The sequence below is a fragment of the Trachypithecus francoisi genome, unplaced genomic scaffold, assembly GCF_009764315.1.
Source record: "Trachypithecus francoisi isolate TF-2019V2 unplaced genomic scaffold, Tfra_2.0 Lachesis_group9, whole genome shotgun sequence".
Lineage (NCBI taxonomy): Eukaryota > Metazoa > Chordata > Mammalia > Primates > Cercopithecidae > Trachypithecus > Trachypithecus francoisi.
The window spans coordinates 41,052,396-42,041,118 of NW_022681474.1; the positions used below are offsets into that span (position 1 = coordinate 41,052,396).

At 43.5% G+C, this 988,723-nt stretch overlaps 2 protein-coding genes, 4 long non-coding RNA genes and 1 pseudogene across 26 annotated transcripts; 6 read left to right on the forward strand and 1 right to left on the reverse strand.

The window, feature by feature from the left end:
• The first annotated feature begins 2,459 nt into the window (after positions 1-2,459).
• LOC117082595 lies at positions 2,460-23,307 on the forward strand. The gene is made up of 3 exons (XR_004436700.1): positions 2,460-2,586; positions 19,209-19,456; positions 23,236-23,307. It is a non-coding gene; the product is annotated as an uncharacterized LOC117082595 (long non-coding RNA).
• A 35,914-nt stretch (positions 23,308-59,221) lies between these two features.
• On the forward strand, positions 59,222-59,863 carry LOC117082240 (ATP synthase F(0) complex subunit C1, mitochondrial-like). Its single transcript, XM_033208876.1, is given in 1 exon segment — positions 59,222-59,863. A coding segment is annotated over 1 exon segment (564 nt). The 5' UTR covers positions 59,222-59,299.
• Positions 59,864-80,393: 20,530 nt separating this feature from the next.
• Positions 80,394-861,734, reverse strand: KCNMA1 (potassium calcium-activated channel subfamily M alpha 1). 18 transcript variants are annotated; one of them, XM_033209813.1, is made up of 30 exons: positions 860,387-860,758; positions 629,813-629,974; positions 471,854-471,915; positions 392,407-392,500; positions 390,976-391,087; positions 327,169-327,244; positions 318,542-318,617; positions 316,351-316,521; positions 314,677-314,768; positions 296,520-296,630; positions 292,641-292,746; positions 290,778-290,860; positions 285,614-285,683; positions 279,229-279,384; positions 246,049-246,158; positions 234,254-234,322; positions 225,061-225,147; positions 220,485-220,561; positions 185,221-185,316; positions 182,177-182,263; positions 177,610-177,703; positions 163,514-163,637; positions 158,931-159,155; positions 154,537-154,729; positions 124,539-124,652; positions 119,572-119,702; positions 102,376-102,570; positions 100,308-100,426; positions 98,172-98,396; positions 80,394-88,792 (listed from the first exon to the last, which is right to left on the reverse strand). In XM_033209813.1, exons 1-30 carry the CDS (start codon positions 860,756-860,758, stop codon positions 88,771-88,773), a joined length of 3,711 nt encoding a protein of 1,236 aa, XP_033065704.1. In that variant the 3' UTR covers positions 80,394-88,770. The 18 variants fall into 18 exon arrangements, with proteins under 18 accessions (XP_033065704.1, XP_033065703.1, XP_033065717.1 ...); XM_033209812.1 differs by having other exon boundaries at positions 80,394-88,795; XM_033209828.1 differs by lacking the exons at positions 182,177-182,263; positions 185,221-185,316 and adding exons at positions 95,890-95,918; positions 210,023-210,196 and having other exon boundaries at positions 88,641-88,792; positions 860,387-861,734.
• LOC117082815 lies at positions 98,583-186,272 on the forward strand. The gene is made up of 4 exons (XR_004436788.1): positions 98,583-99,153; positions 111,270-111,488; positions 185,288-185,482; positions 186,121-186,272. It is a non-coding gene; the product is annotated as an uncharacterized LOC117082815 (long non-coding RNA).
• Positions 346,885-356,598, forward strand: LOC117082816. The gene is made up of 3 exons (XR_004436789.1): positions 346,885-346,902; positions 354,139-354,304; positions 356,338-356,598. It is a non-coding gene; the product is annotated as an uncharacterized LOC117082816 (long non-coding RNA).
• Positions 613,493-625,962, forward strand: LOC117082814. Of its 4 annotated transcripts, XR_004436785.1 has the most exons (9): positions 613,493-613,727; positions 614,411-614,474; positions 614,999-615,260; positions 615,754-615,815; positions 618,254-618,397; positions 618,826-618,972; positions 619,667-619,768; positions 621,129-621,219; positions 625,847-625,962. It is a non-coding gene; the product is annotated as an uncharacterized LOC117082814 (long non-coding RNA). The 4 variants fall into 4 exon arrangements; XR_004436784.1 differs by lacking the exon at positions 614,411-614,474; XR_004436786.1 differs by lacking the exons at positions 614,411-614,474; positions 618,254-618,397.
• A 93,452-nt stretch (positions 861,735-955,186) lies between the features above and the next one.
• LOC117082131 lies at positions 955,187-959,186 on the forward strand (annotated as a pseudogene).
• The last annotated feature ends 29,537 nt before the right edge of the window (positions 959,187-988,723 follow it).

The following is a 988,723-nucleotide window of genomic DNA, read 5'->3' on the forward strand; positions in this document are numbered from 1 at the left end:
CCCAGCAAACCTGAACAAGTTAATTTGTAATCTTAGGGGGAAAATGATGGTTGCGCTGTGTCTGTCACTGAGCACTCTCCCTGCCAGTTTAAACAGCTGATTAGTTAGCGCCACTGGAATCGATCCGCATCAGTTCCACCTGCATGCACCCACCAGGAACCACTTTATTGTAAATCAATCATTCTGAAAACATCTCACAAAGGGGCCAGGCTTTACTAACAAGCCGTCAATTCCTGCTGCCTGTTGGCAGAGCCCAGCAAATGAGGAGTGCAACCAACATTTATTCAAAAATTATCTCTTCTGGTTCTTTGGAGTCTGGGCAGGTGGTGGAGATGTGGGGATGAATCAGAGCTTCCTAACGCCTGCACATGCACGTACTCTCCTGAATCTATCTCCCCAGACAGACAGCCAAGGTTTGACCCAGCCCTCACATTAAAAAAAAGGTGGGATGAGGGACAGGGCAAAATATTTGAACAGAAACTTTACAAAAGAAAACATATGGATGGCCATCAACACATGAAAAAGTGCTCAACATCATTAGTAATCTTGGAAATGCAAATTAACACCTCCATGAGGTTCCTACACTACCACCAGAATTATTAAAAAGATTGAACATCCGAGGGCCATGAGGATGTGTAGCAAACTGAACTTTCAAACATTGTGTAAAATGATATGACCACTTTGACAAAAAGGTCTCGAAATTTCTTATAAACTAAACATGAACCTACCCTATCATTAGTAATTCTGCTCTTAAGTATGTATTTACCCAAAGGAAATTACTTGTATGTGAATATTCATAATAGCTCTATTCACAATATCCAAAATGTGGAAGCAGCCCAGGCGTTCATCAACAGGTAATGGATAGAAAAGTTGCGGTATATCCACACAAGAAGATACTATCCAGCAATAAAAAGGGATCAAAGACCGATACACACAATGGCTTGGATAAATCTCAAAATCATTGCACTGAGGGAAGAAACTTCACAGACAAGAGTACCAACTCTATGATTCCACTTGCATGACACTCTAGAGCAAACAAAACTAATCTATGGGACAGGAGGTGGGGATGGAATAGTAGTTGACCCTAGAGAGGTGGGATTGAGGACAGATTGGGAATTTACTAGACTGATGGTTGTGTTCTATGTCTTGAGAGGGGTTTGGATTACAAAGACGTATGCATGTGTTCAAACTCAGTGAAGATTCCACTTAACATTTCTACCTTATACTGTAAGCAATTTTTGTCTCCAAACTGAAAGGTTAGAAAGAAGTACTTTTAAATTCAAATAAATATTGAATTTAATTAATAGTCTGTGTTTGGGGAAAAGTATCAAAGTCTGCAATGTATTTTAATTAATTTATTTATTTATTTATTTTTATTCTGAGACAGGGTCTTGCTCTGTTAACCAGACTGTGGTGAGATCTCAGCTCACTGCAACTTCTGCCTCCCAGGCCCATGCGATCCTCCTGCCTCTGCTTCCCAAGTAGCAAGGACTAGAGGCATGCCTCACCACATCTGGCTAATTTTGGACTTCTTATAGAAACAGGGTCTCACTATGTTGCTCAGGCTGGTCTTGAACTCCTGGACACAAGCGATCCTCCCACCTCTGCCTCCCAAAGTGCTGGAATTATAGATATGAGCCACTCCACCCAGCTGGAATTTATTTTAAAATGCATTTTAAAATGAGATGAGACAGTGGGATGGACAGATGGATAGATATGACATAAAGCAAGTATAATAAAACTTAAGTAGGGTGGGGTTGAATATGGATGTTCTCTGTAAAATCCTTTCAACTTTTTTGTATATTGGCAATTTTTCATATTACAATGTGAGGGAGGAATTTTTCATAATGCAATGAGATGAATGGTCTTTCCTTACCTACTCAGCATCAGTAGGACACAGGGGCTTTGTTCCCTAAAGGTCCTATGGGTGTCTAAATCAATCTTTTCCCTTATTCATTGACTAGATGAAATGACTACATTTTGGCTTTGCAGAATATAAACTTGCCAGATAACACTAGGACTACACTCCTCGGTGAAAAGATGTGCAGAGAACATTTTAATTGGTTTCCAAGAGCCTTCAACAAGACATGCTCGACTCTCTTTAGTTAAAGAAATGGGACAAAGGCATTTTGTCTTGAGATGTTTTTTCCCTCCATTTGTGGCTTCTCTCTGAATCTCAGTATGTGAACAGGAAAGGCTGAGAAAACTCTGCTCCCATTCTGGGTAATGGAGAGCTCTATTGTCCTCCTTTGATTAGAAGGAATGATGGCACCAACCTGATTTTGCCTAGTATAGTCCAGACAGTCCCATGCAGGAGCCACTTAGGTCGTTTCCTGACAGATGATTGCATTGTCAGCATGGCCTGTTGGAGGGTAATTGTGTGATTATGATGTCCTTGTAAACCTTGCATCAGAAAGCAAAACTCTGGGAGTTGCTTGAGCAGTGGGGAGGAATAAAATTGGACTGCAAGGGGGAGCAGCTGAATGCCTATGGCCCATCGACTACAGTGGGGGTTTGTGGAGGCACAGATGGGAGAACCAGCTTAAAGCCACTTGGGAAACAGTTACGGTAATGAGACATCACAAGGTAATAATGGTTACGACATAACGTGGTTAGAAGAAACCTTGGATTTATTGGGACTTGGCAACTGAGGAGGAACATGACTTAAAGAGGCATTAGATTGTGCTGAAATTACTAGTACTGGTGCAGGAGTTAAGCACTCGGATTGCTAAATCTAGTTTGCCTGAGTCCAAATCCCAGCCGGCCACTTACTACCTGTGACAATGGGCAAATTACTCCAACTCTCTAGGCCTCTGTTTTACCTTATCTGTAAAATGATTTAAATAATTGTAACCCTCATATGGATGCTGTGAGCATGGGCTGAATGAAGTAAAAAGCTGAAAATAATGCTGGGCATATGATCAACATTATGGAAATGTTCATTATGACTTTAGGCAAACTGCCCTTCTCTGGGCCTTGGATGGTCTTGAGTTACAGTAATACAGTGTTAGGCTCCAAATATTACTCTCTGTTGCTTGGCTACTCTCTGCCCTTTATTCAGTTTGAATTTTCTTGTTCTAGGCATAGGCTATAACTCATCACAGTAAGCAGGATAAATGCAAGGTATGACCAAGTCTGTTTTAACCTGAGCAGATATTTCCAGGCTTCTTTCAGAGAATTAAAGCACAGGGTCCCTACACTTCTGGGTGGTTATGTAACATCTCTAGGCTTGATTTCTTCTTAAAATGCCAGTTTTGCAGGTTACTATGAGGATGAGAATAATATTGTAAAGCACTGGTCACCACAAACAGTGCATAATAGTTGCTCAATAAATGACATATGTCATTATATGTGTGTATACAAATACACATAAATATACAACACACATATACACACACAGTTGTAGTAATAATGATCATATATATGATTATAGTAATAACAATTATTACTACAACCAAAACTGCAACCAGATGAATGAGGGTTCCAATTAAATATTTATTTAGATACTTGGGTACTATTTTTTTTTAGGCATAGGCTACTCGGAAAGCAAGAATTCAGCAAATGATCCATTCAACTGTGTTTTCTATCTGATTCTATAGTCATGCACTGCGTAATGACATTTCAGTCAATATCAGACCATATGTGCAATGATGATTCCATAAGATTATAGTGGAGCTGAAAAATTCCTGTGGCCTAATGATGGAACAGTGATAACATAAAACAATGCATTACTCGTGTAATTGTGGTGACTCTGATATAAACAAACCTACTGCACTGCAAGTAGTATAAATGTATAGCACATACAATTATGTATAGGACATAAAAAAATTTTTTTTGAGAGAAGGTCTCACTCTGTCACCCAGGCTGGAGTGCAGTGGTGCAATCTTGGCTCACTGCAACCCCTGCCTCCGGGGTCCAGTGATCCTCCCACCTCAGCCCCTACAAGTAGCTGGGACCACAGGCTTGCACCACCATTCCTGGCTAATTTTTCTGTATTTTTAGTAGACACTGAGCTCAAGAGATCTACCCATTTTGGCCTCCCAAAGTGCTGGGATTATAGGCTTGAGCCACTGCACCTGTCTCATAATACTTGATGATGATAATAAACCAGCATGTTACTGGTTTATGTATTTACTATACTATACTTTTTATTCTTATATTAGAGTATACTCCTTTTATTACTTTTTAAAAAAATTTAACTTCCTAACAGCCTAAGACAGGCTCTTCAGGAGGTATCACAAGAAGGCATTGGTATCATAGGAGATGACAGCTCCATGTGTGTTATTGACCCCAAAGACCTTTCAGTGTGACAAGACATGGAGGTGGAAGACAGTGATATTGATGATCTAACTCTGTGGAGGCCTAGTCTAATGTGTGTGTTTGCATCTTAGTTTTTAAAATAAATATGTAAGAAGCTTTAAAAAACTTAATAGAAAAAGCTGATCAAATAAGGATATGAAGAAAGAAAATACCTTTGCACAGCTGTGAGATGTATTTCTGTTTTGAGGTGTTACCACACAAGGGTCACAAAGTTTTAAAAAAATTAAAAGTTTATGAAGTTAAAAAGTTACAGTAAGTTAACATTACTTTATTATACAAAAAGGAAAATATTTTTGTAAATTTAATATAACCTCAGTATACTTGTTTATAAAGGCTACAGTAGTGTAGAGTAATGTCCTAGGCCTTCACATTCACTCATAGCCTCACCCAGAGCAATTTCCAGTCCTGCAAGTTCCATTCATGGTAAGCTCCCTGTACAGGTGTACCATTTTCTATCTTTTATGCTGTATTTTTACTCTTCCTTTTCTGCCTTTAGATACACAAATAACATTGTGCTATCATTGCCTACAGCATTCAGTACAGTGATGTACTGTAGAGGTCTGTAGTGTAGGAGCAATAGACCATACCATATAGCCTAGGTGTGTAGTAGGCGATACTCTCCTGGTTTGTGTAAGTGCACTCTAAGATGTTTGCACCACCATGAGATGGCCTAACATCACATTTCTTAGAACATATGCCAGTCTAAAACTACATATATATGTATATATTCATAAGAAAACTTAGGAGCTATATATAATACTTACAGAGGAAGAAATAATTCTCCATGAATCACTTATTAGTAGTGATAGAATGGTAGTGGTAGTAGTGATATTGATGGCAACACAAACTACACCAAGTGTTTTCCAGTTTATCGATTTATGTTCATTCAAATACTCCTCCTTTCCAGCACTTTAAAACCACCAAGTGAAATAACATTTAATCTTAGGTCTAAGATGAGCGAATTGAGAATTTGAAAAAATACCTAACCTGACTTTTTCTTTCATTAAATATGTTTTCTAACTTGTCATGTACTCAGTGTAGTGCTATATGTTTTGGGCACAAAGAAGACTAACACATGATAACTGGGTACAGGGCATTCAAACCGAGATAAAGCAGTATTTTTCAAGGGGCCACCTGCTATGCCATAACAATAGAACTTTGCGGGTCACAAATGTGTGAATTTCTACCTCCCACCTATTACCCTGATGGAGATCCACAATGCACATAGGTTCAAAGCACTAAGAAGTCCCAGAGAGACCTTGTTGACTCTGCATTTCAACAACAATTTGACCACAGACTCTCTTTGTTGGAAAGACATTTATTTATATCATTTGGGAAATCTTCAGTAGAAGGAAATGGACATATAAACACATGCACTGACCTGTGATAAAGGCTGAGACAGCTTGGTGGGCTGAACAGCCCGGGAGCAGAGAGGATAGAAGGGTCTGATCTGCCTCTGCATTAACCAAGGGGTCAAGAAAGGCTCCCACCTTTGAGCCACGGTCATGGAGCAAAAGGGAGGATGTCCTGGGATCATCGCAGAGTGTTTTGAACTAAACTGCAGTGCTCCTAGCAAGAAGAGACAGACTTTCCATGTTTACCCTTTCCACTCAACAGAGATGCTCCAAGAAGGGTGATGTCCTCAGGTTCTTGTTCTCTTTGGGAAGCTCAGCATTGGTTTGTCTTTTTTTAATTATTATTATTATCTTTTTATTATACTTTAAGTTCTAGGGTACATGTGCACAACGTGCAGGTTTGTTACGTATGTATACATGTGCCATGTTGGTGTGCTGCACCCATCAACTCGTCAGCACCCATCAACTCGTCATTTACACTAGGTATATCTCCTAATGCCATCCCTTCCCCTTCCCCCCACCCCACGACAGGCTGCTGTGTGTGATGTTCCCCTTCATGTGTCCAAGTGTTCTCATTGTTCAATTCCCACCTATGAGTGAGAACATGCGGTATTTGGTTTTCTGTTATTGCGATAGTTTGCTGAGAATGATGATTTCCAGCTGCATCCATGTCCCTACAAAGGACACAAACTCATCTGTGTTATGGCTGCATAGTGTTCCATGGTGTATATGTGTCACATTTTCTTAATCCAGTCTGTCACTGATGGATATTTGGATTGATTCCAAGTCTTTGCTATTGTGAATAGTGCCACAATAAACATACGTGTGCATGGTTTTTCGACATGTAAAACAAGGAGGTTGAATTTGGTCATTTCTCATAATATGCTTGTGTTCCATGAGTTGTGCTTTAGGTACAGAGTCTGCACAACTCAATTAAGGTCAACATAGCAGGCATTTCTGTTGTGGAGGTAAGGATGACCCTAAATCCAGAGCCCATATGCGAAGCACTTTATTAAGATGCTTATCTCACTAATGGTGAAATACATTGATTTGGACCATTGAGGAGCCAGGGCCATATCATAACAGATGCCTTAAGAAAGAAGCTTCCAGGTTGTACTTGACTCGAACATCAAGTTTGGAACTCAAAAAGCCATAGGATAATTGGGGCGAAATCTCCACTTTTGAGGAACTTTATCCTATCAACAGGTAATTCTAGGTTCTGTTCAACAGAAATATAAAAAGAGGTGCATGTATGAATGAGTACCTGAAAATAAGGTAGGAAGTGTGGTAGCCCCACACTTCTGTAAGCAGCCCTACCATGCAACAACCCTCTTATTTTGTCTTCTCAATGATTATAAGCATGTATGATACACCATGTTACTCAAACTAGGGACTCTAACCCCATGGGTCTGAATATATATGTTCTCAGGAGTTCATACATTTGCGAGGGGAATATTTTTATTAAGATAAAATATACATAATATAAAATTAACTATTTTAACAATTTTTAAGTGCACAAGTCGGTGACATTGAGAACATTCTCATTGCTGTGTAGTGCTATATGTGTATATATGTCATTATCACCATTTATCTTCAGAATTTTTCTATATTGCCCAACTGAAACTCCATACCCATGAAACAATAACTCCCTGTGCCGCCTTCTCCCCAGTTCATGGAGACCACCATTCTAACTTTATATTTCTATGATTTTGACTACTTTAGTTAGCTCATCTGAGTGGAATCATACAGTATTTGTTTTGCAACTGGCTTATTTCACCTGGCATAATGTTCTCAAGGTCTATTCCTGTTGTAGAGGAAGAAAAATTTTTAAACATTGTGGTTTGATTACACACCCATATATTTGTATACAGCTATCCCATGCCATCTGGATGACCACATGGTAAGGATATCCACTTGCTTTTAGGGTCCATTTTATGCTGTGTGTTTATGATAATTTCAGGATAATGAAAATATTATAGCATACCTGAGGACTGAAGGTTTTATAATCACTTAAGTAGAAAATAATGCTGACAGTTGAGTTATCCCCAGAATCTGGGAATGTTACTTACATGACAGAGGGACTTTACAGATAAGATTGAAGTCACAGGCCTTGAGAAAGAGATATTATCCTGGATTTATTCTAGTGGGCATGATTTAATCATGCAAGCTCCTTAAAAGTGGAGAATTGGGCAACAAGAGTGAAACTTCGTCTCAAAAAAGTGAAGAATCCTTCTTGGCTGAAGTCAGAAAGAGATACATGACCAAATAAGGGTGAGAGAGAGGCAATGTAAGAGGGATTCAACTCATCATTGCTGGCTTGGAAGGTGGAGGGGTGGGGACATTAGCCAAGGATTGTGGGCAGCCTCTAGAAGCTAAAAAGTCAAGGAAATTGATTTTCCCTAGAGCCTCCAGAAAACATTGCAGCCCTACTGACATCTTGATTTTACCTCTATGAAATTCATGTCAGATTTATGAATGACAGAACTGTAGGAGAATAAAGTTGGGTTGTTGTAAACTGCTAACTTTGTGGTGATTTGATACAGCAACCACATAAAACTAATACAATGTGTCAAAAACAAAAAACTGGCACCATGGCCCAAGATTCTGTATTCACATTTCTTTCTTTCTTTCTTTCTTCTTTTTTCTTTCTTTCTTTCTTTCTTTCTTTCTTTTTGTTTCTTTCTTTCTTTCTTTCTTTCTTTTTGTTTCTTTCTCTTTCTTTCTTTCTTTCTTTCTTTTTCTTTCTTCCTTCCTTCCTTCCTTTCTTCCTTCCTTCCCTCCTTTCTTTTTTTTTTGAGACAGAGTCTCACTCTGTCCCCTAGGCTGGATGGAGTGCAGTGGCATGATCTCGGCTCACTACAAACTCTGCCTCCTGGGTTCATGCCATTCTCCTGCCTCAACCTCCCGAGTAGCTGGGACTACAGGCACCCACCACCATGTCTGGCTAATTTTTTGTACTTTTAGTAGAGACGGGGTTTCACCATGTTAGCCAGGATGGTCTCTCTTGACTTTGTGATCCGCCCATCTTGGCCTCCCAAAGTGCTGGGATTACAGGCGTGAGCCACTGCACCCAGCCTTGTATTCACATTTCAAAAAGATGTATTACTGAAACCCTATCTATATGGACCACTTGAAGAAGTACATTTTGGAGTTAATGTAGTAAACACACAATGAATTCTTCTGATCTGAATTCCACCAATAATGGATTTAGAGTAAACATTTCTTCATGAAGTATTTTGAAGTGCCTACTATGTGCCAGATACTGTGCTATATATTGGGTACTCATAGGTAAATGAATCCACCTCGATGCCTGGGCTTAAGTTGCTGACATTCTCACAAAGGGAATGAAAAGTAAGTAAGCAAATAAATAAGCCTATTGAAGCAGGATATTTTCCTGACCCCTTCGAGGGCAGGAACTGGAGTGTATGTGGGGCTGGCAGGGGCAAGCACTCACTGCTCCACCCTTTGTGGGAGGGAGAGTAGAGATAAGTAAATGCAGGAGCTGGGGTGAGTGCTTTTGGGCACCAGCAAGGGTGAACTCTGTACTAGTCCCTCAACAGCATCTAGGGGAGGGTGCCTGCAACTGAAGCCCAGAGGAAGTGTTACAGTGCCCTTTTAGCTTTGCTGTATGCAGATGGCTTAAGTGTTAATAGCTCAGTGGAGGGTCAGTGTGTAACAGCCTTTTGCACCGACACTTGTGGCACCCAAGTTCTTGTCCAGTCTCTCAGAGGAATGAAGTAACATGAACAAATTGAAGATGGTAAATGCAGGTGATTTTATTGCTGATGAAAGTGGCTCTTGGTGGGAAGGGGAGATGAAAAGAGGACAGAGCGGGAAGGTAATCTTCCCCTGGAGTCCATCCCTGACCACTTCTCTCTGACATCCAACCATAGTTTCCAATGTCCAGCTGCTTCTCCTCTCTCTGCTGGCTGAGCCTGGGGTTTTTATGGGCACAGGATGGAGGGTGGCACAGGGTGGGGTCATGGGTGGTTTTGGAAAAGGCAACATTTGAGTGGGAAAACAAGAATGTAAGTTCTCACTTTTGCCGGTGGTATTAGGCCAGTGCCCTGGCCAAGGACCCTCCCTCATCTGCCCGGAATTTCCCTGCCTCCTGTCCCTATCACTATGACTATAAATTGTGACACATGCTATAAAGGAAATGGATGTCATGTGATAAAGAATAATGAACTGGGATCAGGAATAATGTCATTAGAAAGGCTTGTGAAGGCCTCTCTGAGGAGATAGCTTTTACACAGACATCTGAAGGAGGAGAAAAACCCAGCCATGTGGAATGAACATTCCACAGAGACAAGGATCATGGATCATGGATCATGGGCAAAGGTTACAAGGCCTGCAAAGTCTTAACTACATGAGAAGGAAATTAATGCAAGCTAGCATGGCTGGGGTAGTGTATGAGGGGAGATGGCTTCAGACAGGTTGGAGAGATGGGACGTTGCCAACAATGCTGGGCCCTGGAGCTGATCAGAGTTGAGTTTGGTCAGCAGAGTGACAGGATAATATTTATATTGTTAAAGTTTCTGTAAACTTCTGTAAGGAGAAAAACTGGGAGCATAAGAGTAGAGGGGGAGAGTAGTCAGGAGGCTTGGCAGAAACCCAGAAAAATGGTTGCCACTTTCGTTGGCAAGGTAGATAAGAGAAAGACAGAGTCAAAAAATACTTGTCAAGATTTGCTCAGTTCAAGGATGAGAATAAAGAGGTTGAAATCATGAATGGCCTCTGATTTTCTGACTTGAGCAACTTTTTGATTTAGAGAACAATTTCATGCAGGGTTTGCTAATAACGTAATGATGACATTTAATTAAAATTGGCATTCCAGGACTGCTCACTAATTGAGTGCTGATAAAGAATGAGGTCTGATTATTCTGAATTAGCAAACAAAGCCTTAAAGGTATTCATAGCATTCGGAAAATCTTACTATGCATGCACACAGACTTCCTCTGCATGATTACTAGAGTCAAAATACAGAAGCAAAATCACTGTAGAACTAGATCTGAGTCTAAATTTTTATGTAATTAATGACAACTTCCATGATTTTGTTTAAACAAAAACATGATTTGTCACATTGAATTAATATTGTAAATTTGAATTTCATTTGCTTCCTAGTTTTATTTTGTCTTAATTTTCAAATTATTTTACCTTATAGCTGAGTAGTTTTCAGATTGTTTTTACACCCAAAAGCTATATGCATAAAGATTTCATTCCTACTTTTACCTTATACATTTATAGAAAATTTTATTTAACATGTACATAACACCTATAACATACCAGGAACCTTTTTTAAGTGCCTTGCAAATATTAACACATTTAATTTTCATAACAATATTATGAATATAAGTGTTGTTATTATCCCCATTTTACAGATGAGGAGACTGAGGCAAAGAGAGGTTTAATGATTTGACCAATGTCTTAGAGCTAGTAAATGGCGGATATGACATTCAAACCCAGGCAGTGTGGCTCCTGAGTCTATGCTCTTAAGTAATGTCAATAATTTAAGCCAACATGGAGAAGATCTGTGTTGTTTTTATTTTTAGGATATTACTCAAGTTCGAGAAACCCTGTCATAGCCCATTTGATCATTTAGCAGAGCCTAGAGAATATTCAGTCTAAAATTCATCTTTTTATCCAGGAGAAAACATACCTTAAGTTGAGGAAATGAGTAGTTTTAGGAATTATCCATTTGTTGATTTGTAATGTTATCCCAGTTATTTCAACTGTTTGATCTTCCTATCTAGATTGTGAAGAGACAGGGTTCATGTCTCTTCTATCCTCCAGGTACCCTCAGACAGCACTGCACACAGAGTACAGACCTACAAAATTCACCATGGCTCAAATAGGCTCAAGTGAGATTTAGACCAGTTAAGGGTCTAATTGACTGAGGATGTGTGGGAAACATTTCTCTCCTCCCAAGTATCACAATAGGTTCTTACTGTGAGATAGCACTGGCCTACACAGGCCATTGGGTTGACCTTAAATATCTACCCTTATAAAATGCCCTGCCACTTCCTCATGTTTTCCCTTCCATTTTCTTAGTCTTCCCCTGGAAAATTCCTACTATGACTGCAAGACCCAGGGCAAAAACTGTCTCCTTTTTGATATTTTCTTAGACCCTGTCAAACTTACTTGCTGATTTCGCTTCTGTACCCTCACTCTACCCAGTCAGTGGCTGCCTCTATTGCTGCACTTCTTACACTGCAGTATAATGAACTTTATTGCTGTCTCAATGACTGCCTTTTGACCCATTTAGTTTGTAGCCCTAACACCTAATGTTATGGGCTGAACTGTGTCCATTTAAAATTCGTATGTTAAAGTCCTAACCCCAGTACTCAGAATAGAACTGTATGTGGAGATAAGGTCTTCAAAGAAGTGATCAAGTTAAACTAAATCCATTATCAGAAGATGAAGAGATATCCAAGACACGTATTTACAGAGAAAAGATGGCCATCGTCATGGTACAGTGCGAAGGTGGCCATCAACAAGCCAAGGAGAGGAGCCTCAGAAGAAATCAAACCCAAAGATACCTTGATGGTGGACTTTCAGCCTCCAGAACTGGGAGAAAATATATGTCTGTCGTTTAAGCCACCCAGTCTGTAATATTTCGTTATGGTAGCCCTAGCAAACTAAAACTTCTGGTTTTCACATATAGTTGTTGTTAAAGTTATAGATAGAAACCTATTTGTAATTTTATTTATGTGTCTGTTTATATTTTAAAATAAAAGTGACTAGTCCAAGGTCGCAGAGCAAGTTGGCAAAAGGCTGTGATTAGAATAACAGCTCTCTACATATTGAGACCTCAATCCTGCTCTCTACCCTAAATTTCTGTGATGCAGCCTTTTTTACATGACAACCGTCCAAGAAGTACAATGTGTTGCCTTTGACATTGTAAACTGCACCACGTAACCAAATTCTTACACTTTGGGAAGAGATATTAATTGCCTTAATTATATTAGGATCAACTGAAGTAAAGAATAATACAACTAAAGTAACGTGTGTGTGTGTCAGTGCACATGTGTGAACATGTACATGCATGTGTGTGTTTATGCATACGCACAATGTCATGGTTCTTTCTGGAACCACAATCTCATTCATATTTTTAGTGTATCCCCCAAATAAATACCTGTGCTTTAAGCAGCAACTGTAGATAGGAGGTGCAGAACTATACAGTAATTCTTTAGTGACAGAATTAGAGATGGAAAAATAGCAAAAACAGACACCTGGGTTCCCAGCTGGAGGCTACAGCTAGGACAACCAAATACCTGAGACTGGACTCATGAGGCAGACATGCAGAGAAGAGTGTCAAGTATTATTGAGGAGCCCTCAATGTGCTGGTAGGAATCTTCTCTAAGTACCCATGCATAGGTTCTCTGCTGCCCTTTCTCAGACTTCAAATGCATTCTGAGTCCTACTCTGCAAATAGTGGAGTCTCCGTGTTTGTTGAATGGATGAATGAATCAAAGAGGTGGATTTAACTGGGAACACACTTCAATGTTGATCATAGAAAAGGGAGGTGGGTTCCCATACTAGCTCATAGTGGAGAAAGCAATTCAATTACCAACAATAACAGACAATAAACTCAGGCTGAAACATGGCAATTTTATGAGACACTTGGCTGCAGCAACTTCGCTTTTCTTTTCTTGGTTTCTCCTTTCCCTTTCCACCCCCTATTGACTATTTGTAAGCACCACAGCGTGGCATCCGGGCTTTTTATTTTCTCTCCTATATCCTCATCACTGTGTGGGCGATGGGAGGCCTAAGTTGGCTGTTTAGTCATTTGTGTTTCTTTTTTTCTTCTCATACAGTTGAATAACTCATATGGTCTAAAGGCTGAGGAATTTGGCATATGCAAACACCACACACACAATGAATGGGAACCTTATTTGTTTCGAACTGGGAAATAGAGTTAAGAGAGGTTTACAGCACTGAAAGAAAGGGCCAGAATTTTGTCCTGACTCCCTGGTGGTTGAATAGGTCAGGGAATAAACGTAACCTTGAGATTTCTGGGTCCGTGCAAACAGGGAAAAGTATTCAGACCAGGGGATTAACGAGTCCGTTAGTTAACACATGAAAATGCCCTCACAATTTTCCCGGTAGGAGGTTGTAGAAGGGGTAAGGAAGAGGGATTATAAGGAGGAGAAAGAACCATGAGGAAGAAAGGATAATGATTTCTGAAAGCAAAAAGAGGACAAAGTCAGACGCACATTGGAACCTGTTTCTTGGATGACTGCGTATAGGATGGGACTTTGATCTATATTTAGTCCCCAAAGCTCAGAGCTGCACAACAACCTTTGTGGATGCCAGAGAGACTCATGTTGGACATCCGAACAAGGGCAAGAGAGGACGGTGGGAGAGAAGAATTACAGAAGAGAAATGAGGGCGCACGAGGAGGGGTGCAGTGGGGGATGGGGAGCGCTCTCTTCCCCTCCTTTGTGAATACACAGACAAGTCCATCAAAGCTGTGGCAGGCTGCAGTGATGAGAAAGATACATAATATGATAAAGCTTGGTAGCAGGCATGTGTGATTGAACAGACCAATGAAGAGATAACATTTGAAAGCTTTACTGCTTGGAAAGCTGTTAGCAAGCTGGTGTCCCCTTCATCATGTTTAATTTTACTTTTACTACCCTTCATTTGCTTTGACGGGTTGATGTTGCCATGGTGCAGTTGGAATTCTCATAAAAGTGCTGTTACCCTTTCAAGATGACCATTTTTTTCTAGGGTTTATACCACATTTTATAGTTATGTCAGAAGGTTTACTTGGTTTATGAATTCTCCAAGCTCTAAGATTGCTCTCGAAAAACTCCAGGTTGCCTTTGGTTCTTGCCGTTTAATTTGTGATCTTTCAACAGCAGTTGCATTATTGGGTGATGTCCTCACATAATTAGAAATGCATTTTTGAGTTCATGAAAGTAAACAAAGGGCACACAGAGAAACCAAGCTTCCTTTTCCTAGATTATAAGCCCCTGAATACATGTGACTGTCTATATGCATTTGAATATTGTATTTTATGCAGATAACAATAATAAATAAAATAACTATGACCAACTATGAAATCTAATGATTAATATATAAGGTGATGACTTTTATTTCCTCTCTAACAATTTAAGTCTGGTAAATTGTAAAACACTCTTTATTAAATCCCTACTGAAAATGTCCAGGATATAGGTTATGAATAGCATTTAAATAAGCCTTCAATTTCATCAGTTATTACAATCTGTTCACTGAATGAGACCTTTAATTAATCACCATATCTATGTCTAAGAATTCTTAAGAAACCAGGGGATCTCAAGATACCATGTACTGCCACATTTGGGAGGTAGCCTCTGCAACCAATGTAGAATGTAATTGCAAGATAACGTGGTGAGATCTGTTATAGAACATAATTCCCATGGATTAAAATGTGCTTTTGCATTCAGATTTGAATGAGACATCAGAAGAGTATTATGAAGTCTATCTTTCATTGCAAAGTGTATCTTTCAGATTTATCCTAGTCAATAAATATTTAGTTCAATCTTCTACATTGCCTTGCAAGATCTCAAATGTGGAAGCCATTTGGGGAAGTGAAGAGCTATCTGGGTATTAGTTTCCTATGGGTACTCTAAAAAATTGCCACAAACTTAGTAGATTAATGCAAATGTATTATTTTACATGCCTGAAGTTCAGAAGTTCAAAATGGGCCTGACTGGGCAAAAATCAATTAGGGCTGCATTCCTTCAGAGGCTCTACAGGAGAAGGTTCCCTCAACTTTTCCAGCTTCCATAGGTAGCCTGCAATCACCCATTTTTCCATAGTCACAATTTCCTCTGGCCTCCTGCTTCTTCTTTTCACTTTTAATGACCCCTATGATTACACTGGGTCCATGCAGATAACCCAAGAAAATCTGTCTTTTAAGGTCGGTTGATTAGCAACCTTAATTTCATCCACAGACTTAATTCACCTTTGCCATATAAAATAACACATTTACTGCTCCCCAGGATTAGGATGAAGATATCTTTGGGGTCCCTTATTCTGTCTATCATACCATCCACTGGAAGTAGCAGGCATATTGGAAAATGACTTAGGGCAATATGGAGAAGGCTCTCACATTAAATTAGAGTTGGACTAAATGGCCAGAAGTTGCTTTTCCAGCTTAGAGGTTATAACACTTTAACATTGTACAAGGAACTGAATTTCTCTGATTTTAGCTTCCTCACTGGTAAAATGGGCATGGTAACATTTTACTACCAATAAGCAAGAGTTTTAAAGCTGTGGACAATTTAATTATATATATCTAAAGTGCTTATTTAACCTTTTGGCAGCTATTTTACATTTTAATTGCTTTGAATTTTGATATTAAAAATAACACTGGAGTATACATCCCTGTATATCTCTGGTTGTTTTCCTATGATAATTTCCAACTTGTAGCTGTACTAGGTCCAACAGTGTGAATGTCTTTAGGGATCTTGTACTTTTCAAAAAGGCAACATAGGTGTGAGGGTATGTCCCGGAAGAAGCACAAAGTAGGGCAGATGAGTCTATCTGTTCAGTTCCTCAGTTCCTGAGACCCGTCATAGAATGTTTAAAGATACACATTTTTATACATCATGGCCACTAAAAGCAAAAGAAATACATTTTATGGTGTTCAACCAAAGAAAGTTCAAAAGGAACTCTGTTGGAGTTATATTTTTTAAATGCTCTAGAATATCAGGATTCAGTATCACATAGAAAGTTCCCCATGATATTCATTGTGTGGGAATTTTTGACACACAGCTCCCCGTTACAAGTTGACCCCACCGTTTCAGCCCCAAAGTTTCTTAAGCTGATAAGCAAGAACAGCAAAGTCTCAGGATACAAAACCAATGTGCAAAAATCGCTAGCATTCCTATACACTGACAACACTCAAGCCAAGAGCCAAATCACGAACAAACTCCCATTCACAATGGCCACAAAGATAATAAAATGCCTAGGAATACAGCTAACTAGGGAGGTAAAGATCTCTACAAGGAGAACTACACAGCACTGCTCAAAGAAATCAGAGATGACACAAGCAAATGGAAAAATATCCCATGCTCATGGATAGGAAGAATCAATATCATTAAAATGACCATACTGCCCAAAGCAATTTATAGATTCAGTACTATTCCTGTTAAACTACCATTGACATTCTTCACAGAACAAGAAAAAACTATTTTAAAATTCATATGGAACCAAAAAGAGTCTGAATAGCCAACGCAATCCTAAGCAAAAAGAACAAAGCTGGAGGCATCATGCTACCCAATTTAAAACTATACTACAGGGCTACCATAACCAAAACAGCAGTGGTACTGGTACAGAAACAGACATGTAGACCAATGGAACGGAACAGAAAACCCAGAAATAAGGCTGCAGACCTACAACTATCTGATTGTCAACAAACCTGAAAAAAACAAACAATGGGGAAAGGATTCCCTATTCAATAAATGGTACTGAGATAAGTCACTAGCCATATGCAGAAGATTGAAATTAGATCCTTTCCTTACACCGTATACAAAAATAAACTCAAGATGGATTAAAGACTTTAATGTAAAACCCAAAACTATAAAAACCCTGGAAGACAATCTGGGAAATACCATTCAGGAAAGGAAATTTATGTCCAAAACAGAAAAGTAACTTGCCCAAGTTGCCACAAGGATTTACTGGTAAATTTAAAACAGTTGTGTATGTGTAGGTCACATCAACAGCAACTAAACTGTAAGAGTTACCCTTGTAAATTATGTGAGAAATAATATAGCATTCTAGGCTTAGCTACTATAAAAGAAAAGATTCTATTTCCAAGTAGTATCTGTGATGATCACACATGAGTAGGTCATATTGGAAGTAGGAGGGTACCTGTAACTGAAGATTGTATTTTTCCTAGAATGTTAATATTGCTGTAAAAATTGGGCAGGAGGCTAATCTAATTGATTAGATCTTGGCTTCTATCACTTGGGGATGGTCATGTCTTGGAACCTTATTTGTTCTTGTGGTAGATGACTTCTAAGACAACCCCCAATAATCCCTACCTCCTGGTGTTCACATCCTTGTGTAATCTGCTCCTGCTGAGTGCCATTGGTTGACTGAACTAGTAACTTACTTCAAATCAAGAGAATATATAAGGTGATGTGATGCCAATTCTATGATTAGGTTATAAAAGATTGCTAGCAAGACTCTCTGTCTTGTTGACCTTGATGAAAGAAACTGCTGTGTTAAAGAAACTGCATGGCAAGGAAATGAGGGTGGCCTCCAGCCAGCAGCCAGCAAGAATCTGAAGCTTAGTGCTACTGGACCCCCGGCACTAAAGTTTGACATCAGCTGCATGAGCTGGGAAGCAAATCCTACTTCAGTTGAACCTTGATGGCAGCCTTGTGAGAGACCCTCAAGTCAATGGTCCAGCTAAGCCATGACCAGATTCCTGACCCAAAATGAGATAATAATTATATATAATTTTCTTTAAGTCACTAAGTTTTATAGTTTTTTTTAATGCAATGATATATTGCTATTACAATCCTTGATGGAGTATGATTTTTTGCTTTCTTGGAAGACTAAGGCTTTCTTATCATGGTTACATAAGAAGGTAACATGGGCTATGGGTTTTGAACACTTTCAGGCCAATGGGCTCTGTGCAAAGCAGCAGGAAGTGTATTAAATCCCTCAGGGCCAACCACCTCTAGAGCAGCTGAGGGTTGTGAAATGGGAAATCAGGATATACAACCTTTCCATTGCCTACGTCCAGGGTTTACTACAGCTTAGCAGAAACTCCTGCAAGAAAGTAAAGTAAGAATCAAGTGGCACTAGCAGGAAAGAGAGTTTTTTGAGATATAGCTGGTCTCACTGGTGTCCCTTAATTGCACATTTTTATTTAGTTTTAGCCAGCTGGCAGTTATACACCATTTTAATTATGTTAGAACTGGAAAAAGAAGAGTATTTAGTTTGGGTTTCTTGTTCCAAGTTCCTTTCTTAATTGCCTTTTCATTCAAGCTGAAGACTTATGGTGGCAGCCACAGTGCTGTTGAAAAACAATTCATTGTATCAGTGACTGGGCCTCATAACAGAGCACCTTAATAAGACCAAGTTCTGTACTTCGTGACTCCCCAAGATGGATGATGTTCATAGTCCATTATTTGAACGAGGGTATCTGAGTTATGGCAAATCTATCTGAAACAGCATTGTAGAATTGTATTTTATCTTTAAGAAATGTATTTTTATAAAAGTAAGATATTTACTTCTGTTGTAGGAAGGAACTTAAGCAGAAAAATTTCTCTCTAATGTTTGTTGAATCATAGGAGAATGATGAGGGAGAACGGGGTGATCCATCCACCAACTAACTTGAAAACCTTGGTTGTATTTTTATTTCAGGAAGAAAGGCTGAGCTAAAAGTGCCCTATGGTATTACATGAAATACTTTTCTTCTTTTTCCAAGTCATGCATATCACCCAGGAATTCACAAGGGTAGCATCTCTATTCTCTATTAAATTTGCACAAGCATGTGATCAATTTTTCTTTCCTCTCCCTCCTCTTTAGGGCTTGTAAAAAGGGTTGGAATTTACAGTCTTCAAGGACGGCTATCCTTGTTTGGAATCATAGTATGTAAGAACCAGAAAGTACCTCTGAGATTACCTGGTCCGACCCTCTCATTTTACAAGTGAGGGAACCAAGCCCCTTTAGGGAAAGATCTCTTCTGTGATGGATGCTTTTAATGACACCTGGAGTCCCGACACAGAAAAGGCCAGGCTCGGCAATCACAATGAGGAAGGAAATCAGGCACACAGGTAAGGCATTTTCAGTTGATTGTAGTTTATTGTTTTCTTTTTATTTGAAGGAAGTTACATAAATGGTAGAAGGCCAAAGGTACACAGACTGTGCTGGCAGAACCCTGGATTCAGCCTAACTCTCTGACTCTCTGACTCTGTGACCTTGGAAAGTAATTTAATCTCTTAATTTCTACTTTATAAGTGGAAATTATAAGAGTTACTCTTATATAATAATGAACCAACCTCTCAGTTTAAAGTGAGGATGACATGAAAGACTGAATGTAAAGCTCTCTGCACAGGTCCTGACTCTTAGCACACATTCATGAAATGTTGTGAACATTATTATTAGTTGCTGCTAGTATTACACCTTCCCAACTCTGCTGATCTCTGCTAATAGCAAATCGTTTCACCTTTTGGGCCTCAGACTGGCCGATGCAAAGTTAAGACATCTTGCCTTTAGGACTACGTTGCTCTTAGGTCCCATGCTCCTGCAATGGGAGCACCCTGCAATGGGAGACACCTCCGTTTGGAAGGTGTCTTCTTAGCCTCCTCCCTGAGCTCCCCTCTGGCTTCCTCTGTGCTGCTGGACTGAAAGTGTCTTGGGAGGGAAGCTCACAGTTGACCCTTCCCGCTATTCCCTGGAACCTATTAGACTTTGACTAATAGGTCTCCATATTAAATCAGCATCTTTCTATTGAATTTCTATTGCTCTTAGAGACAAGGCAGGCTTGATGGGTTCACGCAGAAGTAGAAGAGAAGATCCTAGCCAAACAACAGCTGAGGATAATATAGCATAAAGCTCTCCAGAGAGCTTGGGATTGGTGCTGGCAGCTCACGGTATAGTGGCTATCAGTGCACATGAAGCTCTGGGAAAGCTGGCAGGAGGAATACAAAACAAGCATTGGACAAAGACATCAAGGGAAGAGTGGGGGTTGAATTGGGAAATCAATTTTAATGAAAGAGGAGTCTAACTTGGGAGGCTAGGGTAGGTCTAGTGGTAAAGAGAGATTCACAAATATTTATGAGTTATTTTGAGTCATTTATCCCTGAGGGCAAAAGGAAGAAATGGAGCCTTCGTTGATCTTTAAAACAAACTGGAATTGCAGTTTTAAGCATGAAACTCTTCAGTTACCAAGCATAGCGTGCTCTGGGGAGTGGTGCTTGTGATATTTTTCACCCTTCCCTTCTTTTTCCCCTTCCACAGAGCTTCCATGACAAGCAAAGGCTTTGGAGAAAACAAAGTGCAGGGCTTTGCTCACTCAAATGCACTGTCCCCCTGTCGTCAAGGCTCACATTTTAAATCATTCTGGCCACTCACTGTGGAATTCAGCAAAGAACCTTTGTCATGGAAAAGTCATGTGCAGTTATTAACACAGAGTGACAACTGTACTTCAAAAAACAATTGCCCTCTCCCGTCATCCCTGCCACCTTTACAGAAGTCCTTGCTGACAATCTCTTCATTTCTATTCACTGTCAGCGAAATATTTTAACAATGCTTCATCATCCATCTTGGCTCTCCCAGAAGTGTGGCTAGGGGAATGCAGTACAGCTTGGGGACAAACAAGAAAAGAAAGAACATTTCATCCCTGGCTGGGTCAATTCAATGCCACTTCAGTGAACATTTCGCTTTTTTTGTGGCTGGCAAGACGGAGGCAACTCTGAGCCAACAACCATGAAATTTTAGAGCCGGAAAGAGTTCATCCACCCCTCAGGAACCCTAGAGGACCCTAAGATTCTTTGACCCTGTGGCCAGCATTGTGCTCTATCTGTGGTCCATCCATCATTGTTTGATCTGCCTGAGGCCTCTGTCACTATAGGCAGCTCTTGATTTCTGGTGACCTTGGGCCAAGTCAACCCATGTGCTGCCGTGATTTCTTGACACTGCGTGCCATCACTGCTCAGTGTTCTCCACCATCACGAGGGTCAGTTAAACCGATTCTGAATGGATAAATGAACGCATTTATCTGGACTTCCAGAAATGAGCAAATGAGCAAAGCTGAGAAGAGATTTTGTTTTACAGATGATATGGGAATGACAGAGTTAACCTCATCTGAACAGTCTATGAGAAAGGCGATAATGCAAAATTTTGCAGCCTTCTATGATGATAAGGATTATGTATCTGGATCCGGCTAAGCAGGAATTTCAAAAGCAGATTGACAAACTGTATTGACACTCTTCCTTCTAAATATGTGTCCGTGTGTGTGTGTGTGTGTGTTGGTATTGGTGTATGCACACATCTGTGGGAGCACACTCATGCTTCCAAAGCCTGGCATAGCTCTATGTGTGGATGGATGAAGAAGACAACAAACAGTATAAGAAGCAGTGACACGTGGGCTGTTGGCAGCCCACATTGTTTTGCCCAAGTACTCAAGGCAGGTAGTCACCGTGAATTCCCAATTGTTGGTCTACATGCTGATATGTCTCTCTCTGTTTTCTTAGTGTGCTGCTGCTGTGGACTGTTGTACCAGGACAGTCTTCTGCTAGGTAGATTTTGTTACGGTGCTCCTTCCCCAGAATGGTGATGCCTATTGATGGAAGGGAAGCTGCTCTGGAGAGCATGTTGACTGAGAGAAGCTGTGACATGTGATGAAAAGATGAGATCTCCGGGGAAATCTCCACAGCTTGGCACTGGCTCTGTGATTAGTCTTGTCCTCATTGGGGCATGCACGGTGCTTTTTGCCAGCCTCTTGAAAGAAATAATATATGATCTGGATATTGCTTAGCTATTGACATGCTGGCATTTCTGCTTTAACAATTTTAAAGAAACAAGTAGGTGTTTACAGTGCTGGGTACTTAATAATCCTGGAAGACAGCTGAGGGGGCTTGCATGAATGCGTATTACATTTTGTTCTGGACTTCCTTAGGTCACTAGATGTAACTCAAGTACGAAGTGGGAAAATGTGCACCCAATCTATGCTCAGAAAATAATTGTTGATGATGTGGATTTTCAATAGATGGGATTACAAATTTTAAAATTACTAAAATCCTTCCTCTCCAATTTCTTCCTGAAGATTAGGACTTTTTTATTCCTTTAGTTTGTACTCAGTGGTTCAGTGTCAAGGATCATAATTTAAGCTGAGTTTTCTCTAGATCTGTACAATCATAATTCTTGCAAAAAGTGGGTTCACCTCTAATGTATCCATTTGAGTTTAGACACAGACACCACAGATAAAGTAAATAGTTTTTAAACCACATTTTGGAGACGGCTTCAGTTCTCACCTCTAATAATGTGCTCTTTCTTTAAATGAGTCTGTACTCCTTCAGGTCACAAGACATGAATTAGTTTTTTTAATTACCTATAAGGAGGAGAGGAGATGATCAATGGGAAAGAAAAACACTAAATCAAAGTAGAATAGAGAATTTACAGTTAGGTACAAAGGAAGATTTTCTTTTTTATAGCATTTTAGGTACGATGAGATCTTTTTTTTTTTATACTTTAAGTTCCGAGGTACATGAGCAGCATGTGGAGGTTTGTTACATAGGTATACACGTGCCATGGTGATTTGCTGCACCCATCAACCCGTCATCTACATTAGATATGATATTTCTCCTAATGCTATCCCTCCCCTAGTCCCCCACCCCCTGACAGCCCTGGTGTGTGATGTTCACTTCCCTGCGTCCATGTGTTCTCATTGTTTAACTCCCACTTATGAGTGAGAACATGTGGTGTTTGGTTTTCTTTTCTTGTGTTAGTTTGCTGAGAATGAGATCATTTTTAATTTGATTCTTTTAAAAACACTTGTCCATATAGATTCCTACGTCATGCACACTAATGATTATTTGTTTGCTTTTTAAAGACAGAAATACTGTGACAAAAGAAAACCTAACAAGAAGAACCTCATAAGAGAGAAAACATGGAGTAAGCCAACAGTATAATCCATAGTACACGTGGCATAGTTGTTTTTGTGGGGCTCAATTTGAAGTGATATACAATTGATGTTTCAAGGGAAAAGTGTTCTCAAATTCCTAGCGGGTACCCTCTCATAGGACAGGAGTGTTTGGAGTAGCACAGTGGAGAAAGGAATCAGATGCTCACAGGGGATGCCCATGTATATGTGATTTAACTTTCCAGGAGAAAGACGCAAGACAAGCTTGAGCTGATAAATTTGCATCAAGACTGAGACCCTGTACGGGAAAGGAGAAGATGAGAAGATGAAAAAATACTCTGTGTACACACACACACACACACACACACACTTTTCAATTTTTTCTTCAACTTTTATTTTAAGTTCTGGGGTACATGTGCAGGACGTGCAGGTTATACAGGTAAACGTGCACCTTGGTGGTTTCCTGCACAGATCAACCCCTCACCTAGGTATTAAGGTATTAATACCAAGGTGTTAAGGTATTAAGCCCAGGCTATATTAGCTATTCTCCCTGATGCTCTCCTTCCCCCCAACCCCCGGCCAACAGGCCCCAATGTGTGTTGTTTCCCCCCATGTGTCTATGTGTTCTCATTGTTCAGCTTGCACTTACAAGTGAGAACATGTGGTGTTTATTTTCCATTCCTGTGTTAGTTTGCTGAGGATAACAGCTTCCAGCTCCATCCATGTCCCTGCAAAGGACATGATCTCGTTCCTTTTTATGACTGCATAGTATTCCATGGTGTACCAGATTTTCCTTATCCACTCTATCATTGATGGGCATTTGGGTTGATTCCATGTCTTTGCTATTTTGAGTAGTGCTGCAATGAACATACACGAGTGTGTATCTTTGTAATAGAATGATTTATGTTTCTTTGGGCATATACCCAGTAACGGGATTACTGAATCAAATGGTATTTCTGGTTCTAGAGCCTTGAGAAATCACCACACTGTCTTCCACAATGGTTGAACTCACACACAGTGTAAAAGTGTTCCTTTTTTTCCACAACCTCACTGGCATCTGTTGTTTCTTGACTTTTTAATCGTCATTCTGACTGACATGAGATGATATCTCATTGTGGTTTTGATTTGCATTTCTTTAATGATCATTGATACTGAGCTTTTTTTCATGTTTGTTGGCTGCATAAATGTCTTCTTTTGAGAAGTGTCTGTTCATGTCCTTTGCCCACTTTTTAATGGTTTTTTTTCTTGTAAATTAGTTTAAGTTCCTTGTAGACTCTGGATATTAGACCTTTGTCAGATGGATAGATTGCTAAAATTTTTTCTCATTCTGTAGGCTGTCTGTTCACTCTAATGTTAATTTCTTTTGCTGTGTAGAAGCTCTTTAGTTTAACTAGATGTCATTTGTCAATTTTTGCTTTTGTTGCAACTGCTTTTGGTGTTTTTGTCATGAAATCTTTGCCCATGTCTATGTCCTAAATATTATTGCCTAGATCTTTTTCTACAATTTTTATAGTTTGGAGTTTTATATTTAAGTCTTTAATCCATCTTGAGTCGATTTTTGTATAAGATATAAAGAAAGGGTCCAGTTTCAATTTTCTGCATATGGCTAGCCAGTTATCACAGCACCATTTATTAAATTTGGAATCTTTTCCCATTGCTTGTTTTTGTCAGGTTTGTTGAAGATCAGGTGGTTGTAGTTGTGCCGTCTTATTTCTAAGTTCTCTATTATGTTCCCTTGGTCTATGTGTCTGTTTTTGTACCAGTACCATTCTATTTTGGTTACTATAGCCTTGTAGTGTAGTTTGAAGTTGGGTAGCGTGATGCCTCCAGCTTTGTTCTTTTTTGCTCAGGATTGTCTTGGCTATTCGGGCTCTTTTTTGGTTCCACGTGAATTTTAAATAGTTTTTTCTAGTTCTGTGAAGAATGTCAATGGTAGTTTAATAGGAATAACATTAAATCTATAAATTGCTTTAGGCAGTATGGCTATTTTTACTATATTGATTTTTCGTATCCATGAGCACGGAATGTTTTTCCATTTGTTTATGTCTTCTCTGATTTCCTTGAGCAGTGATTTGTAGTTCTTCCCAAAGAGGGCCTTTGCTTCCCTTCTTAACTATATTTCTAGGTACTTTATTCTCTTTGTAGAGCACACATATACTCTTATGCACACTGTTATGTGCTGGAATTTTGGTCCACAGTACCTCAGAAAGTGACTATATTTGGAGATAGGGCATTTGAGAGGTAATCAAGGTAAAATGAAGTCACTAGGGTGGGGCCTAATCCAGTATGGCTAGTTTCTTTATAAGAAGAGATTAAGTCACAGATGCAAACAGAGGAAAGACCCTATGATTACATAGGGAGCAGATGGCCATCTATAAGCCAACGAGAAGCTTTAGAAGAAACAACCCTGTTGATCTTGATCTCAGACTTCTAGCTTCCAAAAGTATGAAAAGAAAATTCTTCACTTAAGCTACCCAGCCTGTGGTATTTCTTATGGCAATCCTAGCAAAGTAACACACACACACACACACACACACACACAATTTAAACAAAATTGACTCAGAGTATGAAGTTTTGCAATTAACTTTTGCTTTTAATATTTTTATTATTATGAAAATTTCACTCATTTAGAAAACTAAAATATAATGAACATGTATGTACCTACTATCTATATGTTAAGGTCCAGCAAATCTGAACATTTTGCTATTTTTGCTTTAAACTTTAAAAAAAAAAAAAAAAGGAATAAAATATCACACGTACATCTGAAACCACTTCAGTACCTGACCCGAGTCCTAGTCTCAATTATTCCCTCCCTGGAGATTACACTATCGGTGTGTTTTGTCTGATATCTGTATGAGTCTCAGCCCCCACCCCCATGAAACCAAAAGATTGAGATATGGCCAGAATGTGAACCCTGGAATACTTTTGAAAGAGAGGGGTCCATTGTCTAGGAATGTCCGGTGATAAGACCGCTTTCCATGCCTTTCCACAAATTGTCTTGTTTGAAGTTCTTCCAACCAAAGCCTGTCCTATCAATGCTTCCACATACCAACCTGTTCTCCCTAACCCATAAAATTTGCCCAAACCCCAAATCAGGAAGACAGATTTGGACATTGCCTCCAGTCTCCTTACCGGTGGGCCTCACAATAAAGCCTTTGTTTTCTATAAAACAAACAAACAAAACAAAATAGTGCCATAGTTTTGGCTTCTATGCACATTGGGAAGCAAGCCCATTGCTTCATGGTAACATTATCACATGTCATCAAAATTCGACTTCCAGAAAAGTATTTGTAGACTCTAGCCTATTTTGGCATTTGTATTACATTTACAGCAAGCATTCCTGATTATTTTATTTGTTATCTGTTTTCTAGAATTAATTGGAGTTATTTTCCCTCACACTTGTTGAAGGAAACTGCATTTAATGGATACATAAATTTGGAGAAAAAGAAAAATTTAGGGATATTGAAACTTTTCACCAATATGCATGTTACATCTCTCTACTTATTTAGATATTTTTTAAGTTTACCACTAAAATGTATTTTATCTATGATGTTCTAAGACCTCTATTGTAGTGGGAAATTGTATTTTTTAAATTGCAATTTAATTGGTTATTGCTAGCATATACAAATATTATAAATTTTTGTATGTTGGTCTTCTATCTAGTAATCTTACTGTTTCTAATACTTTGTAGATTCTCTTAGATTTCTTAATATAGAAAATAAGATTCTTGCAAAAGAGTTTGCCTCCTTTCTTTCCAACACTTGCAGTTCTTCATTTTCTTCTCTTATTCCATTGGTGAGGAGCTCTAATAAAATGTTAAATAGAAGCAATAATAGCAGGAATATTCATTGTGCATCAAACTTTAAAGGTTTTAAAGGTTTCTAAAGTTTCACCACTAAGTATGTTGTTTTCAATCAGTTTTTGAGAAATAATATTTTATCAGGTTAAGGAAGGGTTCCTTCATTTTGCTTTTCATTTTATTTTATTTTGTTTTAGAGACAGTGTCTTTGCCCAGGCTGGAGTGCAGTGGTACGATTATGTCTCACTATAAACTTGAACTCCTGGACTCAAGTGATTATCTCACCTCAGCCTAGTGAGGAGCTGGGACTACAGGTACATGACAACATGCACAGCTATTTTTATTTATTTATTTATTTATTCATGTATACAGGTGAGGTCACACTGTGTTGCTTAGGCTAGTCTAGAACTCTTGGCCTCAAGCGATCCTCCCACCTCAGTTTCCCAAAGTGTTGGATTACAGGCCTGAGCCACTGAGCCAAACTCCTTCATTTTGCAAAGATCTTTGATAAGATCTTTATCTTTTGTGAATTCCACAATGAGTGTTACATTGCGTTAAATTCCTTTTCTATGTTTATTAAAATGATCATATTTCCTTCTCTTTACTCTTTTAGTCTCATGGCTCATATAAGTGGATTTTCTGATATTAAATCATCCTTACTTGGTTTAATACACATATAGAATAAATATATATTAATAAACATTTTAATATTTAACATCTTTATAGGTATCATTTAATAAATATATTAAAATACATATTAAATATGTAATCCATAAATATAACATTTATTTAATGTATTTCACAGTAATATAATGTTACCATATTACCATACATGAAATGCATAGTTTTGTTTCATAATAAACTATGCTTGCATAGTTTTCACAAGTAAATAAGCATATAAACCATATACAGCTATATATATATATATTTTCTTTATAAAGATACATTCATACTACTTCATTTGCTATTTTATATTATATGTACTTAATACAGTACTGACCTACAATTAATCATATTATATATAGGATTCTTGAATTTATGTTTACAGGTGAAAGTGGTCTATAATTTTATTTATTTGTCAGAGTATACTGTGAAAGTTATATTAATTTAAGAGAGTGAGGTGGACAGTGTTCCATCTTCTATCCTAAACAATTTATAACATGTATATTTCTTGAAGCATAACAAACTTTCCTATAAAATTATTTTGTTGTTGTTTGGAAAAGAGAGACTTTTAAAATTGATTTTTAATGGTTATTGTTTATCCAAATATTCAAGTTGTTTTCTAAGCCATCAGTAATTTTCTAAACCATTGTCCACTTCATCTAATTTTTCCAAATTTATGATCTTAATTATCCATAGCATTTTAAGCAATTTTTTATTTGCAGTGTCTATACATTAGCCTTCTTTTCCATTGCCAATATTGTTTATTTAATTTCTGTCTTCCTGATCTATACAATATAGGATAAAAATCTATTTTATTGATCTTTTTTCCCTTAAAATTTCAGTTTATTATGTGCATTGTCATTCTTTTATTTTTCCATTTGTTTTTTGTTTGTTTGTTTTCATTTTCTGCTTCTGGCTTTATTTTGCCCTTCATTTAACTTACTTCAAAGTATACCTTTATTTTGTTTTGTCTTTCCTTACATCATTGTAGGAATAACTCTTCTGTTTTCAGTTGTCTTTTTATTATAAATATCTTTAAAAAAAGATAAATTGGACATAAGTTTACCTTGAGTAATACATTAACTGCATCTTAGAAGCTTTTACAATATTGCCATTGTAATTCTGTTCTACTTGTGTATATACTTTATTGTAGCTTTTCCTCTAATCCAAGGGTTAAAGGCCTGATTGCCGATTTCCAAATTTATATTTGTTCTTTACTGTCTCTTATATTTATTTCTAATTTTATTTTACTGTTGTTAGTAAAGTTTGTCTGCGTAATATATTAACAAATAATTTTAAGTCTTTCGGGTTTTCTTTTGTGTGTTTTAAGTTCTATTAGATCAAACTGAGAGCTTGAAAGGAGGTGGTTAGGTAAATAATGTGTTAATGGGTAGTTAAAGCATGATAATTAATTTCTATGTTCAGGAAATAATATAAAAATAATTTTAGAATTGTATTTCCGTTCCTAAAATATTAACAAATACACTTAATGATGATTTTTCAATAGTACATTATTTTCAGTAAGGAAAGAGGGACTGACAGAGGCAGGGAACAATGTAAACAAGACAAAAGAAAGAAAGATTGGAAAAGGAAAGGCAAAATAAGATGGCAGAAAAGTACTAACACCTCAGGAGTCAAAATAAGTAGGAACAGATTAAATATACTTACTAAAAACAGGTACTATCTAACTGAATGCAGGGGGGACCTAATCGAGTTATAAGCTAGTGACACAAAAAAAGATGCAGAAAAGTTAAATATAACAATTTTTGGGAAAAAAACAGGCAAATATTATCAGAAGGAAACTAGTGTGACATTGTCAATATCAATGACATAAAACTTGACACAAAAATTACAGATAGAAATATAAAGGACTGCAGATAAAAGCAGAATTTTATCAAGAACGTATGAAAATCATGAACTCATATGTATCCAACTACAACAACACACACACAATCATAGGGATAGATTTTACACACTTTTCTCAGAAATAATCAAATTATTGCTTTTTAAGCCAATCAAAGTTCTTCCAGGCTCCTGTGTGCACCTGTTCCCAAACCTGCCTCCACTTTACCCCTTTTCATTGAAGACCAGTGTCTGGGGCTTGACTGAGGACAAGGAGATGCAGGAGGGAAGACAGGCCTCTGTGGGACAGGCAGAATAATGCCCTCTCCCACCACGTTTCTAATCCCAGAACTCTGTAAATATGTTACATTATACAGCAAAAGGGAATCAAGGCAGCAGGATAAGAGATGGTAATAAATTCACCTTATGATAGAATTTATCCTTGCAGTAGGGTTAATGTAGAAAGAGGGAAATTGAAGGTTGGGAAGGGAGCGTTAAAGCCATAAGATGCAGTAAGAACTTGACCCACGACTGCTGGCTTTGAAAATGGAGGAAGGAGCCACAAGCCAAGAACACCGGCGACCTCTAGAAGCTGGGAAAAGCAAGAAAATCAAGTTTCCCTAGAGCCTCCAGAAACAAACGCAGCCCTGCTGACGACTTGATTTTGACCCACCGAGACCCATTTCAAACCTCTGACCTCCAGAACAGCAAGATAACAAATCTGTGTTGTTTTAAGCTATTAAATTTGTGGTAATTTGTTACAGCAGGAATGGGAAAGTAATACACTATGTATGGAAATGTTAACATAATTGCTGAGACGCTCATGCACACCAAATCAGGCTGTAGACGAGCCTCCATGCCAGGACTAGATCCCCACAGGGAACATGGACAGGTTGTTCCGCCTCTTCTCTGATACATCAGGAAGCAGGTTGTCTATCTCTGAAGACTCTATTTATAAAAATGACCCTTTCAGATCCAGAAGTGAGCTCAAGGGCTAACCACCCTAATGTGTCTTCAGCAACAGGGGCTGGGGGAAGAGGCCTGGACTCAGGGCATTAGAGGTTGTCTCTATGAGCTATTGTCACGTCAGGTCTCCATCTGTTACTGACTGATCTTTTTTAAGGCTTGTAGTTCAGACATAGGCAGGCTTGCATGTAATAGACAACACCCAGGGCCCATGTGCATATGAGATTCCAAATAAATTGAACCCTAATTATGTATGTTTAAAAAAAAGAAAATAATGCTTTTTAAAGGAAATAAAAAATGCAAGGTCCCATGAACATCCTCTTATGTCATTTAGATCTTCAATTTTATATTTAATGTCTTTGTAGTTTTTATCTTGAATAGATGTATATAAAATTAAATGACAAAGCAGGTGGGCATTTAGCATGTTTCCAATGTTTTGCTTTTGCAAAGAGCACCACAATAGATACACATATTGTACTAATTTTAAAATTTAAAACAAGAATTTTAAATAAAAATTAGTTATTTCCTATAGATCCCTGTAAGTATGAGATTCTGTCTGGTAACACTTTACTTTAGTCTGAAGAATATCCCTTAGCATTTCTTACAGTGAAGATCGGCTACTGACAAATTCTTTCAGATTTTGTTTAACCAACAGTTTAATCCTCAATTTAAAGTGTATTTTCATTAGATATATACTTCATTCTATTGTCTTCTGGTCTTCATAGAAGTTAATATTATTTTTCTCCTGTATATAAAGTGTGTTTTTCTTTGGATGCTTTCAATGCTTTCTCTTGAAAAGCTTTCGTTTTCAGCTATCTTACTGCATTGTGGCTAGGGATTTATGTGTGTTTATCCTGCTTTGGGTTTCTCAGGTTTCTTGAATCTGTAAACATGTGGTTTTTAAAAAAAATCTAATTTGGGACATTTGGGCTATGAACTCTTCCTTACTTTTTACTGTCTTACCATCACCCTTTCCTACTCCTGAGATTTGTATTATACCTATTTGAGGCTCTTTAATATTGTCCCACAGGTACCTGATGCACTGCTTACAGTTCCCCATTTTTTTCTCTATTTTTAAATTTAGATAATTTCTATTTATCTATATGCATTGTCACTTTCTTCTGTAATCTCCCTTTTACTGCCAAACACATCTATTTTTCTTTCCATTTCACTATTCTTTTTCAGACTTTTTTGAGACGGAGTCTCGCTCTGTTGCCCAGCCTGGAGTGGAGTGGTGGGATCTCTGCTCACTGCAAGCTCCACCTGGTGGGTTCACGCCATTCTCCTGCCTCAGCCTCCTGAGTAGCTGGGACTACAGGCGACCACCACCACACCCAGCTATTTTTTTTTTTTTTTTTTTGTATTTTTAGTAGAGACGGGGTTTCACCATGTTAGCCAGGATGGTCTCGATCTCCTGACCCCATGATCTGCCTGCCTTGGCCTCCCAAAGTGCTGGGATTACAGCTGTGAGTCACTGTGCCAGGCCCAGATCTAAAATTTTTGTTTTTTTTTCTCTATGGCTTCCTTTTCTCTGAATAGTTTTCTTATCTGTTCATTTGTGAAGAGTATATTTTTATATTTTATTTCCTTGAACATGTATTATTTTAGATATTTGAATTTATTTTAATAACTGCTTTATAGTTTCTGCATGTTAAATCTGACATCTGGAGCAATGTGGGTCTGTTTCCATTGACTATTTCTTTTTCCTTGATTATGGGTCACAGTTGTTTTTACTTTTTTCCAATTCTAATGGGTTTTTATTTTCTACTAAATAGTTGATGATACATTGTAGAGACTGTAGATTTTATTATATTCTTCTGAGGATAGTTTATTTTTGTTCAGGTAAGTGGTTCAATTGTGGACTGATCAACTTTAATTTATATAGGCTTAGTTTTCCATTCTTGGACCAGATCTGTGAAAATTCTGAACTTTTTCCTGAACTTTTTTTTTTAACTTGGAAAGACTTCTTTTCTAAACTGTCCTTTCTATGAATTTTGCCAGATTTTGGTTTTAGACTGTATTAGGGAGGTTCTAGAATAGACTTTCTAGGGTAGGTCCTTATTCTTAAGATATAGCCTTTCTAGTATCTTATCTGGATGCTTAGGATGGCAATAAGGAGTTATTGGAACGTCTTCACTACAACCTCCTTCACTACAGCTGGGCTAGACTTCCACTGTTCTCTATCACTGCTTGACCTCTAGTTTCTCTGTTCTGCTCATATCTATAGAACCTGCTCTTTGGAAATCTCAGATGATCCTGTCCTGTGCAAGTAACGCCCAGCCTGTAGTCACAGACTTCCAGAGAATTGTGACCTCATGTACTTCCACATGTGCTTCTGAATCTCCTCTTTGCACAGCTTCTTCCTTTCTCATGCCCCGTCCTCAGATTCCAGACTCTTGGCTGCCCCACACTCAGATCTCTCTGACTTCTCAGTTCAGCAAGAGTGCTGAACTCTGCTAGCACTTCAGCTTCCTGCACCATGATCTGAAAGTTATCTCTCAGCAGAGATCTGGGACAATCATTATGGAGTGGGGTCCATTCCTTCAGTTTCTCTTCTTCAGGGACCACAGACCTGTGCTCCCTGCTGTCTAATGCTTGATAAACTTTTGTGTTTTTCTATTTATTAATAATGGAAGGCCTAGTTCAGTACATTTCTTCATCATAGCTAAAAGTTGAATCCAGATACTGCATTATTTAATTCTAGAAGTTATATTTGATTTTCAAAACATATTCTGTTTGTCTAGTGAAATTATCTCTTACTTTGTCTATCTTTAACTCTATTGTCCTGACCAAATTAATCACATTTATCTTAAAGCCTTTGTCAGCCAAATCATAATATATCTATTTTCTGTGTTATTTTAATCTTAGTTTTTGGCTGCACAGTCCTGTCTTCTTGTGTGACTAGTATTTTTAAAATCAAGCTATAACACATACAATGAAATGCAAACATCTTAAGTTTACAATCTGATGAATTATAACATATGTGTGATAACTGTGTGACAACCTCCTAGATCAAAAATACAGAATATTTCAGAATCCCAGCAATCTTGCTTCCAGTCCTACCCAGTCACTAGACCCCTAGGGATAACCTATTTGAATTATCTATCTCTACAGATTTTTTTTTTTTTTTTTTTTTTTTTGTTGTTGTTGAGACGGAGTCTCGCTCTGTCGCCCAGGCTGGAGTGCAGTGGCCGGATCTCAGCTCACTGCAAGCTCCGCCTCCCGGGTTTACGCCATTCTCCTGCCTCAGCCTCCCGAGAAGCTGGGACTACAGGCGCCCGCCACCTCGCCCGGCTAGTTTTTTGTATTTTTAGTAGAGACGGGGTTTCACTGTGTTCGCCAGGATGGTCTCGATCTCCTGACCTCGTGATCCGCCCGTCTCGGCCTCCCAAAGTGCTGGGATTACAGGCTTGAGCCACCGCGCCCGGCCCAGATGTTTTTAAACTTCATGTAAATGAAATAATATTTTGTGTCTAACTTCATTCGTTTTACAATGTCTTTAAAAACATCCATGTTGTCCTGTGTATTGGTAATCTGTGGGAATGTTTTTTCCATTGTGTGTATTATTCCATTGTCTGAATTTACTGCATTTTACTTACTATTCTACTTTTTATGTACACAGAAATTGCTTCCAGTTTGAAGGTATTATCAATATAGCTGCTATAATCATTTTTGTACATGAATTTTCATAGATATAAGCTTTCATTTATATGGGTATATATCAAAGAGTAGAATTATTGGCTTATAGTATATACGTATACTTAGTTATAGTAAATATTTCCAAATATTTTTTCAAATATTTTTCCTTTCCATAGAACCTACTTTTTTGGAAATCCTCAAATAATCTTGTCCTGTGCAAGCATAGCCCAACCCTTAGTGAAAGACTTTCAGGGAATCCCTAGATATAAGATATTTCAGTCGTTTTACATCTTCTCCAACACCTGATAATGTCAGCTTTTAAAAAAATTTCAGCCATTCGCAATATCTCATGATGGTTTTATTTTGGATCTCTCTGATGATAAAGAACAGCGAGTACCTATATATACATTCTCTGTTTTTAACAATATATTTATTTTATAATCATATAATTTTATAACAATTTATAAATATATTAAGTATATAATAACATATATGTTAAACATATAAATACATACTAAAAACATAGAGATGCAACTTTATGCCAACTTCTTCTGCAGAAGAAGTTTCCCTTTGCAGGGAAAATAGAGTAAAGGCTGATCCCCTTGATCCAATCCATGTCCTGAGTCTAAGATGGGTCAAAGCCCTGGCAAGACACAGACTATATCTGGTTTGCCCTTGAGGTTTCATGGTTTTCAACCAAGAGCCTAGGTTCTTCCCACTGGCATATCCTGAACTCTGATTATTGTCTCACAACAGTGCTAAGAATTCTCTTCTCCCTTTCAAAGAGTTGTCACTTAGGCTTTTAGCCTCTATCCTGCGCAGCTCCAAGATTCAGCAAATGTCCTGAAGGGAAACCAAATGAGGTCCTGAAACTCCCTGTCTTCCCCTCTACCTAATCTATTTCCTTGTCCAAAGCCCTGCTGTTTTCTCCGTCCCTCCAGTGTTCCTCTGCTCAGCTTTGCCCTAGTATTTGCACTGGTTTCTCAGGCTCCTGCCCTGAGCTGCATTGCTAAATGTCTTCCCTCCTCCTCCTCACCACTCCCAATGTAAAGTCAGCTGCCATTTTCTTTAATTTATTAAATGAGGCAAAATTTTCCCTGCCACTGGATAAAACTACAACAGCCTTCTCTGCCGACTTTTAGGTCATCGAAGAATGTATGGTCACTGTAGGTTTCAAATACAGTCTCAATTAGATGATTCAACCTCCTCAGCCTCCCTGGGCAGTCAGAGGGCAGAAAACTCACTGGGAAGGGAGTTGTGGTTGACATGTTCACTCTTTTCTGCTTACTTCCTCTCCTACTCACTAGTTGCATCCCAGATTGAAGCAGGAAGGGGAAAAGAGAGAGCTGTTGTTCGAAGAGCACTATTATAATATATGTCGTATCCATCCCGCTAGTGTTTAAAGTGGTAATTAAAATGTTTGAGGTGTTTTGTTGGGTTCCTCCAACTGTAGTCCTGTGATATGAGAAGTGCAATTCTTCCTTCAGGCCTCTCTTGGGACCTAATTTGTTGGAGGACTGCCCCTCACAGGTGTCTCTCTGTTGCAGTCCTATTGCCCCTCCAGGTGGTCCTCAATGGTAGACTTCTTAACTGGCCCAGGGGTCACTTTCTTTTTCCTGTATGGTCTAGCTTGGGGACATAGGGAATACCTAATGTTATTTTCAAGTGCAATCCTCTTCCTTTGGCCCTGATGCTGATGCCAGCAGCCACAGCCCTTTGCTCTGAGAGTCCTCAGATATGGTCCCCATTGTGGCCAAACTCCAGGGGACATACATCAGCTCCCCGAGGGGTTCCCTGAAAGACATAAAGTGAGGTGATTGGTACTTCCTCTCCTTTCCCCTGGGGAAGCGCTCATAGCCCAGTTTTCACCGAAGAATTCCTCCTCTCAAAATCCACTCTTGATCATGTTATGCCCTCACTGTGGGTGAGGGATTTCAAGAGTCAAGAAATTGGGCTTAGCTATTTACTTTGAAAATTTCCGTTCTGGTGTGTCAACTCGCTTGGAAATTTTACACCTGTGGTATTGGGGCTGGCTGAATATTGTGCTGCAAATATGTCCACATCTTAATTCCAGGAATTTTTACATACATGACCTCATATGATAAAAGGGCCTCTGCCAATGAGATTAACGATCTTGAGATGGGGAGATGATCCTGGATTATCTGGGTGCAGCAAATGTAACCACCAGGGTCCTTACAAGAAGGAGGCAGAATGATCAGAGACAGGAGTAGGAGATGTGACGATAGAAGCAAGACACTGGAGTGATGTGAGGATGGGGTCATGAGCCAAACAATGCAGGTGGCCTCTGGAAACTGAAAAAGGCAAGGAAACAGATTCTCTCCTGGGGCCACCTGTTGGCAGGGTTGTCAGCCCTGTCAGCACCTTCACTGCAGCCCAGTGAGGTGGACTGTGAATCTCTCATCTCCAAAACTGTACCATAATAAATGTGTGATGTTGTAGGCCACACGTTTTGTGGCAATTTGTTATCATAGTAACAGGAAACTACTATAGGCATCATGGTGCCTCAGGCAAAATTTTAAATTTTGTTTCTAGTAACCTTGTCACAAAATATTCTTAGATAATGGAGTTATTTTAATAACTGGGGTAATAGCACATAATGCCCCTAACTATAGGACAGACTTGAAATACTAGGGAGGGCTCCTAAGGTCTGTTCCCCATGGGTGATGCTGATACATTCAATAATGATTCAATATCACTTTCATGTCATTCACAGCTGTAAATACTGGCTCTCCCATTTGTATTATTACAGCTAAGTGACTTTGGGGAAGTTACCCTACCTATTTTTACTTGTTTATCTATAAAATGGGATAATATTATCTACCTTTGAGATTTGTCTGAGGGTTAAATGAAATCACTTAAAATTGGCAAACCCTTTATTCAGTACCTACCATGTAATAAGTGATTGAAAAAGTGTAGTCATCAAAAAAGGAATGGTGTCGATTCATGGTGAAACCAACTGGTAAATGTTTACTGAGCATTTACTCAGTGTTCAAGACAATCTTAGGTGCTGTGTTGGGCTAAAAAGATTTGCCCTTGCAGAGGGTATAGAGGTGTTGCCTTGCAGTTTCCATGATAAGCACAGGGTTGGTCAGTTCCAGCTCAGTCAGGTGAGATGCCTCCCTGATTTCAAGAGGCAGAGTGTCCTGATGGAAGGTAGTTAGCTTTGAAATGTCAGTTTCCCTGCCTGGTGGAAATAAGTGCTTGCAGCATATAAAACATATTTAGTAGTGCTATTGATGGACAAATCATGAAAGATGCACACTTGAAAGGTTAATATTGACATCCTGTAAGACATAACTTCATATGCAGCACGACTATTAATCAAACCGTGGTGATGGGCTAGAAAGTGCTAGTGTGGATCATTTAAGGAGGAGTAATGTGAGTGCTCAGAAGGGCTCAGGCATTGTACAAAAATGAGACTTTCTTTAAACACATTTTGCAATTTCCAATCCAGCCCATGAGCTGCTATCCGTTTATCCCTTGCAAGAAAAACAGTAACACCCTGCATCCAAGAAGAAACATTTGCTGACCATATGCGTTTTGTTAATTATGACTATTCCATTTGCCCAGATAAAGGGGTCAACAGGAATTTCCCAGGTACCTGAATAACACTTTTGAAGGGAGCTATGTATTTGCCTTGGTCAATTCACACAAAAACACACACACACATCCCTCAAAGAAAACCTTTTGGTGATATCTTGAGCCCTTACTAATTTTTTCTAATGAACAACAATGAGTTTACTATTTTTTTAAAAAAGATTCTCCAGTTAAGAAAAGTGTTTATTTCATTATTAAATTGGGAATGGGGGAAAAAATACCTGGGATTTCAGTAACATTCTTAATAACCATTAATGTGAAACAGTTCCTCAGTCTTTGTCTGTCATGACTTGACAAATTAAAAGAGTACTGGCCAGCTATTTATAGAATGTCCCTCAATTGGAGTTTGTCTGATATTTCTTTATGACTAAACTGGTGTTTTACATTTTTTATTAAGAATATAACAAAAGTGATACTATGTCTTTCTCGGTGCGTAATTCGGAAGTTTTACCTCTTCCTTGCCCGTTTTTATTGGCAAATTTGTCCCATTATTGGCAATATTAACTTCAGTCATTTTGTTAAGGTAATGTATTTAAAAGTGGTAGTGGTCTATAGTTTTCTTGTACTCTCTTTATCATGTTTACATATCAATGTTACACTTGCATCAAAAAAGTAATTAACAAATTTTTCTTCATTTTTAATGCTCTGGAACAATATATGGAGCATTGGAGCTACCCAGTCTTTGAAGGTTTTATGAAGTTTGCCTGTGATAGCATCTGTCACACTATTAATATCTATGATACCACCTGGGTCAGATTCTGTCTTGCCGGATAGTTTCTTGATAACTTTGTCTCTATTTCTCTTAGGAAAATTGGCTTAAGTGTTCTGTCCCTAATGGTGTCAATTTTATTAACTTTATTTCCCTAGGAAATTTTCCATTTCACCTATATTTTCAAAATTATTTGTTTAGAGATCTCTCTTCCTTTTCCTTTCTTGATTAAGTTAGCTAGTGGTTTGTCTATTTTGTTGATTTTTCAAAAAACAGGATTTTATCTGTTAATTAGTTTTACCATTTTTCTGTTCTTAATGTTAATTTTTTAGTTCCTACCTTGAAATTATTTTTTCATACTTTGGTTTTCTTTTCTTTTTTGAGTTTAGAATTTAATTCATTTGTGTTCATTTTTCCCCATAATTCCTCTTTCAACCAAGAGTTTTTATAATGGAGGGTTTACTTTTTTATACTTTCTAGGTACTTTATTAACCCTTTTTTCTTTTGTTTGAATTGTATTAACATGGTTTTTTTCTTCTTTCTTTTTTTGTTACTATAGTGACACTTTCTCATTTAACTGTATTTTGATCAGAGACTGTTGCATGTGCATGTAATACTGCTAACATATGGGATTCACTGATGTTTCCTTTTGATGTGTGGGGGGGTAGGGGATTGGGTATATGAGCCTTTGAAAAACTGTATTCTCTATGAGTAGAGTGTGTATTCATTTTCTAGTGCTGGCATAACAAAGAACCACAGACTGGGAGGCTTAAAACAGTAGAAATATATCGTTTCACAGTCCCAGAGAGGAGAAGTCCAAGATCAAGCCATGGCCATGCTCTCTCTGAGGCCTGTAGGGGGGACTCCTTCCTTGTCTCTTCTAGCTCTGGTGTTTGCTGACAATTGTTGGTAGTCCTGGGCTGGTAGGTACATCAACCCAATCTCTGCCTTCATTGTCACATGACTATCTTCTCCTGCGTGTCTCTGTCTCTTCTCTTTTTCTTATAAAGACACCAGTCACAATTGATTAAGGTCTCACTCTACTCCAGTGTAACTTCATCTGAACTAATTACATCTGCAACAATCTTATTTACAAATAAGGTCACATGCTAAGGCACAAGGGGTTAGGACTTCAGTTTGTCGTTTTGGGAGACATAATTCAACTTATAATAATGTATAAAATTCAATATATATTCGTAAGATCTACATTTTGCTTATGTATTTTTAGGTCTTCTACATTCTTATGCATTTTTGTTCACTTGATAGCTCTTTACAAGAACTGGGACTGGTATGTTAAAATTCTCTGTTGTTAAAGTGTATCCTTGAATCTCCTATGGGTTTTGCTTATTAAAAGTGATTGCTACATTATTTGGTGCATAGATATCTATAATATATCTTTATTGTGAATCATGGCTTTTAGCCTTTAAAAATTTTCTGCATTTAATGTAATTTTTTTGTTTGAATTCTCTTTTGTCTACTATAAGGATATGTTCCCTTTACTTACTTTATTTTTAATTCCAATTACCTTAGTTACTTAGTATACCCTTATCCACCCATACCTTTTTCCAAACATTTCAAATCATTTTAATTTAGGTATTTCTCTTATATACAAGATATCCTTTAGTCTTATTTTGTGAATATTTCAAATGTTTTTCTTTTACTAAGTGGATAACATCCATTCTAATTTATCAATGTGACTATATGTTTAGTTCCAACTCTGGCAAAATAATTTTTAATTGCATTCTATTTGCTATTTTTCATTTGATGTGTATGTTTAATTTTTTTCTTCTTTTTTTTTTCTCCTTTTATTTCTTCCATTTTGGAAGGTTTATATTATTGTTTTGTTGGTTACCTTTGCACTTATACTTTATTGAATACCCTAGTCCAGTGTTTCCTTATGTAACCTTTTGCCATCTGACCTGTCAGTTTTTCATAGTACCCGTTAACTTCTAACCACTGCCTATACAATGAGCTAATTCTTCTCTTGAGGTTTTATTGAACTGCCCCAGCTGACCTCAAATGTGGGAGTGTGAAAATTTGCTCACTGGAATTTGATATTTTATCTTTTTAAAATTATAGTTACTTTGAAATTTGGGTATTTTGTGTGTTCTATTTATTCGGAGGATGTGGCTTTTGAATATGTATAAATATAGACAGATATAGAGAAAAAAGAGAAGTTGTTTTGTCAGGAAAAGGATTCCCTGCATGCTAGCCCAGGCTTGCCCTTGAGTGAGCTGCATTTAGACTTTCCTAATGACTGCATCACATAGCTAGAAAAACTTTTTTGAACTTTTCCTGGCCTCATCAAAACTTCAGTCCTATTAATTAACCCAACCACTCTCTTATAAGCCTTTACTTTTCCCTGTCTTTCCATTTCCCCCTCATGCAGGTAAGAGTCCATCATCTATTATCACAATTCAGTTCTTGCAATCTCACAAGCTTACGGGGCCAGGCAGGCAACATAAACCAGTAAAACCAGCAAGAGAAAACACAGCAAGAACTTGTCCAGATGGGATGAACCAAATTGATTGCGCTCCATCTAAAGGCATTCAAATGCATAGTTTTAATGCAATAAATGACCCAAACAAAATCTGTCTCCAGACTAAATTTTTCTTATCACCTCTCACCTTATTTCCTTTCATTATTATCTTCTAAAATCTCAACTTTTATTGAACTCCATATTTTCTGCATGTCTGCATCCACATTGCTTCACATTGAAGAGAAGAAAAATCATGCAATCAGGCTGACCAGCTTCATGTACAACTCAGTATCACATCGCATGTGGCACTCACCCTAAGCAGCCATCCTCCTACACTTTCAGGAAGCTTTCTATTTCTCTCTCAGAGATCACAATTTATTTCTCCTTCCCACATACTTTCTCATTAGAATGCTTTTAGCTGCAGTTATAGAGTTTTCAACTAAAATGGCTTCTATGTATAAGAAGTCCCCTCTGTAACCTCAGTTATCCTGTTTATTTCATTCACAGCAATCATTACACTCTATAATCATTCTGGGTTTTGCTTATTGCTTTATATATTTTTTGTTTTCCTCAACCAGAAACATACACTCTATGAAGACAAAGATTTTGTCTCTTACTTGCCAGGTAGCTTTTGGGTCTAGAACTATGGCTGCCACATATTATGAACACAATAAGCACATGTTAAATGAAGGAATTAATCAGAACAAAGATATAACGTGTTTGAATTACAAGAAACACAGGATAAAGGGTTGTCGCGGGTAAGGTCTAGGAAAGGGATAGGCACACCTTTTCTGCAAGGGACCAGATAATAAATATTTTCAGCTTTGTAGGCCGTATGGTCTCTGTCATGAGTATTTAACTCTGCTATTGCAGCATGAAAGCAGTCCTGGATAATATATAATGAATGGGAGTGGCCACATTTTGACCACAGTCATAGTTTGTGGATCTCTGGTCTAGATGAACAGTCTCTGCAAAAAATGAAACCCTGGGCTCATGCTGCCACTTATGCATGCTCAAGAAACCATATAAGCAAGTATACATTTACATCTACACTGTGTACTGCAAAGCAGAGTATGGACTCTAGCACCATATTGCTCAGTTCAAGTCCTGGTCTGTCACTTATGTGCTTTGTTACCATAGACAATTAACTATCCTCTCTGCATTTCAGTTTCTTCATCCCTAAAATAGGGGTAATAGCAGTATCTATGTCATAAGGATAAATGAGGATTAAATGAGACAATTTTTGAGAAATGCTTAGAGCAGAGTTTAACACATAGTAAGTGTCAGATGTATGTGTTAAATAAATATCGAAAGGGCCCTTGCTAGGCACTTCACACCTCATTTCCTTCCCTCAAGGAAGCTCAGTGCTTCTGTGAGATATTAGTATTATCCCCATTTCGAAGACATGTACATTTTGACTTAGGGAAACTAGGCATGATTCCTATTGTTGTATGCCTAGTAAGTGATAGTATTAGGGCCAGATAAATGCATTTACAGATACTCTCTGGAAAGACAACAGAATACATTTTTCATATCGCATGTCCATTCAAGATAAAGGTAACCAACATAGATGGGCCCCTGCATGGGTTTTAAAACATGGCTGCAAATCGTTTGGTACTCCTCCTAGTGAGAGGGATCCACTCCTCTTGAATCTGGGTGGATTGGAGACTGCTTCACCCAACAGGGTATGGTAAAAGAGGCACTCTGGGACTGCCAAGGCTAGACCATAAAGGGTCGTTCAGTTTTGCTTTCTTTGCTGGAATCCATTCTCTTAGAATTCTGGGCAGCCATGTAAAAGGTCCAATTAGCCTGAGGTCGCTATGTTGTGAGAAAGCCCAAGCCATGTGGAAAGTCCATGCATGGGTGCTTATGTCAAGGGTCCCATCGGAGCCCAGACTTGGAGTCATCCAAGCCCAGGAGTCAGACATGTGAGTGAAAGTCTTCAGATGATTCCAGCCCCCAGCCAGTAGCCCACACCCTTTTTAATCTTCCCAGTTGAAGCCCCAGATATCACGGAGCAGACAAACCATCCTCCCCACTGTGATGTGTCTGAGTTTCTGAACCACAGAACCCATAAGCATAATAAAACAGTTGATATTTTATACAATTAAGTTTTGGGGTGCACTGTTAGCACATTACAGCTTTTTTCCAGATTTTCCTAAAATACAGTTATAGTTAAACTTATCAGTGCTGAACTTCATTTCCCAGTTCCCTTGCTTTGCTGCTACGCCCACAGTCTTTTGAGCTATCCGGCATTTGAAGGATCTGAGATTTGAACTCAAGAAGTGTTTCTGACCCCCTCACTCTACTAAGTGATCTTAAGCAAATCGTTTCATATCTTCCACATGTGCTTCTGAATCTCCTCTTTGCACAGCTTCTTCCTTTCTCATGCCCCATCCTCAGATTCCAGACTCTTAGCTGCCCCACACTCAGATCTCTGCCTTCTCAGTTCAGCAAGAGTGCTGAACTCTGCTAGCACTTCAGCTTCCTGCACCATGATCCGAAAGTTATCTCTCAGCAGAGATCCAGGACAATCATTATGGAGTGGGGTCCACTCCTTCAGTTTCTCTTCTTCAGGGACCACAGACCTGTGCTCCCTGCTGTCTAATGCTTGATAAACTTTTGTGTTTTTCTATTTATTAATAATGGAAGGCCTAGTTCAGTACATTTCTTCATCATAGCTAAAAGTCGAATCCAGCCTTATCAGTTTTCTCTTCTAAAAGGATGAGCAAAACCTGCTTTGCAAGATTCCCATGAGAATCAAATGATACCATGGATGCAAAACTGCTTTAATGGAATTTAGATTCCAGATTTTTGGCAAGATCTGGGGCAGAGGGCAGTTGTAATCTTCCTTTAGTTCCAGTCTTTCAAAAAGCGTATTTTCCCAAACAAACCAATAAGTCGATGCTGTAGCCATCAGAAGAGCAAGCACACTTCTTACCATATACGAGAGGCTTCTAAAGTGTGTGTGTGTGTGTGTATGTGTGTGTGTGTGTGTGTAATTTAATAGTGGGCCAGCCTGGTGATTTTGAAACAACTCAAGTGTCTGACATGAAAGCGAGCGACAGTATTTGGAACGAGGGCCATGAAATGCAAGTACATTGCAAATCACTCAGTCGTGCTGTCGAGGGAATCATAGTCACTATATATATTTTCTTAAATGTAGTTTCCCAGCAAACCTTTCAAAAAATTCGTAACTGTGGCTGACCTCTGCTACATGCTTGCCACCACGACTTTCTCTTCCACTCTCAAATATAACCCAGGCTTGTAAGGCACTTGTGGCAAACACTGTTATCATTCCCAACCCCTTCCCCCTTTCTGTTTCCTTCTATAGAATTCAGGAAACCAGTACTTGCTATCTCAGCTTCCTATGCATCTAAGGGTGACCAGAGTCCATGAGGAAGAAGCAAAAGCCTTCAGGAAGAGGATTTTTGTAAAGTATTTCTCTTTCCTGATATAAGGACACACAATGCTAATGCAGCCTTTCCCACTTACTCTTTCTACTGCCTTGAAAGCATGAGGGATGGAGCTGCAGCAGCCATCTTGTAAGAAGGAGGAAAACTCCAAGAGTAGTATCTGCTCTGATATCTTTGACCCAACTGCCTTTCATTCTGTATGAAAAAGTCTCTATTTCTGTAGCCACTGTAGTTGCATTTTCTAGTGCATATGCAGAAAATTCTAACTGATGTGAAATTGCAGAAAATGAGGTGTGTGATTGACAACTGGACCCTTCTTCTGTAAGTGAACAGATAAATTTTACTTCTCTGACCTTTATAAGGATAGCAGAAAGAAAAACTCTTAAGTATAAAATCATTTAGAGCCCATGTGTGTCACTCTCCCACTAGGTTAAAAAAAAAAAATGTGACTTCATAGACACTCCCTTTATTTCTCCCTGTAGCTTTGCCACTCTGCTGGCTCAGTGCATGATATTCTCCTGCCCCAACTACTGCCTCAGCCTCCCTAGTTATCTTCTTCTCCACTGTGGTATCCTCCCAGTCATTCTCCACCCTGCAGCCCTTGAGGTTTTCCTAGAAGCAGATATTATCCTTATTCTCCACCATTCCAGTGCTCCTCCATGAGAGCCTTCTCTCTGCTGGGAAGACTTTCTAAGATTTGGCCTCTACATTTCTCTCTACCTTCTCCCCCAGCCAATTCTTTTGTAGAGGCACCTCACTACAATGTTCTCAAGCTCCTTAAACTCTCAGCTTCAGCCACCCTGAATTTTAAAATCCCCTCTCTCACCATTCTAACCCCTCTGCTTGGCTATTTCCCTCTCACATACCTCAATTTTTTCTGATGTGTGTATATACACACAAACACACACACACACATACATATATACTGCTCTAGATTTGTTGCTCCTCTCATGTGTCCCCAGTACTTTCTGGGGACATGTGTCCCCAGAAAATACACAATAAAAGCTGATATCTTTCTGACTAGGTGGTAAGCTACCTGAAGGCGGGGCTTGAGTGTATCTTGTCCACTGTTGTAATGCCAGTGCCCAGAGAAGTATCTGGCATGTAGTATTAGAAGGAAAGAAGGAAGGAAGAAAGCAAGCAAGAAAGAAGCCAAGGAAGTAATAAAGTAAAGAAGGGAGGGAGAGAGGGAGATGGGAGAGTAGTCTGATCACTTTCTATTCACCTCCTTGTTGTGGGAGGGACCCTCTGCCCTAAATAATATGAGATGGCTGAACACACGTCTGACACCATACAACTGAGACAAATAGCAGGCTTCTTAGCCGTATATACACACAGCCCAGAGTGGGAGAACACCACAGGCCTGCAGAACTACACGAGAATTGCTTGGGAGCAGAGAGAACTGGAAGGAGTTGTAGCAGGCAGACTTCGTAGTGACACAGGGGTGGGGTGACCCTTCGTTCACTTAGGAAGGTATGATTGGCTTGTTTGAATAATTTTGTGGTCTAGCAGGGACATTACTAGATTACGTTCAGGGTGACTTTTCAGTTACCACCAGGGGTACTCAGTGTTGACTGGCTGATCCAGTCCCTGTTCCCAACCTCCTTATCCCTATCTACTTTCCATCCAGGCCTGATGATGTGTCATAGTGTTGGTCAATGGGACATAAACATAATTGTCTGTGGAATTTCTGAAGAAATTCCAGAGAAAGCTTTTGCTTTCCTCATTAAGGCAATATTCTTCTCTCCTTATTTTTCCTTCTTTGTTCCTGCTGGAATGCACACCTGATGGCTAGAACTGCAGCAACCATCTTGTATTCACTGGAGATAGCCAAGACAATCATAAAGGTTTGCAGCATCTGAAAAAATTTGCCTCTTATTCATTACTTCTCAGGAAGCTATTGTATAATTGAGTTTACTTTTTTTACATAAGATTTAATCATACAAATTTTCATACATCATTAAGTATTCTTTGTAAGTATCAATTTAGACTGTCCACAGGTGATTACATTGAATGGATATACTATAATATGTCTTTCTTACTCTTTTCCTATTATTGTGAATATGGTGTTTTTTTCATCTTCTGTATCATTCAAATTTGAGGGATTGAAAGTTACAGCTAGGTGTGCACTGTGATGGGCTGCCATTGGGGTTGGACACTGATTTGAATGCCCTCTGGTTTCAGAAGACATGATGAATGAGTTTGGAGCTTGAAAGTCTTGGAAGGCATCTATGCAGTGGTCATATATTCTAAAGCATGGAGGATACCCACATCTTCCCTATAGGATCCAGGCCCCAAGAGAGCTCAGTAGACATTCCACCTATATGCTGGAGAGATTGGGGGCTGGACTGAATTGGAAAAGTGTTGTCTATGGGGCACCAAAGCTAGTGTGGAGAAACAGAATCACCTTTTAAAAGAGCCAAGGTCGTTTTCAGAAATTTATAAAATTATATGGGCATAGCAAGAATGAAAATAAGAAAATGAGAAATGAAGTCATAACTGGAAAATCCAGAAAATATGAAGTATGTCATGTGGTTGCAGTCAGGGGCTGAGGCCACTGACACCAAGTAGACAATTGGTGGCCTGCTATAAGATGCCTGGCTGCTAGGGTGGAGGTGGATACAAGAGCTAAAAGGAGCCATATTGGCTAGGTAACTCTCCTCTTTATTTTTTCCTGATCGTTTTCTAACTTTTTAAAAGAGTAAAAACCCCTTTGAATATAAAAACAAATGGTGTTCCTATTTCTTCATATCCTCTCCAGCATCTGTTGTTTCCAGACTTTTTAATGATCACCATTCTAATTGGCATGAGATAGTATCTCATTGTGGTTTTTTGATTTGCATTTCTCTAATGACCAGTGATGATGAGCTTTTTTCATGTTTGTTGGCCACATAAATGTCTTCTTTTGAGAAGTGTCTTTTAATATCTCTTGCCCACTTTTTGATGAGGTTGTTTTTTCTCAGATCTAGAACCAGAAATACCATTTGACCCAACAATCCCATTACTGGGTACATACCCAAAGGATTGTAAATCATTCTACTATAAAGACAAATGCACATGTATGTTTATTGTGGCACTATTCACAATAGCAAAGACTTGGAACCAACCCAAATGCCCATCAATGTTAGACTGGACAAAGAAAATGTGGTACATATACACCATGGAATACTATGCAGCCATAAGAAAGGATGAGTTCATGTCCTTTGCAGGGACATGGATGAAGCTGGAAACCATCATTCTCAGCAAACTAACACAGGAACAGAAAACCAAACACTGCATGTTCTCACTCATAAGTGAGAGCTGAACAATGAGAACACATGGACACAGGGAGGGGGAATATCACACAACAGGGCCTGTCAGGGGCTAGGGGGCTAGGGGAGGGATAGCATTAGGATAAATACCCGATTATACAAATACCTAATACCTAGATGATGCGTGATGGGTTCAGCAAACCACCGTGGCACATGTATAGCTATGTAACAAACCTGCAAGTTCTGCATAGGTATTCCAGTACTTAAAGCATAATAAATAATAATAATAATAACTAAATAAATAAATAAATAAATAAACGATTTTTTAAAAAATGATTGCTGTTACTTAAGTGAGATGGAGTTCCTGACCCTATATTCTTTGCTTTCCTGTTCTACTACCCACTGTGGAAGCCCCTAAAAATGTTCAGCAGTTATCTAGGGACCATAGACCGTCCCATGACAGTCCTCTCAGCCAAGCACAACAGGGACAATTTTCAGCTCTCTTTCAGAATATGATGAAATCTACTAATTATCTTAGGAAAAAATTTCATGTGCACACATACATAAAACTTTACTCGCAATTTCATAGTGTTAAGAACTCCACTTTATGAACAAGAACATTGAAATCCAGGGGCCATAACTGGCTCTTTCTCACTTCTCTGCTACTTTTCATTTCATTCTTCAGAATTTTCTTCTTGAATCCCAGCCTGTGACTGGACATCCAGATATCCGAAGGGGCTCAGGAGACACAGAGGTAAAGTCACTATGGGAAACTCTCTTCTATGAAACTAAAGTTGCTTACAGCCAAGAATAATTAAAGAGTAGAGATAAAGAATTAGAGTAAACACAGCTGTTGTTGGTCCCTGAATGATGTCGAGTGCTCCAAAATCCACCTGGGAAATCCTCTGTTCCTTCATCCAGGCGCTGTGAACCTGGATGAAGGAACAGAAGATTTCCCAGATGGATTTTGGAGCACTCGACATCTCCAAACCTCAACAACTTCCCCCTGTGCTCTAGGGGACTTCTCACATGACAGAATATGCCCCACTCTCTTTGGGATGACCACTAGGTACTTACCCATTGTTCCCCTTTCTTAGCCCTATCCAACTTTTCCCCACAGAGACTCTATCCATCCTCCCTTAAGCCTCACTCTACCTCTGAGAAGGTGAGCTTTTTCCTGCCTTGATCCTCATCTTGACTCAGTACCCTGCTCCTAACTTGCTCCTAACCTGGGCTTCTTAGCAATTGTGTTTTTCCATGGGAAAGACCAAAGCTTTGTCCAAATGTTTATTCATGGAATAATAGGCCAGGAAAGAAAGCCTACCAAATGAAGCAAAAAGTCAGGAACTAAACCTAAAGAACAAATAACAAATACTCTTTGGGCTCAGGGGAAAGCAATTCACTAGGGCTGTGGAAGCCAAGGTAGGCTTCACAGCGAGCCCTGGATTTAGGCAGTGTCTTGAAGCCACCACATTTATGAAGCTCACCACATGCAGAGTTCTGTGCTAAGTATGCACTATTCAAGCCCTCTTAGTCTTCACATTAACTCAAGGTAGGCATTATGATTATGTTCATTTTGCAGAGCAGGAACTGCAATAACATCAGTATTACAGAGCCAGAATTTGGACTTAGACCCATTCGATGCCAAAGCTTTTACCAGACTCCAAGCCACCGATTGATGTAGTGCCTAGCACACAGCAACTGCTTGATCAATATTTGCTAAAATGAATGAATGAAAGAATGAATGAAGCAGTAATTTGAGAATGAGAGGGCTTATATATCTTGTGGATTATATTTCCATGGTGGAGGGGGGAAGCTTACATGGAGGAAGTGATTATGCAGCTACAGAATTGTTGATGTTTATCTTTGCTAGGCTATATGCTAAGTGCTTTAACACTTCAGGACAATCCTCTTGAAGTCAACAGAAATATACTGAGTACTAGACCCTCTGGCTGGCCCTGTATTGGGCCCTCAGGATGGCGAATTACACTCAAGCATTCATAACAGAAATACAGAAGAAAGACCTGTAATATACTTCACACCATGGACAGGGCAATCTGGGGGTTTAATTTACCTACTCTCCACTCACCCTCTACAACCATGAGCAATCCATCATGACTTAGATCTTTGGCCCTGGGGATTTTGGAGTGATTGATGGGCTCTGGCTATAGTAAGAATCTACTGCCCCTCTTCCCAGTTCTCACGAACTCCCCATAATAGGCTCCCATATAGTGTGAGCAATTTACAGTATAATGAATTTGTTTTATTCTGGTTCAGTCTAGGCATTGTGGCTCCCGTCTGCCTTCCTGTTGTTTTATTTGCTCCTCAGCCATTCTCATTTTTGTAGCTATTCCCTTTAGCTCTCCTTTTCTGTAAGGTCATTCTAAGGACAGGATGTTGCAATGGCCGAGATGAATTGTGAACAAGTGCAAGCCAGGTGTGTGTTGGTGATTCTCTCTCTCTCGCTCTTCTTTTGGACTCTCTGAAATCTGGCCCATAAAGAAAAATATCCCATGCTCAAGATTTAGAGCCCAAATTCCGATTTTGAGGTCAGTGTCATTCAGATGAATGCCCCTGAGCCAGGCACAACAGAGCAGTTACTGGGAGAGATAAGGTGATTCAGTGTCATACCTCCGAGAGCTGTAACTCACCAGGGGTGGGGGAAGACATTTTTGTAACCACTAAAATGTGTAAGGCCAGTCTCAGCCCTATATATTGCTGTTTTCCACAATGACTGTTTCCTGGAAAATCCATCTCTTTCACCACAGGGTGTTAGGGGCATTGAAAATTAGTCAGTTTGCTATACTGGTCTTGTTAATACTTGTGGCAGGACATTAATACAGGATAATAGTAATCACATTGGCACTAAATATTTACAGTGTTAGGGCAATAGCTTTGAATCTCAACCTACTACATTTGATTAATAGTGATGTTAATGGTGGCACCAAGGAATATGGACTTCCCAGGCTTATTCTCCAGACAGTATAAATGCTCCAGTGCTAAATGCTTCATTTATATGTGAATACAATTAAGAGTAACTTCGAATTATTTCTAGCACGTGCTCTTTAATGCCAGAGCCTTCAAGTTACAGTGGTCAAAGGGTAATGCATCATAACAGGTTACAACATCCCCATGGATTTCTTGATTGACATAAAAATGGTTTTCTCCCCCAACTGATTGACACTATGGCAGGTGGAAAGTAATGGCCAAGCTTCTAGCTGTCCATTAGAAGATCTTCAATCAAGAAGGATATGGCCTTAATAATTAGCTTCTATATATGGCAGCTGAGACCAGCTGGACTGTGAATAGCACCCTTTTGGGGACTGAGGCACCTTGGGGATAGTACAACTTTTCAGATTAGTCCCTCAGAACAAATAACTTGAGAAAGTGGTTTCTAAAATTTCCAGTGTCGTTTTTTTCCCCTGGAGGGACATAATTGAAACCAGAGGTTTACAGTGAAGCAATGGGTGACCTCTAGTTAGAGGCAGGAAATTTTCCAGTGAGAAGTGTTTGGTTTTGCCTTTGCAGAATACAGTTGGGGACATGTATTTACCTTCAAAAACTGGATCATATGTTTCAACTTTCATTGGGAGAAAGAGCAGGCATTATGTTTCAAGAACTGGTGTACCGTAACCAAATGGGTACACTTGAAAAGAGCTACAGAATGGGCATCCCACTGTGTTCTGAATGAAACTGTGTGTGCCAGGAGGACAAGGTTTCCTTGGCCTTGCATGACTAATCTCCCACACTTTTGCTACTTGCTGTACATCATGGCTCTGGTTTGGACAGAGGGTCTTCTATGCGTGCTTGTTCACTGGAGTGTTGGAAGTTTGAGAGGCAAGAAATCCATGGATTTATGGTCTTCTGTCCCCTGAGAAACCCCTGGACAACAAAGACCTAGATTTTCCCTGGGATTAGGACAAATTAACAAACAGAAGAAATAAAGTATTTATTAGGTAAAGACGATTCTACCATCCTGGAAAGGCCAATCCTCATGTTTCTGCTTAAAAATAAGACCCAGGCATATTTCTTCCTCATTCTTAGCAAACTATCACAAGAAGAGAAAACCAAACACCACATGTTCTCACTCATAGGTGGGAACTGAACAATGACATCACTTGGACTCGGAAAGGGGAACATCACACATCGGGGCCTATCATGGGGAGGGGGGAGGGGGGAGGGATTGCATTGGGAGTTATACCTGATATAAACGACGAATTGATGGGTGCAGCACACCAACATGGCACAAGTATACATATGTAACAAACCTGCACGTTATGCACATGTACCCTAGAACTTAAAGTATAATAAAAAAAAAAAAAAAGAAAAGTGAGTGTAGTTGTGCCAGGTGGAAAACATAGAGGCTTGTGTGTCAAAAGGGTCTTCCCAACAGTGTTGTGCCTAAGAGCATGGCAGCATGTATTCATCACCCAACAGGAGTGTCCTAGGAAGGTGGAGAGGATACAGCAGTAAAATCTCCAAGGGTACATTCATTTACTCAGAGACTGTTTTTAGGAATCTTCTATGTCCGAAACACTAGACTACACAAAAAACCTTATGATGACGTGATTAGGGTATTGAAACTTCACTTTTCTTTATTTCCTCTCTCCTTTTCTTGTGTTTTCTTTCCCCTATGAAAGTGACATTATTAAAGGAGCTCACTTTATAAGCATACGCATGTCCAAACCTCTAATTTTGTAGTAGTAACAAAGTTCTTGTATCATATCACAGTTGGCCATGCCCTCAAGTTTATTTTTATAATACTACTGCTGTGCACTGCCTTGGGATGTGGGTGAAGGACAGAGGAGGAGGAGAGGAATAAAGAAATAGGGATGGATGGGAAGATTTGCACTAGAAAGTCTGGGTCTTTGAATGCCATTACCTGTAGGGAATGAAGAAACACAGTAAACACTTAATTTGGGAGGACAACATAACCGTGTCTAAGTTTTAGAAAAAGAATACTGTTAGTAGGTGACTAGAGAATGGCCAGAAAGAGAAAGAAAAGGGATTAGTTAGGAGGATAAGGTAGGAAGTATGATGTGCTGAGAAACAGCTACACCGGTGGTTGTGAAAATAAACAGGAGGGGTCAGATTGGAGAAATATTCACTGAGGACTCATTCACTGTGGAAGGTGATGGCGTGGATGTAGGATATCAAGAGTGATGTTGATGCTTCTCTCTTAAGCAGAGTTGTGAATGTTGTGTTATTTCTGACACAGAAAATCCTGAAAGAGGGATAGATTTGGGGAATTGCATGGATGCAGTTCTTTTTTTTTTTTTTTTTTTTTTTTGAGATGGAGTCTCATGCTGTCGCCCAGGCTGGAGTGCAGTGGTGCGATCTCGGCTCACTGCAAGCTCCGCCTCCTGGATTCACACCGTTCTCCTGCCTCAGTCTCCCTAGTAACTGGGAATACAGGGGCACGCCACCATGCCCGGCTAATTTTTTGTATTTTTAGTAGAGAGACGGGGTTTCACTATATTAACCAGGATGGTCTCTATCTCTTGACCTTGTGATCCACCTGCCTCAGCCTCCCAAAGTGTTGGGATTACAGGCGTGAGCCACCATGACTGGCTGGATGCAGTTCTTGCCATGATAAGTGTGAGATGTCTGTGAGGTGTTCAGGAGGATTGTAAAAATGTTTTCAGAGACAAATGCTTCACACTTAAGGAACCACTAGATTTAAAGAGAAGGGGGGGAAAGGGTAAGGAAAGAAAAGTCATTGAGTAAAAGACAAAATGGTCAGAAAGGTAGGAGAAACTAAAGAACGGGAAATTATATTTACCTAGTATTTATTTTAAATCAAATGCTACAAAGAACTTAACCTGCGTTATGCCATTTAATCCCCACAGTGAGCTTAAAAATGATTTTATTCCACTTTATACATGTGATTGGAAGGTTTCAAAATATTAACTGACATTTCCCTGCAATTTCTTTGTACCCATAGGCCTTTTCCCATGTGGCATCCATTGGCTCATAGAACAGATGTTACAAGAGAAAGTAGGAGAAACAGACTTTTGATTTAAAGAGCCTAGACTTTTAATGTTCAAAAATAAATAGCTCTAGGAAATTTGAAAGGAGGGAGATTTGTGTCTCTGGTTCTCAGTGTTCTGGGAATTAGAAAGGCCTGGGACCATGGTGTGTCCCAGGCTGATGGGTCACAGGCAGCCTCACAGGACTCCTCATGTCCCAGCAAGGTACAGGAGGAGAAAGATTCAAGGCAAAAGTGGCGTGGGAGTAAGGAAGGTCTTTAAAACCCCACTGAGCTTCTTACTGCCCTATAAAGCTGTGTAGCAGTGGACTGCCTCTTATACACTCAAGAAAGGCATGAGCTAGCTCAGATAAGGGTAAGCCTGAGGATGCCTTGGTTTCAGGAATGAGAGATGGCTCTAAAGCAACCTTCATGGACTCACAACAAAAGACCAGATGGGAATAGGCATCTCAGCAGATGTCAGTGTGGGGGGATCCTGACTAACCCCAGATGAGAAATCCTCAACCCAAAACTGAACTATTTGAGTCCCTGAGAACAAAGGAAGAGCCTTGGTGGGGCAGTGGGAGAACCCTGAAAAGATTAAGGTTGTGTATCTGCCTGCCAATAGAACGGGAGCTAAAAATATTTTTTTAAAAAGGGAAATTCTATTTTTTGCACTGCTAAATTTACAGTCAAAGATTTGTGCTTGCAATCATCAGTAAAACTGCATCTAGGGGAGGCAGTTAAGTGGATTTCCAAAGGCCATGCAGCTGAGCAATCAGGGAGCTTGTATATAAGCTTAGGTCTTCCTGGGTCAAGAATCTTTGCTCATGTTGCCACTCCATTTGGATTGCACATTCCTGTTTTCTAGAGTCAAGGGGAAAGTGGTCAGCTATGTCAGGCTGATGGGTCTGGCCAGGACGGTGTTCCTAATCTTTCCTGCTTCTGTTTCTCTGCAGTGCTAAGGGCAGATGACAGAGTAAATCAGGCGAAGACCTGACCCAAGCCTTCCTCTAGAAACTCCAATTGCTCCCATCTTGATGTGGTTTGGATGTGTGTCACCTCCAAACCTCATGTTGAAATGCAATCTTCAATGTTGGAGATGGGGTCTAGTGAGAGGTATTGGATCATAGGCATGGATCCCTCATGAACGGCTTAGTGCCATCTCCTTGTTGATGAGTGAGTTCTTGCTCCACTCATTCATGTGAGATCTGTTTGTTTGAAAGAGTCTAGGACCTCTCCTTTCTCTCTCTTGCTTCCTCTCTTGCTGTGTGATACGTCAAGCCCCTCTTCACCTTCTGCCATGACTGTAAGTTTCCTGAGGCCTCACTGGAAGCTGAGCAGATGCTGGTACCATGCCTGTACATCTTGCAGAAGCATAAACCAAACAAATCCCTATTTTAAAGAAATTACCCAGCCTTAAGTGTTTCTTTATAGCAAAGCAGAACAAAATAACACACATCTATTCTTTTAAGAAGTAGCAATCCAGTCCCTACTTCTTCTGACATATGAAGAGAAAATTTAGGGATGGATAAAAACATAAGTTGAAGGAGGAAAGAAAGTATATTTTAAAAGTTTATATTTTAAAGCATTTTTTTCTCATTGCCGAGTAAAAGAGGTCTGTTGAAGTGGGGAAAGGAAAGAATTGAGGTATTTTAAAACTAATTATTTAATAAAAATTTACTATATGCCAGGAACTTAATATTAGTACTACTGAAAGTGTGGCCCATGGAACAATATGGTTAATATCACTTGGAAACTTGTTACAAATTCTTGTCTATGAATTCTTAGGCTCCATTCCAGACCTACAGAATCAGAATCTCTTGAAATGGGGCCCAGAAATATGTGTTTTAATAAGCTCCTCAATTGGCCATTATGCACGTTAAACTTGCTGAAGCGATGCTATAGAGATATGAAAAGCAATTGACCAGAGATGAGGAAATGGATTATGGAGAATTATGGGTCCAGGTGAAGTTGGAAATTATTAGCATGCAAAATAGCTCATCATCGTGGCCATAGGATTCTCAATGTGAGCTCTTGGTAACAAGCTTGGGGATGGATGCTAAGAGAAGTGAGGGGTGTGTTGATCTAAGTTTCATGAAATCAGCAGGACACGTGAGCAAAAGGTCAAGAAGAAGATGAAAATGAGGAGTTTAAGAAGCAACTACTAAGAGAGTGTCCTTGATTTGATTAAACCACATTAACTACACAGGCATAGCATGGAAATGATCCCAGAATGGAGGGAGGTGATGAAGAGCCTTATCTGAGGCTAAGAGACTTAAGGATACAATGATATCTAAGTGTCAATTTCTTGCAGCAAATAACAGGAGAGGTGGAGGTTGAGAGGGTCGGGTAAAGATGTCATGGTACAAGTCATTTCCTGAAGTGGGATGAGGGTGAGAGACAGTAGAAGCCTCTTGCCTTCTTAATCACAATTGAATTCATATCTTTTCTGATTTCATTAAGAGACCTGGTCACTCCCAATATGGGAACAAATTACAGAAACCAGAAAGAGAATTCCATTTCTGTAATCTCTTTATTGGCTTTATACTTCTGTATCCCACCTCCTGCACCCGTGCCCATCTCAGATTCTACTATTTGCTGAAGGTGACTAAATCTACAATCCACGTCCATCTCCCAACTTGTGAATTAAAGTGGAGTGTCAGGATCTGCACACAAACCTCACTTCTCCATGAGTTGTGTGTGTGTGTTTAATTTTGCCTATCTAGAGAAATCACTTGACTTCTGTGTGTTGCATTAGGCCACTGTCATTAACAACAGTGGTGTCATTTTGATGTGCTCCGTGAGGCAGTGGGTACTTTGAAGTTGAAAGAACAGACGTGGATAAATAGTACCCCGAGCAGGCTGCTATTGCACCATTATTGCCAGCAATTATTTCACCAAGTGACACATCAGACAAAAAGTCAGCCACCTTCCTCCAGGAAGCGTCTTGGTAGCTACAACCAGACTTCTGTCTGATTTCTTTTTCTTAAATGGACAGAAGCTTGTTATTTCTCTCACTGGAAGCCTCTGCCTCCCTCTCCATTGTCTCCATTGTTGTAAGTCGAGTCGAGGTTTTAGATGCTGGCTTTATGGGACCTTGCACGGGTTTGATGCTGACTGTTTCCTGGGATGAGCTATGTAGTAGCCTTTTCATTCGTCCTTTCCAGGTTTCCTTTTTGCTCAGTTCCTCCCCAGCCTGTCATTATCCTTGACAGTTTTCCTTTTCTGGTTTTGGGAATGCAGATTAGAAACTGAATAGCCATGTCTCAAGAAGACAGCGTTGGATGGACTCTTGTTTTGATCAACACACCCAGCACTATGTGCAAGGTATTGTCTTAAGCATAGTAACCACTATTAACTCACCCGATCTTCATAATAATGATGGTAGGTGACATTATTATCAGCCCCATTTTTTTTCAAACAGGGAAACTGAGGAACAGGGGTGAAACAGAGGCTGCACAGCTAATGTTTAACACAACAGGATTCAAACAGGCAATTTGGCTACAGAGATTACCTGGCTGCCTTCCTGGCTGTGTGTGCTTATGGGAGGGATGTGGTCAGGCATCAGCACTGGGAGTCGGAAATGGGATAACTAGTTTCTGGTTAGAAAATTGCAACAAGGGAGAGGCTAGATGTATCCATTGATACAGGGTTAGTTCCAGTGCCAGGGATGGAGTAAGGGCCTACATCTAAACCAGCCAATTCACTAAGAGACGCTCGTGGATGTGGGGGATATGGAGTGAGGGTCAGGATGGCATAGAGTGGGTTTGGGACCCAAGACAGAAGCTGGCAAGAGAGAGTTACTGGCAGATATTCTTGGGGGTTGGCTGTCTAATTGTTGATTCTGTAGCCACAGCTTGAATGTAGCTCAGCCAAAGGAGAATGTTTTCTGAAATCTTTACCTCTCTGTCTCCAAATATTATGTCAGAGGAACTACTTGTCTGGGTAGTCCATATATGTGTGCATTTTTCTTTTTTTCCCCCCCATAAAACATGATTTGGGTAGACTTTCAGCTTTAAGCGGACTATCAGAGCCTGAAAGTTCTGTCCATGCTTGATTTCCTGGAGTGACTTAAAGAGGGTGTGGTTTATTCAGATGGCACATTGGTGGCAATTACTAAGGCTGAGAACTTCGCTCTCCTAATTAGAGGAGGACTGAGAAAGTTCGTCTTAGATGGCTTTTCACCATACATATGGCAGAATATTGTTACCTCTTCATCTCCTTTTCTCCTTTCCCCATTCCTACTCTTAGGAATTGTGCTTTGGCTAAAACTGACTAAAGAGGTAGATTATCACCAAAAACATTTGAATTGTGCTGAAAATATAGTAAAGCAAAGGTGCGCCTTGTAGGTGTTCCCAATGTGCCATAATTCCCAGTAGTCCCTTTTTTTTTTTTTTTTTTTTTTTTTAGTTTTAACTTTCAAGCTTTTAAAGGTGAAGTCAACCAGAAGGTTAGGGCATATGGGAAATAATTTTCGAACAACTCTCATGTAAACTTAAATTTTAGATCCTTCTTTGGAGTAAAACGGGTTCAGGCTTTTCACTGTTTGCAAGGTTATTTCTGAGTTGCAAAAGATCTATCTCTATTTTTCCCTGTATTCCTTTATTCCTCCTGTATTCCTCATTCAATCATGGCAGCAGCAATCCCATGAAAGCAAGAAGATACTCTTTTCTTGCATCTGTAGTGGAAACCATAGTAGCAGGCAGTAACTGTTTCATGTGTCAAATAGATGCATTCCCATCAATTTATAATGCGGACTAGAGAATTTCATTTTCACAAGCATTATTTGGAAACCAAAGCAAAAAAAAAAAAGTCATTAAGTTACAAGGATGTAGCAAATGTAAATTAAAGCTACATACTGCAGGCCAGACGTGGTGGCCTGTAATCCCAGCACTTTGGGAGGCCAAGGTGGGCAGATCACGAGGTCAGGAGATCGAGACCATCCTGGCTAACACGGTGAAACTCCGTCTCTACTAAAAATACAAAAAATTAGCCAAGCATGGTGGCGGGTTCCTGTAGTCCCAGCTACTCGGGAGGCTGAGGCAGGAGAATGGTGCGAACCTGGGAGGTGGAGCTTGCAGTGAGCCCAGATCGTGCCACTATACTCCAGCCTGGACGACAGAGTGAGACTCCGTTTCAAAAACAAAAACTACATACTGAAACCAAAGCAGACAAATCCATACATTGGTCCACCAAAAAGTGAGCATCCTAGGAACTATAGAAAACTTTATATTACCCAAAGAGTTGGGGAGAGTCAGTTTATCATCAGTTTTGGCAGGGGTGGGAGCAGAGGGGAAATAACTTTCCAGTAAACAAAAAATATTGTCTGCACAGAGTTTAAAGGGAATGTGTGAAGGTTTTTGCCTATCCTATATCTACTCTTTCTTCTTATGGAACAGTTCTGTCATTTTCCTCTAGAAAATTGTCTGCTATATTTTCTGGCTGTGTGTTCAAGGAGGTATAATACCCACCCCCAGATCCAGGGATGGGCACTTAATCCAAGTCAGGTTAAGGAATATGTCCCCTTGGAAGTTTCCTGGACTAACAATTAATAGGATGTTATAAACCTGGAGCTGCCATTGCCAAAGGCTAAAGTTGGGAGGTGAGTCAGTCATGTTGAGCTAGGTGAGTGCTGTGTGCTGAGCAGGGGTTGCAGTGCAGTGGGAGTGCAGACTGAAAATATGCAGACCACAGCACTACTCATTTATCCAGCTCTGATGTGCTGCTGTACCAGGGGTCTAATCAGGCTTGTGTCTGCCTCCTTCTTGAATAGCCCAGAGAACTCATCCAAACAGCCTTCGTATAGTAGCTCCCTACTCCAGGTGGCCAGATAGGAGTTCTAGACCAGTGCTGTCTCACAGGACATTGACACAGCAGCCAAGTCTATTGGTGCTGAGGCAGCCACAGGAAGTGTTGCTGGTTCAGGGGCTGGCATTGGAACAGTGTTTGGCAGCTTGTTCATTGGCTATGCCAGAAACCCGTCTCTCAAGTGGCAGTTCTTCTCCTATGTCATTCTGGGCTTTGCCTGTGTGGCCTTGGGGCTCTTCTGTTTGATGGCTGCCTTCCTCATCCTCTTTGCCCTCCCTGACGGTCACGTGCTTGTCCCTGCTGTTGCAACTCCATGTCATTCCTGGTGCTGGGGTGTGCTAAGCTTTACCATTAAATACAACATTTCTCAAACAAACAAACAAAACCAGGAAACCTTGCTTGAGAATGAAGTCAGTGCAGAACAAAGCAGACTCTAGAAACAAAACCATTTGATCTTTGACAAACCTGACAAAAACAAGAAATGGGGAAAGGATTCCCTATTTAACAAATGATGCTGGGAAAACTGGTTAGCCATAGGTACATAGCTGAAACTGTATCCCTTCATTACACCTTATACAAAAATTAATACAAGATGGACTAAAGACTTAAATATTAGACCTAAAACCATAAAAACCCTAGAAGAAAACCTAGGCAATGCCATTCAGGACATAGGCATGGGCAAGGACTTCATGACTAAAACACCAAAAGCAACGGCAACAAAAGCCAAAATAGACAGATAGGATCTCATTAAACTAAAGAGCTTCTGCACAGCAAAAGAAACTACCATCAGAGTGAACAGGCAACCTACAGATGGGAGAAAATTCTTGCAATCTACTCATCTGACAAAGGGCTAATATCCAGAATCTACAAAGAACTTAAACAAATTTACAAGAAAAAAACAAACAACCCCATCAAAAAGTGGGCAAAGGATACAGCAGACACTTCTGAAAATAAGAGACTTATGCAGCCAACAGACACATGAAAAAATGCTCATCATCACTGGTCATCAGAGAAATGCAAATCAAAACCACTGTGAGATACCACCTCACACCAGTTAAAATGGTGATCATTGAAAAGTCAGGAAACAACAGATGCTGGAGAGGATGTGGAGAAATAGGAACGTTTTTACACTGTTGGTGGGAGTGTAAACTAGTTCAACCATTGTGGAAGACAGTGTGGCGATTCCTCAAGGACCTAGAACTAGAAACACTGTTTGACCCAGTGATCCCATTACTGGGTATATACCCAAAGAATTGTAAATCATGCTGCTATAAAGACACATGCACATGTATGTTTAATGCAGCACTATTCACAATAACAAAGACTTGGAACCAACCCAAATGTCCATCAATGATAGACTGGATTAAGAAAATGTGGCACATATACACCATAGAATACTATGCAGCCACAAAAAAGGATGAGTTCATGTCCTTTGCAGTGACATGGATGAAGCTGGAAACCATCATTCTCAGCAAACTATCACAAGGACAGAAAACCAAACACCACATGTTCTCACTCATAGCTGAGAATTGAACAATGAGAACACCTGGACACAGGGTGGGAAACATCACACCCCAGGGCCTGTCATGGGGTAGGAGGCAGGAGGAGGGATAGCATTAGGAGAAATACTTAATGTAAATGACGACTTAATGGATGCAGCAAACCAACGTGGGACATGTATACCTATGTAACAAATCTGCATGTTGTGCACGTGTACCCTAGAACTTAAACTATAGTTTAAAAAAAGAAAAGAAAGAAAGAAAAACAGTCAACTGCCTGGGTGCAGTGGCTCATGCCTGTAATCCTAGCACTTTGGGAGGTCGAGGCAGGCAGATCATGAGGTCGGGAGATCAAAACCATGCTAGGTAACGTGATGTAACCCCATCTCTACTAAAAAAATATTAAAAAATAGCCAGGGTTGGTGGTGGGCTCCTGTAGTCCCAGCTACTTGAGAGGCTAAGGCAGCAGAATGGCGTGAACCTGGGAGGTGGAGCTTGCGATGAGCCAAGATCACGCCACTGCACTCCAGCCTGGGCAACAGAGTGAGACTCTGTCTCAAAAAAAAACAAAAAAAAAACAAAACAAAAACAGTTGACCTTTGTATATTAACTTTTTATCCTGCAACTTTGTTATACTTACTTATTTGTTACAGAAGGGTTTAAAAATTATTTGGTATTTTCTACATAGACAATCACATTATCTACAGACAATTTGGTTTCTTTCTTACCCAACTGTATGCCTTTTATTTTAGCTTTTCATTCTATTACACTAGGGGCTTCAAGTATGGTGTAAAAAAGAACGGGGAGAAGAGCCACTCTTGCTTTGTTCTCAGTCTTAAGGAGAAAGCACCCATTTTTCCCCACTGAGGATGATGTTATCTGGAGGTTTGTTTGTTTTGTAGATGTTCTTTATCTAATTGAGGAAGTGCCCCCAGTTTTATTTTGCTGAAGATTTTTATCAGCAATTGATATAACCATATAATTTTTCTTCTTTCATCTATAGATGTGGTGGATTACATTGATTGGATTTAGAATGTTGAAACAGCCTTGCATACTTTGAATAAATCCTACTTGACCATTGTGTGTAATTTATACATGGTTGAATTTTATTAGCTAATTTTTTGGGGAATATTTTTTGCTAATATTTTGTTGAAGACACTGGAGGATACTGGTCTCTATTTTACTTTGTTGTAATGACTTTATCTTGTTTTTGGTATTAAAGTAATATTGTTATCAAAAAGAAATAAATAAAAACAAAAACAGGAGAGCTTGCTTGAGAATGAACTCAGTGCAGAAGAAGGCAGACTCTAGAAACAAAAAGACAACACATGATATCACTGAGCACACTGAGCTCGCCATGCTGGCCTAAAGCTGTGATACTGAACTTTTAAACACATAAGCAAATAATCCACTTTTTTTGTTTAAGGCAGTTTTAATTCTATTTCCATCCTTTGCCACTGACTAATACAAAATTGCACTTACTCCCTTAAGCTCATAAGATGTTTTATAACTAAGGGTATTTTTTTGTTTCTGTATCAGCACCAGGAAGATACATACATAAGTACTGGGAAACAAATATTTAAAGCTCTAGTGCTGGGCAAACTTTTTCTTAAAGTGCCAAATAGTAAAATTTTAGACTTTGTGGACCAAGAGGCAAAACTCAGGACACTATATAGATACTTATATAGCCATCTGCAATAGTTCGAATGATAATGTCCCCTCCAAAATTCATGTTGAAACTTATTTCCTAATGCAACAGTATTAAGAGGTGTTGCTTTTGGGAGATGATTAAGTCCTGAAAGTTCTGGCCTCACAAATGGAATTAACACCCTTATGAAAGAGCTCAAGGCTGAAGGGAGAGCTCTCTTGTCCTTCCATACTTTCCATCATGTGAGGACACACCGTTCCTCCACTCTGGAGGATTCAGCAAAAAGGCGCCATCTTGGAAGCAGACAGCAGCCCTCACCAGTTGCCAGTCCTGCCGATGCCTTGACCTTGGACTTCTCAACCTCCAGAAATGTGAGAAACAAATGTGTATTGTTTATAAATTACCCAATCACATGTATGCTGTTTTTTTTTTTTTTTTTTTTTTTTTTGAGACGGAGTCTCACTCTGTCGCCCAGGCTGGAGTGCAGTGGCCGGATCTCAGCTCACTGCAAGCTCTGCCTCCCGGGTTTACGCCATTCTCCTGCCTCAGCCTCCCGAGTAGCTGGGACTACAGGCGCCCGCCACCTCGCCCGGCTAGTTTTTTTTTTTGTAGTTTTTAGTAGAGACGGGGTTTCACCGTGTTAGCCAGGATGGTCTCGATCTCCTGACCTCGTGATCCGCCCGTCTCGGCCTCCCAAAGTGCTGGGATTACAGGCTTGAGCCACCGCGCCCGGCCACATGTATGCTGTTAAAGCAGCACAAACAGGCTAACATAACACACTATTTTAAATGCAACAATTTTGAAAGGTAAAAACCATTCTTAGCTCCCTTGCTATTAAAAAAAAAAATCAGCCTCATATATTTGACCTGCTGGCCCTACAAAAAAATGGCTTATCTTATTTTGAGCATTCTTTCTTTTTCTGTTCTTAGAAGAAAGTATTTGCTCATTTCATTGTTACTCTTCAAGAATCAGCACTAATATCTCCTTCCAATGGCCCTTCCTGAGACTGCATAGGTTGGGTCCTATGTCCTCTCTGCCATGCTTTACATTTCTAGACTCATAACCTTTACTCAGTTCCTTCATTCATTCTGACATTTTAAAATTGTGAAACTTCAGGCATATAAAATGCTATAAAATACTAAAGTAAACACTTGTGTAATATGTGTACAACTGAGCATGACAGTTAATAGATGACCCATACATTTGAATCCTATTTTGTGCCTTTCCTGAAACACATTTTTCTCTCTGTTAGACAGGTACTCTCCACCCGTGATTTGGTACCTATCCTTCTTTTCATATCATTATAATTGTATAGCATCTCCAGTTATTCCTATATGTGTGAGCATAACGTTGTTATATGTTTAAAGCTTTATAAAAATAAATGAATTTCCCTAAAATTTACTTTCTTTTGCTTTTTCTTTTTTTCACCTTAGCATTGCGTCTGTGTGAGAGTCATCAAAGTTGATTTATGTAGCTACAATTCATTAATTCTTACTGCTCTATTGAAACGCATTTGATGAATACACCACACTCTGTCTATTCTGTTGACGAACATCAAGGCTGCTTCCAATTTTTGGCACAAATATATATGTGCTGCACTGAAAGTATTTTGCCTGCCACCTTGTGCACATCTGGGAGAACACCTCCGTAGCTATCATATACGCAGGGGCAGAATTGCTTGGTTGTGGGTGATGTACATCTTTTTTTTTTTTCTTTCTTTCTTTTTTTTGAGACGGAGTCTTGTTCTGTCGCCCAGGCAGGAGTGCAGTGGAGCGATCTCGGCTCATTGCAAGCTGCGCCTCCTGGGTTCGCACCATTCTCCTGCCTCAGCCTCTTAAGTAACTGGGACTACAGGCGCCTGCCGCCACGCCCGGCTAATTTTTTTTTTTTTTTTTTTTTTTGATTTTTTAGTAGAGACAGGGTTTCACCATGTTAGCCAGGATGGTCTCGATCTCTTGAACCCGTGATCCTCCCCCCTCGGCCTTCCAAAGTGCTGGGATTACAGGCGTGAGCCACCGCACCCGGCCCCTGATGTACATCTTAAAGTATGCTAATGATTACTTTACTTCTGCCCCGTAAGTGAACCCATTCCCCTTCTTCTCTGCAGTGTATAAGAGTACTCATTGCTCCAAATGGCTACTAAAATATGGTATTGTTAAAAACTTTTAAGCTTTTAATGGAGATTTTCCAACATAAAAAAAAAACATAATGGGTCCTAAGTATCCGTTACCCAGTTTCAAGAATTATCATATCATAGTCAATATTGTTTCATGTGTGCTGATATCCACTTCCCTTATCACATGTCATTTTTTAGCAAACCACAGGCATAAAAATCATTATTGGCTGGGCGCGGTGGCTCACGCCTATAATGTTCAAGACCAGTCTGACCAACATAGAGAAACCCCGTCTGTACTAAAAATACAAAATTAGCCAGGTGTGGTGGCACATGCCTGTAATCCCAGCTACTCAGGAGTCTGAGGCAGGAGAATCACTCGAACCCAGGAAGAGGAGGTTGCAGTGACCCGAGATCACACCATTGCACTCCAGCCTGGGCAACAAGAGGGAAACTCTGTTTCAAATAAATAAATAAATATCGTTATCATTTAATTTGTAAATATTGTATTGTATTACAACGTTAAGTTTTTTTATTAAGAAATGACCACAATGCCATTACCATATCTCCAAAAAAAAATTGTTACCAACAAATATTCAATAGTGTCAGTATCATCATAAGCATTTCTAACAGTTTTAATCAGTATCAAATAAAATTCACATATTGGAAATGATTAATGTCTCATGTATTTTTTTGGCCTGCAGATTCCTTTTCCTATTTTCTGTTTCCCCACTTCCTTTACTGGTTAAAGAAATTAAATGTTTTGTCTTGTAGAATTTCCCAGGGACTGGATTTTGCTGATTGCATCTCCATGATGTTGTTTGATATGACCAGTAAGTTGCTACTTAGGACTATAGGCTACAGGGTTGGTATTGTATTTTTCCATTGTAATGCCTGGTTATCTGTGATTCCTTGTGATTTTAGCAGTTGGTACTCAATCTCTATATTTGTAATTTGTTTGGTGCTGCAAAGTGTTTAATTCTAATTTTCTCACCCCTTCTTAACTGAATAGCTGCAATACTTCTATAAAGAGAAACTTTGCCTTCTACTGCTGAGTTACTTAGTAGTCGAGTTCATACAGTAAAGATGAAACAAAATTATTTGTTTTATAATATTTATCTGTTCTTGAAAAAATGAGTTGGTTTACAACCACTCTTCAATGATGACTAATAAATTTATTTTTTGTATTATTTCAAATTCAAAATGATAAAGTATAAAAGCTCATGAATTTAAATATAATTGATGGGGTTCAATCCATCTCAGTTCTTGTTCTTTCTGATACTGCGATTTTTCAACTTTGTCTGATGGAGCCTCGTTGAGTTAGACCTTGAGTCACTTGGACAGTTTTGATACCCTTCTTATTGTTTTCTGTAATAGGATATTGCATGCTCATTTATATTTATCCTGGCCCAGGTCTGAAATTATCCACTTCTCCAAGGATCTTGGTATGTGTGCGCGCGTGTGCGCGCGTGTGTGTGTGTTTCAGTGGGAATGGCATTTGGCATTTACAATCTGGGCACTGCAAGATGTTGATGAAATAATTTAATGCTTGTTAATCTGATAGGTATGTAATAGTAACTCACTGTGGTTTTAATTTACATTGCTTAGATAATCACCTAGGTTGAGTGTTTGTAGGAGTATTCTGATTATGTCAGTTTATGTTCCAAGTTGTCAATTCACATCTATCATTAATTTTATTCCATTTGATTGTCTTTTTTATTGAGTGTGGAGGGTTCTTTAGATATTTTATATACCTGTTCTTTATTGGCTATATTTGTTTCAAAAAATTGCTCCTAACCTGTGCCCTTTTTTTTTTTACTGCTGCTACACTATTTTTTAATGAGATAATTTCTTAAGTTGAATGCAGTTAAATGTACTTTGGTTCTGTGGGTTGTGCTTTTTCCTATCTTGCAAAATAATTTCCCAAAGAAGACAACATCATGAATGGTATCAGGAGGAGCCATGCAAATCCTCTCCTGAGTGAAATAATTATAATTGTTAAAATTATAAAATGAACAGCCATTTAAAGTCTCTGGGAATATTTAACAAAATCTATTAAAGCTGGGTAAGAACAGTGAGTATCTGTGGCACTTGAACCATGACCTAATCCCTCTCTCCCCTTTTCCAGCTCAGTGTGGTGGAAGTGCCTTTCTGATTGAGCTTGGTCAATAAGATGGTCTCTACATCCAGTTCCCATGTACGTGCTACTGTATCTCTCTTGCTGAGGCAGGCTACCAGCATTTCTTATACCGTTTACTTCCATGTAGCAGAGGCTAAATTCCAGGTGAATGTGGGTAAGAGGTCAGGAGCTCCCTCCCTTTACCCACCTGCTTCTTGTAAAGGCTCTAGCTCAGGTGTAGAAGACTAAGAATACTGGAGTCCTGATTACCCTTGTAAGGTGAAGTTTTCATGCCTGGGGAGGCAAGAAAAGACCAGAGGCTGCTGCCTCCACCCAGCACTCTGCCCATAAATCAAGGATGTCACTCAAGAGTAGCATGCCGCTGTCCCCACCCCTACCTCTGGAGAAGTGGCCTAAAATTTTTGCTCAGGAGAAAAATCAGCCCATAAGAACAGAAAGATCCAATGCTCTCCCCAGGGGAACTGACTTCATTTGGGACAAACTGTAGAAAAGTTCAAGCCTAAGTGCACTCTCAAAAACAATGGAGATTGCAGATGTAAGCAATTAAAAGGATGTTGGTCGATCCACGAAAGCATCAGTTAAACTGTAGGTCAGCTAGTTACTAGGAAAAAAAAAAACAGGAAAAAAGCCAAGAAGAGCCCTCTTGCAGTCAAAACAAATTTCAGTGACTTGCTTCAAAAAATACCCCTAGGAGGGACTCTTACATTATTAGATGACATGGCATTGTCAAAAACAATAGAGCAATCAGCCTACAATTTAGCCTACTCCAACAGGCTGGGTGTGATACCAAGAGAGGCAAGCAACTTAACTTGGAAACCCATAAAGAGACTGCCAGAAAGTCCCACCAAAACCACTGTAAATCCCAGGGTGACCCTCTCCATCCCTAGGCTGTACCTTCTCAGGAGCAACATCAAAGGTGTCGCGCTGCAGGGAGAAACATAATTTATTAAATGAGTTTGAGTAAGTGAGTAAACAAATCAACAAGCAAACCAACAATGAAAAGCTACCTAAGAAACTATACTAATAAAGTTAGTATTTTAAAAAACTCTATAATGTATAGCTGTTCTCCTTTCTTCTCTTGGTTTCTTCGTAAGACATAAAGTCATATAAAGTAATAATTACAACAAAGTATAATTTGGAAGAAAAATCAGTATCCAGAGTTGCTACAATATAGTATTTTAAATATCCAGTTTTTTACAAAAAATACGAGACATGCAAAGGGAGGGGAAAGAGTACACTACACACAAGATCATTAGATGGCAACAGGAACTACTGAAAGAGGGCTGAGATGTAGGACTTAGCAGACAAAGCTTTCAAAACAGTTATTACAAATAAGTTCTAAGAGCTAAAATACCATGCTTAAAGAAGTGAAGGAGGGTATGATGACAATGTCATAACAAATAGAGAATGTGTCAATAAGTATAAAGAAGTTTTATTTTTTTAAAGAAGAACAAAATGGAAATGTTTAGTGAAATAGCACAATACAAAAATAAAAAATGCACTAGAAAGACTCAGTAGTAGATTTCAGTTGTCAGAAGAAACAGCTAACTTGAAGACAGACTGATAAAGAATATGCATGATGGCGCATGCCTGTAGTCCCAGCTATTGGGAGGCTGAGGCAGGAGAATCACTTGAACCCGGGAGGTAGAGGTTATAGTGAGCCAAGATCACACCACTCCAGTCTGGCAACAAAGCAAGACTCTGTCAAAAAAAAAATGCAATACAATACAAAGGTACAAAGGAGAGAAAAGCAGAATAAATAAAAATAATCAGAGTCTAACCAGAAAGTAGAATAAACAGATGTGGGACACCATTGAGGATACAAGAGAGAGGAGAGAGTGGAACAGGAAAAAATATTTAAAGAAATAATGGCCTGGGATTTTCCAAATTTGATGAAAATCCTTACTCTACACATTCAGGAAGCTTAATGGACTTCAAGAAAAATAAACAAAAAAGATTCACTCTCATACACATCACAGTAGAAATGATGTAAGACAAAGAGAAAGCAGCAAGAGAAAAAACAGTTCTTCACATACAGTGATCCTTATTAAGATAAACAACTTACTTCATATCAGAAATTATGGAGGCCAGAGGGCAATAGAATTGTGTATTGAAAGAAAAAAAAAAGGCAAACAAGAATCGTTCATCCAGCAACACTCTCTTTCAAAAAATAAAGAAAAAATGAAGGTATTACCAGATAGACAAAATTTAGAAAATTTGTTGCTGTCAGATCAGACCCACCTTACAAGACATACTTAAGGAACATCTTTGGGCTGAGGGCAAGTGATCCAACACAGTAATTCAAATCCAAATGAAAAATTGAGTCCAGTAAAAGTAATTATGCAATTATAAAATATGGTATAAATATTTATTATATTTTCTCCTGATTTTAAAAGTGACTATATAAATGTGTATGCATATCATTGTATTTGTGAGCACATAACACAGAAATAGAATATATTTGAGAATAGCACAAAAGAGGCAATCTGGAACAAAGCTATATTGGAATAGAGAAATTACAATAGATAATACCTAAAATCCACAAAAGCAAATGAAGAAACCAGAAATGATAAATGTGAAGGTTACTGTTTTAAAACTATATAAATATATACTTGTTCTCCTTTCATCTTTCTGCTTTTTTAAGAAACATACAATATATTAAGTAGTAATTATAACAATGTATTATTGGGTTTCTATCATATATAGATATAAGATATGAAAAGTAATAACAAAAAGATAAAGAGAGAATATAACTATATATCTCATTAGGATTAAGTTAGAAGCAGATTCTGGTGAGATATGTATTACAAGCCAAAGAACAACCACTAAGAAAATAACTTTAAAAAATACAGTAAAAATACTGAAAAATTAATATGTTATGTGTTCAATGAATGCAAAGGAAAGCATAAAGGAGCTATAGATAAAAAAGACATGAGACATATATGAAACGAAAAGTAAAAGGTAGAAAATGAAACATTCAAAAATTAATTCAAATAGATCAAGGATTCAAAGTAAGAGCTAAAACTATTAAATCCATAGAAGAAAATACAGGACTAAGTAAGTCTTCATGGCTCTGAATTGGTCAGTCGTCTTAGGAATGAAACCAAAATCACAAGGAAGCAAATAAATAATAGATAAATTAAGTTTATCAATTTTAAAAACATTTACATCAAAAATATTATTTAGAGAGTGAAAAGACAATTCATAATATGAGAAAAAATTGCAAATCAGTTATTAATTGTCTTACAACTTAGAACTTACAACTATAATGTATAAGAAACTATTACTTCTCAATAATAAAAATCCAGTTAAAAATAGTAAAGGAATCTCAATATACATTACTCCAAAGAAGATAAACAAATGGCCAATAAGCACATGAAAAGATGCTCCACATCATTAATTATCACGGAAACACAAATAAAAACCACAAGGTGACATCACTTCACATCCAGTAGGATGGCCACATATACATTAAAACAAAAATAGTAACAAGTGCTGATGAGTATGTGGAGAATTTGAAACCCTCATGCATTGCTGGTGGAAATGTAAAATGGTGCAGCCCCTTTGGAAAACAAATTGGTAGCTACTCAAACGGTTAATATAGAGTTATCGTATGACCTAGAAATTCCACTACTAGGCATTTCCCCAGGAGAAATGAAGATAATTGCCCACAAAGAACGTTCACATGAATGTTCACAGTGGTACTATTTGTAATTGCCAAAAAGTATAAAACAATCAAAATTTGTAGTTGATTAATGAATGTGGTACATCCACATAATGGAATACTATTTAACTATGAAAAGGAATAACGCATTGATCTTTGCTACAACATGAGTGTACCTTCAACCTTCAAAAAAAAAAAAAAAAAAACAGTTGACACAATCAACAGAGTGAAAAGGCAAGCTCAAATTATATGTATCTGATAAGGAGAGTATCCAGAACACATAAAGAACTCTCACAATTCAACAACAAAAAAATGAAATAATCTAAGATATGAAGTCTGGGCTTGGTGGCTCATGCCTGTAATCCCAGCACTTTGGGAGGCCAAGGCAGGCAGATCACCTGAGGTCAGGAATTCAAGACCAGCCTGGCTAACATGGTGAAACCTAGTTCCTACTAAAAATACAAAAAATTAGCCAGGTGTGGTGGTGTGCACCTGTAATCCCAGCTACCCGGGAAGCTGAAGTAGGAGAATCACTTTAACTCGGGAGGCAGAGGTTGCAGGGAGCCAAGATGACACCATTGCACTCCAGCTTGGGCAACAAGAGCAAAATTCCATCTCAAAAAAAAAAAAAAAAGAAAGGAAAAGAAAAAAGAAAAGAAAAATATATGGTTTGTCTTTTCCTAAGCCACAGGCTTCCTTCATTCCCTCTCTCCCTCCTTCCCTCCTCCCTCCCTCCTTCCTTCCTTCCTCCTTCCTTCCTTCCCTCCTCCCTCCTTCCTTCCTCCTTCCTTCCTCCCCTCCTTCCTTCCTTCCTCCTTTCTTCCTCCCTCCTTCCTTCCTCCTTCTTTCTTTCCTCCCCTCCTTCCTTCCTCCTTCCTTCCTCCATCCTTCCTTCCTCCCTCCTTCCTTCCTTCCCTCCCTCCTTCCTTCCTCCTTTCTTTCTTCCTCCTTCCTCCCTCCTTCTTTCCTCCTTCCTTCCTTCCTCCCCTCCTTCCTTCCTCCTTCCCTCCTTCCCTCCCTCCCTCTGTCCTTCCTCCCTCACTCCCTCCTTCCTTCCTTCCTCCCTCCCTCCTTCATTCCTCCTTCCTTCCTCCCTCCTTCCTTCCTCCTGCCTTCCTTCACTCCTTCCTTCCACCCTCCCTCCCTCTCTCCTTCCTCCCTCCCTCCTTCCTTCCTTCCTCCTTCCTTCCTCCTCCCTCCTTCTTCCTTCCTTCCTTTGTTTCTTCCTTCCTTCCTCCCTCCTTCCTTCCTCCCTCCCTCCTTCCTTCCTTCCTCCCTCACTCCTTCCTTCCTTCCTCCCTCACTCCTTCCTTCCTTCCTCCCTCACTCCCTCCTTCCTCCCTCACTCCCTCCTTCCTTCTTTCCTTCCTCCCTCTCTCACCTCCCTTCTTCCTTCCTCCTTCCTTCCCTCCTTCCTTCCTCCCTTCCTCCTTCCTTCCTTCCCTCCCTCCTTCCTTCTTTCCCTCCTTCCTTCCCTCCTTCCTTCCTCCTTTCCTCCTTCCTTCCTTCCCTCTCTCTTTCCTTCCCTCCTCCCTTCATCCCTTCCTCTTTCCTTCCCTCCTTCCTCCCTTCCTCTTTCCTTCCTTCCCTCCCTCCCTCCCTTCCCTCCTTCCCTCCTTCCTTCCTTCCTTTTCTGTCCCTCCTCTTTCCCCTTTTTTCCTGCTTCTATATCTTTACTGTATTGGTTAAGACTTCCAGATTAATATAGTAGAGATAGTAATAGTGCAAACTCTTCTTTTATTCCCATTCTAAAAGTAAATAATGTCAAATTTCAACAATGAAGTAACCTGTTTGCTGCCAATTTTTTTAGATGCCATTAGTCAGTTTATGGAAATTTCTTACTTTTCTTAGTTTGCTAAGATTTTTTTAATGTAATGGAATGATGACTTTTTAACAGACTTTGCATCTGTTTCCATTATCATATGTAAGCTTTTCCTTTGAAAAAATAATTTATTAAATTTTACAATAATTTTTTAAATGAAAACCATACTTGCATGCTTGTGTTAAATCCAACTTGGTTTTCATGTATCATCCTTTTAAATAATACATTACTAAATTTAGTCTGCTTGTACTCTGTTTAGGGCTTTTGCATGTTGTATGTTAGTGAATATTAACAGCATGTAATTTTTCTCTCTCATTTTCCAAGGTCATTCTCCTTTTTTTATACTCTGGAATAACTTGCATTATACTGAAATAATTTATTCCTCAAAGGTAGATACAAAGAAAACTCTAAACTTGGATAGGTTCACCAGACAGTCTACCAATTAATTCTTTGATCTCTATTTGACTTTCCTCTTATTTCTTAAACCAATTTTCGTGTTTTATTTTTTATTACAATTTTAACTTAAGAGCCACAGAAGCGGGGTGGAGCAAGAAGGTGGAATAGCAGGCTGCATCTTTCATCCCCTCAGGAGGAACTCCAAACTTAACAAATATTTACACACACAAAAAAGCACCTTTATAAGAACCAAAAATCAGATGAGCACTCGCTGGTTTTAACTGATGAGTACCTGGTTTTAACTTCATATTACTGAAAGAAGTACTGGAAAGGTCATGAAAAACAGTCTTGAATTGCCGATGTCACCCCCTCCTCCTGGCAGCTGCTGTGTGGCACAGAGAATCTGTGCATTTAGCAAGGCAGAATGCAATCGCGTTCAATGATTGCATTGAACTCAGTGCTGCCCTGACACAGCAGAAAGCAGACTGGTCTGTACTTAACTGATGCCTACCTATGGAGGGAGCATCTGGACTGGCCCTAGCCCGAGGAGAATTCCCCATCCCAGCAGTTGGAACTTGAGTTCCAGCAAGCCTCACCACTGCAGGCTGGTGTGCTCTGGGACTCTAAATAAACTTGAAAGGCAGTTTAGGTCACAAGTACTGCAACTTCTAGGAAAGCCCTAGTGCTGAGCTGGGCTCAGAACCAGTGGCCTTGAGAGACGTGTGACCTACTAAGACATCAGCCAGAGTGGCTAAAATAGTCCTTGTGCCACCCATCCCTGAACCCAGGCTGCACAGCTCATGACTCCAAAAGAAACTACTTCCTCGTGCTTGAGGAGAGTGGGGGATAGTTTGGCAAATCAACTACAACTGCACTTAAAACTTTTTCTTTTTTTAATGACAAGGCAATTCCATTTCTGGGAATTTAACCTACTGCTATGCTTACATTTGTGGGTGAAATAGCCAAAGAATAAACACAACCTAATAATCATCAATAGGGGAAAGGTTAAATAGATGATTTTTATATGGAATACTGTGCAGCCCTTAGGAAGATTGATGGATGGACCAAAAAATCTACACATTAAATTGTTTTTAAAAGATGTATAGAGTGTATTTAAAGTGTTTTAAAGTATATAGCATGCTATGTTTGGATTATGATTATATATGCAAAGACTTTCTGGAAGGATGAAGAAGAAAATATTAACCATGGTTGTCTTAGGGAGGGGAGCTGGATGTCTAAGACAGAAATGGGAGGGAGATTTATTTTCACTGTTTATTCTGTATCTTTAAAATGTGTGCCAATTGCATGCATAATCGATTGTGCTCAATTAATTTTATTTTAATTAATTAATAGATAAAAGATTCTTGGAGGGCGTATTCTTTTTTGGGAAGATGCCTTGATGTAAAAAGGACTGCACAAAATAGAATGAGGTCAGGACCCAGTGCGGTGCTGTTGAGTTGAGCGCTGAGGATGAATGTAGGCAGAGCCTTGGAGTTAGGTAGCTCAGGCCTGCAGCCTCCTTCTGTGGGCAGGTAGAGTTCTCCTGCTGCTGCGTTGGTGCTGGGGATGCAATTACAGGAAGAACAGTTTGTTGGGGAATGAGACTCCTGCTTGCTAGCCTGGCAGGTCCAGAGCTCAACAACTGTGGCAAAGCAGCAAACTCAGAGTACTGGATAAACTGTCACTATGTCTCACACTTTCCTCCTTTATACAGGCCACTTGGAAACTGGCAGCTACGAGATGTAGAGCTCTGGAATGGTCTTTGGAGTCAAAAGAATTGTATTCCCATCCTGGTAATGCCACTTAAACGCAGCGTAACCATAGGCTCTTATTTATTATAAATTTATTTTGTTAGCTAGCTAAACTTACTTATTAATTTTCCTAAAAGAATTATTTTTAACATTTTTCCAATAGTAAAAATTATGCATGTTTGATCTACATAAACCTAAATAAAACGGAAATGTGTAAAGTGAAAAGCAAAACTCCTTCCTGTCTCTTAATTTTTCCCCTTTGCTTCCTACTACTCTGATAATCACTGCTTATGACTTGACCTTATTTCCTCCCCAATTTTAATGATGAATAAATAAACCTAATTGTTTAACACAAATGGGATTCTACTATACATTTTATTTTCTCCCTGTAAGCAATATAGACCAAGAGTCAGCACAATTTTTTTTTGTGAGAAGTAAGATGGTAAATATTTAGGCTTTATGAACCTTATCCTTTATCCCAGATACTGAACTCTGCTGTTGTATCAGAAACTCAGCTATAGATGATTTGTAAATGAATGGGCATAGCTGTGTTTCAATAAAACTTTATTTAGAAAACAAGCAAGTGGCAGGCTGCATTTTCCTTCAAGACGTAGTTCACCAACCCCTAATATGTAATAATTAAGTCTAACTCAATCTTTTTTTTTTGTTTTGAGATGGCGTCTTGCTCTGTCGCCCAGGCTGGAGTGCAGTGGCGATCTTGGCTCACTGCAAGCTCCGCCTCTCGGGTTTACGCCATTCTCCCGCCTCAGCCTCCCGAGTAGCTGGGACTACAGGCACCCGCCACCACACCCAGCTAGTTTTTTGTATTTTTTTTTTTTTTTTTTTTTTTAGTAGAGACGGGATTTCACCGTGTTAGCCAGGATGGTCTTGATCTCCTGACCTCGTGATCCGCCAGTCTCGGCCTCCCAAAGTGCTGGGATTACAGGCTTGAGCCACCGCGCCCGGCCTAACTCATCTTTTTACTGGCACTGCATGGAATGGGTGAACAAATTCACTTCAATAGTCACCCATATGTAGATATTAAAAGTCATTTCCCTTAGAAGCGCTCTTAAATAAGCACCAGTTATCCACTAGCTGGATTAGCTGATGTCTGTCTCCTTTCTCCTGTGAACAAGTTAAGGGCTTTCTGTGGTGTATTGAAATTGTGTGCCTTGCACAGAACTCCTTACTTCACCTGTGTCCTTGGGATTTCACCAGGTGAACTGACCAGCAGTCCCGAGCTTGTTTAAACATCTCTACTTGTTACCGTAGTATGCAATTGAATTAAACAGTATGTTAACCAGAGAAATGGAAGTGAAGGAAAGAGATTGTTGACTCCAGAAAAAACTGAAGTTAATTATTTTTGAAAACACCTAATTAAAGTGCTTTTTCACAAAAAAAAAAAATGTTGAATTAGGGTGAGTTAATTACAATAGACTAAAAACCAGCGAGCTTGTGGTAGGCTTTGGGGTGAAGGACCCATAGCATCAGCTGCTTGGGAGAGGAGGCCAAGCAGCCAGGCTGAGTCTGGGTTCAGGTTCAGCCCTGGTCCCTCTTTGATTTTCAGAAGCTTGACTGGTCTGGGGAATCTGCCTTCTGCCCGATGAAGCCCCAGGCTCTCATCTTGTCATATCTTCTTTCCTGGATCTGAGGGGACCTCATGTCTGACTATATTTAGCTTATGTTTTTATACTCTCTGAATGTGAGAGGTTATTAAGCATAAGATTCTGTTTCTCCTCTCAAAGGCTGGTCCAGTAACATTTAAAATAGCGTTAAGTCTATATTTACATTTTGATGTCACTCATGCTTTATTTCCTTAGCAGACTGTCTATTCTGTTCCACCCATGTTTTTCTCCCAAGCAGAATCTATCTTATCTGACATTGCAAAGCAGTTAACATTGATTCTGGTGAATGGTCTACTTTGATTTTTGCTACAGGGAGATTTTAGTACAAATTCACATATATTGTTTTCTCAACAAATGGAAAATTATGTTCCACATTCATTGTGCTGGGTTTGCCGAGCCTGCTATTTTGTAACTCACTGTCTCATCTCTTTTATTTGCCTTCTCTGTCACTGTCAATGTTTTCCTAATACTTCATCCTTTATGCAGACTCCTTCCTTGGAGCTGAATTTGGCAGTGGAGTTTGCCTAACTAATGGGGACCATATGCTCTGCAATTACATTCCCCAACAACATTCAGATTTGTTAGCAAATATTGGAGAAGGCAAGTTGAGAAACTGGAGTGCGAAGGACTATCAGGAACTGGCACATTCTGACAGGTAAACCTGCATTTGCTGACCACTGGGAATAAGTTCCAGTTGGGGCTTATATTGGCTTAGGTAGAAGGGGGATTTGTTTTTTAAAATTTCTATCAATTGGTATACTCCTCTTCAAATAGCTAAGTGCCCCTCTGATGTGTTCCCAATGGCAAACTGTGCTTTCCCTTAGAGATCAATTTTTAATACATGGCTATCACCTGTTTATTTGTTGATCCCAACCCTCCCCAAGACTGGAGAACTGGAATCATAGAATTCCTCACTGTTGTTTTCCCAGCTCCCAGTAGAGGACTGTTAACATAATAGCTATTCAGTAAATATTTGGCTAATGAGCAAATGAAACCATCTCTAGACTACATTAAATCCCAACACATTCTATACATCACAACTATATACCTTGGATGGCTTTTTCCCATTCTCCAGGTCCTTCCCTTTCTGTAGGCTGGACCAGCTTTGCCCTTGGGAGTCCAGGCCCCTGAAAAGAGTGCAAACTCTGAAGGTTCTGAAGAAGGTTTAGAGCATGGCCCAACATGGCAGGATTCGTTTTTAAGGGCTTTTTCTTTCTTTCTTTTTTTTTTTTCTGCTTTTAAAATGTCCATCTGTTGCCCTGTTGGGGATGAGTGTGGAGTAGGATGAGTCAAACCTTTAGCAGATTGTCCTGAGTTTTGATAAGACAACAAAAAGAGAGAATTTAGACCAATATCCTGATGAACATCGATGCAAAAATCCTCATAAAATACTGGCAAACCGGATTCAGCAGCACATCAAAAAGCTTATCCACCATGATCAAGTGGGCTTCATCCCTGGGATGCAAGGCTGGTTCAACATTCGCAAATCATAAACGTAATCCAGCATATAAACAGAACCAAAGACAAGAACCACATGATTATCTCAATAGATGCAGAAAAGGCTTTTGACAAAATTCAACAGCCCTTTATGCTAAAAACGCTCAATAAATTTGGTATTGATGGAACGTACCTCAAAATATAAGAGCTATTTATGACAAACCCACAGCTAATATCATACTGAATGGGCAAAAACTGGAAAAATTCCCTTTGAAAACTGGCACAAGACAGGGATGCCCTCTCTCACCACTCCTATTCAACATAGTGTTGGAAGTTCTGGCTAGGGCAATCAGGCAAGAGAAAGAAATCAAGGGTATCCAGTTAGGAAAAGAAGAAGTCAAATTGTCCCTGTTTGCAGATGACATGATTGTATATTAGAAAACCCCATTGTCTCAGCCCAAAATCTGCTTAAGCTGATAAGCAACTTCAGCAAGTCTCAGGATACAAAATTAATGTGCAAAAATCACAAGCATTCTTATACACCAGTAACAGACAAGCAGAGAGCCAAATCAGGAATCAACTTCCATTCACAATTGCTTCAAAGATAATCAAATACCTAGGAATCCAGCTTACAAGGGATGTAAAGGACCTCTTCAAGGAGAACTACAAACCACTGCTCAGTGAATCAAAGAGGACACAAACAAATGGAAGAACATACCATGCTCATGGATAGGAAGAATCAATATCGTGAAAATGGCCATACTGCCCAAGGTGATTTATAGATTCAATGCCATCCCCATCAAGCTACCAATGACTTTCTTCACAGAATTGGAAAAAACGGCTTTAAAGTTCATATGGAACCAAAAAAGAGCCCGCATTGCCAAGACAATCCTAAGTCAAAGGACAAAGCTGGAGGCGTCACGCTACCTGACTTCAAACTATACTACAAGGCTACAGTAACCAAAACAGCATGGTACTGGTACCACAACAGAGATATAGACCAATGGAACAGAACAGAGTCCTCAGAAATAATACCACACATCTACAGCCATCTGATCTTTGACAAACCTGAGAGAAACAAGAAATGGGGAAAGGATTCCCTATTTAATAAATGGTGCTGGGAAAATTGGCTAGCCATAAGTAGAAAGCTGAAACTGGATCCTTTCCTTACCCCTTATACGAAATTAATTCAAGATGGATCAGAGACTTAAATGTTAGACCTAATACCATAAAAACCCTAGAAGAAAATCTAGGTAGTACCATTCAGGACATAGGCATGGGCAAGGACTTCATGTCTAAAACACCAAAAGCAACGGCAGCAAAAGCAAAAATTGACACATGGGATCTAATTAAACTAAAGAGCTTTTGCACAGCCAAAGAAACTACCATCAGAGTGAACAGGCAACCTACAGAATGGAAAAAATTTTTGCAACCTACTCATCTGACAAAGGGCTAATATCCAGAATCTACAAAGAACTCAAACAAATATACAAGAAAAAAGCAAACAACCCCATCAAAAAGTGGGGAAAGGATATGAACAGACATTTCTCAAAAGAAGACATCCATACAGCCAACAGACACATGAAAAAATGCTCATCATCACTGGCCATCAGAGAAATGCAAATCAAAACCACAATGAGATACCATCTCACACCAGTTAGAATGGCAATCATTAAGAAGTCAGGAAACAACAGGTGTTGGAGAGGATGTGGAGAAATAGGAACACTTTTACACTGTTGGTGGGATTGTAAACTAGTTCAACCATTATGGAAAACAGTATGGCGATTCCTCAAGGATCTAGAACTAGATGTACCATATGACCCAGCCATCCCACTACTGGGTATATACCCAAAGGATTATAAATTACTCTACTACAAAGACACATGCACACGTTTGTTTATTGCGGCACTATTCACAATAGCAAAGACTTGGAATCAACCCAAATGTCCATCTGTGACAGACTGGATTAAGAAAATGTGGCACATATACACCATGGAATACTATGCAGCCATCAAAAAGGATGAGTTGCGTCCTTTGTAGGGACATGGATGCAGCTGGAACCATCATTCTTAGCAAACTATCACAAGAAGAGAAAACCAAACACCGCATGTTCTCACTCATAGGTGGGAACTGAACAATGAGATCACTTGGACTCGGGAAGGGGAACATCACACACTGGGGCCTATCATGGGGAGGGGGGAGGAGGAGGGATTGCATTGGGGAGTTATACATGATATAAACGTCATGCACATGTACCCTAGAACTTAAAGTATAATAAAAAAAAAAAAAAAAAAAAAACAAAAAAAAAAAAAAGAAAAAAAAACAACAACAAAAAATAGATCTACCAGGAATAAACTGAAAAAAAAAAAAAAAAAAGCTAAATGCAGGGGAAAGAACACCATTTGTCTATGCAAATGGCAGGAAATGGTAACTAGTTTGAGAGTGGGTGGCTGAGGGGAGAAATGCTTTAGCTTTTCAAGGACCTATTGAAAGATGTGCATTTCTTTAGTGCCCTGCTTGCTGGAGCCTTCTGCAGGAGCACCTGTCCCATTGGCCCCAGTGTGGCTATGTAGGGCTCTCAGGCACTACGTTGAATGACAGCAGCTCTTCCTCTCCACCATGCCTATTGCAGTCTTAAGCAGCACCCACTGATTGGCTCATTGAAGACCATGGAGGTGGGGAGGTCTATTTGCACTTGAAGCTGCAAAGGGAAGCTCATGATTTCAATCAATCCACAACTTTGCCTTCATGGAGGAGCATGAAGGGAGGAGACAAAAGCAGACTGATTAGAATTCAGGGACCTCGCCACCCCCAGCCCACCTCTCACCCCCATGGCATGTAACTGCTGCAAAGACACAAGAAACACTCCTTGTTTTAGAACACAAATACATAAATTTTTAATCTGCGAAAAATACAAAATGAAACCATGTACAAGTTATGTACAAACCCTTTTTACAAGACAAGAGAGTTATCACTGGTTGTTACAGATGACAGAGTTGGGTAGATCATTTCAGAGCACCAGCATATATTCTCTTCTTCAATTCCTGTCAGGTCAGAGTAATTAATCATAATCATAATCATAATGCCAACAAAGATCAAAAGATGAATAAGCCACGCTCTTTTTCCTTAATGAACATGTAGGCTGAACTCTGCATGTGTGTACTTTTTTTTTCTTTGTCCCCTAATGAAACCTTGAAGTGCAGGTTTTGGTGTTACGCAGAGAAAGGTTTCTTTTCAACATCTGGGTGGTGGGATGTGGGCCAGAAGTTTTAGGCAGGATGTGATTGTGCCACTTGGGAATGGAACTTTTTTAATTAGGATTTCCCAACAGATCTGGGTTTATGTTTGAAATTTTGCAGTTCTGGTCAAAGGCATGTCAGACCGTATTAAGCGGAAGGAAGGGGAGGAGAGCTAGTGCTCTGGGGAGGATGGGATTCTGGTTTTGTGTGGAAGTGAGGCTCAGTCTACCTTGCGGGTGGGGCTCCTGTCCCTGCCAGCAGCCTTCCCATGCTGACCCTGAGTCCCATGGGAGAGAAGCACTGGGTCACTCTGGCAGGCGTGTGCCAGTGCCTTGTGTACATTTCCATCTAAGATTCTAAACACTGGGGCCCGGTAGTGCTTCCCAAGGCAGGCAAGGCCAAAAGCATTGGTGTCACTTCTGCCCCTGTTCTGTTAGCTAGCAAGACGAAGGAGAAGCAGCAGCACAGAAGTCCTCAAGGGATAAGCAAAGGAAACCTTTCTAAACTGAAAAATCTACCTAAAGATAAAGTCCACTTTCACCTGGCCAGAACATCTCTTCTCACACTGCCTGTTCAGAAAAGCCACCAAAGCAATGTGGTTATAGCATTTGTTTTCATACCCCCGAAACTAAGGGTGCAGGGTGTGTGCTCTTCAGGGAAGGAAGAAGAACAGTGCAGACATGGACAGGAACATGAAAGGAGATGCCCACCTTGAAACCCCTCCCTTGTGAGTCCTCCAGAAAGACTGCCAATCACCACACTACCTGTCCAGCCTCCATCCACCATGGCAGCCACAGTGACACATAGTGGCTGAGTGACTGCCCACCTGGGCCAGACCTCGTGACAAGCTCTGGGAATGTGGACAAATACGCAGAGTGAGTCCTTTGAGTGAGTCCTTTGACTTCTGCATCACCATCTCCAACACCTTTCATCTCCAGCCTCATAGATGATCTGCCCTCTCTTTCTTAAAATTCCCCTCTTATTTCTCATTTTCCTGGTTCCGGAGTACCCTAGATCTCCTGTCCCAAGAAGGTCTACTTATTTTGCTCCTTTTTACTCCTGAAAAACATGACTTTAGCCTACAAACACATCTGCCAGCTGATCTAAACCTATACTTTCTCCGTAAAATAATTCACCCATGATCCTCACTTTCTAAGTGCCCCTGTGGATCTGGCTTCTACATCTGCAGGGCCTGTTGTAGCCCACTCCTTCACTCCCCTGTCCCACTCCCCTTGCCTGTGGGGCCTTCTCTCATGGACCGCTCTCAGCTTTTCCTGCTCTGGATGAACCCAATATAACATTTCTTAACTGTTGTACTCATGGCCTCCCCTTCCTGCCTGCTTCTCTTGTTTTCCTATTCCTCCACATGGTTCTGTCCTTGAGGACAGATTAGGTGTGTGTTCACTGCACAATGAATATACTCTAGACCCACAGCCATTGCCCCATATCCAGTCGCTACAATCCCAACCAATCTTCTACAACTGTTACAATCCATAACATTTCTTTGTTATTAAGTGTTCACATTTATTAAAAAATTATTTATTGAACACCTGTTTTGTGCAATGTGATCTTTCCAATATACGTGTGCCTTGTGTTCCCAGTTAGGCAGGCGGGCTATCCTCCTCTAATAGCCTTACAGTCATGAGGACACAACGGCTGCTCAGTAAATATCAATTAGCAGTTACTGATGAACATCACCCACCCTGCCACATGCCAGATAATCCTGCCTTCATACCTGGAATGCTGACCCTCTACTAATCTAACTCCTAAACCCCCCTTTCTCTAGAAATCCTACCTTGCTGAACCACTTCAAACCACACCATTTCTCCCTTGTTTCATCTCCTACCATATTGAATGTGAAACTGTGTCATTAGGGCTCACCCTTTCTCTAATGGCGCTTTGAGCATGTTTTCTTTCTTTAGTTGTATTATAAGCTGATTGATGGCAGTATCTATATTGTGCTCATTTCTCTCCCACCCGCTCCTTTTACAAATATTTAGCGGGTGCTAACAGGTTGCTAAGCAAGGGTTACCTGATTAGCTGCAAGGATGTTTTTAAAATGGAAATTCCTATTTGGCAGTTCTGGACTATTAATTATTCTTTACAATTTGTGGATGTCCTGCCTCATGTTCTTATTATATTACGGTCTAGAAAATAGTATGATTGGCCGATTTTTAAAAATTTATGTGTCCATTCCTACCCTCTAATCTACTTCGTGAGTTTGTTGCTGACATTCTAGTAATTCAGGAGAGTCAGGACGTTCTACGTCTGATGGTCCTGTGACAGAAAGCAAAGCCAAATGTGTGAGGAAGGGGGGTGTTGCACACGGTGAATTGTTGACTTGGAGTGGGCACCCTTTAGCACTCCTTGCTGCTGAGAATATGTTCAGTTTTGTGTGCCTTCTCATGATAATTCCCAGGAAGAACTGACATCTCACTACTTTCAACCTGAAAAATACACAGCCATTGCTGCCCCATCACTCTTTGCTTAAAACTCTTAGTGGCTTTTCATGACTTTCTAAATCAAGTTTCAAACTTTTATCTAGGCCTTTAGACTGTACTTTGTAGCCCCTTCCATGAAGTCGCATCTCAGTTTTCCTCAGTTCCCCTACACAAACTTATCACAGTAGACAAAATAGTCAATCTATTGAAATCACATTCCTACAAATACATCATGGCCCATTTAGTCCCATCTCCCTGGAAAACCCTCATATTACATATCTTTCCAGTCCTGTCACCCAATTACTATTGAAATGCCTCCAAAGCCCATCAAGCATTATATGCCTCTGCATTCTTACCAGCCCATGCAGTTCAATGCAAACTCTTCTTTCTTCCAACCCAAAGAACTACTCTTTGTACCAGATGCATGCCCATAACTGATGGTATTTTAAAATACTGCTTATTATATCTTTTTCTTTTTTTCTGTCTTCCTGGATTCTTAATCTATACCCCAAGTTTGTCTTATCTTTAGATAAGGAGTCTCAGGTCCTTTCTGTGATTAAAAAATATATATATGTCAAAAGAGGAAAGTCTGCTACAGGTGGTCTAAGTCAGAATTCTTTCTCCAGTCTATCCATGTGGGGCTATGACATCATGGAGCTTCCAACCATTGTAGGGCTAAAGGTGCCTCTGTCTTTGAGCACATAGGCTTCTTTCTATACATGTTTTAAGCAAGCTTACCATAAAAATTGAAAATTAGGCTCTGTGGTCTCTTAAGAAGTAAAATTTAAAATGTTTTCCAAGTTTCCTTATTTTTATGGAAATCTTGAAATTATTAACAACTGATACTTTATTGGAAACAACCAATTGGAAGAGACTGCACTTCAACAACCAATATGACCAAACTAGTACAAACTGTCTAGGAATCATTTCTCATTACTACTCTCTCATAAATAAATCCAAATAGTATCATCACCTCCTCAAATGACCGTGGGATTTATATGCTAAATCATCTCTGCTGGATTAAAATAAAATGCCTTTTGGGAATGAGGAGAGGGGCAGAAAGGTAATTTGACAGAAGATTGTAAGTAAATTCTGTTTCTTTTGCTTTTTAAGGAGGGTGGGTCAGTCCTAATTAGTGAAGATTCTTTCAAGGGTCATGGCGATTGGTGGCTTTACCACCATTCCAAAAGCAGCAAGTAAGAATAAAATAGAAAATGGATAGATTCTGCCCTGGAACTCAGTGTTCAAGCTGAACGGATATACTTAGTCTCCTAGGAGTCAAGGCAGCTCACATCTCAGTCAAATGGTTGGATAGTCTTTGTTTCTCTCCCTTCCTACTTTTATTCCTCAATTTCACATTTCCTTCCTTCAATGAGGTTCCCTTTGACAATACAACAATAGATTAAAATTACATTTATGAATGTAAGTAGCTAAGAGATGGTTAGTTTATTAATGAAAGAAAACAACCAAATAAACAGAGGATAGGAAATGAAGTGAGAAGGAAGACTGGTTACTTCCTAAAGATCCACATGGGGAAACATAAGTGGGGAAAATGGCAGAAATTTGGGGTCTCTTGAACCTCTAGTTACATACTAAGAATTGGAGACATGGAATAGAGATGAAGGGATTAACTGAAGCTGGGCCTTGAACCAAAAAAAAAAACAAAAAAACAAAAAAAACAAAAACAAAGGGGAAGGGAAGGATGAAATCGAGAAGAAAACCCTGGAACAGGCAGTGAAATTTGACCAACATGATTCAGGTGCTGGCCATTTTTAAATTGTTATAATAATTCATTTCCCTTAATTACAATTAATTGTGATGGTGACTATCATTTCTCTGAAATGAGGAATTTGCATCTAGAACCTAAAAAGACTCTAAGGTGAAAAGCACAGGAATGAACCTACCTATTCTACGTCCAGAGCAGCAAATGTTCACTACTCATGAGTAAGGCTGGGAGTGTTGCCTGGGTGATGCAGCAAAAAGGACCATTATTCCAGCCCTGGACACAATAGTCTCCAAAAGTTTAGCCAAGAAGAGGCAGCCGCTCCCATGTTCCCACTCCTAACTTAGATCATGTCCCCTGGGACCTGAAAGGGACCTTAGAGTCATCTAGATGAATCACTCTCATTTACAAATGAAGTCACTGAGACACAGAGAGTTTTAAAAACATTTTCAAAGATCATAGCTAGTTGTTTGTAAATGCGGCTCTTGCACCCTCATATTACATGGTAACTAGGGAATTTGTGCTTTTTCTCCTTTCAACATGAAAATGTCCCAGGTTTCTTACGCTTTTTCACTTTTCCTTTATCCAACCCTAACAAACACTTCCAATTTCCTGTTTATTTAAAATCTTCAATCAATGTTTTACAAAGTACATCATAAGGTGCCAGAACCCTTGGGAAGAAAGAGTTTTGGAATGTTCTTCAATGTGCCTTAGTCACAGTCACTTTTATTTAAGGTGTTTTGTAACGGTTCAAGATGATATTCTAAAATATAAAATTGATGAGAAAAAAATAAAAGTTTTCTCAAGGAGAAAGGTGATGATGGTGATGATATTTTCTGCTTTGTGAACAGCCTGTTGGTGAGTCTTTGATTCCCACAGCACCCAAGAATCATTGGTTTGGGAGAAGGGCTTTTCTGGAGCCCTAAACTGGGATGGGAAATCAGAGCCTCATAATGTGGACTGTGCTAAAGAAGACCCTCCTTGGTCTCAGGCAGATGTAGGCAGAAAGACAGACTGTCTCAGCAGAGATGAATGGGACTCAGGGCCAAAGCGCTCAACGAGTAGGAACAAGCCAGGGAGAAGCTCTGGCATTTGCTTGAGCCCTCCAGTGATTTCACAAATCTTACTTGCTTCCATTTCGCTTTCTACTTACCAGGCACCAGCTTTTGCCAAAGGGCCCAACAGCCAGCCATTTTCCTACCTCCTTAACAAAACGCCTCATTTTGTTTTCTAGGCCAGAACAATTCATTATTACAAAGGCAACATAGTATGAACTTATTGCTCTACTTAAGAAAATGAATTTCTACCAGTTTGTTTTGTTTTTTGTGGGGGGATGGTGCTTATGAATCAAGGACCCCTTTGCTGTAGGAGGCGATCCTATTATGATTTTTTTTTTTTAAGTTTAGATTCAAATGTCTAGCCACAAATGCATCAATGGATGTGTCGTGGGGTTGGAGTTTGCATTTCTGCTTCCAGATTGCCTTGGTAGGGGAGACACAGGGAAGAGAGGGTAGTGGAAGTGGAGCTTTGTGTCCTGTATCCCTCTAATGGAAGATCCTTTATGTGGCCACCACAGCCTGCCAGAGGAGACCAAATGGCTCTAACAAATTCGGAGGTGGTTATTAGGAGCAGGAGTGAAGAGCCCACTATGGTTCACGAAGGAAAGAAGAGCGTGGATTGACGTGAATGTACTAAGGTGACCCCAGTGCAAAATCATTATGTAAAAGAAGGCCTAGCTTTCAGGAAAGTTGTCAAAATCCTAGCAAAAGGTTCTCCCCACAAACACATTTGACTTCTGTTGGAAACCAAGAAATGTTTATAAGCCTGAATATAGACTGTTGACGTCATTTTAGTCTGCTGAGTAGGCTAGTGATTAATTATAAGTAGTTTTTAAACAATCCAATTGGACATACATTATATTCACAATACTTTTATAGAACTAATTCTACAAAATGTGACGACAGAGTAACCACAGTCCGACAAGTCACTGCAGGACAATGCCTACGAGGTGGAAGCACGACTATATTGGCTCTGCAGGGAGTGGACAGAGGTGGAAGCTCATTTTGCCTACATTGGTAATTGGAGTACTTAGTGGACATATGTCTTCATGATGATCTCATTGCTTTGCTCTGATCTGATTTGCACTACCATAACTAGGTACCACAGGTCATGGTCCAAAGAGTTAATGGACTAGATACCATGAAATTTTGGGGAGATACTTTGGTTAGCTTGGTTCCTTTAAGTGTCCACAGTTTACATTTTTTTAAGAAAATAGAAATCACTATCACATCCATGCTTCTCCAGAGACCTTGATGATCATATCAAAGACTGATAATTTTAAAGTTGAAAGACTTGCTAAGTTGATTGGAACAAAACAGTTGCCGGGAGACTGTACACCTAGCATGCAAGTGACAGCAGAGCTCTGAGACATCGTAATTGCATCTGATGGTTAGAAAAATCTTTTGACCGCAGTTTAAAGTGGCTGATATATTTGATTTCACTGCTGGTAATTTTCAAAGGCCTTTTCTAACAGTCTATATGAAGTGCATTCATTGCTTTCCTTTTGTTATTATTATTTTTTAAATTGTTGTAACAAGTTCACGTGTTTGGCCCCAGCAACTAAATAAAGGAGAGCATGCAAATTAAAATCTGTCTCCATGATTGTAGAAATTTCCTGGTTTTTAAACAAAAACTCAGAAGAATGAATGCCCTCTCATAGCCTATGGTAAAGTAAAACTACTGATCAGTTTTACAAACTTCTAGGCTAAAAGCTCTGAGACTTGGGGAGTGGGGAGGAAGTCCACCAGACCCTCCCGAAGTTGACATTACTCGCTCAGGTGGTTTGGAAATACAAAATGAGAAGCATACAGCATGTAGGAGTCCCCACCACTAGAACAGCAAACAGAGCAATGCCTTGTGCACATCTGGTCCTCAGCTTCCGCATCCCAGGCTTGCCCACAACCCTCCTGGTGTCCTTAGTTGGCCAGACAAACCTGATCTGCCAATTGTAGAAAAGCAGCAAGAAGGTCTTTCCTTTAAAAATATGAACAAAGGGGTGAGAACTACAGAATGAAAACTAAAACTACAAAAATATGACTTTCAACTGTGAAAATAAATAAGTTTCCATTTATTAAGAGCTGGTGTCAATGCAGATCAAAATACACACCCATCCAGGCGAGGAGCAGGTATTCACCTGTCCCCTTCGTCTTCTTTTTTTGGATTGACTAAAATACATGTATACATCATTGGCCATTTTAAAATTATTTTAATAATTCATTAAAATTAATTACAATTAATTGTGGTGGTGACCATCATTCTCCTCAAAAGAAAAAGAGAGAAAGAAGAGAAAAATGCATTAAGGAGTCTGGCCACTTATTCATTTAGAGTTTGCATTGTTTAGATATAGGGAAGATATTTGACAATGGAAAGAAAAGAAAAATATATTTTCTTTCTAATAAATAAAAATAATTTAAAATGCTAGAGGCTATACATGACTATTTTAGTATGTTCATTTATAAATGAAATCATTTTCTTTTCCAAAATACATGGAAGCAATATTCAAGGCAGACAAAGAGAAAGATCTGTCTACTTTATTTTCTGGCAATTCTTGCTTATCCTAACGTTTCCACCAGTGATTCAGCATGTAAGAAGAAAAGTCACGTCACCATTGATGAAGTTTGTCAGGCTTTAAAAAAATAGTTCTGGTCTCCTGGGAGTCAACATTCATCTTCAACTTCTCTGATTGGTGGAATCAAGCTGCTTGTGGATTTATATTGGTTGATCTGGTTAGCCATGTGGGTACTCATGGGCTTGATTTGAATGTTTCTGGGATAGGCATTATCCGGTTCATCTGTAAACCATTTCTTTTCTGCTAAAGGGCAAAATGAATAGAGAACAAGAAGGAGAAATTAGAAGTTTAATTAGTCCTAAGGCAAAGCCTTTGGAAAGTTCTTTGAAAAACGCAAAAAGGTAATCTATAGAAGCCGACAGTGAGTTAATTGCTAAGAGAGACAGTGCAGTGTAGGGAGGACCCCAGAACCTGAAACATACCTCTGCTTCCTGTAGCAAGTGATGAATAAAATGTGTCACTGGGACTCAGAGGCCCCATGAGTGGACCTCAGAGGCTAAGGAGGGGTTGGAGAATGGACTCTGGCAATATTCCTTGGAGTTAATTTCGTGGCCAGAAAAGGTTTGGTGGGGAAGGGATGTTGCGTATATCAGCCATTGGGTACAGACATTGTGCCTGTGCATCTATTGATTTGAGTGGAACAGAAGGGCACCACCACACTTGCTGCAGAGCGAGTGATCTAGACTCTTATACAGAATCACCACCTCCCAGCCTTTCCTTGGCTTTGCTTATAACACATACACATAAAGTCATGTCTCAACTTTACCACTCTCCTGTTTCATTTGTAGCCACTTTGGGGGGTCTAAACTAAACCCATAGATTTTGCTGGCCAAAAATCTATGCAAATCAGAATAGCGACCAGTGTTTTAAAGAGGATTTTGAGGTGGCTTTTATTTCAAGAAAGAAAACTCTGTGTTGGTATAAAGTTATGAATAGAGTTCCAAGTGGCAATATCTTAACTGACTATAATAACCCAAGCTGTCGACAAGGGAGCTCATTGAAGTCTTGGCATTTCATTTCCACCCTAAATACAGAAATGGCTGAGAGAGAATGCTGAGTCAGGGTGTTCGGGGACTGGGGTGAGAATGAAAATGGTCTAGCATCCTCTTCGCAATGCAAAGCTATTTTACAAGACTCAACCCTCATCCCCGCCTCTTTCTAGGATTGAAATTTTCTGGGAAATTGGCCATGTGCATAGATAGGAAAGGACTGGGCAAATAGGACATTCTAACTTGGGAATCATATGCCTCACTTTAGTGGCTTAGGGAAAGGAAAGCAAAAGGGTAAAAGCTATCAAGCATGTCCACTGCTATAGAGACAATGGCCTCTCTAGCTGCTTTTTCTGCTTACCAGAACAATTTGTAACTGCCTTGTCAGTGGTCCTGGATGGACACTATAGTGAAAACTGCTCACCTGGTTTGATAGGGGACGTTGGGGGTGGGAGGGTATGTGCGTGTTTGGCTAATGATTTATAAATTAAGTATCTATGATCAGCTTGTGACCACTCTGCTTGTTTCTCCTCAGTTCTTACTTCTGCTATTTCAAGGGCCCTGAGCTGTCAATGTCAAGGAGGGCTGTCACTGGAGCAGGGATGTGCCTGAGTCAAAGCCTCGCCCCACTTTTATGCAGCAGCTCAGTTTACCCCACAGGAAACTTGCTACCTCTTGCCTCATTCTCCCCATCCCCCTCCTGCTCTGGCTCGCTCACCTATTATAATTAAGTTCACTTTGATTTGAACAGATTGGACGATAGGAATTCATAATGCTACATCCTCACAGTGAAGCTAACTGATTAAGTGCTTTAAATTATTCCCCCTGACAGAATGATAAAGTTACAATCTGTTCTGAGATGATCTACAGCTTGCCAGACTCCTACAGCTTCTTTCTACATTCATTTATCTTTTTGTCAAGCAGAGTTTTTTTTTTTTTTTTCCCTAAGCTTCAATTCCATAGATCTTTTAAAGTCATCAGCACATCTGAATTATTAATGAGGCTTTAGAGGCAAGGTTCCTGATGGGCTGGTTAAAAAAGGTTGTATAGAAATCCAAGACTGTGTACACATCAAAATAATTTCAGCTCCATTTAAAAAACCATTTAGTTCAAGTGTGACATAGATGAACCATTATGCATTTGTGGAAACCAATTTTTTGTGATCTACGATTAAACTAACCTTTCAGAGAGGAGTAAAGTGTGATGGTTATCATGTTTTAAAAGCATTGCCAGGCCGCTGAAACAATTTCAAACTATGCCTTTTTCCAGCAGTTTATGTGTAAAGATGATTTTCAGAGAGGTTGAGCCTGGTGTTTATGCTCAGGTTGCCTGAGCTGCCCTCGGTTTTTGGCCATGCTGTTATGCAGACTGATTTTGCAAAGGGATTTAGTGCTAGGTTGGACATGCCAGGTTGGAAGAGTGAACTCAGCTGATGGAAATGAGCAGGTCTTTTGGGTGAAAGACCTAAGACAGCTGCGATTTGCTGAAATTTTTACAACTGCTGCAGAGAATAATTGTTCAGAATTTAGTCTTTGCAGTTCAATTCAAAGTTGGCATTTTGACCTTTCACGGCAGAGAGAATATCAATTTCCTTCTGCTGTCTGAAAGAAAGAGAGCATTATTTCCTCATTTAAGCTTCTCTCTTTCCTTTTACATTTCTTGCCATTAAACAGAATCTAAGCAGAGTAGACCTTGTTTTGGCCATGCTGTCTCAACACAAGGAATGAGTTGTGTTAAAACACATTGCGGTGAGGAGTTGAGGTCTTCCTTATGCCTGAGAAACAGCTGTTTAATTTGGGTGCCTCCTAAGATATAAATGTGTGTGTTTTTGGAGACTTGGTTATATAGGATGGTCAGGAAATGGAACTATATGAATGCTGTGGGTGTTTTACTAAAATGTCTGGTGGCAACAGTATTTTACAAAGAGATTCTCCCAACATGCTTCCAAGGAACACACATTTCAATGATCGCCAGCCATTCGGCATCCATGGAGAGTGCAAGTAGGACAATGACAATTTGATGTATTGAGTCTTGCCTTCTGAAGAAGAAACAACGCCAATGGGTGGCTACAAAATTGACCACCAGGAAGAGGACTCAGGGAAGCAGCCCTAATGAATGCTGCCATGGTCAAGGATAAATCCAAATCCCTGAGTTTATCTCTGCTCCCTGTTTCATCTCACACGCCAGAAAGATTTCCAGGGGCTTTATTTTCATCTCTAAGATGAGAAGGGCAATTGATCGGGGTGGGAGGGCTTTCTCACTGCCAGAGAAAAATAGCCTCATTTCTTAATAAGCTTCTTAAGGATGAGATGCCTGTTGTCAGTGCTCTGAGTACAATGTGTGACATGCCAGGAGTTCGTGGAGTTAGGAAAGAAGAGGCATTTCAGTTTGTGGCTGGGGCGGGGGGCTAGTGGGCCAAGATAAAAATCTGGAAAACAACTGCAGAGAGATGCTGGTAAAGCAATTGCCACTGCCACTGGGACATGTCCCCTATCAAGACCAGCCATGCTATGAGCTGTCCACCGTGAAGAAGCAAGGAGATGTGGGCTAAGGAGACAGCACAGGGCAGGAGGTGAAAGTTAAGCAGATCTGGCTAACATACCGGTTGTGTGACTCTGAACAAGTCATTAGCAAATTTATCTTAGCTTCATTCCTTTTCTGTAAAATAGGGCTGATGATACAAATTTCCTAATAGTGTTGTTAAGATAAATGGAGCTAGCACCTTGAAGCACTTATACAGGTCCAGATACATGGTAAGTAAATGTGAGTTGTTAAGGTTATGAGTATTATTAATAATATTAGCGGGCATTATATCGCAGTGGCTAACTTCACATACTCTAGTGTCTCTCAGATTCTGCATCTTTCAAAGGGAGACACAGCATCTCCATCTGAAGCTGTTGTGAAGATTGAGTTTGTATAGGTAACCGAAGAGTGCTCAGGAGAGTGCCTGGCCCAAGGCAGTTGTGAAGCGTTAGCTTTTACAGTAAGTTTAATACTAGCCTGAGTACTATCGGTACTAAAGGATGGGTGGCACCTCTTGAATGTGATTACAAATGATGCCCTTCAGCAGAGATGTTGAGTAGGGGTGTGTATATCGGGATGTATCCTGAAGAACACAGATGTGGCAGCAGAGGTGACAGAGGGGGATTTGGTTGGTCATCTTCATTTTGAAGGTAAAGGAGAGGAATAGGTAACCTGGTGTTATTTCTGGGGAGCTTAGGGTTTCTCCCCTCCCAGGGTGCCTCTATGCCTTTGAAATACTGCATTTGATTCACCAGGCCTCCTATCCCATCTGCAAGCCATCGGTTTCTTGCATTTCGAGTTTCATCACTGAGACCACAGGGTTTAAAGGGTCAAAACCTCCTCCTGCCACAGGGCTGCAGGTCACCCTGGAGGACTGGGCTCTTGCAGGGAAGGGCCCCAGAGCTAGGCTGACTGAGCTGCCACCAGCAGAGGAAGAAACAGGCTGCACTGTGAGAACTGAGCTTCTCTGTTGGCTCTGTGGGTTGTCAGTGCCATGGGCTTTAGCCTTTTCACAGAACTACTCCCTAGAGAAGATTGCAGAAAAGGGGAGACAATGATACAGCAAAAGCATTTGGAATAATTGGCCCTCTTCTCACTACACCACAAGCTGAGGTTGAGAGAGAAAAGGCTCAAAAAGAAAAGATTCTGTTTGGAGAGAGACAACTATGGAGAACAGTAAGGGCTAACAAGAAGCTTCGACCTTCAAGGGTAATGCTGTGTGGTTTCCTGTCCTGCATTTGTGATAGGCAGCCTGGCACACTTCCTCTGCCCAGCAAACCCTGATGCCACCACTATCCCCACCCACACATACTACCTCCTCTCCTGTCTGTGAGCAAAGTATGCCTATTTCATAGAGATACAAATTATTTGTACCAGAACAAAAGCAGTTACCGTTTATGAAAAACCTTCTCACTTCTTTGCAATTGGCTACCATGACTCTGTCTCTTTTCTGAAAGTCTGATTCTGCCATTCTTTGAGCAAACAGCTCTTCCAGCCCTCCTCTGTGGCCCTTGGTCCAGCCAACACCCTGAGGACAGATTCTTCACTAATCCCTTTCGGGTGGCAGGGGATAATCCCTCTCACCTCCAGTGGTTGCAATGGGCATGCAATCTTGCATGGGAGACAGTCAGCCAGTGTAGTGACAGGTGCCCACAGCTACTTCTTTATCATATTGTGACAAAGCAGGGATGGGCTGAAAGACGCTGATTGAGAAATTGATTTTTACCCTGTCTTTACTTCCACAGGCCCTGGAGTTTCTGTACTCTCCTCTTTCTCCTTCAAGGAGCCTGTTGCTATAGGAACCTGGCAGGTTGATTTAATTGTCTCTATCGGGATGCAGACACCTTTAGGCTTTTCCCATGCTGCAGAAGAGCCAGGCAAAAGGTTTTTCTGGTCATCTGGGATCTTGACAATGCTGCCAAGAGGCATAGTCGGTCTCTCTACTCATTGAGCTTACAGGGCTATTCCCCATTCTCGGAAGCCGTGTGACCAGCTTGAGAAAGTGGCACCGGCACAGCAGCATCATGAGGCATGTAGAGGCACTCATATTTTTTTAAAAAATAAACAAGGGGACAAGAGTAATATAGAAAATGGTTAAAGGTATAAAATATGTAAAGTCAATTTATATCAAATATTTATTGAGCACCTACGGTAAGGATCTGGGTCATAATCTTTAATATTCAGAACAGAATTTGAAACCTCTCCCAATTGTGGCAGAAGTTTAACTGCATGTATAAGGGTCTAGCTTTCTCTATCCATTTGAACTGGCCTTGGAAAGAACCCTGAGTAGCAGACTTTAGGGACAGTGATGATGCCATGATCACCCGAGTGTTGAGACTGAGAAGGCTTCACCGTGCCTTCTGGTTTACCAGCCTACTTATTGTTCACCCCTTTCAAAGCCCAAAGCAAGTTGGACTAAATGGCTTACAAATTTCTTCTCCTCTAGAATGATGCAGATAACAGAGTTCCTAACTTTTTACATGTATGTACTTTCTTTTCAAAGAACTCTCACTTTCTACCCTTACCTCCTTGTTTCTTTTCTTTCTTTCTTTTTTTTTTTTTTTGTGGTGAGGGGCAGGGGGCAGTGAACAGGAAGAGATATAATAATAAGAAACTTGTATGCCCACTTCCTAGGTAAGCGTATGTTCTACTGAAAGAAGAAGGGGAAGTTTTGAGTCAAATAGAAAACAATGGAGGAGACTCTTCACTCTATTAAGGAAAGTATAATATAGTAATTTTGGCAAATAAAATTGAAGTAATAATGATCCTTCTCCATCATCAAATTTAACACCAGTCAAATATGGTCAATTCTCAATTATCTACCCCTGGGGCATGACTGTGTGCCCAAAGTCTAGGAAAACCTCAAAATTCCATCTCATATCATAGTCTGTTCCCATTCCATTCCCATCACAATATCATCTCATTGGAGTTGCTAACAGATTGTGTATAAAATGCACTTTGGATTTACTTCTCTCTATCTGCCCAATCTCTGGTTGGGATTTAACAAATGTCTGAAAGGCAGGTGGCAGGAGAGATTTGGGTAATACAGTGACTGAACCATCAGCTCCCAGATAACTGGGTGTGGGCTGTTGAGTTGATATACACAGCAGAACACTTTTAATTTGAGTCATACTGATCAAGCATAAAGAAGACCAATGCTTTTGCCATTAATAACCCTCCTGGTTTAAATAAAAGGAGGATGAAATATTGACAGAGAAGCAGGTTTGCCAAATGGAATAGCTGTAAATGTTTTCCAGAAAAGTTTATCAACTGGTATCATCACTTGATTGAGTTGGTCTTGCCAAGATGAACACAGAGATGTGAACAGACCGATGTGGGGACTGGGGTTGGGGGGTGGCAATGGGGGAAGTGAAGGAAGCTGGGTTTCTTGATGGGAAAATGCTTTCGGACTTGGAGCAAGGTACCAGGGTGGGCAGGGAGGCCACGTGCAGATTAAAAGGCAAGCCAGATGAAGAGAAGTTCCCCCCAAATTACCCAACCCCACACCCAAGAACACCAAAACAAACTCTAAGGAATCTAGCAATAGCAGCAGCACAGCCTCATTGCGCTGAGCAATTTAGAAAGTGGAAGAAGGAAGGAAGACAAGAAGGAAGGGAAAAGGAGAGGGAAAGGATGGGGGGGGGAAGCAAAACAAAATAAATAAAACCACAAACAGAACAATATAAATAAAAATAAACAAACCAATAACAGAATAAAATTTGTAACTCCTTTTTTTTTAATTTCACAAAAGTTTTCACAAGGACAACGTTATAGAAGAAAACCCCCAGCAGTGGCTAGGTCATGCAGAACCATTAATTGTCATACCTTGGCCCATTCTATTCATCCTTGTTGCACTTTAGAGAGAGAAGTAAGCTATGTGAGTTTTACAATGCTTTTAAACTGTCATATTTCCTGTTGAGCACTTTAACTGGCACATTCTTATAGTTATAAATGTTCTGAGGGCGTAACTTTATAACCTCCTTTGCAAAGAATGCATGAAGAGCTCTTCATGATCCAATACTAGGGGATACATATATATAGTTATATATATATATAGTTATATATATATAGTTATATATATAGTTTTATATAAGAGATAGTTATACATAATATAAATCAATATATAGAAAGACAAAAATAATTTGAAAAAACTCTTCCACTCATAGGGCTTGTTAATTTACATGTATACAATTATTCCCCATCACAATACTGGTTTGAATACTACGCTGCCCCTGTCTTTGGTGCGGGGGAGGGTGGAGGTTCTGACAGAGCCTCACCATTTGTCAGTAAAAGTGCTTGTCAATTCACACAGCAAGCAAATCTCCAAAACTATCATGCTTGAGGGGACGAGGGATCCAAAATCTAGATCCAAAACATTCACCATAAAAACACCTTTTTAGAGATGGTACAGCTGTGACATGTTTTCCTCCTCCCTTTTACCCCTATTCTATTTGATGGAATTCTTTAAAGCAAACTGTTCAAATATGTATATACCAGCCTAGTCCATCCATAAGAGAAATTGGTTATGGTGAATTGGCCAATTTTTAAGAACTACCGCACTGCCTAAAGCATAATTTGCATGCACAAAGCATCTGACAACTATATGTTGAAAAAAGGGTATTTTTCTACCTCTCCTCTCATGCTTACTAAGTGTTAAAAAAGAAAGAACAAAAACAAAAGAAAAAATAACTATACCAAAACATGTTTGGCTCACTGTTGCACTCTTCTCATCCCACGTCTCATAATGACAAAGAGCAGCTCTCTATTGTCGTCATTACCCTGCCTAAATTGGCTACATTAACTAAAGTGATGATGAGGAATTCTTTCCCACCAGCTTTCTGCATTGGGACAGCCAGCACCGTGCAGCTGTGCCAACAGTTGAAGGTGGTGGCTGTCTTTTGTCTTTGTTGAGTCAACTGTGGCTGATCCTCCTACATTCTAATTTATTTAGCATGTCGGCTCCTAGAAAAACATGATCTGCAGCTGGGTTTGTCTTCCTCTCACTCTGCCCCAGCCCTTCCTCCTACCTGGCATTGGGGCCCTAACTAATCAAACAAAGGGGAGTAAAAGGATCCCCTGAGGATACATGGAAAAATACTTGCTCTTTCCTGAGCATTATTTATTCTGTACATAAGGTAAGTAATTCACCTTTTAAAAGATGTGAAAGTCCCAGGAAGGCAGTTTTTAATGACTTACATCTGATATTTATGATACATATGGCTTTTCATCCCAAATGTCAAAAGTGAAAGAAAAAAACTAACTATTCATATGGCAACATAAGGAGACAGAATAACAATTTAATATGCAATCAAACCTCTTTTCACTTAAACTAAATGACTAGAATTTGATACATCCATGATTGGAATACTATTCTTTCCTCCACATTAAGGTGAGAAATGTTCATAAGAACTCCCAGAGGGAACTGACTCTGGGACAAAAGGCCTTGGTGAGTAACTAAAAAAATCTCTGATGTTCTCTTGCAACAAGCAAGTCCTTCAAAATCATCTACACAAATTGTGAAAGCTTTTCAAATGCTTCGCAATACTTCGGCCCAGAGACTGGAAACAATCGATATGTTTTCATTGCTGTCTGGTTGCTTATTTCAAATAAACATGTGCTAACTTATTGTGTGTATAAAAAAAGAAAGAAAGGAACAACAACAACAACAACAAAATCAAAACCCAAAGCACCCTGATAATCCTGATAAATCAGAATCAACTTTTCTTTTACATTAAATAAACTTGCTCTGCCTAACTGACATTGATCACAAGGGCTCCCTTCTAATCTGTGAACTCGTTCCTGCAGTGAGCTATTTATGTCTGGAGCATGCCTTTGGGTTATTTTTCCCCTAGAATCATAAATAACTTTTGGTCCGTCTGCTTATTTGCTGTTGTGCTCAAGGGTTTTATGGTGGTGAAATAAAAATGACAACCACATGCACACTATCATACATATGCAAATATGTGTAAAAAAAAGAAGGGGGGGACTACAAGGGAAAACAGGGAAAGTTACTTTGTTGGAAACACCAACTGGGGAAATGAGTGGCAGATACAGTTTCACACAGTGGCGGTGGATACACATATCAAAGCCGCTCTTCCTGCACGTACTTCTGTTTGTCCCGGGACTCCCTGGACTTGGGCCGGTTCTGTCGGTTTGCCGTGGATGGGATGGAGTGAACAGAGGAGCTCTTCTTGCTGGAGGACTGCGACGAGTGGGAGGAATGGGACAGGCTGGCCCGGGACTGGCCGGCGTTGTGGTCAAACTGCATTAAGCAGAAGATCAGGTCCGTCGGCACGAGCTCAAACTCATAGGGGGGGTTGGTGATGACATACCTGGACAGGAAAAGCAGAGATGTCACCGCCCGAGAGTAACTGAGTAGAGAATTCAACCCTCCCTGAACCAAAAGCAATGGCCTGGTTACTCTGGACTTTCAGAGGATCTGGAAGCTGCACTTCTAGCTGGTCCGAGGCCTTAAACATTCTTTTCCTTGTTAAATGAAAACTTCCTCTGTTTAACTCAACAAAGGAGGCCAGCCAGGAGCCCAGGCAGAGATGTGGAATTAGGACCAGTAATGGAAGGACCAAACTTTGCTTCTCGTGGTCTACACGTACCTTTCTATCCAAGGTCAAAGTCACTTCCAAGTAGCCCAGCCTCAGGAGGTTTCATGAAGTGTGATGCAACTTTCATTCCAGAATTTTTGGACAATCCCAGATATACATCACAAGATCTTTGTTTACTATTACAGAGTGTCTCCTTAGACTATATTCTCGCTCTTTACCTTTTAAAATCTATTTTGGTGGGAGAATTTGGAATTTGGAATTCACATGGAAGAATCTAAGAACCCTGCCTACTTATCAGCACTACTTTGTTGTTCTTCACAATGAGTTGGAGCTTTCTTTGGTCAACAGCAAATGTGACTAAGATGATCACCCTGTTTCATTTAGAGCAGTGGATCACAAAGTGTGGTCCTCAGGCCACACAGCTCGGCATCACCTAGGAACTAGGAAATGCAAGTTCTTAAGCAACCCCTATTGAATTGGAAGTGCTGAGGATGGGGTCCAGCAATCTGTAGTCGAACAAGCTCTGCAGGTGAGTTTCATGCTGGCTAAATTTTGAGAACCCACTGGTCTATAGCAATTGTTCTCAATTCTGGCTATACATTATAATCCCTGGGTATTATATATAAAATTGTTATATATTTTAAAATATATATATGATTTTTTTCTTCCTTCCAGACCAGTTAAATTAGAGTAATCAGAATATTTTTTAAAAGCTCCCCAGGTGATTCTACTATGCAAGCAGGGATGAGAAACACTTGTTTCTGCAGCACTGTTGCCTTGGGTATATTATGCAAACTCACTGATCTTGGTAATTCCAGGATGTACTTTTAATTTTTGCCTGCTATGAATTTATTTTAATGCATATGAGAAAAATATAATTAGCACATCTAGACTGTTATTTTTTCTGCTTAAGGTGATAATATACAATTATCTCAAAAATAAATATGTAAAAGTTAAAAAGTGAGTCAATTTAAAATATATGAAGTAAAAATATAGGATTCTAAGATATGGCAGAAGAACCACTTGTCTTAGGGCCGGGTGTGGTGACTCGCACCTGTAAGCCCAGCACTTTGGGAGGCCGAGGTGGGTGGATCACTTGAGGTGAGGAGTTCGAGACCAGCCTGGCCAACATGGTGAAGCCTTGTCTCTACTAAAAACACAAAAATTAGCTGGGTGTGGTGGTGTGTGCCTGTAATCCCAGCTACTCAGGAGGCTAAGGCAGGAGAATCGCTTGAACCCAGGAGGCAGAGGTTGCAATGAGCCAAGATTGCACCACTGCACTCCAGCCTGGGCGACAGAGCAAGACTCCATCTCAAAAAAAAAAAAAAAAAAAAAAAACTTATCTTAAACACTAGCAATGTGAAATGATGTATCTCTATATTAGATACCAACAGATGTATCCTAGTAGCTGGAGTTTGGGAGAGATGTTTGTATTCAGACTTTTGTAATTGGGTGATGGAATTATTCTATTAATACAAAACTTGAATTATTACCAAAATGTCTTTACATCCACTATTAGTAATTATAGAAAAATGCTTCCCATCACCTCCAAACTCAGTGCCACATTTAATATGGGCAGGGTAATTTGCAAGTTGGGGAGATGTATACAGACCTTTGCCTTTACAGTAGGGGATTATTGTTTCTGTGATTAGGTGGGAGGGCAGATTTGAAACCAATACTCACCTCTTTGTGCACTGACTGGGGGTGCTGAGGTGGGCATCTCTCAACCGGTAAATTCCAAAACAAAGCATATTATATGTTTTCAGAGCTTTGCAGAACAGATCACCATAACAACCACCATCCTGGGAGACAGCAACAGAACAGAGAGAAACATCCTTTTTATTTGCCTGAAAATCAAGGGCCAGCATGGAAAAGGGTCTTTTCATCAAAGCTTGTTTTGGTGTCTCCCAAGTTGGAGGGTCCATGTGCCAAGGGACGGCAGTGGAAGAAGTCAACATGGGTAACAGACTACAGACAATATGTGTGATTTTTAGGGATCAGGTAACAATGGGGCTTTCCTCTGGTGTCTCTCCAGTTTTCCACCTGTAGCAATGGGGTTTGAAAGCTCTAAGGAGATAATGCTTCTCCCTCACTTGAAGTGAAAGTGTAAAGCTTGACGGTCTCAGATGCATGCTCAGGTGAGGAGATGAACCCTTCTCTGCAAAATGGTGATTATGTTCAGCCCCATCTCAGCTGTAACCACCGTGATAGGATCATGTTGTCAAAACTGCCTGAGTGATAATGAAAACCACAGCGAGGAGGAGGACCCCACCAGGTCCTATGGTGACAGACTCTTTCAGGTAAGGACCCTGTGAAAAGCACAATTTACAGACCTCAGAGATGGCAAGGATGGAAGAGAATGTGTTTCCCCAGGAGCCAGGGGCCTGCAGGCTGAATAACTGGGATTCGCAGTTCTGATCAATTCACAGCCACCTTCCCAGGGTCTGGGGCCTGATGCAGAAAGTGAAAGCAAATGCATCCACTTGGAAATGCTGGCTTCAGCAGCCAGGTGGCTTCAGGTAGATGTTAACAGTACTACATGAAGGGCACTGGGCACTGCGGGACGGCTTCACTGGGAATAAAATGACTGTCTTCGTCCTTCCAATCACTGGAATTCTCATATTGGTCTCATACTAAAGAACACAGATGGGACCAAAGCTTACCATTATCTAAAGTCTTTATCCTAATCAAGTGCATCAATAAGTAAATGATAGGTATAAAGAGCCACTAGCTATGAAACTTCCCTTTCAAAAAAAGCCTAGTCTCACATAGGTCCCAGCCCATAATCAAACTAAAATATGGGGCAAGTATGCAGCATTGTTTCAGAAAAAAACAGAGACAGATCCTTTCCTTGGCTCCTTTTCCACTATTTAGTCTTTCTGGGTGACACTATCGTTTGCGTAACAGGTTTATCAGTTTCTATGAATATGGCTGCATCTCTTAAATGCATCTGTGGGGTTGAGCTGGGAATAAGGGCAAAGACACTACACTTCTGTCACAGTGCCTACGCTAGGCAGGTGCATGGAATCAGAAGGGAGATGCTGGCCACTTCTGTCACAGGGAGGACCCGAGGGAATATGACTGGGTCCAGTCTCAGAAATTACAAGGTCTAGGTTTTGAATTCCAAGCATTAAAGGATCCACATGAGATTCTGTTTGTTTGGCTGGTGTATCTGGATACATCTGACTACTGACCACCCTGGTGCTTTGAAAACCACCAGTGCCTGGGTCATACTCACATATAAAATCTAAGAAACCTGCAGGATGAGGCTGGCCACCTCCATGTGCTATTAATGTATAGTTGGGTTGAGTATCCCTAAGCTATGCTAAGAGCCTGTGGAAATATTTCCCAACCTTGGCTGCATGCTGGAATCACCTGCTGCCTCCCACCTCGTGCAGAGGATACGTGAAGAGAACACCAAGGAGTGAGAAAGCCCACAGGCTCTGAAGCCAGGATGCCTTGGTGCAAATTCCCAATAGGTCCAGTGCTCATTCTCTCTGGGCCTCAGTTGACTTAGAAGGTGTGATACTAGAACTTACATCAAAGGGTTGCTATGAAGATTAAAATGAACGACTTATGCATAGAACAAAGTGCCTGATACAGAGTAAACCATAAATATCACCTCTTACAGTTATCTACAATAGGAAGGAGAAAAGACAGATGCCTAGCTTGTCACATCTGACACCACATTCTTCAGGATCAAGCTTTTCCCAAACAGCAAGCTCAGGTGACCACGGTGCTGTGGACTCACCCCTAAGTCTGCAAATGGCCCATCGAGCAGAGCTAACTGGGCCACTCGGCAGCGGTCCCTATTGGCCAGTGTCTGCGGGGTGCTGTAGCCACCTCTAAGGGCGTTCTCCTCAGCAATCAGAGCTTCCAGCTCCGGTGTGGCTCCTCCGGTCACCAGGGTCCGTATCAGCGTGAGGATATTGTCATTGAAGTATGTCTAGGGAAGGAGAGAAAGTGGGGGGAAAGTCCTTTAAGCAAACACCCTAAAGTCATGACAGCCGACATCCAAATTACAACTTTTCTTGGTATCTCCTGTTTAAAGTTCTGGCCTGTCGCTTCAAATAATTTTATGTGGGAAGTGAAAAGACAGCAGCCTCCAATTATTCCATTATTTTCTCTCCTGCTTGGCTCTGCCATGACAGCCTGACTTAAAAAACCCAGTTCAGGGGATTTTTAGTAAAGAGCTCAAATCTGAATAATTAGTGTTTACCATAATTGGTTTTAGTAGGGATACAAATATTGCCTCCCCCTCCTCAAGTCTACATGTCTACTATGAGACTCTGGACACATGTAATAAAATGCAGCCTGCCCCAGCTGCTAACCCAAGCAGCATTGTCTCTGAGGTCCTGTCACCCATGTGCCAGGAAGCTTTCTCCCCATGACAATGGCAAAACCTTTCATTAATGCCGCACGCTCAACAATTTATCACATGCGTTGATAACTGTCTAACCCAGAAATCTCGATCAATTAAATATGCCAGATAAATTTATGACAAGGTGAATGTCCTGGTAAGTGTACTTTGGCTTTTGTTTTCTAAAATAACCTCAGTAGTCTGAGGCAAATATCACTTATTAAAGAAGTTTCCCTCTAAGTGTACATTTGTGTCACATCTGAAACATAACAGATCTGTCAGGAACAAAACAATGGGAGTTTCAAAAAAATTAATAGGATGTCAAGTAAAGGAGCTTTAAAAGATATTTGTCACCAGCCTAATTTGAGAAATTTTCAGGTAAGGGTGTGCATTCCATTTTCCTATGTAAGTAGAAATCAAGCAGGCTAAAAAACTCAAATCAAAGTTTGCCTGTGGCTTTTGAGGATGTACTTTGGAAAGAGGTAAGGAAAAATGCAATTGTACCTCAGCAACTTCTTAGAGAGTTTACCTGGCAAGGCATAGTAGGGAACAAACCAAGTAAGGGTGAGCTCAAGTTCCCATCTCAGGTTTGCTAACTAGTTCTATGTCTTGGAGGTTGCCTAGTCATTCTGGGCTCTGATTTTTCTCATCTGTAAAATAAATGCAGTCACTAAAACCAAATTTATATTCACAGAATTCCATGAGGACTTCTGAATTAAGATGATAGTTGCTAGTGGGGCTGGATTCACATTCCTTATTGAAATACTTACAAAAACACCCCAATGTGATACAAAATTCCAACTGCAAAAGAAACTAGGAATGTTATCGATAGCCTGCCAGACCCTAAAGGAAATTTAGGCTCAGAGTTAAGAGATGCCCATAGGCACAGAAGCAGGAAAAGGACACTTAAAGTAGGATATGTTGCTGGAGAGGTTATGGGAACCAGGGATCTAGAATTGGGCTGAGGGTTTTATGCTGACTTTGTCTCTCAGAAGCTGTGTGACTTTGGAAAGTTATTTAACATTTTTGTGCCTCCGTTTCGTGATCTGTAAAATGTAATAATAGATTGCTGCATGGCTCTATGACCTACCCATGAAGCACTTAGAAACATGTTTGGTGCCCAGGAAGCAATGATAAACATTTTGGCCTCATATCAGAGACATGAGGCCTTTGCCAACAAGAGGAGCAGTCAAACCTATTCCCAACCTTCCTCTGACTTTTTAATCGTTTTTTCTTTTTTCTTTGAGGGGTGGGGAACTCAAGGCTTTAAAAGCCAAGCAAAGGATTTTAAACTCAATGTGGTAGAAAATGGGAGGTCAGCCAAGTATGGTGGTGCACACCTGTAATCCCAGAACTTTGGGAGGCCAAGGTGGGAGGATCACTTGAGGTCAGGAGTTGGGACCAGGTTGGCCAACGTGGTGAAACCTAGTCTCTACTAAAAAAAAAAAAAAAAAAAAAAAAAAAAAAAAAAATAGCTAGGCATGGTGGTGGGCATCTATAATCCCAGATCTCCAGGAGGCTGAGGCCGGAGAATTGCTTGAAACCGGGGCGGCAGAGGTTGCAGTAAGCTGAGATCATGCCACTGCACCCCAGCCTGGGAGACAGAGTGAGATTCTGTCTCAGAAAAATAATGAATAAAATACTTAGAAATAAATGTACCCAAGGAGGAACAAGACTGGTATACTGAAAACTACAAAAAAATTACTGAAAGAAATTAAAGAAGACCTAAATAAATGGAAAGACATCCCATGTTCATGGATTGGAAGACTTGATTTATTAAGATCGAATACTACCCCAATTTCCAGATTTTATGTAATGCCTATCAAAATCACAAAGTCCATTTTTTTGTAAAAATGGAAAAATTGACTCTAAAATGGCAACAGATCCAAAATAGCCAAAGCAATCTTACAGTCTTGTAAAAGAAAGACAAAGTTGGAAGATTCATACTTCCTGGTTTCAAAACATACTACAAGACTACAGTAATCAAGATAGCATAGTAGTGGCATAGGATAGACCTATAGACCAATGGAAAATAATTGAAAATCCAGAAATAAACTCATTCAGTTATGATCAATTAATTTCAGTGTGGGTGCCAAGACCTTTCAATGGAAAAATTAATATAGTCTTTTAAACAAATGGCATAGCAACAACTGGGTATCCACATGCAGAAGAATAAAGCGGGACCTATACCTCACACTATATGCAAAAATTGACTGAAAAGGGGTCAAAGATCTAAATGTAAAAAGCCGAAACTGCAAAATGCTTAGAAGAAAATATAGGAGTAAATCTTTATGACCTTTGATTTGGCAATAGTTTCTTAGACATGACACAAAAAGCATAAACTACAAAAAAAAAAAAAATTAAATTGGACTTCATAAAAATTTAAAAAATGTTTGTCTTTGAAGGACACCATCCAAAAGGTGAAAAAAACAACCTACAAAATGAGAGAACATGTTTGCAAATCATATATCTGATAAGGGTCTAATATTCAGTATTAAAAAGCCTTTTATAACTCAACAAAAAAAGATAATCCAATTTTTTAAATGGGCAGAAGACTTAAACATTTCTCCAAAAAGATATAAAAATGGTTAATAAACTTATACAAAGAGGCTCAACAGCTCTAGTTATCAGAGAAATGCAAATCAAAACCACAATGAGATATCATTTTACACCTACTAGAATAGCTGTAATAAACAAGACAGATGATAATAACAAGAATTGGTGAGAATAAGGAGAAACCAGAACTCTCACACACTGCTGGTGGGAATGTAAAGTGGTACAGTCACTTTGGAAAACAGCGAGGCAGTTCCTCATATGTTTGAACATTGTGTTGCTATATGACCCAGAAATTCCACTCTTATAGTATATACCCAAGATAAATAAAAATATATGTCCACATGAAAACGTGTACACAGATGTCTATAGCAGCATTATTCATAATACCCAAAGGGTGAAAATAACCCAAATTTCCATCAACTAATGAATGCATACACAAAATGTATTATATCCATGCAATGAGTATTATTCGGCCACAAAAAGAAGTGATGTAATGATACATGCTACAACATATGTATGAACCTCGAAAACATTGTACTGAGAAACATGTTTGGTGCCCAGGAAGCAATGATAAACATTTTGGCCTCATATCAGAGACATGAGGCCTTTGCCAACAAGAGGAGCAGTCAAACCTATTCCCAACCTTCCAGAATAGGCACATCTACAGAAATAATGAGTAGATTAGTGGTGGCTTAGGGCTGGTGGGGTGGTGGGTAGAGTTGTAGGGGAAGGGAGGATAACTAAAATACAAAGTTTCTTTTTGATGCCACGAACATGTTCTAAAATTGACTGTAGTGATAGCTGTACATGTCTGTGAATATGCTAAAAAAAACCCACTGAATCACACACTTTAAATGGATGAGTTGTATGGTATATTGTGTTTCATTTTTTAAAAAGAAATAGTTAAAAGATAACTAAATGTGCAATGGCCAACTTTTTAATCTGAGAAGTCATAAATATTAGAGGCGAAAATTACACACACACACACACACACACACAATTAGTGATATGGAAGTAAAACTAGGAAGTTCTAAGCTAAATAAAGAAAGATATAGGGATTTTTAAAAATAAGAGTGCTGATTGATATTGAGAAAAAGACAACAGAGGTCAAGTGACAAATAGTAAGTATTTACAAATCAAAATTGTAAACAAAATGCAAGCACGTAAAACAAGCAAACAAACAAATAAAAATAACCTGTCCTGAGCTGGGAAATGAATCTAGGATGCAGATCAAAAGCATTTACCAACTTAATGTGGCCAATTCCTAGACCTGTACTCAGTGAATATTTGAATTTAAAATATTAAATGAAGAATAAAAATGACCTAAAACAATGCTGTAAGAAATACAAGTATAATATGAGGCTAGCATGAAGCTTCTCTAGAAAATGTAAGAGGAATGTCAAAGGAATTTTAGCAGGACACATTTGTTCCAAAAATTCTAGATATAGCTAAATTGCCAATAATTTGTGAAGGCAAATGAAATATTTTTTGACTCTTTGCATACATAAGCATTGATTTAATTTTTTTAAGTACTCAGAACAAAAATTAGCTTCCTTAAAGATAATTTTAAACTCTTAATAACTAAAATATGAGCAAATTTAGTTTACTGGTAAAATATATTTAAAACAGAATTGTAAAAGATTTTTGTACATATTATTACAAAATGGAATGCAAATGTCAAAACTAATTATTAAAAAAGACAAAAATTAGCTATTAATATAGTATTGCTAAAATTATGTTTTAAAGTCAGAAAAATGAGATGAAATAGAGATGATGATGGAAGTAAAGGCATGAAAATTGCCTGATCTTATACAAGGAGGAATCAAGAATCATTAAATTTTTCCAGACAATAATACTTAGAAAATACATCTATAGAATGGCTGGTAACAACTAACTAGAGTTAAAAATAGAAGGAAAGTTTACACTAAAGAAAATAAGCATATAAAATATAGTCCACATACCAAAAGATGGATCATAAAACACATAATTATGATAGAAGCATGTAAAAAACATAATGCAAGACTATAGTATCTTATCTTATATAACTAAACATAAATGAGCTAAAAGATCCTATAAAATGGCAAAGATTCTCAGACTTGTTCAAATGCCAAAATCAAAATCAAACTCTGATATCTGAAAAAGAGACAAAGGGAAGAAAAAAGTATACTTCAAAGAAAAATTTTAAACTATTCTGTTAGATGAGTTAACTTTATATTCATAGTTAACACTCACAATAAAGCTCTAACTTTTTATGGACAAATATTATAACTGAAATATAGAAAGCAAAACTAATTAGAATTACACTAGAATAAATTTGAACTAAGGGTAATATGTGAAATATTCCCACTATCACTGATTTTAACTTTTACAGGTCAAATAGATCAAAAGATAAGAAAATTGAGGATATAATCAGCTTGATTTAGTCTATTTTTGCTAAACTTTTTAACAACAATTACAAAAAAACAAGATCAATGGCCAAAACCATCATATCTAAATACATATAACAGAATATAAGCTGTATAATCTACATTTTAAAAATTAAATACAATGTAATAGAAGCAAAAGTAAATATTCCAGAACTTCCAAAAAAGTTTTGTTAAGTATCCTGTAACTACTAGGTCAAGATGGAAATCAAACTTAGGATACAGAATATTTTAAAATTAAAGAATATTTGAGAATGACATATAAAAATATGTCTTGAGGCCAATGCTATAGAGACAAATTCAGAGCCTTTAATGCTATTATTAAATACAACAGAATTATAGTAAGTAAAATTAAGCATTAAAAGAATTCTTTTTTTAAATAAAAGCAGGATGAAAAGCGCCAGTTAATTAAATAGCAAGAGGATATTTAGTGAATTGTTAAATTCAAGAAATAATCCTTGAAAAAATAAGGAAACATATGACAATATAACTGAAAAAACACAAATAGAATTAGAAATAAGGAGAATAAAATGTCAGATACATAAGAGAATTAACACTATTATTCCAGATACTCTCTTTAATACCAATCACTGGACATGAATAAGAATCGCTATTGTTTTTAGGCAAAAAGCAAAGTAGTAATCATCTATGAGGAGACAGAGGAGAGTATTAGGAAAAAAGTAAAATTCCATGTTCCTTAACATGTAAATGGGCCATTTAATGTCATTTTTTTTCTAGTAAAATTGTTGTTTGGTATATGCCTAATTACAGATTTGGATTGGACTTTTTAAAACTTGATAAAATTATGCTAAATTTCCCCTGGAAAGAGTCATACAAAATTGTCCTCTCATGTAGTATAGTAAATTTTAAAGACTTCCTAACCAAATATTGTAGACAAAGTGAAAAATTAGAAGGTCAACCAGAATGGATTTATGAGAACCATAGCTTAGTAGTTATAAGACTTTAATACAAAGGTTGGCAAATCTGGCTCTCGGGCCAATTTTTCTCTGTCATCCATTATTTTTTTAAAATAAGGTTTTGTTGGGGCCCAGGCATGTCCATTTGTTTATGTATTGTCTAGGGCTGCTTTGGTGCTAACAAACTCAGAGTTAAATAGTTGTAACAGAGACTATGTGGCCCTTGAAGGCTGAAAATATTTACCATCTGGCTCTTTACAAGAAAGTTTGCTGATCCATTCCTTAGTATAATACGAAAAGCACTGCATACCATGGGGAAGGGATTTTACTCAATGAATGATTTGGGGGAACTGGCTCTCTGATAAAAAGTTTTCGACAATATGGTAATAATGAAGCAATGGTTCCTTGGCATGACTCACATTGTACAGACATGAATATTATGCTTTCAGATAATATTTAATGGCATGGTAATAATTATATAACACCAAAATGTTTTTTAAAAGTAGGATCCCCAAAACACCATGAATCACAATTCGTGTTAAAAATGCATACCTGCAAAACTATTGGCTAGGGAAATTAACTCTTTCTGTATTTAAATTTTAATTTTAAGAGTACCCACTTTTAAATATTGAATCTTTATGGTACTGGGTTTTAAGTTTTAATATGATTTTTAATTGGCTTTTTCGTACTAATGATTCCTTTTAATGTTTTCAATGATCAAATGTTGATAAAATGTAGAGATCATTTTTATTATTAAACTTTATAATATACACTGTTTCATAATATAACAAATCATGCACTTATTACTTTTTAAATTGTTATTTTTTAAATATAAAACTTCAATGTTTAATGGAAAACTATCAGAAAAATGATATCCTGTTTATTATTATGGTCACTCATTTTTATTTCTACCATAAAGTGTTACAAAAAGTACACAATGCTCTGCTTTGGGGATTTCCAGAGGGAAAAATAACGCATAACTGAACAGATAGACATATTTATGTGAATGTAACTGTAAGTAGTACATAAAAGTTCTACTTAGTAGCTAACTCTTAGTGATATAATTTTGTTTTTTTCCTATAATTTTATTTTATATATTTTCTGCTGTGAAAATATATTTAATTTAAATTTCCATAAAAAAGAAAGTAAATGTTACAAAATATTTAAAGGTAAAACATGTAGCCACAAACAAAAATATAGCAAACTGTTTAATCTCAAGATGCTTGATAGTTCTCATGTTCAGCATGCACTTTTTACGCATAAAAGCTATGAATTCACTATATAAAATATGTATTTACGTCATTACATACAAATTAAAAACTGATACGCTTCAAAACTATCATAAACACAATTAAAGGGCCTCCTAGGAAAAATAACAATCAGCACTTGCCATAATGCATGAGATGGCTCAGTATGATGAGAGTGTAGTCTGGTAAAATTGCTTCTTGGAGATATCACGACAATATGTATCAAGACATTTTAAAATGTCCATATATGTTTTTAAAAAACCAGTACATTTGCCTCAACGTAATAAGTTGCTACTTGTTCAAAGATTTAAGTACAATAATTTTTATTATAGGATTAATCATTACTATAACAAAAATTTTAAAAAGCTAAATAGCCAACAATTTAGTGATAAATAGATTCTGGAGCATCCACAGAATGGAGTCTCATAAAGTCCTATGGAGGCTCTGCAAATCATGACACCAAAGAAAATAATAAAATACTCTGGATAAAATATTAACTGAAAAGGGAAAAAATAACCAACCTATAACATGAGATATTTCTGTATTTATCCATTTAGAAGGAAAGACACCAAAATATTAACCATGCTTGTCCTTGGTGTTGGAAACATAGGCCATTTATATTTTCTTCTTTATATGTTTTCTTTTTCTTTTTATATGTTTCTTCTTTATATGTCTTCTTTTATATGTTTCTGTGCTTTCCAAATTTTCATCAAGAAGTATGAATAACTGTTCTAATAAAAACACAGTTTTTTTTAAACGAAGGGCACTATAGGTTATCCACTGCAATGATAAGTCTAGAAGATCAGCCTGGGAGGTTATTGTTTTGTCAAATCTTTGGGATTTGACCCTAACATGGTCCCAATTCTGTGTTGAAATCAGTTATACCCAAATCTTTTTGATCAGTCACTGACATTTATTGAGCACCTACTAATCGTTAGGCCTTGGTTTAGCCTGAAATTGTGTGAAAGTCAAAGAGTGCATGACTTTTAGAATTGCTCATCAACAGGTACAATTTCAAAGTCAGTCCCAGGGTTTCACAGGTGTCTGAACAACTCTGGGACCACTCATATCTCTGAGCATAATTGTCTGCTCTCTGAGCTGGCACTGCATCCCAGATGGCTCTCCTTGATTTTTCCATGAAGGCATCCAGGAGCAGAGCTGTGGGGCAGCAGAATCTGTGATGACAGAGAATGATGATGTATTTTTGCCAGCAGATGCTCTTGCTCCTGTTTTGATACCCCAATATTTGGATGCAGAGAAGGACTCCGAGCATTGCTGACGGGTGTGCTCTGCACGCCTATCTCTTCGGGATCTGAATAATTTGGTGGAAAGACAATGCCTTCCCTGGAAAAGGGTGTCAAGTCAGTCATATCGGAGGGTGGAAATTTCTTTATGTGATGGGAATGAGGGTTGGGGGAGGCACTTCACGGAGCATTCAGCAGTCTGCAATTAAACATCACTCTGGGGCTTTCTGCATAGGTGATGGTTGTTTCTGCATCATGGAGCAAACCAGGTGCTAGAACTTCAAATGCCAATTACCAAAGGCGCTTCCTGTGGAGGAAACCTCTCTACAACTCACCTGACCCAGAAGGCACACATATTTTTCTGGGTTAACATAAATGCTAGAATTGAAGAAATACAAAATTCTAAAGGCAGGATTGTGACATGTAGGTGAGATCCTTTGCCTCCTAAGCTTTTGTCCTGCCAGTCTTTTCTGTGCCTTACCATGAAACCTGTGCTAGAAGTCTTCTGGGAGGCTCTTACATATGGCAGGGTTAGTCTTCAGGGATGCTTCAGGCAGAGACCTTCTCAATGGCTATCCTTGCGTCACATGGGCATTGGGGAGCATAAGACAGCTGAGTTAGGGTCCTGTTCAGAGCCTAGGATCAGGCGACCTGTATAGTCTAAGGAATACAGGAGTCCCTCTTCCCACTGCCAAGGACAAGGTTCCAAACCTGACTAGTGAAGCCCTTCTTCTGATTAAGGCAACATGGCCCCCTGGTTATGAGTACAGACTTTCAAATCCAATTAGTGTGGCTTTTAATACCTACTTTGCTATCCAATAGCCACAACAATGAAAAAGTTGCCTAAATTTTCTCTGCCTCGAATTCCTCATCCATAAAACAGGGATGAAAAAACAAAACAAAACAAAAATGTATAGATTAGAGTTAAATGAGAGTATGTGTGAAACTTCTGATAGACAAAGCATACTTAAAAAATGGGAGTTTATCAAAAGAACCATCAACTAGCAATGCAACCAATTTAGACAATTCCCTCTCCCGGTGTCTCTGCGTTCTGATTCTAATCTCTGAGAGTTGGCTCAGAACACAAGGGTGGCCCGCTTGGCCTCTAAAGTTCGATGATTCTCAGGTCCTGTAAAAGGACGCTGAGGAAACCATGAAATGCCAGGGGAGGGACCCAGGCACTGTCACAGGGAAACCTGAGCCCACAGCGCCATCTAGCCCACTTGGCCCACGCCCCGCTGCGCCTGCTAGTGCAACCCGCCCGAGCATCCTCCTCTTTTTATTTTTTTAAAGTATAATTACCGGAGCTTATGTTTCACAGTTAATGCTGTCAAGCCTTTTAAACTAATTGGTCTTTTATAGAAAATTTAACTGAAAATTAACACATCTTTTAATAACAGTGCCTTAACTTTAATGGCTCTCTGCCTCTCGTTTATAATTGCTCTAAAATTGTCATTTTCCATGTCATAGCTGCCATTTTTTATATTTGCTAGTTTTCATGGTGTAGATTTTTATTTTTAGTATTTTTCTTTCGTGAGGGATGAAAATGATTGGATTTTTTTCCCTATCCCAGGGCTGCCTGGCCTGATGTGACAGCAGTGGTCTGTGCTGAATCTAGCAGGACATACCTCCATGTGCCTGACTGACACCACTGCTAGCTCTTCTGCCTTAGGATGGCCATGGGCCCTCTGTCTCCGTGTGAGCAGTCAAAATGGAGGCTCTTGAGTGGAGTGTAAGAAATAGGGTCATGGAGCAATAAATTGTTTATATAACTAAAATCACATGGCACTAGGTTAGCTTGGACTGATAGAGAACTCAGGCCTCTCCATAACACCAGGTTCAAGGGTTTGGCACTTAATGAAAGTACAGGAAAGACAGTAAATCATGTGAATCCACATTCCAGATGGTCACACCCTCCAGTCTTACTGACATAAGTTCATTTCTGGCAAACAGAGGCCAGCTTTCTGATATTAAAGATGGGAACGTGGAACCATATCTTCTGGGTACCCCTGACTCATCTACCCACTAAGCTCCCAAATATTATCTAAGATGTGTGTTCATGAAAGAGAGAAAGAGAGAGGATAAGTGCACACAAACACAGAGATATACATATATGTACATGCATATATACCAACAAAACTGCTTCTTTGTAATTACATGTGATCTTAAGAAATACGGATCTGCTCTGTGAAAGATTTCCATATGCCTTTGCCATTCTCCAACTAGCAGAAAGTCATAAGGGGTAACATCATTCCCATTTAACGACTGGGCCCAGCTGGGCCCCAGACAGTAGAAAAGATGTGCAAGGGCTGCCAGTGAGCCAGGACCAGAAGCTACAAGTCCTAATTCATGACCCAGTTTCCCTCCTCCAAGTCACTGCCTTTGTTCTGAAAACATGAATGCACTGGACATGCAAACTCCTGCCCTGGGCATTGTGGTGCAGTGGGCAGAGCAAAGACATACCTGGCATAACTGGCTCACATTGAAATTTCTCTCTAGCTCCTGGGGGGATCCTGCAGCGGGGGTCTCTCTATAGGCTGGCATTTACACTTCTCAATGTATTGTACACTAGTAATGGGGGCCTCTGCTTTTCTCTGCTCTTTCTCTTAACACTGTTATGATATGCTCTTCCTTTATTTTCTAGATTAGGTAGGTGGTGCAACCTAAAGCTTCATGAAATCTTATTTTCTAAAAAAAAGACAACACTCCCAACTTGTGTGCACTGGAACTCATTAGCTCTTGTAGTAGGGTTCCTCTTTTTCTCCTCAGAAGGAGGTAGCTCCTCACTGCTTCTTCAATAATGATGGTTCAGTGTGGTTGGTATCTGTTTAGGAAAGGTCCAAGGCTCAAGGGAAATGGACATCATGTGCACAACCTCCTAACTCAGAGGACAAGCAAATGGCCAGAAGGCCAAGGATGCTGTCTGACCACAGACATGGTAATGCACACACGTAAGATTAGAGGCAAAAGGCAGGAGGCTGATAAGGCCAGGAAAGTGGAGTGAACCAAGCAGGGAAGGGACACGAATGAAGCAGACCTGGTGGGATGCAATAGAGAGTAGTGCGGACTATGGCTAAAGGGAGCAGCTGCTCAGCTCAAGCCAATAGCTGCTTTATGGGAATCTGGGACCCCGCTTTCTGACTCTAATTTAAAGAAGGCAGGAACCCAGATTTTATATAAAATCTTATCATTTAAAAATATCCTAGCACTTTGGGAGGCCGAGACGGGCGGATCACGAGGTCAGGAGATCGAGACCATCCTGACTAACACGGTGAAACCCCGTCTCTACTAAAAACTACAAAAAACTAGCCGGGCGAGGTGGCGGCGCCTGTAGTCCCAGCTACTCGGGAGGCTGAGGCAGGAGAATGGCGTGAACCCGGGAGGCGGAGCTTGCAGTGAGCTGAGATCCGGCCACAGCACTCCAGCCTGGGTGACAGCGCGAGACTCCGTCTCAAAAAAAAAAAAAAAAATATTGGCAACAAATTCAATTTAAAAATAAAACCTTGAGAAATGCAGAAGTTGTCTGTAGGGTGGATGTAGATTGCAACGTGACATTTTGAGACTTCTATTACAGATCTTTTATTAGAAACAAGATATCAAGCCAAGTATGATGCCAATATATTGTGCTATTTCTTTTTCTAAAATGAGTGTATGAGGATGGAGTGTCGCACAAAAAAAAAATCAGGGGTTACACTTCAGGAATCAACTCAGTGATGGGCTCGCTGTCCTAGCCAGCGTATCCAGAAACAGTGGCATTAGGAGATGCTGGTGGCTTTCAGAAGAAGGTGGATCCTCTCACCAATTCAGAAGTGTCTCATCCCAGACTTAGAACTGGGCTGGATGTGATCTATTGTACTTGCAATATTCAGTGTGGCCAGCTGCCTTGCTTTCTTGATTGCTCTCCTGTCTACCACATTCCAACCACAATGGCCTCCAACTGCTTCCTCCAACAAACCAAACCCACTTGTCACCACTTTGCAGCTTTGGCCTTTGCAGTGTTCTCTCCTTCTGGCTTTTTCAGTGTCAGCTTCAACGTTACCTCTTAGGATAATTTTACTCTGACCACTGAGGGTAAAACAGGTCTCCACATCCATTCAAGCTATTTCATGTTTTTCAAATCAGTTATCCTTATGTGACACTATTCATTTATTCACTTATCTATTTACTCTTAACCCACTAGAATGAAAGCTTAAATAACATGAGGGCAAGGTCTTCATCTTTCTTTTCCACAACTGAATCCCCAGCATGGGGAATCATGCCTGCTGTCCAGTAAGTGCCCAATAAATGTATTGATTATAAACACTAGCAACAATAAATACATACAGAGCTTGTCATGTGCTAAGCACTGCTCTAATTGCTTTACAACCTTTACCCATTTACTCATCTCTGCAACCCTCTGACATGGGTACTATTATTGTCTTCATTTTAGAGATGAGAAAACTGAGGCACAGAGAGGTTAAGGTTACGCAGCCAGTAAACAGCAGTTCTGGAATCCAGACCTAAGCCATCTGGCTCTTGAGTCCATGTCCAGTATTCACTTTCCAGGGTCCTAGTGGAGCTTAAATTGGGGCTGGGGTTGGGAGAAAGTGATAGTTGGGTGAAAAAGAAATCTGAATACTCATAAGTGAATTTGATCCCTAAAACAGAGAGGGTTCCTTTCATCTAGTGTGACTGTGTGCATTGAGATGGTATCATTCTGAAAAATACATTTCTAAGTTGTGATCTTCTTAGAGACATATATCCAAAAGCCTAATTGTTCCCTCTCATCCTGTGTTTCTGCAGTTGATTTGTGAGATAAAGCCACAGGGCCATGTCTGTAACATCCTGATCTGTTCCAGGAATGCCTGTGATGAATCAAAATATTATTCTTTTAACAAATGAAGCAGTAAGCAGCAGGAGTTGGGTTATAAAGGACAATATTCAGAGAATGTTTAGACACATGATTAAATGACAATTTGGGAGAAGCGCTAGAAAAAGGAGACTGTCGACACCTGAAGAGATTTGTGTGTGGATGTTGTGAAGCTGCTTATGAGTGAATGCCTGCAATGGAAGTTTACCTCTGTCTCCTGCTATTTGGAGGAGTCTCACTTTCTCAATTTATATTCCTGACAGCCCTTTTTGTTCCTTCTAGTTACTGCCTTGGCACTTGACTAATCTGCTTTTTCATACATTAGGGTTGGAGTAGAATGCAAAGAAATCACAGGTAACATTTTATCAAAACGTCTAGATTCAACTGGATTTGTGGACTCAGACCCTACTCAAGACCTCATTACGAAGTTTGTTCATCCTAGACAATGAAAATAAGACCTGGAATAATTTGATAAGCATTTTGATTAATGATTTGAAAAGTTACCATCAATGAGTTACTTAAATATGTCTTGCTTCAACACTTAAACCAAGGGTATTCACATTATTGTCCAAAAGATCCGACAGTGTAGCTAAAGTGCTTCGCACAGTTCTGGGCACTTAGTAGATGATGCTCCTGATGATAAATACAATGACAGTTACCAGATTCCTGACACCCTTTTATCCCAGGCTAGAATGCAGAAGACATGCTGCTCTCATACTATTGCATGCAAATATGCCTTCCCACACTATCCCAAACATTTTTGCTTGCATTTCAAAGGAGATGGGAGATGGCGTGTTTAAAATTTTCAAATCAATTCACTTTGAATTCTCATTTGAATTTCCAAGAACTGACTACCTACTAATGATATAGATGCTTGTGCAACTCAAATCCAGATGGGCCTCCACCTCCACCCCGTGGCTACCATATGCCCCTTTGTCTGCATTGAGAAGAAGTTCTCTGGTGCTCAAATTGATTTTATTCCTTGGAACCAGGGCTGGTTTCACGGGTGTTCAGCCTATGTGGTTGCACAGGGTCTGTTCTCAGATGCATCTTTGTTGTTTTGTTTTGTTTGATTTTTTGAGACAGGGTCTCACTCTGCCACCCAGGCGGGAGTGCAGTGGCTCTATATCATCTTACAGCAACCTCCACCTCTCAGGTTCAAGTGATTCTCATGCCTCAGCCTCCCAAGTAGCTGGGATTACAGGTGCGCACCACCACACCCAGCTAATTTTTAAAATACTTTTAGTAGAGACAGGGTTTCGCCATGTTGCTCAGACTGGTCTCAAACTCCTGGGCTCAAGTGATCTGCCCATCTCAGCCTTCTAAAGTGCTGGGATTAGAAGTGTTAGCCACCGCGCCCAGCCCCAAGTCTCTTTTGTTTTAATATTCTGCTGTCACCGTTTTGAAATTCTTAATAACCCATGAAAAGTGACCTTGCAAATTATGTAGCCAGTCCTGCTAGAAACATACTGAATATCTGATATGTAGAAACATAAACAATTTTATAAATTTGGAATTTAAAAAATGTTATCAGAGTATTTTGTAGTTCTGAAAAAAAAATTCTACTGTAAATAGTTTAACCACCTCTTAGAACAGTCTTCTGAGATCTCTGTAATTAAGATCAGAACTAAAATAAAAATTTCTAATGAGCCGAATTACCAAAATCCATTTGAAACTGGATTTGAAGAATATGAGGCCTATGACTGAGAATACGGTGTTCCTAGGAATACATCTTACAGCTTCTATCATTCCTTCTGGCTTGCTCAAGGAGTTTGCCCAAACTGAGCCCAACATCACTGGCTGGTAGAAAGGTTAGCCTTGGTATCAGCAGGCCATAAGAAAGATCATCAACCCCAGGAAACCAAGGGGGCCCTTTTCCAAGGACCATTTTATCTCCCTGTTGGCTTGGAAAGCCATGGCATGGCATGAAGCCCAGTCAACCTTAATTCAGATGAATGTCATTTCACAATCACTTTTAAATCCAAAGTTCTGATTTTTAACGAAGATATGCTTGCAGCTGGACAATGTTCAGGCATACAGAATAACCCAAATTAGTCTTAAAAAGCTGTATGTTTTCTTTCCTCAAATAGAGGTCCTTCTGGGACTAGCATTATTTAATGAATAGATGAGACTGGTGCATAATTAGCATATCAGTTGTTTAGCATATTCAGGAGAATAACCTTCAGCGCTTTAAGAAATATATGTGTGTAAAAACTCTGAGTTCTGTTTATGGTTTTAATGTGTTCAGAAAAGCTCTTTTTCATGGATTCTCCAAAGGTCAGTTGTTCTTCAGCCTATGTCTGCATTTTCACAAATTGAGAATTTGAGAACTCCAAAATAAAAAAGCTTTTCTATATAATAAATAAAGATGCTCAGTGAGAAGACTTCATAATACCCAGGCTATGACTCATTCTAAATGTCTACTTCTGCCTTTTGCAGTGAAAGATGGCTCCATTAAGTTGGGACCTATTTTTTAATTGTTATTTGTTTTTTGGTTGCAAACGTGAAAAAAAAAAATGACTGATTGCTAGATGTACGTCAAGTTATAAAAGAAACCAAAGCTGTGTTTGATCCCTCAGCCAGCCCACCCTCCTCTCTCTGCCACTAACTCCTCCCTGCAGCGGATACCCTGCCAGGCCTTGCCTCCATGCCTGGTTCTCTCCCAAGGACTTCGGTCTCAGTGACAGGCCTGGTAGTCACCTTTGACCCACTGTTCTCTCCACCTTCTGCTCATGTTCAATCTCCTCCCACAACAGCCAAGGCAATCCCCTTAAAACATGAACCTGATTATGTGACTCTCCAACTAAAATCCTTCAATGCCTCATTATTAAGAAAAAGTCCAAAACCATGAAAATGGGTTTCAAGGTCCTATAGGTCTAACCTTGGCCATCCTCCTGCACCCTTGTCTCACCATGGCCCAGCCTCACAGGGTTTCTTTGCCTTCTTTGAGAGCCTCAGGTTCCTCCCTCCACCATCACCAGGTTTTGCATCTGCTCTCTTTCTTCTTCAGGGAATACTCTTCCCCCAAGATCTCCCCTCTTTATGGCTCAAATTTTAGCATAAAATGTACAACTTCCTTGGGGAATCTTTCTGGGATCCCCAAGACCAGGTCAAGTCCTCATCTATATTTCCTCCTAGCCCGCCTTGCCTTCCTTGCACTTGAGGAATTTATAATCAAACATTTACTTGTGTGATGATTTTATAATGTGGGTCTCCCCTTCTAGAGTGTGAGCTTCCAGGAGTCTTGCTCTCCACTGTGGCCCCAGTGCAGCCCAGGGCCTCAAAGGTTGGAGGTGCTCCACTGGCACATCCTCTACCCTTGAGTGAGGAGGAGGGAATAGAATAACTCACTGCGCTCATGAGCGAGTCCAGGACACTGACGGCAAACGCTGTCCCGCAGGCAAAGGGCTGCGTGAGGTACAGTTCTGTATCGGGGTCATCATCATCGTCTTGGTCCAAAAACTGAACATTAGTATCATTCACTAGAAAAAGCATAAAATAAGAATTAGTCCTGAAGACCACACGCAGGTAGTGAAGCCAGAGGGAGACCAGGCTACTGGTTTAGAAACACTGAAATCATTGAGAAGGAAACAAAAGCATGGAAGAAGCTGTAGATGGATCTTTGGGTGAGGGGGGCAGTGGGACTCAATGGACTGTTCCTGTGTCACTGTTTAAGTGTCTGAGACCTGGAGAGCAATGAGTTCGAGCAGGCTTGCTCCACGGCAGGCCGCTGGAGCACCAATAGACTGTGCTGGCCAGTCCTTTGGCATAGTTTTAGGATCATGACCTAAAAACACCTTCCAGTGCTTTTTGGTAATGAAGTCCTTTGAGAGATGGACATATTTCAATGATGAGCAGCCATGCTGGGATAGTCATTTTAGCCACAAAGAAAAGAAAGCAGCTTATTGGGAGTAAGGAGCGCTGGAAGGGGAGCACAGCAAAGGCAGATAGCAAGGAATACACCCACAGGCATAACCCACAGCCTACCCACTGGGATTGGCCTGGGTAGTTCCCCGGGGTCCCAGGCCCTAAATCTAGGTCCACACCCAACAGGCCCTGTTTAATACACAGGAAACCCCAGGTGGGATGGATGCCTGGCTGTCTCTTGCTGCTTGCTGACAAGGACTTGCTCTGCATTTTGAGTTGCGTGGGGACATCCCATGTTCTCCCTTTCCCCTCCTAAACAGCTCAATCTTTTATGTGCTTGCGTTCAAGCAGATGCAGCATTGGATGCTGTATTTCATTTCCATCTGAGGATTCCTCAAGGACTCCTCCCACACGCACGTGCAGACTGATTAGTTGTGTCACTCAGATGTCTTTAACTTATTAAAAATTAAATGACAAATTAATTTCCATTCCCATCTTGGCTTCGGAAATTATCAGTTTTGCAGAGCAAGTAATAGGGGAAAAGTCGGTGGGGGGATGGAAGAAGGGAGCACTCACAATTTCTGGAATAATTATTGTGCTTTTAGGAAGAGAACAGATGAGGTTTCCTTTCCCTGATTCCTTTCTAAATGTATCAACAGCTAATTCTGTTTTCTAGAGTTATTGTTTTAATTTTTTAAACTTTCTTGGTAACTCTTCTTTTTTAAAAAAAAAAAACAAAAGTTTTGTTTATTGTACAAAGCAGAATAAATGATACTAGCATGAAAGGCTAGGCATGGAATTAGTATTTTTAAATGACATCATCTTGTTTCCCTAGAGAAAGATTCTAATGGGGGAAAATCTTGGCCCTGTTCTTCCAAACTTGGGTCACATTTGGGTCCCCATTGTTTCAGCAGCAATTGAATTGCAGGCTAGTGGTGAAAGTCCAAAATCCAGGCTCTGACAACTGGGCTTCAGTCCAGCCTGTCCTGCCAACTTCCTTGGACAAAGTATTTCATCATTCTACACCTTAGTTTCTGTCTCTGTAAAATGGGGGAGTTATAGCAACTCTCTCATGAGGCTATCAGGAGGCTCATACAAATGGGATTGTGCCCAGTAAGCCTGGTCCAGCATCTGGATCATGCCATGACTTGATAAATGCCAGCTGTTATCATGATCTCCCTTCTGACATTAAATACCTGTCCACCCATTACAGCATGAAAATGCCCAGCTTCCCTCTGCCTCTCTTGGAAACACTGAAGGTCTTGCTCAGGGGTCTTTCAAGAGGTAGCTTTTCTTCACCTCCCTTCACTTGTCCAAAGGGATGTTGAAAGTCACTGTTTAGTCTTTCTGATTTGTGAATCAGAAAATGTAAACCAGAGACCACATATGGAAGAATGTGGTTTTAGTTACTTGTAATAGCCACCAATAGTATGTGTGGCAATGCTCCAAAAAGCACAGCATCTGTTACCTCTTATCAGGAAGACAGGAAAGGGTTGGTACCAGATATGGAGGTGAAGTGACTCCAAGTAGTGGGAGGGGACTCCAGACTGTCAGTGAGCTAGGCATTTGGGGTCATGGGAAAAGCACTCCAAGAGACTAGCCAGGGTCCAGTGAATACCCTGTATATTGTTCTGAAATACCCAGTCTCAGAAGGAGAGCAAGCAATGCTACCCAAGGCCTATTTCACAGAACAGTAATTATGTGGGTGCCAAGAGGTACTCACATAATCACCCCAAAGTATATGTGGTCAAACACAATTGGAATAGTCAGGTGAAACAGCTTTAACACAGTCCTTTCTTGTGAGACTCTGAGGAGCCTTTGCCATGCTAACATCAATTGAGAGTCTCCAAGTAGATGAAGAGTAGAACATGCTACACAGCTTTGAAAGCCTGTGTGGCCTTGGTGCCCTCTGTGTCTCTTAAAATTCATTATACTGGCCTGGCATAAGGCAGAACACATCTCAGAACATGTAGATAAATAAGAAGTATTCATGGGGGATGTGGGAGGTGAAGTGGTCTGAGGAGGGTGCTATAGTGGCTAGAGAAATAGGTTTCAAGGCAGAAGATAAGGGTGGTGTGAGCACCTCAAAGATTCTCTGAACACAAGGAAGAAATCTGGTGTAGGACAAAGGCTTCTGGAGAGTCAATGATGCTAATCAAATACCAGAATTGTTGCCTTAGGTTTGGGGCACCAAGCTTTTCCTTTTCTCTTCTACTAATGACAAATTAAGATATCCTAGTTAGTCAGCAGCACGTGAATTTCAAATAGAAAATGAAATTCCTGGCAGTGAGGATTCTGAAATGCTGCTGTAGGTTTGTGAGATGGAGATGTTTGGATTAATTTTCTAACCAGGGGTGGACCACAACGAGCCCTGGGTCTCTTATGGCCCTCCAGTTCTGAGGAGAGCAATCCAGAAACCTAGGGCTTTTAAACAACTACACTAAACATGAAAAAACACCCATCCTATGGTTGGAAACAGAAAATAGTGTGATACTCCCTGACCTAAGTGAATTTGTCCTGATAAATAGCTATACCTACAATAATGCAGTGTTGAGTGGTGAACAATTTATTCCTTCGTTTCTAGACACCTTGCAAGCAAGATTACTGTGTTGAAAGCCTGCTCCCTTATTTTGAAATATATTTTTGGGCCAAGAAAATGGAGTGTTCATTTCATTTGTGAGTCATGTGAAGGCAGGTGCTCCCACCTCTCTATCCACTCCTCTGCTGAGCAGCACTTTTGCTGTCTCTATTTAGAAGATCAATCCCCAGTTCTGAGACCTGCTGCTGATGGGTGCCCTTCATGGAGTTATTAACCAAGTCATGGGGAAGTGGGGAAGAGCCTGATAAATGGGTCATGACTGGAGTCCTTTATCTTCCACCTGAGTCCATTGTGGATCTCCCAGAGAGGGTTCTGGGCTGGGAGTGGGGGCCAGAGTGCAGGGCTGCACCTGGGTGGTTGCTAACCTTATCCTCTGCACCCTTCTTGAAATCTGCCTTTAGTAAAAAAGGTTCCCCTAGGGACCAGGGGTCTTTATGGCTTCAGAAGCAGAGCTTCTGAGAAATGCCCTAGTAGTGGGGGGGAAAAAAGGCAAATAAAGTCAGAATAAAGAAAAATAAACAGCTGGAGGGAAGGTGCCATCTTAGGTTTCTTATCTTAAAATTTTGATATTCTCCTTTGACTTCCTCTGAGAGCTGTGAAGACATGTCACTCAAACTGACAGTGTATTGGAAGAGGAGTAGAAGGGAGAAGGTGGGAGAGCGGCGTGACAAAAAAAAAGTGGGGAAAAAAGGCTCAGGCCAGAGAAAATGAATTAGAGCAAAGATGCTTTGGAAACAACTGCCAGGTCAGATGGGTGTGATCAAAGGTTTACTGATGCTGTGTGGGGAAAAAATCATTAAGAAAGGCCAGAACAAGACAGTCGATTCCAACCAGAGCCACAAATAAAACACATTCAAAGCAGTGCCATGGGGTAGCCTTTCTGTTACAGCCGGCGAAATAAAAACAAGCTGATGATAGTTGGAAACACCAACAACAGAACAAAAGGAGATACTGATGTGAAGGAAAACAGTGCTTCTTACCCAGTTCAGTTATCATTAGAATGTGCGTCCCACTGTTTTTTTCCTGATTGACTGATACCAAAGGCAACTTGCCCGGTTTAGCTAATTGGATACAGCATTTAAGGGTTGGGGAAAGGGAGTGGAGGAAAGTACAGAAAAAGAAGAGAGTGAGGGAATAACAGAGGAAACATTCTCAAGTAAAGGGACCCCGGACCATAGGTAGTTTGTATTTGTCTTGGGGGAAGAGGCCACTCTACAGTTTTGCACACTTACTAATGGTAATAGGGAGTGCCATGGCCAGGTTAGAAGTTAGATTCTATTGTCTAACCAACATGGCCCTCAAAACCCCATCATTTTGGGGACCAGAATGGCATTTGCTGAAAATGGCTTTTGGCTGAGATATTCAACTATAATACGTTAAATGTGGAGTTATTACACATTAGCTTCTACCTTGTTTCCAAAATGGGTTTGGCTTAGATCCGAGGCTTTGTATATCAGTGGAGGGCTCAGATTGTAGGAGCTGTCCAGATAGAATGCTCAAAAGAGGTTCTTACAGTAAAAATCACCAGAAAGAATCCATGAACTAAGCCTTTCCTCCTTTCCTCTCCATTCCCAATTGTATGCCCCAATCGCAAATCCATCATCTCATGCTCCTTTGCAAACAGTGACCAGCATGAAGGAAACTGTCTATTCATCTCAGAAGAAAGATAGATCAGTTTTCCCTTCCAGTAATCTGCCATATTTTTACCCATACCTTTCTCCCAGCTCCCTCAAAACAAACCCCATAGCAGCTACAAAGTTGAAAGGGCTAAGAAACAAACCAACCTCCTCATATCCTGTATGGTTTGAAAGAGAGAATAAAAATCTCCCCCAAAGCTGACATTGACCCCTACCTAGTTCAGTGATGATGGGGATGTTGACCCCAGTTGTGATGGATGGTTGACGTAACATCCCGTGCACTGGACTGTTATCTGGAGAGGATCTATCCATTCCTGGAGGTGTGAACCCTAGTGGGAGGGAAACAGAGGAGGAAGAAAAATCAGAGAAGTAGAAAATTTGGAAAGAGAGTACACTATATACACACAACCCCAAAAATGTAGCTTATGCATTATTCACAGGTCAACAATTAGTATTCCCAGGATAAACTCTGATGAGTTTTTCATTCTTTAGAAGGACAAGGTAGGAAACCATTATAACCGTAACTCACTTCATAGTTCCCTAAAAAGTCCAGACTCCACACCAATTATTTATTCTGCTCATAGATTTTGGCTCCCATCTCTTTCCAGGGACACAGGAGAATTATCCCTGTTCCCCCTTGAAGTTAGATATGGCTATGTGACACATGAAATGCTCTGGCCCATGAAAAGTGAACAGAGCAAGGCATATCACTGCTGGTTCAGGTATTGGACGGCCATCTCTCTCTTCTCAGGCCATGGCAACTGTGAGGACACAGGTTACTATGGAGATGAAAGCTAGACAGCAGCACTGGACAGTTGCCCAGACCCACAAAGCATTCTGAGTGAGTGAAAAATAAAGCTGTGTTGCTTTAATCCTCTGAGATTTGTTTGTTTGTTGTTACCACAACATAACCTAACCTGGCCTGACTGTTACCGTAAACCAATCAATTTCTTATCCTTTTGCTGGCGAGTGTCTTAGGCCTCAGTTTTCGCAGACTTCTGGCCAATGGGAGGTGTGAGGAAATCTTCCTGGGGCTTTCAGGAAGTGTTTCTTTGCTCTTAAAAAGAAACACATAGGAAGAGATTCTCTTTTAATTTACTGAGCACTGTTTTATGTGCCTGTAGTGTCAGGAACTGAGGCACCAGCTGAGGGCACAACTAACTTAGTGATATTGGCTCAAGTGAATGACAGGAAAAGCTGTCCTGGAGTTCTTGGGGCAAGCAGCCTGGAGCCATCTCACCTCAGGATTTCTCCCTATGTGAGATTTTATACACACACACACACACACACACACACACTCACAAATGTATTTATACATATACATACACACAATATAATACGATGTACATATTTTTCTGTTTAAGCTAAATGGAGAAGGAGTTTACTTGCATCTAAATCCTCCTGACTGATGTATATGCCACCTGCTTATGGCTGATCCCTTGAACTTCCCAGCGTGCCCAACACAGACCACATAAGGTATATGTGGACACGGGAAAATTGGAAAGCAGCCTGCTGGGTCTCCAGTTTTGCAGTTTGGGCTTCTTTGGGTCTCAGGTCCAAGTCCCAAGTACATACCTGGATGAGGTTGGAACAACTGTAACTTTCAGTTTAGTGACAGAAATATCCTGGCTAGGCAGAATGGCTGCCTCGTTTAGGTTTTGCATGGACACATATCAATATTAGCAATCTATTTGCCTCCTGCATTCATCTGGTGAAAATTAATTTTTCTAATGAAGCATATGGCATCTCCACGCAAGTGGCAAGACCCAGTGCACTTACATTTATATGACAGGTAAGCATTCACATTCACTTTGGTTTCTCATTTTTGCCCTCGGCAGAATGCTACATGGGCTTATCAATGAATTAGGGACTAATTTTAGGAACAAAGTCACTCGCTAAATTTCCAAGGACAAAACTTCAAATAGATTATTATGTGACCAGATCCCTGACTCACTTTCCAGCAATGTGACAAGATTGTGTTGAGTCTGGCATTTTGGCTAGGTGTGAGTCAGGAATGAAATAAGGGAGTTCAATAATTGCCTATTGTTTTGGAGGCACATAATGCATAAAATGCCAGAGAAAAATAAAAGGGTTTTCTTGCTTTCTGCTCTCCTGTGTGTACATTTCTTATCATTGAGTGCCATACTTTCAAAAAGAAAAACAAAGTTTTACTTAATATCCATTCCCTGACTGCACTTAAATTGACTCTTTACATTAATATACTATGAAAAGGGTAAGTCATTTGATTGACATTGTAGTGTCCATCTTTTCAAACTTTGGAATATGTGTTTTTCAGCCAACCACATAACCAAAAACATGCATTTTAAAATGCTAGCTATTTTCTTCCTCTAGGATGGTGAAGGGGAAACTAAACAGTTTTCATCAGAAGTTTCACTCAAAAGCATGAAAAACTGGAAGTGACAGCTGTGCAGATTCAGTGGATGTGACGTTTTTGAATTTCTTCAACTTGACAAGTAAACACCTTAAATCGGTAATGCTATATGCATAATACATGGCCTGTATTTTGACATCCATCATCAAATGCTGACTTGAGAAAATACGGGTTTGTACGTCAAGGAATAGCACCCATAAAGCAGGGAGAAATGCAGGTCACACGATATTAGGAAAACTGTATTTCATTACAGAACTCGCAACAAGCCACAGCATCCTTTTATTTCATCTTATTTAAAGATTCCATTTTCAGCTGTGAAAAGACTCAATTCCTTTGCATGAAACCTTCATTTAGAAATGACATGCTTGCTTCATAAGCGTCTTTCATTTTGCTTTCATATTCCATTTTCCCCTTCAGTCACCAGGCCTGGTTCCATTAGCATCTGCAACTGACAAACTATGGTGGGTGTCCAAAGACATCTCTCCGTTGAAGGCCTGACTCTCCCCCATGCGTGACTCCCCAAAAAAAGTGTGCCTTTATTGGCAAGAAAACTTCATGCCTCTTTTTGCTTCCCTACTTTTCTAGTCACAAATTTTTAAAAGCAAAAGTCAACAACAACAGCAAAATTGGTTTCCTCTTTTTCCCTGGTGTAAAGTTATGTTAAAGGTGAACACAATTTATTAGCATTGTTTCTTTCTTAGGGGTTCTGATATGGAAAATGATAGTCAGAAATGGCAGGGTGCCCCAGATTCTTTAAATGGCTTTGGAGACAAGAGAAATTCAGGCACCTTCCATAAAGGGATGAGGCAATCCAGCCTTTGATGCCACAGGATGGTGTCCACTCCATTCCTCATAGCTGCATTTGATAAAGGGGCAGGTCTAAACTGTGGCCCAGTCTCTGACCGTCTTGCTCCCCTTCCCATTATTGCTTGCAGCCATGGTTATATCGTGGGTAGCACCTGAAGTTTCTCTATATTAAACAACACCCTAGTTCTGCATGTGAAAGCACTGGCACGTGGAATATACTCCAGGGATCTACAGCTAGAGAACAGTGAAACTGGGAAACGCTCCCTTCATTAGTTAAACTAACACTTGGGAAATTAATTTTAGAAACAACCATATATTTTGCCAGAAAAGATGACTAAGAATATCACCATCAGAGACGTGGAATGAGAAGTCCTCAATCAGGAAAAGACTGAAGTTTAAATAATCCACAGCCAAAGCTATCATCAGATGGGCTCCTGATTCTTTAGCTATGTCCCCATAGCACTTTGTTGATCATGGCCATGGGAGGCAAGTTTTGTGCTAAAAATGACTTCCATATGTTTGTTGGCCATTTGTATATAACATCACTAATGATCAGGAAAATGCAAATCAAAACCACAGTGTGATACCACCTTATTCCTGCAAGAATGGCCATAAATTTCAACAAACAGTAGATGTTGGCATGGATGCAGTGAACAGGGAACACTTCTACACTGCTGGTGGCAATGTAAACTATTACAGCCACTATGGAAAACTCAAAGAACTAAGTGTGGAGTGTGGAGATTCCTCAAAGAACTAAAAGTACATCTACCATTTGATCCAGCAATCCCACTACTGGTATCTACCCAGAGGAAAAGAAGTCATTATTCGAAAAAGATACTTGCACATGCATGTTTACGGCAGCACAATTCACAATTGCAAAATCATGGAACCAACCCAAATGCCCATTAATCAATGAGTGGATAAAGAAACTGTGACATGATATATATATTGAATATATATATACAGTCATACAAAGGAATGAATTAACAACACCTGCAGTGACCTGGAAGAGATTGGAGACTATTATTCTAAGTGATGTAACTCGGGAATGGAAAAACAGACATTGTATGTACTCACTGGTATGTGAGAACTAAGCTATGAAAATGCAAAGGCATAAGAATGATACAATGGACTTTGGGGTCTTAGGGGTTAAGAGTGGGAGGGGAACGAGGGATAAAAGACTACAAATGTGCTTGGGTGAAATGGTGCACCAAAATCTCATAAATCACCACTAAAAAACTTACTCATGCAACCAAACACCACCTGTACCCCAATACCCCAATAACTTATGGAAACAATAAAAATAAAATAAATAACTTCCAAAGACCACCTGACCTCCTTACACTGACGTTTTCTCCCCACTCCAATCTTCAGTGGCCAGTGTGGCAGGCTTTCGTTATCTATTTTATTCATTCAGCATGAGGCATAAATGCCTTGACCAACTTTATCTCATGACAGGTATTCTCATTCCATATACTGTATAAGAACTTTAGGTCAGAGACTGGATTTTCATTTCTTCAAACTTCCCAGATTATCTACAAAATGCCCAGCACATAGAAAAGAAATAGAATGAAATTGTTAACAGCATGGGCTGTAAAGTCAGGTGTCATGGATTCAAATTCTGGTACCTCCACTTATGAGCCATGGCACTATAAACATTGTGCAGACTCTCTCCAAGTCTGCTTCTCCATCGATAAACCAGAAATACCTCCTACACAGGACAATTGTAAGGCTAAAATAAAATAATGTATTGAAAACATTTAGTACAATACCTGGTATGAAGCAAGTACTCAAAAATGCTGGCTACCAATATTAATATTTTATTAGACACACATGAAGTATTTGTGGATCACTTCCCCTTCCATATGGACAAAGAACTGAAGAAGTATTTAGTAGATTCTTAAAAAAGAATTTTCACACAGAGAAAATCCTAGAATATTAATGAGAAGGCAATAGCATTGTGTGTGTGTGTGTGTGTGTGTGTGTGTGTATATATATTCTATATACTGTATAAGAACTTTAGGAATATTGTGTATATGTACATGTACATATATATGTGATCATATGTGTATATATATACACATACACACACAATATTCCTTATGTGATCATAAGGAAAGAAGGACTATGGCTCAGACAAGATATACACAAGTAATGGCTGGAAAAGGGTTTCAGGACAATGTAAACCCAAGTGCATTAGAAAATAAGAAAGGCTCAATGGCATTGTTTTTATGAGACTCAAAGAAAAGGCAAGAATGCTCTAGATCTAAACTGGCTAATAATTGAGGATGAAGAAGAGAGGGGGAAGGCTGAAATAGAACCCCAAGAAAAAAAATAGCCAACATTTATTGAGTGCTTGCTATGTACTATGTACTAAATGTTGCTCATGCAGTAACTTTGGTTCTGAGAACCATTCTATTTATATACTACTATTTTTCAGAGGAGGAAACTGAAGCACAGAGAAGGTAACCTACTTGCCCCAGGACATACATCTAGGAATTAGCAGATCTCAGAGTGGAACCCAGGTAAACAAGTCCCAGAGTCTCCTCTAAGCTGCCACGCCATATTGCTTCTTATGTGCCAGGCTGGGCTAAGGGTTTTTTCACAGGCCACCTTGTTTATTCCTCATAACAGTCCCTGTGTGTTTAGGAACTGTTAATATTTGCATTTTGTGGAAGAGGAAAATAAGATTCAGAGCAGTGGCGTAACTGGCTCAAGCATACCCAGTTGGTAAGTGGCTCTGGGGCTGCAGCCAGGCAGTCTGACCTCAGACTCCTGACACCTGCAGGCTGTGCCGCATCCCTGACTTGGGTGCTGGCCTTCTCCTTCTAGGTGTGGTCCCTGGCAGGCAAGTCTGAGGCCTAAGCCAGTCTTACTTTTTATTGTTTTCACTTTTAAACAATAGCAGATAACAACTGGGACCCATTGTAGTTATGCTTAACTTGCTGTGGTATGGCAGCATGCACAACTCAGTACATATAATAAATGCTTTATTACAGTACTTTTCCATGGGGGAAACACAAAGTACTTTCTAAATCTTCCCTAGTTAAATCCCCGAGCCTTTCCAGGGAGAGAGGGAGATGGAAATTCTTATCAATCATCTCCCCTAGAATAGATGGAGAAACGAAGGTAAGTGCTTCCCCCACCCCCATAGACTTAACATAAAGGAATTGGTTCAAATGGTGGGCCAAATTATCTTTTATTGTGTGCATATAAATGATGGTTAGAAATCCATATGCTACGTTAAACTAGGGAAATAAATTAGGCCGAGTCATCTAGGTTTGCTGAGACAGGTATTCAATATGAAGTTGTAAAAGGGAAAGATCACCTTTAAAAATGATCTATAAAGACATGTTAAAATCAAGAGAAACATCTCATATTACATCATCTATGAGATGAATTAAATTTCCTGTTAATGCCAGGAAAAAAATCTCAAAGGTAAATGTCAGATGAAGTGCAGATCAATAAAAATATTTTGATAAGTAAATGCAACAATGCTATTTAACACATGATTGGCAACTGCTGAAACATAAATTATCCAAATTTCCCATTGCTGCTTATGGGAAAATTATGCAGATTAGAACTTGATTAGGCTTATATCATGAGACTCAATTTGGACTTTTAATCTATTAAGCTCCAATAAATGAGGCATCTGAATAGCTCCCCTGAGCAACTACGGTAATAGCCACAGCAGTCATTTTTGCAGCACGTATTCCAACAAATGCTTCAGCAGCTGAAGTAAAGAAAATTCCATGTATAGCAGTACAATTGCTTTCTAACTTGTAGGGGAAGAAAGTCCATGCACACAGGGTTGATTTGGGAAATAGGTTTTTGGAAATGACTGCAAGAAAAATCCAGCCAAAGGAAAAACCTCAGTTAAACCTTGTAATATTTTTTCACGGTAGTTTTCAGTGGCTTCCCACGAAGCTAGAATCCAGAGTCAGGAAGGCCAGGCAGCTGACCATGTTTACTAAATATAAAAAAAGATTATTTACCGCGGCAGCAGCTTCTCCTGAAACTTCCCAAAGGCTACCCCAACAGGGTAGAGGTAGCCCTCAGCAAGCTGCTGGGAGGTCAATGTCAAGGAGGGAAGTGGGGAAATGCCCCTGCCAATTTGTGACTCCCCCGCACAAAGCCTAATGACAGTGCTTGGAAACTGTATAAACAGACAATTCTGTGATTCCTGAGCCACACCGTAAGGTGTCTTTTGCCTCTTCAGCAATCATTCTATGCTAGAGATACGAGAGCTTTCAAAATCCTCTAATCAATTCCTCCATTCTTCAAATGAAGAAACTGAGGCTTAAAGCGGAGAAGTTATTATATCCAAGGTCACAGAACCAGTTAGCAGCAGAACCAGTATAGTTGATATCTGCTGTTTTCTGTTCCTTTTTAACCCCTTCTATGCATAAGAAACCAACTCCACAGTGTTTGTTGGGGGTGCAGGGAAGAAACTCTGCCCCCACCCTGGAAACAGGAGTGGCAACGTGAAGCCAGGCATCCTGACATCACAGGGCCACTGATGGTCTTGCATAATCTGGGTCACATCATCGGTTTATAGATGGGTCTGTCCCCCTCAGTCCAGGGCCTGTCCATGTTCTCCCCAGGACCTTATGTAAAAGATGGTAAAGGTGCTGTGGTTGCAGTCGGGAGCCTGCAGGTGTGGGGATGCTGGTGAGCAGTTAGCCCACCATGGGGTGCATGAAAACAGGGCAAATGAACCAAGAGTTGGAGAGAATGAGATAGAGCTCTATCGTTGTTCAACTTCCTGCACCCAAATGTGCCTAAAACCAGAGGCATCCCAGTTACATGTCTCTGTTTTTACTTAAGCCTTTTTGCATTGGATTTCACTTGCGCCAAAATGTCCCAGCTAGTACAATAACAGAAAAATCTCCATTCTCTTCATGGTGAAATGATGCACGCAGGCCTGATTTTCTACTGAAACCGATGACCACATCTTCATTTAAGGTTTCCTGCTTGTTTCCAGTGACCAGGGACAAGACCTGGCTTAATACTCTCCTCATTTCTTTCCATTTACAGTAAGTAACAATGACTTTTTTAGCAGTACATTTTTTTAAGAGTACTTTTTTTTTTGTCTTTGATTAGCACCTTTGGAAGTTGACTCCACCCACTGAATAAAGTGCCCCATCCTTTTCAGAGTTTACATTTTGGGTCCAACCCAAACCAAAGAAAGTTAAACCAACCAACCAAACAAAACTTTTCTGTAATTATTTGCCATTAAGCTTCGTAAAATATATTCCGCTCTTAGACAAGTCTCACACATATGAAACAAATACATTTACAGGACTTGTCTCTCCAAGCAGACAGTCTCTTTCCTTAGAATTAGCTTAAAGAGCTTACTGTGTAAGATGTTTCTCAGAAGGGTTGGTTAAGGGGAGGAAGGAAGAAAAAAAGGAAGAAAAAAACAAAGCTAGTAACAACTCAAACACACCTAAAACTACAGATTTGGAGAGAAACCTAATATTCACCTGGTCTAACATCTCCATTTACCCAAGAGCGCATGGTATCAGTGCATTTTCCACAACATCTCAACTTCTTAGTTTTGCCTTCTCCTAATTCATCTTACAATTTAAAAATAAGACAGGCCAGGTGCAGTGGTTCACGCCTGTAATCCCAGCACTTTGGGGACCAACGTGAGTGGATTGCTTGAACTCAGGAGTTCAAGACCAGCCTGAGCAACATGGTGAAACTTCATCTCTACTAAAAAAAAAAAAAAAAAAAAAAAAATACAAGAATTAGCTGTGCATGGTAGAGTGTGCCTGTAGTCCCAGCTACTTGGAAGGCTGAGATGGGAGGACTGCTTGAGCCAGGCAGGCAGAAGTTGTAGCGAGCCAAGATCATGTCATTGTACTCCAGCCTGGGTGAAACAGTGGGACCCTGTCTCAAAAAATAAAATAAAATAAGACATACTTACTTGGTCAGTATGGATCAAATGACTTACAATTTTACCTCCACTTTGGCCTAAGCAATTGTACTTCTAAAAATATGTGTACAATAAACATACGTGTGCATGTGTCTTTATACCAGCATGATTCATAATCCTTTGGGTATATACCCAGTAATGGGATTGCTGGGTCAAATGGTATTTCTAGTTCTAGATCCTTGAGGAATTGCCACACCATCTTCCACAATGGTTGAACTAGTTTACAATCTGCGGCACTATTCACAACAGCAAAGACTTGGCACCAACCCAAATGTCCATCAATGATAGACTGGATTAAGAAAATGTGGCGCATATAAACCATGGGATACTATGCAGCCACAAAAAAGGATGAGTTCGTGTCCTTTGTAGGGACATGGATGAAGCTGGAAACCATCATTTTCAGCAAACTATCGCAAGGACAAAAAAACCAAACACCGCATGATCTCACTCATAGGTGGGAACTGAACAATGAGAACACTTGGACACAGGAAGGGGAACATCACACACCAGGGCCTGTCATGGGGTGGGGGAAGAGTGGAGGGATAGCATTAGGAGATAGACCTAATGTAAATGACGAGTTAATGGGTGCAGCACACCAACATGGCACATGTATATGTATGTAACAAACCTGCATGTTGTGTACATGTACCCTAGAACTTAAAGTATAGTACAAAAAATATATATATATGTGTATACCCATAATTTCCTTATATTAAAAATTTGGCTGCCAGGATCTTCATTCATAGGTATTAAGTAACAACATTCCATTGAAAACAACATGAATGTCCAATTTTAGGGAAATTGGTTAAGTATGCATGCTCTAAAAATAATGCAGGAAAACATTTCATGACAGAAAAATGGTCATGATAAAATCTTTGTGGAAAACCACAGGTAACATACTAACATGTACGATCTATTTTTTGAGGGTAAAAGTATTTATATCTATGGAAATAAGACTAATATGTCAACTTTCTTATGCCTGAGCAGTAAAATTACAGGGAATGTGCATTTTCTTTTTGGTTTCTATAACTGCTAAATTTTCTAAAATAAACACATTTTATTTATGCAATGAAAAAAATTTTTAAAAATTATAAATTTATTTCAAAGTTCCTGAAATCTTGAAACCTCATGTGATCCCTATGGGTTGAGAGCAGCTGATGAACATGATGGATGGACACAGCTGGTTCATCTGTAAGGGTCTGACAACTCTTTGAACATTCACTTGATTTGGCAGTTAAGGAGATTGAAGTTCTGAGATGGAAGTGATCAAGCCAAGGTTACAGAGCAAAGGAGCTTTAAAAGAACAGGGCCCAGAGAGAGTTTTCAGGCTTCCAAATTCTCTGTTATTTCAGTCTCCCACCATCTTGTAAGAGCTACTGAATCTCAGAGCAGAGGTCACTTACGTAAAGCACACATGGGCAGTGAAGAGCACACAGGGGAAGGGAGGAGCAGTCAGAGCTAGTTTCCAACACAGATGGAATGTGGCACCTGCCGATTCCCATCCCTGCTCCCACCAGCCTTACCCATTTCAGAAAGGCTGTTCCACCTCTTCCCTCCCAACCCACCTCCTGCCGCTTCTTTACCTCTTCCAGGAAGTCTGCCTTGAATAACTTCCCACATTTCATTATTTTACAAAGATGTTTTCCTCTGCTTTTTTTTATCCCCTTTATTCGTTATTTTAAAATGTATGAATTACTACTAAATATGTATGAATTACTACATATTAATATTAAAACATTTTTAAGTATCTTTAATTCTCTATGTTTTATCTTCATATACTCATTGCACTCCCCAATTTCAATATGGCATAGCTTATATTAGTCTTTCTTTATTGTTATTATTTATTCTTAATTCCTGTTCTGGGATCTTCCCTGTTTGCTGCCACCACAAGAGGACAAAGGCTGTTTTGCCACTAACATGGGATCTCCTCTTTCATGATGGATCACATTTCCAGTAAACTAGAGGCTTACTATGCCATGGAAAAGGCAGATATATACATTACAAGACAGTGATATTAAGGGGATACTAATAAAATGCACAGCTATCCCCCCCATGCTGCCAAGCCTATATACCATTTTCTTTCCATTACATCAATTTTTTTCTCCCCTTTTGTGAGCATTAATCAAAGAAATGCAAAGAGTTCATTAAAGTGATAGATTGACTGCAAATGTAACCACCTTTTCATTATAAACAGTTTCTTTATGTTCTTGGTGCTATGGGCTTTGTTTTTTAGCATTTGTCATGTAGTTCAAATGTCCTTTTACATTTAAACACCAAATGCCAAATGGGCCCCAGTTGTTTGGTTTAGTATAAAACGATGGCCAGCGCAGCAGAAACCAGAACTACAAAATCACAAGCAAAGTATAACATTCATCTCTTAAGCACACAGAAAATTAAGTAACTGTAAAAGATGGGTTTGCCAAGTGATCCAAGGCCTTGCCGTGAAATTCAAGAAAGCAGAATCGCATCACCAACGACTTTCAGCCAGCTGTCTCTGAATGGTTCTAGAGACAAGACGCCTGGCCCAAGATAGTGCCAAGGTTCCAAACATTTGATAGTTCTTTGAAAGAAAGATTTTTTTTTTCTTAAGTGTTGAAGTTGTTTCCTGTATATATGTTTATGCTGTCAGATGAATATGTAACTGGGATCTTGAATCTTGGGGTCAGGCATTCCCACATACATACACACATAAATCTTCACTAGACGAGGGTTTGGTGCTGGTTTGACTCTGAGCATCTCTCTGTACAGCATGGTCAATAACTTTTGACCACTACCTGAAATAAGTCATACCATTTGTGATCTAGAACTTGAACACTGTGGCTAGATTGAATGAGTTTGGGTCCTGCCTGTTTCTGTTTCTAATTTGTGATTTGGGGCAATTTATTTAAATTTTGTGTCTCAGTTTCCTCATCTGCAAAATGAAAGAGGAAGATGTCATGAAGATTGAATGAGTTAATAATAATAATACAGGGAAAGTGTTTACAACAGCACCTGGCACAGAGCATGTACTTCTTCAGTACTAATTTATTATTATTTATCAACAACAGGTTGTTTTGTTTTTCTCAACAGAGAAAACAAAACACATGGGTTTTAGTCCCAGGTCAACTCCTACCTCTCTGCGAGAATGTAAAAGGATTCAACGTCTTATCCAAACTCAATTCTCCCATCTGTAAAATGAGGTAGTAGCAATGTCCCCAATCCCTTTAGATTACTGTGCATCATACATAATATTGAAATCATGATAATTCTGTATTTAGCTACTCAATATTCAGGAATGTCTGTAGAGTCATTCATGGGGCTGTTATTTTAAGGAAGTGGAACACAGGAGCCCTCTCTTCCAGGATCCTATCACATTGTCTGTATCAACAAATATATCAACATTTCATACAAGAGATGCACACCAAATACATTAAACCACAACAATCATGTAGCTTGCACATCACAACTCCAGGCACGACATCATATCCTCTCTCAGGAGTAGCCCCTAAGGCATGATCCTCCCTCCAGGAGCCCTGCATCCTTTCCATTTGCTAACAGTCAAATCATTCATTTGCTGCCATGCAATCACAGTCGTGGCAATGGCTGTGGCCCTTGGTGTCTTCATCTGTAAAATAAGATGACTCTAAGGCCCTCTCAGCTTTGAGATTTATGTCTCTTTCATGACTCCAAATTTTAAAAGTGATTTCCAACAAAATAAGCTAGCAAAGGGAATCCAGAGGATCTCCTTTCAGACTCCCTCACAAGCTCTAGTGTAGATCCAGATTTTTTTATTCAGTCTTATACCTTTGCCCAGAGGACGAAACTTTACTTCCCAAACCAAGGAGAAGGATGTACTGGCTCCAAAGTTGCTCTAATGGCTGAGAAGACCATAAATAACCATTTATTAAACAAACACTATGGGTTGAAGGAAGAGAAACCACCACAATTAGGCCCCTGAGGCCTGCAGGCGCAGTACATAACAATGGAACTCTCATAATCCAGGTAATATATAACCAGTTATTCCATTTTCCTGAAGTTATCTTCATAATCAAGATGCTATCCCAGCCATTGTGGGCTTTAGAACTATTTTTAATTTTAATTTAAAGAGCAATTAAAGAAGGACAATGGATACGCAGGATAATAAAGTAAGTGATTAGCAGCATGCAAATGACAGAGGTTTAATGATAATATGGTTCTAGTCTCCAAACGGCTTGTCGAGAGAAGGCCCTTTCTACATGTGGTTGTTCAGCTAATGTGTCTCAACCCACAATTACAACATTGCTGACACCATTAACCAGTGAAACAACATCACTTCGCGAAATCCTTGTTGTCTCATTAAAAAGGAAAGGGTCAGGTAATTTACCAACGTTGTATGTCTAGTTTTGTTGTTGGTAATTAGCAAACATTACCCAGCATAGACTCCCACTGGGAACTAGAGGAACTTTGTGAAATATTAAAGAAGAAAGCCTTTATATTTCACTGGAAACTTGAAAAGAGGTGCAGTAATATTCTACCTGTCATCTTTTTGCATTTAGGAAAAGGAAAACGCAACTTGGAACTCTTTAATTTCAGGAGAAATATTCAAAATGCATTGGGAAGTCACTATCCACATTAAGCCCCTGGATCACCATTGTATACTGGCAAGTAGAATCTGTGTCCCTGTTTACAAAAGCGAGTTGGAGATGGGGGAATGGGAAAATTGCAGATTTCATCTTTATTGCTCTTACTTACGTTTTTTGAATTAATCTCCTTGAAATAGAAGAAAGGGGCAATAAAAGTTTTCTTTTTGAAACGCTGTAGGACTTAAATAAGTACCAGAATTGTTTATTCAGAAAAATACACACACATACACACACACACACATACACATTTAGACCTAAAGATAGAGGAAATACATTCCAGGGATGAGACTTCCTGCCTCCTTGCTTCCTAATGGAATCTTCCCCACATTGGAACTCAGACCCCACCCCCAACACTGGCCAATGCTTGGTGTGTTGTCAGGGAGAAGAATGGTATCTTATTCTTTAAATGGAACTTTTGGAACATAAAACACATTCCAATAAATGTGAGCAGAAAATTATGAATTCATTAAACTACTTTGGTATCTTGTGCTATATATAATATTTATATTCCGACTACGGTAAAATATGCTTTAATATCTTTAGGCAACTATAAGGACTTAAATATTTATAAAATGGCTAAAGATAAAGTATGGCCCTCTTATTCCTACATACAGATGATGTAAGGCATGCAATCAAAGACAATAACACTCTCTGCCCATTTGTCATCTTAAAGGAGCCGATCAACGCGCCATCCCTCGTGTGCCATCTACATAAGAGTTGTTGCCGACACAGGCAACTCCAGAGGAGTCTGCGCCTTAAAAACTACCTAGAGTGCTATACTTCATAGAAAACAGGCCTTTCTGAAAATGGAGACAAAACAATAAATTTGCAGGCAAAACAGCTCCAAGAGGGGCTTCAAAATACTGCTGTATTTATCTCTGGGACATGTGGGAACAGGAAGCATTTTGATTTAATATTTCATAACATAGAGACAATTGCTTCCTTGCATGGTATATACTTAATGCTCATAGAAATGAGGTTTTTTAAAAAAAAAAAAGTTTCAATATCTTAAATGCAAATAAATAAATAAGGAGACACACCTACAAAATAGGAAGGGATTCCTTTGGAAATATGGAATAGACCCATATAATCCCAATAAAGAGAAAGCCACCATGAATTTATAATCACCTAGGGGCCTATTAAAAGTAGTTTTATAGATTAAGTGTGAAACCTCACCCTGATGTTCTTATTATTTACCTTCCTTGCTTGCCTGTAGGCCCATGGCCTGATTGATTTTTAAAATTCTTCCATTTCCTAGGCCGATTAGGTATTCAAAGAATTGTTTGTGCCCACCTGCCTTGACCTCTCAAATGGACACCTCCTGGTTTATTTTCCCAGCTCCACTAGCTCCCTGCTGGGAGCCATGTGGAAGTTTATGAATTTCTCATATATCCTGCATTTTCACAATGTCCGTTATATGCTTTCCAAACCTCCTAGCGATCATGCCTAGGAGAATGATTTATTCTATAAATAAATTTCTAAGATAAATTTCTATGGAAATGTAAGCTTTAGTAAATCAGCTGCCCTTATACAAGGATCAGAGATGGTTTCCTTGAGTAAGTAAGGGGCCAGGCCGGGGTTTCTTGACTTGGGCTGCACATTGGAATCACCAATGCATGCCTGCATCAGTGTCTAATTTAATTGCTCTGGAGTATGGCCTGAGCATTTCAAGAATGTTAAAAGTTCCCCAGGTGAGTACAACATGCAGCTAAGTTTGAAAACCAGTGGGCTAGTTCAGAAGTAAATCCACCCCTTTATGGTCAACTAATCTTTGACAAGGGTGTCAAGAACACACGATAGGGAAAGGACGGTCTATTCAATGAATAATGTTCAGAAAATAACATTTACATACAAAATAGTAAATCTCAACACTTCTCTTACAGCATATACAAAAATCAAATGGATCAAAGACTTGAATGTAAAATCTGAAACCGTAAAACTCCTAGGAGAAAAAATAGGGGAAAAGCTCTTTGACATTGGTCTGAGCAATGATTTCTTGGATATGACACCAAAAGCACAGGCCACAAAAGCAAAAATAAAAAGTGGTACTACACCAAACTAAAAATCCGCACAGCAAGGGAAACAATCAACAAAGTGAGAAGCCAACCTACCTAATGGGAGAAAATATTTTAAAACCACCTATCCAATAAAGGGTTAATATCCCACCTATATAAAGAATTCACATACTAAATAGCAAGAAAATAAATAAACTGATTAAGAAATGGGCAAAGGAACCTAATAGATATCTTTATAAAGAAGATATACAAATGGCCAACAAGTAGATATGAAAAGGTGCTCAATATCACTCATCATCAGAAAAATGCAAATCACAATAAGATATCACCTCATACCCGTTAAAATTGCTATTACTGAAAAGACAAGTGATAACAAGTGTTGGTGAGGGTATGGAGAAAAGTGAACCCTTGCACACTGCTGCTGGGAATGTAAATTGGTACAGCCCTATAGAAGACAGTATGAAGTTTCTATAAAAAATTAAAAATAGAACCACCACATGATTTAGCAATCCCACTTCTGGGTATATATCCAACGGAAATGAAATCAGTATCTCAAAGAGACATCTGTACCTCCATGTTTATTGCAGCACTATTCACAATAGCCAAAGCATAGAAACCACTGGTGTCCATTGATAGATGAGTAGATAAAGAAAATATGGTCTGCGTGTGTATGTACCTACACATATATATAACGGAATATTATTCAGCCATTAAAAAAGAAAGAAATCCTGTCACTCAACAACATAGATGAACTGGAGAACATCATGCTAAGTGAAGTAAGCCAGTTATAGAAGGACAAATACTGTATGATCTTACTTATACATGGAATCTAAAAAGTTGAACTCATAGAAGCAGAGAGTAGAACAGTGGTGGCCAGGGACTGTGGTGAGGGTCAGGGGGAATGGGGAGATGTTGGTCAAAGGATACAAACTTACCATTATAAGATGCATAAATTCTGGGCTGTAATGTACAGTATGGTGACTATAGTTGATAGTACTGTGTAGTACACTTGAAGTTTGCAAAAACAATAGATCTTAAGTGTCCTCATGTGTATGTGTATGTGCACACACACACACACACAATAGTAACTATGGGAGATGATGGATGTGTTCATTAACTTGATTTTGGTAGTCATTTCACAATGTATATGTATATCAAATCATCATGTTGTAAACCTTAAATACATACAATTTTCATTTGTCAGTTGTATCTCAATAAACCTGGAGGGGAAGAAAATCATTAGGGTAGGTGAACCTCTTAAATTTGTATATAAATATTTATGTGTCTATGAGGAGGTAGGAGGAGGGTCATAGAGAAGATTCATTATTAGCTATTTAAAGGGGTACAAGACCCCTTTCCCAATTGAGAATTAATATGCTATAGATTTTCTGGCTGAGAGCCAAAATTACTGTTTTAAGATTAAAAAAAAAAAAAGAGGCAAAGAAGGGAGGCCACGTGCCATCTGTCAGCTAGGTGAAGTAGCATGGGTCCTACTCTGGAAGGACGTCACTTCACCGACATCAGGGCTCCTGCCACAACCAAATTCCAGAGGTTGGAAGTGTATGAGGTTTTCTGTCAGCGAGCTGTCCCAACCTCTGCTTTAGAGAGCAGCTGGGTTGTGCGACGCCATGCTAGCCTGTCTACGGAGGGGAGAGCCCCATGCTCGCTGTTCATCTGCCCTAGTTCTTCCTCAACTCCTCTGTAGGTTTTTGTTAGTCTACCTCACCTGGGCTGCTCATCTTCCAAAGGTGTGTTGGTTTCTATCATCACCTATTTTCTATGCATATTTATAGACAAACAGATCAACAGTAATTCTGGCTGCTAGGTACAAGTGGATAACCCTAACTTATGATTTGTTAATCTGGGAGCAGGAGGGGATTAAATAAAATAGTAAAATTGTAATAATAATAACAAAAATAGCTAACATTGCTTTATTTCTCCCATCCTAGGTAGGAAGTGCTTTAACAGCCATTCATTCAGGGTTGCCAGGTATAGTTGTGAAGGTTGGGCACTGCACAGTAGCTAATCTAAGTGGGTACCACTCATATCAATGGTCATTGTATATTTGCATATTTATGACAATATTTTTTTCCTAGAAGATGACAAAAAAAATTTATTGTCCAAACATATTAGTACTTTATCACCATTTTTTCAGCAGATAAAAATAAGGTGTCTTGAGACAAGAGTGACTTTTTCTGGCTTACTTAAAGGTACTGTGTGGACAACAGAAAGCCCTGTATCTCATTGAATTCTCATAGTCATTTGATGAGCCAGGTGCATTTGGTATTCTTAGTGAGAAAATTGAGATACAAAGAGGTTAAGTAATTTTCCCAGGCCTAGTAAGTGGCAGATCTGGGATTCAAACCCAAGCTGTCATTCCAGACCCCACATGTGCCATGACTGAACCTGACTGCAAAGTGCTATTTCTACAGTCCTTGATGTTTAATAACTTTTCTGTAGTCATCATGTCTTTGTATTCACACACTGATCCCTCGGTGTTTTGAGGTGGGGTCATCTTAATAAATCCCATCTTATAGATGAAGAAATGAAATCTGGAATCTGTATTATGTCAAATTGCATATGATGGACAGAACCAGGATTTAAAACCTGTTCTTTAACCCTCCATGACTGCATCATTACTCTGACAGCCATGTTTGTGATTCACCGTTGTGAACCAGAGCAACAAAACCCATCTTCCAAGTTCCTCCTGCTCCACTCTACCGCTGAGAGGAATGTTCATTTCTACATGGCCAGGGAAGCTCTCAGGAAGCATTCACAGCTCCCCAGAGGAGAAAGCAGAGATATTTTCTGCCCTTTGTTGAACTTTGGAAGTCTCAGTCCTACAGCCTTGGGCCGTGGGTTGTTACTGTGTAATAGTACATCCAGCGAAGGCAGTCAAAGGTTGAGGGCCAGGAGCTATTAGTAAAGGTTAAGGGAATAGGACAGTTTATACTAGAGACAACCTGGCCATCTGACAAAGGCTCCTACACACAAGTGCAACATCTTTGATCTCTGTAACCCCTGTCCAGTGCCCAGTTGTCAAATGAAGGGAGACTAAAGCCTGGAGGGAAAGTGTCCGTTTTTGATAAAGGTATTTGACTGCTTTATCTCATTTGAGGGCACACTAAGAGAGAACAGGCTGCAAACAACAGCAGGATTAAATCATTTATTCATGTATTCATCCCCTCCACAAACCTCTACTAAGTGTCTACTAGGTGTGAGGTGCTGTGCTAAGCATTTAAAAAGATTTCTGGCAGTTGGTGAGAGTGAAGAGGTCAGCAAAACAACAGAACAGGCTCTTCTTTGGAGGATCTATTCAGGTTAACAGTGGACCCACCGACAAGCATTTCCTTTGGCATAGTTAGCCCTTTAAGTCCCTCGGTTATACCATTAGTACACAAATAGCCATGTGACCCTCTGTGAAATACACTTGGCCTTTCCTGTTTCTGTGCCTTCTATAACTCAGCTTCAGCCCTTTCCACATACCTTTATTTATGTTAATCACACTTATTTTCAAATCCCAGTCCCTTTACTCTGGATTCCTTCCTGACTACCACAGCCCAAAGCCTCCTCTGCCTTCTCATAACACATTGTGTGGCAGCAACCGTGGAGCACTGAAAACATCTGGTAGAATATCTCTCCTGGAGATCTGTAACAAGATGCTCAAGGACTATCCTGCTTTTCTAGAATTCAGAAAATAATTTTCCTCCAGACCATTCCATGAAGTATAATTGAAGCATTTAAGGACTAGCCCTATCCTTAAATGTTCAATAAATCCAGAACTAAAGTCATTTATAAATCAGTTGGATTCTTTGCAGGGTCTCTTTTTATGTTTTTCGTTTTTTTTTATTTTTTTATTTTTTATTTTTTGCTTGTTTGTTTTGTTTTTGTTTTTGAGATGGAGTCTCACTCTCTTGCCCAGGCTGGAGTGCAAAGGCGTAATCTCGGCTCACTGCAACCTCCACCTCCTGGGTTCAAGTGATTCTCCTGCCTCAGCTTCCAGAGTAGCGGGCACTACAGACGTGAGCCACCACACCTGGCTTATTTTTGTATTTTTAATAGAGATGGGGTTTCACCATGTTGGCCAGGCTGGTCTCGAACTCCCAACCTCAGGTGATCCACTTCAGCCTCCCAATGTGCTGGGATTACAGGCGTGAGCCACTGCGTCTAGCCTCAGAGCCACTTTCTTATTTTATTTTTTTTCTTGAGATGGAGTTTCACTCTTGTCGCTTTTAAGAAAATAAGTAAAGTTTTAAAGACTGCACATGAGTTTCTGCCTATAAGAGAATGGGTGAAGACAAAAATGCACTGAATGACTGGCTAGATTTATCTGCCAGCTTGAGGCATGTGTGCTATCTTCACAGCAGGTGTATTGAATGAAATGACTCACACTCTGAATGAAGAATACACTGAAATGTTCCAAGCCCTGTATCATTAAGTATGTGTGTCAAAGTTGTTCCATACAACTTATTTTGTTTCTGTCCCTTTTGCCTATAGATCCCATTACCTCTACAACAGCATAGACTATAGAGAGAACAGAGGCAGTAACCTCAGGCATAGGATGCAAACCAAACTGACACTCAGGATACGGTAGTTGACCTATCCTTATCCAGAATTTCATGAGGTGTCTTAGAGGGTCCATGGGATTACAAGACTTCCTTTACTTTTTTCTGATTTTACAGCTGTGCTTCCCCCCATAAGACAGTATCTCTGGATCATTTTCTGAGCCTAGGCTTTGGGCAGTACAGTGGTCTCTTCATTCTCATCTGCCGCCTGTCATGGAAACTTCCACTTGAGCATGGAAGGAGTAAAATAAAAACTGAAAATATTCTTTAAGTCTCTTCGCAAAGAAAGTAACGGCTGGGTCTCAAATATTCCACCTTTTTCCTGACAGCTCCAAAGTCCAATCTGTATTCACAAGGAAAACAGAAAAGAAAGGCTCCAACAGTCATACCGTTCACAGAGACAGGCTAAGCACAGTGCCTCACATTGCCCCCAGATTTACTCGTTTGTCCAGTGGTAGTAGCAAGAAAGACTCAAGCCAACAGAATCCTAGTACCTCTCATTGTTGGAACAGCTAGGGTCAATGGCTCAAAAAACAGGGATTCATGGAGACAAGAACTGTTGAAAACAAACTTCAGCCCCTTGGGTACAAGGACCAGTTTAGAAGTGAGGCTGGCACACCTTGAGCACTTTCATCCCCCTGAATGTTTGTCCTGGTGGTACCCCCGTGACCCTTGAAAGTACATATATAGCTTCATATTCATATATTCATATATTCTCATCAGGATAACACTTGCCTTTTATGAGACAGGCTGATGTGCTGAGAAAAGCATAGACTTGGAAATCAGACGTTTGGAGATCAACTCCACGTGCCCTTGACTAGCTATGAGGCTATGGGAAAGGTCCCTAATTTCCCCGAGCCTCTGTTTTCTCATCTGTAAAATGAAGGTGGTAACTCTCCCTCAGCAGATTGTCAGGGAGATTTAAAAAGATATTATACAGGAATGTGCCTGGTGTATGGTTCACCTGAAAAAAAAAAATTACATTTTTTTAAAAGAGGCATTAACCAGGCACACAAATTTTGAGGAGTAAACTGGCACATGAGAGCCAGATGCTAAAACCGTAAGTTCAGTCCAACCCCAACACCACCCCACATCTGCTTTCTGTCTCTGAAGCTAAGATTTCCCTTCACAACAGTTGCCCCAAGCCGGGCCTGAGTGGGGATGTGAATCTGCTCTGCATGCAACTGGAAGGAAAAGCTTATTTTGTCTGTTTTTACCTTTTCTTCTGCAATCCACTTTCCAAGAAAGTCTTTTACGTATGGAGGGCATAAAACCCTCCATGAGTTCAGAAAGTAGCCCAAGTTTCTCAGTCTCTTATTACAGCTGCTGCTGTTGTTTTTCCTTGTTTCTTTTGCTAGGAATACATTACCAGAATAGTAAACGGCAGGGTTAAAGAGGATCTCTCATGTGATGAAATATGCTATATAGGAAAAATTCTCCTAAGTTGAAGTCATTTAGAAAACAGCTGCAATTGCTGCTTTGCTGAAATACGTCTGCACCTAAGATTCTTGTGATGAGATTCATCTTGTGATGTCCACAGAAGAAATGTAACAGGGCAGTCCGCTTTCTGTACTTGAGACCTGCTCAGAGCCCTAAGCCAGGTTTTCTTTATTGTTTAGTAAGCTCTTTTAATGAAATGTACTACTCTTATTATAGAGGACTCAAAATAAGATCTAAATCACAAACCAATAAAAGAAAATTATTGGGCTGGGTATCTAAAGTTACTACCTAGAGGCTACTCCAGTGTGGTATTTATAAATCTCTAAACAGTTAAGTATAATTGTCTTTCTGGTTTTTGGGACGGAAGCCAACAGCAGTTTCAGTTACAACGGAAGAAAAATATTTTAGCGCTGAGCTTTGTTCGTTCAGTGGGTATAAAGAGAAATGGCTTCTCCCCCACCGCCATTTCAGAATGGAGAGAGAATATTGTGGTAATGAAATGTTATATGGGAGCAGCTGAAAAAATGCTTCTCTGATTTCAAGGAGGGGGAATGTGTGTGAGGATACATGTATAGGTGTGTCTGCAAGAAACAGCGAGCAGCCTGAGGGTCAGGAAAGCCAAGCTTGTAGAAGTGGGGGAAGGCAGAGCCCTGGGAAAAAGGCAGGTGTGGAAGGGTGGTGTGGAAGTTGAAGATGGGGTGGTCTGTCCAATTAATGGAAAAGCCAGATGTGCAGCTGCTCACCCCAATGCCGTCTGCTCCCCATCTTTAAACACAAAGACAGTGCCGTTCAGGAAGGACATGAACGCTTCCACTAAAAGACTCAGGACCCCAATCCTGACAAACACCATAGCTCTCCCTTTGGAGTTACAATGCAGATCATATAAAACACAGATCCCTGTGTAATAAAAATCAAGAACATGCTGGATATCCTTAGTTATAAAGGACCACAGAACTCATCTCTCTACCAATCTCCCTCCCATCACAAAGAGCATGTCAGTAACTCTCCTTTGGCAAAGGGACAGAGATAGGAGGCTCGCTGCATTGCAGGCCATCCATGCTATTCTGGAAATATCTTCCTTAAAATCCTGTTCTCCTTAATTATTAACCATTGGCCTTGGTTTTTGTCCAATGGAGCAGAAGATTAAATGGCCCTTTAAGCCTACTGGCCTTGTTCTCTTAACCGCTTGGCAAGTGACATGTTGTCCAGGCACTGCCCAATTCTGGCTGTCCTCTTTACAACATTTTTTTTTGTTTGTCAAATTTCTCCTTCAAATCTTCATAGCTCTTGACACATTCCCTCCTATCCCAACAAAGATGAAACAATCACTGCTCAAAAGAAATGATGCTTTTATCACCAAGGTTTATCTAGCCTGTCTTTACTGATCATTTGAAAATTAACATGCGGAGGTTCTCAATGCATTCTATTCTGTGGATTTGATCCCAGAGTTCCACTTTAGGAAGGCCCTTTTAGTTCTGCTTTTTGTCATCCAGTAATTGAGAGATACTAATCCACATTGTCTCATACAAAGATAAAAGAGAAATCACATTTTCTTCTTTGGAACAGTAAAAGACATCTCAGACTTTAGGATAGGGAAGGTGTACACTATGCCCCCAATTAATGCTATCTCTCCAAGGACTGCTGCCATACTTCCAAAGAAAAATGTCATTCCCTACTTGAGGCTCTTAACTTTTGTTGAAATGCAGAGAAAGGAGAGTGTCTGCTTATAGGTGGATGTTCATTTAGTGTAACTATAGCTTCAGGTCAGGGAGGGTGGGAGGAAAGCTGTGTGTGTGTGTGTGTGTGTGTGTGTGTCTATAAAGAGATACAGAATATGGAAAAAAGGCAAGCGGAACTAGGCAGTGGACATATGTCTTGGGTTTGAGATCTTGCCTCCTCCCTCCCCTGGGATGTTCGGGACAGGCTCAGCTTTTGGTTCTCTGGCTTCTACCAAAGGTTCCCTCTACCCTCTCTTTCTAAGATTGTCCTTATACTTCGGTCCTGCAGTTCTCTTGCCTCTCTCCCCCTCCCTGAGACTCTCCTTTGCTCCTAGAGCATGAGCAATGGGTCAGATCACTAGAAGCAACTTTTTCCTGGATTAAGGACTTCATTTCCACCCTTCAGCTTTTCATGCCCATCTGGACTTTCCACTAAGTCCCCGTGGAAATAAACCATGACTAAAACCCAATCCTCCCAATACTGCTTTCTACTGCAGCCTGTCCCTCCACTCTGCCATCCTCTGACCCCCAGAAGGAAGTACACATCCATGCAGACTGATATGTATCTACAGTGACTCCTGCTAGAACCTCCCATTCTTTTTCCAGTCCAAGGTTTCAGGCTTCCATCTGGATAGCCACAGTTTGTAACCAGAGTCCTTGCATCTTCTTCCTTTCCACTCCAAACAATGCTTCACGGGGCTGCCATATCCGTCTCGCTAAAGCTCAGGTCCAATCCCATCACTCTCTTGCTTTGAAACCTTCTGTAACTCCCCAGTGCCTATTAAATTATTTACAGCTTCCTAACTCATAGACACATAAAAATTATTTACAGCTTCCTAACTCAAGAAAGAAAAGAAATTCTTCAATGCCCAGCCCACATTTCAGCCTCATCTCTCCCTGCTGCCTTACATGTACCATTTTGGGGCCAAATTATACTTGTCCCTGTCCCTGTAACACATCCCCAGGGACCTCCGCCCTTACTTCCATTCTCTCTGTCTCAAGCCAGCTCTCTTTGCCCCCACCTGTTAACTTTTTCAAGCATGGAATTAATTACCCTCTTCCTATAAATCTTTGATGACTCCCCCAAACTCAAACCTTTAGCAAGACAAGTCTATACTTTAGGACTGCACCATCCAATGTGGTAGCCACTGGCTATGGGTCACTTTAAATTTTTATATTTGTTAAAATTAAATAAAAGGAAAAATTTAATTCCTAAACACATTTCAAGTGCTGCATAGCCACATGTATTCAAATCATCCACAGATGCCACCTCTTCTTTTTTTTTTTTTTTGAGACGGAGTCTTGCTCTGCCACCCAGGCTGGAGTGCAGTGGTGCAATCTCAGCTCACTGGCTCACTGCAGCCTCCGCCTCCCGGGTTCAAACGATTCTCCTGCCTTAGCCTCTCGAGTAGCTGGGACTACGGGGGTGTGCCACCAGGCCTGGCTAATTTTTTGTATTTTTAGTAGAGACAGGGTTTCACTGTATTAGCTAGGACGGTCTCGATCTCCTGACCTTGTGATCCACCTGCCTTGGCCTCCCAGAGCGCTGGAATTACAGACATTAGCCACCGTGCCTGGCCGATGCCACCTCTTCTTGAAAGCCTTCTCAATTCCTCAAAATACATAAACCAAGGATCCCTTTGTGTTCCTCTGTTTCTAGCCTCGTCCTTGTCTCCTTGCACTGTCATTGTTTATGGGGATACCTCCTGCACTCACCTGAGTCCTGCAAGCATAGTGAGTGGCTGAATCCAAGCAACCTTTGGTCACCTTTGTGTTCTGGGCCTTTAGAGTGCCTGATGCATGGAGAACAGCCATTTATTCCTTTTTCTTTTTCTTAGGAGTTACCCTTCCTGGAAGGGTAAGCAGGAAGAAACTACAAGATCCTCATTTCAAAACAATATGAAAGCAGAATGGGAAACGCCATGGCATGCTCCCTCTTTTCGGGTATGAACTGAAGCAGCTCAGAGAGCGGACCCTGCCTCCCTCTGCTCACCCTTTCTTCCAAGATCAGACTCAGTTCTCATCTTTTGAAACCACAGGGAGACAGTCTGGCAAGAGCTACTGTTGTACCAGCTGATTTAAATTGAAATGTTTTCCCTGGATAAATGTGTGCTAAATAATACACCAGCTCTCCAGCCAAAGGGAAGTGACAGGCACTCTGTAAATAAAGGCACTTAGTTGCTGGTAAAGAGCTGTAAAGTGGTTCTGAGCTGATGTTTGCTGACCAGCAAGAAGCAGCTTCATCTGCTTTATATAATTGTCACTGCAGTTTTGCCTGCTGTATATTAAAACTGCATCTCATAGACCCGACTGTCACATTGGATATACCATCTGGCTTGGGGTATGCCACCTTTTTCTGTAATTGTTTTTGACAACAAGCCATCACATCTTGGGTCTTTTCAGAAAGTGTCTGGTCCAGAATCCCTAGGCTGGGTCAGTTCTGACACCATGTGGGCTAGAAAAGTGACATCAAAAGGGAACATGAAAAGAGAACAGAAGAGAAAAGACAGGCTTTGTTAGCCTAGGAGCCCTAATAACATGCAGTGGCAGTTGTCCAATGAAGGTTCTACTTTCTCAATGTGAAGGCACATTTTTCATGCTAAATTATATCATGTTAGGAAAGCTTTTCATAAGGTTGCATGCATATGCTGGCCTAAGAGCATGGCATTTGTCCGGAGTCCACATTTCTACCCAGTGAGGTTCTAGAGACATGGAAACAGTTCACCAGACAAAGCAGAGCATGAGGTTCCATAAAGGACCATAGAATACATAAGAATGAAAGCAAGGGTGTCAGTGGCCAGAAATCTATGCAGTTATCACTCAGAGGAAGTTAGATTTGTTTCCCAAAATAATAAGAGTAACATGAAATCCCCAGTACCTTGGGAGACCAAGTTGGGTGGATCACCTGAGGTCAGCAGTTTGAGACCAACCTGGCCAACACAGTGAAACTCCGTCTCTACTAAAAATACAAAAATTAGTCAGGTGTGGCAGTACACACCTGTAATCCCAGCTACTTGGGAGGCTGAGGCAGGAGAGTCACTTAAACCCAGGAGGTGGAAGTTGCAGTGAGCTGAAATCATACCACTGCACTCCAGCCTGGGCAACAGAGAGACTCTACCTCAAAAAAAACAAAACAAAACAAAACAAAAAAACAGAAGAAGAAAAGAAAAAGTAAGAAAAGAGAAAAAAAAAAGGAGAGTAACATGAAATCCTTTTTGTTCCCCATAATTCCTATTTCCTTGCAGCTTGATCATGCCAAACACCCAGATGAAGGATGGCAAAAGTATCTTAGGCCAGTGGGCACTCCAGTTAGTCAAAAGGGTCTCAGATATAGAGAGGCAGGGAAACTCAGCTCACAGACTCAGCTCATAGGCTGACAGGAGCCCAAGGAGTGGGGTGCTGGGTCTGCAGCCAGAAGTGAGCACTGGGGAAGGAGCGATTTCTCTGTGTTGATGGCTCCCACTGGACAACTGCCTTTACAAGGTTAGAGTGTCACCAGAGAACAATATTCAAAAACAAGAGAGGAGCAGACAGACAAGACAACAATGGGACATAAAGGCTTGGTGGGCCTAGAGCTTTGACACTCTCTCCTAGGGAGAGAACAGACTGCCAGCTAGTGAGAGACAAATGCTCCTCTCCACTGCTGACCAGGGGTCTACGAGAATCACTGCTGAGCACAGAAACACATCCTCTGCCTTATTCTGTCATGTGTGCGGTCTTAGTCCATTTGGGCCACTGTAACAAACACCATAACCTGAGTGACTGATAGACAATAGACATTTATTTCCCACAATTCTGGAGAACGGAAAGTTCAAGGTCAAGGCGCTGGCACATTCAGTCTCTGGTGAGGACTTTCTTGCAGTGTCCTCACATGACAGAAGGGGCAGTGGGGTCTTTCTCAGGCTTCTTTTACTTTATTTATTTGTTTGTTTATTATTTTATTTTGTTTTAGACAGAGTCTTGCTCTGTTGCTCAGGCTGGAATGCAGTAGCACCATCTCGGCTCACTGTAACCTCCACCTCCTGGGTTCAAGCGATTCTCCTGCCTCAGCCTCCCGAGTAGCTGGGATTACAGGCGCCCACCACCACACTCGGGTAATTTTTTTCTATTTTTAGTAGAGACAGGGTTTCGTCATGTTGGCCAGGTGGTCTCAAACTCCTGACCTCAGGTGATCCACCCGCCTCAGCCTCCCAAGGCGTGAGCCACCGTGCCCGGCCTCAGGCTTCTTTTATAAGGACACCAGCCCCATTCATGAGGGCTCCACCCTCACAACCTAAACACCTCCCAAAGGCCTCACCACCTAATAACATCGCCTTGAGGGTTAGGATTTCACTGTATGTATTTGGCAGGGAGTAGGTAGAGGGGACAAAAACATTCAGACCATAATGTGTACATGTGTGTATACAAAAGAAAGAGTGCCCTTCTTTTTTCCTTTGGAGGAAAAATAAGCTTCCTTTCTCTTTCCTCCATATCTCCTGTCAAAACCTATTTTTCTTGCTTATCCTGTGCTAAAAAAGAATAAAGAAGGCTTTTGGGCACCGGGGAGTGGAAAAATTGTCACCAGTTTGGCCTTTATATAGGATCTAAGAGGCTGGGATAAAGTTTAGGAGAACTGGAAGGAACACCTATATCAGATGTTTATTTAACTAAATTATACACTGAGATTCTAATCTACGGCCCTGGAAAATCATGATGATTGAGTTTGGAGGAAACAGTCATGTTGGGGAAAGGGAGTGTTTTCCTGCCTCCTCCTGCTGGCTTCTGTCTCTACTTAAAGGGAGAATCATTGCTTCGACTTTTTTCCACTCCCCTTGATGGTTCACTCCTCCCTAGGAGAGGAGGATCATCTACCAAGGGTTGGTCACGTCCTGTTCATGTGAAGATATACTGTGCTTTAAAGGGGTACATTTGAGTTGCCTGGGGATCTTGTTGGAATACAGACTCTGACCCGGCAGGTCTGGGATGGGCCATGAGATTCTGTAACTCTAACAGGCTCCGCCAACAGACATCCATACTGTGGCAGGGCAGAGAGGACATGTATTGAAGGTCAAGGGCTTAAAGGCAGGAACCAAATGCTAGCTTGCCTCTTTCGCCTCCTAGAAGGTCAGCTTACTGTCTTCTCACATCCTCTCTTGCCTATGCTACCTAGGCAGGCCGCACAGGAGGCAGGCTCTGACTCTTCAGGATGCAGCTGGGAGTAAGCTCAGAGCCTCTCCTAGGCCTTCACATGTTATGCTGTCCTGCGGGCACAGCTGAGCAGGTGGATACCAATATTTAGATTTGGGTGTGGCAGGGAGGATGGTTGTGTGGAGAGGTCAAAAATTAGGCTTCAGGCTGTATCAAGGTGATGTCAGAAGGACAGAAGCCATTTCACATGCAACACCAAAGGGGAAAGTTCTCTTAAGCTTGACCAGAAGCTGCTGTGAATCGCAAGATCCTCAGGGAAGCCCCAGCCCCTCTCTCAGTCCCTAGCAGTGAAGACACTGGCTCCTAAAAAGCTCATCTGAGAGATGATTTGAACCTGGGTCTGCCAGGGTCTGGCTGCCGTTGCCTCCAAAGAATCAAAGCCTATCTTTCTCCTCCACTTTCCAAATCTCACCCCAGTGCCCATCTCCCACTAGTTGACTCTAGCCCAGAGCCATGCAGGGAAGAGGATTCTAGGAACTATTGTTCCTGGCTTTTCTGCAATGCTAAGCAAATGTTAGAAGGCAGTGGTGGTGATGTCAAGTTGACAAAAGATAATGTAGCTCACAGATCCAGGATGCATGATTCAGCTGAGTTTCTAGAAAGCCTAGCATGACGGGAAGGAGGTCAGACGCTTGCCCAGCTATCAATAAGATGATGCTTCATATCCCAGTAGCCATAGCTCTCATGGGCTGTGCTCCTACAGCCTTCCATCTTGGACTGATGGGATTCAGGTCCCCATCAGGCAGCCAATGCCACTGTCTTGTAGCTCATCTGTAACAATGATCCTCCAATTCATGGCAAGCCTACACAGAGGTGTCACTCAAAGGAAAATGCTTTGCATCCTATCCTGCCAGATCCTGATTACGGAGGTCATTTGTTATGAAGGTTTTGTTGTATTGCCTTTCTGAGACCCCTAGACATCTTTACTTGTAACCACCTGCCCAGGGTCCCAAAGCAAATGACAGAAAAGACTAGGGGCAGAGTATGAAGGCAGACGTGTGTCACTTAAGGCTGCTTTGCCTCTGATAGGAAAATGTGTGGTCTGACAAGTGTCACCACTTGCTAAATGACTTTTAGTGTCCACAGAGTTGCCACTCTCCAGAGATTACCATCCCTTGGTCAGCAGAGTCCTAGAGGCAGCTCTAACAATAGCAAAGTTTCCCTCCCATCCCAGCCCAATGGCAAAAACATATATTGGAAGGAAACGGTCAGAATTGTGCAGCCAGCATCTTTTCAGTGATCTGACATTTAGATGATGACACTGGTCATGAAGTCACTCTTTGGGAAAGCTGAGGGGGTGGCCATTTAAAGGCCTGTTTATCCTCTGGAAAGGATAGTCTGTGTGTGGGTGACCAGGTCTCAAGCCTTCATCCCGGAATGGAAAGAAGAGGCAGCAGATGCCCCTTTGAAAGCCATCACGGCAACCGCAGGTTTCACTGCCAGGCAGGCTGATGTGAGCCTCTTTGAATTACTGAGTGAAGGATATCCCTCTTGCCAGCCCCTGTCCCCCGTAGGCACAGCAAAGAAGTATTACAGGCTGTCCTTACCTTGGGAATTAGCCTGCAAGACCCCGATGCTGTCATCAAACTGCATAGATTTGATGTTGAGTGACGCCAAGATGCATTCCTTGTCCTGCAGCGAAGTATCATCAATATTATTCTGATTGGCTGACAGGATAACGCACATGTCACAGAGGTTGATGTTGACAGCCCTTAAATCAGCCCGACTTAATGGCGTACCCTTTGGCATAGAGGAAAGGAAAAAAAAAAAAAAACAACAGAGGTCGGGGGGGAGAGAGAGAGAGAGAGAGAGAGAGAGAGAGAAAGGAGCAAAAGTGAGAGGAGAGGGAAAGAGGAAAAAAATAAAAACAAATTAAAGATGGAGTCGGAGCTTTGGGAAATTATTTAACAAGTATCTTTTTTATGCCTTGACATTAAGCTGGCCTAACTACATTCAAGGGAATAGGAGCTGTGTGCTAATCTAAAGGGTAGCCGGTGCTGATGGCAGCATTTTAAGCTTGTTCTCAATACTCAATCAAGCTATTACAACAAATGCGGGAGAGGAATAATGCCAGGGTTCTACATCTTCTTCCTGCCTGGAAATTGTCTTGATTTAAGTAACTGTCCTGTGGCAACCTCTGGCTTTCAGAATGTAACGAGGGGGTGGGTTTCAAGTGCCTGTTTATTTAAGAGTAGGTCACTTCTGTCTCAGGCAAAAGACAGCAGTTCCAACGCAGCCAAGGGAAAATGGCCAGTGAGCATGGAGTGATGAGGTGGGCCTGGACATGAGGCTCAATTTGGAGGCTATGGATGGAGTGGAATTAATGTGTGTAATGCAAAAGAGATATGGAAAGGAGTTAAGCTTCAGGTCATATAATTTTATTGCATATTTTCAGCAAGAAAAAAGTACACAAGGAAATGGCCTAATTGTCCAACAACATAGGAATGGTGAAATATACTTTTGGACATGCACATGATGAAAATGTATGCAGGAGGTAAAGAGGCAGAGCTGGCTGTCCATGCAGGCATCAGTTTAGAAGCCTCTCTAAGATAGAGAGGGAAGTGAAAAAAAAGTTCTAGAGCAGTTAAAAAAGTATAGTTTCATTTCTGTAAAAAATCCCACAAAATAAAATTACATATATATAAATGTATGTAAATTTGGAAGGAAAGCACAGGAAAAATACCCATTACACTAATAATGGTAATTCCCCCTGGGAAGGGAAATAGGATTGGTGGGAGTGAGGGGAGAGTTTGCCTTTGACTTTATATATTTCTATATTGTTTGAATATTTTATAACAAGAACATATTTGTATATTACAAATATACAAATATATACTTATTAAAAAATAAATAAGCCAGTAAACAGATTTTTTAACATAAAAAATAACAACAAAAGACAGTGGAAAAATCCCGGATCCAGGAGGTAACAACAGAGTCTGGGAATGCAAGCACAGGATAAAATAGAAGGGTTAGAGTTGAAGGACAGGGCCATGACCTCCACATGCTCCGTGTCTTCAGGTGGAGCCATAGCAAAATCATCAGGCCACCCCATGTCATAGCTACCCAGTGGCCATGCAGCATCATTTTGGGGCTCCCGTCTGGCCACCAGCTTCACTGGTCCTCTAGCCTGAATCTAGCTTCCTCTTTGCCTGTGTGGTGACCTGAGTTACCTTCAACTCACCGATTGTGTAGACCAAGGGTTTGCCAACTACCACCTATCTGTGAATGTCCTCCTGTAATCTGCCTTTCTGGAGAACTGGCTTTGAGAAGAAGAGACTTGGCTGCAGAGATGGAGCCTCTCTACCCTCTTTTATGAGTCAGTGGTAGTCATGATCCTATTCTCAGCCCCTAAAATATTGTGCAACTGTGGAGGAAGGGGCATTTAGCACTGTGGGTGCTGCTGAGACACAACTCGTTCCAGGCTCTAGAGCAGCATTTTTTTGAGAGGAGAATGCCCTCTTCTCCGGTGATCTCTTGGTACAAAACAAGTGTGACCGACTTCCTGAATCATTTTGCCAGTACATAAGCCTCAATTGCCTGCATCCATATTCTTTTAATTTTCACTTTGTAGGGAAGCCAGCCATAATTGTGATATAAGATGATCCCTGTGCAGTTGTACACACACGATTTCAAACCACAAGAAATACAAATGACATACACAGAAATCGCTTATATTTCTCTGGGCTGGCCCTATAGGCAGGGTACTGTTTAACCAATAAACTCTGTGAAGACATGGGTGAAGGCCCATTTCGTGAAAATCTATTGTGTTTGAGTATGTTAAATTTTGGAGGGTTTGAAAAAGACCTGCAAAGATGACAGCTCATTCACATATATGAAGACAGATGAGTGAACATGTACAAGGGCACACAGAGCCAGGTGCGGTGGCTCAGGCCTATAATCCCAGCACTTTGGGAGGCCAAGGCGAGTGAATCACCTGAGGTCAGCAGTTTGTGAGCATCCTGGTCAACATGGTGAAACCCTGTCTCTACTAAAAATACAAAACATTAGCCAGGCATGGTGGTGTATGCCTGTAATCCCAGCTGCTCAGGAGGCTGAGGCAGGAGAATCACTTGAACTCAAGAGGTGGAGGTTGCAGTGAGCCGAGATCGTGCCATTGCACTCCAGCCTGGGCAACAAGAGTGAAACTCCATTTCAAAGAAAAAAAAAAGAAAACAAGGTCACACAGGAGGAAACACACAAACACACAAAACACACACACCATTACCAAATATCACACATATAACCATCTCTCTACACACACAAACACGCAGACTCATGTATCCTGGTAAAATAATACTCTTTACAAAGACACTTTTAGAGGTCAGGGGACTATGTGGAGGAGCACATGATAGAAAGATAACCATGGAATCATATAATCAAATCGACCGTGTTTCTGGAATTAGTGAAGTATATATATGCTTATGCTCTCCTGTGTGTATGACTGTTTGTCTATAGGTGATTATTTTCAATTGTCTGTGCTCACTAAAGCAGTGGGTTTTTGCCCCAGCATCCAAAAGATAACTGTTTTATCTTTTCACACTCCTTTAAATATTTATTGAGTCCCTATTGTGCCGGCATTATGTAAAGACACATGGTGGCATCTAATGAGTAATGAGTACTACTTGTGGATAGATTCTTACGTGTTCTTTAATGAATTATATTACTTGGCTCTTTCTCCCCCCATTTCTGAGATTTTGGAAGCTGATAACAGAAATAACAGATTTTAGCTTTGTACATGGGGAAATACCCAGACCTCTTGACATGTAGAGAGATCCATGTTCCTCAGTTTTGTTTTTGTTTGAGGCAGGGTCTTATTCTGTTGCCCAGGCTGGAGTGCAGTGGTGCTTTCATAGCCCACTGCAGCCTCGACCTCCCAGGCTCAAGTGATCTTCCCAACTCAGTCTCAAGTAGCTGGAACTAAAAGCACACACCACCACATTGGGCTAACTTTTTAAACTTTTTGTAGAGAAGAGGTCTCACCATCTTGCCCAGGCTGCTCATGAACTCCTGAGCTTAAGTGGTCCTCCCACCTCGGCATTCCAAAGTGCAGGGATTATAAGGATTAGCCACTGCACCCGGCCCCTGTTTCTCTCACTGCACCCGGCCCCTTTTAGGGATGTGAACTTACAAGAAAAATATTTGGAAGAGAGGTGAGATTTGCATGAATTTGTGATGTGGAGAATTACATCAAACATTGAAATGCATAATTCTCTACAATGTTTTGAGAGTTTGTGGACTATGCATTCATTATGATTAGGAAGTAGTAAATCACATGACTCCTAAATCCCATATCCTCACACTAAATTGTGGAGTCCCAGACTGTTTTTTCAGACCGAAGTCCTAATGTTTTGCAGTCAAGAATATCATGCACACATTCACACACGGACACACACACACACACAAACACAACCATGAACACATTACTGGACTTCTAAACGAACAGGGGTTAGGGGCTGAGCTGCAGAAGGAGTTGGCCTTCTGTACAGCAGAAATAAAAAACTCTGTTATTTGCATTTATTTAGTTAAAAACAGAAGGTGGCACAGATCAAGGTTTCTTCAAGCATTAAAAATACCGTAAGTATAATGCTATAAATAGTTCTATAAGCAAATGCTTACTATAAACATCATAATACAACAATGCTCTAGGTTTTGTATAGGCAGGAGCGAGAGAGTGTTTAGACACTGATATGATTAATGTACTTGATACAAGCTAAACTTCATCCCTGATGAGGGACTGAACTTGGCTGCAAATTCCTTTTAATAAGGTCTCCCAGGGTTTGGACTTTCCATGACAGAGCATAGGGGAAGTGCTGAGTCCTCAGGCCCATACCCAGATGAAGAAGCACAGGCATGATCAAAGCTACAACTATTATATCCATCTGGGATTTTCTTTTGTGAATGAAAAGAAGAAAAGGCATCAATAATGTGACCTTGGACTTACAGGCAATATGGACACTTTGGGGAAGTTATGAAGCGTCTCCCATTCCCGCTTGAGGTACTCAATAGAGCCCACAAACACAATGTGCTTGAGCTCATGGTAATGAAAGTTGCTGGCACGGAGTGGCATCACCAGGTTCCGGAGGCCGATCAGGGCTGAGCTGACATCGCCAAAGATGCAGACCACGACATGGCCACTCAGGACGGTCATGGCGGCTTCACTTCGAGTCTGCAACAGGGAGACACGTGTAAACGTCAGAGAGAAGACTGCAAAAGGCTGTCGTAAGGAGTGGAAAAATCATTTGTGCGAAGAATCAAGCAAATATTTGCTGAGAGCTTACTATGTGCTACTATGCTTATTTCATCAACGTTATATATGTGCCATACAAAGCTATAATTTGAGCACGTGTATACATATTATACTTATGTAATACATTTATCCAAATGTGTATCCATGCACATTGCTACCTTCTTTGACAAAAGATGTAAGAAAGATATGCCATAAATACTTGTGAGACAATCTTCATAATAATTTTCAGGAGGTAAAATAAAAAGGAAAAGGAATATTTATGCTATTTGGAAAGAGAAGTCTTCGTTTCCACGAATCTATTGATTAAATGAGCTGCCTTTTCTGGCCTGCTTGCTGAGATGATGATAAAATGGTCAGATGCCTGCACTGGGCTCAGTGGGAGAAATTTGAGTCTGGAATTCTAGACTTATCAGTGAGATGTCCATGCATCAGCAGGTAGAATATGCTACCTAAAGGAGTAGAAAACTATGACCCACAGGCCAAATCTGGCCCACCACGTTCTTTTGTAAGTTCAGTGAACTAAAAATGGTTTTTGTGCTTCAAAATGGTTGGAAAAAAATCAAAAGAAGACTATGTCAGAATCTGTGAAAATTACATAAAGCTCGAATTCCCACAAAGTTGTGTTGGAATGCAGCCATGCTCATACATTTAGGTATTGCCTACGGCTGCTTTTATGCTACAACAGCAGAGCTGATCAGTAGCAACAGAGATCTTATGCCCTGAAAAACCTAAATTATTCTTTATATGACTTATTATAGAAAAAGTTTGCTGACCCCTGCCCAATGCTGCCTTGGAGTTTCCAGAGACATTTCTGGAGGGGCCTACTTTGCTTATATCATTCGGAGAAAAGATCTCCCCAAATAATCATTACAAGGGGCTAGAGAGAGATTAGTAAGAGCAACGGGGCAGTGTCTTCCTCCAACTCCAAATCTCTATCTACAAAGCAGACAAATGAAAGAACACAGTCACTCTATTAGAGGAGAACCCCAACTTCCCAGGAAATACAACTGTTTAGTCACTGCTGGTCCTTTGATTCACTGAGCTAGTGAAGCCAGGAGGCCAGCTGTGGACCTTTGTCTGATGCCTCCCGTCCCTGTCCACCCACTGCATGCCTGGCTGGCCCCATGTGGCTTACAACAGTTTGGGGGAGGCATATTAATGTCCACTGTACATATCAAACTCTGCTTGATTTAATCTCTAGAATTGACCGCTGCATTGATTGTATAAATGCCAATATTGCAATTCACGACAATGTCAGGGTTATTACAGTAACCCCCAAGGAGAGGAGGAAGCTAGCTTTCACTACCTGATCGTTAGAATAAAGCAGGGGCTGTCACCATTATTGGTTTCCCTCTGCAACAGTCCACGGAAACAGGAGACATAAGTTGTAAGAAATGCCTTAGAAACTGTGACCAAGGAAGACCCACTGGGGAGCTCACATCACATATCCCCACTTCCTGCAGAAGACCTGGAGTTAGTTATCTGGGCGGCATGGAAGTACAAGTGCCCGGGTGCCACCAGCAGAGAGCCAACCAGTCTATAATGCATTGTTATGTGACGGGGTTCCTAATTATTTTTAATTGGCCAGGTCACCTGGGAGGCTAGCTCCCTTCAACAAGCCAGAGGAATATAAACTGGGCCCAGGGTGGAAGTGAATTCTAGACTAGGGAGGTGGGGAAGGCACAGTTAGCCGAGTGGCCGAGGCACAGATGCTGACCCCAGGAACTTCGATCTGGGATCAAAACGCCCATCGTCAGACTGACCACAGCTACATCACCCGGAGAACCTTATGAATGTCCTAATTCTAGAGCCTCAGCCCTGTTGTGTCTGATTCTGCTGGGTTTGAGGCACACTAGAGAAACTGATCATTTGTGTCTCTATGTATCTGGAATTCCCATGCATCCTTCCAGGCCCAAGCCAAGCACAACCTGTGTATATCTGATGGGACTTGCTTGGCCACTTAAACACACCCTAGTCCTTCTCCCCTACATTTCAATAGTGTTTTGTGACTCTTACCACTTAGTTTTAAATATACTGTTTCATGGGTTACATTTTATAACTTCTCTCTAGTTAATCCAGGAAATTACAATTGGGACTATCTCTTATATCTTTGAATCCCCAAAGTAGTTAAGTTTCCTGTGCCCAGTGAATACACAACCTCAAAGCATCCTCATGTAGCTGGCCCTACCTGTCATTCTCATCTCCAGCCCAGTGTTACTTTAGAGAGGGTTTCTTGGATCATACTTTCTAAACAGCACCTCCCAGTCTCTTTCTAGCCTACAATGCTGCTTTACTTTTCTCAAAGCATCCTATAAATATCTGAAATGTTGTTATGTACTCATTTGTCTACCTAGAGATAACACCTCTTCCCCCGGCCCCGCCCTGCTAGAATATAAGCTCTGTGAGAGCAGTCATTGTCAGGGATTGCATCTCCAGTAACTAGAACAGTGTGTGGCACATAGTAGGCCTCCTGGAGATGTTTTGTTAAATGATGTTATTTTTCATAGTAGTAACTCACCTCCTAAACGTTTTCATGCTGGCAGATGTTGATTGAATATCAGTTGGCATGCATACTACACCAATATCCAGGCAAGTCATTAAAACCCTAGGTCCCAGATAGGGCATCCAGCCTATGACCTGCCACAAGTGGTAACATCAGGCTAAGTTTAGGCCACCAGAGCAAAAGTGCCATGAATACATCAGAATGTACATACATGGCCGGGTGTGGTGGCTCATGCCTGTAATCCCAGCATTTTGGGAGGCCAAGGCTGGCGATCATGAGGTCAAGAGATCGAGACCATCCTGGCCAACATGGTGAAACCCTGTCTCTACTAAAAATATAAAAAAATTAGTTGGGTGTGGTGGCACACACCTGTAGTCCCAGCTACTCGGGAGGGGCAGGAGGATCACTTGAACCCGAGAGGCAGAGGTTGCAGCGAGCCAAGATGGCTCTGCACTCCAGCCTGGCAACAGAGCGAGACTCTGTCTCAAGAAAAACAAAACAAAACAAAAAGAATGTACATACATGAAGCAGCTTTGCAAGTAGAACCATTTGCACTCCCGGTCAGTTGGACAATGGCCGTTTGCTAAGAATTCTGACTTTCTGTGCTCTTGCCTGCAACTTTTCTACCTCTGAGACAGCCTCCAGCTTGATACTGTATTGGCTATTAATGCTTATTTATAATTAAGTTGAGAACACACGTACACATAGATAAAGCATAGGGGAAAGTCCAGTGTGTTAGCATACACAGCCATTCCGAGGACCCAGAACAGTCCTTGTTTAGGAAGGGTGGTCCCGACATCAGAAATGATAGGATTTTCCTGGCTGACAGAAATGAATAGACCCATCCCAATCTGGGGATTAGAGGCCCAAGGGAGAAAGGACCCTTCCATCTGACTTTCCTGATTATTAATCCATTTTTCATAGATTAGCAAGACAATAAACTGTAGGAAAACCAATGTAGGCATTAAGACCCAAAGCTGCTAATAGAACAAGGGCAGAGAGTAGAACGGATTGCTATCTACGCTGACATTCCGGGGAGAGACTGGGTGAGCCCACTGCTGCTATGAAGATGTTCACAAGCCTTACACGAAATAGGGCTCTGAGCCCCAGCCTCCCCAAGGGGACTATAGTTCATTATTGTCATCATTATGTCATGCATCATCATGCATTCGCCTGTCTACGACATGCACTAAGAAAGCTCGCAGATGCGCAAGGCTATTATCTATAAGAATACAAAACATTGCTATAAACCAATAACAATACAGGCAGCATTCAGCTTTCCTCACAGCATTTAATAATAGTAAGAATAAGAGGTAACTTTATTGAGTCATATGTTGGATTTTAATCTTCACTACAGCCCTATTTGAGTTAGGGTCATTCTCATCTCATCTTTTTACAGATAAGAAAACCGAAGTGCAAAAAGTCAAGTGAATTACCCAAGCCATGCAGCTAAATATTGGTACAGGCAGACTCTGACACCAGCGCCATGGCCACAGAAATTACGTTCATAACACCTCCCACCATGCCTTTCCCACAGCACGTGATCACCCACTCTTATGAGGAGCCAATATATTCAGAGATCGAAAATTCTGAATATTGCTCATGTTCTGATCAGAGGTCTAGCTGCTTCAATCTATGCTCAGAATTTTAATCATCAAAAATAATTAGGACTAGGGACAGTATTATCCCACTGTCCCACTAGGGAAACCCCATTCCCAGCAAATGTGGTTCAGGGCAGAAGCGGGCATCATCAGATGAACAGTCCCTCACTCACCAGGATGACCTTCTCTATCTCCTTGGGTGCGCACCAGTGAAACATCCCAGTAGAGTCATACTTCTTCACATTGGAGTCCATGTTGTCAATCTGGTCATTGCCAGGAATTAACAAGGGGTCATGCCTGGGGAGAAAAGGACAGGAAAACCTAAGTGGAAAATGTGATAAATTATAAATGGAAAGTGCCCCCTGAATTACATCTCAGAGGATATGAAAGATGCGGAGGAAGTGGTTGTCACTGAAAGCCATTCTTCTGCTTACAGAATCCATCCTTTGAGAGACAACTGCCCCCAAACCACCACCCCACATCTGGAAGTGCAGCTGACCTTTGTCAGGGAGCATTTCTGCCTTTCCCCAGCTCCTCTTTTCGTAAATGGTCTTCCTAACATTTTGTGGATTTAGCCTCCCTTTTTAAGGCTACCTCACTCGTCTTCCTCTCATATTACCAGCTTTTCGATCTCCCCAGCGCTCGCAAATGCACACACACACACACAAACACACACCCCAAAGGGTTGCTATTAGCCTCGGCAATGAAGAGGAAGGAATGGGAATAGAGCCTCATGCTGACTGACTGGCATGAGGATGGAAAGCCAATTACTCGCTCCTTCTGACTACAACTTCTGACGTGATGCTCTTCGCAGTAAAAGCTTTAACAGGCTGCACTTTAAATATTTTAGCAATTTGCCCAATCAGATTTTGCTCTCCCTGGCTGAAGCCCTTTAAAGATTCAGCAGCATGTCACTTCAGAGCAGATTGACTACCAAATGCCCACATCTGGAATACATGATTTCAATACTAAACAACACCCCCTCTCCTTGCCTTGACAACTGTATATGCACTAACCATCCAATGATGCTCCCTGCCACCTTCACCTCCCAACTGCTGCATTCCTTAGACGAAAGTCTCAAGCCCAGATGCATCTTAATAAACTTGTTTCAAATTCTCAGGGCAACATTCACCCTCTATCGCCTTGTTTATTGGTGAAAAAGGAAGATGCTTCCATAAAGGCCTCCTGTCTAGTGGGTTGGCAGAGCCTCACTGACAACCTTAAGAATTGCAATGGAATCAGGCAGGTCTAACAAGCTTACAGCGCAATAAATAAGCTCCTGCACCTTGAATCATAATCAATGTCCATGCTTTTATCTCTGATAGTGATTCAGCACCTCAGGTTTGGGAAGTCATTGTTCCTTCCTGCAAAACTGGCCATATAATTAGGACATTGTCCCAGCTATACTTAACCATTCTTGCAATGGAGCTGTCTTTTCTGATTAATATTGCCAACACAAGACAGAAAATATACATAGGGTCAAATTCCATACATTTATTGTAAAGTGATTTTACCTTTTGAAATTCTATATTGCAACATCAGAGGGTGACTTTTATTTCGTTTTTACTATCTGTCCCTCTGAAATGTCTCTGATACTTCCCACTTATATGTCAAGGGTACAGAGTGGGACAGCAATCTCCCTTCCATAACCCAAAAACCTAGGATTAAGCTTTTGAATATCTACCATGACCCTCCAATATGCTCCCCACTCCCACATAAGGTGAGAAAACTCTCACTGCATTTATTTATGCCTGAGAATTTGCTTTTAGACTACACCAAATGACAAATACCATGTGAAGCAAACTTGCAAAGTTATCTTCAATGAACATGCTAGACTATTACAGGAACTGTCACATCTGATCTTAAAAGAAAAAGAACAATCCCACTCTGAGTAGCATCTCAGTGTCTGGATTGTTGAGAGGTCTTGAGGTATGTAAACCACCAGGTCATCTTCCAAATACTGAACTTAGTCAAAGATGTTAAGATAAAAAGGCAGTTGCTGATAAGAACTATTTACAGATCAGGGTGAGAGCAAATTTTGAGGGATGTATTTGTCCTTGAAGAGTCTTTAACAGTTACATAGATATCTATTAATATCATCTGGAATAGGTAGGTAGACAAAAGCCATCATGGAGAGGAGGTTTGAGAAAATGAACAAAATGAACTCTTTCTAGCCCTTGAAGAACATATTTCAGTTGCAAGAGGATTTTAGTAGACCTGCCCTGAAGATACAGAGCCAGGTTCAAATTCCCTTGCCCTGTTTACTGGTTGGAGACAAAGTGTTATCTCAGGATGACCTGAGATCTACCCCCAATGCATTTAGGATTTAAAAGATACTCAGAACTATGTTCCCATAATATCAGCAAGCAAGCAAATGAAACAGCAAGCTGGCCAAAAAAAAAAAAACTTTTAGAAAATATGTGCCTTGGGGAAGAGGAGATACATTTTGGTTTGGTATATTTGATTCTTTCTGGGAAGGAGTCAGACATTGGTAACAGTGGCCTGCAACTTTCATCCAGAAAAGCAAATAAGCAAGCCTGATGATCAATCGCCCTTCAATAAAAAGAAAAAAGACAGCTAATGTCAAGCTTCATTAACTTGGGTAGAGGGTTCCAGAAACCAGGCATAATTTGACACTGGAGCTACAAGCCATGATTTGCACTGGAACATCCAGAGGCATCCAGGAAGTCTTAGAGGTATGCCATGCTACACTCTACTCCCCACACATCTCTCAGCCTGGCTTGGACCATTTAAATATAAACAATCCAGGATTTCCCCCAAAGAGACTGACCTGAGGAACATCAAAAACCTCCCAGAACAGAGACATTACTCTCTCTGACCAGCATGGTACCTGGAATTCTAACTTCAGTTTATTGAAACAGTAAAGCAACCAATAAGAATCCCCTATTCTGAACATGGAATGCAGGATACAGTAATGATTAAGATAAAGTCTCTAGTGAAAGAGAGGTCCACAAGATAGCAGGAGAAAAAATACATGTAAACCAATAGTTCAATAGTTATGGTACCTTGTGGCAAGTGTTACAGGAAAGTACAAGGTGATATGAGAATACCAAGAAAAAAGCTGTTCATATCCTGGTATTTGGGTAGCATTAAGGAAGGCTTCGCAAAGAAAGTAGCATTTGATCTGAACCATGAAAAGTGAAGAGGAATCTCACCATGTTGCAGTGTTGATCCACTAATAGCCAGTAGGACCCACTCAGAGAATTGAGGCCCAAATGAAAAAGGCCAAATAATGGCACCTAAAACCATGGCTGAAGATGTCGGATACCATACTGCCCAACCTAAGGCACAGAAGACTCAGACCAGGCCTTCCATCTGTCTCCAGATGTGCAATGACAGTCAAGTAGAAGATGGATTAAACTGATTGAGTATGACTGATTGACAGCAGACTAAGAATGATGCATGAGATTTACAGAGAACAAAAATCATGTTTCCAAAAAAGGAAGAGTGTTATAAAAACTGAAAGTAATTCGAAAATGAAATGAGTTGTTGCCCAAGACAGTGGGTTTTCTATCATTAAGACATTCCAGAAGAGCGAGGGATACAGCGAGGATATGCATATAAAGGTTGGATGAGCCTAGAAGATCCTGAAGGTTTGAAACACTGTGCTGTCATTGAGAAAAGACACAGCTAGAAGAAATTTGAAAGTACTGGACCATTGCTGGATATCAGAAGGCTGGACAGCCCTGAGTAGGCAAAGAAAGGTTGCTAGAGTGAAGATGAGAGCTAAGTAGCATGGGAGAGGGATTAATTTATGGCTCCAGTAAGGGCCAGCACTGTTACACACTCACTGAATTTCACAGTCTAGGAGTAAGCTGGGAACACAATTCGTTCCAGCAACAACAGAGTCTGTAACTGTTTCTGGCCAGACAGTATAAATTTCTTTACCATGTCTGTTCCTGTAGTAATTTAAGGTACTTTAGGCTGGCTTATGCTGCAGAGAGATCTCTGGAACAGGTGGAGAGTGGACAGTCAGTTGGCCACAGGGACTAAATCAAAGTTTCTAAAGCTTCTATTACTAGAAGAAAGTCCAAGCATTTGCCATTGAGCACACCAACCAACACTGCTACGATCCAGGGAGACCCAAAGGAATTGGACAGTTTGTTGTATGGAAAGGAGGATCATGAGAAATCTCCCTGAATAAGGCATCCCAAAATCTTCAGTTTGCAAGATGATAGAGACCCACTTCCAAAGCCTCTCCCACAACTCCTCAAAGGCCAGTTAGTTAAAACCAAGGACCAGGATTAGATACTGTCTTTCACATCACAATGACATTACCTAAGTCTTCCACTCACAGAGTAATTTTCAATTTCCCTAAAAGGCACCATAATTAATTCAAGGCTCACTTGTCACTTGCAACTTGGCCAATGTACATGCCTTATTTTAGGGTAATAGAAACTCTGTGATGTGAGGTATATCTGCTGTTTCATCTTTATGGACTGAACTGTGTTCTCCCTCAAATTTGCTGAAGTGGGCAGATCACTGGAGCTCAGGAGTTTGAGACTGGCCTAGGGCAACATGGCAAAACTCCATCTCTACAAAAAAAACAAAAATTAGCCAGGCATATGGTGCATGCCTATAGTTCCAGGCACTCAGGAGACTGAGGCATGAGAATCACTTGAACTCAGGAGGTTGAGGCTGCCAGTGAGCCGAGATCACACTACTACTGCACTCCAGCCTGGCAACAGAGCCAGACCCTGTCTTAAAAAAAAAAGAGTATAGGCATACCTCATTTTATTCCACTTGGCTGTATTGCACTTTGCAGATATTATATATATATATATTTTTTTTTTTAATTGAAGGTTTATTTTTTCATTGCTAGAGCACAGGCAGAGTAGATTTCACATAATTCTTAAGGCCTCTAGGATTTTCAGAATGGTAAATGAGCTTTGACTTCAACTTAAAGTCACCAGCTGCATCAGTTCCAAACAAGAATCAGCCTGTCCTTTGAAGCTTTGAAGTCAGGCATTTACAACTGTTTACAGCATGACATACTGAATATTTTAATCCTGCTGTTGAGACCTACTGCTCAGAGAAAAAGATTTCTTTTGAGATGTTACTATGCACTGATAATGCACCCAATTATTCAAGAGCTCTGATGGAGATGTATAAGATGAATGCTGTTTCCATACCTGCTGGAACAACTATTCTGCAGCCCATGGATCAAGAAGTAATTTTGACTTTCAAGACTTATTACTCAAGAAATATATATAATAAGGCTATCACTGCCATAGTGATTCCTTTGACGAATCTGGGCAAAATAAATTGAAAAGTTTCTGAGAAAGAATCGCCATTCTAGATGCTAATAAGAACATTCGTGATTCATGGGAGGAGGTCAAAATATCAACAGGAGTTTGGAAGAAGTGGATTCCAACCCTCATGGATGACTTTGAGGGTTTTAAGACTTCAGTGGAGGAAGTAACAGCAGCTGTGGTAGAAACAGTAAGAGAACTAGAATTAGAGGTGGACCCTGAACATGTGACTGAATTGCTGTAATCTCATGATCAAACTTGAACGGATGAGGAGTTGTTTCTTATGGGTTAGAAAAGAAAGTGGTCTCTTGAGATGGAAGCTACTCCTAGTGAAGATTCTGTGATTACTGTTGAAATGACAACACAGGATTTAGAACAGTACATAAACATAGTTGAGGAAGCAGCGGCAGAGTATGAAAGGATTGACTCCAATTTTGAAAGAAGTTCTACTCTGGGTAAAATGCTATCCAACAGCATCACATGCTACAGAGAAATCTTTTGTCAAAGGAAGAGTCAGTCGATGCAGCAATCTTCACTGTTGTCTTATTTTAAGAAATTGCCACAGCCACCATAATCTTCAGCTACCACCCCCGATCAGACAGCAGCCATCAACACTGAGGCAAGACCCTCTAGCAACAAGAAGATTAAAACTCACTGATGACTCAGATGATTACTAGCATTTTTAGGAGTATTTTAATGACGGTATGTACACACTTAATAGACTACAGAAGAGTGTAAACCTAACTTTTATATGTATTAGAAAACAAACAAAAAAAATGTGTGTTGCTTGCTTTATTGCGATATTCACTTTGTTGTGGAGGCCTGGAACTGAGCCTGCAATATCTCCGAGGTGTGCCTGCAAAAGATCTTTGTTGGCCGGGCGCGGTGGCTCAAGCCTGTAATCCCAGCACTTTGGGAGGCCGAGACGGGCGGATCACGAGGTCAGGAGATCGAGACCATCCTGGCTAACACGGTGAAACCCCGTCTCTACTAAAAAAAATACCAAAAAAAAAAAAAAAAAAAAACTAGCCGGGCGAGATGGCGGGCGCCTGTAGTCCCAGCTACTCGGGAGGCTGAGGCAGGAGAATGGCGTAAACCCGGGAGGCGGAGCTTGCAGTGAGCTGAGATCCGGCCACTGCACTCCAGTCCGGGCAACAGAGCGAGACTCCGCCTCAAAAAAAAAAAAAAAAAAAAAAAAAAAGATCTTTGTTTTGAGGATTTGCAGAGCAAGAAATGCCACTTGGTATCAATTAATCTCAGGAAGTAAACTAAATGCCTTGCTACAACAGAAACACAAAAAAACTCGCCTTGAAGACAACAGCCTAAAGCAAAACCACAAATCCCTTTTCTAGCAAACCCACTGTGAGGAAGCTGATATCATATTTTAAAGTGCACAATTTCCCTTACAGGCAAAGACAGCCAATCCCTGTTCCTTCTGTGGCACTGGGTTCAACGCTGGACTTCAGAAATTTACATTAAAGTACAAATAACCAGCCAAACACACAAAAATGTTACAAAAAAGGAAAGTTACAAAATGGCTGGAAAATTGCTTTCTTTTCTCGCTTGATTTTCAAGACCTCATGTCTTACCACACAATAAGGACTTCTCTGTCATTATGAGCATCCCATCCAAATTAAGGGCACCCTACAGTGGTCTCCCTGGGAGATGAGAGACTTGATTAAAAGGAGGTAAATTTCTCATCCCTCCGCGGACCTTTTATCCAAGCTGCAAATACCGACTTTATTGAGCATCTATTATGTAAGGCACCATGACAGGGCTAACAGGACTTTTCTCAGGCTTCACTGTTTGGCTCAAGTGTTCCTCATAAAGCCATCATCCTGAACAGCCAGAGAGACTGAAGTTATTTTCCCTTCCTAGGAACTTCTAGAGATGCTCCTTCAGTGATAATAATTTCCATGTCTGTTTTATCCATTAGATGGCGAACTATTTAGGGGCAGGGATCTATTTTGCTCTTCCACGTATTTCCAGAATCCAGCAGAGGATGCAACCAAACTAACAAGAGGAACTGATGAATCACCTCTAGTTCCCGAACACTCTTTAAGCAGTCAACAGAGACTCAGCAAACCTTTTGTGGAGATCAAAAGCGTGTGCAGTGAGAACCCATTTACCTCTGATATCTTGCCACAATTTGTTTTTGAACAATCAGGGTTCTTGCAACATTTTTCATTCACAGGGACTGTGTATGAATTAGGACACAGAGCATTTGCTATAAAAAGGGCATTGTGATGTGAAGGACAACCTAAATTATGTCTCTAACCAGTCAAGGCTGCCTGAAGTTCACCAGAAGCCAGCTGCTGTAATTAATCAGCAGGGAGGACCCATGTGATGGCAACAGTGGTCGAGACAGATGTTCTTAATTAAGCAACTATTTGGTTCTCCAGTGCAAAATCTGAACATTTCTGAGAGATAACCCTCTATCACTTCAAGCTCCTCTCACTGTTCTGATTCTTAAAAAGAGTGGTTCTCAAACTGTGGCCCAGACCAGCCGCATCAGCATCACCTGGAAGTTTGACAGAAATGCAAATTTCCAATCCCCAGGCCAGATCTGCTGAATTAGACTGTGTAGGGCTGTGGCCCAGCAAGCTATATTTTAACAAAGCCCTCCAGGTGATTCTGACACCTGCTAAAATATGAGAACCACCGCTATAAAGTTTTGCCCAGATGGAGAATCTATATGGCTTGAGTAAATCCTACCCAAGTTAGCAATTGTCAACATCACACAGATTATGAAGCAGTAGTAATATTCAGCAAAGCCAGGACTACAGGGAGGCAAGGGAGGTGCCTAGAGTGCAAAATTGAAGGAGGCGCCTACTCTGATTCTCTGACTCTGTGGAACTCGAGGCATTGTGTCCACACTTGATTCTTGATGGGGATTTACTGACTAGATGCTGCACAAATGACTCTCTCTTGCTGACTTCTCTTCCCATGAGCTAATCAGCAAATAAATTTAAACAAGCAAATTAACTACTAATCCTTGCAAATTGCAATACTTACAATTCAGTGTTCTACCCTTTTTTAACAACATGGTATCTAGTCGCTAAGACCTTGAGCACAATGTTCAAGAGTATCAGGCCACATAGGTGTATCTCAGCCTGTATCAGATACAGGAGGCTGGATTAGGTCTTAGGTGGTCTCCTCAAAAGGGCTCATAGTTAGGTGTTTAGCACCATAAATGGTTCCAACTGGATCTGCCTCATTCTTGGGTGCCTTGGCTCCTGGGTGATTACTATTTCCTGATACTTCCTGAGGATTTGCAGAGCAAATCCTGGCTCCTGCCTTAACTCATCCTTCAACAGGGCTTCCACTCTCCTGATAACGATCGTCACCCCTGAGACACCACTGCCCACCACCCTCCCCCCATCTCCCGCTTGATGGCCATCCCTGGAGCCACACTGACAAAACTCTGAGGCCAGGCTCTAGCCACCCTGGCAGAACTAGGGTCCTTTTCAATTTCTCTGCATCTATCTACTTGCATTATTTTCCCTGCTGCCACCTAAGATGTCATCTCGTGTTAGGCAGTCAGTACTCTCCAAAAAAGGAAATTGTTGCCTTTATGTTTAAGAGACAGCCTGGGAGAACCAATATGTTCATCAGTCCTAGAGGAGGTTGTACAAGATGCTCTTGAAACAAGAGGTCAAGGTCACGACCATCTGCTGAGCATGAACTTGTCGAGGGACCTGTGTGGTCCACCCAAGCCTTGGTACCATGACACCAACTATTTCTTTCTTCTCCAGTCCTGGGGGAGGCCTGTCATATGCTATCAGTTTGTGCATTAAGAGGCGAATTTACTCAGCTAAGCTGTCCCTGCCTTCCTTCTTTCTTTTGCCCAGTGGAAGGAATTGTGAGGTTGACTTGGCTCAGGCCATTTTGCCATTTTCTATTACTAAAATCTTTCATGTTAGCAGGCTCTGATGTGGGAAGTCCTAACAAAATGAGCCCATGAAAGGTTTGACTCAAAAGAGAGGCGATGAGACTTAACAAGTAGATGAGTTTATTTCACTTAATGACCAGGAGATGCCCAAGAGAATAATCTGTTTTCCTCAAATCATATTTTGGGCTTTAGACATTCAGGAAACTAATGTCTAATATTTTCTGGGTCTCCTGACAAGAAACTCTCCTCAAAATGTTCAATTTTTCTGTTCTGGGTGTTGTCAATTATCCTTGTAAGCCCGGCTGGGTGCTATCTGTGTAAATTATCCACCCGATACATCCTACATAAATCCTCATGGTCTGTGCTACTCTATCTTACTCCAGGTCTCAGGACTGATGTCAGGAATTATGTGTGTCCTTGGGAAAACTATGTATCCCAGTCCTGGTCTACTATTCTACAGCAAACCCTGGATGGCTTAGCACCCAAATGGCCTTGGCAGAGGCTGGGGTTGGGTGGGTCTTCTATTTCACACCTCTGTGCTTATGTAGTGTGTGTCTCAGAAATATCCTGATGGAGGACTCCAAACTCTTCCCTCTGCTGCCACCAGTGATTCTCCCAAAACACAAGTTAGGTTACCACCTCCTCAAAAACCTTCAGGGGTTCCCCAATGCCTATGACAAGCAAAGCCTTCATCACTGGGTGCCAGAATACTTACATTCTCCACTCCATCTAGGCCACTCCAAAGACCCCTGGCTATAGCCACACCCAGGCATTTACTGTGGTCTCAGCATGTCCCTGTTTCCTCCATCATCCTAATTAGGGAAAACTTGCCTAGATTTACCAGACTTTACATCTCTGTGTGTCAACATCCTCACCTGTAAAACGGGGGCAAGAGTTGCCTACTTACAGAGTTAAGTTACCTACTTACAGAGTTGTAGTTAGGACTCAGTGAGTCACAGGCATCCAGTCTCAGAATGATGCCTGGCATCTGGTAAACCTAGACAGGTAATATTATTAGTTGAGCATTCTCCTTATGGTATGGAACTAGGTTTAATAAGACCTCCTCCTAAACCAGGCTTAGCCTCCCAAACCAGAGGTAATGACAGCTCTTTCTGTTCTCACACTCCATGCTAGTGGAACCCCAACTTGTTCTTACCCAATTCTGTGCTTTTATGTGCTTGTCTTCTCCTCTGTTAAACTATAAGCGTTTTGAAGACAGGGATCTAGTCTAATCCATTAGACTGTGTGGAAGTTCTTTAAGGGATCTAAAGTGCTAAATCATGACAACTTGCACATAGTAGGCTCTCGCTGAATATTTGCTGGATGGGAATTAATCTGAGAAAAAGATTAAAAGCAGGCAGCCGAAGTGCACAGACTTTTTGGATTCCATGTGAGGATTCAGTGTGAGAACCCAGGTGTTTACTCCATACCAACTACCCACTGGAGAAATCTCATCACCCAAAAAGCATGTTTAAATGTAACTATGTGGAGGTGGCTCTGGAATAAACTGAATGTGATTGTAACCAGGGATCCTGAATGGAGATTTCAGGAATCCACGAATTTACTTCAACTGTGGTCAAAAGCGGATCCAGTGTACTTTTTATTTTTTCCTAGAGAGACTTCCTAGAGAGTTTTCATTGAAGGTTCATAGGGTTGGTAAGGCCCCCAAATTAAGACCTCTTGACTTAGCTATTCAGAGACAAAGTTTGTGCCCCCCTAGAGCTTTACAAATGAGGAAAGATGTAGCTATCCTTACAAGGCACCACCACACTAAGTAGGGAGAATTGGGCAATGGGTGCTGGATGATTTTAGGGAAGGCTCCTTCAATAATTCCATGTTAAGAGACCAGCAAGGAAGGGAAATAATAGGCAGAGGGAGCCGGGGACTTGGAAGCCTCCACGGCTCACTCCTCCTCGGCGGGTGTGAACCCAAAATTTATCCATCATTACACGTGTGTCCTCGACCTGGGGCCCAGACACTTGCCATTCAGCTCTGTCTGGACGTGAGGGTTGTTTTCTGTCGAGGTGACTCAAAAACATACTACCTCAGGATTCAGACATACAAAACAAGGCTGTTCACATAATAATCATGCAGAGTTAAGTGACACTTAAACACTAGGGTAAACCTGATACCAGAACAAAGGGGAGGAAAAGACCATTAGTGCAGAGTCCCTGTTGCATCTCCTGCTGGCAGATGATTTGGAAGGAGCCTTCACGCAGGAGCCTGTTTTATTTGCAGAAGCCACAGTGGTAAATTAAAGCCCATCCTAGCCCATTCCGGGCTCTCTAGTTCCTCTTGGAGCTATGCCTATCGCTGCCCATAGGCCACTAAAACCTGCCCACATTCAGAATGATTGATTCTGCTCAAACTGCAAGCCACAAACTCATGTCGAAAAATCCACTTCAAATAAGTCATTAGCTTCCTTTATGGATTTTTCAGGTCATGAGGAATAGGACCTGAAAGTCCCATTTACTGGAGAGTAGAAAGCAGGTGTCGGAAGAGGCGGGGGCAACTGGAAAAGCTACAGGGAGCTGGGGGAGCCCTTGTTTCCTACCAATCAACAAAGGGGATTTAGCAAAAATTTACCCATGACTTCATTGCCAGTGCCAGATATTCAAATGCAAACCAAAGGGCCCTGGGGTCTTTCTGTACACTGGAAGTCAAGGGAAATGGAGAGAGGGCTCAGCAGGGGCCCATCTTTGCTCCCAGGTCAGATATGGAGCACCTGCGACATAGAAAGACATGGTAAGGGAGGAGTGTCTAAGACTTTCTCACTTGTCATGGGATGGCCCATTCCAGCTGGGCTACGAGGGAGACCATGGTGGGCTGGTGGGATAAGGCATCCCAGCTACAGGAACTGAGGCCTTAGCAGCAGCCCAAAGGCAACCAACACAAGAAGCCCGAGTTCTGTAGCTTGGCAAGTTTCCGCTCACCACCTGACCCACGTTTAGCAATTCTGATGTACCATGAAGCAGACAGCTCCAGCCCAGGATGACTGCCTCCCTCAGCCCCTCTCCGGCAAGGAATGAAAGCAAGATCCACTTTGAAAATTCTCCCCCATCATGCAAACTGACATAGGCATGCTTTTCAAAAACCCACAGCCAATCTGTTGATCATTACTTATTTACAAAGGCCTTCGGGCAGAAAGTCCTGTAAAAACCATACTTGATACGATATACACTAGCTTTTTCTGCTTGTGGAAAAAAAGTCCCCCCAAGGCTACCTCAAACCATCACTTTCTATTGCACATAAAATGTAGCGTGTAACACTAAAGTATTTAATATATATGGTATAATATATCTACAGGAAAGGCATTTGTGTAGAAGTATGTTACCCTGGATTTGGTAATTTGATGTTTTGCTGAAGGCTACGACTTAAAAAAGCCTCCACCTCATACAGAAGACCTGTCATCTTGGTACCCAAGAGCCAACAGAATAAAGAAGTAGCCTTAAGCAGCAAAACTTTGACACAGCTTTGAAGCATATGAAAACAGTATAACTCCTCAGAATTATTATTACTCAAGATCAAAGAAATGAGCCATACTTTACATAGCAAACAGGGACAGGGAATTTGGCTCCAACGGTTTCAGATTTTTCAGACTTCTCTTTATTTATTTATTTGCTTCTCTAAATTTAGGTAAAGGAAAGTGGCTGGGCTTTTCTCTACTTTAAATGGGAATAACTATTAGAATTAGATAAAGCGATTACCTAAAGGTGAGTAAATAGGAAATGAATGCTAGCATGACAACTGGCGTCATAAAAACGAAAAGCTTGGCAGTTGGCACATTTTATTCCTCCTCATAAACTGTAAACAAGCATGTAAATCAGCAACACCCAAGGAAGGCTGGGTGAATGGGAAGGCAGAGAACTTTTAAGGAAACATTTACCAGGAATAGACGGAGATGTGGAAAAGGAGTTGGGTGGAGTGGGTCTTCCACGGAGAACCTGTGTCCTCAACCATATGAAGAAAGACTGCCCTTGCCTGTTTTCCAGAAAGGTAGACGTGGAGGGCCAGGGACATGCAAATGTTACTGAAGATGGAGAATGGAAATCACCACTATTGTATTTCAAAAATCAAAGCCAGTGGTCATGACAAGAGAAAAGTAACGTCAAGATGGCAGGCATTTCCAGAGCAGCAACCACATAGGGTGAGCAGTACAAATCTGAAATCACTCCTATTTCATTTGGGTGGTAGAGAGTCAGGATGTCAGAGGAAAAAAATGCTGGGATTGGCAGATGAATTGAAGACAAAAAGGGGAGATAAAAGATGGAGAAGCCAAGAAGAAGAAACTGTAGAACGTTGTTGAAATTTGACTTTACTTGCTATTTACCAGAGGAAGCCATAGTCAAGAAAGAAGTGAGGGAGAAAGAGAGAGAAGGAGGAAGGGAGGGAGGGAGGGGGGAAGAAGGGAAGGAGGGAAGGGGGAAGGAGGAAGGGAAGGAAGGAAGGAAGGAAGGAAGGAAGGAAGGAAGGAAACATGTACATGCATGCTCTATTTCATAATTAATATTGCTTTTAGCCTGAGCAGAACTGTATTACTTTTGAACTTTGCTTTGGCAAGTCCACAGATTATTAGACTTTTTTTTATCAGTCAAAATCAATTAACAGAAATTTGATTTCAATCGACAGGATAAAAGGAAGGTAATCTTCAGGTTCATTTTTGATTGTGATGATACATCTCACATATGGCCTTAAGTACAGAAAACAGTCCTCGGAGGGACTCCAGCAGAAAGAGACTGCCGCAGGCAAACTAACCACACGAGTTCCTCTGATTGGTTACCGCCGTCATTAGTGCCACTGCTGTTTAGGAACTACACACAGACAGGACATGGTGACAGCTAAGACTTTAAAGCCTATGTATTTTTCAAACAGCTTTTCAAACTGTTTTTCATGACAGAATTTTTTCAGCTCTATCATTAACTGCTGACAAGCTGACAGAATAAATACTCCAGCCTTTAAGAAGCCATCTAACGATCTCGCTCCCCTCCCCCACCCTGGGCTTGCTGAGGAGGGGAGACTCTGGGCCTGGCAGGGTGAGGAGGGGGCGAGGGGAGGAAGAGAAGGGCTAAGACGGAAACCGTGGGCAACCAGCCCCTCTCCTTACCTCATCAGCTTAGGCGAGGAGTTGGGTGAGTTCCGCATGCCTCCATTCCGTTGCTTTTTTTTTGGTGATAGCGTTGACGGCTGCTCATCTTCAACTGGAAATACAGGCAGCTCATGAGATTATGAACAGTTTGAGGGCAGACTGTGAAATACAGGCAAAATATCAAAGGACACACACTCAAGGCTCAGTCACTCACTAGGAATTCATGGCTGTCTTTTAGGACCCAATGACAAAGACCAAATGTGTTAGTCAAACAGGCTGGCTTAGAGAAGGTGAAGGCATCACCTCTTTACACTCCAGCCTTTGAACATGCACTTTAAACAGACTGAAATAGTTTGTAAACACCCTGCCATAAGAAAAAGAAAAAAGAAAAAAGAAATCATGATTTATCTGTATACCAAAAATAAAAATAAAAAAAAAAAACTTATGAACAATCATTATTCCTAGAGTTAATTTTGGTTACTTTGCTTTGCCCAGTAATCGAGTGCATTTTTTTGTAACCAAAATCAGAAATAAAGTTGTATTTGAAATGTAGGCATAACTGCCAGCCTGCTGCTTCTCCAGATGAACCAACTTAGCTGGTTCCTAATCCCTGCATGCCAGAGAAAGAGCATTGAAAAGAGGCAAGGATTCAAGGTCTTGACAGCCAATGTTTCAATCACGTCGGGGCACACTGGTGCATGCTGGCTCAAGAATCCCAAGCCCAACTCAGCTTTTATCCCTCCAACTGCCAGGAGGGAGGGCTTGTGGGGCTGTGCCAATGGGGTCCTTTCTTAACCCATGAAGACAGGAGCACGGGGGCTGGTGAGGTTGGAGGGGAGCCCCAGAATGAAGGAGGAGGTTGCCATTGAATGAAATCTCTGATGATGCGGCAGCGGGGCAGAGATGGAGGGCAGCACAGGGGATTGGAAACCAAAAGCTGTTTTCCAAATATCTAAACCACACAGATCGCTAAGCAATGTGAAGCTTCACTTAGAAACACCACAGCACACTCTACTGCTCTTGCCCAAAGACACCCACTAATAAGCTTTGCAGATGTATTAGCCTGCATCATGCTTCTTTTTAAGAGAACTGCTTGATAATTAGCAGATGCAAACCCAGCCTGTCACCCAAGGGCATCAGCGGCAAAATTCTAGTCCTCCTCTCCCCACCCCCACAATTCAGGCTAAAGCTGTAATGTCAAGAAGGAAAAATAGGATCTTCGGATTCTTATAGTTGACTGCAACACAGACTAGGAGGAAAGCACCCCTGAAACTCAGAATGCACGGCAGTTACCTTAAAGCTAAGAAGAGAAATATTAGCAGTGATGACATCAAAAGAAGCTTTGATATATGTTAATGGTGTAGGAGTCTTAGATGGAGGAGAAAGTGCCATGTCAGCTACTTGGTATTATCCAGGAAGACCCATATTAGAGCATGCATTATATGGTACTTCCCTGAAAACGCTAAATAAATTTAGTAGGTTATGATACATGGTTCCAAGGCAATTTTAATAATCCAACTACCCTCCAAACCTGCTTCAAAGTATTACACATTTTACACTCTCCTATTCTGCTGTCAGTTTGGGCTTGTCTAAATCCTGGCTGATGCAGAAAAAGGGAATGACTCTGGTGTAAGGTGAGAGTGAGACCAGAAGAAATGAAGGCAAGAAAGCACCTGCAAATACCCACAGCCCACCCCCTGTACCAGCTGCTTCCTCTGACACCCACCAGGGCCCATGCTCAGGCTGCGACCGTATCAGTCATTTAGAGCTCGAGGCAGAGACTATGTGGCTGGGATAATATCGCATCTTATCAGAAATGAGTATCCAAAGCAAATCACACAGAGACTAAACAGCACTTAAAAGATTAAAGGAAATAAATACAAGCCACATAAATGGTATTGAAAAAAATCACTTAGAGTTGATATGCATCTCTCGGCAAGCAAACAGACACTCTGAGCTTGACCTGAATTAATCTTCCTTTCACAGGATAGGGACCAGGCATCCGAGGCAATAATGCGGTAGAAAGGCAGCGAGGGTGCATGTGTGTGTGTGTGTGTGTGAGTGTGTGTGTGTATAAGTATACTTTCGCACTTGCCCCATCTTAGAATGAAGTAGCAAGTCTTGCACTGACTAGACCTATAAGACAAGGTCATCTTTTAATATGGGCCACTTGCAATTGGTATATTGTGTTCAGGGTGACCTAGATAGGTTGTGTGGCATGCTGGAGCAAATAACATGTGTGTGTTTGTGTGCATGCATGTGAGTCACTCTACTCGGGGTGCAAGTTCTGTTTTTCTCATCTTAAGTTTATAATTCAGTTCGCCTTCTTAAGGTTGTAATCCCACATCCAAAGGTCTTTTATCTAATCTAGTCTACCATGGCTAGCATTTTTCAAGGTCACCAGATGTTACCACGGTTGTGTTCAGTTACACAATGAATCTAGCTGAGTTAAGACCTGAACAGAAGTCATCCTCCCTAGCATGCCTGTGGGATTCTTTTGCTTAGCATTTGCTTCCCTGTTTGCATTGGGCCTATAACAAATAATTCTCTTTGGTTAAGTGGCCATTATCTTTACATCTTGTTGCTAGCTGTTGGCCCACACTGATCTTCAGATGGGAGAGTTGCAAGTTAATACCTGTTAGCCAGCTCCAGGGAGACACCTCATTCTGGTAGTAAAGTTGTGCCTCTTCTACGCAAAGAAACTATTTATTTTCATTGCAACTCAGAAAGATCATCTATCATAATCATACTGCATTTAAAGTGGGATTTGTTCTCCTAAATGAAACTTGGGTTTAAAGGTTTCCTCCTGCACTCACAGCCTTGAAAATGCAGATCTGTTCCCTGAAGAGATGGGGGAAAACGTCTCCAGTTTAAATATATGAACACTGTGTAATGGAGACCATTACATATGGCTTAGGTCCCTCAAGAGAAGCAGTGATAACTTCTTTCTCATAAGTAGGGTATAACCATATTTAATTATTAGCCTTTATATGGATCCTATCAATTTCTGCATATTTAAAGAAAGCAGATCTAGGAAAACTTTTAGTTAAGCTATAAAATATAATTTTCATTTCATGGCTTCTGTGACTACATGAGAGGAATAAAAATGGAATTAAAAGGGAGGCTTAAATTTACTCACTTTCACGAAAGACAAATGTGTTGAAGCAATGGGCCACTACCCCATGACGATGCACATTTACAAGCTCTTATTTAACCTACATTTCAGCTAATTACAATACACCTCCATCTCTGGCATTTTCACTTGCCTTCATGCTGCGGAAGCCACATGAAGATATGATCCTTTAAAGAAACCTGACTTATTTAGAACACAAACAAGTTCAGGAATCTAACGTGGAATTTTTATAGGAGCTGAACTCCATCCAGTCTCCAAGTACTCATAAAATTCAAGGGCTTGTTTTTGCACATCCCTAAGTATAACACTTAATGTGCTGTTGTAACTTCCCAGCGCTCCCTTGTCTAATAGGCACTGAATCTAACAGTTTTACAGTTTGGGAAGACTCAGTGCTAGGAAAATGTCAGGCAAGTCTAATGAGGCTTCAGATCCCCTGGTTTGCGCTAGAGTTTAATTTAAAGTTACAATGATGTTTTAACATGTTTGCTTATACTTGACTAAAGAGGATTCGTTATTTCAATGACATAACCTCCAGACAATGTTCTGGGAATTGATTTAAGATGTGGTGGTAATTCCAACAGCCTTAATGCAGAGTTGAACATCTGTAACAACATTTTACTCGACTTTTCATCAGCATTCTGTTTTCAAGCAAAAGCAAGCAATGGCTTCCAGAAACACTGGCCAGAACTCTGGGCTTACTTCAAAATGATTACATATTTCACTAGATTTCTTTAAAAAGAAATATCTTCCTTTATCAGCCTTGCCAGACTGCAAACACTGTGTCAGGGTTTACCAAGCCTCTTTATGGTCCTTGGAGTGAAATGGGGCAATGATTGCAACTCCCAGCCTTCCCTAATTCAGTCTAATGCCTGCATAGAATGGACCTGATGCTCAGCTCTAGCCTGGGGCACATTCCCTCTGCCCTGTTTCCCCAGTGAGATTTAAGGGGATGATGCCCTTTAAGATTTAAAGGTGAGTTTGTTGGCTGGAGTTACAAAACCAGTTCAAAGCAAATAAACTCGGAAACGTAATAAAAGGCAAACAACTCATAAACATGAGTCAACCGCTATCTCCATTATGTTATTAATCACCACATCTGGAGAAATCCACATCTGTACACACTTAGCAGGTCATTAGTAATGTCATATTCACACTGGAGTCACTCAGAGTAAGAGTCATGCAAAGTGGTTTGAACACAAAGGCATCTAGCTAATAGGGCTTCCGACTCAAGTCTTGCGCAAGCTGCCAGTTTGGGGGTGAGGTTGTTTTAATTATTATTAATTTTTTTTACAGTTTTCCCTTTTGGTATTTTGCTGACCAGTAAGCTAAGTGCAAGCTAAAATCCACAGTAGTGCATTGCTCTTCTTCAACTGAGCTCAGCATGGTAAAGTAGAATGTTGAGGGGTGCAGGGCAGTTATTAAAAATGGGGATGGGTCACAGTCCTCCTTCACCTGGCTGGGTCACAAGCCGAGAATTGGGAGTTTCCTTCTTGAACTCAAATGGGTCTTTGAAATAGCGTGATCTAGCTGCAACCTTGACTGCCAAACAATAAGGAGAAAAGAAAACGGAAATTAATCCTTAGTGAAATGTTTTTAGAAAAGTTCCAAACCAATTTTAACATTGAATAGCTTTGAATCAAACTGGAAGTTTCTCCCTCACAGCTGAGTTGCCTTTTTTTCCCCTTTCTTTTACCCTGATGACTTCCTGCAATTCCTTTTGCTGTTTTATTGTCATCCATGTCAGGAGGGATAACACTTCTGGAAATTCAGAAGACAATCTTCTTAGTATAACTTCCAAAAATATACAGACTTCCCCATCACCCCACAACATGCACAGACACCGAACACTCAGTTTAGCAGCAAGATCAGACCCATTCTCTCCTGAAGTCTGCTAAAAGAAATTCTACTGAAAAATCAATCCTTGGTGATAAACTTTTGCTATCTGTCTCAAACTGCTGGCTTGGTCAGTCCCCTTAGTTGCGATATCAGTGCCTAACATTAAATACCGTGAGTTTGCCATTCCTCAGAAAAGGGGATCCACGGCCCTTCCTTTGGCCGTCAGCGACACCAATGAAAAGTGGGTGTTTCAAATGTTGTTTTACTAAAATGAAGGGTAGGGAGTGAGGGTACAATTCCTGGAATTTTATAACAGTCATGCTGCAAAATGTAATTCACCATGGACAAGACTCCCAAGCTGACCTAAGCTCTCTCTGATATGACTGTTTAAGACTTTCACCAGAAAGTTTGCGCAAGTTCACTCTCAAAGTCTTACGATGTGGCCACAAGAGTGCAATCTTTGGATTGGAGGATGGAATGGTGCCTGGCTCTTTCTCACACAAACCAGACTGGTGAGAGGGTGTGGTTATTTCCTTAAGCAATGACGGGTAAACAACCACAAAAATAATAACACATGCCAGATGAACAACCCATACTGTGAATTTGGTAGTATAATTGCTGTAAAGGAGCACTTGACTGCTGTTTCAGGATGAATCCCACAGTGGGGAATGTCATGTGTCCATCAACGAGGCTGAGCTGTTAAGCACAGCTAGGATCAGGTAAGCCAGGCAATGGAGCCAACTTCTAAGCCCAGAGTAGTGGGCAGTACCAGAGTGCAGGGGAGTTAAAGTGGGTGTGGGTGACAGCCTTGGAATGCGAGTTTCTTGCCTGACAACCTTGGAATAGCATATATCACCAAGAAGTTTGATGAGCACTGTAGTATTCTGCATAAAAATCAACTATAAATCTATTTTTTGAAAGAGCATGGCTAATATATTTTTTTTTTTTTCTGAGACAAGGTCTTTGTTGCTCAGGCTGGTATGCAGTGGTGCTATCTTGGTTCACTGCAAACTCTGACATCATGGCTAATATTAAGCCACAGATGAGGAAAAGATGAAAGACGCTGCCCCTTAAAAGCAACCCCAACAATCGTAATATCTCAAACATATACACCTCTCTAAAATTGAACAACCACATTATCATATACATTATTCCAGCAGGATAATTTCACAACTCCTAGCTAGGAAATAGGAAATACACTTACTTGGAAAACCTAATGGGTGTCAGTTTTTTAAAAATCTGTCATTATGCAGAATAAGAATTTTTAAAAATGTCTAAGTGACCTGTACTGCCCTAGGACAGGCATAGGGAGTGCCCACCCTATGGTAGACTGCCAGGGCAGGGAAGGGAGGCTTGTTGGAGCTTTTGCATTTCTGGCTTTTGTGGAGCTAATAGGAAAATGGGGAGGGAGACTTTAAGGAACAATAGGTTACATAGAAGTTAATCACAGGGTATATTTCTGGCTCTATTCACTGCCTAGGAAACCTGAATTGTGTAAGTTTGAGTCCATCAACACAGAGTAATGAAAGAATTCAGTTCCTACATGGGAGAGAGAAAAAAATACTATATAAATATATTAACAGAATCCACATGACTTGGAATGCAGTGTTCTCTACAAAATACTGTGGGCCTAACGGATCATCTAGAATCCAATTGGGTAAATTAGATGTACCCATGGTACCCATGCCATAGGCCCCCAACCCCAATCTCAAACTATGTTCTGTATGCATCCTGAGAGGAACCCAGCATCTACCAAAGCCCCCCATATCTAGAATCGCAGCTCATATATCTTCACTGTAGACTTGACCTGTTAGAATCATTGCCCAATGCTCTGCCCTGCTCAGTATTCAGTAGAAAATCCTTCTGGAATTTCCTGGTTGCCTTTAGCCATTTTCCTTTTCCCTGGAATAGACTCTCTATTACCTCAAGGGCAAAGAAAAGTCTCAAGCAAAAGTCACTAGGTATTAGTTTCTTAGAGATGAGACATGGAGATGAACAATGGAATTCCAACAGGAAATGCACAATTGAAAAGAGAAATTCAAGAACATCCCTGAATTTTTGCTATGGGGTTTGGAGAATGGGAAGGTACGAGGAGATGGGAGATAATTTTTACTTTGCAGCCATCTGGGAGGGGTGGGGAATGTATAAAAGTCCAATACAAACAGCCCCTTCCCAGCTTTTCTTTCCTCCTCTCCCTACTCCCTACTCCCGACACCAAAAGTCAACTTTTGGCTTTGTGGCCAAAAGTTAAACCTGACTCCTTTAGTTTGCCGTAGCACGTGCAGTCCATGTTTGTGGGGGACAACTTTTAGAGTAGGGATGAAACCTGCCACATCCTGGGCACCAACAGCTGCTTCCTTCTCATCTTTCTCACGTTCAGGGGTCAGCAAACTGTAGCCTGCCACCTGTTTTTGTACATCCCATGAGCTAAACATGTGTTTACATTTTTAAGTCATTGGGGAAAAAAAATCTAAGAATAATAATATTTTGTAATCCACTAAAATGACATGAAATTCAATTTTGGTGGCTATAAATAAAATTTTTTCAGACCATAGCCACAGTTGTTGGTTTACCTGCCATCCCTGGTTGCTTCCATCTCTAATAACAAAGTTGAGGACTTGCCATATGTGTTGCAAAGACTAAGACATTAACTCACTGACCTTTGACAGAGAAAGTTTGCTGACCCCTGCAGTAGTTTAATCTTCTCATATTTCCCTTGCTTTCCAGTCTCCACAAAGAACAATGTTCTTCCCAACCTGTCAAGACAGCCAAATAACAAAAGAAATACCCATGGAGCACACCTGAAGTACACAGATCTGGGGACGTCGAGAGGAACAGAGGTAGTTTAGTGACTCTACTGTCCCTACCACCCAACCCACTATTAGCCCTGCTGGTCCATTCATGTTTGAGGTCATGAGTCAGGTGAGTTTCACATTTTCCAACTCAAGCTAAGTTAGATTCATCCATCCAGTACTTTGGAAAGCAAGGCGAACCACATCTACCGTGAGCAATTCCTCGAAGCTGTCAGCGTGTGCTGCCAGTCCACCCTGCGAGAGCCCCGTACAAGACAACAGATTAACCATTAGACTAGATATGTTGAAAATATACAGCTTCAACCTTTCCCCAGCTAGCTCAGAGCGATATATAGATGATTATTTCAACCGTCAGCTGCCGCATAGATTTAAACCCCTGCACAATAACTCCTGGATTCATCTGCCCCTTGTCAAACTTGCACAGCTTTAGTTGGAGGATACATGGTGTGGCAGTTTCACTGTGAATCCAGAATGATCCAGACGGCTGCTGTCTCTTTGTTAACAGGAAGCCAAACTGATGAGTTTGTAATGCATTTCTTATCAAAGGTAGTTTCAGAAAAGAAAATGTGCCCCATCAGTTTGGCTAGAATTTCACATACACTAGATTATGGGCTTAATCAGAACATCTCTGTTATTTTCTTGAGGAAATAGATAATTCCACATCCAATCCATTTAAATCATTTTTTGCCAATGAATTATGTATTTATGAATTTATAATTATCCTTGATTTTTCTTCCCCTTTTGCAGTCTACTTAATAAAATCATCAGCTGGAGCCTACAAAGCAATAGTGCTTAATAGATACAAGCATGCTAATATATTTTTTAAGTGAATGCTGATCTTTCTGAGCTGTGTGTCTAAAATCATCATTGTGAATAAAAGAATTGTAATTTCCAACCCATACATTTAACAAAGACAAAATGGACTGTAATGGAATTTATGGAGCCTGTAAAGGAACTCTTTTTCTAAGATGGTTTATAATAAAATAGATTTGGATTTACTGTAGGTCAAATCAGGTCCCCCGATGTGTATCAAGAGAAAGTGCCTGTAAGATACCAAACACTGCTCCTGGCACCCTGGAAGGGCTCACACCTATGGCTGCAGCCTGGTGTCCTTATTGTTTCCACCCCTAGTGAATTCAGTACTTAAATGCCAGCTTTGGAATCAATATTTATCCTGTCTTTACTTAAAATTATGACATTCGGTTCATCCTGGATTTTTTAAATTTTGATATTTTGAAAATATTTTATTTTGAAAGTTTTTTTTTTTTTTTTTTTTTTTTTTTTTTTTTTTGAGACGGAGTCTCGCTCTGTCGCCCAGGCTGGAGTGCAGTGGCCGGATCTCAGCTCACTGCAAGCTCCGCCTCCCGGGTTTACGCCATTCTCTCGCCTCAGCCTCCCGAGTAGCTGGGACTACAGGCGCCCGCCATCTCGCCCGGCTAATTTTTTGTATTTTTTTAGTAGAGACGGGGTTTCACCGTGTTAGCCAGGATGGTCTCGATCTCCTGACCTCGTGATCCGCCCGTCTCGGCCTCCCAAAGTGCTGGGATTACAGGCTTGAGCCACCGCGCCCGGCCGAAAGTTTGAAAATATTGCATGAAACTATCATTTATCTTGATTCCTGAGGTTTTGGGTCTCCTCTTAAATTTCGTGCCCAAGGCAAAAGCTTCTCTCACCTCACCCAATTTCCAGCCCTGAACGCCATTTCTCAAAGGTATTCGAGGCACTGGTTCTGCCACCCCGCAGAACTGGACAAGGCAAACCTAAGACAAGAGTTATTTCTTTTGATCACTTCACGCTGTTTGCATGAGATTGTTAAGGAAGGCCCTTGCAACAAATGCTTCCTTGTGGATTTACAAATTGCCAGGCATCCAAAGGAGTGGAAAAAAGATCACGCTGCCTTAGGAATCTGAGATTTGCCACCTGCCCAGAGTGAGAAACAGAAAAGAGAGCTGGGGTCAGGTCTCTCGTGGACTTTATTTCACATCCCACATCAAATTCTCCTGGTTAACATAACGTTGATTTACATTTCCGCTTTGGGGTGAAAGTTTTTATTTCCTTACACATTTTGTCACCAACGTTACTTTCTTTCTTTCTTTCTTTTTCTTTTTTTGCCCCCCACCTCCCCACTGCCAAACAGCTTCAAATAGCCATGACTGGCAGAAGAAGTCAATCATACTTCATTTCCATTTTCACTTTGCTGTTTACATTCTTTAAATTAATGCTTGCCCCAATGATTCTCATATTTAAAGACCAGCCTAAAATCTAATTGTGTATATGTGAAACTGTTTTCTAAACCATAAGATGTTATATAAATATGAACCACTATTATTATTAACATTATTACTATTGGCTCATCCAGAAATACCATATCTTCCATTGAGCCAATGGTGTCAAGAGCCCCCTAGAATTCTAATATGTATTCCAGATGGGTGCACTGATACTTTCTTTGAAACTCAGATAAAGGTAAAATGCATGGGTTTTTAGTGCAACCCAGGTGCCCGATGAAGAATGTTCTGCCAGAACACTTTAGAAATACAGTATGCTTTTAACCTTGGGAGGTAAGGACCAGTGTGGATTATGACTTTACACTAAACACAGCATTTAGTATATTTCTTAAGGGCATAATCACCTTCTATTGATGTTCTTGAACTATAAAATCATTATCTGTATGCTATTATAATTTACCCTTGGACACATCCTGTGCAATATTTTATAATGCTAGTGTATGGCAGGCCCTTTCTGGTCAACGCATTAGAGAAAAAGGTGTGGAGTGCAACAGAAGGACTGGGAGGTGCTTGGAGATGCTCTGGCTTCACCCTCTTTTGCCTCAAAGCTGCACTCATATGCAGACCCTGAACGAGGACCCAGGTTGGCTGACTTCTAATTCAGATCATTTGCTGCCAGAATTCTGCCTGTGAGACCAGCGTGAGGATATGAGCTTCTTGAGTCAGTCCACCTGCCCAAGTCCCAGCTCTGACCCTCTTTAGAGCTCTTTTTCTAAGATAATTTATAATCAAATAGATTTGGATTTACTGTAGGTCAAATCAGTTACTCCATACCTCGATATCCTACAATCTACTGTGATCCCTACTGGACCAAGGAGGACACCAAATTTGGGAGATGCTTTGGGATTATAGGACATAACCAGGGGCTGCAGGCTCACAGTCTGAGGACCAATCTTTAAGTCTGAAGATTGTCCATACGCATATGGATTTCTAACTTCTAATTAAAAATCTCATAGAGGACTGAGTCTTCATTCCAAAAGGGTGCCTTTCTCCTAGGGCAGGAGCTTGTCAGCTGCTCAAATGCCCCACTGCTGCCTACTGTACCCCCAGATATAGGGCAGGCACCCCATGTTTGCATTTCTGGCCCTGGAACCAGTGACACTCAAGTGTACCATCCCTGAGATAAAGATTTTAAGGCATGGGACATCCTTCCACAAATGCCAACTCATATTGAGTGGGTAGAGGGGTAAGAGTTAAGCACACAGGCCTTGAAGCCACACTGTTGGGTCTGAACCTAGGTATCTGACAAATTATCTAACTTCAGTTTTCTCACCAATAAAATGAGAATTGGAATACCTATCTAATAGGGTTGTGAGAATGGACGGAAAATGTGAAAAGCACTTAAGAGAATTCCTGGTGAGCTCTTTCTAAACGCTACCCATGATTATTGCCTTGGCTTTGAAGAGTCAGAACAATGAGAGTTCTCCACTTCTGGGTCCTTCTCCACATCAGTCTGCCACCTTTGGACATGGTGTAATTCACATGGGTCCATACTCTCTCTTCTGCCCCAAGCAATTGATCCAGTAACCAACCCTTAGAATGGGGTGAGCCTTCCCACCCCCACCTGACCCCTACCCTTGCATCTCATTCGACTGTCACCTTTGTCCCTTGTTTCATATGGCCCCAATGAAGTGCTCAAGTCAAATAATTAGGTTTTGCCAAATGTCATAAAAACAAGAAAAGCCAGAAAACGTTTAAACGGACCTCAATTGGAGAAGGCTGGAACCATTCACGGCAAGAACAAATGAAAGACAGATGGCGACAGAGGAACCCCACTGTTTCCTCTAAATTACAGGAAATTCACACCGCCTGATTGTGAGGGCCTCTTTCCCTTGAATTTCTGCTGGGAGGTCATGGGATTGATCCGCGTATTCAGACACGTGGGAGACAGAAGAAGGGGCAGAGGCATGGCGGGGTAGAGAGGCAGTGACTCCTTTACCCACCATGTCTTCCTTTCACCTGACTACTTGACCACCCTTGAAGGGACAGGCTAGGCTGCCTCCTCCAGGGGGCCTTCCCAGATGATTATGACAAGATCAATTCTCTCCTTTCTTTAAAAAATCCCCTGGCACTTCTGATCTCATGCCTTACATTATTATAACTTGTTTTCAATTCGAATGTGTTCTACTCCCCCTACTAGGCTTATAAGCTGCTCTGTTGGAGTTTACATATCACTGAGTCTCTCACAATGCTGAGCCCTGCAAAGTTCCCAATAAATAGCTCCTAGCAGCTACAGAGGCGATGTTGCAAAGGTGAGAAGCACAGCTTAGTGATCAGGAGCCCCGGGTTCTAGGCTTGCCTTGGATCAACCGTGTGGCCTTGGCAAGACACTTCCCTTTTCTGGGGGGATGAGCATTAGTTAACTATGAGACCGTTCTGGCTCTGATTTGTAATGACTTGAGTTTAATGCTGGGCATCACTTTTTCTTGTTCTTTTCTTTAAAATCTTTTTAAAGATGCACAATAAGAGAGAACCACAACCCTAGCCAGAGAAATTAGATAATTACGTCAAATATGAATATACGAACTCATAAGTTATGTAAAAGCAACAGTACAAAAGATGTTGCATGAGAATGTCAAGGGATGACTACATGAAATGTGTTAGCGAATAAGTAAGTCCTAAAGAGAGAATTGTTCAGGAAAAAAAGAAAGAAAGAAAGAAAAAGAAGAAGACTTGAAACAAGAATAGGATGAATAGAGAGGTCAGCCTTATTTACCGTATATCCCCAGATGGAGCACAGGTCCTGGCACTCAGGGAGCACTTGACCCGTGATGCTGAACAGACTAACGAGTGGCAATCGAGGGCGGGAAGGGCATGACAGGTGGAGGACACAGCTTGAACCAAGACAAGGTGGTTGGAAAATATGAAACTGTAAGAACTGTAAGAAAGTCAGTTTGGCTAGTGCAGGAAGATGTATTTGAGGGCACAGTTGGAGGTATAAAGGGCAGATAGTGTAAAGGTTTACCTTCCAAATGATAGAATTTGGACAATATTTGATAATAATCTGAATCCTCTGGGAAAGTTATTTTTCCTTTGATTTAAATACTGAAGTTCAAAGAGGATAGTGGGTGGGCTTTGCATCTTGGAAAAGTCTATCAGAAACTGCCTAGCTTGCTCAGCCCACTTTCCTTTCAAAGGTAAGAAACACACATTCGTGCATGGAACTAAAGCAGGGAGGCCCTTGGCAATGGTCCAGTTCCATTGAAGGTCTCATTTCTCTTTTTTTTTCTGGAGAGCTTATTCAACAGGAAAATAAGGTTATCTAATGCCTCGGAAAGGGGTCCTGTGAAACTCACAAGGCCTATTCCTCACAGCCCAGCCAGGTAAATTTACCCTGATTTCAGGATGGCTATTTCCTGTCTTCAACTACTCCAGCTGATACCATCCCCTCTACAGAGAACTGGAAGGAAACCCATCAGGGTTTGACTTTTACACGAAAACTGACTGCAATCCATATTTTCAAAAAATCATTTTCAACAAAACCAGTGCTTTAAAGTAGATTCACTGAGAAGAAAATGGTTCCCCAATTCTCTCCTCCTTGGTTTTGTTGAATCAATAACACTTCAAGATGTTCTCTGTGAAAATCACATGGGTGAATTAAATAAGAATGTACATTATATTATCTAGATCAACTTGCAGCCCTTAGTGCAGTATGCCTGAGAAAACTTTAAAAACTCAAAAGAGAGAAATCCTATTAAAAGAGTAAAATACTGCCTATGCTTCCAAAGTTCTTTATGGCCTGATAGGTAGAACATTTAATAACGAAGGGCCGGGCATGGTGGCTCACATCTGTAATCCCAGCACTTTGGGAGGCTGAGGCGGGTGGATATCTTGAGGTCAGTTCAAGATCAGCCTGGCCAATATGGCGAAACCCCGACTCTAAAACTACAAAAATTAGCTGGGCATTGTGGCATATGCCTGTATTCCCAGCTACTTGGTAGGCTGAGGCAGGAGAATCACTTGAACCCGGGAGGCAGAGGTTGCAGTGAGCCGAGATTGCACAACTACACTCCAGCCTGGATGACACAGTAAGACAATGTTTTCTTTAAAAAAAATAATTAGGGAAGAAAATTTAATAATGAAGAAAATAAACAAATAAGTGAGTCATCCTGAGATATATTTCAATTCTCCCCTTCTGTAACCTCAATAAATTCATTTTCTCCTACATAAGCTAATGTTTACACTCAAATATCCTGTACAAAGGAATACCACAGACTGTGAAAAAACAGTAAAAAAATATAGCTGCGTCTTTAAAAAAATGGTTGAAAAATCAGGTATGTGTGGACAAAATAATGTTTAAAAATAGTTTTGCTTGCATATTTGATTTTTGTCCTCATTTATGATACCCAAGTTGTGAGCTGATCAGCTTTTCTGTGAAAAGTATGCTTAAAAAAATAACAAAACATAATAAAAACTCTGATCCTGTTTGTCAAAATTTAATTCTGGCCCTGAGAGAAAAGCAACATGCTTTGGATGACTTGGATTCTAGAGTAACTCTTTTATTAGTATTATTATTTAGTTTTATGTTTGTTTGCTTGTTTGTTTTGAGACGGAGTCTCGCTCTGTCACCCAGTCTAGAGTGCAGTGGCACAATCTTGGCTCACTGCAAGCTCCGCCTCCTGGGTTCAAGCAACTCTACTGTCTCAGCCTCCAAAGTAGCTGAGATTACAGGCGCCTGGCTAACGTTTGTATTTTAGTAGAGATGGGGTTTCACCATGTTGGCAAGGCTGGTCTCAAACTCCTGACCTCAAGTGATCTGCCTGCCTCAGCTTTCCAAAGTTCTGGGGTTACAGACATGAGCCACTGTACCCAGCCTGGATTCCAGAGTAACCGTGATGAAAGAACATCATACTAAGGTGATTTTTTTAATATAAAACATTAATTCAGTATATCAATCAGTCACTTTAATAAAAATGCCCCTCATTATCCTGAGGTAAATAGAAGCCTATGGGATTAATTTGTGTAAATAGATATTAAATTAAAATGAGGACTTGCCACATAACAATAATCAGACAGCACAGGTAATCCAATCTCAGTGCTGAATCCAGCATTGTGTAGTTACCTTTCAAAAACAGTAACATGTATTTAACCGGGACTTGCTTCAAGTAAGCACTGCATCAGGCAAGCTGGATTTCAAATAAACCTTAGCAATTGAGGGGCATTGTCCTACTGGCAGTATATCTCTTCAAACAACAGCAACAACAGTTTTAGATATTTACTTTAGAGAAATAAAGGAGACAATCTGCAAGAGAAAAGGCAGAAAGTGAGGAGGAGGAGAGTACCTAGAATCCAGGTAGAGGGTTTATTTCTAGAAAAGCAGCGCCACCTGCTGGTAGACCTGCATGTCAGGCCCCTCTGCGGTTTGCAGGCCATCTATCTTGCAATCTATGCATAAATATACAGCAGTATTTCTCAGCTGCTGTTATCCATAAGAATTTTATTACCAGTAGGCAGATTTCTAACACACTGGTTGCAGTTTAATAATCCTCTATTACCTGAAGTATGGGTTATATAAAAACCTAGAATGTTAATTGTTGACAAACCAATTCTAATATGTAAAGTACTGTAAGTCACCCAGTAAATATACAAATAAATCAAAAGGGATAGCTCTTTTTGCTCTAACAACGTGTTATTAAAAACCGCAACTTAATCACTTACATAAAAATAATGTTCATGCATTTCGATGTACTAAGAAATCAGGAAAATGCATTATAATCTTACTAACAGAGCTTTTCTTTCACTTACAATTTAGAGGAAACAATTTTGCAGAAAATATTTTTCCCTTTCTTTAAAAAATGTACCTAAACCAACATGTCATTTAGGAAATTTGCTCATATAGCAAAACCTAAGTTACAAACAACTAAGATTACATCTATAAAATGTTATATTTTTAAAACAGCAATAGAGAAGTCGTGGAAAATATGTCACTGATACAGTGAGCAGAGAAACACTACCTGTCATTTTTCAGAAAAAGATCACACAAACGCGATAGCAAAGGAATACAATAAAAAGCAGAAACAGGAATGTGATAGGTGACTCTGATTGTATCTACAAAGGAAACTGTGAAATAAATTAACACCCAAGTACCCAAGAAAGGCATATTGTGTCTTCACTGGAAGTGATCATTATGCAACAGAGAAGGTTGGTGATTTTGTAAGAACAGAAATAAAGTGTAGCCTATGAAATCTAGTGGTGATAACTAATGACCATACTACTTACAACTCTGATTTGATCTCTAACATAAAAAAAAAATAATAAAAAGTACTCTAAAGAATAGATGTATGCAATAGGGATTGTATTTTTCACTTGAAACAAATAAACCTCAAATGGGATCAAAGGACCCCAGTAAATGAAAAATGACAGTTCCTGTGTTGCCCTGATTTGATCTCAAGCAAAACTACCATGCGGATAACATAGCAGGGGATGTGAGGAAGGCAGTGGCATTCTCGGATGGCTATAAAAAAGAGACGAGTGTGTAGCCCATTCAGCTGATGGGAAGCCCATTCTAATTCCAAAAAGTTATTGAGATTTAATCTCTAACAACAACAACAACAAAAATAACTTATGCGGCAACCAAAAGGGTATCCTTTAAAAACACACATACACAATTTTGTTATTTCCAATACACTCTGTAGAATCTCTTTACATTCAGTTCTTCCATCTGTCTAAGGCACATGTGTGAAGAGAACCAAATGTCACAATGCTTGCTTTGAGCCTGAAGTGTCTCCAGTTATCCAGACAGGGAACTTCACTAGGAGGGTCTCAGGCATAGGCCACGGGTATCCCATCTCCCACCTCAGCTGGCTACCACTTGCTCTGGAGAGACAGGGTTTCCAGGAGCAATTCTGGACAGATGCGAAGGGTGAAGGGGAATCTGGTGGGGTTCAGGGCTGTCAAGATTTGAACTGGGGGCTTACCCTGCCTAGATATAACTCCTAGTGTTAGCTTGTGTATTAGTCCAGTGAGATGAGGTCTAGGCCACTGGCTAGGGTCTGAACGATGAAAGGTGCATGCCCTGCCTTAAGAACTTTAAATATCCACATTTATTTGGGATAAATTCAAATCAATGAGGAATCAAACACGGATGAACAGAAGCAATGGGTTTGCCATGGCTTCCTACCCCGACTCAAATACCCAATGACATATGGAAGGAGAAAACATCAGCACCCCCAGATCCACTACGGAGCCCACCATGTGCTGTCAGCAGAAACAATGGAAGAAATGTGTTATCTTCAAAAGAAGCAGTGATCAATTCAAGATCAAACTATTCAAGAGTTGTCCAGCAGTCAAAGGAATTGGCTGTTGGCTGTTCAGAAACAAAGGTGCTGTTCAAGAAGGTATAAAGGAACAAGAAGGAAGAAAGGAAGATCTCCAGCCTTGAGACTTTTTTTTTTTTTTTTTTTGCCTCTGGTTCAAGTTCTCATGAAAGACGTTTTCTTTTGCAATACATGCTTAATAAACTCTGGAAACATATTCTCAACAGAGTTTACATGTTAATCAGCAATTTGTTGAATTCTCACTGTGTGCCTTGGTTACTGTGTGCAATATACTAAGAATTCAAAGACCGATGAGATGTGGTGTTTGTTGCTGTTGTCGACTTCTACAAAAACCTCAACATAAAAACTGCTGTAAATGGGGTTTACATGAAATGTTACAGGCTTACAGAAAAGAGATTCACTTTTTCTAATTCGGGGTCAGGGTGGGCTAGTCAAGAAGGCTTCACAGAGACGGCAGTACTCGAGCAGTACCTTCACGGCAGAGGTTGGCCAACTTTTTCCCTAAAAGGCCAGATAATAAATATTTTGAGCTTTCTGGGCCATACCCTCTTTGTTACAATTACTCAACTTTGCAGTTGTAGCCCGAAAGCAGCCAGGGACAGTGAGCAAATGAATGGATGTTACTATGTTACAAGGAAACTTTACTCACTACAATGGGTGGTAGGCCAGACTGGGCCCACGGGACAGTGTGCTGACCCTTGCTTTGAAGGATGGGTAAGTTTCAATCTGCTAGAAGAGGAGAGGAAAAGAATCACAATCTCAGGAAAAGGTTCCAGAAATGTGTTAAGTAACAAGAATAAGACACTTCTAGAGAATTGTTAGATGATGGATGCTTATGTGGAGAACAGAACTAGGGAAACTGGTTGAGGCCAAATTGCAAAGGGCTTTGAATGCCATTTTAATAGCAGAAAGTTGGAAATTATCCTCTTAAAAAACAAGGAACCATCAAAAGGTCTCCTCTCTCTTTCAAATGGGCTAACATGATAAAGTCTGTGCTTTAGAATACCAAAGTTGGTGGTGGTTTGGTGGCAAGGGGAACTAACTGAAAGGTTGAAAGGCAACAACGGCAGACTAGCTGAAGAAGAAATGAGCATGTGAGCTTGGCAGTGCCACTGGCAATGGTGAGAAAAGGTTCAAAATGTAATATGGAGGCCAAATCAGAGGACTCGGCCATCGGTAGGAGGGAAGAGAGGGGCACAGTGTAAAACCCAGAATTTTCAATGTTCATATTGATACTCATTCCACCCATCCCTAGACCCGTCCACACATCAGGTCTGCTCAAAGAAAGGGATAGTGGTAAGACATGGGTGAAAAACTTGGGCCCAGTCTTGGCCTTGCTCCAAGCACTCATCTAATTAATGACAAAATCAACAAGACGCAGAGCCCAACTACTCATAAAGCAAGGTAGGAAAGGTGATGATGTGAGGTCTCAACACCAGCCAGACCTCAAAGACAGGTTAAGAGTCAGACATGGTGGTGCACGCCTGTAGTCCTGGCTACTCGGGAGGCTGAGGTGAGAGGATTGCTTGAACCTAAAAGTTCAAGGCTGCAGTGAGCTCTGATCACACCACTGCACTCCAGCCTGGGTGACAGAAGGAGGTCCCATCTCAAAAAACAACAATAACAACAGAAAAAGATGAGTTGAGATCAAGACCATCATCCAAAAAATAAATTTTGATAGAATTTGAAAGGACAGGAATGTCTTCTTTCCCCATCTGTTCTCCTCTTTTTGTGTTCCAACTTCCCTCCCTCTCCCAAAAACACACTGAATTTGCTGATGATCTCCAGACCTATTTTAGGGATGGACAAGCCATAAAGAAGGGGTTTCAGGGGGATGAGGAATGATGAGACCTGAAGTCACAGTTTTCTAAAGATCCCAGGACCTAAGGATTCTAACAGCTGGGCTGAAATCTAAGACACACATTTGTTTTCATCCACCAAATCTGTACTATTCTAACTAGGAAGCCTCTTTTGCCTGAAAATGGTGTCCCCGTTTGGCCCTATATGCTTCCTGCTACACAAGTTCATTCCTGGAGACCTGGCAATAACAAAACAAGGTGTAACAAACATGATGAGGAGGCTCTTTGGGGAGGTCAACAGTTAGCATTCATTATGGGAGGGCTGGGGCCATTTGTAGAGACACTGCATATGAACTGGTCTGGGAGAGCTTCAGTGGCTGACAATGTTCTGATTACTGATAACCTCCACATCACTGGAGCATAGATAATACTAGGACCCTGGGTTGGGGAGAGGGCCTTTTTTTGTGCTTTCCTTGAGGAAAAATAAAAGACATCTTGGAAGAAAACAAGCTGACAATAAAGTAGAGACCTGTAAGAGTCTTCTGGGCTCTTTCTCTGTGTTCCTGTGTACCCAGTTCCTGCCCTAGAAGCTGCAAACTCACAGAAGAATAACACTGATATACTATGAGGTTTCTATACACATTATTCTTCCTCACAGGACCTACCACAGTGTTGGGTAATGGACATCAGCATTTTAGAAGGATTTATAACAGTAAGGGTTGAAACAAAAAGGACTTTTAGCCTTTTTCAATCAGAAGAAGGAAGATAATCAGAGTCTCAGAGTTTAAAGGAAACTTAGAAATATGATCTTCCAATTTCCTCATTTTACACGCAAATTTGGCAAGGCCTGCTGGGTAGTCAAGATGAAAACTGATGTTCTGGGGAGATAATAGCTATCTACTGGTATTTTTGTTGGCTTATTTCTGTTGGGGCAATTATTCCATGATCTAGAAATTAAACAAATTGACTCCATTTAAATTTTATAGTCTGTTATACTAAGCTGTTCAACTCTCAGTCACTATCTGTGGGCTTCTCTGCCTGTAGCTGATATGGCCTATCATAAGGCTAGCTTGATGGCAGTCAGTCATTTGAAAAAAAAACGCACTAGTTATGGTTAAAGTGGCTTATCATTATTATTTCCATCAATACTATGGGAGATGGCAGGCTTCTGATCTAGCAATATACTCATCCACTATGTAATCTTGGTCACGTTCATCTGTTTCTTTGTTAATTTCATATGTTAATGAAGGATGACAGCAATAATTCAACATACGCCAGGCAATCTTTATATATATTCACTCAATGAATTCATGCAACCACTCTGTGAGATAGGTCCTTATTATCTCCAGTTCATAGATAGGGAAACTAAAAAATACTGAAGTTCTGGGACTTACTCAAAGTCACATGGTAGAAGGACATGATGTTTATGCTGAGGATGCCTAGATGAAATGAGATGATGTTGGTGCCTTGAGAAGTGCAAAGACTCAAACACACATAAGACATTACTCTTATTATAGCCATGAGCATCCACTCAGTGAACATGTCAAAGCATGACTTCACCAGGACTTCCAAAGTTTCCAGAAAACTCACAGATCTCCTCCTTGTATCTGCCTGCTCTGACGTTTCCTAGAATTTCAGGCTATAATTGCCAACAAGATCTCTCAGTTCACTGCACAGTGAGGGGAATGACTTCAGAATCCCCTAACATACAGAGAAGGAAAGACAGGAGATGTCTGCCTGTTTCCCATCTTCATCTTAACAGAAGATATTTATGAAGGAGCAGTGTTTCCAGCAACCAGCCCCTTGCAAATGTCACATTCATGCCCTAACTTCCAGACCCTGTAACATGACCTGAACCCCTTCCTCCCTGTCTTCATTCCTAGCATAGTTGCGGCTTTTATTTTCACCTAGCATCTCTCTTCTCTGCAGGTCACTGTGCCTGCCTTCTCAGTAACACCTGTTTAGGGCTTTGGTTTTGAAGCATCCCCGCTGGATGTGTTCTCTCCGTTGGATATGTTACAGACCATACGTGGAAATTTATTCATCCGCACTGAAGAAACGGCCAGATCAACCTTGACAAAATGCAGAGAGCATTTCAGAACCATTCAAAGGTAAGGGAATGCTTGGTGCAGCCTGAGAGAGCTTTGAGAACGATCAAGAAAATCAAGAAAACTCTTCCTTGAGCAAAACAAACAGAATAATGGCTCTTAATGGGAAATAGCTATGAGACATTCATCTTTTGGATACCTCCATGTGGAAGGAGTCATCATTTGGGTGCTGCTGTTGGATTCAAGCTGCCTACCTTGAGTCAGAGTCAATTACCCTGACCACCATAAAAGGCCTTGAATGTTTCTCTACATTTGGGCAGGCTGATGTGCCCACCTGCAGATGCTGACACCTCTCTATCTACAACAGGCCCCTTTCCTCACATAAGCCCTGCCCAGTGCATTGGTTTTATGCTGCCCTGACTCACAGCAAAATGATCAGGTTTGCTGACATTAATAAAACTCAATGTGAATGTCGCAAGTCCTTGATTTTCTAGAGCAAATTCTCTACATATAGTGGTATCCCTGCCTCTCCTCATTTGAAGCATTGGTGGATTTTTGCCTATGTGGTTTTTTTCCAGTACTTTGTTTCCAGATCTTCTTTTCCATAATGTATCCTTCACAAAGAATATCAATTGCAACTACCAGTTAATCATTTTCTAGTTCCTTCAGTTGTGTCCTTGTTTTTTCTTACTACATTTTTTCCCTCTTAATCTTCTTGTGCATCTCAGTTTTTTTATGTTTACATACATATACTATACAGTAAGCTGCTGCTTAGCAAGTTTTGGGAAACTTCATGGATCTGGGGCAATCTGGCTTCTAGCACATCACCAATTCCTTTAAGGGTTAGGAACCCCTTCATTTATTCATTCTTTTACTCATCAAATATTTACTGAACTGGAATCCTCCAGGCCATTTCCTATTCAAGTATTCTTGCCAATATAGGAAGCCCAGCCAAGGATGTCAGCATGCTACATTTTTGACCTTGGAGGGAAGGAAGGGGGCCCCTGGGTCCTTTTTTGACTGAGTGTGATCCAACAGGCTCCAGCCCAGAAAGCTGACATTGGCCAAAATGAAGATCATTTTAATGCAAGCAGTCAGCTCCCTTCCCAGAAGATAGCCCATGCTCTATGGTGTGCAGATGCCCATCTATGCACTGTCAATACAGCTGGTGCAGTGCCAGCTCTGGGGTTGGAGTGTTTCTCACTTCATTTATAAGTCTCTCAGTGCAGTAGATCATCCCTAATGCAGATCTGCCTCAAAAGATTCCACTTTCAGTTTGCATAGGGTTTTCTCTGCAGCTCTAGGAACATTTGGTGGGACTCCTCTTGCTGTATTGAAGGGGCTAGAATGAAAGCTTTTAGATTTACTAGAAAAGGCTGGGGGAGTTTTTTCTTGCTGTTTCTCTTAAATATAAGAGACTAGCTCCTCCTGAGGATGACCAAATGAGAGGGTCAGAGAAGAAAAGCCACTATTGTTAGTTCTGCTCATCTAAGCTAGACATCAAAAGAATGTCTCCTCAGAGTAAAAATCTATGGGCGTATGTAGCAATCACCCTCCAAAGCAAGCACTATCTAGCTATTTACAGAAAGGCCTTTGCAATTCCCTCTGAGATTTCAAATGCAAGGGTCTGATAATGCTGGATTTAGCTCTGTCCATTTAGATTCCCTTTGGGAAAAAGGTCAGCTGGGGAAGCAGAACCCCTGTAAGCAGATGTGGTGATGGAGGGTCCCCTGACTATCCAGGTAATTCAACACGCTGGTTTGGGAGAAAGCCCCAGAGAGAGAAAGACAATACACAGTTGGTTGGCTTGGTGCATTTTGCCACAATGCACTTCCAGAAGTTGGCATTCTCAGCATGCACAGCCTACCACCATGAGGGAACCCAGGACTCAAGTGCTTTTCCATGCAGTTTTAATGACCCTCTGAGGTCAATGGTGTGCACAAATGCCACAACCACAGATGCTGACATAAGAAAGGACACAGACAAAGGTCTTATGCACAAAGCAGTAAAACCAAAAAGAAAGTTGTGCATGGGCCGGGCGCGGTGGCTCAAGCCTGTAATCCCAGCACTTTGGGAGGCCGAGACGGGCGGATCACGAGGTCAGGAGATCGAGACCATCCTGGCTAACACAGTGAAACCCCGTCTCTACTAAAAATACAAAAAAAAAACTAGCCGGGCGAGATGACGGGCGCCTGTAGTCCCAGCTACTCGGGAGGCTGAGGCAGGAGAATGGCGTAAACCTGGGAGGCGGAGCTTGCAGTGAGCTGAGATCCAGCCACTGCACTCCAGTCCGGGCAACAGAGCAAGACTCCGCCTCAAAAAAAAAAAAAAAAAAAAAAAAAAAAAAAAAAAAAAGAAAGTTGTGCATGGTACTTCGAAACGCCACAAGACTTCTTTAGGACTCTGTGTGGCAGTACTTCACAGGAAACGTGTTTCGTATTTCCACTCAAGAAGGTTAAGTGGTTGAAAACTACAGTGCATTTTCAATGAATGGGATGTGAAGCACTTTATTATTTTTCCCCCATCGATGTAAGGAGACATGCTGACTTCCTGAGAAAGGAGGAGAAAAGTCTCCTTGCCATACACAGGGATTTAAAGAAGTATTCCCATGAGCTCTAACTGAAGCTACCACCTGCAGCTGGAAGCAAGAGCCTCAGCGCTGGCCAGGTGTCCCCACTGGTGGCTCCCACTTGCTTCGTGTCTGCTGTTCAGCCTGAGCCAATACTTCACACTAGCAGGTGAGAGTTGCCTGCCTGTCACCTTCAACACACTCAGGATGTGAGACATACTTGAACTGGGGAGGACGGTGAGGAAGAAGGAAGAAATATTGCTTAGGAAAAGGAAACAGAAATAGATCCCCAAGGCCAGTGGTAGTGGATGCAGATGGGTGGGTCTCCCAGTCCTGGGTCAGAGGTCAGGAAATCTTCCTCCAATAAGAAGGAAACTCTAGTGAACCCAGCTGGGAATCACAATGGCTGCCGGGTCAGCTGGGGAGAATTAGGCTCATGGAATTCAACTGCTCCAGAGCCACTAATTAAACTGTCTTTTAAAGACTGTAACTTCTTGGATTTGCATCTGGGTAATGTGCTTCAGCTGCAGGGTCCTGTACACTATAGATCAAGTCTTCCTTCCGAAGGCTTCTCAGAGCAGCTGGGCCCTGGCCCTCCCACCACAGGCTCCCCTCTGTTTGTCTCCTCCCTGAGAGGGGGGCTTCCAGCTGCCCCCTAGCCAGTCCCTTCCTTCCCAGCAGCCACAGCAGCCCTCCCAAAACAAAGCCTCTGTTAAGTCACTTCCCTGATCAAACACCAATATGATAGTGTTGCATTGTCTAAAGACTTTCTATCATATTACAGACTAAGAACAAAAACCTTGACCTGGACCCTGCCAGGAATGGGGCCCCATGTTATCCTTCAGAGGGGTCCACTCCCTGCATGCTAAGTCTTAAACTTCAGCCAAATTGGGTGACCAGCTGCTGTGCAGGAGGCCCCCCAGGACTCTCTACGTTATCTCGAGTTTTCATTACCAGAATCCTCACTTTTTTCTCCTCCCTTGGAGATTAAGTGACTTATCCATCACATTCAACTGCAAGAGTAACTGAGCAACTCAACCAACTCTACACACCGTGGAGCCACACGGCCTGTGTTGAAATCCCAGCTCCACCAGTCACTGGCTATGAGACCCTTGGCAAGTCATGAGACTGTGACATAAGGCTATGAGACTCGTGGCCAGACTCACTGGCTATGAGACCCTTGTGCCTTAGTCTGTAAATGGGGCACATTGCAGATGTCTCAGGTTATAGTTGCCTCAACCGCAAACAATAGTTACCTCATAATAAGGGTTAAATTAATTAATATTTGTAGTAATAGGCAGAGTAGTGCCTGTAATGCAGCAAATGCTATATAAGTGTTACATGTAACAACAATAACAACACATACATCCTCCCTGTGTTCTCAGAGTTGCTTGCACACAGTAAGAGTAGAGACTACACTAAGTCTAGTTGTAACATGAATCCAAGTTAACCAACTAGCCACTTCTTAGTACTGCTGTGTCAACAAACCTCACTCCCTTGGTGATGCAGTATACATAGAATATGGATCTCTTTGGGGAGTGACCCCATGTTCAGATAAGACTAAAACATGATTCTAGCCTCAAAAGAGAAACACAATTTTTCAGCAAATGTTGGTAGTATGCCTCCTTCTGTCTCTCCTCACCAATGAGCATGACCTGCTTATAATTTCTACCTCCACTCCATTCTGGTTTCCATTTTTGGCTGCTCTGTGCTTGCCGCTTCTAGGCTTCACTGGGAGTCAAAGATCCCAAATGTTAAGATCGTTCCGAAGAGCATGCTGGCAAATGTCCTAAATGTGCTGGGCCAGATGACAAGCATCCATCTCCGATGAAGGAAGTATCCAACTGAAATGATGGGCACCATATGAGAAGGAGAATCCCAAGGCATGACGGAGACCAGAGGTGCTGCAGACCCACTGTCCGTTTCTGCCCGGATGGGGAAGGAAGGCAGGATGCAGTGAAGCCTGTGCCACTGCCCCACAAGCCTCTCTCGAGTGACTTCACACCATTATCTGTCTGATACTAATTTGAGACAATGCCCAATCGCATCACAACAAATTAGCCACAGACACGTGATAGCAATCAACTCAGGGGGCGAGCCTGAGTGCGGGCTGGGAGATTCCCCAGCTCCATGAGCCGCACGCTCCCACAGATGTTTCTAAAAGCCTCTTCCCAGAGGCCCATTTAGAGAGAAATTAAATGCAACTTCGACTTAATTAACGTTTTAAATGATAATGAATACAATGTAGATTCATAGGAGGCATTTACATTGTGTTGTAAAATTGATAAAAATTTAATAACTCTTTGTTAATAAGTTATGTCTCCCCAGACCCGTAAAGCCTAAGGCGCTGCAAACTCCAGACTGGGTCTAATCGAGGCTCCTGGTGCAGGTGGAGGAAGGAGGTAGAGATGGACTTGACATTTGCTCCAAGCCTGCTCTAATTCAAACCTCTGCTTGTTCATCAGTACTTCATTTCATACAGTAAAGGTCAGGATTTGGGCTCAAGGCAGAGCCTTGACAAGAAAGCTCAAGTGGAAGGCGGGCTGGGCCTGGCATCTGTCGCCTGAGATAGTGGAGGAAGATGGAAGATGAGGAGCTAACTGGCCACATCTGCCCTCCACCATGGAGGTAAGAGGAAGCAGCCACTGCCTGGTGGTAGAAGCTGTCAGGATGAGTATCCTGACAACCGGCCACTGTCCTGAAACAAAAAAGCAAACATAATTTCTATGTCACCTTGCATAAGGGCCTCTTCTGGGCTTATGTGAGGCATGCCAACATCTTTTCTAGTTTGTCCTTAAAGAGCCGAGTCATTTATTACAGCACGGTGTCCCTGGGAAGAGAGGTGTCCCATGATGGGGTATACACAAAGGACCCTGTCAGCTTCCCTCATTCTGACCTTTCTACTTCTTGTTTCCCAATCCTGTTTCAAAGAATTTCTTTTGAGAAGTTGGCTGCCTTTTGCCTACTGTTCCTGTCTCCTTTCATCTACCTGCAGTACATCTTCATAGTGTATTCATCTTCAGGAATTCAATCACACTCTTGTTTGGAAGGTGGTGGAAGCACAACAAGGTCTCCAAATACAAGCCAGTGACTTTACCTGACACTCAACTGAAACAATCAGCTATTTATTCTGGTGGAGAACCCAGTGTGTTGGGAGCTTTTGACAGACGAGTGATGTAAAGGATCCTTCTCAAAGGCAATTTTACCCGAGCATGATTTCTGCCTCACAATGCTGATTTAAGAAGCTGCCCACTGCACAGAGTGAGCTAGGGCCCAGAGTAAGGTATACTTCCAGTCCATCTATGGCTCAGTGTGGCTATCACAAAATCAAGCAAGAGGCAGTGGCTTCTGTAGCCTCGCCTGCTACCAACAAGAGTGTCCTAAGAAGCCCCTTCCAGGCCGGGCGCGGTGGCTCAAGCCTGTAATCCCAGCACTTTGGGAGGCCGAGACGGGCGGATCACGAGGTCAGGAGATCGAGACCATCCTGGCTAATACGGTGAAACCCTGTCTCTACTTAAAAATACAAAAAACTAGCCGGGCGACGAGGCGGGCGCCTGTAGTCCCAGCTACTCAGGAGGCTGAGGCAGGAGAATGGCGTAAACCCGGGAGGCGGAGCTTGCAGTGAGCTGAGATCCGGCCACTGCACTCCAGCCTGGGTGGCAGTGCAAGACTCCGTCTCAAAAAAAAAAAAAAAAAGAAGCCCCTTCCAGGTCCATCACTAGGCCGATCTGCCAACGGCTGGCTAGGCCGATCTACCACTCTGTTTTTACTTCCTGCAATGAAGTACTAAGGGTCAAATCAGGACGCATGGGCCAGGGTAACTAAAGAGCCCGGGAGAACCCAAAGGCTCTGGTAGTGCTTGGTGTGCACAGGTGTGATGGATATTGACAGAGAGAGAGAGCGCGCGCACACATGAGCATGGCAAGCATGGTAAGATGGAAGAAAATGGAGACTCAGATGAACGGGCTTTAAAAAGAATACATGAAAAACTATGATCACATTGATTTGTGCTTATTATCCTTGGCTCTCTTTTTTTGTCTTTTTCTCACTGGTAGTGGTGGTGGAAAGAGGGGAATCATTGCTTTTAGGGCCCAGAAGTAAAATAAGCAAATAGAATTTAGGATTGGGGAATTTGAGGAAGTCGCCCAAAACTGCACATAAAATGAATGAGATAATTATAGGCTGTTGATTTTTAAATGTAGCTTATTAAATTAACTCTCCTTTAACAGGTGTTGGAGACTGTCAGGATAGGGTGTGTCCTATTATAGACATTTTCCTAGAGCTGTTTCCACCCCTTGCCCTTGTATCTGATTTTATGTACTTCAAAATGCCATTAGTTCACTCCAGTGACTTTAGTTCTATTGACAATGTTAATTCTCTGCCTGTACAAACCAAAGGCTACTCGGGATAAGCTGATTTTTGTTTATTATCTGACAAGACTCGAGATTACACTAAACTGATTTTGGTATGTCTCCCTTCAACCTAACCATATTGGACTTCTCTCAGCTTAACCATCAGAGTTAAATGCCTTCTTGTATTATATTTATACCTGAAATAAAAGTCATATATAATTTAAAATTAGCTACAATAGTTTGCAAAAGGATGCATGTAATTGTGCCAGTCTAAACTATTAGTAAATTGAAAGGTTAGTGTCAGTGATCACACATGTACTTTAGCTAAAGCTGGTTCCAAGTGCAAGTCTAAAGGTCTGCTTCTCTTCTACCATATGATTAATTTGTTTGTGCCAGAGTTACTGATGCTTTGTGACCAGAATCATGTCAGGCAGGTCTCAGCAGGTCTGAATCAATATGGTCCTGCGTTGCCACTGCATCATAATTTTAATTGTCCCTTTCTATTACACTTAGTAATCAGATAGCAGGCAAGACTGAAATAACAAGAATAAACTTCTGAAGAGAGAGAAAGGTCCATTTTACAAAATTATAGTGGGAAGAAATCATACTGATTGGAATCTACTTATTTATGTGCAAGTGTATGTTGCTAGACATTCATTTTTTACATGTAATAGAACTAGAACACAGCTACGTATGAAAAAGCCAAGGCCCACACCATCCTGATGTCTTTTGAGAGAGCTGGGACTCCTGCCCAGGACCATCTGAAGTGGAAACAAAACCAAGATGATCATAAAATGACACTCTGTGCACTGATTCTAGCCTACCATATTGAGCATTTCAGTCTTGCTAGAAATAAAATCCTTTTGTGATGAATCCTTATCGGTCACAATTTGCCTTACTTTTCTGACACCTTTTATTTTGATTTTTGTCTTTCCTTAACTAGTCCTTCCCCTCTGAAGGTCTTTTGGTCAACACAGTCTGGCCTTCCATCTCCTCCTGAGTTCCACAGAAGACAACTATCATAATAGCACATGACTTAACCGATCCACGGTAATGGGCCACACCTCCATAGAGGGGTGCACTGAGCAGGCAGCCCCTGCTGTTAGAAGGCAGGTTTTCAGAACTGTGTGAACACTTTTAATATATTACCATTCCTCTGGGAGCCAGCTACTTCTCTTCCCACTTCAGAAAACACATAATGGGACTTTGTGTTTCAATTTAACATCCCTTGAAAACGGAAATTTTTCCCCTTATAAGAAAAAAAAAATAGAGTAAAGAGGGAGACGAAAGGCAAGAGAGAAATGAATTAGGCAGTCTCCAAAGCACACTGGCTCAACCGGGAAACTGCGACCAAAGCAAGCTCCATAATAGTATAATGACCTTTAATGAGTGTCTTGGGAAACAATACAGCCCTAGCATAAAAGACAAAGGGCAAAACTCATCATGGCTCTGCTGACACTAATTCAAAATGATTTTCAGAACAACTAAAGAATGTAAGAGAAGTAATCTGATCCGCCCATCTGACCTCACTTTGATTCAAGGGCCCTTCTCCTGCCATTTCTAATTGTCAAACCCTCTACATTTCACATCTGTACATATTTAATGAAAAGCCCACTCTCACCGCTGCTCTTGAGTCAACTTGCTCTGTCAAATGGGCACCACCCAACTCCACCACCAGCGAGGGATGCCTGGGGATTGCTATTGGAGTGCTGCCAGTGGAATTTCACGTAGAGACAGACATTTTTTTAATTGGAGAAGAAGGGTTTATGCGGGCCCAAGAAGGGGCTCAAATTGGAATGGATTTTTCTAACTTATTATTAATGGTCAAAGGTGAGTGGTCTCACACAGGGATGGATGAAATCTGCTTTTGTTTGATGGAGTGATGACGGCAGGATGACTGATGAAACGGAGAAGGCAAACCGCCCCCTGAGCTGTCAGTATCAGTTAAGGCTCCAACATGCAGCCCACAGCTCCACGTGTTCCCTGGTGGGGGCTGATTTTGGAAGCACAGGAGGGACAACATGCCACTCACAGGATGTTTCTTAGAGAATGGGACAATCCCACCCCAAGATTTTCTTCTCCCTGGTCTCCATCAACGGTTGGATTAAATTGCACAGCTGAGAAATCCCTCTAATTAAGATTTCTCTTGGATATAATGGAAATTATACACACTGGGCACCATGGGGTCTACGTGGGGGACACAGAGTTTGCTGTGATTGGTATTGTTGGCCAGCACCAGGACATGACCAAGGGGCCCTAGCTCAGAGCCACAGTGGCTCCTTTCTCTTCTCCACTGAATCTAGGCTAAGGTTTTAGAGCCTCATGATTATTTGAGAACAGAAGTTGTGCATTAGGCAGAAGGGTAAGCTGGGGGGGCTTGTGGTTACTTTCACCACCATCAGTCAAAGAGATGTGACCAATTCATGCCACCTCAGGCCCTCCTCTGCTCTTCCTCCCCAGCGCCTATCTTTGAACGTGGTATCTTGCTGCACATTGTAGACAGACAAGTTCTCTGTGCAGCTGTGTCCTAGCTTATCTCTGTACTGGCATAGGAACTACAGAGAACTCTTCAGGGGAAAATAAAGTGATAAGGATTCATATGGCAGCATCTAAGGATTTTAACAGAAATCTTTCCAAGATTTTAGGCCCATGGGGCAGTCCACACTCCCTCTCAATGCAACCTCCACTAGGTATCACTTTGAAGTGAATCCTGTCCCTTGGCACTGCTCTGGAGCAGCAGGAAATCGTGAATCAGAGAGGATGACTCTCTGGTCCTAGATGAAAGTTTTCCAAATGCCTCCAATACGGCTCGATGCACAGATCATGCTTTGCACTTGAACTTCGGGCCCAAACATAAGCACCTGGCATGGCACACAGTGAAGTCCCAGTTCCTTGAGCCCCAGAGGCCTCATGGATCCCTGCTACACAGCCGCACTCCACTGGGAACAGCCTCAACACCAGCACGGGGGAGTCAAGCCAGTTCATTTTCCATGGGAATAAATGCTTAAGAGCTCAGTGATCTTCTTCCTCTTGTTGTCAGTGTACACCTACCCCTGCTGGGGAAAGTGTAGCTCAACCAGCTCTGAGCACTTGGAAGTCGAGAGGACAGGGAGCAAGAGGTTAGCAATAAATGTGTTGGGTGCTCTAAAGAGGAAGGGAGGAAGTGCAGAAACGAGAAGCATCTCTTACCTTCTATGCTACCAAAACATGAAAACAAAGTTAGTTATACTTCAAGTAAAGTCCTCCAGTGGAACCACAGCCCCTTTGGCACTTAGACCAAGACCCACAGTCCCAGGGTCTCAAACTGGAGCTTTCAGGAACTTCACTTATGAACCATATCAGGAAAACAGCAAAGTCCATGGTGAAGGCAAGGATAAGGGAGGTCTCAGGAAACTGACACATCTCAGCCTTGCCAACTACTAGCTGCATAACCTTGACAGGTTCTTTAACATCTCTGAGCTTGTGGATGACAAAGAAGACTGATATCAGAGGCCTGTGCTATGGACTCAGGGAAATCACAGAGGTTTCTGACTTAAATTTTTTGTTGGCATTTGGAATCACAATTGCTACAAGATACCTTAGTTAAACAGGGGCTATACTATTGGAAAAATGAAATATATTAATGGAACAGTCCTTCAAAATAGTCATCTTTCTGAGAAAAAGCTCTGGAATCCACTAGCCCAATGCAGGCTGACAGACATAGAATACTCTTTTCCAGAATAAAAGACAAAATCTGGCACTGGAGGAATGAGGCACAGGTTAGAGAGACACCGTAAAAAGAAAAAAAAAATACATATTATATATATATATATATATCCATCTGCATCAAAACTGTTGTATTTTGGAAGCTATCTAAGAAACTATCTAAGCTCACTAAAAGCAACTTAATTCTAGAGCTGGCTTGTTCTCGCTACACCCTTTCCTTCCTCCCTTTGATACAATTCAATTTACAGCCATTTCAAAAATATTAAGATGTACACTTCTGCATATCTCTGTATTAATACAGTAGGTGATATGCTGTCACTTTAATTTACATTTACATTTATTTAAAGGAGAGAGAGGAAAGATATCACCAGACTGTAATATCACAGTCCTGCATGCTATTACGAGAAGCACAAGTTAAGAAAATCAGAAGGGAGGCCTTCCTCAGCACGTACACAGAGACACAGGCAGCTGGGGCAACATGTCACCACACAGGAGTTCACACTGGGAAGAAGACATCAGCCCGACTGACTCAGAACCACAGGGCACAGCACAAGACAGGGATGATACCACAGACAGCACAAACATGGAACTACATGTGTTGAGGTTAAACTTACAGGCACGGAAACTGGTGGAGCAATCATTAACAGAGACAGAAGAAAGTGGGAAGGCTCTCTCAAGGGTGTCCACGTTACCACGCACACGGCCTGACATGCACGAGCAGTCACGCTCAGAACGTCCGCAATCAAAACAACATGCCCGTCTCATTCTCTTGTAGATGGACATCTTGGCTATAACCGTGTGGTTGGATGGGAGGAGAGGAAGAGCGGCAATTAATGGCAAGGTCACACACAGCAAGGCAGCTGGAAGGGAGCTGAAGGGATTTAACACAGGTCTTAGTTCACTTTAACAGTCTTGACCCAGAAAAAAATGCAGAGTGATTGTTGGTAACAGTTTGGTTGTACATCAAAAAAGCAGCGAAAATATAAATTGCCTTTATCGTCCCCCAAGGCTGTTGCACATGATTTTTTTCCCCTAGGTAAAGCGGTGACCACAGGAAAAGGGCATGGCTGAATACACTCAGGTTCTCAGATGGGAAGAAGAGCAAATTATCGACAGCAAAAAATGTAACCAACACTTTTCCCCTGGTATGATTAATACAGGAGGACAAAATACACACACTGCCAATCAATTAAATTAGTTGCTTATTTGGTATAATAAATGGTTTTTGCAAGAGGCAAAAATATCTAATATGTAGGCTTTCTAATTTCCATCTATTTCTGGGCATTAGGCAGAGGCTGGGATAAGCTTTCATCAAATTAGATGTGAAACGATTACGTGTTAATATAGAATCTGAGGATGCCTTTGCTGAACTTTCCGAGAGTGAGTTTACATGATGGCTACAGGAATTTAAATTTACTCTTGACAGAACAAATATCCAAATCTGTCCATATAAGAAATGCAGCTACTCAAGACTAATGCTGCAGATTTGACATTAAAGGCAGTTCACAAATAAGAAATCACCAAAAGCATATGAGATGTTGCTCTGTTGGAATGCATTTAGCTACTCATGGGTGTATTTTCTGCTTAAAGCTGAGAGGATCTGAAAATCGCATCTGCCTTTCTCTCCCCACCAAATACGAAATTCAGGAAGCAATCAGCCTATTGGTTAATCATATTCTTTTTTTTTTTTCCTTGTACAGAAAATATTTGCCAAAATCGATTAAAACTGACAAAACATGAAATAATAGGTTCCGTGTGAAATATCTTAATGCAATTTGCATGCAGCATTGATAGCTCTTCTAAAGCTGGTATGGTAGGTTCTGCACTGCCTGGGGATCCAAACTGAGTGGTAACCTATAAAAGTTGTTGGAAGTCAGCATCGTAGTTTCTAATGCGCTTCACCTTTGCCTTTCAAGCCAATTTATATTTCAGTACAAGAGAATGTTTTTGTACCTCACTTTGATGCTACAACAGTCAAACATGTTTGCTTATCACTTAGCATGAACTGGCCTGCTTCTCTCACAAAGTAGGAGAAGAATTCACATTTATTCTAAGCATTACTGCCAAATAGTAAACCTAAACTGAGAGGTGTTATTCCCTGCATCCACAACTTCCATTTTGAAAGTCACTTCCCCCCCGCCCCTTTCTTTTCCTTTGTAGAGAATGGTTGCACTCTTATTTTAAAATATGGCTTGTGGTTTTGCCCTCTTTGAATGTTACAGTCACCAGGAAGAGGGGTTTAAATCTCTCAAATGGGTCAAGTCCTGTTCTAAGACCTTTATGACTTGCCATACAGTATATTTGTCAAGCAAGGGTAACGTTATGATTGTGAAGAACAGGCACTGGGGGAGATGAATGAGAGATCTCTTCAGCAGCAACTCCATTCTTGTAAACTTGGCTCACATTTTTAGTGACATGTTCTTTTAGTGTCCTCGCTAGTCTGTTGTTCAGATCATCATGCAGCCCCAGCCCTGCTCAATGGTGGTATATCATTCCTTTGAGCTTTAGCTTCTACCAAAAAAAAAACAAACACAAAAGAAAGTTCCACTATAGCATTTGAATCAGAGGAATTTAGAAGGCATGGTGTGAATGCCCAGACATCCCAAACAAACAGCAATGGCTGAAGTCAAGAAAGGTAAAAAAGTATTCAATTAAAGACATGAACATAAATTTATCTTAAATGCATCCGGATCTGGCATACAATCTGCAGACATTCCCTTGTTTTCTCCTTCTTATTTCTTTTACTGGAAATATTGATTTGTTATTTACACAGAAGAGGAAAACAAGGATGATTTTTTGTTTCAACGTAGATAAATCGTTTTGAAAAACAATTTTTTTAATCAAATGCTGTAGCAGAAGAGAAGCCCATCAAACTCTGGAATGCTATGCTTCTCATTAGCAACAGTCCCTGGTTTTCATTTCCATACTGCCATTTTGGGTTTATATACAATAATAGAATCTGACACATTTATGGGGAAAGAAAGTTCTTATAAATATACCATCTTTAAGGATAAGGGAAAGGATGATGGAGATGAAATAACTTTTGAAACTATTTGTTCAGAGGCAAATGGATGAGAATGGGTGATGTAAACCTCCTACTTGATATGAGTTCAGGAGGAAACACAGCGACAAACCAGTGGCTCTCAGGGACTGTTTGCAACTGTTATTGTTAGCCGTTCTGGTGACCATGCATTGTTCTAAAATTTCTTATTGTTAGCATGCAGGAACAGGCTGAAACTGGTCATCGAAGCAGCAAAAAACCATTTGCTATAAGAAGATTAACTGTTAATTATAAGCAGTCACATTCCAAAGCAGCATATGCATAAAAAAGAAAACATGCTATTACTCGTCATTCCTTCCCAATCATTTTTACACTCACACCAAATGCAAAATAGAAATCTCAAAAGACAAACAAGTACCACCACCACACACACACACACACACACACAAAAAAAAAAAATCAGCAAGAACGATCAATGAGAGGCTCCAAGACAAGACAGAAACAGTTAAAAACTATTGAGCCCCACATGTTGACAAACCTTCATGAATCAGAATGTCTAGATCAAGGTGCCACCAACTGGGAAGGTGGCTCTTTTTTGCTACTGCTGGCATAGTCCATTTCCATTGACTCCCTGTCAGGTGTCTTCACCTAGAGACTTCTGGGTCCACTTTCTTAAAGGTAAGACCTGGTGGAGCGATTCATTAGGCTTGAAGGATATGAGTACTGGCCAGGAAGAGCTCTCCTCTGGGCCATTATTCAAATCATGAACAAGCTCTTTAACTAAAAGCTGATGAGGAGTTGACTCCCTGGTGGTAGATGTTCCTGAAGAATTGAACACTCTCTGTGTAAAATTATACTCTCAAGTTGTAAAATTAAATTATATCAAGGTTAAGTCGTGGACCTCCTAATTTGGAAATTACCACCCCTCATCTCTCTCAACTCTCTCTGGCTTCCTGATCCTTCAATTTTTTTTTAGTGAACCAGGATATTCAGAACCACTGATGTTTTGTTTCCATTTCTCAGTGATTGTTTCCTTTTCTAGAGCTGATTTAGGTTAGAATGTTAATTTTAGATACGAAGAGTTCCACTTGAAATTCCCAAGGTTAGGTCTCAAAGTGCAACTTTGAAAGTTTCAGATGTATTAAAACAGAAGTAAATTTCTTATCTACTCCCTGGCCACACAAAGCGTCCTCTCTCCTTTGGTGTTTGCTAATTTTCTTTCTTACATAGTCACCCATTGTTCCCTTACCAAATCCCAATTCTCAGACAACGTTTTCCCCAGGATGGCAATGGTAATGCAAAGTAGATCTATGAGGACATCTAGTGGATCGATGTGGAAGAGCAGCTAGTTCACGGGCAATTGGAACTAGCCTTTCTCCAAAAGGAGCAGAAAGAGGACCCTGCTGTCTCTGAGAATTGAAATATGTGCAGCGTCATTTCAATTCAATGGCTTCTCACGATCCACAGCAGATGATTAGGGGCAGGGGGAATGAAAGGGTGAGAGGTCCTAGGAGATGAACCTAGGGTCTGCAGCCACAGTTGGCACAGTAGGACTATTTCGGTGGCAGCTGACTGGGTCTCCTTTTTAAAGCACTGCTGTGGCTTCCTGAGACTGGGAGCAGACAAGAGTGTGTCTCTGTCAAGTGTGAACACCGAAGCTACTTGTCTTCCCATCTTAGGGCTCTTGAAACTTCATGCTCAATTAATTGCCCCAATAGGCCGACTTAACTCTAGGAAAGCAGAAATACAAGGCTCTAGGGACTCAGTTTACCGTGTGGTCCACTTCATAAAGTTCTTGCCATTGGACCAGGGCCATGGATTCTATGAGGTTATGTGGTTGCTAAGAATTTGACCCTGGGTCTCATCTTCCTCCGAAGACCTTGGTCCTAGCAGTTTCACATTTTGAGAAAAAGCTTTTATGTACTTTTCTTCACCACGGTGAAGTGGATATTCAACCAATATTTCCATTATAACTTCCTAGTACTATTTAGAGACAAAATAGAAGTATTTCCCTAATGGACATCATCAAAACTATCTGTTTACTCTTGAGTGTTTAAAACAAAAAGGCTTCTCAGAAGTGTTCTTGGACAACTTTTCCTCTATTCTGAAAGGCCGTGATCATGAGACCAGAAACCTGTTGGAAAGTGGCTGGTGAAGACGCAGCTCAGTTACTGCTCTTTCCTTAAGTCAAATGGATAATCAGCTGTCAAACTCAGGTTCTCTGCTGGCTCCCCTTTCTGAGCCAAGCCTGGAATGGATGGAAGAATTGGATTCCATCCTATCCTCAGCACCATCTGCCTCCTGCATCAGCAACCAAATTGTCAGTCAATTTCCAATTGCAGAACCTTAATTTCCAGGGTGGATTGGAAGGGGCAGAAAAAAAGCAGTACTGGACTGAGGGGCCCAAGTGGAGTTTTCCAACGGCTGAGGAAAAATATTTTAGATTTCAAGTGAAGCAAATTCAAGGGAAGACTGGGATGGAAGAGAAAAACATCTGCCATTCAATCAATAGGTACTTCTCAGGTCACAACCTCACTTTTAAAATCAGTCAAATGAAGGAGGGATTATTTCCAAGCATAAACCCTGGAGCTACTCTTCATGGGCTCTGCAGCAACTAACATTATTAATAAAAATATCCACAGAAGAAAAAGTCCACCAGGATTTAAGGTGAGGCCTTTGATGTGGCACTGGGAATCAGAGAATATTCTTTCAAGTCCTATAAATGAGAAATGATATCTTCACTTAGCAAAATTCCTCCCATTACCTTCTGGAGTAAGAAGAAGGGTCTTCCAGGTGGTTTTCCAAAAACAGAAAGAGGAGAAAGAAAAAGCTAGTTAATGTTGGCAGCACAGAGCACACCAAGCTAGTTGATTCTGCCCCTAACGACCATATTGTGGCTGAGGAAGGCAGAAGTATTTGGCACTAGAGTTGTTGGTTGATTGACATCACATTTTCTCTCCAAGTCTGAAGGAGCATTCAATTTAGTTTGCAACTCTGCAGGTATGAAAGTGGGCCATGCCCTCAAGCCATCGTTAAAGGGTTCTGTCGATGAAGAAAGCCACAGAGTCGATTCTGGCAAGATTGTGCATTGAATTGAAGAAGGTCATTGTTGTGTTTTGTTTTTAAAGTGAGCAATCTATACCCTCCAAACACTGATGACTAACAAAAATCAGATGATCAACTTGCCTCTTTTGCTGCAAAGGAATGAGAGGACTGAATTTGAAACATCTTCTCCAAATTCCAGAGCCATTGGACTGAACTGTTCCACAGATTGAGTCTCCTTTTCAGTAGAGCCTTACAAACACGAGCAAAGACCCAAAGCTCAACGCTGGCCTTAAAAGCTCCTCCTCAATGGCCACATCTTGTTGAGTAAAAAGGCATCCTATTCCTTGAGTAAGCTAGGGGTTCAGACACTTGCATTGACTTGATCAGACTTATGCATAGCTCATTGCTGAAATGGAATGTTCTCCTCCAGTCAGTTTTTCTGCCTTAAACAGGTAAACAGATCTTCCAAGATGTCTGACTAACACTCATAAAGCAACTGGGTGTGTCCTACTGAGTACTGACTAAAAGGAAAACTTCATTGTAAAGCTAGGAAACTTCGTAGACTGCAGAAAATAATTACCACTGTGCAAATACTTGTCTCCAGTAAGACAATTGAGATACTTACAGTCCCAAAGTTGAGTAAAAATATGAATGTTTACATATAAGAATGTACATATATTCTGACACATCATGGTATGTATTGTGTGTGTGTATATACATATATATATATATATATATCACAACATGGGAATATATATGTGGCATATGTGTTTCCTTTAGGAGAGGAATTCAAGCTCAATAGCAAAGGAGACCAAGTATAATTTAAGAAAGGCAAGCATGACAATTACCCCAGCTGATGAAGCATCTACAGCTATAGTGGTAATTATTTCAGCCTAATCAGAGTCCCTTAAAAGTCCTGAGACAAGGTCTTCAAGAGAAATACACTGTTGTCAAGGTCTTATTTTCAAATGGAAAAATAAGACAGTGCCCGAAGCTGGCCAGAGCCTGGGGACTGCGGTGGATGGATGGAGAGCAGGCTCCCTGTGGACTCTCTGGCTCCAGACTACTCTGTAGACTGTGTTGGGGGATGAAGGAGTTGGGGCATGATGTCACTGCTACATGCAACATAAATATCAAAAGTAAAAAGGAAACTACAACTGTACAGAAAATTAAAAGAGTATCTCTTCTAGAGAAAGACAGGGGGAACTGGACTCCGGGCTGCTGGGAACCCGTTTTACTCACAATATATCACTACCAGTGTGCAGTTAAAATAGAGTAGGGGCCGTATTCCAAGGCAGCAAAGAGAAAAAAAATAAATCAAAGATATGTCAATGATTTGCAGTCAAAGAAAATTCCTTCAAACACATCAAACTAGACATTACTTGTCCCCTAGGAGTCCATACTTCGGCAAACTTTTAGAGGCTGGGGGAAGAAATACAAATCATTAGACAATGTTTGTTACACAGAAAAAGAAAATGGGTAAATAGTAGACCCTGAGAACTTGCTCCTCGGCCAGACAGCTGAATTTGACTCTTTTCCTTGATAGAGAGCTATGAAGAAATGGAAAGAAATGCAAACGTTAAACTATACTATCACAGGATTTCCAGAAATGGAATGTCTGCACCTGATATTTCTCCAGATGAGATGACGTGAAATGTTGAAGGTTACTGAATGAAAGTGAATGAGGAGGTAGGGGTGGAGGTGAAAGGGGAAGACTGGGTTGGGGAAGAAGGGTTAGGAAGCTATGGGTAAGGGCCAGTGACTGTCATGGGCTCTGCCCTCAAGGGATCTACCATTCCAGGGTGAATTATTAATACCTGGACTAACACGTTTGGACAGATGAGTATGTGTGTCAGCTGTCTTCTCCAACTTAGACTGGGAACTAAGCAATGTCTGTTCAAAGGCATGGGGGTCCCTGCAGTGTGTTATTAATAATCCTAGTTTCTTCTAATTAAAGTTTCTTTGCAGCTAAAACATCTTCCCCAATTTCCTCACTTGCCTGTCCTACATAGGGAGGTTTATTTTTAATAATTCATTTTATTCTAACCACCCCCTCACCTCATACACACATCTGCATCCTGCCCTCTGTTCTATGGCCTTTCAATTAGTAGGAACAATATTCGGACAATTCTGATTGTTACATAGCCAAAGGCCTTTGTGAAATGAAGAAGCTGAGGTTGGGGGAGGAGGCACGCAGATGTATAGAGAAGGAAGTGAGGCCCTTGTTGCACTGGCTTGGCTTTGTAGAGGCAGGCCTTTTGCAGCAATTGGTGCAGTGTGTAATGGGAGATTATATACCTCACTAGCTCCACCAATTTCAAAGGAAATGAAGAGAATAAAATTATTTCAAACAATTATGTGCCTCTCTCTCCAGGATGAAGCTAAAGCTTGCTGCTGTTTACTTGTCTGGAACCAAGGTGGAAAAATATCCTAGAGGCCAAATCCTTATTTCTTATTTCTAGGGACAGTTTAGTCTACTGTGTTCCACTATGGCATCCTATGAGGGACATTCCAATGTCAGAGCAAGAGTCAGAGAAGTTCTCACCTCATCCTTCCACTTCCACTCCTTCCTCCCGAGAATGCTCTCCATCTGGACACCAGGGACATCTTTTAAACTAAGAACTAATGATGACATTTCCTCACTTAAAATCTTCCAATGACTTCCTAATATAGGACTAAAACCCCTACTTCTTACCACGGCCCCTCCCTCCCTCTCTAATCTCATCTCATACTATTATCTCCCCAGTGCCATTAGTCTTTCTTCTATCCTTCGAACACCACAAACTCATTCCTGCCTCCTGACCTTGACTTTTGCTCTTCTCCTTATCTGGATTGGGTCTTGGCCTCAACATCAGCCCTGACTGAGGCCTTCCTGACCTTCCAAGCTATAAAGTAGCACCACTGAAGTATTCCTCAACCCTCAGGCAGTCTCTTCTCTCCTCTTAGCACTGGCTATCTCTGAATTTATTTATTTGCATGATCATGGTTTGTCTCCATTCACTGGAGTAAAAGATTCAGGAGGGCAGGGACTTTACCTTGTTCACCACTCTATCCCTGGAACCAAAAATAGCACCTCATTCAAAGAAGATACTCAAAAATATGTGAATGGTTAATCAATACATGAATCACAGTCTTGCTATTTCCTTGATACTCTGTGGGACGAGGGTCTGGTAAATATCCTGTCAGGGATTATTGGCCTCACTTTCCTCCCTTTCTCAACTCCTCACTACAAGCATTCCTTACAGAATTGTTCACCTCTTGTATTTGTTGTTCTCTCTTATTTGCTTCAACCCTCAGACGGTTGTGCTCCTTCTGATTGAAATGATTCAGGAGATGTCTGGTCAACTCAGCCATGCTGCTGTGTCCACAACCAACTGAGCATGGCTAGGATGGACTGCCTGGTGAAGCTGGTCTTTGGATTCATGGGGTCTGTGGGGGTTGAATGGGCAGTGAGGTTTGTTCTAGGCCTTGTTCTCGCTTAGATGCTCTTCTTGGTAGGTTGTCAGAATCGGAATTCTTAGGTCCCAAGAAATTAGAGGCTCTTATTTTGAGATATCAATAAATACTCATCTTCGTAAGAGTCTGGGGGAAGGGGACCAGCTGTATTAAGTCAGTGGAAACGGGGAGGAAACCCATGGGCCTAAGCCGCCCCATCCTGAGGGGATTTCTGCAGAAACTTCTCTAGACCAAGAGTGCACCCCAAGGGAATTTTCCCCATGGATTGAGGAACTTCTTTATGCTCCAGCAGAGTGATATTTATAGATGATTGGTTCTACATTTTCTGTACCCCTTCTAGGAGTATAATGAAAAACGTCCTTCCTTCAGTGGCATACCTCAGAAATGGTGCTCTTCTGTCTGGCTTCTGCTTGTGAATCAGGATTTTTATGGGGTAATCTTTCATAATTGTTCTTACTCATCAGACCCAAGACTGCCCATCTTTCCTTTCCCTCCTGCAAAAAACTGTTAGAGCACCCAGAGAATCAATAGAGGCCTTCAGGTGTGCCCAAATCCCTGTATGTTGGCTGTGTGACTGTCAGCAATCTCATCCTCTCAAGCTTGGAAGATTAGTTTCCTCTTTTTGTAAAATGGGATTAATAACACCCCCTGCCGATTACATGGGGTTAGGGTGAGAATCAAAGCAATGATTGTAAGGAGCTTTTAAAACACTAACTCACCATAGGAAGGATGGCATCATTTTTTTTGTTGTTGTTATTTTTTTTTCGAGGGTTGAGAACAATTTCTATTAGGCAATACGGCATAATTACTGCAAAAGGCACAACCTTCTCAAAGCAAAGGACACTTAAGTCATGGTGTCTCAGGAGCTCACAATTCCACGTTCTAGACTCTATATCTTTCTCAAGAGGCCCCAGTGGCAAACAGCTTTAGAAGAGTCTTGAGACAGAATATGCCAGAAACAACTGAGCCCAGTCTAGTCTACCCCAAAGAGCAACAGTGCTTGAGGTCGACCTTTGGGACGATGGCAATTGAAGCCCTTTGACAATGGAAAGTTTTTTCTTGGGGGCAGTCTGAAGGCATCACAGTTGCAAATTCTGGCCTGTGGTATTAAAACTGGCAGGAATTCCAAATGGAAAGAGTCAACTTCCATTTTGGAGACCAAGTCCTCAGATTTAGTTTTTCTCTCAACCCTATATACCCAGGGGCCCCCAATCCACTGGAAATCATGATACAAAAACACTTCGTTCTCTATGGCTTTAGTTCTCCTCCTTTTTATATATCATACTTGTCTCTGTTAGACTGGACACATCTACTGAGGCGTCTCTAGAGTAAAGAAGCAGGGACTAGGCACAGGGTTCATTCCTAGGTGTTGACGGTGGTGATTTTTCATCCTCTGCTCTAACAAAGCAAGGACAGGTATTGATTTCATATTTCTTTAAACTGGTGGGTGAAACATAAACATATTCAAGAAAACTCTTGATGTTTAGTGTTTCTCTAATAAGAAAAGGAAAGGAAAAGGAATTTGGGGAATAGGAACGAGAGAGGGAGGGGACGGGGAGAGAAACACTACTTACGCCGTTTGCAGCCACATTTTTTTATTCTTTTGGGATCTGTGATGTCATCATGACAGGCCTTGCAGTAAAAAAATGCCCTGGAAAAAGAGAATGGAAAAACTGACACATTTCATAATCCACCCAAATGAAATGAGTACCACATTTCCTCCACGGTGGTGCCAAATTAATGAAACACGCCAGCATTAATTTCCTTTAATCTTTTGAAAGGTTTAGACATTTGCAGACGGAAATGTTTGTTGCAAGACCATTTATTTCAAACACAGGATTCTGTGATTTGAGTTAGTGTTCCTTTTCATAAACTTCCATTTGCAAAGGAACTGGGAAAAAAGTTGCTGATGTGACACACTGCGTCTGCTCACTCGTCTTTCATTTTTGAGAACAGCCTTTGTTGCTACTCGTGGGGACACGTGGGCAATGAGCCCTGGGCCCTTGGTGGGGAAGTTAAATACAACACCAAAAGTCCCACAGTCTGGTCAAATATATACTTGAGGGGCAGAAGTATGTCGTTTCTCGGTCAAATGAAAATATCAACCTTGTCACTGTGAAAGCACCTTTTCTGGACAGCCAAAGTGAGACAGAGTTGAGGAGGTCTGCAGAGAAGGAAAAACGAAAGCCACGAGTCAGTGGGTTCCTCTGTCAAACCCCCTCTGGAGTTTCATAGCTTATTTTACTCCAGTGCTGACTGGACCAATTCCCATGCTCTCCAGCCCTGAGAACATGCACTAAATGAGGGTTTCTTCTCACTGTGGCCTTGTCCTCCAGTTTCCTGGTCTGCATGTCAGGTGGGAGGAGTCAACAGGAGACTGTAGGGTGAGGGGGGATGAAGTCACCACCTTGACCCCCTGGGTTCCCTCCTGGCCAGGTCCATGAAATGGCACATGACAGCCTCTCTCTCCAGTTCCTGATAGCCCTCCTTCCCCTTGACCCTACAGATCTAAGGTGAAGGTGGCTCCCTTTCTTGCTAGCTCTGGAGTGTTTGGCCATCCCTTATTAGATCCCTATCTGCCCATAACTTCACACATTCTCTTCATAAAACTCTCCTCCTTTTTCCCATTTAAGTGTGTCATCTGTTTCTTGCCAGGACAAGAAACAGCACCCACATTTACATATTCATCTCCAATTCACACTTATCCCCAGAACTCCAGACTCTAAGATCCAACTGCCTTTATGATATCACTGTGTATATGTTTAGTACACATCTCCTACCTAACATAGCCCAGATAGAATGCTTAACTTTCTACTATCCAAAACTTGCTCCTTCTCTAGTGTCCCTCATCTTGGTTAATATCAATACAATTTAAGCCCTGACTCTAGCCTTCATCCTTCATTCCTCTTTTTTCCCTCACTTCTACCCAATTCACTGGGGGGTTCTGCACACTCTCCAAAATATAGTCTGAATGGGACCCACTTCTCTCCACCTCCACTCAGTGGTCAGTCCAAGCTGCCATCATCTCTCACCTAAACTGTGTAATAGGCGCTGAGTCTCTCACCTCTTCTCCTGCCCCATTCCTCTCATTCTCTACAATGCAGGAAGAATGACCTTTTCAAAACATACATCAGATCAGCTTAAAGCTGTCAATGATTTCCATTTTATAACAGATCCAACCTTTTTATAAAGTGCTTTAGGAGCCAGCCTCTGCCTCTCTCTCTAACCTCATCTCACACCACTCTCTCCAAATCTATTCCCTAGCCACAGTTTCCTTCTTGGGGTTCCTACCCACAATGAACTTCTTCGCAGCCCATCTCCTCTTCCTATCTGATCCCTGCCTGATGGATTATTTAGCTTCATCTCAATCTCTGCTCAAATACCATCCCCTCTGAGCAGCTTTCACTTATATCCAACCCAAATCAGTGACTCAGTTGCATTAATTCTTTTACCATTAATTTAAAAAAAAAAAAACTCTCTTTCCTGCCTAGAATATGAGCCCTGTGAGAGCTGGGACTTCTCCCATTGTTCACCACTGTTTCCCTGGTGCCTTGTGTAGAACCTTCTAAATGTAAATGACTTACCCATATTTGGCGGGCGAATGAATGAGTGAGTTTGAGACTGCTTCCCAGTATTGTTAGGTCTGCCAATTTTTCAGGAGAAACAAGTAATAAGGATTTTTATATAAAAGCTCGTAACTTTTTTCACCTTGGCAACTCATTTATTTTTAAAAATTGTGACTCAAAAGAATCATATGTGCAAGCCAAATTGAGTCACTGAGCCACCGTTTTGTGACTCCTATATTAAAGTCTATGTTCCAACGTTATTTTAAAAGGAAAATATTTGGTGGCAAGGAGGAAAGAGCAAGTACCCAAATGTCCATCCTCAAGTGACCTTCTTAAGACTGCAGTGGGATGATTTCACTCCTCATTTTCTAAAACACTGCATCTGAAGCTTTCTATGAGCCAGAATTCATTAACTTCTTTTGTTGCTTTTTTGCAGTGGAGGGTGCAAACTCGATACTAGATCATCATAATCTACTTTTCCATTTTTACAAAACTTGTTTAGTTTCATTCAAATCTCCAATGTCCTTTCTGTGGTTTTCTGCAGTCTTCATCTATTTGAAATCCCCTAACTGACAGCATTTGCTTTGACACATCACACACCATGGAAAATTACAGGCTGGTGTTGTAGCTGATTGTGTCAGCATGTATTTGTGAATACCATAAAGCACTGAAATGAGACATATTGCACTCCCTAATATAGGAGGTAATTTGTTTTTTGGACGGCCTGGTATTTGTGACATTCATTAGTGAGAGATGCAATAGGAAATAGAATTACACAAATGGGAGTTTCATGTTATATTTGCTATCTGGGAGGTATACGTGATATATGGTGCTCCCGTGCTCCCCAGCCTCCTGTACTTGGTGCTGAGATGCTGTTTCAAGCTTTTGTGTCTCACAGTCTGGACAAGGGCACAAGCTTCTTCTCCAGGAGACCTGATTGGAGCACAGGGAGAGGGAAGGTTCAGTCCCATTCATCCTAATTTCCCTTCTCAGGTGTACCCAGTTCTCAGGATACTCTTGAACAATAGGGAGATTCCGCGAACTGAGTAGGGAGGTATTTTTCCCCTACAATTGAATCATGGCAATCTTTCCCCAATTTGCAGAAATAAATTTAAGTTATTAGAGAGCTCAGTTTAAGAATTCCTTTTTCTTCCACCAGCCCATATTTTCTTTTTCCCGAAAGCTTCTGTAGCCAGTATGGCTTAGTTTGCTAGAGTGGGTGGGGAGGAAGAGGACCCTAAGTATCCATGCTCACATGTCATTGTTCTGTGCTCAGCGTGTCAGGCTCAACCTAGGCAAATAATTAAGAGTGCAAGCTCTGGAACCGAACTTCCTGGCTTTATTCCTCACTAGCAGTATGGCTTTGGGCAAGTTAGTTAGCCAAGTTGTGCCTCAGTTTCCTTATATGTAAAGTGGGAAAGAGTAATGCTACCTATCTCATGGGGTTGCTGTGAGATTTTAACAAGTTTTAGATACAGAGAACCTAGTACCTAAAATAGTGCTGGGGTGTAATAAACCCTCCTTTGTAAGAATGTGGTAGTATTATTAAATTTGGTAGAAAGAGAGTGGGTTTTAGAAAAGGAAAGACCAGTTCCATCCTGGGCCCTGCCACTTACTTATGTGCCTCATGGCCTTGGACAAATCACTTATCTCAGTTTTACAGATGAGGAAACCAAAGCTCTGAGTGTTTAAGAAGACTTACCTTCCAGGGTTATTTTGAAGAGCAGCAATAAAGAATGTAGCACACCTAGTACAGGCCTGGCTTTGACGAGGAACTCATTCAGTGAAGACCATAGGCTTATATAAATAATGATAGACCTTCACAATTAATAATGTACTTAAAATATTTTATGGAATATTACTCTTGAGCTGAATGACCTGTCTGAACATTTGCATCGCATTTTCTGCTAGTAAATTTCTCCAAGTTCATAGGCTAGAATCAAATACAACAATATTCCATGTTGTGCTGGAAAGGACCTGGTGAATTCCTAGGCTGCTTAAACAGGTTTAAGGATACGAATAAAAATGTCATGAAACATGCAGGCCAATGAAATCCTGTGCTGTACTTAGAGTGGCTTAACAATTGAAGCTGACAAGTTCAGCCACTTACCTAGTAGGCCACAAATAGAAATAGAGCCAGTTTCATATTCCATCTGAAATTAATCCCAATCTTTTGAAATTCTATTTGGCAGGGACAGTAGAAAACTGATAATTCTCAAGTAAATTTCCCAGATAATACTAAGTAAAGAGTACTAGACAAAGAGCCAATTGTCTTGTTATGTTGTTCTGGGTCATCAGGAATCAGGATGACCTTGAGCAGTCATTCAGCTCTCTGAGCCCCCATATTCTCCCTCATAAAATGAATGAGCAGGTAACTAGGCTTCTTAGTTCTAAAATTTTATTATTCTCATTTAAAGATGTGGAATTGACTACATGAACAGGAGTCCGTAGAAGTTTTTCTTACACCAATTGATGGCCATAGACATGTTAAGGAGTTTTGGGGTTATGGAAGCCTGCCTACTTCCGTGGGTCAAGATGTCTATGGCTGGGCCAGAAAGAAAGTCAGTTGAAAATAAACTCTTACCTTTTAACTTCTTTGGCATCACTTGCGATGAAAAATCCTAAAGTACCTTCTTGGATCTTAAGATGGTTTCCAGGATTAATTAATATACTGCTCAGTGAACAAAAACAAACAGAGAAGATACATTTGTGAGGTCATGTTCTGAATAAAACCTTGAAGGCTACACCATACTGTTGTGTTTATAGGGGGCCCACTAGTCTAGAGCTTTCCCCAAAGATTTTGTCCAGAGCCCAATGCCCACTGCCCCATACATTTAGTTGGATAATGCCATCATTAAGCACTACTGCTTACTTCCCAGGTTGGGATGCTCCCAGTTGAGGAAATCAAAGCAAATCAAAGTTTTAGGGCCTGGGTTTATATAATGGGGCAGTCTAGCTGCCATCATGGGCATATGATTTGAAGCAAAGTCCATCAGAATACATTCCTTTTGAAACTGCTATTGGTGGTCAACACAGAAGCATTATTGGCCTGATGAAACTATTGCTACAACAATTTTCCATTAAATGACAGAGCATTAATGGGACCCCTATATGTATACATAAACATACATGTAAACACACCACATATTACCGCGGGGAATGGTACAAGACACCCGTAACCAATGCAGAAGCAAACTGAACGTCTTCATGACATTGCTAAGGACATGGAAATTGATTCCATGTACAGCCTTTATAGGAAGAATTGGATTTACCCAAACAGTTTTTTTTTTTTTTTTTAAGTTAGCAGTTGGATATACTTAACGATTCCAGTCTGCTGTTTATAAAAACTTACAGGGTGTTTGAATAAGATGTGTGTCTAGCATGTCCTAATTGAGGCAAATTGAGAAAACAAATGCAAACCACCCCTTAAAAAAACTTGCCCTGCAGAGAAGTGGGAATCTAAATATACATTGTCCTATTTCAAAGTGGCGTAAATAGATTAGCTGGCCAAGATGTGTTTGGACTGACAGAAGAGATAAATGTATCCTAATCTAATAAATGGATGAAACAAACAACTTTAATTTTCTGCGGATCAAAAGCAGAATACAAGATTGTCTGATGCACAGACTGAGAAGATACTTCAGGCTTAATGGATACTGAATTTAGGGACTCTGAATGAAGCAACAGAAACAACAGAGGTACTCCTTGTTCTGAAAAGATGTTACTTAATAAGGTAATAGATATTTGGAATCAGTCTAAAGGAAGTTTTCAGCTGCCCCAAACAATCAAAATATAGAGGATGGTAATTAACACATAATTTTTTTTTTTTAGGTAAACCATTTCAGAAAAGTGTTGCGGTCAGTGAAGTGATATGTCTGTAGTCATACAGGAAGGACACAGGTGAACCTTTGTTCACCTTGTTGGGAGACCTCTGAGCAGATCATTATTGCAAAATAATTGTCTGTGGTCACAAGAACATCCACCATTACTTATAACAAGACCTGACAGGAGGAAACTGTACTTGTGTCATGGCTATTACTAACACTCAATAATATCAAAAGGCTATGAAGATTTAACTGTTCAGCCCTACAACCACAGGCAGCAATGAGATTCCTCCCAAATCAGAGAGCAGCAGTCCACACTAATAGCATGGCCTGCACTGAGCAGCGGCTCTCCATAAGCACCTCCTAATGACCCCTCCGCCAACTCTTCACATGGGTATAATGAGCCCTCTGGCTTCATGCAATCACGAGGGCGAAGTGTCAGAGCTCATACAGTTTAGATAAATTTATCTTTCAAAGCCAATACAGTATGATGTTTTAGAAGGGCAGGATTCTAAATTTTGCACATTTTTTTTTTTTTTAACCTCCTTTCCTGCAAGGCAGTTTTAACATGCCCTGGCTCTGCAATCAGAATTTGGGTCCAAATTCCAATGCTACCCCTTAATAGCTGTTTGACTTTGGGCCAGTCACTAAATCTCCCTAGAACTCAACTTTCTTACCTACAAGAGGTGGATAATGGTAATAATAGTCTTTAGAGAATTGAGTGAGATGATGTATAGAAGGCTCAATGCATGTGAGTTATTGTTCCTTTTCTTAATTCTTGTAAAGAAAAGCCAAAGTGTATTTCATTTTCAACAAAGTTATCAGAGATTTTCTCTAGATGACCCCATGGAATATAACACAGGTTTCTTATCAAAATGCCTTGCCCATTAATGAGATGAAATTATAGAGTAAAGAACTGTACACTACAGAATAATGTATAAGGACTTACACAAAAAATTCCATGCACTCTGGAGCCTAAAGGAGCTAGTTCCTTAAAGTTATAAAAGCCCACATTTTGACATTATTCATATAAAAAATGCAAGAAAAAATTCTGAGTGGAAAAAAAATCCTATCATGATTTGAACAACAGAATTCAAAAGGAAAAATCTGACCCACATCCAAGTCTTGGTGACATATATGAACCAAACGAGCATCACATAGAATGCTGTTTCCTTTTTTCACATTATGTGCTTCATTATTCTTTATCAACAATGAACAAGAATTAGCCTACAATGAACATTTAGAATTGGCATTGTAGAGAGTGCAGGTTGAGATAATTTATTACAGCCTTTGAGCTTGCTTTAGTCCAGTTAGTGCAGTGGAGAAGAAAGATTTGGGGCTCTGATGTAAAGCACATTTGTGTTTCAGGTTTGCTGCTGATGTTGGTTAAGGGCTCAGGCACATGAATCAGGTCTCACCTCTTTGGGTCCTGGCTTTATAAATGCAGGTAAGCCTCACACTTCTCATCTATAAAATGGGTGAATAATTGCTAGTTTACAATGTCTCTAAGAGAGTTAAAGAATGTACCATGTGCAACATGACTGACACATAGAAGGTCTTAAATTCACAGTTGCTACTCTCAGTGAGTTAGGTGATTATAAAACTGAGAGGTGAATAAATGCTCACAGAACTATTACTCTCCACTTTGTCCTTGCTGCTAATAAATGACCCAGGAGGTGCCCTACTGTCATTGGAAGACTTTTCCACTGACTGCAAGGAAATCCAAAACATTTTATCCCTGCACAATATCTGGTGGTCAGCTAATTTAGACTGACTTTTGTCTGCATAGTGAAGTATCCACTATTCCTTAAATCTATGTCTGATTGTGTAAGGAACCAAAAGCATCTCTAATTGCCTCACAGATCATGTGGATTCCAGGATGCCCTCTTATTCCCTGTGAACAGGGGTGAGGGGGGTTAAACCATCCCCATGTGAGATGTGAGGCAGAACCATTTGCAGATACTGAGCTAAGGCTAAGGCAGCCTTCTGGGTGGGAATCTAAAGAATGGACCCAGCCCTTGAAGCAATGAAAGAAAGAAATCTAGATACATAAAGATGCTCTTGGTGCTGAAGCACCAGGAACTACATTACTGGTTTTATATATATATACTTATTTTAGACATTAAGTCTTCTATACACATTCCAAATTTAGAAAGTTTACATAAAATGCTAATCCCTCTCTTCTTCAAAATATAAAAAGACAAGGATTTTGGATAGTGGTGACTTTCTCCCCCTTTTGCCTACTATCTTTAGAATTTGTTATTGACCTTCTAATAGGAATACATAAATTTTTCCAAGGATCTCTGATCTCTTTAGGAGAGTATCCAATGTTAAGTTTGTTTTGTTCTAATGACTGCCAACAGTCTCTCTCCCTGTGCGCCACTCTAAATCAGTTCTCTGGCTCCAACTTTATGTAATTCACTAGTTTATCAGAGATAAACTTCAACATGTGTCATGTGAAGAATCATGAAAATCTCTAAGAGAAAAAACCCATATATCCATTAACAGAATTCCAACAAGGACATCTTGGCAGAGGTGGACTTTCCCTCATTTCAAGGACTATATAAATTATCCTTTCTTCTTTGACCTTACTGCTTTCAACAGAAAACATCCAGTGACAGCTGGAAGCACAGGGCTAATGTGGTCCCTTCTTCAAGTATACTTGCTGTCTCTGTTTCTTTTGCTCTCAGACTAGTTTTAAGTCTCGACTTATTCTGTGTTTACTCACCTCCTACATGAAGCAAATACGTATTTTCTGCAAGGAACCCACCGTTGAGTAGAAGGGTACAAAACATGATCACATTCTGTTTACCTTTGAGTTTTTTGGAGTAGCAGGCTTAGAGCATTGCATGCAACAGGCACATTTCAACTATTTGTTGAATGAATAAAAAAAATAAGTTTTTAAAACCTCGTCCCAGAAGTTTTCCTTCTTCACAAATAAGTGGAAAGGAGGTCACAGTTTTCTTTCAAAGAACAAGCTACAATTCTCATCAGTCAGGCTGATTAAAGGAGTGACCACACCTCTGCTAGGGCTAGGGGATTGGCCAATGAACTAGCAATCTCTCAGAGGCATTAAGTATGAATATGTAAATATCCCAATATGTAAACAGCATGCCACTTGTGAAGTTAGAGCAATTGATTTCAACATTGAAAGCAAACCTTCAAAGAGAAATATGGGTTCCTACACATAAAACACATCTACATGGAATTGGCTAACAGGGCTCAGTCCCATGGGGAAATGTCTCTATCAGGTCCCTCCATGAGAGCAGCACCATGTCTCAAGTTGTATCACACTTCATCGGGTATTTCTTGCTAAACACTGGGTCAGGTTGGAAGACTGCAGCTTGATGGAGGAAAGAAACGAATTCCTTTCTCCACCACTTGTGCATAACTGGGAGACATCTAGTTTTGTCTCCAATCATTGTAAACTTTACTTGTTTCCTGTTTCTGGAGACAGCCAATGATTGGTAATTCAACTGAAACAGATATTGTTTAAGGAAACGTCTATCCATTACAGGTAAATATGGTAGATATATATTTCTCTCCTCTCCCTTTCATTTTTGGTAGGTGTCATGTACCATTCCTCAGGCAATTTTTTAAAAAAAATAGCATGACTCATATGAGAACATAGTTTGTACTTGATAACATAGTAATTATATTTGTGTCTAGCAACCTAATGGGACTTCATTAACTAAAGCAAGCAAATAAGAACCATCTAGGGTTTCCGTTCATGCTATGCCCAGATGAATCATGCCATTGAGAAGAGGCTTCTTTGATCACACAAGTTCATATACAATGACTCTCAGTTGGAACTTTGTTTGAACCAATTGTGTCCCCTCTCAGGGAGTATGACTGCATTTGTAGTTTATAGGCCATGTGCAGGCACAGTTTGGAGAAACCCCACATCTCAAATCTTATCACCTTTCTGGAACTTTTCATTTTTTCTGGGCTTTAAAATACGTGCTGCTGGAGTCCCACACAACTAGACACACACACTGTTACTTTCGGATACCATTGGAGACACAGTTGTGTATTTCATGTGTCAGTATACTTAAGCCCAGTTCACTCACACACAGAACGATAAAGATTGCTCCCAGTTGGTCAGACTCAAATGACTGCCACTGTGGCCCACCAGAGATACTGGTGAGGACTTACTCAGCCTGCATCCATCTCGATAACTTTAGAAATGGCATTTTCAAATATATTTTGCACATACAAAAAATATTAGCCATATGGGATGGGGATGAAAGAGGTGATCTAGAAAGGATAATGCTGGATATTTGGTTCTGGGAGCAAGCCAAATCATTTTCTGGTATACTTAAGACAAGTCATGCCTACATCACAACATGCCTTCACCACAAGATAAAAGGACTCAAAGGCCAAAAGCCAACAGCAGAGGTGCAACCACTGTGGACCTTTAAGATGCAAAGTGTTGCAGTAACTTCTCGCAGTTGGATCATATCAATAATGCCAAACTGACAGGAAGCCACCTCTATACACATGTACTCCAAAAATCACAGAAAAATCAGACTTTGGAAAGAGATACAGACAAATACACACACACACACACAATTACAAACACAAACACATGATAGTGATTACAATCGCGGACAAAAGTAACTTGAAAAGATGAACAAGTAGGCATCTCAATAGTATGTTTTCAACAATATTGTCTTAGAGAACACATTATTGAAAAGCTGTCCTGGAACTATTAACCCAAAAGTTTATTTTTAAATGCCCTTGATGATGATTTAGTCATGCTTCATGCAATGTAAAACAGCAGCAAAACAGGGTGAAATGACATGGTGAAATTGAGAAGCTTTGTATTAAGAAATATGCCCAAACACACTAGGAAAAAAAGAGCCATGAGTTTGTCTTAGTAAACAGTACCAACTCTGTAAATCAAGTGTGATAATCTGGCAATTTAATAGCAGTGTTCTAAGTCTATACTGAGCACTGCCTGATAAATAAAATATTCAGAATGTTATCACCAAAATAAATGTAAGGAAAAATAGAAGTGTAAGGGCTTGGTCTCTGCTTTGTGGATAAAAGGACATGAACTCTGCTCTATAGACAAGAAACTCAACACAGGGAGGAGGAGGTCACCGGGAATGTGGATGTAGTATGTAGACAAAATGGCGCCAGAGTCCAATGGACACCAAGACACATCAGGACAATACAGAAACAGACACAAAGGGCTGGAGAGAAGCATCCTCCTGTTCAACTTTAATAGTATTTGTTCCCATTATTGGTGCCATGACTGAAAACAGGAGTGTGCCTTTCTTTTTTTAGGTTTCCTGCAAAGAAGTTAGTGCGTCATCCAAAAGAACCAACAAATCAAACAGGAACAGAAATAGGCTACTTCCAATTTATGTACTCTAGTTGGAGAGGGGTGTATATATATGTATATATATACACACACACATATATATAATATATATACACTAGACAAGGGAATGAGATTATATATACATATATATAATCTCTCTCTTCTTGAATTCTTGGCAAATGGTTAGTCCTGTGGTTAGGAGTGAAGATAGAGGGTGGAGGTTGGAAGAAAAGTTAACGAAGAGTGCATACCGCTTTCGGCTTCTGCAAAACGACAAGAAAAGAATTTAAAATCAAACAATTTGATAATAAATTGACTGACACCAAAAGGAAAGAAGGAATAAAACCTTTGTTTCAAATCACTTGAAGGATGCATGTGAAAACAAGGTTTTTCGGCAAAGCATGAAAACAGTATCATGGGGTGAAACCAACAACAAAGAAGGTAGTTAAACACAGGTTAAGGAAGGTGGGAAGGAGAAGCAGGTCCTTTGAATTTTCACACCCAGTCAGTTAGAAAATGTGAGAGGCAAAGAAGTGGGAGATTTTAAATAAAGAAGAACATTAAAAGTATTATCTCAGGGAAGATTAAAAAAAATTGTTTATCTTTAACATGGATATTGTGTTTGATAAGTCCTGTGTTTTCTCAGAGGCATGATCCACATTCCCTCAAACACACCTTTTTCCACAAGAACCAATGTGCTTCCACACTGAGACCAAGCCACATTTGAGAATTAAAACTGGCAACTGCACAAAGAAAGCCCAAACAAAGCCAAACAAGTCCTTTTTGCCCTTTTCTGAAAAAAAAAAAAAATATATATATATATATATATATACTAAAAATTATATCTATAAATATGGCTTTGTTGAAAACATTTCAGAAGTGTGACTCAATTGAAGGGCCTATCCAAGAAAAGTTTCGTCTTCAGGGAGTGCTCTGAGTTAATTTCTTAGAAGAGTGACGTTGCGTTCACGATGAACCATTAATAGCCTTTCGCTCTTTTTGTCTCCTTGGGACCAAAAGGCAATGAATGAGAGACAACTGCTCAAGGTTCAGGGTGCAATCTCCTGCAGTCAGATTATTCCAGAATGGTAAAAACACTATTCAGCATCAACGTCACCCACATCATGATCTTTTTGTTTGAAAGATGCACAAAAGTAAATAGAGAACATTGAATTACACCAAGATTTGCTGACTTGGCAACACGGAGAATATCATTTGCAAAAATCCAGGATACAAACAGTTCCCCTACACAGGTACAAGTGAGTATTGGCAAAAACATGGGTAAACAGTAATCCCAGAAAATTCCACCTCATCTGCTGAACAACAAATAACCAGGACTCTCAGTTTTTGCAAACAATATTCTTCACTTTGCCAACATGAAAAAGAAAATATTTATCTACCTACATACTTGTTAACTGCTACAGCCATGTTCTACATATGGCCACCAAATCTACCATTTTTTCTTCCTTTTGGTTGATTTGGGTTTTCAAAATAGCTTAACATTTGATCAGATTGACTTTGTGAGCAATCTGATCTGGTAGTTAACGTAACAGAAAACATTGGATTGATCTGTTTACAATCCAGTGTTTTCTTTTCTTCTGTTTTGCCTTGTCATAGACACAGACTGTACATTTGAAAGTCTGGCTATATTGGGTTATTCACCCAGATAAGGAAAACTCCTTAGATGATGATAAAAGGAAACGTCTAGTCTTCCCCTGTACTCTGCTCAGGTATTAAGGTATTTGTTGGGGGGATCTGCACTCTACATTTGGGCATCTGCAGGATCAAAAAAATGAACTATAAGGAATAGACTATGGGTGTCATTTCACAGAACAAAAGCTTGAGCATTTCTCAATGAGCTCTCTTTCTTCCAAAACTATTGACAAGAATTGGGGAGCAAAAAAATCATCTCTATTTTATCTGTAACGCGTACAGTACTCCATCAGCAAAAATTCTTGTTAGCATGATGCTTCCCACCTCCAGCGTGAACTCATATATTGACTGGGATGTTATCTATTTCAACCAGACACAGTCCCTCATCAGTCTGATTTGCACATAATTAAGTGTAAAATAAATAAATAAAGAGAGCTCCTGCCTCTGAGCCCCACTCTCCTGGCTCATTTACATGAAGCTGATATTCTGCCACCTGGATTTTGGTTGCACCGGGAGAAGCACATATGGTACACAATAGGCTGCTTGTAATTTGGCTATCAAGAGAGCTGGTGTCTCCCCTCACAGCTCTACCCCAAGGCTGCTGTAAAGGAGGCCAGAGTCCACCTGCTTTTTGCTCACAGCAGTAAAAAAGGGTTTTAAGGTCTGGTTTAACACTTAGAAGGTGAAAAGTCCAGGTCGGCATGATCAGGTGGAGATATTTTGTAGGACTTATCCCTCTTCCCTGGAGAAACACTCTCTGAATGCCCAGCGGGGCTTTGGATGCCAGGCTGGTCTGGCATAGAAGCTGCAGTGTCCGGGGGACCCTCGAAATGTGTTCTAGGGTCAGAGAGGTGTTACATGGTTCCATGCAGATAAATAATTCACAAGAAAGCAGAAGTGAACCGACCGTTCTCAGAATGCACTCTCACCACCAAAAGTGTCAGCCGGCCGCTGGGTCACCGCAAACTTACCGGCTCTCTCGGTTGGCAGACTTGTACTCAATGGCTATCATTAGGAGCTTGAGCTTCACAAAACACAGCCTGCAATGAGATGGAGAAGCCTCCCAATCAGTGCTTCTGAATGACCAGAGCCACATAACAAACACTATTACAATCTTTCAGTCTCCTAATGCAGTCATTGTCCGAGGGGGATCCTCATTCCACCGGCACTGTGCCAAAGGGAGGGGTGGAAGCAACACCTCCCCATCTTCCCTGTTAAACCTGATTTCTTGCAAGTGATAAGGTGCTGGATGCTCAAAGTGCAAATTACACTCAGGTCTGGCTGTCTAGACACAGAGCCCAAGCAGGGATTTGTGCCTGGGGATTTACACTGGGCCAGATTCATTAGTTACTCGGTCGGGTAGTAAAATGTTAACTACAGGGGGAGGGAAAGATTTGGACCAGCTGGACCTGTTATTTGGATTCCATTTCAGTCTTTTGTAAAAATGGCTCATATTGTTGTTCTGAACAGACCCCTGTGTGCTTGGAGTGATGGTAATAATACTTGGCCTCTGTGTAGGTGCCCAGCACATGACGATGGCATCGTCACTCCTGGCTCCATCCAAGCTGTCTCACCTCATCTGCCTGGTGCTCTCAACTGCAGAGCAGACTGCTTTAAGGCTGGCTTGTTCCTGTTTCCATCCCTTCCCTTGTGCATCCCCCACTCCCCATCCCTTCTTCTTTCTTCCCAATCCATCGTCCCAGGCCACGTCAACTCTAATCTTCCAAGCAGTAGGTCTTCTCCAGCTTCTGCTACCCTGTGATTTTCTGTTCTCAAAACTCTCCCAGCACCTTATCTGTAAACAAATCACTGAGCCTTTAGTTAATTTTATACTGGCTATGGTCGCTCCCTATTGTTTCACGTGTCTGAACTTTGTCTCCTTAACCAGAGCAACTTCCTTAAGAGTCCTGAACTTGTTTGGAATTCTCCACAGGGCATAGTGAATAGACACACCGATACAGAGAAGCTAAACAAACAAATGGTTTCCATTTACTGGGTTTCAAATCTAAGAAAATAACAAAAGGTGCAGTAAAATGTTTATGCTTAAAGATGTTCGGAGTAAGTATTATTTATACAGAGTAGAAAAATAGAAAACAACCTAAATGCCCAATAATAAGGCAATAAAGTACAATGCAATATAGTATTAGCATTCTAAATGGCTTTTCACAGAATATTGCAAGATATAAGATCAACAAATAATATTATATAAAAAGACATGAACATGTAAATAGAACAAATATATAAAAAGACATGAACATGTAAATGGCACAATACAATTAGATGAAACCATACACTTACATACTTATAGAATAAAAGCTCACATAAACAAAATAATTACATACGTGATGTACGACAAATTTCTACAATGAGTATTACCATTTTGAATAATAGAACATTGATTAACTGATAGATTGAACAATGAGTTTATGCCTATTTATTCAGCTCCAGCATTGTAAGGGGGATAAGGTACTGGGTCACAATATGGGGAGGGCTTCCTGGTGGTTCAATTTAATCCCCTCAATATCCCTAAGAGAAAGCTATTACCCCAATTATTCAGACTTCTATTGATAGCTCCATTTTACATGTGATGAAACCAAGGATCAGAAAGTCGATGTAACTTGCCTAAGGTGTCTAGCTGATACCTGGCAGGATACACTACATCTCGATCTCCAGTGAAGCCTATTTTGTACTGGGAGAGACAGACAATAAGCAAATATACAAGTGAATAAATAATAAATTCCTAGATGATGACAAGTTCTATGTTGAAAATAAAATAACCTAAGAATATAAAGAGTAACTCACAAGAGGTATATCATCTGTGACGGGTCAGGAGGAGCATTCTGAGGATGCAGGGAGCCCAACAGCATGATGAGAAGATATGGGGAAAGAGCTTTCTAGGAAGCAGAAACAGCAGGCACAAAGGCCCTAAGGCAGGGAAGAGCGCTGGGTGTTTGAGGATCAGCAATAAATCCAGTAAGACTGCAGCTGAGTGAGCAAAGTCAAGTGTGACAGTGATTAGGTCAAGAAATGAGGTGGGAACAAGATCATGAGGTCTTTGCTTTCCAGAGCAAGGAGTCTGCAGCTTATTATAAGTGGAATTGGGGGATTTTAGTTGGTTTAAAATAGAAAAGTGACATAATCAGATGTGCTGGATATGGCGATGTGTTGCTTTCAAGGAAAGTACTGCTGAAGGCTTCATGCTCTCCAGGGAGTGAGACCAATTGCTCATTCCTACATGTGAGGTTGTGGTCCCCAGCACTGTTTTCAGCAGACAGTCAGATGTCAAAGGACCACTTCTATCCAGGCATATCTGGGATCTTCTGTGATTTGCAGGTTTTCTGATTCCTGCCAGAAGATTCAAATGACCTGGGCTTTGTGCTGATTGGGCAGCTTGCTGAAACACCAACACACATATCCGACTACAGCTGGAAAATGCCTTCCTTAATTTATGTCCCAAAGAGCACTGATAACATGTACCTTTTATGGGACTGTTACTTCTGGAACTTAAATTGCTTTTAAAAATATATATGTAGCTTATGCAATGTTTATTGAACCAAATTACCAAATTAAGTAACCACTTACCAATGTAAATAGTAGTTAAATACCAAAACATCAGGGAGAAGGCTGATCTTAAACTTAGTATGGATCGTGCAAAGGTTAATTTGCTAATATCCTATGAGCAATGACCAGTCCAATTTGGGACTCTGGTAGTTCATGGGATCAAATATCGTCATTGCTTTTATAAACCTAATCCCACTGGTAAGAAGGGAAGTAATAGTTCACAGTAATGGTGAATTATGTCTTCCTAGCTACTACAGTACCATTTACCAACTGGATATAAAAAGAAAAGAGTTTCCTACTACAAGAAAGTCCTAAAATCTATGTGGCCTTGTATTCATTCTTTAACCTTATACGGGATGGTCCTGCAGATCTGAGTCCTCTTCCAGTTTTAAATCCATAACATCAAAACATTCAAATCCATACCTAAGATGATTCTACAAAGCCTTATAGAAGTCCCTTTTTAAGAAGTCCTTTGACCCAAAACAAGCTGTTGCCCACTGGCCAAAGGAAAGGAGAGGGATAGAATGATGTGAACAGAGAGAACATAGGCAAGCCGTGCCACAACACAGATTTTCAGATTCAAGCCCTTCAAGACCAGCTGATTCTGCCCTTTCTAGGCAGATGACAAACTGAGGTCCAAACAGAGGAGAGCAACTAGGTCAAGGTCAACTGACTTTTATGTAAAACGCCAAAAGTAGAAATCAAGTCTTTGATGCAATGTGCTGCACAGATGCTTCTCATCAGAAGAGAGGAAATGTAGTGGCAGTCACAAGCCCAACAGGCAGACACATTCTGTTTGGTAAGTACAGTGTTTTTTAAAAAACTGTAAATAGATGCCAACAAGTGAATTCACATAAAAACTGGCTTTTCAGCTTTCCTTGAAAAATCAGATATGGCTACATTGGCACCACATTCTACATGGCTAAAAGGGTGTGAAGCACTTATCCCTCTGGATGGGATGTTTGTTCTCCAATGTGCCACAGTCCCCACCACTCTCTGTTGTCTCAGATGGCCTCACTCTTCATTCTTTGTTGCTAACTGCCTGAACTTTACAGGTATCTAAGTTTTTAATCCCTACTATAATAGGTATCCTCTGGATATTGCAGAATACCAATCAAGTATAATAAACCATGATTTACACTGGAAGCAGAGCTATGGCTCCCTCTGTGAGTGTTCAAATCACACTTTTTTGTTAGATCCTGCCACAGAGAGTTGGCCAATGTCACAATCCTGGGCTTAAGGACTGCATCCTGTTGCAGAGATGCAGCCTCTATTGGAGGTGTCCCGTGCGGAAGAGCAGAGCAAGCTGAGTGAACAGGGGAGCTGGTGTGGTAATGACTTATTTACTTATAGTCTTCCCTCTAGACTGAGTTTTTCCTGTACAGGATGCATGCTTTCCCTCACTGGCATTTTGCAAAGTTCAAAGTGTAAGCCTTCAGCAAAGGCTGGATAAATAAATGCATGCATGAATGGGGAGTAAATCTCATGAGTGGCTGGAGTGATGGAGAAAAGATAAAGTGGCAAACTAGGAAAGTCTATGCAGAGAAAGCTTAGAAGTCAGTACAGAATCATGAAATAAGCTGCTTCTTAGCTTGTCTTATTTGTTAGAAGCGGACAGATGGGAAAGGAAGGATACAGAAGGAAATAAAAGTAGTGATATGCTCTGGGAATCTAATTTTTGCCTTCGATCCACAATGCCAAGATGCAAGTCCAATTCTAAAATACAACAATTTGTCCTTGGGACCTTCTAGAGACCCTCTTATGCCCTTATGTACCCCTTTCATTTTCAAGAATATATATACTTTCAGTCTACTCAAAATTGATGTTCTCTGGTTAAACATTTACTCGCATCACTCAGCACCATTTTTTGGTAAAGAAGAATGGGCATTAGCCATCTAATCCTTATTCTAATTCTGCCTTTACTCAACTTACAGTGTTTCAACATATACAGGATTAGTGTGAAATCAGGAAGCAGGGTGAGGTGAGGTAAGGGGAAAAAAGGAAGCAAGAAAGCCTTCACTATGTGATAAATGGGATAAAATCAGCCATAAGCTAGCAATAATTTAATTCTTGGTTTCTAAAATAAAATGCCCCAATATGTCCAACGCAGGAAGCTGTTGCTGGTTGCAAAAATAATTACAGGGGAATAGAAATGACTTCTTTTTTCAAGAAAAAATGCCACTTGTCACAAAAAGGTCTTAAGCCCGCAATCGGCAATAAAACTGTTGTAATAACAAGTTAGATTGCTTTCTTGATAATTATTAAGTAGAGGTCTACCAAATTTGACAGCGACATTATACAAAGCCTTTTTTTTTTTTTACTGCCAACATCATCTGTTAACTACAGTAGTTTCAACCCAGATGTTCCTGAACAAAGGCTCTTAAGAATTAGAGTCCAACTGTTTCTGTCTACCCAGAGGGAAATAAATTGTTCTTGCCATTAAATCAGCCCCCTTGACTGGAAAGATTACTTGCTGGTGTGAATTAAACATGGAAACCTGTCATAGAGTTTGCACCTTCAGGAAGAACATACAAAGAGGAGGTCTGGGGCTGTTGAAGAGGACTCACCCTACAAGTCAGATGAGGGAGGACGAAAGAAGCCAACTGTCATCATTCCCCCTGAACCCAGCCCCACCTGAAGCACCAGCCCCTCTTCAGCTATCCAGAGGGCCCAGGGAATGTCACATTGGCACAAGTATTTGAAGTAGATACGGATACAAACAATGCACGTTGGGAAACCAGGTCTTCTGGATCAACGGGTTGGAATGGAAAAGATTCACATTCAGGAGCTTTAATTTAAAATGACAGGTCCTAGAAATCAAAATATCTAGGTAAAGAAACTTTGAAACATCAGGATTTCCAAGACTCAGCACCAAGAAAATAGAACTGATTTAAAATGTTCATGGAAATGTTAAGACTCTATTTCTCTATGAAGCTTTGATAGGAATGGAGTGGGAAGGTTTCAGAATATCCCCACCCTCTCTCCCACTTTCTTATTCTCTTTCTCTCTCTCTTTCATACACATACACACACACTCACACAGACACACCATCTCCACTAGCACACCTAAGACTCTAGAATTTAAAAATACATTACTTAATATAGACAATTAACTTTTGCCTAAAGTGTGAAGAAACTGTATTTTTAGAGAGCCTTGCTATTATTGTTAATGAGAAACATAAAATGAAAGAAAAAACTGTGTGTTTGCTATGAGAAACCAATGTTGAGTCAAAGCCCAAGCATCCACCCCATTTCCAACAGAACTCCCTCCCTGACCACGCCCAAGCGTCCACCCCATTTCCAACAGGACTCCCTCCCTGACCCCTCTGTAGAGAATTCTGGATCCACTACTGCCTCAGTAGCCTGTTACTGAGGATTTCAATAGACTTTAGGGTCAACAGTTTATTCACAAGCACATAGAAGGTCACCTCTTGGGTCTCTGTAGTAGAAATAACCACAAATACTGTATTCACATCTCTATTCATATATGTTCAACCCTAATTGCAGTACTTCCCAAACCAGTGGATGAATAGAGCCAGTTCTGTGAGGGGAAAATATTTTTTAAAAAATGAGATCTGCCATGTGCAGTGGCTCATGCCTGTAATCCCAGCACTCTGGGAGGCCAAGGCGGGTGGAACGCCTGAGCTCAGGAGTTCGAGACTACCCAGGGCAACATGGTGAAACCTTGTATCTACTAAAACTCCAAAAAAATTAACCAGGTGTGGTGGTGCATGCCTCTAGTCCCTTGGGACTAGAGGCTACTTGGGAGGTTGAGGCAGGAGAATCTCTTGAGCCCCAGAGGATACGGTTGCAGTGAGCCAAGATCACGCTATTGCACTCCAGCTTGGGCTACAAAGTGAGACTCCATCTCAAAAAAAAAAAAAAAGAGAGAGAGCGAGCGAGATCTGAGTCTCTCCATAAATTCACTTAAAATGTTCATTTTTGCAGTCAGGCTAAAGAAATCTACCATATAACAATTGGGTCTGCCTGGTTTCTTTCTGCTCCATGTTCAAATTTAGCTGTCTTTCTCTAAAAACTAATGATTTCACAGAACTCAAGTTAAACTAGCTACAGTTTTCATTGGGCAAGAAGCCCAGCTTTCTCCGGGCGGTCTTAAATTTTAAATTTCCCCAAGCTGCTGCTTTTTAAAGATCTGTCTGTGCAAAACAACATAGGTTGAGAGCACGATTTTCTGAATTTGGGAGGGGAGCACTGAATGCAGGGAGTAGAGGAGGGAATAGAGAATCCCCCTGCACTCTTAAACCAGCACAGTAGCATCCATACTAGCCCCTGGGCTTGGGGACAGAACTCCTGCCCTTCAGCACAGCTGGGGAAGATCTGATCACAGTTCGCCAAGTTACCCAGGCATTAAATACTCCACATCAAATCTGAATTTTAACTGCTCCATCAGCTGCAGAGGGACAGAGAGAGACACACACCATATTTTAAATACATCTTTTGTCCTAATCCCCTCTGAGCTGTAAAACCAGATACAATTCAGCTTTTATATTTTGCAAATGATGAATGACCGACTAACAAGCTCACTGTGAAATTCAGAACCTAGAACACAGTGTTCTTGAGGCAGCCCAACTGCTGAACCTGTGGTTTTCTGCAGTTCCTCCTTGTCCAGTCCCTCCCCTCCCCTCTGCCCTCCCTGGGGTAGGGGAATGCACCCTCACTTTTGCAAATGCGCATAAAAAACATTGTTATCAGTTTCCAAAAAAAAAAATCACAAGTCAAAATAAATCTGATGCATCTCTTTCTCTCATCTAAAGAGGAAATCAATTTGCTCTAACTGGAAAATCTCGGAGACCTATGTGTTAAGAGCGCTCCCTATGGTACTGTGTGGCACAGTGTCCTCTTAGAATATCCTCTTCCTTCTTTATCCCCCATCTGAATCAAAACTCCTGACAAGACACAGCTCAAATGTCATCTCTTCCAGGAAACACCCCCATGTCCCCCCAGCCTACAGGGAGATGTCCCTATAACTCTCAGCATCTCTATCTCAGCTGTGTGCATCTACCAAAGCACTTATCAGTGGGTGTCTAGGTCTTCTGAGGATGAGTACTATGTTCCTTAGCTGGACCGTAAACTCTGGAGGCAGCCAACCCAGGCAAACTGAATATTTTACTTGGCATTTGTTGGCATTTGTAAGTATTGCTATTAATCTTTTCATGCACACATATTTGATCAAATCTAGTAGGCAGTTTCCTCTAGAAGTGGCACCAAGCTTGGCACAATGATGCACATATCCCAATTCATTAAATATCTGGTTAATTGGTGACTAACTGATAAGAGAATTTACTAAAGGTTAAAAGTAAATATAAATTGGATACACATATAGCTCGCAATGTGTTTCTTTCTTTCTAAGTGCTTCTTTTATATTCAATGAGAAAGATAAATGGTAGAGGGAAAAGGAGAGGAGGGAGAGGGGGAAAAGACATTAACCAGTACTGACAGATAAGTCATAGCACTCCTATTTCAGAGAAGGAAATTGGGGTAAGCACCTGTAATGGTTAAATATTGTCAACTTGATTGACCTGAGGGTTCCAAAGTATTGTTCCTGGGCATATCTGTGAAGGTGCTACCAAAGGAGATTAATACTGGAGTCTGTGGACTGGGAGAGGTAGATCCATCCTCACTCTGGATGGGCACCATCTAATCAGCTGCCAGCATGGCTAGGATAATGCAGGCAGAAGAATGTGGAAGAACTAGACTTGTGGAGTCTTCCAGCCTTCATCTTTCTCCTGTGCTGGGTGCTTCCTGCCCTTGAACATCACACTCCAAGTTCTTCAGCTTTTGGACTCTTGGACTTACACCAGTGATTTGCCAGGGGCTCTTGGGCCTTCAGCCACAGACTGAAGGCTACACTGAGAATCTCTTGGCTTGAAATTTTGATAGAGATAGCTTTCGGGGTGGCAGGACCTTCTGCCTCCACTGCCTCTTTTGTTCCCCTTCCTGTTCTCTTGGGAAACAACCTCAAATTTCACCCCTGCATCCTGCTCCCATATCTTTTCATAGAATGACTCTCCTAGCTTCTGAGAAAACTCCAAGCTCTCCCAATCCCACCCTGCAAGGGAGCATTTTGCCAGCCCAGAGAAAAAGCACATTTATTTCTTTCCATGCTTTAAGATGTTATTGGCTGCATATTGTTTTAGTGCAGCGCATAATTATAGAAACTGCTCTGAAAATCTGTATATTTTATCTGTGCTTTATGATACTCAGAATATTCCCCAATTCTTTTTCTTCTCTGTGAACCAGCTTAAAATATATTTTGGCATCCTTTATGTCATTTTGAAATTGAATAGCCAATTCTTACTGTAATGAAAATACTTACGTGCCAGCCCAGTGATGTACAACACTACACTCTAATTACGGCTGTGCTTTAATTAACCTGAATTGAAGAGTGTTATCATTAAACTGCTGGTAACTTTGAGTTATGGCTTTTCTTTAATTTAAAGTAGAAAACACAGATAATTAAGCCTCCAGATAATCAAATGCTTGAGGAGAGCTTCAATGTTTTGGGATGTTCCTAAATCTCATTAAATGTCCTTCCTTTATTGATCATTTCTACCTCTGCTGTATCATTGTATTAAACGAATAATAGCACTAAGTTGTACACATTCTCACTCACATCAGAAGTGGGATATATATATATATATTTTGGGATATATATATCCCCCCAGAAGTGGGATATATATATATATATATATATATTCCAGAAGCCTTACTGAGCAAATACTAAATTATCTGACAACAATTTGTCTCCTCCTTGGGACATGTTCTAAATACTAAAATCAATCAAAGGGAATATTCACAGAGCCACTAGTGCCAGGTCTTGAGCTGGCTGAAGGCCAGTGAAGTTCCATACCACCCAGTGGGTCAGGGTTGGCAAACTCACACATCCACAGGGCCAGGCCTGGGATTTATGTGTGAATCTGGCCTGGTTTAAGATATCAGGGAGGAGTGACTACATGACTACACTAACCCCTTTGCTGCATCAAACTGGAGCCAGTTAGCATTCAGAGGAAATGTAGGTCTTGCACTGTCACATTAGATTTTCTAAAGAAGCCAGAAATCTAGTTTTTACGTGAAATACCACTATTTTGAAATATCAGCAATTAGTTTTTATGAAATTAAACACGAATGTAGTCAAACGTACCTTGTGAGTATCTCATTTAGAGCCTGTAGGGGGAACAGTCCTAACCCTCCAAGTTACTGGTGAGAGGAACCCACTCAGTCACCAGGAGCAGAGTAAGAGAAGGGTGGAAAAGCAAGAAGGGCCTGGGGGTTGGGAAGGGAGCACTCTTGTTGGACACAAACACCAGTTAGGCCAGGGAAACCCCACAGCCAAGGAAGGGGGCTTGACGGAGCCCCTGCTGACACCCTCACCAGCCTAAGACTCCCTGCAGGCGCTGGCAGCTCATCTATGTGCTCAGACCACCACCACATTAGAAAGACAAGGCTTCAATTGCCTTTTTATAAAACTAGCTTCCGTTAAAAAGCCTGCTTTCCCCCAGGGCTTTCTATCCTAGGCAGGCCAAGCTCCAAGGAGGGGGAGATCCCCTGGGACAGCCTCAGTGTTCCAGGACCCAATGCCTCTGAATGGTTAACTCCTCTCAGTGGCAGGAAGAGAAATAGCTCTCAAAGAAAGGCACACATGGGAGTCACAATAGGGCATCCATTTTCAGAAAATAACTCCTTCTGAATCAATTACCTATTCATTTTTCCAGTCCATTTAGCATTTAAACTTTCACTTAGAGACAGGGTGAGAAATTTCAGTAAACAGCCAAACCATTTTGGATTGCTTAGGGTCTGGGCCCAGGGACTGACAGAGTGCACCTGCTGTGTTCAGTGACAGGAGGCTCCAGGTAAACACGAAGCCACCAAGCGCTCTGCTTCCCTCCCTCCTGCATACAGAAAGAAAACCGTGATACAGAGGAGGCCAAGGGCACCCAGGATTGTACTCTCCTTTGTGGTAAAGCCCAATCGGTTTTGTTTGGATGTCTTCAGACCTCTCTTTCGGGAAGGTGATTTGGTTTGTAAGTAGGCAGGAAGCGCAAGCAAATGGCTTTTCTTCCTCAGCCCAGTGAGCTCCCAGATCCCCCTGTTTTTCCCCAGTGAGAAGAACACTTGTCAAATCCTTTGCTAAGGTGTCAGGAGATCAGGCTTAATGTTTCACCAACCTCAGGGAGTTTGTGTTTTCAATGGGCACAAAGACCCCGTTCATCTTAAACTCAACATCTGAGATTATTATTTTTTTATTATTTTAGAGATATAATCTCACTGTTATCCAGGCTGGAGTGCAGTGGCGCAATCATAGCCCACTGCAGCCTCAGCCTCCTGGGCTCAAGCAATCCTCCTATCCCAGTCTCTAGAGTAGCTAGGACCATATGTGTGTGCCACCGCACACCTGGTTCAAGACACCAGGCTAGTCTTGAACTCCTAGCCTCAAGTGACCCTCCCACCCCAACTTCCAAAAGTGCTGCGATTACAGACATGAGGATTCTAAGTGAGGAATCTGAGGCACTGTCATGCCTCATGGCAGACACGTAGAGCTCTTGAGGTCATCCCCCATAGGTGACCATCTATTCTACCTGCAGTGGCCATGGCAGGTGGCTTTGATCCATCCTGCTGAGCCAGTAGAAAGAGAAGCTAAGACTTGTTATTATTATAACATGGCAGTTGCCTCTGTGGGGGCTCAAGGCCTCCTTCTGTATATTTGGTTCCACATTTCCTCAGCAAAGGGTGAAACCACTTTGAATGGCTTTATTGCAGTAGCTTCTCTGTTGTCTCTATGATCAGACTTGATTGGAAGACAGATTAAAATTCCTTTCATTGAGGGGCTGGCAAGATTTGTTTTGCCCTATTAGAATCAGACAGGCAGGGGTTTATGCCACTGTTCATAAATGTGTCTACATCACAGGAGGCATGCAGGATAACTGTAGTTCATAAGTTAGCATAAATGATGAATCCAAGTCCAAGACTCTCAGGCCTGTCAAGAAAAGTGGGGCCAGGGGAAATTCCCCAGGCGGAGACCATGTAATAACCCACCCTTCTGTTCCTCACATGGGGCCGAGCACACAGGATACCCTTAGCAATTGTCAAGTGCTCCAACTGTACCCAGCAGAGGTGGGAGGCTTTCTTGCAAGGGGCACATTCGATATCCCTGAGAGCCAAAGAGCATCCAGTTAATGGTCACTTACTCACAAACAGTAGGGAAGGACAGACCCACGAAGGCACTGGAAAGATATTCTGTGTACATTTCATTTGAGACTCCTTCCAAGTAGTATTTCTGCCACGTGTCTTCCTCAATCTGAAGGAAAGGAACACATGCGGAGAGTTTAAAATATGACGGTGGGCTGTAAAAGGGAAACCTGAGTTATACTCTCAGGCAAACAAATGAATGCACTGGTTAGATAATGGTGACGTTTTTGGCAATCAGGAACACAACCTCTGCACCCATATAAAGCCCTCAATGACCCTAAATTCATAAAATGTGTGCCCTCTACAATACCAGTTCTTTTTTAACCTGTGTGATTTCTTTCCTTTTTTTTTTTCTTTTTTCTTTTTTTTTTTATACAGGGTCTTACTGTTGCCTAGGCTGGAGTGCAGTGGATCATAGCTCACTGCAGCCTTGAACTCCTGGACTGAAGCAATCCTCCTGCCTCAGCCTCTGTAGTAGCTGGGACTATAGGTGTGCATCACCACGCCTGGCAATTTTTTTTCTTTTTCTTTTTTTTTTTTAGATACAGGGTCTTGCTATGTTGCCCAGGTTTGTCTCAAACTCCCAGCCTCAAGTGATTCTCCTGCCGCTGCCTCTCAAAGTCCTGGGATTACAGGTGTGAGCCACTGTACCCAGTCTTTAATCTGTATGACTTCTAATAGTGTGAAGACACGGCCACTCACCCACAACATTAGTGGGCAAGGAAATTGATACAACTATTTTGAAGAGCAACTTTGCAATTACTATAAAAATTTATAAAAGTACATAGTATTTTACACAACAATTCCATTTTAAGTATTCATAGCAAAGAAACAGGAAAACACAGGTTAAAAAAAACATACAAGAACATCCTTTCTATTCATGAAAAATGGGAAATAACCACAAATGGCACACATACAATGGAATACTAAGAAGCAATTAAAAATTATAATGAAAATGTATACCTGTTCATGTATAAATTCTGTAAAAAGGCACATTATAAAATAGTGTATATAATCTGATCCTATTTTTTAGATGCCCTATAGTTATCTGAGTGTTTGTAAAGCCGTAAAAAAAATCTAGGAAACTTTATATCAAAACACTAACAGTTGTTACCTCTGAGTGCTAGAATGATACTTTTTTCTCTATAGATTCCTGTATTGTCGAAGGCTTTTATAATGAGCATGTACATATTATAATGAAACAGTATATTTCTACTTTGCATAAAATGACAGATTTTTCTGACCTCACAAGGAATATCAGAAAAGGTAAAATGTTAGTTTCAGAGAGGTCTTGCTCCAAATTTCAAAAGGAGTATCACAAAAGTAAAATGTAGTTTCAGAGAGGTCTTACTCCAAATTTCATTAAAATATGCATTTTCTCTAAGTAGTCAAGTTTAGTTGGTTTTCCCAGCAATCCTCTTCATGGTAGGTATCTCTGGAAGGATTTCACAGTGTAGTAAATGTTCTTTTTTTTTGAGACGGTCTTGTTCTGTCACCTAGGCTGGAGTGCAGTGGTGGGATCTAGGCTCACTTCAATCTCTGCCCCCTGGGTTCAAGAGATTCTTTTGCCTCAGCCTCCTGAGTAGCTGGAATTGCAGGTGTGCACCACCATGCCCGGCTAATTCTTGTATTTTTGGTAGAGACAGGGTTTCACCATGTTTGCCAGACTGATCTCAAACTCCTGACCTCAGGTGATTTGCTGGCCTCGGCCTCCCAAAATTCTGGGATTACAGGCGTGCACCACCGCTGCGGGCTTACAATGGAGTCAATCTTTAGAAACTGGTGAATTACAAGGAGAATGTTGAGCCACTTCGGGAGCTTAAGGATCTCACAGGCCTACCTGAGGGAAGGAGGGCAAGCTGTGTGTCTTTGGCTGCAACCTCTCAGGCTTCCCTTCCAGTGGGGGCTTGGGTAAGAGGAAGATGAGAGGAAGCCACCCCACCAACAGGAAGTGGTTCTTTAGAACGTCTTGTGCTGATCTTGTATTCAAAGGCATCTTGCCTGTGGCAAGTCAGTTAACTGAGAGAAATGCAACAAGTGGATCAGAAGGGGACCTAGGAACAGTGGGCAAGGACACACCTGCCATCTACTTGGTGATACTCCAGCATACAAAAGCCGGAAAAAAAATTAGAAATAAACTGAAGGCTCCCTGACTCTGTGCTTTCTGTCTGTTTATTTTGCTCAGTCTGGGTGATTAGATTATGTAGGTTAACCTCATTTGTTTGAGCTGCTTCCAACCTACTCCCACAGGTGAGACATTAGCTAGGCAGTGCTGCTGGGTATGAGCTGTTTATCTACAAATGGGCCTTCCCCAGAGTGGGGTCCTTAAAAAAAAAGTCACTCAACCAATTTTATTGCTAAATGGTATGATTTTAAAAATTAACTGCAATGTGTTTAGCTAAGCATGAACTTTTTAATTTCTCCAAACCATAGGATCTCAATAATTTTTTTGAATAAAAGATATGCTTGATTTATAAGAAAAGGTCACTAACTCTAACTAATTTGAAGAAAGCCTAATCTGCCTTAGTAAAAAAATGTTGGAATATAGAATATTTGGGAAACAGTATTAGCATAATTTGTTTTATTAATGAATGGGATACTATATGAGGTCTCACTAATTATAAATCCCCATACTTAAAGCCTTATGGGCAAATAGTATTCCTGAAGTAAAAGAATTCGGCCTGTTCTTTTCATACGTGTTCTTTATAATGTGTTGTTTATGGTCTAATTTAAATACAACAACTGATTATCAAAAATAATGAAAATATAAACCTTTATTATCGATCATTGGTGGTATTCCTCAATTAATGTGGTTTTAACAAAGTTCTTTTAGTTTTGGTCAGAATTTCATGCCTTTGTGTCCTAATGAAGCTATTCTTTATACCAAATTTTATTGTAGGTGAATCACTAAACTTTCTAAATAAGAAGGAACACATTCTTTGTAGGGTAACAATATCATTCATGTTTGTTTTGAATTTAGCAAAAATTGTTTTATTGAGCCATTCATTCAGCAATTATTGATTGCATGTATTTTTCATCTTAGGATCTGTTCTAGTTTCTGATTAAATCAAAACTGGTATTTACTTCCCCATATTTTTCTCTTTGCTGGAGAAAGTACCAGATATATCTGATTATGATATACCTGACAACATATATCTGACTTTTAATGATTTTTCCATATCTTTTTTCCTGCAAGTTTGCCTTTGTGGCTAATCGGAAATGCTTGAGGACTAAAAGTCAAATAAGTAGAAAAAAGTACAGAATGTTCTAGAAAACAAAATGCCTCTTCCACATCCTTGTGTAGACCTGCAGATAATCTCTACACACTAGACCTAGTAGCATCGAATCAACTGAATAAATGCTGGGGCATTTAAATCCGTTGTCATTGCCATCTGTTTAAGATTTTCACATCTTTAACACTATTTCCATATGGATAGTCAATATGTTTTTGAGGTTTCTGGTAAAGGAATTTCACTTTTAAAAGAGGCTAAAATTGCTAATTGAATTACACTGTCATCTTCTCAAGCACTGTATGTAGTTGGTGGGAATGTAAAGTGGCACAGCCACTGTGGAAAACAGTATGGTGGTTCCTCAAAAAATTAAACATAGAATTACCACTGGATTCGTAATTCCACTTCTCGGCATACATTCAAAGGAAATGGAAGAAGGATCTCAAAGAGATATTTGTACACTCATGCTCACAGCACCATTAGTCATAATATCCAAGAGGTGGAAGCACCCCAACTGTCCATGGACAGATGACTAGATAAACAAAGTCTGGTAATTTACAATGGAATATTATTCAGTGTTAAAAAAGAAGAAAATTCTGACACATGCTACAACATGGATGACCCTTGAAGGCATTATGCTAATTGAAATAACCCAATCACAAAAAGGGCAACTATGTTATGATTCCACTTACATGAGGTACCTAGAGTCCTCAAATGCATAGAAACAGAAAGTAGGATGGTGGTTGCCAGGGGTTGGAGGGAGAGGGAATGGGGAGTCATTGTTTAACTGAGACAGAGTGTCCATTTTACAAGATAAAAAGAGTTCTGGAGGTGGATGGTAGTGATGGTCACACAACCATGTGAATGTACCACTGAACTACATGCTTAAAAATGATTAAGAGCAAATTTTATATGAGTATTTTATCACAATTAAAAAGATTTTTAAAACCCTTATGTAAAACATAAGAGCAGGAGAATCAGTAATTATAATTAATACTGAGACCATTTAATCCTTAAGTCATGCCAGAACAAGGACAGGAATAGGCTGATCACATCAGACGAGTCAGGAGTGAGAACCCAGAGTCATGACATCATAGTACATCGCAAACTCAGCAACAGAACCTCAGTCTTTATACTGACCCAAGGGCTGAAATTGTCACCTTCTATCAAGGTTACTATTCTAAGTCTCGAGTGTGATATCTTCGACTTATTTTTGAAAAGCAAAAACAAAAGTGTACATTTCTCATACAATGCATTCTTAGGGCAGAAAAAAAGTCAGTGCAAAATATATTGAATTTAAATCCTTGGCCACACCTGTAATCCCAGCACTTTGGAAGGCTGAGGCAGGAAGTTTGAGGCTAGATGTTTGAGACCAGCCTAGGCAACACAGCAAAACCCCGTCTCTACAAAAAATTTAAAAATTTGCCAAATGTGGTAGCACACCCCTGTAGTCCCAGCTACTCAGGAGGCTGAGGCAGGAGGATAGCTTGAGCCCAGGAGTTCAAGGCTGCAGGGAGCTATGATTGTACCACTGCACTCCAGCATGGGCAACAGAGAGAGATCCTGTCTCTAAAATAAATAAATAAAACCTTGTGTTTAATACTAAGAAAATGAAAGTGAACAAAGAAATCTGGACCAGGTGAAGGGAGTTATTGTCATTATGAATTCCCCTTTTATAGATGATAAAACTGAGGCACAGAGAGGTTAAGAAACCTGCTGACAGTCACAAAGTGAATCCGTGGTACAAACAGGATTCAGAGTTCACACTCTTAACCATCCAACACAAAGATAAAGGGGTTAGGATTTGGGCAGATGGGGAGGATTTGCTGCATACAAGTACCTAAGAGGGAAATATCAAATTTCAAAACCGAAGCCCGTCAAGCACTCAAAAGCCCAAACTCTGTAGCCCATGCCTTTAAGAGACATCTAGCAAGGAGTAATAATCCATTTTAGCTCTAGCTGAAAGGGTGGTTCAAGCCTCCTCTCAGAGCATAAAAGTGTGGTTTCTGTCACACAAAATGGAACCTTCCTAGCCTACAACTTCTTTCCTAAAATAGTACATGCTGTTCCCCACATTTGTGTTGTCAATGTATTTTTAACTGTAATGTGAAGACACACTTCTCAGCAGAAAAAATGAAGGAATGGGACCAAAATGACTTAGGGAAAGGTGCCAGAATTAATTTGCCAGCCATTCAGCAATCAGTCAAAGGCAGAGCATTTCCTGAGGCAGCAATTTATCCTTTGGCTGTCACATCAAACCCCAGCTGTTTTAGAAGAGTGCCTAGCAAAGATGAGCAGGTGATGCTCTGTGGGTCCTTATTCATCAAATACACACGGGATCATCAGTGAGAACAGGGGATTGAGCCAATGAACTAGCTTGCCTACACCTCTTACTGTCTTATTTATCTACTCTTCATTATCTAATTTTTCAACCAGTCTAGTTGAACCTCCCAAGCAAATGGTTTCACACCAATCCATGAGCAGACAGCTCCCCCATTAAATATACCCTCCAACTGGAAACCTCAGCCTTGGCTCCGTGGGAAGTCACACCTTCCTGATCCCACGTTTCGCATGTGTCACTAATGGTGGGTTGGTAATGATGCCTTTTATTTTTTATGCTTCCTCTGATTAGAGTGAAACTGTGTTTCTCTAATGCTAACAGCCCGGTGAATGTGAAAAATTCAACTCTCCTGGCTGGGAGTGTGTTACAGCCGTCAGGATTTCTGTTCCCAGTAAAGAGTCTGAATAACTGTGTTGATTACAGCCAAATAATCTTGCAAAAGTCCATCTCTACCCGTGAAGTCATACAAATAATTCCAAAGACTGTCATATACCAGTCCTTATTTAATTGAAAACAGGCATACTCTTTTAATCCAAATATATATTATAGTATGCATATCAAAAGTAAAGAGCTAAAAGGAAATTATAAAAAACCAATGACCATTATGTTAATAGCTGCAATAAGAAGAGATGAGTCGTAACATATACACACTAACACTGCCCAAAATGGTTAGTAGAAGGTTAGTGTATTCACAAGAACTTATTACATTTGCTGTTTTTAAAAAGTCTATCTGAATTTTCAGTGAATATTCTTCTTGTAAAGGATCCACAGTTTTAAATCTTAGAAGCACTTAATAAGAATTAGCCACATTTGAATGAATATTTATATATATAAATTACACAATACATTGTCACTGTCCTTTATAATAAGATTGTCTGAAACAGAATGCAGTCATATGAACTGACTGGCATATCTCAGATGCCATTAAAACGTATTTATCTTGACCCCATCCCCCAAGAAAACCCCACAAAATGTGTCAAGTCTTTGCCTACAAGACTAAACATGAAATCAAAATTGATGGGCTCTAGTTGATGAATGCTTGGGCTGGTTACTAAAATGGATGGGGGGTCATTTGTATCCATTCCTCAACAGCATGCTCTGTCAAGGGGAAAAGTTTAATTGAATCTTGCGTTTTCTCATTTCTTGCTGAAAAGTACGATGTTAAGGCCAGCAAGGCATTAAGAAGACTTCATCATGGGACTTGTCAGATTCTCTCCTCCTCTATTTCCCTCTATGTTCCAATGTCAACAAACTTGCCCCAGTTTTTATCAAAGGGCATGTGGTTATCTCCTTCTCCACCTCTTCTTAGCCTCTTCATTCTTCAGTATAATTGCAAATCCTAAAAGCAATTCATAGAATAAACAAAATGAATGTTTGAATCTTGCTAGCTGAGGTCCAAGTGGTGCCAGCACAGAGAATGCCTCGCTGCACAGCTTTCTGGGGTGGAGCGAACTAGTGATCAAGTTGAATACAAAGGAAGAAAGCAGAAGAGAATAGTGATTTGCACCTTTTCAGAATGTATTTCTTCTCTGTGCCAAACTGCATCCCAACGCTGAACTTCTTGGATGTGGACTCAGTTCAGCTGCCTTTCTGAAAGTTGCTTGGATTTCAGGGACTCCATAACAATTTGGCATTCCACAATTATGGCCTATTTCAGAGAGCATTTTCCAGAATGTGTGAATAGGACAAAAAGATCTCAGATTTTTCCAAAGGCTTCAGGACAATGTCAGTTAAAACAATTTTGGGGGGATTTGATGGAATGCCAGAAAACTGGTTGCTTCAGCCATGAACAAATAAATAAACAACTCCAAATATTAATTTTGGAGTGGACTTGGGCCAAATCTCTTACTCCCAGACAAGTAGGCTGCAGACTATCAAATGAGATTTCTTCCATCAGGCACTATGAGAAAAGAATCAGCCCACATGAGGTGTTCAGAGAGAGATTAAAAGACAGCACCAGAATACATGGCATTTTCCCTCACTCCATTATCCCAACCAGGATTATTTCTGGAAAGACAGAGTGCCCAAGGAAATGAAGGTAAAGGAGGGGTTAACAGCAAGAGTGATATGAGAACTTTTTAAAATAATAATTATTGAGAAATTTTTTTAAAGTGTTACACATGTGGCAGAAAACGGGTCCTTTCTTTTTAATGCGTAGAAGGTTTTGCCACCCTCTCCTTAATTTTCTCTGCAATATAGAAAAGGTGTTTACAGTTAAGAGACCTTTTTAAAGATGGGTCTATTCACTCTCTGTCCAAATAGGAATTTGATTTTGCAACCTTGCTAATAGTAAAGAACATCTTTACATGTCCTTCAAATAATAAGGTTTCTTAAAAATACCACTGAAATAATTATTTGGGTAAATTGAGCAGGAAGTAAATGTTTTCAGGCAGGTATCTGCCAAACCAAACTCAGGATAGTTCAGCTTCGCATGCAGGGTTTTCCAGGGCAGCCCTTCTCACCCCATCTGAGATGAGGGACCAGGGTTTAGCTTTTATTTCTAATATCCATTTTTTTGCAAAATCTAATAAAAATGAATTACAGGCCAGGCACTGGCTCACACCTGTAATCCCAGCACTTTGGAAGGCCAAGGCAGGAGGATCGTTTGAGCCAAGGAGTTTGAGACCTGTCTGGGCAACATGATGAGACAATAAATAAATAAATAAGAATTACAAAAAAATAAAATGAAAAGATAATACGTGAGGTACAAATCCAAAATTTTTATCATAGATTCACAATCCATATAAAATTAATCCATCCAATTGCTTGGAAGTTTCTAAGCACTTACTCTCATCTTCTGTACTTAACTCATCATGGATGAGTATCAAACAGCTCACAGTCCCCATCCATGGACCATGGACCACACTTGGAACTGTGCTGGTTCACAACATGGCACCACTCTGTCTTAAAAATCTAACTTCCCACAATTTCCCCTGCTCCAGAAAGGCAGAATTATTCTCAACTAATACTTCACAGAATGAACTTGACAAAACTTAATAGCAGGTGTTATCTGAAACAAAGGAGAATGGGGAGGGGATTCTGTAGTGGCCCCTACTAAAATGTGGGAAATGTTGAAGGCACAGATTTTTACCTGAATCTCCACTGCCTGGAACCATGCGTCAAACATAGTCATAGCTCAATAATAGTTTCTGAATGAATGAAATAAACTTGGGAAGCACAGAATTTAACTAAGCCAACTTGTTTTATTTAATTTTATTATTTTACTTTTAGTGCAATGCTCCTTAAAGTATTTAACATGTTAAGAGGAATTGTAAATCTCCAAGGGGGGATCATGACTTTTTTTTTTTTTTTTTTGAGATGGAGTCTGGCTCTTTCACCCAGGCTGGAGTGCAGTGGCGCGATCCTGGCTCACTGCAAGCTCCACCTCCTGGGTTCATGTCATTCTCCTGCCTCAGCCTCCGGACTAGCTGGGACTACAAGCGCCCGTCACCATGCCTGGTTAATTTTGTTTCTGTATTTTTAGTGGAGATGGGGGTTTCGCCGTGTTAACCAGGATGGTCTCGATCTCCTGACCTCATGATTCGCCCACCTCGGCCTCCCAAAGTGCTGGGATTACAGGCGTGAGCCACCGCACCCGGCCGGAACATGATATTCATCACAGAATCCTTTATTTCAAGGAGCAGCTCAAGAAGATGGGAAATACTAATCTAAAAACTTCCTCTCCTGATTTCCCACCCTGAAATCTCTGTTTCCCTTGACCCTTCTATCACAAATATGTCTCTCTATGACCTTTTTCAGTTGTCAAAATCCAATGCTTCCTGTAACTTTCAAGTCATAAACTACCTCCTCTCTGAGGCCTTTCCTCATTTCACCAATGTGCTGTGCTATCCCTGCTTTAATGGGAATAGTAACTGCACACATCTCTCAGGAGGCAGTAAGGGCTGAATGAGATGATCAGTACAGAATGCTTAGAACAGTACCCGGCACTTAGTAAGTGCTCCATGTGTGGTGATTAGCGTTAAGTACCATCACAGCATTTGACTCCCCTGACATCTGAAGAGAACTACAATGAAGTAGAATTCCATTTCCATATCGACTGAAAGCTCCTTAAAGGAAGGGCTGTCTTACTCAGCTCTGTATCTTCTAGAACGAGCAGCACAGTACTTTGCAAATAAGAGGTGCTAAGTTAATATCTGCTGAGTTGAACTACGCAAGATAAAACTGGAGAAAGAGACCTAAACAAACAAGAACAATTTTTCCAGGCACCTAATCATAAGTAAGCATGAATAACTTCATAGCATTTAGTGGGACATGAAGTCAACCAATTCTGCTTCTGAGCGTGGAAAAAAATTCTGCACTCTTAGGATCTACCAGGGAGTATGTATAACTGGGTCATTTTTACACTTCCAAAAAGCTTCTTAGTATGAGCAATATTTTCTGGGAAATTTTTCATTATGGAACATCTTGGGCTTCTTAGCAAGTAGCTTATGGTTTTCTAAATTCTAAATCCAATAACTTGGAGGCTTGAATTTGAAAGACAAAACCCTCAAGAACTGGTATATTGCCACCAATCTAACTGGAGTTATTCCTACTAGCTAGAAGTTCTGCCTGCATGCCTCTGGGAGAGGAAGCTCCGTCCCTCCCCATCTCATGCCTATTCTATCTTCCCCTTGTGACTCAGCCCTCCTTGTCTTCTCCTTGTCTTCATTTTTCAGATTCCAAAGTAAAGTCAAACAACAATTCAACAGGAAGTAGACTGAGCCCAGGGAAGGTGATATTTGGCAAGTTCATTACCCCTAAATTCTAAAATTGAGGCCAAAACAATCTTTTCAAAAAAAAAAAAAAAAAACTGGGAGAAGAGGAAGGGAGTTAGAACGTTTGAATCCACATAGGAATGAGGAGCTTGCTTTTGATGACACAAAAAAACTAGAGAGTTGCCTGTGCCTTTGAAGGATCTTTACTATTTTAGACAGTTTGGTGAGAATCCCACCGTCCACTGCTGTTAACAAATGACAAGGTCTTACCCATGGATGTGTCTGAGGGCTTACTTAATAAAAGTCCTTTGAAACATGGAGTCCAGTGCTTTCTATATTTTGATATGCATGTGTATCACCCAAGGGTCTTGGTAAAATCCAGTTTTTCATGCGTTAGTCCTGGGGTGGGGTCAAGTCTATGGGTCTGCATTTCTAACAAGTTCGCAGATGATACTGATGCTTCCCATAGAGGGACCACACTTTGAGAAGCAAGGAGCTGTTCTCAAAGACATTGAAGAATAAGGGGCAAGTATTCTCCTGATGCCTTGAGGATCAGAGATTCAGAAGAATAGATTACAGCCTAAAGGATTTGAACCAGAGATGAAAAAGAATGCTTTCCATGAACTATTACTAGATATTGGAGCCAGTTACAGAGAAAGCTTTTAGATAATTAAGCACAAGATGTGTATCCAAGTATTTGGGCTGTTGTGATAATTAGCCTAAATAATATTTCAGGGGTCCAGATTTACCTACTTAGTCTCTCTCCATTGATGCAGTGACCCCAATAATAGCTTAATCTCCATTGGAATGTGGGTTGTGTAGATACAGAAGCAATGACATGACTATATTGAATTCAATTAAAAATAAAGTTTCAGAAAACAGCCCTGATTTGCATCCCTAATTTCTATTCAACTTTCCCATTTTAGGACACAGTATTGAGTGTGAGGACGAAAATGCTTGCCAACCCAGTCCCATTTTAGTGACAGCAGATTCTGGGTACTTATGTCTCCTATCGCTGTACAATATGGCCTAATAAAGTCGCGCCAAAGAGACTAGATTTCATTTCAGAGCAAAGGGTTCGGTCATAAACTTTTGCTTTCTGGCTGAACAGAGCCATTCCAGCCGTGAGCATAAATTCTGCTAGTTTTAGGTATCAGAGTGATTGGGAAGCCAAATGGGTTATTTGTGAGCCAGGTAGCAAAGGCAGAAGCACCAGCTTTATTGTGTATTCATTGTTATCTGGACAATCTCTTGCCAGTTAGGGAATATTTTCACAGGAAGTTAGAAGCGATTTCAGAAATTCCCTTCTGCGGTTTTCTAGAGTGGATTTTAGGCCTCATCAAAAAGACATTTGGTTCAGAGATTGAAAGTCGGCAGCCTATAAATTGCTGAGGTATTTAGCTGGGCTTAGCAGTTTTCCTTTGAGGAGGAAACCGTGATCCTGAGTGCTCAATGAGTACCATAGGGAAGTGCCTAAGTTCATGCAGCCTCTGGCTTCAAAAAATCCCACCTCATCATGTGCTCCTGAGCCAAGGAGCATAACCTCTCCAAGCCTTAATTCCCTTCACCTGCAAAACAAGAGCAACACTAGTACCTACCTCCTAGGAAGGCAGCCGAAATGAGGTGGTGCATGTAAAGTGCTTAGCAGGGTGCCTGGCAAATAGCTAACATTTGTGGAGTACTTTCTATGCACAGGTGAGCATGTGTTCTCATCATACTAAAAGCTGGCATTTATTGAGTGTGTACCTTGTAGACAGTCTATAAATGTCAGCTGTCATTATAAGTAATGAGTGATAGTGATGATGCTGATGATGCTGATGATGGTGATGATAGGCAAGATAGCCCTACTGTTCAGACAAAGAAACTATGCCAATTAGATGTGGGGCCTGTGATTCATGGCTTCCTATTGCTTAGCTGCTGCCAGAAAAGGCTGGAACATCAGTGATCATCCAGTGGTTCTCTGAATTGAAGAGAAACATTAAGCAGCCTGAGTTTGTCCCCAAAAGATAGCAGTGTTCTCTGGAGGTCCTCCCTACCACCCATGGACTTTCCTAATGGCCAGCAAGTGAACTCTGGGTAGATATGACGATAAGGGAGAAGTTGATATTTGGAGGAGACATGATGGTCTCCCAAAATAGAAAATGGATCATGTGTGGGTAGCACCATTAACGTGATGTAGGATCACCCAGCCTGGCTTTCTGAATGGAGCCCTGGGCAAGCAGGACCCTGATGATCAGAATGAATTAGCTCCTGGTAGTTCCTGCACTAGACATTTGTCTACATCTCTCAGTCAGTACTCCCTACACACTATTCATATCTCTCATTCTCCTTCCTATCAAATGGCTTTGCTACTCACTTCCAGCCCTGCCTCCAAGACTGATTTTGAATGGATACCTGGCATATCCTTAGTTCACAGGATGAGTGGGCTTAAAAAAAAAAAAAAGAACTTGTTCAAAATATTATTTTTTAAAATACTTGTCCAGTTTGTATTTGGAGGAGAGGCAGAGCACTAGGTGGGGTGATAGAGAGAGGAATGATCCCCGGTTAGAATCCTCAGTCTCTACTGACCCTAGTAATTCAATCTTGAGCTATATTTTGCATATTTAGCAAAAGAAAAGTTTTGCAGTCAAGTAGACACATGCTTTTTAGAAAGCAAGTTATAAAACATCTGTCATTACTTGAACATGCCACTTGGGAGAAGGGGACTCAACCCTCCTAGCCCAAAAGCCTTATCAAAGTATTCCCTCAAATACCTTATTAAAGTATTCAAAGTGATCTCAAACTTTCTGCCTCCTGATAAGAGTTCTGGGAAGCACACTTCTCTATTTCTCATTGCATTTCTAGAATGTTTTACCACTCATTATAGTTCAGCATCCCCAGAAAACTGCCAGGCAGGCCATCACCCTGCAGTTGGTATAAGATGGGAAGAGGGAGAGGACTTGCTATGATCCTGTTTGGGTAAAGAGACCCCTCCCTGTCCCTATGCTCACTTGTCCCATAAGCAAGTTCAAGTCAAATGCATTTCTATCCACTGAGGTAGCTCATTCCAGCACACAGCTATTCTCCTTCCAGTCAACGCCACTGCAGGGCTCTCCCTGGGCAAAGCTGCACTTGCTGGATGGGTTTTCATTAACATATGGGAAAGAATAGTCAGCAAATCTTCACTGTTGCAGAAGACTGGGAAAAACTAGACAGATGCACCTAGTTCTCACCTATCCATGCAGACAAAATCATCTAGCCTTAGGGAGTGGAGGGTGAATTTCCAGAGAGGCTGAGGGGGTTGGGAAAACCGGTGTCATTTAGGTTGATGAACAATGCTGCCACCCTAAAAAATGTATTCAGTCAGAAAATTCTGCTGACTCCGTATCTCACCAAAAAGAGCTCCAGGGACCTTCCCCGACATCAGTCATTTACAAAAGTGTTGGCAACACAAAACTGTAAGCACTGTAGGTAGGGATGCCTTTATGCCACCTTAGAGGGTGGTTTTATATCAGGCTTATTCCTCTATCTTCTCCTATCAGTGATCCACTTCTGACCCAGTCTCAAATCTCATCGCAAATAGAAAGTCAAACAGTATCTACCTCCATCTCCTAAGTGGAAGAAGAGAATTTATAGGCTGAGGGGTAGGTGCTTTCATATATGGATAATCTTTCAAAAATGCCACAAGCTCTTCCATCTTTTACAGCAGGTAAATAGAGAGCTCAGAGAGGCTGTAAGACCTTCCCCAGGTCTTACAGCAAATCATGTCCTAATCAGAGTCTCACAATCCTCGCCCTGTCCCATCCTCCTGCCCACTGCACAGCCACACAACCACCCTCACACTTCACAAGCCAGGGATAACAGGAAGAGTGAGGGCTGTGGTAGCAACTTTGGATAATATAGGGGTCCTTGGGTACATATGGCAGGGAAATACAATCTGAGATCTTCAGGTGATCAAATTTAATCCCAGTTAGACTGGGATACCCAATCCCATTCTGAAGGAGCATCAAATATTCTTCTTTCACTTGTTCTCGCCTCTCTAGTCTATTCAAGGAGAAGGGAAAAAAATACTCAACCACAGATACAAATGTCCTTCTCATTGCCAAATTTTAGCCAAAATAAGAAATCAATAGAAGCTTCTTAAGAAATTATACCTATTTTGTCCCAGTCTAGAAAAAAGAGAAATGGATAGAATCCATCAACCTAAAAAGCAATGCCATAGGTATGCTAGGAATAAACAGACTTCCACAACCAGACTGACAACAAAGAGCTTCGGCACACCAGCATCAGTGGGCACAGAGATATATGTTACTTCTCTGTGAGCAGAGGTACCCTATCTACTTACAGGGTATGGAAAAAAGAGAGGAAGTGATGACTCTCACTCATAGACATCAATTAGTTCCATCCACTTCCCATCCTCCAGTGCATACAGAGTACAGCCATCAAGACAGGACCCCTGTATTTCTCTGAACATGAAACCCTAATCACTGGGACTGCATCACTCTTGTTACCATGAAATACGCGTGGCAGTTAATGATAAAAACTATAAATATTATACTCAGTTCAAACGTTTTATTGCATGCCATTTTTCAAGATGGCAGATGGCTGCCTAAATTGATCTCAGTGCCATGTTACAGGTGCTCCTAAGTTTCTCTAAATCAGTCAAATGAGTTTGAAGTTGAAACGGCCACTTCACATTGTTCTACCAGGAGATGCACCGGATGCCATTGTAATGCAGTTTGCTGAATTATAGTATTCATATGCTCTGATTTAAAAAAAAAAAATAGATTAACTACCTGAAACGTGCCCCACAGAGAATGATTATTGAATATGCTAAAAAGCCATGATGCTAATGACCCTGACTTAAAGGCAATATTCTCCCCATTCTGGCTGTAAAAGGGCAAACATAGAATATGGCGGCTAAAGAGATATCTGAGTTTCTGGTTCTGGGTGAGTTGGAGTAATCACAGTTCATCCTGTCTCTCCCACTGAATGCTGTTCTAAGACCTGGACAGAATGCATGGAGCAGCTATTTGAAGACACTGAGAATAAACAATGGAAGGTAGATTGAGGAAGAAGATCCGAATTAGAAATACCACCAAATCAGCAGTGAATTTGCCATTGTTCTCTTCTGGTATCCTCTAGCCTGACCTCAAGGCAGCCAGAACCTGGAGGGATCATCAGGATGTGGACAAAAAACCTCCAGGAGTAGCCTCATAGTAGAACTAACTAATGAGAGGTAACTCTTAGAAAAAATGGAGGAAATCACTCTTTCTCCCTCTCTCCCTCCCTCCCTTCCTTCCTCTTTTTCTTCCTCTCTTCCTTCTTTCCTTCCTTCCTTTCTTTTTCTCTCCTCCTGTGCCCCAACAACAAGCCATCTAGTAGTGGCAGTAGCAGTAGTGACGATGCAAGCCAGAAAAAGATTAAAGGAGATAGGAGAATTTTCCTCTCTGGCCAAAAAACCTATGGTCCTGAGAGAATGAAAACAAAACCCTATTGCTTTTTGTCTCTCTCTGTCCTTCCACCAGTTGGCCCCAGATGTGAACACAATCACAGAAAGTATACAGAAAGCCGGATAACTAAAGCCTCAGCAGCCCTTCCATCAAAAGATCAAAAAGGAAGGCCCCAGGGAACCTGAAAATATTGCAGAGATCACATAGAAATAGGACATGGGGAAGTAGTCACTAAATTGTTTATAAACTCTGGGGCTCATGCTAAACTGTGTATGGATGAAACTGACCCTACACAGCATATTTAGATTATGAGAACTAAACTACAATATAGACCACCACCTAGTCTGAGGGCAATATTGGACAGATCCAAATAGCACTGCCAAAGCTTTGAAAACTCAACTAACACTGAAATCACAACCCATAGAAGCTTCGTAAGAACCTGCAGCCTAAAATCAAGCAGGTCAGGCCAGGCGCAGTGGCTCATGTCTGTAATCCCAGTACTTTGGGAAGCCAAGGCGAGTGGATCACCTGAAGCCAAGAGCTCAAGACCAGCCTGGTCAACATGGCAAAATCCTGTTTCTACTAAAAATACAAAAATTAGCCAGGCGTGGTGGTGGGCACCTATAATCCCAGCTACTTGGGAGGCTGAGGCAGGAGAATTGCTTGAACCCAGAAGGCAGAAGTTGCAGTGAGCTGAGATTGTGCCATCACACTCTAGCTTGGTTGACAGAGTGAGACTCTATCTCAAAATAATAATAATAATAATAAAGCAAAATAAAATAAAGCAGGTCATTACCTTCCAAAATAAAATTATCAACATTATTATAAAATTTAAGTAAGAATCAGAGTTTCATAATAAAAAAATTAAAACACCCAAAACACAATAAAAAATTACTTGCCATAGGAGTAATCCAGGAAAATCTCAACTTGCATGGAAAAAGACAATCAGCAGATGCCAATGCCTAGATGACACAGATGTCGGAATATCTGACAAAAATCTTAAAGCAACCACTATTTCCTGATAACTAAGAAAGAACACATTTGTAAAGAAGTAAAAGACAGGATGCATAATTTAAAATTTAAAATTTTAAAAATCAAATGGAAATATTACAATTAAAAAATACAATAACAAAAAAATACAATAACTGAAACACTCACTGAATGGGCTCAACAACAGAGCAAAGATGATGGAGGGAAGAGTCAATGAACTTGAAGCTAGATCAGTATAAATTGTGCAATTTCAACAACAGAGAGAAAAAAGTATTGAGAAGTTTCACACAGAGCCTTAGGGTCCTCTGATACATTAGAAAAAGATTTAGCATCTGTGTCATAGGAATCCTAGAAGGAAAGCAGAAAGAATATGGTGCAGAAAAAAAAAATTTTTGAGAAAACAGTAAGTGAAAACTTCTCAAACTTCCCCAGAGACAAACCTAGCAGTTGAAGAATTTCAATGAACTCCAACAGGATAAACCCAAAAGGATAATGCCTAGACACACTGTAATCAAACAACAAAAAACTAAAGACAAACAGAAAATCTAGAAAGCAATGGGAGAAAAATGACTCATTACTTATAGGTAACAATTCAAATGACTATGGATTTCTCATCAGAAACAATGGAGGCAAGAAGAAAATAGAACAACGCTTTTAAAATGTTGAACCTCAAATTCTATATCCACCAAAATGTCCGTAAGTAATGAAAGTGAAATAAAGATATTTTCAGATGACAGAAAACAGTGTTTGCTGCCAGAGCATGTCTCTGAAGGAACTGCTAACATAAGTTGGACAAACAGAACAGGAATTATAACAAAATGAAGGAAACAAAGAGAAAACAACATTAATAATATTAGAATAATATAAGAGACTACACTTCTTTGAATTCTTTAAAATAGATAGAAAAAAGCAAAAAATTATAACATTGATATAGTTTACAACAGCTATAATATATAATACAACTACAACATAAAATGGGGAGGGTAAAGAAACCTATAGCTTGGTAAGGGTTCTACATTTCACTTAAAGAGGAAAATCATTGAATCCAAGTAGACTTAAAAAGTTAACTATGTACATTACAATCCCATGAGCAATCAACTTTTAAAAACTATATAAAGAAGTATAATAAGAAACACCACAGACAAAATAAAATTCTGAAAATGTTCAAAATAATTCAAAAGAAGAAAGAAGAGAGTTCAAGGTTTTTGAAAAATTAGTCTAATTTTCAAAACTAAAACAGAGGAAACAGAAAGCAAATAAAATATTAGGCCTAAATCCAAACATATAAATAATAATAGTATAGATAAATTATCTAATATAACCAATCAAGAAAGAGACATTCAAAGAAGCGATTTTTTAAAAATCACCCAACTATAAACTGTCTATAAGAAGATCACTTAAGTTTTAAAAATACGTTTGGTTCAAACAAAAGAGAATGAGAAAAGATATACTGTTTGGCATGAAAACACCAATCAAAAAAGAAAGAAGCTTGAGTGATTATATTATTATCAGATAAAGTAGACTTCAGAACAAAGAAAATTACAAGGATATAGGGATAATATATAATGATAAAAAGGTCAATTCACCAAGAAAACATAGCAATCTAAAGTATATGCACTTAACAGACTTTCAAACACACACAAAGCAAAACCTGACGGAACTAAAATAGACAAATCCACAGTTATAATTGGAGACTTCAACATCCTTCTCATAGTAAGAGGCAGAACTAGTAGACAGGAAATCAGCAAGGGTATAGAAGAAATGAACAACACCATTAGCCGACTGGTACTAATTGACATTTATAGAACACTCTGCCCAACAACAGCAGAATATACATTCTTTTTAAGCTCACCTGGAACATTCACCAAGACAGATTACATTCTTAGCCATAAAATGCACCTTAACAAATTTAAAAGAATTGAAATCATGCCAAGTAGGTTCTTAACCATAATGGAATCAGACTACAAATCAATAATAGAAAGATAAGAGGAGTATCTCCAAATACTTGGAAATTAGGCAACACACTTCTAAATAATTCATGGATCAAAGAAGTTTCATGTGAAATTAGAAAATATTGCTAACCGAACAAAAATGAAAACACAACATATCAAAATTTGTGGAATGCAGCTAAAGCAGGGCCCAGAAAGAAATATATAGTATGAAATGTTTATACCAAAAAAGAAGAGTCTCAAATCCAAAATCTAAGCTTCATCTTAAGAAGAAACTAGAGAAGAGGAGCAAAGTAAATCTAAAGCAAGCAGAAAGGAAACAAACAAACAAAAAATACAGGAAATAATAAAACCAAAGCCGATTCTTTAACAAAGATCAGCAAACTTTATATCTAGTAAGAGCGACAAATAAGAGAGAAGACATAAATTACAAAATCAAGAATGAAAGAGTGGTTATCACTGCCCACATTAAAAGGGCAATAATGGGATACTATGAATAGCTCTACACACATAAATTGAAAAACTCAGATACATTAGACCAATTTTTCAAAACCTTTGAACTGTTACAACTCACCCAAGATTAACTATGTAACCTGAATAGTCCTGTAACCACTGAAGACATTGAATCTGTATTTTAAAACTTTCAGAAAAAAAAAAAATCTAGGCCTAAACCTAGTATTGTTTCACTGGCAAATACTACTAAATATTTAAAGAAAAAAAAATCACCAATTCTACACAAATTCTCCCAGAAAATAGAAGGAAGGGAAAGATTTCCCAACTCATTTTATAAAACCAACGTTACCTGACACTAAAGTCGAAGACAGTCTAAGAAATTTATAAACTAATATACACCAAAAAACATAAACATATACACACAAATTCTTCATAAAAGTATTAACAAATCAAATCCACCTATATATAAAAAATAATCACACTAACTAGGGTTTCTCCCAGGAATGTATGGTGGTTGGTTCAATAGTGTACAATCAATCAATGTAATTTACCATATTAACAGTTTAAAGAAGAAAAACTACATGATCCTATACACTGATGCAGGAAAAGCATTTAGCAAAATTCAACATCCATTCATGATTGAAAAAAATAAAACTCTCACCAAAATAGAAATAGGAAGGAACTTCCTCAACCTCAAAAGAAGGGTGTCTACAAAACATCTATAGCTCATATCATATTTAATGGTGAAAGAAATGAATGTTTTCCCTTGAAGACTGGTGACAAAGAAAAGATGTCTACTCCCACTCCCTCTATTCAATATTCTGCAAGAAGTGCTAGCCAGTACAATATGATTGCCAGATAAAAGGTCAATACAGAAAAATAATGTATATTTCTACATACCACCAATGAACAATTGGAACCCAATTTTTTTAAGATGTCATTTATAATAGCTCCAAAAATGTAAAACTTACATATAAATCTAAAAAAACATGTACAGGATCTTGATGCTGAAAACTATAAAACACTGGGTAAAACAAGTTAAAGATGACCTAAATAAATGAAAAGACCATATTGATGGATTGGAAGATACGACATAGTAAAAATGTCAGTGCTCCCCCAAATTGGTCTATAGGTTTAATACAATTCCAATCAAAACACCAGGAGGAATTTTTTTAGATATAGGCAAGCTGATTTTAAAGTATATATGGAAAGACAAGGACGCTAGAATAGCCAAAGCAATTTTGAAAAAGAATACATTTGCAGGATTCAAACTTTGTAATGCCCATTTCAAGCAACAGAAGATTGTACGTAGACCTACGTACAAACTCAGTGGGGTTTGCCGTATTCGAAACTGAAGTTGTCTGGTACTGGTACCTTCTTTCGTCCTTCCATATTCTCCCTTTTGGAATGGTACCGTCTATAGCCGTTATCCTATGGCTGTCCTGCCATTGTATTTGGGGTGCAGAGTACTTGTTTTCTAGTTTCACAGATCCAAAAATGGAGAAGAATTTTGCCCCAGGATCGATCACACCCAAAGTCTCACCCATAACTGATTAGATGATGACATTGGGACATGTGAGTTGATGATCTTCAGCTCTGATTTTGAACTTGAATTGTTTTGCAGGGTTGAGACTTTTGGAGATGGGGGAATGAGGTAAATGTATTTTGCATGTGGGATGAATGTAGATTTTTGCAGAAGTGATTAACGATCTTGTGATAGGAAGGTTATCTGAGTGGGCTCTAAATGTAATCTCTACTGTCTTTTTAAAGGAGGTTTGGCTAAAGAAGAAGAAATAGGAGATGTGACATTGGAAGCACAATGTTGGAGTGATGCGATGACAGGGATATGAGCCAAGGAATGTGGTCAGCCTTCAGAAGCTAGAAAATGCAAGGACACAGATTCTCCTCTAGAGCCCCCTGAAGAAACCAGCCCCACCACCATGTTGACTCTAACTCCACTGAAACTCAGTTTCCAAGTTTTGGCCTCCAGAAAAGGAAGGAAAAAAACTTGTGATATTTACAGCAACTAGGTTTGTAGTAATTTATTGCAGTAGCCATAGGAAACTAATACATAGAGTTTCATTTATCTTGGGTAGATATCCAGGAGTGGTATTTCTGAGTCATATGGTAACTCAATGTTTAACCTTTTAAGAAAAACTCCAAATATTTCAACTTAAAAACTTCTTTCCAGGAAAGAAAGTTTAAGTTAAGAAAATGAAAACAGAAGCTACAGATCTGGGGCAAATATTTACAAATTGTATATCCAACAAGATATCCAAAATATATAAGGAATTCTTAAACAGTAAAAAACAAAAACAAACAAAGAAACGACTCCATTAAAGTGGACCCAGCATTTCACCAAAAAGCATATACAGATGACAAATAACCACTGGGAAGGTGTTCAACATCAGTAGGGAAATACTTGTGAAAACCACAACGAGATACCACTGCCCACCTACTAGACTGTTTAAAATAAAAAGTACTAAAAATGCCAAGTGATGGTAAGGATGCAGAGCTACAGAAACTCCTGCATTGCCTGCTGATGGGAATGATAAATGGAACAGCTCTTCTGGAAAACACTTTGGCAGTTTCTTTTAAAGTTAAATATAAACTTACCCTATAATCCAGCAATCCTAATTCGAGATACTTACCCTAGAGAAATTAAAACTTATATCCATCCATGTAAATGTTTATATCAATTGTATTCATGATTGCCCCAACTGGAGGAAACCTAAATGGTGTCCAATGGATGAATGGATAAACAAACTGGTACCTCCATATAAGATGCCATACTATTCAGCAACAGAAAGGACTAAACACTGATACATGCAACAACCTGGATGGATGTCATGGGAACTATGCTAAATGAAAAAAGCCAGCCTCAAAAGGTTACATGCTCCATGATGCCTTCACATGACAGACTTGAAAACACAAAACTGTAATGACAGAGAACAGATCTCAGGGCATAGGAGTGACAGGAGGGTGTGACTCTACAACATGACAGCATGAGGGAATTTGGGGGTATGGAAACTATCCTGTATCCTGATTGTGGTGGTGGTTGCATGACTACACATACACAAAATCAACTTTACTGTACGTTACTTTAAAAAATAAAATGAAAGAGATGTCTGGAAAACTATAATCGTTTCTGAATCTTATTGGGACCATGTACTTCAGCATTTTCCCATAATGCAAATGGATTACTCTGCTAATAACCTTGAGGACATCAATCCAAAGCCCCAACACCTCCACTCGAATTGCTTGAGTTACTTGAATATTTTGGTTATGATCAGAAGGCATCTGTAAATATTAGGCTTAACTATATTTTTTTCTCCAGATATTTTTCTTTCCTCCTTTTATTAGCACTATCTAACCCGTCCGGATCTCACTACCGCTTTACAGACACATTTCACACATGGGAAGTCTATCATACTGCACTCTAACCTACTGTTTCCTTCTTTCAAATGGTTGAGACTAAACTTTATAGCTTTCTTACATCTCCCTCAACAAATCAGTCATCATCTCCCTTCCGTATTCAGTTACGTCCCTTCACTTGAGCAATACATCCTCCCACTACAAGGCATTATGGTCTAAGCAAGACAGCACTTGCCTGGGTCTTTTCCAGACTAAGCCACCACTAAGGGAATGCGGCAGACATATGTATATCCTACCTTGGAAAATAGCTTAATTTTTATAGTTTTTCGTGGTTGAGGGGAAACCTAGGATAAGCTCGTTTTACGAATGTTGCAAAGTAATTTCTATTCTTAGAAGCTATTGATCTGAATATAAAACAAAGCAGCGTTTACATGCAAGACATTTCTCTTGGAGAAGCAATGTGTAACAGTGGGGAAAGCGCTGAGCTGAGAAGCCAATGATGTTGTAGAGTTCTGGTCCTAGCTCTACCACTCCCCAACCAGCCGTGCAACCAGAAGTCATCTTCTGATTTCCTCTTCCCAAAGAGCTATGGTAATGGGTCCTGTGGCTTACTATTCTACAGCTGAAGAAAGGTCAGAGACATTAGGTTCTTTGCATTTGGCATGTTTTCCATATGATATTCAGCAAAATCCTTGTGTATCTGGTCAAATAAAGAATTTAAGTGAAAATGTGTATCTCCGCCAGGCACAGTGGCTCATGCCTGTAATCCCAGCACTTTGGGAGGCTGAGGCGGGCATATCACTTGAGGCCAGGAGTTTGAGACCAGCCTGGGCAACATGGTGAAACCCCGTCTCTACTAAAAATACAAAAATTAGCTGGGCGTGGGGGCTCGTGCCTGTAGTCCCCACTACTTGAGGGGCTGAGGCAGGAGAATCACTTGAACCTGGGGTCTGCAGGGGCTGCGTTGCAGGGGGAGAGGTGGGCGGAGGCTGCAGTGAGCCAAGACTACACCACCGCACTCCAGCCTGGGTGAGAGAGTGAAATCTCCATCTCAGAAAAAGAAAAAAAGTATATCATGTAAACCAAAAAGTGCTGTGCAAACATAAAGTACTACTATAATTCCAAAGCTCTTAACAGAACACCCACTGCATCAAATTGATGGTGGTTCCTTGTTTTGCACCCCCTAGATGTGTAGAGTAGTTGCCTCAGGGTTCCAAATTCTTCACCATTGTTCTGGACATAGATTCACACTTAGTGTCACCTTAGGACAACGATAACCAATAGACTTAAGGAAATCTGAGATTTTATTCCTTATGGCTTACATAGGATTTTGCAATTTTCATGTAACAGTCACTAACAGTAGGTGGCACTCAGAAAACCAAAGTGAAAAAGTTGAAAGAGTAGGGAGGTAGAGTAGACCCAGCCTGTGGATGCCCAGGTGGACTCAGGAATGCGTGCAATTAATTAAACGCCAATTATCTCTGAAAGAGCTCAGACTGATGCTTGGCCAGAGGCTTGCTCAAGAAGATGGCCCTTATTTCACATCAGGGACAATATCCTGCCAGCTGAGAAGGGCCAGGGTGAGTGTCAGCTTCTACTGGATTTTCGCATTAAGTCCTGACCATTGCTGCTTCTCAGGCTCCATCCTCGCTGGGCACCGGGCTCTGCGTGTATGTTATGTAATCTTTCTGTGCTGCCTTTCTCTTTGTTCAGTCCATGCCAAGACCCAAATAAAAGAATCCATATGTGATTACAGCTATAAAACCAAAAGGAAAATATTAGATGAAAATATAACATTTTGGGGTTTCTAAGTTTGCTTTACCTTTAATGCTAGGCAGACAGTTTACACAAATCATTTTGCTGCAAAGTAAAGAATAATGAGTTAAATGTGTTCCCTGTCACCATCAATCATGTACGTTTGCCTTTGATTCACCAAACATATAAGACACATGAAATGACTTTCTAATCATGTTAGGGGGAAGGCGGGAGAAGGGGAGAAGATGGGGAAAGGAGTTTCAACTTCTTTTATTTTATTCAGAAGTTCCATTGACATTTTCTGGCAATCTTCTAACATGCTGTATGGGCTTCTTTTTGCTAATAATGTTTGCCTTGAGAATTTGTAAAGGTCTGAGAACTCTTTAATTCAATGTTCTAGAAATTACCAGGGCCATAGGGGAAATGAATCCCTGTTAATAGCTCATGGATTACTTCTCTCTTTATTGGAAATGGTTTTCACAGAAATTACTCTACTTTCAGGTGGGCGTTAGTGGGCTTGGTCAGACTGAGTGGCATTGTGGGAGCCAGCATCCTCCTACATGGAAGCCTCTGATCTAATGGGATCTAAGTAGGGTGAAAAATGGGTACACAATGACGTTGACCCAAACGGGATACTAGGGTTTAGCAAATTCGTTTCAATCCATGGGTGTTTATTTTGATTTGTGAACTTAAACAACACACTGACTGGATTTTCTGGCAGTCGAAGTGGTTTATAACCAAATCTAACCAGCCTCTGCACAATCCTCACCAAGGATTATGGAGCTTTGCTTTTCACGTTTCTACGTTGAATCCAAGCTCTTTAATTTGGCAAGGGAATCACATACAGTAGCAAAGAAAGAAGTTTTCCACACCAAAATCACACCAAATTACAAGTCCCTGCTGGTCCTGGTCCCACCCAGCTGTCTGTAATACAGGCTGGCCAGGCTAGGCTGAGGCCAACTGATGCATTCATTTATTCCACAAACATGTATTGAGTACCTATTATGAGTCAGGTGCTGTTCTAGGCACTGAGGATTCAGCAAGTAGCCCCATTTTCACAGTGCTCACATTGTCCCAGGGAAAAGAGGCAATAAACACCAAACAGTGCCACAGGAAAAAACAAAGACAAGGGAGTAAATAAGGATGTGGATGTATGGCGTGTGGAGGGGGAGGGGGTGCAAATTCCTAAAATGCAATTCTGTTTTTTCCACATGGAAACTTTATCCACCCATGAAGCTGAGAAGAATAGCTATATACTTCCTAGAGAATATGAAGTAGGACATCTACTCTCTCTAGAGACCCTCACAAGCCCCAGAGAACTTGTATGAGCTTGGTTACTTTCTTCTTGATTTTCCTGTATTTGCCAGGGAAGTTGTTGAATCATAAAGTATCCCTCTATAAGAGATATACCATATTCATAGATTGGATAACTCAGTATTGTGGTGGTGTCAATTCTCCCAAGAGAATCTAGAAACAGATCTCATCATGTAGTATCACTAGACTTATTTAAAAAAAAAAAACAGAGGGTTCTGGGATATTTATAATGTACTGTTTCTAATCTAGGTCCATGTTACATGAGCACTGAGGGTATAAGTATTTAACAGGTTGTACATTTATTATATGTACACTTTTATTATACTTCAATTAAAAATTCAATTTTAATCCCTTTTAAAAATGCAGTTCTAATGTCTTAGATGAAAGACTCAACTAAGAAATTAATATTAAGCAAAGACAAGAAGATTTGGACAGAGGGGAGCCAAGCAGTTGCTCAGGGGAGGAATATCCAGCCAGAGGGAAAAACAAGTAAAAATCCCTAGACCAGCTCAAGGGAGTGTGGCTAACATGAGAAGCCGGAGAACACTTAGGACTTAGGCCACTTAGTCCCAGGGACCTGACTGCTTAGGACCTGCAGGCCATTGTAAGGACTTTATTCAGATGAGATGGGACCCCATGGAGAGACTTAGGCAGAAGAGTGACAGGATCTGACTCATGCTTGAGAAGGTTGTTCTTGATGCTTTGTTGAAGATAGATTGGAGGTGGGGTGGTAAGGGCAGAGCAGACAGACCAGTTAGGAGGCTGGTGTAATATTCTAGGAGAGACATGATGGTGGTTTGGCGCTAGTAGTAAGGTGGTGAGAAGTGCTCCAATTCTGGGAATATTTTGAAACTTGAACCAAGAGGATTTCCTGCTGTATTGAATGTGGTGTTTGAGGGCAAATAAATAAATTTTTAAAAATTAGTCAAGGGTGACTCCAGAATTTTTAGTTTTAGCCATGGGAAGGATGGCATTGCCAATAGTAAAATGAGCGAAGAACAGGTTTGTGGACAAAGAAAAGGAATTTGATTGTGGATCTGGTAAGTCTGAGAGGAGATGGGGTATTCAAATATAGATGTTGAGCAGCAGTCGAATTGGTGATGCCGGGTTCAGGGGAGAAGTTCTTTATGGAAATATAAATATGGAAGTCATCTATGTATCTAAAAGCAATGAGAATAATTGAGATTACCAAGGAAGTGAGTATAATTGTATTGGGAGCTACTCTTCACTGGTGAGGAATATGTACAGAAGTCTGCTGTCACAGTGCCATCTGTGGTTAGGGTGACATTGTCCATGGGTAATGGAGTAAGCAACATCTTACATCTACCTATCTAATTTCTACCATGTGGGTTTACTTTGCAAGACAAACTCTCTACTCTAGTACCACCAGTTGTTCTTTCCCAAGTAGAGAGTCACCTCAATCCCATCCTTATCAGTTGCAATCCTGGCCCCATTTCAGAGATCTTGTCAAGTCCAACCCTGTCACGCAAGGTTGAGTTCTGCTTCTGGTGTGCCTCCTTCAACCTGGTTAGCAGAGCTTACACCCACTAGACAATAAGAATTACTTGCTGTGATGATTAATGTTAATTTGACTGGGTCACGATGTACCTAGATATTTGGTTGAACATTATTCTGGGTGTGTTTGTGAGGGTGGAGGGTGTTTCTGCATGAGATTAACATTTGAATTTGTGGACTGAGTAAAGCAAACTGGCACCACCCCCCCTCAACCCACCCTATGTGGGTATCTAACCCACTGAAGGCCTGAATAGAATAAAAAGGAGGAGTAAGGGAGAATTTGCTCCCTCTGCCTGATGGTCAGTCTTAAGCTGGGACATCAGTCTCCTCCTGCCTTCAGATCTAGACTGAAACTTATACCATTGACTTTACTGGTTCTCAGATTTTCAGACTCAGACAGAGACTACACCATCTTCTTTCCTGGGTCTCCAGTTTATAGAGTTTGGGATTTCCCAGCCACCATAACCATGTGGGCCAATTCCTTATAATCAACATCTCTCTCTTTCTCTCACACATGTGTATGCGAGCGCACGCATGTGTACACATACACACACACACACACACACACAGTTGCTGTTTCTGTAGGGAACCCTAATATACTTACTTTCTCCCAGAAGCACCTACCTAAGTCATCCCCAGCCCTTCAGATCCACTTAGTTTAGACTCCAATTAGTTTCACCTCCTCAATACAGCAGTGTGTAATGCCAATCCCTTCTTGGGAGCCTAGTTCATTCCTCATCCTGACTCAGCCCAGCCTAGGGTACCTGTTATGATGCAGTGGCCTCTGCCTTTGCAGAGCTGGGCAGAGAGAAAGGTAAAGAAGATGCATAGAATGGAGCTATGCAAACATATGCCCGCACATCCAAGTCAGAACAGAAGCTTTCTGAAGCATACCAGAGCCTCCTAGCCATAAGGATGCTGATGGGATTAGAGCACTGTCTGGAATATGGTAGGTGCACAGGGCATTTCTATTGCATCAATAGTTCACATACAATGAACTATAGAAAGCTAAGATTTGTGCTAAGATAATGGCACTAGCTAAAATTTTCTCTTATTGTTTCTCACATTTCCTTTCAGTATACTCAAGGGTAAACCTGGAACCAGTTTGCTTGGGGTTGAACACCTAAGTTTGTCAATTCCAAACTATACGTCCTCATGCAGGTTGTTGAACTTCTTTTAACCTATAGTGCCTGCCACTGTAAAAGGATAATAATAGTGACAAGTTTGGGTAGGGTCATTGTGAGAATTAAACGTCATATTGCAGCTAAAGCACTTAATACGGAATTTAGCACATGGGAATCAGTATTTTTAGCTATTATTAAAAGTCCTTGATTTACATTTTTAGCTCCTAAACCAGACTAATTCTATACATACATATGTACCAGCACACATATACACATAAATATAACCCAGACTAAAAATATTTAAGTGATTCCCTTGGCTATGGTTAGTGCTAGGACAAAAACTTTGTGTGTCCAGCCATATCCACTTCAGCCAAGATACAATCTGAATAGCATGCATCTGATTTCTCTAGCGCTTTCTCATTCAAAACCAGAAAACATGATAGAGGAGCATGTGTTGTTATCAATATTAAGTAACATTTCACCCGCAAATTCCAAATCTTGTGGCATAGGGGAAAAAAAAACAATACAAGAAATGCATAACATATTTTCTTCATTCTCACAACTGATTTATTCAACAAAGAAATAATCATGGAGAGCATACTGTGCTCTAGGTTGTGTGTGTGTGTGTGTGTGTGTGTGTGTGTAAAATGATAGATTAACAGAGTTAAAATAGTTGGCAATTCTGAGAATAATTTAAATGTGCTAAATTGGAAGTCTCAATGTAGATGGAAAAACAATTTTAAGAGTTAATCACCCTCTAAACACACACACACTCACACACATACAGACAAACAATTTGTCATGTGCAAAGACAGCTAATCCTAGTAAGAATAATAGCACAGTTCATAAAGATGGCAGGCCAAGCCCCAACTTGAAACCTCATACGCTGAAGAGAAGCTAAGTATGCATAGTAAGACTCAAAAACAAAAGCAAAAACAAATCAGTGGATCTTAAATTACATCCAAGTGAGGAAGCCAAGTAGAGAGTAAGTGTGACCACTTATTCAGTGCTGAGGCAATGGCAGATAGGTTAAGTAAGTTCATTGCCTGGGTCTTTACAGAAGACAGCAGGGAGATTCCTGACAGGCTAGGAGTAAGAGATTAGACAGTGGCAAATGAACAGGATGTTCCAGGGCTGGCTGATAATGTCAATGCAGATAATTCACAGGCATCAGGACGTTCGTGTGAACTCCTTAAAGGAACTCAGGGGTTCAAACAAGAGCCTACTGCACAAAATACTTAACCTGTCCTTAACAGCAGCTGCTGAGCTGGAGGACCCCTGGATTGCCAGCTTGAATCTCTTTCCTAAATGTATTAGATATAAAATTGGTGTAGATTTGTTAAATCCTAGCACACCAGAAGCTGTAGAGGGCATGCCTTGAAGTTTAAGTGGAGTAAATTAAGGACAAAGGGCCAGAAAAAATTTTTTTAACAGTGGTTAGCAAACTTAAGAAATTCATTACTCCAAAGATATAGGGTGAAAATATAAAAAGATTCCTAAAAACTTTAGATCAATTCAGAGATATGTCCGCACAGGAGTGAGGTTTTCAGGGACAATGACTTGGGGTGCTAGGGTAGGTATCTTTGAGTGTGACATTGATGGGGAGATAAAGAAGCATTGCCCCATATTTCTTGGTACCTCCAGGCTGGGCCTCTTTTGTAATTCCTCTATACCAGTAGTCCCTCTTTCTTTTTCTTTTTTTCTTTTTTGTTTTTTTTTGTTTTTTGGTTGTTTGTTTGTTTGTTTTGAGATGGAGTCTTCTTGCTCTGTCGCCCAGGCTAGAGTGTAGTGGCACAATCTCGGTTCACTGCAACCTCCACCTCCTCGGTTCAAGTGATTTCCCTGCTTTAGCCTCCTGAGTAGCTGGGACTACAGGCATGCTCCACCATGCCCAGCTAATTTTTGTATTTTTAGCAAAGAAGGGGTTTCACCATGTTGGCCAGGCTGGTCTTGAACTCCTGACCTCAGGTGATCCACCTGCCTCAGCCTCCCAAAATGCTGAGATTACAGGCATGAGCCCACACGCCTGGCCAGTAGTCCCTCTTCCTCTTATTAAACATATCACCCCCACTTTCAGTCTTGGCATTTTGGTCTCATGCATGATAAAAAACCCAGTGGAAGTGGCTCATGCCTATATAATCCCAGCACTTGGGGAGGCTGAGGCAGGGGATTGCTTGAACCCAGGAGTTTGAGACCAACCTGGACAACACAGGGAGACCCATCTCTACAAAAAAAATATATTAAATTAAAAAGCCCAGTAGATAGTCACTGTGCTTCTGCCTGTGCTACATCTTTGCTGTTATAGTCTCGTTTCTCTTATTTTAGCAGGGGTTCTGCAGCACCAAAAAACAGATACGACTGGCCTAGGGCAAGGGACAGGGTGAGCTAACACTTTACCTTTGGCTTCCAGAAATGCTAAGTGTTCCCAAAGGATCAAGTGCTGCCAAAGCCTCATCCCTTCCCTGTCCATCCTAATAGGCCTGCTTGTCCCCATGGAAATATTGACGAATTCTCCGTCATAGGATACGGAGGTCATTGGAGAAGAAAGCAATTTCTGTAAACAATAATCCATTTGTAGGTTTACTTTTCTATCCCAACAAAAATAAGTGAGGGCTTTGTGATCCCTGGAATGGGAGATAATGCATAAAACATGCCAAGGAGAGTACCATTATGACGTTCACCATGACCCAAAGGAGACAAAGATCTGGGATTTGGAGGTAAGTACACAAAGATAGCAATGTAGAATGGGGAGCACGTGAATAAGGCGTTTCTATTTTAAGTGAGAAAAATATATGAAGGGAAGTCTTGTGATTTCCAGGTCATGTACCTTAGCAAATTCCAACACAAAGACCATCTCAGTGTCAAAAGGCCATATTCAGAGAGCTACTTCCAAAAAGGCAGGAGTTGGTCCTATACAGAAATAATGTGGTAATATAACCCCTGGAAGAAAATGTGTTTTCAGTTACACCAGGGCCAGGCCCAACCTTTCCCACAAGCTCTTCCTAAATAGGAACTTGGCAATGGGATTAGTTGAGCTGGAGGGGACGTCCTTGGCTTTAGAGGTGAGGCCCATCAGGGTCCAGAGGAAAGTTGGGCAGTTTTTCCTGCTGCTAATAGCACTGAAGAATCAGCATCACATCCATTTTATTAATTTCCTTGACAGACAGCTCTAGTTACCATGCAGGCACCACAAAATCAAAACATACGCATGTCAAGGGGCCCCATCTGTGGTGGGGCCCTGCCAAGGCCCATGTTACATCAACACGAGGAAGCAGAGCACAGCTCCACACACCACATGCTTGGTCCCATGGGCCATGCCCTGGAAGAAAACCACCAGAGTTTGATTGAAAGAGCCAGAGAAGTTCTCTTGGTGACAGTCCTCTATCCTGAGTCTGGGCTTCTCACGTTGAAAATAAGATCCCTGGGAGACACATGGCTACATCTGACTTCAGGGTCTTGTCTCTAAACACAGCTATACAGACCTCCCTGCCACCTCCATTCAGTTCCACCCATGCAGGACAAGAGCAGCCTGGATTAAAGAAGACACTTAAAGGAATGCAATGTCTTTATTTGTAAGCTGGATCTGAGCTCGGAGTTCTGTTGAGCTGAGACCTTTGGCTACATAATGAGCATAGAAGGATTTTTTAAATCAAGGTATCCCTTGCTATTAGTGTTGCTAAAGTGATTGAAGGAGCTCCAAAGCAATTCATTCTTTTATGTAGAGCAATGCTAACTATCAGTTGGCTACATAATGCTGATTTGGCAGGTAAGGACCTAGGTAAACGCCTGCTCTAAATACTATCACTCACAGGTGCCCGTGGTGAGCACTAACACATCTGTGTCCTCATGCTTCCCACCCATCCCTCTTATTGCAACCTAGGCCATTTCCTCAACACCATCAATGAACATGGCAGGGGATTAGGCATCCACATGACAGCAAAAGGCAGGAGGTCTCACACCTTTGATTGCAGAGCTTCTGGCCTCCTTTACGGACCTCGTGCTGACTCATGGACTTCCTAAGGATGTAATTTTCCACCTTGCTAGCTATTAATTCTGCTCCTTACATAGTAAGAGGAAGGATATTAGCCCAGATCCATAGCTAACTGCCTCCCATGCCATATCAGAAAGGCCCAAGCTAGACCTGTCTTACACCCTGGTTTGTCACCTTGACTGCCTAATCTAAGAACAGTCTAAGGATGAGGACTGGAGTGACTGTTATCCCAGGCTCCAGAAGCCTCTTTCGTAGGGGCTGGATGCTCAGTGCAAGGCCCTGGAATCACAGTCCTAACCTGGCCCACCCTGGGAGGACAGAGTTGGTTTTTTTCTCTTTGTCTGCACTGGTGCAGCAGGTATGGCCACCTTGGGGACTTTGGAGTGGCTGCCCAGCCAGCTCCGACAAGGACATGAACACATCCAGACTGCCTCTCTCTCCGTGCAAAGGGCACTGCTGCCGAGGACTCAGTACATTGTTTCGCTCTCCATTCAAACAACCGTGGCGTGTCAGTCCTGCTGGCCTCCTTGATTGTGCAGAAATAAATAAATGAATTATGTTGTTGGGGTTTGGGCTTCAGCACAAACACATGGTCTGCATTTATCCACACAGTGAGAGGTCCACCAGCCACTTGATATAAAAGAGCAGAATGATAATGCTTTTCTTTAGGCGCTCTTTTGCCATATGGAATGTATATAAATCATATTTTTGTTTTAACAGCGGAGGCTTTGTTGATAGATAAACATGTGGTTTATCTAAAAAAAGAGGGGATTGTGCTTTGAACAATCATTTAATGTCCGTGGATGTGCCAAATAAAAATAAAAACATAATTTTGAAAGAAGTTGGCTTCATGCCCAAATCCATAACAAGGAATTTCTCCTTAACCCAAGTGGTTAGAGCCCGTCGATCTGTTTTGAGTTTAAGCTGTGCTCTCTACTCAACCCCACGACAAATGGAATCCTGAGCTAATGTGCTCTAATAAGACGAGACATTACCTTTATGAATGACCTCATGGAGAAGAGGTTGGCAAGCATGGTGGAGAGGCCTTGAGCCAGGCAGCTCTGGGCTATGAAGCCCAACTTCAGCTCTGCGAGGCAGATTGCGTCATCACCTTCTTTCCAATTCCAGCTCGGGATGTTTAGCAGATGGGCCTGGGGAAAGAAAAGCAGGTATGAGACCTCGCTCTGTTAAATGTTCGATTGTTCAACATTTCTTCTGGGAAATGCAGCATTGCCCGACCACTCAGAGCCATCGAGTCTTGCCCTTCTTTTCCCTTGCTGGGGTCTGATGTTTGCTGTTTTATGCAACTCTTCTGCTCATCACACTTCAGTCTCTCTGAACTGTTGCTTCTGCACCTACCAAGCCCAAGTCCTCCCCTGGGTTTGCCATTTAGCCAAATAGAGCCCAGAGGGAATTTCCTCTTGTGACAGACACATCAGCCGGGGTTACTATTACTAGGATGTCTAGCTAAATGGTTAGGTTGAGTCCTCAAATAGACTGTAAGAGTGCCAAATGCCTGTATAATTTCAGTTTCTTTTTTACCTGCCTTTCCAATACTCCAGATCAGTGACTCCCAGGCATCAGGAGCGGGCATCAGAATCACCTGCACAGTTTGTGAAAACACAGATTGCTGACCCCCCACTCCCATCGCCGGCATTTCTGATTCAGTAGATCTGGGGTAAGGCTAGAGAATTTGGCATTTCTCACAAGTTGGAGGTGGCGCTGATGCTGTTGATCTAGGGGCCACACTTTGAGAACCACTGGCCTAAAACATCAGGTGAATCACAATGTCGACGTTTCCAATCTTTTGCAAATGGACTGGTCCTATCCAACCCTTATGTCAGGCCCTGAGACAAGGACCCAGAGGCATGCTCATCCAATTATTTTTAAGTGGCATGAAGCAGAGAGTCATAGACATTGGATGAAAGAATCAAAGTAAGGTTCTCCAGAGTTGGAAAAATCGGCAAAAGACCAAACTAAAAAGATTTACAAGGCTTTCATGTCCAGTACAGCATTTAGGTTAAAAAAAATCAACTATATAAATTCAAAATGAGAAGACCTAGCTTGGCAGCAGGCAGGAGAGAAATAAAAGAAAACAAAACACACAAAGCTAAATGTAAGTGTGTGGGTAACTAAAACCTCAAATTTTAGGCCAGCCATGTGACATTACAGAGAAAACCAGCGTCTACTTGTCAGAAATGCTCTCCAGATCAAGGGAAATGAACATTTCATTCTGCTGCGAACTGGTCAGACTAGTTCCAGAGTACTTGATCCAGTTTTCAGTCAGATTTAAAGAGGGAAAATGATCAACTGAATAACTTCCAGAGAAAAGTGACAAAGACAAGAGGAGGTAGCGTCTGGAAAAGATCTTTTGAGGAACAGTTAAGAGAGCCAGTAATATTTGGCCTGAAGAAGGCTCTCGTCCTCACAGAGACAGGATGATTACATCTGAATACTTCAGGTGTTGCTGTGTCCAAGATTAGATTTGTACTGCTTTGTTCTAGAAGCCAGAATTAAGACTGACTGGTATATATTCCAAGAAAGCAGATTTGTGTCTTGTTTTATAAATGAACTTCCTAAGAATGTAATTTATCTACCAAACAGAGAAGGTTACCTTAAAAAATGAAAGGTCTTTGTCCCTAAGACTGAGTATTTCTCCAAGTTACTATGGAAAGAACGTTTGCGCTGCAATAGGAGGTTGAATCAGACAGCCCTTCTAAGTCTCTGCTAATGCCAAGATTCTATGGCTTTGGAGTTGTTATTTCTCTGCACATCTCAGCAAACACAAGGAGCACCAAGGGAGTCTTCCCTTCACTTTCAGAACAATATACAATAGTTGAACTAGAAAGATGGAAGATTTCATTGTGAAAACAAAAAGCAAGTCCAAGGGTTCCACACTTTGCTTTCAAAAATACCACTCTTGTGAAATTCCTTCTGGCAAAATCCACTTCTGTGACAATCTTGTGCATCCCAAGCCAAAAGTGGTTATTCCAGGGAGAGATGACTGTGCCCTCCCTGATGAGAGCATGGTTAAAATAGTCTCATAGAGGGGACACAGCAAATGGTAATTGCTGTCAAGCTATCAAAGGACCTTCCCCACACTGCAGACTCAATTCCAACAACTAGCCCTACCCTTTATCCCTTCCTTTCTCTGCTCTCCACTGGCTTCAGATGGCCACTTTCCCTTTTACTTCCTGTGCATTGTAGAGAACATATGGGTATAACCTGAGAAATACTGATTTGCAGTAACATCATCTGAGAACCTGAGAAGAATGAGGAGAAATTAAGTTTAAGTAACGAACAACTCAAGCATTGTGGTGAAAGGAGATTTTTTTGGTTGAAGCCCTAAAGAGACACCTCCGAACCTTCATGGCAACTTCAAACAAACAAGCCAAACCTTTCAAAGAAAGTGTCTCCTATCCGCATGTGCTACCTAGGGTATGAGGCTCAGGCATTTCATCCTTGGGTCACCCATGGCCCTGTCTGGTTTGAACTCTGTTGGCATATTTTGAGCTTTCTTTCTCACTGTCCACCTTGACACTTGGCCATGTGATTACATAGAAAAGTTGAGTTTGTTCCTTATATCATGGTTCTTTGCCCTCTTTTTTTGCATTTTCTCCAATGCAGGGAAGGAGTGAGGGTGACCTGCTGAACACTTGGAGGGAAATCTCTGTGCAAGAAACAAAGAGAGGAGACTGACCCAGGAACGTAAATCCTTTGTTTCTGGAAACTTCGTCCTTTTCCATTTAAAGTAATTTGAGTCTGATGAAAAATGCCAGTGTTAGTGCCCAGAAGTCTGAAGGCAAATCCTCTCTCCCTAACTTGGAGAATATAAAGAGCAGATCTGGCAGATCTGGCTGCTCTTCATTTCTGCTACTTCACCACCCCTCCCTCATCCCATGGAAAAGGAACTGGAAGTAGGCTGTCCTGGACAACCAGGAGAGATTAATTTCAGTCCCAGTTCCATCTCTCACTACATACAATTTGGGGAAGCCACCATGAGGAACAAAGAAGTCCATGAAAGAGGAAACGATTTAATATGATTGCCCAAGTGTCAGGTGGACAGTGAGAAAGAAAGCTCAAAGAACTTGCCTCTATCTGCACTGGGCTCATGGGACTTGGTTTCCAGAGATAAAGGCCTCTTTCACTAGAGTCTTTGGGAAAAATAAAAAATCCAGTGACAGGTAAATCATCAGGAGTGACACTTTTCCAAGAAGTTATAAACCAATCTTTCCTTGAAGAGCTTTGAGCCATTTACACTCAAATCAGAAGATGCAGGGCCAGCATGAAAAAGATGGCCAGCATGAAAGCGTTTCTCTCCAAGAATTCTAGTGATATTAAAAGATACAGTTTGGAGAGCATCAGCCCTTCTATAATGCCTACTCTCAAGAACCACAGTTTGGCTCAATGGGCTGTGGCTCCATTTAAAGAGTTGGTGGCAGTAAGCTGTTCTGTCTCTCCACTCACTGGCTGCAGAGTGGTGGCCATGATTTGTGCCCAGGAGAGTTATGCTGTCTGCACAGAGCTTAGATGCCCTGCTCTGAAGTTACCCTGGGATGCTAAAATGCACAGATGGTCCAATGAGTACTAAAGAAGATAATGGATGTCAAAGCTCTTTTAAAACCATAAAATATGACCCAAATGTCTACAATTATGATGATGACAAACTCAGGGCCAGTTTTACATGGAGAGAAAGTAGGCAGCTTCCCTACATCCCTCTAGGCCCTAGAACATCACTATTACTAGATCATAGGGGATTGAAATGCTTCATCTATCAAGACTTTGTCCAATTATGAAATCAGCTATCTCTTGGAATATGTTCATAATGACATAACTTTGCAGACACATGCAAGGTCCTTTCCTGAAAGCAAGTTGTAATGCATGGAGATCTCTAAGCATCTAAGATGAGTGCAGCAAAAAGTGCCAAGAAAGGCGGAAAAAAAAAATGCTGAAAGGGAAGAGGAAGAAAATGTATTGAAAGAGTAGGAAGCATCTCAGGATACAGAGCAAAACTGTGAAGCAGGGTGAAGAATGTCCATTTGCAATTCTACAAGGAATAAAAGACAAACAATGATGAGTGGACGTTTTGTTCTTTCTCTAGAAGAGAGATATGAAAGAAAAACAACAGCAAAATGTCCTGTGTCAAAGTCACTCTATTCCTTGTGTCCTTGTTAATCATCCAAGGATCTGTAAGTGATTCTGCCCAACCCCCAAACTCAAATAGTTTGGGATGGTTCTAAACAAAATGTGTTTTAAGCAAATAATCATGAATTGGTTGATATCTTCCTCATTGTTTCTGAATAATTACAACACAGAGGTTTGCCAAAGACATTCAGGTTGCTATGATCATGTGATTACTGACCAGGGACTGTCTGGATCCTAGGCCAGTTGAGCTACTTTGAATTGGACAAGAACCACAGAGCTAAAATCCTCCTTAATTTCTTGAAGACGCTGCATCAGCACTCATTGGAAAGAGAAAAAAAGGAACTGACAACCCCTTCTAAACATACAACATTAATTTTCCTATTCAATCTAAATTCAGTCAAAAATCTAAACAACAGCTTAAAGCACTCCCACACTAAATGAAATTTCAGATCACAAATGAAAGAAGGAGAGCTCATTGCTGCAGGAGCTGTCACCAGTCACAGCCTTGCTAATAAAATTCACCTCCACCTACAAGGGCTGCCATCAAAAACTTTTCCAGCTTGATGCCTGTGCATTACCAATATCCTCACTTTATCTCTTCAGTGTCCTTGGGACACTGTTTTCCAGAGACAAACAGGCAAATGTGACCTTGGGTGCCCACCACCAAATCTGCTGGCTGGAGAACAACACCTTCTGCAAGGCAGCCACCTGCCGAGGGCTGGGCAGTGGCTGGCAGCAGTCAGCCATTCTGGGTGGTGGGCCAGTCACCGACAGCAGGCTGCACTCAGTGACGGCCTCTGATGGGCCTCCACACAGCAAAATGGGCCAGCATTTGCCAGCAATTAAGAAATAACGGCATGGCGCTGGTGCATTTGGCAGAATGGGGTTTTCTCTGCATCACCTGACTGCCTATTTTGTAGGGAATATGGCCCATAAGAGGGGGTACGCTGTCACTCATAACCCAGCAGGGAGTTATTCTGTGCAGACAGGACACCTGGCTCCAGGTACTGTGCAGCCTCCGGTTTCTAGGCTTCATTAAGGACATAACTAGTACCGCATCAAATGGAGAAAGGTGCCACCTTCCCTCGCCTAAAGCTGTTTTTTTGGAAGTTTACTGACTGGACGAGAGAAGGAGCACTGCCTTTGAATGAGACACTGGACTCTGGTTTACTGAGAAGTAATCACAGGGAAACAGCATAGACTCTGACATTTGTCTCCTTTCTAATCAATCCCCCATTGTAAGCTATAACACAAGGAAAATTCCTTTCTGTTTAATTTCTGGATAGCTTCCTATTTTTCTGATTCAACTCTGCAAATTCTCATCTTGACTCTGGAAATGTGTTCCACATTACACTCTTACAGAGCACATTACGCACTCACTAGTTCACCTGGTCTCAGATAGAGAAATCCTATCGCTCATTTGCCTGGAGCATTCTACACCTTAACTGCTAAATCCCCAAGGACACAAAATAGGGCTTCTCCTTCACTGATATTCCTGCTGGTGTCAGGGAGAGTGCTAATCACACAGTAGGTGTTCAGTAAATATTTACTGAATAAATAAATGACTGCAGCACATACAAATGAAAGTTGTTGTAACTTAAGTATGGATGTGATCTAAGAGTACATCAATAGTTCTGAAACTCGGGTTTCAATAGACACTTCCCAAATGAATGAATCAGTACGTGAAGGAGCATCCTTCCAGTGACCAAATGCAAACACGTTGTTTGGACTCAAGAAATGGGCCGGGCACAGTGGCTCATGCCTGTAATCCCAGCACTTTGGGAGACCGAGGCGGGCGGATCACCTGAAGTCGGGAGTTCGAGACCATCCTGACCAACATGGAGAAACCCCATCTCTACTAAAAGTACAAAATTAGCCGGATGTGGTGGTGCTTGCCTGTAATCCCGGCTACTCAGGAGGCAGAGGCAGGAGAATCGCTTGAACCCGGGAGGTGAAGGTTGTGGTGAGCCAGGATCATGCCATTGCACTCCAGCCCGGGCAACAAGAGTGAGACTCCATCGAAAGAAAGAAGGAAGGAAGGAAGGAAGGAAGGAAGGAAGGAAATAAATAAATGTCCCAGGAAGATTTTTAACAGTTACACCTCTTTACCCAGGTCTTTGAGTTGCGCACATGTGAACACACGAGTGTGTATGTGTGTGAAGCTGTATAATGAGGAAGAAGAGGCTGGACCTGTGGATGTGTCTTCAGGCCTGGAGCGGGCTCCTGCACTCCTACCTTGTTGTGATACTGCAGCATTTGAGTGATGATTCTTATCTTCGGATGGTAGTTCTTTATGGAGATTACTCTGAAAAAGAAAGAACCAACACTGAGACAGGTCTGCCTTATGCATGGTGTCTGATCAAAAGATCAATTTTATTATCTCCAAATGGGGTACCCATGGGACTGAGGTAGGAGGCAGGACTTGATTCCAGAGGCAGGGCTCAGATACCAGACAAAATTGAGGACTAGCTGAAACAGGGATGGGGCAGAAGCAACTTTCCACTGGACACGCCCAGCAGTGTGCCCTGTCAGTTTACCATTGCCATGGCAACATCCAGGAGCTTCCCTATATCCTCTAGGCCTTAGAACATTACTATTACTAGATCATAGGGGATTGAAATGCTTCATATTTCAAGCCCATTGTCCAATTATGAAATCAACTATCTCTTGGAATATGTTCATAATGACATAACTTCACAGGCACATACCAGGTCCTTTCCTGAAAGCAAGTTGTAATGCATGGATGAATTCCAGTCCCAGTTCCATCTCTCACTACATACAATTTTGGGAAGCCACCATGAGGAACAAAGAAGGCCGTGAAAGAGGAAACCCTTTAATACGATTGCCTAAGTGTCAGGGTGGACAGAGAGAAAGAAAGCTCAAAGAACTTGCTTCTATCTGTACTGCGCTCATGGGACTTGCCTTTCTATGGCAATGACCGAATGACCCAGAAATTACGACCCCTTCCCTAGAAATTTTTGCATAAGCTGCCCCTTAATCTGCATGCAATTAAAAGTAGGTGTGTGTATATATATATATATGTATGTATATATATATGTATATATGTATATGTATGTGTATATATATATGTATATATGTATATATATGACAGCAGAACTGCCCAGAGCTGCTACTCTATCGTGTAGCCCCCTCTGCAGGAGCAGTCACGGAGCTATAATACTGCTGCTTCAATAAAGCTGTTTCCTTCTGCCCTACCACCAGCTTGCCTTTGAATTCTTTCCTGGGGGAAGCTAAAAACCTTCATGGGCTAAGCCCCAATTTGGGGCTCAACTATCCTGCATCAGGACCAGCAGCCAGGGCTATCCTGAGGGGTTGCAGACACTGAGCCAGGTGAAACAGTGTTCCCACCACCATACCTCTTGCTAGTGCGAAAACAAAATCACAAAACAGCCGCAGTCTGTGTCCAGGGCATGAAAAATGTGACGGCCCCTGGAATGCATTGGGGATGGGATGTATACATGTGTGCTGGCGAGTGGGGGTCCTGGAGCAGGGGATGCCAGCTTATTGCCTATGCAGACATCGAAAGCAAGCCCAAATCATGGGGCCTCAGAGGTTTGCAATCTCCCACACCCTAGGGACTAGCCCAAAATAATCTGCTGAGTTCAATTCTCCAAGTTAACAACTTGAGACAACAATGACAAATCAAACAAGCAGGATGACAAATGGTTCTAATTGTGACACACACTTGGCCACTATCACAAAAAATGATTTCTAAGCAGGGCTCTTAGGATGAGATCAAGGACTCAGCCTTCCATAGCTAATAGAGAAAATGATGACTTAAACGCTGGTTAAAAATAAGTGCCAAGGCATTGCGGGGATCACGATCTGGTGGAAAATTGTCTCCTACCTGCCCTCAGTCCAAACTCAACGTTAAGCATGGCCTGCAGCCACCCCAGCCCTCACATGTCCTCCCCACATCAATCATGGTGCTAAAGGGAGTGGCAGAGGGCAGATGAATGGAAACACCTGGGTTCCAGTCACAGCTATTGTACTAATGAACTGCGCGACCTTTAGGAAAACCCTGGGCTCTCTGTTCCTGTTTCCTCATCTGGACACTGGGAGCAACAGTACCTGCTTTATTTACTTCACAGGCTTGGTATGAGCAGCAAATGGGAGACCAGATGTGAAAATGCTTTGAAATCATTAAAAGTTCTCTCCACGTGTAAGTTATGGTTTTTGTCATTACCGAGTCTGTCAGAAGTGACATTGTACATTTCCTTCTGTGACAAGGAAGGCTAAAGAATGGAATTCCACAGAAAGGCCCACCTCCTAAGCCTAATCAGAAATGCAAGTGCATTTATTATGACGCCCCCACAAAATTCCCACCTGGCAGTGCTCCCCACTTCACCCCCTTTAGTGCAGAAACGGAGAGAAGGCAGCCAGGGAGCAGCTTTATCTGAAAAGCTGCAACTTATGAATTTAGGAAATGGATCGCGCTAAAGCCTCTCCCAGCACAAATTCACGCTGGGTTTTTGCACTTGAAGGATTTCATTTTATTTTTGAAAAAGTGTTGTGTTGGCCCATGCTTATAACTCAAGGACTCTGAGCCTCTGTCAGCCCTGCCTTGCAGTTCACAGCTTCAGCCAGTTTTCTGCATTAGCTCATTTCAAATGGATCTTTGACATTTTAATTTCAAAGGAGGCAGATTGGTCTCATTAAACTGAGGAGGAAGGAGGATTATACAAATAAGAGAAAGACAAAGCCCATTTTTAACCCTGAACTTCCCACTTCTTTTTGCTGCCAGGGCCTCAGTTCTGGCTCTACTTAATTACGTTTCTGATACTACCTTTGACCAGTAATTTCTTTTTTTTTTTTTTTTGAGACGGAGCCTCACTTGCTCTGTTGCCCAGGCTGTAGTGCAATGGCACAATCTCAGCTCACTGCAACCTCCGCCTCCCAGGTTCAAGCGACTCCCCTGCCTCAACCTCCTGAGTAACTGGGATTACAGGCACACGCCACCACACCCAGATAAATTTTGTATTTTTAGTAGATAAGGGGTTTCACCGTGTTGGTTAGGCTGATCTCGAACTCCTGACCTCATGATCTGCCCATCTTGGCCTCTCAAAGTGCTGGGATTACAGGCGTGAGCCACTGTGCCCGGCCCTTGACCAGTAATTTCTATGCCTCCTCATCCTGCCAGTCACCCTAGTACCTATGTGTCTTCATATTAACCCTACCACAGTTAGGGTTTAAATAAAATACTACAATTAAGAGAAACACCCATTTCAAAGCTATTACTCAGGTAGCCCCAAACATCTCTGTGGAGTCAAAACGTTAAGCTTCATCTTCTTTTGGTTTTCCATTTGGAATTTTGAAGATAGTGAAGCCAGGTTCCTTAAAGGGTTACTTTTTTTTTTTTTTTTAATCATTTCCAATGACAGAAAAAGGTGTCTAAAGTTGAAAATCCTTCTTACTTCAAAGAAAGGAACAAGTGACACATCCAAGCCTGATTCTGGTGTAGCCACTGTGCATCTGGTGTAGCCACTGTGCAGCTGTAACTGATTTGGGAATGGACCCAGGTATGTTGCCAGAATCTGTTCCACCCTCTCTCCACAGCCTGGCAAGCCCAATGCTTAGAAGAGTTCAGGCATCAACTTCCTTAAAATGACCTCACTAAGCATATTGCCAAAGAAAAGTGAGTGGCAAGAGAAGATGGTGCCAGATGTTGCCTGCCAGACACAAGGACCAGATGCTTAGGGGAGGACTGGCTCCTCTGGGATGCACTGGAGGAATTCCCCCACCTCACTGATGGGGAAGCTCCTGCCACTTGGGGCCACTGATGGAAAGCAAAGACAAAGGCGATGCAAACATTGTCAGGACATAAGGGTAACTTCCTGACCTTCAACCTCAGGTAAGTTCCCAGGAGGCAGTTAACCAAGCCACAGGGAGAAGGGAAACCTTTGGCCCAAAAGATGGCTGTTCATAGTTAGGTAAAAGTTTCTGGGAGTGCGGTGGGACCGAAATCCCACTGAATTTAGCTCCTCTCTCCAGAAGCTTCCCTTTATCATTTCCTCTCAGCCCTCTTAACTCTTCTGCAATTTATTCTAGAGAAAAGACAAACTCCAAAGGGCCTCTAACTACCTGGAGCAAAATGCCTTGTGACTACTGGGTTTATGCAAGGAACAAAAACTGAACAATTGCTTTTTTCTGAATTAGGAAAAGAATAAAGTATTGGAGTTGGGGCCGAGATCAGCAGTTGACAGGCCTAACCCATGTGCACAAAAAGGACTGGGCAGTGTTTCCCAGGGTGACCTCCCCTAGAAGATGTTCTGCAAAAGAAAAAAAAAAAAAAAAAAGGAAGGCAGGGCATGGCAGGGCCACGGTGGCACACTCCTGTAATCCCAGAGTTTTGGGATGCCCAGGTGGGAGGATCACTTGAGGTTAGGAGTTCATCAAGATCAGCCTGGGCAACACAGCAAGACCCTGTCCTTGCTTAAAAAAAAAAAAATCTGGCCATGTGGTGTGGCACATTCCTATAGCCTCAGCTACTTGGGAGGCTGAGGTGAGAGGATCCTTTGGGCTCAGAAGTTCAAGGTTACAGTGAGCTCTGATTGTGTCCCTGCACTCCAGCCTGGGTGATAGTATGAGACTCTGTCTATACAAAAAAAAAAAGGGTGCGGGGAGGTGGGAAAGGAGCGGAGCCTTATAGTCAAATAGGTTTGGAAAGTGTTCTATAGTACGTTATCTCAGAGATGCATATTAGTATTAAAAGCACTGAAAAGGCTTTCAAGAAAGAACATTAATTTTGGGAAACTGGAAGAAACAGCCTAACTGGTCGCTAAACTCCCCTGGGGTGATAGGAATCAATATGCTGTAGACATACTTGGAAAGCCCTAATAAGGATTTTCTCAGCCTCAACACCATTAACATTCTGAGCCAGACAATTCTCTGTTGTGGGGACTGCCCTGTGCATTGCATCCCTGGGCTCTACCTATCAGATTCCAGCAGCACGGTCCCTTAGTTTTGACAACCAAAAACATCTCCAGACATTGCAAAATGTCCCCTGGGGGCATCTGCCTTTAGTTAAGATATCTCAGGCCCATTTCCCTTAGGGAACATGGTACTTTAATTCAGGCCAGCACCCATCTCAATCTATTTTCTAGTTCTGTCTCAAGGAATCTCAAACCCAAGGCCAGCTGTAAGCCCCAGAGCTGCCACCTGCTGAGGGTGAGCTTCCTGTGGGTGACACTCTGTGTGCCACTGCCCCAGCCCACACAGACAGCCTTGGTTCCCCCAGGCCTATGCAGGTGATGAGTTGTAGGGTGGTTTGTGGGGCAAACAGGCCTCACAGAGACAGTCCTCTGCAGAAGACCCAAAAGGGCTGTGAACGGCCACAGACTGCTAAGTCCAGGGCCTTCCCCAGCGTCCCAAGAGTTACCTCATGATGTTCGAGGCATCCTCCGCATCCGGGTCAGCGCAGTACTTGTTGGCAAGGATCAGGCAGGCATCTGCTGACTCTATCTAAGACACCGAAAGGAAAAATCACAGAACACAAACATATAAATAGCCACGCTCAACTGTAGTCTCTCTCTGTTGACAGCTCTTGGGGAAGCTGGTGCTTTGCAAAGAAAAAAAAAAAAAAAAAACCAATCCTGAGAGCCTGAGAAATTACAGTTTTTGTCAAAAGTGTAGGTTACAAGTTCTTGTTATGGTATAAACATTTCATCTTGTTGCTGTTGGAGGGTACAACATGTACCTTGGTAATTATGCTTTTCATCTGGCATCGTTGCTTACTTGTAGGATTTCCACATTTCTTTAAATAACAATTAATTAAGCCTTTCAGTCTCCTCCCCAACTTCTTTTTCAACCATCTGCACCATCATCCTAATTCTTCCTATCAGGAGTTGGAGGTGGGTGGGTTAAATCTCTTCTCTCCAGTTAGCAAGTTAACTGAGTATTGGGGATTCAGAAATATACACTCTGAAGTCTTTCATCTGACCTTTTTCACATCTTCATTTTCTATAGGCTAGGAAGAGATCAGAGCTCTAAATCAGATAACATCACCATATTGCTTAGTACTGAATTAGTATTCAGATATTTAAAAGACAACAAATCTATGTATGAAATGATGTGTTACAGTTGAACTCAAAACATACCTACTGACTTATCCAAACACGAGCCCACAGGGGTTTATTCCTTAGAGGGGACCATGAGTTTGATGTGCTAACGATTGCTTGCATTTAAATTAGGTCCACGAACAATAATAATTGTCCCTACATTCTCATAAGATTTTACATAAGCAATGACTTGGGTTATGTCTGGATAATATTAAGATTAACTGGACTCTATAAGCATAAGAATTCTTATGCTAGTTCAGGTCTGCAATCTGTCCTACTTGGTATGCTGTACTTAATAGATCATTCCTGGATTTTGAGGGAGGCCATAATATCCTCTATGGTATGTCACAAATCGTCTCTGATTTCTCTAATAATGCAAAGAAAGAATTTATCCAAATCCTTTTGGATTATTCATCCTGGCCAATTATATTATTTACAGAATTATGCGGTGACCACAGTTAGCATTTAGACTTCAGTGAATTCATTATATTAATGTACACCCCCTGGCATGCAAATATTGAGCATACTTATAAAATCTATATTACATAAGTAAAGTAGCAGATGCTATTTTGCCTCATACCTTTCCCTTCTAAGCCTCAGGTGTGCTTTATGAGAAGGTTCTAACTTACCAGGTTCCGGAAAAAAAGATTCGCCCATTATCAATGATATCAGATAACTGTATGTTTAGTTTTACACCGTGAGTCTTAGATGGGGAAAAAAGAAAGTTGAAATGTTTTATAGCTTAGTAAAATTTTATTTTATATTTTAGCCTGATGTTTCTTTCAGATGTAAATAAGAGATGTCAGAGCTATATTGAGTCCAACTTAAGTGTTTAATATAGGAATTGCTCGATTATTACGTTGAATAAAGACTACTGGGTCCATACAACTAGTCTACTTCCTTGATGAGTAGCTGATTTTGAGGAAACCAGCAAAGTAAGTTTCATGTTATGACCAGTCCAAGTGTGGGATGGTTATAGGTAGTCTTGCATATGCCACCAGAAGGAGGTCCTGGGACCAGTGGAAGGGTGATGTCAAGGTTGCTGGTATGTGATTGATCTCATTAGGTGTTTAGGAGATGACTCGTGGCCAACGTAGGAGGTGTGTCCCCTCACCACAGAGTCAGAAATTCCCCCAGCCCCCCACCAAATGGAATAAAACCAGAAGTAACCTCTTCCTCCTTACCTTGACTCTTGCAAGATCGTGTGGATTGAGGACTGAACCCTGATAAAATTCCACCTGAGTAAAATGTCGTTTGAACAGAGCTTCGAGCTCCAGGTTGGGGGAGATGCTACACAGGGAGAGAAGAAATCACTATTAATTTAATGGACTTGGGGGTTTCAGCCTCCATGGGCTCCTTCCTCTCTAATTTCCACAGGGAGCCCAGGGGAGAGGCTGTGACCTACAGTCGCCCTTTTGCTTGCCATAAATAAAAGACTCACACTTAAGAGAAGTAAAACCCCAGCCCAACTGAAAACCAAACCAGTACCACGGTAAAAGAAAGAGGCATGGGCTTTAGGAAGGCCAAGACCTCAGGGCAAATGTCTTATCTTCGGTATGAATGGAATTCCTATCTTATAAATAGGGAAGCTGGGCCACGCCACTAGTGGGATGGCTCATTCTATGTGGACTGTGCCACAGGGTGCCCAGATCCAGTGTGATTTCTGGATGTGTCTGGGAGAGTCTCTGGACGAGAATGGCATTTGAATCAGTGAATTCAGTAGATTGCCCTCCTTTGTGGGAGCAGGCATCATCCAGTCCTTTGAGGGTCTGAAGAAAACAATAAAGCAGAGGACAGAGGTATTTGTCCCTTTTCCTTCTTGCCTGCCGGCTTGAACTGGGCATCTCTTGTCATTCTCCTATCCTTGGACTGGGGTTGACATCTTTTTTGACTCTCTGGCTTTTAGACTCACACTGAATTACACCACCAGCTTTCCTGGGTCTCCAGTTTGCTGGTGGCAGACAGTGGGACTTCCCAGCCTCTGTAATCAAATAAGCCAATTCTTCCTAATAAATCTCTCTAGAGATAGATAGATAGAGAGATAGATAGATGCATCAATATATAGATACCTATGTATATCTGTATTAGATATATTGATACATATGTTTCCTATTGACTCTCTTTCATTGGAGAGCCCTGACTAATACAATCAAGGATTAGCCGAAGGTTCCCCTGGGAGAGCTATCCTGCTGTTCCCTCCATCATGAACCTTATCTCTGCTTCTGTGTCTCATGGACTTCTCATCCCCCAAGGCCTGGATCAAAAAGTGTCACTCTGAGCAGCCACAGACAGACTTAATTTACTCTCATTATTGTTCTTGATTCACACACGGTATATGCGACTCATCACACTTCTTGGTGCTGGGCTGTACTGATACCTTTCTCTTTGGAGGACGAGGATTAAACAAGTGACCTATTTATTCATTTGTTAATTCTACAGAGATGAAAAAGACTATCCATAAGGAACTGTGCGAGGTACTGGGAGATGATATTTACTTAGAACCTACTATATGCCAGGGACTGGGCTAAGATAACACTTGCCAAACATTTGTGAAGTCCATAATGATAATAATAGTAATAGTTAATGTTTTCTAACATTTACTATATGGCAGACAACTTTTAAATAAATAATAGTAAAACAGTATTATAAATAAATAAGTAAAATAAATACTATTTATTTTATTTTATTTTACTTGGAGTCTATGTCTGTCACACAGACTGGAGTGCAGTGGCAGGATCCTGGCTCACTGCAACTTCCCAGATTCAAGCGATTTTTGTGCCTCAGCCTCCAGAGTAGCTGGGATTATAGGCATGTGCCACCATGCCTGGCTAATTTTTGTATTTTTAGTAGAGACAGGGCTGTGCCACCTTGACCAGGCTGGTCTTAAACTCCTGGCCTCAAGTGATCCACCCACCTAGGCCTCCCAAAGTGCTGGGATTACAGGCGAAGCCACCACGCCTGGCCTTGATGAGTATTCATTTAAATCTCAAAACAACCCTATAGGAAGGTATGTTATTAACCCAGAGCTTCAAGAGGTTAATTAACTAGGCTATCTACTGTAAGTCTGACATTGATAGACGTTAGGAATACAAAGGTGAATCCTAGCAATGGAAGCATTAGCAGCCAGGTTTTCTTTTTCTGAGACAGGGACTGGGGTGCAGTAGTGCAATCTTGACTCACAGCAACCTCTGCCTCTCAGGCTCAAGCCATCCTCCCACCACAGCCTCCAGAGTAGCAAGGGCTACAGGCATGTGCCATGTGCCACTATGCCTGGCTAGTCTTTCTATTTTTTGTACAGATGGGGTCTCACTGTGTTGTCCAAGCTGGTCTCAAACTCCTGAGCTCAAGTGATCCGCCCACCTTGGCCTCCCAAAGTACTGGGATTACAAGCATGAGCAACCACACCTTCCCAGCTTGTTTATTCAAACTAAAGCAGTGGATGAGAGAAAGTGGCTGCCTATGCGAATCTGACCAGTCTTTCAGACCCATGACATGTCATACCTTATTCAGAAGCCTGTCCGGATAATACCATAGACTGATGCTCCTTGAAAGAGATGTCCCCAGTCACTTCTGCCACCTGATCAAAATGACTTCAGCATCCCTTGGATAACACAGGGTCGATGTTGTCTCTAATGGTTGCATGTGTGTTCATCTTGAAATGCCCGACCCATATGGGGGCACAGCCTACACCCCACACCTCTAGTGAACTTTCCAAAAACACTCAGCAGAGGATGGGCCACACAGCAGGTCATCAGTGGCTAAGCACTGAATGGAACCTGTGGGTACCTGCTCCTGTGCTAACATAGCCTGGTCTGTTTTTTCAAAGTTTGGAGAAATCAGTGCAGAAAAGAAAAATGCTAGTGCCCCAACATGGTAACAAGTCAGAAGTCTAGCATTCTGTGAGCAAATGCCAGAGGATGGTGATCCACAAAGCAGGGAGTTTGTAGGGAAGCCGACCTCAGTGGAACCTCAGAGTAGGACCGAGTGCTGGGTAGCCAGCATGTCAAGCCAACACAGACATGTTAGCTTTGTCCTGAACTTTTGCAATGTGATACCAGGACTGGTCCCATGACAGCCCCATGTCCGTAAGACAACTACAGTACCACATATGTCACCATAGTGGAGCCCCCTAATTCTCTCCATTCCTGGGGCAGACTACCTGTTACCTAAAAAGAGGATTAGGCAAAGTTGAAAACCTCAACATTGGGTAGAAGGGAGCTACCTTGCTTTCATCCCCTGTAAAACACACAAGACCTACCTCCTAAGTGGAATATACAACCAAATATATGTTATTTTTCAGGCGGATAGCTAACACTTATTGAAGACTTACTGCATGCCTGACTCTGCTCTGCACATTTCATATGGATTAATTCATTTCATTCTCATCACAGCCCAACTAGGTAGGAACTACTATCATCTCCATGATTTATGGATGAGGAAGCTGAGGCACAGGGAGGTTAAGTAACTTGCTCAGCCAGTAGTTGGTTGAGTCAGGATTCAGATCAGGGAATCTGAGTCCAGAGTATGTATTTTTACTCTGTGGAGTAAATGGGAGCCTGTATGCATAGTGACTGGCTAGGGTCCCACGCTGGGGGTTCCTAGGAGCGGCAGTTGTTACTACTATTACCTCTGTCCTGCTTCCTCTTAAGTTGGTGTCTTACTTGGTCACCAACTCACTTCTGCACTCCTAACGTATCCACACCATACAGCTAATCATTCCACTGCAGACACTGTGGACACGCCAGATTAAGGGGACAATGATGATGACTTGGACCCACAGTGAGCTTCCCTATTATTTCTTCCAGAGATAAACTTGGATGTGGTCCCAGAAGTGCCTCCACAGAGGCAGGCTCTGCTCTCATCATTGAACCAGTGTGTTGCTTCCCTTTCCATTGGTTCTGCAATATCTTCTCCAATGAGGCCAGTAGGGATCATGGCTTATCCAACTCTGGTCCCATCCCCAGTGCCATTCCCCCAAGACCTCCACTCTTATAGACATTCAGGGAGTCCCTCGCAGGGTGTGTGGTTGAGCAGAGGGTCTGACAGCAGTAGGAGGCTCTTACTTATGAAGAAAAACGATCTCCACATTGACGTCATCCCGGTCCTTATGCAGAAAGTCCTTCAGGAAGTTGGAAACACTCTCCAGAGTGATGTGTCCACAGACCACAATGTGCCTGAACGGGAGAGGCCAGTTAGATCAGGCCAGGCGCCACGACAGGACCCCACATCCCACCCCCTGGCAAGACAGCAGAAGCGAGGCAGCTGCAGGGGAAACATTCATCTCCTCCCTCAGCCTCCATAAAAGCCCAGCTCCCATCCCCGGAGGGCAGTGAGGCAAAGCAGCGGTGCTAGCAGGTGCTCAGAGACTCCTAGACAGAAAAGGCATATGGCTCCTCACCTGATGCTGCACAAAATCCTATTAAAAGCCCAACCATTTGGCCAAGTGGTTTTATGCATTTAACAATAAGTGACATTATGCTTGCGCTTAAATGCTGCATTATCAAGTCCCTTGCAGATTCATATCTCTCCCTTTCTGCCCACAAAGCGTACTCCGGGGAGATTTACTGTATGAGTCTTGGTTTATGACATAGAGCTTATCAGGTAATGAGATAACAAATCTTGCTGAAATGATGATTTTGTGTGTAAGAAAGCAGACTTTTATCAGGGTGGCTAATGTGCGGCCTGACACGTTATAGGCTCTGCTGGCCATAAGCAGTAAAAAGGAAATTTTGCATTTTTCCACTATAACTCCTCCGACAATGGGGGCATGTAACACTTTACAGTAAGTGAGCATTACTCAGGGCTAAATGGGGCTGGGATGCCTATGGAATGGAAGATCATGCCAGCTGGCTGTGAGTCCCCAGAGGGCTACTTCCTTAGGGTGCCTGGGATTTCCAGGAGAGCCAAAGGAATTTACCTCAAGATAGGGAGATGCCGGGAAGGGAAGAGGCTGGAATTGCTTGCCTTGTTTGAGGGTAGTTTGGACTTGTTTCTGGAAGTAGTGGCTCACATGGAAGACATGAGCCCCTCTTCCACAATTGTTGAGACTGACAGTCCCTCCAACTGCTCTGGGTTCCTGGACCAATATGACTTTGTTGGCCACTTATATGTGCCACATAATGCCCAGTCAGGAGTAAGCATTTGATGCAAGAGTCAGCTGCAAAACAAAAACCCGGGGACTGACTGTGGAGATAAAAACCACTGGCTTCTAGTGAAGAGACTGTATGTAGCAAGAGGCTCGACTCCTGTCACTGTGCCCCCCAGGCTGATAGGGACAGAAGCTGAATCTCTAGCTGCATGTTGAGACTTGGGCAGGTGGTGAACATGCAGCATGGTAATTTCCTGGGTAAAATTTAGAATGGCCATGTCCCTTGCACTTCATAATCGCTCTGTGCACATTCCAATAAGGCAGAAAGCTCATTGGCTGGAGGTGGCTCATAATAGGAGGCAGTGATGATGGCTTATGCAATGTTCCATTAGATGCCATTATAAGAGCCTGCCCTTTCGTTGTAATTTGGTGCGTGACTAAGTATGTGAGAATAATGCAGTAAACTCATTGGTGAAAGGATAATGATGCAGAACAAAGAGTAAATCAATAATATGCACGATACAGTTAATAATATCACCATTATAGACTGTTATTGTTACGGTGGTGTGCTTAGCAATCAGGCACGCAGCAGCCACCAAGGGGAGGGAAGAGTGTCAATGAGCTACTTCAGAAGAGACATCTTAACATGATCACTTCGCTCTCCTGCTAGGTTGATGAAGGTCCCTTAGCCACCCATCCAAATTTTATGCTCAAAGCCCATATGACTAACCCCCTCATTAGTATACGATGAGTAGTATGAGGCTAATATAGTGTAACACACAGTATATCAGAATACACAATATAGATTAAACACTTGGATGATATGCATTTTATCATATATTTTAAAATGTTTCTTGTGGCACATGTACATTTACATGGACAAAATACTTCAAATAAATTTGCATGTTCGGAATAAGATTTCGGACTTTGAATTTGCCAAATATGTTTGAAGTGAATGAGAAACAGGATTCCCCTACTGACCTAACTTCCTTGCAACTGGCAATAGGGCTACTTTGCCATTCTAATGTCTTCTGTGCATAGACTTCCAAGATTAGGAGCAAAGCCAACGTGAATCCAATGCGTGGGTATCTCCACAGGACAGATAGGTGGTTGAGGTTGTTCTCATCACTTGGATGTGAAAGTAAGCCAGATGTGATTCCCTGCTCTGCGACCAAGGGTGTGGGCAAGGTACTTATTCCCATTCAATGCAGGAGGAAGCTGAGAGGTTAATACCATCTAGCCAGCCTCCTGTGCCAGGCATTGTAAAGTTCGAAGTTCTATACCAGCATAAGCCTGGTTATTACTCAAAGCTAGACTCAAATCAATGATAGGTCTGGGGAAATGCCTGAACATTCATTCTTCCTACCCAGGATGCAAAGAACTGAATGAACGTCAGCCAGCATCCCTCCTCCTCTCCTGAAATCATTCATCCCTAGGAAAGATGTGTGAGAAGTGCAAGGGGAAAAGATGAGTTCCCCCCTCTCACCCTTGAATCGAAAGCTCAGCTGGCTGATTTATTCAGCCTTAGAAAAAGTCAGGGTTCTCTTCCTTGAAAATGTGCTGGGTACATATAAAATATATTCCAATGCAATCAATATTATCCCTTAAGCCTTTAATTAACTTTTACTTCTCTTAAGAAGTAGACAAATGTTGGCAAGAGCGAGGAGAAAAAAAGGATTGACTTTTTTCATTTGGTGCTAGCTATCCAATACCATTGTAGACAATTGAAAATATATATCTTTTAGCCACAGTGTGATTTCTGGGGTGGAGAGCTGTCTTTATCAAAAAGGGAAGAAAAAAATCTTCCTTCAACGTAATTGGTATTTTTGCTCAGAAAAAAGCGAGATTGATTGAAAGCAGATTGCCTTTTTGCCCAAGGAGAGTTATTAGGTACATTATCATGGCAACCTTGGAGAACCCATATTGTTCCAATCTGTCCTATATCTGATTTGAAGATTTATGGTCTCCCCATTTTGTGCCAATAATCATTTCCCTCCATTTTGTTTTCCATACAGTGAAAGTTATCAAGGAGCCCACATATTGAAAATGTTTGAATGCAGTTAGAATTGATGGATGGGGAGAAGCTGCCTCTAACTCAGCAGTCGGTATTAGGAGATCTGCTTCTGCCAGCCTGTGTCTGAGGAGGGCCCTGCAAGAGCATGAGGGATGGATGGTGAATGGGAAACATTTATTTACCAGAAATATTTTCAAGAATTTTGAAGATTCTAGGGCCATAGTTTGGGGAAGGATATTATTGCAGGAAGAAGAGAACTAGAATTTATTGCATCCTCAATTATTAGAGATATCATCAAAAATATGCTAAGATAGAGAGCAGGGTGTGACCTCATTGGAGGCAGAGTAATGGTTGTTCACGGGGCATGATTTGAAGAATGCCCAAAAAGACCCCCATCCAAAGTTATCTCTGTTGGGTTCCATGACACCTACATATCTACCATGTGAGATTCATACTCTGATAGCCCTGTGTTTACTCAGCTCAGACACTAAATAACTAAATAGTCATGGACAATGTAGCAATTTTGCATTTACAATTAAAAATCCAGAGCCTTTGAGGGGCCAGAGCTAGTGCCTGATTCATGAAGTTATCTTGATATCTAAGGAGATGATACATGGAAGGGCCAAGTAATCTGACCCATGGTAAGCACTATAAAAGGGTAAGTGCCATATGATATCTGTAAATTAGGATGTAACCAATATAAAGTATTCTGTGGCCTATGTAATCCCACCTAATCCTTCAACAACCCCTTGTTCTCACTACCTGAATCTCTTCAGATAACCTCTCTGAAACTCTTTCCTTAAGTCACACGCCTGGCATCTCACAGCAAGTAAAAGTGACTTGCCCTGGATGCAATATTGGTCTCCCACTTCAGTTCCCACTAAGATGAAGGTGGTGGTAGAAAGGGCAGAGGCTTGTATATCTCAGCTTCTGCTCCTTCAGGGCAAGCAGAGATGGACCCACAGAGGTCCTCCTGGATACATGGTGGAGTGGATGTTGGAGGGAACCTCCACCAGCCAAGGGAGAGGTTTAGTCTGGGGACTGGAGTGGATAAATCATCACAGTTTTGCAAGATCACTAGAGTCTGACTGGATAGGCGGTGTCATGATAGTCTTAGCAAAGTCTGATTACAGGCAGAAATCACAGGTCCCACTGGTCAGGAACTCTAAGTCAAACTTAACTGAAGCCATATGATTGGGGCAAGCGAAGGGGCTGCAAAGTAATGCAAATGTCCATTCTATTTTATATTTTATTTTATTTATTTTTTAGAGACAGGGTATTGTTCTGTTGCCCAGGCTGAAGTACAATGGCTCAATCATAGGTACATTATCATGGTAACCTTGGAGAACCCATATTGTTCCAATCTGTCTTGAACTCCCAGGCTCAAGTGATTCTCCTATCTTAACTTTCTGAATAGCTGGGATTATAGGCATGCCACCACAGTTAGCTAATTTTCTGTTGGTTTTTGTAAAGATAGGGTCTTGCTCTGTTGCCCAGGCTGATCATAAACTCCCAATCTCAAGTGATCTGCTCACCTCGGCCCCCAAAGTGCTGAGATTACAGGCACGAGCCACCGCGCCCTACCTCAAATGTCTATTTTAGACATGTCATGTACAGCTCAGGACTTCCTTACCAGCCCGGAATCTAGAAGATAACAAGAATCTTAATGATCCATTTACAATGGGGAATATTTAGGAAAGTTCAGCTATGAGAGTAGCTAAATCTTTCCCTATCTATGGATGTGGATCTGAACTTGTTAAGACCACCAGCAATTGTCCTGACCAATTTCTACAGGGCCTGACTGCTCAGTTTTTGAAGATGACCAATAGACCTCAATCAATAACCATTTCTAATCTGATGAGATTTTGGTTTTAAATGCTAGGTCTGGATCTGTAAACAAATACTTCTTGGACAAAGGTAACATAAACTAACAGGTCATGGCTGAGAATAAAAGATCAACCTCAGACACACAAGGAAGCATCTTCGATGGCAAAATAGTATCCAACGGCACTTTCTGGAGAGGAATTATTCATCCAGCGTGAGCAAGTAGTGCCTTGTGCTGGGTCAGGGCTCCATAAATATGGGCGGGGTTAACTGAAAAGGGCAGTGCTGGTGGGTCATGGCGTTGGAGGGGTAAGGATGACTTCATGAGAAGACTGTTTGATGATTATGAACACTATTGAGGGTCACCATAAATTTACCAGTTGCTTATTTCATGCGCATATCTTCACTAAATATACATGGGTGTGCTTCTCCTGCCATTTAAACATCGCCGCCTCCAGAATGAAATCCCACACATTCTCAATCCCTCTACTCTTTTCTTGGTGATGGGCCAGGAAAGCCTGCATGCCCAAGTTGAGCCAGAACTTCAGTTTCAGAGCTCAATTCCACAGGTATACAGGATAACCTAGGGGGAGTGACTTAAGGCAGAAGGCAGAAGAGAACAGGAGGGCACTGAATGAGGCACCCAGAGAGCCACTGAAGATGACTTTTAGGTCTATGACAAAGAGCATCTACATGCTTTTCACAAGCCTCGGATACTGGTTCTTAGAGCCAGTAGCCTTTGAAAAGGGAAACTGTGACCACAGGATAGTCACCAATGGGCCCCCTCCCATGTTCTTATGTTTATCTCAGCATCTGAATGAATAGCCCTTGGCAATTGTTCAATCTAGCATCTTTCTTCTCTTTGATGTGGAAACAGGTTGCAAGATGAGCGCCAGATCCAGAGCACAACACCTCCCTCAGTTTCATGCCTTCTGATTAAAGAAAGCAGCTGGTGCCAGGGAGGACACCCTCAGTTGGGAATTGGGAGATTTTGGGGGCGAGTCCTCAGTGACTTGGGGCCAGTCACTAAAATGAAGAGGCCCAGGCTGACTGGGCTGCACCCACCAGACACTGATGAATCCTCGCACAGGGCTCCAGTTCTCTGTCCGACCTTAGTTCACACCATCATCATACCTTGTCTAGACATCTGCAATCGCTTCCTAATTGATTTCCCTATTTATTCTCCCCACTGCCCCCAACCATTCCCACACTCCCTCAAAAAAGCCAAAGAGAAGGGACAGCAGCAAATCCTGCTGCAATCAGGTTCTGCAAGGGTGGGGAGGCCTTAGATCTTTCTTTAGCGGAGCCTCGCTCTAGGAAGACAATGTAAAATGCACAGCTCTGGGCTGTTTATTTTTAAAGATACTATATCCATTTTTACTGGAACAAGTATAAAGAACTTAAAAAACCCAGAGCTATCCTGTCACAATAAATCAGACAGAGTAAATTGAAAATCCTATACAGCTTTCCCTGAATACATTGTGCTCACTTTGTCAAAGAGGTAGATGAAATGTGGCACATATTGATCTAGATGTCTCTGTAAAACTATAATATTTATATCAAATACATATGCTAGACTCTCTCTGTGTTTCTGCTGAGCCTTCTAATCATGCTTTCCTCGTCCTGCTCCTCCCAAAATGCATCTCACCATTGGTAGCCCCTGACATGATGGGAATGAATTTTAAGAAGTACTTCTCAAGGGAACCAGCAGCACCGTATCATACAGGAAGCAGCATGTGGGGGGTTAGAGCCCCAATGACCCAAACTACATGGTGGTCAGCACCAAAGCTTCACATTTGCCCCGAATACATTATGCTCACTTTGTTGACCCTCAGTTGATCTTGAACCCTCTGTGTCTGCATCACCACCTCTCTGTGACACTCCTGCAAGCTGGGCTTTCCTTTCCTTCTCACTTGGTAGTGCTTTTCTTGGCTACTTCGTCTTAATGCTGGTTTCCCTGATTTGGGGCATGTCCTTCAGGGTTACTGTTTCTCAGATTTTCCCTTGAGGCTCAATCCCCCCCTGCCAAAAAATAAGACTAATCCAACTCCCACCTTCCCACTTCCTCCTTTACTCAATGTCTCAAAGGGACTGACTTCAGTAAAGATAGGGGAGACATCATGGGCAAATGAAGCCTAACTCCAGGCTGTGCTGCCTCATCCCTCCATCCTACCCCAGGACCTGGCTTGGAACCCCTGAAACCTGCTGGGCTTTCAAGAACTATTTGTTAACCAATGGATTGGTTGACAAAGTATGCATCTTGGAGACTCTATCCCATGGTAAGTGAGGAAGAAAATTAACAGGTAGTTCACTGCAAGCCTGTTAGACCATAGGCTAGTCCACCACCCTGAATCTACTAGCATATTTCAAGTTTGTAAGGGAGCTGTATACATAAAGAGAAAAATAAAAACAAAGCAAATGAGAGTGTGTATGAGTCCCACCATGCCAAACCCTGACTATCACCATTTCATGTTAAAATATTTTTTTTTAAAAAAAGGAGGTTCAGCAATAAGATAATTTCCTACCCACGGACACATCTAGTACTTTGCTAATCACAAAGGAAGGAAATGCATTATCCCTCCTAGTGAGGAAGTGAATAAAGTAATCATCTTCTCCAGCTGTCAATGGAGCTCTTCTGGATGTGGAGGCTGTGTTGCTGTTTCCCTAAATGGAGCAGAAGTCTGAGCAAATAGATCCCAACAGTGCAGCAAAGGCACCTCTAAAGCAGAGCCCCAAGATCAGAGGACAGACAACTGGCAGCCCCAGTGGGGAATACCAGGACATCCTACCTGGGCCAGAACTTTGCATCTTATCGCACGCAGACAGTCAGAACCTCAGCTACCCTAGAGGAATCCGTGTCTACACCTCCACCATCCCAAATCCCAGTTAGACCTCCATAATTAGACTGTGGGTGAGAAATGATCACACATATTTTGTAGCTTGTAGCCTACATGGAGCCTCAGTCCAAGTCTTTAAATTCTGGGAAACTCAGTGTAGGGGACATTGGTGGATTTTGCCTGTCCTGCATACACCCTCCCTTCTGTGGACAGTACCTCATTTTAATTTGGGGAATTGCTCCTCCCCAAATTAAATACAGTCTCCCAATTACATACAGTCTTGGGACCTTTAGTCACAGTTTCCTGTCCAAGTGAGGCCAATCAGTACTTTTAAATCTTGGATGAACTGACACTAATCACAGTGGTAGTTGATTCAACCTGATGCCAAAACCCTGTAATGACTACTCCTGAGTTTCTGCTTCCTCAATATCAGAGCTACGCCTCTGGCTCTTTTCTGTCCTTTCTGGGATCTTGCTCTTTAGTTTTTCATTGGAATCTCTAAGGTACTCTAACCTTTAAAAAAAAAAAAAAAAAGTTTTCTGCAAAAAAAAAAAAACCAAGTCAGCAAAAAAAATAAGTTTCTGTTGCCTGCAACCAGAGAATCCTAAATGGTAGACTTGTTTACCTTCACTGTGGTTTCTCACCTAATTGTCATTATTACCTAGTATGCAAGTATTATCACCACCATTTAGGTTTCTTTCTCTCCTTTCCTTTCTTTCCTTCCTTCCTCCCTGGAAGGAGAATTCTGCAGATATCTTCAGTAAGCAATTCCACAGTTGCTGAACCCTCACAAACTGCACTGGTTCTTCCTATGTCTCCCTCCCCAACACTCTCACCCCTCTGCATCTTATTCATCCCATTACTTTGGACTTGGCCTTTGGCCATTTTAAAATAAGTCAGGTCTTCCCTTGACCTGACTCTCCCAATGCTAGATGGTTCTCTGCTCTTACAGAGAAACCAGGGAGCTGAACAGCACTTTCTTTTTTTCAAATCAAAGCAGATTTGCCTGTCTTCACTTGATAATGCTGCTTCTATACAAGCAGAGACTGAGAGAAGACTAAGGCAGGCAAAGGTCAGCCTAACTCTTCAGGGATGAAGGTGGAATAGAGGGAGAATGAGTCCAAGCAAAGAAATGGCTCTGAATTTGGCCCAGAGAGGGATTTGATTTGCAAAGAGAGACCCATTGCCTCCCTAACTCCCCTGGTGAATCATGTATCATGGTCCTTGAGCACACACTGTTGGGACTGACCCTCCCATAATGACAATAAACTTGAAATATCTCTGCCTTGTTCTCCAGCCACACCAAGGGTGTTGCCACAGCCAGCATGAGCTGGTAGCCACTCACTCCGTAGACCCAACATACTTGCATAGGCCCCAGCAGACCTCCAGCATCTGTTAGTCACACAGGGACTGGAAGGAGCTACAGGTTAGAAGGTGGGTGGATCACCTGAGGTCGGGAGTTCAAGACCAGCCTGACCAACATGGAGAAACCCCATCTCTACTAAAAAATACAAAATTAGCCAGGCATGGTGGCGTACGCCTGTAATCCCAGCTACTCAGGAGGCTGAGGCAGGAGAATTGCTTGAATTCGGGAGGTGGAGGTTGTGGTGAGCCAAGATTGCACCATTGCACTTCAGCCTGGGCAACAGGAACAAAACTCCATCTCAAAAAAAAAAAAAAAAAGGACAGAAAAAAGAAGGCAGGCATGATACGAGGCATGACAGGCCACAGCAGGACCTCTGTGGAGTCTGGAAAGGAGTGGACCTCGGGATCACATCAGCGGATTCCCAACCCTCCCAAATCTTTCTGCACTGCTCTTTTACTGGGTCTGTAAGCTTTTAGGTGAACAAGGCACTCTGCTGTTACCTATGACCTCCACTGTTCCAATGGGTATGTTCAACAATGTGAATTATCAAATGCTTTTGGGAGGCTTCCCTCTAATGTCTCTTGTTTTCATGATTATTTTACACTTCCATGATTTCAACGAATAAAATTCCTGAAAAAAGAGTATTTCACTGGGAAGATGCTCCTGCATACTCAAGCTTCTGTTTCACTGCCACTGCTTCCTTGGGTGGTACTGATTGGTCAGAATCTCAGATAAGCTCCAGGAGAGCAAGAATTACATTTTACCTACTGTACCCAGCACAGAGCTTGGCACGTGGTGGGGATTCAAATTATTGTTTGTTGATCCAATATGTTAGAATGGGAGTTTTCCTAAGGCTGTTCTATACACTAGCTGACATTTGGAGTAAATGGTTAAGGTCATATAAGCTCTCACTGAGATGGGCACATATCTATCTCTGAACTACCTCCATGTCCTCTTATTAGAAATGCACAAGGAGGGGAGATAGAGATTACTTTTACAGCAACTGGTACCCACATTCGGAGCAGTCCCTGTGGTTCTGTGGGTGACAGCAGGCCATCGTGATGCAACACCAGTACTGGCTGTGGAGACTGGAACCCTTGGGACAACAGAATCAGATTTCCACAGCTTTCACACTGTATCAGCCTCCATAATGTTTTAATAAAAAGAGACACTGGACTTGGCCAGTTAGGAAGTTTCCTGGTTTATTTTCATAGTATGATGACTGCAGCATGGAAGGAACCCCAAATCTACCAGGAACCATTTTGCACAGCTCTGGAAAGAAGTCCAGCAGGGTGAATGACTTGGCATGAAGACAGAAAGCACGGGGCAACCTAGTCTGGGATGGCTGCACTTGTTCCTGAGATTCTGAATCTACCCAGCAAGGATTCATCCAATCAAAGGAGCCATTGATCAGAATTTTCAGCAATTATAATTTCAGAAATCATATTCAAATTATTTTTTAATAGAAGAAAGAATACTTGAGAGTGAAAATCTAGGCTTGAATATGACTTTTTTTTTTTTAAGGTACACAGTTCATCTCCCACCTACATTTCTATTCTTGTTTTCAGAACAATAGCTGGAACATTTTGCTAAGTGTGTGGAAGGGAAGAGTGACAGCAGGAAAGGAGGGGAGCTTCATTCTATCAGTATTATCAGGAAATTGATTTAATGTGCTTCCAAGTCTCTTTAAATAGAGCTTCAAGTTTGAAAGGGACTGAAGATACAGCTTAGAGGAATCCAAAACAGATGCCAAGAAAGAAGTGCCCACATCCCACGCCCACCAAGACCTCTCTCATCAGGAAGGGATACCTAGCACAACACATCAGAAGATACGGCATCTAATGACAAGCACTTTGGGTATCTACCCCTCAGTACTGTGTTTCAGAAGTAGTCAAGAGGTCATTTTTCCAAAGTATTAGGACAAGCTCATTTTTTGTTTTCTTTGTTCCCAAGAAGTTTAATGCTAATCAAAGCAGAATGCCTAATCAGTTCAAGATGTTCTGTCAACTTGAATTATCTATTTGTCTTCTTATTTACTGTATCTGTCTGTCTACAGTTCTTCATATCTTTGTGAAGATCGGTTATTGGGGCCTGTGTTTCCTTCTGACTAGAATCGCTACCAGATGATCCTTCCTGGTGATATGTTGATGATTTGCTAATTTATAGCTTTTAAAATCTAGGAATCCGAAGACATTGCTGAGGGATTCAGGCTGGGGAAGTCATGTGGCTCATGCAATGAGGGCTGAATGGCTACTTGATGAGGGATCTAAGTCTGCGTAGGATGCAAAGCTTCGGTCACATTTCGACCAGAGCCATGTCTGCAATAGAGAAATCATAAATGACATTTTATAGGAAACACCCCTCATGAGAGCAGTCCGCCCCTTGCAGGTGAGGAAAAGTGAGAATGACTGTTGCCCAAGACACAAGTAAACAGGAAAGGAAAGGCCCATGGATCGGGCCAAGTTAGTATCACATGAAATCATCTCAAATCCGATTCCCAAGTGCTAGAAGCCATGCCTTCCCCAAAAGAGTCGAGAGGGAAATGGTGTGGTAGCAAGACTCTCTCAGAACCAAGAGAAGAGGTTTCAATAAGCTCTGAGATTGGACTCCCCAATCACTCACGTGGCCAAATAGTACGATGTGTAGCTCAGAACAGCTGTGGTATATTTGGAGATTTTTATGGATGTGTAGAAATGCATCTGTCCCCAGTGCCTGGTGTGTAGCAAGCCCTCAGTAAACACAAGCGGAATGGATGGACATGAAGGCGTGACTCACGTTAATTCCTTTAAGTTAGGTTGGGCTACGGGGCTGCAGATTTAATGAGTCTTTGTAAAGAAACAATCCATGCTCTGGCACAGTAGACAATTTAAAATTCCAAATCCTTTAGAAAGCAGTCTAGAACCCTGCTGGACAAGACCTGAGTGTGGTGGAGGAAATGGAGTGGAATTCCATGTTGATACAAGACAGCCAGGCAGAAGGGAATAGTGTGTGGTCTCAGGAAGGAACAAAGGGTCTGAGTGAGAAGGAGAGCCTAATTCTGATATAAGGAAAGACACGGAGCTTAAAAAGAACCCAATAATCAGGAAGCAGGGAAGATATGCAGGATGCCCTCTCCTGATAAGTCAAGAAAGCACCTCTCAGGCAGGTTAGGGTCTGAGCGAGCAATCAGTTTTTAAGACTTCCTCTAGTGGAGGTAGAACTGAAGACCTACGTTTGCAAGTGGGGCTTGCATAACCTGGATTTTAAAAGCAAGAGCGTCAGCTCCCCCAGTTTAGTGGGTAACGCAAGCTGGGTCAAGTTCATTAAACAAACGTTAGCATCTCCTCCTCTGAGGTGTCACTTCTTTGGACTACTTTATCCAGTGTAACTAATCCCTGTTTTTCTCAGTTGCAAAATCTTAGTCTTTCTTGGTTTTGCAGCACATATTAAAAATGTGTAATTGGCATTTGCTTTAGTTGTACCCTTGCTCAGTGCTTGCAACCTCCTTGAGACTGTCAACTCCATGAGGACAGGTTCCGAGGGTAGCCTGTTCACCAGTGAACCCTGAGCACCCAACACAACCCAGTATCATGCCTAACTCATAACACAGAGAATACCTGCCTGCCGAGTGAGTGAATGAAACGATGGAGACGGGCCACAGGAATGGACAGTGAGGCAGGTCACTAATTGTGCTGGGCTGTTTTTAGTTCTTGAAATTTTGTTCTCAACTATTGAATACTCAACCATTTCTTCTAAAGTATGGAGTCCTCTTTAAAATATGAGCATTTACAACAAAGAAGATAATGAAGTACTCTATTTTCATATTTAAATAGAAAAGCATGACAAACTGTCCCCATCTCTCTGAATGTAAGGCTCTTTCCAATGTGGAGACCACATCCAAGGTTGAATGCAGACAGCCCTAACTCCCTCCATTGGGATACAGGCTCCTGAGGGTGAATATTCCAAGTCAAAGCTATGAAACAAATACACAGAATGCACCCTGCAGAACTGGTCACATGGGGCTCTACTGCACTTCTCACTGATCAGTAAGAAACCACACCAGAGAACTGCTCTGTGCTGTGTGGTATACCAGCTAAGGAGTGAAAGGGAATAGGTGGTTCTATCTGCAAAGGTATAGAAGGCTCTGCAGGTGAGATCTGCCCAGCAGGGAAGTCCAAGTTTAGCAGATCACTACAATTCTCCATGAAACTACCTTTAAAGGATGGAGCCAGGAAGGGGAAGAAAATGTTGAAATCCACAAAAAAGGCACAAATCTCACTTTGGATGTGGTTCATCTATCTGTCCTCGAGAGCCTCTCATTGCTAGAAGTGTTCAAGAAGGAATTAGAAATCTAGTCTAACCAAATGAGAAAAATAAAGGAAGAAATGGTTTTGTCCGCTGTCCATCTTTTTCCCCTCAATCCTGGGGCCAGGACCCTTAGGGGTAGTGGGTGGGCAGGAGGGGAGAGTAGACAAACCCAAAGTGAAGCTCATGCCTTTCTCTTCCTCTCCATTATGGGCATGGCGTTCTGGCTCCACTTATAGGGAAAGGTGGAGGAAGATACAAACAATAGGAGATCACTGAGTTTAGAGCAGAATGGCGTCTCAAGAGATGACATGGAGAGGCAGCAGGACACAGGGAAGCAGACTGTCCAGGTTCAAACCCCAGCCCTACTCTTTACTAGCTGCATGATGTCAGGCAAGTCACTCAACCTCCCTGTTCCTCAGTTTCTTCACTGATTCCAAATGGAGATGATGGTAATACCTTTCTCACAGGATCACTGTGAGCATTCTGAAATATGCAAATATTTATAGGTATTACTATTGCCAGAGAAGGCAGTCCCAGGGCTTTAGGCTGCACTGATCCACATTCTCATTTCAGGAAGTGTGTGGCACTCCTCTCTTTATAGGGAAATGTTCCAAGAGAAGCCACAGCATTTAAGTTTCACAGACAGCTTTTTTGAATTGGAGCAAGAGATGGGTTAGTCTGTGACAACTATTCCCCAAACCAGAATGGCGGCTCAGCAGCTTCATCCTGGGGACCTTCCTCCAAGGTAATTACACTCACTTTCCTTTCCCACCTTGGCTACTTCTAGTCTTTCATGACTCATTCCCCTCTTGTGTGTCCTCTCAGCATTTGGCTACCAGGAATCAGTAGAATAATCCAAACCCATCCCATTCTCTCTGTCCCAAACACCTGGGCCTAGGATTGCCTCAAACTTGAGTCACTCAAGTCCCAACATGAGAAACACAAGGTCTGGGTGGCTCTCCGGCTGGACTCCCTCTAACAAGGGGGTTACAGCTGATGGATTCCTCTCTGTGACTGATTATTTTCCATGGCCCTTGGCCATGTGACCTTGGACCATGATCTTGTCAGTTCTCATAAACTAACCAGGAGTGGAATGAATCACACTCAGAGAGGAGACCTCTGGGGAAAACTGCAAGGGGCTATGAGAGGGAGGAGAGAGCTGGGGATCCCAAAGGCCATGGGAGCCTCACCACCCCTCCGGCCTTCCCTGTCCCTAAGCAGCTTCGACCTTCCACAAAGGGAAGGCGGAGGAGGCAGTGGCCTTGGGAGACAGGCTGGGCTGCAGGAGGCCTACTCTTCTGAATAAGATTCAGGGTATTAGTCGAAGAGCCCAGTTGTCCCTAATCCCTCCAACTCAGAGAGATTACCTACCTCAGCTACTGACTGAACTGTTGGTTGTGGACACCCGAACCCCTATTCTTAGATACCCCAATCCATCATAACATATATGAAATAGCCAACACACATGCACACGTGCACAAGCACCCATACCTACTGCAGGGACTGGCTATCCTGCAGGAGGTGATGAAAATGTTGGGTAAGGCACTCTAGGCCCTTGAAATAGTGTTGATGGTGAAGAGGTTTTGAGAATGCTACTTGAAGTGTTTATATTATGCCAAACACATTGATTAAAACTGAAAATGAAATGCCAATGATATCTTCATATTCTCAAATATCCTGAATTTGGGTGTTGTACAAACAAAACCCTGATCTTCTCTGCCTAAATTTTTTACTTTAAATAATCTTTGAATTTCAAAGTTTTGTGTCTCTGTAGCTTTAGATCATGAGTTACCTTGAGTTCTCTGACAAGTTAATATATTGTTAGAGAAATCATTTCTGAATAAAATATGCACAAGTAAACAAATCCCTTAACTATGTATACATTCTAATTTCTTTCTGGGCATTCATTTGATTGGGTCCCGGGGAGAAGAGAACATGTACGTGTGTGTCCATGGGCAGAGTACATGGATTTATGCATACACAAAAACTCAGAGCACAGCACACTGTTTTAAGAGTCTGAACTTTATCTTTCAACAAAGTTTAGCTGCTTTCCTTTTGCAAATGCATTTAATTTTATCTGGAAACTTTCTGACGTTAGAAATAGAACAACTGTAGTTTCTCATTATGTTTGCTGCCAGAATCCATGCTTGGTTGCTCAACTAAAGACCTTATATTGCTAATTACTACCACATGCCCATATCCCAAGCGAAAGAAAACTTATTGATTCTGACAGCTCATTCTCTCAACACTGAATTCCAAATGAAAACTCAAAATTTGGCCAAACATAACATTTCATCAATCTTGTTTTACTGACTGGAAAAACAACATCAAACAAAGGGTGCTAATGGCCCTTTATTACCGTGCCTTTCCCAAGCTTATATTTTCTGATGAAAGATCTAAGTGACCAAAGGGCTTCTTTAAACTACTTAGTAATTAGCTTTTGAACCAGGAAACAATGCGTAAAGTAAAGTGAACAGGCCCGGTACTGATGACAGGACGGACTCTGTGTCTGCAGAGTCAGGAACAGTGGGGACCCAAAAAGAACATTAAAAGCAAAGTGCATTTCATAAAGGGAGAAGAAAAAAAAGAGAGAAAGAGAGAGAAAACCAGGCTAAAAGCGGTGATAAAAGATTACAGAGCCCGAACAGAATGCCAGGAAGTCTGTGATCTGAAGTCATCGGCACCTGAAAGTTTGAGTGGAACTGCCAGGGTGAAACATGACCAGATCGGACCTGGGGCAGTGAGTGAGTGTCGCGCTGAGGGCCCCATCTGGGTCAGCCGGCACCAAGAGCTACCGGCCTGCAGCCCACCCACCAGCTCACCCACATTTGACTAGGAAAATTATTTCATTAAAAAAAAATTACCTGGAATGAGAGTGAAGAAATATTTTCAACCTAGCCTTCAGGGCAATTGATTTTACTGACTTCTTCAGGGGCAGTGATTGGGAAATGCTGGCAGTGACACTGGGAGATAGGGAGGCCATAAAGAGAGCCCCAGGCCCTCAGAATGCCTTCTGCTTTATGGAGACCTGTCCACACCTTCAAGGCAAAATGAATTGAGATGCTGTTTTCCTCTTGGCATGGGATATATGACCAATGGGAATCTCTGGACTTATTTGGCCTTTTGGATCCAACCAACGGCCCAGAAATCAGAACAGCTTGGTTCTAACCTCATCCAGGGTTGTTAAGATAATAGTGAGGGGAGGGCTCCATTAGAGGGAAGATGGAGGGATGTGCTGCCTCTCTGAAAAGACGCCAACTGGCCTCCTCTGGCCCACTGTCCTTTGTGCCTTTGAAAAGAAACTGGTGTCCTGTGGGTAGTTCAAGAAAATGAGCCCTTTTGTCCACCTCCTCATTTCCTGTGCAGAGGCCTGGACACCTGAGCTCAGGAAACATTGGACTCACTGACCGAAGGGGAGGTTCCGCTCTGCCTGACACGGCTGACTGTCAAAACGAGGAGAAGGCAGCGGTGGAGGGAAACACAATGCTCCCGGTCTGATTTTATTTCCTCTTAAAAAAACCAAAGAAGCTCTTTAAGAGTTCATTTGAAATTGAACGAGAAGGGAAAGCAAAGCAAAACAAAACAAAACAGTTCCATGATAGGAACTTCCATGACTGGGAAGAGGCATGAGTGATGAAAAGTTTTCTGTGTCCTGATCCGGATGACAGGATGGTAGTTACTGGGTGTGTACATAGGTACAAGTTCCTCACTCTATATGTTAAAGATGTGTACATTTAACTCTATGTAAGTTATACCTCAAAACCAAAAACAAAGGTCACTGCCCCAGAAAAAGCTTTAAAAAAATAAATAAAGGATGCCTGCTGCCAGCTCCCTCTCCCCCACGGCATTCCTCTCTTGAGGTGGTAAGGTACTGCCCCCTACTTAGGAGAAAACCTTGGGGTCTATATTGAACCTGCACATTGATATTGAGAGTGATAAGGTGATCCAAGCACACATTGAAATAGTTCCCAAGAAGAAAACACTCATGTTTGGGAAGCCAAACAAAAGATTCATCAAGAATAGCATGTAGTACCCTAAACTACCAGAAATATACTATTTCTTGCCCAGAAGGAATTTCAGCTGAGTAATGAGTCCCTCCGAGGATAAGATTGGTGCCTCCTGGATGAAGAGGAGAACTGGGTCCAGTGGCCACAGTGCCTTTGCAGTAGGCCAGATGACCTAGATCTGCCACCCAAGGAGTTCCCTGCCAGAGTCTTATCCTGCGTTCTTGCTACATACAAATCACCATAGGAGGGCATCATACTAGTTTGAGGGACCAGAATTTTATCACATAGCCAGATGATGTGAAGAATGAATGAGTTTTGTCTACTTGTTAGGGGTCAGAAGAGAAAATATGGGCCCAGTTATAAATGGACTCCTTTCAGGACAAATTCATTACATCTCTTGGAATTTGTGAATGGGAGTTGGTCCAAGTGTGGCAACGTCCTCAGGTCACCTCTGACATCACACCCCTGTGAGGAAAGCTGGGCCTTCCCTCACAGAAGCACCTGGTGGGGTGGGGGAGGGGCAGAATTCAGACGGCACCTCCACAGGGACTCCTGAAAGTCACTCAACCACATCTTTTCTGATGCAACTGACTTACTTTCTGCCTCCATGTTTGTTAAAAGTCCCGCCGAATTTATTCCGATTCAGGATGAGAGCAGCAATTTCGGGCACGTAGCGGGCAAACATTGCCTACATGCATGAAACAAAGAAACAAGAGCCAAAAAAAAAAAAAAAAAAAAATGGCATGCAGAGAGGATTCTACCGCAGCAGAGGCAGCAAAACCTCTTGGCATACTTACTTTCTTCCACTAACCGCACTATAGGAGCCCCCGTATTTCTTGCGGTTTCCTATTAACTCTATGATTTCAGGGACGTAGCTGGCAAACATGGCCTGAGAAGACAGGAGACAGAAGAGAGACTAAAAAGACAGGCCAAAGAAAAGGGGGGACCTGTTCAGACGGGGTGGGGGGGCACTAAGATCTGAAAACACAAAAGGATTAGGCCTGCGAAGGTATATATTGATACGTTGGATCATAAAAAACTAAAAGCATGAAAAGAGCAAGCTCCTGGAAATACACAAGACAAACAAACATTAGCTAACCTTGACAACTAAAGAACAAAAAAAATCACAGTCGAGAAAAATACAAAGGAGACAGGAATAAATAAGGTGATATCTAGTTCTTGTTGAAGAAAAATAGGCAAAAGGGGTGCATGCTAGTGAAATTAAACACACACAGGCACACGTGTGCGTGCACACACAGTTTCACAAGAGAAGATCTTTGTCATTAAAATTCAGAGGAGAATCAACGTTTTTATGAGTGACAAAAGAAAATAAACACCAAAAGATTAAAAACTAAATTTTTCTATTAAAAAAAAAACACTAAAAAGCACAAAAGGGAAATTTAGGAAATCACCTGGGAGGAGAAGATAGCAAGGAGAAACACAAATCTGCCATGTTTTGTCCAACAAACATCTGGCCTGTGGCTGGCTGGATGGGTCTTGTTATCTATGGGCACCTCACGGATGCTGCAGAAATGCTTGCGTGAATGTACACATGCACGTGCACATTTATATACATTTTTAAAATGTATATGCCCTATGCATACAAAACAGAGAGATGTGTATGCATCACTATATATAAATGTGCGTGCAGTGTAAGTACATGAAAGCTGTGTGTGGATTAGGATTTTAATCACTCGTTTCATAAATGGCAAAAACTCTAAATTTAAAGTGAGCTACTTTGAAAGACAAAATGCAGCAACTGCCAATGTGTGGCCAGAAATCCCCTTGATTTACATTATAAGGGATGGTTTAGTGCAACATAAAGAGCTGCATAGACCTTTAAAAACCAAACAGTGAAACTTTCCTAGAAGAAAGGAGCAAAAATATCCCACATGTCCGCTGCAGAACGGAGTGAGCTGTTTGCAAAACTGTACTCTGCTCACATGAGGATGTCTGCCTGGACAAGACTAAGGTGCTCTCTGTCCTTTGATGTAGGGACCCTTCTCTTTAGGGCAGGCCCCAGCCACAGTGTTTGTTGGAAGTTTGGGTAGGAACATAAAGGGGAAGGGGGAGCTCTTGAAACCGCAAACTGTCTCTACAAAGTATCCATAGCTTCTACCAGTGGCAGGTGACAGCCATTGTTGTTGTAGCATACCAGATGCTGAATTACATTGCTAAGGGGTAGACACACTCCCTTCTTAACAGCATCACTTTCTTAAGACAATTAGGTTTGCTCCTGGCTAAATGGCTGTCCCTCACAAGGGCAATGTGCCTGGATCTATGGGACAAGTGTAATACACCAAGAATTATGCAGAAAAGTCACCATCCTGTTTGGATTTACTCAGCCCGATTCTAACATTAAGGCTTGCTTCTAGTGCAGAACACAGTCTACAATACAAAGCTTTAAGGAAATGTATCATGGAAAATACTAACAACCATCAAAATCAAATCATAATAAAGATTTTTTTTACCAGTCCCCCGAGGATGAAGAAGACCATGAAGAGACGCCCAAGCGTGGTTTTTGCATAAACATCCCCATAACCGACGGTGGACATTGTGACCATGAGTAAATAGACACATTCCCAGTAGGTGAGAGCCTGGTTGTTTTGGAAATTTTCCCATGGGTCCCCTGAATTCTCCACCTAAAGCAAATGGGACAGGGGAGAAAAAAGAAAAACATGCTATTGAAGTGTGTACATACAATAAACCCAGAAGCTCGGCACTCCCGAAGGCCACTTGCTAATGCACACCACTCTCCACAGGAGTTGTGTGGTTCCTGGGCTGAGTTCTGTGAGTCAGGATGCAGAGCTCCTGAGCAGGACACAAAGAAAGTGGAGAAGCAGCTGCAGGAAATGTCTTCCTGGCTGATTGGGACAGAGAGGGAAAGCAAGAAGGAAAATATCTCTAGGCCTTTTTTCTTCTGCTGCTAAAATGTCAGAAGCCAGCTAAAATTCAGGGCATTGCCACTGGCCAGGTTTTAGAGCACTCTCTTCAAGGAAAGATCCAGAGAGCCCGTCCCTGACCTTCCTCAATGGGCTTCTAAGGCCCAGATGGCCTGGCTCTGCCTCTCCCGCAGAAATTCTAAACCCTTCCACAGGGGGCTGCCTCCTTCCATCAGTTTATCCAAAGAGTATATATAGGCCCTGCTTGTTCTGATTCAAACAGCATCTCTGGGATCTGGCCCTGCTCTCCCTCCTTTGCAAATTGCCAATGGTGGTCTTAGCCTTGAGGCTGCCAGATTCTTCCCAGGGGCTTGGAAAGTGAGCTCATGAGAACAGCTTGCACTGGCACAGCCTGTTAGACCAAGGGCTGGCAAACTTTTCCAGTTTTGTTGGCCACACAGGTCCTGGTCAACTTTGCAGAGGCAAAACTTCAACAAAGGGTGTGGCTGGATTTGGAGAGCTTTGGCCCAGGACTGCAGTTTCCCCACTTTCCTGTCCTTCCATCATATTTGATCTGCCAACAAGGCTAGGACATGGGCAGGAAAGGTACTTTAGATACTCTCAGGAGAGAGGGAGCTGCAGGTCCAATTTTACTCAAATACACCCGTGATCCACCCTTAGGGCCTGTGAATGGCGGCCCCCAGGCCTCCAGCTCTGCCTCTGCAAAATGTTTCCAGGGCCTGGCCTCTTTCACACATTAGTTTGTCCTCAATGTGCCATTTTCAAAAACGTTTCCTAGTGAACCAGAAGGGACTTCACTAATACCAATAGTAAGGTGGGGTCATCATCTTATTAAAGACTACTATCTCCTCCACATATGTGATTTGGGTGCTTGGTACTTGGTCACAGCAAGAATTAGGGTGATTAAGGTTGATTTTGGCCAAGAATCCCATCGATATTAAGGGCTGGGCAGGAGACCCCAAATCTGGTGACTACGTGAGCCCCCGTGCCCCACCCGCTGTCATCCCAGGCCTGTCTTCCTTTTGAGTGATAATTACGTAAATCCCAAGTGTGGGTAGTTAAGCGTGTCCTTCTATCCCTTATGCAAATAGAGGCTCAGCCACCGGTGGTCAACTTTATCCAAAGTCTCACAGCTAGACGAGGCTCCTTCCAGTTGTAACAGTCTATGTTTGCATGAAACACACTTCCTACAATGGCTATGCTCTTTAAAAGCAGGAGGAAAGTCTGCCTTCGGGTGGTATGAGGGGCTTGACTCAAATAAGGCTTTAAAAGAGTCACTAATAAAAAAGAATTAACATTTTTGAGGTACAAATCAGACAAAATAATCAAAGGTGGCTTTTCGTAAGGGGGAAGTAGAGAGAAACTGAGGGATCTGAATTTGTTGTTTACTAGGAGGTGTGGGTCAAACTTCCAACCTTGTCCCCAGCCCTTTTCCACGTGTTTGCTTAGGAAGCACTGCCATCTTGTGGCTTACTATAGTTCTTGCAGACAGAAAGAAAATCTACCAAAGCCCCCACACAATACCAATGTGCAATGAATGGAAAAATGCAGGTTAATAGTGCAAACATTACTCACCATTTGGAACTAGTTTGGGGTAAAAAGGTTGGAAACCCAGACAATTGTGTGGTTGCTTCCCATCTTCCTGTCTACAACCGAGGTAAAGTTTCTTTCCAGCAAGAAAAATTGTAGGTAATAAAATGACTCAGAGAGGGTCTTGTTGCTGGCAAGTGAGAGCACAAGGGTCTTCAAGGTTACTCACCAAATGGATGAACCCGGCTGCAGTCAGCCACGTGCTGATAAATATGGAGAGCAGATTCACCAGTTTGATGGAATTACTGTGCAAGAGACAACAAGCAAAATCCCCACGTTACCAAGGGAAGGCCCTGCAGGGGCTATCTTACAGGGTAACAGCACCCGCTTAGGGGTAGAGGCTGCCACACCTAACTTCCAACCGTTTCTCCATTATAAGGGAATTCTGGAAGCTGGAGGAGCTGCTGGGATGAAGGTCAGGACAGAGCCTAGAGGAACGAATTTAACTTTGGTAAAAATTGACTTTTATTTTAAAAACTCTTCAAATCTACAGAAAAGTGGAAAGAACAGTATAATGAACACTTGTACGCTCTTCATTTAGACTGACCAATTATTAACATTTTACCACAGGTGCTTTATCTCCCTACATGCTTTTTCTCTTATTCCCCACACCCCCGCCGCTCTTTTTCCTTCTCTTCTTCTTGCCATGTATATATGTATTTTTTTTTCTCTCTCTTTTTTTTTTTTTTTTTGGCTAAACCATTTACCAATAAATCAGAGACATCATGGCACAAGCCCTAAATACTTTAGCACTCAACTCCTAAGAAGAAAAGCATTGCACAGTATAATCACAATACCATTGCACGCCTGAGAAAATTAAAACATAAAAATTCAGTAATGCTATTTAATACGCAGACCTTATTTAAATGTCTCCAGTTGCCCAAAAATTATGTTTATTGATTTTTTTTTTTCCCCTAGACCCAAGTTTCATGCACTGCATTTGGCTGTTAGGTGGCTTAAATCCAACTGTCAGGAAACAAGGACAGAGAGTAAATATTTAGGCTTTACAGGCCATATAGACGTTGTCACAAATACTTAACTCTGTCACTGTGGTTTCAGAACAGCTTTCGGACAACATGTACAGGAATAGATATAGCTTTGTTCCAATAAAACTTTATTTACAAAAACAGGCAGCAGGCATGGGTTATAGTTTGCCAATCCCAGCTTCAGTCTCTTTTAATGTGTAAATGACACCACTCCTTTGTAATAACATTAGATTTTGTGTGAATCTAGGTTGTCTTCTATAATGTTCTATATTCTGGATCCTGTTTATTTACTTATTTATTTTTATTTTATATTTTGAGATGAAGTCTCACTCTGTCACCCAGGCTGGAGTACAATGGTGTGGTCTCGGCTCACTGCAAACTTCGCCTCCCAGGTTCAAGCAATTCTCCTGCCTCAGCCTCCCAAGTAACTGAGATTACAGGCACACGCCACCACACCCAGCTAATTTTTGTTTTTTTAGTAGAGACGGGGTTTCACCACGTTGGCCAGGCTGATCTCGAACTCCTGACCTCAGGTGATCCGCCCACCTCGGCCTCCCAAAGTGCTGGGATTAGAGGTGTGATCCACCGTGCCCAGCCCAGTTTATTTTTTAAATAAATGTTATTGTGTATGTTTGAGGTTTACAACATGATATTATCTACCATCTCACAGTTACGTTTTTGTGTGTGACAAGAGTAGCTAAAATCTACATATTTAACAAAAATCCCAAATACCATACAATTTTATTAACAATAGTCTTCATGTCGTACATTAGACCTCTAGACTTGATCATCCTACATAAGCTCCCTACTTGAGTATCTCTGTTAAGCATCTCTGCGGGGATGGCATCACATCAGGATATCCCAACCCAATGACTAGGCCCATTCATGTGGCTGAGGCGGAAATGCTAATGTCTCCACTGAGAGGTGCCCGTTTCCCTTTGTAATGAATATGCCACCTTCAGTGAGGCCCCGAGACTGCAGGAATATCCTGCTCCCCAACAACCTTATACCTAACAGCTTTAGCATCCACTGGTGTTCCTTGAGTGGATCAACTGGACCTTATGACATTTGGAGCTCCCTGAGAGCTGGGGACTTGTCTGTCTGGATTCCAGGAGCCCTGGGTCCCCGGAGCATAGCAGGCCCCTGTGACTCTGCACTGAATGCACTGGTCTCTGCCTCTGCTCTCTTCCTAAACTGCATCCTGTTTACTCCCACTGAGGTATACCTGAACGCTGCTGTCAGCAGGTCACTTCACTGTCCAAAGGCTTCTTGTTGACTAAAAGATGACATTCAAACTCCCTCCTTCCATTGTCAATACCTTGTGAAGTCCCAGTCTCTCCCACCACCACTCTTTCACATAAGCTCTTGAAACTGCCATCCCAGTTAAACCTATTTACTACAGCTATTGTCTACACTATTTACTCAACTCGAAAGCCTTTCCCATCTAGCCAAGTATTCCCCATTCTTCAAAGCCCAGTTCAATCCCTACTGCTTCCTTAAAATTGTTCCACCCACCTGCAAGACAAAGTGACTTTCCCTGGCTCTCACCTCCAGCCATTCATCGGTAATTGATCCTACTGACTTAAGATGTCTTGTGTAAAGTTTTAGGTTGCTATTTGACTCTTGTGTTCCTTGCTGCATCTTGCAGAAAAGAACTCTCTTTTCTAGCTCTTGCATTTTCCCAGTAGTGGCTTAATGCAGCCTACAGTGTTGCCCAATCCATTAGTTTTGGTCAATTCATCTCTGTTATGACTGTCCTCTCTTACCTCTCTTCTGGAGAACCAATGATTTAAATTCTAGGCATTTAAGATCATAGTAATAGTATCAGCTAGCTTGTTTACAGTTCTTTCCCAGTGCTCACCACATGTGCCACCATCCTAAATGCTTTAGGATCACCTGTGCTTTATGTGTACTAAGCCATTTAATGCTCATAACAACAATCTTCTTCTTCTATGGAACAGCACAGAGGAATCCACGGTCTTAGGTTTTCCAGAGTTGATTCTGACAGTTCATGGAAAGAATAAACAGATACTTTCAACTTTGTGGGTGAGACTGATCTTTCGAGATGTGTGGAACAACTTTCTTCTTGTTCGAAAACTTGGGAAAACAGCCAAAATGTCCATTCTGTCTCTCTTGATCATTTCTAGAGTTACCAGATTGTAATAACTGCCAATATTTATTGAGCCCTTATTACGTGTTAGACGTTGTGTTGAGCAGAATTCTCTCCGTCCTCTACCTTGCAAGTCCTCTAAGGGGTGCTCCAGCATTGGAGGGTAAGAAATAGATGAAGAACAGATAGCCAGTGGCAAAGGGAGGACTCTTAGGGAGGTCTGTGTTGTCTATTTTCTCAGGGGATCGTTAAATACCAAGTGGCTTCACTTACATACTCCTGGATTCTTGGGATCTGAACACATCAGTGTCCCACCAACAACCATGTGGGGTCCTCTTGAGATATTAAACCTATTTAGAGTCCAAGCCTCTTGGTGCTTTGGGAAAATGACCTAAAGATGGTGATTATTAAACTCTAAATGATGGCTACAGTGATATTGGTAGTGCGTTGGGGAGCTCTTGCCATATGCAGAACATTTAACCATTGTTGCTAAAACAGTCCGTGTTTAGCTCTGAAATCTGATTATTTTTATGACATCAGCATTATCACAGATCCCTAGGTTTAGGAATTTGCTTTCTAAATGAAACACTATCACCACGCATCTGAAAGCAACGAGCAAAAGATACAAGGTTAATCCCTGGTGGGCATTCTCCATACTCTGAAATGTGAACCTTGCCAGGTTAAGTAGGGCTCTTTGGGAAGAAAGAGTGGGGCATGCCAGGAGCAGGGCTGTGTGTCTGCATGGCAAAGGTTGTGCATCTCTGTGTGGAGATAGTCATAGCCTTCCTGGTCAAGCCTAGGGATCTGGGCCAAACATGAAGCTAGCAATGGTTAGAATGATTTGAATCATTAGGATTCTACCCCGCTTCCTAAGCTTTAAGGGAGATTATGATTTTATCATGAAAACCTCACCCATCTAAAGTAAATCATTCTCATTTTTTCAATACAATTCCTGAGTCCCCATCCCATGAGTTCTAATTCACATCGATGGACACAGTGAAACATGATAGGAGAGGCACACGATTCTTGTAGATTAGAGACCTCTTCCAAGAAACTGTGGATGCTGCAAGAGAAGGTCTGGCTCCAGAGATTACAGCTGTAAACCCAGAGTTTCTGGGGCCTTCTTTGTTCTCTATATGTTTAACAAGACATGTTTCTGTTAACACAGAAAATGTCATGCACTTGTACAAAGTGCACATTTGTCCCTGTTCTGCTTGTCTCTAATTTTTCTCTTTGTTTCTGGTACTGCCAAGTGCTGCTGGCCTTGTTTTGTTTTACTGCTCTATTTGCTGGACAGATATAAAATACCCACCCCCTGAAAAGTTTACTGGACTGCACCACGCTAACATAAATGGTCTGAACTATAACATGAGTGGAGCAAAGCGAAATTCTGCCAATCCAATCCCTTAATTATCTCTAGATCCCTTCTCCTCTCTCTGCCCCAATTTTCACTGCCTAAGGCCATGCCCTAATAACTTTTCCCTGGACTACTGCCTCCTAATTGTCTATGAGGTCTTTGATGGTCTATGAAGTCTTTGATGCTTCAACCCCATTCTCTATACAACTGTTGGAATAGTGGATCTTTCTAAAATGTTAATCTAACCACATTTCCTCTCCTGATTAAAATCCTTCAACAGCTCTCCTTTGTTCATGTAAAGTCCACAAATCTAAGAACCTGCATGATTTGGCCTCTCCCTGCACATCTCTTGCACTCTCCATATAGAATACTCTTCTTTACAAACTTTACCTTGGAGCCATCTCTAAGGTCATGTGAGTAGTAATGTTTTAGTTTCAAAAACACCTCCCAAAAGCATATTGGTTAGGTATATGATGACTCATGCATATCATGGAATGCTATGTGGGAAACCAAAGGTGACGTAGTAGATACAATAGTTATCTCAAAGTAGTGTGATGTGGAGGCAATCTTACTTTATCCTTTATGATTTTGTGTGTTATTGCAATGTTTACAATGAACATATTTTAAAAATTAGAGGAAACAGGCTCGGTACAGTGGCTCACACCTGTAATCCCAGCACTTAGGGAGGCCTAGGCAGGTGGATTACCTGAGGTCAGGAGTTCAAGACCAGCCTGGCCAACATGGTGAAACCCTGTCTCTACTAAAAATACAAAAAGTAGCCAGGCATGGTGGTGGGCACCTGTAATCCCAGCTACTCAGGAGGCTGAGGCAGGAGAATGGCTTGAACCCAGGAGACGGAGGTTGCAGTGAACTGAGATCACGCCCAGCCTGGGCAACAGAGCAAAAGTCTATCTCAAAAAAAAAAAAAAAGAGAAGAAAGAAAAATTACAGGAAACAATAAGGAAATTCCCATTTTGAAAAAAATTGCTGAGTGATCCATGTTTTAGTCATCAATATTTACCACGTCAATGAGATGTGGAATTACAGCCTTTAAACACAGCTGCTGACTTTCCTCTGACAGTTGCATAAGTGTTCTAGCACCTGTATGTTAGATCTCCAGTTTGCAGAATAACTGAGGAACTGCCAAAACCTCAGATAGTGAGAGGGAGTCTCCTTGTCTCCCCTTTAATTGGCCCGTTTCAGGCTGTGGAGTATTCTAGGCCCGCTGTGGGCTTGCAGCTTGGGAAAGGGCCCTGATGCTGGTCACATAACTGTGATCTGCCCATTTCATCCCATGCACTTTAATTTTCCTTCTGCTGCCTCCTTAATTCTTTATCAATCTTTCTGCCCACCTTATGCTTCTCTGCCTTGTTTCTTTCAGCTCTTGGCCCAGTGAGGCAGCCAAAGTACTGGAAATGAAACAGCAACTCCAAGTCATTATTTCAAATCCCATTGCAAAGCCTCCATTCCTACTTAATGCCACAGATTGACAGGAATTCACCACCAAAGAGAGCCAGACAAAATCTCCCTAAAGACGATTACATGGGTTCCCCAACCCACCCTCCTGGAAGGACCACTATGAAAGCAGCAGAGTATGGAAGAGTCATAGGAGAATTGCTGAAAGTCCAAAGCCCTACAAAAGCCAAGCCTGCACTTTCTCTGCGACAGAACATTGGGATCCACACTTGGGGATGCCCAAAAGGAAGGAGCCAAGATTAGCCGGGCCGGCACCTGGAGAGGAAATGGCCTCAGAGAGTTGTCCTAGAGCTTCCAGACTTCTTACAATTACATGATATGTGCTTCTGTGCCTGGCAACCTGGCCTTTCCTACCCTCTTAACCTCATCCTCCTCTTTCCATCACAGAACTCTTAATGTCCAGGAGTGCAGAATTACCCAGAGTTTCCCCAAGTGCCGTGCTCTCATACCAGTGTGCTGTTAGCAGCTTCCTTGATAAGAAGTCAACCCCCACCCTACCCCTCACATGCCCAGCCCCAAGAGGATGACACTTAGTTTTCTACAAGGCTTACCTAAAGGTAACCTTCTCCTTGAAAAGATCCTTGACTGCCCCACAACTCATGCCAAGCCCAGCTTAGTTACTCCCCTCTCAACCCATGGACATACTGACATCAGCATTAACCACACCACCAGGCGGCCTGACCTCCTACCCAGCAAGTTCTCTGACAGCAGGACTCCTAGCACCCACCTTGCTGCTGACACCAATGGGTGCTCACTCCAGGCTTGCTGAATTACCTCAACCATCTGGTTATGACCGTAAGCGAAGGGAACTCTGAAAACCCAGGTTGTGGCTTTGTGGCAAAAAACACCCTCTAACAACAAGAGTTTCATATAGTGGGAAGTGGGACACTGGAGAAAGGCTGTCTTGGGGCCCGGATGGCAGATGCACAGCCAGCCTTCCACCCCGTGACTCTTCCCTAGGGCCATTCTCTCCCTCATCCCCTGGCTGGCTGCTTCAGCTTTCCCCCTCTACACTGAAAGGAGGAAGCAACCATACTGTGCAGTAGGCAGGTGAGTTAACCACCAGGGATGCCACAGCCACTTCCCGCATCCAAAGGAAAGGAAAGTGAGTGTATTAGCAGAAGGTCAGAAAAAAACATTCAGATGGTCCATCATTCTCTCAAGTCCTAAAACAGTCCAGGGAGTAGACAGTATTCCTCAGAGCAATGGAAACTTCTCAAAATGCTGGCATCAGAGAATAAAAATCCCCTTAACATATGATGTGATTGTGAAACAGGGAAAGACAGACACTACCCGATGTTAGAGAATGTCACAAAACACCATGCCTACCAGAAAAATAAGTGTCTTTTAAGGACAAGGCTCTATGCTCGGTGCTGGGTACTCACCCATTCCACCTTTAAAACACAGTCTAGTGGAGTGAATCTGACATAGGTAAATATTGAAGAGATGCTAGCTTCATTGATCATTTACATTTCAAAAGTAATATGATTCTAGCACATAGAAGAATAATTAAAAGGCAGAAATCAAGGTTATTGACACTCAGAAAAATATGAAGAAATATAATATTCACTGTATATGAATAATATTACATTATTGCTAATAAATAGAGGACTGATACATTCTTATCTCAGGATAATGAACAGTAAAAGGCAGGAGGACATACTTTTAAAGACTTCGGTGCCATTGGATTCTCTTTTTCTTTTCAACTTGGCTAATAGAAAGTGAATTTGACCTCACAGTCACATAGATGAGCAGTCAGAGAGAGGAAACCAATTTGGAATTAAAGCAAAACAAAATAAACAAGCAGGGGGAAAAAACCACCAACACCCAAGGAGTAAAGCCAATCATAGGTTGAATTTGTTGGCCGTGTCAGGTTCATTCAGGAAGCTGGGTCCCAGCCTGTGTTACCAGGAAAATGATGCTGAATCTAACCCTCCAAACTGCAGATATATTAATTACAAATCACAAAATATAGAGGTGTCCTGTTTTTAATCATTTATCAGATGCGTGAAGGGCAACCAAAGAGGAACTGGAACATTAGAAGTGAGCTTCTTAGAGTGTAATTTCCTAGAAGAGAAATTTATGGCCTGTACTTATTCTCCATTAGAGCACGTCTAACCTCTTTTATTAGTTTATTCATCAAGACAGCCCTGGTTTCAGGCCAGCTCTGCAAGCCGGCAGGTCATCAGGAAAGGGATCCTCTGGGGGCTTTTCCTCCTGGTCCAGTTGTGTTTTCCAGATCATAACGCAGTTAACAGAAGTATTCATGGTGCATTCGGCAGGAGGTTTGTAGGTTTTCCCCCAAAAGGCAATTCACGGAGCAAGCCCCAAGGGCTATATGGATATAAAGTGAACATCTAAAATGTGCTTTGAAATGAAATGATTTTCTGTTTGCCATATGAGGTTTGTGATTGCCTCTCACAGCATTGCTTCCATTGCCTTTACGACTGGGTTCAATTTCTTATTTAGTGATGTAATAAAGGGGCGATTTAGAATCTGGCAGCGAGGACTTCCCAATCAATGAGCAAATCTATCCCTCATTCACTGCGCGCCTCTCCCCGTGACACCGTGACTCTTATCTGGGCAACCCCACTGGGCACTCAGATATCAGCTATGTGTCCCTACAATCGTCCCCACTTCCCTGCATGCACAGCTGTTGCTCTCTTTTCACCACATAATTCCCTGGCCCTGCAGAAGAGAGCAACCCAAACCCTACTCTGGGTTTTCTCTCCCTCTCCGTGTTAGATCACTCTTTCTGTGAATAATATAACTACTAATAATGTCATTGTGATGAAAGCAAGCACACCTGATATTTGCAACTTGGCATAGGGGACTGGAAGGAAAAAATATGACAAAGAACATCTTACCTTGTTTTAAGAATATTCAGAAACTGCAAAATTTCTGAAAACTGTATCAGTCTCAGAGCTCTTAAAAATCTCAAACCTGGAAAAAAGAATGAAATAGAGATGCATTATTTTCAATGCGTGGTTTTAATGTTCACAGTCTGCCATTTGATTTACAGTTCCCAAGGGTCAAAGGCATGGGAAGTTCTTGCAGAAGATAAACCAGCTGGTACCTCGGACATATTCCTTCATTCTGATTCTTGACTGGTTTAATCTCAACTGGTAAATGGACTTTCTCTTTATAAAGGTGGCCTGTTTGGAACCTCTTTAGAGGAAGGGCTCATGGGGAGAAGCCAGGTTAATGAGACTTTTCATTTGGTGATCTCTGATTGAAAGCACTGCTTCTAAGTTACCTAGTTGTCTGGCAGGATTTTGTCTCTGAAAAATCCTAGGAATTGTTATAGCTCAGGGTAACCCTTGCGCTAAGAGCAGATTGAGAATAAATTGGATAATCTTATGTTTTTGATGGATTTTATTTTTTATCTTTATCTTCAGCCCTGATAAAATGAAGAGTATAGCCCACAGTGTTATCTGTTTTGTACAAACTTCTATATTTTCCTCCCAATAAAAAAAAAAGATTGGTAAGATATCACATCCCACAACTTCTGGATTCAAAATTTATATAGTTCTCCTTTTATTAAGTGTTAAGATAAATGGTTTGTCCTTTCTAAATCAACGACCTCTCTTGAATGGAAAAGAAGCATCAGTGTTTAGGTGGCAGAAGAGAGATGGAGAAGGAAAACACATCAAGGACATTTTTTAAATGCAAATTATTATGTTTTAATAGCTAAGAGTGAATTATATTTCTGCTCAGGTGAAATTCATGAGTCAGAACATTCAGAGTCAGTCCTGGGCTATAACAATCTGGCGATCATGCAAAGGAATTACGACATGCTGGCTTGTCACCGCTTTGAGACACATTGAATGTCACACCCACTCCCAAGGGGATTTTCTTTTGTGGACTTTCTAGAAGCATTTTATGAAGCACCACCACATGCCAAAGGCAGTACGAAGCCTTCCAGTGCACGGAGCTGACAGACAACTCCACACCCGTGGGTAGGGCTTTGTTCTCCCACACCTGTGAGCCAGTAAAGGGCAGTCTAGGGCACAACAGTGGGAAGGAATCCTTACTACCTTCTACTTGAACAAGGAGTACGCTAACAGCGCCCACCGTGGAGCTGTTTAGGTAATAAGGGAAAATTAACTTAAAGCTCATGGGGTGGGGGAAAATCTGACTGTACAAGGAAAGAGGGAGAAAAGGATTGGCTCCAAAAAAATAATTTCTCATCTGAAAAGGATTAACCATCATGAACAGAAGACATTTTTTTGAAAACATTCTCCTTCTATGGTAAATAATACTTATATAACTTTTATTAAATAATTGCAGAGATGAGACGGGATATTGATGAAATAAAAAGGCTCACGGCCAAAAGCACAGTCGTAACTGAGCTGATGAAAGGCTGACTTTGCACTGCTGAAAACCGACCATGGCGAGGAGTACAAAACTAAGAAGTCATCTCAGAAAGCAGAGAAAATAAGGGAAAGGGAGAGAAAAAAAAGATGAAACTTCACAAAATAGAAACAGCGGAGATCACAGAGCTCCAACCACGGATAAAATGTGTTCCAAAGGGAAGTCCAAATAGCACATTGATCATAAGCAAAGGCCAGGACATAACAGAAAAGAACTTTTGAGATACGAAAAAATGAAGACTAAAAGGTGAAATGAAGGATCAGCTTTTAGAGACCAATGCTGAGAAGCATCTGGCTTTTCATTTTTACATTTCAAGTATTAAAATCAAGAAATAAAAATAAACCATCAGTGTTGATGGGGTTATTTACCACATCTGGCTTTTCATTTTTACATTTCAAGTATTAAAATCAAGAAATAAAAATAAACCATCAGTGTTGATGGGGTTATTTACCATTAATGTAACTAAGATCATTATATTTAACAGTAAGTGTTAAATGGCAACTGGGCAATTCTCAGAATTTTTAGACAAACAGAAACCGACCCAAGATTTTTATACCCAGTCAAGTGGTTGTTCAAGAATAAAAGTAACAAAAAAAATTTAAAATTCTAAGGTCTCAAAAAATACATTGTTTGCTCAGTGTGCGCATAAAGTTTCCAAAGAGGTTCACAAGACTTGCTAAATTAGAATGGGAGAGGGCAAGGGCTGGAAATTGAATTTATAACAGACTCTACTGTTGGTCTTAACCTTCCAGCCCAACCTACACTGTTATCTCATACCAGTATCACTGTCGCATATTACTGAGCTAAAAAGACAAATTTAGAAACGTGGAGTAGAAGGCGACTGGCAGTTAGCACTGAAACTATCAAAGATAACAACACTCTTCCATGTTCATCAAGGGATACATTCCAAGACCTCCCAGTGGATGCCTGAAACCTCAGATAGTGCCAAATCCTGTATGTATTGTATACACACACCTATGGTAAAGTTTAACTTATAAATTAGGCACAGGAAGGGATTCATAATGCCAATAATAAAACAGAACAATTATGACAATATGTACCAGCATCACTATACTTGTGCTTTGGGGCCATTATTAAGTAAAATAAGGGTTACTTGAACACAGGTAACACGTGTTACAGCAAGACATGGGTCTGCCCACTGAACGACACTGAGAGACTAACGGCCAGGGGGTGCAGATGGCATGGATGCGTCGGACAAAGGGAGGATTCTTGTCCCAGATGGGGCCAAGTGGGACAGCATGCAACTTAAAACTTATGAATTGTTTCTTTCTGGAATTTTCTATTTACTATTTTCAGACTAAAGTTGTCTGGGGATAACTGAAACTTCAGGAAGAAAACCATAGATAAGAGGCACTCCTATAGAAATACACGCTAGCAATGTATTAGCCGCTTAGGGTTTAATCCTGAAAATTCTGTGTGTGCATAGATATACTTTTATTTATGAAACTAAAAATAGAATACAAACAACCTAAACTTCAAACTGGATTTCTTCTTTTTATCTTTAAACGATGGTGTTTGTATCATATATCCGTGGGTGATCGGCAGCTTGCCACATTTGAGTGAGTCATGCAAATATAGTAGAATAAAAGCTTTTCTTTTAATTAAGGTGCATGAAAGTAAAAGGGAGGAAAGAAATGAATGCAGAGCCCACAGGGTCCTATACTCTTGCTAGAGACAAACTGCAGATCTAGCTCTGAGCACCTTCTTAACAAAAGCAAGCAGAGAGACAGGATAAGATTAATAGTATATACATAAGAGAGAAAACAAACTGGCTTGCAGGAGAATCATTTATTTTTCCCAACATGGAGACCAGAGGGAAACGTCTCCTTGCAAAAGGGATCCAGGGTGATGCAAGAACAAGACCCCTGTGGGCTGAACAAGGGTGGCCTTTGCTTATTTGACTGTCTCAAACTGGGCATTTTTATGGCACTGAGTTTCATTAATGCAAATGAGTCAGTGAAGTTCTCCATAGGTTAAAAAAGTCCGTCTACATTTTATCCTCACATCAAGCCAGACTATCTGGAGAAATGGTTGGTCTTTCAGGAATCATTCACAATAGCTTCTGTATTTTCTTACTCTGCTAATAAAGACATACCCAAGACTGGGTAATTTATAAAGGAAAGAGGTTTAATTGACTCACAGTTCCACACAGCTGGAGAAGCCTCAGGAAACTTACAGTCATGGCAGAAGGGGAAGAAAACACATCCTACTTCACATGGTGGCAGGAAGGAGAAGTATCCAGCAAAAAGGGAAAAGCCCCTTATGAAACCATCAGATCTTGTGAGAACTCACTCACTATCACAGGAACAGCAGCATAGGGGTAACTGCCCCCATGATTCAATTACCATCCACAGGGTCCCTCCTACAACATGTGGGTATTATGGGAACTACAATTCAATATGAGATTTGGGTGGGGACACAGCCAAACCATATCAGCTTCCTAACAGCTTTCTGCCCTGGACCCCTTGTGGTCTCTACTCAGAAGCCTTCAATGCCCCCCATTTCACACAGAGTAAAAGTCAAAGTCCTTCAACGGCTTAAAGCAACACCACCCCACCACCAGTACTATCTCCTTTTGGATCTGATGGCTTCCTACTGCCACTCCTACTACTGTTCGCTGATCTGGCAGATGTCTTCAGTGAGCCTTGAACACACAAGCATGCTATTGATCCAGGGCCTCTGCACATGCAGCCTCTCTGCCTGGAAAGCTGTTCACCAGATGCCCACATGGCACACTCCCTCACCTCCTTCAGGTTCTTACTCAGTGTCCTTTGATCAGCGTGACTTTCCCTGGCTACCTGACCAAAACATGTAAATCCTCCCACACCCCGTACAACTCCCTATCCTCTTTCCTGCTTTACTTTTCTCCTCAGTATGAAGCACTGGCATCTCCATTATGTGGTTACTTTCTGTCTCCCTCTCTGTAGCATCAGCTCTATGAGGGGAGGAGCTGATGTCTGTTTTGTTCAGGGCTATATTTCCAACATCGAACATACTGTCTGGCATAAGGTGAAGGTTCAATAAATCTTTGTTTGAACTGAATGAGTGAATCAAAGTTTTGAGAAAGAATTAGATGGCAGAGTTAAAGGTTAGATAATCCACATTCAGAATTCTGAGACTATACGTCGCCTACTGAAGGGAAAAGCCACAAGCCCTGCAGGGTCCCCTGAGAGAGGTCAGGGCTGCACTCTTAGGAAGTAGAAAGTAGCCTCATCAGGGAAAAGCCTTAACCAATGACCACTCTTGCTATACCCAGAAAGACTATAGACAGCGACTTCAGGCTAAGAGAGGAGATCAAGAAAAAAGAGGTGAGAGGGGGAACTCTTTGGTGACAAGTATTCATCTCCTCTGTTTTACAATACTTTTTATTATTTTTATTCTATAAAATATCTGAAATAAATGATGTTCTAAGGCAATACAAAATGGCTATAAATAGAGTTGTGAAGAAGAAAATGTTTATGTACCAAAAGCCAGGAATTACATGCCCTCCCCAAAACCTTCCAGGTTCAGAGAGTTTTACAAGTGAGGTTTTTACACTTTCAAAAAATAGTAAACTTCTCTATCTATTCACTATTATATGATCACGTCTTAAAAATGGACTTATCTATGTTTTCCCATGATCTGTATTGGTTTAGAAAGTTGGCATTACCTGAACACAAATTCCCCACGCATTTTTTTTAATGGCAAGCTTATCACACTAATGACTAATAACAATAATCCTAAATAAAATACTAGGGTATCATATTAATGATCAAATGAATAAAAGACATGAGCTATAGCAGATGCTGTAGGGTACAGACCAGATCCCCTCTTCAGGGATCTTATTTGTCCCGGGCTATTGAAGAGTGACCTGCTAAAGGCTCACAGCTAGTCCCTCCATGAGAATTGCCCTCTGCTACAAGGAGCTGCCTCACCTGGGGCTACATCCCCTGTCGGTGGTGGTGCCCCCTGCCACCCCAACACACACACAAAGGCTGGCTGATATAGGCTACCTTGCCTTGATTTGGGATAACTCTGAAGGGCCATCTAGTGGCACTGCTCTCTGTGGGATGGGCTAAGGCTTCCCAGGCAGTTGCACCCAGCCTGAGTTCTCCACCCTTATTCCCTCACAGGCATGGGCATTAAATCCTATCCTGGTGATCTGCATAGCGGAAGACCAAGCATTCTAAGAGTGCATGTGGGCATACTAGAGGCACTCAGTAAATGGTGATTTCATCATATGAAGGTGGAGAATTACAATAGCATAGAAGTGTACACACGCCAAAGAAAAGTCATCAAAATGGACTAGAAAGCCCAGAAACACACCACACACACACACACACACAGAGTATATATAGTGTTACTGTTATTTTAAATTACTGGTGAAATGATGATGTTGACAATGACATCAATCTATTATTATTGATGATCTAGCATATTAAATTACTTACACTAAAACTTCTAACTGTATCTTTTTTCGAAAAAATACATACAACAGAAGAAAATAGCTAAGGAGAAACAAGCGAGACAGCGTAATCAGCACAGTTTGAAAGCAACAGAGCCAGGCTTCACCCCAAATGTGACAAACTCCACAAAGCCCAAGCTTGTATTCACTGCCCTGTACAGACTTCAGCCAGTCAGTTCCAATTCAGACATTAGGACTGAAGCACGCACTTCCCCCAACCCCGCTTTTTTTTTTTTTTTTTTTTTTTTTTTTTTTTTTTTTTTGAGACGGAGTCTCACTCTGTCGCCCAGGCTGGAGTGCAGTGGCGTGATCTCGGCTCACTGCAAGCTCCGCCTCCCGGGTTCACGTCATTCTCCCGCCTCATCCGCCGGAGTAGCTGGGACTACAGGTGCCTGTCATCACGCCCGGCTAATTTTTTTGTATTTTTAGTAGAGACGGGGTTTCACTGTGTTAGCCAGGATGATCTCGATCTCCTGACCTCATGATCCGCTCACCTCGGCATCCCAAAGTGCTGGGATTACAGGCATGAGCCACGGCACCTGGCCTCAAGCAAGCACTTTCAAGACTTGTGATACATCTTGCCAACTTGTCCTCACAATTAGCATTCCCTTCAGTATGCAAATGCTCTTCTGCCTGCATTCCCACTGTATTGAGTACTGTGATAGAGAAAATATGAAGGAAGGAAGGAAGGAAGGAAGGAAGGAGGGAGGGAGGGAGGGAGGGAGGGAGGGAGGGAGGGAAGGAAGGAAGGAAGGAAGGAAGGAAGGTCAAGAATCCCAATTTGAGGCCAGGCATGGTGGCTCATGCCTGTAATCCCAGCACTTTGGGAGGCTGAGGTGGACTGATCACTTGAGGTCAGGAGTTCAAGACTAGCCTGGCCAACATGGTAAAACCCTGTCTCTACCAAAAATACAAAAAATTAATCAGGTGTGGTGGTACGTGCCTGTATTCCCAGCTACTCAGGAGGCTGAGGTAGCAGAATCACTTGAACCTCAGAGGTGGAGGTTGCAGTGAGCCGAGATCTCACCACTGCACTCTACCCCAGGCAACAGAGTGACAGTCCATCTCAAAAAATTAAAAACTTAAAAAAAAATTTTTTTAAATAATTCCAATTTGATAGACCCCAAATAAGAGCTCATGGCTATTTTATTTTGCTTTTCTATCTTAACAAATGAAACTAATGATTTTTTCATATAATTATTAGTCATTTTATTTTCTTCTCTAAAGTGCTTTAGAATGGACTTTGCCAGTCTGCCGGTGTATTTATCTTATTTGTAGTAATATACTTGTGTTCTTATATAAAGAAGATTTTGTATACCATATAGGATTTCCCACAGTTCTTCATTCTTCTCAATTTGGCTTAAAATGTTTTTCTTACTGTCAAATTTTACCTAAGGTGGGTTTCTTTCCCCCTGAATTCTAAAATATATCAATCTTTCCATCAAGTTCCCTCTTTCCATCATGTTCCCTTTTTTAATATCCAAAAAGAGGCCGTCCCCATCATACAGATATATGTATATATATTTACTGCATCTATATATTTTTTCTTTGTACTTTTAGGGCACTGGTTCTGAACTTTAACTGTACATTTAAATCACCTGGGAAACTTTCAGAATTGTTGACACCTGGGTCTCAGCACCCCCTACCCGCATTCTGATTTAATGGGCCTGGGATACAGCCAGGCAGAAGGAGTTTTAAGGCTCCAGAGTGATTCCAATGAGCCATCCAGGATGAGCAGCATTGCAAACTTTTTCTGTAAATGAACATACAGTAAATATTAATAAATATTTTAGATTCTGTCACAACGACTCAACTTTGCTGTAAATAATAGGAAAACAAATAGGTGTGACCATATTCCAGTAAAATGTTACTCATATAAATAGGCCATGGGCACTAATTTGCTATGCTTGCTTTGGAGGCATGGGATTCAAATCCATTGTGCACATGAATCACCTGGCATTTGTACACATCCGGATTCTGACTCAGTGGGTCTCAGATGGGGTCTGATACTCTGCATTTCTAATAAGCTCTAAGCTGTTGTCAATGCTGTTGGTCAGAAGACCACACTTTGGGAAAACAAGGCTGCAGGGCAGTGGCCCCCAGATTTCTCTGCCATTGCAATCCCCTGAGGATTTTAAAGCACTACTGGGGCCTGCCTCCCACCAGATTCAGCGGGTCTGGGATACAAGCTGGGCATCAGAATTTTTATAAATTCTGATTCGAATGTGCAGCCAAGTTTGGGAACCAGTGGTTCAGAATATATTTTCTTTTCTCTAACCTTTAACTTGTTAATCCATTTTGATGTATTTATTTATTTATTTTGGTTAACAGTGTGGCAGAAGGACGAAGCTTTATTTTTCTAATCAAGAAGATTCTAATGTACAGCCAGATGATGGATGATGATGGGTCCAGTGTACAGCCAAGTTTGGGAATCACTGCTTTAGAGTATCTTTTATTTTCTTTTTGTAACCTCTAACTTGTGAATCCATCTTGATGTATTTATTTATTTTAGCTAGTAGTATGACAAAAGGAGAATGCTTTATTTTTTCTCCAAATAGCAAATTTCCCTTAACCCGAGTAATCACTTGAGTAATTTAAAACCAGTAATCTATCCACTAAGCACACTACCAGTCTATTTAAATCAATTTTAAGGAACATACTGGCTAACTGGAAGTTAAATCAATAATACAATAAGAGATTACTTATAAAACAAAGCATTCAGCTTAAGATTTTGGGGGAAAAGTAGTCCTGACAATAGGAGAAAGTTGATTTTTTTAGTTTAGTGTTTATGACTAAATAACCAGAAAACCAACAAATATGAAAACAATTTTAAAAATCTGTAGAATTTTATGGGAGCAAACAATAGCAACAAGAAAACAAACAACATAAAATAAAGTCCTGGCTGATACAATAAAAAAAGAAAAAAATTTATCCACAATGACATACTAATAAATCTGTGAAAAACCTCAGTGAGAGGGATGGCTTTCTGAAAAAGATAAACTTTGAAACTTGATATACACAGAAAAGAAATCCATTATAGGATAACAATTGAGATATAAATTGAAATATATATTAACAGCTTCCCTTAAAGAATCTGCACCCATACATAATTTATGATTAAATTATTGTACATACATTTCATTAAAATTCTAAACTGTTCCATAATACAACACGAGATGGAAAGCTACTAACTTGTGTTATAAAATAAACATAAACTGGGGACCAGAAACTGACTCTCAAAGCACAAAAATAAAATCGAAATGGCCCCCAACTTACAATGGTTCAGCTTATGATTTTCTGACTTTTCAGTGGTGCAAAAATGATACCCATTCATCAGAAACCGTACTTGAAGTACTCACACAACCATTCTGTTTTTCACTTTCAGTACAGTATTCAATAAATTACACTACATTTTCAGCACTTTACTGTAAAATAGGCTTTGGGTTAGATGATTTTGCCCAACTGTAGGTAATGTAAGTGTTCTGAGCATCTTCAAGATAGGGTAGCCTCAGCTATGACATTTAGTAGGTGAGGGGTATTAAATGCATTCTCAAACTTAAAATATTTTCAGTTTATGATGGGTTTGTGAGGACGTAACCCCATGGTTAAGTTGAGAAGCATCTGTATCACTAAGATCATAGATGCCAAAATTCTATATAAAAGACCAACAAAAATAATTCATCAATGAATTAAAATGATATCCAGAGCATTCTAGTTAAACATAGCAGATGGATCACAATGGTTTATCTCTGCCTCCTCTCAAAACTTCACTAAAGTAATACAAATGTTGGGGGTGGGGTAGGAAACAGCAAAATCCCACAAGAACAAAAAGAACGGGAAGTGGAGATTACAACACATAAGAGACAAGGACAAAATGTTGGTAGATATTCTGTTAGAAACTGACTTGGCATACATAGATATTTATTTATTTATATTTACATAAATATATACATATATTTTCCATGTATATATTTCCATAATGAGAAAGAAAGACATATACACACATGTATATATCTCCACAATGATAAACAGAATATTAAGAATGTCTTTGGTCAACACATAGAGACTGAGGTTGGTGGGGTGGGGGGATGCAGAGATCACAATGAAGAAGAAAACAACTATCCAAAAGGTGAAATGAAGTGATTGACCCTGGGAAGAGGGAGGCTGTGACAATGACACTGATTGACTGGGGTGCCAAACAGGAGTAGCCAGCACATGGCAGCAAGTGCCTACAATTGAGGTATTAAAATAGAGCAATATCCTGAGTAAACTGTAACTCTTCGAAGAAACACACTGTCTCCACAGCTGTAAGACCAGTTACCGAATAGAAATACAGCAAATACACCGTAGCATATCTCAGTACCTCCCAGATAAACTGTAACACACAAAGACAGCATTCACATATAGGCTAATAGAAAATCTCAAATACAAAGATAAGCACAAAACAGGCCAGGCACGGTAGCTCACGCCTATAATCTCAGAACTTTGGGAGGCTGAGCAAGACTCTGTCTCAACAAAAAAAGACAAAACATACAACCACATGGATGAATCACATAGGCATAACATCGAGAGAATGAGGCCTGACACAGAGTCACTCTGTACGACCCCGTTATATGAAGTTCAGAACAGAGCAAAACTGATATACGGTCAGGAGAGTGGTTACCTTTGTGGGGTGTGGTGACTGGAAGGTTGCCAGGAGAAGGGATGGAGGGTGGGGGAGCGGGAAATAATGTCTGTTTCTTGAGCTGAGCATTGGCTTCGCAAATGCATTCTCTTCATGAAAATTCATCCAGCTGTTGCCAGGCTCAGTGGCTCACGCCTGTAATCCCAGCACTTTGGGATGCTGAGGCAGGTGGATCACTTGAGGTCAGGAGTTCAAGACCCGCTTAGTCAACATGATGAAACCCTATCTCTACTAAAAATACAAAAATTAGCTGGGTGTGGCATGGTGGCAGGTGCCTGTAATCCCAGCTACTTGGGAGGCTGAGGCAGGAGAATTGCTTGAATCCAGTTGTAGTGAGCTGAGATCATGCCACTGCACTCCAACCTGGGCAACAGAGCGAGACTCTGTCTCAAAAAAAAAAAAAAAAAAAAAAGAAAGAAAGAAGAAAGAAAAGATAAGCACAGAATAAAGAATTGCCAAACATTTGAGGAAAGGCAACTTTCCTTCAAGAAATGCACGTATTATACCTCAGGCCAACTGATCCTTAAGGATACAACATTAACAAAGCATTAAACAAAAACTGCTTTAAAAAATTTTGTTTTGAAAAATATAAAGAGTTGTGAAAAAATATCTCAACTCAAAAAATCAACTAAATATCTCAGCAATTAAAATTTTGAACATCAAAATCTTAAAAGGCCAACTTAATAGAAGAATGGACATAGCCATACAGCAAAGTAGAGGGCTGGACTGTCACATAACCTTCTTCATACAAAGGGGCACAGGAATGAAAAGTGCAAAAGTAAAACTAAGAGACCCAGAAAACAGGAATAAAGTTTTCAATATCCATGTAATTGAGTTGCCAGAAGGAAAAAATGAAGGAAATAGCAGGAAACATTTTAAATAACATTAAAGTTTCCTAGACCAAAAGAATGACCTGTATCCTCAGATTGGAAAGGTCTTTTAAGGGTCCAGCAGGTTAAATTTTAAAAGACCTAAGTCCAAGTATATCGTGGAGAAATTTTATAACATCAATGTGAAGAAATAAATCCCTTCAAAGCAACAAGAGCCAAATTATTGTCACAATTCTCCTGGCTTCACTGGTTGCAAGAAAACAAAAGAAGGATATCTTTACAATTCTCAGGACAGATTAATTTGAAGCAAGTAATATATACTTAGCCAGCTGAAAGAAAAATAAATCCAAAAGAAGTGAGATACAAGAAGCAACATGGAAAAGATAAAAGTAATGGATTTGTTTATGTGTTGACTGAGTATGTTTTAAGTGAATAAATAATAACAATGATCTAAAATTAAAATCTCTGGAAATACATAGAAGATGGAGGTGTGAAGGAGAGAGGGCAATGGGAAAAAGAAAGGTGCGCAGAAGTTCTTGCCTTCATAGGATACGATCAATCATATATATTCACAGAAAAAAATAAGTTTAAGTATATGTATCAAAACCTTAAGGATATAAATTCCATAGCCCAGGGGGAAAAAAAAAGAACAAAGGAATTTAATCAAATGGAGAAAAGAAAAAAAGAACAAAAACTTTAACCTATCCAACAAAAAGGGAAAAAAAATAAAAGCTATATTAATCAGAAAACACAGTTACAATAGTAAAAAAGTCCAAATATATTTGCAATCACAATAAAATAAAATTAAATTACTTTCACCTATGGAGACAGAGATTCACATGATGTGAAAACAACAACAATAACAAATTCCAGATGCATGCTATTTAAAACACATACATTGCAAACACAACACACAGAAAAGTTAGAAATGAAAGAATGGAAATTATGTGCCTGGCAAACGCTGACAACAGAGGAACAAATAGAGCAATGATTATATCAAATAAAGCGGAAGCTACTGCAAAAAATTATACAAAATTATATCTAAAAGTTATATTAAAAAAGAATTAAAAGTAATACCTCATATTGACAAAAGGAACAATCCACCAAGAATATGAAACTAAAAAATAAACTTTATACACCTAAAAGTATTACTTTGAGATAAAGCAAATAGGACAAGAATGCACAAATATTGGATATTTAAGTAGCATTTAATCCCCTGGGATATATTCATATCTATATGTGTCTGAATGGATGGGCAGAAAGACACACACATATATTAGTAAACCAGGAACACACATTCTTTAATAACAGCCATGAGCAGTCTCAAAAACTGACTACATATTAGGCCACAAAGAAATTTCATCAAAATCTAAAATGCAAAAATCACCTAAGTTACATTTACCACAAAGCAATAGAATAAGAAAATAATAAAAGAATGGCAACAATGACTAAGCAGTAGAAAAACAGACTCTATTATATCAGAAGAATTTTATAGACAATAAAGAGGTCATCACAAATCAAAAGGAAGACAGGCATCATTCAATGATGGACCTCACACCATAATGGAAATAAGTTTGAGATGAATTAAAAAGTAAATGTGGATAACAAGGGACAAAAAAGTTGAGGAAAATGTAGGTATATATTTTTAGCCCTCTGAAAAGAAGAATTTCTAATTTCAGATGTAAAAGTAGTCATACAATCTTTGAAATATAGGCTCTGCCACCACCATATATAAACATCAAAATTCTACATGTTAAAAATCATAATAAAGACAATACCCAATAAAAACATAATCAAATATGATACAAAAAGGATAAATTCTTTATAATGTGAAAAGCATGTATGTAAAATACTATATCATTATTTGATAAGTAGGCAAAAATCATGAACAGGTACATCATGAAGTAGAAAATATGAATAGTAAATAATCATTAAATAAATTAATTAAATGAAACCATTTATGTTAACTTGGTTCAAATAAAAAAAATGCACACCATATGCAAAAACCAACTCATAATGAATTAATGACTTAAGATCCAAAACTGTGAAACTACTAGAAGAAAACATTGAGAAAGAGCCCCATGACAATGGTCTGGGCAATAATTTTTTGGAAATGGCCCCTAAAACTCAGACAATGAAAGCAAAAATGGACAAAGAGGATTACATCAAACTAAAAAGTTTGGCCCAACAAAAGAAAGAATCAATGGAGTGAAGAGACAGTCTACAGAATGGAAGAAAAATATTTGAAAACTATACATCTGATAAGGGTTTAATATTCAAAATATATAGAGAACGCAACTCAATAGCAAGAAAGCAAATAGCCCAATTAAGAAATGGGCAAAGGATATTTCTGAATATATTTCTCAAAAGGAGAGATGCAAATAGCCAACAGTAAATGTTTAAAATGTTTGACATCACTATTTATCAGGGAAATGCAAATAAAAACTACAATGAACTATCACTTCACACCTGTTAGAAGGGTTATCGAAAAGACAAAAGGTAAGTGTTGGTAAGGATGTGGGAAAAAGGAACCCTTGCACACTGTTGATGGGAAGGTAAATTAGTACTATTTTCCTTTATGGAAAATGGTAAAAAGGTTCCACAAAAACCCAAAACTAGAACTACCATACAATCAAGCAACCCCACTACTGGGTATATATTCAGAGGAAATGAAATCAACGTGCTGAAGAGATGTCTGCACTCCCATGTTCTTTGCAGCACTATTCATAATAGTCAAGGTACAAAATCAGCCTCAGTGTCCGTCAACAGATGAATGAATAAAGAAAATGTGATATATATACACAATGGCCATAAAAAGAATCAGTCCTTTCATTTTCAACAATGTGGATGGACCTAGAGTTTATATTAAGTTAAATAAGCCATGCACAGAATGACAAATATCACATGACCTCACTCATATAAAAAAGCTGATTTCATACAAACAGGGGCTGGGGTGGTTGGAGGGAAGGGTGGTTGGGTAGATGTTGGTCAAAGGATACAAAATGTCAGTTAAATAAGAGAAATAAATTCAAGATACCTACTGTATAACATGGTGACTATAGTTAACAATCATATAGTATTCTTGAAAAATGCTTTAAAAATGTAAAAATAAAAGAAATGCAAATTAAACAAAAATAAGTAAGAATTGTATTTATTCTACTTAATAGCAATATATCGGAGTTTCACCTAGTGGAGATGACTCTACAATGAACTAGTCTCATAATTTGATTGTGGATTTATAAACTGATAAAACCTTTTCAGAAAGTAATTCAGCATTATTAATCAAACTAATTCCATTTCTGGGAATATAGTCTAAGAAAATATAACAAAATATGGAAATATGCTACAGAAACAAAGATGCTTATTGCAGAATTGTTCATTAAGCAAGAAAAATAGAAAGCAGCTTAAAATCCAAAAGGAGGTCTTAAGTCTGGTACATCTTCTTTATAGGATATTATACATGCTCAAAAATTGTAACAAGGAAAATTTTTGATATAATGTTAAAGAAGTAGAATGTAGAAATTAAAATAGCGATTACCAGGAACTGGGGGGAGAGGAAAAAGTAATTGTTTAATGGCTGTAGAGTTTCAGGTTTGCAAGATGAAAAAGTTCTGGAGCCCTGTTTTGCAACAATAGAGCATCCTTAACACTACTGAACTGTACACTTAAAAATGGTTAAAATGCAGGAGATCGAGACCATCCTGGCTAACACGGTGAAACCCCGTCTCTACTAAAATATACAAAAAATTAGCCGGGCGAGATGGCGGGCGCCTGTAGTCCCAGCTACTCGGGAGGCTGAGGCGAGAGAATGGCGTAAACTCGGGAGGCGGAGCTTGCAGTGAGCTGAGATCCGGCCACTGCACTCCAGCCTGGGCGACAGAGCGAGACTCCGTCTCAAAAAAAAAAAAAAAAAAAAAATGGTTAAAATGGTAAATTTTATGTTATGTGTTCTTCACCCAATTTTTTAAAAAATAGCAAACTGGAAATGCTGGGAAAAAAAGGAAGGAAAAGATGAAGTGCATGTTCCCTATGATAAAACTATGAAAACTATAGGGATATGTAAAAGTAGAAGAAAAGCATAAAATGATGACAGTGGTCATGTGACAAAGGCAGATATTTTGGATTTATTTAATATTCTTGAGCTTTTTAATTTTTTGTAATATTTATATCAAAATTTCTATTTTTATGCATAATTACTTATTGCTATAGTCATAAAGTCAGTGGCAAGTCAGGACTGGAATACAGGTTTTCCTGGCTCCGAGCCCTGTACTCACGTGCAAGATTCAGTCACGTGAGATCACTGGCTCCAGGTGAGGAGGACCCCCTGCCAGGGCTGTCCCTTCAGAGGGTCAAACTTGGTGCCCAGGGCCTGAACAACCAGGTGGGGCCCCTCCTGAGAACTAATGCTGTGGAATTTTAGCAATGATCAACCAGACAGATTAAGGGATCTTGAGCTCCTTTCTCAGATAAAAGCAGAGTTACTGTACTGACAGAAATTGAGGGATAAACAGGTAAATGATAACTCACTCACTGTTCAGGGTTCCTGTGATCCCCAGAGAGAAAAGACTCTGGAGATTCATGCATGTGAGGCCCCGGGAGAGGACAAGATAGAAAACACAACAGCAAACACATCCAAGCCCATACCAGAAAGCCTGCCAGGGATTTCCAATTTGCTATTTTCCATTGCCTTTCACTCCTTAATCTTTAAATCCAAAAAGCTAAAAGGTTCCAATAAACCTCTGTCGTTTCCAATCCCTGCAGCCCCACGCAAATCCTGAACAGCAATTATTTTTGTGGTGTCTGACAAGGTCATTGTTATCTGGCCTTGCAGCTCAGAGGGATCACACCGAGGGCAGGCGTATCAGGGTAAACGGAGGTTGCATAGGAGCATGGGGAGGCTTCTTCGGGATGGTCCCCTGCACCCTGCTGCCATCACAGGTCCCACCTCCCATCCCCAGCTTGGTCACTGTGAGGACCACCTGCTTCTTAGCCCCAGCACAGAGTGAATCTGAGCCTCTCCTTCCCAGCTGGAGAAAGAAGACTGTCTCGCTTCCTCTCAAATGCCCTTGGGCTTTTCGTTCCTGCAGTCAGAACGTGTGTTCTATAAACAGTTCTTGCTTGTCTGACCTTTTCACCATCCTTTCCTTTGGTAATTGTTCAGGCTGTTTTGCTCCCTACTTTTTTTTTTTTAAATTGTTTTGAGACAGGGTCTCACTTTGTCACCCATGCTGGAGTGCAGTGGCACGATCATAGCTCACTGCAGCCTTGACCTCCTGGGCTTAAGTGATCCTCCCGCCTCAGCCCCCCAAGTAGCCAGCCACCATGCCCGGCTAATTTTTTCTATTTTTTTTGTAGTGACAGAGTTTTGTCATGTTGCCAATCCTGGCTGTCTACCTTAACCCAGTCCTGGTTCCTGTTCTGACAGATGCTTAACATCAGTTGATATTCAGACTGAGATTGTCCCCCATTCATTCATTCATTCATCCACACACATACAGGGAGTGCCTGCTTCCACCACCCCTTGTGGTTCCAGATGCTGCAGCACAGGGATGAGGCTCCTGCTTCCAGGTCTTCTATTTGAATAGAGGAGCCAGTAAGTAGAGAAACACATGTTTAAAAAGTAAACAAATAGGACTTATTGACTTTACCTCTTTATTTTGTTTTAAAATTATTTAATTTTTTTTAAGAGACAGAGTCTCACTGTCACCCATGTTGGGGTGCATGATCATAACTCACTGGAGTCTTGACCTCCTGGACTCAAATAATCCTCTCAGCTCAGCCTCCCAACATGCTGGGATTACAGGCATGAACCATTTTGCCTGGTCTGACTTTACATCTTAAATATATGTGAAATAACTTATCTTTTCCCTCTCCACTGCCACAACCATGGTTTGCACTGCTGTTACCTCCATCTGGACCAAAAGCCCTACACAGGTCTTCCTGCTTTACTTCTCTACCCCAGTGCCCCCAGGCCCCACCAGCATTCTCCAAAAAGCAGCCAGCATGGTCTTTTCAAATATCCATCAGATTACATTGCTCCCTGCTAAAAGCCATTACATGGCATCCATCTTACTAAAATTACATTTCAGATTCTTTATCTCACTCTGGAAGGCTTTCCATGGTCTCTGCTCATTTCATCACCACTCTCCATGTCCTCACACCCTGCACACAGTGTCTCTGCTCCACAAACATTTCCCAGATCGTCCTCAGCTCTGGGTCTTCCCTTCTATTTCTTTTCTCGGGAATGTTCTTCCCCCAGATCATTGCAAGGTTGGCTCATGGAAGTCTTCTCTGACCACCCGATCTGTAGCCCAGTCCTTCGCCGCCATTACGCATTCCTCTTTATAGCGTTTACCACAATCTAAAATGATCTTGTTTGCTTGTTCCGGTGCCTGCCCCCTGCCCATTCCTCAGCAGACTATCTGCTCTATTGGGACAGGTTTCTCAATCACTGGCTCACCACCAAGTCCACCCTCTTCTAGAACAGTGGTGACTGGCACATAGTGAGTACTCACTACTGTAAATGAATACATGCATTAATCCTTTCAGAGGAAAAGTAAGAAGAGTATTGGATACTAAGTTAAACCCATGGTTTTACTCAATTATTCAATGTTTTCTCAGGAAATAGTGTATTTCCTCTTAGCTTAATAATTCCATCATTTGGTCTCTTCTCTCTAGTGGCTTTAATCCTGATTCTCTCCAAGGCCAGATGTTACAGCACAGAGCAGCTCTTCTCTGTGATGAAGGGAGAGGAAATATAACAATCTGGCCGGCTGATTCTAGGGTTATAGACACAGAGGCATGAATATTTAGATTCCAGACATTTCAGCTGACAGAAACATTTTATGTCAGTTCTAATGAAAAGGATTGACTAGGTTTCACCTGTTGCTTGCTAATTGGAATTTTGTTAGGCATAATTACATAATGCAGAAGTATTTGAGCTGTGCCTACCCGCATTAGAATCCTAAACAAGGTTTCAAAGGGACTACATTCCATTTTAAAGAAATTCCTAGTACTGCTAACTGTCCCGGAAATAAAAGCTATCCCTCCTTAACACTGACACTTTTATGGAAAGAAATGTAGATTTAATCTATTTGTTTTAAACTCCAATATATTATAGATGCCTAAATAAAGCCAAATGCCTATCAGAAAGCAGTTGAGAAAAGAAAATCTGCCTAGAAAACTATTCTTATGATCTCTGCTGGGTAAGAATAAAAAAGTACCACCCAAGACAGGCAAGACCACACTCCCATAGTCAAATGTAAGGACAGAAAATGAGCCGCAGCTCGCAGTGTAGCCCCTGAAAAAAAAATTATCAAAAGGTCCAAATGCCTCTTTTGAAAACACTGACTCACTGAAAATTATTGCCATTTAATAAATAGGACGCAAGCTATTACATTGTTTGCCAAACTTTCTCCCACATTTCTGAAATATATTCTTTAATAGCTCAATAACATTCAGGAGCGCTAGAGGCCAGTTAAATTCATCTAGAAAGGAAGGAAAAGATTTCTGCCTCATCCAGCACATGTGCATTGGGTGGGTATGCCAAGAAAACAGGAATCAAGGTGGCTATTACCTCTCCACTGGAAGGTTCCCCAAATCCAGCCCACAGGGAAAGCACTTTTTTCCCCAGGCAGCCTCCAGGAATACAGAATACTGTTGGGAGGAGAACCATGGAGCGGGGAGTCCTTACCCCAGGATGCACAAACCCTACAGCAAGACACCAATGACTGCCGGAAGTTCGGCGGTTCCTCCTTCTCGGGAGCAGCAAGCCCAGACTTCACCCGGTAGCCATTATGGAACAGGTCCCCCAGGGACTTCTTGCGGTGCCTGCCAGGTCTGTAAACTTCTGTGCCGGTTCTGCTGGATGGGTGGTGGTGCACCAGAATCTTACTGGGGATCATGGTAGAAGGAGGGAGACAGGCTAGGCTTTCAGCTCTCTTGCATTCACTTCTTGCAGGAGCCAATGCTCTGGAAAGACCTGGAAGAGCCTGTGTTCCTCTGACCCGTGCTGCAAACAGGTCCTCCTGTCCAGCGCAGTGTAGGTCACCAGCATCTATGTCCTGGTGGAGCCAATAGACACTCTCTCCTCCCTCACCCTCCTGTCCCTCTTGCAGGAACCCCGGCATGCTCTGGGCACTGGGTACACGCAGCCACATCAGAAAGGCAGTTAAGAGGGGCGGGGGAAGCGCTCTGATCCACGACGTCCTGCGAGCTGATCAATCAGCTTCACGCTGGAAATAACCATGTAAGCTCCTTTGAACATGGTTTAGGGGGATAGAAAAAGAAAAGGCTATAATTCTTCAAATCAAGAGTAGAGTGTGAGAAAGGCTGCAGTTTGGGGCCCGCTAAGTCGTTTCTTTTATTTTAGTAATCCTGCTTGACAACTGAGGACTCATAAGGAGGACTCCCTTAGAGGACGTGATGACCAACAAGAGAGAAAAACTGAATTGTCCCACTCCTACTGTCGTGGCCACCTCCCAGCACTAACATAACCCACATACCCAAATCCTCTGCTAATCCTACATACAGGACTGAGGAAGAAGAGGGATGCTGGGCTTTCCAGAGGAAGATGGGAGGAGACACTCATCAGAGCTCCTTGGCCCACCCCCTACTTCTTTGTCCCATTGTTTTCAGCATTGTCTCTCATTACCAACCCCAGCCCCCTCTTAGGTCTCTGTTACAGGCTATATTATGGATCCCCTACCCCTGCCAAATTCATAGTTTGAGGCCCAAACCCCAATGTAATGGTATTTGGAGATAAGGGACTTTAGGGAGTAATTAGGTTTAGACAAGGTCATGAGGATAGGGCCCTCGTGATGAGATTAGTGCCATTATAAGAAGAGAGACCAGAGAGTTTGCTCTTTCTCTCTTTCTGCCATGTCAGGACACAGTGAGAGAGCAGCTGCCTGCAAGCCAGAAAGAGAGCCCTCACCAGAACCTGACCATGCTGGCATCCTGATCTCAGATGTCCAGCCTTCAAAACTGTGAGAAAATAAATCTCTGTTATTTCAGTTACCCAGTTTTTGATATCTTGTTAAGGCAGCCCAGAGTTACTATGATAGTCTCCATTCCCAGGGTACTGAGTGTAAACAAAAATATGACACAGAGAGAGGGGAAACATTAAAAATATAAACAGGAAAATATCCACATTCCATAAGTTGTTAGTTGAGGTTCCCCATAATTTAATCTCCACCTATTTTTTTCAGACCTCTATTGGTGGACTTTTCAGAGAATAACATTTCTTCTCATTGTGGATTAGTTCATTCACCCGACCATGATGTACTGAGCATCTATTATGTGCCAAGCATTTTGCTGGGTACTGGGTATTTGCTGATTAACAGGAACAATGCACAAGTCCAGCCTCGGTGGCATTTATAGTATAATCAGAGAGTGAAACAATATATCATAACTATAATTAACAATTTGGGTAAAGTGCTGTAAAGAAAAACCCTAAGTAGTTATCTGAGTATGTGTGTGTTACATAAATGTGTATCTGAGTGAATGTGTATGGAAAATGTGACATATGAAAAAGGGCTTCACAATAATGCTGTATCCTAATGGTATAGGAGCAGACAGCCAGGTGAAAAGATGGTGGTGAGGGCCATTTTTTTAGGCCAAGGGAACAGCAGGACAAATATATTGAAGAGGGAAGTATATGGCCTGGTCCTGACTTGAAAGAAACTCAATGTGTTTAAAAAGAAATTGGTGAGAAACTAACTCTTCAATACCTAAAGTTGTCTGGAAATGATGGACCTACAGGTAACTACAGGTCCTACAGACACTAAGAGGATAATTGTAAAGTATTAGGAACAATATTATGTCTCCAAAATTTGACACCCTAATGAAATGAAAAAATTCATTTAAAAATACAATTTTCTCAAACTGACACAAGAAAAAATAGAAAATGTAAACAGCTATATATCTGTTAAATATATTGAAATTTCAATTAAAAACATTACCACAAAGAAAATTTAAGGTTCAGGCAGTTTCTACTCAAGAATTCTACCAAATATTTATGGTGGAAATAATACCAATCTTACACAAACTCTTACAGAGACTAGAGGAAAAGAGAACCCAATTTGTTTTATGATGCCAGAATAATCATGACACTAAAAACCTAATAAGAATATTACAAAAAGAAAAAAATTACAGACAAATATATGACATCAACATAGACACAATAATCCTTAAATAAATACTAGTCAAATGAATCCAGCAGCATATAAAAAGAATAATACCTCATAACTGTTTGGACGAACGGAGGCAAGATGGTGCACTTCCGGGTTCTTCTTCATCAACTTTTCCCGCGCGGGCGAAAATACAGCCGGCGACCCGGGAAGGTGCAGACCAACTGGGCATGCGCCAGGTGACGTCAATCCGAAGAGACCAAGATTTACCTGGTCGCACCTGCCGAACGCCCCCTGACACGCCCGTGCCCCGCCTATTGCCCTCCCACTCCTAGAAAAGCCGCTCCGGAGGGACACCGCGCGGCCTTCTCAAAGCCCCACTCCTGTCAGGATGTCGGGATTGTGGGAACTCCGTCCGAGAGCCCCAGGGGGGGACTCTGTCGGCCTTCTTTGCCCGAGGCCGACAGACCTCTTCCCCACCCCTTAGGTGACCAAAATAAACTTGCAGTTTTGCTCCTACACTTGCCTAATCGCTGGTTCTTTTGTGCCCGCTCTGGTGGTCTTAGAAAAACAAATCAATAACCAAGTAAATAGAGTTTATCCCAAGAGCAAGAGATTGGTTTAAAAAATGAAAGTTAATTAATGTAATTCACCACATTGAAAAAATTAAAAGAAAAATCATATGATCATTTTAATAGGCATCAAAAAAATGATGAAACTATGTTGTGTTGAGATAATGTGTTGGGTCCCCCAAAAGACAAGTTGATTAATGAATCAGAGTCCAGAAATAGACCCATATATATACAGTCAATTGATTTATAACAAAAGTACCAATACAACTCAATGAGAAAAAGAAAGTCATCTCCACAAATGGAAGGAAAAATGGGTATCTACAAAGGGAAAGAAATGAGTCTCAACTCTTACCTAACACAATATGCGAAATTAGTTTGAGATGGATCACTGACTTCAATGTAAAAGCTAAATCTTAAGCCTCTATAAAGAAACACAGCAGAGTGTCTTGAGGACATTTGGATAAGCAAAGATTTCTTAGATAGGACACAAAAGGCATTCACATATTTAAAAAGACTGATAAATTAAATATCAGTAAAATAAAAAACTTCTCATCAAAAGACAATTAATAAAATTAAAAGATAAGCCACAGATTAAAAGGAAATACGGTACCTTCACATGACAAAGAACTTACAGAAATAAAAATTAAAACTACAAGAAGATACCACCACAAATCCATTAGAATGGCTAAAATTTAAAAGTTGACATTACCAAGTGTTGGTGAAGAAACAAAGCAGCTGGCACCCTCACACGTTGCCAGTAGAAGTGTAAAATGGGACATCTTCTTTGGAAAACTGGCAGTTTCTTGTAATGTTAAACATGCATCTATCCTATGACCCAGAGACTCAATTTCTAAGTATTTACCCAATAAAAATAAAAACATATGTCCACAAAATCATTTGTACAAGGATGTTCATAACAGCTTTATTCAAAATAAGCCAAAGTTGGAAACAACCTAATGATCATCAACAGGTGGTCTGATAAACAAATTGTCATATATCCCATAATGGAATATTAGCAGCAATAAAAAGGAAGAAGTTGTTAATATATACAACAACATATACAAATATCAAAAACCTTATTTTGAATGAAAGGAGCTAGTTAGAAAAGAGAATATCCTGCATCATTCCATTCATACAAAAATTGAGAGTAGACAAGACTAATCTATAGTGACTGAAACCAGGACAGTGATTTTTTATGTTTAAGGGAGGAGAGCAGATATTGACAGAAATGGACATAAAGAAACATTCCAGGATAATGAAAATGTTTTCTATGTTGATATGGATGACAGACCATTTTACAGTGATGCATATCTCTGTCAGAACTCACTGAATGCACCCTTAGGATCTATGTATTTTATTGCGTGTATAATATACTTATTAAAAACATTGAGATGGGCTGCAACGTTAGATGATATCTCCCCGTCAACAGAGATACTTAAACAGAGTCTGCTCGTACCAATTGAGAGAACACTAAAGTTTCACCTGATGCCTAAACAGAGATCATCTGCTGTAACCCTATAAATTCCCTCCCAACTTCCAGTGGGCAGTATGGCATGAAACGCCAGCCACTCAGAGATGGCTGGTTCAATTGGAGAAATGAAGGATTTGTATTCACGCTCTGCCACCAGCAGCTGCACAGCTGAGTAAGTTATGTAACTTCTAGCCTCATTTCCTCATCTCCAAAATAGGGATTATGACATCTACTTAACAGATGAACTATCCAGATTAAAGAAAATGATGTTTGCAAAGTTCTGCACAGGGTCTGATACTGAGCAAATTCTCCTCCAAAAATCTGCCAAAGCACTAGCGCCCAAGTCAAACTGGTCTATATTCTGCCATCGAATGCCCCTTCATCACTGGGCAATCTGGTCTCCTATTGTAAATGAAAACCCCGCCTGTCTGCATGAGGCACATCAGCCAGCCTCTTCCTAGGACCCTAAAGGTGTGGCAATAAATGTGGTCCCTGGAACCAGCAGCAGGGGATTTGGATACCGGTATCTCCACATACGAGCCACATGCTCTTAGAAGTTATTCCAACCCTGCCTCAAGTCTCTGACTCTTAAAATGGGAAATACTTTTCAAGATAAATCCGTTCATCACAAGAAAGGATTTCTTTTTTTTTTTTTTTTTGAGACGGAGTCTGGCTGTGTCGCCCAGGCTGGAGTGCAGTGGCGCGATCTCTGCTCACTGCAAACTCCGCCTCCCGGGTTCACGCCATTCTCCTGCCTCAGCCTCCGAGTAGCTGGGACTACAGGCACCCGCCACCTCGCCCGGCTAGTTTTTGGTATTTGTTTTTGTAGAGACAGGGTTTCACCGTGTTAGCCAGGATGGTCTCGATCTCCTGACCTCATGATCCGCCCGTCTCGGCCTCCCAAAGTGCTGGGATTACAGGCTTGAGCCACCGCGCCTGGCCAAGAAAGGATTTCTTATAAATTTAAAATATTTAAAAGAGAATTCTATGCAAATGTATGCACACATACAAGTGAATGTGGGCCCATTTCTCTGGACATGTGTCTATTCCAAAAAAACTGTCATAAACTGTATCCTTATTTTGCACTCCTCCCACCCATGGTGTCGCCCAGTATTGTCTGCCTAAAAGAATTCTAGGAGGGCTTCATTTGTCTCTGAAATCATAGACCTTCATCTACCATCACTGGGAAAACTCCCTTGCTCCTCGTCCTCTGCATTAGGCTTGTTTTTCTGAGACAGAAGTTGTCAGAGAAAAAGGATACTTGAATCCATTCATTCATTTAAAAATATTGACCAAGAAATGAACTCAGACGAAATGGACCTCTTCAGTGAAGTCATATCTAATTCCCTCAACCCTGTACAAAGTAACAGTACATGTATTCAACAACAGATTTTCATTGAGTACCTATTTAGAAGAGACAGGATCTGGGCCCAGAGTTATAGGATTCAAATCCCAGCTCTGCCATTAATTGGGAATGAGCATTAGCAAGTTACTCCAACTCAAAGTGTCTCAGTTTCCCCACCTATAAAATGGAAACAGTAATAGTAACCTACCTCATGGGGTTATTGTGAGGAATGAATTAATATCTATGACAGTTAAAATTGTCCTTGGCACATAGCAAATGTTCAATCAGGGCTTGCTATGATTATTACCAGGAGCCAGATACTAGGCTAACCATATTGGGGATACAAATGTGATTTGCTCTAAATCTATCCTCAAAAAATTTACAGTCTTGAAGAGATGTTTACAATCTACATTTGTATTTAGCTAAGATAGGAAAGATGACTATCTATATAATTTTAGGGGAAGATTCACCAGCCCCCAAAAGAAATTAGCCCTCTTCTCTTCCTTGTTTATTGATGCCTAAAATTCCCCCATAAGACAGCAGCGTTATCCAGTAAGAAAAAACTGTGCTTTGGGGTCAAATGGATGTAAGTTTGGACCCTGGCTCTGCTCCTGATGCACTGAGAGAACCTGGCTGCTTATATGAAACCTGAAAACCTATGACTGCATGTAAAAATAAAAGATGAGAAGCTGGGAGCAGTGGCTCAGGCCTGTAATCCCAGCACTTAGGGAGGCCAAGGTGGGCAGATAGGTTGAGGCCAGGAGTTTGAGACCAGCCTAACCAACATAGCAAAACTTCATCTCTACTAAAAAATACAAAAATTAGCCAGGTGTGGCCTGCACCTGTAGTCCCAGCTACGAGGGAGGTTGAAGCAGGAGAATCACTTGAACCCAGGAGGTGGAGGTTGCAGTGAGCGGAGATGGTGCCACTACACTCCAACCTGGATGACAGAGCAAGACTTCGGGAAGGGAAGGGAAGGGAAGGGGAGGGGAGGGGAGGGGAGGGGAGGGGAGGGGAGGGAAGGAGGGAGGAAGGAAGGAAGGAAGGAAGGAAGGAAGGAAGGAAGAAAGAAAGAGAAAGAAAGGAGAATTATGCCTCTAAAGTGCTGTGACAATAAATTGATCTACATGTGTTTTAAAATGCCTTTCACACAAAATATGCTACATAATCACTCATTCCTGGTGTCCTCTAGAAGTCCCTGCACTCGGCCCCTCTCTCTCGGGTGTAATGGATTGGTCCCCATTGAAATACATTTCCTTTTGGGAGTCATTTATCACTCAGTTAGAAAGAAGTATTAACCGTGGGGAAGGGGGACTGTGAAGCCACCTGGGCACGGCAGAGAGGGGCAGACACAGAGGAGGTAGCACAAAAGAACCAACAATGAGCAAATAGAGAAATAAAACCTAACTCTACTTGCAGGCCAGTGATGGCCCTATTTTTAGCTGACAAGTGAGTCATCTGATGTGTGTGACTTGAAATAGGGAACACAAACGTCGAGGCTGAAACTATGACCAGGCACATATAACTTGTACTATAACTTATTCCCAGAATTCTAGACTGTTTGAATTAAGTGTCTCCAGGTCACCTCTTCACACACTTACTCTTATTAAGTTTGGGAATTAGAAGCCTGTGTCATTTGCACAGGCCTCAAGTTACAAGGGAAGAAGATGTTTTGCTTTGGTCTCTGCTTTGACTATTTCCGAATCTCCAATCAATCTTCCTCTCCCACCCCACCGGCCTCCCTCCCTTCTTCCATTCCCCCTGAAAGCTAACCATCAGAGGGGTGGAGCAGTCTCTAACTTAGCCGATTCTTCCTCATCCCCTTCCCCTTCATTATCAGCTAGCAGTGAAAGTCACCATCCTCTTGGACCTCCCATTTCTGAGGCACTGTCTGTCCCAGAACCCCATGCAGGACGTTGGAGACAAGTGAATCTAACCTTGTCCAATCTCCCTCTTCTTCCCCAAGATAAAAACCTGAAATCAAAGAATAGGACTGGAATAATCCTCCCTAATCCCACTTCCCATGGTGAGCCCCAGCTGGGACGCTGACACATGGCCCCAACTTTTTTCCTGCCTGATGTCTGCACCCACAGGGGACAGATGGTGGTCCCTGGTCACTGAAGTACCCACAGGTGTGATTTTTGAGATTTTTATCTCTGTTGACTACAGGGAGGACCTGAATCTGTTTACATGGTCAAAATAAAAGCACCATATACAAGGATAAAGCAGGACAGGGCCCCCACCATCTAAAAGTAGAAGGGATGGAAACTGCCAGTCAGCACCTGCCACCACCAGGAAAAGACTGAAAAAGGGACACTTCAGGCACAACATGTAAGGAGGTGTTCCTTTTAGGACTGACCCTGCCTTTGCATAGCCATGGGAGTGAGCCACCCTCACATGTGCACCCAGGCCTCTCTCCTGCCTCATCCTGTACCTGCCATGGGTTTACTACTGAGCTCACCTCTGAAATTGGCTTTGCATTTCCTATCACCTATGGCAAGAGAGAAACAACTAGGTTATGATTGTTGTGAACTGAGAAAGCCTATAAAGCCAATTCAGAGATCAACTTTATCCTGAAATTAAATTCAAGCAGAATTTTTGTGCCAGCGGCTTTGAATAAAGACTGAAGAACACGGTGAGTTATATCTTCAATTACAGTTTACAAAGTACAGAGGTACTCCTTCCAAAAGGGGACTCTTGATTTAGCTCTCTATAAGGGCAGAAAGCATAACACTGAATCTTGGGTCAGCAAAAACATTTTCACAAGGGCCTCAGGTATCATGGGATTTAGCTCTGTTTAATTCTGATGCTCAACATTAATTTAAGGAAAATGAAATGCTTGTTTTGGGGGGTATTAATTTGCTACCAGGCACACCTCAGCTGCATTTTGTTTTGAAGCTCTAAATTAGCACCAGGATCAACCTGGATAATCTAAATCAGGGCTTGGCAATTTTTTTCTGCAAAGGGCCAGATCATAAATATTTCGGGCTTTGTGAGCTGCACAATCTCTATTGCAAGTGTTCAATGCGGCCATTGGAGTGAGAAAACTAGCCATAGATGATACAAAAATTAATGAGTTTGGCCTCGTTCCAGTAAAACTTTCCTTCCAAAAATAGGTGATGGACCAGATGTAGCCTGTAGGCCATAGTTTGTCATCCTCTGATGTAACTGACATCTTGAAACGAGGAAGGAATGTTTAATTTGATAACAGGTACTTCTACCTTTCACAAGGTAGAAATCTATAAATAACAACATTTGGAAGTTCCTTCTGTTTCCTGCAACACTCACGTTAGAACTTAATATCATGCTTTTTTTTTTTTTTTTTTTGCTCTGGCTTAATTCAGTTATATAGAAATCATTTCTATTCAAATAGACTATAAAATCCTTGAGGTCAAGGTCTCTGTCCAACTTCTTTGCATATAATCCATTGTGCCTAGCACAGCTGGGAACTCTGCACTTGCTTAAAATGTTTTCTTCCCTTTCTGAAGGAGAGTGATTCACATCTCTGCTTTTGACATGCAAGGACTTGATGATCTATTTAACCTAAGGGGAGAAAGAATCTCTTTCAAAGGATGGATTGTCATCCCCTTCTCCCTGCCCCTGCCATGTGCATTATGCTTCTAACCAGTCCGGAATAAAGCAATGTCATGAGCATAAACTAATGTCTTCCAACCCAAAACAAGTTAGCAATTCTCATTTTATAATTCCAAAGTCTTCAGCTCATGTGTTTATTTCAACATTTTTTTCCTATAAATAAATGGCTGTGTGATTTGTCTCCTTCTTTGTGTTCATATCCCAATGTCCAGTGTAGAGTAGCCTTCACTAAATATGTGTAGAAGGAATGAGGAAATGAATGCAAGATGGGCTTAACTCATAAATTCTTTGTTTTGCTAGAGGCCTTTGCCAACTCTTTTAAGCATTTACAATATTCTGTTGGGCAAGACCTTGTGCTGTTGGGCTGCCTGGTCAAACCCATGCCTAGTGAAATAATCCGTCTCCAATCTCAGCCCGCATCCTAACCCCAATTTGTCCCTGAGTGCAAGGTCACCGATCTGAATTTGAATGGCAGGTTTTGTTGACCTACCAACTCTGTTAGGCTCACACATTTCTGCATACTACTGGTGAATGACAGAGGATGGACACTGAAATCTCCATCTTTTCATAGAACCCATGCAAGAGGCATAAAACCATCTGCTTAGTGGTCATGTGGCAGCAGACAGTATCTCAGAAGTCCTCACAGCATATGACTTCACTGATGAAGATGGATCACACTTGAGCAGGGATTCTTGATCTCTGCAAAACAGCTCATACACAACAGGAACAATCTCACAGATAAGAAAAACTCCAGCAAGTTGGTCTCGGACTATGAAAATGTCTGCCACAACATGATTTATGTGAAAATAAATAAAGTGGGTCTACTACTTTATCATTAGCAATAAGTGGATTCTTTCTTCCTGCCACAGACAAACTGAGGATGTAAATGAACACCACACTCGCATTGTTGCTTATGCTGTTTTCTTCACCCACTGCCTGAGGTATAGGTTTGCAAATAAAATCAAACCATCATTATTCCGGAATGATTATCCAATTAGAGGATGAAATAGGCCAGCCCTGTCTTCCTTCTTCTTCCATCAAATGCTGTTCTTGTAGCCATTTCACTGACAACATGAGGTGCCAACAAAAGAAATAAACAGACATAAATTTCAAACCCAGGAAATTTATGTGAGCAAAGGGAAAGAATCCAGATATATAAAATGAATTAATCGTCAGTAAGTCATCACATCCCTATTACATGGTAAATTCTTTTCTGGGAGCTGTTAGGGCCAGAAAGGGACTGTAAGACACAGTCCCTGTTTTAAAGAAGTACAAACAATCACCAAAAATGAAAGCAAAACTGAAAAACAGCAAATAAATAATAATAATCACTTATCAGAACCAACTATGGACTATGGACTATGGATAGTTTAATAAAAGTGCTGAGCACATAGCCCAAATGGCAGAAGTGCATAAATAATGCAAAATCTTACATTGGTTGACAATTTAAACTTCCTTTCATGATCATTCTTCTATCAGAACCTCTGAGAGAGATAAAGAAGATAATAACAACAAAAGAACTTCAGGTTTCTGGTGGTTCTAAGTAGGTTCTAGTTTCAGGAGTATTCCAACACACCTTAGACACCTTAGACAAGTCATGTTCTCTGTTTGTGATTAGGTTTCTCATCAAAAGGAAGGCAAGAAGGAAGGGAGGAAGAAGGGACTGGGAGTGTTGGTAATAGATAACCAACCAATAGCTAATACCCCTTTCAGATCAAATTTCTATAATTATAATGTCACTCATCAACAAAGAAATGTCACTGGAGTTCACTCATCAACAAAGAAGTATAACTTTAAAAATAGCCAAAGTAGGAAAAATAACAATAATTCTTACAAATCTGCAGCTTCTTTCTTTTCTTTTTTTGAGATGGAGTCTTGCTCTGTCACCAGGCGGGAGTGCAGTGGCGTGAGATCGGCTCACTGTAACCTCCACCTCCTGGGTTCAAGCAATTCTCCTGCCTCAGCCTCCCAAGTAGCTAGGACCACAGGTCAGAGCCACCAGGCCCAGCTAATTTTTGTATTTTTAGTAGAGATGGAGTTTCACCATGTTGGTTAGGATGGTCTCAATCTCTTGACCTCGTGATCTGCCCACCTCGCCCTTCCAAAGTGCTAAGATTATAGGTGTGAGCCACTGCACCTGGCCATAAATCTGTAGTTTCTACAGCTACTTTGCAACTATGAACAAATGCTAGTGTACACAGAAGACTCCCTCCCTCCTGTAAGCTTCATATGCCTGCCACAGACTCTGGCTTCCCAGCTGGGCCAGATACATTTGAATGCTGGAGCACTCAGCTGATTAAGATACTTAATTTCTGAATGATCCCACTCACACCAGGAGGACAGTGTTTGGAGCAAGATGTTACATCTCAGTGGACTCACCTTGTAGAATGATTTCTTTTTATAAATGCTAATTGCAACTCACTAATTAAGAGATATGTTACACTGGGCAGGAAAATCACTGAGTCAGGAAATCTTGCAATTTTCTCCAGCATATTTCATGAATCAAAACCCTTGATCTGATGCAGTTTTTTCACAGCCTAGAGGGCAGAATAGGAGCTGAATACCACAGTTTCTCTTCATAAGTCTGGTATGGAAATGGACTCCCAGTTCAAAAGGGGGTCAAATGTCCATCCTGAGAGAATTAGCAGCGTATTGTGGTTAAGGGCAGAGGCTTTGAAGACAAGCCCGGACTAATTTATTTTTGCCTGTTGTTCAGGACAGAGGGTCCAAGATTGTCTTTTTCATCTTGTCACCTCTGCATTTAGGATAGCAAGGAGAACATAGCAGGTGCTAAATAAATGTGCTGTGAAATTTAAGTCCTGGTTCTACCATGCATAAGCTATTTCCTAGAGTACCTTCCATAACCTCTTGGAGACTCTTTTTGTTGTTTTGTTTGTGTGTGTGTATGTGTGTGTGTATATCATTGCTGTTGTCATTATTTTGTAAAATGGGATGTCTCAGTTGGGGTTCCTCTGCAGCAGAACCTGAGAAAAGGATTTGATTACAAATAGTTTACTTGGGAAGTGATCTCGGGAAACACCAGTAAGGGAACAGGGAAGTGGGGAGGAGATGAGAAAGCATCCATAAAGAGTTTGTTATCAAGGATTTAACACTGTGGGCAACCAAAGGAAAATCCCACTGGTGTACCCTGGCAGCCAGGGTCTACACATGGCTTTGTGTGTAAATGGAAGAGCCTTCCCACTGAGGAGTGAGGGGGCTGGGGTATTGATCCATCATCTCCTGTTGGTCATTGGTTGAGGGGGCATTAACTCCCTAGCACTTATGATCTGTATGCAGGCCTACAAGCAAGCTTCAGTGACTGGAGAAAGTCCTCTGGCAAAGAAATACAGATGCTGGCAATTCAAAATCCAGCTACCTGCACTATAGGTAAAGGCAAGGGGGTCTGGGTTGTGGGGACAGGCACCAACAGGGCCAGCCTCCCAGGAATAATAAAACCTACGTCTTAGGTTGATGTGGGGCTTCAATGAAGCAGTGGATGGAAAGGACTGATTACGAGCCTGCACACCGTTCCTCCATTCACTGAGGGCTTCCCGCTGTCATGAGAACATGGAAAATGTGGAGCTCCCCGACTAAGGCCCCTGGAGCCATGCATCAGGTGGAATACAGTCTCAAGGGCATCTTGAGGTCTTATAGATGCAGAGAAATGCCACTTCCTAGCCTTGGAAACTGACAATGCACACCAGCATATGAAAGGCCCTGAAGATTCTTATGGTTAAGAAACTCTTTAATTAAATGAAGGTTTCCCAAACTTACTTGAGCACAGTGTTCACTTTCCAAATAATGCATACCACCTTTCAGTGTAACCCAACACTCCATGAAGAACATTTTGGGAAAAGAAGGCCTGAGACTGGTGATTTTTACCCAGAAAAGCATTCCATAATTTCCAGCTCACCCCCAAAATTCTGCTGACAAATACGTTTCCTCAACTACACCCAAATTTTCTGATTTCATCTTCTTTGTTTCTTTTCGTTTTTGTTTTTTGAGACAAGGTCTGGCCCTTTTGCCCAGGCTGTAGTGCAGTGGCGCCATCTTGGCTCACTGCAACCTCAGTCTCCCGGGCTCAAGGGATCCTTTCACTTCAGCCTCCTGCGTGACTACAGGCGTGCACCACTACATCTAGCTAAATTTTCGTATTTTTTCTAGAGATGGGTTTCACCATGTTTCCCAGGCTGGTCTCAAACTCACAAGCTCAAGCGCCTCGGCCTCCCGAAGTGGCGGATTACAGGCGTGAGCTACCATGCCCCGCCTCACCCCCTTTTTTGATGAACCCAAACCCACCCTGATGATTTTTTTATTCTTCATTTCTCGGATTCATACTGGTTTTCACGTATGATTTGAAATTATTTATGGGGGCTGCACGAGCAACTTACATCCTGGAGTTTACAGGTATTGCAATCTGCCCAAAGTTGCCGAGTGCTCACCAAGTCCTGCTTCTCTCAGAGGCAACATTACCTAACGGACAGGAGTCTCCAGACCCAGCTCTGTCACTTATTAACTTTCCCAATGTCATTTGTAAAATGAGAAAATGTCTCTTGTTCACAGGTGATACAGTTAGGCTCTGTGTCCCCATCCAAAATCTCATCTTGAATTGTAATTCCCATAATCTCCACAGGTCAAGGATGGGACCAGGTGGAGGTAATGGGATCATGGGGGTGGTTTCCCTCATGCTGTTCTCGTGATAGTAAGTAAGTCTCAGGAAAGCTGACGGTTTTATAAGCATCTGGCATTTCACCTGCTTGAACTCACTCTGTCCTGCCACCCTGTGAAGGAGGTGCCTTCTTCTCCTTTGCCTTCCACCGTGATTGTAAGTTATCTGAGGCCTCCTCAGGCATGTGGAACTGTGAGTCAATTAAACTTCTTTCCTTTATAAATCACCCAGTCTCGAGGATTTCTTCATAGTAGTGTGAGAATGGACTAATACCACAGGTTACTATAGAAATTGAATGAATTAGGCCGGGCGCAGTGGCTCAAGCCTGTAATCCCAGCACTTTGGGAGGCCGAGACGGGTGGATCACGAGGTCAGGAGATCGAGACCATCCTGGCTAACACGGTGAAACCCCGTCTCTACTAAAAAAATACAAAAAAACTAGCCGGACGAGGTGGCGGGCGCCTGTAGTCCCATCTACTCGGGAGGCTGAGGCAGGAGAATGGCGTGAACCCGGGAGGCGGAGCTTGCAGTGAGCTGAGATCCGGCCACTGCACTCCAGCCTGGGTGACAGAGTGAGATTCCGTCTCAAAAAAAAAAAAAAAAGAAATTGAATGAATTACAGCACAAAACATTCAGCACTGTGCAGCCACCAACTAATGCTCAATGAATGTCGCTTGCTTTTCAAATTTCTTCCTCTAACCACCCCTAGCCCTGATTCCAATTCTTCATTACTTAGATAACTGTCATATAAAGAGAAAACGTAATGATAAAAGGGAAAGACTGTTGCCTGAATAATTCAGGCCACTTAGTGAGTATCTATATCTGTATAGATAGTTGTGTAGCTACCTCTCTACAGGTAGGTATCTTAATATGCAATGTCCATCTGTATCTATATAGAGATACAGATATATAGAGGCAGAGATATTTCATGCAATAAATATTTATTAATCACCTACTGGTGCCTGGCATTGTTCCGTGCTGGAAGAAAATACTGAATAAGACAGACATGATCCCTTGCCACAGGTAGATTATGACCTAGTAGTACAGACAAGCCACAACAAGAAACAACTGAACAACTAAGCAAACAAACAAATAATTACAGAATTGCTTCAAGCAAATGCTTGTATAAATTGCTACAAAACACACAAATTCCAGTGAGGGACACTTTAGACTGTATTGCCACAGAGGCCTTTCTAATGAGCTGACAGACCAGTGGAGAACTGAAGGGTGAGAGTGGGCCATCCAGGGGACGCAGGGGCAAGTGCCATCCAATGGAGTGGATTGCTGCCTGCCATTGCTGAGGCAGGGAGAAGAAGCTTGGGGGTTGCAGGAGAAGGCAGAAGCCCTAAGGCCATGGCAGGTTTTATGGACCATAAGGAGGTCTTGGTTTCTGTCTAAGAAGAAGGAAAAAGTTTAAAGAGGTGGGCCACACAAGCAGATTGAAAAAGGGTTGACATTTTAAAAGATCCCTGCAAACAACTAAAGAAAGGAGATATAAGTGTGAGATTCTCAGATAATTCTTTCCTGCCTGCTATTGATCTCCAAAAAGTGTGATTCTATAACAAGAGCAAATATTGACAGTGAGTCAGATACCTCTTTAATCATTTTTAAATCACTCATTTTATTCCCACAACACCTTACATGCGGTGGCCATGGTTGTCCCCATTTTACAGATGTGGCAGTTGAAGCACAGAGAGCTTAAATAGCTTGCCCAAGCTCACCTAGCAATGAGATGACGGAGCCGGGGTTGAAAGTTAGGCAGTGGAACTTCAGATGTGTGCTCACCCTGCTCTGTTCTGCCTCCCTGGAAGCATGCTCAGTCACAGCTCTGGCTGCCTCTCCCATGCTGTCCCCGAGATTTTATTCCCTCTATGCCTGAACCTCAACACAAGTGTCTTTATTCTCAGTCCCGTGGAGATGGTTCCTCCACCATTACGATCTGAACTAAAACAGTAAGAAGATGCTATGCAAAAAATGAACCTGAGTGAGTACTGAACACTTTAAAATGCAGGACTTTACTAAGGCTAAATAGAATTGAAAGCTATAACCTCACAAGAGAATGTCACAAAACCCTGACACAGTGAAACAATTACATAACTAAGAAGTGAGGGGAAAGGATGGGGGAGAAAATGAAATGTTGTCATTTTCTCTTCTTTCACAGCAGAAAGTTCATCTGTTTTACATCAAATTAAAAAATAAAGTTGGCCGGGCGCGGTGGCTCACGCCTGTAATTCCAGCACTTTGGGAGGCCGAGGCGAGTGGATCACGAGGCCACGAGACCATCCTGGCTAACATGGTGAAACGCCGTCATTCATTACTAAAAAGACAAAAAATTAGCCAGGCGTGGTGGCAGGCGCCTGTAGTCCCCGCTACTCAGGAGGCTGAGGCAGAAGAATGGCGTGAACCCGGGAGGCGGAGCTTGCAGTGAGCCGAGAACATACCACTGAACTCCAGCCTGGGCAACAGAGCAAAACTCTGTCTCAAAAAAACAAACAAACAAACAAAGTTAAATGAAAACATGACTCTACCTTCATCTTTTCTCCTAATAGGTTTCTCATACTCATATCAGCATGTCTTAGGAACTAAAAGTTAACAAAGTTCAGCGATTCCTTCATTTTTCTCCAATTTTTCTACATTCAAGTGAAATCACCTTTGCAAAATTATGACAATAAGAGAAATCGGACAGAGCTGACTCCATCTTGCTTCTAACTTCCAAGCTTTCCTTAATCATTCCTGAGCATAGGCCAAGCTAACTTTGGGAGGAATTTATAGTTTAACCTTTAAGCAAGGATGGTAATAGCCCTTCCCAAAACTAAACTGTCCTTGTAAAACTAACGAAAGGCCATAAGGTTCGGGTTATAAGAGGGGCCTGAATTCTGCTAACACATTAGCACAGTTAAATGATAACCAGCTATTGTTCTAGAGGTCACAGATTTGTAACTTCCCCAATCACTCTTGTAAATAACATCACCACTGTAGACCTTAAGACTGGCCCTGGGAGATGTTTTTCAGACTTCTGGCATTTCTGGCGAGTGAGACTGACCCCACCTGGACCCGAGACTCATGACTCAGCCGGTCCTGTGGTCCCCACCCAGAAGACTCAACACAAGAGGACCGTTTTCCACACCCTTGTGGTTTTACCCCCAAGCAATCAACATTCCCTGTTCCCTAGCCCCCTGCCCACCAAACTATCCTTAAAAAATCCTGACCTCCTAGCCTTTGGGGAGACTGATTTGAATGATAACGCTAGTCCTCCTGCGTGACCAGGCTCACATTAATTAAACTCTTTCTTTACAGCAATACTGCCATCTCACTTAATTACTTTTGTCTGTGCAGCAGACCGGGCAAACCCACTGGGTGACTACACAAATAAGCTTAAATTTAACAGTTTTATTTTTTAAAAAAGTATGTAGGCCAGGCGCGGTGGCTCACGCCTATAACCCCAGCACTTTGGGAGGCTGAGGCAGGTGGGTCACGAGGTCAGGAGTTCAAGACCATCCTGGCCAACATGGTGAAACTCTGTCTCTACTAAAAAATAACAAAAAATTAGCCGGGCATGGTGGCGAGTGCCTGCAGTCCCAGCTACTCAGGAGGCTAATACAAGTTCATTTTATATAAATGTCTGTTTGTCTAACTTATTTACTTATCTACTGCACAGAAAAATATCTAGAATGATCTTTATCCAATGTGATCAAATGTTGTATGATATTTGCTTTGGTTTGTTGGACATATTCTTCTTGGCATTTTCTGTGTGGCTTCCATTTCTCTTAAATGAGTATGTTGAGTTTTTTAAATAAAAAAATAATTATTTTGAAAATACATAATAAAGATATCCAGACTTGCTTTACTCAATCCTATGAAATAAACCCCTCTTCAAGTTGGAACAAAATAAGAGCACTCTTATCTTGGGGGTTTTGGAAGTATTTCTGTGGTTTCTGGGATGCAGTGTTTCAGCCAGAAAAATAAGCCCCTCATCCTGCCTTCAGCAAGGCAAGCCCCACAGCAAGGACCAAAGTCTAGGAGGTCTGAGCACGAGTCTGCAGTGTCTCCAGGCTCCACTGCCTTTAATGGGAACAGCATCCTGGCACCCTCTCCAGGATCACAGCAGTGAGCTCTGTCCTCTGGTCACCTGCACCACGAACACCCTGACAAGGTCCTCCTCCTCCTTAGCGATGGGCTGCCTCCCTTCCCATGGCTTCTGATGCCCCCATGGGTTGGGGGCAGGCAGGGAAGGAGCAAAGAATTAAGAATCAGATCCAGAGAAGCATGTGGTCATATCAAAAAAGGAGTGTAAATAGCTCCTATACAATGAGGTGATCAGATCTCTGAGAGGCTCAGGGAAAATAATCAGGAATAATTGGAAAGACAGAAATGAAACTGAACAAAAGAAAACACTTTTAGGGAGAAAGAAGTCTGAGGCAGGTCATCATCCTCAAGAATCTTCTTTGAGGCAAAAGAGCTGTATGCCATGAGGAGAAAATGGAACAGGCAGAGCAAGAGAAAAATAATGACCTAGTCACTGGCTCAAGATTAAAAGCTATAATAGACCCTTTGATCCTCACAGTAACTCCCTTAGGTAGTGAAGGCAGGAGCTCATCTCTTTATTATAGGCGAGGTTGACAGGATTCAGAGGCCATAGCTTGTTGCTCAAGGTCAAGCAGACTGGCGCAGGTGCAGCCTGGATCACAAGGAGGTCTCTGGACCTGATCACTCAGCTATGGGAGCCTCCTCTCTCTCCCCTTCCCCCTTCTCATGGAAGTGAGAGTTGTATGAATCTGATGTTGCCCATAGTTCCCCCTCCACAATTCCTAGTTTGCTCCCAGCTCATTTCCTCTCTAGCTCCCTAACTGGGGTCAAAGCCAGGCTAACTTGAGAAGCTGAGTGGAAATCTCATCTTTGGCTTGCTAAGAAGTTTTCCTGAGACCTCTTTGTTTTGTAGGGAGGAAGGCCTCCCAGCAGAGGTTAAGTTTTGTGCTCAGGTTTAAGGCATGAGTCAAGGTCAAGCTTTAGTAGTTGCCCAGGTTTTATCTCAAGGGAAGAAGGAGTTCAAGGTGGCAGCCCTCTCTGGGAGAGGGAGGAAGGGAGGACTGTGTATTGTGGATATGGCAGCCTGCCCTGCGTAAGTGTAATAAGTAATCCTCGTACTCTCACCCCATACCACAAGAACTGTGGTAATAACCTTGAGCAACAGCACACCCTTCCTCCTAACAACACAGGTTTAGACTAAAGACATTACACATTAAAAATAACAGCATTTTATAAACTTTGTGTTGTGTGAGTTTTTCCCCATTCTTTTTTGAAGCAACTGGCTTGGTACATAAATTATACTGTGTGCTAGAGAATAGATGACACGGCTGTGAATTACAAGGTCATAATTTTACCAGCAATTTTAGATGCTGCCATAAACCATCCAAGGTCTGAGACAGCTCTAATACATTTTGATTTTTTTCCTAAGCTCCCAGAATGGCATTATAGGACAGCTCTTAAAAGATACTTCATTTCTTGCTTTTGTTTTAGGAAAATAATAGCCCAGTAACATCATCCACGCATTTCTTTCTTTTCTTCCCTATAGTATCATTGCCTTTTCTTTTTTTGTTAAATTACTAGGCGTTTATCTTAGACAGATGTTCCCTCAGCCTTCTTATGAGAAAGATGGGCTTAGTGTAGGGCTTTGAGTGAGAAAAGATCCCAGAGCCGCACCATTTTGGCCCAGCGCTTGCCTAAAGACATAAAGAAGTGATCTTGGACCAGGTGGCTCTGTTTGGTCTCAGGTGGGAATGTTTTCCCTGGTCTTCTGTCCTTACGTTTTCCCCCTTAACTTAACTTTTCAACTTAAGTTACACCTACATCCTTGCATTTCCCCTAATTTTCAGGCCTTTGTTCATTTGCAACACTTGCCCTCAGTTTGACCTGTGTATTTCCCCTCCCTCTAGCTAATAAATTTCCACTTCAGACTCCAGAAAGCAGCCAGAACACCACCTTCTTTGGAAAGCCTTCCCTGGGACACGTCAGGCTGTCTCTTTTCTGCCTGATCCCCCAGCACTCTCCTGCCATATTCAATGCAACGCACTGGAATTCTTTCCTTACTTCCTTCTCCCCCATGAATGAGCTCACCAGCCCTTGTCCCTTTTCTTTCGTTCATTCATTCATGTCTGAATTCACAAAACATTCGTTGAGGGTTCCTTTTAGTAACTTCAGTAAGACTTGACACAGTGCCTAGAATGTGGTAATGGGAATGTCTGTTGAATGAAACAAAATGAGCTAAAAAGAAGAAATGGGTGGATGGAGGTGGATGAATTCCACCTACTGTGCACCTGCATGACAGAGTCAAAGAGAAGGTCCCTAACAGGGTAACTGGGAAGGCTCTCCTCCAGTTCCCCTGCTCTTCTCCAAGGCTGTCAGTGGAGTAAGTCCTGCCCCAGAGTAAATCCATTCCAGTTACTATAACCACCCGCTGAGGATCCCTCAGCTGCCTCCCTATACGATCACCCTGAAATAGTCACACCAGTCCACTTCCTGGCTCCCCAAAGAAGGATGAAATTTTTCCCCCTGCTCACCTTTTTCTCTTGTCTGGAATGCTCTTGGCCCTCCACTCCATTCAGTTAAGGTTTTTCCATGTTTTAAGGCTCAAGTCCAGCTCCCCCAGCAAGTCCCCATGGCCACAGGCACATCTGCCTGCTTTTAACTTATAGCATACACTGCATGTGGTTCCTAATCAGAACATAACTCATCCCATCTGAATGCAGGCCTAAACTAATTGGTGCACACTGAGGGAGCAGGGGCAGACCATAGCTCTCACTGCCGAGGGGGACTGTGACTGGTTAAAAGACCTCTAAGTCTAGCCCTGGCTACACTATTTACTACTTGTGTGACCCTGCAGACCTCTTGGAACATCCTTGCCCATATCTGCCAATTCAGAGATAACAGTAACATCCATCTCACAGAGTGTATCAAATACAGTAATGCTTACAAAAGGTTTTCACATAGTTGAACAGCTGTGGAAATGTCATGTCTTACAAATGCACCTAAGTAAACTCAGGCAGTCCTGATAGGCCCTGATTTTGTTAGTCATTGAGGCCACTCCTTCCATATGTTATGTTCCCTTGGCACTGAGCTTCCTTTCAAATTAAGAATTGACTTGATTCATGCAGGTGACTCAACAACTCATAATTTAGATCTGCTTTCACTCTCACCATGAAATACACACAGGCAGCTGACATCATGCTCTTGACTTACGAGCCGATTTTTCTAAAAGGCCCAGTCCCTCCAAGGCTCTTTCATTCACTCAATATGGTCAGCCACAGGCTTGGTTTGAACTGCTTGTTGATGGACACATTGTCTGTCGGTTCCATGGTCCTTGGCCACGTGACAGCCTTCAAGGACAGATGTGGGATAAGGAATTAAATAACAGCTGTTTTACTGATACTTGTATTCATTAATTCAGGTCAAGGTGAGAAGGACAGGTATGATTCTTCATATGGAGTCACTGGTATATCCTAGTGAGTTTTGTTTAAGAGATGGGGTCTCTGTTTGTCACCCAGGCTGGGGTATAGAGGTATGATTATGGCTCATGGCAACCTCAACCTCTTTGTCTCAAGCGATCCTCCTGCCTCAGCTTCCCAAGTAGCTAGGACTACAGGCATGAGCCACCACGCTCTATTACTGTTTTTTTCTTTGTAGGAACAGGGTCTCACTTTGTTGCCCAGGCTGGTCTTGAACCCCTGGGCTCAAGCAATCTTCCTGCCCTGGCCTCCCAAGCTGCTGGGATTACAGGTGTAAGCCACCGTGCCTGATAGAGTTTTAATAGTAGTTACTGCATTGTACAAGCCAGATATCTCATCTGAGAAAAGTCAGGCACACTAGGTTCCATCATTCAATTTATTTCCTATTAAGCCGAATTCAGTTATGAATGTGTTTAGAGATGTGCATGTATCGTGTAATCAACGCTTGGATAACATGTGAATTCTATCCAAAGCAATAAGTGCTTTGCATACATTTAAATGCATATCTTCTCATGTTTACTCTTCTGTGGTATTACTTAATTGTTTATTCATCTTTTGTTATATTGACTTGTCAAATACTTTGAACTCTCGTTGTAGATAAGGTATTTGGAATTCCCATATCTGTAACTAGATTAAGCTACTCTAGGCTGAAATTGTACCTTACATTTCACAGTACCATTCACAACAAGCACTGTGCTATGATCAATATGTATCCATTGAATGAATCATTTATTAATCTCAAATTGTAGTCCCAAATCCTGTTCTTTCCTCCCTTTGCCTTTTATTCCTAGACATCAAGAAGCACACTGATTCTAGTTAAATAGTTACTACTTTAAACTCAGTTAAAGATACTCAAAATTGGCACTCTTGGTGGTGCCAATTTCCAAGCATCCTTTTATGTAAAAGAACTGTAATCCTATGAGCAAAGACCTGTAAAACTGATGGCAGCTAAGGGAGTTATTCCCCCATGCAGATAATGCTGTGGACCAAACAGTTCTAATAAGCAAACAAAATCTCTCAGACAATTAAGTTCTTGTTTAAGGCCGTTTGCCTTGGAATTCCCAAAAGGATTCCGGAGGATTGCAAATTTGCTGGGGATGGAGAAAGAAACTATTAGCTGGAGTTTAATAGATTATTGGATTAAGACAGGCCACAGGCCGGGCGCGGTGGCTCAAGCCTGTAATCCCAGCACTTCGGGAGGCTGAGACGGGCGGATCACGAGGTCAGGAGATCGAGACCATTCTGGCTAACACGGTGAAACCCCGTCTTTACTAAAAAAAAAAATACAAAAAACTAGCCAGGCGAGGTGGCAGGCACCTGTAGTCCCAGCTACTCGGGAGGCTGAGGCAGGAAAATGGCGTAAACCCGGGAGGCAGAGCTTGCAGTGAGCTGGGATCCCGCCACTGCACTCCTGGACGACAGAGCGAGACTCCGTCTCAAAAAAACAAAAGGCCAGAAACAGTCAAACAAGAAAAGTATTTTGCAAAACCTTCTAAGGTTCTAATCTCATCTTATTTCTATTTTTATTAATATTTTCCTGGACAGCTTTCTGTCTTCAGGAAATAAAAAAGATGGGGGATTTTGTTGTTCTCTGACTACAGTCCAGAGAAAACACCTTTGCCTCTAGTTTTCATTAAGATAAAGACCTGGAAGACCCAAGCCAAAAAGAAGGAGCTGGAAATTTTTCTTTTTTAATCTTTCTTTCTGGTCTTCAAGGAAGTTATCTGAAAATCCACTGGTACTCTCCAATGGGTAAAGAATGAGATAGAACTAGCAGAAAGTGTTTAAGCATTAGACAGGCAAATTAACTTAGAGATAGTGGGAAAAAGATTCCATCTCCATTGATTTTCCAGTCTGTAAATATGAAATGCTGGAAGGATACTTGTGACATTTGGAAAGTTTTATCTAGAAATCTCCAAATAATTTTAGAGTGCATAGCATACATCAATTAAACAGACTGTGGGGTTCATATTTCCTACACAGCCGTGACTCATCCTTGAAGATCTGACCTGTCAAGGATAATGATTTCATCTTGATATTGGTGACTAATCATATTTCTGTTTGTATGTCCAATGCCTGTTACAGAGCCTGACAGCGAGCAAGTAAATGCTCAAGCAGATGGATAAATGAATCAATTAAAACCTCATAAAACCTTTACCCTATTCATCTTCCTCCTATAGCAGGGGTTGGTAAACTATAGCCTGTGAGACAAATCTGGCCACCACCAGTTCTTGCACAGGGCACCAGCTAAAAATGTTTTTCTCTCACATTTTAAAATAGCTAAAAAACATTAGAATATTTTATGGAACATGAAAATTGTATGAAATTCAAATTTCAGTGTCCCAAATAAAATTTTATTGGGATACAGCTATGTCCACTCTTTCACATATTGCCTATGGCTGCTTTCATGCCACAGAGGCAGAGTTGAATGGTGGTGGTGGAGATCATACGGCCCCTGAAGCCAAAAGCATTGACTATCAGGCCCTTTATGGAAGGATTTTGCTGACCCTTATTCTATAGAATGGAACTTGGGAACCCTTATCATTTGTCATTCATTCTACTGTTCACTCAGTGGCTATTTACTGAGTATCTCCCATGCGTGCAGTGCTCTGTCCAGTTCTGGGGATAAAACAGAGAGCTGAGAAAGATCCCTGCCTTAATGGAACTCACAGTCTGAGTCTGGAGCAACAGAAAGAGACTCATCAAGTAATCTTCCAAGTACCTTTGCAATCACAACAGTAATGAAAGCTAAGAAATGGTACATGGGGTAAGCTTCCATGATGCACTGATGGTTATGCTAATTACTAAAGACTGTCAAATCAGGACCCAAATTGTCTAGTGCCAAGTTGGATGTCTTTGCTCCTTCCTTTTTCTGCCCTGAGACACTCTTCATTCTCAGCTGGGTTTCCCTTTTAGAATGACCTGTGACATGTGTCTTCTCCTCATGTGACACTCTTCCTCTTTCTAACCCCAGCACCTAGAACAAAGCCTGACACATGGGAGACACTCAAGGCATCACGGTTGAACAAACGAAAGAATTAATTCATTAGGAGAAGAAATGTAAGCAAATTCCTGGGCATTCCCAGGCCCCAGTTTTCTCATCAGTAGACTAAGAAGGGTATGATGTACTCAAACCCCCCAGCTTGCCATTCTGCAGTTTGTCATGTCCTGAGAGCTGGACCCATCTGGCTTTCTGATTCACTCCTCTCTGTGGACATAAGGCAGACTCCCTCTGACTCAGCAGCCTGATGCATCTTCCCCTGAGTGACACACGAACTCTGCCCAAGGCAAGGCAGCCCGCCCCAATCCATTCCACGGATCACTGCTGACAGTAAAACACCTGGGGGTTTTCGCCAAGGTCTGCTCAAGGTCTTTGGCATAAAGGGTGGCCAGGCTGAACACACACCAGCAGGAAGACAGATGACACTGACTTCATAAATTGGCCATAAATTAGAACTAAGAATCAGGAAGATTCTCCCTCCATGCACATTTCTAAATGGCAGTTTCAAGGTGGGTGTCTATTTTAAAACACAGACATAAACTCATAATTCACCCACCCTCTTTGTCCCCCACCCTCCCACCTGCCATTGATTTTTTTTTTATCCTGAAACATGATCTTTAAGAAAAGACAACTTGACTCCAGGATTACTTCCTAACTCTTCCTCCTCTAGAAGCCACCATTTCTCTTTGCTATCTAGACCCCAGTGAAGTGGCTTTGGCAAAAGCACATTTGCACCCATGGATCATTTGGTTTTCTTGCCCTGTTAACTGCCTGGTTCTGCAGCACCCAGAGCCAGATAATAGAGTGTTCCTTCACCAGCCACAGCTACTGTCAGGATCCCTCTTAGTCTGGAGGGAACAGAAGCAACCACTTGAACATGTTTCCTCCTGGGAAATCCTAAATGTTCCATATGGCAATAGGGAATCTGGAGTTGCGTTTCTCCTTGTATTAGGGATCTTTTCCCTCTTTCAGTTTCTTTCCATTTTTTTCCCATCAAAAATACGTTTTTTCCACTTTGCTGAGATGAAGACCAGCCAGAGTCAAAGGAAATGCCAGACATGCCATAATAGAGAAAAAAATACAGACTTCTGAAGAATGAGTTGATTCATGCCATGAAAACTCAGGATAAAAATATTCTCTACTTTTTTTGGCCACTTGTCACAGTGTGCTGCCTGTGCTAGGCTGCTGAAAGCTTCTCATATGAAAAGCTCTATTACCTTCCACAGAAATGACCTTTGGGACCCACCCAATGGTAGTCAATGGTAATATTATACTAACTTGCCCCCCAAGAGGAAAGAATGAAATAATAATACTTAAAATACGAATGCAGAGAAGTCTTCACTTAAACACTGTACTTGTGGTTCATAAATCAGTTATGATATATTGAAGTACACATATGATGACTAGACTCAAGTTTATTAATACGTTTTCTATTTCTTTTTAGGTCTGAGAAACATATCTATTCAGAATTCATGCATTTGTTCATTTTTTGAAGCCGACAGCTTGATAGGCAAAAAGTAAAGTGACAGATCATTTCAATATTTCTTTTAAACTCAAAACCAATTCAGTCAAAAGACCGAAGGAAAATATTCTACGGAGATAAAATGATAGTGCAATACTGCAGTTGAAGAAAGTCCTTTATTTTAGTGAAAACAGGTAATGTCTATACTCTGGAGTTGCTGACTTCCTCCTCTTAACTTGCCCTGCAAGTCCAATTAGAATGGTTTTTTATGGGGAGTTGTTTTCCATTTATACTTAGCCCGAATACGTATACCTACTTTTCAAACTGTTAGCTATTCACTTGACACTTGTCTTTTTCAGGCTTCACTAAATAGTCTTTGGACCATCTGGGAGTCTTATAAGAGATATTTTCTGAAAGTTAAAAACTTAGGACTTTTTTCAGCAGAGGTTAACTAAACCAGGCTTCAAAGAGAATTCTGAGGGCCATAGACACTATAATGTCCATTCCCACTTTCTTTCACTAGGTGGCAGCACGTCACAACACATTTTTCAGAACAGTCCTGGGGAAAATGAGGTTGAGCTGAAGTGAGATTGGGGAGTCTCTGCGGGCTATGGGAGGAGGATAGGCATTAGGGCAGGTCAGTGCATGGAAAAGCTGGGGACACTTGTGTTTCCTATAGGTCCCCTTTGTTCCCAGTGGAGCTGGGGCCCTTCGTCTCTACCACACCAGAAGTACTTGTACTAATGGAAGGGAGGCTACTTACTGCATAAAATAAATGGAAACAAACAAGAAAATTGAAATAAGAAGTCCTCTGACCATGTGCACTTTGCTCCAGACACCAAAACATGAGAAAGCATTTCTGATCCAGTTTGTAAATTAGAGTTATAGTGTTTGAAGTTTGCTAAAATATTCACCTACCCACAGTAAGAATTTTTGTTTGTCTATCCGATGCAACCTGTTTGGTGATATAGGCTTTGTGATGAATACTGGGCAATAGATGTAGTAAGAAGGGGAGCAGCCCGAGATGACCATTTCCTACAGAGAAACACCAGAGTTTCCTGTCTCAAGAGGAGAAATAATAATACTGCAACACATACTAGTTTGCAAAGGGCAGGTCACTGTGGCCAAAAATGATTGATTCAGAAGAAGAGGAAGGGAAGGAAGAAGAAAGAGAGGAAGAGGAGGGGAAGGACATGGAGGAGGGGAAAGAAAAGGAGAAGGAGGGAGAGGAAGGGGAGAAGGAGGAATACGAGGAAGAGGAAGAAGAAAAGAAGGAGGGGAGGAGGAGTTTTAACTGAATACTGTATTTTTGCCTTAATGTAGGAAAGATGAAGGGCAGGAGGTAACTGGTAGTGGACATTGAGAAGCTGTCAATACGGTAAGACCCTGCCAAAGGCTGATCAATAGCCTCTCTTTTTAAAATTGATACATAGTAGATGGACGTATTTTCAGTGTCCATGTGATAATTTGATACATCCATATTGTCAAATTAGGGTACCTGGGACATCCATCACCTTATTTATCTTTTCTACATGCTAGGAACATTGAAATAACTTTTGTAGCTATTTTGAAATGTACAATCGATTAATGTTAACTTGTCATCCTAATGTTAACTGGTCACTCTATGATCTATCAAACACCAAGTCTTATTTCTTCTATCTAAGTGTATATTTATTCCCATTAATCAACCTCTCTTCATCTTCCCCTCCCTCCTACCCTTCCCAGCCTCTGATAACCACCAATCTACTCTCTGTCTTCATGAGATCCACTTTTTTTTTTAGCTCCCACATGTAAATGAGAACATGCAATATTTGTCTTTCTGTGCTTGGCTTATTTCACTTAACACAATGACCTCCAGTTCCATCCACGGTGCCACAAATGACAGGGTTTCATTCTTTTTCATGGAACAGCCTTCCTTTGAAGAGAGACATTCACTCTCCTGCTAGAGACAGCCTCCACCTGGCCTGCTTCACCCATTTGTTATCTTCTTGTCCCTGTAAGCATTTGTGTTTGTAGTCTGGGGTTTATAGATTCATCTTTCCTACAGTAGGGCTAAAATATCTTATTCAGTTTAAACTCCAAGCCTAGCACAACAACTGGCACATTACACCTGTTTTAAGGTTTGTTGAGTGAATGATGATAATAATGAAGATGATGATAATAATGAAACCGGCAATGTTCATGAAGTTTGTTAACCACGGCAGAGACTAGGGTAAGACAGTGATGCATCCAGGGAACAAAATTGAAAGGCACCCTCACTTTCTTTCTTTTCTTTTTTCTTTTTTTTTTTTTAATTTTGAGACAGGGGCTCACTCTGTCCCCAAGCTGGAGTGCAATGGCATGGTCTTGGCTCACTGCAGCCTCAACTTCCTCGAGCAATCCTTCCACCTCAGCCCCCGAACAGCAGGAACGTCAAACACGCACCACCATGTCTGGCTAATTTTTGTATTTTTTGTAGAGATGGGGTCTCACCATGTTGCCCAGGCTGGTCTCGAACAGGACTCAAGCGATCCTCCCACCTCAGCTTCCCAAAGTGCTGGGATACAGGCATGAACTGCTGCGCCCAGCCAAGGCCTCACTTTCAGGGTCACTTGCTTCATCTTGGTCCTAGCCTATTTATAACATAGGCCAGTCTTGTTTACATGATTTATCTCATTGGTAGGGCTTTTAAACGTTTCTGTCTCTCATCACATGTATGAGTTACTACTAAACAGTGAGTATATAGTAGTAATTGAAAGCTCAGGCGCTGAGATCACAAAGACGTGAGTTCGAATTCTTGCTGTATCACTTGCTGAAGTCATACAGCTAGTAAGACAGGTCACCTCTCCAAGTTCCAAGTTCTACCTGTGTGTTAGGATTAAATGAGATAGGCCGGTAAAGAGCTTTGTCCAATACCTGCCACAAAATATAGTCATGCATTGCTTAATGACAGGGATGTGTCATTAGGCAATTTTGTCATTGAGCAAACATCATCAAGTACACTTAGACAAACCTAGATGGTATAGTCTACTACCCACCTAGGCTATATGGTGTAGCCTATTGCTCCTAAACTACCAACCTGTATAGCATTACTGTACTGAATACTGTAAGCAACTGTAACACAGTGGTAAGGTTTGTGCATCTAAACATATAAAAGATACAGTAAATATACATATTATAATCTTATGGGACCACCATCGCATATGGGAATTGTTGTTGACAGAAACATTATATAGCAGGACTGTATACAGCAGCTATAATAATAATAACAATAACAACAGCAAAAAATAACTTATTTTATTCCTATTACATTTATAAGGACTTCAGAGGAAAGTTCATGTTCAGGTCATCCAAATTGATTAGCAGCAATTGTATGCAAAACATAGTGCCAGACATTTAGAGGAATATAAAAGAATATATAACATAGTTGCAAATCTAGACCAGGGATCAGCAAACTTTCTCTAAAGAGCAAGACAATAATTTTTAAGGCTTTGTGGGCCCTATCTTCTTCATGTCATTGCCATAAACAATATGTGAATGAAGGAACATAGTTATGTTCCAATAAAACTTTATTTACAAAAACAGTCCGTAGGCCAGACTGGCCAACTCCTGATCTAGTTGAAGAGTCAGACATGTACATGTTACTTATAAAAACACAGCCACATCAGAAGACCACCCATGATCAAAAGAGTGACTCAGACTACAGTGGTTTTAGAAGAGGCAAGGTAACAGAATAATAACTGGTTGAGTGCAGGTAAGCAGAGAAGACAGGCAAGCAACTGCTAGACAAGAAACTACCAAAACCATGCAGATGGAACGTATCTGAGATTGGGTAGGAGTGGTTGGTAAGTAGGCCGGCTAGAGTGAAAATGGGACAAATTCACAAAAATGCAGACAACAGAGCTGGAGAGGAAAGCTAGTTGAGAATATAAAGGAGGAAGACCATGAGACTGAGTTTTTTGTTTGTTTGTTTAATTTAATTTTATTTTTTTTAAGATGGGATTTCACTGTATTGCCCAAGCTGGAGTGCAGTGGCACAATCACAGCTCACTGTAGCCTCAACCTCCAAGGCTCAAGCAATCCTCCCACCTCAGCCTCCTGAGTAGCTGGGACCACAGGCATATGCCACCATGCTGGGCTAAAAAACAAATTTTTTTTGTAGAGACAGGTCTCACTATGTTGCCTAGGCTGGCCTTAAACTCCTGGGATCAAACCATCCTCCTGCCTTGGCCTCTCAAAGTGCTGGGATTATAGGAGTGAGCCACCACACTCAGCCAAGTTTTTACAAAAAGGAAGTATCTGCTGTGCTCCCAATCTGGCCCGTGAGATTTGCATCCACCTAGGAAATAATAAGCTAAGTGTACGCTTTATGAGCTGGGTTGCTAAATTCCTACCTGGCCTTAAAGAGAGAAGTTGAATTTAGTGATTGTGATATGGGAGCAAAGTGGCACCACACTAGTGTTTGGTATTTATTCTGAGTGATATAGTGTGTCTTATGAAAAATGGGGCCAGGCGCGGTGGCTCACGCCTGTAATCCCAACACTTTGGGAGGTCAAGATGGGCAGATCACTTGAGGTCAGGAGTTCGAGACCAGCCTGGCCAACATGGTGAAATCCCGTCTCTACTAAAAATACAAAAGTTAGCTGGGAATGGTGGTGGGCTCCTGTAATCCCAGCTACTCGAGAGGCTGAGGCAGGAGAATCGCTTGAACCCATGAGGCAGAGGTTGCAGGGAGCCAAGATTGTGCCACTGCACTCCAGCCTGAGCAATAGTGCAAGACCCCATCTAAAAAAATAATAATAAAAATAAATTAAAAAAAAGAAAAATGGAGATCTGCTCACCACCCAGCATCTGTTCTTACTCTCATGAGCAGGCTGGGCATCTCAGTGTCTGCAAGTGGGATGACTGGGAAAGAAGATTTGTTAAAATAAGTTACCCTGCTGATGGAGAGAGTCTGGACCCTAAGAGAACCCTTCCCTTGAGGAGCGGGCTGAGAGACTCTATCCCTGGGAGAAGGTCAGAGGTGAGGCTCAACGCCTGGGAGAAGGTAGGAAGTGAGGCTCTCAGGACAGGTTAGAAATTTGGCCTGGGACCTCCCTCCTCCATTCTCCATCCCTAATCTCCAACATATCCTCTATCTATTTTCCTCAATGAGCTGACCCTATCCCAATTTCAGAGAGTTTAGGAAGCGATATCAAACAAATTGGCTCTAGAGAAAATATTAGTGACTAATAAAGTCAAGCAAAGGTGTTCATTCTTACTAGTAACCAAGGACTTGGTATACCTTAGAAGGGGATTACAAGTGGAAGATCCAAAAGCTATCAAAAAAGGGTTCTGTTGTTCACGTTGAAATTATAATACAGAATATCATATGATGAGTACATCTCAAGATGTAAATGACTCAGATTTTAATCTCAAAAACATATGAAATAAAGGATTACATTAATAAGAATACTGATATTTAGGAGCATAAAACAGTAAGGTTTACTGGAATACCAGAATCCTGGAAACGTGCATAACAGCTACAACTAGAATTCAAGTTCAGCCTCACCCTGGGCTGGACCAGCAGATCTTAAAGTGTGGCCCCCAGATCAGTAGCAGCAGCATCACTTGGGAATGTGTTAACCATGCAAATCCTCAGGCCCCACCCCAGACATACTGAATCTGAAACTCTGGGGATGGAACCCCCCAAATCTGTAATTTAACCACAGCTCTATGTGATTCTGGTGCACTCAAAGTTTGAGAACCACCGGTCTATCTAGAATACATAGTGTGCTCGTTCCAAAGCACAATTCCAAAGCAATTGTCCTTACCACAAACCAAAGAGCCTCGCTCAATAGATTTGGGAAAGTGCTTAAGTGTGTGTGTGTGTGTGTGTGTGTGTGTGTGTGTTGAAGTTTCTCAGGTATTCAGGTATGTTCCGCTGGTTTAAGAACCACAACTGTGCCAGGCCCCTCAACACTGGCTACACAAGTGAAATTATTTAGAGAACTTTAAAACATTCTGGTGGCTGAGTTCACCCCCAATTCTCATGCTTGGTTAGAAATACAATCTGGCCAGGAGGACGTGTCAGAGTTCCTGGGTAATTCTAATATATACTGCCAAGATCATTTAGCCCATAGAAGAATCACTAGGAGAATTTGTTAAAACAGATCCTTCAGCCCCACCTTCCAGAGATTCTCCAGGTTTAGGGTTGAACTCCAACATTTTTGTTTCTATTAATGTCCCAGGCCATGTGCTGGCTTGCAGACTGCACATCGAGTAGTCCTGCTCTAGGAGAAACATGTTTATATTTTAGATACCTGAAATCTACTTTGGGCTGGGATGGCCAACTTTCCTCCATCTGTTCCTCCTCTAAATTCCTATAAACTTACTGTTCTTTCTAGAGGACCCTCTAATTAAGTTATTAGCATCTTATAGAGGCAAGATCTATGTTTCCCCCTTTCTGGGTCACTCCTAGCACCTAGGGATTTACACACAGTAGGTGTTCAGCTGAATAATGCAGTAGAATCCCTGAGCTGGTTTCAGGTGTTCATTTTCTCCCTATCCGATCTGCTAGCCAGGTCATTATGGCCCTGATCTCATGGAAAAGAATCGAGGCATCTATTTTTTGAAGATGATGTGAAGGTAAATATACGTCCAGTCCTAGAGATTTAGGTTGCTGAGGAGGCTGTTCCAATAATACCCCAGATGAAGTACAGCCATCTGGAGAGGTTTTGGCATCCATGCAAACCTACTGCTGAATTCGTTCCTTGAAGACATTCATTTTAGGATGGTATTTCCAATTTGGCATATAACAGAGCCATGCAAGTCAATGAGGATTTAGAATCTCTGCTACTTACGGAGGGCATCTTATTTAAAGCATGTCCCTGACAAAGCAATATCAAGGGAACACAATTGGAAATCTCTTGGAGAGGAGTAATTTCTCTAGAAGCAGTTTTAGCTATAGCAGCAACCGGAATGGCAATGAACTCCCTGAAATACATCCAAATTTTTAGTATTCCACTTGGCTGGGCTGCCTTCTTCAGAGACCAATCATAGGGACAGAATTTAATAATGAGTTCATTTTTCTTGCCACACTAGAGCAATTCCACTGCAATGCTATTCCTAAGGTGTATGGTGGCATTGAATTTCTTCTCCTTTGAAAAAAAAAAAAAAAGCTCCAACCAAGACTACAGCCCCTTGTCAGTCTATATAGGCTAACAAAATACCTTAAACTGGGTAATTTATAAACAACAGCAATTCACTGCTCACAGTTCTAGAGGCTGGGATGTCCCAGATCAAGGTGCCAACAGATTCAGCATCTGGGGAGAGTTTTTTCTCTGCTCCATGGATGGCACTTTCTTGTTTCCCTGCATGGTGGGAGGGACAAACAGCTTCCCAAGGGTTTCTTTCATAAGGGCACAAATACCATTCCTGAGGGCTCCACCCTCATGATCTAATCCTCTCCCAGAGGCCCCACCTCCAACACCACGGCACTGGGATTTCACTTCAACACATACATTTGGGGCAGATACAAACATTCAGACCACAGCAGCCCATAATATCTAGCATGATACTATTGTGACATGGACTGATGTTAAAAACATAGATTGTTTTTATTTATTTGGCTACTTGTATAGAAAGGGTCAAGAAGCTCAGAAGGGGGGACTGGTGAACGTAGGGGAAAAAAAGTAGTTTGGAGGCTGGTAAGTTATTAAAAAAAAGTATTACCTTTTTTTTTAATGAATTGAGTTTATTTTCTGAATTTCTTTTCTCATCTGGGAGTACCAAGGAAATTCTGTCAAGGAGTATCTTGGCCTTTTGTCAGGGGACTTGACAAGAAGAAACTGTATTTAGTATTTTTATCTGATCAGACAACACTATTAGAATTATCTTCTTAAGTGTAAACATAATGGCTAGGTAAGTTTATAGCTTGAGAGACAGTATAGTATCATATCGAGGAATATGGACTTTGGAGGCAGATTGCCTGGGATCAAAGCCGAGCTCTACCATTTACTCACTAGGTGACTCTCAGCAATTTATTTAACCTTCCAAAGGCTCAGTTTCCCCATCTGTAACATGGGCCTCCAAATGACACCTATTTCATAGTACTGTTTGGAAGAACACGTGAAACAATTATATACTATATGTACATACACATACATACAAATATACACATACATATGTAATACGTGTAATATGAACACATCTAACTTTATTCTGGTTATAGAAGCACTTTTCTTTTGGATTTCTCTTTCTCTCAAACCCCCCAGCCCCCACTCTCCTAAAACACCTGGCCCAAAAAGGGAAATCCTACTTTTACTTTTCTTTAATTCACTATTATTATTCTAAGGAAACCCACAGTCTACATACAGCAGTTTACTTAGAAGGTTCAGGGAATCTAGATGTCCAAGTTGGAAGTCAGCTGCCTGAAACATGGAGTGGGTGACCTCTGGGGGCACTCAGGGGCCCTTCCTTCCAGGCTTGGGGCACTGTCACTGAGAAGCTCCCTTGGGGGGGGGGCTTTTGGTCTTAGCGGTTGAGTCACGTTATCATACGCCAAATAGCTTATGGGAGTTCAAAGTGAGCCTTTCTCCACCACTGCTAACCACTAACTGCCCATCTGAGCCATGAGCCAATTGGCCCCCCTCTCCTCTCCCCTGGCTACTTAATTGCTCACAAATCCAGCAAATTGCAGGATTAGCCTCTAGGGGGCACCAGAGACCTTTCCTTTCAGAGCCCAAAATGCCATTTCAGTAGTAGCAGAGAACAGGGTGTTCTGGAGCTGGAGCATGGTCCAGGGTCTCTTGTGTTTTTTTGCCTACTGATACCTTTAGTATATTTAATTTAATTTGGGTAGGGTGGTAGAGGGTTCCTTTTTAACAGTGTATTCATGATTTCTCTAGCAATTCCTCAGGAAAGTTATTTATTTCTTTTAGATATAGAATTTTTATCATTGGTCCATTTACTCAAAATCACTTCAGAAAACATTTGCTAAGCTTCCACTATGTGCAAGAGTGTCCCAGGCATACAAAAAGTAAAAAGCCATGGTGTGTGCTGTCATGGACTCATTCTAGAGCAGCGTGGCCCCACAGAACTGTCTATGATGATGGAATGTTCCACATTTGTGCTGTCCAGTTCCACAGCCAATGAGCCACATGGGGCTCTTGAGTACCTGAAAAACAGCTGGTAGGATGGAGGAGCTGAGCTTTTAATGTTAAATAGGCAAATGTGGCTAGGAGCTACCATACTGGATAGCACAATGTATTAGTTTGGTGCAAAAGTAATTATGGTTTTGGCCATTTTTAAGTGGATTGGAAAGCCTAGCTACTTAAAGTGTGGTCCACAGAGCAGAAGCATCACTACACCTGAGAGCTGGTGGAAACGTAGATCTTTGACCTTAGCATAGGCTTCCTAAATCAGAAACTGCATTCTAACAAGATCTCCTGGTGCTTCTCATGCACAGTAAAGTTTAGAAAGTTAAGAGATGTATACAAGTGGTTCTCATCCTGACTGCACTTCAGACACAACTGAGGAACATTAAAAGATGCTGAGCCTACGTCACACCCTCCACCCAGAGATTCTTAGGTTAATGGTTTCAAGGCTTGGCCTGAACATGAAGAGTTTTAAAAGCACTCTGGCGGATTCCAATAAAAATTTGAGAACCATCCCAGCATAAGTGGGTATGGTGGCTCCAAAACTGGAGATCACCAGGGGTGTTTGTTAAAACACAGATTGCTGGCTCCAACTCGCAGTTTCTGACCCATGGGTCTTGCTTGAGCTCTAAGCATCCTCATGTGTAACAAGTCCCCAGTAACGCTGATGCTGCAGATCCAGGAACCACACTTTGAGAACCACTGGTCTAATCATTTTAAAAGATGGGCTCCAGAATTGGACTAACCTGAGTCTTGGACTTGCCACTTACTTAGACCCTGAACCTCAGCTTCCCACACCGTAAACTTGGGCTATGAATATTTACTCATCGTGTTATTGTGAATATTAACTCAGAGAATGACTATGAGATGCTGGCACAGTGCCTACTTTTAATAAGCAATCAATAACTGTTCATTACTATCATGATCCTAAGAAGACTCACTCATTCAACAAATGTGAACTATGTGTCAGGCACTGTTCTAGGTACTAGAGACATAGCCAAAAACAAGGGGGCCACAGTCCCTGCCACATGGCTGTCATGGAACCTGCATTCCTACCTGTCAGTACAAAGCAGGCTGTGTATGGTGCTCCTATAGCACGGATCCTAAGAGCACAATAAAAAGGTCAGAGAGGCCAGGCGCGGTGGCTCACGCCTGTAATCCCAGCACTTTGGGAGGCTGAGGCAGGCGGATCATAAGGTCAGGAGATCGAGACCATCCCGGCTAACATGGTGAAACCCCATCTCTACTAAAAATACAAAAAAATTAGCCGGCTGTGGTGGCAGGTGCCTGTAGTCCCAGCTACTCAGGAGGCTGAAGCAGGAGAGTGGCATGAACCTGGGAGGCGGAGCTTGCAGTGAGCCGAGATCACGCCACTGCACTGAGTCTGGACAACGGAGCGAGACTCCGTCTCAAAAAAAAAAAAAAAAATGGTCAGAGAGGAATTCATTCCAATGGATGAGAATGGGAAAGCTGCACACAGGAGGTGGAGTCAGAGCTGTGCCTTAATGGGGAGAAGGATTACAACCTGCAGAGTGCGGGCAGGAACTTCCTCATGACCAGGCACAGGGTAGAGACAGCAAGAGGATGCAGCTAGCAGCCTAGTGGAGCCGGGGCAGGAAGTACAGAGAAAGGGGAGGCAGGAGGCAGGGCTGTGCATATGGGGATGCTGACCAGGGTCTGCTTCCACTCTCTGGCCAAACCATACTAATTGTGTTTGTTTAAATCCCAAACACTGAATATTACTGATGTCAGGAAACTGAAACCAGGCCACAGCTTTCATTCTTGATTATTCTTACCAAATGCAGAGGCCAGTCAACAGAAGGTCCAGGGATTCACAGAATCATCCTGACCCTGCCTGAAGGTGGGGTTCTTCAGCCAAGCAGGTGGCTTTGGGGCCAGATGCTCCATTGAAGCAGAGGAACAACAGAGAGATGCTTGAGACTTCAACTGAGCCCTTGGTGGGGTGACCATTAAAAAGAAGAGTGGTGTGCTGACCCCATCCACCGCTTCCTTTAGGAAAATGGTGGCCTACTACCACAACTCTTTGGTCTCATTTGGGTTTCTCTGTAAACTCCAGAAAGCAATAAAGCATGATTCCTAAAACAGAGGGCTTCTAGATGGAGGTTATGCAGACCTAATAGGTTCCCCTCAGTCGCTGCAGCTGCAAAGGAAGGGGCACCCAAACCTCAGGGTAAGTTACATAAAAACAACAGGTAACAGGCAAGTCTGTCTAGTAACTCACCTGTTCCCATGAAAAGAAAAAAAACATGTCACTCCACGGAAGTGAGGGCACGTGTGGGAAGGTTTTGGGCTTCAGTAAGGCTCTCCCCAAGGGTCTCCTCCCTAACAGGCTGGAAAATACCATGAAGCAGGGCCCCGAAGGGCCGTGAATGACCCCTGATGCAAAGGACTCCAAAAGGCTATGCAGAGTTTTTGGCATATCTGAACAGGGGCCCAGATCCCAGCACTCCCTCTTCTGGGCTCTGACTTTGGCAAGTCACTCAACCCCTCAGAGTCTCAGATTCCTCTTTGGAAATAATAAAAGGAATAATAATATGCCCCTTTTGGTAGGCAGAACGATGACCCCCAAATATGTCCATGTTAATCTTGGAACCTGTGAATATGGTCATTTACATGCCAGAAGGAAATGAAGGCAGCAGGCAAATTAAGGTTGCTGATGGACTGACCTGGAGATGGGAAGAGTATCCTGGAGTATCCAGGTGGGCCCAATGTAATCACAAGAGTCCTTAAAAGTAGAAGAGGGTGGCAAAGAAGAGATGGCAGGAAGCAAGATCAGAGTGATGCAAGGTGGAAATGAACCCTCAGTTGCTGGCTGTGAAGGTGGAGAAAGGGGCCATGAGCCAAGGAGTGTAGGCGGCCTCTAGAAGCTGGAAAAGGCAAGGACGTGGAATCTTCCCTAGAGCCTCTGGAGAGACCCATGTTGGACGTCTCACCCACAGAACTGCTTGGAAATGGAAAACTACTATACCATTTTGCAGGGTTGTGAGACTGATGTTTGGCACTCAGCAAGGCCTCTCTCTTCCTTCCTTCCTTTTTTCCTTCCTTCCTTCTTCCTTTCCTTTCCTTACCTCCTTCCTTCCTTCTTTTGCTCTCTTTCTTCCTTCCTTCCTTCTTTCCTTTCTTCCTTCCTTTTCTTTTCCTTCCTTCCTTCCTCTTTCTCTCTTTCTCTCTCTCTTCCTTCCTTCCTTTCTTCCTTCCTTCTTTCCTTCCTTCCTTCTTCCTTTCCTTTCCTTACCCCCTTCCTTCCTTCTTTCACTCTCTTTCTTCCTTCTTTCCTTCTTTCCTTTCTTCCTTCCTTCCTTCTTTCCTTCCTTTTCTTTTCCTTCCTTCCTTCCTCTTTCTCTCTCTTCCTTCCTTCTTTCCTTTCTTCCTTCCTTCCTTCTTTCCTTTTTTCTTTCCTTCCTTTTCTTTTCCTTCCTTCCTTCCGCTTTCTCCCTTTCTCTCTCCTTTCTTTCTTTCTTTCTTTCATTCCTTCTTTCTTTCTTTCCTTCTTTCTTTCCTTCCTTCCTTCCTTCCTTCTTTCCTTCCTTCCTTCCTTCCTTCTTTCTTTTCTTTTCTTTCTTTCACAGGTCTTACTATGTTGCCCAGGTTGCTCTCAAACACCTGAGCTCAGGGGTCCTCTTGCCTCAGCCTCCCAAGTAACAAGGCCACTTTCTTCTCTAGGCTGGTATTCGCTTCTGTAGGTACATACCATGCTCCACACATACTAGGCTTCATTCTCCCTGTCTTAGCCCATTATTGCAGCCTCCACTGAGCCCCAGCCTCTCACAGAAGCATATCCTCATTCTCCCACCCAGTTGAGCTCTTGCTCCTCTGAACTCCCACAGCCTTTACAGCCTGTACCTCACAATTACGGGCTTAATTATATAGTGGGTAGTGTAACCTGCTGTCACTGCATGTGTGTTTATTTTGGTTCCAAAATGAGATTGCAACCTTAGTCTCAAACAGGGACAATGTTTTGTCCTTTCGCTGTTGTTGTTTTTAAGCACCTGTGCTTTTTTATATAATCCTGTTTTTATTGCCTTCTGACACACAAAAAAGGACTGCTTGGGCATATATTTATAAGCAGACACCCTACATCATTGCAATTGCCCTGTGATTGGGCATTAACTCATTTTTCTATTTCCTAGCAGAGTTTTCTATTTTCTAGCAGAGTTTACTGAAGGTTTTAAGGTTTAAGGTCTAAGGCCAGTTCTGATACAGACAATAGAATCAAGTTTATGGTTTTCCAATCATGGTTCCAATGACCATGGTCCCTTATCATACCCCACTTTCATCAAAGAACAGGGGATGGTGTTGGGAATCACAGTACCGCTAGGATACAGGGTGTTCCGGTATGTGTTCCTCTCATCCCAGTGCTGAGCACATAGTAGGTAATAAAAATGGGCTAGAAAACTGGCTGGTGAGTGCATCATTACTTTTCCCCTACTCCCTTCTTTAAATCCCACAAGATCACTCTCAACAAAAACATACACACAGGCAAGGTGCAGTGGCTCACACCTGTAATCCCAGCACTTTGGGAGGCTGAGGCGGGTAGACCATCTGAGGTCAGGAATTTGAGACCAGCCTGGCCAACATGGCAACCTCGTCTCTACTAAAAATACAAAAATTAGCTCGGCGTGGTGGCGAGTGCCTGTAATCTGAGCTATCGGGGAGGCTGAGGCAGGAGAATTGCTTGAATCCGGGAGGCGAAGGTTGCAGTGAGCCAATATCGCACCACTGCACTCCAGCCTGGGCAACAAGAGCAAAACTCCATAAAACAAAAACAAAAAGAAAAAAACATACACACAAACAGAGGCAGTACAGCCCATCGACCTACCTTGGGGATACATTCCCAAAAGAGAATGAGACAGACGGACAAATGAGTTCTCCTTGGAGCATGTTATTCAAATCTCAAAATAAAATACAGCTCTCATTTCAAGGTGCATTTATTTTAGTGAGGTTGGGATTTGTAAGGGAAACAAAATGAATAAGTTGGTGGGTGGGGACAGGAATTAAAATAAGCAGCGTCTTGCTGCTTGTCGACATGAGTGTCCTCACATCCGCTGCCTTATTTTTTATTCTGTTCTGGTTTGTTTTCTCTTGCGGTGCTTTAAAATATGATAGGTAGATTAGAAAGAGAGGCCGAGGTAATCCTGGCTTCTGTTCATTAAGCTCGTATGAAGTACGTGTTGTTCTACTCACATTACCTCAGTGAATCCCTATGAGGTGGGCACTATAATTAACCCCATTGTACAGGTGAGACAACTGAGCCTAAGGAAGATAAAATGCTCATGCTAAGTGTCCCATCAGCAAATGGGTGAGCCAAAATGTGGACTGAGTTGGTGGAGCTCAGAGCTGAGCTTTAATCTACTCTGCGCTAATATCTGGGGATGTGCTTAAGCTCCAATCTCTCTGTCCCAGATGGAGCAGGTCGGATCTCCAAGCTGCTGAGGGGCACTAGGACTCGAGAGATACCAGGCTAGCTCTGCGTTCTTCTGGTCCTCCTGGCATTTCTAGAAACTGGAGGTGGGCAAGGAGGAGGGGGAAAGAGGAGCCAGGAGAACACGGAGTCTTAAATAAGATCTCTTCCCTCTCTTCCTGCCTGGCGTGAAGCCCTTTATGAGTAAGCACCAATGGAGGGATGCCAACACAACGCAGCAAAACCAGCCCTGTCATTCCCAACCCAGGACTCCTAACTGCAAATCATTCAAGGGTAAGGTCACAGAAAGAAGAGCAGAGGAAGAGTGTGGACATAAAGTCAGACCACATCTTGGGGAATGCACCCCTCCCACCACTCCCAGGAGATGTGACCTTGGACAAGATATCACTCTGAGCCTCAGTTTCTTCATCTGTAAATGGGGAAATGACAAGTCCTGCCTCATAGGTTTGCTCTGAGGATTGAGTCCATGTATGTGAGGGGCTTTCCAGAGTGCCCATCACACAGTAGAAGCTGACTACATATTAGTGTCTCTATGAGTACACCGTTACATGCACTAGGATGATCTGTGCAATGAATATATTCTGTACTACACAACACACAATCATATGCCAACAATTGAAAACTAAACATGGTGCGGGCAGCGTTCTGGGAAAGGTACGGGCAGGGGCCTGCATTCATTCTGGTTTTTATCTCCCACAGAGCCAGCTACTGCACAGTCCTACCCTCAGCAGGGCTGGGAAAGTTTGTGTAGGAGAATTGGCATAGACTTCGGTTTCCTGCATCTTATCCCAAACCTCAGTCAGAAAAGGCAGCACCCTTCCACTTTCCAGGAGAAGGGCAGCCAAGCCTGAAATGCCCCTATTTAATGGGATTATTTCTTCTCCTTTATAAGTCATATCTCATGGGAATGTTCATTTTCTCTCTGGCAGCTCATCAGTACAATAATTGTTTCACAATGTAATAACCCATGTATTGAGTCAGATGAGAACCTCCTTGAAATATTATTATCCTGAATCCTCTTCCGTAACAGGGAGATAAGTTTTAGATCTCACCCAAGGAGGTTTCGTTACCAAAGAGCCCAAAGCATTTCATTACAGGTGCTTTCTCCTACAAGAGGAGAGACATTATTTTTTATTTTTGTTATTATTATTTCATAGACCAAAAGGTTATTGTTCTATGGGTTCAATTTCAACGGCACTTATGCTTCCTAATCATACCGTGTCATTTACTTCCTTATTAGGTTCAGTGTTTCCTGCTTTCCCCACACTGCAGTATAGGAGCGTAGGGGGATAGGACTCTATTTCTACACTGTTGTTTCTCAATCATCTGGGATGGTACCTGACATATAGTAGATGCTCAATAAATATTAATATGCAAATGGAAGCGAGAACATTTAGAGCACATTTCTTTTGGAAAGCGACCACAGTTGATGCAAAGATGTATCTCATTACAATTCATTCCAACCTCTTTTATTTCCTATTCAATTATTTTTTGCCCCCATTCTGTGTTTGTGCCAATAGATTTTTTATGAGATCAGAATATATCTCCAAAAATCAGAATTAAATCATCTACAAGAAGGCTATGGATTTCAAAGCATACCAGAACTCCTAGCGCTAAAATGCTTCAGAGAACAGGTCACTCACCACAAGGAGGCTCAGCTCCACACCTTTATTGGGGGCATGTTCTGCTCACTGCAGAGGAGGATGTCTCCACCACAGTCACCAGGGAGCCCTTCCATCACCCAGGCCCACAGGGGACCAAGAGAGAATGGACACTGGCAGAAAGTGCAGATTCAGGAAGTATGAGGACTAGAAGGTAATTTCATTTAACCCCCATTCTTCAGATGGGACAACTGAGGATCCAGAAAAGCAAAGTGGTTGTTCGAATGCACAGGGTAATTAAGCACAGCCAGGTGAAGAAGGCAGATCCCGCCTGTCCCCTTCCCCGTCGATTTCCCTGTGTGTGCATGGGTGTGTGTTTGAATTCTTAGCAACAAGACGTTTTAAAAGGACTCCCTGTTAACAGCTCATCCATAATTTTGACTCAGGGATGCTGCTGATAGAATTCTACTAGCTTCCCTGTCCACCCCAATGACCTAGATCCTAAATTTCCCATTAATGACTCAAGAGCCTTAAAGACTTCCTGAGCTAAAAGATTCTTCAAGATCATCTAGCCAAATCTTTATCTCACAGATGAAAAACAATGGGCTAAGAAAAGCGAGCTGCCAGGTCACAAAGCCAGTTAACAGTGAAGCTACAGCAGCTGGGACCGCTGACACCCAGGGACACGTAAGTTACACTGAGGACACTTTTCAGATTTGTGTGTGACTCTACTAGCCTCATCAGGATAAGGAGAAAATAAGGAGGAAGGGGGATATGATAAGCAAAAAATCTAGTCTAACCAAGCATATCTCAGGTCCAAAATGATAACTTTTCCTTAGAGCAAGAGAATATAATTCTAATAAGAAAACTAGTAGCAAAAGAAATCTTTTTAGGATATGGACACATACAAACGTGTATGCATGCACACATGTGTATGTGCATATAATACAGAGAGTACCACACATACTATATTAAGAAGATGCTTATTTTTAAAAAATACTTGACACTAGGTATATAATAAATTAACAGTGCTAACAATGGCATCAAAATGGATTGCTAGTGGAAGCTTATCTTGACACAATTTTTTTTAAGTTATCCATCAATGTCTGCACAAAAGAAAATACACATATTCTTTCAACCAGCAATTCCTCTTCCAGGAACCTGGAACTATTGATAGAAATAGAATTATACAAATATATGAATAACGGTGTTTATTAAACCATCGTTTCTAGCAGCAATAAAAGGAAAAGAAAAACATTCAGGTGGTCTATCATTAGGGTTATGGCTGAATATACTGTGATACAAACAAATTATGGAGTCTTATACAACTGTTATAAAATGAGTTATCACAGAGCTGAAGGGATGTCCATCACGATTAGTGAGGAAGCCAAATTGTGGTGCAATGTAATTGTTTGATACAATTTCTCATACAAACACCACTATCTCTAAAACACTATTATGTGTGCACATGTGAAGGCCTGGGAACCCTGGGTGTTTAAAGGAGGAGGCAGTGATGGATGCAACGGGGAAAGATGATGAATGTGCTCTTCACACATCTTTGTTTTCACTGATTACCATGCATGCGTATTGCTTTTTAAATAATTAACCTAAGCCAAAATTCCTAAAAAATAAGGACAGAAGGAACCCACAGAGAGTCCTCCAGGTTCTGTTTCAGCCTCCCTTCTTCCCTAGTAGACCCCAGGACAGCAGGAATACTCTGAATTCAGGGAAAAAATGAAATCAAAGCAGCAATGAGAAATCTGAAGCTGTCTCTCTAAGCCCTGGACTTCCAGGACTATTCTCTGGTCAAGTTACTTTCCCCACTAAAGTGTTCTAGTCCTGGTCCAGGAAGTGCCCTGTACAGCACAGCCCAGCAGCACTCTCCTGTTAACCCAGAAAGGGACCTCAGTATCCTGTAAGGTGAGAGATGACTCAAGAAACTTCATCTCTCTCTGCCCTCCAAAGAACCTTGTACCTATAAATAACCATGCAGAACCCACTTTTTGGAAGCAGACCGAAGCTAACTTTGGCAGGCAGGCCTCTGGGGTGCCTGAGCCAGCCACTTGGAAAGTTGGCTTTACCACCATGGGCTTCTTCTTAATCCGGTCCTGACTCTAAGTTCCTGCATGAAAAGTGACAGAACCATGAACATAAAGGCCCTGGCTGTGACAGTGATGACCACTAGGCTTTGACAATTATAAAACTGCATTACCTGAAGCACAAACTGTGCAAACCCTTCGGGGCTAGTGCTCCAAAGAGAGCTGCCACCATCAACTTCTAAAACTCCAAGAGCATTGTTCACATTAATACATACAATGTTCTTTGTAGGGAGACAGCCCCCTGGTCCACTGCAAATTCTGTCCTTCAGCCAGGACTCAGGAACCAGGAAGGAGAAGTAAAGAGAGGTTGACTTACCAAGCCAACTTCTGTTTAAGTACACAGACACAAACACAGGAGGCACCGTGAAGAAATCCACTACAGAGTTCACTTCCAGCCAGAACCACAGCTTATCGTTGGCTGCAATAAACTGGAGGAAAGAAGAAAAAGGAAAGAGAAAAAACATGAGAAGCATGGTGCCGGCATCCAATGTACACTCTTTTGTCAAAGGGTAAGTTTTGAGTTTTCATAGGGGTAAGCTTTGAATTTCCATAGGGCCACTACACCCGGCTATTTTTTGTATTTTTAGTAAAGATAGGATTTCACCATGTTGGCCAGGCTGGTCTCAAGCTCCTGACCACAAGGGATCCACCCCACTCAGCCTCCCAAAGTGCTGGAATTACAGGCATGAGCCACCACACCCGGCCTATTTCTATTTAATTTTTAAGGTCTGGAGGAAGAGGTTATGTCCTTCTCACATCTACACAAAGCACATGTTTTATGGTTGGACACACATGTTTTCTAGTGCCCCATATAGAGCCCTAAATAGACGAACTATATGATATGTTAGTCTTACAGAAAGATCAGGCAGTGTATATTTCTGTGGTTTTCAACAGCTTCATAGGGAAGATTGGGTGATTTTACTTTTATTAGACTCATTCATGTAAATATAACTATAAATAAAGCACATATGTATACATTCACACACACACATACACACACACACACAATTCTGTCCATCTACTCTCCTCACCCTCCTTTCATTCATACTCACAACTTCTCTCTCAGGGCTCAGCTAAGTGAACACTGCTAAACATAATTTTAAGAGCTGAAGTGGTTTATTTCTATTTACTTTTGTTTTGTTTTATTTTTTGAGATGGAGTCTTACTCTGTCACTCAGGCTGGAGTGCAGTGGCATGATCTCTGGCTTAGTGCAACCTCTGCCTCCCAGGTTCAAGCAATTCTCCTATCTCAGCCTCCCAAGTAGCTGGGATTACAGATGCCCGCCACCATGCCTGGCTAACTTTTGTATTTTTAGTAGAGATGGGATTTCACCACATTGGCCGGGCTGGTCTCGAACTCCTGACCTCAGATGATCCACCTGCCTCAGTCTCCCAAAGTGCCGGGATTACAGGCGTGAGTGCCCACATCCGGCCTATTTCTATTTAATTTTTAAGGGAACATGGCATTGTGTGAAGAGAGATAAGAAACAATCCACCTGTGGATACATCATCAATTTTCTTCAATCCCTATTTCTCCCCCTTGAAACAAAACTGATGTGAATTCCAGAAAATGCTTAGCTAAGGAGCGGGCTCTCTCCCAGACTGAAAAGCAGAATGCAGGTGTGCTGTCTCTCCTGGAAACACTGGGTTTTATCTTGACCATGAGAGCAGACGCTGATGGGGATGATCCCTGGGTCCCAGACTGAAACACCCCATTGTGATATTGAGTAATGTTGCACAAACTTACCCGCAAGCCAAAGTAGAGAAGGAAGAACACGTTGAAAGCCATGTCGATCTGTAATGTGAAATCTTTGTAGAAATTCTGGCAGGATTCTATTGGGCTATTAGACAGGAAGAAGAAAAAGCAAGAGGTAAATGACAGGTAGTATCATCCAGTCTCCCATGATGCTGAGAAGTGGCAGTGCTTAGGATAGACGATGAAATGAATATTCATAAAAGAAAACACTTGGTCTTTCTGCCTCCTGGGATCATCAAGCAAGCATTGCCAAGGGATCTTTCCATTCAACCATTCGGGAACTACTGTTCATTTATTTGTTGCTTTTGAAATTATTATATATCTATCATTTTTTATCATCATTCAGCAGTTGAACGAAGAATCTAAAGAGGAACATGCAGATACCTTGGAGGAAGGACAAGCAGGAGAGGCCTCCAAATTCCTTAATTTCATATTAACCCTTAAAGAACTTCTTTCTTTCTTTGAGAGGACACATACCAAAGCTAAAACACAGTTCTTCATGCCCTCCAACACATTGGCAGTGGGGCCCGTTTTCAATTAAACACAGTGGTTGTGTTTTGGACCTTTTAAAAACCATTAGTTGATTAATAAATATAGGACCCAGGAGCATCTCAAGAAAGCTAGAGAGGAGAGGATCCTGGGTGAGGTTCTGGCTAGACTAAGCACGGACTTTCTGTGCAGGACTCGCATCTGGGGAAAGAAGTATTGTCCAACTGGCCAAATTCAGACCATTAAACCAAAATGTTGAAGCAGTACTCTAAGGGTTAATTTTTTTTTTTTTTTGGCATGCATGCTAATTGACTTGGTGTGTGTCGAGCAGCCAATGCGAACCCCCAGCACACTCTACTTCAAGAGTCGCCAGTTCAAAAGGGTACTACTATACAAACTGGTACAAGACCTGTGTGCTTTCCTGTGTCAAACTGATCAGAGGATCAGTGTGTGGAAAGTTCCAAGGTTTGGGCTGGGTGGGAAGCAGGAAAGCCTCATAAACACTCAAAGCTGTGAATGGAAATTCATATAGTATTCTGTGATTAGTAGGTAAATAGTAACACCCAGACCAGGAACGTGAAGGTGAAGTGAGGTGAGGGAAAGGAGACAGAATACCAAGAGAAGCAAAACACTTTCCCTAAAGGGAAGCGACGTAAACCTCCTCCCTCCAGGAGATGGCCAGCTTGGGAAATGGAAGATGAAGGATTTCCTAGTAGTGCCAGTTTGGAAATCACTATATGCAATACCAGTTAGTATAGTTGCACTTCTGTAAGGACACCGCTTGGCTGTTCAACAGGCAGGAATCTGTGCAGTAGAGGAACTCAGGGCCCACTTAGAGGCAGGGCGAGTTAGTCTGTGGGAATCTCTGACCATGTTCCATGCACTGGATTTATCCATTCTTCATCTCTGCTACAAGTCAAACATGCCCTACGTCATCTCCCAAATCACGTGGAAAAATCTCCAGACAAGCATTAAGAGTAACCTATATTTGCAGTCACAAACTAGGCAGACTGAACAAAAAACAACACTGAAAAACAGTTCTTAAAAAAAAAAAAAAAAAAAAAAAACGACAATTACCAGGTTTTCACTAAGGTAGGGAAGTGGGTAGAAAGACAGCATGGAATTTGGTTAGTCCAATGCTGAAAGGAGACACAAGCAAGGAAGCCAAACATCACAGCCTGCCATGGCTCTAGGCCTGCTCTCCTACACAGGTACTAATTTGGATGAAAAAAGGAAAATCCAGGCTACAGTGAATCGGTGACACTTTTGCAATTCTCAGGCCATGGGGGATGCTTGTTTTTGTTTCAAAAACAAGACCCAAAGGTCCATGGGTGTCAGAGTTCCCAGTCACCCTAGTTGCAGTGAAAAATGTGCATGAACTGGGTTGACCAGAAATCCTATAGATTCCAGGGTTGAAGAGATGATGCATCTCTGTGCTACGGAAGCCACCAGCAGGATATGCTACTAAAGAGTAAATGGTGTGTGTGTGTGTGTGTGTGTGTGTGTGTAAGAGAATAAGCAAACAAGGATGGGGAGATCTGTGGGTAACTACTGTACTCAGGTGCTCACTTGTGCCAGCGGCGACTCACATAGCTATGCATTATAAACTCATAGTCATCAAGATTGATGTATACGCAGTCAAGGGGAGAGAAAAAAAGTATTGGTTCCCAATATCATGGAAAACTGACTATTGTTTCACCAAGGCCAAAACCTGACTGTTACCCTCACAGTTGTTACTGGTGGAGTTACTGGTGGCATATTTGGGGCCGTCGTGAATTCCCTAGCTCCTATTAATTCCATGGCCTCTGTGGTTAATTTGGTGGTAACCTAGAAATACAGCTAATTGGAAAAGTATTTGCTAGGCTGTGGTAGAAAATGGAATAGCTGGGGGAGAGATGTGAGCTGAATGCCACGGAGAACATTTGGATTCAACATAAATGGAAACAGGTATTGAGAAGAGCATAAGGAATGGGCTGCAGCAACTTCTCCACTGTTTCTTACCTTCCTGGTCCTTTCTGTCATCTCTTCTCATAATGCTTATGTTCAATGGCCACAATGAAAGGGCTTGAAAGCTAGAGGACATGGTGTTGAAAAATGCACCTTAACAACACCCCTGGTTTACAGGAAACATGTTGAAGCCATACAAGACCTTTTCTCTAATCCTTTCAAAAAATGTAGAACTGATTTCATCATGTTTCATTATCATTCCTGGAGTACTAGACTTGGAGCTGAAATACTAGAGGAAGTAAATGATGCCGCTGGCGCAGGTGGCTTTTCCTCTGGCTGAAGCTGGAAGGTAATATGAGCAAACCCCAGTGATATGAGGGGGCAGGGGGCAGGCAGAGAAGCAGGAAATTCTGGGACAAAAGACCCAGGTAGGATGAGTGATTGGGCAATGTACTTTCTATCCCTTTTAGCTATTTCCTGCTTGCCACTACAGCCCCAGCAGAAATGTCCTGCCTGATTTTTTTCAAGTGGCAACAGAACTGTTTATCAGATCCCCTCTGAGATAAGTCCTCTGAGTGCCTATAGTTCATACACTCGCACAATCAGACCACAGAGTGGAGCTTCCAAAGACCCATTATTTCATTCCTCAGATGGAAACAACCCATGGAGACGTTCATTGATCCTTTAAAAAGAGAATACATAATTCAACAACAAAAGAGTTGGCCATATCAACCAGGATTTACTTTCCTCCCAAAGAGACTTTATCTTAATGATTAATGCACATTACAGGATGGAGAATGAAATACAAACACCTCTCCCTTCTTGTGTAAAGTAGGAGGAGTTTCCTTGTCTAGATACACAGAAACTTCAAAAGCTAGCAAAGAAATTGTGCTTTAAAGAAAAAAAAAAAAAAAACTACAAAGGAAAGTCACTCTGGATCACACACAGACTTAGATTTCCAGTCTGATGAGGCATATCCACCTCAGAAGGATTTACATGGTATATGTTGCCAACAGGAAAAAAAAAAAAAGGCGGAGTTTACAAACTGAAATAACACTGTTCTGCCTCCGGTAGTAAAAAACTGACTTACCCTAAATTGCTACGGGTTAACTAACTTAACTTACACCTTCTTTACAATTAGAGGATACAAGATACTTGGTAAGTGACGGACTATTCATTTCTAGGCTCCCATAATCCATGAAACAAGCATGATACTAAAACCGTAGGCAAATTTAGCATTTTGACCAGGACTCCATGACTGGGCACCTTCAAAACAGCCTCCCTAAAGAGATGATTCTTATGGAATGAAGGTTCAGTTGTAGGGTAGAGGTTGAAATACAAATTCCTGTTTCCTCTTGGCCATCAAGTAAGTATATCCTCAGCATTTAGATGCCTCTACAGGGGAAAATAAGACTCACCCAAAGTGGGAAATGTTTCTCTTTCCTCATCTACTTAGTAATCAAATTTTCAAAAAGACTCTTGAGCAGGAAGATCCAACAGACCTTCCCGAAGACTGACTTAAGAACTTGTCTTTTCAGAGCACCAGGCAAGTGAGGGCTACCCAGGTTTTCTTTCAGAGGGCAGGAGCTCTAAGCACAAAATCTCACTGCTAGCAGTGCTTTCTCTGGGCACCTTCCTCATCTCCAAGAGGGAAGGATCGCCCCCTCTTCGCAGCCTCTAAACTTCCCTGGGTTTGCTGCAGTCTGTTTTCCCACCTTCCTGAGTCTGGCTGCTGAACCCTGTGAAGCTACTTCTCCAGGGTAGTCGTTCTCAAACTTTGGCATGCAGTTGGAGGGCTTGTTAAAATCTTGCTGGGCTCCATCCCCAGTCTCTGATTTAGTAGATTTGGGGGTGGAGGCCGTAGATGTTGCATTTCTCACAATTTCCCAGATCATGGGGACGCTGCTCCTCTGGGAACACCACTTTGAGACCTGCCACTCCCAAAAACCTTTCTTGCAACTGCACACTAATTATAGGTGTCGCTGCTCAAGAAACTTCCCATTCAGACCTGAACAGAGATGATTCAGTGTTTGAGCCTGCCTCCAGATAACCAGCTGCATACCACTTAGCTAATTGCTGAGATCAAGGGGTTGAACAGACATTTTCTGTTTCAGAGGCAAACGAGGGGGTGAAAAAATTAAAAAGATACAGGGAAGCAATTGCAGTGCCACTGTGCAAGCTTCACCAGTGGACATTCCAATTAACAATCAGAGAGTACCTGCTGAGCACATTTTTGATTAAGATTAAAAGGAAAAATGATGAAGTATAGATGGGGAGAGGTTACGGAGACCATCATTTATAGGGGATAAAGAAATGGTAAGTAGCTTAAGAATAACAACAACAATAACACACACCCAAGATGATTTAATAGGGAAGGGACTGGCTGAAGAACAAGATAGCATTTTGTGAAATAATTTCCAACATTCAAATTCTCCTCACTCTTGCAGCTAGTCCCTTTATAAACTGAATGGGGCCCTCTCAATTCCCACCTGGATTATGAACAGGCAGAGTTCAGGCCCACAGCACCACAGACATGAGTCAACGCAATACGCCTAATGATTCTAGACTCTTCTCCAAGTCTCACCTCTGCAATGCTGCCAAATAAATTTAATTAAAAGATGTCATTCATCCACCATCATGGTCCCCTCCTGTTTCATACATTAACTCTAAGCCTAGCTAGGAAGAACTTCTAAAACCTAAACTCATCCTACATCTCCTACTTTATTTTCTACTATGTTTCAGTCCAAACTTTTGCCTTCATTATTTCATGAATGTGACCCATGTATTCCCTAATTTTAAATCTATGCCTTCTCTGTGGCCTCTTCAACTGCTCTTTACTCTTTGTGTTCACACCTTGGGCAGTCTTTGAGGCCAACCTCAAGACTTGATTCAGCAAACTACTTGTGCCCTCATTGAACTCTCCCATCTCTGAATTCCCATGCTACTGGGAGCAAAAAATTCGAAACTGTCTCATTATGTTCATATTCAATTATTCTTCAATTCAATGTAATAATACCTGACAATTGTATAACATTTACATATGCTATTGCATTTGGTCCTCACAAAATGGCAGAATGAAGTAGATACTGTGCTATAATCCCCATTTTACAGACAGAAAAGCAGACGCTTAGATATTCAACCAAGACCCTGCAGTTATGTGGTAGAGTTAGGACAGAGATGCACTAGCCTTGTGCTATACCACTTCCTCTCCAGATGGAGTGCAGCCTTCTTGGAGAGTAAGAGGAAGCATAAGACATAGTGTCTGCTATCTACAGCGCCTCACCTGGAGCTCATGTAAAAATGATGGGAGTGGTTGACTGATTCATAAATCCTTCATAGAGGAAGACAAACTGCCCTAGAAAAAAATCCATGTGTCTGTTGGGTGGTCTAGGAAAATGCATAGGAAGCAGATGTATTCAACCTGTACCTAACCCTAACCCTCCTCAGTAGAGACTGTCATATGGGACACTAATAATCCCCAGAAGTCCTCTCTGGGAACCTGTGTGGGGCGGTGGCATCATGAAGACCGATCCCATCGGCTGAGGGGAAGTTCTTCTGCTTATAGAGGAGTAACTCCTAGTTATCCATCTGATTAAAGATGAATGACCCTTCAAGTAGCCCAATCTTCCCTCATCCTCTCCTATTCTAGGAGAACAAGGATGAAGATAATGAAAGCTGATAATACTTAGATACTCTGAAGACTCTTAATTATGAACTAGATGATTAACAAGCTTTGCATCCCATTCAATCCAATCAAAATAAATTTTAAAAAGACATCATATAGAGATGGATTTTTATGGAACCTATCTATAACCAAGAGGGAGTAGGTCTAAGTGATTTGAAGTTTTCCTGGCTATGCCTGGACATACTGGATAAACTAAGTGCCTCAGTTTTCCTGCCTACAGAACTGGAATAAAAGCATTTAGCCAGCCAGAATATTGTGAGACAGACTAATTTTAAAAGGGAGGCAAGTCTTTGCAATGTACTTCAAATTAGAAACTGATATTATTATTCATAAAATTTAAGATCACAGAAAAATATTTTGTGAGCTAATAACAATAATGGATTTAGTGTGAATGACATGATACTAATTCATCATCGAAAAAGCAATAATATTTATATAGAACATTTTCTCCTGAATTGGACAACACCCCAGCACTGCCCTGAACCTGACTGGATCCAAGCCGAAAGCTTTGTATTCTTTTGTTTTCCTTCATGCTGCCATTTTAATTATCTTATCAGAGCTGTGTACCTAAGAGTTTATCTTTCTAATATCGATTCTTCTCAGGTTTATACTGGATGGGGCATGTGTTCAATAACTTGTGTAGTTTTTAGTTTTACCAAACAGAATAAAGCATCTCCAGTTTATCCCAGAACATCATGGAGTGGTTATCTTCTAAGATGTGGTTATCTTTCATGTGTCAGTTTGTGGGCAATCATTAATCAATAGTAATGATAATAATATCAAAATGGGCTCCCTCTTTTTTATCTTAAAACATTTTTCTTAGACCTTGAAATGGCTCTAATGTAAATAGAAAACAGTCTTTGTTACTCTGCAGTATTGATCAATTATGATCCCATGCCAGCTGGTTATTTAACTGGCTTTATTGGGAAGTCATCAGTTATAGGTTTGTATCAACAGAATTATTAATCCTTTTGATGGCAGCAGATTCCTAATTATAGCTCTGCTCAGTTGAAGAGATGTGATCCAATAGCCACAAATATATGTATTCCATGTTGAAATGAATTGGAGCATACCGGAAAGTAGTATAAAAACCCTCACAACTCTTTAGAATCCGTATATGTTCTGTATTTTTGAGCTTTGAGTAATATGGAGAATCCTGAAACAATGATAGCAGTTGACTTCAGAGCAGTTGTAAGGCTCAGGATGTCTACCCAAATAATTACTCCTAAGAATAAAACATTCTTCTGGGAGACAAATAAAATGACATAGATTGCTAATGGAGAGAATGGAATATGTCAATTCCTTATAAATTTTTCAATAAAACACACACAGATCATTTGTTTTCATAAAACTCAGGTGGTGAGAACCTCTTGTTTGTTATGAAGCTCTTTTAAATTTTATCTAATAAGATTTCAATATTATATCTTAACTAAGAGTCTCCTTTCCCATCTTCATTCCATACTTTTTTATCCACGATGGAGCTAGATAGGTATAGCAAAAGCAAAATATGGGCATTACAAGTTGACCTCAAAAGTGTTTGGCAGCTAGGTAGTTTTAGAATTCAATGGAAGAGTTCCAGCTCTATCACTTACTAGCCATAGGATCTTAAGCAAATAATTTGACCTCTTCAAGCCTTTGTTTTCTCTTCTGTAAACTGGGGATAAGGTTATGAATTCCCAAGGTTGTTCTAAGAATGAATCAGATGACTCAGCACTCAAAAGTGATAATAATTTCTAAAACTAAGGTAATAATAATAATGATAATAGGAACTGTTTGTAGAAAATGCCCGCTGAAAGGCAATCATTCAACTGAACAAAAACTGATAGGATCAATTGTTTCTATTTTTTTCATTTATTTTATCATTTGTATCTGCTTTACTGCCTCTTTATCTGGTGTTGCATTGTAATCCAAATGCCCAACAGGCTGTCCACTGAGCTATTGTGAGATTTCACAAATGCCTAGTATAATTCTATAGAGTATTAAAGAAGAAAAAGTGAAAATTATATTTCCATGAAGGCAGCCACACAGTCTCATCAATGCTAAATAATTAACCAATATTTCTTGACAGAGAAAATCATGAGTCACTTTAACGAGTGGCCACAGGAGTTTGTGTATCCTCCTTTTTTCCGTTTTTTTTTTTTTTTTTTTTTAGAGATGAGAGCTTTCCTTGCCTGGTAGGCTTAGCATGGATCTACATAAGAGGCAGAGATCTGAACCAGTCATATGTCTTATAAGTATCTCTTCTAAGTTTTCTTCTGTAAGAGCAAGTACTTTTTCACTGTTACACTCAATGATGTCCAAGACAACCTATCCACTAATGCTTGTTTTCTCCAGCTTATCTGCAGACTACAATTATTTCAATCACAGTTGTTACCACAGTAGAGTTAGTGTTCATATTTGTTACCAACTTTTATGTAATAAATCGGAGTTAAGCTACGATATAAAACAGAGTCTTTCCAAACAAGTATTGGTTGATTTTAGTTTTCACTAAACTGTCTGAGGAATCATGACCGACCAGTTCTACTCACTCATTCCGCTTCCTCCACTGATTCTAGCCATCCCCCCAACCTTTCGTTTTTAGGAAACTCTTATCTATCTAGAAGAGGAATAGGATGGAGTAGATTATCCAAATAGCACTAAATGCATATGCATTCATGCACATATACCAGAAGACAGAGTGAAAGTTCTTCGAGGACAGGGTCAATGAGCCATGTATAGGTATGGAGTGGTTCATGTGGGTGGGCACCCACACAACATGTATACACACAAACATCCACAGCCTCCCTGCACAAATATATACTGTCCGCCCAACCCCAATCCCACCCTGGGACCACCCACAAAACAGGACAGCCTAGATGAGGTGATTAGAAATGGGGGAAAGGAAGAAGAAGAGAAGTCCTAGGTCTGAATGGAGAGCTGAGAATCTAGACACAAAGCCTGGCATGGGGAATGGAACCTCTGACCCCTGGATCCATACTCCTGTCACATCTATAGGAATTTAGTCCTAGGGAAGCAAGAATAGACTATTCATGTGACCACCACTTTCTGCTTCCTATGTCTTTTTTTGGGATATTAAATATTGCCACCTATGTGCTGGGGGGCTGAAAAACAATCATCTGTAACCAGGGATAGCCAACAACCCCTAGTCATTGGGGAGCAAGGACCTGGAGCTCACATTTCTGAAAGAGAGGGCATCCTAGAGAAAGTAACTCAGGGTACAGTTTCAAAGCACTTCATATCAAGGCTTCCCAAATAAGAAGCCCTCATATTCATATAGGGGATGGCACAGGCTCCTAAGAGAAAATAAGAGCTCTCTATTTGCCAAAGGCTGGCCAATCAGGGCACGGTTGGGCAGGTACGTTGGTACTCCCATAGCATTAACAGACTTTCAAATCACTGTAGGACTTCTTTAGGCTGTTACTAGATGCAGACTTCAAAATTCTGTCTGAGCCTTCTCCAGATGTTTGCCTTGGACTCTCTGGGCCTCCCCTGGTCATCTCACCAGTCCCCTACTTAGCTTATGCCTTATACTCCCTTTTCTTGCCATCCTCCCTGGCTTTGACATAGCCCTGTCATACCTGGATGGCATGACCCTAGCAATGGCACCTTGCTGTGGGTCTCCCTGCAAGGATTTGGAGTAAAGAAGCTAAAACTATTGAATCCACAGCTAGAACCAGCCTGTTCTGGGTTCCAGACTGGCAGTTGGAGATAATGAGAGGCCTAAGATGTATCTCTCTCTTATTCTGAACCTTAGTATTTCAGCCAGTAGCCTAAGAGGTTTATTACAGTTCCAACTCTTGTACCTCTCGGCCACATCTGCACTCAAGCAGAATGGCACACAAGTACCTCAGTAGGGCACTCAAGGTCCACACTAACAAAGAGTACCAATGCTGACAACCTGCTGATACTGAAAGTAGGAAGCCTGAGAACATCTGGGAAAAAAAAATTATGTAAAATATAGTTGCTCCATTTATCTGCTGCTTCACTTTGACAAACAGACAACAATGTCACATAAAATATTTAGTCACCACAAGGACACCAGCTTATTTAAAGTTACACATGAATTTATATGTGATGCTGAAGGATAATTATAATAGCTTAGTTTCTAACATCTTGAAGTTTTGTTGTTGTTGTTGCTGTTCAGGATTTTTTTTTTTTTAAGAAGACGCAGAGAGAGACCTGGTACAAGTCTTTCTGACATCTGGCATAGAAAACAATTATACCTTTATTGCACAAGGAAATAAAATAGCTGTGTCTTAGCTCCATCTTTGGCTGACAGCTAAGGCCTGGAAGTTTTGTAAGTTTTCCTATTTAGGAGTTTTGTTGAGAGCCCAGCAGCCTCATGGCCAAAACGGAGTGTCTGAGATGCTGCTGATTAGAAGTCATGGGTCTGCTGAGTACAAGGCTGGAGTCACTCCTTAGGAATGTCATAAGCAACCTGGGCAGTAGAAACCAACATCACCATGGAAAATCAGACACGATGAGTTACCTTTAAAACAAACTATCACCATTAACAGGGAAAATGGCAATAACTTATTAGCCCCTATGATTACACAATCATATCTTCAAGTATGCACACTTTTCATTTCCTTCTTGACAACCTCATGAAAGTAATGTCTCATCTCCTGGAACATTTCTTTTCTTTTTTTTTTCTTTCCCTTTTGCTTCTAATTAACATTGAAAATCATTTATGTATCAAAATTTGGTTTCCCCTGCCCATGTTTCAGAAATAATAAATAGCTGGCCGAGTGTGGTGACTCACACCTGTAATCCCAGCACTTTGGGAGGCCAAGGTAGGCAGATCACCTGATGTCAGGAGTTTGAGACCACCTGGCCAACATGGTGAAACCCCATCTATACTGAAAATACAAAAATTAGCTGGGAGTGGTGGTGAACACCTGTAGTCCCCGCTACCCAGGAGGCTGGGGCAGGAGAATCATTTGAAGATTTTGAAGAGGTTGCAGTGAGCCAAGATCACACCACTGCACTCCAGCCTGGGCAATGGGGTGAGACTCTGTCTCAAAAAAAGAAAAGAAATAATAAATAGCTATTTCCATCATATCAATGACATCCACTAGACTTTTGAATATAAATTTGGAAAGAAATATGATGAATCGCATGCCCAGTGGGGTGAAGTGTCTTTCTCCTTGCTTCCTCCTGCAGGTCCTTCTTTTAATTTTATTGTCCTATCTTTGAACTTCTCTAGAGACGTTTTCCCTATCATTGTAAAAACATCTCTGTGAGAGGCCTAGGATGGCCCCAGGAAGCTGATTTCTTAGGATTTTCTCTTCTGTCTCTGTGAATGGATCTCTGTATCCCCACTTTCTGTTGGGCTTCAGAAATCCTTTCATTTTATGAGGAATCACTGTGTTTTTCTGGGAAAGAGTAATGGGTCTCTGTACTGAAGAATCTCACAAAAGAGAATCAGATGTTTCCTTTGCCAAGCCCCCAGATGAAAGTGTTCATAAAATAAGAATATGTCAACGCGCTGGGCAGGATCGTCTGCCTGCACAGGTCTGTACTGTAATTCCATTTAAGCTCCTTTCAAAAAGGGAAATGCTCCCATTCAAAGGATCTTTTAACTGGTTACCAAAAGAACACGCTATGAAATTCTAAGCAAAGTCCATTTTAATATATAGATAGGGTATGTTTAATAGAATAGGAGGAAAAAAGGAGTGTGGGAAGAGCTTCAATATACTAGGACCCAGATAGTAGAAGATCAGATTTCATGAAGAAAACATAAAAATAAGATAAGAAGCATTCAGCTTTGTTTCATTCAGACTGCTTAGTGCCTAGTCTTGGGCTAAGGGATGCTGACAAGCTAGTATCATCCAGAATTCTCTAGGAACTGTTATTCCTACCCTAGGTTTATCACAGCTTGGGATGCCTCGCCTTTCATTTTTCTCAGTTTACAACCAAGGCAGGTCTAAAATGTACAGTATCTATTTGAAATGACAAAAAAAAAAAAAAAATCAAGTGAGAAAACAGATCCTGACAGTTGTGTTTTATAAAAGTCCATTCTGAGAATACAACAAAGAAGTACACAAGTTTAAAAAAAATAAGGAAAAGAAAGCACTTTTAAAGTAAATCATTAGACAGCCCTAAGGCAAAAAATATATATTTCAAGAAGAGAAAATGATCACAATTTACAAATCAATGATGTTGAATGCAGTGCCAACATGCTTTAATAAACGCGATATTTATTTCTAGTAGTACCATTTTACTTCTTTTAAAGTTGAATTAATGGTTTTCCTAAACACGATACACTATGAGAAATATCAATAATTGCATTTCCTGAGGCATTTAGCCCAAGAGGTGCTTTTAAAAAGTATATCTATTTATTTAGATATTTGTTAGATCTAAGCAAAATCAAATCAGGTAACATTATTCAGAAAGACATGAAAGGGTATCATCATCCTGGTCACTTGGTGCACACCCGTGTGGAGTTAGGAACATGTAGGACTGATGATCAGGTAGGTTGTTACTTGGGAAACTGGCCCTAGCTTCTCATTCTTTGTCATTAGTCTTTGCTCAGCATAAACCTAAAAACGGGAGATTTATTTCTCTCTTTTCCAATGTCCTAGTCTTGAATTGTCAAGGGACAGGGTGGCCTTTGTGATATCACAGCAAACTGAGGGCCCACAGGGATGATCCAGGAGAAGCCTCAGGCCCAGTGCTTCAGTGTATTAGAATGCTCGCTGCTTTAACTCATGCACGCGTCCAGTGCTCACCACATTCAGGGCCATCAGGGAAAGCACGTCAACATGCATGGGCAGTGCAGGAAAAGAATCTGGTTAACCTGGAGGCGACAACCGAAAGGGGGAGGTTGCATCATGCAATGAAAAACCACAGCTTGGCCTTAGCTGCCATGCAGAAAGGACCTACATCAAAGAGTCTGCAGTGCGGCTCCTGGGTAAGAGTCGATATGAGAGAGGTGAGTTACTTCAGCAATGAGAGACACAGGCAGAAAAATGTTCAAACCACTCTAAACAGAACACTGTACAGAGCGCTGGCATTACACACGAGAAGAGGCAGCTTTGGGGACGAGGAGGGGCGAGACAGAGGGAAGGTGAGGACAGAACTGGTCGTTACTCAGTGAAATGGCTTCCCTGGCCATCCTTTCATATGTATGTATTTTTATAATGTATTTTACTTCAACAAATAACCTCATGAGAGTTTTTAACATCAACCATAATTGTTAAGATGTTATGAAAATTCAGGAGAAACAAGGCATCAGTTACATAAAGATACACACCATGGTTTCCTGTAGTTACAGTTCATTATAGAAGCAGAGCTGAAGCTGGTCAGATAAATAAGAGACAGTTAAGTGCCAACATCCTTAATACTTTGGTTACAGAGCTCATGATGACTCTCAAGGCATAACATAGTGTTGAAGGAACTCACAGTCATGAAAGCTCAGGTGGTGCAAGGGTAGGGACTCTATGCATCTATACCCCTGAAAGCCATTTATAACCCTGAAGTTAACCACGCTCTCAAGTGGAGCCATCTTTTCTTCATCTCAGCACGAATGGCAGGTGAACAGTGAACTCACCCCATACATATTGACCATTTAGCAGAACCCTAGTTACAGGTAAGAGTCTCAAAGGTATTTCTTATCAAAATCAATTCATCAGCAAAAAGCATATATATGTGAGAGAGATATATATATATCAACATTTTTCTTAAAGGAGTAATAATACTGTTTTAAATTCATCAAGCTTCACTCTACTATCAAGGCTACACTGGATATCTAAAAACTACTTTCCTGTAAACTCCCTGCTTAATATAAGGCCCGTTATCATTTTTCTTGCCTCTTCTGCCTTTTGTGATCTCTGGTACATTGAACACAACTCAGAAAATGGTACGTTCTAGTCCTAACTCACAATTCCTGCCTCCTAGTTCTGATGGGGAAGAGCAAGCCCCAGGCTTATAAATTACTCCTTCTAAAATGTTTTCCAGGAGCTCAGCCTTCTGATTCCCTGTGTGTATATGACTGAAGCCTTGATAAGGAACTTAGGTCCAGTGTGAATGAGCAGTGCACTACCTCCACCTTCCACGCTCAGTGAGACCTTAACAGACCCACTGAAACTTGAGCACCAGCCAGATCACACGGATGAATGCAGGAGAAGGGAAACACAGGATTCCTCCTGACACTACCTTCCTCATTCCTTGAGATGCAGCTGTTTCCACTTGATCACAATTTATTCTCTCTTATAGATTAAAAACTCAAAGGCTTAGTTGAATGACATCTTTTCAACAGGATTATCTTTTTGAACAAAAACATAATAGTCTGTATATTCATTCAACAAATGTCTCTGAGATTTTTTCTTTGGTGACACTATGCTGGTTTTGGAGACATATAATTCAATAAAACATGATTCTTGCTCTGGAGTAGTTTTCCATTTAGCAGAGAAGTCTTCCCAGATTTTAATTTCTGGCAGCAGATATGCAAGAGTAGCTTGTTTAAAAATTCTACTGATTACCTTGTACTACCTTGGATATTTAATCGTGCTGTGCCACAGTGTCCTCATTTATAAAATGTAAATGATACCTACCTCCTGGAGTTGTTGAGTGAAATAAATGAGTTAGTAAACATGAACTGCTTTGTTAGTGGCCAGCACATGGTGGATACTATGTCAGTGGTAGCTATGATCAGTAGTACTCAGATACAAGTAAGCAGCAAGGGACTCTGGAAGCAGAAGATCGCCTCTGTCTAACTTTTGCAGTAGGCCTTGAGTGAGTATTAGAAACTCATCAGGGTGAGAAGGCAGGGGAAGGGATGGAAGCAGAGGGCTAAGCTTGGGCAGAGAGATGAAAGCACAGAGGACACAGTGCATTCTGGGAGTAGAAGGACACCTCATATAGAGCCTAAGTAGATTGTAAGGTTGGCAAGAAACAAGGCCAGACAGGAGACTGTGAAGCATCTGTGTGCCCTGGAAGTATGCCTGCTCTTTATCCTATAGGAAATAGGGAGTTGATAGAAGTTTATTTATTTTTTATTTTTATTTATTTAGTTTTTGAGACAGAGTCTCGCTCTGTCACCCAGGCTGGAGTGCAGTGGCGCAATCTTGGCTCTCTGCAACCTCTGCCTCCCAGGTTAAAGTGATTCTCCTGCCTCAGCCTCCCGAGTAGCTGGGACTACAGGCGTCTGCCACCATGCCTGGCTAATTTTCGTATTTTTGGTAGGGATGGGGTTTCACCATGTTGACCAGACTGGTCTCGAACTCCTGACCTCAGGTGATCTGCCTGTCTTGGCCTCCCAAAGTGCTGGGATTACAAGCATGAGCCACCGCGCCTGACCTGATAGAAATTTAAATGCTGGAGAGTGGTACGATTATCCTGTCTTGTAGCAAGTTAATTCTGGGGACAACATAGAGAAGGAATTCGAAGCAGAAGGTTGTGAAGATAGAAGTCAATTAGTCAAATTAAATCCCCAAGGAAAAAAGTAACCTATCCACATACTAAGATGAGCATCATTGTTGCCATATAATTACAGTATCTTAATATCCTGGGAAATACTCCTTCTTCAGCCTGCTGCTGTCAGGGTTCTTTAGGCAGAGGAGATTAAGCCCACAGTATCACTGAAGCAATTTCCTAAACCACATGGTTCTCTGTCCTACCACGGCCCCCATGTTTACTGCAGGAATCTGTGTCATGGAGAAATGACGGTACACGTCTCTTAATCTTCGGGAAAAAAAAACAAACAAAAAAAGCCCACCCTAGTAAGAAGCGGTTCTTTCTGCTATTTGGAGAGCACTCTCTAAATTATAGTCAGAATTGACATAAAATGAACGTATTTCAGTACCTCAAATAGTGATACCTGGACGTAGTAGACACATGCCAACAATTATAGACAACAGATTATAGACAAATTGTATACAGATTATAGACAAATTGTACATCACACCTAGGTGTTTGGACGAACGGAGGCAAGATGGCGCACTTCCGGGTTCTTCATCCCCCCCCTCCCAACTTTTCCCGCGCGCCCGAAAATGCAGCCGACGCCCGGGAAGGTGCAGATCAACTGGGCATGCGCCAGGTGACGTCAATCTGAAGAGACCAAGATTTACCTGGTCGCACCTGCGGAACGCCCCCGGACACGCCCGTGCCCCGCCTATTGCCCTCCCACTCCTAGAAAAGCCGCTGGGGAGGGACACCACGTGCGGCCTTCCTCAGTCCTTTACTCCTGTGGGGATGTCAGGACTCCAGGAACGCCGTCCGAGAGCCCCACGGGGGGGACTCTGTCCGCCTTCTTTGCCGGAGGCCGACAGACCTCTTCCCCACACCTTAGGTGACCAAAATAAACTTGCAGTTTTGCTCCTACCCTTGCCTAGTCGCTGGTTCCTTTGCGCCCGCTCTGGTGGTCTTAGAAAAAACAAGTCAGTTGGTGCCGAACCCAGGAGGAGACCCCTCCTCGGGGCCCCCAGGGCCTGGGGAGCCTCCTCCTCCTCCTCGCTCCACGCCGCAGACGGACCAGGACCTGAGACCCGCTTCCCTCACTCTCACGGCCTCTCTGGGGTAAGTGCCCTTGTCTCCTCTTTACCTCCCTCGGCCAGAAATCCTGCGCAGGTCCGGGGTCCATTTGGAGCCACCAAGTGGCTCGGGAGCCACCACGTGGCTCGGGAGACCCGTTCAGGACGGAGACTTCCGCCTGAAGGTAATCTCCACTTAGGCTTCAAGAGCCTCTCGTCTGTCTCTGCTGGTTCCAAAGGACGCTTTGAAGCCAGGCAGGGATCCATTCCCATGTCCATTGGGTCCATTGTGTCGGTAAAGAGGAAACAATGGGAAACCCCCAGTCCAAATTTCCAAAGAGCACCCCCTTGGGGTGCCTCCTAGCCAATTTAAAAACCTTACAGCTTGAACAAGACCTTAGGAGGAAGCGGTTAATTTTCCTTTCCACTGTGGCGTGACCGACCTCAGCAATTTCTGCCAGCGGTTAGGCAAGTGGTCTGAAATTACGTACATCCAAGGCTTTTGGGCCTTACGCTCTCGTCCGGACCTGTGTAGCCGGTGCTCTTCGGCCCAAGTTATGCTAGCCAAGGACGCCGGCTCACAGGAACCCGAAAAAGAGGAGTCTTCATTCCTTTCTGTTCAGCCGGAGGATCTAGGGTTTCCCTCACTTCCGCCCTATACTTCTCCTCCCTCCGCCCGGACTCCTCCTTCCTCTTCCTTACCTACTAGTAATCCACTCAGTCCCGTGCTTCCTTCGGGGCACCCAACTGGCTGTCTTGAGTCTCCTGTCTCTGCACACACCCGCTCTAAGTGCCCTGCTGATGCCTCCACTCCTGCCCCACACCCTCCTACAGTGTTAGCGCCTTTGCGAGAGGTGGCTGGGGCGGAGGGGGTAGTCAGAGTACATGTCCCTTTTTCATTGGCCGATCTTTCCAAAATTGAAAAGCGTTTAGGGGATTTCTCAGCTAATCCCACCGTGTACATAAAGGAATTTAGATATCTTTGTCAGGCTTATGACTTAACTTGGCATGACCTTCAGGTTATCCTAACCTCCACCCTAAACCCTGAGGAGCAAGAGCGCATCCTAGCGGCCGCCAGGCAGCACGCCAACCAACTACATTTAACTGATGCCACCATCCCACTAGGGGAGCAAGCAGTCCCCTCGGCAGACCCAGACTGGAACTACCAAGCAAACCAGCCTGGGCGCCGTAGGCGAGACATAATGGTTCAGTGTTTGTTGGCTGGTATGCAAACAGCCTCAAACAAAACTGTGAATTTTAACAAATTAAAAAATTATACAAAATCCAGAAGAAAATCCAGCCGCATTCTTAAATAGGCTGACTGAGGTTCTAACCCAATATACCCGGTTAGATCCGGCCTCCCCCACAGGGGCACCCATTTTGGCGTCTTATTTCATTTCTCAATCAGCTCCTGACATTCGTAAGAAACTTCAAAAGGTAGAGGATGGTCCTCAGGCACCAATACAAGATCTGGTTAAATTAGCCTTTAAGATCTATAACTCCAGAGAGGAGATGGCAAGCACGCCTCAAACAGAAGGCCCAACTCCTAGCAGCGGCTTTACAGCCCAATTGTAACCCCAGACCAGAGAGTACACACTCCGCAGACTCCAAGGCTACGAAAGGAGCCTGCTATAAATGCGGCAAGGCAGGACACTATGCCAACAGGTGTCCGCAAGGTCCCCGAGCCCCAACGCAGCCTTGCTATAAGTGCAAGGCGTCAGGACATTGGGCCAATGAATGTCCTAAGCCTCGTCCACCAGCAACCCCCTGCCCTGCTTGCCAGCAGGGAGGACACTGGAAGTCTGATTGCCCCACCCTGAGAACAGGTGCTGCGTCTCCACGTGACCCCCTTTCCCAGGATCCTGGGAGCTCCTTCCAGCTCCTACACCTGGACGACAACGACAACTGAAGGTGCCGAGACTCGGGGACCCCCATCACCCTCGCCGAGCCGCGGGTAACTCTCCTGGTAGCGGGTAAGACAATCAATTTTTTAATCAACAGCGAGGCTACCTATTCTGTTTTGCTGTCCTTCTCTGGACCTAGCCTTCCATCCGATATCTCTGTAGTAGGAGTAGACGGAAAGCCATCCACCCCACGAAAAACGCCACTCCTCAGTTGCTGCCTGGCCAACAACTACTTTGCGCACTCGTTCCTCATTATACCCTCATGCCCTACCCCCTTACTAGGCCGAGACATCCTAAGCACCTTAAAGGCCTCCATATACATTCCCACCAACTCATCCACTCCCCTTCAACCCCCTCATGACCTGTTGCTCATGCTTTGTGCAAGTGCACAGGCTCCTCCTATGTCGCCCCCACCCCCCATCTTCCCTATTTCTGTACACCCTCAAGTGTGGGACACTTCCACCCCGGTCATAGCTGCCCACCACCCACCAGTTCTCGTCAAGCTCAAAGATCCCACTCGTTTCCCAAACTGCCCAATCCTTCCTTTCCGTTATTCAACTCCAAATTCATCCTGAGGTAATCATGCTCAGGCACCCAATGGAGGCCACGCAGCCCCCATTGAAGGCTATTTCTCGTCCAAACTGCCCAATCCTTCCTTTCCGTTATTCAACTCCAAATTCATCCTGAGGTAATCATGCTCAGGCACCCAATGGAGGCCAAACAGCCCCCATTGAAGGCTATTTCTCGTGCAACTGATCTCTCTCTAAAACTCTTAACCATACAGCCATTAATTGATCCCTCTATGTCCCCGTGTCCTTGGTCCCCAGTCTAACTTTATATAGCCAGGCAGAAGTAGCAGAGCTTTTCCAGCAACTTTCCATGCCACTACGCCACCCCCGTAAAAAAAAAAAAAAAAAAACGGGCTGTTTTCCTCCCTCTAGTTATTGGAATCAGCTGAAAGCCTGGCCTCCCTGCAGCGCCGAACTACCTCAATAGCCTAAGTAGCTGCCCAAAACAGGCGAGCCCTAGACTTGCTTACAGCTGAAAAAGGAGGCACTTGTCTCTTCCTTGGAGAAGAGTGCTGCTATTATGTTAGCAAGTCAGGCCTAGTAGACACTAACATTCAAACCCTCAATAAAATAAAAAACTGAGATACAAAACCTTAACACCCCAACCTTGCCAGGACCTTCCTTCTGGGTTTTGCCCATATTCCGACAAATGCTTCCATACCTCGTTCCTATACTAATACTGTGCCTTATTTTATTCTTCATCTGTACGTCCAAATGCCAACCATGGGCCCCGACCTTAACGACGCCCCTTAACAGCAGGAAGTAGCCAGACAGACCACGGCGCCCCTTTATCACTATTACCAATAAAAGGTGGACTGTTTGGACGAACGGAGGCAAGATGGCGCACTTCCGGGTTCTTCATCCCCCCCCCAACTTTTCCCGCGCGCGCGAAAATGCAGCCGACGCCCGGGAAGGTGCAGACCAACTGGGCATGCGCCAGGTGACGTCAATCTGAAGAGACCAAGATTTACCTGGTCGCACCTGCGGAACGCCCCCGGACACGCCCGTGCCCCGCCTATTGCCCTCCCACTCCTAGAAAAGCCGCTGGGGAGGGACACCACGTGCGGCCTTCCTCAGTCCTTTACTCCTGTGGGGATGTCAGGACTCCAGGAACGCCGTCCGAGAGCCCCATGGGGGGACTCTGTTGGCCTTCTTTGCTGGAGGCCGACAGACCTCTTCCCCACACCTTAGGTGACCAAAATAAACTTGCAGTTTTGCTCCTACCCTTGCCTAGTCGCTGGTTCCTTTGCGCCCGCTCTGGTGGTCTTAGAAAAAACAAGTCACTAGGCACATAGAAAAATTACAGTGAACACTTCTGCTGCATCCACTATTAATTACTTAAAGAACTCGGTTAGTGATACCATCAAGCCATCATACTTAGCTGCCTTTTAAGTATCCATCCAACCCTGTGCACAGTTAGGATTTCATGAGCATGTTGGGATGGTGTTCTCTCTCAGAATCCTGATCTTTAGATTTAGATGTCCTTAGTTTCCAGAGGGCTGCCTGAAAGTATGAATCCTGGGGTGTGCAGGGGATGGGGGAGTGAGGCTTTCTTTTGGCAGGAGTTGACAAGAGGAAAGATGCCATTTTCAGGTAATGTGCTTTCTCTTTAAAAAGTGACCAAGTGTGTTTGATGTTCACTTAGCTCAATTTTAACCATGGTGGGAGCTCTGTACCCTACGTTGATAAAGCAGAAACAGGAAAGTTGTGCCTGTGTGCTGCTGTGACCATTCGGTCATACTTGTTTGGTGGATTTCCATTTGTTTCAAGTCCATTCTAGTTTGAAGTTTCCATGAAGCCAGGCCAAGTGTACAAATGCTAACACAGGGAAAACGAACCCTCTACACATGGACTTACAGAGAAGACAATACACTGCTCAGAAAAGGATACACAGGCTGAGATTCCCTAAAGTGGCAGCCACCTTGCTGCTCAGCAGACACTCAGGGAGATGCTCCAGGCAGCGATCACTCAGCAGGAAGGCATGCTGGAGAAGGACTTCACTTCAAAGGACAGTAGAACAGGCCTAAGTGCTGGGATTACAGGCGTGATGCACCGTGTCCAGCCTAAAATTAGTATTATTTTAAAGTTCACACGTGTGACCTTATAAAAATGTTGGTGCTTATTTTTAAGTTATTCCTTTTTCTTTTTAAAATTCAGTTTCTCACCAGAGAGTTTCATTGTGCTGATGGAAGAGTTCTGTATATTGACTTGGGAGGTAATAAAACAAATCTACATAGGATAAAGTGTCTTGGATCTATACATAAAAAATGTGCTTGTAAAAACTGGCAAAACATCTGTACCTGAGTTTACAGCAATGCGCTAATGTCAATTTCCTGGTTTTGACAACATCATGCATGCCTATGTAGTGTCAGGCCTCTGAGCCCAAGCCAAGCCATCGCATCCCCTGTGACTTGCACGTATACACCCAGATGGCCTGAAGTAACTGAAGAATCACAAAAGAAGTGCAAATGCCCTGCCTCGCCTTAACTGATGACATTCCACCACAAAAGAAGTGAAAATGGCCGGTCCTTGCCTTAAGCGATGATATTATCTTGTGAAATTCCTTTCTTGGCTCACCCTAACTCAAAAAGTACCCCCACTGAGCACCTTGTGACTCCCACTCCTGCCCACCAGAACAACCCCCTTTGACTGTAATTTTCCTTTACCTACCCAAATCCTATAAAACGGCCCTACCCTCATCTCCCTTCGCTGACTCCTTTATCGGACTCAGCCTGTCTGCACCCAGGTGAAATAAACAGCCATGTTGCTCACACAAAGCCTGTTTGGTGGTCTCTTCACACGAACGACATGTAGCATATAGCACTATCATGGGGAAAGCTTGGAAAGGACACAGAAACTCTGTCCTGTTTTTGCAACTTCTTGTGTATCTTAAACTATTTCAAAATGAAGTTTGAATTTTAAAAAACAGTTATTCTCCTGTTTGGTTTTACTGTAGCCAGATGTCAGGCTAGTGGTCTATTTCTGGTGACATGAGTCTCTGAATGTCTACAGACTGATTTCTTTAACAAACATTTACTCAGCACCTATTATAGGTACAATACTGTGTTCAATTCCAAAAGATATAAAAGAGGGATAAGAAACCACAGTGATACAAATCAATATTAACTATCTTAATTCCTTTCTCAAAGGAGTGCTAATTGAGGCAAACACATCATTTACCTACTGCACAAATTGTCAGAGACAATCCCCCAAAATAATCAGCTGTCAATAAATGTAGGTCGTTAATGTAATAAGCAAGCTTCTAGAATTAACCCACAGTAATCTCTTCAGGTAAGCAGATGTCGGGTAACAAACTGTGCTGAATAATGCAACTGATACGATAATGACTGTCTTCCTTCACATACAGTTGGTGCAGGCTAAGCCATCTTTTTCCTTAGTTTTTCAGTCCCTGTGTTGTCCTTCCCAGAACTCAGTGCCCACCGCACTGAGAGGCTAATAACTGATACCTGCTTAATGAAGGTGCAGGGTGACACTAAGAACAACTTAGATTTTAAGAAACAACTGAAAAGGCTTCAAGAATGAATGTCTAACTGGTGGAATTTCAGGTACATTGCAAGTTAGAAGAGGAGATGTTTTGGAGTATAGGTGTATTTACAGCCCTCTCAAACTCACCCAAGGATGGCCATCTACCACTCTCTCTACTAAAATAAGTTGTCATGGGCAATTATATTGGAAGTAAAGTCAAGGCCAAATGAGGCAGTAAGGATGGATCCTTAGAATGCCAAAGACGTTGCAGGGAACATATCAACAGTTTTTATCATTCTGAGAAGCTGTCTCTAACAGTAACAAAAGGAAAAAGGAGAAATGTGCAAAGAATAAAATCTCCTGCAATTCAAGCCTCAGCAAATGAATACCCAGGAAGAGCCAATTCAATCCTTCCTGAAATAGAAGATGTGTCACTGCTGTTAACCTGACACCGTTATTACCCGCAAGTGGCTCGGGCTTTTAAGAAGTCTGGAAGTCCCACCTTTTTCTTGCTGTTTAAAGGATAAACAACTAGAACAGCTCGATCTGGTAATGAATGAATTTTTCAAAGCATTCCCCAAAGAGCTGGGAAACTCCTGCTATGAAGAAAGGTCCTATCCGAATTACAATAATTTTTAAAGAAGTTTTGTAGCAGTGGAAGACGGAAGACTCCCAGAAATATTTGACATCTGTAAGAATGAATAGCAGCTAAGAATGGGCAGCCTGCTGCATTCACTCCTCTATTTCACACCCATGCTATTCCTTGCAAGTTCTTACTCACCCGCCTTTGAACACTCAACTCAGTGGCTGCCTCCTCCAGAAAGCCTCCCCTGATCCTCCTCCTGCCCAGAGGTATCTGGCCTTTTTCTAGGCTTTTCTTCCTGGGTGCTTTTGTTGTGGCGCTCATCACTCATGAAGTGGTAACTTACTTGTTTGCGTTATCTGTCTCCCTTCCCTGCTAGACTGTGAGCTCCTGAGGGGAGAGCCTTGGTGTTTTGTGTCTGGGTTTCCATCATCATGGTACCTGCAAAATAGGCCCTCAGTACATGTTTAAGGAAGAGGAGAAAAATAAATGAATTGAGGGAGAAAACAGAAAAACCTGGAGGAAACTAATTATAATTCAACACTACCAAGACATTAGTGAAGTCCCATCTCCCAGCAAGGTTTCAAATGGCCAATTCAGAACTTAAATTAGGCTGGGCATGATGGCTCACACCTGTAATCCCAGCACTTTGGGAGGTTGAGGCGGGTGGATCACTTGAGGTCAGGAATTCAAGCCCAGCCTGGCCAACACAGTAAAACCTCATCTCTACTAAAATACAAAAATTAGCTGGATGTAGTGGCGGGTGCCTATAATCCCAGCTACTTGGGAGGCTGAGGCAGAAGAATCAGGCTGAGGCTGAGGTGGAGGTTGCAGCAAGCCAAGATCATGTCACTGCACTCCAGCCTGGGGGACACAGCGAGACTCCCTCTCAGGGAAAAAAAAAGAAAAGAAAGCCAAGAAAGCCAGGAAGGAAGGAAGGAAGGAAGGAAGGAAGGAAGGAAGGAAGGAAGGAAGGAAGAGGAAGGAAGGAAGGAAGGAAGGAAGGAAGAGGAAGGAAGGAAGGAAGGAAGGAAGGAAGGAAGTTAAATTATATGACAATTATGTAAGTTACAATATTACTACAATCCCTAGAGGATGAGGTACATTCAAAGGACTGATTTGTGGACTCCTCCCATGTTCCAGGAGAGTTTCAGGTTATCTCACCTCATGTGTGCAAGAAGAAGAATGGGAATGACCTTGGAGGTAGCAAGATTCACCACTCAGCAAAGCCATTTGACCTTACTAGCCATGAGAGGTCCAAGCCCTGAGAAGGCTGTGGGAGAGTTACAATTCCATAGGAGAGTCTCCCCGAGGGCATTCGATTTCTCTGTCATTAGGCATCACAAAATCTAAATGCTTAAAACTAAATCAAAAGTTATTCCTCTAAAACTAATGAGTATGCACTTTTCTCCTTCTATGAGGGTTATCTTCTATAACTGGGAAGCCAAGATCGAAATGGAGTTGCCCCTATAAACATCATAAAATTAATCAGGGAAGAAGAAAGGGGAAAAAACAAAACAAAAATAAACCAAGCTTGTAGCACATTCAGCATTAAGCATGAAGTCAGCTCACTCTCTGACCTGCTTCCTCAACATGGTTTGGTGCCTATTGTCCTAGAATCATATAGACCCTGTCATAAGATGACAGCTCCCCTTAAGCACTCTATAGATAACAACTTGAAATTATGAAATGTTGGGGGGGCGGAGCAAGATGGCCAAATAGGAACAGCTCCAGTCTCCAACTCCCAGCGCGAGCGACACAGAAGACCGGTGATTTCTGCATTTTCAACTGAGGTACTGGGGTCATCTCTCTAGGGAGTGCCGGACAATCGGTGCTGGTCAGCTGCTGCAGCCTGACCAGCGTGAGCTGAAGCAGGGCGAGGCATCGCCTCACCTGGAAGCGCAAGGGGGAAGGAAATCCCTTTTCCTAGCCAGGGGAACTGAGACACACAACACCTGGAAAATCGGGTAACTCCCACCCCAATACTGCGCTTTAAGGAAACAGGCACACCAGGAGAATATATCCCACACCTGGCCGGGAGGGTCCCACGCCCACGGAGCCTCCCTCACTGCTAACACAGCCGTCTGCGGCGATCTATCCGCAAGGCAGCAGCGAGGCTGGGGGAGGGGCGCCCGCCATTGCTGAGGCTTAAGTAGGTAAACAAAGCCGCTGGGAAGCTCGAACTGGGTGGAGCTCACAGCAGCTCAAGGAAGCCTGCCTGTCTCTGTAGACTCTACCTCTGCGGACAGCGCACAGCTGCAGTCCATTAGGGGAAAGAGCGGGGGCCGCTGCAGACGTGAACGACTCTGTCTGACAGCTTTGGGGAGAGCCGTGGATCTCCTAACGTGGAGGTTGAGATCTGAGAACGGACAGACTGCCTGCTCAGGTGGGTCCCTGACCCCTGAGTAGCCTAGCTGGGAGACATCCCCCACTAGGGGCAGTCTGATACCCCACACCTCACAGGGTGGCGTCACCCCTGAGAGGAAACTTCCAAAGAAAGAATCAGACAGGTACACTCGCTGTTCAGCAATATTCTATCTTCGGCAACCTCTGCTGCTGATACCCAGGCAAACAGGGTCTGGAGTGGACCTCAAGCAATCTCTAACAGACCAACAGACAGTCCTTCTGACTGTCAGACGGAAAACTATCAAACAGGAAGGACACCTATACCAAAACCCCATCAGTACGTCACCATCATCAAAGACCAGAGACAGATAAAACCACAAAGATGGGGAAGAAGCAGGGCAGAAAAGCTGGAAATTCAAAAAATAAGAGCGCATCTCCCCCTGCAAAGGAGCGCAGCCCATCGCCAGCAACGGATCAAAGCTGGTCAGAGAATGACTTTGACGAGATGAGAGAAGAAGGCTTCAGTCCATCAAACCTCTCAGAGCTAAAGGAGGAATTACGTACCCAGCGCAAAGAAACTAAAAATCTTGAAAAAAAGTGGAAGAATTGACAGCTAGACTAATTAATGCAGAGAAGATCATAAACGAAATGACAGAGATGAAAACCATGACACGAGAAATACGTGACAAATGCACAAGCTTCAGTAACCGACTCGATCAACTGGAAGAAAGAGTATCAGCGATTGAGGATCAAATGAATGAAATGAAGCGAGAAGAGAAACCAAAAGAAAAAAGAAGAAAAAGAAATGAACAAAGCCTGCAAGAAGTATGGGATTATGTAAAAAGACCAAATCTACGTCTGATTGGGGTGCCTGAAAGTGAGGGGGAAAATGGAACCAAGTTGGAAAACACTCTTCAGGATATCATCCAGGAGAACTTCCCCAACCTAGTAGGGCAGGCCAACATTCAAATTCAGGAAATACAGAGAACGCCACAAAGATACTCCTCCAGAAGAGCAACTCCAAGACACATAATTGCCAGATTCACCAAAGTTGAAATGAAGGAAAAAATCTTAAGGGCAGCCAGAGAGAAAGGTCGGGTTACCCACAAAGGGAAGCCCATCAGAATAACAGCAGACCTCTCGGCAGAAACTCTACAAGCCAGAAGAGAGTGGGGGCCAATATTCAACGTTCTTAAAGAAAAGAATTTTCAACCCAGAATTTCATATCCAGCCAAACTAAGCTTCATCAGTGAAGGAGAAATAAAATCCTTTACAGATAAGCAAATGCTTAGAGATTTTGTCACCACCAGGCCTGCCTTACAAGAGACCCTGAAGGAAGCCCTAAACATGGAAAGGAACAACCGGTACCAGCCATTGCAAAAACATGCCAAAATGTAAAGACCATCGAGGCTAGGAAGAAACTGCATCAACTAACGAGCAAAATAACCAGTTAATATCATAATGACAGGATCAAGTTCACACATAACAATATTAACCTTAAATGTCAATGGACTAAATGCTCCAATTAAAAGACACAGACTGGCAAACTGGATAAAGAGTCAAGACCCATCAGTCTGCTGTATTCAGGAGACCCATCTCACATGCAGAGACATACATAGGCTCAAAATAAAGGGATGGAGGAAGATCTACCAAGCAAATGGAGAACAAAAAAAAGCAGGGGTTGCAATCCTAGTCTCTGATAAAACAGACTTTAAACCATCAAAGATCAAAAGAGACAAAGAAGGCCATTACATAATGGTAAAGGGATCAATTCAACAGGAAGAGCTAACTCTCCTAAATATATATGCACCCAATACAGGAGCACCCAGATTCATAAAGCAAGTCCTTAGAGACCTACAAAGAGACTTAGACTCCCATACAATAATAATGGGAGACTTCAACACTCCACTGTCAACATTAGACAGATCAACGAGACAGAAAGTTAACAAGGATATCCAGGAATTGAACTCATCTCTGCACCAAGGGACCTAATAGACATCTATAGAACTCTCCACCCCAAATCAACAGAATATACATTCTTCTCAGCACCACATCGCACTTATTCCAAAATTGACCACATAATTGGAAGTAAAGCACTCCTCAGCAAATGTACAAGAACAGAAATTATAACAAACTGTCTCTCAGACCACAGTGCAATCAAACTAGAACTCAGGACTAAGAAACTCAATCCAAACCGCTCAACTACATGGAAACTGAACAACCTGCTCCTGAATGACTACTGGGTACATAACGAAATGAAAGCAGAAATAAAGATGTTCTTTGAAACCAACGAGAACAAAGATACAACATACCAGAATCTCTGGGACACATTTAAAGCAGTGTGTAGAGGGAAATTTATAGCACTAAATGCCCACAAGAGAAAGCAGGAGAGATCTAAAATTGACACTCTAACATCACAATTAAAAGAACTAGAGAGGCAAGAGCAAACACATTCAAAAGCTAGCAGAAGGCAAGAAATAACTAAGATCAGAGCAGAACTGAAGGAGATAGAGACACAAAAACCCTCCAAAAAATCAATGAATCCAGGAGTTGGTTTTTTGAAAAGATCAACAAAATTGACAGACCGCTAGCTAGACTAATAAAGAAGAAAAGAGAGAGGAATCAAATAGACGCAATAAAAAATGATAAAGGGGATATCACCACCGACCCCACAGAAATACAAACAACCATCAGAGAATACTATAAATGCCTCTACGCAAATCAACTAGAAAATCTAGAAGAAATGGATAATTTCCTGGACACTTACACTCTCCCAAGACTAAACCAGGAAGAAGTTGAATCCCTGAATAGACCAATAGCAGGCTCTGAAATTGAGGCAACAATTAATAGCCTACCCACCAAAAAAAGTCCAGGACCAGATGGATTCACAGCTGAATTCTACCAGAGGTACAAGGAGGAGCTGGTACCATTCCTTCTGAAACTATTTCAATCAATAGAAAAAGAGGGAATCCTCCCTAACTCTTTTTATGAGGCCAACATCATCCTGATACCAAAGCCTGGCAGAGATACAACAAAAAAAGAGAATTTTAGACCAATATCCCTGATGAACATCGATGCAAAAATCCTCAATAAAATACTGGCAAACCGGATTCAGCAGCACATCAAAAAGCTTATCCACCATGATCAAGTGGGCTTCATCCCTGGGATGCAAGGCTGGTTCAACATTCGCAAATCAATAAACGTAATCCAGCATATAAACAGAACCAAAGACAAGAACCACATAATTATCTCAATAGATGCAGAAAAGGCTTTTGACAAAATTCAACAGCCCTTTATGCTAAAAACGCTCAATAAATTTGGTATTGATGGAACGTACCTCAAAATAATAAGAGCTATTTATGACAAACCCACAGCTAATATCATACTGAATGGGCAAAAACTGGAAAAATTCCCTTTGAAAACTGGCACAAGACAGGGATGCCCTCTCTCACCACTCCTATTCAACATAGTGTTGGAAGTTCTGGCTAGGGCAATCAGGCAAGAGAAAGAAATCAAGGGTATCCAGTTAGGAAAAGAAGAAGTCAAATTGTCCCTGTTTGCAGATGACATGATTGTATATTTAGAAAACCCCATCGTCTCAGCCCAAAATCTCCTTAAGCTGATAAGCAACTTCAGCAAAGTCTCAGGATACAAAATTAATGTGCAAAAATCCCAAGCATTCTTATACACCAGTAACAGACAAGCAGAGAGCCAAATCAGGAATGAACTTCCATTCACAATTGCTTCAAAGAGAATAAAATACCTAGGAATCCAGCTTACAAGGGATGTCAAGGACCTCTTCAAGGAGAACTACAAACCACTGCTCAGTGAAATCAAAGAGGACACAAACAAATGGAAGAACATACCATGCTCATGGATAGGAAGAATCAATATCGTGAAAATGGCCATACTGCCCAAGGTGATTTATAGATTCAATGCCATCCCCATCAAGCTACCAATGACTTTCTTCACAGAATTGGAAAAAACGGCTTTAAAGTTCATATGGAACCAAAAAAGAGCCCGCATTGCCAAGACAATCCTAAGTCAAAAGGACAAAGCTGGAGGCGTCACGCTACCTGACTTCAAACTATACTACAAGGCTACAGTAACCAAAACAGCATGGTACTGGTACCAAAACAGAGATATAGACCAATGGAACAGAACAGAGTCCTCAGAAATAATACCACACATCTACAGCCATCTGATCTTTGACAAACCTGACAAAAACAAGAAATGGGGAAAGGATTCCCTATTTAATAAATGGTGCTGGGAAAATTGGCTAGCCATAAGTAGAAAGCTGAAACTGGATCCTTTCCTTACCCCTTATACGAAAATTAATTCAAGATGGATTAGAGACTTAAATGTTAGACCTAATACCATAAAAACCCTAGAAGAAAATCTAGGTAGTACCATTCAGGACATAGGCATGGGCAAGGACTTCATGTCTAAAACACCAAAAGCAATGGCAGCAAAAGCAAAAATTGACACATGGGATCTAATTAAACTAAAGAGCTTTTGCACAGCAAAAGAAACTACCATCAGAGTGAACAGGCAACCTACAGAATGGGAGAAAATTTTTGCAACCTACTCATCTGACAAAGGGCTAATATCCAGAATCTACAAAGAACTCAAACAAATATACAAGAAAAAAACAAACAACCCCATCAAAAAGTGGGGAAAGGATATGAACAGACATTTCTCAAAAGAAGACATCCATACAGCCAACAGACACATGAAAAAATGCTCATCATCACTCACATCAGAGAAATGCAAATCAAAACCACAATGAGATACCATCTCACACCAGTTAGAATGGCAATCATTAAGAAGTCAGGAAACAACAGGTGTTGGAGAGGATGTGGAGAAATAGGAACACTTTTACACTGTTGGTGGGATTGTAAACTAGTTCAACCATTATGGAAAACAGTATGGCGATTCCTCAAGGATCTAGAACTAAATGTACCATATGACCCAGCCATCCCACTACTGGGTATATACCCAAAGGATTATAAATTACTCTACTACAAAGACACATGCACACGTATGTTTATTGCGGCACTATTCACAATAGCAAAGACTTGGAATCAACCCAAATGTCCATCTGTGACAGACTGGATTAAGAAAATGTGGCACATATACACCATGGAATACTATGCAGCCATAAAAAAGGATGAGTTTGCGTCCTTTGTAGGGACATGGATGCAGCTGGAAACCATCATTCTTAGCAAACTATCACAAGAAGAGAAACCAAACACGCATGTTCTCACTCATAGGTGGGAACTGAACAATGAGATCACTTGGACTCGGGAAGGGGAACATCACACACTGGGGCCTATCATGGGGAGGGGGGAGGAGGGAGGGATTGCATTGGGGAGTTATACATGATATAAACGTCATGCACATGTACCCTAGAACTTAAAGTATAATAAAATAAATAAATAAATAAATAAATAAATAAATAAAAAAAAAAAAAAAATAAAAAAAAAAAAACTTAGTCCGGTGTGGTGGTGCATGCCTGTAGTTCCACTACTTGGGAGGCTGAGGTGGGAGGATCACTTGAGGCCAGGAGGCAGAAGTTGCAGTGAGCTGAGATCACACCACTGCCCTCCAGCTTGGGTGACAGAGCAAGAGCCTATCTCTAAATAAATAAATAAATAAATAAGAAAAAAAAAAAAAAAAGAAATTATGAAATGTTATGTTTTCCCTGTGAGATAGTCTTTCAGTTCCTGCATACCAGTGAAACTACTACATCGGCTGATTTGAATGAAGGACCCCACTGGTGACCCGAGGAAGGTCTAAGGAACACCACAAGAAGCTGACTCACCAAAGAACACAATTTCCACAGCTTGATTATTTAATCCCCCTTCCCCGATCAGTCAACAACCCCAATTTTCCAGCCCATCACCCTCCATGATCTTAAAAACCACAGCCCAGAACTCCTCAGAAAGATGAATTTGAGGCTCTCCTCCCTTCTCCTCACTTGCTGCCCTGAAATAGTTAAACTCCTTCTCTGCTGCAATCCTGCCGTCTCAGGGTAATGGATCTGTTACTATGCAGGGGGCACACAAACTTATTGTTTCTACATCAGAAATAATACACAGAGCCCCAATTTGTTCTTCTCCCTTTGCTTCAAATGATATATTTTTATGTGCTGTAGCTCAGGAAGCTGGACCCAAACTTGACACAAAGCATACTAGGAGCAAAGCTAAAACTCTAGAGATGTGTGCATATCAGACGGGAGGAAGTCAGCTCAGGTTTCTCCTGCTGATCCATTTCTCCAGGAAGCCAACCCAAGAAATCAAGTGTTCAAGCAACAATGGGAAAAGATGAATTAAAATGTCCACATAATAATACATGGATGAAGAGGAGTGTGGGTGAGGATTTTAACCCAGAGGGTCTCCCTGGAGAGTAATTCATCTTACTGGATATAAACTAACATGCTCTAATTTTCCAAGTAAGTCTGAATATATTTAAACCTTCAAAAAACATAGTAATTTTTAATGTAGTCTTAGATTGATAAAGGTGTTTCTTACAGTTTTTACTCCATGCTGCACATACGATGAAGATTCCATTAGGGAGTCCCTCTGAACCAAGCATTTAAATCACTTAATGTTAACTTTCCTTTGAATTTGTCCTCTGAAATCAGCATAGATTTTGATAACCTGCTCCTTCTAGTCATCACTCTTCCTAAATATAAAATCAATTTTTTAAAAATCAGGATGATTTTTTAAAAGTCTATGAAATTGTAAAACTTTGTAGAGTTATCACTAGCTTCTGAAGTGACATGCTCTGTGTAGGCAATTCTAAAAAGACTATTTGTAACTATGCGAGCTAATAGTATAGAAGCAATGATGTAAAACTGTAATATTTGTTTATTATGAGCAACACAAAAATGGAATGAATCAATGCACCACTCTCGCTCGAATGAATCTATGGACAACATGACAGTATGGTGTGAACAGAACAAAATAAAACTATTGAGTGGGTCCATTTGCAAATAAGCCCATTTCCCCATAAGGCGGGGGAACATTCGTTTAATTTAAAGCTCAAAAACAATCTCTTTGCATACAAAATACTTTTCCTCGTTAAAAAATTGTAAGTGCTAAGACAATTAAATTAATACAGCATCACCATTGTTTGAAACTGAAAAAAAGAGGTTTAACTAATCTCATTGTGTTCTAACTCACTGTTAAATCAACAAAAGAGTTTGAAAATTTGTCAACCTGACATTGTAGTCATTGTTTTTCTATTTAGTAGAGATGTTTAAGAATTCACTGAGTAGTGCTGTAGAAACAGGACAAGGACTTAGACAGTCACTGGCCCGGAATAAGGGCCCATTAACTGTTACCTGTTGTTGTTGTTGTTGTTGTTTTTAAATGTAAAGCCATGCACCAAGCTTCTATCTGCTCTTGGTTTTTCGTCTAACTGCGAACTGGACCTCTTTTGCCTCTACGTAAGTTTCTTACCACTCGTATCTCTCTCCCTTTCCTTCTGAGCTCTAACCATACTCATCTTCTTTCTGTTTCTTCAACTCTCCAAGTTTTTGGCCATCTCCACTGGAATGCAAGGCCCATAAAAGCAGAAAACACATGTGTTTTGTTCATTGTTTCACCAAAACCTACACTAGTGCCTGACACAGAGTAAGTATTCAATAAACTTTGCTAAACAAGTAAATAAATAAATGGAGAGCCAAAGGAAGGAATAAAGGGAGGGAGGTCTTAGTTCAATCTCACTAAGATTAAGTCTATGGTCAATATTAGTTTGCTAGTGTTTCCTTTATCAAATCATTCTTATTACTAGCACCAGGCTGCTCCCACCTCACTTCCTATGTCTATGTGATTTTTTTGTACTCACAAAAAGGATTTTCCTCTCTTGCATTCCAACACAAGGAGTCCCTTGACAATTTAATATTATATAATATATGCACCTGGAAAGATGTTTGACTAATTTTTGACTTACACTTAACCACATATGTCTGCTTTCACTTGAAGGCAAAATGGAACATTTCCTTGACAATTTTCTTTCTAGATTATGTGAAGAAGAAATTGATAGTCTTGTCCCATGTTAATCCAAAGCTCTTCTGATTACATAAATTAATAGAGGATTGTCCCTAAACAAACTTTAATGCCACACTTAAAGTATGCTTAAAATGACAAACTTGTTCTGCATTCTATACATATTGGAATATAACACATTGCATAATTTACAGGTTAAGAAAATGGACTCCGGATTCAGACGAGGGGTTCAAACTCTAGTTCCTATTGCTAACCGTGTGGACATTGAAACCTTCTGAGGTGCTCTTTCTTCATGAAGCAAATAAAGAAAATCATAGTAGTGCTACTAAGTAGAATAATAAGTTTGTAAAAGGCTTATCATGGCACTTTGCACATAGTAAGTACTCAATAAATACAGAAGCTGCTTGTAGACTTAGAGAGAGCAAACTAGAACTGAGGTCAGAATCCCCTAATGATAGGCAGGCAAGCCAGTACCTGAACTCATGAACATCTGGTAGAGATTCGCTGAATGAATGGCTGCTAGTGGTGACTGACTGTGTGACAGCCTTTCCCTCTCTTCCTCGCTAATTACTAGCACCTCTTATTACTAGCTCCTCTGTTCAGGTTTTGTGGCCTTTCCTACACTGATGTGATGTACTTTGTAGAATCCCTTTCCTTGAGCCTGTGATAGCCAAAATTGCATGCCTACCATAAACGCTTAATTAGGTAAAATGCTAAAATGCTTTTGTAAGACTCTGATGTTAGTTCCTGCTCACACTTTTCTACCTCACTACAATCCACTTTAATCTTTGCGTTGGCATTTCTGTTTAGAAGAGCAAACCAGGAATGACGGCTCTGGGCCGAGAATCTGGAATGCAGATTATAACTGCTCGGCAAGTTCACTTGCTTTGTGTAAACTGGCTGCACTTCTTTTGTCCTCATTTGGAAAATAGCTTTGGCTGCTTGATATTGCCACATCTTCCGTTTTACACATTCTCAGTTTCTGACAAGAAAAGTAGAGTGGAATGCCACACTGTTGCAAATCTGCAGATACGCATCAGCTTAACCTTATTTGTTCTGGTGGATTTTTGTAGATGAGAATGAATATTTGGGCTGCAAAATTCCAGCTTGATTCCCTTCTCTTGGTTCCAATTTCCCAGGGTTTGTTTGCTCAAATGCCCAATGTAACAGCACTACTCTATTCTAGGGGCCACCTTCCACTGCTATGGGTTGACCTTAACAGGCATTAAACCTGCATGCAGAGCCAGGTATGGTGGCACATGCTTATAATCCTGGCTTGAGACTGCAGTAAGTTATGATCACGGAACTCCGGCCTGGGCAACATAGCAAAACCTTGCCTGTAAAAGTAAATGATAAGTAAATAAAACATCTTAAAAACCTGCATATAGGAATGAAAGCCCATGACAGAAGAGCAAAAAAATCAAATGCAATCCTGGAGCTATGCAGAAACCAAAGGACAGATGAATATGTCTAGATTAAAGCTCTTTAGCATCTACTGTCCATCTTATGGGATTCCACAGACAAACATACAGTAGAAAAGCCCAAAATAAAATGGCTTAATTCTATATTTAAAACTATATTTTTTCCTTATTTGTGTTATTGCAGTTATGTAGACTATTAGTTTTTCATGCACAGGCAAGAGCTAACCAAATACACTGATTCCCCAATGTGACCCTCTATAGCATCAAGACCTATTTTTATAGTAGTGTAAGTACACGCACCAACTATTATGTGTTCTTGTGAAGTAATCATCATCCTGTCAACTGCTGTAAGCTCCTGGGAAAGTTGCTGAGCAATGCTGGTGTTCTATGGTTATGCAGTACTTGGCCAAGCTCAGTGGGTAATTTATCCTAAGTATATATATATGCTTAAATGGCACCTACCAATTATCTCTCTTTGGAAGAGTGCAAGTGTAGCATGCCCACTCTCCCAGATGTGTGCACACTACTGCCTCCACAGAACTGTCCCATCATCTCTTCTCTCTAGAAGCTCTGGGTTAGTCCTTTCTCTAGGCACAGAAGCAGCTGAGTGAACTCTGTGCCTAGGGCAGCTGTCACTGTTCTTTTCTCACCTCTAGGAGTTACAACAGAGAAAACCTATTCTCCAGAAAAAGACCACCCTCTACAACGTCTTCATAGGAAAAAAAAGTCACACCTGTGACACAGCCCCAAGTTTTTGAATTCTTATAGGCACCTCGGATCAAAACTACTCAGTAACCTGAGGTAATGGAAAAGAAAAACAACAGAGTATGACATTTATTCATGTACCAAATTCTTGGTTTCTCACCTATTAATTTTTGGTCTCACAAATTTTGCTGGAACAGAACATGATAGAGTACTGGCTCTAAAGTTCTAGGTTCAGATAACAAATTCAAAAGGGGTTTAGGAAACTAATCCAAGGGAGAATCATAAATCTGAAACTTAACATGGACTCTTGTTCTCCACATTAAAATATATTGTACTACCATTTTTCATACAAATGATCAAAGAAACCAAGAGTTGGCTCTTCGAAAGAATATACAAGAATGCTAGCTGGGTGCAGTAGCTCAAGCCTGTAATCCCAGCACTTTGGGAGGCCGAGACGGGCGGATCACAAGGTCAGGAGATTGAGACCATCCTGGCTGACACGGTGAAACCCCGTCTCTACTAAAAAATACAAAAAACTAGCTGGGCGTGGTGGGGGGCGCCTGTAATCCCAGCTACTCGGGAGGCTGAGGCAGGAGAATGGCGTAAACCCGGGAGGCGGAGCTTGCAGTGAGCCGAGATAGTGCCACTGCACTCCAGCCTGGGCAACAGAGCCAGACTCCATCTCAAAAAAAAAAAAAAAAAAAAAAAGAATGCTAGACAGCTGGCCAGATTAACAAAAAAAGAGAGAAGATTCAAATAAGTGCAATCAGAAATGACACAGATGACATTACAACTGATCCCACAGAATTACAAAAGATTCTCAAAGACTATTATGAATATCTCTATGCACACAAATTAGAAAATCTAGAGGAAATGGATAAATTCCTGGAAACATACAACCTCTCAAGATTGAACCAGGAAGAAAGTGAAAACCTGAACAGACCAATAACAAGCTCTGAAATGGAATCAGTACTTTAAAAAAACCTACCAACCAAAAAAAAAAAAAGTCCCAGATCAGATGGGTTCACAGCCAGATTCTACCAGATGTGCAAGGAACTGGTACCAATCCTACTGCAACTATGCCAAAACATTGAGGAGGAAGGGCTCCTCCCTGATGCATTATATGAAGCCAGCATCATCTTTATACCAAAAGATGGCAGAGACACAACAAAAAAAGAAAATTATTAGGCCAATATCCCTGATGAACATAGATGCAAAAATCCTCAACAAAATACTGGCAAATCAAATCCAGTGACACATCAAAAAGTTAATTCACCACAACCAAGTATGTTTTATCCCTGGGATGCAAGGTTGGTTCAGTATGTGCAAATCAATAAATGTGATTCGTATTATAAACAGAATTTAAAGCAAAAACACATGATGATCTCAATAGCCTCAGAAAAAGATTTTGATTAAATCTAACATCCCTTCATTATAGAAACTTTGAAAAGAGTAAGCATCAAAGGAACATACCTCAAAATAATAAAAACCATCTATGACAAACCCACAACCAACATTATACTGAATGGGCAAAGCTACAAGCATATCCCCTGAGAACAGGAACAAAACAAAGACTCCTGCTCTCATTACTTCTATTCAATACGGCATTGCAAGCCCTAGCCAGAGCAATCAGGCAAGAGAAAGAAATAAAAGGCAACCAAATAGGAAAAGAAGAAGTCAAACTATCTCTCTTGACTGATAATATTATTCTTTACTTAGAAAACCCTAAAGACTCTTACAAAAGACTACTATAACTCACCAATGATTTTAGCAAGGTTTCAGGATACAAAATCAATGTACAAAAATCGGTAGCATTTCTACACACCAACAACATCCATGCTGAGAGTCAAATCAAGAACACAGTCCCATTGACAATAGCCACAAAGAAAATAAAATACCTAGGAACACAGCTAAAAAAGGAAGCGAAAGATCTCCATGTGGAGAACTATGAAACACTGCTGGAAGAAGTCAGAGACAACACAAATAAATGGAAAAACATTTCATGCTCATGGATAGGAAGACTGAGTATTGTTAAAATGGCCATACTACCTAAAGCAATTTACAGATTCAACACTCTTTCTATCAAACTACCAATGTCATTCTTCACAGAATTAGAAAACACTATTCTAAAGTTCATATGACTCCATAAAAGAGCCTGAGTAGCCAAAGCAATTCTAAACAACGACAACAACAAAACAAACAAACAAACAAAGCTGGAGGCATCAAACTACCTGACTTCAAATATACTATAAGGCTACAGTAACCAAAATAGCATGGTACTGGTAAAAAAAACAGACATATAGATCAGTGTAATAGAACAGAGAACACAGAAATAAAGGCACACATCTTAGAGCCATCTGATTTTCAACAAGGCTGACAAAAACAAGCAGTGGGGAAGGGACTCTCTATTAAATAAATGGTGTGGGTATAACTGGCTAACCATATGTAGAAGAATGAAACCGGACTCTTACATTTCACCACGTACAAAAATTAACTGAAAATGGATTAAAGATTTAAATATAAGACCTCAAACTATAAAATCCTTGAAGAAAGCCTATGAAATACCCATCTCAACATCAGCCTTGGCAAAGAATATTTTACTAAGTCCCTAAAAGCAACCGTAACAAAAACGAAAATTGACAAGTGGGACCTAATTAAACTAAAGAGCTTCTGCATAGCAAAAGAAACTATTAACAAAGTAAAAAGACAACCGATAGAATGAGAGAAAATACATGCAAACTATGCATCTGAAAAAGGTCTAATAACCAGGATCTATAAGGAACTTAAAAAAATTGACAAGCAAATAATCCCACTAAAAAAATGGACAAAGACATGAACTGACACTTCTCAAAAGAAGACATACAAGTGGCTAACAAACATGAAAAACTGCCTATCATCACTAATGATCAGAGAAATGCAAATTTAAACCACAATGAGATACCATCTCCCACCAGTTAGAATGGCTTTACTAAAAAGTCAAGAAACAACAGATGCTGGCAAGGCTGCGGAGAAAAGGGAATGCTTACACACTGTTGGTAGGAATGTGAATTTGTTCAGCCAATGTGGAAAGCAGTTTGGAAATTTCTCAAAACATTTAAATCAGAGCTACCATTCAGCCCAACAATCCCACTACTGGGTATATACCTGAAGGAAACTAGATCATTATACCAAAAAGACACATGCACCTACATGCTCATTGCCATGCAATTTCACAGTAGCAAATACATTGAATCAACCTAGGTGCCCATCAGTGGTGGACTAAATAAAGAAAATGTGGTACATACACATCATGGAATACTACACAGCCATAAAAAAGACTGAAATCATGTCTTTTGTGGTAACATGAATGGAGTTGGAGGCCATAATCCTAAGCAAATTAACACAGAAACAGAAAACCAAATACGGCATGTTCTCACTTACAACTGGGAGCTGAGCCCTGAGCACACATGGACATAAACATGGGGACACTATATACTATGGACTACTAGAGAGGGGAGGGAGGGGAATGTGGGTTGAAAAACTACCTATTGGGTACTATGCTCACTACCTGGGTGCAATATACTCACATAACAAACCTGCATACGTACCCCCTGTATCTAAAATAAAAGCTGAAATTAAAAACATATGTTTTTAAAAGTACTATATGTATACTACTTTTAATTATGAAATGCCAACTTGTTAATATTCTCTCTCTCTCTCCTCCTCTCCCTCCCCTGCTCAGTGTCTCTTGCTCTTTTCTCTCTCTTGCTGTCTTCTCTTCCCCCTTCCTCATTAAGCTGTATGGTTAAGGAAATGAAAGCAATCTCCGCTTCAAGGCACAGCCAAAAGGAATCAGCACGCTTGACTTTGACATCCCCAATTCCTTCTACCACACTTCGTCAGAGGAAAAAAAAAAAAAAAAATGACAGGAAACTTCTAGACAAGATGATTCCCTGCCATTATCCTTAAAGATCTATCTAAATCACGTCATTCCTTTCACTTGCTAATTGGTTTCATAAGCCTTCTTCCTTTCCTTATATTTTCTATTCTTTTCGGGGCAATTGCCGACGTATGCATAGTTCTGGATTTTATTTTAAGTAATTTGTAGTTGACTATCGTCTATTTGTGCAATTGGTGTAATTAAATCTAATTACATAATTGGTGAAAGACTGAGTAATCACATAATTAGAATGTGCAATAATAACAGTTGAAATCCTATTGTTATGACGTGTAATGATACAATTATGATGTATAACATTCACAGGGTACTCTGCAAAGAGCAAACACGGCTCTAACCCTGCCTGAATGGAGCACAGCTAAAGTTGGAGACCTGCAAAGTAGCCTTTAGCACCTATACTTGGACTTGCTCATCATATTTATCCCCCTAATATAGCCTTTGACTTTTATACTCCACGAGAATCAAAGGCAGTAGGGGAGGCCTAAGGAAGGTCCTCATGAGGGCAGAAGCACCCACATCTTCAAGAACCAAATCACCAATACAACCAGCCCTTAGACAGAAAGGAGCAGCAAGAAATGGACTCACATATCTGAAACAGTCATTTCTGCATGTCAGTTTTAAATCTGAAACTGTAATCAGGACACAAAAAGATAGGGTTGGAAAATGTCTGGTGATCACACACACAATTACAAGTGGGCCTAGTGATTATGGCCTGGGACATAGCTCCCAGCTCTCAGTCTGCCCTCTCCACCCCAGCTCCAGTCATCTTAATCACCGGGACATAGACCAACCACCAGAAGTGCTGGTCCCCCAGGTCCTTGCTCTGCTGATTGTCGGTGACCCTTTCCTTCCCTCCACGCCACCCACTTCCATGGTCTTGCTCTGGACCACATTACTTTATTTCATCATGAAATGTGTATGTACCACATGATGAAAGCAGCAACTATAGTGTTTCTGATATCTCGGCCTCAAACACCCCATTCATCAACAGCAACCTCTCATCCTTGTGCTCGCCTGTTCACGTGCTCCCCACTGGGACCCTTCCCCAACCTCAGAGAAATCTCCAAATTCTGGACACCTCCCCCAACATCTCTCCCCTGGCCAGCCATCTGCTCCCTGCCTCGCCTCGCAACCCTCCTTGTCCAGCCTAATTCCCATAGTCCACATTGTCATCACCCCTGGGCAGCACCCTCCTTCCGTAACAGAAGCTCTCAGCCCTGCTTCACACCAGCCCTGGAAAGCTGAAAGTTCCTGAATAAAACCACACAAGGGAAATGACTGGTTTCGCTTTAAATTCATGATCTCAAACTGCAAATTGACACTCCATACTGACGGCAAACTGCTATTTTTCTTGAATTGGTTTGCTTTCCAATTTTCCAAGGCCACTATTTCACTGTTTTTCTTCTCTCCTCCAACCTACCATGTTCTTTTCTGCACCATCATGCTCAGTGGATGGCCTCGCCTCATCATGTCATTAAAAGTCACATAAAAGAATCAGGCCGGTTACACTTTTTTTCCTACCAGCAGCTCTCCAACATTGCACTCACAGGCGCCCAGCACATCCTCTGCCTCTTCATTCATAACACACCATGCCCTCCACAGACACTCTTTCAGCCCTATACTGTCTAACTGTACTGTGTTGCTATAGCAAGCTCTCCCTTGCTGCTGGAGCTCTGCTGCCAAAATATAAGCTTGCTCAACTGTCCTCCATAGCCAACCACATTTCCAGAGACTATTGCAGGCTCCAACCTTTAGCCTGTTTCGATCAGGCCCTCCCTCTACTCACTAGATCCTCAATGTCAAAGAAACCAGCAACATCCCTGTCACAAACTCCACAGATGACCCTGGACCCTTACCTTCCCTCTGTCTCAACAGTTTGGCAATTGGCTACTCCCTCTGCCCAAAACCCTCTCCTCCTCAGGCTTCTGCCATCTCCTCGCCCTGCATATGACCTTCCTCAGTTTCCCATCCAGCCTCCTCCTGCTTTACTCACCCTCTAAATGTTGGGCATCCTCTTGCCTTCACCCTGGGCACCTTCTCTCCTCTCTCTACATTCTTTCCCAAGATGGCACCATCAACTCACAGGCATTCAAAGTCCTCTTCGAAATTTCCAAATGTAATATGATTCCTCTCTTCTGAGTTCTGGACTCAATTATCCACCTTGCTGTTTGACATCTTCTCTTTTGGGTGTCACAAACTTCTTAAACTGAACATATCCAAGATGGAAATTCTGATTTCTCCCCAGTGCAGCCCTTATCCCCCAGTGTAGCCCCTCCCTTCCTAGTAAATGCTACCACTAGTGACCTGTCATTGAAGTCAAACACTAGAAGGCTAGAAGGACCCTGATTCCTCCTTCCATTCGCTCCACATCCAATCCATCAGGAAGTCATGTCCAAAATGTCTTTCTCCTCTTTAATTTCCCTACTTCACCATCCCACTAGATCAAGCCAGTGCCCTCTTCTGTTGGGATGGTCTTCTCTTTTATCTTCTGAGCATGATTACAGATTGCACCTGTTTTGTTTTGTTTTGTCTGTCTTTTATTTTTGCTTTTTTTTTTTTAACCTGTCTCCTTCTCTAGACTGTAAATGTTCCCTGATGACATTTACTGTTTTACTTATTTACAGTATCCAGTATAGATCAGGTAATTAACTTTCATTAGATAAATAAATAAATGACTATGGTGTTGGCATCTATACTATGCAGACTATGAGCCTCATGGTAAACTTACAAGGGCCATGATGAAAGCCAGGGCCAGAGCAGAGATAATAAAATTAGCTAAAAGCTACTCAAAAAGGTAAACATCGAGATACCATATCTTGATATGCTATGAACTGGATTGCATTCCCCCAAATTCATATGTTGAAGCCTCAATCCCCAGTGTTATGGTGTTTGGAGCTGGGGCCTTTGGGAGATAATTAGGTCTAATCAGGTCATAAGAGTGGGGCCTTATGATGGGATTAATGTCCTTGTAAGAACAGAAACCAGTGAGCAGTGAGCTTGTCCCTCCCCCAACACCTCTCCCTCTCCCTTCCTCTCTTCTCTCTCTCTCTCTCTCTCTCTCTCTCTCTGCCATGTGAGGACACAGCAAGAAGGTGGCCATCTACAAGCCTGGAAGAGACCCCTCACCAGAAATTGACCATGCTGTTGCCTTGATCTTAGACTTCTTAGCCTCTATTTCTATCTTGAAAACATCATGCTAATTGAAAGAAGGAAGTCACAAAAAGCCACGTATTACAAAATTCCATTTGTATGAAATGTCTAGAACAGGCAACTCTATAGAGACAGAAAGTAGATGAGTAGTTGCCTAGGGCTGAGAAGATTGGGGGACTGGGAAATGTGGAATGATTGCCAATTGATACAGGGTTTCTTTCTGGGGTATTGAAAATGTTCTGGAATTATATTGCGGTGATAGTTGCACAACTCTGTGACTATACTAGAAATCACTTTAAATGAGTGAATTATATAGTAGATGAAATGTATTTCAATACAACTATGAAGAAGAAGAGGGGAGGAGGAGAAGTGGGAAGGAAGGGTGAGAGAAGGGGGAGAAAGAGAAGGCGAACAGCAGCAGCTCAAGTTAGTTAACCTAGCTGAGTTAGTCTATGGAATCTAAGTTACCACCAACAAAAAAGTGAGCCACTGTTTTATATGCCACCAAGAAAGAAAATGTTTACCAATTATAGCCAAAAGAAGTCATGAATGATGAGGCACTTCCTGATTTTGGAGATTTTAAACTATGAAAAAATTGTATCTTAGAATTAGTAAAATATAGTACATGTAGCTGTTGTCAGATCTAGGTACCAACTTCTGAAGCCTTCTAAATTAGAATTATTTCCTTAAAGAGAATGTATTAACCATGAACTCATTCATTCATAGGAAAAAAATTGTATCAAATGAGTATTATAAGCTGGATATATTGGCTTTATATATGGCATTGACTCTGTGCACATCATCACATCATTCATTTAATCCTCAACAACTACCCTTCAAGATAAGCATTATATTCCTCATTTTACAGACAAGGGCATGGGCTACAGAAAGTTCCCACAGTTTTTAAGTGGCGGAGCTAGGATCCTAAACCATGTCTCCAGGTCTCTGCTCTGTCCCTGTGTTATGAATGAACAGTTCAGATGCAGAAACCTTGTAAGCAAAAACTGAATTTTTGGCCAGGCATGGTGGCTCACGCCTGTAATTCCAGCACTTTGGGAGGCCGAGGTGGGCGGATCACCTGAGGTCAGGAGATTGAGACCAGCTTGGCCAACATAATGAAACCCTGTCTCTACTAAAAATACAAAAATTAGCCAGGTGTGGTGGTGGGTGCCTGTGGTCCCAGCTACTTGGGAGGCTGAGGCAGGAGAATCACTTGAACCAGGAAGGTGGAGACTGCAGTGAGCTGAGATCATGCCACTGCACTCCAACCTGGGCGACTCTGTCTCAAAAAAAAAAAAAAAAAAAAAAACTAAACAAAGAAGAAAATTAAATTTTTTTCTAAGCCCAATTTTTCCTCTGTCAGCTTTAGAGATGTAGATGTCCATCAGTCCCATCATCTCAGGCCTTACTTCTCACATGGCCACCTTCTCCCAACATCAACTGGTATGTATAAAGGAATATGAATTACAGTACATTTCTGGAGAATATTCTTGGCCACCCTTGAATTTCCTGCATTCAATATGTTGGTTTGCCATGAAGTCTCCAAGAGCTGCCGAATGAAAAAATGGAGATACTTACAGATGACACAGACAGAACAAAGTGGAAAATGAGAAACAAAAGTAGAAAAAAGTGGTATGAAGTGCAGGTGCACCTCAATTTATGCTGCAGATGCTTTCTTGAAAATTATGTGTAGATCAAATTGATTTACGAACTAAACCCTATTGTAAATTCAACAAGAACATTGTGATGGAAACTTTTGTAATGAGAAAAATTTATTTTTGTTGAGAATAGTTGATTCTCAGCCTCTCTTTTGAATTTACTTGTTATTCTTCTCAAGGGGAGCCTACTTGCACATAAAAGTTCAATAACCCCCTGGGATTCTTGATGTGCAGGAATGTCATGAGACCAAAATGCTTTACAAAGGCTTGACAATATAAACTATCTATGCCACTTATAATAGCCATTTCCATAATACTTTAAATATATATCTCAACACAATGGGACGGTTGAGAGGATGCTTCTCAGGTATGGAATTCTAGAACCACTATTGAAGGAGATTATTTGAGTGGGTGGGGAGGCTCACAGGAGAAAAGTATCTCCCTTGGGTAACCAAAAGCCCTGAACCCTTCTCTCTTGACAGTTGAGAGGGAGGGAGAAGTTGAAGGAGTCCAGTACTCCATTCTCAAATGACGCCCCATGGCCTCCTTGCAAATTACAACGTCACTAGCTCCCTGTCTTCTACAGTCAAAGGTTACAAAATGGCCACCCATACAGGTTTCAAAAATCAAAAGTGTTACATTTCTTAAAATGGATTTGCAGAACTACTTGAATGAATAAAAGATCTGCAAGATATACTCCATGTTTCCACTGGGGAATAAGTCACTGGAGCTGAGTAGACACTCCTGAAGACACGCCTTCTGGTCCCCACTACTTCTTAAGCCTTGCATCCAGCCTGGATCCTGCAGGCATTTTCACTTGCACCCCAGTAGGAGTCTCATCTGACCTAAGCATCACCACCACTTGACTCAACCAATCCCACGTAGAGCCCGCAAATATCCATGATCCCAAAAACGTCCTTTCGTTAATGTGGTCTCATTTCAAAATATATGAGACTGTTGGATTGATTGATTTATTTACTGAGACAGAGTCTCACTCCATCGACCAGGCTGGAGTGCAGTGGTGCAATTTTGGCTCACTGCAACCTCTGCTTCCTGGGTTCAAGTGATTCTCATGCCTCAGTCTCACAAGTAGCTGGGATCACATGTGCACGCCACCATATCCTGCTAATTTTTGTATTTTTGGGTAGAGATGGAATTTCATCCTGTTGGCCAGGCTGGTCTCAAACTCTTGGCCTCAAGTGATCTGCCCGCCTTGGCCTCCCAAAGTGCTGGGATTACAGGCATAAGCTACCGTGCCCAACCTTATTTTTTTTTTAATTTAATAAATTGTTTAGAGCTAGCCCAAATTCTTTCAGATCCTCTGTTCTTGAAGTGCCCTCCTGGTTCATTTCGTCTGGTGACAAATACGACTCCATATCACCACTTTCCCAGATAATCAGCACAGCAGCCATGCCTCCAGAGCTTTTGCTTCAGAGATATGTTTAATAAATTCACTGTACCCTTTAGACCACAAGGTTTAGAAAGGAATGTTGTTTTTGTTTTTGTTGTTGTTGTTGTTGTTCTGCTTTCTATCAGCTTAATACAATCGTGATGAGATGCTTCTAAGAAGAACCCTAAGAGATTCATTTCTTTGAAGGACTATTACCAGTGAACTGACAATAAAAAGTTAATAGACATAGGACTCAGGCACTCAGGCTCACTCTGCTTAAACTAGTGGAGTGGGGGCAGAAGAGAGAGGTGTACATTCCATATCCATACCAGCCTGGGGTCTTGGGTTCTAAGAGGTGTGGTGGCTTTGGCCTGAGCCCTAAACCCAGCAGCTGCAGTCAGTGCCAAAGCTTATGAGGGCAAAGAAAGTAAAGAAAGATCAGTGTTTTAAAGTCTCCACCCACCATATGATTTCTCAGCAACCTCAACTGATTTTTGTTGTTGTTTTGTTTTGCTTTTGAGACGCAGTTTTGCTCTGTCGCCCAGGCTGGAGTGCAGTGGTGCGATCTTGGCTCGCTGCAAGCTCTGCCTCCCTGGTTCAAGCAATTCTCCTGCCTCAGTCTCCCAAGTAGCTGGGACTACAGGTGCCCACTACCACACCTGGCTAATTTAGCAACCTCAAGTCTTAATCCATGTGGGAACTGTAAGAAGACCCCGATCTGTTTCGCATCACTAACGTGGTAACTTGTGATTGCCGAACACTGGCTGAGCAGCCATGCTCTGTTTGGCGGCATTGTTTTCTAAGCACTTAGGTGTATCTTCTCATTATGCTCATAAAATCCCCATTATCAGCTCCATTCTACAAGTGGAGACCTTGAAACTTAGGGAGCTTAAATAATAATAATAACTAAAATTTGTGAAGGGGGCCCTACTAGCCCTCTACACATATCAGGTACTGTTCTGAGTGCTTTTATATGTTAACTCAATTAATCCTCATAACACCTTTTTTGTGTTACTATTTATGTTGTCTTCGTATTACAAATGAAGAAGCTGAGGCACAGGAAAGAGGTGAAATAAGGTCACTCAGTTGGTGAGTAATTAAGGAGAACTTGAACTCGGGCAGCTTGACACCAAAGCTGTGCTTTTACTGCTAGGCTGATTTGCTCAAAGTCACACCACTGGTTAAGGCTGGAGTTTGAGTCTACTCCATGTGGTCAGAATCTAGAGCCACAGGGGCAGCCATGTGCTCTGTGGCCTGCTTAGATGTCCATGGGGTCAGATTTCCTCTGCAGTGGCTCCAACCCCTGGCAGCAGGGTCTGGGATGGATATACTGCCTTTCTCAGAGCTAGGCTGGGAAAAATGTCTCCTTGTCATTTATTTTTGAAATGTCAGGAGATTTTAAAACTTCTAGGAGAGGAGATAAGTGATAAGAAGAAAATCTGGGTCATTTTTGTGCATACAAAGGGGCCATTCTAATAGTGGTCTCCAGGGGTCTTTTCTAGACACAAGAGGAGAAGATTGTGTTAGTAGCCCTCTCTTCCCTTCCTGGGGAGTTTGAAACTCTACCTAGTTTTGAAATCTAAAAATCCCCAAGCTCTTGGATCTGGTCCTTTTTACCCCCTTAGCCATACATTCCAGTTTCTGCTAAAAAGTCTGCCTCAAGACATAAGTGACACCCAACTCTTGGGGCTACCTGTTTTCTCTTTTCATAGAAAGCAGAGCTTCTGGGGTTCTGAGATGTCTCTAACAGTCACTGACCTACCACTAGCAACTGGGTTCTACAAATAATGCCCCTGGGGAACTCAATAAAATTATCAATCACTAGCCCCCACAGGTCTTAATAGAGAGTGGATAGGTGGAAGGTTTATCAATCAGGATGAGTCATTTGATTCACCAAGGGAAAAGATAAATAAACCAACACTCCAATTAATTTTAACCTGAAAAGAAACTGCTAGCAAATGGTGCTTTAGCCAAGTCCGTAGGGTCTGAACAACCTTAATTATTCACAAATGCAAATTGCTTTTACTGCTTGCTAGATAATTTCTTCACGCCTTCCATCCAGTTCCTCTTCTCCTTACCATCCTCCTCTCTCCTCACCCAGTCTCTTTATTCCTGAAAAGCCAAAAGGAAATTTCTGGAAATGACCTTCTAATCGCTCAAGTTTTTTCTTTAAAAAAAATTAATGAATCTTCTCCAGACCCTAATTAGCTTAACCTGGGATCCAGGGACTGCCCTAAGCCTAAATAATCCATAGATGGGCTTCAGGGACCCCATGAGCTAGCTGAAATTATATGCAAAATTGTGGGGGTGGGTGCAAAAAAAAATCAGAAAGAATGAGTAAGACCTACTATTTGATAGCGCAAGAGGGTGACTATAGTCAATAGTAACTTAATTGTACATTTTTAAATAACTGCAGGAGTGTAATTGGATTGTTTGTAACACAAAGGATAAATGCACTAGGGGATGGATACCCCATTCTCCATCATGTGATTATTACATATTGAGTGCTTGTATCAAAACAGTGTATATATATAAATATATACACTTGCGATATACCCACAAAAATTAAAAATTAAAAACGAACAAAAAATTGTGGGGGTAGGGTACTTCCTGACTCCCTGCCCACCCAGAGGTCCAATTTTCATCAAATTCTCAAGAAAGTCTATGTTCTCCCCAATCACCCAAAACAGCATTAAGCATTAAAAGACTAGACTGTACCCACCTAAACACTGCATCACAAGGAACATTTATGATGCAGAGTGACAGAGCCCAGGCTTAGGAGCCAGACAGATGCAGGTTCAAATCCCAGCTCTGTCACTTACGAGCTGCATGAATTTAGACAAGTGTCAAATTCTCTGAGCCTGTTTCATCGTCTGTAAAATGGTGATCATCATAACTCCTTCATCACAGGATTACTGGATGTCTATACAAAATAATACGAGAAAGCACATAGCATTTGTATACAGAAAGGGCAAAATGAAAATCCTCTCTACAAGAGAAAGAAAAAAAGGCAGATCTAGGCTCAGGAGCAAAGACGCTGCTCTCCCGTCTTTGGGAGCTGCATTTCTGGCTTTGGTAAAGATGAAGGTCACTGTACTACAAAGACAATCAGATTGGGATCACCCCTGGGAAATCCATAAGAATCAGATTGGAAGAGTACTCTTTATGAGCATTGTATTAGATTATAAACCATTTTATAGATCTTATCGTGGCATGCCCAATCTGATTTAAACTAAGCCTCTAACCCTCTATTCTTCTACTGTCTCTACCCACTACTCCCAACATAATGTGATAAGAAAAGTCTAAACATTTCAATCATGTACAATGTGAAGCTGCATCACAGTCAGGGCACTGAAATGACCCCAGGGAGTCTGCACAGCTAGATGCCAGCAGTCCTTCTGCAAGACCCAAATATTTTCAGGTTCTACCTGGCTCAGTTGGCTGCTCTGGGGTAAATATCAATTAGATGCTTCTAGATCCTTTGGGACTTCCAGAACAGCATCAATGACTTCAAAAACATTGAAGTTGATTAACCTGTTCCTGTTGCATGGGCTAGATTCCTGATTCCAGAGAGTAGGCCAACAGAACGCAGGCCAAGAGGACCCCCTTTGCATTTCTATTTCTCATGGCAAGGTTGCCTCACTCCCAGAAAAAGAGAACTTTAGCTTTATTTTCTGAGACAGGCAGAGGATTGAAGCTGATTGCCATTCTCTATGTATCTGATTTTATATTGATTGGATTGTGGGCATGCTACTGGAGAGTTTAAATGCACTAAAATCATTTTATCATTTCTCTTTGGCTATAAAGAATTTTAATTTGGGGCTGGGTGTGGTGACTCACACCTGTAATCTCAGCACTTTGGGAGGCTGAGGCAGGCGAATCATGAGGTCAGGAGTTCCAGACCAGCCTGGCCAACATGGTGAAACCATATCTCTACTAAAAATATAAAAAATTAGCCAGGCGTGGTGGCTCACACCTGTAGTCCGAGCTGCCCAGAAGGCTGAGGCAGGAGAATTGCTTGAACCCAGGAAGCAGAAGCTGCAGTGAGCTGAGATCGCACCATTGCACTCTAGCTCTGGGTGACAGAGCAAGTCTCCATCTCAGAAAAAAAAAAATTAATTTGGAAGGCTCCTCATAGTAATTGTAGTTTTTTCTCAAACCATGTTGTGACACACAGTGTACTGGCTTTTCAGATGACATTAACCCAGTCCCCTGCTCATCTTGGTACTGCTCAGTTAACCCCTGCCCATCTGTATTTTTTGTCTTTAAAGTCTTTATTATCAACCTCACTTCCCAGCTATTAAAGCTGTTTGTCCCCCAAACAAGTTTAAAAGAAAGTGCAGAATAATCAGACTGTGTCTAGAATGAATAAAATATTAGAATCCCATGACATCCAAGATAGGATATAGTCTTGATTAGACATACAAACAGACATGATGACAGAAAACTCAGAAGCCAGGAGGGTCAGAGTGATGGAGCTTGCTAGAACACAAGTTCATTTTCTCAAATGTGAGTGTTTTGCCCTCTCTGATTGGCATGCCTCCTTTCCTTCCTCAATTGTGAGGCACCGTCTTCTAACCACAGACGACTTCTTTACGCCGCACAGTTGCAGATAGCATAGTTTCAAGGAGGGTGTGCTTGGATCTGGTAGAGGTCATGGACAAAGTGAAGAGGAAAGTGAAGTCTTGGTGGTACTGGTTCACGCAAAGAATCAAACAGCCCAGTGAGTCAGAGATCTGGAAAGTATGTGGAAGTCTTCATGACCTAAAATATCCAACTGCCATGAGAGAAGTTCCAGAACAGAGGAGCCTCTTCCAGCATGGACCCAGCAGCTACAGAAGCGCTCAGATTGCTTGCTCTGCCATGCCTCTGCCATCTGCCCGCTGCTGAAGTCAGGCCCAGGGAAGAGGTGCTGCCCATGAGTCAGACATTCTCAACTGCTATTTCTGCCTCTCACTTTGCCATATTTGCTCCGTATCTGGGATGGTACAGTTCCACAGACCGAGATACACCTGGGGTTCAGCAGACCTAATTAGCCTTACATGTATCTGCTCCCAAAATAGAGAGTCATTTATTCCAGTTTCTGTCCTGACCAGCAAGGTGTGACCTAGGCCCATGGCCCATAGCCCCAGCTGGGAAAGGAGCCACATTCCTTCTGAACAGTTTCTAAAAAACTTACAGTCCCAAATGAGTGATTAGAAGTGGAGTTTTGAGGATGGAGCTGAGCATGTGGATTTCACATCTCCTCTTTTCAGTATAGCTCTCAAGCCCCTAGATGCAAAGGCAAGACCCTGATGAACTTGCCTTTTCTATGACAGTCTTTACACTACAAGAAAGGGGCTGCAGGACAAGCCCAGCGCCCAAAGACCCAGCCCAGAGCTCAGGAAAGCCAGGTTGCTTCTCACCAAAACTGAAAACTAGGACACTGTGGGAACACTCAGGACCCCACTCAGGCACCAGCTCCTTCCAGGAGCTCTTCCTCACCCTCCTGAAGTGCTGACCACCCCTCCCCTTGACTCACTCCCATTGCAGTGCCAACTCAGAACACCTATCCCCAAAGCCAGAGTTCCTGGGATTCAGATCTTGGAGGTGTCACCCATTCCTTATGTGACTCTGTGAGAGCTACTTAGTTAATCTGCACCCTAATGTCCTCATCTATCAAATGTCAATGATGACAGCACCCATCTCACAGACTTGGGTAAGGCTCAGAAGAGTTAATAAAAAGAAAATGCTTAGAACATGGACTAGAATAGTAAGCACTCAACATACTTCCTGTGCTGTTGTTGGCATTGCTGCTCCCACTTGTCAGATACCATGTGAGACCAGGAGCCCTTTGAAGGTGGGAAACTTTTTCTGTTTAGTTCTATGGTCCTAACACCCAGCACAGAGCATGGTGCACAAAAGGCTCAAAATGTTTAATGAGTGAATGAATAAAGTGAATCCAGTTGGCAATGCTGGACTATATATATTCAGTTTGACTTGGTGATGGTTGCCTTACAGAGTCCTCCCCTGCAACATCCTGAAAGAGGGGAGAATGTCAACGGGCAGGCACACTGGCTAGAGAGAAACTGAGCAATATGAGAATGGCCAGGGGAGAATGGGCATTGCAGCAAAAAGACTGGCATTGAAGCTGACCAACTGGGCTGTCTTGAGCACATTCATTTCCTCTTAGGCTTCAGTCTGGCCATCTGTATGTCTAAACAAAGGCAGGAACTACTAGAAAGATGGGATATCATTTCGGCAAGAATAGGTGGAAAGGTGAAACATGACCCATCTTTCTCCACCTGCCCCAGGGGACTCCCCCACGGCCAGGAAAAAACAGAAGCTCTAAACAGGCCCTGCTTCTGAAGTCACAGCAAAAACCATGTCTAGTGTCCCCAGTAATTCTCTAGAATTCTCCCACCTGAGAGCCTCTTCCTCCCCACACAGGCCTGTGGAGTGCAGTGGAAACACCTCGCCTCTCTTTGAACCACACGGCAGGAAGCATGGGAACCTCCTGTAGCTGCCGTGGGTGCCCACAGGGCTGCTGGCCACTGTGCCACCACCACTGATGAGGCTTTTGTGGCCTTCTTCCTGTGGCCCCAGGAGGAGACAGGAACTGGGAGCTGGCAGGCACCAAGGGGCCATGGAGGCCACATGCCAAATGGAGGAGCGTGGCAACCGTCTTTGAAACCAGAACTGCTGAGGTCTGTCTATAGCTCAGACAGTGCTGTGGGCCCCTCTTGCAGGCCAGTTGTCTCACCTGGACCCTGGGCTCTGAGTAAACAACCCAGTGATGCCACCCACAAAGGCCGCAGATCCAAGCTTAGGAGGCATCTTCCCGTCAACGCCCTGGGGGCCCCTAAGTGACATGTGCCTGTGATTGCAGAAGGCCCTATTCTCCCAGAATCTAGGGGAGGAAGGGGGACTCTACGTAGCTGGAAAAGGTAAATTCTAACAGTCCTTTGTGATTTTAGACATGGTATTTAATCTCTTTTGAAATGCCAAATAATATTAAAAGAGGGCATGCTGTTTTTATGATTTTTCAGGAAGGGTCACGGACTCGTAACAGGTTGCGAACGTTGGAACATTGCTGGGAGGGTTCTTGCCTCTGCTGTAGGTACATATTGCTGTTCTATTTATAACCAACATGAAAACAATGTAATAATCAAAACTAAGAGATGTATACATCTCTTTAGCCTACCTATTTTTCTTGGATCTGGAATATTCTGGGCCTCACTTGTTGATTTTTAGCAGCAGTTGAAAGGAGCTGACCAAATGCACATTAACGAGAAGACATTCCTGTCTCTTTCTCTCTTCACCAGGAGACGTCCTATTTGAGCCATCCTGGTTTGAGATCCCAGCCTCTCAACCCCCAAGCATGAGACAGCCACGAGTAGGCCCCCTGCAGCCACAAACATTTGTCAGAGTGATTTGGTGAAGTTCAGCACTGAAAGCAATTTCTTACTCGGAAAATCATTTATCATGGACAGCCTGTCGAAAACAATCTCATTTCAAACCCTTCCCAGGGAGAAAAGAACTGACAACTGGCACTAAGTAATCTACAACAGAGCCACTGGGAGTCATTCATCTTTCCTCTGCCCAGCCCAGGACCTGACACTTTCAGAAGAGAAGTGAAATCAATCATAACTGCTCTGAGGGGTTTCAGGTAAAAGAGGAGGGGGCTACCGGGACAGTCACATACTCCTGAGTGTACAATGGGAGATTTTTCATAGTCTCCATTTTACTAATAGCCAAAATCCAGAAGAGCAGTTGTAGGAGTCTTTGAGGAAGGTGTGCCTCCTTCATTACAAAATATGTTCTTTTTGTACTTTTAGCTCATCTTAAATGCCAGAATCCTCCTTCTTAGGGAGCAATTAAGGAAAAACTTATTGCTTTTTTATATAAGGTGACGTCTCCTTTGCCTGGGGCAGTCTTTTCTTTGCCAGATCATAGCATGGAGTTTGTGGCATAGTAGATAATGATTCTGGGCATGCCATTTCCACTGACGTCAACACCCTGGAAACAGTCAGAATATCTAGCAATTTGAGGTTCATGGAGAAAAGCAGAAGAGGGAAATTGTTTCCCCATTAAGTTTCCTGCTTTTTTAAAAATACAATTAGTTTCAGATAGGAAAAGCGATTGATCACTTTCCTTACTGAATGTCTGATTAAACCCAGGTTCTGGTTTTGAGGTTCACCAAGCCCCAGAAGAAGCTAATGAATTTCAGGGCTCCATCATTCTAATGTTTTGGCATTAACCGGTGACTCAGAAGGTACTGCCAGATGCAAATTATGACATCAATGCTATACTTCTGGGAACCAAATAAAACAGAACCACCTTTGTAGATGGGTAGCTCCCACCAGTTCCCAGAAATATTTATATTATGGATATTAGTAGTTCAGTATTATACCCATCTTAACTCAGAAATAAATCACCAGGTTTAGCACATATGATGCTTTAAGATAAAATTGTCCTCAAACTGCTTTCATTTCTCTGTCATTATTAGGGGTCAGAAATCCTGACTTTTTTGGAAAGAAGTGTTATGCTATTTTGCCCAAGCCAAATGCAGGCATTAGCGGTAAAGTTCTGGGATAAAATGCTCCATTTGAACTGAATTGTTCATGTTAAAATGGCGGATTTTTATTAGCCATTTGGGAGTACTTCTGCCACTTCCCAGCTGTCACTTTAAGCAAGACACTTTAGCCTCTCTGTGCCTTGGTCTCCTCATCTGTAAAACGGGGGTAATACTGCTACCTACCTTGTAAGATGTTATGAGGATTAAATGACGTGATACTTACAAAGGCCATAGTGCCTGCCAAAAAGCAAGCATTTAATTTAAATTTTTTTTTTGAGATGGAGTTTTGCTCTTGTCACCCCGGCTGGAGTGCAGTGGCGTGATCTCAGCTCACTGGAACCTCTGCCTCCAGGGTTCAAGCGATTCTCCTGCCTCAGCCTCCTGAGTAGCTGGGATTCCAGGCAGGTGCCACCACACCCAGCTAATTTTTATATTTTTTGTAGAGACGGGGTTTCACCGTGTTGGCCAGGCTGGTCTCAAACTCCTGACCTCAGGTGATCCACCTGTCTCGGCCTCCCAAAGTGCTGGGATTACAGGCATGAGCCACCACACCTGGCCTAATTTAAAATATTTTTTTAGAAAACTCTCAGCCAGAGATGAATTAGGGGGTAAGCCAACCACTCGGTTTCCTGGCAGCCAATCTACAAAGTCCCCAGGAGATCACTGGAAAAGTAACAAGATGGAAAAATGGGATTTTCAGGGCAAGCACTCACTACACATGATCGAGAAGAGCACTGTAAAAAGCCATGTGTGAGGAGGTAAGCCTCCTGTAAGGACAACATCAGAGATAAACAAGGAGTCTCTGAACTGCTAAAGAGGCTTACCAGGATTCCTGAGGCACCTCTACAACAGTTTTCTTCCTTCTCCTCCTTCCCTTCCCCAACACAAAGCTTGGTTTCTCTGCTAAATAAATATGGAATACTTATGTAACAAATATCAATTTGAAGGCACATAAAATTATGATCCTGCCCAAGCGTCCTCTTGGCCTACCATGCTCTGAGCTAACTGGGGCACTGAGTGTAAACACTCTCCCTGCTACTGCTTTGCTCTTTCCCTCCCTCCTTATTCACCACATTCAATGATCAGAAACTCCAACTTGAGTCACCTGCAGTCATGTGGCATCGGTCCAAAGTCCTCACTACCATGGGCGCCAATCCTAATACCTCCCCTTATGGTATCCTCAGCACTCACTACGTAAGAACCTACTTCGCTTGGGACCGAGAAAAGCATAATTCAGTGTGAATATGACATCACTGGGACTTGTTAGTGAGTGTTATTTAGAAGATGTGGCTGAAAGTTTTACAGAGGGATGTGTGCTTCCATCAAAAGTAACACAGCGTTAATGCTACAAAGCTAACAAAGCAGTTTGTGGCTGAGAGGTTTTTGTTTTCTAGGATGAATAAGAAGGCCGTGTTCTTGAAGTAACTTGAGGAACAATGACTACTTCAAGTTCACCCTGATATACGGACATGATGGAAAAGCAAACAAAGGTGGGTATCCACCCAGGAATCTCTAGTTCAATGGTTAGCTCAGTAAATCTTCCCAATTTACCATGTAGATCCATCTCCCTCACCCCCATGAACTGGTCTAGAGAATAAACATACTACAATTTTCGTATTAATTTAATCAGGCATGATTTTGCAGAGAAGCCCATGGCAAAAAACAAACAAACAAACAAAAACAACTTTCTATACTTTCTATAATAAGGTCCAATACCAAAAATAGTAATAAGAATAATTTAAAAAACCAAACACCGCATGTTCTCACTTATAGGTGGGAACTGAACAATGAGATCACTTGGACACAGGAAGGGGAACATCACACACCAGGGCCTGTTGTGGGGTGGGGGGAGGGGGGAGGGATAGCATTAGGAGATACACCTAATGTAAATGACAAGTTAATGGGTGCAGCACACCAACATGGCACATGTATACATATGTAACAAACCTGCACGTTATGCACATGTACCCTAGAACATAAAGTATAGAAACAAGGGATAATTTAAAAGCAGATTGTTTAAAATCCATCTCTTTCTCTCTGTTTCTATCCATAATTGAGGAGGAAGAGCATTTGTTCAGCCTGCTGCCTGCCAGGCTTGTGCTAGGAGCTTCAGTCATCTCTTCACCCCAGTATATCATTGCTGCTGTACAGATGGAGAGACCAAGATTTGCAGAGATTATCCCCTGCCCAAGGCTACCTTCCTGGGAAGAAGGAGACCTGGATTTGAACCTCACCTCGGTCTGAGTCCAAAGCCTGTGCTCTTCCCACATAGCGCCGCTGGCCATCCCTGAAGTTGCCACTGTAGGTGGAGCAAACCCCCTGAGATGAACCAAGGGAGTAGTGACTATTTATATATGTATATGTATACACACACACATACAAAGCAAACAAACAAAAACAAAATTAGTTGGCAAGGATGTGGACAAATTGCAACCCCCACAATTTGTTGGTAGAAATGTAAAATTGTACAGCCATTGTGGAAAATAGTTTAGTGATTCATCAAAAAGCTAAACATTGAATACCTAAATGACCCTGCAATTCCACTCCTATGCATACATGAATTGAAAACAGGAATTCAAACAGATACTTGTGCACAAATGTTCAAGTGGAGCATTATTCACAATAGCCAAAAGCTAGAAACAATCTACATGTTCATTGACAAATGAATGGATAAACAAAATGTGTGGCAGCCATACAATGGAATATTATTCAGCCATCAAAGGGAATCAAGCATTGATACATGCTACAATATGAATGAACCTTGAAAGCATTATGTCAATAAAGGAAACCAGACACAAAGGTCACATACATAGGATTCCATTTAGATGAAACATCTAGAAGAGGTAAATCCATACAGACAGAAAGCAGATCAGTAGTTGCCAGGGGCTAGGAGGACAGAGGAATGGGGAATGACTCTTTGATGAGTATGGAGTTTCCTTTTGGGGTAACAAAAATGTCTTGGAACTAAATAGAGGTGATGGTTGCTTAACACTGTGAAGGTACGAATCACCACTGAATTGTACATATTAAAATGGCTAATAGTTACTTTTATGCTCTGAATTTTGCCAGGATTAGAAAACCAAAGAGTGGTAAAGTTAGAAGACATTTCACAAGTTCTTTATTGCTCTGCATTCTTTGTGGATGAGGAAAATGAGCCCTGTCAGTCTGTCCAGTGTGGAATTATATAGCTAAAGTTTACCAGTGAAGTTGGGGTTAGAAATCAACCCTCTGTCAATTAATTCATCAGAGCTTGTACCCAGGCTCACATTGGGGCACTGGAGGAAAAGATGAACAATATTGAGAGAAATAATTCTTTCTCAAGTGTAACTGAGAACCTCCCAGTTCCTGCCTCTTTGGCTCAAAGCTCAGATTCCTGGGAAGTCATCCTCCATTCCACTCCAGGGAAAATGGCTTCCTACTTTTATGTGAAAAGGAGCCACGAAGAATTCAGCATCAGGAAACACCCTTAACTCTATCAACAGAGAAATTTCTGTCTTCAAGGGAAGTCCATTTGATTTGCTTCTGTTTGAAGTGAAGCAGATAACCTCAATCAACATCTGATTACTTCTTTAATTTCCAGAGCTTGCTCATTACCGAAGCCACACTGTCTCTAGAGAAGGACCTTGAGTAACTCAGATTTTAACATACCTGGGCTGACAAGTTACTTAGCTTGGGCTTTAATTGAGAAATCAGTTATTTTACCCATTATTTTGCTAACATTATCAAAATCCTATGATACTCAAATGAATGTCAAAGCCCTGAAATGACATTTTCCTCTCCTTTATCATTTGTACCTGTGACTCAGAGAAAATTATGTGTGATGGACATGTCAAAGATACATAAGTTCTTGAAGAGATTCTTTCCTACTTGCTCTACTCACTGATCCATTTCCACTGAACAAATTGAGCATCAGCATGAGAAGTCACAAGGCAGGGGATTCATTCTTTCTCCCCTGGCTTGGCTTTCTAAAGTGTGTGACTTTAATATTGTTGTTTTGCAAGACGTGAACGTGTGTAAATTTGTGTGTATGTATGATGAATATTTTTCCCTGCTAAAAGGTACTATGAAATTGATAGTGACTCTTTGCAAACCAACTCTCCAATAAGCTTCCAGTTTTTTGTTTTTGTTTTTTTTTTTGTTTTTTTGTTTTTTTTAGATTTGCCACTAATCCTCCCAGCATTTCTGCAGATTGTAACTGAAGCTCAGCTTTTCTAGGAAGAAAATACCTGTTATTAAGGTCAACAACCTAAGAGTCACTCTTGATTCCTCTCCATTTTCAACTAAAGAGCGGTTCTGTCTGTGATGCCTCCAGCATGTGCTCACACCCTAACTGCCTCCATCCTCTCCCAAGGCAGCATCCTCTCAGTTGAGACCTAAGAAAACTGCCTCCCAAACATTTTCCTTGCTTTTATCTTTCCCTAAACTCTATTCTCCACATCACAGTCAGAGTGACTTTGTTAATGGCTTTACTGAGTTCTAGTTTCTATACCATACAATTCACCCATTTGAGGTTTAAAATTCAATGGTACAATCAATTTTAGAACACTTTAATCACCTCAAAAAGAAGCCCTGTAGCCTTCAGCTATCAACCCCTAATTTCCCCACAAGCAAGCAGTCAGTAATCTATTCCCTGACTCTACACATTTGCCTATTCTTGACATTTTACACAAGTGAAGGCATATACTGTGTGATCTTTTGTGACTGGTTTCTTCCACTGAGCATAATGCTTTCAAGGTACATATATGTTGTGGCATGTTTCAGTTCTCCATTCCTTTTTATAGCCAAATGATATTCCACCGCATAGATCCATCACATTTTGTTAATCCAATCATCTGTCGATGGTCATTTAGATTGTTTCGCTGTTATGAACATTCAAGCGTAAGTTTTGTGTGGACATGTATTTTCATTTCTGTTGGGTAAATACCTAGGAGTGAAATGGGCATGTCATGGTAGCTCTGTGTTTCAGTTTTTCAGGAATTGCCAGGCTGTTTTCCAAAGCTACAGCACCATTCTACATCATCCACACCAGCAGCCACAAGGGTTGCAATTTATCCACATCCTTGTCAATACTTGTTATGATCTGTCTTTTCAAGTATAGCCATCCAAATGGGTGTAAAGTGGTATCTCACTGTGGTTTTGATTTGCATTTCTCTGATGACTAAGGTGTTGAACATCTTTTCATGTGCTTCTTGACTATTTGTATATTTTCTTTAAAGAGAGATGTATTCATAAACTTTGACCATTTTTAAATTGGGCTGTCATTTCACTTTCTTAGTAATGTCCTTCCATTAAAACACAAATGTTTTTAATTTTGATGAGGTCCAATTTATCCACTTTTTCTTTTGTTGCTTGTGTGTTTGGTATCATATTTGAGAATTCACGGCTAAATCCAGTGTCACAAAGGTTTACCTCTGTCTTCTCTCCTAAAGGTTTAAAAGCTTTTGCTCTCATACGTAGATCTTTGATCTATTTTCAGTTAATCGATGTGAAGAGTCCAATTTTATTCTTTTGCATATGGCTATCTAGTTATTCCAGCTCTATCTTCTTTTTGAGACAGGGTCTCACTCTGTCACCCAGACTGGAGTGCAGTGGCAGAATCACAACTCACTGCAGCCTCCACCTCCCTGGCTCAAGTGATCCTCTCATCTCAGCCTCCCAAGTAGCTGGGGTCACAAGCATGCACCACCACACCTGGCTAATGTTTTAAAAAAACAATTTGTAGAGACAGAGTCTCACTATGTTACTCACACTGGACAGCACCATTAATTTTTATTTTTTTTGAGACAGAACCTCTATCTGTTGCCCAGGCTGGAGTGCAGTGGTGTGATCTTGAATCACTACAACCTCCGCCTCCCGGGTTCACTCCATTCTGCTGCCGAGTAGCTGGGACTACAGGTACCTGCCACAACACCCAGCTAATTTTTTGTGTTTTTGGTAGAGACAGGGTTTCACCGGGTTAGCCAGGATGGTCTCGATCTCCTGATCTCGTGATCCTCCTGCCTCGGCCTCCCAAAGTGCTGGGATTACAGGTGTGAGCCACTGCGCCCAGCTGACAGCACCATTAATTGGACAGACTATTCTTTCCTCATTAAATGATCTTGGTATTATTCTCAAAAATTAGTTGACTATAAAAACTGGATTTATTTCTGGACTCTCAATTACATTCCACTGATTTATATGTCCAGAATGACTGTTTAAAAGCAGAAATTGGCCGGGCGCGGTGGCTCAAGCCTGTAATCCCAGCACTTTGGGAGGCCGAGACGGGCGGATCACAAGGTCAGGAGATTGAGACCATCCTGGCGAACACGGTGAAACCCCGTCTCTACTAAAAAAATACAAAAAACTAGCCAGGCAAGGTGGCGGGCGCCTGTAGTCCCAGCTACTCGGGAGGCTGAGGCAGGAGAATGGCGTAAACCCGGGAGGCGGAGCTTGCAGTGAGCTGAGATTGCGCCACTGCACTCCAGCCTGGGAGACAGAGCGAGACTCCGCCTCAAAAAAAATAATAAAATAAAATAAAATAAAATAAAAGCAGAAATTACATTATTACTCTTTCTAAAGTAATAGCCTAATTCCCAGTACAAGTCATTCTCTATCCCAGGGATTCTTCATCTGGGGCCACATACTTCCAAGAGGTTCTTGGGTAGTACTCAGGGAGTCCACGATTTGGACCAAAAAAATTACATCTTTATTTTTATTAACCTCTAATTCAAATTTGGCATTTCCTTTAATATGGGCAATAAATTGTAGGAAGCCGAAGGCCCATAGATGTGACCAACTCAGCATTCCACTGGAGGCTATATGATCAAACAGCAAACTGTTTATCATGAAAGCAGAATGTGAGCAAACTCAGGACTGCGCCTGTCTCCAGGAGGTTTGCTGAGGGCCATGGCTCCAGGCTCCTTAAAGTTATCTACTGGGAAATCTAGCGCCTGCTGTTCAAAGAATGCAGCCTTGGAAGCCTGCTGTGAATCAAACTGCTGGCCTACAATCATCCGCCCCTTTCTCATTATCTCTTTTACCTAACAAATTCAGAGAGCTGAAAAAGCTCAGGGCCCTTGTCCACTAGAGGCAAGGTGCCCCCTAATCCCTTCTTCCAAATATACTCTCATCTTTTACTTTTATTCCTGCATTAGCCCCCTTTGTTCAGTCCACCAGGGATTGTGGCAGGTTACAAGTGGCGCCCCAAACAGTGACAGAATCAGGTGCTCTGCAATAAATTAGAATAGTATTAATGATACTTGTAAATTTTTTGGCAACAGAAATCTCAGATACTTACATAAAAGATGACAATTGTTACAGGTATCTCAAAGTATAATTTATATTAATCCTACTTTAAAATGATGGTGGTATATTAGAATTGTTGGATCTTCATAAAAATGCCCTAATCAAGAAACAAGCAGACTTTGTCATCATTTGTTTTTTATAATCTGATAACTGATTTTAATATAATCTGTTTTCTTATAATCCAATGTTTTTATATTATGCCTTTATAAATAATATTTTTCTGAGAAAGGGATCATAGTCTTCACTGGACTGCCAAAGAAGTCCTCAGCACAAAACATTAAGAAACCCTGCTTTTTCCATTACCAGTTTTATTTTCTTCTCAGCACGTGGCATCAACTGAAATTATCTTATTAACTAGTCAACTTGTTTATGATCTGTCTCTTTCTGATACTGGAATGTAAGTGTTTAGGGCTTAAAATAGTGTCAGGCACATAACAGCCATTCAATAAATATTTATTGAGTTAATTACGGAATCATCAGCAATTTTCTAAACAACAGCCAAATCATTGGCTTAATGAAAATAAAGACTACTGATACCAAATTAGTGACACATAATCCATACTGAAAATTATTTTACATTTATGCAATCATCATCATTAGATTTAATAAGTGCCAGCATGTCCTATGTGCTGTATTAAGTGCTTGATGCACAGTATCTCATTCATTGTTCTCCACACTAACAACCAAGAATATTATTATCCATATTTACAGTTGAGGGAACTAAGCCTCAGAGAGGTTAATTTCTTACTCAAGGTCACATAGCTAACAAATGACAGAGTTGAGATTTGCAACCAAGCCTACCTGCCTTCAGAGTATCGATTTTTAACTACAATAAAACACTTCTAAGAGAGGAGGAATTTTCTTCCCGTTCAATTGAGAAAGCTAAGATCCTGTGAAGTTAAGAAATGTGGCCCAGAACACAGAGTTCAGTAGAGATTTCCAATAAAATGTTCTTTCCATTGTTCTCTTTATGAGCCACAGCAGGAAAACCACTTAGCAGAACTGGGTGCTAACAGGTTGCCTTCTACGAGAAGAAGAATTTTGGAAAAGATTTACTTTGCAAGCATAATTAATACTAGCAGGCATTAACTGAAGCCTGTTCTTTTCTTTCCTGGGGTCCAGTCTGCTTCTCTAAATATTAGGGCTCGGCCTCATTCAGGGCATTAAGGACTTCATTAGGCTGAAATCCAAGTTAATTTGATTACACAATTATAAACTGTCCCTGGCTGGAGGTTGTCTCATTTGCCAGGTTGCAAGGGGGCAGCATGGCTGGATGACATGCTTTTGATCCCCAGCTTGAAGTTTCAGTGCTTTCTGGCTTTGACCTCATCAAGTTTTACAGAAAAGAAGTTAAATTGGAGCAGGGAGACAGATATTCTCCTTACTAAAGCTGTCAAGGGCACGCAGAGGACCATTCATCAGGTCTGCAAAGAAACAAGGCACAGGAAAAGTTATGGTCACCCGGAGGTGGCAGCAAATGGGATCTAACCAAAAGTCCATTATGCCCAAGGTCCCTCACCCACATGGGAAGCACACATCCAGGTTGACCCCTTTCCTCTTTCCTGTGCCCCATTTCCCCCTTACTGGCTAACAGGTTATTCAGCCTGGATATGCAGAGGAGCCAAGGGAAGGAATAAATCGTATCATTTTCAATGGGATTTTCTTGACATTAACAGAATCGGGAAGCACCCCATTCATGGAGTAGCATTTTCCTCTCCTCTGCTATTCATGCAAGTGATCAACGGACCCGCTTCCAGCCTTTCTCAAGCGAGGCCTTGCCTCTAGCCAACAAAGTCTCTTCACTGACTATGTTTGTAAAGACATTCACTTTGCCCAAAGAGAGGTCTGGCCTTTGCCCTCAGCTTCTGGAAGGCAATCTCTAAGCCCTAAAAGTGTCATGCCTGATAAATGTGTCTTTTCCTGGGGTCTTGGGCTGGTCAGACAGTAACAGTGTTATTTTGGGTAGGGGCTGACCACGCCAGAAAGTCTAACAATGTCATTTATGGTGCAGGCTTTGGGTCACATGGTATCCATCCACCTCCAGGGGAGCAGGGGACTGAGGCTGGCCATGAGGGCAATCATTCAAGTTTACATGATCCAGTCCCAGTAAAAACTTTGAACTCTGAGGCCCAGGTGAGCTTTCTTTCTATTTTTTTTTTTTTTTTTTTTTGAGACGGAGTCTTGCTCAGTTGCCCAGGCTGGAGTGCAGTGGTGCAATCTCAGATCACTGCAAGCTCCATCTTCTGGGTTCATCCCATTCTCCTTCCTCAGTCTCCCGAGTAGCCGGGACTACAGGCACCCGCCACTGCGCCTGGTTACTTTTTTTAAAAATTTTTTTGTAATTTTAGTAGAGACGGGGTTTCACCATGTTAGCCAGGATGGTCTTGATCTCATGACCTCATGATCCACCCACCTCGGACTCCCAAAGTGCTGGGATTACAGACGTGAGCCACCACGCCTGGTCCTAGGTGAGCTTTCTTGATTGACAATACTCCTTGCATGTAGTCACACATTGATGCTGGGAGGTAACATGATCCATGACTCCACATGGAGGAGATAATGAAAGCACCGAATTTGGATCTTTCCCAGACTCTGGCCTATGTACTTTGTCCTTTGGCTGATTTTAATCTATATCTTTTCCCTGTAATAAATTGTAACTGTGAGTATAATAGCCTTGAGTGAGCTCTGCAGTCCTATGCATTATCGAACCTGAAGGTGACTTGGGGAACGTGCCAAACCTGCAGTTGATGTCAGAGGGAGGATGGTCTTGGGGACTGCTCACCCCATGCCCCTCTTCTGCAGCATCCAACTTCTACCTATGCCTTGGGACCCAATTCTAGCCTGCTGTCCTCCCTTAAAGTTCCCTGGATTACTGCAACCAGGGAGTATGTTGGCTTCTACACTAAAAGCTAGTGTTTCTCAAACACTTTTTAGCAAATTTCACAGTAAGAAACAGAGTTGACATCACAGATCAGTACACACATACATTTATACAGTACATAGATCTATATATGTAATGGAAACAAAAGTTTCATAAAATCAAACTGAACTTCTCTAGCTATATTTCCATCTTGGGCTGATCAAGCTCGTGTTTTATTTATTTATGCATGTACTTTTAGAGACAAGGTCCCACTCTGTTTCCTAGGCTGATCTCAAACTCTCGGCCTCAAGCCATACTCTTGACTGAGCTTCCTGAGTAGCTGGGATTATAGGTACAAGCCACCATGCCCAGCTATGTCATTTTTTAAAAATGTTTGTTTTTCCTTTCACAAACCTTTAATGAGTTGAGATTGCAGTTTTCAGAAGCACAGGTCTTGTCCATTATCCTGATAATTAATATCTTTACTGCCTTACAATACATCATATTTTGTTTCTTAACTTCACTGTGTTTATATCTTGTCTCTCTTAAGACCTGATTAAAAGTTTCAAAACAAACCTCAAAAAGAATAATATCAATAAAATCTAATACTTTTTTTGGTCATGCTCAAGCTGGGCACTGTTCTAAGAGCCATTCCATGCAGTGTCTAATTGTTTCCACACACTACTGTCAGGTAGGTATTATCCGCCATGACATCTCTCACCACCACTTTCACCCCATGTGACAAAGGAAAGACTTAATCGTTTGGAAAGGTTAGAAGGCTTGCCCAAGACAGCTACAAAATAGTAGAGCCAACTAAGCTAAGAAGGTCCGGTCTGATTCCAAACCCTGGTGTTCACCACTAGGCTCTTTCCTCCCTACTTTCTTTTTCCAAAATTACTCTTTAAAGACAGGGTCTCACTCTCACTCAGGCTGGAACACAGTGGTGCAATCAGGGCTCACTTCTGCCTGAAACTCCTGTACTGAAGCCATCCTCCCACCTCAGTCTCTTGAGTAGCTGAGACTTTAGGCACATACCACCATGACCAGCTAATTTTTAAAAAATTTTCTTTAGAGACAGGGCTTCACTATGTTGCCAGGCTGGTCTTGAACTCCTGGGCTCAAGTGATCCTCTAACCTCATGTGAGCCACCATGCCCAGCTACCTTCCTACCCATTTTCATTCCCCGCCAGAGCTGCCCAGCAGACCCCTTTGCCCCAGAGTGGAAAGGGCGCAGATGACAAATATGAATATACAATTCTGGCCCAAAGGGTTCAAAGAGGAGGGAGTTGGCAATGTTTCCTCTTCGGCCTGCACTCTTTTCAAGCAAAGCTCTGTGACCTTCTGCCCGACGGCAGTGATCTCAGGCCTGTCTGTTATGGTTCCCCTCACTCATCTCAGGAGAGTCTCCTTCCAGAATGCCAGGCACCCCTGCCTGCCTTCCCACTGCCTCGCCCTCCCTGCACCAATTAAACTGTCACAGTCGGCTGGCTTGGAGGCAGGTGAGGTCAGGAAGAAATCTAAAGGAAGCTGGGAATTCAGATGAGATGAGGCCTCCTTGAGCTGAAGCTCCTCTTCTGTTTTCTGTTAAACTGGTCTGAAGACTGATTGGATGAGCCCATAGAGATCTCTGGCAAGTCTCTACACTCACCCCTTGCACGGAAGTAGCAGCTGTTTGCATCTGTTTGGGCCCCCAGTGGTCCTTAGTTCCTGGTGCAACAGCAGTGGGTCTCGGGTGGAATGATTTCCGCTGGAGATTGTTTGCATTCTGGAATCACTGCCTAAGGAGGAATTTGCCCTCTACAAACAAGTGCTAACCCACAAAACATAAGAGAAGCAAATCAAAGAGCTATTAGGCTTGGCCTAATAGACACATCTTGTCTTATCTACCCCTTTTAGTGTGGCCTGGTATTGGAGGAAGAGGTAGGAAGCCTAGGGCCTCCCTCCCAGAGTTTCCTTAGCATCACCTGACATCGTTGAGATTTCGAATGCATTGCAGGTTAAGGGACACTTGATCAAGAAGGGAATACACTGCAGAGACATTCACTTAGACATGTTCTGTATGTCATGAGGGGAAAAGTTCCCAGTCAACCTCTGCTTAACCTTCGGGTTTGAAGAGGGCCCTCTGTCAGTCACATGATCTTCGTGGCAGAAGAAACAGCAATGAATGAGCAGATGAATCCATCTTAAAATAACAGAAATCCTTAGTCTGGATTTTATGGACCAACTTTCGGGTACTTGGTAGGCAAAATTTTTGTAGCTTTCATCCAATTCCCAAATGGATGTTTGACCCATAAAAGAACCAGCACCAGTCTACATGGTAATATACAAATATTGCCTTCTATTATTTTACTTGGTGTAGCTGCCAAATCTTACTCATTCATGCTTACTCCAAGCATCAGCACACGTGTGCACACAGAAACACAGCTGCCAAATGCATCCTCCTTGTCTACTCCTCAGCCTCACCTTGTACCTGATAACAGATTGTGCTCAAAGGCACTGGAAGACCACATGGCTGCCTGGAGCATGTTTCAATTATTAACACTGCTCTTTAGAAGCCTTGCCTTATTATTTCTATTCATGCTATTACGAAGAGGGCAAACTCCTTAAGGCACTCCTCTGCCACTTCCTCCCGCTGCTAGAGGAAAAGCACATGCTAGGTAGAGTCATCTAATAGCATCCACATTATTTTCGCCTCTGCACACTGTCCCTGCAGTTCTCTCTAGGGCCTCAAGATCAATTGTATCTCAAACTGGGCCATGGGTTCATTTTCTGCGTTTTCTGGCATGGAGTGAGGGTAAGGGGTGTGTGGAAATGCCAGTTCTCAAATTACAAGATGGCAGGTCTCTGTACGGGTGTGATTAGCAACATGAAATAGGTATCCTTGTTAAGGACAACTGCCTTCAGTAGATTCCAACAGGGGAGGTCCTGGAACCCTACCTGCAGCTTCTTCCTGAGAGTGTCCTGACAGGTGAAAGGTGGTGTGAGTATCTTCCATGAGGAAAACAGACTGATGAGGCAGCTCTACTGAAACGGCAGTTGATATTAATGGAGCCATCTAGTTCCTACTTTGAAAATATCTGAGCTGTAGGCTCAGATGCTACCTATCACTAACTGCCAGATTTCCATGAAAAAGGGTAAGGACAGTGATGAAGTTGTAGCCTAGACTTGGGACCATGTCTCGGGGGAACAGTCTAGGTATGCCTCCGATTTTGTTTTGGAAGGGACCGTACCGGAAGAATGTCATCAGTAAATATTAAATACAATGCTCAGTAAATTGTGAACTTTAGGGTTCGTGAAAACTAAAGCCAGGATTTATCCATGTCAACCTGTACCTTATACCCACATGTGCTAGAAACTAAATCAAGTTTCTTATAATGTGCCCATTTAGCTAAGTGAGTCAGAGGATAGTTTCCAATAATTACTAACACTTATACACTTAGTATAATCAACTCTTCTTTGGTCAAGTTAATATCCTGGCAGAACAGACAGATTTGGGTCTCTCTTCTTATAAAAAAAGAATCTGACAATTTAAGGGGCATATGTTCACTTCCATTTATGTCCTGGAAAATATGCCCTGTGACTTAGCAACCGTGTTTTAAAAGCTCTTGCAGTTCTTAAACAAACAGAGTGTATGTTTATGAGGTTCTAACGACGTTATTTTCAGAGATGATGTAGAGTTACTGATACGTAGCTCTGGGGCTTACAGTAAGTTGTGGATGATTTATTGGTGTGGCATACAGTATTTGCCTCGAGAAAAGTGGAAATTTAACTAAGCAGTGTTTGAAAATGTGTTAGATGGCAAAAAAACCCGGGGCACCCTGAGACCAAAGGCTTCCCATCTTAGAGAGAGAAGGGGTCCTTTCTAGGAGATGGAGGAGCAAGGGTTAAGAATGTTTCCTGGCACTCAGGGAGCACAGCCAATTCAAGACCAGAAAGACAGACAGTTTAGAATAGAGGCTGAAAACAGGAGGCCCAAATCTGGCCTGCAGAAGTGTTTTGCTTGGCCTGCAAGTACTTGAAGAGTTTTGGATTTGAGGCCAATATTTTAAAATTGGAGATTCAACATAAAATCCAGTATTCTCTCTCCTCTTTGAAACACAGGAAGATCTGGCCACAAGAGCGTGCATTTCTTCATAGAACAATCAGCTGGACCTGGGAAGCCACTTTAGGTGAGGCTTCAGCTCTCATTGCAGTCCTCACCAGATCCGCCTCACTCATTTCCAACGTCTGCCCTTCCCTGTCCAGCTGAATTTACAAACTTCTGATGAAGAAAATGTTGTTTTGTACTGTTGCGCTCGTAGCAAACAGATCTCTTAAACCAGTAAAACTCATTGTCAGATAAAAGAATGAAAAAGGCACATGTTTTTCCAAAACTCGGGAGAAAAGCAAGATTGTTAAGTTGTCTTAAAATTTTTGTTGTATGCATTGTTTTGAATGCTGGGTTGCTGAAGTTCGTATTTCCCAAAGCCAAGTTACCAGACAGGGCTTAAAATAAAATGCTTATTTTTATTTTCTCATTTGAAACAATTAGACCACATTGAAGGGGTGTAGTATAAGGCGTCTGTCTCTGAGTACGTTTTCTTATCTGTGAAAATTTCCAGAAGGATTGAGCTGTCAGAAAGGGAGAAATAAAGTCAATTTCTCCAGCAGGGAGTGCGGGCACAGTGCCTGTGGCCACTGTACTTGTGGGACACAAAAAAGTCTAAATTTTAACTTCTTTAAAATCAGAAGAAAATAAATATAATAATAATAAATGATGAATAATAATAATGAACCCAGGCTGGGCACAGTGGCTTATGCCTGCAATCCCAACACTTTGGGAGGCTGAGGTGGGAGGATTACTTGAGCACAGGAGCTTGAAATCAGTCTGGGCAACACAGTGAGACCCCATCTCTACAATAATTTTTTTTTTTTTTGAGGCGGAGTCTCGCTCTGTCGCCCGGACTGGAGTGCAGTGGCCGGATCTCAGCTCACTGCAAGCTCCGCCTCCCGGGTTTATGCCATTCTCCTGCCTCAGCCTCCGAGTAGCTGGGACTACAGGTACCCGCCACCTCGCCCGGCTAGTTTTTTGTATTTTTTAGTAGAGACGGGTTTTCGCTGTGTTAGCCAGGATGGTCTCGATCTCCTGACCTCGTGATCCACCCGTCTCGGCCTCCCAAAGTGCTGGGATTACAGGCTTGAGCCACCACACCCGGCCCAATAATTTTTTTTTAATTAGCTGGGCATGATGGTGCCCACCTGTAGTCCCAGCTACTCTGAAAGCTGAAGCAAGAAGATTACTTGAGCCCTGGAGGCAGAGGTTGTTGTGAGCCATGATTACGCCACTGCACTCCAGTCTGGGCAAGAGTGAGACCCTGTCTCAAAAAAAAAAAAAAAAAAAGAAACAAATTAGCCATCCATGGTGGTGCATTCCTGTAATCCCAACTACTCAGGAGGCTAAGACTGAAGGATCACTTGAGCCAAAGAGGTCAAGGTTACAGTGAGCTGTGATCATGTCAGTACATTTCAGTCTAGAGGACAGAGTGAGACCATGTCTCTAAAAATAATAATAATAATAATAATAATAATAAATCCAGCCTGGGTTATATTCATTCTTACATCAATGCAGCTGCAAAATATAATATTGAATATTCTTATGGAAGAATTGGCTCAATAAGGCCAACGTGCCTAGAGCCCATGGAAATCACAGCATGGAGCTGGAGGCAAATGCTGGTCTTCAGACCAACATCCATGTTCACGCTGTGGCTTGTTTGCGAGTAACACAAGCTCATTTTACTGCCGACTCTCCTCCCCATCATACCCCTGTGATGCTCTGTATGTGGCAAGTTCGTAACAAGGCCCCTGTAAAGCACATTGCACACTGACTTCAGTTTCAAAAAGATGGAGTGGATGCCATTCAGACACTTCTGGAAATTTCCAAATAAAAATTTCTGAAAGTTTTAATCATCTACCATTGGACAATCGGTATTACTGCCACTGGATAGAGTCTGCTTCTCTGATTATTTTATGCCATCCTTGAAGCATTCTCAATCCCTAATCTCAGTGGCTGATTTTAAGGCAAGGTTTTGCTTGACTTAGCATACACCGAAAATCACAAAGCCCGAGTACAGGCCATAATGACAGTCTCCTCCTGTGGACTCCTAGAGCTGGGGGCAGACTGAGTTTTCTGTCTATTCAACTCAAAATCTCCCCTAGAGCCAAAACATGTTATAGCATCCAGCTATCTTTTCAACTCCTCAACCTTCAGCACTTACTGTGTGCAATGCTGGTATTAGTCATTGATATATTGCTTAGTGATGCCTTACTCGTTCCTGTTTTGCTATCTTATTTTTCCTGTATATATGGCTGGACTTCCTGCCCCTTTTAAAAATATGTATAATTTAAAATATATAGCATTATACATAAGTACTCAAAATTCCCCAGTACCTAGCAAAATGCCTTATACACAGTTTGTACTCAGTGGAGAGCTATTATCTGATTGGTACCTTTAAGGCCACAGGTACACAGACAGCTTTCAGTCTCATCTCTGCTACTGTGATGAGCCTGGTGGCCAATTCCCCCATGCTCTGCTTCTCCACTTAATTTCTAGGCAGGACATGATTGTTTCCTACACACACAAACACACACACACACACACACACACACACACACACACACACTCTTTCTCTCTCTCTCTTCTCCCAAATTCTATGAACAAAGACATATGCATCAAAAAGTCCCAAGGGCATTGTTGCTTTGAGAGTTCTATTTTTAAGCCACAAATGACTCATCACCAACCAGGGTCTACCCAAAACTACATGTGTCAGGCTGTCAGGTCAAAGACAAGGGGTAAAAGACAAGGAAGAGGTCACATCTCCTCCAGCCCATGAACCCCATGATAAAGATGTAAAAGCTGCCACCACTCCACACACCACACCCCACCCCTGCCACAGTTGTGTAGGCACAAGCACTGCCCTTGTGTTTGGATTAAACTGTTCTGAGCTATAACATTTCGCTCCAGCTGGCTCCTATCCTGATCTCTCAGCAGTCTCTGAATGCATGTCAACCTGTGACTATAGGGAGAGGTCCGGTGCCATGTGACAGGGAGGAGATGCAGCCCTCTTGTGGTATACACTCAGGCTTGTTGTAGAGGACAGAAATAACTAGTGGGTCTGAAAGGGAATGCATTTCTTCATTTGCCCTGAAACAATTATTCTTTTAAAAAGAATAAGGGAGGGCTAAGAAAGTGCCAGATTGTCCAAAGCATTCTTTTTAAGTTCTGGAGAATAGCGAGAAGGGAAGAAATAATTCATTCTAATTTTGGAAGGCAAAGTAGATAGGGATGTATAGACATAGATATCAGATAGTGTTTCCACAGGGGAAACAAATGAGCAATTAGACAAAATGTCCTCAAAAGTTATGCATAACAAATTCCAAACAGGCCAAAACAATGTGTTCAGCTCTTCAATGTGTTCAGCCCTGTGTTACCCTTCCACAGTGAAGCTGAACTCTTAACTTTTACCCATCCCCACCTCCATGCTGAAATAGTACAGAAAAAAAGGGAGACAGTGGGGAGGGAGAGAGAGAGATTAGTAGGAGGGTCATAAAATCAAGGAATTCAAGGCCTCTTACCAATGAGGATGAAATAAACTAATCCCATGCAGCCACCTGGCTCGATTTGATCTTTTCCACCTGGGATTATCTTTGTTCTTTCCCATGGCCCTAAAGTTTCCCCCAAGACAAGGGCCTGGAAGTCCAGAATTTGCATAAAAAGACAATATATGCTTTGCTATTCAATGAGTAGGTTATCATGTCTTTGTTCATTTTTGTATTTAGTAGAAATAACCCAGGAGATCAAGTAGAAAAGGACAGAGAAGAACTCTGTCTTCCAGCTCCAGCTCTGCCCCTGGCTGGTCGGATGACCTTGAGGAGGTCCCTCACCCTCATTCCTCAGGAAAGGATGCTGAGGCACAGGGAATGGTGGCACCAGTTGGGATCCAATGCTTCTTTCACTCTAATACTATATTCTACAGTTGTCTTTTGTGGCAGACCTGAAAGGTTCAGCTCAGTCCTCCCGCCCTTTCCTAGCATAGTCCCTGATTTGCCCAGTGAAATGTTAAAGATAAGCAGTTCCCTTAATGCTTCTAGATACCATTGCCTACGATGCCTAGGTACTACTTGTGCAATGAGAAATAAGCAAGGAAGACAAGATTTCCTCACCAATGTGGAAGGGAGAAGGAGGAGGGGCGCTAACGCTCTCAACTTTGACGTAAATAAAACCAATCTGTTTGACAACCAAAGAACAGATCCTGTCCCCCAAATCTGCCCATATGGAGACAAGGACATATATAGAAGTTGACTCTGTTCCTTGGCATACTCTCTACCTGTCTTCTCTACCAGGCTTTCACTCGATTCATGAACAAATGGCAATGTGGAAGGTTAGATGAGCTAGGAAGACTGAGTTAGAGTTACTCTCATATCAGAGCACCAAGTGTTGCTATTAAAGGCTAAATTCTGAATGGGGACAAGGACTTCCCATTGGAGTTATTTACAGCCTCTTTGCCCTGAAGGCGTCTTGTCTTCCACCATCCCTCAGTGGGCTCGGCTCCTCCACCATCTGACATTCCATTCTTTCAACAGCTGCTGGCTCTCCTGTTGTGTTCCCTTCACAGATGTGCAGTGCCGTTCTGAACATCCTGCCCTTGAACTTTCCCTACCAATCATTTTCCAAACCAAAGCCTAGCAATAAAAATGTCAGTAAGGGATGGAGAAAATTGGGGGGAGTATTTTAAAAGGGAAAAAAAACAGGGAGAGGCTTTGCACACACAGTGATTTGTGTTGACTTCTTCAACAAAGGTTAAATGCATGCCATGACTTCTCAAAAAGGGCACGAAGGCAGAGAGCTGGATCTAATTTTCCAGAACACTACCTAGAAAGGCTGTGCTCCATAAAGGAACTGGTTACAGAATAAGCTGGTGAGCTTCTTTCTCTATGTCATGGGCTGCCGACCTGGTCACGCTGCAGGATGGGGTGCACTAAAGGGGATAGTAAAAGCTGGAATGCATAGTCCTTTACAGGTTAAAATGCACTGTCATGAATGGGATGGGATCTGTGCTGGCCTCACAGCTCTTGCAGGTGCCTGTCTTGGGGCTGAGCACAGGAGAGGCAGTGGGTCTGCACCTGTGCCTAGTCAGTTGGAACAAGGCTGGAGAAGGAAGCCAGATACTTTATGTCATTTCAAAGACCTCCATCCTATGTGGCCTCTATTCTTTGGGGCCAAATTTTCCTGAAGTCCATTAGTTTGATAATACCAACTCTCTAGGCATATAAATATTGCACAACATAATGCAAAACTATAACCAATCAACTAATTCTGTAACTCTTTAAAAGAGATAAAAGAATGTATCTTGGCGGGCGCGGTGGCTCAAGCCTGTAATCCCAACACTTTGGGAGGCCGAGACGGGCGGATCACGAGGTCAGGAGATTGAGACCATCCTGGCTAACATGGTGAAACCCCGTCTCTACTAAAAAAATACAAAAAAAAAAAAAGAAAAGAAAAGAAAAAAAGAATGTATCTCATGGGGAAACAGCATTTCTCATACCTGTCTCACTATGCCAAATCACAGGGACAGACTAGGTAAGGATAGGAAGGCCAAAGAGTCTTTCTACTTGAAAAGACACCCCTAGGTGGTAGAAACTCATGAGGAACAACCAACTCTCCTTGTTCTTTGTTCATTTGATCCTATCCCATTGCAAAATGCTGCCACTCCACTGAGATAACAGAGAAGTCGGTCTCATTAAGCCATTATTAGGAAGGACTGAATCAAGGCCCAAACAGACATCAGACAGCACCTGATCCAGGGCAGTGTCTTACATGGAAGACCTGTGATAGGAGCCTCCTACATACCCACAACTGCACACTTGGTTCTCAGGGTGAGAAATGGAGAAAGGAAGAACAAAAGAGAAAACAAGATCAATGCATTGGCAGGATGAGGTGAGGCAACTTCCCTTTCTTGCAACATCTCATTAAATGCTGTTAGTTACTTCCACAATCTGGAAATTTACTTCTTGACACTTAGAAGAGCCATGTCTGCAGCTTCAGCCTCCTCATCTGTAAAGTGGGAATAGTAATACCTACCCTAAGAAGTTGTTAGGTGAATTCAATGATGTTGTATGTGCTATTTTTGGTAAAGTGCCTCACTCTGTAGCTCACAGACAGCACATAATCAGTGAACGTTAGTTCCCTCCAACGACTTGCCCTCTCTTCCCTTTTGAAAGAGAATTTCTAGGCCAAGGGATGAGAGGCCAGGCTATGTGAAGACTGGAGTGGGAGAAACTACTGGGCGACTAACCAGTTCTGCTAAAGCTCTGGGCATCCCCAATACATCAACGGTATCAGTTTTATTTTCAGAGACTATGAAAACAATCTGGTCAATTTCTATCACAATCTTAAAGATAGTTTTCCTTAACCATAAGCAATTTTACTGCCTGGAAAATACACAGCATTGTCACATTTGAAGGTGTTTCAAACTAATCAATGAAGACAAAATGAATAAGTGGGTGAGCGGATGCAAAAGTAAAATTTTAAAAGACTGGGGAGAGGCCATTTTCCAAACGTAACTCCACTGTTGCCTTGGCAATTGGGCCCTTGGGTGAGGTGCTCTACAAAATTTGTGCTGCTGTTCCCTCCTCCTTCCTAATGTCCATATCCCCAAAACGCAGTGCTGATACCAGAAGCCAAGAGCAAAGACTGGCAAAATCAGCAAGCGCCCCCATTGTGTGCCAGCCATTTTGGAGCAGATAAAGTCATTAAGGAAAAATTTCACAACGTATAACCTTTCAGCTTTACTCCACGAACAGCAGGTAGCTTCCCTTTCAGAGACAAGAGCCTGCATTGAAGTCACCAGTGAGCAGGACTTGACCTTCATTTTCAGTATACGCAGCATTAAATATTCATAATCCACGTAACCGTAGCATAAGAAGTAGCAGCGTTTAAACATGAATCAAAGGAATAAATATCTTCACACATGTGAGTCATCCTTTCCCAGAATGCCCCTGGTAAAAATGCAAATACCCAGAGCTCTGGGCCTCTGTCTCTTCCAACTTTCTTTTGAAATTCTGAAAGCAACAGAGACTGCTGCATTATGCAATCCATGAATCTCACTGTCATGCTGACACTGGTGGGTCTTTGTTTTTTTTTTCCTTATCTGTTAGATAAGAATTGCTGTTCTTGTGTCAAAGGGAGGAAATAGACAAGAACGGAAGCAACGGTGACATTAGCACCCACAGGGCGTCTGCAGGCACTCTTGACTTGGTTGTACAATTTCTAAAAAATCTTTGCTTCACAAGGATCAGAATGTGTGGGAGGACAGGGTCGGCGTAGGTGGCAGGAGACATCAGAATTAGGAGCTAAAGTGACATGTGACATAAATTGGGCAGGAGTCCTTTTAAAAAGAATGAAAAAGAAAGGGAGCTTTTTGTACACAATCCACCTTGTATGGCTAATTGGAGATCTTTGGGGAGATGGTATGTGGAGGGCTCAATGCTTGTCTGTGCTTGTTAAGGCACTAACGTGATGTCTGACCAAAGACTTGGTCCAGAGACATCTTCCTCTGCTTGGGTGTTTCTAGAGAGTCTACTGCTGGGATTATAAAGCACAATTTTAATAAGGTTTAATGTAATTATCTTTGTTTTCAATTCCAGGAGCTCTGAGGACAATCTGTCTCAGCTAGATAGTAATCACTTGAGGCTACACAAATGAGTCTTCCCTCACAATCACTCTAGGATCATTAAGACCAGACCCAAAGAAAATACCCTATGCTGGGATCTGTCTTTGCCTAATGGCCAAAAATGAAAGTTGTGCAGCTGTCCTTGGAAGTGACTTATCCATCACCTCTGGATAGTAAAAAGAGCTTTGAAAGGTTAAAAAGATCATAAACCCACCAATGATGACATTTCTCTGAGCTGTATTACTCATCTGCTAATGCACAGAAGTAAAATAACCACCTAGCCTGCTTGTCCACTTGCACAACTGGAGCTGGCCTGCCTTGAGACATAGCTGGTCCAGCAGACCACGGGAGCCTCTTTTATACATTAATCGGCATTCCTCGCACTTTTCAAAGGGCTGGGTGCAGAGAACCTGGAATCTCAAACTTGTGCTACAGGACAGTCCTCAGCATTCTGTAGGAGAGGGGCAGCTCTGGCTAAAATTGACTGAGACAAGCCATTTCACTCATGTCTGTTGGTTTAGATTCACTTGTGGGAAAGTCTATAGACCGTCCCCTAGTTTATTTATTTGAAGGGTGTAAATACTAACTACAATTCACCTGGAGAATTCTGGGTGCTTTTTTTCCGGGGTGAAGATTTAATATAACTTCCACGAGAAGTTTAAAGCTGTCTTTCCAAAATATCCAGATGGCCAGCCAAACCACGAATGTGTAAAACTGGTAACAGTTTTGAATGAAAGGCATGGATTTTAAGAATGTACATTCTATTTCTCACTTTCTTTCCATTTGCATCCTATATGTGGATAGAATTTCATTTTTTTTTCTCATTCACTAAGCTCGATTATAGTTTTTTAATAGGTTTCACTGTGTTTTATTCCTGGAAATCTACGGACTTATCATAGAGATGGTTTTAGAGATTCTACACTAATTCTCCCCCAAACTTAAACTGAGCTTGCTTGCTGTCTTTCCCAAGCAAGATGGAAAACTCTCTTGTGCTGAATCCACTGATTGGGCCCACCACCGGACAGAATCTTCAAATATGGTCTCAGAACCAAATAAAGTCATGAAAATGAAAAGTTTCTATATAAATAACCAGAAAGTCTTCTTATAAACAAAGCCTTGCTATGCCAAACCACATAGTTTAGCAACAGAGATGCTGGGATGAGGCTAGGACAGTCCTCAGGCAGAATGGGAATAGCCTTGTTTCTAACCTTATCGGCAGTTTTTGCCAGGAAAAGGTGAGGACAGGACTGAAGCTCCAACCTTGGGACAGACTATTTGCAAGTTCATAAAAGAAACCGGAATCAGAGAGGACTCCCAGTGCTGTCTTCCCCAAGGCCTAGAAGCATCATAATTAAAGCCAAAGGACATTGAGATGGTGTAGGACATTAGGGGAAGAGGGTATGCATGGGGAATTTCATTCCTCTTCATCTTCTCACATGGAAATGGAGAACACCAGGATCCACAGAACAAAAGACTGCCTCACAGTAGACTGTAAAAAAAAGACACAATCCAAATTCATCTAAAAAGCATTTTATTTCTGAGAAATACAGAGGGACAAAAGGTTAAAAAAAAAAAAAAAAACGAAAAGGGAAGGAAGGCGCTGGCTGAGGCATCTGGGCCTCTAACCCATCAACACACTCACCTCCACATGAGGGTTTTCTCTCTCTGGGGCACACAAGCTACAAGCCCAAACCTCTTTCCTGAGTCTCAGCATGGAAGTTGGCAGGGTCTACACCCCACGACACGGGAGAACACCCCTGGAGAGAGATTGGAGAAATAAGACCAGGGGCTTTAGAGGATGTTCAGTTCAATACAAATAGGGTCCAGAATCATTAAGAGTAAATATTAAAAAGGGGGCTTACCTTCAATGACATGCCAATGGGAGTCTTCCAAACTTAAACAAGCTCTTCTCTTTCTTGGCTTGGGAGAGTTGATGGAGGGAGCATGTGGAATCTTGTCTCCCGACAGCGTTTAAAGGACTTTCCATCTGAGATGGGTGAGGGCAGGCCAGCCTCGCACGTGGGGATGGGCCGAAGGCCCTCTGATAGGCTTAGACTTGGCTGATTCCCAGAGACAGGTTATTAAAGGAGATATTTTCTTTATTTTCCCTGACTGACATTTTGACCTCTGCACCCAAATGCACAAAATCCTTGGCTGGCGACCAGATGGCTCTGAGAAATTCTGAGTTTAGCTGTGCATGAAATTACCACCATCCCAAGCCACAGGAAAGGAGCACTAAGCTCAGAATTCAGGCACATCAGAGTCTGAGCCAACAGGCACACCAGGGAGGTTTCCTAGTATCAAAGTCTAGTAGCCAACCATACCAGAGATAGAGTTAAATTTCAAAACACTCACACAGTGGACAACAAGGACAACAAGCTCAAGGCCACTGTCACCAGAGTGGCCAAGTTCACGCCACAACAGAAAATGAGTTAGACTCCAGCTCGTTTCCCTGACGCTGTCAACTTCATGATTGCAATAGTATAGTTGGAACAAATTATTTCCTCAGGATTGGCACCTGCAGGAATCAGGGCAGAACTGGCTGCAATGTTGCAGTTCTAGTCTGTGCCCTCTTCATCCTTCTGCAAGGTCTTTATCGTCTGTCACCCAGGCTTACCCTGGAGCACGAGTCCATTCAGCTGGCACCCAAGGAGTCTGCATGAGTGTCCACTCTAGAAGTCCTCAAATGGCCATGGGCCTCCACCTCTGGGGGTCATAATGAACTCCTCCATCCATCTCCTTACCTTCACAAGTCAAGAAGCACCAGCGTGCAATGCTTCAGCTGAATACCCGGTTGGCAGGCGAAAGGATAGCACCATGATTTCTAAGCTGACCTCCAGTAAGATCAAAGCATTCGAAACCCAATTGAGAAAAGGATCCTACAACCATGGCAAGAATGGCTCGGACCCTCATGTATGGGAAACTGTCACCCTCCCAGAAGTTGCAAATTCTCATCAAGTCATCTTAACCACTTGACATCTTCAGTGCAAATACATCATCAAGAAACAGCTCTTTAAAAATAAGTAATACCCAGCAAGAAGACCCGACCTCAGATACCTCACCCTCCTATGCCAGCAGACTTAAAGTAGCCTTCCTTCTCAGAACTTTCTTTCCCGTTTAGAAAATCAGTACAGTGCAGCCCTAGCTTCCTCCAAAATCTTCTGCACTCAGAAGGTCTGGCAAAGGTTGGTGTTAAGGTAAATAAATAGATCAACGTAAAGGCTTATGATTGTTTATGAAACAAGGGCAAGAAAGTATATTTGAATACTCACTTTGACGAATCTATGAAGTATATTACAAGTGCACCGATGCTGAGAGCAAAGACTAAGACAACCTGCAAAAGAAGAGGAAAATGCCATCACTTAAGAGTTGGACCTCAGGATGTTTGGGTTTTTTGACATACGCAGAAGCAGCTTTGAAATATGGTGCCCATTGCTCTCAGGGACCTGCTTGGAAATCTCACCCCCATCCCCAGCCCCCCATTACTGCCTCACAGTTGGCTCCTCATATGGCAATGGGCAGCAACCTCGCTCCTTGCCAATAGGGGTCAGGGTAGCCTTTTATATCTCAGGGCACTGGGTTTTTATCTGGCCCTGTTATCTCAAAGTTCAGCTTCTCTGCAATTGAAGTTGATAAACTTCAGTAGGAAAAGAGCAGGTGAAAATTTAAGGTGACACAATATCTCATATTATATGTAGTCTAGGATCTGCAGGAACTCCAATAGAGGAACGTCAACTTTAACAGCTTCATTGAGGCATAATTTACATACCACAATCTTCACCCATCTAAAAAGTACAATTCATCAATGACTTTAGTAAATCTACTAAGTTATGCAACCATCACTGTAATCCAGTTTCAGAACATTTTCATCATCCCAGGAAGATCCCTCCTGCCTGTTAAATCAATCCCCTTTCCCATTGCCGAGCCCCAGACCACATTAATCTACTTTCTGTCTCTACACAAGAGATACCAATTTGAAGAGCACAAATTTGCTCATACAAATGTCCACGTGTGTATGTGTGTACATACATAAAGATATATTCACTGCATGTATGATCTCTATGATTATAACACTTCTGAAATACTTAGGAAAACAGTTTAGGTTCAGGAAGTCAATTAGGCCATCCATTAGGCCAGTTATGTGACAATTCTTGTCCTACTTTACACTTTTCACTCAAAATTAATCTCCATGGATGGAAGACAGTTTTGGCATCTCCATCAGTTAAGGTCCATCGAATGAATATGTAGCAGATTAGGCTGACACCGACACTTCTGTCCTCACTACACATCCTACCTTCTTTAATCTTTCACAGAGGAGACTATTAATGCAAATAAAGCATAGTGAGAAATAAAGAAGATGCTTTCAGCCAACAATTAAGCCTGAGAACAAAAAGTAAGTACCACCATTACACATAATGCCTGGCTGCTAGGTCAACTTTTCAGGTATGCTAATACTCTGAAGAGACTGCAGGTGGAAGGGCATTGGAAGTCAGTCTCCTCAGTGTCCACCTATTGACATCACTCAGGCCTTGGCTGGTGGGTAGAGAGGAATCCCAATTTATGTAAAGACTAAGTATGATCAAGCTGTGTGTGTGTGTTTGTGCCTGTGTATGAGAGACAGAATCTATCTCTCTTATACACACACACACACACACACACACACACACCTGTTTTTTGTATGTGTGCCAGAGCGGCTGACAGAAAATGAAGTCTGCATGAGATACTCATTTAAAGCATTGCAAAACTCCATGGAGCTCCTGGGGCAGAATGGTGGCTTGCACAGTCCAGAAAATGACCATTAAAAACAAATGGACACTGTAAAAGGAATATGCAGTTTCATAGCAACTGATAAAATCTCCATATAAAGGGAGGTGCTAAAACAACACACCACTGAGGTTTATTTCACTTGGCCATTTTTTAAAAAAAACTAAAACATGCTCCAATTGAATGCTGCAGTCTATCAGTAATTATCATCTGCCCAGCACTAATCCCTCTTAGCTGCCTCACCTCAGCCCCTCCCCTCACACACATTCATTCATATGTTCCTTTCAAAGGTACACACAAAAACAAGCAAACAAAAACATGAGCAAGCCTCCGATTTTTCCTCTATTATCTAAAGAAGGCAGCAAAACAAAGAGCTTATGATTAATTTTGATCTGTGCTGCTATTTCTGAGGCATAAGCAGTTAGATCCTGGCCCTGACCTCATTCTCAAAAAGCTGCAAAGAGAAGGGGTGTGGCCAGAACCCAGGAGAAGGGCCTCTTCTCCATTCATAAACAGCTGATTTAAGACTAATCCCTGTCCATTTGGCTCCCTGTGTGTGTATCTGTGAATGCTGAGCATCTGTCAGAGCTGGCTATATAGGCCTATGCCACCCAAAGCCACTGTTGCAGAAAAGGATAGGAAATAAGTCCTTGCAAATGGCCTCTACATCATTCTGTAAGGAACTTGAAATCTAAGACCCCTGCAATGGCAATGTTGTCGCAGCAGCCAGATGTCCAACATAGCTGAAACTAATTTGCTCCAGCTGCCTCCACTTGCAGTCAGTGATGGGGACGAATGCATTCCTTATTTAAGCAAACAAGCCAGTGACAGGAGAAGGGCAGGAATCTTGCTGCCCTCTGAAGATGAAAACTCAAATATCAGCATCTCTCTGATAGAGTAAGAGGGGGAAGAAATTCAGGAGGGAAATGACCTCCACAGCTCCCTGGCCCTGAAGATTCTGTTGAATGGATATGTGCTTGGGTCTACGTGTTCAGCTGGAAGGCCTCCTCTCAATGAGATACAGGATAGGCAAAATGACCCAAGATGCACCATAAAATGCTCCCTGGGGAGATGCTCTGCTTCCCAGTATTAAGGTAACTGTGCATGTAGTCTTGAAACTTGCTAAATGCCTCTTTATCGTGTCAGCCCAGATCCAGGTGCTGCAGAAAACACACCAACACTTTGGATGTGGCCATGAAAACAGAATATGCATCAGAGACTTGTCTTCTCTAGGCCTCTAGCAAAGCCACCTTAGAAGTGTCAGTTTAGTCTCTCTTTCTCTATCTCTCTAACAAATCCCCATTGTCTGAGAACTCTAAGTTTGAAAACACAAAATGATTACATTTTAGTCTACATGGTAATGGTAATATTAGAAAGTACCCCAAACAGTCATCTAAGTATTTAACATATGCTCTACATAAGGCCCAAGAATAACAGAAGATAGAAGGCCACTTGGAGTCATGAAATATACTCTTTCTTTTTTAGAGAGAGTCTCGTTCTGTTGCCCAGGCTGGAGTGCAGTGGCGCAATCTCAATTCACTGCAACCTCTGCCTCCCAGGTTCAAGCAATTATCTTGCCTCAGGCGCCTGCCACCATACCCAGCTAATTTTTTTGTATTTTTAGTAGAGAGGGGGTTTCATCATGTTGGCCAGGCTGGTCTCAAACTCCTGACCTCAAGTGAGCCACCTGCCTCGGCCTCCCCAAGTGTTGGGATTACAGGCATGAGCCACTGCACCTGGCAAAATATACTCTTTTTTATAGAGTCGTTCTTATATAGATTAATCCCATGCTATTATGCAATTAGTGATAAATCATATAGTACAGGTTTAGCCAATACAAAATGAACTATTGCCTAGATGGATCATTAGTAACTGGGTAAGGGTAGGAAAAGTAGGACTCTTATCTCAATATCTTCTCCTTTCCCAAAATGTCCTTCTTTCTACATAGTAACACTACTCTAATATCTCTTCATGAAGGAGTGAGGCCATTGGGAATCCTTTTGCGAGCTTCTATAGTTTCAGGGACAAGGAGGACAGAAGCTCAAGGGACATGGTAAAATGAGGCCAAGAAAAGCACAGTACCCCAGAAAGCAAAGCATCCCTGCCCTACAGCAGCTAAGTCATAGAATAAGAAATAACCAAGCATGTAATAAAGCATTGTCCCACAGAAGGGCTTGGGGGCAGCAGTCTGATACACAGATAATTTGAGCATTGCCTCTCAGGGTGCTTCTGCTAACTTGCTTGACAGCCTGTCCTGCTTGCTAAACATGCCATAGTCTGAGCTCAACAAATCACCTCAGCCACCTTGGACAGTATGAATTGTCACCTTCTCAGATTTACTGAAAACACCCATATGCTGTGTGGTGATATTGAGTACTTGGTGTGCCAGATTCCTAAAAACAAAAGCAATTTGATAAATGTCACTGAAACAATGGTGCTTTGAGTCATCTATTTCCAAAACTCCAAGATCAAACAAGACATGTGTTTGCACAAAAGAATGCCAGGAACACACATACGCAGTGGTTTTTTTTTTTTTTGGCAGGGTGCAGTGGCTCACGCTTGTAATTCCAGCACTTTGGGAGGCCATGGCAAGCGGATCACTTGAGGCCAGGAGTTCTAGACCAGCCTAGCCAACACAGTGAAATCCTGGCTTTACCAAAAAATACAAAAAATTAGCATTTGTGGTGGTGCTCACCTGTAGTTCCAGCTACTTGGGAAGTTGAAGCAGGAGAGAATCACCTGAACCCTGGAGGCAGAGGTTGCAGTGAGCCAAGAGTGTGCTACTGCACTCCAGCCTGGACAACAGAGTAAGACTCTGTCTCCAAAAAAAAAAAAAAAAGTGGGCCGGGCGCGGTGGCTCACACCTGTAATCCCAGCACTTTGGGAGGCCAAGGTGGGGAGATCACGAGGTCAGGAGTTTGAGACCAGCCTGGCCAACATGGTGAAACCCTGTCTCTACTAAATGTATAAAAAGTTAGCCAGGCATGGTGGCGCTTGCCTGTATTCCCAGCTACTGAGGAGCCTGAGGCAGAAGAATCTCTTGAACCTGGGAGGCAGAGGTTGCAGTTAGCTGAGATTGTGCCACTGCACTCCAGCCTGGGCGACAGAGCGAGACTCTGTCTCCAAAAAAAAAAAAAGTCTGTCCCTAACACCTGATGCAAAGAAGGAGCCTAGTGCAAAATGGGGAGGAGAGAGGGGAAGTCCACAGCCATCTTGCTAGATGAAAATCCCTGTGGGGCATGAAACGATGTCTGACAAAGTTCATGAAAGTTCATGAAAATGGAAAATAGTAAAGCCAAGCATAGACTATTCCCCGTCAGGTGATGGAGCACTTCAGGAAAAAGGCAGATTCGGTGATGTGAGTATAGTGGTGACTGAGTCAGGAAAGCCGGCTCTTAGAGACGTTTCCTGTTCTAGAACCTGGGCTGGAGTTGCTGCGATTAGGTCCATATGCTTTCAGCGGGTGTGTGAGGCATCACGGCCTTGGGAGGCAGATTCAGAGCCGAGGCTCACAAAGGTGGCTACCACCAGAATCCAGTCACCTGAGGAGTTTCCTTCCAAAGCAGAGATGCCCTCATCCCACCCGAGGACCAGCAAATCATGAGCTGGGGGAGGGGAAGTCTGGGCACCTCTTTTTAACAAGCTCCTCCAGTGAATCTGACATGTGACCGAGAATGGGAGTCACTGAATTAAAGCCATTAGGAGAAACCACTTAGCTCAAGTCAGAGATTAATTTACAAATGTCGCCTTAACAATTAGCCCATTAGAACATATGTATGAGGCCTGCAGGCTTAGAGAATCGTGCTAGGAGTACTAGAAAAAGTACAGAGAGGAGGATGAATTAATTCTCTCCTGAGCAGGTTTTACACGTTCTTCTCAGCTCACAGCAGAACAAATGACCCTAATTAATGATTCTGCATGTTTGATCAGGGTTTAGCTGCCTACTGACAGCAGAGACCCTTCTCAGAAAATGGATAATTTTCTATATATGATCCCAAAGGCATAGGACTTTTTAAATTGAAGTATATAATTTACATATAATAAAATCCACTATATTAAAGAATACACTTTGGGAGGCCAAGGCAGGAAGATTGCTTGAGCCCAGGAGTTCAAGAGCAGTCTGGGCAACATAGAGAGACCCTATCTCTACAAAAAACCTTCAAAAAAATTATCCAGGCATGGTAGCACGTGCCTATAATCCCAGCTCCTCCAGAGGGTGAGTCAGGAGGATCGCTTGAGCCTGGGAGGTTGAAGCTGCAGTTGGGCTGTGATCAAACCACTGCACTCCAACCTGGGTGACAAGGAAGACCCTGTCTCACACACACAAAAAAGAAAAAAACAGACGTGAGAACTCCCAAGGCAAAACAATCTGGAGACATTTTTCTTTTTTAGAGATAATATCATTCCAACATCTAAATTATAATGTTTTTGGCCTGGTGAATTTATTAATAACAATGCCAACAAACGTTTATTGAACATCTATGCACAAGGGCCAGAGTGAGAGACAGAGAAATGCAAAACTAAAACAGTTAAGTCGGGCCTGGCCTTTGCCCTCCTGGAGCATGGGATCTAGAAGTTTAAATTACTCAGGAGTCCCTTCTGAATGTAAGAAGTACTACACATATCAATAGTCATCTCCAGGATGTCAAGGAAGGATCAGATTAGGCAGAGAAGCAGCACCACCCTCATTGCAGACTCCCAAAGTGGAAACGGGAGAGAAAGGGAGAACTGGAAAACCAAGGAAGAAGGAAGAATTTTTGACATTCCAAGTCCACCTGGCTGTTCTAGGAAAGGATAGACACCAGTGATATGGTTTGACTGTGTCCCCACCCAAATCTCATCGTGAATTGTAGCTCTCACAATTCCCATGTGTTGTGTGAGGGACCCGGTGGGAGGTAATTGAATCACGGGGGCGGGTCTTTCCCCTGCTATTCTTGTGATAGTGAATAAGTCTCACAAGATCAGATGGTTTTATAAAGGGGTGTTTCCCTGTACAAGCTCTCTCTCTTCCCTCCCGCCATGTAAGATGTGAGTTGCTCCTCCTTGCCTTCCACCATGATTGTTAGGCCTCCCCAGCCACGTGGAACTGTGAGTTCATTAAACCTCTTTTTCTTTATAAATTACACAGTATTGGGTATGTCTTTATCAGCAGTGTGAAAACGGACTAATACAACCAGGCACACAGGATGAGTGATGTGGGGAAGGAAGAGCACAGGACACAGAAGACCTGGGTGTGAATCTCCACTCTGCCCCATAAGCAACATGCTCTTAAGCACATCACTTAATCTCTCTGGGACTCAGTTTCCCAATCTGTGAAATAAGGAGACTGAAATAGATGATTATGAGATGGGACCTTGGTAGAAACTAAAAACTTTTGGCTTGAAAAGGTAGCCCTCATTTATGCTACTGTAAACCATGTATGCGTGAGTCTGATTCAACATGCTGACAATATGCCTGTCCCTAAATCTGTATGCAAGAGGCTTGTTTCATAAGATCACAAGAGTAAACTCCATGGACACTCAGATTCATAGCTTGTGTTTCCAGAAGCACAATAAATTGCTCATGCAGAATGTCATCCCACAAAACTAACACAAGACATAGAAGGGCCATGGATCAGCTCTCTCCTGAGTCTGGGTCTTAGCTCTGCCATCACTGTAGAAAACTGAGTGGTGGTCTGACCCATCCCCTCCCTCTCCTTGCCTCTGTGAGCTTTGAAAAGCCCATGCTTTTGCAGGCTTTACCCCTCCAGAAGCTCAGACTGAGTATCAGTGTTTTCCTAAGGGAAAAAGAAAAGGATTTTTTTCTCTTTACAGTTTAGCAAGTATAGTTTATATGTTCTTGTCATTCCTAAGTCATGAATGGTTCTCTTTAGAAGAAGATATAGGCAAGGTACGGTGGCTCATGCCTGTAATCCCAACACTTTGGGAGGCTGAGGTGGGTGGATCACTTGAGGTCAGGAGTTCAAGATCAGCCTGGCCAATATGGTGAAACCCCATCTCTACTAAAAATACAAAAATTAGCTGAGTGTGGTGGCAATGTGCCTGTAATCCCAGCTACTCAGGAGACTGAGGCAGGAGAATTGCTTGAACCTAGGAAGCAGAGGTTTCAGCAAGCCAAGATAATGCCACTGCACTCCAGCCTGGGCGACAGAGCAAGACTCTGTCTCAAAAAAAAAAAAAAAAAAAGAATATATAATCTTGCCACCATAAAAGGACTTTTGTTACTATACATTAAAAAAAATCTGGAATATTTTTTGCAGAGCCATTTAATCATCCATAGGTCCTCTAAATTCCCAAGCTAGCATTCTGAAACATCACATTTGACTTATGGAAGAACATGCACAAAAATGCTGTAAATTGATTCTCTGGAAACCAAGACTCCAAACAACAGATTAAGTAGAGATGTATTCAAGATGAAAGAAAGGAAGAAGAAAGGGGGACTTTGTAGTTGGTATTCGGGATTATAGCATTAAAATAAAATGCATGGGATTGCCAGATAAGAGTTAAACTGCTTTGTTCACATGTAAGGAAGCCTAGCAAAAATCTCTCTGATTTTACAGGCATTAGGATCTAGTGCTTTCAAACATGCAATACTATGAAGCCATATTCAGTGTGCAATGGACTGAATTCTTAGGACACACATGTAAATTGGAGAGAATCCCTCCTTAAATCACCTCAAATGTCTTCCATAGCTTTTGGTATGAAGAAAAAAAAAAAATCCCTGACAGAGTCCACAAGGCCTTGCAAACTCTGATCTTTTCCTCCTCTCTGGCTTTATTTCATATGCTTCCACATCTAGACTCCAGGAACCTAACTTGCAGTTCTTCTCATTCACCATTTGACGCCTCCCACCCCAACCACCACAGAGTCTTTGCACAAGCACTTCCCTCCTCCGAGAAGCCTCACCTGCTCACATGAGATGTCCATCCTTCAGAAATCAGCTCTGCTCTCACTTCCCTGCCCATAGGTATAGTCTGTTGTGTGTAGCAGTTAGCAAAGCAACAATTTTACATGTCTTTGTGCAATCATTTTGATCAATTGCTCTGCTCTTTCCTTTGTTGGATGGCAACTTCTGTGAAGGCCAGGTGTGTGTCCATTTTTAGTTATCACTACATTCCAAGAAACTAGCAAAGTGTCTCAGTATTTGTTAAATAAATAAATATGTGGAGAAAAGGCTAGAGAATTAGTTTGAAGACTGACTATAGTGGAAGCAAAAGAGAGGTGGGAGAACATGGATTACCCTCATTGAGTAAGACTCTGAAGTTTATAACCCGGAATAAAGGTGAGATGCAGTTCCAGGTCATGGCAGGATCTCCGGGATCCCTGGTGAAAGTGGAGCAGGAAGAAGAGCACCGTGGTGGTCAAGGTCGAGGGTCTGAGACACACACTGGGATAGCAAGGACAGTCCTACACACAGACTCGAAGGGGATGGTGGGAGCTGAGGTTGAGAACAGAAGAGGACAGAGCCATCGCTGAATAGGGGGAGGGACCTGGACCTAGGTGGGTGATAGCATCAGAAGGACAGACAGAGGAAGGATTTGGTCAGACAGCAGGAGCCTGGAGAAAACACATTTCTACCAGAACAGAAGGGCAATGGAAGGCCAGAGTGTCCAGCACTCCTGGGTTATAAAGATGGCCAGGCATGGTGGCTCACGTCTGTAATCCCAGCACTTTGGGAGGTGGAGGCAGGTGGCTTACCTGAGGTCAGGAGTTCAAGACCAGCCTGGGCAACATGGTGAAAACCTATCTCTACTAAAAGTACAAAAATTAGCTGGCCATGGTGCTATGCACCTCTATTCCCAGCTACTGGGGAGGCTGAGGAATGAGAATCGCTTGAATCCCAGTGGTGGAGGTTGCAGTGAGCTGACATCGTACCACTGCACTCCAGCCTGGGCAACAGTAAGACTCCGTCTCAAAAACAAAACAAAACAAACAAACAAACAAAACAGAAACAGCAACATCGAGAGAGAGAGGTGAGGGAAACAACTATGTCTCTAGGAAAAACAGATTCAACTGAGGTGGCAGATGTGTGGAGTATTACGTGAAGAAGTAGAGAATTCAGATTTGAATCAGGACTAGGAATCTGTGAAAACAGATGTCATGAGAAAGTGAGATGGAGAGGCATAAAATAATGGAAATGCTAATGTACCAATAATAAGTGAATATATTTGTATGTATTTGTATGCACACAGACAAACACGCTGCAAGGGGCACAGAGACAAACTGTGATTCCTCTCATCACAAAGACCGGGTCTCTAACAGTATTTATTAACCACCTGCGGGTCTCTATCAGTATTTATTAACCACCTGCATGCCCCCCAGCAGTTTGTCTCTGTCCATTTTCAAATCAGGTCACTTCAAAATGACTATAAATACATACAAAGCCCTGGAAAACAACAGGGCTCCCTCTAACTATAAGTTTACTATAAATCATGCATCCATCAGTATACAGACAAAGTTAACTGCAATCATGGACTTTTCTGAGAGGGCAGAAGAAAATTTGACTCACGCAGATAGACACAGAGTGTCTGAATTCTCATTTTTTAATGCTCCCCAAAGAAGAATCTGCAACACGATTACTACAAGCCAACTGCCCAATCTCTTCCCTTCTGAGGGCTTCCTGTGACACAACTATAGGGCGAGAGTCACGTGAACTTCTGCAGTTTCGTGTTCCCCAAACATCGCAGGAGTGTTGTCCTGCATCCTGGATTTTGTTGATGATGCTCATCTCTTTTTGCCCATATTGAAAATACAGAAAAGTTCAATATGTTCCTTGTAGGGCTTAATTTATTATAACTGAAATGAGGGATAGCAATTGTAACAGGAAGTCAGAAAACTTTCCCTAAAACCGTGTCCTTCCTGCAAGTCGAGGTTTAATGACACTGAAGTCTTACATCATTGCATCATAAAACTTAAAAGGTTGCTTTTTGTATAACTTTACCACTGACATTAAAAGCAATGCACTGGCAAGCATGACAAAAATCTTCCATTTGAGGTCTAAAGTTTGAAAGACCTTTCCTGTCCAATTATTGAAAACCTAGGGGAAGAAGTTCCATCTGCTGGTGGAACGCTCAAGTTTGCAGCTAATGAGCTTTTTAAGAAATTGTCTGGCTTAAGTGTATGTGAGTTTAGCCAACTGGATTTTTAATTTAATTAGGTTTATGAGATGAGAAATCTTTTGTAGCATAGTCAGGTCAGAAGTTGCCACTGACTGTCACTAAGGTCTAAATTTGTGGCTATCTTTTCCCTACTTCTCAAACCCTGCCAGTTCTTAAATTATATTAAAGGCAAAACTGGAATTTAAAGCTGGGACTCAAACAAATACATATATGCCCATGTTTGTAGCATCCAAAAGGTAGAAGCAACCCAAAGTGTCCACGGACAGATGAAAGGATAAACAAAATGTGGTCTCTCCATACAATGGAATGTTATTCAGTGTTAATAAAGAAGGAAATTCTGGTCCGTGCTACAACGTGAATGAACCTTGACATTATGCTAAGTGAAATAAGCTATACACAAAAGGACAAATATTGTGTGAATCTACCTATAGGAGGTACCTAGAGTAGTCACATTCATTGAGACAGGAAGTAGAATGATGGTTCCTTAGAAGTGGGGGAGAAGGAGAAGTGGGGAATTATTGTTTAATGGGTACAGAGTTTCTGTTTTGTGAGATGAAAGAGTTCTGGATATGGATGGTGATACGGTTTGGATGTTTATCCTTTTCCAAATATCCTGTTGAAACATGACCCCCAGTGTTGGAGGTGAGGCCTGGTGGGAGGTGTTTGGGTCATGGGGGTGGATCCCTCATGAATGGCTTGGTGTCCTTCCAGTGGTAATGAGTTAGTGAGAGATATGATTGTTTAAAAGAGTCTGGGACCTCCCCACTTCTTTCTTGTCCCCTTGCTCCTGCTCCCTCTCTTGCCATGTGATATACTAGCCCCCCCTTTGCCTTTCACCATGATTGTAAGCTTCCTGAAGTCCTCACCAGAAGCCAAGCAGATGTGGGTGCCATGCTTGTACAGTCTGCAGAACCATGAGCCAAGATAAACCTCTTTTCTTTATAAATTACCCATCTTCAGATATTCCTTTATGGCAATGCAAATAACTAGCACAGACGGTGATGATGATCGCACAAAAACGTGAATGTAGTAAATGCCACTGAATTGTACCCTTACAAATGGCTGAAATCGTAAATCTGAAGTATATTTTACTGCAATTTACAAAATGGAAGAAAAATTCTGAGAACCCACAAGTAGAATTCAGAAGCATATATACATTTAAAAACTCAAACATCATAACCCTCCCACAGGAATACTGACATCTCTCAATTCAATGGCAATGGGTATCTCCAAGAAATTTGTGTTACATGCAAGTGACCCTTGCCTCTCTAGAGCATTGATCTTACCCTCTAGGAAACTGGAATTTCTCCTTTCATTTCCAGAATCTATCCCCACGTAGCCACAGAGATGTTATGTGTGTCCCGCCTTTCCCTTGCACTGCACTCTAGCCTACAAACGATGCCCAAAGCTTGCTATGAATTTCTTAGATACCTTATTTCGTCTTTCGGGAACTGTAGCTAAAGTCCAAGATATAATTAGGAACTTTAAAAGAGTATTCCCTTGATCCTATAACCACTTTACAAACACTCAACAACTTCCTCTGGAAGATAATGAAACAGACAGAGGGCATCTGGTCTCGAAGTCTAAATCTCAAGGCCAAGCTTGGTCATAGCTCCTCAGTGGGTTAATGGAACATTGAAAGCACCCCTAGAAATAACATAAAATTTTCATCTTCTACAGCAAGGATTTTGGACCAAGGTCTTGCTTTGTAAAAGGCTTATCAGTGCATCCCAGAAAGCAATGCCATCTAAGCCCCATAGTGTCAAGTGAGTTGGCCAAAATTACTAAATAACCATTCAGCTGACAATATGACACCAACATTGGCTGCGCAGGTGCATGCTCACATTCCTGGCACCAAACATGTCACACTCCATTTTCTCCACTGCAGAATCGAAGCTGACCATAACAATGGACTGGGCTTGCTAAGAATGATACTAGCATGCCTCTTTGTTAAGACTTGCAGTGGGCTGAAATCCAGGTCTCCAGAGAGAAAGCCTTAACCCATCTACTTCTCACATCTCTCCTTCCTGCCCTCGCCAAATAAATGGTATTTTTGTATTTACAATTGAATTCTTACAGACAAACTACCCTTCCTGAATGAAGTAGAAAGTTTCACAAGATAGCATCCCTCATGCTCAGTAAATTCCCACTCCTACAGTCTGGAAAATTGGAAGGCAGTGTCAGTAGCATAAACCTCAGCACGTGTATTCATGTGAGTTTTGGAAGCCTGGCCCACAGCCCCTGATTTCACCTCGCTTCCTACAATGGTCTCACCATTCTCCCTCTCACCCATTGAGGACTGGGTGATAATAATGCCTCTGTGCCCTCTCCAGCACGGGGGACCTGGAACTCTGGGTCACTGGAGATAAACAGTCAGAAAACCATGTACTCCACATGTGTGGGGCATTTGTTTGAGGGTGGGGAGATGTGAATGTGGTCAGTTAACCCAAGCTTTCCTTCCTCCTTCAGCCTCACACTTTTGCAAACAAAAGAGAAGAAATGGAGTCTGTCTGTGGAATTCACTTGTTATCTTCTCAAGGTCATTTTTTAAAAGGAAGAGCATGTGTATGATGTTTGAGTATGCTTCATACTTCATCAGACCAGGCACACCAGCTACACGGTGAAAGAATTGGCAAGACAAGGGCCAGAAAATGCATGAAGATCTTATTGTACAGTTTTAAGAGCTTTGACATAGTTATCAGGAAGAAATCAGAATTGAGGTGGGCTTCCTTAAGCTTTTTGCATGGTTTTTCCATGTGTCAAATTTATATGTGAGAAGAACCTTCATCCTTTCAGGGCTTAGGGACTCTTGTTGTCATAACCTGCCTGCCTATTTCAGTGTATTCCCAGCCTGATCACCAAATTCCATCCCTCATCCACTCCATTAGAAGATCTTTATGTGCTAGAATAGATTTCTCTGAACCTCCCACACCAGCCTACAAGTCATTCATTCATTCATTCATTCATTCATTCAGTGCACACAGTTGCTGAGTATCCACTACAGGTTCAGAGTTGACCTGGCAGGGAACATGAAACTGAAGAAGAATGCCCTGTTTTAAGCAACTTGAACTGGAATTTTCATTCTTGGGCAAAGCAGGATGCCAGAAGCCAGATGATGTTCATAGCATCAAAAGACTCTTTTTTTTTTTCCTGAGACAGGTTTTCACTCTATTGCCCAGGCTGGAGTGCAGTGGCACAATCGCATCTCACTGCAACTTCTGCCTCCCAGGTTCAAGTGATTCTCCTGTCTCAGCCTCCCAAGTACCTGGGATTACAGATGTGCACCACCATGCCAAGCTAAGTTTTGCATTTTAAGTAGAGACAGGGTTTCACCATGTTGGCCAGGCTGGTCTCAAACTCCTGACCTCAAATGATCCACCTGCCTCAGCCTCCCAAAGTGCTGGGATTACAGGCATGAGCCACTGCACCCTGCCAGAATGTGCGTTTCTAATAAGTTTCAGGTGATGCCGATGCTGCTGGTTCAGAGACCACATTTTGAGAATCACTGCTTTTAACCTTGTTTATAAAAGGTAAAAAGTTTATTCTTTCAAGATATTCTTTTTCTTTGAACAAGGGTGTAAAAACATTTCAAACTGTTAAGGTTTAGGCATGTGCCATTTGGACAAAATCTCTTTAACATATCTTTAAAAATATACTTTGAAGGTTTCCAAAGGGGAGAAAACTGGCTGGAACTCAAAATCATTTTCAGAGTCTAGTTCGATGGGCTGGACAATGCCAGCAAGGTGTTTGGTTTGTAATTAAAGTTGAAATATCGTCTCCATTGAAAGGTACCTCATGAATTTAACCATGATGCCATGACTGCAAAAAAAAAAACCACACACACACACACACACACACACAAACACACAAACAAAAAACCACTTAAAACCCTTACTTCAAATACGTAGGCTTAGGCTGGGCACTGTGGCTCATGCCTGTAATCCCAACACTTTGGGAGGTCGAGACGGGCAGTTCACTTGAACTCAAGAGTTGAAGTGAACTGGGCAACATGGTGAAATCCTGTTTCTATAAAAAATACAAAAGTTAGCCAGGTGCAGTGGTATGTGCCTGTAATCCCTGCTATTCAGGAGGCTGAAGCAAGAGAATTGCTTGAACCTGGAAGGCGGAAGTTGCAGTGAGCTGAGATGGCACCACTGCACTCCAGCCTGGGCAATGGGAGTGAAACCCTATTTAAGAAAAAAAAAAAAAAACTCGTAGGCTTAGATTTCTGAAAACATGCTTTCACCAAGAACCATAAAACTTGTAAAGGTATGGTGAGGAGGTTTTGGATTCCAAAGAAAGCATTCAGAAATCACCACAAATGAAAAATAGGAGTTCATCAATATACTGTTTCCTTTATCATTAGAAAGAAACAGTGCTAAAAAAGAAGAATGTCCACATGACCTCCAAAAACAAAGGAACTAAGGGTCATGACTCTGTCTGTTTTTCCCAGCCATATCTAAGACTTAGGGAGGAGAGAACAGTTCCTTTTGTCCAGGTTCTGCCCACTGCAAGAACTGTTTGGCAATAATATGACTTCTCTTGCGTGCTCTGTGCCAGTCAAACTTCATAAGAATGCTGGTCAGCTTGGCGTATCCTCTCCAGCATCACCTATGTTTGTCACTTGAAGTTACCATGCTAGACTTTATTTTAAATGACATTTCAAGTGCATAGGGTGGTTGAGTAGGTTTAAGTCTTGGTTGTTTCTTTTCTTTTCTTTTCTTCTCTTTCCTTTTCTTTTCTTCTATTGAATAATCAATCCATTCAGGCCCAGAAAGGTCAACTCTTAGCCTTCCCTAATTACCCTGAATCTGCTACTCCATGCAAGGGACCTCTTGAAAGACCCTGAGGATGCTTTAAACAAAGCACTTCTTACTCTTTATTGTAGTCATGAGTTTTCTTCTGAGTCTTGTCTGTGATCTCCTTCTTGAGGATGGAAAGGGTATCAATCATGGCTGTGGCCCCACCATTCACTCGTTAATTTAGTCAATCAATGTATATTTATTAAATGACTGCTGTATACCAAGCTTTGTACTAGACCTGAATATAGAGCAGAGGACCAAAGAACCACAGCCCTTGCCCTCATGAATCTTACAGTCTGAAGCAGGGACAGACATTCAACAAATGACCCCACTAGTGAGTAAAAATTATACATGAATAGGAGGACTCTGCAGAGAAGGGGCAATGAGCTTTGCAGGCGGTGGAGTCTAGGGGTGTTCCATGGAAGGAGGATGAGAAGGAGTGAAGAAGATAAGACTAACATTGCTTGCAGAGAACCCAGTGCATCTAAAGCTCCTTAATGCTTCCCCCATGGATGCCTGTTGAGTGACTGGATGGACCTAGGCAGTGTTTTGCACTCAACGTGACAGACTGGGGAGGAGCTCTGTGTGGCGCAATCGATGAAGTCCCACTAAATTCAACTGAGGGAGGACCCACTGTCTTCAAAAAGGAAGAGGCATCTCCATTCTAAAGGTGGAGCAACTGAGGCCCAGAGAGCTTAAATGCCCTGTATAAGAGGCAGAGCTTAGTCTCAAATCCAAGTCTGACTCCCTGCCTTTGTTCTTTTAATCCATGACCCCAGAGCTCCTTCCTGAATTAGTGGGTATAAGGCCTCGTGTCTCTCAGAAACTTCTTCTCCACTTTCCCTTGTGAAACTCTGTTTCATGTTATCAGCTTTCCCGAGTTATTTGGTGAAAGAGCATCCAAGACAGGAAGATTTTTCATGGATCGCTGTGATGGCTGTGCCCTCCAAAAATGGGTTCACAAAGGGTAAGCATTGGCCCCACTCATTTTCCCAAACCATAGCAACCCTCTCTTTCTCTCCAAGAAAATTTTAAGTTGCCTGCATCACTGTACATATTATTAGCATATTTTCCAATCTCATATCAGAAAAGTTTTCTAATGAGTCCCAATCTAATGTGACAATCATCCAACAATAGAACGGCTGCTGCATGTGGCACTGAGCTTTCAGTCCCTGGGGACATTTAAGTTGACACAGGAGATCACCTGCCAAGAATACCATAAAAGGAATTCCCTGCTATATCAGAGTGCTCACTGATTTCTGATGGCATTTTAATAAGCCAAGAATAGACACTTCTTGACAGTAGACCGTGCCAAGTGAATATGCCTAAGGAGACTCTACTTCCCAGTTTGCTTGATGTCCTGGAATAATTATTAAGAGCACCTCCTTTTCACTCTCAAAAGTGCTCTGAGTAGATGCCAAAGAATATGGTCATCCAATTTAAGTTGCACTTGGACCCTTGGATACAGGCCTAATACATCCTGACACACTGGCTGCCAAACATCCAGGAGAAGATGGGGAAGCACAGTTGAGAATCTGCAGTGCTCCTGTAGCCACTCTAGGAGAGTTTCTAGTTCTCTGTTTAATAACCTAATATATCTGATATACCAGAACGTGAATGACAATGTCTAAAACCTCCACAGTTCCATGCCTACACACAGGCACATACATACCAAAACACACACACACACACACAGACACTCATGCTGTCAGCATAATATAGGAGATTCTCCGAGAGAAGCCGGTAGCCTTTCCATGCTGCTAGTGGTCTGCTGATGAATGAGTGTTATTTTTTTAAGGCCTTGTCTGGAACTGAACATGATTAATAAACTGCTGGAGATGATGAGGACTGATCTACTGTGACTGAGTTACTGGAGGCAGACAAGGATGAAAACAGGGATCTCTAGATTTCAGATCAAAAGCAGTCCATAAAACCCAGCCATGGGAAGTGGCATCCGCAGGCTTCTCAAGATCGCTTCCTGGTGAAAAGAGTAAACCAGCTTCTGATCCCACATTGAACTCTAACTCACGTGGGGTTCGAGTGTGTCATATGCTCTCTGTACCTCGAATAATAAAGCAGGGAACAGTGGGAGCCCATCGCTTATGGCTACTTTTCTAAGGAAAACTTTAGACCATGCAGGATGGGCTGGCTCAATTTTGGCAGAGAGGGTGGCTCTGCACTGCTACCTGAGTACGCACAGTAATTTAATGAATGCATGCCTCAGTAGTGACTGAACAAAAGCAGTCTCCAGGAGACACTGCACCAATGCAAAGAAACACAATCCAACCATCTCATGGCAGAAGTCCCAGCAGTCTCCAGCCTGGGACCAAAGGAGGCCTGGCCAAGCCTTGATATAAGCTGCTTTCCCACTGCACAAGGGCAGAGTCCCCATTCCGGATGACTAAGTGAAACACTGCCCCAGTTCTGGCTTGAGGAGTTGGTGGTCACTCCTTGTCATCACTTCAGGGGCTTCTAGAAGACCCCCTTTCCCCTAAAAGCGTTCCCTATCTAAGAGCCTGAAATTTCACCATTAGAGATTACTTCACTTCAATTTTACCTTAACTTTCTTGGCCTTCTTTAAAAGCACAAGGAATAAGAAGCAAATCCATACTGAGTTGCTAATGATTTCACAGGGTGATGTTGAAATGGCAGCCTACTGAATATCCACTTGGGCAGTAGGTTACAAGTGCATTTCCAAATATTCTGATTCCAAAGGTCTGATGAACAGCTTAGAACTCTGCATTTTCAACAGGCATCCTGTACCCCCAACCACTGTAATTCTGAAGCACTTTGAGAAAGTTTATTTCAATGCATCATATCCTCTCAGGGAAAGATAGCTTCAGAGTTTTTAAAACCTTGGTTGTAAGGTTGCACCCCAGAGCGATTACATCAGCATCTCTGTGGGGAAGACCAGGCATCAGTATTTTTCTGATGTATTAGAAAATAAAGCTCCCCAAGTAATTCCAGTGTGCAGTCAGGGCTATGGTCACCTGAACAGCCAATGGGTGAGATCTTAATGCTAACACAGCAGAGCAAAGTGGAACATGTGACTCTGCACTGGCAAAGTGGTCAGCTACCTGGTTTTCAATGTCTCCACTTGAGTGACCCTGGAGGAGTCTTCAGTTGACTTAGTTATGGAGGAGCCCCATCTCCCCTATACGAGCCCACACCTCTCCCTGAAACCATGGTGACCGGGAGGCTGCCCCAAGCTGTACCTCTGAGGAGACACAGGCAAGTGGAGGCTGGGACAGAGCCGGAGCCACACAATGGTTGGCCATTTGCTGCCACTTGGATTTCAGTAGCCTGAGTCACTTTGGCAGACTGTTCCCTAGCTCTGCAGGGTCCCTCAAGCAAGCACAGCCCTCTCACCTCCTTCTTTTGGGCACCTCTAGGACCAGGTGCAGGATTTGACCCCTCAAGCATCGTGCTGGGTGGACAGCTGCTTCCTGCCAGTGGCAATGCAGGCCTCGTTCCTTGCCAGGAAACAGGCAAGGGCAGAAGGCAGAAGTCGCATATGGTTGAGAGACTCCCCAACTCCAACCAAATCCACACCATTTTGAGAAAAATGGGGGTCGTGTTCATGTATGAGTGCCCACCAACCTCTATCCATGTGGCAATTCCATCTGCAAAACCCAAGTAACAGTGGTGCATGTTAGTCCCGGGAACTGGGAACTGGAGTGAGTTCAGCAAGAGCCCAGAAGTCCTGGAGAACTGGTGCTTAGGATGATGGCTCAATGTCCACCCAAAACACAGCAGTTACTTCCTCTTTGTTCAAGCACTCTTTCTTTCTTCTTTCTCTCTCTCTCTCTTTCTCTTTTTTTTTTTGACAGAGTCTTGCTCTCTTGCCCAGGCTGGAGGGCAGTAGTGCGATCTCAGCTCACTGCAACCTCTGCCTCCTGGGTTCAAGCGATTCTCATGCCTCAGCCACTTGAGTAGCTGGGGCTATAGGCGCACACCACCACGCCTAGCTAATTTTTTTTTTTTAGTAGAGTTGGGGTTTCACTAAACGATCTGCCCGCCTCAGCCTCCCAAAGTGGTGGGATTATAGGCGTTGAGGCACCATGCCTAACTCTTTTTTTAGAGGCTTGAGGGTAAACTTCACCCCAGCACCCTCTAATAGAAATATTCAAAGATTCAAGCCATATTTATAATTTTAAATGTCCCAGTTAGCCACATTTCAAAAAAAGAAACACGTAATATTCATGTGTAAAATGTTTCGTATTTAACCCAATATATCCAGAATATTTTTACTTCAACATATCATTAATATTAAAAATTCCTAAAGAGATACTAGAAATAATTCATGCACCCGACACCCCCACTAACATATAATGATGTTTCGTGTGTTGCAACAATTGTTGCATCTTGTGAAAATTAGTCCTACCAAAACAACAAAGTATAGTTTAACAGACAAATAGTTTATATTCCTTCAGTTTTTAGTTTTATATTTATGTTAATTAAACACAAATTAAAAGCTCAGTTCCTTGGTTGCACTGGCTACACTGAAGCGCTCAATGGGCACATGTTGCAAGTGGGTACCATACTGGGCAGACTGAGAATGCTTCCATCAGGGTGGAAGTAGAAAAGACCCCAACTCAGCCGAGTGCAGTGGCTCACGCCTGTAATCCCAGCACTTTGGGAGGCTGAGACAGGTGGATCACAAGGTCAGGAGATCGAGACCATCCTGGCTAACACGGTGAAACCCTGTCTCTACTAAAAAGACAAAAAAATTAGTCCGGCGTAGTGGCGAGCACCTGTAGTCCCAGCCAGTTGGGAGGCTGAGGCAGGAGAATGGCGTGAACCTGGCAGGCAGAGCTTGCAGAGCCCATATCGTGCCACTGCACTCCAGCCTGGGCGACTGAGTGAGACTCTGTCTAAAAGAAAAAAAAAGGCCCCACTTCTCATTCTGCTCCAGGCTAGGGATGCTCAGAAGTGTCCTGAGTGACATGGATGCTCTCTCATCTCACAAGAGTTAACAGCTAGGACGGCATAACCAGAACACTTCCCAGAGATGTGGCCTAGAGCAGATCACTCTCTAAGGCTCAGTTCCTGCCTACGACAGAGGAGCCGAAGATGAGCATCTACGACAAAGAGTTATAAGGATTAAGTAAGTTAATATGTTTGTAAAGCACTCAAAACAGTGCCTGGCACATAGCAAGCACTCTAGAAGTAAGTGCTAAATAAATCCCCGGCTCAATGGCTGCCAGTTGGGTGCTAGACACTCTGATATCTTTCATCCCAGAATGGCCCTACTGGAAGATGCAAAAAAACATCTCTCACCGTGAACAGCTACCAGAGTTCTGGCTGCCACAATTATGCATTGATTCACCTGAGCCTTACCTGATGCAAAACACCACAACCCCACACTCTGGGCGAAAAAAGAGCTCAGATACTCTGAAATGTTCTAGAATGTCTATCCCTTTCCTGTCCTCCAAACCACATCTTCCTGGTCCTCCAAGGTGAGGACAGAATGCTACCCCTTCTCCAGGTTCTTTCTCCTTATTCAGGTCTGAGTCCAGGCCAGCTCCTCCTACAAGGTCTTTCCTGACTATCCTTTCTAAAGCCACGACTGAGATGTGAGCAAGCAAGTATGTGCACTTAGGCGCCCACAGCACTGGCCTGTCCCCTCACACTGTTTCGTTTCCTTCACTGGCTTATCATTCCCTGAAATCACATTGTTGACTTACTTCTTACTTGTCTATTGCTTGCTTAACCTCAAAAGAAGATAAATTCTGTAAGGACAGAGACCTGGTCTGTTCGGTCCTTCCTGTATCCATAGCACCCATGTGTGAGTACCTAGAACACAGTAAATGCTTTATATACAATTGTTGAATGAATGAATGAATGAATGAAGACCCTCCTTAAAGTACGGGTTCCTATTTCCTCTTGCTTGATATTCCAAAGCACTTTCCATCTTTCATGTTTTGAAGGCAGTCAATTCCATAATTCTCGATACATACACTTAACTATTTTTGTGTATATGTCTTATCTCCCCAACTAGACAATAAGCCCCTTGATGGTGTGTCTTGAACGTACATCCCTCCTGAGGTCCTTTTGCATCCTCAATGAATGCTTGTTGATGAATGACCATAAAGAATAAAGCACAAATCCAAAATTAATTTCCTTGGTCACACATAGTAGACTATTTCTACAAATAATAATTTTTAAAATGAAGCAAATATATATATATATATGCATCTATATATGTGTGCTATGTTTCTCATCCTAATTAAATGAAGCTATTTTTTACAACTGTTTTCCAGTCCAAGAGTAAAACTGTAAAGAATAATGCTAAATGTTAGATCATTAAGTTGGTTTTCTTTAATTATATGGCAGTATTTCAAAAAGGCTTTGAGTCATATTTAAGATTCCTTGCCAGGGGCACAGCACACCACATTTAAAATGGCACTTATCTTTGTAAACATATTTCTATTACAAATGATTTTTTCCAATAAGCAATCCCTTGGCAAACAGCTGCCATTTCTTCTAAACCCCCTACCAAGACATGGACCTATTATAAGCACCAGAGAAGAGAAAGCTTAAAAACCTTCCTTTATCAGAAGTTACCAAGATACATTCCCTAAAGCAGAATCATCTATTCATCTATCCTTTTCTCTGATTTCAAAACCTATAGCACTTACTTTTTGTAAATATCTTCTACAAGGTAGTTGTAAATAAGTCCTCAAAACCTATTGTGAAGTAAGCTATAGATGTAAATATACATTCATCTTTTTTCTCTCTCTCATTCTCTTTCCTCCTGTCTCTCTCTTATTCTCCCTTTGTTTCTGTTTTTCTAAAACAAAAATCAGTAGGTTTGTCACAGGCAAATACAAGTTCAATTTCTACCAGAAAGCTGAGTTCTTGAACGATTAAGCATACACACCAATCATTTGAAGGGAAAAAAAATCCAGTAAAGGCTAAATTATTTTCTGAAGTACTTATTACATTACATGAAGAGCTTATTATGATAAGCTATTATACTTGCAAGATGAATTGAATTCACATTCAGGCAACTCATCTATTCCTAGAGAAACACAGATAAAAATTTTATAGCAACCTGAAAAGGTTTGTGGAATGGATATAAAAGAGATCAATACTATAAGATTTTAATGTCAAATTGAAACAATAGAAAATATGGTCCAAAACAAGGTCTCAATTTCCAATAAAAAGGAAAAGAAGAGATAATTGGTGAGCAGAGGAGAGGACAGTCCTTCAGGCAGGAGTGGCTGGGGAAGGAGCTCATGGAAGTGTAATTAAGCTGTAAAGGAATCATGGATAGAATTTGGAGGGTGGAAAGCAGTCCACCTGTAATTTCATTTCTTCCACACATATTTGTTGATTTATTACTATATACTGGACACCATTCCCAGCACAGGGGCTATTACAGAGAACACATGACAAAGACCCCTTATTCAGCTGATATTCTAGTGGGGAAGGCACCACTTCTAAAAATTAGTTATGAAAAAGCAGTCACCCTTTTATGTTTACGTGTACATACATGGAAAGGAGGAATTCATGTTTTTGTTTTCTACTGCCCTTCTCTTGAGCCTGGAAGGTTATCCTTTGTACTGATGGCTAGCATTCCTCTTAGCTTTGTGGAGATTTGCCTTGCAAACAAGGAGTTCCCTCTCTTCCCTCTTGTCACTGTTTAACATGGGGATGCAGTTAAGGACCATGACAAACCACAAAAGAGTTCTCCTAACTCCGTCAAGTATGACTATCCTGATTATAGCCTCCAGGTATGGTCAGCCAGAATAACACACTATTTATAGTCTTAACCCACATGCAGAATTAGTCATGTATCATACATGACTAAAATGCAAGCCTCTCCAAGACCTAGGGTCCTAAACAAATCCCCTCTCCTTTCCTAAACCTTCCAAAGAAGGGCAGTGAGGATGCCCCACACTATTCTTCCTACAGACATGTTTATTTAGGATCTCTTCCCCATCCCCTAATCAAGGAAACTACACAACTGAGCTAATCATTTAAACGATGCTACTGAGAAACAAAGCCATTTTCCTTGTTAAAAATGTGCTTTCCACCCTATCCATTTATCTATTTCCTTGGCAGTGCTCAGTGTTAATTTATTGCCCAATAAAGCACAGACACTAGCAGAGCTGATGAACCATGCCTAGTGGAAGCTCCACTACTTCATCCGAGCAAAGGCAACTGACAAGCTCAAAGCACAAACACAAGTGCATTGGATGCCACAAAGCTGGGCTGGCTAACCCCAACTCTATTTGTCGTCCCAGAGACACAGAAGGGAGGGGGGTTTACAGCCTTCTGGAGAATGTAGGTGATTAATAATTATTGATTGTCAGGGAAAAGGGAGTAAGTTTGGTTGGTTAGCTAACTGCCATGGGGTTTCTTTCTATTGGATGGTAAACCTCACTGCCACAGAAGCCATCTCACCGTGAGCTTTGAGGGGAGAGAAACCAAGAAGGGAAGTGATGAAGACTGAGATTGGGGCAGCCTTGGCTGGCCATGGTGTCCACCATTCAGGTGGATTGCCTCCTGTTTCTTCCTGCAGCTAACACACAGCGGTCACTCATAAAGTCCCAGGCAGATGTGTGCTTTCAGTGCAAAACCTTGGCAATCATTATCTTGAGTGTGGAGGGGCTTTTCATCTCAGAGTCTCCTTCATGGGCAACTGGATCAACCACACAGAAGGCAGATCCTTCTTATTTGGACAGCTTAGACCTCAGAGAGCCTATACCAACTTAACATTTGTGAGCTATGATCTGAAAGCAAAACCCTGAGCTTCAGGATTCTCTTTTTGATGTCTTGACTAGCTCCAGTTTGCCTGGAGGTTCAAAGGAGAATGTACCCAGAAAACCTGGGCTCTTACTCCAGTATCTGTCTAATACAGGAGGAGGAAGTCTTCTCAAAGCCACAGGAACGGAACACCAAGTGTGGTTCCAAAGATTGGGTTCAGAAAAGTCATTGACTGTTACTTTGAGAAGGAAGCAAGATCACGTAGTCATAAGCTTGTATTTTAGGGGAGAAAACTGGGACCCAGTGAGGAACTAACTTGTCCAAGGCCCGATTGTGTGTTATGGACAGAAGCAAAATTAGGAGGATGGGTGAAAAGGGAGTTCCAAAAGCCCACAGCGCCTGCCTTCCATTGCCATAGTCCCACTGGTTGCTCCCCTAGTAAGGGCACAGCTGGCCTAACCACTCACAGGCAAAAGACATAAGACTACAACAAACCCCACAAAACACATGCACATCATCCACTCCTGCAGGAACTTGTGAGCAGGTTGCCCTGCTCCACCATCATCACTCAGCAGTAGCTAAAGAGGTAGATGAGCGGAGCACAGGACCTGAGCACCAGGAGAAAAAGATGTCGAGGGAGGCCCAGCCCCAGCCAAGGCCCAGCCCAATTATGCAATCCACCCTGGGAGGTTATGCCCACTGCTTTCCATCCACTGATTTTGCAGAATGGGTCTTCACTAGGAAGAGTGGGGAAATGTCCCAGAGGGAATCCTCACCAACCCTATCCCACATCAAGTTCTTTATGCCTCTGAACCTTCCTCAAATGGTGTCCCCACTTCCTTGCTCTCGCCTCACCTCTCCATATTCACAGGGCATCTGAATTCCCTAAGCTGAGTCAACATGAGTACCACAGTCCTCTCTGGTTAACCAGGCTGCTGCGTCTCAGCGTGAGCCTCACAGACTTGCACAGAATCAGCACCTGCTGGGCATTTTCATGTAATTTGATGATCACCTCTGTAATAAGACTCCTCAGGAGCTGAGACCATCCTTCATCTACCTTCTACCATTGTAGAAGGTACTGGGCCATTGAGACCATCTGCTCTGAAAGTTCCTGCAGGGGCCCGCTAACATGCAGATGCCTAGGCCTAATCCCTGACTTGCAAACTCAGAATCTTGAGCCAGCTCAGGAATAATCTGCGTAGAGTGCCTCCCACAGCAAAGGGCATACAGCAGACATCAGGAAACACTCACTGATCACAGAGAGGGTTCTGGGCTTGGCCTCAGGGGATCTGATTTTAACCTTGCTGTGTGGTCCTGTGGAAGTCACTTAACCCTCTGGCATTCAATTTCTTCACCTCTAAAATAAATGTCAGACATTTGTGGATCATGGATGTGAAGTTTCCAACACAGATCCAGGCTCAGTAGGTACTCAATTTGAGAGGTCTGTATTATGTGTGAGGTTTGTTCATACACAGATTGACCCAGTAACTACCCTGAACCAGATCCCCAGGGAGTGGGTTTCGAAAGCCTGGGCACTGGGCCTGGGTTGAGAATATACTAATCACACAATACATTTATAATAGCTAAATACACTATGTTACCTACCATATTATAAATGAACAATATAATAAAATATTAATAGCAAGCAAAATATGGTGCCAGGTACTATTCTAAATATTTTACTTATATTTCCTCATTTAATGCCGACAAAAAATTTAGAAGATCGTTCTATTATTATCATCTCCGCTTTATAGCAGAGGAAACTGAGGTCCAGGGCTGTTAGGTAATTCTCCCAATGTCCTGCAGCCAGTGAATGACACACAGCAGGGATTCTTCAAACTCCCACACCTTCCTGAGATGTCAGCTGGCTGCGTGGTTCACGTTTTCTCTTCGTTGTCTCTGCCCTGGGTCTGCTGAGATGTGCTCAGTAAGTAGTTCTTGCCTTAAGAGAGCTTTGCCTTCCCTGCAAGGTTGGGAGAAGCCCTCCCTCCTTCAGGGGAGGAGAAGAAGGGGTGAGGAGCCACTAACAGGGCCCATTTGCCAAGTTTTCAGGACCATGCCTCCAGGCCAAACTCTAATGAGAAGGAGCATTCCTGGACCTCAGCTCCCCAGGGTTCAGACTTGGTCCCTCAACATAAAGAGGTCAACTAATGCACAATGCAGAGGCCGCACGACGATAGCTTTTCCATGATGCGGCTGGGCCAGGATAGAGGGCACTGTCCAGCAAGCTGATGCATTTTTAAAACTTCTGAATCATTGATACCACCTCCCCAGGGAGAGGAAGACTTCAGCAGTTTCTCCAACACCCAGTCCACATGCCAACTTGCCAGAGAAGCTGGGACGGACCACAGCAAAGGCACCAGCACCCAAGCTCTGCCACAGACAACTGACTTTCAGGGACATGAATGACCTCCACACTGAGAATGACCTTCCCCGGGGGACTCATTCTCTGGACTTCTGGAATCACCAATCATTTCTCCATGTAACTGGCTCTACCATAAAAGTCGATGCAACAGATCACACTTCTCACCACCCCCACAGCCCCAAACTGGATGCAAGGTGCCACGGTCTCTCACCAGATCATTACAATACCCTCCTAAGTGGTCTCCCTGCTTCTACACTTAACCCCAAGTACTACAGTTGGAGAGGGCTGATCTTCACAGCTGCCTGGGAAGTCTGCAGTTATGCCTTTGGACATGGGCTGTTGAGACTTTTCAGTTTCTAAGAGTTCAAAGAAAAAAGAATGCTAGAGATGTTTTCTTTCCATCCAAACAATTAAAGGCTTGTATCTTTCCATTAATCAATACCAAGAGCTGTTTATGCAGCTCAAATCCAAAAATGAGCATGCTGAGTTTCTCAAGTCTGTCCTCTGATGATATGTATAAAATCAGCATGCTCTGTTGTAGACCTTTGTGACAATCTATGTCACTTAGTACAAGTTTATCCAATGTCATTTGCATTTAAGCAAATGGAAAAGAATTTTCTCAGACGCTCCTGTGACTCTGGCCACCTGATAGGTGCTATAGAGGACAAAAGAGAAATATAAAATATGATTCTCTCCTTTAAGGAATGTGTTTTCTGATGGGGAGACAAAATAAATACCCAACAGATAGACAAAGAACCATATCAGACTGTGTATGGTTAAATGGAAATATCAGTAGGAAAGATATTAAACACCTTAGGAGTTGAGAAGCAGATGATCAGTTTGGCTAGAACGGCTGGGAAGGTAATCTATCAAAAGTAAGTAAAGTGACAAATGTGTGAAGTGTAAATGAGTTGTAGTATTGTATCCCAAAAAGGCAACAAATAATTCATGCACCGGATTGAACTGCAGGTACTACTACTTTCCTCTCTCCTGTGTTTGGAAAAGAACAAGATGATCTCTGAAATCCAACTTCAACCCAGGACTATGGAAATTTGTAATGGCAGTGAAGACAAAAAATATTTTCTCTACCATATGAGGTCACCCAAAGCAAAGCAAAAATTAAAGCAAAGTATATAGGATTTGGTTTGGTAAACGTGAAGACTCACATGACGATTTGTTAAAGAATATAACCTCCACCCAGCAGGGGCAACTGAGGGATAGCAAAGTCATTAAAGCATCACAGCTAAAAGGAAAAATAAATCTTTCAGCTACTATTATCCATCCCTCTGCTATTCAGTTTCATGAAGTGAAGCTACTGGAGTAGACACTGTATTACATCACAAATCTGTTACAGACATTTCTGTAAAAGTGGCTTTTTCCTCATAGACTGAAAATACACCTGAAGATCCCCTTATGATGAATAGGAACAGTCCATTTTAGATGAGTAGATTTTGGAAGTGTTTCCACACTTTTTTTGTTTTTAGGTTTTTGGGGGGTTTGTTTTTGTTGGAAGCCCCAGCATTTTCCTTTTCACCACCTGCAGCACCGGGACAGCAAAGCTGAAGAATCTCATTAAGCTTCAACAAGACCAATTTTTATTTTTAGCCAGTCTTTTAAGACAATGTGAACTCTACTACATTTAGAATAATTATTCCATCAACTATTTACTTAAACATTTTAGAGGAAAAGAAAGAAACTGGGAGACATTTAAGGCTTTTTATAACAGATTGTTTCAAGGGTAAATAGAAAAATCCAAATGTAGCCGCTGAAAACACATAAGCCTATGGCGGGGTGCCCACTTTCTGCAGTGGAAGTGAATGGTAAGAAGAGATGAAGATGTGGAAGATGAATGTACCCAGGGCATCCAAATTCCAGCAAGAGGAGAAAGGGCAGATTCATAATACCACTTTGCAGTTAACTGGTACCTTTCATCAGGGAACCTCAAAGCACTTTACAAATAACACTTATTTTCCTGTCTTACAGAGGCAGGAAAATAAATGGCAAGCCCAAAGGTCACACAGAAAGTGTGTGACAATTTTAAGAATAAAATCCAGATCTTATTTACCAGTTGGTGGCCTACCAGGTGTCTTGATATGGTTTGGCTGCGTCTCCACCCAGATCTCATCTTGAATTGCAGCTCCTTCAATTCCCACATGTCGTGGGAGGAACCCAGTAGGAGGCAATTGAATCATGGGGCTGGGTCTTTCCTGTGCTGTTCTCATGGTAGTGAATCAGTGTCATGAGATCTGATGGTTTTATAAGCGGGGGTGGGGGGTGGGGGGTGGGGTTCCCTGCACACGTTCTCTCTTACCTGCTGCCATGTAAGACTTGCCTTTTGCTTTCTGCCATGACTGTGAGGCCTCCTCAGTCACGTGGAACTGTGAGTCTGTTAAACTTTTTTTTCTTTATAAATTACTCAGTCTCAGGTATATCTTCACCAGCAGCATGAAAACAGACTAATACATGCCTCCCTTCAAGCCCACATGACATCCCCACCATTTGCTCTTTCCATAAACCAGTTGCCTTTGAAAACTTCCAGATCCTACTTCCTCTACTAGAGAACACCAACATACCAAAGACTACTTGGGACATGAACGAAATGATATGTGTATCTTGAAATCTCAAGTGGAATGATCAAAACTTACCTAGGTTCATCAATGTGCTAGAAACACTACAAATTGCCAATGCAGGGGAAAATGATGTATGCTGCTATAAGGGATGCATTTACAGACTCCAGAGAATGCCACTCTTGGTAAGCTGATTCAGACTCTATAGAAGTTATTTTATAATTCTGTAAAATGTACCTAAGTGACAGCAATGCAAATAATTCCTATCCATGGACATGAAAATTCTGTCCTGTCCAAGAGAGGTTCCATTGACTTCTCCTCTCCCTTTGCGGAAAAAAAGTTTTACCTCTGTTTGCACATTCATTTAAATATTACTGACCTATAAGTGTCTGTTCTTTTCTTTTTTGCTTATGTTTGTGTCTTTGTTTCTTCAAGGCAGGGTCTTGCTTTGTTGCCCAGACTGGAGTGCAGTGGCACAATCATGGCTCACTGCAGCCTCTACCTCCTAGGCTCAAGAGATCCTCCCACCTCAGCCTCCTGAGTTGCTGGGACTATAGAAAGGCATCACCACACTTGGCTTTTTTTTTTTTTTTCAGGTATAGACAGAGTCTTACTATGTTACCTAGGCCGGCCTCAAACTACTGGGCTCAAGTGATCCTTTCACCTTGGCCTCCCAAAGTGCTGGGATTATAGGTGTGAGCCACCATGTCCTGCCTGTTCTTCTCAACTGGTGATAACATCTGCCTGGTCCCCTCATTGAATAGGAGTAGAATAAAATCTTTAACACATATTCATTTTGATATCTGAAAGTCATGATTTTCTTCTTTTGTGAAAATTAATTTTTAATACCAGTTCAATCTCAGAAATGCTCAGCCTCAAAGTTAGAAACACAGATGGGAACAGCAACAGATGTTAGAACTCACAAGAGAACTGATGGAGAAAATAGGGGTGTCGATATCTGAACACAAAGTAGAAAGGATTTTCTTATGAGAATAAATGCATACATCAGAAAATATCTGTGATTTTATCCTCTATCTTCCTACCACTTCAATCTTGTTAACTCAAATATAAGACATATTAACTGGATCCAGGACCTGAGCCATGGCAAGTGCCGCAGACAATAGCATGCTATCCAAAGGACTGCCCTTAGGAACCCTTAGGAAACCTTGAATGCATTAGAAAAAAAGTACTCTCTGTCTGACAGAGAACCATTCTGGAGCCCCTGGCTTGGCAAAAAGGGTACAGGTTGCATTTGAGTGCTTTCTTGTACCTTCTTCAGCTGGGTACCTTTGTGCAGTACTCAACCTATACAACTGTACATGGTGGCCGTGAATGGAAGGACCACTCATAACCCAGGACCCAAAACCATAACAGGGATACATAGCTAGAGAACAGCTGTTGCTAAGCAGGACATGAGAGAAACTGAGAGGGCTGTGTCCAGGCTGACTTTATCTAGACCACCGAGATCCAATATGATTGAGGAAAATCACTAACTCTATAGCACCCTGCTCCAGCCATGCCTGGGAACTGGTGACTGACTCATGATGGGATGCCCTTTTCAGGGAGTCAAGAAGTGCCTGACTGGTAATAAAAAGGAATGAACTACTGATGCCTGATACAACATGGAGGAACCTTCCAATCATTATGCTGCATACAAAAAAGTCAGACATAAAGGATTACATACTGTATGAGTTAATTTGTACTAAACGCTCAGAATAGGAAAATCTATAGAAATCTGAAAATAGGTCCATATAAAGTAGATTAGTGGTTTCCTACGGCTGGGGCGGGGGGGGAGGGGACTGAAGGGATATCCCCAGACACTCCAATCCATGTGTCTGGGTGTTATGATACGATGGCAATAAAAGCCAGGGAGACCTCAGTTTGGGTTAACAGGGAGGTTAACCTCATTTTCATGCTTTATTTTCTAACGCTTATTACTGACTGGTCCTGCCACTATCCTTAAAACATGCTCTTAGCAAATTTTATTTTTAATAACTATCACTTAGTCTTTCTCCCCAGCTTTTTCCCACTTTCCTCCCATCCCTCAGATCCCATCTCTCACATCTGTATGTTTTACCCAACAGGACGGAAAGAGAACAATGTGTGGGGGCAGATTTGGTCCCTGTCATGGCCTTGACCTCTGGCATCAGGCTTCCTCTCCTTAAACACCCCAGCTGGACTGCACTTTCCTCCCTGACTCAGGTGGACCTTCCTCTGTGCTGCCACGTGGACTTTGCAAATGCTGTATCTCTTATCTGGAACCTTCTCTCCCATTCTCCTCCCGCCAGTCTTCTTTCATCGTGGATGAGGGATGACTCTTATTCTTCCTCCCAATCTCAAGCCAAGCATTCTTTTCGGAAGCCTTTGCTGATCTTTAATCCCTTGGCTCTCATAGCAGAATATCTCGCATGTGTGCAGGGCAGGTATATTAGACCTAATATTAGGTATATTAGAATTTCTGTAGGTTAAACTCACAAACTGTGGGACTTTGTTGACTAGGTGATATCAAGGGAAACAGAGGACAGGCTTCTTCTGTGGAATAATTGTGCATCTTTCCTGCCCTTCTAGGGGTCCTGACTATCTCCCCAGCCCCCAGCCTCCCAGGCTCCAATCTGCAACAACAAAGAGATAGAAGATTTTATAAGAAACACAAGTGGCTGAGCGGGTGATGTGCTCTGTAGTCCCAGCTACTCACAAGGATTCCATTGAGCCCAGGAGTTCAAATTCAGCTGGGGCAACATAGCAAGACCCCATCTCTAAAACAAACAATCAAAGCAGAAATTTTTTGCTAATTACTTTTGACATAAAAAAAAAAACAAAAGAAAGAAACACAAGTGATTGTAGCACCAGGATCCCTGAAGCTAGCTGAATACGTTCCTGCCTCTGGAAGAGCAAACATTCTATACTTTCGAGTCAGACTAGTGAGAGCCAAACTTCGTTTTAGGAAGAAGTTGTGGCGCCAGCATAAGCTTTGGAGCCAAACAAACCTAGTTTAACTACCAGCCCTTTATCTAGTTTCTGGTGCTCCCATTGACTAGTCTGTGGCAACAGATGAGTTAAAGGAGATACTGAGTGTGTGTCCTAACACATTGCACAGGCTGTGTTGCAGAACAGTCAGTAAATGTCCATTTTCTTTCTTCACCTACACCTTCTTCTCTCTGCACCAATAATTTAAGTAAGAACTTTCTATTTTCTCCTCTACCAATCTCAGAACTGTCTAGATAGAAGTTAAAACCACCTCACTCTGGCTCGAGGAGGAGGGAGAAGGAGGCAGGGTTTCATTTCCAGATCAGTCAGCCCATTGCAGCTGGCTGTTCTGCAGCTGCAGGAGAAACTCCAGTGGTCCCACAGCTAACCAAGATGGTGCCTGTCAGGCACAACGGCTTGATAGGGACAGCCGCATTCCCTGTCAGATTCTTGATAAAGTCCAGCACACGCCAGGAATTCTGTGGGCCCTTCAGGCACTTGTGCTGTTGACACCCCTATGGCTCAAAATCAGAACCTGTCTCTGTGAATTTGACGAGGTGGTAGAGTTGGATCCTTTGGCTTTGAGGGAAGAATGGCAGAACGTGGGTGTTTACAAACACTTCTGTCCACTTATGTATACTGCAGATACTTAATGGAGTGCTCATCCTGTGCTGGGACAGAACTGAGACAAAAACCAGATAGTAGCTGCTTTCAGGGAACTTAACAATGTAACTTAATGAGGGAGACAGGTATCCATTCAATAATCATCCCAAATTAATGTGAACCCAAAATGAAATAAGGGCATGGAAGAACAGAACACAATTCTAGGAGAGCTGCTCACAAAGGAAAAAGGTGAAAGGAAGTTTCTCAAGAAAGTCTCACTGGAGCTGGTGTCTGAAGAATGAGTAGGTGCTATTTGGGTGAAAGGTGTGTGCTGCAGGGGAAGGGATGGGAAGAAGAGGAGAAAGAGGGAACCGCATGTGCAAACAGAGGGAACAGCACGTGCAAAGCCCAGTGGCAAGAAAGACTACGGCATGGTGAAAAATTGGGCTAAAGACAACATGACCAGGGCTGGACACTGAGGGTGAGAGTGAAATGCAAGATTGGGGAAAAGGAAGTCAATTCCTAATTGTTCAGGAAAGGTGAATGGGTTATAGGCATGACCAGAAGAAGAGAGGTTTCCTGAAAAACTCTGTACTAGAAATACAGCCACCACAATAAGCAACAAGAACTAAGGTACCTGGAACAAAATGCTCTGTCATTTTGTTCCCTGGGAGAGTAGCATAAAATGTAATTGAACAGAGGTTGAGACAGCCTATTAATAATTTAAAGAAAAAAATGTTAATGGGCTAGGTCATCATACAGGTATATTAAAATGTAAAACTTACAGCAGAACCAAATCAAATTTCTCTTTGACAGGCTTGCCCTGGTTTTATAATCCTCTTTCAGGAGAGACTCTGTTGTTGTTGTTGTTGTTGTTATTATTATTAGAGATACTGTCTCTCTATGTTGCCCAGGCTGGAGTGCGGTGGCACAATCTCGGCTCACCGCAAACTCCGCCTCCAGGGTTCAAGCGATTCTCTTGTCTTAGCCTCCCAAGTAGCCAGGATTACAGGCATGCACCACCATACCCGGCTAATTTCTGTATTTTTAGTAGAGACGGGGTTTCATCATGTTGGCAAGGCTGGTCGTGAACTCCTGACCTCAGGTGATCCTCCCACCTCGGCCTCCCAAAGTTCTAGGATTACATGTATGAACCACCACGCCCAACGAGACTCTGTTAAGCTGCAAACATTGAACTAAATGCCAGGGTTATTCTTCTGTAAATATACGTAATTGCCTTTTAAAGAATTATCAAATTAAGGTTATAAAAGTTAGTGATAAACATTCATTCATTTCTCATGATATTGTAATAGAGAAGAGGACCAGCATTAACAAACTGCCTTTTCCTGTTCTCACGAAACAGTCTTAAGTGATCTCATTTATCATGAATTTCTGTAAGCATTAATAATTTGTAAAATGAGTTAATTATGTTCTTGGAGGTTTAGTAAAATCTACCAACTTAAGTAATATCCTGATGCTCTTGAAATTTACCAGAAAACTTTAAAGAAAGAAAGAAATGCATTCAACTGAGCAGAACATCATGTATATTTTCAGAAAACATATATTGTCTCACAATACTTATGCTAAATATGTAAGAAAATTGCTGATAGACCCTAAATCAAGTCTAGTTGTAAAAGAATCTCTCCTTAAATTTTTTTTTAAATCTTCCTATCAATGTATAAATATTGGCATCTCTGCAAGCCGAATATATTCCAAATCCAAAAGCTTTGGCAATCCAGATTTTGAGAGAAAGAATAATAAAATCGAACCTTTAATAAGAAAAGTAGGAATTTCAAGAACATGCATCTATTTTCAACAGGCAGTGGTATGAGAGAAATAGAACAGACACTGAAACAGGTGAAAATTAAGATGTTACATAGGGATGGCATATGGGACTCCCTAAGTTTAGGATGGTGTTTTCCCCTTCTTTAAAATGTGTTTTTCCTTTCTCCCATCATAAACTCAATTTGCCCACAGGGAGTAAACTGAAATGACTAGAATTTTCTCCGATTAGATTTCTCTGGGACTGTTATTGGGTGCTACCAACATGGCACAGGGGTGAGGTGCCAGGCTCTGGAGTCAAATTGCCTGTGCTCAAATGCTGCCTCTGCCCCTTACTGGCCATGTATTTTTGGAAAAGCCAGTTACTATCTCTAAGTTCCAGCTTCCTCATCTTTAAAGGAAGAGGTTTGTTATAATGCATACCTCATGGGGTTGTTCGGATGCTTAAATGAGATGTGTGAAAAGAACTTACTTAGCACAGTGTCTCTGTAAAGGCCAGCGATCAGTATTCCCCTGGTGGAAATAGTGGCCATGTTTACAAGACGAAGAAGAAACCAGTCCTACTGCCTCCCTGTGTAATCAAAGTAGTCATTATCTCCTGTTGCCAGGGTTTCCTTATCGCTATCGCTCATGTCCTGTCCTGATAACATATTTATAATGGTACTCTACCTACACAATTAATTGTGTAATTTTTTTTCTGTAAACCTCATTTTTTAAAGTTTAATTTTTAAATTGAACTTTATTTTACTACCACAAATGGAAAGCCCATCTCACTTGCTATAACTAGAAGGTAATTCTAAACATACACCAAAAAAGAAAACCCAGATCGTTTAAATTCCACCTTGATGTCGTCACCCCAACAAAGACTCAGAGCCTGAAAGTGGAGGCTGATTGCCAAAGTTTAGAGAAGTGTTAAAGACCTGGTAGAACCTAGGGAAGACATTCTCCCTGTGTTAAAGAGAACGTAAAAGAAAACATAACCCTCTCCTCATTGGAGTCTGTGTCATCCGATGCTGGTTCAGGGCACCACCTAAAATTATGCCATATGCCCCTGGTAATACCCACCTCTCATGATATATCTAGAGTGATTTCCATTGCGGTTTATGGAGTTTTATGCATAAACAAACAGTGCTCTGTGATACCTAAGAATATTTCCAAAATTCCCTTGGAAGGAGGCTCCCAATTAATTCTAGTCCGTTCATTTTTAAATGAATTTTAAAATTCATTTTAAAATTGCAGAGTGAGGCATTAGAATTCATAGAATTTGCAGACCTGTGAATTCCCCTAGCAAGCAGCAATCTTATTAGCATATCCGTAAGTTTTCGCAATTTGACTAGGGACGGGGTGTGTGTGTGTGTTGCTGGGGGTGAGGGAGTGTTCCATTCTCACTTTATGCCTCCTCACTTATACATCCCCTCTCTCTTGAGGTTGAGTTTTTAAGCTGATAGATCATACCTTCCATCTCTGTCTATAAATGCCTTTGACCCAAATATCATGTAAGTCCAATGGTACACATGTCCTCTAAAACACCCTAAGTGGAAAGCATTGCCTGTTGAGGATTAGAGTAGACATGTAATCACGTTTCATACTGAGCTATGGCCTTCATCCAATACAAATGCCACATTCACTTAGGAAGGGTGTGTATACATGGGAAACAGCAGGGGAATCGAGGACAATTTCCTGAATCAGCTTGCTCAGCAAATCTGAACTCATTCAGCCACAAACCCAGTTCATTCATGTATCAGGGTTTGCACTGCTCTAATAAGATGAATAGAAATGCAAAGACGACACTTGGAGGGAGTCCTCTCTGGGCACTCAGACCCTTCCCTGAAAATACAAGCAACTGCTGCTGCTTCACACTCAAAGAGGCAAACATTTTGCCTGGATAATTCGGAAGCAGGAAGTCACTGCCCCATACACAATCCTCATGTTAAGGGAGCCTGTATCAGGAAAGCACAGACTATCTACCTACACAGAGAGGCAGGCACTCATCATTGCAAATTCTTCCTCTCCTTCCTGTCGCATTCACTTTAGCAATTTTATTATAGAAGATACTGTCTAGTTCAGAAGCTTGCTCAGTGATGACAGAAGCCAATTTGGGATCCTAAATTTGACTACAGAGCATTCATATAGACAACTGGGAATTACCTGATTTGTGAACTGAGCAAAAGCCAAAACTCTAAATACCTTCTGAGCATCTATGAAAAAGTATTTCCAAATCACAAGCACTCATTTTTCAGATGGGAGTTGGCATGAGGATCTCCTGCAAAGAGAGAGAGAGAGAGGTTTCCTGGCATGGGGTGGGGAGTGCTGAGTACCGAGACACATGTGCAAGCTGAAAGCACACCAAGTGCTCTTCTCTGCATCCAGCACCTCACACGCATTAACTCAAAGGGCTGACAAGTCCCTGGATCACTCAGCAGGCAGGCAGGAAACTCTCAGGGCAAACGGAGTTACTGCTGCCTTATCTTGAGCTCCACTATTAACAAACTTGTCATCACTAAGCCAGGTTGTTAGTCTCTGGAACAATTTGATGGAAAGGGCAAACACCAGAGAAAAACAAGTTGACCCAGATGGGCTGGCAGAGGGGATCAAGTGGCAATAAACTCCGTTATCACTCCTGGTTGGCAAACAAAAAGCTCTGCCTAAGCACGCATTCCAGTTAACTATGGACTTCCCCTCATACATGCATGGAAGGCCATTATGCAGAGAAGTGAGCACAGCAAATCACACCAAACACTGACACTCTGCTGAAGTAACTCCAGTGACTTGGAGTTGTTGATCTAAAAATTGCTTATTATTGCCTTGACAATAAAATCAGAGTCCAAGTTAATAAAGATTTCTAGTTAGCAAAGTCCCCAAGAGCAAACAGTTTACTCAGATCACCAGTTTTCTGCTTTGCAGTGTGAAGAGATTAAGAGTCCAGGGACACCTCTAGCTCTGGTTCTGCCCGGGTACATCACTAAGCATTTGTAGACCTCAGCTTTTTTCCCTGTGAGCCTATTAGACTGATCAGCAGTTCTCAATCTGAACGTGATGACAGAGTAGCAGAGGTGGCCGAATATAGAATCCTCAAAATTAACTCACAACCAAACGCTGGTGTCTCTCAGTAGCTTTACCTGTATTGAGTAATTTAATCTTCACAATAAACCTGTGAAGGAGGTACTATTATCATCCCTATTTTACCAGCGGGGTAACCAAGGCTCAGAAAGGCTGACACCATGCAAAGGTCACCCAGCCAGCCAGGTGCAGAGGTGAGACTAGGAACCACGTGGTCTGTCTCCAGAAACGCTGCTCTTAACTACACAACTCTTAATAATCTAGTGCCTCTCAATAATGGTTAATAATAGCTATCAGGATGGCCAGAGATCTGAGGCTTGAAATAAAAGGCTACTCATACTCGCAATACTTGCATTTTAACAGGCTTTTTTTTTTTTTTTTTTTTTGAGAGACAAAGAAGTGGAGTTTCACAACATAACCCGGAGTTTGTGTCTCAAAAGTGAACACCATCCACAAGGCCAGGCAAGAAGAAAGGTTGGCGCTGGCTGACCACACTGTGTGGTTCGTTCCACCTCACTTAGCCATCGAGTCTATGATTCCTTGGTGCTATGAGAAAGAATGCTGCAACCTGCTCACTCTCGTTTTGGGAGGACCAAAGCCCTGCCTAGCAGCAATGACAATCCTGGCCCTAACACAGCTGGGAACCTCTTGACAGGCTTATCTCCTCCGGCTCCCTGGGAAGTCTCCTGCTGGCTGTCAGACCAAGATCGTCAAACCCATTCTCCTAATTAGCTCCTTGGCAGGCAAAGCACACACGGGAGCAGTTTCCTTTCCACCTTGAACCAAGCAAACATTCCACTCCCCAGCCTCAGCCAGCCACAAAGGCACAGGGCTCCCCTACGGCCTGCGTGCTCTAAGTGTCTGAGAGGACCCCATGACTCCGGCACATGTCACTAAGTCCCTAGCATTCTAATCATCCGCAGGCATCTGGAACTCCAGCCGGCCTCCCTCCAGGCATGCAACTGCCATCTGCACTTACATAAGGGAAATGGACAGCAGCGGAAGTTACCAAGGGCCCACGAGGTGTCAGCACCTGGGACAGAAATTAAGGTCCCTCCCTATCATCAACTTCTCTTAAAGAACCACTCAAACCCTGCCAAGCTTGTACAAGAGGAGTAAATAACGAAATGACACAGATGACCCACAAAGGATGTATATTTGCTTAAATGAAATTATAGAGTACTTAACAAGTGCCTGGTCCATATAAGACTTTTGTTTTGTTTTGTTTTTTTGTTTTAATGGCTATTTCAATATAACACTAATTGAATAGGTACAGTTTAAATATAAGGGACTGCAAATAGAGCCTTCAAAACAGTACATCAAAATTTTCCTTCATAATGAAATAGATGGCCTACTATGCTTATCCAGAGTCATCCTTGCAAATTTCTACCTGTGGATATTGTTTGGCAAATAGGCAAGTTCAATGGATTGTTTATTTTAAATAAAAGTTCTAACTGAGAAAAAAAAATAAGTCCATAAGAGAAACCAGTCTCAAAAGGCCACATACTGTGGATTCTCCTTATTTGAGATTCTTGAAAAGATAGAACTATTGCGATGAAAAACAGATGCCTGGCTGCCGGGGGTGAGAGATGGAGGGAGGCAGTTCGATGGGGAAAAGGCACAGTTTCACTGATTAGGGTGGTGGTTACATGTGTGAAAATTCATAGACCTGTACACCAAAGTTTTTTTAAAAGTCTATTTTATTGTATAATTATCTAAAGAATACAAATGTTGAAAAGGCCCATGAATTAGGTTGTCTCTAAAAGATAATTTTTCTTCATATTTTTTCCAAATTGGATCATATTTTGAGCAATACTGATTATCTAACAAAATTTTTAAATGGAAATAGTTGCGGTGGAGATTAAATGAAATAACATATTAAAGTGATTTTGAAATAAAAAGGGCATGGAGGACATAATAGAAGCAGCGGTACTTGCAGTAAGAAGTCAAATCAGGCTTTACAACCTCCCACTAAACGAGGGACTGAAGGCCTGGGGTTCCCACCACTCCTGCCCGTGAGCCGGTGCCCTTCGCACTCCACTTTCCTTATGTGTGAAAAGGGGCACCAGATCACTCATAGGTGGGAATTGAACAATGAGATCACTTGGACTCGGGAAGGGGAACATCACACACCGGGGCCTATTATGGGGGAGGGGGGAGGGATGGCACTGGGAGTTATACCTGATGTAAAGGACGAGCTGATGGGTGCTGACGAGTTGATGGGTGCAGCACACCAACAAGGCACAAGTATACATACGTAACAAACCTGCACGTTGTGCACATGTACCCTAGAACTTAAAGTATAATAATAAAAAAATTAAAAAATTTAAAAAATTAAAAATAAAAATTAAGAAAAGAAAAACAAAAAAAGAAAAGGGGCACCTGAGGAAGAGTTGTATCTTCAAGCACTTTAATCTCATTACCCAATTATTTATGTACACAGACCCATAACTGGGAATTAGATGTTTTCCTTCAGTGCTCAAAATAGAGCAAGTGTGTCTTTCAAAACTGAAAGTACTAAGGTCATGAATGAAGGCTGAAGAAATTCTGATCTCATGGGAAATTCCACTTTCTGACAACCCTGATGGTACCTCTGAAAAAAACAAACACAATGACTCTGCTTTTGAAGGGCAGGAGACAGAAAGACTTAACCAGTACTTTTCAAAGCAAGGAAAATTCTGTGTCATCGTAAGCTTGAATAAACCCAGTGCTGTGAATTGCCAGAGGAGAGGTTAACTGTTTTGAAAGCCACGGCATCTTTCTCATCAGTGTCTCATGAGGCTGGCCAGGAGGGGCAGTGGAAAGAAGGCTCGGAGATTCAATATTCAGGAAGCCCACCAGACATGCAGCATTCTTGACAAGATGCCTTTCACCTAATGTTATATTAGCAATTCAGACAGAAACCCAGGAAAGTTAGCACACATATATGCCCCACACTACATATGAGCCCTCCTCCCAAACCACAGCTTCCCTTGCCTCTCTTCCCCATGAATTCAGAAGCACTAGCTTCCAAGGGTTTCTGCCTTCCTTTCTGCAAGTCAATTGAAGTAACTTCCAGAAATGCCTTAATTACAGGTCAGTATCATTGTCACTAGAGGTTAAAATAAAAAGTCCCTGGATTCTAACCTGCTGAGATTTCCTGTAGGAAATGTGCTTACAGAACTTTGATAAAGTACCAGTCAACTCTAACATTTAAATGGAAAAACTGTTGCAGCTCAAAATTCAGCTCTCATGTAAAACTCCAGGGACGAGGTAGCAAAGGTACCACCTCAGCAAGAAGAAAAAGGAAGAGAGAAAAAAGAAAAACATGCACTACATAAATTACCCACATTAATCAGTTTAGAGAGACTACAATTTTTTTAACACAGAAAACGCTTAAAGGAAAATTCACAGAAAATCCACGATTACTCCCTTAGCAGGGCGAAATGTCCCAATGAGAAGGAGATGTATTAATGGGTGGCTAACCACCTCTTTTGCTCCAACTGTCTTCCATGGAGAATAATCAGCAGAAGGAAATCTAAAAATCAACATAGAGAGGCTGGGGTGAGCTGCTTCCTGGGTCCTGGGATAGGAGTCACCTAAACTATTTCCCAGTGTCTGGGGGAAAAGGAATGAACATTTTAAAGTGCCTCATATGTGCTGGTGCTTTACTTGGGTTGTTTATTTCATTTTCTTCATGTTCCCTTCAAGGTGTTCTTAATTCTGCCTTACGGACCAGTAGAGGCTCCAGTATGTTAGATAAATTCCCCAGGGGCACCAGTTAAGGATCACTAGGAATGCGGAGTTCACCTCCAGCTCAGCTCTGCCCTGAGCATCCTTATGCCAGGAGTAAATCCAGGGCTCTGAGAAGGGCACCAAATGTAACAAACTTTAAAACTGAACTAAGGGATGAAAGTTTAAAATTGTCTTCAAAGGAATTCCTCAAGTAACATAACCCTGCATATATAAAAGTGTCAGCGGGCTCAGATTAAAGAGCTCATGAAAGAGTGTTATTTCCAGAGATAAGAATCCTTCACCCTCCTCTGGGCAGGGCAGCAGAGATAGAAGAGGCAGCCAGCTGAGATCCTGCCTCAGGAAGTCTCCAACTGTTAAGCCCAGCCTGCAGAGCCCTTCCCTCTTAGGCTGTGGCATTTTAATGTCAAGACCCACTCTGTTAGAGTTGACCTGAAAGCTGACCCCTTTGGGCTGGTGTTCCATTCATTCATCCATCCAACAATTGCTTGCTGAGGACCTATTATGTGTCAAGACAGCTGGAGACAGAGCAAGGCACCAGTCATTTCATCTATTGCCTGCCCTGTTCTTAATTACAGGGGTGACCCCCACTATGTTTTCTGGCACCTTTGCCAACTGGATCATACTGGATTTGGCCAATGGAAGCACTGGGCAAAGCCCAGAGGGCGGAAGGAAGGGAGAAGTTGGAAGCTGTCCCTCTCCTCTCCGTTCTTGAGCCATGATTAGGTCTCCTCCATGATACCACCTCCTCTTTTTGTCCTTCCAGGCCCCAGTTCCTTTCTCTTGTCAACCTCTGGGTTGCCCTACAGTGACCTACTTAGCCATTCCACTCTTCTGATGCTAGGGTACTAGTTCCCTACATTAAATATACTCTCTTGAACCACCTTGTTTTTCTGGCTGGGCTCTGACCTCTACAAGCATTGAATCTGACTAACCAGATCCCTGTCCTCCTAGAACTTACATTCCATTGGGCAGGAATACAATAAGCAAATAAGCAATCAAACACATGAATAAGAAGAGTTCCTGACTGTGTTAGGATTATGAAGGATATTAGCATCGAGGTGGCAGGAGTGGTGGGTCAGGGGTTATATCAGCTGATAAGGGAACATCTCTGCTGAGATCTGAAGAATGCAATAGTTCTAGCTTTGAAAGGCCAGGAGAAGAGCGTGGCAGGCAGAGGGAACAGTAAGTCAAAGGCTCCCCAGTAAGAACTAGCTTGGTGTGCTTCAAGAGCCTCCAGAAGCCAATGTGGCCAATGCATCTGAGCAATGGAACATGTGTCAGGGGCCAATGCCATGGCAAGGAGTTTTGAACTTACAATTGATTTCATTTACATTTAAAAGATCACTTTGGCCAGTGAATCTTCCTCATTGTCTATAGAGAGAGAGACCCTTAGTGCCTCACCCTGTCCAGGCATATCCCCATCTTGAAGGTCTAAGAGAGAACTACCCCTCCTAATGAGTTTGCCCAAAGAAGAATGGGGGGTACAACCATAGCTCCTAAAGCATGGTTCTGAGGGAGAAACGTTGGTTCCCTTGATATCAGCTCTACCATGTTCTTAGGCCATGGCAGAAAAGAGGTAACCATTCACGTGCATGACAGCCCTGACTCTTGGGGGCATTGTGGGTTCCTTTCTTAACCATTCTGGAAAGTTCCTGGTGGAAGGACTGATGCACATCCACATAGCCTTGCATTCCAAGGTGATCCACTGGACCGTCTAGACTTTTATCTCTGGACCCTGGGAGCTGCATACACTGTATCAGAACCTCCAACCTGCCCTTTGGACTGCCAGAAAGCTGAAAGTTTCCATGCCTCTCTGCTTTCCCGCTCTTTCTCTGTTACATCAGAAACCCCCTTTCTCATGTCCTCAAAGTGACAAATGTATGCTGCAGAGCAAGGCTGAGGGAAAGAAGAAAATAGAAATGCAGTCCCCATCATGCATTCTTTCCCAAAATGCTACTAATCTGGCATTTAGGTTGTTTGCTCCTTTAATCAGAATGCCATTAAGAAGTCTCTGCCAGGTTTCTGTACACAGTTTTTCTCTAATGAAGCATCAGATCTCTTTCACAAACAATAGCTGTGTCACATCCAAGCACTCTGGCCCCAGTCGGTGTGGCTGCAATCTCTGCTAAATGTGCTGCCTCTTTCAGGTCTGTTCCTCCCAGAATAGCCCGCCACTGTGGTACTCAAATCAAAGTCTCGACACTGTCTAGCTCCACCAATGTGGACAGACAAAAGGAATCAGAGGTTTTCAAGGCGACGTAGTGCTGTGTCCCTAGAATTTGACAGAATAGCTTGGAATATGATGTTTAATGAATAGCCTTAAGAGTGGACATGTTTGTCCTGGTTTCAACTCTGGGCCTAGGTTTGCAGTGGCTTGCCCAATGGGTGTACTTGTCATCCTTGACTTAACCCCCAACTAGTGAGCTACTCCCTGGAGGGTGGACATTGTCAGAGGCGGAACTATAATGAGATGTCCCCAGAGCTATTGGTGAGTAACATGGCAGAGCCCTGCTGAGCATGGTGTTTGACCAGGCCCAGGTGCCATGGTCTCTAAGCATATGTTCATATACACATCTTGGAAGGCAATGCAGCAACAACTATCATTATTTAAGGTGCCACTCATAGGAGTTTACCCCATAGATACACTGGCACATGTGTGCAAACACCAGTGTAAGAAGGCATTTGCTGTTACATTGTTTATTACAGCACAAGATTAGAAACAATGTTACAATCAGGGCCAGACACAGTGACTCACGCCTGTAATCCCAGCACTTTGGGAGGCTGAGGTGGGAGGATCATCTGAGGTCAGGAGTTCCAGACCAGGCTGGCCAACATGGTGAAACCTCATTTCTACTAAAAATACAAAAGCTAGCCAGGCCTGGTGCCACACGCCTGTAATCCCAGCTACTCAGGAGGCTGAAGCAGGAGAATCTCTTGAACCCAGGAGGCGGAGGTTACAGTCAGGCAAGATTGTGCCCACTCCAGCATGGACAACAGAGTGAGACTCTGTGTCAAAAAAAGAAAAGACAAGAAACAACCTATTGATAAGGGGCTCCCAGTTACATATATTTGGATACACGAATGCAATGTAAAACTATGTAGCTATTTTTAAAAGCAGGTATGTAGGTCTGATGTGAATACATCATTAAGAAATAGTGTGAGGCTGGGTGTGGTGGCTCACACCTGTAATCCCAGCACTTTGGGAAGCCAAGGTGGGCAGATCACCTGAGGCCAGAAGTTCAAGACCAGACTGGCCAACATGGTGAAACCTGCCTCTACTAAAAATACAAAAATAGCCAGCAAGATGGTGCGTGCCTATAATCCCAGCTACTCTGGAGGCTGAAGCAGGAAAATCACTTGAATCCTGGAGGCGGAGGTTGCAGTGAGCCAAGATCACACCAGTGCACTCCAGCCTGGACAACAAGAGTGAAACTCTGTCCAAAAAAAAAAAAAAAAAGACAGTAGTGTGAAAGTGCACTATCATTTTTCAAATGGGAAAGTTATTCATAGACATGCATATATGTGTGCACATATGCTTGTATCTGCATAGATTCTCACTGCAAGTGTACACTAGAGATTATTAATAAACATAGTTTTTAGCTCTGGGAAGGGGAAATGGGGCATTAGAAACTGGGGATGAAGAGATATTTTAAAGCATATGATTTCAAACAAATTAACCTTTTTCATTTTTGCAAGTACATATTTAATCTGTTTAAAAGTAATTTTGTAAAAGGGCAAATGCAATGCTCCCTGAGGCTCTGGTAAATAAATCAAGAAATCACTGACTGGAAATTGTGGTAGATAAAATAGTGACCCCCAAAGATGCCAGTATCTTAATCCCAAGAACCCATGAATATGTGACCTTACATGGCAAAAAGGGCTTTGCTGGTGTGATTAAGTTAAGGATCTTGAAATGGGGAGATTGTCCTTGATTAACCAGGTGGGCCCACTGTAATCACAGGGGTCTTTATAAAAGGGAGGTAGAGGGTCAGAATCAGAGAAGAAGATCTGCCAACAGAAGCAGAAGTAAGAAGTGATGTGAGGAAAGGGCCGTGGACCAAGAAGCATAGGCAGCCTCTAGAGGCTAGAAAAGGAAAGGAAGCAGAGTCTCCCCAGAGCCAGCCTCCAGTCCTGCTGACGCCTTGACTTTAACCCAGTGAGATGATTTGGGACTCTGACCCCCAAAACTGTAAGACAATAAATTTATATTGTTGCAGCCACTAAGTTTGTGGTAATTTGTTACAGCAGCAAGAGGGAACCAATAACAAGGTACACCTTTTAAAACCAGCTAATTCATGTGTCAGAAGGGGGACCATCAGCCACGCTTGCCCCAAGTGGAGGCTCATCACCCCTGATTGATCATTCTGCTGGGGACAGGACAGATTTTCCATAACACTACCAGTTCCAATGAAAGGTGATGCATGAGAAACATCTCCCTTAGTTGGTCTGATGGTAGCAAACTCCTGGATAGAGCTGCTATACCAGCCCCACAATGGGGTGAGCTTGGCAGCCATCTGGCCTCATCACTACGCTCTTCACAGAATGCTATCTCCACTCTAGCATGTGTCTGTCTCATTTGTCAAGCTGATGACATGGCGGTGTGAAGAAAATAGACGAGAGGTCCTACCTGCCAATCTGCTCCAAAGAGATTATAAAATCTAAGAGGAATGCCTGGATGTGTGTGGGGGGTGGGGGAATGTAGAGAAGAACAAAGTTCCTTCTGGAGCTTTGGGAAAGTCTTTTGTGAGCCTAGACTTCCCTGCCTTTGAATCATTAACCTGATTGTACCCAAGACTTCCAACAGGGTGCAGACTTGCCTCATTGCTCCAGAAGCTGAGACCACCCCCCTGACTTGTGAGGACAGAGGTCCTACCCCCTGTGAAGAAGGCTGAGATGCAGAGAAAACTGAGAGATTAGGTTTATAATTATAACCTTCCTCTGACTTCCAGAGAACTACAAAACAAGGACATATTCCCATTGTCTCTTGTTGCAAACGTAGAGCCAAAGCAAGTGACCTCACCACACCCAACATTATGCAACTTGAAGCCCAATCAATTGGCTCCACCCACATTTCATCTACAGGACATGGTTGCCAAACTTCTTAGGTATCTTCAATATGAGATTTTTAAAGAGCTAAAGATGTAACAGAAAAAGCCTCAGTGGAAATTTTACAGCTATTTTCTTTTGCGGCTTGGGGAACATAAGCCTTTATCATTTTCTTTCATTCAAGCGACAGCTTCGCCCTAGTTCCATGGTTGTCATGCATGGTCCATGGTGCTGCTTTGATGATTTATGACCAGCTGAGTCATCATCTCATTAAGTCAAAAGAGATTAGTATGTGAACCTATTTTGTAAACTGTGAGGCACTACACACGTCTGGTGACAAGGCTTGTAAAGCTCTAAATACACATGTAATTAATGTGACTGCTCCCCAGGACAAATGGTATAAAGGAGATGGCAGACCGGGCGCGGTGGCTCAAGCCTGTAATCCCAGCACTTTGGGAGGCCGAGGCGGGCGGATCACGAGGTCAGGAGATCGAGACCATCCTGGCTAACACGGTGAAACCCCGTCTCTACTAAAAAAATACAAAAATCTAGCCGGGCCAGGTGGCGGGTGCCTGTAGTCCCAGCTACTCCGGAGGCTGAGGCAGGAGAATGGCGTAAACCCGGGAGGCGGAGCTTGCAGTGAGCTGAGATCCGGCCACTGCACTCCAGCCCGGGCGACAGAGCGAGACTCCGTCTCAAAAATAAATAAATAAATAAATAAAGGAGATGGCCTCTACCTTTGAAAGGAAGGGGAGAAGAAAAGATCAAAACCGCCTCCTTCTCTAGCCAAGCTATGTTTGCTCTCCCATCCCTCTCCTCACTCCTAAGACCTGAACATGATAGGAGTGGAGAAGGGAAGATGTCTTTAATTTCCTGGTTAATTTATCCTGCCTGGATTCCAAGAGGGAGACCCAAAGGGAGACCTGTGTGATAACCGGCCCTCAAATGAGTACACACGGTAGACCCAGGAGTAACGCCAAAAGTTGCTGACTAAACCTGGGGACAGCAATTGGTATTCATCCCTCAGGCCTTTATTTTGCCTTTTCCTCACCAGTCAGGCCCTTGAAGTTGTCAACAAACTGGCAACCTATGCATTTGTATCCAAACCAGATCCAATAATTGTGTCACAAGGATGGAACAATAATTGAACTTTGTGTCTGCTGTTAAACCAGAGATAGCTTGTCAACAAAAAGGACTGAGATAAGGATCCTGGGGAACGGGCTGATAAGAAAGGCTACCTGAACCTTCAGAAATACCTGAGGAACTTATTTTATTTATTTATTTATTTATTTATTTATTTATAGATAGAGTTTTACTCTTGATGCCCAGGCTGAGTGCAGTGGCGTGATCTCGGCTCACTGCAACCTCCGCCTCCCGAGCTCAAGCAATTCTCCTGCCTCAGCCTCCTGAGTAGTTGGGCTATAGGCTTGCACCACCATGCTCAGCTAATCTTTGTACTTTTAGTAGAGACAGGGTTTCATCATGTTGGCCAGGCTGGTCTTGAACTCCTGACCTCAGGTGATACACCGACCTGGGCTTCCCAAAGTGCTGGGATTACAGGTGTGAGCCACCACATCTGACCTGGCAGCTTATTTTAAATGGAGGTCTGGGCTGCACTGCAGATCTATGGCGACAAGGCAGGAGAGGGCACCTTAACTGAAAAAAATCAAATCTCCAGATGATTCCAACACCCAGCTGAGTTTAGGTCCTACCACATCAGGTGACCTAAATCTCCCCTCATTTGAGTTCCCTCCCACTTCCACACTGAACAACAGCAAGTCTAGGGAGAAATGGCCCTTGGCATCCAGCAGAGTTCTTTCCGGTATCCCCCAGAGCGATGGCCACCAAACCTTCCTCCAGACTGGCTCCCATTGTGTGCAGGGCAGGCAGGACAGTCTGTAAGAGATCATCACTGTGGACAATCAGGGAAGGAGCTGGCCTGGGCAGAGACTGCCCTGAACACTGATGAAACCTGCGCCCCATAGCATCAGATGGGCCTCCCTGCTGAAGGAATAATAAACATGTCTTTTGAACAACTGATTTTGTTGTCGTTGTATTTCCACACATATATGTTCATCAGTGCTGGTTTCATAGTAGCTCAGTCTTACTGCACGAATGAGCTAGGGGGCTTTCATACAAGCCAGAAGACTATTTACATTTAGATTGCATGCTGAAATGGAGCAACTTTTGGCATGTGATAAGCAGAGAAAGTTGAAGACCACACCCTGCAACGCCCTCCCTGACTTACTATTACCATCAATCATCTCCCATTACAAAAAATAACAAAACATCATTCTAATGCCAGTGAAACGTTGCATGTATTGATTAAGGCTTCCCTCCTATCTGAAATTCTCCATAAGGAATAACATTTTAAAGCTTGCAGTGAGGGTCCTAAGAAGACTGCTGCTTTGACAGCCTACATGAGCAGCAGAAGGTACCCTGCTCCCTAGGCCAGCATCTGGATTTCCCATCTGGCCCGAGCCTGCAGCTGCATAACCCTCTGGCCCCCCTCCAACGAGCCTCAAAATGTTATTTCACATTTTGGGTCCAAATGGACACTTTCTGAGAAATCGGTGTAACCCATCAAGTTTTGGAAACAAGTTTAAGTTGTTTTTGTACTTTCCATTACCCAGGTTGTTCTGGAATGCAGCTCTAAGAGGTTCAGCTTGCCATCATGTCAAGGAGTTTAAGAAAAGGGAAAAACAAAGAGGGGGAAAGCCTGCACACGAAGACCGAGGGTCGGGAATTCAGAAGCTGGTGTTTTCCAAAGGTCCTGTTCAGCCTGCACTCCCCTTTGCCATTTCTGCCACACGGTTAGGGCAAACTGGCATGGAAAGTGGGGGCTTTTGTCCTAAAGGCATAGCATCAAGGTTCCCAGAGTTACAAGGATCTCCAATTCTTTCTCCCTGGTCCCCTGTCATCAGACAAACCCACTAGAGTGATTCTTTAAGATGCTGTGCGCAGAAGGATGAAAGAACCACCAGGCGTGGTAGGGAGGCCGTGTCCACTGTTCAGCCCAGTCAGTGTAGCTTCTCTCCCTGGCCTGGGGTCCATCAGCTTATGCTGAGCCTCTATGGCATTAGAAAAAATAAACCCTTGGGCTCAGGGCCTGGTAAGGGACCTCAAGTCAGATTTCATTCCAACTCACTTCCTAAGCCAGGTATCCTGTGCAGGGCGTGAGAGCCAGTGCAGGATGCCTCTGCACTTGGGAGATTTGAGACCCTGATTAAGGGAAAGCCACCTCCTTGGCTCTGGGGAAGGTCAGAGACCTGAGAAAGCAACAGCCTTGGATCTCACTACATTTTCTGGGCTACCTCTGAAAAACACACTTTGAATTCCAGTCCCATCACTGAACAGCCCTGGACTACCTGTGACTCGGAAAAAGCTATTCAACTACTCTCTGTGCCTCAACTCCCTCCCCCATACAATGGGAAGGATGTTAGCATCTATCTCACAGGTAGAGTTGTTGTGAGGATTAGGCAGAGTAATCCATGTAAGGCACTCTATCATTATGTTGTTAGATCAATTTCAAGAAGCACATTTTCCAACATAAAATGATTTGTGAAACTGAGATCTATCTTACAATCAGTGCATATGTTAATATATACTTAATAGAGTTTTCTCCCACCCATCCTCCAAAAAAGCAGGTATTAAGCCAATGGTGCATCTTCCTAATCAATGTATTTGAGTTAAGAAAATACAATATTTTAATTACCATTTCATGCATAGTAATGGCTGCAATTTTAAAGACTCACTTCTTCCTGGGTAATTTTGCAGCATAGTCTCTACCAGCACCCCTGGGGATATAGGTGCCTACCAAGCCACTATCTCCTTTCTTCTCCAGCCCTTCTAGACTCCTTCAGGTGCTCTTAAACCTAAACTCGTGAAATCCTTGCCAGATCCTTAGGGAGCATCCGACCCAGTGCTTCTGAGCCCTAGCTGCTCACAGAAATCCTAGGGCACTCGCTGGCCCCACAGGTTCTGATTCCATTCGTGGAAGTGAGGCCCGGGCATCAGCATTTTTAAAAGCCCCCCAGATAATTGTAACAGGCAGTGGAATGGAAAACTCTGGCTCCAGTCTGTCCCTTCCATCTGATGCCTGAAACCCCTCAATCCCTGCAGTTGATGAGTAGCTGGCCAGCCTCTTCCAGGAGAATCAAAACTTCACTGACTCAGGTTGCAGAACACCATAATAAAGGAGAGATTCTTCCTCAGGCAGTGTCTTTGTTGTTCTGAGATAGGGAAAAGACCTTGAAGGCAATTCTAAGCTGGGAAATGAGAAAACCTGCCTCAAATTGAGTCCTTCCCAGCCAGCTTAAGCTCAGATACCTGGAATTTATTTATTTTGAATTTTGTAGCAATCTTTTGACTTACAAATGACCTAATTCTCTAAACCAGCCATGCTGAGAATGCAAGATAACTTTAATGCTGGCTTGATTCCATAAGAAATAGTGACTCATAAGGACCATCATCAGAAACAAATTTTTCAAAACTTTTAAGTAAATCTGTTTCTAGGTAAACTTGATGGACTTTTGAAGGATTATATTTCCCCCTTCTTTCTCCTCTTGCATCCATACCAAGCTCTTCCCTTTATGGCAGACCTCGTTTCCTCTCCATCTTCTACTTTCATAGATACAGTCCAACAAATCATACACGACTCATTTCACCAACCACGAAGGTCCTACCACACACTGGAGAATTAGTGAGTTGGCTTCAACTGCACTTCAATTGACTCCCTAGAGGCGGGCGAGCGTACATTTCCACATGTATGTAGACAGAAAAATATCTGATTGGGCACTAAATGTTTAATTCTCTGAGAAATTGGCAATCCAGTGTGAAAGCTACACTAGGCATCCTAGATGCTTTTAAATCACAGTAATGGGAGCATCTCACAACAGCTTAATGTTTTCAACCCATCAGAAAGCAGAGTCCCAGTGAGCCTAGGGGGACTCAAAACAAACCCAATTAAAGCCAGGTGGAGTGACCTCTCATCTCAGACTCCAAGGCTTGGGAGCAGGAATGGGCAAAGTGGAGACAAGCTGCCAAATATTAGGGGTGCACCATGTCCTAGGTGTTGGATGGGCCCTTTACACATGCCATCTCCTTTAACTTCCTTCTCACAGTAAGTGGGGAGGCAGTGATTAGAGTCAGGCTCCCATAAGGTCACAAAGATAATAAACAGCAGACCTAGGACTCAGTCCTGGCCCCTCTGATTTCCAAGCCTCCTCCCACCAAATGGTGGAGCAACTTGCTCCCAATCCATGGATTCAGACCTGGGAAAGGGGATACTTCTCTGAGCTTTAGGAGCTCTTGGTTGAGAATCCTGTCTTTTGTGCATACCTGGGTTGCTGCCAGCCCCCATACTGTTCCTTAAGCACTTAATTAATGCTGTCCTGTGGCCAGTTCTGATGATGCAGGGTTTTTCTTGGTCACTCTGTGGGTCAGAGACTTCCAGCTGGCGATTCCCCTCACAATCATTTCTCAGGTCCAGGCCCACTGTAGGAGACACCCTGACTACTCTGGTGCAGATCCCACAGCTACTATGACTGTGTGCTCAGCCCCTGCATTTTCCAGGGTCCCAATTCCTTGTCCCACATTCAAAAAGAATGAGGTTATGCTGCCAGCCAGTGGGTGGGCAAGGTGAAAATTTTTATTGAGTGCTGAAACAGCTCTCAGCAGAGAGGGGACATGAGAATGGTCCACCACCCAAAGTTGGGTGGTCTCTGTGTCCCAGTGTGACTGAGTCCAGGGTTTTTATGGGCTCAGAATGCGGGGTGCATACTGATTGGTCTGTGAGTATGCAAAAAAAAGCAACAGTGTAAAAGCCAATTGGGGAAGAGTGGGTATAGGTGAAGGAGTGGGGGTTAGTCAGAGGAAAGCATGCCAAATGGGAAGAGAGATTCTCAATCCAGTCTGTGGATTTACCCAAGACTTGTAGCTTGGCTTTCAGGCTTTAAACTGGCTTTGGTTTGCAGGTGGGGTTTCAATGGGGACCCACCTGTGTTTGCCTAGGGATTTGTCTACCTCCTGCTGTATCACTGAGTTCAAATCCCCATCCTACACTTGCAATCTGTGTAGCCTTGGGAAAATTACTAACCTCTCTGGCCTCAGTTTCTCCACGTTTGAGGTGGAGGTAATAATACCTACTCTGCTCTGAACACTAAATGAGCTCATTTCCGATGGCATTTAGAAGAGTGGACAGAAGTGACTGTTCCTTCTCCCATTATTCATATTGACTCCACCAGCACTGTCTCACAGGGTCACTGTATCACAGCATCCATCTTTCCATGAGTATGTGTCTTGTATAGCCCTTAGGGGAGGGTCTTGTTCTTCTCTCCTCTCCTCTCCTCAGGGTCCACTCACTTATGCATTATCTCATAAAGGATACTGAAGCCCACTGAGGGCATTTCCTAATCTTAAGGGGCCTCTGATAGACTTCTACTACTTAAGTCTTCCATCACTTTCCCACCCTTAACCCCCATTCTAGAAAAACCCATAGGTAAATAGAGTATACCTGGTTTTCTAATACCCATAGACTATTTTATATTTGTTTTTATACTTTGCAATGAAAAATGTTTCAGTAAATTTTCCTAAAGGAAACAAAACACAAAAAACTCGTAGATGATATAAGTAAGTCATGTCACCCCTGGGCTTCCTCCACCTTCCACTGTGGACCACAGGCAGTACAGTCCCTCCCATGCTGTCTCTGACCTTGCCTGACCTTGCCACCCTGAGGGTGACCTGCAGACCAGCAGCATCAGCATACCCAGGAAGCCAGTTAGAAATGTGAATTCTTGGGCCATTGACTTAAAGACTCAGAATTTGAGCCCATGGATTCTTGTTTCAGGGTCTGTGCTCTTCACCACCACTCTACACTGTTTCTCTTTATCAGCAATGAAATTCAGAACAGACTCATTGCAAGATACTTATTGCCAGATCCAGTCCTCTACTGACTTCAAAACATGATCAGCTTTTCACATTAAATTTGTTTATCACCCTTCTCAGATACTATCTTTGATATCAGAGATAAGACTGACATTGTGGACAGATGTTTTCATGCCTTGACCCAAAAGAACAACAAACATGGATATTGCAGGCCAACACTAAGGAATTGTGTTGATGGGCCATAAGGACCACAATGGATCCCTTAAACCACACCTCAGCTACCCGATTTCCTGCACATAGGGCTGGAAATACACTATGGGGAAAATGGTAGAAGGGAAAATGAGAACAAGAAAGAATGCAGGTGTCTTCCTCTACTAGGGAGGTCCCTGAGAAATGACTGAATGTTTTTAGCAAAAGATTAGAAAAATAATATTATCTTGCCATCTGTTATTGCTTATGGAGAGCCAATAAGTGTGTCTTAGAGACTCTGAGTTCCAGGGATGATCCCATTCAGGTTCCCTGACCCATTGTGAGTCACACCTCCTGTCTTCACGTCCATAGCAGAGGGGCCCCTAGCTCCAGGTTTCCACGCCTTCTGCAAGCTGGTCTTTTAGGTTTTATCAGCAGTCAGTCCTGAGGCCATGGAATGGGGAACAATAAATGACAGCCCACTGGAGAAGGACCCTCTTCTTGTTTGCTTCGTTCTGGGGAATGCATCTCCTAGGCAGGGTCAACATGTGCCATGATGGTAAAATAATTTGGGAAAAGTATTTTGGAAGGAATGGCAAAAATATTTGCTTTTGCCTTAAATCTACCAGAAGTGGATCACAGGTTGAAAGCTGCCTGATCTTGGTCATTCGAAGCCCCTGAGTGGCTCAGTATTTGAACTCAGTGCAGCCCTGAGCAACCAGTTAACATTTGCCCAACGGGCAGGATTGACTTCAGTTATCTAAAGATGTTACTACTGCTCTTCTGGTTGCCCAGAGATACCCATACCTCGTGTGCAGCACAGATCCAGCAGAGACTCCTTGTCAAAGGCCACTGTGGTCCAAGACCCCAAAGAGGAAGGCTCCAGAGGTGACTGCTGCTTAGGAAGTCAACATCGGACAGAGTGCTAGAACCAAGGTAATGCTTCCCAGACTTCACTGTGCCCACCAGACACCTGGAGAGCTTGTTAAAATGTTCACTGCTGGGCCAAGAGAGCTGGGGCCGAACCTGAGAATCTACATTTCTAACAAGTCTCCAGGGGATGGTGGTCCATGGACTACACTGAGAAGCACCACGTCTGAAAATCTTTTGAGCCAAACATTTTACTTCACTAATGCAGAATTTGGGACCAGAGAGGCTAACTAGTATGTCCAAAATCACCCAGCACATCAGTGACAGGGCTGGGACCAGGTGTCGTGACTCCTAGTTTCCACTGTGTTCCCACTCTACCAGCTTACCCTAAAACAGCAATCATCATAGTCATTTTATGAACTATAACTCATTTTGAGTACCAAATGCTTTTCCTATTTCCTCTCCTTTATCTTTATAATCACCCTTTGAGGTTGGGGACATGGGTCTCAACTTATAGAGAAAGAAACGAAGGTTCAAAAAAGTAACAACAATAAAAATTGGCTCTAGATCACAAGCCAAAGAGTGGAGCTGGATTCCACCCAGTTCTGTCTGACCTTGTGCTGTTCCTCCTTACATCTCTTCAAGTTCTCAGAGGGGAGCTCTCTCTACCAAGGGTTGAATGCAAAACACACATAGTCACCTAGCTTACAGAAAGGATAGGCCTAAAGATAAGGGTAAAATTAAGATGATAAAACAGTGAACAAATATTTTAAAATTATGTACAGGAGGAAAGCAAGAGGAAAGACCCCTAAGACCCAACTGCTCCAAAGGCTGCTTGTCATTTTCTTTCCAAAACCTTTCAGGGGTTTAAGGCCTAGAATCACGTGTCTGACACCACAGCCCTGTAAATTCTGTCCCCAAGAGTCCTGGGGCTCTGTGCAAACAAAATTAATAGCCTGCAAACTCTAAATGGGTGATTACAATCTATAAAGCAGCCCATAAAATGACATCATGGGGATTCATATTTATTCTCTCCCACTGATTTCCACTATAAATTTGCTCGGTTTATGAGTAAAACAGTTTCTTCTGCTACGTGCCTGGGCATAAAGCTCACCTAAAGATGGAAACATCTCGCTGAGTTGGCTGAGGCTCACTTCACCCCCAGTGGTTCTCTGGTCACTGGGACGCACAGAAGAAACTTCCCAAGGAAGCTCTGGAAACCCCAAAGCAGCCATTGCCTCTACAAACATGTCCTGAGAGCCTGCTGAGCTGCAGGCTTCTGTTCTAGGTCTTGAGCAGCAGCCAACAAAATGGGGGTGGTCTCTGCACTCAGGGACCTTGCAAGGGTCCCTGAAAGGGAAAGAGGAGACAGACACTAAACAGAAAACTACATGGATAACACATGGGGGTTCATTAGGGAATACAAAGGGAAAGTATAGCAAGCTATGAGCTGTGGAACAGGAGCAGCCAACCTGGTCTGGTAGGGGTGATGCCCAAGGATGAGTAAGTGGAGGCTAAGCAAAAGGTGAGGACAGGGAGAAGAGGAGAGACATTCCAAGTAGAGGGATCCACATGGGTAGAGCCCAGCTGTTTGCTGCTGTTGCAGTGGAGCCACTTAAGTATTGAATAAAGAATGACAAAAATTCAGGGTCAGACAACCCATACAGGATATAATAAGATTGGGTTTTCTTCCAAGTGCAATGGGAATAAATGAAGAGTTTTAAGAAAAGAATTAACATGATCAGAAAACCATTTTAGAAAGATTCTGCCAGCCGCAGTTAGAAGAATGGATTTGATGGAGAGGGGGTGTTTAGGAAGGAATGTCAGCAGATTTGTAGGACACTATTGCAGTTGTGTACACAAGAAGTGATGGTGGCCTGAAGTAGGTTAGAATAAATGGGCCACAGTGCTCTCTACAAGGTAGGACTGATTAGGGCTGTCAGACCCAGCTTATGCAAAAAAGGCAGGGCATTTAGGAAGTGCACAGTAGATAATGGTGATCACTGACTTACTGGCACTTGCAAATGCTTTGAATCCCATCTCATTAGCCAAGGTTAATACCTGGAAGCCACTCAGAAGCCAGTATCGGTACTAGGTCAAGTGACCACCTCACCAGCACAACCTGGCACATGCATCTCAAGTCATCCCCAGGCCAATTGACACTCTCAGCTTGCAAAAGAACACGTGAGGCAGAATCCCTTTCCTTCTTTTTAACCCAAGCTCTACTACTGCCTCAGATCAAAGGTCATCAATTGCAAGGTCAGCAGAAGGGGCACGGCTCCCTGAATCCCAACAAGGTTACGAGGGTTTTGGTTTTACATAACTTGTCCAAAGTCAGTCTCTTCTGGCCTTCAGAAATTTCTCCCACTTCCAAGCTCCAAGGGCATTTGTATCAGCCTTGTACATGCAGACACAGTCCCCAACTTACAATGGCTCAACTTATGACTTTTTGACTTTACAATACTCCAAAAGCAATGGGTATTCAGAAGAAGCTGTACTTCAAGTACCCATACAACCATTTTGTTTCCTACTTTAAGTGCAATATTCAATAAATCACAGGCAATGGTCAACGCTTATCACAAAATAGGTGCTGGGTTAGATAATTTTGCCCAACTATGAGCTAATGTAAGTGTTCTGAGCACATTTAAGGTTTAAGGCTAGGCTAAGCCATGATGTTCGCTAGGTTCAATATATTAAACGCATTTTTAACTTATGATATTTTCAACTCATGATGGGCTATCAGGATGTAACCCCATTGTACGTTGAGGAGCATCTCATTCTACCTTGCTTAGATTCAATTTAGAATCACAACTTAGGCGGTCATTGTTGTCTAATAAGTGCATGTTCATTAACCTGTTTTCCAAAAAGACTTTAAGCCACCTTAAGATAAGCACAGCATACCCAGCGACAAGGTACTGTAGATGAGTACCTAGTAAATATCAGAGAATGAAGTCAATTGACTGGGCCCAGAAGAGAGGAAGACGCCAGTCTGGTGATGCCAGACCAACAGAGAGGAGTGTGTGGGAGGATAGGCTCAGCACTGAACTATCCAGAGTTGCCCTCAAGTCCTAGCCAAGATGGCTATCACTCCCAGGTGCCCAGAGATGGTGGCTTTCTTGAGCAATTGATCTGAAAATAGGTCCCCTAAGCAGATCTTGTCACTGAAGTTCACACACTGCCCAAGCTGAGTGCCATGCTGAGCAGAGCCCAGATGAAATGATTGCTCATCTTGAGGGCAACATCCCAGACAAACCATTCTCTTTTATGTCTCACTCACTATGGAGGGAAAGCCCCTGCTCTCTTGCCCTCAAACATTAGATGGGCTTACAGAAGTGCATTCCCCTTTCATAATGCCTGCTGTGATTCCAGGTAATTCCTCTAAGTGCACTATTAAATCCCAGCAGCTGTTCCAGATAACAGCAAAGTCGACAATTCCAGCTGCTGCCTTGTCAGGAAATGAAGCAAAGCAGCTGTAAGTTTCCTAACACTGAGATATGGCCAAAATGGCAGCATGAGGGATCACTCACGTGCAGATTTCTCTACCGTCATACAGATAATGTGTGTCCACCATCACACATACATGACCTGCCCTGAGTCTACAATGATGTCTGAGGCTGCAGGACTCAAAACTGTGGGCCATATTCCCCTGAGACACCCAGCTACAGTTATCTTTGAGATCCTCATGAGAAAGAATCCCAAATTAACACGGAGCCCCTACCCACAAAGCATGCTCAAGGTGCGGGAGAATTGCTTAAGGCCACATTCCTGCTGTGTCAGTTTAGCCACAGCTAAAATGGCAGCCAAGTCAGGATTTGAACTCTGATCCTGTGAGCTCCAAAGCATCAAGCTTCTCTGTCCTTCACTGTTCCCTACTGCTCTTAAAACCCTGTATTTCCCTTACCCAAAGAAGCCTGGCCATCTCAACAGTATTTTCCCCATCTGGGCCAACCGCGTGCTGGCAGAGTGCATAAATACCATTTTTGTGACCAAAACTGTCTCCTTGGTTGATCCAACATCAGCATCTTTGCACCTGCAACTTTCCTTAAGAAGAAATTTTCCATGATGTGATGACAGAATTTGCAGCCAGCAAAGGGGATCATAGACATACATGTACACGCAAGCCCACAGCCATCTACTTCAAAGCCTCCCAGCCTGAAGCATGCTCTCCAGATGTCTCTATATACCAGGTGCTTCCAGGCTGGCCAGCATCTCCCTGACAGCAGAACAAGTTGGTATATAAAGAATTTCTATATAAAAGCCAAGTTCTACAAAAGCTAAGCCAAGCAAGATTCTAACAAACAGTAAAACTGCCACTGTCGTGACATGTGGCTTAAAGTTGATCACTCACCTAGGTGGGTCAGAAAGACACCAGTGCTTTTCATTTTCCCTAGCACCTCCACCCTGGTGAGTGCTAGGGTGGGATCCCTGGTGGGAGACTCCACCCACACTGAACCTGGCTGGCTTCATTTTTCCAGACTGGTGTGTTCTCCAGACAAATGTATATTTTCCCCCTACCCACCTCCCTCCGTGTGACTCAGCAAGCAAGTGCTGGGTAGGAGGAGTGCTGGTGGGTTGGGGGAGGACTCTGTTCTCATTCCAGACTCAAGGAACAGCCTCAGTCATGGACAAGAAGTATAGGCAGAGAGTCAGGAGACCAAGGCTCTAGATCTGTTGTTGATGACTAAGACAGCCTGGGATGAGTCCCACAGCCTCTCTGGTCTCAGTTCTTCATCTATACTTTGCAGGTTGAATGATATCCTGAGGCTCTGTGATTGCTTGAGTCAGCCAACAGCTCAATCAGCCACACAAAAACAACCTTTCCTCTTCTTTCTTCCAGCCTGGATAAAGCTTGTGGGGCATGAGATTTATGAGTTTGGTGCTGAACTGCATCATATATGAGGCAGAATTTGTGTTGGATTTTCATGGGTTGGGAGGATTTGTAAAGGTATTGAAGGCATGGGAGGACATGAGTGGCATAAACAAAGAAGTGGAGTCAGGAATGTGCTTAGCGTCTTTGAAGGAACCACTAGGGATAGCAATTTACACAGTGTGCACTAGTAAAACTAAACCAGTCTCTCAAATATTGAAACCTTTTGTACTGGCTGGTAAACAGCCAATGGCCTTGACTCAGGACTGCCCCCTCAGCTGCCCCTGCTGCTGCAGTGCCTATCCCCCGTCCCAGCCCCACGATCCAACAACTGAAGGGTTAATGTCTGAGATCTCGATCCAAAAGGTGCCCATACCATGGGGATCCTAGGTCAGCCCAAAGCCACACCACACATCTCTCAAGCATCCCTTTGTGCCAGATACCATCTTAGGCACATTTACATATGTTACTTCCTCTCCCCTTCACACTAACTTCTTCAGATTAAGGAACTGAGGCTTGGAGCAGTTATGTGACTTGTTCAAGGATGGAATAACAGTATTTGAACAAAGACCATTAAATCCAAGTCCAGAGTTCACTTCATAAAACCCCAGCTGCCTCTGAGCAGCCCTGGCCCGCAGACAGACGAGCTTTGGAAGAAATAGGAGGAATTTCTCCCTGCTATGGAGATTGTTTTAAGATTATGAATTGTTAGTGGAACAAATTGTCGTGGGAGCTTATGAAATCACCTTCTTCTGTGATTTTTATAAGAGAGATTAGAATAGGCCCAGAGACAGAGGGATAGAGGAAATGACCTAGTAAAACGCTTTCCAACCCTGGAACACTCCCGCCCCACATGAACAAAATAGTCTATTTATTTTCAAAGCCCCATTTTAACTCCTGAAGGACACAGGAGACTCAAATATGTCTGAAGGCAAAGCAAGTTCCCTCTTTTTCTTCTTTTCCTACCACTCCAACTCTTCATTGCAGATTTTCTTCCTGCAGGTCTGACAAACACCATTTTCAGCCACAGCTGCTGTCAGTTCAAAAGTTTGATTCTGGGGTCTGAAGACCAAAGTCTGTCCAAGGCTGATCATCTTCTGAGAAAGACTGTTAAATTCTGTTAAGAGTCTCCAGCAGAGGAGAAATTAGTTTAAAAAAGCAAGAAGAATCACCACAATGCATACCCAATCCACATTACCAAGCCTGTGCAACTCATGTTAGGGGACATCTGCTGCTCCTCCAGCTTTCTCCCGTGGCAAATACAGTGGTGGTCCCTAAGTCCCCATTAGGGCCCAACAGCAGGACCAGCAGCAGCCCCTGTCAGAGAAACCACAGCCAGTCGGGGAGAGTGAACTCATACTATAGGCTGGTTTCCACGGCAACAGATGCTCCCTCCTCCCTGCTTCTCAGTTCCAGGGAAGGACAAGGAAACCCACAAGAAGACAGTGGCAACTAGAGAGAGGAGGAATGGAAGCAGGCCCTATTTCTTTGAAACCCAGGCAGCTGCTGCCCCACATGTTGATGGTTACAGATCTCAGTGATGTTGGACAAGTTATGCCCCAGCTCTGAATTTTGTCTTTATCATTTAAAAAATAAATAAAAAAGATTGAGAGACAGAGAGAGAGTGCTGAGCCAGAGATAATCCTGTGAAGTTATTTCAGCTCTAATGTCCCAGAATCCAATGATTTATCTAACCTGGCCAGTGATTGGGAATGGGTTCACCTCTTCTTGCAGCCCTCTGCAAGAGCATGACATTCTGCAAGGCTGGAGTGGATCTGCTTCTCAGGGACCCAAGCTTTATCCATTCCCCCAGTCTCCTTCACATTGTGCCGTCTCCTTCACAATGGTCTGCTCTCATTTCTCTGAGATCATCTCAGGAGATCTACCCCACACATTCCTGAGGGTGCATGGGTTTCCTGGTGCTCACACAAGCCACCCAATATGACAGGTAAGCCGGAATATCATGGCACCCCACCCAGCCACTTGCCTCCCACCTCACTGATGTTGTTGCATTCAATCTGCAATTCAGATGCACACAGCCCACTAGGAGCTAGCCTGCCATGACTGCACAAGCAAAGGAACTCCAGGGAGAACACCCAGAAAGGTCATTTTGTTTGGTATGAAGAGTGCTACGGTGAGATGAGGGGAAAGGAGTGAGACGGAAGCTTCCCAGGAAAAGGGAAAACCATGCACAGCAGCCAAGAGCCATGGACTCCAATACTCCCCAAGGTTTGGAAAAGTACTTGTAATTTTGGCTGATTGACCAAAAGTGGAAAGAGGAGTGTAGCATGAGAGAAGGAAAGAGAGAAAGGACAGAAAAGTGGACAAAGAATTCCAGGAGGCGGCCGGCCGCGGTGGCTCACACCTGTAATCCCAGCACTTTGGGAGGCCAAGGCAGGTGGATCACCTGAGGTCAGGAGTTTGAGACCAGCCTGGCCAACATGGTGAAACCCCATCTCTACTAAAGATACAAAAATTAACTGGACATGGTGATGCACATTTGTAATCCCAGCTACTTGGGAGACTGAGAGAGGAGGACTGTTTGAACCTGGGAGGCAGAGATTGCAGTGAGCTGAGATCCTGCCACTGCACTCCAGCCTGGGCAACAGAGCGAGATTCTGTCTCAAAAAATAAAGAATGCCAAGAGGCATAAAAACATGGCAATGCTTCCAGGGCTGGATTTAAGGGAGAAAAGGGAGTACTCATTGTTGGAAGTATAAGCCACATGCCCACTAGCTTTTATGGGAGTAGCAGGGGACAGCTGAGGGCCAGGTTAGTCACTGAACCCTCCACATGAGCCTGCCTGCTGGGGGTGTGCTTGTTTCCATTGTATGCATGAAGAAGCAGCAACTCAGAACTACAGCATGATTTCACCTAGTAGGTCAGTTACCCCTTTCCTGGAGGACACAATCTTGCTGGGGGACAAAATAAACAATCACGGACTAATTACCACATGATTTAAAAATTGACACATTGCCACTCTCACAACCATCCTCAGAAATCCAGAAGTTCAGGGAGGAGCAACATCAAATTGGACTTCTGAGAACTTCTGTTGCAGTGGACCTTAAGAAATGTCAGCCTCGAGCCTCCTCACTGCTAAACAGCCGTCTGCGGACCGATTAGCGCAAGGCAGCAGCGAGGCTGGGGGAGGGGCGCCCGCCATTGCTGAGGCTTAAGTAGGTAAACAAAGCCGCTGGGAAGCTCGAACTGGGTGGAGCTCACAGCAGCCAAGGAAGCTGCCTGTCTCTGTAGACTCTACCTCTGCGGACAGCGCACAGCTGCAGTCCATTAGGTCTTATTTTGGGGAAAGAGCAGGGCCGCCGCAGACCTGAGACGGACTCTGTCTGACAGCTTTGGGGAGAGCCGTGGATCTCCTAACGCGGAGGTTGAGATCTGAGACGGACAGACTGCCTGCTCAGGTGGGTCCCTGACCCTGAGTAGCCTAGCTGGGAGACATCCCCACTAGGGGCAGTCTGATACCCCACACCTCACAGGGTGGCGTCACCCCTGAGAGGAAACAAAGAAAGAATCAGACAGGTACACTCGCTGTTCAGCAATATTCTATCTTCGGCAACCTCTGCTGCTGATACCCAGGCAAACAGTCTGGAGTGGACCTCAAGCAATCTCCAACAGACCAACAGACAGTCCTTCTGACTGTCAGACGGAAAACTATCAAACAGGAAGGACACCTATACCAAAACCCCATCAGTACGTCACCATCATCAAAGTCAGAGACAGATAAAACCACAAAGATGGGGAAGAAGCAGGGCAGAAAAGCTGGAAATTAAAAAATAAGAGCGCATCTCCCCCTGCAAAGGAGCGCAGCCCATCGCCAGCAACGGATCAAAGCTGGTCAGAGAATGACTTTGACGAGATGAGAGAAGAAGGCTTCAGTCCATCAAACCTCTCAGAGCTAAAGGAGGAATTACGTACCCAGCGCAAAGAAACTAAAAATCTTGAAAAAAAAGTGGAAGAATTGACAGCTAGACTAATTAATGCAGAGAAGATCATAAACGAAATGACAGAGATGAAAACCATGACACGAGAAATACGTGACAAATGCACAAGCTTCAGTAACCGACTCGATCAACTGAAGAAAGAGTATCAGCGATTGAGGATCAAATGAATGAAATGAAGCGAGAAGAGAAACCAAAAGAAAAAAGAAGAAAAAGAAATGAACAAAGCCTGCAAGAAGTATGGGATTATGTAAAAAGACAAATCTACGTCTGATTGGGGTGCCTGAAAGTGAGGGGGAAAATGGAACCAAGTTGGAAAACACTCTTCAGGATATCATCCAGGAGAACTTCCCCAACCTAGTAGGGCAGGCCAACATTCAAATTCAGGAAATACAGAGAACGCCACAAAGATACTCCTCCAGAAGAGCAACTCCAAGACACATAATTGCCAGATTCACAAAGTTGAAATGAAGGAAAAAATCTTAAGGGCAGCCAGAGAGAAAGGTCGGGTTACCCACAAAGGAAGCCCATCAGAATAACAGCAGACCTCTCGGCAGAAACTCTACAAGCCAGAAGAGAGTGGGGGCCAATATTCAACGTTCTTAAAGAAAAGAATTTTCAACCCAGAATTTCATATCCAGCCAAACTAAGCTTCATCAGTGAAGGAGAAATAAAATCCTTTACAGATAAGCAAATGCTTAGAGATTTTGTCACCACCAGGCCTGCCTTACAAGAGACCCTGAAGGAAGCCCTAAACATGGAAAGGAACAACCGGTACCAGCCATTGCAAAAACATGCCAAAATGTAAAGACCATCGAGGCTAGGAAGAAACTGCATCAACTAACGAGCAAAATAACCAGTTAATATCATAATGACAGGATCAAGTTCACACATAACAATATTAACCTTAAATGTCAATGGACTAAATGCTCCAATTAAAAGACACAGACTGGCAAACTGGATAAAGAGTCAAGACCCATCAGTCTGCTGTATTCAGGAGACCCATCTCACATGCAGAGACATACATAGGCTCAAATAAAGGGATGGAGGAAGATCTACCAGCAAATGGAGAACAAAAAAAAGCAGGGGTTGCAATCCTAGTCTCTGATAAAACAGACTTTAAACCATCAAAGATCAAAAGAGACAAAGAAGGCCATTACATAATGGTAAAGGGATCAATTCAACAGGAAGAGCTAACTCTCCTAAATATATATGCACCCAATACAGGAGCACCCAGATTCATAAAGCAAGTCTTAGAGACCTACAAAGAGACTTAGACTCCCATACAATAATAATGGGAGACTTCAACACTCCACTGTCAACATTAGACAGATCAACGAGACAGAAAGTTAACAAGGATATCCAGGAATTGAACTCATCTCTGCACCAAGCGGACCTAATAGACATCTATAGAACTCTCCACCCCAAATCAACAGAATATACATTCTTCTCAGCACCACATCACTTATTCCAAAATTGACCACATAATTGGAAGTAAAGCACTCCTCAGCAAATGTACAGAACAGAAATTATAACAAACTGTCTCTCAGACCACAGTGCAATCAAACTAGAACTCAGGACTAAGAAACTCAATCAAAACCGCTCAACTACATGGAAACTGAACAACCTGCTCCTGAATGACTACTGGGTACATAACGAAATGAAAGCAGAAATAAAGATGTTCTTTGAAACCAATGAGAACAAAGATACAACATACCAGAATCTCTGGGACACATTTAAAGCAGTGTGTAGAGGGAAATTTATAGCACTAAATGCCCACAAGAGAAAGCAGGAGAGATCTAAAATTGACACTCTAACATCACAATTAAAAGAACTAGAGAGGCAAGAGCAAACACATTCAAAAGCTAGCAGAAGGCAAGAAATAACTAAGATCAGAGCAGAACTGAAGGGATAGAGACACAAAAAACCCTCCAAAAAATCAATGAATCCAGGAGTTGGTTTTTTGAAAAGATCAACAAAATTGACAGACCGCTAGCAAGACTAATAAAGAAGAAAAGAGAGAAGAATCAAATAGACGCAATAAAAATGATAAAGGGGATATCACCACCGACCCCACAGAAATACAAACAACCATCAGAGAATACTATAAATGCCTCTACGCAAATCAACTAGAAAATCTAGAAGAAATGGATAATTTCCTGGACACTTACACTCTCCCAAGACTAAACCAGGAAGAAGTTGAATCCCTGAATAGACCAATAGCAGGCTCTGAAATTGAGGCAACAATTAATAGCCTACCCACCAAAAAAAGTCCAGGACCAGATGGATTCACAGCTGAATTCTACCAGAGGTACAAGGAGGAGCTGGTACCATTCCTTCTGAAACTATTTCAATCAATAGAAAAAGAGGGAATCCTCCCTAACTCTTTTATGAGGCCAACATCATCCTGATACCAAAGCCTGGCAGAGACACAACAAAAAGAGAATTTTAGACCAATATCCCTGATGAACATCGATGCAAAAATCCTCAATAAAATACTGGCAAACCGGATTCAGCAGCACATCAAAAAGCTTATCCACCATGATCAAGTGGGCTTCATCCCTGGGATGCAAGGCTGGTTCAACATTCGCAAATCAATAACGTAATCCAGCATATAAACAGAACCAAAGACAAGAACCACATGATTATCTCAATAGATGCAGAAAAGGCTTTTGACAAAATTCAACAGCCCTTTATGCTAAAAACGCTCAATAAATTTGGTATTGATGGAACGTACCTCAAAATAATAAGAGCTATTTATGACAAACCCACAGCTAATATCATACTGAATGGGCAAAAACTGGAAAAATTCCCTTTGAAAACTGGCACAAGACAGGGATGCCCTCTCTCACCACTCCTATTCAACATAGTGTTGGAAGTTCTGGCTAGGGCAATCAGGCAAGAGAAAGAAATCAAGGGTATCCAGTTAGGAAAAGAAGAAGTCAAATTGTCCCTGTTTGCAGATGACATGATTGTATATTTAGAAAACCCCATTGTCTCAGCCCAAATCTCCTTAAGCTGATAAGCAACTTCAGCAAAGTCTCAGGATACAAAATTAATGTGCAAAAATCACAAGCATTCTTATACACCAGTAACAGACAAGCAGAGAGCCAAATCAGGAATGAACTTCCATTCACAATTGCTTCAAAGAGAATAAAATACCTAGGAATCCAGCTTACAAGGGATGTAAAGGACCTCTTCAAGGAGAACTACAAACCACTGCTCAGTGAAATCAAAGAGGACACAAACAAATGGAAGAACATACCATGCTCATGGATAGGAAGAATCAATATCGTGAAAATGGCCATACTGCCAAGGTGATTTATAGATTCAATGCCATCCCCATCAAGCTACCAATGAGTTTCTTCACAGAATTGGAAAAAACTGCTTTAAAGTTCATATGGAACCAAAAAAGAGCCCGCATTGCCAAGACAATCCTAAGTCAAAAGGACAAAGCTGGAGGCGTCACGCTACCTGACTTCAAACTATACTACAAGGCTACAGTAACCAAAACAGCATGGTACTGGTACCAAAACAGAGATATAGACCAATGGAACAGAACAGAGTCCTCAGAAATAATACCACACATCTACAGCCATCTGATCTTTGACAAACCTGAGAGAAACAAGAAATGGGGAAAGGATTCCCTATTTAATAAATGGTGCTGGGAAAATTGGCTAGCCATAAGTAGAAAGCTGAAACTGGATCCTTTCCTTACCCCTTATACGAAAATTAATTCAAGATGGATTAGAGACTTAAATGTTAGACCTAATACCATAAAAACCCTAGAAGAAAATCTAGGTAGTACCATTCAGGACATAGGCATGGGCAAGGACTTCATGTCTAAAACACCAAAAGCAACGGCAGCAAAAGCAAAAATTGACACATGGGATCTAATTAAACTAAAGAGCTTTTGCACAGCTAAAGAAACTACCATCAGAGTGAACAGGCAACCTACAGAATGGGAGAAAATTTTTGCAACCTACTCATCTGACAAAGGGCTAATATCCAGAATCTACAAAGAACTCAAACAAATATACAAGAAAAAAACAAACAACCCCATCAAAAAGTGGGGAAAGGATATGAACAGACATTTCTCAAAAGAAGACATCCATACAGCCAACAGACACATGAAAAAATGCTCATCATCACTCGCCATCAGAGAAATGCAAATCAAAACCACAATGAGATACCATCTCACACCAGTTAGAATGGCAATCATTAAGAAGTCAGGAAACAACAGGTGTTGGAGAGGATGTGGAGAAATAGGAACACTTTTACACTGTTGGTGGGATTGTAAACTAGTTCAACCATTATGGAAAACAGTATGGCGATTCCTCAAGGATCTAGAACTAGATGTACCATATGACCCAGCCATCCCACTACTGGGTATATACCCAAAGGATTATAAATTACTCTACTACAAAGACACATGCACACGTATGTTTATTGCGGCACTATTCACAATAGCAAAGACTTGGAATCAACCCAAATGTCCATCTGTGACAGACTGGATTAAGAAAATGTGGCACATATACACCATGGAATACTATGCAGCCATAAAAAAGGATGAGTTTGCATCCTTTGTAGGGACATGGATGCAGCTGGAAACCATCATTCTTAGCAAACTATCACAAGAAGAGAAAACCAAACACCGCATGTTCTCACTCATAGGTGGGAACTGAACAATGAGATCACTTGGACTCGGGAAGGGGAACATCACACACTGGGGCCTATCATGGGGAGGGGGGGGGGGGAGGGATTGCATTGGGAGTTATACATGATATAAACGTCATGCACATGTACCCTAGAACTTAAGTATAAAAAAAAAAAAAAAAAAAAAAAAAAAAAAAAAGAAAAATGGGCACATATACACCATGGAATACTAGAGCATAAAAAAGGATGAGTTTGCCTCCTTCGTAGGGACATGGATGCAGCTGGAAAAACTCATTCTAGCAAACTATCAAAGAAGAGAAAACCAAACACTGCATGTTCCATCATAGGTGGGAAAGAAACATGAGATCACTTGGACTCGGGAAGGGAAACTCACACCTGGGGCTTCATGGGGAGGGGGGTGGAGGGAGGGATTGCATGGGGGATTATACATGATAGAAATGATGAATTGATGGGTGCGAGAGTTGATGGGGTGCAGCAAACCAACATGGCATAAGTATAATATGTAACACCTGCACGTTATGCACATGTACCCTAGAACTTAAAGTATAAAAAAAAAGAAAAAAAAAAAAAATATACATAAAAAAAAAAAAAAAAAAAAAAAAAAACCAGAGAAGCATCACTGCATCCAGCCTGGTGACAGAGTGAGACTCCGTCTCAAAACAAAAAACAAACAAACAAAAACAAGAGAAATGAATCATCTTGGAGAAGTATAATTCCTTAGACATCTTGTCTACATTGAAAATGTATGTAAATAAATGATAAATAAACATGAAAAAAAAAAAAAAGAAGAGAAAACATGTTTACGCAAAAAAAAAAAAAAAAAAAAAAAAAAAAAAAAAAAAAAAAAAAAAAAAAAATGTCAGCCTCTCTAGCGCAATTCACCTCTAACCCATCAGACTCCTCGCTGGTCTGTGATGGCTCATCTCTGGTTGGGAAATGGTTAAACAGATCATTTCTGTGCTTGAATCAGGAGTTCCTTAAACCCTAGCATAAAGCTGGTCTACACATAAGAAATCTGATTAGCTCCCAGCATTGGGCAATCCCAGTTATTACGCCCTGCAAGTTGGTCTGCAGGATTAGTGGTCTGTGGAAGAAACGAATCAATATATAACAGTAATTAAGGCTCCTGATGCTGGTGAGAGGAGCACTTCTCTTCCCCTTAAGCCACTCGCAACAGGGTCCATGAGGGCAGAGAGCCTTCATAGCACTAGCAGTCTCTGTTTTCTAGCATATGTTCATTTTGACTTTGGTTATTTACTGAAGGATGTGAAATTCTCCGCTACTGGGCCAAGACTTTAGGGCTACATACGTCACCCAAGAACAGCAAGGAGGACGTGTCATACATGGGGCCTTCCTTCCAAGGGAACTCAGGGAAAGCAGATGCTAGGATCTTGGCAACCCCAGGAAACCAATCAGTGTCTCTGTCACCAAGAGCTCTTTGAGAACAGGGACTGTGTCTTATTTACCTTACATCAGTGTGGCCTAGCACAGACCTGGCACATGGTAAGTAATGAATGGAATGGATGAGGAAGTGAATCAATGAGTAAGTGAATTAATAACACATGGTTTTCAGTTCATCAAAAACTTTATCTGGGAGCCTGCTGTGCACAGAATTTTGTACCCTAATACTGGAGTAGCAATTTACAATGGACCCACAGGATTTGGGGGTTAAAGGGAATTTGAATATAACCCAATCTGGTATTTTTAAAATCACAGTTTGCAACCCATTAGTGGACCATGAGATCAGTTTCATGAATCCTGACCATCATTTTATAAATGAAATGGGAATGGAATGAAATGGAGTGGAGCAGGATGGAATGAGATGGAACTAGCAGGACACAATAGAATATTCCAGAATAGAAACAATTAAAATGCATCACATGTAGTAAAGGTGAGTACAGGAAAATAAGGCTTGTACTTGTCGGGCATGAGTGTGTGTCTATTGTGTGTACAGTGTCTTAAGGCCAAAAGCCACTGATGAATCTAACCATTCATTCGGTGATTTTCACTGCCCTCAGAGGCCACATCAGGGACAAATAACTTTCCTTTTTGATCCCCTCTCGTTGCAGGAAATGAATTTCATCCAGAAGCAGTCCATTTCACTTACAGACTGTCTGGCTGCAGGAATTAGGGCAAATCAGAGATGTTATAGAAAGAAAAAGAAAATGTTTCCTAGATCAAAACAAACATCTAAGTGTTGGGGCCATAGAGATGAGATCGATTCCATTTTCCACATGACAAACATTCAAAGATTTTAGAATGTCAGTTGTGCCCCTGCTGAATGGCTTGGAGAAGAGCAGGAATAGTTCTAGTTCTCCTAACAATTGCTCCTAATAGATTGCTTTGCACCTGCTCGTTATCCATCTTGGTTGTGTTTATGTAAGTTCCAGCCCATTGATGACCCCTGGCATGTGACGTGAAGACTATCACATTCGCGTCTGGTCTGAAGCTTGTCTGGGCGATGGCTGTGGTGAACCCATGTTGGCTCCTGGTGCTCATCAACTCTCTTCCTAAAAGCTCTCACATCCTCTGTTCAAAAGCTTGCCTCCACCCAGCAGGGTAATTTCCTCATTCCTGCCCTCTTGTCCGTGAATAAACAGCTTGAACTAAAAAGATTTTTCAAATGTTTTTGACCACAACCTCAGGAAGGAATGTATTTTACAACATGGTTCGGAACACACCACCACACTCCCAACACACACACACACACACACACACACAAAAATGAACCAATGTTTACCTTTACTATATATAATGGGAGGTACTATGATGTTTTATTCTATTCTGCTTCATTTCTTATGATGTTGGTGATGACCCTTTCAATAGATTTCATAAGCTGCTGATGGACCATGACCCACAGTGACACTGAACTAGATAGTGCCTAATAATCTGAAAAGGCAGGGAAGGGCATCTAGGAAGAGTTTCACACTGAGCCCATTTCTTTTCATTATGTTTATTTAGCTGTGTGCCTACGTTTGGTTGTGTGTAAAGGAAGATAATGGCTTCATGAGCTGCAGCCAGGCTGTTTTGGGGACTCACAAAGGAATGGTCACAGTTTCCTGCCTGTCTCTTATTGCCCCTCTAGGCAAGCTCATTGAGAAAAGACAGTATGAGTCTTGTACAGAGCACGCTGATAGCTATTACAGATACATGATTATTCTCAGTTCTCTTGCTGATAACAACGTAGCTGCCATCTTGTGTTTGTTTCCTCTTAGGATTAGAAAGCAAAAGCAATTTGAAGATTAAAAGTCAGAAGCAAAGTTAGAACGGTGATTTTTTTTCTCCCAACCCAACTTGGAAGAATTTGTCTTTGGAGAACCAACCTAATCAAATAAAGTAGAATCAATTTACTGGAGACATAATCCAACTTGCATAATTGTCCTGGCTGGTTTACACCACAGCTGTTCATACGACATGGTTCATTAAATAATGAAGTCTTCATCAGACTCTCCTGCACTGGGCTGCAATTGTTTTCCCCCACACCACCAAAGAAGTGCTGCCTTTATTAGAAAGAAGTGCCACCCATTGGCAATGGGATAATCAGGGGATTTGTTTTTATGTGACATTCTATTAGCCAGACATCATAAACTGCATCAAGTAAAAGCCACTGCATTTTCCCCAGTGGAGGACCCCATCACCAGAAAATCATTCTAGACTGCGGGTTCTCCGTGGGCAGGGACCACATCCCTTCATCTTTGTATTCCCAGTGCTAAGCAAAGTACTCGGCATTTGGTGGGTGCAAGATAAATATCTGTTGAATTAAGAGGAAAATAACCCCAGTGTGGGATTCCTCATGGTTTCAGAAGAGCAATGCTTAGAAGTCTGGAGGCTCCCCGGTTGCAACGAGCATTTGGTGTCTTGAATACTGTGTCCCTTTCCTTTCTGGTTTGTTAATTTTCCACTTGACTGGACCAACTTTTCCAAGTCCACATGACAGCAGATAGTACTCTCAAAATCCCCTCTGGCCAACAGAAGGTTCAACAACACCAGTTTTGCTGTCTTCGTGCTCAGGAGCCCCGCTAGGTGGCAGGGAACCTGTGCCAATCTCAGTCTTTCTAAAGAATCCCACAGCTAAAACAGACCACCGGAAAATGGGCTGCTGAAAGGTAACGATGACCTTGGAAATGTCCTCAGGTTTGGGAAGTCAGCAATTTGGTTTACAAAGCATGAAAAAGAAGACTCACTGAAAATATGGAAGATTTACCAGCTTAAGTAGTTTAGGCCAACTCAAACTTGAGCTTGAGCCTGCATGGGACTCTCCTGGAGGGCTTGTTCAAGCATAGAGGGTTGGCTTCACCCTCAGAGTTTCTGATTCAGGAATTTGCACCTCTAAGATCCAGGTAGATAGGGATACGGTCTGGGAGAAAGACTGCTGGTCAGAGAAGCCAGATATGCATTCTAGCTCTAGTCCTGCCACACTGACTTGCTGTGTGACCCTGGGCAAGTGACTTCTTTCTGGGTCATGCCCTCATTCGTAAAATGGGGACACTGGACATTCTATAATGGACTGAAGGTGCCTTGGAGTTAAAAGCTTCCAAAGCTCCTTGCTCCTGACTCTATCACACAGCATCACATATCAGTAGAGCCTTCTCAATCACCCCCTACCACTCAGACCGCCAACTGCCAGGCCCCAGCAGGATAACTCAAGACTGCCTTGGAGACATTGTCTGGTTCCTTTGCCCTGAAGGGTCTTTCCACTTGGCCACAGGTGCCCACCTGACTCAGCAAATGTAGTCTAAGGAACCCACTTCCACCTGGGAAGCGCAACTTGGGATCCTTCTTGCTGAAACCCTATTGCACTCCACCAAGATTTTGTTCATGTTTCATTTGTAGCCAGCTCCACTCATGCCTCTCATTGATATTCTTTTGTGATTGCATTCTAGACTGGAAGATAAGCGGAATTCATTGAAGTGTTTAGAAGGGACAAGTGTGATTTCATCGGGAGTGTTATGCTCAGATAAGTATTGGAGGATTCATTGGGGAAAGAATCCACACTCTCAGAGGGAGATGAGGTTCTGAAATTTATTATCATAGCCTGGTTGTGGGGAAGGGAGTCTCAAGAGAAGAGTTGGAAGGCCAAATTCCTAATTGAAGATGTGAAGCCCATTTTCATCTAATATTTTTACTAGCCCCATAGCAGCCCACTGCACTGGCTTTCTGCTAACAGCCGATGGCAGGGAGAGGACGCTTGTTGGCACAAGGCCGCTGTACATTTCATTTTTGTCAGATGCTGGCAAAATTTCCTCATCGGAGAAGATAAATTTGAGGTGATATTAATAAACTTCTGAATGCAGCAATCAGATCTGGCTGGCACTCTTAATGATCCCACCAGCGGTAAGCCATTTCCAGCCTGAGGAGCTTAGAAATTCATAGTTTTATTTAAGGCATCCCAAAAACTAGAAATTATTTGCTTGACTCCTGGGTTGAGCCCACATCTCCAACCTGGATATTCCCAGGTGCCCCAAGTGAGACAGTAGTGATGGAAGAGAGGCATTTACAAAAGAAGTCTTGGGTAAATGTTACTCACTATTGTTCTGTACCCAGAAAGTGCTAAGTATCTCATACTATCTCACGTAATTACCATAGACTCAGTGACAGAGGTACTATTTTTAGGTGAGGACACTCCAACTTAGACAGGTTATCATTAATAATATTGGCATCATCATATTGCAATGCTGACTGACACTAAGTGCTTTCTCTGTGACTGAGCTTAGGATTTTACCTGCATTTTCACTTTTCATTTGCACAACAAGCTATGAATTAAGCACTGTGATCGCCATTTTACAGAGTTGAAAATAGAGGCTTAGAGAGGTTAAACGTGAGGCTCCAGATCAGATGCAAGATGCGTAGCCAGTGCTGGAATCCACGTGTGTTGGATTCTGCAGCTCATGCCGCCATGGACTGTGCTTGTTACAGCTCACGCCACCATGGACTATACTGTGGAGGCACAACCAGAGGACCCCATGGCTCTCCACTTGTAGAAGGTGGCTCACCTATCATCCTACCTTCCAGTATGAAAGCAGCTTGCACTCATAGGCCACGTCTTACAGAAGGGTGCAGCCCCAGCTCTTGACATAGAACCAGGCAGCTGGTAGGCACTCTTTCAATGTTTGATAAACAAATGAATTGATGGTCAGTCCGTACTCACGTCCTAGAAGATTTGTGAAAGTGCTTCTTTTCACCCTCCTTCAGAACAGTTGAAATTAGTCTCCTATGCTGCTGTCCAACTCTTGGTATCTTGGTGGACCTATTCACCAAGGGCCAAATGTCCCTAAGCACAGGTGAGAAGAGCTGAGGAAGGTTTTTGTATCCTACTCTGAGAGCAGTTGGAGACTTCGTTCCTTGGCTTAGAAGTCAAGATTGGATGCACAACTAGGCAAGTTAATTTCTGAGCAAAGAGAGTGCTGGCCCACCCCACCTCCTCCCCTGGCTGCTGGCCCGCTGCAAGCCTTGGCACACAAGAGAAAGAGGCAGAAGCTCATTTGCTCGTTTATTCATTCACCCACAAACATGCCTCAAGCAATTGAGCACCTACTGAGGCCAGAGTAGTTTTGGGCTCTGCAGGGAACATATATATAAATAAGAAACCATCCTTGACCTTGAGGAATTTATGAGCTGGGAGGAAAAATAACAGGTACATTAACTCAGGTGTCAGCTGTCTCTGGCTTCTCTAGTGCCTAGGCCCATGTATAGAGCCTCTTGTTTTGCCCTGAATAACTTGTATCCTGAAGGTTACACTTTTTTGAGCTTCTCCCTCTTGTCCCTTATCCCACCCCATCACCACCTCACCCCATTGCTCCAGATACAAGCAAAAAGGAACAATACAGACTGTTGAAGATTTCACAGGTAAGGCAGAAAAGGAATTTAAATCACACATCTCATTGCAAATGGCTGCAACAGATTTTGAATTTGCCTTAGTTCCTTCCAGGACAAAGCACAACCAAGGATTTCCTTCCCTGACCTTTCCCCACAGAGTTCCTTGAGGTAGAAAGGTGGCTCCAAGAAGCCCAAGTCCTTAACTCGCCCTCCAAAAGCCTCACCTTTTCACTAGAGTGGTCTTCATCCCCTGTAGACATCATTAAGGATATTCACAAATATTCCTATTACTTCCTCTTTCTGGGCAATCGTAGGATTGCACTTTCTAGTCTCCTGAAGTTAAGTGTGGCTGAGTGCTGAGTGGTTTGCTCTAGCCAATGTAACATGAGCCACATGATGTGTGACACTTCTGGATGGAAGCTCTTAGCCAGCGCTGTTCACCACTGCCTCCTACCGGGATGGTGCTGGAAGCAAACACCAAGAGGAAGTTTCTATCAGTCTGGTTTGCTGAGTGACTCTGATGAAGAGCCTCTACCCTCCTACTGGCCCCCTACCTTCATGACTGACATATACTCTATTGAGCAAAAAATAAACCTTTCTTGTTTTACGCCACTGTGGGGGTTGTCTGTTACTGTAGCAGAGCATGGCCTCACTTGACAGATATTGCCCTCTTCGATGCAGAACAATTCTGCTCTGCTCTCACCTACAGTCAGATTTTCACACTAAACCAAGGTGGGCATTCACCAAACAAAAGAGTCTCCAGGTAACACAATCTACACTCTGTGAATGGAAAGTTATGGCATCTTTTGATGGTGGAGCATTTTCCTTGAGGTCTTACCCCTTACGCCATGACACTCATCAACATATTTTTTCTAAACAAAATGGTAGAGACCCCAAGAAGAATTTTGGGGAAAGAGTGTCTGGCACAAAAGAAATATGCTCTGGGAAGTGCATGAAAAATGTGTCAAAACAGTGGGGACACAGGAAACAGTAGGATTAATTTGGACATAAGATGCCTTCAAGAAGAAAGTGAAGTCCCCTAAACTTTCATGCAGGTTTCTCTGCAAGGAAAGACAGGGCTACTCCCCTAAGAACTGATTGGAATGTGGCTCTGAGTGCCAAAGCTGAGGCTGAGACCCCAGGCACACTCGAAGAAGGAAGAGGGAGCTTCTGTGGCTCTCAGTGCTCTGCTTCTCTGGGTCAAACCCTTCTTGCCATATAGTAGTGGGAGCCTAAGCAGGCCAGCCCACTCTTGCCCTTCTTTCAGTCCACTCCCTGGGCCAGGATGCACACAGGTATGTGTTCCTTTGCCTCACTTCTTCCTTCTTACCTGCCAGCACCACCACAGTTGAGAACAGCAGACACATTGAACTAAATATGATATGATGTAACTCTAGCCTAGGAGTTACAGAAAAAAAACCCAAGCACATTTCTAAAACATTCAGGAATCCTGTGTTGAATGTGAAGTAAACCAACCACAAAGGATCTTTATAACACACCAAGGCAGGCACTCATGGCCTGTCCTGAACAAATCCAAATCTTTTATCCCTGGAACCCACGTCATTGTCCACCTCCAGGAATCTGTACTGTTGAGCTGACGGTTCCTCCACAACAATGTTCTGCTCGTGCAAGACTCTGTCCTCGGTGGTTCATCTCCCTCATTCACGTCCCCCATCAAAATGTGTCTGACTTGTGTCCTATTCTTTCAGGGCCTTTCTAAGAAAATTCCAAATGCATGTCTCTAACAGCTTAATATTTTGCCTTCCATAGGCAAGATGTTTATATTTAATCTAACAACTTCTGAGAATGATATATGTTTAGTATAAAGATGTGCATTACTCAGAGTGGAAATTTTCAGTATGCAATAGATCATAAGGACAGAAGGCTCTTTGTGGAATCCCTGGCTTCACCCTACATGCCATTCTATAATATATACCACATATGCCAAATAAATCTCCTAAACATAGCTCCAAAAATAACGCATCAGTATCCATTCTCAAGTAAGTGACTTCTGCCATACCCAGAGGAGAAAGTATCAGATTAGATAACTCTGCTTAGTGGTAACATTCTCTAAAGAGGAAAGCACTTTTCCCACTGACAGAAGCATGGCTCCAAGAAGCCCAAGTCCTGAGGATATTGTCAGTAAAACCACACACATAGGTCACAGCTTGTTATTAATCAATTAATTCTCAGCTTGCTTTGTCCCAAGTCATCCAGCAGACAGAATAAGAAGAGATTTACAGTTGTGTGCATTTAAATTAATATTTTTAAATGGCATGAATGTGCAATTAATACTTTCGAAGAACATGTCCACACCAGATCAGGCAGTGTTGTTGGTTTTCTTTCCCCTGTCCATATGAGTCTATTTTTAATTCCTTTCTTGGGGGAATACAACAGTCCTAAATTTGTTTTGTTTTGTGTTTTTCTTCTGATACTCAAAATAACCATGTTCTTTCTGCTTCAGTAAATCATTACTGTAACTTGAAAGGGTTCCTAGAAAGTTCTAGTGCCATTCAGTTTTTAGCACGAAAAGCAACCTAAACATGCCAAGAACTAGAAGTTTCATCCACAAGGGAGTATGTTTCAGGATGATAACAACTGCATTAATCAGGATAGATAAGGTTATGCTGCAGTAACAACTAAAACCTAAAATTCCAAAGTCATAAGATTTAAGCACTTACTTTTCACTCAGAAAAAGTCACTTTGGGTCTGGTGACTCCCCAACACAGCTTCTTTTAAAGAGATGACTCAGGGATTCAAGCTGATTGTATCTTGTGGTCTATGATCTCAATGCATGGCCTCTGCAATCACCATGAAAGGCCAAAGGAGAGCATGGAGAAGCAGGCAAAAGTATTTTACTAACTTGGACTAGGAGGGACACATATAATTTCTGTGCACAGTCCACTCAACAACAAGGGGCCTTGGAAGCATGGGAGAGTCCACGAGTATTTGATGGTTATTAAATATCTCTTTACACTAGTTACCACATAGTGATTTTAAGAGACTTCATGATGACGTTACTCCATTTAGAAACTCTTGGATTCCAGCCCGTGAAGACCATGCTCCAACTTCATCATCAAATCACCCGAAGAGACAAGAGGATACAGAACACTGAGCAGCTCACAAGGTGTGTGCTACAGATGTGTTTATCAGAACTCAAAGTTCCCTCTCTTTTCTCTGTCCTATGACTATTCCAGGAGTGCCAGACAGAACTGCTTCTTATGCTCTGCGAAGGAAAGAGTGGACCAGAGGTGGGTCACTTTGACCTTTTGGTAAGAGCCCTTCTCCTTAGAAACAGAATGAAAATTGTCAATGAGGGGAAGGGAGTGAGGACTGGCCAAGAGTAGCCATGCTGGGAAGATTTCATGGCAAATTTTCCTCTACCTGCGAGCTGGCAGATAAACCAGGTCATTGTTCCCAAACACTGGAAGGAGGACCGACTGTTTAAAAAAAAATACCCATGCTAGAGCCTAAATACTCTATGCTAGAGCCTAGGCATTGACATATTAGCAAGCATCCCTGGGCAATCCGATGCACAGTCATATTTTGCAGTCATTGCCCCAGAGGAATATCCAAGGTCCCCACCAACACTAGGATTTCACAATTTATGAACATTTACACAATTACACTAGGATTTCACAATTTATGAAAGAATTTACCCCTGAAGATGGACTTATTCAGCATTTAAATGAGAACTAAGACCACGTAATTGATTGGGACCAAACCAAGATCAGAATTCATAACCTCACAGCTGTTCCTCATGTCGACTATTTCTATTTTAACACACTGTATCCTCTCTCTAAAAAAGGGGATATGGCTTTGACATTCCCATAGATTGCTGGATGCATACTTCCTCATCACCTCCCAGTAGGGACATAGGCATTCTATTAGCTTAGCAGAATACAGGGCTCACATCCACACCTGACGGCAGGCAGAGGAGCTGAAACTAGTCTCCATGTTGAGGACAGACTGGTACATTAAAGAAGCAATAGGTCCCCTCATTTGGGCACCAAGACTCTCAGGAGTTGAATCTTTCCTTTAGTGACAAGTAGAACTCCATGGAAGAATATTTATAGGCATAGAAAAATGAGTTTGAGGTGGGGGACAAATTCTAAAGAGCAAAGCCTTTGCCAGTCGTAAGCTGTGCCCTTTCTATCCACGCCAGCTTGGGAACCCATTTGAGAGTCTAGAGGAGCAGGACTTAGCTTTGGATCTGTGAGATTTCCTCTGTCCCCATCCCAACTGTGCTCAGGTCCACCACTTTACAGGAGTATAATTTTATGGCAAGAGGTTCACCACATACCTATTGAGCTGCAAGAGGACTGATATCAATGTGGGTATAGGTAGGGAGAGCAAGGAGTGCTAATTTAGTAACTGAAGATAAGTTACACTGTATATGAGATGTATTTATATGTGTTTTCTACTTCTCTCTCCTGCCTCCTGTATCACTATAAACCTTAGCAGTCAAGTTCCATGTCAGGCCTATTGGATCTTTCCCCTGCCATAAAGGGAGGGACCTGGGAGATGGGGAGGGGTTCAGGGATGGGCGTGTTCGAGAGTTTGAACTGCGTGTAAAGATATAGAGTCATCCACTGGCCAAGACTGTCATAGGTAGATCCTGCCTGGAGGCAATTTCTAGAGACAACATTCTGTGAGCTTCTAAATGATCCTGAGGTTGGTATTCAGATGTTGATTTACCAGATCCAATTTGGGAAAAAGAAGAGGGTAAGAAGTAGTATCTTCTGTGGGGATTCTGGTGGTAGGGATGGGCACAGAAGCAAAAGAGTGTTTCCTCCTTCTCCAGAACTTCTTGCTTCATCACAAGCCACTGCAGGCTACCGGAGTAGAGGGAGAGCAGAGAGCGTGGCACCAACTGGACACTGTGCCCACTCTCCAGACCTGTCCATGCCACCCACAGTAGTGGAGTGGCCACTCCAGGGTCAGGTAGATATGGCTTCCTTCCCAGCTCTGCCAATTCCCAGCTGAAAACATTCTTAAACTTTTCCAGTGTCCTGTAAAATGAAAAAACCAGACCTGTTCCATTGTATCCTAGTGAGTATTACATGATATCATGTCATTAAAGTACCCAGTACCAAGCCTGGCACATCATAAACATCCAAGAGCCTAGGTCTTAGCTTTTTCACCTAGCATGACACCTCTCCCACCAGCTCACTATACCACTGTGAGATGATAAAAGCGCACAAGCCCTGTCAATGCTAAAATATTTATGAAACTATCTAGATTTTTAAAATTTTCATCCTGAATGTCTACTTTTTGTTTCTTTTGTATAGAAACAGGGTCTCACTATGCTGCCCAGACTAGACTCAAACTCCCATGATCCTCCTACCTTAGCCTCCAGAGTAGCTCAGTGCTACTATGACCAGCTTGGGTAAGAGCTTTTTTGTCACATTGTCAGCATTCCTAGATGTACGCATCAGGAGTTCAATTCATGCTTCTTCCTGCCTACAAGTGGGTTTTTTTTGGTAGCTAGAAAGCCAGGCTATGGTGGAAGCAACAGAAGGAATACAGGAGGCCCCATTCCAAACCTCCAAGTTATCTGGGTTGGGATACTACAATTTTAAGAGTATCAAGGAAGGAGCTGGAGAGAGGAACTTCTGAACACTCAGTATAGCTCTAGAGACTCTGTGTGTGTGTGTGTGTGTGCGCGCGCGCGCGTCCTTGTGCGTGTGTGTGTGTGTCAGAGAGAGAGAGAGAGAGTGAGATTGATTTTTTATTTCGAACTGACTAGGTGCCACCCTCTCATTACCATGCTGATTTAAACTGTCAAGACTGCAGCCTGGCCTGACCACTGAGGAGCAAAGACAATAGGAAAACAGAAGGTGACTCAGGATGCAAATGCCTCATTGTTATGTCACAATAAATGGATTCACCCTTTTGCTAAATGTCAAGTTAATATTCTCTTGGCACTAGCTGTGCCTCTCCCCTCCTTCGCTGCCACAGTGAGTTCAGGCTCCCGGAAGTCTGCCCTTCACCAGCTACCCAGGCTCAGCACTGGGAGTTGAGGAGAGCAGGTGTGACTGGCACAGTAAATGCAAACACAACCAGTCCAATCACAGAGGGGAATCAGCCTTTGCATGTAGTGATATCCCAGGACAGCCTCAAGCTCTGACTTTGGGGAGCTCTGGGCTTTGGGCTACAGCTTGGGCAGCTGATTAAGCCAGGGGATGGCACTAACAGATGTTCTCCGTGTACTTACTCACAAACCAAGAACAGGTAGGCAAAGAAGGAGGACGACCTTCAAGGCCAGTTACCAACAGAACAGGCTCCAAATGCATTTCCCATGGATGCCCACTGGCCCATCCGTACTCCTTCCTCCACCTAGTCCCTATCCATATTAACTTCTCATAATCGCTCCTTTCTGCCTTATCTCTGCATTGACACTGATGCTGATGTTGCTGGGGGGCTTTGCTGTGCTTGCCTCTGCTGCCCCAACAGGTCTCCTTGTCTCCACACCATTCTCCATAGTATCTGCAGAGTCTCCCCAGTTAGATGATCTAGCCAGGTCATTCCTTAACTTAGAATCCTTCTGTAGCTCCCTCTGGCTTTCAATGTAAAGCCACACCCTTAGCAAGCCACCGAGGAATGAGTTTGACCCCATTCCTCTGAACTCACACGGTCCTTTGAGTTTACCCTTTGCCCAACCCTTATTATCCAGGATGGGGGTTGACTGCTTTGGTGTCTTCTCCCCCATTCCTAAGAACAGGAACTATGCCTCTTATCTCTGCATGCCCAGTGCCTTACATGGTGTCTGGAACAGGAAATGTGCTCATAGTTATTGGAAGCCATTCATTCCTTACTCAGACCTCTCTACAAATTGTCCTTGAGTCTAACCCACAACCTCCCTCACTGCAAAAATCCTTCAGTTTGCTCCTGACAGGACTGTCTTCCTCACCTCATCTGTTTTCTCTGTCCTAATCACTCTTTGGAGCTTAGCTTAGGTTCCCCCACAAGTCTCACCACCGTGAAGCCTCTACACTGTTCTGTCTTCTCTAACTGCATCCCCCACATGGAAATTCGTAACGGAAGGCTTTGTAATAGTTACACCTCTAGACCTCATCCGCAAGGATGGTTCATAACAGATTTGCCATAAATTTTAAATTATGATGCAATATAAATAAAGCTCATAGCACAGAGCCTGGCACACAGTAGGTGCTGAAAATAGATTTGTCTGTTGATGAGGATGAGGGTGGTGGTGGTGGTGGTGACAGTGATGATGATGGTGATATCTCTCTGTTTTATATTGCAAGACCCAGAATGTCAATTCCTTCTTTGAGGGAAAGGGCCACTGCTTATAGTGGTCTTGACAAACTTTAAAACGTATGGCCCAATGCTATACTTCTGGTGGAAGCTTTACTGATCATATTAATGCTATTGATAATATTTTCATGTTATTGGTATTAATAATGTTACCAGGGAAAGAGCATTGGATTCAAAGTCAAATGCAGACTTTCATTCCTGTTTTTCCACTCGGGGCCTCAGTTTCCTTAGATATAAATAAGTGAGTTTTCCAGAATGATCTGTAGTCCTTTCTAGCAATGACCATTGTGTGGTTATCAGTGAAACTAGTCCACACCAAAGTGAGCCTACACTCCATCCATATGGGTCATCCCTTCCCAGTATACCTGGGTTCCAAAATGCAAGCACACCAATGGGGAAATGGCAGAAATTGGGACTTATGTCATCCAAACAACAGAATGCCAGTCCTCACTTCAACACATAAATGTTTTGTTTTAAAGTCTACTCCAGCAGCACTACAATTGGCATTCCCTTTCCCAGCAGTGAGTTAGCAGCAGATGTTGCAGCAAAATGATCCAGACTGGAGGTGCTTATTATCCCTTCTGCATGGCATACCCATTTTTGCTTCTGGGCCCACACTTTCACACATAAGACAAGTTTACCTGCCATCCCTGTCATCGAGAGCATCACCACCTTCTTGTCTAGACAAGCTTGAATCCCAAGCAGAAGAAGAGACTGAGCATCATATCTTTGTTGCTGTTGTTATTTGAGATGGAGTCTTGCTCTGTCACATCCAGGCTGGAACGCTGTGGTGCGATCTTAGCTCACTGCAACCTCTGCCTCCTGGGTTCAAGTGATTCTCCTACCTCAGCCTCCTGCGTAGCTGGGATTACAGGTGCCCACCATCACATCCTGCTAATGTTTTATATTTTCAGTAGAGACGGGGTTTCACCATATTAGCCAGGCTGGTCTTGAACTCCCAACCTCAGGTGATCTGCCCGCCTCAGCCTCCCAAAGTGCTAGGATTACAGGCATGAGCCACCGTGTCTGGCCAGCATCAAATCTTGTCAAGTATCAACCACATCCTCCTATAAGGTGAGAAACCAGACCCCACTGTAAGGTAGGACTGTCCACAATGGTGTAAAGAGCCATCTGGGAAATAAATAATAAATAGCCCACTGCAAAAAAAAAAAAAAGTTTCAAGACAGACAAACCTGGCTTCTCTATATATAGTGTGTGCCATCTTAGGTAAGCCGCTTAAATGCTCTCTCAGTTTCTTCTACTATAAAGTGGGGATTCTTATCTCAACACAACCCCAGGAAATAGGCATTCAGTATACTGACATTCACAAAGCACACAAATAGGCACTCTGAAGAGGTGAGCGCCTCCCTTTCCAGCCTGAGGACCTTGTGGGGGTGCACACAGCATGACCTCAAGGTAAAGTGGGACTCTGCTCTACTGTTTATGACATAACTGGGTTATCTTGCACATTTTTAAATATCTCTCTGTGCCTCATTTTCTTCATCTAAAACTATTCATATCACCAAGGACTGTTGTGAGAATTAAACAAAACAGTGCATGCAAAACAGTACTTGGCACACAGTAAGCACTCAGTACATATGTAATTGTCATCACCCATGTTATCATCATCATCTAATGACGCTGAAGAACAAGTAAGTGCTTATCACTTCCTTTAAATCTTGGCACCAACCACACTAAAATCTCAGGCAGTCAGGTCATACTGCAAGGCAGAGGGTCAGTACTGTTAAGTCCCAACAAGGCCACAGGACCAGTTATCCATCCGCAGATCATCCTTGGAAAATGTTTGAAACGTCATCCACTCTGATGTCAGCAGGTGTATGCTCAGGCAGTGCTAGTGTGACATCCTATAAAAGTCAGGGGAAAAAATGCCTCAAAGAAGATAAACTGAGCCAAGAACACAGGCGTAGCTTAACTAAAATGTTTGTCTACTCAGACACCGTAGCCCCTGTCCATGGTCCTGAAAGAGACAAGTGGACACAGACTGACAGTGGCCATGACTTTTCTTTTTCCCCTTTGCAAATAGTTGAAGACCTTTTCTGATGCAAATGGTATCAACAAAAGATAACAGAAGAAAACACATATGGGAAGTCATGACTTCTGAGACATTTCCAAGGAGAAAACAGAAAGACTTTTTTGCATCAAGTTCAAATAAACAAAATTTTGAGAATAAATATATATCCATATTTTTTGTTTTTGCTTTTGTTTTTTAAGATGGCGTCTTGCACCATTGCCCAGTCTGGAGTGCAATGGCAGGATCTTGGCTCACCGCAAGCTCCACCTCCGAGGTTCATGCCATTCTCCTGCCTCAGCCTCCAGAGTAGCTGGGACTACAGGCGCCCATCACCACACCTGGCTAATTTTTTATATTTTTAGTTGAGACGGGGTTTCACCATGTTATCCAGAATGGTCTTGATCTCTAGACCTCGTGATCCCCCCACCTCGGCCTCCCAAAGTGCTGGGATTACAGGCGTGAGCCACCGCGCCCGGCCAATATATACCCATATTTTTAGTAATTGGGCTTCCCCACCTCTTATGCCCCTGACTCTAAGATCATCAAAAAACCCTTCATGATGCATACCAGAAATAACACAAATCACTTGTGTGATCTTTGGCTACTGTTATGGTCTGGATGTTTTGTCCCCTCAAAATTCATATGTTGAAATCCTGTCATCCAATGTGATATTAGGAGGCAAACCCTTTGGAAGGTAACTAGGTCATCAGAAGGATCTCTCATGAATGAGACTAGTGTCTTTAAAAAAGAGATTTCAGAGGGCCCTCTTATTTCTTCTGCCATGTGAGGACACAGCCAGAGGACTGCCATCTATGAACCAGAAAGTAGGCCATCACCAGGCATGGCATCAGTTAGCACCTTGATCTTGGACTGCCCAGTTTTCAGAACTGTAAAAAAATGTTTTTGTTTCAACCACACAGTCTAGGTATTTTCGTTATAACAGCTCAAATGAACTAAAATATCTCCCCTCTGTCGGTTTGGATAATAAGAAATTGAACAACATGAGTCTCCTATCCTGAAATGAATTTAATTCTTCTCTCATTTATTGCAAAGATGTGGCAGAAAATATTTAGTAGGAGCAAGGCTCTGAGATTTCAATCCTAACCTCTGATTCCAATCCTAAATCCGTCACTAATCAGGATAAGACCTTGGGCAAATTGCTTCACCTCTTTGTCCCTCAGTTTATTCATCTATAAAAATGATAATAAAAATAATACTTAGTTCATAAGGTTATTATAAAAATTAAATAGGATAATGCACCTGAATAGCTTAGAAAGTGCTTGCCACATTGTACAACCCCAGTAAGGATAAATGTTATTAATATTATGATTAGTTTTGTTATTATTATTGTTGTTCGGAATTAGACGTAACCACATATTGGTTTGCACAGGTGCCCTTTCTTTGTACTGTTTCTAATATCTCACCCCTTCTGTCCTCTGCCTGAGAAAACTGGACATATCACGTAAGAGCTGAGGAAAGTTTGTTCACTCACCTACCCACCCACTGAGTTCACCACAAAAAGAATTCAGAAATTTCTTAAAATGGGAGACAGTAAAAACATAATGGCCACAATTCCCACAAAAGCTGCAGAGAGCTTACATACCCCCAGTCCACATTACAACAGAGCCACTCTCCACTCCCTTACCCAGCCATGCTTGGGGCCACCCCTACTCACTTCCTCATCATTCTGTCAGCTTTTAGAGGAGCCCACGGGGCTCACACAAGCTGTGCAGATCACCAAGGTCACTATCTCCATTGCCTTGCTCCTTGAAAGAATGTTCAATATTAGCTCAGTGTTCGCAGCCCACAGCCTAAAGCCTCCAGGAGTCAGGATGAAATACAAACAATGGCAATGACCCCCTCCTTATCCGGAACTCACAGTAGTTTCATAAATACTGCTATGCACCTTAGTTCCTTCAATCTTCTTAACATCCCTCCAAAGCAGGCAGTTAGTGACCTCCCCATTATACAGAAAGGTAGCTAAGGCCCAGAGATTGACATGACTTGCTAAAAGTCACACAGCTATTCAGTGAATGGCAAAATCAGAACAGCTCAGGTTGGCTCTCCAGGCAGCAAGGTTTAGTGGGAAAAGCAGCCAGGGAGAACTCTACTTGAATCTTACCACTTACTACCTATATGACCTCGGTAAAGTCACTTAACCTATGAGGACTCAGTTTCCTCAGATGTAAAATGAAAATACTATTTTCCAGTCAGGATGCTGGGGCATGCAATAATGTGGGAGAGCACTGAACCAAGTGTTTGGCACAGAGATGGGATTAAACAGGAGGGTGCTATGCTATTGTTATTATTACTATTGCTAGGGGAGCCCCATTCCCTCTCCAACGTACAGAACCACATGAAGTCTAAACTAAGGAGGCCGTAAAACACATGGAGTTTGGCTCCAACCAAACTCCAGTGCCTTTCTCCCCACCTTTACCTGCCAGTCACATGCCTGAACAGCAGAGAGCTCAATCATCACATGTGGCTTATCTAGGGAACTTTTAAATCCCACACTGGCCTGGCTCACCCCAGCTGGCATACTCTCAGGCCTCTGACACTGGCAGCAGGTCTGAGCATGAGGAATACAGTATCTAATCTGAGCAATAACTTTCCTATCCTTATATTTAATTTATACAAAAGTGCTTTATGATATATGGCATCATGGCAACAATGGGTCAGTGAAACATACGAATTTCCATTAAACATATCCATTTCCATAAAGAACCATTCCTGTCTTGACTAGGTAGAGCCAGTAAGGATGAAATGATGCTGAAGAGGAAGGCAGTGAAGGGTATTTTATAAATATCAATATTCAAATACCACTTAAGTCCTCATATTTACTTAATAAATATGACAATGGGCCAGGCACAGTAGCTCACACCTGTAATCCCAGAACTTTGGAAGGCCAAGGCAGGAAGATCACTTGGGCCCAGGAGTTCAAGACAAGCATGGACCTATCTCTATAAAATCTTAAAAAAAAAAAAAAAAATCAGCTGGGTGTGGTGACACATGCCTGTGGTCCCAGCTACTTGGGAGGCTGAGATGCAAAGATCCCTTGAGTCCAGGAGGTTGAGGCTGCAGGGAGCTATGATTGCACCTCTATACTCCAGCCTGGGCAACACAGCCAGACTTCGTCTCTAATATATGTATATATACAAAATAGGTAACCTGTCCCATGTCCCAAATTGCCCTGGGGAGCACTACAAAGCCTTAAAGAAATAAATTGGGGATTATCTGCTTGTTTGGTCACCCAAGCTGCTACTTCCTTTTTGTCTATAATTAAGACCGTGCACATAGATGGGATCCACTCAAGTCTACAAACATTGACAGCACTAGATATACATTTTGAGGTCCTGAAAATGAGATGAGGAACAAGACACAGTCCCTGTTGTTAGGAGGGCACAGCCCCTTGTGAGAGACAGATTACAGAGCATTTACAGTACGACGGGCTGAGTACTCAGGGGTAAGGGAACACAGAGGAGGAGCACATTTCCTGACTTTGGGGCCCAAAGCTGAGACCTAAAGGGTGCACAGGAGTTGGCTGGGGGATAAGAGGAAAAAAAAGAAGAGAGATTTGCTCTGAGTTAAGGAAACACTTGAGCAAAAACTCATTTGTAAACAGAGCTTGGGGACCTCAGTGCTGCCACTGAGTGACAATTCATAAATGCAGCAACTCTCAGCCACCCACCCAACATTATTCTGTGCTTGATCAAGAGCTGAAGCAGCCTCCAGCTGCTGCCACCTTCTGCCAGCAGTGTTAGTTCCAGGAGGGCTGTTCTGCCCAGGGATCATTGATGATCCATTGTCCCCTGCACGCACAGCCCAGAAACCCCACCTCCCCACCTGCTGCTGTTACCCTAGTTGACCTCCTGCCTTCCTGGGTGGCAGAATGGACAGCCCTGCCATCTGCTTCCCTCCCTAGAGCACCAGGCATGGAACACTGGGGATTTATGGGGTCACCAGGCAGAGCTAGGAGAGTTTTGCAGTGGCGGGAACTAGCAGTACACTTGAACACATCCATGGGATCACAGCAAGGCCAGAGGAGATAGGATAGGGATTCAAAGGAGAAAAACAAAACCACAGAAGTACACAGGTCTCAGATGAAAGCCACTTAATCAGCCTCATCCCATTTTCCAAAATTCAGACTAATACAGAGAAATATTGGACTTCTTTAGCAGTGTCTATACTATAACACACATGCTCACGCACCTGTGTGTTAATCTAGTTAGACAACTTTTCGTGTTCTAAAGGTGAAATGCATGAAGAGCAAGTTTTAGGTTCTTTTCTCTTTAAGCAAGGGGGACCCTTACATCCAACACATGCAACAGCTACTTAGTAAAACGAACACATGTTTTCATTCTGCTACCTGCCTGGAGCTCCAGCATGGCCTCATCTGGTCAGGGAAGATCTGGTTCTGCCAGCCCATTCCAGAAGGCAAATAGCAGTGGTACAGATAGCACAGAGTAGGATGTGAGTCCTATACCTTGTATTGCCCTGGACAGAGGGCTTGTCGTCTCCTCTCCTTATGGATCAAATGCGTGAGAAACAGCTTGTATCAAGAATGGCCTTGCACATGCCTGTAAGTCCATTACTTTGGGAGGCTTGAACCGAGGAGTTTGAGACCAGCCTGCGCAACATAGAGAGACCCATGTCTACCAAAAAAAAAAGAAAGAAAGAAAGAAAGAAAAGAAAAAGAATGGCCTGGCAAATAACCCACAGTCCTCTCAAAGCTACATCACTATAAACGAGTTACACACTTATAATTCAAAAATAACTTTGGTACCTAAATTCAAACTAACACATTTTAATGGAATGGCAACATTTTTAGGCCTCAACTCATTCTGGGCTCAAAATAATAACTAGAACTTCATAGCATTGCTTGTGGAACCCATATTCCTTGAGCAGTATCTCCCTAGGCAACAGCTCCAGTATATCCTGCATTAGAGGATATTTCAGATGAGATGCACTTGTGTTGCCTCAGACTAGTACGGAGAGACTCCGCAGCTGCTGAAGTGTTGCCTAATTGAGGATCTACTTTAGAGAGGATGTGAGTGTGATGGGTAATTGGCACGTTTTCCTGCTTCTGAAAGTAAGCTGTGCGCTCCTTGGGAAGTGAAACCCACTTCCTTGTCTCACCATGGCTTGAAGCACATAATAGGATTTCAGTAGATGCATTTGTTGAGTGAATAAATGAATAAAGAAACATGAGGTGAATTACTGAAACAATAAGATCAAGCAAGCCCACACAGATTTGTTCACCTTCTTCACATGCCCCCTGCCTGCCCCAACCACACCTCCTCTCCTTTGCCTTGTTCGATTTTCCACCAAGCTGCTTATTATACTATCGGACATGTAAGCACTTTACTTGGAAATGTGTTTATTTTCACACGCTGTGTAAGATCCAAAGGGCATGGATTTTTATCTCATTCGCTCACCACTCTACTCCCACCACCTAGAACTGGTCCCTAGCAGGAGTTCACTGAGCATTTTGTGGGGGAGTTCACTGTAAGACTCTTTAAGAATCACCCTGTCTCTAAATATAAATGATGGAAGATGGTTTTGTTCTGTGTATCAAGGGTCTTTATATATGTAAATTAATCAAAAATGAAGGTGTATTTGAAGATGCTTTTTCTTAAAAAATGTAACCATTCCATCTTGCATTGTTTTCTTACAAAAATCTTTGTAATTTGGCCCCAATATAGCATTTGAGCTTTATGACATCATCATCTTCTTCATTACCACAATCATCACTACCATCACCGTTATCACCCACAATTACAGAAAACATTTACCAACTGCCTGCTAAGTACAAGGCATTTGAAAATAGGTGTTTGGGGGACAGAAAATGAATGGGATGCTGAGGTCTCTGTTCTCAAACTACCCATCTAATGCAAGCATTGAGACATATTTACACATGAAACATACACTCAGTGTCAAACAACAGGTTGAACCAGTGCTGTCAGACAGAAATATAATAATGAGAGCTATATAGCTAATTTAAATTTGTCTATTACTCATATTAAGAAATGAAAAATAAACAAGTAAAGGTAATTTTGATACTATTTTGTATAACTCAATATATCTAATATAATTTCAACATGTATCCAATATTTTAAAAGTTTCATCAATGAGATATTATTTTTCTTAGTTTTGGAATGTGTATGACATGGCACATCTCAATTCAGGCTAGCCATATTCAAGTGTCTAACAGCCATATGTGGCTACTGGCCACACACTGGACCCTCAGGGTTAGACTAAAGGATTTTCGGAGTACTGGGGAGGGGAATATCTCAACGGGCAGAGGAATGTGGAGAAGGTCCCATGAGAGAAGCCTCTCCCCTTCCCTCCTTTTCCTCCTCTTTTCTTCCCCATCTTCCTCCTCCTCCCGTCTTCATCCTTATGGAAGCACAAGTGGTATAGTTGCAGGGATACATAGGTGTCCCAAGAAAACCCTGGGCTTACCCACTGAGAGTCCCTGTTCCACACAGCCTCTTCTCTTTCTCTTAGGCACAGCCAGGGAAGGTAAAATCCCATTCCATTGCTAATGAGAGATCTGGGTCTTTGCCCACAAGCACTAAAATAAAATTCCTCTGATCTTAAAAGAAAAGTGTATTTGGGCTTCAGGCAAACCTGGGGACTTAGAGTTGTTCTCAACCCTTGCATGCATCAGACTCACCTAGAGAAAATTTAAAAAGTAAAGATGCCACCAGCATACACTCTCAGATTCTGATTTAATTGGTCTAGAGTGAGGCCTAGGGACGTTTGCACCTTTTTTAAAGGCTCCTAGATGATTCTAATGTGTATCCAGGCCTGAGAACTGCTGGGCTGGGGTGCAGAAATTGCAGGGTAGAGGAGAGGAAAGAGTGGCCAGTTGGCTATGATGCCATTAACCACAGCACTCAGCACCACATTTTATGTACCCTTTCTCATTGGATCCATACAATAACCCTGTGTGACAGGTACCACTAACCTCATTTTACAGGTGAGAAAACCAAGGCTCTAAGAGGTTAAGTAACTTTTCCAGAATCACACAGTTAGCAACTGGCAAAGCAAGAAATTCAAGCCCGGTCAGGTCTGACTCCAAGACCCATGCTCCTCGCTTCGTATCACACCTCGACCCTCCTCTTCATCAACCTTGCCCTCCATTTCCACTCCAGCAATCTTGGTTCAAGGTGAGAAACTGGGATGGGAATGAGAGGATGAAGAAAGCTAGGTGAGATGCAGTAATGGATACAGCAGTATGGACACAGCAGATGCAGGGGGAAAACAGTAATGGATATAGCAGATGCAGGGGGAAGTTGGGAAAAAAATAGTAATGGACACAGCAGCAAGGGAGAAGCATCTTTCAGAGATGGCCAGCATCTTCCAGATATTTTTTTTAAGTACTAGAGAGATTAAGTATTGAAAGGACACATCCAGGGGGAGGGTGCTGACATTGACTACGAGACCTGTTTGGCATCATGACAAGGAGGAAGTGATAAGAAAAGTTGTCCCAGAAAATTAACCATTACCTAGCTTCCACAGAGGATCCAGCCCTAACCAACAGATAGGCTAGAAAGAAGGCTACAGAACAGAAGACAAAGAATAAAAGAGCTGTATGCAAAGATATGTTCTTTTCCTTAGGTTTCATACCCTGTGAAATCTCCAAGTAGTGAAAAATTAACTCAGTGCTTTAAAAAAAGAGAAAGATGAATGCAAAGAAAGGAAAAAAAGAATATCTGGCAATGTTGGAAGAGAAATCAGTCTTGCCTGACAGTATTTAAATTGAATGTCTGTGAGCATGGCCCACAATTTTTAGTGAAAGTAGAAGCTATTAACAAGTCGATGCACAAGATTAAAATTTAGAATGCTATTTTAATAATACCAAATTCTACTCAATTTCAAATGGCTGTCATTTTTAAGCTCCGCCAATTTGAGAACACTTGACTGATGGCATTGGGAGCTGAGTGATGGGAAGATTGAATTCGGCAGGTCCAGCTCAGCTGACACAGCCAGAGAGATGAACATTCATCCTCAAAGAACTAAGCAGACCAGGCTGATGGACCTCTTAGAATCTGTCTTCCCATCTGTAAAATGGGACTAATAATATCTGCCCTACTGAAAGGAACAAGTGTGATGAAGATGAATAAACCATTGTCAAAAGCATTGTGAAGGTCAAGAATGCATTGTGCTCCTGCTATGGGTAGAGCCTGTGCTAGGTCACAGGTCATCTCCTTCTGGAAGCTTCTCACATCTGCCAGTTCTAGCTTAGAGAATCAACAAGTAGGTGGACTAGTCAGTGCTGGGATGAGAACATGCTCAGGATGTTCCAGAACTCGGAGAAAAGTCATCTGCCACTTCATTAGACCCACCACCTTGTAGGACTGGGAGTTTGCTCTATGTACCTAGCACTGTGCCTGGTATACAGTGAGTGGATCCTCAATAAGCATTTGTGGTTGCCTCATTCAACAGACTCTTGTCCCTAATGTTTTGACTTTAATTGGGATGACAAATATTTAGCAAGCATAATATGAGTGACGGAGAGATCATCAGAACATTACAGAGGAAGAAGAAACACTAGGCTGGGCATGGTGGCTCATGCCTGCAATCCCAGCACTTTGAGAGGCCCAATGCCAAGGCCGAGGCAGGTGGGTCATTTGAGGTCAAGTTCCAGACCAGCATGGGCAACATGGTGAAACTCCTTCTTTTCCAAAAAATACAAAAATTAGCTGGGTATTGTGCTGCACACCTGAAATCCCAGCTACTCAGGAGGTTGAGGCAGGAGAATCATTTGAGCCCGAGAAACAGAGGTTGCAGTGAGCCGAGATCACACCACTGCACTCCAGCCTGGGTGACAGAGTGAGACTCTGTGTCAAAACAAAAAAAAAGAAAAGAAAAGAAAAGAAAAAGAAAAAAGGAAAAGAAACAGAAAAATCATTTCAACTGGATATTGAAAAATCATTTATTATAATCACTGTGGTCATGTTTTATGCTGTTGACAAATATTTCCTGCTCTTCACATCCTAGGCATGCAGCAGGATTACATTTTCCTGCACCCTCTTAAGTTAGGCTAAGCCATGGGTCCTTACACTGGCCAATGAAACATCAGCAGAAGTGGCATATGTCCCATTTTGGCAGAAACTTTAGGAGTTGTGCACAATTCTCCATGTTTTCTTCCCACAGTATGGCAAATGGAAGGACATGTTAAAATGAAGAATCTTGGGGGGAAAATGGCTCCGGAAGCAGGGGTTTCAGTACAACCTATATAGAACATGAAGCACGCGCGAGAAATACACCTTTTCTGCAGAATCTGACTGAGATTTGGGGGCCATTTGTTATTGGCGCCTCTCTTTACCAATACAATCATGTCAGGAGGAGCTCCAGCAAAGTATCTGTAAAGGAAGGGGTGAGTGAGCCTGAAGGCTCTTGAGAGTGAAAAGGAAACAGGACTCGAGCCTCTCTTTGGTCACAGACTCAGCTACCTTCTTTCAGAGATTTCCTCCACAGGGATACGCTGAAAATGCCACTCAGGTTTCAGAAGTGTGGAACCCCAGTTTCAGAGTGAGGAGCCCCAGACTCCTGCCTTTTATATCCCTATCTCCCGCCATCGTGCCTTCTGGAAATGGTGCTAAGTATAGCGGGGCTGGATCCCTGGCTCAATACTGCATCACAACCAGAGCTTGGGGAATAAACACGCCAGGGTGGGGCTTTTTCTCTTTGCCCGGGAGGGCTCTGCCTCCATCTCTCTCAGCTCTCAGGGAAAATCCTCCCCTGCAGCCAGAGGCCCTTACAGACCCTAAGCCTCTGCTCCTGCTTTTCTCTGGCAGGTGCTGCCTCCCCTTCTCATCTCTGTGTCTTTCTGTCCTGCAGAGCTCAGTTCATACCCCATCTCCTCCAGGGAGGACCACTACAGACTCCAGCCTATTCTGCGCTCATCCTACAAGCTCTGAATCCATCTGACACTCAACCATGCCCTGTCATTAAAATAGTGCTAGCTCATTCATCTGGGCAGGCTGGATCTCTTCAAAGGAGTGGGTAACCCCTAAATCTTGACGATGTCATTTGTGAAATGAGGCCCTTGCTCTGACCACACAGAGCTGCAATTGGGCATCAGGTGAGTTGTCAGACCTAAAGCCCCTGTCTTGGTGCTGAGTACGTAACAGGTGCTCAAGAAATATAAGACTCTTCTCAATTCCCTTTGTCTACAAGACAGTTTGGCAAAGTGGGACCAGCTCTTCTCCTCCCCCAGTAAGCCCAGATGTGTCTCTAGAGATGTGTCTCATGCACATATTCTCAGTGGCGGCAAAGTCTCCTCAGGGATGGCAGACATTGAAAAGTGAAAAAACCTCTTACTCCCTTTATGTATAAACACAGATACATATACAGTACGCACACAGATATACAATGTATCTGTGGTATTAAAATCTCATGGAGAGGGGGTAAGGAAGTGATTTTTAATGCTTAGAAAAGCTCCATAGGTGTGCAATAAAGGGGGGGAAAAGGCGGCTATTCCATGCCCATCTCGGCTGAGCCTCTTATCACTTGTCTCTTACATTTCCTCTCTTGTGTCTCTTCCAAATCAATAAAGTGATATTTTAGAAAATTCTGCCAAACCCACATTCCTCCCTCCTCCACCACCTTCCCAGCCTCTCTGCTCCTGTGCTCATCTAATCTGCTGCCTTTCCTGGGATGTGAGCCTTGCAATCGGCTACAGGGAAAGCAGGCATCGGAGAGCTGAGATACTCCAGTCTTGGTTTTCCAGACACAACAGACGTGACTGTGTTTATACCTACTCCCAGCAACACCACGGTGAAGCAGAGCTAGGCACTCCTGCCTCACCCTACCTCCCCACCACCCAGCTTGACTCAGAATGGTGCCTCAAGTCGAAGACCTGCCTGCAACTCCCAAGAGAACTAAATGTTTCCCTCCACTAGGGGAGGGTTACTGGTGGGTTTGGGCTTAGGCTGGTTTGTTGGAAGGTGGCAGACACTGCAGTTTGGCTCACTCAAAGTGGAGTCCAACCTTGCCCGTCCTCGAAGACGGAAAGCTGAATAATCACCTTCCAGTCTCCCATGCAGCTATGGGTGGCTGCGCCACATATTCTGCAGGAGAAGATGTCTGATAAAAAGCAGGAGGGAACAGCTTAACCTGATATTGCCCTTCCCCCTTTTCTTTCTACCTTGAAATGGACCCAAAGTCTGAAGCTGCCCATCTGTCTTGCAGCCATGAGTGAAAAGCCAAGGAAATCCTGACATCCTACAGACGCTAACCTTGACATGATATAGCAGCAGCACTAGCGCCAGAAACCCCTACATCTAGACTTCTAGTTGTGGGAAAAATGCTTTTCTCTCTGTTATATGAAGCCCAAGGAATCCTAACTAACACAGAAGTCAAGAGAGACAGGTATAATCCTTACCCATCTGACTTCCCTGGAGTCTGTTTATAAACACATCTGTACTACAAAACAGAATGACTAGTGCTTCTCAATGTCCAGGGTGCAGGGAGACTCAGAGATGCTCTGCCATGCTTTAGGTCCCAGGGTCATGGCCTCTCTGCAGGAGGTTAAGCACATGGGCTTTGCAGTCAAATTGACCTGGATTCTAGTCCTAACTCCTCCACAAAAGCTATGTGATCTTGGATACTTCACCGTTCTGTATGTCTGTTGTTTTCACTGTAAAATGAAGTTGACAACAGCACTTATCTCATAGAATTGTTGCAAAGATTAAATGAGATATGTCACATGCTCATCTCAGTGCCTGGCACATACTATCTTCTCAATATGTGTTAGCTGTCAAGACAATTTTCCACTTTCCCTTTCTGGGTCTAAGTCCTTCTGTGAGCTTGTCTGTCTCATTTCCCAATTATTTCTCAGTGTTTTCTCATTTCCTTGTCTCTCTAGCTCTTTCCTTCTCCTTTCTCTGTTTCTCCATCTCTCTGCATGTGTCTCCATTTTTGTCTGGGTTTTTCTCCCCCCTCCCTCATTCCCATTCATGTTTACGGTGGAGAAACACAGCAATTTGCCTAATTTTCCCAAGTTTCTGAAGACCACATCTCTAGCAGGCACAGCACTAGGTTCAGCACAGGGCAGGGTCAGGCTCTTTTGGAAACACAGGCTCTTACAGTAGCCACTGGGTTATGCTGAGGCTGTGGGCTCAGGGGTCCAAGTGGGACCCTTTAATCTTGGTCTTCAAACCTCAACAAGGCTAGAGTGGACTCCTTTGAGGATAGAGGTCCCTAGATGTGTCCGGTGTCCCAGAAGGCCCAGCAAAGGCAGCCAGGAAGGGCGGGAAAGGGTCCAGAGGTTGTGCCCTGCTCAGTCTCTGCATCTCCTCAGATCAGATCAAAAGGCCAGGGCTTTCTGGAACCTCACTACCCCATTGCCCCATCGGTACAGGGGTCTCTCAAGCAAACTGACTTTACCATTGGGAATTAACTGGGGACAAGAAATGTGTCAACTCTAAAAATGAAACAACAAATAACTCCAAGGAAATGGTTAAGGAAAGGTTTGGTTGGCTTGTTTTCAGAAAAGGTGCTGATGAAATCCTACCCTCTCCCAGGTCAGGAGAAAGCCCTTCCCAGGCTCTCAGTCGCAATTCCTTGGATGTGAGTCTGCCAGATCCCTTTGTGTTCTGAAATGCCTGTGATGGGAAGGGGAGGGGAGGGTGACATGATCTCCTGCCAGGAAAAGTTGTTGAAGGTTGGGGCTGGTGAAGGGGGTAGTGAGAGAGGGGTCTGCCTCAGGAATCACATCCACTTCATGACTGGCTTTATCAGCTGAGTCTAAAAGCTTTGCAAGGAAATGCTGGGTCCACCACCGGCTCCATTCCTGCCTCCCTTTCTGGTCTGCCCCAGGATTCCTTGGCAGAACTTGGAATTTGGCATAGCAGGGACAAACTCTTCTCTCAAGATGCTTACTGTCCCAAATGCAAAGCAAGACCTATGTGCATAATCCTAACCCATCATGGACAGACCCCTCTGCCTTCACAGCACCCAACTGACCCCTCTGCTGAGGGAGGCAAGTCACCAACAATAACCCACAACACTTGCCCTGCACTGATGCTGCCTCAAAGGACTTTCCTGTGTCAACCCACTGACATCCTTGCAGCTGCACCAAGGGACAGACTCCTCTTTCCCCATTTTACAAATGTCATGGCACATGGGGGTTAAGTGATATGTTCAAGGTCACACAGTTAGAAATGGCAAAGATATGTTCCAATCTAAGCAATTACAACAGCAATAATAACAGCAACAGCAAAATAATAAGATATTTTAACGATAAAAACATGATGTATCATTTATTATATGCCAGGCACATACAACTGCTTTGGATTTATTAACTCATTAAATCTGACACCTAACCTGTGAGGTAACTACTATCATTGTCCCTATTTTACAGGTAGAAGGGAAGGTCAAGGGAAATTTAGTCATTTGCCCAAGGCCCCGAGACCATAAGGGTGTGGATTCAGGGATATGCATGCTGCAGTGGCTAAGGCCCCGTGACCTTATGGGAGAGCTGACCACCCAACCCCCAGCCAGATTCCTACAAGCCCCAGGAGTAAGAAGCACTCCCATGAAGAATCAGCTCAAGCTCACCTCCAGGCTGAGACAAAGGATCACTAAGGACTGGCCACAACATGAGTACTTCTTGGTCTTACAAAATATGAAAGGTGCTATTATCAGAAGCCAAGCCTGCTTGCAAACTACAGAGGTGACACGAGGTAAATTCATTTACTTCCTGTCAAGAGAAACTCAACAAGGGTATAATCAGAAGCTAATGTGTGTGCTGTGATTGGGCCCATCACGGGGTGGCACATAATTGAACAAGTTCTCCATGCCTGGAGGAGCAGAGCCGAGCCCCACCACTGCGAAGTGTCACTCATCTGGCCAGCACATATTGGTTTTTAATAACATTATGGAAATAACACTGCAGGGCTGTGGAAAGGACAGAAACTTGAGGGGCAGGGCCTCACCAGGTCTCCGAGAGCTTCGACCTTGAGAAAGAACCTTCGGGCCCCATCCAGAATAGCCACTTTCCTCAGGGATCTCTCCTGTAGGCTTTGTGGATTTATGTCTCCTGGGCTTAAGAAACAGGGCTTGGTGTGGCTGAATCTTCTTGCTGAATGGATCCCAGGGGACCCCAGGTGAGCATCGAAGCCAGGTTCTCAAGAGACTGAAGGGGGTCGGGGCGTTACCAGATAGAGGACAGGTCCTTTGCTTCCCCAGTAACTGCTGACAACGGTAATACCGCCATGGCCCCTACTATGAATCAGATAATTTTCTGAGGATTTTATGTACATTAACTCATTTAATCTGAAAAACAATCCTATGTGATAGGTATTGCCATTGTCCTGATTGTATAGATAAAGAAATTGAGGCACAGAGAGGTGAATTTATCTAAGATCACACAGGTGGGAAGTTGTGTTTGAGCCCAGACAGTCCATCATCCTAACCATACTCCCTACTGCCTCAATGAGCTGACACAGCTCAGCCCTGATAAAGGGGGTGACAGAGGGGAGGGGGATGAGGTGCCTTCCTGGCTATTGGCATTCATTTCATTCACATTTTTATCAGGCACCTCTTTCTACCAGATACTGCTGTAGGCACTGAGGATACAGTGGAGTATAAATAGATAAGAGTTATATTCTAGCGAGAAGACATAAATCCCATATAAATGTACAAATAAGACAATTTCAGAGACTGGCAAATACAATCAATAAAATAAAACCAGGAGGTCATAGTGACCATGGCAGGAAAAGGTAAGGAAGTTATTTTAGAGAGGAGGAAAAGGTAACTTTAAGACCCAGAGACAACTGTTGAGGAGAAGGCCTAGCCAAGACTGAATAATTAATGTGTTAAGAGGTTTTCAATCACCTACAAAATACAGGAAGGAACCAGTCATTGAGGCTCTTGAGAAGCCAAGAAGTTAGAGACCTATGAAGACAAAGGCAGCCTGGGCTCTGCTCCACCTGCCAACTCGCGGGCCTAGCCACCAGAAGCTCCGCCATCTTGCACTGCAACCCTGGAAGCCACAGTCTCTTCAATGCCATCAGGGAAGACAGCGACTGCACTGCCACACATGGGCATCCTCTGCCCCAGCACATCTCTTAGCGCCTCATGTCCTGCTAACAGTGGAAGCTGGAAATTTACACGAGCAATTGGAATATTCGTAAGCCTAACTGCCTCAGCCACCAGCCCACAAGGGACACTAATGGAGACAGCAGAGTTGCGTGAGAGCTCACGAGCTAAGAGGTGGAACCCAGCCAGGCTGAGTAGAAAGTAAGCCGTCGACAAGCAGGGAGTTAATAGGTTTTTCCAAATGAATGGCCCTTAATTTCAATTCATTGAGAGGTGAGGGATCAGGTGAAGGAAGCGAGGTGAAAAGGAGGATTAATCCATCCATCAAAGACCTTGGGTACTGAAAACATGAAAAGATGAATTCATTTGTGAGCCATAATGATTCACTACCATGAGAAATAATTATCTTGAAGCTTATTTGGTCCCAGAATCAATCTTTATTTAACCATACTTATTTTTGGCGGCTCATCCTGCTTGCCTCTCTTGGAAACTCAAGAAATGCTTTCTCTCTTTTTTTTTTTTTTGTAAATTCCAAAGACTTGCATATTTCATATTTTTCAATAGAATAATCTTTGTGAAGACTGACTGTCTTCCCTCTTCGCTGGTCCTCTCTATCATTGGACCTCACCCGTAGTAATCACTCACTTCACAATCATCTTCTCTTGTTTCCTGCATAGCACTCATCACTACCTTAAAGTATTATTTATTGATTTTTTTTTTTTTATAATCTGACTCTTCCACTGGAATATAAGGTGGGTAAAGACAGGCACCCTGCCTGTCTCCATTGGCCATATCCCCAACACCACACCGATGAAGGAACAGACTAAGGACATAGCTAAATAAATGAACAAAAAGATACTAATAACAATCACATGTTAGTCTTCATAACAATCTCCATTTATTCTTTTTGATTATTGCCATGTTACAAATGAAGAAATAGAGGCACAGAGAATAATTAAGTAACTTGCTCAAGGTTATACAGATACTGTAAAACAGCCAGGCTTTGAACCCAAGGAGTTCGGATAGAGGTTCCATGTTTTTTTGATATAAATATTTAAGAAACATTTGTTGATTGAATGAATATAAATGAATGAATGAATAGCCCCCTTGGGTTTCCTGCCTTCTTTCCTGGGGTTATTTGCTTTCAACTTTCACTGGACCCTCTATGTGTCAGGCATTGTCTGAAATTCTCTTCACACATGATTCAGTTGAGGGTAGTCCCATCTACCATCTCTCCATGGCATCAGTCCCAAGCCTGGTACTTAGAACTGTCCCATATTTTCAGGCTCCCCTCTTTGCCAGGTGGTGCCTCCCTAATCTGGAATCATGGACTGAGTACCTTCAAAAGAAAAATCAAACCAAAGATCAGGAGGAGATACTTCTTCCTTAGTGGGTCTAGAAGAACCTGGCCTCCCTTGCCCACTCTGCCCAGAAAATGAATCCCAGAGAGGAATTTACGGGTTTCATACCTGTGTTCACCCGTCAACCCAAGGGACAAATGCCAAAATAAAATGGCAGAGAGGGAAGGAAGGAAGTATTTTTCCTAATTAATTGGCTCTAAAAGTGGAAAAGAACCAAGTTGGATTACTATAAAAGCATCAGCACCCAACACAGGTCTTCGACTGCCATGCAAATACCCTGTACTTTCACCACGCAGTTCCCATGGTTCACTCTGTTGTGATGTAACTGTGCATGTTTCTACTTAAACCCATTGAACACAGCTTTGTGCTTGAACCTTGAACAATGCCTAGGACAGAGTTGGTGCTCAATAAATAATGATGGGATAAATGAATGAGAGATCCCCATTCTCCTACCTACCTTGGCCTTGTCTTCATCTCTCACTTTCTCGACTGCCAGGTAACACCCAGCTCTATCCCCTTGAACCATCCAAGTCTCAGACACATTCATGTACTGACTGACCTTGAATACATACTCCCTCCCTGAAAGGGATGCTTCCCGGGACCCTGCATCATGGAAAATAGGAATATCACGGGAAACGTTGCTTTAATTGAACAGTGGAATCTATGCCAGTCTTCATGACGAACGTTGAAACACAAGAGTGCTGCAGTAACCATCCTTCCTGAATTGTGGAACTTCACAGACTCAGGTTAGCCCCAAGTGATGCTCTGCTGAGCAATTTAAAACCCAGTCATGCAAAGCCAAGTGCTCTCATGTTTGAGAAACAAAAACATTTCAACTGCTCAGCACATCCAAATCAGTACTCCCTTAACAACCCACCTTGGTTCTTCCCCTTGATTCTGAAAGCCAATTTAGTAAGAAAAGCACATTAATAATCTTGCCCTCTCACTGGCCCTCCCTCCCTCCCCGCTATTCCAGTATCTTGCAGCTGGTACCTTGGGTCATTTGTTTTGTTTTTGTCCCTTAGGCTGAAGGGCGTGCACAGTTTTTAAACTGCTAACTAGAGTTTATATGGAAAATTCAGATTAGAAACAAATTCAAATGCACTCTCTCATTTTCCTGTAATACACTTGGTTTCTTCCCCCAATCAACTGGAAGACTTGCTGGGTATCTCCCCATTGTGTCCTGTAGGAAAGTGTCTTTCTGATCACCTTCACTGTTAAATAAATAAACAGACTCATTGGGGTTGCCGTGTCCTGTGATATTGGCACAGACTCTGACCCCAGCCAAGCATGCACATATCAATGGGCCACCATCTGTGGCAGAATTACTGGACCCAAGACTGAATTTGATGCATGTGTCCTGGTGAAATGGCATTATACTTCTGCCATATTCTTTTGGTTCAAGAACATTGTCCTCAAGCCCAAGGTACAGCCCTGTCCAGCATAAACATGATTGAAATGCCCATTGCCTGACTGCCCTGCTGACCAAGAAACATGGCCAAGTACAGAGTCTGCAAGCATCATGCATGTGGGTCTAAAGAAGAGGAAGGGGGAAAGTGTTTCCAGAAAGTAAGGTTGCCAAGGTTTGAATCTCAATGTCACAATCCAGCTTTATGACCTTGGGTGAGTCACTTAATCCCACAGAGCCTCAGATTCCCCATCTGTAAAATGAAGAGCACCAATGTCCTGGTGTGTTGTGAGGATTACATGAGATCATTTGCGTAAAGCACCCTAGCAGAAAGCCTGATACAGTGTCATTGGGAGCTAAGATTTACCAGCACTCATCATATACCAGGCCTTGTGCATGAACCCCACCTACATTATGTCATTAAGTGTCACTGCATGCATAAGAAATGGGTGTTACCATCTTTATGTTACAACAGAGAAGACTGATGGTCGGAAAAGTTAAGTAATCTGCACAAAGGCAAGGAGGTAGAGATGAGTGAAATTAGGATAGGAACTCAGGACTCTCTTAATCGCATGAAGAGAATCCAAGTGGAAGGTGTCTCCTACCAGTGCTGAGATGAGGTTCGTGTCTGTGGGTCCCTGTCTGGGGCTGGTTGACAAGCACCTTTAGAGAGATGCTTGGACTTGGAGCCAGAGGCCAGGATTTGACTCCCGTATGTGCTATGTGACCTGGGGCCTCTTTACCACTCGAGTGTGCTTAGCCTCCTTCCTCCATAAGACAAGGACAACTGCATCTTCCTTGTAAGACTATTGGGAAGATTAAATAAAACAATAGGGGCTTGTGACCTTTGACCTAAGGTAGAATTCTTATACTATCCCTTGCTCTATGACATGATGAGAAGACAGCACCAACACTCAGCACCGTGTTAAAAGCTTTCAGCAAATAATAACGGATACTAACATAATAATAGCTACCATATATAGAATACATTATATTTCAGAAACTGTACTAAAACCTTAATTAAAGCACTTAATCCTCAATGCAACTCTATGAAGTGGATGCTTTTTATTATCCCCTTTTACATATGAGGAAACTGAGGCATGTAATGATTAGGTGACTTGCTCAAGGTCACAAAACTAAATGCTGAAAACTTGCAATTCACGTGGTTGCATCAAAACTTTATTGAAAGGATTGGTCAATCCAAGTGAACAACACATCTGGACTGTGCCCCACAGAAACAGAAACAAGCATTTTAGTTTCAGTAGAATCATTGGGATAAACAGAGGCAAGCTAACCCCTTTACTACAGGAGTTCCATGGTCTTTAATATGTAAATACAAGGAAACCATCAAGAGGGCGATAGAGTATGGAGCCTTCCCTGAGCTTTGAGGGGCAACAGTGTGCTTTGACATACAATTTGAGAGGTACCAAGTCTGAGTCATTTACTCTAAATAGAACAGCCTCCCATTAGCTGTTGGAAACACAAAGCAAAAACCAAAAGAAGAGAGAAAGGAAAAGCGAAGAGCCCATTGTCTTCCATCCTATATCTTTTGTCCTCTGATTCAGATCAGGAGAGGTGTGTCTGCCTGCAGACCTGGACACCCACAAGCCACATGCTGAATGAAGACCCACAGAAGTACCAAAAAGAGATGGAACCAGGGAAAGGAGGTCAGCCTGGAACAGTCCTGGGAAGCTGAGGCCCAGCCCAGAACCTGCTGGAATCAACAGTCTTTAACACAACTGTGACGTTCACTTGGGCTGCTGGGATCCGTCTTGAAAGAAGAAGGTTTGTATATTTCTGCTCTTATTCCCAGCAGGCTCCAGAAATATATTTCTGTAATTCTCTTAGCTGATAAGTATGAAAAACAGAATTTTAAATATTCCAGCAGGGACCTGACAGAACAGGGCCATGTTCATTAGCTGCTGAATTTCCCAATGACTCCTAGAAATTGACACAATTAGACGAAATTAAGTGCTTCTGTCCTGAGGATAGGCTGCCACTGTTCTTTAGGGCCTATCTTTGCAAAGGAAAGTGCTGGAATTCCACACAAAACCACATCCCTCTCCCTCTCACACTCTTTCTCTGAGCAAATCTAAAATCTAGTGCCAAATTCCTTGGAGCTAATTCTAAAACCAGGAAAGCTTTTTGTAAGATTATAAAGATTGTATTGGCCTTTGAAGATGAGTCCCTTTGCTCAGCAACTTACTTTCTTAATGCAATCCTTGAATTCTCCTTGCTATGGTCTGAATGTTTATGCCTGCCCACCCCCAATTCATATGTTGAAACCTAACCACCAATGTAATTATATTAGGAGATGGAGCCTTTGGGAGGTGATAACGTCATGGAGACAGAGCTCTCATGAATGAGATTCATGCCCTTATAAAAGAGGCCATAAAAGAGGCTCCAGAGAGTTGCCTTGCCCCTTCCACCATGTGAGGACACAGCAAGAAAGTGCCATCTATGAACCAGACAGCAGGCCCTCACCAGACACCAAAACTGCTGGTGTCTTGACCTTGAACTTTCCAGCCTCCAGAACTGTGAGAAATAAATGTGCTTATAAGCCCCCCAAGTTTATGGTATCTTGTTACATAGCAGGCTGAACAGACTAAGACATTCATCCATCCTCCCCTTGACTGGGCAAAAGGATATCATTTCCATTTCTATGGTGATTATGGAAACTCGGACCCAGCAAGTGGCTCCCAACCCACTGGGTAAGCAGGGAAACTGAGGTTAGGAAATGAACTCGGTTCCTTATCTCCCCATCATCTTTTTTCCCCTATAAGAAACTTATCAGCTGTTCTTTTGCATCTAGAGTCAATCAGAAAATCATTAGCCAAGGTCAGACAAGAAACCACAGCTTTGGTTTCTTTGATTTCAAGCCTAGAGTAAGAGCAATGGAACTTTAAAGAGCATGGATGGCAGTAACTGTCTCTGAGAAGCCAGTCACTCAAACTGTCCAGGCCCAGAATCAACATTTATTTGGAAAAACTTGTTGCTGTCCATGTTTTTAAAGAGCTCTAAAATTCCAGTGAGTCTCATGTAGATCTATTTATATGCCCATTATTTCTGTTTTTTCTCTTTTTTTTTTTTTTTTTTTTTTTTTTTGAGATGGAGTCTCGCTCTGTCACCCAGGCTAGAGTATAGTGGAGCAATCTTGGCTCAGCTCACCACAACTTCTGCCTCCTGGGCTCAAGCGATTCTCCTGCCTCAGCCTCCCAAGTAGCTGGGACTACAGGCACCCGCCACCACATCCGGCTAATTTTTGTATTTTTAATAGAGATGGGATTTCACCATGTTGGCCAGACTGGTCTCAAACTCCTGACCTCAGGTGACCCACTGGCCACAGCCTCCCAAAGTGCTGGGATTACAAGCATGATCCACTGTGTCCAGCCTATATGCCCATTTCATAGGCGAGAATACTGATGCATAGGGCACACCACACTTTACAGGCACAAGAATGAACAAGTCTTTGGAGGATAACTATTTCTTGTGCAAGAATCAAATGCACCTGCTTACACTTCGTTTTATCTCTGGTGACAGCATGAGTGGCTGAGTGAGCAGGATGAATCTTGAGCCTGGGGTATAGATCAGAGCAGGAGCTTTCAGGTGCTCACACCTCTGGAAAGCAAGAGGAACTGGAACAGCTTGGAGTTCAGAATAGGCTAAAAAATCTCCTGCGTGTCTTCAGAGCAGAATCTCTGAGTGGAGCACACAGCCATTTTGAAGTTGGTCTACATGGACGCCAGTGCTCAAAAATTCTAATGTGGCCAAAGAAACCTTCAGAGAACTACAGCAAATTCAACTGAGAAATTTGTTCTACTCTAGAAAAGACACTGCCAAAATTCCAGTCCCTACCTACCAGGGACCTTGGACAGTCCTTTCCAATGCATGCACATTATCACAGACCATCCTTGTATGGGGGAGGGTTTCTCTCCCCTCTTCAGCTGCCTTCCTACCTCCAGGGGCAGCACCAAGTCACTGTGATGACCTCACAATCATGTCTGGTGATTATGAGGACTTAGTGCGATGATGCTCTGGGCAACCACAGGGATTGCTCACCAGTGACTCAGTGGTTGACTCAAAGGCTAGGGGGTGGTTTGGGGGTGGAGGCAGAGGTCCAGTGAGCTGGGCTCCACCCTTTCTCTCCCTGCAGTTACAACTCCATTTTTATCTGTGCTATATGTTGGAGTCTAGTCAAGACGTCATTTGAACAAAGATTCTGAAAGATCAAAGAAAAAAGTTTGAAAACCACCGGGACAATGCTTTCAGGGGACTTTATCCAAAAGACTGCAACAATGTAAAGAGATATTATTGCTTTTATTACTGCAATAAGTTTAGGGTATTATAAATTTTTTTAATAGCTTCATAAGTGACAATAGTGAAGACACGCTCATTTTAATGTTACCAGTCAACTCTGAGAAGACTAAAGGTCAAGGGACAATGAAAATATGACCCTTACCAAGGACAGAAACTCTCAGGAAGCCAAAATTAACTCAAGACTACCAGGATATTTGGGGAAGTTTATCCTTCTGGAAGACCAGAAGTTCTGATCTGTGGAAAATTCTATAGATATTCTCTGCCAGACTCCAGCCTGTTTGGTAGGCTGGCCACAGATGATTTAGAACATAATGACCCTGATACTCACTAGAGCTCTGAGTGCAGCTGGATAAGCCCATTTCAGCAGGCATGTCAGCCCTTCCCTGAACTAGGCTCTGTGACTCAGATCTCAGGTTTTAGGGCAGCTATAGTCTGCCCCTTGCTTTCTTATTACCCCAGATAACCAATGTTATCCTCTGTTTTTCCTTCCTTGCAGGGGGAAAAGAATTCAGAACCCTAGTCTGAGTATATGAATTAGACTCTGCAAATTGTTTATATGAGTCATTCTCAAAACTAGGTCTGGAGGGTCCCCAAGAGATCCACGGATTTCTTGCAATATTCATGTATCAATGTTCATCTCTTTAGATCTATTACCATTGAGTAACCCATTGATATTTAACAACAAAACAGCAGCAAACACCATCCTGATGGCTTTAAAAGCAACCGTGTTCTTCTAATTGTTTCTAGTGCATGCTTTTTAAAGCTAAACTAGTAGATTGGATTGTCTTCAAGTAGACTGGCTCACCAAAGTTGTCCACAACAAGAACATTTCAAGTTCAGATTGGACAGGAATATTTATGAGTGTTTGACCAGCACTAGACTTGTCAGACGATGTGCCTGAATAGTCTTCCTGAACTCCTCTCTTAAAGACAAACAAGATCCTATGCTGGCTTTCTGGCCACACCTGTGCCAGCCACCAATGGGCTAAAACACATGAAATGTGCTGTCCACTTGCAGGGTTCAAATTAGATAACAAAATATGCATTGACAGTTCCCTACACAATGAAAAATATCCTATTTTCATTGCAGGCTGGTGTTGGATCGGAAAACAATAGTCTCTTATTTCTCCTGGTTAGTGGTCCTTTGTAAATCACAGAGGAAATACATGCAGAGAGTTAAGAGGGCTACTTCACATCTGTTGGCCCGCGATCCTACTTAACTGAACACTACACTCATGTGCCCATTCCTGCTCCCTTTCCCCTTTATGCTAAATGTTGTCCCATATGACTTTCTGATTGATGGAAGTGTTCTCTATCTGTGCTGCCCAATACAGTAGCCACTAACCATACATGGCTACTGAGTACTCAAAATGTGGCTAATGCAAAGAGAAACTGAGCCTGTAATTTCATTTAAATTTAAACAATCACTTGTGTCTAGTGGCTACCATATTAAAGAGTGAACTAAGTCTAAAATTTAGGACCTTGGAGTATGGGTGTGTGTGTGTGTGTGTGTGTGTATGTATGTTAACAAAACAAACACTGCTCCTTCTATAGTGAGCACTGGCCTATGGTCGGGGTCTAAGGAATATGCAAAAGGAAGTGACCGGACGTTCTAGGCTTTTAAGGACTTATCAAAGAAATTTCTTACCACTCCATCTGGGCAGTACTGTAGAACACCTACTAGGGAGAGGAGGATATGAAGATAGAGAAGCAACAAAAGTACAGGCACATTAGAGGCAAAATATAGATGCCACCTTGTAAACTGGTTGATAATTTGGAAAGTGACATCTCTCTTCAACTTAGTTGGAAAGCCAAAGGCCAAATGGAAAACATCAGTCTCTTCACGTCCATGGAAAACAATCCCCTGAATGCAAAATTAGAACTTGGTGACTATATCCTGATGCAGCCCTTTGTATTTTTCATGAAGCTTAAAGGAGATTAATGGGACAATCAGGATATTACAGATGAGAAGCACAGGCATTTCAAATAAGGCTGTGACAAATGACTGGGAGGCCTTTAGAATGGGGGAAGAGAGGATGTGGAACAAACCCTGGACTGGGAAGCTCCTCACTATGGTTCACACCCTGGTCCTGCTAATGACCACCTGGCCAGGAGACCCTGGAAAGGCATCCAACCCTTCCCTGAGAGCCACTGGACACAGGAATAGGAGCCCCATCACTGAGTGATTGTAGGGCTCAAGAAGGATCATATTGGCAGCAAGCACTCCAGAAACCATAAAGCTCTATTTAGATGAATCACATTATTATTAAACAGTTCAATCAACATAATAATTATTAATAATGGCTAAGATTTATCCAGTGTCTGCTACTGCCAGACAATATAGATGCAAAGTCTCTATGGCTTACAGCAACCCTACAAGATATATCTATCTATCCACATCATTAGTGCTTACTAGATGCTGTTACAAGTATTTTCCACACATATGGAAGTATATATATAATATAATATATGTTATATATAATATATGTTATATTATATATATATATAATGCATACAACTTGTAAATGAGTTAAATGAGGATTAATCCTTACAACAACCTATAATGTGGACATTACTTGTATCAATATTTTACAGATGAAACAATTGTGGCCGAAGAGGTAAAGCAACAGCCACCATCATCCCAACTAAGTCGGAAGGCCAAATGACAAAAGGAAACATAAGAATGCAATTACCTGAATGACAGAGTAGAACTTAGTGACTATTTCTTGATCTAGGCGTAGTCAGTGGAAGAGCTGGGACATGACCCCAGGCAGAGTTGGTGAACAGTAGAGCCAGGATTCAGACTCAGGCAGCCTGGCTACAGGGCCTGTTTTCTTCAACCCCATGGCATCCTGCCTCTTTATTTTTTTGGCGGGGAGGGGTGGGAGTGGAGTCTCCCTCAGTCACCCAGGCTGGAGTGCAGTGGTGTGATCTCCACTCACTGCAACCTCCGCCCCCCGGGTTCAAGCAATTCTTCTGCTTCAGCCTCCCAAATAGCTGGGACTATGGGTGCGTGCCACCATGCCCAGTTAATTTTTGTATTTTTAGTAGAGACAGGGTTTCACCATGTTGGCCATGATAGTCTCAATCTCTTGACCTCGTGATCTGCCTGCCTCAGCATCCGAAAGTGCTGAAAGTGACAGGGTAAGGACTTGAAACTCAGGCCTCCCTGCCTGTCTCCAACCACTCAGTCTTTTCTCTAGCCACCCTGCCTCCGTTATAATCCACACACTGTTTGTCACCACTGGCTAATGGCTTTGGATATTTCTTCCTCCTATCAGTGTGAGACATCTGGGGAGGCTCCCCTTTCTTTCACCATTTCAGGACTGAAAGTAAATCTAGCTTCCTCAGCAGAAAGAAAAGAGGCTGTTTTGGAGGTTGGGAAGAGCTTTAGAAAATGTGGCATCAAGTCTGCTGCCCCCTTTGAAGAAAGCAGCTCTGAAAAAGGCCTAGGACATTAGTTGCTACAAAGTTTTAGATCATTCTGTGTAGTAAGTATGCCATCATGCCCATAACACTCTTATCTGTCCACAAAATTCATCATATACTAATACAGAATAGTTGTCTTTGGACAAAGTCAAAGCAAGTTTGTCCAGAGTACTAACTAAGAAGAGACTACAGAGGGAAGCAAAAGGTAGTTCAGTGGCTGAATTATCCAAGGAAAAGCCTAGAATTTGAATTGTCACAGACTGAGCATCAAAGATTATATCTTGGAGCTATGTAGAACCTTTACTGCCCAAAAAAGAGACTATGCAAACTTCAGTGCTCTGGTAAACATTTCTTTGATGCCTTACCACAACAAATGCCTTCTGAGCATTTGATATGGTTTGGCTCTGTGTCCCCACCCGAATCTCATCTTGAATTGTACTCCCATAATTCCCATGTATTGTGGGAGGGATCCAGCGAGAGATAATTTGAATCACGGGGTGGTTTCCCCCATGCTGTTCTCGTGGTAGTGAATAAGTCTCATGAGATCTGATGGTTTTATCAGGGGTTTCCACTTTTGCATCTTTCTCATTTTTATCTTGCTGCTGTCATGTAAAAAAGTGCCTTTCACCTCCCACCATGATTCTGAGGCCTCCCCAGCCATGTGGAACTGTGAGTCCAATTAAACCTCTTTTTCTTCACAGTCTCAGGTATGTCTTTATCAGCAGTGTGAAAACGGACTAATACAGCATCCATTGTCCACTTCCTCCTTCCATCAGTCTGCAAAATTCCATTTGGGGATCCATGTGGCTTCAGGGAAATCAACTTCATCAATGTTCTCTGTCCCGTGGCAGCAGTGATGGGTTCAGGGATGAGCATGTGACCTAAGCCAGTCCAATCAGAGTGACTCTTAGGTCTTGCTGAGAGTGCCTGGAAATGATGCCATTTCCTTCCTGTTGGGCATGAAGAAGGAAGCATCTAGCCCCAGGAGCTCTTTCGGTCATATTAGGGCCTAAAAGGTGCCAGCTTTTGATAAAGACACCAAAAGATATGAAAGATAGCATAAGACAAAATGGAGAGATGGAAAGAAGCCAGATCCTTGGTGATATTGTTGAGCCAACAGATCAAGCTTGGCCTTAAGTCAGTCCTAATTCTGTGCTTTTCAATTAGATAAGAAAATACATCCCCTTTATTATTTAAGCCTATTTGTGTTAGGAGTTCTAGTCTTAGAAAACGAAAGAATCTAAACTAATACGAATGTAGATCTCTGTGGCTATCCCTCTGGTAAAAGGAGAAGGCAGAGTCAAGGGTGACATTACATTTCCTGAAATTGGCAGCTCCATCTCACAGAAAACTCATGCATTACTCCGTGAAAAAACAGATTCCCTGAACACAATATCCATGTGGGAAACTCCTACTCACTCATCAAGACCCATCTCTAATGTCCCTTTCTGTCTCCTAGACTACATTTACACAAAATTAATCACTTCCTTCTGTTTTATTCCCATAGAGGCATATTACTCATTCTTTTATGTAACTATAAACACAGAGCAATTATATACAGCTCAAGGGCAGAGAATGTCTTATTCATCCCTATATGCATCAAACCTAGCACAAGCATATAGATGCTGGATTCTCCAGGTTGCATGGCCTTTAACAAGTTCTCTACCATTCTGACCCTGTTTTCTCTCCTGTAAAATAGGGCTAACTGTATATCTCAGAGGATTGTTGTGAAAAATATCAATAATGGCAGCTACAGGAATTTCATTAAAATGTGTTTAATTATAGTAAAATTAAATTGATAAATAATGTTCTAAATCTTCAATAGTCTTTAGCTCAATATTGATAGCCAAAAATTAAGCCTGGAGGATAGAAATAACTTTTTAACTCTACAGTTGGAAAAGTGTGGGCATAGAACTTGTCTTTGCCTTCTGGATCATAGCTGTGTTGGTAAATTAGACACTGTGTGGCCTTTCAACATCCAGGAGCAAGATGGCAGGAGGATCATGCCAACAACTGAGGTACCTTGCAGGAAATCAAACAGGAAGAAATCACCTAATGGGATCAACTGGGCAAACATGGGTCACCCCAAGTCTGGTCCCTCAAATCTACCCAACCAAACCATATCATAGTGGATAGCTATTATCTTTACCTGACTAGCATTCATTGCCCCTTCTGGTATGCCCTATCCCCCACTCTCAATCCCTCTGTTTCAAGAATGGCCCCACCTCTACCTTCCATCTCCAGGAGTGATATCCACCCAGGTTTGCTCAGTAAGACTATGAGACCTATCTCCCTGGCCATGGTGATTGGTTCAGAAGCAACATGCCAACCAACCTGATCCAATGAGAGTGAATTCTAGGACTTTTGCTGGAACTACTGTATGTCGATATGTAAAAGAGAATCTATCTTTCTATTGAAAGCTAAGGATAAGAAGCCAATATGATATGCATTTGATTCTGTTATGGAAATCCACATAAAAGAAGGCTGCCCAAGTATAAAACCAACACAAAAGAAAGCAGAGGTAAGATATGGAAGAAGGAATGGAGTGAACCAGTGACAGCAAGAGACTGAAGGACATCATTTGAGTGCCTGGAATCAGCTAAGCCTGAAGAGAAGCCTAACCCTAAGCTTTTCAGTTACCCAAGCCATCAAATTCCCATCCCCATTTTTTTGGTTCTTAAGCAGCTTGAGCCATAGTTGTCTCACTTGCATGCAAGAGATCCTAGAAGATGCATGCACTCCCTCAGGTGAAGATTTCCATCAGTTAACAGATCCTGACACCCATGGACCCTGGGACAGTCATTCTGGTAGCATTCTCTGGTAGAGAATAACAGACTCAAATTTGACAGAGAGGATCTGCCAGCCTCTGCTTAGATATAGCCCACTAAAAAGAAGAGATGATTAATTTAGCCTTGATTTCAAAACCTTGTCTTGTATATTCCATTCAGCACTTTTTTATCTTCCTGTATTCCCTGGTTCCTCTCTAGCTGAATAAAGAACAATTTTTAAAGCAAACATCTTCACTGTGTATCTAGCAAAGCTTTCTGCTTTATTGGAATATGTGATTTACTTAAAAAATTAAATTTCCCATGAGATGCAATAATTTAAATTAAGAGAAAAGCTTGTCTTTCTTAAACTTCAGTTTCTATATACAAATTGATGTTTTATAGATTCCAGAAACTTTCACTGTTACAAAGACGGCTCTCAGTTTTCCTGCTGGATTCAGATTCTCTTCATGACTTAAAACAACATGAGGAGGATGAGTCACAACTGTAAGCTGATGAAATGCAGAAAGAACCACCTAGGAATTCAAATGTCAGCTTAAGAAAGACAGAATGGTTTAAAAATCAAAAGCAAGATGAGATGAAGTGGACTGGGGGTCTCGGGAACACCAAGTCACAAAATCAGCTTACGGTCAGAGGGAACTTGCAAATGATCTGATTCAAGATACAAAGAAAGGTTTTAGTTCTTGAGGACTTTTTCTAAATATTTGAGCCAAAGCACAATATAAGAAAAAGATACAAGTGGAACAGCTCCTTCAAGCAGTGAGGGATGTTCAGGAAAAGCAGGGAAAATCAGCTGATAATCCCCCACCCCACTCCCACGACTCCTGTAACCTAGCTGACAGCCATCGAACTGGTCCTCTCTGTCGGGCTGTTCTCCAACATCCCAGAGCCTTAGGAGGAGCTACACTAAGAGGAAGTCCTCCAAGGAAACCCTCAGAATTAGACTAGTCTTTCTCTGTTAGTGGTCTTTGATAAGCCTACATGGTAAAGAGTGGGATTCACTGACTTGTCTATAGGAGATATGATTAAATATGTCTCAAAGCATCTCCCCCACATTCTCACACCCACCCATTACAACAGGATGTTATCAACAGGCTGATACCTCCCTACTCCCTCCACCTGCCTTCTAAAACATGGCACCAAGACACTGCCTAGGACCTAACAAGTGATTGGCCCCTCCTTCTCCAAGACATTCCCTTCTTCCTTTTTCTCTTTTAAGCCCAGAAGGCCTGACCCTCTAATGCCTGTCCCAGGCCACTCTCTCCCTCCAGGAGCCTGCCAAGTTGAACACAAAGTCCTACCACCACTGCCCTCAACACAGACTTCTCCAAAACAAGTCCACAAACACCATTCAGGATGATTCCTGCTAAGACCCACAGGGTGGGAGTGATAAAATTTCCAGTAACATCTACCATAATGTTACTTACAATCCTAAAAGAGGAAATGTTCTATATTATATAAAATATGTCCAAGGTCCTCCTACGAGTACGAGTGAATCCGTGTCTGGTTCTTCTTTGTCTTCTGATCCTGCCACGTCATCCTTGTCGTCATCTGTCTAAGTTTTGCTTTAGAAGCCACCCTCGGTCAAACCTTCGCTCTCTTATACAACGAGCTGGGCATCCTCAGTTTCCCCTTCATGCTAAAAAGTTTTGTGCATGTGTCCACACCATTTCCTCAAGTTCTTGCTCCTAAAGGTAACAGGGGTTGGGTAAGGCACTTCCTGCAGAGACCAAAGGAGACTCATTCACACCCAGGAGGAGGAATATTCTTCCGGTTCTACCCCGTTTACACCTCTGTTCCCCCAACCCAGAGGTGTCCTCACTGTCCAGCAAGTGCTTCAGGCCCGCAGTTCCACTGTTACCCTCTTTTGAATCTCGTAGGTGTGGAAGCATGGGTTGGTGGGGAGGGGCAGGAAGGTTTGCCCACCAGGAAGAAGAAATTAGTGTGTCGGTGTGTGTGTGTGCGAGCACTGCAATGACAGTGCTGCCGTCGCTGCTACTGCATGTGCTGGGTCTTTGAATGTGGCATCTGTCAGGGCTCAGTGAGGATGACAGATGTCTCTCTGCTTTAGGAACAAACAACACTGCCCTGTGGGGTGACAAAAACAGCCTCAGCCCAACCTCTCCCAGAGCAGAGAGGCGCAGTCCCTGGGAATCATCAGAAGACGGCAGCGTAGGAGTCCAGAATCTACCACACACCTGCTCCCCTAAAAAAGCATGTTCTCATTATGAAACCTTAGAAGGCAGCTCCCACGCCAGGGACAAGTGTGCGGGAGCCTGTGTGGCCTCATTCATTACCAGATGAACCGTTCATTCAGGAAAGTCTTGAGGCATGTCCAGGAAACGGCACCCCAAAGACTCAGTTAACCCACAGGGTGAGTGCCCATAGAGATGGCAGCTCTGGGGGTGACACTGTTGAGTCAGTGGATCAAGCTTCACCCTGAGTCAACCCTAATTCTGTGCTTTCCAAATAAATGAGCCAATTAATCTTCCTGTTCATTTCCATATCCCCAGCACCTAGAACAGTGCCTGGCACACAGTAGGTGCCCAGCGGACATTTGCTGAAGAACAAATGAATGCCAAGGCAGAAAAAGGGAGTGAGAGGCAAAGATGTATAAAAAAAGAACTAAGCAGAGCAAATTGATAAAAAGAATATTAATAATATGAACTACAAGACAGGAAAGTCATCTGATCTCAATACACAAGAGTATAAACTCATTATGGATGCTGAATTATGCTAGTGATATTTTAAATATTTCTTGGAACTGAATACGCACATTAGAAGAGGCCATCCCAGGCTTAAATGAGTGCACATTCCTGTCTTGAAGAAACGGAAGAAAAATATATAAAGCAATAGGTATAATACAATGCAATAGATGTTCTAGAACAAAGGCCTGGAGCTATGATTCCGGGGCAGCCTGCAAAGATCTCCCAGTGGAGCTGATGATTAGCAAGTCTTGAAGCAAGGATGGAAGACTGGCAAGAGGCAGGTCAGTCATCACAGACAGGGATGACGGCTTCCAAGAACTGTGTCTTCTGTGAGCCCAGGGACCAGAGAGCTGCTGGGTTTCCCAGTCTTTCCAGGCTATGGCCAAACGGATGAAGCCATCCTTGTTTTAGTCTCTGATTCCTTCAGAGAAGAAGAAAGAGTCGAGTCTAGCAGAGTCTCACTCTGCCTGCATGCCAGGAGAGCAGTCCCTCCATAGGCCACTCTAAACAGAAATACTCCCTGGACCACCTGGGGCGACCAGCATCCTCCATACTTCCAAGGCTTTCATGCTTCCCAATTTTGCTTACTTATTCTCATCTTCCCATCCACTTCCCAGATGTGTTTCTCGGGTCTCCAAAGGGAAACTCAGGGGAGAAACTGAGTCAAGCTACTTTGAGTCTCCTTTCCTACCTGGCCCTTTCCACAGCACTCAGCCCAGAAGAGGTGCTCTGGGTGAAAGGAAGCAGCAGTTGGAATCTCTGCAGGCCACAACGAGGGAGGGAGGGGTAGAACCAAGGAGTGGGGCACTAGCACAGAGGCCTGAGCCTCCTCACTGCCAGGATGAGGGAGCTGCAATGATCTGGGGTTCTGGCAGCTCTGGAAAGCCTCTGAATAAGTAACTCTGGGGCTCTGAGAAGTACTGGGTCAAGGTGCCCTGGTGGACACAGCTGGGCTTAGTCATCAAGACATGGGTACAAACCTCAGCTCAGTCACCTTCCAGCTGTTTGAGTCTGAGAAAGTCAATCTCTCTAAGCATTTGTGTTCTCAATGAAAGGACTATAATGCTTGTCTTGCAGGGATGTTGTTAGAATTAGATGTGATGAGGTCTAAATTGCTCCTAGTACAGAATAGGCAATTGGTAAATGGTAGCTCTTTTAACTACTATTAGTGTAGTATTATCATGATCGTCATCACAATCATCATCAGGGGCAGACAAATCTCAGACCAGGTCTGAGAATTCCCAACTCTGAATTCAGAGCCTTTTGCTCCAGCAGACAGAAATGAGAAGGTAAGGCCTAAAGTAGAACAGGACTAGACGAGGCCCTGAACAGTGCTGGGTGCTCAAACAGGGGACTTCCTCCCAGGGAGGCCTCCGTGTCACCGGCCTGGGGTCTCATCATCACCGCCAGCAATAGGATGACTGGCTGACCCCTGGATTTGCTGCGAGCAAAGAACAGGAAGGCAGAGCAGGAAAGCCCGGGAATTAATGAGATTCAGAGAGCTCGAAAATTACAGGTGCGCAAAAGGAGTTTCCGCCTAATTGCTCAGACACCTCCCACTCCCATTGCAGAGTCACTGCAAGGAGGAGGCGAGTGCAGGAGCAAGCAGGGATCTGCAGGGCTGCTGGTCCAGGTCACTGCTCTCTCCAGGAGCACTGGCTCCGGTTGGAAGTGGCCCAGGGCCTTTCTGCAGCCTGGCAGGACAGGGTGGCCACTGCCCGTGGCTGGCCCAGAAGAGTCCACCTTGTGGGTCAAGAGCTGCCCAGGCTGATGTGTGCCTCAAAAAGCAGGGATGAAAGCCAGGCAGTGCACAGCAAGCCCAGGCACCTCCTCAGCCATGCAAATGGGAGCTGGTCACATGGGCTCAGGAATTGCCATTTCTGACGCAGCCCAGGCAAATGTAGCCCAATTCTCCATTCCCTTGGAGCTGAGCCCATTTGTAGCTGTGCCAGGCCTGGGGTCTCCCTCAGTGGCTGCTGGCAGTTGGTCACAGCTGCCCTTAGAGCCTCAGCTGCCTCTCCTGCCCTGTGTCCTCCCCAAGGAGCTTTCAGATCCGTTGTCTCATGGGAGGCTCCCAGCAGGCTGGAGGAGGGCAGGCTGGTAAGGCCAACCTGCATCACAGAGGAGAGAAGGGTGGCCCACTGACAGGCCAGAGGCAAACTGAGACCCTCCCGATCCACTGTCCCTTCTCTGCACCCCCAAGAATAATGACCTAGTCCCAAGACACATCCTTAGGAAGAGGGCATCCCTAAGCACCACCACCCCCACCACACACACACACACACACACACACACACACACGATGCTGGGATAGGCTGTGAGACAATGTGGAAACAGCCAGAAAGATTTGCATTCAAATCCAGGTTCTGCCACTTCCTGCCCATATGTCTTTGGGTGCTTTATGTAACCCCTCTGAGCCTCAACTGCTCCAACCATAAAGTGGAGCACGACTGGGAGCGATAAATGAAATGGTGAGAGGAAAACACAGTGCCCAGAGGACAGCAGGCTCTCAGTAAATGTGAGATGCTCTCACCATGGCCCTGCCTGACGTCCTGCCTCACACCCAGCCGTCCAGCTCACAGGACTAGCCACAGCCTTGTAGGACACTAGAACTGCTGCCAGTCTGCCTTCAGTTCCCTTTCTTGTTTAGAAGGGACTCTCCCCTGGACTATCAGCTTATAAGAAGACATGCATCCATCACAAGGGCCTCTGATAAATCTCTCCACAGACCGCTTGCTTATATCAAGAGGCAGAACATTGAGAAAAGACATAGTGCCTGCTTCTGTCTGGGCCAAGCCATTCCACAAGCAGGCTGAAGTGTGAGAGAGGCAGATACATTCCGTTTCAAAGTGTCTATGGTCCCCTGGTCCATGATATAATAGGAGAGATGCACAGCTGGCTTAGTTTGCACCATCTCCCTATGGGGACAGGCACCTGGGAGAGCCAAGATCATTAGTCCTCCAGGCAAACCATTCAAGTCCTTGTGCTGTCAAGGTGACTCACAATATTGAGAGCAGTCTGATTGTGAAGAATTTTTTTTTTTTCTGAAAAATACACAGTGAGCTTTCTTAACTCCAGTTTATTCCAGCTAACACCACAGCTTCACTGTGCCTCTTCCAATCGATAGTGGAATGAAATGATCCGGTTGGAACTCCAGTTCAGGCCACATAGCTGACATTCTGAATTCCTACTCCTGAGGATTCTCAGACCCAAAGGCAAAATGGACCCTAGTCATGGGAAAGTCCATGGCTTTAGATGGGCAGAGTCTGCAGCCACTGAGGCTGCACCATCTATAAGCCTGTCCCCAGTTCCACAGCAGAGACCAAAGCCAGGAAGAACCAAGGACACTCAATGCCACTCCTGCCTTATGCCAGCCCTCAGGGTGAGTGCATAAGCTCTTCCCATAAAAATGGTATTTGCACCCTTAGTAATCTTTTATTCAATTCAACTTCATCTAGTCCTAATAAATAGAATTACATTACTTCCTTGCTTAAAACCCTTCCATGGTGCCTATGCGAAAATGTAAAATACTTTCTCTGGCACATAAAGCCCACATGTTCTTGCTCTCCTCTCCAGCCTCCTTCCTGCCAGGCACTGGCTTGGCCATCCAGTTCAGCCTCCCTGGCTTCACGTCTCCTTGCTTGACTGTGCACAGCTCTTTCTTGCTTTGTAGTGAGACACATACTCTTCCTCCTCTTTGTCCAGTTAATTTCTGCTCCCCTTTCTGGTCGCAGCTCAAAAGTTGCCTTCTCAAGAAAAACTCCCCTGACTGCTTCCCAGTACAATTTATTGCCACCCCTGCCCACTTCTCTCCTATAGTTCCCTGTTCTTTTTAAAAAGGACTTGCCAATATGCATGATTATGTAATTGTATGTTTATTGCCCTCGCTCTCTGACCATGTAAACTCTATGAAGCCAGAGCTTCATAGAGAGAATATCTTATTCTCTCTATCAGTTTGCTCAATGCCTGACACCTAGCAGATCCTCAACAATCTTTGTTGAATAAGTGTGTCCATTTATTCATTTAGTTCTCCAATGTCTGACTTCATTCAATCACTTATAATTAAAATGCCAATTTTTATAATTTCCATGAACCATAAATTAAAAAATCACTGTGTGGCCAGGTACAGTGGCTCACACCTGTAATCCCAGCACTTTGGGAGGCCAATGTGGGCAGATTGCCTGAGATCAGGAGTTCAAGACCAGCCTGGCCAACATGGCAAAACCCTGTCTCTACTAAAAACACAAAAATAAGCCAGGCAAGGTGGTGCGTGCCTGTAATCTCAGCTAGTTGGAAGGCTGAGGCAGGAGAATCGCTTGAACCCCAGAGGCGGAGGCTGCAGTGAGCCAAGATCGTGCCGCTGCACTCCAGCTTGGGTAGCAGAGCAAGCCTCCATCTCAAAAAAAAAAAAAAAAGAAAAAAAGAAAAGAAAAAGAAACTACTGTCTGCCATGCCATGACTGGAGGCTTACATTAACCCATTTATATTTGCAGTTAGTAACATACCATTTTTAAATGAGTGAATCCTACCCCAAGAAGCTAAGTAACCTTGTAAGTCATAGAATCAGTAAGTGGCAAAACCAGAATTGAAACCTCTGGCTCATAACTTCTCACTTTTCCTACCAAATGACACAAGTGGCTACAACCTGAGTGGCCAGGCCTGAATGGGTAGCAAGTCTTGAACTGTGTTGGTCCCCAGCCCCACAGCACCTGGGACAAGATCCAGAGTGGCATCCTCCTCCTCCACAGCAGAGGAGACTACTTAGGCAATGAAATGAAATTGGCACGTTTACCTGCCTGTGATTAAACAGAGTTTTTACTTGATAGCAGTTGTTGAAATAATTTGGGCTATAAATAAATAGGAACTGAGCTAGAATCTGAACCTGCTTACAAAGCTAGTCCTTTTCCATTTGAGCCATAACATATCCAATCCACTCAGGGAAAAATTAGGGAACAAGGGGGAAAATCTTTCAGTTTCTGTAGCATTTTAATGAAGGATTGATTGAGGTTTTATGCAGCAAGAAGGACACAGCTGGGGAGTAATTGCCAAGAAAATTGAGGTGCAAGAGCCATTCACATAGAAGAATCAACTAAGGTTCCTCACCAGTGCTCAACTGAAGGCAGTAGCAATTGGACCAAATGACAAGCATCACAATCTCACTCCCTAGCACCCCATCCTAGGAAACAAAGCCACCTTGTCACTGCCTCCTTCAAAAGTACCACAACCCAACCCAAGGCAGGCAATGGCAATCCATGTGCGTCCTCCACTCCTAAGACTTCAGCAACCCTGATACCTTTTCTAGGGACCTTCTGAAGAGGAGGCTTTAGTTGACTTATTCAAGATCACTTACCACTGTAGATGATGGCTAAAGCAGAGCTGAATTCCAGATGTTATGATCTAGAAAGTCTCTCAATCCATGGTAGAACTCTCATGCACAATCTTCTTTGGTTGGGGGCAGAGGAGGGGTAACTTGGAGCACCTGATAGTGTGGCTCCCCACAGGCTAGCCACTTGACAAGGACTCACCTTCTGTCCCTTCACTATGTATTAGAATCTACACTTTATGGCCACGTTTTCTTTCTTCTTTTCTTCCTCTTCCTCTTTACTGTACCTCCATCCATCCTTCTATAGTGCCGCTTTCACCCTGGTGTGTGAACTTGCTGCTGATTTCCCAAATGAGTTCTGAGAACCGATTTCCTGTGCTTTGTGCTCTGTGATGGTTCAGGCCAGTCATCACGCCTCTCGTGGGGATCTCTGGCACTTTGGTGGGTCCTACTTAGAAACCATCTTCTTCCTCAATCCTTCGCTAACAAGTTCTATAATCTTAACCTCCCAGGGGCTCAGTTATACTACCTGCAAGATGGGCAGAAGAATTCCTGCCTAGAGCCCCACTTAAATGTAGGAAATCCAAAGATAATAATATATAAGGGCTTGGAGAAAAGAATAAAACTGAGACTGCAGTAAGGTGAATAATTCGGTGCATCCTCATTATGCAGCTGGAGTTAATTCCAAGGAAGCACTTTGCAAATTCTCAGGTACTATGCGTGTGTTTTATTTTTTATTTATTTATTTTTGAGATGGCGTTTCTCTCTTGTCGCCCAGGCTGGAGTGCAAATGCGCAATCTCAGCTCACTGTCACCTCCACCTCCCGGGTTCAAGCAATTCTCCTGTCTCAGCCCCCCGAGTAGTTAAGATTACAGGTGCCCACCACCATGCCCAGCTAATTTTTGGATTTTTATTAGAGACAGGGTTTCACCATGTTGGTCTCAAACTCCTGACCTTAGGTGATCTGCCCGCCTCAGCCTCCCAAAGTGCTGAGATTACAGGTGTGAGCCACCGCGCCCAGCCACATGTGCTTTCTAACATTTTTATTATTTCATTTTTGGAGTCATTATTATTTTTGTTACATCACACAAATTGCAATAACATTAAGAGATTGAGATGATGATGGTATGAGGATGGTGGTGGTGATGACAGTGATGATGATGGCAATGTTGTTGATGGCACATAGTGGTAATGGTGAAGATGGTGGTGATACTGGGGAGATATGATAGTGGTGGTGATGGAAGTGATGCATATATTACAGGTCCACTCTACACACACATGTTCTTTATAAACGTGGATGGACCTTATCTCCTACATGGAGCAGCACAGATTGTGGAGGAAGCTCTTTTCCTTCCCTGGCATCTTCTATTCTTGGAAATCAATGAATATCCTTCATTCTTTTCCCCATAGTTCCTATTTCTATAGAGTCAGTTTGTCTTCATTCTATAAGCTCCCCAGCAACCCTCACTATTTGCCATGATGCTGGGCACTGGGCCTACAAGACATAGATCCTGTCCTTGAACAGCCTGTGTTCCTAAGGAGAGAAACATCTGAAAAGTGAAAGAACATGAGAGCAAAATAGCACGCACACTGCACTAGAAGGTGCACCCTCATTCTGCATGGGTGTGTCAGGGACTGGCAGGGTCGGGGATGGTTTTCCTGGGAAGGTGCCTTTCAAGCTGGCCAGTGACTAAGGGGTCACTCATCCTCCAGGGAATTGGTGGATAGAGAGATCTCTAGGCCACAAGCAAAGCAGAGAATATACACTACTCTAGAGTATGATCTGAGAGATATGGAAGATTTCAGGGAAAATAGCTTACCTTAAGTTTTTGAAGTGATAAAATATTTGAATGTTATCTTGAAAGAACTATGGATCCATTAAAGGTCTCTCAGCATAGGAATGAAATGAGCTGAAGCTGGGTGTTACGATGTTTCCTCTATAGCCTAACCCTCTCCACTTATGTTCCCAAGAGCCCCAGCATCATCCAGGAGCTTATAAGAAACGCAGAGTCCCAAGCCCCATTGCTAGACCTCTTGAATAAGAATCTGCACTTTTCAAAAGTTTCATTTTCTAAATTACTATACAGTAAATTTAACTTTTTATTTTTGGTGTAAAGTTCTGTGAATGTTAGTATATGTGTCAATTTGTGTAGCCAACACCATAATCAAGATACAGAACAACTCTGCCCCAAACACTATCTTGCATTATCCTTTATGATCACACATACCACCCCTACCCAGTGATAACCACTGATGTGTCCTCTGTCACTACAGTTTTACCTTTCCAAGGAAGTCACATAAATGAAATTCATATAATAAGTAACCTATTAACACTGGCTTTTTTATTTTTATTTTTTTATTTTTATTTTTATTTTTTTATTTTTTTTCTTTTTTTTTTTTTTTTGAGACGGAGTCTCGCTCTGTCGCCCAGGCTGGAGTGCAGTGGCCAGATCTCAGCTCACTGCAAGCTCCACCTCCCGGGTTCACGCCATTCTCCTGCCTCAGCCTCCCGAGTAGCTGGGACTACAGGCGCCCGCCACCTCGCCCGGCTAGTTTTTTTTTTTGTATTTTTTAGTAGAGACGGGGTTTCACTGTGTTAGCCAGGATGGTCTCGATCTCCTGACCTCGTGATCCGCCCGTCTCGGCCTCCCAAAGTGCTGGGATTACAGGCTTGAGCCACCGCGCCCAGCCAACACTGGCTTTTTTAATCAAGCAAAATGTTTTTGAGATTTATCCAAGTTGTTGCTTTTATCAATAGAGCATTCTTTTTGCTACTGCACAGCATTCATTGTAAAGATGTACCAGTTGTTTTAGCCATTCACCCACTGAGGTTCTTCCCAGTTTGGGGTAATTATGAATAGAGATGCTATAAACATGTATATGAATGTTTTTTGTGTAAACGTAAGTTTTCATTTCCCTAGGGTAACTATCTAGACATTGAATTTCTGGTAATATGCTAAGTATATTAATTTTATAAGAAAACTTCTAAACTGTTTTCCTGAATAGCTACATCATTTTGCATTCCCACTAGTAATGTCTGAGAGTTCCAGTTGCTCCCCATCTTCACCACTACTTGGTATTGTTAGTATTTTTATTTCAGCCATTATAATAGGTGTGTTCATATCTCATCATTGCTTATATTTGCATTTCCTGCTGATGTTCTTTTTCTGTGCTTATTTGCCATCCAAATATCCTTTGATCATGTGTCTGTTCAAGTCTTTTGCCCATTTTCCAGTTGGGTAGCTTGTTCTTTTCCTGTTGAATTTTGAGAGTTCTTTATATATCCTGGCTATATAAAGCTTTCTGTAATATATGTGATTTTTAAGTATTCTCTCCTATTATGCAGCTTATGTTTCATTCTCATAATAGTATCTTTCACAGAATAATAGCTTTTAATTTTGTTGGTGTCCAAGTGATCCATTTTTCTTTTGTGAAGCATCTTTTTGGGGTCATGTCTAACTTATCTAACTTGAGGTCAGAAAGATTTTCTCCTATGTGTTTTTATCAAAGTTTTATAGTTTTATGCTTACATCTGTGATCCACTTTGAGTCAATTTTTGTATAAGGCATGAAGTTTAGGTTGAGCTTTTTGTTTTGTTTAGTTTCATTTGCCTTTGGATGTCCAACTGTTTCAACACCATTGTAGAAAAGACTTTCCTTCTCCATTGAATTGTCTTTGTATCTCTATCAAAGCAATTGACCATATTTGTTGTAGGTCTATTTTTGGACTCTAGTCTGCTCCATTGATCTATGTGTCTGTCCCTTTGCCAATACGACACTGTCTTGATTACTATAGCTTTATAATAAGTGTTAAAATCAGGTAGGGCAATTGGTGATTCCTTCTAATATACACTTCTTTTTCAAAATTATTTTACCTATTCTAGTTACTTTGCCTTTCCACATAAATTTTAGAAATTAGTTTGTTTATATGTACAAAAAGTCCTGCTTAGATTTTGGTTGGAATTATGTTAAATCTATAGAGAAATTTGGGGTAAGCTGGCACCATTACTAGGATAAGTCTTCCAGTCTATGAACATGGTATGTCTTACCATTTCTCTAGGTCCTCAGAATCTGCATCTTAACAAAAACCCCAGGTAATTTCCCTGTACATTAGAGTCTGGGAAGCATAGCTCTAGAGTAGAAATGCCAGTGAAGTCATCTGGGAGGATTTACAAAATATGGAAGCCTAGACCTCACTCAGGCCAACTGAATAAGGATCTCTAAAGAGGGGGCCTAGGTGCTGGAATTTTTTCTAAGTCCTGTAGGTGATTCTAACTGGCAGCCATGTGTGAACCTCTACTCTAAACCCAGTCTGGACTCTTGTGGCTCTGGCCCTATGCTCATTAAATCAGTCTGAGTAAGGCCATTAGTTCATTCCTTTTCAACCCTAGAGGCATATTGGAATCCTTTGAGGATAGAGGTTACCTCAATGAGAATTTTCAAGAAACAATTCTAGTTGACAGATTCACCAAACTTCCTCTGAGGCCCCACCTATATTTGAGGATTGCTTTTCCCTGACCAACCCCAGGAGCTAGAACAACATTCCAGAAGTTTTAACTTTCAACTCTAAAAACCCGCTGTCTTTTTGGAAGTCTCTCTGGAAGTTACTGAGGCAGCAGGAGACAGAGGAGAGAGAGAACATGTGTGCATACAAGAGAAATGTCCAATTGAGTAAGTCTGATCAATAAGATCTATGACCCAAAAATACTTGCTTCATAGCAAGGGAACATCTTTTGCTTTCATATCCATCTTGCACACCTGCTGAATCAAGGAAACAGCTCCATATTTAGGAGAAAAACCCTCCTCTAATCTCTAAATGCAATAAAAAGTTTTCTGTGTCTTTTTCTGTGGCTCCTTGGAAATGTTAAATGCATGTCTCAGCTACAGCAAGGTGGGGCATGACACATTGCCCCCCAAAATATGAACCAACTGAATGTTGTCTGAAGTCAGCTCTGTTTCTGTTATCTTTTAATGAATTTTAGGTAAAGAGGTCCTGATGTAGATAAAATAGATATAAAACCAAATTCTTCTGCTTTGGATGTGCACCAACCCCAGCAGGTTAAAAATAGATTCAACCGCATCAATAATATTTCTCTTTAAAGTTGCAGGTCCTTTGGAGGTTTGGAAACATTCAGAGAGGATAGAAGCGGAGAAAGATATGAAAACAGCAAAAGCTGCAGTCTAAGCCTCCAGGTGTGGGCCTTGGGGACAGCCATGCTGGAATGCCTGATTTGTACAAGTCCAAGTACCTATTTCCTACCAAAAAAAGCCCTTCCACATATGATAAGAACACATCTTTTCTTGCAGGGCTGCCAAGTTCATTCTAAACACCCCTGCCACTGCCTGTTGAGATTGATGCATCTCCAATCCCCAGCTCTTTATTTGAAGCTAAACATCCAAAGACCTTTAGAATCACAAAATGTCAACATACAAATGAGAGCATCTCAACATGCATCTCAACTGCAGAACTACAGCATGTTGAGATTGGACCAGCAAACCCCGAGGAAGTTTCCTCTCTTGCTCCTCTGTGGGAAATGACCTATCCAAGTTCACACAACAGGTAACATGGAGCATGTGGAGGGACTCAGCACAGGCCTGTGCAGAAGTGGGGTCTACTGGAAAAGACTTGGCCTTTGAAGTCTCATTCCAATCCCAGCCTTGCATTGACCAGCTCTGTGACCTTGACCTTGAAAAAGTAGAGTCACAGTGAATCACTAAAAATGTGCACAAAATAGCTGATACACAGTGGTGCACTCAGCTAACACCAGTCACTTCTGTAATAGAGATCTCCCAACTTCTAGTCCAGTGCTCTTTGCACAATAACACCATATGAAGACTCTGAGCCATCCAATAGTGCACTTGAACCCTCTCCTCAAAAATACAGGCCAGCACTGCCCAGCCTTCTTTAAAGACAGCCAGGAAAAGAAACCAAATACATACTACTTACCCAACCCTGAACGAGACATCCTGCCTCCCTTTCCTTTATTTTGTTTCCCTTCTATTTGTCCTGGGTTTGTGGTTCTTGGGCAAGGTGAACTCTGCTCAGATATGTGACCCCTGGCCACAGTTGCATATGGCCCTACCTCAGTTGTTGCCTGCTCCTTACATGTTTCTCCAGGTCCACAATCTTTCCTGTGCCATCTTCCCCTGTGGCACCCGTGTGTAGGAATCTTCAACAGTTGCACTACCTATAGAGAAGCCACAAGCTGGAGCCCCACAAGTTTCCCCCCAGGCCCCATGCATAGGTCAGCAGTCTTGACCCATGGAGTGATTGTAATAATTTTTTTTTTTTTTTTGAGACGGAGTCTCGCTCTGTCGCCCGGGCTGGAGTGCAGTGGCCGGATCTCAGCTCACTGCAAGCTCCGCCTCCCGGGTTTACGCCATTTTCCTGCCTCAGCCTCCTGAGTAGCTGGGACGACAGGCGCCCGCCACCTCGCCCGGCTAGTTTTTTGTATTTTTTAGTAGAAACGAGGTTTCACCGTGTTAGCCAGGATAGTCTCGATCTCCTGACCTCGTGATCCGCCCGTCTCGGCCTCCCAAAGTGCTGGGATTACAGGCTTGAGCCACCGCGCCCGGCCTGATTTTAATATTTTAATTAAATGGACAACAGGTACAAAATCTGGAGATTTCACAAAAATGCAGATTTCTGACTTCTTTTGACAAATTACAAACTAGCCAAATGTCCACAGTTGACCAGAGCTGTGAGGCAGCTGCTCCCTTCATCTGGGAAGACTCTTACTCCTCTGGTCCAAGTCCCCACTGGTGCCCTCATTGCAACCTCCCCATTCCCTATCAGCCTCTGAGTTTTCCACCCCTGTTAATGTGCACTTCCAGTTCTCCAGCTGGACACTCAAGATGCGTCACCACATGGCCCACTGCACCTATTCAATCTGTTCTCCTGGGAACCCTGGAAAATTTCTCTGCTTCTAGGCTCTGCTGGGAGCAATTTCCCTCCTACAATGTACTCCTTGCTCTTTTATTTACCCAGCCCAATCAAGAGTATCTCTTCTCAAGAAATTCTTGCTGACCACCCAAGCCACAAAGAGCTCTCCTTCCCTTAAAGCATGGAGTCAACAGTTATCTTACTCACCTTCTCGTAGTTGGCTCTTCCTGTTTGCACATCCTGTTTCCCTAGCTAAATTGTAAACTTCTTGAGTTCCTGGTCATCCATGTTTCCAGCCATCCATCCCACTGATGCAAAAAGAAGGTGGTTTCCATTTTCACTCTAGATCTATCTAATTGATTATCTAACTGATGTGGCCTTTAGTAGAGGCAGTGATTGCTTCCAGTTGGTGGGTGCAGGAAGGCTGTGAAAAAGTTACCACTTTGGGCTTGACCCTGAAGGTTCAAGCAGAATTATTTAGGGATTTGGAGAAAACCCAAAGATGCCAAGGCCTTGCATCTTTGCCTGAAGGAACCATGGCAGGGATACAAGGAGGCAAAGGAGGGAGACGTGCACAGTGATCAGTGGGTGGTCATGGCTGTGGGAAGGGTGGATAATGGGAGATGAGATGAAAAAGATTGCTTGGTCTTGGCATATGTCAATGGCTGATTGAGAATCTTAAGTTTCCTTATCTGAAGCCCTGTCACAATCACCCAGACTTTGAGTACTTCATGTGGTGGTAAGAGGCAGAGACAAACCCTTCCCCAGGTGCCCTGATCTGGCCAAGCCTGGGCGATCTGACTACCAGAGTTCTGAACTCTTAGAAGGTAGAGTTGCAAACCACCATGGAGGGAATCTACTCCAGCCTCCCTTCCCAAATATGTGGGCCTAAGCTAATTTAAGCTAGTCTGAGCTCACTTTGCAAGCAGTTGTCATAAGGCGCTACATCAAAAGACTCCCAAGGCCCAAATATTTAACAACCAGAACACTTCCTCCATCCATCAGTTTGGTAATTCTATCCACACGATAAAACTATTGGGGTTTCATTTCTGGCCTGCTCATTTCTTATAAACATGCCAGAGCCATTTACAGCTCACAACTCACTGGTCTCTAAACATTTACACATTTCTCCCTCTTAACACATCCTTGGCCATTTGATTAAGTAGTAGAACACAGGGGATGGAAGGCAAGGCCTTGGCATTTTTGGGTTTTCTCCAAACCTATCTTGACATGGGTTCAATGCCAGCCTCCCCTTCCAGTAAATACAAGGATTATTGCGCTCCTGGGCACAGACATGCTGATGCCTTCGTCTTCTCTATCCCTTCTCTTGCAGTTCCTTGAGGTAGGAGGGAATACAAACCCCAAGAACAAACAGACATGAGTCCATTTTACCAGCTGGGTTTAATGGGAAAGCTGGTAGGGTTCCCTATGATCCCTAGGGCTGAGTGAGTACCCACATTTCACAACACCCTGATTCCAGACAGGAAGCTAGAAGTATCTATATTTAGGGGAAGGAAGCTGCCCCAGACACAGCTTCCTGGACTGTGAGCAAAGGAATCTCACAGAAGGCCTAAATCAGTTTCCATACAACTTCCTTGCCTTTTGGGAAGGTGCAATCTCACAGGACTGGTGGGACTTACCTAATGCAGTCATCCAAAAACATAGTTATGGCCAACACCTAAGTGCTGAGAAAAGTCAAGAGGAAGAGGAAGCCCCAAGGGCTGAGAAAGTGGTGAGGGTCATGGAAGAGGCATGGAGCTGTGGCACCATTGTCAGGGGACAGCTAGAGTCCAGGTCCAGAGCTAAAACTGGGTATGAGCAAGGGTAGGAGACAGGACACTGCCGAACACCCACAATGGTGCTGCTCCTGTTGGCTCTGCCTTCAATCTCAAAGGCAATTATGAATAAAGGAAAGCACACTGCCTTCAGAATCTGACCTAAGTTTGAAATCTGGCATCTTTCCCAGCTGGCTGTATGACCCCTAGGAGCTACTCAACACCTCAGAGCCTCACTTTGTTATTCAGCAAAACAGAGATGCTGGTATATATCCCCTAGGAGTGACAAGGGGATTCATGCGGCTACCAAGCAGCCACCACAAGAGCCCTCCATAATAGCATCCGCCACACTGCAGTCAGGGCAACAGCACTGCAAGCACTTCATAGACAGAGACCAAGCCTTTCCAACTTGATCTGTCATGCTTCAACACAGTGCCTCAGCCATTGAGGCACAGACCCCCTTCAAGAAGGACTTGCTGCTCAGCTGCTGAGAGGGTTGTCAGCAGCTTCTTCAGGGCTTGCTCAGTTGCAGAGAGCTATCTGGCCTGAGGTCATGCCCTTCAGGGGCAGCCCACCTCCTCTGAGTGATGGGAGTGATGGAATAAAGGCCCATGTCAGCCCATCCTGGCACTCATTCTGGCACAATGCTGGCAGGCCATCTTGGTGCTCTTGTGGCCGGCTGTGGCTGCAGCCAGCCTGCATCACAACTCAACCTCTGCACAGTCCTACTGCCTTCGCCCACTCCTGTGGGCATGAGCCTCCAGCACACTCAACTTCGTGTCAGAGCTTACTTTCCAAGAACCCTACCTGCAATGAACTTGGTATTTGTTGATGAGTAAATGCCTGAAACAAGATCCCCGATCTTCTAAATCCAGAGTTAAAACTCAGACAGGCCATGGTCCTTGGTCATTCTAGGTCCAAGAGGCTCTTGCTGCTGGCATGGCCAAAAGATGCAGGTAAGTAAAACAGCACGCTGTGGTGCTATGAGCAACTGGGGGCTGCCGTGTCCCACTCAGGAAAATCAGGTACCTAGTTGGCTTCCAACAGAGGCTGGGGAAATTTCAAGTTGAGGTTGCGCTCTGTAGACCTTCTCCACCACTAAATCCCCCAGGTTTATCATTTCCTGGGAGAATAGGTCCTGGGGAGAGAGGGGGAGATAACAATGGAACACACCAAGAGGGAACCCTGTAATGGAACAATGCCCGCTAATGTTTATTTTATCCCAGGAGTCACAGAAGGAATGGAATGGCTGAAATGGAGATAAAGGATGAAGGACAGTCCCCTCAGGGTGTTATCCAAAAAGTCACCTTGGAAGGGGAAGAAGCTCCTACCAATATCAGAAGAACAACAAACATTTTTTTTTCTAGAAGATAAGTGGCCAATTTCAAAATAATTATTTTATCAACTGCCATATAAGTTTTTTTTTTTTTTTAATTCATTTAAAAGAAAAAATGAGGCTGGGCGCTGTGGCTCATGCCTATAACCCCAGCCGAGGTGGGTGGATCACCCGAGGTCAGGTATTCAAGACCAGCTTGGCCAATATGGCAAAAACCCATCTTTACTAAAAACACAAAAATTAGCCAGGAGTCTTGGCACATGCCTGTAATCCCAGGTACTTGGGAGACTAAAGTGGGAGAACCGCTTGAACCCAAGAGGCGCAGGTTGTAGTAAGCCGAGATCGTGCCACTGCACTCCAGCCTAGGTGATAGAGCAAGACTCCCTCTCAAAATAAATAAATAAATAAATAAATAAATACGTCCCTTTTCAAATAAGGAGTGGGAACACTTAGATTACACGTGCTATTGAGTTCTTTTTGGCTGTGAGGTAAGGAGGAGAGCCTGTGCCTGGGCGACCTTGGCCAGGTCAGAGACACTGAGACAGCCTGGACACGAGGAAGAAGGGATCTATGCAGTTCTGTCCACAGCACATTCCAGGGCAGCTTCCTCTGGGGCTGCTTCTGTGCCAGAACCTGCTGGCCTCAGGAGCCCCAGCTCACCTTTCACTGACCTTCAGCCCACAGGAGAACAGCATTTCCTACCTCCCCCACCTGCTGACAAGGCCTCTGCTCTTTCTCATGCCAAGGACAAAGATGACCTCTGGGGGATTCCTTTTAGCTGGCCCATAAAAGGAAGAGAGACGGGCCAAAGAGAAAGAGCTGCTGGGTCCTTCCCCATCTAGAACATGGGAAATGATGATTTTCCAGTAGGGAACTGGTGGCTGGGCAGGCAGGCGTTGACTAGATGGGTCCCTCTGGGGTATGGTAGAAATGATTTCCACTTCAGAGAAACAGACTTCCAGAGAAGGCTGGCATTAGCATCCTGATCTGCTCTACTGCGAATTCCAAGGGTTTTGCAGAACTCTTGCTGGGCCATGAGGGTACAGTCTCCTCCTGACCCCAATCCTTTAACCAAAGCAGCTAGGTTTTAGTTAGTGTACACAGAGTTCCAGGCCTCTAAGAGTGTGAAAGCCACTGCCTCAGAAGATATCCCTTGTTGGAGGTCCTGGGAAGTAGAGGCCATGGAGGCAGACAACTTAGCAGCTGTGCAACCCTCAGCAAGTCATTCATCCACTCTGAGCCCCCCTCCTGTGTAAAACAGCAATTGTCACAGTGCCTACCTCCTAGTCTGGGTGTGAGAGTTCAAGGTGAGGCCAACCAGGTGCTTCACTCCATGCCTGGCTCATAGTGAGTCCTCAATAAATGTGAGCTATTTTCTTTCAATAAATATTTGTCCTTTCCAGCATCGCGAATACATGAGCTTCCAATTCTAGGGATCCAAAGACAGAGGGGCTTTATTTCCTTCAATGAGTTCAAAGAATTCCCAAGCATTTAAACCGCTATAAACTAAGAGAGTAAGCCATAGCTCTGAAAATGCTCTGTGTGCTCATTCACCTGAAGCAGCACTGGGGGTCACCACAGCCTCAGGTGCCACCGAGCTGACAGGCCAGGAAAAGAATACCCACTGACTCACTCATCTGGGTGGAATGGTTTCACAGGGACCCAGGTGAGGTGGTGAGGTTGCTGCTTTTCTACACATTGGCTTTTTCTGCTTCCTCATTGCCCCACTTCCATCACAAAAGTGCCTGAGTTCTGGAGCAAAGGCTTAGCTAGGAAAGGTTTCAGATATTTTCTTTTGTCTTAACCCTTCAGGGAGAGGAAGGAAAATCTGTCTCTTGCTGGGTTAAGGGCCACCAAGCTGGTTAGCTCACTCTACCACGTTCTGCATTTTCTACCTTCAACACAGTGGATACTGGGATGTCTCTCTCTCGCCATATGCATTCAGGAAAAAACCCTGGTTTGGGTGGGGCTCTGGTTTGGGTGGGGTCTGCATTGGCTCTACAGCCACTAGCAACTTGCTGTAGTCAAGGCAAATGACATAGCTCTCTGATCTTCAGCTTCCTCATTGTAAAGAGAGCTCTTAGCTCCAGGTCTCATTACTTTCAGGGTATTTAGGACGTTTAGATGCCAAATAAGATAGCAGAAGGCAGAGCACCTTGACAAGCATAAAGCACTATATGCAAACATAAAGCATGGTGCAATCTCACGGGACTGGTGGGACTTGCCCAATTATAAACCAACAAATTTATAATCACATGGCAGGAAGGGTGGAATTTCAAGACAGGATTATTATTCATTTTAAGATGACTTGTGTAATAATGTAAATGACTGCTCTTCACCCCATCCTCTGATTCTAATTAAAATCCTCATTCCATGGCCCCTACACGTACATTCATTTTCACTGTTCAATTACAAGCACCAAGATGAGACGTTTTGACGCCCTTGGTAATTGTCTGGTTTCTACAAGTTCTTGGTTCACAAGCATAAGCATGTGTTTCATTTGATGTTTGGCACCATAGAAAACAGTGTATGTTTAATGATTTCTGTGTTAAATTGAATAATGAATAAACAGCAAAGACAACAGACCAAATAGTAACTTCTTGATACACCTGCTTGACAGAATTCTGAGCCTTTTTCCCACTCCATCAAGGACAACTGCCTAATAGAGAATCAGAATACTTTTCTAATACAAATAAAGTAAAAAAGCAATGTAATGTTATTATCTTTTAAAGACAGAAATACTATTAAATCCTCTACCATTTTTAAATTAAAGCATAAAACCCTCTTCTACCCAATAAGCAATAAGAACTCACTTGAATTTCTTTTCGTGGGCATTTAAGGGATACTAATGGGTACAGACAGAAGAGGGAAAAGTTCAGAAAAGAAAACAGCAGATAACATATAAAGAAGTAGAAAACAAGAGTGATAGAAGAGAAGCAGAAGAGACTAAGGAAGGCATCTAGGATGCAGTTGTAAAGAGAAAATCAGACATAGATAGGCAGGAAAGAAAACAATCAAACAAACAACAACAACAATAAAATGAGAACTAAAGAGAAACTTTCTTAAAGGAACCCATAATTTTGGAAGCTTATCAGTAGATTTTAAAAGTAGATTACAGATTTATGACTTCGGGGTAAAGGTTGTGTTACTCTTAGTAACTGTTTCCTTAATGACATAAAATCACATCAAGACTATATCCAGCTCATGGGCCAGCAGTGCCCTATCCCTGCCCCATAATGCTGCACTGTGTTATTTTTCAACACCAAACATTTGGTGTCCAGTTGGGCCAGCACCTCCATCGGACTGCCATCACTAAGAGAAATGAGCCAGCCTCCCAGGTCAGCTTCCTCCCCTATGGGCTCCACCGAATGGGGATGAATGTGGTACCTACTCTCAGGAGGGATGTGAGGATTAATGAGGTGATATAGAAAAAGCACCTGGTATTGTAGGTGGCATTTAGTAAATCCTTCATAAACACTAGAGTTCATTATTAGTTGGGGTTACAAATAGTCACTCTCAGAGGGGGAAAAATGAATGAAAGTGTGCGAACAGGTTAAACAAAATATTTTGGAAATTTTATGTTGTTGTCTGAAAGTTCCTTCATATGCATCTAAAAGCATCATACTCACTGTCACCCTCTTCACATGGTGGGTATCGACATAAAGAACATTCTTCAATTTCTGCCAAAGAATTTACTGTTACATTTCATTTCCGTCTAGGTTTCCACTAAGCCCTCCAGCTCAAGGGGCCTCCCTCCCCATGAGTCATCTTTAGGAAGCCCAGCCTCGTCTCTAATTTTGAGAAGCATTTCCCTTATTTCAGGTCTTCATTCAGCCAGTGGTTCAACCACTGAACCACTTCAGTTTCCTTCCTTCATTTTATTCACAAAGGAATCCTGTCATCTACAGCTCCTAGCTGGGCTCCTTTGAAGAGACTTTCTCTTCTTGCATTACTCTCTTGCTCAGCCTTCCTTAGGAAGGAATTAAGACACATTTCAGGAAACAGGCAGAAAATGTTAATCCTTCTTTCCCTCATTGTCCTACTCATAAACGCACCCATAATGCACCCATAAATAAGCTGTAGACCCACATCTGGTTCTGAGCCCAGCACACAGTAGGAGCTCAGATGAATGATTACGCCTGCCTTCCCAGTCTTGCTTCTGCCATCCCTTCCCCCTAGAAAATCTGCTCCTCTCTCCTTAGCCTAGTAGAACCCTCATGAAAGCTGTTGTCCCCTTTTGAAGGAATGACGCCCCAAGCATCCAGCGTGTCTGATGTTTACTTCATGCACCCTATTGGATGTGGTGAAAAGAAGTGACTTTTCCATTTCAAAGAGAAAGCGCAGTCTCCAAACTTATGACCTCTTTCTCAGAATGCCAATACTTAACAGCTTAGCCCTGGGCAACCCTAGCTTTTATGACCTTAGATTCCCATTTGGAGTGGAAATGGCTTTTCTGTTTCTCCCCAGGGTTCTCTGAATTAGATGACCAAAGGAGAACTTACTTCTACCAACATGGATCTATGAGACCCATTCAGGCTCTCATCCATTCATTCAACACATTCATTCATTCAGTCCCTACTGTGTTCCAGGAAATAAGTGTCAACCATACAGGAGTGACCCAGACAAAAAGCCCTGCTTTTATGGAGTTAGCTTGGATTTTAGTGGAGACAAGAGAAGATAGATGATAAGTAAAATAAATAAAGAATATATAGTATATTAGAGAATCATAAGGTTTATAAAGAAAAAATGAAAGATACAAATAGTAGGGAATGGGGATAATTTAAAATAGGGGGAAATTTATAAACATAATGGAAAATATGCATGTAAGTAAAATTCCTTCCAAAAAATGGAATATTTGACACTAACTTGCAGTGTAAACATGGACACATCACAGGCTCTTTCCAGGCCTCAATTTCCTTCTCGGCAGTATAAGGTGGAACTATAAGGTCTCTCTACAGTACCTTCTGGCGCTGAAATTCTCTTTCTCTACGCAATAGATAGCAATTTGAATTAACACTAGAGCCTGTTGGGACCCAGTGATTATGGTCTAAGTTTCAGTGACATTTTAAAAAAAATCCCTACATTCCTTGGGGTTCCCAGCAACGTCTCCATAGGTGCTGATCCAAATTAATTGTGAGAGCAACCACAAATTCCCTTGTTTATATTTTTGAATTGTTGACTTAGAATCAATTTTAAATCCAAGCCCTTCTTCCCCACAGATACTCTGAAAACACCCTCCTGATAGGCACTAAGCCCTAAGAGGGTCATAAAGTGGTGCTCTGAGAGCAAGGACGCTGGGCAACCCAGCTTTCAGTGCCACTCATCCTAGCCACATGAATACTCATAGCAGGCTTGAGGTCAATTAAATCAGACCAGCCCTGAGAGGTGGCAACCAACAAACTGTTTCTTCTTCGTGGACTTTTTGTTGCTTCTTTATTTATTTTCCACTGAGCTACAACAAGGCTCAGGAGGAGGCCCTTCATCTAGGAAGAGTCATTTTGGGACCACCCAGGGAGGAAAAAGTATCCATCAAGCACCCATCAGCCACCTCTGATGAAAAGCTCCCTTTGGGGTAATTTCTCTGTGTAGCAGAGTCAGCCTTCTGCCTGCTGGAGGAGCTGTGGTGAGCATGTGAAGGGAGGTTCTGAAGGCTTCAGCAGCAGCCACCAGTCCCCCTGCAGCCCCTAATGAGAGGTGATCCTTGTTCAGTTCCTACTATGTGCTAGACACATTCCAAGCACATGTATTAACTAACAAGTCTATGAAACAGGTGCTACCATTATTCCCATTTTACAGTTGGAGCAAGTGAGACACAGTGAAACAGCCTGTCCAAGATCACAGTTTGTAATTGGAGGAGAGTAGCCCCTACCCTGTGTTTAACCACTGATACTACAGAGCAGCTCCATCCAGAAGAAACGTAAGACAAACCACATAGATCATTCTAAATTTTCTAGAAGGCACATTTCTTTGACACTTATTTTATTTACAACTCTATGCAAATTTAAAGACAAATAATATTCCAAGTGGGGCCGGGCATGGTGGTTCATACCTATAATCCTAGCACTTGGGGAGGCCAAGGTGGGTGGATCACCTGAGGTCAGGAGTTCGAGACCAGCTTGGCCAACGTGGTAAAAACCCTGTCTCTACTAAAAATACAAAAATTAGCCAGGTGTGGTGGTGGGTGCCTGTAATCCCAGCTACTCGGGAGTCTGAGGCAGGAGAATCAGTAGAACCCAGAAGGTGGAGGTTGCAGTGAGCCGAGATCACATGATTGCACTCCAACCTGGGAGACAAGACCAAAGCTCCATCTCAAAAATATATATATGTATATTATATATATATATATATATATACACACACATATATTATATATACATATATTATATATTATTTATATATGAATTATTTATATATATATATATATATATTCCAAGTGGAGGAAAGAAGTTTTCAGATTGCTCTCACCTGTAACTACCATACATTAATTTTCTTGCATATTTTTCTTTAAGATTATAATGTTGATTGCCACCTAACAGTCATTCCATTCCCCTCCCTTGTTCAGAGAACTCTGATTTTGTTCAGGGGTGCAGGTACCTCACCAAAACTGACCCTGGCCCCACTCTTGGGCAGACCTCAGTTAGTCTGAGCAAGCCCCAGTGCTCTCATTCTTATGCCAACAATTGGCTTGGGACCAATCTGTGACTGGTTCTTGACCTGTGAAATAAATGTGCGGGTGTGCTGGGGGCTTCTAGAAATGTGGGCCAGACTCCTGAGGAAGAGATCTGGAGAGCTGGTTCCTTATCCTCTGGACATTTTTTTTTGCTTTCCTTTTAGTGTGGTAAAATACACAAAAAGTAAAATTTACCATTTAAATTTTTTTTTTTTTTTTGAGACGGAGTCTTGCTCTGTCGCCCAGGCTGGAGTGCAGTGGCCGGATCTCAGCTCACTGCAAGCTCCGCCTCCCAGGTTCACGCCATTCTCCTGCCTCAGCCTCCCGAGCAGCTGGGACTACAGGCGCCCGCCACCGCGCCCGGCTAGTTTTTTGTATTTTTTAGTAGAGACGGGGTTTCACCGTGTTAGCCAGGATGGTCTCGATCTCCTGACCTCGTGATCCATCCGTCTAGGCCTCCCAAAGTGCTGGGATTACAGGCTTGAGCCACCGCGCCCAGCTACCATTTAAGTAATTTTTAAGTATACGGCTCAGTGGTACTAAGTACATTCACATGGTCACACAGTCATCACCATTATCCATCTAGGAGGCATATTTTTTAAAAGTAAAAAGAAAAAGATGAAATTAATTTTAAGAATGGAGTTTAATCTATCCAAAACATTATCAAGAAGTAATCAATATAAAAATTATAAATAAGATATTTTCTAGTCTTTTCTTTGTACTAAATTTCTACTTACTGCATTTTTGTTTTGTAGAGACAGGGAATGCAGTGGCATGATCATAGCTCACTGTACAGTCCTTGAAATCCTGGACTCAAGCAATTCTCCTGCCTCAGCCTCCAAAGTAGTTGGGACTACAGGTGTGCACTACCACACCCAGCTTTACAGCACATCTCAATTCATATTTCAGATGCTCACTGACCACTGGTGTTGGACGGCCCAGGTTTAGAGTTTCTCAGGCTTCTGCGTGCTCAGCCAGCTCACAGGTATCCCCAGGGGATAGCAGCATGCTGCATGTTTATGAAAGATTCGTGCGTCACCATCAGCTCTCTGGGGCAGTTTGCGATTCACTGCAGGACCCTAGATGGTGTCTGACTCTAATGGTTACAGATCAGCCTCTCTAACCCCACCAGAGATCACTGTCATCATGCTGACGGACAACAGAAGATCTGGAGCCTAAATGAGAGCTTTTCCTGGTGGAGCAAATATCGTGCCTCCTTCATCCAGCTGTGATTTCATCTCCCAAATGAGAATATGACCTCAACGACAGAGGTAGGGACAATACCTACATAGCCACACGGGCACTCCCAGGTTGGACCAATAATAAATAAACACATTCCTACTTGGAAAGAGGGCAGCATGTGTGCAGGGTTGAGGCAAGCCGTAGTTGCCATGGAAACCAGCCAGCCTCACTCCAGACTTTTTCCCTGGTGCCCGGATCATTTGGTGGCTGACGAAGCCCAGTGGAGAGGCATTGTTCCTGTACCTATGGAAACCTTCCAAATAGGCCCATTATGATGAAAGCATATCAAAGAGGGAATGATGACGTACCTTTACCATCCATCATCACATCCACTGCTTGTCCTGGGTAATACCCAAAAGAGAAGAAAATAAAGCCACTCTTGCCACAGAGGTAAATAAATGGAGAGCACTGAGATATGACACTAGGGGTAGTAAGGTGGTCCCCAAAAGGGAGGCAGTGAAACTGCCCCATCTCGCTACCATAGTAAATGCTCGACTGGACAAATGGTTATGGCTTCAGGGTTTTGCTACCTGCCCAAGCTGCCTTATAACTCATCTTCTGTGGCAAGCCTCTGGTTTGCTTTCTTTCTGGAGTCATGCATGCTTGAGATCTTCCCATTCATTCATTCTTTCCTATGCTCATTCATTCCTTCACTCGTTCTTGAATGAGAAGCACCATGGTAACATGGAAAGAGCCTAGGTCATCCAGTCATGAGATCCCAGATTTAAATCCCAGTTCAGATGCTTATTGGATGTGTGATCTCATCTAAGCTATTAACAATTCTCTGAGGCTTTGTTTTCTCATCTGTAACATGGGTACAAGAGAATAATAATGTTTGCCACTTGTCTTCTACATAGTCATATTCAAAATGTTTAGACATGACTTATATCTCATTCCATTTTGATCAACAATTGCCAAACAAAGAGCCTGGTAACTCCAGATATTCAATAAGATTAGTTGAATAAAGATATGACAATGTGCTTTCACATATATTTCCTCTCTCTCTCTTCAAATTTCATTTTCACAGCAATCTGGTTCAAGGTTATTTCAGCCCAGCACAGGACAAAAGGGATTATACAATTAAACCACATGTTTCTCTCAATGAACTTATAGTTTACTGTGTTTGATGAACAATGTATACAATACTTAGTCTGTCCCTGCTACTGTTCTAAGTACTTTATAAATATTAGGTCATGTAATCTGCATAATAACCCTATGAGGTAAGTACTATGATTGTCTTCTGTCACTGCCTCAGGGTCACACTAGTACATGGCAGAACAAAGATCAAATTCAGCCAATCTGGCTCCACAGCCTGTGCTCTTAACCTCTCAGCCACATTGCCTTTAGAGTGGATAAGTCACACGCACAAGTGTATGTGAATATTGTGCAAGACTGATGGATTCAGAGGAGGGAACACCATGCACTGAATCTTAAAGATGAGGTAGGATTTGAACACATCGAGTGCATGGAGGGGAGCAGAAGAAGGACAGGTTGGAAAGAGGATGAGGCCCTGACCATTTGCACGAAGCATTTGGGCTTTGGACTTTGGAAAGCCACTGAAGGTCTGTGAGCCATGGGGAAACCTAAGCAAAGTTGGCTTTGGGGAAAATTCATCTGGCAATAGCATGAAATATGGACTGAAGCGGGGAGATGGGACAAATGAGGAGAGTGATGTGTAGCTGCTATAATGCGTGAAGGAAGGGGTCACAGGGCTTAAGCCAGGACAATGGAAAAAGCAGCATCAAGGGCAAATCCACAGGACGTGCCTCCTACTGAGATGTAATATGTCTCCCTGAGTTACCCACCAAACCATTCACATCAGAAACAAGTTCCAGAGAGCACTCACTGGGCACTTTCCTGGCCATCCAGAGTGGCACATGGGTGCTCTATAGCACTGGTTTCCTCAAAGGAAACATGGGGCCATCTTGAGCAGCTGGAAACACTGGCTGAGCCTTTCCCAGTTGCATGCAGCTGTTTACTGAAGTCAAGGGGGCGAAATCCAATCCTGACAAAGAATCCTGGCCACCTCAAATGTGAAAGATAGCCAAGTACAACAAACTGTAGTCCCATTTGTTATAATGCCCTATAAATCACAGCCTAGGCCTTACAGTTAATGGAGCTTTCTATTCCAATTCCCGTTATGCTGGAAGGGGAGGAGAAAGAATTGAGGAATGAATGAGGAGTCTGAAAGTGAGTTATAGCCCAAGAATATGACTTGTCAGCCATCTTCCAGGCTCTACCAATTGCCTGAAATTCTCTATCCAGTCGTAGGTTTGCATAAATTCCTGGAGAAGGCTCTGTCTGATACCACAATGAAACAGATGCCACAACAGGTAGACTCACAAAACTGGTAAAGAGAACTTTGCTTTGACAAAAGCTGGAGTTTTCCTTGTTATTTATCTTTCCTATTTGAAGCCTTGAAGTCCCATTTTCATCTTGATGGAGATGATAAACTCTTCAAAAATTTTTATGGCTCCCAGGACGAAACTGAGGACTCTGCCTCTGCTCCCCACTGCAATTCTGGCAGACTTTTAAATTCAAGTCAGGGCAGAAACTGCTTTTGGTCAGAGGCAAAATGTATTTATCTCTGTAAGCACAGCCATTAAGATGTGAGCATGAATAGCTAAGAGAAAGAACATTAAGGGAGAAACAGGAAGAAATAGGAGGTGAGGCTATGATGGAAGGAAATGATGACGCATCAACCCCCACCAAAAGCTTTTTACAGTGCCGGGGGAGTGGGGCACAGGGAAAGGCATCTGCAAAGATTGGGAGAAAGAACCCAGGAGTGGGCTGAGGGGAAGGCTTTGCAGTGGGAGGGCTGTGATCAGTGTATGCTTCATGCAGAGAGAATTTTGAGAGTGGACATAACAAACAGGAAAATTGTGCTTGCATTTCTGTTTGTCTGTAGAATCACTGTGGCTCTGAAATCCACCCCCTCTGCTCTCCAAACACTAAAGAAAGTCTCCAGATGGAAAAATCTGAAGTCAGGCTGCAACATGAAAAAAGAAAAGAAAAAGAAGGCTGCTACAGGAAGCTGACAAATTTGCTGTTTCTCTGAGGTCTAACCTATGAAGCTGGGATATCAAATACTAGACAGAGTCAGGAGACATGCCTGAAACTGACCAAATGACCTTGGACAAGCCCCACTTTAATCACATATAATGTAAACTTTAGGGAATGTGACCTAGAACAGGTAGCTAAGGCACAATAACACTAGTACTACCACCCTCCAAGCTGCCATTCATGGCAGGCATCATTAATCAATCACGGAATTCTTTATTTTATTTTATTTTTAGATGAAATCTTGCTCTGTCACCCAGGTTGGAGTCCAGTAGCACAATCTTGGCTCACTGCAACCTCTGACTCCCAGGTTCAAGCGATTCTCCTGCCTCAGCCTTCCAAGAAGCTGGGACTATAGGTGCCAGCTAGCATGCCCAGCTAATTTTTACATTTTTAGCAGAGACAGGGTTTTAGCATGTTGGCCAGGCTGGTCTTAAACTCCTGACCTCAAGTGATCTACCTGCCTTGGCCTGCCAAAGTGCTGGGATTACAGACGTGAGCCACTGCACCCAGCCCTCGGAATTCTTTAGAGCAGAGCCATGATGACTCTTTGCTGCTGAACCTTGAATCTTTGGCCAAATATTCTCTGTAGCTGCTACTGATCAATCAGAATGAACCCAGAAGATGAAAGTTGATGAAAGATGATGAAAGTTCACCATTGCTAGACTTGATCTCTTCTAATCCTTAAACACTAGAGCCAGGTAAGGTCGCATGTCATGTGTAATCTCATTGTAGACATCCTTAACTAAGTCCTACCTAGGTTTTCTTTTCTCTTTGGCCTTCTTTTCAAGTCTTAGCAGCCAAGGCTGTGAAATAAAAACTGGTATGAAGGCTCTTCACTCAACTCCACATCTGAAGCTCTGAAAGTGACCTCGTGCACTTTTCTTGGGCCTCTTTACCTTAAGTTCCCCCATTCTGCCACAAAGCTCCTGGTGGGGCTGGTGTCTCCTCTACTCTCCTATGGATTTCATCAAGGTAAAGAATTCTATTCCGTTTCAAATGCTTTGAGATCATGAGACAGAAGACAGCCTGGGGAAGTTCAAAGACGTTTAATCATTAGCCTCAGTTCTTTTGAAAATTATTAAAGAGCCCAGAATTAGAAATTCAGATTTCCTCCGGATCCCTGAGAACAAACAGCTCTCTTGTAAATGGCTTAATGTGTCTGTTTAATGTACACAAAATTATCTTTCAGGAAAGTAGATTTCTTTTATATCATTTTGCATCTCTAAAATATACCACCTATGGCAAAAGGATTGGGATTCAGAGTCTGACAAAATCCACAGCAGAAATAATTAGCACCAGAGGCTGTTTCTGAGATTTAAATGAAAGAGAAACTGGTTACTTATTTATTTCTGTTCTCTCTATCTGTATCTCTCCATCTCAGCCCCGGGAAGAGGAATTGTATCTCTTGGTGCTGGAAGGGTGGCTTGCCAAATTGCCTTTACAAGGTTTGTTCTGTAAGACAACACTGAGCCCCCAACACACAACTCCCTCTGGGCCAGAGTGCTATGGAAACGACTGCGGTGCTCCAACTCTGGAGAAAACAACCAGATAAACCCACTGGTTTGCAGACTAGGCACAAGGGCAGAGAAATAGTGATGTTTTCTCATTTAGCATCCAGGGAGGGAATGTCTTTGCTTAAATCATGTTAATAAAATTGGAAACACTTGAAATAGCCCATAGAGGGTCTGTTGTCCCTGGTTTTTAAAGTTCATCTAAAAGTTAACCTATAAGGAATTTTCATTTGGGGAATTTCTGCAATGTCAACTCCACTGATCACCCACAGTGTTTAACACCCTTGCTATAAATTTGGGGGCTAGCCTGACAGCTCCTGCCACCACCCTGAGTCTGCTATCTTGCTCCAGAAATAAAAAATTACTTTGGCCACAGTAATGTTTCCTCGATCCCCAGCCCCTCCTGGGTGCCTCTGGCAGTCATTATTTTAAATAAACATGGCTTTTATTGTTTTCAGGTGCACAGAGATGGAGGCGCTACTACCTCTGGAGGAGGGATGGACTTTCAGGGACCCCATGATTTGCAGCAGTTCAGTCAAAAGCAATACAAAGAGCAAAGGACAGGGGTCCCTTCTCACTGAGCTGGCCCTTTGGAATATGGGCCCCTCCTCCCATGGCATCCTTCCCCCCATCCAGCACCTCAGGCTCATCTACATCCTTCTATCTACAGGCTTTGCTTCTTCTCTAGCAAGGAGTGAAGAAGGAAAAGAATCACTGGAGGTGTGTCAGAAGCAGTCACCGTATCTTACGGGGCCTTGTAAGCCAGGAACAGAGTTTGAGATTTTACTTCAAATGGAGGCAAAACCAGGGGAGAGCCATGCAGAGACACCCCTTGATGAACTCTGCTTCACTCCAATCACTCTGGTAGCTAAGAAAAGTACATTCTCTCTCCTTTTGCAGTTCTCCTGGTGCCTAGCACAGGGCCAAGTGCATGGCAGATGTGAGGCTAACCCTTGCAGCCTTTGCTGATGAAGGACAGTGAAGGGGATAAGAAAACATAAAGACATTTTGGGCTACAAGGGAGCAAACTACTGAAAAACTACTGTGACCCCCTCTCTTTATCCATGGAGATGCTAAGGCCTTGGAGAGGGAATTGACTTGTCCAAAGTCAACTGGAAAGGTGATGGCAGAGCCAGGGTTAGTATCCACGTTTCTGCGGATTGCAGCTCCTCAGATAAAAGTAAGTGACTTGCCTCTCTTCTCTCATATCCAGAATTGATCTCAAACACTGTCATGAATCCCCAAGGGCCAGAGAGACACACAGCATAGACCAAGGTGAGTAAACTCTTTTCTCTCTTTCTGATTATCTGAGCTTTTTCCTGGAGAGATCTGAAGTGGCCAAGAAATCAAGTTGCCCACCTCATGGTTCAGAGGCAAACAATAACCTCATGGCAGCTTCCCCGGGAGCCCACGCAGGTGCCTCTGGGATTAAGCAGCTCCTGAAAACAACTCCTTCCCTTTGCAGGAAGTTATTTTCCACCCCTGAGGCGTAACACCAGGCAGAGTGCTCTATGAGTGCCTGCTGGTATAATTAGCTCTGGACAGACTCTCCAACCAAGGCAGACACAACCAGGCTCTTGCTCTAGAAACAAAAAGAATGTTCTGAACCTCTCCCAGTACACTTCCAAACCCCACGCCTTCCTGGGCAAGTTGGGGCTCAGAGACCAACAAACCCAACAGAGTTCTGCAACAGCCAGGGAGCTGGCAGCCTCTGTCCCCTGAAATGCCACCTTTTTTGTGATTCAGCCTCTGTTTCAAGCTATTTTTAGTGTAAGCAAAGGCTGCATCTGAGGAAAGGTGGTGTGGGAAAGGGATCTTTACTTTCGCTCTCCTTTTCAATGAACTGTCCCATTTCCCTTAGGACAGCCATTTCACCAAAAGCCACAAAAGGTACGGGGAGAGAGGATTAAAAAGAAAAATGGGAAAAACGTCAAAATTCAGCCTGTTTGCTAAAAGTCTGGGAACAGTTCTAGGAAGGTGATGGTTTCTCGATCCTTCTCATTAACCTACTGAATCCTGGGGCGCTCCTGCCAGGGTAACCAATATGCCCAGTCCATCTACCTTCCGAATAAACCAACCTCCAGTAAACACGGAAGGCCAAGAAGTTTGCTCTCCCAGGCACTGTGGCGCAAACAGGTTTAATGGTCCCCCTTGATGCCCCAGGGAAGAATGTGTGCCCTTGAAGGCTTGTGAATAGAGAAACAAGCTTCCACTCACAGAGGCCCCTGGCTTCCCACCCTCACTCCGTCTCCATCATGTCAGCACAAGGCCAATTTCATGAACTAAAATTAACTGGATAAGCAAAAAGATAGCCTTGGTGTTTAAGAGGCTTGGGTACATTTAATTGAGTTTCCATGTGCCCTAATTCCTTCAGAAAGGCAGAAAAGCCACTGTCGTATCCTACATCCCTCACTACTCAAACAGGAGAGAATAGTTTTTACAATAAAAATTTTAGGGCAAATGGTGGCTTTCTGTTGTTGTCATTTTCCCGAAGTAGTTTTTTTTTTTTTTTTTTTTTTTCTGGAAAAAGTCTCACTCTGGACCCAGAGTCTAAAAATGAGGCTTCTAGTGCACCAAATTGGACTGTTTGGGGCCCGTAGGCACGAGTCAGTCTGCCTCCTCCTAAACATAGCCTCGTAAACTAAACTTGGAAGCATCAGCTTGCGTGTGGTCCCGAGTGTGAGTTTCCAAGCATGCGCTCCCCTGCACAACAAAGGCTGATGACTTTGTCATCATCATCTCTATTTTTGAGTCTCCCTGCTAAACAAACTTTCTCGCAGCTGAAATGGAGGCTCTAAGGATATTTTTCTGACAAAAACGAACTGCTAAGCCATCAGCACCCTCTGAAGGCTTTGGGGGAAAAGCCGGGTAAGAAAAGTCTCCCAGCCTAACTCAGTAGCCTCCAGGGGGCGCCAGCTTTTATGGGTTGAGGCAGGAAGGAATGGAATGAGGCAAGGAAGGAAGGAAGGGAGGAAGGTAGGGAAGGAAGGATGGAGGGAGGAGAGGGGAGTGGGGTAGGCGGGAGAGGGGCGGTGGGGAGGAAGGAAGGAAGGAAGGGAGGGACGGAGGGAGGAAGGTGGGGGGAGGGGGAGGGGGGAGGGGGAGGAAGGGAGGGAGGGAAACCACTACTCATATATTCACCCAGGCCCCTGGGATTCAGCTGCAGAACTGCACAGGATGTGCAATCAGAACTAGAATGTTTGAGCTCCCAGGCCTGTCCAAGGGACTGATAGGTGGGTCACAGGCTGACTTATCACTAAACCCTACTTCAGAAACCTTCCCACCCCAAATCATTCTAGAAAATGCAAGCGTAACATTTCCACCTTCGACACTTTGGATGACTGCACTTTGCAGCTTTTGCTGAATGAACCAATATGTGTCCAGCACATTGAACAGTATCTGACCCCGAGCAGGTGCTCCAGAATGTTTGAAGGAATGGATGAAGGGATGGAGGAACAGCTCAGAGGAGCTGCCTCACATGTGCAGTAGAATCTGGGTCTTTAACTTCTGGTGACCTCACACACTTTCCTATCTCCTTTCAATGAATGTGTGGTCACTACCTGCCAAAATGTACATCAAACACACCTCCCCGAATACTGGTGCGGATGTGCCCTCCAAAACCAGCCTGTCCCTGCCCTGTTAGCCTCGCCCCACCCCCAGAGAGAGGTGGACACAGAGTCCACAGTAAGTGCACTTGACCCTTTTTCCATCAGACTCATCTCTCGTCCTGCCAAGGCACTTCCTGTTACACACACGCCACAATGTACAGCTCCGGGGAGAGCCCAGCCTGTTCTCCAGTCTCCAGTCAGCTCAGGGAGGCTATATGAAGTGAGACTTTCCTGGCCAACTTGACAATGGTGAGTCAGGCTGGCATAAGCTAGCTGCGAAGAGGACGCAGCCTGGACAAGCCTGAATTAATTGTGTGCATGGAGCAAACATCATCATCTGGATGGACCCAAACCAGGGCTTGCCTGGAGCATTCAGAGCCTTTCAGATGGCCCTGCCCAGAGCTGCTCAGCACTCTTGGAAGGTGTCTGGGTTTGGGGAGGCTTGAGGGCTGCTCTACCCATGCTCCAGAAAAGGATTTGTTCTCCACCCCCTGACTCGTCTGCCTCCATACCGGCCCATTTCCTCCATGACATGGTGATCGGGCTCATACACACAATAACAAAAATAATAATAACCATGCTTATCAAGCACTAACCATGTCAGAGGCGCTGTTCTAAACATTGTACATGCATTAACTCATTAAGAGGCAGGGACTATTATTGTCCCCGTTTTGCAGATGAGGAAACTGAGGTATGAGACAATGAAACAACTCGCCCAGAGTAAAACCCAAGCCCCTGAGATAGATGGAGCTGGAAGTCAGGTGTCTGCAGAGGCTGGGCTCCCAACTGCCCAGCTGTACCACACACAGAAGCTCCTTCCCAAGGTGAGTGTCCCAGGGAGAGAGGCAATGCAAGAGCTGGAGTGAGTTTTGAGGCTGCTGTGGGCTCCACCTATCCTCCTTGTGGGTTCCAATCAAGTGAGAATGAGACACAAGGAGCCAGATGGAGATCAAAAAAGAGTAGGAGCTCTAGTTCAGATCACAATGCACTGATAAAGGGACAGGGCTCCTCACTCCCAGGCCCCAAAAGAGACTGAAGCAGAGAGGACAGAGACAAGGCAGGACCGGCAGAGGGAGGCCATCCTGGCTGCTGACTGCACAGAGGCTGCAAGTGCTCTGCTTGCTTACCAGGCCCCCACTGACCTGTGCTACGCTCAGTTCTGTATACTAGGGAACACCAATCAATGTTGGTGGATCGCACAGGTGGATGAATGGACATAGATGGATGGACAGACAGACAATGGGATGGAAGGCCAAAGCAGGCACCCACATGCACCTAGAAACTTGAGAGGAGAAGGAAAACAGCCACGCCAGCACTTGCCATCAGAGCCCAGAGGGCCTGGGAGCCAGAGATGAGTGGCCAGGATCAAGTGGGCTGTCCCTAGACCAGGAGGCTCTTCCTCACTCCAGAGTCAGCTGAGGGTTGATTTCTGAAACTCTCCTTCATTTTCACAGCAGCCCTGGGGAGGGCAGAGGAGCCAACATGCCAGCTAGTAAAATTAACAGCTGCTCTTTACAGGGCGTGCCGGAGAGCCCAGCACATGGCGCGAGGCCTGCAGACCAGCAGCTGCTGTGAGCTGAGGTGCCTGGCCTGCAGACCCTGATCAGGGGTCCTCTTGGGGTTAAGGCTTAGACTCGGAGCTGCCAGCAGGGCCTGGGGTGTGGGGGCTGCTGAAGCAGTGGGCAGGTGGATGGAGAGACTCAAGGAATGATGCTGCTACAAAATTCTCTGACACATTCTCCTGACCTTGCAAACTGGAAATCCCTATGTTCACCCCAGCTGGGAATCTGCTATGGAACCTGGGGACCCACCTGGCTCTGGCCTCTCCATCTCTAATGCAGTACTTAGTTGAGCTTGGGGAAGTGAATGTAGACATGTCCCCATGAGAAGGGGACAGATGTTATATCTTATCTATTACCTATGCCATAGGTAACTTATGGAGCAAGTCCTGTAGGCCACTTAAAGAGGAATATTGACAGGCATACAGGGAGTGGCAATTGTTTCTTTACAGGGACAGATGGTAATTATTTTAGGCTGGTGGGTGTTTTGGACTCCGGATACTACTCAACTTTGCCTTTGTAGCTTGTTACGGAAGCAGCCACAGACGATACGTAAATGAGTGAGCATGGCTGTATTCCAATGAAACTTTGTTTATGGACACTGAAATTTGAATTTCATATGTTTCACATGTCACAAAATATACTTATTTTGATTTTTAAAAAATAACCATTAAAGCCAGGTACGGTGGCTCACATCTGTAAATCCCAGCACTTTGGGAGGTCAAGGTGAGAGGATCGTCTGGGCCCAGGGGTCCAAGACCAGCCTGGGCAACACAACAGAACCCCATCAGTACAAAAAATTTTTAAAAAACACAGCAGGTTGGCCGGGCGCGGTGGCTCAAGCCTGTAATCCCAGCACTTTGGGAGGCTGAGGCGGGCGGATCACAAGGTCAGGAGATCGAGACCATCCTGGCTAACACGGTGAAACCCCATCTCTACTAAAAAATACAAAAAAAAAACTAGCGGGGCGAGGTGGCAGGCGCCTGTAGTCCCAGCTACTCAGGAGGCTGAGGCAGGAGAATGGCGGGAACCCGGGAGGCGGAGCTTGCAGTGAGCTGAGATCTGGCCAGTGCACTCCAGCTTGGGTGACAGAGCGAGACTCTGTCTCAAAAAAAAAAAAAAAAAAAATAGGTCATGGTGGCATGCATCTGTAATCCCAGCTACTCAGGGAGGCTGAGGCAGAAGGATCGCTTAAGCCCAAGAGTTTGAGGCTGCAGGGAGCTATGACTGCACCAATACACTCCAGCCTGAGCAATCGAGTGAAACCTTGTCTCTAAAAAAAAAATTAAAAATGTAAAAACCATTCTTAGCTTATGAACCACACAAAAGAGGCAGTGAGCCAGACTGTCCCACAGGCTATAACTAACTGATCCCTGGCTAATTAAATGTTTCCCAAAGTGTGTGCTATGTGATGCCCACAGGTATTACATGGGGAAAGGATTCCACAGTGAAATGAAAATGGGAAATGCTGGGCAAAACAGAGTCTTTCCACTTTCTGACTGCAGGACTTCTGTAAGTATTTATATGCTGATATGCATTGGCAATCTCAAGGAGGGGGATGCGAAATGAAGTCTGTCCAAGTTCCCAGGGAACCATTTTTATCCGGGAACAATTCGTCGGTCTAGTGTTCTGTGGAACCTAATTAAAGCAATGAGGATAAAGTCTAACCAACTGTCAGCAACAGCACCATGAAATGCAATCCTGCTGCTCTTTGAATATTTCTAGTAACAGGCAGCTCACTACCTGTCAGGGGGGACTGCTCAATTCAATAACTTCTCTGACTCATGTTTTCCCATCTGGATAAATGATGTTGAGTCATAAATAACAAATCTAGTGCAAATCTAGTGTATCTTTCATTGGATAAAGACAAAATTTCATATTTAATAATAAAAAGAGAAGGTATCTTCTTTGACTTTTTGACTGATACCCATAATGTCATTTCGGTATCTATGCATGGGATGAAACACAGAACCATTATTAAGTCCTGGAAGGAAATTATCATATGGTTCCTTCAAACAGAAGCCTCCCTTAGGAGTGTTAAAACAATGCAAATAAAACTCCAACTGATTCCCAGTAGTAGAGAGAAGGACATACCTATTCACTATGGGGCATTCTTACTAAAAGTACAGCCCTGTGAAACCTCTAGTCTTTCTGTTACACAAGGAATTGGCCAATAATGTAATAATTTTACATAGATTTGCCGAAAATATAATAAAAGCTGGGGCATAGATGAGAGGGGAGAGGGGGAGAGAGAGAGATAGAGATAGAGAGAGAGAGTGAGTGTGTGTGTGTGTGTGTGTGTGTGTGTGTGAATTTGCCACCAGGCACCACTGAGAAAGAAAAGTAGAGGATACTGATGGGAAATGTCACAAGCTCCATAGGGCACCTAACAGTAGTGAATGCAATGAATGTGATATATTTGATTATGTGTGTGCCCATGTGTGCTCCCACTGGGTTCAACCAGTCTAATTTCATGTGCAAACAGCACCCCAGTGAACGTACATCTATTTAACTATATTAAACCAATAGGATTATTCCTATTTGAAAGGCGTATTTGACACATATTTTCTTTCAGGCCTTTGGAGACAAATATGAAATGGTTCAGGTTATGTATATAACATTAATGTAAAATGCCACACATGCAACATATTTGGGGGATAAATATTTTTCTTCTTACATCGATAAATCATCCTGTATACATTCAAGCAAGTAGCATATACTTTCAGTTCATAGAATTAGCTGTGTAAGCTTCCTGGAGCAATACACAAATGTAACAGCATAGGAATATGGGGAAAGTAACTACAAAGAGTGATTCTAAGGGCTCTCTCTAGCTTTGCTCAGGAGCTGGTAGCTATTTTGGCAAGACCAGTCTTTGAAGAGACACACAAAACATTGAATCTGTCATGGGGTTGAGGTAAAGTCCAGGCAGTGTAGATGTCGCTCGCACGTTGAGGTGAGGCTATCCTTGGCCACAGGACATAGTTTCCCTAGGGAGACAGTTGCTGTGAGATCAACATGGAAATGAATATGAACATGCAGAAACTAAGTGATGATGTGGATAGTGAGGGTATGTGCCTGTGCCTGTATTTACCTCTGTGTGTTTATCATTGAGTCTGTAATGCTCCCCCTTACAAAGAGTGTGACACTCTTGCTACTTGACCTTAGAGAATCTCTTCGCCTCCAGCCCCAGCCTTTCAATTTCTTTATGTATAAAACAAGGGGATAAATTAGACTGAGTCAGCAAACTATGGTGTGTGAAACAAGTCTGGCCCACCACCTGTTTCTTTTTTTAAAACGTTGTATTGACATATAATAGTGTACATATTTTAGGCGGGTGCATGTGATATTTTGTATAATGATTAGATCAGGGTAACAGACAACCATCACCTCAAACATTTATCTTTGTGTTGGAAACCTTCTCATTCTTTTCTTACTGTTTTGAGATGTACAATAAATTACTGTTAACTATAATCTCCCTATTGTACTATCACATGCTAGAACTTATTCCTCTAGTCAACTGTTTCGTCTACCCTCTATTTCTATAAATACAGTTTATTTGTATATATGTAAGGGGTACAAGTGCAGTTTTGTTACACGGATATTTTGCACAGTGGTGAAGTCTGGGCTTTAGTGTAACCATCATTCAGTGTGCATTGCATCCATTAAATAATTTCTCATCACTCCCCGCCACCTGCCACTCTTCCACCATTCTGAGTGTCCATTGACTACTATTCCGCTCTCTGTCCATGTGTACACACTATTTAGCTCCCACTTATTCATGAGAACATGTGGTATTTGACTTTGTTTCTGAGTTGTTCCACTTAAGATAATGGTCTCTAGTTCCATCCATGTTGCTGCAAAAGACATGATTTCATTCTTTTTTTATGGCCTAATAGTGTTTTATTGTGTAAGTTTGTGTATATATAAATGTAATATATATACACATACATAATGTGATATATGCATGTGTGTGTATATGTGTGTGTGTGTGTATATATATATATAAATGCTTTCTTTATTTAATCATCCATTGATGGACCCTTAGGTTGATTCCATAGCTTTGCTATTGTGAGTAGTGTTGTGATAAACACAGGAGTTCAGGTCTTTTTTACATAATGATTTATTTTCCTATGGGTAGGTACCAATTAGTGGAAATGCTGGATCAAATGGAAGTTCTGCTTTTAGTTCTTTGAGAAATTTCTGTACTCTTTTTCATAGAGGTTGTATTAATTTACATTTCCACATAAGTGATCCCTTTTCTCCACATCCTCACCAATATCTGTTATTTTTTGTCTTTTTAATAATAACCATTCTGGCCGGGGTGAGATGATATCTAATTGTGGTTTTAATTTGCATGTCTCTGATGATTAGAGATGTTGAGTATTTTTTTCATATGCTTGTTGGCCATTCATATGTCTTCTTTTGAAAAATGACTATTCATATCTTTTGCCCACTTTTAAATGTTATTTGGTGATTTTTGTTGTTGAGTTTTTTAAGTTCCTCGTGAATTCTGGACATCAGGCCCTTGTTGAATGCATTGTTTGCAAATATTTTCTCCCATTCTATAAAGAAAGTTTTACTGGAACAAAGTCACACCAAGGCTGTTTGTGGCTGCTTTCAAACTACTGAGGCAGAGTTGAGTCATGGAGGCCACATGGTCTACAAGCCTAGAATATTTACTATTTGGCCTTTTACAGAAAAACTTACCAACCCTGAACTTGACTATCCCTATTGATTTTGGCTTATGATTCTATACAGTACAACCAAACTATACTAAAGCCTACTCCGTGTTTCTTGCCCTCTTTATTTAGAAACTACCTTATTCTTAGAAGGATTTAATTTACCTGACAAAAATGTATGTACCTGACATAACTGCATACATGTAAATTTCAAATAGGAGTAAGAAAAGTAGGGCAAAGGGAAAATGAGAGGAGAGATGATGAAGACAAGCCAGGGCAGGGGTGCAAAGACACAGAGCGCAAACCTGAGCCGCTCTGTATTTTCCATAAGCCACCAACTTGGCTCTGAGCAGCCACCACTGAGAGACATGATCCCTTTCTCCATTTAGCATGTTCATTGGATGTTCACCAGGAAAACCACAACCATCTCTGGAGCAAAACACTATTTATCCCATGAGTCTGTGCAAATAAAGCGGGTAACGTGAGATGCAGTGAACAAAGTCCTCAACGACACCCAAACGGTTGAGAGAAATCCTAATGACATTGACTGCAATACCCAAATTTCCCTCCACGTGAGCCAATTCCAAATCCCACAGTGGAATTTATCAGCACTTCTCCCAGTAGGTTTCAAATTTTTTTTAAAAAAAGCAAACATATATGACTTTTATAATCAGAAAATAAACATTTGTTTAATTAAGAAAAAGCTAAAGGAAGCAGTACCCTTGACAGCCTGGCACTAACTTTAATGTAGAAGCCCTCAGCCATGTGCTCCAAGAGGAGGCTCTGTCCAGTCCTGCTGTTTTTGGCCAGTTGAGCCTAGGTGCCAGGGTGAGAGAGGAGGCAAAGAAAGGCTATTCTGAGGTCTGGAGCCTTGGGGTCAAGGAATTTTTATCACGTGGATAATCAGGCTCCAGGCGTTGACTATAAAAAGCACTGGTGAATGGCAATTATCATTTGTCATTTCTCAAACTGAGCTCTGCATCCTTATATCTAGTTTATCAATATAAATAATTCACACCTGGATCTCTGTTGCTCACCACTTTATGCCCAGTGCCTTGAACAGTGCCAGGTACAGATGAGCAGTAAACACTTAGCGAATAACGGATGTGCTCGTCTGGGAGATCCTACAGATATTCTGAGGTTGTATTGGCAAATTCTTCCCCAGCTGGACCTTATTCATGATGTCCCGGCTTCGAGATTCTCACCTGTGACAATTAGACAGGTGAGATAGCGGCCCAGATGAGGAGGCCAAGCTCCTGAGCATGCATCAAGGAAAACAAATTAAAAATTGAAAAGGGAAACTGAATAGCCAGCTGTCTGGTCCTGCTTTGGTCCCATTGTTGCAGAGATAAACATTTGGACGGCTCAAGGCAAACACAGCTTTGGGTTCTGAACAGGCAGCACTGCTTTCTCTTGCCCGCCATTACTTAATTGTGAAATCTGTTCTTTGTTCAATGCAGGGACCTGCCTGCTCCTAAAGGGCAGACCTGTTCTCAGGATACCGCCTGGAGCTCTGAGATGCCTGCTCTCTGTGCAGCAGGTCCCACTTGCTCTGCATGGCCCCGGCAGCCTGGGCAGGATTTTCTCCAAGGAGATCTTCAGAGAGCAGCGGGCACCTTGGGCAGGCTCAGGCAGAGAGGCCTGAATGGACCATGCTTCTACATGCAAATGTCAAAACAAGCAGGCCAAGCATCCTCAGGACCAAATTGGCTAAAAGACGGTAATGTCAAAATGTCACAGCCAAAGTGACAGCTGGCAGTGGCTTAGAAAAGAAAAGGCATTATCTTCGACTGGGAAGGAATGACACAAAAGGAGCACCAGACTGGGAGACAGGGAGCTGGCAGGTACTAGCCTGGCTCTGTCACTCAAAGCTGAATGTTTTTAGACAAATAATTGCCCTTGCCCTATCTTGATTTTCTCAACTGTAAAACGGCAATGAATTCACCAATAAGATTGGCCTATTTTCTTGTAATGAACCCCTACCATACAACAGCAATAAGGAGATATGGAAGAAATACGACATTGTCCTTCCCCCACAAACTGATCATAACACATAAGGCTAGCACAGTGCCTGGCTTACAAGAGGCATTCAACAGTGTGATTGCCAGGAGAGTATCAAGGTGGCCACTGGGTGTGCTTGGCCCAGTGAGTTCCACTTCCACGATATCACTCGCATGGACTACATGCATCTTCTGCTTGGTGTCAGTGCAGACCGTGCCTCACCAGGACCACAGCAGGAATCTGCTCCCTTGCCATCACTAAAGTAGTATCTCGCTGCCCTAACTTGTCCTGTAGCCTCCAAGCTCCAGCCTCACCCATTCAGTCTCCACTTGTCCCCCAGCTCTCTCTGCACAACACCCCTGCCTCAAAATCTCCTTGTTCTACAAACTTCAAAAATTCTTTTTTTTTTTGAGATGGAGTCTTGCTCTGTCGCCTAGGCTGGACTACAGTGGCCTGATATTGGCTCACTGCAAGCTCCTCCTCCTTGGTCCGCACCATTATCCTGCCTCAGTCTCCTGAGTAGCTGGGACTGCAGGCACCCACCACCACGCCCAGCTAATTTTTTGTATTTTTTGTAGAGACGGGGGTTCACCATGTTAGCCAAGATGGTCTCGATCTCCTGACCTCGTGATCCACCCACCTCGGCCTCTCAAAGTGCTGGGATTACAGCCGTGAGCCACTGCGCCCGGCCCAATAGTTCTTTAGCATGGCCTTTAAAGCCCCACCAGGCTGTCTCCAGGACACTTCCCCAGACTTTGGGGTCTGCACTCCCTATTCCCCAGAGCACCAGGCTCCTTCTCTGCTTTTCCTGCTCCTCACTTTGAGGGCTTTCCTCTCCTTTGATTCTCAAGATCCTAACTCACACTTAAAAGCTCACTGCAAATGCATTCTGTCTTATTAGGTATTCTTCACAAATTCCAGCCCACCTAGTAGTCATTTTCTTGTGTTTAAGCTTGGATATGTTTTTATTTTTGATATCTTCCCACCATAAAGCAGTTCATCTTGAAATGGGAGTTTTAGTTCAAAGGCTTTTCTCCCTATGAAGGCTTTTCTGATCAGCCCTACTTTCCCCTAGGGCCCCTCCCCACACCCCACACGTGCACACCGTGTTTGTACTCATAGCACTTATCCTCCATGCATCCCTTCGATAACGTCCATACAGGGTGCAATAGAATCAGAATCCTTCCTTCTTTTCTCCAGAGCTGAAACAAATACGCTTGGCCCAGAATTAGCGTTCATTAACTCTTGGCAATGATAATGAAGAAAATTAGACCTGTCTATAATGGCCACATGGAAGGAACAAGTGTCACATTTGTGCAACCAAACTGTCTACTGCTCCCCATTCACTATCACCACCATACATATAGAACACACTACCTCCATTTTGTCCCCATGAATACCCAGACTCAGAATTCAACCTCTCTAAGTTTCCAATGCAGAATCCACTCCTCTTTAAGCATGAAAGAGCAATGGAGACTTCACTGAAGAGGCAGGAGGAGAGACAGAGGTGCTGTTACACAGCGTAGCCAACAGCAAGGCACCTCCAAGTCCCCACTGTCCCTCCTGGGTCACACCAGACTGAATTGTCTCCCTCTCTGCCTTCCTCCAAGCAGCCACTGACCTCACCAGTTTCTCTCTCCTCCTCCAAAACTCCAACTTTAAATGTCCCTTCTTTCCATTTTGCCATTAATTGACATCAGCCATGGTTTCATATCCAGACTCTTCAGCACACAGCTCACGGCAGATCCCTCGGTGAACAGAACCTACCCTTCTTGAAGGCTGTGTGGCCAGCACCTTTCATTACTCAAGCACCACGTTCATTCTCTCACTCCTTCCTGCAAAAGTGTGTGTGATATTGATCCCAGACATAACACTGAGTTCTCCCCAAGTAGCATTCTGAGAAGTGAAATTCTCACCACCTCTCTCCATCTACAATCACCTCCTCGCTGAGTTTTTGCTGTGAGACTCAGAGATAATGACCGCTTTCCAGTGTCCCTGCCTGGTCTTTGAGCCACTCAGGTCTCAGGATGTCCCTACTCCTTCCATCTATGAGCCAAATGACTCTTTTTTTTTTTTATTTTTTTTATTTTAAGGCGGAGTCTCGCTCTGTCGCCCAGGCTGGAGTGCAGTGGCGCAATCTCGGCTCACTGCAAGCTCTGCCTCCCGGGTTCACGCCATTCTCCTGCCTCAGCCTCCCAAGTAGCTGGGACTACAGGCGCCCGCCACCTCGCCCGGCTAGTTTTTTGTATTTTTAGTAGAGACGGGGTTTCACCATGTTAGCCAGGATGGTCTCGATCTCCTGACCTCGTGATCCGCCCGTCTCGGCCTCCCAAAGTGCTGGGATTACAGGCTTGAGCCACCGCGCCCGGCCGCCAAATGACTCTTGACTGAGCCCTAGCTTCAAGCCAGGACAGGTGGCCCAGACAAAGCAGCTTTCAGAATCATGAGAAATCACTCCAAATGCAACATTCTTCTCAGGGAAACTCCTGACCCAGAGCAGACCCAAGAAAGAAAGCCACAGGGCAGGGCTTTCCCAGAGCATGGGCCTGGCTATGGTGACCAATTCATCCCTGTTTGCCCAGGACTTTCCCAGTTTTTGCACTGAAAGACTCATGTCTCATGTATCCCTCAGTCTCAGGCAAACTGGGATGGTTGGTCACTATACGCCTGTCCCAGTAATGATCCTTGACAAAAACCAGTGGCTCATGAGGTCAGCCAGTGAAGCCAAGCTTCATATAAGCAGATCAGAGAGACACTGAAAACGCACACAGAAGAGGCAGAATCAGCCCTGGTTGCAGGTGGGCCTAGGAGACAACTTCATCAGAAAAGGGCACACAAGTGAGCTCCAGGTACAAGGGCCAGGCAGCCTCAGGTGGGCTGCTGATGCATCCACCATCAGGATGACTGATTTCCACCATGCACAGGGCCCAGCTCACACACTGCAGAAAATTAGGAAACTGCTCCAAGAGGGGGTCCCTACGGGCTACCACAGGACAAGAAGAACATCCCCTGAAGGCCACCAAACACACACACACACTCACTCAGCACTCCCTGGGATCCCCGCATTTGTAACCCTTCCATAAGTTTCTGGTATGTCTCCTTAACCCTCTTCTCCTCTCCAAGATGATGGAGGGTGTGTGTGTGTGCATGGGTGTGTGCTTATTAGCAGAGGAAATGTGCTACATCCTCCCAACAACCCTTCCCCACTGCAAATTCCACTCCCTGCAAATCCCCCCACAAACCACTGTACACAAGGAGGAACCCAGCTTCTCCTCCATGACCACGTGGGAGCACTTGTTGCTCACCCCCACCTCCCAATAGCCAGCCTCCTGCAGAAGACCCTAGGGAACATCACATCTCATAAGCAAAGCCATCTTGGCCCAGAGAGCAAGGCCTCCTAGTGTGAGAAGTGGGTGGAAACTCACCAGGACTCTGCCAGTCAGTGTCTGGGCGGATATCATCACCCCCGCCCAGTCCTTCACGGAGGTCATCCAGCCGACCTCGGCGGCCACTGCCTCCTCTTTTTCATCCACTGGTTTGAGAGTGCCATCCGCCTGGCTTGAGCCATTGTTAATCTTCTGGGCCTCCTGGCAACAAAGAGAGCAAGAGTTGAGACATAGGGAACAACTGGATTTAAAAATATGCCCTGCCCATAAAGAACCAGAGCCTGAAGGGGTCCCCAGCTGAGGTGGAAACTGGCTTAAAGGTACAGGAGTAAAGCAAAAGGGATAAATTATGCCTTTGAATTTTTTAAAGTCTTTATTTTAAAAAGAATATTTTCTTTATTTCCTCTTAAAATATCTTAGTGAAACAAAGAAGGATGATATTATTTTATTTTATTTTATTTTATTTTATTTTGTTTTGTTTTTTGAGATGAAGTCCCACTCTGTCACCCAAGCTGGAGTGCAGTGGCACGATCTTAGCTCTCTGCAACCTCCACCCACCACGTGCAAGCAATTCTCATGCCTCAGCCTCCCGAGTAGCTGTGATTATAGGCAAGCACCACCACGCTCAGCTAATTGTATTTTTAGTAGAGACGGGGTTTCACCATATTGGCCAGGCTGGTCTTGAACTCCTGACCTTAAGTGATCTGCCCACCTCAGCCTCCCAAAGTTCTAGTCTCCTCCCATTTTAAAGGAAAAAAAAATACCAAAGGAAGAGGAAAGGCAACCTGTCTAAGATTTGGGCATGCTGAGGAGGGAGGAGGAAAGTGTGGGATATGTCCTGTGGTCTTTGCCTACCCAACCTCTCTGCGCCTTTTCACAGCAGCACCCCCACTTTCCTTTAGGAAAATTATTATCTCTTCCTGTCAGTCTATGTTGTTCAAAGGGGACAGATGGCCTGCCATTGGCTCCAACAGTAGAGTCCTTTCTACCCCCCTGCCAACAGCAATTGGGCCATGAATAATCACATGATCCATGTCAAGCCAATAAGACTCAAGCATGGAACATTTGCAGGAAAGAATAGGAAAAGTCATCCTTCTCTGAGAATGAAGCCACTGCAGAGAAAAGTAAAAGTAATAGACTATTGATGTCATCATTTGAACATCCAGATCCAGCTGTGCCTGAAATCCACACCAGAGCCTTTCAGTTACAGGAGAAAATACATTCCCCTTGTGGCTTAAAATGTGCTTGAGGAAACAAGGCTGATCTCATCAGATAACTGAGCCCCACATAGTGACCTAAATTGTAAACCTTTGCACACAGTGAGTGTTCTACCTAGAATACTCTTCTCCCACAGAGACTTATGGCCTGCTCCCTTAAGTCTTTGCTCAAATATCTCCTTTTCAAGGAAGTCCTCCCTGGCCACCTGTTTAAATTTGCAACACTTTCTTTCCAATAGCATTTTTCTGCTTTATTTTTCTCCATAGCACTTAAAACCTCTAATATACTTAATAATTCATTTACTTCTTTCACTTACTGTCTGCCTCCCCCACTGCTGCATCCTTGGTGCCTAATAGAGTGTCTTGCACAGAGTTGGCTTAATAACCATGAATGAATGACTAGAAAGGGCTATGAGTATCAGGCCCCCATTGGCTACAGAGGCTGGATTTAGTGTTGGCAGATAAAATACGGGATACCCAGTAAAATTTAAATTTCAAATAAACAACAAATAACTTTTTAGTGTAAGTATATTACAAATACTACCTGAGACATACTTATACTAAAACCTTACTCATTATATATCTAACAATGTACATTTAACTGGACCCCAACACAAATACCCACTGCAATTATTACTGCAGAAGAAGATGTTTAAAAAGATACCAGCAAATTATGTTCATCATTTAAAACTCTGGAATTATTTCCCAAGGCAAAGTCACACTGGGGATCATTGCGATTTGGAATAAGGGGAAGAACCAAAGACAGAGGTGAAAGGTGAAAAGCTTTGTCTGCAAAGCTTTTTCAAAGGGGGCGGGGCAGAGGGAGGTCAGGCACGTGGGAGGCAGGTGGGGAGGGCACACTGGTGAGCCATCCTCTTGGGGACTTGGCCATGGCAGGCAGGGAGCTATTCCCAATTCCGCCTTTTCTCCCTCTGGCTGCCTGTGGCTCAGGGAAGCTGGGGAAGAGAGAAGCCAGACCTGCAGCCCTGGATGCTAATATTTTCTTTCCAAATGTGTTAAGCTCCACGGAGATAGAATGATCCAAGATAAGACCTGCGAGGGGGAAGCCACAGGCCAGATGTATTTGGGGGCTGCCCGCTGACATGTGTGGGACCTGCTGCCCAAGCCTCCTAGGCCAGCCTCAGATAGGATCTGTTAGGTCTTGTCCTGGTCCTTGAGCCTCTGTCCTGTGAGACTCTGAACAGGAGGGTATTTAGGAGGAGGGGGAGGCCCTGATACAGGGGCAGCCATGGCAACTGAGGGTGTAGATTCAGGGAAAAAATCCAGCTCTCCCACCGCTGTGGAACCTCCTCCATAAGATGCGGACAGTACTGCCAGCTCCTCAGGCATTGTCAGGATTAAACAGTGCCCAACAGCACAAAATACAGGTTCAAGCAATGATCCCAGCACCCCTTGCTTCATCTCATGCCACTGACACCATAAAGCAATGGTTCTCACAAATGAGCGGGCATCGTAAGCACACCAGAGGGCTTGTTGAAACACAGGGTGCCAGGCCCATCCCAGAATCTACCTTTGAAACAAGATGTCAGGCACTGCTGATGCTGCTGGCCTTGGGAGCCCACTTTGGGGACCACAGCTCCTGACCACCGTGGTATGGCTCAGTGACTGCTGAAATGAGACAAGGATCTTCACCCCCAGCTCTCTCCTGGCCTCTTCCTTCACCCAAGGACAGAACCACCTGCTTGTTTCAATACTGGACATTGGTGGAGGAGTGGGGAAAAGAGGACAGGGAGATGGTCCTCACATCTGAGGCTCTAGTGTCTCCTTTTGAGTCATGCCTCCCAGGATGTTTCTGAACTGATCCCTGGCCACCACGTGGGGACCCGGAAGGCTAGTTCCCTGCTCCTCAGTCCCGGGGACCCAAGTTCCAGAGCCCCTTGGTAGACCATGGAGAGGAGAAATCAACGTGAAAAAGGCTGGGAGGCAGGGGGTCCTCCAGTCACAGTGGTTAACTGCATCAGTAATTCACAGCACAAGAGGTATGGGGCAGATAATGCTATTTCGCCAGCCCTCTTACCTATTGTTTTACAAGGCATTCATTATTTTAATTACTTTATGATAGGCAAGGAACAACACAGACTAAAGGGAGATAATGCCCTTGTTATTATTTGCTTACACTAGATGTTGTGAGCTTAATTACCACGTGTGGGAAGCAGGACTGGGAGGAGTGATGGGGGAGCTATTTAAAGCCTGATGCCAGCTGGCCAGGCTAGCCACCAGGCTAGCCACAGATCTTGTGCCTGGAGGAAGAGGCCCCTCTCTCCACCACTGACTTCACTGTGGCCAAAGCACCCCTTATGGGGAGCAGGCATTATAACTCCATGCTCCAAAGAAAAAGGAGCAGAGAAGGTTCAGTAGCCTTGCTGGGAACATGTGGGGGCAGAGTCCACTATAAGAGTGTTGGCCACCATTGAACAAGCCAGAACTAGGTGCCAGCAACTAAGAATTAAGTGTTCTCTATGCATTATCTTGCTTAAATCTTATAATACATCCAACAGGCAAGTGAAATTATTTCCATTTTACAGACAGGGTGACTAAGAGCTGGTATCTCTCAGAAAAAGCCACAGAGCCTGAGAGCTCAGGCTGGAAGCAGAGAGCCCACCTGGGCTTGCACCTGCTCCAGAACTTCCAAGCTGATGGCTGTGGCCCATCAACCCTTGAGCCTCAGCCTCCTCCGTGTAAGATGGGGGCAAACATGCCGCCTCATTAAGGTGGTGGGGAAGCTGAAGCTTGGCACAGTCCCGGGCATACACTGGTTATGGCTGCCCTGATGAAGCACCCACTGAGGGGCTGGGGCCTCTAAGGGTAATCCGTTGAAGTTGCACCACTTTCATCAACCAGCAGCCCTGGGAGGCACACTGGCCAGAGTGAACCTTTAATAAATAATCACAGAATTGAGGATAAGGGAGTGCAGGTTCTAACACTGTTATCCTCCGATGAGCAGGCAGCCCCTAGAAGGGAAGGTGCTGTGACTCCTGAAGAGCTTCTAGTAGGCGCTGTGTGACCACCACCCAGGACAGCTGGGGCAGGGGTTCTCACACAGGGTGGACCCTAGACCGAGTGACATCTCAGATCCCTTCTGACTTGAAGCCCCATTAGATCAACCTCCCATTTTTAAGATGAGGAGGCTGAGGACCAGGGAGAGGCTGCCTCCTGAGTCCCAGCATTCTGCTCTTGCTCCTGTCCCCACAGGACACTGCCTCACAGGGGAACAAATGGTTTGTTCCAAATGGCAAAGGGTATATCCAGCCACACCCAAACCTTCCACCTCTTACTGCAGAGGACCCAGTCCTTATGCAGGAAGCACTACTGAGTAGGGGCAGTCTAATGTCAGTCAGGAAATCACTGTGTGTGCTCACACATGCATGTGTGTGCGCACGTGTGTGTGCATGTGTGTGTGCTCACACATGTGTGTGCATGTGTGTGCTCACACATGTGTGTGCATGTGTGTGTGCTCACACATGTGTGTGCATGTGTGTGCTCACACATGTGTGTGCATGTGTGTGTGCTCACACATGTGTGTGCATGTGTGTGTGCTCACACTCGTGTGTGTGCATGTGTGCGTGTGCTCAATGTGCGTGTGCTCACACATGCGTGTGTGTGCATGTGTGTATGTGAGTGTGTGCATGTGTGTGCTCACACATTGTGTGTGTGCATGTGTGTGTGCGCATGTGCTCACACATGCGTGTGTGTGTGAGTGTGTGCGTGTGCTCACACACATGTGTGTGCATGTGTGTGTGTGTTTAAGGGAGAGAAACCCCACTGGCTGCAGCCTCCAGCTACCCCAGCTTCAGGAGGACAGGCCACCAGATCTTCTGAAATGGAAGAAAAGATGCCTTGGGAAAAGAGAGGAACATTGAGGGAAGGACAGGGAGAAAAATGAGAGGTGGGGCCATCGGGTGGGAAGGCCACCTCAGAAAGAGGAGGTCCTGCAGGAGCCCTCCCCCTGCCCCGGCCACTCCCTGAGAAAGGTGTTCAGCCTTGCACTGCAAGCCACTCTGTTGATCTGCCTCTAACCCTGCCCTCTCTCCCCACCAGAGTCTTGTGTAAAGCAGGCCACAGCTGCCTCTCAGTGGCAACAGTGACATCTAATCTCAGTGCCCACATCAGAGGGTGGGGAGGGATTCAGAGCAAGAGTGCAGGCACAGGAGGCAGGGAATGCCAGAAAGCAGAGTGGCCGCGGTCCGCTTCCGACATCCACCCTACCACGCAAGCTCTCACAGGGCTGTGCCCCAGCCTTACACTCTCACCCCTTTCTATGCCTTCTCCCCATTCCCTTTAGTGGTGTTCCCCATGATGACTCTCTGTTGACATGGCCACAATGGGCCTCACCCTTCTTATGTCACCTGGGGCCAAGGGCCCGACTAGACCCCATCACCTAGTGCTCAAGATACAAACCTCATCTGTTGGGTCTGGGCATTTCCCACTGAATCACAAGATCAAAGACCAAAGCTTGAGAAGGGACCTTAGCAATTCCTGAGGATCCCCACTGCCACCCAACTACCACGCACACAGTGTACAGATGAGAAAACTGAGGCCTGGAGGGAAAGCCACAAGCTCAGGGCCACCCAGCCCAGCCAGGTGGCCACCGGGCCGGGAAGCAAGCCCCAATTGCTCTGTTTATCTTATCTCTTGTTGTCTCCCGGATAAGACAATTGCTCCAAATCTAGCCCAAGTGACACAGTCACTCTGCTGCCCCATCCTGGAACCTGGAGTTCAGGGTGTTCCTAGGACTGGCAGAAGACTCCACCTGGCCTGGTACTGAGTTCAGGTGTGAGGGTCACAAGGACCAATGCTGCTTGCCTTCAAAGGGCCCAGCCTTCCCCAGCCATGACAGCTGCTCTGGTCTAGCACAGGAGAGCAAGCTTGTGCTAATCCTAGGACCCCACAGCCCCGACCCTCAGATTTGGCTGTATCTGTCTCTCATCCTTGCTGAATTAGACCCAGCATACTGGGACTTTCAGGTCTGTGGTGTGGCAGGAAGAGCTATGAAAATCAAAAGATACTCTAGACCAAGTCCAGCTTTTCTGGGCAGCCTGCAGCAAACCATGTCATTCCTCAAACCCTCCATATTCTCTTCTATGAACAGGGATGAGTCCTGCCTTGTCACTCTGCCTGATTCTTGCAGGAGCCCTTATCTGGTAATAGAGCACAGCCTTTCTGAAAGCAGTGCTTTACAAAGGGCAGGCAAGTGGAGTCACTGTTCTCTGGTTCTGGGCAGGAAGCAGGGCTGCTCTGGAGAAAGAAGTCCCTGTGCCACAAAGCCAGAGGCCTCACAGAATGCAGGGCTCAACACTCAGATTCCTATCCAGTTGCAACTTGCAAGGCAGGGCCCCCGTTGTCACCCTGCACCCCAACAGGATGTCAAATCGCCAAGTCTCATCAGGTGACCTGCCATGCTGGGCACACCCTCCCTGACAGTGTGAGCTGCTGCCACACCTGCTCTCACCCGATTGGACTCTCTCACCCCAAGGCACACTCCTGACACCTGCCAAGCTGTCAAGCTGAACCAGGCACCAAGGTCACTGCAGGCACCACACCTGCTGGACGACTGCGTCAGGCATGAGAAGCTGGCTGGGCCTGCCTTGAGGGGATCCCAGGCCCCTCCCTGCTGCTTGTGAAGGTCGAAGCCTTGAAGTTCCAAGTCTGCCTCGGGTTTAACTACGTGTCAGTTCTTTGGACACTGGTTCCTCACCCAGGATCTGGGAAATCATTTAGGCAAAGACCATCTGGGAAGAAAATACTTCTTCAAAAATGTAACTGAAATCATGTCATTGTTGCACTCGACACCCTCCTATGGCTTCTTGGTCCACTCAGAGGACAAGTGACAGTCTTCACACCCAATCAGCCCCACTCATGTCCTGCGAGTCTGCTGCTCACAGCTCCATTCCAGACGCAATGGCCTCCTCATGCTGCCAGGACATTCCAGACCCAGTCCTGTCTCAGGGCTGTCTGCGCTGGCCTCTGCCTCTGCTCCAGAGTTCCCCGTGGCTGCACCCTCATTTCTGTCGAGTTTTGGTTTGCATCCTCACCTTGTCCGTGAGCTCTTCCCTGACCACCCTACTGGAAATGACACTCCACCTCATCCCAACCTCTCCCTGTCTATGCTCTCTTCTCCAGAGTAAGCCTGCCACCTGCTTCCTTTACTTCATCATTGTGTACTGTCTGCAAGCTGCGTGAGGGAAAGAGTTTTTGTCTGTTTCTTTTTGTTTTGTTTTGCTTTAGACAGAGTCTTGCTCTGTCACCCAGGCTAGAGTGCAGTGGTATGATCTCAGCTCACTGCAACCTCTGACTCCTGGGTTCAAGCAATTCTCCTGCCTCAGCCTCCTGAGTAGCTAGGATTACAGGCATGTGCCACCACACCTGTTTAGTTTTTGCATTTTTCGTAGAGATGGGGTTTCACCATGTCTGTTTCATTTATGGCTGTATCTTCAACAGTGAATCCCTGTGAGCTCAGAGTAAGCACCTGACACATCTTGGTGGGTGGGAGGGAAGGAAGGAGGGTGGGAAGGAGGGGAGGAGGGAGGACAGCTACAGCAAATGGAAAGTCAGTTCTTACCATGCACAATCTAGAATAGACAATATTACTAATAAATAGTACTACTAATAATAATTACACTATTGACTAATGTTTTTTAGCATGATCATAGTAACTCTATGAGGTTGGTACTAATGTCCTCCATTGACAGATGAGAGGTTAAGTACCTGGCCCAGGAAGATACAGTGCAAATTTAAATCCAGCTGTCTGATGCCAAAAAGGGAGGCGTACTAGTCCTGCTGTCCTCCCAGGAACAGTGTGGGGAGCAGATGGGAGAATGCATGTACAAGGATTATCGGCTGCTGCAAAGCACCCACAAAAGGTTTATTAACATGAAGAGCACTCGATTCATCCCACTTCTGGGTACTGCTTGTACCGTTGCAACCCTTCTTCCAGGGCCCTGTGCCTATGGAGGGCAGTTCCATCAAGGACAGAGAAACACAGTTCCTTTCTCTGCCAAGAACCTGCCCAGAACCATAAATCACCCTTCATGGAGCAGAGCATCACATCGGAAATAAGCGTGGCCAAGCTGATGGGCTGTGAAGCCCTCCTGCTAAGAACCATGGTTCTCTATGCAGATGCTGCTGAAGGAAGATTTGGCTTCCTCCCTCGCCAGGCGTATCCTTGGAGTCTGCCCAGTGGTCTCCAGCACTAAGAGGCCGAGCTCTGCAGGGCCTGATGCACCTGAGTGGGAGGTGGCATTCTGACAGGGAACAGAGGAGATCAGGTTAGCACAAAACCATCTCCCCTAGCCCTTTTGGAACCACAGTAGGAGCTGGGAAGTCCCTCTCATCCCTGGAAGCTGGATGTTCTGCCCAGTGCCCTGGCACCATGGGATAGTCCCAGGATGCTTGACCCCCAGAGGGCTGTGGGAGAAGGAAGGGCCTCATGCCTCACAGCCCCTTTGTCCTCAAATTTTCCTGGTCAACATCAGAAGGCCGTTTCCCCTGAGCCTGCATTGATGGACTGTGCTCTGAGCTACTCATTCCATTTGCCGGGAGCCCCACCCCACCCTCTCCCTGGCCACTCCATTGCCCCGTCCTGTCTCGTCTGTTGAAACTGACCCGGCAGCCCCACATGCAGCTGTCCTCAGCTGGGCACAATGCAGAAGGGCTCCTTCTCTCCTGCCAGAGGATGGGGGCAGGGGGAAGCCTTCTGGACCGGAAGCTATGAAGCCAGGAACAGGCTGTGTGGCCTGGGCCAGTCACCAAACCTCTCTGAGAAGAGTCCCTGTCTGGGAGATGAGAGGGGGCAGTGAGTTAAATCCACAGTTTTCTGTACCTTGAAGCCCAGCATTGTGAGGTGCCCCAGCGGGGGGCTGGTTACCAAGGGAGGGGAGAGGAGGCAGGGCCCTGGACCCCATGGAAATAAAAGCGCCTCTGCATTGAGCAGTTTCACCTATTATGGTTCTGTGCTAGACAGCATCTGAGTGAAGGGATTTTCTGGGGGAAAACATTAGAAATTCCCTGATTAAAAATCCACAGGCCCATGTTAGCATTTTTTTTTTTTTTTTTGAAAAGGAGTCTCACTCTGTTGCCCAGGTTGGAGTACAGTGGTGTGATCTCAGCTCACTGCAATTTCTGCCTCCCGGGTTCAAGTGATTCTTGTGCCTCAGCCTCCCTAGTAGCTGGGATTACAGGCATGTGTCAACATGCCTGGCTAATTTTTGTATTTTCAGTGCAGACGGGGTTTCACCATGTTGTCCAGGCTGGTCTCAAACTTCTGACCTCAAGTGATCAAACCCACCTCAGCCTCCCAAAGTGCTAGGATTTGCAGGAGTGAGCCACCTTGCCCGGCCCCATGTTAGCTTTTTAAAAAATGCTTTATTTCATGACAATAACTATGACATCCTGTGACACAGTTTGGCCTAAGATCCAGAAGTGTCTGAACCTCAATACCTTAGGAAGCCCTAGGGCTGCTGGTCCCTCCCCGCAGGCTGCTGTCCTCTCCTTTGCCTCAGGTTTTCATCAGCCCCCAGTGCTGGGGCTGGGTCTTCCATGTCCCCCCTCCCATGCCAAGCACAAAGGAAATCCACCCAGCAACCTCTTTAACCTCCCGGGCGGGTGTCCCAGCCACGGGCATTCTCCCAGGTACCAATAATCCCGCATATTAGGGTATTAGGCAGATTACCCAAAGCAGCTCAAGCAAATCAAGCATAGCCTGGGCACCACCAGCTGGGGTTTTCATGGCAAGAGTTCTGCAAAGGGAGAGGATGGAGGAGGTGGTTACTCTGAGACTCAAGGGCTAGAGAAATAGGGCAGCAGGGGACCCAGGTATTTCCTGGAGCTGGTGTCAGGAGTGGTAGAGTTCACTTCTGCCCCGGGAAGTTCCACAGTCCAAGCTCTCCCTGGCTGCCATCACTTCTCCCCCTCTGCACCCCGAGACCCTGCACCAGCAGGGCTTAAGACATTTGCACTGATGAATTCACCTAGCAGCTACTGTGTTTACTAACTGTGGGCTGCACCTTTAGGGAAGGGACACACTGTCCACAGGTTCAGGCAACAGGAACTTAAAAAGAAGCTGGGACTAACCAACTGCTTTGAGCTGTCAGAAAGCCCTGTGAGTCTACTGGGTGTCTTGGCTGGACCTACATACAGTGCTCCACCATCAAGGCATTTTTAGCCATTGCTTTCTGGGTGCACTGTCCAGATTCTCGCTCTTAGAAGCACCACTGCGCTGGGTGTGAACAATTACTCTTTGCAAGTCTTCATGGCAGAAAAAGACCAGGAAATCTTTAACAAGTCCTTACCATCTTATGCCTCAAGTTTCCTTGTCTCAAATGCAGACGGCCATGTAAATGCTCCCCAAGGTCTGTCCAGCTCTAAACCGCCTGACCTGGAGGCCTGGATCATTAAGTCCCTTGCTTTGCACGCACTGTCTCAGCTCTGTAACCCTGGGCAAGTCAATTGGGCATCATTTCCCTCCCCTGGGCAATGCTGCAGGAGGACAGGTTCCTTTTCAGTCCTTCTCAGAACCAGGTACAAAGCTGCTCTCCCATCACCCAAGGACCAAGGTGGTCAACTGGCCCTCAGGAAATCACTGATCTCCTCTTGCATCTACTGTGTTCTGTCCTTGGTGATTTTACACCAACTTAATCTTCACAACAAGCCTGCAAGATAGGAATGTTTTTTCTTTTTTTCTTTCTTTTTTTTTATGAGACGGAGTCTCGCTCTGTCACCCAGGATGGGGTGCTGGGGTGCAGTGACGCGATCTCGGCTCACTGCAGCCTCTGCCTCCCAGGTTCAAGCGATTCTCCTCCTCAGCCTCCTGAGTAGCTGGGATTACAGGCACCCACCAACATGCTCAGCTCATTTTTTCTTTTTTTTTTTTTTGTATTTTCTAGTAAGATGGGGTTTCAACACGTTGGATAGGCTGGTCTGGAACTCCTGACCTCAGGTGATCTGCCCGCCTCAGCCTCCCAAAGTACTGGGATGGCAGGTGTAAGCCACCATGCCTGGCCGCAAGGTAGAAATGTCATGAGGCTCAGAGAGGTTGGATAATTTTCCAAGATTGCCCATCTTATAGGTGGCAGAGCTGAAATTTCAATCTAGTCCATTCGAAGTCTAAAGGCCATATTTTTCTTTCTATTCCACACTGTCTTGGGATAGGTCCAATGTACAAGAATAGAGATGGAATCTCCATATAAAATTCTGTTTATTACTACTACTGAAACGACCATCTCACAACCTACGGCTCCTAAATAAGAAAATCCTGTAGTACAGACATCTAAATTCACTTATAATCCACTATGTATGGACAGAGAGTTGGAGAAATGGGCTAGGGGAGGGGGATCCCACCTGGGAATACAATGGCCCATTAGACATTAGATATGTTCTCAAATGGCTACATATGCTGCCCAAAATTAGTAAGGCAGCCTCCAAACTTTCAGGGCTAATACATACATCCTGGCCAATATGCCATATTTGTAAAATAACAATCTTCTTCAAATAGCTTAATAAAATGGGAAAATATATATGACAGTCCAGAGTCCACTATCAGAGCCACAGAGACTTTGAATTGGATTAGTAGAGTCCTCGGCCAGGATGACCCTGGCCAGGTCCAAGACAGCCTGCTGTCCATCAGAGACTCGGAGACACCTGCCAGTCTGCAGGGCAGCCCATCCTGCCCCAGAAGCTCAGCTCAAGACCTGCCCAGACAAGAAAACTGTGGCAGGGGCCCAGCAGGAAGGCAAAAATTACATTTATTTCTCCTCAGGGCAGACTGGGATATGGATAACCAAGACACGCAGGAAATCCCAAATCGTCATGTTCATCAAAAAAGGCAGAAATCTTCATGCCAAGTTAACTTTTACCAGAGGGATCCCATTGCCATTCTGTAGACCAAGAGGAGAATCCAGCCCCCAAGGCGCCTCACTCTCCACAGCAAAGGCTCCTGCAGGTGGCTCACAGGTGCTCTGTTCCCATGGGTCCTGCATGGCCACAGGGCAGTGCTGCCCTTGATGCGGTATGGAATGAAAAGCCTCAGTATGGTGCACTGTGTGTGTCAGTGGAAGATGACTGATAACGGGCCTCTCCCGGGAAGAACTGTCCTTTTCTCTGACATTATGTCGTCACTCCTTTGTTGGGTATTAACATGTCCTTTTAATGAAATGACAATGGTGGCAGAGCTGGCATCTGACAGTTTCTTGTTCATGTTTTTGCTTGTCAAAATAAAAAGCTGGTGGCCTTGTGATATTCCGTTTTGTAAAAATTCATTGATTATCCCACAAAAAGTCTAGGAACCACTCCCCTAGCCCAATGCCTCATTCTACAGGCAGGAAATTTAAGGCCCCGATATTCCACACTCATAGTGGCCAGGTCCCCCTTCAAAAATATGGCTTTCAGACTTCAGGGACCCAGGGTGTGCCTGTCACACTAGCCAGAGACAACCTTGGGGCCAGGAAAGGTAGGGTCTGAGGGATGGAGGCACGATCTCTCAGGGATGGAGGAGCTCTGCAAGCCGCTGGCCCACACAACAGGGGAAAGGCGAAGGCAAGCATTTTCAGAGCTCGGGGCCATACCAACCGCCCGAGCTCCTGGCATCTGATGCCCTCACTACCACTACTGCAGGAAATGCACAGAACTATAACAACCTCCCTGGAAACACTACAAGTGTCACTGTGGCCCCAAGCCACCACCCAAGGGGCAACTGGGAAGAAAGAATTCACCCGCAGATAGCAGATAGGATGCATTGTTTATGGTTGAATATTCCCTTCAGAGTCAACAGAGGACTCCAAGCAATTTGGAGTAAAAAGATGAGCAACCTGAGAGCAATCTAAGTCACAGCCCAGTGCCCCACATGGAAAGGAACATGGTCATTCCCTTCATGGCTGTTCTTTGCTTCCCACCACTACTGCCTTCATCACACACCTGTGCTTATTCTCTGGCAGTCAGGGCAGAGTCTGCCCGATTTGCCCACTCCACATCCTCAGAGCCTGAATAGCACCTAGCACATGGTGAGAATTTCACAGGGCACTGAAAGAATAAATGAACGAATCCTGTTTTTTGTTCTGTCCTGCTTTGTTTTTACGCTTCGCTCATATCTTCTGGAATCTCAAAATCTTGCCAAGTCCACACTGCCCAAAGCACAGAAGTCAAACTGTGATCTTCAAGGCCTGGAGCTGAGGCTGCGGCTGCCCTCCTCACTCGTTACTGACCTGCTCTCCCACTTGACTTCTCAGCTATGACTCGGTCCTCTTGACTGCCACACCTCTGTGCTGGCTGTCCCCACTCCTGGGATGCTCTCCCCATTGCTCCCCACCCATCTTCATCCTCCCTGATCAAATACCAGAGGTGCAGTGAAGTTCTCCTTCCTGACTAGATCTCCCTGAAGCTCTCCCTGTCCTGTCTCCAGTGCCCACATCTGCTCCCCTAATTCCACATGGGACAGGAACTTAGCTGTCTTTTGATCCATGCATGTTGCATTGCCCCAGTTAGCCTGGACAATCCTTGAAGGCAAGGCCTATATACTTTTTATACCCAAAGTATTTGGCATACAGCAAAGTGCTTAACAGACACGTACCGACTGAGTAAATTACATCTCTGGTCAGTGGGCATTGTAAAAGCAAGAGCTTTCCCAGGCATCACTGACATCCGGGTAAACCAGGCCAGTTTCCGTGACTTGAAGCTGAAACTGGGGGTTGGCTCCTAACTGCTGTTTCTTAGGGCAGCTACATTTTCAAATACAAACACCAAATCCCAAATGAGATCAGATGACATGGAGCTTCTGAGAGGCACATGCCCCACCAGGCATGTCAGTCAAAAGAAAGATGAATGTTCTTGTTTACAAAAGGATTTGTCCCGTGCCAGGAAAATTTCCACCGTGATTTAGGACCTAATCCAGTCTGTGCCTATAGACCTCACCAAATGAACATGTTCCTGCTTCTTCCATTTGCTGAACTTGGATGGGGTTTGGCTTCGGGTCAAAAGAGCTGTTGCAATTAAGTCACCAGACAGTCTTTCCCCACGTAAGATGACCCCCATTCAGGAAACCAAGGGCTAGCAAGACAGACAGACTTTGGAAGGCCAGAAAGATGGCCAGGTTACCAGGCATACGGTGGCGGTCAGGACCTACCGCTCCGAACACAGCCCAGTCTGAGGGACCAGGCTCCTGGAGCTGCCCTGCTGCCTGGACTCTGCCTCTGACCTCACCCCTTGGAAGAACTGGCTGGGTTCCAAAACTTCAGCCTCTATGTCCCTGGGTTCCCACACACCCTAGTTTGGATCTAGGTCTCCAACACAGCAGCCAAACACAAGAGAGTCCAGAGCAGTTGCTAATGTGAAATAAAAACAACAATTCAACAGCCCACGGAAAGGAGACAGGACTTCTTTTTCCATTGGATTCAGAGAACTCCTCCTTTTCCTTCTCAATCCCTAATGGGAGTTAAGGATGGCAAGCGACTGGCCCTGCAAAGCCTCAACTCTCTACTTGGCTCTCCTAGATCCATCAATCTTCTCTCCATGGCCTGGGACCCCTCCAACGCTGGACGTCGAGAGAGGCTCGGCAGCTGTGAGAAACTTCTGTCTCAAGTAAGGTTTTTTCCAAAATTATATCAGGTTTCCTTCTACCCCAGCTTGTCAGTGGGGGACTCTTTTGCCTAACATGGTTGAGGAATGTCTTAGAAACTGGTGTGATTCAATCTGGCTTCTGATGAGGTTTTCCACCCAGACAGAGCTCACCGAGTGTCTGGAAGCGTCGGTTCCCTACACCCAGGGGCATCCACACCCTGTCCCCATCTCCAGACCTCAGTGAGGAGGATACCCTTGACAAAGTGGCTGGTCCAGCCCTACGATGAAGTCTGATCCAGAAAAAGAGCCAAGAGGAAGCCAAAAGGACTTGCCCACACACTTACATACACAGGGGCCTCCTTCCTACTATGTCCCCTCTTCCCCCCAACTTTCTAAATTGGTGAATCTACTTGCAACACACCTAGTATAAATAATTGAAGAGCTCCCGATAGAAGTGGCTCAGTAATTGAAATCTCAAAAGGCACACACCCTTCTTTTAGAAAAGAGGGCCACCCCATTCAGACTTCTCCGGGGGAAGCCGTTCCTCCCCTCATTGCTTTTCAGACTGGCTTCCTTCTACAAATACAGATTTTAACCAGAGGGTAATTGTTAGAAAGTGCAGTTTGCAAAAATGTCAGTAACCTGAATGCCAAGCTTACTAATGAATTGTGACTAGGCTGTTGTTAGTGCCACCACACCCTCACCTGAGGACCCACAATCTCCCCTGGACAGAGGGAAACAGGCTGCCCCTCTGTTACTGCTCGGCTACTGCACTGAGGTGTGGTGGCACCAGGGGGGCTGGCATGAAGGTCACATGAGGGGGGAGTTCCTTTCACATCTCAGAAATCTCTTATTATCAGGATCTGCCAACTGCAAGGAGAGAAGAGCCCTGCAGAGCAGGGGGCCCTGCGAGAGCGCTGTGGGCATCACCTTTGCTGGCATCTTGGAAAGACGCCTCACGTCTCCATCGTCTCTATAACAACTATCCAATCAGCCCTTAGCACTGACAGGGATGGGGACCTTTTTTGTAGGGGCAGCTCCGGGAGAAAGGTCAGGTGGTTACCTGAATCCCAAGTCCATGTTTTGTTTTATTTTGTTTTTCTCCTTCTGCAGCTGTTTTTCTTACTAGAAGCTAGGCAGAAAGAGTTGTTACTTAGATTTCTTGAACTTGAGACATCAAAGGTGAGACGTCAGCCAAGGAGAAGGGACGTTCGGGGAAGCTTCTGGGGATACCATCAGTATTTTACTTTTTGAACTCAGTGGTAGTGACATAAATTTTCTTCTTTTTTTTTTTTTGAGACGGAGTCTCGCTCTGTCCACCAGGCTGGAGTGCAGTGGCGGGATCTCTGCTCACTGCAAGCTCCGCCTCCCAGGTTCACACCATCCTCCTGCCTCAGCCTCCCAAGTAGCTGGGACTACAGGCGCCCGCCACCGCGCCCGGCTGATTTTTGTGTTTTTGGTAGAGACGGGGTTTCACCGTGTTAGCCAGAATGGTCTTGATCTCCTGACCTCGTGATCCGCCCGTCTTGGCCTCCCAAAGTGCTGGCATTACAGGCGTGAGCCACCGCGCCCAGCCAATTGTTTGTATTTTTAGTAGAGATGGGGTTTCACCGTGTTGGCTAAGATGGTCTCGATCTCCGGACCTCGTGATCTGCCCACCTCGGCCTCCCAAAGTGCTGGGATTACAGGAGTGAGCCACCACGCCCAGCCACAGATTTTCTATAATCATTAGCTATTTTGTAACTTTTCATTTTATAGACTTTTCTGCATATCTGCTTCATTTTACTATTTTTTTAGAGTCTTTAAAAAATAAATTGGGCAAACTGTTCTTCACGGACCCATCACTGTTGCCGGCATTTATTAAGTATCTTCTGGCATAGGACAGAGGATCAGTCTGCAAATCACCCTGTGTCATAACCTAGACAGCAGGACCGAGAACCAGAAAACTTCAGTGAAAGTCATTGGTCCCAGTGGCCAAAGCACCAAACTGAAGGAGAAAGTGAAGAGGTCAGAGGCAATCACCGCTAGTCATAGGATCAATGGGCTAGAAGCCCCAGAGGACTTGTTGATGCACAGTTTGCTGTTATCCCAGCTTTAGAGCTCTGCCTATAAACAAAGTCATAGAGAGGGGAATGTAATTCATGATTTGTACCTGCCTTGGAAGGGCATGAAGTGAATTGGGGTATGCAGGGCCCTGGCCATCAGAGAAAGAGTGAGTTTTCTGCTGCCCTGCTGATCCATTGCTGAGGGTAACTCACGGTCCCAGCACAGCCTTCACTGAACTGTCAGGAACATGAAGCAGTCAGGAGTCTAGATTGAGTTTCTAAAACAAGAGCACCTCTTTGCTCTCTGTAAGCCTCCACTGATGGCTCATGCCAGCCACATGGTTCCCCTAGCCTCCTGTGCACCCACCAGAGGCTCTAACAGACTTGTCATTTTGCTCACATTGGATGAATGACCACTGTCCTCCTTCCCAAATCCTACACATTCTTCAAGAGAAAGCCTAAAAGCTGCCTCTGCCATGAAGCCTCTCCAGACCTCTTCAGTAGAGTTAACATCTCCAGGGCTGTTTGCTCAACATTTCCTTTCAGGTGTCAGTCCCCTCAGATATCACTTGTTTCTCTGCTTATCAGTCCTCATTACATTCTAGTCCAGTAGCTACATCCATCAGTCTCCCAGCTAAGAACCTGCGGTCAGGAGCCAGGGCTTATTAATTCTTGTATTTCATAGTGTCTAGCACTGGGCCTGGTGGATTTGCACCAGGTTTGCAACAAGCAATCAATGTTTATTAATATATCAGGGTCCAAGAGCACAGACCGAGCAACCAGGAAGGAAGGTTCTTTAGGTTGTCAGAGAACACAAAGGACCTGGCAGGAGGGAGGCCAAGCACCACAGAGAACCTTCACCTTTCAAATCCATCCATTTCTCTCCATCTCAGCTTCTCTGCCCTGATTGACTCCTAAGCTTCATAATCATTTGCATTGTACCCTGCAGTGGTACAATTCCCACTCAGTTACCCGGCTCATTCTCCACACTGAAGCCAGAGAGATACCACAAGGTTTCTATCAGTCACATCATGCCTGTGCTTAAACTCTTCAAGGACTCCCCATTGCTCTTAAGCAAAAGTTAAGGCCCTCAGCATGGCCTTCAAAGATGCTGCGGCACATCTGGCCTTTGCCAGGCATCTGGCCACATGCTGAACTACTCTTGGCCTCACCTCCCTTAGTCCACAGCAATACTGGACATTCTTGCATTCCTTCAATGAGCAGTCCTCTTTTCTAATTCAGGGATCTGCATGTACTACGTTTCCTTTGCCTGTAACAACCTTCTTCACATAGCCATATTCCAGACGTCCTACCCATATTTAAGATCTCTCCCCAGAAAGCCTTTCCTAACTCACCCTGCACCTCCACTCCACCACCGCCGTTACTATGAGTCAATAAAACCTTCCAATCATGTGGTCTTTGTACTGCTCCTTCATAACACTCAAGGCATTTACAAGTACTTGTTTAGGGCCTCTTTGCTTCACTAGACTAGAGATGGGCAAATTGTTTCTGTAAAGGGCCAGATAGGAAATATTTTAGGCTTTGTGCAGCATATGGTCTCTGTTGTAACTATTCAGCTCTGTTGTTGGGGGGCAGGAGTGGCCACAGACAATATATAAACAAATGAGTATGGTTGTATTCCAATGGAATTTTATTTAGAGACATTGAAATCAGAATTTCATACCATTTCATGTTTCATGAAATATCCTTCATTTAAAATTGTTGTTCAACTATTTAAAAATGTGAAAACCATTCTTAGCTAATGGGCCATACGAAGACAGACGGCAGGCCAGGCCTGGCCCACAGCCTGTGGTGTGCCAGCCCCTATACTAGACCATCAGTTTCCTAGAGGCAGAAGCCACGTCTTGTTCACGGATGCACCTCTCTCCAGCACAGTGCCTGGTTCTCACAAGGTGATTCATAAAAATTCACTGAATGCCTTGATATGTGGGCTAGAGCCATGTTTCCCAATGTGAGTTCATGCAACACCAGTCTCATGGGATACTCCACACAAAAGGGCCACTTCTCTTTTCAGTGAAATCTGGAAATGCCATCGTTCCTCTTCTAACAAGTGTTCAATGCTCACTGCATACAGCATAGCAAAAGCTCAGAGCTAGCCCTCAGTCAAGGAACTTGTTCAACATAGACCAATACAATGCTGCCTACATTCATTTTGACCAAAGAACTTTCTTCTTTAACCCAAAACATCTGCCAGTGTCCAAGGGCAGCCACACTGAAAAGTGATGCAGTGAGGAGAGATGGCAGAACTTAGAGGAATGGGTCTCAAACTTTAGTGTGCATCAGAATCACCAGGAAGGCTTATTAAAATAAGAATCTGCCCCAGCCCGGACTTTCCAATTCAGTAAGCCTAGGTTGGAGCGTAAGAATTTACATGCCTTACATGTTTCCCAGTTGACGCTAATGCTGATGGCTAGGGGAATCCCATTTTGAGAAGCACTGATCTACAGAATAAATGATTTCAAGGCTTCAGTCCTCTAGCTGGAGTTTGCTCTTCCATCCAAGGATCTTATTCCCAGGAGAACCCCAACTTGTCCACTTTCTCACACTGGCAGTGGCAGCCCTGACCCATCTTTCTAGTCTTAGGCACCTGTAATGGCTTGCAGTGTTTTTTTTCCAAAAGATTTGTTTCAGTAGTAATCCCGAGTTCCTGTGAAGGTAAACCTTATTTGGAAAGAAGGTCTTTGCAGATGTAATCAAGTTAAAATGAAGTCATACTAGAGTAGGGTGAGCTCCTAATTCAATATGACTGGTGTCCCTAGGAGAGGAGAAAGAGACACACATAGGGAGAACGCCCCATGACCAAAGAAGCAGAGACTGGAGCAGTGGCCGCAAGTCAAGGAATGCCAGCCACCAGCAGAAACACGGAAGATGCAAGGAAGAAGAAATCCTATAGGCTTTAGATGGAGGCTGGCCCTGCTGACTCCCTGATTTAAGGCTTCCAGCCTTCTGAACTGTGAGACAATAAATTCATGTTGTTTTAAGCCACCCCCCCCCCCCCGCCTTTGTTATGGCATCACTAAGAAACATTCTAGTCCAAGGACAGACAAAGCTCTGGCCAAGGCCTTATTCTTGTTAGGTGTCCACATGAACTTTGAAGGAGGAAGCCACGATGTCAGCTATCTGATCCCTTTGTCATCATCGCTAGACAGTGGGTGTCTGCGCTGGGGTCTGTTTTTGGAAATTAGATTATCTAATTAATGTGATGTTTTGTTGGATCCATGCCTTAGGGCTGGATTTGGCAAAAAGCGTGTGATTAATTTTTACCCTAATAAAAGTCAGTAAATAAGATAAGAAGACTTGGCTTGGCCCTATCTTGGGCTCCACAGGTCCTGTTTCTCACTGAGAGACCCTGGCAAGGAGTTTCTCAGTGACAAAGAAATGGTTTCTTCTCTAGTTCTGAGCTATAAACACCTTCTCTAATCGGCATAGAAACGGCTAAGCAGTAGATACTTTCAGTCAGAGCACCCCAGTTTTAGTCATAAATTATACTCCTCTCCTTTTGGAAATATAAGGGGTATAATTTTTATTCTTGGGCAGACATAGTCCTGTGCCCGATACCTTAGGAAGGAGCCAAAAAGAGAATGTGGACACAGCTTGTCATGGTGGATGGAGAGGAAGGAGACACCAAGGGTGGGGACTCTGTATTATCAAGCTCTGAGGCCACAGGATGAAAAATCAGAGCCAAGTGAATGCCTTCTCTGCCTCTCCAACCCATGCCAACCCACGGCTGGCTGCTCACGTGGGGTCTGCAAAAACCTGAAAATCTCCAGATGTCTTATAGGGGGGACAAAGCAATGCTTTCTGCTGCAACAGATCATGAGACTTTTAGGATGCTCACCCCAAGGCCCTTGAAAAATGAGAGAGGGGTCTGATTCTTTGAGATGGGTAAGGCAGAGGCACCCCATGGAAGTCAAGCATTCCTTCTCTCATCCCTCCTAAGGCCAGCACGTAATTTCAAATGTCCAGTCCATCCACGAACAATATGTTAGTCTTTGGTCAGGAGGTGGGCTTCCAAAACACAAACATCTCAGCCTCGGTCTGCAGAGTTGAGAATTCAGCTCGGCAGAGGAATAGGACACTGTCGAGGAAGACAAGCTTTTGGAGTCAGACAATCCCAGGTTTGCAGATTGCCTTGTTTTGTTGGTTTGTTTTGCTTTGTATTAAAATCTAATTTATTATGCAAACTACAGCAGGTTAGTAAATCCTTTGAAACGTCAGGTTTCTGAGCTACAATACAGGAATAATTATAAATGCTTTGCAGCAGATTTGTGAGGATTCTGAGAGTTGTTGGATGTGTCTGGCACATTCCTTCTAACTTATAAAGCACTATATGCCAAGTATGAATCTAAGTAATGCACATGCCCTAATCCTTTCCATCCTTACAACTATTTATAGCATTGCCCCCATATGGCAAATGAAGGCTCAGGGAGGCCAAGGCACCTGTCCACAGTCACACTGTAAGTAAGCAGCTGATTCTGGAGCTGGTGCTCTCACCACAGGGACTGCTACATACCCATAGCGGATGCCTGGGGCTAGGAATGAAGATCTGTGTTCATTCATTCGTTCATTCATTCAACAATTCACCTGGTCATCTCTGAGACAGGATTACTCACAATAGGTTCTCAGACAAAAAAAAAAAAATACAGTCTCTCCTTCCAGGAGTTGAAGATCTATCAGGGGAAATAGACAAGTCCCCAAAACTAAATCAAGGTAGACTATGACACCAGGGAGGAAGAGAGTGTGGTGGAGGACCTATTAAATGGCAGGAAGGAATGATTACATGAAGGAGGTGGTATTTCTGATGAGCCTCGAAGGATGGGCATGATTTTGACAGATGCACGCAGCCTGGTTCAGTCCAAATTAGGGCCCCCTTGTTCTTTCTCATCGCAACCCATTCATTTCCTTTGTTGGACTCACTGTGATTTTAATTTCACAGCTATTTGCTGATTTATTTGTTCAATGCTGGTGTCTCTCACTAGACCATGAGCCCAGAAGGAGAGGCAGCATGCAACTGTGCTCGTTGTCTACACCGGGCCTAGGCCAGGGCAGGCACCTGGGAGGTATGTGCTGAATAAATGAATGGATGGATGGTGGATGGGTGGATGGGTGGGTGGGTGGATGGATGGATGGATAGGTGGATGGGGATACAAGTATTGGCAGGTTGGTGGCAGCTTGCAGAAGGAGAGTATATTATCTATAAACACACTACCCAGATTTATTTAGCCTTTTAGTCACTCCAAATCTTGGTTACCCTCACCTGAATTTTCTCTTTTGGAGGAAGTTTAACACAACTACCCCAGTTTCCCTGAATGCGCCCTCCCTAGATTTCGGCAACACTCAGATTTAGGATCCTGAGCACTGGTATCTCCCCAAATAGATGAGATTCCCCATGTGGGCAGCAGCCCTGCCTTCTGCTTCATGTTTGTCCACAGTGCTTGGGTGAGATCTGGACACGGAGCCCACACTCGGTTGAAACATGCCCATGGCATGCAGCTGAGAAGCCCTGCCTTCTCCTTGTCCTCATCTATTCCCATCGGTCAACTGCCAATCATCCCACACCCACCCCAGATGCATTGGTCCTGGGGTCTCCCTGGTGTGGCAATGTGGGCTGCCCTCCCAGTCTTGCCCAGGTGGCAGGGCTTCTGCTGCTAAGAACAGGGCTGTGATACTCAGCTCCCCAGGGCTGAACTGAATGACTAAGAGCCCTAATGATTCTGGTATTTTTCAAGACCGGTCTCCAAAGGCAGGAGGACATTTAAACATGCATGAGTCTCTGCTAGGTGACACATCCTGCTTGGGAGTCGGCTGGCCTCCAGTCTGGGACAACAGAGCACTTCAAATAGAGGCCTGTGTTCATCACGGTGCTTTCTGTCCACACAAGCCTTGGTTTCTGACGCTGAGAGAGGATAAGCTAAGCACGGGGCAGAACAGGCCGCTGGCCATCTCCAGACCCCAGGACAACACAGATGGCAGGCCAAAGATGGACTGCATCGTCTGATTCAAGAGTACAGGCTACACAGCCAGACTAACCGGGGCCTGGCTTGGACTCTCTTTAAATATTCATTCCTCATCTGTAAAACAGGCATATGATTCCCACTTCACTGGACTGTAGGACATATGTAAAGGACCCTGCAGTGTCTGGAACATATTTATGGCCCCCAAAATAAATAGTTATTGATGACAGTGATGAAAAGAAGAAGATCCAATGGAGTAATGTTCAAGGCCTGCTTCAAGTCTTGCCTTGGTAAAGCTTTCTGTTGGGCACTCAAATAAAGCTTATATGACTTTTTCTATATATAACAAACATGTATCTATGATGACTGTCTACTGGGTATTGTTCTGAGCACTCCCCAACAGTAACTCACTGAATCCTCATAACAACTTTATGTAATATGTACTATTATTATGCCCATTTTACAGATGAGGAAAATAGACATGAGGGGTTAGGTGAACGACCCCAGGTTGACACAGCTATAAGAGGTTGAGCTGGTATATAAATCCAGACAGTCTGCACTAGAGTCCATGTTAGTTAAAGGTGGATACAGTGTGCTGCTGTTATTACTCTTGTAGACGTTGACTGTTATAGTCTCTTGTCTTATGGAGCAGAGCTAGTCTCTCTCCCACTTTCTTGACGAATGGTAGGGGCCTCGGTAACATCTCGGAAGCCCCTGCAGCACTTCATAGAGCTAGTCAGAGTGAGCTTGCTGACCCACCTGCCAGAACTTGCTGTGCCCTCTGCCTTCTTCAAGGCATCCCCAGCAGAGCCTTAAAGGGCAAAGCCTGCAAACCTCCCTCTGCAGCACTGCTGCATGCCCCACCTCCCTCCAGGGTGCTTTCCTACTTCTGACCTGGACCCAAAGTAAGAAATATGTTTTACATTGTGAGCCATACATACCTACTATATAAGTAATTGCAACACTGGATTCATGAAACAATATCTACACTATTACAAGGGATGTACTTTGATATCTTGTAGTTTTTTAACATTGATTGCAACTCACTAAATTGATTTCATAATCCACTTAGAAAATTCTTCTTAGGGGAGTTCAGCTCCAACATCCAGCACATGCAATTCCTGAGTGCAGTGCACAGCAATTCTTCCCAAAGGCAGCCCTGCCTGGTGCACATCAGCATCATGGTGCTGTCCCAGGCCAGATGGTTACTCATATCCTCCCCAGAGCCCCGAGCCTGGCTAGAGCACCCAGGGAGTGGAAAGTCAGTACAGGCTGGGAGTCAAGGACCCTTTCAAAGCAGTGCTTACAGCAGTCGCAGAGTGAAGAGCCTTGCTTTAGAGTCTGATGGAACTGAGCTCAAATCTCACCTCTGCTAGTTACTAACTCAGGTTTTATTGGATGGGTTCTTCACCTCTCTGAGCCTCAGTGCCCTCCCCTGGAAGGGGCACTATTAATATGCACCACAGAGGGTGTTAGCTGAGATGCAGAGATGATTCGGCATAGCATCCAGATGCAGGACACTGAATCGGTACCAGTCAGTGGTGGTGGGAGGTCTTTGCTGGGCCCTCTAAGCCTAACCCAAAACCTCACAAGGGCCTTCCCTCCCCTCTCTTTTTGCCTCCATATTTAGAGATTCTACAACCTTCAGAAGAAATAGGAGTACTTTCTAGCACATAGTCAATACTCAACAAATGTCTGAACCAATTAAGCAAGGGCCCAGGCTTTTGCCCAAGAAGTTATCCAATCCTGAGCATCCATTTACTTATTTATTTCTTTTATTTATTTATTTATTTATTTATTTATTATTTTGAGATGGAGTCTCGCTCTGTCGCCCAGGCTGGAGTGCAGTGGCGTGTTCTCAGCTCACTGCTGCAACCTCCGTCTCTCGGGTTCATGCCATTCTCCTGCCTCAGCCTCCCGAGTAGCTGGGACTACAGGCACATGCTGCCATGCCTGGCTAATTTTTGTATTTTTAGTAGAGATGAGGTTTCACCATGTTGGCCAGGATGGTCTCGATCTCCTGACCTCATGATCCGCCCGCCTCGGCCTCCCAAAGTGCCAGGATTACAGGTGTGAGCCACGATGCCCAGCCCTGAGCATCCTTTTGAAGGAAGATGTGTTTTATAATCCCATCCAAGTTCAGTGGTCAATAAAGTCTGCTCCATGAATTACACTCATTCAATCGCAGCTGATATCTCTAGATCCAGGATAATGTCCCTTTCTATAGGTGGGAAGATAGAACCAGGAGGTCCCAATGTGGCTTCTCCAATGTTCCCCCAAGTTACTGTCAGTGCAGAGCTGGGGTGACAGAACCCCTGCTCATCACTGCCTATGTTGCCTTCCAAGAGAGAAGCAAGTGGCTCAATAAAAGGCTCATCGTCCTAAAGATAACGAGGGTCCCTCTGATGAGATGAAGCACAGGACTGAGGGGGTGAAGAGCAAGCAGAAAATGGATTTCCACCATAGGCTAGACTGTACACGTGGCCCAGTGGTGGAGAGAATCCTTAGGGAAAGCCTAACTCTGAAGCCCAGAGAAGGAAGGAAAACTAATAAGGAGTGTGTTTTGCAGGCGGATTTTTCTGAAGTTATGCACAGGAAAATTCATTTCTGTGAGAGGCTAATTAGTCATGACAGTGCTTTCCTCCAGACACAATTGCACTGGTCCCATTCAGTCTCTGTGGGTCAGCCTGTAATGGAATTTCCATTACCTATTGTGTTTTAGTTACTGGAGAAAAATGTATGATTGGGGAAGAAACAGGAGTGAAGAGAAAACATGAAAGGCTGGAATACCTTGAATATCAATAAAAACCATCTGTGATTTTAAAACTTCATAAAGATGATGAATCTCTGAGAGCCAGGGAGTCTTCTTGGAATCTCAGCTCTGTCTGCGGGAACTGCTCCTGGCAGGCAGTGGGTTTTGAAATCCAAGTTTGTCAGACCACAGAGCAAAGCAAGCTCCCCCAGCTTGGGCACTAGGGGTGGAAACAAGACCCAGGAAAGGGAGACTAAATGTTCTTCTCACCTAGCCACCAGCTCTCAGGCTGCCAGGAATGCTGGGCTGTGGTAAATGAATATGTAGATATATAGATCTATAGATATATGGGTCTGGCACCAGAAATGTGCAGGTCTGCAAGGATGACTACAAATGGCCTCACCTCTCCTGCCTTCTAGAGAATAATATACAGTTCAAGAGCCAAAGATGCCTGAGGGTGAACTGGTATACCAAGTTGGGAAGGGTCACCAAACCACCTAATCCCCCAAATGTTAGAGCCAGGAACAGAAGGGGATTTAAGGGGGTTTTAAGGTTTTAATTCAGGGTTTCTCAGCCTCAGCACAATTGTCACTTTGGCTAGATGGATAAACTTTTTGTTGTGGGAGGCTGTCTTGTATATCGTAGGAGGTTTAGCATCCCTGGCATCTATCCAATAGCTATCCTCCTCCATTCCACCCACATCCCTAGTTGTGACAACTAAAATGTCTCCCAACATGACCAAATGTCCCCTAGAGGGCAAAATAGCCACCATTTGAACATCGCTGGTCTAGCCTTACAATTCCCAAAGTAGAATTCCAAGGAATATTAATTTCATAAGCTTCTCCCTAACACAAGTATTCCATGCTCAACTAAGTTTGAGAATCACTGCATATTGTACCCTCTTTTGGAAATTCCCCATAACAGTATATTAAAGGCCCTTTTTAAAAAGTTCTGTAATAAGAACACTGTTTAATTATTTTGTTTGACCTAGCATCTTGCAAGTTTTCTCAAACAAAACCCCTTTATTCCTATATTTGCATCTTTCAGAGTTCATGTTCCAAAGACTATTGCGATTTATATATATGTTAAAACATATCTATCATGTATGTATATATATGATCTATCAGGCAACCCAACCTCCCCATTGAACAGAGGAACTGAAGCAATAAGCAAGTCAGGGTTCAAAATCCTACTAACAGATGAGTGTCAGAGCCATGTATAGAAGCTGAAGTCCTGATTCCCAGTCTACCTCCTCCTCTTACACAAATGATTTAGATGTAATCCTTAAGAAGATACAAGATACAAGAATCCATCCTCTTAAAGCCATGTCACAATTTGGTTTGTGAAAGGAAAGTAAAATATTGAGACCTCCCACTCACTATGCCCAAAGGAAGAATGAACTTTGTCACGCAAAGGTCGCTTTCTCCTTGTTCCTAAACAGATTGCTGCAAGAGAGAAGGTCACCTATCTCCCCAGGTAGCCTCTCTCACCTTGACAATGTATCTTCACAGGTAAGGGACAAAGACAAGACTAGAAATCATCCCTCTGCCCGTCCCAAGACAAATGCAGATCTGACTTGTTCCTCTACTCTGTGTTTGACTTTATCTTATGGAAAATACAAGATTGACTGCGCAGGAGTTGAATGCACCATTGGCTGTTCCTCTTTTTGCTCCTTCCCACTCTCCCACCTTTACATACGGAAGTTCTCAGAACCCTCTTCGGAAAAAGCACAGGCCACAGAGTCTACTGTAGCCTTTCTCTCTTTTTCCTGGGTGCATCCTCAACCTTGGCAAAATGAACCTCTAAATGGATTGAGAACGCTTTCAGACATGTTTTGGTTTATAGGCTCCACCACCACCATCCAGAATACTCGCCTGGGAACAATGCCTAGTGAAACATCAGCATTTCTGTTCCCCAGGAGAACAGACAAAGCAGGCACTTTTTGCAGACATAGTTGAGAAGGACCTTACAATGGTCACAACAAGGGAGGGTGCAAGGAGGCGCCATTCACTTACATCACGTCCATGCACCTGCCAATCTATTATAAGTACAAGTCCCATGAGAATCACTAAACCTGATTCATCTTTGTATCAATGCAATACATCTTTGTATTGTGGCAAACACAGAGTGGGCCTCCATTAAGTTAGGTGGAAGAAATAAACTGTCAGGCAACACATGCTAAGGACCTGTCCATCAACAACATGCCTTGATTATAATTCACAGATCGTCAATAACACAATAAAGCCTCCCCACTCCTCTCTGTCCTCTTCACAATTTTCTTGGGTCATATTCCACCCTGGCCTCTCCAAATAGCGGAGAACTACTCTTTTTAGGATGGCAGCTCCCCACTCCCCTGACACATCTACTGTCATCTCTTCACTTACACCTGTTTAAAAAGATAAAAGATCAATTTCCAGTTCAGATCAGCCAGCCCAATGTCCCTCCTGAAGACAGCACATCAAGGGATCAGTTTCCTGTTACTCTAGGTAGAAAACATGCAGTGACTGGTCATTCAGTCTCTTGATGGTCTCTGTTGCCAAAACCAGGCACTGGAGAGGCCATAGATTGGCTCCCATTCTCAGCCTGCAAACAATAGAACTAATATTGACAGAGAAACTGGATGGTATGACATTCTACAATTTTGTATGGGGATTGAAATGTAATTATACTTTGAGGCTTCTGGTGTCCCAGGGATCCTCTTTCAGCCCTAGGAACAGAACAGAGTCCTAGGGATTTCTCTAATCCTTTTGTGACATTCTAAGCAGAATGTATGGATGCAGGAACAGCCAAGGGTCTCAGCCAGAGGGCAGACCTGGGGCCCCCTCTTGGTTTACCTCGGCTCCAGCCAGTCCAAAGAATACACAGGCAGCTTGCAGACCACTGATTTGAGACTAAGGGCTCAGCCCTAGGGCAGCTGCAACACAAATGTAGCAGCAACTGCTAGATATTTCCAGCTTTCCCCTGAAGTCTGCTCTGTTTAAAAAAAAAAAAAAAAAAAGGCCAGGAGTGGTGGCTCACACCTGTAATCCCAGCACTTTGGGAGACCAAGGCGGAGGGATCACGAGGTCAGGAGATTGAGACCATCCTGGCCAACATGGTGAAACCCCATCTCTACTAAAATACAAAAAATTAGCCAGGTGTGGTGGTGTGCACCTGTAGTCGCAGCTACTCAGGAGGTTGAGACAGGGGAATCACTTGGACCCGGGAGGCGGAGGTTGCAGTGAGCCAAGACTGTGCCACTGCACTCCAGCCTGGCCACAGAGCAAGATTCCATCTCAAAAAACAACAACAACAAAAAAAAGTGCTCACAGCAAAGGATGTGGAGGTTGGGATGCTCAGCTGCACGGCAGGGGAAGCACATAGCAAGCCTCTCACACCTGCAGGACTTCAGGCTCCGAGAGCCACAGTTTCACTCTACCTCTCTCCTTTCCTTTCCCCTTCTGAGCACCTTCGGGTTACTGGAATAAAATAGTGCTTAACGAGAGGCCAAAGGGACTTTGCCTCCTTGAGGCTTTTTGATTGCTTTGCACAAAACTCATACAATCACCTTATGTTCCTTCACTTAATCAGTCACTTACAGGCACTGTTCTAGGCACTGTGTGAGACTAGGAAGGCCCTGCTCACCTGTTGCTCTTACTCTATTATGTGCTTCATAAAATCCATCAAAAATAAGCAGTCATCCTGCTTTTCTTATTTCCCCATTTCACAACTGTGGAATCCAAGTATAGCCATCCAGTGTCAGACTCGTGAACTTTAGAAGCAGAAGCCTAAAGATAAGCTTTGGAGTCACTGTCACAGCAACAAGCCAACTGGCATGCAGAAATGAAGAGACTCACTCAAATGAGGGACCCAAATCCCTTCTATGGTCAATGAGAAACAGACCCATGAAAGGGAAAGGCCAGATACACCCTCACACAAGGAAGTGGTGGCAGAGCCAGGCCCAGACAGCAGAGATCTCAAAGGTCCCCATTTTCAGTGTTGTGTTTCCCCCATACTGTCATTTCAACAGAGCCTTTTAAGGCTGGGACATTCTGGTCCCACTCAAAAAAAAAAACAGCAACAAGTCATTAAACTTTCAACTTTTAAAAAATTATCAAACAGGTGGCAAAACAGACTTTCTTGTCCTCTACCTGGGTGAGAGAGACTTACAGAGGGGGAAGGGGCAGGGAGGGAAGAAGGGGAGGGTCATGAATGGTGAGGGGGAAGGGACTGAGTAAGAGTGGGATTTTTCTTGATTGGGTTGGAGGAGAGATTAGGGAGCCATGAACCTCCCTGGAGGCGAGGAAAGATCACGGATATCTGTTAACGAATTTAAAAAGACTCCGTGACTTCATCATATTCAGAGAGGAGTAGGACTCAGGAATCAGGCAAAGGTCAAGAGGTAAGTTTTAATCTTTCAAAAAAAGGTGATTTCATTTTTAAAAATTTGTTAATTTTTTATTTGTCAAGAGAAACTATTTCTTTTTCTTTTTCTTTTGAGACAGAGTCTCACTCAGTTGCCCAGGCTACAGTGCAATGCCATGATCTCCGCTCACTGCAACATCTGCCTCCTGGCTTCAAGCAATTCTCGTGCCTCAGCCTGAGTAGCTGGGATTAAAGGTGTGCACCACCACATCTGGCTAATTTTTGTATTTTTAGTAGAGACGGAGTTTCACCATGTTGGTCAGGCTGGTCTTGAACTTCTGGCCTCAAGTGATCTGCCTGCCTTGGCCTCCCAAAGTTCTGGGATTACAGGCATGAGCCACTGTGCCCAACCTTAAAAGAAACTATTTCTTAAGCCACATATTCATGTTTTATAGTTCAAGAATACAGGTCAGTGACAAATCTCTAGGTAATTCGACCCAAAGGAATACTTTATATTCCAAGATCACTTTGCACTCTGAAAGATACCTCATCTCCTCAAAATCTTTCAAAGAATCATAATTTCTGTAGAATCTGTGATTCTGTAGAATCTTCTTTTTTAGTTCAGCCACAGCAAACTTACCGAGGATTGCAACCCCCAGGGAAATAACAAATGCACCAACAGGATGAAATCACAGATGCTCAGCTAGAAGGCCACATATCTGACGTTTTGTCCAAGCATCGGAAGTCACGGTAGTTACTATGCTCAAAAGGTATGTCAGCTTCAACACCAGCATCCTTCCTGGCTGATCGATTTCATTTTTTGACAGATGAGTTTGACACCACCAATCTAATCAGTGGCACCAAGGGACTGTAGCACAATATACTGTTGGTCCCGAGGCTGATTCCCAGGCCACAAGGGTAACTGCAATTCCATCGAGCCACAGCCAGCTACAGAATGCCTCCTCTTTAGGAAGCTCAGTTAAACTTTTTATGTCACCAACACGCCCCCCAGCCTCAGAGTTGTCCCTTCCTCACTCAACACACAGGATATTTATCTTCAACGTCACCACCTAGCTTTAAGCTTCCTTCGGCTTTCCCAACCACAACCTCCACTAACTACATGCTCAGGCCAGTGTTACAGCCTGCTGACCACTGGCAAAGGGCCTTGGCACATCCAGACATCTGCAGCCAGGCCTGCCTCTCACCTTCTAGGCTATTTTCCCTGTAGAAGAACAAAACTGCTTGAAAATCAGACTGCACCAGTACAGGCATTCTTCCTGCTGCTGTGGATGTGTGTCTCCTTCCTGTGGAAAGGAGGTGTCTTATTCTGGACAGTGTGGGGCGGAGCTGCTGGCAGTCAGAACAGGGAAGCATCGTGTTCAGGAGGAACACCATCTCCGGGAACCATTCTCCCCACACACATCTCGAGGCCAGCCCGCACCAGCTCAACTCTCTCCTAAGCGAGAGGCTGCCCTATTTGCATGATGCAGGTCTTGGACCATTATGGACTGAGAGTACATTCTTTTGTATGAAGACATTCAATGCTGCACGTGGCATCTCTCACTACTGGACCCCCGAGCCCAGAACACGGCTGCTGAGGAGCAGGTGCTCCATCAATACGGGTGAAATAGATGAATAACAATACGTCCAGGTGCACTGGACACTTTGCAGTGTTGAGCACTGGGAAGACAAGGACGAAAAAGACACCATCCTTCCCTCCAAGGAGCTGTTTGGCTAGTGGAAGTTTCCCCTTGTTATTTGTCACTGGTGGGGTCAAAGATAGAGGCAAGGTCAGCGGTTTTGGACTAATCTAGGAGGGCCGGATCAGTGCTTCTTAAATGTGTTATTCACATACTGCTATCACAACTTCTGCACTAGCTGCATGACCTCTATGCTATTCACTAAACTTTTTTCTTTCAATGGAGTCAAATTTTCTAACTAAATAAAGATATCTTTTGGTGGGGGAGAGTCTCACTCTGTCTCCCAGGATGGATAGCAGTGGTGTGATCACTGCTCACTGCAGGCTCAATCTCCTACCTCAGCCTCCCAAGAAGGTGGGACTACAGGCATGTGCCACCACACCTGGCTATTTTTTAAAATTTTTTGTAGAGATGGGGTCTCTCTCTGTAGCTCAAGCTGACCTCAAACTCCTAGGCTCAAGTGATTTTCCCGCCTCAGCCTCCCAAAATGCTGAGATTATAGCAATGAGCCACTACACCCAGCTTAAATAAATATATCTTAAGGGTACTCTGTAACATTACCATATGTGAAAAACTGGTATCACCAGTGAAGAAATAGAAGATAGCCTTCAAAATAAACAAAGTAGAGAAAAACTTTCAAAAGAAATGCAAAGCAAAACCAGGTTATGAAATTCTAGGTAGCTGCCTCCATTTGCATGCAGTCTCAGTGGGGGCTGTTCTGTGCCTTTGTTCAAAAGGGAGACAGGCCAGGGTTAAGAGATGTTCAAACAGCAAACTGAGACTTTCTCCCTGAGATAACTAGAAGGACTGGAAGAAAACTGGAAATGAACTAAATCCCTCCTTGGTGACTCAGGGCCCTGTCCACATATCACTAGAAGGTATCTGCCACATCACCTGTGGTGTGGGGAAACCATAAAACCGAAATGAGCTTCAACATTTCTTTCAACATTCAGGTCCTATAACACCAGAAGTAGATTATTTAATGTCAAAGAAATCAAGCACATGGAAGAAAGACAGCACCTAAACAACATAGGTCTGTTGACTGAATTGGATTTCCAAAGTTTCCGGCCCTCCCAGGTTCAGAATATCCTATGGTCTTCCGGTTACAAATGAGGACAGAAAAGCAGAGAGAGAGGAGGGAATGTACCCAATCTATCCACCTGACAGTGACAGAGCTCAGAGGTCTTCATTTTGGATGAACCATGGGACCGAGACACCTATGAAAGGGGAGGGCTTGTAAAATCCTTTTATTCCCGACTTTAGACTACCTGTATGTGTAATATGTATTTCCACCACTTCATGAAGTTCAGCCAAATAGCCCTTAAGAAATGAAGGCAATGACTTGGTGGAGGCCCTGCAGGTAGAGAACGTCAGAATTGTGAAAGACTGAATTGGATCCCATAGACGTTCCTAAGACCTGCTGGGGGAAGCTTGCACAAGTCTGGTCCAAAATCCGTTTGTAAGGAAATCGGTGAAGACCACAGCAAAGCTGGCCTTCACAGGTCACATACCCAGGCCCTGCTATCAAGCAACATCCAGCTTGGATATATTTTTCCAGAACCCCAGATAGAGCTAGGCTAACTTAACAGGTTGAACTCAAGGCATACCAAAGTTTAAAACTGAAATTGGAGTTGACTATTTATATTACAAGAAGATTCTTCACTCTCCAAAAGCAACCCTTTGTAGTCTGAGTGCCCCTAAACACTTAAGTATTTGTTAACAGATTACTAACCATTTGGCAGGAGCACAAGCACTAAAGAATGTTTGTAGAGAAAGGAAGGGGAGGGAACTGGAATCTCTGCACCACTGGTTCACCAAACTTTGTGCTACATGCTTCACTTACACTATCTCATTTAACTAATCCTCCCAGCAGGGTTAATAATCTCCATTATACAGAAAAGGAAACTGAGTAAAGAGAAGTGAAGTAACTTGGCCAAGGTCACACAGCTACTACAGCACTAGAAGCAGGGACTGTTTCCAGCAGCACATGACATGGCCTTCCTAAGGAAATGCCGTTTGCATTTTGTTACCATCATCACTAAAACATACCCCTCTGGCACACAGCGCAATAACTGTTTATTGACATGAATATACATAAATGCTAAGAATGCCATACACAGTAAAGATGACCATATGGAGCTTAAAAATTATTACCATTCAGAGGCATCAAAAGAAAATTGTCTGAATATGCCAGGCTAGCAAGGGAGGGGATTCCTGGTGCCTAAAGCCCTGCTATTCCAGTCTTCTTTCTTTACACACACACACACACACACACACAATCCTTCAGCCAAAATGTTCCACTTGAGTGAATGGAAAAGAAATCCTGGAGGCATATGTCTAGCTTATTGCCGATGCCTGGCGTTCCCCAATCTGCCTCCCAGGATCTGGGATTTATCTTGCCCACCAGACAGAGCACAGAACTCCATTATGTAGGGTGGGCCAGGGATGCCATGGAGCAGCACTGTGTGACTGTACCTTCCAGAAACTCTGGATGTAGGATGGAAGGATTGTGGTACCTGGTGGACAGCAGGTGGGAAAGGATGGAGGGAAAAGAAAAGCACAAGACAGGGAGGAAAAGGAAGGGGAGAGTGGGAGGATGGGAGGCAGGAAGTTCGGTTAACATACACTGCCAGTGGCACTGGATGAAAATAATAGCCTTTTCTGTGATTGAAAGCATTTCTAAATATCAAAGGTAGGAACAGCTGCTGTGCTATGGTGGTGGTATTATGACTGCTTTTGTAAATGTCTTTTAATGTTCTTACATAGTTTTACAGCAGGTAAAATTTTGGAGCAGAAAGATATAAATACATTCATGCATAGAAAATTCAGAACAAGTCACCAAGGGGAACTTGGTTTGTGTAATTTTATAAAACAGTGTTGCATACATTCCTAACCTATCCCCCAGTCCCCCTGAGAGCCACAATCAAGACCCACTGGACCAAGCTTCTGGATTTCACAGAGCTTAACGGGGCTTCTGATGGCAGGGGCTAGTCACCCACAAAGAGAGGCCACAGCATACAGAGGCAGGAGGCCTGCACCGGGGCCAGGACCATGCTCTGTGGACAAAGTAGGTGACTTCAGGCAAATCCCTTACCTAGCTGACTCATGTCCTCTTCCTTAAAGTAAGAGGCTGTATGCGATCAGGAGTGATAAATTCAAATGCTTTAAAGAGTTAGGCTGGGAACACAGAACTGAATGAGCCATCAGGGACTATGGTGGCCTGGAAATCACACACTTGGGGGCCAAGGGTGCAGCTGCTACCCAGACCCAGGTAAATGCTGGGTCCCATGCTGCCACTGTAGAGAGGCTGGAAATCTACACTTTTTTAAATGTTTGGTTTCATTTTAATTTTAGGGTTTTTGTTTGTTTGTTTGTTTATAGAGATGGGATCCCACTCTGTTGCCTAGAGTGAAGTGGTACAATCACAGCTCACTATGCGTAGCTTTAGACCCCTGGGCTCAAAGTTATCTTCCCGCCTCAGCCTCCCAAGCTGCTAGGTCTAGAAGCATGGGCCGCCACAACAGGAGAAAACTAGACTTTCATGTGGGCTCTAATTTTGCTGTTGGCATCTAGTTTCTAAAAAACGTAGGACCAAGCACAGTGCCTGAGCCTGTAATTCCAACACTTTGGGAGGCCAAGGCAGGATGATCATTTAAACCCAGGAGTTTAAGACCACTTTGGGCAACATAGCAAGACCCTATCTCTACAAAAAAACAAAAAAAATAGCTGGGCATGGTGGTGCATGCCTATAGTCTTAGCTCTTTGGGAGGCTGAAGCAGGAGGATCCCTTGAGCCCAGGAGTTCAAAGCTGCAGTGAACGAGGATCACACTGTAACTGCACTCCAGCCTGGGCAGCAGAGCGAGACCCTGTCTCTAAAAAATTAATTAATTAAATTTTTTAAAGTTTTTTTAAATTTAAATACCCTAAAGGCAACACCAAACATGGATAACACGTGTTCTCTGAGTTAAATGTTCCAGAAATTTCCTGAGCATGCTGCGTCAAGTCAGCTGCTGACTGCCTTGCTTTATTAGTGCATGGGGTAGGTATCACTGAACCTGCGACTCCTCCAAGACACCACTTTGGTCAGAGGAGACTGGCAAGAAAGTGGCAAGAACAAGGGCAAGCACAGTTTCTGGGTGGAACTAATCAGATCTGTTCCTAGAGTAGGGAGGAGACCAGGTGGGGCCCCATCTGAGATTCCTTGAGCCCAGGGAAAGATGACAAAGTGCTTGGCAGAAGCATTGGACTCAGTGCCTCCTGACTCAGACTTTGAGACTGAGCATCGGAGACCCTTACAGCCCTGGAATCCACTGTGGATCCCAGCACAAAGCTTCTCTAACTGTGACATGCACAAGGGTTCTGGTTCAGCAGGTGATGGGGCTGCTGCTGGGCCATGGACCACACTTTGAGGAGCAAGGCAGCACATCCACAATGCGCCCTCCCTTCCTCCTTTTCTCTCTCTCCCTGTGGCCCACAGACAAGTCTTCTTTATCCCCCGAAGCCCCCTCCCTCTCATGCTCTCATCCTATTTCTTTCCTATTTCTAACAAAACTTCTGAAAGTACAGTCTATGCCTGCTGCCTTCACATCTCCACCCATCCTCCTCTCTGTTCAACTCCATCATCTGGCTTCTACTCTATACTCCACCATGCTCCTAGAATTATTCCTTCAGGCTGCTAATCACCTTCTAATTGCCTAAAACAATAGCCTCTTCTGAGATCCTATCCAAACAAAGCTCTCTGTTTGATAATAATCATAATAATGGCTGATGCCTACCAGTTGGATATTAAATGCACCAGACTCTGTCTCAAGTCTTTAAGAAGTACTTCAAATGTATTCTCTTACTACTCTATGATATGTTGTATGATTGGCCCCATTTTTACAAATGAGGAAACTGAGGCTCAGAGAGATTAAGTAATTTGCCCAAGCTAACACAGCTAAAAAGGGGCAGAGCCAGGATTGGCTACTACAAAGTCCTTACTCCTTCTCTCCACAACATTTTATTAAGAAAATTTCAAATAAGGCCGGATGTGGTGGCCCAGATGGCTCATGCCTGTAATCCCAGCGCTTTGGGAGGCCAAGGCAGGTGAATCACCTGAGGTCAGGAGTTCAAGAACAGCCTGACCAACATGGTGAAACCCCAATCTCTACTAAAAATACAAAAATGAGCCGGGGTGGTGGTGCACGCCTGTGGTCCCAGCTACTCAGGAGGCTGAGACAGGAGAATGACTTGAACCCAGGAGGCAGAGGTTGCAGTGAGCCCAGATCACGCCACTGCACTCCAGCCTGGGCAACAGAGCAAGACTCTGTCTCAAAAAATAAAAATAAAAAAAAAGAAAGAAAAAGAAAAAAGAAAAGAAAGGAAAATTTCAAATATACAACAAGGTTGAAAGAATTTCACAGACAATACCTGTACTAAATTTTACTGTATTGCTTTATCACAGATCTATCCAAAGATTGTCTCCTTCAGTTCCATTTGAAGAGCAACGTAGAAAGTACTTTAGAGGCGGAGCTTGGATGTCGCCATTTCTGCATTAAAAATTATTTGTCCTCTTCAGAAACCCATTCATCCCATTCTTTTTGTGGCTGGGGAGTGTGGGGGTGGGGAGGGGGCAGCAGGAAGGGGAATGTTGATTCAGGAACATCTGCACACATCATCACAACACACAGCCCAACCAGCTCTGATTTCTCCCGTGGCACAAAGCAGGGAGAGATGCGTATTTGGGAAAAGCTCACCACCCCAAAGTATCTCCCTAAACCCTGAAGGCTAAGTCAGCCCACGGGCTCTCTGAAAGTGGCCAGAGGACAGCAGGAGAGGCAGTAAAGGGCAGCGGTACCTATCTTCAGAGCCCTTCCACCTGCTCCAGTGGGATTTTATTCGTACTCCGAGGCCCTGATACCTCCTGTGTCTTTTAGCTGCATTCATGGGATGGGAGGGTTGTCAGGGAAGTTTCCCACCTGGGGCCTCTTCGTACACCTCAAGTTTCCCACCTGGGGCCTCTTCGTACACCTCTTCGTACACCTCAAGGGATACCATGCCCCCAGAATGTAATGGGATTGGTCCTCTTGGAGTCCTGCAGAGTGGTGGCAATCTTCAAGTCCATCTGATTCATGCAAAAGTTGTTCGACCATAAACAGCAGCTTTCTCCAGTGCCCCAGGCACAGTAAAGACCCTGCAATGGGGCTGCCTATGAAAGGCATTGGGGCCAGGGTCGGGGACTGGGAGTGCTGGACTCTCAATCCTGACACCATAGCTTATCCATCACTTCTTGCTAGGTGACCTTAAGAAACCCTCCTGTCCTCTCTGGGTCAGAGCTTTACAAATGACGCCACACCAAAGGAAAAAAACAAGCAAATTCTGGCTGTCTCCTATGTTCAAGGCAGTGAGCCAGATGCTGGGTGGAGGGGAAAGAGGCATACGAGGGAGCTCAGCAGATACCTCAGAGCCCTGGTCTAAGCCCTTTGTATGTTTTTAATACTGACATCAACTCTACAAGGTGGGTATGACTTTTATCCACATCCTATAGGTGAGAAAACTCAGGAGAGAAGTTAAAACTTTCCTAAGGCCACAGGGTTAAGTAAGAGGCAGAGCAAGGGTGAAACATGGGCAACAGTTTCAGAAGCCTGCACAGGTGACCACCACAAAACGCTGCTTGCTAGAGAAGCCCAAGACCCCCTCTCTGCCCTCCAGGAAGACTCGGTCCAGGGGAAGGAGCAAGACAAATGTGAATATTTAAATGCTGATAAAATATTTAAATAACTCTTTGAGATAATAGTGGGAAAGATGTTGCCAGGGAGAACATGATTAATTGTCCAGTGAAAGTGTTCAGACAGAACTGCTCTAACGGTCCAGAAAGCGGGGGGGGGGGGGGGGGGGTGCGGGGAACCCTCTACTGTGAGCTGATTCTGAATTGGAGGAAGCCTGAGAGGTTAAATGTTATGGCTTTTGCAGGATGAGCAGGATTTGAGCAGGAAAGAATAGGGAGAAAGCATCAAAATTCTTTTTTGAGACAGAGTCTCGTTCTGTTGCCCAGGCTGGAGTGCAGTGGTGTGATCTTGGCTCACTGCAAGCTCTGCCTCCCAGGTTCACGCCATTCTCCTGCCTCAGCCTTCCAAGTAGCTGGGACTACAGGCGCCCACCACCACGCCCAGCTAATTTTTTTTTTTTTTTAGTAGAGATGGGGTTTCACCATGTTAGCCAAGACGGTCTCAATCTCCTGATCTCGTGATCCACCCTCCTCAGCCCCAAAGTGCTGGGATTACAAGTGTGAGCCACCATGCCTGGCCAAGAATCAAAATGCAAAGGGGCAGCTCTCATGTTTGGAAAGGTGAAGGGCCCTGCATGACTGAAGATGGCTCAGGGGAGCAGGAAGGGTGAGCTGAGGCCGGGTCTGAACTTTGCCCTATAAGTAATAGGGAGTCATAGAGGAATTTCAGTAGAGTAGAGGAGCATCATGACTAAAATGTCTGCTGATGATATACTGGATATACTAGGAGTGTAAGGGAGAAAATTAAAAAGTTCCCCAAAGTATTGGCCAAGGAGTCCTTGGGTCTTGACAAAGGAAAGCGAGAAGTTAAGGTCATGATACTCCTCAGAGACTGACCAAAGAAGGGAGAAGGGAGATACTTCAGCTGGAAGTCTTCAGTTGGGTTTCTTCCTAAGTACTTTAGAATTTGGTACTCTGCGTCATCAGGGAAGCAAGTTAATATGATCCAAAGTCCCCCCACCCCCAGAGAACAGAATTTTTTAATGCTATTTTTAATCTTTCTGTTGACCAAAAACACACTGAGAAGAAATGAAGCATGAACATCAACAAGAGGCTCTACAAACTCTCTCCCCTCTCTTCCCTCCTATTAACCACTCTGCGATCTTGCAGACTCACCATATGGTCCACAAGCTAGGTGGCCCCTTCTGATCCTGGATGGGCTGATCTGCTTAATTATTTGGCAGCTATAAATAGAAGCATTGGACAATAGCCTGAGGGTTTTTTTTTTTCTTTTTTTGGTCTTGCAAACAAAGAGAGGGTCCCTAGATGGCAGGATTGGAGAGTAGGATTTCACTCCCTCCAGGCCATTGTCTTCCACCTGAGCCACCACAAACTTAGGGCAGATTCAGAACTGTCCTGGATCAGCTAGGGACAGCCCTGTCCCAACTGAGCCAGCAAGGAGATGTGCTGGGGTCACTCATAGTTCTTAGAGTGGGAGTGGGTTTCAGTAAAGAGATCACCCAGGAGACTCAAAAGGCCCATTTGCCTTAGGCATGTCCTTGCCTCCGGGGCCAAGACCTCACTCTAGTCACCCACAGCTTTTCCTACCTTACCACTCACTGTACCCATGTTCAGCCTTCACTCTCACCCCGACCCCACTCTCAGGCAAGAGCAGCCACCTGGAGGAATGGACTCCTCTGGATCCAGAGCCAGGAGGTGAGCAGAGCGAATGTTCCCAGGGCCTGCAGGAGGAAGCCGGGCACCCAGGGTTCCCCTTGCCATCTAGACCCCCACCACCTCCCCATCCAGGATGGGCTTTCTGTACTCCACACATAAGCACCCTCCTGCCCCAGCTCCTAAGCTGTTCTCCCTACCTCTAATCTTAGCATGGACCTGGCTATGGAAGTCAGATGAGCCTGGCTTGGCCTCTTAGATCTGCTACTTTACTAGTTGTAAGATCACGGGCAAGAGGTTTCATTGCTTAGTGCCTCAGCTTCCCCAGCTATACAATGGGCACAATAACGATACTGACCTCCAGGGACTGTGTCTGAGGACCTATCGAGAGAGCAGGTAAAGGTTGTCATCTAGAGCCTGGCACACAGCAAGGCCTTGCTAAGGGGTGTTACTGGCAGCTTTTCTCTGAGTCCAAATCCCATCGCCTATATGCACAGGACTCAGCACACATTTGCTAAGTTGCTGGTTTTTCCACGCTCCCCTCCTTCTCCTTCACACCCAAGAGGAATGACCAGGTGGCCACAGGAGTCAGCATGTTTGACTTTGGTACCTGCGGCTCCTGACCGTCTAGTGTGAATCCGAACACATTTCCCTGACTGTCTGACACCTGCTGTTTAATATCCGTCACCTTCCCTCCTCCTACCTGGCTCAGGGTCCCTCACTCCGCATAGGTGGCCAAGGTGTAGAGGAGAGCCCTCTTTCCTACTGCTTATTTGTTTTTTCGCTCATGTGTTTGCTCAGAGACAGGATACCATGGTGACACCCGGGATCTGGGGTGGCTGGGTGCACACACATAGACAGGGAAATCAAGTGAAGGAAAAAGCCCACAGGGGCCACCATCCTCCCACAAGATGCCAGACTGGCTCCCAAAAGAGGAGGAAAGGCTTTCCCTCCCAGGGGCCTACATACGTTTTCCCAAAGGAAAATTTTTCTCAGTGGTCCCAGCAGGCTTCCAGGACACTCCCGTAGGCCAGGGATTGGTTTCTGTTTATCTCGAAGCCCTGCATTCATGGTCTACCATAGCCACCAACCTCCTTCAGATCCATCACTATGCTCCCACCATGGGCATCTGCAGAGCTATTCATGGGTTGTGGTCATGACTTGGAAAATTCTTCTTAGGCCGGGAGTATGGCTGGGCTAGGCTGCACAGAGAACACGGAGGGCAGGGTGAGATGCCGCCAGCTGGAGAGAATGGCAGCCCCTCGTGAAGTTTAGAGATCCCAGCACACGAGGAATCCACCCTGCCTGGCACTGCATTGGATCTTATGGAACATGGAGGGAGTGAGCTTGGGAATCAGGCCAGGGATCAATTTCTAGCTGTGCTACTTCCTAACTAGGTCAACTCTGCTGTTTCCTTTAACCTTTCTGAGCCTCAATTTTCTTATGCGAGAAATGAAAATAAAAATATCTTCTGCAGAAATAAGACCTAGTGTTTGATAGATCAGTAGGGTGACTATAGTTTAGAAAATAATCTATTACATATTTCAAAGTAGCTAGAAGAGTATAATTCAAATGTTTCTAGCATAAAGATAAATATTTAATGTGATAGATATCCCAATAACACTGATTTGACCTTTACAAATTATATGACTATATTAAATATCACATGTACATGTGTACATTTAGTATTTATCAATAAAAATAAAATTAAAATTATAAAAGGGAGAGAGACTTCCTGCCTATGAAATAGAGATTACAAATCCTTTCTAAGTACACATGGGATACTGACCTGTATGCTAAGTCATTAAAAAAAGAAAACCTTCTGCAAAGGACCGTTTTGAGACTATGAGGCTCTAATTTAGAAAGGTGACAAGCACATAGCAGGACCTTACTTAATAGGGCCGGGGCTTGCCAGCATACCAAATTACTGCAGTGACTTGTTCAGACTCCTGCGCTGGGAAAAGACTTAGTCCAGAGACTTACCCAGTGTTTTGCCACAGTAAATTCTCCAAGGATGAAGAAAGGAGGAGGAGAGAAAGAGAACTTTTCTCTCTCTTCTTCAAAAGCTGTAGCAGCCAGATGAAGTATGGTGTAGGTGGCCAAGCAGCCAGATCCTTAAATAGCAACTAATGACTTTGATTGAAATTAATAATGAAACGACACCTGTTAGCTCACTTGGAGCCACTTTAATTTGTCACATGGCAATTATATTCACTATCCTATCAGCTGGTCCGTGAGGTGTAAAATGCTATAATGCCATGCCATATGCCTCTCTTGTCTCCCGTGTTGAGACGGGGGCTGTCCTCAGGGTGTTTATCAATTCCAGGGCTCCTAACCACTCTGGAGGTTGTCCTGGGAGCTTCCCTGGCATCCAAAAAGACTTGAAGACCACTAGCCCCAGTGAGCCCTGCTGAGTCCCGGGGAGCAGCTGGGCAGCCTCTCTGAAGGTGGAGGTTCCCTTCCCCCCAAGCAAGGGGAAAAACACACCCAAGAGTTAGAGTCCCTTCTGTGGTTGAGTCCTTGAAAAGCCTTGTTGGGTGATAGGGGGAATTCCCCATTTGAGCAGTGAACAACAGTGTCACCATCCACATTATCTCTCCAGACAGAGGCAAGACATAAAGAACTAAACAGGCCCACAGCAGGCCATGAGATTTGGTTCCTATAGCAACCCAACTGAGGTTGCATGAGCACCTATGAGATAGATGCCCAAGGCTCACACCAGACAGGGCCAGAATTCCGGAATCCCAATAGCAAGGACCACCCAGCAGCATTTAGAGATGGAAAGCAAGCTTTGTTCATGTTCAGAAAAACTCAGGGAAGCCACAGGAAAAAAATGGGGCTAGAATCCCTGCTTTCTATAAGGCAGCCTCCAAGACTATCTGGCAGCCCAAAGCTGGCATGCAGAGCTGAGGCAGGCCCCACAGGTGAGCTGAGTCACACTGGGGATTTAACAGAAAATAATCCTCCATCCACCTCTGCATCGTCCATATTCTCTCTCTCTCTGTCTCTCTCTCTCACACACACACAGACACACACACACACACACACACACACACACACACATATATGAAGAAATAAAAAAAGATCTTGCAATTCTTCAAAAGAAACTATGGTTGATTTGTTGATCAGAAAAATATCAATGAATGGACCAATTGCAACAAGGTCCTTTAATGAAAGTATCTAATGAACTCTACCTTTGAACACTTCTATTGCTCTACCTGTAGAGTACTTGTTATTTTAGCTATGCAATGTTTCCTAATAAGACCAAGCATTAGGAGAAAGGGAGGAAGGGAGGGACCTGAAACCCAAACCCAGCCCCAGGTACAAGCTAGCACAATTAGCAGCCAGAGTACTGGCTTCTCGAATGCTGATATGGAATAGCTCAGGAAACTCAGTCACACCAGGGACCTTCTTACTGTTCACAGATGTCATCACAGTCATCAGTCAAGCTGAGAGAGGCTAGCACAAACAGGAGATGGGGCCACTCTATCTCTCCTCCTTCGTCAAATCCCAAAATACCATGACAACACCCAAGCCAGGGCCTCTGAGGACACATAAGAGGAAATTCAACTTCACACAACAGGGACACAAGGTATGGCCCTTTTTGGCCAAAAGACAGTGTGGGCTGGAGAGAGAGATAAACACAAGGGCTGGAGACATAGACAGGATGAGTGGAAACGCTTTGAAGGCCCTGATTCCCCCAGGGCCTAGCTAAGGAGGCCCTTGGCCCACCAGTGAAGCTGAACAGAGTCACTGCCTATGAAGTCCCTTCAGCTCTGGAGCTGTCTGAGGAAACAGATAAGCCTTCCAGGCCAAAGACCAGCCTTTCACCATCTGAGGGGCTATTAGATGCCCAGCAAATATGGGTTGCCTGGCTGGTAGCTTCTGGTCCAGATGCCAATCCAAGAGCTAGAGTGGTCTCTCCAAGCTTGGGAGTTACAGAAGCTATACCCAGATCTTTGATACCCACCTCAAAAGAGCCTACGAAGAGAAATGAATGAGAGAGCCCAGGGAGATTCTCAAGGCCCTGGTCAGCTGCCCTAGAAGTCACCTCAATCTTAGTGAAGGATGAGCTGAGCCTTGAAAATCCATACTCTGTGCAAGAAGCAGCAGATAATCTGCCAGTCGCCCAAGGCAATAACTTGGAGGACAACCAACAAAGGCCAATGGGGGTCACTTGGGAAGACATATTCCCAAGTTGGCCTGACCTCCTTAGAGTGGGCAGGAAAAACAGGCTTCAGAGAATAGCTAGAAAGTAACACTAGGAAGGTCACCCTAGAGGTGGCCCCTGGCCATTTCTCAAGGTGACAGTTTCTCTGCCCAGCCGTCCACACTGCAGTGTTTTCCATATTGGCACTTCCTCACAACGTCCTCTGTTGCTACCTCCATACCTTCGTTCACACTGTTTTGCTTAGCTGGCAAGTTCTTCCTGTTCCTCTCTGCCTACTAAAGCCCCACTTGTCCTTCAGGGTCAGGTCAAACTCAAGCTCCTCATCAAGCTATGCATGCCATGGAGATATGCTGCCCCCAACCTCACTTCGAAGAAGGACTTGAGGCCCAGCTTCAGGGAGATGGCTTAGCAAACAGCCCCCAGCTGTCAGTTGCTTCAGGGTCAGCCTCAGCTACAGCCTCAGCCAAGGTCACCCTTCCTGGGAGAGCCTGCATCTGGCGACAGAGTGAGGTGGAGTATAGAAGCACAGCAATTTGGGCCCAAAGGGATCACCTCTGTTGGATAAATCCACTCCAGAGCTGTCTGTTGGATTGGCTGAGGTTTTGTGGAAGCTGCATCACCTCTCGACTTGTCCCTCTTGTCACTCTGGCCTCTGCCTCTTCCTTCTCAGGCGTGGATTCCTAATAAACGTTGTGAGCTCAAACTGGTCTCCACTAGTGCCCATCTCCCTCTAGAAATTCAATCAATGGTCATTATTATTATAGCCCATGTTTCTGCCACAAAAGGCGCCCAATAAACCTTTGATAAACACATGAGATAATTTACCATTTCTACTTGCCCTGGAGCTCTTGCAGAGCCTGCCACTCTTTCAGGCACACTCATAGCAGCTGCTGATCAGGTAGACCAAATGACATGAGGTCAATGAAATAAATATGCCATCACAAGAGCATGGCTTCCTCTGGCTCCCTAGGAATCACACAGCATGCTGGCTCCTGAAGACCACACAAGGAGATGCCTCACCTGAGAGGTTTTGGATCCTGGGATCAAGAACAGTGGCTCATTGGTACCTCTGTGTCCATCCTAAGTGATGGCTCACTTAAGAAGTGATGGAAGGTCAGCTTTAGTGATGCCTTCTCATCAACAATGCTGCCACTAGGTGCCAACAGCATTGCTCACCGCGGCATTTTAATCAGGATGGCATGACACCACTGTAAATATTAAAAAGGTTATAATTAGAGACGCAGTTAAAACAACCAAGGGCTTAGTGTTACTAAAGATATTTGCAGAATTTGGTGCAATATAAATAGCAGGGTTTATGGTGCCATGCCTAAAATTTTGAGCAGGCTGATGTTCCAAGGGGATGTTCAGTAAATGTCCATCCAAGCTGGGATTTCTCTCAACTGATTGTTTTCTCCCCAGTGTCAGAGTTCTCAGAAATAGATATCCAGAGTGTGTCCATCCTCACAAAGGGGTGAAAAGACCTTGCTACTCAAAGAGTAGGACAACCTTGTACCAGGACACCCACTGAAGCTCAGCGGGGCAGCTGCAGCCCCTCAAGCTGCTAGAAACACTGTCTCCTGCGTGGAGAGGTCACAGCACCATGATTGCATCGGCTCTGAATTTAAAGCAATCTCTCAGAAAAGGGCCAGCATTTATCAGAATGAAGAAATTGTTTTCTAGGGTGATATCAGCTGGAGTCTGCTGGGTACACATGACACAGAGAAGAGGCAATCAACCTACCAACAAGGATGGTCATTGTCACAGTGCCTGCCACCGGCCAGGCCTCGGCACACATTCACTTTTTCCTCACCACAATCTTACGAGCTCGTTGTTGACATAGTCACTTTACATATGAGAAAACCAAGACTCCCAACATCACAAACCTGATCAGCAGTGACATCTAAATTTGAATTCAGGTCTGTCCAATTGCAGGGTTCTTTCAGATGTGAGAAGGGAGATTCAGGAAGGGCCTCTTTTTCCTCTCCCTCTGTGTACTTCTGCATTGTTTGAAATTTTTATCAAGAGTATGTTTTCTTGTATTACTTTTTAAATCTTCAAATCACCAAAAAGAATTTTTGGGCAAGAGAAATGGTCCCATTTCTATTGAAAATGTATTTTAATTTGATGCAACAAAATACTACTAATAGGCCGGGTGCAGTGTTCACGCCTGTAATCCCAGCACTTTGGGAGGCCAAGGCGGGCAGATCACGAGGTCAAGAGATCGAGACCAGCCAGACCAACAGGGTGAAACACCATCTCTACTAAAAATACAAAACTTAGCCGAGCTTAGTGGTGCATGCCTGTAATCCCAGCTACTCAGGAGGCTGAGGCAGGAGAATCGCTTGAACCCGGGAGATGGAGGTTGCCATGAGCTGAGATCACATCCCCGCCCTCCAGCCTGGGTGACAGAGCAAGACTCTGAAAAAAAAAAAAAATTACCAACAGCCATTCAAAACAAAAAAAAAATCTGTTCTTTGCTACAATAATTCCATTTCTGGAAATCTATCCTGAAAAAAATAAGCAGAGATATCAAATTATATTTTTTAAAAAGCTGCCTTTATTTTGAAGTGTTACCTTTAATAAGAAATAAACTGGCAAGAAACTCAATGCCCAACAACAGAAAATAAAGACTGGATATCCTCATGATAAACTGGTGTGATGCTATTAAAAATAGTTTTGAAATGTCAGCAACCACAAGAGGAAATGCTCATTATGCTCATTACATGTTTATAGGTTTAAGAAACAATAAATAAGCCTAAGTATTCATGCATGTAAATCCTGGTATATGCATCCCTCTACAGGACCCACAAGCATACAAAAGAATTTAGAAATAGTAGATGCATTTGGAGAGAGGTTTCAGGGATTACGGTGGGTGGGGTGGGGTGGGCAGAAAAATTTTACTTTTCATTTTATATTTTTATAAGTTATTTCAATGTTTACCATATGTGTTACTTTTATTTCACTTTTTCAATTATTTATTTATTTTTAATTTAAAATAGAGAATGTGTCTCACTCTGTCACCCAGGCTGGAGTGCAGTGGTGCAATCATAGCTCACTGTAGCCACCAACTCCTGGGCTCAAGTGGTCCTCCACCATGCCTGGCTTTATTATTTTTTTATTTTATTTTATTTTACTGTTGTTTTTTTTTTGAGGCAGAGTCTCACTCTGTTGCCCAGGCTGGAGTGCAGTGGTGCGATCTCGGCTCACTGCAAGCTCCACCTCCGGGTTCATGCCATTCTCCTGCCTCAGCCTCCCGAGTAGCTGGGACTACAGGCGCCCGCCACCACACCCGGCTAATTTTTTGTATTTTAAGTAGAGACAGGGTTTCACCGTGTTAGCCAGGATGGTCTCGATTTCCTGACCTCGTGATCTGCCCGTCTCGGCCTCCCAAAGTGCTGGGATTACAGTGTGAGCCACTGCGTCCGGCCTACTTATTTATTTATTTATTTGAGACAGAGTGCAGTGGTGTGATCTTGGCTTACTGCAACCTTTGTCTCTCAGGTTCAAGTGATTCTCCTAATTCAGTCTCCCAAGTAGCTGGGATTACAGGTGCCCGCTACCACGCCTGGCTAATTTTTGCATTTTTAGTAAAGATGGGGTTTTGCCATGTTGGCCAGGCTGGTCTCGAACTCTTGCCCTGAGGTGATCTGCCTGCCTTAGTCTCCCAAAGTGCTGGGATTACAGGCATGAGCCACTGTGCTCAGACTTATTTTTTTAAATAAGTATATATTAAAGCTTTATGTATATTATGTATATTAACCAATATACACATTAACATTTATGTATATTAACCAATCTATGTTTTCAGAATAACATTTCATTATATAATAATAAAATACACCCAAATGTGATTTCTGCATTGTAGAATTACAGACATCACTTTCTCTTTATAATTTTTCTGTGTTTGCCAAGTTTTCTACCACAAATGCAAAATTTTATTACCACAAAAAGCCTCCTTTTCAAAACTTTAAGGTATCTCACTAGTAAGAGGATATACTTTCTCTAATAAGAGTTTGGGTTTGACCACCAGTCATGTCCTACCTCAGACCCACCCAAAGAGTCATACTGTCATGAGTACAGGGGATAGAAGGGCCCTATGAGACTCATTCCAAGAGGTTACCAAAGTAGTAGACCTCTCAAATATCACCTTGAATTGTACTAATTCCCATGTGTTGTAGGAGGGACCCAGTGGGAGATAACTGAATGATGGGGGCATGTTTTTCCCATGCTGTTCTCATGATAGTGAAAAGGTCTCACGAGATCTGACAGTTCCCCTGCACATGCCTTCTTACCTGCTGCCGTGTAAGATGTGACTTTGCTCCTCATTTACCTTCTGCCATGATTGTGAGGCTTCCCCAGCCATGTGGAACTGTGAGTCCATTAAACCTCTTTCCTTTGTAAACTACCCAGTCTCAGGTATGTCTTTACTAGCAGCATGAGAACAGACTAATACAAGACACAAGCCCTACTGGCTTAGCCTAGAGCCTCAGCTGAAGCCACAGCCCTCAGCCCTGGACCCCTGAGATACAAGGGGAGCCTGACCAGTGGCATCCCAGAATCAAACAGGGGGAGAATCTTCCTCTTATTGTCATCTTGAGCAATACACTAGACAGAGGTCATCAGACAGATAAAAAGAGGAACCCTGTGCCCTTGAAGTTGATCTGACCACCAGCTAGAGGTCACATCTGCTATGTGCAATGCCCTGCATGGGTAACAAAGATGACTTCAACCTTGACCCTGTCTTCAAAGGAGAGTCCAGTCCAGGTGAGTATGTGAGAAGGCAGGTACCAACTCAAATCCCAGGTGGAAAGTGACCAGAGCCCTAACTACAGGGGTATGGATATAGGGCAATTGAAGTTCAGAGGACGAGAGCTCACTTCCAGTGTAGGGTGCAAGGACAGCTTCCAAAGGAAGTGATTCACAAACTGGGTTTGAAGTCTAGGTGTATTCAAATACAGGCCAAGTGTGCCCCTGCCCAGGAGTAGGCAGTCTATGCAACATGTGAACCGCATGTTCAAGAACCTGCCCCACCTGTTTTATGGGCAAGGCTGCAAGCTACAGTCATATCAGGGCACCTGTATTTCTAAGGACCTTGGTGTCTGGATGTTTTTTCTCCCCAGTGCGTATATCTCAATTACAAACCTGCAGGAAACAAAAGTTTGTGGAGAGTCACAAAACGTATTTGAAATTTATAAGACTTTCACCACAGGAAACTAGGCCTAACAAGTATTTTCCTGTGGAACACCCCTGGCTTTGATTAAACTCCCCACTCAATGTATCTTTCCTCCTGCAAACTTTGCTAATAGCAGTGAAAATAAAAGCACAGAGCCTATATTTACTTAATGATCTTGGCTGCTTTAGACATGAGATGGTGTTCCAAGAGAGAAAAGTGCTTTTTAACAAAATTCAACAAGCCCCTGCCCTTTCCCCCACCATCCCACCTGGCCTCTGGAAGGAGGAAGGAATTTCTCATTCTCTGATCTTTTCACCTGCCACAACCCCCAGGGCAATCCAGGCAGTAAAACGGGCCATGCCTCCTGGTCATGTCCCAGACCTCATGTCTTCACGTGAGATGCTAGGTAGGATAGATGATCACATGTGAGCTACATTTGAGGCGGAGATTCAGGTGGGGGCCCAAAACATGGCTGACATCCAGCCAGCATTCTTTGCTAGATGGAGCTGGAAAGTGGGGGTAACTTTTACAAAAGTGTATTAGACAGTAAAGTAAGTGGGTTAATTAAATTGGAGCGTGAAAGACATTTGGGTGGTGATGAGGAGGCGAGATGATGATTTATTTATAATTGACAAGGTTGTATCTAGCTACTGGGATAGTAATTATATACTTTATAAATGCTTTAAAAAAGTCCCTTCATGCGACAGAGGTTTAAGGGAAAATCCTGTCAGGGAAGTTTCTGTCTGCCCATGAGTATGACACCACATCAAGAGCTGTTGGCCACTTGGCTTCTGTCAACCACAGCTGTAAGTTGGGGACTAAATAATCTCTAAATACCCTTCTAAAAATGAGGCCTTTTCTGGGAATAAGTACTTAGCCTCCATCTGCTTCTGATGATGTTTTCTTATCTCAATTCAGGGACAAAGAGGGATCCTTTATCTTGTGTCTGATTCTTTGTTTCTGTTTTACTGATTCATATTCAAGTTCCAGCTCTTGGATCCTCCCTAATCAAGATGCTAAGAAAGATGCTGCACAATACAGCATCTCATTTAAGGGTGGGCAGATGTGAATTTGGACCCTAAATCTGGGAAAGTTCCTTTATCTCATCTGGAAAACAGGGATGGGGGTAACTAGCTGATGGGGTTGCTATAAGGACAGAACCTGGCATAAAGGCAAGCCTGGTACCCAGTTAACACTCATTATCATGCACCTTAGGTTAAGTCATGGTAAAGGAAACCTTCCAGGTTAACTTCAGTCCCTTGATACCTGGGGATTCCAGCCTGACCTGTCTGCATAGAGTCTAGCTTGGCCTCTGTGACCAGCATTTGCCTCTCTAAGGGCTCCTAAGCACTCAGTTTAACAATCCAATCAAGATTATTTCCAGAGATAAGCCATGACATCATTAGACTACAGGCTCCAGAATCCATCTTCTAACACCCACTGAGAAATTCTAACAAGTACAAAAAGTTCCAGAATGCTAGAGGTAAAAAAAAAAAAAATCTTATCTCACCATTCAAAGATTCTACAAAGGAAGTAGCATGGACTAGATCTCTCCTCCCACCTGAAACAACTAAAAATTCGGACAAGACATTTGAGACAACGATTTTTAGACACTGGAGCTCAGTCAGGGAAGAACAGCAATTCCTGAGAGAGGAGAAACAAAGTGAGCCCTACAGTTGCCTCAACTTCCTGTCTGGAGAGAGTGTCCAAGCCACAGCAGAAAGAAGGGGGACCTCAGCAGGGCCCAGATGTCTCCCTGAGTTGAGGAGATGAAGGCTGGATTCCAGGGAGGCCAAGGAGGCTGGAATTCACAGACCAGGGCAGCAGAAAGGAAAGAGCTGTCCAGTGAATACTTGAGATCAGCAGAGGGACCCCCTTGAGTCTTTAGCTAAGTATTGGTCGACACAGACATGTGTGAAAGCTTTCCGAGGTGGGGGAGAGAAACACCCTAAAGGAGCAGATAGAACATTTCTCCGAGTTTATACAGGGCTGGGAACAGTTCACGTTCCCATCAGCCAGAGTGGAAACCTCAAATTCACAGAGCACCTGGTAGAGTACTCAGAATAGCAACGTCTCTGCAGTGGGAAAAAATTAGCCCTAGATTAAGGGAGCTCTAGTCCCACCTAATAAAACTCAAAGGCAAGACCCAAAAAAGATCAAACTGTTTCCATACAACTTGATCATGTCCCAGAAAATAAGCTCAAGAATGTTTTATAGGAGTACTAAGATATCCAGCAACCAACAAGGTAAGATTCACAATGTCTGGTATCCAATCAAAAACCACCAGGCATTCAAAGAGGCAGAAAAATTGAACCCATAATGAAAAAAAAGTCCATCAAAAGACTCCCCAGTTCTGCAACCACATCTACAGTGTACTTCAGGACCCAGCCATAGAGCCCTCTGGTCCTAGAAATGCATTTCGAAGCGCCTCTCTAGTTCCGTGCAAGAGATTTTCTTTTTTGTTCTAAAGACAGTAATCCTAGGTAGAGACGAGAGAAAAAAAAAAACAGAAATGCTTACTTTCTAGTTTCTGTTTGCTAACAGTGTCACATTTCCTAAGCAGTGATACTCTCCTATCTCGTTCATCTCCTAATTCTCTGCCTATAATTTTACAAATGCCTGTGGCTATCTTTAGCAGTTTTCACCAGTTTTGTGTTTCAGCCTTCCTGAACCCCTTTCACTCTACCCTAAGTTAGATGACTCCTCATTCATCATTCATAAAGTTCTGTCTGTTACACCGAGAGTTGGTCAGCAATCACGATACATGAACATGTTCTCTTCTTCAGATGCCCTCACATTTTCCTTCTTTACTTGGAGATTAATAACTTAATTTTTAATTAGTGGAGCATACTCAAAATGTCATGGTTGCAGCCTTCCATCACTCTTGGGCTATATTCTCTCTTAAGATCTTCATATGGATTGCTGTCTAAAACAATCCAGAAGAGCAAGAAATCCAAAAATGGGCCCAAGTATCCTAGGGATGTGGATCCAAGGCATACATCCAATGTGAACTGGATAAACTGCAGTCTGTCTGCACCATGGATCTTTCTGAGATGAGGGCACCTGAAAGAGTTGGCCAAGCCACTAGGACACTGGACCCCCCACCACAGGTACCTTGTAGCAGTTGGCTTTAACTTCCTCCTTATCCTTGCCATATTAATCTTCATTCCCTATAGTCATAAAGTTCTAGAATAATATATCAGCTTTGATCTCTTTCAGTTATTCATGCATTCTTTCATTTAAGCAAACAGATATTTACTGAGTGCCTACCATGTGCTTGGCAATACTTTCCAACCTTCAGAACTGGGCTCTCACACCAAGCCCGAGAGGTAGCACAGGCAGGTATCCTCGCCCCTACTCGAAAGGTGAAGAGGCTGAGGCTTCTAAAAAAGACAAAGTCACCAGCTCAGGGTCAAATAGTTAATGGAACTCGAATACAGGACTCCTAGACCCAAGCCTCTCCTGGCCAAGTCTCACTCACTGCAATCACAGGTCCAGCCTGGTCACGATGATGAGTGGGACTGTCCCCTGCCCTCCCTGCCCAGCCCATTCTAGGCTTCCTCAGAATTCCCTACTTTGAGTGCTCCTTTGCCATGTGAGGCTCAGTGATTTCCTTCTCCCAGTTTGCTCACATTTGATAGATTCCTATGAAATGTAGGTGAGCTTCACCCGAATCTGCACCTGTTCTCACTGCTAAGGTGATGAGCTAGTGTCAAGCAAGCCTGAGGGATCCAAGGATGAACTCAGGCAGGGCTTGAGGCCACAACTTCCAGTTCCCCTCCTCTCCTCCCCATGAATCACGTTCAAGGACACTTCCATCAAGCCTGACTCACACAGAAGGCCCAGCCCCATGAAATGACCAGCCCCTGGGCCAGAGCAGAGAGCCAGAAGGCAATTCCCTCCCCCATCACTGCTGCACTGGGTGAAAACTGGGTCAGAGTTGGCCAGCCCATTCATTTAATCCAAACGCCCCCTTTCCATTCAGCTCTTAGTCCTCAGAGCTTTCAGTCCAAGGAAGCACTATTTCCTCTGCAAAACAAACAAAATAAATTAAGTCCGTGCTCTTTGATCTCAGGGCTTTTGTGTGGCTGATGAATTGTACAGAAATGATCTGCCATCCTCCTGGCATCTCAAAGACACTGCAAAAATTCAGCTGTGGCTTCCAGTCACTTGCCAGCCACTGTGCTGACAAGGGAGCATGGTTAAGGAAAGCACTCTTTGCCACCCATTCACCCAGGGAAGCAAGAAGAGTCTGCAGGAAGCACGACAGGGAAAGTCAAAAGAGTCAAAGATCGTGAGGCAGGATTCGTCTTTGGCCACACAGGCATGGATTCTTCTTCTTCTGCTCATTCCCACCCCAGAGACTTTGCACTGGCTCTTGTCCCCATCTGGCATACTTTCTCTGGAGACCTTGGAAAGCTGGCTCCTTCTCATCCTTCTCATGTCAGTTTACACAAGACCTCCAGAGAGAAACCTTCCCCACCAAAAGTAGCCCCAGACTCCCACATCACTGTCTGCCAGCACCCTGCTCTATTATCATCTCCACACTTATCATAATCAGAAATGATCTTGTTGCTGCATTTGTTCTCTTGTTTGTTTTCTGTTTCCACTTCTACCTCTGTGACAGCAGGGACATCATCTATCTTGATCAGTGCCGTATCCCTGGCAGTTAGCAAAACGTCTGGCATATGGCAGGTGCAAGGCAAATGTTTGCTGAAGGAGGGAGGCTGCATGAAGGAGACTGGGCTCTCTTTCCAGTGCCAGCTCTGCCTGCATCGAGCACTATGTGGCACATCTAGACCAGGATCCACATCCATGGTATGGTTTCCCCAGACTGCAGAAGTGCACTGTGGGAGCAGGTCTGAGTGCTTGAGATCAGGGAAAAGCTGACTGGGAAGATGGGACAGTCGATTCTGGAGAGGCAGGGAACAGATGGGGGACTCTCCTAACAGGCTGGCTCTTCCGGGACAGTTGAAGGACAACAGCCAGTAGGACCCTGGACCAAGAGCACAGACACCCTTGCTATGGGTGTTTCTCTGAGCCCTCCAGCTTCCCATGTTGAAGATAAGGTGGTTGGATTATTGTTTATTGATTATGCTGAATCTTTTGGTGGCACAAACCAACTTGAGAATCTGAAGATACCAACTTTCTTTCTGGAGAAATGCATGTGCTTACATACAGACAAAATATGCCTGTACTTCCTAGACGGGCAAGGACCCCCTGAAGCTCCTTCATAGCCCCAGGATGACAGCCTTTCCTTTAAAGGCTCTTGGGCCACCCTATTGGTCATTGGCCTGCTTGCTCTGAGACCCAATCTTTACCCCTCCTCTGTAGACTGTGGACTACACTCCCCAGGCTCCCTCACTCTTCCTACTAGGGAAGTTTGTTCTATTCAGCAGGAATGCACGCAGAAGTCTGCAGGGTGGGGGCAGGCCAGAAACCAGGACATTTCTCCCTCTCTCTGCATTTGGTGGCATCTCCAGATAGAGAACATTTCCGTCATTACATCTATCACCTCTGGGTGTCCTGCCCTCCCCAGAGTCCTTTCCTCTGTGGTCTTGCCTGGTCCAGCAGACCTTCTATAGTTCCAGCATCCGCCGGGTGCTGCTGGATCCCGAGTTCTAGAAAACCAGCTCCTCCCTTCCCCATCTAGCCCTAGGGATGCTAGCAGCTTCCTGCCATTGCTATTCTCTGGGCTGCCTCTCTATTTTTTGCTTGACTTTTTATCTCCTTGGACACCTTTATAATTAGTTCCCCATATAAACTCCTTCTACTAGATATTTTGGCATGAACTCTGGGTTTCCTCTGGAGTCCCTGGTGGGATCAGCCTCCCGGCAACACGGGCATTCTGGGAACCTGGTAGCTGAGCTGCATTAACAAATCCCTGGGAAGGTCAAGAAGATGAAGGGGCTGGAAAAACCTACGTTGCCTGCAAGTGCAGTGCTCCCATCGTGTCTGGTTCCATTGCAGGAAAAAAAAGCTAAATATGTAAAGTCTCACAATCACAACGTAGTTAAACTGTTTACTGCCTTTTTGTAAATGAGGGAAACAAATGTAAGGCCCTGAGCAGCCTCCCATCAAATCGTGCTCTCGCTCAGATTAAACGGCAGCCCGAGTGAATGTTCCTAGAGTTCCTACTTGGGAGCTCATGCTAGCTACTAAGTCCTCCCTGCCAAAAAGACCCGATTACACAAAGTGGGGCAGCAGGAAAGCCAGTCTTGTAGCATCAAAGAAACACTGTCTGAATTCCGTCAGCCACAAGCAGGCATCCTCCACCCAGGGAGAATGCGGCCAGGGCACTGTACCCCAGAATGGCCCCATGCAGGAGGGCACCTTACCTCTTCACTGTGCTGACTCCTTTAACAAACAGTCCTATCTACGAGCTCCCTTGTTCCTTCCAACCATTCTAAAGATAGGGCAGGCACCACGCCCAGGGGTATGGGCAGGTCCTCCCTGAGGACCAAGGCACACAGAGGTTCCAAGGCCACACAGCCACTTGGAAGCAGAGCTGGGATTAGAACCCTGCCTGGACAGGGAATGTCTTCAACTTACACACACGAACAAACACAAATCTCAACACCTGTTATGGTGGGGTTCCCCAGAAACAGATGTATGGTGGAGATTTCAGTGCAAATTTAACCATTTGAAAATACTGACATTCAACCATTTTTTAACCTCAAAAATGGCAATTTCATATGGCTTACATGAATAGTTTATTTGAGTAGTGATCCCAGGGGAGAACCAGTTGGGGAGTGGGGAAATAAAATGGGAAAGTGAGAGGGCAGGGTATGTAAATGGTCAGGACACTGCTGCAGACAACCAAGGCTCAATGCCACTGGGGACCTCTAGGAGATGGGGCAGAACCACCTTGTCCAACACGGAAGGCACCAGCCACATTGAGCTACCTACATTTAAATTACTTGAATTGAAAAACTTAGTTCCTCAGTCCCACTAACCAAATTCCAAAAGCTCAATAACCACAGATGGCTGGTGGCTATCGTGTTGGACAGCACACACAGAGAACATTTCCATCATTACAGAAAATCATAGGGGCAGCACCAGGATCGAACATGCCTCAGAGCTGTGCCATCTGAGGGGTGGAATATGGGGTATTTATACTCCCATTAGGGTCTATCATTGGCAAGGCCTGCACCTGGGGGTGTTTGCTCCAGGCACTTCCAGATATCTTGGCTCACACTGGCAAAGGGAGGGAAGGCACTGACAGTAGGGGCATTTGAGTGGGATAGGAATAGAGTGGGCTGGGGGCATGGGCAGGGCACTCACAGCCTCTGCCACAATCACCAGCCCGTTCTGCACATCACCTCTGCTCTTGTTGAAGCACCTCTGGACACAGGCATTTTGACAGCTTCTTCACAGTGGGAACGTGGCCCCAGAATCCTCTGACCTGATGAGAAGCCATTCTCCCTGGGGACACCATACAGACAGAGACACAATCCAGGCCTTCCAAGCATTTGTGATCTATGCAGGCAGCTAGGACACAGACCACAGCACGCGGCAACTACACAAACACTGACTAATAAGCTAAAATAGGAAGTCTTTATGGAGAAATCCTTGTGAGCAGTGCCTGGCTAACAGCATGTAGGTGTTGCCTCCAAGAACTGTCTAGCATTTGAGAGACACAGTTGGAGACTGAGCGTCCCCATTAAGCAGGCTGGTCCCTGAATATTCACATTATTGCGGTAACCAAAACACAGCTTTGAGACATCACTGCAGTGGTCACAAACCTGGCAAGGTCAAGGAGGTGCTCTGAAGACCCTTCTCAGCTTAGCCTTCCTCCCAGCGGCTTGCTCTTGGCACAGCACAGGGGCCAGAACACAGACTCTCTGGAGTCCACTGCCTGAGTTCATGTCTCATCTCCTCCTTCCTCACTGCATGGCCTTAGTGCACTATTTGATCTCTCTGAGCCTGCATTTCCTCATCTATAAAGTGGACACAATAGCACTAACTTTCCAATATGGTTGTCAAGAAAATTAAATGAGTCCATGCTTTTAAAAGTCTTATAACAGGGATGCAAACTTTTTCCATGAAGAGCCAGATAGTAAATATTCTATGGCATTGCAGCTCACACAGACTCCCATGATCTCTCACTTCGGTCCTTGTAGCTCCAAACCAGCCATAGGCAATATGTAAACAAATGGATGTTCCAATAAAACTTTATTTATAAAATCAGGTAGTGTGCCAGGTTTGCCCTGCAGGCCATAGTTTACTAACCCCTATCTTAGAATGATTTCTGCTCTATAGTGAGTGCTATATGAATGTTTGTTGATAAAGTCTGCTGTGCTCTCCCACCTCTCAGATTCTTCTTGTATTATTCTGTCTGCCGCCCTCTCCACTCATCCTTCAAAACCAAGCTCAAGAAGCCTTCCTGAAACAGTGTGGAGATTTCTCAAAGAGCTCAAAACAGAACTACCATTCAATCTAGCAATCCCACTAATGAGTATCTACCCAAAGGAAAAGAAATCATTAGACCAAAAAAAAAAAAAAAAACACCTGCACTCATATGTTTATTGCAGCACTATTCACAATAGCAAAGTCGTGGAATCAACCTAAGTGTCCATCAATGGATGGCTGGATAAAGAAAATGTGGTACACACACACACACACACACACACATGCACACCGCAGAATATCAGTCAGCCTTAGAAAAAAACTGAAATCATGTGTTTTGCAGCAACACAGAGGGAACTAGAGGCCGTTATCCTAAGTGAACTAACTCAGAAACAAAGGCAGAGAGAAAGTGGCAGGTACACTAAAAGCCCATGTTCTTACTTATGAGTGGGAGCAAAATTGGGTACACATGGACATACAGAATGGAATAATAATACTGGAGACTCCAAAAAGTGGGACAGTGAAGGGGTATGGGACAAAAAAGTTACCTATTGGCCCGGGTGTAGTGGCTCAAGCCTGTAACCCCAGCACTCTGGGAGGCCGAGGTGGGCAGATCACCTGAGGTCAGGAGTTTGAGACAAGCCTCGCCAACATGGTGAAACCCTGTCTCTACTAAAAATACAAAAATTAGCTGGGCGTGGTGGCATGCCCCTGTGATCCCAGCTCCTTGGGAGGCTGAGGCAGGAGAATCGCTTGAACCTGGGAGGCAGAGGTTGCAGTGAGCCAAGATCACATCATTGCACTCCAGCCCGGGGAACAAGAGTGAAACTCTGCCTCAAGAAGAAAAAACTACCTATTGGGTACAATGTACACTATTTGGGTGATGGGTGCACTAAAAGCCCAGACTTTACCACTATACAGTACATCCATGTAACAAAACTACACTTGTACTCCCTAATCTTTTTTATTTTTCCACAAAAGAGGCCTCCCTGGACCGTCCCTCTTTTCTTAGCCACATCCTTAGACCACTTCCAAGTTGCTCTTCTGTGGTGACCCTTGTCCCACCCCTGCTATTTGTGGGGCAACATGTTTCGCTGTAGAATTTCATTGTTCCTGTTAAATGAAGAGATGATCCAATGTCTTCATTTTACAGCGAGGGAAGCAAGACCCAGAGAAGCTGAGCGACTTATTCAAGGTCACACAGTGAGGGCAGAGTCACGACCAGACATGGATGTGTCTTGATTCATGATTCGGTACAGTCTTGGACTTAACGAGATTTCAATACCGAGGAGAGTGGGGGCACAGATCATCCAGCCTTCTACCCTGGATTTAGGGCTGCACTAGGTCGCCCCTCCACAGAGGTTCTTCACTTCTTGCCTCAGCACCCCTCCAGGCAGAGCTCTTATGGGGCTTGTTGCCCCAACCAGACAGGGCTGGCTCACTTCTGAGTCTGTCACATACCCAGCATGGGCCCAGGCACGCTCCAGATGCAAGTGTTGGCCCTGTGTGCTTTGTCTTCCTCTTCCTTCCCCGTGAGTCTGCCCATTGCCCAGGGAACACCAGGATGGACTCACAGATCTTCCCCAGTGGACATGTCCTGTTCATGCCTGTCTAAGTCATCAAAGGCAAGTTCCAGAGCAGCCTGTAGCCAGGACTGTGTGGGGACTCCCCACTGACTATGGGGTTTCACAGAGGCACAGCCCAAAGTACCATGCTCACACACACATGCACACATACATACACACAAGCACACACATGCACACACTAACATAAACATACACACACATACACACATGCACACAGAAGCATGCACACACATATGCACATGCACACAATGAAACACGCACACAGACACATGCACACACTAATGCAAACACACACAGCACACATACTCAGACAGATGCACACACCTAAACACAAATATACACATGTATACCCATACTGATGCTAACACATACACACGAGCACACATACACACTGACATACACAGAAACATATATACACTTAAATACATATATGCATGGAGAAATAAACGCACACATGTGCGCACACACTTAGAAATAAAAACACAGATTTGCAAACATAAACACAAATGTATGCACTCAAATAGACCTATAAATACACACGCATACACACAGACATGTAAACGTACACACACACATAAATACACACACCTATAGATGCTCACATGCTCACAGGGACCCTTATATACATAACTATGCACACAGGAACAAACACACACACTCTCACACATGTGCTTACACACTGCGTGGTGTTTTTAGCTTTTACCTTTACAGATAGACATGGGAGCTTTCCCTGGAAGATGTAAGGTCCCTGGGAAAGGGACTGTGTCCTGTGATTTCCCCCGGGAGAGAGTCCCGTCCACCCACAGCATCTGCCTGGTGTCTAGAACACAGCTAGTGCTTACGTTTCCTCAGTGGAGGGATGAATGAAGTCGTCCCAGGCCTGGGCCTTGGGTCCATGGGCAAAGCTTGGTGCAGGGAGCCGGTGCTGTCTCTATCACCTCTGAGTTTCCAAGCCACACTCTCTCACCCCATCCCAGCTTGGGAAACAGCCAGCATCTTGCTGGCCTCTTGGTGGAGTGTTGCTGATCCATGCCTCTGCCAGAGGTGGGAGAAACTCTGATGAAACTCAGACCAAGTCTTGACTTATCTGGGGATGGCTGAAGGTCCTCCTGGGGTGGGGAGAGGGTGGAAGAAACCACGGACTAAAGTGGTCCTGGCCCCATTCTCCCAGCATGTAGGTTTTCTGGCTGGACTTTACAAGTAAAATCCACAGCTAGGAGATCACTTCTACCCAAGGTAACACAGTGCATCGTCCCTACCAGCTTCCCTTCATACCACTATCTTGCAAAACTGGCTCAGAGAGAGTCTTCCGGCCCTGCGTGGCCTGGGAAGGTACCACCCACCACTGTTTGTTACCTCCCCGCAGTGGGAAGGTGAAGGGCTTAGGAGACCTGCTTCTTGGCACCATCACACTGTAATGTGTTGTCACCCTATCTGGACCTCAGTGTTTCTTCTGTTTCTATAAAATGGGGTGAATAACCTTTGCCTCCTAAATACCAAGGATACAGCATCAAGGAGAAAGGACTCTGATCTCACAGGAGGTGGGACCAAGGAGAGGGGCAACTCACAAAAGCCTGAGGAAGAACATTCTTTGGCGGCACCTCCCCCATGAGCAAAGAGGAGCCGCTCTGCAAGTTAAGTAATTGATGGAGTATATGCTAAAAATACAAACTAGGTTAGCACTCAGGGTGGTTTATTGCTCCACGAGGGAGTTAATTCAGGCACTCGAATCTCCACGGAACAGGGACTGTGAGCCCAGAGCAGTAGGCTCCTGAGCCAGGAGGCCTCATGGAACCCAGCTGAGAAGTGCTGTTTACTTAAAGGCTGAGCAAGAGGGAATCAGAGAAAATGGGCTGGGGAAGCATAGGGGGTGGCGGAGAAGGGAGTGCGCAGGTCTTAGGAGCATGAGAGAAAGAAAGGAGGTAACATGCAAATTAGTAACAGGAAGTGGGACAGGTGACAGGAGCTGGAAGGGCTACTTCCCTCCCAGATTGGGCTGCAAAAACCCTACCCTCCCAGCTTTATGGAGCCCCTTGCTATTCCAAGTAAGTTCCAGAGACCAGCAGCATCTGCATCCCCACGGCTCTCATCAGAAAAACAGAATCTCAGACCCCACCCTAGACCTCCCGAAGCTACATTGCCACAAGACCCTCAGATTTCCTGTGCACACTAAAGTTTGAGAAGCACGAGATCAGGAGTCAAAATCCCTGAGTTCCTGGTCCAGCCATTGCCATCAAATTGCTGTGTGGTTTTGTGGGACTTGCTCGACCTCTCTGGGTGCTAGAATTTCTTCCTCTGGGCTACAGGATGAGTGAGCCTTGTTTCTTTCTCCTGGGTTCTGAGAGGCTCAAGTCAGACCCTTCATCTGCTACCCTCGGAAGCGTGGGGGGCCCTTTACAGATAAATTGTTCCATTTTCTACCAGGCTGCTCCTTTATCCTTTCTTGGACTCATTAGTACGCAGAGAGGCAGATGGGGAGATGATCCTTGAAGGACACACTGCAGTCAGGAAGAAGCCTTCTTAATGTCATTTTAAACCTTGATATCTCTCCATTAAAAAAAAAAAAAATTCTGAAGAAGCTTCCCAATTATTAATTGGGAAGCAGCGGATCTGAGTCATGCTAAGTAAGCCAGAGCATTTCATCTAGAAATCCCTGGTCTGGTGTTTCCCGTTGCCTTTGGGCCATTCAATATCACTACTGCACTTGAGAAATGTGGCTTCTGGGGCTCAGAGAGGTTAAGTGAGTGGGTCAGAGTCACACAGCCAGTGAGAGGCAGGGCCAGGACGGGAAGCCAGGCTCCCAGCCTTCTAAGAGAAACTCTTTTAAGTAACTCAGGGTGCCCATGTCCTTGACAGCTGACCCAGACTGGTGTGAGGACAGGAAGGGAAAAGACATTCTGACTATTGTCTGGGTTGGACAGAGTTAAGAGGATAAATCTGGGAGGATATGATAACACAAGGGCTTAGATAGAAAGTTTCTAAATTATTGCTTAACTTGTTTCATCAAATGCATTGCTTCCCTCCATTAGCCCATGGCTGAAGTGGCCAATTACCTGCCTTCTGCACGGGATGGCGGCTGTGTGTAAATCAACTTGGGTAGGTAACAAAGGAAAAGCAACAATTCTGAAACAAAAATAGATGAGACACTTCAGCACACCCCAAAATAAAACACACACATACTTGGTAACTCAAATATTAAGTTCTGAGATGGCCAGGCCTGAGTCCCTCTCGGTCTCCACCGAGAGACCAAACACACAGTCTCTGATGATGCTGAGCATGGCAGCAAGGCCTTTGCATAGGTCAGGATCCCTGCCCACAGCTGGTTCCCAAGACAGCTGACAGCAAACTGTGTTGCCTTCCCTGGGCTTTGGGAAGGACCCTTTAGGCTGGAGATTTAACTAAGTGCAAAGCTGGTACCTGCAGACCCAGGGGCACCAGTCAGGCTACAGCTGTGGAGGGCGTTTTAATGCAAATGGTAAGGCAAATTTGCTGGACCCTTCTTCTGGCTCCAGGATGGCACCTCCTGGGGCTACTTGACTGGAAGTAGGATGCCCAGTAAGGGCACACCCTTGGCAGGAGCATCAGGAGCTAAGGCAAAGACAGACTGTGAGGCCCAGGGCTGCATCCACCTCTTCCTGGCCCACACCTCTCTGCCCCTCTGAAGCCTGGCTGCCCTCACTCCTCAGTCCTTAGTGCCTTAGCGGGGACTCCCCATACCTACTCTCCCTCACTTCACCTGGTCTCCCTAACTAGACAGCAAGCTCCCTGTGGGCAGGCGAGTGACTGATATCACTGTGGTCCTCTTGAGCCAAACACACTGTGCTAAGAAGGCCCAGGCCAGCGTCATCTGCTGGCTAGCTGCTTCTTCATCTCCAAAGCCCAATTGACACAGCCACCCATGTATCTCAGAGGGTGGTTAGAGAGCCCAAATGATGCTCACTCAGTCATTCAACAAACACGCATTGAGAACATACTGCATGAGCTCTGGAGTGCAATAGTGAAATAGGCAGAAGGGATTCCCGTCCTCAAAGAGCTTACTCTCTAGTGAGAGACAAAGGCCAATTAAGTACACAAACAAATACTACATATTACATATATGTTAAATATAATCAACATATACATATATGTTAAATTACAATCAACTACAAGAAACAAGTTCACTGCATCATATAATCAACCATTGAAGGCTTCAATAGTCACAGAAAGACTGATGCAAGAGACAGGCTGAATGTAGCTCTAGTGAGAGAGTAAGGAACCAGAAAGGTAAGGAGGGGAGAATATGAGCAAACAAGCCTCCCATGCAGGACATTTCTGTCTGCTGTGATGCCCATTCACAGAACTGAGAGCTTGCCTTTTCTGTCACGTGGGATGCTGATGCCCATGAGGGAGGCAGGTTATCCCCTTTGATTAGACAGCCCTAGCAGAGGTGAAGTTGCAATCACGTAGACAGGACCTGAAAGAAAGGAAAAAGGGAGGGAGTGGGGGAAAGGGGAGGAAAGGAAAAGAAAGAGGAGAAGGAAAAAAAGAAAAAGTAGAGAAAAGAAAAAAGAAAGCTAGACCCTTGTGCTAGAAAAAATCCAGCTAGAGAAATGCAGAGCCTATCCTGTGATCTTGAGGTGACTTCTAGGCCAGACTGTGAAGGGTACCATGTCATAAAGCCATTGCCACCTCCATTTGACAAGCACCATCACCTCTCCTGGCTTTTGGCCTTATAGATTCACCAGTTTTTAAAAAACTCTTACATTGCAGCTGCTTCTCAGAGGCTGAGACTCAGTGAGTGTGTCCGTTTTCATCCTAATTCATGGCTGTATTGCCACATCGTTGGCAGGACACACTTCACCCCAAATAACTACACTTTATTTTTTTTGTTTGTTTGTTTGTTTTGTTTTTTTGTTTTTTTGTTGAGACGGAGTTTCGCTCTGTCGCCCAGGCTGGAGTGCAGTGGCCGGATCTCAGCTCACTGCAAGCTCCGCCTCCCGGGTTTACGCCATTCTCCTGCCTCAGCCTCCCGAGTAGCTGGGACTACAGGCGCCCGCCACCTCGCCCGGCTAGTTTTTCTGTATTTTTTTTAGTGGAGACGGGGTTTCACCGTGTTAGCCAGGGTGGTCTTGATCTCCTGACCTCGTGATCCGCCCGTCTCGACCTCCCAAAGTGCTGGGATTACAGGCTTGAGCCACCGCGCCCGGCCAAATAACTACACTTTAATCAAGCTCTCTGTTGGTTGCATTTTTTGATGACGGCAAGTCCGTCCCCGAAGCAGTTGTCTTCACAAATGTTGACTGAGCAGTGCTCAGCAGATGTAATGCTGAGCAAATAGGGGATCCCAAGGGACTCCAGGGTGCCAGTGCGATGATCCAACAGGGTTCCAGACATGGCAATTTAGTTGGACTTCATCCTCAGTCATAGAATCCAGTGGCAGAACTCTATGTCACAGCATCAGAGCTGCGTGGACACACAGAGCCGCCAGAGACTAAAGGCCAAAGCCTTATCCGCCAATGCCTGCATTTGCCCCTTGGGAAAGCCAACTCAAGGTCAAGGCTAGTTCCCAAGTTTCCAGACTTGAGAGAAGACAGTGGTCAGAGAGTCCAGAAGCTTCTGAAAGGCTGCTCCAAAAGGGCAGGGAGGCACAGCAGGGACACTTGGCCATTCACCAAGTTCTACATTTACAGGGACCAGGAATTTTGACCTTGAAGCTATTCCTGATGAGGTTATGTACACATTCCTGGAGATGTATTCATGGAAGGAAAAAATATGGCATTGACCATCTGATTTAAACTTTTATCCTGTTACCAGATCTCATTCTGGTAGTACACTAGGAATTAATATTGTTTGCAAATTAAGTATTAACCTTTGAATAGTACAATCATATTGTTTCATTGTTTTTATTTTTATTTTTATTTATTTTTAATTTTTTGACACAGAGTCTCACTCTGTCACCTAGGCTGGAGTGCAGTAGTGCGATCTCGGCTTACTGCAGACTACGCCTCCCGGGTTCCAGTGATTCTCGGGCCTCGGCCTCCCAAGTAGCTGGGACTACAGATGCGCACAACCATGCCCCCACCCCAAAAAAAACTAATTTTTGTATTTTGGGTAGAGACAGGGTTTCACCACATGGGCCAGGCTGGTCTCGAACTGTCAGAAGTGTCGGGGGATTCTGGAGTCAGAATGCCTGCCATCTTTTCCTATAGCTCTGTGTCTACACACAAGTTACTTAGCCTCTCTGTGCCTATTAAGGGCCAATTTTTGTTCCCCACCAAAAATTCACATTGAAGTCCTAATGCCTACTACCTCAGAATGGGATGTATTCAGAGACAGGATACTCAAAGATGTGATTAAAATGAGGTCATTAGGGTGGGTCCTAATGCAATATGACTGGTGCCCTTAGAAGAAGAGGAAATTAGGACACAGACATATCCAGGAGGGAGATGATATATACACAGGGAGAAGAAGGCAGTCTTCCACAAGGCAATGAGAGAGGCCTAGGCCGGGCGCGGTGGCTCAAGCCTGTAACCCCAGCACTTTGGGAGGCCGAGACAGGCGGATCACGAGGTCAGGAGATCGAGACCATCCTGGCTAACACGGTGAAACCCTGTCTCTACTAAAAATACAAAAAAACTAGCCAGGCGAGGTGGCGGCGCCTGTAGTCCCAGCTACTCGGGAGGCTGACGCAGGAGAATGGCATAAACCCAGGAGGCGGAGCTTGCAGTGAGCTGAGATCTGGCCACTGCACTCCAGTCCGGGCGACAGAGCGAGACTCCGCCTCAAAAAAAAAAAAAAAAAAAAAGAGAGAGAGGCCTAGAACCGATCCTTCCTTCACAGCCCAGAGAAGGAACCAGCCCTGCCAACACCTTGATCTCAGAGTTCTGGCTTCTAGAACTGTAAGAATATTAATTTCTGTTGTGTAAGCCACCTGGCCTGTAGTACTTCGTCATTGCAGGCCTAGCAAACTAATACAGTGCCTCCCTTTCCTCAATGAGAAAAGAGAAATAACAGTCCCTTCCTCACGGAGATGTGTAGAGTACCCAGTTCCCAGTACTCGGTAGGTGTCCAGCAAATGTTTCTTGCACTACTTGTCATTAGTACAGAGTCTTAACCCAACCTGGTCTCCGCATGCTGGTTTATCTTACTCTTCTGTGTATAATGAAAGCAGAGAATGGTAAATTCTGCAGGCAAGCCACACACTTCACAATCCCCACCACCCTCCCCGACCCCTTCACCCCCAGCACCTTAAGGTCGAGTGGTTTGAGTCCTAAATCTGCACTTGCACAAAGTTTCTTTTGCTCTAGCCATGTACTTTGCTGACTGTTGTAGGACCTGCCTGCCCATCCTGTGTTCTCTCCACCCAGTATCTTCAAAGGCCCAAACAGGAACCCCGCTTCTCCTTGGTTTATCAAAATTAGACAACTTAGGATGCAGTTAGAGATCCACATGCCACCCAAGTCCCCACATTACAGAAATTAGAAGCCTCTCCTTTCAGTTTATTGGAGAAGGAGGATTTCTGGTCAAGACGTCCTCCTTCGAGATGAGGTGAAGAGCAGGCACCACTCTGCACAGTTTGCCTAGCCACCTAAGGAAAACACAGCTTTTTGGTGGCAGCGCCAGAACTGTGTCTCCTCAAGAAAATTGTCTTGAGTAGGGTCCCTGAATATAACAGTTGCCAGAGGGGACTCCTTGGGCCTAGAGCAAGCTTACCGGGGGTGCTGGAAAAGTTCTCAGAGGTGTGTGAATGTACTAGAAGCTGACTGAGAAACTGGGAGTGGCACATAGACCTTTAGAAACCAATAAGGACTTCAGAGGTATCACCCACGAGCCCAGAAGTGTGGCCAAACTGAACACCCCAGCTCTTTGCTGCCTCAGCAGGGATTCAGTGATGGTGTCTTCATCCAAACCTGCATGGCATGGTAATTAAAATCAAGGTCATTTAGAACCCAGAAACCAAAGCCATCTGACTCTAGAGGGAATTCTAATTTGTTAATGGATCTTCCGGCTGATGGCTGGGGGAAAAGATAGCAATTCACAATGGGTTTGAGGCCAAAAACAACACCACAGTGGCTGGGAAGCCGCTGAGAGCTCCTCGGTCACTCTTCAACTGCAGCAAGGAACAGCCTGGGCTACCGAGGGATACAGATTTTTTTTTTTTTTAACTTTTTAATCAGCTAACAGCAGATGAAGACCTAACAATGTTGCCAAGATTCTGCTCCTTCTGTCAGCTGTGGTGAGAAGGAGGCCACGGTCGGATGCCTCCAGCTTCCTTTGCTCTCTGAGGTTCTTTTGGAAGCATGTAGGAATTGGGGGCTGAAGAAGAAACCCCAGGGCCACCTTCTCCACTGGTCACCAACTGCAGGGATCCAGGAAAGGGAAACAGGTGGAATTCTCAGTTCCCTATGCCAATCCTGGGGAGGGCCTGAGACATGTACTATATTAATTTACTCCACAAATGATTATGAGCTGCTTAAATGGTGCCACAGATGTAATGGATACTCAGCAAACTGAGGAGGTAATGCCCAGAATCGTGTCACTAAAGCTGCTCACTGTGTGCCACAAAGGGAAGACTCAGGTGGCCTCAGACGGAGGAAGGGCAGGGCAGCAGAAGAGCTTCACCCCAGAAATGTAAACCAAAGGCCTGGCACCCTACCTCAAACACTCAGTGCTGCTGGAAGATCCTGTCCCCACACGAGGGCTCTGGGCAGGGAATCCCCTCCTAACCAGTGCCAGCTACCACAGAGGGCGCTCTTCAGTGGAGAAGAAAAAGAAGAATCTAATTCCTGAATTTTATTTTTAGCTGCAAGTCAGACAGAAGAGCAGAAAGAAGGCACTCGACCATAATCCTGATCATACTGAACGAGTAATTTAATCATTTTTAAAGCCTGTGCACAGGATCTGCCATCTTACTGGGGTCTAACTTGGGAAACTCTCATCTCATTTCAAGCACCCAGGGTTTCTCTACAAGAGCCACCAGAAACTACTGCTTTAGAAGCACAATTTCTAGCCATTTGTTTGGTCCAAAACCTTGGATTCTCTTACTTTGCTCCTTGAGCTAAATCAAGCACAGATATGCCAGCTGAGGCAGTGGAGGAGAAAACCGGGGTGGGCAATGAAGCAAACAAGAGGGCCTCCTGCCCTTGGAGAGGTAGCCCGACTCATCCAACGGATAGACACACATCACACATGCAGCACACAACACACATGTAACACAACACATACTACACACTACACACCGCACACTGCACACATAACACAACCCATACACACACCACACAATACACACGTTACACAACTCACACTACACACCACACACATAACACAACTCACACTAGACACACCACACACAACACGCAATACACACCACACATGTAACACAACACACTACACAACACACATTACACACATAACACAACTCACACTACACACACAATGCACATACAACACACAATACACATCACACGTAACACAATTCACACTACACACAATACACAATGCACAGCACACATGTAACACAACACACACTACATATCACATACACATCACATAGCACACACCACACATATACACACCGAGCACCACACACAACTCACACTACACACACCGTGCACCACACAGATAACACAATACATGTTACACACATACTTCACACCATACACCACACACCATACACATACACACAGCATACACTACACACACACCATACACTGCACACACCCCACACCAAATGCCACATCACACACAGACAGCACACACACTATACATACACATACATAATACACACCCAACACATATACACACATCACACACTACTCACACACACCACACACACTTTACACACATACAGATACATTATATACACATATCACACATATACACATAACACACATACACGCAATGTCCACACACCATCCACGTACATACCACACATATACACACACTCAACAAATATACACACAGCACACACATACTATACACACATACACAATACATGTACACACTATACACACATCACACATACATACACTACACACACATACACAAGTGGTATAAACACACTACACACACACCATATATATATATGCATACACACACCACATACACCATACATACACCACACACTACACATCACACACACATAATGCCACATACACACACCACACACACATACACCATACACACACCACACACTACATGACACACACATACTCACATGTATATACCACATACACACATGTACCATATACATACACACCATACACACATATCACATACATACCCACACACCATGCACTCTACACAAACATGCCACATCCCACACATATCACACATATATACACTACCCACATACCATACACACCACACACATAGAGCACACACACACAACTATACATCACATACGCAGACACGCACAGCACACCTAGGCACACTATGCACATGTCACACACACACCACACACACATCACACACACACAGAGCGTACATACTAAACACACATCACACATACACATACACACACCACACACACATACTGCTTATTTCCTTGCTTTAATTTAAAAAAAAGAGAGAGAACTTTAAAAGGAAGCAGAGGAAAATAGACATTTGGACAATTAGCCCCATCCTACCATGATAGCTCCTATAAAACATCTTCTAGAGTCTGATTTTCCCACATCTAAAAATTACTTCTTTTTATTCTGATGTTGTTTGGCACTACAATATAAATATCTGTGCGTGCAGAAGCAGCTTTTAATCTTTCATCTGTGACATCTGTGGAGAGCGCTGGAGCTTCTGTTTATTCATAGGCATCGGTCTGTTCCACTCTTCAAACAACAAAGGAGGCAAGTGGAACCCAGAGATCACAAGAATGAAGACATTAGCTCAGGGTCTCAGGATGGGCTCCAGGTGTACTTACTCTATGCCATCTGACATTCATGGTGTGCTCGTACTAGGATTGGGCAGGGTGAGTTTGGCAAACCAAAACCCAAATGCACACTTCCCAGTGGGACCACCCACCAGGGTGTTCTGCCCTAACCCTCCATGGCTGTGGCCTGCCCTGGGTCATCTCATGGCCTGGTGCTGCCCTTCACATGAGGAAAACCCCTCTGTCAGTACCCAGCCTCCATCTTTCTCCTCCCTGATTCCAAAGTGCAGGTGCCTGCTGACTGAGTTCTTTTTAGATGAAGTCTGTTTTCACCATAGGCCCTCAACCAAAGGCCAGTTGACTTCAACTGGCCAACTCTCGTCTCAACCCAGAATTACAGCTATCCCCAGGAGGCAGGCATTGGAGGAGTTGCTGGATCACAGAACTGAACATTCACATCCTCCGAGAAACGGGGCAGCGAAGGCTCTTGCAATTACCTCCTGAGAGGGGATGATGAACTGGGGGCCCCAGCCCGGAGCAGTGGAGGCCAAGAAGAGCTTTAGCCCTGTCATCAAGGGCCTGAAGAGAGCGGCCCAGTTGTCAGATGTATTCTGTCCATCCCTAAGGGGAGACCAGAACCAGCAGACAGAAGATTTAGAGAGAAAGCTCTCTCTTGCTTTTCAGTAGAGCCTGACTTTCACAGGATAGGAGGGGCCTCCGTGGATGGAAACAGGCTCCCTGGCACAGGAGGCATTTAAGAAGAGGTGGATGGTCTCTCAGTGGGACACTGGAGGAGGGCAACAGCCATCACTGTGGGGAAAGGTGGGCCGGCGCGACCTTTCCAGTTGCCTCCCACCTTGAGAATCCCTGACTCGACAGAGTGAATACATAGCCATCTGAGACCTCCTGGTCACCTGCCTGCAGGACTCTCTTCTGGGCCTAAAAATAAGATTCCCAGAGTCCTGATCCAAATTAGATCCTTAATAACGTGTCGCCATGGCTATAAATAAGTCTCTTTGAGGGTCAGTTAATATAATTATTTTAATCAGCTACGCTCCCTAGAAGGACTGCCAGCTAGCTTCCCGCTCAGCCTCACTGCGTTCTGAACAGGTGCGCTCCTCCTCGGCCTCACCCAGGGCCGGTCCTTGGAACAGTCACGAGGATGAAGGGTAGGTGGGCAGTCTCTCTGCTTCCCTCTCTCTAATGTCCCTGAGACGCTCCTTCCATTCTGGGGCCTACATTCTCCCTTGATCATTCACCAAGACTTCCAACAGGAAGATAGGGGTGAAAACGCAAAGTCTACAAGAGCCAGACAGACAGCAAAGACATGTAAATCACATGCGGCATGATGTGAGAGCGAGTGTTACGGACTGAACTGGGTTCCCCGCAAATCCACATGTTCAGGTCCTAATCCCTAGGACCTCAGAATGTGGCTGTATTTGGTGACAGGGTCTTTGAAGAGGTGATTATGGTTAAATGAGGTCATTAGGGTGGGCCTTCTTAGGAGATTAGGACATGAACAGAGAAAAGACCAGAGAAGATACAGGGAAAACAAGGTGGCTATCTAACAGCCAAGGAGAGAGGCCTCAGAGGAAACCAATCCTGCTGGCACCTTGACCTCGGACTTATACAGCCTTTGGCAGGGTAAGAAGGTAGTTGTCTGTTGTGTGAGCCCCCCAGGCGGTGGTCCTTTGTTACAGCACCTGAGCAAACCTCACACAGGGCACGGTAGGGTGTGCCCTGTCCAGCGGTTCCACATTCTTTTTTTTTCTCTCTCTCTCTCCCAAAGACTGGACAGCCAAACAACACAGAGCCCCGGACTTCTCTATCACTGTATATGATTCCCTGAGAGAATGTAAGGAAAAAAGAGCAATAGGGTGTCGGAGAAAGGACACTGGCCTGGCCAGGAGAGCTGGTGGGTTTAGCCAGGCTACCTTAGCAAGCTGCTCAGTCTTGGGAGTTATTCAATTATGTTGGCCCCCATCCTATCATCAGTTAACTGAAATACCTGGCCCACAATGACCTTTAAGGAGCCTTCCAGGACTAATATTTTTGCCCCTGGGTAGCAAGGGGCCACCTCGGAGCATGAGCCTAGAAGGGAGAAGCCCTGGAGGACAGACTGGGTTGACCGCAGGAGGAGCACACAGAGGTGTGGGTGATGGCAGGAGGCTGCTTGACTTTCCTGGAGCTAGGAGCTTTCGTTCCTGTCCCAGCTGGTCTACTTGCTAAGTGCCTGGCCTTGTCCCCTCCCGGGCATCTGTAAATGAGATAATGCATGTGTTGTGTACCAGTGAAACAGCCTACACTATGCCAGCCATGCTCACCATTATGAAAGAGGACAAGAAGGACAGGGGGGTGCCCAGTGGCTTCTCAGGACTGACATCTACATCTATCAGATTCCCCAAGGGGCAACTCCCTGGGCAAGGCAAAGTGGGTCTTCAGAGTTGGGGCTGGAGTGCCTGTCTTCTCCCCATCACAAATCTAGGTGCCACATTATTACACAGACCTAAAGATGCCTTAGGATTATGGTTTTGTGCTGAAGGAGGTAGGGGAGAAATTGTAACGTCTCCCAAAGGCTAGAAGTAAAATTAAGATCCCTATGCACGCTTAGTGGACTGCATTTTACTTAGAGCTTTCACCAATACAATCTCCCAGGTATTATTATTCCCATTTTACAGCTGAAGAAATCAAGGCAAGGGGAGATTAATGAAGAAAATATGGCAGTGTAAAAAAAAAAAAAGCACAAGGCTTGGGTTATTACTTTGACCTTTAACAGTCACTTAATATCTTGTTATCACATTGCCTGCAAACAAACCCCTGTAGCCAGTACAGGCAGGGTCAAAGCAAGACCTGAGGACTTCAACCCAGAACATGCCATACGTACATTTCACAGATTCAAATAATCTCAGAACTGGAAGGGCCCTTGGCAATCACAGATTTGATTCCTTCGGGTTTATACCAAGGAAACTGAGGTCTAAAGATCTCCTTGCTCAGGGTCTCACAGTGAGGCTCTGGCTGGACTAAAACCAGAGTCCAGGGTTCTTTTCCATAGACCACCTGACCCTGTCAATTTGACTTCAAAATCTTCCTCTGCAACACAAACCACAACCACAGAGAAGGGTCTTCTGGGATATCTGTACTAGGTTGCAGAAAGAAGTTCCACCCCTACCCCCAAACCTGGATCCTTCCTCCAGGCCTGACGCTGCTGGCCTCCTACAGCGACTTTGAGCAGGAGAGCAAATGAGTCAAGCTCCTCTCACAGGATGAGGCTGCTGGGAGCAGCTCAGAGGACTGGAATTAGAAATTCTAATTATTAGAACTCTCGGAATGCACCAAAGGACAATTTATAATTAGCACATGTCAAAAGGCCATTCCCAAAGGGGACGCATTATAAATCAGAAAACAAAGATGGCCTCAGAAAGGGACTGGGAAGCTGAGCTGTTTGGCCTCCCACCCCTCCTCATGGCCCTAAATCCAATCCACCTCCCACTCCTGTGAGCCCCCCTCCCTCCTGTGCCAGCCTCTCTCCTGCTGCTCTGCCCTTTGCAAGCCCAGCATTGGTGCTTCCCAGTCCCTAAGCCCTCCTCCCTGTGCTGCTCCGTCAGGGCCACTGTCCTGGAAGGCCTCAGCACAGGGATCCCTCTCTTCAGGGTCCATGCAGCTCTAACCCCAGGTCCTGAGCTGGTCAGAGGCTTTTGGCTCCTGCTGTCACAGGCTGCAAATAAGGATTTAATGACTAGCCTTTTTATGAGCAAGAAAATGTCTCCAGTGGACTGATAATGTCATCATCTGCTACTCAGGTGCATGTGCCCAGGGCAGCCTCACAGCCAGAACCCAGCTCTTACGATGAAAGCTCAGGGCACAATCCCAATGCAGACTGGAAAAGGCCAGCACGCATAAGAGGTTGGGGCACCTCCTTGTTTCTTCCATGAATGAATGAATGAATGAATGACTGAATCTTCTACTGAATTCTATGCCATAAATACTTTCTTGAGTACTTCCTATGTGTTAGTCACAGCACTTGAGATTGGAGAGGAAAAGCAGCCAAAGACACTGAAATAAATAAGACACGACCCTACCCCCTCAGAATTCACAGTAGCACATAACTGACAGGTGAAAACATTTTTAGAAAAACGAAAACAAAAATCAGCAAGAGAACTGGCATCTGGAGGCAGGGCACCTGGATTCCAGGAAAAGCTCTTTGCCGCATGACTTGCCTCCTGCCGGTCATTTGTCTTCCTTGGGCCTCCATCATCTGTGCCATGGAGATAATACCAACCTCGTGGATCCCACAGGGGTTGCCATGGAAAACATGATAAAACACAGGAACAGACCCTCTGGGAAATGTCTGCAGTGTAACTCCTTAGCATAACACGAACCACTGAAGATTCTCTTGGCTGATAGGAATAAGAATTCTGTTTTCACACACTCACCAGTCTGACTCAAGATGGCACCTAGTTCCTTGGACAAAGATCCCCAGGGTAGAGAAAGGCAATTTATCAAGCCGCCATATGTCTGTGCTTACCAAGGAAACTTCTAGATGGTGACATTTTCTCATATGGTGTGGCTCACAGGGGAAAGACTACCACTATGTCTAGGGATGACAAGAAGGTTTTATTCCAGGAGCAAATGAACCCCATCTGTGTGGTAGTGGCTGCCTGGAGCACTGTGTTAAAAAAGATCCTGAAGTTGCATCTTAGCTTGGCTAGAAAGAACATCCTGATAGATTACAGATGGCTGTTATCAACAAGGAGTTAGGGAGTGGCACTTGGTCAGTCACTGTGACCTAGGAAGATGCCATGCCCACCCAACCACACTCCTTGTTGTACATCTTTCTTTAGAGCTGTGTCCTCTGGCCATTCAAAGGTGAGCTGAGTATTGGTCAATGCCCTGAGCACAATTCTTTCTGTGTGAATTGTTAGTATTAAGTTCTTAGAGCTAGCAAAGCCTAAGACATATCCCCAGCAAGAAACTGCTATTTTTAGGAAAGTAGCTGAACCTTCAGACCCCAGTTAAACGTGCTAGGTGGTCTCAATCATGTTATTTATAAGCTGAGAACAATGCCTCACAAATTTGGGTGTCATTAGGGTCTGTGGATCCCGGGCACTGCCACAAAAAATCACCCAGTTCAAACACCCTGCAGGTACACGATATCCTCTGCCGTTAATTCTATGCCATTTTGTTGAAGTCTATTCCACTTTCTTCCTTTACCACTTCTCAGGACAATGTGTTCTCTGAGTTTATTATGAGCTTTATGCTGTATGAATTCTTCCCATTTTTCTAAGATTTACTCTGCTTGAGTTTTAAAGGGGACCTCTCTCTTAGTATGTCAGGATGTGGCAAAGAGTCTGTACTGGCTTAGTTGCTCTGCTCACACTTCTATAAAAGTCTATTATGTCTGTGTTAATTCCCAACAGAGCTGAGCTGCAGTCAACCCCTGAACTACTTATTAAAAAGAAGCACTGAGCAGATGAACGCTGTGCTCATGACTGACAGGGGAAGAGAACAGACTGTGTCCAAGTCCATCGACACATCATCTGTGCACCAGGAATGCTCCAAACACAAACAGCCCTAGTGAGTCACAAGGATAGATGAATGCTATGGTGATTCTTACATTTGCAGTCAGGACCACAGAGTGCTGGAGACAAGAGGCAGCTTAGAAACCATCTAGTGACTAAAGATGCAGAAATTCAGGCCCAGAACAATTAACCGGCCCACAGTGTTACTCCAAGCTGGGATACTTACTATAAAAAAGACTATCACAAAAGTCTACATGTGAAGTATTTCATTTATGTCTCTTTTTGCTATTTCAGATGGTTTCCTCTCAGAACTAAAAGCACACTGTATTGCACATTGCAGATACTCAAAGTTCATTAAATAAATAAACCAATGAAGTAATGTACATAACTCTGCAGAAGGATTTCAGTACAATGCTATTTATAATAGCAAAAAAGTGGAAAAAGTAAAGAGTAAATATAAGGAAAAGGAGTGAGCATCCATATAAGATACAGTCATTTAAAATATGTTTATAGAGTCCCAGTGTCACTTGGAAATGCTGATAACATAATGTTAAGAAGAAAAGCAGCACTAAATTGCACATATTCTAGGATCTTGGCATTATAAAGAAAAATGCACAGTAATATATTTGGGAGAAAATAAAACAAATCATGAACAGTAGTAGATGTTTCTGTTGTGATTACGGGAGGTTTTATTTCTGCTTCTTTGTACTCTGCTGTTTTTTGCAGATAATTTACAATGTGCCCATAGGATTTTCATAAGCAGTGGGAGGGTATTAAGAAATAGAAAAGAATATCCACAGATATTATTCAGCCTTGCTGGGATTTGGAAAGAGACAGAGATCATTTATCTCTTTTCACATAAAGAAGCTGATGAAACAAAGAGACAGACACTGGTGATGAAGGCAGGCATCAGCTCTCTGGTGTTGGGGGGCCATCCAATGCCAGGCAAACAACAGATGTGGGATAAGATCTGCTCAAACCACAGTGGGAGGAGGCAGGAAGTGTCCAGTCTTCCTCTTCACAAAGGTCCCATCTTCACCTTATCCAAAAGATGAGCAATACAAGGCTAGGCTCAGCCTTTACCCCCGGAGCCTCCCCAAGGACTCTGGCCCCTGCGGCCAACAACAATAAATTAACTATCACAGTGAGGTTTTTCCCCTTCATCGGGCAATGTGCTATACACATTGTCCCATTAAATCCTCCCCATGTCTCTGATGTAGGTCTTACTGTGCCCATTTGAGAGATATAGAGACCAGGACTTACACAGGTAAACCCAGGAGGCCAAGGTGCCATAGATTGTAACTGGATCCCAGAAGCCTGAGCCGTCGCCCCTGTGCCCTGGCTAGTCATTCATTCCTCCAGATCTTTGCAGCACTAAGAAGATGCTACCTGGTGACATTTCCTGAATTGTTTCCCATGGGTCTTGTCTTTCAGGCTAGGACAAGTTGTTTAACCTTTCATGTGCATCTGTCTCTCTTGCTTCCCTCAATTGGACTGTTAGCTCCTGAGGGAGATGAGGGGGTCCTGCCTTATAATTCCTTGTATGTCCCACAGAGCCAAGCCTGGTGATGTCTTCAGTACTTGACACTTCAGATCTCAGAAAATACCTGTTCATCGATTGTTAGATTGAATAGGTTAAGGAGGAGAACTGTCTCATGGGCAGACCTGGCCTGCAACCAAGACAGAAGCTGGATGCGCCTGCCTCAGGACTCGTGACCCTGCCAACTAGGAAGCCCATGTATGTCAACTGTGGCATTGGTGTTTGTAACCCGTACTCCTAAGCCACCAGCCAATAAATTGCAGGGCACTCAGACATCAGGATGTGTCCCTCACTTGCCACCAGACCTGAGCTGGCTACAGGCCAATGACAGCATAGGCTGGCCCTGCCCGCCTCCCATCTGGCAGCAAGGATCCAGTTCCAGATTGTGACCTGCGGTTGAGTCTGGCACAGTGACCCAGGGCTCCAGCAGGCAAATCCCAGTCGTAAAACCCTGGTCTGAACCAGCCACGTGATGGACCCCAGTTATCTCTTCCTAAATTGCAGCAGAGCTGATCTTCTTCCAGCTGAGCCAAAGGCCATCAGACAGGGACATGTTTACTTTTACTGTCCTATTAAAGCATCCCAGAAAAAAAAGAACAATCCCCATATCCTAGAGCAAGAAATAAGCAAATCATTATTTACAATGATATCCTTTAAGTCTAAGCTTGCCCAGAAGGTGCTGCACATTTGGAGACCAGGCTATGGCTCCCCTCTCTGAATTCTTTTGAAACCGCAGGGACTGCTACAGGCTCCTCCAAGACTCTGGAGGCACAGCTTGCCTAGCACAGGTTCACCCTCCCAGCAAAGCCCTCCCTGACAACCCTACCCACAGTGATCTCAACTTTCATGAACCTTTTCTCTCCCCATAGGGTGAACACATAAAGACACACAAACGCGGCCGGGCACAGTGGCTCACACCTGTAATCCCAGCACTTTGGGAGGCAAGGAGGATGGATCACCTGAGGTCAGGAGGTCGAGACCAGCCTGGCCTACATGGCAAAACCCCATCTCTACTAAAAAAAAAAATAGCCAGGGGGGGTGGTGGGCACCTGTAATCCCAGCAACTTGGGAGGCTGAGGCAGGAGAATCTCTTGAACCTGGGAGGCGGAGGTTCCAGTAAGCTGAGATCGTGCCACTACACTGCAGCCTGGGTGACAAAGTGAGACTTCATCTCAAAAAAAAAAAGACACACATGTGTATGCACACACACAGCGTGTACATGTTATTTCTCCAATGAAAGCATATTTCCCTTAAGGGATAGGATCAATCACTTATCTTTCCTGCATCTAAGTGAGAAATGGACCCAACATCCTTGAATTAATAAATAAATGAACAAATAAATTTGTTGATGGACTGGTCAGTTGATAATGTCAAGGAACTCCCTGCAACGGCCTACTCAGGTTCACCCTCCTCCCAAATCATATCTTTCCAAGTCCAAGGAAATGTTCAATTCAATCATGCTGATTTAGAAATAAAGTAATGATGATATTAACAATTGTTTAGAAACTAACAGGTGCCAGGTACTAGGCTTTTGATATAAATCTCATACATTAATCTTGTAAGTGAGGTAGTATTATCATTATTATCCCCATTTTACATGTAAGAAGAATAAAGACCAGAGGGCTATCCACAACTGGAGTATAGACAGTGGGTGAGGAAACATGGACCAAGTGGTTCTTCCAGACTCAGGCCAGATCCCTGGTACAAAGTGACTACCCTGCATCGCCTTTAGCTAACGTGCCAAGCAGACAGTTCCCATCCTTCAATTTTATTTAATCAAAGCAAAGAATTCATAAGAATCTGCACACATTCATTATTCAGGCAGATTAAATATTTGATAGCCCTATAGTTTAATTTTTTTTGGCTCAGAGATTGAGTGAAGTGCTCCCTGGGAGGCCACACTGTCCCTGGGACAGGGCAGCAGCTGGCTAAGGAGGCCAGAGGCCGAGGCTCCCCAGGGCTCTGCTCAGCACCCACGTGCATCTGTCCTGACTCCAGTAAGTTGCTCATGCTGGGTCCCAGGGCCAAAGGTTACAGATGCTTTGTAAGTTTGTAAGAGAATCCACAGAAAGGAAAGAAGGGCTGTGGGGACAGCAGGCTTAGGGCATCACAAAATCAGAAGGCAACCCAGATGAACCAAAATATCCAGGTCCCAGGAAGAGGAGGCAGCCTCCTCTTTCTGTCTCTGACCATGCAGCAGAAACAGAGCTTTTGGACCAATGTATGAGATGGCATAAGGGCAAGATCATCTTGTCCATCTCTCTGCCAACTAAAGCACCACAGGGCCATTTGGGACCTTTTGCCTGCCCCTTCCAGCAACATGTATCCCTTGCAGTCACTATGTATTCCTCCCAGTTCACTGTCTCCCTGTAGAAAATTGGGAGTCCACAGAGAACAAGAAGAGTTGGGGGCCAAGAGTCCTTCACAGCCTCAATCTGTTCTCCTCTGGCCTAGAGAAGCTCTCTTTCCTAACCCTTTTCTTATCTTCAAAATGAAATTCCAGCAGTTTTTGCCTCTGCTACCCCAAAATGCACAAATGTCATGCAGCATGATTTCAATCCCTGAACTGCTCCAACCCACCCCCATGTCCCCAAGTCTCTCTCTTGCTCTCCTTCCCTCCTTCCCTTTCTCCCTCCTTCCCTTCTTTTCGCCTCCATCCTTCTTCTCCTTCCTCTCTCTCCTCTCTCTATCTCTCTCTCCCTCTCTCTCTCTCTCACTCTCTCTCTCACACACACATACACACACACACACACACACACACACACACACACACACGCACCCCTTATTCTTCCGTGCCTACCATGGAAGAAGACCTAATATCTAAGAATTTCACTGGTACCCAGTCAACATCCAACCAATTAATTTCTTCAAGGGTTTAGACGGACCAGGAGAGGAGACTTTTTCACTCCAGCAGCCCACAGAGATTTTTGTTTTAATTTATTTTTAATTGGCAGCGCCACTAACAGAATATCAGAAATCTCTCTGCTCCGACCCTTCTCCCCTCCTCTGTTCCCTTCAATATTTACAAGGGAAGGACATCCGGCAGTTTTCTGGAAAAGTAGAGACATGTCACAGCAGAACTCAACTCCTTTTTCCTGCCATCCTTATTCATCACCAGCCTCCTGAGGAGCCGGCGTGGTGACACAGCTCTCACTTCATCCATGTGGGGGTCATCGGGGCAGGTGACGAGGAGGAAGGCGTGTGCCACTCCCCTCAGAGATGGGAGCGGTCGCCTCCTAGGAAAACCAGGGTGGAGGGCTTTCTTCCCTGATCACCCAGCTCTCTCTCTGCTCTACAGACACCTCACTGGGCTCTCTCATGGGAAGACAGCAGACTTCCAGCTGCCCCTGTTGGCCGCCCCAGGCCTCTCTGGTGATGGTATGTGGCCACTGGACACTGGAAATAACGGGAGTGTGTGGGTGGGGGAGAACTGCTTGCCCATTTTCCACATTCAAGAACCTGGTGAAAAGATGAGCAAGGATTATCTCCACACTGGAACCATTCATGTTGCAAAAACAGCACTGAGACATTGAAAGGGAGGAGGCAATTTATTTGCTGTCTTGAGACCGTCACCCAAGCAATTCTCATCGTGACAAAGAACACTCTGGACAATCACTGTCCCTCTTCTTTCAGGAAACCACACCAAGTTTTCATGACTTGCAGGTGACATTTTAATAAGGGATCAACATGGAACCACAGGGGAAGTAAACTGAGGCTGGGATCTAGGAGGACCAGGGTGGGAGGGGCCAAAAATGGCACTCAAAGGAAACAAAGTCACCTACGGTGCAAAGGCTCTTTGTGCCTGCAGGTCTGGCACCATGGGATTTCTGGCTTTTTTTCTCCTCTCTCATTTACTATTTGGGTGGAGGAGAAGTATTTTCCAGAAAGGACAAAGTAGGAGCAGCCTCAGTAAAGAGTTTTCTAGAAACTTCTCCTATTTGGTTGGTGTTTTACAAAGTACAAAGCACTGTGGGCACCTCCACTCACTTATCCTGTTGTGTGGGTGTCATTATCTACATCTTATAGACAAGGAAACTGATGTGCCCAAGGTCATGGAGCTACTGAAAAAAGGAAGGAGAAATCAGACATTTCTGTGCCACCTCCTTATAGAAGTTGCCATCCCCCATCATAATCTAATTAATGGTAAAAATCACAGCTAAGGCTAGGTATGCAGTACCTCCTATGTGCTCTGCACAGTGCTAAGCACTTTACATCAGTTGTCTCCTATTTTAATCCTCATACTAATGCTGGGAGACAGGTGTTATCATTCTCATTTGTCAGACGGGGAAATCAAGGCTCTGGGCCATCAGTCACTTGTCCCAGGCCACAGAAGCAGCAGGAGCAGAACCAGGATTCAAACTGTGTGCCCCTTGCCCGTGTATCTCAGTGGTTCTCAATCTTACCTATCATTGCATCACCTGGACAAATGGTCCAAACAAGGCATGCTGGGCCCCACCCAAAGAGTTGCTGAGTCAGTGGGGCTGAAAGCAAGCCTAAGCATCTGCATCACCAACAAGTTCCCAAGTGAGGCTCTTGCTGCTCTTATGAGAACTCCACTTTGAGAACCTCTGCTCTGTCTAACCTGTCTCTTGTCACCCACCAGCGAATGTAAGCATCCTGTTAGACAAGTAATGGAACAAGATGTGCAAAATGTGGCTGCAGGAAGTTCACTTCTTGACGCACAAAATCGTTCCAAGATATCACACACCATCCACAGACACTTAAGCATCATCTGCATTAACCATCAACTAAGGGATGTTCTAAGCCAATTTACTCTAAGACTCACTCTCTCCTTCTTCTGAACCTCCCCTGCTGAAAGTGACCATCTTCCAGCCAGCCCACCTCATGATCATTAAAACACTGCTGCGGAGACATAGGGAGCACTTCCGAATGAGCAACCCGCATCCGTGTACACCCTCACATGTGCATTTGTATGCCCACCACGGGCCATACTGTGCTCATGTCACATACACAATAAAGTGCACACAGATGTAATCATTTTAAAGAGTGATCGATGTAAATAGAAATAGATGTCTTAACTTTTCCTTCCCCTATGCCAAAGGATAGTTTTGTGCATCCCACTTTGGAGGCTGCTGGTCTAGAATTCACTGTTCCCATTTCTAATTTCCGATCATTAGAATTTGGTGACTGCCCCCTGCCTCTGCAGGCTGACCGAGCGTGTCTGAAGAGTCACTGTGCTCTGTGGTTCGAGGAAAAGCCATTTCCTTTCTGTTAACAAGCCCCTAGAGGGCAAATGCTGCCCCTACAAGACTTGTCCAGCACAAGCTCTGTAAGTAAGCACGGTTCAGTCAAAGCATCTTGATTGTGGGGGTCTTTTCTCCAAAAGAGAATGAGAAGCATCACCGAACCCATAGAGAAGACAGTGGCTCTCTAAAAGCTTTGACCTAACAAGCAAGAGCAGGAGACTGAGCCCTCACTTCTAAAGCAGCAGGAGGAGAGGGTACTGGATCAGGGTCAGAGAGCAGGCCCTAGGATCAGCCTCCGCCAATAACCATGGGTGAGACTGGGACCACACTGTGTCCCCCAAGGACCAATGTCCTTGCTTGTCAAATGAGGTATAGGGTGACCAACCAGTATTGCGAGGCCTCCCAGGATGCCAGAGTTTAGTGCTAAAACTGAAACACACTAGAATGTTTGGTCACCCTAGCTGTGGACCAGGTACCAGGCTCTGGGCAACTCTAAGCATTTATCAGCCCTACCCAGACCTCTGCTGTTAAGGTCTCCTAGGAGAGCCGGAGGGAGCTGGAGGCCATTCCCTGCTCACTAGGGTGTTGCAATCCTACCAAGATAGAGATAATCATGAGCCATGCCAAGTCAAATGTCAATACCAGGTCAAAACAGAAGCTGGAAAGAGGACATAATGTAGGCTACAGTGGCCGGGACAGACCTTCAGGAGGATGGCAGGGTGCAGGAGGAGGCAGATTAAGCACACACTGAAGTGTTCTTTCCTCAACCTCACCTCATCCTCCTCCCTCCCTTCCCCACCACCAAGTACAGCAGGACCACAGAGAATGAACTTAGGCTCTGGAGTCTTCCTGTTTGATTCCAAATCTTGTGCTACCCTCCTCCTTTTAGAGTCATCTTGGGACCGCTACTCAAACTGCATAGCTGAGGTATTGTTTTCTTTAAAATGGAGCCAATTACACCCCACTTCCCAGGGTTGTTCTAAAGATTCAGTGAAGTAATGCACGCAGAACACTTTGAAATTGTGGCTGAGAGCACAAGCTCTATAAATATTGGCTGTTCTTAATCTCTCTTGACCCTTTTCAATCTGTTCATGAATCTAAGGTATTTTCAAAGAACAGTGAGCTCTCCATGAGAATGAACCATCCTAAATATTTCTGTTAATAATGATGGTACAGCTGGCTTAGTTCTGCTTCTGTCTGTCACTCCTAAAGCCAGGGAGGATGAGAGGGTTTGTGGAGAGAAAGTCACAGGGAAGCCAGCCCTGGCCCTGGGCAAAGCCCAAGGGTTTCTCCTGGCCCTGTACAGAAAAAGAAGCAGCTTCCTCTGTCTCTATTTCCAGCTCATGGCCCCAAGCAGTGAAGTCATGGAGGAGTTTCCCTTCCTCCCTAGTCCCCCAGGTTCTGAAGAAAGAAAGGTTCAGAGGCCTCCTCCCTCTGCAGAGAGGGTATGTCACCTCAGGCCATGACAAGTCCCCAGCTAAGCATCAGCTCAGGACCACTTAAAGCTCTTGAAAATGAGCTGTCTTAGCTCATGGCAGGTTTCGAGAATCCCTGCAGGATGAAATACCAGTAGTGCTCCCCATAAACTCAGGCAGCAATGTTGATGGTAGGAACCAGGAAAGGTACCCTCCTGCTTAACTCTGCCTCCATCCAGCTCAGCCCTAGAACTAAACACAGATAGTAGAATCTAGATGAGTAAACCCCCACACAGACATGGCCCTGAAATTCCAGCATTAGACATTCACTTCTTTGATATGAACTTCTTTTCTGTAGGCCATACATTTTTTTTTTTGGTTGCCTGGTATGTCAACCAGAACACATTTAAATGAAGAAGACCAAGATTCACCTCAGCCTCTCCCCTTAGAAATCTCACAAGTCAACTGGGGAAACAAGCCACACAGAAGTGTAATACACTAAAAGAAGTGTATACTTCTTCAAAAAGTATATATACTTTTGGTGAAATACACAGAAAGAGAGAGAAGTGCAATACAAAAGAGAGAGAGAGAGACTATCACACTTGCCTTCAAAGGGATACCCCAACAACACTGCACACTCCCCTTACCACACCCCCACTGCACCTTCAACACAATATCCCCAGTAAAAGTAACTAGACTAAATGGCCATTGTTTGTCATGGGCAATTCTCTCACTGTGCTGTATCTTGAGGCAATTTTTATCTTTTTATCCCCAAAATTTGGTGCATGGGAAAGAGTAAGTAGTCGATGAAGATTTTTAAAAATTGTTAATGAAGGCATATTTTAATAAAAGTAAAATGGAAATGCAAGATGTTATGAGAAGGGAACGAGCTTAAGCCAGTGGTCCTCAAAGATGGCCCTAGACATGACCATCACCTGGGAATGTGTAAGAAATACAAAGTCGTCCCCACCCCAGACCTACAAAGTCAGGCATCCCCAGGTTGAGTTGGTACTGTGTGTTTTAACAAGGCCGTCCAGGTGATGCCGATGCCCTCTCAAGTCTGAGAACTAATGACTTCAGCCTTTATCATCAGACACCTTCTGCAATATGGGTTAACCCTCCTCAACTCCATGTATTCACTCAATATATGTCTATTAATAAGCACCCATACAGCAAATGCCAGGTGGAGTCAGCCCTGGTCATTAGGTGGCCCATGGACATCGACAAGATGGCAGACAACGTCGTGAGTCCCCAAGCAATTACTCCCAAAGACACTCAAAGGCTCTTCTGAGTCAACAGGAAGAAAGGTCACCAGCTGTGGCCAGCTGACTGTCCTTTAGGAGGGTCTGAGAGGATGAGATTTCATAACAGGAAGCTGCTCTGGGGAGCGGGGATGGCATCCTGACACCTGGGAGCAACAGCCTGGACCATGGATTAGGAGGTGGAGGGAATGGGGCAGGGCAGTGGGCCACCCACCTTGTGCCATTGGCTGTTGGACCCTGAGCACTGACTGGTTTGGAGCATGGTGTCTGGACTGGTAAGGAAGCAACAGTGAAAGGGGTGCGGGATAGGGCAAGGGGAGGGAGCAGCTGAGCCAGCATCCCCTTCCGATCTGTTGATAGCCTCCACATTTAAGCCTCTTCTAAATGAAAAGTCTGAGCTGCCGGCTCAGCAGCAGCTCTGTGGGTACACAGCCCTGCCCCATCATTTCCCCCTGTATTAGGAGCAGCTGCCCAACTCTGGCCCCTGGGGCAGCCCAGAGCCCAGGGGTGATGAGGAGACAGCACCTCAGCCCTGGAAGGTGCCATGTCCAAGCGCTCCTCTGCCAGGACAGCCTTGTTCTCTGGAAACCAGTGGAAGTGGAGAGGACACTCTGTTCCCCGTTCAGGGGCAAAGTTGCCACAACTTCTCCAGACTTGGTTTTCCAGGGCCACAGGTCACCCGCTGGCACTTCACTTAAACTATTCTCCTGTTATAAAAAGGGACAGTTTGGCCAACCTCTCAACTTACAGGCCCTTTAGCCCAGTGGGGCTAGTCAGCTCTTCCCAGGCATCCACAGGCCAAGAGCTAGGAATGCCTACTCCCCTCAGGGCCCACCCGCCCCTTCCCATCTTCCCCCTCTAGGCAGAGGGGTTCATGAGTGATGCAGGAGCCTCACGCAGGGGTAGATGACCCCAGGGCCTACCTGTGATCTCAGGGCAATGGGTAGAGCTCACAGGGCTGGCTGACACAAAAGATAGGGTGCCAGTTACATTTGAAATTTAGAATAAACAAGAAACAATTTTTTAGCATAAGTGTGTCCCAAATATTGCATAGAGCATACTTAAACTAAAAACTAAAAACCAAAAACCTATCTTGCTTATCTGAAATTCAAATGTAACTGGACAAACTTATTTTCTTTTTATCTATTTTTTTTTTATTATTATTATTTTTAGATGGAGTCTCACTCTTGTCACCCAGGTTGGAGTACAGTGGCACGATCTTGGCTCACTGCAACCTCTGCATCCCAGGTTCAAGCGATTCTCCTGCCTCAGCCTCCCGAGTAGCTGGGATTGCAGGCACTCACTACCACCCCCAGCTAATTTGGTTTGTATTTTTAGTAGAGACAGGATTTCACCACGTTGGCCTCGAACTCCTGACCTCAGGTGATCTTCCTACCTCGGCCTCCCGAAGTGCTGGGATTACAGATGTGAGCCACCGCGCCCAGCCTGGAAACCTCATTTTCATTTGCTGAATCTATCATCCTTACTCTATCAGCAAGCCCAGAATACGGAAACCTGGTTTTCCCAAAGTAGAGCTTAATATTACAAGAGAAAGAGCCTTGAAAATAACATAGAGTAATGTCTCATTCACATGGGTGAGGTTGATAATTTATTTCACACATGAGATGATGGTACCAAGGTTCCGTCTGGCCTCTGGCCTCTGGTCAGTTGATTCAAACTTTGGATCCCAGCTCCGGTGCAGATGTGCTGCCTAACCTCAGCAAGTCACTCCCACTTCCTGGTGGTCGGTTCTCTCATCTTCAGGTTAAGACAGGGTTTCTCAACCCTGGCACTGTTGACATTTTGGTCCCGATTACTCTTTACTGAGGAGGGTTATCCTGTGTATTATAAGATGTTGAGCAGCATCCCTGGCCGCTACCCACCAGATGCCAGCAGCACCCACCCTGATTTGCCAATGTCTCATGGGAGGCAAACTCACACCTGGTTGAGAGCCATGGGGTTAAATGACACTATATCCTAATGTCTAGGGCTCCCACCACTTTTAACAGTCAAGAATCATTGGGTTTACACATGAATTTGTGGCAAAGATTCCTCTTAATATCCAACTCCCATAACGAGTCTAATAGATGTGAATGACCAGGGTTTGATTACATGAAAACTTTTTAAAAATGTATCCTCTACCTCACTCCCTTCAACCTCATTCCAGCACTCAGAAATTGACCTAGCCTGATTCCAGTAAGTGGCTCCAGCTCTTTGATGGCCTTACAGACAGGAATGACTTAATACTAAAAAATAAAATTATCATCACTCTGATTGAAGGGAATGATTTACTGGAACTTCTTGGGCAAATAGTTTTGGCTAGTTTAATATTAATATGACTACCACTAATGATAGTCAGAGTGTGTAGAGTGCCTACAACACGCTACGACCATACTGGGTAACGTCATTTAATCTTCACAATAAACCTAGGAGGTTGGTGCTGTGCTTATTCATATTTAACAGTTGAAAAAACAGGTTCAGAGAAGTTAGGCAATTTGCCTGAAGTCACAGAGTCTGCCTATGCTCTTTCCAACATAGAAACAGTCCATTTACATACAGCTCTCACAGGAGTAGGGAAATTCACTCCTCCCTGGGCCTCCATTCCAGCTAAACACTCACAGTCTTTCATCTCCAGGACGCAAATCTCTAGGACCACACAGAACCCCAGTCCTTATGGGGCTGCCACGTACAGACAATACACTGGCTTGTAAATGTATCTTGACCTTGCTTTTACCTTGAACCACTCTTAGTAACTCCAGTGTCTACTGTAGAGACAGGCCCACATCAGGCACTCCCTCAATAAATGGTTGCTAAATAACTCAATGTTCCCCCATTTCAAAGATGGAGACACTGAGGCCCACCTCTTTCTGTGCAAGTCATTATCTAAAAGAAAACAAACACTGGCTCTCAGGTTTTCTTTGTCCTGCATCCAAAATTCCCCACAGTGCTGATTCACTTTGTTTTTTTAACTTGCTCTTAAGATCCCACATTTCCTTTTGTATTATTAGTGGATGGAGAGTTGATTGGATTTGAGTGACCTGGTTGCCTGGTGGCCCAAAGGACTGGCCCAGGAGACCACTGAAGAGTTCTAGAGCCTGGGTCTGGAACTGGGGCCTGGAAAATCATGTGTCCATGCCCTCAGTTACTAGGTCACCTTGAGTGGGGCTGCCACATTGTTCTGTGGCCCAGTTTCCCCTTGCACAGCACGCCGAGTGAGATTTCCCCCCACGGCGTGCTATTATTACCTGGCACACCAAGGAATGAGGCCACTGCTACAATGAGGCCACCCCGCCCTCCAAGATTCTTCAAAATTCTGCTCCTTACAGCAGGACAACAGGGCAATGTAGGGCAGTGGCTCCAATTTGCTGAGGACTGGAGGATGAAAGAGGGCATCTTAGGGTGACCGGGTGAACACTGCTCTGGGACACCCAGCAGTGACAGAAGGGACCACAGAACAAAAGGGTGCAAACTGTGGGCCTCACCCTGGGGGGAAATGGGCTTAAAAGTCATACACACACACACACACACACACACACACACACATACACACACCCTACATACACCACCAGGGAGTCTAATTTTAGTAGCCATTCACCCCAGCAAAGCACTTTGCAAGTAGTTATTTTGAGAAATGGTATTAACCATTGGGTTATTTTTAATGCCCCTTGTGTGACAGGCATTTGTGACATAAACAGCAGCTGAAAGACCATAAACCCATAGCCCTTAGATGTGTTCAGGGCCCAGGCAGCAGCCCCTTGGGATGTCCCAAGCCCAATTCAAATGGAGGGAATGGGTGAACATCTCGTATGCCCTGCCAGTCCCTCCTCACTGCTTACTGCTCCGTTCACTGGGGATGGGCAGCAGGATTTGACTGAAAGAGAATTCTGCCCCTCTGGTCTGTGACAGCCAGTGTGCTAATGACAACCTTCAGTGCTTGCTGATAGAGTGCAGGTGAAAATCCACACTGCTAATGAAGGTCCCTCATGGGCTGTCCCCAACCTGATGTTCTCAGTCCCTGCTCCCAACACACTCTCTGCCTCCCCACCTCCTCCCCTCTGCTCAAGCTGACCCCTCACTTGGATCAGCCCACTCCTCATCTCGCGTAACCCAGCCCCTGCTGATGTGCATGCTCTGACTCCCCATAATGAAAGAGCTGGATCACCTCCTTGGCATTCCGCATCTAATAGCTTGAATTGTTGGTCACCTGGGTACTTGTATTTCTTATTAAAACCACTGCATTTACTGTGTACTGAGGATGCACCAGGTATCATTCTAAGCCCTTAATGAAGTTCAGGGAACTTTCCTGAGGGTCCTAGCTGGTATCCTCATCATCTAGATTTTAAAGATGATGAAATGGAGATACAGGGAAGTTATCCAAAGCTTCTTTGCAAGTAGTGCTCTAAGCAAGACCACAGATGCAAGAGCCTGATGATCTAGGTCAAACCCTGGTTCTGCACCTTGGAACCATGGACCAGTTCCTCAGTCTGTGCCTCAGTCTTTCCCTGGGTTCCTGCAAAGATTAAATGAGTTAATGCTTATATGATCCCTTTACAGATGTCTGGCACAAGATAGGCATTGTCTAGGAGTCCTCTCTCGTCATGGGAGTGGAGAGGAGAGACCAGAGCATTGTAAGGTAAGATGTATTAGTGCCTACAATGTGTCATGCAATGTACTAAAGCATTCTGCGTGTATTATCTTGTTTAATGCTCACAAAACCTTGTGAAAATTTACAAATAAATTAAGCTTAGAGAAGCGAAATCATTCCCCTGTGGTCAAAGCTAGTAAATGGGGATTTGAACCAGGTAGTTGAACACAAGTCTAAGTGTATTAACCTGAATCCTCTGCTGGTTGTCTTGACTCTCTGGAAACTGATCATGTCTTCAGATTTCCCACAGTTCCTGGCACTAGGTTGAGCGCTTTAAACAGATTCCATGCCAACTGTAGGCTTCTGGCAAGGCTTCCTAAATGCAGAGCCCTGGCTGCAGATCAGGAGCCCCTGACCCCTCCCAGGGCACCCTGGCTAATCAGCCTCTTCTTGATTCCATCCCAGGACGGGCACGGTGCTTCGAAAGCAGAAGTAAAGCAGCAGAACACTCGGAGAAGACTCGCTGCAGGCCAGGGCCTGGTGGTTCGGATGGCAGCAAGCTGCCCCCAGAGACCCAAAACCCAAAGGTCAGGAATGTAGTACTGGCCAGCCAGGGCAGGCACTGCTGTGTGGTAGAGGAGAAGTCCAGAATTGTGAGGCGTCAAGCGTGAGCTGGAGGCAGGATGGCAGCGAGAATGCAAGCCCAACTGAGCGAGTGCATGTGAGTGAATTATGTGTGTGGTTCAGTTTTAGGCACTGGGCAGATTTGCAAAGCTCATCACCCTCCTAGAGTTGCCTGCAAAAGGCCACATGTTTAACACCACGTCAATCAATCAACGCGGGTGCACTGGGTGGGGAGTGTGTGGCCAACCCAGCATGGGGAGCCCTGGGGCTGCAGGGAGGAGAGCATCTCTGTCCCCAGTGGCTCATGGTTGTAGCCAAGGACACAAGACTGGCACCTGTGGGAACACTGAGGGGACTGTCAAATGCTGACCTCAAATGTGGTGCCAGTCAAGTTACCATATTTCTTGTGAACCTCCAGAGCACTGGAGGACTTCTGCATCTCATTCGGCTGCAGGTGAAACATACAGCCAATCACTCCACCCTGGAGTCTTGGTTTCCTCCCCTGCACAACGGGAGTGATGCTGATGCACCATCCCACGCAGAAGCTGAAGGCAGTGATCCCTGTGGGAATTTCGGCTGCCCCGTGCCAGGCTGAACAAGACAGGGCCTTTTCTTGCTGGGGGCTGATGAGTCATATAAAGGGGATAGAATCAAACATTCAAATGACAATAACTGCAACACAGGGCTGGGTGAATAAATACACGACTGGTTACTCAGAATGGGATAACCATGTGAGAGGACTTTCAATGACAAAGAAACTCACCACGTTGCCCTTGACTTTGAAAAGTGACCTGTGCTCAGTCTGGTATTTCGCCAATTGGACCATGAGCAATGGGGTCCCAGTCCGCATTACCCAGTGCCTCCTTAGTTTCAGGCCAAGGCTGGATAGGTACTTAGGACATTCCTAAGAAGGGCTGTGCAGGAGGAGGCTAGCCCAGCTGCCTGGCTGGCCTCAGCACACACATTCCCTGGCACAGCAGCCTTGCTTGCTGCCAGACCCCACAGGGGTTTCTGCAGGGGCTGGACAGACGGGCACATGAGGATGAAAAGGGTAGAGTCCCCAGAGTCAGTCAATGTCAGTGAATTGGCAGCTTCTGCTCACAGAGCTGCCTGGATTCTTTGCAGCCCAGAGAGCACCTTTCACAGCCCAGATGGGGAGGTCTTGTCATCCCTGAGCCCCTCAGGGAGGTCATACGCATGATCCTCAGACACCAGTGGGAGCAGTTTTCCAGAGAGTGAAGAAATGGGATCCAGGAAGCTTGGTGAATTCGTTTGTTGGGGCTGCCATCATAAAGTATCACAAACTGAGTTGGATTAAATAATAGAAATGTATTGTCTCACAGGTCTGGAGGCCAGAAGTCCGACATGGAGATGTCGTTGGTGTCAGCTCCTTCCGAGGGCTGTGAGCGCGCATGTGTTCCAGGCCTCTCTCCTAGTTTTCTTGTCCTTCGTTGGCTTACGGATTCATCACCCCAATCTCTGCCTTCATCTTTACAGGCATTCTCGCCGGGTGCATGTCTGTCTCTAGGTCCAAAGTTCCCCTTTTTATAAATATGACACCAGTCATTTTGGGTTAGAGCCCACGCTAATGATCTCATCTTAACTTGATCATCTGAAAAGACCTTGTTTCCAAATAAGGTCACATTCGCAGGTACTGAGGGCTAGGACTTCATTATCTGTTGGGAAGACACAATTCAACCAACAATATTTGGGTTCCTCAAAGGAAAAACAGCTTTTACAAAAGCCAAACTGAAATTCCTAACATTACTAATATACTGGAACAAAGTCCCAAGAAGTAGACTCAATGTGTGAAAGAACTTCCTGGTTCCGGCCCCTGCGTTACCCCAGCCCAGGCCTTTGTGGCCTCCCACCTGCACTGCTCTGTGACGGGCCGCTTGCCGGCCACCCTGACTTGGCCTGTCTCCCTTCTGCTACCTCCACATCAGGCTGCCACACCTTGCATCTTACCACCAGGTCCACCTTGGTCATGCCACTGTCCTGGTCTAAAGCCCCCAGTGGCCGTCAACCACCCAGAGGGCTGACTGTGGCTTGCTCCTCTTGACTTCAGCACCCTTGGTGATCTGTACCAACAAGAACATCAGCCAATGAGTGCCGTGATTTCTCTGCCCGTTTCCTCATTCACGAAAGGGAGAAAAAACGAACTCTCCATGCATCTACTCCCAACACATTCCCCTGAGAAAGCTGCGGGGAAGCTCCCTGGGAGCCTATCGCCAAGGCTACCACCTCATGGGGCTGGCATGTACCCAGACAGGCACCACCTGCCATGCTGGGCCACCATCCTGGTGACTGGCTGTGCTCTGGCCCCAGACCAAGGGATGGGCAAAAGAGGAAAGCCAGCCTCACACTGAGCAGAGGACGGGGAAGAGGCCCCCACACCAGGGACAGACCCCTCCATTCCCTCAGAGGAAGCAGAAGCTACTGAGCCACCACTGCCCCCGCAGCTCCTCCCTGTGGTTGCTCATGGAAAGCCTCCAGCCTCTGCAAATATTCCTGCCTGGAAGCTCACTGGCACCAAGGCAGGCTGAGCCCCTCTGCCAAAGATTCTGGGCAGCCATCAGTCTGATAAAGACCCAGAGCCCTCCTTGGAGGCCTGGAAGCCCCAACCCTATAAGGTGATCCTTGAAAACTCTCTCACTCATTTCTTCCCCACAGCCCCTGAAGCATCCTCCATGCAACTGTGCCCACCTGACCATACAGCCTGGCCCTCCCTTAGCAGCACCCTGGACACCATTCCTACCACCTTCTTGACAACAAAATCCCATCTGTCACCCTCTTCACCAGGGGCAGGTCTTCAAGATAAGATACCTCCTCTTGCATGTTACAAGGAATGCTCTAGAAGGAGCACCATTCAAGAAAGAGAGGACAGGGCCGGGCACAGTGGCTCACGTCTATAATCCCAGCACTTTGGGAGGCCGAGATGGGCAGATCACGAGGTCAGGGGATCGAGACCATCCTGGCTAACACGGTGAAACCCCGTCTCTATTAAAAATACAAAAAAATTAGCCGGTCATAGTGGTGGACGCCTGCAGTCCCAGCTACTCGGGAGGCTGAGGCAGGAGAATGGCGTGAACCTGAGAGGCGGAGCTTGCAGTGAACCAGGATTGCACCACTGCACTCCAGCCTGGGTGCTCCGTCTCAAAAAAAAAAATAAAAAAGAGAGAGAGAGGACAGGTTGAGCGCCCTGTCAGACCAGTGGGCCCCCAAAGTTATATACCATGTTTGTTTACCTACTTGATTTCCCAATATCACTGTGAGGGAGCTATGAACATCCTCATTTTACAGGTAAGGTAACTGAAGTTCAAATAGGTTAAGTGTGTTGCCCAGGACACAGTGCTAGCAAGAGCCTGAGGACACTTGGCTCCTGCTGTCACCTGGCTGTCTTCACCTGGTGTCCTGCAAGTACTTCAAACTCTGCTCTCCAAAGCACTGCTCATTGTCTTCCTGCTCCTCATCCTCACCAGCTCCCACACACCCTACCTTGCTCTTCCTGTATCCTTTGTCCTCACTAGGACACCACCCTCTACTCTGCTGGCCAGGCAAACAAAAGGACCCAGGCGAACAAAAGGACCAGAGTTACCCAAGACCTCTGCAGAGGCCTGTGCATGCATCTCAGAGAGCAAACGAACTGTGGGAGTTCAGCACTGATCCTATTGTGTCCTTCCGCTGGTTTTCTTGTCTGAGCGCCCACTGGAAAAACCCTGCATTCTTGCTTGATGAATTTTCAAAAGTACCCAGGACTTTATTATCAACCATCTTTTATGAATAATCAAAGTCCAATGGGGACTCCCTAATTAGCCAGGGCATGAAGGCCATTTGCATAACATATTGAATGCCTCTGGAGTATCAGGTACCTCAGTAGACATGATGGTCCATGCACTAAACCTCAGGATGTGACCAAGCCTATGGCCAGACACAGATGAACCTGAAGGTGACTGTGCTGGAAGTCGATGCCCCTTGAGGGTGGGTGAGCTCACAGAGTCTATTCCTGACACTGTTGCTCTCACCTCGTGACAAAGAACCAATGCTGCTTTCTTGCATCCACCCCTGAGTTCCAGAACCCCCGCAGACAGGCTTCCAAAAACTGTGTCCCCAAACTAAGACTGTGTGATATGTAAGAAGAACTGGCAGGGGAGCCAACCTATATTATAAAACCTCTTGATCTCCTAAAAGAGAGCTGAGTTTAACCCGACTTAGATCACCAGGATGGATGCTATCACAGAAACTTAGAATCGAGGCTGCAATGGTCCTCTCCAATTCAATATCAAATCCAGTGCCCCCAGTCCTCTTCTCCCAGGACTTCGTATTTGAAGTGGGGAATAAGGGAGAAAGTGGAAGATGTGACTAACTTGTAGGTAAATTGAGGAGGAGTCAGGAAGAAGCAGTCACTTGTCCCCCAATTCCCACACTCAGGATCATGGGCAGTGGAGGGAGAAGGATGCTGCCACTGGCTTCATTTACATTTGTCCATTAACAAATACCATGGCAACATGAGCACAGGCATGCAATGCCCTCCTGCCCAGACTCCTGCTTCAAAACCAAACAAATTCAGCATGCCACAGCTCAGGAAACTAGGAACAGGTGCCATCCATGTGCCAAAAACCTAAAGGAATCTGAAAAAAAAAAAAAATCAGTGATACAGAAAAAGAGAAGGCAGGGAGGCCCCTTAGGCAGCTTTGCTCCCTGAGAAGTGGCAGGATGGTTGTGAAACAAGGAGTGAGGCCCCTGAAGAACCTCATATCAGAGCTGCCTACATCAGTAGGGCTGAACAGGAAGGTGAGCCAAGCATCAGGCACCGGGACTCCCTGGTCACTACGGATCACAGCAGCGTTCAGCAGCAGCAGCTCTGAGAAGCCCTGGGAATCACATGGCAGATACATCCAGAAGAAAACTGGCCAGGGCAGGGGCTTGTCCCTGACACAGCAGGTGGCAGCTCCAGGAAGGAGGACAAGTCCAAGCACAGTTTGTACCTGGCATGTTGGCCAGGTTAAACAGCAAGCCAGATGCAAACAGTTGGCACAAGGTGCAGTGGCTTTACCAAACACAGAGAAGAAATATCACAGGACTAAGTTCCCCTTCTGGAACTATTCATGGTTCCAGCTCACTCACCCAGACTCACAGGTCTCTGCAAGCCTTTGCTTCATCATCCAGTGCTCTGGTGCAAGATCCAAGAGGAGCATTCTATGGGCAATGAGGTGCACAGCAGAGGGGCCCAGGAGAATTGACCCTCCCTATTTACAGGCAAACACTGACTGCATTCATGAATGCGAAACATGAAAACCTCCCACCAGACCTGTGAAACATTCTTAACTATAAAAGGCAGAGAATGCAGCACCCAAAATAAAGAAATTTGTAAAAAAAAAAAAAAAGGACTGGGTGGGAAAGTGCCATTATCATCATGGCCAAGAGCACAGGCTCTGCTGTGAAACTGGCTGGCCTGAATCCTGGCCCCCACTCAGTACCCATATGAGGCTGAGTAGGGTTCAACTCTCTGGGCACACGTTTCCCCAATCTATATAATGAGGACAATCAAAGCACATGCCCCTCAGGGTTGTTCTGAAGATTATAAAAGGTAATGCATACAAAGTGCTTAGCACAGTCCACAGAGGACAGTCTGTGCTCAGTAAACAACTCATGTGATATTGTGATAATTGAACATGGAGAAACCATCTATTCTATGTCTGCAGTAAAAGTCAAGAGAACTTATCTCTGAAATAAGATGTGTTGTAAGGGCACATTTAGAAAGCACTCTCAAAATGAAAAGGAAAAAAATACAGAAGCAGAAATACTGTGAGGTCTAAGACAGATTACACAAAAAGATGGCAGATATAGAGGACTGGCAGCCAATTCAGGATAAACCTAACTGAAAAGACAAAAAAAAAAAAAAAAAACTTCTTAACACAGAAGACAGACCCAAGTCTGAAGGTCAAAATGCTCAGTAGGCATATATATTATATTTTATATATACATTTTAATTTCATGGTGAAGATTTATCAGCATCCAAACAGAAGATATCAGATTATCTATAAAAAAAAGAAAAATCAAGCTGGTATCTGATGTTTCCTCTACAAAACAGCAGGGCCAAGTTGTCATTCATATTAAAGGAAACAAAGTGCAAAGTGCCATAAAGCAGAATACACTGTTCAAGAAGGTTAAACAGGTGTTAAATTTTTCATATTTGTAATTAAGATATTAATCAAAATAAGGAATTCAACAACAGGAGATGTCCGTGGTAATAAAGATCTGGCAATGAACCCTAAGATCCATTAGGCTTAAATAATTGTTACAACTGTGATTACAAATCAAAATGAAAATGAAAACTAAAATTTATTGGAAGAGAAGATAAAAATGTAAAAAATATAATAATAATAATAATAAGTAGAAGTTTTAAATATCAGATTATACCATAAAGCATGAATGTAATATTATGGAACACGGGGGAATGAAGAGAAGAAAAATTATTTATCTCACATGGCAAGGAGTAAGAGGCTATTTCACTCTATACATTAACCATTGGCAAAATATGGTTGAAGAATATTTTTAAATACTTGAGAGGCAGCACAGGTAGACTAACATTCCAATTTAATAAAGAAAAGTATAAAATAAAGAATTTAAATGATCTATTACAGATAGACAAAAAAGACTACAAAAAGCATTTTTTAAAAAACAGAAGGGCCAAAACATATTAGTTATTACAATCAAAATGTATGGTACATATTTTATATAGTATAAATTATATGCAACAACATATGATAAATAAATATATAAAATTATACACTGCTTATAAGAAATATACCCTAAACCAACGGATAAAATAAGGTTAAAAGTGAAAAAATAAACCAGAATATGCCAGGCAAAAATCAAGCAAGGCTCACACCTGCAATCCCACTGCTTTGGGAGGCTGAGGTGGGAGGATCACTTGAGGCCAGGAGTTTGAAACCAGCCAGGGCAACATAGCAAGACCCCATCTCTACAAAACCGTAAAAAGCAAGCTAAGGAGCAATGCCAAGTTAAATGCAGTGGTATCCAAGCAAGTGAAATTCAAGGCAAAAGACATTAAATAAGGCAACACAGGAGGTTTCACATTGATGAAGATAATCTAAAGTGAGTATCTGAAAGTCAATGACTTTTATGCACAAAGGAAGCCTCACAACACATAACATCAAATTGTCAAAAATAAGAGGAGACAAGTGACAGAAACCCAGTAGCAGGAGGGGAGTTTACCGAAGTACTATTGCTCTCTCATATATGAAGTTGGCCAAAATCAAACATAATTATGGGTGATTAGAAGGATGGAATTTCTGGGTTAACTGGTCAACTGGTGAGAACTGGTAGAAGTCTCAACCCTCTGGTTTCAGAGTTTGGAAACTGAGATGAGATGATGAGTCAGTACAGCACAAGCTAGTGTGGTCCCTGGCCTTCAGCATTACCATCAAATGGAAACTTACTAAAAACACACATTCTCAGACCTATTGCAGACCTGACCGAAATCAGAAACTCTAGGGTGGGGCCTAGCCCTCCAGGTTGTTCTAATGCAGGCTCAAGGCTGAGACCCACCAAGGCAACAATGAAGCCCATAGGCTCTGGAGGGCCAGGACCAAATCCTGCCCCATTTCAGCATTGCTGGGTGACATCAAACAAGTTGCTTAACCTCTCTATGCCTCCATTATCATCATCCATAAACTGAGAGGAAGAATAACGCCTTCCTTTGGCATGGCCCTGAGGACAAGACGAGATCACGTGGACACAGGCTCACGGTGCCTGCACAGTGTGAGCACTCACTGATGGCTCACTCTGGTTCAGGAATGCTTGGCAGAGCTGTGCCTCCAGCCCCACTGCTCTCCTGCCTCCCAACACAGTGAACTCCTCTGCCCCCAATCTTCTGTGCATCTGCCTGAGGAGAACGGACTGCCCCCTGACAATGGATGGATGCCACCTCATGGCTGATCACTGCTGCGTGCGGCAGTGCCATAAACCCCTCCCTCATGCTCTCTGGCTGGAGCGGCTGGCTGAGTGACTCATGGAGCTTGTCATCTCAGGGCCTCCTTCCCTGATGTACACGGCCGTGCATCCCTGCCCCCCAGCCTGATTCCTCCTCCCCCTGGCGAGACTGCAGAGCTGAGCAGAGGCTGACCCGACCCGGGCCCCTCGTCTCTGCAGAAGAGAGAAAGCCAGCATGCAGCGGACTCCTGGGCAAGTTCCAGGATGCTGTCCTCAAGTACCACGTGGCCACTGCTACCCACGCTGGGGTGGGAGCAGGGGCAGGCAGAGGCCTTGGGCCACAGAGCAAATTCTCTGTGTCTGTGAGCAGACCAGGGTCAGGTGTGTCCTAGTTAAATCAAAATGTCCTGTGGGGCAGGAAACAATTTTTCCACTCATAAAGATGCAGTTCAAATTTGAGATGTGTCAGGGATTTCACTGTGGCTGACTGTGTGTCATCATGATTAGATCATACACTCGAGTATTTTAGAGATGTAAGTTCCTACAGAAATCACTCTGTGTATCCCCCTCCTCTGCCAGGTAAGACCCATGAAGGACAGAGAGGCCCTAAGGCAGCCCCAAGGTCACACAACATAAAAATCTAACAGCAAGGCCGGGCGCGGTGGCTCAAGTCTGTAATCCCAGCACTTTGGGAGGCCGAGACAGGCGGATCACGAGGTCAGGAGATTGAGACCATCCTGGCTAACATAGTGAAACCCCGTTTCTACTAAAAAATACAAAAAACTAGCCGGGCGAAGTGGTGGGCGCCTGTAGTCCCAGCTACTCGGGAGGCTGAGGCAGGAGAATGGCATAAACCCAGGAGGCAGAGCTTGCAGTGAGCTGAGATCCGGCCACTGCACTCCAGCCTGGGCAACAGAGCGAGACTCTGTCTCAAAAAAAAAAAAAAAAAAAATCTAACAGCAAGAACAGAAAAGAAACTGCCTTCTACTAGATCGGGTTGCCATGAAACCTAACAGCTGGGGGCGCCTGGGAAGAGAGAAAAAGTCACGAAGACGAAGTTTCCTCCTGACACTCCCACTGACAATCGTGATTCTGACACCAGAAATGCCTTTTCTTCATAGCACTTCCCTTACATGGAGAAATACACCTCTTGTATTGCTTCATTCACAGTTAAATGTGCTTAGGGAGACGAGGAGACGGAGGCCCATACTCTTGAGCCACCCGCCTCTGAATCCACCTGCCTCTGAATCCACCGAAATGCCTGCCCCTCCTATTTGCCCGAATGCTCTCATGTTTCAGAGCCCTCTCCTCCAGGAAGCCCTCCCTGCAAACTTCATCTTATCATCCCCTTTTCCATCCTGGATACTCCAGAGAAATCAGAGCTCAGATTGAAGCTGAGTCCTCAGACTTTCAGCTGCATCTGATTTGGAAGGAGAAAGAAGAACCCCCACATCTCTGGCACCCCCATGGGCACCAAGAGAAGAACTTCAGTCCATCTGACAGCAAAGCCTGAACTCTTTCTTCACTGAGTTCAAATTTTACCTCTACCACTCACTCACACTTTGTCATTGGGCAAGCCACTTACAACTCTCCAAGCCTCAATTTTCCCACCTGGAAAAGGGCAATAATAATACCTTCCTCCCAGGTTGGTGTGAGGATTAAATGAGATTACATGTGTAAAAGCTCCAAGCACCCACGATAGATACTGAGCTGGACGTCACTATAATAAAACTGATAATGATAATGATGGTGATAAATATCATTAGTGTATAATCCACACTTGGACCAATTTGGGTTTTTTGTTCAAGACCACTCGGTGAGCTGAGTGTGGTGGCACATGCCTGTAATCCTCACTACTTGAGAGGCTGAAGCTGGAGGATTGCTTGAGCCCAGGAGTTTGAGACCAGCGTAGGCAATATAGCTAGATCCTCTCTTTTAAAAGAAAAACAAAACAAAACAAACACCACTTGGCAACTCTGTCAAAGAAAGGTAAACAGGTAAGAGCCTTTTTGGTTAAAATGTTGCAGGGATCTGAACTCCCACCCCTTTAGGCCAGGGAAGGAGAATGGGAGTGGTAAGAGATTTCCCAGTTTGAAAATGTAACAATAAAATCCATCTTCCAAATAAAAACTGACCTAATGCACATTTTGGATTTGTTTTCTTTCTCCCAAAGCTCTGAGAGTTAGTTGGATCCTTTAAAAAGACAGCATGCTCATTTCTTTCTCCCTAGCACCAATGAGTTGGAGAGACAGATCACTTCACTTCTGACATTCTAGACACATCTATATGTGGGGATTCTCCATCCACCCAGCTAGGGCATTCTATGAGGCCAAGAGTTTAGTTCTAAGCTCCCAAAGGAAGTTCTATTTCGAAAAGCCGAGTGGCTTTATTTCAAATGAAGAGGTCATTAAATTCACAATGTTTTGCCAATGAATTTCTCAGTGATCCCGAGCAAATCCTCTGAAGTCAGCTGTCCTTGTGCAGTCATGGGCCCAGCAGAGAGCAGGTGTACATACTAAGCACCTGTTTCAGCAGGTAGAGACAGTATAGTGACTGGGGGCAAGCCTCTGCCCTGATAGATCCGGCATTCCTTAAACAATTTCTGAAGAAACTCAGGGGAGCCAATGACTGGTACATTCTCTCTTTGAGCTGCCGCAAGTGCTGTGGGATTTTTCAGTGCTGGCAGGGGTCCCCACCATATTAGCTACATGGTATCAAGTGCCAAATACTGTGCGACATGTTACCTCAGTTTTCACTGGGCATTTTCTGTTCAGTAAGTCAGGCACTGAGGGAGGGAACATATGACGTGTCCAATGTTCAGCTCGGTGAAGAGGTAAAGAGGGGGTCCAGTGAGGGGCAGAGCACAGGTGGCTGGGATATAGTGCTGGAGGGTCTGGCCACATGAGGATACAATTAGGTAGCATCATCAGCTGAAGTGCTCCCAATTGTCCTTTCTTGGTTATTTGCCTGCCTGGCAAGAATGGGTTTCTTACACTGCCGCCATGGGCTTACACTTTACTTGCTATATAATTTAGTCCATGCACTCTTCACAGTGATAGCAGGTTGCCCACTTGGCTTTATCTGTTCTGGAAAGGCAGAGTGAGCATGTCCCTTGCTCCATAACCCTCCAGATATGGTGTCTGTGCAGCTGGCGGGATTGGAACCCACTTCTGTCCACTATTCTTCAAGTGTAACCTTCATCACAGTCTACACCCTGCAGAGGAGCAGCCATGGAGTAGGGAGACAGTGATGGGGAACCAAGCAACCAAGGGGGGTGCCAGACTAGCCCAAATCCTTGCAAACTTTCCCATGACAGCCCTGAAGGCAGAAAAGAAGAAACTCTTACCTCCAACCTCAGGGAGTCTGGATTAGAATTTGAAGCAAGCCTTCCACAAGCAGACAGTTTCTTTATATATATTTTAATTTTTATCTTTTTGTTTTTATTTTTTTTTAGAGACAGGGTCTCACTCTGTTGCCCATGTTGGACTGCAGTAGTGCAATCATAGTTCATTGCACTATGATGCAATGAACTCCTGGGCTCAAGCAATTCTCCTGCCTCAGCCTCTCAAATCACTGGGTATTACAGGCATCAGTCACCATGTCCAGCCAAGAAGCTTCTTTAAATTGTAGCATTTTATCTTTTAAAATATGTATGCATATTTTCTTCATCCTCATGACAAATGTGATGGAATACGAAATAATATTCATTCCCAAATCTTCAAGAAGAACTGGTTCTCCAGGAAAATGTGTCACGTTTATACTGCAGCTTCTAGCATTCCTTGTGAGGCTCTGGGCTGTGCACCTCTAATGCTGGAAAGTCCAAATCCAGGAGACTCGGGTCTCCTGAGATTCCTTGGCCATCTGTTCATTCATGCCATCCACTCATTGATTCAGGGCCCAGAGGAGCACCAGCGTTAACGGCTGGCGGCTGAGTCAGCAGCTCTCAAGGCAATCACCTTTTCCACCCACTCATGAATCACTAACCTGCTGCCCCCTTGCTACGTGCCTAGAAATGCATAAACGTGCTTCAAATAAGCGGTACCTGGGCAGCAAGTTTCTCATCAGCAGGCACCAGTCCAAGTGAGTGCAGGGCAAATAGCAGTGCGGGGTGAAAATAAAGACTGACTACCACTGGTCACCCTTGGTCACTCTTCATTTATTCATCCATCATGGCTGAGTATTTGCCCTGAGCAAGGCTCCGTTCCCTGGCAATGGGGGTTATTTGAAGGCAAATAAGAGCTTTACAAGGCTCTAGAAGATGTGACTAGTATTCCAAAAACTCTAACAGAAGATACAAAAGATTAGTGCCGTTAGAGAGGAAATGGGGTAGAAGCTTTGGTTGGGGGGAAGCTCATTAGTTAGAGGAGAGAGATCTTACTTCTAACTTAGAACATCAAAACCAGAAGCTTCCTGGATTTAGCCCCAGGCCATGAAGAATGAGCGGAATTTCAGGATACACAGACAAGAAAGCAGAAAAGATAAAATGAACCCCCACCTAAGGCAGGAAATAGGGGTGACTAGTTATGTTGGCTGCATCCCAGGAACACAGGGAGGAATGATGGAGACCTTTGAACACCAAGAAGAGAAGTCTGGACTTTTTGTTTTCCTTTGGTTAATGAGGAGCCATGAAAGAGTATTTGTTGAAGAAAGTGAAGTAATTAGTTAACATTTAGAAAGTTTAAGTGGGTAGTAAGTTGCATGACTAATCAGAAATGACAGAGTCACGAGACCAGCTGGAAGAGTACTGCAACAGTCCAAGCAAGCAGCAGTGGAAGCCTGAACTAGAAAAAAGACAGTAGCAGTGGAGAAGAGTTGAGCCACAAGGATTTGGCAACTGACTAGCGAAGGCGCCAGGAGAAGCCAGTCCCTAAAATCCATGCTGCTTGGGAAAGACCAACTCTTTCTCTCACTTCCTCCTAGGGAATTGTAAGAGGAATTTCCTATCACCACTTAAATTTGGTTAAATTCACCAAAGAGTGATGGGGTGAATCACTCTTTGGTGACTTTAACCCCTCTGGCTCTTGTGTAGATCTAATTAGAGTTTCTTCTGGAAGATCTGAAACCAACAGTGAGACTCCTCAGATGACCCTGATGGGCAGGTCCATGATTCAACCTGTTTCTTCCACCATCTCCCTACTGACTGCAGCACATCTAGGGGTTCAGCTTACGGGAGCCCCCCTACTCTGGGTATGGTTAGCGCTCCTTTCAAGATCATTCTAAAATCAAAAGAGGGAATCTTCAAGAAGCCTTGTTGGCTTCTTACACTTAGAGAGAAACCAAGAACACAGTCAGAACTGATGTTTTTAAGTACCAAATCTGTATGTATCTAACCGAAAGAGAGAGAGTGTGTGTGTGTGTGTTAGAGAGAGAGAGAGAGAGCTTTGAAATATGAAGAGAGAGAGAGAAAGAGAGATGTTCTTATGAAGCCCTCGGCTCCTAACGCTCTCTCCGGCTCAGTGTTTGAAGCCCCTCCTGCTGCCCATGGCAAAACTTTCCAGAGGAGCATGCCATGCATCCCAGACCCATGTGTATGCTGTCAGCTAAGAATGAGAGCAATGCTCTGTTTCCCAAATGGGCAGGGGAAGCAAACTTCTGTTTCCATAGTCTATAAAACATTTTTTAATTTAAAAACAAAATGTTTTGCAGCCTCTGAATTTTTTTTTTTATTAAAAATACAAACAGCTATATGGAACACCATGGGAAAATGACGACTCTTGCAGCTTGGTTTGGCTCCCTATTAAACAGAAGAATGTTCATGAGGAAGCAGGCACTGTTTGTTTGTTCCTTAAAATGTTGTATTGCGTACAATGGAGAAGAGCAATGTGGAGATGCCTTTCCAATGTGTTCCCCTGAAATGACCTGAGGACCAAATGAGGAAGCTCAGCCTGACCAGCTCAGCAGACTACCCCCACTGCCCCATCCCAGAGCTGAACTTGCAATCAGCCCCGATAAAAATCTCTGGACTAGAACCAGAGCACCAATATCAAGGGATTATCCCTGAACTGACTGTTCTTTCCTGCAGGCAGGCTCCACGCTCCTGGGTGGCCAGAGCACCAATCAGCCCTGCCCCAGTGCTTTAACGAGGTGCCCACTCACTGCCCAAGAGACAATATGCCCAAGCTATGACCCAGCTCTGAGATCTGAAGGGACCAGATTGCCTTCCTGTCTTTCTCTGCATCCCCTGAGCTCCCTCTTGAAAAGCGGTGGCAAGCTAACAGAAAAGACACTTTCTCACATACTTTTGGTGAGATTTCATGAAAGCCGCATGACCTTTATGGAAAGCAGCTTGGCAATGTATACAATCTTAAAAAACATGTGCATCCTTTGTCCCAGCAATTCTGCTTCTAGGAATCTGTCCTAAAGAAACAAGTCTTTGATGAGAATAAAAATAGACATATTCAGTTCTTGCCTGCAGTGCAACCTGAAACACTGACACACTGAAAATAACTTAGAGGACCAACAAGAGGGAGATGGTTAAGTCAACTGCAGTGCATCCACTTGGGAAACTAATAAGCGTCATTAGTTTTTTGAAGCATCGCTTCAAAACAGGAAGATATTTATGTATGCATCTAAAGGCATAGAGAAAAGAGTGACATGAAACATTCGAACAGGAACAGCAATCATCTCTAGGACTTAATTGCTGCTTTCATTTTTATTTGATTTGATTTGATTTTGAGACAGGGTATCACGGTGTCACCCAGCCTGGAATGCAGTGGCACGATCTCAGCTCACTGCAACCTCCACCTCCTGGGCTCATGCCATCCTCCCACCTCAGCCTCGTAAGTAGCTAGGCCTACAGATACACATCACCATGCCTGGCTATGGTTTTGGTTTTCTTGGTTTTTTTTTTTTTTGCAATTTTTGTAGAGATGGGGTTTCATCCTGTTATCCAGGGCGGTTTCAAACTCCTAGGCTCAAGCAATCTGCCTGCCTCAGCCTCCCAAAGTTATAGGATTAGAGGTGCGAGTCCCCACACCCAGCCTGCTTTGACTTTTATGCTCTTTTTATTGTGGCGAAATAAATATAACATAAAATTTACCATTAGAACCATTTTTTCTGTCTTCTTTTTTTTTGAAAAGGCATGATCTCACTATGTTGCCTAGGCTGATATTGAACTAAGTGTCTTGTTCTATAGCATGAAGTACATTCGCATTGTGGCACAACTATCATCACCATCCATGTCCAGAATTTTTCATCAACCCATGGTGAAACCCTGTAACCAAAAACATCTCCCTATTCCCTCTGCCTCCAGCCTCTGGCCACCACCATTCACTTTTTGTCTCTGTGAATTTGCCTACTCTAGGTATCTCATATAAGTGGAATCACACAGTATTGTATTTTGTCTTTTTGCAACTGGATGATTTCGCTCAGCATAATGTCCTCAAGGTGTGTTCCTCTATGTTGCAGCATGTGGCAGGATTACCTTCCTTCTCAAGGTGGAATAATCACTGTATGTCTACACGACATTGAACGGACATTTCAGTTGATTCTACCTCTTGGTTACTGTTTTTTGTTGTTGTTGTTTTGTTTTTGTTTTGTTTTGTTTTTAGACAGAGTCTCACTCTGTCACCTAGGCTGAAGTGCAGTAGCGCAATCTCAGCTCACTGCAACCTCCACCTCCCAGGTTCCAGTGATTCTCCTGCCTCAGCCTCTCAAGTAGTTGGGATTACAGGTGCACATCACCATGCCTGGCTAATTTTTGTCTTTTTAGTAGAGACGGGGTTTGACCATGTTGGCCAGGCTGGTCTCAAACTCATGACCTCAGTGATCTGCCTGACTCAGCTTCTCAAAGTGCTGGGATTGCAGGCGTGAGCCAACGCACCGGGCCCTACCTCTTGGTTATTGTGAATAATGCTGTTATGAAGATGGGTTTGCAAATATCATTTTGAGTCCCTGCATTCATATCTTTTCGTTATATACCCCAAAGTGGAACTGCTGGATCATGGTAATTCTATGTGTCGTATTTTGAGGAACTGCCATACTATTTTCCACAGTGAATGCATCATTTTACATTCCCACCAGCAATGGACAAGGGTTCCAATTTCTCCACAACCTGTCAACACTTGTTGTTTTCCAACTTTTTTGATAATAGCCATCCTAATGGGTATGCATTTTTATACTTTTGTTGTTGTTGTTGTTGTTGTTGTTGTTGTTGAGACGGAGTCTCGCTCTGTCGCCCAGGCTGGAGTGCAGTGGCCAGATCTCAGCTCACTGCAAGCTCCGCCTCCCGGGTTTACGCCATTCTCCTGCCTCAGCCTCCCAAGTAGCTGGGACTACAGGTGCCCGCCACCTTGCCCGGCTAGTTTTTTTTTTTTTTTTTTTTTTTAGTAGAGACGGGGTTTCACCCTGTTAGCCAGGATGGTCTCGATCTCCTGACCTCGTGATCCGCCCGTCTCGGCCTCCCAAAGTGCTGGGATTACAGGCTTGAGCCACTGCGCCGGGCCGCATTTTTATACTTTTATGTATTTTCAGAATTTCCTTCGGGAAGCATGTGGTATGTTTATAATAAGAAAAACAAAAATTAATGTTATGTTTTAAAACTGTTCTAGGGAATGGCTCACTTCACTCCTCAGTGCTGCTAGGCTAACAGTCCTCCTTCCACCCTCAGCAAGGCACAGCTAAATTCTAGGGATCATTAGTTGTCAAACACCAACTCTATGGAAAGTGGAGTGCAAGACCCTACAACCTTACGGGGCTAATATCATCACCCAATTAGCATGATCCCACCTCTGCTGCTTGGAGGCCTGGTTCTCCTTCCACGAGTGTTGCTCCTTTCTCCCCACTCCTACCCCCCACTTCAAGCTCCAAGTGGTGATAGGAGTATAGAAAGGAAAGAAAAGAGGCCGGGCACGGTGGCTCAAGCCTGTAATCCCAGCACTTTGGGAGGCCAAGACGGGCGGATCACAAGGTCAGGAGATCGAGACCATCCTGGCTAACACGGTGAAACCCCGTCTCTACTAAAAATACAAAAACTAGCCGGGCGAGGTGGCGGGCGCCTGTAGTCCCAGCTACTCGGGAGGCTGAGGCAGGAGAATGGCGTAAACCCGGGAGGCGGAGCTTGCAGTGAGCTGAGATCTGGCCACTGTACTCCAGACCGAGCAACAGAGCGAGACTCCGCCTCAAAAAAAAAAAAAAAAAAAGAAAAGAGATTTGGGGACTCACACAGTCCTCGGGTACAATCGCCACTCCACAGTTGCTCAGTGATAAGACAAGCAGTGTCACTTTCCTGCACCTCAGTTTGCTCATCTGCTAATTGGGTGATGGTATCGGCTCCTTAAGGTTGTAGAGTCTTGCACTCCACTTGCCATAGAGTCAGTGTTTGACAAATAAGGATCCCGATTCATTTCTGGAATTGTCCATAGCTTCTGCCACAGGAAGAAATATAGCATGCCTACTGGTAAATAACACTTAATTGACTGATTGAAAGAAACTCATTCCTGTGAGGATCCCAATTCAATTATTTATGTCCTCTCCTGGAAGCCTCTATGGAGTGCAGGTTTCTCTAACATAGTCCTGTTCTCTTCTCCTCAAACAAAGGATCTCATGATCAAATAAGCCTGGGAAACACAAAGATTGCTATCTTCAAAAACAGCAAAAGAATAATAATTAAAATATGAAAGGTTTATAACCAAGAAATCTATGTTTCTCTGGCAAGACCCCGTCTCTACAAAAAAAGAAAAAGAAAAAATTAGCTGGGCATGGGGGTGCACGCCTGTAGTCCCAGCTACTTGGGAGCCTGAGGCAGGAGGATCACTGGAACCCAGGAGTGCAAGGCTGCAGTGAGCTATGACAGTGCCACTGCACTCGAGCCTGGGCAACAGAGCAAGGCCCTGTTTCGTCCGAAAAATAAAAAATGAGAAACCTATGTTTCTGACACATATTGAGCACTGAACACCTTTTTGGCATAATGCTGATTAACAACACATGGAGATGACTTTGAGCAGTGCTGCTTCACTCCTCATCCCACCTGAACCCTGGAAGTCTGATTCTTCCAGAACATCAAGCCCTGAATTTCCACAGACAAACACCTGTGAGTATGTTGAGGCTGCTGCAGATCAGCGGTCTCAAAATTCACAGAGCGTGAGAATCACCAGGAAGGCTGTAAGACCAGCGTCCTGGGCCCCAGCCTCCATTTCTGATTCAGCAGTTCTGGGCTGGGACCCAAGCAAGTGCAGTTCTAACAAATTCCCAGGTGATGCTGATATCGACCAGGGACCCCCCCTTTTGAGAACCACTGATGCAGACAGTCAAAAATCCCTCACATACAAGTTTAACACAGGACCGTACAGGAAATCTGTCTACTTTCTGCAAAGCCAAAGAAATCAAGTATAATTCAAAACTTGAAACATTCATTCTCTTCTGGGACAAGTTCTTAAAGGAAGCATTTCACAGTAGTTAGGAAAATGGACTCTGGAGTCAGAAAAGAGCACGTTTGCAAGTCCCAGATCTCCCAGTGCCTGGCCGCGTGAACATAGCAGTTATTAAAACTTTCTAAGCCACAGCCTCTTCATCTCTAAGGGAGAGAAAATCATGGTAATGCCTAGTTCATAGAATTTCTGTGATGTAGAAATAAAGCAAGCAGGATGTTTGGGGAATGCCTGGCATCTAGTGCTCAATAAACACTGGTTATTCTTTTTAACGACATTGTTCTTTAATCATCTTATCTGGTAAACAGCTCATCTGCGTACTGTCAGCTGACCTCAGGACGTGACTATACAGTCATCCCTGTCATGGGCAAATGCAGGCTGATGGTGCAGGGGTAAAAGAATTTACCAAGACAATCATAGGTCAAGAAAGGCAGATTTATTAGAGAAAGTGGAGAAATACATTGTCCGAGAGAAAAAGGGCAAGTTAGCCTGAGAAGCTAACTTCCAGAAGACAAAAGCTTGCTGCAGATTTTAGAGAATGGAACTTGGGCTGATTGATAATGCCGAGGCAGCAGAGGGCTTAACTTGCATTCCTCTGTCAGCCTGGATGTTTGATAAATTGAGGTGTTTGATGGTGAACAGGAAGCCCGGGAGTTATGTATGTTATCTGGACATGAAGGCCAAGTGTCTTGGGCCATATATCCTGGGCCATATGCCCTAGGCCACAAAGAAAGGCAGACCTGTAACTTCTCTGCTTTCTCTTTTGTTTAAATTCTCTGGACGTGAAGAAAGGCAGATTTATAGTTTATCTGCTTTATCTCTTGCTTTCCCCTGGTCCCACCAGCCTGACTCCTTTTCCCTAATTAGGACTCCACAGTCCACAGCTCAATAGTTTCACTTTCCATTTTTTCAGTTACCCACAGTAGAGTACAATAAGGAATTCTGAAAGACAGAGCCCAGTCACATGACTTTTATTACAATATATTGTTATAATTGTTCTATTTTATTATTCATTACTGTTGTTCATCGGTCACTGTACCTAATTTATACATTAAACTTTATTGCAGGTATGCCTGTGTAGGAGAAAATACAGCATATACAGGTGTAGGTACTATCCATTTGCAGTTCCAGGCATCCACTGGGGTCTTGGAATGTAACCCCTAAAGCTAAGGGCATCTACTGTATTTGGAGACAGGGTCTTTAAAGAAGTAATTAAGTTAAAATGAGGTCATTAGGGTGGGCCCTAATCCAATATAACTGGAGCCCTTATAAGAAAAGTAGATCAGGGCACAGACTTATACAAAGAACATAGTGTGAAGACATGGGGAGAAGACAGTCATCTACAAGCTAGGCAGAGAGGCCTGTGATGAAACCAACCCTGCCAACACCATGATCTTGGACGTCCAGCCTCTAGGATTATAAGAAAATAAAAGTCTGTTGTTGAAGTCACCCAGTCTGTGTTACTTTGCTATGGGAGCCCTGGCAACCCTAGCAAACTCATACAGGGGTTCACAGTGATTGTTCTCAGCTAACAACCTAGCACCATGTCTTACAAGACAGAGGCAGGACTGCCTCCTGAGACAAGACAACTGAGGCCAGGAGAGTGTGCACATCCTTAAATTGAGACCCAGGTTACAATTTTTAGCTGCTTCCTGGCCATGAACCTCTTTGAACCTCTGTTTCTTTCTCCCTCTAATGGGGCTGCTATAAGGATTGAGACAGTAAGGACTGAGACGGTATATCCAACTTGAGCCTTAAGTCCAAGCCACCGTTCCACTATTAACTCCCACCAGGACAAGTGCAGTGGCCTAAGGGGCCCTTCTGCTTCCACTCCTGCCCTTACTCCCCGGCCTCACTGTTACAAGAGTGAACTTCACCAGTGTTAACCAGATCACACACATGGCTGCTTAAATTCCTCCAATATGTCACCTAATACTGAGAAGGAAATCCAAGCTCCTCACCATGGCCAACAAAGCCCTGAAAAACGGCCCCTGCCAGCCTCCTCCCAACCAGCACTTCCCCCACCCCCACCATCACCACCTCATGCCCTAAACTCCACTCAGAGTGGCATTTTTGCTGTTTCAGAAACAAGCAAGCTCATCCTTGCCACCAGGCCTTTGCACTAGCTGGTGCTACTGCGTGGAACGCTCTTTCCCCAGATTTCCTCCTGGCTGGCTTCCTCTGAGTTCAGATGTCTTCTCCTTGGAGAGGCTTTTCCCATCCATCATAAAGAAACCCTCAGCATCATCTCACGCTATTGTCTTCCTACAAGTTGGCAGTAGCTTATCACTGTCTCCCTGAGAGCAGCCACTGTAGCTGTCGAATGCACTGCTGCCTCCCGGGAGCCTAGCACTCAGTCCAAGGCCTTGGAGCTTAGTAAATATGTGTTGCCTGGATGATGTATGTGAAAGAGCTTTGCAAACTGTAAAGTGCTGTATAAATGTAAGATAATGTCACAAATACCCAAAAGAGCTAGCCAAATCATTCAAAGAAAATAGGAAAAAAAAGGAGGGGGAGGAAGAGGGATGAGGAATTCAGAATGAAGTTGAGAGATTTCAAGTGATGATTCAAGAAATAAACCAAGCAACCAATTCTGTTAAATATGTGAGGCCGCAGGGCGAGGGAAGCACGAACCACTCCAATGATGCATTCAGGCCATGTCTGCTCCACTCAGCCATAGAAACTGCATAAATTACAGGCAACAGCAGTTTTCCTGGAGCCAGGCAGCAGAACACCCTCTTTGGGGCCGGCCTGGGTGGGGGATCCTGGTCTGGCAAGCAGGGCTGACTCATGCTCATTGCATTAGCCCTCCCCTCCTGCATCTGGGTCCCTCTCACTGCAGTGCTGCCTGCCCAGGACCTGCACTTCCCCAGCGGGCGGGCCTGTGACTCACAGATGGCCCGTCACTCCCGGTGCCAGCACAGAGCACCACCCGTGCCTATCTTTAGAAGTTCCGCAGGCTGAAAAATCAATTTGCCCGCCTGGCACCTGGGTCTCGGGCCTCTCCACTAACACTGGTGGCAGGCAGCGTGTGGCCTCCCCTCTGCCTGCCCTCTGCCTGTAAGGTCTGTGCTGCCTGCGTCAGACCTTACTCAGGGTCCTGAGGGCCTGGCAGTGCTGCCCCACAGACTCCTGTGAGCTGCTGCACCCACAGGTGTGATGGTCTGCCTCTCAGAGATAGCTAGGCCCCAGCAGAAGCTGCGGGCAAACACCAGGCCCTAGAAAATACTGGCAAGGGGGAAGCAAATCACTTTGCATCCTGGCTGCCTGACTGGCACATTCCCCAGGTGGTCATCTGGCACCTAATCCATGTGTGGTCACAGCAAACTGGCTTGCCCAGGTGGTGCAAGTTCAGCCTCTTCCTCCAAGCAGGGACCAGAGGTAAGAGAACAGCACACAACTCCGCACCTTAATAAAAAGGCCCAGGAGGCAGATTCCCAATGCAGTGACAACTTCCAGCTGGCCCCTAGGCTTCCCACCTACTGAAAATGGCCACATGTGACTCCCACAAGCCAAAGGGACCTTGTGTTACTGGGTATGCGGCGAGAGAACCATCTCAGACATTTCACCATATTAATAATTTCTCTTTTAATAAAGACTCACTGAGCACCTGGCAGTGGCAGGGTGAGTGGAACAGGGTAAGAATAAGCTGAGGAGCAAGAGAAAGGAAATCTCTGGCCCTGGCCCTGTACTTTCTCCTTGCACCTGTGGGCGCTCTGTGCTCACCTTTGAGATTTCCAAACCACCTCTGACCTTCTGCCTCTTCACTCATGTCTACATACCATTTTTACAGAGATCAGGAGCTACTGCCTGTTTTTGTTTGTTTGTTTGTCTGTTTTGCAGTAATACAGCCTAGGGACCTGTCCACCTCACCTCCTTTTCTTTGTGAGATACAGTGAAGTCCAGCTGTCCTGCAGCAAATGAAAACAGAGAGAGGGCTCCCACCCGCTGGCTTCTAGTTGAGAAATGAGAATGACCCAGAAGAGCTTAAGGGCTCAAAGCCATCTTTGAGAATTCGCAGAAGCACAATCCTACATGTTTGCTTCCTTAATCCAAAAGAGGGATCCAAGATCATGAGTCCACAGGAGCCAGCCTGTTACGGTGAGTGAGGGGTGCTGCATACAGAGGGGGAGAAAAAGAGTGTGCAATGGCTCCGCCCAAACCAATCATCACCATGAGGGGACATAGGCACACAAAGGTACATTTTCAATGTTTCATTTTTTCAAAAACAGCTAGCAATCCAGATTTTTATCCAAAATCTCCTCCTTTGTAAATACAGGCAATTGATGAAAAAAAAATTAAAAAACAATGAAGCCATGCGAGCTAAACCAAACACACCTGTAGACTGCCAGTGTGTCCCCTCTGATAGGGTGGGGTGACTGCATTCTGGGGAGCACGTTCAGAGGTCGCTATCCTTCTCTGCTTCTCCCCAGAGAGGTCTTCCTTGGCTGCCTCTCAGACACACAGCACCAGCCAGAAGGCAAGTACCAACTGATAAGCCAGGAAGTGTGGCTCCCATCACTTTGAGGAGGGAATCAGGAACTGTTTGGAATCCCCTGCCATACATCTTGCTGGTGCCATTTCCCAAATATTTGTGGTTCACCCCTCAGCTTGCAGTGTCTCTTTCCTTCTCTGCCTCCCCACCCAGGGCTAACTCCTCTCCTTCCTGCAGACTCTGTTCAAGCATCAGTTCCTCCAAAGAGCTGCCCACTAAGCAGTTCCCTCCCGCCAGCCCCTGGGCTGGGAGGCTTCCCCATACCTGGCATATATTGCAGTCTTCATGCCCACACACAACTTACAGGCATTTGGCTGACCCTCACTAGCAGGGAGCTCCTCAAGGGAAGGGCTGGTTCTCTTCCATCCCTGTTATCCCCACAGCCAGTGCAGATCTCATAACACAGAAGCAGTTCCACACAGAATTGAACCAGCAACTTCTCGAGGAGCATATGTTTTCTGAGCAATGGCCTATACTAGGTGCATGCAAAGGGTGCATAAGGCCACTGAGATGAGTTTGACATATCCAGGGGCTTCAGAGGATCACAGTCTCTTAGGGGTGACAGATGTTTAAGAAATCCCCATCATGGAGAGTACCCACAGCCCACCCCCCTACTCTGCCCTGCCACAGCCACACTCCTCCTGACCCTCCTGGGTCTTGGGCACACTTGCTCTTCCTTCTGCCTGCAACATGGCTCTTTCCTGAAATCTGCTCCAAACTCCCATTAACAAAGAGCTTTCTCACCTTGCACCCTCCACAGCACTATTTTTTCCCATTCCCTGTTTCATTTGTGCTTGTGTACTTATGCCACCTGGTTTTTCCTGTTTCCTGATTTGTCCTGTCTGTGGTCTGTCTCCACTACTAGACCAAATCTCATGAGGGCACAGCCTGCGTCTGCTTCATTTTCTGTAGTATGCCCGGTGCGGAGGACAGCACCTGACCCATGGTGGGTGCACAGTAAACAGTGGCTACCTGAACGAATTTAAGAATGAGAAAGCAAGATAGGTTCAAAAAGGTCTGCATGCTGCAAAGGCCTCTGAGCCTCTATATGCTGAGAGGCAACTGGACCTCTGCCTCCTCCTCCTCCTTTGCACAGTGGGCAGAACACCTGCAGAACTTTCTACTTCTCATGCCTCATCACGTGTCTGGGCTCCAGTGCTGCAAAGCAGGTGAAGGACACCCTGTGCAAGTGTAAGAGGCTAAAACACGGGTGCCTGTGTGAGCAGCTGGTGTGGGGTGGGCACCTGCCTGTGTACGGGAGACTGAAGGGTTGAGAGGGCCGCCCATGCAGGCATGTGTGAGCAGCTGCAGGTGTGTGAGCAAATGTGCATCGTTGGGGAACAGGTATCTGCGGATGAGGGAGGAAGTGAGGGGGAGGGTGCTTGTGGACATGGGGATGTGTGTATTGTTTTTTTTTTAAAAAAAAAAAAAGGTGAGGGGAAGCCAGCTTGCATACATGTGCATGCATGTGAACATGTATGTGTGAATGTGGGGAAGGGTGCATTGGTGGAGAAGGTGCTGGTGCTTTTTCTCCCTGATGCAAATTCAGGCTGGAGAGACTGGAATTAGGCAGACCCTGCCCTTGGCGCTCCAGGAAGAGTTCCTCCTTCTATGGAGAGCTGCCTGACCTCATTCAAGGTGTACAGAAAGGAAGCAGTGTCACAGAACCCAGGCTTCCACCATTAATGGGCCAGAGGCAATTCCACAGCAGTAACCGGGCAGGCAAAACCACCCCTGAAAAACACAAGCCGACACCAAGGATGAGCCTCTCAGGCCTCCTGGGCATGGGGTCCCTGGAATCCCTCTGTCCCTGGCTCCTAGTGATTTCACACCAGGGCTGAACACATAGATAAGGTACCAGTGCAGTACAGGACATGGGCACATTGTTACCAGCTCCATGGTTAACAAGCATTACACCCACTGGGAGCAGCTAGGCTGGGGATGCTAAGACCTGCTGGGTGGTTCTGCTGAGTTGGGGCTTATGGGGCAAGAAGGCCAGTTTCCTGCTGGCCCCTCCCAGCAGCAGTGAGACAAGGACACAGACACTGAAGGGCCCGTGTTCTCAGCCTCTCCCCCTCTGACTCCTGCCCACCTTCCTGGTCACATCTCCTCCCACTGTCTGCCTTGCTTGCTGAGTCCATGCATTTGTTCATTTCCCCATTCAACAAGGAGGTATCAAGCACCACTATTTCTCAGGCACATTCCGGGGGTGTAGAACTGAACAACATAGGTAAAGTATTGCCTCCATGCAACAGACATTGTAGTTGAGGAAACAGGAAATAAGCCAAACTGATAAGACAAATATAAGGTGTGTTAAGACAAATATAAGATGGTGACAAATGCCCCAGAGAAAATAAAACAGGGAAGGGAGGCAGGACAAGGGGCCATTAAATCAGGGTAGCCAAGGAAACTCTCCAGCAGCCAGCCTCATTCCCTCCCCAGAGGCTTTACAGCTGCTGTTCCACACACCTGAAGTGCTGTTCCCTCAAACATCCCCCATAGTTTCCTTTCCCAGGCAGGTTGATCTTGTTCCACTCATTGGTCACTTGCTTAGAAAGACCCTCCCTGGCCAACCACATAAAACAGGTTCCCCATTGCACTCACATCACTATCCCCTTAGCCTGTTTCATATTCTAAAACCAGTTCTCAGGATCTGAAGTTAAGTTCATATTATTTATTTACTATGTTTCTGCCTCCCCCAGTGAAATATGAGGTCTCAAAGGAGACAGGATTTGTGTCTTGCTGACCATTATATCTTCAGCACCCAGAACAGGCCAACACACGGCAGGCCCTGGGACTGAAATTTCATAGTCTACTTCTTGTTCCTTTGGGTTAAGCAATGCCCTCATCCTTTTAAAAATACTCTCAGGCAAGTGACACATGAAGTCATGAACACTCTAGTGTGAATCCGTCAATTCTTTCTAGGGGCTGCTGAGAAATCTAGGACCACGTGTTAGTACTGAGGGAAGGGGATGGAGCCAAAGGAAGAAGCCCACAGGCTGCCTGCCCAAGCACAGGACTGGAAAGGAGGAGGCCTGGGTGTGGTGCCAGTTCTGTCCCCAGCTTCTGCGTAACCTCTCTAAGCATCCGTTTCTTCACGACTTAGACCTGAGAGGAGCTCTGTGGTCACCTACGCTTTGGGGACTCCAGCAGGGAGGAAATGAGTCAATTAGGAGGACACGAACTTGGCTGCCTCCTCACTTTGCCATCAAAGACAATAGGTCTGTGTTCTGTTCCCTGCCTCAGACAAAATGGAGAAAACCCAACGATAGTGGGAAGCCGCCTGCACTGTATGAACGCACACTTGGAGAAGACTGTCTCCCCGCTGCCCAGCACCCACTGTCCACGCACGGTTACTATTAGAAAGTTAATCATGGAAAATGCTGAGGTCTCTTTCCCCAGCCCTGCACCTCTCAGCTCCACACTACAATTTCATCTTCCATATAGTGTTACCAGACAGTGCCATTGGCTCTGTCCACTCCCTTGTCCCAGGCCTTTATGACCTTTCCATTCCATTCAAGCCACACACCACGTCTGCTCCACAGAACTGTAAGACACACTGGCTTCAGCCCGCCTGGCCTGGGCCAGCACGCTGACATTTTCCATGAGTCCACACCAGCCAGTGCAATGCTCAGAGGGGATCAAGGCAACCTTCTCCATCACCTCAGAGTTGCTTTAGGAAAGGGAATAACAGCACTGACCCCTCCGTTGGCAGCTGGTGATATCCACACACCATCTCTATCCAGAGATGAAAGGCTGCTTCTCCATCCTTGACTTGCAAAACAGGGATTATTTCCCACCTCACGCTTTCTGAAATATCACCAGAGATGCAGTCGTGTTTGAAGGCCAGCCTCATAAAAGGCTTAGGACCTACGTATCAGTCAACACTCTGCTGAGCAGATAATTGATTTTTTTTTGTTTTATGATTATTTGTGGGCACTGGTTCTCTTTCCATTAGCCTGGATAATCGAGGGAGGACTGTAAAGAGTATTAATATCACGGCCAAGGTCACTGGGCTGGCTCCTGTTGCCGTTCCAACCCAAAGGCTGAATTACTATGGCTTTTATTAATAATAACAAGAACAAAAAATAACATGAGTGATTATAAAGCAAGGGAATTCTGCAATTACCTCAACAATTAACACATCCCTTGGTGAAACACAGAACAGAAAAAATTTTCAAAGGTTCAAGCTAGAAAACTTCTGCCTTCTCTTTGGTGCAAGTGACAGTCAGAAAAGGGCCTTGTTTGAGGGTATGCAGTGTGAGAGTGTGCAGTGTGAGGGTGTGCAGTGTGAGGTCTGGAGTATGCAGTGTGAGGGTGTGCAGTGTGTGGGTGTGCAGTGTGTGGGTGTGCAGTGTGAGGTCTGGAGTATGCAGTGTGAGGATGTGCAGTGTGTGAGTGTGCAGTGTGAGGGTGTGCAGTGTGAGGTCTGGAGTATGCAGTGTGAGGGTATGCAGTGTGAGGGTGTACAGTGTGAGAGCTGGGGTGTGCAATGTGAGGGTGTGCAGTGTGGGGGTATGCAGCGTGAGGTCTGGGGTATGTACTGTGTGTGCGGTGTGTGGTTGTGCAATGTGAGGGTGAGCAGTGTGAGGTGTGGAGTATGCAGTGAGGCAGTGTGAGGTGTGCAGTGTGAGTGTGTGTAGTGTGAGGGTGTGCAGTGTGAGGTCTGGAGTGTGTAGTGTGAGGGTATGCAGTGTGAGGGTGTACAGTGTGAGGTCTGGAGTATGTGGTGTGAAGGTGTGCAGTGTGAGAGTATGCAATGTGAGGGTATCCAGTGTGAGGGTATCCAGTGTAAGGTCTGGGATATGCAGTGTGAATATGGGGCTGGCTCCAGTTGGTTTCCAGCTTCACCAGGTGTATGGCCCGGGTGAGTCACTTCATCTCAGCAGGCTCCTGCACATAGGGTCTGGGGAGGACTCAAGGACAAGGTGCACTAAACGGCTTGGCACAGTGCCCAGCAGGTATCAGCACTAAGTATTAGCTGCCATTGTTGTCTTTATCATTAATGTAACTACATCTTAATTAGGAACGATGTGATCTCATTTGGCCCCCACACCAATCCGGGAATCGATGTGAATAGCATTTCCTCTATCATCCATCAGCCAATATCCAGCAGCCACCCCAGGGAAGGCCACTGGTCATCCCACGCCATATACAGTTCACTGCCCCTGGATGGCAGGCTCACCCCAAGCCTGCTCCCTCATCCTCATTCCCATCCTCAACCGAGAGGAAAGTCCACCACTGTCTCCATTTTAAAGAGGCAGCCTGTGACATCCAAGAGACCTTCCAGCCTTAGGGAAAGGCGTGGACAAGAGCTCCAGCTGAGTCTTTACAGATGAACCCCCACGTTGGCACCTCTTCTCCTAACAACCTCAGCCTTTGGAAGACATCAAAATTCCAAAGGCTCAGCTGCAGAAAGATCTTCCAAACTTCTCATTATAGTTATTCCCTGAAAGGCCAAGAGCTTTACTCTTCATCCATTTACTCAACACACTTTCACAGAGCAACTGCTACCACGTGTCAGACTCTGCAGGAGGCAGCTTTAAACTAAGATGTGACAGATGAGAAGGAACCATAACACACAAAGCAGGGGGAACAGTGATTCCACCAAAGAGAACAGCATGTGCAAAGGCCCTGAGATGCACGAAATCTTGGCATGTTCTCTGTGGACAGGGTTCTAAATCATGTTCGGGACAGGGCGACACCTTTGTGTCACCCTCATCCGAAAGCAACCCTTAAGAAGCCACAGGACAGACTGTCTTCAACTCAGAAAACCTCCCTGAGACCCATCTTCCATCCTCCACCCCTACAGTCTCACTCTGGTCTGGTTTCCTCAGTTTCTATCCTGGTGCCTAATTTCTGGCGGCAGCAAAGTGCAAGATTAGAGGCCCACACACTAGTGCCCGGAAGCCAGGGCTTCAATCCCAGATCTGCCAATTATGGCTTCAGTGGTTTGGGGCAAGTGATTTAACCTCCTCTCTGTGCCTCAGTTTCCTCATTTGTAAACCATGGATAACAGAGAACCTCTTCTGAGATCTGCTGTAAGGATCGGACAAGTAAAAAGAAGTGAGGCTCTTGGATAAATAAATGTGCCTGAAAATGTGAGCATTATCAATATTTATTTTAAGCATCATCATTTTTCTTATTATATTCCCCTTCTCCATCTGGTTCCTTGGGAGTGATGACTCGGTGGAATGAATGACACCCACCCCAGTTTCTCACCCCATCTCCCAAACACCAGGATCCTCTTGCCTAGTGGGTGGTTATCACTTAGATGTGCCCATCCCCAAACCTCACTTCATACAGTGATTTCTGGAGACCCTAAGAGGACTCGGGGGCCAGGCACGGTGGCTCATGCCTGTAATCCCAGCACTTTGGGAGGTTGAGGCGGGCAGATCACCTGAGGTCAGGAGTTTGAGACCAGTTTGGCCAAGATGGCAAACCCCGTCTCTACTAAAAATACAATTAGCCGGGCATGGTGGCAGGTGCCTGTAATCCCAGCTACTCAGGAGGCTGAGGCAGAAGAATCACTTGAACCCAGGAGGTGGAGGTTGCAGTGAGCTGGGATCACGTCACTGCACTACTCGAGCCTGGGTGACAGAGCAAGACTCCATCTCAAAATAAATAAATAAATAAATACACAAATAAAGAAAGAAAGAAGGAAGACTCAGGGGGCTTCCTGCACATTCCCATGAGCCATGAGCCATTTCCAACACCTTGGGGCAGAGTAGGGGACTCTATGATTCCACTGGGGGAAGGGTCCTGCAATGGGGCCTAAGATGCGCTTTCCCCCAGCTGACACTCTTTTCCTTATTTAACTTTTTCAAAAACACCCCCAAATGTTTTGCCTTTTCATTCGCCTCTCCTCCTCCTTAACACTCTCCACCTGCCCCAAAATCCCCAGTAGTTTCAAAATTGAATAACTGTCGGGAACAGCATTTAAAGATGCTAATTTAAACACACGCGTCAGAAAAGGCAAGCTGGATCCCTGCTCCTAGCAACAGCCCCTCACCCACACCTCACAGCTGTTGCTGCCCAGAAACAGGGCTTGCTTGAGTGAGCTGGCAGGGGGGCCGGATACAGGGAAGCAGAGTTGTGGGACCTAGCTCTGAGCCTGCTTCCAGCCTTTCCCCTTGGAGGGAGGTCTATTCTCCTTGGAGGGCAGCCTTCAAAGGTGCAAACTGCCAAGCTCAAGGGGGGGTCTCCCCTTGAGACCCCCCTTCCTCAAGAAAGAGGTCTCAGGGCAACCAACAGTTTAAGTAAACCCATTGTATTACATTTTGAACATGCAGAACTGCTAACGTAGAGACCTCTAATTTCCTTTAATAAACCCAAATTATTCCATTTGAGTAAGCTATATACATTAAATAGCAGCACCTACTATTAAAGCATAAAAAGTCTCTTTTCCATTTTTCACATCATAAATGTAAGTTTGGGTCCCATCAAGGAGCAGATTCCTCTAAGTGCCAATGTAAAGTGCCCCCTCCTCTATGTAGTCCTCCTGAATGCCCCTCCCCCCGACAGGTGGGAGTGGTCTTCTCCTCCCCTGAACTCTCTCATGCTCTTCCCAGCTATCTTTTATTGTAGCAAGATCTTGGTCAAGTTCGTGCATAGCTCATCTCCCCTTCTAGACTGGGACGTCCTTGAGAACAGAAGCTGTCTTACTCAACCTTGGACGTGTCCCCCTCCATCTTGCATTCACACCACAGAACCGCATAGTAAGTGCTTAATAAATACTTATAAATTATTAACATTGGTCACCTTGGAGCTCACCAATTTAAAGGAACAGTTTTTTAAAAATAAAAAAAATATTAAATAGATACTGTCCCCAGTTGGTCCCATTGGTAAATATGGCTTTTCATGTGTTGGGTTTGCTTGAAATGGAGGTATACAAACACACAGAAAGACCAAGAGAGAAGCTAAAACATAGAGAATGCAAGCCTGGTAACCTCTACCTGGAAGAGAAATCTGCCCAACTGGGCAATGTGCAGGCAAGACTGATGTCAAGGGAAGATGCTGGAGAGGAGAAATGCTGCTGAAAGAACACGCAAGTGCCTTTGCATATCCAGGTAACTGCTTATTTCAAGGAAGTGTAAAGCAGCTATGTTTCTTGATTTGGGTGTTGGTTCCATGGGTGTGTTCAGTTTTGAAGATGCATACACATTGTGGTGTGTTCAAGTTTTAATACCATACTATATAGTTCAACTCGAAAAGTAAAAAAATTTGTGGGATCTAAAAAATCAAATTAGAGTAGAAGGAGGGTTACCAGAGGCTGGGAAGGGGAGTAGGATGTTGAAGGGGAGGCGGGATGCTTAATGGGTACAAAAAAATAGAAAGAATGAATAACACCTACTATTTGATAACACAATAGGGTGACTATAGTCAATAATAACTTAATTGTATATTTTTAAATAACTTAAAGAATGTAACTGGATTGTTTGTAACTCAAAGGATAAATGCTTGAGGAGATGAATATTCACTCTCCATGATGTGCTTATTTCACATTGCATTCCTATATCAAAACATCTCATGGGCTCCATAAATATATACACCTGCTATGTAACCCACAAATTGTTTTAACAATTTAAAAGCTTTTTTTATATAAATGACTAAACAATATTTCTCACATGGGAACTTATCCTCCATGTGCAAATGAAGTCATTGTGAGACTAGGGTTTGTGGTGCAAAAATTCACTGTCCAGAGAACACAGCTGTTACCACCTATAAAGAAAGCGAGGTCTCCACTCACAAAGGAAAGCAGCAGGAGTATGTGAGATGTCGAAGGAGAACATGGAATGCCTAAGTAATAAAACAGACACAGAAAACTTTCCATCCACATAAGAGAAGCTTTGGCGGAGTTTGCTCTTCAGCCTCAGACCAACGGAGCTCCAGCATCCAAATGTTGAGGAAGCCAAGAATGTGCAAACTATGATCTCTCAGAATAATAAGAAGAAGAATATTCTCTTCTCCTCTGGGACTTTCAATGTTTTGAAGTTTCTGATACTCTCAAAAACATGCAGAAACCGCGGCCTGAATTTAGAAACCTCAGCATGGTGGTATGTGTGGTATGAGTTCCAATCTTGACAGCCCTAGAAACCTGTTTCTAGAGGAGAAATGAAAATACCAGGCACACTGATGCAGCCTGTGGGTTGATCTATTGCTTTCTTTAGGGTGGCACCTAGGGACTGAGAGACCTGGGTCTCATTATCTGTCAGCTACCGCCCCACTCACATTTTCTGCAATTGACATCATGCACAACCAGAGCCACCTAGCTGGTAAGAGAAGGCTCTAAAGACTACTCAGAGGGTTATGTGGGAGGGAAGAGGAGGAGATAATATGAGCCCATCCACTTCCTCTAAACACTGGGGTTGAGGGCTGTCATGGATCACCTGCACGGATATGATCCCCAGCCTCCCTCAGCACCAGCAGGCTGAGCCACTGTCACTGCCTGACTCCCTAACCAGGTCAATACCCAACCATCAAGATCACAGTCCTCAAATGAGCTCACTTTCAGGAAGGCATCATGTTCTATTTTTCTTTGGACAATTTTGTCTAGACAATATCTACCATGACTTAATTTTGTAGCCAATGTATACACATTAAAATAAGATGAAAACAATACTTTCTGGACCTCATGCAGTTCTAATTAATATAATTCTACATGGATTTATGGATACCAGTTGTGTTCTAGACACTGTTGTAAGTCCTTGGAATTAGGCAGTGAGAATATGAAAAATGAGACCAAAACGAGAATTCTCTCCAGAAAAGAAAGCACACCCTGACTAGAATATGTCCTTACAGGATGGAACCCGTCCTCTTCTAGATGCTTTGAGGTTTCTTTAATTTTACTCTTTCTCATAACCACCCAGAAAGTGCAGGGTTGGAGACTCAATGGTTGATCAATACATTTATTGAATGAAAATGACAGGCCCTACAAATAGTTTCCGGAAGCCCTGCCAACATTTTCCCGCCCTAGGTTCTGGTACTGCTCCCAGGCTGTGTGGCATTGGCTAGAGCGCCCCAACGGCCCACTGGCCCCCACAGCTGGCACCTGAGGTCCAGGGTGGATCCATGAGTTTGGGCAAGTCTCTCTCATTCCTGGGGCTCAGTTTCTTCATGTGTAAAATGAAAGAATTGAAGAACATTGTCTCTAATTTCCCTTCCAAGTTCTAGCATTCTGTGACGCCACGTGCACCCCAGTTAAGTGATAACTGCCCTTTGCTAATCATGGAGGCAAAAGATGTCACCCTCCTCCTCTTTACGAGCATGGCCCCATCTTGTCCAGGTTCCCACTCCTTCTCCACACTGTCTTGCAGCTCAGAAAAACTGACCCCATTCCCTCACCAGCTGGTGGGTCCTGTCTAGTTTACAACCATCAGGGCATTCCCATTCTATTGACACTGACTGATTTGGAGCCAGGCAAGTGGCCTGATTTTGGTCAATGAGAAAAATGGGAGAAGTATCGGGGCTTTGGAGAAAGATTTTCTCTACATATAAAGTCCTCACCAGAAGAGATGGTCCCTGCCTTGACTCTGAACATTGTCATGTACAGATGTGATGTCTGGAACCACTATAGCTATCTTGCAGCCATGAAAGAAATCAGACTTGGGATAAAGCTGTCACTAAGGACAGCAGAGTAGAGAAAAGAAAGGGCTCAGGGCCTCAACCACATCACTGAACCACTGATCTATCCACAGTGGAGCCTTTCCTCCCCCAACTCTGTTCTCCTATGGGAGATACATTTCCTTACTCTCTAACCCAATTTGAGTCAGTATTCTTGACTATTTGTAATCAAAAGCATCTAACTAATGTAATGGACCCCCAATATGGAAAGAATAAAAGTATTCTGAAATACTCTTAACACTAAAACTACTGTACACAGTTGAATCTTTCTAATGTCTAAGAAAATGCTCTACAACACCATCTGGATGGAGGCTGCCCTTTCAAATAAATGTCTGACATCCTTTCTTTCTCAAAAGCCAATAGCATCCAGATATTTGCACTTTTCGGTTGCTTGGTTTCTAGACAAATGTTAGTGGCCCGATCACTCCTACAAGAAACGGCACTGACTTGCCCTTCTCCATGGAGACGATGAGCACAGCCATGAACTCAATTCAAAGAGCAGGAGAAGAGTCAAAAGTGGCACCTTGAAACTGAATTCTACATTGTGTTGATGATTCTGAGCTTTCAAAGTGTTATTCATTTTGTTCTACCTGTGAATGAATCCTTGATTTCTCAATCTGCCTACTCACTGAGATAGATTTCAGCAAAATAACAGTAGACATGAGTTGCCTTCTCCTCTCTCTCTCTCTTCCCCCCTCCAACTTCCTAACCTCCCTCTCCATCTCTCCCCCTCTCTAATTCACCAAGGTAACAAAAGAAACAATAATTAAGTCAATGAGCATGCTCCCATGTGCAATAAAAAATACCTCTCTTATTACATTGCTATTTCCTTTTCAAATCCTTCAGGGGCATTGTGTACAAATATAGTAAACAGCATTAGAGGCAAATAATGCCGACACATACTTCTGGGAGCTCGTCATGTCCCTTTAAGACAAGGCCCACTGTTCAGTTCCATTCTAGGCCACAGCTCGGGTTTCAAGCCTGAGGTCCCCTTACTGCCTCATGCAGTATTAATACGGCCCTGGCATGCTCCCAAATTTACACTGTGAACCATAATCTGGGCCAGCTCCCACAGGATGAACTGGCTTGGGGTTCCCCTCTTCATTTCCCTGGAGGGCCTTCTCCCTATCCATAGCGAGGCTACCCCCTTCCCCAGGGATCCCCCACTTTCAGCCTCAGCTGGGGGAACACACAAGTGCTTTTCAACAAGTAGTTAATGCCCTAGCATGGAGTATCATCTGTGGGTGCTGCTTCTACAATGGCAGAGGAATTGCGCTGTCCCGCAGGCAGTCACAGGGGGAGAGGGGAAGAAGGCGCCCTCAGACATCAGAGCCAAGCCAACTCAGAGTCACTTCTGTGGCAGGCCTGGAAGCACCACTAGGATGTCCAGGCCAGGAGGTCCCATGGGCGTACCCAGACCTGCTGAAGGAAGCCTACCTCTCTCTGCTCTGTGTCTCTTTCTCTCTCTTTCTGCAGTTATAACCAGAAGGCAGGTACAATTTCTAGAAGAGCCCATAAACCATTTTCATTTATTAAAAGAGAGAGAGAGACAGGCGAGGCTGGTGGGGAGTGAGGAAGAGGCACAAGGAAGGAATGCAGAGGGGAGGCAAGGCAAGGAAAGAACACAGGGTGGAGGGTGGCTGGGTGGGCCCTGGTGCAGCCCTCATCCCCAGGGGCCGGCTAGGGCTCCATGCTGCTCACACAGCCTCCCACCACCATCAGGAGGCTACAGGTTCCATCCAGGATATTGTCTGTGGGACTCCTGTCTCTGAGGCACCATGGGGTGTGTTGGGGAGAGACTGCGCTCTGGACAGCCTGTCTGGGTTCAATTCCCAGACCTTCTACTCACAAGCTGTGTGACCTTGGGTATGATGCTTAACCACTCTGTGCCTCCATCTCCTTATCTGAAAACCAGGATGAAGAGTGCCCAGCACGCAGGGTTGTTCGTGAGGATGGAAAACAGGACCTGGCACATGGTGTCTAGTCCATGCCTCAGAGCTTGCACCCAACAGAGCAAGTAACAAGGCCTGGGCTCTGAACAGAGGGTAGACCCGAAACACATCCTTGAGAATCCAGCAATTTCCTCAGTAAGTTAAACACAATATTACCATAGGATCTAGCAATCCCACTCCTAGGCATATATCCCAGATCAAAAATGGGCCTTGCACAGTGGTTCATGCCTGTAATCCCAGCACTTTGGGAGGCTGAGGTGGGCAGATCATCTGAGGTCAGGAGTTTGAGACCAGCATGGCCAACATGGTGAAACCCCGTCTCCACTACAAATACAAAAAATTAGCTGGGCATGATGGCGGGTGCCTGTAATCCCAGCAACTCAGGAGGCTGAGGCAGGAGAATCACTTGAACCAGGAGGCAGAGGGTACAGTGAGCTGAGATTGTGTCACTGCACTCCAGCCTGGGTGACAGAGTGAGACTTCATCTCAAAAATAAATAAATAAATAAAGATACCAACAAAAGCTTGTACACAAGTGTTCATAAGAGCACTATTCACAATAGCCAAAGGTGGAAGCAATGCAGATGTCCACCAACTGATGTATGAATAAGAAAAATGTGGTGTGGCCATGCAAGGGACTAATGGAATAGAGGACTGCCCCATGCCACAACACAGGTGAACCTCAAAAACGTTATGCTAAGTGGAAGGAGCCAGACACAGAAGGCCACATATCCTATCATTCTACTCATAGGAAATATCCAAATAGGCCTCAAGAAGCAGCAAGCAGATCACAGGTTCTCAGAGTAGGTGGAGGAGAGAATGGGAGTGACTCCCCATAGGTCCAAGGTTTCCATCTGGTGTGCTGGATGGTTCTGGAAGTAAGTAGCACAGATGGCTGAACAGAATTCTGATTGTATACTTAAAATAGTCACAATGGTCAATTTTATAGTGTGTATATTTTACCATAATAATAAAAAAAAAATCCAGAAAGGACACAGCACTTAGACTCTTCTCTCCTCAGACGTCTTACATGGTGAAGAGCCAGGAGGCTGAGGGGGCCAGGCACAAGGGTTGAGGGCATTGCTGTTATGCACTAAGTTCCATCCCAGTGCTCCTGCCCTCCCCTCTTGATCCCCGCACCACTCTGCCTGTGGTTTCCCAGCTATGCCATGCTGTCTGCCACCTCTGGGCCTTTCCTGTGCTATTGCCTCCACCAGGAGTGCACCCCCTGCCACCCCAGCACCCTCCCACCTTGGCCAGCCTAGCTCCTCTCAGCCCTCCAGACCCAGCTCAGCCCCTGCCTGCTGTGGAAGGCTTTCCCTTGTTAAGGCCTCCTCCTCAGGGCTCCCACTTCACTCCCCGGCACCTACCCTTTGTCAAAGCACCATGTTCTGTGCATGCTAGACAGGGCTCCCCGCCTCGGCTATAAGCTTCTTCCATGCAAGGGCCAGATCTAATTTACTCTTATACCCTTAGAGCCGAGCACAGAGAAATGATATAAATAACATATGAGTTAAAATTATAGACTATTATCTAGAAGTCATGAGACAGGAAAGAAAAATTAGTTATGAAGAAGGGACTCTCAATTCCTAGATAACCTAACCCCATTCCCACCCCTGATCCCAGAACCTCTCCAGGGAAATATATGAGGACACCCCAAGCAGACAGTGACCAGGCCAACCCAGAGCCCCCACATGGGCCTCTATCAGCAAAGTCAGGGGCTGAAGAACCGTGAGGTCCTAATCCCAGTTTGGAGTGGACAGCCTGGCCTCAGATTCAGTCTCCACTACTTTCTTCAAGGGAGCCAAGTACTAGGCCCTCCCCACCTCTTACCTCATTCAAACCTGCAGAGGTATAAGCCACCTTATATAGGAGGAAATTAAGACCCCGGGAGGTCAGGAGCATGCCCTGAAGACAAAGCTAATGTTAACACCACAGGCATCTGAAACCAAAACTTGTGACTTTTAAATTTGTTTCCTCTTCCTCCAGCAGTGTCTACATGGCTGCCTCCTCAATCTTCTAACCAACACAAGAAGGCTGGAGACACAGGCAATGCTGAAGGACAGATCCTCGCGGTGCTAGACTAACCCACCAATACAGGTGGGTCCTGTTCCAAAACTCACTTCAAACAATGACACTGTTGACCAGGATAGACAGAGGGACAAGGAAAGAGAGATACTTGGGGAAAGACACAAAACAATTCATCTCAGCCACTGTGCTCAACTATTTGTGTGGCTTTGAGTAAGTCCAGGTCTCTCTGGGGCTTTTTAATTTTTCTCTTTTGTAAAAAAAATCGTCTAAGTTTAACATAAAATGCAGTAGATCATCTCCAAAGTCTCTTCTAGCTCTAAGGTTGTAATGCAATTATGCAGTCATAATGCTATTATGACTAACATCTTCCCCAGAAGGATCTAGAAAAAGTGGCCATCTTGCTCACATTCACTTAGCAGAAGTCACGCCTGGAGCAGACACCGTTGCCTGTGAGGGTGATGCAGTGCACAAAGCTAAGTCACGGTCACCTTTTCTCTGGGAGCTTCTTGCACCAGTGCCCTAAACATTCCCTGTACCAGGACAGACACAAAGAGAAAGACGCATTGATTCTGCTCCCACCACATGTTCTATAGGAGACCTGTAGTATAGGGTAGCTCAGTGGTACTCTAAATTCTGTCATTCTCTCCCATCTTCCTGATTTCTGCCCCGCCTGCATGCCCTGCGCTAATATTCAGTGCACATTATCCTTGAAATCAACTTGAAATTGTCTCGATTTTTTCAAATTAGCATTGTCCTGGGCAATAATATCTGTGAAATCACGAGCTCTGATGTGCTAGTTCTATTTTTTCACAAGTGTACTCAAATACACAACTATAATAAGAAATTCGTCTGTGTCCCTCCTCAAAGCATCTTGCATCCCACCAGCATTGAGGTGTGGCAAAACACAGCAGTAGCTCACTTAGTCTCCACCAGCAAACCTCTCAGGCCAAACAAAGCTGTTTCCTACCATTTTAGAAAAACTGAGATTCGGGGAAGCTAGCGTTTAAGGTGACACAGCCAGAAAGCACCACGCGGGGCTTCAAACTTGGGTGTGCCTGATTCCAAGTCCCAGGTATTTGCCGCTTTTGCAAGCATCTAGCTTGTCTACAGCAGATGGGGGTGAATGAAAGTCAAGAGATTGTAAATAATGCCAATGACCTTTATCACCTATTCTACTTAATCCTGTCCTAAGAACTTGACAGCAAGATTTTCCACGATAATCTGAAATGAGAGTAATTCATCTATGCATAAGCAAAGCTGACAGCCAGCATACTGAAATGGACAGAAGGAGAGCACTGTATGAATCCAGACCAGTTAGCTCCATGGGCAGGTGCCCCTCACCCACGCCAGCAGGTCAAGGTTTATTCACCCTCCAGGCAACGCTGGGTTCAAGCTGTCCCAGTTCAGAGGCTGAACCACCGACCCTGCCAGCCCTCCTGAAAATGCACAGCTTAGTCACAGGGGACTCTGGCTGTGCATGTGCGTGACTCAGCACACATCCCTCAGCCCTCCAAGGAAAACAATGACAAGAGCACATGGGGTCAGCAGTGTCATCCGTGAACACAGGAACACCCGGCCCTTAATGCATAAAGCCACCAAAGGAAAGGGCTTCCAACCTAGCCTGGAAAATTCAAGAACTGGAAGGGCTGGTGCTCAAGGTCATCTGACCAGACCCCTAACAAGATAGCAAGGAAAAACCAGAGCCAAGAAAGAGGCAACGAGGGACTTGCCCATGGGCACTCAGCTGTGTCAGTCCAGGGCTGAAAGGAAGTGCCCCTACAGCTTCCCACAGAGTCAGCAGCCCCAGGCACAGTACTTCTCTCTGCCCACGTGGCACTGAGGAAATTATCAATTACAGAGCTATGCCCTAAATTCAGGAATCAATAAAGTGTAAGTGGAAAGCTCAGTTACCCATATGAATTCAACAACAACAAAGAAAAATGAAGAGGAAAACTATCCAGCTCATTATCCCGCTGAAGTGTTTTCCAGTAACAAGTCAATATGCATCAGAAATAATCTCCTATGAGAAGCAACAACTCAGGGGGGGAAATGCACTGAACTGTGCATGGAGAGAGAAGGGGCTAGTCATGCATTTCAGCAGGATGAGAATCCCCCCGTGTGTCACGCAATATTCCAGCTGCAGGAGGATACCCCCAGCAGGCGTGTGCTAACACGTCATTTGACTCCAACACGAGATGACTTTGAGTTCCCAATGATGTGTGCAAAAGGGACAGATTCTCCCCTCCAGCACAGTGGGCTCTCTGGACCTTCTGACAAAGCTAGGAAGGGAAGAGGTTGGCAGCAGATGAGGGACTGGCCAGCAAATGAAAACACAGCGATGCTGGATGCAAAGGACACTCCTTGGGTGGGAAGGAGGTAGGGTTGGTTTATTTTTTCGCAGACTTTTTCACTCATTTAAGCCTGAAGAATACCTCCCTCCAAATTTTATACAAGAACCAGCCAATGGCCAAATCCCACTCAAAAGAGAAAACACGAACGTTAAAATATTCCATGTACTGAATATTTTTAAAGCAAAGTTAAGATTTTCCAGGTTTGTTTCCATGGCGGAAGGGGATGGTAATTAAATGATTTACCGGAGAATTTTACAAACTCTTCATTTTACAGATAAAGCAAGCAAGACATAAAGAAGCAAATGATTTTTTCAAAGTAACCCTGATAGTCAATAGCAGAACCAAAACCAGAGTGCAAGTGAAAAAAATCCAGATTTGCCAAAACCTTCCTATTGGCTCTATAAGAGCGTAACTTCTGAGCCCAGGCTATCCTGATGATACTGAAAGGGTTCCCCAAAGCTATCATGCCTCTCTGAGTATGTTCTCTTGGCAACCTGAAATCACTCTCTTCCTTAGCTCTTCTACCATCTGTAATTAATAATTCTATAACTTTTATTGAAGACTTTCTCCCCTGCAATACTAGAAGCTGTACTATTATGCTAGGAACATAATAAATGCTTGAAAATATTTGTAGAGTGAATGCATATGTATTTTTGACATATGAACACTCCCGCATTCAACAAACCAGGGCTGACCATCCACAGCACGACACTGCTTTCATCCCTCAGTGTTGCTAACATGCCCAGTGTTGAGACACCCTTGGTGTCTCAACAAGGTCATAACACACATGTGGGGAATTCAACAGGGTCAGACACAACCAGAGCCCCAAGGAGCAGAGTCTACTGGGCAGACGGGCCAACATACAGAAGCAGCTGCATGACATGGGAGAAAGAGCACCCGTGAAGCTGGAGCTCTGGGTCTAGTTTCCCATCCCTAGTCAATAATTACATGACTTAGGACAAATCATTTAACTTCTCCAGAACTTGTCTGCTTCATTTGCAAACACAAGCCAAACAAGAGGAAGGCAGGTATCCCGGGAGGAGGGGCAGTAAATGTTGGAAGTAAAAACCCTAAGGATCCTAATCTCCTTGAGCACAGGAACCAGTCTATCTTCCCATATTCTACCACTCTTCCCTGACCGTGTGTGCCAGGCTCTGCCCCTCCCCCACCTCCATCGCTGCCCAACAAGAGTCACCAAACTCTATGATGGCGTCATTCTTCCAGCCACTGACCTCCAAATATCCCTCTGATAAAATCAAATCCTAACAAAGGAGGATGAATTGCCCCCTGCTTAGGCTTTGTGGGAGAGAATTGCCTGTTGCTCATTGGTAACTCAGGGCAGAAATGTCAGAGGGATAAACTGTGGTAGGCTAGAAATGTGTGACTGTTCCTTACCACCTCATGGCCACCTCGGCTGTCTCTATAGAGCCAAAGCTCTAAAAGGTACTCATTTGTCTAGCTCCATGCCTGAATGTTCTACTCGTGATTACAGAGGCAGAACCCTTCCCTTTCTTGCTCCACCTATGCCAAAGCTGGCCCACTATGCTGCTTGGTGCTGGCCTCTGGGCTAGCAGCCCCTGCCAAGGGCACACTTGAGCCAGGCAGCCAGGTAACTCCAGGCAAGCCTTCCCCCTCAGGGAGTTACCAGGCTCCTTCCCAGTTTCTTCCCAGCCTGGCAAACATCCAGCCCTATGCTCACCCCAGAAACCTAAAGATAAAATCATTAGGAAAACTAGCTCGGAGATGATTATTGTTATGTTATTTATAATAGCCAAACAGCATAAACAGCCTAAATATCCTACACTAGAGAAATCATGGTGCAGCCATACCAAGTAGAATGCAGTCATAAAAAGAGTTTACATAGGAGACGTTTGTTATAGTAACTGAGAGGCAGAAGGCGGCATACAAAATTGGACAGAGGGTACAGTCAGAGCTAAAGAAATTGAAATAATTTAAAAACTGGTACAAGGAGGCTTAAAGAAAATGCATCAAAAGACAACCAACTGGTGTCCCTAGGAAGAAACTAGATATGAGGTCCTTTCTCTATCCACGTTTAGGTGTATTTATTATAGCAAAGCATAAACATTACTGCTGAAACGCATCTCATTTTCCCGGAAGGAACCTAATATACTCAGGAAGATCAGGGATTTGGGCATCAAAAGTTCTGGGTTCAAGGTCCAGGTCTATCGATACAATGTGCACAAAAATACAGGTAGATAGAAGGAATAAGATCTAGTGTTCAGCAGCACAACAGAATGACTACAGTTAATAATAATTTACTCCACGTTTCAAAATAGCTAAAACAGAGTATTTGAGATGTTCCCAAAACAAAGAAGTGACAAACATTTGATCAGTGTTCTTTCTGTTTCCTGTCTACAGTCTATACCTACAACCCACAGCCTACAACCCATACCTACCATTTACAGCTGTAACCTACAGCATATACCTACAAACTAAAACCTACACCCTGTGCCTCCAACTTATACTCTGCAACCTACAACTATAATCTATACCATATACCTATAACCTAAAACCCACAATCTACAACCACACCTACAAACTACAGGGATGCTATATGGGTCATGGAGACCGTCAAGTGCCAATCTTTACATGAATATGTTATATGAAGGTGAGGCATGAAATTATAATTTCTCAAATTCTACACACATGCACACACTCCAGTAGCAACCACACATCAGTTACTAAGCACATCTTAATTCCAAAAGGAAGCGCTAACATCCCAAAATACTCCAACCAGGGCTCAAAAGCCAAAAGGTCCCACCATGGACTCCTGTTCATCTACCCCATGTATCTCAGGACTCCTCAGATTTGGTGCAAGAAGTTTATTCCCCTCCTTCGAAAAAATACGGATGGAAGTAGCTTTAATTCAGTTTTTTAAAAGATAGCTATTATCAAAAAGTCTGAAAATAACAAATGCTGGCAAGGAAGTGGAGAACAGGGAACATTCACACACTGTTGGTGGGAATGTAAATTGGTACAGCCACTATGGAAAACAGTATGAATTTTCCTCAAAAAACTAAAAATAGAATGACCATATGATCCAGCAGTTCCACTGCTGGGTATATACCCAAAAGAAAAGCAATCACACAGAAGAGATCTCTTCACTCCTGTATTTATTGCAACACTCTTCACAATAGCCAAGATATGGAATCAACCTGAGTGTCCATCAATGAACAAATGGATAAAGAAAATGTGGTACATATACACAACGGAATGTTATTCAGTCATACAAAAGAATGGAATTCTGTCCTTTGCAGTAACATGGATGGAACAGGAGGACATTAAGTGAAATAAGCCAGGCACAGAAAGATGAATATGACATGTCCTCACTCATGTGGAAGCTAAAAAACTATCTCATGGGGCAAGAGAGTAGAATGGTAGTTACCAGAAGCTGGGAAGGGTAGTGAGGAGGGGATGTTAAGAGGGATTGGTTGATAGGTACAAACACACAGGTAGATAGAAGGAATAAGACCTAGTGTTCAGTAGCACAACAGGGCGACCATAGTTAACAAAAATTTATTCTACATTTCAAAATAGCTAGAAGAGAATATTTGGGATGCTCCCAATACAAAAAAAGAAATGATAAATGTTTGAGGTGATGGTATCCCAGGTGCCCAGATTTGATCATTACACATTCTGTGCTCACAGCGAACTATCACAGGGGCCTCATAAATACGTAAAACTAATATGTACCCATAAAAATTGTTAAGACAAAGAAAGGAAAATACACTGGCATGTGTATTCTGCAGAATGATTTGGTTTGGCAACTACTCTTTGTCTAGAGATGGAGTTTAGAATTGTCCCTCAGGTGAGGCCACAGTTCCTGGCATCTCAGAGCAGGAGGACACCAGCATCCTTCTCGTTAGAATCAGAGAGCATGGGCTTTCCCAGAGCTTACTTCCTGCTGTGGTCTTTCTTCCCAGTGTTGGGAGAATTCCCTCACCTCACTGATCTTCCATATCCTCATTAATGACAGTAATGCAAATATTTTTATCATTTAGAATGTGCTAGATACAAAGCTAAGGGCTTCATACCGACGAATTCATCTATTCTGTGCAACAGCCTTACTGTCAGAATAACACTAGGTATGTATGACTACCTCCCCCAGGTAGACATGAGGAAGTAGAGGCACAAAGAGGTGAGAACTTACTCAGAGTCCTACAGCTCGTGGGCAGAACATTGGAGTTGGAACTGGGTACTCTGCCTCCCGCACTTTGATATGTCTATCAGCTGGAGGCAAAAAGGTCCACTTCAGAGGTCATTGTCTAAATTTTAAAAACCAATGATCTAAACACCATAGTGGGCCCTCAATTGATGCCATTACTAGTCTCCTCCCCAGAGTTGCCAACATCCACACCTTTCTCTCAACAGCCGTTTGAATACAGGGAGAACACATGATTCACCACAGCCAATGACTGGCAAAAACCAAACACAAAGCTCACTGCATGGAGTGTGACGTCCTGTGTCCCACTCATTTCCCAGTGATTTGCAGGACCTCGTATGGTACCTGGCAAAAATGTGTATTGACTCTAGTTCATTTCCTTCGTAGGTCCAGCCTCTTATTATTTTATGTTCACGTTTATTTTCCAGAGATAGCCCTAAACACTGGATATCACCAATTCCAGTGAAATCTCCAGGGGGAATACACAGAGCCCCAGGGCAGACAGGGGCCTTGTCACCTAACCCAACACTCCCAAGACCTCTGAATGCTCCTAGAACCGAACTCCTCTTCTGCTCCATTGCTTCCCCTCCACCCCCAGGCTCCTTTAATTTCAGTGACAGGAAATGCCTTCCGTTTGGTCCACTCCATGCCATGCCTCACCGTGCCAACTCAGGGGACACATTCTTCAGTCATAAGAACGCCACCCCAGCAGAATCATGTTGAGTCTGTAGTGCCCACGCCTTGCGCCAGAAGTTGCATCCTCGCCACCACCCAGGGCCCGCCTTCCCCAAACCATGGACAAATGCCAGAACCAGGCCTCAGAAGGGCTCTGTCGGAGTCCAAGACACATGAGCTTTCTTGGAAAGCATCTTCCCTATGGAAATTCCCCCCGTGACTGCAGAAAAATTAAAATCACTCAGAATTCTCTATTTCTTCTGACTTAGAGTTTCAGAATTGACTTGAGGATACCTAAAATCTCAGTCTCACCAACTCTCCATCTCCTCCTCTGCCTCTAAAGGAAGAAAAAAAAAATTTAAGAATGGACCTAGCACTGAGAAACAGAGAACAATCTATTATTATGATGATAACAACTCCTAAGGAGCCATCAGAATCTCGGTGGCACCACTGGCCCCACCGTCACCCAAGTCATCACAGTGGGCCGTTCGGACTGCAACACACTGCCTGCTCCTCCCGGCGCACATTCTTCCTGGCTCTCCCTCACTGATTTTTTGGCAGGGCTCAGCAGGAATGGAATGGGCTTCCACGCCCATTATGATGATGGATGGGCAGGCTGCTGGCAGAGTGGGGCTTTTGGGGAGGCACTGTAGACACACACACATACACACACACACACTCACATACTCTCACATTCATATACTCTACACATACTCTCACACACACTCTCGTATTCATATACTGTATACACACATTCATACATGTCCATATACTCTCACATCCGTATACGCTACAAACACTCTCACACACACTCTCATATTCATATACTCTACACACACACATACTCTCATATTCACATCACACACTCACACCACATACTGTCACACTCACATACTCTACACACACACATACTCTACACACACACATACTCTACACACACTCACACACCCACATACTCTACATTCACACACACTCTACACATACTCTCACATTCATATACTCTACACATACTCTCACACACACTCTCATATTCATATACTCTACACATACTCTCACATTCATATACTCTACACATACTCTACACACACTCACACACCCACATACTCTACATTCACACACACTCTACACATACGCTAAACACACACACATACTCTACACACACACATACTCTCATATTCACATCACACACTCACACCACATACTGTCACACTCACATACTCTACACTCACAATGCATACATGTGCTATACCCTACACCCTACACGTACCCATACACACTCACACTCAAACTCTTGGCCAGCAGCACCCAGGCGAATCTACTGTGGTCTCACGGGCCAGGATTCTCCCCAAGATCCTTGGCCACTGAAGCAGCCCCAAACCCACTTTGTCTGGGTCTCTTCCAACTCCAGAGCCTTCGTTGCCATCATTACCCCCAGCTGGACTTCTGAGTCAACCAGATCTGAGTTAGAATCCGAGCTCCACAGCTTATTAGCTATGTGGCCTTGGCAAGGTCACCTCTCCGAACCTCAATTTCTTTAGGTGTGTCTTGGAGAATGCCAGTACTAAACTCCCGGGCTAAAATGGAGTCCTCAACAACCCAGCTAGATGGTGAGTCCCATCTATGACCCATCAAGGGCCCCCCTACCTCGGTCCCTCTGCCACAGACTCCATGGATCTCCTTAAAACCCAAGGATACAGGGTAAAATGTGACCCAACAGAGGGCCTCTAGGAACCTGTTCTCATGCCACAAAAGGCATCTAATCCCACTGCTCCCTGCCTGTGAGGGGCTGGTTGTCAAGACTGATTCAGGGAACAGTGTGTGTGGAGTGGTTAGCGCAGGGCTCAGCATGAAGGCTCTGCGTAGTAACAACTGCCTCTGAGGCTGGGAGGCTCCGTACATAGGTCCCCCTCTCCTGCTGAGCAGTAACCTATCTCCTTCATGCCACCACCCACGCTCCTACATCTACCCAAGAGGCTGAACACACTCCATTACAGGCTGGTTGGTCCGGGAGGACCCTAGGGAAGAAGTTGGGGACTCTGAGATTTATGCCATCCATAACCAGCTCCCCCACCCTAGGTAAGAGCATACATCTCTGAAGAACCCTCTTTTCTCTTTTTTGTCCCCTTGAGAGCCTGCAAGGTCATTCTCTTATTTGCTACTCCCAACTTTGCCATAAGCTAGCACAGCAGGTACCATCATTCTGCACTTTACAGACAAGCAAGCACCTAAGTCAGGTTGCTTGTCCAAGATAATTCAGAGATGGAGATGGGATCAAAACCTATGTCTCATCTCCCAACAATGTTTCCACTAAAATACCTGCGATTCTAGTTTTACAGGTAAGAGAATAGACATGAGTGGGATAAGTGAGTGGCCTGGCGACACCCAGATAATGGAGCATGGAGGTGAGGCAGAACTGAGCTTGGGGACCGAAACTCTATCCTCTCAAATGGCAAATTTGGGAGACATTCCCTCAAGAATGAACTCAGTTCTGGCAGGGCCCCTCATCCCCAGATGTCCCCACCCCATTACTGGCCCCTGCGATTTTGGGAGTCTATCAGAGATGGGCAACTCAGACACTGAGGAGCCATGGGTGAATTCCCAGCGCCAATTTTCTGTTCTGTGCTCAGTCTGTGGGCCCTGGGCATGAGTATCGCCCTCTCTCTGCAGACTGTGCACACCACCCACCAATGCAAATGCTGTGGCCACTGGGAGAAAGCAAAGCAAAACTCGCTGCCAGCCCAACTCTGCTTCGTAATCTGCCCTTTGCATTGCTGGGGAAGCAGTGGGAATACAGTTGCGGTACCTGATGGTACATCTAAAAAAATAGCCAGCTAAAGGGGCCCACAGACTCCCACCTGTCCTCTCCTACCCACCACTCTGGGAGAGCAGTGAGGAGCTGCTGTTTCTTTTTTCTCCCACCCCAAGGAGATCAATATGTTGTGCAAAAACAACTCCTTCCAGCAAAACACCACTTTACACCTACCTCCATCTGGAGCATCTCTTGGAGCATCCCCCTAATTCACCAATAATTCCTCCCAGAATCATCATGATTGATTTCACAGACCTGGGTTGCTGCCTGTCCTGCTGTGTCCCAGCCAGGTGGAGCAGAGCAGTCACTTCCACACTCAGTCCCCGAAAGCTTTGGATCAAGGGTCACAGCCAAAGAGACACATGCCTAGAACTGGCTTTCAGAGCAATAAGGCAAGGCTGGAGTGTTTAAAAAGGGAAGTCCAGGTTGGTATCCATATAAAGGCTAACAGTGATTGAGCACCTACTGTGGGCTAAGCACTCTGCAGAACTTATCTCACTGAATAGTCAGTATAACATTTTACAAATGAGCAAACTCCTTTGGGAAAAACTAGCACTGTTCAGACTACAATTTGTTCAGATAACTTTCATAATGTTCATCTTCTTGATACCATACTTATAGATAAAAATAATACTTAGTGGATCTTTGGGTAAAAGTGGTAATATTAATTGTAGTGTTGGCAGTAGTAAGACTAGCACTAGCAACTGGAATTTATTATGCATTCTAATGACAGTCGTCAGGCATTCTGCTGAATATTTTGAATATATTATTGGAGTAAAAATACTATTATCACTTTCAATGTTCCTAGAATTATGAGTATGTATATCAAAAATTTAAGAGTAATCACTAGGAAAAGGCTGGGCATGGTGGCTCATGTCTGTAATCCTAGCACTTTGGGAGGCCGAGGTGGGCTGATCTCCTGAGGTCAGGAGTTTGAGACCAGCCTGGTCAACAGGGCAAAACCCCAACTCTACTAAAAATACAAAAAAAAAAAAAAAATAGCTGAATATGGTGGTACACACCTGTAATCCCAACTACTCAGGAGACTGAGGCAGGAGAATCGCTTGAACCCAGGAGGCGGAGATCACAGTGAGCCGAGATCTCACCACTGCACTCCAGCCTGGGCGACAGAGCAAGACTTCTTCTCAAAAAAAAAAAAAAAAGTAATCACTAGGAGAACAGAATATGATCTATAGTTTATGAACCAACAAAATTTAAAAAAGAATAAATATGGAATTATTCCTTTAACATAAGACAGGAAAGGGGAAAAGAGGAGCAAAGAACCCCAAAATAAAATGGCAGAAAAAACTCACATATTGTATCAGTGAGTATATTAAGTATAGATGAATTAAATGTACCTATTAAAAGCCAGAGATTATCAACCAGATGAAAACATTAAACAAAATTCAATTATTTGATGATTGTAAGAAACATATAGAAAAGCCTTATTAAAAGATTGACAATAAAGAGACAAAAAATAATATGCCAGGAAAACATTACCCACAAGAAAACTAGTGTAACATGTAATTAATATCATACGAAACTAATTTTGGTCCTCAAAACAATGCAAGGTAGAATTAAAATCCCTATTTTTGCATGAGACTGTGAAACAGAGAAGTTACGTTACTTGCTCAAGCTCACACAAGCAGCAGGGGCAGAAAAAGGACCCACACTCGGGTTTCTATTTACTCCAAAGCCCATTCTTGCAACAACATGACTCTATTGTTCTAAGTAACATTACCTTAGAAAATATTCAGTGGGTAGAAAGTACATGTTCCAAAAACAAGGCTTGGGATAGGAGAAAGGAAAATGGAGAATGGATCATGACTCACTAAAAAAATAAGAAAGAACAATCTACTGGTTCTCAGTCTTGGAAGCACACTAGATAGAACACCTAGGGATCTCAAAGAAAAGGCCAGTGATTTGGCCCTACCCCAGACCAATTAACTCCACATGCCTAGGGGTGAGGCCCAAGCATCAATATTTTAAAAGCTTCCAAAGTGATTTTAATGTGCAGCCAGAGTTGAGAACAACTTATCCATTCATTAACTCAAGGGCAAGTTTGTTAAAACATGGATGGTATCTTTAGGTCATTGTGACAAAGAGAAATGAGAAGATCCTCCAATCTTATCCCTTTGCAATGGTTTGAATATTTGTGTCCCTTCACCAAAATTTATATGTGGCCATCTTAACCCTTATAAGTGGGATTACTGCTCTATAAAAGAGGTCCCAGAGAGCTGCCTGGTCCCTTCCATCATGTGAGGACACAGAAGGCTCCATGTGTGAACCAGGAAGTGGGCTCTTACCAAACACCACAAGCACCTTGATCTTGGACTTCCCATCCTCCATAATTGTGAGAAATAAATTTGCACTGTTTGCAAATAACCCAGTTCAAGGCATTTTTATTATATCAACCCAAATGGACCAAGACAAAAGGAAGAATTGGCATAAAGAGAGACATAAGCCCTTCTTCTGCATAGTGAGAGGATGCCGTGCCTGAGAATATGACAGAATCCCTGTGTTAACACCCCCTCCCTGCTTCTTAAAGAGAAGACAGTGAACCACAGAATCTCAGCGCTGGAAAGAATCTTAGGGGAAACTTAAAATGGATACCAGACTTGGCCAATTGTTAGAATGCCTTGGAAGTTGTATTAAAATGTAGATTTCTGTGGCCCTCCCCTAAGGGAATCTAATTCTATAGCTCTGTGTTGAGCCTAGGAAATTGTATTTTTTTAAAAGATATGCAGGGAGGCTTTTGGAGAAAGACGGCAGAGTGTCCCAATACATAATCAGACAAAACAAAACAAAAAAACAAAAACCAATAAATGAAGGAGGAAAGTGAGCAGTAATCAAACAAGGAACTGGCACACACTCATGCCATCAACATCTAAAAGACCTGGGGTGAGGGTGGGGGACAGGAACAGGATTTGGCAGAAGCTGTCAGGTTCCTAACCCCACCCCATGCTTCAGAAGTATTATTGCTGAGGCCAAAATCTTCAGACTTCTCACTAATTACTGTATATTTGGAGAGAAGTAGACTGTGGGTGTGACATCATTTCTTCCCCTTTTCTGACTTGATAGGGAGAGAGTTGGGGGGACAAATTGAGAACTATTAGAAAAGGAGCTATAAAACAGCAGCATGAACAATCAGGTCTTTCTCTCTCTCTCTCTCTCTCTCTCTCTCTCTCTCTCTCTCTCTCTCTCTCTCTCATAGAAACATAGGTTCCAGGGCCCAATGCTTAATTGAGGGGATCATCTAAATGACAAGGACATCCCCTCCTATATCCCCCATTAGTGGAATGAACCCTGGAACAGGACATTTAACAAGGTCATACAAGAGTTAAATGTGGTCCTACCCAAAGGAATACACAGCTCTGAGTCTGACCACCCTCATCTCCCATGTTCCCCTACAATGCTCCCAGGCATGAAAAAGCATCACAAACTGGAGCTCAGACACCATGGCAGAGGTTTCAGATAAGTCACAAAAGGAGTCCTAAAGTATTGGCCCTCAATATCAGAGTGATTAGAAGAAGTGGACACAGCTACCCAAGTTAAACATATGCAAGATGAAAAAAATATGGCACTTGTGAACACACACTACCGGAGGAAAATAAGGAATATAAGAGCATATGGTGCTATTATGACGATGAAGAACCACTCTAGAAGAAAATATAACCAAAGAAACAAAGAAAATTCCCTGCAAATGTTTAATGCTATAGAAGAAATTAACAAGAACATATATTCAATGAATCCAGAAGAGTTAGAGAGCAAGTCAAAGAAAACAAATCAAAGACCAAAATAATCCCATTTTAGATTGTCGAGTAAACTGGAACAGAAAGAATACAACTGGAAATTGAATCCCTACGTAGGGGACATGCTTGAGACTAAACAACTCAGGGATTTGTTAGATATTATCAGCCTTAACAATGTAAAAATAATGCTATAATTAAAATAAGAAAGGGGGTAGGAGGTAGGAAGAAGCAGGTGATTGCTAATTTTTTCATCATTTATAACATGGGCTCAAAAGTCTAAAATTGAAACCAGGTATTAACAGAAAGCAATGACTCCATCTTCTTAAAACTTTTCATAACTTTGATGAGCTCTTCTAAAAAATATCCATTTCAACGAAGATATATTTATCCAGAAGTCAGAACTTCCTTTAGATGTACTTGTTTCCTCTTAGTAATTTAAGCCATGTACTTTAATACTCTTTGTTAAAATTGGGATATAGAGTGTGATCCCATTGTGCTAAAATTATTCCTGTCAATGTGTGATCTATATATCTTTGCAGCTGTGTGTGTGTGTGTGTGTGTGTGTGTGTGTGTGTGTTGATAGAGAGATTAAGTGAGTTTCCGCTAATGTTCATGATGGTTATATCTAGGAAGTGAGATTTAATTTCTTCTCTGAACTTTGATAATTTGAAAAACAATTGTTATAATTGTTTAAAGGAAAAAATTCCCAAGTGGTTGAGATGGTCACAGCTAAACTTGAAGAGCACGAAATCTAGCCCAGGAATCTGATTCCTGAATCTCCATAAATCATTCCTGAGAAGAAGCCACACACCAGGCTGCTGTCAAAATCTCCAGTGATGATGAAGCACTCACTATCCTCATATGCCCCATCCTACTGCAGGGCAACTTCAATTTTACAGGACCACACATTTTCTTTCTACTGCTACCCTATCTTCTAGTAGTAATATCCACTTTTCACTGAATTTCCCTAACTGTGAGCTAAGCGTATTCTTTATATCTTTGGAGCAACTCTATGAAGGTATGAGGTTTCACTATAGTTTTGCCCATCTTCCTGTTGAAGAGACTGAAGCCCAGAGAAGTAAATTTTCCCGAGGTCCCCCAGCTAGTAGGTGGAAGAGCTGGGCTTCACCTTTCATTGTGGTTGAATCCAAAGCCTGTGTTTTTAACCAAAATTCTTTGCTAGAAAGTATTGCATCATACTGACCCCAAATCCACCTTTCTATAACTTCTAACCAATGGCACCTATTCTGCTCCCTGGAGACACAGCAAAAAGTCTAATCCCCTTCCATAAGCATTGCCTTCCAACACAGGAAGGCAAAAATCATGTGGCCCTCATCTACCCCAACTTCTTCCTCCCCGAAGTGATCCTTCTGCAGGTGCAAAATGTACTGAAAAGAGAGCATATTTTTTCTGACCTGTGATGAAGTCATTGAATGATTAGTTTAAATGGAATCGTGAAGTTTCTAATATGCACTTAACTATATGCTATCATTTAAGTTCTGCTTTTAAGGAGTTCCTAATAGTTGGGTTCCTCCGGAAAATCTCCTAAGAGGGTTTCATCCCACAGGCAACTCCCAACTCCCCAGGTTAATGGAAGGGTGCAGTGGTGTGGATAAAGTAATTTATGTCTGACACGGAAATGTATTATATGCATTTTTCAATTTATCCTCCTAATTATATTTTTTCACAGCCTCATATTTAAATGAGTTTCCACTCCCCTAACACATGAGGACTGACAGTGAGTGGAGGGAAAATAGGATAAAAATGTTAAGTAGATTTTCCACCAAGAGTGAATCCTCCACACACGAATCACTGAGGGAATCGTTGGCACTCTGTGGGCTGGGTGGAGGGGTTCTCTTTGGTTTATAATCTCCCCAGAACCTGATTTTCACATGCAGACATGACAGCCTGTCCAGCCGGCAGAGTATATACTGTCCGGCATCTCCCATGCCAGGAGCCACAAGGCAGTGGGGCATGGAGGTACCCCCTGGGCCCTGCCCGGAACATATTCTCCCAGGACTTTGAGCTTCCTGGCAGGGTCATGTTTCAGGAGCCCCGATTCCAGGGAAATATTCTGCTGCCTTGGTTTCACACAGAGGGTAGCAAGCCTCCACCAAAATGCACACCTGTGTTGGCAGCAAGGCCGTGGACTGTGGCCTGGAAAACATGGCCTCATGCCTGGGAGAGCACGCCTCAGCATAGGAACAGAGACCCAATATAGCTCAGCTCAGACTGACTCAGGCACTGACCCCACTAACCTGTCCCTAAATCCCCCTGCACTGTCCTTGATGTCACCTCCTTGATGTCCTGAAATCCAGGCCTCCCAGTCCCCTGGGGCACAGGCATGGCTCTTCACGCCCTCCCTACCCATGGCCATTACCTAGTTACCATCTTCACTCACTTATTCCAGGCTCAGGCCCGGCCGTCCCTTGGAAGGAAGGAGAGACACCCAACACTACAGCCCAGAAGGAACCTCCACAGGGAGTCAGTCAAAAGCCAGACACTAAAATTACATTTTCTCACTCCCTTCTCATTTGGAGGAAAATCTGTGTGGGGCTGGCTGTGATCACACACTTTCTGCATAAGTGAGAGAACTGTCTCAACTGCCTCCTCCTCTTCCTCCTCATCCTCCTCCTATTCCCTCTCCCTCCTCCACTGAATTCCCAGTTCACTGCCTCCTACTAGTTCACAGTGTGCTAGGGCCCCCCAGCCCCTCTGAGAAGCCACAGGAAGCTCTGGTCCACCCCACAGGGAAAAAGGGATCAGAACCACTGCCCAGAACAGATAGAGGGGCCTTGTGTAGGGGACCAGCCAGGGAGCCTCTCTGCCTTGAAGAATCTAAGTCTCGAGGACAAGCATAGGAGCAAAGCAGTCAGCCTGAGCTATCCAGGTCCCAGACCACTGCCAGCCTGTTCTGAAAAACTTCACACAAGAAGGTTATCCCCAATATTCCCAGACATGTGCCCCTTCCCCACACTGCGTGACCCCCACACTGGCTGAGCGTCTCCAGTGGAAGAGGAAGGGACAGACCGACTCTCAGGAATCCCTGCTCACTGTGTGGTAGCATGTCCCCTTCAGGCCTCCTTTCCCATCTTCAAATGTGAATCCTGGGTGGTTCCTTGTCGGGGGAGCACACAAGGAACTTGTCAGGGGAGCACACAAGGAGACTTGTCAGGGGAGTCTCCTTTGGGGAGACTGCCCCAAAGATGGCGGGGCAGACCTGGGTATTAGCAACTGGAGTTCTGTTTTCCCTTCTAGGCCACCTACTATGTGTCGGGCTCTGTGCTCGGTGCTTTGTAAACCCACTCTCATACTATCCCCCAGCAACATGAGGCCCAAAGCTCAGAGAAGTCAAAGACCTTGCCTGAGGATCTTACCTACAATTAATATCACATGGTCAAGACACAAGCCTCATTCCAGAAACCAGGATCTTTCTACCACACCAAATGTTTCCCTAAAGAGAGCCCATGACTCCACACAGGAACCCAGCCCAGCCTGGATAATCCATCAGAACAGAGGAAGAAAACTCCTCTGTCAAAATGAAAGATGCTAACAGCAAGGGTGTTTACTAGGAGTGTTCAAATTTCCATTAAAACCTCCTTGTGCAAAGATGAGCTACGAAAATTTCCTTCTTGGAAGCTTGTACCTCCTGGAATCCAGACATTTACTTTCAAGCTGCTGAAGGCTCCTACTGCCTCCCCACAGGGCTGCAATCCTGACCATGGATTATTAAGGAGCCCACAGGCTTGGCTCAATGAACAGAATGGCTCCGTTATATTTCACCGTACCCACTAAGACTTAAATATCACACCCTAGTTCAGACAGCCCTTGCCTTTCATTTTGCTTGGCTTTAGGAAGACAGGCAGGGCATACAGAGCCAAGAACCCAAGTGTCTGATCTTTTACAGTAACCCAAACTCACCCAAGACAGGCTGCCCATCTGGCCCCACCTCTGTGTGGCTTCTCCAGATCAACAGAAATTTGGGGTGAAAGCCTGCCTTTCTCCATGCAGCAAGGCATCTGCATGAAAGGCACATGTTTCCAGGACCTTCCAAGCTCCTTCTTGAGTAAATATTCTCTTAAAAAGGTTTTGAAGCAGAGGCTAAGGAGAGGAGTCAACATGGAATTTTATTTCTCTTGGATTATCTGACTCAAGCAGCACCCAAGACTAGCAAGACCAAAGATGGGCTGACCCCAAAGATAACCATTTAGAACAGGAGTCAGCAACCAGCAGCCTAAGGGCCGAATCCAGCCTGATGCTTATTTTTGTAAATAAAGTTTCATTGGCATGCAGCCATGCTCATCTGTTCTGGGGTGTCTGTGGCTGATTTCACGCTACACAGGCATGGTTGAGTGGCTGCAACAGCGTGGCCCACAAAGCCTAAAATCTCTATTATCTGGCCTTTTACAAATTAAAAAGAAATTGCCCACCCTTGATTTAGAAAAACTTTCAGATGTAGTTAGGCCAATTTCTTGAGCCTTTTTAAGAGCAAATAATATCTCTGGAATATATTTGGTGTAGCCTTATATGGAGGGAAAAGGATGAAAAAAAAATGGCCCCTGAGTTTCCTTCCAAATCCACAGGAAGCCAAAAAAGGAATGAGGTGCCTGGTACAAATGCCTCAGGTGACAGACATCCTATTTACAGAAAGGCAATCTGTGCACCACGTTAGGGAGGCCAAACCAACATGCCTGGTGCAATCATGCAGCCTTACCCTGCAACCACGCCCAACACTTGGAAGTCTAACGTGGACAATGCCTGGTGCAAGAGGGCATGAGGTCAGATGTTCCACCCCCACTTAGCTCAGGGACAGACAGAAACCTTCTCCAAAGCTGTCCCTTGGCAGGATTTCGTGTAGCAGATGCCACTAGTCTACAGTCTCTAGAGCCTCTGACTCCCAGCATGCACACATGTAGGTGTGCACAGAGGCCCAGAGTAGTAGGGTCAATGGAATCCATGAAGCTGACCTGGTGGCAGCTCAGGGTTTAGTCCCTGCTTCCAGCCTATACAGCAGGCACAACTCTTGCTAGATCCAACAGCACCCTGGGGAAGGAGTACTGCACCAGGACTGAGGAGACTCAGGGTCTTGCCCCAGCTCTGCGGCTAACTCCTGATGCAATCTTAGAAGAGTTGTATCACATCTCTGGGACTCACCTTCTTCTTCTGTCAAATAGAATTAATACTACCCACTCTATCTAACTCACAGAGCTCAGTCATGCAACAAGTAATTACTGGGCATCTACTATGAGTCAGACATTGTGCTAAGCACTTGGGATATAGTGGCAATCAAGATGGACAAATTTCCTGCCTTGTGGAGCTTATACTCTGGGGTTGGTGTGGAAACTAATAAGGGATGCATAGATGAATACTTTGAAAAATCGTGATGTGCTTCACTTGAGTCATGGATGGTGATGTTATCTTCCCACTCTGGGCCGTTCATGGACTAGACTCACACACCGAGCAGACCTGCTGGGAATACATCACTGATAAAAGTCATTCATTGGGAACTATTCTAAATGCCTTAAATGTATTAACCTCACCATCACAGAGAGCCCTCAACACTGTAAGTAGGCACTCTAAATATGCATACTCCACAAAAAAGGAAGCTGAGGCCTGGAGCACTGGAGCTAAAAAGGAAATACGTGTCCTGTCCCTCATGGTATCTCCCATACTGGCTGGAGGTGTTAGATTTACTGTATTAAATTCTTCTTCATTATCTTGAGGAGTAAGGCCAGTACCCTTCAGAAGGAGAGGAAGTCTCTCTCCCTAGATGGGGAAGGGAAGTTCTCTTTCCCTAGTTCAATCATCACAGACGAAAAAAGCATCTAACAGCAAAGTAGCACCCAGAAGAGAGGCCTTAAACTCCTTGGAAGAGGTGATCCTCCCATCTGCCTCTTTGGGCTGAACTCTACTAGCTGGGGATTTTTAGGAGGGCAGATAACTAGTTGTGGGCTGCAGTGAGAAGGGTGAACCCAACCCATGAAGAAGGTCAAAAAAATGAGGACTCTGGCAGGGTCTGTGAGCTAAAATGAGCTATGCCCTACAGGGCAGTTATCTAGCTCTGTCAGTCTCCTTTCATTTCCTTTTTGCTATCTCAATATTTTCAGTAAAGTCCTGTCTAAACATCCCACCAGACTCTCAACAACACATAGACAATTAGCGAAAGGTTAGAAAGTCATGCACCCAAGCTTCATCCACCACGGTTAGAGGAAAATGGCACCACCTTAAAACTAGTATGTGGGTGTTCGTACTAAATACGTGAGAAATTCCGCAAAAGGAAGGTAAAGCTGGAGACAGTCAGGGTCATCCAACTACTTTTTGGCCTCCTAAAGCATTTTCCTCCATTGCCAATGCTGGACAATGAAAGCATGAGTTTATTCAGGGAAATTGCAGTTTCCTTTTCAGAAGAGCAGGATGCCAAGAAGGGAGCAAGGATAAGGTGAAAACAAATGGAGTAAGATTCAGCATTGTGCACGAGCCCCCAGCCCACCACCCAAGAGATTCTCCCAAGCCAGGCAGTGATGCTCATATCTGGTCCTTCACCACCAGGACCAAGTCAGAGCAAAGGAGAAAAGAAGAGAAGGAAGAGATAGAGCGCATTGGATGGGAGAGTGAAGGGTAGGAGAAGAGAGGGGTCCCAGCCTACTCCCAAGTCCAGTGGGATCATCTTCCCCTAGGAACTCCCATCTGATATTAGCTCTGGCTGGGACTGCCTCCCTCCCAGCACCGACTGGGTAGACTTCTCCATGTTAGGTCCTGGGAGGTGCTGTAGCAGCTGGAGCTGTCCTCCTTCTGCCGCTGGAAACAACTGGAAGTCCCAGGGACCCTGTTGCTCCCTCTGGGATTTCACCCTGTTCTTTCTTGTCTTGCTTTCTCTCTTATCTCCTGGATTAACATACTGTTGTGCCATGTACCCAGTTGTCAGCATGCCTGTCTCAGCTTTGTGACCTCACGTAGATCCACAGAACCTAAGAGATGGAAAGGGCCCTGGAAACATTCTGGAGCAGGCGTCTCGGCAGACTCAGGCATGCCTCTCCCCAGGGAACCAGGCTGCATCTGGGCAGAAGCAAGGCTTGGGGGAGTGGCAAGGATTGTATGTACTCCCTCGAAGCACACCTTCAGAAGTGGAGCATTTTCAAGGTAAGATGTTGACATAATTGTTGGGTCCATGAAGGCAGATGCTAGAAGCAGTGTGAAAATAAGACTCTTGAGGTTGTCCAGGTGGGGGACTATATTTATACATTTCCCCCACACACACAACCCAAGCAGTACATGGGCCCTACCCCTCAAACTTCACCTCCCAGATGTAAGACTCCAACCAAGATTTTGGTGTCAGGGGCATACAAAACCCACTCAGGGGACGCACTCATAGGGTATTCAACTGATTCAAAGATATGGGAAGAATACGATTCCTATTTATTTTATTTTTTTGTAGAGACAGGGTCTTGCTATGTTGCCGTCAAACTCCTGGGCTCAAGTGATCCTCCCACCTCATCCTCCCAAGTAGCTGGGACTACAGGAACACGCCACCACACCCAGCTACCACTATTTTTATATTAAATAAAACATATATAATGGAGTGACAGGAAAAACCTGTGCAAGTTTAAGTAAATATTGTGCTTAGAGTGGGTGACTTCAAATTATGCTCTTATATGTACAGGGGAAGGATGGACGAAGGGCTCACTCACCTTCATTCTTCTCTCTCCCTAAAGAATTCTGTGTACCCAAATTTAAAAATTCATCATATGTCACAGACAGAGGCACAGACCCCCCTGAGTCATGGTGGGCAGATACTTCTGGACAAATGTATACCCAGCAAAAATCTCAAAAGCTCCAACTTTCTAATGGCTTCATTTTACAGATAAGAAAACTCAGACCCATAGATAGAAGAGCAGAAACAGACTGGATCCCAAACCCCTGTGCCTCACGATTGATGCTCTTTCCATATCCAATCTGAGGCACCCCTCTCCAAGTGGCCAGGAACTGTTTCCAACTAAACTGGTTCTGCCTAGGGCCTGGAAAAACACACCATTAATATGCAGCCTTAATTAAATATTTCTGATGAGCACAATGATGCTTCAAGATTCTAGCTAAGGTTTGACTGATGCTGCAGTCTGGAGTCATCAAAGAAGAGCCTCTTTCCCCTAAGCATGGTGTGTGTGGAGCATTCCGGGAGGACTGAGACCTTCCAGTCCAACCTGGCCAGCACATCTACTCAAGCCATCAACCAGAGGATAGATGTAGAAGTCACCTTCTCCTTCCAGGGACCACTCTTGGAAGCAGATTTTCACAAAGGGAACCATACAGTTCTAAGCTTATAGATGGTTTGAACAGACCAGCCCCACTGGAAGGCCAGAAGTAACGAGGATGAGGTCAAATGTCAGTGACAGAGAGGCTCAGACCTCTCTGAGCCACGGTAGGAAAAATCTCCCTGAACAAATCTGAAATTTCCAGGCATTTCTGATCAGTAAGGAAAGGATTTGTTTGCAGAAGGCTGGGAAGCTAGATTGTAGACCAAGAGATGGAGAAAACTCTTCAAGGGGAGAGCCCAGCCACTACAAAGGGGCCCAGCATGAAGTGTGCTGGAGGTATCCTGAGGGCTGTGGCTGCCTGACCGACTTATCCTCTACTTTGGGAAAAGGCAACTCAGTGCCTGGGTTAAGCCATTAGCTCTGGAGGATGCCTGTCTGGTTTGAATCCTAATTTCTCCATTTCCCAGCTATGTGACCTCAGTAAGATTATTTCATCCTCTGGGTCTGCTTCCTCATGTGAAAACAGGAACAAGAACTGCATAAACACATGTCAGGGATGTAGGGAGGACTAAAAGGGTTAGTATAGGGCAAGCACTTAGCACGGTGCCCAGCACAGAGCAGCACTGTCTAGGCTGTAGCTACCAGTGAAGGCACTCAACTACCAGATGGACAAGCAACCAGTGCCATGTGTGCTGCTCTCTGCTCTCCTTTGGACATTTGGAATTTCAAGTACTGAGACTTAATACCACAGAGGGCAGAGTTTTGCTTTTCCTGCCTTTGACATGATGTTTATGATCTTCTCTTGTTGTGAACACCCCAGACCTAGGGACCAGCGGTGGCCTGGCTTCCTGATGCAGCCCATGAACACATTTAAGAATCCAGAAAGGTTAGCCGGGCGCAGTGGCTCACGCCTGTAATCCCAGCACTTTGGGAGACTGAGGCAGACCAATCACTTGAGGCCAGGAGTTCAAGACCAGCCTGGCCAACATGGTGAAACCCTGTCTCTACTAAAAATATAAAAATTAGCTGGGCATGGTGGTGCACACCTGTAGTCCCAGCTACTCGGGAGGCTGGGGCATGAGAATCGCTTGAACCCAGGAGGCAGAGGTTGCAGTGAGCCGAGATTACACCACTGTACCCCAGCCTGGGCGACAGAGTGAGACCCTGTCTCAAAAAAAAAAAAAAAAAAAAGGCGGTGGTGGTGGGGGCGGGGAGAAATCTGCCTCTGCATTGCAACTTCCCAAACAGCACGAACATTAACATTTTAGTGATGAAATGACAAAGTTGATTTTCTCAGTATCATTCCTTTATTGAGTGAAATCAGAAACATAACTTTTTTTTTTTTTTTTGCCCCCCCTTGGGACTCCATAAAACCATTTTTGTTGTAAATGTTTTAAAAGGCAGCCTGTCAATATTTCAAATGTTCCTGAGTTGGAGCTCATGGATAAATGACTCTTCCCCCATTGACCAAGTCTCCTCTCCTGCTGCAGCAAGGAAAGAGGCACTTGGGAGCCGAGAGGGCAGGGACCAGGTGCTGTTGACACTCCTCTAGTGAGATGAATGCTCCCTCCACTGGGTCAGAAGTGAGCACCAGCCCAAGAAGTGCCCCACCTCCCTCCCACTGGGCAGTCACCAGGCAACCCTGAAGGCGGTGCACCAAGCTGTTCCTCCATAATGTACACCCAGCCAGGGCCTGGGCACCTCTACTTACTCAGCAGTGAGCCCACCTGCTGTGTCTCAGGGGCATCCCGCACCCAGAAAGCCACTTCTACTTCAAGCCTACTTCCAGGGGATGCCCCATCAGGGACTAGAAGGTCCTGCTGAACCCACCCCAGGGTTCAAGGTCAGCAGCAGGCTGAAGGCCAGGAGTTATGCTCAAAGTAACCAAAAGAACAGAAGACCCCACCCAATGTCATCTTGCCCCACCTCCCACCTTCCCCACTGGCTAGTAAATGAATAAACAGACATGGTTCTAAAACCTAGAAGAGCGTCAGAACTCCCTGTGGATCTCGGTTCCATAACAGAGATTTGATATTCCACTCCTGGATATTCCAGTTTTGTAGGTCTTGAGCAGGGATTAACTTTTTTTTTTTTTTTGCTTCCAACAGATGATATTGTGGCCGTGATGGGCAGCTCAGATCTAGGCCACTGGCAACAGAGAGTGGAAGAGTAGAAGGAGAAGCCCACAAAGTTCCTCACTGGGCAACACAAGCTCTTCAAAGCAGGCTGAGCAAATCCCTTGGTAACAAGCCAAGCCGGACTGCCCCGGCTGTGGGCAGGTCTGCTGTGTCTTTCGCCTGCTGAAAGCCCAGGTTGCGGCACAGGGAACGGCACAGATAGGATCAAAGGCTCCCTGAGGACAGTGTCTGGCAACAAAGTAGCAGCTCCTCTCTGATGAGGTAAGGAAGATTCCAAATAAATCACTTTTGGGCCGGGTGTGGTGGCTCACACCTATAATCCCAGCACTTTGGGAGACTGAGGCAGACCAATCACTTGAGGCCAGGAGTTCAAGACCAGCCTGGCCAACATGGTGAAACCCTGTCTCTACTAAAAATATAAAAATTAGCTGGGCATGGTGGTGCACACCTGTAGTCCCAGCTACTCGGGAGGCTGGGGCATGAGAATCGCTTGAACCCAGGAGGCAGAGGTTGCAGTGAGCCGAGATTACACCACTGTACCCCAGCCTGGGCGACAGAGTGAGACCCTGTCTCAAAAAAAAAAAAAAAAAAAAGGCGGTGGTGGTGGGGGCGGGGAGAAATCTGCCTCTGCATTGCAACTTCCCAAACAGCACGAACATTAACATTTTAGTGATGAAATGACAAAGTTGATTTTCTCAGTATCATTCCTTTATTGAGTGAAATCAGAAACATAACTTTTTTTTTCTTTTTTTGCCCCCCCTTGGGACTCCATAAAACCATTTTTGTTGTAAATGTTTTAAAAGGCAGCCTGTCAATATTTCAAATGTTCCTGAGTTGGAGCTCATGGATAAATGACTCTTCCCCCATTGACCAAGTCTCCTCTCCTGCTGCAGCAAGGAAAGAGGCACTTGGGAGCCGAGAGGGCAGGGACCAGGTGCTGTTGACACTCCTCTAGTGAGATGAATGCTCCCTCCACTGGGTCAGAAGTGAGCACCAGCCCAAGAAGTGCCCCACCTCCCTCCCACTGGGCAGTCACCAGGCAACCCTGAAGGCGGTGCACCAAGCTGTTCCTCCATAATGTACACCCAGCCAGGGCCTGGGCACCTCTACTTACTCAGCAGTGAGCCCACCTGCTGTGTCTCAGGGGCATCCCGCACCCAGAAAGCCACTTCTACTTCAAGCCTACTTCCAGGGGATGCCCCATCAGGGACTAGAAGGTCCTGCTGAACCCACCCCAGGGTTCAAGGTCAGCAGCAGGCTGAAGGCCAGGAGTTATGCTCAAAGTAACCAAAAGAACAGAAGACCCCACCCAAATGTCATCTTGCCCCACCTCCCACCTTCCCCACTGGCTAGTAAATGAATAAACAGACATGGTTCTAAAACCTAGAAGAGCGTCAGAACTCCCTGTGGATCTCGGTTCCATAACAGAGATTTGATATTCCACTCCTGGATATTCCAGTTTTGTAGGTCTTGAGCAGGGATTAACTTTTTTTTTTTTTTTTGCTTCCAACAGATGATATTGTGGCCGTGATGGGCAGCTCAGATCTAGGCCACTGGCAACAGAGAGTGGAAGAGTAGAAGGAGAAGCCCACAAAGTTCCTCACTGGGCAACACAAGCTCTTCAAAGCAGGCTGAGCAAATCCCTTGGTAACAAGCCAAGCCGGACTGCCCCGGCTGTGGGCAGGTCTGCTGTGTCTTTCGCCTGCTGAAAGCCCAGGTTGCGGCACAGGGAACGGCACAGATAGGATCAAAGGCTCCCTGAGGACAGTGTCTGGCAACAAAGTAGCAGCTCCTCTCTGATGAGGTAAGGAAGATTCCAAATAAATCACTTTTGGGCCGGGTGTGGTGGCTCACACCTATAATCCCAGCACTTTGGGAGACCAAGGCAGGTGAAGTTTGAGACCAGCCTGGCCAACATGGTAAAACCCCATCTCTACTAAAATACAAAAATTAGCTGAGGATGCTAGTGTTCACCTATAATCCCAGCTACTCAGGAGGCTGAGGCAGGAGAATCACTTGAACCCGGGAGGCAGAGGTTGCACTGAGTCGAGATCGTACCACTGCACTCCAGTCTAGGTGGCAAGAGTAATATTCCATCTCAAAAAAAAAAAAAAAGAAAAGAAATAAAGAGAAAGAGAAATCACTTTTGAAATTTGGAAATGAGGAAGACTAAGGAGGAGTCCAAAAGAAACTTTGCCTCTGCCCAAGGAACCCACACACTCTCCAAGGCCTTCCTGTTCCTGGAAACGGTGCCATCTCCAAAGACTCCTCCGCACATGGAAGAGCCTGACCTCTCAGGCACAAACACTCAACCATTACTGCCCATTTTCTTGAACTAGGTCCTTCCGTGGGGTCTTAGGGAAAGGGGGCAACATTACACAAGGCAGGTGAAGGGGACAGCCAATCACAGAGGGGTGCAAGTTGGCATTGACCTCTTCCTAACTTTTCTCATAATATGAAAGTGATTTCTCAGAAGAACCATTCATAATGAAACATGAGCTGCCCCACTCCTCCTTGATCATCTCTTCACTCTCACCACACACACACACACGCACACACACACACATGCACACCACAGGAAAATGCGTCAGATGAAGAACTCCTCCAGTCCAGTGCAGATTTAAGAAGGAGGACACTGACACTAGGGAGGTGGGCTGGGGAGCTGGGGAGGGGGCAGACAAACAAGAGCATGTGACTGATACACTTCGGGGCAGGAGTCAGACAGTCCCTTCACAGGCCAGGGTGACATGTGACAAAGTCACAAGGCCCTGTGGTATTTCTTGAAACTTGATTTCAGGCCAAGTCAAACTCCATGGATCAAGGGTCATTTCTGGTTATTATAGGATTACAGTATCCAGGACCGAAGACCTCATGGGTCATAAAGAAAAAAAACCAGAAAGGTAGCTCTTGGAGAAATAACCTAAAGATCAAAATCAAAGAAGAGCCAACCTCTCTTTTAACAGGAAAAAAAAATTTACTAAAATGACACTTCAGCATCACCTATTTTTTCAAGCTTGTCTTTCTGAACAGAACTTAAAAAAAAAAAAAAAAGTTGTAAAACTGTCTTACTAGTTCAGCCGACTTGGAAAAACAAAAAGAGCTTCTCACAGCTTTAAACAGAGTCCTGTGCTGAAGTGTTCCAATACTCCAGCCCCACTCTGGGATTAAGAATGACGTATGATGCAATGTAAAAACATTATTTTCCATTGGACACAGAGAACATGGTACAATACTTTGGAGGTTAAACTAAACAGATGAGAAGGGAACAGTACAGAGACCCAAACTTAGCTCCTCCATGCCTCTAGCACATACATATGCCTCATGGAAGGCATCTGAAAAGGAGGTTAGTGCTAGAGAGGCCAGAAATCTTGTTTGTGTTGGGGGGCCTCTGGTTCTGTGCTGGAATTAACTAGGTAAACCCTGGATGAACTGTTACATCTTTGATCGTCACTACCTGAGAATTAACTTAGACAAACATTGACACTCTATAAAGCAGCAATTGCAAAATGTGGGTTTTCAAAGGCACTCTGAGTTCTTTTCAAAGAGGATGGCATAAGAATCGACACAGCTGACATATGGTGTGGACGGAGAGAAACAGCTTGGGCTTTGATTTCCGGTCAGTTCCCGATTCTGCCAGTTACCATCAGAGGAACTGTGGGCAAATTATCCAATCTCTCTGAGCCTGTGTCTTCACCTTTAAAAATGGAATTATAGTCCTCAAAGTAATTGGAAGGAATTAAAAGTCAATTCAGGGTCAGGTGCAGTGGCTCATGCCTGTAATCCCAGCACTTTGGGAGGCCGAGGCAGGTGGATCATTTGACGTCAGGAGTTCAAGACCAGCCTGGCCAACATGGCGAAATCCCATCTCCACTAAAAATACAAAAATTAGCCAGGCATAGTAGCATGTGCCTGTAATCCTAGCTACTCGGGAGGCTGCGGCAGGAGAATCGCTTGAGCCTGGTAGGTTGTAGTAAGCCGAGATCACACCACTGCACTCCAGTCTGGACAACAGAGCAGGACTCTGTCTCAAAAAAAAAAAAAAAAACATAAATTCTATCCCCTCTAAAGTGCAGTCTATGGAAGTGATGACAATGAAGACCAGGATACAGTACAATAAGGACTCCTGATGCTCTCAAAGCCATGATCATGCTGCATCTGGTGGAAGCCAAGACCCTGGAAATATGGCCCAGACCCACCCAGAACTGAAGATCAAGATGAGCATGGATCCCTGGGTCATCAGCATCCCAACCAAATGCCTGATGCCCATCTCCAGGGAACCAGCTTCCCTCCATAACCAACAGTCATGCCATGGTGGTGCACACCTGTGAGCCAAAAACACCCTAAGAAAATGTAATCCCTGGGGTATTTCCCCAGCTCCAGCCTCTGGCCCATCAATCGCAGGCACAATCAAACTGCAATGCCTCAAACCAATCTCCTAGGGCCCCTGCCAGGGCTGAGACTGAAAGTCACCGAGGCAATGGAGCATGTATTATATTGATGATCCTCTAGCTGCAAGACCTGGTTGGTTTGAGACTAATATAGATAACTCTCTTGGATAATGCTGGCAATTAATTTTGGCAAAAGAGCGAAAGATGGATGTGACATCCATTGAACAAAGAGCTACACAGGAGTCAGGTTTCTGGAAGGTAGGAAGAATGCAAGAAAATTAACTCCAGAGTGGTTTGCAGGGAATGGGGGCTCCAGGCTCATTATTTCAATCTTGAAAGCTGTCAATCACTGTCAAAGGGCAGTTTAATCTCACCCTGAAGCTTTCAAGAACACTATGAATCCAGGCCTACAATTAGCAGTCCAATGTTGGGCTGATGAATTACGGGCATTTTCCAGCTGGGAGGGCACAATCTTCTCCTCTCCATGGCGTGCCCTGGGCATAAACGATGTGTGGACAAATACAAACACTCTGCCAGCCAGAGATGATAGAAATAGGCCTATAATATTTGCCCAACTGGGTTTATGAGACAAGCATGCAGTTCAATACTGTTTATACAGTTCATGAGAGGATCTTGGGCAGGGACAGAGAATGTAACTCTCATCCTCCTTAGGGCTTCCAGAAATGAACACAGGATATTTTTTTTTTTAATGTGAATCCTCCACGTTTTCTAAAGTTTTAAGTTCTCTGGGGCAGGTTAAGAAATTCAGACTGCCCAGGAGGTGATTTTTTTTTTAGATGGAATTTCGTTCTTGTCGCCCAGGCTAGAGTGGAGTGCAATGGCATGATCTCAGATCACTGCAACCTCCGCCTCCTGGGTTCAAGCAATTCTGCCTCAGTCTCCCAAGTAGCCAGGATTACAGGTGCCTGACACCATGCCTGGCTAATTTTTGTATTTTTAGTAGAGACAGGGTTTCACCATGTTGGCCAGGCTAGTCTTGAACTCCTGACCTCAGGTGATCTGCCGGCCTCGGGCTCCCCTCTTTACACCATTCTCTAAGCAAATAAGCTAACATCCCAGACTGGAATTGTAGAAGGATTGCACCAGTCAAAAAAGGCACTTGGTATACATATTCTAAGAAATGCTACATAATAACAATATGAATTAATAATAAATTACTTTCTTTCACCTTGAACTGAAGGATTTGCAAATTTTCTCAAGTTCTCTTTCATTTGACCTTCACAACAAACCTGTGACGTTTCTTACCCCCCATGAATGGTTAAAGAAAAGACTCAGAAAGTGGGTTATTCCTTCTCCAGATCCCAGATGATTCCTGAAATGTTCGTAATTCTGATCTTAAAAAAAAATAGCACAGATGGTAGGACATGCCTCGCGAATCAGGTAATACCCTGGGCAGCATCTCCCTTGGAGCGTAGAATTCCAGAGGCAGGGATGTGCCAAACACCCCTGCATGCCAAGCTGGGTGTAGCAACTCCATCAGATCCATTGGATCACGATGATCCTGGTACAGGGAGGGGGACAGTGGAACAACCAAGGCCCTGGAAGACAGCAACTGAAAACTTTGACCTGTGGTTCACCAGCTTGAATCCAGCACTGGGATGTCCAGGGGGGGGTGTTCCAGAGAAAAAGACCATGGCTTCTGGATGGTTCCAAGAAGATAGGTTCCCTCATTAAAATTAGTATCAACTGACCCTCTTGTGCACAGACCTCTGTGGTGGGTGTCAAGGGGAAAGAAACAGATGGGCCCCGGATAGATAACACGGATGCCCAGTCCCTGCCCCCAGGAAGGCTGCCCCTGCCAGTTGAGAACACTGCTGCATCTCATCTCAAGAGAAGCCTACACAGCAGTCCTGGAATTCCAAAGCAGGTGGAAAAAGGCAGATGGCACAAAATAAACTCAAGAAACAGACAATGGGAAATAAGCATCAAGCCAGGTACCTTGACACAGAACCTCTGGCATGGCCCCCATCAGCTGGTCTGTTGGCCTCCCCAAACAATGCCTTTTTCTAATGAATCTTTCTTTAAAGTGGTCACAGACTATATGCCTTGGTGTAGAGCTGCTGATACAACTTCCTGTAACATAGCAGGCGCAGTGAAGCTCCAGGGCTATGCTGGGAGTATGAGTGATTGGCTCAGACCCAGAAGGCAAGTCACTCTCCATGTCCTGGTCAGCCCAGCCCCTGTCACTGGGCAACATGTGGTTGCATTCAGATGTCTCCCACCTGTCCATAAGAGGTGAGGGCTAATTGTGGCCTATTTGGGACAACCTTAGGGCAATGGGGCGTATGTCCAAGACTGAGGCTGAGAAGCACACACTGGTGCATCTCTACCAGGGTAAAAATATTGAAATCATTTTTACATGTTAGTAAGTAGCAGCTTCCCTGAATCCCTGCAAGCCTACTGCCACCACCCAGCCTCTACAATGGGACTCCAGGCCTCCCCATGATCCAGTGACTGAAGGGTTGGACCTGGCACAGCTGACACTGCTCTAGGACTCTGTCGGTGCTCAGGAAGCTGTGTAATTGTGAAATGCTTTGAATATCCTCCCCACATGGGCCCAGTCAATGGCACTGCACCTCAACCCAAACACCTCACTAGTAGAAAGGCTAAGGAACTCACCTTGCTAAGAACCTGTTGAGGCCACCACCAGATGCCTTCCATTGGGCAAGAAGATGTTACCCCCAACTCTCCTCTCTAGCTAGGTATCCTCCATTCCTGCTGAGAGAGACAATCCTGGAAAAGGAGCTATAACCCTTCAGGTATTGTATCCATACCTCTGAGTCTATGTGTTTATGCAAATTTTACTCACTTGTTTTTGAGAGGAAAAAAAACAAAAACAAAAACAAAAACCAGCTTCTGGCTTCACCTTTAGAATTAAAAATCTGGTTGATCTAATATGCTAGACATTTCAGCAACCTCTGGCCCGACACAGAGTAGGGAGCTGCTGTTCTCTACATTCCTGGCCCAACTGAATCACAGCATCATAGCATTCAAGCGCCCTCAACCATATTCAGCCCAATGTGTTTAAAACTGCAGGTTATGGCCGGGCACGGTGGCTCACACCTGTAATCCCAGCACTTTGGGAGGTTGAGGCAGGTGGATCACAAGGTCAGGAGTTCGAGATCAGCCTGACCAACATGATGAAACCCCATTCCTACTAAAAATACAAAAAAAAAAAAAAAATCAGCCAGGAGTGGTGGTGGGTGCCTGTAATCTCAGCTACTCGGGAGGCTGAGGCAGGAGAATTACTTGAACCCTGGAGGCGGAGGGTGCAGTGAGCCAAGATGGCGCCACTGCACTCCAGCCTGGGTGACAGTGCGAGACTCCGTCAACAAAAACAAAAAGAAAACTGCAGGTTATGACCCATCAGCAGGTCACAGAATCAACTGAATCATTCACCATCATTCACAATCAGCATCTTTCAACTGAAACAACAGCATAGGAAATAGAGTACTGCGTACTGAAAGGGTTGCTGCATCGAACATTTGTTTAATCACATACATGGACATATGTATTGGGTTGAGAAAGAAAAGGTATTTCTTATTGTGGGTTTCAGGGGAAAAAGCTTTTAAAAGCCCCTGATTGATCTAGCTAACTCCACCCTATCATTGATGAGGAAACCGAGGCTCAGAGAACAGCATGGTCAAGGCCGCTCAGAGAATGTGCAGCCAGGTGAGGTGGTTCTCAGTTCACGCAGCCTGCGGACTTTGCTTTTCTTCTAAGCAGCTCTGGCTTTGACTATAGGCATTGGGATTCTGGGATGCTAAGTAGCTGGCTCCTCAGTTCCTAAGAGCTGCACTCAAGTGGTCTCTAGTACCATTGAGATTTTCCCTAGCAGAGTAACCCTTAGCACTAGATCTCCTGAGGCTGACCAGGAGGCCCTAGGAAGAGATGCCAGCCAAGGCCCCCACTCCCACAGCCTGGTAGTGAGTTTTGGCCCAGCCTCCACATCTCATTATCTCTTTATAAAGTCTCAAGCAAACTGCATGACTGGGACTTTATAAACTTGGAGTCTTTCTTCCTCAAGCTGAGGCTCCAGCAAACAACTAGATCTTTCTGAGCAGATGCTTCCACTCTGTAGCCAGCCTTCCTGTCTTTACAGGTGATCTAGCCCCGGGACTATTGGAAAATGAGGGAGTGAGGGTGTGCTCTGTGAGAGGCTGGGACGGGGGAACAGCTCCACCTGACGATGTATGGAAACCCTTTTTTTTTTTTTTCAATTAAAAATAGCATAGATCACAGATGAGAAACTAACTGGAACTATATAAAAATACAACTATTTTTTTTTCCCAACTGGAACTGCTTAGATAGAAGCTAACATTCCCTGAAAACTATTTGTCAAGCATTGTGCTAGGGGCTTCACACACATGACCTCCCTGGAGGGTATAGTAGTTACCTCACTTGATAGAAAATAAAGTTCAGTGATACAGGTGAATGTATTAATGACATACATAGAGCTATCACTTCTACAGTGCTTATTCTATTCTAAGAATTTTGTATGTTATTTGATCTCATTATCAACTCGATACAGTTGGTGCTATTCTCATCCCCACTTTGCAGATTATGAATTAAGGTAAGAAAGGCTACATGACATGCCCACACTCGCACAGATACTAAGTGGTGGGGCCAGGGCTTGAACCCAGATGGTCCAAGCTTTGGACCCTCCTAATTACCTCCACTACACTGGTTATGATTCCTTCCACTTTCTGGTGCAGAAGCAGAGACTCGGGAAAGTTAAATCATTTGTGTCCACTCCACCCAGAAGCTTTCCACATACACCAGAGGGATGGAAAACATATTTAACAATGGGTAAGGCGGGTCCATGACCTTCAGAAGGGGCACCATTGACTAGGCTGGAGACCTCCTGCTATGCTGGAAACTGAGCCATTTTATGGGCTGCTTCAAGGGGAAACCCAGAGGCTTTCAGAGAAGGGATAAGGTAAGAGGGACACTCACAGCGCTTAGGGCAATGTCTACTTTAATCAGTAGGGAAGTTTTTCATTATGTTATCAATTTTGGCCATTACAAAGAGCCCAGATAAAAGAGTGCTAAAGCTCTTAGTCAAAACTGAATTTTTGCATGTTTCGGGGCTAGAAAGAACTCTTGAGCCATATAGAATTCAACAGCCTCATTTTACCAATGAGGAAACCAAGGCTGCTATGCAAAGCATGGTGCCCAAGGTCAGAGAGCTAGTAAATGACAGAATCAAAATGAAAACCCAGTGTGCTCAGATGCCCAGATTGGTGCTTAGGGTGTTTGTTGGTGGTGGTTTGTTTCTTCCCGATCTGTGCTGATTATATTCAATACACAGATGCTGATGTGCGTGCCTGGGGCCCAGCCCCCAGCTGCTATGCCACACCCTGACAACCCCAGGATCCTGAGAGAGGCTCAGCTGCACAAATTTCCACCAGGGACCATACCAGCCTCATGGATATTCAGATATCTTTTAGTAAGCACCTGAATTTTGTGTAATTGATTTCCACACCCATTGAAGACGGCTTCTAAATTTAGAATTAACATCTAAAGCAGTCTGTTGCACAAATGTATACGTCCTCACAAGCTGTTGTCAGAAACAGTAAAATTGACATCCATAAAACAGTTTCTTCATACCTTAGTGATATTGAACTATAAAAATACAGGATCTCAAGCAAACAAAGCTGTAACCATAATACCCTTAACAAAGTTTACTACCACATTCAAGTACTGTCCAGATCTTTTTAAAATGAAAATGTAAAGGTGTCCCCATCCTTATTCTCACATGACAATGCAATTCCCTTGGCCCAGCATTCCTTCTAGACACTTGTCACTGCCCAATCCAGAACTTTAGTAATTGATCATTCGGGGTACTAACTTGTATGTTACACAACAAAGCCACCTTCGCAGAAGCTGCAGCTTCACTTTCATCACTTCCTCCTTTGCCTATTCCAGTTAGTTGCTTAGATTCAGTTACACACATCTCCCCATACCAAGCACATTCAGTTGTGCCAGGAGAAAGGAGGGAGTCTTTCTTTCAAGACATCTTAACAAAGTAGACTTTGCAACGCAATAAAGTAGTGAGACTCATGGTTGATGCTTACACACAATCTTCCATCAGAACGCTTTATTGTCCCTTGCCCAGAACAGATGGGGAAAAAATTACACTATGCCCTGAAATTTTCCATTCTTGATCTCAGCCCAAAGGTGACTTTTTTATTTTAAGCTTGAGACTTGAGCAAAAAAAAAAAAAAAAAAGTTCAACTATTTTTGATTCATACCCAGGCTAAAGAAACACATGGTAAGATCCTTTTTTTTCCAAACCCGTAGGTAGCTCAAACAGCTGAGCTTCAAAAGCCAAGCTTTCTAACTAGCACTAATAGTGTTCACAGAGGCAGCACCTCTGCAGTAATTGCAAGGCCAAAAATCAATAGCCAGGGTGAGAAGGAGCTGGGATTCCACTTTCTGGACACATTGTCCCTAGTACCTCTAAATACTTAAAAGAACTGCATAGAATTCTCAAATGTTTAAGCAGGATGGTTGGACCTGAAGCTTTTCCTCCCTTCCGGGTGATAAGGCAACCCGTCCTCATCACCATTTTTTCATTACGCATCCTTTGACGCACTTCAGTCCTCTCAAGAGTCCAGGCTACATAGGGAGAATTGACAGGTCGCCCGACTGCCCTCTGTCCCCAGAACTTGCTCTCTTCTCCCCCATCCCTTCCAGCCCTAGCCCCAAAGCTCAACCCTCTACTCCTTCTACCCTCCCTCCATCCTGCTATTCCCAGTCTCCATAGAGGAAAAAGGGAGTGTCATGCCTAGATGAAAAGAGTTGGGGTTCAAGTCATTCCATGTACCTCCCTGGTTCCAATGAACCTCTGGAATTCTAGCCACAGATCCCCCTCTTGCCCTCTCATCCTCCCCTAACACATCCCTACACATTGCAGGCCCAGGGAGGAGTCCACACAACGGGACTGCGTGCATCCATCCTTCTGTGGGGCTGCGTGGCATACCCACGGCAAGACTCCAGTCCCTGATGCTGGCTCTGCCACGTATGAACTGTGTGCCCATAAGCAAGTCGTCTCCTGCTCTGCAGACCGGGGCTTATCACATTTGTCCCACCTGTCCCAGAGAGCTGTTATGCAAAGTAAGGGGAATCACAGATGTGAACAGGCTTCAGAATCAGAGCTCAATATAAATGTACCTCCTTATTAGTAGGCATATGGCACAGTGCCAGGTAGTGTGGTATGTTCCTTGGGGCTAAAGTACAAGTGATTTTGGCAACAAAAGAAAGTGAATTATACCAGGCAGAAAACAAGGAACAAAAAGAAAAGAACAGAGATGAGGATCCACCAGGCTCCAGAGAAGAGTGAATTCACAGTGACAGAGCAATCAATAAAGGCTTCCTGCAAGAGGAAGGCTTTGTATGCAGCTGAAGTGGCTCTCACCACAACATGATTTCATGGCCAGGCATGGTGGCTCACGCCTGTAACACCAGCACTTTGGGAGGCCGAGGTGAGCAGATCACTTGAGGTCAGAAGTTCAAGACTAGCCTGGGCAACACAGTGAAAGCCCATCTCTACTAAAAATACAAAAATTAGCCAGGTATTATTTTTACAGGTGGCACACACCTGTAATCCCAACTACTAGGGAGGCTGAAACAGAAGAATCACTTGAACCCAGGAGGCAGAGATTGCAGTGAGCCAAGATCACACCACTGCACTCCAGCCTGGGCAACAGAGCAAGACTCTGTCTCAAAAAAAAAATTAAATTTCAATTTTAAAAAGGTGATTTCATGCATGCCCCTTCCCAAGACCAAGAGCTCTCTGAGGGCAGGTGACATGTCTTTATGTCTCAGCCTTTGCAGCTTCCTCCTCCTAGCATCCAGGTGAATGAAAGAACGAATGGAGCCTTGAACTAACCAGGAACTCAACTAAGTGGAGAGGAGGAGAGACTCCCAGATAGCAGAGGGAAGACAAGCTGGGGTCAGAGGGCGGATGCTTTGGCTTAGGAGTAGAGGAGTTCAGAAGTTCAGGCTTCTGATCACAGAGGGAGGTAAAGGGAGTTCACAGGAGTGAGTGACATCATGAAATCAGTATTTGGGAAGCTTAATCGGGCAGCTGCATGCAGGACAGCCTGCAGCAGGGGGTGAAGGAAAGCTGGCAGAGAGGCCAGGAGGCAGGGGCAATGAGTCAGGCAGACGGTGAGAAGGGAAGCCAGTGCCTCTCCGCCAAATCGCCCTCTGGGAGAACCCATCTCTGTCCCAGTGGAAGCCCCATCAAGGGTCACTCTCAGCGACTGTCCTCCTTAGGCTGGACCTTAAGTGTCCCCTAGGCCTCCTGCCCTGCACCTAGCACTGACCTCCTGCAAGTGGTTACCTTCCTCTTGTGAATCCCTCCAGGCTCAGGGATTCCAGGGATTCCCTCCCATTCCCGTTTTAGAGGACAACGCGGATGGTAAACACTCCCTTAAAGGAAGCACAGTGATGCAGCAGCGGGTGGGGAAACAGGGAGAGAGCTTTTACTTCTGCACATTTTCCCAAATTGCTATCTTTCAACATTTTTATAAGGTAATATGTTAATATGACAGTTATGATAAAAAGAAGGTACAGGGAAAAAATGTGGAAGACAGGACCAGTGCATTCAACCCCACAGCTCAGACATGGTTCAGAAACAGATCCTGGTGCTGAAGAGCTGGGGACAGGACCCTGGTACGGGTAGCCTTGGTTCCATGGCAGGCCCTGCCACCAATGCACTGTGTGACCTTAAGCAGCTGTGCTCTTCCCAGTCACTCTCTTCCACATGCAAAATGATGTCAGTGATAATTCCCACCCAAGAGGGTAGTTGTAAGAAGGAAATGAATTGATCTGGTGCAGCGCTTAGTCCCTCGCGCAAGATAAGGGGTTAGTAACTGGTATCTGTGATGGGCACCAGGCTAGCGGTTACTGCCTCTAACATCTGGAGGTGCAAATTCTAGCACTGTGGCTGTCCCACAGGAGGTGTCAAATGTGAGCCCCCCACCCCACCCCCGTGAAATCCCCAGATGAACTCACCTCCCCACAGCCCTAACACTCTCACCAGGGACACACAGAACAAGCCGATGTCTCTTCGCTTTACAGACCATCAGACATGCGAAGGCAGTTGCTGTGCTTCCACAGAATATTCTCTCCCCTAAAATCTTCATGTTTTTCTCTCCTCTTATTTCTCTTCTATTCACCCACTACACAAACAAGATTAGGCAGCAGTGATAGGCAAGAAAAGATGGAAATATTCTTTAAATGGAATAGCAAAAATAGGATTTGGAAATTAATGTCTAGAAATGTATCCCGTGGGTTCTCTGGAGACCAACCCAAACGAAATCCCATTGACAGAAAGCTGCAGCCCTCTGGGGCTATAGGGAGACAACAAGAAAGGTTATAAGGGAAAGAGAGAACATGCCCCCATCTCATCCCCCAGGATCCCTGGTCCAGGAAAGATGGAAGTTGGCTTCTGATCCCCCTTGTCTCCCAGAGATCCTGCTCAGGGCACCACCTGAAAAGTCCCTCGGCAGAAGCACTGCTCGCCATGCGTGAATGCCATGGAAAGCATCTGAACACGAAGTTTCCAATTACTGCTGGCATTTCTGGAGTGTCCTGATACTGGCTGCAGCTGTCCCATGGAAGGCCAATGATGTCATCAGCAAGCCTGACCGCATTGAGTTCCAAAGCTGGGCTGGGCAGAAAGGTTCCCTGCAGGCTGAGCCCCCATCACTGGAGAGGGAGGAACCTGCTATTTCCCCCCCAAAGGTGGGCACTACTCGGGTTTGTGGCTTCCCTTCCTGGGTAGAATTGCATTGCCATAACTTGGACTCACACCAGGAAAGGTTCAGAAGCTACACCAATGTCCAGGACGATTCCATCTGACTGCTTCTGAAAACTTACTATGTGTCCAGAGTTGTTCGGGTGGAGGCAAGCCCAGGTGAGACCTACTTTCCAAATGTTCATGTACTCAGTTCGTGGCATGAAAAAAAATTATGGTCTTGCATTCTGGGGCTATAGGGAGACAACAAGAAAGGTTATAAGGGAAAGAGAGAACATGCCCCCATCTCATCCCCCAGGATCCCTGGTCCAGGAAAGATGGAAGTTGGCTTCTGATCCCCCTTGTCTCCCAGAGATCCTGCTCAGGGCACCACCTGAAAAGTCCCTCGGCAGAAGCACTGCTCGCCATGCGTGAATGCCATGGAAAGCATCTGAACACGAAGTTTCCAATTACTGCTGGCATTTCTGGAGTGTCCTGATACTGGCTGCAGCTGTCCCATGGAAGGCCAATGATGTCATCAGCAAGCCTGACCGCATTGAGTTCCAAAGCTGGGCTGGGCAGAAAGGTTCCCTGCAGGCTGAGCCCCCATCACTGGAGAGGGAGGAACCTGCTATTTCCCCCCCAAAGGTGGGCACTACTCGGGTTTGTGGCTTCCCTTCCTGGGTAGAATTGCATTGCCATAACTTGGACTCACACCAGGAAAGGTTCAGAAGCTACACCAATGTCCAGGACGATTCCATCTGACTGCTTCTGAAAACTTACTATGTGTCCAGAGTTGTTCCGGGTGGAGGCAAGCCCAGGTGAGACCTACTTTCCAAATGTTCATGTACTCAGTTCGTGGCATGAAAAAAAATTATGGTCTTGCATTCTTTGGCTATAGGGAGACAACAAGAAAGGTTATAAGGGAAAGAGAGAAACAGAGAAAAACCAAACGAAGCAAAAGGTGGGAAGGAAATGAAAAGAGGAAAAAGAGAGAGGGAAAGGGAAGGAAGGAGGGAGAAAAGGAGGGAAGAAGTTTTTAGCCTGTGGCTAGTTTTATCTTGAATCTCCCTACTCAAGACCTTCCCACTTCCTCTCTCCTCCTCTCCCTTGCTCAGAGACCTCAGGCCCTGGGGCAGCCCTGGCAGATACTGTCCTCTAGAAGAGCTGACCAAGGAGACAGGGCACGGATGCCTGCAGAGCGATGTAACAGATTGGGCCCTGAGCCCTACAGTAGAGTTGAAGCTCAATGCAATGTTCAGATTTCCCAAGGCGGGGGATTAGATTAATTGGAATTTGCAGGCTGTGCCCAACGAAGATCCGTATCTGTCACCATGTTAACCACATTCAGGCCCCTCTTAAAATCAGAACGCCGCCATCCATCACCACCCTGGTGGAGAGATATGGCCAGAGCCTCACGGTCCAAGACTGATCTTCTGGCTGGCAGCCTACCTTTCAGCCGCCAGCCTCCTCCATGGGCTTCCAAACAAGTGTGTGTAACTCTTGAGCAAATCCTAGTCCCTGGAGGAACTACCGGCAGTTATGAACACAGTCCCTTTGTTCATCTCAGGAGCTGATTTAATTAAACGAGAAACTATGGACCCTTCCTAAGGGAGAAACTATTTAGTCTCCAGAACGAAGGAAAGTAAAGGGAAAAGGGAAATCCAGATCCTTTCAAAAACTATCTAATTGAACTTTGGGAGCAAAACCATGCAGTCAGATTACACAAGAGGATCCAAGGGGCTGCAATGTAACCCAAGGTGACACAGCCATTAAGTGAAACACTCAGGTCTGAGGTAGGGCACCCTTTCCAGTGCATTATGACACATTTAATCCATAAAATTGCATAAATTATTTTTTTAAAAACTGCCTTGGGTCAGGTGCTGTGGCTCATACCTATAATCCCAGCACTTTGGGAGGCCAAGGCAAGTGGATTGCTTGAGCTCAGGAGTCCAAGACTAGCCTGGCCAACATGGTGAAACCCTTCTCTACAAAAAGTACAAAAATTAGCCAGGCATGATGGTACATGGCTGTGATACCAGCTACTCTGAGGCAGGAGAATCACTTGAACCCGGGAAGTGGAGGCTGCAGTGAGACAGGATTGTGCCACTGCACTACAGCCTGGGCAACAGAGCCAGACTCTGTCTCAAAAAAAAAAAAAAAAAATACTGTCTTTGATATATCCTTATGAGAATTGCTATCTTAAATGTTGCTCATAAAAATAACTTACAAAAATGTGTGCCAATTGCTGAAGATCTTATCTTCAATTTCAGTTATTCTATTTTTTATTTCTGGAAGTCCTATTTACATTTCTTCACATCTCCATGGATTTTAAAAATTAGTCTATTGTTTCTTCCTCATTTGTTTCAAACATTTAAAATACATTACCTATTCCATTGAAACTATATCTGAACCCCTCTGGAATCCGATTCTTTTGTCTGTTGTTTCTGCTGACTTTCACTCATGGTGACTGGTTTCCTCATCTGTTTTGGATTTTGAGAGTGAAAGCTCATGCTTGAATGGCTGGGTTTTACCTACAGGAATCCATCAAGGCTTGGGCTACAAGTATGTCCCTCCAGAGAGTGTGTGCATTTGATTCTGACAGGCACTCTGGTGTGACCAACCCCAAACTACCTCCAGTTAATTTTGCAGCGTGGCATTTCCTGGGTCACCCAGGCAGTATAAATTCAAATCCCAAACTGCATGAAGCCAGACTGACGATTACAAATTCTCACAGGAAACATTGTTCTATCCTTCTACTCACAAGCCAAAGTCAAAACAGATAAGGACCCCTGTCTTCTCCCTTTGCCCCCCTGCAGATGTCTGCTGGACCACCTGTGCCCTAGGGATATATTCCTCCTATAGGGGAAAGCTTCAGACAAGAATCTCATTTCCAACTCCCCACCTGGCAAGGGTCCCAGGTCTGGTTCCCTGGGTATTCTAAAGGCCATGCTTTCAATCCTGGCTTAAAGCCTGACATGCCCTCGATCTGATTTATTGTAAACACAGCAAAGTCTTTCTTAGAGCCTAGATCTGTGCTTTTTCCCCAACCTAATCTAAAGCTAGATACACCTTTCTCTGGTCTTTGGAGCCCAGAGTTCCCAGGGCCTTCTAAGGCATAAGCTTTCAAAACTTTGAAGTGTAAATGTGTTTATAGGGAAAGAAAGCAGCAGCAACAAGGTTTTAATGACCTATAAGGCTAATGGAAGGGAGGAAAAAACACACACGCCTGTGTAGTCAGCAATTCTGATTAAGGAGCATCTGAAATGCTGTAAGAAGGAAGAACAAAGTGGGAAATATTAGAACAGAGCAGAGTGGATGTAGAAAGAATCTACAAAGACTGCAGAGACATTTTTCTCTGTCTCCGTATCTTTCTGGGCTATTCTTCATCTGCAAGATGTCAACGTAAGAGGTATATTTCACCCCATACACACATGATGTGGGCCAAAAGTTGAAAATTAGTGTAGGATTAGAAACTACAATTCAGAATTTTAAAAAGAAACCAGGCAACACCCAACACCTTATCCAGGTACAGTTTCCAGCATGCTTCATAGCCATCACTCATTTCATCCTCACAAAAGCCCTCAGAGGTGCATTTTATAACCATTAATGGCCAACCTTCTGATAACCAGTCTACTGTACTTTCTCACTTCTGGCACCACTTCTTATCAAAAAAAAAATTCATTGATTAATCAGTAATACGTTGGGAGGCTGAGATGGCTGGATCACTTGAGCCCAGAAGTTCGAGGCAGTCTGGGCAACATGGTAAAACTCCATAGCTCCAAAACAAAAACAAAAACAAAAATTAGCTGGGCATGGTGGCATGTGCCTATAGTCAGCTACTCAGGAGGCTGACGCAGGAGAATCGCTTGAGCTCAAGAGGTCAAGGTTGCAGTGAGCCATGATCATGCCGCTGTGCTCCAGCCTGGGCAACAGTGTGAGATCTTGTCTCAAAAAAAAAAGAAAAAATTCAATAACGTGCACACACTGCAAATACATCTCCAGGTCTATGATTCCTAACTCAAAATCTTCAAAACCAGATATGTTTTAGAATTCCAACTGTTTTGGGTTTTAGGAAATTATTAGGTGAATCTCTGAGGTTTGGGCGGCACATCATAATCACAGACACTAACATTTCTTCAATGACATATGACAATTCAGGCTAAGCTGAATGAATGAAGACCATAAGCTGCCTTGCAGTTCAGAGCAGCTTCCATCACCACCAGCCCCTTCATGAATTAGGTAAAAACACTCACTTTTCAGAGTTTGGGGGACTTCAGATTGGGAATGAGTTGGTGTAGAACTGGATACGTAAGTCATCTCTCAAAATATCTTATATTTAAATCCATCAGCTTAAAAGTCCTTGGCATTGAGTCTCAAAATCTTCACTCTGATTCTCAGAAGGGGCAGAAAAGAACAGTGACCAGAAGAGGAGAGGAACATGAAACAGGTGATGGCCAGAGAGAGTCCAGTGGGCCTCCCTGGGAGCCATGGTGTGCAGTGTGTGCATGGGCGGAAGGGAGGCATTGGCATAAAACCACAAGGCAGGTCAGACATGGCCCAGGAAGACTCTTAGCAAAGCCTCAGGTGTAATAGCAGTGGCAGGCTGGGCAGGGGTAGCCCTCAGGACAGTTGCATTTGGCCTCGGATTTGTGACTAAGAGATGCATAATAGGAGGCAAAACCACAGCGTCCTCCTCTACAGCAGGAGAGCTGGACCACAGCAGCAGTTTCAGATGGCAGGCCTCAGCCCCCTGGTCGACCAGGAAATCTATGTAACAGGTTATGAGCACTATTTTGTAAGACAGTGGAATGGAATGGAATGGAATGGAATGGAATGGAATGGAATGAAATAGACTAGAATAGTCTGTACCTCGTTCAACAGGGACAGAATCTCCTGTACTCAGGACCCTTCCAGACTCACCCTGTATACCTGTCCACCTGCCTGTTCATGTATATCCTTTATAGCACTCTTTTTTTTATTTTTATTTTTTTCTGAGACAGGGTCTCACTCTGTCACCCAGGCTGGAGTGCAATGGCGCAATCTCGGCTCACTGCAACTTCTGCCTCCCAGGCTCAAGCCATTCTCCCACCTCAGCCTCCCGAGTAGTTAGGACCACAGGCACGTGCCACCATGCCAGGCTAATTTTTGTATTTTTAGTAGAGACAGGGTTTCACCATGTTGGCCAGGCTGGTCTCAAACTCCTGACCTGAAGTGATCCGCCCATCTCAGCCTCCGAAAGTGCTGGGATTATAGGTGTGGGCCACCATACCCAGACCTATCCTTTATAACATTCTTCATAATGAAAAGATTATGTCAGGCTGCATCTCATGTGGTAAGGACAGCCATTGTTTCAGGAACTTTTGTTTCTATAAGACATATATATATATAAATACCTACGTGTGTATATATAATCTAGCAGAATGTATCCACATGTATATATAATACATAGATATAATACACACGTATATACACAATGTATGCTTTGCACACACAATGTGCGCTTTAACTGTAGGATGTGGTCTAAAGACTTTAGGATTTACTGTGCTAGATGACTACCTCTGAATCTTTTCAGCACAAACGACCTGTGGATTGTTTTTTCTGGTGTTACTGAATCCAGGTATTCTGTATTAAAATCATCCCAGACTGAAAATCAAAAAGAAGTCTCGCTGAATTCTCTGTTTTTCAGGATGTACTTTAGCCACTGGGACCTGTCTTCTAAGGTCTCTGCCACTCACTCATTATGACCACTAGGGCATCTAGATAATCTCTGAGCCTTTAGTTTCTTATTTCTGAAATGCAGAGGCTGACCATCACAGACCTCTGAAGAGCAACTGCTCACATAAAATGGGAGAAATGACAACTCGTAGCTCAGAGAGTGGTCGTGAGGATCACACAAGGTCATACTTTGAATGGTGCACCCAACACACTGTAAGTGCCATGTAATTTCATCTCTAAGACAAGCCTATGAATGCTTTCCATGTCTGTGTGCTTCATGATGCTTTTGAATCCAGTATTCATGATGCACATGCAGTCTGCTTGGAGTGGGAGCTGATGGCTTTCAGGAGGCCCCAGGGCCAGGGGCCTCCTGGCCAGGGGCTGGGACTGCAGATCGTACCACCACCCTTTGTTCCTGCCTCCTCCTAGCCCTTGGGAGGCGAAGCTTGTCCCCTCAGTAAATGATGACCAGAACCCTGTGTTTGTTGCCCAGCCTCCTGGGAGATGGGCAGTGGCATAGCAAAGGGATTACTTTGGGTAAATATTTCTCTAAACCTCATTCTTACCACCACCAATGCCCAGAACGAGCCGGCCAGCTCCCCAACAGCCCCACCATTCCAATGCTGGGACAGTGCTGACAGCATCAGCTCCCTGAATACAGGGCAAATGACCTCACCAAAGGTAAGCCCCAGAATTAAGCAGTGGTGGCAGAGGCTGGGAAGCACAAGAGGAGAATGCATGAACTGGGCTCTCAAGGTACTAGCGATTTCCTTTTCCAGAGCAAGTTATCGCCTTTACAGCACTTAGTACTTGGACCAACCAGCCACCACATTGCAATTCCATCTGAGGCCATGGTGGGCATCCAATCCTGCCTTCTCCAAAACGGGAATCTCGGCTGCACCTTTCTGGACAGATGGAAGCCCGCTTTCTGGTGTGCCTTCCAGAACCCAGGGAGCTAAGTGTTAATGCTCCCCAAGGCACTTTCTCATCACTGGCGGGCAAACAGAGGTTAGTCTACCCAACTGACAGCTGAGAACACTGAGATTTAGTTCAGGTGCCTAAAGTGCTGGTTCGCAAACTTGGCTGCATATTAGGATCACCCGGGGAGCATCTGAAGTTCCCAGAGTCCCTGCCATACCCAGATGCTGTTCGGATTTGTTCCAGGCATTTGCTTTATCTCCCCAGGAGTTTCCAACATGCAGGTGCTCTGGCTCTTGGTTATTGATCTCACTGCTGCCTCAGAGCCACTGGAAGGCCAGTTAAAATAGAGCCCTGGGTCCCACCCCCAGATGAATTTCCATTTCCAACAAGCTCCCAGGTGAGGCTAATGCTGCTGGTCCAGGGAGAAAACCAGAGCTCTGAGAACCAGTGCTCAAGGCCCATGTTTCTAGCCTTAGGTTTCTCAGCCACGGCTTGGCGTGAATGGCTCCTGGCTTGAGAAGCTCTGGTCTGGAATAGCACTCCTCAGTTTTCTGTGTGCACATCCGGACACATCTAGATTCATGCTCAGTAGGTTTGGGTGGAACCTGTGCTGCTGATCCTCTAACCACACTCTGAGGAACAAGGCCCTAGACTAGCAGGCCTGACTGCCAAATCTACATTCTTCCCACTTCAAGCAGGTCTAGGATCAGGCAACTCACCCTTCCCTAACAGAGATCTGCCTCTTGAAACCTCCACTCTGAGAGACTTGCTCTGGGCCACAGGACAAAGAAAATGCCTTCCTCTCCCAGGAAAGCACCCAGGTATCCTGTCCCCACCTCTACCTCTTGACCTGTCTTTCTCCATATGAAACAAACAATCCCCCATCCTTTAACTCCTCTTGCTGTCACAACAAACAAAACCTCAGGGATCTTGGAAGCAGGCGGAGTCTCAGCCTCTCCCAGCACTTGATGGGGCAGTACTACGTGACAGTTAAGTCCCCTCCACTGGAGACATGCTTCCTAAGTGTCCACCACATGCTGCATATGGTCCTCGGGGCTTGGGACCCAGCTGGGGCACAATGACATAAACAGAGGAAGCACATAGCCGTGTAAGAAAGCTCACCATGGGATCCTAAGAGGAGTGACACTAACAGCTGGAACAAGAAGACTGCAAAGGAAGAAGACCCAGTTCCCATCTGCAGGCCAGGGGTCTCAGACTGCTAGCCTTCTGCTTTCTAAGCCACTGGTCCCATTCTCTAGGTTAGAGAACTATAGGATATCAAGCCTCGAGATGCTAGTGACCTGTCCAAGTCATTTAACAGAAGGAGGAAGGACTTACACTGTTTCCTATGCACCATGTGTTAGGCACTGTGTGAAGTGCTCTGCAGGTATTATTTCATTCAGTTCTCACTGAAATCCCATGAAATGCTCATTGCTAAGGCACCACAGTTTAAAGGGGAAGAATGGAGAAGAATGGAGAATTACAGATGTGAAGTAGCAGGCCAAACAGGAGGTAACAGCAGTAACTGACCCCAGGTGGATTAGCCTACACACTTTCTTAACTGCCATGTAGTTAAAGCAGTTAATTTGTCTTAACTGCCTAAAGATGAGGCACTTAACTTGCCTCATCCAGGACTGGGAAAGACCGAGACTCAGCCTCCTTCCAAGATATAGGTTTCTATGCAAGATGGTGCCATCCTCAGGCTATTTCATATGGTAATAAATAACATCAAGCAATATCATTACACTTAATACACCAGGCAACTCTAAATCACGTGTGTATACACATATATACACACATATGTAACTTATGTATAGATAAAACATATGCTCATTCCATCCTCACAACAGCCTTCTTTGTAAATATCTAGATCTCCATTGTGCAGATGGGATAACTAAAAGACAAAGCGCTTGGGTAACTAGGGTCTCCCAGCTAGTTGGTGATGAAGCCAGAATTTGAACTCTGACAGTCTGGTTTCCAGGTCATGCTGGTGACATCCCCCTGCCCCCTCCACAGTTCCCATTGGCTTTGGTGCCTAAACTGAATAAAGAGCACAGTTCAAGGTGCTTTCTGTGCCCACATGGCACCCAGCCTAGTGGCTAAATCCTTTGCAGGTACCTTGATAAATGCCCAGTAAGGACCAAACAGGTGCCTCCTGCCCTATTTATAGCTCCCAGCATGGCCAGCTAGCTATAATTAGCAAACCTCCCCCAGGACTGGAGCTAAATTAAACTGGTGGGATTAGAGGCCAGCAGCTTCGGACAGTGCCTCTGGACATCTCCAGCAACACGGCACTGGTGATACTGAAAGGAGTCTCTTCAAAGAAGTAGTTCGGCCTCACGAGTGGGCCCAAGGGTGCGGTGGTGTGGTGGTGGTGTGTGGACCCAAGGGCTTCCTTTAATGGCCTCCTCCCAATTCTAGTGGCTAATCTCTCCTGAGATCCCCCAATTAAATCAGAAGATGAGCGATCCCATGCTGTAAGGGTCAGAAGACCAGAACTCTGGTCCTGGCTATGCCGCTGGTCAGCCCAGTGGCCAAGGGACTCAGCTGCTCTGGGTTTCAGCTCTGCCTCTTGAGATGAAGACAGGCCTATTGCTGAAGTCCTTCTTGGCTAGAAAATCCCAGCCATCTCATAGATCTCAAAAAGGGGCTTCCAGTTAAGTCCTGTGGTAGGGATCAAACGCCCCCTAGAGAAGGGTCCGAGGGAAGCCTGAAGCCCCCCAGCAAGGGAGGAGGACTCTCACTTGAAAGTCGGGTGTAACCTCTTAGGCTGCTGGTGCTGTGAGCCTGGGAGAAGAGACGTGACAAGCTCCCACCACCTCCTGGAGCCTGAAGAGGACACAGAAAGAGATCTCATCTTGCCTTTCGCTCCAGAATATCCGGCCGCCCAGGGATCTGCCTCACACAGAACTTGGATGTCACCTCCTCAGAGGCCTTCCTCAGAGGCCTTCCTGGGAAAACCCACCCGCCACCACTTCCTAGCCACTGGCCAGGGCACTCCCAAGACATGGACTGTCATCCCCTATATATTTGTTAAAATGTGCATTAACTGTCTGTATCCCCCACTGGGATGTGAGCCCCACAGAGGCAGGGCCTGCATCTGTGCTCTTCACATCTAGAGCACCTGGCATATACCAGGCACTGGGTCTGCTGACTCAGTGAGCCATTTTGGCCCCAGGCCTCCTTCCTCTGTGCTGAGCGCCCAGCTGCCAACCTCCCGGAGTTGTTGGGCTTCTCTCTGCTTTTCCTGTCCAAACAGGGAGGAAGCCACTAAACCAAACATGATGAAAGGGAAAGAGGGGAGGTCAGGAAGGCTTCTTGGAGAAGGTGATTTATTCAGGGATGAGTCAGTGATGTCTAGGCAAGGAAGCAGCAAGGATGGAGAGAAGAGAAGGGGCAAAGCACAGAGGTGGAAATGGCCCATGCAGGGCATCTACTGGCAGCTGGGAGTTGCTAAGAGCATGGAAGGTAATCAAAGCAGGAGGGATCAGGGAGGCAGGGGTGTCAGTGACAAACGGCCACAGGTGCGTGCCAAGAAGCCTGAGCTCAGGTGTGGGCAAACTTCTCTTTAACAAGCTGTCAATCTGTCACAATTACTCAACTCTGCCGCGGTAAGCTTGAAAGCAGCCATAAAAGATACATCAATGAATGCAGATGGCTCTGTCCCAGTAAAACTTTATTTATAGATGTTGGAATCTGAATATCTTATCATGTACATATGTCAAAAATATAATGTTTCTATTGTTTTTTTTTCCCAATCATTTAAAGATACAGAACCCATCCTTAGCTCATGGACCATACAAAAAGAAGTGGCTGGTAGACTCCTGCTGTGGGCAATGGGGAAGTTTGGGGAGGTTTTAAGAAAAAGAAAGACAAGATCCAGGTTACGTTTTCAAGAGGCCTCTCTGGTGGCCAGTAAAGAACGGACCAGTGAAGGTGTTATTCCAGAGGCTGGGAGATCTCAGGAAGCCCTTGTGATGGTTTAGGTGGAAGACAGAAGAGATCCCAGCAAAGGAAATGAGTCACAGAGGCTCCCCAAGAAAGTGATTTCCATCTGACCCATCAGGGCAGTGAGGCAGGTGTCCCCAGATGTTTCTTCCAAAAACAGCAATTGAATTGAATGCCAAGTTTGAATTTGGATAACAGCCTCTCATCCTAGCAAACCAAATTAACACTAATCACTTTCCTTCCCTACACATACCCAGCCAAACTTTCCGTAAAGTGCTATCCTTAATAAAACCAGAAAACAAACAAAAACCCTCAATGTCTACAATAAGATTATAGTGCATATATAAGAAGTGTCCGCTGGGCGCAGTGGCTCACACCTGTAATCCCTCTACTAAAAATACAAAAAATTAGCCGTGCGTGGTTGTAGGCGCCTGTAGTCCCAGCTACTCGGGAGGCTGAGGCAGAAGAATGGTGTGAACCTGGGAGGCGGGGCTTGCAGTGAGCCGAGATAGTGCCACTGCACTCCAGCCTGGGCAACAGAGCGAGACTGTGTCTCAAAAGAAAAAAAAAAATTCCTTATTTTCAGAAATGCATACTAAAATCTCTAGGGATGAAATCCTGTGATATCGGTAACTGACTTTTAACATATTTCAGCAAATAAAAAAATGAATGCAGCAAAAACAGCTCCAATCTCTACTGCCCTCCTCCTGATCCATGACTCGGGAAATGCAGGGCAGGGTCAGCCTGCCCTGGGATCCCACACACACTTCTGGGAGGTAGATGTCTCTGGATCCATGTAGCCTGTGCATGTGATGAGGGGCCTCTTGCTCCTCCAGAAGAGCCATCTGTGCTTTGCAAAAGAGGTCAGAGTCCCAAGCCATAGCAGCCAAGGGCAGAGACCAAAGTCCAGACCTATTCCTGAAGCTGAACCACTGCTGCAGGTACCTTTGCTCTCCATGATCTTTTGCCAATGACCCAAAAAAGAAGCTGTGAATTTCTGTCCCTGCACTCATGAATGCTGGTGTCCATCAAGCCCTTACCATGTGGCCCAATACTTTATATGCATTATTATCTTTCCTAAACTTCACAACAAGCCTATGAGAGATATACTACTATTTTCTCCACTTTGCAGATGAGGAAACTGTGGTTTAGAGTACAACCTGTGCCATCATACATATCCCCACACCTGGGAAGAATCCATGCTTGGCTTAATGCTCTGCTATCACCATCATAAAATTCTTCATACATTTTATAGGAACCCTACATTTGCACTCTGTGCAGGACCCTGCAAGTTACATAGCCAATCTCACTCAGGTCACACTGCTCACTGGCGGTGGCATCAGGGGTAATGCAGGCAATAGGGCTCCAGCACTTGCCTGCCATCCATGACAGGGTTTGAAATTTCATGTAAGTGGCTATTTGATTCCAGGCTGCTAAAAGCCAAAGCCAGGACAGACACCACGCTCTCTTTGACACCCAATTCTGGACTCTTTTTTTCTTTTCTTTTTTTTTTTTTTTTTGAGACAGAGTCTTGTTCTGTCACCCAGGCAGAGTGCAATGGTGCGATCTCAGCTCACTGCAAGCTCCGTCTCCCGGGTTCACACCATTCTCCTGCCTCAGCCTCCCGAGTAGCTGGGACTACAGGCACCCACCACCACGCTTGGCTAATCTTTTGTCTTTTTAGTAGAGATGTGTTAGCCACGATAGTCTTGATCTCCTGGCCTCATGATCCGCCCACCTCGGCCTCCCAAGTGCTGGGATTACAGGCGTGAGCCACTACATACAGCCCCAATTCTGGACTCTTAACCCAGGTAGGACAAAGAGTTGGTGGCCTGGGCCCATCCAACTGCCATGCTCAGCTCCCTTCCTCTCTCCGCCTCCTTGAGAAGCATGCTTCTTCTCCCAGCCACTATTGTTTCCTCCACAGTGATCTTGGAATGGGTGACTAAAAGTGCTGCAGGTAGGTGGCCTTAGAAGGACACCTGCCCAGCCCAGCCCCACTCTCTGGCTCTCACTGCAGAAGCATACACTCCTCAACAGAGGAAGACAGTTTCAAAGAGCATCTGAGTTTTAGGAATGGTAGGAAAGAGCTGGAACAGAGGCCGATTCTGCCAGCCATCATCGGTCTCTGATCTCCTGGCAAGAAAGCCTGCCATAGAGTAAAACCGCTTTTTAAAAATTCAGCAAACCAGGAGACATACCCTCAGGGTGTAACTCTGAGGTTCCAATGTACATATTTTCCAAGGGCTGAGAAGACTGGAAATTTCTCCAGCAAGATCAAATGCAATGAATCTCAACCCAGATCCACCAGGGCAAAAGCAGAGTCCATCCCCCAAGGTCAATGATGTCATCACTGACATTGAGTCTAGCTCAGGCTCTGGAGCTGGTCTGCCTGGGCTTGAATCCTAGCTCTGATGCTCACTAGCTGATTGGCCTTGGCAAGTTATTTAACCTCTTTGTACCTTTGTTTCCTCCTCTGTAAAACAGAAATAATGATGTCTGCATCAGGGTTATCATGAGGCATAAACAACTTAATATATGTGGAAGAGGAGCTTAATAATTGCTAGTGATTAATATCGATATCATCATTTTCAAGTTCTGCTTAGGGACCTGAAGAAATGCTCATTCCCTACCTAATGCATGCGGGGCTTAAAACCTAGATGACAGGTTGATGGGTGCAGCAAACCACCATGGCACATGTATACCTATGTAACAAACCTGCATCTTCTGCACATGTATCCCAGAACTTAAAGTAAAATTAAAAAGAAAATGTTCATTTCCCAGGAAGCAACCCCGACCTTGCCATGCCCTAAATCCGCTGCTCTAGAATCCCTAAGACAAGCAAGAAGTATTGCTTCTTCTTGACCAACTGCAAGGAAGTGCCTGCTTCTCCAGGATACCTACAAGGGCAGCTCACAGAGTCATGCCCCTCAGGGGACTTCTTAACCTTGGTGGTGGAGGCCTTGGCAGACACTCAGGTGTTTGGTTCCATATTTGCTTCCAGATGAGACTTTTTAATAGACATGCAACTGCTTAACTATGCCCCAAAGCATGGGGCAAGTCACCAGACAGGGAGGTCCCACTTCCTCTGATTCATCTGCACCCATATCGGGCCACCAGCCCCATCTGCCAGTAGCAAGGCAAAGCTGACTCAGGCAACATGAGATTACGCAAGCATCTCCCTCCCCTCCTGCTTTAGTCCACAGCAACCTGTGCCTCCAACCTTCTTCCTGCTACAAAGATCACTCACAGGTCCAGGATCATCACGGTACCTCTGTGACAGGCTCGTCAGCAGGGCTGCTCTTGCCAATCTCTTACTGCTCAAAGCCTGGCCCTTGTAGTTCTGCCTGCTCCTCCCTGGTCCTGAACCTTGCTTCTGCTCCTTGGACTCCCAGGTTGGGCTTCTTCCTGGTCAGCCTTATACTGGTCTGACCACAGCTGGTCCCACTATGAAGCCCATCAGAAATGAGGTCAATGCATCACTGGCCCAGTTTCACAGAAAGATTGATGGGGGCACAAATGGCTGCTAGAATCCAGGTTCTGACAAATAGAGACTTGATAGAGCATGGCTGAATATTTCTGATATAGAGACACAAGTTCTGAAGGCATGTGGCATCTTTGAGTACTGGATGTCATACCAGGAGAGTCTCATCTCAAGAGGAGGTGATGATCATGTGTTTGGCCTTCAGAGCCCATGCTACTATAATTTTCTAAGATCTGAAATCTGAGTAATACAACAGCAGTCAGCTTCATGACCAAGAGCCCATCCTCAAGGGAAATTGACTCATCCTCCTCTGATGAGTGACTTGACTTTCCAGGCAAGCAGAGAAGGATTGAGCTTACTCCTGGGCCTCAGGGTTGCCTCCCTGGCCTGGGGCAGAGCAGATGAAGAGGAAGTGGGTGTTGATTCTTGATGGTTTTGGGGCTTCAACCCTGTCACCTACCTTTCAGTCCTAGCCTCAGTCCTGACTCAACAGAAGAGGCCACACCCAACTCCACTTCCTAAAGGCTTTGGTGCCCAACCCTAAGTCTTGATCACTACTCAGGTAGGAAATACAAGGAACTGCCTTCCAGGTAGGAAAGGAGGTATAACCATAAGTAGATTAAAAAAAAAAAAAAAAAGACCTTCCATTTCTGTAAATTGAAGTCTTATCCACACAAGACACAGATTGCAGGGGGCTGGATTTATGGGGTAAGAGGATTAAATTCTGTGTCCTCTTTCATATGTCATGCTTTCTCATGCATTACTAAGGATCTGATTTGGTGGCAATTTGTTGATTTCTTCAGTTGTTAGCTCAGTTACAAAAACCCAGTGAGCAGGACTTGGGTACCCTACCCGTCAGCTTCTTAGGGTCAGAGAAACACCATCAGTCCACAGTGCTTTATAACCAGCCGACCACACTGGACGGGGCCTTGGTACTCACTACCCACTAGTCCTCCCCTAGCAACAAGCACCAACAATCCAACATATACATAAGAACAGTGGGAAGCCTTTATTTGTCTTTCTAGCCACAGAATGTGGTACATTTAAGTTGTTCCATAAATGCTTTTGTTTTTGTTTTGAGACTAAGTCTCACTCTGTTGCCAGGCTGGAGTGCAGTGGCACAATCTTGGCTCACTGCAACCTCTGCCTCCCAGGTTCAAGCAATTCTCCTGCTTCAGCCTCCTGAGTAGCTGGGACTACAGGTGCATGCCACCCTCCTGAGTAGCTGGGACTACAGGTGTGCACCACCATTCCCAGCTAATTTTTGTATTTTTAGTAGAGACGGGGTTTCACCATGTTAGCCAGGGTGGTCTCAATCTCTTGACCTCATGATCCGCCCGCCTCAGCCTCCCAAAATGCTGGGATTACAGGCATAAGCCACTGCACCCAGCCTTGTTCCATAAATGTTTTAAAGAAGGACATGCTCCCTGAAATACAGCCCTTGGGCCATTCAGTCTCTAACTCTGTCTCCGACAGAGTCACTCAAGAGTGAGTTGGGAGAAGGCCTGGCCATCTGACATCACCTAGGAGGCTGAGGTCTGACCCACTCCCCCAGACCCTAAGAAGTCTCTCAGAGAACCCAGCACTCAGCTACACTTAAGGCTTCCACAGCACGTTGTTCCAGCATCACCTCCAGCTCCCTACGGGCAGCCCACACACCTGGCCAAGGGACACTGGAGCACGCACTGCCTGCACAGTCCTCTCAGCCACTCTGGCCCTTTGCTCATGTTCTTCTCTTACCCCAGAACAACCTCCCTAGCCTTCTCCAAGCTGTCCCTCAAAACCCAGATTGATCACTTAAGAATCTCCACAGCAGATCTTTTGTACTCGGCATACTGAACTCTGACCACATGCTGGGCAGTTTGCTGGATGACAGGAGTACCAAGAGGATGAAAACACATGCCTGCTCTCAGGTCACTCAGACTATTCGGGGAGGTGAGCAGAGGAACAAATGGCTGCAACTCACTGCACAGTCAGACTGGCTGGGGTGAGTCTCAGCTCCACGACACACTAGCCGGGTGACTTGAAGCAAGTCACTTAACTTAAAATGTCTGTTTCCTCTTCTATAATATGAGGACAAGTGTGGTATTGATTTCATCAGGCTATGGTCACAGTTGTATGAATTAATATAATTAAAGACAACATTTATTGTACTCAAAAATTACTGGAGGAAGAGGAGTGAAGGTAATGCACAAGGTATATTACTTGGTTTTGTACCAAGTTCTTATCAGATTGCTTTCACTAAACTGGTGCACTGTGCACATGGCAGGCCCTCAAGAAATGTTCGTTACACTTCCTTGAACATGCTCTGCCCTTTACCCAGCTTTTCTGTTCTCGTCATCTCTTCAACACTGTTTGTATAAAAATTATATATTCCTCAAGGATGAGATCAGATGCCACCTCCCCTAATTAGGTTTACATGCTTTATGATTCCCAGACGAACAGCTTCCCTGTCCTGTTTTTGGATTTCTCAGGCATCTAAAAAGAGGTCCTCACCACTTTTAGTTATACCCATCCATATAGGTATACTATATGCCCCTATCAGACCACAGCTCCTTAAAGACAAAGACTGAGACTCGTGCTTTTTTCTTTGGGGCCAAGGCTCTATTGACAGAACAATTAAAAAGCAGTGCTATTTCTGTAGGGGAGCACTCCAAAACTCCTTTCCGAAACCTCTTTCTCATAAGCGCATGAGCCAGAATGGCTTTCCAGAACCTCATTTTTATCAAAAATAGAAGCCAATTTGACCACGCACACTTTATATCACAGTGAAATGGGACATCCCAAACTTTTATCCACACGCATTTTCTATTCCCTCTATATAATAAAGGGTCCCAATGTTCATCTAACATTTTTCTGAAATCAGTATGTAGCACTCTCCACTTCTGAATCTGATGGGGCACCAGTCAGTTTCACAGTCATCACTGGAGAGATTCTGTGCCAGATTTTGTCTTCAACTGTAACACAGGATCACATGGTCACTCTACTGAGCTATTCCCACCCACGCTGTTGGTTCTGGGGATGATGAAGGGGAAAAAAATGGTTCTAGCACCTGGATGCAGACCGTTGCATGTTCAACATCCTTTTCTTGTGCTCCATATGAAACATGTCCCAGATCCTTCATGGGCAACCCTCCACTGTCCAGTTTCATAGGAGCACAGAAAACTAGTCCATTCTCAAGTAGGTAGTACTTTCTGTTCCATTTCATGAACAAAATAGAGATGCAGCAATAAATTACATGATTTGAGCCCTCATTAGTAGACAGTAAATGTCATTTTTTATTAAAAAGCTAATAATCCATTCAATTTTTTAAATTAAGCAATGACTGCAATATAATAAATTTGAATAATTAAGCCTAATATTAATGGAGTGAAAACAAGAGGGAAGAAAGTTCTAAAATCTTTATTTTTCCCTCCACATAAGACATGTTGATAATGATCCCACGGGTGAGAGAAGTTTCTATGTGCATACCAGTGGAGTACTTATTTGTCAAAGCAAGAACTCACACATATGCTTAGATGGCTGGAAATCTCTAGGGAAGTACAGAGACCTCTCCTAACTCAGCCCTCACTATTGACTCCTAGCTCTATTTTTACCTGATCTGTTTTTTTTATTGCTGGACTCCACTGTCTTTCCATTACATACAGCCTAAGAATTTTCTACTCCAGTTAGAGAGCTCTGACTAAGACGCAAGTTCACAACCAGGATGGTTGGTCTATATGTGCTATTTTCTCCCTGCTCAATAAAAGGAGAGCATCCTTGTGGTAGAAATAGCTTGGTATCTATAGCCATACCACCCTGGACACACCTGATCTTGTCTGATCTTGGGAGCTAAGCAGGGTCGGGCCCGGTTAATACTTGGATGGAAGAAATAACTTTACGCAACAGTTCTAAACAAAGCACAGTCTGAACTTATTCTTCCTGCCACATAGCCTTCCCATCACGTGAGGCCTTAACATCATCTCTGCTTGGAAACTCCACACCAAGGTTGCACCATCATGCCCTGAAGAAGGCAAGAAGCCTTTTCTTGGGCCACTAAGTACAGGCTTATGTAAACAGGCAGTATAATTCAGTAGGCAGAGATGAAACATTTGCACTTCTCTCCAAGCATTTTAAATGAGAAAGCAAAATTCATTATACAAGCTAAACACTCTTCTACATTCTTAAGTGTCCAAACAAACTTTTCCCCAGTAGCTTGCACTTCTATGGCTTTTGGGATAAACCAAGGGGGAGGGAAGAGGAGCCTTTCCTCCTAAGCTCAGAGAGATCAAAGCAAAGAGAACAAAGCTAGAGAGTGTGAGGGATTCTGCTTGGTGAGCGTTTCTCAGCAGAGTGGACTTTCTGTGTCTGGGCTGTAGGCCCCTGAGTGTCCGGTGCTCTGAGGACACCTTCAGCGGAATCTGTAGAAGGTACACATCAGATCTGCTCCCAGTAATAATGCCCTGCTTTGCAGAGGCTGTTTTGCTTTCCCAGGCACTTTCATATCTTGTATTGATCAACAAGCAAACACTTACTGAGCGCCTATCAGATGCAGGGCCCCAGGTGGAGATCATCTCACCGACAGATCATCTCATGGCCCCACTCTTCAGACATATGTGCCACTCTGAAAAGAAAATAAGGCCCAGATCTGCCTTCAAGATGTTTATAGTTTATTTGGAGACACAAGCAAAGAGTCCCATAGAAAGAGAAATAATACTGCAAAGCACTCTATTTTAAGTTAACCTTCCTTAAACTTTGATCATAATCACAACCACATTAGGAGCTTATTAAAAATCAAAGGGGCCTGGATCACATCTTTGGAGAATCTAATTCCGTGGGAAGGAAGCCTGGGTCCCTGTATTTTTAACAAGCAGCCACAAAAATCAAAAATTTAAAACATAAGGCAGTGCATACATGGCAAATGAGACAGTCACTCATGCTGGCCAAGGTCAAAGGACTCCAGCGAGGTCAGACAGAAAAGAGACCTGCAAGTGCAGCCAGGAGGCTGAGAACAGAAAGGCAGAAAGGAGAAAGGCAGGGAGTTGGCAGGGAAAGGGGGATAGGGTCCCAAGAAAAAGTGCAATACTCATGTAGGGGGAAAGAATGCAGAAAATTCTGAATGTAGGAGAAGGCTGCCCTAGAGGATTGAGAGATCAAGACAGACAGGTAGGTCTGGAGTCTGGGGCCATGGGACTGGAATCTGGGCCCTTATATTTTATCATATCAAAGTAAGGAGGATCATGAATGACAGGTGTCTACTTTAGCCTGGAGGCAAAGGGTGCCTCAGGAATGGCAGGGCCACGAGAGCAGAGAATTTCAGACAGAGAAGTTCCGTGCTGGGTTGAACTCATCAGGAAGACCAGAAGCTGGGCCCAAGGTTCTAGTAAGATAGTTCAATATCCTGTTCTACCCTCATCGCAGATCAATGAACTGAGCAAGATAGATAATATTATCTTCTTTCTGTAGAGAGAAAACTGGAGCACAAAGTGGCCACACAGCAAGAGGAAAGCTGGGGAAGCCAGAACAGCCATGTAGCTGCACTCATCTTTGACAAATCAATCCACTGCATTTCAAGCCTATTCAACATACATTTATAGAGTGCCTACTACCAGCAAGAAACAAGCAGCAGCAAGATAAATGGAGTGCCGTTCCTGCCCTCAGGGAGCTCACCTCCCAGTAGAGGAGCTGCCAAATACTTTCTGTAAAGAGCCGGATAGTGAATACTTCAGACTGTGCAGGCCAGTCCCTGCAGCAAATGCTCACCTCTGACATTATAGCACAAAAGTGGCCATGCACAATACATGAACAAATGAGCATATCTGTGTGCCAATAAAACTTTATTTACAAAACAGGCAGTGGGCCGGATTCGATCTGTAATGTGCCAATCCCTGATCTAGTGGGTAAAACAAATCCCTGCATAGCTACTTATAAAACAAGAGAGGTGTGTTATAAATAAAACGACTTTACAGCCCAAAGGAAAGATAGAGTAATTTAGTCTGGCCATGGATGACTGGAGAGGTAGCACTGGAGTGGGACAAGTCACTTAGTTTTCTAGGTCTCAGTTAAAACGATGGGTCTGAATCAGAAGCACATGGATGGCCCTTCTTGTTCCAGCATTCTCTGACTTGGATGGTAGTGCTGCTTTCCTGCCCAGTCTTCCAACTGCACAAACAACGTGGCCTCTCCCAAGCTTCCTAGGCCTCTCCTCACCTCTACCATCAAGTTTTGAATGTTACTTAAGGAATAAAAATTCCTCGATGATCCTGGAAGGCTAAATACACACACACACACACACACACACACGCACAAAGTGTGTGTACGTCCTACCACTGCCAGATGCTAAGTCTAAATTTATTTAAATTTCTAAAGGTTTTCTCCCTCCTTCCCAGAACCTCTCCCTCCTGAAAAAGGTCCTGCTGCTTCTGTACCAGACACTTTAGCAAGATTCAAATGTTCTTCCTGACCAAATGCCCACCTCAAGAAGAACCCAGAGCCAGGAAGAAACCAAGGGTGGCCACACACCTCATCTGCCCTGCTGTGCTGGTGCCAGGCAAGAAAACAGAAATAGAGCCATGGAGCCCAACAGCAACACCTCACATGGTGCCAGCAGGCAGTGAGCAAGGCCCAGGCAGATAAACACATTAAGGCAGGCTGTGCAGTGCAGGACACGTCCAGGCCTCAGTGACTTCATCCCAGCCAGCCAAGGTCAACTCCAGTCTAAGGCTTAGTCAGCCTCCTCTTCTGTGGGCTCAGACTCCCCCGGTCAAGATCACTCATGTACCAAGAGGATTCGACAAGGCCACGAGTGAGGCCAGGTGCCAGCAGGACGAAGGCAGGCAAAAGGCACCACAGATCGCATGTGGTGGCAGTAAGCCAGCTGTGTATGGATTCAAGCCTCAGACCCACCTGTGAAAATCCTACCCTACTCAAGCCTGACCACCTCCTCCAGGAAGCCCTGCTGGCTCTTGCTAATTAGCAGCAACTTGTGTGTTCTCTGAACATCTAAAGCAATGCTTCTTAACATAGGGTTATGGGATCAGCATCATCAATCAGCATCACCTGGGAAGTTGCTGGAACTGTTGTTGGAAGTTCTCAGGCCCCACCCAGGCCAAGCAACTTAGAAACTCTGAGGGTGGGACCCAGCAATTGGTGTTTTAACGATGTCCTCCTAGTGATTCTAAGCCAGGCTGTGGTTTGGGAGCCACTAATACAAAGTCTAGATTCTGAACCACTAACTGGACACCTGTGTTTTATATGCAATCCCTGTGCTCCTGGCTTCCCTGGGAATGTGGTTGCATTTCAGAGTCTGGATCTCACATGCCCATAATCCCCTACCTTGCCCAGCCCAGGATGCCACAGCAAGTACTTCCTCGGCTAACACCTGTGGAATTTAATTAGCTTGAGTTCAGATACCACCATCAGGTTACAAAATCATGGAACCTGAATGCTGAAAGAGGCTTTAGTGCCCAACCAGCCCAACTGCCCATCAAGGCTCTGCCAGGACCCAACTTCTCCGTGTTTCTCTCAGGTCAGGTCAGATGCTCCGCTTTGCCTGGGAGTTCACAGTCTCATTCATTCACCCACAAAATACTGACTGAGCATGGGTGCCAGGCACACACAGATGTTCCTGCATATAAGTGAACCAGCAACGAGGATCCTTGCTCGGAGGAAGCAGCTATTCCAGTGGCAGAAGAGACCCAATAAATAGCAATAAATAAATAAAACAAAAAACCCATATGCATTAACCATTAGAAAACATCGGACACACCAAAATATAGGGACTTCCTATGAAAATAACTAAACAGCACTCTTCACCAATGTCAAAGTCATGAAAGATAAGGAAAGACGAGTCACAAATTAGAGCACACTAAGGAGACATGGTGGGTACATGAAATGTGGGACCCTGGACTGGATCCTGGAAAAGACAAACAGCATCAGTGGGAAAGGTGGTGACATTTGAGGAAGGCTTACAGTTTAACATGCAGTTTTAGACCAACATGAAACTTGTTCTCTTCTATAGTGATACAAGAGGTGAACAATTATGGGAAGCAGGCTAACAGGTAGACAGGAATTCTCTGTACTAATTTGCAAATTTTCTGTATAATATTTTGATGGCAAATCCAGTTGGGAACGATGGTCCAAATAAGAGGTGAGGTGCATTTGGCATCCTTAAATAGAGGGGTGACCTGTGGGCAAGATTACATTTGGGCAAGACCCAAAGGCAGGAAAGGGGCCAACCAGTGGCACTGTGAATGACATGGGGCCAAACTCAGTCTTGCCAGCATGTTTACCTGCTTGTGCTTGTTCTTCTCTCCAGATGAATTCTGACCACGCTTTGAACACTTATAAAAATGCTGGAGGCCCCTCAGTCTTCTCTTTGGAGGAGGTCTCACAGTCCTGCAGCTGTGCCCACTGAGTGTGCCCTGGCAGCCTGAGCCCCTGAAGTGGACAGTGAGAGAGAGCGCACAAAGGCAGTGGGGTCTGATAAAGACCAAGGTTGAGACTAGAAGCACCTCCACCTTCTTTGTTCTGAAATTGCCCTGGTCTCCTTTTCTTGACAGCAAACCACTTGAGTTCCTACTTCCTCCTGTCTTTGACCCAGTGTCCAAGCTTCTCAGCATGTGAGCTTCTCCCCTAAGCACTGTCCACACGCGCCCAGAACCTTGAGCACTGGAGCTCAGAGTGGGGTCGATGCGAGTAAGCAGACATGAGTCAGCCTGAGACTCCACCTAATGACTAAGGATCAACGTCCTACCCAAAGTTCCCATGTCTAGCCCTTCAGAAATGACAGGGAACCATAATCCAAAGCAAAACAACCCACTCCCTAGGAATGACAGCCCACAGTCCTGAGTTCCAGCGACCTCAAATAAGACTCTCCCTTCCAGGTGCCAGGTCACCATCTATAAAGTGATACAGTTGGATTAGTTAATCCCCAAGATGTTTTCCAGTTCTAACACTGCATGATCAGTAATGTATCAAATGAAACCGTGCAAGGTAATTGCAGCTGTGAAGTACAACATGGGGTAGTAATGGTAGCAGTGATGAGATCTATGGGCTCCTACCCCAAGTGAATCACCAGAATTGCAAATGGTGATTGTTACTATTAATATAATAATGTCTTAAATTGCAGAGTGCTTTTCCATTTACAAAGCATTTTTATACACATTATCTTGTGTGATCATCATAAGAACCCAGTTGAGAGTGGTAGGAAAAACGTTATTTCTTTTGCATAGATGAGGAAACAAAGTTCATTGGCCGTTCAATTAGGAGTGACGGTGCTCAGCCCTGAGCACAGGACTCAATGCCTTATCTTCTTTCTGCTGCTTGGTGCTGTCTTTTCTACTCCAAAAACCTGTGCAACCATCTGTGATTTTGTGTCTCTAGGTTTTGACTAGGTTAGTTCAAGGCATCTGCATGATAAGGAAACCCAGGCATTCCCCTGGAGGGGAAAGCATCGAAAGTGTGCCCAGAGCTGCCTTGGCTCGGTCCATCCATTGGGCTCCTGGGAGCACAGTCCTTTCCAGGAGGGGAGGTGGCAGCATTCTCCATTTGTCTCCCTGCAGCTCAAAATAGAACAGATGAGGTATCACAGCTGATCTCACTGCAACATCAGATGTTTTAAAATAATTAAATAAAGAGAAATGGGAATGTGAAGAAAAAAGCCCCAATTTTTCAATGCAAGTGTCCCATGGACGTGATAAGAAAGGGACAATGATCAAAGTCAAGGTGAGGGGGCAGCTCCCCCAGAAGTGCCAGGTTTATAGCTGTTCTGTCCCCGCCATCCAAGTCTTCCTACCAGTAGCAATACTGTCACCCCTCACCATTTGGTTGCAACTTACAAAAGGCAAGAGACAACTTCCTCTCTTGCCACACTCCAGGATAGAAGAAGCGCTCCAGTCAGACCAATATGGTCTTATTTTATCCTATTACTAGGTGGAGGAATCATAAGGAAACTTGGCTGTTTGTTACTAAAATCTTTTTTTTTTTTTTTTTTTTTTTTGAGACAGAGTCTCCCTCTGTCACCCAGGCTGGAGTGCAGTGCTGTGATCTCGGCTCACTGCAACCTCTACCTCCCAGGTTCAAGCGATTCTTCTGCCCTCAGCCTCCCAAGTAGCTGGGACTACAGGTGCATGCCACCATGCCTGGCTCATTTTTGTATTTTTAGTAGAGACTGGGTTTCACCATATTGCCCAGGCTGGTCTCAAACTCCTGACCTCGTGATCTGCCTGCCTCGACTTCCCAAAGTGCTGGAATTATAGGCATGAGCCACCACGCCTGGCCCAGACAGGTTTATCCAATCACAGTATCAAATGCCTTCCTAATGTGGACAGGCCACGCTAGGCCACATAAGAGATTAATAAGCCACCAGAAAAAAGTGGGGGACAAAAGATCTGAAAGACAATTCACAAACATAAAACAAATAGCCCCTGAACATGTAATGCTCACCCTTACTCATACAAAATAAATCACGTCTCACCCATTAGGCTGGCAAAAATCAAAAAGGGCGGCAAGACTTCGAATTGCAGAAGAACGGAGGAAAAGGCACTCACTTGTACTATCCATGGACAGGGACACTGGTTCCTCCCCGAGATCAATTTCATAATATCTATCAACTTGTAAAAGGCAAGTCCCTTTCAATTCAGCAGTTCCAGTTCTAGATATCTACTAAACAGAAATCCTCATACATGCACAAAAAGACTCACACACAAGATTATTCATTGTCTGAAGTGCAACAGATGGGACACGGCCTAAATGTCCAACAGTACAAATCACACAAACACATTTGGCTACTAAACAGATGAAAAGTCTACTTCAAAGTTTAGAAGATCCTGCTCCATAACATCCAGAGATCGGAGGGCGGGGGAACTGGCAAGCAAGTGCACACCCACGGAGGTTGTACCAGCACTTACATGCACACAAGAAGGGATGTTATGGGGAAGCATTATCCTTCAGATGCTACAGAAGCACGATTCAGTGTTCGACAAGGTGTGAATCTGTTTCCATGCAGTTCCTTGATGGTGTGCTTATTTTAAACATATGGAAAATTAGCCATAATGCAAATAACACAGCAACAGCTGTGTTTTCATCTTCTTGGCTATTTTGACGTCACAACCATCAAATACAAGCTCCAAAAAAGAGCGAACGATATTGTTCCCAGCAGCACATGCCAAAAGGCCACACACCTTCCCACGGGATGAAGGATTCCAGGGCCATCTCTTTGTAGGTGTTACTTCCCCTCTTTGCAGAGCAGCTATTTAGCAACTAAGGGGGCAAAGCCAGGCAACTGAGACTTAGGAACAGAACTATATCAGAGAAATTGGCGACAACCTTTCTGGAGTGAAATCTAATAGTGTCTATTAATATTATATATAGACACACCTTTCGACTTAGGAATCCCACTCTCTCAACATCAGCATAACAGGCAACATATATGAGATGTAGGGGAGAAAGAAACCGTACCCTGAAAACAACCTGAAAGTCCATCAAAAGAGAATGATTGAATAAATTATGGTACCTCTATACCAAGAAAATTCTGTAATTATATTTTAACATGAGATCTATATCTACAGGAGGATACAGATCTCATCTCTCCTGCCTCAGGAGAAATGTTCAGGATGAAAAGCGTAGTTATCAACAATGTATTGTATATTTCAAATGTATTGTATATTTCGAAGTAGCTAGAAGAGAGAATTTCAGATGTCCCCAACACATGGAAATAATAAATACTCAAGGTGATGGATATCCCACATTCCCTGACTTGATCATTATCCATTCCACACATGTAACAAATATACACATACCTCATAAATAGGTAAAATATTATCTATCAATAAATAATAATAAATTGAAATTTAAAAATAAGAAAAGCAAGTGGCAAGGGACAAGAATATAATAAGATCCCATTTTCATTAAACAACTGAAAAGCCCCAGACAAGGCCCACAAGGCCCTACCCAATCTGCTCTCCTCCAATTCCTTCCCCTCCTTCTGGGACTTCATTTCCTGCCTTTTTTCCTGTCACATGCTCTGCTCTGTCCCATTGACAGGACACATTTCCAGGCACATCCTGCCCCAGGGCCTTTGCACTTACCCTCAGCCTCGGTGCTCCTTTCCCAGAAAGCCACATGGCTTTCTCCCAAGGTCCTTTTGGTCTCTGTGCAAAACTCACCTTCTCAGTGAATTCTACCCTGATCCCTCCTTTAAAATTACAAAACAGGGAGGGTCTTTTTCCTGTTTTACTTTTCTCCATAGCACTTATCATCGGCTGCATTCACGTCACTATAAGATATTTTTGTTTTGTTTTGTTTTCATTGTTATTGAGACTGAGTCTCGCTTTGTCACCCAGGCTGGAGTGCAATGGCACGATCTCGGCTCACTGCAAACTCCGCCTTCCAGGTTCAAGTGATTCTCCTGCCTCAGCCTCCTGAGTAGCTGGATTACAGGCGCACACCACCACACCTGGCTAATTTTTGTGTTTTTAGTAGAGATGGGGTTTCACCATGTTGGCCAGGCTGGTCTCGAATTCATGACCTCAAGTGATCTGCCCACCTTGGCCTACCAAAGTGCTGGGATTATAGGTGTGAGCCACCTCACCCGGCCCACTGTAAGATATTTTAATCCTCTGGACCATCAGTTCCAAGAGGGCAAGGGTTTTTGTCTGTCTTGCTCCCTGTGGCATCCCCAGCACCTAGCACACAGTAAACATCCAGTAAATTTTCGCTGAATGAATGGAAAACCTGTTTGCACATCTTGACCCGGTCCTGGGGAAATAAGTGGAAGGGTCCACCCTAGGCTCTCAGCACTTGGCCGGGAAAGCTGCAGGAGAGGAGTGCATGGCATCCGAGAGCCATTAAAGAGGAAATAAGAAAGACTTCCTTTTTCTCCATATTATGATTCCACCAGTTGCTGTGAACATATGCTATTTTTATAACTTTTGAAGAGGCATTAAATAAAACAAAAAAGCAAAGATGTAAGTCAGACTCAGAGGAGCAGTGTGGAGGGGAGGGGAGACAACATGAAGAGAGAGGGACCCAGGCCACGCCCAACAGCTGCCTGGCTCTCTCCTCCCTCAGAAGAACCCATCTCTGCCCTGCATCCGGTGCAGCAAACATCCTGGGAAGGTCAGGCTATGGCTCATGAAAGACACCACAGAGTAGATGCTAACCCAAATCCCAACACTCCCAGACTCTCCCTCCCACCCAGCTCAGCTGGTACTGGAGGCAGACAACAAAAAGCGCAGAACAAGACAAATGGTGGAGACAGTAAAGTCTGAAGAAGGTGGGGTGGGTAGAAAGCAGCAAATAGGAAGGAGGGTTGGTCCAGGGGGCCAGGCCCCAGCTCAGCCTCCTAGTCACTGAGTCACCTAGGGCAAGAGTGCTATAACCTCTGAGCCGCTGGTTCTTCCTCCCTAAAAGTCAAAATAAAGGTATCGGCCTTGCTCCAATGGGCTGGATGTATGCGATACTGCTTTATCACACTGTACAAATATCATTAGAAAGAGAATCAGCAACGTGGATGCCTCACTGAATAATGCAAAACCCTGCCCCACACGGAGCCTCGGTTTCCTCTATTGTGTTTTCCAGTTACTTGCTGTTGGTCTATCAAAAAGCCATGCATTTTAATATCTGACCTTTGGCCACCTGGCTCAACTCTATTGCTTCTAATGATTTGTAGATTCGGAGTCTAGGATTTCCTCGAGCCAGATGATCACCACACCGGAAAATAATGACGCATTCATCACTTCCTTTCCAAGACTTATGTCTCTACTGGTATGCACTGGCTCTGACCTAGGGTGCAAGGTTGAATAAGAGAGGTGATAGTGGGCGCTCTTGTCTTCTTAACCTGAAGGGATTGCATCTCATGTCTATCTATCAGGAATAAGGTTTACTAGAGATTTCAGTAGCTATCTGTCATCAGATTAAGTAAGTTCCCCCTGCACAGAGTTAGCGATGTGTGATCATGAAGCACCTACTGGATCATATTGAATGTCATGTCAGCAATTAGAGAGATCATTACATGATTGTTCTCCTTTGTTTTAATAGAGGTCTGCAAAACAAGGGGATGTCTCTACCCAATACTGCCTTTCAGGGTCAGGAGGAACAGGGCCTGGGACCCTGAAGATAAGGACGCCACTTCCATCTCAGCCACCAGCCTGAGCCCTTGATGATCTGTCCTTCTGTGTGCTGCCCCTCCTCTCCTCAACTCTGTAGCTTTCTGGGCCAATCTCCTTCACCTCCATCCCGAACTCTCACTAGTTCCCAAAATGCCACAGACTTTCCTCTGTATGAAGTCACAACAGAAAGCTCATTGCCAACCAACTCCATGTCATGAGACGTCACCCTGAGCATGCGCTATGGGAAGCAGGCTGATCACATCATTTTCTCAGGATGAGCAGTTCAGGATTCTGATGCAAAGACTTCACATCCACCTTGGCATATGCTAAGATTCACATGAAGCTATTCCAAAATGGAACACGATACCTGGGAGACGTGAGCTCCCCGCTACCAGAGGTGGGAATGTCCCCGTGACATTTGTTACAGAGGTAGTTCTACAAAAGACGAAGAGTGACCCAGAGTCTCCTCATCTGTAAAATGAAGGTAATGAGACCCATCAAAAGGCGATGGAGGAGGAGGAGGAGGAGGTGGTGGCAGCCTAGTGGGGAGAGCAGGAGGTGGGATGGACTGACATTCCAAGCACCTGACATACACCTCCTTACTTAGTCCTCACGGCAGCCCCTGTAGCTATCAGGATACAGAGAAGTTGCTACAAGACACACACGCAGAGGCTGGGCACGGTGGCTCATGCCTATAATTCCAGCACTTCGGGAGGCCAAGGTGGGTGGATCACCTGAGGTCGGTAGTTCGAGACCAGCCTGACCAACATGGAGAAACCCCATCTCTACTAAAAATACAAAACTAGCTGAGCGTGATGGTGCATGCCTGTAATCCCTGCTACTTGGGAGGCTGAGGCAGGAGAATCACTTGAACCCAGGAGGCGGAGGTTGCAGTGAGCTGAGATCGTACCATTGCACTCCAGCCTGGGCAACAAGAGCGAAACTCCATCTCAAACATACACACACACACACACACGCATGCATGCACACACACACATACACACACATATACCTTGTTCAAGGTCATGTAGTGAGTAGGTGACAGCGCCCAGGCATGCACCAAGGGCCTCTGTTCCAGTCCTTAAGCTCACTCCACTCCACCACTCCACCACTCCCCCTCCCGGGCTACAGGGTATAAAACTCCTTGTCAAACTGCCTAACCCAGTGACAGCCACATAATGGGCACTTAATGATTCTCCCCAGATTCAGATGGTCAGACATCCCTCCTGCTGAGCAAAGGCAGTTCCCTCATCTGCAAAGCAAAGGAGATACTTCATCTTGGCCCCTCACAGGCAGGAAGGTCTGACTGCCTGGCTTTTATGGTCAGCCCTTGCCACCTCTTCAAAATGTATTCAGAAACATGATCTCCTTTGAGTTTGAAACCTCTAAGAGGCAGGGTCTTGGCAGAGAAGGTCACTGGGGCTCACGCGTGAGGGTTCTGCCCGAGGTCCCATGCTGAACCAGCACACTCACATCCAGGGACATCAGCCACCTTTACTATCCCCACCCCAAAGCCTCATGAGTGAAAAGAAAGGACAATCGCTAAGATGTCATGAAAACGCAGAGATACAATTGAACCTATCTTCAAATCCACATGTGTGCCATTGACGAGGGTGTGACGCCCACTCTCTAAATGTTTGGTGAAGTGAAGAAGCAGTCAGCATAAGATTCCGCCAGTCAAGCACAAATAACACCATCGCCTTAGATTCGGACCATGTGATGACCTTGATACCCGTGGATTACACATTGACTCTCCTTTCATAATCTAGGCACCAAAATATCTACTGGCAGCTTATTCCTATCAGCCGCAGGACAAAGTAGCTTCTGCACTTGGTTCCAAGACAGGAGTCAGCAGGACACTGGAGGCCACAATCCAATCCCAATGGTCTGTTTATTGCCTGAGGTCATCACCATGGTGTCTCCCCTCCCCACAGGCCCTGGTAAGCACCAAGGCCACTTTATTTGTCAGTGACTCAACCAGGAACCACATGGACTTCAAGGCAACCTCCTGGCCCTCAAGGACACAGAGTAGCTAAGCAAAGGATACAGCAAATTATTTGGACCAAGAACCAAAGCAGGTGGCGCAGACTCTGCTGATGATCAGATCCAGGCAGCGCGGAGTTCTGAGCAAGGGATATAGCAGGAGTCCAGCCCCCGCTCCCTTGATTCTGAGAAGAGCCACACCACCTAAGAAACTCACCTTGTTCCTCATGAAAACTGCCCTATTCTAAATGGCACTGAGAATGAGACTGTCCTTTATACTTTTCACCATCCCAGTTGGTGGGAGGGGTCTTTTGAATGTATTCCCACTTGTGAGGAACATAAAACTCACCAATGCCTGACAGTAAAATCTGGGGGCAGGCTTCCCAGGTCTCCCATCTCTGCCCAGGCACTGAAGCCCGGTTTGGGGGAGACGGGGATGCGCTTGTGATAACGCCAACTCTTCAGGTTCTGAGCACTCTCATGTCTGTCAAAGAACAGCCTAGGGGTTCACTATTGTAGCATGACACGGGCTCAGAAAGGCCACCTATTATATGAGCACATTTAGACAGAATGGCCACAAGGGGCAAATCCGTACAGACAGACAGTGGTTTACTAGTGTCTGAGGCTGGGGCAGGAAGCGGTGTGGGGAGTGACTGCTTGTGGGTACGGGGTTTGTTTTAGAGTGATGAAAATGTTCTGGAATTAAACAGTAGCAATGATTGCACAACTCTCTGTATATACTAAAAACCACTTCAAAGGAGTAAATTTTATAGCATGTGAGTGATACCTCAATAAAGCTCGGCTTTTAAAATTTGATGGTGTAGAAGAATAGGGAGGTGGCACACTAAGAAGTGATTCCCTGCCCCACAACCTGTCATTTGTCACCTGGGCACTGGGCACATATCAGTCCTTCCTAGCAGCCCTCACAATCCTACCATGGGGGACCAGCACCCTACATGGGCATTTGTTCAGCCCTCCAGCAGCCCCTCCTGCCAGCCGACCACCCTCATCCCTCTCGTGGATTTCGGGGTTCTGAGTAACCAAAGCAGGCATGGGAACATTCTCAGAACATGCCCAGGGGACACCTCCGGGAATATACATTCATCTCAGAGGGGAGCTGAGTGCTTATTTGACAAGCACAATGTAACAAAGCCAAGGATAGGGAAGGGTATGAAACAAGAGAGGCGGCCCCTTTCCTTCTCAGGGAAGCCGGGCTGGCAGGAAGTGGGGCTGCAAGTCCAACAGCTGACACCATCGTCTGCATTCCTCCGAGCTGTGTGCAAGGAAGAGTACAGTCTGGGGCTGCAGGCATGACAGACTTCAGAGGGAAACAAACCAGGCATAAAAACTGCTAGAGGTTCCATCAGCAAGACAGAGCAAAAAATAGGATTCCCACGTACCCCTGGTGCCCTCAGGGCCCCTCATACCACTAAAAATAAAGCAACAGGCAATGGTGTTTATAATGCCAGCGTTCTCAGGACTCCCTGCAGAGTCAGGCTTGCACAGCTTCCTTCAGTCCCCCCACCCATCTCTACTCCCTCAGCCATGGATTTCTGCAGCACCAGGGGCCAGCAAGGAGCCCAGGACTGAATGAGACACGTCCATGGATCATGAGGCTGGGATAGATTTCCCTCTGTTGTCCCACTTCAAGGATGCGGTCTGGGGCTTGCAATCCAAACAGGGAGACAGGTTCTGTGTCCCTTCAGGAGAATAGGGTCTCAGCATTTGTGTCATAAGCAGGGAGGGAGAGGGACTTCAAATCCAGTCCATGATTGGACATGCCTCCCTCTACCCTCTGGCATCCTGGCAGGTGTCTAGGAGAAGTCAGAAGAGGAAACAGCTGGGGCCATAAGTCAGGCGAGCTCACACCCAACCACCTGCCCCATTACACAGCAGAAAGCATCTCCCTCACTCCTTCCACAGCCCACACCCCGCAACCCAGCCCCCAGGGCTGCCCAGTACTAGTTCTTGACAGAGGACTCTAGTCTCTCGGATCAAGAACAGCCCTCAGGAAGGCCATATGGCTCTCGGTGATTCTAAGTGCAGACACTGGCATTGGGCTGCCTGGTTCAAATCCCACCTCTGCCACTTGCTACATGTGTGACCTTAGACAAGTTACTTAACCTCAATTCCCCTACCTGCAACATGAGGCTAGTGACATTTCCTACCTCCAGGACTAATGTGAATTGCTCACAACGGTGCCTGACACATAAAGGTGTGCGACAGAGGCCAGATATTACTGGGAACCAACTAACACCGTCTCTCCCAGGGAGCCACTGGCATCTGAGGCCAGCAGCCATCTCTTGATTCCCCAGGCTGCCCTGTGCGCAGCAGGATGCCAACTTGTTCTGGCCCCGAGGAAGTGAATGCTAGGAGCTGCTCCTCTAGTCTAGGTGACAATCAAATCAGTTCAGTGATGGGGACAGGATTCAGACCAAGATTTGTCTGACCCTAAGCCCATGGCTTTCACTAACATTCTACACTAAACTATTGCCTGCAAAACCCACAGTGGGCACAAAAAGCCTCTTTTATCAAGGACAGTGAGGGACATAGTAACAGAAATTGAAAGAGAAGAAAAAAAGAAGTCTCTTAAGAAAAAACGATCAGCAGGCATGATATTTATTTTAGTTTTTAAAAGTTGTTGGCCAGGCATAGTGGCTCACTTCTATAATCCCAGCACTTTGGGAGGCTGAGGCAGGAGGATCACTTGAGGCCAGCAGTTCAAGACCAGCCTGGGCAACAGAATGAGACCTCATTTCTACCCTCCCAAAAATTTATTTAATTAAAAACATTAGCTGGGCATGGTGGTGTGCACCTGTCGCTTGAACTCAGGAGGTGGAGGTTGCAGTGAGCTATGATTGGACCACTGCACTCCAGCCTGGACAACAGAGCAAAACCCCATCTCAAAAAAAAAAAAAAAAGAGTTGCCTAATTCTTCATCTCAGTTCCCTTTGAGAAAAACTTATGTCATATACCATAAACCAGGCTGTCATTCCTTCCTAAAGATTAGCAGACCTAAGTAGGCAACTAGAAAAACAACACAGCCCTCTGAGGTCTCAGGCTCACCTGGAAATGTAGGTCCTGGCCTCCCTGCCTCTGCCCTCCCCCACCCCTTCCTTGTCAGGCAGCTCAGGCCACCCTCCATATGCCGCTGCAGCCGTAAAGACTGGAACATCTCAAAAGCCTTGGTCCCCATCTGAGGTGTGGCTCCAAAAACACAGGGTCACCTATAAAAGGTTGAGCACAAGGAAACAGCCATAAAACCCGCAGTCCTAACAGCAGACACCCAGTGGCCAGAACAAAGCAGCCAGCTGCCGAGCTTTCCAGGAACCACAGAGGGACATCCCTCCCAAGGACCCCGCCCAGCCGCAGCCCAGGGGCACATGGGCTGAAAGGTCCTCAGAGGCCACCTGGTAATAAGGGCCCTGCGCTGGGTGCTTGCTAGCTGCCAGGGACTGTCCCCAATGCCCTCCTTGAAGAGGGTCAAGGAGGTAATGCAGGAAAGAGCTGGCACCATGCCTGCAGCCCCCAGGGCCTCTAAAAGAGATCCTTCGTCTCTCCTGAGCCTCAAAGCACCCAGCAAGTGGGACGTGATTATCATCTTTTAGACGGCAAAACTAAGGCTCTGAGGAGTTATACAACTAGGAAGTGAGCTTCAAGCCAGGTCTATGGTTCATCTCACGCTTTCTCGAGGGTTCCGGGAGAGGTCGGGTGACGGGCTGTCAGTGCTCAAAGGGGCCTGGAGACCTCCCAGCCCTCTGCTGGTTACCCTCCCTACACAGTGCAGCCAGGCTTCCAAGGCAGCCTCCCTCCTCTGCTGGGACAGTCGTCAAGGGTGTCTCAGAGGGAACAAGCCCCGAGCAGCCTCCCCACACTCCAGCCCGGTTGGGGGAGGTGGCAGGGCGCCATCTCCTACTACCTTTCTGGAAAGCTTTCCCACATCCCAGGCCAGGCCCTGCAGGCCCTCAGGCTGGCTGACACATGGCAATGACAATAGAAATGGCTCACACTTGGTAGGTGCTTCCTAACTGCTACATCCTATACACGCAAATGCACAAATGCTCTACAACAGGGGTGCCCATGTTATAGAAAACTGGGACTTATGGAGGATGTGCAACTTGCCCAAGGTCATGCAGCTATCAACAGACAAGCTGGAACTGAATCCATGGTCCTCACCATGCCACACTACCCTGCTTCTGCCTGAAAGCAAGTGGGTGCAGATAAGCCGCCACACCCATGACTATACCCACATGCTGTCATCTTCCCAGCCGTGTGGCAGTACTGCGGCCTGGACCCATGGCTCAGGCTCTGCCATCCACCCTTGGTGCAGCCCTCCGGTCTCCCAGACTCCCCTGCCTCAGCCTCTCTCTAGGTAACAGATAATACTCTGAAAGGCCAGCTGGCTATAAGTTTGGGGTCCCAGTGTCCCACTGTCCTAAGTCCCACTCTAACTTGTGGGACTAAAAGGAGGGATGGGACAGTCATTGCTGTACAAGCAGCTCCTCCAGAGAAATGCCCAGACCCAGAGCAGCAACCCCTAATGGCCCTCAAAAAGGCATCCTTCACCAGGAGCAGTGGCTCACATCTGTAATCCCAGTGCTTTGGGAGGCCAAGAGGGGAGGATCGCTTGAGGCTGAGAGTTCAAGACCCAATCTCTACAAAATAAGTAAAAAATTAACTGAGCACAGTAGTGCGCACCTGTAGTCCTAGCTACTTGGGAGGCTGATGTGGGAAGATCACTTGATCCCAGGAGTCCAAGGCTGCAGTAAGTTATGACCACGCTACTGCACTCCAGCCTGGGCAACAGAGTGAGACTATCTCTTAAAGAAAAGAAAAAAGGCACACCTTCCTAGAGTCCAGAAAGACGCCTGTGTCTGGCAGTGCCCTTCTTCCTAAATCCTTTCTGAGGGTCCTGAGCTGAGGGGAGCTGAGCACGCAGCATCACTTCATCACTGGGTGGTCTCCTCTGGGAACCTGGAGTCCTCCCTTCCTGCAGCAGGAACAGCCACCAAGAGTTTATCGTGTTCAGTCCTTTTAGTCACCTGATGCCCACAGGCACCTTGACACCATACAAAGACCTATGGGGAAGCTGACAACCCCAAAACCCTTGCAACTCTTGCACCCTCTGTGGCCAGCCCTTGGCAGTGGCCTTACTGAATTTTCCTTCTCCATGACTCAGTTTGCCTCCAATAAGCCCCAGGGCCTCAAGTTCAGACTCACCCAACCAGACAGGTCAGAAGTGAGCCTCTGCCCTGACATCTTTAGGCACCCTTTTGTCAACTACTTACAAGGATTTAGGAAGCGAAAAGGACAGAAAGAATTGTGGGATAAGAAAGGCTCTGAATGTCAGAAAAGGGTCTGAGTAGGATGCTTTGAAACTAAAGAAGCTGCGTGGTATCACTTAGGATCAAGAAAGGAAAGATAAGGGCAGGTCAGGAGGAAAATGGACAGTGGAGCCTGACCAGTGCCAGCTGACGGACTGGACTGATCTTCCTACCTCTGCTTGCAAAAGGCATCGCTTCCTGCTTAGCATGCCTCACTGATTCCCATAAAAATGGCATTCATCTACACACTGAGGCAGGCCGAATCATGGCCCTAGAAGATGTCCACATCCTCATCCCTGGAACCTGTGACCTTAACTGGCACAAGGGACTCTACAGATGTAATTGAATTAAGGACCTTGAGATGAAGAGATTATCCTGGATCATCCAGGTGGGCCCTAAATGCAATCACAAAGGTCCTTCAAAGAGGGAGGCAGAGGGAGATTTGACACAGAAGAGGAACTAAGAAATGTGATGATGGAAGCCGAGATGGAACGATGTGCTTTGGATACAGAGGAAGAAGCCACAAGACTGGGGATGCAGGTAGCTCCCGGAAGCTGCAAACGGCAAGAAAAACGACTCGCCCCTCAGAGCCTCCAGAAGGAACCAGCCCTGCAGACGCTTTGACTTTAGCCCAGGGAAACTGATTTCTGACTTCTCACCTTCAGAACTGTAGGAGGATATTTGTGTCATCTTAAGGCACTAAGTTTGTGGTCGTTATAGCAGGAAAGGAAAACTGACACCCACACTCAGCCACTCAAGAAGTCCCTTCTCCTGCTTAACATTGCTAGCCATTAAGCGTTAAGAGATTCACAAAAGCGATCCATCCCTGCCTTCCTGTAACATATTGTCATCCTCTTTCCTCTGTCTTCTTTCCTAGGGTCCCTGTGGCCTGGATGATGCTGCTTTCTGCCTAAGTCCTCCCCGTCCTTCCAACTCTCATTCCCTTCATGAAGCTTTGTTCCGGCCTTAGAATCTTTGAAGACGTTCCCCTGCACCCACTCCTAGCTAATGCCTCTCATCCTGTCAATCTCACTTCTTTTTTTTGGAGACAGGGTCTCGCTCTATTGCCCAGGCTGGAATGCAGTGATACAATCTTGGCTCACTGCAACCTCCACCTCCCAGGCTCAAGCGATCATCCCACCTCAGCCTCAAGAGTAGTTGGAACTACAGGCATATGCCACCACTCCCGGCTAATTTTTTGTATTTTTCATAGAGATGGAGTTTTGCCGTGTTGCCCAGGCTGCTCTCAAACTCCTGGGCTCAAGCGATCCACCCCCCTTGACCTCCAAAAGTGCTGGGGGTACAGTCATGAGTCACCATGCCTGGCCTGTAGGTCTCACTTCTGCAGGGAAGCCTTCCCTGAGCCCCAGCCAAGCAGAGGATGCACCCCCCCACACACATCATAGTCCATAATCTCTCATCACACTCCAGACTGAAGCTTGCATATACGTGTGTAAGAGGGGATTATCTGTTCAATCTAGTCACTGATGATGGAATTGCTCAGACCTCTGAGGGCAGGGAACTTGGTTGTCCTGTTCACCAATGAATCCATTCTCAGCCTGTGGTAGACACTTGCATTGATCTCCCTCTGCCCAGAACTGCTGTATTTAACATCTCTATCAAAAAGAACCATTGCATAGACATTTTTCCAAGGAAGGCATACAAATGGCCCACAGGTATATAAAAAGGTGCTCAACATCACTAATCATCAGGGCTACACAATCAAAGCCATGATGAGTTACAACCTCACACCTGTTAAAATGGCTATTATCAAAAAATGAGAGAGAGAGCGAGCAAGTGTTGGTGTGAGTATAAAGAAAAGGGAACCCTGTTGCACTGTTGGTGGGACTGTAAATTGATACAGTCATTATGGAAAACAGTATGGAGGTTCCTCAGAAAAATCAAAAATAGAACTACCATACGATCCAGCAATCTCACTACTGGGTATATATCCAAAGGAAATGAAATCAGTACGTCAAAGAGATGTCTGCATTCCAATGTTCACTGCAGCATTATTCACAATAGCCAAGAAATGGAATCTACCCAAGTGCCCATCAACAGATGATGGATAAAGAAATTGTGGTACATGTACACAATGGAACACTATTCAGCCTTTAAAAAAGAAGGAAATCCTGGCATTTCCAACAACACGGATGAACCTAGAGGACAGTATGTTAAGCGAAATAAGCCAGGGATAGGAAGACAAATACCACATGATCTCATTTATATGTAGACTCTTAAAAAGTTGAGCTCATAGGAGCAGAGAGTAGAACAGTGGTTACCAGGGGCTGGGATGGGAGGGGGATGCTGGTCAAAGAGTACAAACTTTTGGTTAAACAGGAGGAATAAATTCAAGACATCTATTATTGTACATCATGGTGACAACAATTAATAACAATGTATTGTATTCTTGAAAATTGCTAAGAAAATAGATTTTCAGTGTTCTCACCACAAAAAATAGGTATATGAGGTAATGCATACAATAATTAACTCAATTTAGCCATTCCACAATGTATATATATTTCAAAACAACATGTTGTATATAATAAACAAGTACAATTTGTATTTATCAAGAGAAAATTTTAATAACAAGTATTCATTAAAAAAAAAAAAATACAGCCGAATGGCACCCATAGGCCTGCGTCAGTAACAAGAGGAAGTCAGGGCTCAACTTTCAAAAACACAGACTGAAAATAAAGCCCCAAACAGACTCAAGGATGGAACTCCCCAGAACCTGTCAGTAGTGGACAAAACCTTCCACAGCAGAGGCCGCAAGCAAAAGGCATCTGCGTGGGAGGAACAATTTAGAAAAAGCAGTAAAAAGGAGATAAAAACAGAAACAAGGCAGCCAGTCACCCACCATCCCCAATTCGCCCAAAGGCCAGGCCACCCTGTTCCCACCCTGCACCAGCTGCTCCTCTGCCTGCGGCTTTCTGGCCCAAATCCTGTGTGGCCCCCTCTTCCTCCTCAGTCCTGCCTCTGCCGGGTGACCATCTCCTCCCAGAAAGAGGCTTCTCTGGCTACCCACGGAAGCAGCCCCTCTGACACACACAATCCCATCCCCTGTTCAGCGGTCTCATTGTGCCACTGTAAATTATCTCATTCATTGATTTACTGATGTGCTGATTATCTGCACCCCCTACCACACACACTCAATCCCAACCCAGCCTTTTCTGTTGCAATTTCCCAGGGCTTCAGACAGTCCCTGGCACATAGAGGGTGCCTGAAAATCCAGAATGACCCTCACTGTGCATATCCATAGCTGCCCTCACTGAGCCACAGCCTCTGGCTGCCACAAAAGGTAAGCAGGGAGCACATGGGTTGGGGCGCTCTCGCGCGCGCGCGCTCTCTGTCTCTCTCTCTTTCTCTCTCTCTCTCTCTCTCCTCTCTCTCTCTCTAGTACAGAAACTCTGTCTTCCAGAGTCGGCACTGATTTTGCACGCAGCAAGGGTCTTTGGTAAAGTTGTCTGTGGCTTGCTATTACAGGGACATGGGATTGGATCTAGTTATAAGCCAGTAGAACACGAGACTAGGTATGCAGGGGACAGCACATCAGAGAAGGACAGGGCACTGTGATCATAAGCCCAAAGGGGAATTTATAATCCAATCAGCAAGGCAAGATCAAGGTGCACAAAACAGTAAAGTACATATTTGACTAGTGACATGATTTAAGAAATGCAACAGTGCAAGCTAAAGGAGTCCAGAGAAGAAAGAGATGGGAATCCTGGTGGCATTCTGGTTTCCCCTGGCTCCCAGTGCTCCTAACACATGGGCCTATCCAGATCCAAAAACAACCCCCCAAGAACATATGAGGCCGCAGGACATCAGAGCACAGCACTAGGCCTTGCTCCTGCAAACCCCAAAGATAATGTGCACATTTCATGGACATGGCCGAAGACCCAGGCGCATTCTAGGTCATGGTCACAAAACTGGTTGAACTAGTCAGGAAGTCTTATCATCTTTTCTTCTCCCAATTTATTTTCTTCTTCCCTCTTTTTCTCCCAATGCAGTAAAAATGTAAGGCATGAAACAATTATTCTTCAGAACTCAGGGGCAGGTGGGGAGCCTCAAATCCAGAGAAAGCAAAATGTAAATGATGCAAAAAGAGATCAAGATCCATGAATATTCATCTTCCTCTCCCTTCTGGTGGAAACCAGATTTGGAGGGGTTCATTGAGCTCCATTTCCTCTAAATTCCTAGGAGCACTTGTGGTCGGCATCTCCTCATTCTGCCTGAACACTACATGCAACCCGGGGCTCTTGCCTCCAAGAACAGGTGGCTGCACAGGTGCACACATTGTACCAACCTGTACAGCTAATGTCTGTGCATGCCCTATGTGTATGTTAGACTTTAATTTTAAAAAATGACCGTCAAAAGACTGGTCAATTCCCTTCTGGTCCTCAAGGTATATTTCAAATGTGGGGGTACCTTCCTCTCTTCACTTCGGTGGAGGATGATTCTCTACTCTACCTCCTCACCTCCCTGACACAGCTCCTTGCCCCAAAACAAAACAATGAAAATGAGCAATCCCCTCTAAACCATTTGCTTATGGAAGACAAAGTTGGAGCTGACTCCTTTCTGGATTCTCTCCCCCTACTCCCCCGACCCCCACTGAGCACAGGCATGCAATAGATGCTCAATAACTGTTTATTTTGGGAATAAATTACAAATGGTATGGAACTGTCTCACACACAATAAGTCTGTAAGTTCCTGGATGTCTGAGCTTGTCTTCTACCTCTTAGAATGCCTGTGTGGCCCTCCCCTAACCCCCACTACCAGTTGATTTCTTAACCTCTATAAGTCTCAGCTCCTGAACCACACTTGTCCTTCAGGATCACTGTGAGAATTTTAGCAGCTAAGATGCAAAGTGGCCAGCTCAGAATGTGATATATTGTAAGCCCTCAGTAAACAGTAGCTCCCTGGCCCCAACCTTCCCCTACAACCTTCCCCCAGTTGCAGCACAGAGTTTAATACCTCCCAGGAGCCCCATAAACTCTGGCCAATCAGGACTGCCCAGCTTCAGCTCTGGGTGCTCTGCGCCTCTCTCCAATACACATAGTGCCTCATTAAAGAACTCAAAGCTTATCTGGCCCAAAAGCAATGCTTTTACCTAAAATCAGACTGCATGGGCAACAAGGGAAGCAGGAAGCCTATCGAGGCATTTGGGCCAACTGGTTTTAGCTGCCAAGGGAGCCCTCCTTATAGGAAGCGGTTCAGACTGCAGGCCAGCTCACACGCAACACCGGTGTACATGGAGGGGTTAATTAACAGTAAACAGATGCCACGATTCACCTCTGTGCTTATTTCCCTGTGTGCAGCGAAAACTATAATCACTCTGTTCTCTGACAGGATGTTTGCGTTCAAGCTAAAACTGCCTCCTCTATCCTATTGGCTGCAATTCGGTTCAGCACAGGGCAATGAGGAACTTGGCTCCTCTCATGATAGCTGGTGGCTGGCCTGACAGAGGCCCCTTCAGACAGGAAAGAAAAGAAGAGATGGGTGGGGTAGAGAAGGAAAAAAATGAATTTGTCATTTTATCCAACACAGGTGAAGGCTGTCTCCTGGTGGGAACTGCTTTTCAACACTTGCATCCCACAGAGCTCACAAAATACCCTTTCTTCTGGGGCAGTCAGGCATGAGAGGCTTCAGGAGCCCTGTGACAAGTCACTGGCATTAAGGAGTACAGGCAAATTTGCAGGCCAATGCCTGGGTCACACCCTCCCTACCACTGCCCAGGCCTGGGCGGGTGTCTCATCTACTTGGAGCCTGGGACCTGGTGAAGGTGGCCTGAAAGGCTCAACCTCAGCTTCCAGAAATAACTAAATACCCACAGAGTGCCAGACAACAAAGAGATTCAGTGCCCAAAATATAAATGTAACCAGGGTGGAGTATTAGTCAATTCATCAGCAAGAGGTTACCAAATGCCCCTTTATTCATTCATTCGCCCACCATCTACCAAATGCCCACCAGAGACATGCCACATGTTTGGTGCTGGGAATACAGAGATAAATGAAGAAGATGTATGTGCTGCCTCAGTGGCCCACAGCCCAGAGTGTGCCAAATCCTGAAGGATCCACAGTTAGGAGCTTACAATCTAGCTGGAGAGCTGAAGAGGGGAAACCATGTGGAATTCTCCGGAGTTCATCTCCATCCCTCACCTAACCAGTGCTTTGTGTAAGATGGACTCAAAGGTGAGCTTGAATAAACTAACTTCTGCTAAATGCCATTATTCTACCTGGATACCTCACAAAAATGGAAGCCATTACCTACTGAGTATTTTTCATGTGCTAAGTGGAACTTTCTCTGTGGTCTTCACCCTACATGTAATGAAAACTGAGGCATGATGAGGGTAGACAACTTGCCCAAGACCACACAGGGGAGGCAAAAGAGGAACCCAGGTCCTTGTACCCCAACCCCATGCCCTTTCCACCTCACTGCATGAGCAGAGGAAGGAGCCCCCATATCCGTCCCTCACCAAGCCCCAGCTCAGCTTGGGCTCCCCAAGCACCACATGACTGGCACTCTTAGAATCCTCTTCATAACCTGGCCCAGGTATGGGACAAGTTGCCAATGAGCAAAATATTTGCTTAACCAAATGCCTGTGGCAGAATAAACTTGAGATAAGAGGGAGTGTGAAGTGGAAAGAAGACCTGGAAGTCTTCCTGAAGGAACTCGGTGTATAGAAAGACGTTTTAGGTGCCACAGAACACAAAATCCCTGATAGAGGAAAGAGTCAGGAGATGAATACCAGATGTTAAGCAACCTTAACACAGGCATCTGGCCTGCCTCAGCCTATCAGAGTAGCACGGGTTCTTAAATAGGGGAAAGTGCCAACTAAAAAGCCCACTAGGCAGGAAGGCTGGGGCTGGAGCCTGGCCTTTCTTCTTTGCTCAGAGCCCAAAAGGTGCCTCTGGTCCATTCACCACTCACCAGGCCCCAGAGCAGCCCCAGGATCAACAGATGGGTCCACCAGGTCCATCCTGCTCTGGCTACCAGGCCTCTAAGCCTCTTTACAGACCCTCAGCCTTCTGGGAGAAGCCATTCCGTGTCCTCCAGGACTTTCCACCCCTTCTGTTCCTTTTGACATCATCTCCATCTGCCTGAGGCTGCAGAAGGTGGGTGGTGTGGGGACAGAACAGGCAGGAGCACAATCGCAATTCTTACAAAAATGCAAGAGACTGCTGGAGCCATCAGGGACCTTCAGGATGGCCTCATCCAATCCTCAGTTCTACAGGTGGCACTCTAAGGCCCCGCCCCTGAGTTAACCCTTTCAATGCCTGACACCTCGTACTCCAAAATTCTTCCTTTCTTCTCTCTCCATTCCCCTTTCCCTCGTCCTTCCTATAGTGGTATGGGGGTGTGCCATGGGTGATGAGAGGCAGAGGGAAGGGAGCATTTTTCACCCCATTTTCCTCCCACCTTATGTTCTGCCTTCATCTTTAGCACCACCTCACTGTCCATCTTGATGCTGTTGGCCCCTGGCTACCCTGCCTCCTCCAGTGGCCTCGTCTCCCTCAGTTCAGTGCCATCCTGGTTATATTGACAAAGGAGAGGGATCTAAAATAACGGCCAACTTCATCATAACAGGGCCATTTATTGAGCACTTACAAGACGCTAAATGCTCACTTTTACACTCACAAAACCTCTACATGGCTAGTATTTTTAGTATTCACAGTTTAACAACGAAGAAAGTGAGCTTTGCAAGGTTAAGTAAATTGGCCACAACCGCCGAGCTAGTGCAAGGTAGAGCTGGGACTCAAACCCGCCTTTGCCCAACTCCAAAATAGGCTAAGAGGCTCACAAGATTGAATATAAGAGACCAAAATGCACATTCAAAATGGGTGCTGCCCTTTTGCACTTGGGGGTGGGTGGAGATTACACACTAATTCCAATGCTGCCAGAACTCAAAGAATCTCTGGAACTTTTCTTTGGAAATAGCCAACAGAGCTCATTTACAAGCCACCCAGAACCTTCAGATTCAATGCTTCATCATTAGGCATTTGAGGGACCAGGAATAGCTTACCCATGTTGGCTTCTTCTCCTATTCATTATACTTGACCACAAACTACCTTGGACAGTCTCCCAATATTAAACTGACTTTCAAATGCTGAGAGATGTCACCACAGACAACATGCGAAAGACAGCATCAATGCTAGCAAGGGTGCTCCCAGAAAAAGACCCTCATTTTTCAGGAAAAGATAAAACCACTTTTTTGGTCCTGCATTTATTTGAAAGCATTTAGTGATGATAGACACTGCTGTAGGTTGCTCAGGAAACAGAGATGAACATAAAAGTTTCTTTTCTTTAAGGCACCGTCAATATGGGGATAACATTTCAGGCAACCCTGGTAGGGGACCCCAAAAGCCCCAAGCACTGCAGTAGGCCCTGTGGATGCAAAGATGAAAGGCATACAGTCCTAGGCTTCAGAGATGCTACATTCCAGCAGGGGTGGACATTCCACAGGTGTGCAATCCAACCTGGATGGACTAGAGTGGAGACTTACCAGAAACAGAGTGACCTAGGAGATTATTGTCAATGTCCACATTAGGGGAAAATGTCACAGTCTCCCAAAGGTGACCAAATGAAAGTAACAATAATAACTAACACTTTCCTAGCCCTTGGTATATAGCAAGTGCTACCCTCAGCATTTAACACATGATCCTCCCAATGACCACAAGCGGTAGGAGGATAATACGGGGTGACATCTCCCAGCATTTAAAAGTCAATTTGAAGGCTGGGCACAGTGGCACATGCCTGTAATCCTAGCACTTTGAGAGGCTGAGGTGGGTGGATCACTTGAGATCAGGAGTTCGAGACCAGCCTCGCCAATATGGTGAAACCCCATCTCTACTAAAAATACAGAAATTAGCCGGGCATGGTGGTACGCACCTGTAATCCTAGCTCCTTGGGAGGCTGAGGCAAGAGAATCACTTGAACCTGAGGGGTAGAGGTTGCAGTGAGCCAAGATTGCACCACTGCACTCCAGTCTGGGCACCAGAGTGAGTCTCCATCTCAAAAAAAAAAAAAAGTCAATTTGATATTAGGAAACTGTTTGAGGGCATTTTCAGTATTATTTTAGTCCTACTTTCCAAGTGACTGAACTGAGGCATGGAGAGGTGAAGTGGCTTGCCCAAGGTCCAAAGGTCAGCAAGCAACACAACTATGATTTAAGCCTGAGTAGGCTGGCTCCAGAGGGCATGTTCCTGATGACCACACTGAACTATCTAGAAAGAGAGATGGTGCTCATTGAGACATTAGAATTCTGGTCCACTGGATTTTAGAAAGGCAACCTTATTACTCATGTTATTACTCATGTTCGAGCCCCTGTTTTCTCAGCAGTGAACTGTTGAACTTACTTTATTGAGACATAAAATTGGACCTGGGTAGAAGGGTTTACCCAAATGAAGTGCATTTCCAAGGTGAAGCACATCACCGCACGAGTGAGACAAGAAACCAGGGAAGCAGCCGCTGTCATCCATGAGCCTTCCTCTCTCAATGCTCCAGGCAAAGAGCCACACCAGGTAAGATTCAAAGTGGGAGAGGGTAGACTGGGAGATGATGCATTCAAATCATGAGGGCAGGCTCAGGCAACTACTGTCAATTCACCACCCTTGAATTAGGGCCAACGTTACCCAGTGACAGTCTCTTTGAAACGTGAAGCAGAGAGGCAGTTATGCCCTTTAGTCCCTTTATCCTGAAGGTGTTTAAGAAACTGAGTAGCTTTCAAGTTGCAGACAGGGATAAGAAGAGGCAGAGCTGAAGGAACTACAGAGCAGCATAGGAAGAAGCTAAGAGTTAACAATCTGAAGACAGAAAACCCTGGCTTCTAATGCCAGTAATGCCACTTATTAAGGATGCCTCTTAGGCAAGTGACATCACATAGCCATTGCAAGCCCCAGTTTTTGTACATCTGTAAAATGGGAATAATACAGATAGTATCTACACCATAGGCTGATTTAGAGGACTGAGATAATGCATATAAAGTGCTTGACACCATGTCTGACACCTAGCAAACACCCAGTAAACATTCAGTTTTCTTATTGGGTCATGACAATGATTCTGGCAGAGCCAACTATGGACAGCAGAAGCCCTCAATGTGGGACTCGGGAGCCCCTTCAGCAGTCCAGGTGTCCTCCAAATCTATTTCAATCTCCTGGGTGCAGTGCTACATTTCCCAGGATCCCTTGCAGTTAAAACACCATGTGACCAAGTTCTGGCCAATGAACTGTGCGGGTAGATGTGATGTGAATTACTTCCATAACTACCCCCACAAAACTACCCCTCATGATCCTTACTTCTCATCCCCTACCATCCAGACAGATGCAGAGGGTCCAGCAGAGACCTTCAGGGGCCCCTAGAATATTTCAGGTCCACAAGTGAAAGGAGCCAGGGTTACTAATGACTGTCTGACGTGTGTCCTCACTGCACCCTCCACACACACCATCGATGGTACTTTATATGAGCAATATGTAAACTTTTGCTGTATCAAGTCATTGACATGTTGACCTCTTGTTACAGAGGTGGCCTAGCTGACTAATACACAGTTAATCAAACCTCAAGACGGACTCACAGGTCCCTGTTGCCTCAGTGATTCCATCACCACTGCACACACCAGAGTCTAGATACCATAAATACGGTCCAGGAGAGAAACGAGAAACCAGCAGTGTGGTGTGGTAACTGACAACTGGCCAGGTATGGTAAGCATAAGGCAAAGCCTGCAGCAACTCAAGAAATGCAGAGAGAAGACCACTCATCTAGAAGAAACAGGATGGCCCAGCAGCAATATTACCTGTGCTCATAGCTACTGGTTCTTCAGGACAGTGTGGTTCAGTGGAAAGAGCATGGTCCCAGAGGCCAAGCACATCAGAGGCCATATCTGCCTGAGATTTACCCAGAAAAGTGACTGAACTCCTCTGAGCTTCAGTTTCCACACCTACCAATCATGGATAACAACACCTACCTCTGTGTTCTGTGACATCACACTGGTATCTTCAAACCAGCCAGGGCAGGAATATTTATACCATAGGAATTGACGAACAGTGTACATAGGCGCTTTCTTCTCTAGAAATCCAGTTGTTAATAACTTACCAGCACATCCCTGGATAAACAGGAGTCAGCTAAGTGGAAGGGGAGAAGGAGGACAAGGAAAGAGAAGTCCAGCAGTGTAGACAGCATGTGTGAAGGCCCAGAGGTAAAAACCAAAAGGTTTAATGAAATGAAGGAAGTCCTAAGCAGCTGGGTATGGAGAGCTTTGGAAGATGTTAAAAGGAACCTAGAGAGAGGGCAGGAGCTGGACCTTGTGAAAGGACCTCACTAAATAGTAATTATTTATTCCAGTCATCCATGGCTGTGTAAAAAATTACCCCAAAGTGTAGTGGCTTAAAACAATCATTTCATTTTGTTCATGACTTTTAAGTCAGGAATTCATAGAGGGATCAGCTAGTGGGTTCATCTCCAATCTATGTCAGCTGGGGTTGGAGGACCCACTCCCATGATGGCATCTTCACACATATGCATGGTGCCTCGGTACTCTTTGGAGAGTCTCTCTCTCTCTCTCTCTCTCTCTCTCTCTCTCTCTCTCTCATGTGCCCATGTGCACACTTGCTCTCACTCTCACTCTACCCCTTATAGTGGACAACTTCCCTAAGAAGCAGCATTTCCAGATAACAAATGAACCGCCAGGGCTCTTCCAACACAGCCTCAGAAGTCACATAGCATCACTTCCACCACAATCCATGGGTTACAAGCAACCCATGGGATACAGGGGCCAGCTCTGACCCAAAGGGTACAACCCAAGAGAATGAACATGAGGACTCGTGGTTCACTGAGGGCCTGCTTTGAAGACCAGCCACCGCATTGAGTGACCCCTGATCACTGCCCTGCCAGCCACAGATCCCTAAAGAAACCAGGGCCAGCCCTGTCCACAAGCAGCTATCTGCAGAGGAGACAGGATGCCTGCATAGAAAATAGGGGTGCAGCATCAGAGGGCCGCTCCCCACCCAGGATGGAAGGACAAACAGAGAGGAAGCATCAGGGAAGGGAGAGACAGAGAAAGCTGACCAGGTTAGGTAGAGAAGGCTTCCCAGGACAGTGGCATTCCCAGCAACGTGAGTTAAGACTTGAAGGATGGAGGAGGTGGAGGGTTGGAAGGGAATGAATAGGCCATCCCTGGGGCCACCCCCAGGCTTCTATCACATTTGGATCACCATGGACCATGCCAGGTCATCTCCACATTTCCCAGCAGGGATGTTGATCAGACCTGGGCACTCTGCAGTGATGCTCAGCAGCTCAAGAGCAAGGGCAGCTCCTGACTGTGAGGGGTCATTGCCAGGCCCACAAGCCTGTCTGTTGCACTAGTGCCTGGGAGGGGCTGTGGACTGCGGACCTGTTTTCTCTGGCTCGACCTCACCCAGAACCAGCAGCAGAAAGGCCAGTTATGCAACCATCCTCACCACAGCCTGCCAGCCTCAGAGGCCAGGCCTGGCCGCCAGGCCTGGCCGCCAGGCCTGGTAAGGAGACTGCTGTGGCCTGCACAGCACAAGGCAGTCCTGGGACCTAACTGCCACTTTCCATGCAGGTGCAAGACACTCTGCTGACAAACACCTGGGACAGCAAGAGCCGTGGGAGGGAGGTAAAAATAGCACAGTTGGCAACAGAGAAGGCTTTTCTAAGTCCTCAGGGTCCTATTATTCCTTGTCCATGGGATACACATGAGCTGGCACCGAGCATTCTCTCTTCTCCAAGGCTCATGCTTAGAACAGGCACAGAGGCCTAGGAGGCCTCTTGTATCATGTCAGGAGCTACAGAGTGATCAGAAGTTAGGGAGATCACCTGTTGCAGAGGCTGGACTTGGAGGATAGGATGGCGCTGCTGTCATAACCCCACATCCCCAGTGGGTTCTCTCTGGCCACTCCCTCTATGGCCAGTTCTGTTTTCTCCCCCTTTTCTGAATCCCAAATTCTTGGTGTTTCTGTTATTCACATTGCCATTAAGAATTATGGGCCTTGCACTATGTTTTTAATTTGTTGTGTCAGGGTTTTATACAAACACAGCTAGATGCCTAGAAAAGACAACACATATGGGCATGCAGACTGTGCACTGCACAACACCATAGGGCATCATTCATGAGCAGGATGTGAGTGGCGCCCTGGAATCATGCAGTGTGGTTACTGGTGTTGCCAGAGAGGAAATGATGTCTTACATGACCCCATATCCCCGGGAAAAGGACAGCCACGCTAATAAAGATTTGCTAACTAACCAATTTGTCTCCTGCTTCCAAAATATTCTCATGCATGGGGTTTGGCAGGCACACGGTCACAGTGCCCAATGGTCTAGAAAGAGAGACATATTGAAATACAATAATGTATTTCCAGGCCATGGAGGTGGAGAGGCACAAGGAATTGATCTTTCTAAGTCAAGAAAGATTCATAACCACTGAATGAGTTAACCACTACCTTCTTCTGAGTGTGCAGATTAAATTCTCTGTCGCACCAACATCCAAATGCGCTAAATGTTAACAGATCTGGAATTTGGATATATTTATTCCCCTTTCACAGAATTCCCATTCTTTTACTAACACAGTTTCAGAGTTTGAGATATAAGCAGGCAGTGTGTGGGGATAATAAGGCATCATTCCACACCAGGATGCACAGGCCCATGGTTTAATGATGAGACTTTGCTGGTGGGTACAAACTTTGCTGATCCCCCATGCTCTCTTGGATCTGTGTGCATCTCACACATATGTACACACACACACACACACATCTCTCTCAAGTTTTTAAAAATCTACTTAAATTCTGCATCCTACCTCCAGTAAACTCTATGTACAGTGTAAATGTTAACAACAAAAATAGTGTTTTTCTGCTGAGCAAAGCAGCTCGTGCCTGTAATTCCAGCACTTTGGAGGCTGAGAGAGGTGGATCACTTGAGCCCAAGAGTTAGAGATCAGCCTGGGCAACATGGCAAAACTCCATCTCCACCGAAAATACAAAAAATTAGCCAGGCATGATGGTGCACGCCTGTAGTCACAAGCCTGCAGTCCCAGCTACTCGGGAGGCAGAGGTGGGAGATAGCTTGAGCCCAGGAGGTGGAGGTTTTGGAGAAAAATAGTGTTTTTCTCCAAAACTTCATGGAAGACTGTTGACACTCAGAAAAATGACCCAATATTGATTCTGTGCCCCCACACACCCCTCAGCACAGAGATGTGGCACATGCGCTGTGGTTCATAAAGTACAATTCGATGTCATCTGATGTGAATCTCATAGCAGTCCTGGAGTTGTACATTGAGTAACCTGCATGACTCTACACAGCCCGCTGCCTGTTGGGTAGAGAAAAGGTGATTATCCCATTTTCCAGCAAGAAAAACTAAGACTTAGGGGATGTAATAGGACTAGACAGCATTTAAGTTTCCTTCTCATCCTGGGAATTGACACACCTGAGAATTCAGTAGTATGAAACTCTCTGAACTTGTCAAGGGACCTCACATCTCATCCAGGAACAATAATACACCACTTCTCTTTTCAGTTCTGTCTATGTCATCAGAGTTTCCCTCACACTGTGGCCAGGAAGAGCTAAGGAGGTATAAATGAGGTGTACAGTGTGGGATTAGGTGCATGGGACCACAGCCCACCTGCCTGGATTTAAACTGGCTCTGCCCCTCACCTGTGTGTGACCCTGAGCAGTTACTCAACCTCTCTGTGCCTCAGTTTGCAAATCCATAAGTGAGAATAATAATACCACCAAATTCACTGGGTTGTTGTGAGGATTATATAATACATATAGTTTAAAAACAACCAGACACACAGTAATCACTCAAAGTTTGTTATCCAAAAAAAGAAAAACATTTTTATTCTCTATGCATCCATTTTCTAATCTGTAAAATGGGAATTTGAAAAGGGCCTACATCACAGGATTGTTCTGAGGATTAAATAACAGAATAAACACAAGGAGCTTAAAACAATGCTTAATGCATAGAAGCCACTCAAACAAGTTTGTTCTAATTTTTTTCCCCTAAGAAAACAGTAACTCTAATTCCCACAGAAAGACTTCCCCAAACAAAAGTACCAGTAGGTCTGGAAATAAAAGCAAGACCTGAGGAGGAATCATTGCTGTTTTCTAAAACCAGTGATAGACAGGCTATCTTAGAGACTGGAGGTTCTTGCTTTACATTCATTCTTTCTGAGGTCAGAAAGTAAAAAGGATCATGGGTGAACAGGCACTGGTGAAATGGGGAAGAAAGAACAGGAACATCTCAGTTGCTAGTTTCTGTTTTCACCATGAAAATCATTTTAAAGCCCTGCCTAGAATTTAAATAGCATCATCCCTGGAGATAGCTGTTTCAGTTTCATTACAGTCTGTGTTCATAGAGTACAAATAGAAACCTTCATGATTTTATTAGTTTCCATGCAACTTAGGAGAGATTTGCATGATAACATTTCAGCTCCAGACTTTAAAAAGGGACCAATTAAAAATATAGCACTTGCATTGCCTGTCACTGGAAAATGAAAAGGTTCACAGAGTTTTAAAAACCTCTGTCATATCTGGTTCATGGTCATAAATCAAGCATTCAGTACTACAGTGGCAATCACTATTGTCTAAATGTTTAGTTTATTTTGTAAGAAGTACTTGGAGCAGCAGGGTACAGCGGCTCACACCTGTAATCCCAGCACTTTGGGAGGCCAAAGCCGGTGGATCACTTGAGATCAGGCGTTCGAGACCAGCCTGGTCAACATGGTAAAACCCTGTCTGTACTAAAAATACAAAAAAAAATTAGCCATTCATGGTGGTGCATGCCTGTAATCCCAGTTATGTGGGAGGCTGAGGCAAGAGAATTGCTTGAACCCAGGAGGCAAAGGTTGAGGTGAGCTGAGATCATGCCACTGCACCCTAGCTTGGATGAGACTAAGACTCCATCTCAAAAAAAAAAGAAAAAAGAAAGAATACTTGGAGGATGTTTGCACCCCTAATAAGAGTTAAACTGTAGTACAGAAGAAACAAAATGTACAACTAAGTATTTTTGCCTGGATTGCAGCAAGTCCCACACAATTACCAACACCCCAAAGCTACCTGGTACTCTGTGGATCTGTGAAGTGTTAATGTAATGTATCTGTGACAAGTTACAATTTAATGCATGGCTCCGGTAGCATAATCGAATCGATGTTATGTAACCTAAGAGAACTATTCCAGTAAGTTCTGATGTGCCGGCTGCTTACGGTTCAGGGGGAGTTTTTTCAGAGGTTATTGAGTATTTGGGAATCATCCCTTCAGACACTTGCTCTTTTGCCACAGAAGCCGCGGTAATCTTATCCCTGCTTCTGGCAGCTGGAATGCTCCGTGGAACAGGGCTGAGATGAACATTCTGGCTCCAGGGCTGCCTTCTGGGGCAAGTTAAGGAAAAGGATCAAAGTGAGTTGATTTGCATGACCTTCTCTTTAATCAGATGTTTCTTTTTATGTTCAACCTCAACAAAGCCAGCCTATCATAGCACACTATTTATAGTCTATAATCTAAGATGTTCTGAACCACTCCCCCACACCAAAAATTAAAATTAAAACCTCAATAGTGGTGTGGCTATATCATTAGAAGTAATAGCAGAGTCACAAAAACCTATTTTGGAGACTTTTTTTTAAATGACAGGCTTGATGGTATTTCCAATGGGGCCTGTGTCCCCAGATTGTAATTCTTAAATACGTCATCAAAGTCAATATTGAAGTTCTGGGGACATGTCAATCAAATTTCACTCTTGTGTTTTATAGTAGAACAAGAACTTCTCCCTGGATCCACTGCCCTCAATAACTTAATCTTTGGTTCTTTATCAGGTAAAAATGACAGTTTTAAAATCTGACTTAAGAAATGGCTTTATATTGAAATCATGAAATCAGAGAATTTGTTATATGCACGAGAAAACTAAGGCCCAGAGCCAATGACTTGTCTAAGACACTGTAGCTAGTCACTTGTCATATGGCAAAATCCAAAATCCGGCACTCCCTTAACTTCACTCTAAGAGTAGACATCATTAAACTAGACCCTACAGGCAGAAAGAGGGTTGTTCTCTTCATTTGTCTGCTCTCAATGTGGGCAGCGCCTAACTCAAAGTCAGCCTGGGTACTTCTAGAGGGGTTGAAATCTTTAGAGGAAGAATATTAGCTGCCCACCAACAAAACAAGAACGCCACGGTAAAGAACACGTCAGGGAAGGAAATGTGCCCAAAGATAATGGTGGTCATCTCCTGGAGGGGGAGTTTGCAGGAATGTTTTTCCCTTTTCTCAAATGTTTATTTATAATTGTGGTGAAATACACGGAAGATAAAAATGTACCATCTTAACCATTTTTAAGTGTGTAGTACTTCACACTTTAAAATGTGCGTATTTCACACTGTTGTGCAACCCATCTCCAGAACTTTTTCATCTTACAAAACTGAAACTCCATACCCGTTAAACACTTCCGTCCCTCTGGCCCCTGGAAACTACCCTTCTACTTTCTGTTTCTATGAGTTTGGCAAGTCTATGTACCTCATATAAGTGGACCTTATCCTTTCGTGACTGGCTTATTTCATTTGGCTGATGTCCTCAATGTTCATCCACGTGGTAGCATGTGTCAGACTTGAATAATACTCTGCCTCATGTACCTACCACAATTTGCTAATCTATTCATCCGTGAATGAATCCTTGAATTGCTTCCATCTTTGGCCATTGTAAATAATGCTGCTGTGAACATGGGTGTACAAATATCTCCATAAGACCCTGCTTTTAAGTTTCTTGGATATCTGCTCAGAAGTGGAATTGCTGGATCATATGATAATTCAATGATTAATTTGTTTTGGGAAACTGCCATACTACTTTCCGCCACGTCTGCACCATTTTGCATTCCCACAAACACTGCACAAGGGTTCCAATTTCTCCACATCCTCACCAACACTGGTGGTTTTCTGTTTTTTTGACAATAGCCATCCTAACAGGTGTGACTGTGTCCTTTTTGTTTAATGCCCCTGGACGTCCCCCATTTTCTACAATGAACATGTAGTGCATTTAGGATTAAGGACAGAATATAAAATGCTGAAGTGAAAAAGTAAATCCTCTGGAGAAAACAGGGTTGCAAAAGAACTTAAGAAATGATTGGGATTTTTTTAGACTGAGACAAACTGTTGAACCCTCTTGAGGGCTTAGCTAGAGACATCATTCCTATACTCTTCAAGAATCTATCACCTGATTGGCTGTGGCTGTCACAATCCACAGGAGAAATGGCCATAATTCATGAGCAGCTGAAATAATTCCTCTAAGCTCTGGGAGGAAAGTGTTCCCAGATGCAGGAAGGAGAACAACAACGTATATTAAGCTGTTGCCAGCTAATGTTGGTCATAAAAATCCCTAGCACTTAGGTAAGGTCTTTCATCTTCCAAATCTTTCCTCCAAGCCTTAGAATGCTTATCTCTGAGTTCTCCGTTTGAATAACTGGAGGCCCACTTTTTCCCCTTCCAGAGTCACAAAGGGTCCACTTTCCAAAACCACATAAAGAGAAAAGAATGTGAATGTGGCAACTTCTCCCGAAGAGGAGCAGAATTCTGCTCTCAGTTAACAAGCACACAAAGAAGATTCCCCACAAAGCCTTCCAACACTTCACCTCTGAGCCACACAGGCCACGTGCTATCAGTTCATTAGACAGAACGTCTTGTTTGAAGAGCTAAAATTTTCCAAAAGTGAACTCATTCTACTCACTGGTCTTTATATATGTGTTTATATATGCTTTACTCCTTGGAAGTGAGGTCATTTGATACGATTTATTCATTAAGATAAAAGTGAAGGAACTAAAACCAAAATCCATCCAATCAGCTATTTATCCAACCTCTAACTCTCAGAGGAGAAATTCTTTTTTCCTTGGTGTGAACCTCTCCCTCTACCTCCTGCCTTCCCTCACCTTCTTCCCTTGTGTGTTTTGCTCTCTTTTCTTTTCTGGTTTCTTTCTGTTCAGCAAAATAGGGGAGATGACAGCAGACGTATACAGGAGCCCCAAAGGAAAGGAGACCCAACAATCAGGTGGGGAAGAAACAGCCTCCTGTTCTAAGGAGTGGCTGTATTCAAGTGATGCAAAAAGAGGTTCAAGAGCACTGTCTGTCTCCCTAGGTGGAAAAGAGTCAACACCTAGAAAATGGAATCCAGCTTGAGTTTTCTAACAAAAGTTCTGCACCCTACATCCAGATTCTTGGCAGGGCCCCAAAATTACAACTCTCCTGTGAAACTGAGAACGGGGCTAAACCTGGGAGATACAGGGCACGTGACTTTGATAAGGAGGTGAATTTATGGCCCAGTGACAGCCAAAAGCCTCCAGCCACAGCTGCTGACAAGACCAAAAAGACCTCAGAAGGCAAACTTCAAGAAACTACCAGAATGGGTCGTTTTCTGAACTCTGGGCAAAGGGCAAAGGGAAACGACACAGTCTTAGGAGGAGGAGGAACCCAGGGAAGCCATCAGAGAGAAAAAGAAAGTGGCCTTCAAGGAGGAAACACAAGTTAAGATTAAGGTCAACAACACTGTGGACATGGAAACACTACCCAGCTCTGTCCCTTCCTGGACTGGATTTAGAATTTGAAATCTACCGTCCACCAAGGCTTGTTCTGCATGTCCCAGACACAGACTAGAAGCAAAGAGGGACTAGTGCAAACAAAAAGATCTTTCCAAGTTCATCGTAAGGTGGGTTTGTCCCCGTTGGAATGGTGGCCTCAGGAGATCATAAACACGCTGGTAGGGCAGGCTTCCAGCACTGGGGAGGAAGCACATAGGGCCTGAGGCCCCAAAGCTTCCTTCCACCTCTGTGAGTTTATAGTTCCATGTGCTTCTGCACTTGTTAAATCAGGTTGCTATTTGTTGTCTACTAACCTACAAACTTGAAGCCCCCAACCAGCAGAGGCCACTCTCGATCCCACCCCCAGCCCCAGTTCACTCCCAAAGATGAAGACAGAGAAGACTGTCCAGTCTCTAAATGGGACGAAGGATCTAGAATAAGACATGGAACAGGAAAATAAAATAAATACTCATCTTATACTCCCAACTTGAAATGCACATACAGGCAGCCCAACAGCCTGTAGATAATTTGGCTTATAATGATATGCAAAGATGCAGACCCATCGTGGCTGAACAGTTTCGTACAGTTAGAAGTGACCCTGGAAAGAATATTACTGACAATCTTGCCTTAAAAACTCTTTTGCAAAAGACATCATGGCCCCAGACTTCAGCAGCTAACAGATGGAAATTAATTTCACTTCAAGTCAAAAACCTAAAATCCGGCCGGGTGTGGTGGCTCACACCTGTAATCCCAGCACTTTGGGAGGCCAAGGCAGGTGGATAATTTGAGGTCAGAGTTCAAGACCAGACTGACCGACATGGTGATACCCCGTCTCCATTAAAAATACAAAAATTAGCCATGCATGGGGGCATGCACCTGTAATCCCAGGTACTCGGGAGGCTGAGGCACAAGAACCCTGGAGGAGAAGATTACAATGAGCCGAGATCATGCCACTGCACTCCAGCCTGCCAGCCTGGGCAACAACACAGCAAGACTCTGTCTCAAAAAAAAAAAAAAAAAAAGTCTAAAATGCTATTTTTCCTTTAAAAAAACACCCCTCCCCCCAAGTAAAAGTCAACTCTGATAATGGGGAGATCTACATGTTTACCTTAATTACTTCTTCCCCAAATTGAAGTATTCCTCCCTATTGTGCTAGAAACCAAAATTAAATAGCACCAAGTTTCCACAGAAACCCTCAGGAATGCGAGCCACTAAGGAAAGAAGGATGTAAAAGAAAGACTGGAGCGAGAGGAGGTGGGGGGAAGGCCGGAATGCAGGCTTTCCTGTGAATTCACTTTGAAATGCCCAGAGTCCACTGGATCTGAGTCCCCAAGAAAATCTGGTAGAGAGGCCAGTGAAACAGCATAAAGAATAGAAAACACATGAGTTGTGTTAAATAATTTTGATTTTGGCCACGTGAAGAAGTATTAGTCATACAGGTAATGCGATCTTACAGGGAGATGATTCCAAGGCTCAGCTTGACAACGTTAAGTATACCCATTCTGGGCCTGGAGTGCCAATTACATTTCCAGATTGGCAGTTAGACATAATGTCCCAAGACAATCACCAAATAATGCCAAAAACAAAGCAAGTTACATCTTAAAGCAGCCATTCTTTTGAAACTGCCCTTCCCTCCTCTGCCTGACTCATCCACCTCACAAACAGCTGCCCCTTATGAACTAAATCCTTGTTAGCTACTGATCAAGAGAGACCAAGTGGCATGAATAATTAAAATCCACGAATGATTCAAGCACCATGTTGTCAACAAACTAAGTCCATCCCTTTCACCAGGAGTTTCTCCATAGCATCTAACAAATTACCCAAAAAAGCAGCAAAATATATTTGCCACCCCCAACCAATGTATTCTCGTTCAGCCCCCAGCTAACCACTGGAAAGAGCCTTACAACATCTATGTGTGTTTACATTTGTATGACTCAGTCCCTGCCCTCAAGGAGTTTGCAGGCAATTCAGAGATCAGATGTTCATATTCCATGAGAAGATAACTTTTTTCCTCTGCTCAGCCTGTCAAGTACTAATAAAAGTCCTAATGAGCAGGGAGTCAGAACTGGGTCTTACTTGTTTTTCCCCCAGCACCTAGCTTGGTTTCTGGCACATCGTATGCACTTAATACGCAACACAAGCAAAAACAACAACAATAATTATAACCAAAAGACTTCTTTAAGGGCCTACTGTGTGCAGGCCACAATGCCAAGTCCTTCTTCATTCTGCCTGCTGCAGACATTCATGGTTCTCCCCTCTGACGATGAAACAACATTAAAAGTACATCTCATGGAAAAAGTCCCTGACAGTGTGAGCTGTGAAAAACCCTGGTATGGTGAGAAAAGGAGCTACTTTCACTTTCGTCTGCTGGAATTCTTAAGAAGTGCATTGGAGGGCCACATAGCACGGTTCCACCTGTGTCCCCCAGTCACTCCATGGGCAGCTCTTCAGCCAATTCTTTGAGGTTGAACCCTCCATTTGGGAAGGCCCACCCAGGTCCTTACGGAAAATCAGGCTGGCAGTCTTGATGCCCACTGACTTCAAACACTCCAGAGGGAGTGGTCCCCAGCCAGCCTGGAGCATCACCGCAGTGCATCCCTGGTAACACCACAGTCTTTAATTTTGCAAGGAGGTGGTTTGGCTGGGTTGCCCTCCTGGACTTCGGGAAGCCACACCCTTTGCAGAATGACCAACTGGCACGAGGAAGAGCCCACACATTGGTGGGTAAAACGCAGACCACACCCTATAAACACTGTTCTGGCTGCCACAACCCAACCCTAAATCCACAGTGTGATGGGTTCCTTAGGAGCAGGCACCTGGACCATCAGCTTTCACAAATAAGAGCCCAGCCTGTACCACAGCTACCCTGGCCTGAACGGAGTTTTCTCCACCCAACAGTCTGGCACAGCAAACCTTCTGCTTCTCATCCCTTCCCCCTTTAAGAGCTGGGAATTTCCATATTTAAAAATAAGCTGATCTTCAGGGATGGACTGCCCGGAGGCTGAGGGATGGACCAGATCCTTGATACTCAAAGTGTGGTCTGCACAGCATCAGCATAGCCTGTGTCTCACCAGACCAGCAGAATCTCAGGTCCCACACTGGATCTTCTTCATCACAGCCTGCATTTTAACAGCTCCCGGTGATTCCTGAGCATATTAAAGTCTGAGTTAGCCAGGCACAGTGGCTCACACCTGTAATCCCAACACTTTGGGAGGCCAAGATGGGAAGATGACTTGAACCCAGGAGTTCAAGACCAGCCTGGGCAACATAGGGAGACCCCATCTCTATAAAAAATTTAAAAATTAGCCAGGCGTGGTGGCACACATCCACAGTCTTGGCTACTTGGGGAGCTGAGGCGAGAGGATCATTAAGCCTGGGAGGTTGAAGCTGCAGTGAGCAGTGATCATGCCACTGCACTCCAGCCTGGGCAACAGAGTGAGACCCTGTCCAAAAACAAAAAATGTTTGAGAAGCCCAGGCCTAGAGACACTCTCCAGTCCTTGAAGATAAAGATCTGATATCCCCACTGAACATTCCCCAGGCCTTCTGTCCACAGTACTAGGACACCCCTACCTCCAAGGGTCCCTGAGTTGCCTTTTCTAGGTGCCTGATGCTTGGGGTTCCACCCACCCAAGAAGCAGTTCTAAAAGAGACACCCTTGGTCTGCTCCCTGACTGTGCACAGAAAGGTGTGGCCTTGCCTGATCCCCAGGGATGTCTCTAAGGGACCCAGTGTTCCCCACAGGGCCCAGGGCCAGCATCACAGCACAAACAGCCCTTTCACTGGAACCACAAAGGCAACCCTCCAGGGGATCTGCAGCTTGGCAAGGTGGTGCTGGCTGCTGTGATTCACAGATTAGCATGGTCACTGCCAGTGTGAGCCGGGACACCCACTTTGGGAAGGAGGTCCTGGCACTGCAATCTAATGCCAATGTAACTGTTTCTGCACCAGGTCTCTCATGTCCTGATGAGAGTCAGAGAGAGACAGCCCCAAAGCAAGCACTTACTCCTAGCTATCAGCCACCCAGTGAATGTCCCCATTCAGGGAACAAAATAGCCGTGAGGCAAAGAGAAGGTCCATTTGGCCTTCCCATTGGAATGCTTTATCCTCCAGGCCAAACAGCAGGGGGCAAGCAGCTCTTCTTTTCCTCCTGATGTATGTTTGGTCAAGTCTCCTGGGCACCTGGAAGCAGGGCTAGACCAAGGCCCCCAAAGGGAGGCCATAGGTTCCCAGTGTCCTCCCAGGAAATGCTATAGAGTGGGGTTGGTGAAAAAAACCACCCCCATGAGACTGTGCTCTATCATAGACCTCAATCTGCAGGTGAGGAAACTGAGGCACAAAGGCATGATGTCTTTGCCCAGGATCACAGGCTGAACCTTGGGCACTGCACATCAACCTTGACACCAGAGCAAGACTGCTCACAGGTAGCAATTTGAGGGCATTTTAACCAATTTCTCTACCAGCAGGATGCTGCCAAGCCTGTGATGTGACCCTCCAAAGGGGGAAGCTCAGCCATGCCATGCCTGCTGATTTTTTTTCACAACGTAATTTAAAAGGCAGGTGTGCCACAGAACACACTTTGGGAAACACTGGCCTAGCGGATGTCTTGGAAAAGCTGGTCTGGGTAGACAGTGAGTGTCCTGGCCAAGAGACTGTGACATCACTTGGGAGACAGGTCTATGCGTCCTGGACGTGGGATAACAGGGGTGGAATTTGTCCCTCCTCAAGGGTACAATGCTGGACAACCACAACGGCCCACCAAACACCACAGTGTTTCCCTTCTGCCAGCCCGGCAGCTCCTGGTCCCCCATACTGTCAATGTTCGTCCACTGATACCCCACCATCAAAACTGTAACCAACCTGCCAGGACCTCATCGATGGAGCTTACCTCTGCTGCCCTGCCTTAACCTTCTAGCCTTGCAACAGCCAAGAGCGATAAGCCCATGTGTCAGTCTTACTCTAACTGGTTTTTTGACCTATGACAGTATACTTCAGGATCTGAAGGCTCCTTTGGGCTCAAAAATTGTATTTGTTATAGTCTGTGCCCTTCAGGGGCTAAAAGTTCAATGAATCAAAGGGAAAATAAATTCAGCACTTCGTGAACCTATGACAGTTGCCACTTACAAGAGCCCTGCTAAGTGCCTGGCATTTGCAGGGTGCTATATGCCCATTATTCCTGCTCCCTATAAGAACCCTACAAAGTAAGCATCAGTATGCTCTTGGTATGGGTGAAGTAATCAAAGCTCAACATGGTTGGCAGTCAAAGATGCCCTGCTAATAAATGTGAGATCCATGATTTGAACTTGGGTTTGTCCGATTGCAGAGTCTTGTACTAAAATGTGCATTTCCATAAAGAGGGCCAGGGGCTGGACGCAGTGCCTCACGCCTGTAATCCCAGCACTTTGGGAGGCCAAGGTGAGCAGATCACAAGGTCAGGAGATCAAGACCATCCTGGCCAATGTGGTAAAACCCCGTCTCTATTAAAAATACAAAAATTAGCCAGGTGTGGCAGCATGTGCCTGTAGTCCCAGTTACTTGGGAGGCTGAGGCAGGAGAATTGCTTGAACCCAGGAGGCGGAGGCTGCAGTGAGCGGAGATCACGCCACTGCACTCCAGCCTGGGCAACAGAGCAAGACTCCGTCTCAAGAAAAAAAAAGAAAAAAGAAAAGAAAAAAGGAGAAAGAGAGAGCCAGGAATGAGAAGCACAAGCTCTCTGGACAAGGGCGGTCAGCTGGAGCTCCCCCATGACTGGAATCTGAGAACTCCTCCAAGGCCACCCCAAGTAATCTGCTCAAAAAGGAGTATCTGAAGGTCATCCGGTGCAGCCAATCCCCAGGACAGGATGAGATGAGGCACCAGGGCCAATCTGGAATCAAGAGTTCCACGGCACCGAAGCTCCAGCCCTGATTGAATGCGTCAGGCCAGACCCTGGGTAATTACCAAGCTGTAATGGGATCTGATATTTATATTAGTCACGAGCCTGACAGAGAAAACGTGTTGTTTTCTCAGGCACAGCCATGGAGACAACATCTCGATAATTCATTACACGCAGACCATCCTTGATCAAGCCCAAGCTTCTGCAAAGACAACAGCTCAAACTGAGAATAGGAATAACTCTATTCCCAGCCACACTCAGGCCCCTCAGCAAACGACAGCACCATCAGGAAGTTGGCCTCAGTTTCCCCAGATATTTAAAGAGAAGTGGACCATATGCTGGAAGACGAGCAGAAGACAGAAATAAAGATATGTAACTGTCCCAAGGCTGAATTCCTAGAGGAATTGCTGGGGGATTGCAAAACACATTCTGAGCTAGAAACTTTAACCCTCATTCCTCAACTCTCCCTCTCTCCTAAATCGCATCACAGAGCTGGAAGAGACATTAGAACTCACAGAATTCAATCCCCACATTTTATACATAAGGAAAGAGAGACACCAGAGAGGTTAAATAACTTCTTCAAAGTCATGGCTTTATTCAGGCTATCAGAGCAGCTCCCTATTCAATATAGTCTACAACAGGATCGAACTTCACAATGTCACACCCAAGTGAATAGAGAGCTCTGATGAAATCCCACAAAGAAAAAACAATGTGAAAAAGTACAGCAAAGAACACAGTACTGGAATGACTGTGACCAAGTTCCCAACAGGAGGAAATTGGAATGTTTTCTTCTTCACTTTCTGAAAAGGTCCACATGCCACTCTTTTCAAAAGACTAAAGTCATTCACTATTTGAGATTCAGAGACCAGAGGTACTAATGAAGAGATGTCCCACGATGCATGTCCACAGTCTTGGATTCCTTTGATCAAAAAGGATGGTGCAATCCCAGAGACCAAATGTTCATGAAATTGGAGGTCCTTGCTGAATTTTATCTCCCATAGAATTTTAGATGCTACAAAAGACCTGCTTTCCTCTGGAATCCAGCTCTTGATCAAACCATCTTGGGGCTGAAGGATGGTGAGGGTGAACCCATCTGAGGGCTGGTAGAATTTTCTGGAAAGGCAGCCTATGTTTTCTTGGGAAATCTAGCACAAAAATTATTATTCTAAACTTAAGCCAATACATGCCTGTTTATTGAGTCTTGACAAAACTACCAAATACTTGGAAAGCAAAAAGAACAAAAGACAAACACACACACACACACAATTGCAATAAAAATACAGACCTCAAGCATAGAAAGAAAAGCTTTTAAAAGGTTTAACTTACCATTATTGCTTATAATGAGCTGGCTACCTATGTCTTAAGTGAGCAAATCTAGGGGCAGATATCAAGAGATTCTGGGCATGCTTTAAAATGGACTCATGGTATCAAAAGGAACCTGTACTCATTCTATACTGGCCTCACATCTTCCGAACCAACCACCATCACCTCTCATCCCTGGCGAACTTCTTATAGCAACTAACTTCCATTTATGTCCACTCAGCAGGTCTTGGAGCTACAAAATATAGCCAAATATTTATGAATTGTTTTTTCTAATCGTTGCCAAAAACCTATTTTCTGGAGTAAACTGACAGAAGTTATGCTTGCTCATCATTTAGGAGATCCTTTGTGTGTGCAATGGGATTAGCATTTCATTACAGACACAGCAATTGCATTTAGGTACTCCCTAGCGTAAAAATATTTTGGAAGCTGTGTTTAGGACCCCAGGATCACAGAGACACCACAACTTATTTTGAATCATTGAAAAAGTTTTCATTATGATCAAAATTGCCCACTGCCTGAAAGAAAGCAAGCTGTTAAAAAGTTCACCCAGATCACTCCATCTAGGGAACATTTCAGACACACACAGCTGTGAGCTATCTTTCCCCTAAAGACAGTCGCTGAATCGCAGTAAACCGGGGAACAAAATTCCCGAGACTGTTGGGGGAGGCAGAGGAGAAGGATGGAGAGAGGGAATGTGGGAATTTGAAGGCTCCAGGAATAAGCTGTTCTCAGCAGGAAGGCTAGGCAAGGATCTGGTGTATAGGGCTTTGCTTAACCTGAGGGCTTCTCTGGCAGGTGGGAGGTTTTCCTCCTTGACAAATAAGAAAGAACCTCTACGGCTGAGAAGGTAATTCCAAAGAAAACTCTCCAGCCAACACCTGCAGGCCTCCGGAGAAGTCAGAGAATGACGAAGAGAATGACGGTTATATTTCTCCCTTTGTTCCAATACACCAGTATTTTCCAAAACACAAATGTGCTGCCACAAACACAGCTGAGCTCCAGCACCCAACAGGATGTATAATTAATGATCAGGAGAGAGAGCCTCCATTCGCCCTGGTGTTTTCATAGTCAGCCTTCACCCATAGCCCCTGGCTTCCCTACTTCTTCTCTCAGCCGCTAAGGAGGCTGCTACAAGTTGTTGTGCCCTGTGGAAGTTTGACGGGTCCTCAGTTTAACTTTACTAGAAAATTTGTGAACATGTGGAGGCTGCAATGTGTATCTACCCTGCACTATTCCCCTGGATGTCCCTTCCCTCCAAAACGGTTCTTGCTGTGAAGTCTCCTAGGATGGGAATTACTCAGAAAGAAGGCAGCTGGGTCACTCTCTTTTTTCCAGTTCTTTCTTTTTTACTCTGCAGTTTTCTATCAAACAGTGTCGGGCCCCCCACTCCAGCTAGTGGCTGTGGGGAAGGGAGGACATCACTAGGGACACGACTACAGACCAGGCAGTGAGCCTAGCAACCATACATCGAAGGTGTCGCCAGCCTCAGTGCTGGTGGGCGTCTGCGCCAGGAATAGCTAAAGCCGACGACATCTAGCCACCTTGAGCGCCAGGGAAGAAGCTCCGCGTAAAACCGCGGCCTCAGGTGGACCCCCGCTCCAGCTCCGCGCTGCTGGTGGCATTTCCGGGGGCCCAAAGTGGGTGGCCTGGGGGCAAAGGAACAGAGGCCGAAGAACTTGGGGTATGTTCCACTAGAGCACCTAAGGGACGGAGTGGGAGGTTACATCAGATATGCGACCTCGACACATTCTGAAAGTGGCAGCCCCATGGGCTGCCCCCAATACTGGGATGGATCTCCCCAACTTCTCTCGCCCCTCGAAGTCCCCCTGCTATCTCGGGCCATGCTCCTCCCCCGGGATTCCCTTGTGCAAAATTATTCTCTCCCTTGCCCAAAGGATTTTCCCTTCTTTCTGACCCCACGAACTCATCTCCCCAACAGGTTCCTGAAGTAGGGGCGGATGTCCTCCTTCTCGCCCACCGCCAGGAGCCGAGCCCCGGCAGGTGAGCGGTGTAGAACACGCACCCAGCTGCCCCCAGCTCCCTGCGTCCCCGCGGGATAGGCTCTCCCCACCCCGCACCACGGCACCCAAGACTGTGCGTCCCCCACCCCGGCCCCAGCCGCTGCCGCCAACAACCCTACAATAAACAAGAGGACAGGATTGGGCGTCCGTGTCCCGGAGCGCACCGGCTGGGGGCAACTCCTCACCCCCGGCGCGCCGCCCGCTGCCCCGATCCGAGAGCACCGGGAGAGCCGAGGGAAGGGAAGGCGGCGAGGGGAAGGCAGGCTGGGATGGAGGGAGGCAATGCGCGGCGCGGAGCGAGGAGGTGGGCTGCAGGGGACGCTGAAAAGCGGCGGGGCTGGCGCAGAGGGCGGGCGCCCGGGGCACGCGTTACCTTGGTCTTGCCCCCGCAGTGGCAGCACACGGTCCACAGGTACTTGAGCGTCCGCCAGAGCAAGATGATGAAGAGGCCCCCGAAGAAAGTAACCATGGAGGAGGCCAGGAAAGCCCACCACATGCGTTGGCCCCGGCTGTCGCACGGCACCTCCATGGTCACCGGGATGATGAGCGCATCCATCTTGGGCTCGTGGACCGAGGACGAGGAGGAAGAGGAGGAGGAAGAAGAAGAAGAGGAAGAGGAGGAGGAGGACGCGTCTAGGCTGAGATGGTTCGCGTGGATATTGCTACTCATTCTAAGACTGCTGCCTCCGCCGCCGCCGCCGCCGCCGCCGCTGCTGCCGCCGCCGCCGCCGCCACCATTTGCCATAGCTAGCAACGGGCAGCCGGCGCAGGGGCTCGGGGGAGCTCCTCCCGCCGCCAGCGCCACCCCAAACACCCATCAACAGCCATATTGCTGCTACTGCTGCCGCCGCCGCCGCCACGGAGCGCGGGAGGGGGGCGGGGAGGCGCCTGGGCTCGGGGCGCTGTGCGCGACCTGGCGGGGTGCGCCGAGATATATACAGCGAGCCGCCGCCGCCCGCCCTCCCCCCGGCCGCCGGCCCGCCCGGGGGGGAGGGGGATGGAGAGCGCTGGCAGCTCCCCCTCCCCGGCCCGCGCCCCGCTAGCCCCGGGCTGCGCTGGCCCCGAGCGCCAAGAGCCAGGGGGCGCCGCGGGCCTCCCGCGCCCGGGGTCTGTGCCGCCCCCGGGCCCGCCCCGGCTCCGCGCGCGGGCCCGGGTGTCCTCGGCGCCGCGCCGCCCGCCGTGCGCCACGGGTGTGCGCTGCGCTCGGCCGGGGACCCCCCTTCCCCGCGCGCCTCCTGCGCGGCTAACGAGCCGCTCTCTGCTTATTAGGAGACAACTCGTTAATAATGGATAATCGGCCCCCTCCGCCCTGGCGCCCCCGCGCCAGCCCTCCTCTCCTGGCTGCGCTCGGCTCCGGCTCCCCGCCCCAGTGCGCGCCCGGCCGCAGCAGGTTCACCGCGTCCGGCCGCCGGGCCGTGGCCACCTGCTAGCCCATGCTCCCCGAACCCCCGAGTCCTGTCGCCACGCCGCTGAGCCCCTCGGCCTCCGCTCGCTCTTCCTCCTCGCCACCTCCGACTCCTCCTCGTCCCAGTCCTCGCCGCCCGAGCCTCTTCGGCGCGCGCCCCGCGCTCCCCGCAGCCGCCAGCAGCAGCAGCTGCAGCAACTGGAGCGGGCGCGGGCTCAGGACGCCCGAGGCGGGAGGGGAGGAGGCTCGCAGCGCTGGCTCGCCTGGGATCCAGGCTGGGCAGGGGCGGGCAGGGCCCCTCGGCGGCGGCCCGGCACGCGCCCCTGACCCCCAGGGCTCCAGGTAGAGCGCCCCCAGCCCAGGCGCAGGGCCAGGCGCCTCTCTCCAAGGTGCTGCGCCCCCAGCCGAGAGCGGTGGGGTACCCGGGGAGGATGGCGGGGCGCCCCGGTCAGGCCGGTTTTTTCCCAAAAGAGACCCCAGTGGGTAGGGGAGGAGTGCCAGCTGTCAACTGGATTCCACAGACTGAGCGCCCCAGGACCCTCGGGCTTCGGAAGTGAGGGGGACCCTATGCCAGGATATACGCAGCTACCCACCCCCTACTTCACTCTTCTCCCTGCTTCCTATGTGCCCAATGTCTGGCGTGTGGCTGGAGGGCAGGGTCAGGAAGGCCGGTGGGTGGTCTGTGGCCTCTGACAGCAGCAGGTGGTTTCTCTCCTTTTTCCTTATTAGCAACAGAGGCTTCCCAAGAGAAAGTAGGCAGAGATGATCGGGACGACCTGACCTGGGGATGGTACAGGCCCTAAAAGACAACAGAGTTCCCTGAAAGGTTGCGTTCCTTTCATATAGTCTCAGACTCCATCCATCCTGTGAGGAGAGCAGATGGGGGAAGAGGGGCTCCAGACTTCATTCCGGCTCACCGTTCCCCATTTAGGGTCTTCCCTTCTCCGCGCTTAAGATGAAGAAGGAGTCCGTTTTTTTTCCGTAGCCTGTCTCCGTACACCACCAGGGGAATCCCCCTTCTGACACTTCCGGAAACTTGCGACCCATGGACACTGTCCCTCCTCGTGCTATCAGCTGGACCACAAGTTTTTCCAGGGCTAATTAAATCGAAGATGATCACGCTCTTCCCTCATTGCTGCAGTGGTTTCCCCAAAGTTTCCAGCTCATTAGTTTAAGCCTAATTGGAATTCTCAGGTTCCTTTCAGCCATGGAAAAGGCCCAAGTTAGCATCCTTAGCTTTACACCTGAGGCTGTCTCCGTGGGAGTCAGATCAGCCCTGCCCTTGTCCTTGGAGGTCCTAGAAGGAAGAGCAAGCAAGGGAGGCTGAGCTGGGCAGAGAGGCTGCAGAGGATATTTGAAGTTTCTCTCTTGCTTGATTCAGAATACATTCGTTGGATTTAGGGTACACATCCACTAAGAAAGAATCAAGGCCAAAGTCAAAGGAGAAAATGGAATGAGGTGACTGTTATTGAGTATTTGGTTCTCAAAAAGCAGTGTATGTAAAAGGGAGCTGCAGAGAGTGTGCTCCAGAAAATGGAATTGTCTGAGCCTCCTCTCCATACCATCCCATGGTATCTCCAACTTCAGCCTCTGTTTTCAGCCACTCTGAATGCAACCCTGCCACACCAGACCCAAGCATGCAAAGGCCCTGGGCCTTTTCTGGTAGGGGGCTGGGGGAGCGGGACCCAGAAGTGCTGTGGGGATGCACAGGAAGGTGACTGTGGCATTGAGGTTCCTTTATTTATTAGCCTTCTCAATGGCTGTACTTTGCTGCTTTTGTGCCTCAGCACATGCCAAGAAAGTTAAGGACATTCCTTAACTCAAGGCCAAGATTTGAAACTTAAAAATAAAACACCCAGAACATAGAAAGAGCAGCAAAGGATAGGACTGTCTCCCCAGTGGGATATGAAACTTCCAGAATGGATTCCCTCACCCACAAAACTGAAATTTTGCAAACCAGCAAATCCCCTCTGGGGCCTTCTTAGACATCACCTACAGCCTGGATTCCCCTGAAATGCCAGTCTGGGGGACTACTGGTAAGCAGATGACGGCTGTGACTTCCATCACCACAACTGCAGGATCCATAGCTTTTTCTCCTCCATCATCACCTTCATCACCTCAGCATCTTTGGAGAGGGTGCTGGGAGGCCCCTCAGATGCCATCTCCTGCTCTCTCCATCACCCCTGTCTCTGCTGATTGAAGCTTTTAGCAACTTCTGTGCTATCCAAAGCTTTGGCTTAGTCAGGATTCATCAGAGACCCTCAGTGTTGAAGTCAATATCCTTCCCTTCCTACAATCCCCAGTCTCTCACCACCTCCGTGAATGGCCTGGCTGGTAGGCACTGAGAGAGTGCCACCATCCATCAGAAATAGACATTCCCAGGCCTTTGCCCAGTTCCCTCTGGCCATTTCCACATTAAACTTTTGCGCCACTTCCAGAAAAACTGGCACCTGGCATTACAAATTTAGGAAAAGGCTCTGCACAGATGGAACCTCAAACTTAAAAGGAACTTAGGTATCTTTGATTTGATGTGTTTCTTCATTTATACAATCAAAATAAAGCCAGAAACTTCCCTGCCTACCTCGAAGGGTTATATGTGAGGATGAAAAATAAGGTTGGGCATGGTGGCTCATGCCTGTAATCCCAACACTTTGGGAGGATGAGGCTGTCGGATCGCCTGAGGTCAGGAGTTCAAGATCAACCTGGCAAACATGGTGAAAACCCATCTCTACTAGTAATACAAAAATTACTGGGCATGTTGGCACATACCTGTAATCCCAGCTACTCGGGAGGCTGAGGCACAAGAATTGCTTGAACCCAGGAGGCGGAGGTTGCAGTGAGCTGAGATTGCACCACTGCACTCCAGCTTGGATGACAGAGTGAAGCTGTGTTGAAAGAAAGAAAGAAGAAGGAAGGAAGGAAGGAGAAAGAGAAAGAAAGAAAGAGAAAGAAGAAAGAAAGAAAGAAAGAAAGAAAGAAAGAAAGAAAGAAAGAAAGAAAGAAAGAAAGAAAGAAAAAAGAAAGAAAGAGAGAGAAAGAAAGAAAGAAAAGAAAGAAGGGAGGGAGGGAGGGGAGGGGGATGGGGAGGGAAAGGAGGGAGGCAGGAAGGGAGGGAGGAAGGAAGAAAGGAAGGAAGGAAGGAAAGGTAGGAAGGAAATATTATACAGATCTTAACTGTAATTACTATGACCCCAAAAATGGACACCCAAAGTCTAACTAGATCTTCTGACCCCTGAGCTCATAATTGCATGTGCACATACCCCTATGCCATGCTGTCCACAGCATGTCCACAGCCAGGCTGTGGCCAGAGTCCAGGGCACAGCAGAGCCCCTCCAGCCTAAATGAGCTCTCTGACTACCCAACACTCATGCCCACTCCTTTTCTTGCCAGTCCCTGGACAGCCTTGGAAATGGGAAAGGTATAGAGAAGCACTATAAGCCTAGCACGTCTTCCCCTAATGTAGGTGTGTCTGCAGGCTGGAAATTGAGGTGCAATTGCACAAGAACTGAAAGCCTCAACAAAAGTAGAAACTTTACCCTCTGTTCTGAAAACACCACGAGCCTTATTTTTATTTCGAAATTCATTCAAAAGCTTTCCAGAGAGAAGGGCAGCCTCTGTATCATGTGCATGTGTGTCTATAGCAGCTCTCAAAGCAAGTTAGCGGTTTCAAGCTTCTTAAGTATTCTAATCTGAACAACCCTAACTGATTTAAAAGAAATAAAAGGAAGTGCATAAACACACACACTAAAAAAGCAGAGGGACTAAAGTAAAAGCCAAGGAGAACAAAAAAGGTTATTTACTGAAATGTTGACCCAGCATCGCAATTAATGTGCAATGGATTTTCTTTTCCTCCAACCTGGACCTAGTTCCAATACTCTGATATCAATCTTGGTGATTTTGCGATGGAGAGGCCAAGTGGTGACTCTTTAAATGATCTAGCGCCATCTGGTGGATTTTCCTGGCACATGACATTATTTCATGAATGTTCAAAAAAGGGGCTTAATTTAACAGTCTGAAATTTGAGATATGAAAATTCCAAAGAGGAAAAGCCTGCTGGAAAAAAACTACAGGGAATAGGAAGGAGGCATGGATCAGGATGATGATGGTCCAAGGATACAAAAATTCAGTTAGACAGGAGGAATGATTTTAAGAGATCTAATTGTGCAACATGGTGATTACTGTGGATAACAATGTTTTGTATACTTGAAAACCTCTGAGAGATTTTAAGTCTTCTCATCACAGATAAATAAGTATGTGAGGTAATACATATGTTAATTTATTTAAGCTAGCCATGCCACAATGTATATGTATTTTGAAACATCACGTACACCATAGACACATAAAAATATGATAAAACAAACAACATCAACAAAACCCTACAGCTTCAACAATATGAATTATCTAATTACCACTCCTACCAGCATATAAACTGTTGTGGATGAAGGCAGCTAACAAGGTTCATATTATTACTATGACTTGATGTCAGATCTCAACTATTACTGCCACCAGTAACCCTGCCCTTCCTTGAATCACCACTGTGTTTTCTTTTAAAGTCAGCAGTATCCCTCTTTCTAACCACCCTTGGTCTTCACAGTCTGTTTATGAAGTAAAAAAGGGCAGTAGTGGCCGGGCGCAGTGGCTTACGCCTGTAATCCCAACACTTTGGGAGGCTGAGGAGGGCGGATCACCTGATGTCAGGAGTTAGAGACCAGCATAGCCAACATGGCGAAACCCCATCTCCACTAAAAATACAAAAATTATCTGGGTGAGGTGGCGCATGCCTGTAATCTCAGCTACTCAGGAGGCTGAGACAGGAGAACTGCTTGAACCAGGGAGATGTAGGTTGCAGTGAGTCAAGATTGCACCACTGTACTCCAACTGGCAACAGGATGAGACTCTGTCTCAAAAAAAGGGGAGGGGGTCTTTAGCTATTTTCCACTTTACAAGTGAGAAAACTGAGACTTAGATCTGTCACGTTACTTGGCATGACAAGGAAATTCTGTTACCTCTCAAGTGATTTGTCTCTTTGTAATTTATAATGCTGGAGAGTGGGACTTAGAGAACAAGCTTTCAGGTGCTTGTATTTTTATAGATATTTTATATTTACTTCTGCTTGTAAGAATAATTCATATGTATTATAAACTTTGGAATATAAAAGTTTCATATAAGCTTCAAGTCAGTGACAAGAAAAAAGAATATGTCACTTAGAATCTTACCACCCTAAAATAACCATTTTTAATATTTTTATATATTTCTCTCATAACTTTTTCTTGGGTGTGTATTTCTGCAAAATTAGGATTAGATTAAACATCTAACTTTTATCCTATTTTCCCTTAATATGAAATTGTTAGCATTTTCTCTATGTCATTAAATATCATGGAAAAAACTATTTTAAAAATGATAGTTGAATAACATTTCAGTAGATGGCACACTCCTGCATTTAGATGATTCCAAAGTTTAATATGTTTCAAAATAAGTTAGGAAACTGTGTGCAAATGACTTCTAGTTGTCAAAAAAGATGTCCAGAAGATTTCCACTGACATGCTTCCATCCTGGCTCCAGCGCCTCGGGAGAGCAGGTATGTGTAGGAAAGAGGTGCCTGTGGCAGTCAGTCTGGCTATGGGATACTTCCCAGCCCTGCCCCAGGTCACCGGCCTCAGATCGGCCAATTGTGATGAAGAAGTTTTGAGCCAGGGCATGTTACCTGCAAAGTAATTATCTTCTTTTCTAACACATCAAAGCCAGTGTGTTTTGAGAAAATAATGCTGTGGTCTCATCGCATCCTCCTCAATCATTGCGCCACCTGCCTGCCAAGACACAAACTTGCAAGAACATCATCATTCCCCAAAGGACATCCATGGCTAGGTCAAAGAAGGCACAGCTCATGGACAATGCCTTGCCTAGAATTCACCTTTCACCACCATTCTGCAGGACTTCCAGAATAACGATTCTGTAGATTCCTGTCTCCCTTTCCTCTCTGTGATCAGTGTCACCATTCCCCCAGCAGAACACCACTACTGTGGGCCTTGCCTCTGGGAGGTAGGCAGGGCGAAACTTAGTCCACCCATTTTTGCTGGTGGAGAAGAAGGCACCAAAAGGGAAAAGATTTTCCTCAGTGCTACACAACTTGTCTTCCTGACTGACAGACAAAAAGTTTTCTAATCCTTTTCTTAGGGTATTCCTGATTTAATCTTTGCAAAAGCTCTAGTTCAATGCCTGGGCAATCCAGGACTTGACTTCTTACTCCTAGTGCTCCAAAATAATCCAATGACCACAACCTAAGGGACTGTGCAGATGAAGCAAGGGACTTACTCCTGCCTCTTCCTGGTAGCTTTTGCAACATTTGCAAGTAAGAACAATGCTGAGATCATCCTTCCCACTTACAAACACTCTTGGAAATAAGGAGAGAAGTCAGGAAGTACAACATCCCTAAGAGTTTCATTTACTTCCAATTCTGACTTGCTTTCCTTGTGTCTGCTTTTGTCATAATGTTCTCCAAAACAAGGTCCCTTTGTTTCAGGAAAATAAGTCATTCTACCAAAAAAAATTAATGCACTTCTATGTTCATCACAGCACTATTCACAATGGCAAAGACATGGAATCAACCTGAATGTCTGTCAATGGTGCATTGGATAAAGGAAATGTGGTACGTGTACACTGTGGAATACTATGCAACCAGGAAAAAAATCATGTTATTTGCAGCAACATGGTTGCAGCTGGAGGCTGTTATCCTAAGTGAATTAACACAGAAAGAGAAAACCAAATATCCCATGTTCTCACTTATAAGTGGGAACCAACTCTCGGGTTCACACAGACGTAAAGATGAGAACAATAGACTCACACTGGGGTCTCCAAAAGGAGGGAGGGAGGAAGGGGAGCAAGGACTGAAAAGCTGCCTATTGGACACTGTTCACTATCTGGATGGCAGGATGAATAGAAGCACTAACCTCAGCATCCCATGATATACCCTTGTAACAAACCTGTACATGCACCCTCAAATCAAAAATAAAAATGGAATTTTTTTAAAAGCCCTTTGTTTCACTGTGGCCTCCCTGGAAGATGCATCCCTTCTTCAGCCTTGGTATCCCACAGCTGCCAAGCACTCTGCTTCCCAAAGATGAGACAATCATTTGATGGTTTAAAAAATTATAAACCATGATGCTTTTATGAGAGGTAAGGCTCTTTCTGTGAAACCAGGAAATTCTGCTTTTGCTATATTTTTGCAAAGACAAACTTTTTTTTTTTCAGAGCAGGAGTGAAAGTTTATTTAAAAGCTATAGAACAGTAAGGAAAGGAAGGAAAGGAAAGAAAAGAAGGAGAGTACAACTTGGAAGAGGGTCAAGTGGGCAGCTTGAGAAACCAAGTACACAGCTTGACCTCTTGACTTGGGGTTTCTTATGGTTTGGCTGTGTTCCTACCCAAATCTCCTCTTGAATTGTAACTCCCTCCCATAATTCCCACATGTCATGGGAGGGACCCAGTGGGAGGGAATTGAATCATGAGGGCGGGTCTTTCCCATGCTGTTCTCATGACAGTGAATAAGCCTTATGAGATCTGATGGTTTTATAAAGGGGAGTTCCCCTACACAAGCCCTCTTGCCTACTGCCGTGTAAGACATGATGTTGCTCCTCATTTGCCTTCCGCCATGATTATGAGGCCTCCTCAGCTATCTGAACTGTGAGTTCATTAAACCTCTTTCCTTCATAAATTACACAGTCTCAGGTATGTCTTCATTAGCTGTGTGAGAACAAACTAAATACAGAGTTTTATACGTTGGCCTACTTCCAAGATCTTGCCTTACCCTTCCCCACTCCTGAGATCTTATTGGGAAGCTATTGCTCAGTTTCAGCTGTTTTATATCTGTTCTGAGACTGCTGTTCCCTGGCACTGGCTGTGACAAATTATTACTTTAGAGTAAACAGTTAACCCCCTGACCATCACCTGATGGTCCCCTAACACTCCTGGTGTGTTGCGGGGAGCCCTCTCCTGCCTTGCTCATACCTGACTGGCTACCTACTGTAACACTTCCCCCTTCAAGAGTCCAAGATCCTAAATCTTTGGGGGAAAATGGATGAAGGTCAATCTTCTCCAACTTCTTCCTGCTGACAGAGGGGTGGTGGTGGTTCTATGGGTCTTGGCCTCTTGCTAGCTGTCAGGGCTGACTTGGCTCCATGAATTGGTGAAAGTGGTATCCAGCCAGGTCCAAGGGAGACAGGGGCAGGATTGTGCCTCTGACGTGTCCCACTGATGGACAATCTCGAGGTCCCCTGTGGAAAGGTGACTCTTGAATATTGAGAGGACAATATTCCTCACTGAGGATCATCTGGAGCTTGATGGCTTTTCCCCTTAAAGAGGAACCTCAGATCTTTCAGGGCCTTGCAAGTGTATTCAGGAGCTGAGGGCGTTGCTTCCAGCTCTGCTGTCCTAAAACCTTTTCACGGCTTCACTTGGGTGTGTTGTATCCAGCTGGCAATCTCTGGTACTTTAATGGCTGTGGGGGTAGATAATAAAACAGTGAAGGGGTCCTTCCAGAACAAAAACCCAATCTAGCAATGTCCTGTAAAAAAATAAGCCATAAATACAGAACAATGAACTGGTTTCTGGGTTCAAGAGGGAAGTTCAGTAAAAGTCCTAGTAGAAGGTACTTGCCATGTTTCAGCAGAATGCTGTTAGAGTTCCAGAATGTAAGAAACATCATTCTAAGAATGCTGCCTGGAGCCAGGTAGGAGAGGTAGATCCTCACCTTGGCTAGAACCTGAGTTACTGAGTCTCCCACTAGGGCGATTTCCCCAGTGGATTTTGCATGGCCATATGACTAATCAGAAAGAGAGCTGAGGGTGGGAGAGACCCTGCCATCTGCCTGGCCATTCTAGAAAGTCCAAACAAAGAGAAATTACCTCCGGTTTCTCTGGGCACTGCAGCCACTACGATTTGGTAGCATCCACAGAGTGCCTCACCAGCTCTTTCTCCCCGAGGACCTCTGACATGGGCTTATTTAAGCACAAACTTTAGATGCTTCCAGAAAGATGGCTTGCCTACAGCACTATGCAGCTGGAACAGGGAGACTATTAGAGGCAGACACTGTCCAGCACGTGGCTCAAACCTCCCTTCAGAGAAAGCCTCTGTGAGCACCAGGACACTGTGCAAAATGCATTTTCTGCAAGATGCTACACTGGATTGAAAGCGTGCAAAAACATCCTTTTGGTTATCTATAAATCTCATTTTGTTCTTCTCTCCTAATAACAAAATCGAAAGCTGTAAGTTGAACAAAGCAACCCACAAACTGCTCTAGCAGCCCCGGGAACTCCCTGGTGGTATATGGTCATCGGCTTAAAGCTTTTCATTTGACTTGCTCTTGGCTCTTCTATCAAGATCTGTCTTGGTGACACTCTACTGAGATAGATGGGTTGGTATGCATAAGTGGCTTTTATTTCAGAAGGTAATACATATTCTATTTAAAGTACAATGGCCCAGAAGGGAATTCCAGCCCCTTTATCATTAGTGTAGAAATTCAATGGTTCATAATCTGGTAGCTCATTGAAATGACTTTTCATTAACTTCAATGGTTCATATTGTGGTGGCCCATTGAAATGACATTCCATTAAATTCAGTGGGGGATATTATTTGAGTCAGAACCAATCTACAGACTAAATAGAATGCAGGCACACATCGCACTGCCCAGAGGGCTCGTTTGGCTCTGTCTTCCCTGGGTCTTCCATGAAGACTGGTGAGATCAGCACTGCCTAGGAGCTCAGGTGGTAGGCAAAGAAAAAGCACGTAGGCAGGGCATGCGCTTCCTTCTAGGGGAATAATAGTTGAGGCCAGAGACCATCGTGGGCACTTTACATGTCCCAAAATTCAATGTACACATTTCCCTAATACTTAGACCACCTTCACAATTTTGATCATATCGCCATACTGCCTTTTCAATTACTTACTAGTATTTGTCTTCAATAGACTACCTTTATTTACCTAAATTTATTTCAAAAGGAAATTCTATACCACTATCTTCATGGAAAACCAGCATCACTGTAAGTAGCAGGTAAATAAATACAGTAGTCTCCCTTATCTGCAGGGCATACATTCCCAGAACCCCCCTGGATGCCTGAAGCTGCAAATGGCACCAAACTCTACACACAGTATATACTAGTTTTTCCATCTGATAACCGAGAGCACTGCTAAGGGACTAATAGGCAGGTAGTGGGTGGTGCATACACTGGACAAAGGAATGATTTATGTCCCAGCCAGGATGGAGCAGTTGGCAAGAGATTTCATCACACTACTCAGAATGACAGCAGTTTAAAACTTATGAATTATTTATTTCTGGAAATTTCCATTGAATATTTTTGGACCGTGGTTGACCACAGGTAACTGAAACTGCAGAAAGCAAAACCTCAGATAAGAGGGGGACTACTGTAATAATAAATAAAATAAAAATAAGTAACAAATCAAAATAGAAATACATTAGAAATAAATAGAAGGCAAGTGTAAATGTAAACATTTACATAATAAATGGAAACAATGCTATAAAATCAGAGCTTGCTGTTTTCAGATGAAAGCCCTCCATCTGAAGCCTAGAATCCCTTTGGTAACAGAAGTTGGTAAGTGTTGTAGAGATGTTCCAGGCACACTGACCATCTCCGTGGCAATCAGGTTAGAGAGGGAATTGGACAGGGCATGACTTCCCCACTGAGTGCCAAGACCGGAGTATAAGCTCAAATCATCCTTTGTACTGCATGAGGTCAAGCAGCCAGCCTTTTGGGAAGCACTACTTTCCTACTCGTTTTAATTCTTACATGAGGCTGGGCGCGGTGGCTCATGCCTATAATCCCAGCACTTTGGGAGGCCCAGGCGGGTGGATCACCTGAGGTCAGGAGTTCGTGACCAGCCTGGCCAACATGGTGAAACCCCGTCTCTACTAAAAAACTACAAAAATTATCTGGGTGTGGTGGCAGGCACCTGTAATCCCAGCTACTCGGGAGGCTGAAGCAGGAGAATTGCTTGAACCCGGGAGATGGTTACAGTGAGCCGAGATCACGCCACTGCACTCCAGCCTGGGCGACAGAGTGAGACTCTGTCTCAAAAAAAAAAAAAAAAAAAGAAAAGAAAAAAACTTACACCATCTCATAAAGTATCACCCCCACTACACAGATGTTAAGTAAGCAACTTGTCCAAAGTCACACACAGAGTGACTCAAGGTCAGTGCACAGCATTATCAGGGGTCACCCAGACCTCTGACCCCACCGCCATCTGGGCCATTATAATTCTAGAAGGAAAAACACATTACAGACTTTGTCTGACTTTCTCTTTTTAGAGTGAGGAAAGTGCAGCCTACAGGTGTTTAATTACCTGCCCAAAGCCTCTTTGCTTTCCAGCGACTGAGTTGAGGTTAGAATCCTTATCTGGTGTGCTTTCTGTCCTCTCAAAGGCCACCTGGCCAGCAGAAGAGCCTGTTGGGAACCAGGCAGGTGGTAAAGTCTCCTCACCATCCTCCTTTCTGCTCCCAGCAGGCATAGGAAATCCTTTCTTGCTGACCTTTCTTTCAAATGCTAATCTGGGCCTCTGAGGTTCATGGGGCCCTTTCCCCCATTGGGAGCCCCACTGCCAAGTGAGCCCATGGCTGTGAATCAGCACAGAGAGCTTCAGAAGCCCCTCACTGCTGGGAGGCATGCAGGGAGTAGCCCCATGGCATCTGCGCCTTTGCACACCCTAAGGGGCCAGGGCACCCCATTAGCCCAGGAGATGCCCCGGCAGGAGGCTTTAAACTCAGCAGGTGCACCTCACAGCTCCTCAGTCTCAGACACAGCCTGAGGCCAAGACAGAAGCTGTGAAGAAGCTCTGTTGGGTGAGCCCTGGGAAGCAGACAAACCAGGACATTTGGAGGCCCCAGGAGGCTGGCAGGGGTGAGGGAGAATGGCAGGTGCAGGTGCCATACTGCACCTTTGGGAAAAGCAAAGTGGTGGGGTGGGCGAGTCAAGTTATGAGAAAGCTCACAGATACAAAAGAGGGGGCATGAGAGAAGAAGTGGGAGGACAGAGAAAAAGAAGGAAGAAAAGAAGTAAAACATAAAAGGAAAGAGAGAAAGAAGAAAAAGACAAGGAAGGAAGGAAGGAAGGAAGGAAGGAAGGAAGGAAGGAAGGGAGGGAGGGAGGGAGGGAGGGAGGGAGGGAAAAACAGACATAGGGAGACCTAAGAAACAAGGCAGAGAAAGGGATATCACCTGCCCAAGCCAGTGGCCTCTTCTGGGTTGTTCCACTTCCCTAGCAAAGCACAGAGATATTATGCCTGTAATATAACGGGGTCCAAAGTGCCAACAGTAAGAAACAAGTACACTCCCATTAAAGGAAAGGCACAGGATCCTGGTGGCAAATTTCTGACAAGTGAGCTCCCCAGCCCCAACACACATACACATACACATACACACACACACACACCACACACACACACACACACACACACATAGGACTGTCTCCTTTCCCAGGAGGATACATGCTTGAGATGCTGGGTGTACCTGCAAAGCACAGGCCTGGGAAGCCCCTCCAACACAAATGGTCCTGTCTTATAAATTTCAGGGTTTGTGCTCATTGGAAGGGAGCCTAGACTTGTGTGTAGGAGGTGGGGACAAGGGCAGAATCCCCTTCATTGTGTGTTCTCTTCTCATCACCAAGAAGAGTATTAATCATATTAGGACTCAGCAGAAACAAACGAGAAGAAGCTGCACATGGCCAGCCAGTGCCTCCCATCCCCATTAGTGGCCTGCGGGAGGCACTTTCTATGGGAATCCCAGCCAGCCCAGCCTCCTTGCAGGACAAGGGTCCAGGACACTGGTCTCTCCAGCTGACTGCACAGGACTTTAAAGCCAAGGATGAGGCAGGGGAGGAGAAGGTCTCAGTGTAATACATTCTATTCTAACCTCCAGGGCTCAGCTCCTCAATTCTACAAAGAAAAAAATATTAGCTGTTTATTAGGTAAGTATTTATTAAGCACCTACCATGTGCTTTGTGCTATTGGTGATTTCTATAAACAGGGTTTGCCCATCCACAGCAGCTCTCCCCACCACATGGGAGGGTCCCTGGAGGAGCAACCACATGGATTAAGTATTTCACACCATGGGTCAATGGAAGTGCCAGCTCAGCCCTCAAATTGCTGCATGATTCCACTCAGGAGTTCCACGGAGCTGGGTTCCAATTTCAGCTCTCCTCCTCTCTCAGGCTGCAGGCTGTGGGTTAGGTTTCTTAGCCTCTTGAATTTGAGTTTTCCCATCTATATAGTAAGGAGAATAACAGTGCCTTCCCAGTGAGTTGGTGTGAGGATTGAATGAAAGAATCCAGGTAAAGTTCTTAGTTAGTACAGTGCCTAGCATATGGTGTCCTTTTGTTGGCCTTTGCTACTATTAATGAAGGCAGAAGTGTGATTATACAAACCTGTACCCACTTTCTCTGAGTCTCCATCCTCTGATGTATACCACAAGGTACTCCCTCCAACCCCTTTAGTTTGAAGCCGTGCTATTCTTGTCTTTGCTCCCCTATCTCAACCCAGGAACGGTGATACTGACCTTTGTTTGGTGTTCAGTGCTGTCTCTCCTTCCTGTGATGGAAGGACTGTTCTATCGTTTTCCCCCTTCCAGAACCTGTTCTCATTTCCCTTCTCCCAAGGCCAGTTACAGCCTCTTGTCTCAAGAATGTATATCTTAACAATGAAAATCCTCACCGACTCATAAGCAAAACATCTTGGAGAGGACATCTTAGAGAAATGAGGTACCTTTCCAGTAATGGGAATGAGGATATTTGGTGTCTTTCTGTGGGTCTTTCATGTCATCAACAAATACAAGTGTTTGTTAGGCGTCTATTACACACACACAGATATATTAATTACCCTGATCTAAAAAGGGAGAAGATACAAAACCTCAACTCAAGATGAAAAAGATTCCTAAAGATAAAGGTTCATTGAATATGAATTCACAATTCAAAATTTCAAAACCCATGAAGAAATAATCACATTATGAGCAAATGTCAACAAATAGAAAAAAGCAAAATCAGGTAAGACTACCAAGAACTTGAAGTAAATGAATAATATGATAGAGACCACAAAACTGGTAAGCGTAAAATTATTAGACATAAAGGAAGGAATATGAAATGTAAACAACACAACAGAAAATAAACAGATTTGGAAAATAACCAAACAGAACTTATGAAAATCCTTTTATGACCACAGAAATTTTAAAACTCAGCAAGTAGGACAAATAGCAGATTAGACTCACTTGGACTATAACAATTAGGCCAATAAAAATAGATCTAGAAACATAATCAGAATGTAGTATACAGAAAGAAAATGATGGAAATAAGAACACAGGCATGGCTCTTATTTCTATCAGAGAATAGAATGAAAATAGGGCCAGGCACAGTGGCTCACACCTGTAATCCCAGCATTTTGGGAGGCCAAGGCAGGCAGATCACTTCAGGTCAGGAGTTTGAGACCAGCCTGGCCAACATAGTGAAACCCTGTCTCTACTAAAAATACAAAAATTAGCCATGCATGGTGGTGGGTGCCTGTAATCCCAGCTACTTAGGAGGCTGAGGCAGGAGAATTCCTTGAACCTGGGAGGCAGAGGTTGCAGTGAGCTGAGATCGTGCCCACTGCACTCCAGTCTGGGTGACGGAGCACAACTTTGCCTCAAAAACAAAAAAAAAAGAATGAAAATAGAATGAGAAAATCTACCATACACCTAATGAGAGTTCCAAACGAAGGTGATGGAGAATGGGGAGAAGCAAGAATCAGAGATAATGGCTGAGAAGTAAAAAACAAGAATTCATACATTCATGATGCCAAAAGTTTTAAGTAAAATAAATAAAAACCTACTTTTACATGCCTTATAGAGAAATCATAATTCACCAAAGCCTAAGAATAAAATATTTAAAGTAACAAGAGAGAAAGGAGAGACTACCTACAGAGGAATGACAATTAGACAGTCAGCTTCTCAACAGAAACAACTGAAACAAGAAACAATGAAACAAGATCTTCAAAGAACTAAGTGAAAATTACTGTCAACCTAGAACAGTAGGCTGAACACAAAATAAAGTGTTTTTAGACAAATAAAAGCTAACAGAATCTGTTACCAACAGACCCTCCCTGAAAGAATTTCTAAAGGATAAACTTCAGGAGAAAAGAAACTGAACCCAGAAGAGTAATAAAGAAGCACTGAAGAGCAAAGATGATGATTACCATATAGATAATACTAAACAATCACTGATTTCTAAAACAGCAAAAATATTAATGACAATAATTTTGATCAGTACCAAAACAAGATGGAACTAAAATATTAGACAGCAGTAACATGCTAGATAGGGACTGTTACATCAGAGTTAAGGCATATCAAGATTCCTAGATTGTTTGTAAGGCAATAGAGGTATGAATTAACTGGATATTGTTAAGTAAACATTAAAAGTTTAGGGGTAGCCACTGAAAGCATAAAAATGAAATATATAGCTTCCAGCCGGGCGCGGTGGCTTACGCCTGTAATCCCAGCACTTTGGGAGGCCGAGGTGGGCAGATCACGAGGTCAGGAGATCGAGACCATCCTGGCTAACACAGTGAAACCCCGTCTCTACTAAAAATACAAAAAATTAGCTGGGCGTGGTGGCGGGTACCTGTAGTCCCAGCTACTCGAGAGGCTGAGGCAGGAGAATGGCGTGAACCTGGGAGGTGGAGCTTGCAGTGAGCCAAGATTGTACCACTGTACTCCAGCCTGGGCAACAGAGCAAAACTTTGTCTCAAAAAGAAAAAAAAAAAAAAAGAAATATATAGCTTCCAAACCAGGGAGGGATAGAAAGGGAAATAAAGACAGAAAAGAAAAGTCAGCCGGGCGCAGTGGCTCATGTCTATAATCCCAACACTTTGGAAGACTGAGGCAGGCAGATCACCTGCGGTTGGGAGTTTGAGACCAGCCTGACCAACATGGAGAAACCCGCCTCTATGAAAAATAAAAAATTAGCCAAGTGTGGTGGCACATGCCTGTAATCCCAGCTACTCAGGAGGCTGAGGCAGGAGCATTGCTTGAACCTGGGAGGCGGAGGTTGTGGTGAGCTGAGATCGTATTGCACTCCAGCCTGGGCAACAAGAGCAAAACTCTGTCTCAAAAAAGAAAAGAAAAGTCAGGGAAAGCAGTATAAAGCAAAGTAAACAGAACTGAATAAAATAAAATGCTATACAATAAATAAATGCAATATATTCAAACACATCTGAAGCTGCAGTAATTGTAAATAGATTCAATTCACCAATTAAATGAAGAACTTAATTGTTTAGCAATGTGCTATTTCACAGAAACATACCTGTACATTAAAGACTCTGAAAAGGACGGGGAAAAGATGTAGCAGACAAATTGTAACCAAAAGAAAGCAGTGTAACTGTTTTAATACCAGACAAAAGAGACTTCAGAAATAACTAGAAGTGACCTAAGTACAATGGTAGGTAGAGAAGGAGAGTCTTTGAAAGCAGAGAGAACTGCATAAGCAAAGACATCAAGGGAGAACGATCCCTAACAAATTTTGCCAGATCAAGTTCAAATATGGGTCAAAATAGAGAAGCTTCTTCATTGTAACATTATGCTTTGTTATTTTTTAATGTATATTTTTGAGCATGTAGGCACCAGACACCATACTAACTATTCTATAAATTATTTCTACTCCTCAAAAAAATCTCACAATGCAGATGTTTTATTATTCAGTACAATTTTGGTTATAGAAAACTGAAACCCGGCCGGGCGCGGTGGCTCAAGCCTGTAATCCCAGCACTTTGGGAGGCCGAGATGGGCGGATCACGAGGTCAGGAGATCGAGACCATCCTGCCTAATACGGTGAAACCCTGTCTCTACTTAAAAATACAAAACACTAGCCAGGCGACGAGGCGGGCGCCTGTAGTCCCAGCTACTCGGGAGGCTGAGGCAGGAGAATGGCGTAAACCTGGGAGGCGGAGCTTGCAGTGAGCTGAGATCCGGCCACTGTACTCCAGCCTGGGTGGCAGAGCAAGACTCCGTCTCAAAAAAAAAAAAAAAAAGAAAGAAAACTGAAACCCAGTTTGAATCAGTCTGAGTTAAAAATAAGAACAGATGGGTCTCCCACTAGAAAAAACCCATAGAAGGAAGGACACCGTTTGGGCAAAGTTTGGATCCCATGCCCACTCTCCAGCTCATCACTGAGTTCAGGAGGACAGGCCAAGCTTGGGTCAAGTGCCTGAAGTGTGGGGTGTTACAATTAAAGAAAAAAAAAAAAACCCACGATTGCTGTAGGGAAGTAGTGCTTCTCCTAAAGTAGAGGACTGGCAAAAACAATCAGTTCCACAAGAGTAGATTGTATTATTCTCATTTTATAAATGAGGTCTCAGACTCAGAGGCTAAGGGACTTGTCCAAAGCCCCAAGCACCTACATGGCAGAGCTGATGGGAAACCAGGCTTTTTCCTCTAAAATGCTGAACTTTTTCTCCAAGCTTGAACACAGAACTTTGCACAGAATTAAGTTCTCAAGATATATGCTAATTCATTATTTTAAAGGACTTATAGACTATAAAGACAATTGATCATTTTCTTTATAATCATTAAAAGATTTGGAACAAGGAACTTGTTTCTAAAGCCAACAACTCTAAAGCATATGGGCCCTCCCAACGACCCTCCACAGACACCCCAATAAACTTGGCATCATAGATCCTCCTGCTTAGAACTCCTTTGCATTGATAGTTTATACTGTGCAGTTCAGCCCTAATAGCTTGTCCAGGTCTAGCACCTCCCTTTCTCCTCCACAACACCCAAATCAGCCACTAGTAGATGTTTAAATGATTGGCTCCAACACTTTAACTCATGAACCCATCTGGAAAATTGATGAAATCTATGGGCTTCCACCCTCAGGAAAAGGGAGAATCAATGCCTATTTGCACCTATACACATACTTTCATCAACTCTGCAGGTCTCTGAAACTTTCCAGGAATGCCTGGGAGTTAAGAACTTCCTCAGCAAGAAGGGAATAGAACTTAGTACCCCCAAGAGATAGCACTGGGAGGCTATTCAATCAACTCAAAAAGATTGGGGCCAATTCATGTGTGACTATCTTAAATGGTCAAGAAGTGCTAACCCATGAAAGGGAGCACATTTCATAGTTAGCTGCTGCCTGTGTGGATCCCATTCAGCTCCAATTTTAAAATACCAGCTGCGTGCCACTATGTGCCAGGTACTCTGCTGGATACAAACTAGAGTAAGACCCTGTCCTGAATCCCTAGGAGCTCAAGACAGATGCATAAGCAACAATATCACTTCAATGAGGTGAGTGCTAAGGTAGAGAGCTATGCTAAAATCCTATGAGAACACTGGCAGGAGGTGGAAAGTAAGGGAAGGTTCCAGGAGAGAAAGTATCAGTGGAAGGAGGATCAGGTGTTTTCTGGCAAAGAACTGAGGGAGTAGGGGAACATTGCTGGTGGTAGAAACATGAGACCCACATGCACGTAGAGTGACATGTATGGGAACATCAAGCATACTGGTATCACTAGGGCAGTGGTTGTCAATGAGGGTGATTTGCCACCCCACTTGCAACGTCCCATTAAGGACATTTGACAATGTCTGAGTGTTATCCAACAGAACTGAGGCCCACTTGCCCAGCACAGTAAGACCAAACATCCACATCTCGGTTTTTGGCAAGAGAAAGAATGGCATTTATTTGCAGGGCACCAAGTAAGGAGAACTGAGCAGCTCACACTTAAGACCCGGCCTCCCCAATGGCTGGCAGGTAAGGGTTTTCAAAGGAATGGGTAAATTTCATGAAAGCAGAAGTTACAGGCAAAATCCTAAATCAATACATAGAGGTTACATAGTGGGTTTGCTTGAAAAGGTAAGATATCTGGAAGCAGAGCCTTAGAGGTCACATGTGGGTTCAAAGATTTTCTCATTTGCAATTGGTTAAGGAAGAGAAGCTTTGTTTAAAAAAGAAGTAGAAAACGTTAGCTAACTCATGAGTATAACTTCCTCTAGGCCCCTCAGGAAGAACTTTAGAATAAAGACCAGCAACAGCGGTCAGAGTTCAGTCCTCAGTTCCCCCTTATCTGAGGTCTATGTGCCAGCAGATCCATCTGGTAGGGGTCTGGGTTTCTGAAGAACCACTCAGGGACATGTGTTAAAGTGTTATCTTTAGTTTCTATAGGGAACCAAACATCTCATGGCTCTAACGTCCTTGGCAATTGTTTTAAGCTACCATTACCTTCTAGCTGCTAGCAGCTGTTATCCAGCTGCTCATTTTCTTCTCAGAGTCAGTTAGGTGCCTGGAATTTCCCTTGAAGGAACTCAAGATTTACCTTTATTTCCATGTTTAAGGGTGCATTCAGCTCCCTGAGAAGGGTCCCTGCTCCATCTCACGAGGATAGCTTTGGTTGTCCTATCTCAGGAGTGAGTGGAGTTGCTTATGGGTATCAAGTAGGTAGAAGCCAGGTCTGCTGCTAAATATCCTTCAATGCACAAAAAGCCCCTGATAACGAAGAATTTTCTGGTCCAAAATACCAATAGTGTTGAGAAAGCCTGCATCAGAGGATCAAGTGTGGATGGGGAGTTGTTGCCTGAATGGAGAAACCAATATTCCTGTAGCTTTGGGGCTGCTGCCATCAGACCCTCTCTTCCCTAAAGCAATGATACCAGCTCTGCACCTCATCAGCAGGAGGAAAGAATGGGAGTGGTTTGTCTCTCTACAGTGAAAACATAGGTCAGTTCTTGAAGCCAGCTTGACTTCTGCACTCATGTGTCAGTTGTGATTATAGAAGAAGGCTCGGCTGCACTCAGCCTGCTATGGTCTAGATATTTGTGTCCCCCACCCCCGAAATTGATATGTTGAAACTTAATCCCTGTTGACGAAAAGAGTCAAACTCTATAAAATATTTTAAGAGATTTATTCTGAGCCAATATGAGTGACCATGGCCCGTGACATAGCCCTCAGGAGGTCCTGAGAACATGTGCCCAAGGTGATCGGGGTACAGCTTGATTTCATATATTTTAGAGAGGCATGAGACATCAATTAAATACCTTTAAAAAATACATTGGTTTGGTTCAGAAAGGCGAGACAACTTAAAGCAGGCGCTTCCAGTCTACAGGTAAATTTAAACATTTTCTGGCAGATAATTGGTTGAGTTTGTCTGAAGACCTGAGATCAATGGAAAGGAATGTCCAGGTTAAGGTAAAGGGTTGTGGAGACCAAGTTTTATTGTGCAGAGGAAGCTCTCCGATAGCAGACTTCAGAGAGAGCAGGTTGTAAATTGTTTCTTATAAGACTTAAAAGGGTCCCTGGTTCATAGTTGATTATCTCCTGGATCTGGGAAGGAAGGAAGGAAAACAAAGGGGAGAAGGGATTCTCTGTAGAATGTGGCTTTTTCCCACAAGAGACTTTGCAGGGCAATTTCAAGGTATGGCAAGGAAATATATTTTGGGGTAAAACATTTTGATTTTCTTCCTTGTTATGCCAGATCAGATTGGAAAGTAAGTCATGATATATAGGGTTAAATAAAACCTGTCTGATGAGAATTTATGGTTCAGAGGGCATGACTCCCCAGACCCCTTAGGAATTTGGGCAAGATAAAAAAAAATCAGAGCTTAGTCCTCATCCCCAATGTGATAGTTTTAGAAAGTAGGGCCTTTGGGAGGTGAATGGGATTAGTGCCCTTATATATATTTTTTTTAATTATTTATTTATTTATTTATTTATTTATTTTGAGACAGAGTCTTGCTCTGTCACCCAGGCTGGAGTGCAGTGGCATGATCTCAGCTCACTGCAAGCTCTGCCTTCCAGGTTCACACCATTCTCCTGCCTCAGCCTCCCGAGTAGCTGGGACTACAAGTGCACGCCACCATGCCCAGCTAATTTTTTGTATTTTTAGTAGAGATGGGGTTTCACCATGTTAGCCAGGATGGTCTCAATCTCCTGACCTCGTGATCTGTCTGCCTCGGCCTCCCAAAGTGCTGGGATAACAGGCATGAGCCACCGCTCCAGGCCAATTAGTGACGTTAGAAAATAGTCCTGAGAGAGACTCCTCACCCCTTCTACCAGGTGAGGACACAGCAAGAAGGAACATTGATGAACCAGGAAGCAGGTCCTCACCAGACACTGAATCTGCTGGCACCTTGGCCTTAGGCTTTCCCAGCCTCCATATCTGTGAGAGAAAAAAAAGCTCTGTGGTCTATAAGTCACCCTGTCTGGTATTTTGTTAAAGAACCCCAATCAAACTAAGACATGGCCCCAATTGAAAGTAAGCTGTGGATGGCTTGTGTGAACCCCAAACATTTGAGACAGGTCTCAGCTAATTTAGAAAGTTTATTGTGCAAACGTTGAGAATGCGCACCCCTGAAACAGCCTCAGGAAGTCCTGATGACATGTGCCCAAGGTGGTTGGGGCACAGCTTGGGTTTATACATTTTAGGGAGACATGAGACATCAATCAATATATGTAAGAAGTACGTTGATTCCGCCCAGAAAAACGGGGACAACCTGAAGCAGGGAGGGGGCTTCCTGGTCACAGGTAGGTGAGAGACAAATGGTTGTGTTCTTTTGAGTTTCTGATAAGCCTTTCCCAAGGAGGCAATCAGAATATGCATCTATGTTAGAAATGCCAAATTGTTAGAAATAGATAATCGGTGCCACGAAGAAAAGTCAGCATGGAGACAAAAGATCTCTCAGCAAGGCAATTTTTACTTTCTGCAGAAAGGGTGCTCAATCACAGATGGAACAATGGTGAGAATACACCCAAACAAAGGAAAAGCAGACATATTTATCTCTTACGCATTTGGGTCGTCCTCACTGCTGTGTCTTGCATCCATTGGCTGGAGCGGGCCCTCACAGTCTTAAACTGATATCCGATTTGCTAATGACCAAAAACTTTCCTAAATAGGTAAGTGCAGGGAAGAACAAAGAAGGAGAGGAAGTTGCTTACAAAAGGTTTAAGGAAGCAATAACATTTCCAAATAAGGAAGGGACATAAGCTGTAAGCTAAGACTTGCCTGGTCCTGTCCAGACATGCCTGAGTAAGCCAAAGCAACTAACTGGGCTAAAGTATAAAAATTAATAGTTGATAGGAGGGTTTAGAGTAAGGAACTATTATTCCTAGTGTCTATTATTTTATTTTTAAATCAAGACAAGCTTTGAAGAGGAACTTTTCTACTTTCTACAATCTCAGTGAGCAGAGGGATGACTTTGAACAGAATGGGAGGCAGATTTGCCCTGAGCAGTTCCCAGTTTGAATTTTCCCTTTAGCTTAGTGATTTCGGGAGCCCAAGATATTTTCCTTTCGCACTTGCATACCCATCTTCGGAGTTGCAGGTAACCCAGGTTATTAACAGGATTTAGTTTGCCTGGTTAGCCCACAGTGGGACACAGGAAAGAGAATTCAGAGCTGTTAACAAGTGCTACCTGAGATCACACACAGTCACCAAGTTCTGGAGAATTCTCTCCACAAGCAGATGTAACTGTGACTCTGCAATGACTTCCTGACTCTAGGAACATCAGAACAAGTTCCTTAAGAGAGCATTCAGGAAATAGCCTGGGAACTCTGTAAGCAGGGTCAAGAATCCATACAGTCACTATTTGGATGAACGGAGGCAAGATGGTGCACTTCCAGGTTCTTCATCCCCCCAACTTTTCCCGCACGCATGAAAATGCAGCCGGCGACCCGGGAAGGTGCAGACCAACTAGGCATGCGCCAGGTGATGTCAATCCGAAGAGACCAAGATTTACCTGGTCGCACCTGCGGAACACCCCCGACACGCCCGTGCCCCGCCTATCGCCCTCCCACTCCTAGAAAAGCCGCTCCGGACGAATGCCACACACGGACTTCCCAGCTTCCCCACTGTGGTCGGGACTGTCGGAACTCCGTCCGAGAGCTACACGGGCGACTCTGTGGGCCTCATTTGCCGGAGGCCGACAGACCTCTCCCCACCCACCTTCTTCCCCTGAAGCTAGGTGACCAAAATAAACTTGCAGTTTTGCTCCTACACTTGCCTAGTCGCTGGTTCTTTTGTGCCCGCTCTGGTGGTCTTAGAAAAACAAGTCAGTCACAGGGACAGCATCTTGCTGAGGGGTTTGCAGAGGGTTACCACAGGAAAGAGAAACCACCCATAGCAGAGGGGTAGCAGGAGCAACCACCACAAAGTGGGTCAATAGCCATGGGAGCCTCTGAGTCCTGCTGACAGCCAGTGGCTGGAACAGCAATCGACACCTGCACAGAAGCCAGGGCTTCCAAAGCTTATGATGAAAACTCCCATTGAGATGGTCAGAGAGAGGGTCTAGTTCCAGGAACTTATTTATCAGAGTGCTCTCTCCCCATGTTGGCATGTGTTACTGGATATTGTTTTTGTTTGTTTGTTTGTTTGTTTGTTTTTCAGGCAGAGTCTTGCTCTGTTGCTGAGGCTGGAGTGCAGTGGGGCGATCTTGCTGCAATCTCTGCCTCCCAGGTTCAAGTGATTCTCATACCTCAGCCTCCGAGTAGCTGGGACTACAGGCATGCACCACCACCCCCATTAATCTTTTGTATTTTCAGCAGAGATGGGGTTTCGCAATGTTGGGCAGGCCGGCAAAACCTGCTCTCAAGTGATCTGCCCACCTTGGCCTTCCAAAGTGCTGGGATTATAAGCGTGAACACCACACTCAGTAGATATTGTGATTTTTAATAAGAAACATATATTTGGTCTTCATCCAAGCACAAGTGCTAGGAAACTAGGAGGTTTCCTAGCACACACCTCCTAAAACCCTTAGAGTAGCTGAAGTGATTTGTCCTTTTGTATGCTAATGGGTCGACTGTTGGCTGGGGGCCCCTGGATAGCCTCAGGATGGGGGCTGGTTGCCAGTGGAACCAACCTTGTGATTGAAGGATTGGGATATTCAACTCTAACCCCTGACCTCCAGGGAGGGGGAGGGACTGAAGGTTGAGGTGATCAGCAATGGCCAATGATATAATCAATTGTGCCTACATAAAGAAGACTCCATAAAAACCCAAAAGGCTGAGACCCAGGAAGCTTCTGGAATGCTGAACACATGGAGGAACTGGGAGGGTGGCATGCCCCTAGAGGGAAGCTCTGCACCCCTTCCTTTACACTTTGCCCTATCGGTCTCTTCATCAAGCTGGACCTGAGTTGTATCATTTTATAATGAATGGGTAAAAGTAAGTCAAGTATTTCCGTGAGGTCTTGGAGCGATCCTACCTCATAATCAACCAAGAGGAGGGGGTCATGGACACCTCCAATTTACAGCCACTTGGTCAGAAGCACAGGTCACAGCCTGGGATTTGTGATTGGCTTCCAAATGGGGGCAGTCTTGCAGTCTTGTGGGACTGAACCTTTAACCCTGTGAGATCTGACTCTAACTTCAGGTGGATAGTGTCAGGATTGAATTGAGTTAGAGGACACCCAACTGGTATCAAAGATCTAGTCAGCACGAGGAAAAATAACCCACACACATTTTGTTGACCAGAGGCAAAGTATTCTGTGTTGAGTGTGAATGTAGAAAGGAAAACTGTTCTTTTTTTCCTATTATACAGTCATCCTTAACATCTTTGTAGAAAGCATCATTGATTTTCAACATACCCATCACTGAAAGGAAAAGGCAGCTCCCCACCAGCAAACCTCACCAGGAAAAGGTCTAGACAGCCTGAGAGGGAACTTAATTCACTGTAACTAGTACTCAGATCCTGGCGGGAGGATGATATACAGGTATACCTCAGCTGCTGGTCACAACAAAAACAAACCCTGAATGTTACAACCAAACATGCTAGGCTGGCTGTGGGAAATCGGCTGAGATAAGGCAAACAGAACACAATAAGGCCATTTATCCTGAAACAAACTGGCCCTTCAGTTTCCGAGAGACACCCATAACTCAGCCCTCCAGGAAGAACTTGCACGTCAGTTGCCTCGTTCTCTGGGCACAGAGCACCATTAACTTTAAAAATACATCAACGGTTGTGTGAGAGACAAGTCGTCAAGCATGGTGCTGGGAACAGGGTGGTTTGGGCTCCATTTAAGGAAAAGCACTGCGCACTTGCAGGCCACAGACTTCTCCAACGGAATCTTTTGAAAAACCTTCTCCTTCCGTCTGGTGATCCCGTCAGCAGCAGGCCTGTCCCCTGGGTCAGGTAGCCTGGAATTTCAGTCCCTCAGATGCCAGCACTTCTGTTTCTCAACTTGGGGTCCCTTCACTAAAGTCAAAGGACTATGGAGTCTGTGCCTCTACTTCTGGACCCTACTTTTATAAATATCCTGCAATGTAATTATTTTTATGACCAAATTTTCTTTTGACTGTTAGGCCTCCTCTGGGACCATGTAATTACCCAGCCCTATTTGCAAGTTTAAGTGCGTGGCTCTGCGGTCATCTGAACACAGGAAAAGGCTTTGCTGTGCATCTGTACGCATATTGCCTTCATAGCCAAGCTATTCCTAAATCGTTCACCAGTTTAAAGACGTGTCCCATAAAAACCTTCTTCTGGGCTCCATCCAAGGCGGTGGAGCCAGCATGGCCCTGGATGGATATTTCAGGGAGGCTGCGAGCGACCGCAAGGAAGCGTTGTGCCTAATCATGGCACTCGTCCGGATATCGTAGGAAAATTATGACCGAAAATACCTCCTGAAGACAGAATGACCACATGGCCTGCGGCAGACTGGCGGTGTCAAGGTGTTCAGCTTTTTCCAAGAATGGCACTGAGAAGAAGACCACAGAAGAGCTAAGCTTCTTGGAAAATGGGTGTGTCATGCTAGGGAAAGCACTGGCAGCGCAGGAAATAAAGAAAGCTCCCCATGTAAGCCATCTAGCACAAGGGAATGTATGGCAGAGAGTCAACAGCCACGTCTTGGCAGCGGAGAGATCTAGGTTCAAATGGCAGCTCTGCACCTTTCTAGAAATATGACCTTAAACAATTTGGTTAACTACTCTGATTGCCAGATTCCACATCTATGGCACTGAAAATCATTGCGTCCATAGGTTGTGTAAGGATCAAAGAAGATAACAGACATAAAGTATTCAGCATTGCACCTAGCAAATAGTACATATTTCAAAAATGAGAGTATTGACAGTATTATTACTCTCAGTGGTAATTATCATTATTATTAAGAGTATTATCATTTTCTCATTATTAACTCCTTACAGCTGCATAGTGCTTTAGAATTTGCAACAGGCTGCTCTATTCATTCCTTTTTTTTGTTTGAGAAAAATCTGACTAGGTAATGTATTCATTCATATAATTAAAAATAAAAATGATATACAAGTATATGATGAAAGCCTAGCTCCCATCCCATCTCTATCCACCTTCTCCCCTCCTCCACAGCTGCCCTTGAAGGTAACACTTTCCTTAGGTCCTACACATGCACCAGTGTTTCTTTCTACAAATACATATATTCAGCTTCCCTCTATTTTTCACACAAAAGTAGTATTCTATTCACACTATTCTGCTATTTGCTATTTTTACTTTATATAATAAATCTTACTATGGAGAGATCCTACTTTCCATATTAGTATCTAGGAAGCTTGCTGAATCTCTTTCTCTCTCTCATCTCTCTCATACACACACACACAGAGCTACATTGTATTCCTTTACCTAGCTCTATCACAGTTTATTTAACCAGCTCCCTCTGAACAGACACCTGGGCTGTTTCCGATTCCAATGGTGTGTTGCTCTTGACACCGCCACAGTGAGGCCCCTTGTTCATCGTCATCTTGTACAAGTGCAGGCGCATCTTTAGAATGAATCCCAGTGAGATCACTGGTCAAAGGGCATCTGTGACTGTGGCTGGTTATTGCTGACAGCTCCCCTTGGGATTGTGCCATTTTGCACCTCCCCAAGCAACGTACAAGAGGGAGCAATCCTTTCAACTCTTTTCCTTGTTTCTTCTGCTAGCTGCCCCCATGTCTCCAAATGCTATGCTCAGCCAGTTTCTTTTCTTCTCTTTTTGTAACCATCTTAACCATATTTAAGCATACAATTCAATGGCAGTCAGTGCATAATGCTTAAGTGTCACCAGAACATTCATCCCAAACTGAAACTCTGTACCCATTAACAATAACCCCCATTCCCTAATCCGTTCTTGTTTATGCTGGCACTTCCCTATATAGCATAGTTGGAGGGGAATTGAGCTTCCTGACAAATCCCCCAAAACACTCCCACTTGCTCTCTGAACCATCGTACTCGTTTAATAATAGGGGAACAAAGGCTTTCATTGTATGATGAGAGATTAACCTTGTAGAAAAAATTCTCCTGGAAGAAACCAAAATCTTTAAACTTCACATGAACTTGTGAATGGCTCCTTTCTATATGCAGCTCTCTGTGTGGGTCAGGTAGAGGATGCTGGAAAGGGCAGTGGGGATGGTATATCCCATGGTGTGTGGGGTCAGCGGACTCAGAAAAAGAATGCTATATTTTATCTACTTTTTAGTCTAAGGACTAAGTTGCCTAGTTGTCAGAAAGAGGAGGGTGAATTTGGTTTTGCACCCAGCAAGTACTTGATTTTCTAAGACCTGCAATTCTGTGGGTGCCTCCCTGATGCCATCACCCTCTCCCCAGATTTCCCAGCCGTGTCAATATTCCTCTTCCCAAACTCCAAGCCACCTGAGGACCACATGCCAGGGGCATTGAGGGATAGGGAGGATGAGCCTAAGAGAGAAAAGGAAGTAACAGTAAGTAGAAGGGACGCTGCACATAAAGTGACAAGGTATGTGGACAAGATGATGTATGTAAAGTGTTTAGCAGAGGGCCTGTGTCCAGCGACTGTTCAGTGAAGGGTGATGATGATGCAGATGACTGAAGATGATGATGATAATGATGATAAATTCCTCAAGAATCAGCTGCCTGAGTGGTGGCTCAGCTCCTAAATATGGGAGCAGCTAACCTCCTTATACTGATCTGAAATCCAATCCCTCCAACTTCCAATGGGTCTGAATTCTACAATGGGTCACCAACAATCTGATTACATTTTCCAATACACACATGTCAGTGGGTGAAAGACAGTAATGGTTCCTCCTGGTGTCTCCTCTTCTTCAATCTGAATATCTCATCATTCTTCAAACACCCTTCAGAAAACTTGGTTTTTAGGCCCTCATGAAGCATTTTGACAGACTGAAGCAAGGGAGACATGGGGAGAGGAGCTCCATTCCATGAAATGAGATGGGCCACAGATGAGGGGCAGGTAGAATTTGAGACCCAGGGACTGAGGAAATAGGGTGAGAAAGGAGTGACTCCTTGGGTCAGAGGCCCAAAGAAGTGATTCTTCAGACCTTAGTTCAGAGCAGTGATCCGTGAGAGCACCAATACTGGACTATCAGCCGGGTTAGCCCTGGACCAAGGAATGCCAGGATTTGATAGGGCTCAATGGCTGAGTCCCTGGGAATTCTGCTATTTAATTACTAAATCTCTGAGGTTCACCTCCATGTGAGGTCATCTAAGTAGAGTATTAAGGTTTCTTAACACCCTCCTAAAGTCACCCTCTCCATCTTTAGGTGGAAAGTTATACTATGGAGAGTTATGCTATGAAGACTTTGACCTCCACATTCCAGGGGCTAAGTCCCACCCTTGAACAGAAAAGGTCTCCCTCATTTCCCTGTGACAACTTGGTGGCACTGTAGGACAGAGTAGAGGGGCAATGTATAGTACAACAGGCAGGGGATACTGAGTGGCTTTGTTCCCCTCCCTGGAAATCCCTGGGGACCCCAAAGACTATACCAGAGCAGTGGCATTATCACCAAGATCTACTAATTGATAGTGATTAATAGTGATACTCTGATTAATCTATTAACCTAGTTAATAGGTTGGCAGATCCCTGGTGTTTACTTCAATTAGATTGCATGCATTTGTACACTTTTTTAGTCCTAGGTGATTTTTTTCATCTCAAATTATTCAAGTATTTGTCCACTGTTTCAACTCAAAGCCTTATTTTCCTAAACATTCATTCATCACTTTCCATTGAGAAAATCTCCATGCATTATTCCTCCTCCTTACATCATTCTTTACTTCTAAAAACCTCCCCAGTGCAAATACCACATCAATACTCCCTTTTTCTTTTCTGTTTTTTTAATTAATTAATTTTTTATATACTTTACATTCTGAGATACATGTACAGAACGTGCAGGTTTGTTACATAGGTATACACATGCCATGGTGGTTTGCTGCACCCATCAGCCCATCATCTACATTAGTTATTTTTCCTAATGCTATCCCTCCCCTAGCCTCCCACCCCCTGACAGGCCCCAGTATGTCATGTTCCCCTCCCTGTGTCCATGTGTTCTCATTGTTCAACTCCCACTTATGAGTGAGAACATGCGTCAACACCCCGTTCTTCTATTAAGCCCAGCAGCATTCTAAAAAGGAAGGTAGATGTAGTCTTTCATACAGAGAATAAAGCACTGAGAAAGAAAGTTCATGCCCAACTGGTGTCCTCTCTTAAGGAAGCCACCACCACAACAGTGAGCAGGTCAGCAATTATTGACTCCCTACTTCTCCCAGCTCACTGGACTCAGGGCCACATAGCCAAGCCTGGTTGGTATAAAGAGTTCCCAGTTATATCACCAGGTCTGGTTATTTCTGCATGCCAGAACTGATCCAGGTGGCCCACACTGGGGGGCCTGGGGGCCACCTTCATTCTTGGATTCACCTTCACAGTGCATGGATGTGAAGTTCAAGTTTAGGCTCTGTTCCCGCCTTGGCCCCAGTGAGAAGATATGTGCAGCAGCACGTAGCCACCATTGCCACCTCCCAGGTTGTGGCTACAAATTCTTCCTGGCAAAGTCCATCATCATTGATGCTCTCCAATTTTGCTCCACACCCACCATCTCTTTTCTTTTTTGGATGATAGTGACTGCCTGAGTTAGCTTTTATGAGTCAATTCCACCTACTTTTGGTCAAACTCCACTCTTGGCTTGGTCCTCTTCCAAGACAAATGCAAAAGCCACAGGGGGCTGGAGAGCTGCCCTGGCAGAGAGTTGCCCAACAGAACTTCAATTAATTTCCCAGGTTGCCATCAGGACCTCCGACATGGGAGTGGAGCTCAGCGCCCAAGCCTGGCAGGGAACTTGGCTGGCATTTGGGGAAGACATTTAGGATGTTGGGACCTCCTTACTTATGTCTTTCAATATGAGGACCAGTTCCTGACTCCAACGGTCTCCCAAACACAATGGGGCCAAATATTTGAATTCCACATATTTTCTAAATTCAAAAATCAGAATGAAGGAGAGGTGGACAAAGACAGCGACACCAACGAAGACACAGAAGCAGAGAGAAAGCTGACAGAGGCAGAGAAGCAGACTGCAGGAACACAGGGAGCCTCGTTCCAAGTTGCCCAGCCCATTTCTCACACTCAGACACTTAACTGTGCTCACCCCTCATCTTCAAACTCATGCCCCTCTTGTTCCCCAGCACCTGCAGTGGTTCTAGAATTTTTTTTTTTTTTTTTTTTTTTTTTGGAGACAGAGTCTCACTTTGTCGCCCAGGCTGGAGTACAGTGGCACAATTTCGGCTCACTGCAAACTCCGCCTCCCGGGTTCACGCCATTCTCCTGCCTCAGCCTCCAAGTAGCTGGGACTACAGGCGCGCACCATCATGCCCGGCTAATTTTTTGTATTTTTAGTAGAGACGGGGTTTCACAGTGTTAGCCAGGATGGTCTCGATCTCCTGACCTCATGATCCGCCCGCCTCAGCCTCCCAAAGTGCTGGGATTACAGGCATGAGCCACTGCGCCCAGCTAGAATTTTTATGTTAAGAAGTTGACCATCTAGTTGGAAGAGGGACTAAGGAACTAGCTTTGAGGCTGCATTTGCATACTGGGCACACTTTTGGTTTTGACTAAATGCTCACTAGGTGTGGTCAGTGGGAACTGTCGGGGGTTTCCAATGCCCAGCACAATTTCTGTTCCATCAATCCTGCCATGTAGTCCAGTCATTCATTCTCTTGCCCCTGAACTCATGATGTCCAGGCTCATGTGCCTAGCTGTGCCCATTTCACTTCCTTTCCTTTACCCAGGCTCTGCACAGACCTTCCCAGGCTCCATGTCTCAATGAGACCCAATTAAATACCATATTGCTCACTTATGTGGCAGCTGGGTATGGTATCTGGCTGGATGCCAGGGACTGCCTACAAGCCTTCCATCTGTACAGGACATTGCAGTCTGCAACACGCCTTTGCATCCAGCATCGTATCCAACTCTCACAACAGCCTTACATGGTAGCCAGGAGAGTAAGGTTCCATCTTAAAGATGAAGAGAGACAAGAATGGTAGCAGGTACACCAACTTTAGACACACAGACCCGCATGGAAACCCCACCTCTGATGTCTATTGCTTTGTGTGAGCTGGGACAGTTCTGAGTCTCTTTTCTCATCTCTAAAATGGGCCCACAGTTACCTACCTTGCAAAATATTGTTAGATCTAGAGATAACATATTTAAGGTACCTAGCAAAGTACATGGAATAGGGTATAAGCTAAATGGTAGCAATTTTGATGATTGACAATGATGATGATGATGATAGTGGTGGTGGTGATAGTGACTGTACTAACCAAGATGTTAGTAGTGGTTTTATTGTTTACCTATACTTTTCTATCTTTTCTGTAGTTAATCCTGACTAGCTAGCATGATTTATGAAAAAATGGTTCAAGTCTTTCTTTTCTTTTTTTTTTTTTTTTGGAGACAGAGTCTCACCCAGGCTGGAGTTCAGTGGCATGATCTTGGCTCATTGCAACCTCCATCTCCCAGGTCCAAGGGATTCTCATGTCTCAGCCATCCAAGTAGCTGAGATTACAGCTGTGCGCCACCACATCCAGCTAATTTTTTTTTGTATTTTTACTAGAGACAGGGTTTCACCATGTTGGCCAAGCTGGTCTCAAACTCCTGACCTCAAGTGATCTGCCCACTTTGGCCTCCCAAAGTGTTGAACTTACATGTGTGCACCATCACGCCAAGCCAGTCTTTCAAGTATTCCTGATAAGCACTTTATTCTTCTTCTCCAGAGCAACATGTTAGTTCTGCAAAAACTCCACCAGGAAGCTGGCAGCCCTGGGCAGGTGCTGTCTGAATGCCTGGCCAAAGCCTCATTCCCCACACTCCATCTCACTCACCACGTATTCAAATCCAGGTAATTGTGTCCAGCAGCTACCAGTTCCCACGTAATTGTTCCCAAATTGCTCCGGGTAGCCTTTCCAGGCAGAAGCTCTGCACAATTAGTTCTTTCATCAAGTTGTCGAAAGACAAGTGATTATTTTGGGGAATTACTTGTCAGCAAGAAGATGCAGTTCTAATAGGGCATTATAGGGGCCTCATGGTTTTTTTTTTGTTTTGTTTTGTTTTTATTATACTTCAAGTTCTAGGGTACATGTGCATAACATGCAGGTTTGTTACATATGTATACTTGTGCCATGTTGGTGTGCTGCACCCATCAACTCGTCAGCACCCATCAATTCATCATTTATAGGGGCCTCATGTTAATTACAATCTGGAAGATACTATCACATCATTTCTTCATCCACAGCTCATTAGGCATTCCAGCCTCAGCTCCCCGACATGACTGTGGGTTTGTTACAATGTGCGAAGGAAGAAAAGCATCTCAAATGAGGACAATTTAAGGACGCTGTGGATGCACCCATATGCAGGTGGTCAGCTAACATCTTCATAAGTCTAATCTTGTCTTGGATTCAAAGTAACACATGTATACCTATGAGAGCAAGCATATCCATGCACACAACACACACACACACATGCAGCACTCTTAGAACATGTTGCAAAAAACATCCAAATGCTTCCTGGTTACATTGCTTCTGCTTCACTTTCTTTAGCTTTTTTTAAGCAACGAGGAGTTATTTTTTGAAATAGGAAACCAAAATCTTCAATTAAGTATTCATTATTTCTTGAGGCCCTACATATGGCCAAGTCTGGCGTGGATACCCCAGGGGATAACAGAGAAAAACACATGTCCTCACGGAGTTTATAATCTCATTAGGGAGAAAGAATCAGTGCCCACAGAACAAGGCACTAAAGAAACAATAGGCCTGGCGCAGTGGCTCATGCCTGTAATCCTAGCAATCTGGGAAGCCAAGGCAGGAGGATGACTTGAGGTCAAGAGTTCGAGACCAGCCTTGCCAACATGATGAAACCCTCTCTCTACTAAAAATACAAAAATTAGCCAGGCATGGTGGCGCACCTGTAATCCCAGCTACTCGGGAGGCTGAGGCTCAAGAATCGCTTGAACCCAGGAGGCAGAGGTTGCAGTGAGCCAAGATTGTGCCACCATGCTCCAGTCTGGCGACAGAGCGAGACCCTCCCAAAAAAATAAAAAATAAGGCCGGACGCGGTGGCTCAAGCCTGTAATCCCAGCACTTTGGGAGGCCAAGATGGGCGGATCACAAGGTCAGGAGATCGAGACCATCCTGGCTAACAAGGTGAAACTCCATCTCTACAAAAAAAAAATACAATAAACTAGCTGGGTGTGGTGGCAGGTGCCTGTAGTCACAGCTACTTGGGAGGCTGAGGCAGGAGAATGGTGTGAACCCGGGAGGCGGAGCTTGCAGTGAGCCGAGATCACGCCACTGCACTCCAGCCTGGGTGACAGAGCGAGCGCGGTGGCTCAAGCCTGTAATCCCAGCACTTTGGGAGGCCGAGACGGGCGGATCATGAGGTCAAGTGATCGAGACCATCCTGGCTAACACGGTGAAACCCCGTCTCTACTAAAAATACACACACAAAAAAAAACACACAAAAAACTGGCCGGATGAGGTGGCGGGCACCTGTAGTCCCAGCTACTCAGGAGGCTGAGGCAGAAGAATGGTGTAAACCCGGGAGGCGGAGCTTGCAGTGAGCTGAGATCCGGCCACTGTACTCCAGCCTGGGCGGCAGAGCGAGACTCCGTCTCAAAATAAATAAATAAATAAATAAATAAATAAAAAGAAAGAAAGAAATGACAACAGGAAAAAAGGAGGGTATTGTCATTTTTTAAATGCCTCTGGCACTCTGAGAGAAAGGTCTGGGCATAAGAGATCTCCGGAAAAAGTTAAAACAAAACTGGGCTTAGCCTGGAGGGATGAGTCATATTGCACAGGCACGGGACAAACATATAGAATGGTCTTTCTCCAGAAGAGGGAAAGTGAGGGAATAGAAGATCGGAGACAGTGACAGAGAGAGAGAGAGAGACAGAGGAGAGAGAGAAAGAGAAAATGAGAGAGGGAGGGAGAGAATGAGGGACGGACAGGATAAGGGAGGAAGAGAATGAGAGACGGAAGGGAAGAGAGGGAGGGAGAGAATGAGAGAGGAAGGGGGAGAGAGGGAGGGAGAGAATGAGAGAGGGAGGGGAAGAGAGGGAGGGAGAGAATGAGAGAGGGAAGAGAGGGAGGGGGAGAAAGGGAGGGAAAGAATGAGAGAGGAAGGGGAAGACAGAATGAGAGCAGGGAGAGAGAAAGGAAGAGAGAGAAAAGAGACAGACTAGTGGAGAAAAAGAAAAAGAGGGGGAGAAATATGAGAAGCAGTGGGGATAGAGGGGGAACAGAGAGACAGAGAGAATGACGGGGAGATAGAGAGACTGGCAGAGACAGGGAGAAAGAGAGTGACAGGGAGACAGACAAAGAGAGAGACACAGGGAGAAACAGAAAGAGGGGAGAGAGCAACAGGGAGAGAGAGGCACAGGGAGACAGAAAGAGAGAGGGAGAGACAGAAAGAGAGAGGGAGAGACAGGGAGAGACAGAGAAAAGAGAGAGACAAACAGACTGCGGGGAGAGAAAGAGGGGGAGAAATATGAGAGGAGGAGGGAGGAGAGGTGGGGAGGAGAGGACAGGGAGAGAGAATGAGGGAGGGGGAGAAAGAGAGGTAGAGAGAGACAGACAGAGAGCGGGAGGGAGGAAGGCGGGCAGGGAGAGAGAGAGAATGGTGTCCAGATCTTTGGAACCCTGTTCTTTTGGAGGAACTTCATGGCTGTAGCTGAGCTCGTTGAGCCTCTCAGGTTGTCAGTTTCTCTTAGAAGTAAAAGAGTGTTGACTGGGGAAGTGAGAGGCAGGGAGTGTGTGCGTGTGCGTGCGTGTGTGTGTGTGTGCAAGTGTGCTACATGCTGCCTTAATGAGACCATCTGATAGGTCCCTGTCTTGCCAACCTGGCGCTCTTGTTCTTTGGGGACAGATGAAAGAATTGGGATGAAACCAACTGGGATTAGAGAGTTAATGATGTGCTTGGCCTCGGGAAAGTTTGAGGGGACTTGGCTTCCTCAACTTTGTTATGCAATTTATAACCCCGTCTTCCAACTCGGAAGCCCCTCCTTCCATGTCAGTGTTATTCTTGACTAAGAATTGTTCTTGCTTGCTGAGGGTGTACCTATTTGCGGATTGCTTGTCACCTGCAGTTGAAAGGAAGTCAGATTCCTAAAGGGCAGTGACCTCAGATTTAGTCCATTTTTGTCCACTCTGTAAGTATGAGCTGCCATGTTCATTTTCGCCCTACCACTCAAACCAAGTCATTTTAGGGTCTAGCCGCAGGAGGCCAGTGCCGGGTCAGCTTTGAGCCATGGCAGGAGGTTTACAGGGATTAAGGCAAAGCGAGGGACACCAGATTTGGTTTCAAAGTGATATTCACCAAGATATTGGATTGCGTTTTAAGGAGCTACTAATGGAGATGTGGGTGGGTGGGGGCCAGTCCCTGAAGATTTCCCATTCCGATAGTGAAATCGAGTCGCCCAGTGCAGGCTGTCATATGGGGCTGCTGCTCTACTTTGCTTGTTTAGAGGGGAGTCAGAAGGCCTTGTACTGGGGCCAGGGATGGGAAAAGCCACCACAGGCCTCTCTGTCTTCCTGAACCTATGGACCACCAGTGTAGGCTCAGTAGATAGAGACAATGAGGGGTGCTGGGAGATCCTCCTACCAGAATTTCCTCATTAATGACTCCTCCTCTGCAGATAGCCAGGAAGGCTTTGGGGGGTCTCTGAGAATGCCTTACATAGCATCAATAATCACAGAGGCAGAGGAGGGGGAACCTGACATGGTGTAAGGGGAGAATAAGAGAAGTGATGGGAGCAAAGAGTGGACCTGCAGCTGAATACAAAGTCTCATAGGATCAGAATTCAGTCTGGGCTCTGGGAGGGGATGAAACAGTAGCTAAATGTTACTGACATCACTATTTCGCCAAGGTCAGCCTTCAGGGGCACACGGCCTTCAGTGTTGCTGACTCAGAAGTTACCCTTTAATGCAAAGCCTACGCTTAATCCCTCTCATCTCTCCTTACCGCCAGGCCAAACTGTTTACCCATCCCTCTTGGAGCCTGCGGTCTCCGGTCTCCCTGCCTTCCCTAGGGGCCATTCACAGCACCTCCTCCAAGTCACCTTTAAGGCACTGTGGAAGAAACTTGAGCCTGGGGGTCCCCAGGGCTGGAATTCCAGTTGTGACACTGGTGGAGGTTGGACCTTGTGACCCTCCACCTTGCTGAGCGTCAATTCATGGATGTCATTATAGCTAACTCTTGAGTCCTAGTTCAGATTAAAGGAAATAATGAATGCATGTGAGGGGGCCAAGCACCAGGCCTGACACCACAATAGGTACTAAATTATTTCTCTCCCTTCAGAACTGAACCCCTGAGGATAAGGACTGGGTGCTCTTGTTCTGTGCTTTGGGACATCCCAAAGTGGCTAGAAAGGAGTGGTATGTTCAGGTAGGGCTACCAAGCAGCCAGTGGCCGAGGACCCAGGGCTCTGAGTCACCCTCCACATGGTCACCAACCAAGAGGTCTAGTCTCCGCCTCTAGACCAAAGTTGAGTGACTGTTCCCAGCAGTTCCAAGAACCAAAACAGCCAAGACCTGTGGATCTGGATAAAGAGCTGAGAAACACCCCGGCTGCTGCACATTCTGGTCCTCCCACGCTGCTACCCTCCCTACCCCAAACCCTGCCCCACCTTCCCACTGTCCTACTCTTTGCTGGCAGGGGCAAAATCAATCGCACCTTCCGGGGGATGAAATTCTCCCATTCACTCTCTTCTTCCCCTGCAGCTAGCAGTCAAAAAAGTCACGTTTTATTATCAAGATGGGAGATCTTAAGGGTGGTCAGTGAAAAGCAGCATAGCCCAACAGAAAGAACCAGAAGACTATGACATCATCCTGCTTTGCATTTATTAGCTGGGCAATCTTGAGGCAGTTGCTGAATCTCTCTGAACCTCCTTTTTCATATCTGTGAAATGACAATGAAAAAGGAAATCTTTGCAGGGCTTTTGTTAAGAAGGGAAAGCAAGACAGTGTGTATGAAAAGGCTTTGTTAACAGGAAGTACTGTGAAAATATGAGGCAGTTATCAGAAAGAACATGCATTGCGTGAGGTCACCTAAGGCTATCTGTGATTGTGTCACCTAGACCACATCTTGATTCCTGTGTTTGTTTCCTGTGTGATAGGCAGGTCCCTAAGCTATAGGCAGGTCCCTAAGCTTTTGTTCACTTTGCAGTGAACAAAAGGCCACATCCCTGCCCTTGAAGAGCTTACGTTCTAGTGGGGGAAACAGACAGTGAATGAATCCCATGACATAGCATAGTGTTATGGGCAGGAGATAAGCAGGTGAGGCTCAGGAAGTGTGGGGTGGCCAGGGCCACTATTGTAAAGAGAAGGGTCAGGGAGGAACCTTCTAAAGAGAGTCACTGCCTCTCCTAAGAGGCCTCTCATAGCAAACTCCCCCCTCCTTCCTCTGAGAGGGTTTGATGGCAGGCAACAGATGACTTAGGACTCCTTTAATGGTCTTTAGGAACAGGAAGGCACCACCAACATTATCATGCGGCATTGCTCTGGAAGTGCAAGCCAATGCAATTAGATAAGGAGAAAAATAAGAGGTAAATGTATTAGAAAGGAGGAAGCAAATTTAATATAATTTGCAGATTATATGATTACATATCTAAATCAACTAAAAAACTTTAGAAACAAAAAGAGAATTGACTTGGGTGGCTTCTTCTCATATAAACAACCACCAGTTAAGAGAATATACTGGAAGAAAAGGTACCATTTATAATATGAGAAAAAGAAAAAACATCCAAGAATAAATTTCACAAGAACTGTGCAGGATCTCTATTTAAAAAAAAAACTTTAAACTGCCACTTAGGAATTTTAATCATACTTGAATAAAAGACAAATTCTTGAATACAAAATTTCAGTGCTGTAGAAACTTTGGTTTTCCTCATTCAAAGCAATCCTTGTTAAAGTATCAGCATAATTTCTTTTGGCTATGCAAACTTATTCTAAAGTTTCTCTGGAAAAGCAAATATATGAGAATATCTAGGAAAAATGATGGGGAAAAATGAAAGTGGGCAGATGGACTTCCTCATCAGATATTTAAATGTATTTATTGTAAATCTACAATAACTAAAACAATTTGGTAAAGTGCAATTTGGTACAGACAGATTCACTAGAGAGAGTCCAGATATAAACCCAAATGCATACTGGAATTGGGTATACCATAAAGGTATAATTCGAATCAGTAATAAAAAAATTAATTATTCAATACATAAAATGGGAAGAACTGCTTAACCATTGGGGTTGGGAAAGAACTAAGCTGGAAACCCATTTCACACCTTACACTAAAAAAAATTACAGATGAAGCAAAAATTTAAATGTAAAATGTAAACCTTAAAAGTTCCAGAAAGATACACAGGTGACTTTAAAAATAATCTTAGGCTAGAGAGAGTCTCTATATGCATACCACCAAACCCGAAAGTCATTAAAAATATTGACCTCGTAAAGTTTTGTAAGTCTGTACATTTAGAAAAATCCCATGTGAAAGGTCAAAAAATGAATACTAAACATATTTAGCATGTAAGTTAAATAGACTACTACATGGGTATTTTGTGTACTAGTTAGGATAGGGGAACTACTATTACATTAAAAAAAGACCGAAAATGTATGATGGTTCAAGTCCAGTGCTTTCTGTTAACTACAGAGTAAGTAACCCTATCCTCTAAATCATTCAAAGACCAAGCTGACAGAGGTCTTACCAGCTCTAACCCCAGGTGTCATGAAGGCGATTCGTTGGAAGTTCCCATGGGCTAGGTTTGGCAGTAGCGTATGTCATCTGTGCGCACAGTCCCTTGGCTAGAACTCATTCACATGGCCATATCTACCCTAAACAGGGCTGAGAAATGTAGTCCCTCTCTAGATGCTTCTTCCCAGGGACAATTCTACACACCAGAATGCAGAGCACACATTTCTGATGAGCAGTTAGCCATCTCAGTCCCATCGTTCATGCATGTCACACGTAGAAAGGCAGAGGGAAAATATTGCTAAATTAAACAGAGTTCCAGAAATCTATTCAAAAAGACAAGCAGAGCAGAGGCTATGAACTCACAGTTCATAGAACAGGAAATGCAGATACTCACTAAGCAAATGAAAAATCCTAAAGTTTGTCATAATTAAGCACATTAAAATAAAAGCAACAGGAAGATGTCACTTTTTATTTATCAGACTGGTACTGATTAAAAAGTTTGGTAAGAGTTGACAAGTGTGTATACCATACACACCTTCAAATACTGTTGGTGGGAGTACACATTAGTGCAACACTTTCGGAGAACAATTTGGTAATCGCAATAATAATTTTAAATACATGTATCTTTTGTTTAACCCAACAATTCCACACTAAAAAATGTGTCCTATACTGGTTAAAATACACTAAGGGATATGAATAAGGAAGCTCATTGATGCATTGTATGTATTAGCAAAAAAGCAAAGTGAACAGACAAAAACTAGGAACAATTTGTATATCTACCAGTAAGAAACATATGGGTTAAGTGACATATGATATGTCTCTATAATGGATGTGGTGCAGTCTAAGAGAATAATGTGGATCCATTTGTCCTAATAGAAAGATCTCCAAAATACTCAGAAGACGCTCACTTAATGGGTCTTCACTTAACAGACTTACCACAATGTGTGATGCTTCGTCCCTCCAGAAAATACACCATGTGATGAGCATGGCCCACTCTCTGGCATTCCAGGACCCTTCTCCTACAAGTTGAGTAGGGGGCTTAGCAGGAGGCAATTGTATTTGTCACCAAGCCTGGTTACCCAAGTTGCATTTGTTATGTTTTATTCATAACTAAATACTACAAAAGAACTAATTGAGTATGAGTACAAAATAAGAGTCAGTTCTCTGCAAGCTGAGGGAAATGCTTGGAAATACTCAATATAAGTGAGTCTTTACCAAAAACCAAAATGGTGTCAAAATAGATGGGGTGACTGTGAAAGATGGCAGGCAGGAGTGATCTGGGGAGGTTTCTACTCTCAGATATCTTGCAAAGTATTTCTCAATCCAACTTCAGGAAAGAAATGTAAACTGCAAATTGTAGACTACTCATTACAGGTATGGTTTTGACTGAAAGTAATACAGGACTCCAATTAGCTGATGTATCCTCATAAAACAAGAGCCTTAGTACTACATTAAAAGTTCATCCACCGTTACCTATGAGCTTAAAGATTCAATGATGCATTTTGTGGTGCAATAATAATGTTATTACATTCATTTGTTTGAATTTTTACCTTTTAGAGATGCAGGTGAAATATTAGGGAATGAGTAAAATTACATCTGAGATTGGCTTCAAAGTAATAATGGAGGCCGGGTGAGGTGGCTCACACCTGTAATCCCAGCACTTTGGGAGGCGAAGGTGGGATCACTTGAGGTCAGGAGTTCAAGACCAGCCTGACCAACGTGGTGAAACCCCATCTCTACTAAAAAAAAAAAAATACAAAATTAGCCAGGCGTGGTGGTGCACACCTGTAATCCCAGCTATTTGGGAGGCTGAGGCAGGAGAATTGCTTGAACCTGTGAAGTTGAGGTTACAGTGAGCCAAGATCACACCACTGCACTCCAGGCTGGGTGACAAGAGTGGAAGTCTGTCTCAAAAAAAAAAAAAGTGATAATGGTGGGAGGGCAGATACAGATGAAACAAGCTTGGCTGTGATTTGGTCATTTCTGAAGCTGAATGATGGGCCCATGGGGGTTTGTTATACTATTCTGCCTAATTTTTGTATATGTTTAACATTTTCCACAATAAAAAGTAGAAAAAAAGTCAGATTAATATGTGTTTATATATTATAAATTAGAATAAAATGTTTAAAGTATGAATGTATAATTTTTATAACTACTCTCTTAACCTGCTCTTTAAAATTAACCAGCAGTGACAGCATCAGATAAAAGGGTTTTGGCTATATCTTTTTTTTTAAAGGGTATAGATACAGTATGATTATATTATACTTAAATATGCTGGTAGATGTATCTGAAGTGATTTCAGTTTTACCCCAACCAAGAAAACATCACAGTACTTTTCTAAAATCAAATTTAATCTACTCCGAGTCCCCATCCCACCAGTGATAAAAGTGTTCATCTCAAGCATTCCAGGGTTTCTTCTCACCCCATCTAGTGGACATTCACTAAAGGAAATTATCATTGCTCTCCTCCTCTTCCTCCTCCTCTTCTTCCTGGTCCAGAGAGTAACAAAACAACAAAGCTCTGCCATAGAAACAGACCCCATTCCTTTATCCTGGTGCCAAAAGTCACCACTGCCCTTCCACAACTCAAGCTCCCAAATAACTGCCTCCCTGCTCCCTTCTCTCTGTCCCCAGCCTTCACACAGGGCACATGCAGGGGTGTAACTGAACTCCGTGAGGCTGACAAAGGCAGGTCAGGGTATTCTGTCCAGGCACTGCTCAGGCATCTCCCTGGACCTCAATCTCCCTGTACAAGAGGCCAGCCCTGCCCTGCCACAGAGAGAAGCAGAAGACAGCCCAACCTCTTCTGAAAAAAGATGCAGCAACTGAACTTGCCTTTACATCCATCTTGGCTGGATGGTGCACCTTCTCCAACACCCTGCTGATATGGTTTAGCTCTGTGTCCCCACACAAATCTCATGTCAAATTGTAATCCGTACATGTTGGAGGAGGGACCTGGTGGGAGGTGATTGGATCATGGGATTGGATTTCTGCCTTGCTGTTCTCATGATAGTGAGTGAGTTCTCACAAGATCTGGTTGTTTAAAAGTGTGTAGCACATCCCCCTTCAATTTCTCTCTCCTACTGCCATGTGAATACGTGCTTGCTTCCCCTTTGCCCTTCTGCCATGAGTGTACATTTCCTGAGGCCTCCCCAGCCATGCCTCCTGTACAGCCTGTGGAACTGTGAGCCAACTAAACCTCTTTTCTTTTTAAATTGCCCAGTCTCAGATAGCTCTTTATAGCAGCGTGAGAATGGACTAATACACCTGCCTCATCCCAAGTTTGCCTTTCTCCAGAAAAGGTGGCTAATTCAGAAAGCTCTTGTCACTTTGAAGTAAGTAAAGCTCTTCCATTTCTGGAGTCCTGAAGGCCCTCTCTTCTGAAAGCTGGTCTGTCCCTAAGCATCTCTCCTAATTACCTTTTTTAAGTCAAATTTTGATGGTTTTTTTAATCATTGATAGTTTAGAGAAGTTCCTTTCAGCTTCACAATTTATTATCAGTAATATCATCCACACCTTCAGAATGTCAGAAGCATGTGAACCAGAGTGACTCCATCTTGAACATGGGCTGCGAAAATGAGGCTGAGACCTGCTGGGTTGCAGTCACCAGAGATTAGGCATTCTTAGCCACTGGATGACATAGGAGGTCAGCACAAGATAGGTCATTAACACTCTGCTGACAAAACAGGATGCAGTAAAGAGGTCACCCAAAACCATCTCCAAGATGGTTATGAAAATGACCTCTAGTTGTACTTACTGCTCGTTATATGCTAATTATAATGCATTAGCATGCCAAAAGACACTCCCACCTGTGCCATGACAGTATCCAAATGCCTTGGCTACATCAGGAAGTTAGCCTATATGATCTAAAAAAGGACCTTCCATTCCATGAATTGCCTGCCCCTTTCCTGGAAAACTCATGAATAATCTGCCCCTGTTTAGCATATAACCAAGAAATAACCATAAAAATAGCCAACCGGCAGCCCTTGGGGCTGCTCTGTCTGTGGAGTAGCCACTCTTTTGCTTCTTTACTTACTTAATAAATCTGCTTTCATTTTACTCTATGGACTCGCTCCAAGTTCTTTCTTGTGCGATACCCAAGAACCCTCTTTTGGAGTCTGGATCAAGACCCCTTTCCAGTAACAAGAATTGTTAGCAAATTGGGGAAGACTTTTATTCAGATTCTCTCATGTATCAGCAGAAAAATGTCAGGACATTTCAATTTTTCTTAAGTGTACCATTCAGTGGTTTTTATTATATTCACTAATTATCTTTGAAATGCATTTCTTTGGGGCTTTGGGCTATGATTTCTAAGACTCATCAATTAAATTGCTAATTCCCTGGGAGAAGAAGATGCAAGGCTATCATCTTTCTTGGAAGTAGACATTGGTTTGGGGATTGGGGGCAGAAAAGGAACTCACAGGTGCTGAATGTCTGCTGTGTTCCATGCTAAGGAGACCCTTTCATCACATTTCAATTAACTATAGACTGGGGCACTCTTCTCCTCTAAATCATTCAAAGACCAGGCTGACAGAGACCTAATCAACTTTAACCCTGGGTGTCATGGAGGTGAGTTGGTGGGAGGATCCCATGGGCAGTTTACAGTGCTGGAAGGTAGCTCTCGCTTATCCACCTGGTTTGGAGTATGAGAGGAAGCTACTCAGTTGCATGTGGTGTGGCTGTACGGGTCAGGTGCTCTCTTTCATGGGAGGCTCTCCAGGGCCAAAAGCTTGTGCTGTGACTGTGTGCCCCAGGACCATGGACAACCCACGATTCAGGCAGTGGGAGCTTTGCTAGCCGCTGCTATGCTGTTCACTAGATGGCTGAGGTCATGTCTGGGGTTCCTGGACCCACCCATATATTTTTTTAAATTCTATTTAGAAAGTTTCCAGGCCAGGCACGGTGGCTCACACCTGTAATCCTAGTACTTTGGGAGGCCGAGGTGGGTGGATCACTTGAGGTCAGGAGATCAAGACCATCCTGGCCAACATGGTGAAACCCTATCTCTACTAAAAATACAAAAAAATTAGCCGTGCATGGTGGCAGGTGCCTGTAATCCCAGCTATTTGGGAGGCTGAGGCAGGAGAATCGCTTGAACCCTGGAGGTGGAGGTTGCAGTGAGCTGAGATCACGCCACTGCACTGCAGCCAGGGCAACAGAGCAAGAGAAAGCAAAGCAAAGCAAAGGAAAAGAAAAGAAAAGAGTTCCCCTTATTTGCTTTGTTTAAAGCAGCACCCAGGACCATCTAACCACAGACAATCATACATCTTAGAAATGATGAAGAACCAAACATAATACAAGTGCAGCACTTGGCTAGAAGTGGGTCCTCAAAAATATCATAGTCATTACTATTACTGCTATTATTCCCTCTTTTCCGCTGTTCTTCTTTCCCCTCCTCTCATGAAAGCCCTTCTAACTGTAAAGGTGAACTGTGGCTCCTCTCTGCCTCCCCACTATTCATTTGGGCTGCAAATTAGCAGGCGTTCCTGGAGAGCAAGGGTGGGGACAGGGACTTTGAACGTGGATGCCAGCAGGAGAGGCATCCCACCAACCTCCACCGCCTGGGGCCACCACCTGGTGCCCTGGAAAGAACCATGCTTTTAAAGCACACAGTGGGAGCCTGGCCTGGTTCTCTGGTTCTCCTATTTATTGTCTATAAATATTAGCTTAGCCGAGTCACTTCCCCTTGCTAGGTTTCAGTTTCTCCTTCCTGGAAAAGAAGAAGATTGGACTAGATAGGATCTACTTTTTAGCCTTTCATTCAGCAGGTATTTTGGGAGGGCCTGTTGTGTGCACGGCCCCGGTCTAAGCAGTAGGTTGGGTAGAGCCGTGAGCGAGGCACACCAAGTCTTATCGGCTTTCTGATTAGCAGAACATTCTTGCGGCCTAGATTCTTGGATTCTGAGGGTTCTTGGTGCATTTCTCCAGCTCCTGAGGCCTCGCTCCTGGTTCCTGCTTGGGGGCACTACCAGCTTCTGAGCCAAAGATGCTGAGACCAGCCTTGGGTGGGCCGCTTTGCCCTTGGCAAAGAAACTCAAAGGACATTCACAGCTCACCAGGGCCAGGGGGTAAACGTGACCAAACCCTAGTCACTCACTGCCTACCTCCCTCTCTGCCCCACAGTGGGGATGCTGACGGGGCTGGGCACAATGTAGTGAATTCTTATCATTTATGCTGCCTCAGGATCCATTTTGGTTTTCGTTGTTGGTTTTGTTTTTGTTTGTTTGTTTGTTTTTTGATATGGAGTCTTGCTCTGTCGCCCAGGCTAGAGTGCAGTGGTGTAATCTTGGCTCACTGCAATCTCCACTACCTGGATTCAAGCGATCCTCCTGCCTCAGCCTCCTGAGTAACTGGGATTACAGGTGCCCGTCACCATGCCTGGCTAATTTTTGTATTTTTAGTAGACACGGGGTTTCACCATGTTGCCCAGGCTGGTCTCGAACTCCCGACCTCAAGGGACCCACCCTCGGCATCCGTTTTAAATATAAGCTTACCTTTCTCACACCAGAAGCAGGGCTCAGTTATCCCTGACACAGTCTCTCCTGCTATATTTCCCCCCATCCTTCAGTGCCATACATAGCTGCTCCCTGGTGCTCACCTCCCCACGGGAACAGCGAAAGACAACCTATTCGGCCCGCAAACTCTCACCCCCACCAGAGACTGCAGATGTGCCACAGTGACCCCCTCTCAGTCACAGCGTGACCTCCTGGAACTTGTATCTGCTTGCTCTTTTGCATTTAAACCCACCAATTAAAATTCCTATGGGAAATGTGCATGGATAACACCCTGGGCCTCAATAAAGGCCCTGACCCATAGGTGGTCCCCCACTTTCTCTTTCTTCATGTGCCCCCTGATCATTCCCTCTCTGTTAGGGGAGAGGGGCTCTAGGCATGCCGTGAACTTCCCAAGACCTGTAAGTAATAAAACCTTTATTTCCATCTTGTGTCTCTCCTAATCGTTGAAGGGGCAACCTCTATTATAAAGACTCCAAATTAAAACACATGGGAAGCAGTGGCTCTGAGCTTGGGGAGCCAGGTTCCTGACTGTCAAGCCCTTGCCACAACCAAGAGGTTGCTCAGGGGCTGCCAGGGGTGGGTGCAGATTCCCACAAAGTCACCTAGGAGAAGGGCGTCAAGAGGGCTAGAAGGAGTATACTCTGGGAAGGTCAGCTTCAAGGGCATGAGGTCATGAGCCACCCAGGCTGAGGACAGCCCTATGGGGACAGACAGATGACAGAGTGGGTCCTGAAAAACTGTTCTTATATCCACTCTAATGGGCTGGCTAGCTTGTGGCCAACCCAAATTTCACAGGCATGCGCCAAGAAGAATGGACTCAATGAATAAAAGCTGTGGCAGCCAGGCCTCAGAGCACAAAAATCCAACTCATGCCAAATTCATATCCACTGTGCACTGAGAAAGACCATAGCATCGCAGTCAAGATCATAAGCACTGCAGCCACTTGCCTGGGTTCAGATTCTGGCTTTACTACTTGCTAGCTGTGTGATTCAAGTTACTTAACTTCTCTGTGCCTCAGTTTTCTCATCTACAAAATAGAGATAATAATAATAACTCCCACCAAATAGGGTTATGGTGAGATTCAAATTGCTATTATATTGTATTAGAACAGTGAATAGCACATAGTCGATGCCACCACATAAGTGGTGTTGTTACTTGTTTGTGACAATCATCCCTTATTTTATGTAGCACACAAAGCTTACAAATTCCCTCCAAATTCATTGCTTGAAACACAAACTTGTTGACTTTGTTCATTCATCCACTAGATTGTGTTATGCAGGTAGGGAATTTTTAGTTGTTTTATTCACTACTGTGTCCTTGAAGGCCATGACAGTGCCTGGCACAAAGTAGTTGCTCAATAAATATTTGTTGACTAGATGGCTAGATAGATGGGTGGATGAATTCAACAAACATTTATTGAAAGACTATTATATGCCAGGCACTGAGGATTCAAAGGTTAAAAACCATGGTACTTGCCCTTTGAAAAAGACTTGAATTGACTGGTAATTCACTTCTATAATGATGAAATGCCTTATTCTGGAATTATCAGCCATGAGAGTGGTGGTACTCAGTGCTGATTTTGCCCCCATAACCCTGAGGGACTAGACACAACTCAAGCAGGGATAGTGGCCCTACCTCAGGGAGCCTTTCCCACAAGGGCTGGAGGGAGGGAGTGGTAGGTACATGCCCTGAAAATCACTGTCTTGTTGGCTTTGTTGGCAATATGAATGTCTATCATCTATCTGGTACTATGATGGGTTTTGTTTTGCTTTTTACTATTGTGTCTTAAACAAACTGGTTCCACATTTCCATGTCATCCCCTCTCTGCCCTCACCTTTTAAAGTCTATTTTGGCCTGAGCTTTTTGTATCATCTATAACAGACTGTCCCACACTCTCATTATGTCCAACAGAGTTTTCATACAGCGAATCTGAACAAATCCCTCTCTCCCTAGACACAGTAGGAGGGAATGGTAGAAGATTCCCTTTCCCCACATCATCGCTCCTCTTTGTTTTTTGGTATTGTGGGTAAAGCAGGGACTTGGGAATTGAGACTTGAGTTTAAATTCCAGGTGTGCATTAAGGAAATAAAAATCTAAACCACAAGGAGATACCATTTCACAGTCTCTAGGATGACTGAAACAAAAAGATGATGAGGAGCGTTTGCAAGGATGTGGAGAAGCTGGAACCCTCAGACATTGTTTGTGGGAATGTACAATGCTACAGCTGCATGGAAACCAGTCTGACAGTTGCTCAAAAAGTTAAACATGAAGTTACCATAGGACCCAGGTATATACCACTCCTAGATATATACCCAAGAGAAATGAGAACATGTACTTCCACGCAGAAATGTATACACAAATGTTCATAGCAGTATTATTCATAATAGCCAAAAAGTGGAAACAATCCAAATGTCTATCAATTGAGGAATGTATAATTAAAACTTGGTATATCCATACAATAGAAGATGATCATTCATCCATAAAAAGGAATGAAGTTCTGATACATGGATTGACCTTGAAAATACTATGCTAAGTGAAAGAAGCCAGACACAAAAGGCCACATGTGATTCCATTTCTATGAGATGCCCAGAATAGGCCAATCCACAGAGACAGAAAGGAGATTAGTGGTTTCCAGGAGGAAAGCCACCCCTGAAATGCATCTGTTTTAAACATGGTCATCTTATTAAGTTCTTACCATAGCCTGGGAAAAAAAAATAGAATTTTATTTAAAAGTCACCAGGGATTGCCTGGTTAAAGGATTCGTTATAGAAACTCTTCCTGTGTTAAGAGCATAATTACCTACCAATTTACCTTTCACTCCTCCGGCCTAATTTTCCCATCATGAACTTGCTTCAGGCCAGCTGTTGCTGTATTCTGGCATAGGTGCTGTGCTTAGTATGAGTGGGCATCATGCTGCTGACCGCCTGCTGGTGAAAACGTTTCAAAGCACTCTGCCAAGTTTTAAACAAAGCCCCAAATGAAACCTGCCTCTCTGACTGTCTCACTCTCAGTGATAAATTGGCTTCCCCCACCCCACCACACCTTCTTTTGAAGGTGTCCCTGAACAAAATCAAATAATAACAGGCTCCATCTCAAAAGCCCAAGTAAGGAGGCAGGCAATAATCTTTCATCAGAATCCGATTTTTCACACCGACATTTAGCCTGCATGAAGCTCTCAATGGGGCAAGACCCAGATGCAGCGGTGACGGGGAGAAGAGCAAGGCCTGGAGGATGGTTTGGAGGCAGAAGCTCAATAGTGGAGTGTGCTCTGCCTGCCAGGTGCTTCCTGTGGAAGGAGCTGCTGCCTGCATGAACCCCTTCCCTTCCCTGGATGATGGCTGGTAAAAGGCAACCCCTGACAAATCCTCCAGGAATAGAAGAATCCTGTAGGGACCAATGGATTGAATGGAAGGAATGCTACAGCACCAAGCAGCCTAGCAATTGTTCTCCAACTAAAAAACTTGTTTTACAAATGGGGGAACCGCATTTGGGGTGAGGAAAAGGGAGAGTTCCCCCCAGGCCACAGGAGATGGCAGGGAAAGAAACAATCAAGAGCTAAGCCGCCTGTGGAGATCTGTAGTGGGGCCCACAAGGGCCATCAGAGGGAAACACACAGTGCCAGGCTGTTCACCTCTCAGTTCATCCCCAAGTCTTCTGATTGTCTTAAAGAAAAAGCCTTATTTGGAGGTGGTCTCTCTTTAGCACTGAACATTTGCTATCTCAATTTTGACATGGACCACGACACCGGCAGTAGTTCCAAGCTAGGATGAACACCGGTTCGGTGTGCTGTGGTGGGTGTGGTGATTATAAGGGTTATCCTCTATTTATGACACATGATTACTCTTTCTTTCCCTTATGATATTGATTTCAAGTTTTCCTTAATCATATATTTATTTGTATCCAAAACGTGGCCACAGACAGGTCAAAAATCTGAAAGAGTGAGAAACACTAATCTAGTTGAAACCTATGCTAGTGGTGTGAATCGCCAATCCATTCCTCTTTTGAAACACACACACACACAGACACACAAACACACACACACACAGACACACACACACACAGACACACACACACAGACACACACACACACACACAGACACACACACAGACACACACACACACACAACACACACACACACACACACACACAGACACTCAAGGGGCCTTTACCCAGTGAATCAAAAAGGTTTCCCTTTCCACATCTGTTCTATGAGGAGATTCCCTGCCCATCACTTTCTGGCCTTGCCAAGGTATATTTTAATGGATCCCTGTGTTCCTCCTGCTGCCAGAAGTGTCCCTGGACCCTTCCCATCCTGAGCCTGCTTCCTCCCCGTCAGCCTCAGGGATCCTGCTCCCTCCAGCAACCCGGGGTCGGCTCCCAGTTACATCCTTCCTGAGTCCCATCCTCCCACCTGCAGTGTTCTCAGCTGCCTGCTCTCCCGCTTCCTGGGATCCAGGTCACAAGGCCCTTTGCTTTCATCTGGGTTTAGCTGCCTATCAATCCACACTGAAGTGAGCATAACCAGCGGGCACCAGGGAGTGATAGTTCCTAGGCTGTGCAGACAAGTCCTCTCCTGCTGGGCACTGGCCATCCCCCACCCCTTTGATGGCTCAGGAAGACTCCAGCACTGCTCTGTGACATTTATCCCTCTCTGCTCCTTCCTCCCACCTCACCCCAGTGGGACCCCTTTCTTCACCCAGGAAAAGTCAGTTCAGGTCCTTCCCTGCCAGTTCAGAATCATTCAGATTCAGTCCCTAGAACTGCAGTTCCTTTCCTCCTGGTTGGCTCTCAGTACACAGATGCCTTCTCTGGTCACCCCCAGGGATGGCAGGACTGGGAGGGGCTGGCCTAGGGGCAGGCTGGGAGCACTTAGGATTTTCCAAGCTTTGGTGTAGCATCTCTGCAAACAGGTGGTTTGGGTTTTTCCTTCTAGAAACTTTTTGCATCCCCACTGAAGCATAAAGGTAAAGTGTGATTCTTTACCCCTTTCCAGAATTTTAAGCCAAAAGCTCAGAGCTCCCACTTTGCAGCTTACATTTGATTCAAATCATGCAGTCCCCACTCCAGGATCAGGGCCACCAGTCACCAAGCAGCCTGGGTGGATATGGCCTTAGACTGTATCCTCAGGGCCAACCCCAGCTCTAAGAACAGTCCTTGGAAGGTGGCAGCCTCTCTCTCCTGCCCCCTGCCATCCACCTGGCTACCCTGCAAACAGTGGCAGACAGCCTGCATTGAGAATGCCTGTCAGATACTCCTAGAAAGGGACACAGTGGGGGCTATGGCCTGAATGTCTGTGTCCCTCTAAAATTCCCATGTTGAAACCTAATCACCAAGGTGATGGAATTAGTATTCAAACATAGGGCTTGGGGGAGGTGACTAGGTCCTGAGGGCATCACCTTCATGAATGGGATTAATTACCTAATAAAAGAGGTTCGAGGTTGTTCACGCCTTTGCCTTTTGCCTTGTGCAGACACAGCAAGAGGAACACAGGGAGCAGCCCTTGCCAGACACCTAATCTGCTGGGGTCCTGATCTTGGACTTTGCAGCCTCTTAGAACTATGAGGAATAAATTTCTATGTTTTATAAATTACCCAGTCTCAGACATTTTGTTATTTTGTTATAGCAGCAGGAACAGACTAAGACAGACAGAAATATGTCCAGCCCTTTCCCAAGGGATCAGATCTAAACAGAAAGTAGAATAGTGTAGAGGAAAGTGGCTCCCCAAAGGCAGGCCATCCAAAGGCAGGCAAGGCCAAAGACTTGCTGAAGTCTGAGTTGCCTTTTAGATGTAGGAACACCGACTGAACTGAGGAGAGAGGGTGGAAGACATTGTTAGTCCCAAGACTCTCTGGTGAAAAATGGTGCGAGCTTTCAGAGGACCCTTAGAAATGCCAATCAAAGTTTTTCACATACAGGGAAAGCTAATTTATGGCTAAAAGAATGATCAAAACAGCAGTTGCCTCTGGAAATGGGGGTGGAGATTGAATTAGAATGGGACATGAGAGAACTTACCAGGGTGATGGCAAGATTCTATACCTTGATTTTGTGTGTTGCATTGTAAGTTTGATATCAAAAGAAAACAAAACTGTAAACAAATATTAAACTCCAGAGCAGTGCAGTCTAATAGAATGCTCTGCAGCAATGAAAATGTTCTATGTCTGTGTTGTCCAAAGGCTAGCCACTAGCCACCTGTGGCCATGGAGCACTGGAAATCTGGCAACTGAATTCGGCACTATTACACATAGACTCTCACCCTATGGCTTGGGCAGGGCCATGGTGATTTCTATAAATACAAAGGGGCATTCTTGGGCACACAGTGGTTAAGGGACTCAACCAAAGTCACACACAGCAGCAAGGTGGCCAAAGGTGGAAGTCTCTGAACCTCCCAGTTCTCAGGAATGAGCTTATTGCCCTCACCTCCCAGGGAGAGACGCCTTAGAACTGGAGTAAGGAGAGCTCACTGAAGGGTAGAAAAGCCCAAGAGCCTCAGGCAGATGCTAGAGATCCCGAACTCTCGGCTCAGAGAGGGCACACTTCCCTTCCTGAAAGAGGACAGCTTTGGTCTAACAATGATACTCTAGTCCGTTTTTACACTTTATATTTTAGAAAGCTCTTTCACACGCCCACAGTCTCTCACTTCATCCTCACAGCCTGGAAGAGATCCTCCCTTCCTCCCTCCCTCCCTCCTTTCTTCCAAGTGGTGGGCAACAAGTAACGACTAAGGGTAAAACGTTTAGGCTTTGTAGTTGGACTTCCAGGGCTTGATTTCTGATTTCCCAAGCATATGACTTTATAAAATGGTGCATTTTAACCTTTCTGTGCCTCTGTTTGTCAATGTGTAAAATAGGAATAATAATAGTACTTGCCTTGCTGGGATGGCAAGAGAATTAAATAAAACAATCCACACCAAACCCCCATCATCATCATTATCATCATCATCAACTTATTTATTGAGCTATGTACATGACAAAGTTGGAGCAGGAGCTGAAGCCAGGGGCAAGTTCAGAAGCCCACAGGAGGGCAGAGTCCTGATGAACTGAACTGAGCTGGGGTGGCCGAGTCTCCACATTAAGGGAGGGGGGTTGCGAGTCTCCACACTAAGGGAGGGGGGTTGCCAACACACTCTGCCCGCAGCCAGAGCAAGCACCTCAAATCCAAACTGTTTGCCCTCAAAGAGGGACTGCCTTTTGCTCACAAATCTCTCACCTGCAAAAGGTCTGTTTCCTGAACCAACTGGGAGATGAATCAGTAGGATCATCATCATCTTTCATGATCCATCTCCCGTCGCCCAGCAAGCCCCATGATGGCCTCTTCTCTTTAGAGGCTGCAGCCGAAGACAGAAGGGAGATGCACAGGATCAAATTAATGTCAGGAAAAAGGACGTCTGGCCTCCTATCTTCCACTAGCCTATTTGGCTGAGAGATGGAAAAACTGAAACTGTGTGTATGTGTGTGGGGGGGGGAGGGCAGGTGGGGCAGGGCGGAGAGAGAGAGAGAGAGCATTTACATTTGCAGAGCATTATACTTACAAGCTCAGTTGATCCTTATAAATGCCTAGAAGGGCAGATATTTTGTCTTCCTATTTTTTGAGATAAAGAATTGAATCGGAGAGAGGTAACCAATCTACCCAGGAGCAGCTGTATTAAAGCTCATTGTGAGTTAGCATCATCCCATCAATTACAAGATGTCTGAAATGTTCCTTGGAAAGAAAGCACCACCTTTGATCAGGAAGGTCATTGCTGAAGTCACAGCCAGGCATCTGTTCAACAGGGTCCCACTGGCCTCATTTTCCTTGGTCCCATCCTCAGGCATTGCCAATATGCCATCCCTTCTAGAACAACCTCCCCCAGTTGATGCATGGCATATTCAATGCTGGCGGGCAGACCATTAGGTAGAACCCACTGTGCTGAGCACTGAGCCTGAGGCAGGATGGCAGCAGGCCGGGGAGGGCAGGAGCAGGGAGAATCCAGAGCCACACAAAATGCAGAGGCTGGCTTCATGAAGGTAGGAGGCATCTGTGAGCTCAGATACCAGGGCTCCAGTCTCAGCCAGCATTCAAGTCCACAGCTGGGAAGAACAATGTGTTCATACTTTGGCTGTCAAGGATAGAGCTTTGTAAGTTTAACTGAGACTTTGCATCTTAATTATGATAATAGCTATGATCACGGAGCTCCTCTTGTTTGCCAGGCCCTGTGCTAAGTGCCTTATCTAGCTTAGACTCTGTTGAGCCCCATTTCCATTGATAGAACCCCTGTGAAATGGACACCACTCTCAGCACCATTTTGCACATGAGGAAACCGAAGTGTGCAAGAAGGCTACCCAGCTCCTGGTGCAGAGGTGTAGCCAGAATTTGAACCCAAGAGGTTTCCAGAGCCTCATGCTGAACTGTCAGTATAAGTCTCGCACCACAAAAGATCCTTTTCTGAGCCTGGGTACATCTAACATATATGTAGAAATTTAGATGCATTTTCTGAGGCACTGCATAACAAGTGGAACATCTCATTTAAAACATATATGACTCATTTTAGCCACAGAGGTGCAAATAAAGCTTCTCTTTAGTTTACTAAGCCCTTGATCACCTCCAACTGAAGACTCTGAAGATTTTGATCACATTTCTGTCTATAACATTGATGTAAATCAAATAAACCAAATTCTTGTCTATCTGAGCTTATAGAAATCACAGATTGACTTCTGAGTCTTGAACTTCACTGTTTCATCTTGTGTTACTTCAGAGGCTGGACATCACACCATGGTGGGGACATATTTCCTAAGGTAGACTAGGTCACTGGGCTTGAATAAAGGGCTCTGTCCTTTTAGCAGCCATGTGTCCGAGGGTAGCAGCTTCACCTCCTGCAGCCCAGTCCCCTAGTCCTGCCTGCCCAGAGCAGCATCACCCACAGTGTGCCAGGCACCTGTCCTGCCTTATCTAGTTTGACCCACACAACTACCATTTAAGGTAGGTACTAATTACAACTTGCATTTTACGATGAGGATGCAGAGGCTGTGTATTAGTCCATTCTCACGCTGCTATAAAGAACTGCCTGAAACTGGGTAAATTATAAAGAAAAGATGCACAGTTCTGCAGGGCTGGAGAAGTCTCCGGAAACTTAAAATCATGGCAGAATGGGAAGCAAACACATCTTTCTTCACATGACAGCAGGAGGGAGAAGAATGAGAGCAGAGTGAAGGGGGAAGCCCCTTATAAAACCATCAGATCTCGTGAGAACTTACTATCATGAGAATAGCATGAGGGAAACTGTCCCTATGATTCAGTTACCTCCCCCACACATGGGAGGCAATTGAGTGGTCCTTCCCAGGACATGTGGGGATTATGGGGACTACAATTCAAGATGAGATTTGGGTGGGGACACAGCCAAACCATATCAGGCCCAAAGGGAAAAATGTTTTGTCCAGGGTTACATGGATCGTCAGTGATGTGGCTGTGTTCATTCTATACAAGCTCTGTCCTTGAACTACTAACATGCCTGTGGATATTCTACAAATGGAGGAACTCGGCAGAAGATAAGGGCCCATCAGAGGAGTATAAGCAAGTTCCAGTTCCAAGCACTCAAGCTCCCTGAGCTGCCTGGGTTCCTGCCTAATCCTGTTCTCTTGGTCCATTGGTCTAACCATCTAATAAGTATAGAAAAAATAAGAGCTGGTGTTCAATAGATCAGGAGAGTGACTACATTTTACAATAATCTATTGTGCACTTCAAAACAGCTAGAAGTAAATAATTTGAATGTTTCTAGCAAAAAGAAAAGACAAATATTTAAGGTGATGGATATCCCACATACACAGATTTGGTCTTTAAAAATTATATGAATGTATTAAATTATCTCATGTACCCCTGAATGTATTAAATTATCTCATGTACCCCCTCCAAAAAAAAGATTTAAAAAATGAATTTTAAAATAATTTTTTAAAGTAGTATAGAAGGATCCATCTCCTCTGGCTTTAATAGCTCGCTTCTGCCTGATGGTGGTGGTGTCTAGAAACACATACTTTCCTGATTCATCAGCTAGTTGCATGTAGCCTTCAACACAGGGCAGGGATTTGATGAATGTTCATTCAGGAACTTATCAATGTTCCACTCCTGTGGAGGTGGGGTCCTGCAGCTGGCAATGCATAGAGGCTCAGATCATTGGAGGCTGTCCAGGCGCCCAGGCAGAATGTTTCCACATCCCCAGCTCACCCTGGCAGATCCATGCAACTGCCCAGAATGAAGTGAGTCCTGAACCACATCAGACAAGCCTATTGTTGAGTTACCATGGATGGAGCTCATTGAGGACTTGCCTCTTCCAGGACTGTGAGAGAGCCCCTCCTCCACAGCCCTCAGCCCATCTCACCTTCTGTTAACCACCTTCGCCCGCTAATGTAAGTGCACTTACATGGTGCTAGGCCCTATCCTAAATGCTTGACATGTGTTAATCCGTTAATCCTAATGATCCTTACCAGCTGTGCTAGGTTTACTGGAAAAAGCTCTGGTTTATATTGTATCAGATTATATCACATCACATTGTTTGAATTGGTAATACAATTGCATGGTGAAAAATACAAAAGGGATAAAAGAATATAAGTCAGCCCATATCCATGTGGGCCATTCTGCCATGGCTTTAAATGGAGACCCAAAGGGGCTTCTCCTTTCTTCCTTCAGTCCAGCCAGCTCTGCACTGACTTTCTGCCAGACTCTCAGCCCTTGGGATAGGACAGTGAAGCCTGGGCTAAACTGATATTTCCCAAAGTTGAATCTTTTGAGGACCTCTGTCTCAATTTTTATGCATCCAGATAGTATCTTTACTTTCTATTCTTCAGAATTAGCTTTAGGCTGGGTGCAGTGGCTCATGCCTATAATCCCAACACTTAGGGAGGCCTAGGCGGGAGGATCACTTGAGACCAGGAGTTTGAGATCAACCTGGGTAACACAGCAAGACTCTGTCTCTAGAAAAAAATTTTTTTAAATTAGCTGGGCATAGTGGCTCATACTTGTAATCCCAGCTACTTGGGAGGCTGAGGTGGGAGGATCACTTGCGCCCAGCAGTTCGAGACCAGCCTCAGCAACATCTCTACTAAAAAAAAAAACGAAATAATTCACAACACTGCTTAGTACTTGGTAAGTGTTAGCTACTACTTATGGCATATCCCTTGCCATAAGTAGGAGATAACTGAAAAAAAAAAAACACAATGAAAACCGAACTATTAGTTAAAAAATTAACTAAAGACTACCTGCCTGAAGACAAGTTTTCTCCTTGTTAAAGTTTGAGATGAACCAAGGCTAGAGAAGTCATCATCAGTGGTGAGGAGAACTGAAAGGGGAATAGCGATCTTGCCTCATGATACACTCTTATTCACTGTCCTTCCTGCCTTCCATCTAGATCCACCTTTCATGGCATTTGTGCCCCTTGGTCCATACTCTAGGGAATGCTGGGCCAAGCAGTAGTTTCATGGGAGATGGAGGAAGACCCATCTCTTGAGGGAGGTTGTTGATTCCATGAGGGGCTTTTACAAACTAGCTGTCCCAGCTCCTTCCCTACCTACCTCTCCCCCATTTTGCTGTGTCTGTCTTCCCTGTGTGGGAATTATAGTGTCTAATGAAAGCCGTTATTCATGGGAGAGTGTTCTCACATGAACAGTCTAGAGGCAAAAAGGGCTTGAGACCAGTGTATGAAGAGGAACTTTGGCCCCTAGGGATTGAGATGGCATCTTAAGGGTTCCTTTTAAGCCTGGGACCTGGACTTTGAAAAAAAAAAAAGTGGGAGATAGGGGGGTTCCTTGCACATTCTGCAGTATTTCAGAAAGATTACATGTTCACTTTCTTATTAAGTTCTTGACCAACCCAAATGAAAAATTTGGGCAGATGATGATGAAACCAAAACCCAAGATGTCACAGCTCCCAAAGGTTGAGCTGAGGCAAGAATTCAGGTTTCACCACCCTCTGTTCTTTGTTCCAAACTAAGAAGTCCCCTCTTGAACACTTGCTCAGTGATAAAGGCCATCAGAATATACCATAAAACACCTTGAGAATTGCTTTTATGCAATAAATATTTGAATGAATGAATGAAAGTATTCATTCAGCTGGTGATCATCAAAGTGATGATCAATAAGTAGCTTATTGTTGCATTTTTATTGCATGCCAAGTAATGGTTGCTAAGGAACTTACATACATCATTAAACCTACACAACAATCCTATAACATGGAGATTATAGTTTATCATTTAAGAATCATGTTCAGGTGATGGTATATGAAGTAGACTCCAGTGGCTTCAAACAATAATTTTATTAGGGTATGTGTGTCCTTGGGTCTGTGAGCACTTTCCAAAATAATTCAGACAAAATGGATCTAAGATAATCCGTTTCCAGAACTAAACTTCCACATTTACTCTTTCCCAATGTCTCCTTTCCTATGGCTCCTTTAGCAATTGTCCTTCTCCTACTTTACAAAAGAAAGGTGTATCTCTCACCTGTCTTGAATCGTAGTATGGTGCATTGCTCATGGGTATCAAACAAAGGAACCATTGAAAATCTTGGTGTCGGCCGGGCGCGGTGGCTCAAGCCTGTAATCCCAGCACCTTGGGAGGCCTAGACGGGCAGATCATGAGGTCAGGAGATCGAGACCATCCTGGCTAACACGTTGAAACCCCGTCTCTACTAAAAAATACAAAAAACTAGCCGGGCGAGGTGGCGGGCGCCTGTAGTCCCAGCTACTCCGGAGGCTGAGGCAGGAGAATGGCGTAAGCCCAGGAGGCCGAGCTTGCAGTGAGCTGAGATCCAGCCACTGCACTCCAGCCTGGGCGACAGAGCGAGACTCCGTCTCAAAAAAAGAAAAGAAAAGAAAAGAAAATCTTGGTGTCACAAAGCCTCCCTTAATCAAGGTACCATAAATCAATGCTCTCATTGCTACCCAATAGCTCATTATTTTTCCCTACCTTAAACACATTTCAGTTAAGGGTGAAACATGCTGTTAGAAATGGGGTATTTTGGACTATACTGGGATGTTTTGAATTCAGATATATTGTAGAGTGATGTTTAGGAGTGATGACAATTTTTATTTAATGATATCTCACCTCTTCCAAACTCTAAGTATTGTTAAAGAATACATTGTTTCTGAAGGAAAGCTCCATCAGTAAAGGGGAAAAAAAAAACTGTCAGTGAAAAATATTGAATGAAGCAGCATCTTATTTCATTTAGTGACACATACATGGCACCTTATCTTTTTTCCTTAGAACTAAAATTCAGAAGTGAAGTTTGCATGGGATTTTATATTAATACATCTACTTGAGATAATAATAACTGATTACTTGTATGTATAAATATGGAGAAATTTACTGAGTTATACACTTAGGATTTTTGTATTTTATGTATATAAATTAGACTTCAATTTTAGAATGTAAATTAAATCTGATGCTAATGGCAAATTGAGAATATTTAGCCAATCTCTTAATGATGGCTTAATTGAAATAGAAAATGGGGACATAGTATTTTAAAAATCCTCTTTAAGCCATAGGAGGACTACTAAAATAGTAAGAAACAAAAAACAAGTAAACAAAAAAGCTGGCCAAGATCTAGGACAAAACAGAAATTCAGAGATGCAACTGGTGCCATAGAGACCAGTCTGCTTCTCTCCTGGGGATGTTTGATAATTCTGCCTAGAAAAGCCAGCTGCAAGAATGAGAGGCGAAGAGGCTGAAGAGTGCTTCTTTTTTTTTTTTTTTTTTTTTGAGATGGAGTCTCACTCTGTCACCCAGGCTGGAGTGCAGTGCCGTGATCTTGGCTCACTGCAACCTCCACCTCCTGGGTTCGAGAAATTCTCCCGCCTCAGCCTCCTGAGTAGCTGGGATTACAGGCGCATGCCACCATGCCTGATTACTTTTTTTTATATTTTTAGTAGAAAAATTATTTTATATATTTATATAAAAACATTAAAAATATATAAATTTTTTTATATTTTTAGTTTCACCATGTTGGCCAGACTGGTCTCAAACTCCTGACCTTGTGATCTGCCCACCTCGGCCTCCCAAAGTGCTGGGATTACAGACATGAGCCACCATGCCCGACCTGAAGAGTGCTTCTATTACTTCACAGGACAAAGGGGACAGAAGCTGAATACCAAAGCCCACCACAGCAATGGTACCTAGGAGTAAAAGAGAAATAAAATAGTTCCTGAAGCAACATAAAACTTTTTCTTTGAGACAGTCTCACTCTATCACCCAGGCAGCAGGGCAGTGGCATGACTGTGGTTCACTGCAACCTCTGACAGCCAGATTCAAGCGACTCTCATGCCTCAGCCTCCCGAGAAGCTGGGACTACAGGTGCGTGCCATCACGCCCAGCTAATTTTTGTATTATTAGTAGAAACAGGGTTTCACTGTGTTGGCTAGGCTGGTCTCGAATTCCTGGCCTCAAATGATCTGGCCGCCTTGGTCTCCCGAAGTGCTGGGATTATAGGCATGAGCCACCATACCCAGTCTAAACGAGCCTTAACTAATTTCAGTGTTTACATCTGGAATACGGTGATGCAGAATAGCTAGTGCCTGCAAACATCTGGCAGAAGCAAAAACAAATCCTCTCTAGAAAAAGAAAACATTCTCCTAGATTAAACATTATATTTTAAAAAACAACTTTTCAAATACAATTCAAGCACACAATAAAAGATAACCAACCTCGTAATACAAGACAATATGAAAGAAAAGAAGCAGAAACAGGCCAAGGCCAGTGGCTTAGCCTGTAATCCCAGCACTTTGGGAGGCCGAGGCAGACGGATCACCTGAGGTCAGGAGTTCGAGACTAGCCTGGTCAACATGGTGAAAGTCTATCTCTACTAAAAATACAAAAATTAGCCAGACTTGGTGGTGGGCACCTGTAATCCCAGCTACTCAGGAGGATGAGGCAGGAGAATAGCTTGAACCCAGGAGACAGAAGTAGCAGTGAGCCAAGATCATGCCACTGCACTTCAGCCTGGGTGACAGAGCAAGACCCTGTTTCAACAACAGCAACAACAAAAAAAGCAGCAGCAGAAACAATAAACACTAGAAACAGATGCACAGGGGCTCCAGATACTGGCATTATCATATACAGACTTTAAAACAACTATACTGTTGAAGGAGAATTGTGCCACAATGACCACATACAATGTGTAGACCTTGTCTGGAGCCTGGTTTGAAAAAAAATTAAATTGTTAAAGAGTTGTAAAGCTAATTTGGGAATACTGAAAGTTGAAGGTGAAGAAGGTAGTAGATGACATTAAGGAATCAGTATTAATATTGCTTAGTGTGATTTTGTGGTTTTATATATATAAATATATATATGTATGTATATATGTATATAAGTTGTGTGTGTGTGTGTGTTTGAGATGGAGTCTTGCTCTGTTGCCCAGGCTGGAGTGCAGTGGGGTATTCTCGGCTCACTGCAACCTCCACCTCCTGAGTTCAAGTGATTCTCCTGTCTCAGCCTCCCAAGTAGCTGGGATTACAGGCACATGCCATTACACCTGGCTCATTTTCATGTTTTTAGTAGAGATGGGGTTTTACTGTGTTGGCCAGGCTGGTCTTGAACTCCTGACCTCAAATGATCCACCTACCTCAGCCTCCCAAAGTTCTGGGATTACAGGCATGAGTCACTGTACCCAGCCAGTTATATAATTTTTAAAGTTCATATTGGTTAAAGAAATATGCTAACATCTTGGGTTTGCTTTTTTAATCATATATATTTTTAGAGATGGGGGTCTCACTATGTTGCCTGGGCTGGACTCAAACTCCGGGACTCAAGTGATCTTTCCATCTCAGCCTCCCAAGTAGCTAGAACTACAAGCCTACACCACCATACCTGGCTCTTTGAATTTGCTTTAAATTCAATTTAAAAAGTTTTAAATTGCTTTAAAGTGAAGAAGGAAGCAAAATTGAAAGAGGAAGAAGAAAAGGAAGATGATGATGAAGGAGAGAAGGAGGGGAGCAGAAGCAGCAGCAATGGGAGAGGGAGTGGGGAATACATTTTGTAAAGGAATTAAAGAATATTGATCATTATTGAAGCAGAGTGAATACATAGAAAATCATTATACTATTTTTTCCACCTGTGCATATTTAATACACAGATCCATACACAAATGTGTATAATTTAAAAGTTTTAAAAATCCTATGTATAAGCAGATAAAAGGAAAAAAACAATGTCAGCAAAAATCCAGAAACTATACAAAAAGACACACCAGATTTGGGAAAAAAAAAAAAAAAAAAGAGAGCGAATTCTAGAACTGAAAAACACAGCAAGTAAAAATTGCTTAAAATTGTGTTCATTGAGCTTCTAGAAGATAATATGAGAAACTATATTCATAGCCCCAACGTAGGGAAAAATTTCCTCATCAGGACACAAGAAGAACTACCAATGAGGAAAAGCTTGTTATTCAGACCCCATTAAAAACAGTTCTTATTCATCAAAAACACCATTTAAAAGTAAAAAGACAAATCACAGAGTGGAAGAAAACATTGTAAAACATGTAAGTGTTAATGGGATCATATCCAAAATATAAAAAAGAACTCCTACAAAACAGCAAGAAATAAAGATTGCAATAGAAAAATGGCGAAGTCTTAACAAGCAACTCACAGAAAGAACTAAGTCTCCTTCATTATCAGAGAAATGCAAATTAAAACCATGGTGAGCTACCACCATGTGCCCTCCAGAAGCTACATAAAGTGCAAAGGTATATGCAGGAGTTACAAAGAAGGTACAAATGTGTGGTCTTTGAGCTGATGAACCTGAGGATGGGTGAGGACGTGAAGCAACAAGCACTCTCCTATGAGTAGGAGTGTAATTTGGGTACAACCACTTTGAAAAACATTGGCACTATATACTGTAATTGAAGACAGACATGTTCTAGAATTCAACAATTCTACTTCTAGGTAAAATAGAAATGCATATTCATAGCAACATGATTCACTGTAGTACCAAATTGGAAATAACCTAAATGCCCATTAATAGCGGAATGGGTAAATATATTGTACTAATTTTATACAATGGACAACTATAGCAAAATGAAAATGAACACATGTAAGTATATGTATGAATTTCTCAAACACAATGTTGCAACACAAAAGGAAACACACAGTAAAATTTCCATTTATAAAAAATTCAAAATTAAGCAAGCAAAAACTAACTGTATTGGTTAGGGATAAGTACATGCATGGTAAAATTACAAAGAAGAAAAGCATGCTTACCATAAAGTCAGGATCATGGTATCCTCTAGCAGGAAGGGAGGGAGGTGTGAGTGGGAAAGGAGAGGAGCTGGGGTTTCCAGGATGCCAGAAAAGAGTGACAGTTACAGGGATGTTGGCTTTTGATTATTTATTGACTTGTAAAAGTTTGCTTAGTGCAATTTTCTGAACGTGCGTCATATTTCAAAATAAACAATCTTGACTTGACTAATTGGTTTGGCAATAAGAACTAGCTTTGCCATCTAGGATATTTGGTGGACATTTTCCAAGGTTTGGATGAAAATATGTTTAAAGCTGGCACTCAGACAAAAGCATTCCGTCAAAAATATTATGCTGATAAAGGTAAATTGAAATTTATGTTTGGATATCTCCCAACACATTTTGTGAGCAGCAGTTTAAACAAGTGCCCCTGTGTAAAGGAATGAGAAGGTAATTAATAGTTATTTGATAGGTTTTGGTGCATAGCCTTTTTGATACAATTCCCAGAAACTGAGAATGTGAATTACTCTAATGAGTGGGTTACAAATCCTATGAAGTCAGTGATTTCTAATTCCTTGCTTTCAAGAAAATTAAAGGAAGGCTTAATCAAACTATTAGCTGATAGAATATTAAAAATGGTTTTGATGATATATCATTATGCAATTTTAGCATGGAATTCATAAAAAGTTCAAAGAATTATGACAACGCTATAATAAAATGCATTCCGTTTTTATTTACTTATTTACATGAACAAGGTTTCTGAGTGCTAACATCTACAAAAACAATAGGAAGACTAGCTGAATCCTGTTTCATTCTAGCAGTATGTAATATTCAACCATGAATGAGCAAACCAATTAGTTGAAAAAAAAAAAAACTCCATTCATCTTATTAAGAAATGCATTTCTCAATTTATTTATGTTTATGTTTATTATTTATAAAATTTTAAAATACACTTTTTTCTCAATTATATATTCATTAAAAATTATAATGTAGCTTAATTCAGGACAAAATTTTAATCCTCAGTGATGTATGGTCACAAGAAATAAAAAAGGATTTTAATGTATGCGTTCCTGTGTATGTAATTTTATTGTAGAAACATTGGCAAATGTAATCTATAAAAGACTTTCAAGCATAAAAGTATGTTAGGTTGAATTCCTATAAGACATACAAAATGAAAATAAGAGTTCAAGCAGAAAAATAAACGATCTAAAATTAAACTGTTAAAGGAGTTTTTGTTCATGGTTTTGTTTTATGTGTTTTCTTTTTTCTTTTTTTTTTTTTTTGGTTTTTGGTTATTTATTTATTTATTTATTTATTGAGACAGAGTCTTGCTCTGTCACCCGGGCTGGAGGGCAGTGGCGCAATCTTGGCTCACTGTAACCTCTGCCTCTCGGGTTCAAGCGATTCTCCTGCCTCAGCCTCCCGAGTAGCTGGGACTACAGGTGCGTGCCACCATGCCCAGCTAATTTTTGTATTTTTAGTAAAGACAAGATTTCACCATGTTGGCCAGGATGGTCTCGATCTCTTGACCTCGTGATCTGCCCGCCTCGGCCTCCCAAAGTGCTGGGATTACGGGCGTGAGCAACCACACCCAGCTTTATTCATGTATTTTTAAGTAGATGATAGTGAATATCAGATTATTATAAAATTTATACTTCTTTGAATACACTTTGTTTTTTGAGATAGGGTCTCTGCTCTGTCACCCAGTGCAATGGTGCAATCAGGGCTCACTGGAGCCTCAAGTTCCTGGGTTCAAGCAATCCTCCCATCTCAGCCTCCCGAGTAGCTGGGACTATAGGCGTGAGCCACCACACCCAGCTAATTTTTGTATTTTTTGGTAGAGACAGAGTTGCCCATGTTGTCCAGGCTAGTCTCAAACTCCTGAGCTCAAGCAATCCTCCTGCCTCGGCCTCCCACTGCGCCCGGCCTACTGTGAATGCACTTTAAAGAATGTTTTAGAATGTTAACAGTTTCAGTAAGTCAGAATTATATTATTTGCAACTATTTAAACTTACTAAGAATTTTAGATTTCAACTTTAAAATGTGCATAAGATACATAGTTTTTAAAGCCTAATGGCTGAAACAGACTAATGATCTATTCTCTGACATAAAAGAAGTTGGAGATAGACAGGTTATGCTCGTGTGGCAGCTCCTTGAAACTATCAGAGGCTCAGTATCCTTCAGTCCTTCTATTCTGCCATCCTTAGGTGGCTTCTACCCTCAAGGCTATATTATGGCTACTGGAGCTTCAGCCATCATGTCATGTCTGGGGATCCCAGAGAAGGGACACAAAAGCTTTTGCCAGGACTCCTATCAAGCCACGTCCCACTCCTATCTGTCAGGGAGCCTAGAAAAGAACTTTTCTACTGGGCATGTGGCCAAGAGTCCTGTTACCACAGGAGAAGATGAGAATATACACTTGGCAGGCAATTCGCAGTCTTAGTCACATAGAGTATGACTCCATTTTTATTAAATTGTACACATACATGTGTTTTTATGCAGTGTTACATTTGGAAGGATGTTTACCAATGTATTTGTGGTTTATCATTGGATAGGAGATCTCAATTTACCTTTACTTACTTCTCTGAACTTTTCTACACTGAATTTTTTGATAGATATGGTCATCCTATTTTTCTTTACCCTTAAACAACATGGGTTTGAACATGGTCATTCTTACAAAAACATTACAGATACTCTCATATGTTAAAAATTGGCAAACTGGGAAAAAGAAAGAAAAATTAGAGACTTTACAGTCAACAACCTGAGTTTAAATTCCACTCTGCAATATAATTTAGGCATATATCCTAATCTCTGTGGACGTTAATTTCCATTGTATAACTAGGTTATAGCCTCCAACAGTATTAGAAGTAGAGGTCATATTTTCTTCTTCTGTTTTATATATCAAAATTTAGAAGTTCCACTTCCTGGGAGTCTCTTCAGAGAGCACAACAGATATATGACCCAATTCGGACCCGTGAGATACAAGGGCAGGTTTGGTGGATGCTTTGGGGAAACTGTTCCTCCTTCTCAAGAGTCTCTCTTACTGGGGTTGTTGTGAGAACCTGTGAATCCTGAAGCTATCACAGCTCAAGCCTCACAATGAAGCCAGCACCAGGAGGACGACAGAGCTGAGAGACACACAGAGAAACCATGATGTCAATGTGTCCAGTCTGTGGACTTTTCACTTATAGGACCCAATAAATCTCCTTTATTATTTAAACCAGTGCTATGGTTTGAATGTTTGTCTCCTCCAAAATGCATGTTGAATTTAATTGTAACAGTATTAAGAGGGGAGGCCTTTGAGAGGTGATTAGGCCATGAAGGCTCTGCCCTCATGGGTGAAATTAGTGTCATTATGACAGGGTATATTTGGTCTCCTTTGTGTTTCTCTCTTGCCCTCTCTTTGTCCTCCCACCTTCTGCCATGTGGTTACACAGCAAGAAGGTCCTCGTCAGATGCCAGCACTCTGATCTTGGACTTCCTGGCCTTCGGAACCATGAGCCAATAAATGTATGTTTATTATAAATTATCCAGTCTCAGGTGTTCTGTTATAGCAGTGTAAAACAGACTAAGACAGCCAGTCTTGGTTTTGTTTTATTTTGCCTGTTTGCTGCAAGCATCCTAATCACTCTTCAGCTTAAAATTATTTAAAATTACTTTTATTTATATTATCTTATTTGATCCTGACCAAAACTTCTCAACATGGTCAAGAGTTATAATAGCTGAGGAAACTGAGAGCCAGGAATGTAAAGTGACTTGATCAACATCACGTGATAGAAAAATGGTGACAAGGATGGGACTCAAACCCAGGTTTCCTTGGTCTGAGTTCAGTTTCCTTCTCATTAGGCCATAATGCCCGCAAGGATAGGCAAGCAGAAGATGTTCTGATGACTGAAGAGGAGTTGTCCACACTACAGATGCACCATGGTCTGAATGTTTGTATCCTCCCCAAATGCATATGCTGAAAATAATCCCTAATGTTGTGGTATGCAGCAATGAGGCCTTTGATAGGTGGTTAGGTCATGAAGGTGGAGCCTTTCCAAATGGGATTAGTGCTCTTATAAAAGAGACCCCAGAAAGACCTCTTGCCCCTTCCACTATGTGAGGATACAGCCAGAAGGTGCCATCTATGAACCAGGAAGCAGGTCCTCACCAGACACCAGATCTGCCAGTGCCTTGATCTTAGACTTTCCAACCTCCAGAACTGTGAGGAACAAATTTATGTTGTTTATAAGCCACTCAGTTTCTATGGTATTTTGTTACATCAGTCTAAAGCCACCCTGCGATACAGTCAAAGCTTTGGGGATGACATTAAAGAGGGTAGTGCCCATGGCCTCCCAAAATCATACCATGGGATCTTGGGCATATCAGGCTAGTGGCACTCAAAATCGAGCACCCAACAGTTGGATTTTTATGAGGATTCCACTTGCTAACAGGGAGACACCTGGAGGAACCCAACGAGGTGTTTTCAGAGTGCACAGACCAAGGAGACTGGGAGTGAGTCTGGTGAGAACCCATTGAATATGGGCCTGAAGGTTGGCATTTGTAAATTAAACCTAAAAGCTAAAAAAAAAAAAAAGAAAAGAAAAGAAAGTCGAGACTATTTTGTGACTATCATCAGCATCAGCACCCAACCTAGGATATCCTTTCTCTAAGCCACTCACTGACATTTGAAGTTCCAGAAGTAATAGTAATTCCTTCAAATTTACAATTGAGATGCAGCTCCCATTTCACCCCTCACCACCCCTGGGGAGCAGGGAGCTACTCAACATTGATAGTCACTTATTCTTTATTATTACTGAGTTATTGCTCCTTTCCTGGAAGACAGGGAAGTGAGATTATTGTTGGCAGGAGGGCAGTGGGCAAGACAGGAAGGATCCCCAAAAGAAAGAGTGTTGTCAGCCAGGCACAGTGGTTCACACCTGTAATCCCAGCACTTTGGGAGCCCGAGGTGGGCGGATCACCTGAGTTCAAGACCAGCCTGGCCACATGGTGAAACCTCATCTCTACTAAAAATACAAAAATTAGCCAGGCGTGGTGGTAGGCGCCTATAATCCCAGCTACTTGGGAGGCTGAGGCAGAAGAATCGCTTGAACCCACCCGGGAGGCGGAGGTTGCAGTGAGCCGAGATCGCGCCATTGCACTCCAGCCTGGGGAACAAGAGCAAGACTTCATCTCCAAAACATAATAAAATAAAAAATAAAATAAAATAAAAAAAGAAAGGGTATTGTCACCATGACATTGGGAACAGCTGCTCCCTGGACGTCCTTGGGCTTCCCTCTTGTCTGACCTGGCACAGGGAAATCACCACTGGACCAAAGAAGTGGCAAAGAAGCCCACTAAACCAGTCTGATGCTAGAAGGAATGAATCCTTCACCTCCCACCATTCCTCCCTAAAGCCTGCTACCCAGAAAATAAATGCCAAAAGGAAGAAACATTTCCATTTCCATCTATTGACCTCAGAGCCTCTTCCACCCCAATGTTTTGATGACACTGTCTATAGGTGGGATGAGTCCTGCTATGACTGAGAGGGGCTGACCAAAAGTGGAGGCCACAGCAGTTGACTTGCCTGCAGGTTTCTTGGGGACACTTAGGTTTCCCAAAGTTTATTAGGCAGAAGGACAGGAGGAACAAAACACAAACTGGCCAACCTTTTGGGGAGAACGGTATGGTCAACCTAAAGTCAGGTGAACAATCCTAGCCACATCAGATCAATACAAGGGACAATAAAAAACCAAAAAACATCTCCTTTCTTTTTGGAGCACAATTCAGGGGAGTCTAACAGACCTAGTTTTGAATCAGGCTCTGGATGTAACCTAACAATGTAACCTCAGACAGGCTACTTATGTTTTCTGTATACCAGATTCCTCATCTCTAAAGAGGAGGTGATGATACCAAATGGGGAGAAACTGAAAGCCTTTCCTCTAAGATCTGGAACAAGACAAGGATGCCCACTTTCACCACTGTTATTCAACATAGTACTGGAAGTCTTAGGTAGAGCAATCAGACAAGAGAAAGAAAAAATGGGCATCCAAATTGGAAAAGAAGAAGGCAAATTATCATTGTTTGCAGATGACATGATCTTATAGTCAGAAAAATCTAAAGACTCCACCAAAATACTGTTACAACTGATAAGCAAATTCAGTAAAGTTGCAGCATACAAAATCAACATACAAAAATCAATAGCATTTCTATATGCCAACAGCAAACAATCTGAAAAGGAAGTTAAGAAAATCATCCCATTTACAATAGCTACAAATAATTAACCAAAGAAATAAAAGATCTGTACAGTGAAAACTATAAAACACTGATTAAAGAAATTAAAGAGGACACAAAAAATGAAAAAATATTCCATGTTCATGGATTGGAAGAGTCAATATTACTAAAATGTTCATACTAACCAAAGCAGTCTACAGATTCAATGCAATCCCTATCAAAATACAAATGACATTCTTCACAGAAATATAAAAACAGTCTTAAAACTTATATAGAACCACAAAAGACCCAGAACAATCAAAGCTATCCCTAAGCAAAAAGAACAAAACTGAAGGAATCACATTACCTGACTTCAAATTTTACTACAGAGTTATAGTAAACAAAACGGCATGGTACTGGCATCAAAACAGACACATAAACCAGTGGAACAGAATAGAGAAGCCAGAAATAAATTCACATATCTACAGTGAACTCATTTTTGACAGAAGTGCCAAGAATATACATTGGGGAAAGGGCAGTCTCTTCAATAAATAGTGCTGGGAAAGGTGGGTATCCATATGCAGAAGAATGAAACTAGACCTCTAAGTCTCATCATACACAAAAGCAAATCAAAATGGATTAAAGACTTAAATCTAAGATCTCAAACTATGAAACTACTAAAGGAAAACATTGGGGAAACTCTCCTGGACATTGTAATGGGCAAAGATTTCTTGAGCAATACCCCACAAGCACAGGCAAGCAAAGCAAAAACAGACAAATGGGATCACATCAAGTTAAAAAGATTCTGAGCAGCAAAGGAAACAATCAACAAAGTGAAGAGACAACCCACAAAATGGGAGAAAATATTTTCAAACTACCCATCTGGTAAGAGATTAGTAATGAGAATACATAAGGAGCTCAAACAACTTTATAGGAAAAAACAAAATAAAATAATCCAATTCAAAAATAGGCAAAAGATCTGAATAGACATTTTTCAAAAGAAGACATACAAATGGCAAACAGGCATATGAAAAGGTGCTCAACATCATTGATCATCAGAGAAATGTAAATCAAAACTATAATGAAATATCATCTCACACCAGTTAAAATGGCTTTTATCCAAAAGACAGGCAATAACAAATGCTGGCGAGGATATGGAGAAAAGAGAACCCTTGTCCACTGTTGGTGGGAATGTAAATTAGTACAACCACTACGGAGAGCAGTCTGGAGGTTTCTCAAACAACTAAAAATAGAGCTACCATATGATCCAGCAATCCCACTCCTAGCTATTTACCCAAAAGAAAGGATATCAGTATATCAAAGATCAGTATATCTGCACTCTCATGTTTATTGCAGCACTGTTTATAATAGTCAAAATTTGGAAATAGTCAAAATTCATCTGTCATCCATCGACAGGTGAATGGATAAAGAAAATGTACTGGCACACAATGGAGTACCATTCAGCTACAAAAATAGAATGAGATCCTATTATTGGCAACAACATGGAGGAACTGAAGGTCGTTATGTTAAGTGAAATAAGCCAGGCACAGAAAGACAAACATATGTTCTCACTTATGTGTGGGAGCTAAAAATTAAAACAATTAAATTCATGGACATAGAGAGTGGAAGGACAGTTACCAGAGACTGGGAAGGGTAGTGGGGCAGTGGGGGAAGTGGGGATGGTTAATAGACTGAAAAATATTATTAGAATGAATAAGACATAGTATTTGCTAGCACAACACGTTGGCTATAGTCAAAAATAATTTAATACATTTAAAAATAACTAAAAGATTATAATTGGATTGGAACACAAAAGATAAACGCTTGAGGTAATAAATACCCCATTCTCCATGCTGTGCTTAGTATTCATTTCATGCCTATATCAAAATATCTCATACAACCCATAAACATATAGACTTGCTATATACCCACAAAAATCAAAAATCAAAAATTCATTAAAAAAATAAAAAGGAAGTGATTGCAATGATGCTACCTCACAGAAATCTTAAATGAGATAATGCACATAAAGCACTTAATACAGGGCCTGGCACACAATACCTTGCATTAGTCCATTTTCACACTGCTGTAAAGAAATACTGGAGACTGAGTAATTTATAAAGGAAAGAGGCTTAACTGCCTCACAGTTTCACATGGCTGGGGAGGCCTCAAGAAACTTAGAATCATGGTGGAAGGCAAAGGGGAAGCAAGGTCCTTCTTCACATGGCGGCAGGAGAGAGAAGAGTGAGGAATGAAGCGGTAAGAGTCCCTTATAAAATCATCAGATCTCATGAGAACTCACTCACTATCACTACAACAGCATGGGGAAACCACCCCCATGATCCAATCACCTCCCACCAGGTCTCTCCGTCTCTCCCTAGACACATGGGGATTATGGGGATTACAATTCAAGAAGACATTTGGGTAGGGACATGGCCAAACGATATTATGCATTTTCATTCAATGGTGGCTCATATTTTTACTTGCCTTGGGTCAGAGAGAACGGAGGCAGATGGAAAACATTGCAAAGAGAAGGAAAGTATAAATTGTGGGGGCAATGAGGATGGCACTGGCATTTTTTTGAATGTTAATAATAACATTGCAAATCCAGTAAATGGTCACCAGACCTAAGTTTGAACAGGCAATGTGTTTAATAAGGCTTATTGATTGGGTTTATGGGTCCTTCCGGGCCTTTCATGGAGCTTGGGCCTGATTTCTACCTTTATTGCTTCTGATGCCCAAGGCTACTCCCTAGGGCAGCTTGACTCCCAACAGGGAAGTCTCATTTACCAAAAAGTCTCAGTGATTCTGTTTTCCCTGCCTTTTCTGCTTTTATTATTGTTATTTTTTTAGAGACAAGATCTCGTTCTGTTGCCCAAGCTGGAGTACAGTGGCATGATCATAGCTCACTACAACTTTAAACTCCTGGGCTCAAAGGATCCTCCTGTCTCAGCCTACTGAGTAGCTGAGAGTACAGGTACACACCATCACATCTGGCTAATTTTTAAACGTTTTGTGGAAATGGAGTCTCATGATGTTGCCCAGGCTGGTCTCTGACTCCTAGGTTCAAGCAATCCTCCCACCTTGGTCTCCCAAAGTGCTGGGATGACAAAGCCTCCATGCCCCACCATCTCGATGATTCTGAATCACTTCCAGTAAGGGACACCCTCTTCTTAAGGCTGAGAATAACTACCAGTGGGGAACCATGGATTTGGGGGCCCTTCGAGGGTCAGATCTTTGTTCCACCAGGTCCCCATCTTTGCCTGTCATCAATAACCAGCTCCTTGGTCTCCTTGTCCCTTGCCTTCAGCATCCCTGGCAGATTCCTGATGGTGACACTCCCAAGGCCACTTCATGGGATGGACCCTCATGGGTCACCTGGGCCAACCTCCTCCATAATAAAACATGAGCACCAGAGAGGAGGAGGACTTGTCTAAGTTGCACAGGAAGCCTGGGGTTGCTGTTGTGCTCACCCAGGTCTAGGGAGCCCAGGAGAGCATTCATCACCACCCCACTCTCAGTAACACTGTGCTCTTCAGTATGCAGACAGCTCACATCTATGTCCTGTGCATGATTCACAAATGTAAAGACCACGCACAGGAGCTGGCTTAGCAAAAATTGATAAGCAGCAGCCCTGGTTATCATTACTGTCACTGTCCTTGTATCTCATAGCTTCATACTATGACCGGGTCACCATGGGCATGGGCATCTTTGTTTTATAATAGGAAACCAAGGTTCACACCTTAGCTTGCAGGACTTTGTAAAAGTCCTGCTGTGGGTAAAGAGCCCAAAAAGGCCAACCCCTCAGCCTCTTGCTCCCAACCCCCAAGCCCTTTCTCCTCTAGGGCACTGCCTCCCACCCTCCTCTGGTCAGGGGAGGCCCCCAGAGGAGGAATACTGGCCTGGCAGGGAACACTGGCAGTCTCAGCCCTTCACCAAACAGCAGGGGAAAAGCAACAAAGCCCCGTCCCCCAATGGCCCCAAGATGTGGGTGCCGGGAACCCGTCATTCAGAGACCCCAATGAAGAAAGCAGGGAGGCCAGCCCAGCCAGGCGCAGCTCACCCCACCCTGCTGGGAAAACCCATTGTGTTTCACCAGGTATCCTGGGGTGCCGTTGTGGGCCAAGAATGACACTTGTCTCTCGCCACCAAAACCAGAAGGGTATTCTAAGGGGAGTAGGCTCACCCCACAGAGCCACACTCGATGGAAGCAAGGCAAGAAGCCAGGGCGGAATCCACCCCTCGCACCTCCCTCCCCACAGCCTGTGTAGACACACAGGCTGGCAGAGTCACCGGGGCAGTGGGTGGGACAGGCGGCTCAGGAAGGCAGGTACTTACCACAGGGGAGCATGGTCTCTTCAGCCTGACCCTCAGGTTCTCACCATGGGCTCCACTGGGCATCCATAGGACCCTGCAGTTGTGGGCAAAACCGGGGAGACCCATGCAGACATCGTTTTCCTGGGGAGAAAGAAAATTTGATTTCATCAGAGTCCTAATCCTGTACAGGACATCGCCTTGCACAAGGACAGACGGAAATAGGCTTCCTCCCTACCCAGGTCATGGGTCTCTGCACTCTGAGTGACAAAAATGGGAGAGCACAGAGCCAGCTCCCCACAACCCCTGAAAAAACAAGGAGTCTCTGAGGCCTCATGTCCAATCCCACCCCCACTCCCCCTTTTAAGCCCCGCCAACTCTTCTCGCCTTCAGTCATCAGCTTAGGTGCCTCTTCCTCCAGGAAGCTCGCCTTGATCTTCCTGGGCTGGTTTAAGGGCACTTTCCGTCCATGTGCTCAATTCCTTGTGTCCCCCACTAAACCTCAGATCCCACCCAGTGTCTGCCGAGTTCTCGCTCTGTCTTCTGCCCTGCTAAGGTGCCTGGCATACCATGGTCTCGATCCCAAATGAGTGAACTAATGAATGAATTAATAGTAGCCCCAAATCAGGCTGCTCTCACATAACCTCTCCCAATGGCTGAGGAGAGGTCTACGCTTTATTTTTTAAGAAGGTAGAGCTCGAGGGGGCCCTGAAGTCACATCACTGGCCGCTGAGTCTACCAACAGGGAAGCAGCCGCAGTCCCCGAAAGGACCCGTCCCAGCGAGCCAGGGCCTGGTTTTCCTTCTGAGGAAGGCGGAGGGGCCGGAGCGGGCGCAGGCACCCCTGGGCTCTGAGGGGCGCGCCCTGAAGGGCTGCGGACTTCAGGGCCATGCTGGCTGTCCCCAGAAAGCAGGAGCCCAAACCGCGGGGCTCACGAACGCCCACATTCTCTGCTACAGCCTCGCCACTCCCCTGGGCCTCTCCCCACAGGTAACGCCCAGAACGAGTGCTTCTCCAGGTGGGGTCCTGAAGAGCCTGGTGGGCTGCAGCTGCCGAGCCGCGGCAGCCACGCTGAGCCCGGCCTGGCCTGCACCCTCGCGCCACCGCCTGGCGGAGAGTGGGACTGACGCACTCCTCTCCTCCAGCCCAGAACACGGAGGCGCGCAGCTCCATCTCCTGCCCTGGGCGAGGGGTGTGAGGAGGACAAAGACTCTGGGCACAACACCCACCACGTAGAACCTATTCTCTAGTTGGGAAACAAGTCAAAGCAAAGGCGCACAGAGTGAAAGTCAGTGTGTGAGCAAACAAAATACCAGCCAGCAGAAGTTAAGCTTCTATGCAAACAGGCCTGCCTGACTCAAGGAGCAGAGGAGACTGAGGCAGATGAGAAGCCCCCGCCGAGGCCACCAGGATGCCCAGGCCTTGGGGCTCCAGGCAACGTGGTCTCCATGCTCAATCTCGGCTCAGCCTTCCCCAGAAGATGCCTCTAGCCGGACAGAGCTGGGTTTTAATCATGCCGCTTTCGTAAGCATGATCTCTGACTAGTTAACTACAGGTGCATTTCCTTAACCTATTACAAAAAAAGGTGGGGAGTTAGGAACTCTTGCCTGGCTGTGGTGTTCTTACAATTAAATCATCAATGTGCACATGTACCCTAGAACTTAAAGTATAATATAAAAAAAAAAAAAAAAAAAAAAAAAAAAAAAATAAAAATAAATCATCAATGTGGAGCATTTGACACAGCGCTTAGAATAGAAGCTACTCTTAAAAACAATCCATTCATAATAGGGAACAAAGGCTCTAGAATGGTTACTTTTTAAAACTATAAATCAGAACAGATTCAATATAATAACGTCACTCTCAATTCTTACTCACTTCCATTCTGGAGTAGCAGAGAAAGAAGCAGAGGGGCCACTAGCTGCAGTGGGAATGACCCAGAGCTCACAGCCTGTCCTGGTTAAGCAGCAGCCATGGGGAGACCCTAGAGAAATGTCACCAAGAACTGTGGAGATAGCAAGGAGTAAATGCTAGCACTGATTGCTTGCCAAATGCCATTCAGTGAACTACATTCTTTATGAGCACTGACTCATTTACTTCTCACACCACTTCTACAAGTAGGTGTCATTATCATCCCCATTATTTTAGAGATGAGAAAGCTGGGACATTGACAGATTGGGGACCCAGACCAACGTCACACTGCATCTAAGCAGCAAAACTGAAACTGTAGCCAGGTGTTCTGGCTCCAGAGCCTCTGCTCCCAACCACCAGGCAATACCTGCCTCTCTGATCTGGGAGCCATATTCATTCCCACTTCTCAGGCGAGAAAACTGCTGTTCAGAGTGATGAACTCTTGCAGTGTCACACAGGTAGTCATTGGCAGAGCTGTGATTTTTAGTCTTGAGCTTTCTCCCTAATTCAACTTGGGATAGAGAAAGTAAAAGCCAGTCCCTCTCCAGCAGTCAGAATTACAACAGGTGAACCAGGGTCCTGTTGGCAACCACATTTCCGACCATGTAGCAGAAGCTGGTCTATGGTAAGAGACAATAAAACCACTACACAAAGAGAAGCAAAGATGAGGCTCTGCCAGCAGAGTTCAAGTCCCAGTTCCGGCCATTCCTGAAATCCAGCTGCAGCCTTCCCTTTCTAAGACTTGGTTGTTCAAATTCAGGGTTTGACTCCAGGAAGCAATAAAGCCCCACTCTGTCCCCAAGTTGTTACAAGTTGGGGGAATAGTCACTTGCAACTAAAATGGGCTCTGCCACAGAAGGTGACATATGGAAACAAGAGGCGGAAACCTAGAAGGCCAGAGGATCTGGAAAAATGAAAGGAAAGAGAAGCCGAGAGCAGCAGAAAAGGGTACAAAGCTATAAAGAGACTTTTGCCCATCCTGCCAAACCACCAGCTCTCTCTCGTCCCTGAGCTTGCTGCTTCTGCCCACAGACTGCTTCCCAAACAGCTGTGAAAATATCATGAACTGGTGCTTTTGAACATTTCCTCTTCCAAATGCGTGCAAGTTTCACAGCCCCCTGAGTCCCACACATAGACACTCACTTATACCAATTCCTCCTTCCGATAAATCTTCATGCCAGCTAGAATAACTCCCCATCCTTCGGATCCCCCCACACCAAGTAGTCTCCCTAAGTGTATGTTCTTCCTGCCCCCCACTCCCCCGCAGCCCTCCAGCAGGGTGCTTCTGGAAAGGCAGATGGCATGAGCGGAGAGCTGACCCCCAGCTCAGTCTTCAGGAAGGCAGGGCTGTTGATGAGTCAGCGGGGTCTGCACTGAAGCATCTGGCCCAAATTACCAGGATGAAGACTTCTTCGGCAAATTGCTCACAGCTCAACAGGCGGCACTCCACGCAGACCACCCCAGCACTGTTGTTAGTCATGCGTGCATTTTAATTTAGCTACAGAAGAGGAAGGAGCAAAGAGCACAGAATAATCCTCTCCTTAGGAAAATGGGACCTCAGGAGCTTGCATGGCTTCCCTCAGGTCACCCAGCCAGTCAGCAAAGAAGCGCTCAGCAGGGGCAGGCTCCTGAGTGTGTCCTAATCCTGGTCCACGCAGAACTCTGGTCATTCTGGGATCAGCATCTGCAGTGGTCACATTCCTCACCTTCCCCCTGCCTCCTACCACCTTCACTTGACTTTCTCTCAGAGCTCAAACTAGATGGGATCTGGTTCAGTTCCATCAACCATTCATTCATTTACTCATCTATTCAAAGTGGTGAGGCTGGAAGGGGCTTTAGGGCTCATCTGGCCAAATCCTTCCCATCCGGTGTTCACTGGGCTCTTTGACTCTAAGCCACAGACATCAACTCTAGCTAACTGAAGCAAAAAAAAAAAAAAAAAAAAAAGACTCAGAGTTGATTTAAAGTAAAAGAAGAAGCTCAACACATTGGAAAATTTTTTAAAAAGCTTAAGATCTGTGTCCTAATAGGACAGGCTCCAGGGACCTTAAGAGCATGAATTTAATGATCTATAGACAGCATCTTCTAGCACTTTTCCACTGGTGTCTTCTGAGTGGGCTTGTTCATGATGAATCCTGGGATCCAGTTCCTCTCTTGCCATAAAACCCCATTCCCTGCCCACCACACCACCCAGATGCAGCCATGAGTGAGGCAAGGGAGAGAGAGAAAAGCAGACACATTTTGCTCATGAACGAGCCCACTCAGGAGACACCGATGGAAGAGTGCTAGAAAATGCACTCTACAGATCATTAATCAATTGATGCAACTTAAGCAATATATGAGGGGGAAAAAATCTTTGTTGCCAATAATGGAAGCGCCTAAGACAGAACATTCTTCAGTGTCGGCTGGGCAACAGAAACAGCAGGCAGCCATAAGTCAAAGCCCAGAAAGCTTTTGTTTTTAAACTTGCAATGCCAAGGAGGTGAGACAAGGGAGCCAGTTCTCAGGGAGGGGAGCCAAATGCATTCAGGTGATATACTGATCAGATGGTCCAGATTCAGTTATTCTCAGAGGAACGATGGCTGGTTAATGAGCCTAGCTGTTGACCACAGCTCTCCAGGAAAAGGGAAATGAGGACTACTTGTTTTCAAAACCAGAGCTACTTGATGTGACACAAGAACTAGACATGCATGAGTGTGGAGCATCAGAGTGAGAGGAAGGAAGCCAGACCCTTCTCTCCCAGACACCTTGATGTTGTGGATTAGCCTTCATTGGAATAGGACTGGTTCCTGGATGGGTGACATCATGAGCTAACACGTGTGCTGCTTACTATTTGCCAGACACAGTTTGCTGTAGTTGGGATGTTTGTGCTCCAAATCACATGTTGAAATTCGATCCCCAGGGCTGGTGGTGGGGCCTGATGGGAGGTGTCTGGATCTTGGGAGTGAATGCCTCATGAATAGATTAATGCCCTCCCTGGGGGATGGTGGAAGGATAAGTGAGTTCTCACTCTGTTCTCACAAGAGCTTTTTGTTTAGAGGCGTGTGGCACCTCCTCCCTCCTCTTTCTCTTCCTCTCACCAGCGATCTCTGCACATATAGGCTCCCTTTCACCTTCCACCATGGGTAGAAGCAGCCTGGAGCTCTCACCAGGAGCAGATGCTGGTGCCATGCTTCCCGCACAGCCTGCCAAACCGTGAGCCAAATAAACCTCTTTTCTTTATAAGTTATCCAGCCTTGGGCTTTCCTTTATAGCAGCAGAAATGGACTAAGATACTGTGCCAAGCACTTTGTAAATATTAACTCCTCACAGTAACGCTGGGTGTGCTATGACTACCCCATTTTACATATGAGTCAACTTTGTCACAGAGAGGCTGAGGAGCTTGTCCAAGGTCACACAGCTAGTAGCACAGCTAAGTTAGGATTGGATCCAAGTAGCTCAGTTAGGAATGCCTGACTTCTCTGTTGTCCCACCAACAGCCAGAAGAATAAGGAGTTGCTGCTGATGCTCCCAGCATGCCTCCATAAATCTGCAGACTACTCTAGTACTCTGGTCTTCTAACCTGCCATTTGGGACCTGCCTAAGCTTTCCAATTTGAGCTGTTTTTCTCTGATATCACAAGAAAGTACCTCTGTAAATTCTGGCCATGATAATATCTTTTCTTTCACTTGTTGATTACAGAGCTCTGGTGTATAGCCAAACTGCATTATTTGAGGTTTCTTAGCATACATAAAATTGACACATTGATATAGCATGTAATGGTCATTTATTTTTCATTCCCATTTTTTTTTTACTTCCCCATAATATAAGGAAGAGCTGCATTTGATCCTAAACTCAAGTGGCCACCTCTGTATCCTAAATGAGCCCTAAGGTTAATCTGCCCCATTCATCAACACTTTCTAGTTTGCACCATGTTAGTGACTAAGGGGACACCAAGGGAGCAGATATGATCTCTATTGGCAATGAATTCAGTCTCCTGGGAAGATTCGGTGCAAACGATAGTTGCAATAAAACATGGTGAGTGCTACTGCAGGAGTGTGCCCAAATGCATCAGGAACAAAAAGAGAATCCAGCTCTTGGGATAGCAACAGGAAAAGAAGTTCAGCAGGGAGATGGGGTCAGATTGAACACAACTGAGGAGGCTGTGCAGTGTTACAGGAGATGGGGGGGGGGTCTCTGAAAGGATCTAGGTAGGAGGATATTTTAGTTAGGAAAACCACCCCACCCTTCTACATGCATGGAGGGCAGGCTAGAAGGCAACAGTGCTAGGAGAAAGAAAACTAAGTAGAAGATGATGGGGCTAGGCATGGTGGCTCATGCCTGTAATCCCAGCACCTTGGGAGGCCAAGGTCAGGAGTTTGAGACCAGCCTGGCCAACATGGTGAAACCCGTCTCTACTAAAAATACAAAAAACTAGCCGGGCATGGTGGCAGGTGCCTGTAATCTCAGCTGCTCTGGAGGCTGAAGTGGGGACAATCATTTGAACCTGGGAGGCGGAGTGAGCCAAGATTGTTCCACTGCACTCCAGCCTGGGCAACAAAAGTGAAACTCCATCTCAAAATAATAATGAGGAGGAGGAGGAGGAGGAAAAGAAGGAGAAGAAGAAGGAGATGAGGGTTGAGGAGGAGGAGGAGGAGAAGAAGAAGAAGGAGGAGGAGGAGGAGGAGGAGATGAGGATTGAGGGTTTAACTCAGGCAGAAGCACTGAAGATGGGAAGAGAAAATGGATTCAAGAAAAACAAATCAGAGGTAATAAAAATGAGGTTTTTTCCCCCTGTGTGATTCACTTGGACTTGAGATTCATTTGCCATAAAACTTTGCATCTGACTCTCATTCTGACTGAAGCATTGTGGAGATCTGGTTTTTAGGTTAAGTTCAAATTTCTGGGAAACACAAGTCAGATGGGAAGACCAGGGTTTCAGTGCAGATATGATCTCTACCAGCAATAAATTCAGTTTCTGGGAAAGATTTGGTGTGATCGGGCCTGTTTGCTTTTGAGTAAATTATTTGCATTTTCTGAAACTCAGTCTCATCATTTGTAAAGTGAGAATTATGATATCTACTTCTGCATCTTATGGCATAAGCTAACTTGGGTGCCAACATTGTCTCATCCCTTTTCATCTTTTTTAATAATAATGATAACAACAGCAGCAACCTCCAACATTTACCGGGCACCTAATATGTACCAAGCACTATTCAACATGCACTAATTCATTTGATCCTCACAACCACCTTAAGAGATAAGTTCTATTATTGTCACCATTCTGCAAATAAAGAAACGGAGGCAGAAAGAGATGCAGTGACTTGCCAACTCCTCAGGCTGTGGCAGAGCAAAGATGTGAGCTCGCCTTCTCTCATAATTGCCTGAGCACTTGCCTACTGTGATGCAAAGGAAGTCCTGGGCCCTCCCTCCTCCCCTGTATTGTCCAGGAATTCTGCTTCTTCAGTCCTGCTCCCTGGCACCAGAGGGACAAAGAACTCCAGCCCTATGCTGCCATTGCTGGATGCTGCCACATGGTGTCGCTATTGAAGGCGTATCCTGCAAGGTTGGCTCTGGTGGTCTGTTGATGGGATGTTCTTGCTGGTTCTGGTTCCTGTTCAAGCTCCCAAGCAGAGGCTCTGAGACTTCATTTCCCTTTTTTTTTTTTTTTTTTTGAGATGGAGTCTTGCTCAGTTGCCCAGAGTGAATTGCAGTGGTGCAATCTCTGCTCACTGCAACCTCCACCTCCCAGGTTCAAGCAATTCTCCTGCCTCAGTCTCCCAAGTAGCTGGGATTATAGGCACGCACCAGCACGCCCGACTAATTTTTTGTATTTTTAGTGGAAACAGGGTTTCCCCATGTTGCCAAGGCTGGTCTTGAACTCCTAGGCTCAAGGTCCTCCCTCCTTGACCTTACAAGCATCACAGAGCTTGGAAGATAGTGAAAAATTATCTGGCCAAGTTCCAAAAGAAGCCCAGAATCTAGAGAGGTTAGTAAAACAACTGGGCCTCTATTGTTCCAAGTTTAGCTGTGCTTCTGGGCTTTGGTGGCCTCAAGGTACTATGGGAAAAAAGTTGGCATCCAGGGCCCACCAAGTGTCAGACCCAATATATGATCTGGCTTTGGGATGTGACCCCAAAATGCTGCACACTTGAAGTAAGAACAACAAAAAACAAACCAGTCCTCGCATAGATGAAAATGTGGTTCAAAAATCTGAGTGGTGGAGAAAACAACAAGGCCTGAACTTGAATTAAGGTAATTCTGTGTTGGTAGTGCTCCCAGTCACCTGGCAAAAGGAATAAAAAACTATTTTTAGAAGACAAGGGCACAGTATAGGCCTTAACTTACGTTTTCCAAGCACAATGTCTAACACAGAGTCAAGGATAACCAAGTACACGTGAAGATAAAATGCTATGGATGGGGCCGGGTGCCGTGGCTCACTTTGGGAGGCTGAGGCAGGTGGATCACAAGGTCAGGAGTTTGAGACCAGCCTGGCCAACACGGTGAAACCCCATCTCTACTAAAAATACAAAAATTAGCCGGGCATGGTGGGGGGCCCCTATAATTCCAGCTACTCAGAAAGCTGAGGCAGGAGAATCACTTGAGATCGTGCCACTGCACTCCAGCCTAGGTGACAGAGTGAAACTCCATCTGAAAAAAAAAAAAAATTTAAAAATGCTGTGGATGAGAATGAATAGAAACAACAAATAGACCCACCCACAGGAACTGCAAATAATGGAATCATCAGTGGACACCATAAAATAAACAGGTCTACTATGTTCAAGGAGATAAAAGTTTATTTAAACCATTTTGGCAGAAAACTAGAAATCATAAAAAGTGACATAGCAGACGTATAAGGAAACTGTGAACCCTGATCATCTGAGATGAGTCTCAATTAATTTAGAAAGTTTATTTTGCCAAGATTGAGGACATGTGCCTGTGACACACCCTCAGGAGGTCCTAACAACATGTGCCCAAGGTGGTCAGAGCCCAGTTTGGTTTTATACATTCTAGAGAGACATGAGACATCATATGCAAGATGAACACAGGTTTGCACTGGAAAGATGGGACAACTCAAAGCAAAGATGGGAAGACTCCAAGCAGGGCAAGGTTTCCAGGTTATAGGTAAATAAGAGACAAACGGTTGCACTGAGTTTCTGATTAGTCTCTCCAAAGGAGGCAATCAGATATACATTTATCTCAGTGAGCAGAGGGGTGGCTTTGGGTAGAAGGGGAGGCAGGTTGACTCTAAGCAGTTCCCAGCTCGACTTTTGCCTTTAACTTAGTGATTTGGGGGCCCCAGGATTTTTATTCCTTTCACAAAACCAAACATTTTTTAGAATTGAAAAATATATTATGAAAATTAAAAATTCAATAACTTTTTTTCTGATTTTATCTTTTTAACAGCTTTATTGAGGTATGGTTTACATACAATAAAATCCACCTATTTAAAGTGCATAGTTTGATGAGCCTGCCTATGCAGAGGAGTTTTTGCAGTATAGAAGAGAAATTCTGAAATTATGAATCTAACAGTTTAAATTAAGAACGTAATTCATATAGACTACACCATTCCCAGCTACAATCCTCTTTCAGAGAGAAACACCTTTGCTCTCCAGTCATTTACAGTCCTTCAGAATGGAAGCAACTGGCTCCATGGTTCCAGGTTTTATTCCCCTTTGAAATGTAAATTAATAGTCTCAGAAAGAAAAATGGGAACGTCTCTACTACAGAACGCAAGCATTTGGCCTGAAGTTGGGTGGGTGGGAGTTAGAAGAAGATAAATCTTATTGCCCTTTGAATGGGAGCAGATGGCTTTAGTCCTAACACCCTCTAACTTTCTTTAACTCAAATATCAATAACATTTGCTCAGAAAGTCCTAATTGTGAAGAGACATGAAAATAATTGCTTCTTGACAGATCGAGATGCAGAGGATATGGTAAGACAGTCTAACACATATGTTTTATTGGTATCTGTAAAGAAAAAATACTAGGAACAGAGGCAAATGTGAATAAATCATTACTAGAGATTGTCCAAAATTAATAAAAGGCCAGGCACAGTGGCTCATGCCTGTAATTCTAGCATTTTGGGAGGGAGGTTGAGGTGGGGCAGATCATGAGGTCAGGAGTTTGAGACCAGCCTGGCCAATATGGTGACACCCCATCTCTACTAAAAATACAAAAATGAGCTGGGCATGGTGGCACGCGCCTGTAACCCCAGCTATTTGGGAGGCTGAGGCAGGAGAATTGCTTGAACCTGGGAGGCGGAGGTTGCAGTGAGCCAAGATCATACCATTGCACTCCAGCCTGGGCAACAGTGCAAGACCCCGTCTCAGAAAACAACAACAACAACAACAACACTAATTAAAGACATCAAACCATGTGTTTAAGAAGCAGAATAAATCTCAAGGCAGAAAATTTTAAAAGTAAATTAACATGTAGATACATTATAGTGAAACTGCAAAAAACCAAAGACAAAGAGAAACCTTAAAAGATGTCTTTAGAGAGGCAGCAGTTAGAGTAACAGCTAAATTCTCAAAAGAAACAATGGAAGCTCGAAGACAGTAGACTGACCATCTCAATGCACTGAAAGAAAAGTGTTGGGGTGATCAAATCCAACACCAGGTCGTGGGGGTGACAAAGTCCAGCAGAGTGAAAGGATTGAGAAAAAGACAGTTTGAGAGAGAAAAAGCGGGGACCAGGGGCCATCACTAGTGTATGGAGGCTGCGAAGGCCCTGAGCTCCAGAAGCCCACACTATTTATTGGTAATCCAACAAAGAATCGGGGGTGAGAATGTGGAGGTCAAAATGGCACGTTGCATTAAGCACATGATTTACAGTTGTGATGGTTTAGCATTTGCTCTGCTACTTGAGATAATGGAGAGCAGGTTCTTTTAACTCAAGATACAATCGATCCTGGGAGAGCAAGGAGCAAGGAGCCAGCAAGTCTAGACACATTCCAGAGCCACGAGCCCTAGATTCTATCCAAGCCACAAGGGATTTTATGCCCTGGGCTTAGATTATGGTGCGTCAGAGTAGCCTCCCACCCTTTAGCACTGAGCTTGGTGTTCCAAAGACCACAAGGGGTTTTAGACCCTGGACCCTGGACATGTTCCAAGACTTTTTTACATTATGTCATACATGCAAGCCCTGCCTCAGCTTCTCCCAACACTCAGCTTTTCCCAACAGAAAACAACTGCTGATATTGTTTGGATATTTGTCCCACCCAGATCTCATATTGAATTGTGATCTCCAATGATGGAGGCGGGGCCTGGTGGGAGGTGTTTGGGTCATGGAGGCAGGTCCCTCATGGCTTGGCATTTCTTCATGATAGTGAGTTCTCACAAGATCTGGTCATTTAAAAGTGTGTGTCACTTCCCCCCATCTCTCTCTCTCTCGCTCCTGATTTTACCATGTGAAGTGCCTGCTCCTGCTTCACCTTCCACCATCAGTAAAAGCTCCCTGAGGCCTCCCGAGAAGCAGATGCCAGCACTATGCTTCCTGTACAGCCTGAAGAATCGTGAGCAAATTAAACCTCTTTTCTTATAAATACCTAGTCTCAGGAATTTCTTTATAAGCGCAAAAACAGTCTAATATAGAAAATTGGTACCCAGCATGGGGCATTGCTATAAAGATACCTAGAAATGTGAAAGCAGCTTTGCAATTGGGTAATGAGCAGCGGTTTGAAGAGTTTGGAGAGCTCAGAAGATAGGAAGATGAGGGGAAGTTTGGAACTTCATAGAGACTGGTTAAATTGTTGTAACCAAAATGCTAATAGTGATATGGACAGCGAAATCCAGGCTGATGAGGTCTCAGATGGAAATCAGAAACTTATTGGGAACTGGAGCAAAGGTCACCCTTGTTATACTTTAGCAAAGATCTTGGCTGCATTCTGCTCTTGCACTAGAGATCTGTGGAAATTTGAAGTGATGATTTACAGTATCTGGCAGAAGAAATTTCTAAGCAGCAGTGTTCAAGATGTGGCCTGACTGCTTCTAACAGTCCACATTCAGACGCAGGAGCAAAGAAATGACTTAAAGTTGGAATTTATGTATAAACAAGAAGGAGAACTTAAATATTTGGAAAATTTGCAGCTGGACCATGTGACAGAGAAAGAAAAAGCTTTTTTGGGAGAGGAATTCAAGTAGGCTGTGGAATAACCACTTGTATAAGATATTTGTATAACTAAATGGAGCCAAGTACCTTTATTGAAGACATGAGGAAAAGGCCATGAAGACATTTGAAGATAGCCTTTGTGCCTGTCCCTCCCATCCCAGGTCCAGAGGCTTAGAAGGAAAGAATGGTTTCATGGGCCAGGCCTAGGGCCCGGTGGCCCTGCACAGCTTCACGACACTGCTCCCCACATTCCAGCTACTCCAGCTCCAACTCTGGCTCAAAAGGGCCCAGGTACAGCTCAGGTTGCCACTTTGGAGAATGCAAGCCATAAGCCTTGGTGGCTTTCATGTGATGTTAAACGTGTAGATGTGCAGAATGCAAGAGTGAAGAATGCTAGGCAGCCTCTGCCTAGATTTCAGAGGCTGTATGAGAATGCCCAGGAGCCCATGCAAAAACCTGATTCAGGGACAGGTTTTCCTTATAGAAACCCTCTACTAGGAAAGTACTAACGGGAAATGTGAGGTTAGAACCCCCACACAGAGTCCCCACTGGGCCACTGCCTAGTGGAGCTGTGAGAAGGAGACCACCTTTCTCCAGACCCCAGAATGGCAGATCCACTGGCAGCTTGTACCCTGCTCCTGGAAAAGTTACAAACACTCAACTGTGAGAGCAGTCACAGGGGATGTACCCTGCAAAGCCACAGAGGTGGAGCTGCCCGAGGCCTAGGGAGCCCACTCCTTGTACCACTGTCCCCTTGTTGTAGGACATAGAGTCAAAAAAAGGTTATTTTGGAGCTTTAAGATTCAAATCAAAACCACACCAGTTAGAATGGCAATCATTAAAAAATCAGGAAACAACAGGTGCTGGAGAGGATGTGGAGAAATAGGAACACTTTCACACTGTTGGTGGGACTGTAAACTAGTTCAACCATTGTGGAAAACAGTGTGGTGATTCCTCAAGGACCTAGAACTAGAAACACCATTTGACCCAGCCATCCCATTACTGGGTATATACCCAAAGGATTATAAATCATGCTGCTATAAAGACACATGCACACGTATGTTTATTGCAGCACTATTCACAATAGCAAAGACTTGGAATCAACCCAGATGCCCATCAGTGACAGACTGGATTAAAAAAATGTGACACATATACACCATGGACTACTATGCAGCCATAAAAAAGGATGAGTTCGTGTCCTTTGTAGGGACATGGATGCAGCTGGAAACCATCATTCTCAGCAAACTATCGCAAGAACAGAAAACCAAACACCGCATGTTCTCACTCATAGGTGGGAATTGAACAATGAGATCACTGGGACACAGGAAGGGGAACATCACACACTGGGGCCTATTGTGGGGGGGGGAGGGGGAAAGGATAGCATTAGGAGATGTACCTAATGTAAATGACGAGTTAATGGGTGCAGCACACCAATATGGCACATGTATACATATGTAACAAACCTGCACGTTGTGCACATGTATCCTAGAACTTGAAGTATAATAAAAAAAAAAAAAGGACTGAATGACTGCCCTGCTGGGTTTAAAACATGCAGGGAGCCTGTAGACCTTTTCTTTTGGCCAGTTTCTCCCTTTGGAATGGAAATGTTTATCCAATGCCTATACCTCCATTGTACCTTGGAAGTAAGTAACTTGTTTTTTATTTTACAGGATCATAGGTGGAAGGGATTTGCTTTGTTTCAAATGAGACTTTGGACTTTTGAGTTAATGCTGGAATAAGTTAAGACTTTGGGGGACTGTTGGGAAGGCATGATTACATTTTGCAATGTGAAAAGGACGTGAGTTTAGGAGGGGTTAGAGGTGGAATGATATAGTTTGGATATTTGTCCCTTCCCAAATCATGTTGGATTATGATCCCCAGTACTGGAGGCAGGGCTGGTGGAGGATGCTTGGATTATGGGGGTGTTTCCCTCATGGCTTGATGCTGTCTTCGTGATAATGAATTCTCACAAAATCTGGTCATTTAAAAGTGTGTGGCACCTGGCCAGGTGCAGTGGCTCACGCCTGTAATCCCAACACTTTGGGAGACCAAAGTGGGCAGATCACCTGAGGTCAGGAGTTTGAGACCAGCCTGGCCAAGATGGTGAAACCCTGTCTCTACTAAAAATACAAAATTAGCCAGGCATGGTGGTACACACCTCTAATCCCAGCTATTCAGGAGGCTGAGGCAGGAGAATCACTTGAACCCGGGAGGCAGAGGTTGCAGTGAGCCGAGTTCACGCCATTGCACTCCAGCCTGGGCAAAAAGTGCGAAACTCTGTCTAAAAAAAAAAAAAAAAAAGTATGTGGCACCTCTGCTCACCCCCCATCTCTTGCTCCTGTTTTCACCACATGAAGTGCCTGCTGCTGCTTCACCTTCTACCATGAGTAAAAGCTTCCTGAGACCTCCCCAGAAGCAGATGCCTCTATGCTTCCTGTACAGACTGTGGAACAGTGAGGCAACTGCACTTCTTTCCTTATAAATTACTCAGTCTCAGATATTTCTTCATAGCAGTGCCAGAATGGCCTAATACACCTGTTAACATAGAAATTTACAATTTCCTTTACCCAGGAAAAAAAACTGACTGACAATAAATACAAACTAAAGATATATTCAACAGATAAAATCTGAGCGAGTTCACCACCAGTATACCAGTATTCATTCTTCAGCTTGGAGCCAAGAAAGTGATATGTGTGTGTGTGTATACATATATATTACTTACATATGAGTATATATATGTATGTATATGTGTGTATATATGTATGTATGTGCCTGCATGTACATACTCACATCCATCAAGACATTATTTGTTTAATAAATACATACATGTTAATATATTAATTACATATTAATATGTATTAAACACATACATAATATACACATATTTATATAATATATAAAGACATACATATTAAGCAAATAAAATAATAATAGTGTCTTGATGTATGTGAGCATCCACATGCATCTACACAAATACACATACACACATTTCTACATATTTACCCTTTCCAACACTCTTCTTTCCTACAGATCCAGGATTAATCTGGTGTATCAGGCCATTCTTCCATTGCTATAAAGACATACCTGAGACTGAGTAATTTATAAGAAAAGAGGTTTAATTGGTTCATGGTTCTGCAGGCTGTACAGGAAGCATGGCAGCTTCTGTTTCTGGGGAGGCCTCAGGAAGCTTATACTTATGGTGGAAGGCAAAGTCAGAGCTGGCTATCTTATAAGGAGGGAGCAGGAGCAAGAGAGAGAACCAAGGGAGGAAGTGCTACACACTTCCAAACAACCAGATCACACGAGAACTCACTCATAATCACAAGAACAGCACCCAGGGAATGGTGCTAAACTATTTATGATGAATCGGCCCCCAATCGCCTCCCACGAGGCGGCCTCACCTCCAAGAATAGGGATTACAACACAACATGAGATTTGGGTGGGGACGTAGATGCAAACCATATCATCAGGTATCATTTCCTTTTAACCTAAAATTTTTATAATTTGCAGACTTATGTAGTGCAAGTCTACTTACTGGACTAAGTTCCTCAACTTTTCCCTGTCTACAAATGTCTGTATTTTGCCTTTATTTTTGAAGTATGTATTTTGAATGCTTTTTTAAATTCTTTCAGCATTTTAAAGAAGCCATTACATTGTCTTCTGCATTTTTAATAAGAATTCAGCCATCATTCTTTCTTATTGTTACCTTCTTAAATGTATTTGCCCTTTTTCTCTGATAGCACTTAAGATATTCTCTTTAGTATTGGTTTTCAGCAATTTGACCATTATGTGCTTTGGTATGGTTTTCTTTGTATTTATACTGCTTGAGTTTTAATTTTTCTCTTTATGCGTTTGTTAATTTAATTAACCTGACTTCAAGTTTACATATCTTTTCTTGTGCTCTTTTCAATCTGCTGATAAGTCCTTCAAATGAATTTTTCATTTCAGTACTAGAATTTCCATTTCATTCTTTCATAGAGTTTCAGATTTCCTGCCAAAATTTACAATCTGTTCACACATTTTGCTTTTGCTTGGCTTTTCCAGTGAACATGTTAACAGAGTTGTAATAATTATTTTAAAGTTTGTGTCTGCTGATTTCAACATCTGGGTCATTCCTCATTCTGTTTTTGTTTTCTCTTGATTATTCATTACATCTCCTGCTTTTTTTTGAGACAGAGTCTCACTCTGTTACCCAGGCTGGAGTACAATGGTGCGATCTCAGCTTACTGCAACCTTCGCCTCCTGGGTTCAAGCAATTCTTGTGCCTCAGCCTCCCAAGTAGCTGGGATTACAGGTGTGCAACACCACGCCTGGCTAATTTTTGTCTTTTTAGTAGAGACGGGGTTTCACCATGTTGGCCAGGCTGGTCTTGAACTCCTGACCTCAGGTGACCCACCCACCTCAACCTCCGAAATTGCTGGGATCACAGGCATGAACCACTGCACCCAGCCTTTCCTGTTTTTTATAAACATGTCTTCTCTATTTAATTATGTGCACATTTAGAAAGAATTAGTGGGCAGGTGTGCCCTGAGCAAGTCTCTCTTAATTCTCCTTCCCTGTTCTTGCTGCTGCCAGGTTCTCAGTGAAGAAGGGGACTTTGGGGGATTTTAATACATTTTGCCAGCTCATGCAAATTTGTTAAAAGTTCAGCTAGTTTCTCCTTGCATCTGCAAAAATTCCCATCTGTAGTGGGTTCAATCTTCCATCCACCATACTCCTATGAGGAAAGCAGCCTCGGGTCTCACTTTCCTAGCAAGGGCTCTTTGCACTCTGGAATTTAGTTTATTTTCACTTCTTTATCCTCAGCTTGGGTTTTTAACAACTATGCTTCTGTAACTTGTCCAGCTTACTCACATTATTTCAGTGAGAGCAATGATCTCTTGGAACTTTCTATATCCTAATTGGAGGTGGCAGTTTAAATGTTTTTCAAAAAGACATATAAATTTAAAATATGGAGAGAAAAGGTGAGAATAAAGTTTCTGACATCTGTAGACTGTTAGATTATCCATCTCTTCCCATATCCAGAGACCACATTTAATGCTAACTTGACTCAGAGAAAACACTACCAGGTCATTTAGCTAGATCTATATCCCTGCTGGGAAAGCCGAGGAAGGCTAATGCATCAAATGCCTACTGGAACAAAACCATCTTCTTTTTAAAAATCACCTGTTTTAAAATGAAATTGGAGGAAAATGAAACAAAAAAGAATTTACTCCTATTTCATCATATTGGATCTCTGTTATCATTTAAAATGCTCTTTATCCTCACTTCAACATATTTCTACTTCTTAATCTATGCTAGACTAGAACCAAATCCAGATACCAGTTTTTCTTTTTTATTTTTTTGAGACGTAGTCTCACTCTGTCACCCAGGCTGGAGTGCAGTGGCGCCATCTGGGTTCACTGCAAGCTCCGCCTCTCAGGTTTGCGCCATTCTCCTGCCTCAGCCTCCCGAGTAGCTGGGTCTACAGGTGCCCGCCACCACGCCCGGCTAATTTTTTGTATTTTCAGTAGAGACGGGGTTTCACCGTGTTAGCCAGGATGGTCTCCATCTCCTGACCTCATGATCCGCCCGCCTCGGCTTTCCAAAGTGCTGGGATTACAGGCGTGAGCCACCGCGCCTGGCCCAGATATCAGTTTTGCTAACAAACTTACTGAGTCTGAAGGGAGAGTTTAACTTTCTGCTCACCAACAAACTTGGGCATAGCCAGAATTTATGCTATTTCACATAAAGAAAAATAGGAGGGAAATGGCACTGACCCGAGAGGCCTTAGGCAGCAACGATTCTCCTGAAGTGGGAGAGAAAGAATTAAAAAGATGAAGCACACATCTTCTTCCCCCACAATGTTCAGTCAACTGCTCTAGGCCTTATTACATAGAAGTGTACAATTGATAGATTATGTAAGAAATTGAACCTAAAAATCTATACTTAATTGGTGTCAAATAGTCTGAAATTTTCTGGACACAAACTCTTTTTAAAATCTGATAAAGAGTCTAATGGAAGTAGCTTCAGTTGCAGGACACTTGAAACTCCCAGTGTCCTCCAGGGACAAATAGAACAATTAGGATTGCAAAAGGGGAACAAAAAGGCATTTGTAGAACAGGTGAAGTGGTGCTTAGACGGAAGGTCTAAAAGCAATCACTAAGCTTCCTCATTAAGGACTAGAAAGGATAGATTAAACTGAAAATAAACAGAAGAAAAGAATAAAATCAAGGTGAGAATAAGAATAATGAAATAGAAAATGGATAACAGTAGAGATAACCCAATTAAAGCAAAAGCTGTATCTTTTAAAAGTATAATACAATTGATAAACCTTTAGACTGCTCAAGAAAAAACAAAAATTACCAATATCAGAAGTTTAAAAGGAGACATAACTACAAGTCCTATGAACATTAAAATAAAAAAAGGAATAATGTAAACAAACATATGCAAATACATTTATGGATATAATGAAATTACCCCTTTTTTCAAAGAAGCAAATTACAAAAATGACAGAAGAGATAATCTAAGTTATACTATATCTATGAAAGAAATCATCATAGTTTTAAAATGTTTTTTCACAAAGAATACACCAACACAGATCACTTCACTGGAGAAGTTTATAAAATATTTAAGGAGAAAATAACACCAATATCACATTAACACTTTCAGAACAAGAGATGGAGAGAATATTTGCCATATCATTTTATGATGCCAGTATTATCCTGATAAGAAAAACAAAGTCATTATAAGAAAACTACAGGCTAACAGTATTTCTTATTAATATAAATCCTTAACAAAATATTAGCAAATCAAATATAGTAATACAGAAAAAGGATAATACATGTGACTTGGCGGGGGTGGGAGAGAAGTGCTTATTCCAGAATGCAGAGTTGGTCTAATACTTGAAAAATTAGTGTAATTCACGACATTAATAGGATAAAAGAGAAAAATCATAATCTTGAGAGATGTGAAAAAACTTAACAGAAACGGGCGTTAATGACTTTAAAAAAAACAAAAAAACAAAAAAAACTCTCGTCAGGTGTGGTGGCTCACACCTGTAATCCCAGCACTTTGGGAGGCCAAGGTGGGAGGATCACTTGAGCCCAGAAATTTAAGACCAACCTGGGTAACATAGTGAAACCCCATCTCTATAAAAAATTAAAAAATTAGCTGGATGTGGTGGCACATGCCTGTAGTCCCAGCTACTTGGGAGGCTGAGATGGGAGTGAGAGACAGGACTAGCTGGATTTCCTAGGTCAACTAAGAATCCCTAAGCCTAGCTGGGAAGGTGACCACTTCCACCTGTAAACACGGGGCTTGCAACTTAGCTCACACCCGACCAATCAGATAGTAAAGACAGCTCACTAAAATGCTAATTAGGCAAAAACAGGAGGTAAAGAAATAACCAATCATCTGTTGCCTGAGAGCACAGTGGGAGGGACAATGGTCAGGATATAAACCCAGGCACTGGCGCCAGCAATGGCTACCCTCTTTGGGTCCCCTCCCTTTGTATGGGAGCTCTGTTTTCACTCTATTATATCTTGCAACTGCACTCTTCTGGTCCGTGTTTGTTATGGCTGGAGCTGAGCTTTCGCTCCCGTCCACCCCTGCTGTTGGCCACAGTTGCAGACCCCCACTGACTTCCATCCCTCTGGATCCAGCAGGGTGCCTGCTGTGCTCCTGATCCAGCAAGGTGCCCATCGCCAATCCCAATCGGGCTAAAGGCTTGCCATTGTTCCTTCATGGCTAAGTGCCTGGGTTCGTCCTAATGGAGCTGAACACTAGTCACTGGGTTGCACGATTCTCTTCCGTGACCCACGGCTTCTAATAGAGCTATAACACTCTCCGCATGGCCCAAGATTCCATTCCTTGGAATTAGTGAGGCCAAGAACCCCAGGTCAGAGAACGTGAGGCCTGCCACCATCTTGGAAGTGGCCTGCCGCCATCTTGGAAGTGGCCCACCACCATCTTGGGAGCTCTGGGTGCAAGGACCCCCGGTAACAGGAGGATCAGTTGAAAGCAGGAGGTGGAGGTTGCAGTGAGCCAAGATTGCACTACTGCACTCCAGCTGGGTGACAGAGGGAAACCCTATCGCAAAACAACAAGAACAACAAAAACTCTCATTAAAGTATTAGAAAACTAAGATTTTTCAACCTAATAAAGGATATATATTAAAAACAACAGGCCACCACCTGGGCCCACACCCCCAGTGGTAGGCCCCAGCCTAGCAGGCCGGCCGCTGCCGCCACCGCGTGGCCTAGAGCGCGGTGCCCCGGGAGGTGCGGGCCCGCCCGGGCTGGTCGCTCCGCAAGGCCCAGTGGCGGCAGGGGCAGCCAGACCGCTCCACCGCACACGCACACACACAGACCCCGGCAGCGGGAGCGCAGATGACACGCCCATAACATGGAAATGCCGCCACCACTCCGACAACAGCAGCAGCAGCAGCCGCCAGCCGCGCAGCGCTGAGCAAAGGTCATCCGGGCTGCCGCCCAGACGCCCGGACTTGACCTCCATGAAGGCCAACCCCAGGAAGAGGGTATGTCCTGTTTTGTGCTTTTTCTTTTAGAAGCTACTAAAGTGTGTTGAGGGTGCTTCTGACTACTGTGAAGGCCAAAAGGCCTGTTGACTGGGGCTGTTTTTAACCCTTTCCTATTTGCTGAGAATACAGCCGTGTGACAGTAACTGAACATTGGTCTAAAGTCTTTCCAAAACGTCAAGGTTCACAAGAACATCTGCTCAAATTCATGACCATGGGGGATATGAAGACCCCAGACTTTGATGACCTCCTGACAGCATTTGACATCCCAGATACAGTTGATCCTAAAGCAGCTATTGAGTCTGGACACGATGACCACAAAAGCCACATGAAGCAGAATGCTCAAGGAGAGGATGACTCCCACGCACCATCATCTTCCGACGTGGGTGTCAGCATTATCGTCAAGAATGTTCGGAACATCGGCTCCTCTGAGGGCAGACAGAAACACGGTCGCAACCCCACCACCGATGGCCGACATAAGGGGATTCTCACAGTGTCCTCCCTTGACAGTTACAGTAAAGATGGAGCGAAGTCCTTGAAAGGAGACATGCCTGCCTCTGAGGTGACTCTGAAAGACTCGACATTCAGCCAGTTTAGTCTGATCTCCAGTGCTGAAGAGTTTGATGACAATGAGAAGATCCCAGTGGATGACCCCCCTGACAAGGAGGACGTGCGATCAAGCTTCAGGTCGAACGTGTTGACAGGATCGGCTCCCCAGCAGGACTACAATAAGCTGAAGGCACTCGGAGGAGAAAACTCCAGCAAAACTGGACTCTCTACGTCAGGCAATATGGAGAAAAACAAAGTTGTTAAGAGAGAAGCAGAAGCCAATTCTATAAACCTGAGTGTTCATGAACCTTTTAAAGTCAGAAAAGCAGAGGACACATTGTAGGAAAACTCTGACAAGGTGCTGGGAAACAGAGTCCTGGATGGGAAGCCGAGCTCCTAGAAGAATGACACCGGCCTCCCCGGCGTTGCACCATCAAAGACAAAGTCGTCCTGCAATCTCTCATCCTGCATCACTGTCATCAGGGTTCTCAGCACTAAAAAGGCGGCTTCAGACTCCTGCAAAAAACCAGAGGCCAATTCGAGAGAATCCTCCCTGTTACCAAAAGAAGTAAACAACAGTCCGAGACCTGCCGACAAGTCTCCTGAATCCCAGAATCTCATCCACGGGACCAAAAACCCATCCCTAAAGCAAACGGATAGTCCCAGAAGCATCTCAAGTGAGAACAGCAGCAAGGGATCCCCGTCCTCTCCCACAGAGTCCATACCAGCAATCCCTAAAGTCCTCATAAAAACCATTAAGACGTCTTCTGGGGAAATCAAGAGAACAGTGATTAGGGTATTGCCAGAAATGGATCTTGACTCTGGGAAGAAATCTTCTGAGCAAACGGCGTCCGTGATGGCCTCTGTGACATCCCTTCTGTCATCTCTAGCATCAGCCGCCGTCCTTTCCTCTCCCCGCAGGGCACCTCTCCAGTCCGCGGTCATGACCAATGCAGTTTCCCCTGCAGAGCTCACCCCCAAACAGGTCACAATCAAGCCTGTGGCTACTGCTTTCCTCCCAGTGTCTGCTGTGAAGACAACAGGATCCCAAGTCATTAATTTGAAGCTCACTAACAACACCACGGTGAAAGCCACAGTCATATCTGCTGCCTCTGTCCAGAGCGCCAGCAGCACCATCATTAAAGCCGCCAACGCCATCCAGCAGCAAACTGCCATGGTGCCAGCATCCAGCCTGGCCAACGCCAAATTTGTGCCAAAGACTGTGCACCTTGCCAACCGTAACCTTTTGCCTCAGGGTGCCCAGGCCACCTCTGAACTCCGCCAAGTGCTAACCAAACCTCAACAACAAATAAAGCAGGCGATAATCAATGCAGCAGCCTCGCAACCCCCCAAAAAGGTGTATTGAGTCCAGGTAGTGTTGTCCTTGCAGAGTTCTGTGGTAGAAGCTTTCAACAAGGTGCTGAGCAGTGTCAATCCAGTCCCTGTTTACATCCCAAACCTCAGTCCTCCCGCCAATGCAGGGATCATGTTACCAACGTGTGGATACAAGTGCTTGGAGTGTGGGGACTCCTTTGCACTTGAAAAGAGTCTGACCCAGCACTGCGACAGATGGAGCGTGTGCATCAAAGTAACGTGCAACCATTGTACAAAGAACCTCGTTTTTTTACAACAAATGCAGCCTCCTTTCCCATGCCCGTGGGCATAAGGAGAAAGGGGTGGTAATGCAATGCTCCCACTTAATTTTAAAGCCAGTCCCAGCAGGTCAAATGATAGTTTCTCCATCAAGCAATACTTCCACTTCAACTTCCATTCTTCAGAGCCCTGTGGGAGCCAGCACACACATTGTCACAAAAATTCAGTCTGGCATAACTGGGACAGCCGTATCAGCTCCTTCAAGTACTCCCATCACCCCAGCCATGCCCCTAGATGAAGACCCCTCCAAACTGTGTAGACATAGTCTAAAAGGTTTGGAGTGTAATGAAGTCTTCCAGGACGAGACGTCACTGGCTACACATTTCCAGCAGGCTGCAGATATGAGTGAACAAAAGACTTGCACTGTCTGCCAGATGCTGCTTCCTAACCAGTGCAGTTATGCATCATACCAAAGAATCCATCAGCACAAATCTCCCTACATCTGCCTGAGTGCAGGGCCATCTGCAGGTCAGTGGACTTCCAGACCCATGTCACCAAGAATTGTCTGCACCACACGAGGAGAGTTGGCTTTCGATGTGTGCATTGCAGTGTTGTGTTCTCTGATGTGGCTGCTCTGAAGTCTCGCATTCAAGGTTCTCACTGTGAAGTCTTCTACAGGTGTCCTATTTGTCCAATGGCGTTTAAGTCTGCCCCAAGCACACATTCCCACACCTACACACAGCATCCTGGCATCAAGATAGGAGAACCAAAAATTATACAAAAGTGTTTCATGTGCGACACTGTGTTCACCCAGCACACCTTGCTGTATCGGCACTTTGACCAACACATTGAAAACCAGAAGGTGTCTGTTTCCAAGTGTCCAGACTGTTCTCTTTTATATGCAGAGAAGCAACTTATGATGGACCATATCAAGTCTATGCGTGGAAAAGTATTGAAGGGACTCCAAACTTGGGTAATAACTTGACTTTGAGCATTAAGCCTGCAACTCAAAATTCAGCAGATCAGAACAAAGAGGACACCAAATCCATGAATGGGAAAGAGAATTGGAAAAGAAATCTCCGTCTCCTGTGAAAAAAATCAATGGAAACCAAGAAAGTGGCCAGTCCTGGGTGGACGTGTTGGGGGTGTGACTGCCTGTTCATGCAGAGAGATGTGTACATAGCCCACGTGAGGAAGGAGCATGAGAAACAAATGAAGAAACACCCCTGCTACCAGTGTGACAAGTCTTTCAGCTCGTCCCACAGCCTGTGCCGGCACAACTGGATCAAGCATAAAGGCATCAGGAAAGTGTACGCCTGCTCGCACTGCCCAGACTCCAGATGTACCTTTACCAAATGACTGATGCTGGAGAAGCACGTCCAGCTGATGCACGGCATCAAGGACCCTGACCTGAAAGAAATGACAGACACCACCAACGAGGAGGAAACAGAAATAAAAGAAGACACCAAGGTCCCCAGTCCCGAGCGGAAGTTGGAAGAACCAGTTCTGGAGTTCAGGCCTCCCCGAGGAGCAATCACTCAACCACTGAAAAAGCTGAAAATCAGTGTTTTTAAAGTTCACAAGTGTGCTGTGTGTGGCTTCACCATCAAAAACCTGCTGCAGTTCCACGAACACATCCCTCAGCACAAATCGGATGGTTCTTCCTACCAGCGCCGGGAGTGTGGCCTCTGCTACACGTCTCATGTCTCTCTGTCCAGCACCTCTTCATCGTATACAAGTTAAAGGAACCTCAGCCAGTTTCCAAGCAAAACAGGGCTGGGGAAGATAACCAACAGGAGAACAAACCCAGCCATAAGGATGAATCCACTGATGGTGCCATGTAAGACAGAAAGTGCAGAGTATGCGCAAAAACTTTTGAAACTGAAGCTGCCTTAAATACGCACATGCAGACACACGGCATGGCCTTCATCAAATCCAAAAGGATGAGCTCAGCCGAGAAATAGCCACAGATGGTCCAGGAGGAAAATCCCTGTCCATATTGGACTAAAAAAGACATTTTTGTTGCAAAAAGTTTGCAGTATAATAGAGTTAACAGTACTGTCCAGGCTGTTGCAATATATTCTCTTTCAACGTACCTTCTTTCACCTCGTCGTATATATCCTTGATAAGTATTAAAACAGTATTTGAGTTTAAAATAGTTTGTATATATTTAAATGAATAACTTTTTATACTCTTGGTTACACGTTTGTATCAGTATTTAGTGGAAAACGATTTGAGTTGTTTTGGGTTAGAATTTTTCTTTTTGTACTGTTTCTTTAAAACAAAGTTCTTAGTGACAGGGGCCATTCCTAAATTCAAATAAACCATTTTGTATGTTGCTAAAATAATGGCTTTTTTAGTGTTTTTAATTTTTAGAATTCACTACATAAATTGTAAGTAATTGTGGGTCTCGAGAACACTAGGAACGTTTAAGTGTCTTAGCACTTCCTGGGTGTGCCTGCCCTGAGGGAGGGAGTTCACATTTGAGACAACACTCCATTGTGGGCGTGCCTTTGTCTTCAGGTCACGCCAAAGGGTGTTTAAAGCAGCCTTGCAGGTCGCTCCTTTCCCAGCATGGATAAAAAACTGAAGCCAGGAATCTAATAAGAAATGCTGATTTCCCCAATTCCATTTTGAGGAATGGGGAAGGCTATTCTAAAGAAAAAAATGGTACTGGTTTTCTGGGCAGATCTGCAAGGCTGGCTTTAAAAGCACAAGGAAGGAAAGTAATGAAAAGGCTGGACTACTATAAAAGTTACAAATATGTAGTTAGACCAATAGATTTATGTAGTCAGGTTTTTGTCATGTAATTTGTTAACTATTACAGAAACACAACTAAGAATATCAAGTATTTCTCTGGCTCTTGACAGAAAAAAATCAGTTTACTTAACCCTTTGCTGTCAAAAGAGTTGGTGTTTCCTGTTCTGGGTGCTACTGCCAAACGTTCTGGTACTTAGAGCCGGGATGCACAAGTTCAACCACCGACTTATCAATGCAGCCGCCTGTGTATTGCAATTGGCCGTTACCTTAAGCACTGGGCCACCCGGGTTTAGTTCAGCCATTTCAAAAAGTACATTTAACATCTGCTTTATTAAACTGCAGCAGAGGTACTCTTCTGTCCCTTCCGTTTATAATTATCTGAGAGAGGTCTATTTTTTGGTTTTGTTTTGTGTTTTCTTTTGCATTTTATATTTTGTATTTATCCCTGAACATGTTTTGTACTTTTTATTTCAAGAAAAGGAATTATTTTGTGTATATATAGATACTTGGATGATATACTGTAGTCAACGTTAGGTTCCTCGAGAGGCCTTGCTGCTGTCAGGTGTCATGCACTCCATCCATCATAACTGTATGGAACACATTTCATATGTAAATAAACACGGGACATTTGGCACTTGTGCTTCTGTGAGAGTTATTGACGGTGGGTCTCTGACATCTTTGTGAAGTTTGGGAAGTGATTCATTGTTGCAGAATTCTTCCCACTTAGAAAAATGGCATATTCCGGCCGGGCGCTGTGGCTCAAGCCTGTAATCCCAGCACTTTGGGAGGCCGAGACGGGCGGATCACGAGGTCAGGAGATCGAGACCATCCTGGCTAACATGGTGAAACCCCGTCTCTACTAAAAAATACAGAAAACTAGATGGGCGAGGTGGTGGGCGCCTGTAGTCCCAGCTACTCGGGAGGCTGAGGCAGGAGAATGGCATAAACCCGGGAGGCGGAGCATGCAGTGAGCTGAGATCCGGCCACTGCACTCCAGCCTGGGCGACAGAGCGAAACTCTGTCTCAAAAAAAAAAAAAAAAAAAGAGAAAAATGGCATATTCCTTCTCTTTAGTAATTAGCTATTGTGTCGCTTTCTCGTTGACTCCATCAGTACATCAGTACGATCCGAGGGTGTGAATTTCAGCTTGAAATTCCATTGCGGTTACTTGTTATGTTTGTATTGCTCTAAGTTGTATTCATAGCACCTGCATATGTTTCTGCATTTGAACCCTGCAATAAGCCTATGTGGTAGACCACATAGGTCCAAATAACCTGGTTTTACAGTTGAGGAAGCTGAGTTCAGATTCAGTTCTTTGCCGAAGCCCTCATAGCTGGTAAGTGGCTTTGCATATTAGAACCCAAATATTTTGCTCTCTAAATCTAATGCTCGCTCTATGTGGTTATGTACATATTGACAAATAGTCATTTATTCAACAAATAAAAAGTATGTACAAAACATGAAAAAATTTTTTAAAAATTAAAAAAAACAACGAACTATAGCTTCTGCATCTGAACAGAAAATTAAGCTGATGGAGGAAAGAGAGTTTCTTAAAAATGGCAGAGGAGATTCCAAAAAAAGTAATTGTAGTCACTCAGGAGACCAAAAAACCTCATGATCACAAAGCCACTTGTGATACTCAACACTCAAGGTAAGAGGCAAAATTTATAGGTAGAAGTCTTTGTAAAGATCATGAGACACATATATTACAAGCAAAGAACAACAAAGAGTCAAGTGGCAATAAGTTACTTGATACTCTTAATCCACCAGACACACAGATTGAGAAAGAGCAAATTACTGGGCAAGTTGAGAAGAATGCTACCAACCCTAAACCCCAGTTAAGTCACTCCTCTCGACTGTCCCCTGACTTAACTGGAGACACTGATGAAGCTGCTTTTGAGCCAGATTATAATGAAAGTGACAGTGGAAGTAACGTATCTGTAAAAGATGAGGAAACCAGGAAACACTTCTAAGGTCCTGAAAGATAATGGAGAAAGCAAAAGAAAGCCTGGACACAGCACCAGTTGGACAGGTAGGCATAGGAGGAGCCAGAGTCTAAGCAGAAGTCAGAGCCCTTCTGGGAGCCAAACCTGAGGCCACAGTAGTAGGGCCAGTTCCGCAGAAAGTTAGAATAGCAGAAAGAAGAAGAAAAAGTAGAAAAAGAAAAAGCACAAGAAACATTAAGAAAAAAAAAAAAAAAACCCATACATGCAAGTACTGCAGGAGAATTGATAAAAAGCCAAAAAACACAGACATAAGAAAAGGAAGTCAAGGAAGAGCAAAAGATAAAGAAAACAAGAAAGATAACAAAAAGTAAAATCTGTCACCATGTAAAAGGACAGATTTTTTAAATGGACTTAATGGCTAAGTCATCTGTATTCAATTTTGTTATTATGTAAAGAGATTCAGGTCTTGTAAATAATGACATGGAAGATTCCGTGCTGCACTTAAAATATTGCTGCTTGATTATTGGATTTTTACATGAGAGGTTGATGCAGTTTGTCCCCACCCCAATCTCATGTTGAAATAAAATCCCCAGTGTTGGAAGTCAGGCCTGGTGGGAGGTGTCTGGGTCATGGAGGTGGATCCCTCGTAGCTTGGTGCTTTCCCTGCAAAATCTAATTGTTTAAAGTGTGTGGCACCTCCCCTACTCTCTCTTGCTTCTACTCCCACCATGTGAGACACCTGCTCCAGCTTCACCTTTCACCATGATTGTAAGCTTCCTGAGACCTCCCCAGAAGCAGATACCAGTGCTATGCTTCCTATATAATCTGAAGAACTATGAGCCAATTAAACTGCTTTTCTTTATAAATTAACCAGTCTCAGGTATTTTTATAGAAATATAAGAATGGCTTAATACAGAAAATTGGTACCAAGGAGTGGGACATTGCTATGAAGATAACTGGAAATGTGGAAGCAGCTTTGGAGCTAGGTAATGGGCAGAGGTTGGAAAAGTTTGGAGAGCTTAGAATAAGAGAGAAAGATGAGAGAAAATTTGGAACTTTTTAGAGACTGGTTAAATATTGTAACCAAAACGATGATAGTGATATGAACAGTGAAGTCCAGGCTGATACCTCAGATGAAAATGACAAACTTATTAGGAAATGGAACAAATGTCACCTTTGTTATGCCTGAGCAAAGAACTTAGTAGTATTGTGTCCATGCCCTAGGGATCTATGGAAGTTCGAATTTCAAAGTGATAATCTATGTTATCTGGCAGAAGAAATTTCTGAGCAACAAAGTGTTTAAGAAGTGGCATGGCTGCCTCTAACAACATATGCTCAGATGTGGGAGCAAAGGAATGACTCAAAGTTGGAACTTATATTTAAAGAGGAAGCAGAGCATAATAGTTTGGAAATTTTTCAGCCTAGCCATGTGCCAAAGAAAGGAAAAGCTTTTTCAAGGGAAGAATCCAAGCAGGCTATGGAGCAACCACTTACTAGAGATATTTTCTTTTGGCAACAAGTATTTAACCAGTCTCTGTGGAGCAACCACTTGCTAGAGATACTTACATAACCAAAAGGGAGACAAGTGCCAATATCCAAGGCAATGGGGAAAAAGCCTCCAAGACATTTCAGAGACCTTTGAGGCAGGTGGGAATGTAAACTAGTACAACCACTATGGAAAACACTGTGAAGATTCCTTAAAGAGCTAAAAGTAGAACTACCATTTAATTCAGCAATCCCACTACTGGCTGTCTACCCAGAGGAAAAGAAGTCATTATATGAAAAAGATACCTGTACATGTACAAAAGATATAACAGCACAATTTGCAATTGTAAAAACATGGAACCAACCCAAATGCCCATCAATCAATGAGTGGATAAAGAAACCATGGTATATATATACAATGGAATACTACTTGGCCATAAAAAGGAAAGAATTAATGGCATTCACAGTGACCTGGATGAGACTGGAGACTGTTATTCTAAGTGAAGTAACTCAGGAATGGAAAACCAAATATATATGTTCTCACTCATATGTGGAAGTTAAGCTATGAGGATGCAAAAACATAAGAAAGATACAATGTACTTTGGGGACTCAACAGGAAAGGGTGGGAAGGAGGTAAGGGATAAAAGACCACAAATTGGGTACAGTGAATACTGCTTGGGTGATGGGTGCACCAAAATCTCACAGATCACCACTAAAGAACTTATTCATGTAACCAAACACCACCTGTTCCCCAATAACCTATGGAAATAAAAAGATTTAATGAGAAAGGAAGAAAAAAGAGAGCGAGGAAGAACGAAAGAAGAAAGGAAAAGAAAGAACTAACGAAAGAAAGGGAAGGAGAAACAAACAGATTGGAAAGCGGGAAGTAAAACTATTTTTGCAGAGGACACAATTATATTTGTGTGTAAAAATCCTAAGAAATACACAAAACTACTAAAATAAGAAAACTTATAAAAATCATAAATTACAAAGTCAATATACAAAAATCAATTGTATTTTTACATATTGACAATAAACTATTGGGAAATGAAAATGTGAAATATACCATTTACACAATAGCCTCACAAACGTTAAAATAATTAGGACTGTATTTAACAAAATGTGAACAAAAGACCCATATACAAAAAGCTGTAAGCCAGGCATGGTGATATGAGCCTATAGTCCCAGCTACTTGGAAGCCTGATGCAGAAGGATTGCTTGAGCAGCATTTGAGTCCAGCCTGGCCAACATAGACAGACCCCATCTCTATTTAAAAATTTTTAACACAAAAAACAAAATAAAATCCTGTAAAATACTGCTGAAATAAAATAAAGAAGACTTAAATAAATAGAGGGATATGCCATGTTCATGGATTGAAAGACTCAATATTGTTAAGACACCAATTTTCTCCAAATTGATCTACAGATTCAATGCAATCCCATTCGAATTTCAACAAGGTTTTTTGTTTTTTGTTTTTTTTTGGTAGAAATTCACAAGCTTATTCTAAAAGCTATATGAAAATACAAAGAATCTAACAATAGCCAGAACAATGTTAAAAAGAACAAAGAAGACTTACACTATCTGATTTTAAGACTTTCTATAAAGCTATAGTAATCAAGACAGTAAGGTAGACCCAGGATTTCCATGAGCATGAACCCACTGCTGTAGTTTATTTGCTGTAAAATGAATTTCTTGATCAGAAGCAAGGCAGACTGTCATACTACCATGGTGAACAAGGCATTATTTTCATATATGGATAACAGTTCTGGCAGGAGTATTGCCGGCAGAAAAAGCAAAGACTGGCTGGTTCTTCCAGGGAAGGTGCCATTGAGGGCTCAGTTGGTCTCTGCTGTTCGAAGGTTGGCCACTCAGCAGTGGTGGTAGGCATTAGACTTTAGTAAGTGAACAGTCCACATCACTCTTGCCTTGGCCACTTTGAGCATGAACACTTTAGGTAGCTGAGGAAAGAGGCTAGCTGATCCAGAGGACAGATAATCTTGCCCACTTGATTATTAAAATCTTCTGCTGCTGTAATTACTCTAGGTGAGTATTCACATGGGATACAGAAATCTTTGCTTTTGTGGCCAATCTGAGAGGTCTGTCCATCCACCTCTTCCTCAGAATGCCTTGTGACCAGTTTTCCAATTGTTCCCTTCCAAGCCCAGCCAGCTAAACCATTAGCCATTGCCCATAAATCAGTGTAGATCCATATCTCTGGTAACCTCTTTTTTTAGGGAAATAAACAATCAGGGGTACTGCTTGAAGTTATGCCCAGTAGGAGTATTTTCCTTCACTACTGTCCTTCAGGGCCACACCAAAAAGTCCTCCTGTTTAAATCTCAACACAAACAAACCAACCGTAAAAAGACATTGATGAGGCCGGGCGTGGTGGCTCATGCCTGTAATCCCAGCACTTTGGGAGGCCAAGGCGGGTGGATCACAAGTTCAGGAGATCGAGACCATCCTGGCTAACACAGTGAAACCCCATCTCTACTAAAAACATAAAAAATTAGCTGGGCGTGGTGGTGGGTGCCTATAGTCCCAGCTACTTGGGAGACTGAGGCAGGAGAATGGCGTGAACCTGGGAGGCGGAGCTTGCAGTGAGCCGAGATCATACCACTGCACTCCAGCCTAGGTGACGGAGCAAGACTCTGTCTCAAAAAAAAAAAAAAAAGACATTGATGAGAGATTACAAATGGAATGTGTATTGATAATAGATCTTATTAAGACAACATTATTAATTTGTTGGATGTGATGATAAAGTTGTGGTCATGTAGTTTAATCCTGATTTGTTAGAAAGATATTCTGAAGTATTTGAGGGTAAAAAGATATGATGTATGGGGATTTTCTTTAACATTCTTTCAGGCAGGGGAAAGTCAGGGAATAGATTAAGCAAGAATGGAAGAATGATAATAATTGTTGAAGCTGGGAGATGGGTACATGCAAGTTCATTAAACTGTTTTGTCTATTTTTGTATCTGTTAAAAATTTCACATAATAAAAAGTCTTTTAAAAAACTGATGAAAGCTATAGGCAATCTCCTTTTATAAATCTAAGAGGCCGGGCACCGTGGTTCACGCCTGTAATCCCAACACTTTGGGAGGCCGAGGTGGGTGCATCACGAGGTCAAGAGATCAAGACCATCCTGGCCAACATGGTGAAACTCCAACTCTACTAAAAATACAAAAATTAGCTGGACGTATTGGTGTGTGCCTGTAGTCCCGGCTACTCGGGAGACTGAGGCAGGAGAATCGCTTGAACCAGGGAGGCAGAGGTTGTAGTGAGCTGAGATCGTGCCACAGCACACCAGCCTGGTGACAGAACAAGGCTCTGCCTCAAAAAATAATAATAATATAAATAAATAAATAAATAAATAAATAAAAATAAATCTACCTAAGAATGCATTCTAAATGTTACCTGGCCTCATCGGCTTATGATCTCAAAATACGGTCCTATTTCTATTTAGACCCAGTTTAGAATGACTGTAAGCTTTACCCCCATCTGCCACCTCCCCAAGCAGGGGCATATTCTCACCCTCTCCAGACTCCATTATTCCAAGAAGCCCACAAACGGGTTCTGCATATTAGACCACAAACTAGGCAGAAGCTGACAGCCATCCCTATCATTTTCTGTCTTCTGACTCTCTTAACCCAGCTCCCACTTGTCTACATCTACTGCCTGAGAAGCCACTTAAAGAGCCTTAATCATTGCTGCTGCTGACAAAAAGAAAGACAAAGAAAGTCCTAGAAACCATTCCAAATTAAAAGACACTGAGATACAAGACAGCTAAGTGCAATGTGCAGTCCTGAGTTGGGTTCTTGCTATGATTGAAATGTTTGTGCCCCTGCAACTCCCATCCTTACCATCAAATGTTGAAATCCTAACCCCTAAAGTGATGATATTAGAAGGTAGGGCTTTTAGGAGGTTATTAGGTCATGGAGGTAAGTTCTCATGAACGGCATCAGTGCCCTTATAAAAGAGGCCGAGAGGCCGCAGTGGCTCAAGCCTGTAATCCCAGCACTTTGGAAGGCCGAGACGGGCGGATCACGAGGTCAGGAGATCGAGACCATCCTGGCTAACACGGTGAAACCCCGTCTCTACTAAAAAATACAAAAAACTAGCCAGGCGAGGTGGCGGGCGCCTGTAGTCCCAGTTACTCAGGAGGCTAAGGCAGGAGAATGGCCTAAACCCGGGAGGCAGAGCTTGCAGTGAGCTGAGATCCAGCCACTGCACTCCAGCCTGGGCAACACAGCAAGACTCTGTCTCAAAAAAAAAAAAAAAAGAGGCCGAGAGACCCCTCACCCCTTTACCATGTGAGGATACAGCAAGAAGTCACCATCTCTGAGCCAGAAAGCAAGGCCCTCGCCAGACACTGAATCTGCCAGCACCTTGCTCTTGGACTTGCCAGTGTCTAGAACTGTGAGAAATAAATCTCTGTTGTTCATAAGCCACCCAGTCTATGGTATTTTGTTATAGCAGACTGAATGAACTAAGACAGTCTTAAACTGGGGGAAAAATGGCTATAAAGTCATGATTGAGATAACTGAAATTTCAATATGGGCTGTAGATTATAGTATATTCATGTTAAATTTCCAAATTTGGATCATTGCATAGTGGTTATATAAGCGAATGTCCTCACACTTAGAAAATACACACTGATGTATTTAGGTGTATAAATTACCACTGAAAATTCTCCCCCTCAACACTGTCTTTCAGCCACACAATTTCCTTCCCAACAGCCAACAAATGTTATCTCCTTCTTGGATATATCCTCACAGAGGCATTTCATCCTTTTACAACCAATACATGTCCTAACGTCTCTTTTATAACAAAAGTGAAATCATTCTCTATAGTCTATTCTGCATTTGGCTATCTTTTTTTTTTTTTTTTTTTTTTTTGAGACAGAGTCTCGCTGTGTCACCCAAGCTGGAGTGCACTGGCCAGATCTCAGCTCACTGCAAGCTCCGCCTCCTGGATTCACGCCATTCTCCTGCCTCAGCCTCCCGAGTAGCTGGGACTACAGGCACCCGCCACCTCGCCTGGCTAGTTTTTTGTATTTTTTAATAGAGATGGGGTTTCACAGTGTTAGCCAGGATGGTCTCGATCTCCTGACCTTGTGATCCGCCAGCCTCGGCCTCCCAAAGTGCTGGGATTACAGGCTTGAGCCACCGCGCCCGGCCTTTTTTTTTTTTTTTTAGGCAAAGTCTCGCTCTGGCTGGAGTGCAGTGGTGTGGGTCTCAGCTCACTGCAACCTCCACCTCCCGAGTTCAAGCGATTCTCCTGCCTCAGCCTCCCAAGTAGCTGGGACTATAAGCACATGCCACCATATCCAGCTGATTTTTTGTATTTCTAGTAGAGATGGGGTTTGACTGTGTTGGCCAGGATGGTCTCGATCTCCTGACCTCGTGATCCACCCGCCTTGGCCTCCCAAAGTGCTGGGATTACAGATGTGAGCCACCACGCCCAGCCTGGTTGTCTTTCTTAATACAGTCATGCATCACTTAATGACAGGGATATGGCCTTAGGCAATTTTGTCTGTTGTTCTGTGAACATCTTAAAGTACTTACACAAACCTAGATGGAACAGCTTACTACTCACCTAGGCTATGTGGTAATGCCTACTGCTCCAATGCTACAAACCTAAACAACATGTTAATTTACAGAACATTGTAGGCAATTGTAACAAAATGGAAAGTATTTATGCATCTAAACATACCTAAACATAGAAAAAGTACAGTAACAATATGGTAGAAAAGATTAAAAATGGTATACCTGTACAGGGCAGCTCTATTATAATCTTATGGGACCACCATTATATATGTGATCCATCACTGACAAAAACATTTGTGAGGCAGGGCATCACTGTAATCTTGAAGATCAATCCACATCAGAACGTGAAGTGCCTCCTCATTATTTTTTACCACTACATAGTATTCCACTGTGAGATGTACCATAATTGAAGCAGTCCCCATTCTATGGGGATTTAGCTTGTTTCCAATCTTTTGCTATCCCTTATTAAGACCTGTAGAATAGCAAATGCCAAGGGACCCAGGAAGATTAGGAACGTAAACATATAGTAAAAGTATGACATTAATATGTCATTAATAATTTCATTAGGAATTACATTTTAAATGGCTACTAAGAAATGCAATGTTTTATATTATCAGTCAGGAAACTAGATGTGTGAAGGAATGATTGATGAGTATGAAAAACCAAGAATGTGCCTGTAATCCCAGCACTTTGGGAGGCCGAGGCGGGTAGATCACGAGGTCAAGAGATCGAGACCATCTTGGCCAATGTGGTAAAACCCTGTCTCTACAAAAATACAAAAATTAGCTGGGCATAGTGGCGTGCGCCTGTAGTCCCAGCTACTTGGGAGGCTGAGGCAGGAGAATCGCTTGAACCCGGGAGGCAGAGGTTGCAGTGAGCCGAAATCGTGCCACTACACTTCAGCCTGGCGACAGGGCAAGACTGTCTCAAAAAAAAAAAAAAAAGAAGAAGAAGAAGAAGAAAAACCAAGAATGTGTGTGGGGACGTCAATGTTAACAGCTCTCTGTATTAACTATTAAATAAACCTTCCTGGAAAAGCCTTTGAATACAATGAGATTTTTTCTTTTTCTTTTTCTTTTTTTTTTTTTTTTTTGAAAACTATTCCAGACACGAAACCCAAATGACAATTAAGAGTACTAGTAAAACAATTGATGGTGGTGTTATTATTGTGCCATTAATGCAAGTACTGACAGGAAAAGGATAGGACTTTGGGTTCATTGATAAAAGATCTTTAAAAAACCATAATGTCCTATAATTAAAACAACAACAAATAAAGTTACCTTTTACTTCAATCTGCCAAATAAGGCCATTCTGAAAGAGAAAGAGGTAACTGTTGACCTAAGAGTGAAGACTGGAGTAGAAATGTACATATACATACCTATATATACACTGAGAATATGTATTTGGGGATTATAGGCCTCTTTTGGTTAGTAAAAATTAATTCTGTATCACTTTTATCCTCAATATTTTTCCTTAGGTTCTTGAATTTTGAAAGACAGTAACTTAATTTGACATTCACTTAGACAATATCACAAGAGCCCAAAACCACATAGGCAACTTATCCTGACCTAAAGTCCTCTCTTCTTCCAGGAATCAGAGTCCAGTAACTGTCCTCTGCCAACAGACTCAGCACTTTCTCTTCTATTACAATGGCTTTTTGTGGGTTTTCACTCCTTGGACTAGACAGTTGGCCCTTTGAAAGTAGAATCCATATCTTAATGATCCAGCTGACAGAATGTATTCGAGCAAGCATGGTGACAGCTCCTACTCTCCAGAAGCAGCCAGCACAGGCTCTGTCCAGTGTCCAATGTCCAGGGCCAGCGGTGATAGTGGTGCAAGTTGCAGCATCTATGCCAGCAGCGATGGCATTAATGTCTTCACCGAAGCAGTCCTAGCCTGTGATTTGAGATGCTGGGCTTGAGCATGAAGCTACCAAGCTTAATTTTTCAGTCTTAATGGCCAGAATAGGCTAGGTCATCCCATGAAACAAATAAATCCCAACATTTCAGCAGTTTTGCTTTCCAATCATACACAGGTGGATGCGGGTTGGACAGCTTGTCTGGGCAATGCATCTCCAGGCAGTGGGTGACTCATGCCCTGGGCTGTTCATAGTGTGGTTCCAGCATCGCAGTTCCTTCTTTTTCACAGGACCGTGAAAGTCAAGGATATGGCAAGAAATTTTAGGGACAGGCCTGGAAAAACTATGCATTAATTTCCCCTTATGCTCCATTGGCCTAACTGAAAGGCAGGCTGAGAAATCTCATCTTCCTATGTGCTTAGGAAGCAGAAATGGGACTGGGGAGGATCCAGCCTGGGTTAACCATCCAAGAAATTTTATTCTCCCAATTTTTATATGTGCTATATGTGAGCACTCTCTCAGAGATTTTATGAGCCACCTCTTATCCTTTCAGAAGTTCATTTTCTGATGACCCCAGCCAAGGTTGGTTTCTATTATCTGCAATTAATGTCCTTGACTGATAGAAAGATGGGAGGTCCAATAGGATGTGCTGTGCAGGAGTACATACCTGCACTCAAACTCCAGGCTCTTGCTTTACTAAACTTCACACTTTTGGCAAGTGACCAGGCCTCATCTTCCATAAAGTGCAGAGAATAATAGCATCTACCTGATGAAGTTGTGGGGATAGAGTAAATTAATGCGAGGAAAGTGCCTAGCACAGCTGGCCTGCTGTAAGTGCCCAGTAAATGACATCCATTATTTATCCTCTCAAGGTATCCAGCCTTCAGAGGCTTCCTGGAGGAGGTACTCACAAAGATTTGAATGATTGTAGAGGACTGGGCAGAAGAAGGGACCTTATAGGAAAATGAGCTTCTCTAGGCATGATAGATGTGCTATCTTTGCTTTTGGTTTTTAGAGTTTGTTTGTTTGTTTTAGAGACAGGGTCTTACTCTGTCACCCAGGCTGGAGGGTAATGGTGTGATCATAGCTCACTGCAGCCTCAAAATCTGGGGCTTAAGCGATCCTCCCACCTCAGCTTCCCAAGTAGCTAGGACTATAGGCACACAGAACCATGCCCACCCAGCTAATTTAGATGTGTTATTTTTGAATTAATGGGTGCTGAGCACTGAAGAAAGAGCCCTCCAGTGTTTGAGTATTCCCATCATGTGCTCAAGGGAACCTCCTTGCCTGGGTCCTGTTTATCTTCTCCTTTGAAAGTCAGATTTGGGGGAGTTTGACTCATGGACAAGGTCTGTGTGCAGGCTGCCTTCCAGCTCTGGGATGGGGGTGGTGGTAGGCAAGCCCTTCCCGGGTAAGGCAGAGCCTGTGTGACCAGTGCCTGTGTGGAGACAGCAAGGACACCGGCAAGCACACACCAGGCAGCGTTCAGGCTTGAGCTAAGGGTGTCTGGAAGGGGAGTGGCTATTCTGACACCCCAATTAAGCTGAAGACCTTCCTCAAAACCTCAGGACATCTGGCTCACGGTGGAGACAAGTATAGAGTATTTGTTTCACAGCAGCAGTGAGCAGGTCTTCATTTGCTTCTGTGTTTTTCAAGTCACTTGTTGGGGTGTGAAAATCCCATCCCTAGATTCTCCACTAACTTCACCATGAATGCAGAAGCGCCAAAGGAGCCAATTTCGTGTGCCAGAGCCCAACAGGCCTGGGCTCCCATCCTCAGTGTGTTATTATGGAAGGCGAGGCAATGGCAAGGAAATGGTCTTTCTTTGGGGACAGTTGTAAAGCCCCTGAGTGATAAGCCCCCTCCACTGGAACGTGGCCTTTCATGTCAAGAATAGCTCCAGGATGCCAGGCGCAGTGGCTAACACCTGTAATCCCAGCACTTTGGGAGGCCGAGGCAGGTAGATCACTTGAGGTTAGGAGTTCAAGACCAGCCTGACCAACATGGTAAAATCCCACCTTTACTAAAAATACAAAATTAGCCAGGCATGGTGGCAGGCACCTGTAATCCCAGCTACTTGGGAGGCTGAAGCAGGAAAATCGCTTGAATCCAGGAGGCAGAGGTTGCAGTGATCCGAGATCGTGCCTTTGCCCTCCAGCCTGGGCAACAAGAGCGAAACTCCGTCTCAAAAATTTTAAGAACAGCTCCAGGAAATGAATATAGTGTCAGATTAAATCCTCTTTCTCTAGAGAGGGATTTTTCCAAATATGAAAGAATCAAGGTTCCTATTTTGACTATGTCTTCTCAAAGGACGACAGTCCAAGTTCACACTGAAACAACAGTAGTAGGCAGCAGAAAGACAGTGCAGAGGGAGGGGAAGAAGTAGAGGTATGGACTTAAGGACTGGGTGACATGGCCAGGGAAATGGACATTAATACTCAACAGGCTAAGTCAAGGATGTTTGATGTGCCCATCCCACTGCTGGGTTTCAGGGAGCTGAAGGGAGCAATAGGCCAGCGCTGAGGTTGAAATCTGATTTTGTCCTTTACTAGCCACGGAGCCTTGGTCCATGTTAACTGTCTGAGCCTCGGTTTCTTCATTTGTCAACTATAGATAAAATTCCTTGCCCCAACTGCTTCACAGGATTCTCATGATGAACTAAAACACACACTCAGACACACACACACACACACAAAACACTTTATAAAGCTTTATAAACCAGAAGGGGTTGTTTTAAAACAAAGCATCATTATTATAGTTGAAGTTAAGATAAATTCCAGCTCTCCAGGAACCTACAATCCAGTTGTAGAAACAAAATACATGAAATTAAAATACATAAGTAGCAAATAATGGCAATCTGTGCTCAGCACAAAATAGTGTTATCAAACCCACATTCAGTAAGTTTTCTGAGAGTCAGATGTAGAGTGAATCAGGTAGAACAAATTTCATAGAAGTAGTGGTAAGAACTGAAATGGGTCCTAGAAAAAAAGAAGGTTGCAGAAAAATTGCAAGAAAGAAGGAAGGCAATCGTGTGTGTATGCATTTTAAGCTGAAAAGTTCAACCAGGACATACACTATTCTAGGCTAGAGACACATACTCTCACTGTGAAAGGTAAGAAATAGGTCTAAAGCAGAGATAGGCAAACTACAGCCCCACGAGCCAGTTTTGGTACAAGTTGCAAGCTAAGAATAATTTTTACACTTAGAAAATGTTATAAGGAAAAAGAAAAGGAGGAGTGACACAGACTTTATGTGCCCCACAAAGCCTAAAGTATTTACTATCTATCCCTATACTGACCAATATGGACATGAAGATTCAATGACAATGAAAATACAACATACTCAAATTTGTGTGGTGCAGCCAAAACAGTGCTGATAGGGAAATTTATAGCACTGAGTGAAATGATTATATTAGAAAAGAAGAAGCCACAAATTAATATTATAAGGTCCTATATCAGGAAACTAGAAAAATAAGAACAAACTAAGCAGGGGCTGGGCATGGTGGCTCACACCTGTTTCCCAGCACTTTGGGAGGCCAAGGTGGGAGGATCACTTGAGGCCAGGAGTTCAAGACCAGCCTGGCCAACATGGTGAAACCCCATCTCTGTAACCCCAGCTACTTGGAAGGCTGAAGCACAAGAATTGCTTGAGCCTGGGAGGTAGAGGTTGCAGTGAGCCAAGATCGCACTAAATCCTTGAAATCCACACATGCACTCTAGCCTGGGCCACAAAGCAAGATTCTATCTCAAAAAAAAGGAAAAGAAACAAAAAGCAAACAGAAGGAAGAAAAAATGATAACAGCAGAAATAAATGAAATTGAAAAAATACATAGTAAATTAATGAAGTAAAAACTGGTTATTTCAAAAGATTTGTGAAATTGACAAACTTCTACCAAGGCGAGTGGATCACTTGGGGCCTGGAGTTCAAGATCAGCCTGGCCAACGTGGTGAAACCCCATCTCTACTAAAAATACAAAGATTAGCCAGGCATGGTGGTGCACGACTGTGGTACCAGCTATTCGTGAGGCTGAAGCACAATAATTGCTTGAACCCAGGAGGCGGAGATTGCAGTGAGCTAAGATCACACCACTGCACTCCAGCCTGGGCAACAGAGTGAGAGTTTGTCGGAAAAAAAAAAAAGACTGACAAAGGAAAAGAGAGAAAATACAGTATCAGAAATGAAACTAGAGATATTATTACAGACCCTACAGACATCAAAAGGATAATAAAGGAATACAACAACTTTACACACATAAATCTTGACAATTTTGATAAAATGAACCAAATCCTTGAAACTCACACATGACCACAAGTCAACTAGTTTGAATAACCATATAACTATTGAGAAAATTAAACCCCTAATTTTAAAACACCTCCCTCAACCAAATCTCCAGGCACAGATGCCTTCACCACTGAATTATGCCAAACTTTTAAAGAAGAATTAACTCCAGTGCTACACAATCTCTTCCAGAATATAGAAAATAAACACATCCCAATTTATTTTGTAAAGTTAATATTACCCTGATGCTAAAACCAGAAAAATACATTATAAAAAAGAGAAAATGACAGATCAACAGTCCTGATGAATATAGATATAATCCTTATTAAAATATAGCAAAGAATTCAATAATATCCAAAAAGAATTACACACCACCATCAAGTAAGGGTTATTTCAGGAATGCAAAGCTAGTTCAATATTTGAAAATCAATCAAGGTAATCTACCATATTGACATGCTACAGGAAAAAAAATCACATGATTATGTCAATTGATGCAAAAGAAAATTTTACAAAATTTGACACTCATTTATAAGAAAAATTCTCAAAATACTTAAAAGTGAAACTTTCTCAAATTAATAATGAACAACTACAAAATAAATCTACAGATAACATCATATATAATGGCAAAAGATGGAATACTTTCTCACTAAGATTAGATACAAGACAAGGAGGTCTTTTATCACTTCGAGTACTAGAAGGGCTAGCCAGTATAACAAATAAAAAAAAAAAAAGAAATAAAGGCCAGGCACGGTGACTCACACCTGTAATCCCAGCACTTTGGGAGGTTGAGGCAGGTGGATCGTGAGGTCAGGAGTTCAAGACCAGACTGACCAACATGGTGAAACCCTGTCTCTACTAAAAATCAAAAATTAGTCAGGTGTGGTGGCTCACACCTCTAGTCCCAGCTACTCAGGAGGCTGAGGCAGGAGAATTGCTTGAACCCAGGAGGCACAGGTTGCAGTGAGCCGAGATTGCACCTTTGCACTCCAGCCTGGGTAAGACAGCAAGACTCTGTCTCAAAAAAATAAAAGGAAATAAAATACATAAAAATCAGAAAGAAAAAGTTGTCCTATTAGCAGATCATATGATCATCTATAGAAATCCTCAGGCAATATACCTAAACAAAACAAAACAAACAAACAAACAAAATCATCCAACTCCTAGGAACTATGGTAAGACTGAAAGATGCAAGTTCAACATACAAAAAACACTTGTATTACTATATATCCATGGAAACTGAAATTTAAAATACCATTTATGACTGTAATAAAAATTTCTAATACTGAGGTGTGAATATAGCAAAACCTATACAAGACTGAATGCGAAAAATGACAAAATGCTGATCAAAAAAATTAAAAGCTTAAAATAAATAAAGAGAAATAGAGACATAGCGTGTTCATGGGTTACAGTACCCACCATACTGTTAATATATACTTTTGCTACAATTTCTATAAAAATCCCAGTAAGTTTTTTACAGAGATAAACAAGATTATTTGAAAATGTATTTGGGAAGGTAAAGGAACCTAAAAAGCTAAAACAATTTTGAAAATGAAGACTAACACAGGAGGGATAATTCAACCCAGTTTTAAGACATTGCATAGCTACAGTGATCAAGACTTTGTGATATTGGTGGAGTAATAGACGCATAGATCAATGGACTAGAGGACCTCAAAATAGCCCTGTACAGGTACCATCTACTGCTTTTTTTAAGGTGCAAAAGTTATCAAATGCAGGAAGAATGGACTTTTCAACAAATGGTATTTGACCAAGTAGACGTCCATAGGCAAAAAAATGAACCTCGACCTAAACCTCACAACTTATATGAAAATCAGCTTAAAATATTTGCAAGCTACTCATCTGATAGAGGATTAATATCCAAAATATACAAGGAACTCAAACATCTCAACAACAAAAAACAAACAAACGAACAATCCAATTAAAATAGGTTATAAATTTAAATGTAAAACTACAAAACTTCTAGAAGAAAACATAGGAGAAAATCTTTAGGATCTAGGGCTTGGTGAAGAGTTCCTGGTCATGGCATTAAAAACACAATTTGTAAAAGAAAAAAAAATGGTTAAGTAGTACATCATCAAAATTTAAAACTTTAAAAGAAAGAAGGCCCTAGTAAATGAACTGAACGACAAAAAAATGAGACATCACAAAGGATAGCACAGAAATACAAAGGATCATTAGAGACTATTATGAAAACCTATATGCCAATAAATTTGAAAATCTAGATGAAATAGACAGATTCCTGAACACGTACAACCTACCAAGACTGAACCAAGAAGGAATTAAAAAAAAAAAAAATCCTAAACAGAACAATAACAAGTAATGAGATTGAATCAGTAATTAAAAGTCTTCCAACAAAGAAAAGCCCAAGACCAGAGGGCTTCATCATTGAATTATACTGAACTTTTAAAGAAGAATTAGTACTAGTCCTTCTTAAACTATTCCCAAAACTTGAAGCAGAGTGTATACTTGCTAACTCATTCTACAAGGCCAACATAACCCTGATAGCAAAACCAGACAAGAACACAACGAAAAAAGAAAACTTACAGGCCAATATTACCAAAGAACATTAATGCAAAATATCTCAACAAAATACTAGCAAACTTAATTCAACAACATATCAAAAAGAAAATACACCAAGATTAAGTGGGATTTATTCCAGGAATGCAAGGATGTTTCAACATACACAAATCAATAAACTTCATACATCACATCAATAGAACAAAGGACAAAAACCATATGATCATCTCAATAGACACAGAAACAGCTTTTGATAGAATTCAACATCCATTCACGAGAAAAAAAAAAAAACAAAAACTCTTAATTAGGTATAGAAGGAAAGTACCTCAATATAATAATGGCCATATATAACAAACACACAGATAACATTTAACAAAATGGGGAATAGCTGAAAGCTTTTCTTCTAAGAACTGGAACAAGACAAGGATGCCCACTCTTACTGCTCCTATTCAAGGTAATACTGGAAGTACTAACCAGAGCAATTGGACAAGACAAAGAAATAAAGGACATCCAAATGGGAAAGGAAGTATAATTGTCCCTGTTTGCAGATAACATGATCTTGTGTATAGAAAAACCTAACTACTAAAACAAACAAACAAACAAACAAAAAACAAAATGTAAAACTCTTAAATGATTTCACTAAAGCACTCAAGTCACAGGATACAAAATTAATATACAAAATTTGTAAGTGTTTGATATATGAACAATGAACTAGCTAAAAAGTAATCAAGAGGGCAATTTCATTTACAATAGCTACCAAATAAATAAAACACATAAAATAAATTTAACCAAGGAGGTGAAAAACCTCAACAAGGAAATCTCCAAAACAGTGATGAAAAAAATTGAAAAATATGCAAATGGAAAGACATTCCTTGCTGATGGATCAGAAGAATTAATATTGTTAAAATGACAATACTACCCAAAGCAATCTGTAGATTCAAGGCAATCCCTATAAAAATACCAATGACATTCTTCACAGAAATAGGGAAAAGAAATCTAAAAGTTGTATGAAACTACAAAGACTCCAAATAGTCAAAGCAATACTGAGCACAAAGAATGAAGAAAAAAGCTGGAAGTATCATACTACCAGACCTCAAAATATACAACAAACCTCTAATAACCAAAACAGCATGGTACTGGAATAAAAACATGTAGACCAATGCAACAGAATTGAGAACACAGAAATGAATCCACATATCTACAGTCAACTGATTTTTTTTTTTTTTTTTTTTTTTGAGACAGAGTCTCGCTGTTGTCACCCAGGCTGGAGTGCAGTGGCGCGATCTCGGCTCACTGCAAGCTCCGCCTCCCGGGTTCCCGCCATTCTCCCGCCTCAGCCTCCGAGTAGCTGGGACTACAGGCGCCCACCACCGCGCCCGGCTAATTTTTTGTATTTTTAGTAGAGACGGGGTTTCACCGTGTTAGCCAGGAGGGTCTCGATCTCCTGACCTCGTGATCCGCCCGCCTCGGCCTCCCAAAGTGCTGGGATTACAGGCTTGAGCCACCGCGCCCGGCCGATTTTTTTTTTTTTTTAAGTTTTATACTTTAAGTTCCAGTATACACGTGCAGTGCAGGCTTGTTGAATACGTAAATGTGTGGCATGGAAGTTTGCTGTACCTATCAACCCATTACCCAGGTATTAAGCCCAGCATGCATTACTGATGCTCTCCCTCCCCCGCCCACCCCATAACAGGCTCCAGTGTGTATCAGTGTGTATTGTTCCCCTCCCTGTGTCTATGTGTTCTCATTATTCAGCTCCCACTTATAAGTGAGAACATGTGGTATTTAGTTTTCTCTTCCTGCATCAGTTTGCTGGTTTCTAACTCCATCCATGTCCCTGCAGAGGACATGATCTCATTCCTTTTTATGGCTGCATAGTAGTCAAAGGTATATATATACCATATTTTCTTTATCCTTTAGTGCTGATGGCATTTGGGTTGATTCCATGTCTTTATTATTGTGAATAGTGTACAGCCAACTGATTTTCAACAAAGGTGCTAACAACACTTTTTGGGAAAAGGACAGTCTCTTCAATAAATGGTGCTAGGAAAATTGGATATCCATATGAAAAAGAATGAAGCTAGACCCTCACCTCTCACCTTTTTTTTTTTTTTTTTTTTGATGACATCTCACTGTCACCCACGCAACCTCTGCCTCCCAGGTTCAAGCAATTCTCCTGCCTCAGCCTCCTGAGTAGCTGGGACTGCAGGCTTGCGCCACCACGCCTGGCTAATTTTTGTATTTTTAGTAGAGACAAGGTTTCACTATGTTGGCCAGACTGGTCTCGAACCCGATTTCATGATCTGCCCGCCTCGGCCTCCCAAAGTGCTGGGATTACAGGCGTGAGCCACTGTGCCCAGCTACCTCTCATCCTATACAAAAATCAGTTCAAAAGGGATCAAAATCCTAAATATAAGACCAAAAGTGATAAAACTTTTAGAAGAAAACAGGGGAAACACTTCAAGACATTGGTCTGGGAAAATATTTTATGAATAAGACTGCGAAAGCACAGGAAACAAAAGTAAAAATAAAGAAATAGGAGTATATGGTAAAATAAAAATAAATAAGTTTACAAATAGTATATGGTATAAACAAATAGCATATGGTATATGGTATAAACAAATAGTATATGGTCAAGTAAAAATAAACAGGAGTATATGGAACTACAAATCTTCTGCAAAGGAAACAATCAACAAAGTGAAAAGACAACCTGGAATGGGAGAAAATATTTGCAAACTACTCAACTGATAGGGGATTAATATCCAGAATATACAAGGAACCCAAACATCTCAACAGCAAAATAATAGTAATCCATTAAAAAAAGGGCAAATGATCTCAACAGATATTTCTCAAAAGAAGACATACGAATGGCCAATAAATACATTAAAAATTCTCAACATCACTAATTATCATGGAAATGCAAATCAAAACCCCGATGAGGTATCATCTCACCCCAGTTAACATAGCTATTATCAATAAATAAACAAATAAATAACAAATGCTGGCAGGGATGCAGAGAAAAGGGAACACTTACACACTACTGATGGAGATGTAAACTAGTACAGCCACTGGGGAGAATAGTATGGAGTTTCCTCAAAAAACTACAACTAGAACTACCATATGACCCAGCAATTCCACTGCTAAGAATTTATCCAAACAAAGGGAAATCATTATTTTGGACAGACATCATACCTCCATCTTTATCACAGCCCTATTCACAACAGCTAAGATACAGAATCAACCTAGGTGTTCAACAATAATGGATGAATGAAAATGTGGTACGTATACACCATGGAATACTATTCACCCATAAAAAGGAATGAAATCCTGTCATTCATGGCAACATGGATGGAACTGGAGGACATTATGGTAACTGAAATAAGCCAGCAACAGAAAGTTAGATACTAAGTTTTCACTCATATGTGGAAGCTAAAATAATATTTTTAAAAAAGATTTCATAGGGGTAAAAAGTAGAACACAGGATACTAGAGGCTGGGAAAAGCAAGGGAAAGAGAGGGTTAAGAAGAGATCTGCTAAAAGACACAAAATTACAGTCAGTTAGGAGAAATAAGTTCTAGTGTTCTAGAAAGAGACTTCTGGTTCCAAAATGGCAGCATAGAGGCAAGCTGACTTCACTCTACCTGACAGAAAACCAGGAACAAATACACAGCACAGAGATTTTCACTAGCAACAACCCCGAATTCAGGTACACAGATGAGTTTCCAGGGCCACAGAGAATTGAAAATACTCCAACCAGACAGGAGGAGAATTAAAAACTTCCCCATCTGCGACGTCCCTCCTCTCATTCTGCCCAGCACCGACCACATAAAAAATCTCCCCTAACTCACAGTTTCAACACTGAAAAAAGTAAAATTCAGGTGGTCGAGCAGGTTCCCTACCTTATTGGGTTCTCCAGTAGAGGCCTGTCCTTGCCTAATTCACGGGAAACATCGTGCTGCCTGAAAGGAGAAATATCCCTGAGGACAGGCAGAGACAAAGGAGGATTGTGGAAGTACCATCCCCAGCCTTGGAAACTATGCTTTGTAACTTAGCCAAAGGAGGTACCAAATCAAAGAGTGACTGTTCAGTAGCACCACACTGTAAGAGGTACATTCCACAGCACCCCCGACTCCCCAGCACAAACCCCCAGCCAGCCGTCCCACACTGGACAATTCCTTTGGGACCTCCCTCATTTGACTCTGACCATTTACTAGTGCCAACGCGAACTTGGGCTTTAGGCGCCATCTACAGCCGAAAAGGAAGCAGCGACCTACTAGCAAGGATTTGCTAAGCTGATATATTCAATAAAAAACACAAGTGAATGGAGAAAATTGGAATAAATAATCCTTTGATGCAAAGACGTAGATGGATACTCACAAGAAACAACAACAAACAGGGAACCATGACCTCCCCAAAAAGAGGTCATGAGACAGATAAGTTCTTACTTATCAATAACAGCACTGGAAGTAAATGATCTCGATTCTCTAATTAAAAGGCATAGAGTGGCGGATATAATTGAGTATTTGTCCCCTCCAAATCTCATGTTGGAATTTGATCTCCAACACTGGATGTGGAGCCTAATGGGAAGTGTTCACATCACAGGGTGGGTCCCTCATGAATGGCTTGGTGTCATCCCCTTGGTGATGAGTGAATTCTCACTGTATTAGTTAATGCAAGAGCTGGTTGTTTAAAAAGAATCTGGCACTTCCTCTTTCTCCCTCTCTTGCCATGTGACATGTCTATTCCCTCTTTGCCTTCTGCCATGAATGGAAGCAGTCTGAGGCCTTCACCAGAAGCAGAGGCTAGTGCCGTCCTTGTATAGTCTGTAGAACTGTCAGCCAAATAAACTCCTTTACAAATTACCCAGTCTCAGGTACTTCTTTATATTACAAGGGTGTCCAATCTTTTGCTTCCCTGGGCCACACTGGAAGAAGAACCGTCTTCAGTCACAAATAAAATATACTAACACAAATGATAGCTGATGAACTTTTTTAAATAGCAGAAAAATCTCATAGTGTTTCAAGAAAGTTTATGAATTTGTGTTGGGCTGCATTCAAAGCTGTCCTGGGATGCATGCTTTATAATAATGCAAAACAGACTAACACAGTGGCTGAATGGATAAAGAAACATGACCCAACTATATGCTACCTTCAAGAAATCCATTGCACCTACAAAGACACACACAGACTGACAGGGAAGGGGTGGAAAAATATATAACATGCAAGTGGAAACCAGAAAAGGCTAGGAATAGCTATAATTATATCAGATAAAATAGACTACAAATCAAAGACTGTAAAAAAAAGACAAAGAAGGTTACTATATAATAATAAAGGGGTCAGTTCTTCAGAAGCATATCACAATTATAAATAGCTATGCATCTAACATTGAAACTCCCAAGTAAAGCAAATGTTAATAAATCTAAAGGGATAGGCTGCAATACAATAATAGTAAGATACTTTAACACCCCACTCTCACTAACAGATAGGGTATCCAGACAGAAAATCAACAACAACAAAAGAATAGTGGAGTTAGGTTGGGCATGATGGCTCACACCTGTAATCCCAGCACTCTGGGAGGTCCAGGTGGGCGGATCACCTGAGGTCAGGAGTTCGAGACCAGCCTGGCCAACATGGTGAAATCCCATCTCTACTAAAAATACAAAAAAAACTTAGCCAGGCATGGTGGCATGTGCCTGTAATCCCAGCTACTTGGGAGGCTGAGGCAGGAGAATTGCTTGAACCCGGGAGGCAGAGGTTGCAGTGAGCCGAGATCCGGCCACTACACTCCAGCCTGGGTGACAGAGCAAGACTCTATCTCAAAAAAAAAAAAAAAAAATGGGAATAGTGGAGTGAAACTACATACTAGCCAGCCTGACCAACATGGTGAAAACCAATCTCTACTATAAATACAAAAAATTAGCCAGGCATGGTTGTGGGTGCTGGTGATCCTAGCTACTTGGGAGGTTGAGGCAGGAGAATCACTTGAACCTGGGAAGCAGAGGTTGCAGTGAACCGAGATTGTGCCATTGCACTCCAGCCTGGGTGACAAGAGCAAAACTCCATCTCAAAAATAAATAAAGACAGACAAACAAATAAATGAAACCACATACTAGGGCCTAGCCGACATTTATAGAACATTTCATCAGCTGTTGCAGGATACACATTCTTTTGATCAGCACATGGAATATTCTTCAGATCATATCTCAGGCCAAAAAACAAGTCTGAACAAACTCTAAAAATGGAAATCATATCAAGTATCTTTCCTGATCACAATGGAACAAAACTAGAAATCAGTAACAAGAGGAACCTCAGAGAACACACAAACCCGTGGAAATTAAACAACATGCTTCTGAATGACCACTGGGTCAGTGAAGGAATATTAAGAAGAAAATTTTAAAACTTTTTAAACAAAGGAAAATGGAAATATAACATACCAAAATCTATGGGATACGGTAAATGCAGTACTAAGAGGAAAGTATTTAGCAATAAGTCTCTATGTCAAAAAAGTAGAAAGACTTCAAATAAACAACCTAACAACGCACCTCAAGGAACAAGAAAGGCAAGAACAAACCACACCCAAAATAAGTAGAAGGAAAGACGTAACTAGGATCAGAGCAGAAATAAATGAAATTGAGACTAAAAAATGCACATCAACAAAATGAAAAAGTTTTCTGAAAAGAGAAACAAAATTGACAAGCCTTTAGATAGACTAAGAAAAAAAGACCCAGATAAATAAAATCAGAAATGAAAAAGGAGACATAACAACTGAAATCTCAGAAATGCAAAGAATCATTAGAGGCTATCATGAAAAACTGTACACCAACACATTAAATCAGGAAGTTAACATAGACTCAATACTATAATGAATAGTATAGGCCTTCTTCAAATTTCACCAATGCCTCTTTATTTAATGTTATTTTTCTGGCCCAGGATCCAATCAAGGCCCCCACATTGCATTTAGTTGTCACATGTCCCTAGTCTCTTCCAATTTGAGACAGCTCATAATTTTGACACTTTTTTGCAAAACATTATTTTGCACAATGTTTGTCAACTTGCTTATGTCTGATATTTTCTCATCATTAGGTTGTAGTTATACAATTTGGCATGAACACTACAGAAACCACGTTGTGCCCTTCTCAGTGCATCTTATCAAGAGGTACAAGATGCCAATATGTCTTATGAATCATTATGTTAATTTTTAGCATTTGGTTAAGGTGATGCTTGTCACATTTATTAACTGTAAAGTTACTATTTCCCCTTTATAATTAGTATCTTCTGGAGACATATGTTGAGACCAGTCAAATCTCTTCTTTTACATTCTATTTTTATCCACTAATTTTAGCATCTATTAACCCTTTTTCTGTCTAGAAAATTAAAAAGTGCAACTCGTTGCCAGCGCTCATTTAATTTTACCTAAACACACTCTTTGAGTTTGGAGCAAATCTGACTGATTTTCAATGTAAAAATAAAATACAGCTGGGTGCCGTGGCTCACGCCTGTAATCCCAGCACTTTGAGAGGCTGAGGCAGGTGGATCACCTGAGGTCAGGAGTTCAAGACGAGCCTGGCCAACATGGTGAAACCCAGTCTCTACTAAAAATGCAAAAATTAGCCGGGCATGGTGGCGGGCACCTGTAATCCCAGCTACTCGAGAGGCTGAGGCAGGAGAATCTCTTGAACCTGGGAGGCAAAGGTTGCAGTGAACCGAGATGGCTCCACTGCGCTCCAGCCTAAGTGACAGAGTGAGACTCCGTATCTCAAAAAAAAAAAAAAGAAAATAGAAAATAGAAAAATTGTTCTTGGAGTTAATTCTAAACAGAACTAACATCAGAATCATCTGAATCATCAGAATCATCTATTTCAGACAAATCAAGTTCACCAAATGAATCTTTGGCCAACAACTGTATGATAACAATGTTAACATCACTCATAGACGTCGTGGGGTGGGGGGCAGGCAGGGGAAGGGATAGCATTAGGAGAAATACCTAATGTAAATGATGAGTTAATTGGTGCAGCAAACCAACATTGCACATGTGTACCTATGTAACAAACATGCACGTTGTGCACATGTACCCTAGAACTGAAAAGTGTAATTTAAAAAAAAAGAAAGAAAAAGAAATGCTACATTTGCCGGGTGCAGTGGCTCATACCTGTAATCCCGGCACTTTGGGAGGCCGAGGCGGGCAGATCGCCTGAGGTCAGGAGTTCGAGACCAGCCTGGCCAACATAGTGAAACCCCATCTCTATTAAAAATACAAAAATCAGCTGGGCATGGTGGTGGGTGCCTGTAATCTCAGCTACTTGGGAGGTTGAGGCAGGAGAATCACTTGAACCCCCGAGGCGGAGGTTGAAGTGAGCAGAGATCACGCCATTGCACTCCCGCATGGGCAACAAGAACAAAACTCCATCTGAAAAAGAAAAAAAAACCTACATTTTCTAGGATTTGACATTTTTAGCAATTGAGAATTACTATATTTTGTCAATGGAAATATCACTGCTGAAAGCAGAATGCTACAAATAGGATGATGTCTTTTTTTTTTTTTTTTTGAGACGGAGTCTCGCTCTGTAGACCAGGCTAGAGTGCAGTGAGGCGGGTCTCAGCTCACTGCAAGCTCCGCCTCCTGGGTTAACGCCATTCTCCTGCCTCAGCCTCCCAAGCACCTGGGACTACAGGCGCCCGCCACCATGCCAGGCTAATCTGTTTTGTATTTTCAGTAGAGACGGGGTTTCACCGTGTTAGCCAGGATGGTCTCGATCTCCTGACCTCGTGATCCATCCGCCTCGGCCTCGCAAAGTGCTGGATTACAGGCATGAGCCACCTCGCCCAGGATGATGTCTCTGTTTCCAAAGTCGATATACTAGAGTGATGTGAAAATAATAAGAGTGTGGTCAGAAGCCGTGGCTCACGCCTGTAATCCCAGCAATTTGGGAGGCCGAGGCGGGCTGATCACTTGAGGTCAGGAGTTCAAGACCAGCCTGCCCAACATGGTGAAACCCTGTCGCTACTAAAAATACGAAATATTAGCCAAGAGTGTTGGCGCATGCCTGTAATCCCAGATACTTGCGAGGCTGAGGCAGGAGAATCACTTGAACCCGGGAGGCAGGGGTTGCAGTGAGCCGAGGTCACACCATTGCACTGCAGCCTGGGCAACAGAGCGAAGACTCCGTCTCAAAAAAAAAAAAAAGAATGAAAGTGAGATATTTCATGGTAAAGTTATCTCAGGGTAAACACTGCAGCCGGAAGCGCTGCTGGTGAATATTCTCGAGCAAATGGGAAAGGGTTAAAGATTCTTGCCAGCAATAATTATTACCATGGTGTTGCCCAAATGGCAACTTTTTGGTTCCATAATTTGTTCTACCTTTGTTCATTGGACTTTTAATGAGAGGAAGAGGAATCCTTTCTCCTCTATTTATTTATATCAGTGTGGACTTGTGGATATTTATTTTATTCTATGTGTTATAATTCACTATTATCATCATATTTTCTTGTTTAAATTGTCCTGAACTTGGTCACTGAGTATTCCTTCAAGTTGGCTCTTGTCATGACACCCATCATCTATGTAATTTTTTTCTAATTAGTTTTCTCCTGGTATGCCTACTAAGTTTTCCTGCTGCCTCATATGCCTAGTAATTTTTAATTGGAGGCATAGCATTTGTATATTGTATTTTGCAGTACCATATTGCATTGCATGGCTTTAAAGAGTGTTTGAATTTGTTCTAGCAGGTATTTAAGACATTTTTAAACCTGTTTAGGGCAGGCCTAGATTATCCTGTCCTCTAGGGCTATTTCAGCCATACTATGATTACACTTCTGGAGTTTCTGCTAAGCCCTCCATGTATTCAACAATGTCTCTCCACTCCGGCTTGTAGGAATTAAAACGATTCCCAGTTTTGTGGGAGTTCTGAGAACTGTTTGGGTTAGAGCTCCCCGGAAATTTTTCTTTCGTTGGTAGTTCTTTTCCAGCCTTCTTGAGTTTTACTCTATGATTGCACAGATTCATACTCAGCCAAAGATTCAAGCATACCCATATGCAGATTTCTTGAGCTCTTTCTTTGTATAACTTTCTTCTCTATAGTACTCTGCCTTGCAAATTCTAACTGCCTTAGACTCCCCATGTAGTGCTACCTTGTTTTGTTCTTAATTTTTATTGTTCTAATGGCTAATAACATTGAGCTTGAGAATTCTTTATGTATTCGAGAGACGAGTCCTTTGTCAGTAATTTCTGCTTACTTTCTTCTAGTCTGTAGCTCACGTTTTCATCTTTGTAAAGAGCAAAAAAGGTTTTTACAGAGCAAAGCCTTTTAATTTTCTTTTAAATTGAGACGGAGTCTTGCTCTCTCACCCAGGCTGAGTGCAGTGGCGCCATCTCTACTCACTGCAACCTCTGCCTCTCTGCCTCAGCCTCCGAGTAGATGGGATTACAGGCATGCGCCACCACACCCAGCTAATTTTTGTATTTTTAATAGACACAAGGTTTCATCATGTTGGCCAGGCTGGTCTTGAACTCCTGACCTCAAATGATCTACCTGCCTCGGCCTCCCAAATTGCTGGGATTATAGGCATGAGCCACTGCGCCCAACCTAAGCATTTTAATTTTTAAAAATTTTTTCCAGGGTGATCATTTCCTTTCTTTTAATTTGCATTATTTTGAATGGTCATAGAAGCTTTATTCATTTCATTTTTGATTGACTATCAAAAAATATTCAGGTGCGGTGGGTAGATGCCTATAATCCCAGCCTCTTTGGAGGCTGAGGCAGGAGAACCACTTGAACCCAGGAGGCAGAGGTTGCAGTGAGCTGAGATCGCGCCATTGCACTCTAGCCTGGGTGACAGGAGTGAAACTCCACTGGAAAAAAAAAAAATTGCCTCCAAACGCTAGAGTAACTGTACACAAAATGTAGCTCTGAGTTGCGCAGCCAAAGCAGAGAAGGGAGCAGATGAGTGACATTAGACTCTTTGACTAGTACAAAGATATGTATAAATATATGTATAAATCATAATTGTACATATTCATTGGGGTACATAGTGATGTTTTAATAGGTATGTTATCATGATTAGATCAGGGTGATTAGCATATCCATCATCTCAAACACT

Coding starts and splice junctions, on each gene's coding strand:
- KCNMA1 (XM_033209828.1), bottom strand. CDS start 860,758: ATGGCAAATGGTGGCGGCGGCGGCGGCGGCAGCAGCGGCGGCGGCGGC. Junction 327,245..390,975: donor CTTAAACAGAAGTTGGCTTG/GTAAGTCAACCT, acceptor TCTTTTTTCCAG/GTTTGAGATTTTTAAGAGCT. Junction 159,156..163,513: donor AGATAGAGAAGGTCATCCTG/GTGAGTGAGGGA, acceptor TCCCTGTTGCAG/ACTCGAAGTGAAGCCGCCAT.